The sequence below is a fragment of the Prinia subflava genome, chromosome 17, assembly GCF_021018805.1.
Source record: "Prinia subflava isolate CZ2003 ecotype Zambia chromosome 17, Cam_Psub_1.2, whole genome shotgun sequence".
NCBI lineage: Eukaryota > Metazoa > Chordata > Aves > Passeriformes > Cisticolidae > Prinia > Prinia subflava.
This window is the reverse complement of record NC_086263.1, coordinates 11,390,787-12,483,807: the sequence shown is the minus strand read 5'-3', so window position 1 is coordinate 12,483,807 and position 1,093,021 is coordinate 11,390,787. Positions and strand designations below refer to the sequence as shown.

The 1,093,021-nt window shown below is 46.3% G+C and overlaps 21 protein-coding genes and 5 long non-coding RNA genes across 52 annotated transcripts; 15 read left to right on the top strand and 11 right to left on the bottom strand.

Annotated features, from left to right (window-relative positions):
- Positions 1–59,662: 59,662 nt before the first annotated feature.
- On the top strand, positions 59,663–104,486 carry CARD11 (caspase recruitment domain family member 11). Its single transcript, XM_063414559.1, has 24 exons — positions 59,663–60,189; positions 80,757–80,969; positions 81,572–81,709; positions 82,346–82,671; positions 83,341–83,520; positions 84,923–85,075; positions 85,157–85,282; positions 85,770–85,967; positions 86,457–86,636; positions 87,672–87,726; positions 88,919–89,028; positions 90,159–90,262; positions 93,143–93,195; positions 93,740–93,872; positions 94,364–94,565; positions 94,991–95,117; positions 96,164–96,404; positions 96,806–96,902; positions 97,942–98,037; positions 98,973–99,105; positions 99,643–99,822; positions 100,978–101,102; positions 101,931–102,046; positions 102,606–104,486. The coding sequence occupies exons 1-24, from the start codon at positions 60,177–60,179 to the stop codon at positions 102,808–102,810; spliced, it is 3,504 nt and encodes a 1,167-aa protein (XP_063270629.1). The 5' UTR covers positions 59,663–60,176; the 3' UTR covers positions 102,811–104,486.
- Positions 104,487–122,688: 18,202 nt separating this feature from the next.
- Positions 122,689–163,552, top strand: GNA12 (G protein subunit alpha 12). Its single transcript, XM_063414003.1, has 4 exons — positions 122,689–123,202; positions 134,748–134,963; positions 155,487–155,537; positions 156,561–163,552. Exons 1-4 carry the CDS (start codon positions 122,882–122,884, stop codon positions 157,128–157,130), a joined length of 1,158 nt encoding a protein of 385 aa, XP_063270073.1. The 5' UTR covers positions 122,689–122,881; the 3' UTR covers positions 157,131–163,552.
- Positions 163,553–168,674: 5,122 nt separating this feature from the next.
- Positions 168,675–184,567, bottom strand: AMZ1 (archaelysin family metallopeptidase 1). Of its 2 annotated transcripts, none has more exons than XM_063414588.1 (7): positions 184,379–184,566; positions 176,560–176,874; positions 175,790–175,957; positions 174,799–174,927; positions 174,367–174,530; positions 172,793–172,969; positions 168,675–169,374 (listed from the first exon to the last, which is right to left on the bottom strand). In XM_063414588.1, the coding sequence occupies exons 2-7, from the start codon at positions 176,861–176,863 to the stop codon at positions 168,805–168,807; spliced, it is 1,512 nt and encodes a 503-aa protein (XP_063270658.1). In that variant the 5' UTR covers positions 176,864–176,874; positions 184,379–184,566; the 3' UTR covers positions 168,675–168,804. The 2 variants fall into 2 exon arrangements, with proteins under 2 accessions (XP_063270658.1, XP_063270659.1); XM_063414589.1 differs by lacking the exon at positions 168,675–169,374 and adding an exon at positions 170,962–171,172 and having other exon boundaries at positions 184,379–184,567.
- A 12,771-nt stretch (positions 184,568–197,338) lies between these two features.
- On the bottom strand, positions 197,339–205,622 carry BRAT1 (BRCA1 associated ATM activator 1). Of its 2 annotated transcripts, none has more exons than XM_063414000.1 (13): positions 205,427–205,622; positions 204,976–205,130; positions 203,780–203,927; positions 202,578–202,962; positions 202,370–202,489; positions 201,829–201,920; positions 201,463–201,581; positions 200,807–200,993; positions 200,602–200,675; positions 199,937–200,039; positions 199,579–199,677; positions 198,420–198,598; positions 197,339–198,229 (listed from the first exon to the last, which is right to left on the bottom strand). In XM_063414000.1, exons 1-13 carry the CDS (start codon positions 205,602–205,604, stop codon positions 197,504–197,506), a joined length of 2,565 nt encoding a protein of 854 aa, XP_063270070.1. In that variant the 5' UTR covers positions 205,605–205,622; the 3' UTR covers positions 197,339–197,503. The 2 variants fall into 2 exon arrangements, with proteins under 2 accessions (XP_063270070.1, XP_063270071.1); XM_063414001.1 differs by having other exon boundaries at positions 203,780–203,924.
- Positions 205,623–205,720: 98 nt separating this feature from the next.
- IQCE (IQ motif containing E) lies at positions 205,721–230,266 on the top strand. Its single transcript, XM_063414002.1, has 22 exons — positions 205,721–206,243; positions 206,820–206,867; positions 207,479–207,521; positions 208,449–208,589; positions 208,882–209,013; positions 209,981–210,051; positions 210,595–210,708; positions 210,859–210,909; positions 211,419–211,489; positions 211,714–211,786; positions 212,183–212,232; positions 214,778–214,935; positions 215,403–215,458; positions 215,773–215,981; positions 216,639–216,743; positions 217,460–217,562; positions 219,828–219,914; positions 220,138–220,161; positions 221,034–221,126; positions 222,143–222,273; positions 222,947–223,062; positions 227,061–230,266. Exons 1-22 carry the CDS (start codon positions 205,869–205,871, stop codon positions 227,192–227,194), a joined length of 2,385 nt encoding a protein of 794 aa, XP_063270072.1. The 5' UTR covers positions 205,721–205,868; the 3' UTR covers positions 227,195–230,266.
- A 6,805-nt stretch (positions 230,267–237,071) lies between these two features.
- TTYH3 (tweety family member 3) lies at positions 237,072–311,943 on the top strand. 2 transcript variants are annotated; one of them, XM_063413955.1, is made up of 15 exons: positions 237,072–237,321; positions 274,053–274,222; positions 282,311–282,422; positions 283,038–283,258; positions 284,038–284,133; positions 286,611–286,683; positions 287,030–287,105; positions 293,362–293,417; positions 294,688–294,780; positions 294,900–294,992; positions 295,712–295,848; positions 297,708–297,884; positions 298,750–298,825; positions 300,902–301,003; positions 306,322–311,943. In XM_063413955.1, the coding sequence occupies exons 1-14, from the start codon at positions 237,199–237,201 to the stop codon at positions 300,980–300,982; spliced, it is 1,584 nt and encodes a 527-aa protein (XP_063270025.1). In that variant the 5' UTR covers positions 237,072–237,198; the 3' UTR covers positions 300,983–301,003; positions 306,322–311,943. The 2 variants fall into 2 exon arrangements, with proteins under 2 accessions (XP_063270025.1, XP_063270026.1); XM_063413956.1 differs by lacking the exon at positions 300,902–301,003.
- Positions 311,944–317,450: 5,507 nt separating this feature from the next.
- On the bottom strand, positions 317,451–328,696 carry LFNG (LFNG O-fucosylpeptide 3-beta-N-acetylglucosaminyltransferase). Its single transcript, XM_063414060.1, has 8 exons — positions 328,240–328,696; positions 321,302–321,350; positions 320,372–320,471; positions 320,087–320,240; positions 319,911–319,996; positions 319,464–319,629; positions 319,156–319,241; positions 317,451–319,067 (listed from the first exon to the last, which is right to left on the bottom strand). Exons 1-8 carry the CDS (start codon positions 328,633–328,635, stop codon positions 319,001–319,003), a joined length of 1,104 nt encoding a protein of 367 aa, XP_063270130.1. The 5' UTR covers positions 328,636–328,696; the 3' UTR covers positions 317,451–319,000.
- Positions 328,697–372,501: 43,805 nt separating this feature from the next.
- Positions 372,502–379,485, top strand: LOC134559647 (uncharacterized). Its single transcript, XR_010082563.1, has 5 exons — positions 372,502–372,636; positions 372,757–373,046; positions 373,166–373,358; positions 377,037–377,143; positions 377,895–379,485. It is a non-coding gene; the product is annotated as an uncharacterized LOC134559647 (long non-coding RNA).
- A 5,589-nt stretch (positions 379,486–385,074) lies between these two features.
- Positions 385,075–387,763, top strand: GRIFIN (galectin-related inter-fiber protein). Its single transcript, XM_063414782.1, has 4 exons — positions 385,075–385,106; positions 386,745–386,927; positions 387,019–387,181; positions 387,599–387,763. Exons 1-4 carry the CDS (start codon positions 385,075–385,077, stop codon positions 387,761–387,763), a joined length of 543 nt encoding a protein of 180 aa, XP_063270852.1.
- An 11,907-nt stretch (positions 387,764–399,670) lies between these two features.
- Positions 399,671–400,999, top strand: LOC134559551 (QRFP-like peptide receptor). The gene has a single exon (XM_063414419.1). The coding sequence runs from the start codon at positions 399,671–399,673 to the stop codon at positions 400,997–400,999; it is 1,329 nt and encodes a 442-aa protein (XP_063270489.1).
- Positions 401,000–414,741: 13,742 nt separating this feature from the next.
- LOC134559603 (uncharacterized) lies at positions 414,742–419,529 on the bottom strand. Of its 2 annotated transcripts, none has more exons than XR_010082554.1 (3): positions 417,198–419,529; positions 416,121–416,196; positions 414,742–414,854 (listed from the first exon to the last, which is right to left on the bottom strand). It is a non-coding gene; the product is annotated as an uncharacterized LOC134559603 (long non-coding RNA). The 2 variants fall into 2 exon arrangements; XR_010082553.1 differs by lacking the exon at positions 414,742–414,854 and adding an exon at positions 415,448–415,852.
- A 10,055-nt stretch (positions 419,530–429,584) lies between these two features.
- CHST12 (carbohydrate sulfotransferase 12) lies at positions 429,585–436,884 on the bottom strand. Of its 3 annotated transcripts, none has more exons than XM_063414069.1 (2): positions 436,755–436,884; positions 429,585–431,347 (listed from the first exon to the last, which is right to left on the bottom strand). In XM_063414069.1, exon 2 carries the CDS (start codon positions 431,250–431,252, stop codon positions 430,002–430,004), a length of 1,251 nt encoding a protein of 416 aa, XP_063270139.1. In that variant the 5' UTR covers positions 431,253–431,347; positions 436,755–436,884; the 3' UTR covers positions 429,585–430,001. The 3 variants fall into 3 exon arrangements, with proteins under 3 accessions (XP_063270139.1, XP_063270138.1, XP_063270137.1); XM_063414068.1 differs by lacking the exon at positions 436,755–436,884 and adding an exon at positions 436,611–436,748; XM_063414067.1 differs by lacking the exon at positions 436,755–436,884 and adding an exon at positions 436,418–436,604.
- A 270-nt stretch (positions 436,885–437,154) lies between these two features.
- On the bottom strand, positions 437,155–448,287 carry LOC134559433 (uncharacterized). 3 transcript variants are annotated; one of them, XR_010082513.1, is made up of 7 exons: positions 448,125–448,287; positions 447,188–447,275; positions 443,730–443,875; positions 442,814–443,078; positions 439,789–439,889; positions 438,370–439,260; positions 437,155–437,259 (listed from the first exon to the last, which is right to left on the bottom strand). It is a non-coding gene; the product is annotated as an uncharacterized LOC134559433 (long non-coding RNA). The 3 variants fall into 3 exon arrangements; XR_010082512.1 differs by lacking the exons at positions 447,188–447,275; positions 448,125–448,287 and adding an exon at positions 445,658–445,850; XR_010082514.1 differs by lacking the exons at positions 447,188–447,275; positions 448,125–448,287 and adding an exon at positions 445,332–445,449.
- Positions 448,288–455,842: 7,555 nt separating this feature from the next.
- EIF3B (eukaryotic translation initiation factor 3 subunit B) lies at positions 455,843–470,284 on the bottom strand. Its single transcript, XM_063414177.1, has 19 exons — positions 469,531–470,284; positions 466,256–466,448; positions 465,131–465,250; positions 464,982–465,039; positions 464,199–464,327; positions 463,013–463,170; positions 462,277–462,408; positions 462,116–462,182; positions 461,968–462,014; positions 461,033–461,243; positions 460,391–460,463; positions 459,821–459,943; positions 459,567–459,645; positions 458,609–458,747; positions 458,286–458,411; positions 457,729–457,806; positions 457,165–457,273; positions 456,737–456,854; positions 455,843–456,409 (listed from the first exon to the last, which is right to left on the bottom strand). The coding sequence occupies exons 1-18, from the start codon at positions 469,997–469,999 to the stop codon at positions 456,751–456,753; spliced, it is 2,415 nt and encodes an 804-aa protein (XP_063270247.1). The 5' UTR covers positions 470,000–470,284; the 3' UTR covers positions 455,843–456,409; positions 456,737–456,750.
- A 4,600-nt stretch (positions 470,285–474,884) lies between these two features.
- On the top strand, positions 474,885–495,966 carry SNX8 (sorting nexin 8). Its single transcript, XM_063414130.1, has 11 exons — positions 474,885–474,987; positions 482,580–482,770; positions 483,199–483,316; positions 485,645–485,766; positions 486,132–486,212; positions 487,143–487,303; positions 487,715–487,847; positions 488,948–489,016; positions 489,780–489,929; positions 490,314–490,463; positions 491,206–495,966. Exons 1-11 carry the CDS (start codon positions 474,924–474,926, stop codon positions 491,317–491,319), a joined length of 1,353 nt encoding a protein of 450 aa, XP_063270200.1. The 5' UTR covers positions 474,885–474,923; the 3' UTR covers positions 491,320–495,966.
- A 211-nt stretch (positions 495,967–496,177) lies between these two features.
- Positions 496,178–500,675, bottom strand: NUDT1 (nudix hydrolase 1). The gene is made up of 4 exons (XM_063414134.1): positions 500,578–500,675; positions 499,817–499,973; positions 496,793–496,938; positions 496,178–496,579 (listed from the first exon to the last, which is right to left on the bottom strand). Exons 2-4 carry the CDS (start codon positions 499,966–499,968, stop codon positions 496,407–496,409), a joined length of 471 nt encoding a protein of 156 aa, XP_063270204.1. The 5' UTR covers positions 499,969–499,973; positions 500,578–500,675; the 3' UTR covers positions 496,178–496,406.
- On the top strand, positions 500,673–503,668 carry MRM2 (mitochondrial rRNA methyltransferase 2). 2 transcript variants are annotated; one of them, XM_063414132.1, is made up of 3 exons: positions 500,673–500,746; positions 501,579–501,850; positions 502,556–503,666. In XM_063414132.1, exons 1-3 carry the CDS (start codon positions 500,709–500,711, stop codon positions 502,978–502,980), a joined length of 735 nt encoding a protein of 244 aa, XP_063270202.1. In that variant the 5' UTR covers positions 500,673–500,708; the 3' UTR covers positions 502,981–503,666. The 2 variants fall into 2 exon arrangements, with proteins under 2 accessions (XP_063270202.1, XP_063270203.1); XM_063414133.1 differs by lacking the exon at positions 500,673–500,746 and adding an exon at positions 500,809–501,008 and having other exon boundaries at positions 502,556–503,668.
- A 331-nt stretch (positions 503,669–503,999) lies between these two features.
- MAD1L1 (mitotic arrest deficient 1 like 1) lies at positions 504,000–857,112 on the top strand. The gene is made up of 18 exons (XM_063414357.1): positions 504,000–504,068; positions 505,143–505,296; positions 506,528–506,668; positions 508,365–508,544; positions 509,743–509,867; positions 510,570–510,651; positions 511,764–511,894; positions 512,836–512,950; positions 513,467–513,528; positions 539,298–539,384; positions 605,454–605,598; positions 652,160–652,300; positions 676,958–677,014; positions 694,021–694,109; positions 703,145–703,235; positions 734,701–734,908; positions 766,826–767,016; positions 856,042–857,112. The coding sequence occupies exons 2-18, from the start codon at positions 505,147–505,149 to the stop codon at positions 856,198–856,200; spliced, it is 2,154 nt and encodes a 717-aa protein (XP_063270427.1). The 5' UTR covers positions 504,000–504,068; positions 505,143–505,146; the 3' UTR covers positions 856,201–857,112.
- A 16,189-nt stretch (positions 857,113–873,301) lies between these two features.
- Positions 873,302–978,299, bottom strand: ELFN1 (extracellular leucine rich repeat and fibronectin type III domain containing 1). 2 transcript variants are annotated; one of them, XM_063414542.1, is made up of 4 exons: positions 978,055–978,299; positions 956,115–956,227; positions 921,406–921,539; positions 873,302–878,020 (listed from the first exon to the last, which is right to left on the bottom strand). In XM_063414542.1, exon 4 carries the CDS (start codon positions 877,578–877,580, stop codon positions 875,190–875,192), a length of 2,391 nt encoding a protein of 796 aa, XP_063270612.1. In that variant the 5' UTR covers positions 877,581–878,020; positions 921,406–921,539; positions 956,115–956,227; positions 978,055–978,299; the 3' UTR covers positions 873,302–875,189. The 2 variants fall into 2 exon arrangements, with proteins under 2 accessions (XP_063270612.1, XP_063270613.1); XM_063414543.1 differs by lacking the exon at positions 956,115–956,227.
- On the top strand, positions 946,116–952,749 carry LOC134559687 (uncharacterized). Its single transcript, XR_010082566.1, has 3 exons — positions 946,116–946,260; positions 946,435–946,507; positions 952,563–952,749. It is a non-coding gene; the product is annotated as an uncharacterized LOC134559687 (long non-coding RNA).
- Positions 978,300–1,017,509: 39,210 nt separating the features above from the next.
- Positions 1,017,510–1,020,867, top strand: PSMG3 (proteasome assembly chaperone 3). Of its 4 annotated transcripts, none has more exons than XM_063414388.1 (3): positions 1,017,510–1,017,534; positions 1,018,087–1,018,304; positions 1,020,317–1,020,867. In XM_063414388.1, exons 2-3 carry the CDS (start codon positions 1,018,089–1,018,091, stop codon positions 1,020,467–1,020,469), a joined length of 369 nt encoding a protein of 122 aa, XP_063270458.1. In that variant the 5' UTR covers positions 1,017,510–1,017,534; positions 1,018,087–1,018,088; the 3' UTR covers positions 1,020,470–1,020,867. The 4 variants fall into 4 exon arrangements, with proteins under 4 accessions (XP_063270458.1, XP_063270455.1, XP_063270456.1 ...); XM_063414385.1 differs by lacking the exon at positions 1,017,510–1,017,534 and adding an exon at positions 1,017,577–1,017,733; XM_063414386.1 differs by lacking the exon at positions 1,017,510–1,017,534 and adding an exon at positions 1,017,672–1,017,742.
- A 141-nt stretch (positions 1,020,868–1,021,008) lies between these two features.
- On the bottom strand, positions 1,021,009–1,023,146 carry LOC134559536 (uncharacterized). The gene is made up of 3 exons (XR_010082527.1): positions 1,023,021–1,023,146; positions 1,022,201–1,022,536; positions 1,021,009–1,021,602 (listed from the first exon to the last, which is right to left on the bottom strand). It is a non-coding gene; the product is annotated as an uncharacterized LOC134559536 (long non-coding RNA).
- On the top strand, positions 1,022,382–1,034,984 carry TMEM184A (transmembrane protein 184A). 6 transcript variants are annotated; one of them, XM_063414370.1, is made up of 10 exons: positions 1,022,617–1,022,641; positions 1,023,147–1,023,260; positions 1,025,888–1,026,112; positions 1,026,756–1,026,921; positions 1,027,742–1,027,832; positions 1,027,915–1,027,990; positions 1,028,551–1,028,642; positions 1,029,030–1,029,199; positions 1,029,295–1,029,492; positions 1,029,921–1,034,984. In XM_063414370.1, exons 2-10 carry the CDS (start codon positions 1,023,207–1,023,209, stop codon positions 1,030,169–1,030,171), a joined length of 1,323 nt encoding a protein of 440 aa, XP_063270440.1. In that variant the 5' UTR covers positions 1,022,617–1,022,641; positions 1,023,147–1,023,206; the 3' UTR covers positions 1,030,172–1,034,984. The 6 variants fall into 6 exon arrangements, with proteins under 6 accessions (XP_063270444.1, XP_063270445.1, XP_063270443.1 ...); XM_063414371.1 differs by lacking the exon at positions 1,022,617–1,022,641 and adding an exon at positions 1,022,685–1,022,938; XM_063414374.1 differs by lacking the exons at positions 1,022,617–1,022,641; positions 1,023,147–1,023,260 and adding an exon at positions 1,022,382–1,022,518.
- Positions 1,034,917–1,048,716, bottom strand: MAFK (MAF bZIP transcription factor K). 6 transcript variants are annotated; one of them, XM_063414378.1, is made up of 3 exons: positions 1,048,641–1,048,716; positions 1,040,547–1,040,626; positions 1,034,917–1,039,357 (listed from the first exon to the last, which is right to left on the bottom strand). In XM_063414378.1, exons 2-3 carry the CDS (start codon positions 1,040,580–1,040,582, stop codon positions 1,038,923–1,038,925), a joined length of 471 nt encoding a protein of 156 aa, XP_063270448.1. In that variant the 5' UTR covers positions 1,040,583–1,040,626; positions 1,048,641–1,048,716; the 3' UTR covers positions 1,034,917–1,038,922. The 6 variants fall into 6 exon arrangements, with proteins under 6 accessions (XP_063270448.1, XP_063270452.1, XP_063270453.1 ...); XM_063414382.1 differs by lacking the exon at positions 1,048,641–1,048,716 and adding an exon at positions 1,048,017–1,048,037; XM_063414383.1 differs by lacking the exon at positions 1,048,641–1,048,716 and adding an exon at positions 1,047,713–1,047,737.
- On the top strand, positions 1,047,289–1,061,666 carry LOC134559531 (lysosomal alpha-glucosidase-like). Of its 3 annotated transcripts, none has more exons than XM_063414369.1 (20): positions 1,047,289–1,047,403; positions 1,052,587–1,053,118; positions 1,053,324–1,053,469; positions 1,054,119–1,054,284; positions 1,054,781–1,054,877; positions 1,055,912–1,056,031; positions 1,056,294–1,056,412; positions 1,056,480–1,056,611; positions 1,057,383–1,057,493; positions 1,058,302–1,058,415; positions 1,058,574–1,058,658; positions 1,059,007–1,059,124; positions 1,059,469–1,059,602; positions 1,059,696–1,059,847; positions 1,059,958–1,060,106; positions 1,060,195–1,060,336; positions 1,060,516–1,060,614; positions 1,060,739–1,060,903; positions 1,060,986–1,061,132; positions 1,061,340–1,061,666. In XM_063414369.1, the coding sequence occupies exons 2-20, from the start codon at positions 1,052,597–1,052,599 to the stop codon at positions 1,061,400–1,061,402; spliced, it is 2,781 nt and encodes a 926-aa protein (XP_063270439.1). In that variant the 5' UTR covers positions 1,047,289–1,047,403; positions 1,052,587–1,052,596; the 3' UTR covers positions 1,061,403–1,061,666. The 3 variants fall into 3 exon arrangements, with proteins under 3 accessions (XP_063270439.1, XP_063270438.1, XP_063270437.1); XM_063414368.1 differs by lacking the exon at positions 1,047,289–1,047,403 and adding an exon at positions 1,051,322–1,051,471; XM_063414367.1 differs by lacking the exon at positions 1,047,289–1,047,403 and adding an exon at positions 1,051,391–1,051,475.
- Positions 1,061,667–1,062,422: 756 nt separating this feature from the next.
- Positions 1,062,423–1,090,134, top strand: INTS1 (integrator complex subunit 1). Of its 2 annotated transcripts, none has more exons than XM_063414227.1 (47): positions 1,062,423–1,062,613; positions 1,062,718–1,063,008; positions 1,063,559–1,063,755; positions 1,063,970–1,064,107; positions 1,064,735–1,064,894; positions 1,065,277–1,065,382; positions 1,065,653–1,065,839; positions 1,065,969–1,066,114; positions 1,066,429–1,066,570; positions 1,066,911–1,067,087; positions 1,067,334–1,067,442; positions 1,068,060–1,068,180; positions 1,068,816–1,068,893; positions 1,069,408–1,069,565; positions 1,070,740–1,070,836; positions 1,071,251–1,071,342; positions 1,071,641–1,071,701; positions 1,072,081–1,072,278; positions 1,072,540–1,072,669; positions 1,072,835–1,073,014; positions 1,073,106–1,073,255; positions 1,073,823–1,074,002; positions 1,074,189–1,074,293; positions 1,074,677–1,074,844; positions 1,075,161–1,075,272; positions 1,075,599–1,075,757; positions 1,076,497–1,076,643; positions 1,077,040–1,077,138; positions 1,077,511–1,077,635; positions 1,078,332–1,078,703; positions 1,079,284–1,079,443; positions 1,080,070–1,080,210; positions 1,080,622–1,080,802; positions 1,080,886–1,081,009; positions 1,081,504–1,081,622; positions 1,082,589–1,082,676; positions 1,083,280–1,083,506; positions 1,084,493–1,084,616; positions 1,085,095–1,085,228; positions 1,085,599–1,085,791; positions 1,086,058–1,086,185; positions 1,086,651–1,086,763; positions 1,087,320–1,087,433; positions 1,088,256–1,088,326; positions 1,088,831–1,088,922; positions 1,089,001–1,089,110; positions 1,089,522–1,090,134. In XM_063414227.1, the coding sequence occupies exons 1-47, from the start codon at positions 1,062,556–1,062,558 to the stop codon at positions 1,089,635–1,089,637; spliced, it is 6,678 nt and encodes a 2,225-aa protein (XP_063270297.1). In that variant the 5' UTR covers positions 1,062,423–1,062,555; the 3' UTR covers positions 1,089,638–1,090,134. The 2 variants fall into 2 exon arrangements, with proteins under 2 accessions (XP_063270297.1, XP_063270296.1); XM_063414226.1 differs by having other exon boundaries at positions 1,075,596–1,075,757.
- Positions 1,090,135–1,093,021: the final 2,887 nt, after the last annotated feature.

Genomic DNA, 1,093,021 nt, shown 5'->3' with positions numbered 1-1,093,021 from the left:
GTCACGTCAAACACAAGGTTATTTTCCCCTGTTATTAACAGTGATGGTGTCTGACAGAGGTGTGTTACCCAAGAAAGCACCTTTTTCTCGAGCCTTTGCTATTTTACAGCATACAAGAAGGTAAAGCAGCTTCACAGTTTGCATCCCAGCGCAGGGGAAGGCTTTCCCTGGTTCCCTGGCAGTGTCTCCTGTGCCCAATACCTGCCTCTCAGCATCCAGAGGTGCAGGACAGCTTTTCCTCCTGACCCTCCCTTTGTATCTCCCAGGTACATCTGTGTGCCAGATAACCTCCTACGCCGGTCCCTGCTGCTTCTAGTATCCAAAAGGTTATTAAGTTTTATGACATCTCTTGTCTGCCCACCCTTTATCCCTCTGTGTGCCAGCTTGTTCCTGTGTTCAAGAAGTTGCTGTACTCAAATCTTCATTGTGGCACCTTTTCCTGGTATGATACGAGCCGCCTCTTCCTTGTGGTTAACAGAGTGTAAATAGCGATTCTGTTGTGCCTCTCACGTCACACTTTCCTTTTTTTGTGTGTAGACCGCATTAATAATTATCTACACATATCAGGACTCGGTGCTCATGATTTTCCCTGCAATACGTCCGTTTTGAGAACAATGCAAACTGAACCCAGATTGTGTTCAGAACTGACCTCAAGGAAGTAACAATCTGTTTGTAACTCCCATTGCACCATTAATGGTAGTTATTTTACTGTAGCCTGAAAAAAAACCACCCTTTTTATTTAACCAGTAATTTTGGGTGGGACTGAATTGCCTTAACTGGAAGTGGAAAAAAATTAATTGTGTGTTAGGCAGTTTTGTTTTGGTATTTTTTTAAGCACTGTTAACAAAGGAGCGTATGGCTGCTCACAGAAATTTCAGTGTAAGATTTCAAATTAATTTGGATATCTAAGGGAGACCCCTCTGCTTCCTCATAAGTTCTAAGAGAGGCAGTTTGCAGTGGTTATGATGGCATTGTGAAAAGTCCTCTGAAAGAGTCATTGGCAGACTCTGAAACCAAGGCGCTGCAAAGGAGAAATGCTCTTGTGTAACATCGGTCAGTTTCAATGGAAGTTTATTTCACTTGGAAATTCACACGTTCTCTTTGTAGCCCTTTAAATCTGTTCAGCATGCAAACATAAGCATCCGAAAGTAACCTACAATCAGAAACATAGGAAAGTAACCTATTTTCAGCGCTCAGGCCTTGCTTTCTTATTTAAATATAGTTGTGTCTTTTATACTCGACGTTTTGGGTGAAATGCTTGCAATTTATTATTTCCTTATTTTTAACAATGAGCACACGTCTAAGAGAACAATATTCATGGTTGGGTTTTTTTTCTATTTATCTCGGTTACAGTAAACATACTTAATAGTGGTCATACCTGAAAAAATTACCTGATATCTTGTTATCTAGATTAGTGAAAGTTTTTTACCACTTCTCCATCTTGCATGCATGTATCACTTAAACATATAGCAGGAATACTGGTAGGAGAACAGCTCTCCCACCTGAAAAAGCAGAAACAACAAATCTGATGGTCACAAAGACAGAAAAAAAAAGGACGGGATGAGTTTTCAGGAATTTTAATAGTAAACACAGGGACAAAAGAAGCAATGTAGTTGGTTTTATTTAAAGGTGGAAAAAAAGAAGGTCAAAAGTCTTTTTATCAATGACTGTTGTGTTTTGAAATGAGGTGTAAATGCGGTGAGATAATGAGATAAAAGAGAAAGGAAGAAAAGGCTCCAGTACTCAAGACAGGCCATGTAAGGAAAGGCAGCCTTCTAACCAAGAAGTGGAATGGTGGAACTACTTCCACAGGAAAATCTCACCAGTGTTTCTTTACAATACTTTATATCTTCTGGATACAGTTTATTGACTCTTTAGCATTTGGAGTTAGCTGAACTCCTACAGATGGAGCGTTCCCATATGCAGATAATTTTAAATGCTTTTTAAGGTTTTGTTTGTTTGTCTGTCGGTGTTGTTCGATTTTTGTTTGTTTTTGAGCACTGCAGCAGGTTGTTGGCATCTGCTGTATCTCCTCATGCAGTCTCTGGTTCTTGCAGTCATTGATGGGTGCTACCAAACTGGGGTCTAGATTATGATAAATGTGTTGGTTTTTAGCCAGGTAATTGCTATGGTTTGTTTGGCTATTTTAGTCCTGTAAGCCAAATAATTATACTGCATTCTCTTCTATTAAGAAACAAAAACAAAACCAAAAACAAAACCAAAAACAAACAAAAAAAAACCCAAAAAACAAACCAACCAACCAAAAAACAACAAAAAACCCCCCACCAAAATGAATCAGTGATTTTTTTGTGTGGTGGTTTTCACCAGCACACTCTCTTTGATGATGACTTCCACTTTTCCACCTGGAAAATTTAACTGGTAAAGCAAAAGTGTTTGCCAAAATCTTTGAAAACTAAATGGAGAACAATATGAACACTATAACAGGCAAAATAAAAGTTGATATTCTAGCAAGGTCTTAATCATAAACAGTGTAGAACAATTACTATTTTTAATTCCTTGGATAGAAGGTATAGATCTTGTTGGTATCCTGAAAACAGTTCCATGGGTTGTTCCTACACTTCCATTTTCCTTCACTCAAAGGCTTAAAATGCAAAACTCAGAACAAGCAATTTTATTGACTACCACATGATAGTCCCAGAGGGTTTTTATATTGCCTTTCCTTTTCTCCCAAGAGGGACAGCGCTTTAGAAAACAATGACTTTGCAAGTAGAAAGTAACTTTCTTTCAAATGGGAATGTATTTCAGCATATTAAATCAACCTGGATTCAATGAACTTTTGGGAGGGGGCTAAAATCTTCCCCAGCAAGGGTATATTCCCGAGGGACACTAGCCAGCTGCTCTGCTTTTATCAAGTAAATATGCTTCTACGTCAATAAAAAACATGGAAGAGAAGGAAAAAGTATCCCATTATATGCTGGAAGTCTCAGGAGAGACATTAGGCAATGATTTCACCACACTTCTGGAAGTATCTCCTGCAGCAAACACTGTTGCAAGAACAAGAATAACTCCCATTAAATTTTACTGGGCTTAAATAACTTAATATGGTGTCAGATTATAAAGCCCCCAAACAAACAGAATGACAAATTTTTGTTTTCTCCATGTGGTTTGAATTTACATAAAAGAAATTAGAATTAGATTTATGTACCTCTTCGGTCTGATTTTAAATGCAGAAGTGCAAGCAAATTTAGAGTTAAATTCCTTCGCTTGCTGCTTAATATGATTGTGTTGAGGAGTGTGGGAGCAGGCGAGGTGCAGTTCTGAGGCACGGCTGTAGAAGTTGAGGGCAGAATGAATATATTGAAATGTTTCATGGCTTTTATGAGCCTGAGAAGGATCCTGCTAGAGCTGTAGCATGGCTATATTTATGCTCAAATAGAGTTAAGCTGATGGAAGCAATGTCTGTGCTGTTAGGACAAGGGGCTAACGTGGTTTCTGAATTATCCCATCTCCTGTATTATCCCAAGGTAACGATAGGCTTTCCCATTTAGCCATCAGAAGAAATTCACAATGACCCAGCCATGTTGCCCTGCTGTGTTTTATGGAGTAGAGCGTTAGCAAAGTAATATAAAGGATCAAGACAACAGGTCCTGCGTTTTTGAAATGTAGACGTTTGAAAACATTCTCAGAGCCTCCCAGAGGAAGTCTACAGGGGCTCTGATGATTCTACTCCAGACAAGTTGGGCTAGAATGGAGAGAGAGATCTTCTCTTAAGAAGTCTGTGCCTTCAAACACCAGCGGGTCTGGCTACCCAGCCATGGGTTGCCGGGATCACCTTTTCATGATTCTGATGATGCCCCAGGCACGAGTGACCTGAGCACTTTGAGAACTGTCTGAAATTGCCCGTAAATACCGGGGCAGGCTTTGGACAAAGACTAAATGTTTCCGTTGAACTTAACCTTTGTACTTAGGAGTGCCATCTTGGGGACTTCCTCAACTTTCTAGGTGATCAGGAAAAAATAAATGAAGCAGAATCTGAAACCGTAAGTACAAAAGAAATCTACTGACTAGCAGCTGAATATTACCAGTGAAATGCATTAATGCATCAGCTTACACTTGATCACACTAGGCAGACAACTTCCAGAGAATACATCAGACCGTAGGAATTGTGGTGTTATTTGCATTCTTTTTTCATCCCATTCCTTTTCTTTTTCTGGTAACTAAACCAAAATCCATTCACAACAGTAAAAAGGACTGCTCTGCAGGATTTGTTTCAGGTAGGACACAAAATGTTTAACACTTTCAAAAGAGATTAGATTTTGTGGTGTTTTTAATTTTTCAATAACTTTTATACGAAAACCCAACCGCAACCAAAAACCCCACAAAATCCTGGACTGAAGTCCTTGTACCCCAAGATCCATTGTGATTTCTGTTCATTACAATTTTCTGAATTTCCTGATTAAGATGCTGTAATATGCCCATGATGTCTCCCAGAGAGGGTGCTAGTTTAGTCGTTAGTGAACTGGTTATTGGTTTCCATATCCTTATTCACAAATGTATTATGAAGACCTAAATTACTTTCTTGCAGTCCCTGAACAGTGCAGAAAACTGTTTTTATCAAGGGTATGGGTTATTTTCAGATGGAGTATAAACATGTTGTCTTAAACAAGCACAGACCACTGTTGAACACTTTGTGATGGGATTCCATCATTACAGTGAAGAACAGTGTTAAATGTATGCATGGAGATCATATTCCAGAAAATAGCATATTCTTGAGATCCTATAATTGAGAAATGCAAAGTGCTAGAGGTGACGAGTTCGTTCATTATTACAACCCTGCATTTTTCTGATTTGATTGACATGACTCAAATGGAAAAGCTTTAAAAGCAAAATGCCAGTGTGATAAACAGATAACAAGAAGGATGAAAACAATTACCACAAGGGCTTGAGCAGTCCCACTCACTAAAGGGGAGAAAACTGAACATCTCAGCCAAGTTGCTGCTGCCATAGTCTACAATTTGCCCATCATATAAAAATAAATAGGTCATGAAATGACAAAGTGAGCTTTAAAAAATAAATAGAAGCTATTTGCAGGGATTGGCCACCTTAGCTATATACTATTTTTTCCTCCATAGGACATGAATATATATTGATGAGTAGTATTTTAAATCAGGATTCAAATCCAGAAGAATCTGCCACTGTGGAGATTTCAGCAAATACCTTTATGCCATAATGAGACCATGGCCTGTCTTTTAAGGACATTTTGGCTCTATTAATCTTTTGTACTTGTGTAACCAAGAATTTTCCATATTTATTGATGACTGAAGTTGAGACATAAATTTTAGATCTCAAAACTCTGGTTTACAAAAATTAAAAATGGACCAGACTGTTGGTTCAGGGAGATAAAGTAAGAGGGTTAATGTGAGTGGCTCTGCCAGATGGTTTTTACAAGTACTGTTATTTTGGCATAAAATTATTGTTGTTCCAAAATATTTTTCTCTAGATATCTGTGCAGAGATTCTGACCAGCAGTTTCTTATATTTAGCAGCCAAAATAATTTATTTGTCATCACGGTTCTCCTTGGCTGCATCCTTGTGTTCATCAGCCCAGCCCTTCTCTTGACTGACTGTACTGGCATCTACTCAGAGCTTCACAGCTTTTTCAAGACTGCTTCTTCTCACTTCTGTGATTCTTCCTTTTCTTCTGAGTTTTTCTTTTTCCTTTTTCTTCTTCTTTTCCTTTTTTTTTTTTTTTTAAGATGATCAAAAGCAATTATAATATATCTTTGAATCTGTTCAAGATAGGACAAGAGTTCAGATTAGCACTGAAGAGCTTTCCTTTCCACAGGTCTCTTATCATGATTCTGCTAACAGAAATTAATTTTATAGAAATCCAGGCTTGGGCACGGACAGTACATTTCACCATTCTTACAGCTTTAGCTCAAGGTTATTATTGCTGCTCTGTGCTCAGAAGGGAAGACTGCATACTAATTGCAGACATTTTATCTTAATTTCCATAGCAATTAAATGTTATTTTAAAAGGCTAATCTGAAATATTTTCTAAGTGATCCACTTGGGTGACACCCTTGCTCCATTTTTAGGAAAGCAATGAAAATGTATTTAAACGTGTGCTAAGGTCTTGAATCCAAATCTCACTTTTCACTATTACTTTTCAGTAATACAGACAATATGAAATGCATATTCCTTGGAAGAAAACACCCACAATAAAGGAGTTCACACCCGTGATAAATTTAAACAGCAGCAGAATATCAGGATGGCTTTGACAGCATAGCTGACGTAAAGGAAAAATATTAGAGTAAAAATAAAATAAAACAATCTTTATTGAAGAAATTTATGTTTTAAAGGAAGCAGGAAAGCTTTGTGGTTATTTACATAGAAACCATTGATTTTTCTTAACTACTCTGTAATGCATCTATGCAGTAATTTAGAAAGCTTATACTTAAAACAGATGCCAGCATTACTCTTCAGAGAGTCCTCGGCACACAGTGAGTGTGAGACAGATGGATGCAGCAGAATCAATAGTTCACAGAACTCCATCAGGTGCATGCATTTCGCATAGGTCAAGTTTGATGAAACCTCAGCTTCATGAATCAACACTTCTGATGTAAATAATTCACAGGAATGGAAAAAAATCCACTCTGCTTATATGGGATGAATATAAATCCACCTTTAAAATAATTATTAGTGAGCTATAATATGATCTGACTCTTGTAGCTGGCTTATACATACATATGATCTGACTAATACAGAGTTTTAGTACAGCAAGAGATTGGAGATTTTTGTTTTAGTAATGAGTTTAGCAAAATAAGGAAAACTATGAACTTTGAACTGTGGCATTTGCAACACAATAATGGTTGCAGCCTCTTTGCTCTTTTAATGAATATACTGTAAAAAAACCTATAAATCTTCAATTAGTATTTAAATCTGATCTCATTCCTTATTTTATATGCATATCTTCATGTTTTAAGTATTCCAGGATGACTCTAATATGGCCTCCCTTTGGGAGCAGCTCCCCAGGGCTCTCACGGGTCCAGGAGGAAAAGGTGCAAACTGCAGAGTGGGTGCCTTGCTCTGTAAAGCACTGGGTGAGCAGAACAGGACTCCTGTTACCTGAACAGTGAAGCAAAGTAAAGCTCAGCTCAGCCTGGATCTCACTAGAGATGGAATTTAATTCTGATCCAGCATGTCTGTAACTGCTGCAGCACTACACATTTGGTGTCACTACTTCTGGTTTTACTGGTGAAAAAAACCAAAGGAAATCATGTGTTGTTATCATTCTTTTTCCCTGTAGAGCTGTAGTGGATTCCAGATCATGCAGGATGACAATAAGAGCTACTTTGTTTTGCTGAGAATGTTTATCATTGCTTTTTCCGACAGACTTATAGAGGAGCCTTTCAAGCCCCCTCACAAGGACAAAAACTAACTTCGGTATTGAGTTGTAACTTGGATTCATTCACACACGTCTGAACTCAGTTATGAAATTGAGATGGCTAAAGGAAGTGATGGGAGGTGGTGTATTTTGTAGAGAAATAGCAATATATTTCTTTGCTAGTCAAAATTAATACTTTAAAATAGTCACCAAGATGAATGCAAAATACCTTCACATTTATAATGCTTAAATAATTCAAATACTGTTTTATATTACATAATGCCTGGATAGACCTTGGATTCTTAAAACAACTGCCAAACAAGTTCTGTGAACTGTCAGTGTCTCTTTAGCAATAAAATTTCCAGAAGACTGGAAAGAAAACCCAATGTTGTGTAAATATTTTAAAGTTAATGACGCCACAAGTAATCCCAGACATATTAATTGAAGATCAGTTCTCATGCACTTAACAGACTGCTTAAGATGGAAACACTAGAAACAAAATTAACAATCAGTGCTGATTGATCTGTTTTTTATGGAAAACAGATATTGAACAGGAATGCTGGTGCTGTGGATGACATCACAGCCGTGACAGATAATCTCCCATTGTTTCATTTAATGTTCTTTGTTTGGCTATAATGTCTTGCCTGATTATGGTTTTAAAAACAAGAGGGTTATGTGATGTTCAGCCCTTTAGATTGTAATGATAAACTGAAACAAACTTCAGAAAATAATCATTGGGATGAAAGGTGCATGGAATAAAAGTGTGTTGGGGGGACTTGCTCAGATCTATTTTTAGGCCTGATATTATTTAGTATCCTTCCTGAAGAATGACATTCTGAGAAATCTTTCATCTGTCAGGAAAAGCATGCTTTGGGATGTAAAAAAAAGTCCACAGTTGAAAAGTGATGCTAAATCATTTCAGACTACAAATAAGAGTAGAGGTTGTCAACAGTGAATTTGTATCTCTATGGTGATACTTGAAAAAGCTCAGCTGAAGCAACCAAAAGTGTGAAATTAGAGAACATAAACTGAAGACTGATAAATCCCTTTGTGGATGTCATAGTTCTTGAGTAATATGAACTCTAGTGTGCTGGAGTTTGGAATCTGAGAGATTTTTAACATCTGAAATGAAATAATCACCATTGAGTTCAACTAGTTTTATTTGTTGCCAGTGTCCAGCAGCTTAAGTTTCCTGATCCATGCACTCAAACCATTCCAGTTGGTAACTGGTCATGACGTACTTTACCTAGACATGCAATGGCCTCTCTGTCAGAAGATGTTGCTTATTTAGAAAATAATCTGTAAATAGACTTTTTGCTATTCCCGATTATATTTTCCTTAATGTTCATTATTTCCAATAGAAATAATAGTTGTGTTAATATTCTAACTAAAGAAAAAAAAAATTGTGCACATGATTTAGCTTTAGAAATTTTTGGGAGTTTGCAATATAAACAACCATGACTTCATCAAACCTTAGAGAAACAGTTGCTTCACAGGCTGAAGTAAATTTCTGACTAAAGTAATATAAAATTATCCATGGAAGTCTCTTCAGTAGTTTCAGGGAGAAGACAGGGAAGGAAGTTGCTTTTGCACAGTGGTTGATTGTTCTTGGTTTCACCTGAATCCAGTGATCTTTGTTGATCATGGCAGCAGCCAAAGAATTTCTCTAATGTTCAAGAAAGAAAACAAAAACACCAGAAATTGTTCCAAATTCTGAGAGACTTGTCAAGAATAAAATGTGTTAGTTGCTTTGGTGACAAGAAGAAAGCCAGCAAGGAAGGATATTTGCAATTAAATACTTAAAAAAGTTTCCAATTACATTTATTTGTAAAATTCATGGCAAAAAAAGAGTGAGTTTGGAGTCTCCACACCTCTTTTATATGACAAGAGAAACTTTGCTGTGGGGCATTCATTGAGCAATGTCACATCTTGTATTTTCTTTCTCAACTCTTGACTCCAGCCTCTCAAAAGGAGATATACACACTGTCTCAGGCATCTTACATACATAGATTAACAAGAAATAAATTGGCCTTGGATGTTGGCAAATCTCAAAACCATATGTTCAGAGAGTTCTTTCATTCAGTTGTAATTAATTTTTTACAGAATTAGTAGCTTTAATCAATTGGATACCTGGATGGAGTCTAAATCCTGCTATGGGTGTTTGAAGTCTCAGGGAGTTGTAGTAGATCAAGCAGAGCTTTTATAGCTGTGGCCTTTCTCCTTTCACTATATACATCTGTGCTAAATAATAATACTGAGACTAATTCTGCCCTTAGTCATAATGATATAAATCCAAAATAAAGCCTTAATACTGCAAGGACTTAGTACATGTACTCCAGGCAAGGGACAAATCCTATATATTACAGCAGTAATACATACATGCTTAACTTGCAGCAGATAACATCTCTGCAGGATTTAATTTAAGCAGACACTTCTGGTTCCAGCGGATGTCACCTGGAGCAGAGCTTGGTGTGCTGGTTGGAGACATTGTGCCTTGCTTGCTGTTATTGCATGATCTCTAACAAGTCCCAGGGGCTTCCAGTCACTTAGCGTTCATTATTTAGGCAAAAACTCATTTAAAGGCATCCTAAAATGCTGTAAAATAGTGATTACAAAGCCTCTGAACAAAGAAAGAACAATACATCTTAAATTGCTGCTTGAAATACCTCAGATGTAAAATTTTGCTATTACAAAGCATTTTGAATTATTCTGGGTTTAGTGATTTTAAGGTATGTTTTTAAGCAATGTGCATAAATTTGTCCCTAGAAAAATATCAAAAGGGTGAAAAGGAGCCCTTGTTTTAGTTGTGCCCCTGTGCTGAATAGTCACATTTGGCATTGGCTCCCTGATAAACATTGCAGTGGAGAGTAATTCTGAAAAAGAAAAATGGAAGAGCAGCTTTCCTTCCAGCACATTGCAGTATAACGTCTTGTGACACAGCTAAGTATAGCTAATTTATTTGGAGCAAAGGGGTTATTAAGATGAAGATTAATGCACAAATAACTCTTTCCTGGAAGCTTACTGTGATGCATAAACTCACAAAATCTGTTGCATGGGAGGGTTTACAACTGTGCTCAGTGTGGCTGGGATCTTTTTATCAGTGCAGGAATACTCAGGGTACTCTTCCAGAGGCCACTGCACAGCAGGGGAGAAGGGTCTGGACATTCCTTTTATCCCCACAAACATGTGAGTGTGGATACTGGAAGAGGAATAATTGTATCTGGGGTTCAAGATCCATTATGATTCCAAGAGGAGTCAGTACCATGATTCCATGCTGATGGAGAGCCTAGAGAAGTCACTTAGTAACAAATGGGAATTGTTGGGTTTTTGTGGTAACTGTGCTTTATAAATTACTAGACCATCATGGACTGCTTGTGTTTTGTTTTGCCTTTCTTTGGAGATCTGGGTATTAGGTGGAAATAATATTGTGATTTTTGGTAGATCTGGGATCTTGCCCTAAATCACCCCCCTATATAACTTTCTCCATGCACCTAATGTGTACCATATGTCTGGGGTAATAATTTGCAGGAATATGTCAGAATGTCCCTCTAGTAAGGTTAGGGGTAATAAACTGTTGTTAGTAGTTCCAAGGTCAAACCTGAGTTCTTTCCATGGAAATAAAAGATAGCTCTGCATTACCTTGTCAAGTTAATACAGTGTGATAGAGCAGCTCAGGCAGCACATCCTGAAAGACTGTAAATGTCTAATAGATTTAGGAAAACTGTACCTCAGGGAACATATTAGGAAGGATTCATCAATGGATCAAAATTGTCTTGGAGCCTTACTTATTGGGGACCAGCACAGTTTTAAATTATTGCTTTCTTAAGAGAAGCCTCAAGACAAATTGTATTTCTTAGATTAGCTTTACACGAGTGGTCAATAGTTGCTGTTGGAGAATTTCAAGGGTTTGTGTTTTATTTTTTTTTAACACTGGCATGAGCAATTTCAATAATTTGAGCTCTGTAATTAAGTTTTGATTTTTTTCCCAAGTGATTTTCAAATTGCTTAATGTGCTGCTTATAGACTGTCATTCTTTGCAGATGAAATTGGACATATTTGTGAAGTGTCTTAGCAGTATGTCTCTAATGACAAAGAACTTTAATTACAAGATATGGGTTTGCAAGTTGTGAATTAATTAAACACAAAATTAACAAAGTGTGAAGTTTGTACACATGTTCAAACACACACACAGAACATCAGGAAGTTTTCACCCATAGGTGTGTGCCAATGTGTGTAAGCATTTGGAATCAATACTGGTTTAAGGGTAATAGCAATTAATAAGAATTCTGCTAACTCTGTCTGTTTTGAATAGTGCAATCAGTTACTCAATATTTCCAACGTGACTGAAGTAGAAACTGGCCTCTATTTATTTTTCATGTATGATTGAATTTACATCTCCCTATTATGCTTATGCTGTATAAAGTCATGATGGACTGTAACTCACAGCTTAAACAGGAAAACTTTATACCAAAGAGCAGATAAATAGGATTAAGTTAATAATTCTGCAGTTCTGGAGTAATTGCTATTTACAAAGCACAAACTGTGGTTTACTGATGACATCATTAGAGTCTTACTTTAATTAAAGTCTATATTGCCTGTGTTTTACTATGACTGCCTCTTACTGTAAATTGATTTTATAGGGCACTAATTTGTAAACTGGATATTGCTGCAGAATAAGACTTGGTTATATTTTTGTGGCTTAAATGCTACACAGTATTTAAGAATGCATTTAAAGTTGTGTTCTGCAGTTTGGTTGCACTGTTGCTTCTTTTATTCCACTTCATGCAAATTCATGCCTCAAATAGACATACTAAGGATCTGATCCTTGTAATTTTATTGATGTTGAGTAATGCCTTAATTGCTAGACTGTCATTTTAACATAGACTATTCTCATTTCAGAACAGGTTATTTAGAAAGTTGTGTTCAAGCCTAGAATTAAAATGTTTTGACAGTATCACACAGAAAAGGAAATAAGGTCTTAGATTTGTCTATTGTCAAATTTAAGCCATAAATTGCATCACATGGAAAGGAATGGATGCAGCTTCTTTATCGAGTACCTATTGATTTTTAGTGTTGAAAAGAGTGACCAACAAAAATGAATTTGGAGAAAAATGGTGCTTTTTACTGATGCCTGCAATTGTTGGATCTCTGATTTTGTAGTTCCCATAACAACATCCAAATGACTGAGGACTCTGCACCATTGCTGTCCATTGAACCTACAGGATGTGGCTGCTCTTGCTCCAGTTTCCTCATTTCTCTGAGAAAGGCAAGTGCTTTGGGAAGCTGGCTCCATGTTTTGTTCCAGAAAACAAAAATTTACTGCTATTCATTGTCTGTATTTTTCCATCTATATAACCAGCAAAACCCAAACACCTAGTATTGGGAAATTCTTACGTCCCACTTACAATTCATGTCGTTGTTCTCCTTTGAGTGCCCAGAGAAATACAGTACAGCTGTATATTTGTTGTTGGAAAATTATAGCAGCCAAAAAATGAAAATATTCTTTTTGTAAGTTACATTTTATTTCCAGCTGAGTTGTATCAGCTAGGCAGAACAATAGCAGAATCCAGCACCTTAAGAGGCTGAGGGACTATTTCTCTAAAATAACTTTAATCCTTTGAGATGCAAATGAATAAAGAGCATGTAAATGCTCTACAATAAGAAAGTACTGGTTTTGTGACCTGCAATTTACAATTTGCTAAGTTAGGTATTCATTTCACCAAAATTTTTTTATTTGTTTCAGGTAAACCTGAAACTGCATTCCGGGATCTGTGTGCACAGAATGGTTTATTCCAACAAGTTGACAGCACTCCATCCACCATTCTGACAGGACAGGTAGTTGATATGTCTTGAATTTGTTGAGACATTGACACCAGAAGGATTTAAAGCTGAGGATCATTATTTAGTTTATCCTGCTGGTGATGAGATAAAACTAATGCTCCAAATATCTGATGGCAACCTGCTATTTTAGAGATAAAAAATTCCTGAACTGCCAGCAAAAGAGTGAATAACCTTCTTTGTAAGAAGCCATGATCTTTAATTTGTTTACTAAAGTTGTTTTCATAGAATATATATGTTAAACCTGACAGCGTGATTGCCCTGGGGTCTTACCCCAGGGCAGCTATTTGGATACATCATGGACACAGAATATCAACACAAAATAATTTTGCTGGAATAAAAAATCTGTCTATCTTGCTGTCCGTTTTGACTGTCTCAAGTGCACAATTCTACAGTTTTGTAAAATTGAATAGTATATGCTCCAATTCTCTCTTGGAATGTTGTGATGTTAGAAAACTATTGTGTTTCTGTGCAGAAGGAGATGGATCTTTATTCCACAGCAAAGCCTTGCCTAGAGCATTATGATTTTTCCCTACCCATATGTTTAATGGGTGTTCTTATATACAAATTGCTGTGAGGACAAACCTCTTCACAACCAGCTCTCAGCTATCCCTTGCAAACTCTCATTACATTAATTAAGCAGTTTTTGTTACCCCACACACAAAATACTAAGCCTGGAAGAAAACAGTTTCGAGAATACATATTAGCATCCTCAGAACCACACAAATAGGTATATGTTTATGTCAGGAAAAAGTAATAGCTATTTGAAACCCAAAAATTACCAAGCTAGAAAATTGCATTAGTATATTTGGGCTTAAATTGATCTTTGAGGCATGGAGGCAGAGTAGAGAGACTGAATGCTCTGTCAGCAATTCAGTGCCATTCAGGGAAACTTAAGAATGCCAACAGAGGGGAAAATATATGTAGAGTTCTTCAGGCTGCTTAAGAGTGCTGCAGCAAAGAAACAACATCATCGCCCTGGCAAAAATTAAAATTAAGAACCTCTGCATTAAGTTCATAGTTACAATGAAAATATGTTTGTAACATTGATTTAGATGAACCCGAGTTGTATGCACGTTCTTCTTTATTTTGTGAATATCACACATGCTCAGAGTCTGTCTGGACAGCACTTGGTCTGCAGGAATTCCCATTGCAGCTCTGAGAAACTCCTGTGCCTGGAGGCAGGAGCAGTCCCAGCAGTCAGGAGCTGTGGCTGCGCTGGGAAGGTCTGGCTGGGCTGTGCTCAGCGTGTCACTTGGACTGGACAATTGTAGGTCCCTTCCTACTGGACTGCTCTGTTCACAGTGTAGATTGAATCTTGCGGGCTAAATCAAAGCAGCTGAAATCAAAGTCTCCACTGAGCTATACAAACTCGGTTTTTCAGATTTACAGGAACTGAATTTAGGCTAATTTTCAGAAGACTGAGAAAAGCTAAAGCCCTGAGGTGAGTTATGGGTACCTGCCAGTATCTGAGTCCCATTTCTAGTCCATGAGGCTTAATGTTCATTCTGTCATTGAGTTTCCCCTTTTATTTTTGTTGTACTATATATAAATTGCTCAGTAATCCTTTCTTTTTCTTGTTAGATCCTTTGGTTTACTTAAAAAAAATTCACAACCAAGCTCACAGCTGAGAAAGAGCAACAAAATAAAACTTTCAAAAATAGAACTATTCTTAACTTTTTCTAGCTGCAGCCTATTTGGGAAGTTCATCAAAAAGTCTAGGTGAAGGAGCAGAGAGACAGCACCTGACTCTGTTAGCTGACATTGGAATAATTAATTTTATGAAAATGACTTCTATTGGAGGTTAATTTATTTTGGCTGACAGTCACATACATTAATAGACATATCTAATGCTGCAGTCAGTCTGAACTTTATTTAGAATAGTTTATTTATATCTTTGGGTGATTTCATTGCAAAGAGATGGAAGACATTTAGGATCACCAAGCAGGAACATTTTTTCCCAGTTTAAAGAGAAGACAAAGAAACAAAACCCCTCAGAATTTTGACTGCTTGATTGTTTTAGCCTTCTGATGGTTAAGCCTAAATAGTTTGATTTTTTTCATCAGTGCAGCTTAAGCAGTTCCTTCAGATGACACAGCTGACTTCATTGTACAGTAAGAAACACCAGGCATCTTTCGTCTAATCCTGCAGTTTATGACTTTAGGAACAAAGAAATGCCTCAGAAACTTGGTATATAAAATAGTGGTTTTGTGCAACTCAGATGATTACCTGTTCTTCTGGCCATAATTAGATGTTTATAGTTGTCTTGCTTGTAAATAGTTTACACAAAATGGCCAAGCATAATAATCTGTCTATTTGAAATGGCTCAGATGTGGTAGCATGGAATGAGTCCATACTTTAAAAAACAGAGCAAACCTGAGAATATTTAGTGGGTTTATATACTATTGTAGTCTGAAAAATCCAGCTGTAGAAAAAAATCTACATGCCCATTTCAACTGTATTTCTGAAAGGGTATATTATGCTAATAGTTTCCCAGGAGGTAGTTATGCCTTCTGGTTTTTTATGCATAAGGATGCAGTCTAATGTAATTTTTAAGGTTTAGTTTTATCCTGCTTTATCCTTGTGTTCCCACTGACCTCAGATAATCAAGAAAACAAAACTGGTGGATTCTGTATTTATATAATTAAGTCAGTGCTTGGCTTTCTACATGTGTGTGAAAAGTGGGTTGATAGTACTTTATAAAGAAAGAGAATGACATGGGTAAGTTGCCAGTTTCGACCATGCTGTCCAGTTTTCTCATGTGCTGAAAACCTCCTGATAATCTGATGTCCTTTGCAAAATATGTTATCATGGGCATTGTGTGGAGTGGAAAACAATGACTCTCCCTACCCTGATATATGACATCTGCTATATCATTCATTTTCATAACCCTTTTCCATGGCTAGGGTCCAACTGTTGGATGGAATTTATTAATTTTAGTGACATCAACCTGTTACAGTGTCAGTGGTACAAAGTCAATTTTTGTATGCAAGCTGGATTGAATGATGTTTCCATTGTTCACTCTGCATCCTTGGGAAAGAAATTTTGAGTCTAAGAATATTAAATCAGAAAAGGAAAAGCAAGAGAAAGAGCATTATTTAAAAGTGTTGTAGTCATCAGAGACTTAAAGAATCTTGTCTATATACTTCAAGAGAAGAACAGAGGAATTTAATACCAACAGAATCACAGGGTCAGAATAACTCCTGAAATTTTGGAAAACTTAAACTTATGCTTTTCCTGTTAGAACCCCAGAATTTATACTGAGGCCGACTCACCTTTATGGTCTGGAGGAACATGGAATTAGCAATGTTTGTTCAATTCCCTTGGAACTCTATTGTTAAGCAGCTATTGAAGTGTGTGCTTGTGTTCCCCAGGACTTCACTCCATGACCTCTGTTCCTCCAAAGCACATCCAGAGGCTGGCTGACAGCCAGGCTACGTGAAAACAGCTGGCATCAGATTAGAATGGGAGCAGTGGGGATTCACTTGTTTCTGCACAGGCCTGGAAGAAAATAAAAATATTAGTTCACACAAAACCCAAACCAGGGCTATAAAACAGAGAGATGTGTGATGTCAGAGTTCAAGGAGCATCTGGATGACACTCTTGGTCATATGGTTTAGTTTCAGGTAGTCCTGTGAGGTACAGAGAATTGAACTTTATGGTCATTATGGGTCGCGTCCAACATGAGATATTCCATGATTCTGTGATTGCCTTAGACATAAAGCTGAAATATCTTTACTGTGTATTGATGAACCTGTGGAACACGGCAATTTGTGTCATTGATATGTGCTAGAAGGAGGAGGTTTGCCTTTTGAGCCTGCTTTGAAACAAGATTGATTTCAGTAAAGAAAGGTTTTCTCTGCCATGTTTCTATCAGCTCTGTATGTATAAGTGCATGTACTGAAGAAAACAAGAATTGCAATGGCAATAGTATTTGCAGATGATAGTGACAACTGAACTAATTACCCAGTAATTGTTGCCTCTTGGTTTTGTAGTCATTCATGCCTGTGAATACATACACTGAGAGAGAGACATTCAGTAGGAATCAATGGAGTCCTGGTTTTTTTTACAGTAGCAATTTCACAATCCTTTTTGCACCCATGTGGCAAGCAGTGAGAGTGAGGTCTACACTATACATAATCAGATTTATCTCAATTTAGGTACAAATTTATTCTATTTGTGTGGAATACCCAAGATATTTAAATGCTGAATGTGTGTCCTGATTCTCTTCAAATTTAAGACTGAATATAAGACCCTGAGCAGATATCCCTACAGAAAATGAAGCAGAGATATGTATTTCCAATTACAATTCAGTAGGTCAAATGGTGGGTCAGCTGCTCAGTCCCCTCAAAGACAGGCAGGATGAATGGAGCTGTATAAAGTTTGAGTGATGCTTTTCCCTTCAGAGATATTTTATCTGGCACGAGGCTGTGCTTCCCATTGCTCCTGCCACAATGGTAGCCACATAGAGTTAACCTGATTTCATTTTTTTTTTAGTTATGCTTCATTTTCTCAATTGCAACAGTCATAATGCATCCGTTCATCATTCATTCTCCTTGGTTATTAATCTGAAGTATGAATCCGTTTATATTCAGGGAAACTTTCTTTAAAACCCTGGGGATCACAGTTCTCAGTGTAGACCCCTTCTATAGATTTTGCAGATTCTATCATAAGTGTCCAAGGTCACTGGGAAAGGGAGGGTGAGAGACAGACAATGCTAATTCTGCTGATGTTGAAGTGTTATGTTGGAATTGACCTGGAAAAAAATTCCCTGAAGAGCAGTAGGGTGTCAGTGTGAACTCCAAAAGAAAGAAAACAGTGAAATTATTGAACTGTGCCAAGTGCCATGCATTTCATCTCCTCTAACCGTTAAAAGACCAAGTAGTGTCCATGGAGCAAGAACCTCTTAACTGCTCTCACTCAAGATTTCTCCTTAGAATAATGATTATTCTGGTAGTAGTCTAACAAATCTAACGTTGACTAAAAAAGCACAAAGTGTATAGGATCTGTAATAAGCACATCAGCCTCTTTCTGAAAGACTTTTGAAGTCTCTGCCCTCCATGGTTGTGCTGTGGTGTCAGCTGGCAGTGGCAGGATGTGTTTGGAAAGAGGCTGGTGTTATAATACAGCACAGCTTGCTGAACTTCGTTGGAGGACCTGTGGAGAAAAAAATCCACGGCAGTGGAATTAAATGTTCTTTTTCTCCTTTCACCAACCTCCCCCTTTTCACTGTTTTTTTTCCCTTCCTTATTGACCTAATTCTTTTCCACTGGTTTCCTTTAGGCTTTCCCTGAACTTGTGGGCATATGGGTTTCCAGCTGAAATTTTATGCTGGATATTGGAATTGAATACGTCACACGAAAACTCTGCTTTGTGGGGACAGTGGGCTGCCTTACATTACAGAGCTTGCCAGAATTCTGACACCCTTTTCTCCCAGTAAAACTACGAGGCCTTGCAAGAGCAAGAAGAGAAAAGTGACCTTTGGTCCAAGCTGGTTTTTGTCTGGTTTCTGTTAGGTCGTAGCATTTAAGTATAAGGTAAATGTACCTGCCTTTCCCTCCATCAGGAAATAGGTCTCAGCCTGGTGAACTGCATCTGCAGCTCTGACCAGCAAGAATATATTCCCTTTGGGTTAACATTTATGTGGACACTGCCTTATAGTCCTTGTACAGGTACAATAAAACAAGTTTTATGTCTGAATCCCATTCTGCATTTCCAAAGAAGGTGTGATGCTGGCATCATAAAAGCCAGAGCAATTTATACATGGCAGCAGGAGCCTGTGATTGAATTACAGGGTTACTATTTAGCCATGAAACTCTATATTGTTATTGGCCATGTGTGTTAAGAGAATATCAGTAGTTAGCCCTCAGGGGCTATAATTTATAATTTACTTTGCAGGTGGGAAAAGTTTATAGTTCAAGAAACTGTGTGTGTGTGAAATCATGTTTGTGCCATTGTGTCGGGAGGAGGCAGAAAGAGAGAATCAAGGAATATTTTAGTTTAATGGAAAAGTCTGTGGATTATATAAACATGAGGTAGAACATTCCTCTCTTTTGCTTTTGTGTTTGCACATTGCGCTGTTGTCTGTGTAATTCTGGAGCTGTCATAGCATTATGCACATTTGCAGAATGGTTCTTCATCTGTAGTAAGGCAGTTTCATGCTTGAAAAGATGCAAAAAGGCTTCCTATAAATTTTTCACTCAGTGTTATTAAAATATACATGGAGCTCAAAAATATACAGTGCACTAAAGAACATGTGATGAGCGCCATATAAAAAGTTTTGTATGGTAACACAGTTATTACATTTCAGGTACCAACTAAGTGAAAGTAAATTAAGTGTGTTGCACACAACTGTCATGTTCAATAATACAAATTAAAATCAGATTATAGATTAAATTATTAACACCATTGATGCTATTGCACACTCATTTTAAACAAAAATATAATTACTGTGCTGCTACTTGATTCCAGTTGATTTGGGCTTTCACAGAGAATATTGCAAAAAATCTTTTACATTTTAAGAAGATAAGAATTGCCATGGCAGATCAAACTGTTGTTCATTTAAGGCTGTATCTATCAGACATCTGAAAGTATAAGATACATTGGTGATAGGTAGAAAAAAACCCACAAGGAGTTTATGTCCATGATAATTAACTTTATTCTATCCATTGTAATTGTGGGTGTTTCTGTCTAACTGTCTGGTCCTTTATTTGAATTCTGCTGAAATTGTGGACTAAGATTTAGTGTAGAGAGTTCATGTAGCCAGTGATTCACTGTGGCAATGATTTCCATGTGTAGCCATTATAAGTCACAATGAGACTAATGAGACGTTCACAACGTTTTATTGGGGAAGTGCTTTTTAAAAAATTAAAGGACTTTGTGGATTTTATGTGCATACTTATCCAGACAGAATGCATATGCAAAGGTAGCATATTCTAGGCAGTTAGATAAGCATTTAATTTATTTATGTGAGCAGAACCCTTCATCATGGGGGGGAATCAACAAGTAGTTTGTGATAAGATGAACAGCTTCCACTAAGTTGTAGCAGACTATTGCCCAACTGAAATTCCATTAAATGATTAAAACATGCTTATGTGTATGCCTTGCAGAATCCACAGTTTTAAAATAAGGCAGAAGGTTCAGTGATACACTGAAAGGCAAGGGTTACAGTGTCATTTCAAACAGTAAATTATTCATGAGGATCAATTAGGCAATTTGTTCTGTTCTTTGGAAATACAAAGCTGCATGGAAGTACCAAGTCACAGTATTAGACCATGAATTTTAGCTTTCTGAGGTCTATAAATTTGTATTCTTTCCTTTGTATGACATGATTTTCTATTATGTACCTCATTTTTTTAGTCTGTTTTCACACATACATAGCCAGTGTTTGCTGTAATCACTACAAGACAACACTGACAAGAAATAATAATACTTAAGTGACTTCTTGCTTTATGTTATAAACAACCAAATCTTTATTTTCCATGCATTGCTGAGCTCTATTTTTGCCCAGGAGCCAACATTTCCTGCAGGTGAGGAGGCAGTGAATAGTCAGGTCGAGATAACTGTGTGTATTTGCTGTAGGAGTTACAACACTGTGTGCAAAGCTTTTACCACAGTACAGTTTGCCATGACACAATGCAAGCCAGCAAAGAACCACCCCCCAAACCGTGTGTGAATTTTAGATGGGACACTGCTGTGGATTAGGCTGCACAAATACACTATTCGTTCTTTTTTCCTGTGTGTTGTCATTTTAGAGTGGTGGTTGTGGAGGAGTTCAGCATCTACCACAAAGCCAAGTTGGAGCACATTATCCCCTAAGATCCATGAAGTGCAGTGGTTGTCCTGAGGGCTTAACTAATACAGTCATAAAAGCCAGTGATATAACACCTCCATGCAGAAGCTGAGTTGGGAATGTCTCAAGAGTATGACCTAGCCCACAGATTTGTTGACAGAAATGTTAGAAACTGAGCCAACCTCCCTTACTTAGGAAGATCATATTTTTAGCCCTTTGCTGTCCCAGATCACCCCTGCACTTATGAAATGACAGCAGATGGCTCCTTGTGTTTGCACAGCTGCCAGCACCAGTGCTAACAACAATGCTGCTCTTGGCTTTTGTCCTCTCTGTCGTGTGACAGTCCCAGAAAGGTGTGGAGGTTGCTCTGTGGGTTTGTGCTCTCCTGGGGAACATCCCTTGGGGATATAATTTACCAAAGATTCCCAGCAGGTTTTCTCCCTTTTGTGCCCCTGTGCCCAGGCACCAAGGCAGCCCCCAGCTGCAGCCCTGCTTGGTATTTTTGGCTTGGTATTGCCTGGCTGCTTTTTGTTCACACACAACCTTCTGATTGCTTTTTTGCAATGTTTTGATCGTAGCCTCTTTAGAGACCTCAGGATATATTAGATGCTGCTGAGATGGTTAGAGGGGTCGACAACAGTGAACAGGCTTATAATTGAAATTGGTGGTTTAACTGTGTCACTGTATTCCATGTAATATGTAAGCCTGGTTTATTATTTGCCACTGCAAAAGAGAAAATACAGGCTGGCAGATCCTTATAAGTTTGGGGGGTTAATGCTGAATGGGAGAACAGTATCCTTTAAAATGTGTGTGAGGATCTGTGTCTATACTGCAACAAAAACTCAGGCATGAGTTTGGTTTGGATTAACCAAGAACAACTTTGTGGAATTTCCTAAGATCTTCTTTGATCTGTAATACCAAGGTTTGATTATCATGTGATTTCCTTTCTTTCCATTGGCACTAATTGGACTTTTTTCTTATATTTACTGATCTTGCGTATTTTCCTCTTCTCCCTCTCCTTTGCACAAAAAAAGAAAGTAATTCTGTTTGCCCTGAATTCCCAGACCATTCATCAATTTGTGCATCATTTCCAACATTTAAAAAATCAGAATTTCATAAAAATCAACAAGAAATATTTCTGTCTCTAGGAAAAGGATTTTACTGGTTCTAGTGAGGGATATTGGATGGTCAGGGAAAACTCCAGAGTCTGGCTTAAGAGTAAACAAAAGCCTCTAAGCAGACTTTTATGACACTCTATAAATGAAAACATGTGAGAGAATGGGTTTTATCACCCACTTTCCTTTTTTCCTTTTTGTTCCTCTTATTTCCTTCTTCTCAGTTGACTACATTTTCTCTCCAGTGAGCAAGGGACTGGAGTCTTGTTTAACACAAGTGCAGCTCCAATTTCACTCAGCACTGTAAGCTGAGCAACCCCAGACCTGCTAATTGGATCCTTTCAAAAGAAGCATGGTTTCCTTCCCTAAAAAGCAATCCTGCTATCCCAATGTACAAAAAGCCTCCAGGAAAGAAGCTAAACCCTTTGCCTTCACAAAGAGCAGTTTCATTTTGCTTATTTAATAGTGTCAAAATGAATACATCATTATTTAAAAAATTGTGCACTAGAGCTGTAATACAGCTATTTTGATAAACGAAAATGCTCTGGACAGATCAAATGTGCAGCAAAATCCAGAACTTACCTTTGCTGGAGCACTGCTGAAGGGTTACCTTGCTAATATTTCACATTCTCACTGGCTCCAGGCCTCATACATGTATTTTAATTTTCAGCATTTACTATCTTTAAATAGATACATATAATTAATAAGCAACAGCCTATGTAGGGAAGCTAATGAAGTGGAGAGGCCATAGCTAGCAAGCTAAATGTGAGGTTATTTTCATTAAAAGTGCACATCCTTTAGTGCAGCGACAGCATCCGTCGATAAGAGAAAAGTGTGACACAGAAAAACAAAAATAGAACAAAGAGGAGGTTAAGGCAAAAGAACTCTGGTTGACAGAATTCCAATTGCCAGGATATAAAAGAGAATGGCACATAGATTCTTTGGAGAGCATGTGCTCTGAGTCCTATTAAAGAAGGAGTGGGTTTACAGAGCTCTTCAATATTCTGAGTTCTGGAGAAGATCCTTTAATAGATGTGTAACTCTGTTCATCCAAAGATCTCCAAGTGCAGAGGGATGAGCGAGGACTCAGAGTAGTATTAATATTTACTCTCTAGCTGAGAACTAGTCTGTGATGCTTTAGTCATCAAGAACATCCTACATCTATATTTAGACATGCAAAGGCATGATTTTCAAAATTGCTGAATACCCAGTATTTTTCAGGCAGGAGTGATTTAGGAGTATAAATACTTAATTTAAAAAAATTTTGGACAATGCTTTATGAAGTCACATATTACAGAGCTATCAGCAGTAAATTGGCAGTTCAGGTTGCATTGAGGTTTTTATACCAAGCAAGACTTGCACTTTAATGACTAAATTTACTCTCCAGAATGGTTCTGTTCAAATGAAAATTGAATTTCCTAGGATTTTTTTTTAACAAGAATTTTGGAAACTCTTGCAGATTAGATAATTATTTAAAACAGTATTTGAAATATTCTCCTGCTTCATCCCATTCCTTGTTTCCTGAGATTTAGTGACAGCAGTCTCCACTGCAGATATCCATAGTTTGTCATGTCTAGAATTGTAGATTTGTAATCTGCATTGGTGCAATACTAAAAAACTACTCTGAAATCTCAGCTAATATAGAATCCTACTATCTTGCTGTTTGGTAAAGCAAATGATCTTTGTTCTTTTTAGATCTAATTGGCTTCTAGTTTGTTTCTGGGTACACTTAATCTACACAGTGGCTGGAATGGTGTTAATTCAACACAGCCTGGAGAACATATCTTTTTAAGTCATATCTACTCAATTGAAATAACCTTAGAAGCAAAAAGGTGTTTATCAGGAATCAGAGACTAGAGCAGTTTCCCTTGTGGGGCAATTGATTTATTTTCTTGGTCCATCACAGCATTAATTGCATTAAGCTTCACAGCATGCAGTGAACCCCTGCATTTTCCCAGGGGCTGGGTAAAAAGCGCCACAGTGGGTTCCATGGATTTGATTGAGTGACTGGAGAGGCTCTGTTTTCAGTCTGTGTAAAACACAGGCACTTCCAAACTATTGCAGATTACCAGGGAGTTAATCGGCAAATCTACTAAGAAATAAGCATAAACTTGCTTGTCAGATGAAGAACTGAGATCCATTAAGCTGTTATGGAAATTCACACCGTCCTTCCAATTTCGCCACGATAATTGCAATCCAGTTTTCCATTGTGCAGTGGAGATTGCAGGGCTGTACCTGGGGTAAGCGATTCCACAAAGCCGGAGCGAGAAACACAGATCACATAATGAACATGGAAAGCAGTTAAAATCAAACATGATGAGTTTGTTCATTTATTTTTTTTCCTTTAATCATTTTACAACTACGTTCTCTGGCGTGAAGGCAGTTTGGCAGAAATTACAATACTGGAGGGGAAATGGAAAGCAGTAATCTACAGGATTCTAGATGGCAGTCCTGGGCAGTGAAAAGCACACAAATGCTAATTACATAGAGAGCAGGCACAACTGCTGATCAGGATTTATTAGAGCCTATTTTGTGGACAAATGAATATTGGTGTGCCTGGAACTGTGCACACATGGGTCCTCTCAGGGTCGTGGTATTTCTGGAATCATGCTGATCTGGGCTTTGCATGGCACTCAGTTGCACTTCCAGAATTGAATCGACTTCTGCCCCATATCCAGGGTTCTTTGTCTCTTTGTGGCCTCGTGTTTTCTATCTAGAACTGCCACTTTTAGTGTTGTGATGCCTTATTATGCCTCAGAGCATTTCAAAAGCAGCGATTGACAGATTTACAGCCAAAATTATAAGACACACATGGAAAAAAAGAGCAAAAGTAACCACAGGTGTGTGTTCATAAGAATTTCTATAATATATTCTAAATGTTCCTAGTTAAACTGGTCAAGTCAATCCAACATGATTTGACACTGTGAATGCTTATGAAACATTTGTAGTTATTCCACATTTCTTGACTTGATGGCAGTTTCTGGTAGAGCATGAATTAACCAAGCACATGTCAGCACTGATAGAAATGGGAGTTTGTCAGCTTTAAAATGTGTAAATCTTCCTTTTCTCAACTCCTTTAACAGATAGACTTCCATGACATTATTTGTTCTCCTCTAAATGAAACATTGCCACATTTGTTTTCAAAATGTGTAAAGTGGAAATTACTATCAGGCTAAAAATTTATATTACAAACCTTTGCCTCCAGCAAATTTTCATAGTTAAATTAAGCAAGACTTATAACTTTAACACTGATAGACTTTTTTATTACAGCCACACCAATGTGAGAATCCCTGGTAGAAGGGTTTTTTTGAGATATTGCTGCAGCTGGAAGATTTGCTTCTGTCCGGTTTAGTTGTTAACAGCTGATGAGCTCTATAGCTAACGCCACTGGTTAGTGTAACCTGTCTCTTGGCTGTGCCCACATCTGACCATCAATGTAGATCTCTATTTGTAAAAGAGCTGAAACCAATCTCACAGTGTTTTCAAACATTTACATTGCTTGGGAGAATGAAGATTTCGCAAACATAGACTCTTTCCTCCTTAATTAATCTTTATCAAAGGACTTTTGAAGACCCTTGTAGGCAAATTTGCAGAGGTGCCAGGCAAGAACAGCTGACTTAGACAGACCTTTGGTTCCTAGAGGCCTATGATAATTTTATCCAAATTTTAACCAAAGTGTTCATGTGTCTCTAGCTCAAGTTTTCCTGTGTTGTTGATGAAGGAGAGGTAGTACTTCATAACTTCACCAGGAAAATAGCTGCATTCTGTAGTAGTGGGAAATGTGGAAAATCCTGACACTTTGAATCACCATCCCTAGTTCTCACTGATATTTGCAAGAGCAAGGACATTACAATACTGATGTACTTGCATTTAAGATTTGGGATACTATGCACTTCTTTCAGATTATTGCAGTTAAACACTGAAAATCTCTAAAGTCTATTTGTCAGGGATCTGAGTGGTGTTTTGTTTGGGTTGGGTTTTTGCTGGTGGTTTTTTTGGGAGGTTTTCTGGTAGTTTTTTTTGAGTTGACAGAACTGTCATAGGGCAGAACTGTCCATGTCTGCTTTCTGTATAGCTCAAAGTTCAAAACTGTTGATTTCCTTGTTCAGTTTGTTTGTGCAGAGAAAGCAAAACAAAACACATCAGCTGTAAAATACCAGCTGTGAATGGATGCTGCTTTTTAATGAGTGAGTGGTTCAGATTCTCTGCTCCTTTCTGTCCCCCAAACCTGCTTTTGTGAACCAATTTAAATTTGAGTGTTTTACAACAGTACAGGTCATCTTTGGTCAGTCAGATTTACAGGAAATAAGTCAAATAATGTGAGGAGCATACTGTGCACAAATGAGCAGCATAAAGATGTCCAGTGAGTGGGGCTTTAATATGTACAGCTCACATAATTTCTTTCTTAACCAGGCACTGAAAAACAAGTCTGAATTTTAGGTTGAACATGTGAAGCTGACCTCAAATGCTTCTTTATATCCACATCAGTTGCACAGTTGCTCCCTGCAGCTTTCCTCTCCCAGTGCCTCAACCACCCATTTTAGACTTGTTGCAGTCATTGATAACATTGTTAGGTGAGCACAGTGATTTACAAGAGGTTGACTAACACATACAAAAGTAAATCCTTGCTCCAGGGGATTTGCAGATTAAAGGCTTGAGCAGTACCCATATTCTGAGTTTATAAGAACCAGAACACAGAATAAGCACTATATACTACCAAAACTCTAAGAGAGTCACCTATTCTGCAGGATTTCCATGGCTGGAATCAGTTCCTCCCTTATCAGTCACCTTCCCTCTGCAGGACACATTTGTGTCGTGCCCTCCTTTTGCACGTAGCTTTCACAGCTTTATTATCCTGTGCACAGAGCCTTCTGCAGAACTTGGCCAGCTCTGTCTTCTTACTGGGGATCCTGGCTGAGAAGAATAATGATAATGAGATGAGAATATAGATATCACTTTGCTTTGAGTGACTGCATGGTGACCACTTCTGCCAAGAGCTGATATTGAGCACAGCTCTTGGTCTTTGCAGAGCAGGCTCAGTGATGGCTGACAGAGTGAGATCGCTGCCAACCGCAAATTTTGTGAACTAAAACAATGATTATGTTACAATGGGCTGCGATTCTAATTGCAGCTAAATGCGTGTTTCCTGAGCCCTCCTTCTGCTCTGTCCTCGCCTCTAATTCTTAAAGCAGCGCTCCATGTACTGCTGATCCCTCCGAACTGTGCTGAGGGAGCAGCTGCCTACTGAGGCGTTTAACTTCTTTGAATGAGTGATGCTTTATAATGAGGGAACAATCCCAGCTACCTTTAATCTCCTTTTGACATTCAGTATGTGAATTAGAGCATAGGGCATCATGGTCTATATGAAATGGAATATTGTAACCAACTTCATCACGTTTGGGAGGGAAGAGCCAAGTGGTGGGATTAGAATGGCTGCATCCCAGAGGCAGGCTCAAACTGCCGTGGTATTGTGCTCTCTGTCACTGATATGTGGTGTCTGGGTAGTGATTTTCATAATAGCCTAATCTTGGTGGAGAGGAAAGCAGAATAATACATTCTAAATTGGAATAGGAAGTTATTCACATAGAGCAATTAGCTTTTTATTCTCTAGCCTATAATACAGAACAACAGAATTCTAGCTTTACCAAACCCTAAATGCAGTGGCCTGGGAGAGAAAAGGGGCCGATTGAAAAGAGCAACACAAAGTCACGAGGAAATATGAAAAATGAACCCGTTTTCAGTGCATCTTCTGAAACTAATATCCCTTTTTTTCCCCAGTTGCTTTCAAAAACTAGGGATCAAGTGCTAATTGATTTGTTTTCCCCTCAATAAGCCTGCATTCTTTCCTTGAGGGAGTACCCTTCTCATATGTAGCTCAGAACTGGCATAAGTCACTTGCCTTGTGTCCCACACTTCCCTTCCAGCATGGTATGGACCATGTTCTCTGTTGCTGGGTGAATGAAGAAAAGTGGTGTTGAATGTTACATCTTCCTGTACTTCTAATGTAACATGAGAGCAAGAGCCGCTAAAAGCACCCATCTCTGTTCATTATTATTTTTTTTCTTGGAGCTTGCTAATTAAATCATTAAAATTTTATCTTCACTTAACCATGGATAAAGCCTTTTGAAACATTTAATTAGTATGCTGCAAGAGATACGTGTGAAACCAAAAGCATTTATATGGTGTGAATGACTAAGAAAGATAGATTGAGAAAAGAAATATATGAGAATGGCTTTCCCTGCAACAAAGCTGCCCATGTTCCAAACAGGCTGTAGATAGAATTGTACTGTTGTCAGTAGGTGCATTCCAAGTGAGACAGTGGCACTCACAGGCAAATGCCAATATCTAACGCATGGATTTAAGTACAACTATATTATAAATATGTTTTGCATTACAATGTGTCATGGTTTTGCTTTAGTAGAAGGGTTTGTTGTCCAAGCTCATTTTAGGAGTGCCTTAACTAAAGAAAGGAAAGGTGATATCTGTCATAACATTTTACTGCTCTGTGCAATAATTTTACCATCCGTAACATGTCTGTTCTGCAATTCCTTCACCTGTTTTATAAGGAAAAAAACTCTTGCAGTACCGTTAGGCAGAAGGGAAGAATTCCAGTCTTTCAAAAACATTTTCAAGAGACTGAAAAGCCACAACAGCCATTATTAAGGGCAGTGATGGGGTAGTGTCTGACACACGGATCAAACCCCACGCTTGAAACTGGAGTTAAATCTGAGCCTTGTAGATCTTCAGTGAGTATCTCCAGTTGTGTGTGGGAACTGCTGTCATACACAGGAAAAATGTGGGAAATAGTCCCTTAAGCAAGCATGTATTATACTGCAGGAAGCTTAGGGAGACACTGGATGGCAATTTTCAGTTCTGTTCTGAGTGTTGCGAGTCTGACTTCCTTAAGACTTTTTTTTAAGTAAGGAAGAAAGATCAAGAAAGGCTTGTTAGTCTATACCTGCTTTTCCATCTCCTCTCAAAGGGGAGTATTTTTTTTTTTTTTCTTTTTTAACTGCACCTCTGTTCTTTCCGTAAATAAATTTCTCTCTGGCTGTTCTGCTGACAGACTGGCCTTCTCCAGGCATTTCTCATGTGTAAGAAAAGTTGCAGGAGTTGTGCAGGAAACAACATTAAATTAGAATGAAGAAGAAAAACATTTTTGGTTTTGCTCTCTTTTTCCATGTCTAACCTTAGCACTGCCTTTACTGAAGTCTCCTAAGGACTGCAAATATCAAAATATCTTGCAAAACATCACTGCTATTATTGTGTGAGGTTACAGGAGTGCTGTGGTAAGGATGTGAGGCTGGCAGCTCAAACAATGCATAATGATGCAGTTCTTGATTTAGAAATGGCAATGACAGCTATTAACCTATTCTGTTTGTTACGGCATAATAGCGTCGAGTAATCCCTTGATTTTGGCTAAGCAACGTGAGAGTTTAATGCTGCCCTGGAAGATAGAATCAGTGGCTTCATTTAAAGGAAATTGCAAAATACATTTTGCCTATGTCTTTGTTTTCAAAATTCTGTACTCAGAATTATGGAAAAATTCTGCAGTTTGGACTAAAATTTAAGTCCACTGGTGAAAAAGAGGAACCTTAGTTTTATTTGAGCTGTAGTTTTCAGTCCTCAGTTTAGACATTGCTTTTCCCTTCAGTAGAACTTGATTAGTCCTGAATTCTCTGCGTCTTGGTTAAGTAGTGAAGCTGCAACTTTGACCTAGAAAGACTATCTTGTCTGAGGCAAAAAAAAAGCCAACTTTTGTGGTTTTTTCTGTACTGATGTTAAAGAAGAGTTTCCAAACAGAAATCATTGTTCTTTCCACTGATCTTGAAGGTAAATCGTACATGTGCTAGTGCAAACCAGGTAACCCTGAATTTCCCCTTTCATTCAGTCTTTCTTTTCTGAAGCTCAGTGGAATGAATGTGAGACAGCTTGCCTTGGATTTTAGAAACCTTTTCCAGTGACAGGAATGTGCTTTATTTTAATGTAAGGCAGCTTTTCCTTCTCTGACCCAGTACAGGCAGGTTTGGGACCACAGATTTCTTTAGGCACCGGGAGCTGCGGCATCAGCTCTGCCCTGGCATGGCACTGCCAGGCTGGCTCTGTTTGAGAGCCTGGGAACCACAGCAACATCACCACCCCCAGCATGTCCCAGTGCCTCTGGATCACAGCTGGTTCATTATGCAGCCAGACGAGAACAAAGGATGCTCAGCACACAATTGTCTGCAGCTTAGACATGTCCTATATTTTCCCTCTCCACGTATAGAATTAGCTAACGATCCCAGTCAGTGTATGGGACTGAACTGTAAGCGGTGCAGTCAGAATTGCAAAGGGTGTACTCTGTTCCCATCAGCCTGTGGAAGGAAGGTGGGACCCTATCTCCAGAAATTCCAGAAAAACTCTGTTGTATCCAAAATCTTCTTTATAATGGTTTTATTTCGTTTCTGCCACAAGCTTATTCACATCTGCTCTTCACAAACAGAACTTGTTAGTGTGAGGTAAGTTTAACTATCTTGCAACAGGCTGCTTGAACACCCAGACTCACAAATACCTAGATGGTATTTTAATGAGGTCTTTCTGTATTCCTCCTCCCAGAAAATCCTTTGTTCCAAATAAAGGAGATTGGAATGATTAAAAAAAAAAAAAAAGTCAAACAAGAAAATCCATTTGCAGTACCCCTGAGGTTTACACTGCTTGTGAATTCTGTCATTGGTGTATTTATTCATATTATTCATATCAGAGTCACAATAGAGCAGCTAAATATCAGCTCAACACAGCTGCAGACTCAGGCACACGATCATTTATAAATTGCTGATCAAATTCTACCCAGAGTTACATTTTTGCAATGGTATTGACGTAAATAGAGTTGCCTGGAAGTACTAAGGGCAGAACATGCCCCCTCAGTTCCCTTTGATGACATCAGTTTCCCTAAATGTACCATGAAAGTGTCATAGAATCATGAAATCATGAAATGGTTTGGATTGGAAGAGACCTTAAAGTTCATCTCATTCATGGTGCAAGGACATCTTCCTGCAGACCAGGTTGCTCCAAGCCCCATCCCACCTGGCCTTGGACACTTCCAGGACTGGAGCAGCCACAGCTTCTCTGGGCAACCTGTGCCAGGGCCTCCCCACCCTCACAGGGAAGGATTTTGTCCATATATCTAATCTAAATCTGCTTTCGGTTTGAATCCACTCCCCCCTGTCCTCTCTCCATGCTCTTGTGAATAAACATCTTTCTCCATCTGTCTCCATCTTTCTTTAGGCTCCCTTCAGGTACTAGAAAGCTGCAATTAGGGCACCCTGAAGCCATAAGTAAAACAGGACACTATTATATGTTATCTTTTGGCACATATATGAAAATACTATGTTCATACATGTTTTGTGTTGTAGTTTACTGGAATCACATCAAGAGAACTGGTTGTCCTTTCCCTCACTTTCCTTCACTAGAGTAAACTCTCAGAATGTCAGGCTTTTATTTCTGAAAGAGGAGCTTCCTGCTGGCATCACCTCTTTTGTTTGAGAACTATTCTCTTTCCTTTAATGATCATCCAGTAACAGTGACGTGCACAGCTGTGCTCAGGTTTCATAGCAGGGCTCTCCTGAAAGCAGCACTGAGAGTCACCCCAGATTTCATTGCCTGGTTTACAGTGACCTGGGCTCCTGCAGACCTTGTCCCAAAGAGCAGCTAGAGCAGGGTTGGCCAGGCTAGCTGCAGTGCCTTGGGAGCACTCTGCACTCCGGGCTGTTCTCAGGACACGCTGCCAAATGTTTCTGCTGCTCTCCAGGCACCATCTGCTGTCCCTGGGCAAGGAACTGTCCCTCCTGAGCAGTCACCAGCAGCACCCTGCAGCGAGGGACCCCCGCTCCCTGCTCTGTCTGTCCCACAAAGGTGGTGTGGGAAGGATGAGTTACACAGAGGACTAGGAACTGTTAATGCTGGCAAATTGTTGCTTTCTTGGAAGAATTTCTGACATGACTACACATTTTACTGTGTTCAGAAATCTCTGTAGGCTTTCCCCTGAACTGACAGCGTACAAGTCAATGGGAATGGGGCTATTGCTCTTTGCAAATTGTTGCTTTCTTGAATTTCTGACATGACTACACATTTTACTGTGTTCAGAAACCTCAGTAGGCCTTCCCCTGAACTGAAAACGTACGAGTCAATAGGAATGGGGCTATTGCTCTTTGCAAACAGTGGCTGCTGACAGAGCAGTGTAGGTGCCATGGGAGGTGCACCCAGGCAACCTCATAATGAGAGTGAGAAATGGTTTGCAATGCTCCTCCTCTTTTTCCCTTGGAAGGGAACTACCCAACTATCGAACTAAGATGTCTCCCATCCGGAAGAATAGTCTTGAAAGGACCAGCAGGCTCAACAAGCACACGATACAGGATTCATTCTAAAGTGCTGAGATCTTGCTTTTGGAAATGTTTTTTGAGTTTACAGATCACGTTGCAATGAATGATATTTCCATGAGTGATGTCAAAGTTTACAGCAGCATTCTATAATTGCAAATTCTGTTCCACTGAGCTGAAACTGGATTATTCAGATAACACAAGTCTTTCACTTAAAGATCTTTCGACCATGATATGCCTGGAGGAAAATCTACTATTTGTTGTTGATAGGAAGAACCTGGGCCGTTCCCCTACCTTGGCAGATATGTCAAATTTGAATTATTCACCTGGTTTAGTGACTTATTTTACCTCTAACTCAGAGCCATCACTGTGCAATTACCATTTCTTTTTTGCATGCTGAAAACCCAGTAGGTTTTCAGGTGAATGTTTGCGCTCTGCTTCGCATCAGCCAACTTTCTGACTCTGATAAGAGAACCAGATTCCAGCCTCTCCAGCAGTTTTATCTATCTGCAGGTTTTGCAATCCCCCCTCTCATCCTAGTGTGGCAGGAGGACTTGCTAACAACTCCCTACCTAGCTCAACAAAACAAAACAAAATTATACCCATACATATCTTTAGATCTTCTGTTTATTTAATTTTTTCATTTCTTGTTCAGAATGAGGATTTTGCTGGTGAATTATTTGTATGACAAGAGGAAATGAGAGGGGGAGTGGTGTGAAAAATTTCCATAAAAAGCTTATGTAGTTTGCAGTAGCTTTCACTGAAAGCGTTGGGGGTTTTTTGTTTTCTTTGCAAGTTTCATTTATATTTCGTCACTAGAGAAAGCTGCCACTGATTTAATTTAAATATTTATACAGAATTACAGTCTTAAGCTGTATGCACACATTAAGAGAGCCATACTTTAAGGAACTTTATCTCCACATGGAGTGGGAAAGGCTGTGTCTACAAACATCGAGTGATTCCTTCTCTGCTCATCACTGACACCTGAAATGGAGATAACATTTCCCACAAAATTAAATCCCTTGGTCAGTGTTGGTTGTAAGGAGATGGAATAAAGGCATCTTCCACATACAAATTGCACAACACAGCAAATAATGAAAGGAATGGGATAAGAGGGATGTCTTGTAGGAAGTACTAGAATTTTGTGAGCAACAGCCATTCCCAGTCTTAATGCAGCCAGCCACGGAGCAGCCTGGATTGTGACAAGCACTGATATGAACCATACCTTTTCTAAGCTTCCCTTCTTCAGAAATGTCTTGGCCGTGAGTGCCTGTATCCTTCTTGGCTATTTTCTGTCTTTATTTTCCTTTTGTTGCATCACTAGCAATCCTGAGCTGACAAATTGTGAGATAACATCCTCTCTGTTTGGCAGCCTGTCAGAGAAATGAGATCTAAAATGAAAAGAACCTTCCAGCTCTGGGTGGGCAGGGTCAGCTGGCTCTGTGTGAAATTGTCCAAGCATGAATATAGAGAATTAAGGAAAAGAGAGGTAAACCCCAACCACTTAGTTCTGCCATTTACTCTCACTCATCTCCTTCTTGCCTCATCCCCCTACTCCTGTTGGCTTACACAACATGCAGAGTGTTCTACCAGCTTCAGCATCATGACAGGACTGTATAGGAAAAGAGAAAGAAATATGTTCTGTTGCACATCCTTACATCTCTTACCCTCACAGCAAATGGAGAATTTGGCAGTGAAACTGAAAAAGTACATTTGGTTTGAAAAATATCTTCAACCCTGATCTTAGAAAGACAGAAAAGCCTATAGGACCATCTCTTCTGTTCACAAAGCTTTTTGCTTTGATTAACAAGTTCAGTTCTGTACAGTACAGACAATTCCCAGAAGGCTTTTGGAATGGAAATTAAAGCCCGTGGAATAGAGGTGCTTCCATCACAATGGAAGGATTAGTTTCATGTTTGCTTAAACATTTGGTGGGAGGTTGCCTCAGGAATAGCATGCTTGAACTAAAGGATATAAATGGATCCTAAAATCCCCATTTTCATAGTTTCCTACATGCATTCCTTTTGTTGCCCTTTCCACTGGAGTTTGGAATCTCCACATGGCTGACACATCACACCAGCTGCTAACAGGCAGCTGTAAACAAATTATAAACAAACCAGGTGACAGTTGCATAAGTTTAGCTGAGTATTGCAGGGTTTCTAAGTACCCCACCACATAAGATACCTTTTTTTCCTTTCAGGCTCAAGCTATCTGAAACCTCTTATCCAGTTGTAATGATAGAATCTCTTTCCAGAACTGTGATATATTTGTTAGGATTTGTTGTGCTTAACTATGGCTGAAGTTCCCTTGCACCTTGGGTCATGGGGTCTGTCTGGAGCCCCCCACAGGCACAAGCATCTCCTCTTTGCTGTGCTTGTGCCACTGATACAGTCAAGACACTGGTTCAGTAATTACTCCTCCTGAGGCACCACAGTTATGTATCACAGAGATATTCTGTATTGCTACAGCACCATAAAACTGATATAATTGTTCTTTACTACTGCTAACATTAGATAAAGAGAAAGCAATCTTGTGGTCGGGATGAATTTATCAGAATCAAAAGGCTCATATGGTTCATCCTGCCTAAAGCAAGCAAGGTGGTGAAGTAGAGCTGGGAAAGGGAAGGCACAGAATTCAGGCATATTTGGAAAGAAATGGGGAGTTATTATAAGTGATTTCAAAATAAATAATGTAAACACTGTCTTGGCATACAGTTTTGTATCTGACAATATTTAGGTTTAGATTTTAGTTAATGATAATGAAAAGGAAGCATTGAGTACATATGAAAATAATTTGAATGTCAAGGAGTATTTTCCATCTCTTGTTCATCTGCTGGCTCACTATGTTTATAATAAATCATTAATCCAATGCAAATGTAAGCATTTTCTGAATCTTCTTTTCAAGCAGTAGAAAACAGGGACTGACAGTAAGAAATATAAACGTAAATCCCAAGCCTCCTTCCTGGTTTTCAGTTTCTGGGTACGTAACCAAATCAGTAACTCATTTCCTTAATCTACACCCTCTGCCCCACGTTTGTACTGCTTTCTTTTGTAAATGATTACAAAGTACCTATGCTTCCCAATAGTAAATGTTATATGAATTAATTGCATCTGTATTTCTTTTTTATTCCTTAACAGTATTTTTAGGTGGATAGTATTTTTAAGAACTTTGCTTGACAACTTCATTAATGTATGCTACTGTGGTATTTATTTTATAACGGAATTGTATTCTCTTTGTATGTATCACCATTGCAAATGTTATTCCACAACTCGTCTATGTAATTTTTTTCCTTGATACTTCTTAAGGCAAACACTTCTCTTGACTATGGACTGCATTTTAAAGAGATGATATCAGCTAAATTAAGCTTGCCCTCTGTAAGTACTTTAACAGATAAATAACACATTCATTTAGCAGGCTGAAACCACTGCTGCCACTCACCACCACTTCACTGGAAATGCTGATCATTTAGCAGTGAGGCTCGGAGCAGCCAGGCAATGTCCAAGTCTTTGTGCACCTTGTAGCCTATGAGGTTTTTAATTGTGAAATTAAAGTTCTGTGGAGTTCTTTAACCTCATGGTCACGTTCAAATGCTTGTTTATCTCAACATTTTGAGGTGCCTTAAAGCAATTATTTCATCCGACCTTCAGAATTGCTGGGGAAATGCGGTGGGTAGGGCCTGCAGGAAAATAATGATGAAGCTCCACCTCCACCTCAACAAGTGAAGCGATGCTTTCTTTAGATTTTATTGCTAAAGTTGAGGGATCGGTGCATTCCTGACTCCGGGGCCATTAGGTGGCACACTTGGGCTGTGGGTTTGGCAGGGCACGAATTCATGTGTGGAACCCAAAGTACAACTGATTAATCACACATCCTTTAATTTATAGGAGATGAAGCAGGAAGAATGCACTAAAATGACATTTAGGCATGAGACACTGTAAATATTCTGTCACCTGGAAACCACTGAGCTTTCTGTATCTTTGGGTTTCGGGCAGTAGCAGAGGGGTGTCTTCAGGAGCCTTGCATGGATTTCCTTGCTAATTTAGTAGAATTACCAAGTTGTTGTGGCAGACCACAGCTAAACCTCAGACAGCCACTCGCCCACAACCCTGGGGGGATGGGGAGAGTAAAAATGAGAATTCGTGGGTTGAGATACAGTTTAATAGGCAAAGCAAAGCCTCACACACCAGCAAAGCAACGCCAGGCATTCCTTCACCTCCTTGGGCATCCACAGCCTGCTCACTGGTGTAATTGATCTGGTGTAATTGCAGCACAAATCCCAAAACCACCCCGTATCAGCTTCAGTGAAGAAAATCAACTCTCCCCCAGCCCAAACCAGCACACAGGTACTCAATGCACAACGTGCAGCACAGCCAATGTGAGTTACATAAACATATACTGGTGAAAGCCTTCAAATATCAGAAAAGGGCTGCTGTTCATGCTCTTTAAAAAACAAATGGGCCAATAGGAAATAATTTATTTCATTTCTCTCTACTTAGAAAATACATTTTTGATACAGCTGTGCTGTTGGAGCTATATATTATGTAAATCTAGACAAATTGTAAAACAATGCACACTTGGGATTATGTGGGATTGTTATACACAGCTGAGTGCTTCTGAAAGTTGTGGAATTTGAGTCAACCAATTTCTGGGGTGAAGAAACTGAGCAGTTGATACAGAAGAGTGTTTTACTTGTGCCTATGAACATTTTGGCCAATCCCATCTCAATGGCTAAGGATTTCCAGAGATCCAGGTCAATTTAAATTTCTCTCTCCTGTTCTCCCAAGCTTCCTCCAGTTGACTTGACAGATTTTTTTATTCCAATGGGTTGTAGCTGTCATGTGAAATGCTAATTGTAGGTAAATTAACTGTTGCTAATTTAAGACACCTGGGATTTCACAAACGAGGATTTTTTATTCTTTAAGCACTGCAGCACCAGTAGGAAAGTAGAGCACTGGGATGACTTTGCTCAAGCTGGACTTTGTTTCCAGTTTTCAGTAATAACAGAATGAGCCGCAGAAATGACATCTGAAGGATCCATTGTGCTGCTGGCTGTTGGCCTGGGAGTGACTCCTAATGAAATCAAAGGAAGTGTATGTATTCCTGGAATGTCTACTGGAGCAAATGTCCCTGGAATGAGAAAGAAACCCAAGAGCTCTAAGTTTGTTTAAAAAGCATGGGGAAGAAGCCTTCCATAATGAGGGAAGTCAGCATGGGTACACATAATTTTAATTTTTTAAAAAATTTGAGCTTATGTCCAATTCACTTTAGCTTTCCTCTGACTTAATGTTCAGCCAGATGGCCATGCAGCATCTAGAGCAGTGGGGTTGCACACAGATGTCCCAGGAAGTGTACTGTATTTATTTAAAGTAAAATAAATAAATAAGTAGTATTAGGCTTAGCATATGAGCATGACCAAGACTCTCAGTTTCCATTTTGTCTGGAGAGAGAAGCTGGAGTTACTGTGGTTCCTCCATTTGGCCAGAGGTCTTCGTTTAAGCTTTTACATCAACTGAAATTCCACTTGAATATGACTGCACACATATCGTCACCTATCTGCATTCTGATGTGAGAATTAGGTGCTCTGCTTATGTGGATTTTGGGATATTTATTTACATTTAAAATTTCATGGGTTTGGGTGGATGTTTGTGCATGACTAGAAATGCACAAGTTGCTTGATGAAGGTATAATATGAGATTAGTTAGTATGGAAGCTGTATTGTCTTTCAGATTCTTTTGGCAATAAAAATCAGTTTCCAGGGAATATCTTGATGCTGAGTGTAAACAAACAGTAAGTATACAAATAACGTGGTATCGCTTTGCATTGGGAAGGGAAAATGTTTAATTTATGATCAGGTTACAGCTACTAATTTAAAGCTCTTAAAACATTTAGAATTAATCCTTTGAAATATTAAAATACTTGAAGAAATAAGCCTAGAAAGTGACTGTTTTACTAATTCACCATTCTGAGCCTCTCCGAGGCTCCTGCCCTCTTTAGAAATAATGTGTTATTGGAACTGGGGGTACTGGCTCAACTAAGGCAAGGATCAATAAGGACAAGAACAATGTCCAAATGATAAAAGTTTCCATCTAACTGCTCCTCTCTCCAATTTCCTTACTGCAAGTAGCCTCTTTAAGAGAGGTAACGGTCCAGCAGCGAGCTCCACTATAAACCTGAAAAAGATGAATGATTCTTGTAATTTCTACCATAAATCTGCTGTGCACAGAAACAGGGTGGAATTCAAGCTCTGTTTTAATGATGACCAAAGAGGGAATCTGCAGGAGCGCCACATGTTTGGGGTTTGCTGTGTTGACAGAGGGCCTATAGCCTGAATAAGAGTAAAGCTGCAAACATCACTCTCAGAATGTACTGAAAAATATAGGAGTTATAAAGAAGCACTGGGGGAGTGAAATAGGAGTGAGTGCTCCAGAGCCAGAAAAAAACCCTTTGCTAAGCACATGGGTTTACTGGAAAGGTGAGTGGTACAAGATACATTATCTGAGTTGATGAAGCTGCGACTTAGATGAGTTTAAAATCAGGATTAAGGACTTTTAGCAGAGCTCCGGAGGCCTAAACAAGTTTTCTAAAAATACAACACAAGTTATTGCATGAAAGGCATTTGTAGCTTTCTATTCTAAAAGCAAGAAATGTTACCCTTTCCTCTATTTGTGTGAGAAAAGAAAGAACATTAACTAATTGGTATGCAAATAGGGATTGATCCTGACCCAGTTCTTCTCTGTCACTTGTCATCCTCTCAGACAGTCGAGCCATTATTCCAGTTCACAGAGCTAATATTTACACAACCTGGGATGACAGCAGGAGGAAAGTTCACGAGTAAGCACTTGCCGTCCCCCACCCCTTGCATTTGAATTAAATGCCTCTTTACACTTCCCCACCTCTGCTTCCAAAACTTTTCCTGTGGACTTTCTCCCTGCATATGGTCAGCAGGATGCCCGATTTTGTAGAATTGGAGTCACTGAATGGTTTGAGTTGGAAGGAGCCTTAAATCTCATCATTTTCCACCCCCTGCCATGAGCAGGGACGCCTTGCACTATCCCAGGGTGCTCCAAGCCCTGTCCAAGCTGGCCTTTGATACAGACTCAGCATATGCTAAAAGCAGAGTGTTCCAGCCACAGCAAAGCAGCTTTCGAGGGAATTGTAATGGTCACAAAGTGCTGGTGTCTGATGTTTTACAGGGCAGCACAGCTGAGGACTCTGGATTTGGTTTCATCCTCTGAGAAGATAAGATTTCAGAGACCCAGATCTCATGGAGAAGATGATTTATGCTGTATGAGCTTCATCACTTAATAATGTTCTAATTGTTTTGATCACCCCCCTGGGAGTGTCCCTAGCAGTCTGAAGGTACCTCAGTGCCAAAAGAAAGGTGACAGAAGGTAACAGAGCTTTTTTTTTTGTGAGTCCTGCCAAAGGATATTTTAGTGGGCATTGAGACAAAGGATGTTACACAGACAGAACCCACTTTGGTTTAGAGGAGAGCATTCTGCAGCCCGTGAGCTGGGAGCAGGGATGTGTTTGCCTGCTCTCCTGCGAGATGTCTCCCCTCGCTGCTGGCTGTGTGTGCCCAGGCTCCGGGCACGGGCTGAGCTGCGGCAGGAGCTCTGCAGCAGCTCCGCAAAGCACAGGGAGCCGGAGCTGCCTCCAGAACCGCCTGCTCTGAACATATGCAATTCTAAATATGAAATATTTGTGTGTCACTTTTTTTTTCCCCAGCATGTTAAGAAGGAGGCTTTGTTGATTGATTTCAGTGCTATATTCCCGTGGCATATGCCATGACATTGTTCCACAGATGCTATCACCAGCAGCATGGTACAAAAATACTCATTTTCAAAGCTCTGTGACTGCTCACAAGAAGCCTGAACCTCTTATAACTATTCAAAGAGATCTGTAGAGGAAAACCGTGCTCTTATGCTATATTGGGAAGAAGTCAGCATGTGCAACTTCACGTTCATTTCAACTTGTAGTAATTTGTTGCAGCTGTTCCTCCTGGTGTGGTTCTCTGGACACAGTGTTGGTGAATTGTTGTGCAGGTTTGTGTAGTGATGGCACAGCATCCCCTTGCCTTGTGTAGCAGCACAGTCTTCCAACAGAACAAGTTCTACAAGTGCTTCCTGTCTTTTCTTTGTTCCATGTGTGCACACACATGAACACAAACCCCCTGCAGTTTCTCTGTGGTTTGTACTTTACATGCTGCAGTGTTCATGTTGGGCAACTTAAGGCATTTTTAACAGCAGCTTATTAAAGAATGAAACATGAAGACAACAACCAGATTTATAACAACAACTCTGAACATGGCAATCCAGTACATAGTATTCAAATAAAGAGCAAAAATGCTTGTAGTGGTATCCAAGAGTAGAGGAGTGTAGCTTTTTCTGTGCTGTGCTGAAGTGGCAGAGGGGAAATGGTGATGAAGATAAGGATAAAGACTGGTGGCTGTGTGGCATTCCTGATGCACTGCTCGAGGGCTGATAACAGGCTTGGGTTCAGAATTAGTAAAGAGAGTTTATAAATCAGGCAGGTACTTGGAAATTCTGATCTTATACGTTTGGTCTCTGGGATTTATTTTTGTTTGGTTGGTTTTTATTGATTTACACACAGCTAATGGCTTGCTGGAATTTACTCTTAGTCTGATGTGGGATGTAGGGATATTGTGTAAGGGAGATACCTCCTCCTTTCAAATCCCAGAGTTGCTGGAGGTTAAAACCTTCTAAAAAATGTGCAACAAAGAAGTGTTAGGAACAAATTTCCCTCTATTTTCTGATCCCAGTCACCTGACATAGACCCAGGTTACAAAAATTGAATGTCTCCTGTCACGTGGGTAGATCATTATCCATGGACAGGAATGGACAGGAATGATTACTGTCCTGTCTGACCTGTGATTTCCTTTTCCTAATTGCCACCACTTTGCCTTAGCACGTGAAAAGTAAGTGTTTATACTGAACAAAGGTATTTCTATTGAGTAGTTTACATATCAATACTGTGAATAAACAATAGACAACATCCTCATTTGGAAATCTTATCTCCATTCTTTTTGCCTTGGGTCATTATGTGCATTCTTAAGAAATACACAATTTCTTTTTCCCTCTTTTCACTTTTGAGTCCTCTTGCAGGTCCATAAAGGAAAGTGCTTAGATATGAGATGGTTTTCTCTCCTGCTTTCAGATATTATTTTAAAGTAAACATCACACCTCATCAGAACAGAGATTCATTACATTCCTGCTAAAGGAAATGGGATTTAAGGGTATACTAAAATTTAAGAACTTGATTACATTTGCTCAGACACGGCTTTAGTAAGCACCATCTATCCTTGAGTAAGACAGAAAGGTTGTATAATTAAATACAGTAAATTATGGTTTTCAACATTAAAACTGCATGCAGAGCTACATTCCTTGGAACTTCAGCAAAACAGGAGCATCTGATTCCCTTAGATGCCTTTGAAACTGTGCTCGTGTGGATGAGGGGTACCACACACCCTCAGATGGCTCGAGAATGCAAAGGCAACTTCAGCTGTGTCATTCTCGGGCTGGGAGGTGATTAGTTTTACAGCCATTTCTAATGCCAGCCTGGGGAGTGCAGCATTATTCACTGCAGTGTTGTGCACATTGCAGTCCCAGAAAAAGCCCTCGTAATTCCTGGGTATGCCTGTGTGCACCTAAATCAGCATTCCTGCTGAAATGGTGCTCATTGATTGCAAAATGTCGTGCGCAAGAATATCAGAACTCTTCAGAAACACTTGAGGCAGAGCAAGGCTCCGTGGAAATCAACAGCAGTGGGAATGTGGAGGGCACATTACTGAGGAAGCAGCATAAGCAGGAGCACTAAAAGGCTGGGAACTGCACAGCATTTGTACCAATGTTTTGTCTGAAATACAAAGCAGGCCAGGTTTGCAGAAATGTAAATTATAGTTTGGGTTCTGGTTGAACAATCCATTGGGTTCCCTCTCCTGTAGATGACAAGAGAAGCCACAGTGGAATTAGGGCCCTGTAATTCTCAGCACCTTTAAATATGTATATAAACACACTCTCTTTGCTAATAATTTGTATAAAATAATAAGAGAAATTAAAACCGAATCTGAAATCTAATTAAATTCCTATGTGAATATTGGGTCTCACAAAGACTGCTTTTATTAGAGTTGGATTGTTTGGTGTTGGTTCAACACAACATACCTTGAGAACTGTGGCAGCTATAAATAATTGAAAAGGTCCTTGCTTGTAGCCTAACATTTAAAAAATGAATACAAAATGCCTCTCCTTGACCCAAGCATGGGGAAATGGCCTTTAGGTAGGGGGGGGTGAGGGATCACTGCAGCTTTTGAGAGCATCTCCTGGGAGGGAGCAGCTCACCCAGCTGAGTGACTGCTGCTGTGGGATGTCCATGGGATGTTTGTCAGTCCTGGGCTCAGGGTAAATGGCTGAATAAACCAGCAGCAGCATCAGCCCAGTGCACCCCAGCACTCAGGAACCTGCTCTTGGCACTCCTCAGTGGTCGTGGGGTGAGGTAGAAGAAATTTGCTTGGTAATGTGGTGGCAGAAATGTGGAAATTTGTTCATTGACCGTCGGGTGTGCTCTCACCCAACCTGCCAGTGCTCAGCACTCCCTTTGACTTTCACAGCTTTTGTCAGTCTGAAGTCACATTATATGTTAGATTATGTTTTAACAGAGTTTTCCAGAAGTAATAGAATCATGGAGAAGAAATGATAGCATGTGTCACATAAACCTGGATGTAAGAGGCACAATACTGCAGTAATGGGACATCCAGCCTGCTGGGACACCTTTGTAAATGAAAATTGATTTTCTCCAGGATTCTTTACTGAGTGAAATAAATTAAATATGCATTTAGTTTTACCAGTTTTAAAAATGTCTTTGTTAAAGTAAGAACGGTGATATAGAAACATGTTCCAATAAATTAAAGTAAGATAAATTATATCCAGCAGCTTGTTGAATGCCTCAACTTATGAGGTTTTTTTTAAATCTGAATAATACAACAGGGACCTCCCAGGAAAAAAAAGCCAATGAAGATCTCTGGAACACTTTGACTAGTTACAGATAATTTTAGCTTTGATGATGTAACCATTTGTCTACGCTCTATTTTCCTCTTTCACTTCGTGCTTTTAATTTGATACTATCCTTCTTGCAAATATTTGAGGCGGAGTCAGTTTGGTTTAGGTCAATAGGCCAAGTATGACCTTAGAAATAAGACAGTCAACCTCCAAAACCTCCACAATTTCTACTCAGACACTTAATAGGTTTTTAGGACACAAATGAAACCATTGTAGTCATTTCGCTGGTATAATTTACTACATTAATGATCAAAAAAGTGAAAAAAACAGAGTAAAAATGTTAATTTCAAGCACCATTACAGAAATACAATACAATAGAATAAAAAAAAAAAATCAGATAAATGTTCATTTGCTGTAAACTGACGGTTGTTAAGAACCCATTGCCCTAAAGCAAGCCATCTTTGGAGCAGCAGCAGACCGAGGTCACTGTCATTTCTGAAATGCAGATTACTTATTGGGGATTTTTGTTAATGTTTTAATAGAAAAAGAGGGTGATTAAAATGGTGTTTCTTCAATAATGAAGAGTCATCACTGTTCTGGAGCTGGTGCCTGTTGCTGTAGTGGCTCAGGCTCCCTCGAGCAGACATCCCAGGGTGAGGGCTCGGTGTGTCCTGCGCCCCAGCCCTGCTCCCGTCCATGACCCTGCTGGTGGGGCTGCCCCTCTGTGCCCTGCCCGCGTGGGCAAGCAGGATCTGGGCTCTGCTGAAGGGCCCCAGTGAGCCATGGCCACCTGCCATGGCCACGACTGCCTCACTGCCTCTTTGCTCTCCAGCTGAAGAGGAACAATCACAGGTTCTGCTTTACTTGTGGCTGGTTCAAATGTTGTGGCATCACTTAACTATCACAGGAACGTAACTGTTTTCCCACAACTGCAGTCTCTGACAAAGTTCACGTGTATAAAAAAACTCAGGTGACCACAGTAGATCCTTCTGTAGCCCCTTCCCTCTGATGTAAATTATGTGTAAGGTGGAAAGTAGAAGATACCAAATATAAGAGGCATTCAGGTTTAACACTGAGCAGCATTAGTTGAAACGTGGCTCCTTGGAGAAGATTTCAGTCTCAGCAGCATTAGCAAATGCAAAATAGGGTTCAGAGCCATTCCCTTGGTGGGAACTGGGAAGCACCTGAACTGCTCATATTTGTTTAAAAGCTCAGGGCTGACGAGGCTGCTCAGGCTGAGGCTGTTGTGCATGTTGGTATTGCAGTCTGGATCCCAGCCTTGCTAATCATTTGGTTTGCATTACTTATAAATATCTAAAGACCAATCAGATTTTTTTTTTAACAAAACTAGTTGTTGAGTACTGAAGGTATAGTAGGATAAATTAAATTTGGAGTGAATATATATTTTAAAATAAAAAAAAACTTCTCCAGTGCTCTTGTGCATGCAAAACAGACATAGTGACACTTCTGATATCCTTCATGCGTTCTGACATTTTTACATTTTCAGCTCGAGAAGCATGCAGTACACAAGAGAAGTGATTGTATTAGCTTCTTACTTTCTTCACAGCCTGTTGTATTAAATAATGGCTTAGAAAAATAAAATAAATCCAGTTCATGCATGCAGATGAATGGAGTAGAATAATCTTTATGTGGATAAGTTCAGCCCCTGAGTGTGGTGTGGTCTGGGAGAAGCTGAGCTCATGCCCGGTGAGTGCCTGTTCCCATCGCACTGAACACGAGGGGGATCTGTTCATTTATCAGTGGTGTCTGTCCCAGTCCTGTCTGTGCAGGTGTGGGCACAGGAATCTCTTGCTGAGGGTTTCAGGTGAGCTCAGTCCCAAGAGAGGCTGTGCAGAGGCTCCTCTCTCTCTATGAATTAGAGCCAAGGATCTGCTCCCTCCCCTCTCCTTGGACCTCAGCTCAGCAAACACTCAGCACCTGCTGGTTTAACCCCCTGGCACAGCAGGAGAGGCCCCTCCTTGGAGGCACCTGGACTCCTGTCAGTGAGGAATACTTCTCTCAAATTCTTTTTCATGCCAGACTGAGACACTTTGGACTGCAGAGGTCTCTGTGTGTGTGCCTGTATCCACTCGGACGTGGTGGTTTGCCCAGGCGTCAGGGGCTGGGAAACATCGGGTGTGACAGCATGTTGTTTTCAGAATGAAAGGTTATGTCACCTAATTCTGCATCCTGTTCGTTTTTATAGGTGTTCTTGCTGTGAATAGGCAGCAAGGTTAAATGCTCTAATTTCTGTGGTGCACTTGGAATGCAGACAGGGATATTCTACAGCTTCATGAACAGGGAAACTCCCAGAGAAGAGCAGTGACTTGGGGCTACAAACCTCTCCACTCCCAGAGTTGTGAACAGCATAGAAATGGACCAGAACAGCATAGAACAGTATAGAAAAGATCAGAATAGAAGCAAAGCCTTTGATTTCTTACCTGTTCAAATCCATTTTAACTTCTGAGAATGTATTTCCTCTTTAAATGGCAAGAAAAAGTAGCCCAGAGAAGTACATGGAAGCCTTAGGAAGGATTTAAAATATTCCACTTGTGAAACTGTTTATGATTAAAATATTGACACGAAATCAATAAACCTATGAAATTTTACCAAAGATAACTCTGCAGTGGTTGCAAAATTTTGTGGGATAATTAATATTGGAATAGTATGAACTAATTTAAGCATGGTATTAACAATACATGATTAGAATTTGAAGTATTTTTTGGCAGAATCATGAGAAAAGACATTTAATAGAGATGAGCGTTTTGCTTTCTCTTGGTTCTCACATAAGTTTGTGCTCTCCAATTTCTTTGGGCATTCTTCCAGCAAAGAAATCCCTAACAACTCTTTCTGTTACAGGAGTTGATGCTCTCAATGACTGAGCCATAAAGACAAAACCAGGTTTGTGATGAAAGGAATTGGAAAGGTCCATTATTATTCCAGATTTTTATTTTGCTGCAGGTGCATGTCTATTTGTTCTAAAATAGCTTGAAGTAGTTTAAGCCCATTATAATTTTATTGGGGAATTGTTTCAGTGTTTAATGTAGGAATTTGTTTATAGACTTCCACACAGAATCTCTTTAAAAATAAGATGAGGTAAAAAAGATTTTTTTTTTTAATATTATGGGTTCATATTGCAGTATATCTGAGATGATATGCTTATTTATCCTCTCCTGTATGAGATCAAAGCTTTTTTTTGAAATGTATCCATGATACAGAAAATAAGAATAGCACAGCAATTAGGGAAGAATGTCTGATCCCCACTACCATAATCTGGACCCCCAAAGAAATCCTCACCTTGTGAAACTGCAGCTTTAAATAGAAGCAATGTTATTTATGATGCTCACAAACAAGCCCACTGCAAGCCAGGGAGCAGCCAAGATAATATCAGTCTCTCACAGGGTAGATATTAGCCAGAGCTGTATTTGAAATTATTTCTAATTGGAGTGTGATTCTGCATATTTTGTACCCCAATGCAAATGCAGTGTGCAGATAAGGTTCTTAAAAAGAGACGTTCAGAGCAGCAGACACTTGGAAAACACACAGTGTGAAATCCAGGAGCAGTTGGTTGATAATTTTCTGTATTTTGTATGGTTTTTATTGACCCAAAATGATTTTCTCCTTTATGAGAGAAGACAAAACCTCACTAGCATTCCCTACTGTGTGTGAGACCCACTCTGTGCGGACTGCTGGGTTTTGAGAATTAACAAATGAGCTAAATGAACGCAATAAAAATAAATCAGGGATGGTGCATGGAAAAACGGGCTTTGTTCATTTATTTCTGACATGAATGGTTTAGTTTTAATTATTTATAATCCTTCACAGTGCATTGTTAAATGTGCTGCAACATATTTTGTAGAAGTAATGAAGTTTTTGAAGTAGCAGAGCACAGGCAGCTCTCACACCAGCTGGGCCTGGTGGGGACTGAGCACTGCAGGGGGAGAGGGACAGGAAGGTGCTGTTTGCTCCTGTTTCCTTGTGCTGTGGAAACAACAGCACTCCCAGACTCCAAAATCTGGACATTTGGGCTCTCCTGGCACTGTCAGGTGGAAGTGGAGCATCAGGTGCACGTCAGACCCGAGCACCTCGAGCTGGCACTGCGCGGGTGTTTTACCTAGGAGAGCAAAGCTGCTGCTCGTCCTGGCCAAACCTGGGAGCTCTCTGTGTGGCTGAATAAATCAGTGTCACACGTGCAGATGGCACAGGAACAACAGCAAGGCAGCCCAGGGAGCTGCACTGCTGCTCCTGGGGAAGATAAAGAGGGACAGCAAAGGCTGCGAGTGACTGAGCACGTATGGGAATGAGAAGTTCGAAACTGCAACGTGTGCACATTCTCTGGTTCCACATTTTCACATCACTGCCTGCTCTCTCAAGTTGGCACTGGCAGACAAATGAGAACCTGGGTTTGGAGGCAAAGATTTCTTAAATAACCACAGAGCTCTTTCGTATGATTTTGCATGGGAACTAAGGAATGGAATTGTCTCTTTTCACGCAGGAACAAGAAAAAGAGTTAGGCACTTGAGGAGGTTAAAAAATTTCAAAAAGAACCAAGTGTGGTAATTTAATCTACTGTAGATACAAAAGAAATGAGCTGAAGTGTATTTTAATCCATCTTTCAATTTGTACAGAGCCTAAAGTTCACTTTTGTTTCTGACTCTGCTATCTCCTGTGAGTTTGTAAACTCTGAAATCATTCCAGTTGAATTTTCTGGATTTTGTTTTTAGTACTTTCTGGTTGAAGTCATTAGCTACTGGAATAACAAGCTGATATATGAGATAACCCTCTCTGCATCCGTGTGAAGGTAATGGGAAAGATCTGTTGGGGAGAGGGATTTGATGCAACTTGCTTGAGGCAGTGAAAACAGTCACAGAAACTCACCATGGAAAGAATCTTTTTACCTTTCATGTGAAAACCCCACCTGAAACCCTCTCCTTTGCTCTGCGTGTGTCATTGTGTCGATAATAACCTGGCTAATGTCTTCCCCTTGATGGGATGAAAGGCTGGATTTCACAGCTGTTTATGACATACATTTCCCACTATTGACGGATTCAGCACTGGAAATAATGCAGAGAAATTAGTGTCTTCTCTTTCCCATTTTATGATGGCAAATGTATCAGTACAAATGTGGAGATGCTATGCAAAAGCAATCAAATTTAGTCTGGCTTTATATGTATGTAAATGTTTTCTTTTCTATAGTATTTGTAGCCCTTTGCTGCAGCAATCATATTAATCTCTGATGACTTCGGGGAAGACCAGAAATGTTAATGAATAGCACAGCTTGTCTGGGTTCTAGGATCTTAGAATTTATGGAATATGATTTTCAGTCTACGTTATTCTAATGTCTTTCTCATGAAGCCGCTCTCCAGGATCAACACAGGATTGAAAATAAAATCCTTGTTTCTGATCCTGCAGACACTTATTAATGGCCTTAATTTTAAGAACTGATACTTCAGTAGGACTGCTCACAGTGTGAAGAACCTACGTGAGACTTTGCAGAGATGAGATCCAAAACACTAACTTTGCCTTGGTCTTCTTCTTAATTATAAGAGTGCACTGTTTCCAGGGACAATTGCCAGCTGCCTCAATTACAGGGAGCTGCAGAGCAGCAGGTTGTGTTTGTGCATTGATCTTACAGTCCCTGACTTCACAACCCTAGTACCGTCCACTCACTGAACCTACAGACAATGAATATTCTGATTTTCTCTTACTCTCTTCTGCTTCATGACAGAATGAGCAGACAGAATTAGGTACCCTTTGCTTGTGACCATTCCAGCAGCACAGCTGGGTGCTGCTTCCTCTTCCTCTTCTTTCCATCCACTGGAGTGTTGAGTATTCATTAGAAAAAAGAGTGATACTATCATATCCACAGTTGTGTCCTCCTTCAGAAGCCTCACAGTGGATTAATCTAAATTCTGTAACCAAAAAGAAGCAGCTGGGCTTTGTAGTGCCCCTTTCTCTGCTCTCAGGGTCGTGCCAGAAAGAATCTGTCCTTACTGCATCACCTTCATCCCCTCACAGCATGCGGAGACATTCTGAATTCAGCTGAAAAGGATGTATGTGTCTTACTGCAGAAATAAGATGTGCCCAGTGTCTATACCATGTGCACATTCCACTACCTCTCCTGATAGCTCTCTCTATCACCCCTCCTCTCTTCAAGGACGTTCCTACAAGGTCTCCTATCATGATCTTGCTTTCCTCTGGGCTTCCCAGAGCAGACATTGTGTTCCTGCTCCCCTGTTGTAAAGGTGCTGAGAGTTATATAAACAAGAGTAGCCGTGCCTGGTACACTGCCTCACCCAAGTGATGTGAAGCTGAAGCGTTGCAGATGAGCCTGCAGTGCTTTTGTGGGGTACCATGTAATGAGCCGATAAAGCACACAGTTACTGCCTCCTCACATGGCATTTGCTTTCTCCAGGGCAGGGAAAGCCAGTCCGGGCTGAGCTCTAATGGTCTCCAGCAACTATAAAAGCAAAATGAAAAGTGACACTTTTCAACTCAGCAAAATATAAAAGTGAGCTCTCCTTCTCCACTCCTCTGAACACTTGAGCTTTTGCTCCCAGCCAGGGCTGTCAGTTTAGACTAGACTCAGCAAACTGAAAGCCTCTGCTGAAAGCATCATATCATCTTCTTAATCTTTCTCCTCACTTCTTCTTGTTTGTTAATTCATCTTTATTAGGGCTTTTGGTACTCACTATCGTACTTGTTTTGTTTCTCATACCTCAGGCATCTACAGTGGTTTCCCATGTGGAAGAAAGGTTGCACCTCAATTTTAACAAAATAATGATCAAGTTGTGATAAGTCTTATGAGGCCGCTTGTTTGCTTCTGGTGAGAATGTCTGTGGCTGTGCTGGAAAATTTCAAGTTCTGTTTTTTCTGTGTGTAGGTCAATATTACTGAGCTGCTTTCTTTGGGAGAGGTAGTGACTGCTGAGAACCCAAGATGAGGGTGTTGTACCAGTACTATCGATAGCAAATGTCTGTTTTGTAGCTGTTGTTGAAGGCAGAACACCGCTGTCTTTAGAAATGTAAACTAATTCCTGGTTTGTTTCAAGAAATCAGGACAAAAACTCCCCTCTGCCTGTATCTCTGTGCTTTCAGCATTACTGATCCTTCCAACCTGCTCAGCAGCCTCTTCCACCAACACTCCATGTCCAAGGTCTGCTTTTCCCTTCCATCCTTTGACTTTCATCCTCTCAAGTGCAATATTCATGTATGACTTTTTATTCCCTTCAGATTCAAGCTTTTTTATTGCCTTCAAATTTTTGAGCTTTCTATTATTCCTTGCTGTCATCTCTTCTTCTCTCTGAAGCCACCAATTACCAGAGTATTTCTCAGGAAGATCTTAGGCCAGTGACTGATGTATATTTTTTGGACCAGGAGAGTGTTCTGTGTGCATGAAATCACTTTTAAGAAAATTTCATTACCCTTCCATTAGGTTTTTTTTTGCTTCCTTGTTCATACAGAACTATGGGGAGCTACAGCTTTTGCCCAGCAGATCTTTCACTAACAACTTTTGTACTTTTGTCTTTGCAAGAGTTAAGTCTGCTGAAACTTATGTGCCCATCTTCACTGACCCTCTCTCATCTCCAAACCGTGTTTGCCTAATTACTTTGATTACATAATTACTTAGTTAATTCGACTGTATTTCCAGACACAGGAAACAATTTCTAGTTCTGTATTAAAAAATAAATTAAATGGGAAAAAATCAGATTCCTGTTTCAACTTCTCTGACCTTTTGTGAGCATCTGGCCTCTAGCAGTTCTATAAGAACAGAATAGGACAAAGATTTCAGAGAATGTTTGTAGGAAATCCATTCCCTGCCGTGTCAGTGGAAGTCCGATGGTTTTCCAAGCAGCTCTCAGCCTTCCTGACAGCCTGCTGTCGATGTGTTAAATCTCTTAAGACCCAAACCATACTCTTGTTCAAACACTTGACTTTTCCCCTGGGAAGCTTTCACGGCCAGAAATGGATTGCTGACCATTCCTGAAGGAAGTGTCTTGTCTTGTTCATTAAGTGAATGATGCTAAAAAACCTTGAATCACTTATTAGTGAGCACTTAAACAGAGAGAGAACAAATACACTCCATGCAGGCTTTCATTTCTCATGCTCAGAAAAATACAACAGCCTGAGGTACAAGACATGCCTTCTGCTCAGGAGAAAGGCAGGCCCTAACAACAGGGAGGTAATTAGCAAAATGCTGGCTGGTGGTTCGTTTTGAGAAAGAATTCTTTTGTTGTGGATAAATTTCCAGGATTAGTGTGAGTAGCTGTTCCATTCCTCAGTTATATTGGTGTAGAGAGAGAGCTCAATAGATCCATGATAGAATAGAGAATTTAGCTTGTTTCATGGTTTAAGGATGGGAATTGGATACAGTAGTTGCAAGGGGAATATATCATTCCCTAAATCCTGATATAAAATGGTAGTTCCCTCTTTCTGTCAATACTGTTAAGATTATTGCTTCTTTGTCTCACTGAAAGTCCAATTTAGGAGTCACTAGGGTTTCTTAAAATTTACAGGTTTCACTCACTGGAATTTTAAGCCTACAAGTTTATAAGCAGTTTTTCATATTTTGGTGAGCCAAAAGAGGATAAATGCATAATTTCATATCTTTTCAGAAATAGACAATATGGTTTCTTTCTTCTCTCCAAAACTTTTTAGACTCTTAAATAAGTCTAAAGCACTATGCAGTGCTATAAATTTTAGACAGTTTTTTTCAGTTTTATATGAAAGGACTGTGCCCATCTCTCTGTCCTTTCTCTCCTTTATACAAAATATAATGTAGGCATATTTCTATGAATGAATGGGGGTCAGTAAACTCAGCAGTGGTCTGGTATGTTTTACACAAGAATCAGTGATTAACACATCAAACCAGGTAATTAGTGCAATGTCTCATAAAATCAGGCTTCAGTTTTATTAGGTATCATTATCTATTAATGTAATAAATTTAAGAACTTATTAAAATCGTGGCAATTTAGATCTACAGATAAAAGCCTAGACCTATGTGTGCTTGAATTAATTTCGTTTCCATTACTTATTTTGAGATGGGTTATCTGCATTCTATTACATCAGGTGCATCAGAAGTAACTCCATGAATGATAAGTGAATTAATGTTTGTTACAGATTTCATGGCCTGCAATGAGTGTGGGTATGTGGGCATTGGAATGAAGTGAAGGTCCTACCAAGGTAAAGGTATTAAATATTCTAACACAGAATTGTTATGCAGTGAGAAAGCACAGCTTCCAGAAACCTACACTATTGTTTCAAAGAGAAATATTAAAAATTCCAGCCCAGGTATTCATTTATGGATCAATAAATAGCAGTCATATAGTTTTATGGCTATGCTTAATCTCACATATGTAAAATGTGCTGTGATATACGACCACTATTTGTATGCATACTAAGAACTCTTCTACAGGAATGCTCAGAGTCCCCTTGGGAACTACACAGTTAAAAAGAAAATGAACATGAGATCTTGGGAGAACAAATACATCCAAAGATGAAAAAATAAATTATAAGTAGCAAGCCATAGAGAAATCCCACATACTGATCAAGTGGGACAAGAATATTTCTGTCAGCTCAGTCACCGGGGCCAGTTCAGTCTCACAGGCTGTTAAAAACCTCTCAAGGACTCTCCACTACCTGCTGCTTCTGCCCTCTTTCCATTGCTTGGAAAACATTATGTGTTCTTAGCCTGCCTCAGAATCCTCTGCTTTCAGAAATGATTATTGCTGTTTTGGCAGAATAACTCTGAATGTGATGTTGGCTAAAGCTTGTTCTATTTAAAGGAAACAATAAGGAGAAATAAGGCATAACACGGTAATATCTCAGTCTGACCTCTGGGATCTGATAACTTTTCCATCAAATTACTTACTTAGCCCAAGTTGCTTTTGGCAAATTCCTGTTCCATGAGCTTATCTCTGTTCTCTGTAATGAACCAGCTCCTGTTCCTGCAGTGGGGCTGCATTTCTGTGAGGATGGCTTCTGCCTCCAGCTTTGGGAACCTGCCGCTGCAGTTGTCTGGCAGAGATGGATCTGTGGTGTGAGTCAATACAGGAATTCTTGCTTTTCTAAGGTGTACTGATGCTGTGCTCACGTGGAGTTTCATGCTGTGGTTTTGACACCTTTCTGTAACAGTTTCAGGTTCAAAGGTGGCCTGGTTGTCTTTACAGAGGAGAGAGAAGCACCGGTGGATTCTGTGAATCATGGTGGGTGTAGAAGACCTGTAATGAAAGGTAAAAATCCTTAACTTCCAGGTCTGTGTTGCATTCCCTGGATGTTTAAACTGTGGAAAATGTCCCCTTGCCATTCAAACGATGTGGATTAATATATAACTCTTGGTTTAGAAATTACCTCGTTCATATTATTAATTAACCCTAACGCTGCTGTTTCTGTGTGGTATCTTAGTGCTCTCAGCACAAGTTTTCCTCCTTCTGACCTTTTGAAGAGTCTGTATAGATTCAGAAAGATAAAATATTGAAGAATGGGAGCCATTAAAACTGAGCAGTTGTTTTCAATTTGTCTCTATTAAAATATGCATAATTTTAATTGGAATAAATGCTGACCTATAAAGAAGACAAGAAACATTTCCAATTTAAAACAAACAAATAAAAATAAGTAACTCACCTCTCCTGGCTTCTGCTAAATTTCAAGTTTGATAGATTTTCCTTCAGATTCCAGATATGTTAAATCTTTCAGACTAATATTCAGAATAGATATTGACAGTGCTACTATCACATAAATGGGGAAAGATGACTTTGTGTTTTAAGCAAAAGGTGAGATATGAGACTGATTAATTTATTTAGGAAAAATTTGACCAAAAGTTGTTGAACTAAAATAATTTTCCCATATTTGTTCTGATGACAATGATCTAAATTTTATGAATGCTTTTTTTCAATAATAGTGATTGGATTTTTTCCTGTCCCTCTTTATTTTAAAGAAAAAAAATATTGTTTTAGAAGTGTCTGCCTTGATCTCTAAACTTTTTCCAATTGTTGTGGTGGTGTTGTTTTTTTTTAATAGACCAAAATATTGAACTATGTGAAAAACCTATTTTTTCCACTTGTAATGGAAATGAAATACTCCTTTTTTACCTCTCCCAATACTTCGTCTCATCATCCATTGAGGATGGACATGAATATATAACTCATTGGCTGCTGTGAAACTAAATCATTTGTCTGGAAGGTTTAAAGACCCTTGGATTTTAAGCCCTGTGGACATGTAATTAAGAACATACAGAAGAGCATAAGCACCTGAGCTATGGCTCTTGCCCAGTTTTGATGAATCATGTAAGTGTAAGGGAAAGAGAAGAGTTGGAATAACAGCTAAATTAACTCTGGAGTTAATTTAGTTAGCTGGATTTAGTCTGGAGACTCTTCTGGGGAGCGCATCACAGAGTCTGGAGCTTCCCTCCCTTTGGCCTCAAGAAATGGCAAAATTGGTCATAGAATCCCAGAATTGTAGAATCCCAGACTGCTTTGGGTTGGAGGGACCTTAAAGCCCATCTTGTTCCACCCCCTGCCATGGGCAGACACCTCCCACTATCCCACCTTGCTCCAAACCCCACCCAATGTGGTCCAGAACAATTCCAGGGATGGGGCAGCCACAGCTTCTCTGGACAACCTATGCCAGGGCCTCACCACAGAAAGGGATTTCTTCCCAATTTCCCATCTAAATCTACCTCTTTCAGCTTAAAGCTACCCCCATTTTTCCTATCAAACACCCAGGTCTGGGTTCTTTGCTTCAGTGGAGGGCTGGTTTTTTGTGGGTTGTGAACCCAGATCCCAGAATGGACGTGCACCCAAATTTTCCACAATGGCTGAATATGCTAACAGGTGACTGGGATAAATCCCATAATACTGTCAAACCTGACAGAGACTGTACATTTTGTGCAAAACCACGTAAGCCCCACCACTGTCAAATGAAAGAGGGAATTTTATGCTCTCTGTTCCCCTCTGATATATGTTTGGCTGTCATCTTATTTCATAGTTGAGGCAATTGAAACACTGTTTAAATGTGTATCATAAACCTATAGATGAGAACATTTCCCTGCTGGATTTAAACCATTACCCCCAAAGGTGTTAAAGAAACCACGCTGTGTGTCACTTTTTAAGATCAAGGGGCATTTTTGATGTTAATGCCTAGAAAAGGCAGATGAACACTAACAGCTGCTTATGCACAGGCTGGTGAATTGAATAGGGAAATACTTCTGTTCTGGAAGTCAGATCTCCAGAGAAAAATGATAAATTGTGAGCATCCTTAAGTAAGAGTGATAGTCTCTAAGGATAGTTGAGCAAGGCTGATAATATAAAATATGTAAAACGGGGAAAATATTTAATACTTCTGTTTCTCTGCTCTAAGGAGTTGGAAGGGTTGTGTTAACAATATATACGGTGCTGCTGTGCTCAGGCATGCAGGAGAAATGCAATATATTAGTTCTCAAATCAGTAGTTTGTGAAATGCGTTTCTGGTATCCAGGGATTTTCAGGACTGTTACACTGATAAGGAGTCAAGGGCAGTCTCCTCATGGGCTGGGATGGCTCTCTTGGGAGAAGAAGAGAGCAGAAGAAAAGGAGTAGCAGATTAAGAGCAGATTAATTTTCATGTTTCTTTAGTTCCAAATGCTGATTTTTTTTTTAACTCTTCAATTTGCAGACATTTAAAGCTCTGCAGCAGCTTCTGATTTAGAGCTGATGAATCACCTCTTTAAAAAGGCTTTCTATAGGAAGTTTTGGTGTACAAGGACAACCTTACACCAAGGGAAGTTTCTTCCTGGAGGAATTATATGTGATTCCTGTGGGACAGACAGAAGGAGAAAGGACGGAAACTTTCCTTGTAGACCCCAATAACAATGTTCTGATATGAAAGTCATGGGCAAAATGCATAAGAGGCCAGCAAAAATGGGGAGGAATATCTAAGATTCCAAATCTTCTCCACTGCTGGCTCACCCAATAGAATAACCTTGAAATTTTGCTGGCCTTTTAATGCAAGGAACCCAAAGTAAAAGCCTGGAGGAAGGGAAAGTACCATCAAAGGATTTCAAATGAACCTCATTCGGGTTGTACCACCAGGGCTGAGATCCTGCACAATTAGACCAATTGGAAGGAATTCAATATACCCTTTTTTTCTCAAGTCTCTGGTAAAGAGGGAGACAGCAAACATTCCAGGTGTGTATTTATGGGGAACTTTCAGGTGAGAGGAGTTCCTTTGAAAGCAGAGGTGCAATTTATTGTTTCCTGCCCCAAGTTTAATGAAAGAAATCTGAGAAGCCGTAACCAACATCAATAACAAAAAACCATATTGTTTATTGTTACCCCTTAACTGAACAGCTTGTTAAACTGAACGTTCCAGTGGAATTTTTGAAATTGTCATTATTATAAAAAAAGAAACATAGGACAGGCACAGGTATCTTTTTGAGGCAATTCAGTTTTCTCACCCCAAAAAAATAAAAATAAAAAAGGAACTTTTCTTGCTTCGAACTCTACCAGTCAGGCTCTTAGACCCTGCATTTAGGCCAGGAAAGCCTCTGGTTCAAACTGCAGCTTTTTGCTGTATTTTAGGTTGTGCATCTGAGGTTTTTCATGTTTTCTTGCTGCCTAATAGAACATAATTATTTTCTACACTTACATTGTGTGAAACACATAACTTCAGTCTGCCAGCCTCAAGGAACTGCAGCCTCACCATAACACTTTTTTTATAGCTTGAGCGAATTTTTTACACCTGAAAACTGGGATTAAGATTGTAAATTCTTTTAAAAGAGGGTTGCTTCTCAGTTACATGTGGCTTTGTGATTGATGACTGTATCCTGCTCAGCTAATCTCAGTTTGCAGTAAACCCTTTATGACTATGAGAATTTTAGATTCTTCGATTTCTGCAATAGATTCCTTAAAGTTGCTCAGACTTTGCTGGATAGTTGCTTCATCTCTAGGGAGTCACTTTAAACCCAGGGAAATGTGGCATCTTCTTTAAAACAGTTACTGTTTTTTTTTCTCTGTTTGTAATCTACAGCATTAAACAAAGCAAAAGCAGGAACAGGAACAAATGATACCTCTCCCCTTGCTTGGCTCTGTGGGGCAGTTTCAGAGTGTGCTGCTGGTACCCTGTTTGTTGAAGAAATCAAGGACAGAAGGAGAAAACTGTAATGAGACTTGGTGAGTTGTGATTTGAATTTTTAGCATGTTTTTCCTTTCAGGTTAGGAACCGTGTGTGGAAGATCTGTGATTTTAAAATTGAACTGAAGCCACAAAGCGTCCTGCCAGCAGAGTAAGTTTCTCTGGTTGTGCTTAAAATGTTGCATGCACAAAGCAGCTTCCTCTGTGAAAGCAGCAGAAAGCTCAACTGAAAAGTGACTTGTATTGGTTTTGATGGAAGAATTGTAGGCCGTGATTCTTACAGCTCTATTTCACAGTTTTCCCCCAAAGTTTCACTGACTTTCCCCTGGTCAGAAACTGCAGAACCTCATCTGTGCAGTTGTCACATGGAGAGATTTTTGGCTGCTCAAAGCAGGTGGTTTTCTTGCACCTTGTCACATGCAGCTCCAAATTTGTTCAGCCAATTTTGGTAAAGTTGCACCAGAATATAAGCAACACCTCACGGTATGGACCTCATTGGAAAACAAATTGTAAAAAAACCTTGGGCGTAGCAAGTTCTGTTATTGCTCAGCAGGAGACAGAAATTCCTTCCTTTCTTAATCTTTGAGCTCTTGATATAGGGAAATGGAATTGCATCTAGAATGCCTTTCAGAATAATCCTTATGGATAAACTTAGACCCTCACCAGTCCAAGTACAGTTACAAACATGTGAAATCAGAGAAAAAATAAGGGAGGACTGGAGCAGAGCTGCCCACCATGTTTTGCTGCCTGGAATATATTCTGCACCCTTACAATTTTTGCAGGCTTCAGATTTTCAGTTTGGTAAGAACACTTTGTGTGTTATTGCATCAAGATTTTGAGCCATGTGTTTTCTCTATTTTCTTTACATTTCTTCTTTTCACTGTATCACCTCACTTCCTCTATTCTGCTCTTTGATGCTTCTCTATCCTTTGATAGTTTTTCCACTGTTCTTTTGTACTTACTTTCCATTTGTTGTGTTTTGCTATATTCTCTATCAAATATTTTTTCCTTTCTTATTCTCTTCCTCCACTATTGTCATCATGCTGTCCCCCCACACATATTCCTAAATTATCTATCATAGGTGACTTATGCTTATTTTTCTAGTGTTTCTGATTTTATTTCTGTTATTTTCTCTCAGGAAATAAACACATGCCCATGCTCATACTGAGTTGTTTTTTTCTAGCCACCCTCAAAGAAAAACTGAACTTTGCAAAAATCATGAAGGAGCAGGAAGTGTTCCAGGCAGCAAAACCTGTGGGTGACTCTGCTCAGATTCCCCGTTGTTGTTCCTGTAATTTGATGTGTTTGCACTTTTAGCTGGACCTTTGCAGCCACCCTTGCACACTGGCATCTTTATTACACTCATCCTTTCTTTAAGGGTTCTTCTCTCTGTCCCTCACACATCCAGGACCTGACTCCAGTGAGGTTTCACCTGTGCCCATCTGCCCAGTGTAAAGGTAAAATCTTGGGACTGACTGGGAATTCGGCTGTACTGTGCCTTGTACAAGAACCAGCACACCACGCAAGGGGTTCAGCCTCAGGATCCCTCAGCAGGGTGGCAGCAGCATGCAGGGACATTTCTAGAACTGATGCTGGCTCCTGGACACAGAGAAAACCAACTCAGGGTTGAGTTTGGCAGGCACTGAGTGACTTTGCTCTGGTGGGGTTTGCTGTAGGGAGGCTCCTGCTTGCAGCCTAGAGGTAAATGTCCCCTGTGAGACCCACCAGGGGATGGCTTTTGTTTAAAGCATCCTTCAACTGTAAAATAATCTGATGCATAAAGCAAACCTTGTTGACTACCTTTTTAGCAAAAGAAGCTATCAATAAAATAGATGCTTTCATGAAAAACCTTTGAAACCTTGGAAAAACCCAAAACTCCTTCTGCCTGGAACTGTTGTTCTTGAAACTGTGTTTTCTTCAGTTCCTTCATTCTTTTTTCTCTCCCACTGCTTTCTACCAGCCCTGAGACACCAGGGCTGCTGCCCTGTGCTGGGAGGGGCACAGCACCAGCCAGACTGGCATTAAGCCCATCCCCTGTGCCCGAGGAAAACATGCCCTGGAAGTGTGTGGAGCTGGACATGAGGCAGTGAGGACAGGCTGCTTTTTGTGCCTGAGGCAGGTGTTGGTGCTGCCCCCAGCTCTGCCCACTGCTCCTCCTGGGGAAGGGGCAGCGGTGCCTCCTGATTTGCCTGCCTGCTGCAGCAGGGCTCTGCTGTCACCTGCCTGCAGAGTCATTTGCAAACGGGCCCTATCGCTGGGGAGCAGAAACCTGTTTTTTCAACCCCAAGCAGATTTATAGTCTGGTTTCCTGTCAGATCTTTGCATTTTCCTTCTCTGCCCCTCCCAGTCTCTGACACACTTTTTCTTACTTTCTGTGTGGCTCTTTGCTCGTTCTACCACAGTGCCTCAGCCTCCTGCATTCCTGATTCTCTCGAAACTTTTGTACTTCGGGGGCCAGGGGATGACTTAGACCTCGTGTTTCCTTTACTTTTCAACAGCTGCAAAGCACAAATAACCTCTCCAAGACTTCTGGAGAGACACTGACAATTTCATGGAGGCGACGTAGAGAGTGCAGCCTGCAGCAGCTGCAGCGACAGCCGGTCACTCATGAGCGCCCAAGGTAAGGACAGCAGCTGGCACAGCAGCTCCACCTCCCTGCTGGCTACCCCTGCACTTGGCTCTGATCACTCAGAGTTCCACTTTCACCTTGTTTGCGTTGATCTTCAAAAGTTTCTTTGAAAATGGTTCCATCGGTGCTTTCCTTGCCCTCAACAGATTTCGTATTTTGCGTGCGCCGATCCTTGGAGCCGAGGGTTGAGGGAGGCTGTGAAAGAGGCTGTAGCTGGAGGTGCGAATATGAAAGAGAATTGATATGGAGGCTTAGAGAGGGGAGATGAAGGACTGATCATCAGCACTGGTCTCCAGGGAATTTCTGATTCTGCCCACAGTGTATTGTGCTCTAACCCTTTCTGTAAATCTCTTCACTGAGATTTATGCTTTCTTTAAACAAGTAAAATCGTTCTTATTTGATTTTCTTCCTCTTTTTATTTGTTCTTCTCACTTCCTTTTTTCTATTCTTAACCCTCTCTATTTTGTATTATCTTTTTTCACCATATTTTTATGCCATTTTATGCCATCAGGAGTATTTTCTGTGCAACAAATATTTCCCTTCTTCATTCCTTTCCTTTCCCTCTGCCTTCTTTTATACTTGTGCAACAGACTGTACATCCTCCCTCAAGTTCTTAATCTCTCCCTCCTTCCCCTCTGTCGGTTCCTTCTTGCTCTTGTGTTCTCCTTTCCCGTTGGTCCTCCAGCTTTGCACATGCACTCCTTCCTGCTCCATCCCCTCTCTCCTGTGTTTGCTGCCCTGGCAAGCTCCTTTTGTGAGAGCTGTTGCCTCTGCACTGGGCTGTCCTTGCACACACAGGTCTCTTTCCTGTCATTCCCTTCCAGGGACATGTGCAGGATATGCATATTTACAGTTTTGGGGATGCATCCCAAAATAGGAGACTTTTACACCTACATAACTTCCTTCCAGTGCACAGACTCGTATTTCGTCATTCACAAAAAATAGCCACTGTCATTCTGTCTCTCTGTTCCTTTCTGTCTCACAAACAGCATTTTCTAACACCTGTAACCTCTTTTTGTCTTCCTCTCCACCCTCAAGTAGAGCCTGCCCTGACTTTGTGTATTCTATCCCTTCTCTTTCTGCCATCCCACTCCTTCCTACCTCCTTACCACAGCACTCCACCAGGTTTCTCTATCTGTTTTTATCTTTATATTGCATTCAAACTGGGAGGAACTGCTGATGCAGCTGGGCTTGCACTGCTGCTTTACAATCCCAGCTGCCAGCCCGCGGGGGAACCAGAGGAAGTATTGCAGTCTCTCAGCTCCTCTCTCCTCTGCAGAATGTGCAACCTGAGCACAGAAGGACCTTGGTGGTGGGACTGAAGGTAGATGAAAGAATGGGAGAGCACAATGCAAAATGCTTTTGGAAAACTGTAAAAAATACTTCTAGTAGTTCATAAATCTTTTTTACTAAACTTAATAAACTTCTGGAATTCCTGCCCCACAGCAGAATTTCTGATCTGACTCCAGCACAGTTTTTTGTCCCTTTGATTCCTGTGAGATTCCAAGTCCCAGAGGTAGAAGTTCTCAGCTCCAATGCTGTAGTGGAAGTAACTTTGCTCACAGCATCTGGAAACAGCTCATGTCTTTTAGACCAGACATATTGGTGAGTCACCAAGATCAGACATGGCTAAAAACTGCATCCAAGGACAATATCTGGTATTAAATTTGTATGCTTTGGATCTGGTATGTCAAATAAGTGCATTTCTTTGATGAAGCTTGTTAGCCTCACCTTCTTGACTACTGAGACTGAAGATTTATTTCTATGGATGTTCTGGTGTGGTCTTTTGGGAACTGAATAAGGTTCACTTATTAAACTCAGCTGAATTAATAAGAGAATTATTATGTAGGAGAATTCTCATAGCAATCTGTCTGACTCCCTCAAATTGTCCATCTCCTTATGAGTGAAAGGAGCTTAAATTTTTATGTTTGCAATTATAAGATATCCTTTCTGATTCAGAGCTAGAAAACTGTGGCCTCTGAGCTGTGAGCATCCTCTTCTGAATACAGAAAGAGGTACATTAAAATATCTTGCCTTTTGGAACTTGCAAAAAGCCCACCAGCCTAGAACAAGAAAATAAAGAGATGCTCGTTTTATACATTCAGGTCTAATATGACTCTTTCTTACTCTGTTGCAACTCATCTTGTGATGGGAACAGCATTTGTATTCCTTTGAGTCATTCTACAAAACTTTTGGATTTTGTGCCTTGTTTTGTCAGTATTTTTGCTGCTATTACTGGTTCTTTTTGTAAAGGCTCCCATAAATAAATTGGCTGAGACAATGTCTCTTCTCTCACTCTCCCTCCCTCCTTTTTCTTTTTCTTTTGCATCACATAGTTGGCTTGTGTTGAGTTAAAAACAGACATTGTCAAAGGTGTTGTGACATTTGCAAGGGGACCTGGAGGCAGAAATTTTATTTTTGTGCATGTCTGTGTCCAATTTTTTGAATCGTGTCTGGCAGAGGAGAAATTTCAGCAGGAAAGAACCTGGAAACTTTCTATCCTCCTCATCAAATTGCTGGATCAAGAGAGCCAACCCCAGAACAGAAATTCAGAATCATGTGTTTGACTCCCTATTCGTAAGCAAATAGTTACTTCCAATTAGATTGAACTCTTAATTAAGAGTTAAATAAAATTTAATAATCAATTTTCTTAATAAACTTTCAGTGTGAGGGAAAAGGAAGAACCATTTGACTGCGTGTATTTGTTACAATTAAAGACAACTTGGACCTTCTCTAGAAGGATGAATCCTGAATAACTGGGATATTCTGGTGATATCAGAATGCCATATACCAAATGACCTTGGTTTCTATACAGTTGCTTGGTGAAAGTTTTCATCAGAGAGATATATGGGATGATTGCTCACAGAGGATGAAATTTATAGAGATCCTTAGGTAGCCACTTGTTAGCAGATGGCTCAACTCTCTCTTTGATATTGAAATACATCTTTCATGAAATACGAATCTTTCACTTAGATATGGTCATTAAGTTGTGTAACTGATGGTGGAGTTTGACCCATGGCAGCTTTCTTTGGCAATAGCCTCCACAGCAATCTAAACTTAAAAAGAAATATGGAAGTATGCCTTGTGATTTTCAAACTGAAGGGTAAAACCATAAACCCCACCAAGTCTGGTCAAGTTTCGTCACTGATATGAGAGAAAAATTCTTTGTCTCTTGTCTGTTTTGGCACTGCTGTCTGTAGGATTTGCATTTGCAGAAGAACACTGTCTGCTTTGCTGCAAATCCAGCATCTGCAGTGAATCTGCAATTCCTGTTTCAGAACAAATGATGGGGTTTTACAGGTCTACATGTAATAAGATTCTCCATCTCTACCCTTCTCCCAAATTTTCTCTTAAGTGCTGCCTTCACCCTCGAGCCTGGGTCACTTATTTAATGGCAATGAACATTTTCAGGAGGGTAACCTTTCTGCTTGTGATTTGTTCAAGGACTCTGGAATTATAATGGTTGCTGTCAAATGTATATAATTGGTGTCTGTGGCACACATCCAACGAGTGATAAAAGCTTCGTTGTCCCTGCTGCTTTAGTCTGTATTCTCTCGCTATATCACCCTCTCAGTTCTGCCCCTCCCAGGCAGGAGGAGAATGCAGTGCCAGGCTGTTTAAAGTGCAGTTAGACAAAACAGCAGCTCTGCCAGACCCCCTGTCACCGAGTGTCCCAGCTCAGGCAGTGGATTCCCTTGGCTGAGGTTTGTGCACTCACTTGAGTTAAGCACGAAGGTCTCCTCTGAACTTTGACTTCAAACACTTTCCTCCATGATCTTCTGCTAGATATTCTGGCTTTAGGAAGGGTGACAGTTTGTGAGTGCTGTGAACTCTCAAGCTTAATGATCTACATGTAACCTTTTAGCAGCGGGTAAGAACTTTGTGCTTTCGTATACAAAAAGCAAATACACATTACTAATAGCACCCAAAACTGGCAACATATTGTTCACTGTCTGCTGCCAGTGCTGAACATGTGGTGAGAATATTCCTGTTATGTTAGTCCTGCAAAACCTATTTTATCTTCAGAGCTGGATGGGGCATTACTTTCTAATGCTGTCTACTTCAGTGAATCTGTTTAGCAGCTCAAAAGGAGAGAGAAATTTGTCAAATCCCACTGGAAATCTATCAGAAATGTCAAATGAAATGCTGTAGCATTCTGGTTTTGTCAAAAGGATAAATGTATATACAGCTCTGTGTGTGATATTATTTGTAGTAATTGTTGCCTCAGTGAATTTCTCTGTGTGAAGTAACTTGGTGTTGTATTAAGGGATGTGTTTGTTCTCATCCCTGAGGCCAGCTTGGCCTTACACACAGGCACGTGGTATTTGCCTAAGTCAGCTCTGGTTTTTAGAGTTCAGGGGAGAAATCAGCTTCAGTGTAGCCAAGGAAAGGATTCCCACTGGCCCTCTGAGCACTGGGTGTTTGCTGGAAAATTTTCCTCAGGTTGGGATTGAGATGCTGAGGACCAAATGTAGCATAAGGTTTCTGTTTAAAGTGGGATAAGGATTTTTCTTTTTTCCATCTGCATGCAGAAGAAGCTGTATGGTAGCAGGACCTATATGGTTGTCATTAGCAGCTGAAGAATTGTTTCCTCTTCATTTTTACAGCTCTAAATGTGTAGAAACATCTTCAATCTGGCTGTGCCCATACTTGAAATCACTCTGAATGTACTTAATAGGTTGTTACATACATTTAATATATTTGAGCACAAAAATAAGATCCTCCAAGATTTGAAACACTAATAAAGACATATTAATAATATCACATATTTCCCTCTGGGGATTCTGAATCCCGATGAAACTGGGAAAACACCCAAAGGGTGTTTCAAGCCTTTTTACACCAAGTACCTTTCCAAACTTTTCTCTTCAATCATGAACTGAAAAATTATCACATTTGTAAGATCATTTGAAGGCTTTTGGCTTGTAACAACTCAATTCAAACACCAGTGACCTACACTACTCACTGACCAAACTGGTCCATTGCATGGAGTCTGTATTTAAAAGAACATTTCCTCCTGGTTGCAGTTTTGTGTGGATCCTCTCCAAAGTCTACTGGTGCATCCCAGTCTTTTACAAGAACAAGTCACAGTGTCTATCCAGCATCTGCTTCCTGCATCTCATTGCTTGGCTTTTTCTGAATCACAGAATTATTTAGGTTGGAAAAGACCTTTAAGGTCATTGAGTCCAACTGTTAACCCAGCACTGCCAAGTCCAGCACTAAATCATGTCTCTGAGCACCATGTGAAGGTAGTTTACATTCCATATGGTTTTTGCAGTTTATAATGAGGTAGTTAGTGAGATCATCAAACTCTTTTCACTAATGATTTGCAGTGACTGAAAATAGAAAATTCCATCAATTTTCCCACTTTCTTTACTATTGCTGAGCTGAATTTTTCATGAGGAAAAAAATACCAAGCTTAAGGTAAGATTGTTCCCTGCTCCTACACTGCTGGTCTTCCTTCACAGTTCCTGCCAAAGCAAGCCAGAATAAATCACAACATTTAATTGTTTAAGAATCTTTTGTGTGTGCTTCATCCTTCCAGTAACATTTCATGTATTTCCAGTTACATATTTTACAGAAAGACCCAAGACTAACATGTTTTATTTTAGAAGGTTTAATTTCATTCTTTTATTCTCTCTTTTTTTTTTTGCAACTTATGACATGAAAGATACCAATGTAGTATGAAACAAAAAATGTTTCAACTTTTGCGTTAGGATTGAAAAGAATATGTTTTCCTTTTGCTTGAGTTGTTCAAAACTAATTGAAGGAGCTTTGCATTTCCAGAAAGGCTACAAGGGCTGAATCTGTTGGGTTTTTTAATCTGCAAGTCTATGGCCTGAAGGAAAAGTGATACTTGAATATTTTCATGTGGAGGGTTACCCTGCAGAATGGTGGTTTTGGGACTCATCCATACAGTGAGCAGCATCCCGGCAGTTTTGCTGGATTAAACACTACTGACAGCAGCACCTTCCCTGAATCACTGCCCAGCAAGGCTGCACACCTGGGAGAGCAGGGCTGGCTCCACACTGGCCTTAGGAGGCATGTGAGAATACAATATTAGGAAGAATATTCCACCTGCAAGGCACAACTGGAAAATGCTTGGTCTGAGGCAGAAGTGATCAGAATTTGAAAGGCCCTTTGAAGGCTGTGGATTCAGTGACAGGCTCCTGATACCTTGTAGTATGCGCTGCAATGCAGGAAAATGTAAACTCATTGCAACTGCATCATTGCAACATGATAATGGTGCAGAAATCCAAAGCTACTTGAGCAGGATAGTATTAGAAATCTTGAATGCATTTAGAAATTTTGGCTATTAAATAGCCAATGCCATCAGCACGTCAAGTAGAGTCTCTGCACAAAAGGACTGGAAGGTAGAAATGATTTGAACATTCAAATATTGTGGGAATAGAACATGAGAAAAGGCAGAGGGTGGTTTGTTACTGCTCCTTTGGTCCTCACAGAGCATCCCAAGTGCTCCCTCCCTTCTTCCTGACCAGTCTGTCTGACTCCCCTCACTTGTCTTATTTAATCTCTCCTTTCCTCCTCATCCTCTCTGGTTCTGATTCCCAGCCCATGCATGGGAGTCCCATTAAATGAAAGAAGGCATCTGGCAAACTGCTCTCTGTCCAGCAGACTGCAGAGCTGAAAGTTCACTCACCTCCACTTTGTAACAGAGGGAGGTGAGGCAGTGCACAAAGCACAGCAAATGAAAAAACCTGCCTGAAAACAGAGACAAGCCATTGTGCTCCAGCAGGCTCTAAACTCGCTAAACAAAATCAGATTTTTGTTTGGGATATTCTTGCAGGTCTTTTCTCTTGTGGAAAATGCTTTACACATACATTTGGCTGTAATAATCCAGGTGATAATCCTTTGCTGTGCTGGGTTTCAGCTCAGAGCATCAGCTCCTGTGGGCTGGGCAATGCCACATCCTGGCATTCTGTATTCTGTGTCTAGGAGTGGTTCCTGCCCACCCCTCCTCTCCTCTCCGCTCCCCTCACGTGGAGGCAGCAAACTCTGTAACCTCAGACCAGAAATTTGCTCTACCTTGAATTTGGCCTTACACAAGCCCAAGAGAAACTGAGCAGCTTCTGCTGCCCAAACCAACAATCCTTATTTCCTCCAGAGAAAAAACAGTGAGTGGCTGAATGTGGATTCTGAGCCACCAGCTGGACCATTCTGTCCTGAAAAGGAACAGCAACATTTTTGGCTAAGTGCTAAAAGTTTGCATATAAGAATCCAAAAGGAGCATATGGCCATTGCTTTAAACTTGCCTTGTTCTTTAAAAATATGCTCTACCAGAATTATCCATTCCAGACCCTCTAACTGTGGAGTGAGAAAGTTTAATTCTCTTTTTTCCTTGCTAGAATAAGTGACATCATAAATATTAGAAAGAAAGAGAGTTATTTCAGGAATTTGAACTGGGATAAGTCTCATTTACAGTGACTTCCATCACCACCCCACTGAAGATACCAGGGACTATGCACCAGTTGTTTGAAGAAAGCTGTTGGTCCTTGCTCACCTCAACTCCACCATTCCCCTCAGCACCAGCACTGCTGATGGAAGGGGCAGTGTTACCCCAGTCAGGGTGAGGCTCTTTGCTATTGCCAGTGACTGATCCTGTAACAGTGATAGGAAACTGTCCTGAATGTGTATAATTAACCAGGAGCACCACTAATAAACTGCTTTGTACCCCAGAGAATGCTGGCATTGAGAGCACCCAAGGGACGTGCCCACTCACAGAGTTGCTGCTAAAGCTCTTCTAGCAACCCAGGAATTATTAATGATTAGTCGCTCTCAGGAAAGGTCCTGTAAACACTTCCTCCCACACTGATGGCTGTGAACATTTCGGTGTGGGTGTGGGGAGAAAGCACACACAGCTTTGTGGTTACTGCACTTCCCCAGCCCCTGCAGAGCTGTCCCACAGCGTTTGCCCACGTGGCACCGAGTCCCCTCTCCGTGGTGTTCTGTGCCCTCTCACCGAGGCACCGGGAGAGCTCCAGTGCCTGCCAGGAGAGCTCCAGTGCCTGCCAGGAGAGCTCCAGTGCCCGCCAGGAGAGCTCCAGTGCCTGCCAGGAGAGCTCCAGTGCCTGCCAGGAGAGCTCCAGTGCCTGCCAGGAGAGCACCAGTGCCCGCCAGGAGAGCACCAGTGCCCGCCAGGAGAGCACCAGTGCCTGCCAGGAGAGCACCAGTGCCTGCCAGGAGAGCACCAGTGCCTGCCAGGAGAGCTCCAGTGCCCGCCAGGAGAGCACCAGTGCCTGCCAGGAGAGCTCCAGTGCCTGCCAGGAGAGCACCAGTGCCTGCCAGGAGAGCACCGGTGCCCGCCAGGAGAGCTCCAGTGCCTGCCAGGAGAGCACTGGTGCCCGCCAGGAGAGCTCCAGTGCCTGCCAGGAGAGCACCGGTGCCCGCCAGGAGAGCACCAGTGCCTGCCTGCAGCTCTGTGCTGCTGTGTGTGCAATCCAGGGTGAAGCCAGAGCAAGAGCTCCTGACCTGTCCAGAGCTCAGGGAGAAGGGGCAGAGGCTCCCAGCTGACACAATTCCACCCAGTAATGCCAACCTCAGTGCTGGGACACAGCTTCTAAAATTGCCAGTAATGAAAAGGCTGGAAACATTTCTATTTGAAGAGGCTTTTTAAATTCTCCATATGCTTAGTTTAAAAAAAATTCCTTTAATCTTTCTGATGTTTGCAGTACCCTGGAGAATAATGAGAGTTCTTTTCTCATTTGATGAGTCTATTGCTTCTACAGGATTTGAAACACTTGCTGACCTGAGTAGCTTATGACAAAACAGGATTTTGAATTCAGATCCAACTTGCTCTGCCTTGCTTCTTTTTCTAATCCAGAGTGAACCTTATCTGTTGTTATTTTGTATTTTGCATGATGGGGTATCATGGTGGAGTAATTCCTGCCGCAGAGAGGATAGAAGGGCCTTGCTCTCAGAGGAGGAAACCGGTGAAAACAGCCCATCATTCTTAAAAAATCTGAAACATGAGTGGAGAAAAGCAGGAGTTAAACTGGCTCCTGCATAAAAGTTGCTTTGTCTTACGCTTGATGTTCCATCCCTGTGCCTAATTCCTCAGTCTTGTCTTCCATTGTGACTTCGTTAGCAATGAGATGCTAATTAAATTTCATATTTACGATTAGAAAATAAAATCATTGGACCTTTTTTAAATAGATTTTTATGAGTTTTGGCTCAGTTAGCTGAGTCAGCAGCAAGGATTCTGCAAGGCTGAACTCACCGGCTTTGAAAAAAAAAGATAAATAGAGCAACTAATGATGAAAGGAGAGTCTAATCTAAAACCTCATACAGTTTCTACACTGTATTAGCTTTTGAGCATAAGAAAAATAAATTTGTTTTGGTTCCTCATAGAAAGTCATGTAGAAAGAATCCTTCTTTTATCATATCTCAGATGGTTCAAAGCTTAAAATTTCATTTAATTCTTAAAATCTCAGTTGTGGCTGAAGACAAAGTGCTGAAAAGAGATTGATGCACCAGCAGTGTTTGTCATCACCTGTTAGCTAGCAAAATATTTATTTCCCTGCTTAGAATTACCACAGGTAAGCACTGGCACACAGCATCTGCCCTCTTCCCCATGGCATGTGCACTGCTGCAGCGTTTATACAACACTAGAGAACCAGAACTTCTTAAATACTGCTGCCAGCCAGATTTATAGGTGCTATAGAGAGCAGTTCCCTAGTCATGAAAAAATTAGCACCTCACAAAGCTTTAAAGGCCCATTTTTCCAATACCTAGAATTTGAAGAATGTTCCAGTTGTGCGAAGATTTTTGAAAGCGCTCACCTTCAGTTTAAGTGTGTACAGAAGCCCTGATTTTAAGAAGTGTTTAACACCCAGCAGCCCTGTGATTCATAACACCACCTTATCCCACACTCCGAGGCAAGGCTGGCAAAAATCTGGCCATTTATTTCCATGCCTAAATACCACCTGTGCACTTAGAAAATCTGACCCTAATTATGAGCTGTGCCCTGGAGCAGGACTGAGAAATAGGGGAAATCAATCCTCACACGTGGGAGCCGTTTGCTTGTGCTCATCTTGTGTGTAACCTCACCTCAGCCACAAATGCAACATTGCATTAAAAAAAAGGCTTTTCTGCACGTTCTGCAAATGATTCTGTTGTCAGCCTGTGCTAAGGAGTTGTTGTAATTCAAGGCATAAGTTAGAAGAATAAAACAAACTTCCTCTGATTTTGAGTTGGTTACCACCCTTTATACTGTTAGACATCTGAAAATCAGGGTTTAGGTGCAAATAATGCTGCCAATCTTGCTTTTGTAGTAGTTTGTGTAGATGTTGTTTTAACAGCAGCTGCCCATCCTTAAAGGCTGAGATGCTCACAGACAGAATGTAATTCTGGCATCACTTTACAGTTGTTATTTTCACAAACATTTATTTCCACAGTCAGCAGAGAATTCAATACAATTCTCATACTTCTTCTTACTTTGTTTCATGGTCAAGAACCACACAGGTGAAGACAAATAATCAGATTTATTGCTATTTTAGTACTTTGTTTTTTTGGTCTTAAAAAGAAAAATAACTATGAACTGAACTGGTCAGAGTTTTCTGATGAGACCAGAGTTTAGTCTTTTCCCATGGTTAGTCAGTTCTTTAGGGATAAATTTTCCACATGAAAGCTTTACAGTATTTTATTCCCTATCATCAGAGCAATGGGCTTAGTTATGGAGAGAGCAACAGAAGATGCTTAATTCCTCCTTGCAATGCTTTGAACATACAAAATACAGAATTGCCAAGTATTTGGCATTATCTCTTCCCCAAGACAGCAAGACAAGGTCACAGAGACATTACCACTACAGAAATAATGGACAGACAATGTACAAACAGACCATTTTTCCTTTAGATTGCTACAGAAGTGACTCACAGCAGCCCTTCTGCAAGACAGAGTGAGAATTCTCTCTCTGTTTTCCAGAGATTGCTTTCCTGTTCTTAATTACAGGCTTTTGGTGACAGGGCATGGCTAAGGAAACCCAGCTGGGTTCTTGGCAGGAAGAATGGACCTGTTTGAGGTCCTCCCCAGGCCCTGCTGCTCCCTGCAGAGCCCACAGCTCCCGCGGCTGTGAGAGCACTTCCTCTAAGGCTTCCCTCAGTGGTGTCACATTTGAAAGTTACCCACAAGCTCTGTTCAGAAGAAAAGGGAAGCAAGGCAGCCCCCAGCACCTTTGTGCCTGCTATATATAGGCTGTGAGTCTGAGAGGGTGGGTGGTGGGTGGACGTTTCCGGAGCTGCGTGTCACAGCCCCACAACACTGGTGAGGAGAGAGAGGGCACAGAGCAAGAGGAGCAGGTGACCAGAAAGCACCAGCAGGGAGGATCTATTCATAAAACCAGCACAGCCATTTCCATGTACAAGGAGTAAAATATCGAGCTCCTTCTGATTCCTGGTGAGGGTTTGCCCTTCCTAGACCAGGCTGTTTGGAAGATTTATTGTAGGCTTTGTCTCATCAAATGGCATCCAGTCGTCCTCTGTGTGTGCTGTGTGCTGCTGGCTGAGATGTTCCTGCAGCTCTGAGCAAGGTGCAAGGATTGGCCAAAGAGCAGAGCCCCCAGGACTGTGGCAGACTGTGCCTGGGAGTGGAGCTCACCTCTTCCAGCGAGGCGTTGGTTGTGTAAGGTAGGTATGACATTGTTCCAGCTACAGTGGAGCTACAGGAGAGCAGCCTGCTCTTCAAAACTAGAGTCTGTTTTAAATTATTTGTTATAAAGAGGTCACAAAAAGTAATAAGGTGTAGATACCTGTTCTATCTGTATAATCTATGCATTTACATAAAATGAGCAAAATGTATGTGAGAACCATGGGAGTCATCACCTTTAGGAGACTGGCCAGTTTTTGATCAAACAGGATATGTTGTTGGAAATTAGAAGCTAAACACAAATGGGTAAGTTTTAACAGAGCTAGAATGGGAGCTATTATGCCTTTGTAGAGTATTTCAGATATTTAACTAAATCATATTCTCATCACAAGCAGTGCAAGCTGCTCTTGTAGTGCAGTAAACAGTTTGCATGGGGATTGTGTTTCATGTGTTTGGAGCAGTTTGTTAAGGCTGATCTTAAAGGACAATTATCAGAGCTGGCTTCTTGTTTATCTTTCTTTGTATTTTGTGTGTTTTCACTAGCTGTAGGATCCTTTAACAGCTGGAGCTGTGGAGGGGGAGGTTTATGTTGGATATCAGGAAAAGGTTCTTTGCCCAGAGGTTGGTCAGGCACTGCCCAGGCTCCCCAGGGATTGCTCACAGCCCCAGGGCTGCCAGAGCTCCAGGAGCATTTGGCCAATGCTCCCAGGGGTGCACAGAGTGGGATTGTTGGGGTGTCTGTGCAGGGCCAGGGGCTGGACTGGCTGAGCCTTGTGGGTCCCTTCCAACTCAGAAAATCCCATGATTTTATGATTCTCCATATGTCTTATTTTCCTACCGTGTTATAAAGCCTGCCGTATGAAATACTATTTTCCAACTTTCCTGGGCCATGGTGAATTACAGTGAGATTATCTGACACTACTCAAGATTGGAGTGTGACCTTTTCTGTTTCAAGAATGGCCTACACATTTACTGTCAGTTGTTCCCAAATTTGGAGATTGTTTGAGTGCAGTCCTCTCCTCGAATGCGTTCTGTGTTATCCTTTGACTGCCTGGAGATGAGAGTATCACCTACAGAGGGTCATTATCTGACTAGATGGAAAGTGTTCTTCTCTATATTTTTTTTTTAACTTCTGTAATGTAAGAGTTTGTAGAAAGTGACAATCTTTTCAAGAAACAGACTAAGTAGGAGTTTTGTTTGGCAGAGCTACAATTCTTTCTCTCTTCCTGATGAGATTTGTATTAATAGAAGAGAGATATTAACAACACTGATAAGAATCAGGCAGTCTGTGGCAGGGTTGTGTGGGTTTCATATGTACCAGTTAATGAAACTTTGTCTTTACCAAGTTCTCATGTAGCTTGGTCTGTGGAGATTCCTCACAAGCACTGGCTCTCTGTACCAAAGAATGTGCTGGGGTTTGTGATTCGAGCACACATTTACTGGGACTGAAGCTACTGTCATCAAACCATTTGCATCTCTGAGCAACTTGAATTTTTAATTCAAGTCTCCTCCTAAACACACAGGACTTGCCCCCAACTGTGCCTCTACCTCCTCCTGAGCTGGCAAGAATCTCATTCTCAATTGTAAAAACATAGTGAGTCAGTCTAAAGAAAAAATTAACCTAGGACCCAGTAATGACTTCTGAGGCGTTTGTTGGACCAGCATTCTCATGAGCCCTGGCAGCCTGAGGAGGACAGCTTCTTCCTTAGATCTTGGCTTTTTGCACACATTAGTTGAAAGAAAATGCTTGTGTCAGTAGCTGGTGCTCCAGAACAGAAGGGCAGCTATATAAACATATTTATACTACGTTAGCACAGCCATTTCTGCTGCCCTCCTCATCACCATGCGGAACAGGACGGAGCATGTGTAGATTAAAGCATTTTTTAAATGTCAGGCACTCAGCTCTCCACTGCTACTTTTTGCAAATCCTTTAAAACAGATGCACTGAAGTCCTGTAGTAAATTATTTATTTTAATTACTGTGCCATTATCTTGATTTGCATGCTCAGAAGTAACGCTGATTCCAAATGTTTCAGGATCTGTGGCAGGTCCTTCCCTATTTATTCCCACATTCCTTGCCTTTGCCTTTAGTAAGGCCTTTCCTATTCTCATCTCTGTCTCACTTTTGTTCCTCACTTTCATTCTGTTGAGTTCCTCTTTCTCTAACTTTCTTTTTCATTTCCTGTTCCCTATTTAATATTTCCTTCTCCCCTAACCTCATCATTTTTCACCCTCAAATATCATCCTTCTCTCCCATCTTCGCTTTTTTTTCTGCATCTCTCATTGTTAATATCTCTCGTTCTCATTTACTTTTACACATATTAGCATTCAGTAATGGCAGTATGACAGTTTCTGAAACCTGGGTATCAGATTCTCCAGCAATATGTGGAAACAGAATGATACCCAGCTAATCACCAGTGTGGACATTGGCATCAGGAGGACAAATCTCTCTCCGTAGACCCCAGAGGGAACCCAAGTGATTTGAGGTGGCTGGAAGTGAATATTTTGAGAGCATTCCAAGGTGGAAGTATAAAATGGTGGAATGAAGATTTTGAACAGAGCATTTTCCATTCACCAGAGAGGAACTGGATTCTAAATTCATGCCTAATTCAAAATGGTGAGATGAATCCACCCCCAAAATTTGCTCCTCTCAATAGTGTTTAAACTCTGTGTTACTGCCAGAGCTGGAAGAAGCTTAATTGTTTGTAGGAAATAGTGACACACAGAGAAATGACAGTTGTCAAAACATGGTTTCAGCTATTTGCAGAGGAGGATTTTTCCATTGTCGTTGTTTATTATCAATAATGTGTGTCACTACCAAAGCTGATTGGATGCTGCCTGTTGCATCTTGGAGGCAGCACAACCTGCTCTCCGTTGGCCATTGAGCAAAATGAGTCATTTCCTTCCTGAGATGAGGTGATGGGAGGTCAGAGCCTCTCAAGCTGCCGGTCTTGAGGAAGAGGTAGAGCAAATTCTGCCAGCAGGTGGGGTGTGAAATGGGAAAGCACCAATCTCAGCCTTCTCTGAAATCATTGCAGGGTCCTAAGCAGTATTGCTGCGTTGGTTGGGGCTTTGCAACAATACTGCATTGGGAAAAACAATGTTCTTAATGTGTAAATAGTGTTTTCCTCCAGAAAGCAATAGCAGTTGTATAGAATTTCCTTTGCAATTTCAAAACACTCAAAATCTCCATGCAGTGAGTGTGGAATTCAGTTCATTCATAGTTCAGCTCTTAGACAATACAATCCTGCAGCACTGAAATCTTGTCTGGTTTTGTTGCACACAGCATTTCCTGCTTTAGGTGGTTCCAAGCAAACTGTTGGGTTTACCAACACCACCAATAATTGATCAGTGCTTTATGTGTGAGTTACCCTTCTTTTTTCTGAAATGGGGTTTTATGTGGGTCTGTTCTTAGGGAAGAACAAAGAGAGGGACAAAGAAAGGGATAATTAAAGGGATTTCCAAGAGTATTCATTCTTCTGACCCCCTTCTGTTAGGACAGGAATAGTGATTAGACATAAATCTCTGATTTATTCAATTGCTTGTTTGTTTTAGGTTTTTTTCAGAAGGGAGAAGTACTGAATTACAGTACTGAAGTACTGAAGTACAGAAGGGAGAGTAACATTCTTCATTTCTGTTTGTCTCACTTGGGTTTTGAGCTTATAGTTACAAAAATAAAGGGAATTCTCTCTTCTGAAGCCGGATGAAGATGCCTCCAGAGCTTTCTGAAGCAGTTAGGGAGTTTGGTTTGCTTCCTACTCACTCTCTTCTGTTCAGAAAATGGGAGTACTGCTCATGTTAGCTACTGGAAATCTAGCTTGACCTCCCTGCAGCCTTGCAGGTCTGCTGGTGTTTGGGGTTTCTTTTGTAGGCTGTGTGGAACAGGAAGATTGACTCAATTGAATCGAATAAGACATTCTTGTGCAAAAATAATCCTATTTTGTGTTTAAAGCTTCTTGCTCTTCTATTACTTTGGTATCTCTTATTCTATTTTTTTTTCTTTTATATTTTGTTGAAATAAGTAAGCTGGTTGAATCTCTCATATAAAGAAGGCATTCTGAGATACACAGAATGGTTCTTTTATGTGCATCACTATGACCCAAAACAGAAATACAACCCAACCCAGTCAGCAGAGCTGCTGCCTTCAGAAAGTGTTCTGAGCTCGGCAGAGTCTGAAGTAATAAAACTGCACTAATACTAAATATTCTTCTGAGGGCTTTCCATCTCAGTGGTTCCATGTGCTCTGCAGTCAGTAATTAACAAGTCCCACCTTGTCACAAACATACCCATTGCCAGCCTTGTTTTCAGGTGGGGGCACTGAGGGAGAAAGAAAGGATATAAAGTGCAAATTCTGAAAGGCAGATGGAGACATGCCTCGTCTCCTTTGGGAGTCCAAATTTAGACATCTGTATCGAGAAAAATTGCAAGGATAGGTAAGCAAATTTAGTCATTTTTATCAATGTTTAAACCTTTTAAAAGTGGTTTTCAGTACCACAGAGCATCCAGAGAGCAGCAAACGTAATTGGAAACTGCTGGTATTCAGCATTTCAGAAAGCCTGGAGGGCACACAGAGCTCTCCTGTCCTTAAGCAAAGGAATATAATTTCCTTATCACACTTTAAACTGTGACTTTCCTCTAAAAGTAAAAATAGCTCTAAATCCCTTTGTGGTTTTGTGGTTCTCTGATATTGCAAATCTGCACATATCCACACAAGCAGCTTTTGAGAAAATCACCCAGTTGTTACACTTTGTCATGTGAGGTGCTGTACAAACTGCAGGGAGAAAAGACATTGCCCCACAGACTGGAGATGTGCAGAGAAAGAGGATGTAGAACAACAGCCTCAAAATGCTGAGGATAATTAGATACACAATTTTAGAGTGTTTTTGGCTTAAAGTATGATGATTTACATGTAATTCATACTCAGCATTTAACATAACATTCTGTTCTTATTAACTTACAAGATGCAAAACATTTTGTGTGCCGTGGTTTCTTTTTAAACACTGCCAGTCTGTGAACATCTGTGACAAATGCAGAAATCCAAAACATAACAACAGATTACCTTTTCCAAAATAAACTTTCTTCTGCTTCTCAGTACAAAGAGAAAACCTTTTTTTCATATTTCACAAAGGGAACATCAGGAAATCAGAAACCTGAGCTGAAAGCTGCATTTGGACTCGGCTACACGGCAATTCCTGAGCACTGGCAGGCTGGCAGGAATTGAGAGCACGGGGATGCAAATAATTAAACAGCTGAAGGGTTAATTTCTGCACCATCATCAAACAAAGCACAAAAAACAAAAATGAAGCTTTAGATGTGACCTGATGATGAGCACTTTATAGAACCCCTGGGTCTGAAGCCTGCAGGCTTTATTCCCTTGATCAGTGGAGAGTGTCACTGACATATGAGAGTGCGGAGTCTGAGTGAGAACAGAGAGCAGCTTGAACTGCAAGGTGATTTGTTCAGCTGAAAAATACACCACGAGAAAACCAGCAAACATCCAGAACGATTCATTTGTGTGTAGCAGCCAGCAGAAGGATAGTCCCTGAGAGAGAAAAGGAGACAAGGGGAGCAGAGTGTTCCTTTTAATGTGAAAAGAGATTCTCTCTTTTATTTGTCTACATCTACAGAGACCTTTGAAATAGATGGAACTAACTGAGATTATTACTGGATTAAGCTCTCCTGCAGTTAAAAGCTATTTTGTATACTAACTACTGAAAGGAGCAGCAGGAGAGCAATTTTTTAACTGCTGTGGTGATTTCTGATTTCTTTTAGCTTAATATCTGTTGAAGTCAGTCAAAGTCTGTGACTTCACACCTGTGATTTGTAACGGATGCCACAGTATTTCTATGACATATCACAACTCCTGGATGTGTTAGTTTACAGCTCGAGAGGTGTTGGAATCACAAATTAGATAATGGTAATAAAGATCAGATTAAATAAGTGATTACACATTTGAAAACATTTTAAGTCTGTCATTTTCAATTTTATAAGTGAAAGCAACTTTTCTGCAATATCATCACAGGAAGGAAGGGCAGAAGCAGGGAACGAGGGCTATTAAATGCCTAGAAAGTGCATGTACTGCTAAAAACTTCTGAAATTAAAGCCAGTAATAGAAGACCTTTATTGGTTTCCCACTGAGTTTCAGTTGTTACATCTGGGTTTTTGACCAGCACACCAAAATTTCAACCAATGGCAAGCATTTCATTTCCTATTCAACACTATATTAAATACTAAATCAAAGAATTATTTGCTCAGGAGGAGAGGTTCTGCTCTAATATCAGCTGCTCATTGCTGTTTGCTCTGGAACAACTCCACAGGACACTGCAGCTCCGTGGGGGTTGTGCTCTCAGACCAGCCTGGCCAAAGACTCACAGCAAAAGCAGCGCCTGGAGCTGCAGGAAGGGGAGGAGTGGTGCCTGTCCCACACCCCTGGGAGCTGATGGCAGTCAGACAGTCAGGACAGGGCTCAGCTGTGATCCTGGCAGGGCATTTCCAAGGTGGGATTCCAAAGAAGGAAGAAAAGGGAGTCTGTCATTCCTACATTGAAGGACCACTCCACTAAATGTCATTTCTCAGGGCTTGCTCCTTATAATAGACCGTGTTTAGCAGGGGTGTGCTACCAGAAATCTTTTAAAATTCTTAGCCACTCATCCAATATACTTATTACTTTCCCATCAAACATCATGTCCCCAAAATAACAGTATGGATGTATTGGGCCCATACACAAGGGACTATTTGATAAAGATTTTTTTTTAATGTCAGGTAAAAAAAAAAAAAAAAAGCATATTCATGTTGAGAATTACGCTGATGAGTGAACTCTTCTTTGAATCATTTAATGGAGAAATCCCTTACTAATGTCCTGAGGGAACTGCTGACAGTGTGCAATAATTTCTGGTTCAGCGCAGCAGATTACAAGATATCTTGCATTTTATGAAATTCAGGCAAGTGCTTCTTTTGCACTCTCGGGTCCATCTGTGAACTCCCTGGTACGCTCCCAGAAATTAAAGGGCCTGAGACCCTCCTTTTTTCAGCTGCACTGGATGCCTGTGGCTGTGAGCTGGCTGAGGTTCTGTGTGACCCTCTGCTTCACTGCCTTCCACTCCCCAAAGTCCAGCTCCTCCAATTATGTAGCGTTTGTTAAATTCACCTTTGAAATGAAATGCGGTTACTTCCAGAATAATGGTGGCGAGTAAGGTTCATGAGAATGTGTGAGGACTTCAGATGAAGCTCTTTCACCTTTAGCATTCCTCCCACTGCAACCTGCTTTGTAAAGATTTTTTCTATTGTTTTACCTTTATTCTGCACATTGCTTCAGTGGCATTTTTACCACACATAAATACTGGCATTCAGTAAGAATTTCACCCAGCCAGTGCGGAGTTCATAAGATCAGGGAGGGTTTTCCCCTAACTACAGCCTTGCCCCACGATTCTGCATCTCATTGAACTGCCCTGGTCTTCCTGGCCCTCTGGGGACTGCTGTCTCTCCCAGAATATGTAATAGCAGTCACTGAAGTAATGAATCCCCATGCAAGCATCAAAGCAAATGTGGAATAAGTGACTCCTAGGATGTGAAGCTGCAAAGAAAACAACTCTGCTGGAGTACAGGAGAATAAAGCCCCTGCCAATAGTCCCTTAACTTGGCCATACTGTGAAAAAACATCCAAATTTTTCTCATAGAGATATTGGAACCCAGACTAGAATTTTTGACAAATTGGGAAAGCTTTTAAAAGCATCAAGCAGAGAGCATGCATTGTTTTTGTAGGAATAATCTGTATTTCATTATGTGAGAACACTGACAAACACATTATTTAGCAGATTAGCACTTTTAGCTTTAGTTTTTCAAACTGAGGAATGAATAGCCCTTGGCTATGCACTTCATGAGCTGGTTTTGCTCAGGGATGCTCAGTGTAACACAGGCTGCTCCCCAGCTCCTAAAGCTGGACGCTGAGAAAAACAACATGGTGCTTTTGAGGTCTTTAGTTACTGATTACCAGCAGAGCCTCATAAAGCAGAGCTCTCGTCTCATATGATCCAAGAACTGCACATTCTTCTTCCAGCAGGGTCTCTGAACTTGAAATAGGAGCTTGTGTTCCACGTGCCACCTGGACCACAAGGTCCTGTGAAAACTAGAATGCAAAAATAGTGCTAGTTGAAAGGCTAATATTTACTAAAAAAAAGAAAGAAGGAATGGTTGGGGTTTTTTTAATACAAAGTTTCTTTAGTTTTAACTTCAGTAAAAGTTCTCTTGCCTCACTGCAGCCTGCCATGTAACCTTCTCTAATGAGGTGGGTACAAATTAGGAGCTGGCAGGAAACTGCTTCGCAAGCACTCAGAAACCGTGTGACAACATTTGCATGAGTCAAGAACATTTTCAGACTGCAGAGACACAACGCTGTTAGCTGCCCCCTCCTCCAGGGAAAGGCAAGGGCTGAGCTCCCGGGTACCTGCACTCCCACCCCTCAGTGCCCCCACAGTGCAGTCACAGACCTGCCTGAACTGCTCTTGTTTGCAGCCACTTACAGGTGCTGGCTCATCACATCTGTGCAGGCTCACAGCTTGGAGGAGCAAAGGAGGTGAGGATGAAAGCCTTCATTGCCTGCAGCCAGAATTTGTCTTTGCTCTGAGCTCTGCAGGTTCATTCCCTTCTTGCCTTGCACTGTGCCCTTTGCCATTGCCTCTCTTGAGCATCCTCTGACTTGTAGAGAGCTCGGTGGGGTTGGCTGAGTGCAGATTCACCACTGGAGAGCGATGAGCTGTAGTTCACAGACTCAAGATAGCACTTCTGTGAGCTGTCATTTCCAGGTGAGCTGTGGACAGGCTGCACTTCAAACAGCTTCAGTGCTGGGCAAACGCAGCATCAGTCACAAGTGGTTCTGACCTCATCCCATTTGACATGGAAGCACAAAAAAGTACCAGGATTGTCCTGCTGGGTGTTCATTTGCCAGTTGTGTCCCTCATTCAGGAGCAGAGCCAGAGATGGACGACTGCCTGGAGACCCTGAAAGATGAGGAGGAGGCTTTGTGGGAGAATGTGGAGTGCAACCGGCACATGCTGAGCCGCTACATCAACCCAGCCAAACTGACGCCCTACTTACGGCAGTGCAAAGTCATCGACGAGCAGGATGAGGATGAGGTGCTCAACTCACTCATGCTGCCCTCCAAAATTAACAGAACAGGTAATTATCTGGTCAGTGGCTCCATCTGCATCTCTGTCTGAATAGCTTTGCTCTGCTAAGTCTGGAGAGAGCCTGAATCAAGTTACAGATTATCAGATGGAAACTCTTTTATCTTATTTACAGGAGGTTTAAAGTATGGGAGGATTCTGCTGCTATTTTTGATAACAAAGACTCTTCCCAGTGCTGTGCAGACTGGAGCTCGTGGGGTTCACATTCCCATCAAAGCCTTGGCAAATATTTCAGTTAACACAAGCAGCAGTCAGTGCCACTCGTGGAGTAGCTTTCCAGCTGTCTTGCAGCACTTTGTGATTTGTCACTGGAAGATCTGCCATCCCTGCCTGGTAAAGGCTGCACTGAATAACTTGTCCTTTGAAATTTCTGTTCCAGAGCCCAATTTGCCCACACTCCCTCAGAATAACGATCAGCACAAACATACAGAATTGGTGGCGTTACTTTATGGGTTCAGCTGAACTCAGTTAATCAGTCGGATTTTGCACAGCTCGTTGCCATGGCAGAGATGAACCTAGGGAACGTCAGGGATGTGGTATTTGCTCGTGCTGCTCGTGGGGCTGATGTCTCACCTCTCTGCTGTCTGTACCCAGGACGACTGCTGGACATCCTCCACACCAAGGGCCAGAGGGGCTACGTGGTGTTCTTAGAGAGCCTGGAGTTTTACTACCCTGAACTCTACAAACTGGTGACAGGGAAAGAACCCACACGGAGATTTTCCACTATTGTTGGTGAGTAGAACCAGTCACAGAGGAGCCTGCTGAAATAAGGATTTTCTGGAAGACTAGCTTGTTTTTTTTCAGGCAAGAAGTGGAAATGAAAGCTAATCTTGGTGTAGAATGCTTTTCAGTCCCCTTCAAAGCAAAATGTGGTAGGTAATGTATAAAGGAAAAGGGACATCCCAGCTGTCTGAATGAAGCTGAAGAGCTTCAAATGGAATGATAGGCATTGCCAGAATTCTCAGGAGAAGCTGTGTTGGAACAGTGGGCTAAATTACACTGATGACCTACACACATGCAGCACATTTGAAGCATTCAGATTAATTGTACTTGCATAGATTCATTGTACAACGGCTGTGCTATTTCTACAGGCTCAGCTGAAACAAGATAAATGTAAAGGCCTCATCTTCTATCCAGACAAGCTGTACGTGTGTATATTGTGATTCTGATACCAGTGTGCTGTGTAATATTTGTACTGTTCTCAGACATACAGATGTGTGTGAATTTGTGTAAATTCTGCACCTCTGTACATATTCTGGGCCATTTGTTTCTCATATAGTTCTGCTGATCTGACTTCTTACCTTCTTAATAAAGTAACTGGAATGAGTTACTTTACCAAACATTGATAAGCTGCTCAAACATTTTCAGTGGAGGAGGGACATGAAGGCCTTACCCATTTCCTAATGAATGAGATCATCAAGCTCCAGCAGCAAGTGAAGACGAAAGACGTGCAGCGCTGTGAGCTCCTGGCCAAGTCCCGCCAGCTGGAGGATGAGAGAAAGCAGCTAAAGCTGAACAAGATAGAGCTGCTGACCTTCCAGGAGAGATACAACAAGATGAAGGAGGAGAGGAACAACTACAACGACGAGCTGGTCAAGGTGAAAGATGAGAACTACAATCTGGCCATGAGATATGCCCAGCTGAGCGACGAGAAGAGCATGGCTGTGATGAGGAGCCGGGACCTGCAGCTGGAGGTGAGATAAATGCTCTGGGCAGCAGTGGAGGGTGCCAGTGGCATCTGGGAAAATGAAAGTTCTTCTGACAGCAGGAAGATGTGGAGCTCTCATTTGCTGTGCTTATCCAGATGATTGAAGGCATCACTGTACAGAAATGCCAACTGCAGTGAGGTGTATTAATGGCAAATAATGAATTAACAGAATAGAATGCAAGTAAAAATAAAATTTAAAACAGAACTGCTTGATGAAAACATAGTTTTAACTTTTTTAGGCTCAGTAATATCTTGGTACATTTATCCAGCAGCACTACAGCTGCTGGGGATTTATTCAGAATGGTATCCTGAATTTTCTCCTGTTTTTCCTGATCCAAATAGTCCATGTGCAAAAAGCACAATATGTGGTCAGCCTCTTAAGTGTTCATTGTGTTTCATATCTGTTTATTTATTGGAGGATTGAGAATGTGCCCTTTATTTTAGCCCAGGTATTCTAAAATTTCACAACAAGCCCACGAGTTGTAGTTGGCAAGTAGCAGGTTTTACTTGAGACTTTACCAGTTCTATTGTGGACATTTAGTACCCAATTATCAACCTCTCGTTAGCATTCAGAGTTTAAGCTATTTTCCCTCGTAGGAAAGATGATTCCCTTCCTCTCCTTTTTCTCCTTTTTGCTGCTCCCTGGCTGCTCTAGATTGACCAGCTGAAGCACCGCTTGAACAAGGTGGAAGAGGAGTGCAAGCTGGAGAGGAACCAGTCTTTGAAGCTGAAAAATGATATTGAAAACCGACCCAAAAAGGAACAGGTTCTGGAGCTGGAGCGGGAAAATGAGATGATGAAGACAAAAATCCAGGAGTTACAGTCCATCATTCAGGTATAAAAGCAGCTTGCTGCCTTTAAAATCCAAACTCAAACATACTCCAGTTACAGTGTTGGCTGAAACCTCTGCCTACAAAGCTGCAACCAGCACAAGTGCAAAGTTTGGACAGACAGAAGGCTGCTTGTACAGCTCCCAGCTGCCTGGAGTGCTCCCTGTACAGACACACGCATGAGGAGGAGTTCTACAAAAATAGTCTCCTAAAAAAATCAAGTGTACACGAGAAATTGGCTCTTCCAAGGAGCAGTGTTTAATTGCTGAACATTGTATCAGCCTGTCACTACAAATCTGTGTGAAACAGCCAGCACAGAAATTCCTGACAGTGTGTACCCCGTGTCATATCTTTGCCAAAAGGTTTTAATGAAGCAGAGGATGATAAAAGTTCCTGTACTTGAGTGGTCACCGAGCACCAGGGTGCCCTGCAGAACCCTCTGTAACCTGCACAGGGAGCTTCACCAACCTGTGTTTGGGCAGGGAGGGAAAAACAGCTGATGTGCAGCACATTTAGGACTGCTCTGTGAGGAACTTAGCCAAATATTGGGATATATGTGAGGTAAGATAGCACTTTGTTAGAAAAGGATTGTATTTTAAAAGCATGTTAAAATGACACTTAAAAATTATCAATAGAAGACCTTTTAGAAATGGTTGTAACCTCTAGCAGTGCCTAACGATTCTTAGTTCTAACACAAATCCAATTCAAAGGTTGAAAAAAGGGTGTAGGATAGAAGATTCTGAGAGTTCTGGTCTATGTAGGTCTCTTATATTAATTTAAATGGTCTTATAACACTAAAAGAAACAGAGAAATAGCTAAAAATAGGATCAAAATTCTCCTAAGTGAAAGTATAAATAAACTCGAACCAGTTTGGTTTAGAAATGCTTAGGTATGCCTAATTCTAAATCTGAAAGAAATTATATTCCTGGACGGTGTAGAAAATGAAGCAGTGGTACAAGGTACTCCAGGCATTTAATATTCTCTGAGCACAGCTCTGCAAAGCCTGTGCATGCCTTAAAAATTCTCCTGAATATTTTCTTGGGCTCTGCTCTTTGGAAAAGGGTGATTTTTGTGCTCAGTTAGAGCTGATTAATAGAAAAGAGTTTTGAATGCAGGGCTTGGAGTGAAGAATTGTCACTGCATCCAAACCAGATCATATTATAGCCAGTACAATAGACCAGTAAAACAGTTCCTTCATCAGACTATTCTGACAGCAAGATAGATTTTATTCATCTTTTCTGATTCTGCTTTAAAATATGAACAAATGTCCGTCTTTTCTCCTGCTTTCCCATTGCAGTACCTTGTTCATTTGCTATTCCTCTTGCTTGTCACTGTCTCTGATACTTCTCTCCCTGCAAAACTATTTTCTGTTTCCCTGGCCTGGCTCTAAAAACTGTCTTTCCACAGGCTGACAAGAGGGGTTTGCCAGATTCAGACAAAGCCATTTTGGATATCCTGGAACACGACCGTAAGGAGGCACTGGAGGATCGCCACGAGCTGGTCAACAAGATCTTTAATCTCCAAGAGGAAATTCGTCATGTGGAGGACTTGAGAGACAAGGTGAGGAATGGAAGGGCAGAGAGATGGAATATCTCAAAATGCTGCTGAGAGCAGCGGTGGTTAACAGTGTGTCATTTCCAGTATCTTGAGGAGAAAGAAGATTTGGAGTTAAAGTGCTCAACACTAGGAAAAGACTGTGAGATGTACAAGCACCGCATGAACACTGTGATGATACAGCTGGAAGAGGTGGAAAAGGAGCGGGACCAGGTACCTCACAGTTAAAGCAGGGGAAAATCAATAGCAAAAGCCTCTATCTGTTCTGTCTCACTTTGGGGAATTGTAGGTAATTGGGCCCAAAATACCATTATAAAAGAGGCAGTTAGAAGAATGACTTGTTGGGATTTACATTATGGTAATTAAATACTGGGTAATATTGGGTTGTTTCCACAGTGTAGCATCTGGCGGGCAGGGCCAGGATCCTGACAGCAGCTCCTGCAAGGCTTTCTGTCAGTGTCAGGTCACCCCATTGGCACTTCGGGACATTTTCCCACCAATCCAGAGGGAGCTGTAAATGAACCACCCTCATCATCATAATTTTTAATGGTGCCCCTGTGGCACATCCTGGTCCTGCCTGCTGTGTTAATGAGTGACTGGGCACCGCTTCTGAAGCCCCCCTTGCCAAAACCTCACAAGCAAAGCAGCGGGAGGAGGCTCTGGTGCCCAGGTGCCAAGGAGGTTTCCTGCCCCGCCGCAGGCGTTCCGCTCGCGCGACGAGGCGCAGACACAGTACTCCCACTGCCTGATTGAGAAGGATAAATACAGGAAGCAGATCCGGGAGCTGGAGGAGAGGAACGACGAGCTGCGGATCGAGGTGGTGCGCAAGGAGGCGTGCATCGTCAACCTGGAGTGCAAACTGCGCCGCCTCTCCAAGGACAGCAACTTCCTCGACCAGGTACAGCCGAGACACACAGACACCTTCTCTTCTGTTAGGACTTGCTTTTGCAAATGTTTTGGTCTGGAAGGGAGAGGGGACTTTTCTAATTCTTTCCATGAATTAACTGAAAGAAAGAATCTCTTCCCACTAATTGTCAGTGTTGTGAATTCTTTGCTATAGTGTTTTTCAAGTTGTCTGTCATGCACGTGGCTTCCCAAAGGCTGCTGTTCTACAGCTTGACTTTAAATGGAAGGGAAAAAAATGCAGAAAAACAATTATTTTCTACACTGGGGTAGAAACTTAAAATTTTTTTAGGAATGTGAGTGAAAAAGAATTCAGCCTGTGAACTGAATCTCAGCCCAAATTACTGATTGGGTCTGCAGCCACATTCCACATGAGCTTCTGAAGCGCTGGAGTTGCAATAGGTTCAGTCAGATTGTTCTAAAGGAGGGTCATGTGTTGTACCAAACTGATCTCAGAATTAAAGTGTTCTCTTGTGATCTTTAGAGTTTGCCACGGAATCTGCCCATTACCGTTATCTCCCAGGCCTTTGGGACTTCTGGCCCAAAAGCCAACGGTCAGGAATGCGACGACTCCTCCACTTCTGAGGACTCTCCAGAAGACAGCAAATTCTTCTTGCCTGATCAAGTTCGTCTCAAGAGAAGAGTGAATCTCAAGGGGATCCAGGTGTGTGTGAATCTGAGGCTGGAATGACAGAGCAGGGACTTCTAGAACTATCAAATATAACACAAGTTGTGCCTGTGCCTCTGAAACTGCTGTAAAGATAAGAATAGATCTGTGTACGATAATGAGCTGTCAGTTTTTGCCCTGTGGTGATTTGCATCTTGAGGAGCAGATCTAATCAGGCTTCATAGGCTGTTTTCTGTCCCTTCTCCCATTTTCTGTTTTCTTCTTTCTTCTGCTGTTCATTCACATTCTTGGAGCGTTGTCAATAAATTGATTCTTTGCCTCCTTAACATTAGTGGAAAAAAAAAATGACATAATGCCTGAGGTCCAACACACACTGAAGGTGAAAAATGAAGCGTTGGTGGAAAAGCTCTCAGCAGCTGGAAGGAAAAATAGAAAGAAATGGACACAATCTACAGCAAAATTAACTATCTAATTTAGAATTAAATTATGGCAATTTCCTCACCCCTAAAAGGAAGGGGTAGCATGAGTTAGGTTCATGCTTTCCCCAACTAGCTGCATTCACATGGCTATTATATGATGCTGGATTCATGAACTGTAAAAAAACCCACAAAGAATCTAACTTTTGGGCTTTTGAGGTTCTCTTTCCTTTCATCTGTGTTTGAATTCTCCCTGCCCTTCATAACCTTTCTGAGCTCTGACTGTCATTATTACTTATGGCGATAGAGCTGCATTTTTCACATTGCACACTCCAAAAGGATGTCTGTTGTATTAACAGCTGCCTGAAACCAGTCCCAAGGCACCCACTTCACCTTTTGTCTCTTTGTTTCCCCAGCAGAATCTGGAAATTGCAATGCATTTGGGCCAGGCATTCACAAGTAGTCAGGTTGCTCATCCTCCATCACTGCTGTTGTATTTAGAGGCTTAAATATCTTCTAAATTTTGGGTCCTGTCATTTAAAGGAGGGCAAGTAGATTACAACATAACTGTTAAAAAAAGGTGGTGAAAATATCTGGTTTACAGTGTACTGTAAATATCCTGCATTTGTGCTGATTTTTGTCCTCTTTCTTTTAGATAAGTCCAAGAGCTAAATCCCCTGTCAGCATGAACAAAACATCAGAGTTTCAAGGTCAGAAAGAGCACCCATATCCTTATTCCTTTTCCATTGCTTTGTCTCTTTCACTTAATCTCTTTAAGTTATTTTAACAAATATGCCAACCAGGGAAATTCTTAACTAAGTCCAAGTCAGTAAAAAAAACAGTTTCTCTCACAGTTACAAATGTAATGATTTACAGTAGTCAAGTGTTCTACTTCGCTGTCCTCTCCATCCAAAGATGCCTTCTCAGGCACACAATATGCATCCCATAGCTTACCTAAATTTTCCATTTACTCAGTTTTCCATTTAGTTTACAAAAGTTGTAAAGTCATTTGTGTAACATCTGTACTAAAAATCATTATACCATTCTCTTTTTGCTGTTGGAAAAATCATTCAAGCTGAAAAGGCACTAATCTAGTGGTTGTCTAATGAGTTCCTTTGTCCTTCAGCAAAAGGGAATTAATTCTAAATCTAAAGCATTGCAAAGACTGGGAGAGGGGGATTGACCCATGCCCCAGCCAGATGCCAAATTACCAAATTTGTTGCTGTACAGTCATGTTTGAGTTATTCCTAATTCTACTTGTTTGTGTAACACTGCCCTGAAACACCAAACACCATCAGAGGCTGCACTTCCTTCAGCAGCTGTGTGTGCCCCTGTTGGACAAAATGTCCTGGGAAACACAGCTCCTGCTCCCAGGTATTCCATTAAACAGCAGCTTTGCTGTCAGGCAGTGTGCAACATCAGTACCAACAGAGGTGCTGAGCAAGGGAAGCAGTCCACATTCACTCTGTGTTATCTGCTCAGGGATCTCGGGTTTCTTGGTCCCTGTTGTAAATTCTTTGTTGTAACAAAGTGTAATTCAATGAGCCAAACTTTGCAGATTGCCAGATTCAGGCAGGGAAATTAAAACATAAATTCGTGAAACAATCCTCCTTTAATTTGTCAAATAGCATCCAGGGATCTGTTAAAAACATCCAGGACAGAGCTGAGAAACAAAGCGGGCAGGAGTCTGTGCAGAGGGGTGGAAATTTCCGTGCTTTGTTGGGAACTGCTGGGGAAGGAACAGGAGCCAGAGCTGCAGGGCAGGAGCATGTCTGGGACCAAGCCCAGCCAAAATGGAAAGAGAACATAAGTGCAGTGCACATGTGAAAGGCTCTGCGTTGGAAGTGCTCTGACATGCTTCTCTCTGTGTGTTTTCTGTTTCCCCTGTCCCTGTGAGTGCAGCAGTCAGAGCCCAGGAGGAGGACGGGGCTGAGGGCAGCACGGGCCGCACGGACACGAGCTCCTCTGTGTCCGTCAGTAACTCCATCAGCAGCTGTGAAGTCACCAAGATTGTAAGGACGCCCTTGCCTGTCTACAGCCACCTCTCCTAATGTGGTTCAGAGCTTTCACAACTCAGTGTTAGCACTTCCCCAGATCCCAGCTGAGATCCATTCAAGGCCCTTGTCAGAAGCTCCCTTAATCCTTTTACCAGCATTTTGTTAGAACTGTTATTAGCCTTTCCCAAAATCACAGAATTGGTTTATGTTTATTTAAAGATATTTCAGAGTATTTATGACCTCTTGCTGTCTCCTTATGCCATTTAACTTTTAGAAGAAAGAGATTTGCTTTAAAAGCTGCTTTGTAACTTATCTGAGAAAATTTTAAGGGTTTTTTGAGTTCTATAATGCTTTTCCTGTCTATAACAGCAAGTGAGGAAAGGGGTGCAGATCACAGTTGGAAATTTCTGCATACCATAGTCAAACCATTTCTTCCCTGCTTGCTGTATCCCCATAATCTTCCAAGGTAGATATTCCATTATACATATGTGAGCACTGACACAGCAGGACAGGCAGATAGAGAGAGTGCTCTTGCAGAGTGTTAATAACAAAGAACAAAACATCTTTCTAGAACACCATGAAAAATGCTGCCCCCAGGAAATTATACTCAAGAATAGCCAGGAAAGAACTTGCTGCCAGTTGTAATAAGCTTAGCTGGGTTAGGAACACTTTTTGGAATATCTGTTGGATGTTTAGATGACTTATACTGTTTTCCCTCTAGTGCAATTCAGGGTTTAGTTTCCAGAGTACTGGAAGATTAATTATTTAATATAAGGAGATCAGTATTTTTCTTCCTCATTTGAGCTATATGTATTTATATAAGTACACAAACTGCTTTTCGTCCCCCTCCTCCTGTCAGCTGTGCCACACACAAAAGTCAAGTGACAATGGCTCAGTAAATCAGGCAGTTATGTGGTCACAAGAGAAGGTGCAGTGGCAGCACACAAGCTGTGCCTTGTGCTAAAAACTGGGATATACGAGTGCTCTTGGATTCTGCACAGCTAGAATCAACTTTTCTTTTTCTGTGCGTGCTTCTCAGAGCAGAGCACAGCCAGTGCACCATTGCTAACGCTGCTGTGAGCCCGAGGTGAGAGCACATTTCATGCAGATAACCTCCCTGACACCTTTTGGGTTCTCGTTCAAAGCAAACCCTGCGGAATCGCAATGACAGCATCCTGTCAACCACGCCGGAGCCCCCCGGGAACGATTCCATCGTGCGGCGCTGCAAGGAGGACACCCCCCACTGCAGGTGGGTCACACCTGGGGAAACCCGGCACAAGGACACGGGAAAAGGGCTGCAGAGGGTCCGCCCCTGCTTGAAGAGTCTCTGTAAGGCATGGGATTAACTCAACTTCTCAAGGCTCAGCCCTTCATCGCACGTTTTGTCCGAAGCTCTCAGGAGTTCAGCCGGGATGGGTGACACGGTGACAGCCCCGCGGCACTGCCTGTGAAGGACAGAAACACAAACAGCGCTGGAATGACTCGGCACTGATGCTATCGGAGAAAGAGCTCTCTCTACCTCCATACATTGATCCAGCCTCAGTTTCTGCCCCTCAGCCCCGTGCTGCCCACGTGTCCCTGTTCTTTCCCCTTCTCCCAAAGCCGCCCTTTGCTCTGTAAGCTGCCAAAGCAGAGCAGAGCTGCTTGCACGTCTGTGAGGAGTGGAGAGGAGAGGTGCAGGAGGGAGGTGCTTTTTGTGAGTCTCAGGGTCTGTTTCTCAGCAGAGAAGGGAGGGGAGAGAGAGGCTTTGCCCTTGGCTTCTCCTTCTGCTGCAGCTTCCACTGTGTCAGGTCAGGGCCCCGTGGAGTTCCCCTGGCACTGAAATCACATCAGCTGCTGAGTGGGAAGTTGGTGGCAGGAAGGAGAGAGACCTCTCCAGTCTCACAGTTCCCTAAAGGGCACTGACCCCTTTTCTAAGAGGTTTTTTGCAAGGTGATACTCAGACATGCTGTGTTGGTGTGGTGTCAATAGCATCAGTGCATCAGAAATACCAGGAGACACAAATACATTCTCTAAAGGTCTCAGGCAGAAGGAGAAAAGAACAGAGCAGACCAATTTAGAGTAAAGCAATATATTTGGAAGGTTTAGATCTTTGTTAGATCTGGTTTTAGTATCTAGTCTTTATCACAACTTTATTCAGATTTTTATGTTTTTCAAAACAATCTTGATCTCGGGCAGGCTGCCACTTCTGCCTCTCTCTGTGGACAGCTTTGCAAGACAGCTTTCCACTGAGGACACCCTCAGCTGGTCCTCCCACATAATCTTCTAGGCTGCTGAGGATTGAAGCAGTGTTTATTTTAGTCTCCTTTTGCTTCTCCTTCATTGTTCTCTAAGTCCCTTTTTAAAGTGCATTGTATCAAGATGGAGAAAAGGGGTTTTTTATTAATGATTTGAATGTTTTGTGCTTCACGTGCTTGAGAAGCCTTTGGCATGCCTGAACTTTTCAATATTTGCAGTGTATTACAGGACACAGTAGAGATTACATGGAGATTGTTCATCTTGTGGACTTATTTCACTGTAACTCTGACTGTATTCTGTTCTGTGTGTTAAGGCATTGGAAGATTGAGTTGTACTGAAATCTGAATTTTACCCTCATATTAGACATTCTTCATATGGAAAGAAAAGGTACCCTGGAACAAGGTCTGAATGTGGGCTTAATCTGTTAGGCTGATAATCACTAAAGTCAAGTATCTCAAGAGCCTGTCCAAAAGTTCACTGCAGTTTATAACTTTATAATTAACATGCTAAATTTTTGGAACTTATTTGTGAACATAATCCAGAATAATTGCTGTTTGCAAGCCAAGTTGCAGGTTTCACAGTTCATCTCTTCTTAATTTGTGTGAAAAAAAAAAGGTGAGATCATCATTTAATGTAGGAAAAGGTACATTATTTCCCTGCTTATGCATGATGTAAAAATAGCTGATTCTCCGCAGCCTGGCTGCAAAAATTCACCCTTCAGCTGAAGCCAAATATGAGGAATATCAGCTCCACAGGAGACCTACAAATCATTTTGAATGGGAAAAACAACAAGCTGTTATTTAAACAGCTTTGCAACCAAAGGACATGCTTTAATGAAGTCCTTCTAGTGAAGCTGACAGATCACTCACTTGGCTGGACAGCCCAAATATCCCTGTAAGAGCAAAATTTTAGTGAATTTAGAGTGGTTTTAAGGCCAGCCAACCTAGTCACCTTTGCAGGAATGGCTGTGTCACTGGGCTGGGACCAGAGCTGTGGCAGTTCCTGTGCAAAAGCCTGGAGCACTTTGCCATTCTGTGCTGCAGGTACCTGAGTAGCCACGTGAGGTACCCTGAAACTGCTCTAAAATGCTTCAAGTACTTTAAATCAAGCAGGTGAATTGCTCCTCTTCTGCTGCACCTCAGTAACTTCCCCTGCATTCAGTCGTCCATCAGTGAACTTCTGGCTTTACTCTGTTGTGGAAAACCCCCATGGTGCAGGGCATGCACAGCAGGCACAGTGCAGGACATGCACAGCAGGCACAGTGCAGGGCATGCACGGTGCAGGACATGCACAGCAGGCACGGTGCAGGGCATGCACAGCAGGTGTGGTGCAGGGCATGCACAGCAGGCACAGTGCAGGGCATGCACGGTGCAGGACATGCACAGCAGGCACGGTGCAGGGCATGCACAGCAGGCACAGTGCAGGGCATGCACAGCAGGCGTGGTGCAGGGCATGCACAGCAGGCACAGTGCAGGGCATGCACAGCAGGCACGGTGCATCCCTTTATCTCCTGCTGAACTGTGTGATGTGAGTTACACACCACACCACCAGTCAGCAGCTTCCTCATCCAGCAAAATCTTCATTCCCTCACTGCTGTTGGCAGTTCCTCCTTCTGAGCCTTCTTGCTGCTTCATGTGCTTCCCATGCTGGCTGACACGTGGTGTCTCCTGCCCTTTTCTGTATCTTCCCTGGACCCTCAAGGATGTTTCTTGCTTATTTTTTTGCAGCTGCACCGTTGCCTGATGCAACACCTCCAACATCTTCCTTTTTCACAGAAGAAGTTCCTCCTTCACAACTTAATGAAATCTACCGAAGCTGGAACCTGCTGAAAGCTTGAAAGTGTTCAGCTTTCTCTCTCTTCCATTATCTCATGCTTTGTTTTTCATTCCAGCCTGGTTGAAGAGGACAATGACAGCTTTGGATGTGATGCTTTGGAGCTGGATGGTAAGCAAGAGAATATCAGGTATAATTGAATATGAAACCCTGATCAGCTCCCCATCTACAGAGACTGTCAGATAACCAGCCACGCTCTAATTAAATGGGACACACAGCCTGTGAGATAATCAAGAAAACAAAGGGTTGGCCAGTGGTGAGAAAGGGAAAGCAGTCATTCCTGAAGAACTAAGTGGGAAAAAGGTTATATTTGATACCATGAGGGTGGTCAAACACTGGAACGGGGTTGTCCAGAGAGCTTTAGTCAAACTCTTCATACTTGGAAATACCAAAACCCAGCTGGACAAAGTCCTGAGCAAACTCCTTGACCTGACTCTGCATTGACCTTTGACTAGACAATCTCCAGGGGCCCCATCCCACTTTCTGTTCTATGAGAGTGGCATTCCTTGTGCCATGTCCTGTGGGCATGAATCACACCTCTGCAGGAAGAATTGCCTTCTTCAGCTTTGGCCAGGATCAATTAAAATTAATTTTCCCCTTTTCCATCTTTGTCACTTTATCTAGGACTCATTATCATTCTTGTTACTCTTTCCAGATGACAGTCACGACAGGAATTCACATGGAGCTCCTTCAGTGCACTCTTCCTCTTCTTCTCATCAGTCAGAAGGCCTGGATGCCTATGAGCTTGAGCATGTCAACTCCATATTTAGAAAGTTCTCTCTGGAAAGGTATTTGAGATGCCAGTTTACCTACCTTAGAGACTGAGAGGAAAGGGTCCTATGGTAGAAATTCTCTATTTATTTATTAGTTGCTGAAGTTATAACAGCAGGAGTGATTATGGTGACAGCGGGATAACGTTATCTTGAAGCCCTTTCACGTCCTGTAAACCCGTGAAGGTCATCCTAAAAATTCAAAAACTTCAAGGCAGACAAAATGTTCTAAAGGCTTCAAGGCTAAAGGCTTTCTCCTTGTGATCTTGCTATCTTGCTGCAAGAGCTTGCTGGGTGGAGAACTGTTATACACTGAGTTTGCAGAGATGCACTGGGAGCAATCCAAACTCTTCTCCAGAACTTGTGCAGTACTGAGGAGGATTTCTTTTAGAGTCCTTAGGTCCTAGTGCTTGATAATGCTAGAAGTTTATTTGAATATCTCTTATTTCTCATGCATGCATTTAACTCAGAGGGAGATAACCAGTTGTCCCTTTCTCTCATGGACGCAGACCCTTCCGTCCCTCTGTCACCTCTGTGGGTCACATCCGGAGCTCGTGTCACACGATCCAGCGTGTGACGCTCAACGGGGACAGCCTCAACTCAGAGATCACCCTGCTGGGGGGCAATGACAAAGGCAGCTTCGTCAGCTCTGTCAAGACAGGCTCCTCTGCAGAGAAAGCCGGCCTTCGGGAGGGGCACCAGATCCTGCTGGTGAGCATGAAACCGTCACAGGCAGCGCCGGGTGTCTGCCCCCCACCTGGGCTGTCCCTGCCACCCCACGAGCACAAGCTCAAAAGTGCTCCTGCCAAGTTTCTCTTTACTTACTTCTCCCTCCATTGCCAGTGTTCCCAAACCATTTTCCTGTTAAAATGCCTCCAAAAGGGAAAAAATATCCCACTCCCAATTTATATTCCTGCATTTCTTATTGCCAGGGAAGCCTGGGATTGTCCAAGTGCTGCAGTTCTGTTGACTGCTAGCATTCCTAATTTGAGAGGGAAAGAATTATATAATCTACATCCTGATAACAAAGTGTCTGCATTGTTTAATAAGAAAATGATCATAGCACTTTAAAAAAATGGTTTAATTGACTCAGAGATTGAACCTGCACTGGAGAGTAATATTTCTTTCATCTCTAGCTGGAGGGCTGCATTAAAGGGGAAAATCAAAGTGTTCCTTTGGCTACTTGCACAAAGGAAGAAGTTCACTGGACAATTCAGAGGTGCAGTGGTCCCGTAACACTCCAGTATAAATCAAATCATGAAGGTAAGACCAAAAGTATTTCTTATCTCAAGCAGTCCCAAGGCTTTTATAGCAACTTGTCTGGAAGAGAGTGACAGAACCTCTTTATCTTTGGGATAAATCTGGAGCATGCCACTGGTGTTAATTACAGCTCCTCTGTGGAACTGCTTCAGCTTTTAGCCTGGTGTCTGAGAGAAAAACAAACATGTGCTTTTCTGGAATTCTGAAAAATTTACACGGTGGCCAATAGCAACATGACTCATGAAACACACTCAAGCTTATTTTTATGTACACTTTTCTGCAATACAATGTGGTGAGCTGAATGATCTTTATCCATCTGGTCGATTTAGCATTTACCTGATGGAGTTGCCCTGTTTATTACCTTTGTGGCTTTATCTTATCTTTAACGGCTGGAGTTCATGTGTGGCGAACAGAATTTGATTTTAGTGTTCAGGTTCTATAATGATAATTTCAGGTTATGGATCAAAAATTACACTCCAAAATCTATTCTTTACTGGTGTGTATAAATGGGCATTCATGTTTTTATGCTGGTTAGAGAATTTCAGCTGTATAGATCACGCGGGAAGTGATGCCTTTGATTTTCTTTGATGTTTTCAATGGTAGGAAAGACTACTGCAATTTGAGCATCACTTAACTGCAGATAAAGCATGTTATAGATTCTGGGAGTGCCAATTAGAGCTAATAATAAGAGGAATAACCTGTCATTAAAATTGGTGGCAGAACTCACACGGTACTTAGAGGGCAGAGCTATAGCTGTGTCTGTGTCTTTGCTGAGTTCTCTGTTCCTCAGGTCATGTGGGTTGCACTGAGAATGGAGCTACCTAAAAGTAGCATTATAATGAGAATATTCCCACAGAGCCTGCAGCAGCAGCACGGGCTGTCCCTGAGTCAGTGCCCCAGCAGTGTCTCTGAGGTGCAGGCCCATGATCTTGCTGCAGTACTGCAGGCAGCACTGAGGGAGCACAAACCTCTCTCAGAGGAACCTGTGGCTGCTCCCAGAGGGACAGCAGAGTGTCAGATCCTGCCTCACCCTCCCCTCCCTGCTGCAGGGTACCGCAGGCTGCTGTCCGAGATGGAGGAAGGGCTCATCACCTCTGGGGACTCCTTCCACATCCGCCTGAACCTCAACATCTCCAGCCAGCTGGACTGCTGCTCCCTGTCCGTGAAGTGCGACGAGATCGTCCACATTCTGGACACCATGTACCTGGGCAGGTGTGAGTGGCTGTGTGCCAGGGTGGACCCCTTCACCGACAGGGACCTGGAGATGGGCACCATCCCCAGCTACAGCAGGTGAGAGCGATGCTGAAGGACCATTACTGAGAGCAGGCATCCAGAAACAGGGAACTCAGTTACTGCTGTGAGAAAAGAGGTGTCTGTGTCTTCAATTTTGAGAAAAGGTCTGTGTAACAGTGCAGATTCCAGATGTTACCTGAAAAAATAAAGTGAGTCACTCAAAAAGTGTCATATGCAAAAATTGCATGGATATTCTTTAATCCTTAACTGTACTGCAGCTCTTCGTATTGTTTTGTTCCTGCCTTTACTGCATGGTTCAGTCAGTCCTCACCGCTATTTCTGTTTAATCTTTTAAATAGAAAGGGTCTTTTCTGTAGGCACAGAGCCATTGCAATCCAGCTTCCTTGTGAGTGGTTTCAGAAATATCTTGATCTGTGTGATTTCATCCTTTCTTTCAGAGCCCAGCAGCTCCTTTTGGTGAAGCTGCAGCGGTTGATGCACAAAGGAAGCAAAGATGAGACAGAAAACTCCTACAACACCCTTCGGGCACTGCGGGTAAGAATCTACAAAGTCTTTAACACCTCATTCTCCCTTGCTGCTGGTTTTTCACTTTTCATTTTTCATCATCATTTTACAGAAATTCCTGTTTACACTCTCCGTAGGTTTTGATTGTGTCAGGCAATGGGCACCTTCTGTTTGCTTTAAGTAATATTGTCCCTGGGAATGAACCCAACTCTGGCTATTAACCCTTCTAGCTAGGAGGGACTAAACTTTAAAAGTCCAAACTCTGTTCTGTGTTTTAGTTGCCCTTCTCATGCTTCTCTGCCCACAGAAATTTAATACATCTTCATGTACACATGAGGAAAAAGCTGAGTTCTTGAGTTAATGATCAGAATTATTTCTCTCCTGTTGTGAATAAGCCTCTAAACCACAGAGTCTGTTGTCCCACTTTAGAAAGACCCGTCTCTTCCAGCCTGGAGTCTGTGGAGAGAATTGGAATTATCAGGCCTTCACACACAACAGCCCTTCTGATTTTTCCATCACTAAAAACAATTCGATTTTTCTTTCTTTAGACCCCAAAATTCCATTTTTACATGATTAAAAATGCCTTCCTTGTGTATTAGTTACCATAAGTTATTTTTGGAGCCTGGGAGACATTCATGCTTCTAAGTTTTGCAGACAGGTAGACAGTGCTTGTGCTTGATTTCAGTCAAGGTTAAGTGTCACACATTCCTTCTGTGCTCGCAGCCCCACTGATCAAAGGGACAGAGATCACTGGCAGAGGTGCTTGTGAAAGCAAAAGCTGTGCGTGCTCTTTCTTGGTGCAGAAATTATCTCTTTCTCAGGTGTGGAGAACAATCTGTGGACAAAGGAATGTGAAGAGCAGTGAAAAAGCAGCGTTTGTCAGCACAGGCTGTGCTCTGCCCACTGTTTGTTTAGAACACTGTATTTGGGATAGGTGTCAATCACTACCCCTTTTATTGGAAATATAAAATATCTGGTTTGACTTCACCTGTTTCTCAAATGTTGTGATTTAAAAAAAAAAATTAAAAAGAGTGTGGAGAAGAAAAACTCTTGTGTTATTTTTCCCTAGAATACCTTGCAGCCAGAGGAGCCAGCCCTGCAGAACGACCCAAAAACCAGCCCTCGCCTATCCAGAGCAAGCTTTCTTTTGGGTCAGATTTTACAGGTAATAAAGTTCTACTCCCCAGTGCAATGTCTGAAACAGTAGATTTGAACAGCAGATGTTCTCAGGCTGTCCTAATTCGCCCAGAAATCCCAGCTCAGGTCTAGAGGTTGTATCAGAATTTATTCCTATCAAAAAGATGTTTAATGCATGAAGGAGAAGGATGGGTTGTGTTTTCTGTTGTGATGTGGGGTGTTTGTTTTTAAGAGATGGCTCCCATTACAGATGTGCCTTGAGGAATCCCACACAGCTGCCATCAGAGCTGAAATGTGCATTGTTTCTACCATAAGGACAAATCCAATGGGCTGAATCAAATCTCCAAGCCTGGGAGATAGGGCTCCATCAGAAAATAGTTCTTTAATTGCAGGCCAGTGACTCTGAGCGTGACAGAAACTGTGTGAAAGATAAAGCCTTGTGGAGGAAGGTGGCTGGGAAAGGTTAGCAAATACACAGGAGGAAGAGTTAATGTTTGGATAGAGGAATAGGAGAGTGGATGAGGAAGGAAAGCACAAAGCCTATTTCTTGTGTAAAATGACTGTAAAAAGATGCCATTTGGGAGTTTTTAAGTCTCTCTGGTAGAGCAAAGAAGAGGCAGTTTGGGTATAGCCTGTGATAGGCTTGTGCATATACTCTGGGTATGATGTACACGTTGGTGCTTGTAGTGGTGATAGCAGGGAGCTTTGCAAAGGGAAAACATGCCTCTGAAGAGCAGAGAACAAAACAACAAATCCCAAAGGGGATTAACACAGGCTCTGAAACAGATCTATGATATTTAAAGAGTCTTAGAATTCAGTCCACAGATCCATGGAGTCCTGTCTTTGACAGACACAAGTGATTCAGATCTCGTAGGTAACGAGTGTCACCTGATGCATACATGGGAGGGTAAATAATGCAAGAAATGAGGCTCAAATCTCTCTTTTTTTCGTTCACTTTTTTAGTTTGTCAGTAGGTCTGAGAACAAATACAAACGAATGAACAGCAACGAGCGGGTCCGCATTGTCACAGGCTGGCCCTCGGGGCTGGCACTGAGCTCCTCCGAAGGGAAGAAGCAGCTGCCTGATAAACTGGAAGGTACAAATCTAAAATAGCCTTTACACACATAGCACTGGCACAAGGGCCTACATAAACACCTGCAGAACAGCGGGGCTGCAAAATATTTCACAGATCTTGCATTTGGGGTCCACTCTGCAAAAGTTCATCAGCAATTGTGACCAAAACTGATTTTGTTTCGTGTGCTTGGGGCACTCAGCCTTCACAGGCAGCTTTAGCACACTGTCCTGTTTGGCTGGCAGTTCTTCCTAGGTGCTTTCTTGCCTTTTGCTCCAAAACATTTACCTTGGAGTAAGTCACATTAATAGGCAGAGAGTCTCCAAGCAAATGTTGTGTTGAAGAGGTTAAGAAATAAAATCTTGAAAGCAAAAGGCAGTTGAATTATTTAGTATTAGGCTGGACATCACAGTGCTGTGAGTATACTAAAGATAACCCCAGCAAAAGGGAAGGAGGACCACCATGACTACCATGTCCTTTCTGGTTCATGTGTTCCTCCTTTTTTTCTCCAAATATTGATGGAGAGGCACCCAGAGGATGAATGTCTCGTTCTTTGCTCAGATTTGGATTCTGAGAGTGAAATGGAGAAGAAGCTCAGCCTGATCCCCTATAGCTTGGTGAGACCCATCCACTGCGAGCGCAGGCGCCCCGTGCTCTTCACCCCCAGCATGCTGGCCAAGCCCTTGGTGCAGAAGCTTCTCAACTCTGGAGGTGCCCTGGAATTCAACATTTGCAAGCCAGGTAACGGGATAAGAGAGGGGCACGACTGCCAGCCCTCAGTGTTGGAAATGTGAACATATATATGCGTGCACACGTAGGGGAATGCACATGTGAGAGTTGCTTGAGGTACTTCAAGTCACATCAGAGTGATGTGTAGCTGTAAATCCTGCTTTTTGAGACTATCTGGGATATTTGAATGTTTTTGAGACAGCCAGTACACATGGTTATGAGATTCTGTGTCTATAAATATTATCCATGTGTATGCTGTGTGGTTGCTAGGCTGCCCCTCAGAGACTGAAATGCTGTGAGTGCTCTTTCTGTTTGCATACTGTTTGCATACTGCATATCTAGGCAATGTGAAATTTTGATTAATTTGTTTCTAGTATTTGCTATTATGAGGAATATCTTCCCTAGAGCGACTTTAGGTTTCTGTCTCATCCAAGCTGTGAAGATTGTGCATTTGATCTACTGGAAAGACTGATTTTCTTCCATGCTAAGTATTTACTATTAAAGCAGTACGCAGTGCCGTGATGGCTGCAGGGCAGGATTGTATACAACCCAGCATTAAACAGAGCTGACGTTTCATTTTTACACTAATATCGAATACCCACAGCATAGTGTGCAGCCTTACAGTCATCCAGACAGAGAAACTGAGAAGTTAAGTATTATAATAAATATCCCCTGTCTTGCAACATAAAACAAAAGCTTTGATGTAGAGCTGCAATTCACAAGGGGGCTGGTACCACACATTGCAACCTAAGCCAAATTTTTTGGAAACTTTAAACACAAATGTTGGAACACTAAATCCTTGTTTTAGGAGCCTGTGCTGAAGAGACCAGCTTTTTTCAGCACTTCTCAGCACCCTCCAACCCTGAACTGTTACTGTATACCATTAGGTGCTGGAATTGTATTTACTGTTTTAATTTAATGCCTTCATAGTGTTGTAGTAATTGCCCAAGGACTCATTGGTGCAGGATATAGCTGAGATGCTCAGCTGTGATCAGATTAGGCTTTAATTGAATTCAATGGAAGAAATGAGGCAGCTGTTAAGACAATTCATTGCTCATCCTCCTTCCCTGAACCATCCTTACATCCCAAGTGAAGTACTACTGGATACTTTTCTACGTGTTCTGCTGCTGTAAATTTGATTCTGTCCCCATCCACATCTCTTCCTAGATATTGTAACAAAGGAAGAGTTCTTAAGGAAGCAGAGGACAGAGACTGTCATCTTCAGCAGAGAAAAGAATCTGAACACATACGAATGTATTGTACCTGCCAACATCGAGGCTGTTGCTCTCAAGGTGCTCACAGTGCTCTGGGTCCCTCTGGGCTCTCTGTGAACCTCTCTGCAATGTCGTGGATAACAGACTGACCAATTTACAGTGGCACATTCTATCTCCTGCCCTGCTTCAATCTCAGATTTTTATTTATTCCCCCAAATGGTTTTTATTTGTGCTCTTTTCCTTTTCTTTCCCATCCTCAGCCATATCCTTTTATATTCTCCCTCATTCCCTGTGATGACCCACATAGATGCAGTTAAATATCCTTTCATTTTCTGTGCTCCATCCTTTATTCATTTCCTTTTCATATCATAAGTATATATGAATACACGAGAGAGTAAGAGACACAAGGACCTAGACAAAGGAAAGAGAAGCCTGAAACCCAGACACAGGGGTGTACAGAACAAAGATAACAATGCCCAAGACAGAGATCTGATGTCAAGTAGAGTAGATTTGATGCACAGCATGTAAAAAAAGGAGAATTAAAGCGATGGTTTTTTGTCTCACAAGTAGTTGCAGTAGATGTTCTTTCTGAACTAAAAGCAACTCTCTGTGTTTGTGTGTCTATATGTAAAACTGGTGTTTTATCATACCCTTCATCTTTAGAGCAATTCATTTCCATTTTAAACCTTTTTAGAGAGCTGTTAAGTTCAGCTGTTATTTGACTGACTAGTTTAAAACCAGTAGGAGGAGCTGGACTTTGAATGCATATTTGATTAAAAGGTTTTAAATCAGTACAATGGTAAATAGAGAGCTTTCCAAATGACCCCATAAGGGATAGATATCATTATCTTGAGATTCCACAGCAGTGAATTCTCCTTTGTGACACTGTTATGACTTTGTTTTTAGAACAAGCATTGTCTCCTGGAAGCTGGAATAAGCTGCACGAAGGATTTAATCAAAGCCAAGATATATCCTATTGTTCTCTTTATAAGAGTCTCAGAGAAAAACATCAAGAGGTTCAGGTAACATATCAAACCTTTTGCATATTTGATGTTCCATCTTGTTCAGTGAATAATTCTGGAGTCCAATAATGTTCTCACTGAGAGAAATAAAGCACCTCATCCCTCTCCATCTGGTGTTCTATGTGCACTATTTCCTCCCATGACTCCTCCCTGAAATCTTACAACCAGAGAAAGCAGGAATTCCCCAAATCTGGCACTCTTTCACTGTCACTGGTGGCAATGAGCATTGTGGGAGGATGAGACTGAAGAAAATGTGGTTTTCTCCATGCTCAGCACTCCCACAGCATTTCTAAAGGTAATGCAAGCTGGAAGAGGAGAGCTCATAAACACTTGCACTCTCCCTCCACTCAGTCCTCTTGAATTGTTTCCCCATAGCTAATATTTCTCCTTGGGGGCAGCATGGAGGTAAGGGGATGGTAGACCTGGAGTAGCTGCATTCTCCACTGCTTTTATTGCTTGTAAGTAGTTAGGAGAAAATAAATTCTTGATGGGACAGCTGGGACTACAGGATTAACTTCAAATGCAAGACATTTATTTTTGGTCTGCTCGCTTGATACAGGAAACTGCTGCCGAAGCCAGAGACCGAGGATGAGTTTTTACGGCTGTGCCGCCTGAAGGAGAAGGAACTGGAGGCACTGCCCTGCCTTTATGCCTCTGTGGAGGCAGAGGCGTGGAGCAGCATCGAGGATCTTATCCGGACAATAAAGGACAGGATCGGGGAAGAGCAGCGGAAAACCATCTGGGTGGATGAAGATCAGCTGTAAAAGCAGCACGGAGCTCTGTGGTGAGAAAGGGACACAGCCAGGCGGAGCAGGGGCGCACAGAGGTCTCTGGTGAGGTGTCCAGAGCTCACTCCTGTTTCACCCGAGCTGGCTGGGCATTCCTGCTGGCAGGATACGTGTCTGGAATGGGACTGGAGCTGTGTGGAAGAGCCAGAGCCTCAGATGCTGGGATCCAGGCTGATGTGGGGCCACCACCACAATTTCTGATCCAGTGGCATTTCTTAAGGGACAGCAGCTGTTTAACACATGAGGACAAAGATCTTGGGAGAGAGATTGGGGTAATTTATTATGTTCAAAATACAGATCTCTTTTGTCTCATTGAAAACTTCTGTTGAGACCAAATAAGTGGAATCTGAAAGGGATAAGGCATGGGAATTGGGCTCCAGGATGAGGAATTGAAATGTGTCCCACACCCCCCCGAGGTGGGACACATCAGGGACACGAGAGAATAACTGAACATACCCAGCTGAGGAAGCTGAGGGCTGGTTGGGAGCAGCAGCAACACAACTACTGATGGCCAGAGCAGCTCTGTAGCCCTGTTTCTCCACAGCCATTTTAATCAAAAGAGAAGAAAATAGCTATTCCTCCTGGCATTAACTAAAATGAAAATTTTCTCTTCGTTTTGAAACCCCAGTTTTATTTAACAGTTTTGCAGGTTTCCTTTGTAGTCCTGGCACTTGCAGGAAAACAGACTTCACTGTCCCAGTGGCACATCAGATCTTTCCAGATCTGCCAATGTTTCATTTAGTTTCTACCTGCCTCTACATCATATTAATTTGTACATCTCTCAGTTTTTAACATTTTTTTACTCATGGAAAATACCACGGTGCCTTCTTCGGACAACAGGTTTCTCTGTTCCTTCACTGAAATATTTCTCTACAACATCACTGCCTGCCAACATGCCTGCTCTCAACAGGAGGGACTATTCTGAGAAGAAGAAAAGGAGAATTTCATAAGCCAGTAATTGCTGTGAACCACTCAGTGCTTGACCTGTGTGCCGTGACTGACAGCGAGGAGATCGGCGGGCACCACGCTGTGCTGGGGCCAAGTGGAAAATGCTTCCACAAGTGTGTGGAGAGGTGAGGAGACCACGTCCCATTTTCAAAAGCACTTAAGTCCTCAGAGAGTTTAAGTTTCACTGCTCATGAGTGTGACTTAGACTCCTAAATCTCTTCAGTCTTTGAAATCTTTCCTCTCGACATTAGACGCTGTACTGAGATTGCCAAATTGATCCAATAAAACTGACCCGATAATAATGACTCGTGCAATTGCTGATCCGAAATGCAATAAAAATTGACCTACAGATGAAGAGTGGTCCATCCCATTGTCCTTAGATCCTTCATTCCTTGCCATATCCCTCCCTTTCAAGATGCATTTAATAACAAATTTCCTTCTGCATTCATCTCCAGTCCCCCATCTTGGTGCTGAGGGCTGATGTAGAGCAGCAGGCAATAAAAATACAATCAGAATCTAAACAGAACATCTGGCCTGGTTGCCTTCACTAGATTAGCTGCTCCCTTGTCTTTGCAACAAACTTCTGCTGTGGGTGTCTCTCAGGTAGGCTGGGTCAGCTCATGTTGGCTTGTGGGATTGTGCTTTTCTTTTATGCTCTTTTTTCTTTTATGCTCTTCTCTTATATGCACATCATTTTTTAACTAATGGAATCTTCGAGAAGTAATTTATGTCACTTTACATCCAATTGCTGCTGCTGTGTTTCTCAAGTTATTAATGTTTGAAAGAATGTTCATAGCTAGCACTTCTCAGAGAATAGCTCTTTACCTGCCCAGTGCCATCTGCCTGGACTGTGCAAACAGGGGGATACTTCCATGTGCAGTCTCTTCACAAAAAGGACAGGCTGCACACACAATTTGCAACTCCCTCCAGGGCAAAGAATAACAACCAGTTGGGGTATATATAGAACAAATTGGATGATTCTTCAGAGATCCTCTGTAGCTCAAGCAGAAATAAGAAAGCATCAGTTGGAGGAACTAAACCTTCCAGGAGCATTTTGCATTCATTCCTAATGTCCTGATAATGCAACCTTGTGTAACAGCTGCCTGTGGTTTGTTCCTGCCCCTCTTGTGAAAGCTTTTGAGCCCACAGCTGAGCAATGGGAGGGACTGCAGGAACATTTCTCAGCTGCTTCAGCAAAAAGTTCAGCCAGGTCAGCGTCAGCTGCCTCCAGGAGCCAGCAGCTGAGTGCTCACCGGCCAGCGCGCCGAGGATGTCCGTGTGCCACTGGCTGTGCCACAGGGGTCCCCACCATCTGCTGGAGTGGCTGCAACAGATGGCAGTGGGGCAGAGGAGGTGGGCTGTCTCAGAGTGCCGTGGCTGTTCCTGCAGTGATCTCCTCTCCCCACAGCTTTGTGTCTCTTTGCACGGACAAACTGAAGATGTGATTTGTCCCACTTCACTTTCGGCACAGGAAAGGCATATGGCAAACTCTGGAGGAGGTTCCTTTGCAGTGAGCAGGATACACCTCCAAAGAGCTGTGTCTCTGATTTACTGGAGATGGCTATCTAAGGGTGTGATGAATTGACCTCTGAACTGTCGGGAGTTTTCATAGACTACAGCAAGAAACGAGAGAATTAGCCCAGCCCTTAGCATTTAGCTCTTTGATCTGTAATTTAGGACAGCTAAACCACCATATGGGAAAAGGGAAAGTAGAGATTGAGGCAGAGAACAAGAGATCTAATTATTTCTGTGAAACAAGAGAGGAACGGATACATGGAACAGACCTTTCTTCTCGTATCCAAGTGCATCTGTAAATTCCCAGCTCTGCAGACACTGTAGGGCCTTGGGGTTGTCTGCTCATGTAAAGCAAAACAAGCAGACCCTGCCCAGGGCAGTTCATGGCACAGCTGTGTGCTGTACCCTGCACAAGCCTCATCTCTCTGGGACTCGGTGCAGGAGGACTCAAAACTCTGCTCCCTCTTGACTTCTGGGCGTGAACTCCAAGAGCAGATCTGGAGCTGGAGTGGAGCTGCAAAACAGCCACGGAGCAAAAGGGGCCATGGCCATTTACACTGGCTGGGAGTTTCCTCTGCTCTGGAGGCAAGAGCTGTCCCCTCAGCTGTCCCACACCTTCTGAAATACACTCAGATCTTGAAAAGAGGCCATGATTTTCCCTGAATGTCAGAGTGCTTGGATCAGTGTGGATTGCAAGTCCTGAACCAGCAGGTTTGGAATTGGGGCTGCAGATCACTGTGGTATTTTCCATTCTGCTAAATCTCCCTTGTGAGATATCAGGTACCTTGGGGCACATCCCAGTTACACAAACCTGGGCTCAGCACATGCACAAAAGCCCAGCAGGCATAACCAGCTTCAGCAGGGGTTGTGTGATTGAAAAACTGAGAACAACAATTGAGAAAACAAAATGGGAATTGGAAATGTTGTAAATGTTTCCTGTAAATAGTCACAATGGAATCTCAAGCAGATTCCCCACCTGATCTCATCAAAGGCTTAGAATGGGACAAGTGTCATGTTGATTTATTCTTTGGTGGTTTCTGTATTTAAGACTTGATATGAGTTTTGGAGTCACTAACTGGATTTGCAGGTACCATCAAAATTCAGATACATTCTCTAAATCAGTCTAAAGAGGGAAATTCCAGCTGAGTTGGAACTGGAGGCTGTGCTTGGACCACGTGTGGATCCCCACCTAAGGTAAGCAACATTCACAGCACAACCCGTTGTGAAATCCCTCATGGTTTTTAATTGAAATCTGGGACCATTTCTCAGCAATTTGCATTTTAAGTTAGAAAGGAGGTAACAGAAAGCCTGGAAATTGCCCTGTGTTTGGTCTGCTGCTTCTACTATAAGAGGTGTAAAACATAGAATAATAACTGCCTTTCAAAATGGATTATTTGAAAACTACTTCTTCTTGCTTTTAAGAGCTCACAAGAGCTTGTTGGAAAATTTTTCACATGCAGATTGTTCTCCTGAAAATGTCATTGAAAAATTGCCCACTAGAAAATGCAATTGGAAATTTTTTCAATGGAATATTGTTCTGTTAGAAAATATGTTTTCATCTAAATCAAATGTCTATGGAAATTCATCCATTCCAACATTTCATTTTAAAAAAATTGAAAGTATTTCAATAATACTGAAGCAGTCATTTTCAATGTTTCACATACTTTCAATCTTTTATCTAAAAACATTTCTGGGGTTAATTTTTAATTTTTATAGGTAAAATATTTTTTAAAGTCTACATTTAAGCATTTGATTTGATTGAAACACTTATATTTGATGTTTATATCCTGCAAAATAATGGAAGTAATGGCTTACAGCTCTCACATGTGGTATAATATCTGTGCTCACAAGAGAAGAACCAGACTGAGTCTGGCTTTGCGTTCTGTTTAACTCTGCTGCTGAAATGATGTATTGTATAAGTCAGTATCATGCAGTTCAGCACATTGGGGAATTGTTGCAGGTAAAAATTTCATGCAAACTTTATTACACAGAATTGGATATTCCTTTGAATCAGAATTCTGGCTGGAGGCAAAGCTGTCAATCGGTCCGGCTGCAGCACAGACAGCTCTGGCAGCACAGTTTGCAGGGGGGTAGGAACACACACAAAGCAGACTTGTGCCTACAAACTTGAATTGGAGATAGATGCCAAAGCTGGAAAAATGCCTGTAAACCTGTTGGAGGTTTCTGTATTCTTTCTGCCAAGCTCTTTTCATGCCCGGGGTTCGAGAGCTCTGTACAAGGCTGCAGTGGGGCACTGCTGAGCCCTGGAGCTGCTTGCAGCTTCTTAGCCCTGCCTGGGCTGGGCTGCCTAAGCAGCAGTTGTTAAACTGCTCCCTGGAGACTGGAAAAGCAAGACACAGGAGTTTAGGGCTTCTGGGAGAGCAACATTCTAGGATTTTGCAGTTATTTGTATTGTGTATTCCAAGTCATTCAGCCTTAATCAGCTTAGACCGTGACAATGTGTTTCCCTTTGGTGCAGTTTCCATCTCCTTTGCTCTCGTTCAGCTCTGAGAATCGAGCAGTACCTCACAAAGAGACACGATATCAAACAGGAGATTGTGATTCACTGCTTGTAAGACACTTTGTCTCCCCCCTTTCTCAGTTTCCAGAGTTGCTTGCTCTGCACCCTGTGTCCCACAAGGGCTGATTGGGAGTGTGCAGCCCTGGGGCCCCTCACTGGGCACCACAAGATTCAGGAGCAGGTGTCAGCTGGAACTGTAATTCCAGGAGAACCTTCTGCTTTTCCAGACTCATCTGGAGAAGAAAATGGAGACTCTCCTGTGAATCCATGTGTCTTTTTGGTTTTGGAGACCAAATCCAGTGAATTTTGGTTCAGGCACAGACTGGTGCTGGCACCCTCCTGGCATAGGAGTGACAGTGACCCTGCTGTGCCAGTCCTGCCCACACAGCACCTGCAGCACCTGGGCTGAACATTCTGCCCAAGCCTGTCCTGGGAAGAAAACCTAATCCAGCCCAGGCAGTGCTGAAAGGCTGTGGTATGAGATTCCATCCATGTATTACAGGCACTGCAGAATTCTGCCACGCTCCCAGAAGTCACACTTGATATCTCTGTAAAACTCTGTCTAACCCTCAGGGACAGTCCCAGACCCAAACACGGAGGACTCTGTGCCGTTCTTACAGACTTTTCATTGATTCCTTGTACATTTTGAGGCTGCAGAAGCAAACAGAAGGCCTGGCATCCCTGCAGATTTCACCTGTAGAACTGAGGCTCCTTTAAGAAGAAGGAGCTGTCACTGTCTCTGTACAGATGCAGGAGGTGACAGAGAGCTGAGGGCACCTGTCCAGGTGCCAGTGGCACAGCCTGGCTCCCCTGGGCTGCGCTGCTCTGTCTCAAGGCTCTGGATGGGGGTGATGCTATCTGGCAGCTGGATCAAGGGTTTGAGTGGGGCTTGCCTTAAGTGGTGAGATTTCTAGTTTGATTCGAGAGCCCTACCAGTAAGCCAAGTTAGAACAACAGGAAGCTCATCCACCCTCCCTCCCCCACCTCCTTTTTTCTGTTCCTCTGCTGCAGAAACTGTCTGATGTTCATATCAGAGGCTCTCCGGGGTTAAATGCACCATTAGTCACTGGAAAAAAAGGGAAAAAAGACCGTTTAAAAGCAGATGGTAGATGATAGAGAACCTGTTTGAGAGTAACTATCTACAACAGCGTGTCTGCTTCATCAGATATTAGCATCAAAAGCTGTCTGACAATTTAGCAACAAACAGCAATATCGATTTTCTTCCGAAGTACAGATGCACAAAGACAAAGATGGAGAGGTGGCTTTTTCAGAGGATGCCCATCATGCCTGGGCACAGACAAGGCAGGAAAGGACCTGCAGCCCTCAGTCCCATCAGCGGGGCAGGAGCAGCCTGCAGGGGAGAGGTTCTGGAGTGAAACACAGGAGGGACCCACCGCAGCCTCGTCAGGCTGTGCAGAATGGAGGGGCTGGGGCCGGGACCAGGCTGCTCCCACCAGGGCAAACGGGGAGTGGAGCAAAGCAGCGGAGCTGGGGTGGGATGTGGAAGAGACATGGGATGTAGCTGGCTTCCCTTGCCATTTTCAGAGGATATGTGAATTAATTGCTGCAAAGCAATCTGAGCAGTAAGAGCTACCACTCCTTCTGTCTCTCCCTCGGATACAGCAGCCATCCTGACTTTTCAGGGCACTGCCAAAATAGCCATTTTAACACCTTAGCATCTGGAAAAATTCCACTTTGGAATTAAGATTTCTCCTTTATCCTTCATCTCATTTTCTTTTTCACACATTGGTAGAAAAGTAGTGGTCAGCAGCTGGCTCTTGGAACCATTTCTTGGTGATGAGTGTTGGGTATTTCCAGTTCTTTGGACAACAGCTCCCTACCTCTGATTTAAATTCCCTGCAACCAGTGATCTCACATCAATTATGTACGCTGCTCCTCATCTCTGTGTCTGAAATGTCAGTGAATCTGATCATTTTTGCTCACAGAGGTGGGGAACTAACAAGGATCTCTGGCACAGCCTGCAGTGATTGCATCTACCAAGGCATTAGCAAAACAGCAAGGAGACAGAAACGGGCACTGACACTTGCTGGAGTTCAAGCCCCTGCTCCAACAGCAGCAGAACTCCTGACAGAATGCTCAGGGAGGCACCAGGGCACGTCAGGACACTGCTCAGGCAGGGCTGCACCAGGCAGTCTCCAACCATGGTCATGGGAACATTTGGAAAGAGCAGGAAAGAAATAAACACAGTAAGAAATGAAGAATAACTCATAATTAAACTGATTTACTCCTGGCAGAAACAGGCACAATTCCATTAAGTTTCAGTTCTAAATACATACCAGAAAGAAACTAAGCTGGATATCGACTCTGACCTAGTTGGAGTTCTTTAAACTAACATTACTCTATTGTTAAAATACTGTTTTAAGAGCCAATTTTAGGCTGTTGCCTTCATTTTTGCACCCTAGAGAAAGCCAGTGGGGTAAACTTCTATTAAATGAATGTGAAAAATTGATGCCTGGTTGTAAGTGCACGCTTATAAATATAACATCAAATCCAGGGGCTTACAGCAGCTCCTCTCCCAAACAGCTCTGCCCTGTGGTGTGTCTGACCCAGCTCCTGGAGCAGCCCAGCACCCTGCAAACACTCTGGGAATATTCAGCTTTGTCATTGCAGCCTGTGCAGCATTTGCCTCCCCATATCCTGGTGCTGAGGTGATTTGCTCATTATCAGATTGCTGTTTATTAATCAAAGCGGTAACAATGGGACGGAGGAGCTGGAATACAGCACAGACAGTGCTTCATTTGTTCCCATTGATTTTCCTATCACATTTTATTACTACTATTTACTTTGTATGCCTCGGGAAGATTGAACTGCACTGTGCAGTAGGGCTAGGGATTTGAATTTCTCTTCTCTTCAGCTCTTTCTATTTCTGTGGTGATAGTCAGAACAGTGGGTTCTTCCAGCAACTAAGCCATGACCTTCTCTGCTATGAAACAGCACACAGAGATTCTGTGATAATGAGACTCCACCAGTGTGTGAAGTCCTGCAGGTGGAGTCCTAGGGAAATCCATGAGAATCGTGGATACTGAGCACAAATTATCTCTCCAAGATGACACCTTACAAATGCTCAGCATTGCCAGAACCACTGCTGGAGCTGCAGAACTGGAGTGCACAGATCTGCAGAACAGGCACCTGTGCTCAGGCTGGGATGAGCAGCTTGTACCAGGGGGAGGTTTTGTCCTGCAGTAAAATTAATGGAGCTGATGGGTTTTTTCCCTGCTCCTTCCTCTCTTCTCTGATGTCTCAGGTCACTGTTCACAAGCTGGATCTTGCAGTGTCCAGCCAACACACCTAAGCCATGAGGGCAGAGCAGATGATTCCTGTCAGGAGGTCCATGGTGCTTTATGGTGGGTCAGCAGGAGGACACGGGGTGGCACACGCTGAAAAATCACATTAATCATCCCCTTGATGGTAACAGAGCTCACTGAGAACCAAAAGCAACTTTAAAACTGACTGAAAAACTATCAAAATCTGTGGTGAAGCTCCTATTTTCAGCACAGCAGGGATTTCACTCTAGAGATTTATAAGTGTTTGAACTATATTTACTCTGAGATTGCCCCATTCAGTGAGTACAACAGGAAACTCATGGTTGGCTGCAGCTGTAGGTGTCAGATGCAGTTGCGTGGGGAGGTGATGAGAATATATGTTTAACAAAGCTTTGTTTTCTACACTAAGTTTAGAATTAGCCTAGTTGAGGAGTGAGGAGGCAGCTCTCAGGTGGCAGCACGTGTCATTAATAAAGTTGAAAACACAAACCACAGACAGCTGAGCTGAAAGTTTCCATGGGCTCTTCACTGTTATGGAAATGTGCGAGTCCCTCAGACAGGAATTTCATTCTTAGCACGAGTCTCATCTTGCTGAGATGCTGTTTTGTAACTTAGGCTGAGTGGGTGAGGGTGTGCAAACACACTCCTGTGTCACCACCCAGCAGAATGAGTCTGTGCACACATGTCCAACATCCTCCTTTTTGGGAACATGCCACATGACATTGGGGAGAATTGCTCCTTTTTATAATTATTATTCTTTTTTTTCTAGTAGAACTGCTTTTGTTCCACCAGCAGAAGCTTTGGGGTTTCAGAGCTGAGTTCTATGTCCTGGCCCCTCTCTGAAGCACATCCATGCACTTGTCCCTGGGCCAGCAGTGACTTGGACCTTGCCTGATGGCTCCCTGTCCTCCTGCTGTCAATGACCTTGAGCTGCACCAAATAATTATTTTCTCCCTGTTCTTTTATTCAGCAGCATTGGGGGTAATTGAATGATTGTAAAAGAAGCCACTGGGCCAGTAGGGGTTAAGTGAAAATGAAAATAATGCCATTGACAGGAACATATTTTGGTCACACTTAAGGTCACACCGAGATAAAGGGTGAGGAAATAGCCTGAGAATTTAACATCACCAAAGGCTTCTGCAAGCACAGCCTGAGAGTGAGGGGAGGGGAGAGCAAGGAGGGAGGGGAATGCACAGACACTGGTGGTGGATTTACCCAGGACTGAGCTCAGCCACCTGGAGCACACTCACTCGGGCACTATTGATCAGAGTGGAAACATTAAGTATCTCTGGTAATCTGGCACTGTTCCATTCGTGCTGCATTATTATTGTTATTAGAACCTGTGATTTACCGCGTCCAGCCTGGACCTAATTCAGCAGCTGTATTTCTCCAGATTATTTTGCTCTCCTCCTTACTGAAGTGCGGTTTGGCAGCAGAAGTTTTACAGCTCTTTGAAGGAATAAGGTCTCCCTCCAGTGGTGGCAGGAAACAGCTTTGGCTCCCTAAATCAATGAGGGCATGTGAGGCTGGGTAAATGACTGTGCACCACAATACACTTCAATGGGAAATGATTTTTGAAGGATTTTTGAAGAGCCTTCACCACCTCTTCTTATAACATTGCTCCCAGTAGAGCCCCCCATGTCTTTGAAAATCTCCTCTTGTCTGAAAAATCTCCTTTTAATATTACCTACTACAGAAAATAGTTTAATATGTGCAAATAGCAGTGAGTTCCCACTCAGTGTGCCTGTTTTACTGTTCTAGTGGTAATAGTTCCTATTGCTGACTGTCAAATCACACATGAAATACTGGGTTGGATCCCATCACCCCATGGCATGAGGTAATACAGTGCTTTAGACATTTTGCAGAAAAAAAAGTCCCTTTGGATTAAGCTGTTTTCAGTTCAGAAGAGACATGTCCAAGCCCTGGTCACCTTATAACAGAAAGCCATATGACACAAGTGCACTGGGGTGAAGAGATATTGATTTACCTTCTGTAAAATGAATGTAAAGTCAAAAGTCTGAGCATTTTTCAGCACCTCTCCATCCTCTGCCTGATTGGTGTGACCCTGGCTGCAAGCCCCATGTCTCAGACCTTCCACTGCACATCCCACACCTTCCTAATCATCCTCCAAGTGCAGATTCAGATTGTGAGTTGCAAAACCTGCGTGTTGTAAGCCACAACTGCTCCCTTATTCATCCATTTTGTGTTCCTCACTCAAGGTCTCTGTTTTTCCTCTCTCTCTCCTCACATTTCCATATCTGAAGCAAACTTCATAAACCACTTTTCTTCACCTCCCTAGGCCTTACTGTAGCACCAGCAGAAAAGGTGCAATATTAAAAAAGGTATTAAAATAGCAGAGTGATACCTCCAGAGTGATGGGAAGCGGTGAGAAAGAGAACTCTGTTGAAACCAGTATTTAATGTTAATTATGTTTTCCCTTCCAGTAGTGAATAACCACTCAGTGCTGGAAATGGAAGCCTTGCTCAGAAAGGGTTCCATGGGATTATTTGATTGGAATATGCCAGTGGTGCTTGTGGTTGCATTCTCCTGATTTCATGTCAACAGAATGGGCAGTGACGGTTTGAGAATCAGCTGAACAGTTCCCCTTCTTCTGAGCATCGTAAATGGTTCAGAGAAAACCCATCTGAGCATTTTCTTTCCGAGCTCTGTCATCATCAGAACTGTGATATAGAATAGCTTTATTCAGTCCTCACTGTAGCACAACTGTTTCCTTAACTATGAATTTATTTTTGAAGATAAAATTTTATCTTCTCCCTTCCAGGAGAATGCAATGTCCATCCGTGTATTTTGGGTTCCTGTTTGTACTTTTGCCCAGTCACCCCCAAAATATTCAGTGTATGTTTCTTTCTTTTTCTAGCCAGGGGTATAAATTAAAATTCAATTTCATTAAAGTTGTAAGTAATCACTCTCTGGCTCTCATTAGCAATGATTCGGTGCAGGGGGATCCCGGCTGCTCCCACAACTGTAATTCAATTGGACTCACCAGCTCTTGTTCACAAATCGCTTGAGCTGCACTTTCCTCCCAAATTTATGGCATCAGCACTGTCCAGAGGTTGAATTACAGCTGCAGGTTTGATCAGGGACTGCATTATTCTGCATCTAATCCCTGCATTCTGACAGCAGTGGGGGGAGCACTGTTGTTTTACAGGAATTCTGCATTGTTCCTCTGCTTTATGTCAGGGGCTGAATTGCCTTTGGAATCAGGGAACTGTCAGCCCAAAGCTACAAGCAAACAAGCAGCTCAGGATGACACGGTGTATAAATAACAAACATGGAGACACTCAAAAGCCAGCACTCCTTCTTCTGCACTCTCCTAAATTACCAGGATGGTGATTGACCACAGCCTGTGCTCCTGCATCAGCGGATGCAATCTGAATATATTGATGCTTTCTGAATATATTGTTGGAATGTGACTCCCAGCTTTTACCCCAAATGAGGAATGTGGTGGCACAAAGTCCCTTCCACATTGATTAAATATTTCAGCCAGGAGCCCTGTTCATGCATTCATTCCCACGCCAGCCTTTCCTCCTGAGCGGTGACCTGCAGCCCACGGCACTCCTGGCAGGAAGGGCTCTGCAGTGGCACGGAGGTGACACAGAGGTGTCACCTCTCAGCTGGCAGCCAGGACTTTGCCTCCTGCAAGGCAATGTGCCCCCGAACCCCCTGGCAGCCAGGGTTTAATCCCAGAGGGACACAGAAGCCTTTACCCCTGCTAGGAGCGCTGTCCTTCAGCTGGCAGACAGGCACTGGCAGCCTTCCTTTGGAGCAGATCGGGAGCAGAGGAATGCCCCGGGCACTTCTAACCCCGGATCAGGCCAGGGGGATGGTGCATTGCCTTTGGAAAGCTTCTCCTGCTTTGCATATCCATATCCATGTGCTCCAACAACACAGCAGAGCCACAGCCAGCGGGTAGCAGCATCCACCACTCATTTAATTGACCTTTGCTGTTAAATCATTAATGGAAATCACTGAACACAGGGCAATAAGGTGGTTTCGCCACTGCTCTGCTGTTTGTGGCTTCTGCTAATTTTCTGGTGTAGTTTTGCTTGTTCTAATTGCAGAATCTGTCATCTTCTAGTTTTGCACAAATCCTGGGAGGCAAATTAGAAGAGATGCGGAGCAAATTCCTGTTGATTTTAACAAGGGTCGTGGTTTTTAAAAACTACATTAAGAGGAAAGCAAAGCTTCTTTTATTTCTTTATGCAACCTTGGCTTTTTTTATGCTCTTTGTGGTCGGAAAGACTCTGACATGAGACAGGCCATGGGAAATGTCTGCTTTCATATAACAACTCAGAGCAGCAGCATTTGGCTGCTGGACTGCAGCTTTCAGGGAGCTGTCAGCATCACCTGTTGTGTCAGTCCCCTGTGGCTGCAGATCCCCGGGCAGGATTCTCAGTCAGCCTCCCAGGTGTGTTCCAACATGTTTTCAGTGTATTTTAATTCCTTCGTTTCTCCATTTTTTTTTATTCCTTTTCAAACTGAAATATATTTTTTCCATTCCTAATTAACTCCCTGCCACCCTACTTGTGGTAAAACCTGATTTATTTCTCCTTCTCTGCACTGAGAGGACAGGATACTTAATCTCCTCTGGGTGGACGCTGAAACACTGTCTGAATAAAATGCTGATCACTCATCTGGTTAGCTCCTGCCAGCTCTTCTCTGCATTCCTGCCACCTGGGTTTTGCATCATTTGCTATCGTTTCTTTAAGTGACAGAGCCTATTCCTTCTCCATTTTTGGGAGAGAAATAATTCCTAAATTAGCTGGTCGTCTCATTTAAGTGTGGTGTGAATGTTTATCTTTCATATTAATTGTAAGACCATGAATATTCACAGGCTAAAAAGGATTGTTTGAATAAACACCTAGAAAGGCTATTAAACCAATGTCTACAATTTACTGCATTTGCTGGTTTTGGGGACTTTTTTGTGGATAGGAATCATCTTTTTATTCCAATGTCCACTTGGTAGCTGCAGAGGAATAAAGAAGGCTCAGGATCCTTCATTCAGGGAGCAATGAATAAATATGTTGCAGAAACAAACAAATATTAGCATTTTGAAAGGCTCTGTGTTTGACACGCATCTGCAAAGTAAAATACGAATTTCACATATATGTGCATGCATGCATCCATGTTTGCAGGGGCAAACTCTTTCAGGTGCCAACAATTTTTTGCACGTCCTGGAAATATTTGTGTGAAAATGGAAAGAGCAAAGATTGCCCACCATTCAGTGACACCTTTCAGATGCACCATCCATCCCTTCTGCCTCACTCTGAACCCAGCCCAGGCTGGATTCAGCCAGGGGCTGGAGCCTGGCTGCCCCCCTGTCAGTGATCCCAGGCAAACACTGGGAGCTCCGTTCCATTTACTCATCCTAAAGTGGAGGTGTTAAGAAATATGAGGCTGCTAAGTGGGTGACAGGCATCTGCAAGTGTCACCTCAGCAATTCAGGTTCGCGGAGAGCCTTGGAGTAGGATTGCAAAAACTGCATCATTTGTAACCTTTTCGGCACCAGCCTTTTTAAAAACAAACTGTAACCAACAGCTTTCCCTCGGACATGAAGAGAATAACTAAAGAGAACATCTGTTTTCCCTTTAGATGTGGAACTGCAATAGCAAGCCATGCATAAATTTTATTAAGGCTTGCTAATTTCTGACGAGTTTGGGGAGATACATGCTACCCGTGGAGATATTTGGCTCTGCATCACCAGATGAAAAGTCATTTTAAAAACAATGCAGAAAAAATGGACATAGCTTGGCAGCAAATGTGTGAAGTTCTGCTCTCAGGGCTTTGGCTTTGTTTGTGCAATTTATAGATTTGTTCCCTTTTCTTTCCCCTCTTAATGTCACTCATTTTGTTTTCTGATGAGTTTTTATTGCATAGATGACTAAACAAAATGCACCTAAACTGACAAAGCTACTTATTGCTGGAGCTTTTTACTCAAAATCAGAGGTCCAAATGCTTTCAGGACTTAGCTCTGTTTTAAGTTGTTTCTGCAATGCCAAGTTTTTCTGTGCCCCAAGCACTCGAGCCAGCACGAGCCTGTTCTGTCCCTTCTGCTGCAGGGACCTGTCCCCAGGTTTGGAACTCAGAACCTGAGGGAGCCCTGCTCAGGTCCAGGTCCTGTGTCCTCTGAGGAAACACCTTGGAGCAGAACCTCAATTTCTGATCTTTCTTCACTCTCAGAACCAAGGTTCATCATCCTGGGGGTGATCACAGTAACTACACAGAATCCCAGGGTGGTTTGGGTTGGAAGGGACCTTAAAGACTCTTCCAACCCCCTGCCAAGCCAGGGACACCTTCCCCTATCCCACATTGCTCCAAGCCCTGTCCAACCTGTCCCTGGACACTTCCAGGGATGGGACAGCCACAGCTTCTCTGGCCAACCTGTCCCAGGGCCTCACAGGAAAAGATTTTTTCCTAATATCCAGTCTTCACCAAGAACTGCAGGATGCTTGGCAGGACATGCCTGGAATTACACAGATCATGCCTCGTTGCATGAAAAAAGTAGAAAAGTCACAGCCTGGGTTCCAAATATGCTTGTCTTCTCTCAATAATTAATTGTTTGTGGATTAATATGAGGTTTTGTGTTTTGAAAGTAAACTAATCCACTTGCTGGCTGGTGTTTAATGAAGGAGAACAGGCTGCTGTCAAGCAGTCTGAAAATAGTGAAAATTAACTTCATGATGTGTCACAGCTCACATGTTTTATGTATATGAGTAATGTGTCTTCTGTGGGACAGAAGATGAAAATACCACATGGAAAAGAAAAAATAGTGGCTGCCAATTTAATATTTGAAGGAGAAGTAATTGCTTTGACATAATTTGGTGTTTTGACTGCTTGGTGGCAGCTGGGCTGGGCCACTGCAAGAGAATCCACTGCAAGAGAACTCACACACAGTGTGAACCAAAGCTTCTGCAGCCTCTGTATTCACAGAGCTATCAAAGGGGAAAGAAAATATAATTAAAAATCAGAATACACTGAAATCATAGAGTTCCTCCCCAGGCTTAAAGAGATCTCAAGGACCATTCAGTCCAGCAAAAGACTGGTCTAGACAAGATGTCCCAGCACCCTGTCCAGCTGAACCCTAAAAGTGTCCAATTTTGGGGAACCCACCACTTCTCTGGGGAGATTATTCCAATGACTGTTCTCAGTGTGAAAAATTTCCCTCTTGTGTCCAGTCAGAGTCTCCCCAAGAATAACTTGTACCTATTCCCCCTGTCCTTTCCATGTGACTCCTGATAAAGAGAGAGTCTCCATCTTCTTTGTAGCCACCCTTTAAATACTGGAACATGGTGATAAAGTCTCCCCTCAACCTTTTCTCAAGACTGAACAAACCCCATTCTCCCAGCCCTTCCAGGGGCATTAAAAGGGACCAGGCAAATACTGAGATACAAATTCACTAGTAAGTGGATTTTTTCTTGAGAGACGCCAAATTAATTCAGTTTTCTTTGGCTTCACAAGTGTTAAGACTGCAAGCACTTCAAAAAATTGGGATCTCTCAGAAAGAGGATAGAATAGGGATCATAAAGTCTTGCAGATAACAACCAGCCAAGGGTTCAATACCTACAGCAAAAAATCCTAATACTTTAGTACCAGAAGGTTCCCATATACTTAATGATGTTGCTAGAAAATGGTTGATCTGTTTGAACTGCTCTTGTTCATTCCTGTGCAGGAGAATGTTATTCCCTTTGCCTCTCTGCACTTTTTCATTCTGCCATGGGGAGTGTGCAGAGAGAAGGCCATTGAAAAAGCCATATAAAACCTCGAGAAAGCAATAAGCAGAACATGGCACTTTTAACACGACAAAACTACCAGCTTAGGTAAGGCTTGAAGTGCACATAAACTCCAGCACCTCCTCAGGCAAAGAGAGTCACAGTCTCAACAGAGAAGCAGCAAAAGGAGTTTAGATCATAAATGCTCTTCAGAACTACAGGCTTTGCTGCCTGAATGCACAATGAGCAACTCAAGGGCCCAGACATCTTCAAATCACCCAGGCTAGGCCGGGAGTGCACCTGCCCTGTGGGAGCAGCAGTTCAATATTCTGACTCAGTTTGTTCACCCAGCACAGGGTGGGTGATTTATCACTTTGGGTGACTCCATCACTGCACACCTTTCCTTGCTGTCCTGTAAAGATCTTCACTTTTGTGCCTAAACTCCGGAGTTCTGATTGCATCTGCAGTGGCTCTGGCATTGCTGCAAGGTGCTACTGCTGCAGCAGGGGCAAATCCTCCTCGTGGCTTATTTGCTCCCAGTTCCACTGAGCAAAATGCTCTTTGTGGCAGTGCTGGTGGCACTCAGGGAAGCAGCAGCCACGTCCCAGGTGTGGGCAGACAGTTTTTAATACAGGCTCCACTGGCTGCACCCTCAGCTCCAGAGGCAGCAGCTCCTTCCCCCTGGGCCTCCTGCTGTCAGCTCCTCATGCACAAGCAGCTCACCACCCTCTCCAGCTGCCAGGCACCTTTCCAGCTTTCATCCGAACATGTTCCCAGGGCCAGAGCCCCAAAACTTTATTCTCCTTTCCCCCTGGAGTCCCTCATCTTTCCGCTCATAATTCAGTTGCTTTGTAGCCAAGGGGGGAAATGGAAATCATGTTTCCTTCATTGGCCCTTTCTTTTCCTCCAGGTCTCTGTTCTCTTTCACCTTTTAGTCTTTTCCCTCTCTCTATGGGAGATTAAAGAAGAAGGAATAGAAGGAGAGGCACAATCTGCAGAAAGAGAACAGGAGTTAAAGGAAGAAACAGAGATTGGGAAGAGGAAAACAGAGCAGAAATAGAAAAAAGAAAGTAAAGACAGAAAACTGAGAAGGTAAAAGGATGGAAAAATGAAGTAATTGATATTGCTTTATTTAATTTTGTATCAATGTAAGTTGTTTCCAGTCTAAGCCCCAAGAAGGGAGATGAATCAGAAATCCTGACGCATGGAGCTGCACAGACAGTAAGGAGAAGGGCAAAGGGAATCCTCGGAGGCTGGGAACAAACCCGTCTCTCACCAGGGACACTTTCACCTCCTGCCTACGCCCAGGACAAAGCCTCACAGGGCCGTCAGCAGCGATTGTGGCGTGGCCGTGAGTCCTGCCCGGCCCTGGGCAAACACAATCCTGCCTGGTGCTGCTCCGGGAGCGCCTTCCCAGCGATTCCATGGAGCCACAGCGCTTCGGGGATGGAGGGAGGCACGGAGGGACCTTTCCCTCTGACAATTAGATGGGAGCTGTTGAAAGCTGCTTCCATGGATGAAGGAATGCATGGAGCACTAGGGACGTGTGGCAGCTGATTTATTTGATTCGTTTATTGTATACCACAGTTTCCCTCTCCCAGGTGAAGCAGGTTTGTCCCTGGAGCGGGACTGCAGTCACTGAGCTCTCTGCCAAAACCCCTCAGCACCCCAGAAGTGTGAAGAGGACCTCAGGTAGGGCACAGACAAAGCCCCCGGGGCAGGAGGGAACGGAGCTAATGAGAGATCGCCAGTCTGGGCACTCCACACTCCCACAGAGCCTGGTTTCAGCTCAGCATCCGCGGATCCCAGCGGGAGCGCCCAGGGCTCCGCTGCACCAGGATCACACCCCGGGGCTCGGCGTGGGTTTGTCTCCATCCCACCGGCGCCACCGGGATCCGGCGGGCAATCGTGACATCCAGTGGGAAACTCCTGAACTACAGCGGCATTTCAGGGGCGGAACGAGCCGCTCCCGAGCCCCGAACCACAGCCCAGGGTGAGACCAGGGAAGGGAAACTGCTCAAGAAATCTTCTGTACCGAATGGCTCAATGCACTAAGAGTTTTGTGCTGGTCTCCTGAAATCTCCAATATCTAAACGTGGTTTGAAATGTCTCTTCTTGCCAGGGGAAAATCCACTTGCTCTTTGGGGAGGAGTTGACAACAGCATCTCAGTGGGATGAATTCTCACACAGGAGCCTCACTTCCATGAAGGGTTTTCTTTAGTTTTGTTTGTTTGTTTGTTTGTTTGTTTGTTTTAAATCTGTGACTCCTTGACCTTTTAAGGTGTCTCAGTGCCTACAAGGAGGCTGGAGAGGAACTTTTGACAGGATGGTGACAGGATAACGGGGAATGGCCTTAAACTGAAGAGAGGTGGATTTAAATTGGGTATTAGGAAGAAATTGTTCCCTGTGAGGGTGGGGAGGCCCTGGCACAGGGTGCCCATGAGCAGCTATGGCTGCCCCATCCCTGGAAGTGCCCAAGGCCAGGCTGGATGGGACTTTCAGCAACCTGGGACAGTAGAAGGTGCCCCTGCCCACGGCAGGGAGTGAAATGAGATGAGCTTTTTTAAAGTCCTTTCCAACCCAAACCATTCTGTGATTCTTAGCATCCTTACTATTCTATGAATCCCAGTCATTCTAGTAGTTTCCTTCATCTCTCTCTACTTGTGTCACTTACCCCATGTTTGGAATAGGCCTGGGGAGGATAAGTAATCTGAAATTTAAACGGGAATAGATGTTTACGGCATAAATAATTGGAAGCACAGACAGAAGTAATGCAGAAAGGACAAATAATCTCATAGAACTGAGGACATGTGCCTGTCTTTTATGATTTCACTCTGCAGCCAGAAGGTCTGGGATCCCAGCCACTGCTCGGTGATCACACACCAGCTGCTTCCCAAAATGTTTTTTTCCCCAGTACCTAATCACGAGACTGAGGGGGATTTCCTTTCAAACGTGTACTTTGATACTTTAATCCCGATCACAGCCGATGTCCCGCGGGTTCACCCTGGGTGTTGGACTCTGGATGCCGCAGGAGAGGCTGGATCCACTCGGGATCAGCTCCTGGGGGCAGCCGCTCTGTGGAGACAAATCCCTGCACAGTTCAACCTGGCAGAGCAAGGATCTACGGATGCTGCAGTGCTATGGACGCGTGTTCTCGGCTGACGTCAGCGATTACACGTTTCTTTACGTCACTGCCTGCGCTGGCCGCCGGGAGGCTCTGGTGAGGACACACCGCCCTGGGTTGTGACGCACACGGTGTTACCAACACCGCCCTGGGTTGTGACGCACACGGTGTTACCAACACCGCCGCCGGCACCGCCGGCCCGGGGCCCGCGGGGAGCCCGGGCCCCGCCGCCGCGGCTCCCTGACGTCATCCCGGACACGCCGTGACGTCACGCCAACAACACGCGGCACGGAGTGACGTCACGTCCCGCGGCGCTCCCGCCTCCTCATTACGCCTCTCAGGCCCCGCCCCCGGCATCGAGGCCACGCCCTCTCGCTGCTGATTGGTGCTCGCGCCTGCCCCCGCCCCCCGCCCGGCACTGCCCGCCCCGCCTTGCCCTGAGCGGCGTCGCCCGCTTGCCCCCGCCCCGCGTGCCGGCTCCTCCAATTGCAGAACGGACGCGTTGAGCGACAGCGCTACCGCCCAATGAGGGCGGCGCGGGCCCCTCCCCGCGCGGGCGGCGGCGCTGGCTGTGCGAGGGGCCGGGGCCGCGTGTCCCCCGCCCCGCCGCGGCACCGCCGCGACCCCGCGCCAGCGCTCCGGGCGCCTCCCGCCGCCCCCGGCCCGCGCAGCCCCCGCGGAGCGGCCGCGCCCCCTCCCCGGGCAGGGCCCGCGGGCCGCGCCCCGCCGCCCCCACCCCTCCCCCGGCCGGCCGCTCCCTCCCTCCGCCGAGCCGGAGCGAGGAATGGGCGGTCCCGGCCCGTAGCCCCCGGCTGCGGCTGCTCCTCCTCCCGGTCTCAGCGTCTCGGCGGCCTCCGCCCGATGCTGGCGGAGAGCGGGGTCTCGGCGGCGGCGTTGTGAGCGCTCCGGCCGGGCCGCCGCCGCCATGTCCGGCGTGGTGCGCACCCTGAGCCGCTGCCTGCTGCCGGCCGAGGCCGCGGGCCGCGCCGGGGAGCAGCCGCGGAGGGACGGCAAGGAGCGGAGCCGCGATGCCGAGCGGGAGGCGCGGCGGCGCAGCCGGGAGATCGACGCGATGCTGGCCCGGGAGCGGCGCGCCGTGCGCCGCCTCGTCAAGATCCTGCTGCTGGGCGCCGGCGAGAGCGGCAAGTCCACCTTCCTCAAGCAGATGCGGATCATCCACGGCCGCGAGTTCGACCAGAAGGCGCTGCTGGAGTTCCGGGCCACCATCTACGAGAACATCCTCAAGGTGAGGGGCGGCGGAGGGGGGGGTGGAGGCCGGCACATCCCGCAGCGCCGGGAGCCGGGGCCGGGCCCGGAGTCGCCGTCGGAACAGGATGGGAGAGCCCGGCCGGGGCGGCGGCCGCGGCCCCGCCTGCCCCGCGCGGCCCTCGGTGCCCCGGGAAGGGCTCTCGGTGCAGGTGCTCGGGAGCGCGGGGAGCTCTGTGCTCCGGGGGCCGGCGCTACCCGGCCGAAGGCTGCCGTGAAAAAGGCTCAGAGGAAATTTCCCTGCAGAGGGGATTGAGAAGAGCTTTGTGGAAACGCAGAGGAAAGAGGATATAGGTGTGGCCTGCCTTCTGGAAAGAACATTGTGAGAGCATCCTCAAAGTCGGAATTGAGAAACTTCAGGAGTTGAAGAAGTGAGGAGGAATTTCTCTGCTTTTGCAAAGTATCCCCGGTCTGTGCCCTCGGGATGGGACAAGCAAGGGTTCCCCGTACAGATGTTGTGGCTGCGAGTGGTTGTTACTTGGTGCATCTTTAGGAACTGGGGAGCAGAGCTGGGCAGTGTGGGGTGTTACCAAACCTGCAGCTGAAAGGAAACAACTTGGGTTCGGTGCCTTTGCAGGAAAGTTTTATTTCAGTGTGTGTAAGGCTTTATAGTGCTGGCAGTATGTTTCTCTGTTGACTGGAGACTATAAAAGCTGCTGGTAGAGCCTTTGGTTTACAGACAAATATTTCCCTAACTAGGGAAAACCAACCTTGACAAATACTGTTCCTTTCAGGGATGGAAGCGTTGATGCCCTGTGCAGGTAGAAGTGATCACATTCCAGAAAATACCTGAAGATACATAAAAATCCCACTCAGGAGAGTTTCTCTCTTCATCTTCATAATCTTTCCCTGAAATAATTGCTGCTTTCCTGCCTATATTTTTCTGTAGGACCGTCTCCATTCTTTTGTGGGCATGGATTTGTGAGGCTCTGTGACATTTCATAGAAAGTTAAAGGAAAGGGAACTGTGCAAGTTAAAGATAACGAGTTACTTTTGAGCTTCCAGATTTGTGTTTAAATAGAAGCTTTATGTGCACTTAATAAGTGCACGCATACAATGACTCTTGTTTTTAAGAATGCTGCTATTCTATAAAGGGCTTTCACTTCTGTTAATGAACAGGAAAATTGTTGTCTAATTTTCTTTTCCTTTTTTTTTGTCCATTTTCAGGCTGGAGCCCATTAACTGCAAGAAAGTTGAAATTCAGAAGCTTCTCTCTGATTAGAGTTATGTGAGCTAAGACAGTGTTATGATTTTTTAAATCTATATGCATAGAAATAAGGAGTCTTATTTTAGCTCTTAATGCTTATTTTGTGGTCCTGTCAGTGATTTATTTTTTTACTGCTACTAATTTCAAGTAGTAGCAGAAGCTTTTAGGGAAGCAGTTTGTGAGAATGGAAAAATCTGAGACTCCTTCCTCTTGAAGTTGTCTAAGCAGTTATGGTAAAATGATGTAATATTTCATGTATACAGAAGGTGTAGAGCTTTCAGCAGCAGAACTCGGTGTGCTTTGGAAAGGAAAGTGTCTCAGTCTTCTAGCAGGGGAGGCAGAGTCACACACTTGAAACACTTCTTTGCTGGATGGCTCTGGGTAAATCTGCAGTAGATTTAACTCAAAGCAGAACCCTGCTCTTCGAGAGAGCAGTCAGGTGTTCTGATAGTTAACAGCACTTCTTGCACTATGTCATTGAACATTTTAAACTCTGCTAATCCTGAAAATAAAATTTGGAAGTAGCTTTAAAGTGGGTTAATAGGATTCAGCAGATTGGTTGCCCTTTTGGCCTGGCACGTGGTGATTTGGGAGTGTTAAGGTTAGGTTAGGGTTCCGTGTCAGACTCTAATATCCCTTGCATCCCCAGATAACACAGGTGGCTCTTGCATACAGGAATACAATTTATACTCTCCCCACAAGTGTTTGGGGAATGGATTGGGAACAGTCACTATGGAAAAAGTAGGCAGGAGGAGGAGGAACAAACAAAGAGAACCAGAAGAGTTTTCTGGTGGGGAAGGCAGTAGATGTTTTGTTTGCATTTTTGCTCATCGGAGAGAAACCTGATAACACCTTGATATTCTGCCATAATCATCAGGAAGAAATCAAATATCAACACAGAATAACAGCTCTCAAAACAGAGTGATTGTCAGTGCTTTTGTTTTAGGGTAATTGTATAATACTCTCTTGCATTAAACTTTGTGGATAAACATCCAGTGTTTAAAGTAAACTTATTTAGCTTCTTTGACAATATAAATTGTCAAGTGCACGTGATGGCTGTTCTTTCTATAACAGAGTGTTTAGACTACAGGTTCTTTTCACTTTTTCAGGAAGTTCAGTGATCACCCACTAAGATTTAATGAAGCCAAGATCACCGTGTGTTTACCCGACAATAAAAGATCTCAGATGAGGTTTTAGTACTGTATGTGGACAGTGTGAAGTGGAAATGACCCTGTCAAATAGCATTTCAATCTGTGTGACATTGGCAAGTACAGCTGCAGCAACCTTAGCCCGTTTTTCCACACAGTCCTCAGCGTGGTCAGACAATGGTCCTGCTAAGCTTCTACAGCACTGAGATCTGAGTTAGAAATGCAGTGTAAATCTCTGGGATTAAATGGTCAATTTTCATTTTCCAGCCATGACTAAACTTCCCTCTGAAGGAGGAGCATTCCTGCTCTCGTAACAGCGCTGGATATTTCTGAAATGCTGATTGCAGGAGTGTTTAGGCAACTGCACAGCTTATGTAGAATGAAGAAACTGCTTCAGAGAACACAATGTGAAACCTCTTTGAAAATAACACTGCTAAGCATGAATTGACATTAGTGTCAGCTTCCACTTTGAGTTTTCACCTTCTTGCTTTTCTGATATCTTCCTAATGCTGAGTTCTTTGCTTACCCTGTTCTCTCTGGTTCTCATCTCCCATTTTGGGGAAACCCTAGTCAGAAACAAAATGCTGAAGCAAAATAAACCCATGATACAGAATTTACTTTTCCATTTAGTACAGGTGATGGTTCAGGGCCTGGCTAGCTTTTTCTGGCATTTGTGGGATGGTATTCAAATACAGGAGTTTTGCTTTGGTTTAAGGTAAATAGTCATCGGTTAACTCGGGTTTTGCTTGTTAATCGAGGCTAAGTTTCAAAGTAACTTTTTGGAACTTTTTGATGACTGAAGTGAAAAGCAGTAGTGTTAATGTTCTGGTATGAGTACACAGGCTTCAGGACTCCAGCACACCCACCTGGAAAAGGAAAGTGCACAGGACAGGGCTGTCTGGCTGCTGGGGCCCGAATTTTAAGGTGACTCCTGGCCTCGGAAAACTTTCATGTACCTTAAGTTTCAAATCTAAGCAATGTGTGGTGGTATTACAGAATATTTTGATGCTTTTTAACTGTAGCTACAGGAATCTTTTGATACCTTCCATCCAAAACAGATGGGTTGGCCTTGCTACTCTATTTGCTTCCTTTGATAAAAGTTAAAGTGCTCAGACACTCAACGAGTCACAACTCTGATGTTCCTTGTCTAAATGTTTTTTTGTTTCAAGTATGTGAATATCATGCTGCTTAAAAAAACCCAGTTTAGTTGCATAAGAAAATAATTACAGCAATCTACAAGCGCCAGAGTGGTACTTGCACCAGCTTGTTTAGGAGATTTTGATCTGAAGAGAGAAAAATTCAGCTTTTAAAAGCCTTGAAGTATAATCTGTTGAGCTCTTTGGGTAATGTTATTTTTCCTGTTGAGAATGGCAAGACCAGCTCAAGGTTTCAGTACATCCATGAGTGTTTTCTTGTTGTTTGTGGCCTGAAGTATAATGATTGACTAAGGAATTGAAGAGCCTGGAATTGCAGAGGGAAGGACTACACAGGAAATTGTGTGTAATTTCATTTGTGAGCTCTGAGTGGGGATAAAACAAGGAAAGATTCTGAACATGTAAAATCTTAGAGGAGCAGTCCTTTGGGACTTTTGAGTGCAGCTGCAGTACACGAGGGGATACCTGAGAGCATTTTTCCCTGATAGCAGCAATATGAGTGACAGTAAAGCGAAATAAGTGCCTTGTGCTGAAAGCAGCTTTAAGAACTTTACACTTCTGCAATTAATACTAAACCTGGACTGTTGCTGGGACTCTGTGTACCTTGAATGTACCTAAATTGTATTTATGGTGGCTGAAGTAAGTTAGTTGTACCTTCTGTCATCAACAAACAAACCACGAAATCTCTTTTGCAACTTTCAAGTTTCAGCCGGGTACAGATACAAACTCTGGGATGTGGAAACAGATTAATCCTCAGTTTGTTTGGGAGCTACGCTTGCAATTGACCGAATTTATACTCATTTATAATGTAAGCATATTTCTGCCTGTGCCCTACAGACTCAGGGCAAATACATCAGCTAAACCCCAGTTACTCTTTGAATTGTCTTGACTCCACACTTCCCGAGGCTTACATGCAAATGAGTTTGGAAAGCCATTAGGAGGTGATGATGGTCACACTCCATCTGTTGCTTCAGAGCTGGGATCCGGCTGTTTGAGTAGTTGGTCTCAGGACAGTGTCAAACTCCTTTCTGCTAGAACAGCTTCTTTACAGAGGAACGACAAGGAGAGTATAGGAACTGCGGTTAATTAGAATATTTTCCTTTAAATTTAATATAGAAGTGCTAAAGTTCTGTATTAGAACAGTTTTTTAATTCTGATTATCTTTGCTCTGAGCTTATTTTATTAAGAAAAATAATATTCGCTGGTTTCTGTAGAAAAGACAAAAAACCCTTATGAGTCTTGTTGATCTTATTGTTCCAGGTTCATTTCATCAATGGATCTCTTACTGACTTCCAGCTGATGTATTTTCTATGTCTTAAATGTAAATTCCATCAGCTCTGGTGCTCCCTTTGCATTTGGGATGTCTCTTGGTTGGGCTGGGAGACAGCAATCTCTTCATCATGGCAGATGCTGGAAGAGGAGTAATGGTCACTAGTAAATGATAAATATTCATAGTTCCAAAGTGGAGCTCACAGTGCTCTTGTGATGCAGTCATTAGTATTGCAGAACATGACTTAGTCCCTGGAGACTGCAGGCACATACTTTGATGTCTTCCAGACAAAAGTTTAGTCACTGGAGTGACTAAATTTGGGAGCTTACATTATATTCACTCGGTTAACTATACATGTAGTTTTTTAATTAGCTTGGAAACAGTATCGGCAAAAAAAAAATTAGCAAATTGTCCTGTTAAAAATGTTTTCAGGAAAACTTTGGAGCAAGCTCTAGTTTACATTGTCTAAACAATAAGTTCAATGCAAACTCCAACAAGGAAAAAGCTGAAAGGAATTGGAGGTTGCAGAGTTTCCAGATGAGTTTCCACCACTTGCCTGAGATTTTTCAGCGTGGTGAGGGTCAGGAGCTGGCACTGCAAACCCTGTCTGCAGTGTGCTGGGTGCTGAATCCGTGAGGGCAGCGTGGCAGGGACACGTGTGGAGCTGCAGGTGCTGTGTCCCCTGTACTGAGAGCGTGAGCTGATACTGGTGGGATGCTCCCAGCCAGGGAGAAAGCTGCTAACACCAGTCTGCCAGCATTAACTGGGAGCTTTTTGTGAGCTCCTGCACCGCTCGTCATCTCTGAGGTCATCATCTCTCTACCCTGTGCCGAGTTACAAGGAAAGTTTGCAGGGAGTATTTTCCTCCTGCTGCATTTATCGTCATTTTGCTGGGTTCAGTCTGAGACAAGGACTCTTTTCAGAGTTTCCAGACGAGCAGACATCACTGCTGCTCCCAATCCAGAGACTCGGTGGCTAATCCAAATGTTTTTTAATATTTGTGTTCCTGTGGACTAGGTAAATGACACTTCCCCTTTGTTCCCAGTTTTTATTTGTGTGCTGGGCTGGAAGGTAGGTCATCTTTGCTGTTTACCCTGCTCTCACCTGGGTGGCACTGGAATATGTGAGTGGTGGAAGGACATGCAGAACTGGGGAGCCTTTTCGTTGTCTAACTGGGCCAACTGGTGCTTGCGTGTGTCTCGCCTCACAGCAAACTAATACAGCCGGTGGAAATCAGTTTCCAGATGAATGGCCAGGTGTTTTGGTGGTGTTTGCTCACTGGATTGTGGGCTCAGGCAAATGACAAACCTACCAAACCCCAGGAAAGATGCCCCTTTGGATGGTACCATGGTTTGACTGTTCTGTAACGTGAAACCTTATCCTGAATGACATTGGGTTCCCTACTGCTGCTTGGCTCTAATGCTCCAAGGACACAGATCAAAGAAAAACTCTGTTAATGCTTTTGTGATAGTGTGCTGTAAAAATCTGATCGTCTTGCTGTCACTCTGTTTGTAGTAGGTCACTTTCTCTGAGGCGTTCAGACAGCAATTTACAAACGGTGCATATGATTATATTTGCTAACACTAGCAACTTTATTTTTAAAAATTGCGCAGCTGGACCCGTGTTCCTATGGCTGCATCACCCTGTCCTGTTCCTTTGGCTCCAGGGAGCATCCCCGGGCTGAGGTGGGAGCAATCCTGGTGGCAGCAGCTCTGATTTAGCCTGGTCTCTGTGAGATGAGATCCCCAGCCTTGTGCCAGTTCCTTGTCAACAGCAGCGAGGAAAAACACGCGGTAGGAAACGCATTTGAAATCTCCCTGTGCCTGCGGTGTTCCTGTTGGGTTGCAGCTGTAGGAGAAGACAGCAGTGCCTGTTGGCTTTGACCTGGAGTCCCCAGGGAGACTCAGCAGTGATCAGCACTTCTCTCAGGTCCAGAACTGATACCTAGATACCGGCGTTGCTGTGAGGTTAAACAGTGTATTAATGGTAAAAGTGTAAAAAGTAGATGCTGTAGTATTTAATGTGTAACAGTTACTCTGTTGTCTGTGATCTCACACCCAGTAGTAGTTCCCTGAAATTTTTTTGAGCAAATGCACTGTAGGAGACTCTTCTATTTGTATACAAACTCTGAGCAGGTTTGCAAGTTCTCTCCAGACACTGAATCAGGTTTTTTGATCACTTGACTGGTGGTGTGTGCATGGAAGAACCTGGCCTTGCCTATGAGCAAGTGCTCCCCAAACCTGTTGTGCCAATTTTATGTTTGGTGCTTGACTGAGGAGTGTTCACTTGGCCTCTGAGTTGGTCCATCTGGTGAAAGGTGTGAGGATAATGAATCCTTCAAGTACTGGAGCACATGAATAATTTAAAAAGTGAGTGTTGTGTTTTATGTAGCAGTGTAACTACAGATGTAAGTTAAATCACGCTGCTCTTTAAATACTGCAACACTTCTTGTCCTGTATTGGCAAACATCTCTGGCTTCGAGTGACATTAGCTCATGATAACCTTTCTAACAATTCCCACAAATTCATTTAATTATCATTTCAAAATACAAGAGAATCTGGATTTTTTTAAAAGCTCAGATGCTTTCAAAAGTAAAGGAGAAAAAAAAGTATTTGAGCCAGTCCTAGTAATGAGCATTTGTGTAAATGCCTATAAAACCTTCCTGCTGGTGAGTAGCAGACGTGCTCCAAACAGCTGTGCTGTGTCAGGCTGAGGAGCTCAGCCTTTGTCTGGGACATGAAAAAACAACCCACAACCAAAACGGGTATAGCACGAGGCAGTGCAGTCCTTTGGTGAGCTCCTCCAGCCACTGGCAGCCTTTGGTTTCGGAAACTTCCTGAGCCAGGATTTGCATCTGGAATGTAATCGAATAGTCCTCTCTGGACTCTGCTTCCATCTATTCTTCTTCGTGGCTTTTGGAGGCCATTTCTGCTTTTGGCCAGCATCCTGTGTAAATGCATTTGGCTGGCCGGGGCTGTGTAGGTTTTGAGTTTGAACTGTTTGATAACTCATATTTGTCTAGCAAGGGGAAGGAGAAAAATAGTCTTTGTCTGTTCCCTTTCTGCAAGTGGTTTGTAATTTCTGTAGATTTCTCGTGTGTTACACCTTAGTTGTCTTTTTTTTCAAATGGATTTCTAGACTTGGCGTTTTCTTCTGTCTAAGATCTGGTGCTCCATGAGGTAGATCTGATTCTTTTCATGTTTTGTGAATGCCAGAGATTTATGCAGTGACTTGAATGTATTAAAAATTACTAGGGAATGAATGGAACAGAGAATTTCCTATTTTTTCCTCCCTAGCTGGTGCTTCCACTGTGCTGCTAATTTTCTATTTTCTAATGCCTGACACTATCCTTATCTGTGAATTTTAATTCTTTCCATCTGTGCTTATTCTGGGTCCTGCTTTAACTGCAGTACAAAAGCTTTAAATCAGTTAAGTGTTCAGAAGTTTATTTCCTATCTAAAGTTGTTCCTTCATTTTTTGCCATAGTCCAAATTTGGAAACAGAATGGTAATTGATAATGTTCAGTCTTGTGAATGAAAGAGTGAATTGACATTTTCTACAGTAGCAGAAAATCAGAAAAACTGTCAGGAAAGGGGTAGGAAAAGTGCCTTGCTTGTATTTCCAGTAAGAGAAAACCTTTCCTATGGTAACTTGCTCTGCAGATTAATGAGGCAAGGATTATCAAATGCTCAGTGAGATTGCAAAATACAGTGTTACCAGTAAGTCTGAGATGCGAGAATAGCAGTACACAGGATCTAAATTTAGTGATTTCTGTTTCTCCTCATCTTTCTGACATCTGTTTGTAGCATTTGTGGAACTGTTTTGTGGAGATGGAGAAACATTAAGTTTAGATTCACTTCACTGGGGGTTCTGCTGAGTCACACTTGAGCTGCTAAGAGCTGGGAGGAAGAAACATGGACTGTTTTGCTCATTATGTGAAGCTTTTATTCCTGATGTGTTTTAGAGACACATCTTGAAGCAGATATGTTCTGAAAGTTTTGAGAGGTGCTGTTTCTGTGGGTGTGCACAGGACAGCATTCCTGCTAGCCTCTATTTTATTTTCTTCATGCAGTGTGTTTCTGTCTGTCAGTGCTGATGCTGGTGTCCCCCTGCTCAATCACTTTGTCCCACATCAGGCTCTTCATGTGATGTGGTGGCAACATCTCTGTCTCTGGAACAGTCACAGGAAGGTGCTGATGCCTCGTGCTCCCCGTGGGTGACCTTACAATAGTTAATGCACTCCCACATTATATTTATGATTCTCTACTGATTGTTACTTCTTCTCATAAAGTAGAGAACGTATCTCCACAATACCATGAGAAGACTAAAATCAAATATATTTGCCAACTGGGTCTGTGGGACCTAAGTTTAGTTCCCTCTCCTGCCTCAGGGAGGGTCAAACCTGCATTTCCAATGAGCAGCAGCCAGCAGATAAGTGACTATTCTGGGACTGGAACAGTCTCTACGCCCTTGATTGAAACTGTTCTGTGGTTTTCTCCACACAAATAATGAAACTTTCCCTAACAACAAAGAGTCTCTGGAGAACCTCCATGTCTCCAGTAGGGGCAGGGAAAGTCAGGACAGCAGTTTGGGGAAATGCACTTGGACTGGGCTCCCAGTGCTTTTATCCAAGCAGGAATGGCGCAGAGCTGGGGCTGAGCAGCCAGGGGAGATCCTGCAGGGCCCAGGCAGGAGAAAGGTCAGAGCTGTGTGGGCTGGGAGCTCTGTGCAGGGCCCAGGGCAGCCAGGGCAGGTGGTGACCCACGGGGAGGTGGTGACCCACGGGGAGGTGGTGACCCACGGGGAGGTGGTGACCCACGGGGAGGTGGTGACCCACGGGGAGATGGTGACCCACGGGGAGGTGGTGACCCACGGGGAGATGGTGACCCATGGGGAGATGGTCCCACTGTCCCACACTCAGTGCTGATTAACCACTTCATCCACAGCAATTCTCACTGAGCAGAGACAAACCTGGCATGGAACACCTCAAAATAACCGTGTCCTGCTGGTCTCAGTCACCACAGTCCTCTGGAAGAATCTCCCAACTCCTTGACTGGGCATAGTGGGAGCTGACCCTGCCTTTCAGTTGCAGCCAGGATGGGGGTGTGTGCAAGGGATGGTTTGCAAAAGTGTCTGAAGCTGTGAGATGTCATGGAGGCATCTGCAATTCAGAGACACAGCCTTATAAGTGGGGTTTTAATGCTTCTGTTTGTTAGTGCCTTTCAAATAACCATCGAAAGACTTCTGTTAATAAAGGAATAAACTCTGCAGCTAGGAATGAGAGTTGGCTTTTGGTCTGTATGACAGAGTTACTAAATAGTTATGTCTGGAATTTAGAGCAGCAGTTGGTAAATATATTTGATTTTAGTCTTCTCATGGTATTGTGGAGATACATTCTCTACTTTATGAGAAGAAGTAACAATCAGTAGAGAATCATAAATATTTACATTTTGGGGAAGCTGCTCTTCAGGAGCAGTGTTGGATAGTGACAACCACGACACTTTGCTTGGAGTTCCTATTCTGTGACACTCCACTAAGCTGCTTCTCACTTCCCTCTCTAACCTTGGTTGCTGTTGGGAAGTTACTGTTTTTGTGGGGTCCTGCTAAAGGACTGGAGGGCAGAAAGGTTCAAGTGTTAATAAAACATACATGCAGTCCTGATAGCTTAAAGTATGGAAAAAAAGAGATCAGTGCTGTAATGTGGAGGTTTATGTGAGTAGCTGTGGCAACAGAACTTCACTTTCGGAGATTTTTTTATTTCATTTATTTTCATATCTCCAGAACCAAAGATCAACATAATGAGAAAAGTAATCCAGTGTAACCCACAGATTCTACTTGTGAATTCGATGGTACTTGAGATGCTGAGTCACCACTAGCAGATCTATCCATTACTAAAATGGAGCTCACTATTGAGAAATAAATATTGGCCATTGGAAGCTATTTACTGCAGGTGAAGTTAGAGTCAAGACTGAAGTTTCAAATTTCTTTAACCTCATGTGTTTGGCTTGTTGCCATGAATATGAAATTAGGTTTCCATTAAAACTGCAAAATGTGAAAAGAACCAGCTCAGTAATCCTGAATTGAATTTGAGAACTAGATCAATTCGCTTCCAGATTTCTTTTCCAGTATTAGAGTAGCAGAACTTACCTGTCACACATTGCTTAGCAAATGTGTGCCAAGTTCAAAAAGTGAGCTGGTTCTGAGGGAAAACTGGATCTGCTTTCCTGAGCCTGGTAGCTTGGAATCTATGCAATGTCTTCAGTCCTGTAATGTTCTTCTGATCTCCCTAATGCTTGAGAAAGCAGGGATGTCCTATTTGGTGTCAGAAACCCAAGTGCAAAGCAAAAGATGGAAGAATATGGTTTCAGGCATGGGGTTACTTTTAAAAGCACAGCTGTGATGATCACACATTAGTTCCCAGACACTTTTCTTAATTCCCAGACACTTTTCATACTCTCACTGATGTTTACTTTCATTATCTGTTGGTAGCACTGCTTGTTGCCATTAGCTGTTGCCGCTAATACTTTCTCCACCTGGGGAAATATTTTGTGGCTAAGTTGCTTACAGAAGCAGGCTCTATCTTATTTCTGTTGGACATGTTGCAATAAACAACATTTGTGATTCTCTCCTGAATTCAGTCTCCCCAGAACAGTGTCAAAAAAATAATCTTCAGGTACCTTCAAGTCCTTGTTCTTTTACACTTTAATCATTTTATCACTGACTTCCTTGTCTGAATCATCCTTTAGGGCTGCAGGGTTCTGGTTGACGCACGGGACAAGCTGGGGATCCCTTGGCAGTACACGGAGAACGAGAAGCACGGGATGTTCCTGATGGCCTTTGAGAACAAAGCTGGGATGCCCATCGAGCCTGCCACCTTCCAGCTCTACGTGCCTGCCCTGGGTGCCCTCTGGAGGGATTCGGGGATCAAGGAAGCCTTCAGCCGTCGCAGCGAGTACCAGCTGGTGAGTACAGCCGTGTCCACGTGGGAGAAAAGCACTGCTGTATAAATAAATCTCCCTTCAGCTGAAACACAGCTTGCTACGTGCAAGATGCAGCCACCCTGTTAGCTGTTTGTAGGAGTGCTGTAAATCTGAGCACTTGAGCAGCAGAAACGAGCGGTAATTGGAGCCAAACTTGAAAAACTGCATGGCAGTAAGAGGGAGTGGAAAAGCGCACATGACTGGATAAACTGGAAGAGCAAGAGGAACCAAAAAAGGCAGGAATTGGTTGAACTAAAAATATTTTAGCAGCTCAGTAGGTCTGTTCATAGTAGGTCACTGATGAAGGCACACTTAATTTGTAACTTTCCAGTCCTGCCAGCTTGCACTGTATTGATACTGGCAAACTCTTCCTGCATGCAGCTCTTTTGAAGTGAATGCAACACCCATTCCGGCTGCTGCTCCCTGGCTGTTTCTTTTCATCCTGACGGCTGCAAGTGAACCTTGGATAAGCAACTGAAAGATGACAGTGAGCGTAAAAATGTGCTCTCTTCCTGCTTTCTTGTTGTTAGGTCTTCATGCTCTTGTGCCAAAATAGCTGCACTTCTGGTGTGGGGTGTTTCTGACAGCTGTTCATAATCCACTCCTTTTTCTTCTATGTACAAATGGAGAGGATATTTTTTTCCCCCTCTCCTTTTCTCCTTTTCTTCCTTGTTCTGTGGACCAAGGTACTGATCCAGACAACCTGGTACCACAATTGCTATGTTCTCATTGTTTAATTAGAGGGGTTAAAGGACAGAAACATGGCTTTGTATAGTCTCCTTCAGATTCTTTTTACAAAGGAAGTCGATACAGCTGAAAGAGAACTAGAGAAATTGCATAGTGAAATTCTGATTGTTCCTCCTGCTGCTTCTCTGTGTGGGTTCTCTAGTGTCTGACACTGTAGTTAAACTCATGCTGCAGCCCTTAGGTACTCATCTGTCTCCACTAATAAGATGCCTGTTTGAGTCTTGTTGCATATCTTTGAAATCTGTCTCTGAAGTATCATGAGACTGCCAGCTAGGTAAAGAATAAATGAAATGGTGAAGTAAAGCTGTCACAGGATGATTGGATAAACCTCACTTCCTCAGGCTAAAAATGAAACAATTTCCATGTTACAGCACTGGGGGTGGGGGGAAGGATGTGCAGGGGGAGGGAGGATGGATTAATTGTTCTATTATTCCTAGCATCTGTAGACACAGGCTTTGCTGTTCCAAGCACTGTTCAAATGTGGAATAAAAAGATGGTTCGTGCCACGGAGAACTTGAATTTGCCATGAAACAACTGCTAAGAGAGTCCAGTATAGTAAGCAGTAGTTGCATCAGCAGCCTGTTGAGACTGTTTGTTTGTTTTTTTCCCTGGGAAATGCTATGGTCAAGCGTGGATTTTGTTTGTAGAGGGAGATTCAGATGGGGATCATGTGGGAGGTTCATTCCTGGTCTGGTTTGCAATAAAGTAGTATCAAACTGAGGGGAAAAAAGTCCCATTGGTTGAATAAATAGCATTCCAAAAGTAGTAGGCCTACCTCTGCATTCCCTGGCTTAGAGGATTAAACAGGAAATACCAAAAAAATAAAAAAGCCCCACAGAAACAAAGCAGAGAGGCATGCAAGTGATCATTTGATATGCTGTCATCCTCAACATTGTTACAGTTCCTCGGTGCATCCTTTTGGGTGCCCTTGGTGTAACCTGTGTGATGTTACTGGGGCACCTGGAGCTGCAGGCACCAGGGCTGTTACCCTGTCAAAACTGCAGCCACGTGTGTCACAAAAACTCTGACTCCATCCCAGTCCTGCCCCTGTGGCACTGACAAAATGAAAATCTGGGTGCTGGTGTTTTATTGTGCAGGCTGCGTCACCAGGGGATTAGAAAGTGCCTTGTTTGGCACTAGAAAAAAGCATAAAAGGGTTTTTAATGTAGTACATTGGGCTCAAGGATACAAATGCTGCCTCTGGGTTAAACAAATTATTAACACCTTAATGCTTTGATCAAGTTTTCATATTTCATGTTTCTAAGTTCAGCAGAAATCTGATTCCCTGAGTATATGGGAATAAGCAGCTGTACAATTCCTTTAAAAAATTTAACACTACATAACATTTTAAAGAAGGAGGTGGTTTAAGGAGATGCCTAATCTGTAATTGCATATGATATGTATAAACCCATACCTTCATTTAGTTTAAACCCTTGCTGGATATAGACTTGTGTAAATAAATAGAAGCCAGATATAGTGGACTCTGAGAAAATAAATCTTTTCTGAACTGATTTTAACTCAGGCTAAAGAAAACCTCTGCATCAGCACTCTCTTTCTTCCCCAGTATAAACGAGCTATTAAATGGAATATGCTTGGTTTAAACTGAATTTATTATCTTTAAAATAGTTCTTAAATCATCACCAAAATTTTTGGAGCTTTACATTAGTGTGATCTCTCTGAATGTGCCTTTACACTGTTTGAAAAAACAACCCCACTCAGCACTGGCATTTCCTTCACCCTCACCTTGCAGTCAGCTGAACACCAGCTTTTAAAATCATCATTGTTATTTTGGCTTCAAGCCTGTAGGATTACTGGTCTGCTCTTGAAGGCTCTGTGTCTCCAGGAAGTTGTGTGACTGTTTAAAAGTAAAACACTTTGGTTGTTTGACTAGAACTGAAAATTGCAGAGTGCAGGTGCCTTGCAATGGTCTGCAGTGCCCAGCTCAGTGTCTGACTCAGCAGTAACAAACTTGCTGAAAGAAATGGGCCCTGACCATAACCCTGTGCAGCCAAAGCTGCTCCTCTGGCACCGCAGAGCTGCCTCTGGGCACTGCAGTGTTTTCTGCTTCATACTCACTGCCTACAAGTGCTGGTTGTAAATCCCTGTCTGGCTCTTTGAGCGTTTCAGAAGTGAGTGGGTGGATTCTACAATAGCAGACTGGGTTTTTTTTGCTTTTGTCTTCCCAGCCTTTCTTAAAGCAGACGAATCCATTTTGCTTTCTTTTCACAAACATCAGCCTCTCTCTCTTCCCCTGCCCCAGCCAGTCCCCACCGACCCAAGTTCCTCTGTTCCTTGTATGGCAGCCAAGTAGTTTGGGGACAAAAGCTTCATTGTATGTTGGCTTCCATTGTCACGTCTGTCCTCGTTTTTTAACTACTGGAAGAGGAATTCCTTTGTAATCAGAATGGGATTCTTCTCCCTTCTCCCCTGCCCTCATTACCCCCCAGCCCGTTTTCTGGCTGTGTGAGAGAGGAATACATCGGGCACCAATCCCCGAAAGTCCTGGGGCGATTGTTCTTTGGAGAGTGCCCGTGGTGGTTTGGGCAGGGGGCTGGAAATCCCCCGGTACCAGCAGGGGGAGACAAATCCCACTGGGATGGATCCTGGAGAAAGGGGATTTGGGGTTTCCAGCAGGATTTACCTGCAAGGGCAGGAGCTTCTCCAGTCTGAGCCCCATGGCAGGTGCTTGGGTGTGTTTGGGAGTTTGGGGACGTGTGTCTGCAGGCTCTTTTTACCCATCAGTGACATCTCCGTGGCTGTAGACCATGGGGACCAAGGCCAAGACAGGAACTGCTTTGGTCATGTAGTTTCTGTTTCCTTTTGTGGTTAGGGTTTTTTTGTTGTTGTTTTTTCCATCCTTTCAGGTCTCTACTGTGAGAATGTGAGAAGCCATTCACTTCTTCTTTAATGTGTCCAGAACCAAAAGTCTGACACGAGGTTAGATACTCTTTTGACTTCTTGCAGCTTGGCATGCTTGATGTCATTGTGGGTAAAGATGGGACAACTATGGCTTGTCAGGGGAAAAAAATTATAATTTTGTCACGTGCAGAACAGATGGATAGTGATGAGAAGATCTGCCAAGGCCATCATGTGGCTTTATCAGCTCTTAGAGCAAAATTGACATTGTTTATATAGAGAATATGTTCATGATCCACCACTAGAATATCAATTGAAATTGTCATTATGGATGTATTAATATTATTGATGTTCCCTGCGCTGTTAAAAGACTTTCTGGTGTTTTAATAGCTCTTTTTAAAAGAAGAAATAAATGTCAGCATTAATGGGAAGTTGTGGTTCCTGTGAGGGAAGTAAGACTCTTGCAAATATAGACAAAAACCTTAGTACTGTGTCCATAGCTATTTTTAGATGTGTGCACAGGGAATTGTATGGAACGCTTCCATTAATACTTCAAATACTGAGAGCCTCTGAAGCCTTGGATGTGGGAATACTCTGGAAAATGTTTTAAAGAGCCTTTCTTTTCTATTCATTCACCATTCTCTGGGTGAGAGGTGAGGGGGAACTGGGAGATACTTGCAATAGGACATGGGTCACTCCCCTGAGAATTAACAATGGGGTTTGTTGATTTTCCTTTAAACAGACCCTGGAATTGGTTAAATTCTGCCTGCCAGGGCAGGCAGTGTGCTGGAACACTGCAGAGGGAACAGCCTGCTCCTTGGGGTAGGAGAACTTGGTTGCTGAGTTCTCCCCATGCAAGGAGCTGATGGTTTCAGAGCCTCACAGGCAGTCAGCTCTGTGTTCTGCCCAGTGTGCAGGGGAGGCACCAGTTACTCACACTAATTCTTGGTTCAGAGTGGACAGACTGTGGCTTAAATGTCTTTATTTTTGTACAGAAATGCTCAGTACAGCAGTGATATAATCAGGAGTTGGGCTGTGCATCCGCCCCTGAGGCACTGGGAGATTTTGTGGCAGCATTTGGCTGAAGCCAAATGAATTGAGAGATGGGGCAGCAGAAAACTGACTTTTTGAGAAGTAGGTGACTTTTGAAGTGATATATTCAATGAAATCTAAAGCAATGGGCTGTATTATGTCAGAATTCTTCAGTGCACTTTAAGAGCGATTTCCTGAATCCTGAAGTATGAAGTTTCTAACTGATTATTTCTCTTTAGGATGCAATGGCAGAGTAGAGCCAGCCCTAAAAGCATGTTTTTAGGCAATTTGCTCTTTCAGCACATATGGCAGAGCCCTGAAATGCAGGAATTCTTGTGCCTGGCATTGCTGTAAAACACTTTGCACTTGAGGAAATACCGAGTGTCAAATCCAGCCCAGCTTATACAATTGGCTGGAACACAAAAATGAGCTCTTCTTTGCAAACTACTGTTTGAATATGAGCTTACACAAGAGACTCTCAATGTTGCCTGTTCTGCAAGGATGATTTTTTTTTTTTCCCAGAGCTGTGAAACTCTCATATTTCATCAGTGAAATCCATTGAGGCTTGACCAGTGCTGGTGAGATGTACAAAGGCAATAACCACACTGCTCAAAGTGCCAGCCTGGGAAATCTTGTTACCATTTAATGCATGTAATTGGGACTAGGCAGCAACTCTGACAAAATATTTTTGAGCTCTGCATGGGTATTTCCTAGCTTGCAGAACTCCTGTGAAACTAAATTATTTCTGGGAAGTTACGTGGTTTTTTTGTTTTCTTTTCTAGATCTGGATGGGACATACCACTCTAACCCACAAAATTTTTTACAAAACAAGGGATTGACAGTAGAGCTTCAAAGCAGAAACTCATGTTTGCTGTTGCTGAGCTTTAATTTTTTGTATTTGCACACTATTAGTGCTGGAAGTCAAGTACATCTGTATCTAAAAATATTATTTATTTCTTTTTGAAGCTTATTGTGAAGCTGTGGGTGGTAAATTGTCTGAATAACAGCTAGGACATGTAAGGAATGATAATGCAGTATTTTATATATATAACACAATAGTAGTCAATTATAATCTAGTTTTGTTATGTTAGAATTCTGAAAGAGTGGCATTACCTAGCACAGGATGTCACAGTCACCCAAAAGACGACAGAGTTGCTCTGGACTCGTATGGAAGGGAGAGTTATGAAGATGTTTCTTAATTAAATATCTGAGCAAGCTTTGGGGCCAGTGTCATGGCAATTAAGTGCCAGGGATCCAGGTTTAAGTTCTTAGTTCTAGTTCTGTTTGCAGTCCCAAGACCTGCAAAGGTTCTGCTCAGGTTTTGGGGTCTGGCTGAGCTCTGTGCAGCAGCAGAAGTTAATTGCTTGTTTAGGTGTAACACTGCAGAGCTGGAGGCTGCTCTGCAGCAGGAAGGATTAGCAGCTGCACTCCCTGGCTTCTAACCCTGTCTCTGTGACCAAATAGGAAAATTTTTTTCAGAGCAAGGTCTCAAGTAAGAACCCTCAAACCGAAGTGGCATTTTGTTAAAAGAGGTGAAAGTTAGTGAGCTGTAGTTTAGGTTTTATTAAAAATTGAGAGATAGCAAAGCAAAATGCAACTGGAAACTTTAACACAAAATTCAGTGGGTACTGGCTAAGGCTGTTGAGTTTGTCAAATTTCATCTGCAGAAGTTCAATCCTCAGTCTTATATTTGCAACAGTCTAAAAATAAATGTTTAAATGAGATCTGTTAATGGGCCTGCTGCCACCAGAGAGCTCCTGGAGCACTGGGGGGTTTGGCTGTGCCAGTCAGGGATTCAGGAGGCAGAGTGGGAGATGTTGGCTGTCACCCACACCAAGGAGTTCTGCACTTGGTTCTCTCAGCTTTGCTTTAAGTGCCATTGAGCAAGAAGTGAGAAGAACTTGCATTTAAAGTAGGCTGGATTCACAACCATTTAGGAAATCACTGCAAATCGTTTTGAATTCTAGTAAAATCTGCTCTTGCAAAATCTTTCCTCAGGTGACAAGAGCTGTTCTCTGAGGCAGAACCAACCTAAGAAAGCTGTGATGGGTAAAACAGTTATTAGCCATTCTTAAATACTTTCTGCTGTTGGAGAGAAATAAGAGGAACCAGAAAGGTCATGAATTATGACTTTTTTAAAACAGTGCAAGTGGAAAAGTCTTGGAGAACAGCAATTTGTGATTGTACCTACCTACCAAGAATTGAGTGCTGAATGCTCTGTGGAAAAACAGGATTCTTGCCATGAATTTCCCCTGACCTTAGGTTATGACAAAGTGCAACAGCTGGGTGAAATGTAGCCTGCATGGAATTGGGAGGATAAGTTGGAAAGTAATGAGCAGATCATACATAATAAATAAGTGAATAACAAGAAATTGATATGCCTACCATATGGGAGCTGAGATGGATCTGAATAAAAAGAGCTGTGCTGCTGGCTCTCCTGCTATTCTGTGTAGTGACTTCCCAGCACTCAGCAACTTTTTTTAAAATTTTTACATTATTTAAAGATCAAAAACTTTGGGTAAAATCACCTCCAAAGTCTGTAAGATGTGCAGTCAATGCACTTCCTCAATGCTTTGTTCTCTGTGGGTACCAAAAGGCTGAAATTCAGACTTAGTGTGGACCTACCTTTAACTCACAGATTCTTGAAGGCAGATTAAAAAGTCTGATCTATGTAAGGCTTCCTGCAGGAGCTTTTTGCTACTGGCCCTTGGAAGCCAATACATCTTGACAGTGTTTTTGGTGTGGTTAAGACAAATGAGAGAAACAACTTCATATTTGCAGCTCCTATGGTGAAAATTCATTGCAAGCTTTGTTTCCCTCTTGCCTAATGATTGCCATTTTTCTGACTGAAATTTTTTTTTCCTTATGTGTATTTTACTAAGTACAGACTTTTTTTTTGTCTTTACCTCTTAGTAATTGAGCTGCTTGGAGAACTATCTGAGTGTCCCAAAAGGTTTTTTATTCACCCTTACCTCTGTGTGTGTATGGAAGTGGTTATTGTTTGCTGTCTTACCTTCAACAACAGCACTGAAACACTAAATCTAATGTTCTTAGGCTGGAAAAGTCCTTTTGGCTCCCAACTCTTGAGAATAAATGCCACCTTGGTTCTCTAAAGAAGCTTTAATTTTATTATGCATAAAATAATTAGAAAAAATACTCAGTACGTTTGTCTTTGCAGAGCTGTTGTCCTAAGCCCTAATTAGTGCTACTCTAAATCTTGCAGGACTGTATTGAATATGAGGATTTGTTCAGAGCAAGTACAGCTGTAATTAATCTTTGCATTCCCATCAAGAAATGCTGGCACATGCTGTGAGAAACAAGGAAGGAAACTTTCAGTTCAGGCTGTCTGAGCCAGTACCCAACTGCAGCTACAAACCACTGGAGTAATCTCTTTATCCCTCTCTAGTGTGCAGGAAAGGGCTGGGCAGAGACAAATCCAGCCCAGTGAGCAGCCTTCAGCTTTGATTGTGCTGTTTAATTTCATACTCAGAAAGTTTCTAATGGGCCTCAATCATTCAGGAGACTTCAAAATTGGCGATTATTATCACCTTAGAGATTCCCAGTAATGAAAATGTATTCCAGAAATAGGAGCAGTTAGGCACATTTAAAGGTGCACCCTTTGAATGACAGAGGGAGTCTCTAATGAAGAGTTCCTTCTGAAATTTGGTGGAAATGAAGAAACCTCACTCTCAGTAATGAGCATCTGCATAGGTTAAAGCCATGGTAGCACAAGGACAACTTTTATTTGAGTTACTACAAAAATACTTTATTATGCAGAGACATATATGTTAATGTTTATGTGCCTAAAAGCAAAGAATATTGTTTCTTGTGGAAGAGCTGCACTTGTCAGACTGGTTTAATCCGTTCAGTCTCAAAGATACAATTGAAAAGGAGACTTTTATTTGTGTTCCCATGATATGGGAGTTCAAAGTTTTTGGTGTATGAATGCTACATGCACTACTTGAAGATCCAACAAGGACCTTAGAGTGAAGGAAAAGAGAGAGCTCCTGCTCCTTGCTGTGTGCTGTATTAGCAGTTTTCTGACCCTGTGGTTGGTTTCAGGAAACTGGGGGGAAAAACAGGCGCTGCCCAAGAAGAGGTGCCTGGTTTTGTTAAGCCTGTCTCCCTGACACGGCCCTCTCTGCTCAGAACAGCAGTGCTGACAGTGCACTTCAGAAAGTCCCAGTTTTACAAGTCAGCCTTTTGTACCTCGTTTAGATGTTCTTTGTAGTGATTCAGCTTTCTTTTGGTAGCCATTCAGCTTTTCATTTGTACCAAACCTTGCACTTTTCACCTACAACTGGGACAGCCAGCGAGGGTGTTTGCAGTGCCTTTAAAAATGTTCTGAAAGGTTCCCTTGAGAAAAAACAGTAAGAAGTTAAGGCATGGATTTTCCAAAGGGGCCACTGAATTTAATAGGATAATGGGTAATGAATGCTTTCAGGCTTTCCTGAATATCCTAGTTTATTGTAAGATATGTAGGATCAAGAACAAATAGCAAGAACAGATGAACAAATAAGCAAAACATTAAAAACTAGGTCTGTTTTTACAAGAAAGTCTTACTGGCATATCGTCTGTATTTTTATACTTAGCAGATATTTGTTCTTTACTTGTCACAATGGCAGTGAATTGTGTTTAGTGAGACCATGCTCTTAAAAACATGGGACCTTGACAGAGAGCTGAAAAGGAGAATGCAGGTAGGATGGTCAGGCTCAGGTGGTGATGTTGTACCATTGCTACCTATCCAAATCCTGACCTTTTTACAATGACTTCTCAAAATATGTAATGTCTTTAACCTGCTTTTCTTCTGTTTGTTCCCCTGCTGCTGCTGTCTCCCAAACAAGCCTGGTTTGCCTTAAAACCTGGAGAGTTTCACTGAATGCAAACCACTCTTGGCTTCAGCTGGCCTTGGGCTGTAGCTCTGGACAGAGTAACCCCAGTGAGCAATAGGAAATGGTGGTTTGGGGACTTGTGCTTTGCATTATGCTCTTGCTTTTGGGGTTTTTTGGAAGCTGCTCTTGGAGAAGGGGCAGTTGCAGCTGAGGGGGTGACTGAGCACAGCTGAGGGGGTGACACGCTGTGCTGCTGGGGAAGGGACAGGCAATGGGCATCACAAGTGGGCACGGATTGCCTTAACTGCTGCTTGCCAAGGAGTGATGGCAGTGCCTTCATCTCACTGATCCTTCTCCCCCTGTACCTCAAAGAGGAGTATTTTCAAAGTTTGTGTTCTGAGTTACTGGAGTATCTGAAGTGTTCAGAGACTTTTCAAATCCAGGCTGTTTCACAGCTATTGAGTGTGGAGGAGGAGGTGAGCAGTGACTTTTGACTTCTGTGTTTATGTGCAGTGGTAGCTGTGCAACAGGGGAGGGTTCACTTAAGATCCATCTGAGTGTGATGCTGCTCCAGGAAATTCCTCAGTGCTCCAAAGTGCCACAAACCAAGCAGCTGATAAGCAAACTCTAGTGGAGGGAGCAGAGCAGTTGAGTGTCCTTCCCAAAGGAGAAGAGTAAGGTTAGCTCAGTGTTTCACTTCTCCTTTCTCAGCTGCACTGCTGGAAAAGCTTCTGTCACAAGGGCAGGAGGCAGCGTGGTCCCACCTTCTCAGTGCTTGCAGCTACACCTAAAGCAACTCGGAGGAGTAAACCTGTCTCGCTCTATTGTTGACTTAGGATCTGGGGGAGGGCAGGAAAATTTCTTGGAAACATCACGCAAGATTTTCTGTTTGAGAAAGTGGAAAACATGTTGCTCTGAGGAGTAATTTATTGACACCTTTCGAATGTCTCCTCTGTATACAACACAGATTCCTGCAGTCAGACTGTGGCAGACTTGTGCTTCACTTGGCTTTCCTCCTGAACAAACTGTTGCTGTTTGTCCTTAGAAGGTCTGCTCTCCACCCCACCCCCAAAGCTCTTAATTTGACTTGCTTTCCTTGATACTTGCTTCATTCTGCTTTGGAAAACTCAGTAGAATCTCAAGCTGGAAAAGCACTGCTTTATTGATGGAACTCTTTCCCATTTAATTCCACCCCTGAATTCAAGGCTTTGATCCATGTGGTCTCAGGCTGGTCAGAGTACAGCAGTGAATCAGTTCTGGTGTTAGATGTGGGCAGGAGACAAAAGAGCCACCTGATATATCCTCTTTTTCTGTCTCCTTTGCTCCAGCCCAGCATTCCTGGTTGCAGGGAGTTCAGCTGGCCATCCACGTGGCTGGACTGCTGCCCTCTCTCCAGTTCAGTAGGATGTGACCGAGGCTTTAATTAGGATTTTTTTTATAGCCTAGTCTGCTCAACAGCTTGGAAAAGTTTGTTAAACTCACTTCATTTTCCACTGTGGCTTGATTCATTTGTATGTGTAGCTGAGGCCTTAAGGATAGAATTTCACCTATTCTAATGTCACCTATTTCTAATCACAGGTTTCATCTTTAGATTTGTTTTCAGACCTGAAACAATTCAAAAACAGTTCTGAAATTAAAGTAAAAGTAGTTTAGGTTGCATGAAATCTTCATATTGAAGTATCAATAGGGTGAAGGTTTAAATGCAGATTTGGAGAATTCCTCCTCCTCATGCCAGAACAGGCATCAGAAAGGGAGAGAATATTTAGAATAGCTGATAATGGTTTTATGTGAGCAGATAGAAAACCTTGCAAGGTAATTCCTATAAATATGGTCACAGAGAAAACTTGACTTGATTGTGAATGGAAAGTGAAGTTTATTTCAGGTCACCAAAGGTCCTTGGAGGTTCGTTCATCTGCTGGACCTGACACAGGGCTGTCAGTGGCACTGGGGCAGGAGAGGTTGTGGAGAGGGCAGTCAGTGCTTGGGTGAAACCCTCTCACAGACCCAAAATACAGCTGAGAAATAGTGAAATAAGTGTTCTTGGCACGTGACACCCACCTTGATCTGGGGATTTACAGATGTGTGTGAAGGTCAGGCTTGGTGGGTACAAGCCTTGATGTAAGTGGGGGGCACAAGGTGCTGAGGAGTTCTCAGTGCAGAGAGCAGGAGGAGAATTTCCACCGCCTGGAAAGGCACTGGGAGGGCAGGCAGGGCAACAACAGGCAGAAACTGCACCTCAGAGTTCAGAGCTGGCCAATTCCAAGCCTCCTAAATTAACGAATACCAAACTTTTACTGAAAAAGGAGGGCGCAAATGATTTTTGAGAATCAGATGTGAAGGTGCTTGAGGAGTCCCTCAGCCTCACAAGCCTTGTGTTCTTTGTGGTTGAGCCTGCCAAGCCCTGAGGTAATGGGCATGGGGCACAACTTTAGAGTAATGTAAGCAAGGTGGAATTGAATTTCTTTCTGCACTCTATCCTCTACACACTTGATTTTATAGGAATCAAACTCTTAAATACCACACCTGAGTGCAGCTAAGACTTAGGCTGCCTTTTAGCTGAGTTTTACCTAAAACCTTGCTTTCAGATACTGAGCCGCTTTCTGAGTTTTGCCAGACCATCATTTTAGTCTGCCTGTCTAAAAATGTCTCCATTTTGTACATACAGACAAAATGAGAAAACCTTTAGAATAAAATTTTAAAGAAATACGAGAGATGAATGACAGCTTGCAATCCTTCTAGTCACCGTTTAACAACAGACAAATTTCAGCATGACGTGTCTGAGCTGATACTTCCCCAGAATGTGGAGCATTAGGACAGTGCAGCAAATCTTTGGTGTGTAAGTGGAGCAGGAAGCATCGTTCTGCAAGATACTCAAGGTTATGCCTCTTGTAAGTGCATCCAAGCTGCTGAGCTTTCCAGCTGGCCACCTGCCATGGAAAAGTCCAAGCTCAACATTCTCTCATGGCTGGTGTTAGCTGCTTTTTCAGCCCACAAGATCCAAGATATTTATTTCCCATCCCTTGATCTGATAAGATTTGAAAGGGAAACTGACTGGTAAACTTGTGATTTAGTCTTGATCAGATAGTCAGTACTGCTGACTAGATTAATTCAGAAGGTACTTTTTTGTTGCTGTCTGTTCTAGTTCTGCAGACGTCTCCTGTAAACAAAGCAAATTTCAGGTTTGCATTTTGACCTGCTGTGAACAGAGCATAGGCCTGGGGTCACGGAATAACGGGATTGTCCATCATTCCAGGGGATGTAAAAACATCCAGCATCTTCTAAATTCTGCTGTGTTCATTGAAAATGCCCATTTTTCCATGGCAGCTGCCCACTGAGAATAAATGGGATAATTTACTGGTGATGGGTCAGAATCTTGGACCCATCCTTCCTTCTACAGCTCAGGGCTTTGTTCTACCTGTGGCAGGAGTGGTGTTCCAGCTGCCTTTGGGGCGCTGAGCTGGCTGTGCCTGGAGTGAGAGGCTGAGCCTGGCTGCACTCCCTGGGCTCCACGGAGAGCCTCCGGTGTGGGAGATGAAAGGGCTCTGGCAGCACTTGCAGACAATGAATTCCCTGGGACAGCTGGCAGGGAAACAGGAAGGAATCCTTCCATGGGATGCTTAGGAGTAGGTCTGGCATCCACTCAGGACTGAGCCGGGCTCGCTGCTGATGTTGGATGCAATTGTTGGACTATTTTTGTTGTTTAAACATAACTGTGATCCTTGCACATGGATTTGGTCTCTATCCCCTTCCATCCATTCCCTGACTCTTGCTGGCTGCTGGTCAGTGAAGGGTAGGACATGCTGAATCCCTGTGGCTGATGTACAGATCAGTCTGATCAAGATTTTTCTACATTTATTTTTTTAAACCTAACATTTAGCATGTTTGTGTTACACTTTGTTTTGTTTGTGGCCGGTACTGTTTTCCCTGCTGTTTGCACCTGTTTTTCTTCCAGCCACTGCAAATCTGTGAAGCAGAAACAGCAGTGATTAACACAGTAAGTATGAGTAAAATCAAAATTACAGGGTTTTTTTGTTAATGTTTCTTGAAGCTTGTAGTGTAGGATGGAGCCTGCCTTAGTCTATTAACAGAAAATTCCTTTCCTCTTGGAGGCACTGCTGCTGGTGTGCATATTTGAGACAAATGGACAGAATTGTTAACCTAGTCCAAAAGTAATTTATCTCATCTACATCCTGTTGATGTAGAAATACCTCGAATTTCAGGCAAAAATGTCACTTTGGTTTTCCCTTGCAGCACTTGGGAGGAAGAATTGCTGTATTTGATTGCTGGAAAAAGCTAACACGTGTTAAGAGTTGCCCTTCAGCACAAGAACCCTGCTCCTGTGTGAGTGTTTCTTAGCTGCAAGGCTGGAATTTCAGTCACAGGATTCCACAAATCTTAGTACTGCTGTGGAAGCTCTGATTAGCCTAAAGTTTTTCTGGAGAATTAAATATTTATCACCTATTATTACCCATACGCTGCAAAGCACAGTGAGGCCATGTGTCATGTAGGATGAGTTAATATAAACCCGCCCTGACGTGTGCAAACAAATTTTTCCATTGCCTGTTTGGACTGAGCTGACAAATAATGAATTTTTAAAATATTTTCAGACCTTAACATCTGATACCTACCGTGTGTGAGTAGGCAAGAGAAAGGAGAGGTAATTTGTAGAAGTTTGGAACCATATGGTACTTTTTTTTGTAGTTGGTATGTTTGGAGGGTCCAGATAGCAGCAACTTGGATAAGCACTGGAGTTGCTGGATGGGAGCCAGGAGCTCAGTCTGTTGTTAAGGAGGAAGTTAAATAACACTGGAGGGATTTGATAGCTGGAATTCTGTACAGCTTAAAGAAGGAGAAGTGCTTGGGCTCTGCATTGGAGCTGGTGATTGAATGAAAAATTAATGCTTGTCTTGTGTCAATAAATTTCGATGCCCAGACAGGATGTAGAAAATCTGTAGAACAGAATTGCAGTGTCCAGTGGGCATCAGCATTTCAGGGCAATTTAGGTTACTTCAGCATCCTCTGGGGGAATTCTTAACAAGCACAGACTTGCTCACCTCCTTGGAAAATAATACCGAACTCATCAGCTGTCAGAGAGGAGAGAATACATTTCTGGCTGCAGCAAATCCGTGCCCTGTTAGCACTGAGGCTGAATGGAAGGGCAGATTTGGAAGTTCTCTCTGGAAGGAGCCTGCGGGCTCGGGAGGGGGAGTTGTTTGTTTGTAGTTGTCCCTCAGGAGAATTTGAGCCCTTGGACAGGAGCAGGGTGCAGAGCCTGAGCCTCTTCTCTTCCAAAGGGTTTGTGTTGTGGTGGCAGGGTGTTAACCTGCTGCTTGTGGCCAGGAGCTCTCACTAAGGAAAGCATTTGCTGTAGCACTTTTTGATGGTAAGGTCTTTGTTCTGATACCAGTACCCAAAAACTTGGCTGATCTAACTCCCAAACATTTTCAAATACTGGTCCCCTGGTTATTTTGTGACTTTGCTCTTCCCTTGGGCCTCTTGCTTTTATAAAACATTTGAACATTTGAATATATGAATATTTGAAGATACAAAACATTCAGACCTCTTAGTCAAGAGGTGATTGACATCCCAGGAAACTTGGAAAAGAGGAGATCTCAAGGTTTGCAAGCAAAGATTTTGCTTGCACGTTTGCTTTTTGTCTGTACGTGTCTCAGGCAGCCCTCATGGACTGGTTCCTTAAATAAAGGCCAGCTTTGGATGAAATTGTGTCAGTGCTTTGAGTCCATCCCATTTATGTGTCCAAAATCTCAGAGCTGGGAGATTCCCAAACATCTCTCTGGGGTCTCCTGGATTTCCTCTGTTTCCCAGCCCTGCTGGTAAATGTTTTACAGCTCCTGAGCAGAGGGTGGGTGACCAGCACCAGTGTTTTATCTGGATCAGTGTTCTCTCACCTTGCAGGCTCAGCTGCAGTTTGTAGCAGTTATTTGCAGTTTCTCTGAGTGTTTCACTGTAGTGTGGGAACTCTGTTAGATTTGTATTTTGTGTTCTCTTAGATCTGTATTAGATGCTTCCTTGAAGTACAACATTTCCTTCCTCTGTGGTTCAATCCATCATCTGAAACAAGCTAAGACTGACAGGTCTACCTTAAATTGTGCACTCTAAATTTAGCAGCCAGAGACAGAATGATCAGGAAGGGCTAAATTAATATTATGTCAAAAAGGCCTTGGGACAAGGAAAGGAAAAAAGCCAGTTTGGAACAGAGGGTCCCCTTTCAAGTCTTTGAGTTCAGAGCAGAATTTAGAGGAACTGCTTTTCAACAGGAAAAGTTAGAAATGAGCCAGGATTTTAGGGAACTGGACAATGGGGTGTTTCACTGGCCTTTATGATCTGACCAAGGTTCACTCTGAATAACAGGGTTACAGTGACAGGTTGATAAATTCTGGCCTTCCAGAATTTCTTGAGTTTCTGGGGATATTTTAAAGTAATCTGCATATGATTGCTGTGCATTTCTTTTCGTGCAATAAATACTGCTTGGGAACTCTGCCCAAAATGAGGCTATCAATGGCAAAGGAAGCAATGCCAGATTAGTTATAATATTTCTGTGTGGAGATTTCCTATGTGCTCTGAACGTAGCCTGGAGGGACAGGGATGTAGAATTCAATCAGTTATTTTCATGGTGACTTATTTGGAGCTCATGTTAAGATGGCATTCACACAGTATGAGGTATGTAGATTAAAAATTTCTTTATTTCATGGCTTTCGCCCCTTGAGAATGCTGTGGTCAAAATAATCTAGCATATAAAAAGATTTTTAGAGAACTATTTCAGGAAGCAGGAGTATATGTTTACATTTCAACTCTCCTCCCTTTCTCCTCCACCAGTCAGTTTTTAAACAAATTGTACTATTTTCTCTGGCTTCACAAATTCTATACAGCAGATAGGCCAGTTTTAAAGAATAACAATTAAAAAAAAAATAATCCAAGAGCGACACTGAATTGTGGGCTCATTTGAGGCCTTCTGTTTGTGTTTCTTGATTCCCCCAGTTCCCAGATGTGCAGTGACTCATCCTCCTGCACAATGGGAACAGCATCTCTCACTCCTTCTCTGGGTCCCAGTTGTGAGTTGTTACTCACAGGGTCTGGGCAGGGGAGGGGAGATCAGCAGTGACACCGTGAGTCACCCCAGCCTTGTGGTCACTCCTGTGTGGAGAGGAACACCAATGGTCACTGCTCTGCTCTGGGGGAATTAAAAAAGGACCAGCTGAGCTACAGAAAATTCATAACTCCGAGGTCACTGTCCCGTAAAACACGGGGTGTGGGTGCAGGAGACACCGCTGAAACATCTTGATTTATTACCAAGGATCCATACCCAAATCCACAAAAATAGCAAACTGGTTTGTAACTGTGCAATGTGAAATGTGCAAATAGAGCACTAGTTAAAAATAAATAGGAAATGTCAGTGTGCAAATGCTTCACTGGCAGGCTCTGCTGGGATTGTGACAGAACGGGGCTTCCTATCTCAGTGTTGTGCTGACTGAAATTAAATAATCTTTCATATTTTAAAAGCATTATTTGTGAATATTGTTAGAATATTTTTAAAAGAAATCGTGTGCTGTTAGGACAATGCAAGATGTGAGTCTTTTTTAATCTGAAAGGCAGAGGCTCAACAACCTTCTGCGGACGTCATTGATCTGAGGAAGTTTCTGGTGCTGCCACAGTTTTTCTTGCAACATCAGCCTGTAAAAGATCTGATCTGGATCTTTTTTGGGTTTTTTTAAGTGAACACACCACGATGTGATTATATTTAGGTAGTTAACATAGTATAAATACACGTAGAGGGTATAAATATACATATATTATAAATAACTTCAGCTTTCATTTCTCCTTTGCAAGCATAGCTTAAAATAGATCGTGATGTTAAAATAACCTCTTCTTTTCCGATAGAACCATTAAAATACTGAAATTGAAGTCATTAATCTGCATGAAGATACTTTTAGTATCTGATGAATCAATTGCAAATATTTGCTGACACTTTTATAGGAAGTCATGGTCACAGATCTGAAATAACTGGCTGAGATCTGGAGGAGGAGAGCACTTGAAGTGCTAAGGCAGCTTTGAACGGGGCTGAATGGCCAGATGGGTATTGGAGAAACACTAAATATTTGCACTGAAAAAGCCAGACCAGCTTCCTTACAGCCAGTGTCTTAAAGAGAAAAAATAATTCAACATGAAAAGGGCAGCTGATACTTTATTTTGATAATTATTTGCTGTGAGTGGAAAATCTACTTTGATTTAGAAACTGTGTGTATATTTTTAGATACATATGTTTATATACATAACCATTTGTTTGTATGAGTATATAATACCCAAAGCATGAGACAGCTTTGCATAAATTATAATTTATTAGTGGAATTCAAAAATCCATTGAAGAGCAGCTTGATATAAAACTCAATAAATTTGACTTCTAGATCTAATTAATATTGCTATCTATTTCCTCTGAATGACTAGGAGAAATGAATATAGAAAGGAATGTTCAGTTAGCATAATTGTTCTAATTAAAAACACGAATAGCAAACGGTTGTGAAACCTGGGGTTTCCATATTTTCCTCATTTAAAACGTTATGTGTTACTCACCAAGTCAGTTAATGCCCAGTGCATGTGTGTGCTGCTGGCTGCAGGAACTGTATGTGCTTCCCAGAACATCCCAGTTTGCTGTAAATCTGACTAAGATGTGGAACAAGGTCATTCCAGAAGCCTTTGGAGTCCACACTTCCACAGAACTTAATACAGAACTCATTAATCAGGGAATCATTAAAGCAGGAGGTTTTGAGTGTGCGCTGGGTTTGGGGTTATTATTCTGGAAGGTTCCTGGTGGGTGTTTTTCCTCCTTCATGTTTGTGTGCTTTAACGTCTTGAGGGTTTTTAAACTTCAAACCCTCTGGAGCTTGTTGAGGATTTGTTGTTTTGGCTGGAAACAGATATTTTGTCCTGGGTACTGGATGCCTTTGGATTCTGTGCTAGAAGAGAATATTCAGATTTTTTTCAGATCTGTCAGAACATGCATATGGGGCTCACACCTGCTCCAGCCACCTGACTTGGTGTTACCCAGCTCTCCCAGTGCTTTGCTGAAAATTTCCCTGAACAAATTACATGGCTTAATTGCAACCTTAATAAGAGCTGGGTAAGAATCTAGAGAAGTCTGTTTTCCCTGAATCACTGCAGAAATGAACATGTATTTTTTCCATTAATCAGTTTATTTTCTTACCTCCCTCTCAGTGTGCAGCATGTCAGAGTGATGGATGTGTGGGGTGGGAATCAGGGGAGGCAGAGGCTGTAAATCAGGGGATCCTGCCTGTGTGTCCCTGCATTTCACAGGCAGGGCTGTTCCTGCTCTGGTGTGGGAGGGATTCCTAAAGCAACTGGGTAGAAAATTGGAAGAATCTCTATTTATCTGCAGTATTTTTGCACATCTGAAGGCACTGTGTGGGACGGAGCACAACAGATAGAGAAGGGTTTTTTGTAGCTTCAGTGATCTTTTCTTTCTGGGCTCTCCCATCTCCTGAACATGACTAATGCTGTACAGGAAGCCCTTTTCTCTTATTCATGCAGTCTGTGATATCTCTTCTGATCCACAGAGTGCCAAAAAATACAGGAAATTACTTTCACCTTATGAAAATTCATGATTGTAAGGAAGCTCTTAGAGCAATTGTTCTTTGGAAACTTCCCCTCTCCCCCACCCCACCCCCCAAAAAAGAAGTGGTTTTTTTTCTGCTAGAAATCCATTGTAAATCTTTTGTTGATACGTGGTAGTCTCTTGCAAATCCATGTGTTCTCTCTCCTTTATGAAAAGACACTTCCAGTTTTAAATGTTAGGAAATAATAAGCTCCAGCTCCTATTGTGTGTGCCTTATGCTGGAGCGTGCACTTGTCCAGCACTGAATGCTCTGATCTCCAGTCTGATTCCTCACAATGAACTGCTGTATTCATCTGTTTATTGAGTTGTACTGGGGGCAGCAATCCTGTTGTGTAGAGGAGGATGTGTGGTTTGAGAATTTGAATTGCAGCTGGAGTCCAGGGGTAGTACTTGGAGAAAGTTCCATTCTGAATTAGTGACTTGGTGAGGGCACCTACTCTCATTTGGTCACGACTGACAGCCCTGCTCTGTGATAAAGAATTGGGTTTTCCTGCCTAAAATCACTAAAAGGCAGCAGGATTTTCCACTTCATCATTCTCATGACATGGCTACAACTACAAGACACATCCTGAACAATAAAGAAGACTTACTGAATTACTTTTGCACGAAGGGAAGTATTTTCAGGAGAGTTCCACTCCAGAGTAGTCTGTATCTGTATGGAAATAATATTGTTACTTCTTTAAAAATCTGTGCAGTCGTGTCCCCACTTAATGCAAAGAGGCCCTTGATTTGAGTGGGACACACAGGAGAGCTTGTTTGATAAAAGACATCCTCTTACACAAGAGAAAACTTTCACACAAGAATGAATTTTCCCTGTAAACATTCCTCTTCTCAATAGAACTGTTAAAGGACTTTGTACAAGATGAGCAAATCTATTATTAAAAGTCTTGAAGGGAAGGGAAGAAGGGAAGCTATCTGTAGAAGAGCAAGTCCTTGAATATGTTCCTTTTTTTGTTTGTTTGTGACAAGCAAGTCTAGCTTAAATCATCGTAAATGGTGGGGGACTTAAATCTTCCACTTTTCTAAAGATATGCCAGCCAGTCTAGGATATGCTTTTGTTCACTGTTATGAATTTTAAACAAAATACACTGCTTTTTTATAAGTGTGCTTCATTTTTTACTCCCACACAGTGTCAATTAACGGCACTTATCTTAAAGGGGAAAAAAGCCAAATTCTTCAAGTCAAAGAATTGACTTTAATAACACTTTTATTGTAGAGATTTACTGGATCGACCTGAGCATTTGTTCAGATCTCTTCTCGACTCTGATTTTTCCAGAGCTGGTGCCATTGCTCTGTGAGAGCTCAGTGCATGTGGGAAGAAGGTCTTGGTTCTGTTGGGTTTGCTGTCCTAGGAACGAGCTCAGTTCCCCTGTTTTTCCTTCTCCCCAGGGTGAGTCGGTGAAATACTTCCTGGATAACCTGGATCGCATCGGTCAGCTGGTAAGAAACCTTCTCCTTCTGAACAGAGAGCTCCAAGAGACAGGGAAGGCCTGAGGGGGCTGTGATTCATGGGGTTTATTGGGTTTGTTGGTTAGGTTTATTAAATAATAATGCATTTATAATAATAATTCCAGCGTTCTTTCTCTAGAAACAGTGAACTCCAGCTTTCTAAAACTGAAGCTCAGCATTTGTGTAATTTTTTTTGTGACAGACAACAAATGGAAATTGTATTTGTGCACATATTTTATCAGCCCTTCCATTCCATCAACCCATCCTTTATCAGACTTCCATGAGTCTCTGGAACTCATTCACTTTTCTGATGTTCTGATGGCTGGTGCTACTTAAGGTAGCAAAATGAAACCTTAGCAAAATAAAAGCCATTCCCAGCACTTGTAGGATTCAAAATCTGTAATGAAAACATCTGTCAGGAGACTTGGAGGAGAAAGAAGGAAGATGATTTTCCTAAACAATAACAGTGATAAGGCTCTGAATAACAAATTTCTCTACAGTGGTAGACTGGGCCACAGCTTGTGGTGGAGTCTGTTGCTGTATTTGCTGTTCATAGAGTGTGAACCTGGAAGAAGAATTTCCACTAAAGCTTTCAAGATGGTCCTTGTAAGAGTAATGAACTGTGGAAAAACTAGATTTAAAAAAACCCAAAACCTTTCAGTGATGGTTTTATTTGCTTTATTGAACATTACCTAAGTGGCAGTAACACTGTAGCTAAGAATTTCATAATGAAAAAATACACTTCAACCTTAAACAAAGAGGCTTGAAGGGCGAAAGTGTGAAGGAGTGAATTAATCCTTTATTTTTGTTCTCATAAGTCTCAGGATCTTCTGTAGCTGTTTAACCAGTGTTGAGCTAGATGGTCAACAGGCCAGTTGAGTATTGTTGAGTATTCATTCTTCATCTGATAATTTTTAAGTTTAAAAGCAGCTCCTGGTGATTTTTACCAATATTCAGGCATTAGCCAGAATTTTTAAAGGACTTTTGTTGACACTTCTCTCCTTTCTTTTGCAGAACTATTTCCCCAGCAAACAAGACATTTTGCTGGCCAGAAAAGCCACGAAGGGGATAGTAGAGCATGATTTCATCATTAAAAAAATTCCTTTCAAGATGGTGGATGTAGGGGGACAGAGGTCTCAGCGTCAGAAATGGTTCCAGTGCTTTGATGGAATAACTTCCATTTTGTTCATGGTCTCCTCCAGTGAATACGACCAGGTCCTCATGGAAGACAGGCGCACAAACAGACTCGTGGAGTCCATGAACATCTTTGAGACAATAGTCAATAACAAGCTTTTCTTTAACGTTTCCATCATCCTATTCCTCAACAAGATGGATCTCCTGGTGGAGAAAGTAAAGACTGTCAGCATCAAGAAGTATTTCTCGGACTTCAAGGGCGACCCTCACCGCCTGGAGGACGTGCAGCGTTACCTGGTGCAGTGCTTCGACAGGAAGAGGCGGAACCGCAGCAAGCCGCTCTTCCACCACTTCACCACGGCCATCGACACGGAGAACATCCGCTTCGTGTTCCACGCCGTCAAGGACACCATCCTGCAGGAGAACCTCAAGGACATCATGCTGCAGTGAGGGACAGCAGCCCCTGCTCTGTTCAAGTTTCGCCGGAGGGTTCGATCGAAGTTTTTGTCCTTTCTTTGTGGCCCTTGCATGCGGCGCGGGACCCGTGCGAATTCCTTGGCTCAGGAATGCTGTTCACTAGCCAGTCCAAACAGAGGAGCTATAGGCCGGAGGAGTCATGTTGATGTTAGCTACTGAATCATTTGGACTAAAACACTACTGAAACCTGGCCGTGGTAGGTTCTGTACCGAGTTTGGAACGCTGAATGACACAGCCACCGTCTGCCTTCTTGGAGAACAGAATTCTCTGACAAACCGTGCATGGAAGACACGTTTCAAATGAATGCGCTCATTTTTCAGAGACACTAATTGTACAAACTGCCTTTTTTTTGTAGTTTGGAGGTGCTGAATCGATCAAACTAATCTAAACATGATGAGATTGGCAGCTGTATTGGAGAATGTTAATGGAAGTTCCATTCTTAACCCTTAGGAATATAACCAGGTCTTGTGTGTGTGTTCAGCTTTGCCGAGGGTCTGGATTCCGCCTCCCGAGGTGGATGCACAGCTCTTGTCTGAAGGTTTTGCATGAGTCTCCTGAGCACAAGTGTAAAACTGTGTAAGGAGACTCACGTTGGAGTCAATGGGATGGGGACTTGAGGCCTCGCTGAAGCGGAGAAGGGTTTATTTTGCACTATGAGTGGAGAGAGTTACATCATGGGAAAACTGATTTCCTTGGTGCAGCAGCCTGTGCTGGAGCACCCAGCCATGCACAGGGGGTGCTCGAGGCAGGAGTGTCCTCACACCCACGGTGGGCAGCCCCTCTGAAGGTTCAGTATCTCACGTGACAGAGCTTCAGCTGTGCTCAAAAGTTTGGAAGCTCATTAAACTCCTTAAACAAAGGTTTTGGTAGCACAGCAGCTGCTTGATGAGTTCCCAGCAGCTGACCTAGGAAGACTGAACACCCTGGAGATCCCAGCTGCACTGATGTATTTGGACAGCAAGACCTTGCTGTAGAATTAGCCTTTAATCTGTGTCTTAATGGGATCTTCAGCCTATGGTGATGCAGGTAGAACCCAGAGCACAGTCAGGTTTGGAGTCGCCCCTTTTGGGCATGGTTTGGGTGTAAAATGCCAAGAGGCTGTGAATAATTTGGATGTGAACTCCGAATTTCCTTGTGCTCTCAGTCTCTGCCAGGTGCCTTTTCTGTGTACAGACATTGAATCTTTCCTGCTGCAGTGGGGTACATGGACAAACTGAAGATATTGTAGTGCTGTCCTTTAGGTAACTCAAACATAGTTTACTGTGCAATTTTTGTCATGGTTTTTATCCAAGAATAAAACCTGAAGGGCTGTTTGTACCCATAAAAAGTCAGCAGATTCCCTGGAGTTCTTATCCCCTTTGAGCCTGTAATGGCATGTCAAAACAAGCAAAGTTTTACTTCAGCTGGTAATCCCATGGGAAATGTGGTCAAAGAAAAGTCCTGTTCCGTTGTCCTTTCATGTTAATTTGGATAAAATCTGGAATCTTTCTTCCCCTCTGAAGCTTGCAGATGTTCATATCAGTATTTTTGTGTCGTTTCCTGATGTCACAGCCTCCTGGCTTTCTTTGTGCAGGCTCCAGAGTGGAAAAGCTGTGGCTGTGTCAGTGCCTGGAACAGGCACAGAATCGAGGTAAGAAGCAACTGACAAGTCGCAGATGGGAAAATCTAACTTAAATCTCAGCAAACTTAAACAGGAATTAGCTTCCTTGTGACAAGTCTTATTTTGCCAGGACCAACTCTGTCTTTTAAATATTTATTAATTTTTAGCCTTGAAGGGGAAGAATTTTATGTGGCTAGTATTCAGATGAGGGAAAAAAATCTCAAGATTATTACATTTGAAAAGGAAAACGTTTCACCACGGCGTGATGCAAACGAGTTTACTCATCACATAAGGTTGGTTTCTCTGAGCCCATTTGTTTGGCTGAAGACTAAGGCTGCTTTCAAAGCTTTCAGATGTTTTCTGAGTTTTTGGTAGTGGTTTCCACTTCACACAAAACACTGGGAAAGAGGAGGCAGTTGTGGGCTCACCTGACTTCTAGGTTGACTTGACTTTAGTTCTTAGTTTGCTGTGAGCTTTATTCTTTCACTGAATTTTCCAGATGAGTTAATATTATGCTTGTTTTCTCAAATTAGTTAAACATTCCCTTTCAACTGTATTTTTTCTCAAGAATTACCTCAGTTTGGTGTCTGAATCTACTGTAGTTTTACCTGGGAGGCATAGCATGGAATTTCCTGTTCTGTTTTTCTCTTGACACTCATCCATGGTTTTGTGTCCTTAGTCACCTTATGGATTTACCCTCAACAGAGCTAATGATGAACTTGCATTTTCAGTAACTTAAAATCTGCACCTGGAAAAGAAACAGCATGAGAGATTTCGCACTGAGCTCTCAAGCTGATTTTTTTTTGTATGATAAGGCAGTTTTGCACACTAAATCAATTTTAGGGAACCAGTTTGCCCACCTTGGGCCCATTATTGCCTTTCTTGTTTTAATTGATGGAAGGGGCCTGAGTGTGGGGCTGCAGCCGCAGGTGAAAATCAGTGTTTTGGCTCTGTGGGCTCTGTCAGGTTTGGGTAGTGAAGGATCACACCAGGAACCCCAGGTCAGGAAACTCTCCTTGCAAAAGTTAAGCACTTCCCAAGTTTGCAGAGTAAACTGTGAATGAAAAGGATGTGGGGGTCTTTTTGAAATGTCAGTTTTCTCTGCAAAATACTCTTCTTGCCACAGCTGAGGGGGCTTGGAGTGTTTTTTTCAAGGTAAGTTATAGTATAATAAAGCCAGAAAATCATGTTGTGGTAAATCAGTGATTACTAAAGCAGAGCTTAGGTAGGTGAGGTTGTTCACACATCTTGGGACAGGCCTGGTCGGTTGCTTAGTCTTTCACCAGAAACAAATATAAAACTTTATTTTAAGTGACATCCTGGAGAACTTTGCAGGTAAACACAGCTGGAGAGAACATCATTTTTTTGTTAGTTTTATAGGCTTATTGTTCATTTGGCTGGTCAGGAAATGGGTCACAGGCAGGATGATCATCAGATGGAGACCTTGAACAAGTACTTTTTTTTTTTTATTTTAAGAAAAGAGCAGCTTTTTGCTGTCCCTCCTCTGACACCCGGGGTCAGTGACAGAATATTGCAGAGGGGTTGTCTCTGCCGAGGACAAAGAGAGGAAACTCTTGCAGCCTGTGCTTGGGGCAGAGACTTACGTAATCCTGGAGTCTGAGCAGAAAAACTAAATGGGAGCCATTTATCCAACACTACTTTGTGTTTGTTGTGCTCAAAGGCAGAGTTAAGCTAATGGAGTGTGTCAATGCCACTCCTGCAGATTGCAGGCTCTGAGCAGTCCTTGGATGCATGGCAAGGTGACTTGGTGGAGTTAAAAAGGAAGAGTGGTTTTCTGGAAGTGACATATTCAATAGGCACTTGTCACTTTGAAGGAATGAAATCGTTCTTAATGTTGAAAATTAACTAATGGTGGTTGTGGAATTGAAATTGCTGAATTGAATTAATCTTACTTAATACAGCAGCTTTGATTATTTGACTTATTAACTTGATAATATGTTTAATTTTTTAATTGCTGCTGTGTAAAACCTAGAACTAGGCATGTTACATGGATGAAGCTCCTGTGGATGACCATTCCCAGGCCTTCTGGGGCAGGTAAAGCCCAGCTGCAGGCAGAGTGGAGAAAGTAATGGCAAATAAACCATAGGGAAATGGAGTAGGAAGAGCTTATTGGCACATGGCACTGGAGACAAGAATATAATTCCCCTAGGACAGCTGAAGTGGCATTTGGTGTGAAAAGTGGTGCATTTGGAGCGTGTCCCATCCCGTCCATGTGTTGCCCCCATCCCCATGGGCTCATTCCCTCTGGGAATTCTCCCATCCTGGTTACTGTGATCTGCAGAGAAACGTGGAATTAAAGCAGGTGAAAGAACAGGCGTGGTACCACTGCAGAAAGCAGCAGCCTGCTTTGGTGACAGCTGCCTTCTACAGAACAGCATTTTAGAAAACAGGTCCTCTGCTGCCTTTAGATGGCTGTCTTTGTATTAACTATGTTTTAACTTATATTAACTTATGTTTTGGAGTCTTTTCTATGTGTGTACTTCTTTATTTCTGGGGGAAAAATCCCTTCTGTGCATGGACCTGGAGGATTTCTCTAAAAGGCCCCTCTGATTTTCAAGCAGTGAGTTTTGACACTTGCCTTAGCTTAGCTTCTGTCATCGAATTTTCAGGAATACCTGCTGGATTGATGGATGATTTGATGTGTGCCAGCTTGAGAGACAACACCTCCACACAGTGCAGTTTGTCATGTAAACCAAACACTGATCTCACGATGAGAACTCTCTAAGTTTAGCAGAACCCTCTTTTCTATATTCTCTTTCTAGCACAAAATCACGTGGAGTAGTCAGGGGTTTAATATCGCACTGCCAACTCTTTACCTCATACTCTGTAATTCTGTAACACAAAGTGGTGGGTGGGGTGTTTCAGTAGCAACTATTAAACATCTGTGCCTACTTTTGTAAATGAGCTTTTAACAGTTTTTTAGGGAGCATCCAGTATGGATCAGGGCTGGCGTGGTCTGGGCCAGACTTGGCCTGAGTTAGTGCTGACTCCACACAGCTCCAGCTGAGGAATGTCTAGCCTAGTGAGGAATAACTGGTGATGCAAGACCTAGTGCTTTTTAATAATACCTGTTTTGTAATTAGCTGGGGTGATCTCTGCTTTGTGCTGTGACGTGGGCACTTCTTTGTTTTGACACTAATCTTTTTTAAGTAGATGGAAATGAGTAAAGCCAGGAGATTTGGAGCTGAAGCTGCCTCTTTGCTCACCTTGGTGGCTGAGCAGTTCAGCTCCATCCCTGATGTTTTTATCTTTCTAAAGGCATTTGGAAAGCGGTGTTGAAGTTTGTCTGTGTGTTGATATGCTCGTGTTCTTACTGGGTGGGGAGTGTGGAGGTTCTGTCAGTGCTGGTGGTTCTGTGCCTGGCCTGAGGAGCTGGCCCAGCCCTTGGCCTGTGACTGAAGGTCTGGTGTGAAAATAGTCAGAGGGGGGAAAAAAGAGCAGCACTGACTTCCAAGGTGGGAATTCTGGTAAATAAAAAAAAAAGCCAAAGTATGTTGGAGGGGAGCAGGAGAGGGGAGCTGGTTTCTAAACAGATCCCAAAAGCTGATGGTGCTTGAAGACTGTACTGAAGTGAAATGCCATCTGCACTGACCCAAAAGCTTTGAGTGACTCCAGAGAGCCATTGGCTGTGAGTTAGGAGCAGCAGGCTGGCCAGGCTGGCCCTGCCATTGTAAAACCTCTCTTCATCCGTTCATCACCGGGTGCTAAAACTCAATTTTGATAGAATACAGTATGCAGATCTCTGGCCAGACACTGCATCCTACTCTTTCCTGACAGCAGCTCAAACTTTCTTCAAGATACCAGAGCATGAGAAGGTAAGAGGCTGTTTCCATTCTTGGAATAAAAAACTACAACCGATGGAGAGCAACTTTATTTAACAAGCAGGACCCGAGGGAGCATGTTGGAGGGAAGTGACAGGTTCTGAGTAGCACAACTCTGCTGTTACTTGCCATCAATCTCCTGTGCAGGTGGTTGGGCACAAAGGCTGAGAGGAGCTAGCAGGGAGCAGGGGGATGTGGAGGAGAAGGGATCTGTTGGGAGCTCACGAGACTTGGGAAGGTGCCTGGTGGAACTGAGGTGTGTTCAGAGCCCTGTTTGCATTGAGGCCATGAACCCTCTGTAGGAGAGGGAGTGTTCCCCCAGCTGGTGTTGTCTGAGACGTGGCATGGGCTTGAATTGATGATACAGATTAAAAAGCATTTCTGGACACTCCACTGGACAGCAGTGCTGGTGTTTCTCGCTCCAGTGAGAGGCTGTTTTGTTTGTGGAATCAAAATGTGCAAAAGCAAACTGACAGAACACCAGGTTATCTGTGACACGACCACATAGCTTAGGAAGCCAAGTGATGTTATCTTTTATTCTGCAATGTACTTGCTCTCTGGTGCCTATGCATTAACACACATACTATGCAATATCAGCCTTTTTTTAAACCAGTTCACTACATTGGGCAAGAACGCCCTGAGTTTAGCCTTAATTTTCTTAACAATTCACAGGAAAGTACTTTAAAAACAGTGACAAACTCAAAAAAGGTGGAAAATGCATAAAGTAAAAGCACAGTCCCAGACTGCTCACATAAGTGTCTTTCTAGCACCAAAACAGCATCCGTGATAGAAGCAGCTACTTGCTGTAATAGTTTCAACTTATGAAAACTGTGTACTAGATAAAATTATATTGTGATGTGTAAAAAGTGTATTTTATAGCTTTGGTGACTTAGTTTACTGTTTTGTATATATGAATTTTATAAATCTATTAAAACTTGACTTGTTATACTGTTCTTTATGGGTTTCATCTTTCAGTGAGTGTCTGAAGTGACTTTTTTTTTTTAATTACATTTTTTCTGTGGACCGTATGGAAGTGCAGCTGTCATGCCATGAAATCTCAGTCTGTAACCTTTAGGTGTCTCTCACTCTTGCAGTCCTGACTGGAATAATTCTTCCTGAGTGTGTCCAGGAGCCCAGGCTGGTGACACATTAACCTGTGTGAAACCTGGGGCTCGTTGGGCTGTGGCATTCCTGGGGCACTGATGGGAGGCACTGCTGGAGTTTGCTGCTGTATTTGGAGCTCAGCAAGAGAAGACAATTGGGCCTGTTGAGATGGGAGCACCTGTTGGAGATTCCTCAGTGCTGTGCAGGATCTGATAATAAATAACCTTGGGGACTGTGCCTGCTGCTGTCCCGGGGCCAGGCCCTGTCACACAGCAGAGCCCTGAGAGGGCCAGCAGTGTCCCTGTCACAGAGCCCTGGGAGGGCCAGCAGTGTCCCTGTCACACAGCAGAGCCCTGGGAGGGTCAGCAGTGTCCCTGTCACACAGCAGAGCCCTGGGAGGGCCAGCAGTGTCCCTGTCACACACAGAGCCCTGCGAGGGTCAGCAGTGTCCCTGTCACACTGCAGAGCCCTGGGAGGGCCAGCAGTGTCCCTGTCACACAGCAGAGCCCTGGGAGGGTCAGCAGTGTCCCTGTCACACAGCAGAGCCCTGCGAGGGCCAGCAGTGTCCCTGTCACAGCACTGCCATCCTGTGCTGCCAGAACTCAGGCCCCACTCCTTGGGAATGCCATTAACCTTTCCTCAATTCCCTCACTACAAAAGGTCACACCTGGCAGATTTTTGCGGCAAGTCTTGATTGTTTCTGGTGTAAACTATTAGTGCCAAGTCAGTTCCACTGGCAGTGCACAGCTTGAAACACTTCCTGCAGCATTTTTGGTCCTTGCTACCAACAGTAGGAAATGCAGCTTGAGCTGCATCAGGTCTCTGGGAATGGCTGGCTCTGTCCCCGGAGCTGCTGGGCACTTTGAGGTGAGAGGTATTGCCAGTGTTCAGCATCTCTGCTGAACAATTGCAAATTCAGAATGCTCCAGTAAAGGTGCCCAGGTGTGATCACTTCAATGTGAGAAGCTCTCAGCAGCAGCTCCAGGGGATCTCTCTGAGTTCTGTGGAGCAGAGTGGCCCTTTTGGGGCCCAGGGGTTCTGTGAGGTGCCCCTTTCCCAGCACAGCTGCACAGATGTTGCTCCATAAGAGCAGAGCTGCAGCAGTTGGTTCTGCAGGTGGGTTTGTCTGCTCAGTGCCAGTGAGTGCCTGTGCCCCAGGGAGAGCTTAGACTCCAGCTATTACCTTGGAATTACCTTCCCAGGAGCAGCACAGCTCCCTGTTCAGAACCAGAGCATCTCTTCTGCAATTTCAGTAATCCAGAACTGAAGATAAAAGGGAAAACATGTCTGTTTCCCCAGGGAGAGGCTGCTCTAAAATGCAAAGTATACTCGAGCTTATATTTTTGCTCAAGTGTACAAGGTGTGAGGTTTGGGGTGGTTATAGTAGTATTAAAGTATTCGTTAGAAGTCTTTGAGGAGAGAAATTAAATAAATCCTTGTGGTTTCTAGCTCCAGCCTGGTATCTCATTATCCTTACAGACTGGGAGGAAGTTTACTCAGTTACTAATCCCAAATTTCTTGCCACTCTTCCCAGGACTGGCTGGCATCTTGGGGAGCTGCGCAGTGTTAAAGCAGGAAGAGTTAATTAGGACAAGTGTTTGGGGATTTTTACCAAAAGCAGCTTTCTCTTAAAGCCTCGATTTTGCACAGCAGAAGCAGACTTCAGTGAGAAGTATCATTTTTAGGGGAGAGAGGCAGTCACAGCCACTGTGTTAAATCACAAAGGGCTGGATCATGCTAAGGAAGTGTTTGAGGAAGGTGCTGCTTTTTTCTCTCCCACCCTCACAGGCTGTTGTAGTCAATTGCACCCCTAACTAGTAAAGAATATGGAATTCTTTGTTGTTTGGGGTTTTTTTTCCCCTCTGGGCAGTTGCTTTGTCTCCCCTCTCCCTTCAGCTACAGCAAGTCCTTGTTTTCAGAGTAGGAGTGGAATGTTCTGCTGCTTTTTCTTGGGAGAAGATATTTGTCTTTATGAGCTCGTAAAGCTATTAAAAGACTGTTTTTTACTATGTTCAGGATTAGACTTTGGAAGTTGCTTCAAAACAAGTGTCCTTGAGCTTGGGGCAGCAGGGTGTGGCTGAGCTGCTTTGGTGGTGCAGGGGGCACCACAGGACGGTGTGGGAGATGCTCTGAGCCACAGGAGTCAAACATGGATCTGTACCTGGACGCCAACAGCAGCTGCAGGGAGGAGGTGCTGGTTCTGCTGGGGGATCTCCTGAAGGTGGCTCCTTGCAGGATTCATCATCTGCCTGTCACCACAGGCAGGGGAACACAAGCAGTGCCTTCCAGGGCTGCCAGCCAGAGCCCTGGCCGTGCCCAGGGAGCTTGGGGTAGGCTGCTGGCACCGTGTCCCTCTGGGACCTGCTGTCCCTTCCCGAGTGCCCCGTCCCTTCCCCTGCCTGTCTCCTGCCAAAGGCTCTCCAGGCTGTGGCTGAGGTGCTGCCCAGGGAGCACCCAGGGAGCTGTTCTGGACCTCTGTAACCAACCCCAGGCTTGGCTGCTGCATTGCAAATGACTTCTGCCTGTTGGATTTATGTATAGAGCACCCCCCTCCTTCTGTCTGATGGCTGATCCACAGCTTGACCTTCGAAAGTGACTCCTAATTATCTCATCTGTATTTCTGTTTCATAGGTTACTCAGCAGCTTATTAGCTGCAAGTTATGTTCCCACACCTTTCCAAGCAGAAGGATCTCCCCAGGAAACTGCTGCTTAAAATGCAGGAAATCTTATTTAGGGGCTTACCTTCAATTTGGCCTACTAGTTATTCCTGTGTCAGCTGTCTTGTGCCCCTCCAACTCTGGTACGTGCAGAGAGGAGTGGGAACTGTGTCTCTGTGCTTTATTCCGGTTATAACCTTTATTTTCAGTGTACCCTTGGCCAGTGCTTTTGTTCTCAGTGACCCAGGCTGCCTCCAGTCCTTTCTCTGGTGTGGGCAAAGTGCTGCTCACAGAGCCCATGCTCAGCGTGCTGCTGCAGCACTGCAAACCTCCACGGGAATGCCTTGACATGAGCACGCCCTGCAGTGGAATATTGCAGGGATCCTCTCCTCCAGCTGCCGAGGGACTTCCAGGAGTTTTCAGCCCCTCTGTGCCCCTTGCCTGCGGCACTGCTGAGCTGCCCAGGTGAAGCTCTGGGCTGCAGCCTCATTCCTGCCTTACCTGGAGCACTCGTGGGCCAGCTGAGCAGGTCAGTGGTGGTGCAGGCAGTGCTGGTGTCAGAAATACCCAGTTTGGAGTCCCAGGAGCTCTTCAGCAGAAATCCCTGCCCTCACAGCAGCACTAAGGTTAAGCCAAGTGTCACAAGGAGTGTCCCATCTGTGACTCCAGCCAGCCCTTCTGTGCCACCCCACTCCTCTGCTGTCTTTGGAATTTTATGATGGAAAGCTGCCTCTGTTTCCTCAGGCAGGATTGTCACCCTGAGCCTCTTCCTGGAAAGTTTCTGAAGCTCAGCCTAATAACTCAGCACGGAATCAAGGAAGAGCAACCCAGGCTGAACAGAGAGCAACCTCTCGCTTAAAATAGTAAATGCGACAGGCAACAACTGAGCGAGTCCGGGGGCAGAACTGGGATTTGTAATTCGAGCGGGGTTTGTTTGGAAAGTTGCTCTGCTGGGAAGAATGTCCTGGATGAGAACGGCTGCGGCTGCCGGGAGAGGGCGGCAGCAGCGGCTCCGCTGCGCCCGCCCCGCTCCAGGCGCGCAGCCTGGAAAAACTTTTCCAGGAATTGCCGTCATCGGTCCCCAGGCCAAACTCCCTTTCTCTCCCGGAATGAATCATGCGGATGTGAAATGCTTGTGTTTCCAGAATCCAGCTGAATTTACTGCAAGAGAGTCTTTGCTGCTCACCTGCGTGTGTAAATCTCCGGCGTTTTTCCAGTGTCTTCCAGTTCTCCTCCTGCTTCCTGCTCCAGAATCGCACTGGTGGGATGGAGACCTCCAAGTGCACAGGGCAGGAGCTCCGGAAAGCCGAAGCTGTTCCCTGCTCGGAGGGAAACCTCCTCTCCCTTTTTCCGGCTGCACTGACCCCGATCCTACCTGCTGTGGGTTTAGGCGGAGTCTGGAGCGCGGCCGCTTTGCCGTGAGCTGAGGGAGCCTTACCAGGGGATGGAGAGGGCTCAGCTCCCTGGCAGGAGCAGAGAACCCATCGGCCTCGAGTTCTGGCTGTAAATATCCAGGAGGAACAGAGGAGCAGCGTGCCCTGGCCAGGGGAGGAGGGCTCTGCTGCTCCGGGTGCCAGCACAGCACCCAGCCCTGCTCCGTGGATGCCTTCGGGAGCAGGGGACAGGGAAGGGCCGGGGTGGTGGCTCCCCAAGGCACAAGGAGGAATGCACGTGTGGTTCCCCCTTTAACATTAACAATCGATGAGTCTGTGGATGTTCCCAAAGGTTTCCTGTCCTGTGCCAATCTGCAGAGGATGTGAGTAGTTCCAGCTCATGCTCCAAGCCTGGCTTTGTTTGAACTGAGGCAGCTCTGGAGATCCTCTTGAGGGTCTGCCAAGAGACAATTGTCAGAGTAACTCTGCTTTTTGGTGCAGCCCAGCTGCCAGGGATGTTTCTGCTTTACTCTGTGCCCATCTCCTCCATGTCCCCCAACTCTAATGAGAGTCCATCAGCCTGGATTGTGCTCCTGTGCTCAGCACAGCCTCCAGCTGATGGGGCAGGGAGCAGAGCACTCTGAGTGTTTGTGAGGGAGAGGAGGGAGAAATCTCATCTTGCCTGGGACTGATGTGCTAAGCAGAGAAGAGGGAGCTGCCCTGGTTTAATTTGCATGTTTGTTCAGATGGCCCAAGCTCCTGTGTGAGCATGTTCAGCCTTTAGTGGGGTCCTGGCTGACCTCTTCCTGGCCAACTCCACACCAAGAAAATATAAGCACCCACATGGGACTTGAGGTGGATGTGGAGTGATGGTGTCATTTAGACGAGCACAGGAAAAACCCTTAGAGAAGAACTAATCACATCAAAACTGTGTTTAGCAATCTCAGAAAACAAAACCTTTTATTCCTGGGGGAGTTGCTGTTTCTCTGAGACAGCAACAGCTTGGGGTGAGGAAGGCTGGAAGCTTTCTGGGCAGTGATGTGAGCAAAGCTGGCCCAAGGCAGCCCCAGCCTAATTGTCCTCCCACCGCCAGCGGTGAGGGGATGATTCCCCTTTGGACAGTTTTCTGGAACTCAGCTTCCTCCTCAAGGAGGAAAATTTGTCTCCAAGGACTTTGCGCAGGCCGGTGCTGTCCCTAGCAAAGGGCAGGTCCTTCCTCATGGCAGGCAGCTGGCCTGTGAACATCTCCCACTTGGCCAGGGCATCCACGCTCTCATCCACCCGCGCCAGCTCCTCCTCAGAGACGTTCCTCTCCAGGGCGGCGATGCACATCTCCAGCCACAGCTCGTAGTCCTTGATGGTGTCGGTGGCCCTGCCGTGCCCGGGGAGGCGGGGCTGGCTCTGTGCCTCGGGCAGGGAGCCGGGCTGCTCGTCCTGCTCCAGCTCCGGGCCCAGGGACAGCCCCTGGCTGCAGGTGTCGGGGGTCAGCGCCTCGGACAGCGAGCTCACGGCCTCCGAGTCGTTCTCGCAGCACAGCCCCGAGTCGGAGCTGAGCGGGGCCGTGTCCTCGCAGGCTGACAGCTCTGCGGGCTCCTGCCTGGGCCATGTGGACAGCACGGTCTGTGTCCAAGCGTACAGCTTCTGTGGTGAGAACAGAAAGGGTTCCTTGTGGAGGGTGAGGGACACCAGTTACACCTTTCCCAGTGTTGGCCAGGTAAACCTGTTTATCTCGGGTGGCTCAGCTGCAGGTGCCACGGTCCTCTCTGCCAGACAGTGGGTTCAGACAACTCCTGCTGACCCCACAAAGCAGGAGCTCTCTCTTGTCCCATTCTCTTGGACTGTGGCACATGCCTCCAGTCAGATGTGGACTTTATCTGCCCTGTTATTGAAGGTGGTAGGAGAAAACTGCACCACACACTCCCTGTGTGAATGTGGTCTCCAGGAGAGGCAAACCAACGCCTCTCCAGAGGAAACTGTGTCATTATAAAAACCCCTGAGGTGCTGGTGAAGAATTGTGTTTCATCGTGCTGTGGTAGGGTGTGTTTTATTCCCAAGCATAGCTCTTCCCCTCCCGAGCTGAACTGAGCAAGAGGGAAGGCTGGCTCTAGGAAAGAATTAATGAAAATATCTGAGACTATTCCCTCTTTAAATATTAAATGCCACCATAAGGCATATAACAGGTTGCTCCTGGCACATTTGTTCCTTATGCTTTAGGGAATGAACCACAATACTCCAGTCATCCATCCCTGGGTAAAAGGTGATCTCATCTGCCTTGTTTCCAGTGTTGGGGGTTTTTTTGTGTGTGTTTTTCAGTTTTTCACACTCCTGTGGCCTATTTCACCTTTACTCTCTGTAGCTCCCAGTGATCCATTTGCAAAGCCCCCAGTTGCTCAGCAGTGACAGGATTAGCCTGGGCTGTCCCCGTGGTGTCCCAGGCACCGAGCTGGATCCGTCCCTGCTCAGCTCAGGGGGAGCTGCAGTGTTTGAGGAGCAGGCAGGAGATTCCAGCCCTGTGGAGCTCCCTTCTCTCCCAGCCCCCTGCTGCTCCCTCCCCCTTCCCTCCTCTATTGCTCTCTCCAGGCAAGTGACAGAAAGGATAAAGAGCTCAAATTGAGTGGGTGGGAGAAATCGGCCCTGCTTCTCATTTCAGTCTGAGCATGGAGCCTGGGGGAAGAACCTCACACAGGAATAAAATGGACTCTTTCAGCTTAGCTAATCCACCCTGCCCCCTCCCTCTGGGGCAAGAAAAATTGTAAAGGGACAACTTTTCTCCTGCCTCGTCCCACCTCCAGTGGCCCTTCCCTCCCTCGGGGTTTATCCAACAAAGGCAGTGCCAGGAGCTGCAGTGGGAGCTGGGCTGGTGAAGGGGACAGCAAAGGCACCAGAAAGCTGCAAACAGCCCATGATTCTGTAATGGCTCTAAATTCCCAGGAATAGTGAGTCTGGGAAGGAATCCCAATTGCTGCTTAGCTCAATTCCCAAGAAGAAAAAAGGCTGTGGAGATGTGGATTTTCCAACAGTACCTTTGGGTTACTCAAGGCAAAGAAAGGGGATGCCCTACTCAGGATCACTACCTGAATTCCCAGAATCTCTTCAGCCTCTCTCACCCTTTGGGTGACTTATTCATTTGAACTTTGGGTGGGTTTGAAGGGCTGCAGCCTCTTATGTTCTCCTGTTTAACCAGGAAGGGATGAGCTTTGTGTGGGTTTTGTTTACCTGCAGGAGTGAGCAGCTGGAGTGGATGTCCACCCCAATGATGTCACTAAGGCCTGCTGTGTGTGTGTGTGGCCCTGCAAACTCACCCAGCCACCACATGAGGACAGCCTGGGATGCTGCACAGGCAGCAGGTGGAGATGTGGAAGTGTTGATGGTGGTGGGGAAACACCAGGACAATTAACTCGCTTTCGTATTTCAAGATGACTCACGCAGGAATAAGCATCTGGAATAGAGAATGGAGGGTGGCTCTGAGTGCAGCTCAGATAAATGAGTTGAGGGGCTCTTTCTGCTGTATAAGGACTGGTTTCCTGCCCCTCGTGCTCCTCTGCCCCGAGCCGTGTCTCAGTTGCAGATCTGAGCAGTGTTACCTGCTGCTGCCGAGGCACAGCTTGGTTCTGGCATTTCCTGTGGTAATTATGAGTGTCTGAAGCTGTTTTGTGGCAGGTGGGGATCTGTGATAGTTTTCCAAGAGGAAGTGTGACTTCAGACTTACACTTAACGTGCTTGGCAAGTTAACTTTGCTCTCTGATATTATCTTGAAATGCTTTCTGCTCTCTTCTGTCAGATTCCTTAACTATTTAATTCATCTCTGGCATTTATGTCTCCTCTCAACGTTATGGCAAAGCCTCTTACAGAGATTATCACAGCTCTCTTACACCAGCTTGTACTGTATCTAGCAGAGCTTTGCCTTCTGGAGGAAGCAGATGTGACATTTGGCAAGTGCATCATTCCTTCACGTTTGTGTTCCCTGTCACCAGAGGGTGCTGAGCCAATCACAGAATTTGCTGCAGGTGTAAAGGCAAAAGTGTTTCTAGAAAAGATTCATGCAGGTGGCAGTTCTCTTCTAGAAAGCACTGGCTGGATGCTGACAGGCTGGGTGTTTAAATAAAGCAGATTTTATTCTTCTGGTGGTTTGGGCAATTTAGGGACAGAAATAGGGACCAAACGCCCAGAGAAGGGTCTGGCAGCTGCACAGATAAGTAGGAAAACCACCAAAAATGTGTGTTTGCCCAAACTCTTTGCCATGCCTCTGTGTATCTGATTGCACACTGAATGAAACTGGAGGCACCTCCTTTCTCATTCTGCTCGTACCTTGTTACAAATACAACCCACAGACTTTGAAATAGGCAGCCATAGAAAATCCTGCCTCAGAACATGATGTGTGTCAGACAGGAATGACAACCAGAGAGAAGATGAGTGCTGGGTGAGAATGGGGACATTATTTCTATCCCACCAACCATTTGTCTACAGAATCTTGTTTTTTAGACAGCAAAAGTAGGAAACCCTTTCAAAGGCTAAGGGTGTGTTAGCACTGTTCCTGATCTGTCTAAATGTGGTGTTAGCAGGGGTATGGGTAGGAGAGAAGAGACAGAAGATGAGTCTGGGACCCTCCACGTATTGGGGGTAATAATTTGGGATCCTTTCTCATAAATTTACACAGAGGAACTGCACCAAAGCACACACATAATGTTTCCTCCCTGTTCCCAGCAGCCCCAGAGAGGCAAAAATCCAGGGTGGCACAGGAAAGGGTGTAGCTGCTGCTCCTGCTTGCAATCTGCCTGCCTTCCCCACCTCGTTTTTGGGAGCAGGAAAGTGTGGTTGGACTGTGGCAGTGTCCCTTGGGAAGAGCCAAAAGCCCTGGGGCTTGTGCAAAGTGCTTTGCTGGTCGGAGCCTGTGCAGAGCACCCTGTGTTCAGGTGTGAGCTGCAGCCTCAGCACCTGAGAGCTCCTGAGAGCTCCTGAGAGCTCCTGAGCTCTCCTGCCCTCCCCACGCTGCTGCAGCACCCTCAGTGCTGGGGTTTGGGCTGGGCCAGCCCTGCTGCAGGGGGGATTTGGGGCTCACCCTGTAGCGCTCGATGAGTTTGAAGCCCACGACGTGCTGCAGCTTCCTCAGGCAGATGGGGCAGGGCTCCAGGGGCCGCAGCAGCGCCTCGTCCAGGCTCAGGGCGCCCTGCATGATGCACTGCAGCCAGCGGCACGTCCCCAGCCCCATCAGCTGGCAGATCTCGTGGCAGGTCACCTTTCAGGGAAGCAAAGATCCCCAGTCATTCCTGTTCCTGATGCCCCCTCCCCTTCCTCCTCTGCTGTTGCACCTTCCCTGCTCCCTGGCAGCCTGACCAAGCTCCTGCTCACTCCTCCAGCCCAGGCTTTTCCAAGGTGACAGGAGAACCCTGCTGCCTCTCCCCAGCTCCGTGTTCGTGTTGTGGGGAAGGAGGGGTGGGTGTGGGTGAGGCAGCCCTGTAGGCAGCGTGTTGGGAGCTGTGGGGCAATGCTGCTGCTCTTCCCCAAGGACAGTGTGGTGTTTGGAGGGTTTTTTGTGGTTTTAAGGAGGGAAAACAGTCCCACAGGGACTCAAAAAGAGCAGCACAGCCTGTGAGAGAAATGTGCAAGGAGCTGTTGGCAATAACAGATCTGGGTCCTTCCAGAACAGACTCCATGAACATTTCTGCCAAAGTAAAAAACTGAGCTGGAGTCAGCTGGCCAAGCATGACTGCCTTGGGAACTGGCAACCGGGGAAAGGCTGAGGATGGAGGATTCCTCTCCTCCTCCCATTGCAACTCAATATCATTTGAAATTCTTACAGGAAGAGACCTCAAACTAGAAAAAAACAGGGGAGCAAAGGGAAATGGCTTTGGAGGGGCTGGTGTGGCTGCTCTGTGTGGGCCAGCATTGGGAGGAACACTGGGAGCAGAGCTGGAATGTGGCAGATGTTGGGATGAGAGAGGACAGCACTCATGAAGAGGATGTGTTGGAGGTGAGGGAGGTTTAAAGGCATCAGCATATCAGCAGATGTGCAAATTAGGCTGAGATATTGTCCCCATCTGTCCCTGTAACAGGTGTGGCACAGGGACCCCTCCCCGTACAGATATCAGTGTCTGAGGAGGACAGTCACCCTTTGCAGCTGCCCATTATTTACACACAGCTCCACCAGATATTCTGATTGACCTCCAAACCCTGTACCAGCCCTGCTGATCAGTGCCTGATACGAAAAATACTCAGGATTACCCAAGCACGAGCCTGGGAGCTGGGCAGGGTTGTTTCAGTGGCACTCCATGACACAGCCTGGTTTAGTGGAATTAGCCCTGCTCATTGTAGGGGTTTGGGACAAGATGGTCTTTAAGGTCCCCTCCAACCCAGACCATTCTGTGATTCTGAGGCAAGTCCTGTAGCCTCCCCATAACTGATGTTGTCATTTTCTCTGTGAGGGGTGAGGAGAGTAGGAGTTGTCCATGCAGTGCTCTAAAATCCAAGCTCCTTCTGTCTGAATTCAGCCTGGGCGTAGCTGTGATTGCCTGTGCTTCTCTGGGAGCAGGCTCATGGCTGCTTCCCTGGGCTGAGGCATGGATCAGGCCCTGGCCTGACACATTTAACCCTCCCCAGGGAGAAACACGGGGTGCAGGAGGCTGCTGGTCCTACCTTGCAGCACTGGACCATCTCCTGGGCGCTGAACTGCAGGCTGCGGTCTCTGCCCTCCCTGCTGGCCTCACACAGCTCCTCCTTCTGCGTGCCTGGGTTCAAACTGCTGCAGCCAGCCTGGGGGAAATCCCCAGAAAACCTGGCAAAGCTGCAGACTCCCACTTCTGTGAAGAGAGAGGAGTACCAGTCAGGCATCTGCCCTTTTCCAACTCTCTCACCTTAGGCTGCACAAAAATACAGCTGTGGGAGCACAGTCCAGCTGAGCACACAGGGGGTGCTGAGACCCACTCCCCAAAAGGTTTGTGTCACCTCTGTCTGGATCAGGAGCCCTGATCCCCCTAATTTCACATTGCAAAAACCTAGTTCCTCTTGCCAGGGAATAACATGTTAAGGATAAGATTTGGCTAGATCACCGTGGGACACCAATCCCACCTTGTCCTGGCAGGAATTTGCTGAATGTGAAGCTCCAGGTCTCACATGGATAAAGGTCCAGCAGGGTAAGTCCAAGGACACACAGGGCATCCATGGGCTTGTTGTTCTTCAGGAAATTCAGGATCCCATCTGGACAAATACAAGAGAGATGTTCATTTAAATGAAGAGTCCCTGGAAGGCACAGAGACAGAATTTCTGCTGCTGGTGGGGAGGAGGATGTAATCCAAGCCCACAGGCAGGCAGAGCTGCTGGATTCATCATCTCAGGTGGAGAGCCATGGCTGTGCAGCCCATCCCTCAAATCAAACACTTGACTTTGGAAGTGGTGCTGAGCACAGAGTTAAAGCAAAGCAGAGATGCAGGTGAATTCAGTACTAACCCATGGAAATGAGCACCTGGGAGCAGAATTTCCCTACAGGCATATCAGAGCTGAGCTGGAGCAGCCCCAGGGCTGCAGGGCTGGGTCTGTGCTGAGCACGTGCTGCCTGTGGTACCAGCAAACATCTCAGTCCAGGTGGATGTTTGTGCAGTGTGAGTTTGGCAGCTGGCAAACCCAGTCCCTCGGGGAACTGTGCGACACTTGAACCCTAATTTCCTATCATGAAAGGCCTGTGAGTTCCCCCCTGCACCACCCAGGCCAGAAATTACTTTGGCTCTGGACAGGGGATGGGAGAACTCGGATTGCACCAAATCAACAGAGCCTCCCTGCAGAGCTGATCCCATCGCTTTGCAGAGCTGGACCTAAACATAATGGCACTGAAAAATACAAACAGCAGAGGAAAATATGATGAAAGTCGCTTTGTTTTTTATTCCTGTTTCCAGCCTCAAAGCTCTGTGCTTTCCATGGGAACAGGATTTCTCCCTTTTCCCTCCCTTCCTCATCCCCTCCCAGCTCAGGCAGCGAAGGGCTGTGTCAGGCATTTCCCAGGGGTGAGTTCGTGCCCGTGTGCCAGGCTGCTGCCTCCGTGGGTCCCTGTGCCAGCCCTGCTCACCTGCGTGCAGCTGCACCCTGTCCGAGCCGCGGCTGTGGCGGAAGCAGCAGTGGATGGAGGAGACGGGGATGGAGGGAAGGCACTTCACACGCAGGCCCAGGAAGAAAGACTCCACACAGCTCTGGAGGGAATCCAGCAGCGAGAGCCCAGCAGGCCCCTCAATTAAATCTGGGGAGAGAAGCTCTGTTACCAGTCCCTTAAAGCCAGGGTGAGCATTAGGGTCTGAAGGGTTTTTGCAGCAACTGGGGAGAGGCAGGCTGGTTTGTTCTGGGGTTACTTCCTTACTCTGGGATGTGGTGGACACCTCTGGATGGTTATGGATATAGAGGAGAAGAGGGAGCTCTTTCTGAGAGGTTGCCCAAGGCATTAGTGTGCTCTCATTAGCAGAGCAGACGTGCTGGAAGGTTGGCTCCTGTTTAAGTTGTGCAGAATGATTAACGTGGGAACGGGTGGCTGTGTTTAATGAACCAGCAGAGACAGACCTCCAGAAATGCTGGTTTTTCCAGCGTTGTTTCATACTTTGATATACATATATGCATAAATTCAGAGCAAGCCTCACCCAGGGGCACACATACCATTTATATGGCACGTCTACCACCACAGCCTGTGACTCTGGACTGGGGGCATGTCAGAGCCTTGCCTGCCACACTTGTCTTTGCTGTGACCATTGCATCTTCAGGCAAGTCCTTACAGGAGGGCATTAGAAGCACTCAACACTGCTGAGACACCTCTGTGCCTCTCCAGGCAGCTCAGCAGAGATCCCCCATTACCTATAGGCTGCAGGTAGATGTGCTTCCGACAGAAGCTCTGCTTCCTCCTCAGCACGGCGCGGTAGAAGGTCTCGAAGTCCTCGGGGGCGTCGGGGTGGCTGAGCAGCCAGTCGAAGGCGGTGCGGATGAGCAGCGTGCAGAACAGCGTGCGCCGCGGGTTGTAGGCCTCGGACAGGAAGAGCTTCTCGGCGCTGGAGAAGGCCTTGGCGTAGAGCTCCTGCAGCGCGGGGTCGGTGGAGATGAGCGCGTCCTTGAGCGCGCGCGGCCCGAAGCTGAACTCCTGCGCGTGTCTGCACTGCAGCATGGCGGGGCCGCCTGTGACAGGGGACACGGCTGTCACACACGGTGTCTTTGGGCCTTGGGGATTTCAGCCTGCTGGTGTTAGCGTAGGAAAACATAGAACCACACCAAGGCGATCATATGCGGTTCTTTATTTGAGCGCGCGGGGGCACAGGGGCATGCAATGCCCAAGTCTTGTGCCCCAAGAATACAGAGTTGATTTGTGATTTTTATAGTTTCAAATGATACATATGTTAACTAACCTCCACCCCTAGATATTGGTTATCCTATTAGTTACTGTCTTAAATCATACCTACGCTCTACCCTGTGTTGTACTTGATTTGGTTAAAACGATGCTTCTCAATTATCTCCTGGGCTGGAGTCATACTTAAACAATAGTATGAGGCTGGTTGCAGAAGCTGACGCTTGTTCCAAAGCTAGCTGTGTAAAGTTCAGGTGTAAAGTTAAAGTTCATGCATCTTCTACCTTCCCCCAACTACCCGCAGTTAGCTTAAACAGAAATTATTATTTTAACTCTCCACTATCACTGGTAGCCGCCGACTCCTTTCCCGAGGGAAACGTTTCTTAGGAAAGCTTCTTCCCAAAGCAGTCCTGGCAAAACAACTCTCTTTTCCCAAAACGACCTTCCCCAGTAGTGTAGTACCTGAAGTCCCTGCCCACCACGTGGGAGAGCCACACTCAATTCTCTCTGAGAACCAGAAAGGCAAACACCACCTGGAGAAGATCCTTTTGCCGAGATCCCAAAGCAATCCTGGCAAAACAACTCTCCTTTCCCAAAAGCCCCGGTAAGATGGGAAATATCTCCGAGTGTTGTGCAACTGGTTGCACTGGACCTTGTAGGATGTGGAAAGGTGGTGCTCCTGTTTGCCTGGGATAAACCACACTCCTTGGAACAGGTCCATGTCAGGAGCAAAGAGGCTGATAATTGTCTGTCTATCAGAAGCCTAAACGTCTGATTCACCCAACACCAGTGAGAGCAGCTGTTCTCTGGTGATTTCCTCTAACACTCTTTAATCCTAGGTGTTATCCAGGGCTCCTGCTGGCTGCCAGTGCTGCTGTCAGGCTGCAGGGTCTGGGGAGGTTTGCCCAGCCAAGGTGGGCCGTGCAGTGCTGGTGGTGCCTCCCTCCAGGACACGCTCGGGCCCATTGCCATCGTGTCCCTTTGTGAACAGCTCCATGTCACTCTGTGTTAGCATCAGCAACGCTGGGGGTGAGGTCAAGTGGTAAATTAAGAGCAAATGAAAGCCTGCAGCACAAAGAAATTGATTTGGAACATCCTGGAAATTCCTCTCTGGGGTCCTTTCTAAGTCAAGCACCCATTTCCCAAAGCACTTGGGGATGTGCCAGTGAACACCTTGGGAAGAGGGAAGAAAAAGAGGAAACAAAGCACAGCCCCCGTGACTAATCTGTGTCTGGATTTTTCCTTTCTGTGAGGAGACCATGCCAAGCAGAACTGGAGCATTTTGCAGCAGTGCTTTGGGCTTTTTGCCTACTACAGGTAAGTGCTCCACCTGTTCATAGCAGAATGAGAAATTCAGGGGATGGATATATGCACAAAAGCCCAGGGTTTCTAGGAATAAGTGTTACCTTCTTCTAGGCAATTTCATGGTAACTTAAAAGGAGCCAGAAAAGCCTTCTGGGTGGACACCAAATGCATCAGCTGCTGACCATCACTGCTTTAGCAGCAGCATTCAATCACAGAAAAAAAAATAAAAAAGATTAAATATTTTCAGGAGGAACTGGTTAAGTCTATAATTTAAGTAGGTCTTCAGCCTAGTTCTGCCAGGTAAGTGGCATTCAGTGGCCCCTGAGGACAGCAATATGATTAAGATAATTCAATATTTAAAAAAAGTACTACCAAAATGAGCCAAAGCCTCTCCTCAGTTATGCAGAGGTGGTTTGCACTAAGTGGCAGCCCATTAAAATTAACACTGCATTCCTTCTCATCTGACCCTTGGGAAGAGCTGTGTATGTTTTGGTAGTCCTTAAAAGGGCTCGTTTAGTGTGATCTTTTCTGTCTCTAAGGGTGTGTAGCTTGAAGAGGGAGTGGATGAGTTTTCTTTCATTTTTGCAAGCTTTGTATTTCCCTTGCATTAAAGGCTGACAGCAGGTGGCACGGGGAGATCTGAAGTGGTACAAGGGTCCTAATCCAGTGAAAGTTTAGAAAAAAAAAAATCTGTGATATTTTCTCAGCTCTTTTTACTGCCCAAAATTGCCCAAATTGCTCCAGCTGGTTTTCACAGGGAGCAGCAAGAGTTTGAGTGAGGTTTCTCTGCATGGTGACCCAACTCTCTACACTTCTGACTTGCCTCCAGATTTGGGAGGACAAAGGGAGAGTCTGACCCCAGCAGGTCATCAGGGGTTTTGCCTTGCATTAGGGTGAAGATTGGCATTTTCCTAATGGACGAGATTTCACTTGTCCTGCACAACCTTTAATTACAAGCATCCTTTTCCTGGTGATTGCAGAACTTTCACTGGGAAACTCTTAGCAATATTCAACCCCCCAAGGATGTGATGCTGTGAGCTGCTGCCTGCCTAGTGCAAGTCAAGAAAGAGACTTTGCACTTGGACCAGGCTGAGATTGATGTTCTTGAGGCTGATCATGTTAAAGGAGCTGAATTTTAAAATTTCTGGAAGCATGAGCTGCCTTCATTAACGTTTCAGGCAATAACTGGAGTGTCAGTGTGGGGAGGAGGAGCTGGTTAGAAAATGAATGGATTTTTCTCTGCTAAATGGGAAGCAGCAAAGAGTGGATGTATGTGACAGCAAATACAATGAGTGCACAGTCTTGCAGTAAGTGTTCCCCCCAGGGTCCCTCGTGGAATATATTGTGGGCCCAAAGCTGTGGGATAGACATTGTTTCCCTAGACCTCCTAAAAGGGGACATTCACACAGCTCCAGACATTCCCAGCTGTGACCATGGGTGTTTTGTGATGTTCCCCACGCCCAGGGGTGCCCATGACAAAGCTTTGGTGGTTCAAAAGCTCGGGCACAGGGATGCATCTGCAGGAATTCAGTCTGGGGTGACTGTGCCTTCTTCTCCTGGAGGGTCTGGCTCTGCCTCCAGCAGAGCAGCAGCAGCCCATGACACTCTCCAAGTCCAAGACAATTCCTTCTCTTTAGTAACCTTTTCTAAAATACTTCATTGGAGAAAATTAATGCTTCAGAAAAATTTATGGACGAACTTTAGTGGTTGGAAAAAGGAGCTCTTTTACAGCATAAGCCATAGTAGGTGTTATTTGTCTGATATCTGAATATGGTGTTTCATTAACTGAAGCAGAGCAACAAGGCTTTCTCATTTTTAGCTGTTGTGCTGAGGGTTCCTGGTGTAACTCCCTGAGGCAGCCCTCGGGGAGAATGGCACTTTGGCTTGGGTAGTTTCTTTCCCAACTCAGTTTTTAAGATGCTGAGGTGAGGATGAAGAAGTGGAAGCACCTATGCATCCTTCTGCCCTTCAGGTACTTCAGAAGGAGATGTCCTGCCTTTAAGGAAGCTGATTTGGGTTAAAAATTTGTTAAATGACGTTTGTTAAAAAGCTTGTTAAATGACAAGCTGTAGGACCTGACCAGCAATTCCTGGGGAGGAGAAAGTAACTCCTTTTGTTTAAAAGACCAATAATTTGTAGTTGCACTTAAGAAAAAGCTTTAAATAAAATAATAGTTTAGAGATCTGCTGCAAGTGAAGACACTCCCCACATCCACTCCTCAGCCATTTTTTACTTTACCATTAGGAAAACATCCTGTCCCAATACACATTTTGTCCTTCTGCCTCACAGCCATTTGCCAATATTGTGATTTTTCCTAAAGCAGGAGCGGCTGTGTTGAACTGTAAGAAGTCCATGGAGGGTGGACCTGATGACCTTGGAGGTCTTTTCCAACCTCAGTGATTCCGTGATACGAAGGAGCAGTGCCTGTGCTCTGGCACCTGCAGGATCCGGGGGAAGGGAAGGAGCCTGTGCTGGGAATCTCATCCAGTCCGTGTTGAATCTCCTCTTTTTCTCTGTTATTTGCATATTTCGTTCCATTCATCATCACCTCTACACAGTGCAGAGGAGGCACAAAGAAGCCAAAGGTTTTGGCACTTGGCTCCTTGTCTGCCCCTGGAAAAACAGCTTTTTCCAAGGATTATGTTGTAGGACCCCCAGTTTGGCCTTTCTGCTTGTGCTGCTCCACAAGGCAGGAGCTCCAACACACTCCCTGAGTCTGGATTTCAGCACCACTCAGAGCTTCAGATCAGACTGGGCACATTACACAAATCTGTTTGCCATGGAATCTGACAGGTTTTGTTATCATGGTGGGTGTTTTTACAAGGAATGCCCCAAAATCCAGGCTCAGCCTGTGACACCTGAGCAGTCTGTACACTCCCTTTCCCACAGTGACCTGTTAATGTGCTTCATGTGCAATTCAGGTTACTCATAAATAATTCTCTTTGCGAATCAGACACGTATAAATTATTCTCTGTAATTGAAAATTACCTATGAATTATTCTGTTTGTAATTCATAGTTATGTCATTTATTCTCTAATATATTGACATTGCTTTCTTGGATAGATTTGCCTGGGGCTGACAGTGACAGGGTGATTCTCAAAGGCCAAGGCAATATCATACAGTGAGTTTATTTGGGATATTCTGATAGGACAGGGATGGTCTTGTGTGCAGAATTCCATGTACAGGTTCAGAGAGGGCACTCAGTGCATTATGGATTTACTTGCTGTTGTACAGAATTTGACCCTAACATTGCAGAGATTGTAATTTTTTTAAGCTGATCACTTTAAAGTTATTTATTTTATAAGCCAACTTGTAAGTAATTTCTAGCTCTGACTCTCCCATAGGCACTGCAGATGCACAAAGAAGATTCCCTCTGTTCCCTTCCCCTCTCAGCTCTTGTGAAGTATTTGGAGGCAAACTGACTTAACCCAGCTCTTTGGATGTCAGAGGGACATTAGCAGGGTCTCTTAACGCTGATTAATTACCTCTGTTAGGTGCTGTACTGTAAACAGGCAGTGATAGTGCAGAAAATCCATCGCCAGTCAACAGAAAGGAAAAGCCCAGAGCAAACATAACGAGCGATAACTAATTATCAACACATGCTCCAGTTGCTTAATAGCTCCTTCCCTGAGATTTGCACTTGGTGTCTGCTACTGCTGCTCCAAGATCAGCCTCTGCTTCCCAGTGCTTCCCAGTATTGCACCAGTGACAGCCTGGGAGCAATTTTCTCTATTTATTTGTTGACATATATAAAAAGAGGTTTTCTTGATGGAGCAGCTCTGCTCCAAATTAAATTCTCCCTGGTCCAGCTCCTTCCTCGAGGAGCTCAGCACAGCCCCAGGCTTTGCCTGCAGAGTAGGCTCAGCTCGTGGGGTCACACCAAATCTGTTAGGCCAGGCTCAGACCTGGTTTTGAGATACTCAGCAGTTTTCAGAGTCGATGCCCTCTGCCCACACAGAAAATCCACCCTGGACCTGCTCAGCCCTCTGCCTGCACCCCCACGGAGCTCTGGCGTTCTCTTGGCATTAAGTGGCCACAAAGCACCGAGTCAGATCTGTGTCCCAGCCCACAAACTCAGATAAAGCCTTCTGGCCTCAGTGCCAGATCCCAGCAATATTTGTGTGTGATGTCTCCAGAAGATGTCTGTGGCTCAGAGACAGATGGTTTCAACAAGAGTCATTCCTGGTGCTGTGGAGACCTTCAGGGATTCACAGGAGCATTTAGCAGGAGAATCTGCCTGTCCTATTGGAACTGTGATTGATGAGTTCCTGCTGCAAGACTCACTCCTGGAAGTTTATCCTCCCAGGAATCTGCCTCATTAATTACCTTGGACTGCTGGGCAAGTTAGATGGACAACTCAACGATAGGCAAAAAAGGTTTGTGAGGTGAAAGACAAGGTTTGTGAAGGTCATTAAATACCTAAGATGGAGGCAGATGCTTCCTTTTGCCCTTATTTAAATATTTTTATTTAAGTGTTCTTAAGTATTTAGGAACACATACACGGCCACTTTGCCCCTGATTTTGTTTTATGTTAAAGCCTGCTCTCTCAACACACTGTGCTTTATTTCAATACGTACTGAGGACAATATGTACTGAGGACATTATTCCTCGTTTCAGCATTCTCTTCTACAGAATTTATTTATTCTACGCTCGTACAAAGCTCTACCCTGTTTTTCAGTGCTGCTACTTGAGGCTTTCTAAGTGCCACACAAACATTCATGAACTTCTCTGTGCTACCCTCCACAAAGTAAGCTGGCAGTATGTGCCTTTCCCCCTCCTCCCCCTCATCACCCATTTATTCACCATTTCCAGAGTTTTCTCTGATCATTTTGGCCTGGTTCAGCTGCCTGCGATGCCTTTCCCCTGCACACGTGTGATGAAGGGCTGGCTGTGCTCTCCTTCCCTGGCTCTGACATGAAATCATCCTGCACAATCCCGGTGTGCGTGCTGTGCACTTGCTAACCAGAGACCCCGGAGCAGCATCTATCAGAGCTGTACAACAAACACAGCACTGCGGAGACACCCGAGCTCTAATCACTCACAGCTCCAGGCACTTTGCTCTTCATCAGACTCGTCTAGACAGACTAAATGGTCTCTGCGAGACAGCCCCGGTGTCAGCCAGGGAAAGGCTGCGTTTTCCATACGGATGAACTCCCGAGCAGGTACGGCTGAGGGTGGCTGCTCCCGGGAGCAGGGGCGGTGTAAAAGTGCCTCATCCCGCGGTGAAAAGGGAACGCGGCGCCTCCTCCTCCCAACACACCGAGTGCTTGTCAAGCGGTGCCGCCAGCTCTGGGGTGTTTGCGGGCATTTCGCAGCCAAGGAGAAGGAAGGGGCTCTAAGGTGTTACTACAGCCGGCGTGTCCGAAGGGACAGCGACAGAGCCAAACCCGCGGCTTCAGGGCAGGCTGGCCCCTGAGAGCAGCCGGCGCTGCCAGCCGGAGGCTTGCTGCGTCCGAGGCATGTTCTGGAAGGGCTGCAGAAGCAGGTGCTGCTCCTGGGACACCTGAGCACCCCCGGCCCCGCTGATGTGGAAAAGGGGCTGTTGATGCTGGTCCCCCGTGCGAGAATCACTCGGGTGGGCGTGCAGGGAGGGAACGAGTCCCCCAGCACTCTGGGACGATGCACCAAGCACGAACAAAACCCCCGGGAGGGTGCAGGACCCCCGGAGCCCGTGGGAAAGATGGGGAGATGCCCCGAGCGCGGTCCCCGGCGCCCGGAGGGGGATGCCCTAAAGCGTGACCCGCCGCCGCCGCGGGAGGATGCCCCGAGCACGGCCACCATGGCCCGCGGAGCGATGCCGTCGCCGGGAAAGCGCTGCCCATGACCCCAGGAGATGCCCCGAGCGCGGCCACCCTCACCCGCGGAGCGGTGCCCGCTCCCCCGGCGGCGATGCCCGACACCCCCGGAGATGCTCCGGTCCGCCGGGGGGTCCCGCCGCACCCCGGGACTGCCCGGACCCCCCTGACCGTGCCCTCCCCCGAGGAGGAGACCCCGCCGCCCCCCGATGTCCCCGGGGGGACAGGACAGACTCACCGCCCGCCGGGCCGGGGCTGCGGAGGCCGGGAGGAGCGGCAGGGCCGGGGCACCCGGCTCGGGGCTGGCGAGGCGGAGCGGAGCCCGGCAGCGGCGGCGGCAGGAGGAGCGGCAGCAGCAGGAGGAGGAGGAGGAGGGGGAGGAGGAGGAGGAAGAAAAGGGGGAGCAAAGGGGGGCCCGGCCCCGCCGCCGGGAGCCCGCGGGATTCGCCGAGCGGAGGCAGAGCCGCCTCCTGCAGCGCCCGGGGCAACCGCGGGGGGCGCCCGCGGGGAGGGACACGGGGACAGGACACGGGGACGGGGACAGGGACAGGACACGGGGACAGGGACAGGACACGGGGGGCGGGAGGGACACGGGGCGGAAGGAGGGAGGGACACGGGGACAGGACACGGGGACGGGGACAGGGACAGGACACGGGAACAGGGACGGGACACGGGGACGGGGACAGGACACGGGGACAGGGACGGGACACGGGAACAGGGATGGGACACGGGGCGGAAGGAGGGAGGGACACGGGGACAGGGACGGGGTGCAGGAGGGACACGGAGTGGAGAGACAGGACACGGGGCAGGGGGACACGGGGAGAGAGGACAGGACAGGGGATGTGGGAAGGGCACGGGGTGCGGGGACAGGACACGGGGTGCGGGGACAGGACACGGGGTGCGGGGCAGGACACGGGGTGCGGGAAGCGCACAGTGCTTTGGGAAGCGCACAGTGCTTTGGGAAGCGCACAGTGCTTTGGGAAGCGCACACTGCTTTGGGAAGCACACACTGCTTTGGGAAGAGCACTCCCGCAGGAGCCCGGGGCCGGGCAGCGGGCGGTGCCGCGGGGGGAGCCTTTAATCCGTGCCCTGCCGAGGGCCGGGCCGGGAGCGGCTGGCGGGGACCGGCTGTGCCCGGGGCTGGTGCCATCCCCGCCCTGCCAGCAGTGTTTGTGTTCGCCCTGATGCCTCGCTCACAGCATTGCTCCCACATGACCTGGATGCATTTCTGTGTCCCACGATGCCCTTTCATTCGGGACTATTATCTGTTAAAGGTTAATTACATTAAAGGAGTGCATCTCTGTTCCCATTTCTTCATGGCTTCATTTAGTCTGCCTTTCATGTTTTGATCCTCTTCGGTGCTTTGATCCCTCATTTCTGCCATCCCTGGATGGGAGGAAAAAGGAAACGCCCTGGCTGGGACCCAAGCATGTCCCTAAGTGACATAAACTGAAATTAGGGGAAAAACAGTATTTCACAGCCTCAGGAGCTGTAGCAGTGCTGGCAGCCCAAATGCCATCTGCACTCCCAGAACAACCACAGGCCTTGCTAGGGCCAGCAGAATGTCCTGCTGGAGTCGTGGTGGCCACAGGAGTGGATGGGTGACCACGTGCCATGCTGCAGGATTAGCCAGCACCACGATGAGACCATCCCTGCTGCAGCCTGCGTGCCTGGGACCTGCATTGCTCTGAAGGCACTGGCAGCATCACTGGTGAAAAATTGCCCTAATTTGCTGCTCTCATAATCAGGCCAAGGCGAAGCAGCAGCTTCTCCTGGCAGCAGAGGCTGCTCGTGAATCTTCCTTGTGGGAAACCTTCCAGAGATTCAGAGTGTGGGAAGGGCAGGAGGGAATTCTGAGGCCTTGCAATAGTATCTTCTTCCACTTCAGCTGCTACCCAGAGCACAGGAGATGCCCTCTGTGCTGTTTTAATTGGTTGCTGCTTGTAATGAGACTTTATTTGTATTAATTACTTAAATTATATATTTATTAGTTGCTCTGAGTACACCATCAACATGTTTAGAACCACAACAAGCCTCAAAGAGTCAGCTCCTACACGAGGAAGCTGTGAACTGAAAAAACAAATGCACTGATACAGTGTGCTCCCAAAATGCACAATTATTTTTTTGTTAAACCTATTGTAAACTTAATAAATCGTAGCTGGCTTAGCTGCCAGCCCACTGACTGACCAGCACAGGTAAACAGGACTGGTGTTGTCATTAAATGTTCTCCTAATGATGCATTTCTCCTGGGCAGACACAGGAGGAGGTGGGCAGTGAGGGAGATGGAGGGACAGTGATGAGGAAACAGCCACACAGTCACTCTGTGAATTTTTAGGAGGCAAGGAGTTTTAGTAAGAGAGGATCAGTAGAAAAGGAAGGGAAAAGGGAGCAGGAGGGCGTCAAAACTCAGATGAGAAGACAACCAGGAGTTGGAGAGAGCAGTCAGTGAGAGGGATGGGGATTTTGGGCTGTGGAGGGAGCGCAAGGGCGCCGGGACAGCTGCACCCAGCACTGGCTCAGCTGCGACTGGAGCTGCTCACAGCACGGACGTGATGCTCACCACAAGTGCCCTTTATGTGCAGTGATCAGCAGCAGCCACCATTCTGCTCTGAAATCAATTGTTTGTGCAGAGCTGAGTTTCCTGGAGTGGCCACGAGCTGTGTCCTCCTCACGGGAGGATGTAAAACACAGGGCACGTGCCTTGGGCTGGTGAGGGCAGGAAACTTCACGGGGCAGCACATCCTCAGGGAGAGGCAGAATGAGAAAAATCCCAAAACTGCTGCCTGAGACTGGAATTTAGACAACTGTAGCTGTTTAGCTGAAGAAAGTTGTATAGATACAGAAATAGCTCCATGGGGAGAAAAGGCAGGTACCCACAAGCTGTGTAAGGCAGAGAGATGAGGCAGCCCAAACCCACAGCTGCAGGCTGAAGCCAGACTGATTGAAATGAGAAAATAAGCATTAATTTTTTTAAAGAATGAAGTTGATTAGCTGCTGGAACAAATTACTGAGGAAAGTGAAAGTCTTCCCATGCAATAGTGTTTTCTATTCAAGATAAGATGCCTTTCCCCAAGTGGGCTTCAGCCAAGCACATGTTCCTGTGTTCAGCAGAGCAAGGATAGGGTGAAATGTGGTGGCCTCTGCTCTGAGAAGGTGAAGAGTAGAATTGGTGGCCCCACCTTGATTTTAGGAAATGAACTGAAGGCTGTGCTCTTGGCATGGATTTCTGAATCCCTCCTGGATGGTGCTCCCAATTTCAGTTTGTGCTGCTACCACAAAGCATCAATGCACACAAAGCTGTCTGAAAGTCTGGACTTCAGCAGCAGCCCAGAGAGAGCAGAGTGGGCTCAGCTCGTGTTGTCTCTGCTGGGCAGTCACAAAACCCTGACCTATTTTTGGGCAGCACTGTAGAACCACCAGCAGCTGCTTTGGTGCTGGTCCTAAAGCAGTTGCAGCCACATCTGTCTCACCTTGGGACTGTGTTGTGCACAAGGAGGAGAATCAGGGAATGCCCACACATAAAAAGTGAAGAACCCAACCTCATGTTGCTGCTTCTATGGAAATGAGTAAAGTACAAAATTTGCTGGGAGGAACAGGCTCAAAATCAAAGGGTGAGATCTCCTACATGTTAATGGTGATGGGAAGGAGGAGGAACAGGACTGACAGGTTTGCACAGGAGATTGAGGGTTCCCATCCTGGGAGGTGCTGGCAGGATGTGGCACGGACCTGTCTGGGGTCAGGGTCACTCCCTTTGCTAGCTGAAGGTCTGCTGATGTGGTTCTGGTAGAGAGTCTGAGGCAAGAGAGGAGTTATGGAAGTGGATTTCACCTTGAACTGGAGAGCCTGAGGGACCTCATCTGACAAGCCCACAGGAGGTTTCTGCTTCCTCACTGAAATCAGTGGATTTGGCTCCCTGCCACACATCAGAGGATGTGATGGGGGGTGAAATGTTCCTTGTCTCCTCCAGTGGTACCATGAAAATGCAGTGCATTGTGCTGGTGCTGAGGAAGGCCCCTCCTTTGCCCAGCTGCTGCCCTGCATTGGGCAGTGCCATCCCAGCCGTGTGCCAGGACCTGCCCTGCCCCATCCAAAATCCTCCTGCAGGCGTGGCTGGGCAGCTCTGAGTGTGGCACTGGGGGATGTCCACGATTCCCCTGGGACTGGCAGCAGGGAACAGCTCCCTTCCCTCTGCAGGGGTGGCAGGAGAGGAGCAGAGAGCAGCAGGCACCTGCTGGGGGCTGATGGAGTGGGGACATCGGTGTCCCTAAGGCAGAGCCAGACACCAAAACTGTCCCTCTGTGCTGTGTCCTGGCACAGTCCAGGCTGTGCTGGCAGCTCAGGGAGGAGCTTTAATGAAAACAAATGTTTGGCTGGTGTTGCTGGAGTGCCAGAGGCTTCAAGGAGCAGAGAGAGAGCCCAGCCCCTTTGATGAGTGAGTGCAATCTGCTGCCACAGCTGATGCTGGAGGAGAAGATAGCAGAGAGCAGCTCTGGAGTGAAGATGAAAATACTGGGCAGAAGATCTGTGGGTGGATGAAAGGGAGCCATTTATTTGCAAATAAGTTGCTAGATCAGGCTTCATGTGCATCTGGGCAGCTTCTAATGCTCTGGGCTTACTCAGAGCTGAGAGTTTTGACTGGAGTTGGAGGCTCTTGATCCATCAGCCCACACGTGTGGGCAGCAGCTGGTCCAAGTCTGTCTTGTGCCAATCCAAGGAAAATTTGAGGGTCTTCTTCACTTTTTACCATTGATTTTGTGTCTCTCTGTGGGAAGTCAGCGTGGCTGCTCCATGATTCATTCCCATGAGGAAGCATGATGGCAGGTCCCCAGATGGTTGCAGAGGCAGAAGAGGGGGCAGAGATGTATTTTTACAGCCAGGAGAATGCAACTTCAGTGTACAAATTTGGCCCAGCTTAGAAGATCTGGGGAATATACAGAATGATTATTTATTTATTTTCACAATTGTCTTCCTCTTGGCTCCTGATAAGGATTTAGGAACACTGAGGAGGCTGCTGCCTGAGCAATCCATCCCAGGATTTAAACTCAGCCTGGTATCTGATCTGTGTATTCCCTGGGATTCAGCAGAGTCCACTTATTGAGCCCAGCAGAAATAGCTTTTTGCTTCCTGGTTTCAGAGGAGGTGTTAAGTAGGACATAGATAAATTTGGGGATATTAGTAAGGGAAGAAGGGCAGCTATTTCTTTTGAAATAAATCTTTGATAATAGATCTTTGGGCAGAGAACTGTGAAGAGCAGCCCTTTGCAGAGAGCTGGAGAATGAGACATTTGCAGTTAGGAAACTTTCTGATTCCAATAAATTATTGGGCAGAAATGGATGTTTGGGAGCATTTCAAGTTTCTGTACATGCAGCCCTGCCTGGCACTGAGTCCTGCAGTGTTTCAGCTCAGGGAGTGTCCTGCTGATGTCACCAGTTCAGGGCTGGGTCGTGTCCTGCACTGACATCTCAGTGTACAGAATGTGGGGACTGCTGTGTGACAGTGCAGGTGGAGAGGGTTTTGGTGGCACCCCAGTTTTAAGGTTTCTCAGAGTTTTCCCTGAGTTTTCCCTGAGATGTAGAGACATCAAGTTTCACATGGTCTCTAACCTGAAACAGCTCTCCCCACAGAAGGGGGGAGGTCTGTGGCTGAGCCCTGCAATGCTCTGAGTAATTAAAACACTGCAGGGAGATGAAACACGAGATGGAGAGCAGAGATAGCTGGAGGCATTGAGCAACAGAAGCGTTTTCAATATTTTGCTGCAGAGGTGACTGGAGAGTTTGCCTTGTGCTGTCCTTTGCCAGGTGGACACAGCAGTGACCAGGAAGCTCTGGATGCCAGGACAGGTGTGGGCACTGACCCGAGGGGAAGCACAGGGCTGCAGGGCCTTGATCAGAGCCCATCTCCGTGTCCCGTTGGGCTGATGCATGGCTGGGATTTTTGGCTCAGGAACTGACCACAGCCCAGCCTGCTCTGGGCTGGGAGAGGATCCCTGCGCCTGGTGACGCCACAAAGGCGGCCAAAGGCCAAGTGCTGTCACTGGAAACCAACTGTGAATTAACACACAGGGTGTGATTAATGTGCTTTTTAAATGCATTCATGTCCTGTCGCACTGGCTGCGGCTCTGGTGTCACATTTGGTGTTCTCAGAACATTTATTAGCCTTACAGATCCCTTGATTATTGCTTTCTCTTTTATAATTAAGCCATGAAACTCAGCGTGGTGCAGCTTATGCAGCATTAATTCATGGCTGGCGTATTCTGCCTGTGCCCTAGGATAATGCTGGCAGCTGGATTGCTCTCTGCACAGTTGCTATTCTGAAATTTTTTAATATGATTACAAAAATCACATTGTGCTTGCATATGGGCAGCTCAGGGCTCTGCCCCGAGCAGTGAGGTGTGGTCTGACTTCTCCAAGAGCAGAATCTGAGCCCCCAGCAGTGCTGGCAGAAGGGGTTTCCCCTGCCCTGGGGGCTGGCTCCAGGTGGATGCTGTCAGCTCTGCTCCCCTGCAAATGCAGCCCCATGTGCCCTCCACTCCCTGCTCACCCTTCCTAGGCCATGCCTGTGGAAATGTGAGTCTTGTAAATGAGTTCTGTTTCACTCCTTTTTGTCCTCCTTTTCCTCATGTGAGAGTTAAGTAGAATTCAGGATTTCCTGCGAGGCTGCAGCTCCACGGCCCCTTTCTGTCAGCAGCAGCTGCCGTGGATGTCTGAATAGTTTTCCTCCTGGCTGGTTGCTCCTGCCCCCAGAACAACAGTTTAACAGTTTGTGTGGCCATGTGGTGAGCTGAAAAGGGAACAAAAATAGATTAAACATGTCTGTTTTGCTTAATTTTTTTATTTTCCCTCTCCTGGGAACTAGTTGTAGGAGTGACTGCACTGGAGGAATTGGAGCTCAGAGCTACTGGGAGGGAAATCACTGGAATGACACAGACACAGTGGCCCAGCCACTACTGGCCCAGAGGCAGCAGTTTGGATGCAGAATTCATGAGGTCTTTGCTGGACTGGGTGTTGGGCCATTCTCTGTTTGCTTTGGGTAAATCCAAGCAGCTTTGTGGCCTCCTCTGAGGCGTGAGCTGCAGCACAGGCTGGGCACTGATGGGCTCCAGCAGCTCTGCCCACATGGCTCTGGTCTCCTGGCAGCCCTACCAAATATCAGCTATGGGGACAAAGTGCCAGCAACTGCAGAGCAGTCCTGGCAGTGTCCCCACGTGCCCTTCATGGGCCACAGATTCCACAGGGGAACAGCAGTTCCACTCTGCTGTGTCAGTGACACACGGACCCACACTGCTCAGGGTATTGATTACTGCTCTTCACACCATTCCTGGAGAGACCTGACTGCTGAGCATCTCAAAGCTTCCGTCTCAAAAAACGGTGCCAAGCCCTCCGTGCAGGATGCAAAGCTGTAGTGCAGAAACTCTTTGAGCTCAGACGTTTCCATGGAGATGAATCTTTGATCTCGCTGAAATAAATAAAGGGCGGGGAAGATGCTCCCAAACTAGGGAGGAAGGCAAGGCTGATCCCTACGGGGCAGAAGCTCTCAACAGGAATTAGGGTGACAGGAGGCTTCTCTGTGATCCCCTCCCGATGCCACGGCTGTGGTGGCAGGCAGGCTGAGCTGTGTGCCCGCCAGCTCACGTGGAGGACGTGCCTTCCATGCAGCCAGACAGACACTCTGCACCGTGGAGCTGCTGGTTCAGTGCTGCTGGAGAGGCAGGCCTCTGTCTGAGCTGCAATATTCACCCCGTGAATATTGGATTTGGAGAGCAGAGACACAGAGGTTTAACACCAGTGAGAGGCACGCTGCTTTTCTTGATGTGGTGAAGCGATCTGAGCAATGAGAGCAGCCAGGAAAGTGCTCTGTTTACACATAAAATATAGAGGGGAAAAACCAAATCACATTTTACTCTGGTGTAATGTGCAAAATAGGAGTGTTTACTGTGCTGCAGTGGAGATAGTGCCCAAAGGCAGCAGCCAGGCTGGCTTCACCCACACTGGTGAGCTGTGACCACACCACACTCGTGTTCTCTTGGAGCTGTCGGCAGGATCTGTTCCTGCTGGCACTGGAAATGGAGTGGATAGAGCAGCAGAGGGTTCATTAGGAAGGTGTAATTAGCAGAGCTGCCGCTCGGGGTCAGGAGTCAGGTCAGGAGCCCTGGCAGGGCTCCCCTTTGTGCCTTGCTGGACCTCAGGCTCCTGAACGACTCAACCATCATTTCATGTGATTTTAAATGTACAGTTTAAATACTTTATTTATGAGGATAAATTCATTTACAGCTCTGAAATCTTATTGTCTTTCCCAAATACTGCAGAAAGCTTCAGCGTTGAACAAAGCCCACAGGTTCCCTATGGAAGCCAACAAGTGGGGATTTTGTTGATTTTGTTGTTTTGCATGACCCTCACTGAAAATACTGTCACTGCTCTCTGTTTTCAGAATTGGGCCATTTAACTGAGAAAGCCATGTTGTCTTATGCACTGCTTCACTGGCAAGAAAATATGTTGAAAGAGCATGCAATATTAAAGGTATTTTGAATCAAATTCACTTCAACTGGTTTTAGTGGAAGATTTAGCCTTGTTTTCACAGGGCTCTTTGTCAGAACCTGAAGCACAGAATACTCTGTTGGGTCAAAGCTAAGATTACTAGACAGCAGTGAAAACAGCATTTTTATCCTCAATTACATGGACAAGCCAGGATTGCTGTGCATCCACAGCTGTTTGTCTCAGGGCTGTGATGGATGCTGTCACTTAGCAACCGCTGGCATTTGTGCTTTAACTGCAGCTTTTTTGTTGTTGGCTCCTAATGAGAGTTGTAATCACGAGATCAGTCCCATCCAAGGTGTTTGTTATGGAGAGTGATGGGTTTGGGGACTCACCTGTGCCCCAGCCTGCAAGGGCTGAATCAGAAGGATTCATGTGATGGCTCCTGCAGCTCAATAAGGGTTTGTTCAGAGGCTGCCTTGGCTGGCCAAGCCCTGTTTCAAGATGTCCAGGCTGCATTCACCATCTGCCAGGCGTGGCTCAGTGCTGGTCACAGCCCAGCCCAGGAGCTGCTCTGAGTTCAGAGGAGGGACCAGCCTGGGCAAGCCTGGGTGTCCCTGCACAGCAGCAGATCCTGCTCCCTTCTGCTCAGCCAGCCTGGGAGCCCAGGGAATGCGAGGTCAGTGGAGACTGGAAATGTGAGGAGTGAAGGACAATGAGAGGGGAGAAGTGAAGATTGAAGGGCTCTGCCTCTTGTGGGTAATGCCCCTGCACTGATAATGAGGAAAAAGGGTCAGACCTAAGACAATTCAAGCTCTAACACTCTCCAGGAACTGGTGAAGGTCGTGGTTTAACACCTGCTCTGATCTGATCTAACCAAGAAATGTCTCTCAAAGAGGTGGGTGCGCCCTCTGTGCCAGACACTGGGTTCCTGCCTGGCATGGAGGTAAACAACCAGGCAAGTGGGGAGTTCCTTGGTTTGGAGGGGTTTGTTTTGGAGGCAGAGGTGTGAAAGGTATCTTTGCAGGCCTGTTACATGTGCATTATTATGTAAATAAACACTTCCAGCTGGTGTGCTCTGAGCAGAGAGTGGGTACTGGTACCACGGATAGAAACACATCTTTCTTTTATTTCATTTTGCTCGAGCTGAAGTTGTGTAATTGCACCTGTAGCTCTGCAGGGACCCTTGCTGAGGGCTGCTCACCCCCTTCCTTCGGGGGGATTTAGGAGAGCCCCAGGATGTGTTTCCTTACACTTGCACATCCTCAGCTCTGCTCTGCCTTGTCCAGATGAGCACACAGCTCCTTCACATCCCATTTCTCCCAGTGCTGGCTCCAAGGTTAAAGGCAGGACCTGCTCTGCCTCTGGAGCTGGCACAGGCTCAGGTCTGGCCCTGCTCAAGTGATGTTTTATTTCTCAGCAGAAGACAAAACCCACTACTCCGAGGGGAAATGACACAGACCACAGAGCTGCTGCTACTGCCACATTTTCCTATTGTAAATTGTTGAGATCTTCTGCAGTGAAGCTGTTTGAGTTCCTCTCTAATGCACACTGGTTTTCAGAAGCCCTGATGAATATGTATTGAAAGGTAGAGCAAATTTTATCAGAGGAGGAGAGAAGGAATTGCATAGATGTGCACAAATTGATCTGTAATCACAGATCATGTATATCTAAGCTGAAGCAACAGCCCTAGACATTTATGGCCCATTTTTGACTAAGTTGTGCAATTAGAGTAATTAGGCAAAGAATATTCTTTGTATTGTAAATGTCTAGTGTATTAAACCAGAAAATTAACAGCCATTCCTTTGGCAGCTTTCATAAAGCCATTGCTAGAGTAGGGCTGAGCCAAAGATGCTTATTCTCCCTGGTGCCTGAGTGTGAGCAGTGAAAGGATAAATCCTTTTCTTCAGAGCTTTGCTGAAATGCTGAAAGCAGCTCTAGGAATTTCCTACCTGTGTACAGATCAGACAACACAACATTGCCCCAGTGCAGATAAAGAGCTGAAATGAGCCTTGAAATTTTCCTCTTTCACAGCATCAGCCACCAGAGAGACAAATTTTTTTAAGCTGTGATGGTTTTTGTCAATACCACCTGTATTTCTCCTGCTGGCCATTCACAGCCTACTTAAAACCAGAGGACAGTCCTGAGCCTCGTGTCCTCCTGCACTGCTGCCCATGCCTGGCCACAGCCTCTGCCAGGATCAGCTCTGTGGGTGTTGGAAAAACTCTCAGTGGTGCCTGCCTCCTGCAGAAACCAAACACAGCTACAGCTCTGATGGGGTGAGCGCTGCAGTTCCCAGAGAAATCCATCCCAAAATGCCCATAGGAGCAGGCCCAGCAGCCCCTCCCTCTCTGTGCTGTGTGACAGAGTGAGCTGGTGGCTGGAGGGACAGATGTTGTTGAGCTGTGAAGTGGTTAAATAACAATTTATTTGGCATTTGCTGAAGTGAGTGCTCAGGATGCACCTGGGGGCAGCCAGGGCTGCTCAGGGCTGTCTCCTTGGGAGCCAAGCCACCACCACAGCTCCTTGGCAAGACAGCACACAGAGTAATTCTTAACCCAGCAGGAAGCTCTGTGGCTGGGATGAGGATCTTGTAGAGCTGCAGAAAAAGCTTGGGAGGGTAAGAAGTGGGTTTAAAGTCAGTTGTGAGTGTAAGAAGTGGGGTAGGGCTTGTATGGGTGAGGTGTGTGAGGATGGGCATCCTAGAGAGGGTAACCCAGCCTGAGGGGTGATCCACGTCAGCACCTGCTGCTGTGTGCTCATAAACTTGGTAGCTAAAATTTCCAGCTCAAAACTCTCACCCCCTTGTTTTCTGTAGAAAGAGTTGTGAAATTTTTAGTTTGTTTTCACCTTTTTCACCTCCCTTAACCTCTCCAGGCCTGGGCATTTGTTCCACACACTGCCCAGATGTCTGTGACCCCTGCTGCTCCTCCCAGCTGTCAGGGGCAGGATGGCAGTGCCAGCACCTCGGTGTCAGAGGGACTCCACTGCCCCTGGAGCAGCAGAGAAAACAAAAGGCAAAGCAGGGAGCTCAGACAGGACAGAAATACACAGTCAGCACTGGCACAGGGTTGTGGAGGTGGAGACATGTTTTTAATGAAAGAGGAAACAAGTCCTTAGTACCTCTTCTAAAGATAAGGAGCCCCCCAGCTTGTACATTTGTTTTTTGGTGTACAAGGGTATAAACACGATTTTGGACTGCAATTAGGAAAATGCTACAAACATAATGTCACCCTCACCCCAGCTGATTAAAAATAAAAAAATAGTTCCATGAAAAATTAATAGGTCTGGGAGTTGAGAGACCTTGGTAATAAGCAGTGAGTTTTCCTTCTGTAACAACTCACTTTTTCAATTTGCTGATATCTGAATAACTCCTTGGAGTCTCCTAAACTGCACAGCCCTGAAATGACAAGAATTCATTCCAGTGCTGAACAGGAGGGAGGTGTTCACCCAGCAACCTGCTGGGGGCTCTCCTGGAGCACAGCTGACCTGCTGTCAACACAGAATGCTGCTTTTGGAGCTGCAGTGCCTTCCCTGGACAGGACTGCTGGAACAATCACCCCACACTTCGCTAAAAGCAAATCCCTGCTCTCTCACTAACCCTTTCTATTTCTGAGATGAACATAGTGGCAGGAAAAGGCCTGGATTTTAGTATTTTCTGTCTTCTTCCAGGTGTAGACCCAGCTCAGGTGGAATGGTGTGTCAGAAGCAGAGCTATTCTCTCCTAAAAACAGCTGCTGGTACAAAACCCAAGGGCTCTGTCACACATAAAGCTTGAACAGAGCAATAGGTAAGTGTGCTGCTTTCCTCAAAAGGCACAGAGCAAACCTTCAGCCTCAGCAGCAAGAGATCCAAACCAATCTCAGTGCACTGTGCTGCTGCAGGGAGGGGATTGCACAAGTCCTCTCACTGCTTTAGATGCTACAGCCTGCACTGCCCCAAAACCAGAGTCCTGTTCCTGCCCCTCCCCAGGCTGCAGGAGGATAAAGGATGCTCAGGAACACCTCAGTGCTGGGAAAGAACCCCCATGGTCTGATCTACTGCTGGAGTTACTGTTTGGTTTGAGTTTTTTCTAGGTTGCAGAAAGCTTCTTAGCACATGGCAAGATACTGGAGCAGGTTGCAAACTGCATTCTTCTCCAGGTTTTTAAAATACTGGCAATTTTTTCTCTCAGAAAATCATGTTGCCATTCACATTATGTCTGCTGGTTTCTAATTGTTACCAAAACTAATCACAGATCAAATTTATCTTGAAAAAGCTTTAAGGGGAAGTTTCTCTCAAAAGTTAGAAACTATTTGAGCACTTCAGGAATGGAAAATAGGAGCATTTGGGGAAAAAATCAGAATGGACTTGCTTCTGGCTCCAATTAAAACCAAAGTCAACATGCTGGTGTCACTGCTGAGATCAAACAAGTCTGTGATCTACAGGAGAAAATCTGTAATGCTAAGGATGATCAGCTTTTGACTCCTTAAATGCCACCTTCTGCTCTAGACCTCCAAATGCACAGGGGAAGCTGAGACCTCTGTTTTTAGAATAAATACAGAAAGGTCAAAACAAATGTCCCTTAAAACCAGTCTCCATCAGTTTTAGCTACTCTGGCTCTAAAAGGAGCCTGTAACAGCTTGTTTTCAGACACTCTTTTGTTTTTTTAAATGCTTCCTCATGCAGGCATGGTCTGGTGCTTTCTTAAAAGACAACAACTTTAAAAAAAAAAGAATAAATGCCATTCTTAATGTTTTTTTTTATTTTGAAAAACAACAGTTCATTGGAAACTTAAAAAAAATACATCAGTATTAAAGCAAAGATTTTCTAACCCATTTAACAGCTAACAAAACCATCCTTCTCCTTCAGAAAACTGCTTAAGCACTGCTCCCTCACAGCAAAAGCTGTGTTCAGTAACAGTCAACTTCATTATCCTCTGTGGTGCCCACAGTAGCAAGGATGTCCTCTAAGAGGGACTGAGGGCTTTCCTCCACATGGTCACTGCTTTTGTTGAGCTCATCATGCAGCTCCAGTAAGTCTATTGCACCCAAAGCTAGCATCATGCTCTCTGCATCTTGGAAATCCACCCCAGCACCACCATCCGTGGGGAAGTTCTGAGCCACAGAACCCTGTCTCAGTGTCCTCTGTAACCAGGCAATGCCACGTCCTGCAGGTGAATCTTCAATCTCCAGGGGATTCTCCAAAGTACTCACGGGGTAGAAATGGCCTCTCAAGCCAACCAGCACGTCACAGGCTCTCTGCCCCACGGGTTTGTCACAGTCACACAGAGATCCAAACAGGAACCCAAACAGCTTTGCTCGACAGAACACCTGCAGCAGCTCCTTCTGAGGGCTGCAACTCGAGACTGCAGAGGAGACAGGAGCATAGGGACACTGGGAAAGCTGGCAAATGGTCTGGCTACAGAAAACTTCAACCAGCTCCAAACCACCAAGTCTGACTTCCCAGTCTAAGTCCCGCTGCACAGTCTGGATGACTCTGGAGACAAACTGCTCTGTGTCCTCCAGCTGGCCTGTGCAGCCTTCTCTCAGCCACTTGGTGAAGATGCTGATCACAGCCCTCCTAGGAAAGCCCTCCGAGTCTGTTGACAGGATTTCCTGAAGCTTTGCTACAATGCTCTAAATGCAAAAATACAAAAGAGAAAGCACAGTGAGGGGAGGAACTCACTAAGAAAGAACAGCAGAGGTGAAAAATCCTGTCATTACTGGTTGTGCAATCTGCCTGCACGAGCAGACAACTTAAGAAAGTTCTAAGCTGTACAGCAGTGAACTGATGGGAATTCTGCTCATGCAAAAAAGATTATCCTACCTCTTTGTTATACTGACTGCCTGTGACAGGTGACTCTGGAGCAAAGCAGGTAACCAGGGCCAGGTGTCCCATGGCAGTCACGGCGCTCGCTCGCACGTAGCTCTCCGGGTCCTCCAGCAGGTTTTCTGTGAGCCTCAGCACCTCTGAGGACAGCAGACACTGCCTGAACTGCTTCTGGGCTGTGAACAAGACAGCAATCCAACGGAGTGGGGCTTTATTCCCTCCCAGCATGAAGCTGTTTCCAGTGCAAACAGCCCTTTGCCTCACACAAGGATGGCCACTGCCTGCAGGGAGAGCTGCCAGGGAGAGGAGCTGCTGCAGGGACCAGGCAGATGTTCTGTGTCAGGCTCCCCCTCTCCCAGAAGCTTTTAGTCAAGCACTGACAGACACTGGAACTTGGAAAATTGCACTTCGAGTTGTTTCAGCAGCAAGAAAAAACTTCCCGTTTTAGCAGCAAGTGGGGACATGGCTCCAGCCTCGTAAAATTGATGCCTTTGCTTAAAGGAGGAAAAAATAGTCTTCCTTTCCTGTTTTCAGGCATATGGCAGAGAAAACAAAAGTAACTCAGCACTGAGAGGGGCTGCAGGGTAAAGTGCTAGTGCAGCTGAGAATGCTGGATACCTCCTTTGTGACCTGGGGACAACAGCAGTCGACAACATTCCCTCCCTTCCAACACTGCAGAGCTACCATGGGAAAGTCAGCACTGCCTCAGTGCTACCTGCTGCAAAGCCTGAGCCAGCAGCAAAGAACATCAGTAATTAACCCCAAGCATATAAGGCAGGTCTAGGCTTTTAGCCTCCTCAAGTCCAGCCCCAAGCCTGCTGAAAGAAACCAGACTCCAGTGCAGAGCAAACTGAAAACCAGAAAGGATTATCTGCCATAAGCACTGTCACCTGCCGTGACAGGCATGTCTCAACACCCCTCAGTTTAACTCACCAAAACTGGCAGGTACAGCAATCTGAGTTCAACAGAAAAAGCAGTGGAAGTTTATTATTGTTATTGTCAGGTTTTGATCATGATCTGGAGTAAATATCTTGACACTTCCTTCTTTTCTCAGCCCTCCAGTTACAGGTCAGAAGATGCCTCACCAGCCCGACTGACTTTCACAGCATTAAGAGAAATACTCCTCAAATCTGAACGGGTAAATCTTTGCACCTACCTCTCAAGCACTTAACCATGGCAGTGAGGAACTCCAGGGAAGAATCCCTTACTTCCCAGCAAGGACTGCACAGACGTTTCTGCAGCACCACAAACACATCTGTAAAAGGCAAGTGACAAACCTGAGTGGACACGAAAGGCAACAAGCCCTACTGAAGCACTCCCTGTACAACCTCTACACCACTTCCTCTGATACAATCCCTTTTGCTGCTGCTGTGTGCCTCTCCCAGAGTTCTGCAAAGCACTGTTTGGGCAGCTAAACCTAAATTCAACATAACTGTGAACAAGTGAATCCAGTGCTTTGAGCAGGAGTAGATTTCACGTGTGCCACCAGCTGCTGTTTGTCCCAGCTTCTTTACCTTCCAGAATCTTCTCAGGTTGTTGCCACTGGCTGTTGGAGCAGGACAGCTCTTGCAATCGCACCAACCACTTGGATGTAGCTTGAAAGGTTTTCTTTAGAACCTGAAGCAAAGCAAAGCAGATGGACTTTACTACAGGAGGAGGCAGAGTTGCCTTTATGCCTTTAAAGTAAAATTCATTTTAGCCTCAAACTTACAGAGAAATTCTCAGAGTAAACAAGTGCATATGCCTCGTTACTAAGAAGCCAGACACAAATAAATGGTGCTTAAATATCATTTTTAAAAACACCTAAAAATCCCTGTGTTCAATTTAGGATTACAAATTTCTAGTACCTCCAGCTTTGGATTCGCAGCTGCCATCAGAGTCATGCAAACAAAACAAAGCAAAAAACCAAATCCCCTTAATAAAAAGAATTCAGTACTTTGTGATCATGTCAAGTTGAGTATGTCAGTGCTACTCTCAGACAGGACAGCTCCTGTCTTCTCAAGAACTCTCAATGTACTGGTCAGTTCCTTGCTCATTACAATTTTAGCTATTTTCTGCAGGCCACCCAGCACAAGACAAGTGTCCTGCATATTCTAATACAAAGTGTGCTAAGAAACAACTGCAGTCAGACCCCTTCTCAAGGGCAAGCTAATAGATCTCTCCCTAGCTCTATACTCACAGTAGGGCTGGTGTTTGGACTCTGCAGATATGCCAGAAGGATATCAAATAGACTTCCTACGAGTGTGTCACAGTCTGAAACAGAGAAAACAAACCCAAAGGATCAATACTGAGAGCTGGGGCACCCAAATCCCTGCTGAAATACAGAAAGACACGGAATTGTACTTGTAAAATTGTTTAGGATAAGAAAGCAAAGATTAACTCACCCTTTTCCTCTGAGAGTGCTGCAAGGACATCAAGAGCTGACTTTTGCACTCTGAAGCAGTTGATCAAATTCCGGCTCAGGGCGCTTCCCAGAGGAGAAGTGGGGCTCAGGAAGCCATTGCAGAGTTGTAGAATTGTCATGAGAGAGCGCAGCAGAGACACACAGGGTAAATCCACTCTTAAATGCTTCTAATGGGTGAGAAAGAAAAGAGTTTCCAGCAACAGTCTCAAGTACAGAGCAATTTTAAGTCAGAAGGCAGCAAAAATTGCAACTTCTAGTGGGTTCTTAAGGTATCATACTGTCAATAACTACAAATAAATTATATTTCCCTCTTCCAAGAACTGTTGCACAGATGGAAGGAGATTCTTCTCACTGCTTGGGAAAGCAGCTCAATTTGTGTTTCTTCTCAGGATCAATAGCTGCGATACAAGTAAGGTATGGTAACAAACCTCATCAAGACAAACCTAAAACTTAAGTCCCTCTTTAAGAGTCTCAGTATCCCTCTGTTTTTAGAGCCTGCTGTGCTAAATTTCCTTAAACTGTGGAAACCCTCACTGCCAATTCCTCTCCACCTTCTGTGGCCTGCAACCATCTTAACACTGTCTTCCAAAGACCAGTTTGATTCCCAGACTCTTTTTTTCCCTCTCTGAATGTTACCAGAGACAGCAGCTTCTCCAGGTGAGCCAGGGTCTGACACAGGAGACCAGCACAAGTTGTCTTGGAGGACAGAAGACTTTCAACAGTGCCAGGATCACTGACAGACTCATCCAGCAAACCTAGAGGACCAAGAAGGGAAGAGCTCAGGCCATCCATGAACAGAAAAGGCTGTGATTTTTAAAGTTAACCAAGATATTCAGGTGATGTAGATGAATATCCCTTCAAATGGAACTGGCAGTAGGATTTACCACAAACACTGCTACTGTCCTTGACTTCTCCTACTCTTTTTCCTCCAATTTTGTCTGCACGAGGCACTTAAAATACTGGCAAGCAGACTGGCCTCTAACTTTTCTGTCACAACTGTACCTGCAAATTCCAGAGGCTGGGAGGCTGCTCTCAAAATACAGTCCATTGGCTGAAGCAGAACAGTCAGTGCCTGAATCCTGACATCTTGTGGGCTTCAAGGAGGAAACAGCAGTTACCAACACAAGTAAACTTCAATTCCTTCCCAAACACCTGCCCCCAAATGCCGAGCAGGATAATGATTTTCATGCAGGCTTTTAAACAAGCCAGCAGTGACAGAGCAACAAAAGCAGTATCACAATTTGAGCCTTCTTCCAAGGTCCCCTTGCTAACGGAAAAGAAGAGGAGAAATGGCTCTGGAATTTAGAAGCAGCTTTATCAAGCTATGCAAATAGAGAGTGGGATTCTGTGTAAGGAGGCTGGGAGAGAGGCAACAAAAGAGTGTCCTTCTATTTTAGAACAAGAGTGTTACTTAGCCTGTAAATCAATATCTGTATGTGCTGTATTCATCTGATGATTTCCTGCTGCTTTTTTACTACCTAAAGGGGAATTATGGATCACAAACATCAGCATAGTGCAGAAATTTCATTGCATGCAGTCCTACCATTTGCAGAGCTTCAAAAGTCCCACTGCCAGGGGACCTGCTTGTACTGGGGTTAAGTGTTCCAGAGCAGAAGTCACTAGTGCCCAAAAGCTGCCTTCAGTGTCACGAAACACAGGGGATCTGAGAAGAGAGAAGTGTAAGTGTAACCAATCCCACGGTGGCAAACAGATCTGTCTCAGCACTCTCCAAGGTGCCAGAAGATCTTTACCGTGCCACGTTAAGCAGGAGATTGGCCAGCAGGGGCTGTGCTTGAACAGTCTCCTGCAGCAGAAAGGACTCAATTTGCTTTGCTATGTCTGACCAAAGGACTTCGGTCAATGCAGCATAACAACTGCCAAAGCAACTGGCAAACAAACTGCTCAGCAGCTTCAGGGACTGCTCGATGTGAGAGGCAGAGCTGGACTCGAGTGACTCGTGGATGTGCTTCACAATCATCTGGGCACACACTGGCCAGTCACAGTCCCTTGCACTGAGAGCTTTCGATGTCTCAGACTCCAGGGAGAAGGTGAGCACGTGCACCAGGAGCTGGCTGGCAGCTGAAGCCACAAACAGGCTGGGGTCCCCCTGCAGAGTGAAGATCACATCCATGCCTCCTGTGGGAAAACAAAACAAGTCACTGGAGGAACAAACAACCAATTATGACCTTAATTCAGGTACCACACAGTTTTAAATGGTGATGGTGGGGTTCTCTTATACTTTGTACTCTCTACTCAAAGTCAGCCAGTCCTTAAGAACAAGCAAACAGAAGAAGCAAACAGAATTGTTTTCAGATTCTCAGGGATTGAATAAGTCAGGATCAGACTTCAATGTAATATCAGGAGAGTTGACAGCACACTCAATGTGCATTTATGGACAGAGCCTGTACCATCTCTGGACATTACCAGCACAAAAAACATGAACAGCAGTATCAGTACCACCTTTCCATCACATGGACTGCAGCATGTGCTGCACTTTAACACCAACCCAGTCTTTCAGGCCCCTCTGTACATGGGAACTGAAGTTGGTGTTAACAGCAGAATTTACATACCTGCGTAACAACAACATGATTGCAAATGTGTGCAAGCACAAAGAGATAAATGAGCCTCTGCTTTGTTTTTCTGCACTAAAATCATGCTGAAATGTACCCTTTAGTTGGAGTTACAAAGAGGAATACAGATAACTCTTAATTTTATAAGGGAAACTTTATAAGATTCTTTCCCCTCTAAAAAGAACACCACCTACAGTGTTTGGAGAAAAAAAACAAATGCATAACTAACTTAACAAAAGTTAATGCTTAGCTAACTTAACCAACATCTTTCAGTGACTTGGGTGGTTTTGACGAATGGCTTATTTTAATCTTAAACAAACAAAGCCTCCCATCTGACAGGCAGGGGGACATGGCAGGGACATGGCAGCCCCAGCAGCACTCACCCGTGGAGCAGAGGAAGGGCAGGGCAGGCTGGTGGTGCAGCATGCTGTGCACGCCCTTGGCCCAGGCGCTGCGCACCGACGCGTCCTCCCACGCCGCACCGCCCCGCGGGCCCTCCCGGCCAAAGAGCCTCCCCAGCAGCTTCTCCTGCTGAGGCAGGGCAGAACACAGGGCAGACAGTCATAAAAGGGGCTGCTCTGGCCGAGCCAAGAGCATCAGTGCTGTAGTGAAACCTCCCCTTGTTAGAAGTATCACTAAAATGGGCAGTTTCCAAAATCTCGCAACATACGGGCACACCAGAGTGCTCCAAACCAAAACTGCTCTGTTTTCAGGTGCTAAGGGACAACTTATGTGTATCAGTTCCATTAAATTGCTTTATACACCTGTATAGCCCTGATTTCATGCCTGAGATGTTCTGGTTTGTGAAATTTCTTTCCTAGGCGATTTGTTGTAAACAAAAAGAGATATTTCGTTAATTATATCTTTGTTTTTCATTCCCTTTAGAGGAGGGATTTCTTAAGGCCCTCTAGTTTAACCAACGTAGTTAAAGAAGTGTTAACTTTGCTATCAAATCATATTGGTCTCTGTAAATAGTATATAAAAAATCATTTTGAATAAACCTCTCTTTTGTTGCCTTCTGAAAAATCACAGAGTGTGTCCTCTCTTTTGTTGCCTTCTGAAAAATCACAGAGTGTGTGTGATTTATTTCATGTCCTATAGTGACACATCTCTACCCTGAAGGAAGCCTTTAGGGTTTTGTACTAAAATGTATCCTGTTGCAGAAAGCACAGCTTTACAAAGCTCCGTTTTTGCAGGGAATCAGAAATTTCCTGTCAACCTGCTACCGAGGGAAAATGACATCTGTTAGTGCAGTTTAAATTGACAGGATCTGTCCTGGGGTACAGCACTGTGCAGTGACTGCTGTGGTGTTACCCCATGCACTCTTTGGACTAAAAATGGGAAGCACTGCACATCAGCATCCACATTCCTACTGTGGTGAGACAAGTGAGAAGCAGCTTTGGGTGAAAACTGATCAGGAATAGTGATTGTAGGACATTGCTGTCACTTTGTATCACTTTTGCTGAGTTGTTCCATGTAAGCCACAAATTCACTGATCAGAATCTGCACATTTTCAGGGGTTGTCCATGCAGAAGGAGGGGACAGACACACAGCAGCAGTCCCGGGGTGGCGGGCTCACCTGCAGGTGCTGGAAGCGGCTCTCGGAAGAGGCGAGGATGCCAGCCAGCTGCAGGGTGAAGGACAGGATGCTGGGGCTGGGATCCGGCAGGGCCAGCACGGAGGAGATGAGCTCTGTCAGACACGGGTTGTCCTGCACCAGCTCCACAGTGGGATCTGCCCGGGAGAGGCCAGAGATCAGCAGGTCACTGCCAGGACTGTCCTGTCTCAGCGAAGTGGTTCCCTGCCAGCTGCTAGAAGTGATGAATTCGCGTTCACCTGCAGCATTTCCAGGTGTCACAGCACCTCAGGTGGAGACGTCCACATCCCACCTGGCCATCTATTCCCGTGTCACCTGCTCTAGTGACCCTGCCCTGGCAGTGGGTGGCACTGGCTGATCCCCAGAGGTCCCTTCCAACCCGAACGATTCCGTGATGGAGCTCCGCTCCCCTCGGGCCAGCCCCGGCACTCACCGAACCACGTCAGGCTGCGGAACCAGTCCAGCAGCTTCTCCAGGCAGGTGTCGTCGAGGCCGGGCTGGCGCGGGTCGGCCAGGGCGGCGCACACGCCGGGCAGCAGCACGGCGCACTCGCGGGTCATGGCGAAGCGGCGGCGGGCCCGGGCCACGAACCGGGACTGGGGATCGCACATGGCCGGGGGAACCGGGACCCACCCCGGGACTTAAACCAGGACTTAAACCAGGAACGACACCGGGACCGACACCGGGACCGACACCGGGACAGACCCGGGGCCGGCCCGGCCGCACCGCGAGTGTCGCAAAGGGGGCGTGGCCAGTGGCGGTCAGGGGGCGTGACCCGGGCGCGCTCTGGGGGCAGGCGGGGGGCGCGGACGGTGCCCGCGGTGCGCGGGATGGAGTAGCGCCCTGCCCGGAGTTGTCCCGGCGCTCTCGGCCAGATGCCCCCGGTCCGGCAGTGGAGCGGAGGCCTCGCAGGGGCCGCTCCGCCACCCGCCGGGGTTCGCTCCCCGCGGGGCCGCTTGGTGTCACCCGCGCTCCGTGGCCGGGCCTGGCTCTCACTCGGCGTCGCCCGCGGGCGCGCCGCGGCTCTGCGCATGCGTCACTACCCCGAGTCGCGGGGTTGCCATGGTTACCGCGACCCGGAAGTGCCGTCGGGGGGCCATGGCCGCCCCCAGCCCCGAGCCGGCAGCCGCGGCCCGAGGGGGCCCCCGCGGCCCCGCCGCCCCCTGAGGCCCTCCCGCCCCGTGAGGCCCTCCCGCCGCTCTCCCACCATGGCTCGGGGGGCCGGCGAGGCGGCCGCGGAGGGGGAGCTGGTAAGCAGTGAGCGGCGGGAAGGAGGAGAAGGCCCCGGGTCTAGGCCGGCTTCCGCCCGTGCTCGGCGCAGGAAACGCTCCCGCGAGGCCGGGGCGAAACCCTGGAGCGGCCCCGGGCTGGGCTGGGCTGGGCTGGGCTGGCCGGCGAGACTGTGCCTCGGAGGGGGAGTGGGATGGCTTCTGCCGTCCCCAGTCCGCGGGACTGCGGGCCCTGCCGTGTCTCCCTGGCTGCCCCGCAGCATGGCACAGGGGTGACAAAGTCTCAAGCTGTGCTAAGGAAGGTTTCATTCAGGTTCATTCCTGAAGTGACTTTCACAATATCCCAGAACTATTTGTACTAGAGCAAATGATGCTGGCTTTTACCCCACCATCTTTCAGCGGCTTTAGTGCTCTTGAAAAATGGCTTATTTTTATCTTAAACAATTGACATTTTAACAATGCAGTGGAAGAGAAACAGAGGCTTTGGTCACAGCGTTTGCTGTTTGAATTTATTGCTCTCCAGCCTTGTTGAATTGTAATTTCTGGATGTGTATTATGAGCAGTGGTTGAGTGGCAATGCCCTGTGTGTGTTCCCAGGGGGATGAGAGCCTGTCTGTGATAACCTGCGAGTCTGACACAGCCCTGGTGAGTTCTCATTAATGCCCCAAAAGGGCCTCTCCAGCTCCTGCTGCATCTGGATGGTGCCTCCTGCTCTCCAAGCACCCCTCAGAGAGGAGAGGGAGCAGTGGCACTGCAGTGGGCTTGAATCACAAACCTCTAATCTCAGGGGTAATTCTGCCTTCCACATTCTCAGCACTGGGGCTGCAAATTTGGCTTTATTTTGCTGTTCTGTCAAGTTGTGGGCCTAAATAACCCTTTCAGAGAGTTTTAATGGAATTGAGTGACTCCTTTAGCTAAAGGGGTCTACAGATGAGCCTCTGCTCCAGGATCATCTTGAATTTGCTGGTACTCATATTCAATATTGATGGGAAAGGTCCTATGTTCTGAGCAAGAATTGACAATTTATCTGTATAATCAGACTTCAGTTGGCACCACCTTAATTCTGGTGACCATTGCTGTGCCCAAATCTGCATATGCTTAATGCTACTATTTTTCTTTTCTATGGAAAAAGGTTTTGTCTTATTAGAACAAAAGATCTTGATAAAAAATGGAGACTGAAGGTAATTTTGAGATTATATGATGAAATCTTAAGAGCTCAGTATTTTCAATACATAAAAAACCCATTTCTCTTTCAGAAGTTAAAGAAGAAGGTTTTTCACAAGCCTCCAAAGTCACCAAGTGAGTGTTCCAAAACTTTATTCTGCAGTTGCAAAACGGGATACATTTGTGGAATACAGGAACTGGAAGCTGTACCTGAGACAACATCTTGTTATTCTCTCCAGAATTATTCACTGCAGAGCACACCTGTTTGAGATCTGTTCTGTAACCTGTCAAGTCCAGCTTGCATAGATAAAAATAATTGACATTCATGGGTTGGTTGTAATTCTTGATTCTCCAGCATAAACTACTTTTTTCTCATGTTATGCCTTCTGATGGCAACCATTCTGAATTTGTTTTTCTCCTTGTCTTTTTGAAGAAATTCTCATACTTGTTGTGTAGAGAGACTCTGGAATTACTGGAGCTCTCTACCATCCACTCATAGATCTCTGTGTGTAGATTTAATGGTTCGTTTCATTTGTTGTGATGGGTTTTGTTTGTTTTTTCACAGTACAGTGTTATTATTATTAGATCTTCGGCTTTAATATTGGGTTTGTCCTTTTTTTTTCTGAGGTTTATGGGGGTTTTTTTTCTCTACTTTTCCATTTACCTTCCTTCATAGGCTTGTAGTGAATGTTTCAAAGAAGACTTTACCCTAAAGTGTTCTTAATAACAACATTTAGATGTGCAGGTATCTCAAGGATGCCTGTTCAAACTGTGCACATAAATATTTCCACATGTGTTAAGTCATACTACTGTCACACTTTCCTAAGTGTCTTCATTTTTTGGAATTGTATTTTTTTCTGTATAGTGGAGTTTTTTTCTTTTTGGGTTTTTTTTTTGTGTGATTATCCTATTGCTCCATATAAGCCAGTATGGAACATGCTGTTAAATTCTGTTTTTACAAGTAATAGGATTGAGTCTGGAGACTTTGAAGAACAAGACAACAAGAATTTTAGTGACCTTGAGCTTTTGAAGGCAGCACTGAGATATTTTCTTTTGCTGCAGAGTCTCCCTACAGCTCAAGCACACAACTGTATCCTAAAAAAGCTTCAGCTTGGAGATCTCTGCAGGGCACAGGCACTGCTTGTTTGGAGGATGCAGCTGTTAAAAACTCAAGGCAGATGTGGCTGGGATTTCTGAAACAAGGTATTAGTATAAAAATGTTGTTTGCATTTATGGATAAAATTCATTGTTGTGGACAGCTTAACATATAAACTGTTAAAGATAGATTTGTGTTTGATTAAAGGTTACATAGGAATTAATTTCACTGTTATTTATTTGGGTGGTTGGAATTATCTGATCTTGAGCACTGGCATTTATAGAGGGAATAATTAACAGCATCTGGAGCTTTCCATGTTGCATTTGCTCAGAATAATTCCACAAATTTAATTCACAATTATCCCTGATTTTTGCATTTTTGTTCCATTTCTCTTGGCAGGAATGAGCCACGCTCTGAAATCAGATGCTGACACGGGGCACACGCGAGCCAACGTTTCCAGTAGCACTCCAGAATATTTGAAGGAAGCTCTAGGAATGAAAAAGCCGAAACATTCTCGTTCTTCCAGAAATGGTAAACTCTGTAACTGTGTGGTAGATAAAAGGGAATGATTTTTTTTCCTTTAAAAACATATATTGCTTAAGATCTTAGCTTCAGTAAAGCAAGAGCCATTTAAGTTTACTAAAATACATGTGTCAAAAGATGATCCATGAGATACTTTTTGAGGTTCCTAAATTGGTTAAGGCAGGGATTTCCAATTTTTTTGAGCAATGAATCACTATTAGCTTTCAGAACTTTTGCAAATTGCCATGCATCTGCAGCTGAAAACGTTGCAAATATAATATGGTTCAATGGGACAGCTGTAGACAATTTATTGTGACTTCAAAACATAGTTTAGGAACCATTGATAGAAACCATCTGCTTGCCTGAAATTCTATGTAATTGACTCCTTTTACTTCTTCTCTAGAAAGTGTTTTATCGTGTGGTTGTGACATTAAAATCAAATGAGTTTTATAAGAAGAGCAAACTTTCAAAGTTTTATTTTGGTTTTCTTAAAGGAGAGCTGTAAACTTTAATATTCCACTTCCATTTAAAATGACACCTGTACTTTTACTGGTGACAGACAGTTTCTGGCAACTTTCCAGGAGGATATATTTGTGCATGTTAATCCTAAATAGGAAAATGTATTCTAGACATCTTTTAGAAACCTTTTGTAAATAATGGATTTATTGGGATGAGAAGACTGCAGTCTTCTGTGAAGCTTGTATCTTTCTTGAGGTGGATATTTTAATATAGCACTAGAGAAGAGGAGTAATTAGGAAAAAATTGGCTGCAAAATCTAGCAGAAGTTTCATACAGTAACACTTCCATTTCACCTCCATTTCTAAAATTAATTTCCTTGCTGATTTTTCTTCTTTGAGGAAAGAAAAAAATCCCCTAATTTCCACTTTGGTGCTGTTCTCGATATTTCTCTCTAACTGCAAGGTTGGTTAAAAATACTTCTTTTGGATTTACTTTTTTTACATACCCCTTTCTGTAGGCTACATTCCTGGAACTCCTGACTACAAAGAGAAAGAAGATATGTATGATGAAATTATAGAACTGAAAAAGGTACAGTTTCTCTGATACTCACAGAAAAAGTCATGGCATTGCTCCATCCTGTACATGTCGTGGCCTTAATGATCCAGAATGCTTTGATTTCTACAACTTGGGACATTCACCACATTTTTTGCATTTGTCATGTAGGACTAAATTAAACTTGTGTCTGTCTAAGACAGTTTCAGGGTGCTGATATGGTTAGAGTGGGGTTCTGGAGAGGTTACTGCACTGTATGAGGGGTGAGGACTGGGCTTGGTGAACTCCAGGGTTACCTACAGACAAATAGCTTGGCTGTAGTTGATCATTTGTGTGAGGTTGCCTTTCTGTTAGACCTTTAACTCTTATCTCCCTCTGTCTCCTCTCTAAGCTGTCCTGTCCTGGTGTCTGCCCTGGTCCAGTGTGATGGTTTTGTGTTTTGCCTGTTTTTTCCTCTATTTCTGTGTCATCTTTACCCTCATAATTGGATTGGCTTTGACATCATAATGTGTTTCCATGTGAAAACTCTGCATTTTCCTGTTTCTGAAACGTGCTTAAGATTCTTCTCCCCTCTTTTAGACAATACAAGCTCAGAAGAATGAGGGAGACCGAATGAAAACGAAGCTGCGTCGACTGGAGGAGGAGAACAGTAGAAAGGATAAACAGATTGAACAACTGCTGGATCCTTCCAGGGTGGGTGTTTCTTGGGGGTATTTCTTATTTTCAGCTGTTGGACTGGGAAGTGACTGTGGAGTTGAACAGGTTGGAAAATTCCGTGGAAAGAGGCAGCAGTAGAATAAAGCAGCAGAGTTGGTCACTTGCTTTTTCTGTGTTACATTGCAGGGCTCTGAGCTGGCACGAGCTTTGTCAGAAAAGGAGGCTGATAATGGAGGGGTAAGAGTGTCTTCATCACTTGCTGCTTTCATTTGTCCTTTTTCCTCTTGCTAAGGTGAAACACTACTGAAAAATAGAATTAGGTCAGAAAGAATAATCAATTAGGGAATCACATAGCCCTTATCTCTGTCAGCAGATAAGGAGTCAGTAACAAAGATCTAGAATTAACATTATTTTGGAGAGCCTTCTTTGTCATTGTCTTGAGTCTGTTTAGGGAGTATTCTCCCTATTGTTTGCTGCTTTGATGTTGGCAAGGTAATAGGCGATGTTGTTTTTGTTTTATTTTTGTTGTGTATCCATATTCTCAAACTTGTTATGAAATCAGGCATCTGATTTCATCAGTGTTCCCTTTTCACAGGGTAGCAGATGTGTGTGATTTACTAAGTACTGAAATATGTAGCAATAAGTATATCTGATAAGGTACAATTTATAAAGACAGGGCAGACAGGAATAGACCTGTGAAGAGACAGATTATTCAAGGACTCAGGAGCTCTTTGTTCTTTCTGTAGGTGGTTACTGGATTAAAGCAGAAGATTGTCAAGGTGGAAGAGCAGTGCAAGGAGAAAGACAATGTTATTAAGTATGACTTTGAGGGGGCAGGGGGTGGAGGCTTGTATTGGATGAGCTAATAAAGAGAATTGGAGATCCATATTATTTTTCATCTGTGTTCTGTTCCTTAAGACATTCTAATAAACTCCCAAGAACATATTGGCAATTACAAACCAAAAAATTCAGAACCACCAGGTTGCAGTGTCTTTGCTGATCTGACTGACTGGATTATTTTTTGTATTATTCTGTTTTCAGTGAGTTCCAGGCAGACATGAAGAGCAGTAATTTGGAAGAAGTGAGGTTAGCCATGGAAACCTACTATGAGCAGGTACATCTGGCAGTGTGCATGCAGGACAGGAAGCTGGTCAGCTCTTGAGTCAAAGTGCAAATGGAATGTTTAAGATAACTTTTTTGTACCTTAGCAGCACCTGTCATTGGCAGCAGTTTTCATTGTTGTGCTCACAGCTCCAGCTGTACGTACTGAAAAAAGGTTTTTCTTCAATAGTGGAGTGTGTTAATGAAAAAGGGCAGATAAAGAACCCACTGTGCATCCATAAGTGTAATGTTGAGATGGAAGCAAATATAACAGTAGCCTGGTTTTCAGTGATGGCATCATTAGCTTTGCCCTACCCAAAGAGCTTTATTGTGATTTTTACCCAATGAACAAATGTTGCTGTGGAACCTGGAACTGTTAATGCTTCTTAATGGAATCTGTATTTTACAGGTTCATCGCCTCCAACTCCTGCTGGCCAAGTCTGAGACTATGAGGAAAAAGTATGTGTAATTCTTGTGGTGCAAGTGTTTGCATGCTTGTGTTTGACATCACTTGTGTCCTTCTTTAACTGATGGAAAACTACTCCATGGGAACAGTTTTTGTCATTTAGATTGCTGGGTTTGCTTTGTGGTACTGCTTTGGTTGGCTTCACAGCCTTGAAATATGTCTTAGTCACATTTTTTTGCTTTAGATAGATCATTTCGTGCATGTGGAAAAATACCAGAGCTGCTTAAAAATCACATGATGGCACTGAAAATTTCTCTCTGTTATATCTTCCCTCGTAATCACACCTATTCTGGCATCACTGGTAATTAAAACAAACTCCCTGGATGTTTGGCATTTCACACTTGAGTCAGTTCTGCATCTTGCTCTAGAGTGTGTGCTGCAAAGAAAATGTTCTTGGAGTAAACATTCCTTTCCTTTGGTACAGAGACACAGACTAGTAAATTGTGTCAGGGAAGCTCCTCACTGGTGTGCAAGTATGGGCGTGGTGGTGAGGGTGAACAGTTTATAGAGGCAATAAAAGTCAAAGCACAAAGGCAGAAGACAAAGCTCCACTAAGAGAGCAAATTAAAAGCATCACTGCAAGTGAGTGTTATTTGAGCTGCAAAAAGGCTAAGAGTGCCTTGTAGGACAGTAAAATTTGTTACCACACCACTTCAGAATATACTTGACCTCCTAGTGTTAAGTACAGACAACTGTCTTAACACTGAGTGTAATTATTTAGATTGATAGAAACATGTGAGACCTCTTTAGGGTCATTATTTATACTGCCTGTGTTCCCTAATTCACTGTCACCCGTGGACTGCAAACTGCAATTTGTTGTGTCACTTTTTTAAAAAAATAAATCTTTTGGCTCAGTCCTGAAGTGACCGGCCTCTGGAGGCTCTAAGCCATCACACCTAATTTATTTACAGGTGAAAATGAGTCATCAGGTCTCTTCCTGGTCCTCATTTATTCATAGCTTCAAAAAGTGGTGGTCAGGGCAGTCTCTCTCCATTAGGTGACTGTCAGTCTCTGCTGGAGAGGCTGAGCACTGAAATAATAAATCATGTTGAAGGTCAGGGCTCTGGCATATTGAAAGAGTTGTCTGAGAGTATTTCTTTCGTGCTGCTTGTCTGCATTAGTTCTGGCTGAAGTGAATGGCATTTGGCTTCTCTTTTTCAGTGCTAATACTAAGGTCTGGTTATTTATATGTGAAACTGTAGTATCCAGCTGTAGCTAGAAATCAACTTTTCTAGTCTCCAAAATGAACTGAAATGGATTTTTTATTTAGGTTTAGATGAGCCTAAAATAATGTCACTGAGTGGTATGGTTATGATTTCTATCATTCCTGTCACTGCCACATTTTGATGGTGTGTTGTGTTTTGGTTTTTACTCTGTTTTTTTTCCCTCCTGCCTGGGACTGCTGTGTGAATAGTCATCCATGACATCTGGACAGCCTTTATTTGTTTGTTTGTTCTTCATTTTTTTTTTAATTTCTAAAAAGAAGGTCAGCTAAAAATTCAGCGTTTCACTCTGAGATGCTAACTGTAGGCTGTCTCCCCTTTTACCTTGTAATTATTCCAGTGGATGGGATGTAAGACTCCTTCACAAACTGTGGTTGTCACTGGCAGTGCCATTTGTGCAAAACTAAGTCCATCAGTTACGGTTCTTTATTTCCAGAAGTAAATTTTTAAGAATTTTCTCGTAGCAGTAAAGAAAAAATATTTCATCGTGCTAAAAATCTGTTTTGTGAACAAATGTTACAGCTTTACACATCTAGAAGTTCAGATTTCTTCCCCTCTTTATTAGAAAAAAAAATTAAAAATCCCTGTAGTATATTTAAAGTCATTTTAACACATAACAGACTTTCCCATTTCTGATGCCTTTCATTTCCATATTAGCTGCACTCTTCAAATCTGTTCCAGATCTCTCTGAGGTTTATAGTAGAACACCATTCCCAGTTATCTGAAAATACACTTGGGTGTTGGATTTGTTTGAGAGTTATTCCATCTCTGTCTATCCCTCTCTCTGCCCCCCAGTCTCAATGTCTGTTAGTGAACAAAAGCCATTCAGAGCCTGCAGGTTTGCTCTCTGTTCTGGACAGTTTTTTGGGGGAGTCTCACGGTTGGCTGAAGTTTTTTTAAAATCAGAGTTTCACCGAGTGCTGGTAAAGCATTCATTATAAGGTTGGTTAACAAAACAAACAGAAAATAAGATAAATAACATTCATACAAGTGCCCTTGTTTGTGCAGAAATGGAACAGTGGGGGAGGAAGTCAAAGTAACAAATGAATTTTCTATGTTTCAAAGTGTCTTTTTGCTTTGACGCAAATTAAAACAATTGTGGAAGTGTTGAGCAAAATCATCTTTGCATGTTTTTTCAGAAAAGAATAGGTAACTCTCCCCAAGTTAAAAAAAATGTTGAGGAATGTTATTATGGGGGAACTGAGGCTGTCAACTCAGCCATCTGACTTGAATAGTGAATCTGCTCCACTCTTTTTAATGCTGCTTTTTTATGCTCTGCTTTTAAGTTAACTCTGGTTTTGACCCCTTTTCCAAGTGCAGAGGGCAGAGACACCCAAAAACGACTGAAGGCCCTGAATGCTGCTGTGCTGAGGCTGTCCAGGAACATCAAGGAATTGCAGGCTGAGAATCAGAGGCTGAAGGAAGACCTGGGCCATGTGCTGAGCAGTTCCCCTGCTCCCAGTAAAGCAAAAAGTACGTGCTAGAAAATCAGGGAAGGTGGGGCAAGGGGCTTGGGTACATCTGAAAGATGTGGAACAGAAGGACCCTACAAAGACAGAAATGAGGGAGTTATTACAAAGGTGAAGATTCAGGAGTGGCAAAGTTGGAATGGGAACCTTCTTTCAGGAATCTCTGATTTCTCCAGTCAGATCTGTGTTTCCTCTCTTATTGTCCCTGAGAATTCTAAACTGGAATTGGTAGAGGAAACTTGTTCAATAGCTGAGAACTGGTGAACTTGAGTGGCTTAATTGATTTTGGAGCTAATTGGTTTAGAAGTCAGGTATTTTAAGGCCATTCTCATTTTTTCATTGGTAGATATTTGAAGTTGGCATTCAGATATCTTTAAATGTTCTTTTGATATGGCCAGAAGTTTCAAAAAGCAAGAACAATGTTGCTTCATGGATGTAGTTACATGTTCAAAGCTTTGTTATTGTATTTAGATTATAACGAGTGGAGCAGACAGAGGCTGGTGAGGAAGATTTTGGATCTAGAAAAAGTAAGTGGTCATAGTTAATTGGCTTTCTTACCTGTCTGAGAGCAGAAAATGCAGAACCACTGCCTTGTGCTCTTGGCATGTTGTCCTTCAATGTGTCAGCCTTGTGCTTTCTGCCTCATACACATCACCTGCTACCTGCAGCATGAGCCCTCCCTCCCTGTTTTCTGTTATCACACTTGTGAGATATAGGTCCACATTTCAGAATTAACCTCCATTTGATCTTTTCTCGTGGCTTAAACAAAATCATTCCATGCTAAATTTAATTTTCTTTTTTGTGTGTGTGTGTGTTTTCCATGTAAATTTACCCTGCTTAGAAAGTGTGTGCCATGGAGAGCAGCAGGGTGTCCTCAGCTGATAGTGAAGCATCCCAAGGCCTTGCTGGGTCATCTTCACTCTCTGTGGACCTGGATCATGCAGCATCCCAACATTTAGACCATGGTGAGGAATGCTGTCACCTCCAAAGGCTGGTGAAGGAACTGAAGAGTGATAAGAAGGCACTTCAGGATCTCCTGCTCAGTAAAGAGTAAGTGGGACTCTTGTCTGGGATGTTCTTCTGTAGGTGTAAATTATTTCATCATTCCCATTATAAAATGATGTAATAAGTGCTTCACATTTTCAGCTAGATAATTAATTTTGAGAATGCCTTCAGTTTTTATTTCAAAAGCTTCTTTCTAATCCTACTTGCTTCATAAAATTACATTGCAGAGAAAAAGACCAGAGGATGTAGAACGAGAATTTCTGCTTATTTCTAGCACATTTTCAAGGCTTATTTTTCTGCCAACCACACTGGAAACCCTTTGAAGGGTTATATGTTTATGCAGCACTTCCTGCTCATATTGTGCTGTAAAAACTTGTGTGTGGTTTTTTTTTTTCAACATGTTTTGTCCTGATCTCCCCCTTTCTCCATTTAAACCTGCCCTCTGCCCTAGGATGCTCTGTGGCTTCTGCCTCCTGTGTCACCTCTGAACAAAAATGCACCCTGAGAGCCCGTGAGGAGCCTTTTTCTCCTCAGCAGTGGGGGCTTGCACTTTTGTTTTGTTTAAAAGGAAAAATTAAACATTTGGTTACTTTACAAATTTGAGGAAAATCCAACTGATTTAGGAGTTTAAAGAAAAAAATCACTTCTTTGTGGAAGTATGAATGTCTTAGGTATCACTTAGATTTCCTTGTACCTTTGTAGATTAGATATCAAGCAGTTACTGCAGGATAAGGCTGAAGTGGAGCTGGAGCTGCAGAAGTGGCAGAAGAAAATGGAAGAAAAGAGTACAGAAGAGCAGACTTTAAGGTAAAGCATTTTGTATTAATAGATCCTTTTCAATTCTCTTTTCAACTCAAATTCAATAGGAGTTCATCTGAACTGCAAGAAGCTGGGAATTTTTTTAAGCAGAAATGTTTGGAGGGATGCAGTGAGTTACTAGGGGAAGAATTCTATTGAGTACTTTTAGAGGAAGTGGAAGACTAAGTAGTATAGAAAAATAAGATTTAAATTATAATAAAAATTCATAAGATAAATGGAAAAAGCTTTTATGTTGAGCTCAGAGATTTTTTTCTCAAGGAAAACATTGTACTCTCTTTACCTCAGCCTGTATTTCCAAACCATTGCCTCTGTGTCATTCCAGTTACTCCTTGTGTTCTGTACAACTAAATGATAATCCTGTGCAAGGGAGGCACAGAAAAAGTGATTTCAGTATTGTTTTGTGAGAAAAGGCTTTGACAAATGTAAAACTGTACCAGATCTAAAGACATTATTAATATCATTGAGCCTACCACAATAACCTTGAGACTTCTTAATTTTAACATAAGGCTGTGCTGTCACAGATTGAGAATTGATGCTTTGTGTCTGTTACTATGAGAACAGGTATCATCCTGAGCAGTTCCCTCTTTGGCCCTACAAAACAAACCCAAAGCACCCAAGTGTTATGAAATAGGTTCATTATTTTCAAAGCAGGGTCGACAGAAAATTTCTATAAGCTGTAAATATCTTTGGTTTTCCATCCATAGCAAGGAAATCCAGAACCTGACACAGAAAGTAGAAAAATTGGAGTTAAAAGTGGAGGAAGAGAAAAGACAAATGGCAGAAGATACAGTGGAAAAGCCTAATAAGGTACGGCCACGTTTTTGTTTGTGTTTTTGTTTTTTCCTTGTGCCTGATACAGATTTCAGATGGAGCTGGTACTCTGTCCTGGGGTGACTTTGGAGCAGGACATAATCTAAAGAGCTGCTAGTTGTGTTTTTTTAGAGATGCATTAAATCTTGTCCTAGAGATATTTATGGTTAACTCCCAATATTTGTTGGAAATAAGTTATTTCAATAATTAATGCTGCAATTTAGGGAGTTTTTTGAAGCTGTTCTGTTAGTGATCCTCTGCATTGCTGTTTCTTTTTCTCTTGTTCAGTGTAATGTTGTAAAAAACTTAAACTCCTAAGTGTTTGGGACTTTTCCAAATACTTTAAAAAAAATTTAAAAATTGTGGTTACTTGATCTTCTTACATCTGAGTTCATTGCCTTATTTCAGTCTGATAGAGGGAGGGAGGTTTTGTAGGAGTTGACAGTTGGATAAAGGATGTAGACACAGGTAAATGTGCTCACTGGCAGACTGGCAAAAGATAAAAATCCCTTTTCAGTGTTTTTTCTGCTGCCCAGGTGGTCATTTAGGGTACAAGAACTGTCCAGTCAGAAAATACTCACTTGCTTTTCTGCACGGACGGAAGTGAGGTGCTTTTTCATGGGAAGATTTGCAGGATGTAGAACACTAATCAGCATGGAATTTAAGGGAGTTTTAATTCTGCTGCTGGTGGAACATAATATTTGAGTTGAGAATTAAGGAAGATATCAATACAGTGAAATAAGTGAACTTCACTTTCAGGTGAAATTTTCCCAGAGTTGAGGTATTCAAGTTGAGGTATTCATAACCTCTTCTTTCTTTTTTTCTGATACCTAATAAATATATATGAGCATCTCTTAATCCTGCACACTCTTAAGTGTGGCTCTGTAATCAACTGGGGGTTTTGTAAGATATGTCTGAACCTGATATCTCTGCAGTCATCTGCCCCTCTTCCACGTGAGGAAATTGGGCAGCAGAGATGGATGGGCACTGACAGAGCTGCTTGCAGAGGCACTGTGGCCATCTTCATCTCATTTCACTAAATGCTACTTGGAAATTATTACTGGGCATTTTGATTTGCACTTAAATAGAGCCTGAAATACATGTAGTAAAAAATACTAATAAAAATGTCCAGTGGCTTAAGAGGGTTCTGGTTTCTGATATATTGTGCCATTCTCTAGGTTCTCCTCTGTGTGTTACAGGCTCAGGGATGCTAGAGGATGTTTTGAATACCAAATAACTGGAGTCTTTAAAAACAGCCAACAAAAAGCTCCTTTTTCCCTCTGCAGACTATATATATTCTTGGCCAGTAACCATCCATTTATTGAAATGTTCCCATTATTTGTAATTATCACTAAATTCCAACCAATTTCTCATTTTAATAGTAGGTTGTCATTTTTAATATGACATGATCCATTTGCTAAACTTAAGCCTGGAGCTCGACGGTTTTAGGTTATAAATAAATCCTTTTCACAGAATCAAGAGGTTTTTTCAGAGTCTATAAAATCTCTTGTTCCTCTAGTTAAAATTTTACACCAACAAATTAAATTAGTCTTTTAAACTTGCAGTTAACTTTTGTTTGGCAAGTGAGGTATGACAATTAGAGTGGGATAATTAGGGACCAAAAGGATCAAGTGGTGAGAGGTGGAATATGCAACCACACCTCAGGAGAAATTACTGGAACAAAATCTTGTTTTATTCTTGGTTTCTTCCTTTTTCCTCTAATTAATTTCATTAAGATAGAAGGGTAGATTTATGCCAACTTACACAAGCTTGGTGTCATACAATGGCCAGCTCTCAGTAAGCCTAAAGAGATGATTATGGGGCCAGAGTTGCCAGGATGAGGCATAAGAGACCTCCCTGGTTAATTAATACTTGTCTTTCCTGGAGAAGAACTGCAAAATCAGATAACCTGATTTTTGTTCTCAGTCTGTTGATAACATACAAATCATTTCTGAGCAACAAAGCAGCAGGTTAGTGCCTTAGCAATGCACAGAAAAATAGGAGTATGTGCAAATGGAAACTTTTCCATTCCCATGCCCTGCTGAGGGCTGAAAGGAGGGGGAGGGATGTGTTTCACTCTCAGAGTCATCTCCATGATGAGTTTGAACACGAGCTGGGTTCAGAACTAAGAATTTCCTCTTGAACTTCCTTCTGCCCTGCGGGCAGGATGAGCTCTGGTGCTGATTTTCCTGAGCTGTTTGTAATCTGTTCCCTCACAGCTCTGTGTCTTTACTGTGCTAACTTAGAGATTCTCCTTTGCAGGCTCCAGCAGCTACAGGCAAAGAAAATCACAGGAAAGAACAAGCAGCCCAAATTATCCAGAGGTGCTGGAAGATGTACAAAACCAAGGTGAGATTCTCCTATCAGGGACCAGCAAGGACATCCCCCTCTGAATCTTACTCTTGTTTTAGCATCTATCCACACATCTTGAAAGATTATGGGTTGTTTGGATTTGGCAGGGATTGGGATAGTTGTCTTCTGTGTCTTTTAATTATTGGGAAAATTTGGCAAATCTTTATTTGCTGAAACTTGTGTGTATTTGTAACATTAACATGAGAATTTTTCATTTCAGAAAGAAAAAATTGCTCTGGATGAGGTGAGTGTGTTTATGACACCCAACAAAACAGCACAACAGATTTAATTTGTATCAAAGGGCAAACAACCAAGACAATATTTGTTCTTCAGGCTGGCTGTAATCTTCCTTCTGACATCCTGATTTTGTGCCATGTATTTTGTCAGTGTTTCTCTTTTGGGCTGAAATTTTCTGTACTTGGTACCTTCTGCAAGATGAAAACTTCTGAAAATTCTGAACAAAGTCTGATACCAACAGACAGGAAAGTTTCTCTGAATGAGATAATTCTAATCATGAAGTAATTTTCATTATAATTTTCAGAAAGGCTTGAAATAGGACTTGGAGCTTTTGCTAAGGAGAAATGTCTGTGAGAATTATGAAGATATTGACAAGTTTGTCAGAGAAAGTCACTTAGTGATGAATGTTTTGCAAAAGGGTTTTAATTAAACTGGTTTTTTTTTCAAGTAGCACAGTGTAGCATCTTACCTTTGTTTCTTCCAGAACATTAAAAATCCCTCTTTCAGAAATTAGAGCTAATTCTAACCACGTGACACAAACATGCTGTTCTAAAAGCTTTTTGTTGATTAACACCCAGTACAATCTCTGAGGGGAGTGGGAGGCCTTGCATTCAGTGTAACCACCACAAAGTCCTCCAGGCTTGCCGTGGTTTCTGATTGCAGCAGAGCATCCCAGAGCCCTCTGTGTATCCAGAATCTGGTGTGGGAAAGGGAGCAGGGTGCTGTGTTGGTGAAGCACAGGCTGCTGCTGGCAGCTGGAACTTCACTTTGATAGGATCAGTCCTGAACACCTCCCAGATGGAATTTAAACCCCAGAGCTGACCCTGGAGGTGTGGGATGTCTTTCAGAGGGGCTAATGGCCACTTCTCTCCATGGCAGGCAGTTGTGGTGCTCCAGGCAGCCTTCAGGGGACATTTATCTCGACAGAAAGTGCTGCTGGATGTCGGGGTGCCTGCAGAGCCCCCCACCCAGGTAACTGTGGGAGCAGATGGGGATCCCAGCATCTCTCTGGGTTTATCTTGCAGTGTAGGACTTCACTTCCAGGCTTCGTTTGTTGAATCACCTGGTGATTGTTTTAATGTGCTGCTTGGCAACACCACTGTAATTCTAGGAAGATACTGAGCTCATTCCCTGGCTTCCTCTCTTACTTTCTGTAGTTCACACTTTTTCTTAGAAGTAAAGCTGTAACTTCTCAGCCTTGTGGCCTGTAAGACTGTAACTAAGTCTTTTTTTTTTTCCCCAGCTCTCCCATAAGCTCTTTATCTCTTTAAATTGGAGTGCTGTTCAAAACTTTACCTGCTCTCAAGGGTTCACTACTCAATCACTGGAGTAATAGAAAGCTTTTTTCACCAAAGTTCAGCAATAAGAATCTGGAAGACATCTTGTAGTGGATTGAAAATAAAGGAGTCTTGGTAAGGCATGCTCAGCCCAAGACTCCTCTGTCATGTCCAGTTTGTTCCAGATTATTTAGTTCTGAATATGAAAAATTTTCCAGTTAAACATTGGGTTTCTGTAAATCATTTGCCAGGTTATATAAATATCCTTTGGGCCTTTAGCAGGCTCTAGTTAATTTGTAATTCTCCATCCAGGTTGTCCATCTGATTGCACTTTCCCTTTGATTCTGGTAAACTGGCCCAATCTAGGAGGATTGAATACTTGGCTTGATACAAGCAGAAGATAAATCCATTATGAAGGTTGTCTTACCTCCTTAATCTTCAAAAGGTTTCCTTCCTGGAAAATAAATGAAGTTTCCTTGCAGGTGTCTGTTCCTTCATTAATTGAATGCTGATGCTTCAAAGCTTATATGATGATCAGATTTGCATTTCCTGCTGATTTAGTCTTACAGAGCCTTAAAAATTGCAGACCAAAAGATGGGGATGTTTGTTCTACTGCCAGTTTCACAATCAAGAGTGAGATTGTGAAAGGTTCTGGCAAGCTTCTGTGCAATCTCTGAAAGGTCAGTTTTCTTTAATCTGATTGCTTTGCAGAACTCCTGCCTGTCTTCCATGTCAGACTCCTTGAGCTTTTCTTCTGATTGCAAGGAGAGAGATGAGATTGTGACATTCATCCAGTCCATTTTCAGGGCTCACTTAGCACGTGCAGGACTGCTTCAGGAGAGGTAAGCCAGGAGCAGATAACTTCTGCAAAATCATTTTTATTACAGGAGAAGAGTATTTTTTAATAGAATTTCAGTGTAGGTTCCTTGGCAGAGAAGGAGAACGAGGCCATTGTCACAAAAAGACAAGGGAGAGCTTGTTTCTGAGAAGATTTAAAAGATGTGCAACTAAAAGGAGCTTTGTGGCAGCAGGAGTCTTCCCATGTCCTGCTGCAAGTTCTCTTCCATAGCAGTGAGTAAAAGGAAAGTGAAATAGTTACTCTCTGGAACAGAAGGGTCACTGTTGGTATCACACAGATTGCTGATACATTTGCTTAATGTGTGAATCTGAAGCCCTGACATGTGCAGGTGAAGGGTTATGTGGAGGAAGAAGAGGCTAGAATGCCATCAGGTCACTTAGCTCAGGCAAGGTGCAGGGATTTGATTACTGCTTAGGTTTATGGTGACTCTGTCCTGAAAAATGCTTCCTTTCTCTCCAGGGTTCACTGCTCTGAAAGTTTTTAATGTTGGCTGCCATGGTTACAAGGAGAGTTACATGGCTGTCACCTCTGTTTAGGGTCTGGGTTCACTTCTGCAGGTGATGAAGCAGCAGCACAAGAAACTTTCCAGCACAGCCTGTGAAGAGAGACTGCAGACACTGTTCTGTGCCTTGTGCTCTGAGTGTGTCTCTTTGCAGGCCCTGTGTGCCCAGTGCCCCCAGTGGGAAAGCAGATCCTGCAGTTTACACCCCAGAGAAGCAACCAGGCTCAGCAGCACTCCAGAGACCTTCAGTCCTCACGTCTCCTCTCCCTGGTAATCTCCCTCCCCTTGTTCTAAAGTCTGGGTGTTTTGAGAGGGTGCATGCACAGTTTTATAGAGAACATCTGCATGTGCACACACATGTGCATCCCTGTACTGCATGTGTGTGGCTTCATGTGGTGACATGTTGCTTCTGCTGGCACGTGCAGTTCCCCACATAAAAAAGAGAAGCTCTGACAGTCTCAGCACCAGCTTCCTCACAGTGCTGTGTCTGTTTGTCCCAGCTGTGGGTTGGAAGGTCTCTGTGGTGTGAGTGGTAATTATTGAGGGAACGTGGTGTTCCCCTGTGTTGCCTCTCTGCTTCCTTTTCAGCCCTGTAGCTGGAGGCTGGTACTTCCCATCCCATTTTGGGCCCTTGGCCATACACCAGCTGAGAGCATTTCCACCACCCTGACTTAGTTTCTGCAGAAGACAGACAGACAGACAAACATCTGCTAAAAAGAGCCACCCTAGGCAGCCATGTGCATTTAGTCACGTTTTTTTCAGCCCCCTTCAGTTGCTGCAGCAAGGGGAAAAAAATGAAGTCCTGGCTAACATTGCCAGCAAGTACTGCTGTAACACAAACTGAGAAAATCTGTCTCTTTTATGGCTCTTGTGCCATTTGGTGTTCTTCATTGCTGTGTGTGAGAAGATGGAGCTAAAGCCAAAGATGCTTTTAGGAGGATATTAGAAGTACTGAGTAAGAAAGGCAAAACAATGCTGCAGATAAGACAGCCTTAGACATGCAGCTTCAAAGGAGTTCAATTGAAAAGGGCTGGTTCTGTCCAAGGATACTTTAGGTTTTATGGACCAGTTGGGGAAAAAAGGAGCAACTTTGAGTATGACCTGAGGAACACTGACTCAGTTTTTTTGTGCATGAAAAGCTGCCAGTCCCTGCAGGCTTGCTCAGAGACAGAATGCTGTAAGCAGTGAGGCTGTTTCTCTGAGATGGGAGGTGGGGAATAAGAGATTTGCAGGGCTTGTGAAAACAGAGGTAACATTTCAGTGGAAGAAAATGTGTTTAAGAAACTTCACTGTGTTCCATATTCAGAGGCACGTTCTACTTTGTGAACTCTACTTGCTTCTGAAGATGTCTGAGTTTTGAGTGACTTTAATTATGTTTGGTGATAGTATCCAGGAAAAAAATAGTGCTGCAGCACCCTGGTTTGCCTGAGCTCTGCTGCAATAGTCATTATTGGTGTGGTCACTCTAAAGCCAGGGTAAATCAGTTGTGAAATTCTACTCAAAGAGAAGGAGTCCTTTAAATGTTTAGTCCTTCTAAGACCCAAAGAGGAGTGTAAGATGAGGCAAATGCAGTAAACACAGTCATATGAATACCAGCAGAGCACAGTCACTGTCTAGCTATGAAGTCTCCTAAGCTAAGTTTTATTGCAGATTATGATGACAAGTTGATGAGTGAAGAAGTTCTGGAATAGTTTATACTGGAAGAGAGAGAGAGAGGAAACCATACTTTTAAACTTTCTTCCTTGCAGTCCTTTCAAAAAGGAGTGATTGGGAGCAGAGCAGGCTTTTGTTTGCTGCTGATTTTATGAATGTGGGAGATGTTTTCAAACTCTGGGATGAGGACAGAATGTGTCCAGGTGGTTTGTGGAGAGGGACACTGGGATGTGCTTCTGGAACTGCAGAGCTGCCCAAAGACTGCCTGGCACTGAGCTCTCTGAAGTGTTAAATCCTGGTGCATGGGAGTGTTCAACCAAAATCTCCCAAAAGATGAATTGGGAAAAAACTCCTAAAAGAAGGAGAGCATCCTGGTGTAAATGCAACCCCTCAGTGATGTGTTTGGTTTATTGCCATGTGGATTTATATAGCTTAAACTAAAGTTAAAGTTAGCTAAAGTCCATCTCTGCCATTCTGAGCTCATGACTGATGCAAAAATCCACTGGCAGAATTGGGGTTTTGTGGTAAATTGAGATTTCAGTGGTCATCCTGCAGCTTGGAAAGGATGTGAGACAAGGAGCTTGTTGAGCAGTTGAGTGATTTAAAAGCAATCAAATTCTTACAGCTTTAAATCATGCAGCTGTTGAACAAGTTCTTTCTTCATTTGTCCCAAGTCCATTTATGCATTTCATGACCTCTAGGTCTTAAAATGGTCTTAAGCTTTCAGTCAATATCTGTATTGCAATAAATCATTTCGATTCACTACCCTTTTGGCATTTTTTTAAGAACAATGGGGAAGATGAAAATGTGTTTTAAAAAACCTTATACATCTCCTAGAATGAATGTATACAATCTTGGTGCAGCATTGCAGACTTAAAATTCATTGTTTGCATCAGGTTAGATGTCTGTATTTTCTAGGAAAATATTTTTTTTAAAAAAGTGTGTTATTCAGTGCTGCTTTGCTTGTCTTCAGGACCTGGAGATTTCATAAAGCCATTTCTGCTGTTTCTCGTGAAATGAAACAGATATTAACAATTCAGCCTGTGAAACTTGGTGTTGTGTTTTGTTTTGTTCTGTCAGGGGAGTGACAGGAAGGAAGAATATGTTCTGTACATGCACAGCAATCTTGATTAAAGGCAGTGTTTCTCTTTGCATATTTACTGACCACTCTGGCTGCAACTGTTATTTCCTTCCAGGCTTTTTTGGAATCATAAGGAATTTACATACAAGCCTTAACTCTTACCAGCCCTTACCCTTCACAAGCACTAGGATAAAGTTGGTATCAAACTGAAAATGAGGACAAGAACATCTCATATGTCAAGGGCAGGATATAATCAAGGATGATTTGGATAATATTAAGCTCTTTCATGTATAACCATGTGTTTCCTTGCTTTTTAGGCTGAGGCCAATGTAATGTCATGGCCTCCCTGCATCCCCCTTGCCATTCACAGGCTCTGTCAATCTTTTCCTATTCCTGGGCCAGTTGTGGTCCCTTTTCTTTATTCTGTGTAACACTTTCTGTTTGTGCCTGCTCTTCCATACCAGGGTATTTTTTTTCCTGTGTCAGGAATCTCACATTTCACTACAAGACCCGTGGCAGGTCTGTTCTCCCTGGAGAATATTCTCTGTGTGCCCTCCAGTTCAGGTCAAAGCCTCAGACTGTGGCTTCTTGCCTGTTTCCTCTTTTTACCACAGGTTGTCTTGATTTGTTTTCTTCTCTGGGAGAGTCTTTTCAGAGAATTTATGTTTGAAACTGAAATATAAGTGGAGCTGAGGGAAGAATATTGTGCTAGAAGATATTAATAGCTGAGGGGAGGATATTGTGCTGGAAGGTATAATAGCAGTCATCATTTAGTTCCTGCATCTCTTGCACAGGGGTTATACTCTGCTGGTTCTGCTCTTCTTGTGTCAGGGACTTTGTACATACTCATTTTATGCCTCTGATTCTCCAGTGTTTAGTGGAGTTCACAGTTTACATCAGTTCACAACCTGAACACTTCTTCAGACATTGGTATGGTTGAGATGCATAGAAACACATCCAGGAAAATAGCAAAGAAACAAAATGAAAAAATAAAGGGAAAAACCCAATGGTGTGCTCACTATTTCTATTGTCAGTACAGTAGAACAGCATGTGAGCAATATTTTGGGTGTTTTACATGCATAAGGGTTAAAGACTGACTGAGAGCTTCTGCCTTTTTCTGCATCTATTTCCCTTTGTTCCATCTACATCTGAGTCAAGTTCTCATTGTGACCTCTCTGTGTAGTTTAAGCTTGGATCAATTTCTCCTTTTCTGGCCATTTAATAAATATTTCGTTTTGACCTGCAATGGCTTCACTATCAAATGGCTTTACTTGGTGTTTATAACCCCTTGCAAGGATTTAAAGGCAGTAAGAGAGCTCGTGCATGGTCAGTGTGTCAGCTCAAGCCTTGCTGTGCACTCTGGTTCATTAAAGAGGAACAGAAATAGCTCCATGCACAAAAGATCAGAGTCACCCACAACTGGCTGACTCCAGGTGAGCTTGGAAACTTAATGGCTCATAAATAGCACACTTGCACAAGGGTTGGTTTGGTCAGTGTTGTTTGTTGATGGTCTTGTTTGCTGGAATCATTTCAGGCAGGTCCTGCTCTGCTCCCTGGGTGCCCCTGGATGAGGCTCACTCTGATGATGAGGATGATGATGATGATGATGATGATGACGTTGTTGTCCCTCCCTTGCTGCAGATGAAGAAAAGCTACACGCACTTCTAAGGTTTGGTAACAGGCTCTGGTGATCCTGACTTATTTGGTTCACCAACAGAGCTATTTGTACCGAGATCAAGCATATCAAAGATGGAAAAAGGGGAATATCAGCCCCTTTTTAATGACACTTCACATGATTTCAGCCACAAATGAGTTTGATCTGTTGTCTCTGCAGACTTTATGGCTAAAAGCCTCTGACTGACTGTTAACCTTACCCTCCTCATACACAGAGAGTTTGGATTTAAAAACTCAACCAAAACGCTTAAATGTTTTGGTTCACAATGAGGATTGTAAATTCAGTTGCCAAATTTAAATGAAAGCAATAAAGCCTTAAGGTATTTAATGTCAAACAAAGTTTTGTTTCAGGTCAAGTAAAATAATTTCTTTAATCAGAAAGTGGTAAATGACATAATTCCAGTTAATAAATACAGTTTTTAGCCTGTGTATGCAAAGGGGTACAACTGTTATCTGTGCTTTACTATTTAATTTTTTTACTGTGTCATATTTTAATATCTTTTCTGTTTATTTTTATATTGAACATTTACAGTCTGTGCAGACCTTGTAAAGGCTTTTAGAAAGCCATTTCTTTGTCATAGGGCTATTCTAGGCCCACTGTATCAGCTGGATTTTCTTATTTATTGTTGTTTTCCATGTGTGTGTTTGATGTGTGTGGTACTGTTTTGTGTCGAAATATCTGATGACATAATCAGCTTTTGGGATTTATCAGGGCAAGTATGTAATAGCAGGAGTGTGCTGTGAAGGGATACCCTTGTGAGTGTTTTTTCTGCTTAAAAAGTCACAAATTATGTGTGTTTTGCAGGGTTAACTCTTAATGTGTAAAAGTTCTTGACAGAGGAGATAGAACTGTCTGGAATGTTCACCTGACTGCATTGCTCATACCTAATGCAGGCAGTTTGGGGTGGGAGCAGAAGTTGTAGGCTGGATTATAACAGAAATCAGGATCCAGAAAAAGCACTCACAGTATAATTATCTGTGGAAAGACCAAAGGCCTGATGGGCTGCTGAGGATTTAATCAGAGGGGGTCTTTGCAGATCTCTGCAGACTGTTCTTTTGACTGGATAGTTCCTACTGTTGTACCAACAACCTTCAAAGACATTGAAATGTGTGGGGGTTTTTTTAAGGTGAACTAGATAAATCATGATACTTATTGGAAGGGAAATTAATTTTACAAGCACGTGGTGAAGGTTTTCTGGAAACACTAATGGTTTCTTTGTCACCAAAGAGTAATAAAGTCTCCTGTAAACAGAAAGCACACTCTTAAATATGAGATTCTTATCACCTTTTCTAAATTAAAAATCAGTCACCACTGTTTCTCAGAATACCAATAAGTCAGGGCTGTCTGAGTTGTGTGATTTCAATGAAGCACTATCTGAGGCTTATCATAGTTTGTGCCAGTTCTTGCAGCCAAAGAGGAAACTGGATGGCTGCAGCACAATGCAGCTGATTTCATTGAATCCCAGCGGTGGAAATGCTGCCTGTGCTATTTCCAAAGGCAGTTTTGGGAGCTCTCCATACCCAAAGCAGTCTGAAGAATGTCATTTGCACTCCCACTGGGTAAATTCTTCCTGCTGGTGCTTTGGTCACATGACTGGCATCTGCAGGAAGGATAAAAAAATATTCATAAAAGAAAAGGGATAGACTCTTTCTGGTAGAAGCTGGGATCTGTTTCCTTCCTTTTCTGGAAGTCAGGTTGAGAAGGGTCATTTTGCTAAATGGAAGCAGTCTGTTCTGAGTTGTTGTGTATAATATTTCAGTTTGTAACTGTGACTCTGTCATGGATCTCTCCAGAGAGTAACCAGAGATGAGGTCTGACACACTAAAGGCAGAGTGTGTAATGTGTCAGGACCAAGGCTGATACCAAATACCTGCCTGGCTGTCATCCTGTAGGGAAATACTGGGGCAGCAAATGCAATAAAGAAAACATTCTTTTACTTTTCTGTGCTGTAATGAGCAGTATAACAGTATTAGGAAGTTGATACAGAGCAGAAAGGCTCGTGTTTGACCAGCAGCAGCACTGTCAATAGACAAATCCTGGCATAAATGGGAGACAGGACCTTGGGATGACCCAGACACAGGCAGAAACCGGGGTGAAAAGGAGCAAATGTCTTCTGGGATGAATCAAAATGCATCTAAAACTTTCTAAATTTATGGATGCTATCTCCCAGCTATCAAAAATCTGATACTAACCTTGAGATGGCCTTCAAACTCATCTTATACTTTGGAAGATAATTATGTGTTCACTACACATCAGAAGTTTGTACAGTAGGAAGAGAAGCCTGCACACTCTTAGCCTTATCTGTTGTTCTGTTGTGCACTGTGGTGGAATGTGTTGGAGGGAGCAGTGGCTGACACTAGGTTTGCTTCTGTGGTTATCTATGTGAATGCCAGCACCCATAAATCTGGGAGGAAGTGTAGCACAAAGAAAGAAGAAAAAGTTAATTTTTGAATAAATGACATTTTTCCCCAACAGGGAGCTGAGGATAGTAAAAGTCAGTGTGGCTCAAACCTGCCAAGGTAGGCCCAATAAAAACACTGTTTCTGGAAAACACCTGTAGAAAGCCCTGGAAACCTTGTGGGAGTGTCAAGGTCTTGAATTAAAATTAAACTCTCCTGTATCCTGTGTAATCTAAAAGCACACTTTCCATTCTGTCAACATGGAATAATGTTTCCGACTTCAAACCTTCTGCAGTTTGCAGCTGTTAGTTACAGGTTGTGTGTGAGTGCAGAGATCTGACTTTAATGGGATGTTATCTCTCTTGATCTCTTTTTGCCCTTAAGTGCCTTTGCCTGTAAATCTTTACTGAGGCATCAAGACCTGCAAACTGTATTGTTTCCTGCATAGCTCTAAAAATAATCCCTGCACAGGCAACTTGTAATGTAGTCAAAATGGAAAAGGATTAATCTTGGCATATGAGAGCACCATTAATTTTTATGATCTTTTTAATATTTAGAACTGTACAAGTATTTTATATAATTTATTTTGGGATCTTTGAAAAGCTGAAACAATTGCAATGTAATTTCTATGAACTGTTGAATTTTGAAATAAAGTTTATAACCGAATGTTGATGTGTTTGTTCTGCTGTTGCTGTGTTTTCACTGCCCCTCTGGCCTCTGCTGCACATTCCTCTTTTCTCTTTGCACCTGGGCTGACCTTTTATCCCTGATTTCCTGCATGGACAGTAACAACATAACTGAAACATGTAGGGTATGGAATTTCTTCTTTCTTCCTAGTGCAGGTTCAAGGTTGTCCCATCAGGAATGAGCAGTGTTCCTGACCAAAGCCTGGTGGAACTGAAAGAGCTGATGAGTTTTTGCTTTAAAAAAACTTCTCTGGCAGCAGCTGAGGGAGAGGAGGAGACTGTAGAGTTCATCAGTTTACTGACAGTGTATCTCCTCACCTGGGTGATTGTTGCTGTTTGTGAATGTCTTTGTTGGGTGATTATATTAATTAAATTCCACTCTTTTTTTTTTATTCTTTCCTCTCAGCTTTACTGGCATATTCTCTGGGTTTCTTATGAGAAACTTCAATTTTAAATCTTAAACACCTGAGGTAATCTGTGAGGCATGAATGGAAAAATTTGGTATTATTTCTTGGAGCAGACTGGTCTTGAATTCACTTGAAAGCAATTAAACATTCACACTTAGTTATATTAAGCCATAATTTGTCTGCAGCTGAAGTTGGAATGCCCTTGACTCTTGCAAGCTTTGCAGCATCTCTCTGTGGTAGGTTTGTCAGCTAATGAGCTGCTTTCCTCATACTAACTTTTTTAAGGGGAGAAAAATTTCATTCAACAGGCATCATTAAGACCTGCAAAGAGCAGAATTTCCAGGTTTTTAGGGCAGGATTTTGAGGCGTGGTTGGTGGTCAGGTGCTGCATCAGTTCCTCTGCTGTTCCCTTCTGTTTGCTGAGGTGCTGCTCTGTGGTGGAGGCAGTGCTGGCACCTCCTTCCCAAAACCTGCCCTGTTTTTGGTTTGTTTGGCACGCTGGTTCCATGTGGGCTCAGCAGCCACTCTTGCTGTGCTCAAGGAACACCCCTGAGCAGGTGTTACCATGAGATTTCCCAGTTTGCTGAGTGTTCATATTAAGTAGAAGTTTTTCACCTTCTCACGCTCGTTTCAGGGAAACAGCAGTTACGTTTTGTAAACATTATCATTGATTTATATTCTTATCCTTGGAGAGGAATGACTGTGTGACAGTCCCTTTGACCAATGTGGTTGAGAGGTGGGAATACCACTCTCCAATCCACGGTCACCTTGCTAGAAGTATATAATAGGAAGTAATAAACAAAGCAGGAATTCTCCCCTGCTGCTTTTCTGCTCTCCCAAATTCTTAGCTCCGTGTGTCTTTTTGAGCGAGGCTCACAAACAGGAGTGTTGCTCAGGAATTGCACTGGTGTTGTCTCCACTGCCCCTCCCTGCCTGGCTCTCCCAATTACCCTTTCCAAACCTGATTATTTGGACTCCCCCTGCTCTCCAGGACAGTGTTTGTGCTGTTCCCTTCACCAGAGCCCTGCCTGAACCAATGTCCCAGCTCAAGGTGTTGCTCAGGCTGTCCCAGCTCCCCTCTCTTTGGGAGGGTTTTGCCTCTGGGTAGCCACATAAGCCTCTTTAGGGCTTTTACTGCTGGTAGAACAGAGGTGTCAAAAATCTTTGCTCAAAATGGTCTGGGGAGAAGCAGGAGGGACATCATGTCCAATGTCAGGGCTGTCTTACCTCCCTCAGTGACAATCCCACACCCAGATCCCGTTCCTCTCCCCTCTGCCCAGCCTCTGCCTCAGCACTGTACCACAGCTCGAGTCTCTGCTGTGATCTGACTCCAGGGCTGAAATACTGTAAAATCTGTCACTTGGTTACAGTGCTGCTGGAACAAAAGGCCGTGCTTGAATGGCCTCTAGGTATCTGCATGGGAAATTAGAAGAGCTTTTAATAAATGGGATTGACCCTGAGTGCCTGTAGTACAAGTTACAAGGTTCTGCACAAACATTGCTTCACGTTGCCATTATCGAGCAATAATCCTTATTTGGAACGTCTACAAATTGTGGCAGAACCTTCTATTTATCTAACCTGGACATTTTTCCTGAACAGGCTCTCTGTAATGTACTCAGAGGATTGGCAGCTTTCTTCCCTCCCTCGGCAGATATTTAATAGCCACATATTGCATTTCCATGGTAGTAAACCTTCATTATTATACAAAATGTACCAGAATGTTATGAAGAAATACCTTAAATAATTAAATAGAAATGAAGAGTGACAAAACAAACGAACAAAGTGCAATTTGAGCTGTGTTATTCTTTCCTTTTTATGTTCACTTATTTGCTAATTTGCTGAACTTACTGGACTGCAGTGGGTCTTGCTGTGATTAGAGAGAGTTTGCCAAGTTCCTTTGTAATTGTTTCTTTGCAATTAACTAAATAATAGAATGTTCTCTGTGTGGCTCTCTGGGGAAAAGAGCAGGCAGGTGCTTTTGCAATAGGATTTCCACATCTTCCACCCATTTCCCTAGATCTCAGTTTAAAAAGACCAGTAAAACATGAGAGAGGGAGAGAATATTGCCTCAGGACTGGAAATGAGAGAATTAACCTTCTCATTATTTCTTTCTGTTGGCTGAAATCTTTTTTCATTGGACCTGGTAGTGCCTATTCTTTGTGTAAGCCTGAAAGTCCCTGGCAGGACGTGAGAGGAAGGTCATGAAATCCCAAATGTGTGTTCCTGCTGCAGCTGCCTCCACTGGGGGAAGCCCAAGCTGGGAAGAGCCCTGGAGAGCCGGGGCTGGGGACCGAGCTGCCGTGGAGGGGACAGCGATGTCTGGGGCAGGCTGGAGAGCAGCCCTGGCTTTGTCATTTCCTTTGACTTTGAGCAGAAAATTACAGAGGAGGGTGATTTTAATGGAGGCACAGTTCAGCCCAGCGGGAGGGAGGCACGGCTGGATGGAAGGGCAGAGCCAGAGGTGGGGAGACACGCTCGTCTCACTGACCTCCCCCTGACCGACTGTAATTCAGTCCCCGTCTCAAGAGGGTAACTCATTCATCTGCTGGCACTTGGAGTGCAAACTTCCCTTATTTATTTATTTATTTGTTTATTTATTTTTAATCTGTATTGTTGGCCAAAACCTTTTGTAGCACATATTAGGTTTTGACAGTGAGGGGAAGACTCTTTGCTCCACAGTATAGTAAAAGCTGAATTATTTCATTTCATAGTGAATCAGAAAAGCCAGGGGTAGGAGATGGCTGTTTGAAAAGGTGCTCTCATTGCCTCTTCAGCAGTAGGGATGTCTGGAATCAGAAGCTTGTGAGGAGTGAAAAATGCTGTGTTTCTCAGAGTGATTCTGCAGGCTGCCTAGTGGTCTCAGGAGGATGGAGGACAGCACTGGCTGCCTCATTTTGGAGTTTTAACTTAGTCTTTTTATCCTTGCTGTCTTTAATGTGGAACCTTTCTCATCTGCCTGTTTTGTCCACTGATTCTTTAGCAAAGCCACTGTCAGAGCAAGTTAGCAAACACTAATACAGCTCTTTGGGTTACTTTTCAGCAGGATTACCAGTGAACGAGCTGACATCTGCAGTTTGCTTTGCTTGACTGTAGAACTGCTTTCCATGCAAGGGTGATTTACTCTTGGATTTTATTCATGGGATGTCCCGACAGTGTCTGGTTTGTTCGTTTGGCTTTGGCAAAACAGAGTGTATCTATTTGTGTGGGAAGGAAAAAAAGGCTGCTATTATCTAAACACGAGAGCCTTGATAACTGTCTTGTCATGTAATAAAGACTTACCTGAACAGGATCAAATGAGAGATGCTAGACATCTGAGAATTGCAGATATATATTTTTTTTTTTTTGTGATGTGGCACAACGGGCTGAAATGCCATGGAAAGCATGGCTAGTGCTGGATCCTGTGGTTTGTCTCTTATTCCTCATTTGCTGAATCCATTCTGCTCTTCATTTTCCCATATCATTATAAATAATTGTGGGGGAGAAATGAAAACTGTTGATGCCTCTGTTTCTCTGTAATCCCCAATCCTCATTCTGCTCTAATTTAACCCAGCAGTCTGGGCAGCAGGAGGCTGAGGGGAGGCATGCACAGCAGCACTGCTGAGCTGCTCCCCTTCCCACTCACCTCAGAGAGTGCCTCAAACACCCTCCCCCATGGAACAGCATCCAACTTTTCCTGCCATTTATCCCAAAACGTTTTGTGCACTTTGATTTACATCAGCCCCTTCAAACAAGATCTCCTGGCTGCACCTTCTATCCCCTGTCCCTCTCATGCTGCCAGAGGTGCTTGGACAGCCTGGTGGGGGTTTTGTGTCCATGCAGAGGCTGCAGTTACATCTGCAGGACAGATTCCAACCTCGAGCATTTTAGCACCAAACTGCACAAACTCTGTGTCAGAAGGGGCTTACACAGAGAGCTCTTGCTCCCAGCCAGGTCTCTCTGCTCCTTGTTTTTGGGTTGTTAGAACTGGAGGTGAAATACATTAGACCGTCGGCCCTTGAAATAATTCCTTCTTCATCCTTGCCAGCACTGTGAAAAAAATGAAAATAATAAGGAAGAAAATAAAATTGGCTGATGTTCTGCTGCCCTCCTGCAGAAAAATAAACCCTTTTCTTGGAGAAAGCTGGAGGGAGTTGAGGTCTTATATCTTGTACTCTTGTACATCTTGTACTTGTGCACAGAGCACGTGGCTCTGAACCCTCTGACGTGCATCTTAATGCTATTTGTGAGTGATAAGATTTCTTTTTAGCTGCGTTGATAATACTCATATGAAAATCCCATCCTAGTCAAAAGCTATTGAAGTTGATGTTATATTTCAGAACATCAGCAGAAATATGTTTATTTGCTTCTAAGGGGTTAAATGGCTCATTATAACATTTTTGCTCTCCTTATTTATGAAATGCATCAGTCAGGACAAGGTGTAAAGCACGAAGTCCTGGCTGTATTTGGGAAAAGGAATAAAATCATACTTGCAAAAGAGGTGTCTCTGTAATGTCTACTGATCTGCCACCCTTTAGGAGAAAAAAACTGTTGGTGTTACCCTTTTTTTTCCAGCACTCCAATATTTTCTAAGTTTTCATGGGCCATCACTGTTTCTAATTCCAAACAGATGAGAGTTTCTCAAGCCTGCAAGACCTGGAAATCATTTGCTTGAGGTCTGTTAGAGGGCTGGATGGTCCTTTTTTCCCTTGCCAACTCCAAATTATGTTGAGTGGTATTTAAAAGACAATGCTTTGAGCAATCAGCAGTGGGTGAGGTGTGCTGCAGCAGGGCTGGGCTGGGGACACAGGGATGGAGCATGGTCTGAATGGACCAGCTGAGTTTAGGAGCTCCTGCATTAATGCCGGGCTACACTGCGTACTTACAGCAAGAATTAAATTATTCATTCTATTCCTTTTAAAAGAAAGCAGCAAATATTTTTATATGTTTCAGTTGCAACAGGAGCAGTGCAATCTTTGTAACAAAGTGAATGAATTTGGGATTGCTGCTGCTTATTGTTATCTTTTCTATTTTACCTCACTATCCTGGCTTTATCCAGAATATTATGTACTTGTTCCTGAGCTGATCCCCTGAGAAAGGATACTCATCTTTTTTACCTTTTACCTAAAAATACTTTCTGTTCTGTTTAGAAAGAAAGGAAAATCCTTTCCCATTGGGTCAGAGTCTAATCCTTGGGGAAGTGGTGTGTGAGTGGCTCTGTGGGGAGCCCACCAATGCACAGCTCCATTGTGTTGTGCAGTTAGATCCTGTCATTGCTGAAATATTCAGGTATTTAATTCATGGCTGAGATTTATGCTGTCATCAAAACAAGCTGAGAGTTGTAGGCCCCTTCAAGGTGATGAAGCAACACGCTGGCTTTGGGTCAGGGTGAGGGTGAGGCCAAACCTTTGCCTGCAGAGAGAGGGGTGGAAGCTGAACCACAGCACTGCAAGTCCCTGTGGGACAGGTGGAGGGCACACTTGGAAATCACACCAGAGGCTCATCCATTTCTTTAGACACCTGGGTGCCTCTAGAAATCTCCCTGTGAGTTTTGTGCAAAGCAAGCCAGGCTGGGGCAGTCAGTGCTAGGGAACAAGTGCATCAGCTGCTGAAGGCATCAGTGGCACCAGGGGCTGGGACATGCACAGTGGCTGGGGTTACTTTGGAGAGAGGTGCTGGTGTGAGGGGTGGGGATGTGGTTTGATGCTGGGTTGGACACCCACCCTCTGCCACACGTGGCCCTGTGCCCAGCACCACAGAGCCACGGAGTCATCAAGGCTGGGAAAGACCTCCAAGATCACCAAGTCCAACCATCACCTGGCACCACGACCATACTCACTATTAACTATGTCCTCAAGTGCCTGCACATTTTTGAGGTATTCTGAGAGATTCCAAGACTTTGTTCAAATCATTATTTTATTATTCTTTCCTTCACGCAGTGAGAGGTGTTTCCTTCACGTTCACCTGTGCTCCCATTGCCATGTCAGTGCCCAGCCAAGGGAGTGCTGGATGACATTCTGCCTCTGTGAGCTGTGAGTTCTGGCAGGGCAAACTTACCTCTGCACCTTAGGATGGGGGCTGAGGCAGACTCGAGAGGAACCAACAACAAGTGACTTTATGACCGCCTTTCCCGCTTGGCGCGGCACAGATCGCTCGTACCGCGCTGGCTTTTGGGCTAAACCCACAGCGCACCTTCCGCTGTTGCTCCGTCCGGGTGCGAATCGCAGCGATGTGTCTGAACACGAGCGCAGCGCCGCGGCTGGGCGGGGGGCCCGGCACGACCCCCGCTCCCGGGGGAGCCGAGCGGGGCCGGGCCGGGGCGGGGCGGCCGCGGCAGCGCCAATGGGAGCGGGCGGGCGGCGCCGGGGCGGGCGGCGGAGCCTCTCGGCGAACAAAGAGGGAGCGGGAGCGGGCGGAGGGACGGCGAGAGGGCGGGGGGGACGCCCGGCCATGCGGGGCCGGCGGCCGCGGCGCGGGTGAGGCGGGCGGCGCTCCATGGCCGGCGGGTCGGGGTGAGGCAGGCGCGGGCATGGCGGGGGTGAGCTACTCGCCGCCCTGGTGGGTGAGCCTGCTGCACCGCCTGCCGCACCTCAGCCTGCGCTGGGAGCTCACCGCCGCCGACTTCCGACCGCACGACGCCGAGTACCAGCAGGTGGGTCTGCCGGGGCTGCGTGCGGGGCAGCGGGGCTCAGCGCCTGCAGGGAGGAGGAGGAGGAGGAGGAGGAGGAGGAGGAGGGGGCGTGCGGCCCCCGCTGGGGCTCCCCGGGTGGGTGTCCGTGGGTGCTGCGTGCTCCGTGGCCGCCGCACGGGGGGCAGTGCGGGGTCCCGCATCCCCGGGGCGGGCGGTCACCGCCCCCGGCGGGATGGGCAGAGACCCCGAGCTGCCCGGAGCAGCAGCTCCTCGGGGAGAAGGTGAAATTACAGACCGATGGAATCACTGAGGTTGGAAAAGCCCTCCAGGATCAGCGTGCTCAACCTTCGGCCGAATCGCAGCGTGCCCGCCGAGCCACACCGCGCCGTGCCCCGGAGGGGGCAGGAGCCGGCCCTGCCGGGTGCCCGCCGGTCCCGGCCCGGTGCCCCCGGGGGCTGTGACAGCCCTGTGCAGGCTCCGCTGGCATCCCCGGCGATGCCGCCAGCCCGCAGCGAGGCCAGTAGTGCCTTTCCAAAAGCGGCTGCCTGCCTGCTGGAAAACAGATGACTTAATGCACGAGAGCGGCGTTAGCACCGAGTGCACAGGAGGATGCTCGCAGAATACTTGTGTGCGGCTTGCCTTTTTTTTTTATTTTTTTTTTTTTTAGCCTGCTTAGCCTGTATCCTGTGCTTGGTTGGCTAGGCATGTAATTAAAATGATTGTGGAGTGAATCTGTGTGCTCCAACATCTGTGTTCTCTGCTGTCATCTTGGAACAGAGCTGCAGTGACTCTGCTGCCTCGTTTTGCCACGGTCTCTGGTTTTCAAAACACCATTTTGCTTTTCTGAATATACTTGCAGTGTCCTACATACACAGCCTGCTACCATGCACACAGGCATGAAGGCTAAAGCATCTAAGCAGTTCTTGTTTATCCTAGAAGTAGAAGGTATTAGAAATACTTTAGGAAGCAGTGTGTTTTGGCTTTTTGTTCTAAACAGATGAACAGGTCTGAGGACTGCAGCTAGAGCAAAATGTGAGAGATGTATTTAAAGAGCCATGGGTAGATGCAAAAAAACATCTTTAGATCAGTAAATCAAAGGGACTTTTGAGTAACTTTGTATTTTGAGGCTTCAATTTGTTAATTTGTTTTAGTTCCCTTGGCTTAGCAGAGTTCAAGATGGCCACATGCAGATGTAACGCTGCACAGCAGCTGAACTGTATTTCCATGACCTCAGAGGGTAGCTGCCTTTAAAACAAGGGATATGTGATCCTGGAGATCAGAAGTTAAGAGTTCATTGAAAGATCTTCTTGGGAGTGTGTTATCATGGAATAAGCACTGGGTGACCTTTTGAATAGACAGCAGATGTACCAGTTTTCACTTAAATTGCTTAAAAGCATTCCTAGCAATAATCGAGGGTTGTGTTTGTCAGATAATTTTTCTACAGTAATCATATTCCCACTTAAAGCCTTCTGCTGTTCTCCTGTGTAGCTGCCTCCCCTCCCCTGATGACATTAAGGACTTCTTGCCCAGCAGTCAATGGCATTTAAGTCTTAACATCAGCTTGCAAGAAAACATCAAATCCAAACTCGAATGTCTGCATCACTGAGGCGTCTGTCATCAAGAGCACGCTGTGGGCAGCAGCAGCTTTGCTGGTTTTGGTGTTGGTGAGGGGTAGCAGGCAGGCTCCAGCACTGCAGCCTGTGCCATCAGTGCTGTGCTTATGTAACCACGCTGCTGTGGCTCTGCAAGTTGACTCTGGAGTTCTCAGGCACACAGATTAATTCTAACGCAGTGAAACGGGGAAACTTAATCCAGCACTGGGAACTGTAATGCTAAATGCTCTCTTGTGCTCTAAATGCTTCTCAAGGCCTTTTGGGTTGAATTCTAGATTTTTTTTTATGAATTTGCACCTTTTGCTCTGTTTGCAGCCTGTGCTGGCATTGTGTTCCCTTATCTTTAGGAACCTTTCATATTTAACAGGTGAGATCATATACATCCTCAAAACTAGGAAGTCCATTTTTCAATTTTAACATTGGCTTATTTACTTTGTAGGTTTCACTGGCGCAAATCGTGTATGTTTTTGTTTCCTGTTCCATTAGTGATTGCTACTCTGATTCTTAAGTATGAACTGTTACACTACACACTGCATTTGATTTCCCCAGGGGCTGAGGAGGGGTCAGTGGGGGGTGCTGGATGGAGTTTATGGGGACAGGTAAGGGCAGGGTGTCCCTGGCTGCAGTAGGGAAGGATTAAGGATTACCTTTGCTCAACTATGTGGCTCCAGCTCACCAGGCAGCTGGACTGTTGTCCTAAATAGCCATACAGCTGGGCTCAGCTGATGTGTCTTGAGGAAATGTACCCTTTCTGATTCTTCACTGCTTCTCTAGAAAAGATTTCCCAACCCATGACCATGGGAAAGCAGCACTTTCCTTATAAAACTCTTTTCTTTAGTAGCCTTCTAGTAAATGCCACCTGTTTCTCGTGCTCGTGTTTCGACGCCAGGGTTTGAAACTGTGCATCAACTGAGCACTCCACTCCAGCCAGAAGTGGGATGCAGTGGCTTTGCACGTTGTCCTGTCACTCGTTGCAGTGCCATGTGCTGCTGCAGGTGAGGAGGCTGTGCCTGAAGAGGCTTTGCACCTCTGCCCAGAGGATTAGTGTAACGCCAAGCCGCTATTCCCCTGAAGCAGCAGATCTGAAACCTCCCTGAAGGTGGGCAGATAAACACACCCTGCCACTCTTTGAAGTCTAGGTCTTTGTTAAGTCTTCTGGGACCCTGGGTGGTGGGGAATGTCTAGCAGGATGTGGATCCAAAGGCTGCCTCTGCTGCTCTGTCCCAAGCAGCCCCTTGGCCAGGGCGGCAGCGGCGCTGGGCTGGCTCAGGGCGGCTGCAGCCATTGTGCACCAGCCCACCGGGGCTTCCTCCTTTTGTCTGAGAGCATGAGAAATGCTCATGGCAGTGCTGCTGCCAAGGCCTGAGATCAGTGCAGCTGCAGGTTTTGGCTGCATACCTCCATCACCTGAGCCGGGCTCTAAAACACTCTCTCTTGGTATTACTTTACTCTTTATCTCCTCCCACAGCATATCTTGTTGCATTAGCTTAGACCAGTGTGTGTGAGTGTGGAGGAGCAGAACAGATCCTTCCCCTCTGGACTAGATTGTTTAAAAATGTATGTGTATCTTGATGTCCTTCAGATGCTCTGCTTCTGCCACGAGAAGCAGTACAAGCAGTTGTTTTTCTGGGGGAATTGAGGTGAATCTCCATGTAGGATGAAGGTTGTGATCCTTCTTCTGCAGGGGTTTGGTATGCTGGTGAGTCCTACCACAGCTGCCTTCGTGTGCTGCTTGCAGGACTTGCTCCATAGTCCTCCCTACAGAGGATCTTATCAGACCGGTTCTTTTCCTAATCCTCCCGTGAATCATTGGGGTTGAAAATATCTTGATATGAACAGCTTTGTTCTGGCTGTGTTCTCATCTGAGTCATACTGCAGTGCTCTGCAAAGCCTTTTCATTGTGTAGTGAGTCACAAATTCTAGAGCGAGGGGAATGTAAAAATGGAGCAGAGCGCCTGTTCCTCCTGACAGCATCCTGCTAACACCAGTTCAGGTCTCCCTGCCTCTTGCTGCTGATCAAATCGTGATGACCTTACCAGTACTGTCCATTTATTTTCCAGTTCAGTTGATTGGCCCAGGGAGATGGTCCAGAGACTGCTGCTGTCACTGGTTTAATTTATTTAGCAGTGTAAGTACTCCTACTTGTGACTGACTTAGCTTCATGGCATTGAATTCACTTTCTTTCTCAGGGCAGAGTTGGTTAAGAGCCTTGAGGTAGTGTGGAGGTCAGGTGCTGGAAAGAAAGAGAAAAGCTGAATAGCTTTGTAATTCAGCACAGCAACAGGTCAGGGGATATCTGCTCCAGTCAGGGTGTCTGTGTACTGACAGAAGAGGAGACTACAGCACTTCAGCTCTGGAGGCTGACTGTGGGCTGAGGAAAGCTCTGTGAGCAGGGAAGGAGAAAAGAGGCTGTAAAAGCTAAGCCACAGACACTTTGGAGTTTCTGCTTTTTCTTCATTGCTGGAAACTGGCGATGTTGACACAAACCTGTGTAAATGCATAGGTTATGTGTGAGTCAGGCTCAAATAAAGAAAAATTCTCCAGCATCTTTGGAAGTCTTCCCTTGCCCTGCTTCGTGCCTTCTCAGTACGAGTCAGAGCTGCAGATGCATGGTTAGTAGGTGTAATGGCAGCTGTTTGTGCCATGGAAGATGACTGATGATTGATTCACACCAATTAAGATGCAGAGTCGTGCTGGAGGAGGCAGTGATAAGAGCAGGGACACGCTCTAGTCCTTGGCTTTGAGATGCTCTCTTTGGTGTTGTCACCCAGGAGTTTCCTATCATACATCTGTCAGTGTTTTCGTGTTGTAATGTTCTTTTTCTCCCTCTGTACGTGTGCTGAGAAGGGATCCAGCAGGGAAAGGTGCTGTGTAAGCCCAATGACCCTTCCCTTTTTTTGGCTGGCAGTCTCTGATCCAAGGCATGTGCGTTTGAACCCTTAGCCAAAGGTTCAGCAAGGAATTAATCCTGTCAGGTACTTTCTGGCTCTGTGAGGCTGTTTTCCTACACATAACAGCTAATGTCGTCTTTGGAAGTATTTCTTGGCTGGAGAAACATGATGGAGTCCAAACTGCCAAAAAACTTGGATTATAGAGATTGTTTTAGAACTTCCTCTACTGTACTGGCATCTTATTTCAATTTTGAAACCAAGAGTCTTTCTGTAAATTAGAAACATGTGTATTAGTCAAGTTGGATGACGTGTTTTTGTCTAGTTGGCTCAAAGTCAGAGGATAATGTGCCTTTCTTGAAGGGGTTGGACTGAAGGTTTCTTTCTTTCAAGAACAGATGGACCTCTTCCAAGGTCTGATCAGCTCTCCTGCTGTAGCACCAGTTTGCTCGTATTTCCAGAAAGGTTAAGTGACCCCTGTTAGTAGAATCCAACGTTTGCTGATGAAATTGAAGTTGGTTTGGTTTTTTTTAAGAACTGCTGGTAAATTCCCTCTTTCCTTTACTCATGAGTAACCATGCAGTAATGCCTCCTATCAGCAAACTAGTGCTATGCTCTGCCTCTTCTTTGGTCTGGAAGAACCTTTACTGAGGAGCTGCATCACAAGGAATAACCAAAAAAAGTAGAACCAAGGCAATTTTTGATGGCTGATTTTTACCAGAGGTAGACATAAAATGTGTTCTGTTGACCATTCATCCAGTCATGCAGCAGCATATGGTATGCAGAGATGAAAAAAGTCCACCTTTGCCAGCTTTCTGTCTGCAGCCTTGCTTTGTTTTGCTGACCCATGCTGTGCTGCCAGGTTTTCAGATGGTCTCCTGAGAACGGACAGTTTCTGGAAAGGCTGGCTGTAAATTACCTTACTCTAGTCAAAAAACCCTAACTGTTCTAAATGTGTGGCTTTAGCAGAGGGCACAGGGGGGAAAGGTGTCTTGGAGAAATGCAGAACACCTTGTGGTGCATGGAGGAAAGGAGATGCAGGTGAGTATACAGAGATGGAAACCACGCTCGCTTCCTCTGGGTGGGATCCTAGAAGTATTCATCCTGTATGGAGAAGAATGTGGTGCCCAGCCTGGTGAGCTTCCCAGTCTTAAACACATTTATGGAGCATGTGGTGCCCTGAGGGGACCGCGCTGGTCTCAGCTGGAAGGGCAGAACCAGAGCTCAAGACGTGTCTGGTTGTGGTGGCCAGCCACCAGTACCCTGGTGCTTCTGCACCTACACAACATTTGTCTTCCTGAGAATGCTCCATTTTTATCCACATGGGTGTAACACCATATGACTCCTGCTCTGCAAAACCTGATCTCTAGCAGTCTGGAGAAAGGGGAGGCAAATTCAGTTCATTCTTACCATGTCTTGTCTCTTTTTGCTCTTTTCCCCTTCGTGCCTTTTTGAGCAGAGGAACATCTGTGGTCTCCAGGTTAACAAAGTGCCTTTGTTTAAATGTCGATCCAATAAAGCAAGCAGTGTTTAAAGCAGATGTTGGTGTGGATTTTTAGTGTTCTTTGTTTTTTGTTATTAGGGAAAGTGAGAAATTCTCACCCAGAAGAACATATCCCATTAGGCATGACTCTGGAGATTAAGGGTGAGAAGTCAGGTGCTTTCTCTGACTTAATCCCAAGGCTCTGAATGTGGATTACGGGGCTGTGCCACAAGTCTTCTTGATCTCTTACTTGTATTTTGGGATTATATTTATTTTGGAACCTGTAAACAGAAACCTACTGAGTACGAGAGAGGAAAGTTCTGGTCTTGTTTCCCATCAGGTTTCTTGCCATGGGTCTTCAGAGCAGACAGTCAGAGGAACAAGCACCCTTCAATCCCTTGGAATTTCTGTCTTTTTTTCTGTTCTTTCTGTTTGGTTTGGTTTTCCTCTCCTCTCTTTCCTAGGACAAGGCTCATTTTACACCTTTTCTCCTGCTCCCCTTCCCCCAGCAGCAGTTCCTGATGGAAGGGTGAAGTCCAGACTCGATGATAAGGCTGTGCTGTGGCAGGGTCACCCCGGTGTGACCTGTCCAGGGGACACTCCTGCCCCTGTGAGGATGGGAGTGCTCAAGGCCCAGAGATGATGGCCAAAGCTTCTCCTGAAGTCATCCTTCCACAGTCTTTGATGTCAAGTGAATTTGCTTGGGTGGCTGCAAGCAAGCAGTGAATAAGGCGGTGCTCACTCTTAATTTTCTTAGGGTGGTGGGGAGTCAGCACCTCGTTTGCATTAACCTCTTGGTGACTGTCAGCTCTCCTCTTGTTTCTGTTTTAGCTTTCAGTAGTGACTTTTCCACCAGTTACAGTGAGATTTCCCATTCCCCTTGAGCGAGTAGGAGAACTTGGCTTGTTTTCAGCTGACTGTGATTCCCATAGCTGGGGGAAGGGATGTGATGTCTGGGAATTTATTTGCTCTGAGATTCAGATGAGACCTGAGTAACTTTGGAATATATCAGGATTACCTACTGTACTGAACCTCATTTCTCACTTTTAAGACATGAATAAGACTCACAATACACAGAGACTTAATGATGTATGCTGAGGAAATAATAATAATAAATAATAACAATATCCAATTGTTATTGTTGCTCCTCTCTTGGCAAGGCTGTCTGCACTTTCTGGATGTGTCATCTCATCAGTTCTTTGTTTTATGCTGATGACAATGACTAACAAGACAGATGAGCGGAAATCAAGGAGGATCAAGTTCATGCAAGACTTCTAGTCCTGGGGATGCATTCATATGACAGTCTGAAAAAATAAAAAAGTCATCACTGTTAGAAATCCTCTACTTCAAGGGGTGGCTGTTGTTGTGTTGCAGTGGTGAAAAACCAGGAATTGATTATATTTATTCTCAAACCAGAAATTCCTTTTGCTGCATGGTGAAAGGGTCACCAGGTATCTAGTGAATAGTGGCTGTGGGGCAGAGCCATGCTGATGCTATTTCTTTTTATTTTTTCTGTATTAGATAAACTGAGAAAGAGCAAAACACAGAGCACTTTCATGTTGCAAAAGCTTTCATTTCAAACTTTTTTTTTTTTTTTTAGATTTCTGCGTAATGAGCCACTTATAGTTTTGGAGTCTGATCTTGTAATTGTGAGCTTTAGGGTTTGGTAAGGCTGCAAATGTGCACGTTTTCACAAAGTAGTCATTTGTGTGCTAAGGCTGCAAGGCTATTCTCTTGCAAGAAAAAAGAAAAGTAGGTTAGCGTGCAATCCATGGCCACAGCAGTTGGTGTGGCTCAGTCAGGATATTTGTGCCATTCCCGTCTCAGAGCCCTGGGATGTGAGGGTAACATTTGCAATAATGTGTGCTTTCACATGCTTATCAGGCTGCTTGCCTCAGCAGATGTAGTGTGTGCCAGCCCTCTTTGAAGTTATTATTTTAACAAATGAGCGGTTTTTGGTCAATGGTAAGAGCAGCATTGAAGCCATCCAGGGAAAGAGCTGACACTCCCCTTCACCTTCACTTAAACTGGAGCTGCACCCTCGGATTTTGATTTCCTCGGTCACTCCTAAATGGTTTTTCTGGCTGATATGGCTCAGAATGGTGCCACACGTGCATATGCATGAAAGCCCTTTGTAGTGTGAAATTAGGGATGAAAGATATTGCTAATCAGCCCTAACAATGCGGGACTTATTCCTGGAGCAGGGGAAAAGGGAATGTGGGGAATGGATGTTTCACAAATGTGTAACACATTCAGGCGCGTTGTTATGCCAGTGTTGGTGTCTGTGCACGGACTCCCTTTTCAGGCTGTGAAATGCTGCTGCTCATGCAGGGAATTTAAACAAGCCTTCTATTCAACATCGAAATTCAAAATAACGCCAAAATCCAAATGGAGGCACTTCAGTTGCATAATAGTGTCTGTTACAAGGGGGCCTTGGTGCAGCAGATGATGTAATGCTCCTCAAGATAAGGCCCAGGCTGGGGTTGGGGAAAAAGGGAAGATGGTGTCAGTGACAGAGCCATTAAAAGTATTGCTAATGGTATCAAAGCCATCCATAGGGTGTTAATTAGCACGCCTGAATAATTCCAAAGTTGATTGTGTTACAACTGTACACGTGGAAAAAACCTGCTCGATGCTACCTGTTTTCTCTGATTATAATCGCTTTTTTTTCCCCTGGGGTGAGCTTTCTTGAAGTTCAACAGTGTGCTCAGGTTCCTGTAGCTGATAAACTGGTAATTTTGACACTTGCTATAGGTGCCAGAATGCCTCAGCCTGTTGAGGAGATGCTTTCTGCTGCTTGCTGGAATTGTGATGCTTCTCACTGGGGCTGTGCCTGGAGCTGTTGCTGTTCCGAAGCCTCGGGCAGTTTGGTACTTTATTTCCTCCTTAAGCCTGTGCTTAATAAATATCCTTTAGGAATTCTTTAGGTTCCTATTCTGTTTAGGAAGAGTCTTTGTTGCATTGCAGGTGCCTCAGGTGTGTTTTCAGACTGGCGTGGTCAGAGGGGTGACCCAGCATTGCTGCCTCCTCACCCATGGCCCTCCCCATCCCCTTTCCACCCCAGCTTCACAGCATTCACTCCAGGAAATGCTGAGAAAGTCGGGATTAATGGAATTCACGAAACTCAAGCTGTGCTTCAATGAAAACGTGTTTTCAATTCTGCCTCCTCGGGAGCCTGGGAGCGAGCCGTGGCTGTGGGGGCTGGGATGAATGGCAGTGCTGGAGTCAGCGCTCTGCCCAGCCTCTCGCCACTCTCTGTGCTCTGTGGCAGCTTCAGGAAGCCTTTCTGTACTCAGCTGTCCAAAAAATCCCAGAGGTTTTCCCACTGGGTTTGATCAGTGACATGCTGGAGAGGAACATGATGGGGGAAGCATCGGCTGGGGGTGGTTGGTCCCCCCTCGCTGCCCCTGATCCTGCTCACGGTGTCCTTTGAGTGTCCTGCAGCCGATTAAGGGTGAGAATTATAATGGTGACTCAAAAGCCTTTGGTAAAACTCATTAATTCGTTCCTCCTTTAATTAGACACCCAGCCATGGGCTTATAATTATCAGAGCCCAGGAAGGTTTGCAGCTGTAATAAGCTGTGCTGCATCAGTTGTGGAAATCGTGGATTTTTTAGGCAGATGCAGATGTGGTGAACTCCTCTCAGGTCAGGTTTTTGCCTTTTGCAAAGGCATAGAAATGAAAGAAGCAGCAGAGTGTGTGTTGTGACTGACCTCTGGCTGAATCTTGCCTTGTGGTGTTGAACTGGGAGGAAAGGGTGGAGTTGTTCTGCTTATAAATATTTTTTTCCCTTGGGAGGTGTAATAATGTAACTTTCAAAGAGAGAAAAGAGGAAGGAGAATCTAATGGAAATATTATCTTAATACAGAATATTGTGTTAAACCTTTAGCACCCGAGGGGATTACACTTTTGGAATAAGTGTCACAAGAACAGTTGCAGACATTGCACACAGAGCCCATTCTGCTTTTTGGAAGTTAGGGAATAGCTGGCTGTTCTACAATGAAAAGTACCAGGTACTTTCTTTGAGTCTTCTGGGGGAAGAAAATCAATAGTGAACTTCTATTATTTTGTAATCTCTTCTTGTTTCTGAAATGGGAAGCAAGGTAATTTTCAGAACTAATCTGTGTGTGTGACCCCCGGCAAGAGATGATTGGGGTCTTCTGAGAGAAGCTTGTGCTGCTTCTGGTACCTTTGAAATGCTCATGGGTTTTTGTGTTTTGCAAAAGAAGAACTAGAGGGGAGGATGAAAGGATTTCAGGGAGGGACTTGTTATTTCTACCCTATTGCATCTCTGCTTGTACTCCCATTCCTTGTGAATGCCGTGGTAGACCCTGATAACAGGATCTCCTTTCTGCATTGGACTGACAGGCTGTCAAGTGCAAGCAATCCAGAGAAAGGCACAGACCCAGGAAAAGGCTAGGGATGGAGATAGCTGCCACTGGGCTTAGGCAGAGATGATTGAAGAGATAGGTTTCCTTTTTTAACATTTTTTTCCTTAAGATTTTCAACTTGAGTAAGGTTAGAATGAACAGTTTGTACTTGAAAAAATGGGAGCTGTAGCACAAGAGTGATCAGAGGTACTGCTAGGCAATGGCAAGTATTAATGTTCATGTTCCCTTAAGAGGGAAACTGTTTCAATTGGAGTAGGTGGCAGGAAAAAATGGATCAGCTGTGTTTTGGGTCTTTCACTGTCTGGATTTAGTGGAAAGCACAGATCCAGTGAGGATGGAATGATTTGTTTGACACTTCTGTAGCTAAACAGAAGCCTTTACTTCTGATGAGGGTGCTATTTTAAAACCACCTTACAAGACTTCTTGTGTGCCTTTTTGTATTACAATATTTGGCTGCTGTCTTCTGTTTGTCCTTCCCATCCCCTCCCCACACAGTCTGAGTTTATTGTTGGTTTGTGAGACTGAGTAGTGCCTGGAACTCGGGTAGGACTGGCCTTCATCCCTGGCCTCTGAGGTCAAATATGCTGGCTCTGCTGGCCTTTCCTTATTTCTGTATATATTTAAAATTCCTACAGGTTAGACAACAAACGTTGGCTCAACCTGAATACACAAATTACCTGGGGCAGCAAATTACAAGGTTAAAATTGCCTTTCAATCTCGTAAGTACAACTGGGTGAATATCCTGCTGAGGTTCTTGGCTGGTCTTGGAGACCATGTTCTGGGGCAGGTTTTGTACTTTACTGACAACCTCTTGACCACTGCAGAGGCTGGGGTTTTTTTGAGCTTTTCCAGCCTGACCTGCTGCAAACTAAAAACCCCTTCAAACACCAGCTCTTCATCACTTTAAATGCACCAACATTAAATGGCAAACTGGAGATGATGAACACAAAGCACATCAGGTGCTGTTGACAGAGCTCTCCGTGTGGTGCCCTGGGAGGGGTTTCCAAGGTCCCCACGTTGGCAGGGGGCTCTTGGAGCAGCCCTGTGAAGGGCTGTGGGTGCTGGGAGCGTTCTGCTGAGGTGTAAATAACAAGGTTGGACAGTTTAGGCTGGCTCTGCTGTTTTTGTCAGCACAGCTTGGCTTTCGCCTCGGGTGATGTGGAGGTTGTGGGAGAAGGAGGAAGGGACAAGCTGTGAGTTTGCCTCCTCTCCCAGCAGAGGATGATGAGGAGGTGTGGGGATCTGGTCACCCTAATCCCCCCTTGGCATGTTAACTCTTCTTGTCTCTGTACTTGTATCTTATATCTGAAATTCTGACTGAGACAATTGTTGGCTGGGTCATGTGTGTCTCTCTGCAGTGCCCTTTCAACCTTTTTTTTGTGTGGATTTTGTTGGCAGCTATTAAAATTCAGTTGCCTGCTGTAGTATTTTATCGCTGTTAATTTTGTCCTCAAGAAAATGCTGCACTGAGACACGGCTGTCTGTCCTATTCCTGTCCTAAATACACTTATTAGCTATTTGCTAGATATGACATCTTCTGCCTGTGGTTGACCCACCTCTCAATATCCTCTGCAGATCAAAGCTCATTTTTGTGGCTAAATCTGGATCACCCTCTGCTGATGGGAGGAGATGCACCTCTTGGACCACAGCAGTGACAAATACCACTGGTGAAATGCAGTTCTGCAGGTGTAACCTATGGGCTGGACTCTCATCACTAACTTGATTATTAGGTTTGGTTTACATGTGCTGGCTCCAGCAAGGGTGGTCTTGGTTAGGTGATGCAATAAATTAAACACAAGGCTCCTAAGAAAGAGCCAGTTTCCAGGATCGGCTTTGAATGCTCCTCAAGGTTCAAGTTCAAACCAGGCATGTCTCTTTTTTCTCTGCCAAAGTGAAATTTGCTGTTTTGTCAGAAGTAGTGAATGTTGAGCTTCCTTTCTAACATCTGTGCCTTCAGCTGGGATTCACCAGCGGTTTAGTTCTTTGCTTCCTACTCACAAACACATCCATCAGCATTTCTTTGATACCAAAGCTAGTCCTACAAGGCTGTCATCCTTGAGGATGTGATCAACTAGGCTTTTATCCTTGAGTTTGTGTTCAACTAGCCTTTGACATGCCCTTGCCGTCCAACAAGTCACTGGTCATGTCTCCTGGGAAAACAGAGATCCCGAAAATTTTCTGTGTAGCTGCACTCAGACCTTGGTCAGTGTGTGGTCATGGCCTTGTGCTATGAATATACTAACAATATATAACTATATTATATATAGTAAACAGTCTGAGAGCTTCTGAGAGCTTCTGCAAACTGCTGTTGCCCTCAGCTTTATTCTCAGTGAGGATTTTTTTTCCTGTGAAGAGCAGGACACGTGTGAAACGGAACCACAGCGCTGCTCTAACGCTGCGGTGAGGAAATGCTACGTGGTGAAAAGTTTGATGTTAACTGGAAATGGTGTGTTCTTTTTGTAGCCAAAACTTTAACAATACTGGACTAAGGCTCTTGTTCTTGGTACACCTGTGGGTTGGCCTCTTTGTGTTCCAGGACAGGATTTCTGCTGGTGTAGAGGAGTGAGCTGATGGCTGGAGCTGTGTGCAGGAGCCCTCAGCTGGGGGAACGGTGCTGGGCACTGCATGTGGCCATCAGTGCTGCCCTTGGGTGCTGGTTCTTGCACAGAAGAGACCTAAAGCTCTTCCAGTGCTGCAGAGTGGGGTCTCAGTAGGTAGGAAAGCACCTCGTGTGATTCCCAGCTGCTCACAAAAGCAGGGTCTTTAGGCTGCTTTCGTTGCACTCTTTGCTGTGATGTATTTACCATCCAGGCAGCAGGCAGATAACCCCCCCAGCCTGTGCCCCTGGTGAAAAGGCTCCCAGGTGGGGTTACACATTCCAGGCACGTCCTGGCTCAGCCTGGGTTAGTCATGCGTCTCACCAGCGTGTCAGATCTGAGACAATCTGTCTCTCTTGCTCCTGCTCTCCAAATCCGTGCTCTGTAAAAGACAGTAATCAACAAAAGGGCAGTTGGAGTTGTGGAGCCTGGTTATATGATCTTGCCACTTCTTTCACCCTGATTTTCAGAGACAGGGTTTTGAGTGCAGAAGTATTTTCAGGAGCCTGGGAAAGTGGCTGGGGCTGTACTGTTCAGCTGTAGGGCACTGTCTCAAATTAAATAGTGGCAGCCAGTGACAGGAAAATAAAAAAAATCTCATTTGTTAGGAGAAAACCAAATGAAAACTTGATGCCATGCTATCCCTCATGATCATATTCTGTGTCTGGAAGCTACTGCTAAAGCTCCTACTCATTGCATGTGGGATTGCACTATCATGTCTTTAAATGTACGCAAAAACCTGTTCATGTGCCTTCCCTTACATGTTTTCCACCTGAGGGCATAATCTAGTGACAACACGATCACTTCCATAGCAACCTGCATGTCATAAACAGGATTATGGCACCCAGACAGGGTGGAGGCACAAAGAATCCAGAAAGGAAGATGGAAATGCCCTCATTACCATGGAGCAAAGCAGGGTAAACAGTGATGTGTGTGTGGCACGCAGGGGCTATGCCACCAGAGAGCAGGGGACGAGGAAGGGCACAGGTTCACGTGTGTGGTGTGTCCTTAAACCGATGTGACAAAGCCTTAAGAAGGTGAATCCCTCGTTAGCAAGGCAAGGTAAAGCCTGCAGAGAGCCTGTTACTGATCTCAAGGTGCAAGTGCACGGGCTGCATTGTCTCAGCTAATGAGATTAAACCCCTGGAGGCACCAGGGACACATTCCAGCCATCTCTTGCCTTCCTTTTTTTCCAATTCCCAATCATGGACACTTATCCTCCTGTATGCAGAGGGTAAGGTTTGTCTTAAAGTTATAAGACAAACCTATAAAGTGCTGCATTTTCTCCCCCTAATGCTGTCTGCAGAGTTAAATTAAAATACTTTCTCAATACACATTCAAGCTTGTGCTCTCTTTCAGCTTAAACCTGAGCTGTTTTATTGTCAAAGATGATGGGAAGAACCATCAAAATCAAAAGCCTCTGTCTTTAGCTCCTTCTGCAGGGAAGACAGTGTCACGTAATGTTCTTCTGCAGACCCATAAAGGAAAGAGAACCACTTTGCTTGCACACACTTACTGCCAGTGGTGTTGTAGCTGGTTTTATGCTGCATAGATTTAAGTGAGAACAGTTACTGAGTGCCTTCTAAGGGTGTTTGAGCAGCTGCTCTGCCCTACTTTGTTCTGCAGTTTATGCACCACTTGCTTTCATTCAATAAAAGGCAGCATGAAAACACGGGAGTTATCGCAGATATTTGGTCTGTGGCTTCAGGGTATCTTATCATGGGGCCGGTCAAAATTTCTTTCTAGTGAATGGCTCTCACTCTTGGCAGCCTTTGGGTGATGTAAGGAAGGGCTCGATTGCTTCAGTCAGTCAAAAGCACAGCTTGGCTCTCTCCCAGGAGCTTTAACACCTGCTAAAAGGGTGAAGAATTCTGGGCAACTGCTGCCAGCCCTTAAGTGCTGTGAAAAGTCTCTTGTCAAAGATCCAGCTTTCTGTCCAGGTTGGGATCAAGATAATGTTCCCCACTAATCCAATGGGCTCGGCCAGGGCAGCTCTGGCTCTCTGTTGTTGTCTGAACTGCTTTTTGTAGTGATGGTGTTTTTAGAGAGCTGAGTTTGTGGAAAGGGGTCCTGATCACTAATAGTGATACAGAATTGCTGAGGAGGACACGACTCTCTGCTTTTTATTGCATTTTTGCTGCTCTTCGGGCTAGCAGGGTTTTTGTTCCTGATTAGGATGCTCACTCAAAGTACATTCACAGATGGGGCTTAAAGTACATGTCTATTAAGAACAGAAAGAAAATATCCCTGTAGGGAAGGGTGGATCTCAAGCCTGAGATATTCCAAGTGCAAGTTGAATGTTTGGTGTGGCGTGGCTTAAAAATACGTCTAAAAACTATTCATGCAAAGTGATATACCTTTTGTGGCAACCTTTATGGGAGAGTTCATACATAGCCTGGGGTTTTTCTGCTTTACACACTGGTAAATCCCACTTTGGGATAATGTTCCAAACAGGCAAATTGCTACTCTGCACATGTAACAGGGTATTTGGTGCTTCAGCAAAGCTGGTTGGAAATGCAAAATTAGGCATGAAGGTAACTGCAGGTATTAGTGCTGAAGGTTGCTGCAAAGCCAAGGAATGTGGCTCACTGGTCAAGATAAGGTGGCTGAAAGTCCATCCAGCTGCAGCAGTCAGCCGAAAGACGCCGAAATAAAAGTAAACACAGCAGGCAAATAAGTAACTAAGCACCAGTTCCTGGTGTACATTCGATAAAAATGAGTTCCAGGAACCACAGCAGCAAGAAAAGGTGATGCCATGTATTTCTGCATTTGTTATTCTGGAACCTCTTACTGAGAATGCTGATCTGGCACTAACAGCTGTTTTCAAGTAGCCTAATTTAATTTTTGGGTTTGTGTGTGTACTCCCTGCAGGACTGATAAATGCTGTTTGTGTTGTTGTTAGTGGAAGTGACCAACCTTGGTCATTCCAAGGCACCACGAGGTGTGTGTTGAATGATAGGCCAAAAGTCAGAGCAACCATGGGGATGGTCCATAGCAGGAATGACTGTGGCTTGAATGTTGTACAGGAGGCTGGATTAAATCATCTTAAATCTTAATAATAATTAAGAATTTTCAGTCCAGGACTCTCTCCTGGCTCCGTGTTGCCTCAAAGAGCTGCAGTAGATGATGCACAGTAGTAAGTGGAGGAGGCAGCTGGCTGTTGTCCATTGGATTTCTCCTTCCTTTGCTCGATCCTTTCTTGTACTTCCAGTTTGAATGTTGTGGGCTGTGCTTCAGACCTGAGATGTGAGGCTTAAAGCAGCAGGCTGAAGAGTCTGTGCTCCTGGGTTTTCATCCTGTAACCCAAAGCCAGTAGCTGTGAACGTATTAAGGACAGAAAAAGGCCCTGGTTTGTGGGTTAGAGGTGCAAGTCCCTCCCTGTGAGGATCTGGTGAGCAGAAGAACTCTCTGTTCTCCAGCAGGTGCTGTGCTGGCTGCCCTTTGGCTGTGGCCACAGCAGCTCTTTTGGCTGAAGAAACCTTTCCCTTGAGGTTTTTGGGTGGTTCTGCAACACCTCGGGCTTGGCCCATCAGGCTCTTCTGCCGTAGCACTTCTGTCTTGTTGTGATTCCTCGTGGATAGAAAGCACTGGTTATTAATGCAAAGGCAGCAGTAAGGCACAGAAACACACAGTGGGTACAGGAATCTCAGCATGCCCAGCTAGAGACAAGAGAAAAAGGAGTTGGTGGGAAGAATAGCTCAGGATGGCACTGTGAGGGGGGAACTGTCAGCCAGTTTGGGATGTGAAAGAAGACACACTTCCTCCTTCTGCTTCTTTGTAGTTTTGGCCTCAGTGAGCAGTGTTGTGGCCCCTCTGAAGGAAGGCTGCAGTGTGTTTATGGTTTTCAAGGCCAAAGGCGCAGCACTGCTGACTGGTGAGGCTGTCTGTCGGTGGGAGGATGTGATGCTGTCAGAATGCAGAATTGCAGTTGTGAGATGAATTGTCTTTTAGTGGGTGGAGGAGTGGGGGAAGTCTCCATTATCAACAGCAAGTGTCCAAAGTGGCTTAAATTTCCCAGGGAAATACACAGTGAAAAGTTGCAAGGGGTAAGTCTGTCACAAGTAGAGAAATCAAACTGCAGTCAGTGCCTTCTATAGAAGGCACAACTTTTGCTTTTAGCTTGTGGGGCTCACTCTTTTCCTAGACAAAAGTTGGTGTTTGGTGCACCTGACAGCATTGTGTGAGTGGTGCAAGGGATGGTGCTCACAGAACAGCTGGAGGATGTCAGGATGGGGGCTTTGCTCTCTGTGACCAGGTGTGACAGGGACACGGGAGCTGCTCCTGTGCCAGCGCTGGCACTCCAGGCCAGGCTGGGGCAGCAGTCCCAAGCAGTGGAATCTGCTTTATGCCCAGGTGACAGCTCAGTGCACAGGGCTGGGCTGCACTAATTGCAAGGTGTGGGTCTGTGAAGCTCTGAGCACCTGAAGCTTCCACAGTGGACTCTGCATTTCTGCCCCCCAAGCTGAGCCAAGTGTTCTGCTGAGAGGTGGAAGCTTTGCAGCAATTCCTTCCCCAGATGTAGCTGCTATGAAAACAAATGTTGAAGGACTGTTTTCCCACAATGGTCCTCTATCAAGGGCGCTTCAGCCTCACAAGTTACTGGATTAGCATAACAAGGGTGGCTTGAAGCAGTGCTGATAAGAGCAGAGTATTTCCTGCTAGAATTATGATCGAGCAACTTATAATTCTGCTGTCTTGCGTTTTTTTCAATCCTGGACTTAAAAGGAAAGCTTTGGCTGCCTGAAGTGTCACCACTTCCTCTTCTGCATCTCTGAAGTGCAGGAGGATTTGGTGCTGTCCAATCTGCAGTGCACAGGCTGGGGCTGGTGCTGGGAGAGGTCACACTTCTGGGAACTGTGGAGCATTGCAAAAATATTTCCTCCCTTGTGCTGTGTTTGGAAAGACTGGGTTGGGTTTTTTTTTTTTTTTCCAATAATGCAGATAAACTGTGTGTTCTCAAGTCCTGTGTGGTTTGAGTGTTTTGTTGTTGCTGGTGGTTTTTTATTTAGATTTTTTTTGCAACATGCAGGTGCTTAGATATACTCGAAGAGCCCAGGAGAAAACTCACTTTCCTTGCAAGTTAGAGGAGAGTTTTGAAGTTCTTTTTGAAACCCCCAAACAACCAAACCCAAACATCTTTATGTTGTAGAAATCCATGTAAACAAATTGACTTTAGGTTTGTCTGTGTGTACACTGAAACCCCAGGAAACCCCACAGTTGTACGGAGCCCAAACTTTGCTGCAAAGTTTGCACTTGTGATCTGGATCTTTGGAAAATGGGTCTACTTCTCTACAGAGTTGCAAATCTCTTTTTTGAACATTCTGGGGAGGGAGATTCTGACCAGCATTTTCTGTAACTCTGTGCTCAAAATCTCCTTTACTTTTTAATGACATTAAAGGCTTTTTTTTGGTCCTGATTTCCCATGGAGTGGCACTGCTGTATCAGTGCTGCAGTGCCAAGACCTGTGTGTGCTGGTGAAACTGCATCCAACATCCATTCAGAATAAATACATTTATATTGCTTGTTGAACAAGATAAAGGAATGGATAGTACTGTGTTCTAACATACTGAGCACGATTTAAAATTAGATTTGGGCTGTGAACTTGGATGTTTGTTTATGATAGGCACCTACCGACAGGACCTCAGCAGAGAAATAGTGCAAAATTGTGATTTTAACACTGAGTCTTTGTTTGTGCAAATGGCACCTAAATCTGAGATCCTGCAAGAGGAATTCTAACACTGATGTGACCCTTCCATCCCTAAGAAAATTTGCAGCTTTAGACCTTTTAATCACACCTGTGTGAAGTGGAAGTTGGTGGTTCCTGAGGTCATGGTCCAGGAGGGTGACTGGAACATTTTGCACTCTGGGGCTGCTCATTGATTAAATCAAGGACCTGGCCAGGCTGGAAAGAGGTTTTCACACCAGCTGAGAGGCAGGTCTGGTTTAAGTTATAGTGTAACCAGGCCGGGTATGCACAGGGGCAGCCCTGCCAGCAGGGACCAGGGTGTTGGAGAGGCTGCCCAGTGAACCAGACTGAACATCTGATCCATGGAACACTGCATATCCATGGCAGATTAATTGTTACAGCCCTGGTCTGGCATAAACCTGGCACAGAACAAAGTCCCTGTGCCTTCACAGTGCTTCAGCACCAAGAGTTGGGTGGAGAAGTGTGGGATGTGGCAGGCTTTGTGTTGAATCTCCTTCTTGGAATGTCTTGGAGTGCTCAATCAAGAAGCAGAAATCAGGAACCAAATAAAAGTTTGGTGGCTGACTTCTGTTTTCTTGTGACTCCATAGGCTTTCCTAAACCATAGCTTTTTTTAAACCATCATGGAAAAAAACCCCACTTCTGGTTTTGGCTTATAGATGAGCTGTTTCCTGCCCTTTATGGCTTCTTTCTGGTTTGGAGTTGGAAACAATGCTGAGAGCAAATACAGCAACCCACAGGACTGCTGGTGAAAGGGTCTGTAATAGCATTTTATTTCTGGTTAATTTGTGACCTGAACTGTAGCTGAGCAGAGAATATTCCTCTTAAAGTGCTAACATCAACCCATCCTTTTCAGAGCTTCTTCTTTTTTTCTCTCTACCCTTAAGCCCACACTCTCCATCACTTTAACAATCTTGAGCCGCTCTTGCTGCCACGTGGGCAGATGATCAATTTTTCCCTTCTGTAGCAGAGGATTTCTGTGCTGTGATGCTCTCCTTGGTGGTGGACGTGCATCTCTCCTCACCAGCGTGCCCTGGGTGTGACCTGTGCAATGGGAGGTGGCTGTTCTGTGTGTCTGAGGTGGGAATGTCACCCCACAGCAGTGGCACAGATCTCTTCAGCAGAGCTCAGCTGGTGTCTGTAGCATTCCTCCAGTCCCCACCTTCCCTGCAAGCTCCCCTCTTGCATTCTGAAGCCTCTTCAGAGCTGTAGCTCTTAGGAAGAGCAATGAGGCTGAAAGGGAGACACAGGGCTGTGCAGCTCAGCCCAGGCCCTTCCATTTGTCAGGGAAATGGTTTTCCAGTGCTGCATTCCAAGGGGAAGTGTCCAGCCTGATTAATACACTCGAGCGTCCTTACTTCTTCATTTTCCCCAGAGCTTAGTTTCTAGAAAGACATATTGTTATGTAAAATATTGGAGATGGTCACCAGGGACCAACCTGGATTGAAGACAAGGCAGAAATATTTTAATTTTGAAGCTGACTGGATAAACAGTTAAATGAACAAACACTTTCTTTTATTTTATAGACATTTTACTTAAAAAAAAAAAAGGAAGGGAACCAGGATGGATACATTGAAGTGTCTGGGAGGGAACATCCTTTCAGATGTTTGGTGTGTTGGAGATAAAGGCAGCCTCCCTTTAATCATTGGCCTTTTTTCCAAGTGCTTTTTTAATGCAGTGCAGCCAGTGAGTCTGGGTTTCTGAGTTTCTTATTTCTGGGCACTGGCTGAAATAGCTCTTCCTGCTGGAATCAGGATGGGAAATGACCTGAGCTGCACATGCTGAACAAGAGGAAGAAGGGGAGTGGCCTTCTGGCTGGAAACTTGGTAGTTCTGTTTATCTGTTCAGTAGCTGAGAAATAATTGCTTTTCAAGTGTTCAGAATCTGGCTAGTGGGGGACCATTCATTGCCTTGTTATCCATGAAATATCCATGTTATTATGATGATGGGAAAAAGGGATGTCCTCCTCTTAAGATTTTAGTTATAATGAAGTTTGTGACTGATATTGTTATGAAAGCATTTTTTTTTTGTCAACACCACTTTCATAGAGAGAGTTGCCTTGAATCTGCATCAGATCTGTTAGTCTGAATTAGGATTTTTACGTGCTTGGTGAACACAAGGAGGGCAGTCAGGTGACAGCCACACATGTCTGGAGATGCTTTAACCCTGGTCACACTGCCATGTCACACTGGTCATGTATGGCATTTAAGTGTTATCCAGTGATTCCTGGGCTCCATGGATGGAATTCAAAGTCAACTTTAGAACCAAGAACCACTTGAATAATTTTTTTTCTTATGATATCAGCATCTTTTTCTCATGATATCAGCATTCAAAAGAGTTAAGTGTTTTATTTTCATGATCATAAGTTGTGTTATGTTTTTGAATATTTTAGTCTGGATTGAATAATTATAATAATTGTAATAATTGAATAATTATAATAATAATAATATTATCTCATTTAATTTTTGTGGGGTAGTAAATTTTTCCTAGTACATGTTTGCAGGGGAGTAGCCAAAGGACCTTAATCTTGATTATGACTTAAATTCTGTTTTTTCAGTTGAGGGAAAAAGGAAAAGGGTGTCCCCAGAGGGCAGACTGAAGTGACCAGCATGTCTTAAATGTGAATGATGAGGTCTTCCTTAATGCTTTGCCCTGTCTGGGTGCTTTTACATTTGCTTTGGAATGGTCAGTGTCTCCAGAGTAGCAGTAGCTCTCAGGGATAGTGAAGTTTTCCAGAAGGGCAAACTTCAGCTGAAGAACAATTATAATAATGAAGTTTTGTGAATAGCTGTTCTTTCCTGTACCTGAGAGAGCCACTTTTGTGCCTGGAGAAACCACTGAGGATTTGAGCAAAAAAAGACCGAAGACTAAACCTTGCTTGTCTAGAGATCAAATGCTCCACTAGAGTGAGCATTAAAAGTAGTTTGGGGAGCTAAAATGATCTTTGGTGCCTACAGCAATGAACTACATGAAATAATCCTGCTCAAGTCCTGGGACATCAGAGGCTTACTTTGAGCTGACCTCCTGTTAAAGGACTTGAAACGACAGCCCTTGCAATTCAGCTTGTCCAACTTGATTAGATTTTATCTGGAGCTTGATTGAATTTGTGAACAAGATTATGAAAAGCAACACGACTGTCAATGAGGTGAACAGTCTTTGAGGGGAAATTCTCTGGTATCCCAGAGGGTAGTGCTTTTAAGTTCAGTTATGAATATTAGAACTCCTTGATTAAGTTAGTTGCAGGTTTTAATGAGGCATTCTTGCTGCTGTGCATCAATTTGACACGAAGCTTGTGTGCTGTTTGCTTCCATCTTAAGCATCCTGAAAGGGAAGGGTCTTCTTCCCATCTTAGCTGGTACCAAACTGGTCTTGGAGACCCTGGGATCTTATTATTTTAGGGAAAAGCTTTGATCATCAAGCACAGCAGCAGAAATAGCTTTGTTTTTTAATGGGGAGCTGTGTCTGCTGTGCTTGGCTGCTCCAGCAGGTCAGATGAGAGATGATGACCTCTGTTCACCTGAACAACACATCTTGGTATTTGTGTAGGGGATATCAAAGTCAGTCTCACTTGAGGACATAGGGATTTACAGCCTTTTTTGTCAGAGGAGAAGAAAATAGAGGAAAACCTGAATATCTTCCCTCAGAGCATGTGGTAAGTGACAGGTTTTGGAAGCAGCTGTGCTCCCCACTGTTTCCTTGTCCAGGCTGTTCTGGTAAGAGTGGCGTGGTCTCCAGCTCAGAGCACACAGTGATGTGGTGAGGGATTGCTGGAGCCCAGGGAGAGCCACACTACCCACCACAGGCTCAATTGTCACAACTTTTCATGGTGGCTTTCTTGTTTTTCTTCTGTTGCTAAATGCTCAACTGTGGTGTTGGAGAAGAGACAGAAAGAAGTCTGACACCTTCACATGTAGCAGCAGCTGTTAATGAGGAAAGCAGTGTTTTGTCAAAATTGGGGAGATCTCACTTATTTAAACTTTTTACCTCATGCTTTTTACCTCTTCTTTTTCTTCTTGAAGTAAAAGTAAGTTGATTCAGAAATAACAGTAATTTATCAGCCTGAGAACTGTGCCCTTATAAACGATTACAGACCTTTTTGGCTACTGCCAAGTAATAAAGAAATCTAATATTTAGCTGTCTGCTTGTCAAATGTCTTTACAAGCAGCTTTGCTCAAAGCAACCAACAGGGATGTGACAGATTTTCAAACAAATTTGTACACTTAGTCCCTAAAAACTTTTAAATTTATTTAGTACTTAATAGGGTGGCAGGATCTACTCCTCTCTGAGAAGAAAGTGTATGAAGGTGCTGTACTTCTTGGGGCTTTTCCCTGTTTGAGACAACCATAGCAGCAATGGGCATGTGTATGTTTGCGTGCAGGAAATCTGTGGGTTTAGTCTTTAAGATATTAAATCTGCTCTTTGTTCAGTCCCCAGCAGAGCTGGCAGCGTGCATTGCTCCAGGGCCTCCTGTTCCAGTGCAGAGTTGGGGCGTCAGGAGCTGAGTTTATCTATTTGACTTCATGCCAGTGCTTCTCATCTGCTCAGTGCTGTTTGATCAGCTGAGGGGCAGGCAGTGACACAAACACAGTTGTTTCTGCAGTGGCTTTTGGTTTATAAATAGTGGGAAGCAGGTAGGTGCTCCTGGCTGCATAAACAACTGCTGTGATTGTTGTGTAATGGCAAAAAGGGAGAGGTGCTGCTGCTTTCCCCTGCCCAGAGCATGTGGGAGCTTCTGAGAAGATGCCCCTGATCAATAGTGACTGCTCAGAAGATGAGCTGCTCCTGCACAGACTGGGAAACAGGGCAGAGGAGTTCATTCTCTTCTGAGCTCTAAGTGCTCCTGGAATATAATGACTTGGGGTCTGGATGGAGAGAATTTGAGACATTTCTTTTGGTAGAGCCTGTGAATTATTGCATTTGAGTCCTGTGTCTTAGATTAATTTCTGCTTTGATGTGTTGGGGCTTTGGTTTAGGTTGTTGTGCAAGAGGGAAGGAAGCTGTAACAGGCTCTGCTGCTGTGAGCTGTGGTGCTCAGGCACTAGGAGCAGCTTTGCCCCTCCACATCCCTAGCAGGCTTCCTGTCCTGCTCTCTGGCTCTGGTGGTGGTGGTGAGCCCAGCAGCTGGATCAGCTCCTTTCCCATACAAAGCCAGTTCTGTGCTCTCTCCTGCTTGTTCTTTGAGAATTCTGACCTTCCATTGTCAACTTTGGTGTTCTCTGGAACCCCAGGATTGGAGTCCTTTCATAGGGAAGCTGAGGCTGGGTAGCTTTCTCTCTAGAGACCACTTTCTCCCTCACTTTCCCAAATTAATGGAGTGAAACACCCACAGAAGCAGCACTTGTGCTGTGTAGAGCTGCCTTTGAGGGGTATTAATCCCTTTTGGGTGTCAGCACTTCTCTGAGCCGTGTCAGGCACAAGCACAGCTGCACCCCTTCCCCTCCACCCCTGCTTATTTCTGCAGTCCTGCCTTCCTGCTTGGAAAACCTGAGCTGTGGATGAAGACAGAGCATTTGATTGTCCCAGATCCTTGTTGTGATCACCTGGTGTGGCTCTCGTTTGTCCAGACAAGGTCCTGTCTCCTCTGGCCTCCCTCCCTGTGGGACAGCAATCCATGCTGGGATGGGCTGGGCAGGGCTCTCGGGGAGCTCTCGGGGGGCTCTCGGGGGGCTCTCGGGGAGCTCTCATGCTGCTGGCAGCCTCCCTCCTCCGGGCTGCTTGCTGAGCAGCTCTGGAAGGCACAGTCAGTGGGATGCAGGAGCATCCGTGCAGTTGGGCTCACCCAGTGATTCCCGAGGTGCCTTGTTCTCGGTCTGAAGCCTGGAACTTCTCTGTTGCTGCTTGTCCTCCTTTCCCTGCCTCTCCTCTCCCCCCAGCTGTCTCATGGGGTTGCTGTGAGGAGCAGCATGCACTCTGCTGGGTCTCAGGCTCTGATGGTGCCCGGTGTGTTTCTCACACCCGCAGAGCGACTGCCCGGCGTGGGACACATCTGTCCCCTCTTGGTGGCCCTGGCAGGAGGGCTGGGTGCTGCAGCTGGAGGCAAACCAAGCTCTGAAGGCTCGTGCTTTGCCCAGCTCTGTGAGGAAGCTGAAAGCAGCCCTAAAGTGGGGTCATCAGCCATCTCACATGCATGGACTCTCCTCAGTTGTGTGCCAGTGTAAATTCTGTGTGACTGCCCCATGGCTGGGGGGCCCCAGGGCAGGAGAGGGGCTGAGGAGCTGGAGCAAAGGCAGGGAAGGCCACTGAGATGGTCAGAACTCACCTGTGAAGGGAGACTGGGGCCCTTCAGCCTGGAGACAAGGAGAAATGACAGAGGTGTGAGCAGCCTTGGCACAAAGAGGGACCTGGAGAAGATGGTTCCAGGCTCTTCTCAGAGGTGCCCAGCAAGAGGCCAAGAGACAACAACCTCAAGGTGAAATGGGAAATGGAACACGGGTGCAGTCACTTGTGAGCATTTTTCTTAATAGTGCTGGAGCAGGGGCTGGGGGGAGCTTTGGAACTCGAGAATTAGAGACACTCCAAACTTGCCCAGGCAAAGACTCTGAGCAACCCCATCTATTAAATTAGCCCTATTTTAAGCAGCAGGTTGCACTACAGTGACCTCCAGAGGTCTTTCCCAGCCCATTGTTCTCTATTATTGTATGGAATGTGTGGAATTGAGGTTTGTCTCTGAAGTCTCAGTTGTCACAGCAGCAGTGACATGTTGACATAGTGGAGTGAATGCTGTAAAGCTGGAGCTTTAAACGTGGACATTTAACATTTATGGGAATTAACCTTTCAGGACTCTGTGGTGCCTATTTTTGAGTTCCTGGGAAAGGAGATGAAATAACCATGAATGCTGCTTTCCCCCTTCTCCGTGGGGTGCTGAGTTAAGGCTGAATGGTGCTTTGTTTTCCCAGGTACCCCCTCCTGCCCTGTTAGTGTGATCTCTATTTTTAAAGTATGCTTCACATTCATGTATTGTCCACACAGCCCTTTCAGAAGAGTCAAGGCTAACATTAAAGACACAGTCATTCTTATTTTCTCTTTAATAAGGTCCAGTGGTGTGCAAGTGGGTTACAATCCAGCTGTAATGAAAAGCTAATCACCAGTCCTCTCCACCCTCTGGGATCCCAGGAGGTTACTGGAACAGCACACTGCCCCAGTTTCTCCTCCTCATGTGTGTGATGATTGCATTTTACAGTTTTGTTTGGTATTTTAAGCGTGACTCTTGATAAGCTAGTTTGATAGCTGGCTGCTATGTCTAGGACCAGCATTTGACAGATGACTTCAGAGGGGGAAAGCAACTTAAGTAGCTTAATAGGATTTAGCTCTGTCTACACTGCCCTGCCAGAGCACGTTATAAACCACTTTAGTGGGATTCCTTCTTTAAATATAGCCATGACATAAGTGCAGGCAGAACCTCTAAGAGAACTCTGGGAACTTTCCTGAAAAATCAATCTCTGTGGTTCAGAAGAATTGCTGAATGAATGAGTATCAGTGCAGGAACTCGAGGAATCCCACCAGCACTGATCTCATGAGCAGGATAAAAGGATCTCTGAGGGCAGGCTGTGTGTGTATTAAATTACCTATAAAATGCATTGATTTCTAGTGGATATGATGTGTATGTCATGGGAAAGCAAGGCAACTAATGAGAAATCCTGTTAGCACACAGTGGGGCAAACACCTCCTCCTTTTAACTGATGTAACCTCTATTACAGCCAAATAGCCCTGTGTCCTACGTATTCCCAAACTTGGTGGTAAAGGAATCTAAAAGTGAGGTGTATTTGTCTTTAAATAGCTGATATAAACCAAGCACTTTAAATTTTTTTGGGCCAGTGGCCCATGACAGTTTTCAGCTTTGCAGGCAAACCCTAAGAGAGTTGAACAGCTTTGAAACAGCTGAAAGGAGACAGATTCCCCTCTTCCCCCAGCCCCGTGGGGAAATGAGGAAACTGCAGAAGAGCTGCTCAGAACCAGAGCCTAGAGTGAGATGGATGCTCTGTGAAAATGTGTTGGGGCATCAGATTTGCCTTGTAAATGCAAGGGTTTTAATCTATAAACTGTGTTTAGCTGTGCCCCTGTTCGCTCAGGAATGGCATTCAGGAGGTGAATTTATAAAGTATAAATAAAATATAAATAAAGTATTCCCTTTTTGGGGAGCAGGAGCAGAGGGGTGAGGCAGTGCCCACTCACCAGAGTGCTGCTCTGGAGGGGGAACCTGACCGTGGCTGCTGAGAGCAGCATCTGCAGCTCTGCACTGCTGGTGGGGAGAGCTGCAAAGGAAACTCCCTGCTCAGACTGCATTTCCCTCCAGGGCAGCAGCCTGAGGAGGCCCTAATCCCTTCTCACATTTGGCCAGGAGCCTGCAGGAGGCCTTTTTAGCTCCCCAGCCTCCCTTGCACAGGCTGAGGAGAAGTGGTTAATGACGCTCCCAGTGCTGTCAGTGGTGCAGAAACACGGGCTCCAGCTGGGACTGTGGTGGGTCTTGGCGAGCTTGGATGGGTTTTTTTTTTGATCTGCTTCCTCTGTTAGTCCCTCTATGGTATTTTTTTTTTCATGGGTTTGAAGGTTCTCAATAGTGAGTATTGGTAGTCTTTGAGGGGTTTTTTTGAGAGCTTTTTTCTTCTTTAAAGAAAGAAAAGGAAAAAAGGCAACTCAACCCCAAAATAAAACTACAGAAGAATTGATACTGAAATGTTTCCTGCACACAAAGGAGCCTCTTTAGTGAGAAGGAAAGGTACAGCTTTAAGTCAAAGGAAGAGATTTCCTCCCTTTCTTTCCCCTGTTTTTTTTTAATTATTTCTTTTTTTGAACTCTGACTCTAGTAGCCTCGAAAGAGGCAGTTTGGGGTGAATTTATGGTGGGAAGCGTGGCACCTGCTTGTCTCTGGCAGTGCAATGGCAGTTTGCATTGTTTGTGCAGGGAGGTCAGTGCAGGTCCCCAGTCAATAGATGGGTCAGAGGTCTCTGTTCTCCCTTCCCCAAGTCACAGAAGCTGTCCCGGTGGGACACTGCCCCTTCCCAGCTCCTCACTGCCTCTCCACATGCCCAACTGAAGCTGACTTCAAATACAAATTATTTTAAGGAAGATGTCGTGTGGGCTGCTGGCTGTAGCACAGTGGGCCGTGACTTTCTGAGGATGTAGGGCAGTGTGCCTTTGATTTTTGTTCTTTGTCCCCTCCCAGAGGTCAGCCCTGGGGGCAGCCAGAGCAGTGTGTTTTGCCAGTGCAATCAGAGCTGTTTCTCTCCCCCTGCAGTAGGCTGACAGTGTATTCTGAGCTGCACTGAGTTCTTGCTGTGTAAACAGCTTTTTTTGACCTGCTTCACTTGTGCAGGCAAATGCCAGTGAAGCTGGATAGGGTAAATATTATGGAAACTCAGTGCTCTGTTGTTTTCCTGTTGGTTATTTTCATGTTGTTCCAAAACCTCTCACTCATTATCCTGGAGATTCACTTCAGGTTGCAAACTGAGCACAAACTGAGTGTGGATCTGCCTGTCAAAGACACCCGAGTACACGAAAATGACCCATTGCCATCACTGACACAGAAATGCAGAAGCCCAATTATTGCTGCTTACCTTATTCAGTGCTAATAAAAACAGTTTGTGAAGCCATTTGCAGTGGATTTGTAATCTTGGCTAGAAAGCACCTCTTTTCCTTCTAATTAATTTTATTTTTTTTTAAACTCAGGTGCCTTCAAATGCCAAAGTGTGTGCTAGAGCTTCTCACTTAGACATTTTCCTAATAGCTGCAGTTTAGAAAAAGACCTCTTCATTGTGCTAATGATATGGAACAAGTTGTATACATTAAAAAAAGGCAACATTAAGTTGCCTCTCAAGTCTAACATTAGTAACAATTTGATGTTAAGAGTTTCCATTCCAATTTGGATTCTCTCACTGTTCTGTATAACTTCTGTGGCTCAGTGCAGCAAATGTAATGCTCCAGTTTATAGCGTGCAGCTGTGGATGCTCAGCGCCAAAACTCTCAAGGCATAAATGGGATTAAAATGGTGCCTGAAGACAAACCAGCAAGTTCAAAATAATGCAAAATAACGGCAGAAGGGAGCAGAACCACGTTATCTACAGCTGTCATGCTCATGGAAACACTGCCATTCCTGCTGATGGGGTGGGTTAACCCTGTTGATGGGTTGGGGAAAGTTTCCACCACTGGCACAAGTGTTTGTTTTCTGTTCCACTTTGGGGTGGCTCTGCTCGTTTCCTCTTTCCTCTCCCTCCCCAGTGCCTCGTTTATCCTCTCCCCAGCAGAAATGGCAGAACACTGGTGCCTGGTGTGTGCAGCTTGCAGTGACCTCCCTGCCAGGACAGCAGGGCTGAGGACTGGGCTCGGTGTCTTGAAGCTCTGTAGTGGCTGATCAGTTCAGATTTGGTTGTCTGGTTTAAGAGGAGGTGATTAAGAAGATCAAGAAGTTGCTGTGAGCCTAAATACCGCGTTTAATCTGAACTGGTGCCATGTCTCCTGGAAAGGACAGGGTTTGGGTTCTGCAGAAGAGTGGGAGACTTGAGATCATGCATGTAAAACCTCTACTGCAAGGTCCAATCTTTGTGGAGAGTTCTTAAAATTCACCAGGGCAGGATGAACACTTGGGTTTCAAACCAAGTTCTAATAGGGAGCAGCAGTAGCTGAAGAACAGCTAACGTGGAGTAAAGCACAGACTCTGTACAGCTGGGGCCTTGGAAGGAAATCCTTGAGGCTGCTGTCTGTGCCACAGCATGAATGGCCATCATAGATTAAAAAAAGCAGTGTCCCAGCACTTGGCTTGATAGAGTGTAAGGACAGGCACTTAGGAGAGATCATGTTTTTCCCCTCTAAATGAAGTGTATTGTCTCTGTGAGTGCACATTGAAGGAGGGGGAAGGGGAAAAAGGATGGAAATTGGATTAAATCACTGGGCTTCAGGCCTAAGCATTTCCTGCCTTTTTTTTTTTTTCCTTTCTTTTTTTTTTTTTTTTTTTTTTTAACACACCACTGCTCCCTCACTCACGTGCTGAGCTCTGCAATGTGCCCAGGTCCCTGCCTGCAGGCAGTGCCACGTCCTTCCTTCAGGGAGTTCCAGGAGCATGGCTGAGCTCCTGCTGGAGGGCTGGGGATGGGGAATTGTCTTGGCATGGGAATTTATACAGCCCTTGAGCACGAGCCAGGCAATACAGGCAGTGCTTGCTTAGCCCTGGGCTGGAGGAGCATTAAATTCATACTCCCTTTACAGCATGGGGTTTCTTTCCATTATCCAGTTTGCTGGAAAATTACCTTGCGAGGAGCCTGTGTTTCAAGGCATTAATGGATGATACAGTTTTCTAAGCAAGGAAATCAAGTGGCTTCTAAAAGTCCTCGAGCAGAGGAGCCGCTGCTGGGTGGGAATGTGTGAGCTAATCTGCTGTGGGAAAGGAATGTCTGCTGGAATTGTGTGGGTCTGCCATGGGTGAGCTGGGCAAGCCCAGTGTGGATGTGCAGGATTCCTGCCAAATCCCTCCAGCTGCCCTTCACCTCAATATCCTAAATGATTATCTGATTCTTGCCTTCTAACAAAATTAACTAATGGCTGTAACTGTGGCCAGTTAGGAACACCAGGAAGAAATAACCTTCTAAACCTTCTGAAGGCCTGTTCCCATGAGGATTCCTTACATGTTTTGCTGGTTTGGGATTTGGGGCAAAGACCTGCATGAACACTGATGCATCCATGGTGGTGGGTTTTTTTAGAGTCCTGCAAGGGAATTTGCAGAATCCTCAGGAAGGAAATCCGCCTTTTCAGCGAGAATGCTCATTTGACAAGCTGCCAGTTCTGAGCTAAGCCTCATTTAATAAAGATTTAGTCTGTGGGGACCTGTCAGTGGAAACTGAGTTTGGTGAGAGTGTCTCATTCTTTTCATCGCTGTAGTGCACAGAGGCTTTCAGCCAGCACCATGGAGAAACTGGGGATAAGAACATCCAATTTAGAGGACCCCCTTACCTCTGGGAACGTTCCCTTGCTGTGTAAGATGGAGATTGCTGAGCTGGTAACAACTAAGGGAATAAATGGATTGTTATTTGACTTCCACCCAATAGGACTCCAGTGTTCACTGCTGATTAGCACAGCTTAGATCTGCATTCATGGGCAGGAAAAAATATCCAACCCAATTGTTAAGCAAATCCTTTCTACTCGGTGCTTTCCATCTCTCTGTGGTGTGTGATGTGAGCTGCTCTGATGGATTCTAGCACCTGCCCCTGTGTAACCTGTGGAAACTGAGGTGTGCAGACATACCTGAGCTGTGTAATATTCAACCACAGCTCTCAGAACCCCTAGCAGAAATTATATTGAGTTGGTTGCTGCAATAAGCCAAGGAGCAGCAAGCTGTGTCTTTTTGGCCTCTACACTGCTGGCTTCTTTGAATTGGACCAAATATAAAGGCAGAGCTGAAAGTCTTTAATTATGAAATAAGGGGTCACAATGTTAGTATAGAGGAAATGATGATGAATCTTTAATCAACCTAGCCTTGTTCTTAGCTGTTGCTTACACTTGAGAAATTAATCTGAATTAACTGGAGGAATAAATTCAAAACAGATTAGTCAAACCACTTTAAATGCACTAAAGTGAATTAAGCTACACTGAATTAAGGCCATTCTAGTTAAACTACATTAAACCCCTGTGTGAACACTCATTTGTAATTAGAGTGGCTTTAGTTCATAGCTCTAATACCAATTAACTCTATAATGCCTGTGTCTATGCAGAGAGCCTTGCAGTGTTGGGGAAACTGGCCTGCTCATTTAACCAACTTGGTAAATGGAATTAAGCGATGGAGTCCTGCTAACACAAGTTTCAGCTGCAGATCTGTTTTTATTCTGATGTGTCTGCTTGTATTGTCTTAAGGTGTTTAAAAAAAAAAAAAAAAAAAAAAAGCATGACACAATCCTTGGCATTTCCTGCTTTCCGGAAAGGAAAGCCAATAGCCAAAAAAAGCCAAAGGCAAAGAGTTGGCCTATATTGCTTGCACCAGCGTGGACTTGCCCTAAATCCATGTGTGCTCTCCTGCACTCCCTTAGCAGAGTGCTTTCTCTGGAGGTGTCTGTAGAAGGGGATGAGAGGTGGATCCTGTTCTCTGTTTCCATGGTGCTCCTCCCTGCTGCACAGGGATCCCTCATGGAAGAGGATCCACCTCAGCACTGTGGGAAAAGCACATTTCCTGCCCAGTGCTGAGCCCAGGGTTGGCCAGTCCCCTGCAAGGAGCCAGGGATGCTGCAGTGCTGACACCAGCAGGGCTTCCCACATCCTCCCCCACCTTACCCTGACCAAGGCAAGGTTGGCTGTGTTCCCTACCCCTCTGCAGGGGCTGTGGGATGAGTGACATCCCGAGACACTCAAGTATCTCAACAAACACCTCGTACAGCATTTTTTGAGTACTGAAAGTCGAGCCTGTGGACACACAGCGTGCTCAGAACAAGTTGGTGGAGAGGTCAGAGTGTTCCTCATGTTGCCAGCATAAGAAAAAAAATCAGTGTAGCTTGGTAGAACATAGCTGCTTATCATCTGAGAGTACATAAGCTTTTTAGAGAGATGTCCTGAAGTCTGGAAGGAAAAAAAAAAAAGCAGTGTAGGAAGCAGTGTAGGCATGACACTATCCCACAGCAGTTTCTTTTCTTGCTAAGATGACTTCCGTCCTTCATGGAATAAATAGAGATGAGTGCTCCTTTGGCAGCAGCCCAGGTTGCTTCATTTATTCTTCTGGGTGAATGCTTTTCTCTTCCCACACTCTTTTAACCTCTTCTCTCTGTTTTATTATCACTGTCTCAAGTCGCTGCATGGAAATACAGAAAGAATACTAGCTGCAGATCCAATGGAAAGCTTGCTTTTGGCAAAAGCTGACTTTAAGGTAAACCATTCCCAATCTGGCAGTGATTAAGCCAGCTGTGTTCTTGAGGTGCTCAAAAGCTGCAGCTCTTTTTCTTCTGCGGGCTGAAATTACAAAGTTTTAAGATGAAATACCTTTAAAATAGTTGATGGAGAATTAAAAATGAAACTGCAGTGCTTCTGAAGGAACCACCTGAAGGCTTCAGCTTTGCTCTCAAGTTTCTTAAGGAGGTTTGGTAGACTTTCCAGCAAGTAGTAAAACAGCAATCATCTATTCCTTGTGAAGAGCTTTTCACTATTCTGTGCTGCTGTTGCTGCAGTTAAGGTTGAAAGAATGTGGTAATTGGAAGCTGGATAAACTGAGATTGATAAAACTTGTGCCTGATAAACACTTGGATTGCTTTGAGCCCTTGTGTATTCAGAATTAACTTCTTAAACCTATTCTGCTTCCAGGACATTATGTGCCAAATAATCTTCATTGCAGAGGGGCCATGGTGGTGTGAAGAATGATCACTAAGCCAATACTTTTCTGTAAAATCAGGTGACGAGCAAACAACATTTAATGCAGTGGTAAGCCTTGACATTTAACATGAATGCATCCCAGAGTCTCCCTCCTGCACTGTGGTGCCTTGTGGCTTTATTCAGGCATTTGTCCTTTCTAAGGAAATAAATACACTTTGTATATCACTTTTCTTGTGTTCCTGTGTAGATCTCTTTTCTTTGTGACTTCATCTGTTGGATGGGATGAAATATACCTCTCCTAAGTGCAGTTTCAGCAGCTAAAATCAACCTTCCAGGGCCACAGTCCACAGATATATTCGGATAACTAAGAGTGTGGATCACCCTTTGGAATTTGCAGGCTGAATGTGGCTGTTTCTTACGGGGATTTTTCATCCAGCAGACAAGGCTGTATCTTGGTTTATTTGATCCCCAGTAACACAAGGCAGGGTCTTGGAGAGCAGGGATTGAGCCAACTGAAGGCTGATCTGCATATCAGCCCTCAGGAATGATATCAACACCACGTGGAGGAGCTGAGCAGCCCCTGGGTAGCTTTGTGGGGGATATTTTTGCTGCGCTCTGTGTTTTCCCCTTTCTCTACATGAGACTTGAGATGTTTTCTGCCCTTTTTTTGGCTTCATCCTCCCATGGAGGTGGTAAGTACCACAAATCCTGGCAGCCACAGTGGAGCAGGGAAAGCTGCTAACATTGCAGCACCATCCCTCACATCACCCAGGGCTTTCCTGTTCCATGGTGCCTCTCCAAGCCAGCAGTGCTCCTGTGGTTACTTCCCTGTGTGCAGCTTTTATTTTGAAAGTGCTTCCTGACGCTGCAGCTTCCTCTCCTGCCAGTCTGGCTGATACCACTTGGATTTACTCTCATTTTCAGGGACTGCTCTGTCTCCACTTCTGCCATTAGTGTCAGTGCAGTGGTGAAATGCTGTTCCTCCCAGTTATCTCCATTTTCCTGTAAGGGCAGTTCATGCATCATTTGCTATAAAGGTTCTGATAGCTCAGCAAATGTTTGAAGACAAATTGATGCTCTTTTGTGGCAAAAGGCCCAGTGCATAATTTTACATTTACTTGGGATAATGTGGCCTCGGATAACCGAGCCCCAGATTTACTGTTGCAGGATAGAGTGTCTAAGGGTTTATCCAGCCTCAACCCCCCTTTTTTAAATACTGTCGTTTAATCCTGACAAGCAGGCAGAGGAATATCTCTGGTTGTGACCAGGCTTTCACTGCCAGCCAGTCCCTGGGTCCTAAACTGACTCATCAGTCAGAAAGATTAATAACTGCTCTGCTGGATGATTTCACTTGCCATGGCACATATCCATTAATGGAAAACAAATATTCTCTGGAAAATGAAATGCAGATTGTGGTATGGTGGCCAGCCAAGTCCTTTTGGCCAGATGCAAATTTAGAGCATATATTAAGTGTCCCTTCAAAGCAAGGACTTCAGGTTGCTTGCTGGTTGGCAGTCTTATATCCATTTTCCCTCTTTTTTTGTTTCCTTTGGGTTTTTTTTTAGTATTTCCTTTCAATGGGGGCGGTTCTCCTACATCTGGAGCTGCAGTGTGGATTTTTTGCTGATAGAAGAGTTGCTGGGGGGATGTTTTCAGCTGAATTTGTCTTTTCCAGCAGCAATGCCTTTTAGCGTGTGCAGGAGGGTTGAGGGTGTGAAGAAAGAAGTGCAGGCGAGCAGGGCAGGAAAGCTTTGCCTTACAGCATGTTTAAAAAATAAAGAATATCCCTGAGGAGCTCTGCTATGCCAAATGTGTTAGTTAAATTAGCATGGAGTGCTCGTTCATGGCAAGGCTTCAGAAGTGGGGGATGCAGGGCTCTGAGCACTGCTCCCCTCTCGGAGGCCCCTCTCTGCTCAGGAGCTCCAGCAGGGCTCGCACCATCTGGAGAAAGCATGGGAAAGGGGGATTGGGCTTCTTCCCTTCCACCCCCACCCCTGGCTGCTGGAGATCCCACAGCTCACTCTGCAGCACGGGGCTGAGGTTCTGCTCTTCAGTTTTGGGAGAGCAGCACCCGTGAGCTGCCCCCATCTCTCACTGGGCTCTGGGGAGGGTTTCTAAGGCTGGGAAAGCCAAGAGCAAGGAGTGGAGGGTCTGTGGTAGAGCACTGGGGTTTGTTTATTTTCTATTATATATTATATTTCTATATATATGTATTTTTAATATATAAATAAATAAAATTATATAATATATGTATTAAAAATCATAATAAAAATATTTTAAAATAACTGGTGTGTGCACCTCATTATGTGTGGCTGGCGTTTCTTGGCTGGGAAGGACCTTGCCAGGATAATCACCCAGCAGGGAGCACCTATGGAGCAGAGAAGGGGGAAAGAGAAGCCTACAGAGAGCAAGTTCCTACCAGACCCTGTTAGGAACGTCACCAGTTGTGAAACCTCTTCACTTTAATCTCAGCATTCTTTGTTGTACTCCTTTTGATCAGAAGGAAGTTATTGTTTTAATCAGGAGGAAGCATATAAATGTTCTTTAGGGAATTTCTGCATGGGGAGGAAAAGAGATAGTGGTCTGAAAACTCAAGTCTTTGTTCTAGGTTAGCTGATATAGATCTATGTCTGCATTCCCAATATTGGGGCAGCATCAAGTGACTTGGACTCTCTCCAGATATTTAAATAATTTCTAGTAAGTTGGCATTCGTCACCACTAACAAGGATTTATCAAAAAAACCTTATGGATAAAATTGCATCCTCTTGGTTAATTCATGCAGGTGGGAAAATGTGGCTAGATACGGTGTTGGAATGGATTCACTTTTTAAAATTTTATTTTATTTAACAGAATTGGTTTTCAATTTTGGATTCTTTGAATAAAAATAAACTGGAAGCGAGTTAAACACTTGCAACTTCCCTTTCCTCCCAGGAACATGACTAGAAATAGGTATAATTCACACTAACTCAACTTGTGACTGCTTCAAGTGTGTCTGTAGCATCCACTTTTGTTGTACCTATATATGTGGATGGTATATGGAGGGGCTCAGCATTTATTCTAGGTCTACCTTGAACAGAAGCATTGCTTGGGGATTGATTTTTAAAAAAAAATGTATGTATAATAAATTCCACCCCCTTCCAAACCCACTCATGCACTTGGATTTCTAATGAATAAGCCTGCATATTTATTCATGAAGATTAAAAAGCTGTACAGATAGAGGCAGCTGGCTGAATATTTTTTTTTATTATTTTTGTTCTCTAAATCTGCTGACCTGTGATCAGTAGTAAAGAGGAAACCCTCTGATTAACTCAGGCTTTTTGCAGACTGGGACAGACAAAATGGCTCAGCTATTTACTGCTGAGGTACAGAATGTGGTTTTGTTGAGTGGGATGGAGAGAGGGGAGCGAGTGAGACAAAAAAATCACCTGTTTATATTTTAAAAATGTGCCAAACACACAAAGTGACTTGTTTTCAAGGTGTGCTTTGCAGAGTCCTCAAACACTCCTGGCTGGCCTCCCCTGCCATGGCTAGATGTGACACCCATCTGTAATGGTTTTGTGTTCACCTGTTAATGTTTGCCAAATTTGGCTCAGTGGTCTGAGTGTTTGTCCTTTTCCCTCTGTGAGACAGGATCAGGAGCAAAGCAAAGCAGGCCCAACCTCAAAGGTAGAAAGACAGCTTTATTAACAGACACCGAAAGAAGAAAATGAGAATCAAATTAACAGGTCCTCGCAGGGCTACAGAGAACTGTTTTTTCCGAGCTGTGCTAACCCGTGCCACCCTCTGTGCCCTGCAGGCCCTGCTGCTGCTGGGTGGCGTGGCTCTCTCCTGCCTGGCTCTGGACCTGCTCTTCCTCCTCTTCTACTCCTTCTGGCTGTGCTGCCGCCACCGCAAGAGCGAGGAGCACCTCAACGCCGACTGCTGCTGCACGGCCTGGTGCGTCATCATCGCCACCCTCGTCTGCAGGTACGGGCCCTTGGTGTCACCTTTGGACTGTGTCACTGTGCCCCAGCCAACGGCAAGAGCTAGATAAAGGAGGGCTACTGCACTGTAACCAACCATATTTCCTGAAAGGTGCATGCTAAACACGTGGATAAGATAGAGACACCAATCAAATAATGCCCGATGGTGTGAACGGCAATTTTAGAATGTGTAAGTGTAGCTTAATATCACTGTGAGCCTAGCCAGAAAGACACACTGGAGCTGGAGATCTGGGGCGATCAGAGCAGCAGGGCAGAAGGGCCTGCCTTGTTTATTCTTCCTGTTTTATACCTCTAGCAAGGTGACCATGGATTGGAGAGTGGGCATCCCCACCTCTGACCCACATTGGTCAAGGAGGCTGTCATTCAACCTCCCCTTCTCTTGGAGGAGGAGTTCATAACAATGGCAACATTTACGAAACATTTAGAAGGAGCATGAGAAGCTGCACACTTCTACTTTAGTATGAATGCTCAGCAAACTAGGAAAATCTCATGGTGACAGCTTAATGTAAAAAATAAATGTTTTCTGCCTGATCATATTGGTTGGTCATCCAGAAGTCCTGAGCTCCCACCACAGCACCAGGGCACCATCCCCATCCTCTGGTGTGTCCTGCCTCACGTCTGTGGGAACTGAAAAAGCAGAGGGCTTTCACAGCCTTGCAATAAGCTTGTTGAAGGAATTTCCCACACCCAAGCAAATGTTTTCTATCTAAGGTGAAAGGGTTTCAGTTTCACCTTAGGAGTGTTAAGGGAAAAACACTAGAAGTTTCTGTGCTCTCCTGGCCACAATTCTCAGTGCCAAGACAAAAACATCGATTGGTCTCTTTAGCTGTTTCTCAGAAATGTAGTTATCTTCTCTTGGGCTGTTTGCCAAAAAACCCACCTAAATCATTCAGTACTTAAGGGACAGCACAAGGCTTCTCGGTGGCAATCTCAGGGTGTTGTAGCAGGTGCAAAAGTGGATTGCCCTACACTGTGCACAGCTTTTGTTCTTTTGTATTCTTTTCTTCTTTAATTAAAACCTTTTTGCTTTTACAAGACACTCCTGACCATGCTGTCCCACAAATTATTTTAAGCCATTTATGTGAGGTGCTGGACACATTCAGAGTGTATTGAACCCTCATGAAGCTGAAAACATCTGGATGAGAATTTCAATATAAGCTTACATAGATAGAAGTTTGAAACAGAATTGAGTTTTAGACCTTGAGATATTTGGAGCGTAGAAAGTTTCTGAGCTACAAAAAATACAGAACAAGCAACTATTGTATGTTGTAAGGTGTACGTGTAGTGTTTAGTAATTGACTTAAGTAGACACTTGTAAAGTTTTAGCATTAGCCTGTTGGCTAAAAAACTTTTAAAAGACCTTGTAACAAAGAGAACTTTGTCTTCTGTTGTTATACCATGAGTTTTACCATCTTTTATGTCTCTACCGCCACTGAAACTGATAATGAAATAAAAAACCCCATTCAATGATCAGTGATTAGATCCAACACACATCCTCACACCTCAAATGCTCTGCCTCTCCTTGGTGCATGCTGGCAATAATCCCTCTTTCCATTCCATGTATGTATGTTTTTAAATGTCTGTAATACATCTCCTTCCTTTCTACCGCTTGCAGAGCTGCCTGGTGGTTTGAGCCATGTGAAAAGGAATAGTTAATGCCCTGCTCTTTGATACTCTTCAAGTGATAAATCAAGGACCCCCCGTCCTTGGGAGCTTATCGCTTAAACAGGATGGATACAGCTGAAATATTTATCAGGTCTAAGCGCAGATTTCTCAGAGCCTGGTGTCCAAAAAGAATCACTGTGTGTGGGAGAGTAGATTAGGAAGAAAGAGTCACAGATGATTCTTTTGGGTTTGGAAGTATCAGAGTTTGACTGGAGGAAATGTTCAGATTTTGTAGCCTGCTGCATTTTGTTATCTGGACTAAGGTGCCATCTCCAAGGGCTGCTAGTAATGGTGCCAGGGTCAGGAGTGTTTCCTGTTATGACTGAGCAAAGGAAGGTTTGGGAGGTGAAGTGGAGAGAAGGGTTGCTGAAAACCAAGAAAAGAATCAGTCATTAGTGCAGAACGGGTGCAGGAGAATTGAAAAGGAGATAATTTCCTAGAAAGTGGATGATGGGGTATCTGAAAGCAGGGACATGTTTGCAGATATGGAAGGGAGGAGCTCTGATCTTGTTCTGGCTTGGGCAGAATGAGTCCTCTGGATGTGTGCCCTGTGTCGGGCACTTTCCAATTTGCATTTCTTTCCAATTCCAAGCACCATCCATGTGGTCTCTGTGGGTCTGGCAGGTCTGGGAGCAGCCCCCTGCTCAGAGAGGAGGGAGCAGTGAGATGATTGTCTTTGGCAGTGCCCTGTGGCTCAGTTTCTGCATTCTCCTGCTGGAAGGTGGTGGCTGTGCTGTGCTGTGTGACCCCTGTGGAGGTGAGGTGTTCCTTGAGGGCCAGGCTCAGCTGCTGGTGCATCCTGTGTTTGCTCTTTCGAGGCACTCACTCAAGAGAACAGCAAACCCTGGAAGTGTTGGAACAAACAGTGCAGAGCAGACACTCCGTGGTGAGTTTAGCAGCTGGGGGTGGATTTCCTGTGGAAGCAGAGGCTGAGGAGCAGACCTTGTGCAGCAGCCAGTGCTGCTGGGTTTGCAAGGAGCTCTTCCACACTTTTCTGTGTGCACATAGGTGCCTGGGGTGGAAAGGCAAACTGTGGGACAACTTGCAGAGAAGAAATCTCAGCCTCATTCACCTTTATTTTAGTGATCTTAAGAGCTTCAGCTGCATCCATTCCAATCCACCGAGAGCACTGTGGTCCTAACCTTTTTTTTACAGAAGCTCTGGCTGATGCTATTTATAGTTGTGCTGCTGCTACAGGCCCTTGTTAGCTATTGTTATGCAGCAAATGTGACCCAGGCAGCTGCTGCCCTGTGGTAGCTGTGTTTGTTTTTGATTGCAGAAAGGGTGAGAAGGAGGTATTCTGCACTTCTCTGAGAGCATATGTGAGATAATTTAAAATTGGAAGGGCAGCGTATAAATTCTGGTAAACTTGATGTGACTCTGTCAAATCCACAAGCTGGCAAGATGCTTAGGCTTCCTCCAAATCTGAACCACTGCTTCTCATCCTTGGTGTACAATTTGTTTCTGCAAGTATTAAATGCAGAACCATACAACTAAGGTTCACAAGGTTCTATCTGAACCTACAGCGACACTGGATGATCATTTTCCTTTACTTTTTAATTAGTTGTTTAATTTCCTCTCTGAAATCAGCGTGCTTGAGCAAGAGCAGGTTGGCACCATCATGGTGAGGAAGGTGCTGTCCAAGAGCTGCTGCTCCCCTGCAGGGCTGAGGTTGGTTTTCTGCCTCTGGATGCCACAGTGCCCTCGAGGCAGTGTCTCTTGGCACTCTGTGCTCAGTCTGTGCCTGGGAATGCAGGTACAGCTCCAGCTGTTGGGATCTACCTGGGGCTTCCTGCTAGCACTGACTAATGATTAACCCAGTGGATCTGTCCTGTCCTAGCCCAGCTGAGTGCCACACGTGCCAGAAGGGCCAGACCAGCTCTGCTAATGGGGTAAAAGGCTGTTCTGAGCCCCTGCCTGGCAGTTCTGTGGCTCTGTTTGGGTGCTGAGGCAGCGAGAGGCTCCAACCAGCAGCAGGTCTGGTCTGTCTGAGCACTTGGAAGGGGACTATTGTCCTACTAGCTGAGAGCTGGTTAACTCTGCTTGAGTCCCTGCTCCTCTGGGTGCCCCAGCCCCAGGGGGAGCTGTTTGTGCTCTGAGTGCTGCTGTGTGCTGGCATTGCTGTTTCCTAATAGCTCACAACAGGGAGAAAGCTGAGGCAGCAGAGCCAGAACTGGTTAACAGGAGCTCTCCAACAAAATGTCTCTAATGAGTCTTCCCAGTTGCTCTAGCCACAAAGCTGCAGGAATGCTTAGCCTAGATTTTTTTGTTAATACTTCAGTTCTGGTCCTTACCAATTTTGAATGGTTTCTGTGGATGGGGAGTTGTCCTATAAACCATCTCACCCACTGGTTAGATGACCCTAATTCTCCCAGAAGGGCCCTCAGCTCTGAAGGTGAGGAGAAAGCTTTGTGGAGAGGGTATCAGAAGGAAATGGGTGCAAATAAATGGTAAAAACTTGTTTTATCAAGTGCCAGTAATAGCACTTCCCCCTGGTGCGAAAGTGCAAGGTGGTAATTAGGCAGACAAATTAACATTCCTCCTGAGAACTTGAAGTCTAAAAAGGGCTCTTCTTATGAAGTTCCTGTAATTAAGGATGACTTGGTGTAGTTAGATTATTCATTTCTAAGGATGTGATGTGCATGGCTAGTGCTCATCTCTCCAGACTGGTGTCTGGGTACCCAGAGGGTCACAGTGTGTGTGTGGGTACTGCAGCAGGAGGATCTCACCACTGGAAAGCACACACATCCTCTCTGTGTCAGATTAATGCTCTCATGTTCAGCTTGTGTAAATGCAGAATACTCTTTTTTGGTTTTTTGCAGGTCACGTTGCAAACAAATTCAGAATTACACTTGATTGGTGCTTCTGGTTCTTTACCTTGGTGTCCAAAGCCCGTGTGATTCTTGCACACAAACCATGGGAAAGCTCTCCACACTTGAATTCCTTGAGTCTTGCTGAGAAGTGATGCTGTAGTGTGTACAGCCTGCAGGAGTTTAGATGACACTGCTGTATCTGTAGGAAAAAGCAGAAATCCTGCTGTGCCCCTCTTCCATCTCACTTGTACAAGTCTTAGAAGAGCTTGTAGAGCTCTGTGTCCCTGGTGGTGATAGCCTTAAGCTCCAAATGCAATGTTTTCTTGACTTAAATAAGTGGGTTTCTTAAAACTTACTCAAAACTGTTGAGTAGCCAAGTGGCCAAAGTGCAGTGTTGAATAGCAGGAGCAACTTTTTCGATGGCCTGTAAGACTGTGATAGATTGATTTTTAGGGATTTTATTCAAAAATATGAGAGAGAGGGAAAGCAGAGGGGTGGTGGTGGTAGTGAATTGGAGGAGACTGACAAAGGTAGGTTTGGGAGGAGGAATTGAGGATGGATTTGGGAGGGGAGAGGGGTGTGTGCACTCGAAGGGGAGTGCAACAGAAGCAAGACTGGCAGAAATAGATATGACTTTCCTATAGAAGCACTGAAAATGTGTTGGAGTATCTTCCAGAGGGTGCTAGGGTGGAAAAGAGCTGTGTTCTTCAGGAATGCTGTTCCTGTCTCCAGGCTGTGTGACAGAAATACATCCACTGGGTGATGGTTTTGTCATCCTGTACTGGGAGATGGATCTGCTGTATCTTAGGCTAGTGTGCCTTCCGGGGCTTGTGCAAGAAGCCTTGTGATTTATCATGACCTCAAGGACTTACGCTGTTGGGTTAAGATGAGTTGATCTATTTTTATTTTCAAAGAATGCTCTTAAATAGAAGGAGCCCCTCTGTTTCCCTTTAATCATATAAAAGGTAGTTAAAAACTAGTGTAAATCCTTAAATCTGCTTTAAACAATAGCAACTCATATCAGTGTGTGTGTGGGGGCAGGGATTTGAAACAACTGTTGGGTTTAGATGAAGCCAAATGCAAGGAGAGCTAAGCAGCAGCAGTTCCCCCTGCCTGCCCCTCAGCTCTGCCCCCTCCTCGGGCACTGCTGCCCCCAGCCCGGGCTTGGGGACAGATTCCTTCCCTCTCTGCCCTGCTAGAAAGGGGAAGAGCCACAAAAGCTCCTAGGGGAAGGGCTGGCTGTGTAAGTGGCCCCTGCTAGCACAGGGTGTGACTGCAGAGCTGCCTTTGCAGGGCAGGAATGGAATAATTAACGCTTCGTGTGTCACTCGCAGCAAAATGTGTGAGCCTCACGTCTGGAGGAGTTTATTGCTTGGATTAAATGGCTTTTATCCCGATTGTCGTGCTGTAGTGTTTTCTTTCAGGAGCAGTGGCTGTGCCTGGAGGGCAGTGGGAGCTGTGGTTTGTACTGGGCAGGATGGGAAGCCTGTGGAAAACTGCCGGGGTGGATCTGCCTCCAGCAGGACAACGAGTTTAAATTCACTTGTTTGTATTGCCAGCACCTCACAGTGGAACCTGGGAGTAAACTGGTCTGTGCAGCATCCCCAAGGACAAGGGTACATTGCTGTACTCCAGAGCGCTGTTTTTGAGCCTTTCCCACCAAAACTGTGCCACTGTGCTGGGAATACTGAGAGCCAAGCAAGAGATTTTGGGCACTTACCAAGCCTTTGCTGAAAGAATAGGCTTCTAGTAGCTGAATAGAAATTGCTCGCTAATTAAAGGGGTCAGATCTGCCTATTCAATGTCAAGAATGTTCTGGAATTTATTTGGTGCCTACGGTAGAAACAAGTGTTAATGTTTTCTGCAGCTCAGGAGGCTGAAAGGGTCCGTGTGAATTTCTTTGCTCTGATAAGACAAGGAGAAATCTAAGCCAGGGTTTTGTAATTTCTGTGATGGGGTGCCTTATCCTGGGCATGGCTCTGCATCTGTAATCTCTGCTTCAGGGGGAGGGGGGAGTGTGGCTTTTTTCTCCCTTCCACCCCCGTGCACCCCAGGCATGTGTTATCAAGCTCTGATAATAGCTGCAACCAGGGAGGAATGCAGAGGGCTTTTCTCTCTTTAGTTATCAGCATAATTTGAATTAGGAAAATGTTTGAGGAATGGTGTTCCTGGAGAAAGAGACCCATTTCTTTTATTAATGCTAAATATTTAGTTACATAGCTGCTGCCTCTCTTTGTGTTTATGAAGGCTGCCTCTTGTCCCTAGAAGACTCCTCAGCTGAGGTTTTTATGGGCCAAGCTCTCTATAATTTATGGAGATTCAATTGCTGGAAAAAGCATGAGGCTGACACAGATTTTCCTAGTGGATCTGCTTCCAGATCATGATCTTTGCTTCTCTTTCTTGTCACGTACGAGGAGAGATGTGACCAGGTGAACTGCATTGTTCTGCTCACTCTTTAGAAGCAGAGCCCAGGAGAAGAGGAATGGATGTGTCTTCCTGCAGGAGAGGAGCAAGAGCAGGAACAGAACACAAAGTTTTTGTGAAGGAACTAAAGGTTTCATCCAGAATAAGTTTAGATTTACAACAGGATTGTCACCACCACCTTCCTTTGACAGCCACAAACACAACCTTGGTGTCTTGAGAACCTTCCTAGAAAAGGTCCTGGGTGCTCTCTAAATATAACATAGGAACAGAAAAACTGTGCCTTGGTAAGGTTGGTTTGCCCTGAGTTTAGATGTGTGGTCCCTTCACAAGTTCTTTCCTCCTCTATTATTAGGAAATATGGGCTTGGGAAGAGGAACTGTGAGTTCCTGCAGAGATCTCTTAATAGAAGAGGCATTGCTGACTTGCATGAGATAATCCTCTGGTTCCAACTCATTTACAGGATCTTCCTCCTTTAAGTGAGGCTTAAGCTAATATGGTTTCCTTCATAATTGGGACAGACTGATATGTGTGGACAATTATAGAAAATCAGCTGATAGGTGGTAATTTGCTAAACAGCTGGAGTTGAATTGTGTCTGCGAGTTTGAAATTTGCTTGCCTTAAAAATAAATAAGCCTTTTGTCCCAGTAAATTGTTAAGCCTCCCTTCCCAACACTCTAAATCAGTGTGACAGAAATGTTTCTATATGGCAAGATAAATCAAGATAATGCTCATAGATATTTCACAGGGTAGAGAAGAGGGCATGCAAAATGTATCTGGAGGAACCACCACCACGGGCAAGCAGTCAAAGCAAGCTCTTTGTGTCCTGCTTTAAAAAAATGTAACAAAACAATCTGTATTTCATGTCCAGAGAAGGCCCCAGCACAGCAATGGCAGCTCTCACAGGAGCCACTGGATGGATTTCTGCTTGTCCAGGCTGGACTTGAGCTCCCAAACAGTTCTCTAACAGATTTTTGTTATTGTACCATGAATGAAATGCTCTTGTGTTCTTGTTGTGTTTTGTTGTGACCCCAGCTCTCTTTGGGAGGGAGCGCCTTCCCTTCTCGTGGAACACTGGTGTGGCCACCCCGTGCTCTGTAGCCACCAACCCTGTGTCACACACTTGCCTTTGAGCCTCACCTCTGCCCTTTGGTGCTTTTCCTTCTCGGCAGTGCTGGCATTGCTGTGGGATTCTACGGGAATGGGGAGACCAGCGACGGCATCCACCGGCTGACGTACTCGCTGCGCCACGCCAACCGCACCGTGGCTGGCGTCCAGGACAGGGTGAGCACCCCAAAAACGGGGCCAGCAGCCTCAGCCAGCCCCTGTCCTCCTGATCTGGCTGTGCCCGTGTCTCTTCCTGTCTTCTCTTCATTTCTGGGCTTGGAGTTGTGCTAAAATTTCTATTAGCAGCAGCGGGGTGATTTCTTCCGCTTGTCTAAAAATAACGGAGCTAACACAGATTGTTAAGGGGAGCCTTCTCTTTGCTAGGTTTAAAAACAGCTTGTGATCAGCTCTCTCTTCCACACCCGGAAGAGGAGGCAGGCCGAAGCAGACAAATCTTAGTAAAATGTGGCATTTCAGTACCACTGGTTGTTCCTGTGCTATCTTTAATTTCATGGTATCACCTGCAACCCTGACGGCTGCAGAATGTGTGCAAGTGTTAAGGCTCAGCTGAGGTGCCACCATTGGACTACCTGGAAACAATCTCCCTATAGATGCTTTTAAATTGCTTTTGAGGGGTAAGCAGTCTGAGCCTCTTAAGACAGAGGCCTGGTAATCTAGAAGCTGCCCATGGCTTGCTAGTAAGAATAAATTCCCTTTTCACTTCCTTGGCTTCCTGTTCTTTAATCATTTTTTCAGATTTGTTTATCCCCCTTTTTCTTTCCCATGCTGTAGGTACTGGACACTGCAGTGGCCCTGAACCAAACAGTGGAACCCAACTTGCTCGTGCTGGAGGAGATGTTCAAGAAGCAGACAGACCACCTGCACATTGTCCAGAAACTGCAAAGCCTCTTGGATGACCTGGTCAGGCAAACGACTGAGATCCCCTTTTGGAAGAATGACGAGCTGTCTCTGGAGGAGCTGGCAATTCAGATTGACCTCTATGACTGGTACAGGTGTGTAGCATGCTGGAGTGCAGTGGTTGGAGCATCTGCTTTGGCTTGCTCTGCAGAAATGGTGTTCATTCTCTGGGTGGCTGAGCCAAAGGCTCTGTGTATTGCTGCAGGTGCTCTTGGCCCACAGAACTGATTTATTTCTTACTGCAGGACTGCATTCAGTTTAAATCAAAATGCACAGCTTCCTTTCCTTAAGTGTCTTTATTACCAACTGATGAGAAATTTATTCTCAACATGCAAAACCTGTAGTTTGTGTTCTAGCACTGGGGGAAAAAACAGCCCCAGATAGAGCTTCTGCTCTGTCCTAATAAGTGCATATGAACACATTAAATAGAGTAGAAAATGACACTAGTTCTCTAAGTTAATACCACAGCCTAACATTCCTTCTATTTAACATATTAAATAAGAGATTGCATCAGATGTATTCCACAAAAGAAAACCCCTATCCAAACATCTGGAATAAATAACTGAAGCATTTCCTAACAAATATCTAGGAAGTTCAAGGAGCTGCAGTGCCTTTTCTTCCTCTGATGATGACCAGTGCATATAACATCACACTAGAAAACACCATCACTCTCATTTCTCGACAGCTGCTTGCTCTAAGCATGTTGTGTAAATGCTTTTACCTGCCTCAACTTCCAATCCCACAAATATCAGAGCTCTCTGAAGATTAGTCTTTGGAGGTGGTTGTGGAGAAGAGAAGAACTGACCCAGAAGTCACAACAGCTTCTTGCTCTGTGCTTTTTCCACCCCAGATTTCCCTTTTTTGTTTTGTGCAGGTGGCTGGGATACCTGGGCCTGCTCCTGTTCAATGTCCTGATATGTTTGCTGGTGCTCTTTGGGCTCATCAGGAACTCCAGAGCCATTCTCGTGGGGTGAGTCTTGACCTCGGGACAGGGCACAAGGGAAGCTGAATGCAAGTGCCTGCTAGGGGGAACCTCTGCCTGTTGTCAGCTGATGTCAAGGACATCTGAAACTCAACATCTTCCACTTCCCTCTGAGTAGGGAGGCACTGCAGAGTGTGGCTCTGTGGGAATAGTTCAGGCTTCATACAAGAACCTCACAGGGAGGTTCTTGAGCTACAGAATGCAATGCTGCTGGTGCTCATTGCCCTCTCTTCAAAGGTGAGGGACCCACCCAGGCTCTCTGCTTTCCACTGGGTGCCATTGGAAACCTCCATTTGCTGGTAGACAATAACATGGACATCCTTCCTTAAAATTACAGGCTTTAAAAGTCTCCTCTTGATTCTGTGCAGTTGGGAAGGTATTTGTTAATTGATGACAAGCACTGCATGTGTCTGCACTACCTGCAGCATTGCCTTCTGTGTCACTGTCTGCTCCCCTTACCTGGGGCTGTCACACCTGAGGAAATGTTAAACTGAGAACAAGCAAGGGTTTGCAGTTATGAGAAGGAGTCTTGTTGCCATGGTACTGCAATGTTAATGCATGGCTGTTTCTCAAAAGCACTGAAAATGGCCCATTCCAGGAAAAAACCTCTCCCTGTCTTGTAGCTTGGCATATTTGGCAGAGATCCTGGTATCATAAACACAGTGACAGTTTGAGAACTGACATGGCCAAGGGTTTATCCTGCTTCGTGGTGATGCCATTAATAATTGCAATGTGTATCCAGATTTATTATTTACCAGATGATTTCATACCTGGCAGGTTGCACAGACAAAAGTCCAAGTGTACACACAGATGGCAAACCCAGGGTTTAAATTAGAATCTCATTTCCCTTTAGCCAGAAGTTCATATTAAGGCATTCCCTAAAGGGAGCACATGGCATAAAAAACCAAGTGTATCACAGCCAGGCAAGATGGTGAAATGCCAGTTTTAGATCTTTTAGCCAAGCAATCAGTTACTGACCCAGTCATCTTCATTTAAAGTAAAACAACAAATGTGTCTTATTGATTAACATGCTCAGCTGGAGGCACCAAGCTGTGTTGTCCTTATGTCATAAACCCACAGAACCTTGCTGATCCATGGCTGATAATTTTTGCATCCATTTGGAAAAGGCATAATAAAGTCTTTAGTGTTTCATTTCAGAGTGCAGCACAGATGTCAGTCTGGTGAAACTCCCTCACTTCTGCAAGACGAGGGGCATAGATCCATTCACAGAATAGGAATTATTTGGAATTAAAATAAGTTAGTAAACTGAGGGATATGTTTGGTGTTTTTTTAATGGAGACCCATAGGTTTATTTTTTTAAAGCTCTAGTATTCAGTGAGACAAACGTAGCAGAAAAAAAGATATGTCCCTTCCTCACAGAGATGATTGTACTAGGTTTGAATAAAGAATGTCTTGGTTATGAACAGGTTTTTGTATTGTTCAGGGTGTGGGTGGGAAGGGATCTACTTATGTTTCAAAGCTTGAGGGGAAAAAGCATCCCTAAGAGAGCAAGCCAGTGTCTCTTTACTTTGAAGATAGAAACAGATAAAATGAAACTCCTTATTAGTCTGCAGCCCTGTACCTGAGGGAGCTGAGGAGCATTATAGCCTAAATATCTCTACCACTCATACTGACAGCAAGGGTGAGGAGTTAATGTGCTGGCTGGGAAGTGCAAAAGCCTTTTCCAAGAGTGTGTACTCCTGAGTGTCACTGAGCACTGCTCTGTCATTGCTCTGACAGGTCCCACTATTTCTGACAGTAATGAGGCCCGGCTGTCAGAGCAGAGCTTGGGATCTGTGCAGAGATGGACTCTCTTGGCAGTGGCAGGCACCTGAGCTGCAGTTCCTGGGTGTCTGCAGGTGACTGTGCTGTCCTGCAGCTCTGTGGGATGCTTGGGTGCTGTTCAGTGCACCAGCTGGGAACCAGGGTGTCCTAACAGGGTCTGTGCTCCCTCCCACCATCTGTAGCCATACAGAGCTTACACCCAACAACCTCATTTATTGTAGACACAGCAGAGATTTCCCCAGTTTGGGATCTGTATGGTTTTGTGGGGTTTTCTTGTTTAGCATATTTTTCTTTGGGTGTCTTTAGACCTGGAAAATGAAGTCCAGAATGGGAACAATGAAAGTGATGAGGCTGTAGTCAACCTCCTGCCTCCCCTGCAGCCACCTCTGTGTCTTTGTGCCTTTGGTGTCCCTGCTAGAAGCAGGAGAATGCTTTGCTCCCCTACTTCTCCCTTCCCTGTAGCTCCAGGGCAGGCAATGTGGTAACCAACAGCTGGATATGAACTTCTCTGGTTGCTGCAGCCCGTGACATCTAAAAGAGGATTGTTTATCTGAACATACAGTCAGTGGCTGACAATTTCTTAGGTTTGGCAATTTCTTTGGACCACAAATAATATATCTAGTGAAAGGAACAGCTTGAAATCAGAGCTGCTGCATCTGCCATCTGTCTGTCTCCCACAGGGTGTGCTTGCTTGGGGTGTTTGCCCTGATTGTCAGCTGGGGATCCCTGGGCCTGGAGCTGGCTGTCGCCGTGGTAAGTGGCTCACATCCAAATCCCATTCACCCTTTGCTGCAGGTTTAGCAGACACCAGATTAATGCTGTGCTGTGCCTGTTGTACAGCATATCCTCATCCAAGTAACTGTGCTAGCAATTTCCATCTAGGAAAAGCCCAGAGCTGCTCCTTCTCCGTGGTGTGGTTGCTGGTACTCCAGCACTGCTGTGGTTGTGTAAAGCAGCGCTGCTGGGGATGGTGATGAGAGACTTCAGCACCTGAAACACCCCTAGAATACAAGATTCCCTGATGTTAACCTGGCTCAACTGCTCTTTGATGCTGCTGTGCTTTGATATTCCCTTTGCCTTTTGTCTTCCATCTTTCCAGGGCTCCAGTGACTTCTGCATCGACCCCGATGCTTATGTCTCCAAGGTGGTTGAGGAGAACGCAGTGCTCAGTGCTGGTGAGTGCTGGGGCTGGCCTTGGCACGGGGCTCTGCAGCTGTCACACAGGAGCAGGGCAGTGACAGAGGGTTCGAGGCTGTGTTTGAAACAGAGGAGCTGGCATACAGGGGGAAACAAAACTAGTGGAGCCCTGGAAAAACAGCATTCTGGTCAGAGGTGTGAATGTATGCATCAGAACCACCTTCAGAACCTTTCTCCTGCCTTGGCCCTTAGGTGGAAATAACTGATAAAATGGAATAACAGAAGTCCCTGGATTAGTGGATTATTTTGCTTTAAATGTGGCACTCTTGAGTCTAGTTCTCCTCTGTATGTGACAGGACTGTGGCAGTAGCAGTGTGCAGTTTGAGTTGTCATTTTTAAAACTTGCTCTTGGGTCTGCATTTCTGAATCTACCTATTTTTATATCTGTTATCAACAGTTTATATATAAGTTTTTTCTCTTAATGGTGGCTGTAAATAGTAGCCTCTTTGAAGGGTAAGTGAATGGAAACAGCCACAAAGATGTATGAATTTCCCTTTCCATTATAAATGCAGTATTTTGACTGCTTTGTGTATCCTGTTCCACTTAAAGCATGTGCCTGCACCTCAGTGCTCACAAGCACTGATATATTTGGGGTTTGTTGCTCCTAATTTAGGCTGAAGTGGTTGGTGAGGTGAGGGGTGCCTCCAGTTTGAACCTCAGTGGGGCCAAGATGACATTCAGAACCATGGCTTAACAAAAAGGAGATTGGGTGCCTGCCAACAGAGATACAATAATGAAAAGGAAAAGTATTTTTAGGACTGAGTTTGTTGCTTAGTTTACAAAGTTAACTTTTTTTTTCCCTGCCTTCTCTTCCCCAGTAGCTCCTTTATGTAGTTCTGTGTGTAATAAAACACAAATAGGCAATGACAGTGATTTGTAAAAGGACTTGCATTGTTTCTGGTTCTGATTTGGTGGAACCAGAGAGCTTTTGCTGTGTGTGCAGAAGCTCTGTGCTTAGCCAAACGCTGTCTCTCACTGTGCAACTGGTAGGAAATTAGGTATGTAGCTGTGGCTGAGGATGCAGGGATTGGAAACAATAAAAAACATAAATGTCTGGAGGCAGAATGTAGTATAAAAGAATATGTACAGGTTGATATTACAACTCTACATCTTATTTTTGGAGTGCCTTATTTATTGCCTTTGTGGGAAAGAGATGACAGAGCCAGGCAGCTCTCTTGGCAACAGAGAAATGTGGTGAGGGAAGAGAATGAGTGTTTAGCATAGGATGAGAATCCTCTCTTGGCTGTGAAGGTGACAGAGATGAGCCTTCAGGTGCCTAGCTGGTTTCCTGGTTTCTCAAGGAGGCAAGTGGATCAGTGAGGCAAAGGGGAAATACGTGATGCTGCTGCCAGCTGTGTGCTGTGACAATTTGGTAACCCAGATTAGCTCTGGAGGTGGTTTGATAACAATCAGATTGACCCTGGGAAGCTCCAGAAAGGCTCCTTTGTGCTGCTTGTCCCTCTCAGCTGTCCTTGGCTGGGGCTGCTGTGGTTTTGCATTGAGCAGAGGGGCTCCTCTGGAGGCTGGCAGGGACGCAGGGCTGACATCCCAGCCCTCCTCCTGCATTCCCCAGCAGGGACAGGTGGCTCCCTGGGGGACAGCAGGCTCTGCTTCTGCAGCACCACCACAGAACAGTTGTTAAAGCTCCATAAATAACACTGAATGGGTCTGAGGGAAACGGGGAAGAGGAGGAAGAGGAGGAAGAGCAGGTGCTGCCGCAGTGGCCCCTCTGTGGGCACTGAGTGTGTCAGCTCCTGCTGCCAGGCACCCTGGAGCACTGCTGAGCACCTTCCCCTTTCTCCAGGAGGAAATCTGTCCAACTTCTGAGCCTGCCATGGCACCAGGCAGCTGGTTGGGAGATGATTGAATCTCCTGTCTTCCCATGTGGGTTTTCACTGCTGTGTCACAGTTTGTGATGGGGAAGTTATGGAAATAGCTCTTGGTCCTCAATCTTGAGACCTTCCCGTGCATCTGAACAGGAGGAAAAATGATGACATGAGGACTGCAGTGTGGCAATTACACTTTAATGCCAATAAAACCTCTTCCAAAGGCTGGAATAAGTCTTGGTATCCCTTGGATAATGGTAGCAGCTGCTTTGTGATCAGCTGAGCCATACGTACCAGAGTGATGAGCTCCAGGAGACAGGGACAGCCAGCTGGGAGCCAGCATCCCTGCTGTCCTCAAAGGAAGGGGCTCTCCTTGAAAGCCCCTGGTTCTAGTGCTTTGTGCCCTCTGGGTTGCTGTCTCTGCTTTTTGGATGATGCTCTCCACCTTTAACAGCAGTTACACACACTAAAACAGTCAGCAGCTCACTAAAAGAGTGTGAGTGGCTGGAGGGGCTCAGGTAGATCGTGGGAGAAGAATCCATGGGGAGTTATCACAGATGTAGGAACCACATTTGCTGTGAGGATCACTCCAGCTGAAGCTGGGCTGAGGGTCTTGCTGAGGTATCTGGTCTGGCATGCTGGGCTGGGTGCTGCCATCTAATTTTAAGGATATGAGAACCAACAAGTGATCCTAAGAAGCTTGGTAGTGCTGGGTCATTTTTTTCTCTTTAATCACTATTTTTAGTTGCTGTTGTTACACACAATGTATTGGAAGGTTCTCTATGCTCTGACATTCAGCTTGGGACTGAGTCATCCATATTTGCAATGTGTTTTTTGCTGCTGCTGGTTGTAGTTTTCATAGAAAAATAACAGAGTTGAATACTGGGCAACTAGTATGTTAATATTCTTGTTTATGTATTAACTGCTGCTTTCAAATCTAAATGGAATTAATGGAGCTGAGAATAATCTGATTAAGTGCATTATTACTGTCATGTTTTTAGCTAGAGACGTTCTTGTTTTACAGATAAAATGTGCTGCATTAAAAAAATGATGGGGGAAGAAAAGGGAGGCAAAGAACTTTATTGCGGGTTTCTGGGAGAAGGAAATACTTAAATAATTTTGCAGAATAGGCTGATGTATGTGCCTAACTCACCCTGTATTCATTAACTGAGATAAAGGCAATGGAATTGAGCAGTGCCTCTATAATCAGCTCCTGCTGCTAGTAAAAGGACTTGGTGCAGCCAAGATGTTTATTTTCAAAGCAGGAGGCCATCTTCTAGTCCCATTCTTTTTCACTGATATTATGTTATTATCTGATGACTTGTTGCATAAAATTAAGTAAAAAGGCACAATCTTTCTAAACAACAGGAAGAGCTTTCTCCAGGTCCTCTCACCAGAAATCTGCATGGTGAACAGCCACTCTCCTCATCCGAGGGAGCAGTGCCCCTCAGGGGATGGATAATGGAGCCTTTCAGCTGTGGTCCAGCCCAGCTGCTCAGATCAAGCAGGAAGGGTTCTTGTCGTGCCCAGCCTCCTCACTGGCCTCCCACTGATGCAATCTCAGCTTGGAAATCCAGAGCTGAAAAAACCAAAGGGCTGCAGCATCCCCACCTCTGCTTCCTCTCCAGGAGCGAGATCAGCACAAAACCTCTGCTGGGGCAGTGGTGTCTGCACAGTTATTGCCTGAGCTCAGAGCACACTGCAGGAAAGGGTTTGCCCAAAGAAGAGAATCCTGCTGAGCTGATGTTGGCATTGAGAACTGTTCTCCTGCCTGGTGTTGTTGGACTCCTGATTAGCAGAAAGCTCTGAGGGGAGGGCAAATGGGGCAGTTACAAGCTCTTTACTTTTACCAATACAAGGATAGGACGTATCAGAGAAATTAAATATTATCCAGACACCTCCCTTTGCTGTCAGACTGGTGCCTTGGGGGAACAAACCTCCTGGTGGAGAATGTTACCTGGGCAAGAAACTGCAGCCAGAAGACACCTACAGAACTACAGCCTTCCTTTGACACCCCACAGGTGCTTTCTCTGGTGACTGAACCCACAGAGAGAGCCTCATCTGGGTGTACAAAATGAGCACTGCTAAGAGAATGTTCAATTAGAGATGAGGGAGAGCTGGGAAAAGCTGTTCTAGGTGTGAGGAAATTTTTTTTGGAGCTAGGATCTTTTTTTCTCATTGCTCTCTACAGACCTCACTGCCTTTTGGCAGGTGCATAATACCATTTTTGCATTTTGGCTGGGCTTTGAAGTGAGTAGTAGGTCTCCATGGTTGCAGAAGCAGTAAGTAGCTGTAGCAGCTGAAGCTGTCTTTAGTAGGAAGCTCTACTTTCCTTTCTAGGAAAAACAGACTTTGCAAAAATAAAGCATTTTAGGTAGTTCCCCTCCTTGCCTTCTGCTCCCACAGTGCCTGTGCACCAAGAGTGAGTCAGGAGTGCTGCTAGCAACAGCAGGCATGGGCAGCTGCAGATGTGACCCTGCCTAACCCTTCTGCTATGAGCTAGATTGCCTAAAGGCCAGCTTCAAAAATCACATCAACCTTTAGGAATATTCCTTGAGAGGAAAATGCACCAGAAAGATAATTATAGAAAGAAATTGCCTGGAGCTGTTAGCAAAGGATGGATTCATGTAAGCTGTTTTCTGGTCAGAAATATGAGATTTGGTGATGTGCAGGATGGCCTCCACCAGGTTTAAAACAGATCCTGCTCTTTTCCTGGTGGCAGGGGACATGGTCCTGTTCATTTCCAGGCTTTGCAGTATGGGATCACCTGAAGGCAGCTCCACTGCCTGTTGTAGCCGTGGATTTAAAGCACCACATCTCGGGTTCAGTGCAGGGAAAGCTGCTCCTGATGGCTGTGCCATTTTGGGAAGCGTGTTTTATGTAGTGTCACACTTGTCAGCAGCAAAGCCAGTGCTACACAGTGAATCCTTGCTGATCCTGCCTTCCAGGGTGAAGCAAGGCAAGCACTTATTACACTGGGCTGCTTTTTGCTTCACTTATAACCACCAATCTTTATCCTGAGCTTACAAGCTGCAAACTATGATATCAGGAGCTCTCATCTCTAATCTGCCCACCAGGGATGATCCAGAAGGCCCTCAAGAAACATTTCTGGAGCTCTGCATTAGCAGAATGTCATGCAACTTATTGCATTTACACAGGCAATGCAAACTTGATACCACTGTGGGAGCTTAAGAGAAATTTTCAGTGGTTTGTTGGTTTAAAATAAATAGGTGACAAGATCAGAGCTCCTTTGGTCACCATGTGTGAAGCTGTGGGTTGCTGTTCTCTCAGTGCAGGTGTGTTTTAATCCATTTGCACACAGCCATTGTGTGTGATTTATGAGCTGGGGAGGAGCAGCCCTTTCCTTGGCCCAGTGCTTGTGGACAGTCACTTCTGTGCCCAAAGTGAGGCACAAAGCAGTCCTTGCTGCCCTCCTGCCTGCCCAGAATTTGCTAATTGCTGTTTGCAGGCTTGATTGGGGAGAAGTTAAGTCTTCCCAGAGCAGGAGTCGGTGGGAGGGAGATGGAGCAGCTGGCAGGAGCTGCCCCAGAGTAGGCTAATGAATTATAAATAAGAGCTGTCAGGTTGCATTGCCAGCACTCAGGGGCTGACAGGCTGTGTTGTAGCACTCGGTCTCCAGCGTGCTGCCTTGCCCAAAGGTGCATTCAATATTGATGGGAAGTGTGGCAGAGTCAGGATGCAGTCAGGTCTGCTTCCTTCACGGCTCCGCTTGCTTCTGGTTGTGCCTTTTACTGATTTCTGAGCTGGGACTCATCAGGATGGCTGTGCAGCCTGGAATGTGCATTACTGAAAGTCACAGACAGAAGATTAAAAAGAGTGGAGGAAAAGATGCTGGTGGAGGGGGGAATGCAGAGGGTTTGTGTGTTTTAGGGCTTTTGTAGTCTTTACCATGCCAACATCACCCTTGATTTTGCTGAGCTGGCATGCTCATATTCATCTGAAGAGGAACTGTAAATGTTTGAGGAATAATCTAAAAAGGCATTTGGATGATCAAGTCTCTCAGAGCTTCCCTTCCTTGAAACCATTATTGAGGATGGCAGGGGAAAGCCTGGTATTTGTAATTTGTGTGTGCTGGCAGTTGATGCAGTGTGGTAGAGGGCTCCTGAGGGCACCAGGCTGGTTGGAATGAGGAGGAACACAGCTGTGTCTTCAAACAAATGGAGCTGTTAGGAGAGCACAGGAACAGCCTTATCTGGAAGTTTATGAGTATGTCTTCACTGTAGTGTAGTTGAACTTGTCCTAGACTGATGTCTCAGGTTTATGTGATGGATAGTGCCAACTTCTAAATAAAACTTCTGTGCTCCATCTAACTTTAAGTGGAGCAGAGCCACACTGCAAAGCTGGAATGGCACATCTGGCCTGACTTTCTCCTCTTGTGTCTCCACAGAGACTCTCCGCTATTACATGACCTGCAGTGCTGGCTACCCCAACCCTTTCCAGCAGGTGAGTGTGAGCACCCTGACTCCTTCCCCCCTGCCTCTCCTCACCCTGCAGGGCGCAGATGAAGTGCCCTTGGTACCAGCAGGCAGCCAGTTCCAGGGAGTTTGCTTCAGGGAGTGCTCTGGCTGTTGGTGAAGCTTTGGCAGATAATTCCCAGCCGTGCAGGAGGTGGCACTGTGATTTAGGGAGGAGTTTTTTCCAATTTCATCACTACCTGCACAGCTCCAGGTCCAGGACACTCCCTTGGAAGGGCGTGTGTGTAATGTGGTGTGTAATGGCTTTGTTGGTGGTACCTCTGTTTACCAGGCACTGTGGAGACACAGCACCACAATTAATGCCAGGTTGGGAAACTCTGTAATTCCCCCTTTGAATCTCTTCTTGAAGTTTCTTTTGGGTTAAACAGTGATAACACTCCACTCCCAAAATGCAGTAGCTTCTGTGGGTGAAGGAGTGTTTTTCATAGATGCCTCTTACAAACCTTTGAACATCCAAGGGATTTATCCTGAAGTATAAATGTGAGTCATTATTCTTTTGTGTGGGGGCAGAAGAACAGCACCTGGGCCTTTTCCAAATTTTGTCGTGTGCATCAGAGGCCAGAACAGGCCCACACCACCCACCATTTGGCAGACACCAGCTGCTTCACCGTTTATATTTAGGATTTTTTCAAAATCTTGTGTTCCTCTGTTTTAAAGGGTGGGGTAAGAACACTTCAGGCTGTGGTTTGATGCACCTCTGCCATCTGTTGCATTTCTGGTTGCTCTGTGTACTCCCTGACATGCTGTTGCATGTGAAATTCTCATGGTGCTTTAAAGGGATGTGAAGGCTGCACCTTAATACAAACAACTTCTAGTTAGCATTATGTCTTTTTCATCCATCTGATTCAGTAAAAAATCCAGCTGTGTTCTGTGGTGAGAACTTGAGTGCTTTGTGTCCTTTCTTTCTCCTTCCCTTCTGTCCTAGAGCCAGCCCCAGCTGTGTGTACATTTTTGTGTATGTATTTTGTTCTTTGTTTGTGGTTTTGTGTTCTTTGGGGATTTTTTTTTTCTTTTCTTCCCTTCTCCTCTTCTCTCTGTCTGTACTTCTTCCAGTTTGCTAAAAGTCAAACTTAACCCTACTGCAGCTGCACTCATGTCAGTTGGGACATCTTTAACTAGCACCATTCACACAGATGATGCTTCAGGATTTGGGAAATAGGATTTCAGTCTTTTCCCAGGAGATCTCTTGGTCCATATGGCCTGAACTGCTGAAACATTGCATGTTTTGTGTTGAGCAGAAGCTGTCAGGAAGTCACAAGGCTTTGGTAGAAATGCAGGATGATGTGTCGGAGCTCATGAGGTCAGCGAGCAAGGAGCACCCCACCTCCAAGGTAACTCTCCTCAAGTTTGCTCTCCCTGCTCTTTGTGGCTTCCCTCAATCTTGTCCAGGACCCAGGATCAGCTCCTGCTAAGGATTCCCTTGCACTGATCACTGCCTTGTTGTTTTCAGGAATATCTCACTCGGATCCAGGAGGTTTTGAATTCAACAGAGATCAACCTGCAGCAGCTGACAGCTTTGGTAGACTGTCGGAGTCTGCATTTGGTGAGTCCTTGGTAACAGGGCTTGAGCTAAGAAAGAACAAAGGGAGTAGAGCCTGTGTTAGTTTGGAGTTCCAAATCTCTGGTGTAAGTTTACCACAGCTTTTTTACTTACTGATTCTAGCAGAAAAGGGAATGAGAATTTGGATCAAGTTAGATTTGAGTTTAAAGATCAACACACATGGATAACATGCCTTCATACATCTACAAGCTGCAGCAATTAAGGCCCTCAAATTTGGGGTTTTAGTGTATAGGAAGTAACTTTGCCATGGAGTGCAGTGCCTTAGAGCACCTAGAGCAGTGTAGCATGGCCTTGCTCTTGTCCTCACTGCCTCTCTAAAGGCACAGACACAGACAGTCCATGCTCCTGTTCTTGGGCATGGCACATTGTGAGGGAGTGGAAAGGCTTAATGAAAAATATTATCTCTTCTGTTGGGTGGATGTTTGCCTTGGCTGTTTATTTTTGCTCCTCTTAAAGTCTTACTGTGGGCGGTTGAAAATATTTCTATGTCTAAATCCAAGCTGGTCTTTGTGAGGGAAAACAAGGGTTGGATCATTTATGAAAAACACTTGAGTCCCTGAAATTAAAATAGAAATATGCTCTAGAAAAGGGAGTGTGATGTCTCTAAGTTGTTTCAGAGAGTGTAGTCTGGAGAAGGGCTTTTGAGTTGGAGCTCAGTGTTAACTCTGCAGTGATCAGGAAATTCTGTCCTTTCCTTGCAGGATTACGTCCAGGCTCTGACAGGCTTCTGCTATGATGGAGTGGAAGGCCTCATCTACCTGGTTCTCTTCTCCTTTGTCACAGCCCTCATGTTCAGTTCCATTGTCTGCAGCGTCCCACACACCTGGCAGCAAAAGAGGTACAGGGAGGGTTTAGGTTCTGTAGCATTGTAGAGCTCTTCCCCAAGACTGGCTGTTGGATTTGTGCCCATGAGCATATGGAGCTCATTCCCACATGATCCCAGGGGTGTGAGGGATGAGGCTTTATAAGCACAGGTCTAACAAAAAGAATGGTTGTGTTTTGCTCTGGCTGTGGTTGATACTAACATCTGAACCTCACTGCACTGGGATACTCTGTGTGCAGAGAATTCAGCACACTGTAGGACTGGGAGTCAAGTCAGATGAATGATTATAGCTGTAACACAGAGGTAATGCTTGAACTATTGCTCTCTCTGTAAAATTCTTATTCTCTTACGTTGCCTTGAGGCATTTGTTCTACTTTGGGGAAGAGAATTGGAATAAGAAGCAGTTTACACTTGCTTTTGTAGCTTTACTCATGCTGAGGTGACTGACTTGCATAGATAATGGAAAGCAGGAACTGTCTTGTTGTCAACAACGTGGGCAGGTGAGACACTTGCAAATTTGAGCTGGTATTAATGATGAAAACCAGGTTAATCAGTGAATCTCTAGCAAACTTTTGCTTCACCGACTGGCTGCTGCACCACAGGCAGCTGTTAAAATGGCATTGAGTTTTCTACTCTTGCAGAAGAGCAATAGACTGCAGCAAATTCTCTTCTGTGGTCCTGATTTTTGTGGTGAAACAGAATGCCATGAGCAACATCAGGAAACCAGAGCTGTCCCAGCCTGCAGAGCCCCCAGGGAAGTGGCCTTAGGAAGTGCCAGCACAGCCCCTGAGGAGATGGCTGGTTCCTCACCTCCTCCACGAGCACAGCACTCTGCCTGTAGGAAGGAGAGAGCTTTCCCCATCCCTTGTGCTGCCTTCCCTGTGCTGCCTGCCCTGCCAGCCCCCGCAGGCTCAGGCTGCTGCTGTGACCCTCCTGCATTCCCTGGAGCACCATTTCTCCCCCAGCCTCCCTCTGGGGAGGATGTCACAGTTTATTGCCTGCAAGAGACCGTGCAGGCTGCAATTCCTCGATCTTCAGTGCCACCGTGTGGTGCAGAGGCTGCAGGTGATGTGTGGGAGGTTCTAGAGATGTCCACGTTGTGTGGAACCCTTCACAGGCTTTAAGCACAGATTAAATGTATTTCAGACCATGGTGCTCCACCCCCTAATTAGGGAGATGAAATAGCAAAGTGTATTCTATAGGAGGGGCAAGAGAATACTATGGGAAGGCAGAGGGAACCAGCTGGCAAACAGTTCTGCTCTCCATTGATTTAAAATCCTGGCATTTCTGAGAAAATAAAGCCTTTAGATGCAAATTTTGTAACCTAGTCTCTGTAAAGACTTCTGTGGTTTTGCTAGAAGCTGAAGCAGACCCTTTGTAACCATAATGGGACTTCAGAGAAGTCTGCAGAGGCTCATCCTTAAGAGCCCTTTGGACGTGTCTACAAGAAATGGAAGGACAGAGATTGCAGTTTTGAAGGATGTTTCTGTGGCCTGCATGACACTACATCCCCCTTGCCTCGCTTTTTTGTTGCTCGTGGGATTTTTTTAGAGCTGTATATTTTGGGATGTGCATCCATCCTTTGGCTGCACAGCTGGGCAGCTGCAGAGCTGTGTGCCAAGCCCTGAGAGAAGGCTGCAGGGAGGCTGGAGGGGATCACGCAGTGTGCACCTCCAGATGGGCTCCGTGGGAGGTCTGAGTCACTGTGGAGTGGGCTGTGCTTCACACTGCCACCCCGAGGCATCCCAAACTGGTACCAGCGTGGAGGTGTGGAAGATGACTGGGAGGTTCCTGGCATCACCATGGCTTCCTGCAAACCCCACACGTGGGGGTCACTGGAGGGTTCTAGGAGGAACTTTTTCTCCTTCTTGCAGAGGCTCAGATGATGATGGGGAAGAGGAATCAGCTGCTCAGGGGAGCAGGCAGACACACGATAATCTGTACAGAGTGCACATGCCCAGCCTGTACAGCTGTGGCAGTAGCTATGGCAGTGAGACCAGCATCCCAGCAGCAGCACACACAGTCAGCAATGCTCCCGTCACGGAGTACATGTGAGTATCCCCACCACAAGCCTCTCCACATTGCTTCCTCCTCATTTCTGTTGGGCACTTCTGACCAAGGGGTAAAAAGCAGTGAAGGGTTTTGTTTGCTGATTGGTGTCTCATGGGAGAAGGGAATAGCTTGGAGGAGTTTGGTTAGACAGCGTGCTCCAAAATGTGAACAACTTTGTGCTCCAGGACTCAGGAAAATGTTTGAGAAAAAGAAGTAGGGAAGAATTGTCTGGGCTTCTCGTTAAGCAATGATTCTGATCACCAGAAGACTTAATTCTTCAGACAGAGTGGTCCTGCCAGAAGCCTCCCCAAAGACTGAGAGCCAAGAAAAAACCTGTGACTCTCTCATTCTACAGTATTTTTGCAGTCAGCTCTGACATCTGTTGCAGTTTGGAGCTACCTAGTCCAGGTGGGATCTTCAGAGCTTTTTCCAGAAGTGCCAAACCCTGACTACATTTGGACTATCATTAGGGCCTATCTTTTTCTGTGGCTGCCACATCATTTTGTTTATCCCCTTAGACATTGTCCTCATTTTATCTCCATTTCTGCCACTTGGCAGTTCTCATACTGCAGGGAGGCAGATTTTCACAAGGACCTATTTTTAAATCACTTGATGTGATTCATTGTGGGCCCTTCTGAGTAAGAAAAAATGTAAAAATAGTGCTCAGTCTGAGGAAAATTAAGATAGTTTTATGCCCTTGTCTGAAAAAGGGGATCCACCTGGCCTGTAAGAAAAGCTTTGAAGGAGACTGAAGTGATGCAGTAGTTCTGGGGGTGAGGATGCTCTGTCCTGTGTCCCCATCAGAGCCCCTCCCCAGAGAAGCATGGCACATGCCCCGTTACCCTGTGTCTCTTCCTTTCCTAGGAGCCAGAATGCAAATTTCCAGAACCCCCGTTGCGAGAATACCCCGCTCATTGGCCGGGAGTCCCCACCTCCCTCAGTAAGTCTCTCTTTACTGCTCTTCTCTGCTTCAGCAGCTTCGGGGAACACACGTTTGCCACTCCTGTGTGCTCCCAAGGGAGCTGATTGTGCAGCCAAACACAGGATCTGGCCCATCAATGGCAGCAGCTTGAATAGACAAGCTGTGTCTCACCTGCCATGGAGAACAAAACCCTGCTATGCTGCTTTGGACATTGCACATGGACAGACTAAAACTCAATCAATTAACACTGGTAATTCTATGGGCCCAGTCCGGCCACCACTGAAGTGCATGAGTATCTTGATGGGTGACTTCAGCAGGATGATTCACTTGCATGCAGTGTACTTGCTCTCTGTGCCATTGATTCCTCAAGTTTAAAAAGAAACTTGTTCAAACTGTAAATTCAGAGTTATTGCTGAACCTCTCTCCTTAATCTGCCCTAAAGAGATGGTAGAATGAAACCTGTATTTTTTTTTGTTGAGATTTTTTTTTAAAATCTTTCTTTCACAACTGTTTTACTTTCTTTGAAATCTATTTTTGTATTTAATTTCCTATGGAGGAAAAAAAGAAACTTTCATGGAAGGTTTTGGTATTTGGAGTGGCCTGATAGCCATTTCTGTGTGCTGGATAAAACATGGGCTTGTCTTCATGTCTGGGTAAGAGCTAAATGAATCTTGCCCTCCCTTGCTGGATCCTGATTTACAGCAGAACCTGGAGAACATGCCATCCCAGTGCTCACTAATTTGGTGGTGTGATTACAGAGGATGAGTAGTAAAATGCTTAATGATCAACCAGTCTTCAGGTATAGGTAAAGAAAACACACTCTGTGATGCCTGGTTCAAATTGATGGGAAGGGGAGGAAGAGGAGGTTGGCGGATGAAGGAGCAGGAATTGTGCTGGAAATGAAGGCATCACATTCGTGGTTTCACCTCAAGAGGAGCAGCTCACCTTGCTGTAGAGGGAGTGGGAACATGCAGAGTTGATCCTTGTCTCTGTCCTTGGCCAGACCTCTTCCACCCTTCCCGAGGAGGTTTCCTCACCCCAGTGCTGTGATGGTGAGCTCTGGTGGTGTTATCCGTGCTCAGCAGCCAGACGGGCTCAGCACAACCCCTGACTGCTCTGCTGCTGCTCCCTGGGCCAGAAGGGCACTGTCCCTCTGCTACTGCCAGGGCACATGCTCCTTCTATGTCCTGCTTCCCCTTGCCCTACAGCTCCTCTGCTTCAGAGAAAGCACATTCCCTTCCACGGGGCTGTAGCGAGGCAAGAAGCTCCCTGGTTCTTCAGTAGCTGTGTGTGTTAATTGTGTTAATACCCTGAGGGGGAATCTGAGCCCTGGTGCCTTAGGCTGGGTGTTGGGAGTAGATAGAGGGTTTTTTTCTTCAGAGTAACTTGAGTTGGCAGCCATCAGTGTGGGCTGTGGGGAAGTGCAGGAGCTGGGGAGGATGAGGGAGCAGCACTGCACCCACAGAAAAGGGAGCTTCTCCCCAGGTGAGAGAAGGAATCAGGCTACAGGATAAATGTGTTTCCTGGAGGGATGTTGTAGACAGGCAGTGGAGAGAAGAAAAATGCTGTCTATTCTCATATTGGCAGGCAACAGGGAAAGCTTTTCTGGGATTTCTGTATTTGCAGCTCTTCGGAGCAGGTGGCTGAGAGAGAACTGAGGCAGAAGAAATGGTAACTTTTCCTAGCAAATTGTCTGTGGGAGGAGAGAGATGGAAAGGGAATACCAATGCACACATCCCTGCCTCTTTTTGGGAGGGAGAGAGGGAGATAACCATCCAAGTAGGTTAGGCCAGTGGGTAGACAGAGCTGACCTATTCCATTCAGCTTTCTGTGAACAGATGGTGAAAAACTAAGGTGTGGTGATCCTGCTGCATTGTTTGTCCGTTACTTTTCCTGGCTTTTTGTTCGTTTGTTTGTGTTTTTCCTTCTCTCATTCCTCCTGTTTTTCTCCTCCTTGCCACAGGGATGTCCCCTTAGGGAGGCAGAGCCCACCTTGTCGCTGACACACACCACGGTTTCACTTGCTTGCACTGTGTTTTTCATGCACGTTGAGGCTGCACTCTCTTTTTCTCTCTCTTTCTTGCGTCATCACAGTTGTATTTGGCTGCCATGGACAGTAGCAGCCATATGAGCTGGCAGCTTAAGCCCTCGGACAGTGCACGGACATACTGGTAACAGCGCCCGCAAATGGAACAGGTACTGCAAAAAAAGGTCCTTCCTGCTCAACCCCTTCTCCACTCCCAACCGCTCCCTTCATCCCTGCACTCTTTATCCCAGGCCAGTGCCTTTTATTTCTTCACATTCCCTCCCTCTGCACCTCCCACCCCATTCCCTCCTGCCAAGGGTTAAAGTGAGAATCTGTTTTGGCTCTGGTGCAGGCTCAAGGAGCAGTTCAGCCTTCCAGAGGCTTCTGGTGCACCTGGTGAGGGTTGCAGGTGCCCGTGCCTCACAAAAGCTGCCTCACAGCAGCTCCAGCTTGGATTCCACACTTCAGAACAGCTTGAACAACAAGTGCTGAGTGCTGCTCAAATGTAGAAATAACCTTGCACTTCAAAAGCAACACAGAAGTTCTCCCATCACAAGAAGCCATTCTCCAGAAGTAAAGAGAACTGATCTAGCAGCACTTCAGTCAGGAATTGCTGTCTTAGTTCAGCTTTTGGCTCTCCTTGAGCCCTGCTGCTGTTCTGCTTGTCCTCAGTAGTGATAATACCCCAAACCATCAATACCAACCTGCCACAAACTTCTAACTCATTTGTAGGATTTTTAGTTTTAAACTGTCCTGAAGAGTTACTTAAATGCCTGTCGGATCTGTGTGCAGCTCTTCCTTTTGTCCTTACATTTTAGGTCAGAAAGGAGCAAATTCAAAAGAAAAAAGCTTCCCTAAGGGTCCAGATATAATCACTAAGATCTGTTTCATTCTGTTTCAAAACCTTTTGCTGTTTTGTTTGTTCTCTGTGTGTCTGAATCATCCCATCCATGTCCCACAGACTCTGAGCAGGGCCCTCCCTAGTGCCATGTCACTGTCTGAATTCCTCATGGGCTGTGTGTAGTTGCTGCTGTGTTCTCCAAGACAGCCAGTGATGGAGCCACATGCCCACAGAAAGAAGAGGTGCTCTGCCTTTTTGGGAATTATCAGCTTGGTTAAATACAGGGTGTGATTAGGGCTGCCAGACAGCTCGGGTGGTGTGGAGGACAGTGCTCCTTGCAGGGAGCCACAGCCAGGCAGTGCCAGCAGGGAGCTGCTTCCAGAGGGAACAGGGAGCCGTCGCTCTTGGCTCACGCACTCATGTCTTGCATCCTCTTCCCTGAAATACCTGTCCACAAAGCTGCTGCTGTTCCCTCCTCTCTGCTTCCTCTCGCTGGCACTTTTCTCAGCCTTGCACTGGATTCCTTTCTGTTCTGGTGGTGCCTGGTCTGCAGCCCTGCTGCCCCTTGCTGCCTGCCTGCCTGGGGAGGGCTGCATGGGTGCCTTGATGCCTCTGCCACGGTGCATGAATGCAAAGAACCCTGCCTGGAAGCATGGCCAGCTCCCTTGAACGGCTCACAGCTCTCTCCACTCTCAAGCCTTGCTAAGACTGCTCTTGGGCCTCAGCTTGTGGTGGCTTTGCTGCTCTGTTGTTCCTGTAGGTGGTATTGTAGCCAAGTTAGATGGATCTGTTCTGTGAAATAAAATATTGGTGAGGGTGGGGAAATTCTAAGGGCTTCATTCTAGGCTTGAAATCCCTGGGCTGGAACATGACCTGATCCCAGTCTGCACTGTCCTCTGTTCATCTGTGGTCCCACCCAAGCTTAGTGTGGCTGTCTGAAGGGCCATGGAAGAGGCACTGCATTCTTCCCAAGGCTTTAAAAACAAACAAAACCAACAGAAGCTCTGTTCTTTTGACTTGAAAGGCTCAAGTCCCTTTGAATTCAGAACCCACTGGCTGGAATTAGCTGTTTCCCTGCATCTTGTTCCTCCCATACATAATAACACCAAACCCTCTGTGTTTACTGTGCTCTAGCTGTTTGAGATCAGCCTTTCAGAACTTGAATCCAGAAGCTTTGGTCTTTATTGGATTACCTGAACAGCTCTGGCAGGAAATCAAAGTCAGGGTAGCTCAAGAGAAATTCACGTGGGTTTTTAACCACAAATAGTAAATGGTTTGTACTCAGTCATGGTTTCATATGGTAAGTGATCTTTCAGCATAGCTTAGTTAGCTCTGAAGTACTCATGGATTTCACAGGAGCCAGTGGAATTTATGGCCTCTAAAACGAACTGATTATTCCCTTAAATTTTTTTTTTCTTTTTTGTAACCAATGATTCCTTTGTGCCCAGGCTGTGTGTGTTAAGTGCCTAACTAGTATATGCTGGCAAACCACACCCATGAAAGTTTATACCCTCAACAAGGCTGAGTGTGAAGGAGAGACTTTTATTTTCTCTGGAGAAATACAAAAATAAACCTGTGTGTGATCAGCTGTGTTTGTCAGAGCTGGCTGGTAAGTGACAGAGAGGGGCTGTGTTGAATAGCACAGGCCACCAGCAGGAATGGCAACAAGAACTCCTTCAGGTGCCCCTCCTGGGGAAGCTGACAGTGAGGTGGAGGTATGGGGTGAAACTTGTCCTCTGTGCTGTTTTTGAAAGGGTAAATGAGGGTGTACAGGCTCACGGGTACTTCCAGTGAGTGTGCTGGAAGAATGACTGAATTGTGCGAGTTCTTTAACCTTCTATGAAAGCTCCTCTTTAAAGGAAACTAAATGCAACTGTGAACCTGACAGCTGTGGGCCTCAGAGTGGAGTCCAAGACTTCCTTGGTCTGAATTGTGCTCAGGCTTTCTGTCTTTAGAATCACTTTTTAAAGAAGTTAAATATTCCTATTAAAGACATAGTGATTTTTTTTAAAGCAACTGAAGACCTTAGTATTTTAACCCTGGATAATATAGCTTGGTTTCATGTCCAAAGTGGCACGTGTCTGCTGATACAGTTTCATCTGCTGGCCTGTCCAGGTGTTGGGACCTGTGTGTTCCACAGCATCTTTCCCCTGCTTCCCAGCAGAGGATGCAGAGGAGGACTTGGAGGAAGGACTGCAGCATGTGGAGAAAGCCCTTGTGCCTGGAGGGTGATGCTGGGGCTGAGCTCCAGAGCACACTGACAGAGCTGTGCTGCTGGCAGGAGCTCTGTGAAGTGCTGCCTCTCTCCTGCCAGGTTTCAGTCATGCTCGTGGTCATTAAAAATACTTAACAGAAGGAGTGACTGGTTCAGTTGAACCGGGAAGAGGTACAAAGGTGCAAAAATCCTGAGTTAAGGAGAGAATGTCAGCCCTAACTCTGACTGCTCTGAGTCTTGGTTTGTTCCCTGTGGTGGATTTGCAGGTAGGTTTGAATGTAAAACACTCTCTGCTTGACTCTCCAGATCTCGTGTTCTTGGTTGCTTTGTTTTAGTGACACTTAAACAACTGTGGGGTCTTTTCTTTTTAGAGGAAGGAGGGAATTCTTTTCAGCTTCTCCTGCCATGATAGGTGTACTTTGTACAACTTTGAAATGCAATTCATCACGTGGTCCTCTTGATTTTAGTGCTTTAAAGAAAGTTTATGTTGCATGTGGTGCACTGAACCAGAACGACTTGTCCAGAAAGATGCACAATAACCTTCCATTATCTGAGACTATTTTTTTTTCTAAATACTTCTTACAAAACTTTAGCACCTGGAAAAGTTCTCTGTTCATGCTCATCTCCTATCACATGTCACTACAGAGAATGCAAATGGAAAATGAGCTCTCAAATGCATTTTTCCTTCCAAGGCCCTCTTGTTAGCATGAGGCTTGGCTGGTAATGTCAGCATTGCACTACCTGAAATGTGCCCTACTTACTCTGTGAGAAAGCTCTTTGACTTCTAAACCTCTCTGAGCCTGTTGGGTTATTCTCCTATGTATTAATAATGCCCTAAACTTTATATCTGAAACAGTAATCACACTTAATAAACTGTATAGATTATTGTCCTTAAAGTAGCTCAGCTTGCTATTTTCTATCTTTTGCCCTCTTGCTGACAAAAAATACATCTTAGGAAGAACAGATGTACCCTTTGTCTCCTAAATATAGATGCCATTTCTGGGCCAGAGATTTATATTAAGATACATGTTCTGAAAAGTTTTCCAATTATGGAAGACACTAAAAGCTGAGTGTGCAAATAAAACCACAGGTGTCTTCATCTGGTGCTGATGGGATCAGCTCTGCCAGAGGAGCAGTTCCTCTCTTCTATTGTGCAGAGGTTCAACCCAGGTCAGTCTTTAAAGGAAAACTGATAAAATACTGTTAATTCTCTGAAAATTCCCCCATGGACAGCTGAGCTTTTGAGAGCCTAAAGATGCCTCATAATGTTCTTTCCCAGTGGGCAAGATAAATCAAACCTCCTGGTGTGGAGCTGCCTTTCAGTTGTCTCTTTGCCAGCTTAACTGGCTATTTTATGTGGTTTGGTTTAAGAGGTGATAAAAAGTCAGTATGCTCAAGAGCACTCTTGGGAAGTAAGCTGTGGATATTATAGAATTATTTAGGCTCCAGAGGGTATAAAAAGAGGAACGAAATGTCTGTCCTCATTTCTTGGTTGTTAATATTATGTTAGCAGAACCCAGAATACATCAAACACATTGGTGTAAAGAGGCAAAGTTCTGTTCTTACTGCTGGACATTATTTACATGTTTTTCAGCTCATTATTCAAAGCTGAATGACACAAAGCTGAAGTTACCTCAGTAGCTTCTGGGAGCTGTTTCGGATTAGCTTGCTTAGAATAAAAAAGAGAATAAGAACAGCACCACCTCCAAATTGAACTAACCTTCATCTTTCTGACTTCTCACCCCCACGCTGGAGTTTCATCTGCTGCTGCACAGTGCACAGCTTGGATCCCAAACCACAGTGGGCTGTCACCCACCTGATAACTTGCTAATATCATCCTGTTTGATGGCAGCCTGTTTCCAGCCTGATAGGGTCTGTTCTTTCTTGGGCATAAATCATTTTGCTGTTCCTCACTGTTCTTTCAAGCTGCCCATCCACAGCATGTGCAGCCTTCTGATGCCCTCGTTGTATAAAATGCAATGTGAAGATGCAGTGAGCCCCCATTTCCTTTTCAGCCTCCTTTTCTGGCGTGGTTGAAAGCAGTAACATGACTAAGAGAGGATGAAAGTGTGGGGTGGGCTTTTACATCTGCATCATTCCCGTTTCCCTCTCTTCTCTCAAACAACATATGTCGTGTTTTGACTTAGTGACTATTGGATTTCCTTCTCTGGAGAGCTTGGATAAATCACCAGCACTGGCCAGCACCCCTGCAGCAGACTGGCAGAATGTTACTCAGAGTGAATTATGCAGTGACTTGTGAAACTTTCCTCTTAAGACTGAGTCAGCAGCTCCTTGAGGTGCTTTCTGTAAATACACACCACGTTATGCTGAGAAGTGGTAGAAATCTGTGGTTCCATCGTGACATTAGTCATTCTGACTTAACTTTCTGTTTGTTTGTTTTGTTTTTTTTGTCTTGTCTTTTCTTTCTCCAGTACACCTCCAGCATGAGAGCCAAATACCTCGCCACCAACCAACCTCGTCCAGATGCTGGCAGTGTGCATTAAACCGAAAAAGCAAAAGCAAAAGAGAAAGACAAAAAACAAAAGTGAAAAACAGAACTCACACGTGCAGTCAGACTAAACAATGTGCCAACTGCTGTGCCCCTGTGCTGTCCTCGTAGAACAATCCTGCTGTTCTGCCCAAAATCTAGTGCAGCTCCTTCTGTTTCTCCAGTCCAGACCACCTTTCCAACCTGCCCACTGAGTGGAAGCTCCTTTTGAATTTAAGCCTTCACCTTGTAGTACCTGATGTGCAAGAGAGCAAAGGGTGTGCAGGGAACAGCTGACAGCACCTGGGCAGGAAACTCTGCCCCCAGCCCATGGGCCAGCTTAGCCTGTCAGAAACAGGTGCTGAACACCTTCTGCCCCCTTCTTCCCCCCTTCTGTTCCAAGAGGGACTTGGTGAAAGATGGTGGTAGATGTTCTTCACTTCTGCAGTGGGCCCAGCAGGGAATGCTGAGGGCAGGCAGAGCCTCGCTGGGAATCCTCTGGTGCTCTGCCCTGGGCAGGGAGGAGGCACCTCCTGCCTTGTGGGGTCACTGCATATCCACTGGAATCTGCTCTAGAAGAGCAAACCATTTCACTGCCCTGGTCAGCTTTTTTTTTATTTTGTTTTTTAAGTCCATTAGGAAAATGCCTTTTTCTTTCCCTCTGTGTCTGTCACGTGAATTCTTGAGGAGGAGCAGGGGGGCTCAGCACCAGTCAGTCACCCTGTCCACTGCTCTGGACCTGACCTCTCTGCTCCATCAGGGAAGCCCAGGGATTTGCAGATGGCATTCTGGGTGCTGCCTTTCCTAGGCTGACACAGATCAAACAGGAGCCAGCCACTCACTTGGTGCCAAATTTTTCCAGGGAAAGACTTAAAAGACTTCATGGGAGGTATTTTTGCACTAAAGCGTTTTGGCTCTCTGATGCTAGATCTTCTGGGACAGTCAGCTTGCAAAAGCAAGAGAAACTGGAAGCACCAATGGATTTCTAGCAAATGCAAGCTCTCCCTGCAGGAATGACCTGTGAACTCTGCTGGACTCTCTTTTTGTCCTTTTTTATAAATCATCATCTACAGCACAGGGTTGCTGAAATGGCATTGAAGGAGGTTTTTGGAGCCTCAGTCCTAACAAACTCACAAGATTGTCAGTGTATCCTCTGTGTTCTAGAGTCCAAAACCCTCGACAACATTGTGACTGTCAGAACAGATTTATATTTTATTCTATTTTGTTAATTTTCCAAGGCACATTGCTAACCACTATCTGACCATACTAATGCACACGTAAGGCATTTTCCAGACGTGAGGCAGAGCAAGGCTTGCAAAGGGGCAGCTGGGTGCCTGCAGAGGGCAACATCCTTCACTGGTGCTGTACTTCCCACTGAAGAGCAGTGCTCCAAAGGGCACTGGCAGCTTCCTGCTGGAAGAGGAGACTGCCTCTGGGGAGGTACTGTCAACTGCTGCCCTCTCAGTGGGGTAACCGTGATGTTCCTTTTTTGTGTTTTTACCTCTTAGCAGGGGCGTCTTAGCAGAGCTGCTGAGCATTACATTAAATAACTGGCAGAGGAAACTGAGTGGGAAACATCTCTCAAACTGGAGTGGAGCCATTGGCAGAGGCAGTTCATTGTCACCTCAGTGGTGCTCAGACTCGGTGTCTGTTCACCCCACGTTTGCTGTTTGGGGCACAGAATTACCAACCTGCCTTTTCTCAAGTCAGTTGCCTTCTTGCAGTGAGGTGGGAACTGCTCCTGGCAGGCAGCTAAACAGGCTCAAAGATGTGCTGGGAAATGGTACCAGCTCTGGCAGAGCAAGCTTTGAGACTCCTCTTAAGATAGAAACCACTACTGAACTGCGAGGCCAGCTGTTACCATTCAAAGGAGTGAGAGACAGGGAGGAGGCATCGCCACACAGACAGGGAGAGAAGGGTTTGGAATAAACTTCACACTTCACCATAAATCTCTGGAAGCAGGATGTTCTTGCTCAGGACTGAGTATGCCCTTTCAGACACGTTGGATGGGCTTCACACTGAAACATACCTCTGTTTTATCAAACAACAAGGGCAGGGAAATGTGGTCACAGGTGGAATGGAGGGACACTGCGGCTCACGAGCCCCAGGGTTTCCATCCTGTCTTAGAGCCTGCCAGGAGATGTGGGTGTGCAGGCTGTGGTGTGGTGATCTTGCAGGGCCCCAAGCACCCAACTGCTCCCTGGGGAGAACCCCAACCTTTCCCTCACTTTGAAGAAAGAATCAAGAGCCATATAACCCTTATGAAGACTGAGTTGTTCTGCCATCAACCCTCCTTGCAAGGATGTGCTCTAGTTGCTACTCACATGATCAGTTTTAGGGGAGCTGCCCTGAAATCTGTGGCCCAGTCCTAGAGGTGGAAAGCAGTATTCTGGAGACTGGAGGGTGTGGGCAACCCAGTGAAAACAAATGTACCAACTTCTTAGTGCACAGAAACGCCCTGAACCCACGTGTGGCTGCGCTTTGGGCTGGGTCTGAATCATCACCGTGGCACTGTCTGTGCCACACAATAACAGGAGTGAGGCAATGCCTTTGTTTGCAGCATCTAATGGAGCAGCCACCTGGACCTGCTTCCTTCCAAGGTCTGGCACAGCCACTTCCAGCACCCAGAACAACTTCTGGCAGTGTTTGGGGCTTGCAGCAAGGCACAGCCGTGGAGATAATGTGCTCTGTGACTTCAGCATCTAACTGGAAAGAATTGTTATGGAGATATCATTTTGCTCTCTGGAGGCCAGCACAACGTGACTGCGGTGTGAGCCGTGTACCTGTGTCCAGCCAGCACTTCCTTTACTTGACATGGATATTGCACTTTTGTAAAGCATCCTGGAACTCTGCTGCCCCGCTGCATGCTGTGCAGAGCGCTGGATAGGAAACACAGACAAATGGGTTTCTTTTGGTTTATTATTGTTATTGTTATTACTACTACTTCTTTTTTTTTTTTTTTCCTTTTTTATTTTACTGGAACCTTGAGCAACAGTGTGGCATTTCTGCAGGCTGGTCTGAATGGATCTGCTGAAGAACAGATGGCCTTTGCCTATTCTTATGGCTGCGACGTAATCAGTCTCATCCATATGGTCACATTTTGTCTGAGGAGGGGACTTTGAGAAGCCAAGATCTCCCAGACTCTGTGCCTCCCTCTGGGGTGAACAGCAGGTGCTATCTGGCGAAGACTCATCTGTTCTGGGTGGCATTCATGGTTGAGGGAGTCCAAACTCTTCAAGCTGCAGGAGGTAAAGCTGTAGAGACTTCTCTCTCTTCCATCGTGTCTCTCTGTTCTCAATGTGACAAAATGCCAAGGCCGTATCGCTTGGTGTGTCCCAGCTGAGCTTCTCAGACATTTCTCGTGTTACTGGTTGCTGGAAAAAGGGTCCAGAAGTCAGGGGAGCTGAGAGTGGCCTCTGGACACCTCACTAACTGCAGAGTGGACGGCAGCTTGTCTGGTGGAAGGTGACTGCATCGGTGAAGACACTTCATGTTACTTTTTCAGAAGCACAAATGTGGTCATTGGCTTGTCTGGTTGGCTTGGTTTATTTCCACTGCATCATCATGTGTGAATGACACTTTCTTTTGGAACTGAGAACTCTTCCAAGCACACAAACATCTCCACAATGTGAAATGTAAATAGCATGTTGGACTCTTGTGTCCAGTGTTCAAGACTGCATTGTAATTGTAAAGGAAATCAAATCAAGACTTGGCTGTGAATTTCTTGTGCTGTCTTGGGAATTATAACTGTAGTGTTTGTATCCTGTATGTATTATTAAACTGAGTTCATTTTGTGTGCTGATAAAAGGGTTCAAGCTAAGATTTTTAGCGTGCATCCATGTATCCAAATGTGAAGGATGGAGTGCTCCCTTCCCCTCCTGTCCTTTTTAAGTTTTCTCCATTTGATAGGTGTTGATTTTCCGTGTACAGTCATCTCAGCCAAGATGCAAGGGATGTTCATTTGAGTGCTTTGAGGGGGACACAGTGCATGGGGTTTTAAGTGATCCTAAGTCAGGATTTCCATAGCAGTTCCCTGAAACTACACGAAAAGTTTGGCCTTTCTGAGAGTTAAACCATTTCTCAGGGAGCTGCTCAGCCATCGCTCACGAGAGCTTTGAGTGCTGAAGGTGGTGGGAGACAGGAGTGGGTGGGTGCCCCCAGAGCAAGGTCCAGGTACCTTTTTGTGGGAGCGAACCCAGGCTTCACTTCTGGTGCTTCCTTCTTTTCCTCCCAGCAGCCACTGAAATACCATTCCGAGCCCTTTGAAGAAGAGAGAAGTGTCTTGGCTTGTTGATCCCTGACACCCCCCCAGTTCCAGGGGAGATGAGGTGGGTGGGTTTCCCCTTAGCTCGGGAGAGGAGCTGTCTCTGAAGTATTTCCTACCTGGGGTCCAAGGGGAAGCCAGGCTGTTCCCCAGCTCAGCAAGAGTGTCAGAGCCACTCAGGGAACACCTCTGGGTGGGAGGGGAGAAGCCCTCCAGGGAGGCACTGAGGAGCAGATCCCATGCCTTGAGACCTGGCAAGGCTTGGTCTGCACCTCCTTTCATCACAGCCTACTTCCCTTGCCCAGAAATTGTGTTCATGCTGTGGATGGCACCCCTAGGCAGGGCAGGAGGCCCAGCAGAAGCGTGGGATGTTTTGGCAGCAGTTCCTAGGTGGCTGACAAGTGGTCTGTGCTTTCAGGGGGTGTGGGATCCCTGCCAAGCCGTGATGGTGAGCGTGCTGCCCAGCTGGGAGCCAAGGGATGGGTTACTGGTGGCCTGGAGCTCCCTGTGCTCACCCAGCCCCTGTGGCTGCATGAACAAAGTGGAACATAAATTGACATACAACCAGAAAGTTCAAAAATACTCCATTCCTAAAGAGGATAACTGTAGCATGAAGCTCTTAGGTGCTCTGCATATTTGATACCACATTGCTCCTCACTATGCAATTCCCAACTCCTTCCTTCCTGTTCCTCCTCTAATCTCACACCACGACTTCTCCAGTGGCCTCTGCCCAGGAGGTGCTGAAGTCCCAGAAAAGCCTCATTTCCTCCATTGTCCTCTGCCCTGGGTGCAGCTGCCCAGCCCTCACGTCGCGTGCCTCAGGTCCCTTGGTAACGGGAGGCCCCATGGGTTTTATTCACATCATTCAGAGGGAAGTTTATTTTCTTGGACACTGTGCACAGAAACCTAATGGTGAACATGTACCTGGCCTTTTTGTAACTCCTCTGTTTTTTTTTTTTTTTTTTTCTTCTTCTTCTTAACCATAATGGTTGTATATCATACCACTTTATATACATATATAATATATAAATATATATAATTTTTTTTAAACTTCGGACCTGCTAGTTTCTTTCAAGTGTTCCTGCACTTACCCAAAATGTTTTTAAATTGTGAGGATTAAAGAGGATTGAGCCCATTTTTGTATCTTTACTTTTAATTCTGTAGTTCTATTGATTGTAACGTAGCTATTTTTTACTGTAACTTTTTGGTTTGCAAATACTAAACAAAAAAACCTAAATGTAATTTCTGTGGTTTCTATTCAGCTTGGGTTTCATGTTTTAAAAATAAACGATTTAAAACCACTGTTCCTGGTTATTGATGTGTGATTTCTCCCAGAGGGGGCGTGAGGCTGGGCTGGTGGGGATGTCCTGGTACCTGGGGGCAGAAGATGCTGGAGCAGCCACGGGACACATCAGGGAGATGTTCTCCTGTGCCTGGTGAGTTTTAACCCCTTGAAGCCCCTCTGCTGCTTTGATTACTCCCCACTGCAGCAGCAGTAAACACGAGTGGTTCATTTCCACCAGCACAAGTACCAGAAATGTGGAAAAATGGCCTGGGAAGTGCCCCACGAGCTCAGCCCCGTCAAAGGCGTTCCTCTTTGGGGGAAGATGAAACTCAGCATGGGCTCACCTTGCTCAGTGCTGCCCCAGGGTATCGTGGGTTTCTTTTTAGTTCTGATTGTGCAGTTCTCTGATCACGGGCCCACCACTGCATCACTACCACGTAGTAAACTGAAACCTTTACCTTCCTCTAATTTTCCTCATCTCTTTTCTGCCTGATCCCGCCAAAGGAGGCGCCGGGCTCCTGCCCCCATCCTGTGCTATTCTTGCCCTGACCTCAGCCCCTCCCTTCCTAAGCAATAATTCAACTCTGTCTTTGTAAATGCTATATATTTATTTAATGCTGTGAGTACGGCTGAAGCCCACACCCATGCTCTCAAGTCCTGCCCATGAGCCCAGTTCAGAACCACAGAGGGCTCCTTGTTGTGATTTACCCCTCATGGCTGTGAATCTCAACAGGCACCACCAGTTTTTCTCCCTTCACTAATAATTGACAGATGTGTCGCCCCTCTCTTTTTTTATTCCCATCTAAAAGAGGAACCTACTTTTTCCATCTTCATCCCTGACCTGAGATGATTAGATCTGCTGTCTAAAGGTCTAAAAGGACTTGGAGCTGTCAAGAGAATCTCATGGCGTGAAGGAAAATAAAGCCTAGGTCAGAGCCATCAGTGTAAATATTTTACCAGGTTTATGGGATGGGAACATGCAAAGGCCACCTTCCTGCTGACCTCTCCCAGTGTTCTCCAGCCACCCCCAGGAGCTGCAGCTTCACTCCCCCTCTGCACCACTCCCAGTCCCAGCGGGAGCAGGGCAGAGCTCTCCCCTGAGCCGTTCAGGGCTTGGAGAAAACAGAGGGAAGGGTGAAGTATGTGTTTGAATAAACCTCGCCTCCAGATCAGCCTTCAGTAGTGGTCCCTTAGATCTCATCTTCTGAGATAAGGCAGGGAGGGATGCCCCGGGGAGACGCTTTCAAACGTGTTTGCTCTGTGGTGTGCTGAGCTGTGCTGGCAAGAGCTGTGCCCCCGGGAGCTCCCGTGGGTTGATGAGTGGAAAACCATCAGGCAGAGCTGGTGGCTGTGGGACACAGTCACTGACTGTGTGTCCCCATCTGCTGTCACCTCTTGGGGTGGGAAGTGGCCCCAAGTACGGGTCACGTTCCCTGCTGAACGTGGCACTGCGCAGGCAGCAGCTGCTGCTGCTGCAGCCTGGTCTGCCCAGCTCCTTCCATCGGGTGCATTTCAGAGCTGCATTTGTGGTTCTTCGGGAGGGTCTGGTGGATTTTTGCACCCTCCACGAGTCCAGGAAGGCAGCAGGCAGCTGAAATTGCAGCTCATCTTCTCTAAGCCCTCCCGAAGCACCCTGGTTCCTGAGGAATGACCCCGTCTCCCTACCCCACTCTGATGCTTTCAGGAGGTCGTGTCCTCTCCCTGCACTGCGAGGGAGGCCAGGACAGAGCTGGGTATGCACCGCCTCATCCGCTGCAAAGAAAACCCTGGGCAGGGAGGCTGCGGTCGGTGTGACCGCGTGGGGATGCTGGAGCCCCGCGCTCGGTCTGTGAGCAGAGGCGGCCCCGGGATGCTCCATCCACGGCTCCTCCTCACCCCGTGTCTCAGCCTGGCCCGCCCCGGCTTGGTTTGTGCCAGCACTCCAGCATGTCCCAGCTCATCTGCGAGCGGCCAGGCAGGGACAGAGGGTGGCCTGGCTGTGGCCACGGTGATGGAGCAGCCGGTCACACTGCAATGCTGCTGCGTGGGAGAGAGGGGATGGGTGGTGGCAGCAACAGAGGACTTTTCCTCGACACTGGCAGCAGCAGAGGACTTTTCCTGCTGTAGCCGGTGTCTCCACGGCTGCTGGGGCCGTTTGCCCCGGCTCTGCAGGCAAGGAAGGCTTTGTCTGGAGCAGACGGTGTTTCTCACCATGACCTCAGCAAAAATCCCTGCTCAGGGATTTTTTTAATCCCTGCCAGTCCGTGGAGGGACGTGGGAGGAAGCAGAGCTCCCTGCTCACACGAGGTGTTGCAGATGCTGGTGCTTCTCCCACCTGCTTCCTCTTCCCACCGGGCAAACCTCACGGAACCCAGCGCTTGCACCCCGTAAATCACTCATGATCTGTTCCAAGCACTTCAGCTCGGGGCTGGTCCATGGGACACTCACCAGGGAGCCACAGTGGCCCCCTGCTCCCCAGGGGCTTCCTAACCCAACAGCCCACCCTAAATAAGGGGGGCTCACCAGGCTGATGAGGACATGGCTGGAGCATCACCCAGCGCTGGTGGTGACTCTGCTTTGCTGTGCAGTGTCACTGCTGCTTTCAGCTCCCTGTCCTCAGCGTGGGCAAGCACAAACCCAGCCCTGTTTCTCTGGTGAAACCACCTCGATTTGGTGGGGGCTGAGGGGGGACACATCCACCGAGGAGGAGGAAGGAGGGGTTGGGAGCGGGGCTGTTCAGTGATGCAGCGGCTTCGCAGATCTCATCTGGCAGCGCCGTGGGAAGTGTTTCCAGATGCTTTTAAGATGCTCAATTTATCTCCTCCTCCACTCTTGGCTTGCCAAATGGCTACAGCAGCAGAACTGGCCCCACTGGGCAGCTGAGGCAGAACAGAAACAGCGGTTGCTGGGAGCTCTGGGACAAGCGGGATTGGTTTTGATAGATTCAAGGCTGGTCTTAAAAGTCAGGAAGGGAAAAATAAACTTTGTAGGGCTTTTGGGTTATTTATTTTAACCACCTGCATGTTATGCAGTGGTGGGAAACAGTAGAAGGGTGAAAAAAATAAAGGGGCAAATTGGTTGAGAGCTCCTCTGCACATCCCAGTGCTGAATCTCAGCCATCCCCCAGCCATCACTCTCTGCTGCTTCACAGCCCCTCGCTCCAAGGCAGACAGTGCTGGTGGTGGATGAAGTCACCTCCAGCTGTACAGAGGTGCTGGGGGTGTACATCATGCCCCCACGGGGGTCCCAGCACTCTCCCACCCAGCACTGGGACAGCCAAGTCCCAAAGCTGCAGCTGCATGCATCGCTCAGGCCCTGCCATTCGGATGCTTTTATGTTCTTTTCCCACAAATATTCCAGTTTTCTGGGCCAAAGCAGCTGGAAGTGGCTCTTGGAGCCAATTCACACAAGTTTTGTTGTCTCCCCACGCTGCCCTCCCACCCCAAGCCTCCAGCTCTTCTCGCTGCTGTCAGTACCAGGATGGGTGTTTGTCCCATCGCTGTGCACACGTTCCCTGGTGAAAGTCCCCACAGCCAGGCTGGGAACACGGTGACTCACATGGAGTCCGGGGCTGTAAGTGACCCAAATGCAAATTAAACCAAAAAAAAAAGGAGATGGGGAACAACAAAAAGGACTAAACCAGTGCATTTCTCCCTGCCCTCGATGTTGCAACCACCCAGAGATGGGGAAAGCCTTTGGCCAGCACTCGGCTACAGCATCCCTTGGGCACAGTGGTGACAACAGCAGCGGTCCCTCCATGGTGGCAGTGTCCCCAGCGAGCCGGGGTTGTCCCCACCCCATCACCACACACCAGACTCTCCAAAAGGTACAGCTGCCTTATCAGCTGCCGGGGCAGGCGAGAGTAAACAGGACGTCCCACACCAGCGCCGGGGTGCAGATGAAAGCAGCCTGGCCTGCGGAGTCTGCCAAGTATGCGAGAGCAGCAGGCTTTGCTTTTGTTTTCCTTTTGTTTATTAATGCCTGTATTTATTTACTTTTCAGCCCACGAGCAGGGAAAGGAGGAGGGAAAGGCTGGGAGCCTGGTGGGAGACAAAACTGGAGGGCTGGTGAGCTGCCTGTCCCAGCTCCTGAAGGCTTAGTGGGGTATATTTCATTTTTATTTTATATCTTATTTTATTTTATATCTTATTTTATTTTATATTTTATTATTTTATATTTTATTTTATTATTTTATTATGTATTTAATTTTATTTTTATTTTTTTGGAACTTTATATTTTTATTTTTATTTGTATTTATTTTACTTTTTAAGCCCCATCTGGGAGTTGCACCATGCCCAGCATCCCCACAGCCTTTACCCCTGCCAGGGGTTCCTGTTCCTTGCAGCAGCATCCCAACCCCAAGGCACAGCCCCAGTGCCCAGTGCCTGGATGGGACTTTACCCTCATTTCCCCATCCTGTCTGGGGTGCAGGGGGGTCAGGCTCAGGGAGGGTGACAGCACCACTGCTGGGAAGTGCCCACGCTGCCGAGACCGCGGGCTGTGAGCAATAGGAAAACCCTTGGGGTGCAGACGGGGCTGGGTGTCACAGCTTCCCATGCCTGACGCAGGTCCTTGCGCCAGGGGAGCGCTGAGGGGCAGCGGATCCTGCACCCAGCACACCCCCCCGGCCACAGGCAGCTGGGGGAAGGCAGCACTGCTGTCCATCCACCCTTCCTTTTCTCCAGAGCACTTTTTTGGGGTCACTGGGTCAGGGCAGTGCTGGTTCTCTGGGTGGCACACCCTCAGCCAGAGCCCCACCCCCCAAGCGCTGCAGAGCTTGGGGGATTTTTGATTTTCGTGCCTGTCTGAAGGGTGAGTGGGTGCTGGGAGGAGGGGTGGCTGCTTCAGCACACACAAACTTCCTGCCAGGCTGTATTTTTAGCAGGGCCAGCCCTTGATAACCCAGAGCCTGAAGCGAAACTGTGAAGTAAGTAAGTGTGCCTCGAAAATAATAAAAAAGGGTGCTGGCTCTGCAGGAAGGCGGGGACGGGGGATGGCACAGGTGGAAGTTGGCACCAGTGGCACAAACAGGGCTGGTTTGGGGAGTGGGGAGGGCAGATCTTGGGCTACCACCACAGCCCATGAGAGCTGGAGCTTGTTTCTGGCAGGTGGATGCTCAGTGCTGGCTGAAACTGCGGAGGGGAGGGTGAGGGAGGGCTGGGAGGGCAGGGGCTCTCCCCCCGCAGCCCCCAAGCTTCCCACGCACACGCCTGCCCGCCGGCTGTTAACAACACCCCGCTAACAACCGGCTCTCACCTCATCCCCACCGCCTCCCTCCCACCCCCGGGCCTGGGAAAAACCAGCCCCGAGGTGCCAAGCCCCGTCCCAGCCTTTTGGGAAGGGGAAGGAGGAGAGGACCCTCACACCCTGGGATGCAAATGGCCAGCAGGATCCCAGGACCCGTGGGAAAAAGCGGGATGGAGGCGCAGCCCCTCCTCAGGGCAGCCCTGAGAGCTCGGCCAGAGGTGATAACATCTGCGGGGGATCAAGGGGCGTTGAGAGCAGCACATCCATAAAGAGACGCCGGAGCCCGGGACCAGGTGACTGTGGTCAGCAAAAAAGCCACTTTATTGGTGACCGCTCCCACGGGAACCCCGTGGCAGCGATCGGGTTCAGGTCCCTGAGAACACACTGTCCATGCTGGTTCCCCTCCCCACATCTATTTAAACACGTCCTAGTTACAGAAGAGCACAGAGTGACATTCCAGATACTGGAACATATAAATTAAGGTAAGTGATAGTTACAAGACATCGCAATTTTTTTTTCTTTCTTAAACAGATTATCAAAGGTCAGGGATTTTTTTTTCTTTTTCTGATCCACAGAAAATGTATAAAAAGCATTTTAAAATCTACATATTTCTCAATGTGTTTTTTTTTTCTTTAAAAAAAAGGCACAGTAAAAAAAATACTGGCTCAATAACATATTTACAACACACCCATTATGGGCTATTTTCACTCAGCTTCAAGTTGGAAGTGTTCAGCTCTGGCTCAGCCCAGGGGCAGAGAGAGGGCTGATGTTGGCAGGCAGGGCAGCTCTCAGAGGATGCAGGGTCCCTCTCCCTCCCTGGATAAATCCCTCTCCATCAGGGAGAGCACATTGGGAGGGTTGGGAGGTGCTGCCTGCCTGTGGCAGGTGCCCAGCTGGTCAGGTGCCTCTTGGGCAGCACCCAGAGCCAAGGCAAGGCTGGAGGATGCTCTGGCTCTGCAGGGGACAGCACACAGCCCCTGGACAGACCTCGAGGTGTTCCTCTGCAGAGCTGCAGGGCTGCCCGAGCAGCACTGGAGGGAGATCCTGGACAAACACGGTGCCCACCCCACTGCTGCAGGCCTGGAAAAGCCCTCCTCCCACACCCATATTTATAGAAAGTCTTTACACCAGTCTATAAATAGTTCACCCACCAATGGTGCTGGCAGCACTGGGAAGTGCAGTTAACACCAACACTAGCTCCCACCCCACTGTCTCCCTCCAGTGAGGCTGTTGAGCTCCCAGCAGCTTTGCAGGACCCTGGAGGAGCCATTGCCACAGCCAGAGGCTTCTCCTGCCCACCTCTGCCTGCTCTGCCTGCCTGCCAAGCCAGGGAGCAGAACTCACAGGGCTCCACATCCACACTGGGAGCCAGAGCTTTGGCTGCTGAGATTCTGGGACTGGAGAGAGGATGGGGTGGATGAGAGGTTATGGGAGCAGGTTGGGGGGTAGATGCAAAGAAAGGAGGAAGAACACAGCAAAAAAACTTAACATTTGAAAGGGAAAAAACAAAAATCACGGAGAAGCAAGCCTGGGTGGGGCAGGGCCCCGCACTGCGGCCGCTCCCCACGCATGGCGTGGGGCCCGCCAGCCGCGGGGCTCCCGGTGGGTAAGTGCTCAGTTCCCGTCCCTCCCCACCATCCCGGCCGGGGCAGGCAGGGCAGGGCTCAAGGGGCCGCACAGCAGCCTTCAGTTACACACACACTGTGCAATACCACAGCAACGACGTCCGTCCGTCCGTCCATCCGCCCGCCTGGCGGCGAGGCCGGACCGACACACCGGCACGCAGGTCCCGCACGCCCGTCGGATACCGGGGAGGCTCGGGACGAGGCTGGAGGGCACGTGCACCTCCTAGTAAACCATGTTGGTGGGGCACCACGGCGTGTCCGGGTACAGCAGGCAGTGCACGGAGCGGAACCTGCGGAGGAGAGGAGCAAAGCTGAGCACGGCACGGCGGCGGCCCCTCGGCAGCCTGGACTGGGGGGGACAGGGATCCCCCTTCTCACCTGGATGGGTCCTCCTCGACAGAGAAAGCTCCCTTCATGTGGATGGAGTTGCGCTTGTTTTCGAACATGCCGTAGCTCAGTGTCACCTGGGGGGCAAGCACAAAGGGGTGAAGCGGCCGACGTGGCCATAAGGATCAAGCAGAGGAAAGGGGAGCTCCAAAATTCACCCCGTTTCCCAAAGCCTGCAGTGACACTCGCATCACCCCACAGTGATGGGCCGACGCGGCTTTTCCCCTCTGCTGTTTTGCTCACGCGTCAATCAACATCTTAGCCGTGATGCCTAACATTTAGGTGACAACCTGGGGTACCTGTTTGTGGATCTCCGACTTGGGCACCTGGTGGAGGTTCTCCAGGTGGGAGTGGAAGAGGTTGCTGCGGATGAGCTTCACGCCCAGCACGGACTCGATGATGTAGCCGATGGTGCAGTCGTCGGGCAGGCGGATCTTCTCTGCCGTGCTCATGAAGTGACCCCCACTGCAGGGAGAGAGAGGGGCTGCAGAGGAGCAAAGCCCAGGGGAACCGGGCACCCTGCAGGGTTCTGGGGTTGGCCAGTGGGTGCCCAGCTCTGATTAAAAGTCGCTTTGGGGGAACTGAAGCCCTTCCCAGCTTGTTTCCAAGCTCCCTGCAGATACCCCCAGAAAGGCAGAGAGAAAGGCTGTGGGACATGGTCCAGCACCCATCCCCAACAATGTCACCTCTCTGTGCCCTGGGGACCATGAGGAGTCCCCACGGGAGAGCAACACTGATGCTCTTACCTGGCCCAAGGGCTCATCTTCAGTGCCAGCCCTCGGCTGATACAGAACCCTGCTCCACCCGTGGCAAACCAGAAATGCACAGGATGCTGCGAGAGAGGGGAGCCAACGCAGTGAGACAACAGCTCCTTCTCCACCCAGCCCAAGTAAAACCAGCCCCAAGCTCTCCCCACGCTCACCATCTTGTTCTCGCTGATCCTCTCCGTAGCCTGGATGGGCCGGTCCAGGCTGGGCTTCCCGATGTAGATGTCCTGTGTGTGGAGGTAGCTGGAGAGCAGCTTCACCAGCATCCGCACGTTCACGTAGTTGTCATCGTCCACGTGGCAGAACCACCTGCAGTGACAGCAGTGTCACACCCGGCCGGGACAGCTCCCCAGTCCCCACACTGAGGTACAACCCCAAAACCACAGATGGTCTCTGTTTGCACCACCCTGGCCCCCACAGCAGCCCTGGGCACCCCTTACTTTCTGCCAGACTCGATGAACTTGTCGTACTCCACGGCCATCTTGCAGGACAGGGCCTGGCGGCTGTGGGCAGCCGAGCAGTTGGTGTTGATGACATTTCCTAAGGGAAAAAAGAGGGGTCAAACCCCAGCACTGGAGCATCCCACACCTCCCCATGCACTCAAACGGTGACACCTCACCACACATGTCCCAGGTGTGCCAGGGGGATGGAAACTCATGGGTGATCCCAATGCTCAGTGACCCACATGCTATGGTGTTTTGGGAAATGATGAATTTTGGGGGGAATTTCTTTGGTGTCCATGTGAGGGAAGGGAAGGGATGAATAAGGAGTGTGGATGCAGCAGATGCACCGTAGGTCAGCCCTAGCCACGTCTGAAGAATGATGCCACCCCACATCGTCTTGTCCCGGGTGCACCAGCCACCCTGGGAGTGAAGGGGTGTCTGTGAGCCCTGAGCTTCCCCAGGACATGGTAGCAAAAGTCCTGCCCTATTTTGCTTGCCCAGCTCAAAGGCAATCACCTCCCAGCCTGAAAAGGAGTCATTTGCATGGGGAGAATAGACCACGCTGACCCCAGCCCTGAAAATACTCCCATGAAATCCTGTCAGCATTGCCATCAATCCCAGCTCACCCCAGGGACAAAGGGATGAGTGCAAAGGCACCCCACCCTGTTTCTGTGATCCCCAGCAGCACCATGCAGGGGATGGGCTGGGCTGACTGCAAAACCTGTCCCCAGATGGGGCTCTGGGGCAGAAGGTGCTTTAAGCACTATCAGAGAAACAAATTGTGTCATTCTCAACCCAGGTGCCTGTGGTGAGGGCTTTTTCAGAGTTCCCAGGACAGGCCCCATGCCAACCACGCTCCACAGGTGGGAGCTTTTCAGGGGACCTGGCCAGGTCACACACACAAAGGAATAAGAGCCACAGACTCACGTGCTTGCTTCTTCAGCTCCTCATCCTCCCCGTCAGTGAAGATGAAGGTCTGAAAGAGAAGACGAGGCACCTCTGAGGACCGAGGGGCTGAGACCCTGTGGCTCTGGATGTGACACAACACCCCTGAGCAGCACCTGGGAACAGTTCCTCCAGGAGGCTGGTGGTGACTTCTTCCCCCTTGTCAAAACCCCAAGTGGCACTGGAGAGCCGGGCACCCACACAACGCACCCACAACAGACCGAGAAGGATGCTGAACTCCCCTTGGGAGCAAACCCAGCCCCCGCACAGAGCATCTCCATCCTCTTCCCTTCTGCACGGGGCAGCAGCTGGCAGGGAGATTTTGGGGGCCGCAGGGGCTGTCCCCAGCACAGGGGGAGGAGGGGGCACGGCGGGGAGCAGGTGCAGAGCGCGGCTGATCTGAGCAGGGATTTGAGTCGGGGCCGGCGCGCGTGGCCGGGGTGCCGGAGCAGCCGCCCAGGCAGGTGTGTTTGCCCGCGGCGCCGACTCCCAACCGCGTCCCCACCTGTGTCAACAGCACGTGGCTGTCCTTGGCCACTTGCACAATAGCTCCACGACTCCTCTGTGCTCCCGTGTCCTACCCAAGGGGGCTGAGATGGTGCCGGTGAGTGCCACTTGGCAGCCCCGAGGAGGGGATGGTGCCCCACTGCCCTGTCCCAGCACAATCCCACAGTGCCAGGCAGCACCCAACCTCCTCCCCAGGCCCCTGAGCTGCCTGCCCGGCTGCACTCCTCTATTTACACAGCTAATTCCTGGCATATGTCACCCAGGAAGGAGGACTGGAGGGGCTGCTCTGGGCCTGGGATTTGGGGAAGGACGAGGAGCAGGAGGAGAGAGCAGGGGGTGGGAAAGGCATCGCCATCAATCAGCGGGCAGCAAACAAAGCTGGAGTAGAGAAACCACAACCAGCTGCCAAGCACTATTAAAAACCAGACGTGCACAAAAGGGCAAAGGAAGAAAGACAAAAGGGCTAGGGGGGGAAGGCAGGAGGCAGCAGAGGGGGGACGATGGAGCGCTGGGGATGATGAATTACAAGTGAGCTGGAAATTGGGTGCCACCCCGCAGCCGGCCCCGGGAACGCGCTGGGGTTTTGTGGCTTGTTTGAGGAGCTGGGTACAATAGTGGGGTTGACTTTACTCAGTGAGGAGAGTTAAGCGGGCAGCAGTCATTAGCATACAGCTGCACTGGTTAACCCGGCCCTGTTTGCTCAGGTCCCCAGCCGGGGCTGGTGGGGAGAGCCCGGAGCTGCAGCGAGGCTCAATGGGAGGGGACGGGGCTACAAGTGACCTTTGGGGCTTGAAAAGGAGAAGAGAAAAAGTGAGGGGAAAAAAAATGATGGAGGAGGTGGGAAGGCAAGTTCTCACAAATGCACAGCCTGCCGTGCAGCCTGCCTTGTGGGGAGGGGCAGAGGTCAGGAGGGCTCCGAGCAAAGGGGATGGGGAAGCGCTGGTGAGGAGGGGACAGCTGGGGGACGGGGACCCATCAGCTGCAGGGCCAAGGATGCCCGTGGCTGCTGTGTCTCCATGGACACATCTCTGCTGGGATGGCACAGGGTCAGTGCCGTGTGTAGAGGAGGGGGTGTCACCCCATCCGACTGGGGGTACAACTGCTGGTCCCCATTTCCCCCAGGTGCTCGGGGAGGGGTCAGGCAACTGCTTGGGGTACAAATCAAGCCAGGGCAGCAGGACAGCATCCAAGGATGCCCAAAACAACCCCACCCCACAGGGAGGTTGGCACTCTAGCCCAGGTTTCAGCCTCGCTGGAGGGGGCCAGGGAGCACAGCCTGCGCACAGGCGAGACAGAAAATGTTTGCTTGATTAGCTCAGAAGCGCCGTCCAGCAACTGCCTTCAGCTGCTCCAAAAATAACCCCACAGCTAATCCTGCACTCAGCCTCTATAAATAGACCACAGGGACAATTGTTTATTACTCGCCTGCACCGAAACGTTTCATCCTACCAAGGCATCTCCCCTCGGCCTCTCCCCACACACATCCCTGTAATATTCCTGGTGCTTGTGGACCAGGCGGCACCTCAGGGTCTGGGACAGGGGCACACAGCTGAAAGTCACCCCATGTGGGCACCTACTGGGGCCTCACAGGTTCCTCACATCCCTCCCAACCCCACCATGACATTCGATGAAAGCAAAAACAATTATAGGGTTCCTTTTTTAATTAATTTTGTAATTAGTTTGTTTCTTGGAGGAGAGATGAACCCTGCCTGCATGGCCCTTCCCCTGGGGCTGCAGGGGAGAGGAGCAGGGGTGACAGCCAAGCCTGGGAGGGGGTAGGCCAGGAAAGGATGAGAACAAGTGAAAAACATGAATCCACCTTCGGCATCTCCCATGTGGGATGCCAGACGTGAGGGCAGCATCCAGTTTATAATGGTGCAAGTGGACACTGCAGCCAACATCCCTGAGCTGTCACCTATAAACCACCACCTCCAGACCCAGCAGGGCCAGAAGACACTCCCAGCCCTTACACCCACCTCTCTCCCACTTGGCCACAGCACCAAGGGGTGCCAGGACATCTTGGACTCCCCTGCGGCAACTTTTCCTGCAGGGTGCAAGAGAGGAAGGCCCTGCTGCCCACCCCCCCTCCTCCCCAGCCCCTGCAGGAAACCTCATTGTTCTCAGAACTGCAGCTTCAAGAAACACAGGATGCCAAATCCCTCCCGAACAATAGCTGCCAGCGCTCCTCCAGCCCCGCACAATGCGCGGCCCCGGGACTGAGCGGCACCCGGGACCCCCGCGGCCAGAATGGACTCAGCCCCCCCAGGAGCCAGGCAGCCGCCGGCAGCCCCCGCTGCCTCCTCCTCACCCTTGGGGAGGGCTCTTTTTTTTTCTTTTTTTTGCCTCCCCTTCGTTTCTCCTTTCAGGGTGACTCATTTCCCCTCCACCAGTGGAGCCCGTGGCTGGGTGCTGCACAAATGTCTCACCAGCCAGGGCCACCCCGGGGTCAGCATGGCCCTCTCTGTGCTGCCCGGCCCAGTGGTTCTGTCACTTCCCAGGGTGAGACACTCTCAGCATACCCCATGCTTGCCACCCTCCCACCAGCACAGATGCCAAAAGGGGAACCTCAGCCAGGCAGGCACCCCGTGACCCTGCAGGGCACAAATCCTGACCCTGTGCCACATCTCACTTCCCCGTGCTGGGAGAGGATGGAGCACTCCAGCACCCTTTTCACAGCCACCCCGCTTGGGTGCAGAGGAAAGGAGGCAGCAAAGTTGGGGGGGCCTCAGACTCCAGCTCTATGAGGGGCTCTGGAGCAGGTCAGGATGCTGCCAGAGCTGCCCAGCTTTGTGTCCCCCACAGCAAAGGTTCTTTTCCCTTCAGCCTCGTGGTTTAGGGGGGAAAACCCCCACCCCTCTTCAACAAGTTGGGAGCAGTGTGATGGCAATGTCCCTGCAATGGCAGCGTGCCACGATGGCAGCAGCCCCAGCCCAGGGTGGTGGCGTTCCCCAGGACAGGGGCAGGTCTGTGCTGGCACAGGATCCCAGGCCTGGGACCTGCAGAGGCGAGGAAGGGGCTTGCAGGGCCGCGGGCCCTTCCTCCCCCTGCTCCTTTCAGCAAGAGGAAGAATCCTCCACTGTAATTTCAAATGCTATAATTTTTTAATAACCTCCTCCAAAACAATGAGCTCATTGTGTGGCAAGGGTCCCCCGCCCTCCCGCCTGGTGCTCCACGCGCCGCTCACCGGCCCCGGGGCTTTTATGGGCAAGGACAGCAGCATCGTTTGGGACAGGCAATTAAGGGGCCCCCACCCCTTAAACCCACACGGGCCGCCCCGGGGGACAGCAGGGAGGGACCCTCACCCATGATCCGAGTTCGGCAGCGCTCAGCAGGCCCTGGCACACAGCCCGGGGCTGGGGGGAGGCAGCGGCACCGCGGAGCAGATTTGGGATGAGCAGTCCCTGCTCTCACCCGCTCCAGTGCGAGACTGAAGTGCCAGCGCGCTCCAGAGTGTGGGTGGGGACCCTGGCCAAGGTGCTAGAGAAATTTGGGAGCCGCCATCAGAGGGGCGCGCTCTTTGGAAGGCAAAGCCGTTCCCTTTGCCCCGAGAGCAGGAATTTTTTCAAAGGCTGCAATTACCGCGCCGCCGAGCGGGAGGCAGCCAGCGGATCCCACGCTGCCGGGACGGCGGCCCGGGCTGCAGCCCTGGCGGGCTCCGAGGCGTGTGCCGAGCTGCCTGCCCGCCCCCGGGGTGCCCCAGGGACACCCAGCCGCCTTCGGGGTAACCCCAGGGGCAGCAGAGGTGTCTTGGGCAACTCCGCCGCTGCAAATCGCCCGACTCGGCAAGAAAGCAGTGGATTTGGGCTTGCTAGTGTCCAGGGTTTCTGCTTAATGGCCATTTCCCTCCCCCCTTTCTTTCCTTTCAAGTGCAAAGTTTCTCCAGCCCGCACTCCAGCATCCTAAGGATACTGAGACAGCTGGAAACTCTCCCCAAAGCAAGGAGGGGGAAACCCATAACTCTCCTCCAAAAGCAGCTTGTCTGCCCTGGATTGTGCAACCCAAAGAGGAGGTTTAGAAGGGAATAGGGATGTGCTCTCCCTGTGCAGAGGCAGGAAGGAGAAGGGGGTGCCCTTTGCAGTGTCTTGGAGGTGACAGAGGGCAGGAAACAGGGACTATTGTGGGCAGAACAAAGAGCAGCCAAGGAAGGACACAATGGCTGTTCCCCCTATCTGCCAGGGTCCGGGCAGGAGCTACCTGCTGGATTTAACCCTTTCTCAGCAGTGCCTGCATCCCTCCTGCCTGGCTAATGAACAGCCAGAGAGAGGCTGGGGTTTGAGAGAGAGGAGATCAGGAGAAAGAGGCGCAGCACCAGGCAAGGGAGATTCTCAGCCCTTGGCAGGAACTCCCCCTCGTTGGTGAGGCAGCTCGGATGCCTGAGCACCGTTAGCAAAACCAGAGTGAGAGAGGATGAGCAGAGACAGGCCTGACTCAGACCAAGAGAGACGTTTGAGCAAAGGCAGTGCCCCGCTGCCACCAAATCACCCTCCTGGCACGGAAACCAGGGGGCCAGGCAAGAAAGAGATGCAGGAACTGCAGGGAAGCCAGAGAGAAGAGCCCCATAGCACCAATCCCGCTCTGTGCAGGCAAAAAAGCCCAACCTGATGCCAAGCTTGGGGAAGCCCTGGGTGCCTCGAAGCCTCCCAGGGACAGCGGCTGGCTCGGCGTGGGAAGAGCGGAGCCGATCCCCTCCAGCAGCGCGCTCATCCTCATCCCTGCGCCTGGCGTCCCCACAGCCCTGCCCTGCTCCGCGGGAGTTCGCTCTGCCCCCGGCTCTCTCGGCAGCTCCTTGTCCTCAAGTGCTGTACAAGAGCCGTCACTCAGCGGTTTGGCTTGTCAGGCAGGCACCTCGCCGGGCTGCGGCCCCCCTGGCTTCGTGGCCCTCATCTCTAGGCAACCTGACCTGGACACGGCCGGCTCCGGCTCCCTCGTTCCCATGGAAAGTGCCACACAAGAGGCTGCGAAGCCTTTTCTCTGCGCCAGGAGAAAAGGGGCTTTGTTAGCTTGCCCAGGGGGACAGCGTGAGAGCCGAGCCTTGGGGCTCTGGGAATCCAAACGGACAAACGAAGCACAACAACAAGAGAAAAAAACCCTAGAAGAAAGCCGGAGCTCACAAGAGGGAGGAGAAAAAAAAAGAGCAGCCATTCCCAGGATCATCTGTAGGTGCTCAAAGAGCGTTTCACTCCACCACGACTCACCACCCCCTCGCAGTGACAGCAGAGCATAAAAGAGGTTTCCATTAAATAACTGGACCAAGGAGAAGTGACAGATCCACTGCCAAGCCCAGGAAACCTGAGCAAAAAAAAAAGAAAAAAGAAAGAAAAAAAAAAAAAAAAAAAGAAAAAAAAAGGGACACAATTCACAGGGGGAAAAAATATAGCAAGATAATTCTTGGGGTACAGTGCAGGAGCCAAAACCCCACAAGGTCCAGCAGGCTTTGGTGAGGGCAGGGGCAGCTCAATCCTTCCCCCATGGCCTCCACCCTCAGCCACTCCAGATTTCCAAGGAAAACAGTTTGCGAGCAAGAAACTGAGTTCCCGGCCAGGAGGAAACACGTGAAGACAGTAGGAAGAAAAGGTTAGGACCAGACATAACTTACTTTTGGAAAGCTGTCTAAGGGTAGAAAAAGTGTCTTAAGAGCAAATGGCAAAGCACATTTCCTAAGGAAACAGATTTTTTCTCTCTCTCTCTCTTTTTTTTTTTTTTTTTTTTTTTTTTTTTTTCCTTTTGAATTTTGCTTCAGTACTTGAAGGACAGAGTAAGGAACTGCCAGAACTCTGGGCAGGACATCAGTAAGGTCAGGAACCAGATTCGCTGGAACTGCCCCGGTGTGGGTGAGCCCATGCAGACTCACAAGATCTCCCAGCCTCTCCAGTCCTGCCCAGTTCCTTGCAAGGAGACCGAGAGCTCCAGCACATCCCGGCACTCTCCCAGCCCTGAGTGATTAACTGGGTCTCCTTTGAGCAGCACAACTGCAGGGGCCTGACCTGGCACCCCCGGGCTGGGCTGCACCCCCACACCGTGCCTCAGTTTCACCAGCGGAAAGCAACTCAGACCAGCTCTGCAATGGGAAGTACTCAGCGGAAAGGACCCCAGAGCAGAGCTTGGGGAGGCTTCTGAGTGTGAGGAGCCAAGGTCAGGCTCTCCCCATCACTCACCCTCCACCACTGCATTTCACCCTCCCGAAAACAGAGCTGGCTGCAGGACAGCCTCGGAATACCACCCGGCTCAGCGATCCGGGGGAAAAGGGAAGGGAAGGTGGTATTTGCCGGGTCCCGGCACCACCCGGATCCCACAGAACGAAGGGCCAGGACCGCGGCGGAGAAGCGTGGGCTGCAGCCCGTCCCGAGCCGCTCCATCCCGGCCAGCCGTGCGGACCGGCCCCGTCTCCATCCCTGTCCCCATCCCTCCCTTACCATGTCGCGGTTGCGGGAGATCCAGGTGTCGAGCAGCAGCTCTAGCCGCGCCTTGTGAAACTTCTTGGTGGTCTTGACGGCGATGAAGACATCGCGGGGGGAGATGTCCTCTGCCGGCGGCCGCGCGGGGCTCGGCGGGGCGGGGGGCAGCTCCCGCCGCGCCCGGCTCAGCCGCCCGAAGTAATCGGCGAAGCTGCGGAGCCCGGGCGGCCCCTGCGCCGCCGGGGGAGCCACGGCCGCCGCCGCCCCCAGGCTCTGCAGCGCCCGCTGCGCCCCGCCGGCCTCGCCCCTGGCCAGCCCCGGCCTCCCCGGCGGCTCCACCATGAGCACCAGGAGGCAGGTGAACATGGAGCCCACGAGGGACAGGAGCAGCTTCCTCCCGCAGCTCTTCAGCATCCTCCGCTCCTCGCCTCTCCGCGCCGCCGCCACCGCCGGCCCCCGCCGCGCCGCCGCCTTTAAACCGCGCCCGCCCCGCCCGGGGAGGGACGGGCCCGGGGCCGCCCCACGCGGGGCGTGGGCACCGCCCGGCCCTGCCCGCGGACCGCCCGCGCCCCTCCGAGCCCCACGTCCTCCTCGGCAGCCCCTACACGCGTCCCGGCTCCGCCGGCCCCGTCCTGCCCGCTCCCGGGCTCTGCCTTGCGCATCTCCGTGCCCGCGGCCGGCAGCGCACGGCTGGGTGCGGGCGGGGTGCCGGCGCCTCCTCTTCCTCCTCCCTTCCCCTGATACCCGGGATGGACACTCTGGTCCGCTGTAGCCCCCAGCGCGCTGGGAGCATCGTTCTCTGCTCTGTCGGCAGCAGCGGGTGCGTTCCCCATCCCGAGCTGTCGTTCCCCAAAACCCTGCACCGAGATGCTCTCACAGCCCTGTGCAAGAGGTTTCCAGAAAGCTGACCAGAGCCTGACCAAACTCCGGGCATTGTCCCATCAGTCTCCTCCGAGGCAAAGCATAATTGAAAACAAACACACCAACCCCCCCCAAAAAACCACTGCACGCCTCTCACTCCCACCAAGCTCCATTCTGATGGGTAAATCTGGGGACAGGGAGCCAGGAGTGTCTGCTCTCATCCCTTCTTCAGGGAGACCTGGAGAAGCTCCCAGACTTGACCAACCTCATCCTGGGCACAGCACCGTGCTTTGAAGCTGATGGGCAGCCCCAGAGTGATGGGATATCTGAAAATAAATGTTACATAGGTACCAAGAATTTGTACCCTGCCCCCACCCCCGGTGATCACTGATCATGATAAAAATCGCTTCTTAAATGAGACACCATTTTTCCAGCCAGACAGTGGGAGAAGTGGTGGCTAAAAGAGAAAACTGAGTTGAAATCTGGTCCTGGATGTGCCACCGACTTGATATTTTCCTGGCGCCGAATCCTGGGGCCTTTTTCCCCCCTTACCCTCTGTCTCTGCGAGCAGTGAGATCTTGGGGTTTTCTTTCCCAGGGAGTGTGCTGCTGCAGGGAGGCGGGTTTGGGTTTGGGCCTGGGCTGCAATGTAATGCCATAATCAGGGGCTGCTGCATTTTTGGGCAGGGACCTTGTCCAACTTGCATTTTTCCTGCTGTCACGTGCTCCATTCATCTCTGGCACTGGATAAACAATACCATAATACCAGGCAGGATGAAGCAGGGAAACTGCTTCCTCAGGCAAGCCCCAGCAGTTGCCTCCTCTTGATTTTAGGCTAAGCATTCTCCTGGTCAGCACTTGAACCATGATCCCAGGTGAGAAACACTCAGGGAGGCAGTGGGGTTTGGTTTTGCAGGGCATTGCCCACATCTGGAGACAGACCTGGATTGCCAAAGAAGCCTCCCATAAAAAAAGAAAAAAAAAAAGCAGTTAGACCTTACAAACACAGGAACCAAATCCCACACTCCCCACTTCCCGCTATTGCTGCCCAGCCTTCCAGTCTCAAATTGCTTTTATTTTTTTGGGCGCCCTTTGTCTCCAACCCGATGGCACAGCAACCGCGGCTCGAGAGGCAGCTGAAAAGCCCGAGCAGCAAAACCCTGAATGAAGAAAGAGCCCTTTTCTCCAGGAGCCAAAAGGGGAGGAAAGGCACTTTCCCCCCGACCAGCTGCTCCGCCACTCCCGCAGCCCCGGCGCTGGCTGGGGACACGAGCTGTGCCCAGATGTTGGGGTCCAGGCGGCGCCGCAGGGCGAGTGACAATGCGGGCTCTGTGTGCACCAGGATCTGCGTGCTCCGGCCCCCAGAGCTGCAGGGGCTGCAGGAGCCGCTCTGCTGCCACCACTGCCGGCTCCAGGGGTGTCCCAGCCCCGTCTGGACCCACTCCGGGCCTGCTGCTCGGCTCAGTCCCGCTGCCCAGGGCCCGCGGAGAGGGGAAGTTGTTCTTGCAGCAGCATTGTCCTGCCAGAACAAGACTCCTCCGGGATTGTCCTGCCTCTGGCTGCATCCCCACAGATTTCCTGTGCAGGCGCCTCGCCTCCTGGCTCGGCCCTCACCTGCCACGTGGGTGTTGGCAGCGGGGCACTGTCCCCCCCGGGAAACGATGGTGGGAGCAGTCACTGCTCACCCCGCAGTGGGCACAGGAGGGTACCTGAGGGGCAGGGAGCAAGAAGTGGGCATGGGAGGATGGTGCCAGGAATGTCTGGTGCTCAGTTCATTGGCATTCAGACAATTTTTTGGGTACAAAAAGCCCAAGTCCAACAGGGATGACTCCAGGACCAGACAAATTCAGGTGTCACATAAATACAAGGGGCAGAGGGGATGGGTTCTGTCAAAGCTGCTTTTCAGAAGGGTTCCCAAGGTTGGACTGGGAGAGAAATCTCACTCCCTCTCCCAAAAAGGATCCCATTTTGGGCACAGTCCATAACTCTCCCCAGTGAGATGTGAGGTGAGGCTCGCTATGGCTGCAGGGTGGTGGTGTGCTCCTCACACTGCCTGACTCCACAGGGATGCTTCAGGACAGAACACTGCTCAAATCCCCCAAATCTCAAGGATATGATCCCTCCTACTTCAGATTATTTCACTGAAACTCCAGACTAGCTTTCCACTGCAGACAGCTGGATTCACCCCGCACCAAACCCAGGGCCGGGGCTGCACGTGGGCCAGCTCCCTTTTAGCCACACCACGGTATTAGGTCGGTTTAAATTGGTTTAAACTCTCCGCATCGCCCCTGCTCGCAGCCTGACCCCAGCACTCAATAGGTGGTCCCTAAGAGGCTCCCAGGTTCTCAGGGCTGCTAAAAATGGTTAATAAATCCCCAGTAATAAAGTGTTCAGGTCATCCGAGAGAAATGCCGCGCTCGAGCTGCAAAGCTGCATTGTCTGCCCGGGGCGATTTACGCGCTCCGGCGGGCAGGGGTTAAAAGCTCTGTCAGGCGCCGATTTCGCCGCTGTCGCATTGTCGGGGGCATTTAACGGGGTCCGGCCCCGACGCGCGGCCACTGCTCCGACTGTGCACCTCAGGTTTGGGAGGGAGATGCCGGAGGAGGGCGGCCCAGGAGCTGCATCCTGCCCGTGGTCTGCTTCTCACCCCCCGCTTTTTCTTTCTGGGATTTTCTGAGAGCACAAAAGAGACTTTGCATCAATTACTGGCCGGAGAGCGGCAGCGCCCCGTGGCAGAGCTCTGCGCTCCCGTCGAGGGTTTGGTTAACTTCCCATTGTTGTACGATAGGCTCCGCTATTCAGGGCCAGGGCAAGGGCTCTCTTTTTTCATCTATCGCGGATTTTTTAACCACCTTCGGAACAAAAAAACCTTCCTGCCCTTGTAGCAGAGGGTCTGGCAGTGCCTTTCAGGTGGCTGCAAAGAGTGGAGCATGTCAGCATCTCCCTGCGAGCACGCAAATCTTGCAGCGATGCCTGTGATGCATCCCCTGATGCTGAACTGTCCTCATGTATCAACCCCCGATGTGCTCCAGCGCTGGCACCGCCAGGTCCTGCTGCAAGCCCACTTTATCCTCCGTGGCCTCAGACCCTACCTGGCTTTTCCCTTCCACCCCTGGGGACTGCAGGTCCCCTCGGCGGGGCGGGAGGACACGATTCGATCCGTGCAGGGCGCTGGGACATCCCACGGGGCCGAGGGCTATACAAATGCAAAGCATCATTATTTTCCCGGGGCTGAAGCAGAGGCCTGAGAAAGGTTGAGTGAGAGAGGCAGCGAGCAGGGAACAGCGGGGGATTTAGCTCCTGAAAAGGAGCCAGGGAGAAAAGCGGGCGAGGAGTTTCATTGTGCGCTGGGCAGAGGGGGTCACGAGCAAGTTAAACTGGTTAATGTATTGGAGCAGCTTCCTCCGAGCTGCTGGGAGCAAGCAAAGCCCTGCAACAAAAGGCCGAGGGAGCATTCTTGCGGGGAAAGTGGGCTCTCTTTAAAAGGATTTGATTTCTTTTCTGTCAGTTGAATGGAATTTGGTGGTGACTCCTCCAGGTCTAAGAATCCCGGGCTTTGGCGGTGGTGGTAGGGAAGGGACGGTCCCTGTCTCCCCCTCCCCACTCCTGCATTTTTTCTCCATCTCCAGGCCCGCTGCCTCCAGATTAGAGCTGCCGGTGCTGCGGGGGGAGAGGAGCTGGGGGAGCACAAGCGGCCCCATAGATGCTGTGATCCTGAAAGAAAGCCAGGGGCACGGGGCCGTCCCTGCCCAGCCTGGTTTCTCATGCTCCCTATTCAGCCCAGGGGAGGGGAGGTAGGTGTGGGGAGAGGGGAGGCTGGTGGGGCATCCACTGCTGATTTAATGCCTCTCTCAGTGCTTGTCGAGGTTGATCTCGGGGCAGTTTTAAGCAGTGTAAGGTGCCCAAGGGGAGCTTTCTACTCCTGCCTTTGGGGCGTGGAATTTTGATGTAAAAACCATGGAATGAAGGTAAAAAACATGAAGGAAAGAGGACCTGAAGTAGGAAAATCAGCTGGATGTAACCCCACTTTCCCACAGCCTGTGCACCTCTCTCCTCCCAACAGCAGCTCCTGGGGCAGATGAGGACTATCCTCATGGACCTGGCATTGTCACCCCCAAATCCCTGGGCTGGTGGGCACGAGCATTTCCTCTCCATGGGTACAGCTGCTGGGCCATGGGGGTCACACAGCCAGGGGTGCTGGGCTGGGTGCAGCAGTCTCTGGCTGCAGGTGCCTCACTTGCTGTTGACCCTGAGAGCAAACTAGAGAGATTTAGAGCTGCCCTGGACTGGAGATCTGCTGTTCCATACTGCTTAGACTGACTGGCAGAGTAGGTTTGGGGTGAAAAAAGACAATAATTAAATCAGCAGTGACTGTGACTGGTAACCGTGTACTGCAAGAGATTATTGCAGAGCCAGAGCCTTCAGCAGTGCTCAGATAGTTGGACAGACAGACAGACAGAGAGCAGCTTTCCACTGACTGAGCTCAGCTCACAGTGCCTCAGTTTCCCAAGAGGTGACATTGGCAGAGACCCCATGGTCCCTGTCCCCTGGGCTGGTTCCTGTTTGGAACATTCCCTGGTGGGCTGTGCACGGAGCCTGCATGTGTGGGTCTGTACGTGTCCATCTGGACAGGCAGAGCAGAAGCACAACAAGCTGAGATCACAGCTTGCTGTAGATGATGGCCAGCCTGTCCCAAGCTCCTTCCAGAGGTGTGGTCAGTGGAGTTTGCAGCTCCTGGCCTTTAATTTTTGGCCTCTCATGCTTTCTGGCCCCAAAGTTCCTCATGTTCCTATTGTGAGCATTGCCTTTCAGAAGAGGAGCCAGGAGCTGATGTCAGGGGAAGTGTTTGATGATTACCCCAAGGAGGAGGCAGGAATCAGATCTCATACTGGGCTGGACTGGATGGACAAAGGCTCAGCAAACCCCAAGTCCAGCCTCCAATGCCTGCCTTAATAACTCCCTAAATCTCATGGTTTTGTCCGTGTCTGATGCAGAGGCTGGTCCCATTCTGTGATGGGGCACTGGCCACTCTTTTCCTGGCCACAGCTACCTACAGCTCCAGGTCTCCCAAACCTCCTGTGGACAAGGAGCCAGGTAGAATGATCAGGGATGCATTTTAACTCTCTGCTCAGACCTGAGAGTCTCAGGGCCTGCAGCTGGCCCTGGAGCAGTGGCAGGTCCCCCAGCCTCAGTGCACACCCTCTGCATCTCACCCAGATCAGATATGTGTGCCACTCTGGCCTTGACACACTCCTGCAAAGGCTGTTTCAAAATGTTGGTTGCTCCTGGGGAATTTGGCTTCTCTCTGGGCCTCCACAGCTTCTTGGTTTCTTCCTTGCCCTTGGGGTATCCCAATTTAGTTGCTGAGGGGTTTTTCGAAGGTAGATGAGTGAGTCAATATTCACCCACCACTTCCCCCAGCTTGTCTTGGTGTTTCCAAAAGCCCACCCCTTCCAATTTCCCCACTGCACCCCTGGGAAATTTGTTTGCTCCCTTCCCATTGCCGCTGCAAAAAGGGATTAAAAGCAACAGTTCATTTTTCATGTGATGCAAGTTTAAATAGGAATTTCGCTGCTCTGGCTTCGCCTGGTTTCCGGGAGCCGAAGCTGAGAGGGGATGGTGTTAGCGCCGTGCAAGGCAGGGAGGAGGAGGAGGGAGGTGGGAGCTGAAAGGGGGAAAGGCGGGGGGGACGTGCGGGGGTGAAGATGGGATTAAAACATCCCATTAGAATTTCTGTTTTTGGAAAGCTCACAAAAATGTTGACATGTAGCATGACTAACATAGTGCAAATGTCAGCCCGGCTCTGCGAACGGGGGCCCTCGCTCCCCTCCCAACACGCTGGCCCCCTTTTAAGGCAAAAATATACAATGAGCCGCACAATGGCCGAATTCCAGAGAGCCGCGCTAATTGTCCCTCGCTCACGTAGGGCTAATTGCTTTGCTGAAACCATTCGTGCCTGGCCTGGATCCCACGTGTTTTTACCATTTAATTAGGACAGAAAAGCTGGGGCCAGGAAATGGGATGAGATAAAGACTGGCAGGGATGGAGGGTAGGTCGGATGCCCTAACCTGGAGAGGAGATGTGCTGTGTGTGCTTGGAGAGCGGGGAGGGAGCACTCCCTGCTCCACACCAGCCTCCAGCGGGATTAAAGCTGTGCAGGGGATGGGGATGGGAGACTGTGACAGCTGGGGAGGCCAACTGCGAGACAGAGAAATGCTGCCAGCCACAAAAGTCTGCAAGGAACACCTTCATCCAGCTGCTCAGTGGCTGCTCCAAGGCTCTGACACAGGACACGTGCACAGCTCCTCACCTGGTGCTATAATTAGAAACTTTGTCCATGTGCAGACCATGTGCAAAGCATGATCAGGACTGGGAGAGGGAAACAATAGATGGGCAGGAAATGCCTTTTGATGGCTGCTTATTGTCTTCCACCTTCTGGGGGAACTGGAAGTTTAACTATAGTCTTCCTCTTTCAGGTATTCCTGTAAAGCTCCGTCCTCCTCCGAGGATGCGCCTGGACCACAGCATCGTCTGGCGCTGGGCTCCATTGTGCTCAGGAATTGTGCTCAGGAATGTGCATGTGTTTTTCCCCTTGAATAGCTCCTCTGAGACTGCAGCGACCCAGAAACACTGCAGGGCCCCAGTGCCTCCCCTCTGGGGGAGAAGGGTTTGTTTGTAGGTGCCACTGTCTCCCCTCAGCCCAGCACTGTGCTGCAGGTGATGTCAACCCTCCTGCTGGAAACAGGGGTGGGTGCACAGAGCTCAGTATTAACACTCCCTTCCCATTCCCCCCAACAACTTAGAGAGCTCTGCTTGCTCTACAGCATCCTCTGGGATGTCTTCATCTAGGCCATAAAGCTTCCTAGGCAGGGAAAGCCATTTAATAGAGATGATCTGACTCAAGTACAGCACCCTCTGGACTGGACCCTGATGGAACTGATCTGGAACTTCTGGAGGTGTCTCATCCCCCTGTGAATGCAAAAATCTGGGGTTCCTCCACTGCCCATCTACCTCTGGTGACAGCAACCAGCAAGAAGCCACCAGCCTTCCTCGCTCCCCAGCTTGTCTCACTCCTCATCCCCTACAGGAGCTCTTAGGGTCACTGCAATGCAATTTGCACTTGGCAAGTTTAATTGCTCTGTGGCCTCCGTCACAGAACAGCTCCTGGCCTTATAAGCAGTATTATGAGCAGTACCCTGGTGGGTCTGGGCACTCAGATCACTTCAGATCAGTGTGAGAAGATTGTCGCACAGTTCAAAGCACAAATCTCACAGGGAACCTGGCTCCAGCCTCCACTGGCCGCAGAACAGCCCCAGGAGCTCTGCTGCTGCTGGGCTGTCACTCCCCTGTGGGCAGAGGGGCTGAGACATCTGTGGCTGGAGTCATTTTCTTCCAGCTGCCCCAGAGGTGAGGGATGTGCTTGGACTCTGCCTCCCTCCCAACCCAAGGCTCTCGTCTTTCAGGTCTCTTGAGAATAGGAATAATTTTGCCCAACTGCAGATGAAGGAGGAATTAGTCACACTAATTCCTCAAGCATGGGCATATAAGGTAACCACTGAGAACAGAAAACACAAACTTCAAAAATTCTCCAGAAAAAAATTGTAATTCTCTGTATAAAAAGGGTGATTTCTCTCTGTGTTTCTATGAAAGCCTGAAGAGCACACCCATACCCTGAGGACAAGGATGTTAACAAACAGTGGAATTTACAGCAGCAATTTATTCAGGAGAAAGGCTGCAGGTGAAAAGGACTGGTACTCGAACAAGAGAGAATTCTCCATGGATGCAAATGCAATACTTGTAAGTCAATATTTGCTCTTGCAATATTGGCACACGCAGCAACGGTTTTCCAACATGAATAGGTTTCAGCCCAGCTGCTCCAGGATCACGTTGTTCAGAAGCATTCAGATCCAATTCTTATACTTCATTAGAAATGTGGTTTTTAAAAGCCTTTGGGGAGCTTAGAGCCTTTTATGACAAGTCCTTCTAGCCATTGAAATCCACCAGTGCCATGGGGTGGCCTCATGGTAGCTAACCAAGAACAGATGATCCCTTTGGGAAGAGAATATTTAAAACCCTAAAACACAGACAAGACAGAACAAATCCATGTGGCAACAAGAGAATTGGGAACATTTCTCCTCAGATCAGTCACAGAGAAACCCTCAGATGGTAACTCAGCCTGGGACTAGCCCCCACCCCACACACATTTCCAGCTTTATTCATGTGCTGGAATATCACACTAAGATACCCAGTGCTGGTCAATCCTTGAGGTTTTGAGCTGTTCCCTGGAAGTTCCTGTCACATGTGTATGAGCAGGGGGCCTGGGGGGCCCAGGTGGCATTTAGGACATGCTGGCCAGCACAAGCCAGTGTCCCTGCCCCAGTCCCTTGTGCCTGTCCCATACACAGAGCTCAGTGAGGAGGTCCTTAGCCAAGGGCATTGGAAAGATGTTCACAGCACCCAAAGAGGCCAAGAGCCTTTTTTCAGAGCTGGTTTTACATAAAGGGCAGGGATTCAAAATATGGGAAATTAATTTTCTTATCTGGAAGGAAAGAAAAAACCAATTTTAGCCCTGCACTCAATGCTGTGGGAGCAGCTGTCCCAGTCTGTGAGGTACAGCCTGTGTCACTTGTCACCCTGCTGTAACAAGATGAGCCCAGTAGCGAGCGTCCTGTAGGTTGGGAAACCAAGCCGTGGTGGAGAACGGAGCAGTCTTGCTGCATCCCACTGGGAAAAAACTTAGGCCAGTGATCATCATCAAAATCTGGGAGCAAGAAATGAGGAAACTCCTTATTCCTGTTCCCCATGGCTCATAAAGTTTTACATCAGGAAGGGTGGAGGCAATGCATTTTGTACTCTTGGAAGGAACTACACGTCCTCGACAGACTGACTGCTCCTCTTGTTGTTGCAGAACAGCTGCTGTCTTTGTCCCTTAGGGTCCCCTTCATGCCCCATTCCCTGACCTTCACAGACCACATCTAAGGAGGTGGTCAAGGGGATTTCTTTTGGGTTTATTTCATGTTTGCTCAATTAGCCGATTAAATGCCATCTCCACCTAGGAACAGCATCCTAGGCGTGAGTTGCCCGCTCAGGTGGACGAAGGACGTCAATAAGCAGTTATCCTGTTTTTCACACTCAGAATGACATGGCTTTTATTCTGGAATGAGCTGGCTGTTGGCTGCTCCCCTGGAACAGGGCGCAGGGAGCGTGCCAAGCCCGCGGAGGGGACAGAGGGGACACAGCCACCTGGGCCATCGGAAGCGGGCCGGCAGCCAGGCGAGGTTTGCACACACCGCAGCACAGGCACCCGGCAGCAGCGCTGTCCTCCACTACCGACCTGGCTGGAGTCAAGCTGGCAGCTGAGAGGGAAGAGGAAACTATATTCTATGGTTATCTCTCACCTGGCTTCCCTTTCGTAACAACCCCATCCCTTTGCAAAACAGAAAAACACACCAGGGCTTTACAGGGCTCCTGGAGGCTGAGCTGTGAGACAGGGCCAGCCAGGGCTGGAGCTTCCCTCGGCAAGGGCTGTGCACAGACAAGCTGTCATTTCCCCAAACTGGGTCAAATGCAAAAGAGAAGAGCTCGGGGAACAGCAAGACTTTGTTTCCAGCTCGATGCCAGCCTCTGCAGGGTGGGATGCTGCTGCAGAGAGCTTTTCTCCAGGGGACAGGATCATGCTCCTGCAGGTGCTCTGTCCCCAGCCTTGAGACCCGGCAGGGCCACCTCACTGCTTTTACCAGGAGCATGTACAATAAATGTATAAATGCTCAGGGATATGAATCAGAAATGTGTGGGCAAAGAAAGCTGAGCTCCCAAGACTGTTGTCATCATCCTCTCCCCTTGCACTGTGTGGCCATCTCTTTTCAGTTTAAGCTCCTCATATCCCAATCCCTGCCTGACACAGGGCCTGTCTGTCAACTCTGCCCACCCTCATCCCTCCATGTGGCTCCTACACCGGCTCTCAGGAGCGACAGAGGCCGTGTCTCTCTTTTTCACATGAGCTGGTTTCACATTTGTTTTTCTTTCAAACTTGAGGCTTTGCAGATATTAAAATATAATCCAGGAAGAGTTTGCTTTGTGAGGGAAGAGTGTGGGATCACGGAGGGGAGAGGGGTCATTGGGGGAGTGCGGGGAGGTGGGGGTGGCAAAGCAATTTTCATTTCCCCTCTGTGTCCCATTGGGATCAAAATCTTTACTTCCCTCCAAACAATAGTGGCCAGTATGTGACAAGTTAGAGACTTTGGGAGACTCCAGGCTCCTCCAAGATGGGAATTTCTATTTGCAGGAGAAATTTTATACATTGCCTATGGAGAAGGGAGAAGAAAAGCCCTCTGCAGGTGGTAAAGACCTGGAGAAGATGGCTGAGGCCATGGAGAAATGAGTAGAAAGGAGAGAAGAAAACATCCCTCCTAGTACCGAGTTGTTGTTTTGCATTTTAAAAAAAGCAAACAAATCCAGATTGTGTTATAGGTAAACAGAGGAACTGGGCAGGCAGGACAGGAAAGCAGAGCCTCGTCAGAGCCCCACACCATGCAGGGAGATAAACAAGAATCCTAGAAATGTGGAGAGAGGCTTGAGGTGATTGCTCAACACGTGAGGAAATATGGAGCAAAAGCCAGATATCAGGGAGAGGAAGCTGGAAAAGGGCAGGCTGATAGGAGCCATGAGGTCAGCATGGCAAAAAATAGTGTGGGAAGGCTTCCCAGAGGCAGCGAGTGCACAGAGCACCCGTGCCCCTGCTGATCCTCCTGCCTTGGATGCACAGGGGCAAGGGGTTACTGCCTGATATTGGGTTAAAATTGCTCAGTGGTGGTGAGTTCAGTCCATCAAAGGATCCACCTCACAGCACCTGCAGCTGAGCTTTATTTCCAAGGCACCCCTTCCACATTGATGCTGCTCCACTGGCAAAGCCCCGCTGAGCTGCCCGAGCTGCGCCCATCACCCAAAAATCACCAGGAATGAGTGGCTGCATGCACTCAGCCCGGCCATTTTTCTTCAATGAGTATAAAGCTGGCCCTGTCTGGCTGTCAGAGCGAGTGTGAGATGCACAGGCTGCCCTCCCAGGCGGGGTTTGGTCTCCAGGCTGAGCGCGTGGTGAGCTCATCCCGTCCGGAGCGCGAGGCACAGCCCGGGAGCGCTGCCAGCTGACCCCAGGCCCTGTGAGCACTGGCAGCACGGTCTGTTTGGGTTCCTCTGATGCCAGGGGTCTCGGGGCTTGTTTTGAGTTCAGCTCAGCTCAGCAGTTGTGATGGATTCTGCCTTTCTGCTCTGGTCACAAGCAGTTGGGTGTTCACAACAGTGTTGCTCTTAGGCAAACAGCATCCATAAATCTCTGGCTGAAGCCAAGAGAATCTTGGTTTTCTTTACTCTGTGTTGTCCCCTCAGCCCTTTGAACCCCCAGTGCCCTTTCATGGAAGCCTTAATCCAAGTCCTATCAAAAGGAGCAGAATAAATCTTGTTATCTTGTGAGGTACACTCGCTGTGTGGCCATCTGGCAACAGACGAGGCAATGCCCCTTGGGTTGTATTCTCCTTGCAGGAAGTCTTCCATCAACTCTTGTAAGGCATGAACTCCTGTGTCCCCCCAAAATGTGGTTTCAGCTTGTTCAGTGGGTCACTGCTCAAACCAGAGGATTCCCATTATGATCCCTCCTACCATTCCACTGCTCCAAGGAGATAGGCTGGAATGTTTCCAGCCTTGCTCTCAGGACCTCACAAGGGATCTCCCATTAGGATCCTACACACCATTGAGTCACTTCTCCAATTTCATTGAAATATGTCTGGTTTTATCAGTTACCTACAGAATGAAGGATCCTGGAGCATTACAGTCCTTTGTGCTTGGACAGATTTGTTTCTCTGCCTCATCTGCTTCTGCTCTTGCTGCTCTGCCTCCTTCCATGTTCTCAGTGATTTGTTAAAAGTTTGCACCAAAACCTGATAAAAGCTGCCTCTAACATGACTGAATTTGGGTCAGAGCTTGAATTCCTAGAAAAACGCCTTTTCCTGCCTCGTTTCCCTGGCTGGACCTGCTGCTGGGGTCAGTGTCCCTTGGCTGCCGGGGTCAGGGACAGCCATGCTGACATCAACAGGCTTTTTTAGCTGATTTTTCCCTTCCAGCCTCAGGCAGGGAGAAGAATGAGGATGTCCTGTGGCTGCTCGAAGAGGACGCACAGCGAACAGTGACCGCATCCGTGACAGTGTTTGTTTGCCTTTCCAGCAAGTCTTTGATAAAGCCTGGCTCCTGCCTGTGCTGCCCAAGCTCCAGGGACTACGGGAATGCTGGATGACCATCTCCCCATCCGGGACAGGACATGGGACAGCCAGTGACCAGTCTGCTGGCCCAGCAGCACACTCAGCTGGACACACATCCCCTCCGAGGGACAAAGGGACTCGCTGAGAGAGGAAGAATCCATGTGTGGCCCACAGGAAAGAGGGGGCTGAGGAGGACTCGACTTCAGCAGCAGCAGGGAGGGAAGATAAGGATGGAAAATCAGATTGTTTCCAGCTCATCTCTGGGCAGTCCATGGGGAAGAGGCTACTAGATCCATGTGCGGAGTCTGGAAGCTGGGCAGACTTGAGAGATCCTGAAGGAGACCCTAGGGAGATTCTTTGTCCCCATGAAGGTGGTGTCACTTGCCATGGTGGCAGCAGCATGAGGAGGGTCTGAGTGTGGCGGAGTGAAGCCAACTCCACCATCACTCGCTGCCCTCCAGTCTCTCCTGATCTCATTGTAGCTGCCCTCCTCTGAGCCCAGGAAGGATTACATGGGAGTATCCAAGCACCTCACTGTGTAGGAAGTGCAGGGTGCCCCACTGGGCAGGGTAGCTGGAGGGACAGGCAGAGATGGCTCTGTGTCCCCTTCTCCTCAGCTCCCTCCATCCCTGTCTGCTCACGAGGCCATCAGCAAGGAGCCACTGGGCAGAGGCATCTGCTCATCCTCCCCTAGAACAGGGACCCTTTTCTGCCTGTCACCCTATAGCCATGACCCAGTTTCACCGAGGCACTTCTTAACCCCCGGCTTTTCCCTTTTTGTCTCTGCTCTCACCATTCCCCTCCCTCCCCTTCACCCTGGCATCTGATATTTACTTTCAGACCGGGAGGGACAGAGGAGGCTTTTCCTTGCATTGCCCCCACATTGTTCCCCGCGGGTATTTGGGAACAAGTGTGACATTCAGGGGAGGCAGAGCGGACAAAGCCTGCCTGCAGGTAATCGTACCGCCGGCGGGCATATCGGGTATCCGCGGACACAGCGCACCCAGGAGCTTTTGAGTGCGTCTTTTTTAGGAAGAGCTTTCTCAGCCCCGGTATCTCTCAGATTAGGTTTTGTCCCCAGAGGAGCCTGTCGTGCCCGCATTGTGGCGCGGCTGTGGGAACCCGCGGCCCGGCCCGGCACCGGAGCGGGGACAAAGCACGAAGCACCCGGCCGGCTCCTCCCGAGCTCCGGAGGGACTCGGATCTCTAATGAGGAGGCTGTGCCGACATCTGCTGCCCGGGGCTTTCTCCTCTGTGCTCCACAAAAGAGCAGGCACGGATGGATGGATGGAAGCCCTGTGCCCCTGGCAAGCATCCCCGAGCCCGTGGAGAGGGGTCACACACACAGGACAGGTACACCGGGTACAAAGCCGGGTCGGTGCCTTGGATGTGCGAGGAGGAGGCAACACAAGGTGACTACACTTGTCATCCCTTGCTCTGTGCTGGACGAGTAGCAACAACCTCAAAAACTCAGTGACATGTGGGAAAATGTAGAGGAAAGCCCAGGATTGTCTCCATTCCCTCCCATGCCCCCTTTGGCATAGTCAGGAAGAGCTGGTCCTGTGCACAAAGCATCTACAGCCCCCCAAAAGTAGGAGATGTTTACCCGTGTCTGACTCTTCTCTGCACTTAGGGATTTTTAGGGATGCTAAATGCTTCCTAGAGATACAGGAAGGAATGCTGGTCCTCAGTCCCTGCTGCAGCACAAGCTCATACTGCTGGCTGTCCCATCTGAGGATGTCCAGCACTATCCAACACAGACAGAGCCTGGCTGCTGTGTGACCCTGCCTGTCCTGGCATGGGACAGCTAGAGCTCTGACAAGTCCAAGGAGAGTGCAGTGTCTTTTCTCCTCAAAGAAATCAGCCCTTGCCCCTCCCCAATCCCATTAAAATGCCTGATTTAGCACAGATACTGACTGCATTTAGTCCATGCAGAACCACTTCTGGCTCCTCGTGCTGAGGAGCTGCGTAACCCCAGTGAAGCCTCGCTGATACAAACCAGTCCCTGACTGATCCCTTATCTCCAGCCTTCTCGTGCTGACTGATTGGTTCCTCCCTCTTTCTCAGCCGAGCCTCTGCTCTGGATTCACACAGACCTTTCAACACTTTTAAAATCCTGGCCCAATAAAACATTAAAGCACTTGAACATGAATGTGACTGTTTACTTGTTTGAACCTAAACATGTGATGTAGCTGGGTCAAGACCTTTCTCTTCTTGCCCAATGCCTGCTCCTCCAGTGTCCTGGCTGCTCACACTGCCTGTGGTTCCTCTGCGTTAGGGTGCAGAATGACAGAGATTCGCATTTTCCCATTTGTGACACGCTGGTTTTGCCTAAGGTGACGAGTGACCTTCTCCCACAGTGATAAACCAGTTTACTCATCCCAGGCTGCATCTGCTGGTTCTCCCTGCTCTGCCCACAGAGCCAAGGCTCTTGGTTCTGCTCAGCATCTGTGCCACAGCTGTTTGCATTGACTCTCCCCTGGTGTCTTTCACATTCGGCCACTCGCTTCCTGCTGCACTTCAGCTCCTTGTGTTCCCTTTTATTATTCTCTGTTCCCTAAACCAAGCTGGCTCCTGGCTACCTCTTCTGGGAAGAGCAATCCACTGCCAGGCCATGAGGCAGCTCCACGTTGAGTTGGGTGGGAAGTCATGAGCATTGCTGGAGACGATGGGACCTGTTGCCACGTCCCTGGATGGGGAGGGACATCTTCAGATGTGTAGAAACACCCATGAAGCAGCTGGGGAGGTGGCAGCGAGCCTGGGGCAGGGCTGGCTGGTGTCCCCAGTGCTGCGTGGGGACAGCTGCCCGCAGCTGCTGAGTTGTGCCGCGTGCAGGAGTGTGCAGCCCGTCGGACACGGCCCCAGCAGAGGTGTTTGGGAGCAGGTCCAGCCTCATGCGAGCCGGGCTGGCTGCCCAGTGTCCTCCACGTGAGGAAAAGATGCCTTAGCAGGGATACAAACACATGATGGGCAGGTCCTTGGATAAAGAAACTTCCCTCCAGCACATCTGGAAAATTACTCCCATCCTTCAGTAAACAGGCTTCCAGAGGAAGGTCTGTGCTAGTGTTGTCCTCCCTTTGGGACACAGTGGAGCCAAGGTAGGAAAACCCAGCAGGATGGGAGGATATAAACTCCCCTGGAATAACTTACAGCTGTCCTGGAAGCTCAGAGACCCAGAGGGCTGAGGAGAGTGTGGGCAAATCGCAGATTTAATCAATTCTGTTTATTCTTGGCAAAGGGCCAGTGGAAGATCCGGTTTCCACAGGAGAGCAGGGATGATGGAGGCTCATCTGGTGTCCCTGTTGAGTTCAGCTTTTCTTCCACCTCCATACACCCAGAGGAGCAGCAGCACAGGTGGATCTCTGGGCCAGGCTCAGGAGAAAGCCTGGAGGAGCCAGAACAGCTGATATTCCTCCTCCTGAACACAGCAGGTCCCAGAAGCCCCCAGTGATGGAGTATCTTTAAAAACCATTGCAAAACATCCAGCATCACTGACGATGGGTTATGGTTTCCAGAGGCTGGTGAGAAGACAAAAGAAACAGTGCCACAGTATGAAGTCATCAAAGAAGGGGAGAGATCCAAGAGAAGGACTGCAGGTCCTCAGACCTGGAACAGAAATTTGGAAGGGGCTGTCTCAGAGATCCTGTTCCAGCACAAAGAGAAGTGATGAGAAAGTGCTGTAGTCCTTGGACAGCAAAAGGGAGGGAGGGTTTGCTTAAATATCTGGTAACAATAATCATATCACAGCTGCAAGGACACAGCCCAGAGATGTTTTGTTAGGGATTGTGAGCCCAGATATGGATAAATCAGGAAGCTCACTCTCTCTTCAGAGGGGGATAAGGGAGGAGATTGTTCTCCAATGCAGATGATGTGGAGGCCTGAGTTCCTTCCAGACACCACAGAGAGATGTCACACATGAAAGGAAGCAAATTAGAGGCATGATTCACACTTGGTACATAGAATATAATGCTGAGCTTCAGCCTTGTCCAGCAGCCCCAGGCATGGAAACCTCCTGTGTACTGGAGGGAAATTCCTCTTAGGAAACCAGGAACCTGCTAAGTTCAGCTCTGATTGCATCCTTAAACCACCATGCCATGAATCTTTCCTGCAGCATCCTTGGCAAGGGTGTTCTCTATCAAACACTTTCCTCAGCAGCATGGACAATGAATGTAGCAGCTGGTTTGGGGGCTCTAACTCTGCTGTGGGCAGTGCATCCCCAAACTGCTGCCCCAGGGCATGCCTAAACTTTGGGAGACCAGCATCATGGCCCTGAGGGGGTGACAGAAGATGTGGCTTTTCTCCTCAAGGCCTCTCCCAGCAGGGGCTGCCAGCCTTTCCCATCTGAACCTCCTCGGGCAGTAAGACAAGGCAGACAGAGCTGGACATGAGGCTTTGAACGTCCCAAATTTAATTCCAGCAAGACAACATGCCCAGACAGGCTGAGCAAAGCCAGGCTCTCCTCCCCACACTGATGCCCTCAACAGAGTGAGAGCCAGGAGGTCCCAAGACCACTCTGGATAGAAGTGAGCTGGAGCTGGGCACAGCTACAGATGGGGGCTCTGTGTTAAGGGCTCAGCACTGAGCTCTGGAGGATTTTAATATTAGAAAAACACCTACAGGAGCCTGTTCAGACTGAGAGTTTCAGAACTCTCCCAGGCACCTCTTTCCTGCATCTTTCCCTCCCCCAAGTCCTGCTCAGCCTCATCTCCTGTGAAATCTCCAAGTGACAAAAGCTCTTTGGGCTCAGCATCAGCCAGTGCCCATGGATGGAGGACAGGACCATCTGCTCCAGGGCAAATGAGCCCCAGGGCCAGATGCTCTGCTTTGCTAAGGAGGCTGTATAAGCCTTGGACCCGGTTCATGGGAACCGCTTCCCTCTCCCCCTCCTCCTCCTCCCACACGCATTAACCTCTTTACTGCCGCTGATGTCTTTATGGTGACATCTGAGGGAGGAGCGGGAGGTGGGTGAGAAGGCACGGGGGTGGAGGGGCAGGATGCTGCGGAGGTGTCCTGGGAGCTTGCCTGACACGCTGGTGTGAAGTTTGCCGTCCTTCCTCCCCGCTTTGGGAAGGCGGGCAGGGAGAGCCCGCTCCCGGCGGGGGTCCGCAGGCAGCACGGGAGCGGCTGCGGAGGCGCCGCGGGGGTGGGAAGAGGAGGTGGCAGGATCGCCACTCGCTTTGGAAGTGTCCCCGCAGGGGTCTGCTCTCCGCTGCAGCCGATTCCCACGAGCCAAGCCAGCCCCACCCCCCAAAGCCTGTCCCAAGGTTTCCGTGAGCCATCCTGATGTCCCCGTACCCGGGACATCAGTCAGGGCAGCCCCTGTTCGCTCCAGGTGCTCCGGCTCGGGTGGAGGGGCAGGGGGACCGTGCCTGCCAGCAGCTCCCTCAGGTTGTGGCCCTGCTCCAGTCCCCCCACAGCCACTGCTGGGAGGGGGACACAGAGCCCAGTGAGGGGAGCTGGGTGCCCAGGCCTGGGTCTGCCCTCCTGGGGCCAGCTGAAGCCCTGCCTGCACAGGGTTGTTCTCAATTCCATCCGTTCACAACAGCATATGACATACATTTTCCCCAAACAGCACGGGTTTAGGGGAGGGAGGGAGCCAGAAATCCTGCCTGGTAGTCCCTGCCATGCTGCTGGTTGGGAAGAAACCATGCAGCCTCTGTGTTGCCCTTTTTGCCTCCAGGAACAGAAAGGAGACATCAGTCCCACCTGGCAGGGTGTTCCCAGACAGGAGCTCAGCTTTGGGCAGAGCTGGCAGGGTCAGGACTGTGAGGATCTGTCACCTGCACGCTGGCAGCAGGTGAACAACTGCTGCTCCAGACTGGATCCAGCTCTCCTGCCTGCAGAAGGAGGGATTCAAGACATTAACAGGCACAGGGCGATGCCACTTCCACTGAGGTGAGGTATCTTCCTCTCCCCTCCCTCCCCCACATGTTTTCTGCCCCTTTAAATTAATTTCCAGTCACCCAGGCCACCAGGGGTTAACACTGCTCCGCTCCGGGGGGATGTGCCGTGATCTGGGGACATCACAGGTGGGATGCGAGCTCCAGCGGCCTGCTGGAAAAAGACCTTGCCTATTGAACCCTGAAAAATCTCCTCCTTTCTGGCAGAGCCTTCCTCGCCCTGGTTCCCACAGGGCTCCTCAGCCCCGCGCACCTCCGGGAGGGTCACACGCCGCTGCCGTATCTCGCCCGGCGCGGTGGGAATCCGATTAACAGGCGGCCCCCGGCGCTGGGATTGGGCCACGATGGGCCAGAGAAGGGCCCCGAGCCCAGGGAAGAGCTTTACCACACTCCGTCCCCCCTCGCCGGCGACGGTGGAGGAAATCGTCCATATCTAAATGTGTCCTGATAGCTGCGCTAATCTAGGGCTGAATGCGCAGCTCGGGGTGGGCTCACCGGCGGCATTAGCGCAACACATGGCCCGCATTCAGCTCACACAAAGGGCAGAATTCTTCCCCGTCCGCTTGGGCTTCGCGTGCTCCAGCGGGAAAAGCGGAGCAGAGCTTTTCCAGGGGCTGCGGGAAGGTGGGAGAGCGTTGGGATGGAGCAGCTGCTCCCCTCGGGGGCACTGCTGACCCCGGGGAGAATTTGCTTTTCGCCCGATGTGTTTCCTCAGCAGGCAGAGACTGAGCGGTGCTGCGCTCACAGCCCTGAAATTTTGGCAGAGAACAGCAGAAACTGGGTTATTTTAAGCAGCAGAGGGGTATTTTGGGGTGGCTGTGTGGCAGGCTCCATCCCTGGTTGGCAGGGGTGCTCTGCAGGATGGGGTTTCTCCGCTTGTTGTCTGCGCCAAAAAAGTGCCAAGTGGTAAAAAAAGTCGGCAAGATATCAAAAAAAAGTTGTTTCAGCCCAACCTGAAACATCCCTCCAACCAAATCCACAATGCTTCCTTCCCTTTGCACCTTTTTAACCTTTCTTCTCCTTTTGGCTTGCAGCGCTGTTCAAATAGGAAAAGCTGTTTTGAAATAAAGAAGATAAAAAAAAGCACACTTTGTTCTGAAAAAAAAAAAGTCGAAACAAGATGTTTCGACATCTTCCAAATGATCTCCCTCCCTTGTTTTGGCTGAAGCCCTGCATTTGCATTTGTCCTGGATTTGCACATTGTTGGTTCCCCACAAAAGGGCACATTTTTTAGTGAGCTCAGTCCTGTTCACCAGAGGCAGCTCAGCTCCTGAGCCAAGCTTCTGTAAGCAGAAATTTTCAAAACAGTGTAATTGGTTGGTCTGGATAAAGGTGAAGAACCTCTTCCCCAAAGAACCTTAAAATATGCCTTTTCACCCCACAAAGTTCCCCTTCTCTGTTCCTCTTTTTCCTTCACTGTCTCTTCTCCTTTTCCCTCTATATTTAGTCCAACCTCTCACCTAAACCTCTTGTTTCTGCAAACTCCCTTTTTTGGGGGTAATGTAGTGAATAAATACTGCTGCCAGGCTTGGATGCAAATTCTTGGAGCCTCAGATAGTCCAGAAAACCAAAAAGCTCATCACTAAAATGAGTAATCCACCCTTGGGGATCTTCTTGGCCACTGGATACTCTCCAGCTCTAGATATGGGAAAGATTTCCCCCTGGGGAAAGAGGTGCCCCAGCCCTGCCCCTGTTCCCGAGCCCTGGGGGTACCTCGGGGCCAGGAGGGAGGGAGCACTCAGGGATTCAGGTGGGAGGGAGCACTCAGGGGTTCAGGAGGGAGGGAGCACTCAGGGGTTCAGGAGGGAGGGAGCACTCTCAGGGATTCGAGAGGGAGGGAACACTCAGGGATTCAGGAGGGAGGGAGCACTCTCAGGGATTCAGGAGGGAGGGAGCACTCTCAGGGTTTCAGGAGGGAGGGAGCACTCTCAGGGATTCAGGAGGGAGGGAACACTCTCAGGGATTCAGGAGGGAGGGGACACTCTCAGGGGTTCAGGAGGGAGGGAGCACTCTCAGGGTTTCAGGAGGGAGCACTCTCAGGGATTCAGGAGGGAGGGAGCACTCTCAGGGGTTCAGGAGGGAGGGAGCACTCTCAGGGATTCGGGAGGGAGCACTCTCAGGGATTCAGGAGGGAGGGAGCACTCTCAGGGATGCGGGGCTGTGAGCAGCCCTTGCCTAACCAGCCTTCAGCTCACATTAGCACTGAGTCCCCACCCTTGCTTGGAGCCCTGTTGTGCAGATCCTATCACTTCCCCACCCGCCACCACTGTGACAAATTTCCTGTCCCTCGCCAGGGACCGGCTTGTTGGCATCGCGCTTGTGGGTGCTGGTGGGGCAGAAACCCCCGTGCTGGAGGCTGGGACAGCAGCAGCCTCCCTGATTTCCACCGGCAAGGACAGGGAGCAAGGGGAGGCAGCCCTTCCACGCCTGGCAGCTCCTTCTCAACCCTCTTTCTGGGCCCTGTCGAAATCTGCCTGTTTTAACTTGTCTGTGTGTCTCACTGGGGAGATGGACTGGAAAACACAAGGCGGATCCAAGCAGCTTTCTCCATGGGGAAAACTTCCAGCACATAATAGTCTGGGGCTTGTTTGATGCCTGGTGTAAGATGCAGCTGAATAAAACCACGTAGAAGGAACTTGAATAGCAAAGGGCATCTTGAGAAACAAGCAGCCTTTTCTTCCCTCTCCCGCTGCAGAAGCTGCCCCGGAGCTGCTGTGTGTGAGGGGAGAGGGGCTGGTTCCCATTTAATCTCAGGATGAAGGCTGCCACTATAAATAAAAGCAAATATATAATTCCTCCTATTCCTGCCCGGTTGCTGTGGAGACTGCAGTTTAATTAACCACAATGCTGATGCCCCGCATGCCACAAAGCTGCCCGGGAAAATATTAGGGATGCCTCTATACATGTCAGTCCCGCGTTTTACTGGCTTCCAGAAGTTGCCAAAAGTGCCTGATGGACACGTGGTACGACTTGGCAGCATCACTCAAGCTATGTTCATGCTTCCTACAAGATGGACTGGCAAGGCAGCAGCTACCAAAACTGGATTCTTAGTGATGATGTGCAGGCTGGATGGAAAAACTCATACACATGGGGAATTTCCAGGGAAGAAAGGGGAGAGATCAATACTATTTAGTCTTCCCAGGAGTTTACTTGGAAAACCCACAGAGATGGAGCTCGTGTGATCCCAGTTTCTTCTGTTTTGTGTGTTGTGGCTTGGAGGGAGGCAGTGGAGTGGGCGCTGCACGTCTCACCCGTGTGAGGTTAGATCCCTAGACAGCCTCCAGCAGAGCCACCAAGAAACCTCTGCAGGGAGTTGTGCTTGGAAGAGGTTTTACCTTCATGCTGGAGACCTGCTGGAGTATTCCCATCCCACTCAATCTCTGCTTGAGGGCTAAAGCTGCTGCTCCCTGTAGTCCATCCCCACCAGGGAGCACCGGGGCCAAAGCTGCCTGTGCAGTGGGAGGTTTGCAGACCCCTCGCTGCACCCCGGACTTCTCCAGTTCCTCATCCCCAGGGCAGCAGCGACCCTGGGGAGAGACCTGCGTCAGGGAGCTGGCTCAGGCACAGGAAATCCAGCTGTCAAGAAGACTCCAGCGTGCTCCCCCATCCCTGCCTTCCGGCTCCTTTTTCTGGTGCGCGTTTGCGTTTCAGACAGCGCTGATGCTGCCGGCCGGCCCTTACCTGCCAGCAGCTGTCAGACACGGCAGCCAGGAGCAGCCCCAGGGCACGAACTGCCCGCCACAGCCCCACCTACATCCACTCCGTGATGCAACTTCTTGCAGCTGCTCCTGTCGCTGCCAACAGCCCCGGCGGGGAGCGGGTCTGCGAAGCAGCAGCTTTGGCACCTCCCCAGCTGCTTGCTCAGCCCCAGTCTTGGAAGGGAATCTCAGCAAAAAGTCGGCAAAAAGCTCTCCGGGTAGAGAAGCCCAGAGGTAGAGTCTTGGTCAGTCAAGAGCAGGAGTGATGAGCAGTGTGAAAGGCTCGTCCCTGTGCCTGCACAGCTGCTGTCACCATGTGAGCCACGGAGAGAGGGAAATTCATCTCAGCTTCTGGCAGCAGGATGAGGGCCAGGACTGGGCAGCCACCCCACGTGCTGTCACAGGGACCCTGGTGGACGTGCACCAAGGCGGGAAGCCAAGCTGTGCCCTTGGCTCATGGGGTGCCACCACAGGGCTTGGAGGGAATGGGACCAGCTGTGACACCAGCTGTGCCATCACCAGCAGATGCTGCTTCGTGAATAAAAGCAGGGCAACAGGGTCTTTATGGGGTCAGATGTACCCAGCCAGGTCCTGGTAAGAGCTGGTGCAGCATAGTCGTGCCATTATCCCAGTGTTAGAATCCACATGGGCCACACCCGCACTGCCACAGACATCACCTGGATCCCTGGAACAGCATTAGGACAAAAACAAGCACAGAAGCCCAAAACTCAGCCACAGATGTGGGAGACACAAACCCAGGTACCAAAGTGACAAAGCTGGAGGGTTGCAGAGAAGGACATGTTGTTTGGCAGCCCCAAAATTTCAGATTGTCTTGAGCTAATCCAGAGGGACTCCCCTGATTCATCAGGAGAGTTTATTTTTCCTATTGGAAAATTTAGACCCTCATTCCCATTCCTGAGCTCCCCAGGGCACTTGAAGAGTCCTTCACTGTTTTTACAGTTTGCATTGCTTCCCCTCGCCCTCTGTTTTCCTTTTCCTCTTCTCCAGGACATGAAGCTTAACTAAACTCTGGGGAGGGGAGACGAGAGGGGGGAACAGATGCTGACTCTGGCTCAGCAGTTCTGTAACATCCCCAGAGGTACAGACACAGATTTCAGTGTCCTGCACTCACATGGAGAGCTGGGGGATGGCTTTTTTGGGGCCAGCCAGAGCTGGATGAGTAAATTCACACAATTCCTTCACCTTTTCCATGGGACCTTCCATTCTTCTCATCTGGGCTCAGATCTGACCACATGTGGCAGCCAGGATGGCTTGGAAGGATGTGTTTTTCTGGGATGATTGCACTTGCAATTTCTCAGTGCAATAGGTTGATAACAGTAGAATTTCTGCTTTTCTTGCTCTCTCAGGTAAGATATTAGTAAAGCAGGGGGTTGTTATTGCTGAAGAAGCCCATAGGATGCTCCCAGTGAATGCAGGCTGGCAGTGAGGAGCCTGTTCAGCCTGCCAGGCTGGCACCTCGCAGTGACACTGACACCACTTTGGCCCATGTGGTGGGAATGGAGCTGAGGATCTCCAAACCACAGGATGGCTTTGAAAAGCTGGCTGGCAGGGGGCTGCCATCGTCACTCTGATCCCTGTGGGACACACAACACACAGAGCAGTGGGCATCCCCTCAGTCGGGGTTTGGCCGCTGTTTTGGGGCAGATATTGCACTGCCCCACAATCGGTGCCTCTTGCTGGCTTGTCAGTTTGGGGACGAGGGTGACAGCTCTCTTGGGAACAGCCCTGGAGTGAGCACCATAAATTGCAGCCAGTGGGAAGAACAAAGGCCCCTCGTTGGATGGGGTGTGGGGCAAGAGGCATCGCTCGGGGCCGCCTGAATTTATGGCTCCCTCTGGCTCCTTTAGCAATGGATGCTTTCAACATAGGACTCAAAGTAACAGCCTTAGAAGGGGAGATAAAAGCCCGGGAGAAAAGAAAGGATCATCTTTTTTCTTCTCTTTCATTTTTTTTTTCAAATCAGCAAAGGGAGAGGAGGCACCATGGCAACACCACTCTCCTAGGGCGGCATGCTCCGCGCTGGAGACCCCCACACTAACCCACCCTTCTCTGACTGAACGGCCCTCAGCAAACCTCACTGCATGGCCATCCCTGTGTCTGATGCACCACAGCCCCGTCACCAGCATCGCCTTCCTGGCTGGCAGGAAAATCCATTCCCAAGCGTGGACCAGCCGCTGCCTCCTCGGTGCAGAGCCGGAGGCAGCAGGGAGGGATGCGAGGAGGAGCGAGGTCCTGTTAACAAACCTCGGCTAAACAGGCTGCTGTGCAGGCAAGGCCCCATTGATATTGAAATCAGGTGCAATCCATCACCCGGAGAACAGGCTCCTTCCACGGGGAGCTGAAAAGAGCCACTCTCAAAGGGAGGGGGAAAAACTTGTCCAGGGGAAGGGCGAACCAAAGCGTGGCAGGTGTGGTATGGAGAGGGATGCTGTCCGTGCCAGACAGTGATTCATGGCCCAGCCGTGCCATTGCTGGGGCAGGCGACAGAGGGCCCCGAGTGGCAGGAGGACATTGGGATGTGTTTTGTTGGGGTCTGGTCCCCTCAACACTGTCATCACAGAGCGACAACAGCTCTGGTTTGTACCCCAGTGTGAGAAAGCCCCTGATGGAGCACTCAGCACGACCAGAGTGGGCAGTCTGTGGGTGTTTGGAAAGGAGGCAGCATCAGGTGCAGCCATGGGATGTGGCTCCTGGGCCACCCTGAGCCCTTTCCCCTGAGCTCCCTCCCCAGTGAGTGAAAATGCAACTTTGCCCTTTCACCCGTGGCCTTTGTGGGTCCTCATGGGACCCCACGGGCAGCACAAAGCTGCCACGCAGGATGAGCCACGAGGAGCCTTTCACTCCTCATCTCAGTCAGCATCCCCACGGCTCTGGGGCTGCCCATCCACCCCAGGGCAGCACCAACACTCCCCAGGAGATTGCCCAGGCAGGGATGATGACCAGACTGCAAAGGCCCTTGAACGTGGGCTGATCTCAGATCTGTAGATCTAGCTCAACATTAAAAAAAAAAAAAAAAAAAAAAAAAAAACAATGAAAACAAACAAACCGAAAAAAAAACCCCAAACAAAAACACCAAACTGAAGTGAAACTGAGTTTGGTTTCCTGTGTCTCAAGCCAAGTTTCCACCAAGACTGAGGGCTTTGGTACAGTCTGAGGTGATGGGCTCTGTGTCTTGGGGAGAGGGACGTGACAGCTGGGTAAATGAGAGGGGAGGGAACTGGTGATGGGGACCAGCCTCGGGAGCTCCCCAGAACTGCCTCCCCTACTGCAGACAGCCCAGGACTCGAAGCACGGTCACTCTTGTCTTTCAGTGCTGAGGGTCAGCCCTGAGCCGTCCCATCACTGCTCAAACAGAACGGTGCCAAATCTGTCCCAGCATCTCAGAGCTCAGCCCCCGGCTCCCCACACCTGGACACAATCACAGCTCCGGTCGGAGAATGGGAAAAAGCCTCCGATCCCGTTCACCGACAGCTGCTGGTTATTTCCCGGGAATCCTTCCTACCGAGGGGGCACCGAGCGCTTCCCACCACCCCGGGCCGGTGCGGGACGCGGGGGATGCCCCAGCGGGCCGGGGATGCTCTTGACGGAGCTGTGAAAGGACCGTGGCAGGTTTGGCCTTTCCCAGCGCAGCGCCGGGGGCCCGGGGGAAGCCCCACATCTGTGTGCGGGGGAGCCGGGCAGCGCCGGGCCCGCGGGGGCGGCCGGTGGCGGAAGCAGCCGCGGGGCTGCAAATCCGTGCGGTCCGCGGAGGCGGGGGCGTTTTCAAAAATGGCATTCTTCTCTGATTTTCTCTCTCTCTCTCTCTTTTTTCCTTTTTTTTTTCCTTTCTTTTTTTTCTTTTTTTCCCTAAAAAAGGAGAAAAATCATACCGAGCTCTGTAGTCAATTAAATGAAAGACAGAAAGGCTGGGAAGTGCTGGGGTGAAGCTATGAAAGCAATTCTGCTCCGAGGGGAGAATGGTTTGCTTTTTGACGGTGCCGTGCTCAGCGCTGGCCGTGGGATGAGCCCTGGGGCTGGCAGGGTTGCTCCCCTGTGCCCCCCTGGCATCCCCAGACTCCCTTTGTGAATCATCCCTGAAGATGTGAGGGGCGCTGAGCTCTGCTTCAGTGCTGCCATCGGGTTTGTCACTGCAGCAGAGTGACTTACAGCCTCTGTCCCCTCCTTGGCAGCAGATTTGGGCATGTCCTGTCCCTGCTCTGAGCTTTAGTTTTGTCTCTGCTTTTGTCTGCTGTATGGAAACCAAGCAGTTCTTTGGCAGAGCAGCTCTGCACACCATTGGATTTGCAATGCTCCTCTTTTTAACAGTGAAAGAAATGGCACAGGAGACAGGAGCCCACCAGGGGAATCTCCTCTCCTAGCCCTGGGATTAGGGCATTTATCCCAGGATTTGGGCTCTGCCACACCAGAGCAAGCAGGCATCCCTCAGGGGAAGGAGAAACATCTGAGGCTGTATCTCTGCCACTGTGCTCCACTGAGCGAAGAGAAGGAGAGCAAAGGGCAAAATCAAACTTGTGCCTTGAGTCTGGAGACAAGTTTGTCCTGATTGTTGCAGGGAAAATTAAAAATCGTTGGCCACACTGTTCCTTTTCTCCTTCTCATAATCTACTTGCTGTATTTGATTCCCCAACCTCCACCTGACAATTACAGATCACAGTGTGCTCCTATGACCCTGAAAATTCCTTGTGACCACGAGCAATTTCTCCTTGCCACTCTCACTTGTCACTTTGGCTTTTGCCAGTAGCACTTTGCTCAGGGCTCCCTGAGGGGGTGCGAATGGTGGGATACGGATGAGGAAGAGGAGGAGGAGGGAAGGCTGCTCCTGGCAACTTTGGGAATGGGACTGGAGAGAGGTCGTATGCTGGACAAGACATATTCTGGCAGAATAATAATAAAAATAAACCTCACTAGACTTATTTTTAGCCCTGCTGATGATGCTGGGACTATTTAGGGCTGGCTGACACTGTAGTCTGGGGCTCTTTGACAAGCCTCAGTTATCTTGTGATTTGCTCTTCGATCGTAAAATTTGGTGGGAAAGAGAGAATATTTTCTGTGTGTTGGTCAAGGACCCCATGCCTAGCATGCCTGGGCCCTTTGGTGTAGCAAGCAATAAACACAAATAATAATTGACAAGGAATTTACTACGTCTGATGCAAACTACCCAGCTGGTCAAACAGGGAGAAGGAAATGTGCAGGATGACTTTGGTCGGTCTAACAGTGAGATGGATGCAGAATCAGGCAGGTAACTCAGCACACCACAAGGCAGAAGTTTCAAGTCTTTTGCAAATTCACATCAAAAATGTCAATGAAAAAAAGAAAGCCATTGTGGAGATGAAGGTCAGAGAAATAAAAAAGGGTCTTGCTGTAGGCACACTGGCAAGGGAGATGGGGTAGCTGGTTTGAGTGACAATGGATAACTCTTTAAATCACACATGCTTCCCTGAGTGGATGAGTGCTCTGTGGGGTCAGGAGCCAACCTGACACAGAGCAAACCAGCACCTCCTGCACTTCAATCCACACAGAAAAACAACTTTTAGGGAAACTTAACACAAACCCCTTTTCTGATGTCTTTAAACCCTCCCTGCAAGACGGTTTGACAGGGTAAACACATGCAGACCCATAAATTAGCTGTAATAGCTGAAGCCCCATTGTGTAGGCAATGGCTCGCAGCAGACAGCAGCTACTCCCGCCCAACAATGCGAGGAAAGTTGCCCTGCACATTTTTTATCCTTTGACACAAAGTGCAGCTGCAGAAATACCTCAAGTGGGATTTTACTAGAAGACAATCATGTCCTTGCAGCTCTGCACATTTGAGAATGAACCCGTGGAGATAACAGGCCCGGGCTCACAGTGATAAACATGTCAAGATAATTAAAATTATGTCTTTCTTCTAATAGAAAGGGCAAGATCCTAATCTGATATAAGATGCTGTAGCTCTGTACGGTCAGTGGAGTCACTCCTGCTCACCCCACTGGAGATTGAGCCCATGGAATTGGCAGCAATTAAATGAGATCCAGCAACCAGGCTCTGCAAATGCAGCATGGTCAGAGGAGGTCGCAGCTTGGTTGTGTGTGCCAAATTCTCATCTTTCCCCATCCAAAATAAATCTGGGATTTTTCTCTGTGTGTGCAGATGTCACAGAAGAGCTAAGCTGAAGGCAGACAATCTTCCTGGGCAATCCAGGAGCCAGCTATCAGGGAAGAAAGGGTCTGGATGCTATGCAAAGGAATCCAGTGAATTTTCAAAGTGGGAATTAGTCCAAATTTGGATGGGAGATTGTTGCAGGGATCAGGGGCAGCAGGTCACACACGTTTGGGAAGGGCTGGGGGCAGATTTCACTGGGATGAGAAACAACAAAATCCACAAGACAGGCTGGACCAGGTTCTTGTAGGATTTTCAAGCAGGGAGAAGTGCTGGAAAAAGACTAGCCTGAGGGAGAAAGTCTGGAGGAGCCTCTGGCAGCAGGAGGGGAGAGCAAGCAGGCAGGATTGCCCTGCAGAGGAGGAGCAGGAGCGTGCACAGGGCCGGTGTTGGGGCTTGTCTGCACAGAGCAGCACAGCAAAGCTGCTATTGTGGAATAAAATATGCTGGAATGTGGACACGCCTATTCCAGAATAAAGCTGCTTTTTCCTAATTTAACTTAATCCACTATTTGTTTTTATTATTTTTATCATCATCAGATGCAGCTAATTTGGAAAAGCTGTTCCAATTAATTTCCCTGCATAGACAAGCAGCTACATGCTGGAAAGCCTTTGTCTGTTCAGTGGCAGCCTGACCAGCAGCTTCTATTCATTTCAAACCCAGCTCCTTTCTTCTCCCCTCTGACCATTTTTTCTACTTTGTCTCATCAGACCATGAAGGGAACAGGACTGGGAATTTCTCCTGGGAGTGTGGAGCCTGGTAGATCTGTTCATGGGGGGGGAGAGCAGGAAAAAAACTGTTATTTAAAGTGAGGGAATAAAAGAACCTCAGGACAACAAGAGTCCAGGGCAATGGTCAAGGAGGCCATGATGACTTCGTGGATAACCACGAGGGACTTGGCAGGAGGCAGTGTCTGCCACCATCCTCTCTAAACTATTTAAGCCATGGGTAGTGCACAGCCTGAGACATCAGCAGGGACACAGGGGGCTGGAGAACACTGCCTTATCCATTTTGGAGAGATCCAAAATTTGAGCCAGGCCCAGAACAGCTGCTGGTAGCACCAAGTCTACACTCAGGTTCCAGCAGGTTCCTTGGGTGCATCAGGTGCTGGACAGTGGGAGCACCCCATACCTGGGGGGGCTGTGGTGGCTGTGCTGCTCCCAGAGATCCAGATCCAGGCTCTTGTGAAGCCCAGATGTTGCAGAGGAAGCTGCTGAAGAATGATCCATCCTTTCCTTTGGCTGGGAGATGAAAGCAGCTCACGGGAGCTCGGGGCTATGAGCGAGTAACTCATTAACCAGCACTCAGCCACTGCCCTGCTGAGTCTGAACAGCTCCTTCACCAGCCCCCTTCAGCTTTCAGCCAGAGCAAGATAACCTGGGGGGAGCCTGCACACAGGGAAAAACCAAGGCCCAAACCCCTGACCCAAACTATTTTTCTCCCTCTGATTCTACAGCCTGTCTCTTTTCCTGCTTTTTTCTTCTTCCACCCTTTTTCTTCGAGACTCCACCATCTCCTCACTCCATCCCCCATGGTCTTGTCCTCTGGTACTTCAGATATTTGGCTCATCCTCCTGCCGACTGGCAAATGTTGGCAGGCCACAGCTGCACATTCACCTCCAAAAGCAACCTGAAAACAGCCCAGTCCATCATCTCCTGTGCTGTGGGCAGTGAAGCCCATGCCAGCACAAAGAGTGAAATATAACCCTGTGTGGCAAGGAGCTTGCAGGAGAAACATTGGGGAGAAGGATGGAAGCTAAAACCCCAACTTTTCTGCCAGATGTTGGGTGCACATAAAGAGAAGGCAGCAGCTGGAAGGAAGGACAGACAACTTTTCCCCCTTCCAGGCAATTCCTACATTGTATGTAGGGTCCCTTTTGCTCCCAGAGCTTGACCTTGAGAGACAAAATCAATGCCCTAAAATGTTGATGCAGGACTGTTGTGAGCTATTGCAGCACAAAATCAGGTTCTCATCTGGCTCAGGGCCTCTCTTTCCCCCTTTCTCTTTGTACCTTCCAGAAGGTTGTGTTTAGGAGAGGCTCAAGGGTGAACTCCCCATGTCCAACCTCTCACGAGTCAAAAACTGAAGTCTTCTGCCCCACCAATGTTTTTGGCCCCTGTTGCCCAGCGCTTGCTGAGCTGTACCTCCCTGCCAGGGAAGCCTGGTACATTGTAGGGCAGGTTCACACAAAAACAACAGCTTCAGGGATGTGCTGCCAGCCCCCTCCCTCCTCCCGTGCGGGTTTGTACGGTCCTGATTTCCGCACACAGACTCTGATCTGCAAGTTTTATTCATGACCATAAAACAGAGATTAGCTCTTATCTCTGGCACGCAGCAACATCAGGCACCAGCCCTCGCTGCAGAGCACTGCCAGCATGGACCAGGCCAGCACATGAAGAGGAACTTCTTGGAAGAGGAGGAGGAGGAGGAGGAGGAGGAGGAGGAGGAGGCGGAGGTGAACAACACGGGGAAAGCCAGCTGTGGGAGGTGAACACGAAGGATGGGATGATGCCAACCTGCCCTGGGCTGCCAGGGAGCCCTGAGCCCAGGGAGGAAGCGGTGATTAGGCAGCAGCATCTGCAATCAAGCGCAGGAAGCGCGACCGCCGGGAAACGCTCTGGGCTCTCGGCGTGCGCGATAAACCCCGAGTGCCCCGTGGAGGAGGCACCAGCCCTCCCCTGCCCCCCTGGCACCGTGCCCGGCCCTGCAGGGAGCTGGTCCTTGATGCAAAGACACTGGAAATGTTCCCCTTGGTTTGCAGCACTGATTGCCAGGGCTCCCACAGACATCCCCAAGCCCGCTGGTTTATGGCATGGCTGGTGCAGCAGGGAAGCGTTCCCAGCATCAGCCCTTTGCTTTTCCTGGCAGTGGGGCAGGGTTGTACCTGGATAGAGGAGCTGTGCAGACAGGCAAAGACCCAGGGCTGGTTGGGAGTCTTACTCACAGCAAGATAAACACAGCTCTGCTTACACAGGGGTTTGGGTTGATTCAGCACTGGGGTGTGTGGGATCAGGCTTTGGTCATCAGGAGAGAAAGACAAGAGAGGGAGAGGGACAGGGAGATGAGATGGGTGAGGAATTGAAAAAGAAAGACAAAGAAAGCAAACCAAAAGAGACAGGAAAGAAAGAAAGAAAAAAGGAGAGAGAAGAGAAGAGAAGAGAAGAGAAGAGAAGAGAGAAGAGAAGAGAAGAGAAGAGAAGAGAATGAGAAGAGAAGAGAAGAGAAGGAGAAGAGAAGAGAAGAGAAGAGAAGAGAAGAGAAGAGAAGAGAAGAGAAGAGAAGAGAAGAGAAGAGAAGAGAAGAGGAGAAGAGAAGAGAAGAGAAAGAGAAGAGAAGAGAAGAGAAGAGAAGAGGAAGAGAAGAGAAGAGAAGAGAAGAGAAGAGAGAAGAGAGAGAAGAGAAGAGAAGGAAGAGAAGAGAAGAGAAGAAAGAGAAAGAAAAGAAAGAAAGAAAAGAAAAGAAAGAAAGAAAAGAAAAGAAAAGAAAAGAAAAGAAAAGAAAAGAAAAGAAAGAAAGAAAGAAAAGAAAAGAAAAGAAAAGAAAAGAAAAGAAAAGAAAAGAAAAAGAGAACCCCCTTTGAAAGCCCTAGACCTGCCTCTTTATCTCCCTAATCTGTATTTTCCCCCCAGAGCCTCTTTCGCTACAGGATGAAAGCAGATTTCTCCTCTTTATTTTCGTTTTCTGTGTCCTTTAGGAAGGCATTTGCTCGAGACTAATTGAATTTTCTGCCCGTGAAGAGAAAGACATGACACAGAGTGAGTTAAAGTCTGACACCAGGACAGGGCGCAGGAGCCCTGTTAACTGGTGTGGGGGACAGCCCCTCACTTAACAAAAGTGTTTAATTCTGTCCCCTCTTGTTAAGAAGGGGCGGAAGGAGGGGATATTTATTCTGTTCTTTTCTCAAGGTTTTTCCTTTCGGGTCACAAAGTGCCCCCCACGCTCCTGGCCCCCCTCCTCTCCCCGCTTTTGTGGCAGCAGCAGCTGGTGGGTTGCAAAGGGGACAGGCTTTGTCTTTTGACACACTCGAACATTTCTGCGCAGAGCTGGGGAAACCTTTCCCTTCCCACCTCTCTCCCTTATGGGCAAGGAGGAGGGAGCGAGGGGCAAGCGGCGGAGGAGTTATGACCGAGGAGATAAAATGGCACAAAGGGCTGTGGAGCCACGGTGGACCAGGGCTCAGGCTGGGCTGTGGTGAGCAGATGGTGACGGCCATGGGGAGGGGCTGTGGGATGGCCCTGAATGCCGGGGAGGCTTGTGCCGAGCAACCTGTTGAAGGGAGAGGGGAAGAAAGCAAAGCGAGAGGCGGCAACTCCACAAAGGAGAGTGCAGTGGCTGCCTCTTCCCAAATCCAACAAAGGAACCTCTTCTGTGCCTTTGTTGCCCTCCCAGAGTTGGGCCCCAGTTAATCTTCTGGGCATGACACGTGGAGGATTCGCTTGGTTTGTGCTACAAGTCCATAAACCAGCTCCTTTTTCTGCCAGCAGCACCCTTGATTCCTCAGCAAAGGTTGTGCACACCCCCTCAGTCCCCCCACGAAGGATGTGCAAACCCCTTGGTCTCTCCACACCTCCTCCAGGGATGGGACAATGCGGCTGACCCTCAGGAATGGGTGCAATGCAGCCGTGTTGGACAGCAGGGCTTGAGGAATGTCCTGGTGCAGCCCTGAGGCAGCGGCCTGGGACTGCAGTGAGATCAGGCTCCTGCTAGGTATGAGCAGGAAATTGGGGCTTGACCCTTTATGTGACCCCATAGCAGCCAGAGTAACCTGCCTGCATCCACCCTGCAGGGGTTTGCAGGCTGGAAACGGCCCCAGCACCTCCTCTATCCTGGGCAAAGTTGACAGGAGGAATATTAAAATGAGCTTAAAGCAGGAAACTAAACCCCTCTCTCTCATGAGTTCACAGCTTGGAGACTACATCCTTCCACTGTTCTCCCCACGACCAAGAACCTCATGTAAGACCCCCAGAGCTGTTCCTGGGACAGCAACACTTTTTTTTTTCTGCAGCAAACACCAAGGCCTCACAGCTTAATTGCTGTTACTGGGTGTTCACCTACAGTGCTACCCAACAGCCTGCACAGGGAGATGCACATGTGGACACTGGAGCCTCCCAAATTGCAGCCAGTGGCCTCATCAAAGCCTGTCCAGCTCTCCCTTATACTGGTGCAAGCTGGCAGCTTCAGTGTGTGGACACTGGGGTAAAACCAGTATGAGGTGAGCAACAACAGAGGTGTGAATTTTAACCTTTGTGCAGCACCACGCTGACACACAAAGCTCTGGGAAATGCCTGTTTCCGCAGGAGCTTTCAGGAGAGCCCTTATGAATGGAAAATAAATAGATACATTCATTATCCAAATTGTCTTATTTTTGTGGTGCCTCTTGAGTAAACCCACTTCTGAGGCCGTCCTAATTGCTTTGCAATAGAGCAGAGATAAATATTTATCAAACAGCTGCATCAGGAAACCACAGTTCAGAGAACCAGTATCGGGCGATGTGTCTCAGGAAGGATGAGTCTGAGTGGTTTTAGCTTTGCTGACCTGTCAAGCTTCCTCCCTCACACGAGACAGAGCTTCACCCAAGCCCAGACCCATGTGGCACCACACCAGTCCCTTAGCATCACTTAGAACTTGTCACACAGAGCTTTTGAAGGGCTCTTCTCGATGCTGGAGTGCCCCCATTGCCCCATTCCATTGACCTGGTGTTTTCTGACACCTTCTCTTCCTTTGACTTCATGGCCTCTCTTGCTTTCTATTAAAAACCCCAGGAACGTGGCCCATATTCCTCTGGGAGACCCAGTGCTAAAAGAGGCCCACATGCAAATATTTAGCTGCACTAATATTAGCGCAGGAACACCCGACCAGATGGCAGCGTTTCTAGGTCTCACTGTGCAAAACTGGCTCTTCAAAATAAAACAGGCTGTGACAGAGCTCTGTCACCACTTGCCAGTTCCTGAAATCCCAGACCACTGCACTGAGGCAGCTGGATACACAGGACAAGGGCTTTCCAGTATCTTGCACATGTGGGACATCCCCTCAGCCAGTGGTGTTTCAACTAAAAAGAAAGGAAACGGTGATGAAAGCCAAATTGTGGAGTTCAGAGTGTGAGAGGAGAGGGCTGGTTTGCATGGATCCAGAGCTATTGCTCCAGGCATTCCTGATCCCTCAGTAGAGAGGTGGCATTTCACATCGACCACAATCAACCTGTGCCATCCACAGCTGGAGAGGACAAAATTCCTCTGTGATTGTTGATTGCACTGAGCAGCCACAACAGCAAAGAAGAGCAGAATTTCAACTTCTGCACAACTTGTGCCCATCCTTTAAGAAGCTCATCCTCCCAGAAATGCTCTCTCAAGCTGGAAATGCCCAAAGAGATGATCACAATGCTGAGCACGAGCCAGCTGAAGCGCCGCTCCGAGCCTCAGATGGATGACGTTCCTGTTTAATTGGGAGCGGGTGTTTCTTGACTCATGCAAAGGGCACGCTATTTTTGTAATGGTCTGATTCCAGATCACAGCCTCCTGTCTTGGGCTCTGCACATACATCTAATGAAAGCCAGGTCCTGCCTAGAAGCCCATACAATGGGATCAGAGTTGGGAAGAATGCTCTGAAGCCTCTCACCCAGGGGCTTTGCGAGGTTGCCCGCCAGGGTCTGTTTTTTCCATCCTCACTCATGTCAGAGAAGTTAAATATTTACTGGAGCTATTAAATATTTACACTAAGTTGGTCCTCCCGTGGGGAGGCATCCTATGGCTGTCTCCTGGGGGTCTGTGGCCAATTTGCTCACGTGTCTGTGCTAAGCTCAGCCCTGCTCTGGACTGCAAACACATGGGGACTTCACAGGGCTGCCATGTACTCTAGGGAAGGGAAATCCATGGTTCTGGCAAAATAATTCTATTAGGTGATGGACTTAGTGATTCTTTGGGTGTCTTCCTTAAAGATAAGACCCTCATGGAAGCGTGGGTTGCTCTTTGCTGTCTTTCCACCCCGTGGTTTGCAATGCCACCTCAGCCCTGTTGTGTAGGAGGCTGAGAGAGAACATCCAGATCCATCTTCAGCTCTGTTCCTTCTTCCAGCAGGTCACCAGTGCCTCCAGAGAGCAGCAAGACTCAAGGCAGAGGGTTCCTATTCAACAGCATCCAAGGAGACCTGTGGTCAACACGGTAAGAGCAGGAAACACGGTGACAGTGCCAAAGCCAAACGGGAGAAGCCCCATCCCATCCCTGGGGAACCAGCACCAATCCTGGGACAAGCTCCCCACTCCCACCCAGCCAGAGTGGGTTAATGCTGCTGCACCTCCCTGTTGGAACAGGGCCAGAGGAAGAAGGCTCCACGTTTCCCAGTCCGCCTGGAAAGCGGGCCAGCTGTTTTCTCCAGCAGCAGAAGGTTGTTTATTCTGGGCCGCGTTCAAGAGCGCGTCGTCCCCCCGGCCCCGCTCTCCAGCCCGCGGTGAGGCTGAAGGGCACAGCCTGCCCGGGGAGGGGCTGGGCACTCTCCCACCTGGTGTGACCCCTCCCCGGGCGCCACTCTGCCCTTTCTGTCCCCATCCCTTTCCTTTCCTCGTCTGGCTCCAAGCAGGGCTGGGGACGCCCTTTCCTGCCTGGCACCGGGCTGGCCCGACAGCACACACGGTGCTGCCAAGCACCACTCTACATCACTTCCCCTCCACAATCCTGGCCAAAGCCCCACCACCTTTTCAACCTCTCTGCCGCGCTATCAGCCTGAAAAATGTGCCTGGGGAAGAAAGGAAGACGAAAGGAAGGAAAAAGAAGGGAAGAAAGAAGCCAGCCTTTGGCTCAGGCGTGCTAAAGGGAGTGCGAGCGCGCGCGGGCTTGGCTCCCTTTCTCGCCGTCTCTTTTCCCAGCAGAGTGATAAGAGATGGGGTGAGCACAATCGTGAGCAAAGCAGGTCCCAGCGGCTCTGGGCTGGGATAGCCAAGGGACACTGAGTGCTCCACAGGGACATATTTCCAAAATAAAGTCATTCTGGTGCTCCTCCAGCACCGCCAGCCACCCAGCAGCTCGCCGCAAAGCATCGCTGCCGCCCCCACAGCCAAAATAAAGCTGTGAGGAGCCCTGACCCCGCAGAGAAGAGGCTGAGTGCTCCCCAGGCAGCCCCTTCCTCCAGCCACAGCAGTTCTCAGTGCGAAGAGCAGCACGTGGGCTTGGCCGGATGCACACGCAGCCCCCACAGCCTTCCCAGCACGGCCCTCTGTCCTGCCTCTTCTCCCTCCTCTCCATCTCCCATGTGTCCCCCCAGCACTGCTGCTTTCTTCGCCAACCAAACACTCATGATGGGACACAGATACTTGGTTTGCTTGCTGCAAACTGAGCCTGGCTTATCCTGAACACAGGTGGATGTTTGGAGCCCAAAATATGGATGACACTGTTGAAGGGCAGCTGAGAGGAGCACTTTGAGCCTGTCCCTCAGCTCTCAGAGCTGTGCACCCAGCCTGCTGCAGGAGGGGTGCTGTGGGCTTTGGTTGCTGCAGGATGGTTTGAGCACACAAGCCACGGGTGTGAGATACCAGTTGTTCTGGGAGAGGGGCTCCACAGGGACTTGATAGCTGAAAATTAAGGCTGGGAGAGGTTTGAAGTCACATCAGGAGATGGAGTCATGAAACCCAGATGCAGAGCATTCAGGGTCCCACTTGTTCACCTCAACCTGTCCAATGCCCCCCTACTCCAGCCCCACGATCAGGTGCCAAAGTCCTTCTCCATTTCTCAGCAGCCCCACAACTAATGCCCTCCATGTCCACACATGGACAAACAGCACACCCTGTCCATCTGCTTTCCCCACTCTTTTAACACCAGTCTAAGGTTATGGAAGTGGATCAGATCCTGAGAAAATCATCCACCCCACACAATGGTTCATGTGGTGGATCTTTCCAGAAGGTGACAGCCCCAGCCCCAAGTTCTCCATGGAACAACCTTTAAAATCCAGAGGTCCCACAAGGTTTGCCCACCCCGGTCTCCAGCACAGCCTGTAAATGTCACACCATGCACACTTAGGTCACCCTGACCGCTGTCCCCAGCCTTTCCTCTTAGTCACCTCTTCCTTACTGTAACAAAACAAAAATCAAATGGGTATTACCACACTGATGGTCATTCTCGTAATCCTCTCACCAGCATTAAATTAGCACCCCTGAAAATGCACTGGAGGCAGCACCAGCAGGGCTGAGATGAGCAGCAACAGCAAAAGGAAATCAATTCTCCATGGGAATGGCCGGCTCTGGGTGTCCTGGCAGGTGATGCACGGCCAGGCCCTCAGGGCTGTCCCACCACAGAGCCCTTGTCCCCAGGGCCTCCATACCAGCCATGCTCAGCACCCCTTAAAGGACCTCAGCAAACTGGGGACCAACAACTGGGATCATCCCATTGGGTCTGGGAGCAAAGAGATGTAGGAGAGACCCCAAATGCCATTAGAGGAGGCTGGGACTAAGCAAAGCTCCTGATGTCCCTACTGTAGACACTATTCCATGATGGGCAGCCAGGGATGTCTGTGTGACACCCTCTGCCTGAAAACCTCATCTGAAATAGCTGTGGATGCCTCATCATCACGGCCCATCCCCAGCTGGCATGAGCAGAGGTTGGCTTGACCCCACCAGCAAAGGTGTCAGTGACATTTTGATCCTCCTTCCTGGAAGGGGCTGTGAGGGGGGGTCACCCACCTCACTCTTCCCACATCTTCCTGGAAAATGGGCAGCAAAGGAAAAGTTGCAGCAGTTAGAGGCCATTTCACCACAGCTCAGGGTCTGGATGGAGCAGTCCTTGGAGCAGACACTGCCAGGAGGGCTGGAGCCCTCCCCACTCCCTGGAGAGAGGTGCACGGAGAGGGGGGACACACCCCCTTGGGAGGGGTTCCTGTTTTGAGGGAAGAAGAAAAGGACACGGACGTGGCCGTCAGGGATGTACTGTTGGCCCTGCTAATAGAAACCCTCTGTATAAACAGGGAGAGGATCCAACAGAGATCAGAGATGGTTTTTCTTTCAAGAAAATTAAACATTTAAAACATTTGAGAACACACGCCCTCACCCCCCGGACAGTAATTAACTTCTTCCTGTGCAGAGCATGGAGCACTTTCCAAAAACAGAGCTAGATGGATTATTTTTCAAAGGAAATGTTGTTGAAAAGATCTTCTGTTATGTCCTAAAGTGGGAAAACAGTCACAGTGGCTGAGGAAGGGCTTGCTCCATGCATGTGCCACACTGTGGCTGCCTGAGGAGGTGGTGCCACTCCAGAGGATGCTGGTTTGGGGGCCACGTGGTGGTCGAGCAGCAGTCATGATGTTTGATGGAAACAAATCCTTGTTTGGTCATTCTGGGACCCTAAAAATCAATGTAGAGCAGGACAGTCACCAACAGCAGAAAAAGGATCCCAAACCCAACCTGTGAGGGATACATTGCATTTCCCCAACGTGGCAGGGCACGGGAATCTTGCAATGTGAAAGAGGAGATAAAACCAGATGCAAATCTATGCAGTGTTTGAGGGGATTTACATCCCACATCCCCAAACGAGCCCATCTTCCTGTGAACTTGGGGAGAGCTCAGCCCTCGTTCCCAGACCAGTAGCATGAAAAGAGGCAGCTGGCGTGTGGGCTAAACAAGCCCAGTGTGAATGACATCCCCGCAATAAAAGGACTCCATGCTAGCCAAGGTGTTTGGTGGGAACAAAATAACTTCCCAGGCTGATCCCACCACTCTCCCTGAGCCTGCAGAGAGGCAGGAGCAGCACAGGGAGGCAGGGCCGGATAGAAATGGGTGAGGGCTGGTTTTGAGAGACAATTGTGCTTTGTGCAAAGTTTGAGGTTTGGATGTTTGTTTTCAGTGCAGAGTTGGGAGGAAAATAAAACCCAACATTTTTTGCGACACAGACTTGTGGGGAAACAGCCTTTCTCTGGTTGAAAAGGTCAGGTTTGCTTTCCATATCTCCCTCACATCAAAAATGTCCTGCAGTCCCTGGAGCTCGGCAGAAAATTTCCTCTTGCAAAGTTAAGTGAGGGCAGGCCTGCAGGGAGAGCTCATTTCTTTTTCTAGCCCAGATCGAGCCAGTTGGAAGGAATGAGTCTGGGTCTGAGCACCCAAATGCCCTTTGAGGTCTGGAGCAGAGTCACCACACGGCCGGACCCGCCTGCCTGGCAGCTCAGGGCATCCCACCCAGGGATGTTGACTCAGGGCCCTGCCCTGGAGCAGGGGACAGCAGGAGCTGTCATCACCCAGGGCTGTGTGTGGCCTGTGCCAGAGCAGCCCTTGTGCCTCTCCCTGGGGACAACATCCACAGGAGTCTCCCGTGGCCCCACAGAGCCGGGGGACTGAGCCACACTTGGTATGGGAAATTACATGCTTGGGGTGAGAAGTCTTTTGGCTCTGCTCCTCTAATTTTTCTTCATCCCTTTTATAATCTTAAAATCATCCCAAAGTTTCCACATTCCCTTTGGGCATCTCTCCACTCTGACTTCATTCTACAGTCTTCCCTTGGCTAGGATTTAACTTTTAGCATCTTCACTCCCATAAGGATCCCTCTGTGTCAGCACTGCGAGGAGTTTTGGCACCGCTGACCAGAATCTCCCTCCTAATGAGACATCCAGTGCTCAGCCTGGGAGCACGGCGAACACAGACAAAGAAAATATAATTCAAAGCGACAAGACAAAGGGATCTGTTGGATGGGGACCAGTGCATCTGGAGAAACATCTTTGTTTTAGAAGGAGAAGGGAGCAGAAGCAAGAAAAAGAAAGAAAGGAAAAAGGGATCTGGAGCAGGATTGTTCCTGGCCTGCAGGTGTGTGTGAGTAGGGAAGGCAGGAAAGCCCTGGGCATTTAAAGCTTTCATGGCAGGCTGGCCACCTTTGGCTGTTCACTCCACACTCCCTCCCGGGGTGTTGTGTTCCCGTGCGCACAGGCAGTGTGCTCTGTCCTTTTCTCCTCTCCCCACCATCTGCCACTGCAAATTCCCCTGAGCATCTCCCACGCTGGCGTAGAGTTTCAACACCGTGTAGAAAACAAGAGGGAGAGAAACCCAAACCCAGCGTGTGGCAGCATGAGGAGGGACAGGACCCAGCTGTGCCTGATGCCCATCTCCGTGTCCTCTGGCCTCTGCCATCGGGTGCTTTGGGGCCACTGGAGGATGCTGGGGCTGCCTGTCCCAGGCTGGAGCAGGGGGAGGATGGGGAATGCGGGGCTGTGCAGGCAGTGGGATCCTCTTTCCTTGTATGGCTGGGGCTGCACAGTCCCCCCCAACCCCATTGTTTCAAATTACAAAGCTGCCCGATCCCACTGAGCCACCTCAGATGCAAGGAAAGAGCCGGCAGCTGCTTTGAAATCCAGACTGGAGAGTCTGCAGCAGGCAGTGCTTTAAACAACAGCTGGGCTCCTCCTCGTGGGGCACAGCACCCCAGCCCTGGCCACCAGGAAGGGCACCTTCTCTTACCCTTGCTATAGGGTAGAGGAAAAGGACATTCAGAGGTGGAGCAAGGCTCCCACAGCCCTCAGAGCAACCAGCACCCTCCTGGATCTTGTGTGGCCATTGCCCAACTCTTTTAAGGGTCTGGCAATGTCCCTGGGTCCTGGTAAGTGATGCACAGGGATGCATTTTGCATCCCCAAGCAACCTGGTCCATTTTCCATGGCACATGCTGGTTGCTATGTCAGACCTCTCCTGCAGTGCGTGTCCAACTCATTCTCTCCAGAGAAAACAATCATGGGAAAAGGTCTGGAATCTATGCCAAGCTCATTGTCCTAAATTTGCTTCAAACCCTTCTGTGCCCATCAGTGCCTGCAGCACAAATCTCCTGGGTTTTGGGGCACTCACCCCTGAACTTGGGACACCCTGTGGTGATGGGAGCTCGGAGGGTAGGAGGGGGCACTGGGATGGCTGTCCCAGGGGCTGATCCCATTCTCCATGCACAGTTAACTCCTGCTTGGATGGTGGGGAAGGAGAGCACAAGGCCATGGCTGGGACAAACTTGGTCATGCTCAGCCACATTCCTGCCTTCAAAAGGGTCCAGGCTGCCCGGGCCTCTGTGGACAAGGGCCCTGGGAGATCACATTACCCGGGGCTTTTGTAGCCTTAACAGCTGTGACGGGGTAGCAAAAACTATTAGTGTGCAGGGCTGAGTGTGTGAGAGGGCCCGGCCCGTCCTCCCCAGCTCAGGCTGGCATTAATCCCCCAAACAGATTAATGACGCTGAGTGCTTTGAAGAGCCGAAAAGGAGATGGGAGACTAATTGGGGAGATCAGCACGATGAAAGCTGGCACATGCTCCCCCCAAAGCCCCAGACGGTGGCTGGAAAATCAGCTCCACCCTTGGGGAGCTGCATGGGGAGCTCAGCCTGCCCCGAGTGCCACAGCAGGACAGAACTGGGGGGGCTGAAACCTCCCTGGGGGTGTCCCTCTGAGCAGGAGGGGATGGTAGGGTGATGGTGGTGGCTTAGGGCACACCCGGAGCCATGGATCCGTGCCTCCCACTCCTCGGGGAGTGCTGAGCTCTCACGGCACTCTTGGACCGTGCCAGGAGCCAAATGCAGCCCCTGGCAGTGCAGTCCCAGCCCTGGCACGGCCAGCCCTCTCCCCACGGCCCCAGGGAAGGGAAAAGGCCTTGTGGGGGCTGCGGGGCAAAGAGGAGGGGATTTGTCAGTACAAAGTGGTGGATCTGCTGTGGGAGCGCACTGGCCGCCCCGTGGGATGTGCATACCCACACTGACAGGAGCAGCCTCACCTCTAAAAGTTCTCATGTATCTTTCCAGCTGCTCCAGCCTCTTCAGCAGGGGGGTTCCTCCCTCTCCATCAGCATCACAGCAAGCTGTCACCTTCCTGCAGCCCCTGATATCCAGCCAGGCTCTGACAGGGACGGGAGCCGATGGTTTCCCGGGGACTCGGGCTGAGATTAGAGAGTGTGATAAGCTCTGGCTCCAGGGTGTCAGCAGGGTGCTCTGAGGGCTGCCGTGGATCCCTAGCTCACTAATTGGAAACATGTAGCCACCAAGAATTTACCTGCTCTCCCCTTGACACCTGCATGAGAGAGAACCCTTCCCTCAGCCCGGCTTTGATCGACCACCTCCCTGCAAACACTTGGTGGGAAAAGGGTCTCTCCCCCTCTCCAAGGATCCAGCCAAGCACGTTTTTATTTGCATCCATCATCCTGGCTGTGATTAATGCTGCAAGGACTGTTGGTATTTCCTCCACGCTTCCCAACAGCCCCTTGCAAAGGGCTGGCACCAGGAGAGCAGGCTGAAAGGCCTCCTGAGCTAAAAAGCACATGTCTGCATCATCTACTCTGGGGCCGGGTTCCCAGGCTGGGACAGCAGCAGACCCAAGTCTCTGGGTCACGGATGTTGATGAAACATCCTTCTCCTGAGCTGCCCCAGCCCCCCACCCTGCCTGCCTCACAGCATCCGGACCTTCTCATCCCATTCCCTCTTCCCAAAGAGATACAAAAGCTCCCAGGACCAATTTACCCCATGTGGGCAGCAGGGAAAGCATTTAAGGCTTGGAGGTGTATCAGGGCCACTGCAAGCAGGAAAGAAAAATAAACAGGCACAGGATCTCTCAGCAAACCAGCAGCCCTGGGAAGAGAAGCCCCCAGGGCTGGGTGGGTTTGTTCCGCTCTGAGCATCATTTTCTCTGAGCTGACACAGGTACAGCTGCAGCCTTCGTGCTGGCTACATTAACCCATCCAAAACCTGCTAACTCACTTTTCTCCAAACTTGTCCTAGCCCCCAGTCAGTGGGTGACAGGCTTTGCCCCTCCCTCAGCCGAAAACACCTCCCAGACAGTTTGGGTCAGGGCTGCCTTTCCTAATCTGCTCTGCCCACTCACCTGATTGCTTCCCACTTCTCACCAAGAGGCTCAAACCATCTGCAGAGATGCTCTGGATGTGAAGGGGCATTCACAACCCAGCTGACTTCTGTAAAACTCTCCTCTTTACACCACCTGTACCAAAATCCCATTGGGAACCTTGTCCCTTCATCCCACAGCATCTCAGTTCCCCATCTGTGCCTTGGGAATGCTTTTCCCAGGGGAATGGGAACAACCTTTGTGGACTTTCCTTTCCTCCCCTGATGCCCTGGTGTTTCATTTTTGCCTGATTCCCGCCTGTCTCCCCTTTTTGGATATAACTGTGCCCATCCCTTTCCCACCGAGCCGATGAAAGAGCCCCCTGCTCCCCCGTCACCCTCTGATGCTCCATCACAGCCAGCCCCTGTTTTGCACAACCAGGAATTCGAGCGACTGCTGATGTTTTCAGCCTCATCTAACGACTTCCAGAGCCTTAATTTAATTTAATTACCATTACCTCCTTATCTTAGTCATCCTGCCCGTGTTTATAAACAAAACACTGACTCCCTGCCCCACGGCTGCAACCTGAGCACGGCACCTCCCATCTGCACAAGCCATCGCATTCCTCTGCCGGCCCATCTGCCAGATGTCCGCAAGGAAGCCCGTGCAAGCCGCGACTGGAAGGAAGGTCGGCACGGAGAAGACGCTGCCTTAACCACTCGCCTTTCATCTTTCATCCGCCGGCCCAGATTTCCCCGGAACGCCTCCTCTGCTCCGTGCCCGGGGTGAGGTATTTGGGCTGAGGTTACCCAGCCCGTTCCCTGCTCTCCTGCTGGGGGTGGTGGTTCCCTCTGCTGCCGGCTCAGCCTCAGCCCTTCACTCGGGATGAATATTCCATGTTGCAGGCGGCCTGGCTGGTTGATTTGGGGGAAAACCGGGATGCTGTGAGCAGCCAGGGTGGTGTGTGCAAACTGCTGCCCTGCAAATATTCAGCAGAGGATGCACAGTCCCAGGGATCCTGGGAGTGCTGCCAGCAGGTGAGGTGCCATGGCCAGAGCTGTCACTGTTACACAGCTCTGAAATGAGCCCAGAAGTGAAGGAACAGTCACTCCCTGCTCAAACCCACTGCTCCTGGGGATCTTGGGGGTCCCTGCCACACAGTCTGAGCAGCTTTTTCCTGCACCATGGATGTGGGGTGAGTGGTGGTACAGCTGACTCCATCCCTACCCTGTGAACTTCAAGACCCCATTTTTGAGGTTCTACCCGTTTCCTCTAAAGGATGTCTATCCTGAAAATATGTCTCTTCCCCTCCAGGGAGTTCTGATAATCTCAGCCACAGCTGAAGAGAGAGCTGGAAGTCTTCCAGGAGAGCTGTTGTTTGGTGTCTCTCGTGACGTTGATTTTCGGTCCTTCTAGAGTCCAGATTCCTTTGATTTTCAGTTCTTCAAGAGCCCAGATTCTTGCCAGTCTGGACAAACATTGCTGAGATAACCCAACTGTTATAAAGGTGAGGTGAGCTCCTGCTAACCAAAGAGACTCTCGTAAACATTGGAACAAGGGACTTGGCTCGAATCAGGCGTAAAAACAAACTTTGGCTTTGACTTCAAAAGCCTCAGAGTTTAAAAAGCAGTTATGATGCAAGCTCCTTTGTATGCAAGCAGGGATGGCAGTGCTGGGTTCTGCAGGAGGGCAGGATGGGCTGGCTGGCCCAGGGGGGCATTTGCAGGAAGTGCTGCAAGCCCAGTGTGATTCAGAGGTGCCAGGTCCAGGGGAAAGGGCAGCCCACTCCCAATGTTTGCCTTCTGCCACCTCCAACATTAATAAAGCTTCTGAAGGGATGCCCCGGGAGTGGAGGTGTGGAGAGGAAAGAAAAGATCTTGTTTTCTTTTCTCTCTTTACTTCATTACTCCAGTGGCTCCCTGAAATTTGCTCTGCAGCATCCCCTGGCTGGCTGCAGCATGGCAGAAGTGCAGAGCATTTGCTCTGCCAAGATGTGGTGGGACTGGGATGAGCCACCAGCTTAAAGCCCTGTGCTGGGAAGAGGTCTCAACCAAAATGTAAAAATCAGCCCTTTCCCCATCATTTGGACTCCTGACAGATTTACATCCACAGGGCAGGCTCTGTGTCTGGCCACAGTTTGTATCTGTTGGCCCAGAATACTTGAAATAATCGGTCCCTTCTTGCAGAGACAGCAGCAGTAACTCTGGGCTGCTTTGTTTTTGTGACCTGCTGCTCTCACAGCACATCCCAGGTCACAGAAGTCCCTAATTCATTTCCATGCTGGTGGGTCCAGGACAGTCACACATCCCTGGGACCAAGGGATGCCAACAGCATTGTCAGACATTGTCTGACAATGTCTGTCCTGAAGATGTTTGTTTATGCCCTGCAATTCAGCCTGCAGCCAGGGGAATGGCCTGGTATCTGCCATCCCAGAAGTAAAAGACACTCTGGAAAGGTTCTGGTGTGTTTGGTTGGGTAAGAGCAAGCTGAAGTTTATAAGAGGTAATTCTTCTGTTAGACTGGTGGATAAATCGGGAAGATCAGAATCCTGTGGGGGTTTCTGTGCTGGAGGTCAGACCACAGCATGGATTTGGGGGCAGATTTAGGTTCAAGTCATTGCAAATAAATCCTTTTCCCAAGAACTGCAGCCTCCACATCACCCTGTGTCCATGGATGGACCACCCTCCCCATGAGCTGGGGCAGGTAAACCACCGGCTGGTGGAGGAGAATGGTGAGAGCCCCAGTGCCCTGCAGCACCCAGGGGACAGCCACTCCTGCTGGGAGCAGACACAAACGGCTGGAAGAGACCACACACAACCCCCTTGGTGTCTGACATGCTCCCTGTGTGTTCATCGGGGTCAAAGAGATCAGAAAACCCTCTAACGTGGCCACAGCCTTGTCCCCTGCACAAGAGCAGGGGCAGAGCACTCAGAGAGAGCTGCTCCCCCCGTGCTGGTCACTGGCAGGAAGGACACAGGGTTTTGCTATTATGGCTTAGTCATGGGACTAATAAAGCCTCTTTAATCATTGTTCATCACTTGTACACACAAAGGCACGCTCAGAGCTGAGGTGCAGAGGGAGTCAGCACCTGGCAAAGTCATTATTGGCCAGTTTAATTTCTTTCTAATCTGATGCTAAGGAAGAGAAAAAGTCAAATGCAGACTGCTGCCAAGAGAAGAGCTTGGCCCATGTTGGAGGGAAGGCTGTGATGGAGGTGTGTGGAGTGGACAGGGAAACTGAGGCAGAGGAGGGTGCAAATCTTTCTATACCAAATGGAATGGCTGAGTAGGGTGCAGTGGGGAGCCCTCACTGTTCTGGGGTTCCCTGAGGTGTTACAGGGCCGAGGTGTGGACAGGGCACCACATCCCTGTGCCTGCTTCCTCTTGTCAGGGGATGGAAATAAATAATTCAATGAAACCAAATTCCTTGGTGCAAACTGCAACTGCCCTGGAGCTCTCTGACAAGGACCTTCCCAGGCATGCCTGAGCTGGACTCAAAACTGCCTGGGTTTACTTAAACCCCATGTCCAGACTACTGAGTTTAGCGGAAACTGGAGCTGCCTAGACCCCATCTCCTCAGGCTCCCCACCTCTTTATTTCAGACATCCATCAATAAGTCTGGCTGCAATAAAACCTTATCAAGCCATGAAAGTCCCCCTCCTGAGCACACATTCTGGCGGCAGGACTGTGATAAGGGCTTCAAACACAGGAAACCGCAGAGGGAGCTCAGCAGCAAAGGCACTTGAGGGAGGTCCTACAAAAACAGAGTGCACCAAGCAAGGGACAGAGCCCAGCCCTGTTCCCTGGGGTGTGGTGGAGAGGGGACAGGGCCTCGTGGGGCTGTGCCAGGCACGGTGCCCAAGGGTCACCACCCCTTGTGGAGCTTTGGATCCTGCCAGGATTCCATCCAGGCATGCCAGGACAAGTGCAGCCAGTGGTGATGGCAGCTGCTGAGCCTGCAGGGAGGTTACCTGAGGGAATCACAGCTGGCAGAGTCCAGGGAAACATTTTCCCTTCCTTTTTTTTTCCTTTTTTCTTTCTTTTTTTTTTTTTTTTTTTCTTCTTCTGGAATAACACATAAAGTTCAGCGAATATTATTCAAATATTTGTGAAGTCAAGGCTGGTATCCTCATGTCTGACAGCAGCTTCCTTGTGTCCTTTCTCTGAGCTCGGAAAGACCAACCCATCTGAAAGGAAAATACCTCAGTGACATGTTTACTTTTTTCACAGCTTGTTTTCTTGCCTGGATAGGAAAGCCTGAGGCCATCAGTGTTTAAGTCTGGGTTTAAAACCTGTTGTGGGCTGGCAGGTGGAGGCCACAGCGTGCAAGAATCTCTCACCCTGAACTCCCAAATATTCTCTGCAGAAGTTAAAGATTTCATGGCAGTCAGTGCAGGGGGTTGTTCCAGCCTCCATTTAAATTTTTCAGATGACCTTAGTGTTCATTCCAGCCCAAAGTTATACCCTTTTGTGTTCATTCATTTGATCTTATCCTCTTTTTCCTGTTATCCCAGGAAATCCTCTCCCCTCTCTATCCTCATATTTAGGGATTTCATCATCCCTCAGCCAAAACTTTTCAATACATAGTGCTAAAATAAATAACAAAAATTAATACAAAATAAACTGAGCTTCTCCACCCTATCTTCATGAGCAAAATTTCCAGGCCCTGAATCACTCCTGGGGCACTTTTCCTGGACACTCCCAGTGTGCCACCCTCCTCTTGGCAAGGGGACAGCAGAGTTGGGGACTTGGCCCTCCCTGCTCTCACCTCATTGTCACAACCATGGCAAATTCACCCTCCATCCTCACCCCACCACAGCCAAGGACTGTGGTTGTCCCCACAGCTGATGGGACACAGTCTGAGCTACTACAGCTCCTTGAAATCACAGATCTGAGGACTGGCCCTGGATGCCTGGATTACCCCTGAGGGACCACAGAAACGTTTTTAGAGGTTGTCTCACTAAAATAAGGCTATAAGTCATGGTTCTGCCATGGCTTTCACATATTTTCCTTTTCAAGAAAGAGGTTGTCTCATCCTATAAGTCACACCTTCCCTTTCCCTAGAATCTCCTTGTGGTTATACCAAAAAAGGTAATTCTGGCTTGCACCAAGCTGAGTTACCTGGTTTATTTTTAACAGCAGTCTAAAAACATTACCAGAAGGGTTTTATCTTTTTCACTTAACAGGTAAAACTGGGGAGGCTCGAGAACCAATCACTTTGCAACCCCACTGTGAACCCCACGCACCTCCCCAGGGCAGCTGCACCTCCCAGCCCCTTTTGTCCTCCCATCAGGTGAGCTGAGATAGCTTTGCATCAGTTTATCAATTCAAATATTTATCAATTTATCTGAGCAGCAGATCCATTTGTACCACGGCCTGATGCCAAGTCAAACCACACAACCAAGGCTGTGGCATTGACAAGATCCTCTTTATCAGTCCAAATCCTAGCCCTGTAGAAATGGAGATGTTAGCAGAGGTCTATTTTCATCGTTTTCTGGGATTGGCATCAGCTACACCCCTCTTTTAATTAACTACACTTTGCTTTGTGCTCCAAGCCATCTCAGTATTTCAGCAGCAGTGGATGCCGAGCTGGCAGCCTCCAAATAACCCAAGGGGCCTCATTGCCCTTTGCAAAACACTGGCTTCTTTCTACAACTCCTCCCACAGCCTGAATATAGGAGCAGGGTTTGGGACACCAAAACCCTTCTGCTGCCCTTCAGAGCACAGTGCCACATCCCAGTCCAGGGTGGGCACTGCTGGGTCCCCCTCCAGGCAGCAGGACCCAGGGGCACGAGGTGGTGTGGGAGGGTCTCACAGTCCTTTGCCAGCTGCTTTCCTTTGTGAGAGGGGTGAGGATTTGAACTCAGCCCGTCCCAAGTGTCGCTCCCAAGCATTAATCTAACGGGGTGCCTCCGTTTCCATGACCCTGTTTCCACCCTCAGCGTTACACATCCACTCCAGCTCCATGAGCTGTTCCAGATGTTTTGGAAAACCCCTTGCAGTTTGGTAAAAGCTCCAGAAAACAACATAATTTCTCCCATCAGACAGATCTTAACGGAGGAGGAGGAGTAGCAGCAGAGGATGTGAGGAGCAGAGTCACGGTCAGATAACATCTCCCCAGGCTACGATCCACATCAAGTACAAAACAGGATTGATGAAGTGCTGAGGCAGGTCAGAGCTACCACAGATCTCTCCTGAAGATGGAAGCCAAACCCTGCAGTCCATCTCCTTTTCCATCAGTGGGAGTTTTGCCCCTGGATGCAGCAAACGGCATTTTCGGAGCCCTGAGGGGTTGGAAACCCACCATCAGCCCTGACAGGAGCAGGGAAGATGGATACAGCACATTCTGGAGTTGCAGCTCTGTCCTCAGCTCCTGAGCGTGCCTTGGCCTCTCCTGAGCTGCTACTGAGATGCAGATGGGGTTCAGCCCCAATTCCCAGAGCTGCTCTGTGAGCAGGAAAATGCAGCCAAAGCGTGGGTGCATCTGGGTGGAGCCCTCTGTGGATTAAACCCTTTGCTGGAGCCCTGCATCCCCCCACACTGTGCATCCCCAGTTTGTGCCCCTTCCTCTTGCTGAAACCTTGCACTCACAAATGTTTCATTCATAAAGAATCCCTTCACCTCCCGTGCTGAAATTCTCACGCTCTACTTAGTTCTATCCATAGCTACATAGGATGAAATTATGTATAAACCCAGCACCAGAAATAGAGAGGGACTAAATCAGCAGCCTGGATTCAGCCTCCACCCAAGCTGGGAGTCGCTGGAAGCTGGACTTGCCTCCAGACTTTGTGGCTGGAGCCCATCTGCAAGTCTGAAAGCCAAAATGAAAATAGAGAAGAAACCAAATAACATGGCATCTCCTCGTCTTGACCACAGGCTCCCTGGGGCAGGGGCTGTTTGTTTGTCTCAAGAAGAACAATTTCACTGCCTGTGAATGAGGAGCTGGAGCAGGCTCAGGGAGTCTCGCTGCGGGAAGGGGCCGAGAGGAGCAGAGCTCACAAGGGGGAGGTGGGCTTGTTGTTCCTCCAGCCCCAGAGCAGCCACCAGCAGGATGGGCAGCAGCAGACAGGGCTATGGGGAAGGCCATGATTCCCCCTCTTCATTCCTCAGCACTACTGTGAGCTCCAAAATCTCTCAAAAAAAGTGATACCATTGGCTACCACCTCCTTGGCTCCCATCTGGCTCTGGGGTGTGACAATAAGGCAGCTCCTCCTGCACAGTGCCTGGGGAAGAGGATGGAGGGGAGCCAGGCGAAGGAGGTGCTGGCACAGGGGCACCCCCATCCCCTGGGCAGCTCAGGGGCTCAGGGGGGTGGTGGGGCCTCTGGTCCCTTCCAGCTGAAACAGTTCTACCCTCACCCTGGGGCCTGAGGAGCTGCCACTCAGCAGAGTGAACGTGTGCCTCTCCTGTCTCTGGCTTTGAGCTATCCTGGTCCATCAGGAAACAAATGCATTTGGTTCTCTAAATGGGAGAAGGGTTTTTGTCATCGTCGTCATTTTTCTAGTTTCGGTCTTTGTTAGCAGCCCTTCCTCTTCCTCCCTGCTCTCCAAAATAGCAAAAAGCTGCATCCTCCTCCCCAGCTGCCTCTTGTAGGTTGCTGCAACACCCAGTGCTTCTCCTCAACACCAGCAGCAAAGCTCAGAGCCCCTGTGGAGGGGAGCAGGGCTCCAAGCTCAAGGGTTTGTTGGCTGCGTGGCCTGAAGCAGATATCTGTGGGGTCTTGCTGGTACTGGATGTGTGCCAGGCCCTGCCAGGCTGAAAATGTCCTTCCTGCCACTCACCCCTGTGCCATCCCATCTTCTCCCACAGCCTGGGATGGGGAGGGGACCCTACATCCCCTCTTCTCCTGTCGCTGTCCCTCTGATGCAGCAGGGCAGATGACAAGCTGGTGCTTCAGTGCAACAGGACCGAGAGAAGGAAGCAGTGGTGGTGTAAGGAGTGGGTCAGATACTCAGAGGTGGAGGAGGGACATGCTCTGGCTCCCAGAGCAGCAAGCCTCTCAGTCCCTAAACCCTTTTCATTGACCAAACCCAGAGTTCCTCCCCCACAAATGCCTCCAAACCCCTCTAAGCTCCCTGGGGGTCTCCTTTGGGTGGATTCACACTTCTATCAGCATCTCCAGGAGCCAGGCATGATGCCATCTATTGTGTCCCAGCACTGACCACCACGGATCTGCCTGGAGGAAAAACTGCTCCTCCTGTTTGGAGGCAGCCCCATCTCTGCCACCCTGGGGGATGGTGGCTCTTGGACTGGGCTCCCCGGGCTGGCTGCCTGATGGGAAGGGGCTGTGCTGGCCCTGGGTAAGAATTATTTGTACTTCTCTGTGCAAGGTCACTCAGGGCTGGGCTGAGCAACTGGCTGGAGGAGGCTGAAATGTTTGTGATACTGATCTTATTTTTTTCTTCTTTTTGGAGTTTTTCTGCCTCCTTTGGTGCCAGTCACCATCTGACCCCAAACTGAACCTTCTCTAGGACCCAGCCTGAGGGACAACTCTTTCCAGGTGTGATGAGGATACCAAACAAGGGCATGGAAAAGTTTTGATTATGTCAGAACCTGACTATGACTCCTTGTGTTAGTAAATCTCAATAGAAAATGCTGAAAAAGCAGGGCTACACAAATTCCGATGTTCCTCAGACCCAAACAAGCCTCATGAAACCTGCCAATAGCCAGGAGGGCTCCAGCACATGGGAGACACCTGTGGCTGGCTGCTCCCTGAACCCCAAAACCTCACAGGTTGCCTCCCTCCCTCTTTCCACCGCTCCAGGCTTCCTTCTCCTCTGCATCTCCTCCGAACCCACCCGCAGGCGCACGGCTGCGGCCCCAGCCCACGCACTGCTCCCAGGGGCAGCAGGGCAGGCTTTGATGGGTGGAACGTGGCCCATCTGTGCCGTGCCCAGGCTTGTTGCCACGTGGGCTCCCTGGCCGAGGGGCTGGCACGGAGCTCCCAGGGGGAGGATCAGCAGGAGAAGGTCGTGCCGCTGCTTGTGCGCGCAGCCGAGCGCAGGAGCCGAGCACACGGCTGAGCTGCGGCCCCACCAGGGCTGTGCCTCGTCCTCCCCCTCTGCTTTGGGGCAGTAAATCATTCGGCATGGAACAAGAGCTGCTCAAACCCAGGAGGAATGGCTCCCAGAGACAAACGTCACCTGGGGAGCACTTCTGAGCTGGCGAGAATTAGCAGTGAGGAATGAAGGGGGATTTGACAGTGTTGATGCAGCTCCTCAGGAACCAGGGACTCAGCACTAAAGTGAGCAGGGAGAGTTCAGATATAACCTCCCTCCCCCTGAGGATCTGTCATTGCTGTGGCAGAGACCACCGTGGAGGGACAAGCAGTACACCCACAAGCTGACTCTGAGGAGCACGACGGGCCAAGTGCCAACTCTCCTCCTTCTCATCAATCACCAGGAAGAGGGAGACAAACTCCCCGAGGGGTTTGGAAGATATCATCAAGGAGCAGGATAAATCAGGTCCCTGCATATACAACAGGGCAATTATTTACGGATCAGCAAATATTGGCTCTAAAAACTCCAGGCATTAAACAGCAGCCTGGGCCAGGCTGTGTGTTTACCTTCTGCCTGCACCTCATGGAGCAGGAGCGATGGGTGACAATCAGCACCAGCCATCCCCCAAACCCACCACTCCTTTCCAGCTACAGTCACTGGTGAGGGCAAAAGGCCCTACTCTGCCATGATTTTACCACCTTCTCCCTGGGGAATTAGGCAGGAAAGGACAGTCATGGTTTATCCAGCCTGGCAGGATAACAGTGCAGCAGGTATGGGTACAGCCCCGCTGGATGTGCTGGCTGTGGGGGTGTTGTGTCGTAGCACATGTAGCTGCCCCAAGCCAAAGGAGGAGGGGTAGGTACAACCTGATCTCAGCCACTCTCTGCCTCAAGGCTTTCACCTCTGGAAGACCCTGGTTCAGTTTCTGGCTGAGCCTGGCCATCCCCTGACAGGAGCAGTACAAGTTGGCAGCTGGTGGGATGCCCTTATAAGAGCAAACTCGAGCTCCTGATCATAAACGAAACCCTCCTCTTTCATTTACTCATCTGACCTGGCGGTGCTGGCACTGATAATGCTGGTTTCCTTTTAAGCAGAGGCCAGTCATAAATAAAATAAACCAGGCGTGCTTTGTGTTTCCACTCCCCTGCCTTTCATCCCCGCTCCTCAAAGCCGCAGAAGGGAAGTCCTGAGCGGGGAGTGGGAGCTGTGCCGGGGACAGCAGCGGCTCCAGGCCTGGCCTCAGCTGCACTTGTGTGGGTTCATGGCCCTGTCCAGGGGTGGGATCAACTCCCCCTTTCCACCTGTGTGGGGCAAGAGCAATGAGAGGCAGAGACTTCACTTGCCATGAGTCGCATTCACGGCACTGTCTGGGACAGAACCAGGCTCCTTTTCTTACCATCCACAAGAATAAGAGCAGAATTCCATACCCAGCAGCTACCCAGACAGCTGCTGGGGGAGAGAACAACCCTTCCCTTCCCCAGCACCAGTGCCTAACTGGGAGGATGATGGGACATGCTAACAGGAGGCCAAAGAATGGAAAATCTGACAAAGACATCGTTCCCAGCAGCTGCCAGCGCCGAGGGCGCTCTCGTTAGCAGGGCTGACACGGCAGAGAGGGGCAGGAGGCTCAGCAGCGTGTGCCGGGGTGTCAGCTTCCCCCTGCTCCTCTTGCCACCTTTCAGGGTGTGATGTTTTCCTTCGGTGCTCTCTGATGAGCTGCCCAGGGATGCTTGGGCTGAGCAGCTGCGAGGGGCTCCTGCCAGCGAGCCTGGAGTCTCCTTGCAGCAGCGATGAGAGCTGCAGGCTGCAGCACTGACCCCTGTCCCAGAGCAGGTGTTGCATCAGACTCTTCCAGGGTTAGAGGAGAGTTAGAACCATGGGTGAATTTTGTTGTAACTTATCTCAGGGATTTGCCTGCTCTCTCCAGCCCTCTCCTGGCCATTCCGTAAAGCACAGCAGGGTGAGATGGCAGAAACAGAGAGACACCACAGTCTGTGGCTCCAAGGTTTAACTCACAAAGGTTTTATAGTTTTTTTCTGTCCCATACCAAGCCTGGAGGAGCATTCACACCATCCAGCCCTGGCATAGCACTGACATGGCCAGTCCCTTGTAGACAGCAGTGCTGGACAGGTCCCAAGTTATTGCAGAGCCACAGATCTGGGGTAAAGGGAGTGGGGGAGAGCCAGCAAAGCAACATCCCAAACCCTTCCTGGGGTAGCACATTCCTAAAGCAGCATGGCCAAAGCACAGGGCTGACCCCTGTCTACAGGGGAGTTTTAGAAGATGAAATGGCTGAAGAGGAGGCATAAATGCTGCCAGGCAGCAGATAAGCAAGTCTGGAGAAGCCTTGCACAGAAATGTGCAAGGAAATCATAGCCCCTGATCTGGTCTGGTGGGAAAAGACTCTGGGAGGTCTGTCTGGATTTGGGGTGACCCAGACTCACCCTTTGAGAAGGAGGTGAGCCTGCCTGAACACAACCTGCTCTGCAGTGCCCAAGCCTTACCCCCATTCACTGATACCACTAACATAATTATTATTAGAAATTTGACACACTTATTTAGCTTGCAGGACAGCAGTCCTGCTTGGTTCTGCCCACATCTCTGTGAGTATCTCAAAAGCAGCCCTTTCTCCCTGCAGCCCCTTGCAGGCAGCAGAAACGAGCAGGGAGTGATGATTTGGGGGCTGAGAACACAATAATGGGTTCAGGCCATAAAAAGGGGAAAGATGCAGCCCGACAGGTTGGGGACACCGGCGCCCATCATCCTTCAGCAGCCCAAGGAGTGACAGGGGGGATGTCCTGTCCCTCTGCTGCTGGCTCAGGGCTCCCTTGCACGTCCCAATGCTGCCATCTGTAGCACAGAGCTCTGCTCCTGCTCCCAGCACAGCTCTCAGAGAGCCGCGAGCAGAGCGAGACCAGGGCACAGCTCAACTTCACAAGGCTTGGTTTTGGGAGAGTCCAAATGGGCAAATCCTGGCCTGGGACTTGGCTTTTTCAGTCCCAAGAGAGGCTCTTGGCTTCAGTGTCTGCTGATTTGCATTTTTAGTTGTCTGCCAAGGGCACCAGAGCCTGGAATAGTCGTTATCATTCTGCTTATCTGCCAGAAATAAAACAAACATTAAATAACACCAGCGCTGTGGCCTATGCACTAAGGGGGTTTAAATCCACAAAAGCCATGGATTCCTGTAGAACCAGCCAAGGACCTCACAGCCTCCCGTGCATACAGGGGTGGAGGACAGTGCTTAATGTTTTTAAGACATTTACACTGTGGAAAGAGGGGAGGATTCACAACCATCCCTCCCTTCCCTAGCTTAGTTTCACAGCAGCACACGCTGACTGACAGTGTGAAAACACCTCATCACTGAAATTCATTGCAACGCTGCTCATTTCTTGGTGCGTTTCCATGTCAGGAAATATTGGACAAAGGCTCGCTCACCCTGCTCCCAAATCCCTGCATTGTCCCGGGCAGGGAAGGGAAATGCAGAGCCGGGGCATGCTGAGCTCAGCACGGCAGCATCCCGAGCCCCGCCGGCCCCGGGGCGCCACGAGGGGGAAAAGCTGCTGTCACAAAGCTGGCATCAGCTCATTTCAGGCCAGGCTGTGAGTCACAAAGAAAGAAAAAAAGAAAACAGGGAGAAAAAGCGATCTCCGATGGTTGGAGTGAAGCTGAGCCGCTGTGGGAGGCGCCGTTTCTCCTCTGCCACCTCCCTTCTCTCTGGACTTTGGGGTGGATATGACTCCTGGTACCTCCCTCAGCTTTGGGAGGCCCCGTGTTTCCTCCAACACGTCTGACCCCTCCGGACCACAGGGCTGCATCCCTCCGGAGCCCAGCACCGCCAGCCCAGCACCGCGGGCAGCAGCGGGGCCGGGCCATTCCCTCCCGCCTGACCGGGCTGACCCCGCGGGGCTCAGCGGGATTCGCCGCCCCCGTCCCCGCCGTGCCCGGCGGCTCTGCCAGCACAGCCCAGCCCGCTGGCACTGCCAATCCCTGCAGGGCTCCCGGCCGGCAGCATCCATAAAAACCCCTCTGCCCGTGCCAATCCCTGCAGGGCTCCCGGCCGGCAGCATCCATAAAAACCCCTCTGCCCGTGCCAATCCCTGCAGGGCTCCCGGCCGGCAGCATCCATAAAAACCCCTCTGCCCGTGCCAATCCCTGCAGGGCTCCCGGCCGGCAGCATCCATAAAAACCCCTCTGCCCGTGCGGCCAGGCTGCGAGCGGGGCGGCGATGGCGCTGCGGGTAAGCGCTGGGGACAGGAGGTGACACCGCCCAGGATGGGTGAGGGTGGCAGCACGGCTCCGGCAGGGGGTGAAGGGAAGTGGAAGAGTGATAATAAATCCTCCTTTTAACCCCTCCGAGGGTCCAAGCTAGCTCAGGTCTTCTCAGGCTCTGGAGGAATATGTCATAGACAGGAAAAAGGACCCAAAAGAGGCTCTAACCCTTAGCTGCAGTAAGATGTTTATTCCAGGTGGTCTCCAGAGGGAAAGAGGGCGTGCACAGAGGAACAGGGTCTTTTCTCAGCTCTTGTCAGGGAGGGGCAAATTGGGACACAGCCAATGGGGTCAAAAAGGGAAGGAAGGGTCTAAGTACATGGTACAAGCTCTAGGGGTCCCTGAGGGGGGAGAAAGCATTCCCACAGGGGAATGTAACAGAAGAGAAGGGCTGGATAGGTGGAAATGCTGAGTAAAAGCACCTGAGGGGTGCTGCTTGCAGTGCTGCTGCTCTAGGTGACTCTGGTCCAGGCTGCTGCAAAGCTGAGTCCCGTGGTGCTGGGCAGTGGGACAGATTTTCATCCTGGTTGTGCCTGGTCTGGGGTGGTGCTGCCCTAAAGGCAGCAATTCTCACTTGGAGGGCTTTAGCTGAGACCTGTGTGCTGCCCTCCATCTCTGGGACAGCCAGCAGCCAAGAGGGAACGGAGAGCCCTTTGCTGTGTGTGTGGGGTGTCTCCTGCTGGGGTTGGTGTGATGATTACAAACTCTGGGGCGAGGAAAGCTGAACCTGCCTGCTGCCATCACCAATTGCTCATTGAATCCAGAGCTCAGCCAGCTCCAGCAGCTCTCTGTGTCTCACAGGGGTGAGCTCTGCTCAGAGCCTTCAGTGGCCACGTGTGGGGGTCCCTCCTAAAGCAGCACGAGGGTGTGAGGTTGGTCATCGCCTACTCCAGCCGAAATGTCTCAGCTCCTGCCCAAAAACATGCATATCCCAAAAAAGCGTTGGAAATAGGAACTCATGACAGAGAAAAAAATGGGGGAGTTGAAGTCTTGACATATAGGAAGGAAGGGAGGAAGGGAGACACAGGAACAAAACTGGACATGCCAAGGCTGGGGAAATTTTCCTAATGTGAGCAACAGGTTTGCGAGAGAGGATGCTCAGAGATGCAAAATCATGAGAGTGTTAAAAAAAAAAAAAAAAGTGGGGTGAAATGGCAAGAACCTCTTACTGAGTTATTTAACAAAATTATGAATTATTCAAAAAGGAACATTTTCCAGCTTAATTTATGCAAGTTTAACCTTGGAGATGGGGAGAGAGCAGGTGGAACAGGGGATCAGGCAGAAACTTGTGGGAAGAATCAGCCATGTAATGCTGGGTGAGCTCAGACTGGATGTCACTTTACACCTGTTCCTCTGCCTCAAAGCATCACAAAGTTTGCTGCTTCAGATTTTGTATTGTTCAGGTGCAGAGAGAAGCAGAATATCATTGTGTTCTGACAACAATGAAGGCTTTCAAGTTCCTCTTTAATTTTTGCTCTCTGATCCGGCTCAGCTCTTTACAAAAGACCTCGGGGACAATAAATCCCACCTCATCAACTGGATGTCACAGTCTTGACTTTTTATCAGTTTAGAGATTATTTAGGAGTGAGAAAAAGATGGGGATAGAGAATGTGCCTGTGTGGGAAGGGGAGAGGGAGAGGATGACAATGAAAATGTGAGAAAGAAGTGGAAGGACTGGGTGGGGCAGTGCATCTCTGCCACCTTGCCGTGTCCTTCTCCTTGTCTGCAGTTCGAGGCCCTGCACCCAGAGGGAATCTGTCCGGGATGGAGCATCGTGGTCAGGGGTGAGACCAGCTCCAGTTCAAGCATGTAAGGACACGCTCTGCTCCCAGCTCTCCTGGCTCACAAGGGCCAGAAGAATCCTTCACAGCTCTCCATCCCGTTTCTCTCACTCTCATAGGTTTGAAATTAATTTGCTCTGTGATCCCGGAGACCAAATCGCTCTCCACTTTAACCCTCGCTTCTCCAGCTCCAGGATCGTCTGCAACTCCTTCCTCAACAGCCACTGGGGGCAGGAGGAGGTGAACAACACCTTTCCCTTCACAGCAAAGGAGCCCTTTCAGGTAACCCTGTGCCACCCCAGGGGTCCCCTCAGGTGTAACAGGAATAACCCAGCCAGTACTGGGCTGCTCCCCATTGCCAACACCATGCTCAGCAACATCCCTTCCTTGCCTTTATCTCCTGTTAGTAATTCTGTTATAACCTGGTGGTTTATAACCAGCTCTGGCACAGACGTGCACAGCTCCAGCAATAGACCCAGGGTGCTGAATTTGTTTTCAGTTGAGGCTTTGCATTACCACCAGATTTTGTTATCGTGAAAGGAAAAACTCAGTTATTCCCTCTTTTTGCCCAGAGTGGGGTGACCAGGGTGTGTCAGCTCTGACAGGATTTGAAGTGGGTGGACAGATCCAGCAGCTCCCTGACATGACAGAAGCAAGGTCCAGTAAGGCCACATGAACTTCACACAATCTCTCTTTCAGGTTGAAATCTACTCTGACCTGGACTATTTCCACATTTTCATCAATGAAAACAAAGTCCTGCAGTACAAGCATCGGCAGAAGAACCTTTCATCCATCACCAAGCTGCAGATTCTCAATGATATTGACATTTCCTCTGTGGAAATCACCAAACGAGGTCTTTACTAGAGACCAGAGTTGGGACTCTCTCACAGTCCATTCCCCCTTAAGCTTCTGATTCGGCCAAGGATCATCTCCTCCCCCTTTCCACATGCCACCACCAACCAGGGAGAGAGCCACGTGTCCTCATATTGGAAGGGATGGCCATTCCCTCCACAAGCCACTGAGACAGCACCCAGCCACGCTGCTGCCCATAGCCCAGCCCATCAAAGACCTCCTGCCCCTACACCTTAGGCTGCACCACAGGCTTTGTGGGTCTGATCATCTCTGCTGCACATCAAAATCTGTCTTGACTAGTCTGGACACCTGAATGTTAGCTTAGAAATTGTGTTTGCCCAAGAGTAGGGTGTGAATGAGCATCAGTGCTCAGCTGGGCACATGGGGAATGTGGATGTTAGGGGTGGAAAGGGATGTTCCTTTCCAGGAGCTGGATAAGAATGATACCAATAAAATCAGCCAAGGAAATCCCTGCTGGGACAGCCCTCCCTGGGCAGATCCATCTCATCCTTCATTCCCTGCCAGCCCAGGCACCTGGCATGAGCAAGGGCTGGTGACTGGGCAGGAGGACACTGCTGAGGTCTGTGTGATTTTGGCACTGGGAAAACACTGCATTTTTGTTTTGAGGGCTAATGCAAGGTGAAGGTCCCTGGTATGCAGAAAGAAGAGTGTGATAAGATTCAGCTTGCCAGGTGTTGCCAGGAATTCCTTCCACCAGCTGAGAGATGTTTGCTCAGCTCTACTCCTGCCAGCTCCAGGCTCCTCAGACAGACCCCCAGGGTGATGTAGGGTGTCAGAGAAGGGCAAGAGCTTGAGGAGAGACATAAAAGCACATGGTTCCTCCACCATGCACCAGAAATGCAGCTGGACTCCAAACAAAAGGAACTGAGTAAACCAGGGTCTAGAGATTTTGATAAGCTTGGAATGAACAGAGTGCCTGGGGATATGAATGGGCAGCCTCTGGCTTTTCTCTGCTTTATTGTTTTCTTTTCTCCCCCTTTTTAGTTGTCTTTCAAAACAATCCCCTTATCCCTTGCACCCTCTTCTCTTTTCCAGGATCTTTCTTGGAGCACAACATATCTCTGATTCCTTGTCCAGGGCACAGCAGAGTAAAAGATGTTATTTTTACTTTGTTTCAATTACACGCATCATAAACAGCATAATGTCATAGTGTTAAATCTGAACAGGAACTTATTCCAAAAATGCAATTACAGCTGCCCCCTAATCACTCCTTTGTTCCTCAGATATAAGACAGAACACATTCCTGAGGGAAAAGGCAAAGATGATCCTGCCTTGCCAGTCATTGAGGAGAAATCACTTAATAAGGAGTCAGCCCTGATCCATCCTTGCCCTTGGGTGAGATCTCTGAAGGTTGCAGCTTTGCTCCAGCCTTTTCTCACTGCTCAAATTGGCCATTCCCAGCACTTCCTTCTATTTACAGTTTCAAGGGCTTGTGAGGAAGAGGTGAGTGTAGAAAACCGCAACACCTTCATGCCATAAACCTGACATTCATTAATCTGTTAAGAAGTTTGCAGTGCTTTTCCAGAGTATCAAGAGCACTAATAGCAACGGGCTTGTAACAAAGGGCTCTTTGGGAATACAAAACAATTCCAAATGGTACCTTTTCCCTCCAAAAAGAACAGAAAACACATTTTGGAAATGACAATGGTCTCAATGGCAAGTCAGGAAAGTTGGAAATGATGAGACTTCCTCTGGCCTGGAATAAATCCATCACCACCAGGACAAGAGAATCGACTCAAATTCTTGTTGTCATGATATAACCCAAGACTTCAACAAACTTTGCTCTCATGGCCACGCTCTCAGCAAAACAGGCACAAACCCAGACAAAGCCAGGCCTGCTGGGAGCTCTGTGTCATCCATCTGATAATGCTGAGCAGCATTTAAAAGAAATTGTCTTTTCTATTCATGCTTTTTTGGGGGCTGATAAAGACAGATCATTTTTCACAGAGGAAAAGTGACGAAATGATTTATAAGGGTAATATTTTGTGCTTATATGGCCATCAGCTGCATCTGTAGCCACTGCTGCAGAAACACCCCACAATTTCATTGTTCCCCAGAAACCAGCACAAAGGACCACAGACAAGCAGGGCAAAAACATTTCAAGTACAAATAAATAAAGAGATGCCACAAAAATCAGGCAGAGACAGGGATTATGCCCTGACTCCTGGACACAGCCCCCCCAGCTCCTGCCAGCAGCTGATCTCACTCCATTGCCATCTGCACCAGGAGAGCCCAATCTCTCCTGACACATCCCCAGCTCTGCTGCTGCCTTCAGGGTTTTATCTGCTGCCTCCTCCAGCCAAAACACAGCCAAGGGTGAAGGGGGTGGAGGAGCAAGAGAGGTCTGGGAATCTACAGAGCACTGCTGGAAGCAGAACTTCAGGGCTGGCTGTTTATAGCTGTTTTGCACGGTTTTATGGGGAATGAGATGCCCTCCAAGTCTGTGACCCTCATCTGTCTCTTGAGGAAAAACTCCAGAAAAAGATGAAGCCCTGCAATCACAATGGTCAATTAAACTCTCTGGAGCAGGCCTGGCACACCAGACCTGCAGAGAGGGGTCCTGTGCTGGTATTGGGGGGGTCAAACGGGACAAATTCATCCTTCTTCCAAATTTCAATCATTCTTCCTGTTCAGGATCTGGGGGTTGAAACTGGGGGGAGAACTGATAGAGACAAGCTCCTGCCCAGGGTATTTTTGGAGAGTGGAGGCCTTTTGAAGGGGAAGGGGCTGCAGCAGCTGGGGGTGCAGCACTGGAGGATTCCACGGGAATTTCACTGCCCAACCCCAAGGTCAAGCTCCATATTTTTGCTGTGGGCAGGTTCTGCAGAGGAGCCAGGAGAGAGAACATTGCTGTGGGGTGGGATAGGGACTGTCCTGGTCAGGATCTGCAGATAAAGCAGCAGTTGCTGCTTGTAAAGCTTACACAGACCAGGAAGGGATACCTGGGAAAGAGAGATGTCCATCAGGAGGCAAAGCTGACAGAAGTGATGACCTCCCACGTGGGCTCTCCCTTTCCCACACTTCTCCTCATTTGCACTGGATCTGCAGAGATCAGAAACCCTCTGGTTCATGCCCAGATCAACAGGGGAAAGTCAGGCTCATAATCCTTCGTGCTTGAGCTGTGCCAGAGCTGCAGGGGCCGCGGGCCCCTCTGGCAGAGTCACGGATCTCCTGTGGAGCATCTGCTGATGCATGATCAGAGCTGCTCCTTGGTGTCCCTGACAGCACAGGCAATCACCACACACCCCAGCAGCAAACTCCAGCAATTTCCTCACAGGCTGGTGAGCAAACAGCTCCCTCATCAGCCACAGGCACATCTCACCAGCCCAGGCACCGGCTGTGCCAGCCTCAGCAAGTGACAATTGAATATCAGCCTGGGTCCTGCCTGGAGGCAGGAAAGGTGTTGGGGGGAAAGGGCAAGGACTTGTTGCCAATGCAGTGGCAAAAACTTTTAGGAAAGTTCTAAAAAAGTAGAAAGTCACACAGGCTTCATCCGCCTGTACTCACTTTGATACCTTGATACCTTTTCTTTCAACACGACCACCCCTATACAAAAAAACCCCAAATCTACCAAATTTGATACTGGGGTTTAGCTACTTCCTCAGTGCTAGAAGGCAGCTCTGGTGAAGAAAGGCAGGATGCGGGCTGTTGTTAACCATTTAACTAAAAATTCCCTTTCTCCTCCCCTTTTGATGCCCCCCTGAGCATCTCCTGCTGGACAGCAGCTGGGCTGCAGCAGAGATCTTCTCCTCACTCACACTAAACAGCTTTTGTGGTGCAGCTCAGTGACCCTGACCCCTTGTCTGTGGCATCTCTAATTTCCCCCAGCCCCCAAGGGCTCTTTTCCCAGCACAGAAATACCTGCTAGGAGTGCAGAGCTCATCAGCAGTGACTTTCTGCATGGCATCTCTGAGTCCTTATCTAAGAGGCTGCTTACTCCACCCCTGGCTGCTCACAAGAGTCACAGGTGTTGCTGGCAGGACTGAGGAACAAGGGGGGCAAATTCAGCCTTTTTCTGAAGAGTGTGAGGAAAATAAAACCAGAGGAATGAGTAGTAACTCTCATTTCTGGTGGGGAGGAAGAATTTCTGATGCTACAGGCGGCCCCAGAATGCAGCTAGAAAAGAGTCTCTGCTGGAAAGCAGAGGGATATTTCTTTCATTGCAGTTAAAGAGAGGTCTTTAACTGCATAAAGCCACTTCAACTCACAGCATCTCCATCCAGAGCCAGCTCAGACACTAAGGCACACCTCCCAGCCCTGATTTGGTATGCATGGTGGCAGGTACCAGCTCCAGACATGAAAGGCTGGAGAGGGATTATTTTCTGAAAGAAAGGCTCCGGTCTAGAAGTTGAAGAATTGGAAGCTGATGGTATCACTTCATTTGGCAGCTGAGTTATTGTGCATCAATACTGCCTGAGGAAAGGGTGACAGAAATTAGCCTGATGCCCAGATTTGCTGGCCCTCCAGTCCCACAGTCTGTCCAAGACCCTCTTGCCAAAGCTAGATGCAATTTATCATTTTATTTCTTCAAGCTATATGGACATCAGCAGCCAAATCTCTGGTTTTAGCAGAGCACAACACAACAGACAGATCTGCGTGTTTTCCTCTGCACCATCACATTATTGTAGGATTTTGGGGTCTTCAAAAGCACTCATAAAGATCCAAGTAAACCATAAAAAGAACTATCATAACACCCTTGTGCAGCTGAGGGAGCCAAGGCACTTGCAGGAAATGAGAGCAGAAAAGGAAGGAGGGAACCAGGTGTTTTGTGTTTTTGTCTCCAGCCTGGTGCTCTCACGCTGCAGCTCTAACCCTGACTCTGGAGCCTATGGTTAGGTCGGGCTGGGACTTTTCATCATCTGTGAGGTGCTGCCCCAAGCCTGAATGAACCAACAGGCCCCGTGATGAACCCCTCCAAGCTGCACAGCTGAGCCAGGCCCTTGTCTCCTGTGAGGCCAGGGCTGCTGAGCAGCTCACCAGCCCAAGGAGCTCCCATCGCTCTGCTCTCCAGACTAATCAGCATTTTCCTAGCTTTGTTTCATGCTCCAGCCCACAAAATGATGAAAGAGCCACCAACAAACCCTTCATTTTCCTCCCCTTCCTTGATACATCCCATTTCCAAAGGCTTGGCAACTGCTGTGTGATCTGTGGCACGAAGATCTTTCTGGTTTTAGAAATTGGGAGTAAAACTGAGATGCAGTTATTTCACCTTGTCACCTCCTCTGCCTTTGTGCTGAGCTGCAGCTATTGTCAGCTTTCATTTCCTGAATTTACTCTGAGCTGTGAACACACACTGGAAGCAGAAAGACAGGCACAGTCAGTGATGAGAGGGCAGTGATTGTACTTCCAGTAAATTGCTTGAGCCTCCACATGAGTCACTGCACAGAGAGAGGTGAGGCATTAAGGAGAAAAAAGTTTGCAACTGATCCTGACAAGAGTTTAACAGGCCCTCAAAGCCTCTGCCTGCCTGGTTTTCTTTAGTTGTGGGGATTCCTTCTAAAACACTCCTGAAAATAAATAACAATTCACGGGTTATCTTACACTGTGAAAACACTGGGGAATATTCAGAACTGGAATCACATCTCTCCCTGCTTCCCTGCTCATCCTCTCTTGAATGCAGAGAGCACAAATCCTAAGAATGTCCTGACTGCAAGTATAAAATATAGGAAAGCTGATTTTTAAACACATAACACCTGACTGATCACTAAGCCCTTGTTGCAAATGTGCTCAAGTTCTAATTCTTATTGCAGCCTGATCCCTGAGGTACCTGCTTTGTGACAGCTACTGACAAAGTATCACCTAGGCTGAGAGTAACTTATTTCACTCAGAAAGATAAACTCCCTCCTATTGTATTATCTAAAATATTTCTCTCTTTTCTAATACTAGCAGATGTGGGCCCTGAGAGTGTTTTTTTTTCTGCAGAGCCTTTCTTTCCTGCCTCCCCTCATTTCCACTCTGCAAGCCTCTGCAGCTGGGAAAAGGCAAAACAGTGGCAAATTTAAAGCCTTTGTCAGACTTCCCCCAGATGGCAATCAGCTGATGAAACCCAGGAAGATTTGTCATCTAAAAAGCCCTTTATTAGCCTGTTGCACCTGGGTATAGAGCACCAAGGGAGATGGATTGATATTCAAATGTGGAGCGTGCAGGTAGAAGGATGGAGGGAGGATTTCACAGCCCCTGCTCACAATGCTGCTTCACTCCTTGGTGGCATCAGTGGGAAACTGCTTGGAGTCATAACAGGATGAAATGCAACCCCACAAACCTGCTCAGAGCACCAGATCCCCTCAATCACCAAATCTGCTCATTTTGGGCTCTGCTTTCAGTCTGGTTCTAAACATTCCCCCCAAGGGTTTGTGGTGTCTGTTCTGAGCAAGAGGGTGGGAGCACCACACAAAACATGGGGATGGAGGAAATCCCATTATTGCTTCAGAGGATCCTAGATCCCAGCCCCGGGAAAGAAGGGCTGAATGAATGCAGGCAGTGTTAGAGAGCTGCTTTGCTTGTCAGCTGCCTCCTCTGCCAAGCCCTGGCACTCGTAACTTCTCAAAGCCTTGACCTGATGGTCATTACCACTTCAAAATCTTCTCTGTAAATGTGTGCAGCGATTTAGGGAGTCACAGCGCTGATTTCTCCTTAAAACACTCACTTTGTTACTCATTACACATCCATTCAGGATCCTCCACTTAATGAGAGAGGGTCAAGGTCACTTGGTGTGGGCCTGGGTTTAAACAGGGCCTCTGCTGGAGCATGTTTAGCCCTGCATTCCCAGCCTGCCACTTGCCTGAACTCCTGCAAAAACCACAAGCAAAGATGTCTGAAAGACAGAATTTTCAATCACTCCAATGCCAAAATGGTGTTTCATTGTTCTTGAGCTGGTGAGCATTGTATTAGACAAATTCTTCTGTGCAAAATTATCTTTTTCTTTCAGCTGCTGCATTTCCGGAGCACTCGATCTAAAAGGCATCCAATAAAAAGGACAGAAGATATGGAATTTGGCACATATCTGTTTATGAAAACAGACCAGTGGATATTCTCAGACATAAAAATGCGCACATTCCCCATTTAAAATCCTCCAAAGGACACTGGAGATAGTTTAAATGTTTCATTCTTTGATTGGGGGAAGACTAGTGGGAGAACAAAGATTTTCACTCTCATGGAAGTAATTACAAACAACAAACATCAATTCCCAGATGATTTTTATTTGCTTCGCTATTTCACTTTCAAAGAATCTGAAGTGCACTTGGCACCTCCTCTGCATTGGCTTTGATTGTGAGCAGCGCCAGCCTCTTATCTCCTCCTGGATTCGCTGCAGCATCAGAGCTCTGACATCTGTGAATGTCACACGGGAGCTGTGACGACCACCTGGACCACGGGGACAGAAAGAGTTCGTGTCGTCCCCAAAACCGCGGTGCCGGAGCGGGGACGGAGCTGTCACCAGCAGAGGGAGCGGCAAAGCCGGCTCAGAGATCCCTGGGCCGGCGGCTCAGAGGATTTGGGGAGTTTTGATGCTGAGTTAGGGATTTATAAAGAAAATGCCCCAGAGAAAGGTAGATAGGGTTTTTTTAATCCAATGTTAACACACGGTGATGTTGTTACTCTATCCTGATGGCAAGAGAGCCGGGTTTCGGTGTCACTCGTGGTTATCTCAGTGTTAGGAATGCTCACACACAGCTCCACAGCAGGGTCCTGGCAGGGGGAAGGAGTGTGCACAGCAGCGGGGCTGGGGGAGGGCTGGGGCAGTCCCCCAGCCCCGAGGTCCTCCTGTGCCATCGGTCAAAAATGTGAGAGGCAGAAATGGCAAGTGGCAGTGAAGGTGGGTTTTATCCAGTGCTTTCCAAGGGCACTCTAAGCAGCACCTCCCGGCAAAATCAAGGGGGAAACGATTTCACCAGTGCTCACCCCTAACACCCTGGAATGTGCTCCTAGCTCACCCAGCACAAGCAGCACCATTGGCAATCTGTCCTGCTAGCACCAATCCAGCCCTGCTTGACTGAGACAAGCCCTAATTTTGTTTCACCTCTGTGAAGTGGGCAAACCCCATCCCACCTACCTGCTGGGCAAGCACAGGAGATGAGATCTCCAGCTATGCCAGCTGAGACACACCAGGCACGTCGGGATGGGCACTGGGAGAAAGCCAAGAGAGCCAAGTGCCCTTTGGTCTGGTTCCAGCCATCACACAGAGGTCAGGGATGCAGATAAATTGGGGACCACACAGGGGATGCTGTGCATCCCCCAAATCCTGGCAGGGAGCCTGGGTAGCAGGAAAGGTTAGAGTAGGGAGGGCATGTGAGCTACTGCAAGTAGATGCACAACCAGACGATTTGCTTTAGCTTCACACTCTCAAGGTCCAGCACAAGCTGGAAAATCCTCAGGGTTTCCTGACTTTACATGCGTTGTTGGGACAGGGGGAGCATCGCTGTGGCTCTGTGTGATACCCAGACTGCTGCAGTGGGAGCAGGGAGGTTGTGCTGAGGCAGCAAAGCTAAATTTGCCCTGGCCAGGGACTCTGATGCGCAGTGGGCAGGGCAGGCTTGGGCACATGTAGCTGGCATGGGAAATGTGAGGTTTTTTGAGATTCTGGCAAAGCCCCAAAGTGGCTGACTCACTCCTCTCAGGTCAGTTGTTCACAGCTGTAACTCCAGTGAGACCAGTGGGTTATTTCTGATGTGCTTTGCTGTATGATCACAGCCCAGCCCATTGCCCTTGCTGCTGAAGGATGGCTCCTGTCTCCAGCGGACTTTATTTAGCTTCCACTTCAAAGCTGTTCTGTATGAGGTAAACCAATGTGAAAAGGGTACAGCATTTCTTTTATTTGGAGATTCCCCATCTTGAGTTACTTTGAACTTGTTAGAATCAATGAACTCGTTATAATCAATGCCCTGTGCTCTCTGTCAGCTGCACACCATGCATGGATTCATCATTTGCTGCTAGAGATGACTTGGCACTTGTGAGTTTTGTCAATGGATGCAAAAGCAGATTCATTCTAATTATATCGAACCATTGATTAACTTAGTAATTTAGTCTTGAAGTCCTAAAGGTTTCTCAGCAGTAAATCATGTGAGTTACAAATAAAGTGCACCAAGGAGAAAATAAAAGAAGTTAAATATATTTATTAGCTTGAACATTTGGAAGGCAACTACCTGAACAAAGCAAGCCCTGGCACATTTCAGCCCTCTCTCCTCTTGTACTCTGTTAATACCCTACTAAAAATGTTGACTTAAACACCTCCATCCTGTGTTTTCCATGTGTCATGGCAGGTCTGCTGTGGGGAGGCTGTCAGAGGCTGGCAAGGGCTCTGGTGAATGGAGAATTCCAATTGCCAGCCCCGAGCCTGGTCTCTGTAGTTGCCTCACTGCAAAAGATCTCTCTGCTTGTGGAGCAGCTGTGAAACTGCAGCAGGTTTTAGGTATCCACGGGAGTACCCATGCACTTCACTGTGTGGTAGGATGTGTACCTTGTGCTCTGGGCAACACTCTGCAATTAGTGTGTGGAAGTTGTTTGTCTCTGAAGAGCTGTAAATACACAAACACAAAACTGGAGGAGAATGAGCAGCTACACGCTTAGAGCAGATGCATGCTCACGCAGGAGAGGTTTGCAGGCTGGTCACATCCGCCTGCCACCCCTCCCCAGTGCAGCGCCACCACTGATCTTTCTTTCATTTCACGTAAGGCTGACCAAAAATATTTACTTTATTCTTTTGCATGCATAGAATAAAAAGGATGGGGAATTTCCCAGTGAAATCAAGGGCATTCACCGTTCAGTGACAAACAGCCTCCACTGGGCTGCGTTTGTTACTTTGCTCTCCCTCGGAGAAAGCAAAGAAAGAGAATAAACCTTAAACATTTCAGGCAGAGGTATGAAATCCTCTCACCAAACATTTTCCCCTGTGGTACATTGGCATCCTCTGAGCACCTCCAGTCAAAAGTTCCATTTTACAAACCAGCCTTGCTCCCCAAACAAGCACTTCAACTTTTCAAGACACTTTTCCCATAAATGTTCCTTTCCCCCATTCCTTCAGTTTAATGGAAATCACCAGAAGTTGGGGTTCTTCGTTCGGCGGAGTTCCCATCACACCTGTGGTGTTGTTAACCCTTGGCGTGCCGGGATCCTCCAGGAGCTCAGGACGGTGGGGGATGTTAGAGTAGAAGTGAAGCGCCCGGGATCCTCCCGGCTCTGCTACAGCCGAACCCAGGGACCCCGGGAGAGGAGGAGGAGGAGGAGGAGGAGGAGGAGGAGGCGACCATCCGGAATAGCCCACGGGTGTAGCAGCCCCGCCCGGTGCCTGCCCGGTCCGTGCCCGGTCCCTGCCCGGCCCGGGCGGAGCTGTCCCTTCAGCACCACGGCCGGGCCGCTCCTGGCTCCGGGCGGGAGGGGCGGGGGCACGGTTCGGTTCGGCTTAACCTATCCCGGGCCGGCCCGGGCAGGGGCTCGCTTCGTGCCAGCTTGGCCTGTCCCGGGCCGGCGGAGGGGCGAGGGGCTCCTTTGCGGGGGGACAATGAGGGTGTGTGCGAGTTCCTGGGGTGCAGAGGGGCTGCGGGGGCTGAGCCGCACCTGCGTGTGCGGGGAGGGGGGCACGGGAAGGGTCTGGGGGGGCAAAGCGGGCTCGGAGATGAGGGGATGGGTGCGGGGATGGGTGCGGGGATGGGTGCGGGAATGGGTGCGGGGGAGGGTGCGGGGGTGGGGGAGCGGGGCTGTGGATGCTCAGGGCACCTGTAGGAAGGTGCGTGCAGCCGAGTGTGTGCAAAGGGAGCGAGCGCAGAATGTGCGGGTCTGCTGGGGTCCGTGCGGGAGTTGCAGAACAGGACTCTCTGTGTGGCTTTGTGAGTGTGCGGGGAGTTCTAGGTATGCGGGCTGTGCGGAGCTGTGTGCGGGGCTGTGTGCGGGCTGTGCAGGGCTGTGTGTTGGGCTGTGTGGGGGGCTGTGCGGGGCTGTGTTCAGGCTGTGTGCGGGCTGTGTGCGGGGTTTTGTGCGGGCTGTGCGGGGCTCTGCAGCGTGTGCGCGCCGCGGGGTGTGCGCGGGCTGGCGGAGCGGTGGGTGCGTGGGTGCGAGCACGCGCGTGTGGCAGCGGGTCGGGCGCTGCCTCCGCACACACGCACGGACACGGGGACACACGGACACACGGACACGGGGACACACAGACACACGGACACACGCACATCCACGGCAGAGCTGCCGGCGGGAGGAGCCCGGCCGGTGCTGCTTGCCCTCCGCCCGGTGAGTGCCGCCGCGCCGCGGGACCGGGGAGAGACGGGGAACCGGGGAGAACGGGGGGAACCGGGGAGAACCGGGGAAACCGGGGGAACCGGGGGAACCGGGGGAACCGGGGGAACCGCGGGCCTGGGGACAGCTCGGGGCAGAGGTCCGGCAGTGCGGCCGCGGGACACTCAACTTTCCGAGGAAGGAGGGAGTGAAGGACCGAGGGAGCGGGGGGGAGTGGCTGCGGACCCAGGCTGGGGCTGCTCTTCGGGCTGCGGGGGGACCGCGGCTCCTTCCCCTCCCAGCGGAGGCTCCTTCTCTCCGCGGCCGGGCAGGGGCTCCCGCCGGCCCCACCGCTGCCAGACCGGTGTCAGTGCTGGTGCCGGTGTCGGTGTCGGTGCCGGTGCCGGCGCCGGTGTCGGTGTCGGTGGCGGTGCCGGTGCAGGTGCCGGTGCCGGTGCCGCGCTGCCCAGCCCGGCCGCCCCGCGCTACGGCGGCTCCTCAACTAAGTTGCGGATAAGCCTCTGCTGGCCCGGCAGCTCCCCGCGAAGGGCGATCGCTGCCCCGAGCCGCTGCTGACCCCCCCTTCTCCACACCCTCTCTTGCAGGCAGGGCTGATCCCAGCTCACCATGTCCGGAGCACTGGAAGCAGCGCAGAAGGCTCTGCTCTGTTAGCCCAGGTTGCCCGGGGGGGACTCAGCCATGGATTTGTCCCCCCCAGAACCAGGGACCCCCCCTGACTCTCTGCAGCTTTGGCAGCAGGAGAACCAGACTCAAGGTGGGCTCTGGAATGGCAGCCAGGAGCTGGGGTGGGAAGAGCTGGAGAAGATGCTCTTCCTCTTTGCAAAGGAGCCTGTCACCATCAGCCTCACGGTGATGTACTTGGTGTCCTTTGTGGTGGGCTTCGTGGGCAACACCATGTCCATCAGGGTGCTGACCCGCAAGCGCCGCAGTCGGGTGTCCAGCCTGAGCGCCACCCGCAGCCTCCTCATCAACCTGGCGGTGTGTGACCTCATGGTGGTGTGCATCTGCATGCCCATCACCGTGGGCAACCTCATCTACAAGGCCTGGGTGTACGGGGACTTCCTCTGCAGGGCAGTGCCCTTCATCCAGGCTGTTTCTGTGTCTGCCAGCGTGCTCAGCCTGACGGTCATCAGCGTGAACCGCTACTACAGCGTGCACAACCCGCTCAACGCCCGCTCCTTCTTCACCCAGAGGAGGATCCTCAGCACCATCCTGCTGGTGTGGCTGCTGTCCTCAGGGATATGCATGCCCCTCATCTTCATGAACAAACGGGATGAGATCGGGGTGGTGGAGGGCTTGCCCCTGGTGTTCTCCATCTGCAGGGAGATCTGGCCTCAGGAGAGGCTCAAGCAAGCCTACAACTTCCTGCTCTTCTGCGCCCTGTACTGCCTGCCCGTGCTGTTCAACATGGTCATCTGCTTCCTGACGGTGCGGCGCCTGTGGAGCCGCAGCAGCCAGCTGAAGGAGAGCTCTGCCCTGAACCGATCCCTGCCCGCCTCCAGGCTGAAGATCCGCAGGAAGGTGGCACAGATGGTGGTGGCCCTGGTCCTGCTCTTCGCCATCTCTTGGCTGCCCGTCTACCTGATGGACATCTGGATTGATTTCAACATCCCCAAATCTTTGCAGGACGTGACTCCTTCTCCTTGGATCCTGCAGCTCAGACCTTTTGCCCAGTGGCTTGGCCTCACCAATTCCAGCCTCAACCCTATATGCTACTGCTTCGTTGGGAACCTCTACAGATCAGCCAAGGAAATGAAGAGCAAATACCACCAAAGGATGGTCTCTCTCTTTAACTTCTCTCTGTCTGAAGGGAAAACTCATTCCTCAGTCCCAGAGCTGCTCTCTTACCAGAGTTCAGTGGAGCCTGCAAGGAAAGGACTCTCCACCACCCCCTCCATGGACAGGAGATGTCAGGGAACCCATGGCCATAAGAACAAGTGTGGACACGTGAACTCCTGCCAGCATCCACCTCTGAATACTGTCTCCAGTGAGAACACTTCCTTGTAATTCTGCTCAGGAAGTGCCACTCATACCCTCATCTGCATTTAAGGACTCCAGAGATCTTTCTGAACCCGCTATTTTAAATGATGGAAAAGAGCTTTCTTCTAATAACTCTCAATACCTGTTCGAAAGTGCTGTGACAGGGAAAGAAACAGGTAATGAGATAAAAAAATGACGTATTTTAACTCAGATTATTTTTACTGGGGACAACTGGATGTGCAGCCCGTTGCCCAGTCAACAGTCACATAATTAGACAGATCAAGTTCCCAACGAGTGAGCTCTCCCTGCAGCTCCATCCCTGGATGCAGAGATGCTGTTTGGATACAGCAACGATTTGACTGCTTGCTGCTGCTCACACTTGCTGATGAAGAGCAGCGACAAGAGGCACTCTGTGCTCCAGATCCATCACTTGTAGTTGCAAGCAGTGAAGAAAAGCTGGAAACAGCATCATAAAAAGTAATGGTAAATGGAGAATTTCACACACTTTACCACTTGAGATTTCATTGTCTGCTTATATTGTTTCACTCCTCCACGCAAATAAATTCTCCTTATGTGAAGAGACCATGCCAGAAGTACTAAAGCAACCATCACCATTCCACATTTGGGAATTCAGAAGGGATAATGTGGCCTCAGAGGTGATTTAGGAAATGAAACAGGAAAATATTTTTTTGGCCATCAGCTGTCTTTCTTATAGCGGTGCTTCTGTGTGTGGAGTGGAAAGGACTGGGCATCTATTAACATGATTTGCACTTGAAAAACCAGCCTTGTTCAATTGTGTCTGTACCAAACAAAGTCAATGGCATGTGAAAATAAAAATAGAAAATGGTTTATAGCTAATAAAATCAGAAACAACTAATGCAATGCTGCTTGTCTGGGAAGGAGCAAATCAAAGTGCTTGCTTTTCCTGAGCATCACAAGTAGGTTAAAACCTATTTCGTCCATCTTCTCCTTTAAAGGAGACTTTGATAAATAAATTGTATACTTTTATTCTGTTAGCATTGAAAGATTCCAGTAAAGCATGAGCATTCTGTTGTTCTGAGCACTGGATCTGTATGAACAAAGGAGACCTTTCTCCCCAAGATCTGAGAGAAAACACATCAGAACTGGCAACAGGTAGGAGGCAAAAAAAAATCCAACAAAGATCCAAAAGGCTGGAATGATACCAGAGATGAACCCCTTCCCTGCTCCATGCCAGGGGAGAGGGGATGTGCCCCATCTCCTGGTGCCACAAGAGCCCATGCCCAGCTGCTTGTGCCCCAGCACCTGGCACAGCAGGTTTGTCCTCTTAGCAAAGCCCAGACTGAACACAGCAGTGTCCCTGCGAGAGGATTTGGAATTTAAAGGAACTCAGGTTTCTGACAACTAGAGGCTTAAAAAAAAAATTATTATTATTATTACTGAAAAAGGGAAGGATGTTTAAGGAAATCCAATATTCATATTTCATCCCCGGTGCCTTCCAGGGGTCCTTTTGTTGCCCAAAAAATAGAGACAAGAAAATAGCCATTGAACCTAACCCTTGTAATGATGGCTCAATAGCGTTTAATGTTAACAATGATGTGCCTGGGAAGTGAAAGGTTCCTCCTTACCAGGCAGTGCCATCATCAATTTGTATTCTCTTTATATGAATGAACAAGACATTACAACTATCCAGATTTGTGGCTTTTATGTGTGCCAGAGATGAGAACATCTGCGTGTTTGCAGGTGATATAGGAGTGTACCTACTGCCTGATCTTTCACTAGCTGTGCAGAAAAGACTGTAGAGATTTTATTTTCTCTTTCAAGGCGTATTTTTAGGGCTGGCAAAATGTGGCAGACTGAGGAGCGTCAAAAGCTCACTCTGAATGCCCACTGATTCCACGACTGTAGAAAGATGTTCTCCATCCCCAGACTAAATGTAACACAATATTGTAACCCCTACATTGCCCTGACCTATATATTTAATCCTGCCCTGAATAAACTACAATGAAAGGACCATGGAGGTGCCAGACCAGCTCCATTCCCCGTGGTGACCTGGCTCTGAAAATGGACAGGATCAAGTGATGCAGTCAAAGATGCAAGACATCCATATTTTAAAATATCCCAGAGGACAAATCTTTTCTCTGAATTCATGAGCCAATGCCTGGGTCCTGCCTGGAAGTCCCTGCCCTCCATGGAAGCAGAAATAGCAAAGTCTGTGTTCTCCTCGGTGTACCTGGGCCTTCCCCTCCTGACACAGGTGCCTGTGCCTTCCTCCTGCCCCACAGCACTCCTGACCCCTGAGATTCACAGTGCCAAAAGTCACTTCCACTGGGCAAGGTTATCTCCTCTTCACACTCCTGAATGTAATTTCCACTTTTGTTCAGTGTCCCAGTTTTCCTATAATAAAGTCAAATTGCTCACTTAACTCCTCTTTTTCTCCTTGGTTGCTTCTTCTCCATCCCCCACACTCCAACCACTTCTCCACCGTCTCTGCAGTGAAACCTCCCCCTGCTTTTCCCTGTTATCTCCCTCTGCCCGTGAATTCCCTTCACTCTAATGACCCAGTCATGTTTTCACTCCCCTGATGAAAAATCCCTTCGTGCCCTGCTGATCTGGATGGTCTTTTTGTGCTGCAGACACCTGTTTGCTGTGCAGAACACTGATTTATTTTGCAGGGCTTTACCCGGCAGCTGCCAGGTAGTAATGGATTTCGGTCACTCTCACCCAAGGGTAAATGAGAGGCAGTGACGTCAATGTGGAAGCCACACAGCATCCTGTGGGCTGCCCGGGCTCTGGCAGTGATTTTATTAACCTGAACAGGTCTGTGGAACTCAGCAGTGCCTGGCTGACTCATCCTGGATCCCAGAGAGGTGAAACCTCAGCATTCGGGAAGGTGGCTTCTTCCCTCTTCTATCTGATAAAAGACCTCTTTATATTTAGGGCTGACAAGACATCTGAGTGTCCTCCAGGCCACACAAGCTCCTCGTTTCAGGTGACAGGCACTTTCACAGGCATTCAAGGGACTCCTGGTCCTTCGAGGAACAGGGAGCAGACACAGCTCTGGTGGGGAACACAGGTGATTTCCTGACAGGAGCTCCAGCAGAATGTCTCGCACTCAGTGTGGGGTGGAAGAAATGTGTTTCTCTCTAAATGTGCCCAGGCAGACTGGAAATGTGAATTTTAGGTGTCTCAAGGACAGTGTTTTCCCACTGCAGTGCTGCTAATGCATCTCAGTCCCACTCTTCCCCCATGGGTCTTTCTTCTCTGCTTTCCTGTTTAAATCAATACAAGCATTTTACCACGTTACCAAAATAGGATGTTTGGAGCAGCCTTTCTTAGAACCACTGAATCATTTGGGTTGGAAAAGACCTCCAAGATCATCAAGTCCAGCCATTAACCCTGCACTGCCAGGCCCCCACCACACCATGTTCCAAAGTGCCACATCCTTTAAATCCCTCCCGGGATGGGCACTCCACCACTGCCCTGGGCAGCCTGTTCCAGTGCTTGAATCCTTTTGCTGTGGTAAGGACTCACAGGCAGCTGCTGCTCAGTAACCCTCTCAGGCATATTCCATCATCTATTCTCGTGCTGTCAGTACTGGCTCAAAGATGAGACAGGTTTATTTTCTGGGAACCACCAGGGAGAGGGAAAAGAGACAATCTTTTGTAGCAGGTATCACTGGGGTACCTACAATCATGACTGCTACGTAGCCTTCATATGGAGATTGATGAATCATTGTTCCTTATAACAAAACACTCAGGGGAAGCCAGTGAAAGGATTATGTAGGATGTGTGGTGTCAAGCAGCACCTCTTCCCTCTCTCTTCTTCTCTTCTCTTCTCTTCTCTTCTCTTCTCTTCTCTTCTCTTCTCTTCTCTTCTCTTCTCTTCTCTTCTCTTCTCTTCTCTTCTCTTCTCTTCTCTTCTCTTCTCTTCTCTTCTCTTCTCTTCTCTTCTCTTCTCTTCTCTTCTCTTCTCTTCTCTTCTCTTCTCTTCTCTTCTCTTCTCTTCTCTTCTCTTCTCTTCTCTTCTCTTCTCTTCTCTTCTCTTCTCTTCTCTTCTCTTCTCTTCTCTTCTCTTCTCTTCTCTTCTCTTCTCTTCTCTTCTCTTCTCTTCTCTTCTCTTCTCTTCTCTTCTCTTCTCTTCTCTTCTCTTCTCTTCTCTTCTCTTCTCTTCTCTTCTCACACCGTGGCAGCTGCTGGGCTCACAGGCAGAGGAAGTGGTGAGGACTGAAAGCAGTAAAAATTGTTCAAGAGAAGAGGACCCTTCACAGCAGGAAAGGCCATCAGCAGCTCTTCAAATCAATGATGAAACTTCTGATCCAGAGTACTTTGGGTGTACAACCTGTAATTTCCATCTTGCTCCTTCCCAGGACGTGCTCCCAGCCCTCACTGGGAGATGGTTGCTGGGCTGAGCATGGTTTGATCTATTCATACCCTGGTTCTTACACCCCTGTGAAAAATCCCTCCACATTACAGAGCGAGGGAAGAGCAGAGGATGATTTCAGACCTGGAAAAGTTCGATCAGTGGTAAAGCTTTGCAAGGCACAGTCACCTGGAGGTAGGGCAGGTTAATGCTGACACAGCACAGAGAAATGCTCACTCAGGCACTTCCAGAGCCAGAGCTGAGGAGCCCCAGGGGATGGAGCATGGTGCCCACTGCAGTGCAACACAACAGAATCAACAGATCCATCCCTCTTCCAATATTCATCAGCCCTCCCAAGGGGTCAGCACTTGCACTGCAACGTCCCAGAAAGAATAATGCCCTCCAAAGGGAAACTCCTGCCTGCTGGTATTTTACACACCATTCTTAGAGATGCTGGCATTCAAAATAGGATGGAAGCTGGCTGGCAGGTTATCCACAACACCAGCAGCCCCAGCATAATTCCTCCTGCACCCCCTTCACCCCAGCACACCCCACAACCACATCTGAGCTCTTCTGACTTGAAATATCTAAATGAACAGGGAGACTGCCTGGGTTTCTAGTGTGTTGTGATGCCCCTGCAAAGAATCAGAGAAGTATCACTGTGAATCTTCTAGGAAAAACCAGTGCCCTTAAGTTTACATTTTTGATTATATTTGTCATGAAAATAAATCACTGGCAGCTGCTGAAAGAGCTGCTATGAGCAGGTACAACCAAAGAGGTTGGTGGAGCCCTCTGGGAAACTCAGCCTCCAGGAAAGTACTGCTTGCCTGGCGTGTCTAGGGATCATATAAAACTCTTCCCAGAATTTCTGGGGATGAATGAATACTGGTTAGGTCTGCCCAGGGGCACAGAAACTGCAGTAGTTGCTTTCTCTGCCTGCTAAACATCTTTAGGCAAAGCCCTCAGACTCAGAACTGACACAACAGAGCTGCAAAGTCAACACAGCCTCCTGTGAGTGCCACCCCCAGGCTGCTCTGCCAGGCCCTACAGGAGCCTCCTGGCTGCCCTGATCCAGGGATTTCCTCCTCCTTCGCTTGAAACAACCAGGAAATATTTTAAAACATTCCAGCAAAAAAGATGGATGCAGCACTTGCAGAGAACTTCTTTCCAAGTGAGGAATCCACAGCAGAGTGTTCCTGTTTGGTGTCTCTTGCTGATTGCAAGACACCCCCAGAAGAAATCAATGCCCAGAGTGCACTGGTGAGGAGCTGGCTCAGGACTGGGCACTGATTACTTTGTGATTATCCTCACCCCATGGGGAGAAGGGGAAGTCTCATGGAGCTGCAAAGTGACCTTTAATTTTCAACATTTTCTACCCACAACCTTTTCCTTCTTAACTCATTGCACTCTAAGACAACTGGTTTATGTTGCACACTGGGGGATAGGTGAATTATCCAAGGATCATTTATTTTAAAAAACACACACGAAGCATTTCTGCACCTGAAAGATCTGGGAATTAACAACTTGTCCCCACATGCCTTACCCTTGTCTCTGTGAGGTTTTATGGCAACGAGGAGCACAAAATGCTGTGTGCACTGTAGGATAAAACCACCAAACTTAAATCATCCCATTACCTGGCAGGCATTTCCCATCCACAGCCCTCTGCCAGGCACTCTGGGGCCAATCTGCAGAACAGGGAGCAGTGGCCTCCCCCTGCCCCTGCCAGATGTGGCTGATCTGTGGCTGGCCAAACACCTCCAAACAAAAGCACCACCATCCCTGGGCGTGCAGGCTGCTGCTCCAGGTGCTGCAGAGTCTGTGGCTTTCTTAATTTTCCACTTGAGGTGTTTTCAGTCAATCCCCGCTTTCCTGTCCTCAGCTATTCAGCACAAGAATGGAGCTGCTGAATTAAAAGGGCTTTCTGAATGAGTCTTTAGGCAGATGTATCCCATTACCCAGTGCTCACAAGTCGTGGGCTGCTATTTTTTAGTGTGAGGAAGGAAAATGTGGCAAAACATTCAGGAAATAAGCCAAAAGATAAAAAGGAGAAGGAGAGAAAGTCCAGACAGTGAAATAAAACCATCTTAAGGCAATTACTGGGGGAGAAATAGATCTGCCAAGGATATTAAAGCTCTCATCCACCTGCTAATCTCTTCTGATAAAGGTCTCACTGGCTAAACTAATAACACCATTAAATCTGCTGTAATCAGTACCAGAGGCAGCCCAAGGATCTCACAAAGCCACATGCCTGGAGGAAAACCTTTTCCAGCATGACTGGGCACAGCCAGCAGCAGGTGAGGGGCAGCTGCACCTGAGATACAGCAAAATTGCTGAGGGACTGTGACTCAGTCACTCCCTGACTGCCTCCCTCAGCTCAGAACCGAACCTGGAATTCCTAAAGCTGCATCCAGCACTTCTGCTTCGTCAGATTGCTCTTCTGGGCTCTGGTAGCACGGGAGCAAATCATAAACTCCTGCACTGCCTGCCAGTACACATTGGTTTGGAGTGGGCTGACTCACAAAGCTTCCACCAAGGTGGGAAGTTCTCCTGCAGGAGCTAACAACCCAACACAGCCCCTGGCAGAAATGCATCAAGGAAAGGATACGAAATGGCAAAACTATCCAAAATCCTCCTCCAAAATCCTCACAGCAGTCTGCCCCTCTGTGAGACAGAGGGGAAACAGATTGTGAGGGGACAACCAGCCCTGCAAGGTCCCTGTGGTGACCTGGAACATCAGGGAGGAGGTGCAGAGCATCCATGCAGCAACAGGAGACAGTGGTGAAGAGTTTGTGCAAAAGCATTTTTGATGTCACCTCTCCCACAGGGCTCTGACTGCCCAGCAAGGCAGTGGAGCTGCTGCTCCTCTGTGACAGGGGAGAGTGCCCAGGCTCTTTGCTCCCCAAAAACGTGCAGATCCTGCTTCTCTTTCATTCCCTCTCCACCACTGTTGGCTTCAGCAGAGTTTCTCCTGATTCACACCAACAGGAGATTAGAGTGAAGCACACAGTGAATGAAATATTGCCAAGGTGAGGCTGCTGTCACATCAGCTGCTGTAACTCCATAGCCTTAATGGATCTACTCCTAATTTACAAGTGAGAGCTGGACCTGGCACCACAGGCTGAGCAAAAAGGTGTCATTTTTATACAGTCAAATTTATATCTGAAATAAATACCACATTAGATCTTTCCAAGAGGTCTGAGCTGCAATGTATTCTTTTCTCTCCCTGAGGAGAGGTGAAATTCTTGCTAATGCTTTCATTACCCTCAGGTCTCGAGGCTGGATACTTTTTGGCCAACTGCTTGCCCCACACAGACTGTCAAGGGCCAAAATGGGCAATTGTGTCCTCCAGCAATTTGATGTGAGAGATTTTCAGCCCCTTCCTTGAGGCTGCCTTTTGCAGGGAATGACCCAGTCCTGATGATGTGCAGTTTCTTTCGGCAAAAAATCAGATAATAAAGAATAAATAGTTTTCCATCTGTATGGGCTTTTCTCGTAGACTCCAGAAATAAGGAATACATACATATGAATATACTTCCAATTACAGTGTAAGCATACCAAGTTTAGAACACCCTGATGCCTCCAGAAATTGGTAAATATCTGTGTGATCACAGGCTGTGGATGGAAATTCATGGCTTAACCAAGACCATTTCACACAGGACCAGCTGTGTGGATTCAAAGGGGTCTGCAGACACATCCTGGAAGGAAAACACCTACAGCAGCCACGTTTCTGCATCTGCAAGCACAGCGTGGGAAGACTGAGTAGGATGGGAAAGTCTTTGCTCTCAAATAACAAAATGCTCTTTTTGATCTCATCTCCTTAATTCTCTTCCTGAAGTCCAGGAATGACAGCCCAGAAGCCAGAAAGCTGCCAAATTTGTCATGGAAACAGCAAAGCTTTTCTGCAAGGCTCAGTGCCAGAACTGGAAGCCAGAACTCCTAGAAACAGCAAACAACTCTTTCCCAGTCTTTTGCTTCATCAAGCAGAAAGCAAAACTTGGGAAAACAGGGGGGGCAGTGATGGATGTGGGGGTCTGAAAGTGAAAATGGAGCAGCTCCCCTTCCTCCACACCTACTGCCAGGGGAAGCCAAGAGAGGCACAGCCAGGACACGTGGAAAGCTCCTGGCTCCAGGCTGCCTTGGCTGCAAAGGTACAACACAACCGGGCAGCAAGACCTTAAATTTCTTATCTGCAGACCTGAAGCTGCCAAACCAGAGGCAATCTTTGCTGCCTGCTCTTGTAGCACAGAAATAAAGGCCATAACCCATGGACTGCTCTCATGCTGGCAATTTGAAGTGACTGGAGGAAACTCTCAGGGCATGGCACTTTCTGATGAAGGTCTGTATCCTGCTCTGTGGGAGCAGAGATGTGCAGTGCTGCTGAGAGAGCTCAGAAGGAGTGGGAAAGAGAAAAGCAGTGTTTCATTTGTGCTGATAAGCTTCAGCCTGTTTGGTTCAGCAGCCTTTGCCCATGGGAAATGTTTTGATAGATTATTGTTGTGGGGTTTGTTGGGGCTTTTTTTCCCAAGTCCTTTTCCCAACTGTGAGAAAAGCTAGGAATTGTAATTTTTGTTCCTTGGCATGCTGTGCTGGATAAGAGAAATCTGCAAACAAAGGGGTGAAATTGTGGAGTGCAACTCTGAACAAAGAGCTGGACATAGAGAGGGTTGAAAACAACACAGAAGGCACCTAAACCAAGAAACCACAAGTGAGCACTTCTGCTAGAGAGAACTGCTCAATAACCAAACAACCAACACAGGGACTGCACAAATTTGTCTTGTTTTATATGCCTCATCTCTTATTATGGGATGCCTGCTGTCCATACAGGGGATGGGGAGGACAACTGCCCCTGCCAGTCCCTGCTGTCCTTCCCATTTCCTCTCAAATGGAAAATGGTCCCCATGCCTCCCCTGGAGCATCACATGAGCCTCAGCTTGACTTCCCTCAGTCCTGCCATCCTCGAGGAGATGCCAGGGGTCTGGAGCCACAAGCTCCACAGCCCATGGCTTCTGTCCAGGAGAGAAGGGGCTGGAGCCACACAGGCTCCACTGGACCATGCGAGGGAATGGGATCTGCATGGGTTTGAAAGTATGGCTATTTAATTGGTCCTTTCTTTGCTCCTAATTTTTATTGCTAGCCATTTAAATTATACAAATGAGGTTTTCTCTTGTTTCATCCCCAGAGAGTCAATGCATTAAATAAAACATTAAAATATAGTCACGGAAACCCTCTCATATATATTTATAATGTCAGAATTGCTGGCATTAATGCAGAAGTGGTTTCTTCACGCTTATTTCTTTTCACTGTTTCTATATCCAAAATATACAGCACACAAAAGATAAACACATTAAACTGCCCAGCCATTAACACATCTGCCATCCAGAAACAAATGCAAGGAACAAATTTACAAGGAAAAGCCAGTGAAGGAGACAAACACAATTACAGTGATGTGTCTCCACCACTGTCTGATCATTAAGGATGATGATAAGGGAAGTGTCATTCCAAAGACTCTGATATTTGGCTATTTGGGAGCTGTTTCCCACATGAAAAGCACCAAGAAGAGAAAAAGAGCAAAGTGAAAAACCCACAGTGACCCAGGGCAAATGGGCTGGTTGGTTACCTGTGCAGGGTCCCCCCAGAAATACTGGGGACAGCTGGTACAGAAGGCAGGACTTGGCCCTTATTTTCAATAGTTACATCCAAAATACTTCCCACTCTAGAGAGAAGGGCAGCCCTCAACCACATTCTCCAGGAGAGGGGTGTAGGAAAGGGTGAAGCTGCCCAGAGCTTCTCAGCACCAGCAGACAGAGCAGCCACCACCTGCCCCAGCCCTCTCTCACTCTCAAGCTCCTGAATTGATGCTCAGCCCCATCTCAGCCAGTCTGGTGTTTTCCCAGACCAAGCTCTGCCCTGGAAAGGTGCCACAGTCAGGATGCCTCCCCAAGGACTGTGAGGTGCTGGCAAATTCCCCTTGCCTGTTTTTCCAGGGGAGGGTGACTGCAGCTTCATCCCAGGCTGGGAAGAGTCCAGCCTGGTGGATCTAATCAAGGATCCAGTCTCTTCCTTGTGCTCTAAAGCACCAAAGCACTGACACAAACTCTGAGGCACGTTCAGCTGGGACATCCTTGCACCCCCAGGAGCAGCCCCAACACTGTACAGCTTTCCCTCTAAGCCCCTGGAATTTTAAGGCAGGAGCTGCTCTCCAGCACACCAGCACAATAATCTGCCTTATTAAGAATCCCTCAGCCTCCAGATCCCATCTTGGGCTGGTGCTTTTCTCCTGTTTGTAGGTGGCCAATATCTGCTTGATTTGTGAGAACTCACAAATTCAATCAAGTGCCCTTGCAGGAATCACTCCCACAGTGACACCAAACTCGAGGGAGGCTGCAAGGAGTGACCAGTCACAGAAAGTGACCTTCTGCATCAATAACTGGTGCTGCTAAAGCTGACTCCTCACACATTAGTGAGATTGACTGCTGCTCCCCACCAGATGCATTGATGCCAAGTGCACCTTGAGAGTGTATTAGCAGTAAGTTACTGTTGGTACCTCTTCGTTTCTTCCATCAAAAAGCAATCACCCTCCTCCCTTTCCCCATGGCAACCAGGGTTTAGTAATCACCTCATCACCTATTCCAAATTGAGGCTGTAATACATGTTCTCAAAGACTGAAAACTCCAGTCTCTATTAAACTGCAAGTATTTGTTACTCAGACAAAGCATCTTCCAGGCTGCATGTGGATAAATATTCCCTTCTCTGGTTTGAAGTATGGTGGGATGAGAAGGGCAGAGAAGGTAAATATTTAAACAGCCTGCAAAAAGAAAGCCATGCTTTGAGACAGTGGAAACCAAATGCTCCACAGGTGAAACTTCCAAGAAAAACGCAAAGGATCAGGAATTAATATTGTTTTTTACCCACAGGGGAGCCTTCTCTCATATCTCTTTTTCTGCCTTTTGCAGACGAGTTGACAGCCTGAATTATCAAAGCATTTGTGCTGCACAGGAGGGATTCTCATTTGGGGGCTGGTGCAGCAGAAGACATCTAAGATGGAAATGGAGCTCACCATTTGCTCCTTTGCTGACAGCTCTGGTTACAAGAAATGAGTTTCTAAAACCTCCAGCCTGGCCAGGGACAGAACCATCAGTGGATCTCTCCCTTGCAGATGTGCTGCTAAGGAGGTAGAAAATAAAGAGCCAAGATTCTTAAGACGTGACTAAAGGTGCTGAGCACTCACTCACTCCTAACATTTCTTATCCAGAACCACTTGTTTCACAGTAGTTTTCTAACAATAGATCCTGTCCCAATGAAAAATCTGAGCACTGAATTTTGCTCAAAAAACCTGAAAAACCAGGGAAATTATATAAATTCAAAAAGGAATGATCACAGCTTAGGCTTTTTTTGTTTGTTTTTTCCCTAAATATTTGTACAGTAAAAATGATGCTAATTAGTTGACACGATGAAAATTGAGAAAAATTAAAGTCTAAATGTTTTCTGTGACAATATCCAAAGCCTGGGGGAAAAGCTCTTTGTAGTGGGAGGAGGAAGGAATTCTGCTGTGTCCTAGGACATGTGCAGTGATTGAAGCAAACTTAAAACACCTCCGACAAGAAACTGCTCATGTAAATGTGCTGCTTGGTGGCACCATCTGCTGGGTGTCACAGAAACAGCTGAGACACGCAGGAACTGGGGTCAGAGACATTTGCTGTGTCCAGCAGACACAGAGAGAGCAGAACAAGGTCAGGGTGAGACGTGGGACACGTCAGGGACGTGTCAGGGTGTAGAAAATGCAAAAGCACCTGCAAAACTCAGAAGAGCTCCTGGCTCCATCTTCCCTACCAGGTGAGAGAGGGGTTTCCACAGGCTCTCTTTTCCTGTAGTCTTCAAAGAAAAATTGCAAAGTAGGGTACCTGTATTGTCATCCTGGTGGGAACACATGAATCCATGCTAGAGTTCAACTAGGAAATTCTACGTGCACATTTCTCCTCCCTCATCCAGGAAATGTAAACCTAAGAGAACATCCAAAGAGAAACATTAAGTAACTGGTTTTGAACTCTCTCTCTCTTTCAACCCACGGAGAGGACAGGACGTGGAGCCAGCTCAGAAGAAAGGTTTGAATTCAAGCCCACACAATGCCTTCACAAAGGATGAAGGTACTTCACAGAAGTGTCTGCCAGGCTCACCCTCAGCTGGTGGTGACTCATTTTTGTGCTCTTTGGTGGCCCAGCTTTGGCACACATGAAAGCACCCAGCTCCTCCACCATGCCAGGGGCTGTCCTCCCATGCCCTGCTGTCCCACATCCCCAGGGTCAGCCAGGATTTCCACTAAAACTCCTCCTCCCAAGCCCTGATCTCCCAGGCACTCATGGAGTTCACCTCTGCTCTCTTTGAAGCACCTTCCATCAACAGGAACAGACATCACAGCAGCCACATAAAGAATTCACATTCTTCTTCTTTTCCTTCCAATTTTCATAGATTATATAAAGATTTCCCAAACACTCACACCTTGTTCCCAGAGAATTACATGCTGTGCTAGTCACTGAGTAAGATAAAGTCATGAGCAATTGTAAGATGATGCCAATTTGGCATGGCCCTCTCTTAAATTGTTTAAAACTAATCCAAGTTTTTCACAAGACTGTTTTCAAATACGTACCCCAAACACATGATTATCCAGATTCCATCTCCACCGTCACAGATTCTGCAGCTCTTGGAGAAATATTACACTTCTCCATGACATAGCTGGCCCAGAGATCCTTAAGATGATATAAAATTAATAGAATTCATGTTTTTTCCTGTATCTGTTGCTGCAGAGTTATATCCCATCAGACCTACTGGAAGCTCTTAGTACTTCCATGTCCCAGGTCTTGATGAGAGCTGGGAGTTCCACTGTGCCCCAGAGACACTCCAGTTACCTGAGAGTGGGTTCTGGGATATCTGAAGTGGTGGTTCATTGTATTTTGTTTCGTTGCATCTCTGTAGGAAACAGCCCAGGATTCCTAGCCCTAAACTGAATTGCACCATTCCATCAACAAATCCATTTAAAGAATAATGACAAATTTAAAACCAGCTTGAAAAGAACCCAGCATTAAAATTATTGACTCTCTGGACTCTACAAAGACCATTTAATGTAATTCCCTTGCTTCTGTAACATATCCCAGACGCAGGAAAATTGAGAGGTTTGGTTTTTTTAGGATGCAGCTTTGAAGCCTGCTTGATGGCTCAGCAGAACCAGTGCCCTGCTCACATCAAGGCTTCAACACCAATCTCAAGGACAAGAAAAGGGGATTTCCACAGGGAATTGTGATGTAACAGGATAGAAGCTGTTGGTTGTCTTTTCAATGACCTGGTGAGATACTGGAATCTTCATTCCGTATAAATGGAACTTTATTTATAGATGAGCTACTTCAACCACCAGTTTTTGAGAGGCACGAGGGAATTCTAAATTTCACCACGCTTCCCAGCTGGAGATAAAAACAATCTGGAAAAGATTTTCTGCTGACTTCATGGTGGTTTGGAACTGTAGTTTCTTCCTCACACACCAGTTTGGTTTCTGTCACAGGTCAGAGACAGGGATATTGTTACTTACATCAACTTTCATTTATGGTGAGAAAGGCCTTATCTCTGCTCTGACCAAGACTCCTCTGATACCTGAGCCTTTAAAGCAGACAGCAAAACTGGGTTTTCATGACCTTTAATCTTGAATAGTAATTTTTTTTAAAAGCATGTAGCAATGGTTCTATTTTTGTTCCAGCCATTGATGATGACCGGGTTTTGTGATGATTTATACATCAGAAGGATATTATTTGAGACGATTTGTGTATCTGCTACAGTGATATTTTGGTACTTTGTTCTTAAGATAAATAGATAGGGGTAAGCTGAGCTCCACAGAGCTGCATTTCACAATCTAGGGGAATATATATAAAAAAACCAACTTGTGAGAAGATGCTGTTTATCAGTTGCTGCAGAACCACGACAGAACATGTCGTTTAGTAATACATACTTTATAATACCAGTCGACAAAGTCATTGAAATATTTAAGGCATTTCTTTCATGTTTTTATTTTCATTAGAAATTCATATTAGACACTTTCTTTCAAAACACTTGAGAGTTGCAGCTTCATTTTTTTTTTAATGATACAAAGCCTTTTCCCTCTCCTGTCTTATCTCAGCCCCTTTGTATGTCTCAGGGTTCTTAGAGCATAGTGCACTTGGAAGCCATTAGTCACCTATTGGCATATTTAGGAGGCTGATAGCTTTGAAAATGTGATCCCTGTGAGCTCAGAGTGCTTGGTCACATCAAGGGCATGCAACACCAGATTAGTTGGCTGCACAAATACAAAGTGACAGAAGGCTGTGCACACGATTGCCTGTCCTTGCTGCTGAACCAGCCGTGGTGCTCGATGCCATGACGATGCTGGCTGAAGTCAGAGATGGGCAGACTGGCCCCAGCCTGGGTGTCTGCCTCTCCAGGAGCATCCTTCAGATGCAGGCAGGATGCTTGTGACAGGATTCTTTAGGACAGGACTTCCTCTCCTAAGTCAGCTCCTGGCTACAAAAAGCACCAAGTCATTGCCCAGGCACTGCATGTTTGTCCTCCTCAGTTTCCAGCTGCTGTTTTAGGGCTGTCCCTCACACCAGCAGGCACTCTGCTCTGACAGAGGCTTTCCAAGCCTCCCTTTCTCAGTGAAACCTGGTGATGGTGAGAAATTTCAAATGCCCACACCAGGAATTGCTTCTCATCCTCTGTCTGCAGGGCATGTGGCAAGTGAGAGCTGGCACACTGGCCATAAATCGGATGCTGTGGGGGCATTGCTCACCTGAGATTCTTCAGCTTCATCTCTGCCTTCTGCCTTCTCACCCTTCTCCAAACGGGCATTTCTCCATCATCAGCAACTTGTCATAGCAGTGAGAAAGAGAGAGAGGGGGAGAGACAGACACAGAGAATCCAATGCAGATGTGGCTTCCCAGCTGATGTTATTTGTTATATTTGTTATATCCAGGCATGCAGGGAGTTTGCTCTGGGCTCGGGTCTCTCTGGGTCAGCGGTGTCATTGTTCCCTTGTTGTTTGACAAACCTCCAGCCCACTGTGCACAGACTTGTCCCGTCCATCACCAGCAGCTCCTGAGCAGGGCCACAGCAGTGAGATGTGCTCTCAGCCAGCTGGAAACAAGGCAGAGCTCCTCTTCCTCAGAGCTGCACCAGCAGCTCCAAACCCACACAACACCTGGGCAGCAGGAGCAAGCTGCTCTCTGAAGGATGGGAGAACCAAGGCAGACCCAAACTGGAGACTGATGGAAATTTCCTTGCCTGATTTTTCTCTGGATCATCCCTGTCCTTTCTGCCATTCCTCTTCCCATCCAACTCCACTGCCCTTTGTGATACTCATCCCTAAGGTCAGCAGCTCTTTGCTCCTATCCTTTCTTCACTCTCTGCAGCTTCACCTTTTCAGAGGTCCAACAGGAATGACAGCAGTGGAACAACTCTAGAGTTTGAAGCCTGTTGTCACAAATGAGATACCAGTATGCCCTGTTACCTCCCAATGAGTCTGACCCACCCAAGTACCTAAATCTACTTTATTTGCATTTGATGCATTTGATCAACGCATCACTTTATCCTCCTAAATATTTACGAACTCCTAAAATGTTACGATCTCCCCCAAAAAAGTCACTCCTGGTGCTTTTGCCTCCCCGAGGCGCAGATGGATGAGATTTCCCAGCTGGGCACTAGGTGGCAAAACATCCCGAGAAAGGGAATTTCCCACCTCGAAGGGGAAGGACTTGCGGGAGCTTTGGGGAGCGTTTCAAACGCAGCTGAATATGCAGAAATTGCAAATGTAAGCGCGCAGAGCCCAGCGGAGAGAGAAGAGAGGAGGTGATTTGTATTCCTGTCCTACCTTTGGGCAGAAGCATTTGCGTACGAGCGTCTGAAGCTGTTTCCTCCTCTGCTGCTCTCCCGCTGACAGGTTTTGGCCAGAGAGCTTCAAATATGCAGGAGTCGGTCCCGGTGAGGGCAGAGCCGCTCCTGCCGGCAGAGATGCGCACGGACACGGCTCAAGGGAACAGCCCGAGGATGCTCAAGCCTTCAGCGCTGCCATCCTCCCCCTCTGGCAGCTCCAAAACAAAGAGCAGGCCATTTCACAGATCATAGCCTGGTTTGGGTAGGAAAGGATGTTTAATATGATGTTGTTGCAACCCCCCTGCCATGGGGAGGCTCAAAGAGAAACTGGACGGAGCTAGAGAATAAAGGAGGTGTTTATTGAAAGGTCTCCACGATCCAGCTTGGGCAGGATTTGGGAGCCCAGAGTGGCTGAGCTGTGTCAGAGCAGTGGGCACCCTCAGCCTGCATCACACGACTCTGGTGGAGCACTTTAATCCAGGTGGAGGTATCAGAAAGAGAAGCTTTGCCAGCTCCACAGCCTGGCAAACAGAGGGGAAAATGTGCTGAAAGCTCCGACTTCCTGAGTGTGTTCCCTGCCTGGAATCTGCCTGCAAAACAACTCAAACTTCTCAAAGGGGTTCATTATTCAAAACTATTTGCTGAATAATTTCTCTGAGTAATGGCAGGTCTGAAGCTTGTCAGCAAACAATTCATTGTGGGCATCCGGGCAGGCAGCTGTGACCACGCTCAGGCTCTGCTCTGTGGCTGGATAACCCCAGAGCTGGGTGGAAAGGGTAAACAAACTTGTTTGCAAAATCTGGATCTTGACAGCAAAAAAAAAAAAAAAAAACCCAAGAAATGGTATAATCTTAAAATAAGCTGCTTCCACCATGGTTTCTACATTTAACTGACCAAAATAATCTGGCAGAGAGAAGTGGGCATTGGGGACCAGCCCTGGGCTGCCACATCCCTGCACGTGGTGTGTGGCTCTGTCCTCCAGCTGTCCCCCTGTCCCCAAGGACTGATCCCAGGCAGGGAAAGGAAGGAGCAGGAGATGGGGAAGGAGGAGCTGCCTCCATCCTTGCAGGGCCCTGAACATCATGGAAAGAGCTGCTGGAGGAACATGTCACAGCCCCAGTGTCCCTAGAAAATGTCAGCAAGCAGCACTGACAGTTCACACACACTTGGAGAAGGAGCAGGGGCTGACTGGAAGCATTTGCACAATTCAGAGCTCAGAAAGTGCACAGTAGCACTGGGCTGGGTACCAAAGTCATCACTCAGGCTATGTTTCCTGCTGAAATCATGAAATAATAGATGTCCAATTAACTGGCAAAGCAAGATGCAAAGAGAAATATTGCTTGCAGAGAGTTGGCATAGTGCCCATGGAGTTATAATAAGAATATTTTATTTGCCTGGGCTATAGATAACCTATTTCTCTGCTCTCTCTTTGAGCCTCTGGGGTTCCTGAGAATATATGGGTTTTCTTGGAATAATTTTTCTTTTCCAGCAATCTCTAAAGTCCTCTCACATTCCACCAGCTCAAATTTATTTCAAATACTGCTAGACTAAACATAGCCCTAATAGCTGGTGTTAGAGACTGGAGTATCTGACACACTCAAACTGCACAGATTGCAAATTTGAGGCTGTGGTACTTTCCAAAATGTGCCTGTGTGGGAGCAGGATGGAGAAGAGGGGCTAACCTGCTTCAGCCTTTGGAATAGGCAGAGCAGGCAAAGTTAGAGCAGAAAGTGGAAAAGAAAAAAACAAAAGGAAACAAAACAAAACAACAACACCCTAGGGAAAAAAAATGGCAGGAAAGAAGCTTGCTTCACATTGCCATTTCCTAAACCAAAAATAAAACCACGGAGGTGCCAATAGGACTGGACAGATGTCAGCTCTCCATCCACCTGCCCAATAAGTTATTAGAACCCAGAGACCATTGCCTGCAGAAAATCTTGTGCACAGTGCCCTGGAGCCAGCGCGAGGCACGTACTGCACATCCCTGGAAAGCCCCACAGGAAGGGCTCCCACTGCAGCCTATCAGCTACACATGGTGCAGATTAAGGGTAACTGCACAAACCAAAGCCTCTGAACAAGGTGTCCAACAAAATGAGATTTTTTATGGGTCAGTCCCTCCCTGCAGGTGCTGCAGCAGCAGCTGAGCTGTTTGCTTAACTTGACATGTAACCACAGCTCGGGGTGGGAAGGAACTGATTCTGTTTAATTGCTGCAGCTAAATCGAGTTATCTGTAATTTGGCCCAAGAATGTTTCCAAATCCTTAGAAACAAGTCAGCAGTTGTAACCTCGGTAAAACTGGCGGCATCAAGCAGATAAGTGACTCACTGAAGGTCAGAGCATGACCCATTTGCAGAATTAAGAATGGGAAATCCTTTGCCTCTCTCCCAGTTGCATTCCTGGTGGTCTCTGATCTTGGGGAAGGCAATGCAAAGGAAGTTTCAACACACACACAGGAATTTATGTGAATTAAACTGCTATTGAAACAGCCCAGAAACATGACCTGTAAATTCTGTTTCCTTCTTTCTTACCTTTTAATTCTTAATTTTTTTCTTCTCAAACCTTTCATTCGCAAGATTTTTTTATTCTTCCTTTCTTCTTTTGTATTCTTAAACTTCTCATTTTGCAGTATTTCTCTGTATTTGCAGAGAACAGACTGTAGAAAACCAAGAGGTACATCCCTGATGGGAAGAGAGCCCTTAAAATCACCTGCCACTTATTCCCTTTGCTGCTGGTGGCTCCACTTTCCCATCCTGACAGCAGCTGGGAACACAAGGGTGGATGGCTGTGGAAACGTGCAATGTGAGCTCGGGGTTTTGCTTTGTCAAGTGATGACAGAGTGAGAAGGAAAACACAGGATGCGACTGAAGAGTGGAAGATGTTTCCTCTGCGACAGCGCCGTTCTGGGAGCCCAGCAAAGCCCCAGTTCTCACCAGTGGAAGTCTGGTGCAGGTGCAAAAAAGCAATCAAGTAACCAAAAACACAATGAGACAGCCTTTTCCTGCCACTTCTTGACCTCATCCTTTCTCAAACCAAACACTGCTGTTCTTTCAGGGGGGAAAAAAAAAATCTCCTGTTGCTTTTGACCAAACAAGAAAAGAAGAAAAACAAATCCCGATGCAGTTCATGCTATCTGTGAGTGTCTGAGCAGGGCTGAGGGGAGCTGTGCCTCAGCTCCACGCTGTCAAGCCTTGCAGCTGCAGGCAGGGAGCAGCAGTAGCACAATGGCCTCAGAAATGCCTTGCCAGGGTCAGGCAGATCAAGCCAAACACGTGTAGCCTCCACATTTTTATTTGGAAGGCACCACATGAGATCCTGGAGGCAAATCTATAGCATCTAATAACTCCCAGAAGGGAGAATCACAGAGTTGTTCTTGTTGGAAAAGACCTCCAAGGTCAGCGAGTCCCAGCTTTGATCCAAGAAGATCAGAAGAGCAGAGAAAACCCAGGTTGCCTCATGTTGGTCCTTCACCAGCTGGTTAACTCCATCCTGATGGAATTCCCCCTCAGCACTCCCCTCCCAGTAAAACACACACCTCTAGAAGGGCCAAGAAAGGATCCTACAGAAGGACCTTGCTTGTGGCATCACGGTCTCCGTGGTGTGGGAACAGGGCTGTCCAAAGCAAACACCAGCAAAAAAAAAAAAAACACCAACAAAAATAATGAAAACATCCAACTCAGAGTGAAGAACGAGGCAGCCAATTGCTGTGTGTTCTTGCATTAAGTGGCATCCCTGCAAGGAGCAAGTCGGAATATTTTAGCAAAAATATTCCAGCAAAGAATCCAATTCTGGCAGCTAAGCTGTATTGGAAATTTCCTTCCAATTGGCATGGCCAAAAAAAACCCAGCTAACACTGACAGCAGCAGCCTAATCTATACCGAAAGCTTTTTCCTGAATATTGGAGAAGAAAACAAAGACACAGAGAAAAAAATAACTCAAACCCACCCCACCCCAAAAAAAATTGTCCATCATTGCCTTTTTAGCTTAAAGTAATGAGTTAAATTTTCACTGGTGTCTCAATTCCAAAAGCAAACTTTGCAAGCAGGCAGTTTTCCTATTGAAAATAAAGTGAAAAGCACCGATCCCAAACCTGCAGACTTTCCAAAAGCCAGGAGCTGTGTCCAAGCACACTGACCTTTTGCTAAGCTCTAAAAAATGTAATAAATGCAAAGTGCAACAGCATCTGGAACCTGCCCTGACATCTTGAATTCACATTCTCACTTGCTGATGAAGGATGCTTTGCTTCTTCTTTTAAACAGGTTTGCTCCCAAAAAATCTTGCTGTAGCCTGGAGCCACGGCTGTGCTGAGGGCCTGATCCAAACCTGACCCAATTTTGGTACATGAAGGACCCTCACCACACAGCAGCTTCATCCTGCTGCTCTCCCTCTACCCTGTGCTGTGTGGTGGAGGAGAAACACAAATTGTCTCGGTCTTACAGAGAGTTTTTGTTTCCAGGCTGCTCCCAGCACCCTCACTTTCCCCAGGAAGATCTGTGTGTATGTTGTAAAATCAATCCAAGAATTGCTTCTGTCTGGGAGTATCTGTGGAATAACACTGGGAATTTTACTGCCCACCACAGGCTGTACTCCCTCTCCTGTTGCAGCTGGCAGGGCTTTGAAGGAAACCTGATGCTATTTTGAGAATCCAAGAAATCCAGGAAGCTCAGACTTGAGGCATCTGAAGGAGGAGAGGGAAAATCAGCACCATCCAAATTCCATCCTTTTGGGATTAACTCCCAGCCCCACTAACTGGAGCTGGATCCATGCAGAGGGAACAGGAGGGTGCACAAGCAGCCGTGCCTGGGTTCACTCTGGCTGCTGAGGGCAGCTGGGACAGGGACAAAACAAACTCAGGGATGGACAGACAGATGGACATCCACAGCACAAACCACCCTGGGACACAATTTGCTCAGGAGAACTAACAAATAAACTGGGTTAACTGGGAGAGATGTCCTAGAATTGACAATCCATTGCAACGTAGAAATTGTAACCACAAAAAACGCCCCTCTGCTGATAGGAAACAGAAGGCCACCTCTTGCATGCATTTCACTCCATCAAAAATGTGTTTATTTAAATGTTTCATGTGTGTTCACCTGCCCAGAACTGTGGATTGGTTCTGACACCTGACTTCACACACACCACATTCACTCACAATACATAAAATAATCAAGAAACACAAATCTATATCATTGTGACCTGAAGCAAGAACCTTTATTCAGAAGACCTGTATGCCCAGACTACTACTGGGTAGCTGTGTTGTGCCAAGGTGGGTTCCCCACTGTGCACAGCAACACCCAGCACTTGGGAAATGCTTATATACACTCAGTTCACTGATTTATCATTAGCTAAAGGTCACCAAAGGCTTTGTAAAAAGCTTTATCCTCTCAGCATGACCATTCTAGGTGACAAATACTTCTGATTTACCCAAGACACAAAAATATACAGAGTCAGAAATCAATAAAGCACGCAAAGGTTGAGGGAAAGAAAAACTGGAGACAGATAGAAGTGCCCAATAACATGTGAAAGGTCACTGGCACCATCCCTCCTACACTTCCACTCCCTGTGGACATTGCCCTGCTTGCAGAGACTGACAGCTGGTAGAGCTGCAAGCCTTCCTTCCCCAGCACAGGCAAGCAGAAGCTTAGACCACCCCTCTTCTTAGTTTGCTCTAAATAACTGTTTGGTCCAAGTCCACAACACCCAGCATCCCTCAGAAGACACAGGAATTTCAGATAATCTCTCCCCACATCACATATCAGGACCCCTTGGATTTTGCCTGCTGCATTATGATAAGATTTCACCACCTGATTTTTCAGTTCTTTCTTTGCTCCTCTATTTTGGCCCCTGCTCCCCCCTGGAAAAGCAGGACAGGTCTCCATGCTGCAGCAGATGGCACCTGGCTTCTCAGCAGCCCCTCTCACTCATCTCAGCATTTACACCTACTCCACAGAATCCCCATTTTGATTAGAGATGGCCTCCACTCTCCCCACCCTTTTTATCCATCAGAAACACACCCCCAGCCCTGCTCCACTCCCTGCTGATCACTCTTTTGGCCACCACTGCCTTTTAAACACATCTTCTTGGCTCTTCTCTGTCCCCTGCACTCCTCCCATGTTTTCCACAGAGACCTGTGTAGTGTCCAAACAAAACAAGAGTCAATCCCAATGGCATTTTGTTCTGTCCATTTTGAATTCCTACAATGACAGAGAAATAAACACTGAAACTACAGCTTCTCTGCCACAAAACGTGGCTTTGCCAAAGCTGCGTGTGATCCATCTGCCTGGGGGATAAAACATGGAATTCATGAAGGCACTGCTTGGTGGGTCAGGAAAAGTCTCCCTCATTTGTTGAGCACATGGTTTGGGCAAGACTGGGAGTGTTTTGATACTGGCACAGTTTGAGGATGAGAATCTGGGACAAAATTACAACCCCCTGGTTAGGTGAAGAGTGCCAGCCCCGCTAATGGCATCTCAGCTGGCTGAACACACTCTGCTCAAGAACGCCCAGCATGTCCCCAGATGAAGAAAGACATTTTGTTCAGATTGATGGCACTCTCTGTGCCTCCTCTTCCTCTGGAAGCCAGCCAGGGGCAGGGCAGGATGGTGACCTGGAACCTCTGCATTTCTGTGGCAGAGTTTGCTCACGGACCATATGAGCCCTTGAGCTGCCCAAAGCATATGTACTGCTTGAATCAACACAGTTCTCATGCCAACAGCTTCCAGATCAACCCCACGGTAAAACACGCCTGGATTGAGGCAGTTTTGTGCTGCTTTCGCTGCCAGTACTCTATCCCAACTATCCAGGTCCCTGCTCCTCCTGGAGGGCTCCAGACCTCCTGTGGGCACAGCTCACACACAGGAGCTCCCCAAAATACAGGTGTCTACCACTCCCCCTTTATGGAGGACAAACAGGAGGCAGCTTGAGGAACTCGCCAAAGGGTTCACAGCTACAATTAGCATCACTGATAATTAAATGCACGCTCCTTGGCTCTGTCTCATGTTTTGAGGAGGAAAACATGGTCCATTGCATGAGTCTCTGGGTTCACATCACTCCCTGCAAGGGAAATTCCTGCTGCCCTCCATCCCACCACAGCCTGGGGGTCACTGTCTCTCTCCACATGCGATGGGCCAGGTCCAGACCTCACAGGCCACAAATACCTGAAAAGCCTGATAGAAAATGATAAAATATAAATGATGAAAAAAGACAGATGAGCAGCCACATTTACTTGTCCTGTTCCCCTCTGGGGCAGTCTGCTAAAATTACTGCAGCATTCTCCATTAGCACTCCTGGTGTGACTCTTGGGGGTGTCCTGGGCAGGGCTAAGAGCTGGACTTGATGATCCTGGCAGGTCTCTTCCACCTCAAGAGAGCCATGATGCTACGATCCTGTATTTTTTTTTAAACACCTCCTATCTGTGAGGTTTTCCACAGCCTTTAGTATTCAGTGGCAGCAATTAATTTTCCAGTCTCAGATACAGGTTCACCTGCAGCACAGGTTGAACAGAAAAAGCTCCCGCTGAGCACAGGAACGGCGCTGAGGGTTTGGGTTGTGCTTTGCTCATCGCCTCGCAGGGCATCCGTGATGGGAAGTGCTGCTGACAGCGGCGGGAGGGGACGGACCCCTGCTGCCACCGGAACCAGGCCGGGGGAGCGGCAGCGGCGTCTGGCGGAGCCCAGGAGCACAAAACGGGCTTTGGAATTGGATGCTGCGGAGAGGCTGCACGCCCCGGCTCCTGCGGAGCCTCGCACAGACACAGCGGAGAGAAAAGGCTCAGCCAGCCCCGCTGGCTGCTGAGCATCGCTCCCGTCCCGGCACGGGGCTCTCCAGCATCCCTCCCATCCCACAGAGCTCTCCAGCTCTCCATGTCCCAGCATGGGGCTCTCCAGTATCCCTCCTGTCCCACAGAGCTCTCCAGCATCCCTCCTGTCCCACAGAGCTCTCCAGCATCCCTCCCGTCCCACAGAGCTCTCCAGCATCCCTCCTGTCCCACAGAGCTCTCCAGTATCCCTCCTGTCCCAGCACAGAGCTCTCCAGCATCCCTCCCGTCCCACAGAGCTCTCCAGCATCCCTCCCGTCCCACAGAGCTCTCCAGCATCCCTCCTGTCCCACAGAGCTCTCCAGTATCCCTCCCGTCCCACAGAGCTCTCCAGCATCCCTCCCGTCCCACAGAGCTCTCCAGCATCCCTCCTGTCCCAGCAAAAAGCTCTGCAGCATCCCTCCTGTCCCAGCACGGGGCTCTCCAGCATCCCTCCCACCCCAGTACAGAGCTCTGCAGCATCACTCCTGTCCCAGCATCCCTCCCATCCCAGCAAAGAGCTCTTCCACACCACTCCCAGCATGGCATGGCACTCTGCCCCCTAGGGCAAATGCTCCCCAACTCCTGCAAGGACAGACCTCAGCCTGCACAGTCTGAGCTCGATCCCCAATTTGATTGAATCAAGGATAGAGAGGAGCTGCGCTGTGCCAGCTCCAGAGCCAGCACCACCCATCCTCCCCATCTCCTTCCCAAACAGCCAGATATCAATGGCTTTACTAAACTCTGCTTTATTTATCCCTCTTGCCCTTGACTAGAGGGTTTATGAGCAAGCCCAGCGTGGGCAAGCCCTTAAACTCAAGCAACACGACTTTCTTTTGAGCCACCACACCCCACACCCTCCCTGGCACCGCTGTGCACCACAGCCCGCAGCACCCTGCCAAGTCACCGGCTCTCCCCCGCGAGCGCTGCAAAGGCCCAGCTTACGTAAGGAGGAACAAACTGGCTTTTCTTCACCACCCTTTCAATGCTGCCATTCATTCATCCCCTGCCCTCCATCCTCCCAGTGCCACCTTGAAGGATGCAAAACACACGGCCAAAACACCTCATCTCACACGTTGTCCCGGGGTGAATGCTGTCCATGGGTGATGAGTCTGTAATTTTGTACTCCTAAACACAATTAAAGGGTTAAGGCATAAAAATACTGAGATGCAAAGGTACTCGTGTTAAAGACAGTCCTACCTTGACAAAGTCACGTCATTGCTCAAAAAACATGGAGTTCTGACCTGACAGCCCTTTCCTGGAGGACACAGGGGCTGCAAAGCCAGGTCACATGCATCCCACTCCACCAGAGAATCCGGCATCAAACAGTGAGGGACCAGATCTGTTCAATGGTTGTGTAAAGATTTTGGCTCTGATGCTGAGCAAGCACTAAAGCTGGTTTCAGTTCTACCCAGCTGGAAACATCTTGGTCAAACCCCAGGTTATTTTTGCATCTGCACATCAGTTCTGCCTCATTAGAGACTCCGTGCTGTCTTTGGCCAAGTGGTCAACCCCAGGGAAAAGCAAGCCAAGAGGGGAACAGGACACAACTTTGCAGGCTGAGCATGAAATGACAAAGCCAGATTTATTCAGACACAAATAGCCTGCTTCAAAGCACTTTCCACCCCTCATGAAACTGATACCAGCATCATAACCTTCTACATTCCAGGATTTTTAGCCCTCTTCTGACTTCAGGCCAGCACGGATGCATTCTGCCTGCCATTATTTGTCAAATACCAAATTCCAACTCCTTTACGAAACCAGGGGGGAAGGAAGCATGGCTGGTTGAACTCTTTGTCCTTCTCCCCCCCACATACACACTTTCACATCATGAGAACAGAGCAAGAAACCCACAAAAAATGCACATTTCCAAAGCCAGAGGCTACATCCCAGTTCTGGCAACCCAGTGGTCTTACCACAAAGCTCAGCACAGCCCGGATCCCCTTTGACTTCTTAACAATACATTCACAGTGGTGGCAGGGTGGAGAAGAAGGGCTTCAAAAGGGAGGAGCAGCAAGGAACAAGTTATTTTGAATCCAGAAGCCAAGCACTGCAACATGAACACTCCCCATCAGAGTTTTACTGCTCCTCCTGGGAAGAGCTTTGAAGCGTGGCAATGGAAAATGAGAGAGCCAACAGCACCCAGCACATTGGTTGGGGATAGTTCTGCAGGCACTAAAATGTCTGAGATATCAAGGCTGGACTTGGTGAGGTGAAAGAGGAAAAGTAGAGAACAGAGGGCCCTCGGTGGCCTCATGCCATCCATACATTCTCTGTTCTGCCTGCAGCTCCCAGGGAGGCTGATGAAGCCATTGGGATGCAGGCAGCTTGCTCAGCCTCACACATGGGGTGTTTTGGACCTCAGCGTGATGCAGGGTGGTGTTAGCACATAAAGCTGGAATTTACTCACTTCATCCAGCTTTGGATGTGGAAAGAGAAATCAGCGTGTTCCAAGTCTCCCTGTCTAGCCAGTGTCGGCAAGGGAAGGGAGCCTCGGAAAAACCTTTTTCTTCTATGGCTGTTAAATCACAAGGCAGCCACATGGAGAGGATACACTCTCACACCACATGGAGCAGCTGCTGGGCAGGTTTTGTAGCAATTTTGCACCTTTTCTGCCCATTGCACAGCCAGGACCTCGCTGCCAAAAATGATAACTCTCTGCAAGCCATTCCTCCCCTGCCCTGGCTGACTGCCAAGCAGTGACCTTGAGAAGATGTTCCTGGGACAGGCTGTGGCCATGAATCACAGGACAAGGGTGGCTGGGGAGGCAGCAGCTGCTTTGCAGGGTGGCACTGGGATCCAGGCACTGCTCGGAAGGGCAGGAAGAGGGAGAACCAGAGCAGGAGGTGCAGGGGAAGCAGCTGGTGGGAAGCTCACACGGCATCTGTGCTACGGCCCCAGCCCCCCATGCCTGCACATACTAAACATCAATTACATGGGAATTAAAAGAGGAAAAAATAAACACTTTGAAAAGACAAGAGATGAAAACATCCACGCTGTGTTTTTTGAAGAGCAGGATGAACCCACCCTGAAGAAATGTAAATGTAGCAGGAATCAAGAGACTCCCGGGACTACTCATTATAGGAGACGAGACTCTCCATCTTTCTGTTTTGCAGCAATTAACTGTTAACTGGGAAAAAAATTGAAGAGATCAACACTTTTCTATTATTAGTTTTAAATAATGACTCAGAAACAGGCACTTCCTTTTCCCCCAAGCGATGAGGAGCAAAGCACCAAGACCCTGACGACGGCTTCAGGCTCATTTAAACTGCAAATGTCTCTGCAGAAATTACTGGAGAGTGGTGTGAATACAAGGAGAAACAAACCCTTTATTTTGAGTCCAACGACCAGCAATTACCTCTCATTTATAGGTTAAAAAGCTTGATACAGCATAATTGTTAGGAAAAGCATGGAGTGCCGAGATATACTTGTGCAGAAATTGGGGAAGCGAGGAGAGAGAGAGAGGAAAAGTCACGCCTGCTGATGGCCTTGGAGAGAAACTGAGTGAAAGGCCAACACAAAGAAGTCTCCCTAAAACACAGAGCTGTCTCCCAAGGCCTGACCCTGGACCTTAATCACCAATACCATCCACAGTCCAGGGAAATAATTAAGCATTTCAGCTCTGAAAGAGCTGCCTGCCTAATCTGCTAAGCAAACAGTTTTTACAGAGCAATTCAGAGAGAGAAAGAGAAGCAGATTCAGCTGATGAGACACAAAAAGTCTCTAAAGGCATTAATTTCCTTTGGGAAGCAGCCCACATGCTCCCAGCACAGCGAGAACCAGCACTCCTGCAGCAGGTCCCAGCAAGGCAGATGATCAAATCTGCATCAGCCATTTGGAATAAGCAGAAAGGCAGCAGATGAAGATGTGGTGTCACGAGGAGTAGCTGGAATGCTGAAAACAGAAGAACTTTGAGTTCACCTTGACATCTGCTTATTGAAAGAAACCTTTTGGATCTTCTTCTGCCAGGGATAAGCATCTGCATCCCTGCCACGTTCCCCTAAAGCGAGCACAGGGATGACGAGGACACAGCACAGTCCTCAAGGGACTTGCAGTGCATGCAGCAGTGACCAGGGCATGGAGCAGCCAGGGCCTGGCCAGCTTGCCCATCCAGGAGCACACTCTGGTCACCCTGGCTGGCCACAACCCCAAAGAACTTCAGCACCCTCCTGGAATGGGACACGCCATGGGAATGCTCCACACTAGCAGGATTGAGGGGCTGAACCTCAGCTTTGTGGACAGCAGAGTCCCACAGCACTGTGCCAAAAGGTCAGGCAGTGCACAGGGGCTGCGTGGGACACCTGCACGCCACAAAACATCCCCAGGACTTGTCACTGCTCCCAAGGCCACTTCCTTCCTGTGACCCTGGTGTCACACTCCACACCTGTGAGCAGGGTGAGTCACCAGAGTCCTTCCAGGTGCTCTTCCAGGCCTGTTTGGCAGAGCCAGGCACTGACCCATCCCACTGCCTTGGAGTGTCCACCAGCAGAGCTGGCACCATCAACATCCCAGCCCCCAGAGGGATCCAAGTGCTCTGCAAACCTTGGACCTCTGAAACAGCAGCCCTGAGACAACACACAGAGGCAGGTACATCATTTCTTGGGGTTTTCTTTTACTTTTTTTTTTTATTCCTTCCCTTCCTTTGCCACAACACACGCTTTGTTTTAAATATCTTAAATATATTAATTTTTAAAAAGTATTAATAAAAAGCTACTGAAGGGCATGATTGGCAGAGTGACCAAGGGCAGCAACCCATTCCAAAGTATGGGGACATTTTAAAAAACAGAAAACAAATGATAACCCAAAAAATGGCATTTTTTGCATATGCACAGTTGGCTGGAATACCCTGGACTCTGGCATTATTGCAAAAACGGAAGGGGAAGCAGTAGAAAAAATATATTTCATTGTACCAGCTTGCATTGGGAAGGGAGTTAAGAGCAAAAATGAGGAGGATTTAAACATTTTTGGTATTTCAGATGTTCCCTCCCACACCCACTGCCCAATCACGTTCAGTCTTTAAGCAAGTTTTCTGGCTTGGGGTAGCCAAAGAGTACAAAATCTGCTTCGTAAAGCTTGTAGAGCTGCTGCCTCCAAGCCAGAGGGATTTTGGCAAACCAGTTATCTTCCCAGCTGCTGGCAGTCCTGTTCCTGTAGCTGGGTGGGAAGCGAAGCAGCCTGTCCACTTTGAGGAGCTGCAATAAATAAGCAGCATCCTCATCCAGCGTCTCCAGCTTCCCGATGAAATCATAGTCTATCTGGCACGGGTGGCACAGACGGTAAATCTGCCTCCAGTGCTCATTGAAGGGGGCCATCTTCTCTGTCCTGGGATCCAGCAAGTACTGGATGAAGTCAGAAAAGGAGACTTTGAGGCCCGCCCCGAAGGCCTCGCTCACGGAGGTGGGAAGGTTGGTGTGGTTGGAGTAGAGCTTCAGCATGGGGATGGCGAAACGCCGGTAGAAGTCCTCATTCTCCAGCTCAAACTTGCTGCGAAAAGCGGAGATGAGGCGGACGAAGGGGTCTCGTACAAAGAGGAACTTGGTGTACTTCTTCAGCTTGATCTTCATCAGGTGCCGGGAGAACTTCCCGTAGCGGCGCCAGAATTTGTTGAAGGTGAGGTGGGTGCTGGTGTTGTGGACGTGCTCGCGGGGGATGTCCAGAGGGTTGCGGTAGGGAACGCCCTGGTCCAGCAGGCTCTCGCTCAGCACGATCATCACACGTTTCCAGTTGGTGCAGGCCACCTTGGGCACGTAGCAGTAGATGACGCCGTGGCGGTCATCCACGATCAGGTGGTTGAGCTCGTAGTTGGGAATGTCATCGAAGGAGCGCTCCTTGGTGGGGAAGGTGAAGCTGGAGTTGGCACAAAACTCCCTCAACGTTCTCTGCCTCTCCACCTGCAGCTTCTCCTGGTCCAAGCTGTTCCTGTCCTTGTGAGTGGACCAGTCATAGCCACGCACGTTCTCCTCCAGGTTACTCACCACAGGCTTGTTGGAGCCCTGGACGAGGAGCTGCTCTGTCTTTCGGGGGATAGAGCTGTTCTGTTTCAGGCTCGAACTAAGCAGCTTTGCCAAAAATTCATCTACATCTGGCAAAGCTTCCCAGTCCTCACCCTCTGCGATGGCTCCCGGGGAGCGGGGCCTGGAGAAGGATGTGTGCAGGTAGAAGTGAGCTGTCCCCACGTTGTCCCAGTACACAATAATCAGGAGGATCATGAAGATGGAGACCAGCACCACAGACAGACGGAGGAGCCGTGCCTTGGTCATCCTGACACCTCCTGTGGTAGCTGGCTTTCACCTGGATTCACCTCTGGCTTGCAGAGTGGGGCTTGGGATCCAGCATGGTGCTGCAGAGCAGGAGCCTGGAAAGGGATGAGGAAAGAAAAATTAGTTGAACTCTTAATCCTTCTGGTTTGGAGAGAATGACCTGGCACAGGGCTGACCATCCCCATTTCCACATGAGGAGAGCTGTGAGAGTCCCAAGTATCCATAGGGACTCTGCGGAAAAGAGCTGGCTGGCCAAAAGCAGACATAATGTGTTGCAATTTTATCAGTTTCATAGCAATCATGGATTTTTATCAATCTCAAGTTTCCGGAGTTAGGTAATTTCAAGAGAAGCTCTGATTAAATTTTAAAAAATTAGTAAAATATTATTTCAGGCCTAGAGCTTACAGAGGCAAGTTTGGGAGTACTGAAATATACAACCACACACAGAAAGTATGCAGAGCCAATTACCTTTCAGACCTCAGACCTCAATTTTTACACTATCTAACACACAAGAAGAAAGAAGCCTCAATCCGTGATTTCAGCTTTTGGTATCACACTGTGGTCTCATCTCTGCATGAAGTTGCTCTGTGCTGAAAACAAATTCCTCATTGGAGTTATGAATACAAGGCTGAAGATGCCACTGCCTCAGTGGCTAAAGCAAGTCCCTGCTGAGAGAACACCACTGACCTGAACACACTATCTTATCTACTCAGCATGAAGGCACCCAGTGGGTGTTATCTCCATGATCTTTCTTGGTAGTTATTTCATTTTGCCAGGAACAAAGATTACACAAACTGTTCTCCTACAACCCTCCCACAAAAGGATACAGTTCTGATAAGAGCCACGCATCAATAAAAATCTAAAGGAGAGATTACTTTTAACTGAATGATTTAGGAGATTAAGGATGCTCTGGTAATTCTGTTCGTGCCCAGACACTGTTGAGTCAGGACCTCTTTTCCTGCTTTAATGTAATTTATATTTCCATCACACTCAACACTCACAACTCTTGATCACCAAGGACAGGTGAGAAATCACAGTTAAAGGGACAGCTCAGATCATCTGTTCTGAGGGGTGCAGCAGGTTTGGGTTTTTTGCTCCAGCCAGTCCCATCTTTTCACTGTTTGTTTTCCATGATTCCCAGCCCCTTTCTCCCCACAAGATCCTCAGGGAACACGCACCTCCCCACCCTGCTGGATGTTTTCTGGTCCAAGGCTCTGTGCAGAGGCAGGCTGGCAAACCAGCCTTGGCCTCTCCCAATCCAGCAAGGAGCCAGTGCCTACAGCCAGGGAAGAACATCACAGCAAAGTGAGGAGCTACAAGTAGTTACTGCAATGTTCTCCACCCCTCCAAGCATAGTCCAGGCTCTGATTATAAACACAGAGCAGCACCTACAGATAAAAAACAAGAGCTGTCCTTTCCACAGACATCCCAAATCTTTCCAATGACTTCAGAACAAACCCTGCAAACACCAGCTTTGAAAACAAAGCCACTTCGGGGCAAGCTGCTATGAAAAGTTTTTTTTTTAATGAAGGCTGGGTGTCTCTTCTTCCCAAAACACAGAGGTTGCTCCCCAGCCAATTCACACCACCCTTGAACAGCATCAGCCCCCACCCTTCACAGAGATGCAGAAGAACTTGAGTCAGCAAAAGTGCTGAGCTCTGTCACTCTTAGGGAAAAGGTGCTCACACCTCTGAAGCTCACTGCAGCCGTGCAATGAATGACTTGGTAAAAAGTCCCCTGCACAGCTGTGCTTGTGGCTCAGGGGTGACGGGTTTTAACAACCAAAGTCCAGGTTTCAAAAATTAGACAAGAATTTAGTAACAAAGAGGAACAATACCAGATACTGTTACATGTCAAAGTATTAGGTCAGCTTGTCCTAAGACAGAAAACACATATCCAAAGGCTTATGGTTTCTCCACCCTGGTGTATTTATTTACAATTTGGAAGTAGAGAGAGCCAGAAACTCAGCAGAGCTGTGGCCTAACACAAGGCTTTGCACTGCAACACCAAAAAATGCCCTTTCCTGAGGCCAGGTTCTTATTCTGCCTGCTAAGAGGAGCTGGAGAAACTGCAGACATAACGTTTTATACTCTGCAGAGCAAGAAGCAGGTATTACTCAGCAGTAATTCTCTGTGTTTAGCTAGTCAAGATTGAAGATGGAGCAGATCTGAGAAGAAACATCCAGAGAGATCAGCAGAGAGCTAAAGAAGAGGCAAATTACATATGTGCGTCAGCACTTCAGACCAAGCTTCTGAGTCCAGCAGCAGAAGAGAATGGAGGGACACTGCCAAGCCTCCTGCTTGGCACACTCCTGGGGTTGAGTTTTGCACAGATCTGCTCTTGCTTTTGATCCCGTTTAGCTGCTCAGGGCAGGGAGTGCTTCCTACTCCGGATGAATAGGGTGCCCACTGCGCACAGAGCCCCAGCACGCTGTGCTTCCAGCTGCTTGGGACCTCTGGGCTGGCTGGAATGCAGCGAGCCTGGAAAGCTGCACGGAGCATCCTTCTCTGCTGTCCCCACACCCTGTAGCTTCCACAGCCCTGGGCAGCACAGCAGCCTCCCAGCACTCCTGCAAAGCTGTCCCAGCCAGGCGTGGACAGATCACCCTCCTGGCAGCAGTGACAGGGGCAGACTGGACACTGTGTGTGGCACTCACATTCCTGGGGCAAAAGGGAAGAGGGATCTTCACTAAAGCCACCCCACAATGCAGCTTTACCAAGTGCACCCCGAGGGCTCCAGCCTGCTTTCCAGGACACGGCACGCAGGCGTGCCAGAGAGTATGGCTTTTCCAAGACACACACACACAGCAGAGAGCAGCACAGAATCAGAAAGATTCCACTTGTGTTAACTCTACCAGTGCCAGAGAAGAACCCTGGAAAAGAGCAGTAAGACAGCTTAATTTCCCCTCAGAAAGAAAACACTACAGAAAACAAGAGTTGCTCTATTGATTATGACCCATGCCCTTCCTGAGCACTTCATACAGGACACCAAACTGAAAGCACAAATTGGAAGTCTTTGACCACATTAGAGGGAACGTGCCTCTGTCCTCCCCTTGCCAGAATCAAAAGGAAAAGCTTCCAGAAAGAGCCAAGAATTTACATTCAAGTTCAACACAAAGTCACCAGCCAACAGGAACGTGCATCAGGATCCACACAAAGCTGCCTCTGTGACACGGTGCTGGCAAACTGGAATGTGAACCAAGTGCTATAATCATCCTACAGAGTCCCCTGAGCAGCCACCCCGTGACCACCTCCAACCTGAACCTGGCCTGGGTTTGACCCAAGAACTTTTCTTCCCATCCCAGGCCCGAGAAAGACACTGAAGTCTGAGGTCACTCATCCAATGACATGCCAAACCCCCTGCTGTATCAAACTGCCACCTCTCAAACTCTCATTTAACACCAGGAAGGGGAGATGTGTCCCCAGCATTCTTATTGCAAAAGCTACTGTAGATGCAACATCTCAGAGGTTTGGAAACTTTATTTCCACTTCACAGCCCCATTGTAACTGTTAATTCTTATGACAGATATGAGCTTAAGTAATTTGTGTCTCTTTATTCCTCTCTTCTTGCTTTATGCAACAACTACATTCTCTTCCAGCCTCTCTGCAAAAGTAACTCCAGCTCACTTACAGGAGCAGTAAGGCCTAAAGAAAATAAAGCGGCTTACAGAAAGGCATGTGCCAGACACAGGGGACAATAAGCCTTCTCTATGAACAGCAATGGTTTTGAAAGAAATGTGCCTCCAAAGGCTTGGGTGCAGATCTCCTCTTTTCTTGCTTTGGGTTTTCCCAGCACTAAACAACACCTCAACTCCTCAAGTGCCCACTTGATCTAACATGAGAAGATACAGGATTTCAGGCAGCTTACTTGGATTTTGCCTGTTTAGCAAGACAGAAAGAAGTGGAGTAAGAACGTTAAAAAACACATAAACCCCCCACCAAATTGAAATGGATGCTTTTCCCTCAGGACACTTCTCAAGAGATCACTGGACCCATGCAGCCTTCTATACTCACGTATCATGGTACACACCAGTTATGCTTAGGGAATCAGCAACCTCTAGAAAAGTGAAACCAATTTAATCTTCTTAAGGTGCAGGAGAACGAGCTCCCACCAGTCAAAGCAGACTGTACCAAGAAACAAATTTCATGCACTTGGCTATCACTCAACACATTGTTTCTGCCAAGCCTCCCAAAACTCTAGCACCCTTTGCAGAGCAAGAAAGTTTTAACCCATCGAATGACATCAATACTTATAATGTACACTAATTAGTATACTAATTAGTATACTATTAGTATACTAATTAATATACTAATTAGTATATTAATGTACACCATAAGCAAAAAACAGAGCTGCTTTGCATCTTGCACTGCAACTTAGCCCACATATGTTTGAGACCAGCAGAAGAACATCCTAAATGCACAGTTTGCCAGCACTTTGCCTGCCACTGCTGCCAAAAAGTTTGTACAGGCTTGGCAGCACTTGTCACCTCTTTTTTAAATATCCATACTTGGAAGTCGTCACAAAATTTCAGGAGGAAACTCCCCCAAACACAGCACATCCTGTTCATCCATCACCTTTATCACAAAGTTCCAGCACACACATCATCCCGGGCTTCACAATCGCAGGAAGCTCCTCAGGCAGCCCCAGTGCTGCAGCCTGGGCCAACAACACCCGGGGACATTCGTCGTGTGTCAACCCCGACACCCGCACTGGCTGTAGGCACCTTGCACACACCCGGTCCCGGCACATTTCCCAGCCTGAGCGCTGCAGTGAAGTTTTGAAGAAGTTCAGGCTGGAAGAGAAGCGGGTTTGGCTGTGCCGTGGGAGGCGGCTGCATGCCGGCATCCCGGGACCGCGCCCGCAGCCGCTCGTCCCCCGGTCGCTGCCAAGCCCGGCAGGGCTGCAGAGCACCCGGCAGGGCTGCACCAGCCTCGGGCCCGGCACCGGGGCTGGACGGAGTCACAGAATCATTGAGACTGGAAAAGACCGCTAGGATGGAGTCCCACGATCGACTTAACGCTGTCAAACCGTGACCCCGAGTGCCACATCTACATCTACCTCCAAGGGACGGTGGCACCACCACCCCCCTGGTGGGTCTGGCTCAGCTTGAGCCTGTTTCCTCTTCTTCTATTTCTTGCTACCTGGGAAAAAAGACCGACACTCACCTGTCTACAACCTCCTTCCAGGTGGCCGTAGAGAGCGACGAGATCCCCCCGGTTCTCCTTTAATGCAGGCTAAACCCCCCCAGCTCCCTGGGGAGCGTCCAGCCGGGAAGGTGCCGCGTGTGTGGAGAAGGGGAGCTGCCCCGCCGAGCCCCCCGCAGCCCCGGCCCCGAGTCCCGCCGGAGCCGAGCCCTACCTGTCACCGCGGAGAGCGGAGCGACGGGCGGGGGCACGCCGCGCTCATAACCGGGAGCTGGTCCAGCCCCGGGGCGGCACCGCCTCAGCGAGCCCCGCCCGGCCCCTCGGACAACCCCCGAGCCCTGCCCGGCCCCGCGCTCACCTCCCGCCCGGGCACCGCAGCCTTCGCCTTCTTCCCCTTCCCCTCTCCTCCTCCTCCTCCTCCTCCTCCTCCTCCTCCCGCCGCGCTCCCGGCGCCGCCTCTCGCGAGACGCCGCGCGCGGGGGTCCCCGCGGGGCCGCGCAGGCGCCGCTCCGCCCGCCAGGGGGCGGCCCCGGCCCCGCCCGCCCTGAGGGCGCGCAGGGGCGGCGGCTGTGGGAGCGGGGCGGTAGCGCTGAGGGGCGCTGGGACCCTCCCCACATGAGGAGAAATAGCCGTCGCCTAAAACATGAGATTCACCTCCACATGTGCGGGAAATGCTTCCCATGGAGATGGGCAGAGCACTGCCACAGGGTGGCCAGGGAGGGTTTGGAGTCTCCCTCTCTGGAGATAGCCCAAACCCACCTGGACGCGTTCCTGTGTCATCTGCGTTAGGTGACTCCTCCGTGGAAGGGAGTTTGACTAGGTGATCTTCAGAGGTCCCTCCCAATCCTGAGAATTCAGGGATTCTGTAAAAATTTAACATAAAACACACTTTAAAATTAATTACAGGCTACCACCACACCGTAACGCTGTGTGGGTATTTAATGTCCCTGACCAGCAGTCATTATAAGGAGCAAAGTCTAAAGAATTGGACACAGTAAGGCTAGAAAGTGCTGCTGAAAAATCCCAGGACACTTTAAGCTCCTTTTGCTTCGCTAGTTGTTTGTGATTGATAAGAATTGAATCAAAAAAAATCATTAGCCCTGCACTGAAAAGTTCCACTTTGCACAAGACACGGGCTGCAGCCTCACATCCAGCAATAATCAAACCTACAAGTTATAATTTACAGATCTCACTTCAAGATTTCAAGCCCCAGCTTTTACATAAATTAACAGACTTAAAATGTAGATTTTACAAGCAGGGAAGTTTGCACATCACGTGTCTCTGTACTCCTCACAACAGTCCTGGAAAATTATCAAACTCTTTGTCACACAAACTTCCTCTTTGGAGATGCAGCCTCAGACCGAGGCACTCGGCTCAATTCAGCTCACTTGAAATGGCACCAAACACTGCAACTTTTTCACGGTGATTCAGCCTAAAGGCATCTAGCAAAGATGTATATGCTTGGAAAGCTTCGTTTTCCCTCTTTTGGTCCCGCACTGTTTGCAGGTCAGTGAGGTGTTGTAAATACAGTCCTGGCTCAGGACCTGCTGGCACAGGTTTGTCTTATACACACTCTGTGCTTGTTTTACCTGTGTGTCTTTTTTTAATATCTTTGTTTATCTAAAAGAGTCAGCCCTGGGGACGTGTTCCTGACCTTCCACTTCCCTGTCACACTTCTTCCTGCTGCTTTCTGTTTCATACGGAATATTGGCTGCTTGCTACACCCGCTCACAGCCTTGCATTGATTGCATCCCCACTTCAGGGGCTTAAGGCATTTATAAAGACAAGTAATTAGGCTTCCTCATCCCTGGAGTAAACTACCCCTCATCTTCCCAACAGCAAGGCAAGAGGCATAGAGAAATAGGAGTGTGTATAGTGTCACGAGTGAGAAACAGCAAAGGAGAATTCTTTGCCAGTGTTGCAGCCATAAAAAAGATTCTTCATCCATTTGAAAAAAAAATGCCCAAACCTACCTGAGACTGTCACCTTAGAGGAGGGGAGCCACTTCTGCTGGGACAAGGAGTCACTATTCTGTGCACTTATTGAACCATTTTATTTGCAGCTTATTTTAAAAGCCCCTTAATGGAGAAGGCTGCCAGCTGAAGACAATTGTTCCAAAAAGAATAACACATTCCCACAGTTTATCTCCAGGCTAGTCATTCTTATCAGGGTCTTCACCTATCCCCACTGCTGCCTCTCTGTCTGCAGTCAGATCTGAAATGCTCTGTGGACAGAACAGAGCTTAGAGTGATCTCTGGCTGCTCTCACAGCCAAACATCTGCTCACCCAAACAGCATTCCAGACGTGCAGTACACCTCCCAGCTTCACAGCAACACGCAGGGAAAGAACAGGGAAACTATTTCTCAGGCATTTACATTTGGTTTTAATAGTCAGGGAGTCTTTTGGATGCATGGGTGGCATCCACACTTTTGCCCTGGGAGTAAAAGGCGTCTTGGGCTCCACGCTGACCTCTTCTGGGAGACAGACACTGCTGGGAAAATGAGGTTTTCCTCTTCTCTTGGACTCTCTTAACACCCTACTTGTTTTTGAAGCTAACAGCTAGAGCACACAGGACAGAGAAAAGACTTAAAGTAGAGATATAGAACAGGAAATATACAGTGTATAGGCTTCCTCTCCTCCCTGCTCGCCTTCCCTCTGCTCTTCAGCAGCACAACACAGAAGCTTAAATGCATTTGAAGGCACACTTCTAAATCTGCTTCCTCAACTTCCAGCAATGTTGAAATTGCAATCCTTTGGGGCCAAAGAGAATCCTGTTCACAGGTGACTTCTGGTTAGTCCTGGGCTGGCTCCCAGACAGGCGACTGCCTGTGACTTTTGCCGACTGCTGGCACCATCTGCAGGCCCTGCAAGAGAGGAAAGAGGAAGAACTCAGTCAGGTTTCTCACCCCTTGATTTGAGTCTCGTTGTCAGTCAAAATGAGGAAGAGACAGATTGCCACAGGCTGTGGAGGGGTGAGTTTGGCAAAGGCCGAGGATCTGCACGTTGCTGCCTCAGGAAGATCCCAAGGTGACACCTTCAGTAGAAGCTGTATGCTGGCATGTGGCTAATTCAGATTAAATTCTGTGCTTCACATATGGATTAGACTGGGGTTATGAACACCTCTGAAGATGTTATTTTCTCTTCCTAAGAGGTTATTTTTTGGCTAAGAGGGAGATGGAGTGTAACTCCTCCTGGAACATTGCCCGTGTCATCTGTTGCAAAGAAAAAAGGCTTAAAACTTGGCTATCAAACCTCTACCCATGTGACTGCTTTCACAACTGGACCATTTGTGTTGCATTTACAGCTCTTTTAGTTCAGATTGCATCAGAGCAAGTGCTGAAGAGTGTCACAGTTCCTCCTGTGCCATCCAATCTGATATTTCATGCACTCACTTGTTTCTGTAGGTGCCGTCCTTTGACGTGACCGGCATTGCTGTGCTGGGTGGTGCTTGCAGGAGCGTTGCCTTTTGGCAGTACCTTGTGTGGAGTCCCCTCTGTTGGAACAGTGTGAATAGAGCATAGTTTAAAAGCATTTTGCAGTGTATGACTTGCTAATGTCTATCCAAAATAAATTAGAGCATTGTAAACCAAGAGTTAGTCATGAAGAAAAACAAAAAGAAAGAAAAACTTATGAGGATCAGTAAACACCCCTTGCCAGAATGGTGAAGGATTCTGGCAGCATTTCAATAGAATTTGGGTGTCCAGTTCTCCATAACTGGTCCTGTGCACCTGCACAAAGCAAAACAACTGAAGCTGGCAGATGGTCAGTGCAGCCCATCACTGGCGTCCTTGCTGAGGCTTAGCTTGGATATGAAACAAAGACTAAACTGAGATCAACAGCTTGCTGCACATGAACCCAGCTGAACATTAATGCTTCCCCATAGGTTACAGAGGCATAGCTGAGGCAGTTGTCTACAAAGGATGTGCTTTCTTACTCATCAAAGCTACTTAGACCATATAAAAATATGATTGTCTGATAGTTCTGATCATTAGCATTTTACCCTGACTTATTCCTCACGTGACAGTCCATCTTCTCCATCAGAGGTCATGCAGGATGTCCCCATCTGTCAGATGTGATGTCAGGCACACAAAAATCTCTTTGGTCCCCACCTGAATGGTGGCTGACGAGAGCCCTGACCTTTGTGGCAATGGATCTGCTACTTGCAGCCTTGGATGGATGGGAGAGGCTGGCTTGGTGCAGGTGGCTCTCACAGAATTTGTCTGTACTAGGGCTTGAGGGAGTCCAGGGCTTATCTTTTGAGCTCTGAGAAACATCAAGATGAGTTAAACCCAGTGGTGTTGTCTCTGACCTCTGACTGTTGTCCACATTGCACCAAAAATATTCCCTGTCCTTCCCACCTGACTGGCTCAGCTTGCTCTTTAGGCAGGAGGTCGGGGGTGTTATAGAAGAATAAAGATATTTAACTTATTTCCTCATGCAGTTTGTACTATGTTTCTCTCAATGTATTTAAAAACCACCCACTCCCCTGGATCTATGCCTTCTGCTCAGCCCATCCTATTAAAAAAAAAAACCCACTAAGAGAAGTTTGTGTTCCTACCCTGTGGAAGTTTGGTTCTTCACAAAGTTTTGTTCTTTGACAATTTCCTCCAAGGTCTCTGGACTCAGCAGAGCAGCAGCAATGTCTATAGGAGACTTTTTCCCATTGAAAACCTCACATACACCAGGTTTAGCTGCATGTTCTGCCATCACAAAAGCAGGATGCCTTCCACAGCAAATGTGCCTTGAATTCAGTTCCTGCCATATTGACCTGAGCTTTCTGGCAAACCAGAGAAAGCTGGGCTACCCAGAGACCATACATCCTACAGAGTGTCATTTTAGATGATCTGTAGCTGCCACTGTGAACAGAATATGCCAGGAGGTTAACAGATGAAAGCACAGACCCCTTATCGACAGAGAGAGATGCAACATGTCTAGCTGAGAGCTGTCAAACTGTGGGGAAAGCCAGAAAGCTGGTAAACATGGTGATAAAGAACACAGCAAGGAATACTTCAGAATTCATTTTTGTCCCCTGATCCTCACTGTCTTGGCTACTTTATTTGCTTTAAAAGCCTGGCAACAGAAGCAAATTGAAGCATGTCCCATAGCCCTTTCTGCAGAGAAGGCTCCTGCTAAAACAGAGCTGATTTGGAAGAGAAATATACCAGGAAACTTTTTAAAGAGATTTCAGTTTCTAGAGGTTGTTCCAGTTTGGTGTCTCCCAGCTTTGTGGACTTATGTGGGAAGTACCAGATCTCCATGCCCGAGAGAATAAGTCTAATAATAAAAAAAGACTTAGAGTACTTGTCTGACTCAAAGGTGATGGAGGAAATGTCAAATTTCACCCCCCAGGGAATATCCTTCATGTTCCCAGGCACACCCTTTCTGATCTCATCTTTGTTAGGATCCAGATGCTGACTGACATAGAGAGGCTGTTCTGGGGCTGCAGGAAGAGGAAAGAATGAGATCCTCAGCAGACTTTTTCTCACTTTAAAGCCCCTTCTCCAGCCCAGGCTCTCAGTCGGTGTTACAAAGACACTCTTGATACCTTATGTGTTTTTACAGAGTTCAAGCCACCTGCTATTTGCTCCCCTCCTGTAGAGGGTCACCCAGAGTAGTTTCATTTTTTATATAACAACATGACTAACATTAAATGTATTATTCAAGGTGAAACCCGACTCTGTGCCCTGTTCATTCTAGACAATCACAATAAACAGGAGATGCTGCTGCTTGGACTCCCTGCTGAAGCCTGGCAATTTCCTGGCAGCCCTTACTGCCTCAAAACACACAAGTTTTCCTAAGATAAAGCAGCCAGCAGCATCTTTCCCTTCTGGAGAAAAGATCTGAAGGCCTCAAAACAACTGTGCCCTGAGCGAGCAGAGGCCTCAAATAAGGATTTCCTTCAGCAGTCACTTGGGGCATTGCGTGTTTGGCCATCTCACCTTTGCCTTTCTGTTGAGTGGAGCTCTGGAGAGAACACATTCATAAAACAAAATCCCTGTGCAGCTCCTGACTGGCACCAGGACCCAGCCAGGCTTTGGGTGTGTGTGATTCCATGGCCATGAACACCACACCATGGGACAGGGAGGATTCTCCAACACAAGGGGCTGCTCTGCTTTACCCTGAGCACGCTGGACATCTCTGAGTGCAGCAGCAGCAGCAGGAGGCAGCTCAGCACCCCCTCCTCCAGCTCAGAGAGGTGCAGGCAGTGTGGCCTCACTGGTGTCTCTGGGACAGGGATGCTCTGGGCTGGAGCACAGACAGGAGGAAGAGTTAAGGATCTAGTTAGACAAACAGCTGAGAACAATGTAATGAGTAATGACATCCAAGACAATGTTTCCTGGATGGATTTTTCTCCAGTTTGCCATCAGAAAACAGCTTGGAGATAAGAACAGAGCAGGAGCAAAGGTGCTGCTTTACCTTTTATTAACATCTGTTACTGCTGAGTAATTTCTTTGCGGAGTAGTAGCATGTGCTGCTGCAGTTGCTGGATCACAGAATCCTTCTGGTACAACAGGTTCTGCCTTTCCAGTGTATTTGCCTCAGTTCTGTATTGCCAAGCTGAAGCTCATGGGCCCTGCAGAGAAGCCTTAGCACCTCCTGCTGATCCTCACCAGTGATTTGTCTGGGGAAAAATTTGAGGAGCTTTTTCCTTGGCATTTGTTAAGTGATGCTCCAGCTCTGTCTGAAAAAGATAGGAAGGGGTTTGCCAAGGCAGCTCAGCTTCTTGGGGTAACAAAGGCATCTGAGCAATTAATTCTCTGCTGTCTCTATCACGCTGAGATTAAAGTAAAATCTAGAAAAACTATTTTGTATTTTCCTTGTTTTACTACCAGCCACTAGATTTCAACCATGACAGCTATATATAGATGCAGAGTCCTTGCCTAGAGGACCTCCCAAAAATAATCACTAAAAGTAATTAGCAAGTGAATGGCAAACTCTTGACATGGGAAAAATTAGCTCAGTTGGTCAGAGCATGGTGCTAATAATGCCAAAGTTGTGGATTTGATCCCTGTATGGGCCATTCACTTGAGGGTTTGACTTAATGATCCTTGTGGATCCCTCCCAACTCAGAATATTCTGGGATCCTGTGAATTAGCTCACTTACAGGTGCACAAGCTCAAGGGGTGTGTTTTCCTCATCCTAAAACCCACAGGGACAGAGGCAGGATGCAAACATCAATGTTCCTAAGCTGCTTCCTTCAGCAGTCTGAAGTATTTAGGAGTCAGGTTTCTCACTGCTTTTATGGTGCCAGCACAAATCCACATGAACCTCTGAACCTCCTGCCGTCAAGCAGGCAGAGGTGAAACTGGCAGCCCTGAGGGCACCTCCTCACCCTCAGGGCCACTGTCCTGTGCTCTTCTGCCAGCAGCAGGTTGATCTCTCTCTGCTGTAACTCCGTGTCTTCCTCCTCAGTGTTTCCTCCTTTCTCCTCCTTTGATATCATCCTTGCATGCATCCTGAGCCTTCTCTGGTTCCCAGCTGCCAGGAAAAAAAAAAAAAAAAAGAAGAAAGAAAGGAACTTCTGGGACACAGTGACATAGCTCTAGTGATGCATAGCCCTTCTTTGTGTCTGTACAGCCTCTTCTTCCATGACAACAGCAGAATTAATTAGTCCAGGCTGCTCTGGAGCTGGACAAACCATGCAAAAGAACACAATTACCTTCCTCCCTTTGCCTCCTATGTGATCTTTCTGTGGAAAGAACACCCCAACACAAATTACTGCCTGTTCACAGATACTTGTTGATAACTTTAATGTCCTCAAGATTGTTTTAACCATAAATGACCCAAATCCTAAGGAACCAGAACTCCCAGTACCCAAAGAAAGATGGAAAGAAACTTTACAAGGGCGTGTAGTGGCAGGAACAGCTTCAAAATGACAGAGGCTGGGTTAGATTAGATGTTAGGAAGAAATTCCTTACTGGGAGTGTGGTGAGGCACTGGTGAGGGTTGCTTAGAGCAACCTGGGACAGTGGAAGGTGTCCCTGCCCATGAGATCAGGCCACATATTACAAGACATTCCTTTACGAGGCTCTTCTTTCTGCAGTTTTGTCAAGTTCATCATGTGCTGAAGAAATCTGATACAGCTTTATGATTGCATTACTAGCAATAACTAGGGCTCATTGCTATATGCTTTTGTGAATATAAAAGGGGAACTGCATTGCAGGGAGATATCTTCTGCCTTTGCACCATCAAAAGGAAAAAGGTATCTGTTTTCTGTGCTTATTATCTAGAAATAACCTTGGCTGTTGGTAGCAGAGGCCTATTATATCTCATGTATAGTCTGTCAGAGAACTTGACTATTTTTATTTCATTTCTTGCCAGATGCACTGACAAAAGGAACAATCCCTGGGGCAGAACAATCAGTGTTTTAAAATCTTCACCCTGCCTGTCTCTCTCTATTTTTCTTTTTTTAAATTACATTCAATGGACCACAGAGCAGAGCTCGGTGTCCTGACACAGCCTCAGAGCCCACGGTGATGCAGGCTACAAACTCGGTCACCTCTCTGTGAGAGACAGAGCTCCCCACAGCAAATGCCACCATTTGATGTCAAATCTCCTTTCAAGGGCAGGTTTGTGAAATTTAACACATTTTAAGGCTGAGGAAGATGCTGAGAAGGGTTATACTCAGAGTCACACAGAGAGGCTCATGCAGAAAAACAACTTCAGCTCCCCCACCAGCCTCCATTGAATTGTGCTTCCCACTGTGCTCCTCTACAAGCATTGCTGAGGCTTCCTCAGCCACGAGAGACCCACCCAGCACCACCACAACCCCCACACACAGCCCCCTCCCACTCTCTTCCCCCCAGAAACCCCAGTGCCCTTCTAGCTCCTGGCTCTACATTGCAGAACCCCGAGGCTGGAGCCAACTCCACTTTTCTCCTTCTCCTGGTTCTCAACCCTCTCCCTCAGCAGCTTGATCTCCCCACATCCATACCTGGCACATCATCCTCTGCCTTTCCATTATTCTGCCTCATTTCTTTCACCTTCATATTTCTCTTCTCGTCTACAACTCACACAATTTGCTTTCCATTGTTCCCTTCATCTGCATTTCCTCTCTCACTCACACCTCTACACCAATGTGCACTGCCCACTCCTGAAGTTTGTTTTTCCTTCATCCACTGCATCTTCTATTTCCACTTGCAAGCTTTTAGTGATAGAATCATAAAGTGGTTTGGGTTGAAAGGGATCTGAAGTCCCCTGTTTTTCCACCCCCTGCCATGGGCAGGGACACCTTCCACTATCCCAGGTTATCCATCCTACCTGGCCTTGGACACTCCCAGAGATGGGGCAGCCGCAGCTTTTCTGGGCAGCCTGTGCCAGGGCCTCGGGATCCTCACCAAATCTTTAAGCTCCACCTCCTTGGGAATAGTTTTCTCTGATACCTGTGTCTCGCTGTTTTTTGCTCAATAGGCAGAGAACAAGGTCATTTGAGATTCTTCAGAGGAGGCACTGGCTGGGCTGATGTGTGCATTCATAACAGTCCTGCTGTTGGCCCCCAAGGAGTCCCGGAGAGATGCAATGTTGTTGTGGTTAATGTGGATGGGACAGGGTTTTATGGTGCAGGGGCCACCACCGTGGCTGGGTACCCTGCAGTTCATTGAGATTCCGGTGGAGAATCCCAATTAGGAGTGAAGGGAGTGCTGCTAAAAGACCATTCATTAGGCCTTCTCTCCATCAACGGTAAAATCAATAAGTAATTAACTTGCTACAAAAGAAGAATTTTGCAAGAAAATCGCAATTTACACAAATGCACTGGCAGCGTCTCAATTCTGCTCACAAAAGGAGCCTTCCTTTCCCTCCATGGCTCCTCCTCCCCACTATCCTCTAGAAAACACATCTGTCAAGCAGCAGCAGTGAGAGCTCAGCACCAAGGCTTGAGGCCAGGTTCATAAATGAGGTTGTAAAGTATCCATAAAATAACCAGAGTGGCAAAGAGTGTATCTGCAACCTTTCTGATTTCCTGAGGGAGAGGCAACTTATGACAGCACACAGTCACTCTCAGTCCTCCTTCCTCCAGCTCCAAGAAATTTATTGTCCAATTTCAGCCAAATCTTATAGAAAGGATGAAACATTCAAAGGCTTTAAGTTAATTTAAAAGCTCACTGGTCACCTGCGAGCTTAGAGATGTACGACCCACATCTACAGAATTTCTGTAACCCTATAGAAGCTCCTTCCTTAATCCTCTGAGAGGCAAAATGAACAGGTCTTTCCTGCTCCTGTTCCTGTTAAAGACACAGGGAGCAGCAGCAAAGCCCAACTGCCACGTGAGCAAGTTTCCCCAAAAAATGATGCTTGCCTTCCCATAGATTTTGACCTTTATCCCATAATTTCCTCCAGTTACTCCAGTGTCTCACCCCACAGCGACACTGCCTGAGGACAGAGACAGTGTGTGCCATCCAAAAAGGGTGACATGGGGACTGGCAGATGGGCAGACAGGGAGGTTAACTGCTCACCTAGGTGTTCAGAGCTGGAGCTGTACTCTATAAATGCTTTCCACAGCTACATCTGTTCTCCTGAGATCAGCCTCCAGCATTACACACCCTTATCCCCCCCTTCTTTTTAATGGGAAGATTTGTCTCTACTGAATTCTACCTCAATTAAGTGACTTTTCTAACATGGCAGCTTCACTGCTACTTTAGCATTTAAGTGTGGTCCACACTTCCCAATGAGAATGGTATTTTAACTCTTCACCCTTGTCCTCAGAGTAAGCACTTAATTGGCTCTATATTTGTGGTTTTCATGGCTATATTTTATTCCTCTGGAGCAGAACAGCTACAGAGACTACTTTACCTGTTGGACTGCATGCAAAAATGGTTGCACTGAAGCCAGAAATGACTCCTTCTATCAGGCTCTCTGTTGTGGACATATATACTTCCTCCTAATTCAGTCAAAAAAAGCACAAACTTTTGGTCAGGCACAACAGCTGTCCAAATGATCTATACCTAATTACATTCCCTGTGATTTTCTCACTATGTTTTAGAAATTTCCTGGGCTCTGGGAGGATTCACAAGCTGTTTGAATTCTGATACATCATAAGAATGAGCAGAAAAGCACTGAGGTTTATTGAATTTTCTAAAGGCAGGCAAGATGCAGGAGCCTACTGAAAGAAATATCCTTCAATATCATTATTTTATTGGACTCTGAACATGAAATGCTTTGGGGTTTTTGTGTCTGCTGAAGAAAGGAGTAAATTCACTCCCTGACCTTTACTGAGAAGTGCCACTGGGCTTTCAGAAATGTCTTAGGGAGCATACAAGGGGAAGTTTGATGTGGAAGAGAACACAGGTGGCTGAACTGCCGTGAGAAGCAAGGCTGCAGTGGCATCGTGCTTAAATCCTCCCAATCTGCAAAACACAGCTCAGTGAGGGCACCAGAGCTCCCGGGAAGAACCTGTGAAACCACAGAGCCCAGGGAAGAGCTGTGTGAGCCGACAGCGACCTCACTCACCAGAGACCTCGGCAGACAAAGCTCCTTACCCCTGCTCAGGTGTGCTGCACCTGGGGAGGGCCAGTGGGGGAGGGAGAGACAGAACGAACACCACACATCTCCCCCACTTCTCTGACAGAAGGAAAACCCTCACAGTCCTCTCACCTTCAGCACTGTCACCTTTTATCTGGGTGACAAGTGGCCTCTGGGCTGTGCAGTTCTGTTCGCCTGCCAAAAACATTTATCTAGGCAGGGGAAACAATTCAAATGTTAAGCTTTAAAAAAAATGGAAGGCTGTTACCTCGGTTGCTGTGTGATCAAAACCCATGTCAAATACCAATGTTTTTCCTCAGGATCTGTTATCCCACGAGATGCCATCCGGGTCTTGGCTTGGATCCATCAGGATCACCCTCTGTGATGGGGTGAAGTCAGAGGGAGTTTGGGTTTGGATAAGAGCCTGTCGGGGTTCCTCACAGCACCATCCCTCGGCCAGAGGAATGCTGCACTACAGCCTTGCCTTAAAAACACACACACACAGGGCTGAGGCTGACAGACTGTGTTTTGCAACTGATGGAGCAACTTCTGCAGTCTGGAGAGCTGCAAAACCCTTGGAAGGGCCGGTGGGCACCGAAACGGTGGCTGGTGTTGGGTAAGAGCAGAGCCTGCAGGGACACAACAGACCCTGGGCAGGCAGGGAGGGAGGGACAGCACCTCTCACCTCAATTTGCAGCTAAGATTCAGACAGAGGAGCTGTGAAAGAAAATAGTCGGGTTCTTCTGCAGCATAATTGCCCGAAGCCTTTTGTGCAGAAGGACTGAGGGAAATATCTGCATTGCTCAAGGACAGAAACTTCATCCCGTGTCAGGCTTTTATTCAGGAAAAAAAGCAAAGCTGAGAAAGGAGCTGCAGCAGGATACAGAACGGTTCTGGTTCTTCTCAGCCCTTTAACACTTATTTCAGTATAAGATTATCACAATGTATAGCTACTGTGGAGAATGGGGTTCTTTCTCCTCCACCGAGAGGGCTCACAAGGAGATGCCCAAGGGAAGGACAGAGAACCCTGCGCGTCCTCCAGAGCAGCTGTAATGCTCTCTCGGGTAAACATTTGTTAGATAAGCAATTAGAGCATAGAAGAGCAGAATAACCCCCTTGGTGCCCCAGGAGAGAGACAAGTGTCCAGGACAGGTGTCCATGGGGTTCAGGAAACTTCAGAACTTCGGGGTTCCTTTTTCTTTTGCATTTCCCACTAAATTCCAAGACTCTAACGAGTATGTCTTTGATCTGCAAGTTTTCAATTACCAGAATTACTTTGTTATTGTTAGGTTTTTTATTCTTTTATTTTCACTGGTCCAGCTCAGGCTTTAGAAACTGAAGCAACACAAGAACAAACTGTGAAGGGAACTCCTGATTTGTCCTTGGTGGCAGCATTTGCCTGCATAAGACAGACTGACACGTAATCATGTGCACAGGCAAGTGTGACAGGCAGGAGCAGAGCCTGGAGAATGAGGTCAGCCTGTTTCCTTGAGAAGTTTGTCCTGTAACACTTTCAGGCCCCTTTTACTGAGCTCCTGTGACAGCCAGATTTTGCTCACACAGTGTATTTACGTGTCCATGAGTCCTCTTTTCCCAATCTGGAGCTGCTGCCTTGTCTAACTAGCAGTATTCTAAAAGCACAAATCTGCTGCTGATTCGGGGAGGCATTAAAATATAACAAGCCACAAGCAGAGTCAATTTTGAGTTAGGATTAATAAGCAGACAGAAGCAGTTCTAAATGAGTTCAGCTGGGAGTAAAAATAGCAGGGAACATGAATGCAAATCAAAACACACCAGGAAATTTAAGTACTTTGACTGCCCAGTCAATTAATTTGCTTCCATAATTGCAGTTATTTGCATTATTAAGAGAAAAGCATTCTCATAGACAGAAGTTACTCAGACTAATGTCATGCACATTTCTTTCCCAGATTTCCATTAGAGAAAATAGATCTTGGGGAAGATGATGCAAGTCTGAATAAGCTGTATAAAAATAAAGCTGATATCCTTGTGAGATTAATGGGTGCTTTAAAATAGAAAAGAAAAAAAACCCCAGGTATTTCACAAGTACGGTGCTAAACAAAAACTGCATTTGTAATCCATAAAGGGGAAAAAGAGATTCATGCTCTCTTTGCTTCTGAGGGCTGTTACCATGTCATTATTGTGTGGAGACAAGATATATTACAGAATTAGTGTGTGTTCAGGAAGGGTTCAGAGAAAGAACAGCTGAAGCCCAATAAAAAATAATGGCATTTACATCAAAAATGAAGGTAAATAACAAGGGCACAATAAAAATATGTAAATAGATGTTGCAATGTAGAAGAGGTAAGTGGGAGCCTTCTGCAATTCCTGCCTCTTATAGAGGTGAGCAAGAGGTGGAAGATGCAGAACTGGTAAAAAAGAAATGCCACTGCCCGGGAAGCTGCATCCCTGCTGTGCCTCAGGAAGGGCAGGAGTTCTGCAGGACTTGAAAGCGAGGGCTGGCACAGGAACCAGAAGAGCAGAGGCTCGTGGTGGCCCCTGGGGTACCAGCAGAATCCCTTGGTGCCCAACATAAAGGCTCACCTGAGCTCAGGTACAGCCCCAGAGCTCACCTGTGCCCAGGTACAGCCCCAGAGCTCACCTGGGCTCAGGTACAGCCCCTCAGCTCACCTGTACCTGGGTACAGCCCAGAGCTCAGCTGTGCCCAGGTACAGCCCCAGAGCTCACCTGGGCTCAGGTACAGCCCCTCAGCTCACCTGTACCTGGGTACAGCCCAGAGCTCAGCTGTGCCCAGGTACAGCCCAGAGCTCACCTGTGCCCAGGTACAGCCCCAGAGCTCACCTGTACCTGGGTACAGCCCAGAGCTCACCTGTGCCCAGGTACAGCCCCAGAGCTCACCTGTGCCCAGGTACAGCCCCAGAGCTCACCTGTGCTCAGGTACAGCCCAGAGCTCACCTGTGCCCAGGTACAGCCCCAGAGCTCACCTGTACCCAGACACAGCCCCAGAGCTCACCTGAGCTCAGGTACAGCCCAGAGCTCACCTGTGCCCAGGTACAGCCCCAGAGCTCACCTGTACCTGGGTACAGCCCAGAGCTCACCTGAGCTCAGGTACAGCCCAGAGCTCACCTGTACCTGGGTACAGCCCCAGAGCTCACCTGTGCCCAGACACAGCCCAGAGCTCACCTGTGCCCAGGTACAGCCCAGAGCTCACCTGTACCTGGGTACAGCCCCAGAGCTCACCTGTGCTCAGGTACAGCCCAGAGCTCACCTGTACCTGGGTACAGCCCCAGAGCTCACCTGTGCTCAGGTACAGCCCAGAGCTCACCTGTGCTCAGGCACAGCCCCAGAGCTCACCTGAGCTCAGGTACAGCCCAGAGCTCACCTGTGCTCAGGTACAGCCCAGAGCTCACCTGTGCTCAGGTACAGCCCAGAGCTCACCTGTACCTGGGTACAGCCCCAGAGCTCACCTGTGCCCAGACACAGCCCCAGAGCTCACCTGTACCCTGCTGTCCCACTCTCAGACAGTGAGTGCAGCTCCCTCCTCCACCCCAGCATCACTGATGGCCAAGGGCCACCTGCACACACAGGCACAGGTGGCTTTTGTCAGCTGAGGCCACCCAGAGCTCCCTGCAGCAGGGCTCAGCTTCTTGCTGCGTCCCTTCTGCTGTTCAAACTGGAAACATTAGAGCTTTAAATCCCAGAGAGTTTAATGGAGTTCTTAAAGTTTAAACCAGTTCACTCTTCCATGATTTGTACTTGACAAATTCTTCCTCCCTGTGCCTCTGTTTCTGTCTCTAGCACAGCAGGATTCCACCTGATTGACAGAGGGAAGGTGACAGAGCGAGCCCAGCCGTGTCATTGCTGCAGCCAGCAGGAACCTTCCGAGCTCTGGGGCCGTGGTGCCCTCAGCTGTAGAGCTGAGCACAATTACAGATTCCCCTGGTGTTCCCAAAACACCGATTAAAGGTATCCATGACAAAGAAAGGGAACTGCTTTTCACTAAGTACCCATTTTGTTCAATCCCAGGTAGCAATCATTGTGAGCCTGTTCAACCAGGTCAGAGCAAGCTGGCCCTGATCCGTGCAGCTCCCACAGGGTTCCTCGGGAGCTGGAATTCGTCTGGAATTCATCACAGGACTGGAGCGATTATAAAGCAGCAATTAAGTGCCAGTGCCTCGTGCCACAACTCAATCAGTCAGAAACACTCAGCTCTGTTTGAAACACAGACATAATTTGACTCCAAGATTTAAAACACAACGGCACAATCTATTTGTCAGCATTAATGACAGACAAGAGAATGTGTATTTGAGCTTTGTAAATGTACAGGTGAGGCCTCAGAGGAAATGCTGCTGTGGGGTCAATGGGATCCTGCTCTGCCCTCACTCTGTGGGTGAGTGGCACAGTCCCAGTTATGTGCCTGGCAGAGGGTTTGAAATTCCACCGAAGAGCTGCCCTTGGGATCTCGGGTAATAACAGATCTGAAATATTCTATTTTCACCTTTCCATGGTTGTTTTTGCTCTCATAAAACACGGTGACATCCCCTTTGCAGCTCCTGGCAGAAGAGCTGATGCTGCTAAAGCATTTCATAGTGCGCAGGAGGGATGCTGTACCCAGTGAGCAGTTATCAAAACAGACTTGTTCTACAGCCCCACCAGTCACAAGCAACTAGTTTCTATAGGAACCAGATTTATCTCCACAATAACGAGCCATGTACCAATTAAGTGAGGGTTTCACCAACAGCTCCCAGTCTCAAGTGGTGTAATAGACAATTTTGAGTAGTTCCAGCAGCAGTAAAGGAACATTTCTTTGCTGTGAACATCTCAGGGTACCAGGTGAGCTCCCTGGCTTTGGACAGCTTTTAATATTCACAATAAGTTAACTGCAGTTTCATCAGCTCTCTAAACAGGGCTGAGGGACACTGCTATGAGTAGCTCGTTCCCACATCTCTTAAAAGCATTTAAAAATATTGTCCTGTACACCATAATCCCATATTCTACAGGAGGTGGAGGGGCTCGTGCAAGTCTCTTGGACAGCCTTGAACTCCAGAGTGGTGCAGTTTATCACTGCATCTGGGAGGCACCGAGGGTAAGAAAACAAACCCAAATGAGCAGCATGTGGAGCCAGGTCACACCGAGTACTAAGGCTTTTCCTTGCATTAGAGAGGAATGCAAGGTATTCACATATTATTGACTTTATTTTAAGCGATTCCAGTCAGAGCAGAGGTTTCTGTGTCTGCCCCAATCCTGTTCCAGCACACTGTGAGAGCAGCGCTTCAGTTTAACTGAGAGGCGTGGGGTTGAAGGTTAAAACTTGGGAGAGGATTACATTTTCAAAGCATTCCTCTTCCTAGGATCAACACAGAGATGCTGAGGCCCTGCAGGAATTGTGAGGACTCCGGCAGGACTTTAATCCCAGCTGCTTTTGGCTGCTTACTGTGAATCTGTCACTCAGGTCCCAAAGAGATGGGGACAGTGAGGATCACTGTGACACCACCACCACCTGCCAGGTGGCCCAGCCTCGCTCACATCACTGCACATTTTTCTCTGCAGATCACTTATACACAACTTTCGCTTTAAATTATGCACAGATAGCACAAGTCTGGTTCTTTTCCCCCTGATTGGACCAGGGAGCCCAGAACACTATGAGTCCATGCATTACAACCCATTAAAAACAAAAAACAACACAAGATCACCTTTTGTATTCATTATTTATTGACAGTAAAGGAGTCAATGCTCATATAAGTTACAGCAAGGCTTAATGAAAAAATATTAGTATTTAAGAAGTTAAAACTTAGTATAGCAAGTGATCAAAATTTGTTCCGTGAAGTTGCATTAAGGGCTGTACATGGTTAAAAGGTCATGAGAATATTTATTAGAAATTGAAAAAAAAGACAGAGTGAAGACTAGCCCAGGATTATATGAATTGGTCCAGCTAATCCTGCTATTTAAGAGCAGTCATTAAAAATACTTAATACAATACTTAAACAAAACCAAGGAGAGATACTATCTTAATGCTTAAGGTATGTTTTCTTTCCCACCCAAACTCTGGACCCTTAAGGGCACTCAGTGGAGGTACAAGTGCTGTGGGAAGCCTTTTTCCCCACCAAACACACATTTTTTTACCTACAAACCTGCTTCTGCTCTGGCCATCCTTCTGAGGCCCTTCCAAAGGCACAGGCTGAGAAGCAGTGGCAGGGAACTCAGAGCTACACTCAAATCCAAAGATGGATTCAATCCCACAGGACCCTCCTCCACCTCCTAGTGCTATTCCAAGACATGGCAAAGAGGATAATTCACCAAGCACATTCCCATAAAGCAATTTCACTAGCACATAATTTGCAGAAAGCATGTGAAGTAAGAAACACTAGAGACAAGATGAAGTAATTGAAGGGAGTGATGTCAGAAATGCCAGTGTTAGATGAGAAAAGGCCTGAACTGCTGGTCAGTACAAGATCTCATCAGCTTCCAAAGCTGCCGCAGGAACACTTTTGGATGCAATTTTTGTGCTGTTTTATTCCTCCACTGATGATCCACCCTTCACAGAAGCATCTTAGAAGAAAACTCAATTCATTCAACACTGCCATTACATTTAATTACTTAGAAAATTAGCCAGGAATAAAACACAGCAGCCTATTAAACCTTCATTGCATGAAGACAGGGGAAAAAACCTTCCAGCTCCATTTGTGATTCAAAAAACAGTTGACAAGTCAGCTCTTCACAACACAAGGGTCATAAAAACACAACTTCAGGCCATCATTCTGTACCATGAGGGTGGGGAGGCCCTGGCACAGGGTGCCCAGAGAAGCTGTGGCTGCCCCAGCCCTGGAAGTGTCCAAGGCCAGGTGGGATGGAGCTTGGAACAACCTGGGATAAGGGAAGGTGTTCCTGCCGTGGCAGGGGTTTGGAATGGGATGAGTTTTAACATCCTTTCCAACCCAAACCATTCCATGATCACTGGAGAATTTATTGTGCTCTATGTTCTTCTGCACTGTTTTCCTATAAAGTATGTATTTCTTTCCAGCCTAGTTGAGAAATGAGGCTGGGAAATACTGTGTAGACTTAATCAACTGTACCTGTCTATATGGGTTATGAATGAACAAACGCAGAAAACTGGAAATTAATACAGATTTTTGGGAAAAACAACACATGCTGGTTAAAGAGTGAATTGTTGAAATCAAGTCAGTACCATTTATGGGAAAATAATTTTGAAAACTTCCTGGTGAAGAGGACATGGGAGTTAATTGAGGCATTTGTGCATTGGCCATCACACAAATTCACCTGATGGTAAAATAAGTGCTGAGCATCCCTTGGTCACTGCAGCTGAGTGGGGCTGTCCTGTGCCCACTCCCCACTCCAGAGCTGCCCCACGCTGCTGTACCAGTGAGCCCTGGGCTTAAGGAAAGCCAGCCCAGGGTGCTCACCTTGGCAATTTCCCTGCCACTCCAGCAGAGACAGGAACATCCTCACTCTCCAAGGGAAGGAACAGGCCAGCCTCTCACTGCCCTGCCAAGAGCCAGTTCTACCCACAAATACAAATACAGAGAAGCTGCTGCACCAGCTCTGAGTACAGCTCTCCATCCTGAGCCTGGAGGGCCTTGGAGATGGAACCAGGTACTGGAAGAGGAACAAAAAGCACGTGCACAGAGCAGTGCTCTGGCAGTCTGCAGTTTTCACTGGTAACATACACTAACCCAGTAATTCCTGAGGCTTTTATCAGTTTGCAAATGGTTTAAGAATCCAGTCATTTTCTAGGCACTCCACCACCATGAACAGGTCAACGTGACAGATTAATGAGCTGTACCATATAGTAAAAAACCAAGCAACCACAACACAAAGCCAGAAGGGCCACGAGGAACCAAGACTTAAAAAAAATCCAAAGGAACCATCAGCCAATGGCATTGCTAATAGCAAAGGAACCATTAGCAAACACACTCTTAATTACTGGGTGATGTCTGACTTTGATCATTCGGGGAAAGATTCCCTACAAACAACACACAGCCAGCCTGGTTTAGTATAGGTCTGCTTTTATTTCCATATTCAGCTCTTTGAGGGAGACATCCTTTCACAATCTGAAAGGAGGAGGGTATAGCCCGCTGTAGTGCTGCTTCAGCACACTAAAACTCATCAGACAGAAAATGGTTCTGGTGACTTTTCCCCAACCCAAAGGAACACCTGTCCATGCCCTGGGGACACAGAGAGAGTCCTGGAACCCAAACATTGTGTGTGTGACACAGGGGGGCACTGGTGAATCTCACCTCACTGGCAAGAGGCAAAAACTGCCAGCTGGCAAGGACTGCACGGGAGTCAGGAAGTAAATACTGGTAGTAGTGGATTTAAAAAGAAAAAAAAATAATAATCAAACCCTAGGAAAAAAAATGTATATTTAAAAGCAGCGCCTTTCCAGTATCTCACTGCAGCAGGCAGCAAGACTTAAAGGCACTACAATGTGTCAGAATGGAGAAAATCTGGTGCATCCACCCTTCCAGAGTGCAAGAATATGGATTAAGAATTCCAAAGTTGATATAGGCTTTTGGAAAACAAACAAACTTCTTTTCAGCACAAGATCTGGTGGAGCTGCAGAAAAACAAAAGAAAAGGTGAGTTAGTTACTGTGCTTTTATACAAACAGTTCAACCCCAGAAGCTGAGCTGGTAAAAGGTTACATCAGCTTGTGTTTCACTTCTTCCTAAACTCATGTGGTTTAAATTCATACCCTAAGCAGCTTCTCTCCCTCTTCCTTCCATAAACAGATCTCCCACGTATGGAACACATAAACCAGCCCCAAATACAGTCAAACGAGAACAGATTCACCAGTGCAACAGACAGACCTAACTCCCTAAAGCAAATTATCAACTCTATAACAACAGTTGACAGAGTTTCTCTCAGAGTTATGTTCTCTTACCACAGTTGTATTGATTACTCTGGTTCTGCAAGGGTAATAATTTCTTCATTGATAAAAAATTCCACAGTCTCCTCCTCCCAGTCATCCACATTGCTGTCCAGCTCATCTGTGTCTACCCCTGCAACAGAGAAAACATCAACGCTGAACACAACAAACAAGGCAGCAAGGAATGATTTGATGCTCTTGGCAGAAACAGCAAGAGCTAAAGAGCCATTTGGTGCTTTAACTCATAATAAGTACTTGTGAAATTTATTCAGTGATAACCACAGCAGTGCTGTCTCCTACCACGGCTTTATCCCAAGGTCAAGCCAATGCCTTTCCCCCCTTAAATCCTGGCGGGATTGAGGACAGAAAGGCACAAAAGCCCTGCAGAGCACAGGGCTGGCTGTGGCTGCCCCGGGGGAGGTGTTTGTGTGGTCTGCTCTCACCCCCGCGCAGCTCCAGGCGCTCGTTGCGCTGCTCCAGGTACAGCTCCTGCGCCATCTTGCGGTACTTCCTGAACTCCTCCATCATCGTGCGCCGCCGCTCCACCAGCTCCTGCGGGGCACCAAGGGTTAAACCGGACCGAACCCACCCAGGCACCGCTGAGAGTCAAAACTCTTCACTAAACACCTCCTAGGCACTCCTGAGACACGAGTCAAACCTCCTTCACTAAACACCTTCTACCAACCACAAGAAAAAGGATTCTCTAATCAGAATGCTGTTCTGGTGTCCTTCTTTCTAATTGAAAGAGCTTTTCTTAATTTAAACACTGGTTAATGCACCAAACATGCTAAGAACTCCAAAATTTTACCACCTTTGCTTAACAATGTAACACCAGTTCCTCTCCAGACTCTTTACAGTAGCAACTCTGAACCACCCATTGGACTAATTCTAACCATGTGGATCAAATGAACACTTGTGATACAGGAAATGGAATTTACATATCATCAGTAGACACTAATATTAGGCTACAAGAGTTTAATCTATAATATATTTCAAAAGTGTCTTGCCTTTGAAGCTTTGGACTGGCTCAGGCGATCCTTCTGCTCAAATATCTTGGAGTATTTCTTCAGATCCTTCTTAATTTGCTGTGAAACAGGAGATTTTATTTCAACTGGAGTATCAGACTAGCAATTACAACCATCATCTTCTCTAAGAACTCTTTTTGGTAGGCCTAAGAAGGTTATGCCTTTCTGAAAAAGATCTCTCTGCTAGGCAATTTCCCTTCACTGTAATTTTGTGCCTCCTGGCTTATAGATCATGTAAGTGCTTCTGTACACATACAACTAGTAAAGTCTGAAGAACAAAATTCAACTTACTCTTCCTTATAGCCTTTCATCATATTTTAACTGTAAGAACAACTGGTAACCACCTCTATTTTGAGCTTATAATGCAGTTAATATCTGCAGACATTCCCAGAAGTGAGGTCCCACACAGCAATGTGTTTATTCACACATTGAGGGCAAAAGGCAGTTGTGTAACAAACCCCATCCCCAAGAAGAGGGAGCACACCAAGTATGTTTTATAGACCAAATCCCTGTCAGCACAAAGCCCCTGAACAGCCCACCTTTATCTGATCCTCGCTGAGCAGGGTAGCTGGTCGTGGTCTCCAGAGCAGCTGACAGAACCTGTCCTTGTTGTTCTTCTGAAGCAGACGGCCTTGGAAGGTCCATAACCAATAAGCATTGTCCACCTGGAAGAGCAGTGCAGCAGCTCAGCCAAAATAAGCTTTAACTTAACACTGGCGTGCTCAGAAATTAATGTTTAAAACTATGGTGGAAGTTAAGTCATTCAACCAGTGACAGGCATTCATGTTCTCTTCCTAATCAATAGCCCTTTCCAATACCACTGGAGGAGCAAGCAGGGGTGGGGAAAGAGGAGCTCCAGTACCTTGTGGCTCCACCAGGACACAGAGGTGACAATGTATCTGCCCGTGGGGTCCCACTCCACATCCGAGGCTGTGTAGTGCTCCGCAATGTTCATCATGGTGCAGTCAGACGTGTCCACAAATGCTAAGGCACCATTCATGCTGCACAGGCAAAAAAAAAAAACCCCAAAAACATTGCTTTACACACCAGCACAGCCTGGGCTTTTCAAAACATTTCACAAGCTCTAAATCTGTAACTCCTTCTTACAAACAAATTCTCACAGCAGCCAAGAGACAGGTTTGTATCAGTCTCTGTGGCGGGAAAGGAATGTGGTGGATAAAAACAAAACACCATCTAAGAGTAACACTTCTGTTTCTGTGTTCAAGGATCCTGAAGAATATAAATAAAATGGGTTAAAGTCACAGTGAAAACATGCTCTGGGCAAGCTACAGCCAAAGTTTAACCATCATATGCTTAGACACAGTAATGAAGAAGAAATTTAAAAAATGATTTCTAAGATGAACAGCAGTGGTTGTTTGAAAGCACATGAAAGAAAGCATTACTTGACCAGTTAACAACAATAATTTTCACTTGCTCTAAAGGGAAACTTTCTTGATAATTCTTTCACAAAGCACCACTGTCATTAACAGGCATTGTCCATGAAGAGGCACCAGGTGATGACAACAAATACATCACAAGAGCCATGTGTCCAAACTGGATTGGATCAGAGTCAGTATTTAAATAGGTGGAAGGTGTTTCTAAATATGCACTTTCCTGTTGAAAAATGCATTCTTCATTCGATGTGGCAAAAACAGAAGTGAAAGCTGCAAAGGACTAAGATACATCATGAAGCTGCATCTCTGTGCTGCCTTCACTTTTGCACAGCTCTGTGAGAACTACAGCAATCAGCACTGACAGGGACACCAAACACTTCTTGGTGAGATGCTGTTGATTTTAAAATCAACCTGTGCAACACTCACCTTCTGAGGCCAGCCAACACTACAAACTGCCCCTGGGGACTCCAGAATATCGTGTTTGCCTGCTGTTTATCAAATGTTTCTGAAAAGAAACAAAGCAAATTCAGAAAAACGTCTCAATCCAATGCCATCAATTACAAGCATCAACCCCAATAATTTCTCACAAAACATCACAAACAGCTGCAATTTTGAATTTAGTGCATCTATTACCATGCAAAGTGTTTAGTATCTGCACTTCTCACTTGTTTTTCACTTACTTATGAGTTCTATTTTCCCGTTGTTTTTAACATGGTAAAAGGAAACTGAAATTCGTGGAGTTTCTCCATGCAACACAGCAAACTTGCTTCCATTTGGTTCCCAAGCAAAGGCTATGATGCTTTCTGTAACAAGAGGAGCCAAAAGTCTGTTAAAACGTCTGATTTCAAGTAGTTACCAAAGAAAACCAAGATACTGAAGAGAGGGAACCCATCAGTTAACAGACTTTCTTTTAAAACACACATTGATAAGGCAGTTGCAGGGGAAGTGTTTCTAACTATAGCTCTAAGTCTTCCATCATCTACAAGACACATTCATATTATCAGCCCTACCATTTTTATTAATAGCACATTTTCAGTTCTGTCATTTTTCAAGTCAGTCACAAACATGAATAGCAACAGAAGTTGTGATTTGTCATATTTACGTGAGACATTCAGCAACATTAAAATCCAGCTCTTTTCCAAAGGGTTAAATTCCTGATTATGCCATGTGTTGACAAGAATTTCTAAGAAAGACACAAGCATCTCTGCAGAAAAGTTCAAGCTCAAAATTAAGGAAATATTTGGCATTACCTTTCATCTCCACCACGTCCACTGGCACCTGTTTCTCTCTCATGCGGAATATTTCAAAGTTGGTCACTACTCCCTGCAAAGGCCAAAATCAGCTCATTACCCAGCACAAAGACAGCAGAGTCAATAATTTTATCTCTAGGCATAGAAGGACAACTCCACAATTAGTCTGTTAGGACACAGGATGAGAGTGAGTTCAGGTTTATTCCTTTAATGACAGCAGATAAATACAATATGGTTCCTTACCAAAAACATTCCAAATTTGTTCTGATAAAGAATGACTTCAGAATTGTAGAAAAGCTTTTTTTTTCCATACTGTTATAAAATTTAATTAAGACAGATGGACACGTGGCACATTATGCAGCTTGACCTACAGGATGTTCAACAGCTGCTTAATTGTGAGCAGGAGAAGAGGTGAGGCACAGACCTCTCAAAAACCAAGAGGCCACTAAAGTCAAAGCAAATCCTGGATGCAAACATTACAAACATTTTGCTTTCCACATGCTTCAAATTCAAAATGGAAAACAATTTAAAAACAGCTCTGACATGATATAATTTATACTGCCTTTATTTAAAGGCAATACTGTAAGAAAAGGAAGCATAAGACAGAAGCAGAATTTCCCAATGAGATCAGAACCCACGTACCTGTGTGCCTTTGGGAGTCCTGTCTACCTTCACACACAGGTAGTCCCCGTTCTTCTGCCAGTGCAGTTTACAATCCACTACGTTGAACAAATTCCGCACACGAATTTCTTGTCTGGAAGGCAGCTGCATCAAAGTCACTCTTGCTGGGATGTCTTTGTCCTCAGGCACCCAGAAAGCAATTATGTTACCACCTGGAGACCACGAGAAATCTCTACAGGAACAAAGTTAAAAATACGCCATTTTAATTTTTAGTTAGAGATACTACAAGCAGAAACCATTTTCCTCATCGTATCTGAATGTGGCAGACAAAGATCAACTTTCAGGAATAAAGACAGGCACAGATACATAATTGAGGGCCATTTAATAATGATACCAAAATAGATTTTTAAGCAGCTATTTAAATTTGCTGTATCACCAGTGTTATCTCATCAGTACATCTCACCAGAAATCCAGGGTTACACACAGAGTAACTGCCAAAGATCTGGGAACAAATGAGCCAAAAAAACCACTATTAAATTACTGTGGAGACCATCTTCTTGCACCTTAATTTTCTTGTTGCTGTACAGAGATGCACTTTAAAAACTCTCAGAGGAGTCAATGTGTCTTGTGCAGACACAGCACACTGCTCTAAGCCTTGTTAGGGAGATATTCCCTAACAAACTGCATCCCAGTTTGGTTTTGTAGACCCAGAACTCCCAAGCTAGACCTTGGATTAAGCAGTACCACAAAGAGGATTTCAAGGCACAGGATCTACCAAGTGTGTTCATCAACGGGTGCAGAGTTTTCCACTTCTTTGTGCCACTTTGTCCAATTTGACCACCTCTACATGTAAAGCTCTTTGCTCCAGTCCCAAAATTCCTCCTGCCATAACGAATCTCCAGACAAAAAGAATCCAGCTGAAGAGCACAGTTATGATTACAAGGGAATACACTCACCTTATCCCATTGATTTTCAGACTCTTTTTGTCCAACAAACCCATAGACTAAAAGATGAGAAAAGGAAGAATTTTCACGTTAGTAACATTCTTACATTTACACACATCCTTCCTACTCTCATTATTATGCAAAAAAGGCAAGAACTTACAGGTGTTTCATAGATGCTGAGGGTATCTGAAGTCATTCGAGCAAAGAATTTACCATCATGACTCCATCTAAGCAAGCAAGAAAAAAATATTAAATTGGAACTGCCTTTTTATTAAATGAAGTCTGGGACCACAACTCTCTACTCTGTGTTTCTCAACCTACTTAAAAATAGGCCAGTGAGCTGAGTTTTCACAGTGGAATCCTCTCTTCTTTTGGCCAGTCAGAATATCCCAGATGATGATAGCCTGAGGGTCATCCTGTGTGTCCATCAAAGGGCTGAAGGTCACTAAATATCTACAAAAGAAATAATCCAATTCATTAGTGAAACTTCATCTAATATGTCAGTACCAGCAGGCTTTCATCCAAGTAGTATTTAAATACCAGGCACTTTTAAACAGCAGTTTCTCTAATAGGATTTTTAAGGGGAGAGAAAAATAAGAACAGGACGATAAAGGAGGACAAAGTTTCCCTGGCACCCCTCTGGCTGAAAAGGTTCAAGATTTATGTGCAAGTCTTTGATACTGATGTTACAAAGGAGGGGAACTCACCAAATACACTGTTATCTATTACATAGTTTTGACATGAGAATAACGCTGGTTTCAAACCAAACATAAATCATTGACCTTATCCAACCCAAATTACAGCGATGTTGGGCTTTTAATTTACCACTGAAAGGTAAATAATCTCTTTAATACAAGAAAGCATAAAACTCAACTGGTTTCAAAAGTGTTACTTGAAAACTCAAAAGAAAATGCATCTCAGTCCCGAAATTATTTTATCCTTCTCTCCAGAGCTCTTTAATGCTAAAAAAATCTTAAATTAATTTCAGCACTCCAGATTTGGAGGATGTTGCTCATGCTTTTGTTCCCTTAGCCCAAACCACTGTGACACTCTGTACCTTTCACAGGGTGAGAAGTCAATGAGCTGCACTCCTTGGTGACTAAACCTCTGAATCTGCTTGAACTTCTCTCCACCCCACAGAGCGATGCCCCTCTGGTGGAACGTGGCCAGGTAGGTGCCTTTGGGAGACCAACGCACGTAGGTCTCTGTCCACCTCTGGATTTCAAAAAAAACACACACAAAAGTTTAACTTCAGGCTGTGTCCCCAAAAGGGAAAGAATTAATGCGTGATTTGTAGAAGCACATTTTGTAAAACCTTTTACTAAGTTAAGATCTCAGGATCTGGGATAATTGTGGAGTTTTATTTCATGCACATTATGTACAGTACCTATTCTTCAGGTTGAAAATTGGCAATTGAGACCCTTTCAACTCACAGATCACCAAAGATGTTTTTCAGGTACAGTGACATCCTTTGTGTAATAACAATTAAACCCATCTAACAGCCTAGATTTCCTTCTTTCAGCCTTGGTAAGAACATACTGTTCTCAGAAAGGCAAGTATTTCAAATTTCTGAACAGCACAGCTCTGGACCTGCAGCTAAGTTAGAGATCTCAGCAATACAGACCACAGCCAGAGACCATGGTGATGAGCAAATATTCTCACCACCCCAGAGCCAACTTCCTCCTACTGTAATGCACAATGGTTATTATGGAAAATGCTCCTGGGTCCTGACAGTTCCCAGCAAGTGCAGTGCCTGCAGCAGACAGGCAGACTAACTCTCCCTTTTTTATGCTATTACCAAACCAGCTATTCCTCTTTAACACCTCTGTGGTCAGCACAAAAGCAAGGAGTCATCTGAAGCAGCAAACATAAGCACATATTCAGCTCGAATGAATAGTGCTCCTCAAACTCTGACTTTGCATTCTCAGGTCTCTCTGAATCACCTATAACAGACAGATGAAGGAAACTGATGGGCATCATAAACGAGTTAAAAAAAACCCAAAAAAAAAACCCCAAAATCAAAAAAACACCACCACAAACTCTTAAAAAGTTCACTTCACAGTTCTCTTACCTAAACAGCTAAGTCTAATTCTAAAGGATGTGATTTCACCACTCTTCACAAGGAAGAAAAAATTCTTTCAGCAATGGGAAAAAGCCTTTTTTTTCATTAAAAAGCTGCAATATCATAAAATGAAGGAGATTGGCAGCGTATCTGCAATCCCCAGCACTCGCAGGACACTCACTGCTCTGTCCTCAATTTGAACAGGTTCCTTGATGTCATTCCAGAAAATGGATGTCCGGTCTCCTGACTCAAAGATCACGCTGTACTGATCCCTACAATCAGGGTCCTCCAACCAGTACCGCAGATTCCCCTGGGAAAATCAGAGAAAAGGCTGTTAGTGAGTCAAAGGCTAAGCCAACAAGTTCCACAAATTAGTCTCTACCTGGCAGGTGGAAGCTGGTCTAACCAGAGAGTGCAATTTTGGAGTCTTACCACTGTAAATGAGTTTTTGAAGTGAAATGAAACATTTCCAATTGCTGGGTGCTGGAGGCTGAGAGCACACCATAAACAGGGGGATCTTCAAGGTGTTTTGATGATGTTTAATACTTAAACAAGAAGTCATTTGGTATTTGGTTTTTAAAGAAAAAACAAACGTTTTTCTTCCACCAGACTATTTATAAAGCAACCAGTAACAAACACCAAAGTTTGCCTCAAACAATTAAGAACATAAAAAGATGCTTTTGAAAGTCTATTTTTAAATGACTGGTGCAAAATTATTATTCAGTCTTAAATACTGAGAGTAAATTAAGCTTCACACTATGTGTAAGTATCAAGCAGAAGCACATGATGAGTTCCTCCCATCACTGCAGGATGGTGAGCATGCAGGAACAGGAGCATGTGATCAGCACTGCTATTTACACCACCATTAACACATCATTTCTATTTTCATATGGACATTTCAGCAATGAAGTAACCATTTAATATTAAGCTGAATATGCTTTCCACTTTTCCAAAAATTCCTTACCAAATCCTTAAAGGGCTGTTTCTCAGGGATTTCCCACTCGTCACTGATTGTCATGTACCTGAAAGAGCAAATTGGTTGGTTACACTCCAGGCAGGCACTCAGGATTAGAATTCCCAAATCTACAGATAACAAACAATTGCTGCACTCACTTGTCAAAGTCTGTGAAGAGGTTGACTCTGAAAGTGTGCTGCTTATCCAGTTTGTATCCATCTGCGTTCTTCACGGCATCCACGGCGTGGGAGGGAGACATGTACTCCAGGAAGATGTACCTGCAAGGAAGGAAAACCAAGTTACAGACATTGCTGACTACACAACAGGCTCAAAATAAAGAGGAAACAATGGGGATGAATTGAGAATTCAGTACAGAGCATCTTCAAGATAACTTCTTGTTTTGTCCCAAACCAATTAGGGTCAACAGTGAATTAATTTCCTCTCTGGCCACAGGCTCACAAACATTTTTTGGCTCTCTAGGCGTGATCTCAATCTGATATCCTTTCTGAAATGGGCCAGACACAGCAGTGAGTGCAAGCTCAACACAACCAGGACAACAGTGAGAGACAGGAACACACAGGTTACACCCACAGCTCTTCCCAGCTCAGGTCATCTTTAAGAATTGTAACTTGCTGTCATGGGCATCTCAAAGCATCACTGTTGTTTTTCAACAACAGAACTCAGCTTCTTTCTGTCCACTTAATCCAACCTAGCTTGGAGCCCAGCAGACTCAAAACTAATGGTATCCTGAACACCATCAGTGTCTCAAACAGAGGTAAGAACACAGAGTAATTTTCATGCTGACCTTATAGAAGCAACAGTCCCTCCATCCCAGAAAACTCTTTATGCCTTCTAAAGTATGGATTCCTCCACTACTCAGAATATATGCTACAGATATTTTATATAGAATAGAGAATATATTTTGCAACAAACAGTCCAGCCATTGCTCTAAGTTTTTAGCTCCAGAGGACCCTTACTTCTGCCATAGCAGAAAACTAAGAAAAAGCTCCTCATGTACCAGCAATTTGTCTCCAAACCCAGTAAACTGTTTCCATAATTAATCCCTGCCACCCTCCACTGTGGATCCTAATGAGCTATTAAGCTTCTCAGTTCCCTCAGGAACTTGTTTGTCACTGAGACTGATGTCAGGACTGCACAGGCTGAGGTAGAAGAAGGTGATAATAACAACTATGAGGTCACCCATAAAGTATTGACACTAACAATCACAGATAAGCCAGAGCTTTGTTTCAGCCCTTTTTCCAGTTGGAGTTACCATGACTTACCCTTTTGTTTTTCCATCTGCCTCTGGATAAAATTCATTGATAATTTTACCAAACTTGGAAAATATTTTGTGGATGACATTCTTCAGTTTCTCCAGTCGGTCTGGTCCAACCTGGGGCACATTATCCACAACAATCACCGAGTCTATCCCATCTGCCTCCTGTGGCTGATCTTTCAGGATGTCACCAAGCAGCTCTGCAGAGACAGCACAGACAGGAAAATGAGGCACTGCTCACTTCATGAAAGAGAGAAGACAAAGATGAAAATAACAGTGAGAGTAAGAAAACAGAGAGACTTCAAACTTCAAGAATCATTTAAGAAACTTGGCAGTGAATGAATGTTCTGGCAGAAAAACAACTGAACACACAACAGCCCAACAGCACATCCTGACTAATGACAGGATTGTGTGGTTTCATGGCCAACTTTAAGCACCCAACTCTTGAAGTCTTTCTCAAAAACACACATTACACACTGAGGCTGTCAACACTTGCACTATCAGGTTTTTTCAGAAGATGGAACTGGCTCACAAAGTCCTCAAAACCGACAATAGCACAGACAAATCCATGATTTACTGCCTGGCCTCTGACCAGTCCTCTCGCTCAAATTATAACCAAATGACTTTGATAAAAATGAATGTAACCTGTACCTCCCTCCCAAATTACACAAGTTTTAGCATAATTCAAAACTATCCACCACACTGGAAGCTCTGCATGTCTCAGCATCACTATAATTAAGAACTCACACTCCATCTAAACCTTTAATTAAGCACAAAAACGAAGGTCCAAGGCAAGACACTGACAGCCATATTTAAGCTTTGTGAAGACAAGCACACATCTTTTCACATGGGATATTCTTCGACCATATTAATTCCTGAGTATCTGCAGTAAATTTTTATGATTATGTGAAGATCACTATAAAACACCAGACTACACAGAAAAAGAGTTCACGCCACCATACTTTAGAATTAGATAAAATCTGGAGTCAGACTATCTATAGCATGTACAGACTAGGAAAAATATCCAAACACATGTAGAAAGACTTAAAATATGAGAACAAACTAAAAAAGGTGTTTTATATGCTGATATTTTGAGCACATTAGATTTTTGATGCTTTTGTAATTCAAGAAATTTTTCTGCCCAGAAACATCACTGGGAAGTTCTCCAGCAATGAAGAATTATGAGAAACATGCTTACTCCGAATTTCAAGCTACTAAAAAGTTGCTTTTGAGAACTTTTAGCTTCAACAGGTGAAGTTTCCCATTGATCTGGGGCAATATGAATCACAAATGTTTAGCCCATTACCACCAAGATTATGTAGCATCCACAGAATGTTGTTGTTTGTAATATTTATCACTCAAAAAGATCAACTCCACGTGCATGTAGGAACTACAAATAACAAGTGACAACATAAAATATTTAAAATGAAAGGACATTTCCACAGGGGTCTACAAGCAAAAGGAGGAGACCAAAGTAAAACACAAAAGGGTCATTTTTAAGGCTCCTTTAGTTATTTCTTTCATAGCCACGTCTCACAAAAGACTTTGTAGGCCAAGGAATGCACGTTTAGATTCCTGAGCAGGAATACAACACGCTGTATTGAATCCAAACTGTAACAGGCTGAAGACAAATTCCCACACTTGGTTCAAAATTGTGAACAAAGGAATCTTCAAAGGGGAAGAAGCTGGTTCAGCCAGCTCCTGTTGCAGCCAGAAGGGAAGCAGGGTGTGGTGGGTACAGGGCTATCTTCAGCTGGCAGTATTTGAAGGACCACTGTCATTATCTGAACTGAAGCTTCACTGGTACCTACGTGGTTGTCCAACAATCCCTTCTGCCCTAACCCTGATCAGCTGTTCCTCCATGCCAACACCACTCAGGGGAAAAGAAGAGGCAGTAAAAGATCTGAGATGTTCCAGCCCTGGTCCATCTCACAGCTGCTTCTGAAGATCTGTGGTATCATGAGCATTGAAAAAGCCTTGCCTTGCTCACACTGGGCTGTTTTTCTCCTTGGGGAGGCATCAGAATAATGGGGAAGGACTAAGGAGGCTCAAGAAGCAATAAACACAGATGGAAAGCCAGAGCAGCAAGAGTGACTAAACTTAAATGCTGTAACTCAGCCACTAACACTGGATGTCATACAGCTGAGAAGTTAATCAAATTAATTAACAACAAAATAGGTGGGAACGGAAAATATGCCCAGTTTCTAAGAAGGAACTGAACATAACGATCCAAGATGCACACAAAGCAGGCACTTAACAAAAAGAATCCAACTCCAAGGCAATTTTGCCAAAGTCTCTTTAAGAAACAAATGTTAAAGTTCAAAGAGCTGTCATACAGACTGCTAAACTGAGAACAGCAAACACTTCCTTAATCTAGGATATTTGGCTGCTGTTTTATCAAACTAAACAAAGGACTGGGACACAAGAATGCACCTGTATCACCTGTATTCCACTGCCAGTCGAAATAACTGGCTGATTTACAATCCTGTGCTTCAGAAACGTCTTCCCCCTTTTGATATGTGTAACAGACCCTACAAGATGCAGAATACACACACAGGAGACCCTAAAATTGCATAAATTCTGAACAAATAATGGGGAAACAAGTACTTTTGGTATTCAAAAACTTAAGAAAATTTATCTGGAAAGACCCATCTGAAAAACACTAATTTACAGTTCTAACTTCTATATGGCAAGTCCATATATAAACATTTATTGTCTGTACAGTTACACAACAGCTTTGCCATTTTAAGGCAGTCAATATCCACTACTTTCAAAAGAGCCTGGGCTGACATTCTGAACTGCCAGAAACAATTTTTCCCTATGTTGTCACGAAGTACCTACAATCACATCTTCACAAGCAGTAACTCTCCTCAAACCCTATTTACCTACGGATTTCATTCTGGGTGCATGGAAAAAACCACGAACTATTAAATATAGTTTGTAACAACCACATCAACCATTTAAAACTTCTGTTTCTACAGCTGAGTAGAATGGAGGCAAAAGGAAGGGAGACGAGCTGTTGATCCCACCCAGAAGGCAGCCCACAGCTGAGGTGTAACAGCGATTTTAGAACCACTTTAACAGGAGCTTTCAGAACAGCAGAGATAACTCGGACAAGAACATCATTCACGAAGCACAGCTGGATGCAGAGGCGCGGGCAGGGTGCGGAGCTGCCCAGCACCAGGGCGGAGGCACAGCCGGGCCCGGGGCAGAGCGTCCCCCGGGCTGGCCCCGGCTCCCCACGGGCTCCCCCGGAGCCCCCCGGCTCCTCCCGTCCCGCACCTTCGTCGCTGATGTCGTCCACGAAGTCCTCGGGGTCGCTGAAGGAGATCTCATCCTCGGGCTCTGCCGGGGCGGCGGGCGCGGCCTCCCCGTTCTCCTGCGCCGCGCCGGGCTCGGCCTCGGCCGGCGCCTCGGACTTGGGCTCCGCCGCGGGCTCGGCCCCGGCCTCAGAGCCGGGCTCGGCCTTCACGGGGCTGCCGGGACCGGACGGCGGCTGCGGCTCGGGCGGCGCCGGCTGCTCGGGCTCCTCGGCGGCGGCGGGCGGCGGCTCGGGGGGCCCCGGCGGCGCCTCGGACTCGCCTCCTCCTTCCTCCTCCTCCTCTTCCTTCTCGTCCTCCTCCTGCTCCTCCTGCTGCTGCTGCGGCGGCTCCGCGGGCGGCGGCGGCGCGTCCGTGTGCTCGGGCTCCTCGGCGGGGCCCTGCGCGCCGGGCGGCGCGGCGGCCGCGGGGCTCTCCTCGGTGTCCTGCATGGGGCGGCGGCGGTGGCCGGGCGCGGGGCGGGGTGTGGGTGTGCGGGTGCCGGTGCGGTGCGCGGTGCCCGGTGCTGGCGGCGGGCTCTCGGGGCTCGGTCCCGGCGCCGTCCGGAGCGCGGCGCGGAAAGGCGGGGGAGGGCCGGGGCGGCTCCTACGGCCGGGCCATGTGCGCCAGGCCCAGCGGCCCGCGCGCGCCCGCCCCTACCAACGCGCGCGGGGCGAGAGGGGGACCCGTGTCCCCGCCGCCGCTCCCGCCCGCCGCCGCCGTCTCTCCGCTCCGCGCACAGGCGATTCCGCCGCCTTTGCCAGCCCTGTCTCGCTCGGCCAGCGGAGGCTTCCCCACCGTCTCACCCCACTGCACGCCTGGCACCCCTGTTTCTTGGCTGCTGTGTTTGAGTCCAAGATGGCGCCGCCTTCCATTCTACTGAGGTGGGGTCCGGCCGATCTAACTTTTGGGGGGGCACCTTTACATTTAACTGCGCTGACGCCCAGTGAAACCTCCCTGCGTGTGCGGCCGCTCAGCAGCTCTCGTTGTCCATCCTGGGCAGCGAGGCACAGGACAATGCCGTGGGGACAGGACAGCGCACTGGCACCAAACTCGCCCTCCCGCCCCCTACAATCTTTCACCATGGCTTCGCCCGAAGGTAGTGCGCGCGGGCGCTACCAAGCTGGTGTAGAGGGGGAGACGCTCGGTGCTTCGCCGGCATCGACGCGGTTGTGTCGGGGCGCGGCGAGGGCGGCGGGTCCGCGCAGCCCCCGCGGCGGCGGGGCCGTGTGGTAGGGCCCGGCGGCAGCGCCACATCAGCCGGGCGCGGTGGCGGCGCCCAGAGTGTGGCCGGGCGGGCTCCGAGCGCTCTTTCAGTCCCACCATGACCTTTGTGGGTTTTAAATAACATTTTTCCTGAGGTACAAGATGACAGTGTCCATGCCGCTGCATCTCTGCCTGCCCCGCGAGAAAGGGTCCGGTGACCTCCCGGTGGAGCCGGACGCGCAGGACAGTGATGTGAGGGGTCACCGTGCACTGTCCTGGTGTCTTGGCATGATGTTTAAATGGTTTCTGAACTGGTAAAGGTCCCCTCTTCTCGTTGGCTATTAACGTGACTGACCTGAGACGTGACCCCGTGTTACTGATTAAAGCACCGCATTCTGTCCCGGGCACCTCAGGCTGATGAAGAATACCTGAAGTGTGACTTTTGGCATTATGCATGTTAAAATATATATATATATAGAGAGAGAATATATTCAGAGTGGCTCAGAGAATTCGGAATTTGCCTCGGATACCATCTTGAGGTGACAATTTTAGACAAAAAAGTTCTCGAGAAATTGGTCTGTTCAAACTTAGAGACGAACGCTTGCATTTTGAGTAGGCTTCCTCTTTTATACCAATGCTTTCAGTCAAACAGCAAAATGGACAATGCCAACATTAAAAAAAAAAAAAAAGGGCAGAGCAGGTACTGTACACAGCATTTCAAAATTAGACCTTGTCTCACATTGCGGTGTCTTTTGTGCTTTGACAGGCTCTTGAGGACAGATGTTCAGGAAGCAGACACGCAAATCGTGTAATTTTTCAGGGAGGCACACGATGGCATCCGAACTCCACTCCAGTTCCACTGGCTGAGTGTGTCCGTTCCCTGTCGAGGGCCGCTCGAATGAATGGAAACGATGACTGGCACTTTGTACAGCAATTATTTCCCCTCATTATATCATGGTAGCTGACCAGACCCTGAGTTCCTGGTCAGCACCAGCACTGACTAAAGTGAACAGAAAGTGCTGATTCCTGCCACCACAACCATGTATTTTTCCAAATGTGAGGCAGGGCACGGCTGCTCTTCAATCCATGGTCCCAACTGGGTCCTCAATATTCCGTGGCTCTTCCAGGGGTGTGTAAGAGGTCTGTGTTGCTTTTGTTTCGCCACTGTTTCCCACAGTTGTCTGTATTGCTGGAATGTGCAGTTTCTGCAATTGCCCTTCTTCCTGCTTGCCCTTTTCCAGTCATTCTGGTTGAACAGTGGATCTAAACATTGGATTCTCTTTTCCCTGACATTGCACTGGCTGCTCTTTGCACTTTCCTGTACTTTTCAGCAACTTTTGATTAATCTGCTCTTCCTTCCTTCTCCCTTTCCTTTCTCTGTTGAAATTTCCCCTCAGTCCCTGTTCTATCTCACTGCTATTCTTTTTTTCTTCCACCCCTTACTCAGCAATCTGAGAGAGAACGGAATAACTTAAAACCAGAGATTTTGACACTGGCAGCTGGAGCCTGTTCCTTTAAGTACTCCACATGCAAAACTCCTAGTCAGTGGGAAATTTGGGGGAAAAATCTTGCAGGAATGGCTTTTTATAACACAACTCTCCAACCAGCAGTGCCTCATGAATTTTATTGCATGCAGGTGATCTGAGAATAGTGGAGCTGACAGCTCTGTTTCCTAAACTGAGTTCTGAAGGAGTAAGCAAGTTCTTGTATGAAATTTCATCTAATCCTGACGGGACGTGCCCGGAATGACACATTGTGAGGCAGGGCCTCTGGTAGGGACCTATTTCTGCATTGCTTTTGTCACCTGGAAGCTGCTGGTTCAGCCCCTCTGCTCCACTCTGGTGAGTCCCAGCTGGAGTCCTGCATCAGCCCTGGGTTCCAGCACAGGAAGGACAGGGACCTCCTGGAACAAGTCCTGAGGAGGCCACTGAGATGATCAAAGGGATGGAGAAGCTCTTTTGAAAGGCTGAGGGAATTGGGATTGCTCAGCCTGGAGAGGAGAAGGTTTCGGGGTGACCTGACTGTGGCCTTTCAATACCTGAAGGAGCTTGCAAGAAAGATGGAGAGGGAATATTTACAAGGGGAAATGGCTTTAAATGGAAAGAGAGTAGGTTTCAATTAGATATTAGGGAAAAAACTCTTCCCTGTGAGGGTGGGGAGGCCCTGGCACAGATTCCCAGAGAAGCTGTGGCTGTCCCATCCCTGGAAGTGTCCAAGGCCAGGTTGGACAGGGCTTGGAGCTACCTGGGAGAGAGGAAATTGTCCCTGCTCACAGAACAGGGTTGTAACAAGATGATCTTTAAGATCCTTCCAACCCAAACCATTCTCTGAGGTGTCCTTTTTTTTCTTTATTGTTTCTTTATGCTCAAGGTTTTCCAGAAGCTTTTGCTGCAGTTCCAGCAAATACAGAAGTGTTCAATAACTTATGTCAAGCAGACTCTTTCTGGCCCCGTTGAAAAATTATTTCTGTAGTTGAATTATTTTTCACAGTATTTTTCAAAACTCTGAAGCAATCTTCAGTTGAGAATATCTTATTTATACCAAATAAATAGTTATGCTATTAGCTTAAGTACAGACCAATCAAAAATCTATAGCTAAATGAGAACATGTTGATTCCTCCATTCATTTTCTCCAAAATTGCTATATAGGCGAAAAATCCTGTGGTGCTCAGAAGTGCTGAGCACGCAGAACTCTGCTCGGCTGCTGCACAAACATGATCTGAAGGGCCTCTCAGCTTAAATAATGCCATGCTTTTTTAATTTTATACACAGCTTTCGTCTGCACCCACGCTCACGGGGACTGAGCAGAAATAGCACTGAGGGAGGAGGAAAAGGAGGATCACTCGACTCATTCACATCCTTGTAGCAGCACAAAAACTCTCAAAGGGGAGCACTGTGGTCGTAGTTACCCCGAAATAATTCTCACTTCATAATTTTCTGCTTTAGTTCTCTCTGCGTACAGTGGAGGTGACTATTTAGCTTCCCGTGATTAAGAAATATCAGGAACATTAATTAGGGAGTGTATCCAATCCTTTGGATGTTGAAAACATAAAGCATTATTGTGGATTATAACAGCTCAGTCTGGAGGTCCAAAATCTGTAAGGATTTTTTCGTGTCTGATGGTGTTTTCAGGAAAATCACTGTACAAAACATGTGCCTTTTTTTTTTTTCACCGCTGTCAACCATATCAATCCTGAGTAATAAAGTAGAGGAAGTAGCAAAAAAATCACTAATAAAATGAGAGGTGCTCATACAATGTTCATATTTGTATACTTTTCTGAATAACTTAGTGTTCATTTCTACCAAATTTACCAAAAATCCAGAGGCATGCAAAATATGAAAAAATACTGAGCATAGGAAACTTGATTAATTGCCTAGATGGCAGCAGAAATGCCCTGGGACAAGGAACTCAGTTAAAGAGAATATATCAAGATTGACTTGGAGTAATGAATCTGATGAGAGGGCACAGTGTCACGCTGTGCTGGGGCAGGTTTAGGTTGGACATCAGGAGGGATTTCTTCACACAAAGGGTGCTTAGACACTGGAATGGGCTGTCCAGGGAGGTGGGGTTGTCACCGCTCCTGGAGGCCTTTCAGGATCGAGTGGCACTCAGTGCCGTGGTCTGCCTGACAAGGTGATGTTCGACCATAGGTTGGACTCTGAGGATTTCAAACTCTTTTCCGACCCAGCTGATTCTGTGATTGTGTGACTGGAAACCCAAAGTACAGCCTCAACAGTTTACCCACTCCTCCTAGCGCACAAGCAAGCCTCCCTGAAGTTCGCAACAACCATCCTTTTCAGAATTCAAAAAATAAAGTAGTTATACTTCGGAATAATCCTGTATTAAGCCCATGAGCCGATCACTCCTTACACGCTTTAAGATACTCGAGAGATGCGTTATTAATCCCGCAGCGGTTCGGAGGCGCTCGGGGCGATCCCGCCAGCGGCGGGGAGGGCTCGCTGGCCCTGCCGGAGCCTGTGCGAGCTGCCCCAGCCCCGGGGCGCTCCCTGAGCAGTGTGACAGGGACCCGGGCGGAGCCCAGCGCCGGGACACCGCGCCCCCCGCGCCCCTCGCCCCCGGCCCCGCGGGAGGCGGCTCTGCCCGCCCGCCCCGCCCGCAGTGACAGGCGGGCGCTGCGGAGGAAGGGGAGGGCGGCCGCCCCGGCCTCACATGACCGCGGCCGCGATGGACGGCGAGCCGCCCGCGGGCACGGCGGGCGCGGGCACGGCCGCAGGTACGGGGGGATGCGGGATGCGCTGCCAGCCCGGGCAGCGGACGGGGCTCCGCGCCGGGCTCGGGGCCGCGCTCCCCGCCGGAACCTGCGGGGAAGCGCCGTCGCCCTCCCCTCTTCCCCGCGGGGCAGCGGGACCCCGGTGGCCCCGTGGCTGCCCACGGCCGGGCCGCAGCGCTGCCCTCCGGGGCGGCGGGGGTCCCTCCCCGTGCCGGGGTGCGGGGAACGGAGCGGCAGCGCCCGGGCCGCTGGGGTTACCTGCGCGGCGGGAGCGCTCCCCGGAGCGCTCCCCGGAGCTCTCCCCGGTGGCCGCAGGGCTCAGCCCTTCTGCGGGGCCGGCACGGGCACGGGGCGCGGTCCTGAACTTCTCCCGCGGGGAGTCACCCGGCCGAGCGCTCCCTCCGCGCTGCACCGACTTTATTTCATTTATAATTTATTTCGTGCCTGCTCCCCGCCCGCCGAGGCGTTCCCGTTCCCGAGCGTTCCTCCGCGGGTCAGCGGCAGCGGCACGGGCGGTCCCCGTGGCCCCGGCACATCCAGTGGGGAAAGCGGCAGCTCGGAGTGCTGGGAGCATGCAGCAGTGCTGGGGTGAGGAAACTTCCAGCCGAATACTGCCAGCGCTTGTTGCGAAATGAGGGATGGAGGGAGCTCCTCGGTGAATTGAGGGAATAACATGTTAGACTCCTTCAGCAGCTAAACTGAAGGAAACTTTTAGAGGGCTCTCCAAAGTTCTCTTTGAAGTGGCTGAAGTTTTGTAGCTGGTCTGTGCATACCATTTTTTTTTTTTGCTCAGTTTAGAAAGAAAAATGAGTAGGTAAGCTTAATGCATAGAAAAATGGTTTCATTGATTATATTTAGGATCCACTGTGAGTTTGCTCTTGGTAGGCCTGTGATGCTCCTGATGCAGATAATGCTTATAAATAAATTATTTTGGGATAATTCTGTCCAGGACTGATGTAACATATTGAACAGCAGCCTCTGTGGAAAAAATGTCCTACTGTACCAAAGAGAGAGGTTGCTCAGGTATGCCTGTTATGGATTTACCATCTGCTTCAGGAGCCTTATAGAGATAAAACAGTTGTCTCCAAGTATTCTTGAACTGATTAACTTCTGGTGATCGTGCTTCTGTACCTTTGTGATCTACTCAGCCTTCTTTAGGAAACTTGGTTTTCTTTGGCAAAGATTTTATTACGGACACTGAAAGAGAATATATAATTTTGGCTCAAGAAAAATAATGCTGTGAATGCAGCAATGTTTTTTATTTCTAGCATCAGGATGCAGGTTCAGAGATCTTTGAAGTTTCACACCCATATGTAATTTTTGTGGGGCGACCAGCAGGTTGTCAGAGTATTTTGGGAGGATTGAAATATCCACAGTAATGAGAATCATGATAGGTATCATTGATGCCCCCTTATGAGAGCACATACAAATGTTGTCTTTTTGATTTAGCAGAGTTCAAAGTACTTTAATACAATCAAAGAAAAAAGGATAATGTCCAGCATGTAGAAGTCATTTTTGCAGAGTGGCTTTTTTTGACTTTTTTTTTCCTTTTGCTTCCTTGTGAGTCTGTTTTGCAACAATTGCAGGGAGCTAATCCAGGTGTGTTGGCTGTGTAGGGAGTGAGGTGTCTCTTTTCCTTCTGATGGTAAACCTTTAACTTTGTGTTCAGCCATGGGAGGGCTGTACAGGTTACAGTCAGTATAATTTGCACATAGCCACTGATTTTCCCCACGGTCTTCATGTTTTAGGAGTTGGTGCAGGTTGAGGGAGAAAAATTTACCTGTTCCTGACATACGGAGTTGGTACAAAAGGAGGAGAGCTTTAATGATTGCTTTTCAGCTGGATTTGAGATAAGAATGAGCTTGTTCTAACTATAAAATGTGTGAAAACACTGTTGGGAGGCTGTAGTGTCTGGGGTGGGAATGCCATTTTTTAATGCTTAAATGCTGACATCAGGTTTTCCCCCAGTGTAATCAGAAGGGTGAGAAACACGTACGGAAGACGAGAAGCAAAACAAAGATAAAGGATTTCTTTTCCTGGGATATTCTTGACCTCCATAAGGACAGTTGGTTGTGGAAACTTGCCAGTTTTGTAGTCAGGCTAAAACGTCCTTGTGAAAGTTTCCCGGAGTAGTTGTTTGGGTTATTGCTTGCTGAGTTACATTTTTGGCTGTGAATTTTTACACTTCCAACCTCTTTGTGAAAAATGATGGCTTAGCAGTCATCCACTGAGCGCTGGGAACCAGCCTTAGTGAGTATTTGACTTTTTGTCTCTGTAATCTTAGGGCACATTCCTCGATGGATTTTTCTCTGCTAATCCTGTTATTTCTTCAAAGCAGCTGCATCTCACTTTATTGTATTTGCTCCAGCTGGGGCTCATGGCTGGCTTGTGAAGGGAATGTGTCCCTTGTATTCGCAGACTTGGGAAATCAGATGAATCAGTTGATGATCTAACAGCACAGTTAAAAGAACAGGGCAATAGGCTTAAGGTTAGTTCTTTACACACAGTAAATCTCTGTGACAAGTTGGTGTTGGGTTTTTTTTGCTGCTGGAGTATGGGGTTGTGGTAGTTTGAGAAGAAGCCTACAGGGGACTGCAGAAATTCAGGTGCTTTTTAAATATTACTAAATAAAGCTTAATGGTCTCATCTATTTTTGAGTTGTGGCATAACTTCTCTGTTTCATCTTTAGGAACACCAAGTGCTGAATAACTTACTTGGAAAAAACCCCCAAACCACCACCAAAAAAACCCTCCCCAAACCAAAACCAAGCTATCTACAACACCAAAAAAACAAGGGGAAATATAAAAACCTAACCAAAGGAAAAAACCCCAGAAAACCCAGACTAACTACTGCAGGGTAAATACTTGACATCTGTGGTGGTGATGTTTTTGTTTTTTTAAGGAGAAAAACAAAATGTTGGAGCCTGTTTCCAGCATCTAATTTTATGATAATGTGTGCTATTTTATCTTGTTTTGGCATTGGGTAGCTTGTATTTACAAGGGAATTGTTGGGAAGGAGAAAGAAGGAGACCTTTAATTAGAGAGGAGCTAAATATGATAACTTTTCTTGTACCCAGTAAGAAATACAGACCTGCCTTCCATGTTGAACACACAGCACTTAGCTTTGTTAGACTGATTCTTTTGCTTTTCTCCTTTTGGAATAAGAATTGCATGGTTTTAAATTCTCCAAAACAACCCAAACAAGTTGCATGCAGTTGTCTATAAAATACATAAAGCCATTAACAGGAAAAAAAGTTTTGTTTGCTTTTTTTTTTTTTTTTGGTGGGACTTCTTCTTTTCTTTTTTTAGAGGATTTCAAATTATGTAATATTAAAAAACCTCAAAAACTAACATGGGAATCTGTTTGAATTTGTAGTTGAAACCTGCACCAGCTTTCAGGGAGGCTGTTGTGGACACTGAATTCTGGAATTATGGAGGAATGTGCTTGACACAATAAGGGGGAAAGGCATTTCCATAATTCCTGGGGCTTCTCATGAGAAGACAGAAAGGAAAGGGAAATGCTGATGAATGATATTTACATTGCTGCTTTAGTATTCCTGGCTCAGGAGTTGGTCGTGGAGCCCTCAATTTTTTTTTCCAGGGAGAAATCTGAGGTATCTGTGTGCAAACCCAGTCAGTTTTCCTATTCCCTTGCATTTCCTGTGGGTTGGATCCCCTCTGCTCTGCACAGCTGTGGCCTGTGGTGGTGGAGGAGTGATCTGAGCTGTTTTTCCTGAAGGTTTTGCTTCCTTACAGCCTCCTTTCTCCTTCTAGTAAATATGCTACTAATATAACAAGTAATTCTGTGGCACCATCTACTTAAGCATGTCTAATAAATTTATCTGATTAGCACCTGGTGTGATAGAGTTGGTAGCATCAGCCTTCTGTAAAATGGAGATAAGGCCTCCAACTTTGATTGACAGAGCTTAATCAGGGAAGGGAGATCAATATTGTGATTTAGCACTTGTGCTTCCAGCCCTGGCACTGCTCTGCCCTGTGTGCTTACTCACATGTGAAAACTCTGTGCAGATATCCAGGTACTTGGAATTTTGCTCTGGCTTTCATAAATGCGTGATTTTGGTAATTTGGGTGGAGGAAACTGGTAACTCCATGGAGGGCAGATTGCTGCCCCATTCTATCAGTAGAATAATGAACATTGAGCAGTAACTAAAGCATGAAACACATGGTATGAAGTAGAGAAATTTTCTGTTGCAGTTGTTGTCTGGGTAAGTTTCTCAACTCCCTTCAGTCCAAAGGCTATCTGACATGTTACCAAGAAAAAAAAACAACAACAAACCAGTATTATGCAGTGTTTTCATAGCTGTTTTCTTTTACAACCAGACAAAAACTAGGCCATGCTTTGAATGCTTCTTCAAACTTTTAGTTCTTGTCATCTTGTTGTCTTCTTGTTTGCATATGTATGTTTTATATGTGTTATTTTTAACTTTTATATCAACTTGTTTTCAGTTGTATCAGGCCACTTCCTGATACCTTATTGACAACAGACTGAGAAACTGATGTAGTAAAAACCTAACTTGTAGGGAAAAGCTGATTTTTATTTTGTCTGCTTCCCAGTATTCCAGGGGACCATCCCATACCTCATTTCTGTATCCACTTGCTGCTCTCTCTATATAAACTTTACTAGATAATGATCTGCTGAAACCAAAGGGAATGTTTTCAAAATTAGCTGTTCTCCAGCAGAGTGTGCGTGATGGGAAGCGTTAAGTGTTCTGCTACAATGCATGTAAATCCTTTTACTGGCTGAACACAGGAGCTCATACCAATGAGTTCCCATTATTATCCACCATTCCTGGCCAGGGCTCTTGAGGCTGTTCCCAAATAAGTGGAATGAGAAATGGGCTGAAGAAGATGCTCCAGTATATATTGCTCTGTAGGGTTAATGTTAATGCCATGATAAGCGTTTCTTAAAGCAGGTTAACAGCTGTTCCCAAGTCATTTTATTGTGTTCTCAGACCAGTGTTTGTGGGTGTAGATTCACTCTGAGTAGCTGTCTTGTTGATACCAGACACACTGAGGTTATTAATTACACAGTAATTATTCAAACTTGTTTGCATGGTTGTCTGGTTTGTGTGATTTCACACATTTAGACAAGGTTGAGATGTAAAGAAGCTACAGAATATTTCAGGGAGAGCCAAGAGTGTGAACTGCTGATAAAGAGCAGGCACGTCCTGTAGGTGATTTTTAGAAAGCAGATTTAGAGAATAACTTGATAAAAACTGGGGAAGAATTACCAACAAAAAGAGCAACATGGCTGAATTTTCAAAGGACTGGGGAGCCTTGCCTGGTGGGGCATCATTCTGTAGATGTCTTTTACTGGGTAATGGGGTTCAGACCTGGAATGAACTTCAGAGTCCTCAGCACCAGTTTGGTTCTGGGACTTGCAGATGAAACACTGAGGGTTTCATGGTTCACCCTGTACATCTTTTTTCCTCATACCTGTCTCTTGCCTTTGGGGTTTCAGGAGTTTACCAGACAATGCTGAGCCCCAGTTGAGGGACTGGTTTGTGCTGTTGGTTGTCCAGCAGAAAGATGGGAATCAGAGAGAGTGACTCAATGGGCAGGAGGAGATGTTGTGTTAGTACAGATGGGCACTGCTTGGGGAATTAGTTGGGGTGCATTTTGAGTAGACCCCTTTGGGGGAGGCCTCTGCAACATCAGCCAGTGGCTGAGCAGCACAGAAGGTTCTGGAATTCCCTGGAAGGATGTGTATATGTGTGCATTGGAAGAGTAGCAACATCTGCTGTTCTGTGTCACGTTTCTGTGACATCCTGTTGGTGTGTCTTGAGCAGTTAAACCCAAGAATTACAAGGGTGGACACCCAGAGAACTGCTGCTCTGGATATCCAGGATGCCTTGTGCTCCACAGACCTTCATCCAGCAGTATCCATGTCAACACTGAATTAGTTTGTGTTATTTGACTGCAAATTTCTGGCAGGTAGCTGGAAATTTTTAGGAGCTGCTCCATAGGTGGGGTTAGCAGGTGATATGTCTGTTAAAGCAGAGGTGTTAAGACTTGCTTCTCTGAGTCACATTAGCCGGAATCCAAAGCCTGATGAGGCATGTGGGATAAGGCCATTTGTCCTGGATTTGGTTTGGTTTCATTAAGTCATTTTATGGAACAAATAGCAAAATGTCTGTTACGAAGTCATAAAACTGAGGAATTAAAGATTGCTTGTTTTCCCCATTTATCAGGGCCTAGGGCACATGAAGGAGCAGGTGGGAAATCCTTATCAGGAGGAGGTCAGGGCTTTCAAGTTAAGAATATGACTTCTTACCTTCCTTGAGTTAATCTGTTACCCAGTGAACAACTTTTTGAACTGTGTGTCAAAGCTTAAAGAAATGCTTCTTGCTTCTCTAGTGTTACTGTCTGTCTGCTCAAAATTGCAGATACATTTAAGAAGTTCTGCACAATGGCAAGGAAGGGATAATGAATCCTGCCTGGCTTTTCTAGGTACTTTCCATCAGTGGATTTGATTTGCTTTATAAAAGAGCTTGTTCACACTATGCCTCTTACAGAGAGGAAGCAACCCCCCTGCTCCAGGCTGGAGAGCAGAATTCAGGTATGGAGTGACCAGAATCTGGGGTTGTACCCTCATTTTTCACACTGTTTGCTGCGTGTGGAATGGGTAGAAGAGGAAGCATGGCTTTGAAAAACAATGTAAGCTTAGTTTGCAGTCACATAATAAATGTAGTTATGAAGTCAGTTGAGATAACAGGCTGCAGTCAGACACTTGATAAGAGAACACTCTGAGTCATCAGCTTTGCCCCCTCTTTGATGTCATTTGTCCTCTGGGGCCACATTCTTAAGACACATCTTTTTTCACTTCTGCATCTGTCTGAGAATCAGTTACTGTCCAGAGCTGCCCAGTTATGGTCAAATTCTCTGTCAAAAGCTGTTTTTTTTTCTAGCTACAAGCAGTGGAAGAGAATAGCTAAGTTTGAAAGATTTTGCCACAGCTTGCTGTGTGTGAGCAATTGTCAAGTTGGTAGCACTTGTTAGGAACCTTTTCCCTCTGTTTTGGAACTTAAGTATGTTGACATAGTAGATTACTGTAATTCATGCTCAGTGTGGCACGCTGTCATAGAGTTTAATAAAATTATGTCAAATGAAGTGTCTTCTTCCTTTGTAATGATGTGCAAAATTAATGGATTAAATTTCTGCAGCGCTGTAAAACGACACATTTTTCTTTCCTTCCACGAGTTGTTCTAGGCAGGATCCAGAAGTGCTGAGCAAGGGTTTCATTCATTTTGGCAGATCCTGCTGTGGTGGGAGCTGGACAGACAGGAAATGCAGGCCTCTTAGCTGATTCACAGAACAAATTTGGCCTGTGATTCTCTGCTTAGTGGAGATGTCTCTGTGACTCGATATAATTGGTGGTGCTGCTGGGTGTTGTGAGCAGGGAGGCACCGGCGATGTGAACGTGTGTGAAGCAGCATAACCTCCCAGGGGAGTGGCCTGCCTGGGCTTCTGCTTGTGTTGCACCACTCTGGGAGCACTAAGGAACAGAATATTTTAAGGCTGCTTCTTTTACTGTATCTTATCAGGTCTACTGTTTTTTCCCTTTTTGTCTTCTAGATTTGGCAAAGCCTCCGGTGAATGAACCAAGGGAGCCGGAACAGTTTCTAATGCAGGCGCCCCAGGGAAATCCACTGCTGCTTTCCCACACCCTACAAGAGCTATTGAGCAAGGATAGCGTGCAGGTGGAGCTTATACCTGAGAAGAAGGGCCTTTTTCTGAAACATGTGGAATATGAGGTTTCCAGCAAGGTAATGTGGGCAAGCTTTGGTGGGGATGTATCCTCCTGAGAATGTCTGTGCAGTTTCTGCTGGTGAATTCCTGAGTGACTGAGATGTGCTGGGTGATGGTGGCTTTAAGCAGAGCAGTTATGTGGGCTGACTTTTAATGCAGTAGCACTGGGCCTTCCTGGCTTGGGCCTGTGCAGCATGGAACATCTAACTGAGCTCTGAAAGATGCTCTGCAGGTTTGCTTGCTTGAAACCTGAGCTCTGTACAAAAGCAGGTGTATGACAATGAAAACGGAATGGTTTTGTAACAAAAAATTGGCGTAGGCAGCTGGATATTTCAAACTGTTTTGAGCTAGTGAAGAAATTATATTGACAAATAAGCAAAAAACAACAGTGGAGGTGCTGCTGTCTAATGTGTGCATTAACTTTTCCCCCCTGTGCCACCCGCAGCGGTTCAAGTGCTCGGTGTACAGGCGATACAACGACTTTGTGGTGTTCCACGAGATGCTGCTGCAGAAGTTCCCCTATCGCATGGTGCCAGCCCTGCCCCCAAAGAGGATGCTGGGAGGTAAACCTGCATCTGCATTTTGGGCTGCAGGGGGTTTGCTTCGCAGTGAGACTGTTGGAAAGAAGTGTTTGAAAGGTTGGAAGTTGTGGCTGCCGCCTGGCTCAGACGAAGCTTTGAGGTTATAATGCACAGTTTGGAGGTGTGAGCTATTGCTGTGCTAGGAGTTCCTGTAGGTGAGATGTGAGTGCAAAGTTTCAGTGGGGTTTCTTCCTGTGGAATTTCAGTATCTGAAAAATCTAATGATTTTTCTTTATAAGATTTTGGGTGTAACTCTACACAAGAGCACGGCAGAGCTGGAGGTATTGCTTCTTAGAAATACAGGTTGTGATGATCATTGTTTAGTGGTGGACTTGGCAGTGTTAATTTAACATCTGAATTCGGTTCTTAAATGTTCTTTTCCAACGTAAATGCAATCACTGTCAGTTCATTAAAGTATACTTTAGCAGTTAGACTAGAAACCAAGAAGTATCCTAAGACAGAAAGCATATCAGAGCTTCTTCTGGAACATCTTTTTCATTAATCTCAAATATTGACACTGGTTTTAAGCATTATTATTTCAAACATTGTACAACTATAAAATCCTGTCTTGTTTAATACTTTATCTGTGAAAGAACAAGCTTTTCAGTGTCTTCTCTCCTGCTCATGGTGCTAAGATCACTGTGTTTCAATAAATAATTTCAATTGAGGAGTCCATGTATTGTTCCAGTAAAGCAGAATTGGTAAACAGTGAGCAAAGCAGGATGTACAGTGAACTGGACCAAAGCAAAATCACACCCTTGAAAACTTCAATGGTCATATATTTTATGATGGATTGTGAATTGTGAAGACTTCTTTTGAGGGGTTGTGAAACCCATGTGTGAATTTAACCTGATTTGGTGTTCTCAGCCAGAATTTCCACTTCGTGCAACACCTGAGAGCAGAGAGACCTTCCCTGATTAATCTCAGTGGACAGAGGATGCTTGTAAGGAAGCTCCCAGTATCTGTCACCTGTCAGGGACTGTTATTTCCTTGCATTGCTGGAGCATTGATATTTCCCTGCACTCACTGGTGCATTTCTTCCCCCACATATCATAACTTTAGGAAAAAACCTGGTAGGATTAGTTCCCAAACTGTGCAAGGAGCACAGTTCTAGTGCAGTGCAAAGCTGTGATAAGGCAGAGAGTGCTGATTGCCTTTAGTCCAGTGAATGCATGTAGGAGAGCTGTGGGCTTCATGGAAACAGGAAAAAGGAAAGGGAACGGGTACTTCTTGTTTCTGAGCAGCTTGATGGACTGACAAATGGTGTTGCAGGACACAGGATTTGATGGATTAGTGTAGATGTGTGACTCCTGGAGCCTCCAGGTCCCAGAGCTGGATGGACAGAGCTCAGTGCTCTGTCCTTGCCCCTGTGCTGAGTTACACAGACCCCAGTGGGGGCTGCTCCCCTCCACCTGGCAGGTGGAGATGGATGACCTGCTCTGCTGGTTTGGAGGACAGCAACCATCCGAGGCAGATCTGTGGAAAGCATGTACAAAACTTCAGAAGGGTCTCTGTAGGTTAAGTGTGAGCAAAGCAAAACCCAGATCTGCAAACCCAAGAGCAGAAAAATGAATTTGCGGGCAGTGCTGTGCTGAGAATCACCTGTGAGAGTCCTCAGAACCAGCAAACTGCCAGCCTAAAATTGAGGCAAAAGAATAAAATTCCTTCATGATATGAGAGTGTTGTCACGGATAATAGCATTCCTTTAATTTCTTTCTGTGCTGTTTTCTTTTCCTTCAATCTTTGATTTTATTTTTTCTTGTTCCTGAAAAACTTCAGGATCTTTGATTTACTTCCTTGCTGCAGGTTTTGCCAGGTCAAAAACCTTCCTGTTTCAGCAAGAAGAGCACATTTTTTTTGGTTTGATAAGTAAAGACTTTGGATGGATGCACTGCAGATTGCTGTGCAAGTCTCCCAAAGTATTTTTTGACATCTTGCATGAAAAGGATGGATGCTGATGCCAGGAGTCCCAACAGGCTGGGATATCCTCTGTGGAATTGGTTCAGAGGAAGAAGAATTTCTGTAGGCCCGTAGTTTGTAAGTGAAGGTTTCAGGCCTTAGGCTTGGTTGTTTGTCCTTCCTCCCTGACCTACCCTGTGGAAATAACCACGTGTAGCTGTGCTGGATTTTGGTAAGAGGCAAAGAACTCTTGATGAAGTATTTGTTCAGGTGGTCAGTCTGAAAGGTCTGGTTTTGGGAGCTGGCAGACTGTAGGTAGCCATTCTCTAGTTTTTGTTGCAGTGCTCTCTTTCTCCTTTCTGAGCTGTGATGTGAGGGGCATTGATTGCAATTTCCTGTTTCTTCCTGCAGCTGATCGCGAGTTCATAGAATCCCGGAGGAGAGCGCTGAAGCGATTTATAAACCTGGTGGCTCGACACCCCCCTTTCTCAGAAGATGTGCTCTTGAAACTCTTTCTGTCCTTCAGTGGCTCAGTGAGTGTTTGTTAGCAATAGTCCTGAGCTTGCATGTCTTGCTGTAACTGCCTGGCTGGGCACAGCGTTCAGAATTGCTGTTAACCTACGTGGGTTTGCTCCCTGGGATGAAGGGAATTTTCTCTCAGTAGGTGTTTCCACAGTGGAAAGTGGAAAGTAATTTCACTCAATGCCAGGAGTGTAGTATTTTGAAAATTAGAACTGTTCTTAGGGGAACTGAGATTATGATTTTCCTTAAATTAAACCTAACCTGGGTAAATCTGTATCTGCTGAGTTGTGCTGCTGCAATATATCTGAGAACTGCATGAACTGCCTGTGTTTTTTCATAGTTCTTTCATGCTCATTTGATTCTATATTTTCTCCAGGATGTACAGAATAAGCTAAGAGAGTTGGTCCAGGGAGTAGGAGATGAATTTGTGACTTGCAGATTAGCTACCCAGGCCAAGGTATGTATATGAATTTCTTGCAACATGTTATTCTGGTTTAAATGGCTTTCTTCTCCAGATGCTTTAGTTATGGCATTTGTGCAGTGATGGAGACCTTAGGTAGGAGACAGTTGTTTCCAGAGTTTGAAGGATTTGTAATTTTATTGAAAAGATCAAATAAACTTTTGACTCCTAAGGGCCTGGTATTTCTAGCTAAATTCTGGCTCATGAATATGATATAGATTAAACAATGAATTCTGCTCAGAACAGGTTTCTCTGTAATTACTTGTACTTGCATAACAAACAAATGCACAAATTGCACAATTTAAAAGTTAATGTCTGGATTGATGTCTTTCCCTTGTGCTCATGCCCTCATTCTGTCTGTAGTCCTCTCCCTGTGGGAGAGCAATTTGGACTGTTATGGAAAAGTTAGTTGTAAGTTCTCCATATATCTGTTTATTCCAGTGATTAGTGCTATGACAAGTTTTAAGTACACCTCCACTGTGTTCATTGAGCAATTTGAAAGCAAGTTGTTGTTCAGGTTCCTGCAATGCTTGCAGAAGGTTTTGCAACTGGAGCTTAATTCAGGCTTTTACCAGTGATAAACTGGTCATAAAAAAGCTGAACTTTCAGTTCATGCTTGACTTTACTGGGCTGGGAGTTACCAGCAGGATCAGATCAGAACTTGTGAGCTTGAAACCTCACAAACCCTCTTTTAACTACATAGGGGAATTGCAGATTTTGCCAACTCTGTTTACACTGGCTATTTAAATCTCTTTCTGCCTCTGAAAATTAGGGCTGTTTGTGTGACTTGGACACCTAAATGGGAAACTGATCTCTGCAGGGTTGTTAAGGCACAGTGGGCGAGAGTGAGCACAGGAGGGAAGCCTGTCCCTCCCTGCAGACTGTGCCTCGGATTTATCTCCCAGTAATCTCTCTGTACTCCTTCAGGACTACCTCCCAGCTGACATTCAGGCCCAGTTTGCTGCCAGCAGGGAGCTGATCAGAAATATTTATAACAGCTTTTATAAGCTGCGGGACCGTGCGGAGAGGATCGCTTCCCGAGCCATCGATAACGCCTCCGACCTCCTCATCTTTGGGAAGGAGCTAAGGTAGGTTTGGAGGGACAGGGTTTGCTGATGTGAACAGCAAACTGCTGTTGGTTTAGAACTCAAAACTGTTGTGAAGTTTACCTGCAAATGGTCTGGTAAAAATGGGTGTTTCAGTGCATGCTGTAGGACATAATCAACTTTCCTTCTGTTAAAGAAGGAAATGCACACTTTCCACTAAGGCTGCATTCTCTAGAGTGTGAGGAAAGAAAACAGAAATACCTTCACATTCAGATCCCTGTGTTAGTGTCTGTCTCCCCAGTATGTACACAGTTAACTCTGCATTTGTGATGGGACAGTAGTAGCTCAGCACTGTGAGCTATTGAGACAGATTGGAAACTGCTCTCTGCAAATAACTTTATCTACTCAGTGGAATTTGTCTCCTAGATGTGACCATTGCTTGTCTCCTTCCAGTGCTTTGGGCTCAGACACTACCCCACTTCCTTCCTGGGCTGCTTTGAATAACAACACATGGGGGACTCTGAAACAAGCCTTGAAGGGTCTGTCTGTTGAATTTGCACTTCTGGCAGATAAGGCTGTGCAGCAGGTGAGTCCTTTACTTTTGTGATGTTTTGTTGGGGTTTTTTTTTCTTTCTGCAACATGAATGAGGTACACTGTTGCCCTAAATTTCATCTTAAATCATGAGCTCTGTGGTCATAAACCCTTCAAGAGTTAAGAGGGAGGTTGCAGTCCAAACTCACATTCTGAACTAACAGCCTGCTTGTTCAAGCTTGTGTGAAATACCTGGGCTGTGTTTGAATGGGGAAAAAATGTAACAGGCAAGGGAAAGGAAGGAAAAATCTGCTTTCTTTCTTAATTTTAAATGGTTACTGCACACATTAAGTTCACTACTAGGGTGAGCTGTCCGAAAGTGCTGCGTTCCATTTTATTATTCTGCTACAGAGAACCCAGAATAACTTACTTCTGAATCAAATTTTCACATTCATGTACTTAAACATTACATGAGAATCATTCAGGCAGAAGCACCACATTCTGGTGTAAGTGTACAGTGTGGTAATGACTGTCACAATGATGTGAGAACAAGACAGTCTGGGAAGGAAAAGTAATAGTTTTCTCTTCAGTGCTCTTCATCTCATTGTGTTAAAACACTCAGTGTGCTTTTGTAGATCAGTCAGGCCAGGTCTCTTTCTCCAGAGTTTATGCTCCAGAGAGCTCTATTGATACAGGAAGAAAGGAGTATTCTGTAAAATAAAGCAACTGGTAGTGAAATTTGTCTTGGTGTCTCATCTCTGCCTTCTGATGCATGAACTATTACGGGCAACATGCAGGTATTCAGAGTTTTAATGGATTAGTTATCTTGTAGGAAGGGAAGATGAAAGATTGGAGGAATCTGCAAGAGCAAGGAATTCCAGGCAGAGTGTGCTGAAAGGACTGACACGCAGGCCTGTGAAACCAACTCCTCTTGTTCTAATGATCAGTCAGTTGGAAAAGCTGTTCCTGCCTCAGTCAGGCCTTTGTTCTGCACACTGAAGACTAAACACTCCAGTGCCATCAGAGAGATTTTTGATGCAGTTGTGTAAGCGCTGATGTGCCCTGGAGAGAGCAGTGAGAGCCTGCGTGGTGTGTGGGGGTGAGGGGCTGTGATGCCAGGCTTACGTAAAATGTACTTTTTCCTTGTTTTCTAGGGTAAACAGGAAGAGAATGATGTGGTGGAGAAGTTGAACCTTTTCCTGGATTTACTCCAGTCCTATAAAGTGAGCTCTGCTGTTCTGCCAACAAGAAAGTTGTTTAGAGCAAGCCTGTGCTCTTTAGAGGGTGTAACGCCAACTGGATGGAAAACTGAGGCCAGTTCAGAGGCAAACTGGGCATCTGGCAGAGGGAGGGGAGTGGCTGCTGGCCATAAGGAGCTCTGTAGCCTTCCTGATCAGCTTGTCTGATGATGAGGACTTGCCAAAGAGCAGACTCTGCAAGGAATTTAAAAATACGACTGGTTAAACTGTATGGATCAGCTACCTTTCTGTTTTTAGATTTGGCTGCTTTTGAGTCAAAGAAGTGAACTAGATTGCTACTGATTTGCTCATCAAGACACGAGTTCAGTTATGAATGAAAGGATTTTGTTAATGCTAATCTTCTGGTCAGCTGTATGTGGCAGCCTCTCCTGATATTCCCAGGCCGGGATTGAATTTGAAGTTCTTGAGCCAGCACTTTAATTAATTGCCAGCATTTAATACTGAGAAGGTCAGAAAAGATAAGAGGCTTGATAAGAACCAAAATGTTGGCAGAAGTGATGGTCCAGGTTGCCTCTTAAGCTCACTGGTCTGGGTTCAAGTAGTTTTGTTTCCTAAATTCTTAGCTAGTGGCATTTTTTGACCCTCTTGAAAGCAAAGGAGCAAAAATCTGCAGCATAGAAATGACACGAAGTGTGACCACACGTGTTTGTTCCTGATGTACTTGGCTGTGTGTGTTTGCTGGCTCCTGGCTCCCACTACAGAGCTGCTGTTTTCTTTTCCCATGAAGGACCTGTGTGAAAGGCACGAGAAGGGGGTGTTGCACAAGCACCAGCGAGCGTTGCACAAGTACAGCATGATGAAGAAGCAGATGATGAGTGCCACAGTGCAGAACAAAGAGCCAGAGTCGGTGGAGCAACTGGAGTCTCGGATTGTGGAGGTAGGGCGGGCACCCGGGAGAGCAAAGGGTGGCACTGGGCTCTGGAATGGTGCTGCTCTGTAACTCAGTCACATTTGCAGAAAGTTTTTGGATTGACAAGGTAGCCTGTGCTTTGGGGAGTCTGTGCTACCCGCTGTGCCACGTGGAAAACGTGTTAGTTTTCCTCAACACTTGTTACTGGCTCCCTGGCAGCACATCATTTGCAGGAGCTCTGGGAAGCAGCATGATGGAAAGGGCAATTCCTGTTGTATCAAATGAGAATGGAACTGCTTTTTTCAGGTTTTTGGTATGTGTTTGAATTGCTGGTATGGGGAGGAATGCTCTTTTCTGCTGTTTCTCTTTTCTCCCACCCTCTTCCTGGTCACTGAGTTCCTCTTCTTTCAGCAAGAAAACGCGATCATAACCATGGAGCTGCGGAATTACTTCTCCCTGTACTGCCTGCATCAGGAGACACAGCTCATCCACATCTACCTGCCTCTCACATCTCACATTTTGGGGGCCTTTGTCAACTCCCAGATTCAGGGTCACAAAGAGGTGAGTTCTAGGCTGTGTCCTTTTTCCCAAAATACGAATGAGAATTTGAATGGATTTGTTTTCACCCATTGGCCTTCACCCTCTAATCATCTGTGCAGTTGGACTCTCTCATAATTTAGGATGTTACCTGAGGTTTTTCCAGTTTGGGGTGAGGATCAAGGTTGGCCTCTAACCCCTCTAAAAGATGATATCTTCTTGCAGCAAATTTTTTTCTTCTTTTCTTCTCTCATCTGTAACTGGCCCTACCCTGTGAGTAGTTAAAAAAGACCCAACAATTAAATCTCTACTCTGTAATGAATGATGTATGTTTGCTAGATTAATATTTTTTTGTTGTTGAGCTACACAGAAATTGTGTGACAAGAAAACTTTACAGATTTTGCTCTAAAACTTAGAAGCTACCTTTTGTTAAACCCTAAATATGGTCTTTATATTCTCCATATACAGACTTTCTTGCTTTGGTTATATTAGAAAAGTCTCTTTTCCTTCAGCTCCCTTCCATCCCTTCAGTGAAGGAATTTGATGAAGGGAAATCTCCCTTCTATACAGGCTCAGGAGAATGTTCACAGGGCTGCACATAGCACTGGTCTAACAGGAACAATCTGGGTCCATGGAACTTCCTGAAAATATTCCAGCAAATTTGTGTTGTGCTTCTGAGTGCCTGAGGCTGCTGCTAAAATTCCGTGTGGTGGGATTGTTCCCTGCTGTGTGGTCATGTCTGCTTTCTCTCCTTCTCCACTCACAGATGAGTAAAGTTTGGAATGAATTGAAGCCGAAGCTGAGCTGCCTGTTCGTGGGATCCAGCAGTATGCCAACCCCACCACTGTCACCTCCAGAGGGAAACTTCTTTTCCAATTAATGTTCCAAGCATCCCACATGGAGCAAGAAGGGCAATCAACGAAGGGGTGGGACCTCTACCTCCAATGAATCCTCCAAACAGCTATTTTTTTTTTTTTTTAATATTGCTGCTTTGAGCTGCTCTCTGATTTAGACAGACTGGATGTGGGGCAGAACATACGGATATAGAGACAATTTTGTAATTTTGCAATGCCCTGGGGCAGAGCTGATGCTCCCCACCCTGCAGACACCCCTCATGGGGCTGGGATATGGCCTGGCACAGCTGCAGTGTTGTTGCTGAGGCCTCTGCATCTTGTACTAACAGTCCTCCAGTTGTGTTTATCTGCAGCTGTGCTGACACATCTCTGCATGTCTCTGAAATGCTGAGATGCACAGGATACCTGAAGCACTTGCTTGTAGTGGAGATAAATTGCTTTCTATGCCTTGGAGGGCCTGTGTTAGGGACGTGTGTGCATAAGGAAAGCTGAAAGCCATCCCCCATCCCACTGTGGGTGTCTGGATTTGATTTCTTACTGCTAGACCTTAGCACAAAATGAATGGTTGGATTTTGTAACCAGCTGGGCAGGGGTCAGTGCTGCTGTGTGACAGGGATTTTCCTGATGGTGCTGGATGGACTGTATTGTCAGTGTGTTTCCCTTCACGGTTGCAGGGCAGCCTGGGGACTTGCTCATATTTTTCAGTTTGGGGCCAAAGACAGCTGGGTTCAGGAACTCAGAGGAGTTTGCCTGGCATAAATGAGAAAATAATTGACTAAAACACTCCTTAATTGTATGCTACTCCTACTACAGGAGCAGAACAGCTACAAGGTAGCTTGTTTATTTCTTCTGGAGGTTTTGACCTCCTTCTGGTGAGTAGCTGTTCAGATCTGTTGGAGAGCTGCTGACCCAAAGGCTGGTGTTTTCTTTGGTGTAATATCAGAAGTACCCTGTTGCACCAGCAGGCTGGAACACAGTGCTGATAAAGTTCATTAGCAAAAACTCAGTATTATCAGGATGTTACTGTCACTCTTCCTGGCTGTGGGTCGCATTGCAGTGTGTTTGTTTGTGAAGGAGAGTAGACAATTAAGTGAAAGTTCTCATCTCTAAACATGCCACAGCCCTTGGTTAATGGGGTTTTCAGAACAGTTTGTGGTTGTGATAAAGGGACTAAACATTCTCCACTTTGTATCTCCAGTGGCTGTCCCTGGGGAGGCAGAGGGGGAGAACGTGCGTGTCGTGTTACCTCAGGGGAAATGGTGCACATCCTCCAGAGAAACTGATAATCAAACTGCAAACGTCTGCAGCAAAACCGTGTGAACAGGACTCCCTGAACCTGACTTCTCCGGGGCCAAAATAGCTTCCAAAGGGGAATTTGTGACTTGGCTTCTTAGCGTTTTCCTCGAATGGGTAAAAAAGGAAGCACATCAACTGAGATGAGTGTTTGCTGTTAAATTGGAACCATTACAGTATTTTCCCGCTAGGGAACTTCCCCATTATCAAGAAGTATATTTAAATCCTCCAATCACAAAAGCTTTTTTGGTTTGTTTTGATTTCTTTTTAAATTTAGAAATTTCAGTGCTACATGAAACTCTTTCCTAGCCCAGGTGGAAATTCTGGATTAGTTTCTTCAGCTAGGAGCAAGATAAGTTATTTGCCCAGTTTTAGAAGACTGAATAACCATTACTCACACTCCTCAAAATGGAGTAAATATACTGCTATGGGTGAATTCCTTGAGTGCTGGGCCTTAAGCAGTGTGTAGCCAACCTTGCACAGAATGCATTAAGAGCTTTTTCCAACAATTCAAATGTTAACTCACTTTCCTCCTGCACATGGGCCTTGTCCAGTGAGACAGATGAACTGCAAATGGCTGTGACAGATTTGATTCTCTCCTGGAGATTTCCTAAGTGATGCAGAAGAAATTCTGCTCACAAGCTGGAGCAAACTGTCAGGGGAAGGAAATGTTTCTGCAGTCCAGTTACAGAGAAGATACCATCTCAGGCATGGTACAACAGGTTTTTCTGCTTGACCTTGTCTTGATTAGGAAGATGGTTTGTGGTTCAAGTGTGGAAAGTGTGTTACAGACCTCTCCATGCTCTTCACTGCTGGCATTATCTATCAGAAGGTGCTGGCTGGTTATGGCTGGCTTAGTCTCAGCACCCATCCTCCCTCATTTATCTTTGTTTGCCTGATGTGGTGAACAGTGAAATTGAGAAAATACTGTATGTTTGGGGGCAAGATCTGATAATTTATGATGGGTCTCATATGTTGTTTGACTGGGCAGTGTTCTATAGGAGTGCTTGCACAGGACTAGCCTGAATGGAACTTTGCACTTCTCACTTTTATAAATACAAATTTGATCTTGATTTAAAATCAAAAAACAATTCCCCCAAAAAGCAAACATCAAAATGACATTAGGGCTTTAGACTAACTCCTCTTTCCTGTTCACCTTCAAGCACAACTTGCACAGTCCTATTGCAGAGGCTGTAACAATGATAGAAACACACCACAGGACCTGTAAAGAAACTGAAATTACATTGCTTTGAGAAACACCCCATTCCTCCATTGTCAGCCCTTGTGTCTTTAAGGAGACATTTGGGGGTGGGTTTTTCTTGGTTTTACCCTGTTTGCCAGGTATTTGAGAACTGAGGCCCAGTATTCTCGAAGCTGATCCAGCTGCTGGCACTTTCAGTTTATTTCATACTGGACTGTCAAGCTTGTCTTACTCCTAAACACATGCAGACACTATTTCATACAACCCTTAATTTGCAAACCCTTCTTCTGGGAGACTGGTCAGTGTGCAAATAGCACTGTTTATTTACCTCAATGTGTGAGGGATTTCCTTCCTGTCTTTGTTCTGTTCAGTTTATGGATCTGTCAGACTTGGAGGGCAGCATCAAGCACTGCTTCCTTCCTCCAGAGGGAAGCAGCAGGGACTCCAAGGATCCATCAAGCTGATTTCAGCTGTCTGTTTGCCCTAGCCAGTGTGGGGAAGACAGCTGTAGTTACCTCCATGCTCTTGCCTTCTGCAGTAAACACTAACCAAGCCAGACTAATCAAGGAGTGTGTGCTGCCTGCCTGAGGTTTGATGCTCCTGTAAGATGCAGTGCCAAAGTGTTCATGTGCTTTTGTGAATGGAAGCTTTTCTCTGTGTGCTTGATGTCAGGGGACTTTCATGTGTTCAAAGGAGTGATGGTAGAAAAGCCTTCAGTGTCTGTCAGAGCAGTCCTGGAGGTACCAGGGTGGTCAGCCTGAGACCCTGAAAGGCTGCCTGAAAACTGTTCTCTGAAAAGGGCTCTGTTTTGCCACTCCTGAGGGCTTCTCCACTTCCAGCTGTGAAGTGGGAATATACAGGCTTTTTGTCAGTATCGTGTTGAAAGGCTCAAAACTCTTATTTACAACACCTTAAATCTTTGATCCTTCTCTCCCTCTCCTTCCATCCTCCTGGCAAGTTGCTCCTCCTAAGTCGTGACATGTTCAATGGTGCCTTGCTACATTCCAGTGCTTTTTAACTCTCCTTTAACCATGCAAGGGTGTAATTCCTGGAATTTGTAACAGGCTAATTTACACTCTCCAGTTTGTGCTGTTTACTGAAAGATCACCAGCTGGGGACAGAACTTACTTAAACCATGCCAGTCTCACGACAGCAGGAGCAGTAACATCCCAGCTCTTTGACATGAGCTAAAAATCAGGCTTGGGGAAAGCACCTTCCTGAAAGGACTCACCTGACTGCACACAGGGGATGACAGAGAAGTGCAAGCCTCAGCCATGCTTGTTCTTTTCCTCCCCAAACTCCTGGAGGAACAGAAAGTAATTCTGTGTGATTGTCACATGCTGTCTCTCACCCAAAAATTCAGTTTCTACCAGGAAATAAACCAAGGTATTTAACAGGTATTGGCTGCCAGTCATTCCCTTTCCTACCATGCAGCAGGGTCCTACACTCTGTAAAAGCTGCCTGTCCTTTTGTGCTTATTGTTTGCCTCAAGCCATTCTCTCTGTTGGAGCAGCCAAGAACCCTCACTGCCAGGTCAGAAGCACAGGTTGGGTATCAAAACCTCTGTAAATAAGTGTGCAGCACAAAAGGAAAAGAAGGTTTTAAGGTGTTAATTCATCCTCCTAAGTCTAAGCTGTGGCTTGCTGAGCAGATGAAGAAGGATTTTTTGAGTGGTATAAATTTTTTCAAAACTGCTGGAAGGAGACAAGAAACAAACATAGTTCAGAGGGTGTGAATTTTGCCTGCCTGGAATATCCTGTATCTTTGCTTTGCTCAAATAGCCTTATGTATGAAGCACTTTATCCAAATGCAGGAATTAAAGAACTATTACTACAGCTGGTAGACTGGAAATGTTTACAGATCCTACATTACATTCCAAGATTCTATCTGTAAGTGTTATATGTCTGTAAAAACGTTTGAAAAAAGAAAAAAAAACTTATGTAAGAAGTTACATATGTGATGTGTTATTTCTGGCGTGGTTGGATGAAACTTCTGCTGCCCACCCTGCTGCGTTGGGCTGACATCAGTGCTGAGCAGTCACCTGCCCTAGGACAAAGCCTGCAGCCCAAGGGATGGCACTTGGCAACAGGAACTTGCTGGAAGTTGAATTTATTCAGCATATTTTTACCTGAAATGCTCAAATAGTTTCACTTCACAGCAGGAGCTGCAACAGTGAAAGCTGGGCTGGGACAGGACTGTACAACACTATAAAACACAAACCTCTGGCTTGTGTTTTCTTAACTCCCATAACCTCACAGTGCTCTGTCTGAACTTTTCAAAAGGCTTTCACAGCATCATTACAACAGAACAACACATGTGTTTACTAAAAAAGTATTTTTAATAACAAAAAAATCCATCCATGAGGAAAAAGCTCAAGCCACTAAAAAGGATTAACATTTAAATTTTTAATAGTTGTGATCACATAACCACTAAAGCCTATGAGAGCCAGGGACTTCACAGCATGGAAAATCTTGTTACTTCTATTTCTGCTCTAAGAAACCCCCTTACTTTCCTTACTCTGCAGTTACCTGGAAATAAGTCTTGTTTTCTGATAAGTCATACTCAGGATGCTGTAGCCCAATGTGGGCAGTAGCACGTGGACTGAATGCTTCTGCTTTCTTAAACTTCCTCCACTTCTTTCAGGCTGTGCTCCAGGATGGTGTCTTGTCCCTGGAACTTAAAATAGCCCCGAAACAACTTTCTCTGAAGCACCAGGGGAAACCAGTAGCTGTCATCGGGCCACATGCGATGGAAGGGCACCTCGTCCAGCCGAAACCACTGTGGACGCATTTCTGGTGGCAGAAAACAAAACAACTTTGCATGGGATTTTCTCATGGATTTTTGCTGCCTACACTCTGAATATTTGTCAACAAGCAGCTTCCCTCTACAGGCCAGCTGCCTTCCTGCTGGGAGGCATTTTAGCGTGAATAGTTCTCCATTTCATAAGGGCAGTGCTGTCTCAGAAGAGCAAGCACCTCCTTGCTTTCCCCACACCAGCCACCTACCCTCACTTTCTGTTGGCTCTCCATGGAAGTGATCTGCCCGGAAAATGTGAACGTCCATGAGTTCAGAGTTGCCTACAAATTCAAATGTGATCTGACCCATCTTCTGCAAGGTGTCCACAGTCAGTCCACTCTCCTCCAGGAGCTCCCTGCACAAGAAAAAGACTTGAAAGTGAGCATTAGGAGGGCAGAAATGCAGCCATTAGCTTAATTCACATATTCAAAACCCTTCCAGTGAACCAAAGGTGAAAGCTTACAGTACAACAGAGCAAGGATCCTGCCCTGCACCAAGCCACGAGGCTACAGCACCACAGTGGAGCCAGGTCAGGTGGGATTGTGTGTTATTTCAGGCTCCTGAGCCCAGCAGGCAAACAGTCTATGTTGGAAGGGGAAGATTAAGGAAAATTGATAATTTAGTATAAATTAGTCCTTGCAACATCTTCTCTGAGGTAAGCTAGAAGTGGGTATGTGAAGTCAGGTGACTGTAGCTGTGTGTGGCTCCAAGCTCCAAGGTACACTTCATTTAGAAGTGAAGGGCAAAAGGCTTTGCCAACTTCAAGCTAAATCTTTTAGAATGGTGGGGAGGCAGGTTGTGAACACCAGAAAGAACATCTATACCTGTTACACAATCAGCTACTTCTGAGGCAAACTGAAGCTTACTTAAATTACACACTCCATAAGATCATTTACACACAGAAGGTTGAGAGTTCCAATTCCCATTCAAATGCAGTGTAAAAACACAAAGCAATTGTGCAAACTTTGCCTTTCTGCTCCTTGGAAGCACATTGAGCATAACAAGAGGCCAGAAGGCAAGACTTTAAGAGCACTTGGAGAGCTGTGCCAGCTCTTTTCCACACATAACCATGCACAGCTACTTGAAGCACATTCAATTATATCCTCTCTTTATGCTCTGCACTCAGGGTTTTTTAATTTTACCTCCCTCTAACAGAAGCAGCATAGCTTGAGGTTAGTCATGGTTTTTCTAATGTACAAAATTAGGGATTCTCTGAAACCGTGTATTTTCAGTTATAGTTAATAATTAATGTAGTTGCCTATTTGGCAGTAACAACAACTTTAAAATGTAATGGAAATGATTCTAAGGCTCCAGCTTTCTTTGGCATTGATTTCATGGGTCCCATCTTTCAAAATTATACTTCAACTTAATGTCTTGGCTAATTTTAGTTTATCTTCTGTGAAGCTATCTATGTCTAAAATAGAGGCAGTTTTCCAGCAATGACTCTAAAAGCCTCCTTTTACAGGCACTGATAATTGAACAACAAAGTACAACACTGCTACAGTTCTCCAGGCAATTTATCCATTAGCTGCTTGGCTCTGTCTGTAGCAAGTGGAAACATTACAGGTGGCAAACTAGAAATAATTCATTCACTAAATGCTCCCCTTACAAATTGTGCCACTGAGGAGCTGCCCAGGTGTTTGTGGGAATGTGCTGTACCCAGCAGAAGACACAAATCTTACTGGTTCTGTGGGAACTTTTGTTCATGTTTTGGCTTAATATTAACTACCTGTGCTGACAGGACACTTCACACCTGCTGCCTCTGCCAACCCAGCTGAGACAGAGCAATGTGGAACCACAACCTCAGACCTCAACTCGCAGTGCGGAGTGGAAGTGGTACAAGGAGAGTTTGCTTTGGACTGTGTGATGCTTCCTGCAGCTGAGCTGTGCCCCGAGGCAGCACTGCACCAGTGGGGCTCCAGCCAGCGAGGTGGCCAGCGTGGCCAGCTGCTCCTGGCTCTGGGGACAGCTGCCTGCCCAGCTGACCTCAGCAGGACTTGGTTGTGTCATTCTGGAGTAAACTGCAGGTGAAGGGATGGGGACAGTCCCCAGCAGCAGGTGCTGGCTGTGCTGTGGCACATTGCATTTGGATTGAGGAAAATGTTAGCATTGGACATCTTGTGTGAACAGAAGTTCTGGTGTCAAACTCGGGGCCAGCACAGGAGCATGTAATGTATTTCTACAAGGAAATCAAATGCTACATTAAACCATTAGATTTACCCCACAGCTGGTGGCAGGATGGTCTAGCTAATGTTAAGTGACAAAACCTACGCCCCTCCCTCCACTCAGAGATGATGTTAAGTGACAAAACTTACATCCCTCTCTCCACTCAGAGATGATAAATTGCACAAAAAGCCATGATGAAGTGTCAGGTACGTTAAGGCTGCTGAGCACATCTGCACAGACACCCCCCTGTCCCCAGGCCAGCTCACACAGAGCCCGGGCGGTTGTGCTGGCACAGCTGAGGAGGCTGCTGAGGGCAGAAGCCGGTGGGAACCAGCAGAGCACACCGTGGTTTATCTTCCTGCAGGTGCAAGGGCAGCTTTGGGCACGCATCAGAGACTGATTAGTTGGCAAAGCGTGGCTTTGTATCAGCAGCATTCATGTCAAGAACAAGGTACCTAATTTTAAGAGGAGCCTAGCAATTCATCTGTGATCTGCTACTTCATTTTAATGACCAGACAGATGAAAGAACTACAGGAAATCAGTACTAAAAGGTTCAAAAATTACACTGTGTCTCTTTACTGATGAAATTCAATTCTGCAACTCATCATTAGCACTTAAAAATGTCACTATACGATCAAATAATAAGCAGTTTGGCTAATTATTTAAATTAAATTAGCTGTAATTCTTCTGTATAGCTGAAATTAAACCCTGCACCTCTCTGAAGAATGCAAGAACCTCCACCCACCACTCAATCATTCTCAGTTTAGATCAGAGTCCAGGAGATGGGAGGGAGGACACAAGAAGTTCCAGTTGCTCACAGACTGGATGACAGTTTAGGATTTGCAGATGACAAAGGGGGAACAATCCTGTTTCTCTGTACATGTGGGTGATCCCCCATCACCTGTGGAGCAGATGTTCAGAGGCGGGTCACGACTGTACTGCTGGATAACAGGAGGGTGTCACTGACCAGATCAGCCGTGGTTCCTCCACCTGCAGCCCACTGCCGATGGTCCAGCACCTTCACCTGTGCCCCCATACCTGTGCCGTGGCGCCGGCCCAGCCCTCACCTGCGGGCAGCCTCCTCGATGCTCTCCCCAGGCTGCACCTTTCCCCCGAAGCCGTTCCACAGCCCGGCGCCGAACCCGCGCTTCTTCATGCCCAGGAGGACGCGGGACGGCTGCACCACCAGGACGAGGGTGAAGAGTCTGGAGGTGTGCATGGCTCCTGGGTGAGGGACGAGGCGGGCACGCTGTGCCAAGGGTTCCCGGCACCCTTCGGAGGGGACGCACAGAGCCCCTCACTCCCCAAACCCCCAGCACCCCTCCTCAATTGAACTGATAAATGAATCCCGGCCCCTGAACCCTGGTCCCCCAGTACCTCTCCCAATACCTTCTCCAACGCTCCCACTGACCCTTGCTCTTCCTGCTACCTCAGCACCCCCTTCCCTAAGTTTGATTCTCCCTTCCCAAATCCTTGTTTCCCCAAAACCCCCTCCCCGAATCCTGAGCTCCCTTAACACCCTCCTCGGAATCCCTGGCTCCCAGCACCCCTTCCCCAAATCCCTGATCCCCTCCGCAAATCCCTGTCCCCCCAGATTCTCCGACCACCCTCAACACCCCTTCCCCGAATCCTTGCGTCCCAGAAACCCCTCCCCAAATCTCCGATCCGCTCTCCTTAAATCCTTGCTCCCCCTAAACTCCCTCCCTGAATCCCTTATCACCCTCCACATCCCCGCCCCGAATCCGACTTCCAGCGCCCCTTCCCCGCTTCACTGATCCCCCACCCCAACCCCTGACCCCCCTGCCCTCCCATCCCCGTCCCCGCGTACCTCAGCCCGGCACTCGCTGCTTTCCCGCCCGCCTCGGTGTCACCCTCAGCCCGTCCCCGCTCTTCCCGCGCCGCCGCCGCCCCGCCCGCGTTCGCCGTGAGGGGAGGCGGGACGGGGCGGGCGCAGCGGCCATGGCGGCCGCGGGCGGAGCTGCCATTGCTGGCGGCCGGTGCGTGCCGGGGCGGCTGAGGCGATCCCGGGGCGGCTGACGCGTTCCCGGGGCGGCTGAGGCGATCCCGGGGCGGCTCAGGCGTTCCCGGGGCGGCTGAGGCGTTCCTGGGGCGGCTGAGGCGTTCCCGGGGTGGCTGAGGCGATCCCGGGGCGGCTGAGGCGTTCCCGGGGCGGCTGAGGCGATCCCGGCGCCCATGCGGGGAATTGGGGAGGGTGTCGTTAGTGCCGGCGCCTGGCGTTTCCCTCGGGAATGGGTTAATGTGCGTTTGGGGTTTTAGGTTTATGCCGTGCGGCGGTTCCGCCCGGGCCGTGGCTCTTGGTTGTTCTGCCGAGAGCTTGCAGGAGCTCGGGCATCCCTCTATTCCTCCGAGGGGCTCACGGGGGCCACCGGCCCCGCTGAGGCAGCGCAGGACTGTGCTGGGATCACTCTGCCATGTCCTTAAAACAGCAGAGCAGAAGCTGGAGTGGGATCTCTTTCCCCCTTAGCTCAGGATAACGTGAGGCCTCATCCAAAATCTGGCCCTGCTGTTGTGATAGGACCTGATAAATAAATGTGCCAAAAATCTCCAGTTTGGGGGCTTCTTTTTAGAATCACAGAATGGTTTGGAAGGGATCTCTGGAGACCATCTAGCTCAATGACCCTGCCAAGGCAGGGTCACCTGGAGCAGGTGACATAGGAACATGTCCTATTTATTTTGAATTGTCTCCTGACAGGGAGACTCCCCACCCTCCCTGGGCTGCCTGTAGTAGCTGGAATGAATTACTGTAGCAACTTTTGACATACAGAGTGGTTATGTATTAACTGGTTGACTTGCCTCTCTTCCTGACAGTTGTTGGCTTTGGATGAGCAGATGCCTGCACACCACAGTGAAGTTTCTGAGGAAAACTGGAAATGAGCAGAGGTGGTTGGAGCGGCACTTGAAGGATCCCTTTGTCAAGGCATCCAAGCAGCAGCATTACCGTTGCCGAAGTGCCTTCAAGTTGCTGGAAATTGATGACAAGCTCTGTGTTCTTTGTCCAGGACTTTCTGTTCTTGACTGTGGAGCCGCACCTGGTGCTTGGAGCCAGGTTGCTGTAGAGAGGGTCAATGCCTTAGGTACTGGTAAGTGCAGTTTTTTGGCAGGCAAGATTGGGATGATACCCCTCTTGAAGTGTGTGAGAGATCTGTGAAATACTAAGGAATCTAAGTGGAAAAGCTGTGAAATCAAGGAAATGTTATGATGGTAACATAACATAACAGTATGGGGAGGGACTACGGGTACTGGCAAGTGCTAGAGTCACTGGTAAAAACATGAAGGGGTGAGTCTAGTAAATTTTCATATAAAGAAATTGTGTTTATAGAATAAAACATACCATGTGGTGCTAGTGATCTAATTAATTGTAGGGGGGAAGATCCCTTCATCCAGTTCTGAAACTGGTGTGACCTCCAGCAATTACCTTGGCTTATTTGATATATTATTCCCCTTCTCAAAAAATGGAAGCAACTGCTGTGCGTGGTTTATGTGGGTGAAGCCATTGATACTTACAAGATGAGGTGTTATCATCTGCACCCATCATTATCCAGGATTTCTGGACTGTCAGCTTTGAAAGAGCAGCAAAAAACAAAGAAAAATCCTGCTTGTCTATCCAAAGTAGCTGAGTTTTTATGTCTTGAATGGATGAGCTTATGGCAAACCCTCAAACTTCCAGTGGATGAGAAGGCAGCTGTGGCAGGTGGTGGGTTTTGTCTATTGACTGGCACAGAGCTCGTGCATGTGCAGGTTTGTGCAGCCACTCTGAGTGTTCCCTGTGTCATTCATCCCTCCAGATCCTGCTGTCCCTACGGGCTTTGTGCTTGGCGTTGACCTGCTGCGGATTTCTCCTCTGGAAGGAGCGGTTTTCCTGTCGCAGACTGACGTGGCCGAGCCCAGCACGCTGCAGGCGATCCAGAGCCTGCTTCCCTTGGGGAAGGCAGATGTCATCCTGAGTGACATGGCACCCAACGCCACAGGCATTAAAGAGCTGGATCATCAGAAGCTGATCAATCTCTGTTTAGGCCTTCTGGATATATCCCAAAGCATTTTAAAGCCCGGAGGAACGATGCTCTGTAAATTCTGGGATGGATCTGAGGCCCATCTTCTGCAAAGCAGACTCAAGGAGCAGTTCCAGGATGTGAGAACTATAAAGCCTCAGGCCAGCCGGAAGGACTCTGCAGAATCTTATTACTTGGCAAGGCTGTACAGAGGGAAATGAAAGTCAAGAACTGCAGATTCTCTGACATTGATTGGAAATCTCAACTTAGTGGGTGTTTAAAAGAAAATCCCACTGTTAAGACCCTGGGAAAATTTGCTACTCTTCTTTAAGTCCATCAGGCTTTTCAAATACTTGTGGACAAAATGGTTGGGAATGGAGAGGAATAATCTGAAAGGCAACCTCTGGGGCTGGAGTAATGAAAATGAAAATAAAATGCTGATTATATGAGTTTTTAATGCGTGCCTGAAAATCATTGCACTGTTAGTGCTGTCATACATGAGACTGACCATAAAGGTGGTTGTTAGAATGTGAGGGAACAGCAAAAGGGAGTTTGAGCCAATTCAGTGCCTTTTAGAAGCTGGTGTGATTTATTAGCACAGGTGAAAATAGTAAATGTGTCTGTGTACATCAGGATCTGCATCCTCATGTAGGATGTGTAACACAGCCATGTGAGAGGCACGGCTGCCTTGGGAATGTTCAGCCCATGGCTCTGCTGCCTCTCCTACAGACACAGGTTCTATTTAGCAATTGCTGCTTCCTGGCACTCATAAATGCAATCAACGGCAGTGGGACAGGGTCATGGCTGTGCACATCATCTCCCCTGTGCTTTTTAGGTGTGCCCAATGGTGTTTCTCAGGTGAAAAGAGACAAAACGTTCCTAAGATCCCAGTAGGAAGAATGACTGAATTGCCGGAAATCTGTTTGCACAAATAAATTTAGCTGCTGCCTTATCTGAAAGTGACAACTTTTATATTAAATTGTGCTTTTATCAGGCTGACTGTGGCATGAGTTATATGAGAGGGTGTTTTTAAGACTCCCAGGTGTTTCTCATCAGCTCATCTGGGGCTGCTGATTAGATCCCTGCCCGAGCAGGGGGGCGCGGGGCGGATTTTGGGAGGTCGGGCCGAGCTCTAAGCTTCACCCCACCTATTCGGAGCATTACGGTAGCGCGCGGAGGGCTGCGCGCATAATGCCGCCGTTACGGCAGCCGGCGGGGCCGTTCTCGCGAGAGGCGGGCGCGGAGTTCCCGCGAGATCCCGTGGCCGGGGCGAGGAGGGAGATCCAAGCGGGGCGCGCTGCGGAGAGCGGTGAGCGAGGGGCGGGACGGGGCAGGGACGGGACGGGGGGCAAGGGCTGAGGGCAAGGGCTGAGGAGGGGCGCTCCCACCGCGCCCGGCCCACCGCGCTCTTCCCCCGGGGGAGTCGTGCGGCCGAACCCCTCGCTGCCCGGAGCTCTCGGTGTTCGCTGCCCCTGCGTGCCCCGAGGGAGCCTTGGCCACGGCGGTTTCTGAAGCGGCCCGGGTCACACACCTGAGTGTCGTCGTGATCGTTAGTAGGTTTGAGAGCGGGCTTGCTGGAGCTACCTGTCGGCAGGCGCGTTTGGTACTCCAGGGCTCAGTTTGGGTTTTGGCAGATCTGTTGCTTCTGCGCCGTGGTCCTCGTGATGCTGTAAATCCAAACAATAATTGCTGTGTAACCCCAAGGGCGCACAGCCCGGAGGGAGTCTTGAATCTGTCTGTAGTACAAGCCATGTGGATATTGTGCTTTCCTGGTCCCGGACCTTTTCCAGTGTTTCTGGGGATTTATGGAGAGTGCAGGCACTGGTGAGACTCACCTAAGGCTTCCTGAAATCTCCTGGGAAACCTTACAGGCTTTTCTGAACTCTGAGCTTGGTTTATCTTTGGCCTTTTAGTTAGTACCCTTCTGAATTGGAAGGAAGAGCTACATCTCATTCATTATATGAATAGTGAGATGCAGTTTCACTTATACAAGTGATCAGTGGACTTGGGAAGACTTATTGTTGGAAATTAAAGTCCAAAGTGCTTCTGGGAAATCAGAAACAAGTGTTGTAGCAGGAGGGGTTTGCAGCTACTGTGGAGTTAGTTCTGCTCCCATCAGCTTCAAAAATTAGGGGGAAGAACAATGAGTTTAGTTTGGTCAGAGAAGAAAAGGCCATCTTGCATCTTTTTCTCATTTCAGAGAAAATGACAATTTCAGCTTGGGTGGGGTCATGTTTTCTGTGGCTCAGCAGTGATTTGCAGATTGATTTTGCCCTGTAAATTGGAAGACCTTGTGTTTAGTGTTTCCCCAGGGCAGTGATGGATCCCTCTTTAGCACAGCAGCTTGCTCTGAGTGTTCTGATGATTTTCTGTCTGTTTCCAGAACCATGGAGGACTTGGAAAATAATACCACTGTCTTCTCCACCCTGAGATCCCTCAACAACTTCATTTCACAGCGTATGGAGGGGGTGTCTGGGCTGGCTACACCAGGGTCATGTCAAAGCTCCTTACAGATGCAGTACCAGCAGAGGATGCAGGTGAGGAGTCCTCACCTTGGTGATTCCTGCAGTATCACTCCAGTGTGGTGCTGTGCTCCTTTTGGTTCTATGAATGGGGAATTTCATTCATTTCATTTCATTCAGATCTGTTCTGAAACTGACGTTCCGAAATTGACACAAACTCAATAAAGGAAGCTTGCTGTCACCATTGCAGGATCTTGTCCAGAATATATTTAATTTTTTTTACAGTGCCAGCCATGTTTATTTCTGTTTTGTGGAAGTTGAAGAAAGGCCCTTTTAATTTATTCCCTGCTGGTTATATCTGTGCACCAGCTCAGGAAATTAAACTGTGAGTTGTTTTCATTTTGCTGAACAAATGAGTTTTTATATCTTAACGTTTTTCTAGTAAGACACTTTGTTACCTTTTTTCAGAATTTAGAGACTTCTTTGCCTGGACACATCCAGGAGACTTGCACTGAGCTGTGGCTTTGATATGCAAGCCACCTCTCTTTGTATCCACCAGGGTTATTTACTTTTTTTTCTGTTAGCTGCTTTAGGCTCATAAAGTCAATTGACATCTTAGATCCCAGAGACTGTTTATTAGGCTGGAATGAATAGTTTCTTTATTCTGTATCTTAATATAATTTGTATTTCAGCCTCTAAGTACAAAAAAGTTTGGTTTTTTTTAATGTAAATCTGCTTTGCATTTGAAATGTTGACAGAAATTTAAGCTTTTTCTGTCTGTGTTACATCTCTGGTGGGAGCAGCAGTTGCAGGAGGCTCTCTCTGGTTAGAGTCTCCACTGACTGTGTTGGATGTACATCACCAGGATGTGAGCATTACTGTTAGTATTGTCTGTGCTCTCAGGTAATTTGAATGGAAAAATGAAGTGTTATGTTGTAGAAAAACATGTTATTTTGCTCAGCAATTACATTTTATTGGGAGCATGATCTGTGCTTCTTGGGCTTGGGGTGTTCATAATTGGCTTTTTGGATGGAGAAGTAGATTTTGTCAGACTTCAGCTAGAGATTGAGAAATTCTGACTTAATAATTGGGAATTAATTTCTTTCCAATTCACCTTGGTTTGATGTGTGTTTCTGAGCGTGATGTTGAACTCTCAGTTTCCCCATCTGCAGCTGCTGTGAGAGGTACCACAAATTTGGTGATGGTTTGTGAAATGTCAGGTTAGTGTCAGCTGAGCAGTTCAGGGCACGGTGATGCTGTGGTGTTAATGGTGTGCAATGTCCCTTTTCACACATGAACTGGCCAGCTGGAGGAGCAGGCTGGGCAGATCCACTCCAAATCCCAGCTGCTGCAGGTGGAGCGGGAGAAGATGCAGATGGAGCTGAGCCACAAACGAGCTCGCATCGAGCTGGAGAAGGCAGCGAACACCAACGCCAGGAACTATGAGGTGAGAGGGATGTCTGCACTGCCTTGGGAGCATTGGCCTGAGCCAGAGCACATGGGGACCATTTACATCAGTGCTTTGATTTGGTTTGGTTCAGGGATGTGCTTTGGTTTGCAGAATGTCTCAGCATGTGTCTAGTTGCTCTTTCTTTGCAGTGAAACTAAACTGAAAAGTGCACTCCAGGAACAAGCCTGGTGTTCTTCAGCTGCTAATGGACACTGTCTTCTGAGCAGGACTTCAGTGGATCTGGAATGCCTTTACTGTGTTTGCATTTACTGCAGGTGTGGGTGCCAAGCTGCCAGCACCAACACAGTTACAGAACTGAGAGGTTCCCTGCACTAACTTGCCAATGAGCACTAGAGTGTGAACGTGAAGCCTCGTTAGGTTCACAGACTGATGAGCTGATCACTGGATTCTGTTAGCTTAGCACTGAAATTGTCATGGATAGCAGTAACAAAAGGGCTTTGTTATTACTTTCTCCCAGAAGTATTTAATAATTTTTCTCCTAGAGGAATTTAAACTTCTGCTGGCACAATTGCAAGCATTTGGTTTGTGTGACTGTAATTAATTGGAATGGCAGCAGTGCCAGCCATGCAGTGTCACGCAAGAGAGCCTGCACTGATAGAGCAGTGAGCCTCACTCAGGGACTAATAGCTTTTATTGGGTTCTGCTTTTCTTCCCACATATGTTTGCTTAACGATGTTACTGAAATAAGCTGTGGATCAGTGGCTTTTGTAGCGTAATAAAAGTCTTCTATGTGGGTGATAATTGAAAAAGAAATCTATAAAAAATAATAAGTATGTTTTGTTGTATTGTATGAGGGTGACAGATTTAGTGTATGGTTGTGAAATAGGGAGTCAGTGACTAAATTCCTCCTTCCTCTGAAGTCAGGTGATGTGGGATTAAGCCAGGAAGAGTTCAAACTGGAATGTAGCTGAGTCAGTCACAGAAACCCTTGAAATACTGGTACAAAAAAAAGGGAGCAGCATTAATCCAGCACTGTGGTAATTACCCTGCTCAGATTCTGTGTTTTTCTGAGTCATGTGGATAAAGATTTTAGGAACCTCACATTGCTTTGCCTAATCCTTGCTTACTATGCAAATCCGTGTCTCCAGTTGCTTTGATTAGCAAAGCAATTTACTATGCATTTTTTCAATAAGTATCAATTTGTGGTAGGAATAAACTGCAGTGGTATATGAAAGGTTGTCAGACTGCAAAAATATTTATTGTATTAATTGATAATTTTTTTTTTAATGGCCTCAATTCCAGAAGTTGCAGAGGGAAGTTTGTCCTATTAACCCAGGTGTTTAGGTCTGAGGTTCTAAAAGTCAATTTGCTGTGCATGGGTCAGCTTTAAATTGGAGATTAAATGTTCTCATCTTTGATCTGCTGGAGGGTGTGCAGTGGAGTCTGTGAAGCCCCATCTGTATTCTCACAGTCATGTCTTAGTGTAAGAGATTTGGAAGATGTGGTCTCTTAATTTTCCAGCTCCATTTCCCTGGGTAATTCTGCTGAGTTGCTGCTAATAAGATTTTTGTCCTTGCTAGGTTAAAGCTGTGGTCTGAGTAACTTTGCTTCATGATGAAGCAATTACCATTGGTGACCATGGTAGTGAGGAATGAGGACAGAAGAAGGAGAAATGGCTTCACCTTGCTGCTGCTTTCTTCTAAAGTCTCTTTGTGTTTTTTCCCTTGGCCAGCGAGAGGCTGACCGTAACCAGGAGCTGCTCACGCGCATAAAGCAGTACCAGGAAAGGGAAACAGAGGCTGAAAATAAACTGAAAGAACAGATGGAGATGAACAAATCTTACAAGAAGAGCATGGAGACAATGAGTAAGAAGCTGCAAGAGAAGGAGAGCAAATTAGCTGAAGCTAATGAAGTAAGAACAGAGTCATTTTTAATCCATCCATAGCTTCAGGTGACTTTGCAGTACTTGTGACTTGAAAATGACCTTTTAGATTAAAAAAACCCCTTAAAACAAAATAACTGGAACATTGTGTTCATCATGTGGAAATGAATAAACCCTGGTGGTGTATGTCTTTTCTGTCAAAGTTTAGAACCAAACCAGATACAAGTGAGCAGGTCAAGAGAAGTGATTTCTTAGACAAGCTGATATGGAGAAGGATAAAAAAAGTGTGAGGCAACATCCAGTGTCTGGGTTCAGAAGTGTGAAGAAAGGGCCAGTGATGGAGGAGATAATATGGGAAAGTGTTCAGGGAAGTCAGGGGAATGGTAGAGTGGATGAAAGCAACATTATGAAGCAATTGAGTCTTCCTGAAGTGTCTTAAATGTGCAAAATGGATGCTTGGTAGTTTCAGTATGTTAGGATGCCCAGACCATCTTCTCAGCTGTCTCAGATATCATTATAGTTAAGTTCAGCTGTTTACTTTGTAACTTTCCTGTTTAATTTGGTTTTCTGCACCAGTTGTTGATCAGCAATCACTTAAATCCTTAAGACCTGCTCCTGCTAAGGTGTCACAAATGTGGCAATGTGATAAAGCAGGTAAACAGATTTAATGTTCCAGTTATCAGTGATTAAAACCAGGGGGACAGTGATGGTACATAAGAGAAACTAAACCTACCTAAAAGATATGTACTGCAGTTCTGTGTCTGTGTTCTTTTATTTCTATCAGTATCAAGATAAGAATCCTATCTGTGTCTCTGTCTAGAAGACACACTACATATGTAATGTTTTGAGATATTTCTCTTTTTTTTAGTTACAGGCAGCTGAGTAATGGCTATTGGAAACAAAATTGTGAGCTTTTCTTTACAGTTAATGTATTTAGAAAAAACATCATCTAAATCTGAAGTTTGATATTTTTCATGCCAGTTTGAGGTCACCCATTTAAGACAGAATGTAAATGACAATTTGGATAGCAAGTGAAAGTGCAAAATTATTTTCTGTTGCATTTGTTTGAGGTAGGTTTGGAGGTCTGAAGGTTTGCAGGAGTGTGGGATTATTTCTAAGATTGTGTTAGTACTTTTTAGTTGGAAATAATTTCTATCACCATCCATAATATCTGCCTTGGAGAGTCACAGCCTTGTGTGTTAATGCTTTTTTTTTCCCATTAATTCAGACAATCACTGTACTAAAAGGGAAAATATCAGAGCTGCAGTGGAATGTAATGAACCAAGAGATGCAGATGACAAGCCAAGACTCTGAGAAGCAGGAACTGATGGAGCAGCTGGATGTTGAAAAAAAGTAAGCAAGGGATGAATGACTGTAGGGAGAAAAAGGCAAACAGAACTTCAGTCTTGTGCAGCTGTCATCACTCAGAAAACTTTCAACTGCGTTTGATTTCTGCTCTTCAAAGGGGTTCTTTGATCTGGGTGTGCAGGTTATAACTGTTGTTTGAAACCAACTTTGAGGTGCAATTTTAATTGTACCTTGAGGGAAAAAACCCACCAACTTGAGCTTTAAATCTAAAAACATAAATGCTTTATGTGCCTGGTGGAGAGTTAACAAAAGGCACATGGGTGGGAAAGGCTGATCTAAACTTTATGGACTGAAGAGAACAAAAGTATCAAACCTTAAATCACAGTGGAGGGGTAATTGAAAGTTATGAGTATGTTTTTCCTTGTTTACTAACTTGAGCTCTTCAATTTCAAAGTTGTGAAGTTTTGTTTACTCTGAGTTTATATTTGTTTTTCTCAGAGTTAAAGTGGCTTGATTTTTTTCTTTTTTTCCTCAATATGCTTCTTTTTATTAAAATGAATGGATATTTTTGTTTCTAAATTAGAGGGAGCTAATGTGAGTGTGAGACTGAAAGAGAAAATGCAGTGTGAGAGTAACATTTACTTTGCTAGTGCTGTTTGACTCTGTTGTTCAGAGACTTCTGAAGGTGGATTGTCTCTGGTACCTGATTTTTGGGTGCTCAAGTGCCTCATGTGTCTTCACTAACAGGAAATGGCAGGAGGCAAGTCAGCAAATCCAGACACTGCAAGCCAGCCAGTCCTTACTGGCAGAATATGAACAGAAGATTAAGGTAAGAAACTTTGTGACCTATATAAAGCTTTAGATGTTAATTCCTTTGGTGGAAGAACAGAACACTGCTTTTTAAAAAACTGGTGTTGCAGAAGTAAAAGGTTAGTTTGTCATATAAATACTTGAGTTGGTTGTGAGCAAGAGTTGAGCTTGGGTGGACTAGGCTATCTACAGTTAGCTGTACCATGACACTTTGCCTTTGTTGTATCAATTGATTGAAAAAAAGCTTGCTTTCTCTATAGAAAGGTGATTTATATGCTTATGCAGTTCTCTGGAGGAATGCTCTTTTTGGTCTTGTGCTACAGCACAAATTTGCTCTGCAAAAGACTGCTTCTTAGAGTGATTTTTTTTTTCCAAATGGAGTGTGATGAGCCCAGCAGCTACAGTTATTTTCTGCTTCCCAGAAAATCCTTCCTCTGCAGTTGTGTTTAGAAAGTGCAATTACTTGTAAAGCTTTCAAAACTACACTAACTTAAATGTCATTATAGAGATGCTTTTTGAGCACATAGGTTGGTGGGAGTGTATCTTTTTCATTTGTCTTGTCTTCCTGGCAGAGGTAGATGAGGAAAATTACTTTGGTTTGAGCAGTGGCATTGTCTTGCTGTAGAAACAACCTGATTGCCAGCAAGAGGAGGAGTTCTCCATTGAAATGACAGGATGGAAAACACGATATAAGTCTGCAATACAGCCCTAAATAATTTGGTTTTTTAGTGGAAAACCCCCCAACATTTACCATAATGTTGAAATGCACATTTGTGTTTCTTTCTGTGCCTAGTTCTTGCAGGCCCTATCCCTCTTCATTGATGGAGGGATACAGGACAAGAAAATCACAGATTTGGTTCAGTTGATAGAAGAGGGTCATTTTAGTGAATACTAAGGGGGTTTTTTGTTATGAACTTGGATTAAGCAGGTGTAGAGAGACCAGCCCAGGTGTTAAAAGTGCAACAAGAGTCATCCCTGCTTTGAGCATGGATTGGATATCACATGACCTCCTGAGTTCTCTTCCAACTTCATTCAAGTCCTTGATTTGAGCTTAAAAGGTACAATGCAGAAATAGCTCTTAGAGATTCCAACTTATTCAATGCTGTCCTGTTCTCATCCCATGTTTTCCAGGATCTGGAGCAGAAGTTGTCCCAGCAGGAACATGATGCTCTAATTGTCAAGAACATGAAGGCAGAACTGGCTCGTTTCCCAAAAATGGAGCGTGAGTTGCGCCAGCTCAGGGAGGAAAATGCCTACTTCAGGTGAAGGAAGGGTTCAGTTGTTGAGGGTTGTGTTCACATGCTCCAGCTGCACTGTCTGCACTTTTACATCCCTCTTTAGGGTTTCCACATGGGAAAGCTCAGAAGGAAGTATTTCATATAAATACTGCTTGTGAATCCAGCAGTGTCGTGCTTACTAGATGAGAGGGTCTGACAAGGTCTGAGGAATCTTCTTGAACACAGGAGCCTCACAGAATGTGCATTCATTGTTTTGGGTGGTGATTTTTGGTTTGTTAGAACAGAATTCAATGTTTAAAGGTAGTGATGAACTTCATACAGCTTGGGGAAAGAATTTCCTGTAGACAAAAGAGGCAGCTGAACATTTCTTTAATCACTTGTTTTTCTTAGCTGTTATTACCACTGTTTTAAAGGCCTGTTGTTCCAGCATAATGTTTAGAAAGTGTCTTGTTTAAATTTCTAAAGCATTCTGATATAGCCATTGGTGGAGTAGGCTTTCTGGATTGTCAAAGTGGCAATCAATTTGGAAAATCAAATTAAATGTAATGTGAAATAAATAGCCTTAAGGTGTTGGGTGGGTTTTTTCTGTTGTCGTTTGTCTTTTTTTTTTAATTACATTAAAATGTCTTGCCAGCTTTTTCTTTTTTTAAAATTAAGTAATTTTCCTAGGTTTTGGTCTTGTAATTACCCAATTACCCAAGTCTTTTGTTACTCTTGTTTTGACAAATACTAAAGCAAATACAAAGCTTCAGCTTGTCTGGGCATAATTAGGATGATATTTAGAGTAGAAGAAAATAATTTCAATAAAACTGTAATTTTTTTTGTAGCAGTGGCTTTGCAGTGAAGGTTACAGAAGTGAGTCAGTTGAATGTCATGATTCCCTTGGGATTCCTGTATATCTGAAAGTTTGTGAAGGGGAGTTGAGTTGCATGAATCTGTAGTAATTGTCTCTCTCTTCACCACAGGGAAATGAAAGAAAACAATGGTTTGCTTAAAGAGGAAGTGGAAAGTCTCCAAAGAAAACTGGAACGCTATGAGAAAGTCCAAGCACAGCTAGTGACTGTGGAATTGGAAAATGAGGTGAGGAGCTGAGAACATCTGGTGGATCAGCAGAATAGGAGTTTCCTTTATTGCCTGTCCTGACTTTTAGGCTTTTCCTGTATTATGTTACTCAAGATATGATACCTCATTTAATTACTGATATGATATACTCCTTTAATTAAAATTGAACCAGACAGTCCCAAACTGGAAAGTCAGCACGAGGGGAGTTGTGGCAAGGAATGTATAAAAGACAAAAGGATATCTGCTTTTCAGCTGGAGATTTTGTGTAAAGAATAATCTCATCATAATGTCTATTTTAGCCTTGATGTTTCTTTTTCTGGCATTAAGACATGGTGGTGTGGAACAGGTGTGTGGAAAGAGCCTTGGTAGCCAGGGCTGCAGAATGACAAACCAAAAGTGCTGGATAAGATCAGCAAATCCCCAAGAGGAGAAGGAATGACAGTGACTTTGGATGGAGGATTATGGGAAAACTCTGGAAAGTGAGCTGTTAGAACATGTGTCTGTGTCTAACTCTACTTTTAATCTTTACTTTAGAAACTTCTGGGAAAATTACAAAGCTGGGAGAAACTGGACCAGAGCACTGGCTTAAATATCAGGTATGTCCTCAGAGCTCTGGAGGGAAGTAAAACTTTTAGGCCCTTTCCTCTTAATCTCCAGCGTGATCTCTTAAGTGTGTTGGTCATGCTTTCTTTCTGTCCCTTCTTCATATGGAACCTCTTCTAATACATTTTATTATATGTAAAAAGAAAATAAGATACACATTTTTAAAAGTAACTTTGGGAACTGAGAAATGTTCTTCACCAAGTCACCTTGAGTAATGTCTTTGAGGCTGGGGATCAGTTGTGAGTTCTTGAAACTTTTTGTGTATAGCTGTATTTTTCTTTAGTTAGAGATTCTGATTTCTTCATAAGTGAATTTCTAAGAATTTTAGATGTCCAGAGAAAAGAATGTGGCAAATGTACTTGTGGCAAACTGTTGTAAACATATTTCCTTTGAAATCTGGATATCAAAATTAGCTGCTAGATCACATTGTGACTTTCCCTAAAGCAGCTGAACAAATGTTGTTATTATTTTGTCAAACCCACTCCCCAGTTGTGTTTTGTAACACCAGCTGGTCTGTGTGCTGGTACTCGAACAGCTCCTCCTGACATCTGCAGCACTGAACCAGATTTTTCAGGTCCCTGTGTATGTGGTATAAAAAGGAGCTGGAAACAGTGGAATTTCTGATCATTTTCTTTTGCTGCAGAACGTGTTCTGTGTATATATGATATGTGTATATATTCTTGTGTGTGCCATGTTTCAACACTGTTTTATTTTCTCTAAATATTTACAGTGTTATTACATGAGAACAGGAGATAGTTCTTTGTAAATAATTGATATAAGCACTGATCACCTTTCACACTGGGTCAAAGCTGAAACATGAACAGCAGAACCTCATCTTGCCACTTGTTTCTCCATTCCATTCATTCCACATACCCAGCCACAGAGCTGTGTTTGCACACTGCTGGGATTGTTTGGAAATGGTTTGGACACATCGCTGCTTCATGTAAAACATACTTGTGTTCCAACTTGGGAAAGCTCCCTTAATTTTCTCAGTGTTTTCTGTTTAATGAGGATAAGGAACCTTTTCCAGAGGCCTGCTGGTAGGTAGCATGCTTGAGGCACCTGCTGAGGATCCATACATTTAGATGAAGATGGAATTATGCGAAGTCTCCTATGGTAAGGTATGGACAGAAATTGTAGGAATCCTTTTCACAAAACCTTTTGGAGTAAAAGCTTTTTGCTTACCTCAAGCTGTTAAAGGTTTAACGAGGTAATTTCACAGTGGGAGAGAAATGGAACCAAGTGATTCTGCCTGTTGAAGTCTAATAACTCCTTCATTTAAAATCAGAATATTCACTGTGAAGTGCTAGTTTTGTGATTGGGCCATATTGTTTAGTGCTATTAATGGCACCTTCTACAGAAAGGGGAATTGCTTTTGATAAAGATCATCTTTTCATGCAGTTGGAGCAAGTGGGACTGGATGATTTCTCCCTCCCTCCCTTATTGTTCTTTTTTTTTCTTGCTCAGATTTCTTACAGTATGAATTACATTAATTTTTGGTGAGGATGATGAAGATGGTAAGAGATCATTGTCCTGGTTGGATCCTGGAGAATGCTGTTGGTGAAAGTTTGAGAAGAGTTAATTGCCCATCTCATAGCAGAAAAGAAACAGGAACAAGCTGGCTGATTGTCCCAAAGAGCCAGAGCAATGTTCTGTTTGCTAATAACTAGATAAGAAAGGGAAAAGGGAATAAATTAGGATTTCTCATCTTTACTTATCAGGTTCTTTATTGGTACAGAGGATGTAAAGGAAGTGCATGCAGCATTTTAGGAGAGGATGATTTTTCATTTCCTCCAGCACTTCCACAGGGCTTGTTCAGTGTCTGCTCTCAGTGGTTTCTGTTCACTGATTGCCTGCTCCCAGCAGGCTTTTTGTCAGATTGGCTTATGATCAGCTCTTGCAGTGTAATTTTATGTAATAATACTTGGGAAGGAGGTGCAGCTTTCAGGAGTGTGGTGGTAATCCAACAGTTTTTAGTACTGGTCTCTTTTTGGTGACAATGGAAGAGTGTTTATAATGCTTCACCTTGTGGGGAGAAAACAAGTTCATTAACAGTTGACTCTGGCTAATCTTATGTTTGCTCATTCTGGATTCCAGTTGTAAGCTCCTGGGCTTTTCTCTCTTCATAAACAGTGGAAACAAAGACAGCTGTAGCTCTATAGCAAAATATCCCTGTGCTGTACAGTAGCTAGATAATAAAATAGGACTCATCTTATGTGTTGTATATGGTTCATTTGTACACATTATAAATTTATGTCATCTTTTTTGTGTTCCATTATATGTCCTTTGGATTCCTTGAGTTTTTTACTGCCTACCTTGCAGTGTAGTTGGCTGTGGTTTTTGCTGTGGTTTTTACTGTGGATTTAGGTCTTTTTTGTGTGTGTTACTGTTGTGCTGCCAGGGGTTTTCATACATTGGTCACGTGTTGCTCTAAATTGATATTTCTGCCGTGGAATTGGTTTCAGCTGTAAAGGGAAAACCCCACAAAATACTAAATTCTTGCTCTGTGAGTAGAAAGTCCTATTTATTTTGACATGCACTGCCCTATAGAGGCATATTTACACACAGCTTTTTTAGGACTGTTAGTAGGGGAAGGTTGTGTTGAGAAAACAACCTTCTAGTAGTCTGTCTCTCCAGGATGTGCTGATATAGTTTCTATTTCTTCAAAATCTAGTATTTGAGTAATTGAGTCATTCACCATCTTCACTGACAAACCATGTTAGTTGTGACACACTCGTTTGATTTTTCAGCATTGGGCTTTTAGCTTAGAGATAGTTTCGAGGCATTTCCTCTACTGCCATTAAATAATTAATCCATTTTAACAGAAGAATACTTGGGGGAGGTTTTGGGGGGCAGCGGCGGCTTCGTTTGGGTGACACAGCACAGAATTCCCACGAGATGGCGCCCGCTCTCCTGCAGGGAAGGAGCGGGATGGCTCCAGCCCGGGATTCAGCCCGGTGGGAATCCATCAGCCTTGGGAGGGGCAGCTGCTCGCAGGAAAACTCCTCAATGCTGCCGGCAGAACTTTTAAACTCTCTTCAGTGCTGCCTGCATGCAGTCACTGTCTCCTGGCCCAGTACTCCGGGCTGTAACTTGGTCTGAAAATGGTTTGTGCAGATTTCTCTAGTGGAATATGAAATCGTGTTTTTCGAACCGACTTCGTAAACTTCATGTTTACACCAAGTATCCTTAATTTTGTCTTGTTTAATAGGAGTTCTTCACAGCCTGGTTCTTTTTTCCCCACCCCAAGCCTTAGAATTGCATTCTCAGAACAGCGCTTTTACTGTTTTGCCTATCCCTTCTGCAGCATTAGAAGATGCCCAAATAAAAAATGAGGGTGCTTGTTCTGTGAGCTATTAATCTAAATAAGCCTGTTTTGCTGCCGTTTGTCTGTGTTTCGTTGATACTGTTTTTGTCCTCTAATGAATTAGGCAAGTGATTTGCTACCCGTAAATAAATATAACATGTTGTACTGAGTGATGCAAAAAGATGTGCATCAGGTATTTGTTAAAGCTGAGGCAGTAACTCAGATACTGAAGGTACTGGTAGCCAATGATAGTAGCTGACAAGGTTTAATGCTAAATTTGTCTTTGTGTTATTCCATAAGTGGCAGAAGATGGCAAGTTTTGAAAGGTTGGAGTTTGCCTGGAGAGTTATACAAGTGAGTAAAGACTGCCAGGTGGGCCACAAACAACAATTTCAGAGGAGTTTTAGTCCAAGCTGTTTTTATCTTTTGAAGTAATAAATAGTAATGTGTGATACAGGGTTTGTTTTGGGTTTTTTTTCCTTTTTTTTTTTTTAATGGAAGTAATGAGTATAAAGTTTTTACAGATTCACCTGCTGGGCTCAAAGATCTTTGTGTACACAGCAGCATAGTTTTATGTTGATGATCAAATATATTGATCATGGCCTATTTAAGTCAGTCTTCCCTTTTGGAGCACTGTTTTCTGTTGCCAATGGTACTGTCAGCTCAGGCTTGTTGTTCACGTGGGGGGAAAAATTGAAAGATTTTGTTCATGCAACTTTTCAGAATCATTCCAATTTTTTCCACAGTGGGGATCTCAGCTTTCTTTTTCTGAAGGGCCATGGAATAAAGTGTGGAAATTAAAGGTGAGGCTGATGTGTCAGAGGGAAGCTTGGACTTTTGTGTGGGCTCAGAGACCTCTGGGTGTTCTGAGTCGCATCCCACGGCGGTTCTGGTGTGAGATCTTGGCCCCCTGTGCTGACGGTACGAGGCTGACCCAGAGACACTTGGGGTTCACTGAGTCTGTGTTTGGGGGTGCCCACAGAGCCCTTCTGGGTGCAGCAGCACTGAGATCTCCTGTGCCTGGCTGGGGAGCTCCCTCCAGGCCAGGCTGGCCGAGGGAAGCGCGCGTTTGGCAGGAATTTGGGCCAACGCTGAGGGACCATTTTCCCTTGGTGGAGCTGCCAGCTGCAGACAGCAGACTCTGATCTGCTGACCTGTCGCCTCAAGCCAAAGAAGTAAACCTGGAAATGCTGGCCTGGTTTTCTTTCTGAAACATCTGTGGGCTGGCTGGCTGACAAATCTTGGGGACTAACTTCCTGCAGTGTCTGAGACCAATTAAGAAGAGGAGATAGTGTGAATGTGTATGCATTTCCTCTCTAAGAAAGGGTTTAATTAAGTGGCAAGCATCTCTATTTAGTACAGTGGTTTGCACAGTTGTAATTCATAATTACCCAGGTGCTACACTCAGTACGGGAAGTCCTTCTATGCACATTCTGCTTTTGGAGCTGGGGGAAGGGAGGAGAGAGGGAGGAAAAGGGGAATCGGATTTCTTGATTCTGCATTTAGTGGTGGATTAGTGCTCTTTTTTTTCAGTGAATAGAAGAAAAAGGAGAATATTGGAGTTCTCTACTTTCCTTTTTGAATCTTGATTAACTATGCTTAGCTACTCTCTTCCATCCAAGGCATTGAATATCTTTGCAGTAGTGAATGAAGCTCATAATCTTTTCCTTTCTCACAAGGTGGCAATTTGTCTTTCTCTGAATGTCCATTATGAGTAAGTGGTTACTGGTTTAAAAAAAAAATCTGTTGACAGATATACAAAGTAGTGCATGTTGAAATAATTTGGATTACTCATGTTACTCTGGATACTCAATTAACTGCAACCAATCAAGTCAAGGCTGGGGGTTATTGTTGCTGGTTCCAGTAATGCCATAATTCTGGCATGATCATTCCATAGTGGAGCAAATATTTTTATGGGATAGCCTATTGTAGCCCTGTGGTCTTTTGTCACCAAGCAAGAAATCAGTCTAATTAAAACCATTTGATGCTGGCTGCCCTCTGTAACTGTACTACTGCCCTGAACTACAGTGCTGATTTCTTTGTTGGAGGCTGAGGAGTTTGGTTTGTCTGGGTTGGCCACTGGTGGCCCCCAGCTTTAGAGCTGTGTCCCTGCTTGGAGGAGAATATTAGGATTAGCATACTATGAGGATATTGAAGCTTCTTGTTCTATGTCTTCATTTTTTCATAAATAGTTGTAATTTATGATCTGTGAACAGACTGAAATTTGCATGACTGCTGTTTACAAGATTCCCAGTGTAAAACAAGCTGTCTCCTCACAGTGGGGATTCCCAGGGCACCCAGTAGGGAAATAAATGTTGCGTAGGGGGAACAAGTAATTAAAAACCACCACAAACAAGCGCCAAAACCCAAAACAGCAACCAAAAGCACTCTGCTTGTTAGAGAAACTTTTATAGTTATGAGGTCTCAGTTTACCTCAGGGATGGATGATCTGCTGTTGTCCTGTGCAGGCACAGTGCTGCATTTTACTGTTACTTTTTTACCATCTACTGAAGGCGAAGGTTTGGGAAATGCTAAAGAATTCATTCTCTGAAGAGAGCCAATGTATGCAGGTTGCTAATATTCCCCAAATCCCTCAGAATAGGGCTTTCTCCTGGCTTCTGCACAGGGATTAATATTGAGTGAATTTCCCTTGCATTGTTCTGCCAGGACGAGTTAGTCCCAGTTTAGAGCAGCTCTGCCATTCCTGTCTCACCTGGGGCTTCTGACTCCAGTGTTTGTCTTAAAATATTCTGTTCCTACCTGGTACCTTGTGGTTCTGTGAAATCTGCAGCTGAGAGAGGTGTCCCTGCAGAGCAGAGAGAGCAATCTAGAATGGGAAACAGCAATCCCATTCCTGGTCTGTTCCCTCATCAGGTCTCCTGTGTTGGTGCATAAATAGTTGTGCAGTTCCAAAGCAGGCCAGGGGACGTGGCAATGAGCAGCCAGGATTGGAAGAGGTGATGAGGGCAATCATTGTGTTTATATAGAAATAAAGGTTACGGGCTCAGTATTTGTAGGACTTGGCATGTGTGAAAGATGAAAGCACTGCCTCAGCAGTGTTTAACAGCTTCTTGAGGGGAAGGTGCCTGAACAGTTCCAAAGGGCATCTTTGGCTTTAGAGTGAGGTAAAAGTTTAAAGAGAAAAGTATTTGTGGTTGTCTTGCACTAATTATGCATGTTCTGAAGCCACTGATTTTTGCATAGGAAGTCTTGGAGGAAGCTGTCACCTGTTGAATGTGACATGCAGCATATGCTGGAATACTGCTCTAAGCTCTTTTTTCTTCATTATTCTGTTCTCTTGTTTTAAAATGTACATTATTCTTCACTTTCCACACTGCCTTAGGTTTTAGCTTTCCATGACAGAACACTTATTGTGCCTCATGGGGAGAAAATGCTCCTTTGTAATCTCAAGTTCTGAAGCTCCAGGCTTCAGAGCAGTCAGATGCAGTTTAGAGAGACTTCAGTCCGTGTTTAGGTGTTGGAAGTAATGCATTTAAATGTGATACTTGGAAGTGCAATGTCAAATCTGTGCTTTAACTAGAGTTTAGTTTTCTCCCATCCTCTTGGGGTTTATCCACTTAGTTTTAATAAAGCAGCCACGTTTCATAGAGATCTTTAAGTGTTGTAAGTCTGTGTTTTACAGTTCTTCACTGAAATTCTGGGCAAAACTTCCTGCCAGACTTGCCTATCTGATACTAATTTTCTCCAAAGAATGCTGTGCTTATCTCTGATGTTAAAAAAAAATATTAGTATTCTTCTTTGCCATTAAAGCTTTTATTTCCATTTGAATATATCAGAGTAATAACTCTGGAGGCTAAAGGAGAGATAGGAAGAGTATAAAATAAAACGGATGAGCACCTGACATTGAGGCAGAGCAAGGCTGTAATGTATAATCAGATAATCAGAGTGAGAAGTAAGCAAGCTCAGATCAAAAATATATCTGTCCTTGCTTTGCATTTCAAAGCTCTGGGAACAGTTCAAGAGATTGTCTTCCCAGGATCACAGATCTGGCATTCTGGAGACAGAAAAAGTGCTTAAGCAGTAGCTCAGCTCACTGTCCATCTTTGGTGAAGGAAGATTTGAGGAACTGCAGTAGTTTGAGTACAAGAACAGTGTGGAGAGGAATTTAGAAATGTGCTGGTGTTGTCTGCTCCATAGCAAGTGTTTCATTTGCCATGGGGGGCTCACCACTCAGACACTTCATTTTGAGCTGCTGCTGTATTTTGCCAGTGTTGTTTGACACTGTTGGAAAACAGTTGGGCAGAAGTTGCTTGGCTCCTTGCAGCATGTAGTGACCCATGTTATGTGTAAATGGCTTGAACTTGGCTGCTCACTCTGCTGTGAAGGAGAAGCTTTCAAAAGTACAGACGCTTATAAAGAGCCACTTTCATTGCATTACACAGCCCTGTTTGCCTTAAAGTGAAATTATCATTTAAATAGCACAGACTAATCAGCAAGGGGATGGTTTGCTGCTGTCAGACAGCTCAAATGCTTGTGCTTGATTTTCATTCAGCCTATCATTTGATCGTTTCCAAAAACCCAATAACCACTATAATCTCCAGCTCCTTTTTAATTTTACCTTTCCATTTCCATTTTAGCATCTTTCAGTATTTCATCTCTAAATTTTAAGCTGGGGCTGTCGACATGCTCTGCCTCCCCTCTCCTTCAGATGTGCAGTGCATTATCCTTCACTTACCCCGAAGTTTTGCTTTTGCAGGGAAACTTCTAACAAAAATCTCATGCATGCATATTTGGGCTGGTTTTGTTTTAGCACAGCAATGTCTTTTTCAAAACTCTTCTCTAAATGCAGAGGCCTTTTTTTGAACAGAAGCAAAGCAAAATGCTTCAGTAAAGATTCAAACTTGTATGCTGCTCCTCTGTACTTCTGGGCATGGCCTTTAGCTACAGGGTCAAGGAATCTCCCTTTTTCATTGGATCAAGGAATACCAAGATGGATTGTGCCAGACTGATGTAACAGCTTTCTTTGTCTAGAGAATCGATTATCTTATCAAATAAATCACAATAAATCTTATTTCTTTCAACTGCATTGGAACAAGAACTGCTTGGGAAAGTATAAACCATAGGGGAGAAGATGGAAATTAATAGAAAAATTGTAGGATGTATAAAAATTGTTTAAGCAGGGATAGATTCAGTATTGTTGAAAGAAAATGCAAGGATAAGTAGAATTCCTCAAAGATTAGCCTTAGGGTCTGCTTTATTTAGTATTTCTATTAATGGTTTTGGTGCAAAAATTTGGTGTGTGCTGATAAAACTTGGCTAATGATGCCAAGTTCAGAGGATTCATAAATACACAAAAGCTGGATATGCAGAACTGAATGACCCTAAGGATTAGAGTGCAGAAATGGGACAAAACTCAATGAAACAAAGCACAATGCTCCATGGAATTGGGAGCTGAATGCAAACTTCTTTTGGAAAATGTAGCACATGCAGTGGAAAGGACCAGAAGGGCTGTGTGCTTGTTACAATGACTGCTCATTCTCACACAGAGGATGCACCAGGAGAAAAATTGCCATGGAGGTGAAAGTCCTCAAGACTTGCACTGGCATTTAAATCAAATTGTTATAACCCTGCCATGAGTGCAGTTACAAGGAGGTTGTTAGTTTTAGAAAGACTAAAGTTCTGAATGTAGCTTCCAGTGGAGTCAAAGGTATCCAAATTACTGCTCCACAGAGTTGTGGAAGGGATGAGTTCATAATAGCAAAGGATTAGACAGGACCTAAACTAGAAGGTTCTTTTAGTCCCACTTTCATTTGAATGTCTATGTACCAATCTGTAAACAAGGGGATGTACTAAAGAATAGGGAGAGGAGATGGTAAATTTTACTTTGGAATTACAGGCTTTGTTTAATACCAGGGTTCTGAAAACTGGAGGTGTGGGGAAGGAGGAGTGGGGGTTAGTGAGTAAAAGCAGATCATGTCCTTTTTTCTGCCCATGCAGAACAAAACCTGTGGACAGGGACATGAAGTGTGAGAGCAGCTGACCTTTGTTCATGTTGAAAAATAAGCAGTTTGCTGAAAAATGCACTGAACTATTAAGAGGAGCTTATCTGTCAGTGCTGATAAGACCAAAATATGATTTGTATCGTTGGAGAAGCTTTTCTGAGTGTGTTTGGTTCAGGTTATCTTGATGGTGTTTTGAGAGTGACTCACTCCTGGATAGTGCTTAACCTCATCAGTGCCTAGAGCACGGATTCTGCTTCTGAGGGTAGCTGGGAAGGGGCTGCTTTATTCATCTGTCTTTGGTTTGTCATCAGTGCAGTGAGGAGTTACGTGCTGGATCGGCCAGGAAAGGTCTAATTTTCAATTTTAATTGTACCTAATAGCTAGCATAGCAACATCAACGTGGGGCAGAGGGAAATTGGAAATGTATGAGCATTACAGTACTTCTGGTTTTTGGCATTGTTAAAATGCACCTGCTCTGACAAGCTTGCTTACATGCCTTGTGAAGAATTATGTAAGCATTGTCCTGAAGCTCCAGTCTGTCCTCCCTTGGGACTGCTTTCCCAGTGAATATTTTTGATGAAAGCTTCTCTTTGCCTGGGTTATATTCTCTTTCCTCACCAGCTGCTTTATTAAAGGGAATATTCTTGCAAATATACCTTTGTCCATGCGTTGCTTTGAGAGAGAAAAATTCATGTGTCTTGGAGTAGCAAAAGCACAGCACAATATTTTCAAACATTTCTTAAAGGGCACAGTGAACTTGAAATGTTAGTGAGTTAAAAGATTAATGTGATAAGTGCCTCAAGGTTCTCTTGAACTAGCTGTGATTATGTAAGTGTTGTTTGTTATTTTAAAATAACTCATAGCATGGAAATTAGCATGGTGGATTGGATTATTTACTCATCCATTTCTGGTCAGTGTCAGTGCTATCTTGGCTAGATAGAAAAATCCAGAGTAACATGCAAGACCTGAAGGAGATTTTTTTTTTTTTAGAACAAGAGTTTGTTAACTTTCATCAGTATGAATTTTAAATAAGCATAAAGATTTTTAGTTGGTGCCCTCCATCCCTTTTAAAAAGTAAAGACTCTTGCAGTCTAGAGCTATTATGTGTTATGTGCATAGAGTAAATAGAAAAATGTTTTGCTTTCAGCTATAGTCTTTCTTATTTGAAGCAATATTCAACAAAGTTGTAAGGTATTAGAAGTGAACTTCCTGAATTGTTACTGTTTATATAAATGATGCCTTTTTCTGTTTGAAACAAAATGAAAAGTGGTTTTCGTCTTAACCTGCAAAACCCACAGCCTGAAGTGAGCTGCCTGACTGAGAGCAAACACTGCATTAGACTGGGGCTGGACTAATTGGAAAGATTTTCATTTTGGAAGCAAAGATGGGAGGTGCTGGGGGCTGGGTGGGTCCCTGTGTTTAGTGAACACCCAGAATCAGTGTCTGGGGGTTGTTTTTAAAGTGCTGACCTGCACAGCTGAATTAAGAGCTCAGGGCTCCTGCTCTCCAATGCAGCTCTCAGTGGGGTTAGAGCAGCTTGTAGGAAATGGAGCCAGGCCTGCTCAGCAGGAAGGAGAGAAAACACACCAACACTCCCACTTAACCAAGGCAGGTAAGGGGTGGAGGTGCCTGGGACCTTCTCTCCCTCCCTTTCACTGATGTACAACTGTTGGACTGCATTGGAAAGCTTATTTTTTCAGCTAGATGTTCTGCATATGTTTTAGTCGTCACCTTGCAGCAAAATGTTTTTTTTTCTAATGAAGTCACGTCCTGCAGAATGGTTCTTGCAAGAGCATGATCCATTTTGGACAGTGTGGCAGAAACCTCTGCAGCAGTGAAGCTGCTCTCACCTTTTGTTGCCTCTTGCTGGAGGAACAGATCTGTCACAGAGCCTAACCTTCCAACACAGGCTGAGTTTTGGCTTTTCTAGAAATGTATTGATTCAGATTTTGAGCATCTCTTCTCTGCTTTTTTGGTACCTCCTGGACTCAACCCTTACTCACTCTCTTCCTCTGCATTATTCTCAACTCTCTTGTCAGCAGAGTTCACAATTTCTCTGTCTCTGCAGGGAGTAATGGGCAGCTATTGCAAGAACCATTTTCTGGCACAAGTTGTTCTTGTTGTAATTGCTTTTGAATTCTTATTACTTGTTTAAACTGTCTTCCAGAGATACTCTGATATGAGCAGTCTAGTAAAAGGGAAGATAAATCTTTTGAGTAGGAAGAAATATGAAATTCTGGATTTATTTGAGTTATTCCCTGCTGACCAAGTTGATTTATTTTCTGTTTTAATGAAACAGTCATCCTCTTGCTGTGATACACATCAAGCTCTTCAGAGACTGCTTGAAATCCTGCTAACTTTTCTAAGGAGGGCAGAAATGGGGTATCTGGCTTTGACTGAGAATATGTTCAGTATCTCCTTCTTCACTTAGAGAAGCTGTTCATCCAGTAAACTGGGACAGCTTTTGGAAATACTTGTCAGCTCTGCTCTTGGCTGCATTAGAAGACGATGCTTTAACCCAGTTATGGGTTTTTTGTACTCAGTTTTGCTACTGTGTTTGCAAATGACATTTGACTCAGTGCTCTTTGTAATCCCAGAGATAAGGCTTTGTGGCTTCAGGTGGTTTTCTGCAAATGCAGCAGCCAAGGTTGGTGGCATGGAGCCTATTTTGTGACAAGCCTTTCATTTAGGCCTGATGGTTTCCAGTGTGACTTTGGCAAAGGCAGCTCCTGCCTTCTGGAGAGCTGGCCCACTTGTCAAGGTCACACAACACCTTTTGGCTCACCTGTCTGAGAGTACCTGGCAAGGGGAAATGCAATTGGCACTTTGTAATAAGTGATATATTTGCAAGGCTGGTAGAGAGGAAGAGTGAAAAAATGCTTTGAATTTTTTTTTTTCTAATTGAGTAGACATAGGTCTTGGAAATGCACATGCTCCTGCCTGGATGGCTTGTGACAGTTGCTAAAGATAAACATGCTCTTTCTCAATGTCATTTGACTGCAGTTAGATAGTTAAAATAGCTTTTTCTTTTCCAGAAATATCTGTCTGGTTTTTGTATTCTCTTCTTTTCAGTGGTGGTGTGTCCAGGTCAGATTTTTCCAGATTTGTAGAATATTAGGTTGGAAAGGACCTCAAGGTTCAGCCTTTCCTGACAAAAGCCTGGTTTGGACAAGATGGCCCAGCACTGGGTCCAGCTGAAGCTTAGAAGTGTCTAATGTTGGAGGAAAGTTTAGGTAAACCTTTAACCAACATACATCATGGAAACCTAAACCAGAATGTCTGAATCTACAGCACAGCTGAGTGTTCACCAGAAGTGACTTTCATACTCTGGTACCCACGGGATGTCAATAATTGTCAGAGACATCTGATACACAGTATTGAAAGAACTGTATTTTTGTGTCTAAGGATGTAAGGGCTACAAAATAAATATTTGGCCTTTCAGAATTCAACCATCAGAAACAGTTACCAAAGTTTTAGTATCTGTGTCAGTCCGTGGTTTTTGTCAGGGAGAATGAGATGCTTTTGGTATTAAGTTGGGCTTCAGTTCCATGGTGTGACTAAATCATTACATGGAATTTGATGGAACCATATCTGGCAAGAATCTTGCTGACAGCCTCAAGTTTGTACGTGGGTTTTTATAGTTTAAAGGAGCTGTCTCTCACTCAGTTGTTTCTTATAATTTTCCGTGCTTAGTAATTTGGAATTGTTAGGTTTGTATATGCTGTCCCCTGCATTTTTCTTCCTTGCTGTGCCAGGGGAGTGGGGGCTTAGCTGAAACAAGAAGGAAATAACCACCTTCTCCTCCTCCACACACTGCTGCGTTTGTCAGAGGCAGCTCAAGGGCTCAGGTTGTCCTGCTGTTGTGGAGGAGCTGCAATTCTCTTCTGTCTGAACAATAAGCTTTGTATCTGTTTGTACAGTAATGAACTGCTTTTGTTTCCTTCAGGAACCTGCTCTGCTGTCTGGAGCGTTTCCATTTACAGACAACCCTTGCCAAATTAATTTTATTTAATTATCTCCCAGGGCTAAGCTTGAATACATTTTGTGTTAAATTCACCGTTTCTCCCTCTTCTGAACGAAATGGACTTAATATCCTTGTTAAAATCTGATTAAAACTAAAATTGAGTTTTTTGAAGTCTGATTATCCCATGAAATGGAATTTTTAAACCTAATTATGAATGGATTTGCATACATTCTCAGCACCATTGAAAAGAAAGTTGAAATAAATTTATTAATGAAATCTTCCTCTGCTGTCTCTTTGGGCCATGGCGATTGCTGCAGAGAGAGGGAGAAGGAAGGCAGGCAAGAATGAAAACTCCCCCTCTTTTGAAAGATACCCTCTCTCCTCCCAATTAATTCCAGAGCTGTTTTGACCCTGTCTCATTTTTATTCCTCCCTGCCACACAGCCCAATTTAGGTAATTGACGGCTTTTCAGAGGGTAACTACACAGTTGAGCTGGTTTCATGTATTTAAAGCCTTTGTGCTTTCTGAAGGGGGGATGTAGTGGGCAACTTTTGTTTCCACTCCTACTTTCTTTCTCTCTTTCCTGAGGTAGCCCTGACACCTAATCAATAGGCATCTCTCGTTTCTCCTTTCTGAGGAGCTGTGTACTGGAGCACTCGTTTTAAGCCTGCTAAAAAATGGATAGTTTGACAGACTCTGGTGAATGTGCACATGGAAATGGGGATTGTTTATGGAGTTCCCTGGGTTTGCAGCACAAAGGTTTCTGTGTAGGATATATTTGAATCTCTCAGTACAGTAATTGTGCCCATCCCTTCAGGATTTTGTCAGTTCTCTCTGGGAAGAGGTGTGCCAGTGAAGGATGTGTCTGCTTGTCTGACTTGGTGCAGAGGGCAGCAGGATGCCTGTGTTGGTTTCATGTGGAGGTTCCTACTTGTTGAACCTTTCTGTGTGTTTCTTGCACTGATTGAGTTGTTCATCTCCTTACATGAAAGGTACAACTTGAAGGTGTGACTTTTTTATTTTTCAGCCAGACATCCTCTTACCCAGACTTACAAAACGCTCTTTGCCTGTTTTAAGTATTAGTTACAAAATTTTTAACAGTGTCTTCTCTCTGTCATGTGCTGTATGTAGATTTTTTTTCTTGTTAAAAAAATTTAGTAAATGTGGTAGAAGAAAGGTGTTTTGGCAGTTCAGAAATCCTGGTCCTGATACATGACTCTGCAAAGAGTAAATGCTCAGCATGTGGCCAAGTGTTCTGTAGGCATTTGCATTTGCAAAGTTGCTTTCAAGTACAGAGGGACTTGTTTTCCATATGCTTTTGTGCTTTCATTTTAATCCTGTCTTTGAACAGGTTTAGTACTAAACAAGTTCTACAAGAAATGTGGATTTCTGGCACTGTTTCTTCGGGGTGCTTCTGAAGTGGGGAGTTCTATGAGAGAAGCTGTGGCTCAGCAAAAGAAGAAGAATTGAGCTGAGGTTTGAGAATATTTTTAGCTGGCATGTGCTCAGGTTATAAACCAGGATGGTTGAAGTAAATTAAAAATTATCTTGGTGATGTAACAGGAAAACTTGAGAATTCAGACAAGGTTTGGAGGAAAGCAGCTTGAGGGAGCTCTGCACCAGCGATTTAAAATTATTTTGTAGTTTAATGGCTGCAGCTTTCATTTGTGCTTTCTGAAACTGATGTCCAAAGACAGGTTTAGCATCTCAGGTACATCATACTTACTGTATAAATAGGACTCCCTTGCTGTCTCTTCTTAATCAAGTTCCACTGAAATCTGAGGAGCTGGGAATATCTGATGCATCTTTTCCTCAGTTGTGGAGCTGTTGTACAAAGCTGAAGTCACACCAGCAGTGAGCAAAATCTGGAAGCTGAAGATCCCAGAGAAGCCAGGAGGAGATCACCAGGAGGGTGGATGCTTTGAAGACTTTGGGAAGGCTGTTTGATTCTTTTATTCTTGCCTGGTTCTGTAGCATCCATTTGCTAAAAAAGGGAAAATAACTGGTTTGTGGGTAGTCCTGTATCATACAGCATGATGAAGCAAGGTCTTGAAGGTAAATGTGAATGAAAGGAAGGATGTGAAAGCGGTGTGAAAAAAGGGTGGTAGTTTCTTTTAGCAGAGAGAAGAGGAGCTTTCTCTTCTGTGGACACATTTCAAGCTTTGTCAGTGCTTATTATCTAATCTTCTTAGTGGCTCCCCCAGCAGCTTCAGGCATTGAAAGCGTTCAAAGCTCCATGACAGCAGCAAGCCAAGATGATGTCCAAGTGCTCGTGACACCAGTGCAGTCCTTACCTGAATCCCAGTCCAGGAGCCCTGGCAGACACAGGGAAGCCACAATGGCTTTGGGCTGCTCTGAACCCTGTGCTGGATGCAGCTACCTGAGCTGAGTGAGGCTTTTTGAGAGCAAGCTGGCAAGAGAAGAGTAATTGTTGAAATGCCACTGTTTATATCTGTAATGCAATTAGACTCGAGCAGATCCACTTTCTGTGAGCAAGTCTTAAAGTCTGCTTCTGTCTCATTCTGCCATGAATTATTCATTCCTTATGGATGAGGGTGATTGGGGTTTGGCTTTCACAGGCAGGTTTATTATGCCCACTTAGCTCCAACTGCTTTGGCATGCTCCAAACCTCAGTTATTTTCCCAGCATTTGTTCTTAGCATTCATTGTTCTTGATGTTAAAACTTTTGAACTATGTAATTCAGCTCTGGTTTTGGGAGTGAGAGTCTAAGGGGATGGAGAGTGTTGGTTTCTTTCTTTTGATTTTCTTTGCAGCAAGCATATGAAGAGCTTTTTATTTAAATCTGTGCTAATTGCCAAGTCTGAGGGTAACTGCTGTATTATCACCCTGTGTCAAAGAACTTGAATGTGTGGCTCGGGAGCTTTGGATGTAAAGGAAATAAAAAAGGAAATAAAGCAGAATTTCAAATGGAGGTGGGATTGATGTGCTCTGTCCTTCAGGGAGAGTGGTTCTGAGGGCTGGTGAGGTGGGAATATCATAACACAGGGGTGCCACCACCTCTGCAGCAGCAGTGACACTGGGCTCTTCTGTTCTGACAACTTGTGTTGTCTGCTTTGTTCTGGGACTGCAGCACTCAGGTCTTGGTGTGTCTCATGTTAGTGGTGCCTAGAGCTGATGTGCTAATGGGCTTCCATAAAACTTTCTATTTTAAATGTCCTTCACTTTGAATATTAAATTTTTAGAAACTTCCAAAAAAAAAAAAAAAAAAGTATGAGAGAGAATTACTGCATTTGTTTAAAGTTCTGAAAGCTTTTTTTAGCTAAACAGTTCAAAGAGCGCATCTCACTAATCAGAGGAATATTTTTGTGTCCCCGGGGTGGTCACAGTGTTTTAATTGGAACTCGGGCTTCTTTGAAGTCCTTTTTAATCCTCCCTGAGCTGGGGGAGAGGGTTTGAAGACAGCACTGTAAATCTGAAATTTCTTTGGTTTATTTACATGTGTCTGGGGACGTGTGTAATTCCTTTTCCTGGATGAAGCTGTGGACAGCTGAGTGGGAAATGTGCTGCCTTGAGTGGGGAGGCCTGAGCCAAAGGTGGGGTTCTGCACACTGAACTCACGTGCTCCTGGATTTATTAAAAGCAGGAATTGAGCAACAGGCTCTGAATGGGAAATGAATACGGTGGGAAATGATGTGGTGGCTAAACATGAGGCTAGGCTAAGCAAAAAGCTGGGATTTAAACTCATGTTTTAGGATTAACTGATTAGTCTGACTTGAAAAAATGGTATTGCATACTGATATTTGACTTTTACCAGTTAGGAAACAAAAGATTTAGGAGACAGTGATTATGAATGATAGCTTTAATCATCTATTAAATCAGTGTGGGGTTTCATTTCATTTTCATTTTTCTACATTGAACTAGAGATTCTTGGGTGTCCCTAATGGTACTGCTTAGTCTTTGTGCCTCACTTTCTAAAATTCAGGCTTTGCTTTGGTCTGATTTCCAGGGATATCTAGTCCTACCTCAGGTGTTTCATGCACTTGATGTAACTGCCACAAGCAGATCTTCAGTGACACCTGATGTCTTTTTGCCATCTCAATACAAATGCCCTGTGGCTGCTGACAGCACAAGCATTTTCCTTAGGCATTGTCTAATTTTGTTGTTCTGCTATTGATTTTCATGATAAATATAATAATTTATCAGCTGTGTTTTCTGTACTTCAGTAAGGCTTTTAACCTCTCACATTTGCTGAAGCTTGGATGTTTTATGTTCTGCTTCTGGCAGAGGTGAGGCATAATCTTTTACTGAATCTGGGTAGTTTTTAATTAATCAAAGCAACAGGCTTAACCTCAATTTTCGGTCTGAAAGACTAACTTAGAATTCCAGCTGAACATACAAGCACTATGCTTTACATTCTTTCTAAGATTGTTACCATAAATTTACCCGTGACTGTTATTGTATTGCTATTAAAAACCCAGTTAAAATAACTTTTACTGTAGCTTAAAGCTGCAGTTTAAAGTAGCCATTTCTGCCATGAGATTGAATAGGTATGTGATTGTAATCAGAAGTAAATAAGAATAATATATGGGATGTCAAATCACTTTATATAAAAGCAATTGAAAATATGGTTTAGACTCTCCCAAGGACCTGTCTCCAGCCATTATTGTTATTATTTCCTTTTGCTCAAGGTTAGGGGCTTTGTGTTACTGCTGGCTAATATTTTCAGCTGATAAGAGTCTGGGTAAACAACGGGATCAATAAAGATGTTGAAAACAATACAAGGACTTAGGTAAATTAATATTCTGCAAGGATTATCTCAGACAGGTGTCAGAAGAACAAGACCATCAATTCAGTGCAATCTGTAAAATGGTCAAATGTACATAAATTGTCAGTAGCCAGCCTTGGCTGCAGCAGGAGCTCTCCTGTCAGACAGGAGCCCTGGCTATCTGGAAAAATGATGTCTCTGTGTTGTAATTTCCATGGGGATGGAAGTTACGCCAGAAGGGCACACTGGATACATGCAAATTATGTTTGTTTTTAGGTTTTGGAGGATTTTTGTGTCTTGTCCCTGTGTCCCACTCCTCCTTCCTTGAGAAGAAGCTGATGATGTCTCTTTCTAGGCTGGTCCAGGTCTCTCTTCAAATGTCTTGAGAGTGACCTTGCAGAATGGAACCAGCAGAGGTCTGGTAAAATTCCCTGTTTATTTGCATAGATATTCTTGCCTAATTTGAAAGCTAAGGAGTTAAATATTATTTCTGATCATTCTGTTGTAACCAGCCCTCCCTGCCAGCCTTCAGCTTGGTGAGAAGCAAATCTCCGAATGAGCTTTTATTCATTGACATGGAAGGTAGAAAGAAAAGCTTCTGCCTGATCTTCTGGAAGTTTTATTTGTTGCCTTGATTTTTTAGCTGTCATGTTTCTTTCCCAGTTTTGTATAATCCTGGTAATTGGTCTGGAATGGTTTTCAGGGTTTCTAATGACCCACTGTTGAACAATATCTCTGTGAAAGTACAATCTGTCTGTTTGGAGTTTGTTTCCAATGAACATATCTTGGTATTTCAGTCTGGTTTTCAGATATTTTTTTGTATATTGCTATTTACAATTATCCAAATGTCTTGGAAGTCTAAAGATTCCAACCAACAGGGTTAGAATACTTAATTGGTATTCTGCTGTCATTCTGTTCTTTAGATTAGTTTGATTTGCCCCCACCTTCCTCCTGAAGTCTCTTGACTCCCCTGTTCACACTGTCCTCAGCCCAGCCTCAGATTGCCAAAATGATTGTTCCAACTCCAGTGACAAATAGAAACTATAGCAAAAACAACCCTACTTATGAGTCCCTAAAAGGAGTTTTTATTCATTTCATGGCATTATTTCTCCCTTTAGCTGTTGCTTTTTTCACAAATTAAGTTTGTGATTAGGAAAAAGACTTAAAATGTCTTTTGCTGCTGCTGCAGTAAAATGAAACATTACATTATTAAGTGTGTTTACATTTTGTGCTTCAAGTCTTAAGGGCAGTAGGTACAAAATTGTGTTCCACAATAATTTCCTTTCAACATCTCATTAATATATAATTACATTCACTAAATAGTGAATTGAGAAAATACCTTTGCTTCTCTAATTGTGAAGATTGTGCTGATATGTCTGTTAGCCTAAGAACAGGAACAGCCATTTTTAAAATCCCTTTTGATCATTTCCAACTTCACTACTTCTGTGCTACTGCTGGTGAATACCTGAAAAGGCTTTAGAAGTTTGGTTTTTTTCTTTCTTTTCAGTGTCTAATCTATTTGGTTTAAGACCTTGAGAACTCTATACTTTGTTGTGTAGGGAAAACATAGGCCAAAGAGTTTGCACAGCTTTGCAGATACACTCCCTGTGTCTTGAGATGTGTGTTAAATGCCTTATTGCTGCCTTATAAATGGTTTCATTTTATGAGGGTCTCTTGATGACTCTGTGAAATTTTTGTTTCACCCTGACCTCTAAAAGCTTTGAATTATGCCATGTGATTGAGCATGCCATGTGAGTGGCAAACCCTAAAGCTGAGTATTTTTATCTTCCAAATCAGCAGCCTTTTCCACGTTTCTGTGGATTGTTCTGTGCTTGCTCTTAGAGCAGTGGTAGGGATGAGAAAGAAGTTGGAATGTTAAAATGTCTGCCCAATGGTTAATTTTTTTTCCAAAGTAAGATTAATTTTATCTTGTTCAGCCCTTACCTATATCTTTAAAGTTGAAATGAAACTTGAACAATGTGTTGTTATGATGCCATAACTTTGGGAGAAAAAAAAGCTTTCTTCATTAAAATCTAAAGAAGTTATTAACTAGAATCTAATATAGTTTTCTTCCTTTTTTTTCCCTCTTCAAATTATGGCTTGATTGGATTAATTGCTAATTTTGCAATTGCTTCAAAAGAGATGTATCAATTGTCTTTAGAATTGTCAAGACACTTATAAACACTTTAAGTGTTTTCTTACAAATAAGTTGTTCTTCTGCTTCAAGTGGTTAATGGGGACATTTGCTTTAGTAAAGAGCAATTGGATTTGTTGATTCTATCTGTGCACAAATAAGAGTTCTCTAAATGAGAGGAACCTCGGAGGCTGAGACTGCTTATTGCTTTCACTTGCACTTCAGATTTCCTCCATTTACTTTCTACATAAAATATTAAGCAGCCACTTTGTTGGAGAAACAGTCTCAGGTATACCTTAGTTACCTTAGTTTTGTGGGTTTGACAGCTCTTAACACCTTCATTTGAATGAGTAAAGGTTTGTGACTGCTTTTCAAAACATTTTAATCAAAGTGCTACAAAGCACTAAACGTGTCCTAATTGCCTGGAAACATTGAGGATTTGTTTTTGTGACTAATGTGTGTAGGAGATTCCATGTGGATTAGTTAATGTAGTCAGAACAGGAAGGGAGGATGTAGGCATGGAGATGTGAGCAGACAGGGGGAACTGCTGGGCTGGAGCTTGAAGGGCTTTTCTGCAGGAGAAGTGCTCTTGTGAGAGTTAACTCTCAGAACTTCCAGGTCTGGACACCAGATTTTAATGCAATATTTTCCTCTGGTCTGGTGAAGGGGAGCTAAGGAGTCCTCCCAAGGAGGTGATGCATATATTGAGGAGAAAGGGATATAAGCAATTTGTAGCTTTCTCCTAACAAACATGGAATTAATATGACCAAATTAAACTTAAGGACTCTGTGCTGTATCCTAGAATCTGTATGAGCTGTTGTGACTATTTGCTGAACTTTCTTGCAGGGTGAATCCTCCCAGGAACCGAGCTGTCTTTGGACTTGGTGAAGCTTCAGAGATAGATAGGAGCCCTGTAAACCATAAACCAGAGATAGAGGAGTTAAAGCAGTTTGAGGAGATCAAATATACAAAGAGGATGTTTCAGACTCACTTCAAACATACAGGAAAAGACTGTTACAGGCGTTCCATGGCCTTGCTAATCATACAGAAATATTTAAAACAACTAAACTGCCTTTCCAGAAATCATCTCTTGTTGTCATGTTATTGTTCTGTTTGTTCTTCAGATGCTGTTGTTTTCCTGCCTAGAAAGAAGATTAAATTATTTTTATAAAAGTAGAAAAGGTTCTTCTTGTGGAGAGGAGAATTTCAGAATCTTATTACATATCCTTGTACATAATACAAAAAAAGATAAGGAACAAAATTAATATTCTATACTTCTGGGAGATTGCCTTTAAAAAAAACCAACACAACAAATCAACCCCCTAAACCCACAAAAAACACCTGGAAATTGTTTTTCATAGAAGAGAATTAAGCAGATGTGGACTCCCTTTCTGTGCCTTATTTTCTTTACAAACACTTTAATAACAACACTGGTCTCTGGTCTTTGTCAGTTAATTATGTTTAAGTGTAAAACTGAAAATACTGTGCCAAAAATCTGGTATTGTTCCATTTCAATTTAATATGACTTAGTTGAGGCGACCAAGCCTGTCATTGTATATTCATACTGAGCTAAATCTGTAAAGAGAAACGTTAATTCAGCAGACTTCCAAAAATAAGTAATTCTGAGTAATTAAGTGTTAAAAATGTGGTATTAGTTTGGTACTTTAAATCAAATTTAATTAAACAAAAAGCAATGAAGAACAGTCATCCAAACATAGTTGATGAAGTGCCTGTTTTTCTCTTTAGTTTTACTTTTGTCTTGCACTTCCATACTTTAAAATTTAATGTCTGATCTCTAGCTACAATCAAAAGTCTTCTTTTGCTGTGCGTTTTGAAACATTTTATAGAAGCAATAAGAAGTTGACATTCTGATAAATTATAAATTAAAAATTTTTTCTTTAACATTTTCGTCTACTTAGAGAGTCTTGGTTTAATGTTACTTCGACAGCTAATTCTCAGTGTGTAACTGTCACAGTTTATTCTGAAATGGTAATAGATCCTTAACTAAGAACAGAGTGTTCCTCCAAATCCTGGGAAATGTCACTTGTGTGCATTAAAAAAAAAGGCATACAAAATAGCACAAGCTCTTTTCCTCAGAAGTTTAAAAAGTGTGACAGTGGGCACTAAAAATCATGATATGGCTTGGTTGGACATCCCATTAAGTTAATTTTTCACTTCATTTGAATGGTTTTATGTTTTTATCCTTCTTAAATAGCTCCTTTTCAAATTATCTGTGCTTCAAGAGAAGGCAAAGAGCTTTAGTTACCAGCAGTTTAGTCCCCTTACTGTGCTGTGAACTGCTGGATTAATTTGCTTGTTTAGGGCAAAAGAAAACCATCCAAAACAGACTTAAATTCAGCTGTTTGTTTTTGTGAATTTTGCTTAAGGAAGGGAGGTCTCAGGATGGGAAGGTGGGACAGAGGAAGAATATTCTAGCTTTTATCTCCTTGTGCCTTAGCCAGGAGAAGGGAACTGAAGGCAGTGATTTTCTCCTGCATTTGGGAAGCCCCTTTTTCATTTGTTCACGTGAGCTTTATGATTAGAAAGCACATGGATCATTTGTGATAACACAGTGCCCTGAACTGGACTGTCCTGGGTCTCTTTACAGGTTTTTGCATGGTGCACACGAGCTGTGGGGTTTTTGGTGGTTCCATGGGCTCTGTTACTCCCTGGGGAAGGAAGCTGCCTGCAGGTTTGCAGAGCAAACACAGTGACAGTGCTCAGCTTTTCTGAAAGGCTCTGGCTCTGTTTGGGTCAGGACAGAGTTTCAAACTTCCCTCAACAAGCCGTGGTGATTCCAGTACTGTTGGGAAGCTGTCTTGTCACAAAGATCCTTTTAAAGCAGATTCCTTGGCTTTCCAATACTGGTTTTGATATCAGCTGTTCCATAGGGAATGGACAGAGCTTAACAAAAATTCAGCCAAGGCTCTCAAGGCCAGAACATGCTGCTGTGTGTTGGGATGCTGACAAATTTCTCTCTTTCCATGGCATTGTTTGCAGAAGCTCGTGCAATGAGAGGGCTGGTTACAGCTGGTTTCTGTTTTAAATGCTTTGGGATTTGACCAATTCTCTTCAAATTGAAAGCTTTGATTTAATTTTATTGTGCATGCAGCGCCGTTCCCCTGCTTGGATCTGTGGAAATTTGGCTTTTGCCAAACTGCTGGTGCTCAGGATAGGGTATAGACCTCAGAACCAGCCTTTGAAACCTCTCAATTAGGGTGTTGGACAGCAGAGTGCATGCAAAGGTGTCTGATCACCTGACATGATTTTGTGTTATAGAAAGTGAACTTTTCTTTCCAGGGGATTAATACCCATGGACTTTGTTTTCTGTTACATATCCATGCTGCTCCACTTAGAAAGAAGTAAAATAATAAAAGCTATTTAATGCCAATAAAACATTGTCCAGAACGAAGTGTAAACCTAAAGCTGCCAATTGCTGGAACTGAGATTGGAAGCTGATTGTTGGTTTGAATGGCTGAGCAGATGAGAATGATTGTTTTTTATTGGAAATCGGTCAGGAGCTGTCATTACTAGAAATCTGTGGCTTTTATAGTACTCTCTTGTTTTACTACTGGATTAATTTTGGTTCCTGGTCTCAGTCCTAATAGATTATGGTATGAATTTCTGAGAAAAAAAAAAACCAACCAAAAAACCTGAGAAAAAAATCAAGGCAGATACGCTTTTTTTGTACCTTAAAAAAAGAATCCGTGAAATTATTTTGTTGATACAGGGCCAAACACTGGTGTTGAAGGCTGGCACTCAACATGACCAGAGAGCTGCCTGATACTAACTATGCTTATGATAAATCTGCTATATTTTGGTGATTTATTAGAAGCTTAGAACTGCATTTTTCAGAGCCTTGTTGACTTGGCATTACATCGTACAAAGATTTTTCCTGTGGAAATCATTGTGTCTGCTTACAGCTGCTTTTTGCCAAACAGCCTAAATGTGCCCAGTCCATTTCCCTGGGTTCCCTCTGATGCCCAACCATTGGTAGCCCTCAGTAAAGAGCTGGTGAACTGCTCAAGTTGAGAATCCCTTCAGGCTCAGCTACAAAACTTTGAAATGTTATTTACTGCTGCAACACGTTTGAAAATCCAGGTGCATGTTGGCTTAAAATTGACTTGTCTCTGCTAACAGAATTTTATTTTCAGATGTTTTAGCCAAGCCATCTCCAGCTTGTGTCTTGGTTTCTTCTCATAATTCCTTTGGCTAGTGAGTGTGATGTCCTGTCCTGTCTGATTTCTTACTGCAATCTGTGCCTTCACTGTCTGATGGGAGAACTCTTCCATCTGTTTAATTGTATTTGACTATTAAGACTCGTATGTAACACAAGTGATATTAGAGGCCTCAAAATTTTCTGCTGAGGAAGGATAAAGGTTTGTAATTCTGGAAGTGAAACACAAGAATCTTTCAGCTGGGCTTGCCAAAATTGAATCCTATCTGCACCAACTCAGTGTTGAACTAATTTTCACTCAACTGGAAGTGACAGATGATTAAAGAGAAAAAGTGATCCCTTTTGTTTGATATGAGTAGTTGCCTGAAAAGTATTTTCATCAGAGAAAGGGCTTCTCTAGTCCTAGATCAAGTCAGAATCCAATGATCAAGCTCAAGGCACTGCTTCATGTTTAGTTTTTGGAGTGGCAGCAGCCTCATTCCAGCACTGTATTTCAATATTGTAGACTCTGACCAGGCCTAGTTTCATCTGCCAGCAGCAGTGCAACCTTGACTTGCCATTTGGGGGTCATGATAGATTGTGTTTGTGCACATTTCACTGCTGCAGAACTGACTTCCACTTGGTCCCTATGAAAAGCCCTTTCAAGGTCTGTGTCACTCTTCCCCTTTGTGGGTGGTGCATCTTGGTGGAGCAAAGGGATGTGTGTACCCAGTTCATACAGGGATGCCCTTTCCAGCTTCCTTTTCTTTGAGAAGTGTGATAGAGATGCTTCTATTTTAGGGTGGGAAAAACAGCCTGATGGCTCAAAGACACATTTTTATTTTTATGACTTAAAGAGAGGCCTCTGAAAGAGCAGTTTCCTCCTGCAGAGGCTGTTGATGTGGTCTCTGGAACTACCAGACTGGAGTTATCTTGGTCCCATTCCATTACCTTTAAGCATTTGTCATTGGATTTGATGAAAAAATAAACCTATTTCTGACAATTGCAGAGCCATTGCTAGCGGGTCTGTAAAAATCTCTGATCTCTTTGACAAGAAAAGGTTATCAGTGACATCTGAAGTGTTACCCAGAGCTGATGGATTCTGGTTTTTTCTCCTGTGGCTCATGGTGTGTGTGAAGGACTCTGAAGTCAGCACTCTGGTAGCTTGTGGGATTGCTGCTTTGAGTCACCTATGAGGTACCTGAACATCTATGCTCTCACAGGGTGTTCAGCAGTAGCCAGAGTTGGTGAATTGTACAGTCTGCATTCAGATTTATTTCCTCATTTTCTTACCCTCTTACTACTGATGCTGTGTTCATACTGAGATTGCTTTAGATTTTCTGTGAGCTGCACAGGCTGCAGCTCTGTTGTTCTAAGGGGGGGCAGCAACAGGTTTGGCCCCAGGAAATCGCCTTGGCTGCTTTTGGTGAGACCTGTTTTATGGCTGTGTATGGAATATAGATTTGCAAGCAATGATTTAATAAAAGTTTTTATTTTGTTTTAATTGTGTAGGACACCTGATGATCTCTCGAGGCAAATTGTGGCCCTGCAGCAGAGGGAGCTTGCCCTGAAAGAGCAGAATTCCACCTTCATGAGCAGGTGAGTGACTCCAGGAGGGGATGCTGGTAGCAAGATCCGGCTATGTTAAAGCACAGAGAAAGGAAATAAGGGCTGCAAACTGAGAGACCAGCTCTTTATATTTCCTTGATGTTCCATGGAGCCTTCTATGCTGCCTTCTATTCTTTCCCATGTTGATAAAGGGCTTTCTGCTTACTGAAATCTTTGCAGGAAGAAAAGGTGAATAACTGTGGGTGATGCAGTGAAGAGTTAATCAAGCTTTATGTTACGAACTCCAGTGTTTGCAAGGGGAAGTGAGTTGCTTTCCCCAGACCATTTCATCTGGAAAGGAAATGTCACAAAGTGAGATGTGCCAAGTATCCATCTGGGTATGGGGATGGGAGTAGGAGCTCTGAGGACTGGGATTTGACTGCTAAAAGGCCCAGGTTGTGGAGATGGTGAAGGAAAAGGATGTTTGCAGTTTTGGTGGCAAAGCACTGGCAGGCTTTGAGAGGAGCAGTCTGTTTATGGAGTGAGATGCGTGTTTGAAACATGAGGGTGTTTAAACCATTGCCCTCCTGTGGGAGTGAATATGTAACGGAGAAATGAATTTGCCAGAGCTAAACTTTCCAGACTGTACTGGTTCCACAGCCTCTCTGAACACAGTTCCACAGCATGCCAGACAGTGCTTCTCACCTTCTTCCTTCCCTCCCTGTTTAATTCCACACATTAGGAGCCCTCTGTCAAAGCCATTCTTGTTAAAAGCAATACCTCTGTCTTTCAAAAAGACCCTGGACTGTTTGCAGGGTTGTAGCTGTCTTGGCTGAGCAAGGGGGATGTGGAGAATTTCAGGTTTTGGTGTAAAAATGCTGAATGTAAAGCAGTCAATACCGTGCTGAGCTCTGGGTGGGCACACTTGGCTTGTCCTGGGCAGCATTTCCTGATGTGTCTCTTGAGATGGGTGCTGCATTTTGGTTCAAGAGATGATTATGTTTTGGACTCCACCTTCTTAATGATGGGCATTATTCAAGCAGGGTGTTAAAAACTTTGGCTATGCTGCTGCTGTTAATGAAACTGTTTAGTCACTTGTGAAATGGTGAGCTAAGTGTAAATTCTCAGTGTGAGGGAGCCAGCCAGATTGTTGGGTGGTTTTTGCTGTGAAGTTTACAGGGGAGAAAAAGAAGTCTCACTAATATAAAAAAGACATTCTGTACATTAAAAATAAACCAAGCAAACCCTCAAACTCACAACTGATTAAATGATCAAATAAAAGAATGATGGTAGTTTTTGAGTTACTGGGGTTTTTTGTTTTTTTATTTTTAGGCTGCTTCTCACAGCCTCTCAGAAAAGTTCTTTTTCTAAATTTATTAATGGCCAAGGAGAATCGTCTGTTGAAAAAGCAGCTTTGTGGTAGTGCCTGTTCATCTAGATATAATTGTGCCAATTTAGTTTAAAAATAAAAACATGATTAAAATTACTTTTTGATTTCAAGTTAAATGGGCTGTAAAGCTGCTCAAATTAAAATTCTAACATTTTCCTGATGCAATGCTGTGTGTCATTTCTGAACCTGATAATTTTGACTTTCTTCTGTCACATACCTTATTCTGTCTTATAAAGAAGGCAGTAGGATAAATTTTTAAAAACCTTTCATTACAGGTGATTTGAAAGTTCCCAGCAGAAGGTTTTGAGGTTTTTTAAATAAAACCTTGTTAAGGGAGCAAACCTAATTTTCTCCTTTCCATAAATCTTTTCCAGATCTAGCTGATGGTCTTCTCTTTTATTTGTTTTGTAATTGTGTTCAGAATTGTCTGTGTATTAGAGTAACTTAATATGTGATCATGCCTCCCTCTAGTGCTGGAGCCCAGCACTTATTCAGCTTTCTATTGGTTTTTTTTTCAGCCACAGGTTCTTTTGCCCTTAGTTAAAATATGTTGTCTTTGGTGCTGATAGTGCAGTGTTTGATTTATAAAGTCAGTGATTATGTTTGTATGGAGCAATGTGCAAACACCACAGAAACTGTGTCTACCCTAAGCACTTTAAGTTTTCTCCATTAAAATTAATGAATTGGCAGATGCTTAATAAGAAAACATCATCACAATGGCATCTGGATTTATTTTTAAGGCAGTGAAGGAGAGAATCACAGACAGTCCTGGCTCACCTGTTGCTACAGTGCAAAACTGAGTTTAGTAGAAGAGATTTTTGAGTGTCATGATAAGGAGCATTATGTGATCCCCTTCCCTACCTGGCAGATGTTGAGTCCTTGTGCAGTAGGTGTGTGTTTGCTCATCACCAAGCTTTTAACACAGGCAGGAGAGTGCCTGGAAGGTGGGGAGTGGGGGGTTGCAAGCTGATTATTCTTTCTCTGTCTTTACACTGCCATCATCTTGGTTTGTATTCCCAGTGATGCTTTCCCACACTGTTCAGTGGCTGGGGTAGACACTTGCCAGCTGCTATTTCTGCTTCCAGTGTCCTGTGGCTGATCTGAAATGGGGAGTCACAGTTGATAAACACCTTTTCCAAATGGCTTCACTAAACAGGAAATGTATGTTTTTCACATTTTTGCATTCTTGACCTGTTTTCTATTTATTACTGTGCATTTTGTAGAGCCAGTGTTTGTGTAATTAAAAAGGCCATAGATATGATCCCACCACAGAGAGACAACACCACTACAAACCCACGTTTGCAGTGGTATTTCCCTGCTTGGGGATCTGCCCTGCAATCTGTGTTTTGTGCAATTGCCAGTGTCTCCAGCCCTCCCAGAGATCAAATGATGATGCAGATCCCATTTGCTCCATCGCTCACATTGGACGCTTTTAGACACAGAACCACAGGACTGCATTTCCTGAGTAGTAGGTTTAAATCAATTTCTTTTAACAGTGATTGTTTACACCTCTGAGCTGTGTAGACTCCCTCAGAGCTTGCTATTTTTGCGAAGGGGAGAAAATCTTCCTGTGGTGCCAGCATGGGGCAAGAGGAGAGGGTCACTTTAGCACTGAGCACATGGACAGCAACTCAATTCTCTTGGCAGCTTCAGGATGGCTGAGTAATGTAGCTGAAAGTGCCATTAATCGTGTGTGATGGACTCTCAGTGCTGCTTTGGAGTGTGTTGCTGGAAGTCGTATAAATAGAGTAAATTACACTTTCAGCAGCAGCAGCAGGAAGTGTCGTGGAGCTTTTTAACTGCAGAGCAAAGATAACAATCCAAAGGTTCAAAAGCTCAAAAGAAGATTGCTCAGGGCCACTTTGATAGCAAGAATTGTACCTGCTCTGCTATTTAGGAAAAGGTATTTAATTGGTGGGTCAGTTTAACCATGCAGCCACCATTAGTTAAAGCCCATTTTCCCCCCAGCTGTGACTGCTGTAGGTGTGGTACACTGAAATGTATTGGTGGTTGTAGTTGGGAATATGAAAAATCAGCCAAGTGGTTCATAAGCTTTTCTCTTATGGAGAAATGATGTAACAGTTATACTGTTTTTAAAAGTGAGAAAAGCCATGTATTTATTGTGCCTGCTTTCTATCTGCATATTTGTCTCTCTGGAGAGATTTCCTCAAACAATCCTGGCAAAGTATTCTAAAATTTGAAATGTCCTATGAGATGGCTCACTCATGGGGGAATGATGCTGCTTTATGGCTTGAGCTTTGCTGCATTTCTGAAAGACAGGCCATCAAAATGGTTACTTGTGGCTCCTCCCGAAATGATAATTTCTACTTTTGCTCTTGTGGTCTAAGTGCAGTATTGACTTTGGACCTTGAGATGTCTTGTGGAAAGTCAAATAGAAGGAAACACATAGGTGAAGTTGGCTCTGGGCAGGATGAGGGACACAAGGGGAAATGGAAGAGCAGTAAATCCTTGGTTGTGGTGTTGAGATCCTGGAGCTGCTGGATTATGCCCATCACCCTGTGTCAGAAACCCAGCCAGGTGTTTTGACATAGTGTTTCACATGGGAAAGGGGACACAGAGAATGTGTTTGAAAAAGGATTTTCCTACTGCAAGTGCTCATGGAATTCTGTTAAGAGATGTGGTTGTTTGCCACCTTTATTCGTATAAATCATGTAAAACTGATTTACCTGATCAACCTGCTGTGTGTGTTGTTACTTAAAATGAAATAAACCCCCAAACCATTGAAGACCAGGGAATGTAGATTGCAAACTGAACAGAAAATGCTTTAGACTGGGGCAGCAGGGATTTCTTTTTTTAATAAAAAAAAAAAAGAATGAGTGATGATAAGCCCAGAACTGTCCATCTTCTCGAGTGCTGTTAGCTCAGAAGTGTTGTAAATCTATTGCCCAACCTCTCTTTTCCTTGGATGTCCCAGTGAATGTCAGTCACAAAAACAAATAGAGCCTGTCAGACTTCTTCCCCTAATCTTCTAGAAAGTTGGACAGAAGTTTAATTACAGTGAAGTGTCTTTTATCTGACAGAGAGAGAAGTGCTAGCTTTTTAATAAGCTTTATGAGTTATTTTGTGATCAAAAGAAGCACTTAATGTCTAATATAGGTCTAGGTAGGGATTTTTTTTTCTTTGTTCATCTATATGGCACATTGTGCCTTGATTTATACGTGGAGGTGTCTGTGTACCTCATAGCAGACAAATGTTTATTCACAGTGCTTCAGGGCAATATTAACTGCTGGCAGGTTCTGCATTCATTTTACAGGGTGAGATGATGAAGAAATGACTGTAGATGCTGCTTTTCTTTTTCTCCAAAATGCTTCTTCCCTGCACTTCTATACCAGAAGGTACTGGTAGTGTCTCAATAAGTGACCAATCTACATATTCATATAGTAAGCTTCTAGAGCAACATCTGCTTATTCATGACTCTAATTAGGTAGGTACAAAGCTTTTCTGATTTTTTTTCTATCAAATAGTTAGCAGAAAATAGGAAGGCAAAAAATAATTTAGCCAAGACATTGACTTATGCTTCCAATTTGAAAAACATGGGATTTTGCCCAGACCTTTGCTTTTCATGATTGTGCCATTTTTAGTCTGATTTCCTGAGGAAGTGAGGCTTATTACTGTGCTTTGTGTGTGTATGTAGATGAGATTTGTCTGTGCCTACCCTACACTTTTGAACTTGCAAGTTGTGTTCTGTCAAGCTTGGCAGATGGAGGGGGTCTCAAAAAGAACGAATTCCAGCAAGTTTAAGGCAGCCAAATCTCCATCTCCAGGAGGAGATCTCCATCCTGAGGCCATGCCCTGAGGTCACGCCAGGGATCAGAGCCCTGCAAGCAAACAGACCCTTGGGAATGTCCCATTGTCGGGGTGGCTCCTGTGGAAATCAGGCAGCACTGAGGGAGCTCTTTCCTCACACCATACTTTTGTCCATCATTTTTGCTGTTCTGTGTTTTCCAAATGGCGTTTGAGAGTACCATGGTAATGTTGCTGGCATTGTTTTCATGCTTTTCATGTTTCATGTCATTTTGGTATGAGAAAAAGGAATCTGCTTGAGTCAGGTGTCACCTTTTGAGAGAGAAGTCCATAGGAAACCAGGCAATTTTCATTCTGGAGCTCATGGAATGTTCTGTCTGTATGTAAAAAGAAAATATGTGAAAAAAGGCAAAAAAAGCAGCCTAGAGGGGGTAGACAAAGCTATAATGATACCATCATCTCAGCCTGGAGCTCTGTGGAGACTGTACAGTGCAAAACCAGTACAAATATTACTACTTGGTTTCTTACCTTTTATTTGACTGTGCCTCTGGGAGAACATTCAAGAATAATCTGTGAGAGCACTCTGTTCAGTGCTCTGATCACTTCTAATGATTAAAAAAAAAAAAATAGAAGCTATTTAACTCCATTCTTAATAGTTCTTCTTGTTCCAGGCTCGTGATTGACCCTGGGTGTTCCTACCAACATCCCTGATGTCTGTGCATCTCTTTATTACTGGAGTGAATGATAGCTTTCATTTGTTAGTGCTCATCTGGAGATGCTGATTCAGCATTCCCTTGGTAGCAGTGGGCATTATTGACCAGAAAAATGTTTAAAAATAACCAGCTAATTTGGTAGGAAGCACAGGCTGTTCTTAGTAGTGTGTGGTACAGCAGGCACAGTGTTTGGAGCTGCACTGGAAAAGTTAGGGGAGGAGAAATCTGCCTTCCATCTCTCCTGTGCATGACTCACATCTACACTATAAATCTTTCACTTCTGCGAGATTAAAATTCCTAAAAATTCTAGATGAAATAGATGTATCTTAATACTAGTCCAGAGTTCTGAGAAACCAGAATGAATATTTAGATATTGAAGTAATTAGAAGTCAAAACTTATTATCTATTTTCATTATTCTTAGCAGAGGGATGCTATGATCAAATTAATGATTTACAGGAGGCTGATGGGCAAAGGAGAGTGCCCCACATCCATGTTATATTTGTGATATGAATACAAAAGGAGGAATTGTAATCTCAGCTGTGCAGTAGGCAGCAGTACAGAAATATTCTACTTTCAAACCAGTAGTATTATGTAAAACCATATATTCAGCCTGCTGCCAAGCTTTGTGTAGAGCTCTGGGAATTGTAGTGCTTTAAGATTTCCAGTTCTTAGGGATTTGTCTTTCATTGCCTCTGCAACATGGCAGAATGCCTTGAAGAATCTGAAGGGAGTTGGAAAGAGTAGGGCCTGTCAGTTTGGTATAACATCTTTGGAATCAGTGTTGAAGTCACCAGGGTGGTTCCATAAATGAATGGAGCCCAAGAAACCTGGACTCCGTTTGTGGAGTGTTTTCCTGGGTGCTTTCCTGAGTGTTTTCCTGAGTCACTTTATCCAGTGACATGAGTTTCTCACATTCTAACCTCATGAATGAAAACAAACATTACATCCTGCCTGCTCTGCACTTCACTATTTTTAAGTCAAATAAAACACATCAATTCATATCTACCCATACCTGTAAAGAATTTTTTTGTTCCTTTCTCCCCCAAATACAAATCTGTTTTTTCACATGTAGGATCTTAAAATGAAGTAGTGACTGTGGCTCCTGAACTGTGTGTTTCATGAGAAGACATCAACAGTCAAACAGGGCTGTGTTTAACAGTTTTGTCTCTTAATCTGTAATGCTAGAACTGCAATACAGCTTTCCTGAGCAGTCATGGGAAGCCAGAGGAAGATTGGTGGCAGAATGCAGAATGAATTTTCTGTCTTTATACTCATTTATTCAAACACCTGCTGTAGCTGCTGTAATAACAGGAGTTTCGAAGACTATGGATTTTTCTAAAGTACTTTATGGTTCTGTTGATATTGTTTATTTTGAGCAGATTGATGAGGACAGCCAGAATACACTGAGACATTTTACCAAGGTAAATGTGAATTCTATAGGATTTTTTAACCTGCTGTAAAGTGGTGTCAGTTCAAATACTGCACAGAATATGGTTATGTCTGAAAAATAGATTGTTTGGCCTGAGATGTCTCAATCAGTTGATCATATCTGCATGTACACTTTGCTCACTCCATAACTAACTGCTTCTTGAACAATTTCTCATCTAGATCACATCCTCTACTGCCTGCTGCCTTCAGGCTGCTGTTATTGGTATTTTCATTATGTATTTAATGTTCTTTGTGGCTGCTTGTATGCACATGTGAATGTACAGAGCAAAATACTGAAGGTATATCACTGGTGGGAGTAGGAAGGCATTTTTAATTAGTCATAAATATTCTCCTACTGTCAAACTTTTATCATCTATACAAAAGACATACTTGGAAAGTATGCCTTGGAAAGTTTATTCAAGAAGTGAGCTGCTTGTCTTTTTTAGCTGTGTAAGGCAAAAAAAAAAAACTTGTCATAAATTGCAGTCAACCCCCCTCCCAAAAAGCAGCTTTCTCTTGCTGCTCTGAAAGTTAAATGACTAATGTGCATAATTTATTTGAGCATCTGTGCTAAAAACTTGCATACCAAGTTTTAGTTCAATGTGATCAACAATGGCGAAAATTAGGATTTATCATGGAAATGCTGACGGATGTGAACATGTGTAGGCTAAACTGGTGCCTGACAAACCTTCTTATTGTGCAATGCTAATGGTGAAACACAGTTTTTTCTGCTGTAATTGCATTTCCCCCCCTCGGCTGCTTAATTTGCTCCTTTTCAAAATTCAGTGGTTTTTAGCCGCACTTCATATTTGGATTCCTGCTTTTTCTGGAGTCGGCATAAAACCTCCTAAGTTATCTTGTGATATTTCTAAGCATAAGATACCCTGAGCTGCCTGGCTGAGCCTCAGCATCCCGAGCTCGGGCTGGGGCTTTGCAGTAACTGGCTGAGAACAGGAGATGGTGCCGGCAGCCTTGGCAGCTGCTCTGCCTTCCCTCCCCTCCTCCTCCACCTCCTCTGCCTTGCACAGCCAGGCTGCTGTCACCAGCATTATAAATTCTGGAGCCAATTAGCTCAAAAATGTTACAAGTGAAAGGAATGAGAAGAAGCTGTGGAACATCTTGATGTGAATATGCCTGTTTCAGAAACTCTTCCTGTGGAGAGCTTGAATCACAGAATCTCACAATGGTTTGGGTTGGAAGGGACCTTAAAAATCATGTTTTCAACCCACTGCCATGGGCAGGGATGCCATCACTAGACCAGGTTGCTCAGGGTCCCATCCAGCCTGGCCTTTGAACAGTTCCAGGGCTGAGACATCCACTGCCTCTCTGGGCAGCCTGTTCCAGTGCTTTACCACCCTCTGAGAAGGGAATTTCTCCTAACATATGATTGAAACTGCCCTCTGTCAGTTTAAAACCATTGCCCCAGGTCTTAGCACTCTCTACCTGTATGAAAGGTCCCTCTCCTCCTTCTCATGAGCCCTCTTTAGGCACCTGAGGGGCACAATGAGCTCTTCCCTTCTCCAATCTGAACAACCCCAGCTCTCAGCCTGTCTTTGTAGGAGAGGAGCTCCAACCCTTGGGGCATCATCCTGGCCCAGCTGCTCCTTTTGCTGCAGCTCTGGTGCTGCTTTTGGTGAAGCATCTGATATATTTGAGCATCTGGTTAGGGATGGAGGAGTTGGTCTGGAGGAGTCAAGGCAAGGCCTTCCTGGGAAATTGTGCTGAGAAAGTCTTCTGTTAGATATTGGAAAGATCTTGGCTATGTTCATGCCTTGCTGGTGCTTCCTCCTGTCTCCAGCCTTGTCCACAAGATTTCTTGTTGAAGGAAATTTACTGAAAAAAATTTTCTTGCTGATGTTAAAATTCCCAAAGTCAGACCAATTTATTAGTTCTTGCATGGGCATTACAGAAGAGAAATGAGTTTATAGTCAGTTCCTTTCTGTGTCTCTTTCAAACAGTATTTGGTGTGTTTTCAGGCAGCAGTGGCTCAGCCGTGCCCTGTTCAGAAGAAACACTGACAATTCTCAGTGCAGTCATTCTGTTGCAGGAATGTGTCCTTCCTTAAGAAGGAGAGGGGATAGAGTTAGAGATCAGTTTAGAACGGATGCATCCAACTGGTCCAGTTATTTTGTTACTGGTGACTTGTTTTTGTTTTGTTTTTCCCTTAACTTATGGTGAGATGTGACATTCAGAGGGCCTGTTGGGGCTGGATGTGTGGTCAGAAAGAAGGCTGGGGCACGGTGCTCTGTTAGAGTTCAGAGCAGTGTTCCAGCAAAATGTAATTTCCTTGTCATATTTTATGTATGGGCTATTTTTGCATATTTTCAATATTTAAAACAATGTCCATATTCATAACTTTTAAAATATGTTCTCACTGTTGAGAGATGGAAATCAGTAACAAAAAACACACACACAAAAAAATCCCATCAAAACCCCCACAACAAACCCCCCAAGCTTTCCTTTTATTCAAGCAACAACAATCAAATTCTTATGACTGGAATAACTACTGAAGAGGCTCTCTGTTTCTCAGCCAGAGAAAGCTTTTGAAATATTTATGGAAATAAACCAAAATGTGTCTTTTCTGACTGTACAAATAAGAGATTATCAGATCTAGCCCATGGCAGTTGCAGTACATACAGTCCAAAGCATCTACAACTAATAAAGTAGAGCATATGCTTTTAAAAAAGCTGTGAGGTTTTTTTTATGGGACTCTACTGACAAAGCAGATTTCCATGGATTATCCTAATGGAAACGTCTCTCTTTGTGCACCTTGCATTGGAAGTAAAAATTGTTACCAAGACAATACATTAATTGACTTGTAAAACCAAAAGTATCATTTATGTTGATTCATCTTTACTTAAAGAGCAAGAGTGAAGTCACTTTGCAGCTCTGTCTGTGGTAGCTGGGAGTGTGGAGCAGGGCTGCTCCCATCCCCTCCTGTTGAATCCTGTGGCACAGAATTGCAGCACAGGTTGTCTGGCTGTGCCACACTCCCAATTTACTGAGTTGAACTTGCTCATCTGGGTCTTACGCCTTGCTTTTCATTGTACAAATCTTGCTCTGGTGTGAGGATTGGAGCTGGTTGAAGTCAGAGTGCATTTTGATGATTCACAGAAGAGTCAGCAGAGCCAGGTTTGTGAGGAGAAGTGATCCCTTTTATTAGCCCCAGTGATGGGATTAGCAGACAGACACGGGTGTGGGCACACAGCCAACGCTCACATCTGATGGAGAGGGAAAAGCCTTGGAGCTAAATGCAGGTTGAGAGCAATTGCTCTGAGTTTAACCTGATTAATCAATTGGACAATTTGAGAGAGAAGGTGGTGGGCACACCTGGGACAGGAATCAGAGGAGATGGAAGGGCTGTTAGCACCCATGAGAAAGAGATTGTCCAATTTGTTCTGATAGCAGTGTCTGCAGAAGACAAACAGTAGAATGAACTTTCTCCTTATAGAAGGAACTTGAAAGCAAATAGTGTGTGTCATGTTTTTGTTGGAGCCACATCCCAGTAAATCCCGTGCTTCACTGACTCAGCACTGGGTTGTCAGCCTTGCAGTTAAGGGACTAGAAGTTCAGTTTTATATTAGCCGAAAATAGTATTTTGTAAACTGTCAATAAAATAATTTTGCTATATTGTTTGACTTATCTCCTCTGGGCACTCAAGTGCAGCAGCAAGTCTGAACTGCCAATAGAGTGACTGCTGAATGAGTTTTGCTTTGTTTGTCCCAACACTTTCTAGGATCAAGTCATTGTTCCCTGAGCCTGCTGCGAGTGCTGTGGGCTCTGCTGGCTCTGGGAAAGGGCAGCTGCAGATACCAAGTGGGATGTTGGTGCTCATGGAAAATCTATTGTCAATTCTGGACTTAACAGCAGCATCATTAACTTGGTTGTTTGGTTTTTTTTTTAATTGTGTCCTGCTAATACAAGTGAACCTGCTGCTGGGTTATCTTGAATCACGATGTGCAGTTTGTGCACAGCCATGGGTGGGAAGTCTCTAGCTCACCTATTTGAGAGTAACATGATGTCTTTTAACAGTGTATTTGTCAGATGTTTTCTTTCCTGATTACATCCAAAAGGGGGGGGGAAATGCTGATAATAACTGTGATTATAAAAACCCAAGTAACAGTAAGATAACCTGGGGCAGAGTAGTGCCTAAAAATACTCGTTGTTTTTAAGCTAATTACATTTTATATTGCCAGTGACCTTTTGGAAACCTTTCATTTACATGGATTGCTGATGCCTCCAAGGAAATGCCTTTATGCAGAGAGAAAATGCATTCCAGTCATCTCCTCAAAGCAGAATGCAGGTCTGCTGTCTGTAGAATGTGCCCTTTCTCAGAAGGACTTCATTTCAGGCTTGTTCTGAACTGCAGGGAGAGCTTTTCCTGGTGGAGAAGATGAGCACCCAGGCTGTGTCATCTCACTAAGCTGCTGCTTGAAGGTGAGGGCTCTGTGTGTAAACAAGGATGGGGGACATTCTTGAACTTACAGAAGTCTTCATTAATACTTAAAGGCAGAGGAGACTTGGAATTCATTCTGACTCCCTTGGGAAATGTGTGGCTCAGTGGCAAACTTATGAATGATGAACCGTGGGCCTTGTTTCAAACATATGAGCCACATATAAGGCAGAAATTCCTCACTTTTTGCAAGCTTTTACTTTGGAATTTTAATGTTGTGTTGAAGTAATTACTTCACATCTTCCCTGAATGAATGCTGAAGGTCTTGAACTGAACACAAGAGAGTGAGACTGGATGAAGTTATAGTAGTTTCTCCTTTTCCATCCTCTGGAGACAGGTATCTAATTCTTGAATGAGAACTGAGCCAGAGAGAAGCAGATTTGTTGCAGCTCCCATGGATAATGTAGCTGTCACTGAGGCTGACAGAAGTTACTGTGTCCTTCTCCTTGCAAACCCAGCAGTCCTGGTCAGACAGCCTCAGACTTCATTGTTTTGATGTTTTAAAAATAAAATGAATGGCATCTTTTGTTAATGTGTACAGACTTGGAAGAAGTTCCTCTTGTCCTTAAAGAAGTGACTCAAGCCAAGGACTCAGTGTAGGTGGTACCATATTTGGTCAGTCAAGCTAATTTTTAATTAATTTTTTTTTACAGCACTTTTAAAGATTAAGTTCCTTCTCTAGTTACCTTATTTCAAAGAAATAGACCACCATTATTGTCTCTGCTGCAAGATATTGAAGCACATCCTTGAAACATGGGAGAACTGGACATACAAAATCCATGAGACTTGGCTGATTGTTACCAGTCCAGAACCATGTACATATGCTCATACTGGGATTTATGCCACTGAGTACTCAGCACTGTGTCAGGAGAGGCTTATGTGGAGGTCAGGTGAAGTGCAGAAAATTTGGGGCCAACAGAAATCCTGCAGCAGAGATGAACCAGGGCTTGTAAAAATGCTTTTCTTATAAAGAGGCTGATGGTGTAAGCAATGTGTGTCTGGTGTGCTTTTACACCTGACCTAGCCTGGAGCTTCTCTGAAGTACAGTAAATGTTATTTATGTTCTCCCCAAGTGTGTACAAGGATATGTGTTACTGCTTGTGGTCAATGATGTGGTGCTTTTTAATGTGTTGAAGCTTCAGGTAAAGAGCGAGAGGCTGGATGGAAATTGAGAGAACTCTGTAAGACAGGACTGCAGAAACATTCAGAACTCAGTGGACCTTTGGAAGCAATTTTGTTCTGGGCTCTGATTTTGACCCAGGAGTTGTGTGTAATGTTAAGCAAGTCAGCACAATCTGTCCTCTGGCTGGTGGGAGTTAACAAACCTTGTGACAGAGTTTACCAGAGCATGTCTTTGTCACTGCTTGTGCAGGGCTTTCTCAAAGAGCAATTTGTGCCACTTGCAAATCCTAAAGCTTTTGCCTGTGCCCCAAACAGATTGCTTTGAATTCCTCCAAAAATAAATATGAGAGAAAGCAGGTAAACTTTGTTTTGCTTCAATCAGCTTTGTATCCCATTCATCAAGCAGCATCCTATGAAGAAAAGAGTGGGAACTCTCCTAAGGAAGAGAAGAAGCTGGCAATATTCCATGGTCCTGGACTATGCAAAGAGATGCTGCCTTAGTCCCCTGCACAGTCCATGCTTGTGCTGTAGGAGTGACAGAAAGGCAGGAAGAGTTGTGAGAACAGCTTTGTTTTGGCACTGCAACAGGGATTTGTTGTGACACTCAGAGTTTTGCTTCAGTGTGGATTTGCTGGTTTGCCTTACACATTTTAAAGGTATTTAAGTGAGGAAAAAACAGAGAGCAACCTGTGAAGATGGTGAAAGGTGTGGAGGAGAAGCCATGCAAGGAGTGGCTGAGGTCTCTTGGTTTATTCAGCGGGAGAAGGGGAGACTGAGGGGAGATTCATGGGGGCTGCAGCTCCTCCTGAGGGGCAGCACAGGGACAGCTCCAATCTCTGCTCCCTGTGAGCAGGGACAGGACCCAGGGAATGGCTGGAGCTGTGTCAGGGAGCTTTAGGGTGGATACCAGGAAAAGGTGGATACCTCTTCTCCCAGAGGGTGCTGGGGCACTGCCCAGGCTCCCCAGGGAATGGGCACTGCCCCAAGGCTGCCACAGCTCCAGGAATGTTTGGACAACACTCCCAGGGATGCCCAAGGTGGGTTTGTTGTTAGTACAGGGCCAGGAGTTGGACTCAGTGATCCTTGTCAGTCCTTTCCAACTCAGGATATTCAGTGATTCTAAAAATCACACGTTCCAACTCCAGCTTCTGCAGAAAAGGGGTGGAGTGTGAGGAGAAAAAGTGTGTCATTACTGCCAAGCCAGCTGCAGCTGAGCACAGCCATGTATGAGAGGAAATCATCAATATTTCAGATCACCACTTTGATAAACAAATTTCAGAAAGTGAGAATGAAAACCTGAGGAAACAATGCAGACGAGTGAGTCTGTGTGTGTTAATGTCCCTTGAGTCCCTAGCAGGCAGGAGAAAAGATTGTTAAAATTCTAATTTGAATTCAAATTCCTTTTGATTTTGTAGTCCATGCCAATTTTGTGTATATTGTCGCTGGAAAGTGAGCAGAGGATGCTTAAGACTCCCTTACCTTTATGCTTGGCTAATTTTATGGGCCTCCCATATTTTGTAGCTGTAAATGTTGCATACTTTATTACATTTAAACTGGTTTTAATATACTAGGTCATAAAAATTAAGGAAGGAGTGGTAGTGTCCACTGCAGTGATGCATTTAGCTCAGGGAGGATGCTTGCAAGTCACTGAAAGGTTTAACATGCAGCTCCAGGATCATCTGCTTAGTGAAGCCAGTGCAGAAATAAAAAACCCCAACCTGTCACAGCTGAGAATGAGTTTCATTGTTAAAAAAATTCCTCCTTTTCCTTTCATCTGAGGAGCTGGTTTATGCTTTGAGGCATTGATCCAAGTGTGAGGAGAGGAGGGAGACTGTTTCTTTCCTTTTCATAAAAAGCTTCAGCAAGTTCTGTACACTGTATGCCTGTATATATATATATATATTTAATTATATATGTACAATATGATGTAGCTGGGAAACTTCCTAGCTGACTGCTGAGGGGCAGCTCTAGTTTATCTGTTAATTGCAGTTATTCTACCTGCAACCCATAAGTCTTTATGATTTCATACATCTGCTTCCAGGAGGTTAATTACTCCTGCTGTATTAAAAGCTGAAATAGCATGGGAAGGTAGGCATTTACTGGGGGATGGTTCCATGGATGCGTTTGACATTTCTTAACTGTTGAGCATTTGGCTTTGAAACTTCCTCCAGAGAGTGGCAGGGCTGGTGTCTGATCTCCACATGGGTCACAGCTTCATTTAATACCTTTTGACATTAAAACTGCTTGAGAACTGATGCCTGTGGTTTTGTCTGTTCTGATTTCATCATGGCTTAACAGTTGGTAAATGTTCCTGTAAAATGTTTGTGATGGTTTCTCCAAGTGACAGCTTCAGTTCCCACATCCTGAACTTGCATTTCAGCAGCTGCTTTACCCCACCCTCCACCTTCAGCACAGCCTGGGAGCTGCAGAGGAGCCAGAGGCTGGGCACACTTGCTTGGATCCTTTATCCCATATAACAACGGGGGCAATTTGTTCTGCTGTTTCTATTTAAAAGAACCAAAGAAAAAGCCCCTTAATGCATCAGAATGATTAGACCTGTTTGTCTAAGCTGTCACAAAAGCAGAAGTGGTTGGAACACGGTGTCTGTCTGAGGCACAGTTGGCACATTGGAGTCCTCTGCCCACTAACCTGAAACCTCAGTGTAAAATAGATCCACTTTACAGGCTGGCAGTAATGGCTGTGATGAATCAGCTTGCTTTTTGTTTGTGCAAATGATCTAATGGTCAGAGAACTTGGACACAGAACCACTTCAAATAAATTTATTTTAATAGTTCCTTCATAGCATCCATTTAATCATTCTGGGATCCAGCACAGATTTATTTTGGAGTCTTCAAAATAGGTATCCCATCACTCATTCAGCTTTGTCTGCATCCAAACAAATATCTGGATAGCTAACTCTCTTGATTTTAAACCTGCATTACTTTCCCATTGCTTCTTGATTTCTACAGCAGGAAAAAAAGAAATCAAGAAGAAAATTAAAAAGCTGTGCCTCTGGCCTGTCCCTGTGCAAGGTGGGCTCTGCTCAGCACAGAATAGCATGAATTGGAGAGGAGGCACAAGGTTTTTAATATGAGAATCAATCCAGCATTTGGAATCTTAACTTTTTCTCTTCCTGGCACTCCCAACATTGTCCACTGGAAAGGAGAAATGAGGCTTGGCAATTGTGAGACCTCAATTAAGTGCAGCCCAGGAGTGTGTAAAAGGTACTAAAATAATATCTTTTGCAGCATGTGTTTTGGCAAGATGAGTTAATGTGTTTTACTGCTCCACAGTGGAAGTCACAGATTTCAGTCAGGCTCTTTCCATCCATCTTTAAATTGTGTTCACAATTTCATTTTTGCTGTTTTTCATTTCTTTTTTTTTGTCTCTTAGTTCTTTCAGCCCTTCATGGGTCCCATGTAAGTTAAAGGTCTGCAATACCTTATCCAGTCTCTTTGAAATAAACTCTCTCACATAGAAACTGCCAGCAGGGACACCATTGGACGTGATGTAGCATTCATTTCTCTGCTGCACTGGGTAATGATTTCGTGGTTCCAGGAGCAGGAAATTAAAATTCTGGTGAGAGGATTTGCCCCCTTCCTCACTCAGCAAGGCCCCTGTGCCAGAGCTCAATCACTTCCTCTGCAGCAGCAGGAGCAGAGGGAATGTGATACTGTGGTCATTCAATCAGAGGGAGAAATGCTTTAATCTCTGCTATTCTGTCTGATAAATGCTTTCTTCTTTGTTCTGAATTCAGATCTCTAGTGCTCCTATTGTTGCAGGGATTGGCGGAGAAAAGAGATCATCCTGTCCAGTTAAGTGTTCAGTGATGATGCCTTCCTTTATTCCCAGAGGTACTTTGTGATTTAGTAAGAGAAATGCAATTGCAAGAAGGGCAGAAAAAGCATGGGAAAGAAGTGGGACTGTCTAGCAAATCCCACCACAGCTTGTAATTTCCCTAAAACAAGGACAGCATGTCTTGTGAGCGACTTCCATTTGCAAAAGCACAGTGGAGATGGAGCAGCTCCTGTTTCAGCATGTGAATATTTGGGGTGCTCCATATTTGTTGGGCAGATGAATTTCTGACCTGTGCAGCCACTTCCTTTGTCGTGTGTTCCTCCTCACTGCAGCAGCTGCACAAAAATGTGATGGATGGGTATTGACTTTGCTGCTTTCTTTTGCTCCCTTTGCTGTATTGACACGAGTTAATAGGGCAGAAGTAGAAGACAGACTCGGTACAAAGTGGAGAGAGATTTTATGTCAATAGGATTTGTAAGATAAGAAATACAGCATTAAGGGTGAACACACAGGGGAGTTAATAGCTAACAAACGACTCAATGTGTTGACAGGAGAAAGACACTGACCAGGAGCCATAAACTCTTTTTCAATGAGAATATGTTTTCTTGTTTGGTGTGATGTGTTATTAGTAATTAGTTTTTCTCAGCGCTGTCAAATGCTGAAAGATGGGTTGTTGTCTTTTATAATGCTGTTATAATGTTTCATTATGTTGGCTGTACAAGTTCTGGTTTGATTAGTTGATCACACCATTAGAGGAGAGTGCCTCCATTTTTATTAATACTGCTACATCCATATGCTCCCTTGATTTGGCCATATTAAAAGTGGAAATGAGTGTGTTGAGTGAAATTTAAGCTTGAAGGTGATTGGAAATGGAAGGCAGAACAAGTTCTGACTGAGTAATAATAGTTCACCCAGCCTCAAAAAGGCTGTAGATCATTTAAGCTACTTAATAAACAGAATGTATTCTAGAATTTTAAACCAGTTGGAAGTAAGGAGCCCACTAGAAGGATACTCTGGCTGTACATCTAAATGAAGAAAAAACTTTGTATACATTCTTATGTTCAGTGGTTCAAAATAACTCTGCTGATACGTAGCAGTAATTTGAAAGGCTGAAGAAACACTTTTATTGGTACCAGGAAACAAGCTGAACATCTTAAAAAAAAGTTCTGTGCTACCCTGAACAGGACATTGTTGGATCCTTAGAATGGTGCTGAATTACAGAAAGGAGACTGCCAGGGGCAAGAAGCAGCCCTGGATAACAAATTGCAGCAGGTATTTGGAAACCAGCTAAATACATGTTCACTGGAAGATGAAAGGAGACTTTTCGTATCTCTTATAATTATGAAAGAGATGAGCTGTGCTGCTGGCAAAGTTATTTAGATGGGTTGACAATTGAAAAATGAGTAGTTTAGTTAAATATTGGAAAGCTAGAAATGAATGAGAGTTCTTGGATCAAGTTAATTATGCATGGATATGTGCTGTAGGTATGGGGGGAAATAGCAAGGGGTATTTACTGGGCCAGGTTTTCAGTTCGCCTTTTGTTTGGGAGCTCTTTTTAATGAGAAGGTTGTTCAGTAATTTTCATCTGATTAATGTTTGTGGCATTTTAATGTTCTTTTTAAATGGGCATCTGCATGCATTTCTAAAGGAGCCCTGCCTGGTTTGGCTCATAAAGTTCTTTTGCACTGGACTTGGGTAGAACTAGAAGAAAAAACATAATTTAGTGCACTACAGGCCAAAATATTAAACCCATGCTAGAGACTAATAATGGCATAAGCTGAAGAGTTCCCTAGAAATAACCTTTCCTTTGTGACCTTCTTAGCAGAAAGGAAACAAAGGCAACTTCTTCCTCTTCCTGCTGCAAATGTCTTTTTTGGTTTAAAATCTTTATACCTAAACATGCAATAAATATGTTCCTGCTTGGGTTTCTGGAAATATGAAATATGAAATCGGTGAAGGACATAGTTAGAGAGGCAGTAGAAATCTGCAGCCTGTTGTTCCAGTGAGGTACATCACACTTAACGTGGCAGCAGGGAGTTTTGTAGGCAGATGGAGGCTGTACTGACCTTTGGGTAAGCAGAAATGGTGAAGTCACAACTGAGGATTTGCAGCTTGGGCTGGAGTTTGCATAGATAATCACATTTCAGATGTGTATGATGAATACTTAGTTCTGGTTTCTTGTCTTTACCAGATGTTACATGACAAGGTGCAGATTGGTTGATAACCACAGTTTGTTCAGGAGAGCTGGAAGAAGTTAGTTCTTTAGAAAAAAAGCCCATCAAGATTAGTGATTTCTATTGAAATCTTTGATCATGGCTAAAGAGCTGTTCCTCTAAAATTCCTTATCAAGGAAGAGTGTTGTGATCAGGTTAATTTTCAGGGCTGTTATCAGTTTTTGGGGTGTGAACAAGTTCAGAGACAGGGGGGACTTGTGTGAGCTTCTCATGTAATCAGAACTCAGTCCATTGACTGGGACCACCCAGATATTTGATTTTTAAGTCTCTGCCAAAGAGATGCTGGAAGTGACATTCTCCTGTAAATTCCCTGACAGTTGAGCTGTTAATCATGATGGAATTTGATTGGGGCATTTAACTGTGCAAAGCTTTTCTGTCCTTTTGTTAATTAACTGCATTATCCATCTATCAGTGTCCTCCAAGAGAAGACATGGTGCATGTTCATTTGCATGGACTGTCTCCATTTGGTTTGGGAATGTCATGCTGAGATCAGTACCTTTGTTTCCAGATAAGAAGAGATTTTGGTACAGCATAAAATCCCAGAAAGGTTTGGGTTGGAAGGGACCTCAAAGATCATCTTGTTCCACCTCCTTCCACTAGCCCAGGTTGCTTTGTAGATGACAAGGTTAAAGGTTAAAATCCTTTCTCTTTAGAGTGGATGATTGAACTTTTTTGTCCTAGACTTTAGTTTTAATACCATTTTTGCAAACAGATGCAGAGGTGTTGAAGTATTTTTATTGAATGGATTGAATTGTTGCAGATTTTTCCTAGGGTATCAGACCAGCTTTTTTATCTAAGGACAGAAGTGAAATTCATTTTTGGAGTAGTTTCATTAGGCTTTGAGGTTGGGTGTTCATTGGCCTCTGGCCCTCCCTGCTCAGCCTCTGGTCACACCAGAGAGGGGACAGCTCTTTTAAAGCCAGGGAGTTTTGTGCAAAGGAAGGAGCAAGTTTGTGGCTTTCACTCCAGCCAAAAGCAGAGACAGCTGGTTTGCTCTATTTAGTTTGACAGTGGCAAAGAGAAGGAGGGTGTGTTCTGTAGCCCACACGTTCAGAAGGAGCAGAATTTGGAGAGAAAAGTGTGGGGAGGAGAGGGGAGAGGAAATGTGGGCAGTGTAGGGCTGATGAGGGTGATGTGGGAGGACATTTGATTTATTACTGTATGGGGAGGAATTAGATGTACAACCACAGTCCAAAGGAAATTGAGCTTTGCTAGTTAGGTGGTTTTGTGGATTACAGAAGTATCTGATGTTGTGTGTGTGCATAAGGTAATTTAACATGGTCAGAAAAGGCTGCCTGGAAGGGGACCTGCTCAATAACAGCTGTTTAAAAAGACTTGTATTTTTCTCCTGACATCCATTCTGTGACTGAGCAGGTTAAGACCATAATTGATTTTCTTAAACCCTCTTTTTCTTAATGACTATGGAGCTAAAGAGAGGCATTTCAGTATGGAGAATTTCACTTTGTGTCTTCCAAAGTTGAATCCATTGATTTTTCTGAGGATTAACATGCTTGGTGTTGTGCTAATTATAAAGAACTTTGCAGCAGAAAATTGCAAAAGACTATCGCAGTGGGTGGACTCAATTTACTCTGTATTTTTGAACTGAATTCCTTTGGCTTTAACTCATATTTTTAATGTTCCTCTTTCTTTGGCTCTAAATGGCCATTTCATCCATGTCTGTATGGCCTGCTCCACCACATCAAGGTTGTGGTTGCAGTAGGGATGTTTGACATCTGCTTTCTGTTCCAAGTAAGAGCATTAGAAATGTCACCAAGGGACTGATACATGGACAGAAGCAAGAGAGAAAAAGTTCAGGCACTGGAGAAAGTAAGGTTTGATCCTGCTGAGAGCCCTGTGATTTGGATTGACTGAGTTTGATTTCAAATTAACAACTAAAATCCTGCAGTGCTTCTTGTTCATTTATAATTTCTGGTAAATATTCCCTCTTCTGAGGCCTCTCTCCTTTCTCATCCCTTGTGCTTGTCTCACTTCTCTGAGGCAATCCCAGAGTTTCTGGTTTCTTCCCTGGTGGCCTCAGTGCTGCCTCTGCCACTGGGACCTGCCTGCTTCGTGTGGCAGAACGGGGAGCTAAAGTGACAAGAAACCAGAGCTGAGCTAAGTGCCAGCAACCAAAAATAACCTCCAGTTTTCACTGCTGACTTTTAAAAAAATCAGTCTGTTCCCTTAAAAATGTGCTGAACACTGCCAAGTATTGCCATAACATACATGGCTTTGTTAATGTCAGACACAATTCTGTTGTTTAAAATAGAAAAAGGCTACAGAGCTCTTGCAGTAGCTCTTGAATGTGTGCTCACCTGTTGGAGATTGAAATGTTACCTTTGAAGTGAACTTCTACTGTTTTATAGCAGGGGAGAAACGCTAATTTGGAAAGCCATGAAAGTGCTGTTCTGTTTATTCTAAATGTTCTCTTGGAAAAGTTCTGGAGGAGGATACCTACAAGTGTATCTATTAATCACTTCTACCCAGAAAAGCAATTTGTGAAATGTAATAAGCAATTAAATTAGATGAATCTCCAAAACAATAAGATGTATTTCTTGAAGTGGTGCCTAGGGCAAACACAGAAGCCTTGGGAACCAGCAAGTAAAACGTGATCTGTGCAGATGCACTCTTTATTTACCCGAAGATGCTCAGGTCCATGTGTGCAGACCTCTCTCACTTGGATCTAAGAAGAGAGGTTTACTGATTACATAGACTTTTTGTTGGAAAGCAGATCTGTGAAAGCATTTTTTGTGTGAAGATATTCCCGTGTTGAGTCACTGCAGTGGGAGTGCTGTAAGATGGACATTCAAACTGTGCTCTCACTACTGAGCTGGATTTTCTTTACCCTCATCTAATTATTCACATCTAATTTGTTTCAGAAAAGTGGGAGTAGAATTGAATGTGTTTTGCTCAAGCTGTTTAACCAAAGGAGTCAAGTACTTGTCTGTTCCTCCTCAGAGCTGCTGGTGCCTCGATATTGTGGTTGTATTTAGTGCTGAAGGCCCATGAAAGACAATGAAAATGAGACATTTCTGGCTTTCTGCTTGAGAGTTTCCTGAGGTGATGCTGGGTGCATCATATGTCTTGGAAGACTTGTGTCTGCCTTGATCACCCTTCAATTTCCCTGGAAAAAGAATTGCTCCCACAAAAATGAGGGAAAGCCCTGTACATCACAAAGCTGCATGCTGGCTCTCCTAGTTTTCCTTAATATTGTGTTATAGATCTAAAGACATCAAATTTTATCTCTGGGGTAGTTTTGTTACTCTTGGGCTCCTTATTACCCTGAGTCCATCAGAGACAAGAGCTATTGTGTTGTTTCAGTTGCAAAACAAATCCACAAAGGAGTTATTATCTTAATTAGTTTGAAATGTAATTTCATTCAAGCTGTAACAAACAAGTAGGTGCAAAAAAAGCAGGTAGTAAGGGGAAAACAGGAAGGAATGATAAGCCTTGCTGAGTGGACTCTGCTAAGTATAGCTTGGTGGTTGTTAGTTGTTTAACTGTTTTGGGTGTTGAAATCCCATATCTGGCAAAAGCTCTTCTATAAATGAGACAGCTGAGACAGAGTTTAAATAGGTTAAATAAGCTGACCAAGCAGTACAGATTCATTTTGCATCACAAGATCATACAGTTCTTCAAATGCTGGGTAAACATTGGCATATTTATTGTATTGCTCTCTGTTCCCCTTAGGTTGAGAGGGTGATGGATAGTAAGAGTAGCCCTGGCTAAATTCAGACTGGGTTGTTCTTCTCTGGAGAGTTGTTGCTTTGTAAGAGACTTTTTCATATGCTGGTGTTTGGGGCTGAGTTTATTTGCACCTCCTCTGAACCCAAAGCTCAACTCCCAAGAGATTGTTGGATTTCACTAATCTTGTATAGTTAATTCAGGTTATTTTTATTCCTTTTTAATCTCTCTCACAGGATTGAAGAAGTCCAGAGCTGACTCCTTGCCAAATGATTCCAAAGGCTGTTTATGATAAAAAGAACCATTTGGTATTTCTCCTTTATTTTCCCATCAAAGGTTGTACCTCTCCTTGCCAGATGTGAAGGCCTTGCATAAAATGAAACCCCTGTTTCCATTTTTGGGTAAAAACAACAATGCAGGAGATATATACTTAATGGCTTTGTGTATTCCCTGGAGGATTGCAGTAGCTCAGCTGCATCAAAAGCTGGCATTTAGCACACCAAGTCCAGAGTGGATTGGATCAATGCAGTGCAGAATTGAAGTCAGCGGCGTTGGATATAAATATATTTCTCCCCACATAACAATTAAATGACATTTTTTCTGAAGATCCAGATTGGAACTATCTTTAAATACACAGTGTTTCTTACAGACACATCAGGTCTCCAGTTCATCTGTTGTTCAGTGCCTGGTGCTAGTTAGCTTTTTTACAGTGATGAACTAATTTCAGTCAAATCTTTCTCACGTCAGATGCACATTATTGCTCTGCCTGTGTTCCTCTTGCCTTTGAGAAAAGCCTGTTTATATCAGATGTTCCCTTGTTAGTGCATTGTTGGCACATTGCTGCTGCTCACAGACCTCACACCCTCCCTCGGTTCCTTCTTTTAATGGGGTGCGACTGCTGCAATTGGCATTTCACTCCTCTGCTCCTTATTCTGTGCACTGAGGAAAACTTTGGGTGTTAACCAGTGTTGAGTTTCATTTATTTATTTATTCCAGGATTGTAAACAGATTTGCTTCCTGTGTGGGAGTAGAGCCAGGCACTTGCTTGATTTGTTACTTGCAGTGACACAGGAGCAGGGGGATCTGTGGACTCCCTGAAGGCAGCTGAACCCAGTCTGGAATATACTTAATTGCTCTTTCACAGACTCCTCTTTGCCAGGATAACTTCAGAAAGAATGTTCTGAGTTTGCAGCAGTACTTGACATGTGGGTTTTTTTGGCAAACTTACTGCTATTTTTAATTATTTCATAGAGGAAATGGGTACTGAGGATGTCATTCATTTGTCCATCTGATATTCCTGTCTACATCCCAGACTGGCCTTTCCTCCTGAACCCCGCACCATTTCTCCTGCTCTGACACCTTCTGACTGAGCTGCTGCTTGCTCTCAGTCTTTGACATAATTTTTTTGGATGTGTGGTGTGTCAGTGTAGACACATCTGCTACAGATTTCACTATTTTTATCAAGTTGCTTTTGCCAAAGTGCCAGATTTGTGGTCTCCATTTTCTCCAGTGTTCTTGGTGATATTTGGGATTCTCTCTTCTTTCCTGGCTTTATGGAGATTTAAGGTACCTCCTGTAGAAACTCATTAGGTCTAATTTGTGTAAGCATTCATTGTTTGTAGGCTTTGATCTTCATTTTTCCAGTCTTAGGATTTTGCTTAATAATGAGCTGGAAAGACTGTAAATAAATATATTTGTGTACATTGTGCATTACCTTGTGAAAGGTGTGTTAATAAAGCCTAAAGAAGGGCAACTTCTCAGCTGCTTTACTGACAGCCCTCACCCCACAGTTTACCCTAAATTTAAACACATTTTTTTTGGGTTTTGTGAAGAAGAACTTCAATGTGATAAACGATTATAAGGCTGAAGGAATATTGAATGTTTACCAAAACTAAGAGCATTGTTTTGCATGTCTGCTTTGTGCCAGAGTGAAATAATTAGCACAGGAACTGTATGATAAACTCGTAGTGACTCAACACAGTCATCTGATAATTTAAAAATGTTATTAAGAGATGACTGTTCAGAGGAATTGCTTGAAGCCTTGTGGAGTTTAATGACTTGTTCAGTGCCTTGTGGAGTCAGCTGAGTTTCTGCCTCTGCCTTGCTGCCTCACCTCTGGCACGGTGCCATCCTATGGAATGGCCATGGTGATCCCATTCCTGTGGGGCTGGCACTGCCTTCAGGGCTGTGGCTTCAATTTCTATTAAGCCATGTCATCATTTCACTCCTTGCTCGTTTTCAAGCCTTCCGTGGTAGCAAAGATCTGCTTCTAAGGTATATTTAAAAAACTAAACCCATCCAAATTGGCAATTTTTTTTAACAACCTCAAAAACTGTTATTGTCAGCTGTAAGTTTTTCTCTTTTTTTGCAGCGTTCTCCTGGTGTTATTTCCCATTTTCAAGGCACCTTTAGACAAGTACAGAAGGGACTGTTGTGATTGATTGGAACTATGGGCTGCTGCTCCTTTCTCCTACCCCCAGGTCCAATGTGATCCAGGGCTGTATTATCACATTCTTGATTGTCTGCATCCTTTGTGCTAGTGCTAGCTGATGGAATAATGAAATAGTTTGTTAGAGAAAATTCAGACTTTTTACCTGCCAAACTCAATCCAGCCTTGGGCATTTTGGATAAAATAGTTTGGAAACCAGGAAGATGTGTGCTGGGTTTTTTTCCCCCTCTCTCTGAGAGGCTTCTGCTGAGGTTTGTAGAAGGGCATTCTAACAATAGTCGGTTCTGTAGGAGGTGAATTTGTGTTATGCCATCTATATTTTAGTAGAGAAGGACAGGATTGAATAGTCATAGGACTAAAATGCATCTTAGAAAGATCCATTAGTTAGAAACGGCCTCTGGAGCACACAGCATCTGCCATGGAGACTGTGGCAGGAGCCAGTGAAGAGCTGCAGCTTCTCACCCATTTATTTTCATGTGGAAAAGCAGTGGTTTGGAAACATCTGATTCCTTTTACCTGGAAAAATGACAATTTCCACCGGCATCCAGACCCCCCTGGACATGCTGCATTCCCTTCCCGATGCTCCCCACTTGAAATGCAGTCCTGCAGGACGAGGATTTCTTAGCAGTAAATGAATTTTCTAATGAGCTTTCCTTCCAAAACAGCGAGGAGATGCCAAGTGACACGTTGGGAAGTGCCAGGCAGGAGGGAAATGGCTCTTCTGTGCCGACTGTCATAAACAGGATGTGGTTTGTTTACAGTCCCCACTTGCTCTCCACAGTTCCCTGTCAGGACTGTGCACCAATGAGCCTCCCTGCAATGGCCTGGAGAAATCAGAGGTTTCTGAGCCAATATCAAATATTGTGTCAGAGGAGGAAGTGGCTCCGGGCGAAGGAGCAAACAAAATTAAGCATTGTATCTTGGATTCTTCTGTGCTTTTCTGGGGCATTTATCATTCTGACTGCGCAGCTGCCATGCAGTTGACTGCAGAGCAGAGGGAATTTAATAAAGTGGGAGGGGAACTGTTGGGTGACTAATTTTAAGAGGAGATACATTGAAAAGCCTTTGTGGTGGAATAGTTTTGGAATGGAGACAAGGGTTTGTTAAGAGGACATTACAAGAGAATAGGCTTGAAAGTTGTAAGAAGGATGAAATGTAGTGGTTCAGTTGGAACTGACCTAGAGTGATCATCTAGTCCAACTCCAAGAAAACCACCTCAGGGTTTTTTTCCCCTATCACCCCCAAAAATCAAAATAAAACCCTTGGCATTGGTTGGAGCTCTTTGCACAGTGCTGAGGGGGTTCTGCTGACCATCTCACAGCTCAGGTGCAGCAGAGTTAGAGCTACAAACACTGCCACAGCTCTGTGAGGAAAACCCAGGGACCTGGGGCTCTTGCCTTTGGTGCTTTTACCATTAAAGATTGCTGAGCTCATGTGCCATAAAATGCTCCATGTACAGGAACATGGTGATGATCCGTGGTGTAAGTGAAACTTCTCTTGGAGTGACAGCAAAGCCACCAAGGTCCCATGGCTGTGGGGCATGGCACGTGCTGCTCCTGGAGCAAAGGCACTGTGAACAATCTAATTAGGCCAAGTTTTATTCTCTGAGGCTTCGCTGCCAATAAAAGCTCCTCGCTTAGAAAAATGAAATTGAGCTATAGCCCAGAGTAATGTGATTTGCATTAGAGCAGATTGTGAACATAAGGTAAATTTTTAAGTATCAAAGTAATTTAGAGACTGAAGTTTTACAGAAATTCTGTGATGCTTAAACAGTTTGTGACTCTCTCTCATAGTTTTCTAAGAAAAGGCTCTGATGATTGGGAGTTGACATTCTCTGTTTTCCTACATACATGGATCTCTTCCTGTATATATCTTAAACAACATGAATAATTCAGTGCTTGTAAATAGACAGGAGACATGTTGAGCTGGAAAGTCAGGGGTTTCTTTGTTGATAGTCGTGTATTTTAGTTGTTGTGTAAAGAAGGCAAATAAAAGAAGTAAAAGTAACACTGTTTACATCACCCCAGGAGTGTTTGTGCTTGTGTTTATCTGCTCCTCTCGAGTGTTTTGTTGCACTTTAAAATCAGTTCCTTGATTCCTTGGCACTAATTTACCAGCTGAAGTTTATCTGAAGGGACTTGTGGGCTGCCTTGTCTTTTTTGGGGCTGCAAAGACCGCCAACATTCCCTACAAGCAGCTTGGCTTTTCAGCAGCCTGCTGCTGCTCTGGCAGAGCATCTTGGTGATGCTTCAGTATTCTGAATTTTTTGTTTGCCACCCAGGACACTGACAACTGCAAAGGCTAATTGGGATAAGGTGTAGGGAGGAAGAGAAATCTCAGAACTCAGACAATAAACAGAATTAATTTGGTTGATGCACGAGCTGTGTTGTGGAGCAAGGCTGCTCATGTACCCTGTCTCATGTTGAAGCAAGGAACAACTTGCTGTCAGAAGAGGAAGAAACCATTTGTACTGAGTTTATCTAAACTCCCAGTGGCTGCAGAGTTGTCTTTAAGGGTTTGTGCAGGGATTTAATGCTGTGGCCTGACTGGGTGTGCTCTGTGTGACTGAAGAAATGAGAACTGATGACTGCAAGCTGCCATCCATTGGTGTGGATGGCTTTTTGTTTTTGAGTAACTGCCCATTATTGAGGGAAATAGGGTGAGAGTCACTGCTTGTAGAATTTGCAAAATTAAAAATCAAATGTCATTTACAAACTGAGGCTACAATGCAGGATGGATGAATATTTCAGGAAGCAAAGTCATGACAGTATTAACAGACACTGAGGATTTCTAATATAAACTGAAGGGGCCACTGTAGCAAGCCAGCACTTCTAATCTTACAAGCACAAATAGATGTTGTATTTAACCCTTAAATCTTTGAGTCTGAAATATGTGTGTTTACCTTGTTATTGTGCTTTCCTCTCCTCATCTGGAGGAAAAAAAAAGTGGTTTGGTAAGAGAAGAGTTACTACAAAATAATACCCTACAGAAGTGAAACCATCAGCCCAGCACAGAGCAATCCTTCTTTACACAAATACCATTTAGCCGTAAGAAATACAGAGTTCATCTCTTTGTACCAAAGATAGATGGGTTTGCAATCTGCAGAGGGGAATATGAATCCAGCTGTTTGTATTATGATTATTATTTCTTTTTGATTATAGGCTGTTTGTGCCTAAGGAGAGCAGCCAGGCTGAGGAATGGGTGTGCATTGTGCTGGCAAATCCAGTTTGGTATTTTGTCCCAGGCGAAAGGAGGGTGACAGAAATGCTGATGGAAAAAGAGGAAAAAAACCTTAAAGGAATGAGAACTGTTTTCTTAACAGCATCCATAAAGCTGGGACTTGATGGTGTATTCTTGAAGTATCTTTTTCTAGCACACTAAAATTTTCAAGGGCTTCTTGTTGTTTAATTTTTAAGATGCTGTATTTATAACATGCAAGGTATAAAAGCTCTTGCTGATCAGAGGGTGTCGGGAGATTTGGGAACTCTGGTGTCATCAATATATTCTGTAAATAAGTCTCATTGACTTATTAATAAACCAAATGTGGGAGAATGTGGGAGGTGTGTCTGGAATGAAAATGCTGTTTTCTGCAGCTCCTCAGAGCCAGCATGGCAGCCTGGTCCTGTCTCTCTTTCCCCAGAGGGCTGCTTGGGGTGCAGGCAGTGAGCTGGAGGAATTGTTGCAGATGTGGCATCTTGCTTCCCAGCCTTGCTTCCCAGCAGCTTGTGGTTCCTTCCTGGAATGTGTTTTGATTCTGTTAGATGAAGGTGGAGCAGGCTGTGTAGGAAATGGGCACACTCAGGGAGTATCTGCTGCTGTCAGGAGATCCCATCCAGCCCAAGCTCCAGCACAGGAGACATGGGATGATGTAGGATTTGTCTGGGCAGGTTTAATATCTCCCAAGGGGCTGCTAGCACAGGGATGAGGAATGTGGAGGTCCAAACTTCCATGACCTAGTAGCAATTCCTTGGAACACATGCCCTGAAAACATGCATTTCACACAAGTATCAAAGTACATGATTTTATTCACCCTTGGCAGTGGAGACCAGTGGATGCAGCTCTCCTCCCCACTGGGTTGATTGTGATTTGTATCTCACAAGGATTAACCAGTCTCTGCCCCATCTTGGTTTAAAATTAAATTATTTCTGCTCTGAGGTCCTGAAAATTTCAGCATTGTCCGAGGTGAAGCATCATGACATCACACCCTGGGAGCAGCAGAGATCCCGTGGCCCTGGATGAAAAGTGAGTGTTCTGGAAGGCCTCACAGGAGCACTGGAAAACTTTTGGCACCGGTGAAGGCCTCAAAGCTTTTGAGAAAAACACCCCACAGCAGTGCCTACTCCATCATCTGTGTTAGGCACAGGGCTTGGCTCAAGGTTGCTGCAAGTGAGGAGCATCTTTCACAGAACTGTCCAGAGAACACTGAGGTGATCCCTGTGAGGAGATGTCACCTGAAAGCTGGTTCTCCCCAGACACCTCAACACTAGACAGCAAAAGTGGCTTCTGGAAATTAATATTTTACCCCTAATACCCAAGTGAGGGCATTCCTTCATGGAGCTCCAGCTGTTGAGTTGCCTGGAAAAAGGCCAGGCAGAAAGTCAGTGGATGCTGTAACAGCTGGGCTAAGATGTGTGCAATTTTTTATATTGTGAGAATGTATCTATTGAAGCTTGTCAGATTTTCTGTTTCTACAGCATTTCCAGTTTGGGTTTTATTTGTTAATGTTCTGTTAGATTGTGTTTTTGCATGGTTTTACACTGATAGGTTGGGATATTTTTTTTAGTGTTGTGTTTTCACTTTTGAGAAAATAAATACTAGTTTTGTGGAACTGTCTTTGATACATTTTTCATGATGGCTTAATAATAGAACTACCATGAAAGCCTGCTTCCCAACAATGTACTGTGATTTCCATATGAGGAGGGAGGGGAATCCCAAACATTTTGATGTGCCATTAAAATTTAAAGAAATATTATATTCAATTCTCTGTGGCATTTCTAAAAAAGATTCCTTAAATTTTTTTCTAGCATAGTACAGATGGCATTAAAAAAAAAGAAGAAAAAAAAAAGCTTTATAAATCACCAGCCTGCTGCTCATCTCAGCAGAAACTGCACAAGACACCAGGGGAGGCCTGACCAAACATTCCCAAGGGATTATCTTGTGGATGCACTCTGCACATTGTCCTCTCACCAGTGTTTGCCATTTCGTGAAATAATAATATTTTCCCTTTCAGCAGCTGGGGTTTTGCTGTTTTCCATGGCTGTCATGGAAATGAAAGGCCTGGCAAGGACCTCTTGCATTCTAGACCAGACCCCAGGTCTGTAGGGATCATTCCATATCCTTTTAATTGATTTATTGAGGTTTTGAATGCTGCATTTCATGCTCTGATCTGTAGTTGAGGGAAAGACCAATATGGCTGTGTCACAATCAATGACATATTTAACTTTTGATATATCCCCAAGTGACTCCAGGTACATTTTTTCCGGAGCAGAACAGTTGGTCTATTGTTCATTTAATTTGGTTACCTATAATGAAAGCTTCAGTAAAATATTTAGAAGTTATAAACACAGAATTGTAGCCAAGAACTGACTTACAGAACAGCTTCTGCCAGTTCCTTGAATTTTTATCCTAGGAAGTATTAACACAAATTCTGTTTAGTCGTAGAATTTTCTCTCAGTTCTGCTACTTATGATTTACTTCAATGTCATCTCCTGCCAACTTCTGCTAAAAATATCTGATGCCAAAATATTTTGCTTTATAATTTAATGATGCCTTGGTTGGTTGGGGTTTTTTTTCCTGCTTCTCACATTTTCTGCTTCTGTACCTGAAACTGAAAACTTTTTGAAAATTTTAGCAAATACTTGTTCCAGCTCCTGTCCTGTGTAAGGGGCTGCAGTGGGATTGCTGTTAACAGTAGTTGGAAATTACTGAGATGTGTTTCTCTCTTTGCTTTCAGTCCACCTGACTTGCCCCATATCTATTGTGTTGCCTATTCAATACCCAGCTCCACCTCCTGATGTTGGAATATTGATTGCTCACACAGGTTGTATTCTAGTTTATCTTCCTCAGAGACAAGGAGAGTACTCTGTGCCTTGATGATAAAGAAGCATTTTTCTCATCTCTGGTAAAATTATCATTTTCTACACAACTGTTTGTTTTCTCCTGTCTCTGTGTGCTTTCAGTGTTTTCTGAAGATAACTGTTGATCTTTTTTCCTGCTTTGACTGCACTCTCTGGTGCTCCCAGAGCATTTCCATTTGCTGTGTTCAGCAAGCTTTCAGGTACTCCTGTTCCTTACCTGCCTCCCTCTCTTCACTGATTTATGGTGTCAGTTTAGCATGTTTGATTTTTCAGGGAAACAGGCTGGTTTGGAGCCTTCCCAGCTGTATGTGAGCAACTTTTGGTGCACTCATATTTACATTACCCTGAATCCTAGACGAGCTGACTTTTAAGAGTTAGAGATTTAAAGAGCAAGTTCAGAATTCCTATTTGAAGCCCACATTTGCATGACTTGTCTGTAAATTTTCTGTGCTTACCTGTGTATTCTCTTACCTAAATCATATAGCAAGCTCATTAATTTTTCAGTAGCTGAGCTGCCTGGCTTTTGATTTTCACAGTAATCAGCTTTCTTTAAAATGGATGCTTCCCTTGGCACTTGGGACCTGTATGTGGCATTTGGGATGTTGAGCTGATGCTTTTTTCTTCTTGATGAGCTTCCAGACAATGGCAGGCGTGAATTGCAGACCATATGAACTGTTTCAATGGTCTTTGAACAATTGCAGCTTTTTCCCTGGGTTTCACAGAGGTTTGGGGCTGGGCACAGCCCCGTGTGCCAAGGACGGTGCGTGGTGAGCTACAGGGATTTTCCTAAGAGAACTTGATGTGGTTTAACAGAATAAATCACAAACTGATTTGGGCTGGAAGGGAGCTTAAAGATCATCTTGTTCCAACCCCCTGCCCTGGACACTTTTCCCCCAGACCAGTTTGCTCCAAGCCCTGTCCAACCATATATTGAAAACTCCCAGGGATGTGATGCTAGACCGTGGCAAAAAGCAGCCACAGAAGATAATAAAATATGCAATTGGCATTGAGGATCATTTCAAGTTTATGGCAGCTGTTATTTGAATGAAGACAGTGATGTAAGAAAAGGTCTTGCTTTTTCTGAGGTCTGAGATTTGCAATAATCATTTTCCTGACATTATGGTTTTCTTATAGTTATGGTTTTATTTCATAGCATATGCTGACTTTGATTATGTGTGTGAGAGAAAATCACACGTTTTTAGATGACCTGGATGACTTTGATACGAAGATATTTAATTATGGAAAATAACTTTTGCAACAGCAGGTGGCTTTAAAACTGCACATATTCAAACTGTACTGTATGGTCATAAATGCAATATTGTAGTAAAAACACAGATCAGATTTTGGACTTGTTTCCAAGCCCAGAGGGTCTTATGTTGTTTGTAAGTTTTGAATACTAAACATAATGGTATTGCTGGAGATAATTTCTAGCTCCCAAGTTACAGAAGCATGGAATAAACAGACTTTTATTACTGGCAATCAGTGAGTACATTTTGGTTTGTATTAAATCTGGCTTCATTGAAGATAAACTTGATTTTTTTTCCTTCATCAGCTTCTCCTGCTTTGATGCTTTTTCTGTGTACATCAATAGAGAAAGGAAGAGAACTGCCCAGAGAGGCTGTGGACTCCCCATCCCTGGAAGTGTCCAAGGCCAGGTTGGACAAGGCTTGGAGCACCCTGGGATAAGGGAACAGGTCCCTGCCCACGGCAGGAGTGGAAGGAGATGATCCTTAGAGACCTTTCCAACCCAAACCATTCTGTGATTCCATGATCAGGGGTGGGTAACACTCTCCAGGCAGTGTGGCCTCAGTCCTGAGAAGAGCTGGACCACGCCTGTGTTTGGGTTTACACTGCACAGATGATGGAGCCTCAGTGTCCCTGAGCTGGGGACCTGAGGTTCCCACTCCTCTGGGAAAAGCACTTCCAGTATTTTTAATACTGAACAGACCTTTGAGCAGCTCTTACCAGAATGACCAAACAAACATTTGCATGAACAATGAAACAGCTTTAATTTCCTGTGGATTTCTCTGTCTTGGTTAATTAGCTTTCTCTAAACTGGGCTTAATTTTTCTGTTGATTCTTCATTAGCCTGAAAAACAACCATCCTTTTCTCCCTGTTGCTCTTTTCCCATGGAGTATTTTAGGTAGCAGCATGTGTGTTGCTGTATTCAACACCACCAATTAGATCAGGGACTGGGGAAATTAAGGGTGAATTTGTGAATTCCAAATTGTCTCCTCACCAGCTGCTTATTTTCACAAAACTTGTAGGGAGAGTTATCCTTGAGATGTCTGCTCTCCATCCCACGGAGATGACTTTTGTAAATAGGTGTTGTAGCGGAGGAAAAATGACCAGAACGTCTAAATTTGATTTTTCAATAATAATGATTAAAAAATCCTAAAAGTGTGGATTTTGCACCCAGGGTGAATATAGTTATTTTAATTTTTAAAGTGAGAGTAACTTAGAACTCTTTGCATGCAAACTGATACAATAGCACTTAATATTCTTTCCCTTTAAGATGATAAAGGCACAGTATTGTATGTTAGTACCTGCTAGGAGGAATTTCTTTTGAGATTTCCAAATCTATGTCATATTTTGATAAAGCAGCATTAACTGCTATTACTCAATTAAAGATACATCAATATTACTTATGAATGCTGTCAGTGCTTTCCGTAAAGATTTTCCATCACTTATTTTGACCAGAATCTGTACATTATTTTTTAAAAAAATACAGTTTGTGAATGAATTAGTCAGGATGCATTTGGATATCTCACTCCAATCACCTGTTAAGTGAGAATTAAGAGCCACCACCGAGGTGCTTCTGCTGCTGCTTTGATTGGATGCACCTTTGATTCAGTCATCATTATTATGCATTCTGAATAATAAATCTTAATTCCCTAATTACTCGTTTACCTACTGTTCTAAATTGTCACATATTTACCTGATGCCATGTAATTAGGTAATTACAGAATTTATACAATAGATGATGTATTTTTCATGTTTCATAGCTGGAAAAATACAATAGGAAATGACTTGGGAGGTATGTTTAAATATCCAAAGTACTTCCAGCTGTAATCTCTTAAGAAAGCTTCCTAATCTTAATAAAGAGATTTATACTTAAGCATTTGCTTCCACACAAGAACCAGGAAATGGGGAGTACAGCAGTAACACAATAAATGTTGAAAACTGGAAGTTTTGCAAATACTTCAGCTTCCCCACTGAGCCTTTTTCTTAATAACATTCAATATATTCAGTAATATTTGGTTAAGAATTTGTATTAAATGACTTACATGACCGCCTATATATTCATTAAAATGGCATATCTTATGCAAATATTCCTTTGTCTGGGAACTATCAGTATTAAGAGGACCTGTCTGACCACAAAACTCTACAGTGGTTGATTCTCTGAACAATTTAAATATGATGCCCATGAGCTGTGGTTTTAATCAAGGTGGGTTTGTGTCTGCAACTGGGGAAGGGGGGGAAAAAAGGATGGGAAATGGCCACTTGGAAACTCCTCTTCTGTCTTCCCTTATTTACCTTGACTACAAGAAGCCCATGCAATTAGTAAGACATTTGTTGCTTTTGTTGTTTGACATCTGAGAAGTGATGCAATTTTTTTTCCTTTAAAGGAGAACCTAGAGCAAAACCACCCCGAGATTACTTTGGAAGCCAGGCCTTTCCTGGTAATCAAGTGTTTACAGAAAGATGCTTTGTTCAAACCTTTTCTGGGGCTCTGTATGCTTAAACAAAGGGCTTTTAGACTTAAACACAGCTGTTCATTTGAAAATGAAAAATCAAATTAAGCAGAACCAGCTTTTGAAAGTTAATGTTGTATAGCCACAGAAACAAAGGAAGAAAATACTGTGTTTTACGTTTCACTTAAATAACTTTTTTAACATAAAGTTTTGAGCTCAGAAGTGTGGTTTCAAAGCTGCTCATCTCTTGCTGTGTCCCGCAATAGAACATCTGCGTTCATTCTGACGCGGATGAATGACATGAATTAAACCAGAACCGTTGAAGTGCTCTTTTTAACATAATTACACCTTGTTCATTTTGGAGACACAATGCAGGGATGAAATGCCAATTAAGCCTGGTATGTTAATGAGATTGAGACTGAATAGGGGATTAGAGCGGACACAAATCCCAGCGGAATTTATTTGATATAATCCCTCAAGTTTGTGCTGTTTTCTAAATGTACAATAAGATTTCTATTAAAATTTCCAGGCAGAGAATAAAAACAAAACAAAAAAATCTCCAAACATGTTCAGTTTGGGGATGAGGTTAAAGAAGCTGGCATGGGGGTCTGAGTTTGGTAGTCTTGGTTTTATTGTCTTTGCTTGTGTCAGATTGAAAGAAAACTTTGAAAGTGTTTGATGTTTTCATCAGCACAGAGTTCTTTTGCACATTCACTCCATGTGTGTGTCATGGAGTTCCACAAGTGTGTAAATATTACTTTCCTACAGATTCCCCTGGCTTGTGAAATCAAGAACTGGGATTCATGATGTAAATATGCATGTAAATGTATTTACATATAAAATAAACAGTATATTATTTCATTATCTAATTAGTGTTTTTAAAAAAAGAACCAGACCAACGAACTGTAAAACACAAACCAACACAAGTGGTTGCTTTCCCCTTATAAAGATTGATTCTAGCATCTCATACCATCATTTTTAATTATGTTTTTGGCATGGTCATCCAAAGCAGTGTGTTGGCAGGAGGGTGGGTGGTTGCTGGATATTTTGTGCAGGACAGAGTGTAACTCTACAGCTGGTGATCAGGAACAGGAGACAAGGTATAGATATCTCTTGTACTTACTAGGTTGGTAAGCTGTACCTATGAGTGAAGAAATACAACTATATTTAGAAATAGAAGGTGATCTTCTTTTAATCAGCTGCATTAAAAAGAACCCCAAATGACAGAAGATGTATAATCCAAATTTTTCATGGTTGTGAAGACATAATTCCATTTGCTAGAAAAGTCAGTAGTTTCTCTACTAGAACATCTCAAGGCAAATGATTCTCTCTCAAATGGATCTTAAAGCCAGATTCAGATCAATCTGGCTTTAGGAGCACAATCAAACCATCCTTTCAGGTTCACATCAGATTTAAGATGAAAGGCCATGTCAATACCTGTGATTGATTCTTGAGTTTCTTTTAGATGAGAAGAACTCCTGAACCACAAGGTGTGTGGAGCACAGGCAGCTTCTTAGCCAGGCTCTGCATCAGAGACACTTGGAGTCAGAGCACTTCAAGTCAATTTAAATCCTAATTAGGACGCTGGAGAAGCTCCCCTACAAGGCTGCACAGGGGTCCTTGGTGTGTGCTGAGGCTCAGGATGAAAAGCCATTGCCTGGTCTTTTCAGTTTGCCAGTGCTGTGTCCAACCCAATGTCTGATTGATTTTGTCTGTCACAGAAGTATAAATTTTTTGTCTGTGTGACTGAGGACTTAGCACAATATCTGTCACCCGGGGTAGTTTTATAAAAGGAAGGTTCAGAGACCTACTAGAAAAGAAAGGAGAAAATTCCTTTCTATTTTTCCTGTACAATTTAATTTGTTCTTGTATTACTCATAGGTGGAAGCCCGTGGGGCTTTTTTATTTGTCCTATATTAAAAATGTATTAAACTCTTGAGTCCTCTTTGTGGCAGGGAGTCCAGTTGTTTAAACAAGTATAATTCTTGTCTTTTTGAGAGTGTTCATAGTTTTTTAAATAGAGTTTTTGAAATGTTAAACTCGTATCCTGTCCTGTCACCTTTTGATGAGCTGGCCTCTCAATCAGAAGAGCTATATGCAGAAAAATAACTGCTTGAATTAATCAAAAGACTGTCTTTTAGTAGTGGATTGAGCCCCCCAGAGAATGGGTTATCTTCATTAAGTGTGTTTTTCTTTTTGCTATATCTGTTGCCTTTTGGTAGCACCATTTGTCTTCAGCCTGTCTCGATATTTGCCTCGAAGCAACTCTCAGGTTAACAGCTAGTGTTAAAATGAATTATTAATATTGCTGGAGATACTTGCAGACTGAAGTGTTTGAGAGGAGTCTGGAGCTACACCACAGCTTCCTGTGAATGTCAGGGCTGCTTTACACCTACTGCAATTTCCCTGCTCTGTTTCTTAAGCCAAAGCCTTGTTAGATCCCTGGTAGTTCTGTCCTCCTCTGTGTTCTGACCGGCCTGTCCTCATTGGTATGCACCCCTGGAATTCCTTGGGCTGGAATACACAGCAATGTGCAAGGTGTGACTCTGCCCTGGGATTACAAACCACAGCAGTTTCAGGTTCCTCAGCACGGTCTGTGGCACAGAGATCAAATCTACTGATACATTTTTGTACTCACCTCCCAGAGAAGCCAAGGTCTCCATGGTTTTTCTTCATTGCTGTAATTGTCAGTGTCTGGGATATTGAAAAGGCTGCTTGTCAGCTTCTACATGTCAGCTCTCCATGTAGAACAGAATTTTCTTAAATTTTCTTCGGGTTGTTTAAAAAAATCTCCCTCTGGATATAAACCCAACTCCCCCTTTCTCAGCTGAGCATCTATTTTGATATTACCCTCCATAGTAAAAATAACTTCACCAATCTTGTTTCTAACAGTTTAAGAAATAGGTGATGAATTAGAACTGGTGCTGCTTTGGGGATGGGAGGAAGGGAAGACCCAGAAACGGAGCCATGTGTGAGAGCTGTTCCTGCAGAGGCACACACGTGGTGATGGTGTGAGAACCCTGGTGGAATATGTTAGAGAGAGAAATCATCTCTGTTACTCAAAACTCCATGCACTGATGCAAAATTTGCTGGCCCGTGTGTTGTTGTGCTGGATCTAATTCAAAGCAGGATTAATCTTTTCACTCACAAGATGCTGGCGTTTTGACTTCATTTCTTACAGATTAGGTTAAATCTTTTACTGTGTGGGTAGAAAAGCATCCAAGTGTTGCAGCCCGTGGCTTGTGCTGGTGCCTGTGAGTGGGATAAGGGAGGAGTCCCAGCTCTGGGATGCTGATTCTCAGGAATGCTCCAGAAGCTGGGACCTTCCAGCATCCACATCACATTAAAAAGCAACACCAAACCAACCAAAGAACAAACCCACAAGCAACCAAACAAAAAAAAAAAAAACAAACCCAAACCACCCAGCTCTCCCCCAAAACCAAAAAAGATGCTGCTGGTTCCTCTCAGGTTTTGCTGCTTAGAGGTAGCTATGCAGATTTGGATTCACCTGGATTCTGAGATCTGGAACTTGTCTTTTATGTTAATTGTATTGGGAATGCTGGAATTAGATATATAAGAAAAAAGTAATGACATTTTGAAGTTGAGAACTTAACCAGGTATGAAGTGAATTACTGAAACATTTAGCTTGACAGAACTGAATATAAAATATACAAGTGGAGCTTTATTCCTGACACACATTTAATTATTTAATGTCAAGCTTTTTTCAAGAGATAATTTATGGCTGAAATGATTCTGAGTGCCACTGTAGCTGTTAGGATTGTCCTGTCCTCTGGATTAACATCTCTCAGTAAGGACTACAGCTGGACTTTGTGTCTGTGTTTGGCTGCTCAAACCTGGGCCATTCTCCCCAGCCTTGTGTTACTCTTCTAACTCTCTGCTCACTTCTCCCAGCAGTGCTTTGAGGTAAATCTTGCTGGGTTTTTTTTTAACAGATGAGGAAAATGAATGCTATTTTTTGGAATGTAGACTCTTCCCAGGATTTGCACGTTCCTCTCGTACATCAGACATAGAATTCCCACGCAGAGCTGGAACCTGGCACCGCTGGGCTGGAGTGCTCAGACACTGTTATTCTTTTTGGCATTCCTCCCGTGTTCCCTTCAAATGGGGATGATCCATATGTGTTCAATACAGCTTCCCTGTAATAGGCCTCAGTGCCTGTAATAACAGATTCTGCCTGTCATGCAGCTGGGCAGTGAAACTCTGATCATTACTTATCTGAGCGCTGATGTTTTGCCCCAGGCAGCTGATTAGATAAATTCCTATCTTTATCTTTTCGTTTCCTAGATGTTAGCAGCGTACTCCTTTCCCTGTGATACTTCTCTTGGAAGGTTTGGCTCTGAAGATTGTCTGTAGTGGTTTCTTAATCTTGTGTGGTATCAGTGCAGGGATCTGGAAGGGATCTGCAATTTCAGTTCAGATAAATCCTGCTGCAGCTACTGCTGCACCTTCCCCATGTGTATGAGTGAGGTGCTGTCAGTATTTTCAGTTTGTGAGGGCAAACAGCTCTGAAATTGAAGTTCAGCAGTGTCCTTTGCCTCTTGGCATCTTTTCTCCTGGGCACAGTGGAATTTCTCACTCTCAGAGGCACTAGAAGCCCATTGGGGTAGCAGATTTCTTTCACCAATAATTGACATCCAGACAGCTGCTTAAGGAGCCCGTTGTAGGTATGAGCTCTGCTGGAATGTGTTATTACAGCTGGTTTTACCCATGACAAGTCTCAATTTGTTCAGTCTGGGGAAGGTTAGTTGCCTTCAACTCAGCAGATTAAATTAACTCTGGGAGGGAGGTGAGATGCAAAACCACGTGGATGTGCAGATTTATGAAAATCAGGTGTTCTGAAAGTACTAAATAACTGCAGCAGGGCAAATGAAGTTCCGCAATGACTGGAATATTTGGTGTTAACTTCTGTTCTGGTTGGAGCAGTAGAGGGTTGTGGCAGATATTCATCCCCCAGTGGTGTTTTCTTGCTGCATTCTGGTTGTGTAGCATCACAGCACCAACCTGCTTGTAAATGTATAATTTAACACTCTGAGAAAGTAAGCTAACAACAAAATGAAGTTTTAAAAGCTCCCTTATCTTACAAATAAAACTGTACTTGGCAAAATAAAAAGGTAAAGTTTCTGCCTAGCTTAAGAATTAAACATTTTTCTTATAATTTTATTCACATTGCCAGAACATAACAAAAATGTGGTTGTTTACTTGTTTGCTCTAATCATATTCTTTTGGTTTTGTCATTAATAATGTATTGTGAATATCAATTAAAAGCTAAGCAGAAATTCAGACTTTTCTCAGAACCAATTGAAAATGAAACATTGTTTCAAAGGAATATTTTTCTAATTTAAGAGGGGAAAAAAAGCCAAATAATTCAAAGTTGGTGTGTGAGAAATCTTGATAATTAGAAAATGATTCTTCCAGCTTGCAGCTGACAGGAGATGCTAAATCACATATATAAAAAGAAAGAAGAGAAAGGAGTGGAAAGTAAATTGTTAGCCCCGTTCCATAACTGATGGGAAAAGCAGGTAATTAGGTGATTTCTTTCCTTTCCTGACAAGTGTAAATGAGAATCCATTAATAAGAGATCTGTAATATAAATGATAAAACTGAAAACAACAATAACAACAACAAAAGATCAACCTGTCAGGTATGGTCTGGGTGTGAAGGTGGATGATTTTTGTCAGTACTGTGAGATAGCCTGGCTGGAAGGGGGCTCAGGCAGTGGCTGAGGTGTCACTGAAGTCCCACCACTGAAACAGCAGCTCCTCCACCCTGGGCAGTGCAGCTGTGCCCAAATTCTGTTGTCTTTGAGTAGAGAAGGATGGGTTCTGTCACTGCTGGACCCTGCTCAGAGCTCAGCTCTCCTCCCTTGGCTTTTCCTGGTGGGTTTGGCTTTTGTCAGTGATCAAAAAAGGATTCGTGGCTGTGGATCTTCTTGGTCTTCCTGAGCAAAGAGGAAAGCAGGTTGAGGTGATGTGGCAACCACCAGCCCACTCCTCAATGAAAATACCTCCCTTGGCCCTCCTGCAGCTCTGTCTGGGTTTATGTGAAAAAGGCTTGTTGTGTGTGTAAATATAGTAATATAGATATTTACTATATGCAATATGCTAGGTAGAAAAGTTATGCTGTATTAACATTTGAATAATATAGTAAATGTAGTTTTTAACATTAAGTTTTAGTAATAAAAGAATTGTGTATAAGATATTTTCTTTAGTTCAAGAAAAGAAAAGAAAAAAAAAAAAAAAAGAGGAGAGGCCCGGAGGTGTTTCTCAACAGAGATAACAGTTACAACAAGAAGAAGAGAACCCCCCCTTAGAATTTTCAGAAGAAAAGATGCATATCTCCCTGAATCCACAGGAGCCACCTGGTCAAGCCAGACTGAATCCACAGGAGCCACCTAGTCGAGCCAGACTCCTGGACGCCCAGGATTAGAAGGGGGACTCTGGGCAAACGGGTCTGTCTTAAGATAAAGATTGCATAATCATAAAATTTTGGTCATCAAAAAAGGGACATTCCTCCTGAAGAGTGCCCTTCTCCTTCGCAGCCTTTGTCTGAGAGGGAGGGGGGACGGTAGTCCCGGGCTACCTTCTTTGCTCTTAGTGTCTCATTATTTGTCCTGTCTCTAAAAACTTTTAAAACTTTTATTATTGTATTAATTTTTTTGTAACCAATTTTTATTCTTTATTAAATTTTCATAAATTTCAAAAAGCGAGTGATTAGCGTTTATCACAGTCTATCAGAGCTGTCAGGGGCTGTGCAGAGCTCCTGCCTCTCCCAGCTCAGCCGTGCCTTGTTTCCGTAGCGGGGGATCGCCAGCTCGGGGCTGGGTAGGTTTTAATCAGGCCTTTCCTTTTCCTGTTTGCACTCTGCTCCATTTTCCTATTAAATGGTGATTGCACATTGTTGAAGAAGGCAGTCAAGTGTAAATTTCATTTTTTGCTTCAGCTAATGTTGCTGTTAGAGGTGGCTTTGCACATCTGTGAATATTCCCTCAAGGAGGAGGAGGAAAATCAATAGATGTTCCAAAAAAACAAAACAAAAAGAAAGCAGTGGGAGAAATTTTGAGGTAGAGGAAACTGTGTTTTGGTACAGAAACTTTCTGGTTCCGTCTGCTTCTGATCACTTGCTCTGAGTTTTCTTAGAGCAGACAGAGACGATTTGTGGTTTTTCTTTACTGGATTCAGAGATGGAAGGCAGTAGAAGACACTTTCTTTTGAATAAAGGAATCTAAGTGGGGATGAAATCTTCCTTTTTAGCATTTACCTGAATTGTTATCTAAACAAATCAGAGGGTGTGCATTCAGTTTGGGTGAGGGTTTCCTATGCTGCTTCTCTCACAGGTCCTGTTAATTGTCAGTGCACAAAGCTTTGTGCTGGGGCTTCAGTACAGAGTTTCAGCACATTCTGTCCATGCAAGGTCATTCCCTGTTGAATATTTGCAAGTTTCCTTTCCTAAGATCACAGAGGAAACTCTGTTCCCCTTTTTTCAGTACTCCCTCACTCTGGGGCAATGTTTTTAGGAAGCAGCAAGTACCAGGTAAGCTTTGCCATCTCTTTGTGGCCACCCTGAGAGCACATCCCTCTAAATCTTGTGAGTTCAGAGTGACTTCATTATCCAGGGGGACTTTTGTAGCTTCTTGACTGCACCATTTCTCAACTGGTGCTCAAATTTCAGTACCAAGGATGGTTCATTTTTTGCATACATTTCACTGGTGGCTAGTCCCCTTTTTCATCACCTTTTCCTGAAGTCTGAACTGCTCATAGTGCTGAGCTGCTTCTTTCCTTCTATTTTTCCCATCCTTTTCCTCACAGACATTTTATTCATGTAGTCCCTTCTGTTTGCTATTTGTCTTCCTTGCTTAAAATCCAAGTGCTGCTTAGTTTTTGGATGCATTATAGCTGCAGCCCCCAGCCTGCCTTTTAAGCTGTAAGCATGACTAAGGACAACAAGACAGTATTTATTTTCCTTGTTCCTTCCATTGTGTTTATATTCATTTATTATCCTGTCTTTTAAATGGAAGGTGTTCTGTGCAGCTGCTGACTCTCTCTTCTGTCTCATAAAACTTCTCAGATACTTGGGGCTATAAAAACCTACTTGTGATCTGGTTTGGGATTTTCTTTAGAGATTTGTTATCTGTGTGCTACCCGTAAAAAATGTGTTAAAATAATTTAATTTATTGTGGATTTTTGTTCATTTCTCTGCAGTAGTTCCTGCAGCCAGGTAAGATGTCTGCTTAGTGAGGAATTGCCTGTCTCTTCACAGTGTGGATGTGCATTTTTATCACCTCCACTTCCTTTGCGTGTTTTCTTATTGCTGTCTTTTTGTGTTCAGGAAAACACGTTTTTTTCTGAAGCTGAGGGTCTGTCTGTGCTGCAGGAATTGGAGACCACCCAATAAAATATGCAGGTGTAAAACAGCCCAACATGATGAGTAGGACTAAATTCTAAATTTTGGGATACCACATAGTAGGATGGTATCAAAGTTCAAAAAAGGACTGAGAACAATAAAGGAAGAAAAATACATTTTGCTTTATTATTACAAAGGTACCACATTTGATTCAGAAAGAATCTGAGATAGAAGTTGCTGGAAAGATGGAGAACATCCTAAAAAAGTTTTGATATGCCTTTGTCCTGCTCTTGTATTTTCCAAAGACATCTGCCTTGGCTGCCTTTGGAGATGGAGTGCTGGGCTAGATTAGATTTGGTCTGACCCAGAGTGACTGCTGAGAATAGAGGTTTTTTGAGGAATAACAACAATCTTTATAAAATGGAATATTTGTGTACTCAGTGCAGAGTGTGGTGATGTACAAATGTTAACAAGGTAGGTGGCTGTTCAGGAAATCCATCTTCTGCATGATAAGGCAGTTAAGTTTCTGTGCACCAGGAATATTCAAATACGTTGCAAATTATGGACAGAGCAAATTCACTGTGCTTCAGAACCTGCTGGGTAAGTCACCTTACCATGCACAACATAACGTGGCTTTAATTCACCAACTGTTTAAATATGACATTCTTCACAAGGCAGCCTCAGCACTCAAACCTTTGGTGCATGTTAAATTTTAATGGAACATCTTCGATTAAAATGAAGCTTTTGGAGCTCACACTGTTCTTATGCAAAAAATGGTTATCGTCATAAAAATCCCAGGAGGGGAGCAGAAAAATGCAATAAAATTTCACACTGTTTAATGTTCATCACCCTCGGGTATCCAGTAGATTTCCACTAACTAAATGTGAATTCCATTTGCTTTAGTAGCTGAATCTGCTTTCTCAGCCTGCTTGCTTGTGCTGCTGCCCATGGAATCTGTTAAGAGTATCTTCTTTTGAAATGCCTTTGTATTTCTTCAGATTCTTCTCTTTAAGAAATGCAGCTCAGTTAAGTGAAGTGGTTTATTTCCAGTGTCATTTCTGAGCATCTTCTGTGGGTTTGTTTGATCAGTTCTTGGCTTGATTTCCTCCTTAGCTGTGCACAGAAGTTGCTTTGTGGCAGGGCTGAGGAAGCAGAAGTGCAGTTCTTTGCTCTGCATTCCCTCCTCATCCCTAATAGATTGGTAAATCACAGCCATTTATTGGGAAATCTAATATACGGCTCAGCCCCATAAGGTTAATCTGGTTTGTCTGATAAAATACACTGTGTGTTATTACCTGCCAACCTTGACCACAGGTTACTCAAAGTGCTATGGTTATCAGAAAACTGCTGATTGTTATTTTTGGCTTTTTCATCTGGATTCAAAATCCCTCCCTCCTCTGTGTCCTGGGCTCCTCTGCCAGGACTGGTGTCCAGATTTCCCTTTGCAAAGAAGTTGATGCACCAGGATGGGTGGAAAATACAAAAAAGCTTCTGCTGAAGCTCTGCTGTCACTGACCAGCACCTCTTGATTGCCACTTCAGCTTCCCTTTGGAAGCCACAGGCACTGAGTGTTGTCTCCAGCATTGCTGCTTCTCTCAAGGCAGGGAATAACTGATTTCCCCATCCATAACACAGGAGCAGAACCAATTGGTTTTGTCTTCTCTCATTTCTCTTTTGTTGTCTGAAATTAAGGTGATTTTTCCCTCTGAGCTGGCTTTTCTGCAGACCTATATCTCTCATTTATTGTACTCTTGCACTGAGGCCGCTGATACTGAGAGAAAAGTTTGCTCTGTCTTCTTTCTGACAGTTCTTTTATGACAATTCTTGGGCTTTTGGGAGATGTGGTTCTTTTTACTCTCTTTTTGAGAGGAAATACTGTTTGTGCCTGAAAGTTCTGTTGAGAAATGTCTGAGTTTTCAGTCTTGTATGTGTCTATAGATGTCCACATAGATCCTAGTGCTGGATTTTTTTGCATGTTTATCATATAAACAGTGTACATAAGAAAGATTGTGCCATTATTATTAAATACAGGGTTGTACAGATGAGTGATCGAGGTACAGGGGAGGTTAAATGAATTGCCTGAGGTTAAGCTGAAAGCCTGAGGCTCAGTGTGGCTTTGAACTTAGATCTGCTGAATCCCAGATAAGAGCTCTAACCTGTTAATTTTTCTTCTTAGATCTGTTCCTGCTGCAATTAATTTATAACTGTATCATCAAATGCAAAATATTTCAATGGCTAAACACAAAAGAGTTGTTTAATCAATTTTAGACGGAATTTACTTTTAAGAACTGGACAACCACTAATAAATATTTTCAAAGTATTATGGAAAGTGGAAAATATATTGCTTTTAAGTCTTAAGTCTGTCTTCAGGCTAAAGATATCCCTGATTCTGACTGTGCACACTCAGTTTCTTGGGAGATTTTTTTATCCTGTTTTGATTTCCTGAGATTGGAGGTGACCACTTGGCAGAGACCTCTCTGTCATGGTGACTGTGGTGAAAACCTCTTCTGTCCTTTGGGAAGGACAGGGGTGGGACAAGGCAGGATGGCTTTGAGCTGAAGGATGGCAGGTCTAGATTGGATATTGGGAAGGAATTCTTCCCTGTGAGGGTGGGGAGGTCCTGGCACAGGTTTCCCAGAGAAGCTGTCCCATCCCTGGAAGTGTCCAAGGCGAGGTTGGACAGGGCTTGGAGCAATCTGGGACAGTGGAAGTGGTCCCTGCTCATGGCAGGGGGTGGCACTGGATGAGCTTTAAGGTCCCTTCCAACCCAAACTGTTCCATGATTCCATGATCCACTGGATAGTTTGATCAAAATAAGGATAGATCTTCCTAAGATGGACTGAACTGCTAACAGTTGTTCACCACTTCAGTTTTCCAAAATAATTTTCCCTTTGAATTATTTTTTGTTTGTTTGTTTGTTTCGTTATTTTTAAAGATGAATTTGTTTGCTTCCACAGTGTAACTTTGGTGTTAATTGTTTACCTCCTGAAGCTTCAACAGGGAATTGGCTGAGACATGACTCTGGCAGCCCACAGCTCAGTGTGTTCTGAAGTGGCTTCTCATAGATTGCATTTTAAAAATGATGTTTTTTAAAGCAAGTCACCTCTGCTGGTATTTGGGATTTGAATAGGAAATGGTGGATATATTAGTGGTATTTATTAGGGAAACCAAGCTTTTGCCTGTGCTTCAAGGTGTCCAGAGCCCATTTAGTACTGCAGGGAGATTAATTCCTTAACACACTTTATTTCTCAGAAGAACATGACCCCCTAAATTCAGTATGGTAACAGTCACTGAGGAAATTTTCAGCTCAGACTGCAGGGAAATGTCTGTTTGTCTACCTCAAAATACTATAGAAGAATTCACTGTATTTTGCAATATTGGGAGTTTTGGTACTGAATTTTCACTGCTCAGAATGAAATGATGTAATAGATGCTGGAGGCTTAAATTTCTTAATTGTCCCTATGCATCTACTTATTTTATAATTACTGTCTGTGTGTCAAAAATGTATTACTGGAAATAGAGTATCAAAGATCCTTTTCCCATTTGAATGAGCATAGCTAGGAGCTGTCATACATAGCATAAAAACTATAGAGGTAATTTAGCTTGGCCCAGCATTTCTGCTCTCTCTATATCAAAGTCTGCCATTTCAGCCTCATTTTCCTTGCAGTGGGATTATGTACTTTATTGCTTTATTTGGGTAGAGGATGAAATTCTTCAGCCTTTGTTCAGTCCGTGGAGCTTCCAAGGTGTCATGGTCTGAAGCAAGAGATTTGCAGCTGGGTTTAGTTAGAAATGACTCCTGGTTGCTAAGTCACCATAATGACTCTGTTTGGATTTTAATGCCCTTGCACCTCAGCTCCCTGTGTGGAAATAATGTGCTGTTTCACAAAGATGAAAGGGGAAGAAAATGGGTTGGTAATGTTTCTGCAAGAGATTCTCCTTGAAAAATGAGATGAGGAATTTGTGACTATGAAGGGCTCTTAGCATTTCTGCATAGAATGGTTTTTTGTCTCATTTTAGGGGGGGCTGCATTGCCCTGCCTGACCATTGGAAATGTGAAAAACAGAATTCCTGTGTATATTACACAGTTTTAATTCAAACCTGGTTCTGTGTTCAGTTGGAAAGTAAGAATATTGGATCTGGTGTTTCTCACTAGTTAACTATGACATGGCAAGAACCTAACAAATTTGGAGGTTTTTTACCTTCAGTTTCCATCACTTCATAATTTTTTTCATGTACAGAAAAACAATTTGAGGGGAAAAAAAATCAAGAAAAAAGGGGCAAAACCATCAAGTTCTGTGAGTAAATAATTAGGATAGAACTAACTGAGGGTCATGAATCTTGGTCTTACTGTCCTGGTCCTTGCATGCAGAGTTATGTGGCTCCCTTTTCAGTTTCCTGGATTGGTACAGAAGTACAGGGGATTATCTCTGTTCTTGCCAGCCCAGGTAAAGCCCTTGGTCAGGAGCTGCTGAACTTTTAAATAAATCCCTAAAAATTGTGCTACAAACCCCCCATCTGAATCCTGCAGGGTTCCCTGTCCAGGAAAGGCACTGTCAGGGAGAAACTGCCACAAGCACAGCCAGAGAGGACCCAAAGTGATGGGAACAACCACCAGAGAGGCCAGGAGATGTCTGGTGGGCTGTGGATGTAACACAAAGGATATTTCCCCTTTTACACGAATTTTTCCCACATCTGAACGATTTCCTGGGTTGGATTCAAAGGGTCATCACTAATTCTCTTAATTGCTGTGATTCAGAGGCGGTTTTGGAGGTGTCTTCTCTAGTCAGCACACTGTGGTGCCTGCCTTTGCTTTTCAGGCTTAATGTGCCTTGGATGGAAGCAAAGCAAAAATGATTTCTTTATGTGTAAACACAAATAACGTTGTCTTTGGTGTTTGCACACAAATGGGTGAGGCTGAATGCTGGCAGTGGGGAGTGGTTTTGTTTAACTGAGTGTCACTGCAGGCTCACAGCTGACTGAAAACTTCAGTTTCCTCTTGCCTAAGCTGCACTGGTACCCATAGATGTAATACTTTAAAATATGACTTTATGTGCATATGTGTACACACACAGACTTCAGATGAGCGAGTAGAATTTATAATTAAAATAACATTCAATATTTAAGCTACTCAGTCAACAGCCTTCTGGTTATGGATGTGTTTTCCAAGTTGGACAGGTCAGCAGATGGGACAGTTACTACAATTTTTGTAGTAGTTTTTGTCACCAGTCAAACTCTTCACTGCCCAGGGGTTAGGGAATGAATGCATTTGGGGAGCATTCAGAGTGGAGGGAAAATGCCAGGTTCTAGTCTCAATTCCAGGCACAAACCAGTTTCAGGACAGCTGGAAGTTTCCACTGAAATTATCCATTATGAAATGAATTTACATCTCTCTGGTTAATTAGCACTACTATCTCCAGCAAACACATGAAGGGAATAGGAAATTTTCACCCTTGTTTTTGAGCCGTGTCTGCAGGCAGTGTAACACTGCACAGACCACGTGTGAGTGTCAGGGGACCTTCCCAAGCATATGAGCTCTGAATTTAATGGATTTTAAAACACTTTAAGAAGAGATGTGGCTGGATGAGAAATGGCAGTGTCTCCTGCAAACCACTTTGGGCTGAATCTTCATCTGAATTGTTCTGAGGAGAGGCAGCCCACCCCAGCACAACACAAAAAGAATGGAAAAAGCCTGCTTGAGATACAACCTTTGCTTGAAGATTAGAATAGAAACTAATCTGCTCAGCTGTTCTTTAAGAGCGGACTAAGCTTTGTATTAATGCAGTCCCAGTTAATGGGACACAGAGGAAAGCAAACAGGAGGCTGTGCCTACCTTTAAAACAGTAAATTAGATGTTCCTAAAGGCAAGACATTTACAGCTATTATAGTCTCATATTTATTTACAATCTCATTTTCCTTGCACTTGCATTTAAATCTGCTACTATGCTATTAAATGTGATATTAGGTGGTTTTCTCCTGTTTTTGGAGGCGCTGGATTTTCAGATTGACTTTTAAAAATGCAGGGCTACCAGCAGAACCTCGTATTTGATGACACTCAATACCTCTGATGGTTTTTTTTAAAAATCAATGCACACTGAATCTTGTGCAAAACCACACTAATTTCTTCTAATGAAACTGTAAGGTTGACACCTGTAATCTTCTCAGCAATCCAGATTTTACCTTTTGGAGGCAGAACTCTTGCACACAGTGCTGGTAACTTGTGCTGCCTGGGATTTCTGTCTGGCCCTCTTGGAAAGATGGTGAGAATAACCACAATTAGTTGATGTCAAATTGATCCAGGTTTTCAGGATTCAGCAGGGAATTTCATGAAGACAAGCAAAGATTGTTCAGGCATCTGCATGGATGAGTTTTTCCTCTCTTCAGGGCTCTCTCCTGGCTGCAAGATTTGTCTTGGGATGTCAGTGGAGACAAGCACTGCAATTAGCTTTATGTAAATAAATTTGATGTTATTGAACATGATTGCTTGTGATGTTTCTATAGAAGCTTGAAGAAAAAGGGGAATAAGTACTGGAAGTTGTTTGAATATTCAAATATTGGTACTCTGCCGTTTGGTATTTTTCATGGAGTAAACCTGGTGCCTCTGCTCGTGTCACTGCCCTGCTCTGCACCAGCTCAAACCTGCCAAGTGCTAAATGCAGGATTTTCTACTTAACAGCTTGGTGTAAGACCTCATAGGAAGCTTATGTTTGCTGGTTGAAACCGAATTACCAGCAGTTTTCTTAGGGAATTAAAAAGAATTTTTAAAAAGCCCCACCAATATGAAAATTAAAATCCAGGAACGTGCCAATCTAGGCTATGCAGGCTGCAGCCTTGCCCCACATTTAAAATAAATGCTGAGGACCTGGTTAAATTTAGTCCTCATTGTGGGGAAAACTGTATTTCTCTTACATGCCTTAGGTTAAAGCAGTTGTGTTTTCTGTTACAGCTTTGGAGTAAAAAAAACAAAATAAGCTGGTTGTAGGTCCATGTGCTGAAGTGGGCTCAGAGAGGTGAAGGGCCTCATAACCATGGAATATTCCATGCTTTTGGTATTGCACAAATGTTTCCTGAATTACTGGTATGTCACAAGACATTATTCCTGCATTGTGTCTGAAAGGCAGGCATTACTCTGTGCATTCACTCATGGCTGGTATTGCTTGTCTCTGACAGTTCCACTGGAATTCTGCTTGTCATGTGGTTAACTTGGGAAAGGATATGTTTTAATTTCAGATGCAATCTTCTGTTTCAGTTTAATACTTTAATTCAGCCTCAAAAAACCCACTCTGAGGACCTGACAGACAAGCTCAGCCTTTGTTCTGTGGATGGTGGTGTTAGAAAATCAAATAAAAGTTTCTCCTCTGGTTCAGAAATATCCACTTGCCCACATAATCTTTGTAAATGTTCTCTGTGCTATAGTTAACAGTGCTGGCTTGAAAGTTCAATGCAATGTAAATGTTGGATTGTGCCTGCATTCTCTTTAGTTCCAGTGCTTTTATCCCATGTACTGCACCACAAATGGATGAACTATTTCACAAATCCAATTAAAAAAAAGAAGGATGAACTCATGAAACTGGTTTTATTCTGTAAACACTATTGGTAAAATACAAACATTAATTCTTCTTACAAGGATTCTTCAATCGATAGAAATGTCTGTGTTCATTTTTTATAAATCTATTAAAATGGTCATTTCCCTAGACTGTCCTACCTTAATTGAAACACAAATATTGGAACACCAAGATCCTGAAAATGAGACCATGAACAGCCTTGGAATGAATTGGTTATTGTTGTCTAGAGCTAGAGAAAGATCAGGAAAATACTGATGAAATCAGCTAGATTAGAATTTTAAAATATTCCTGTATGAAGCTTGTAATAAGTAATTACAGGCTTATGGATTTTCAAATCATTCTCAGGTTGTTAAATGTATAAATGCTATCAGTATCTAATGGAGCTATGGAATCTATTTTCTATAAATAGATTAATGAATTCAACTAAAATTGATTGACTGTTTGATTGATTTAAGGGATTCCAAGTAGACTTGTCAATATATACTCATTTTGAGATCCTAAGAATGTCATAAAATCACCTAAAGACCAGAAAATATTTACTCATGCCATTACTCATGCAATGGCATGCGTGCCATTAAAGCATGATCCTCTACAGTATAGAATATTTGGATTCTTTAACAGGTTTCAGCATTTGCTGTTTACTGTTTTTATTCAGTTTGAGAATAACTTTGAACAGCCACAGCATCAAAGAAAAGCCTCTCCCAGGTGAGCAGCCTGTCAGTTGAGCCAGTGCTCATGCAGAAAATAACTCCTGTAAAATCCTGGTGATTTTGTGTGTGTCTTTACTATACTCTCCTGTTGTTTTTCCTTCTCTGGCTTACTTACTTGGATGTTTTTAATTATTATTTCTATTTTATTGGGGTTTTTTTAATTAATAGAATAAATAATGAAGGCCATACAGAGTTGCTGAGCTAGTTATCTATTGTATATAACCTCATGCATCTGTAGCAATTTAGAAAGCCTGGGAAGCACTTGCTGGCTGTTCCTGGCTAACACCTGCATACAAAAGAGCCCCTGCAAATATTCTTTGGTTTGGAACATCAGCTGTAGCAGCTACAGCTGCTCTGTGCAAAGCATCTCCAAATCACAGTCAACCCACCAGGAACTCTGCTGGCATTCAAGGGTGACACTGTTGCTGTTGATGGAAAGAGATATTTTCTGTATTCTTCAAAGCTTCTTGTGAATTTGCAATAAAATTACCATGTTTTTGCTTGAGTTCCATTTAAAAGATTTTAGAAAAAGACCTTTTTTTCCCCCTCACTGTGTTGATTAATTTGGTGAGAGGGTTTGCTGAAGGTATTTGTGCAAATTTGACTAGAATTTTAACGATTGCAAATTAGTTTTTGCACTGCTTTCTGTTAATGAATCCACCTAGACTAATACTCCAGTGGTGTGTTATTGCAGTATTTGTGTCAAAGTCCTTATGGTAACAACAGATTCCTCATTTTCAGCAAAAACCTTGCTTTGCTTTGCCTTGTGCTGCTAAAAGCTGGTTTGTACAACCTACTAGTAAGATAATTTATTGTGTCTTGTCTGTTGATGTTTCTTCATCCTTCAGTAAACTTTGTTTTTTCTACTGTTGAATGAAATCTGAGGAAAAATTCCACCCTTTCTTCTGGGCCACTGGGTACATTTCTGCTGAAATACCTGGAGTAAACCAAAGCAGCTGTGACTTGTAAATTCTCCTGTCTCAAAGTGAATTAAATGACAAAAGAAAGAGCTGCCAGACATGGATTTTTGATCACTGCTTTCTCCTTTGAAAAGAGTGGTGAGGACAGAAAAATTCCCTGCCTGAAGAAGATCACTGCTGGAGTTAGATCTGGGAACACACATGTTTTGGGAGTGTTTCAGCAAGCAGTGACAGAACTTAGAAATTTCAGATTTTACTCAGACCAACGCCTTCTTCCCCCTTTGTTGTCATTCCAGAGATCTAACAGACGACTCTTGAATAAAGGGTACAAAATTGTTTCTTCTTTTACATTTAGTTCTTCATCTTTCTTGCTTCATTTAAAGCTGTTTTTCTGATCTGCATTCGTGTTCCCCTTTGTTCCCATGGGAGTGATTAGATGGTGCCAAAGCACAGAGAGCACAGTCCTTGAAGCAGCTGAATGGGGAAGACACTTTACTACAAGAAAAGTGCCCTGGGACATGAATTGCTTTAATTAAAACCTTCAGGCAAAAGTTACAAGTCTCAAAGTACATCTCATGTAAATCAGATGGCAGTTCCTTACTGGTTTTTAATGTTGTTTGATGTGTATTACAGTTGAGCAAATCTGTTTTGCAGCAGTTATACACCTTACAGTATAAATCTATATTTTCATATTGCCCTGAAGATGTTAAGAAGCCTTTTTATGCACAGGAGTCAGAGCCCCAAAAGCAGCATTTTGTATGTGAGAGCAACAGTTGGAGGCTAAACACTGTTAAATTGACTGTTAAAAGAAGTGATTGTGCAGTAACTTTGGAAGTGGGAGTCTCTCTAAAGGATTGCAGAAGTAAACAGGTTTCTCCAAGACCTCCTGTAATTATACACACAGGAAAAGCCCCATCAGAGAAATCAGACAGCATTTAAAGAGATGAAAAAAAATTAATGTTTGCAACTCTTGCAATGCTACAGAGGATAAAATAGTACAGACATTATTTCATATGCATTGTTAAGTACTGTGTTCTTGTGTGTCTCTGTTGAGGTATATAAGTAGATATACACTGCACATATATCTGTATATATATTTCAGGTGCAGGAATTTTCTAAATCTGTGCCAGCAGGGAGATGCCAAGTTAGATCTGAGAGTTTCCACTCAATATCCCACTGAGGCCGTGGTTCCCTGTCCCTTCCAGCTGCACTGGAGAGCAGAACACCCCTCTCCCTCTCCTCTCCCCCCAGCAAAGTGCCTGATACTAAACCTTAGGAATAATGACAAAAATGATTCATTATTAATGAGTTAACCTAGACTGTATAAGGCTTGACTTCTTCTGTCTGCCTTGCTGACTTTGATGTGTATTTCCCTTCCAGAGAAAAAGAAAATCCTGCACAGAATAGCCGTGGGGTTCTCTTTATAAGATGTTTGCTTCTGCTTAAGTGGGCTGATGGTAGATTGGAAGCATTTCATTGCTGCTGATGGCAAAGTGTTACTTCATACTTCACTGGAGATTTCTGAACTCCATCAGTCCTTTGCTGCTTGCAGTCAGCATGGCTTAGCAGTTAAAGATGAAGGATAGAAATGAAATAAATTAAAAAAAAAAAAAAGGAGGCAAAATTTCAACTCTGCATCTGAGGAGTTTCTCTGCCTGGAGTGGAAAGTTTGCTCACCTACTGCATTAATATTTTGCTGTTACCAAAAGGGCTATATCTGCCTTCCTTACAGAGTGAGAAACAGGTGAATACTCTTACACTACCTTGGTAAATGAAATATCATTTGGATGTCTTAGTTTAATGTGGAGATGTCATGTCCATCAGCAGGGCACTTTGAATCTTCAAATACTGTACCAGTAAGTGTTATTTGCACACAGGCAAACTAAACTTATTTGTCCCCAGGGTATTCCCATCCCTGTTAACACCCCAGATATTTGCTTTGTGAATTTCTGTTATCAAAACTCCTAGGTTTTCCTCTGCTGCCACAAAACCCTTCAATTGCCTTTCTTTGGACATCTGGCAGTATTAATTGTGAGGTGGACCTCAGACAAGAATATTCTGCCCAGTTACATGTCTGGCCACTGGTGTGGCAGCAAGTATTATTAGTAATTATTGTTGGGCATTGATTTGGATTTTCCAGCTGCCTCTCATCGAAGACCATTAATGAGCCACGTACTGATTGGTTTCTTTTTCAGCAGCTTCACAGAGATTGATGTAAGCAAACTCACAACCACCAGGGAGATGTCCCAAAATAGCAGTCCTGGTACCTTGCTCTGTGTCCCACTGGCAGCAGGACTCTACAGTCCCGGGGTTGGTGGATTTAGGAGCAGGCTGGTGGCTCTGTTTAGTTTTGGTTGTGCCTGCTCTGCTTCCTTGTGATGGAAGATTGAGTGTCGCAGGGTGGGAGCATTGGTGTAGTCTCTGTCCTGGGCATGTGTAAGGTCATCCATTTGTGGTTGTATGAGGCTCTTCCCCTCTTGTTGCAGACAAGCTGGGTCACCAGGTCCCACATCCTGCAGCTCTGTGCATCCTGTGGCTGATGGAACTCGGTGTTGTTCTTGCCTCTGGTGAGAGAGGGGAGTTTGTACAGGAGATTTGCTCGGTACCTTGCTGTGCTGTGTAAGCAAAGAATCCTTCTATCAATTCATACAAGAACTAACCCTGCCTTTTTAAAGGTCATTTCTGTCTCAGTCAGCTCTTAAAGTTCAAGAGGAAATAAACTGCTTAGAGTTGGCATTTTTCAAGTCAAGTGTCAACTTTTCAAGCCCCCGAGCCAGTGAATACGGAGGAAGGAGAGATTAATAAGTGAGCTGCTTGCTTGATACAGTGATTGTGCAGAAACATTCCCTTTTTTCTTTCCTCTTTATAGGGCTTTGGAACGAACATCATTGAAATATCTTACTTTCTCCTTTTCACTTTACAATGCAAAAGTACCCAGAGCTCTTTAGAAGTGCTTCTTTTCTCATTAGTCCGGTGACAGCAAGTGGAGAGTTTGTCAGCTCCGCTGAAGTAGGACACAGGGAACATTTTATGACATTGCCAATACCAAAAAGCTCCTTTAACCAGAGACTCTGATTATCCAGTGGGAACAAAACTCTCTCCCAGAAAGGAGCCGAAGGCTGAAGTCTCCAAGCAGGTGCCTGCCCTTAACTGCATTGACGCCTTTTCCCATGCAGGGGATGGCAGATCGATAAGGAAATAACCAGGAGGAATGGGCTGCATTAATCAGGTACAATGGAGGCAGCAGGGGAGATGATGAGGGAAGACAGGTGGCAATCGAAGGATGTGCTGAGCACAGCCCATCCATTGGCTGCCAAAGTGCCTCTATTGAGCGTGGGGGCCTGGGCTGGGGGGGACCAGCTCGAATTGTGCTGATGGGCAGCTCCAGAGAGAGCCAGCTGTGTCCCCCAGTTACTGCCTTGGGCTTTTAATTTTGGTCTTAGAACGTTGTCTTCTCGATGTGTTTTGCTGGCCTGCCTGAACTCCCACTGAAGGTTTTCTTCTTTCCTTCCTAAAGGAGTTTGCAGAAATAAACACATTAGTGTCGTGTTTTGCTTCAAATAAGGCATCATGGTAAAAACAAATTTTGAACGTGACAGATAAATCAGCCTTGCCAAGTATCTCTGTGTGGTCACCCTATCCCTGGAAGTGTTCAGGCCAGGCTGGATTGACAGTGGAATTGTGACAGTGGAATTGTGACAGTGGAATTGTCATTTCCACCGACAGCCTGGTCTGACAGTGGAAAGTGTCCCTGATGGTAGAAAGGTTGGAATGACATCATCTTTAAGGTCCCTTCCAACCCAAACCATCCCACGATTCTGTGGTATTCCAGACCATTCAATGTCGTGCTCTGCTGGGGTTGAACTAAGGCAGTGATGAATTGAGGTGCCACAGTGCTGAAGGCAGAAACTTCTCCCTGCACCCGTTGAATCCATGCTGGACAATCATCCTGCCCCTCCAACATGGAGCTGCTTGATGCAGGATTCACAAATTACAGTGAACAGAGCATTTCTTTTATGAATGATGCAGAGACAAAATTACTCAGTTGCCACATCTTTAAATTCATTTCCCTGTCACATCTTCACCACAAAACAAGGATTCTTATTTGTCTGCAAATATAGTGATTTTGAAACCTGAAACTGCTGTAAAAAGGCTATTTACATGTCCACCTAACTGGTTTCTCTATAAGTATTCATGACAAAAAGATTGCAGTGAATGTAGTATTGTTTTATTAAACACTTAAAAATATCGATGCAGAAGAATTGATGTAACAGGGCTGTAAATGCAATTGTTCTGGCAGTTCTTCCATGGTGACAGCTTTATTCCCCTTGCCTTGTATTGGTTTATGGGTTCTTTGACCTAATTTGGGGGATTAAAATGAGAGGAAGATAGGTCTCTGTGCCCTGCATGTAAATCTTAATAATGTCAACAGTCCAGTGGAAGACTGAAATAGTGCTCTGGATTTCCAGGAGCAGGGAAACAAGGAATGGGGTTAGCAGGACTTCATTGTAAGTCTGATTTGGGCATAACCTCTTCATGGGGAAAAATTACAGCTTGGAAATGGGGTCTGAGGAAGCTTTTGCCTCTGCTCAGCTGCCCAGACACAGCAGCTCTCCCTATTCCCTGGGTTTGCAAAGAGAGGGGCTGCACAGGCACTGCAGGAGGAGTGGCAGATATTCCTGGTGTGACAGTCGAGCTTGGAAAGATCCCAGTTCCTCCTGTCTCATTATGTGACACCAGATGGCTGGAGACCAGCTCTTCTCTGCTCTGTGGGTCTGCCTGTGCTTATGTACGTGCCCAAAATGGATGTGTGAAATCATATAATTGGGATGAAGCTTACCCCACAGTGAATGTTTTTGGGGCAGCTTCAGCTAACACTCCTGTTTTGCCTCATTCTTGTTCTTAGATATATGGTTTTGTTTTATGTGGTGGGGTGGTGGTGGGTGGGTTTTTGGGTTGAATTTTTGGGGTTGTATTTTTTTAATATGTATTTTAAGTACTATTTTCCCCATGAGGAAAATAGGTACTTGAAAGCCAAGATCCAGGTTGCAAGGTGAAAGTCTCGGGATAGGAAATCCCAAATTCAAGTCACCTGACACCTCCTTATTTTGGCAGAGATGGCAGATTATGTTGACTTAATGAGCAGCTATTAATGCTTTTCTACAGAGATCTTTAATAATTTATTAGTTATTTCTCATGCTAGTTCTGTTATACCAGATGTAAACCGAGGAGAAAGTGTAGCCTTGTTTTTGGAGATGCCAATAAGGAATATTTAGAACATGTTCTTTCAAAACACTGACCCAAGGCTTCATATGGCCTGAGTAGCTGCTACTGATTTCAGCAGCACTGTCAGAGCCCAGCACTGGAGCTCAGCACCACAGACTGCTTTGAAAAGGTCATGGTTTCACCAGGAGCCCTGGCAGAGGCAAGAATTGGAACCAGATTTTTTGGGGAGACTTTCAGTTGCCTTAATGTGAGATTATTCTCTTCAAGCAATTTCTGTGCTTCATTAATCTTCCAAATTCTGAAGCAAATGAGGCAGAGATCCTGCAGGAAGCAGATGCAGTTAGCAGTGAATTCTGATTTGTTGTTAAAGCATGGTAGAAAAGATCCTACACTACCATGGCATGTTGTTTGTGCCCAAAGACATGGTGGCACTTGGAAACTCCATGGTTACAGGTCAGGTTATTTGATCATGGAGATTTTAAGATCTTTGCAGACTTGAAACACATCCATATTGAGGATTTAAGGATTAGCAGGTCTGTTACAACGCTGTGCTTAATATGGCTTGGGTCCTGGTAGACTGCTTTGACATGAGCTGAGTCAAAGCAGGTGGGAGGCAGATATGAGATGGAGTTAAATTGGTGCTTGTGAGAAAGGAAAACCAAGAGCAGCAGTCTGGCAGAGTGCTTGTCACAGATAGCTGAGTGACTTCGCAGTCATTCCTTTGCTTTTATCTCTGCTAGTGTCCCATGGGTAGATGCTAGGGGGTAGCACTTAATTGTTTGGGTTTATTTGTTGTCAACAAGTAACACCACAAATTCTCTTCTGAGTCCCTGGTGAAAACTGAGACAAGTTTTCATCACATAACCTGGAGGGGTTTTCACTGACAAAAGCCTGATGCTGAAATACTGAGCCACAGCTTTGGATTTTAGTCAGAGTTATGGTGAGGGTCCATCACTGAATTGTTCTGCAAAAAATACTCCAGATAATTGTGTTTCTGTACATTTGTTCAGGTAGTCTTAGGTTCAGATATTAAAAAAAAAAAAAGTGACTGAGCAGTAATATACAATCCTTATTTCAATCCTCATTTCACTGTGGAGTTCTGTAATGCACATTGGAAATGAGGTCTCATTGGAAAAGGTAATTTGAAACAGATCCGCAGAACCTTCACAAAGCTGTAATGAGTCACCAGTCTGTGAGGACTCACTTGCTATATTGCAGTGGAGGGCTTAATGTTTTGTTTTTCTCATCTAAACACTTTGACCCTTCTTATTTTATTAAGATAAGCCATTATCTAACTGTCAAGAGCCTAGAATTTCAGCAGATTTGTTTGCTGACAAGTTGGTTCAGCACGACCATTCTCCTACTCATTTCTTCCACCACTTCAAGCAAATTTTCTCTTTTTTTTCTCTCCTCTTTATCAATTCTTTATTCTTTAGAGCTCCTCAGCTCTCATGCTATTCCCAGATGACTTTCCCACTCTCTTGATAAGTGGTGGTTGGAATGTATAACAGAAATTGGAAATACTCTCAGTCACTCGTGGTGTTCGTGTTACCAGTTTTCTGTGTGGTGTGGCTGTGCTGGAAAATTATCCCAGTGACTTGACAGCTTATTGGGAGAGAGAAGAGTAATTATGTGCACTTTATAAAGTAAATAATACTGGATTGGGCTGAGGAAACTGTGCAATGCCTTCACTTGTGACTGTGCAACAAACTGAAATCCTTGGGATGTGAATTTGGGGCTGAGTGATGGGGAAGGACAGAGGTAGGGATTAATCCCTATAGTGAAGGGAGCAGCAGGAAATACTAGTGCAAAAAAGAGTGAGAACTCTTGACTTTCTTCATCATATTTAGGCATAGCCATGAGTTCCTCCAGCCCACAAGTGTGATTATGGATTATTCATTCTGCTTCAGACTGAAATGAAATCATCGAGGGCAATTTTCTGTGTCACACTTCAAGGTCAGATGAGAGTATTTATTATTCCTTCTCTGTTTATCTGTGAATGCAAATTGAATTTAGTGATTCAAATTGATGAAATGTTAGAAATATAAAACCCATCAGAGCCGACACGAAGAGAAATTACTGGGTAGAGCTGGCCAGTGACTTCAGCAGCCCATGTACAGGCCTCTGTTTTGATTAGTAATTATTTCAGTCTTCGGGTTTTCTCATTCAGAGTTTTGTTTCAGTTGTTGTCATTTTTGTTTTCAAAGAAAAAAGTGTAATAACACTTTGAAGCATTTAGGATTTGAATTAGATGATGTAAATTAAGCCAGCTTCAGAGAGGGTGCTTGGATCCTGGCTGGAGAAAAGGTTTCCTTTCAAAATTCTTCCTTGGGGTTGTTCCTTGGGGGCTTGTTTGTTTGTTTTCCTCTCTCCTGTGACAGTTTCCTTTCTCCACTATTTTACTCCCTTGTGCTGGATGCTGAAATCTGGGTGAGGGGTGATAGGGAAGGGAGCAGACATTTGGCATCTTCTGGTGCTGAAGCTCCACATGTTCCCCTACTGACAGCATCATCCACAGGCTGACCTTCCTCACTAGCCAGGGTTGTTAGGAGAGCCAAAATTAGGAGCTGCAAAGAGGACCAAACGAACACAACTCCTGATGAAATAATAGGAATGGAGATTCTCCCTTCCCTGCCCCTGTAATGTGCTTTGAACAGTTCAGTGAACATCTTAGCTTGGTGTGGAGGGTCAGTCTGTGGTCAGAGGGCATCTGTGGGCATTCTGTTCTCTGCAGTGTAGAAAAGACACCTTAAACTTGTTCTTATCTCAGAATGGGAGTGGAAAATCCTTTCCAGTGAATGCCCTTTTAAAACAGTCCATCCTCCATAATTGCCAAATGCCATACGCAACTGATGATGCAGGGAGAGATGACACATGCTGGCTATATGCTGTGTTAATCATCACAGAGGACTCTTCGTTTTAACTCCTGCTTTTTAATTACTTGCATTTTATTAAGAGCATTTAGTATTTGCTTCTCTCCAAGCACTGCAAAGGGAATCTGTTTGCTCAGAGTGGAAGTGATTTCTGACCTGTTGTTGATTCAGAACAAGAGCCATGAGCATCTGCACATACCAAAGGCCCTTAAAGATTTGCCTGCATAAGCTAATATTAATCACTTTGTTTATTCTGATATCAGAATAATTTCTCCTGCACCCAGTTGCACTGAAGGCAGCAGCATTTTCAAGTGTAGTAAGTACATGGCCAGCAGTGTGGGCTCAGAGGTTTTTAAATACCAGTAGAAGTTTTATTTGCCAAATAAATGCCTTTAGGAGAAACTTTGGCCTTATGAACACTTGAGATTTAGAAGCTCAGAAAAAGGACATTTATGCCTGTAGTTATCTCCCCCTTGAAATATATTTTGTTCTAGAACTCAGTGTTGTTGAAACTGTTTCCACCTAAAACCAAGACAAACCAGAGACGTTCCTCATTTGTTAGGACAGTGCTTTGATTCTCATCTGGATGGTGATGTGGAAGGCAGGTTCAGCACTGTGACAGTGATTCTCACCTCCAGTGGCTGATGAGGTGTCCCTTCAGGTGCAGTCTGTGCATTTTGGCCAAATTCCTGGGCTGGGCTCCTTTGGGTCTCTGCTGGCAGCACAGCCCCGTGTGCTGCAGCGTGCTCACCCTGTAATGGGAGGAAGCACAGGGTGCCTGATGTGAATTCATTTTAGTGAATCTTAACTCCTGCCAGTCAATTATGGCCATTGTGCTGGGGCTGGGGCAGAAAATGTGTGTTATTTCTTTTCTCTAACTGCTCACTTAGGTGGAACTGCGTTTCCAAGCCTGATAGTTACGCTGCTGGTTAGGGAGTGAAATTAAATACTGCCTCACAGATAAAGCATTGTCAGTGTACCAATAAAGCTCCAAATGTCTGTCTGCTTCTTCCCCATTTCATCTGGCCGCACTAGCAAAATAATTCTCTTTATGTTCTTCCCTCATTAGAAATTCAATATGATTTGAATCTTCCTTGTATGTCTAGCAGCAAGATGATGTATGATCTGTTTACTTTTGAATGATCTGTGATTTATGGAAGCCTGATGCTGATGAGTTATACAAAATATCTTCGAGAAAATACAAGGTGTGAACCAAGAGAAAGTTTGCAGATATTTGCTGAAGGCTTGGGAGAAATAAATAACAAGAAGAAAGTGTGTTTTCCCACCAACTCTCTGTAGACCATTTCATGTAGTATTTTGTAGCCACATTTCATATGGCTCTCTGTGAAGCACACTTAAAGCTTTAAATAAAATATAGCCCCTGTGATAACTTCTACCAAAGATGTTCATATTTTGCATCATTTCTCTTTCTGAATGTGGTGAGCAAATAGATAACACAGACCTCTTGGCCCCCACAGCTCCCACATTCCCAGTGGCAGGGCAGGATTTGAGGGCAGGGGAGGGTGCTACTGCTTCCCTGTAGCCACAATTCTGTCTGTGAAGAAGAAAGGAAGCAGAAAGAGGTGCCCATCTTATTATAGTAAAAGTTGGCATCCAAACAACTGAATTTTGAGCTGAAATACTTGTAGCACTGAAGTCTCCTCCTTCCTGATGGTGGTTTTTGTAGTTTACCTGCCTTTTAAGGCTAAACTAGTTTAGGCAGCTCCATCTGTAGCTCTGTTCTCAGAGTTCCTATCAGTCTTTTCAGCAGTATTTTGTATTTTCAGATCAGGTTTTTCCCTTTTTAACATACAAGGGATATTTTTCTGTTTTGCCAAGCCTCACCTTCTCTTTCCTGTCCTGTCCCTATTTAAGTCAGACTGTTTTCATCTTCTCCTTTCTGTTTTTCCTTTTTAATTCCCATTCTGGATGGTGCTGAGGCAGGTTAGGCAGAGGCTGAGGGGGGAAGTTGTATCAGAAATTGGAGGTTGGAAGAATCCTTGAGGGAGAGCACAGGCAGGGCTGTCCTGCTGCTACCCACTGGGAAATAAAAGACATGCAGGAGTTACCCTGGTTTTGCTTATGCCTTTGTGTTTGCTCAGAAAACCTGGGGGGGAGGAACTGGAATGAAAAATAACATTTTAGTTCAGCCCTCTCTTTATCAGTTTCCAGTGTGGTTTCCGTGTGTTCATGTGGATTCATTGAGATGCCTGCGAGTTGTCAAGTTTCGGGAATGGGTGTTCCTTCATCCAAATGTCTTGCTACAAAACAATTTCCCCTGCTCCTTTTTGCCTCATTAGCTTCTGCATTAACCCTTTTTTTTGGACTCTGACAGGAGGATGTTGATGGCTGCGGCGCGTTTCTCCTCGCAGCCCCGCGTGTGCCGCGGCAGCGTCGCCGTGTTTTCCCTCCGTGCTCCCTCGCTGCTCTTCCCTGCACATTCTGCTTTTCTCTTTGATGTCTCTCCCTCCTGACAGCTGGCCCTGCTAGGTACACGTGTCTCATCTTCTCCTGAGCTGCAACATGACCCAGACAGTGTTGCTCTTCTAATTGTCGCTGTGGACCCCTTGTTTTCCTCCCAGGTTCAGACACAGACTGCTTCTGGCATCCTGTTTGCTTTCCCCGTTTTTTTTTTAATTTTATTTTTTTTTTATTAGTAACTCTGAGGTGGTAACTTGGCCACTGAAAGGATGGAATGATTAAAATAATGTTTTATGGATCACTGGGGGGTGGGGGGAAGCTGTCGGCTGCTTTTGTCATTTTTGAAGGAGATTATTAAAATGTATCTTACAGCTTCAGTATTCACTGTGTGCCCTCATTGTTCTCAGTCTTTCAAAGAATATTCTGGAAAATGAAGTTTTATCATTAAGATTGCATTAAAGTGGATTACAGAAGGGAAGAGCAAAATATGAAGAGTCTTAAACTGCTCAGAACAGAAAGATGTTGGCATCTCATTCACTGGGATGTGGAACAAGGAACATTAATAGGCTGATAAACAGAAATGACTTTTTCTCTTTAAGGCTTAAAAGGTTTACTTTGAACTTGCAAAGATTTTTTTTAAATGCCACTTCCCCAAGCTTATGTTGAATGGAGAACTTTGTGCCTCTTTTATTTTAGTTTTTAATGCTCATATTGAGTGAGCAATTACTTCTGAAAAGCCATAGGTGTCATCAGGGTGGAAGAAGAGTGCACAAGTCTGGCTTTAAAGGCTTTTGCTTCTGAGCACCTACTTGCAAATCCTGTTTTGTGTCAATAAGAAATAGAACTTTCCTTTTGGATTTTTCCTTATAGAAGCAGCTCATGTTGTATTTGGTGCAGTTTCTGGAAGAATTATCAATCTGCCCAAAGAGAGGAAGAAAGGATCTCAATAATGTACTTTGGCATGGTGTGGAGAGTTGTGAGGAACTTGAATTTCACGCCTCCCATAGCAAGGAAACCTATGGTAACAGTCAGTTCAGGGAGTCTGAGGATTGTCCTCACTTTCAGGAACATCTCTGGCATTTGAATTTTAGGTACATTAACATCACATTTGTATTGAGGCTGAAATATAAACAGATGAAGATGTTATTTCCATGCAGTGGCTAAGGAAATTGCCCATTTGTCTCTCTTTGCTCAGCTTCTCTCATGTTGTTTTCCAACCTAGTTCGAGAGTTTTGTGTGTGGCTGAATGTCTGTGCTCTCCATGAGACGTGAATCTCAAATATTTTTCATTAATTTGGGAAGGAAACCTAGCACATATCTCATTTTTCTTGGTGAATGTCAAATCAATCATCATTTGTCGGTCCAGTCAACATTTATCGAAATAAATCACAATATTGGGAGATTAAAGAAAAAGATTTCTACATTGCCTTATCAAAACGTTTTGCAATAATCGAAATGAGATTTTCGCTGTTTCAGGGTAATTAATGTTATGTTTGCATTTTTTCCTTTTGTTCTGACTCTAATCAGGACAAAGGTTCTTCGATAAAGAAAAAGGTATTTGCAGCAAGGTTTCCGTGGTGTGATTTTAATTATCATAACACATATATCACAGTTAATGAGGGTTTTATACTTATATTTACCCTATGCATAAAAAGAAATATTGTTGAACAAACTGTAATAAATCTTAAGGCAGAAATTGAGGTTACCAGGAATTCCCCATCCTTTCTGCCCTGCTGCAAGCTTGGCAGGCTGACCCACAGGCATGTTCCAGCACCAGAGATGTTACTCTTGGCACACGTGCCCTTCTCAGCTGATGAATTAAATCCTGTCCAAGGAGGTAGTGGTGCCCTGTGATGCAATTATCCAGTCTCAAATGCAGATGTGAAGCCCTCTTGATGAACCTTCCCACCTGAGTACAGTAATGAAGAGATTATTTCACAGTTCCCAGTCATTAAATCAGTCTGTGAATGGTTCCAAATCGAACTGGAGCTTCAACCAGGTTCCTAATTCATCCAGTGCTTTAAAACAAATATTTTATTCAAAGAGAAGTATTTTGAGGCAGGGAGACAGCTGCTTTGGAATTCTTGTGAATTCCTACATACATTTCCCAAGAAATACAATTTGGTGACCTGGCAGCACAGGTTGTGCTTGATTTATGCTTGATTTATGCTTGATTTATTCCCTTTGGGATCTATCTAAACAGTACCTTAACAATAGTTCTATTTTATTTAAAAGCATTTCAATTTATTTTCTTTCAAATATAATGATGAATAAAACCCCTTGGAAGCACTCATAAATTTTCCAGTGTTGTTTCTAGATTTAGAGAAACAAAGTTCTTCTGTTCCTAACTAAGCTGGATATGTTGAGTTTGATCTTTCTCACTTGCATGAGGGGTTTTGACTTGTGTGAAATACTTTTATTTCCTGTCCTGCTCACTCATTAAATACTTAATGCAGTCTTGGATAAACTCACCGTATTTAAGGAGTGAACTCACTCCTAATCACAGGAGTGATTCCACTTTTATTTTGTTATTGATCATGGGCTTTGTTGATGTGTGATGAGCTGCTGGGTGTGAGCCTGTGGGGCTGTAGGGCACACGTGGAGAGCTTCTCCAGGAGCACACGGATGATTGTTCCATCCCCATGGTGTGCTGCACAGAGAACTGAGGAGAAGAGGGCACAGGCTGTTGTGGTTTAATTGAGAATCATGTCCACATCTCAAAAGAAATGCCAATCACCTGCCCTCTCTTACAATTTCTCTTCCAATATAGGTTGCTGGCAAGAGTAATGTGCGGGGAGTGGCTGTAATTACTTGCTGAGTAGTATCTCTCTGTCAAAGCAGATAATATTAAACCTGCTTTTTCTTCTTCTTTGTTAGAAAAAGATGAAAAGATCCAGTAGAACCCATGATTGTGCGTTGTTTGTTGAAAACAAGGCACGTTCTCAAAGGCAAACAGATTGATTTTGAAACAGATGTGCATTACTTCATTGCTTTTTACATGTAAGGTTCCAGTAACTGTCTTGAGCCGCACATGAAGGCTGTCCCTGGGGTGGTTCTTCTCTCATTTCTTTTTCTGACAACAGCTGATGTGAGACTGCAGCTCCGCAGTTTCCAGTGGCCGTAAGATGAGACCGACACGGTCACGGTCACGCTGTTCCTCTGAGGCTTCCCTGCTCTCTCTGGCCATGGAGAGGCAGCACTCAGGATCTCACAGCTCTGTCTTATCTCCCTCAGTGCCCGGATGCTGGAGAAGGCCCGGCAGCAGCTCCAGGAGGAAATCCTGGGTGTGCAGAGCCAGCTGCTGGATGAGAAGAAGAGACGAGAGCACCAGGAAGCGCTGGTCAGGCGGCTGCAGAAACGTGTGGTGCTCCTCACCAAGGTGAGTTCCCACACCATGCTTGGAAAAGCCCACGTCCTTATTTCTTTCTGCCAGGTGCAGTCCTTCCTATTTCTTCTTTGTTCACCTCTCTAACTGGTGCTACAAAACTGGTCTGGGGTCTCTGCTTGATGGAGGCTGTGGGAGACATGAAATCTGTCTTTGGTTTTCATTGGAATGGGAGTACCAGAGCCTCCTAAAACTGTGCTCGTGCTCCCCCCAGCTGGGCTGGTGCTGTGCTGAGGATCTGTGACTTCATCTGAGCCTTGGCATCAGTGTGAGGGCAGAGAATTGAATCATGTTGTTGCTGGAGTGTTTTGAGCCACTGAAGGGAATTTTTAATGGCTTTGGCTGCATTGCCTCCTTTCCTAAAGAGAACGAAGTGGCAGCACCTTGTCAACTGTTCCTGTGGAAAAACAATTTACAGGGAGTAAGAGATTTGCCTTCCTCTTACGCTGGAAGTCTGTTCAAATGTAATGGCAAGCACTAGACCAGTAAATTGAAAATACGTTTTAAGATTCTTTCTATAGAATATATCAAAGGGGTCTGCATCATCCTATATCAGGTGTGCTCTCATGATGAAATTCTATACAATAATTCTGAAGTCTGCAGAGCATTGAAAATTTTATATTAAATTCTGAGAGCTCTCTTTCCACAAAGGGAATAATAATTTGCTGTAGCCAGAATGAGAGTTACTTTTCTTTCCAAGAATACTCCTTGCAAAACTTGCCTCATCTGAGCAATCTCCCTGGTCTTATAAAGCTGCTCACGTAAATGAGCTTATGTGTGTGGAGAAGGTCAGCCTCCAGCAGTCAGAGCTCATGAGAGGGAGCCAGGCACATCACCACGTGTGGAGGCAGGAGGGGAAAGAGCTGCTGTGGTGCCTGAGCTTTAGGCTTTGATTTTCAGTGTCAACTAAAGCGTTTTGATCGATTTTAATTGCGCTGCGCCCAATTTTGTGTAATTCCCGTGTCATTGTTGAGCCAAAGAAGCTGTGATGTATGGTGCAGTAAGCAGGGCTCTTGAAGCATGAAGCAGCCACTTTACAGGAGGATATTCCATCAGGTCTTCTGACTGCAGAGTTTGGTGCCATGGAGAGTCACAGCAGCGCGAAGAGAAAAATGACAGCGGCTCTTTCAGCCTCACACTGAGCCAGGGTGGATGGACCAAACTCTCTCCATGGAAACAGAAAAGGCATCTCCCAGCCCTTCTCCTGCCCCCAGCAGCAGGCAGCTCTCTGGAGTGTTCTGGTTTAGGACTGCCATGGCTGGATAAGGTACAGGTGCATACTGAGCCCAGAAAAAACCTGTCTTTATAACCTTTTCAACTGTCTAACGTTGTGCTGCACTGCTCAGCCATGTAGGAAGTTTCTCAGATGCTTTCTAAAATATTCCCTTTGTTAACTTATTTCCAGTGCTCAGCAGAAACACTTTTTGTCATAGAACACAAAAATATCATTACTTTTCTTTTAGTATGGGACCAAACCACAACACTGCTTTGGCATGTGATGGATTGTACCCTGATTTATATGGAAAGACAAAGCTTTGCTTTATTTGCTCTGCTCCCCCTGAAGAGGAGCACAGGAAAAGTTGGAAGTGTTCTTCATCAGACCATGGCAAATAAACTTGTGTTTTGACAGGGGAGGTTTTCAGTGTGCTCAGTGATTCATCAACTGACCTGTTTTGAAGGAATAAAGACTTTGCTGTTCTCTGAAAATTTATATTCCATCCAGAGAATGCTGGGGTCCTTTGTGAAGAAGTACATGCATTATGGTACTTGGACAATCTATCCTCAGCACTGTTTCTCCTGCTGGTTGCACTTCTCATGCAAAATCAGAAGAAAGAATTTAATTTAATTAAAAAAAAGTATGATATTGTGATTTAAAATGAGATTGAGCAAATACATTTCCTGTCAAAAATAATTATTTTGCATTGAAAGCATATCACCTCGAATGGTATTTAATTATCTAATTAGTGGCATCAGTACTGTAGCGTGCTTTTGTATAATTTGAGAATGGAAAAGATGAGTTCTCTCTATTCAATCTTTGTCTTGTTAAATAGGACTGTGAAAATCTAATTTGGAGGAGAGTATTATATATGTAATTGAAATGCTATTGCTTTTGGTAGTATGACTTCTGCATTTGTGTATGTTTGACTCCACTAGGGCAGTGAATCAGTTCCTGTGTGCTGAGCAAACAAGGCCTGAAAGGCACCAGAGGTGTTCAACAGTGCAAGTTTAATGCTGTAACAGTTTTCCTTTCTCTGGGCTCAGGTTGGAACCTGGAAGTCTCAGTCCTAGAATATGTTTTAAAATATGAAAGAAAACAGTAAGTTGTTTTTTGTTTGGTAACAGCAGTACCAAATATTTCAGGAGTAAATGGACTCTCTTCAGGGAGTACTTGCTTTGCCAGTCTGACTCCTCCTCACGTCTGTGGCTACTGTTTTTTTTTTCTCCAAAGATTCAAGCAGTGTTTTGTGGCCCTACAGACTGCCTGTCTCACTTGTCAGTCATGCTCAGTTGCTGCTTGCCACAGTCTCTGTCATGGTTGCTCTCATATTTCCATTTCAGTGCATTTCACCTCTCTGTCCATTGCTTCCTTCCTCACCTCATTTGCTTCTTTTGGGCTTGATCTTACTTGGGCCTTTCCTGTTGGTTTACTGCTTGGAAATGACAGAGTTGTCAGTCTGGGATACTTCAGTGTATCTCTACAAATCTCTTTTCCCTGGCAGTCTGGAACAGCACTCTCCAGTCTCTGGATGTTCCTGCAGTGCTCCAGCCCCATCGATTCCCTGCTCAGTGTGGGCTGGTGTAGGAGCTGCATCCTGCTCATCCCTGCTCACAAACTGCTCTTCAGAATGTGTTTGATCATTTTGTCCCATGTGTCCTTGTAAATCAGGGCAGGACTAAGTTTTCTGATTTACATGTGTTCAGTGAAACATAAGAGTAGATCAGGACACCACTGAGGCTTTCAGACGCTGATGGCTGGAAGGTTTCTCCTGCAGTGTCACTCCCTTCACTTAAGGTGATGAAACAGAAATTGATGTTTGAAGGGATGGATGGATTCACTCTCTCAGGGATCTGCCTGGCTGGGTTTGCAGTCTGTCATGCTTTTTGCTTCCCCTTAGCTCAGAGTTTTGGGAAGCTCATCTTTGCATTAGTACTTGAGGTGATACAGCAGTACTGGGAGATACCTGAGATCCTGGGGAAACATCTAATCCACCTCTGCTCTTTTGCCTGTTTGATTTACTGCTGTGTTTGCTTTGAATGCCATGTTTACTCACACGGTTTTGTATTTGACTTTCATATTGTCCTTAAGCTTTTGAGTGTTTCTCTTTTGATGAGAGCTTTGCACACAACTCCTGGTCTTTGTTTATGAAGTGGGCTTGTTATAAACAGTCAACTCTGCTACTGAATGGCCAAAATTGCAATATCTTAGGAAATTTTATATGACATAGAGGCCTCCCAAAATGAAAAACCCTTGCTCTCATATAAGGCATAACACAATGACTGAACTAATCTGCTTGTGTTGGATGTTGTTGTTTCACTGTTTATTTCCTGTCTCTGCACTTGTCTGCCTTTGGGTACTCTGCTGCCCAGAGAAGAGACTGAAAAATTCCCTTTTGTTTCCTGGGCTCTCAACCAGATCATGTGATATGCTAAGAAATCTGTTTCTATTGAGACATAATTTAGGCCATCACCATAAAAGTTAGAGATTAAACAAGTATTGATTAACCAACTCCAGCTGACTGCTGATACCACATGTTCCTGGAGATATCAGTCAGTGTGAAGTTTATTAGTGACTCCCAGAGCTGAGAATGGCAAAAATGCATCAGAAATGGGACTAGGTAATTAAACTGTTCATTAAGCATGGCAGATGCAGAGTTCATGACTTGATTTGCCATCTGCTTTGTTTTGTAATCAGTAAAGATTTAAAATAATGCTGATGGCTTCTCTGTCATATTGGGTCCTGCATGATGTTTTCTCTGAGGAGGTAGACAGATGATTTTTAAGCACAAGGAAGGATCTTGAAGTTCTGGGTGTGCAGTAAAGCAGGTGAATTAACCCCTTTCCTGGGATATGTGAAAAATTAGCTGTACATACAGCAGTCAGTATTGCCCTCAGCAGCACTAAAACCACGTGCCAGAGCTTCTGGGCATCACACCCTGAGCTGTCTCTGCATCCAGGCAGCACAGTCGGCCTTGGGGCAGGTTTGAGCTGCTCCTCGGGGTTATGAGCAGGATCCAGTGCTTTCCCTGGCTGTTAGGACTCCCCTTCCTTCCTTCAATCCATGTCACGATTCTGTGGATGTCACTTAAGCTGTGCTGCTGCTCCACACGTGGTTGTTATCTCCTGTCAGCCTGACCCTGCCCAAACCTTTCCCTCTGCTCATTGTGTCTCCCCTTTTGTAGGTTTTTATAAACTCAAGGAAGTTACCTTCCTTTGTATAACTGCCAAATAAATACATTTTAAGGTGATTCCGCCTCTCCCTCTTCAGCAATTAAGCAAGGCAGGATTTGTGAGTGCTTCCTTGGACCATCCTGCATCCTTGAGAAGAGGGAGACGAGACACTCTGTGCCTGAAGGAAACTCAGCAGCCTTTCAGATTGAGCACAGGTCTCTCTAATTTCAACTTGATTATATCAATCAGTTAAATAATTTCAGAGAAAAGGTGGTTGGTAGTTAGGGGTGGAGGAGGATAATAGCAGAAGGAGACAAGATCATTAACAGGTGGGAAAGAGGCAAAGAGCATTGCTGCCTGTGGAGTGCAGGGGTTTGGAACAGGTCAGTGCTGAATTTTAATTTTTAATGGCCACTAGCATCATCAATTTTCATTCCCAGACCCCTCTTGTAGGGTGCCTTTTTTAAAAAAATGAAGACCAATAGGTCAGAGATGAGGTAGGTGCTTTTATGAATAGTTCTCTGCCCTGTGAGCTGGTGTTAAAACGCTCCTGAGTTCAGTCTGAAGCAGGGTGGTTGCTGGGCTTCATGTTTGTGATGTCCACAGGAGTGTCTGGGTTACTGGATAAAGGGTGCTGAGTTTTGTGAAGAGAAAGCAGGGTTTGGGAGTTTGATGACTGCTTCCATAGATGTTTTTTGTTGGAGTTAAGAAAATATCACACTTTGCTTTTGCTGGTCTCTGACTGCCTTCTGTCTGTGAGGTGGAAAGTGCTCCAGGGAAATGGAATTCTGTGAAGAGTTATTTTAACACAGTTGGTTGGTTGGTTTGGGGTTTTTTCCCTGTATAACCCAATTTTGTTGTGGCTTTTTTATTTTTTGAGTAGCTTCTTCCATTACTTGCTGTATCATATTTCAGTCCTGATCCACTTAAGCACCTCCTGAAGCTCAGGCAGCTCCCTCCGCGTGTGGCAGTGTTGGAGGTGAATTTTTGTACCACTCTTTACCTGCAACAGATGCCCTGCAAGATAACTCCACAAATGTGTGTTCTGACAGCACATTTCCCATTTAATTTTTATTTTTTCAGGTCTGCTTTACCTTTCTTGATTATCCTGCAGTCTGCACTGTGAGGACCTTTAAACCAAGCTCTCACCTTCCATACCTAGCAGCCTGCTAGGATCTGTTGACCTGATTTTGAGTATCTCTAGATCTAGTGATTTTTTTCCCTCTGTCTGTACCATCTAATTTGTCTGCTTCTGAGTTTTATTTAGCTTTTAATGGAATGGCCTAACTCCGGTTTTCAAGGAAGTTGCTACAGGGAATACAAAAGAACAAATACAGATTTTTATCAGCCTCAACTGTTCCCCAAGTCACTCAGCCCTGCCCCCAGAAAAGCACAGCAGTGCTGATGGCTTCACCCTGGCCATAGTATTTATTGAAATGGTTTCATCTGCAGCACTGCCCTTTCTGTAGCTTGCTGAGTACAAGCCCACAATACTCCAAAGGCAATTTTTGCAGGCACTTGTGCAGTGACAAACTAACTCTGTGCTGATTTATACTTGATGCTTCGTTATATTCATTACAAGATCCTATTTGCATGCTTGACATTTTAAAATACTGTGTTTGGAATGTGTTATTTATTTTGAGACCTTTATTAAGCAACCTCAATCTAAGGGTTTAATTGTTACTGATAGCTAAGAGTATAATTACCTCAGTAAAATATCATGGCTATATTAAGCAAATGGCAATTGTCTTCCAGAATAAAATGAGTACAAGCCATTTTCCTTTGAAACAGGTTGTTTCATGAGGCCTGCTAATATCATTTACTGATACAATTGCAGAATCTCTCTGTAAAGAATGAATAAGGAAAGCTGAGATGGATGTGTTTGTAAAAGGGACTGGCTGTAGCAGGGTTGAAGCAGTGCACAAAGACCATTTGGGAGGAGGAAGTATCTTTAAATTAAACCACAAAATGTTACTGTTTCTCAAGTGAGACTTGAAGATTTTGCAAAGTCAGAAGAATGGGGTTTTTTGCTGGTGTGGGCTCCCAGAGCAGTGCCTGATTTTCTTTCGCTTGGTTTCCTTTTTTGCCATTTTTCCTAACTTTGCCTAACTTGGTCATAAGTTTACCACTCACTTTTGACCCAGTGAAGAAAGCAGCAGAGCTGTTGAGTTCATTTCCTTATCCTGCTCCAAAATGACTTTTCAAAGCCTAAGAGTTCCCTTAGTTTAACTTGTCAGTCTGCATTTGTCAAAAGTATCTCTGGCTCTGAGATGTGGGCACTGCACATGTTTGGGAGTCTTCCCTTCTTGCTTTCCTCTGCATCCTCTCTAGTGAGACCCTCTGCTCTTGATCTGTTGTCCTAATTCCTCTCAGTTAGTGGATAAATGTGCCTTTCCCCTGACTTTGGGTATTGTACTTTTTGTGTGGTACCTGTAGGAATTTGTCCCGTGGAGGCAGGAAGGTGATGTGCTTTGTTGGAGCTGAGCTTTATCACCTGAGGGCTCTCAGCATGGAAATGGTGAGACTGAGTTCAAATGGCCAGCCTGGAGGCAGAAGATGAATTGGCCCCTGGGCCTTGCTTCTCTTTCCCTTTTAGAAGCATGAAAAGAGCTCATAAAAATTATCTTAGCGGTTTTCTGGGAATCAGCTTTGTGTAATTCTTTCTCTTGCCTTATTATGTATCTGGTAAACCTTGCAATGATAAAAATATGGAGTTCATTATTATCTTTATATCTGATGTTTTTGAGGTGGAGGCACAAGGACAGCCTCTGTATTCTTATTGATGTTATCTCTGACATAACTTCTATTTAAGCAGCAAGTTTAGAGGGTTTTTTCAAATTTTATAACAATTCAGTGTGTGCAGCAAAGTTAAAAGTTATGTGTTATTTTATGAGGTATTTGTGAAGAACAATAGAAATGTGGTCTTTTTTTCCCAAAATACTGACTGGATTCTGCTTTGTTCTGCCCCCGCTAGATATAAATGCTCACTGCTAAGAGGTTAGATTATGAAAATTAGAAATATACCCATAAAAGAATTTATATGACCTTCAGTTCTCATATTTCTCTGAGAGAAAGGGCTGTAGGACTTCTAAAGGTAAAATATTCAATAAAAAGAAATTAGGTTAATCCAATGTTATGGCTGAGAATTTAAACTCACCCAGGTCAGGTAATTCAAAGTTATAGTTCCCTTGATGCGTGTGCTGTAACATTCATTCCTGAGCTCCTCAGCTCTGAATTATGAAGGATGGCTGAGCAGTCTGGCAGGGAAGCAGGCGGGAAGATGGATGGGTGGAATGAGGGAGTGATTGCTGGGGGAAGCTGGGCAGAACAAACCCAACTGCTGGGCAGGGGCTTGGGCAGCATCCAGGGACAGGCAAGGGGCTTAGGATTTCTGAAATACCAGCAAGGCTAAGCTGCACTAAAAGGTTTTTGGGTTTTTTTTGCAATTCTTTGTTCTTCCTGTACTTATGGTTTGAAGGCATTAATCTCGCTGCCTCTTAGAGTGGTGGTATTGCCACAGGAACTGCAGCTTTGAATCTCTGACTTCTCTCTGTTTTAATTCTCAGCCATAAAACTGGATTAACTGGGTTTGCTTCAAGTTGAATTGCAGTGGATATTTTTTTTTAAAGGATAGGAGAGAGAGATAATTAAGTAATTGCACAGTAGCTTATTTCAACATGTGATGGGAGCCTCTGGTAAGAACAGCTGCACAACTCAGCCACCAGTCACAGCATCCTTTCAAATGAAGACCCAAAATCTTTATAAAACTGAAGGACTGACTGGAGAATTGAGGAGTTTTGGATTGCTCCTGGCACAGTATCATGGAGTACTGACTGTTTTGTTCAATGTGTGTTCACAACATCTCAGGTCAAGCATTGCTTAAATTGATGAATGTATTAGAAGTCAAATGAGGTTTTACAAAGCATCTTGGAAATGGTCTCTGACCCATGATTTGTTGCATTGAGGAGAAATGTACTGTTCCCTCTTTTATGAGCACATTTGTTTAGGTGGTATTTCAGATAGTCAACAACTGTTTAATAGAAGGTATAGAAAATTTGAAGAATTGGTGTAGTTTCAGTTAATTAATTTTGATTGGTATAATGAGATTATTATTTTACAGGTTTCTCACTGTACAGAACAGCTGCTGGGTTTTTTTTAGTGTTATGTGGAGCAGGACCTGTGAAGAATCATTAACTGTAAACTTGCCTGTTCAGGTGGAACCTGAATTTAGGACAGTGGGAAAGCTGAGTTTTCTGTCTCTCTGAATCCAGAGCTTCAGGACTTCCCTAGAAAGATCACTGCCTGCCTTTGAAGCCAGGAATTTAAAAAGGAATCAACAGGTAAAGTGTGAGCATGAGACAGGAAAAGAGGATATGCTTTTTACACATCAAGATGATGTTGGACTTGCTTTCTGTCAGGGGGAGGAGATCTCCTCTCACAAGAGTCTTCTGATTTGTAGAGCTTGTATTAGGAAGGTCCTATAACCCTGTGGGGCATCCAAGCTGCTTTTTAAACATATGGAAGCATGGCCAGAGTAATGTTTAAATGTGTCTGTGTCTGCATCTCCTTACTCTCCTTGGCAGTGAAGTCCCAGGATTCCAGCAGATGTGTTCCTTTTTTTGCCACGGTGTTGGGTGTGTGGCACAAAGTGCCCTGGGCTTATTCCAGTGTTGTATCACCCCAGGTGCTTGCTCCTGGAGCAGCACTGGGGAAAATGGAAAACCCACCCTACTCTTGGTCTTTTAGTCAATATTATTTTGGGTGCCAGAAGTCTGTGTGCAAGGAATTGAGACTGAGTGGTTCAAGTTGCTGAAAGGGTGGAGCATTTTAAACTGATCACTTTCCTGCAGGTATTTGAGAAGGTTTGTGCTGCAGGAACTGCAGGCACCTGGGAGCCTGGCTTTGACATCAATGGCAAATATTTTTCACAGGAAAAAGTGCATTCTGCTGGTTGTCCATGCCAGCCCATGCTGGAACTGCAGGATGTGTAGTTTTGCTGCAGTTGGATGCTCTTCCCCTGTGAGATGTGAGCACCCTTCCCCTGCTGGGCACGCTGGAGCTCATGTCTGCTTGTCCTGAGTGCCTGGAAGGAGCTGAAAAATCTAAATCTATGAAGAAATGGATGACAGGACTCAGGGCTCCCTGTCCTTGTGAGCAGTTGGAGGAGAGCTTCAGGCCATGACACGCAGCAGGTCCCAGGGAGAGCTTGGACCTGCTTGACTGGGGCGTTGGCAGGTTTGGAGTGGGGTGTGCCTGAAGCCCTGTGGGCTCAGTCTCCATGGGACAGAGCCAAGAACTCCTTCCCCTCAGGGAGAGGAGATGCTCTTGCTCCCTTTGAGCAGCAGTCTTCTCTCCAGTGGAAGAAGCAGCTGGAAGAGTCCCTGCTCCCACACCCATTTTTCCCTGCCTTGTGTGGTAGATGGGTTACAGGCACATCCAAAACCAAGTTTGTTATTGCCACGTGGCTGGGAGAAGAGCTGGGAAGGCTCACTCTGTGCATTGAGCTTGTGATGAAATGAAAGATAAACATGGATGTGGAGCAATGTTTCTTTCAGGATGTGCACGCAGCGCAGAGCTGTGTGCTTCTACAGGGCATTTGCAAGAGGAATGTGCAGCTCCCAAAATGATCTACTGTCTAAATCAGAAATTTAAGCAATTTAACTCCTCTCCTCAGTTGCTGTTTTTTTCAGACACATATATAAGCTGCAGAAGTTTTATGTTTTGTGCTTGTAACAGGAATTCTGCTCTGTAAATAGTGTTTTCAGCTTTGCAGATAAGGAAACACTTTCTGGGTTTAATAAATTAATTTTCTGTTGATAACATACTACCTTTGGAGACCAACTTTTCAGGTTGACATTTCTATTATATTAATTACAAAGAGAGGAGAAGCTGTGCTTGTTTTGTCATTGGGAAATGCCATTTGCAAAGTTATTGGAAAGCTGACCTTGTCAGAAGTGTTATTGCATTATCCCTCAGTGAGGGCCACCACAACTGAATGACAAGAAAAAAATGCAGAAAGAAAAAAGCAATTTCAGGAGATATAATGAAATCAAAACAAAACGCCTTTTATCCCTCTCCAACGTGGAGATGTTTATTAAGATAGCGTGTGTAAGAGTATGGTGCTGGGAAAAAAAAGTGCTTGTGAACCATTCGGGGTTGTTTTTTAAAATGAAAATCTCCATACAAGAGAATTCTTGACCTTTTGCATGAAGTGAACATGAGCAAGAGGCAGTGCTTACTCCAGTGACATCTCTCCCACTCCCTGTTTCTCCCTGTTTTCACTACATATCCCTGTTCATTATCCTTTTTCCCTCTTGTTCATTCTGCCCATGAGGCTAAAGGAGCTCAGCCTGCATGGACCAAAGCCCCCACCCAAGGCTGGGGGTATCCTTTGCCACCTCAGTGCTTGGAGAGCTCACTGTGGAATAATTTTCTTTCCCATCTCTGGTTCACTTCACCAGTTCTTTAAGTAAATCTCAGCTCTTCTGTTTGCTTCTAGCAAAATGCCAAGCAAATCATCTGTTTGTTTTCTGCTTTCCCTCCCAATTTAAAACCACAGAGCTGTTAGTTTTCTCAGAGCCATTCCTTGTTCTCCCTGAACGCTGGGGAACAGCAACAACTGCACATTTCTACTCTGCCTCAGTGTCCCATCCAGGCACAGCTCTGCTAAAAGCCCAGGTGATTGCCTTCTCCAAGGAGCTTTCATGTGCCTCTGAACAATCCTGTGCAGGAAAGTGCCACTCAGCTGAGTGACATTTCATCTCTGAACATGTGGGGTACAGCAGGACATGCTGAGTGTCTCGTTCTGCTCATCCCTCTGCTTTCTCCCCGTGCTGGAATTGTGACAGAAATGCAGGTCATGGGTAGCTCAGTGAGTGGTTCATAATGGAATGTTGTCATCACATTTTAAAAGCTTTGAATGAAGTCTTTTCCACCAAAGCATTATTAAAATAGCCCCAGAAAGCTATTTAACCCACCCCCTCCTTCTGTGTGAGGCAATGTGTTTCTTATGTAACATCTATGCACATGAATTTGTCATGTGTGGTGTTAACCTCAGGCTATGTTTGTAGCATTGCATTCCAATATTGGCTTTTTACTTGCATGGAAGAGAAGAAAAAAGCCCTGCTGAATTCCTTGAAAATATCCTAAATGGGATGCTGAGGAGATGTAAATAATAGCCAGGTTTATAGTTTAACTCTCCTAGGGCCATGTGCAAACTGAAGGGTGTGAAACACGTGTTCTGGATCTGATGTTTCCTTCACAAAAAAAACAGAAATGCAGAAATAATTAAATGTGCACACCTTCCCTGCCTCCCTTTTCTCTCTGCTTGCACATGGATTTTGAGCTCTGAGGTTCTGAAGCTCCTGCTGCAGCTGTTGGTGCATTTTCTGCATGAGCTATGTGTCCTCTGTTGGGGTTCACTCCCTAACATAAGGAATTTTTTGATCCCTCCAAGCAACCAGATGAAGCTGCCTCATCTAAATCCATCTGTCAAAATGCTGTGACTTTGTGAGTTCTTGTTAAACTTCACCTAGCTAGGCTGAGTTTGGGATACTCTTGTCAGTATTTATATTCTCACTACTTCTCCCTCTGCTGAGGTGGTTTTTTTCTGCTTAGTTTTCCTTTAAGAAGAGGGAGCAGGGATGTGGAATTGTTGCCCCTCATCAGCCAGCAGTTACACAGGCTCAGTTTTAGTGCCAGACTGCTCCACTGAAGGAACCGGATCTCTTAACTGCAGCCACAACATCCAAGTAGGCATATCCAGCTGAGCTAGTAACAAGAACAGATGAAGAACTTCCTGCCAGGCCTGACTGGTGGGCAGAGGGTCGTACTTGGGCTTTCTGCAGAATTCCCTGTGGTTTGGGTGTTTTTCAGCTGACAGAACCTGCCAGCTGCTCCTCCTCAGCTGCTGCTCTGCGCTGGGATCGCGGTTCTGCCTCCGCACGGATGAACGGGCACCTAACGATCTGCATCGAAAGTTTTGATTCGTAATTAACTTTGAATGTGCTAAAAGGATGGCTAATAACATTAAATGCAAATTGCAGAGTTCATATTCTTCATGCACATACAACTTAAGAAAAATCGTATCTTCCCATTTTGCCGTGTTGTTCAGATGTAACGAGCACGATCGCTGCTCTCCCCAGGGGCAGCTTTGGGACTTACAAGGTTTATTCATCCAGACCAATGAGTTCTTTTTCCTGGCAATTTTTTTCCCCCAAGAAGTAGTGATAAGAAACACTGAGAGGGAGGGGGGAAACCTTCTTGATACATTGCCTGTCCGTTCTCTTTTTTGTCCTGGGACTTGGTCTGGAGTTAAATGTGTTATAAATATCCCAGTATCAATGCTTGGTAGACTTACGAGAGCTCTTAGCAACTAATCAAGGTTAAATGCTGTCTATTTTGGGAACCTGAACGACACTGCCACTCACATTTTAGCAGTACTCAATGTCTACAGCTGCTTTTTTCCTTCTGTCATTCCTATGAGGTGGGGAAGCACTGTTGTCTCAGTTCTAAAGGAGCATGGGGAACAGAGATGCTTGGGTGAAATAGCTGCAGACCTGAGCCCAAGTCAAACAGGAGTGCAGTGGAAGAGCTGTGAAATCTTTATTGCATCTCCTTCTGAGAATATCTGTTTTTTTGTGAAGTCCCCCAGCGCAGCCTGCAGTTTTCTGTGTGTTACCTATGTGACAATGACCTTCCTTCAGGTGGCAAATCCTTTGCTGCAGCACGTGTGTATGTATTCCCTGACACCGCCTGCCCTGCTGTGTTAGTATCAGCATTTCACTGGTTTTCTACATCTTCCGAGTCTTGTCATATCCTGGAAGCATCTGGTATTGTTGTGGTGAACCTGTGTTAGTACAAGGATCTGTTTTTTTCCTGGAGCTGTGTTGCTGAAGTGGTTTTGTTTGTGGAGGTTGTGGCTGGAGTCCCTTCCCTCCTCTCTGCGGGCTCTGGCTGGCTGGCGTGTCCCTAGTGTGGGAAATATGGTTATTTAATTCATGTTTTATAAATAATTATAGATTGGGAACTGTGATATATATTGTATGAATTTCTGTAAAGCACCTCCCTGATCTTCCGGGTTCCAAAAATGGAAGGTGAGAACGACTTGCCCCTGCCTACGTGCAGCTCAACTCATTGGGACTCGCAACAGGTCAAACGCTACGTGCCAGCAAAGACGTGCCAGCGAGGACTTACACCGGTCATCACACACCTCTACGACAGTTACTCAAAGCAAGGACTAACTCTGGACATTAGCATTTGAATGTGCCCGGGGACCCTTTCGGGAATTAATGTAAATAAAGTTAATGGTCGATGATTAGAGAAACAATGGGAGGAAAGTTGCCGAGGGGGAAACTAAGTGTATTTAAGTTGGGTCTTTAGGTGGGCAAGTTTGTGAACCCAGCTAGAGACAAGGCTGCCAGGTCCTGTGTCTCTGGGGTCACCCTTGGCTCTACTTTTCCCGGGAGAACTTCGGTCAAGTAAGTTTGCTGTTCGTGGGGTTCGTATTGTTTTGTTTTTATTGTTTGAAATTGTTATAATTTGATTCTAAATTTTGTGATTTGGATGTTAATAAACCAAACTATTGAATTTGGCAATAAATTTGTCCTGGCGTTTATAACAATTTTGGCGCCCAACGTGGGGCCAGTTTTGAATATTCTACGGATCCCTGCTTCTGACCGGGGGGCGCCCCGCCGTAAAAAGCGGCCTGGCAGAGCGGGTAAGTCCGGAAGAACGAACTGGCTTTACGAACCCAGAACCCACAACAGCAAAGGGATTAGGCATTAGGACAAGCTAGCTTGGGGGGGCTCGGGAACTCAGCAGGGGTTTTCCCCTGGAACCGCGGTATTGTTTCACTCGTAAAAATCTAAGTGCACGAAGAATCCACGCAGGAAAAGGACCGTAAGTATAGCGTGGTTGAGTGGGGGTGACCAAGTGCTTGAGAACGTGTATGTGTGTGTGAGTGTGTGTGTGAATGAGACGTGATTTATCACGAAGCGAGAGCGGACCTTAAGGTCGCGTTTCCGCTGCTCCCGCGAGGGACACGGCCGACCGACGGGGAAGCGATTGGAACGTGTGATATTTCGCTTCGTGTGTGAGTGCTACCCGACGGGGTGGGGGAGGTCACCAGGGGTCCTGAAGGAAAGAGGACGTCCCTTTTTGAGTTCGGGGACGAGTAAGCCTTCTTGACCGCGACCAGGGGGGTCGCTTAATTTTTTCGGTGGCGGTTACAGAGCCCCGCCGTTAACCGAACATCCACGGAACGGTCATCCGCTGGATCATTAAGTTAACGGCATCGAGTTCGGAAACTCGGGATTTAATTTTTGGTATCCCATAACTTCTGTGCCACGGGGAGTATGGGATCAGATCTCAGCAGAGATCGGGAGGATTCTTTAAGGGAAACCTCAGCGAGGGCTGATCTTGAAATTCCTCGGAAAAGTCCATTAGGAAAGTTGTTGCAAGGTTGGCAAGAATGCCCAATTAGGAGAGGAGCATCTAAAGATCGGATGATTTATTTGTGTATGAATGTTTGGGGAGGAAAGGAGATAGGACCTAATATTATATGGCCTGTGTTTGGTACTTTTGACGAATGGGCGTGGGAAGCTCTGTGGGAACATGTAGCGAAGAAGAAAAGGAGAGAATTTGAGGAATTGGCATATGTTCTGTTATGGTATGAGGTACGAGTAAAGCTGTGTTCTGAGGAAAGGGAAACACGGAATGAACTGGACTACGGGATAAACTTCTCTCACGGCTCGGTGGCCCCCGTCCTGCCAGCCCCTACCCCTACCACTTCCTCCTCCCCGGCCTTCTCAGGGGCAGAGTTAACACTGCCATCCGAGACCCATGCGGAGCCCCGAGCTCAGCGGCCACTCCAGAAACCTCCCTCCCGTTCAAGGAGATTCCCGAGAGGGAATCCTGCCCCCGTTTCTGGTCCTGACCCCGCACCTCGGCCACCGACGCTAAAATATGGAGAAAAAGAGAAGAAGGGTAAGGAAAACGAAGGGTGGAAGAATAAACCAGACAGGTATATACCAGTTAGAGCCCTGGCTAAAACCAGGACCCCCGAAGGAGATCTTGAAGAGCCCGGGAGGGATTCGGGGTGGGACAGTTGGTGTGAGAGCAAGAATGGCCCGGGAGGAAAAATGGGGGAAAAGAAGCATTCCCGTAAGAAATTTGACAGTAGAGCAAAACAGAAATTACCAAAGGTGAATTGGAATGCATTAGAGAATAACTAGTGGTGTTGGGAAGCGTGCAAATTAGAAATGCGAAAATTCACGTGAGTCTGCAAAAGGAGAAAAAGATAGAAAAGGGATTAAAAGGAATCTTGCCTACTCTTTTCCTTGGTGGTGGTAGATCTTTTACTTCAGGCTGAATACATTTTGGAGACTCCCTAGAGTTGTGTATTTTGCTTTAAGAGTTTTTTTTCTCCTGGACGAGATCGGCGGAGTTGTTTTTTTTCTTTTTCTTTTCACTAACGTGGGAATGGAACGAAACCCGCCCCTTCCCGCAAGCGGCAGGGCGAGTCAGTCCATGGTTGCCGGGAGACGAAGGAAAGCGGCAGTTTTAAAGTGATTAGACAAGGCTGCCCGGGGCAGAAAACCGCCCTGTAAGGCGAAATAAGAAGCAAAAATAGATAAAAGTATTGAGAGAAGAGACCAAGAATGGGAGCTATACTTATGCGTAGGAAATACCTAGGTGTTTGTTCTTGAAAAGCTGAAAATATATCTTCCTTTTAGTTGTCTGTCTACTGTATGTGAGGATTTTGTGCAAATCAAAAGGTTGATAGTATGGTGGATGTAGCTCGTCTATGTTTGAAACAATTGCTACATTTTGAATTCGGATTGTCAGCTTGAGCAGGAATATGGCATTTGTGTTGGCAGACAGTGTACTGCAAGGGTTTTGTGTGTTTCAGTTTTTCTTTCAAAAGGTTGAAGCATGTGGCCGGTGAAGTCCAAATTAAAGCGGCTGTTGAGAGGCAGGAAACTAAATCTTTCTGTCGAGATAGTGTTGGAATGGTAATTGGAGTCAGGATTCTAGTATTAAGTTGGGAAAGTGGTATAATTCTCTGTGTTGGTAGTTACAGGATTTTTCTTTATTCTTTGCAGTTCCTATTCTGTATGTATTTTATCTAGTTGGGAACCGGGATTCTTAATTTTAGATGGTTTGTGTTGTCCCTTTGATATTATGTCTTCTTACTTGCTCCTCAATTTGGAGGATGTGAACCTTGAGGTTGCCCTGGTGCCTGTGTTTTTCTGGTGGAGAGTAAGTGATGTATGAGAGGCAGCATTTTGTCACCGGTGTTAAGTTTGGTCGGTGTTTGCTTGTGTATTTAAGTTTAATAATACGCAAGAATGTATAGCAAATACAGGAGCTTTACTTTGGGAATTAGGCACAAGTTATCTCGAGTTTGTTTGTTAAGAAAGGCTAAGTTTGTGAAGTTTTTTTGGACTGAAGTAAAAAGCAGTAGTGTTAATGTTCCGATAATTGTACTAGATAAAGCTGTCTGATTACCGGGGCCTGATGTTTACAGTGACTCCTGGCTTTGGAAAACTTCTGGGTTTTAAGTTCCGAATTTAAGTAATGTATGGTTTATTACAGAGTAAGTTCTGCTCTTTGTAATAGTTTCTTCTATTTGGTGTGCTTTGTTTTTTTCTGTCTTGTTAAAATACTCCCCCAGGATTATGGGTGAGGTCTTAAGTTTTTCTCTTAATTTGTACAAATTTTGCTTAAAGTTATCCTTTATTAAGTTGTACTACTCACTGACTGTTTGAATTGGCTCTCTGATGAAGGGAAGAAGTCACTTCAGCTACTGCTGCAGGATTGTATCTTGCCACGCTGAAATAGGGGTCTGCAGCTGATCCTGTCTGTGAGAAATGGTTTGTAGACGGATCTGCACGAGTAGTTGATGGGAACTGCCCCGGTATATTAACCGGGAGTTCCAGCTTTTCGTGGATGTTAGCAATCACACGGCGTATGGAGTTCTTACACAGGAGTGGGCGGGAGCCAGGAAACCGGTGGGGTATGTTTTAAATGGCTTACTGAATCCCGGCTATTGAAATATGAGGCAATTCTGGTAAATTCCCCGGAGTTAGAACTCCGTACTGCTGCTGCTTGAAACCCCGCCCAGTTTCGGTCCTGGGGAGGATCTGAGGAGTGTAGTCACAATTGCTACGAGGCAGTGGAATTACAAACCAAAATAAGAAGTGTCGCCATCAAGCTAACAGCAGAGCTGAAAGGTCCGATAGTGCTTCTGGAATTGTGTTAATTTTGCTGATCATTAGGGGTGGCTGAAGCAAGGGTGAGAAGCAGTTGTGAAGGCAGATGCTTCTTGGAGGCTGAGTGAGAATGGCCATGGCAGGGTGCACATCGAAAATAGGGACAAGGTGGTCTCATTGTCTCACTCAAGTTGCGTCCTTCTTTTGGCTGTGTGTATCTGAGAATGTGCTGAGTAGGGGTCTGGAATATAAATTTGTAGTTCAGTTAATTAGCAGCAGTGCAGACTCATTACACTGAGGCTGTAGAAACTGAGTGAGGATGTGTGTAACCTTAACAGCTGATTGTCCTGGAAACTGCTGTTGTCACCGAGCATTGTAGGATACTGGGTTTTATGAATGTTTGTTTGTATGCCAAATCACTCTGAATGTGCTGAGTTTGATTCTTGAAATAAGCCCAAATTGTTTGTGCTCATCTATGATTTTTTTAAACTGAATTTTTCTTTAAAAAGCTAAAACCTGTGTTAATACTATGGGATTTGGAGTAGTCTTAGTGTTTATTGTTTGCTCGCTATATATCCAGTGGACACTGTCAGAAGTATTGGTAGGATGTAAAAAGAATTGTTTGTATGTTTAATAAGAAGTAAAATTTTCTTTCTGATTTTTCCTGTAACAGTACAAAAAAGGGGAAAAATTCTGGATGGTATGGTACATTGGGTGGATAGTGAGGTGAGAATCATAGTGATCCAGGGACAAAATTGTTTTTATGGTAAAGGTGTGAATGTACTATTAGATAACTTGTTCTAATATTCAGATTTTCTGAATGGTAGACATGACAGGGATTCTCTTTATACAATATTCTTGTAGTATTGGGCTGGTTTGGAATTTTGTATTAGGTAAATTCAATCTGAGGAAGTTGCAGGATTTCGATGTATATTCATGAGATACAACCAGGAGGTAAAGTACTGATCAGAGCTTGGAAAGCGGTGTCATTAACCCCTCATTAGGAGGGACCCTTTCTTGTCCTTTTAACTACAGATACAACCATCCGAACAGCTGAAAGAGGCTGGACACACGCCTCCAGGGTTAAGAAACTAACAGCCCCGAGGGAAAACCCCGAATGGAAGGTCATCTCTTCCCCCGGAGATCTGAGGGTCCGGCTGCACCGAGGATGCCAACACCCTGGAAACATTAAGCTGCAGCCTAGAGGAGCCTCAAAGGAAACTTAATAACCACCCGACAAGGAGGACTGAGAGAGGGAAGGGTAACCAGAAGGAAGGTGTTAGAACATCAGGAAGGGTGAATCCGGAGCTCCAGAAATTTAAAGAGAAAGAACTCCAACCCCAGGATATCAGAAACAAATGGCAGAAGAAATATCCATGCGCTGCTCTGAACCTGGATGCCCCCCTGCAATCCATATATCCATTTCAAATACAATTATTGTCTTGAAATTTGGGTGGTGCACTGCAAGTGGGGGTGGGGGGGCCGCTGGGGTTATGCCCCAGGTGTTCTGAGGAAAAACAGACTCTGACTATGCGATTCTTAAACTGTGCCACACGTTTGGGATTGATAGAACCAAAGTATCCCGGGTGGTATTCAATATACGAAAAGGGGTTAAAGGGAAAATTGGATCTAAAGGCCCAAGTGTTAGCCACGGAGTGCCGTCGAACTAATGTAGTGCCGTGGGTGGCAGAGCAAGTAAAGTAATCTCGGTGGGGAATTTTTAAAAAAGGAGGTGTGCCGTCCGAACCACCCCGAGGGTCCGAGCAGAGAGCCCCTGCTGTCGCGAAGAAACTTCCCCGTTGTTCGGTTGCAACCCGACAGACGCTGGGCCAGACAGAGGGAAGCCTCTGCGGATCACTCTAGGGAGTGTGACATAAGGCTCCTCCAAAAAGTTACCCCTGTTAAGACACAAGTAACTAGCTGGCACTCAAAGGCAGTCAGGGACATGGGAATTGGAAAGATAGAAGAAAAGCAGAAAAGGCAAACATGGTTCAGGAATCGCTGGTCAGGTGTTTCTCCAAGGAACGGGAAACTCGAGAGAGGAAAACAATTAAGTTAAATACAAAACATGAATTAAAATTATTGACAAAAGAAAAGAAATGGGGGAGTTGTGGGAAATATGGTTATTTAATTCATGTTTTATAAATAATTATAGATTGGGAACTGTGATATATATTGTATGAATTTCTGTAAAGCACCTCCCTGATCTTCCGGGTTCCAAAAATGGAAGGTGAGAACGACTTGCCCCTGCCTACGTGCAGCTCAACTCATTGGGACTCGCAACAGGTCAAACGCTACGTGCCAGCAAAGACGTGCCAGCGAGGACTTACACCGGTCATCACACACCTCTACGACAGTTACTCAAAGCAAGGACTAACTCTGGACATTAGCATTTGAATGTGCCCGGGGACCCTTTCGGGAATTAATGTAAATAAAGTTAATGGTCGATGATTAGAGAAACAATGGGAGGAAAGTTGCCGAGGGGGAAACTAAGTGTATTTAAGTTGGGTCTTTAGGTGGGCAAGTTTGTGAACCCAGCTAGAGACAAGGCTGCCAGGTCCTGTGTCTCTGGGGTCACCCTTGGCTCTACTTTTCCCGGGAGAACTTCGGTCAAGTAAGTTTGCTGTTCGTGGGGTTCGTATTGTTTTGTTTTTATTGTTTGAAATTGTTATAATTTGATTCTAAATTTTGTGATTTGGATGTTAATAAACCAAACTATTGAATTTGGCAATAAATTTGTCCTGGCGTTTATAACACTAGGGATGTCATAGCTTCCAAGGGTGTCAGAATCAAATCCCTAGGAAGTTGTGTAAAAGCTGCTTGTGTGCACACAGTGTGAAACCTGAAGTTTTTTCCTTCCCCTCTGCATTAACTTACATTCGTGTGTGATTTTGCTCAGTCTATCAGCCTTCACTCGTCTGTCATTGTTGATATTTTTAGGTGCTCCAGAATGTCGCACCCTTGTCTCTAGACTCTGCTGACATTAATATTTTATGTTGTCAGCTCACATCTTGCTGCTTGCCCCTGTTCCACTGTGCTAATAACGATCCTGAAGGAAACTTCTGGCTCTAATGCTGAGTGCAGCCTCCTGCTAATTGCTGTCCATGGCAGGGAGGGGAGATGTGCCCCTCCCTCAGCCAGCTCCCCCCAGCAGGGATTGGGCTCTCACATAATGATTAAACCCAGGGATGCTTGGCCATTTAAACAGACTTTCAAACCCTGTGTTCACTGGTTCACTCTCCTGTGAGTTCTCTCAAAGAATTGTCAACTGGTTCAGTTTAAATTACTTTCACAAAAGCTCGTGCTTATCTATCTCTGTTTTATCTTGTTACCTCAACTCAAAGAGATGCTTTGAATTCTGAACCTTCTTAACTAATTTGCCTAATGTTCAGGTGAAACTTCCTTGCCAGTGACTCTAATTTCCCAGAACAACCTTATCTCTGCTTTCAAAACAGAGGAGGATATGTGCAGTCTGGTATCTCCAATAGGATAGCCATTTTTTATGATAAATCATTTTATTCCTTTTGTCTGTTAACACCTTTGTTATTTTTTTGGTCTTGAGTGAATATCCAGCTTTGAGATTATTACTATATCTTCTTAGTGCAGTTTAATTTCTTGAAGCATTTAGCTGCCTTTATCACAGGTCTCTGGATAAAATAGAGCAGAGGAGCTGTGATGATTCTTTTTGGAGCCTGGATCTTTGCTGGGTCAGAGTGTGCAGCTCCAGCCACTTGTGCCTCTGATAGATTCACAGGTTTGCCCTGTACGTGGAGCTGCCCATTTCAGCTTTGTTTGGGGCTTTATGTTTTCATGGTGTTGAAATTTGTCTGCCTTTAAAATACAAATTAACATTATTGCTGTGGCTTTCATTTACTTGATATTCTCCATTATGTTCTACATTTACGTGACCTTTTCTTGCATCATGCAAGCATCGTGACTTTCAGCGTTTTGATATTTGTGTTTGTTTTCATCTTTATGAAACTGGTAATGTTAAAAAAAGTAATCTACTTTATTTCAAATTTTCTTAAATGTGAGATACTCTTGCAAGTTCACGAAATTGCAAGAAGCAATTTCTGCGCTGCTCATTCTCTTCTCCCTGTACAAGTGTCTGAATATCCCATGAGATTTAACAGTGCTGCAGTGAGTAAAGAAATCACTGTATTCCCAGAAAAATCTGCCTGGATCATAGCTGCTGTCACTCCTGTCTGTCTGGAAAATGAAACAGCCCCTGAAATGTGCAGCTGTGGGCAGTATATAGAGCTGGGTGGTCCTGTTATACCTCATTTGGGGTATTACTTCATGGATTTTTCCCCCTTTAAAATTTATAATTAAATTTTATTTATATGAGTTAATTTTATTATTTCATTTTATGAAACAACCTGGTTGGTGGCTGCATATTTATTTAAAGGAAGGCAGCCAGCTGCCAGATAAACTGAGAGGCCATAGTTCAGACATTATCTGTGCCAGGTATGTTGGCCAAAGAACAATCTTCTAACCAGTCCTGGATGTGACTATGATGTTTTTATGAACTTATTCCAATTTCACCTTTTATTTGTCTTCACAGCTGGGAAGGGCACTTTTAATGGTGTTTCTCTAGTCTGGAAAATTTAGATCAGATTAGAACATAACTTCTCAGAGCTGCAGGAAGTAGGGCATAGTTTAAAGAGGATTAGTGATCAGTGTGTATAAGGACTAGTCTGTGTAAGGTAAATCTTAGAGGGAGCACCTTCATCTTAAGTAATTTATGTGTCAGTAGAGATTTCCTTCTTTCTTCTGCTGGATTCTGTCATGTTAAAGGTCATTTTATTGAAATTCATGCTCACATATTCATAAAAGGATGCATTCTTCTGAGCATTATCAGCCACCAAGTTTTTGAAGTTGCTGGATCTTTTCTGTATGTTTGAGCCCTGGAATCTGATGTGATGAATTAAGTGAGATGTCTGCTCATGATATTACAGCAGGAATTATCAATTAATAATATTGAGGGGGGAATTGTGATGACGTGCAGTCTTTACACTTAGCATGGCTCAACTGGCAGAATATGAATTTATAGGAATGGGACTATCCACCACTTTCAGAGCTAAATCTAACCTGCAGGCAGGAGTTCTTGGATAATCTTATGTTGCCAAAAGCTGTGCCACTGCATCTCCTTCCATTTATCCTTAGTTTTTTTTTTTTCCTCCCCACACCAAAATTTTTGTGAAATTTCCTTGTAACAGAGGATTATGAATAACACTTGTCACATTTGGAAGCCGTAAACCACTGAGGAACGATTTCAGCTCTCTCCTTTCCAGTCTGCCAGCCTTTTTGATTGTTCAGGATCGGGCATGCTACAGATATGATTCATCAAATCTTCTAACAAGGAAACCCCTTTGCCCTTCAGCCTTGAGGATGTGAAGTGTGGGCTGAGAAAAGAGGTGCCAGAGGGTGCAGGGCTGTGTGCAGTGAGGGGCTGGAGGAGGCTGCTCTGTCCCTGCTGTCACACGGGTGGGAAGCGTGCTGAGCCTTGCTGGTGGCATCCCTTTGCCTCCCATCCCGAGTCAGGCTAATGACAGCTCTGATAATGCCAGATGGCAGTCACCAGTCATCGTTTAATAGCAGGAAAATGCCTAAATATTGTCTCCAAAACTGCTCTGTTCGTTGTTTCTCCTCGTTCCAGCCTGGCAGCGATCCTCAGGCAGCACTTAGGGACCTCCTAAGAAGATCTTGTGTAGAAAACTGTCAGAACAGATTGCTGGATGGATTTTCAGAGGATTAAAGTTAATTAAAGAGCTATTCCTTGCTTTCATTTCCTCGTATCTGCCAGCTATTTACATGCTAATGTAGGGTCTTCCAGGGAGAATAGGACAAGTGTCAGCATTGGGCATGTTATCACACATGGAGACAGTAGAAAATAATGAGATGAGGAAAAAAAAATACATATATATAAAATATGTATATACGTGTGTGTAGCTTGACAACTGCAAGCCAGCAGCAGAGCTTTTTCATATTCTCAGTAATGTGTGATCTTACTGAATATAATTCACTCCATTACATCTCACGCTGCATAATTTAATACTTCATTCACTGTAGTATCTTTACATAAGGAGTTTTATAAACAGGCAGATTTAACAGTTTGGGGTGGTTTTTTTTCTGTCTTGTTCTAAAGAGGAAAGTTTTTTTCATGCAGAAGTAGTGAGTAGTTTTACTAGGAGTACAAACCTGGGAGCAGAGACTTTGGTGGGGACTGGCATCTACTGTTGCCTCCTCTTAGAAAGATTAAGCAAAGGAGATGCTCAGCATGGAAGCAAACTGAGAGTGGATGTAATAGTTTTCTGCTCCAGTTGCATTATTATTTTGCCATTCCGTTTGCACATTATTTCAGAGGATTATTTTCTCCTGTAATTTTTCAATATTTTTCATTTTAACACTTTATTAAAACTGCTGCATAACAGATGAAATAAAATTGATCTCGGGTTACACTTCAAGAGGGAGTTTAATGCTTTAGGAAAACGAGAAACCTCACTGTCTGCATTTTTAAACAAAATTATCAAAACCATCTGTATTATTGAGCACAGGTAAAGAGTTTTGTCAGCTGCTGAGGGTAGTCCAGATAGTTTAAAGGTCCTGAAGGTAATTAAGCTTCTAAGGACCAAGGGCAGTTAAAGACAGATTTGTTTTCTGTAGTTTTTTTGTTCCCCAGTGTGCAGGTGACATAAAAAGTGAGTGGCTTAGCAAACCCAAAGTGCCCCTTAGCACAGGCTGCAGTTGAGGCTGGAGTCCCTGTGTTCCATGTGACCTTTGTGGAACAGCTCTTTGGCATTAGCCTTTCTCTTCATTTCATCCTTTTGTGGTTTTCCTGGTGGAAAACACGATGGTCTTACTGTCAGATGTCAGGTGGCTGTTCTTTGGCCTTGAAAATCAGTGTGACATTTTGTGAAAGAGTTAAAAGATGAGGGAAAGGGCGGGAAAAAGCTTTTTTGGAGACTCATTTGGGGGCAGGCGGGGGGAGAAGGTCACCCACACTGAAAAGTCACGACTGATCCCCTGCTTGCTCCTGCCTTGGTAGCACAGCTGCCTTAAAAGATGCTCTGAAAGGGATGTCAGGCCAGAGATACTCTGGGATTTGGGCATTTGAGGTTTTCTCTTTTGTATTTGATATCCCACATCCTGTCTTTAGCCAGGCTGGTGGGCTGACCAAGATGAAATGCTGCTGTGCAATAAGCCTCAGGCTGAATTTCTCCCTGTTGTGGCTGTGTGAATGTCACCTGAGCTGCACCAGGGAAAAGCTGTCCCTGGTGTCTGGGGAGATGCTGCCAAAGGCACCCAGGCCTGTGCAGGTCAGAATAATCCAGAGAATAATTTGTTCTTGACTCCCCACACCAGAGGAAAGCAGTATTGTTTCAGTGTTGTTTCAGGAGCTCTGACAGATGGAAATGACAACCAGTGCTTAAAATATTTTAATTTGTGATGCTCATCTCTGTTACACAAATGATAAGACTCCTGATTTTTACGTGTTGAATATTGGTTTTGGGCAAATATGAAAACATAAAAGAAAAAGAGTGAACTACTCTCAAGCGTTTCCTATCAGTGATATGTGTATGCACATTTTTTGCCATTCATTTATGTTGTACTTTGTGTGAGGGAGGTTTCTATTTTGTGTATCAAGCAGAATCTTCAATTTTATCTTGCCACATGCTCAAAGGAAGTTTTTATTTCTGTTACATTGTTTTAGAAAGAGATCCACACTTTTGCTGTCTAAGAAATGGTCTCTTTATTCAGTCAGAGTAGTTTTGAGACTCTAGTGGAGCCACATCATGCAGGAGCATTTCAGCCATAAAGGACATTTGTTTAATAGGTTCCATGTGCTGAGAATGTGAATATTTTCAGTGGTGACAATTAAGGCTGAACTTTTTTTCACATTTTTGCATTTTACTAGAAAAGAATTGAGGAAAAGTCTCTTTCAGGTATTACATGTGGATTTTGGTACTTTTTTTACCATATCCCTTTTCTATAAATATATACATTTCTAAGGTATTTAGCTCAACCATTCCTTTCTGCTGGGAAGAGAACATGAATCTTTTTTGGGAATCAAAATTCCAGTGCCCATGGATGTCTAATTGGTGGGTCACAGCCCTTCGTTCTGCATCCTCACCTTCAGACTGTGATTCTTGGTGATGGATGGGGGTGTTGGGAGCAGAAGGTAATTTTAAAGATATAGATGAAAAGAGTTTCAAATAATGAGGCAAGAATTTGATGTCAGTGCGGTGGCTCTTTTTTTTTAATCAAAATTTTATGTTATTTTGATTTCTGGAGCTTAAATAGAGCACAGGAAGGTTCCTAAAACTAAGATTAGATTTTGGCTTTAATTTTTGGGTGTCATCCCTCAAGGTACAAAGTAGCAACTTAGAGCAGCAAACAACATGAATATTTCAGCAGCAGCATCTTTTCTGCTGCCATCTGTTGATGACCTATGCATAGGAAAGGATTCATTTCCCAAAATCAAAGGTTTAATTTCTCAATGAGATGTCCCAAGAAAGCTGTGCAATATAAGGTAAATTCTAATGGTTGAGAGAGCTCTCCAGCATTATTTTTCTTCTCTCTTGGGAACTTCTATGGACTGGTTGAATGCAGGTGCTGGCAGGAGTAGTATTGTGGGGGAAGAAGTGATGCACAGTACTTAGACTTGTACACATATAAATAAAGATTAGCAAATGAAAGAACTAAGGAAGTCAGGTTTGTTAACACTATGCTTTTTGAGCTTTAGCTTTTTGAATGGTTCTGATGATGGAAAAGAGAGGCCACAAGTTGTGTCCTTGAGTCTGTGAGCGCTGCAGAGAAGCTCAGATGCTCACAGCACCATTTCCATTAATGCATTTTCCTGTCTTCGGCTCAAATGACCCCGGCTATGCGATAGCTCTTAACGCATTTTGGAGCTCTCTCCCGTAATTAACTTCTGATGGACACAAACAAGGCTGTGGGGATTAGAGACTTGAAGAGGGAATGTTTAACAGGTTTTGAAAACGGTGCGTAGAGGTCCTTCTACCATTCACATGATTAAGCTTAATTATTTTGAATTGATTATAGGGTCTTGAGCATGGATATGTAACGAGCTGTTTGTTGTCCCTTGGCAACAGCACCTTTTTAAAGCCCTCCTCAGTCAGATCCCAGCCAAGCACAGTGCTCCTCTTTCCTCCTGATTTGCCAGCCTGGCTTGTGCTAGGTTTCCATCAGAGCAGCTCCCTCCTGTCACCAGAGGAAGTTTGGTGACACTCTTGCCTCTTGCTCAGTCCACACACTGCTGTTAGCATCAGCTCAACCTTTCCAACCCTGGGAAATTTAAACAAAATCTGCCTGCTCTTCCCACCCTCTCCATCACCACCAGCCTTCCACATCAGAATGGTTTGGGTTGGAAGAAACCTTAAAACTCCACAAAAGTCGTTCCAACCTCTTCCATGGGCAGGGACATCTTCCACTGGACCAGGCTGCTCAATGCCCCATCCAACCTGGCCTTGAGCACTTCCAGGGATGTCACTGGGAGTGTCTTTATCACTGATGCAGCACAGAGCTCGTGGTGATGGTGCTGTTCCTCTGTAGCACGTGAGAGGCAGTCATTCCAGTCCTGCACAATGACTAGTCTGGTGACAAGTCTCTGCAAAAAGACTCTTGGTAGCCTTTGAAGCAAGCATGCAGAAATATCCTATTTTCAGCTGTGCATATTTTTTTTTCCCAGAATTACTTCACCATGGCACTGCTCTAAATATGTCTTGTGAGATAAGCTTTAAATCCTACTTGGGCAAAGTTTATTAAAAATTAACATTTGCATGGGGAGTTATAAAAAAGAATAGGACCTTCATTAGCTTAAAATCATCCGAAGTACAAAATAATATTGAATTGCTCTCCACTGGCCCAGACCAGGCAGACTCTTACTGCCTACCACATCTTGAAGCCCAGAAAAGTCAGCATCAATAATATCCAAAAAGCCACACTGGAAACTGCACCTCTATTCCCAGAGGTGCAAGAAAATGAGCTGCTACCACAGGCTAAACAGCCTGAACTTATTGCAATGGGATGTTAGCTGCCATTGCTCTCAGTGGGGAAAACTGCAGTGTTCATTAGGCATCCAGTCCAGATGTACTGCTCTGGCAGCCCACGATGCTTGGGAGTGAAGAGTCAATGCAGGGGATGTAGTTTGAAAGAGTTTTGCTTTATGGAAGCTCACACTTGAACCAGCACAACTCCAGGGCTGGGTAGTGCTGGTTTGTCCTGACTGGGGATTGATCCCTGTGGCTGGGATTCTGATCTCCAGCCTTTACAGGTGTTCAAGGGAAATGGAGCAATGGGAAAGATACTGAAAAACAAGTGGGATGACAAAGAGTCTGTACAAAGGGTGTATGTAGAACATGAGTTTTCATTTTCATTTTGTTTTCTGGGACAGATGAGGAAGGCATTCTTTTCCGTATCCCTTTCCTCTTGGGACTGCATGTCGCCTCCTCTACCTTGCAGCATTTAATCTGTCGTGATTGCCTTAAACGTCTGAGTCTCCACAATATTCACCTTCCCTTGGGCTGCAAGTCACCAGCATGTGTGTCTTTGTGTTAATTTGTCCCAGTTCAGAGGCACAGCATCATTAGTGAGCCGCTGCAGTAATTACTGTGGGATTTGGGCACAGCGGTTTGCTCGTGCATCGCTCTGTACCTTCCCTTTAATCTACACAGGCCATCTGCTTCGTTTCTTAACTAGAAGTTGTTTTGTTTCTGATTTGGAAGAGTGACTCTGTTGCTCCTAATCTTCTCTGTGTAGAAAAACCATTGTAGCTGGGATAAATTACATCAGTTTGATAGATCGTGCTCGCTTTTGAAGGATTTCTCCCAGGTCGTGCCCCGTAGTTTTGCTGTGCACAGATCTTTGCATTCCTCTATGGCTGCAGGGACAGCCAGGGCAGAATTTTGGTAGGACCACTCTGTGATCCTGGGAACTCTTTGAAGTCTGACCACAGGCCTACTGTTGGCTTCTTGCAAAGACTTCCCAGTACAAATATAAATATACAATAACAAAAAGTGTTAGTGGGTGGTTATCCCATGACAACCCTGTGAGTAATAACCTTTTAAACCCTTGTCCAAATAAGAATTGTGTGTTGGGTGACAAAAGCACTTCAGCTTCTGTCTAAAAGGTCTGCTGTGTCTTTTGCCACTGCTTATCTGATCACAAATAGTGAATTGTTGGACTTATCAGGTCAAAGACCCAAGTTACTCCAAATCTGTCTTCTCCTCTTTTGCCTTGCTCTTCCCACGACTTCTCCAGGATTAAATGGATAATTTTTTTGTTAAGAGCTGGTTTCCTAAGCTTGGGCAGTCTTCAGGCATCACAGTAGATTGTTTAAGTGGATGGAACATTGATATTGCTGTTAGGGAAAGCTTGCTTTTATTTCCCAGAAAAATCTGCTCATTAGATGATGATTTTTGAGGGGTACTCTGTGGTGTGGTCAAACTAGACAATTGTTGATGTTTTAGAGGCATTAAAATAAGATTGTAAAATAAGAGCAGTGGGGATCTAACAGTGTATGTCACTTTTTTGGTTTTTGGAAGAATTTATTGCCTTGTTTTACCCATAAAGTGGGTTTTGTTTGTTGCCTTTTAAAGATGTTCCCGTTGTCGATAAATAAGGTGAGGGCTACAGTGATCCGCGCCTCAAAAAATATAAAATGAGAAAAATAACTTCCTTAGGTCTATTGACAATTTATTTTTCTTGTAATGGGAACATTATTTCTGCATGAGCCTCTCTCTCCTTGCCACTGGAAGCTGGTGCATGCAGTTCTGAGACAATGAAATTGCAGCATCAAATCAGGCAGTTTGCATCTGAGTTTTGTGAAAAGAATAAAAAAAATAACATTATTTCTCCGAAGACGTTTTGGAGTAGAGCAATCATTTAGAAAATGAAAAGATTCTTTGTCTAGGAGGCTCTTCTGTTTCTCTGTTTAATCTAAGCAGCTGCCTTTCTCCTTTCCCATGGGAGGTTGTGGTGGGTAAATAACATGGAAATTCATTTGATGATGGAGACATTAGAGGTTGGCATGGACAATTAATTTGTTATTAGACAGAATTAATTTTATTTGATCCTTACATGGTTCTGTTGCTGCATATAAATTCAGCAGCTCAGTGAGTTATCCTGTGAATGTAGCCCTGGTTTTGCTGAAGGACATTTTTTGGTGGCTCTGACATCAGAAGTGGCTTCTCTCCTCCCCTAGGTGTGAAATGGAGATACAGGGAAACTTTTGGCTTTGTGCTGCTGGAAGTCACTGTGGGGTCTGTGACCTTAAGCTTTTCCCTTCCCAGTTTAAATGCTCTAGTCTTTGCTCAGAACGGGTTTGAAAATGTTTCTGAAGCTCCATCAGCAGAAAGCTGACTTGAGAAGAAAATGAGAAGCTTTTCTTCAAAGTTCCTTTGCTCACATGAGGGATAGGATGAAGTATCAGTGGCTACAGGTAGAACTGTTAATTTTCATCTCCAAAGGGATGGAGATGATGGGATGATCTCCTCACAGTGGGACAAAGCAGCACCTTTGGATTTCCCCTTTTACTCCTAGAATTCAAAGCCACATTTTGGTTGATTTTGGTAGGTACTGATAATTTCTTCTCCAAAACCAGATAGGAATTAGATCTCCTGATGTCTTCCATGACTTTTGAATCTGAAGAATTTGGTTCACATGCAACAGGAATGCTTTGGGAATGTTCATACTTGTCACTATCTTTGCCTCTTTTACTGCTTCCTTCTGGTTTTGCCCTTGTCTGTGTGACTTCAGGAGAGGCAGCACCTCAGCAGTGGCTGCACGGTGCCAGTGATCCTTTCCTACACAGAGCTGGTGCACATTTTGGTGTTTGTTTTGATTAGAATGGCCTGATCACTGAGAAGATCCCCAGAGAGACCTCAGAGCTCTGTGTTTTAGCCCAGTTCTGAACTGGTGAATGATCCCAACCACTTCATCTCGGGGGCACCAGTTTCTCCTCCTAGGAGATGGAGATGGTGATGCTGAACTCCCCTAAGAGGCTGCTTTAGGATTAACTGCTAAAAAGGGCAGCATAAAAACCTAAAGGTAGCCCTGCACTTTGTGCACTGCTCAGTGGAAGAGTTTCATGAACAAGTTACTTATAACAGTGTCCTCATAAGACATCTACATTTGCATATATTATACTGTATTTTTCCTCCTGCTTCTCTCTTGCCTTAATTGTCTGTGCTCCAGTTTTCCCCAGACTGGAGAGTCTCTTGCTTGTGCTAGATTGGTGAACTAAAGATAAAAGTTTTTGAAAATGAGACCAAGGACAAAAGAAGGGAGGATGTTCAACTCGGAACTGTAAAAGAATATGTGAGTGTGTTAAAAAGGGGACCAAATTCAATTATTTTTGTTAACCGGTGAGATCAGAAGAGGAATCAATTATATCGTGCAGGTATCTGTCTTTGTGAGCTGCATGGTGATAACTTCAATTGCATTTGCTTTTTAAAGTTGACGTGCCAGGAGACAGCATTGTTTCAGTAGGAATGAGCAAGGAATAGGCTAATGTCATCTGTAAATGGCAGGGAAATACAGAACTCACGCATCTTGACAGTAATCTCTTCTGTTTCAAAAGCAAATAAGTGAAAAAGCAGGAAAAACTAAGGGGTAAAATCACACCTCTTGAAGAAATACAGGGCCAGGCTTGGCATGCGTTGTTGGAGAATGATTTAGTAGTAATTAAATTGGCTCCAACATAGCGGGTAAGACTGAAGATGAGAAGAGGGTGGAAGAAAATATTCCTTACTATCCATTAGCATGCCAGACTGTTAGCAAGCTTGGTGGGAGAGTGGTGTGTAAGTGAGCATTAGTGATGAGTAACTGCCCTCCCCTTCTGTCCACACTGAGCAAGCGCCTCGCGCTGTCGGTAACCACCCCCAGCACACACAGGCTGTCATTTCTGGCTCTGCTCAAAATGCTCTGCTCTCAGACACAGCAGACACCACAGACATCTCCTCAGTGTCTGATGCAGACTTCAGCCCAGCTCCTGCTTGTTTCCCATCTCCTTTGGTGCCCCTGTGAGGGTCTCGCTGTTGGTACGATGCCCTCCCAGGCACCTGCGGTCCCTGGCAGAGATCACCCGTGTTCCCCAGCCTGTGCACACACTCCATCGAGCCTTTCCTCGTTCCATCAATATTTTCCTGGTCCCATCAAGCCTCTCCTCGCAGCCAGCCTGCTGTGGGATGCTGTGCCTCTGGGGCTGCTCTGGTGTGCAGAACACCACGCTGCTTTAAATAACGCCGGCTTATTTATACCGCGCTCCTCCGGCGTTGCAAATAACAGCAATATCCATCACACAGTGCTCGTCCAACACAGGGGTTCAAAACCACTTCAGAGACCCCCTGCTTCTCCACATGGAGAGGGAAAAAGCAATTGCTGCTTGGAGCATGGGAGGAGTTGCCTTTGTGTGTCTCTTTGCTGTTGGTATCAGTGGGGTAAATTGTCTAATGACTCCAATTCTAAGCTTTTGAAGTGTTTTTATTGTTAAAAAAAAGGTATTCTTTAAGAATGAAATATATATGTTTGAAGCGCATGAATGCTGAATTTAGAGGAGAATGATTGTGTTCAGCTCAATTCAGTGGGTGATATTAAAGAGGCAATTACACATGATTTGTGAAATAAAGAGCAACCTCGGCAGAGTGTGGTACCTGCAGGGTTTAACAGCACCCTCTGATCTGAGCTAATAAGAGCAGTGTCTAATATTAGAGTTTGCCTTGTCAGAGAACCCATTAGTGTGGCAGTGTGAGGACGGGCTGTGTGAGGCAGAGCGAGCAGCTGTTTGCCTTTTGGTGCCACAGGAGGAGGCAGAGAGAAGCTCTCTCTAAAAACTTCATTTGTCATGCTGCTGGTTTGCTGTTTATAGTATTAAACTGTTGATTAAGAAAAAGATGATTGAATAGGTGCCTTCTTTTAGAAGCACCCAGACTTCAGCTGGAGATTAATTCCTTCATTTGCTTGTGTTCCTCAGAAGTTTTTAAAATTTTGTGTAAAGTTTTTTTTTTCTTTTGAGAGGAAAACTTCAGAGCTCTCTAGTTTTCAACCTATTTATTCTTTTCATGTCATCCTTCTTCATACACATTGAACTGACAGTATTTTTCCCTTCCTTTCTCACATATCCAAAACCTAAAAACAATTACAGTTTCCATTCTGTGCCCCCTGGATGAACAGGTCTTTGTACAAGCTATGCCACAGGCTTGGTGAGGAAGGATTTTCGATTAGTACCACATTTGTTTTTAAATCCAAAGCTTTTAGAGATTTGTGTTAAAATTAGGTATATGGAGTAACCTGTTGGATGTGCAAATACAGAATATTAATCAAAGACCACAGACATTTCTTCTCTGCTTTGATTTTTAGCATGGCTCTGTGTGAGTATTCTGCATTTTGCTTGTTGGCTGGCCCTGGATTTTCAATTACAAAGTGAATTCTTGTTCTTTTTCCCCATCTCATTTATTCCTGGCCCTCCTTCCAGTCAGCTCTGGATAACTGAGAGATGCTAGATTGGTTCTTCTCAGTTGTTGGAGAGGAATTGATATTTATTAACCACCTACTGAAATGGTAAAAAGCAAGAGGAAAAAGTGAAGAATTACACTAGTGAATACTGCAGAGAAGCATATCTTCAAATATGTACTCGGCTGCTCTGGAGGAAGAGGTGATAAATTTTTGCCAAGAGTCGTGCTCACAGGTGTAGGGATCATTTCCAGCAGGTATTTTGTGTTCTGTTGGTGCTTCCAGGGCCCTGCCCCAGCAGCTCTGAGCACAGACAGGAGGGATGCACTGTGCTTTGCCCTCTCCTCCCTCCCTGACCTCGGTGTCCTGCTCCCTGGGCTGAGGGGAGCCCAAGTGACACAGCCTGGCCTTGTCAAGCAGCCTGAGGAGGATGGGATCAATAATTCCCTGAGTGGAGAGCTCAGTGTCAGTGAGACACAAACCTCTGGGAGGCTCCAGGTGCTGGCACCATCAGCAGATCCATCAGCAGAGGTCCATCTGTACTGCACAGGTCCATCAGCTCCTTGTGCCTGCTCCCTCGTGTCACAGAATTGCCACTAGAGGCTCTTACGTGGTGATCACACTGTTTTAGCAGCCTGTTCAGGCACTGAACACTTCTCAAGATACAGCAGTACTATTTTCTTTGCGTGTACTCCTTTCATTATGTATCTCTGGAGCCGATGTGATTTGCTCGTGTTCTGAACTGATAGCTTTCCCCCTCATTTTCTTCTTGACTTAAGTGAGTATTAATCATAAAGTGTTTCATTAGGAACTCATTTGATTCAGAGGAAAAGTTGAGAAGATTTGACATCTGCTGTAAAATCTGTACTACTTCTTCCATGGACTTGAGGCAGGTATTTGGCACAGAGATTCTTCTGTATAACCATGCTTGTTGATTTTGTTTGTGTGTGCATTCAGCATCCTTGATGTGCACAGGGAGACAGGCAGAAACTTATCACTTGCTGCTTTTTGGGTGCTTCTTTAACCTCAACAAGCTGAAGAGAATTAAAAACCATGGGCAGCATCTCTGGGACTACACTGACAAAAACAGTGTAGTTGTCCTGCAGTCTTTGAACACAGTACAGCTCAAAAATGTTCTTATTGGAGGTGAAATAATAAGGACAAGTCTGAAAAGTAATAGCAGTTGCAAGTGAAATAGGAGCAGCTTTTTGGAATAAGGTGAGAGAAGGGGATTGTCAGGTGGTCAGAAATTGCAGCTTTGTGATTTGTTCCTGTTACTTTTGCCTTCCCTTCATCGCCAAACAAACCCTTCCTTTGTGCTTGTGGATTCAAGTGTTTTATGTTGATTGTGGAGGATTGTTTAAACACCTAAGGTGGATGTTAAGGATGCTGTTAAATAACTGAAAATGACTCCTGAGAGAAGAAAACAAGGCCAATGGCAGGATCACAGCCCTGATCTCCTGGAGAAGGGAGTCTGATCTGTTCATGAACCTGCCTGGAAGGATTCCATGGAATATACTCCTGGAGAGAAGGGGAAACCAGGAGAGCTGGGGAGGCTGGGGAGGAAAATATCTTGGGCAGCTTTCAAACCTCAACTGTTGTGCAAGTCTGAGTCTGCCTAGTGCTGATAATAGACTCCATTGAAAATGGCATCATCTCCCAGAGCACTGGCTGGTAAGATAAAGGTGTATTTGAGAAAGATTGTACTAAGTCAGGAGTGTGCCAGCTTTATTGAAAGGCACTTTATTAAATAATATAATGGTATTTTTCAAATGGAAGCAGAAGGACCAAATATAGCAACAGATATGTGACTTTGTTTTAAACTTTTAACTTACTTTAGAATATGAAAAATTGTTCTGATACTATTTCCTGACACATCACAATGGACTCTTATCCAGATATGGGACAAATTTAGCAATGACTGTTGTCGGCTTAAAAATTGCAGTGCAAAAGGGTCTGTCCTCACCTTTCTGTTTTTGATTGCAAGCTCAGAATTCTGTAATTTGGCCTATGGTGGGTTGTGTGTCCTTTGGATTGCCTTTCTGGTAGGTGGAACGCAGCAAAGGTGAAAATTCAACTTAAATCCCTTAAAATTGTTCAGAAAGTTCTGTGTGGATGTGTTGCAGCATGGAAGGATAACAATCATTAACTGTTTGCTATTGACCAGATTTTTCCGGGGTGTTACGTGGCAGGGAGGGGCTTTTTCCCTCTATCTTTTGTTTGCCAATTATTTCTGTGATTGTGCCATATTCTGTACACTTTGAAGTTGTGCCCAGAAGTAGAAAAGCTGATGGTCTGTTTCATTCTCCAAAATGTGGCAGCTCGTTACAATGAAAACAAACCAAAGGGTTTGGTTTGCAACAAAGGAGATTTGTTGATACTGTGTTTCTGTTCTATACTGAAATGTGGTTTGTTGGAAATGCAAATATTGTGGTCAAATATTAATTAAAAGGCTGATGAATGTTTCTGTCTCATACATTTAATCATAGTTGTTTTTCAGATGTGTATAATAAATATCTTCCCTAAATAATGTTTTTCTTCTGGTAAACTGATTTTTTCCACTTGTTTTTAATGAAGCACGAATCCACTGCTTCACATTTTGTCTAATGGTGTGAGCATAACATTCTTGATGTCAATGCAGTTTTGAGGAAAGATTTTGTTGACTTAATATTGCAGAGACAGTGGAGAGAGAGAGAAAAGAAAGAAATGTCATTTTGTCTGTGAATTAATTTTGCAGTGTCTAGCGATACTAAAGGGAAGGTGTTCACTGAGTGGCAGCTAGTGTTAAAATTAGTTTTACTAACTGGTAGGCTATTTTAAAGCAAAAATTTCAGTTCGAAAATGTTTAAATTTGAGGAAATTTGTACATGTGGGCTGTTACCACAAGAACTGGAGATCCAGGTGTAGAGATAAATCCTCTTCTCTGGTGTTCTCTGCTGCTGTGCTTGAGGGGGGGGTTACTGAGGAGATTCCTTGCTGGGTTTTTGTCATCCCTCAGCTCAGCAGCTTTTGGGAGAACGTCTTGTCCTGTTGCTCTGAGCATGCCAGGAGTGGGTGAGGATGTACCTGTTACTCACAGAGAGGTGCAGAAGACACCCAGGACTTTGTGTCCTCACTGTTCCTCTTCCCTTATTCCCCATCAACCCTGAGTTCAGGCAGAGATGCTGCAGAGTGAGAGCAGCAGTCAGACACGGGTGGTGAGAGTGTGAAAGACTGGGGGAGCAGTTATGCTGGAAAACTGATGATTGGACTTGTTGACCTTAAAAAGCAGCTGAAGAAGAGTTGACAATTTTGAAAGCACAGAATCTAATGAATGAATGGTTTAGGGAAGTTGTTTGGGAGTTGTTTTCCCTGTCTGTGCAAGGCAACAACAAAGATGTTCAATGGAGCTGAAAGGTGGCAAATTAAAACCTGATAAAAGAAAATGCATTTTCAAGCAGTGAAAAAAGAAGTAATGGGATTAATTTCCACCAGAAAACCGGCAAAGTCAGGAGTTTCTCAGTGTTCAGAAAGACTGGATATTTATATCATCAATAGAAGCATCCAGAGGAGTTGTCAATGAGAGATTGTTTTTCAAATGTTTTTATTAGCTGTCATTTTCTAGAGCTGGGAAGCCCAAGGTGAAGGTGCCACTGGAATTTTGGTAAATACTTGCCTGAAGGGGTCTTTGTAGCTGTTCTGAAACATCCAGTTTTGTTTTTCACCATGTCAGGGTCTCAGGAGGAGCAGAGGGGTGGGGTGTGGGCTCCTCTGCCAGCCTGCCCTGAGGTTCATGTGGGATTCAAGAGCCAGCACATGGCAAACCTCTGTTCAGAAGCTGCACTCCTGAGCACTGAGGTGGCACATTTTCCTTTTCAAATACAGAAAACTCTTGCAGAAGTGCAGGTCACAAGGTTAAATATCAGCCCAGCTTCATGGTGCTCACTTGCTGCTGTAGAGCAAACTCTGAGGGTGACTCCTGATGAAGCTAATGAGGCACATTCTATGGGTGTTGGCTGAGCTGTGCTCTGGGTGAGAGAATGAACTGGTTCTAAAAACAGCCAAGGAGCTGTTGCTTGGTGCACTTTCCATCTTTTATAAGACAGAAGTGTTAAAATGATCTTTCATATTTTCAAAGTTAAAGTTAAAACATGGAACCCTCATCATGTAGGCAATGTGAAACATATATGATGTAAAATTAGCATTTTGACCCCGTGTAAGGAAAGAATAGAATTTTAGTTCAAAAGTTTATCATTGCTTTGCCCTGGATAAATCACTGGGTGTGATTAAATAATCTGACCCAGTCTTATTGTTGGGAGCATGATTTGGGTGTGAAGTGGCTCCTTATTATTATTATTATAGTTATTATTATTTCAAGAATAATATATTTGGCTATTATTTTGCTTTATAGGTGGTTTATGTAGTATGGGAGGTGCACCCTGGGCCAGATTTCAGTCTCAGTTCAGTCTTTTCTCCCTGGTGTCCTCTCTGAGGGAGGAACTGCTGGGCTGCAAGGGCCAAGAGCTGTGTCCCCTCTGCCCTGAGAATCCTCTGTAAAGATAATGCAGATATGCTATGGGAGACCTGGGAAATAACCTGATGTATAATTTGTGAAACTCTTATTGGAATCACTGATCTTTTATACCCTGGAGGCAGTAGAGGGAATATTTTATGAATTAAGTAAAGTATGGGAAATTATTAATATCTTCTAATGAAACAGTCAGGTGATGCATATTCTGAAGCATCACCTAAAATCCCTTTTTCTTTGCCTTCTTCAAAAAGCCACAGCTGGAATATTTCCAGAGTTGTTGACACATCGTGAGGGGATCAAGGAATTACTTTTGAGTTTGATGGAATGTGCTGTGTTGGATTGGATGAACTCATGTCTGATTTTTTTTTTTTTCTTTTGTCCCCTCAAAATGTGATGTGAAACCCTCCTGCTTCAATCCTGTCTTAGCCCAAACACCCCAGGAGCAGAGCCCAGGTGGTGGGGCCATTCCTCCTCCCTCATTCTTGCAGAGATAACTGCACTGGCTTTGAGCACAGTTCCTTTTACTTTTCTCCCAAGTTAATGATATTTAAGCAGTTAAAACTGCAGGAAATTGGCTGTTAAGAGCTTTAGAGGCCAATCTCTGGGTTGCTTAGTAGACAGGAGGAAAAAGAAGTCTGAGCACAAGGAATGAACATGGGGTAAATTTTTATACAGTGTAGACACTGGCAGCATAAAAATCTAATGTACCATCAGAAAAACTTTCTTTTTTTATTTCTTATTTTTAGTTCTCTTTTGTTTGTTTTCAGTGGGTGAGTAACATATTAGTTTTGTATTGCCAGCAAGGATGAATCCATTCCCTTGTCAGCTCTGTGCTTTCCCTCTGGAAGTGATGGTGGCTATAGATTGAAGGTGTGTTGAGGGTGTTTTTGGTGTTGTTTTTATTTTTCTTTTAAAGAAATTCCTGTTTTTCACATGTGAGCTGAGCACCTGGTGTCAGATGGGGAGTGAGGCAGGTGAATAAGGCAGCTTTATACACGAGATTGCCTCTGCCTGAGCAGTGGGACTGTGAGAAATAATAGGAAAAAGAGGGTTTGTTTGGAATGGGGAGATGCCAAACCCACTGAGACAGAAAAGCAGGCTCACTCTGGAGAGAGGCAGCGCTGAGCGTTCCGGTGGAGGGGAGCTAAACCAAGAAAAAAAATCATACAATTATTCCACAACAGCAGGAGGCTAAGAAACATAACTAAACACGTTAAACTCACTGTGAAGCAAGAGGACCCCAGGGGTATTTTAGTCAGATAATATTTAATTTGTTGCAGTGTCAGTTGTATGATTGCTTGTCAGCTGGCATATGGATGTGCTGTAAGCAAAATGGGGCTTTCAGAGACCACGCACGATTTTCCAGAAGATAGTAAAGCAGATTTATCAGAGACGGATTAAAAGAGTTACAGTGGATTTATTTGCTCTGGTCCATTGCCAGGATGGAAGGCAAGCTGAGCTGTCTGCAGAGAAGTGTTGGAGGAGAGGGACAAGAGCTAGAAAGGGAGGGCTTATAAATCAGGAGGAAAACCTGTGGAATACAAGAGCGTGTAAGAGATACACAGGTATTGGTAGGAGTACGTTTAATGCTGCCAGCTGAACCTTGGCCAGAAGAGCAATTGGATTGCAGAGTTTCTCCAGATTTTAAGAATGGGTGGTTGAGAAGCTAGCAGTGTCTCTGAATGCCTCGTTCTGGCACCTGAAATGAGTCTTTCAGCATCTCCTGCCTGCCTGTGTCCTCTTCCCATCACAGTTTCCCTGGGTGGTTGCTTTCTCCAGACTTCCAGCCTCGGGAGGAAAGTTGCTTTTCAGCCTGAATGGTAACCTGACTTTCCTAGCAAGAAAATGGCTCAGTTATAAGAGTGTTAGGAAACAGATGAGAACCATCCCTTGCAGAGAGATGATGGGACAGACAGGGGTTCCTGGGTTGCTGTGTGCCTGTGCTCATGCACATCAGCCTTTCTGCCCTCTCCCCACCTGTACAGCATGGATGGAGGTACTTGGACTTCAAAAGAAGGAATATTTTATTTTTCTTGGAGGAGCTTTAGTTGTAGGGTACAGCCCATCTGAAAGGGCTTCTTTATGGGCTAAATCAATCTTTAGATTCCTGCAGTAGCTTTATACTGGCTTGAGGGGCAAAAACACAAGCAGAGGGTTGATGTATAGACAGTCATATTTGAGAATTAAGGATATTTTTTAAAATGTTTCCTAATGGTCTTGTCACTGCAAGGCTAGTGAAATCTCCTGGATGTTTTTATTTTTATAAAGTTATCGGGCATTTTTTTTTTGTAAATGGTGTTTTAATTGAGGTCTTGAGTAGAAAGTCAATGGTGTGTGTATACATACATGTCTGCAGTCAGTTCTCATTTGCAAAGTAATGTGAAAATAGGTCAGCCATGGAGAGAAGTGTTGGGAAATGGCTGCAGCTGAGAAGGAATTTTGTATTTGTAGGCTTGGGAGTAGAAAATTTTGGCTTAAATATGATTTGAACAGAAGATGAGTGGTAAGAGGAAGGGGATCTGGTGATCATGGATGCTGCTGAAGGCAAGGAGGGGTTGAGATGTTGCTGGTAATTTAACTTTTGCTGGTTTTGTTTGGCTGAGCACGCTTGTGTCCATTAGCTCCTGTGCTAATTAGCAGTGCTCCAAGGGTTCCCATAAGAACAAAGTCTGACCCAAAGTTTCTTTAGCCCCAGCAGTCCCTCCAGGCCTGGTGTTTGCTGGCTCTTGCTGTTGCTTTTGTTGCATTTCCCCTACACTTTCCACAAGGCAATGGGATCTGAACACAGCTTTACTTCCAAAGTCTTAACATCCCCCAGACTTGGGGCAGAAGCTGTGGATTGTCAGCATCCCTGTTCCCATTCCCTGGTTAAAGCCTTTCTGTGGGGTGCAGGGCATCTCCTGCATCCTGGTGAGCCTGGAGAGGTTTTTGCCATCAGGAAGGTGCAGACAGGCAGCTCTGGCAAGGGGCAGATCCCCCTGGAGCTGCAGCCTGTGCCTGGTGCCTCTGCTGCCCACAGCACCCATGGGCTTTGTTTCCATGGGTTTCATCACCCTGATACAAACTCATTCCTCCAAATTACAGAGCTGCTGTTGAATTGTAATTCTACTCTTTGATAAAAACATCACTGCAGTTAAGATTTATCACGTTTATTATTTGCCTTTATTCAGTAAACAAGTTACCTGTCAAAGAAGGAAATTAGACTGTTTTCATATTATTCATATTAAGGCTCAGTTGATTGTTTCTTTTCCCTAATTCTTCTCCGGCTGCATGCAATTTGATTCTTAATTTTTTTTCAAGTATTTATGAGATACCAAAATATTGAAGTGATTTATGATTGCCAGAATCTTTATCTTCTCATCCATCCTTCTCTTAAAAGGTTGGGTCTGTTCCTCTGTCCTGTTTTCAGTTGCTCTCTTCCCATTTGTGAGTTCCTCAAAGGTAGTTGCTCATAGAACAGGGATTAATGTGGTTAATTTTATCAAGTAACCTAAGAATATATCTTGTTAGTAGGTCCTGACACGGTCTAATATATTTAAGTATTCTTCAGTTATTTCTAACCATATTTTGGCTTATATTCCTGTGCCTCACACTGCTAATTTTACTGATGTTAAACATCTGGTCAAGCCCCATTTACCATCTCCCTTCTATATGTGAGTTTAAAGCAAGAAAGCCCAGACCACTGTTGCACAGTCATCTCTCTTTTATTTGTGTTTTTACAAGAAATAGTTAGCTAAATTATACCTGATTGCAAATAGCATCTGTTTGATGTTGAAGCTCCATATCTTTCTTCAGTCTTGAAATTTTCCCTTATTACAACTAATTTGGATTTAGAAGTCTGAAGATGAAGAGGAGGGGGAAGAAATTTCTACCACTGATTTCTGATAATGAAGCAGCCTGTTAACATTCCTCAAAAATTATCATTAATTAAACAAAAAGCTGATGTAATACTTGGAATATTTCTGTACTGTCAAAAAAGCACCAAGTGGGAAATAACATTCTGATTCCAGTGTGCAGAATCTGTCTCTTCTGTCAGGCTCTAACCCGAGCACAAGTGAGAGAGCAAGCGAGCTGCGCCGTTGGGTTGTGGATTAATAGTCAGAGTTCACTCGTGTGGAAATAAAGCAGATTTTCCTGTGCCTAGAATCTGTCATTAAAAAGCCATTATTGGAACTGACCTGCACAATTCCTGCTCTCTCATTGCTAATGACAAAGCAATCTGTTCTTTAAAAAACAACAACCCTGTGTTTTCTTGCAGAGAACGGTGCGGGAGACTCACCAGAACAGAAGCGGGGGCAAGAGAGGCAGTTGAAAGATTTATTGATCAATAAACCAGACAATTACAGCTTGTTTATAAAGGGAAAAAAAAAATAAAAAAGCCACCTCAAACCTCAGGCCTGCGAGCAACACTGAGACTCTAATAATGATAACTCTGGCATCCAGCTTGAAACGATAAAAGTCAATAGGAAGATATAGGATTTCAATAAAATTATGACACTAGATAAACTTTACCCCAGGAACACATTTTCCCTGGGTGTGTGACTGACTTCAGTTAGATTTGTAACTTTAATTTCTTTCTTATTGATTTTTCCTGTTTTTCAACTAATTAGAAAGTCTGTGTTGAATGGGGGTGTGTGTGTGTTTGAAGAGGGACTAACGAGCAGCAGCAGAAGGGCCTGAACTTATATGTATGGAGATAAGGTCAGACACCTTTCTGTGGTTTTTTGGCTGTGTTTTACTCTCCAGTTGCTTCCCACACCCAGCCTGGAGTGGCTCTGGTGCTCCTCAGTGTGCAGCTCTCTGTGGGCTGCCCTTGTCATGTGCAGTGCTGCAGTGATGATGATGATGGTGCTTATATGAACCCTGAACCCTTCTCAGGTCTTTCCCTAAAATTAACCCAAAAGTCCTGGAGGATCCCACTTCTATTCCTGCTGTTTCTAAACCACTCTGGGGTGTGAGTGCTGCAGAAAGGGATTTTCTTTGAGCTTCAAGCTACTTGTCAGCCAGGTCAAATTTTGGTTTTATACAGAGAGAGTGGAGCAGCTGGTGGGAGGACTGGGGAGAAGCTTCATCTTAGGGGTGGCATTTTGCAGAGGTGCCATCCTTTTTCCTAGCACATTTTCAAGGGATTAGCCCTAGTTTCTGATTAAGATTATAAAATATGTTTTCTTCTTAGTTACTTATGCAATAGTGGGAGGAATATTTATTTGATGAATGGGCTGGTGCTGGCAGAAGGAAGGGAAACTGTTCAACCTTTGAAAAAATCACTATCCTTCCTCTTTTTCAAACTTACATCTCCTCAAACACAGCTGCAAGCTGCAGCACCAGGGTTTGCTGTAGGGCATTAATTTCCTAGGTTCATAATGAACATCAAAATTATTATTCTGCATTTAGGGCATGTTTGGAATGAGCTGCATTTCTGTTAGGGTGTTGATTTAAAACTGGTCAAGGTAAAGATCACCTGGGATTGTGCCAGGGTAGGGACCATGGTGAGTTAGCAGAGATTTACCCTGTGCTGGGTAAATTTTGGAAATTCCCAGAGGAACTGCTTTTTATTAATTCTGTTGAGTACTCCCCAGACAGGAAGCAGCAAAGCAGTTCTATTAGAATAAGGTTAGAAAGGGCATCTGAAAGTGCCTGGGGAGGATTTTGATGTGTTGTGAAGAATGAGGAAATACTGCAGCAATTACTAAATTAGGATTACATTTTAAAGAATCTTTTTAGACAGAGGACTTCTCAACAAGAACTTGTGTTTCCTGCCAAACGAACAAGATCTTTAGGAGGGAGGGAAAAGCTTTCAGTAAGTGCTCTTGATGGGGAGAAATTTGAAGAATGGAGCTGGGGACCACTTGTTGGAAGCCGAGAATTGATTTCACTAACAGTATTAATATTTAGAAATAATTAAAGAAGATAAGTAAATTCCAGGATCAAGTGTTTAATTGTGCCACCCTTTAGTTCAGCTTTTCAGAACTTTTTTTTTTCCTCAATACAGCTTCTGCTGTGTTTACCATGTGTGATTTTTTTTCTTCAAAAGTTTACTCTTCGTTTTAGAGCAATGCTTGAAGGGCAAGGGCAGTCGTTGATTTTAGGGGAAAGACAGCCTGTAGGATTGTGGTCATGCTCCCATGCAGTTTTTCCATGCTCACATGAAAGCTGGAGTTTGTTCTCCTTGTATCTCGATAGCCCAGGGAGCTGCTGGGATCTTGATGGGGATGACTCAAATGACCTCATAATCAGCAGTTAATTGGAAGCCAAGTGTGATGGGAGTTGCCAGGGGTCCTGTTTGCTTTTGAAAAAAACACCAAGGATTTTGGGACTGCCCCTGCTTCAGTGGAGAGAACACAGCAGTGGTAAATTATCACATGGATGAAAGATGCTTAGGAGAAAATTAGGGCAGCAGAGCAGCTCAGAATGCAGAGAAGGAGAGAGGATGCTGTAATTGCAAATCTAATTGCAACAACATGCAAAGCTCAAACCAATACCTTCACTAAATGCTGTCATTATGTTCTCTTCTGTGCTCTGGAAAGTGATTTGGCTTTAATGGGGAATGGCCTTCATCTCCCAAGCAAAAGCAGTTTGCCTTATGGAGAGTACACTGGGCAGACTGGGTGATGTCTGTGGGTACTGGAGGGGAAAAAGGAGGATGGAGAGATCCTGCCCTGCTGCCTCTGCTAAACAAGTTAATGACAGGTGTGAATGCATTTGGCTTTTCTTCTTTTTCAGTAATGTGGAAGTATTTCCTTTCATGTGTCTGTCAGATGAACAATTCTCAACTATGGCAAAACTGTTTCTCTGCAAAAACATTTCTCTTCAGTCAAATCTGGGCTAGGAGCTGGTAATAGCTGCTGGTACTATTTGTGTTAAAACGTGTTTTTCTTTATAATTTTTTTAACTCAGATTCTGTAGCCCCAGGCTGTCCTTCAGTCTTGGGGTCCTTTTACCTGCTGACCAACCCAACTGTCTTGCCTGACCTTTCAGTCCACGACGTGCTCTGAACACACTGTACTTCTGGCAGTGCCCCCAGTCTTGTTGTCACACCTTGAATTTGAATGTTCCTTCCCTTCCCACATGGACATTTGCTATCCACGTTCAGTCTTTGACCTTTAGATTTGGAAGGGGGAGATAACCTTTGTATCCAGGCTGAGTTGGGTGGTGAGTGGTCACCTTCACTATCTGAAATACAGCCTTTTGCATTTAGGGGTGTGGGGAAAAGGACCTTTTTTTCCTGCCCCAACAATTCCTGATTTCCCCAAGTGAAACTTTTTGGTGCAGCTGAGCTGGGTTTATGAGGTGCTGCACTGGCCTGGGCTGGGTGTGAACTGCACAGCTGTACAGCCCAGTGATCTCCTGGTATTACTTTGTGTGTGATGGCAGAATTCCCAGTGAGGAGCTGGTTTGTCCAGAGTGCACTTCTGTAGCAGGGGGAGGTAGCAAAAATGCTCAGGTTTCCTCAGAGTTTTGCCTCTGTGGGTTTATGCCAAGGGCCTGTGCTGCTTTGACCCTGTTCTGTAGCTTCGTAAGCATCAAGGTTCTTCCATGCAGTCAAAAGATGAAACCTCTTCATCAGCTGCTAATCCCTATGTGCAGTCACCTCCTTAAACATACCTGGCTTCTTCAAATTTTCCTTTTGTCCCCATTCTCCTTCTCCATCAATGCCTTGGAGGGAGGCATGAGGTGCTTCTGTAGCTGGGAGTGCATTAGGAATATTTCAGCCAGGAGCCCACACAGAATGTTTTATGTTTAGCTCTAAGCCTAAGTTGGGAAGCCACTGAGGGAGGGGAGAAGGATCCTTCTGTTTGTCTTTCTCTTCAAATGCCTGGTTATAATTGCCAGTAGATAGAGAATTGAGCCAAGCACTGTCTGCCAGACATTAACCTCTGAAAAAATGTTTGTTACAAGCACAGAGTGTTGCAGCATCTAACAAGTGATAAGTCACATACCATTTTGAGGATATTTGCTCTCAGCCACTTTGTGCGATGTCAAATCTGTTTCATTTCTGTTATGACAATTCTGTTCTTTCTTTGCCGAGGCTCTGGCAGGAAAAATGTCAAGTACAACACTAAATATTTTGCTGAGGAAACTCATTCAGCCATGTTGAATTAGAAGAGTGTCTCCAGGAAGAAGGCAGGCTCTGTTTTCAGTTGCCATCTGCTTTTTCAGAGTGTCTGCATGTTGCTTTCCTGCAAAGGATGTGGGGTTTTATAGACACAAGACAGTCTAATTTTTCAGTTTTGGCAGCAGCAACACTTATTTTATCAGAACTGTGTGCTCATCTGTGCCTTGATGCTGATATGAAGACGATGAGTGTACATCCATCACAGTTGTGTTGCTGCACAAGAGAACGGTGGCCAAAGATGTGGAGGGCTCTCGGAGCGTGGTCTGGGGCTCTACCCCTAAAAGGTTTTGCTGTTGTTCCTGATAGGGAGTGCAGTCGGGGTTCACTCCCTGGATGTTTTGCTGTTGTTCCTGGCAGGGATGCAGTCGGGGCTCACTCCCTGGATGTTTTGGTGTTCCTGGCAGGGATGCACTCGGGGCTCACTTCCTGGATGCTTTGCTGTTGTTCCCAGCAGGGATGCAGTCGGGGCTCACTCCCTGGATGTTTTGGTGTTGTTCCTTGCAGAGATGCAGTTGGGGCTCACTCCCTGGATGTTTTGCTGTTGTTCCCGTCAGGGAGTTCAGTCGGGGCTCACTCCCTGGATGTTTTGCTGTTGTTCCCGTCAGGGAGTTCAGTCGAGGCTCACTCCCTGGATGTTTTGCTGTTGTTCCCGTCAGGGAGTTCAGTCGAGGCTCACTCCCTGGATGTTTTGCTGTTGTTCCTGTCAGGGAGTGCAGTCGGGGCTCACTCCCTGGATGTTTTGCTGTTGTTCCCGGCAGGGATGCAGTCGGGGCTCACTCCCTGGATGTTTTGCTGTTGTTCCTGGCAGGGATGCACTCGGGGCTCACTCCCTGGATGTTTTGTTCCCCCCAGGAGCGCGATGGGATGCGGGCCATCCTGGAGTCGTACGACAGCGAGCTGACGCCGGCCGAGCACTCGCCGCAGCTGAGCCGCCGCATGCGCGAGGCCGAGGACACGGTGCAGAAGCTGCACGCTCACAACGCCGAGCTGGAGGTAATTAAGCAGCAGTGATCAACCTGCTCTAACCCCAGGGGTGGAGGAGTTGGGACCCCTGAGATTGAGTTGCCCGGGATCCAGGTTTGCGACGCTCACGCTCCGGAATTCCAGGATGGATAAGAGGCACGAGTTATTGCTGAAGCTGGCAGGAGCCAGGGATAATCATCTTGGGGTGTGTTGTGCTCTACTGCATGGCTGGGGAGGGGAACCACTCCCTGTGGTGAAAGGGTTTTGAAGGGGTGGCAGGTGTGGGGCCTTCTCTGTGGTGTATTGAAAAGATTGGCTCAATCACATGTGTAGTCAAGGCTCTGCTGTGAGCAACCTGTGCTTACAACAGCTTTACTTGAGGGTTGAAGAAGTAAAGTATGTGTCTGCTGTAAATTCTTCACTTCTTGGCACTGGGCCTGAAAAGCTCCCGAGTACTGCTCACTATTAAAGACTTTTTACTAGGTTTTCTCTAAGAAAGAAAACATTCTGTCCAAAGACAGAAGTATCCCTTACAGGAATTCTTACATTCTCCTTAGTTCTCTTTTTGAAAATTTGGAATCTGAAATGTGACTGTGGTGAGCTAAAAGTTAACCTACATTAGCCAAGTTGTTCCTCTTCTGTTGTGCTTAGTGGAATGGGCTTTGTGCTCATGAGTTGTAATATCTGGAATATATCTGATCTTAAAGCTTGGCAGTTTTATGACATTAGCCTTTACAATAGTCATACGTATGTGAGTTTTTCTTCATGTTTAATTCCATCATCATATAGATTTAGATGCTGTAACTCAAATAGAGTAGACTGGTAGAAATTGCTCCTTGGGTTCATGCTCAAGCCACAGAGTGAACTGTCTCACTCTGCACGAACCTCTTGTTTCTGGCATCTTTAAAAATGCTTTTTCCTTGTGTTGGGAGATGGGGACTTATTTCAGGTAGTACTGGCTCCAGTGATCTTTAAATCCTTAGCACAGCGTGGTGTAGATCAGTGTCCTGGTTAAGGTTAGATCCACTCCATTGCTGTTTCTCTGAAAACAAATTCTGCGAAGTTTTGGGCGAGCTGATAGAGAAGGCCGCTGGTGACATCAGATAAAAAGGAAATTTGCCTGAATTCATCTGCCTCAGAGTGTTTCTCTTATTTTGTCTTTTGAACACCGTGTTGCTTCCCAGCAGACAGAACAGGATTCAGTGGTGCTGACATAAAGGGATAGGTGGCTATTTTATCCTCCTTCCTGAGTTGTTCCCAACAGTAGCTCTAGGTTGTTGCAGGGAGATTTTCTGAATTGTTTCCTTGAATGTATCAGGTGTGCTGTGTTGTCTTCAGGCAATAGCAAATTATCTTTTCTTCTTCAGATGAAAGCATGGAATAGTGTGGGTTCTACCCCTTTAATTATTTATAGGGAACAAATTCTAAGTTTATTTTCATGGCTATGGATTAAGGGGTACATGGAAAATTTCAGAAAGGAGCTGTGTTCTCTGGAGGTTTGTTGTTTGTGATGTCAACCTCTAAGCCTTTCAAAGACTCTGCTAGGAGCAGGATTCAAAGACCTGATATTTTCCTCTCAAAGTAAAATTTTACGCTTCAGCTTGATTGTATTTGCTTTTCTGACTGCAGTGTTGGCTGCTGAATCCCATCTCTTTTGAAATTTTGGGGGAAAGTGTTTTGTTCCAGTAAAAATCAGAAAACTGGAAAGGGAAATTGAGGTACAGGCAGGACCCCTGGTGCTTCCTCATCAGGAGCAGGAGCTGTAATCAGCTGCCAGAAGATCAAAGCTGCTGAGATGGTCGATGGCAGCTATTAATAACTCCTGCCTTGATGCTCTGCACCCTCCCAGCTCTGCTGAGCCTCCCCACGAGGTTTGGAAATGTTGACACCTGCATGACTCAGCTCACAGACAGAGCAGGCTGCTGGGGTGAGGCACCTTGGAGCCTCAGGTGTTGGAGATGTGGGAGAAACAGCCTCAGTAGAGGGGAAAAGGGAACTTTGAGGGTGTTTAAATCAGTGTGGCACAAGGGTTGGAGCACCCTGGGAGCCTCTGGTATGGGTGGGCTGGGGAGGGAGCTGGAGAGGAGCACAGGGGAGCCAGCAGTGCTCACCTGGGAGCATCACACACGTGCCAGCCAAAGAACCAGGGCACAGCTATTCCAGGCAAATGTGAAACTCCTGGGGTGGCTGCAGAGAGGGACAGTGATGGGTTTGAGCTGAAAAGACCTGGCTGACACTTTCTGGGAAGGCTGGCATGGGTAAAGTGTGGAAAACAATCAAGATCACCAGTTAGCAGGGGATGTGCTGCTGTGGATGCCCACAGTGATGCCCACAGAGGGGTCTCTGGCACCCAGCAGACAGCGGGACACAGTCCCTGTGTGCTCCATCTCTGCTGGGGAGGCTCCAGGTATCGCTGTGGTCCTGGAGCTTCTGGAATTTAACAAAGCCCTTGAAGACTCCAAGGTAAATGCATATTTCTGCATTACATTTTGTGGATTCTGCCCTTCAGCTTTGTTCATAAATCTTGACATTTGCACTATGAACCATGTCTGTTCTCTCTGGCTTTTTATCGCAGTGTTTTCTCCTTTTTTCTTGTTCTAAATTTTTGCTACAAAGTACTTAATTTAATAAAATCTCTTCCTGTGCTCCCTAGAAGAAAACCCCTTAATAGTTTCTTTTTTCTTGTTTATTCTGCTTGCCCAAATCTGTTACCACTTCTGTCAAAACAGAGGAGGAAAAAGGGATGTTCTTAACAGGGTTTTTTCCTTACTCTGGGAGGGGAGATTTCCCCTTCCATTTCAGCAGCAGTCAGGAAGCTCTGGTGAAGATGGAATGATGGAGATAATACAGTGAGAGAGAGGAGGAAGCTGTGAGGGGCTGGGAAGATTTTGGGCTGTGGCAACAGCTTTTAACTCATGAAGGAGATGAGGTCTCTGGTGTGCCCTTTGCTGGGTGTGCATATGGAAGTGGGAAGCTGCTTAAAAGAGCAGAGGGAATTTGAGAGGGGTGTGCAAGCTCTGAAAGGGGCTGTGAGGAATCACCTGGATTCCAGGCACCTTCCAGAAACTGGGAATACAGCAGGATGTTTTGATGATCCCAGATCATTTCAGAGGTGATGCTGCAGAGGAACCACTCCTGTCAGAGCCTGAGGGGGCAGAGGACTGAAAGGCAAAGAAAGGCTGATGGGGAACTTTTTAAATCCCCTTCACTGGTGATGGATGAGAAAAGCTGGCTCTGCAATGCATGGACATGCAAACACATGGACAAGCAGTGGCTTTCTCCTCCCCAGAGCTGCCTGCCCCCAGCCCAACCCCCTGCTCCACAGGTCTGATGTGGTTGGAGGGGTTCAAGGAATCTAAAAGTGTTTTGGAACTGGAAAGGGAATGAGTTTATTACTGGCGAGCCTATAGTTATGAAATTATAAATACTTTACCAGAAATGTTACTGTATTTCTATGGCAGAGTGAATTTTTGTTTTGATACTGGTCATATTAATAGTTTTCTAGCCAACCACCTTAGCTCTCATTACTTTTAATTTCAAGCTCAATATGACAAAACAAAAAGCTTCTGTGCATGCAGCAGCCACTGTGAAAAAGCTTTGATGTGGAGTTTAGTGTTTGAAAAGTTAAATCCAGCTGCACAAAAGGAGATAATCATAAATATAACTGCATTAATAGCGATTTTATTACAACACTCCTGGCTCCATACGAAACTTTAATGAAGAGAGATTTGCAAGGAAGGCTCATGCTGACACCTTCAATAGTCTCCAGCATCTTTTACATTGAGAGACTTCCCCTGTCTGTGAGCACCATATGCACTCTAATCAGTTAATTGTGAGTCTGACAGTTCCAGCACATGAGGTGCCATATGTTCTGTGTTTTTGTTCCATCACGGGCATTGCTGGTGACCTCAAAACTCGTTGACCAAATATTGTCACATTATCTGCCCCTGATAACTGCAATCCATCTGCTGATGGTGAATCCTGGGCCTTGCTGATTTTGTGGTGTAAAGTCACCAGTCTGCTCCTGTCTTTACTCAGCAGCCACCCCAGTGCTTAAAGTGCTTAAATTTTATGGTGAATGCATTAAAATGTTAATTTGAGCAGCTAACAGTTCTTCCTTGTCTTTCACTCAGCTTCTCCCATCAGCACTTTTCCACTTTTTTTTCCTTCTTTTTTTTTCCTTCCCTTTGATCCACACTTTGTGTTTATCTTGCTTCTTTGCCACATTTTCTCTCCCCCTCAAAGGTAGATTGCTCCTTTACGCAGCAGAAGAAGCTTCTGTGGTGGTGGCAACTTTACAGAGAGGTTTCCTCCCATCTGTGCAAGGCACAGAGGAGTTTGTTTTAATTTTCAGATTTCTCCTGCCTACTTTCTCTACCTCTCTGCTTCCATCCAACCTTTTTTTTTTCTCCATGACAACTTTTCAGAAGCAGTGAGATGATCACTGCTCGCTTTGGATGTCCATAAGGAGCAAATGGGAATCACCAGAGCTTTCCTGCCTCTCCAGAATGGCAAATGTTTCACTTGCCCAGACTTCTGCTGTCACTGCAGCATCTTATCTGTGGCTCATGGGAGGAAACAGGCTCTCTCTAGAGATGCTGAGATGCTCCATGCATCAGCTCCCACTGATTGCTGAAGCAGTCACGGGGCTGAACCTCATCTTCAAACACGTTGTTGAAACAGCACTTTGAACTCGAATGCTTTGGCACCTCCTGGCAGACTTGAGCCTTCCCAGGACACCCTGAGGTTCTCTGCATTTGTTTTTCTTTGCTAAAGGAGAGCAGGTCAGGCCTGTGTTCTCTGGCAGTCCTGCAGAATGGATTATCTTGGGTTCTTTGTTATTTCTCGTGTTCCATCTTCCTTCAGACCTGAGTGACCTTATCGAGTCAGTGAGTCATTGGTGTCCTCCCCTCCCTTTTACACCTGCCAGTGGCTGTGTTTTGGGAGAACACCTGGCAAATAATCACCATATAAAAGAGGAAATCAAGTCACCAAGAGGTTTAATGATTTGTTGAAGGTGACAGTGCCTGCCCTGTGGAAGGACAGTGACTTAAAATAAATTGATGCTGGAGCAGATCCTGTCTCTGTGAATCTGAGACTTTTTGTTTGTTCAAGCTAGATTTCAAAACTCAGTTGCTCTTAATTTTTTTGAGGAGATTCCTCATTTTGGATCTGTCCTGAAAGTCAGTAATTGATCAATAGAAGCAGTCCGTGCCACTTCCTTTCACTGGAGATATTCTGCACAAGCCAGCACTGTTTTCACTACAGGGAGATTTTTTGCAGCTATTTTTAGTGTGTGGATGCTCTGACAGTTTAAGAATGGCTTTAAGTCAGCAGTTTCCAGGGACCACAGCTAAGTGGAAGCAAACTCCATCATTCTCAGGAATGAGAATGTCCTGTCACCAACTTGCATGGGGTGAATCATGAACTAGGAAAACTTCCCCAGCCTGTGAAAGGCTGCCTTGAGGACAAGCCCCCAGAAAAATACCCCCAGCTGCAAACACACCAGCAGCCTCAGGGACACTTTTACCTCTTGGCTGCACACTGAAGTGCAGGGGACAGAACAGCATTTTCCAGCTCTGCAGCTCTGGTGTGCTTCAAGTGCAGTGAGGACAGGGATGGACAATTGTCACTGCTGTCACCTCTTGCTGAAAGTCACACTCCTGGTGCAGATGCAGTCAGTGACACACTCTGCCCCTTGTTCTCTGGCTGGGTCACATCTTGACTCTCTCCTGTAAAGATGTTGCAGTAATGATAAATATAACAAACGATCTGTGTCAGCAGTGCAGGGAGTGCAGGGTGGACTCAGAGTGCTTCAGGCCTGCAGGAAGCACACCCAGCCTAGGTGAGACTGTGCTGATATCATCGTCCTGCTGTCCAGGTTTGATGCTCAGAGGATGTGGGAATGCTCCTGTACTCAGGCTCCAAGTACTCACTTCAGCCCTGGCAGATTGATAGATGCCAGCAACAGAAAGATCTCCCCTTCTTCCCAACAATGCTCCACTTAAAATGCTCTTGGTATGAACAAATCCTCCCGTAGCCTCTTCTGGTGATGTTATGAATAACCAAGCACAAAAGAGGCTTGACATAAGGAATTTGGATTAGCTTCAGACGTCCCTGGCTATAGGAAACATGAGAAACAGATGAACTGTGTCTAAATTCCTACAGAAGATTTGAAATTGGGTTCTTTCTTAGTGATGTGTTGGAAAGAGCCGATAACTGAGGTGCACTTATGAGTCACATTTACCACAATAGACCAGGGGAGAGCGTTTCATGCGATGCTGAGAGCTTTAAAATGCTTTACACTGGAGAGCCTGCATGCCGAGAGATACAGGCTCTGCAATTAGATGTCTTTAGGTGGAGGAGGAAGAAGCAGGAATGCATTTGAAGTGGGAGCAGTGGCTCCATCCACAGCAAAGGCATTGAATGAAAGAGCCCCTTCTGTGCAGAGTGGTGCAAATCCCCTCCTGCTGCGAGGTGCAGCTGGGACCAGGGGCTGAACGGGGCACAGGGACAGCAGCGATGACATCTCTCCTCCCTCTGAGGCAGAAGACAGAAAAAGGCAAATGAAATGTCTTTGGGGAATGGAATAGGAACAGATAAGCTTCCAGCTTTTCAGAGGGATGGCTTTGGAAGAGCAGAAGCATCTTCTTCTGTTGGTCTCCATCACTTGCTGCTACAGGCAGTGTGGAGGCAGTAGAGAGGTTGCTGGGCAAATTCTTCTAGAACATGCACAATTTTCCAGTGTTGCTTTCTACAACTGCAGAATTGTTCAGTTTTCTGCGATGTTACAGAAACATTCAACATTAGGGCTACTGCTTTCTGTGTTTGATTTGGAGATTTAACCTCTGTGAATCTTTTCCAAGCTGGAAATTGTGGTGATTTGAGCTAGCACTGGTCTGATTCACATGCATTGTGCAGCTGCAGCCCATGTCACTGCTTTGCCTTGGGCAGGAATGGTTAAAGTCTCCTAAGAGCTTCCAAGGTATGTGGTCCCTCTCTGGAAGGAGGTGATGGGAACTCCTGGGAGGCAGTGCCACATCCTCCAGGGCACTTCCAGCCCAGAGTTTCCTGAAGCAGCTGGTGCCTGTTCATGTGGCTCAACCACCAGATAAATATTTTGGTGCCTGACTCTTCAGGAATGGGAGAATTGGCCAGGACTGACCAGTTTCTCTCCAGACTAAAAGCTGGGCTTGTCTAGGTTATGTTTCCCAGAGGGGCTCTCAGGCCAGTGCTTCTCATCTGTTTTGAACTCTATTGGTGAATCAATCAGGCTCAAGCCAATAATGTCTCCTGTTTGTTAGAACTTCTACTTAGGCACCTTCTCACATCAATGAAAGCCTTAACAGCCCATGAAAACCAAGCAGTTCTGGGGAGAAAGGAAATAAATATCTCCTGAAAAAAAGTAAAAGCTAAGATTACACATCAGGATAATGTTTTACATGGAAACTTTACCTGTTCCCTAGCTTTGAGTTGTATTAATGAGATTAAACAGCTCTTTTCTGGGAATCTTGAGATGTTCTGAACTTGTTGAGATTTGTTGATTTTTATAATCACTGGATTTGAATTCTGTGATTTGTAGTGCTTCATTTCAGAATAATTGCATAATCACTGTGTAATTTAAGACTTAAAGTATGTAGTTGTAAATGTTTTCGTGTCATCTTTTAATTCATGATGATGGCGACCTGTAAGAGTGGGTTGTATTTTTAATTATTATTTTCTGTTTAAAAACACCCTGTAAAGGTTCCAAGGGTTTCCTGTAGGGTTTCCACATAGGCTCAGCACAGTTGTGCCCACTGCATTTCTGTGGGGTTCAGCCTACAGGGTTTTGTTGAAATCCTGTTACCAAATAGTTATAATATATAAACAGAAAAAATATTTTGAGAAGACAACACCAGCACAGGCTTGTTGTGGATCCCAACACTCCTGCTCTTTGCAGTTTGCAAGGATTATAAGGTCCACTTCAATGTGCTTAATACTTTGGTTATTGTGGCAATTACAAAACAGTAGTTGCTGTCTTGGTTTTCTTCTTGAAGCCCATTGATTCTTTATGTTGACCTTAATTACAAGTAGTAGAAGAGGTGTTTCTTCAGGGAACTAATTAGTCTAAAAAGCCTGGTTCAGCTAGTGCCTGAGCAGTTTGTCAAATGGGGCCTCAATGCAAGTGCCAATTGCATTTATTTTGTTTCAGAACACCCATAATTGTTCACTCTGAGTACTCCTCCACGTTGTGAGTTGTGTTTGCTCCCATCTGTTCACCCAGCCTTTCACCATGGCCAGAGGCTGCAGCCCCTCCATCTCCTCAACCTGGTTGGTGTTAAGGTTGTGAATTTGAGCCTGGCACCACTGCCAGCCAAAACTTGAACAGAATTCAAAGGAAGGGGCCTGGATTTCTCTCTCTATTTTTCTCTTTTTCACTTCAGTGTGACCAGCCTACTAATATTTGGATAAGGCTGGGAGCAGAGTAAGTGAAAAACCCAGCTGATAGCAGTTCTCACCATGCTGTGAATAAAAACTAAGCTGTTGATATAGATCTCCTCTGTCCAGGGGTGGTCCAGGTAAATTGTAAGGAACAATTCTGCTTTCTCAGAGGCTTTGCAATTTATCTATTTGCTTTAATCAGTGTTAATGTCAAATGTGCTTTTATGGTGCTAAAAGCTTTTCAGCAAAACAAACTGAAAGCCCAGCGTTGTGGAGAAAGCCATGATCTCCCTCTAATGCAAGTTGTAGCATTTTTCTTTTGAATTTTATTTATGCTGTTTAATAAAACAGGCAGTGCTGTAGAACACACGTGCCATGAATCCAGCTGTGGTGACAGTATCATGGCTATGAAACACATGGCACATCGATTTGACATATTGATGTGATTTATGTTTTCATTTTCTTTAAACGGCTCTAATGGCTTCAGCTTTGACAGATGTACACTCAGATTTCTAGTTCTGTTCAAGCCCACATTAAAAACACAACTGATTCCTGGCTTAGGACATTGATTTTTATCTGCTCTGTGTTCCTGTGCCTCCACACATCAGACTCCCAAGCGTGAGATTTTGTGGCATCGACTTCACTTCTTCTTGGAAAGTTGTAGAGAGTTCATTTTCATTGGAAAGCTGATTCTTGGAAGAGTTGCTAAACCTGAATATTTTTGATTTTTTTAAGGAAATCGACAAGAAGCTTGAAAGATTATATGTTGTGGTATTAATGGTGTATAAAAGCCCAATGGGATATTTAGAAACCATGAATGTGAATACAGTCATTACTTTGTTGAGGTTATTTTAAACAGAATATCATGAGAGGGTTTGAGGCTTCTTTGTATAAAGGTTACCACTGTACATTATTTATATACACAAAGAAATGATGAGTGTCTGTATCTATATTAATTATTGAAGTATTTCTTGAGAGCCCACAAACCCTGAATTTTTCATAAAATCTAGGCTGTGCAGTGCAGCTGGGAAATGACCTGATGGTAGAGACCATAAACCAGTGATCTTTGTGGCAGATATTCTTGCTAAGCCAGTTGTTACCAGCCCTACCTTTGGCAACTCTGAGTACTCTCAATTTTATTAACAAATGGAGGCAGAGTTCTTCACTTTCTGGTTTATTCTCTGTTACAAGAGGTCATTCCATGAGTGAAAATGCAGCCTTGGGGGATAGCTCTCCCTGGTAACTCAAATACTCAGATAAAATGTGTGCTCCTTTGACCTCCATGGGTCTAGTTCCACCTTAGCAAAATCAGGTGCTGGTTGCTGAAGGTTCTGTGACCTTTCGCATGAATGGAGGTGATGGGGACAGCAGGGGTGACATCTGCAGTGACAACCCCTGTTCCTCTGGGTGGGAACTCACCAGCAGTGTGATGTTCAGGAGTTATTTGCCTTGCACACGTGTGGGTATGGAGGGGAAGGAGCCCCCCAGTTGCAGAGCACTGAAATGAGACACCCTTTCTTCAAAGAGCCGGGGCTGGAGGTCCCTGGCCCCCAAGGCTGCTCCTGCTGGGAGGGGAGGGATGCTGCCCTTCCTGCTCCGAGGGGATTTTGTGTGCTTAAAGATCGTCTGAGTGCACCTAATTGTCTCTCAGCTGCAGCATGGCAGCCCGCAGAGCTGCTGAAAAGAGAGGAGCTGCTGGCATTATGGATGGTATTTATTTAGAGCTGCTCATTGTGCTTGGCAGAGGCTGCCTGGGGGGGGCCTGGGATGAGTGCAAAACTACCTATGCAGATGGATTTAAATCCTGGGAATGTATACAGCTGCATAAAATACATGGTGAGTCTCAAATTCTTTCGACATACATGGTGCCAAACACATCCAAGCTTGTTTGAAAGTGTCAGTTAATTATTTTCAGGTATTATTACTCCCAAAAGGCACAATGTAAATACACGTGTACACATATATAAGTGTTCCTAGGAGAGCGTGTCTAAAGAGCTGTAGATGAGTGATTTTATGCTCTCAAAACAATCATGTCCCAGGGTAATTCTTCAGGCTTTTTATTGCTTTGCTGTTTAGGTCCATTTTTGAAGACAGTAGGTGAGACCATCACGGCTGTATAGAGAAATGACATTTATCTTCCCAATGCAGTGTGACCTTATCGCTCATAAGTGGCATTTCCTTTCAGGATAATGAGCACCTTTTTATTTAGGCCAGGCAAGATCCACAGTCCCTGTATGCAATTCCTACAGCCCATTGACACTGTACACATTACTGCAATTATTGTGGATATTATTTTCTGTTACATTCCACTTGCTCTTTGCATTATGCTTTTTTCTGACCAGCAAAGGGGACTGAGAAAAGGAAAGGTCACACTCAAGTCTTCATGAATATCTGGAGGCTGTTGCATGGCACAAATACAACCACTTCTCCAGCAAATGTACATTTATATACCCTTCCTCTGTGGCCTCTTGCATCAGGAGTGAGTTGCTATTTTGGCATGTATCAGCCTGGGATAAATGAGCTGGCATTGCCCTGGGGTCAGGCACTTTTAGGCACAGGTAAATCTGTGTAGCTGTTAATCTGTTGTGTTAAGAAGAAAGAAAATTGAAGCATGAGAAGAAGCTAAGAAAAAACAAGTGTTGACAATTCCTACTGGCAAGTATTTGGAGAGGGAGCTCTCTGTCATGCTCCATGGTGCTTTGCCACCAGGAGCCTCTGGAGCAAAGCTCCCAGCCCTGAGCATCCCCCTGTGCCATGGAGGAGCAGTTCTACACAGCCTGTACCTGTGGCAGGGGTTAATAACTGAGATTATTCTTCCCTTCCCTGGCCAAATGGAGATCTCTCACGTTTCTATAGCAGTTTTGCTCAACGGGCATTCAGGAGCAAGGAAACTCAAAAGGTTTCTAATGGGACCATCAGACACTTTCACCTTTTGCCTTGTCAGGCTGCATTTGCTGGAGCAAGAAGCAATTGTGAATTGCTGGATTGCTTTCCTGAAATGAGTTGCTGTTTGGTTCACTCAGAGAAGATAAACACCCACATCTCAGAAATACCATCCTTCCTGTCTGGCATCTTTGGCAGTCTCTCAGCAGAAGGGCCAAGGGAAACAAATGGACCACAAGTAAGATAAAATTGCAGTGCTCCCTCTGGAGTTAATCCTTTCAGCCCAAAACTGAGCAGCACTCATGGGGCAACATATGGAAATATTCCCTTCTGTTCTTGCTGCTCAGTTCTATGGATAAACAAAGGGCTTCAGCCCTGGCTTGATTAACTCTGCACTTTGCCCTCTCCTGCAGGATCGTACAATGAGAATTAAACTGATGGTTGGCAAGAATGGTACAGAATATGTACCAGGCTTGTGCAGTGCAAGGATGTTCTTTACTTGCTCTGATCCTGTCTCTGCAGGGGTTTTTCCTGTACACTTTGCATACTCCTTCCAATTTTTTTTTTTTTAAACTAGGGCGTGCTATTAACTGCTTCAGTTTAAAAATTTGGATTTCAGGCTATTTTGATAGCTTTCTCCTCCTTCCTACAGGAGGAAACAATTAATTTTGAGAAAGCTGTAAATCTGTGCAGAGCTGACATGGGCTCAGCCTCCATCCCCACTGAGGAGGAGGCTCTGAGGAGATCCTGGGCTGATCACTGGCAAGGTCTGCCATGGAGTTGCAAGGAAATATTTTGCAGGAGTAGAGAAGGTCTTGAAAGCTAGTCAGACTCCTTGGGAAGAGAAACCAGAAGGTTTTCTGCTCCTTGGATTCTGTGAGAGCCTCCTTCAGGCGTGAAAGAAGGAGCATAAGATTAAGAGGAGTAATTAGAAAGGATGCCAGAAAGCTGGAGACTGGGGATGTTGTGGGCAGTCAGACTAGCTGTGGGAGAGAGGAGGAGAGTGAGCAGACAGTTGGAACAAGAGCTGTGAAATAAGCCCCGGCTATTTTGAGAAGTGATTTTTCAATATTTAAAAAGTAGTTTATTAGAAATTTCCCTGCAAATGCATTTCAGAAACTGGATCCTCTCTGGGTGTGACTCAGATTCCTGCAGCTCTGGTGTTCATTGACACGAGTATTTCCACTTGTGCTATGATGTGGATGGCTGCTTAACTTCAGTAGTTTTGAGACCACTCCTGTTTTGGATGGCTCTTGGCACAAGAGGGCTGCAGAAACACTTCCAGTGCTTTTCTTCATATGTTCAATGTGATTTGTAGGAAAGACTAGAAATTAGTCCAAAGTGGCCAACAGAAGCTTGACTTTGCAGTTACTGATAACATAAAAGCCTTCAGGCTGTGGGTGTGAGGGGACTTTCAGAGCATCCCTAGCTCCAAGTCTGTGTGCTTGTTCCCATCCCTGATCCTTCACTGCTCTGGAAAACCAGAGGCAGAGAGGTGTTGGCACATTTCATACATTTGAATTTCTTCATGTTGTTTCCTTATCCCTCCTTCCCACACCCCATCTTTTTCTGTTTCTTTAGATTTTTACCACATTTCTTCTACCTTGTCAGCCACCTCCTTTCTAACAGACCATTAAGCAATAACAAGAGAAAACAAAAAAAAAAAACCCCTTGCTGTTCCCTTCAAGTGCTTGCCTTGCATTTGCTGCCTATTTATAGCTGATTCATTTAAACCACAGTGGCAGTCAATCAGAAATGTGGTGAATCCTTCTTTCAAGAGCATGCCAAGAAAGGATCTTTTTAGTTTGCTTGCTTTATTTATGATTTTTGCTGGAGCCTCTACAGTGTGCCTAAATTCCATTGGGATTTATTTATTTTGAATAAATTCTCAGTTAAAAGTAGAAGAGCTTTGTTCCTTTTCTTAGAAGTTACAGGAGCATGACCATGGTGTGCAGGAATGTTTGATTTTATCTGAGGGTATTTTACACCTTTTTTTTCCTTCCAGTTGGAATCTTGGAGGATTTTTTACTTTTTCAGTCTAAGGAATGTCTTTGGATAGAGAGGCTGTTAACCTCTGGGTTTTTTTTCCTTTGAATCTTTTTCCCTTAAACTTCAGGTAAATTCTGCCTCTAATCTGTTTATAGCACAAACCTGATGGGGTAAAATATTACAGCTAAAAATTGTGGCTGTCCATGTGGCCTTGCAAAATTCATTTAGAAAGAAAATACTGTTTGAAACTGGTCTCTGCATTTGCCAGAGCCTCTGCCAAAAGGTTTTAGCTGTACTAGTCTGGGGTTTTCCCCCTTTTTTGTTCTCCCCTTACTGCCCTTAGATTTTATGCCATGATACTCTGGCAGGACAAGCAGGATGAGGCAGAGTCATCTGGAGGACTGACTCAGAAAACAGGCATAAAATTCCAAAAGCAATTCCTGCTTCCCAAACATGAATATACCTTCTGTGTCAAGGAGTCTCTGCTAACCTTGCCTTGGTGCAGAAGGTACAGGAAAATGAAGGTACAGGTTGAAGAAGGACAATTTTCCTGTTTGTTTTTCCATCTCACTGCCCATATAGGATTTGATTCTGTGTTCTGGACCCTCCTAGGTCAGTTGTGTTTAGAGCAGCCAGCACAGATCAGCTGTGCTAAGCACACTGACATTTGGAAATCCCTGTCTGGAAGGGGAATTGAGCAATGAGCTTCTGCTAATTATAATAGCTATGTTTAAAATGGGATGTTTGCTTTATTCAGCAAAATCCAACTATGCACCCAGACTGGAGGCTGGAAATGCTCTGGCAGCAGAGGAGACAGGTCCTCAGCACACACACTCCCAGGGCAGAAGCAAGGGCAAGGCAAGCATTGCTTTGTCAGAGCAAACATTGCACAGTCTTGTCCTGGGGGTGGATGTTGTTACCTAGCAACTTCCAGGAGCGTTTGAAATTTGCTGGAGACCCTTGGAGGCTTAGGCACTCTCCCCTCTGTTCTGCTGGATGCTAAACCCAGGCTGGCTGTAATTTCCCAAGCCAAGGATAGTGCTGGCTGAAAGCCCTCCTTGACCTTTATTTGAGCTGGAACAACCTATGCAGTATTGCTGAGAACAAGAACAGAAACCAAACTTGATTCGAGTTAACAAAAAAAAGTTTGTTGTAAACACACATCTTCACTTCTCAACTTTGTTTTCTGGCTGGCTCACAACTGTTGCACAAGGAGTTGTTGTTGTACTGGGAGTGTGTTTGTGGGGATAACAGAATCATTAGGGACAGAACTCACATTAAAAATGTCTTTTCTGAACTATCACCACTGCCAACAGCCTTGTGCAGCTTGAAGGAAGGCACTGGCCCACTCAGGGGTGTAAGGTCAGTGTGAGTTGCTCAGTAGCCTTGTTTTAGCAGTTAAAAGGGTATCAAAAGTGACTGTGATATTAGGGGACTTGAATAAGAAAACTACACCTATGCCACTGATTAACTTATGACAGTCTTCATTTCATCCAGCTGTGACCACGGATCATCTTTTTGGGCTCTCACCCATACCCCACACCCTCTTCCTCACCTTCACTTGGGGCAGAGCCTTTCCATCCTTACTGCTTTTGTCTGAATTTCTATTCAGATTCGAACTCTCTTGTAAAGTTGTTTTTTGAACTCTCCCAAGTAGCAGAGTTCCTCTCCAAAGGCACGGCCATCCCCTCCTCTCTTCAGAAGCACTGACACCCTAAGGCTGTAGAGCCCTCTCCTTTCTTGGCAAACAGGAATATTTTCCAGGTATTCAACTGTCAGCTCAGTGGAAAGAAAACGTTGCTTTATGGTCGGTAGACTGACAATAACTCTTTATCCCTTTAAATTAAAAGTGACACGCTCACATAAATCATTATAACAGCGCTGTGTGCAAACACAGTGCCTGGGTCCAGAGGAGCTGGGAGATGACAGTGAATTGGGGTGAATACCCTTATTCTTGACTTTGAGAAGTGCAGTGACAATGAATCACTCCTAGTGATGAGATGCAGTAGTGCTGACTCATCGGGCTGAAATTAGAAGGGCTTTTTTAGGTAGAGATGTAATTCCACCATTTTTTTCCGATGAATGGATAAGAGTGAACATTTTTGATGGCTAATTTACAGATTTCATGAATTAAATGATGCTTCTTTCCCTCCAGCTATCAAACCTAGTTGGAGGTAACTTGATGGGAAGAAATTAGATCCAGGGAGGTTGTCCTGGCAGGAATGCACAGGAAGGAGTTGACAGTTTGGTAGATGCTGTCTGTCACATTGCCACCACTTGCAGGTTTTGAGATCTCCTTTTTCTGGGTTTGGTGAGTACTGATGTTTGCTTTCATCAAGAGAAGGCTTTGGAGCCTGAATTCATTCTGCTGATAAAGGATGGGAAAAAAAAAAGTAAATAAATGAGCTGGGCTTAAAATTTTGTCACAAAATTAAACAAATGCGCAAACATTTGTTCCTCCCTCCTTCAACCAGCTTCTATTATTACATCTAATGGCAAAGGAGTCTGTTCCCATTAGCTGCTGTGTCTTCTATTTGTCTCTAGCTCTGCTTCCCAGTTCAGGAGTGTTAATATGACCTCAGGAAATATCGTGCTCACCACATCCCAGAATTGCTTACAGTACCTGTGTTCAGATCCCCTAAACAGTGATGAATTACCAGATTCCCACATGTGCTTCATCTGTTCCAGGATCAGGTGCAGGTATCCCTTCATTTCACGTTTAGAGATCTGACCACAGCACAGTTAAATTATTCTCCTTAGTGTCCTTCAGAGTCTTTGTGTTTCTTTACCTATTTGCTGTTTCCCTGTGCATTGGGCTGGTACTCTCCTAATGGGTTTGAGCTGCACTGATATATTAATAATCTGTTTCACTCCTGGCAAGAGATTTACTGCTCACCCTCCATACACAGATTTTATCTTTCTGCTGTTGGGTTAAAACTTTTGCTGGGGAGCAGCAAAAGACAATGGACCTTCTGCTACATCTTCACTCTTAGCTGCTTCTCTGAGGCAGAACTATTTCTGAGGCCACAAAGAGAGTTTTAATGGCAGAGGCTTCTCTGCTGGGGGTTCCAGTGATGGGGAATGATTCCTTTGGAGAGGCCATCAGCATCCCACAGTCACTTGTGTGTGTCCTGGAGAAGCTGTGCTGGCCAACTGCATCATGCTGGAAGCAATTGGCTTGGCAGAGTTTCATCAGTCAGGCTGCCCTTTGCTGTTGAGGAAGCAGCTGCAAACTCACATTTTTTGTTTGGCACTGTATTCTCTCCCCAGGGGACTGCCGCACCATTTGATTAGGATGGGGGGAAGGAGACCTATTAGAAAAGTAGATTATTCCCAGCAGAGCTGTGCTAATCTTTTGGTCTCTGTGCTCCTTCTTAGCAAGGTGCTGAAGAAAAACATCGAGGGAAAACAGGGGGGGAAGAAGAGTCTCTGGGCTGTTGCCCCTCACCTCACCCTCAGCTGCAGCTCAGAGACTAAAACAACAAATGAATGCTCTTGTTTTGAGACGTTTTTGCAGAACTAAGGTAATTTTGTTAGCTGAGCTCACTATTTTCCTGCCTACCTGCCTCATTTTTAACTGTTTCAGCCTGGAATGGGGCTGTCCAACCTCAAGGGACTCATCCTTTCCTGGATAGCAGGGTCTGCATTTTTCCATCTCCCAGTTTGCTTCTCTTCCTTCCCCCACAGCCTCTGCCTGAGACATCACACAAACTGTGTTGATGGAGTAGATTTTGAGAAGTTCAGGGTCTTTCTCGGAGTTTTACATTTTATTGCAGCTCTGAAGGTCACCTTTGCTTTGAGGATCAGAGAGATGAGGTTGCTGCCACCTCTGAGGGTGTTGGTGCTGGACTTCTGCACTTATTATGGTGCTTAATCCTTTTAGTGCTGAGGCCCATAAGGTGTGGTTTGTGCCACAGAGATCTCTTGTGCTCAGAGATTATCCTTTTTCAAAAGTTCTGGAAGGGTTTTACAAAGTCAGTATTATCTTCAGGTTAGAGAGGGAGAGAAAAAAAGGAGTTTAAGTTTAGTGTTTTGCCCCAGGTCTCAGTTGTTAGGCAGGATGGGAACAAGAGCCAGGTTTCTGCTGCAGCTTACTTTAAGCTAGGTCAAGTAGTTTGCCAGGAATAAGGATATGGGCAATTTCTGCTGTAATCCTGTCTTCATCTCCTATCAGTTGTTCCACAGTCACTTTGTTAATACCCTTTTCTCATAGTCTAACCAGGCAGAGTTTGGGGTTATTTCATTATAATAAGCCTACTGCCAAGAATTCTTGACATTACAAGTGACTTCTCTTAAAGAGAAGGACAGAGATTGGTCTGTCCTTGAGACTCAAGAGCAGAGGAAGGTGTGGTTATTATCCCCTTGTCTGGTAAATCTTGATAGAGTGTTGATAGGAGCCCATATCTTTGCTAGGAGAGATGTTTTCCCTGTGTCTTCAGTAATTATAGCAATGACTTCAGTGATTTTTCAATTTGCAGTTTCATTTTTTTGTTTAGTGCCCAGGAGCTCTGCTTTATTCCTGCCTGATTTTGGTAACCAGCTGCTTTTTGTCTCTCACTGGGGGGCGGCATTTCCCTGCACAAATCCAGTACAAAACTGGTTTTCAGAGAAGGAGCAGCTCTTGGTTTTTTGGTGGAAAACGCTCTCACTGCTCTAGACAAAGCAGTGGCCTTCAGTCCCTGGGTGTTGTGGTTTGCTGTGATGCCCAGGAGCACAAGTCCCTGGAGATGTGGGACATCTGGCCTACAGGCATTCTCATTTCCTGTGTTTCCTGTCCTTGCTTGGGGTAAAATTAAGGACTAAATTACATGGAAAACTACATAAGCTGTGGCCTGAGACACATGCTTTTCATTGAGCTGCAAGCCTATCCTCATAAATTATATCAGTAAGTAATGGTCTCTGCTTTGCCTATTGCAGCTTTTCTGCAAGTCAGAGCGAGTGTGGTTTCACTGAATTTAAATTTCTGAAACACATTCAAAAGTTGTTGGGGAATTTTCCTCTTCACTTTTGCCTCAGTCCGAGCCCCCTGCCACCTCCAATCCAGCTCCTGTGAGATAACATGGTGTTCTGGATGCTTCTGAGACAGCAGCGAGTTTATTTGTAGCTGCTCTTTCCCACTTTATAAAGGATGTGCATTTGATTTTATAACCAGGAGAGGTTTCTTGAGAACAGCAAAAAAGGAGCCTGGAAAGCAGCAAGGAAATTATTTAGAGATGCCTGGTACTAAACTGTCCTCCTGATTGTGATCTCAGCTGATGCAATTTTGTGAAAGACTGGCAATTTCAACTACAAAGCATCAAAATATGTTAAATTAGAAAGGCCCAGTTAGTTCAGAGTCATTCTGTAGTGCAGTCCAGAGGTGCAGAAACAATCCTGCACTGCTGCCCTTGGGCAATAATGGTGTGCAATGGGTTGAAGGCCACAAGTGTTGGCTGGCATGGCATAAATGGATATCTGACTTTAAAATAAACAGGGAAATGCTTGCATGAACTGTTGAAAGCTGAATCCCACGGGTGAGATTCCAGATTGAACACTAATGAAAATTTAATTTCAGTTCTCACAGTATTTTAATATGCAGGATCACAATATGCAAATAAAGTGAAGTCTGACTGCAACTGGCTGATGAGTTACTTCTGCTCAGTCTCTGCCACCCCCAGAAGTAATCTGTCTGTGGCTTTTATGAAATCAAAGTTTTCCTTCTGTTTTCCCCACAAGCCAGAGCCTCATTCTTTGCTGAGAGGTAATTAGTGACTGCAAAGTTCTCTTCAAATTGTTCTCATCCTATTCCTGTGTTGTTCCATGTAACTCATCAGTGTGGTGCTTATGTTTCTACATTGGATTGAATTCTAATTGTTGCAGTCAGTGCTTTCCTTATCAGAACTGTCCTGGGAGTGCTGCCATGTTTTCAAGTTTCCTTCTGTATTTCAGCTGCAGCTTGAATGCACTTTCTTTGCTTTGTGTCTCCTGAATGTGATAGAAAAAGATGATATTGTGCTTTTTGTCTTTTCTTCCTTCTTCCCCAGCCTTTGCACCAGATAAGATGTTCTGGCTTGGACGCTGTAGAGGTCACATCACATTTTAGCCACACACTCAAACCATCCAGCTTGAGCCAAGAGGCTTCATCTTGTCTTTTTTTGTGAGTGATCAGAGGAATTAGTAACTCTGAAATTACCCAGGGAACGGGCCAGCCAGCACAAGGAAACTGAAGTGATTTGGCATGTTAGAACATACAAGAGTCCCCATTTCTGTGATCAGCAGCCTTGTAGATTTAAACCGTGTGTTAACTTTCCCAAAGAGGAGAAGCAAGACTTTATCTTAGGAGTTAATTAATTTGAAATAGCTATTAATTAACATTATACCTAAATTTGCCAATTAGCACACTTGACTTGGATTTGTATACAACTGTTGCATATAAAATACTTCCAAGGGTACCCTGGGCTTCACTGAGCCATGAAAATGCCGATTTTTGCAGCTGTGTTCCAGCTCTGCCAGGGAAAATCTCTTCCTTCTCCCCTTCCCTGCAGAGATGCTGCCCTTCCAACAAGTGGCCTTTCTTCTGGAGACTCACACTTGGATTTCTAGCTGTGAAAGCACAACCCCAGAATAGGCAGCTGTGTATGTTCTCTGGTATTTCCTCCTGGTGAGAAAGAATAAAAATTGCTCTTTTTAATCTGAGGTAGTGAATGTGCTGCTTGTTTCTCTCCTGTGTAGAGTACTGACGTTGTATTAACGTGACTGTTACAATAATCATATTTTTTGATGATTGCCTAAGACTAAAATGATGTTTCCAAATGAAGGTTGTTTTGATTTATTCTCTCTATGCAGCACGCCTAATTTTGCTTCCAGAACTCTTTGAAGCAAGCTTTTATTTTATGGTGCTGGCTGTTGCCACTGCTGTGCTGTACCTGTGAGCTATTTAATGTGCCACATCGAGGAGTAAATTAATGCAGGTCTACAAAGAGAGGCTTCGATTTGCTAATTGCTTGTAGAGCAGAGGGTATTGTTGTGTAGAGAAAGACTGTTCATTAGAGGCTGAGTAGTTAATTTTTCCCTACGAATGGGGCTCACATTTGAGCTGCTTGCCCATCATTCAGGGCAGCCAGCTCACCATCAGCCCCTGGAGGAGAGTGGGGGGCTCTGGGTGCAGTCAGTTTAAGAGCTGCATTGTCACCACCAGATTGCTTCAGTTTCATTCATTAAACCCTCCCTGACCAGCCTCCTCCAGTGCTGTCAGTGAAGGCTGACTTTTGGAAAGTACAGAAGACAAATTACTGATGCAGGGAAGCAAGTTAAACAGCTCAGAAATGTCTCCTTGGAGCCGAGTTGGTTCCTCTCCTTGGAAACCATTCCTGCTCCTCTTTCAGCCCAAGCTGCAGATTCCCGGTGAGGCTGCAGCACAGGTTCTTCTCTTCCTGCCACTCTCTTTTGAGGATGACAACCCACTGACAGTAGATTAGACTATGTTGTCATGTAAGATGAATATTTTGAATTGACAAACCCTTTTTTGAAAGCTTAAAGTAATTGACTGAGTACTTGAGAGGATTTTTTCCCCTGCTTTGCTACTTGATTTTCCCTTACCTGGTTGTGCTGCCTTCAGTGAGTGAATTGCACTGTATTTGTATATCTGATTCATAATATCAGATTTGCAAATCAGGTTTCTTAACCCTTGAGCTCGGTGATCTGTGGGAATTTAGCATGTGTCTTAAGTTAAGAGAATTTCCTTGGAGCTTTAAGTTAACTTTTATGTGTAGCCTGAAAATTCAACAAGGACGTCATTCCTACAGAGAGATTCCTGAGGTACCAAAGTGGATAGTATTAATTGAAAAGACCCTAACACAGAGCTGAGCTACTCAAAGAATCATGGAGTGGTTTGGGTTGGAAGGGACCTTAAAAATCATCTTTCTGTGGGCAGGGATATCTTCTTGGATGAGATTGTTCAGAGATTTATCCAACCTTGGACCCTTCCAGGGCTGGGGCAGCCACAGCTTCTCTGGGCAGCCTGTGCCAGGGCCTCCCCACCCTCACAGGGAAGATTTCTTTCCTGATGTCTAATCTAAGCCTTCTCTTTCCCAGTCTGAAGCCATTCCCCTTGTCCTGTCGCTGCCTAGATGGCTTTTCCCAGAGCAGGACTGTGAAATGGGAATGGCAAAAGTGCTCTAGCATCTGCTGGACCCCCTGTGCCTTCCCACCTCCCCTGAAAGGCCCATATCCAACCCCCATGTTCTCTGTGGCTGCACTGAGAAACCCAACAGCTCATTCCTGAGAAGACACGTTCCAAAAAACAACCTAACACTGTTTTTTTTCAGGTCTTTTCTGTCCAATGCCTGGAGAATGGCACCATCCAGGGCCCTCTGCAGCTCCTTGGCTCTGGGGGCTGGCAGCTCCTCCCTAGCACTCTGACTGAGTGAGTTGTGGGGATAAGTTCAGAGCCTAATTTCTCCTTCATAATTAAAAATGCGTGCATCTGTCGTGCTGCCGGTGATTACTTTGTATTTTCTTGTGGCCTAGAAGGAATATGGCAGTGAATCACTTCGCCAGCAGCTGTCCTCCAACAGCTGAGGGAGGTTCAATATTTGATTTAAGCTAATAAAAAGTCTGGGATAGGGCTGATGTTTACAAACTGGACGTGATAAAGCATCCAGATCAGCTGTATCACAGCCTGGCAAGTGCAGACACTGGAGACCCTGCTGAAAATTTGGGTTTTGCCTTGTGCTTCCCCAGCTGTCTGGGTAGGTGGACAGGGAGTGGGAGGGTCCCCCTCTGGGCTGGGGGAGCCTCCTTGTTTCCAGCTTTGTCATTGTAACAGCTCTCAGTGCATTAAATATGTCCCTTTTGCTCTTCTGTGAGAGCTGCAGTCAAACCATATGTTTAAAAATCTTTTAATCTTCATAAATCATTTCTTCTAGCAGTCTAGTAAGTTTAGTAGCTGCTCTCTGAATTCCCACTAGTTACTCTTCCCCTTTGAGATGAGCTGCCTAGAAATAAATGCAATGAGGAAAACCTGCTTTGTGATTTAGTTCTTATCTGATTGCTTCTCCAAATCATATTGATCTGCTGTTGTTATGCTGCTGCCTTGGACTTGCTGTCCAGGTTTCTCTGTGTGTCTCTGTTGGCACAGCACCTCAAAATCATTATTTTCCCCAAGCCATATTATATCTAAGGTAAATTATGCCATATTTCCTGCTTATATCTTCAATTTCCCCATCCCTTTGTATTATTTCTCTCTTGCCTAAAAGGTTTTCCCAGCCTTTGGCTGAAGTCAAATGTGTTGGAGTCCTTGCTATCCTTTTCTTCTGATTTTTATGGGGGTGTTATACTTTAAAATGCTTTTATACCCATCTAGTTAAACAGGCTCCTAGGGTACTGTTGCTTTGGTGTTATAAATAAAAGTATTTACACTGTGAGGGTGACCAAAGCTTGGCACAGTGTGATGGGTTGATCCAGGCTGAGTGCCAGGTGCCCACCAAAGCCACAGGGGATTGATCTTTGAGGGGATTCCCACTCTTCCAGTGTGGGTTACTCTGTGATTCCATAGAGTCTGTGTGAACCAGGAGACTTGACCCTCAAATTCAGGACTGATAGCTACTGTAAGAAAATACATGATTTTTAATGTAATTTTTAATTAAGTAGTTCTTAGATCTGGTTTAGAATAGGCCAGTGGTTCCCATTTGAAGCTCATCTTCATATAGACAAAGCTACTAAATATACAGAACAGTTGGGGTAGCTTGTAATCAGAAATATTCAGTCAGTCTTGGGGTGTTTTGCAGAGTTTATGCCAGCACCTCTCCTAAATAACCTCTCTAAGGTCATGATTTCTGATTCTTCCCTAAGCACCTCCTGGCTCCAGCCCGCTGCTGTCATTGTGCCTGCTTCAATGGCAGTAGGGAAAAGTCTTTCCCAGGTGTCTGCAAATTTACAGTTCCCTGATGTTTCCACATCAAACTTTGGTGGTCATTTCATTTTTTCTCCTCACTTCCTTGTCCGGGCACTCCAGTTTTGGTTGGGGCTGGCATCTCCTGCAGTGTTTAATGAGTGTGTTTCATTCTCCTGTGCCAGGTCCCAGGCTTGTATTAAAACCCTTTTCATCTTGTTTCAGTGTCTCTTCCTTAAATAATGTCACATCATCCCCAGCCCTGCACAGCAAGAAGCCGAAACTTTCTCAGTTTCCGCTGAGCTCTGGGGCCAGGGAAATTCTGAACTGTTTGCTTGTTTGTTTGCAAAAGGGAACTTCTGCTGTGTTGAACACTTGGATTGTATTTATTTATTTGTTTGCTTGCATTTCAGTGCAGTTAGCCTCCAAAGCTAAGAATGTTTTGCTGTTCTTTGCTGCTCTTTGTCTCTGGTTTGGATGTGGCACTCAAAAGACTCATTTCATATGTGGTGAGAAGCTGAGAGACTCCAGAGGCTTTTAATGAATGCTTGCTTGAAATGACACAAATCAGTTTGTAGGAACGTTGTTTTTATTTCTTTCATTTGTTTACATTGTTTAAATTATCTTTTCTGTCATCAGTGACTGTTTTTTGGGCTTTCTGCTAAGCAGAGAAAGGCTGATTGCAGCCTAGCAGAGTATTAGAAAATCAAGGATGTGGGAAGTAATAGCACTCCTGTATTATGTGTGGCTTCTCTTAATCATCTTCTAAATACCCATTTGCTTTAAAATCCTTTTTCATAAAGAAAACTCTGTAAAAGATCTTTCTCTGAGTCAAGTTCCTGTTTCCCCTCAGATTTTGCCAGGATAACCAAAGGTATTTCTACTCTGGTTTGAGATTCTTTACATTTCAAATTTTCCTTTAAAAAAGTAGAAACACTGCATTGAGATATTTTTCTCATAGAAATTCAGAAGGTTTATGTTACAGAGCAAATCTTCTTGAAATTTTACCACAACATTTTGGAAGGCTTCCAAACCCAACCTTGGACCCCAGAAATTGAACAGAACATTTTCTATGAAGTTAGTTGAAACACATACTCCTTTCAGGAGTGATGGAGCTAAACCTCCTCTTCTTCAAAGTTAAACTGGGCAAAACTTGGGTGAATTTTAGACCACTCTTTCTGCAGCTTCACAGAAATGGAGTGGAGGCACAGCTCTTTGGGATTGAAATTTGGGCTGGCTCATCTGGTGGCATTCTCTGCAATAAACCTGTTTTTTCTTGTGCATGTAGACTTCAGACTCTTTGGGACAGGACTTTCTCATGGCATGGGGTGCTGACAGGACAGAACAAGACCAAACACTTTTAATTCCTTCTCAGAGCCATGAAAATCATGGTGCCATATGTGATTTTTCTTTTTGGGGTGGGGGGGAGGGGGTCAGGGAGAGGGGTGAGAGTCTTATTAAACTTCAAAAATTAAATCCTAGTCTTAATTTCCCTTTTTTTTTTTTTCCCCTGTGTCTTGAAGGCTCAGCTGTCTCAGGTTCTGGAAGAAGTGGGAAACCACAAGCAAAGAGCAGAGATGGTAAGTATTCAATTTCTGCCTTTTTTTTGTCCTCTGGTAGTTTTACAGAGCAGTAATATGCAACATTCAATTCCTTTAACCAGTGGATCAGTTCCAGATATTCAGAAACAAACAGCAAACAAACATTGCAAAAGTTGTGTTGCTGCTGCCAGTCTTGGCACTCCCTGTCTCCATATTCACCTGGAAAAAGTTGGATGAGATCAAATGGTCTGTCTTCCTTTTTTTGGCAATTCCTTTTCTCCTTAGCTGTTCTAGATCTGAAGCAAGCATTTAATTTCATACTGAATTAACTCTTTTCTTTGGGGGCCTTTGATTCGGTCTCAAGTGTTCAAAGGACAGGCAGATGAGATACAAGAGAATTACCACAAACTATTTTTTTATAATATCTGTTAATTTTCTGCTGGGTTTGTCTGTTTTATTGGCACTTCCCTCAAGGACCAAAAATAATAAAAGGACACAAAACCAGGTATCAGGGAGGTTTATGTGCAGTTTCATGACTTGAATATGATTTTTTATACTCAGGAATAAATGAGGTGTCAGTGTTAAGCCGTTTCGTGAACTGATGTTTTTTGCTAATGGATGAACTGTTGGATTCTTGCAGCTTTTTCCAATCACAAGGAAAACCTGAGCAGTATCCAAGATGCAGACTCATTCTGTAGATGTGATTAATTTTATTACTAATATAAAAACAGGCCTGCAGCACTGGCTAGTAAGTAGATGCTAAACAGGCATCTGTTCTACAATCCAAATCATAAACTAGAGTGCCAGCACGGATCTTTTTAGACGTGTGCTGAACTCTAGCAGGGTGCTGAAGGGCAGGATGAGGTGCCCCTACTGTGCTATTAATGGGTTGCCATACGTCTGTTAGGATCTTTCTCTTAATTTGTGCCTCTTGCTGTTTCAACATCACATTTTTCCACCACGAGAGCGTTAATTGATTCCGGTTCTGCGGTGGTCTCACATTGTGGGCAAACATTTTTGTGTGCCCAGCTGCTTTCTGTGGCCACACAGGCCACAGCTGATACTTCCAAAGAACACGGAATTAATCCTATTTACCATCTGATCTCATTAAGAGCTGCCTTGTAACAGTTTCAAATTCTATGCAGTCAATTTTGTGTTGTGCTCACTGGATGTAGCAGAGGAAAAACTTGCTGTTATGTTTTAAATGTTCCGATGTTCTGGGGAGTTTTTTTTAAACATTTCAAAGTTTTTCTTTGGGCTCATTAAGCCTGGTTTTTGAGTTGTTTGCCTTCAAAAATTTGTTGGATCAAGTGCACTAGCAGAGTGCTGGAGAAACTGGAACTTGCAGTGTTAAAGCATTAATTGGTGTTGTGCATCATCCATCAGCAGAGGATAAAGCAGCAGTCAGGGTTCAGTGCCTATTCCCAAGGGTTTCTCAATGGAAAACTGCTGGTCTTGTGATCTTCCAGTAACTCTTTCCTCAAGCTCTCATGACCAGGCTGTCTTCTGTGGTGCTTTAGACCGTGGATTGCAGGTTGTGAGGTGTGGGCTTTATTCAGCAGCATGAATTTATTCAATAAATACAGGAGAATTGATTCATACAGAGGAATCCCCACCTTTTCCCCTTTTGAGGGAAAACCCCACAGTATAGCTCCTTCTTTTCACTGGTGGTGGATGGTTCTTGTGCATCCCCAGTCAAAATCTCCCTGATAGGGAAAGTTGTTGTCACTTCGTGTCTTCTGCAGGGTTGATGGTGACTGAGGTTTGTCCCCTTTGGATGGGGCTGTTCCACAGCTGCCTGTGGATGTGCCACCAGCCCCACTCTCCTCCCTGCCATCCAGCAAAATGCTCTTTATGTGTTTTTTTCCCTCCCTTTTCAGACCAGTGTCTCACCTGCATGGCCTGATTTTCAGACTCCTTTAAATTTGCCACTTCAGCACAAGTTATTTGCCTGTTTTGGGTTGCTGACCTCTCACCTTCCTTTTCATCCCTTTCACCCTCGAGCCTCCAGTCTGAGTTTGATGCTGAGCTGGGAATGCTGAAGGGCTTGTCCTGCTCTGGGTGCTGACAGATGTGGATATTGCATTTCATCAGCTCTGAGTGCAATGGAACAAACACCTGTCAGGTGCTCCTGTGCAGTCTGATGAGACCTTTGGGCTGCTGCTGGGACAAACCTCTGTGCAGGTGACATCTGTGCTGCCACCCTGCAGAGCTCTGATGGCTCTGCCACCCTCCCTGGGCCACTGGGAATGGAGAGCTGGGCTCTGGCTCCAGGGAACTGCTGATGGCACCTCACTGAGGAGAACAAAGAGTTCTTTCCAGCAGTGGGGACATCTCTGGTGCCCTGGTAAACGAGTCCTTCTTCACCTAGCAATATTTAAAAGTACTTGTGGGATAAGTCTGATGGGATCATGGCCTCAATACAACAGTATCTGCACATTCAGGGCCCTCTCCTTCAAGGACAAGCTCAGGGAATTGTGTCCCCAGGGACAGGGGCAGATGAGGGGTGGTGTGTGTGATAGGAAACCTGTGCCAGGCCAGAGCACAAGGTCCTGCTTGTGCTAGAGAAAAATGGGATGCCAGTGGAATGGAGTCGCTGCTCCAGTGCAGGGACTCATTGCTTGTCAACTAAAAGTGAGCGTGCTTACTGAAGGAACAACAAAAAAAGAAATTTAAATGTCTTCAGTTAATTGCAGTTGACAAGACAAAGGCGGTTTGACTTTCCAGTATTAATTAGCAAACCCATACTAATTAGCTTGTATAAGCACAATTCATGCCTCTTTCCCTAAATGCAATTAATATTGCAACTGAAGAAATCTCTGGGCTGTGCCTCTGTATCATTAACATATTTTGCCCTAATTAGACACGGCCAGTAGTGGCTGGAGAAATGAGTTTGTGATTACAACCATAAAAAACCCTCTAATATTTTATATCCTTCAGGGAACTTGAACCTAGAATTTATTTTTTGATTTAAGAAAAATTACCCTTATCATTGTGCTGTGTAATTAACAATGAAACTTTGATTTTCTTCTCCCTGTAACCCTTCACTTATTTATTTTTCTTTATTCACAGTTTAAGCATGTTCATCCTGTAAGGGAACAGAGTCTGCCCATAAGACACATAAGAGTCACCACTCTTGATAGGGCTCAGGTCACTGAGCTGCCCCACAGATCCATGGGGTTTTTCTGTATTTTATTTGCTGAATGTTTGTTGTTTCCTTTTTTTTCTGTATGAATGTGTGCTTTTCTGACAATTTGATCAGCACTGGAAGTTTTCTTTGTTGAGGCTGGTGCTACAGTGCCCTTTATTTCTAGGATGTGCAAGGAGGTTGCTCGGAGTTCACTCAGCTCCCTGATCTGTGGTCCCAGGATCTTATTTCTCATGGCATGTTAATTTAGTGCTCTGCTGGCCTAAAGCTGAGAGAGAGCTTCACTCACACCAAAATATTATTTGTGGAAAATGCTTTCTTGTTTGTTATATTATTTTTCTTTCCCTCCCTGAGGGAGGGAAACAGAAGACATGTTCGTTTTTGTAATTTTCGTTTGCCTTTTTCATATCCCTTTATAGACACGAGGAGATTGTTTGGCTCAAGCTTCCCATCCAAGCAACAGCTCTGATCTCTGATCTTACACTTTCTTCCAGCCTGGTTCTGTAGCAGGGAGCATTCATGTCAAGATTTTTTGTTCTCCATCATTAATCCCTGAGGGAAGTTGGCTTGGTATTAAAAAAGCATCACCTGTATTTTCATTACCCTGAGGTGCTCTGGGTATCTTTTGGCTTTCATCTTCAAAAGACAGCTTGGCCCATGTGGGCTCTGAAATCTATAGACTGCTCTTTGGAACAAATTAAATTTCACCCTCCAGCAGATTAAAAAGGATGGATATAAGAATCAGAAGAATTGCTTAGCAGGGTGGGAGGTAAAGAAGATTTGAGGTCCAAGAATGCAGCCGACACCAAATGAATGGCATAAATTGAGTGTCCTTACAGAGGGAATAAAGGCACCTTAAAATTAATATAATCAACACCCCTTGCCTTGAGGAAAAGTGTTGGTTAACCCTGTGCAGAGAAGAGGAGACCTTTATTTAAGAGCAGCAGGTCAGCAATAGTTAAAGAGCCAATCGTGTGTTCAGTCTGATGAAATCATAATGTTTAGGATTAACTTAAATGTCAGTGACTGCCTACACTGATGGTTATCAGGAGTAGAAATATAGAAAGGAGAGGACATGAAGGAAATAAACTCAGAGAACACTGAGCTTGATGTAGTTGGGAACTGGCTGTTAACTGGAAGGCAGAATGGAAAAGTTATTACCTATGTTTTTAATTTACAGGTAACACCAATTATAGTAGGAAAAAAAGATGAACTTTAGTGTAGAAAGACCTGTCCTGGATTACTGGCCAATAGAGCTCATTTAATTCTTGTTTAAGATTTATTGAACAGAAAGCAAGAAATACAACAGGCTAAGAACAAGAACAAAAGTGGTGTTCATTAGTGGAAATGTGAATTCTCTGTATTATCTGTAATAGGAAGGCAGTTAAATGTGGGATTAGAGGGCTGAACCACAGTAGTTATAAATAAAAAAGAAGCTTTGCAGGAACATCCTTAGGATCAACAGGTTGGGAAGGGCAGGAGACAACTGACTGGTGCAGGAAGTCTCCATCTATCAAAAGTGTATTACATAATTTCTGAAGTGATTTAGCAGGTGACAGCAAATCTCCTTCCCATGTGACAGATTTTATCCTAACACTTTATGTGAGGCCAGCAAAGCCAAGACAGATGAGCAGCATAGCACTCAAGTGAGCAGCAGGGTGAATAGTTTTAGTAAGGCAATCTTTGAGAAATATCCACTTCTCAAATCAGATTGAAAAGCATGAACCTGGTTATAAAGAGACAGCAAAAGAAGCTAATCCAGAATGAAATGATATAGTAACAGAAGACTGGAAGAGGACTTTTAGATCATAAAGTCCAGTCCTTCAGTAACTGAGGCAAATGCAGCATATATCTCAGTTCATAAATTTATCAAGCTTGTCTTGAAACTGCTTTGGTTGTTTGTACCATTACTGTCATGGGAAGACTGCTCTGATAGCTGAAATCTTCCCAGTGCCAACTGAAAATATATGTGCAGTTAATATCCATTTTTTTCTTGTGCTAATATTCTCCTTAAACTACAGTGACTGTTCTTCCTCCCTCATATTTATGCCATGACATATTTATAGAGAACAATTGTTCTCCCCCAGCCTTTCATTTGTCTAGGTTAAACAAATCAAGCTCTTGCAGCCTTCTCTTAAAACAGGCTCTTCAGTTTCCTCATGAATCATGCAGCTTTCTTTAAATCTCTTCCTCTTTCTGACTCTCCTTTGAAGATGAGTAATCAGAGTGGTCACATCATTCCAGGTGATGCTCCAGTTGTAATTTTTGCAAAAGTGTTTTCCACAGGATCATGGAGTACAGACAGGATCCTCTTCCATGTCTGTGGTGGAAGAGCTGAGCTGGACCCAGGTCATCACCCATTTCCAGTGCCACACGGTGCTGCTGCTCATCCTGGGCTCAGTCCCTCTGCCCCACTCTGTCCTCCTCTTGAGTTTCTGGCTGAGAAAGGCTCAGTTTGTAGGAGGGATTCCTGCTCTTTTGGGACTTGCACTCTGACATTTCAATTCTGTGCTGTTCCTTCAGTTTTCACGTAGCTTCCTCTTTCTGATTAGTTTATGCTCCTCTGTGGTAAAGCCTCTGTGCTATCAGTAATTGTGTTGGTGCATTTGTATTTTTAGACCTTAGGTCTTCCTTGAATTTTGTTTGTTTTGGATGTGTCTGAGACATCTTTTTCTCTATCAGGTAATTTTAGTTTTACTTTGGCAGAGCCATTTATTGCTTGTTTACTTCACAGTGTTTATATCATTCTTCTCTTACCGTGTCATCCTGTGAATTATGAATTGTTAGAAGAGGGGGATGATGATCCACGAGTCATTGATACCATATTTTGGGTTTTCCCCCTGTTTTAACTGTGGAGTTTTGGTTCTGAAGGTGGAGTGAAGCCTAGAACAGAGGGATGGGAGTACACTTGTCCTTTCCCTTTCCCTGGCAGAGAGCTCTCAGTGCCCATTGTAAACAACTACATTAAAACTCGTCCCTGCTATTCCCCACGGGGTAGAAATGTAGTGAGCTCTGAGGTACATAGACAAGGCTATTTTTTTTCTCCCTCTCTCAGCCTGGGGAATGATGAACAGCCTTGGTGTGTTGCACCTGCTGCGTGTTCCCTCTTGGAAAATTCATGTTCAACACACAAAACCGTGGCACCATCGGAAGCATCTGCTGCACCTGACTGTGGGCAAAGCAGGGAGTGTGGAGGAAGCCTTGGGATCCTGGGATGAGTGCTGACACACTGCCTGTAGGCTGGAGAGGTGCTCTGCACCTTGCTATCTCAATGCTGTTTTAATTAGGTGAGAAGGAGAGACTTAGCAAGTCAATTCTCGTGGTTTATCTCTGTTTTAAAAATCTAGCTGGGCACATGGGATCAAACAGCACATTCCCTTCAAATTAAAAAGAAATAAAGGGTCTGTTTAAAAGTCCCATTACACAAATGAACCTGCTGTTGGATCCATTAACGTGGAAGGTTTATGGGACACTGCAGCACCGTTTGGTTTCAGCAGGACTGTTTTCATTTGCTCTTCCAAGGCAATTTGAGCTGACATGGGGTGCAGACTGTCAGGAGGAGGAAAAGTGGCTGTTGAAGAGGAGAGCTGCCTTCCTGCTGCTCTTTCTGGAGGGAAATGGTCTGAGCCAGACCTGAAGGGTAATTCCAGCTCAGATGGGACTCATGGACATTGCCCTAATTCATCGTTTGGGACGGCTCCATGCCACAGCTGTACCCCTAAAACCTGAGCTGTACTGTCAGGCATGATGGTAACAGGAACAAGGACTGGAGAGGTAGAAGTGGGGAGGGTTTTTTCTCTTCAGTTGTTGAGCTGAGGAGAAAAGTGAGTAGTTGTCCTGTTTAGAAGGTGCTGCAGCTGGAGTGGTCCTTGTCAGTGTCACTGCTGTCACTAAAACCTGAGTTACACTGAGTTCCTTGGTTAAATGAGACCAGGAGAGGGATATTATCAGAGGCTTTATTATAGTAGGCACAGCCTGGAGACACAAAAGGCCCGTTTAATAGATGTGCAAGAATTGTGCTTATCCAGGCTTCATTCATCTCTACAGAGCCTGTAAGAAGTTTATGGACTACCTCAGACTCACTTGGCTCAATTTAGCTGAACTAGAATTTCCTGGAGAATGCAGGGGCTCTACATTTTGTTCAGCACTTTGAGAACCAGGTGAGAGGTCCAGCATACCTCTAGGAATCTGTCATTCCTGCTCCTTTTTTCTGCCTTCTTAAAAGGTAGCTTGGAGAAGCTGTAGAAGGAACAAGAAGTTCCAGTGCATGTCCAGAGAGGGAATAGAACACTTGAGTTTGTTGAACAATCGTGTTAGGATGGGACAAAATAATAACTGATTTACAGCTTCCTTGTGACAAGGATGGAGACCAGTTTCCTCCTGCTTTCACAGCTCTAGGAAGCTGTGCCTGCATCAGAAGAGCATCCTGAGAGATCTGATGCAAGAGCTACAATTCTGTAAGCACAGCTTGTCCTGAACATGCAGGGGGACGTGAAGGTCTCCAGCTATGGGATCTGGGGAGGGCATGGAGGGCATGTTCACAGGATGTGCCTGCAGATCAAAGGTTGCTGGATACTTCTCTTCTTGCCTGGGGCTGGCTTTGTGTATACAAAAAGGGAGATAAAGGCTTAAAAAAAAATTAAGTTTCAAGACTTAGTCCTTACACTGACAGCCTAATCAGCTTGTTACATCATTTGTTTTCAGTCTTTTTGTGTCTCAGTGTCCTTAGAAGGGCTTGTTCCCAGTGTTTCTTGCCTTTGGCTGATGGATGCTGGGGGTAGGTAGTAGCTGTGGCAGGCTGGGGTCTGTCAGGGCAGCAGAGTCCTCCAGCAGGAGCTGTAAAACCCAATTTATCCACAGAGACAAGGAGATCATGGAGCAGAATTTTTCCTATGACCTCTTGGTAAATAATGAATGGCAGAGCCCTGCCTCTTTGGAATCGCTTAATTGAGGCTGACAACTCTTTGTTGTATTACAGGATCTGGCTTGTCAGGAGAATTTTAACTTATTTATGAATATTTCATTAACCTCTAAAGACTGGCTGTAGAAAATGGAGCTCGTGCCAGGCCCTGTCCTGTTGCTGCTGTGTTCAGTGCTAATGTCATCGCTGCACATCCAGTACACCTTTCCTCTGGGCTGGGCCTCACAGTTTATTGTTGGTGGCAGCAAGAACGTGTTCACCAAAGGTTAAAATGCCAGGTTTGTGCTTTGGCACCACAGTTGAACATATGGTATTTGAGAGGGAATTGCTGTTTGCCTTTCACTCTGTGACTGCTGCTGGCAACTGAAGGGCCCTGCAGGCATCACCCTGAGAGGCTGAAATGGGCAGAGCAGTCTTGGCAGGGCCCTGTGGCTTTTGGGTTTTGGCACCAGGAGAGAGATTTCTCACTTTTCATGCATTAAAAGCCCACTGCTTTTTGTCACAGGCTAATCTCAGAATGGGTCATTTAGCTAGAAAATATTCAACCTGCTCTACTTAACCTGTTCTTTGGGCAGGGTTTGGGGAACAAGGGTCCTTCAAGGCTCTGCAGCTTCCTTGAAAGCAGCTGGGAGGTCCTGTCAGGAGAGCAGCTGCTGGAGCCCTTGCCCCATCCTCACATTTCTCAACTCTGGGAGTTCAGAGAGCAGCTTTAGCAGGCAGCTCTGCTGGCCCCTGCCAGGATGTGCCAGCAAACAGTGCTCCCAGCTGTAGTGAACTGCAAAATTGGTCTGGAGCTGCAGCAGGAGCGAGAGAGCTGCTCCTAAAAGCACAGGCTGTGCCTTGTTCCATGTGAGCAAGAGAAAGAAGATTAAGTTCAAGCACTCAGTGAAGGCTCCTTTGCGCTCTTTATTAAGCAGGATTGATTCCACTGTATTTATGTTAGGAAACAAAGAAACAGAAATGGATGTTGGATTCTTCTTTCCCCTTTGATCTTCCTAGGTGCTTGGGAACTGCATAGATTCTTCTCTGACTGTTTATTATGTGATGATTTTTCAACGGGAAAATTGATAGGGGGAGTGAGAGGTGGGATTACAAGCTCCTGTTTGATGAGAATTGTTGACTGAATGCTCCGGAAACTCCTCGAGGCTATATTTTCAGGAAACAAACTGTATTCAAACTCTGTACGGAGGAGGTATGACATCTTTGCAGATTTATTTGTTGCTTTGCCTGTAAATTGCAGCTGCTAGAAGACTTGATTCGAACAAAATATGCCTATTCCTGTGCGAAAGAAGTGATCTGTAAGAGATGCACTTCTCAAGAGTAGACAACTCCATTGTGCCAACACCACGGCTACGCTGGGCAGGGATGAGGCACATCCAGCCTGGCACCTTGACAGGTTCCCTAAACAGGCTCTTCTTCTGTGTTTTGCTGTTCTAACCAGGAGTAATGGGTAGGAAGTGTCAGCCAGTTAAGGCTAATTACTCCAGAGCTGCCTTCTCTCGGTGGACACCAGCTGTTTTGTTCTCCCTGGCTGGGAGGAGCTTTCGGTAGTAATTAAAGGGAACAGTCATCTACACGCCTGGTGGAAGTGGTGGAGCGAGGCTGATAACAGCAGAGAGCTGTGAGCTGAATGAACATGGAAATTAGGTGATCCTTCTTCAGAATGAGCTGTTGGAGCAAAGAGAGGGATTTTGGACGTGGAGCTGTCAAGGTGCTTTGCTGTCAAGCAGTGGCAGTGAGGTCTCCTAGCAGTGCCTGCGAGCGTGGGCAGGCCAGGCTGAGAGGAAGAGATTCCTTGTCTGCTCCTTTCTCAGAGTGAGGGTTGAAATGTGTAATTATACTTGAATAAACTCATAGGTTTAAATTAACGTCTTCAGTTCCCTTGCTCAGTGTGTCTCTTGTACAGGATGTTTGCTCTTTGTCCCCATGAGCTTTCCAGGTTTGTTAATTTTGATCTCTGAGCCAGCTTCCATCCATCTGAAATGTCTAATAGTGCTTATTTCCAAAGCACCCATCCCAGATTATTAAGAAGAAATAAGTACAGCACCAAGGAAGGAGGATGGGTGGGGATGGCTGGCATCTGGTGGTGTTGGGGTGTGAGAAGACACTTGAGAGGGGCAGGAGCCAAGTCATGAAGCAGAGGTTTCTTTGGGGAAGAGCTTGTTGGCTGGGCAGTGCCAGGAGGAGTTTGGGGCTTTGGGGGTGTGATGTGATGGTGATTCCTTCTTTTGGGAGCCCTGTGGCATTGGCCTTATTTTGCAGAACAAAGCGTTTCCTGCCATACCCCGTCCCACTGTGATTACGTATGGAAACCATAGGGTGGCTGGTTTAAATAGGGTGTCTGTGCATTTGTCCTCTTGTTCCTTTGCAGCAGGGCTGAGTTTGGCTCGCTGAGCCTGTCTGGAGTCTCCCCAAGTTGTGCTGGTGCCACACAGTGTGGAGGGGAGGTGTTGGAAGGAAAGCTGTGGGCTGCCTGCAGATTGGGAATCAGAGGGGAGAGAGGTGAATGCTCGTTAAGGCTCCCTTGGGGTAGATGAATTAGTTAATGACTTTGCTGTGCTTTGAAAATGCAAATGCTGTGTCAGAGCTAAGTCTGATTATAATAATCAATCTTCCTTTGGAGAGGGTGCTGGGTGTGAGGAAGGGGGAGAGAATGATGAGACTGGGGCTGAATTTTTAGATCACAGATCTGCATTTCTCTGCTGTTGTTAAGGAACCCAACATTGCCTGAGAGGTCAGCAGAGCCAAGGAGGGGCAAAAGGTGGGTTTGGGAGGAATCATCCTGGCAAGCAGCAGTGGGCTTTGGCAGGCCAAAGTTAATTTTGTGATTTTGTCCTTTCTGATTGCACTGTCTGGAAAGGGAGAGGTTGTCATCTGCTGCTGTGTGTGAGCTACCCCTGCTAATGGGAAAGATAGAAACTGCCTCATAAGCAGGGTCCTCCAGGGATGGGGAAAGGGGAGGGTGGCTGCTGCAGACGTCCAGCCCTGACAGCTCCTTCTCCCTTGGCACTCCATTCGTTTGTAGCAAGCGTTCCTAGTAATTACACCTCTTAATTTGGGAGAGCGAGTGGGAGAAAGGAATATAAATTTGTGTATTAACTTTAGAGATTGGAAATAGGGCAAGTGAACCTTCTCTCTGGGAGATTATATTTGGAAATGAAATAGAATGACATTTGGTATAAACTTGAAAAATTGCTCTCTTTTTACTGCAACGGGAGGAGAAAAGCCACAATCCAGACTGTATTGGAGAGAAGCAGAAGTCAGCATATGTCCATTTCCCCGTGTGTGTATATCTACAATAATATATATGCATGAGTACATTTTTAGGAAAGTGTTTGCTGAGAGGTTGCTCCTAGCCCTGACTTCTCAGTGATAAAAGCACAGCAAGTTTGTTACAGATGGTGGAACCCCTAGAGACTGGTGACTCTGATCAGCCAGCCTTCATCTTCCAAGAGAAAAAAAATACATTTTTTTGGCTTCAGCCAAGTGGGAAATGGGTAGTTCCAAACCACTTTTTGTTGAACATCTGATTTTCTTTGGCTTTATTGCTTTCATTTCACAATGGCATCGAGGATTAATTTTCCCAAGAAAATGTACCAACTAATCCTGGGCTGCTTAGCCTGTTTCTAAATGGCAGGCGATATTTTGTTTTACGAGTGCTGTCCTACTTTTTGAAGAAGAGTAAAGTTCACTAGGAAATTTGGTGAGGCTTAGTTCTCCCTCTGTGTGCTTCTCTGCAGATGTTTTGGGGGAACAGCCCTTTGGAATGTCAGTGGGATGGGCATATGGAAGAGATGCTTTTGCTGAGCAGAATGAACTCTGAAATGCTCAGCATGGTGTCTTACTATGCTATGGTGTTGCTGGACACCCAAATTAAACTCATTGGTGTTTCATGTATTTTTTGATGCCAGATTTCTAAGCTTGTAGAGAACACCAAGCTTTCTGTGCTGCCTTGTGGGAAGAGGCAGAGAAGTTCCTTAGTCCCTGCTGCATCCAGTGGAGAGCAGCACAAATGGCATCACTGCCATGTCAGGATCCTGGTTTGCCTCTTTTCAGCCTTCAGCGTGTGGGTCATGCCCGAGGTCCCGTTTCTCTGTTCTTGTCTATTTTAGCTTACACTCTCCTTTCCAAGTCGGCTTGGTGTTCGTACATTTTAAGTATTTATGCACTCAAATAGCTCCTTGAATTGTGTTGAGGCTTGTAGTCCAACACAACCTCTCAGTTCACCTCTCCGTGCAATTCGGTTCCCATTTATCGCTGCCGTTCAAAATCAGCTCTTTTGCTGAGGAAGGCCTTTCAAAGGATGTTGCATCAGCCCATTGTTAAATAAACCTTTAGACGTTTATAATGGATTCAGCATTTCCTGCTTTTTACAGTTCCAAAAATGCTGAATGACGTGCAGACACACTTCATCAGGATAAGATTGCTGTATCAGCCCCTCTCTAAAATGCACTCATTATTCAAATAATAACTGTATGTCTCCAGCATGTGTTCTGTGAAATGTGTGTACATGATGTGGGCGAGCAAACCAGGCCCCCCTTTTTTTTTTTCCAACATGCAAATCCTGCATTGGCAGTGAGTTGAAATACTTTAGATTTTGAGTCCTTTATTACCCAAGATGAGTCACTTGAACAGAAATTTGATTGTTGTTTTGGGCAGTGCATTAAAATTTTCAGAAGTTTGTAAATGTGGTTTTCAAGGCTGACCTGATCTGTGATAAGCCTTGCTCTGAAGATGGAGTGTGGACAGCAGTGGTCAGTAGGAGGCTCTGGGAAAGCTTTTCTCCATTAATGCTGAAACCTGCTGGAATTGAATGTGAGGAACAACAGCTCCATGGCATTGCAGACTCGGGGTGCTTGCTTGGAGGGCAAGATAGGTCAGAAAGGACAAATGCCAGAAATCAACCACGAAAATCAACTCTCTAAAGTTCTGTTTCTTCTAGCTGTCAGGAGAGATGAATTTATAATTCTGTTTCTCCTGTCATCGCATATGTCTTTAAATAATTGCTACAGAAGAGAGAAGCGGTGAGGAACATATTTCTAACCCTGCTGTGGGTGTTTGCTATGCCATTAACACTTGGAGGAGAACCACCTTCTTGGAATCTTGTCCAGGCAGGTTTAAAAGTAAGGTTGAAAGAAGAATGATATTTCATATAATTAAATACTAGATGAAAATGCATCCATGTTCTTCCTTCCTTTCTTTCTTCTTTGGTAAATAATGATGGCAATACTTACTTTGGAAAAATTATTTGCATTTCATCTTTTAGGGCACCTGCTTTTTTTGACAAGGGACATTCTAAAATTAGTCTGTATCCTGTATGTGCCCTGATCACTTTTTATTGAGAATAATAAAGTTGTGCTGGAATTCACACTTAAGAATTAAAAGAGATAAAAAAGTTCAGGATTAGTGGGATCACTTTAGTTTGGGAACAGGCGCCCCAGTATATTTTGAGAAGAGAACAACGCATCCTCAAAATATTCGTGTTCATGTGTTTTATTCATTCACAGACTCTGGTATTACTCATTATTCTGCCTTATATAGAAACCTTAGAGAACTTTAAAAACTATTAAAATAACAGCTTGGTTTCTTTTCAAGTTGCTCTTGTGTTCTGTAAGGTGGGAATATCACTGGGGGTCGGATCCTGGGTGATACAATCCCTGGAGCTCCTGCAGATAATGTTGGTCCTTTAGTCCCTCTTGTGCAGCTTCGAGGACAAGAGATCAATGCTGTATCTCACAACAATGTTCCCTGTCTGCTTTTAATGCCACTTAAAAGATCAAGACTGACCTGGGTCGTTTGGTATGGAATGGGGGAATACAGCAGTGAGCTGTAATTTCAGCAGCCCTTTTCCTCTCTCTGCTTGGTAATGACTTCTACTAGTTTAATGTATTCAAAGCAATAAAAGTTTAACTCAGCCAGTCACATAAAATTATTGATAAAAATTGGAAGAGTTTAGCCAGGAATAGTGAGTTGGTTCAAAAAGCATAAAATGCCTGCTGAAAGTGGCATCTGGTGAACAAGACAGACCAGGACTGGAAATTAATTTAGGAAAATGGATGTGATAGGAATTAGGAAAACAGTGCAGCAGGAGAGGTTTGGCTCTTCCTTTCCTTATCCCTTCTTGGGCTGTTCTTTGGCACAGGTACTGAGAGGACAAATGGACAGGAAGGGACAAACTGCTGCTGTGGTGAATTATTTCATGCTCATCACCCATTTCCCAGAGCTATCCTGAGGCTGTTTCAAATGGAATGGTCTTGGAAAGCTCCTCACCTCTTGGGTTTCATCAACAGATTCCTTATTTTTAGCCATTCTCTTCATTCTTGTTTTTTGTCTTGCTGCTAGCACTGTATTGCCTTCAGAAAAACAGAATTGGATCCCAAGAGTAAGCCACTCCATCTCATCTCAACTATTTTTGTCCTGGAAAAGGCATTAATAACATAATAATAAATAGCATTTTTAATATCTGAATATTTTAGTATCTTCAGTGAGATTGGCAGTATGGAATATTTTCCTAACAATTGCTAGGGATGAAATCTAGAAACAACACATTTTGAATGAATTATTTAACAGCTTAATTGTTTTACTTTCTTATTTGATAAACAGTTAGTGAGCTCTGAATGGCAATAATTTCCTGTGGCACAAAATTGTGTCTTGGCCTGAATTTTAAACTCTCAAGTAGTTTTAATGCTAGTTCTGGGGAGCAGGTCTGTGTCAACATCTCACTCCTCAAGCCAGTTTCATCTGTACTGATATCACTGTGTCCTCCTCTCCCTTCTCACCTCAGGCACATCAAATTTTCAGTCCAGGGCGTCTTGGTGCTTGCAGATTGGGAGGACATGAAAATGAGATGAAATGCCCTTACAGCCCATGTGCCCTTCCCTCCTCATTCCCCTTCAGCAGCTTATTGTTAGAAACCCAGCAGAATCTCATCCTGCCGCTGCCGAGCGTACCTGGCACTAATTTGTGAGACGCTTCTCACAAACTCCCTCAAGCTCATTTGCATTCACTCCCCCATCTCCTTTTCCTGGCACACACTCTGTTTTTTCCCCTCTGTGCAACCACAGGAGACCCCAGGTCACAGCAGCAGATTCCTCACCCGTCTGTGCCCCCCTTGTCCCTGGAGAGGGTGGCAGTGATTTATCTGTGTGGGTGAGCAGGTGCCACATGGGCTTGAGGCTGAGCCCTCTGAGCCAGTGATAAATAACTCACCAGCCCTTCCATCTTCAAATGCTGCCCTCACTCATCCCAGAAAGCATCCCCAAACTCCTGACAGCAAACACATCCAGGCTTCAGCAGACACGGGAAACCAGAGGCATAATGAGTGTTTTCCTGCTAGAAGTAGGTTGGAATTGAAGCCTACTCCTCATCCCAGTACCTTTTATTCACATTCCTGGAATTATCTGGTGTGCATGCTTTATCCTCAGCCATCTGTGATGGGCTGAGCTGGGAGAGATAAGCTCAGTAATCAGAAAATTGAGGGAAGCATTTCTGGCTGTGATAATCTTATCAGGCAGCTAATATGCATTAACATTTGTACAGCCTGATGATGCAGGTGGGCCTTTGCTTATTTTTTATTCCTGGATGTTTTTTGACAGGCAGGGGGAGAACGCAGGGCTTTTTGGGGTGTCAGGGGGAATTAGGTTAAAACATTTTTTGGTGCTCTCTTTCTTCTGCTCTGTTCCTCTGATGTCAGAAAGAGGTGGGAGCAAAATCCAACCATCCATTTTCTGCCCTTTCCTGCCAGCAGCACTGCCATGCTCTGCCTGTCTTTTCTGGTAAGCACGGAAGGGTGAAGAGGCAGCGTGTCAGAACTTCAGTTCTGTCTGAGCAATATGACAAGATGCTCCTTTTTCTTGTAAAACTGGAGAGTTTTTACAAAAAGCTTGCAAAAGTTTGCCATTGCAATGTGATTTTGCTCTACAAGCCTAATCTATGCTGTTGCAGGGAATGGTGTATTAATGGATTATTTCCCTGATGCTGAGTGCTGGACCCTCCGCAGTCATGAGTTTTGCATCTATAATTAAGCCTGGGTTGCTTATTATTTTTCTCCTGGGTGAAAAAATATTGTTTCCTTCAGCGGATTTATTAGGGGAATTAGTCAACAGGTGGTAAAAAGACAGATGACAAAAGGAAGTCCAGAATCTCAAGGATGAGTGTGTGAAGAAGGTCTAAGCTGAGAGAAGGTATTGGAACAGAAGTTTGAGTATCCTCTAGGTAGTTAGTCTCTGCTTACACTTCATAATAAATCATTTTTGAGGGGTTTAGAAACAAGTAACATATGGAGTTTATCAATCTGTGCATTGTCTTGATCTCTGAATTAAGGATCTCTGCTACAAGTCAGGAAGCCTGGGATTTGTAGAGTCTGGGTAAGAAGTTCTCATGTCTGTAGAATTTTGAAATACTTTCTTGTGAGTTCCTACCCAAGCAAAGCCAGAGGCAGAAAATATTCTTAATTGTTTGTTTGTTCAGCCAGAGCCACCTGAGCAGCTAGAGCTGGAAGTGTGTTTTGGGAAGTGCTGGAAATATTCCCCAGTCTTTTGGATTCAATGTGTGTGTCTCAGAGCTGTCAGGGACAAGACAGCGTAATCCTGTTGTTCTTTTCTTCTGGGGGAGGAATTGAGTGGGGTTGAACTATCAATACCAAACCTCAGCTCCCAGCGAGCTCCTAATGCCACACAGAGTCTTCTGCATTCCATTATCCATGGGGGGAAATATCTGAAAGAGAAGCTTTGCTAGTAACGTTTAACTTTTTATGCCTCTCTACTGCAGAGAAAATGTTGGGAAAGGCAAAAGGAGTTGCAAGGGGAAGGAGGGCTAAGTGAGGTTTTGACATTCAACATGAGAGGAGTTGTGCTTCACATCCATGTCATGAGAAGTCTGACCTGTGCAGAACCTCATGATTTTCTCCTCCCTTTGCTGTTGGTGTGCCCTCACCCCAGTGCTGCAGGAACAACTAACCCCTTTTGTCCCCTGCAGCTGGAGGTGGAGATGAAGGTGCTGAAGTCTCAGCAGTGCACGGCCGAGCAGAGCACTGTCATCACCAAGGAGGAGGTGGACACGCTCAGGTAGGCAAAGCAAGGGCAAGGCTGAGCAGGTTCTCCTCTTTTTGGTGGAGCTAATGAGAAGGGAAATGCCTGGGGTAGTTTCACTGCCTGCTGTGGCTCTTGTCATCTCCTGGTGGAGCAGCAGGTACAGGAGCTCACTGTGCTATAGTGCATGAAGAAGTTGGAGTACAGGCTGCCTGCTATTCAGGCAATGGGGTGATGATCAAAACAAATTTTCCTTGTATTCCTGAAGTAGGATGTTCTTTTTCTGTGCACATTTTGCTCTCTCACCAGCTTTTATGGACGTGAGAACCCCATGAAGCATTAGCAGAAACATTCAGCCCATGATCTGTCCTGCATTTAGGTACTTTATAAGCTTTGCTGTTTTTTGGGAAGCTTCAGGCTCTTTTCTTTTGATGTCTGGGGTCTTTTGCTGTCAGTTAATTCATAAGCCTGGCTCCTGCATCACTATTCCCCCTGTTGGCTTTCTTTCCTGTGGAAACAGCATTGCTGTTTATTTGTTATTTTGACCAAATCTTGACTGTAAATACAGGATCTGTTGGCATGTGTGTGAAGAGAATCCAGCTTTTGTACTGCTGATGCATGTGTAGCACTGGAGATAAAAGAGGGATGTTTCCCCTTGTGCATTGCTGGAGATGGCACAGGGGTACCTGTTGTGATTCAGTGAAAGAGAAGTTACAAAACAGCATTTCAGCAGAGGATACATGAGCATTTACAAAAGCTACAGTGGAACTAAACAACCTTTCCATGTATTTATTAAAGCATTTATAGCTTCCATTGCAAACCAGGTGACACAATAAATACTGAGCACAGAAAAGTTCATCTGTTTCTGAATGTTTAATAAAGTTCCTTTTATTTAAGTTGGGCGAGTCAGGTCCTCACAGGCTGAGTATTTTATTCTCAGCTGATGTAAGACTTTGGCTGGACTTTCACTTCTTAATTCTTTTATATTTTCAGCTCCATCACAATAAAGCGTGTCTGCCTCATAGGACTGAAAGCAAGGTTTTGCAGCAGGCAGGATCCTGCAGAAAGCAGAAATTACTGGCCTGTATGTTATGGCTTTGCTCTTGTGCTTTGCCTCTGGAGCTTGTTTTACGGCTTTGAAAGCCCAGTTCCACAGCAGGAGGGAGGTGTTTGAAAATAACACATGTTCAGCTAAGCTATTCCAATACATTTTAGAGTTGTACACCTAATCTTGGGGACTTGCTCCTGTAGGTCCCTCAAGGTGCTGTAATAGTTCTGGAGGCCCAAGGCATACATCTCCTTTCTTTATTCCATCATGTGTTTGAGTTCTGCTAAAGGAGAGAATGCTATGACTTCTCTTTTTCAGGGACATAAACCTGTCTCTATCAACTTTTGCTTTTTGTGGGTTTTTTTTATCTCATTCAGGCTTTTCCTTTGCTAAGGCACACTGGACCCTCTGAAACTTGAGGTTTACAGTGCTTCAGGAGCATTCAGCACCTCCTTGGCAACATTAAACCTGTCACTCCTGATTAATAATGTGCCTGTGTATCAGTAAAGCCAGCAGCCTGTTTGCTGTCTTCTGGGACCTGCAGGTTTGCAGAGTTTTCTGCTGTGTCTCCCTGCTCTCTCCCTCCCTGGCTGGTGTTGCTGCAGCACCCTTTCATCTGGAAGATGTTCAGGATCTTTATTTTCCCCTCCAAGACTCGTTATTTGGTGTTCAGTAGCTTCTCTGAACACCATTTGCTGCCTGTTACCTGAGCAGCTGGATGGCCACATAGTCCAGAGCACTCCAGAGTGTGACAGGCTTTGGCAGTGGGGATGGAGATGTCTGGCTCTGCCCTGAGTGAAAATCTATTTCCTGAGCAGGGATGAGTGGAGCTCACAAATACCTGCATGTTATGGGATCCTGGTGTTTGATTCAGCTCAACAGTAGCCCAAAAGCTCCTAGATGATGTTGTTTCCTCTCTGTTTTTAAGGAATTTCTTTGACTCCTAATCTCACTCTCTCTTCCATCCCTGGATGGTGTCAAACCTTTCACACAATGTCCCAAACCCAGACCAGTTCCCAGTGCAGTGGTTGATGGTGCAGAGCTGTTTTCCAATGATGGGCCATATTCTGAAGCTGTTTCAGCAGAGGCCATGCTATTGCAGTTGTTTTATGTTGATATTTTGGTTTTTCTTCCCTCTTGCTTCTGAAGCTGTGGGTGCATAGCAGCCACAGTTCCACATTCTAATTCCAGACTGGGGTTTTTTTTCTGTAATTTTTTACTGAACCACTTTTTGTTGTCGTGGCTGGTTTGTCCCAGGCCCTGATGCTGGTTATTTAGTTACAGAGCTGTTCCACAAAGCATGGATTTGTTTGATTTTGATCACCCTTTTCATTGCTCAGATCTAACAGTAAATGGCTTGGTGCAAGGTGTTCTCTTTCTGCTGGGGCTCTCTTTGCTGGAGCACTGTAAGCCAGTTCCTGCTCCTTTTTCCTTACTGTTTGCTTCCATTACTGCTTCAGACATCTCCTCACACTCTCAGACACTCTACATCTGAGTGGAGAAAAATTTTAGAATTGACTCCATAAAGATTTTTTTTATTATGTTTCTAGACTTAAGCAGTCAATGGATATGGTTGGACTTTATTTTGCATTTTCTGTGCATTGTTCAAGAAACTGGGCCAAGTTCTTTCTTCACAGAAGAGGCTCCTTCTCAAAGGAGCACAGAATAAATCACTATATTCTCCCATCCTTTGGGGCTCAGGAGGAATGTGCTGTGATCCACATCAAACACTCCTCGTGGCTCAGCTGGATGTGTCCTCCCTGTACAGCAGCAATGAACTGGGTGGGTGTGATTAAAGAACAGAAGGGGTTTGGAGGAGAACAGGGATCAGAATGGGAAGGGATTGGGTCTGCTGTGCTCATCCTCCTCCACCTGTGGGCCTCAACAGCACCAGTTAATTCTGTGTAGTGCTAAGGAGAACAACACAAGCTCCACTGTCACCCCTTCCTTCTACACATCACTGCCAGAAACTAATTCTGGGAGAAAACGGGGGGAAGAATGCAAATTTCCAAACTGGAAAGTGAGGAAAGGAACGCTACGGTTTATGAGGGAGTTATTTCCATTTCTGTAGTTTATTGTAGTCTTTGAAATCTTTTAACTTACAGGATGATGTGTCTGCTCTGGGCTGAGCCCAGCCAGCCTCTCCTGTTAGCTGCTGTCACGAAGGAATGTGAAAAATAAGAGGAACCACTGAAAGCCAGCAAGAGGAGTGTGCAGAACAGGAATGGGCTGTTGAGCCTCAGGCATTTCCATATAGACCCCGTGGTTAGGAGCTCACTTCTGAAAACAAAAGCAAGGGAGACACAAAGGAGGGAAAAAAAATCCATATTAATCCTTTGAATCTGTATTCACCTCCTGTAAGTGAACGAGAGCTTTTAAGAAAAATACCTTTTGTCTCATTTTTCTTTAGTATGGAAAGTAAATTTTCAGCCAGAAACTTGAAAGACTTTATCAGTTTTTCCTCCTTCTCCTGAGAACAAAGTGCTATTTCGTCAGACCTTTTATAACTTTAAATGTGAAACTCTCTCCCAGCATCATCGTTTCTGGAGAGACAATAAAAGCAGTGCTAATGCTGTCATTTCTCACACTTTTTGCTGCTCCCTCTGAAATAATATTTGTTTATATTCTGCAGATCCTATGAAAAGAAACTGTGGTCAACCCATTGAGTTCCTGCAGTCTAGGGTACAGCATTTGGGCATTAGCACCTTTTAGAGGGAAGGTGGTAACTGTGAAGAAACTGGTATTTCAGAATCTATAAATAAAAGGAATATTATAAAAATATAAAAGAATAATATATAAATAAATAGTAAAAGGAATATTTTTAAAAATAACTTCACTAAAGACTTAAGTGACAACAGCTGAAGGAACTTTTCAGCTGGAACAAATCTGAACTTTTTCTTTCTGCTGTCAAACTGCAACCCCAGTAAATCCTAAATGTTTTCTGTGGATTTAGTGACTGGGTAGAGTTACAGTAATTCAAAAGAAATTCATGTCCTTGCCAATGCCCATTAGTCACACTTGCTGGAATTCTGTCTGCTCTGCTCCTAACACCATCTCAATGCCATCTGGATCCCTTAATAGCATCTTCCCAACACATGCATTTTCTGCTCCATTCAGGATTTTCCTCTTCAGCAATAGCTTTTCTGCATGGCCATGCCCCCTTGGCAGATGGGGCCTCTGTAAGACGTGTCCTCATCGGTGCTATCCACAGGCAACCACATAACACAGCTGAGGACATTAAAAACCAATAAAACAAAGATAAAAGGGTGATGGTGGGGGGAATTTCAGTGGTTAATTCCACTGAAAAGCTCTGGGCTCAGAGAGGCTCTGTGAGTGCCTAGATGCTGTTGAAAATCCAACAGATTGCCTCCTTTTTTCCTTTCTGAGGTAGGAGCAGCCTTGTCTCACGATCTGAGGGTTTTTGACAGACTGAACACACGCTGTGGGATGTCTCCTGATTCTCACAAGTGTCATTTCAGGAGACCTGAGGCTGTAGGTGTTTGGGTTTTTTTCCCCTCATTCCTTCTGATTTGTGATAATGAAACATGCAGTAGAAGCAATATGAAGCTCAGTTTATAAAAGAGGGAAAATCCACGAGGCTGAGCAAATGCCAATGAATCTGTATTCTTGCACTAAATTTGATCTTGTGAAAGGTTGTGGAGATGGCATCAATTCACCTTATGCCTGTGGAGCCTTCAGCTCTTGGTTGGGCCAATAACAGGAAAATCTTCTGGACAGGTGAAGAGATCTTTGCCAGAGATTAAATATTTACATGTTTTCAAACCCCTGTGTGGAAAAGTTAATGAATTCTCCAGAAATTAATTCAAATAATTTCTTTCTGTATCACAAAAATTGACAATGGTGTTGATATTTCAGGAAGTAACTGGTGTTTCTTCCTTTATTGTGGCACAAGGCTGTTTTTAGAATAGACAGCAGCTTTTAAGGCCAGGTTGGATGGGGCTTGGAGAAATCTGGTTTAGTGAAAGATGACCCTGCCCATGGTGGGGCAGCTGGAACTGAATTATCTTTTAAGGTCCCTTTTAACCCAGACCATTCAAAAATTGAGCTGGTAGATGATTCTCTGTACCCAGGTGTTTCTGTTCCCTGCTTTTTGTGGTACTCACAGGGAATTGTCTTGGGTTGTTCTCCCTACCTGAAGGTAACTCCAATGTGTTGCAAGTGGAGGATTGCAAATTGGTGATAAAGTAGCATCACCTCTCTTGTGCAGGTGTCCCTGGAGAGAAGAGGCACAAGGAGTGTGCACCAAGGCTGTTCTTGTGGGTGCTGGTGAATCCCAAAGCAGTACACAATCATCCCCATACGTGAACTTAACAAAAAAAATACGTAAATGAAAAAAATCCAAGTGCCAAGCCAGTAAATATTTTTCAATATTTGACTTCCATATTTTAACCACCAGCTGCAAATGCTTTGCTGTGTTTATATATAGATAGGATTTCCCTTGCCTCTCTCTCTCTTTGCCATTGGGAAGCATTCCCCAGAGGGCTGGGAAGCAAAGCTGGAACAGCACAAAACGTTTGCCACTGGTTCTGAACACTTTCCCACTGGAGATCCAGGACACTGAACAGTGTTAAAAATAAGATAGGAGAGAGATAAATGGTTGAAAGCACTAGCTAGTCTCAAAATCCTCTTGGCACAAAGGTTACAGCAATGTTCCAGTCCCTCAGTGCAGGGGAAGCAGCAGGTTTTGTGTCTGGAGGAGAACCAGGGAGCGCCCTGTGACTCATGAGCTGACCTTGGCCAGAGCAGGGCAGGAATCCCTCCAGGAATCCCTCCAGGAATCCCTCCAGGAACCCCTCCAGGAACCCCTCCAGGAACCCCTCCAGGAACCCCTCCAGGAATCCCTCCAGGAGCCCCTCCAGGAGCCCCTCCAGCCCCACGTTGTGTCAGGGAAGGAGGATGTCCCCATAGCTGGGACAAGCCCAGGGACAGAGGCTGTGACCCTCAGCTGCTGCTCACTGAGCGGGTGGTTCTGGAGAAGAGAAGGCTCCAGGGTGACCTCACTGTGGCCTTTCAGTACCTAAAGGGACTGCAAGAGAGTTGAAGAGGCACTTTTGACCATGGCATGGAGTGGTAGCTCGAGGGCCAGTGGCTTTTGACTGCCACAGGCCAGGGTTAGATGGGATATAGGCAAGAAATTCCCTGTGAGGATGGGGAGGTCCTGGCACAGGGTGCCCAGAGCAGCTGAGGCTGCTCCATCCCTGGAAGTGTCCAAGGCCAGGTTGGACAGGGCTTGGAGCAACCTGGGATAGGGGAAGGAGTCCCTGCCCATGGCAGAGAGGGGAACTAAATGATTTTTGCAGTCCCTTTCACCACAAATGGTTTCAGGATTCCATGATCTCTGCTGCCTAACGGGGAGCGCCGCGGGCTTTAAATCACCTCTTGCTCAGCAGCGAGGCACAAAGGGCACAAACAGATTATTGAATCCTGAAATTGCAGGTGAAATAGCACAAAAATGTAATGGCTTGAATCTACCCTCATTACAGCTGTGTCTCAGGTCTTTGGGTAGTGTTTTCTGGCCGCTGCTATGGGTGATTTTCAAAGGGTAACTGAGGGGCCTGATGTTAAACCTCCCCACGGAGACAAATTTTGCAGGCAGATGACAGCAGTATCAGATTATTCGTGAGGCTGGATGGGGAGAAATTTGTTCCCAGTTAAAATTCAGCATGTCAAGGATGGAGAAAGTGCTGATGAGAGTCCTGTGTCTGGCTCTGACCTTTCAGGAGCTGTTGCGTTGTTGTTCCTCAGAGAAGAGTGTTGCTCTCCTCGTGGCCTGTTCTGCAATCTATTTAGAAATGCACCTTAAAAGCATTAATTCCACTTCAAATTTCCATTTTTCCTGACCTTTTCACTCTCCTTCTTCAGCATCCTCCATCCCCACTAGCTTTGTGTCTCTTTTGAAAGTTATTGATGATATTTTTTAATGGCCTGGACAGTGCTAAAGCTGCTCCTTGGCATTTTAGAGCCTTCCAAGAGCAGAAAAAAATGAAACTTTATAATATTTGAAAATTGCCAGCAGGGGTCAGGCTTACAAATAATTTAAACAATCCAAGCTGCATATTTATAAAGGAGACATTTCTGTGCTGAACCTGATGTAGATCAACCTGCTTCTGTGGAAAAGTTTGGAACTGTTGCCAGATGAATAGGAGAGATGACTTCTTCCTTGTACCTGAAACTGCTGTTGCATAATTTTGGGATATTGGCAGATGGATGCATTCTTTATTGTATGGTGCAAGGATTTTCAGCTTAATTTAGATAATTTAAAATATTATTAAGCTAGATGATTAATTTTTAAGAATATTCTGAGAAAAGCATCCTGAGGAAATTGAATCCAAAGATCAGTGTTACTCTGTATTAATTGTACAATTAATCCCAAGAAGTGGATGTACAATTGTACAATTAATCCCAACATGTGGAAGGGGAGGGCCTTGAACGAGCATCAGAGTTTTGTACTCTGTACTTAAATGCAAGAAAAAAAATTGTTTCCAATCTTTTATACACATATTTCCTGGCTAACAAGTTTGATAAAGTTCTCTGAAGGATTCACCAGTCATTTGTCTAAGGCTGGTATGGTTGATCTAATGTATTTGACCTTTCAAAAAGCTTTGAGCCAAAGATTGTAAAGAAACTTGGATGGAGTGAAAAAAGGAGATTCTTTGTTGGACTGATAAGAAGATATAAACCCTGGAGGTCTGGCTGTCCCAGTGTACTGCGGGTGCCCTTCTGAACATTCTAGAACATCTGGGTACCTGGCCAGGAGGCTCTCTCCAGTCTTATCTCCAGGATTTCCTGAGCCAGAGATAACACAATATATTTTTACTTTGTAAAACTTCATGCAATTTTTTTCTGTTAATTTGCTTATGTAATATAAAGGTAAAATATGGAAAATTGAAGAATAAATGTTTTCACAATGCAGAGTTTTTCTGCTAGATCCTAGAATGGTTTTGATTGGGGATTGGGAACTTGTCCAACACAAAGATGGGTTTTTTGAGTAGTGAGGTAGCAGAGTTTGAGATAATAAGAAATTATTCAGCTTATCAGGGTATTCAGAATTTCAGAAGAAATCTTAAAATGCTGCTTGAGGTGGGAGATGAAGTTGCATATCAATAATTGCCAAACCCATGCACATAAGAAAAAACACCCTTACTTTTACTCCCACAACAGAGAGCTCTAAATGAGCTGTTGTCACTCAAGAAAGAGATCTTACATTATTGTGAACAGCTTTCTGAAAATATTAGGTAGGTGCTCCATAGTTAAAAATACAAATAGACTACTAGAAGCTGTTGGAAAGGAAGTTGAGAATAAAGCAGAAATCCTCGTTGTACCACTGAATATATCTGAGTGCTCTTTGTAGTTCCAGCTTACTTCATGTCAAAAAATCTATATAAAACTTGAAGGAACAAGAAAAAATATATATAAAAATGGAAAATCCTTGGTGTGAAGGAAGACTAAACTGAGATTCTTCAGGAACTAATAGAGGAGGCCTGTACTGTGGTGTGGAGAGGGGAGTGTGGTACAATTATTCATGACTTTTCACAGCAGAACTAACGGGTGCTCAGTGAAATAATCACATGTGAAGTATAAAACAAACTGGACTAATTTTTCATACAGTGCATAATTAAATTGTGGAACTTACTGCCAAGGAGCGTTGTGAAGGCCAAAAGTATAAATCAGATCAAAAAGAGATTTGATGCCTCATGGAAGTTTTAGCTGCTGGTGGTTATTAAACGTGATGGTCTAGACTCAGTCTGTGGTTCAGAAGGTATCCAAGCTGAACTTGCTTTTTATTCAAATTGTATATTTTTAGTATACTTTTACAAATTATATTCTCATCATATAAACATGTCACTTTTAACCATATGCTTTAGCTGCCTCAGTAGTGCAGTTTTGTGGTGCTGAATGCAGAAATAATCTGACACTCTTCCTGGTTTCATGCTTTACTTGATTATTTGTGTGGGACTGTGCAGGGACACCCAAAGCCTATTAATTTTCCCTTCTTCTCCAGGTTGAAAATTGAGGAGCTGGAAGCTGAACGCAGCAAGCTGGCAGAGGAGAACAGATCTCTGGAAATGAAGCTGGAGAAGCTCACTCAGCAGGTAGGAGTGTGGAGGTGCAGGGCAGCTGGAGAGCCTGGCGTGGTCCCTGTGCCCTGGCTGCTCTGACAGATGTGCCTGAGTGCTCCCAGCACGGAGCTTCCCTCCCTCCACCTGGGCAAGGCACCTTTGGGCAGCCTGTGCTGTCACACCTGTGTTCCTGGCCATGCCACCAGAGAGGTTTGGAGTCAGATGATTCACAGATTCAGTTGTCTTGTTGGATGACTCTCTCTCTAGGAATTCTTCTCTTGGGACATTAAAAATTGCTCCGAGTTAAGTCGCTTTGCCACTAGAAGTTGTCTGTCCCCAAATTAATTCATGATGAAGTGGGATCATAGACAGGGCTGAACAGCATTGAGTGGGTGAGAAACTTTGAGTTTTGTTCATGTTGAAGTCTCCTCTCTGCTGGTATCAGTGAGGCAGCAGAGAGCACCTCAGCAGGCAGGAGTTTTCCAGGCCAGGAACCATCAGTGCTGTTGAGGGGATGAGCTGGCAGCATCCACAGACGTGGAGAGCAGAAGGTGTGGAGTCAGGAGGATGGGAGCTGTATTCCTTTTACTGTGATGCTCTGTGTGTTTTGCCTTTTCCTGGTGCTGTCCTCTGCAGCAGAAGGTGTTCAGCTTTTCACTCTGGGTAGATCTGTGAAATCTCACTGCAGCAGATAAGGGGACTGGCTGTTCAGCTTGTTGTCAGCCTAGGAACAGCTTTCCTGTGCAGAGGAAGGGCAAGGGAGTTGCTTTAACCTGTTGTGGTGTTTTCTGTTTGAAAGATGCTGGAGCAAACAAGAACTTGAGCCTGTTGGTTCAACCAAAGCCCACCCTTCTATGAAGAGTGTTATCTCTTCCTTCTTTTCTCTCTGATGTGTGGAACAGTTTGTCATTGTAGCATTCTGTTGTTTTAATTTTACTTTCTTTTTATCTTTATTTTTCCCTTTTTTTTTTTGTAAATTGCTTCATGGTAGAAAACCTGCAGGTTTGAAATTACCCAGATTTCAGCCAGAGCATTGATGTTATCTTGACACCTATTAGATGTGAATCAAATTTTTTTTTGTTTTTATAACCCATTCCTGAAGACAGGGGAAGTGACAGGTTTGATAAAGCAGGGAGCTAAGAGCTGCTGAGCATCTCTGCTGAGCCATGTTTAGTGTGAAACCTGTCACCCCGCTCTCCTTTAATTGGGTTCCAGTCATCAGAAGAAGATGAAAGCTTTGGGCTGGTGTTTGGATGCTTAGACCTCCAACAAATACACAAGCAGCTTTGGTTTCAGAGCAGATTACAGCTCAGGTCATGGTTAATCTGCCTACATGGTCTTACAGTGGTTGCTGGCTTTCCAAGAAGGCCTGACCAGAGGAATTCCCTATTTTATTTGTGCTATCTCGAAATATCACAAAGATCTGCTTTGTTTGTTCATACAAAGATGAACCAAGTGACTTGAGATGCCAAGTCTTGAGTAGCAGGTCTAGGAAAGCGAAATCTTCGAGTTAGTGAGCTGAGTTCAGGTAAAGATGTGTTACAGTTCTGGTCTCTTCTGGTTTCCAGCATTCCAACAATGATGCTCTTCCATCTCCCTTGCCAAGGGTAAGGACGTGGCTTTAACTCCTTATTTAACAGGAGGTAGCTCCCCCTGTCCCTAAAGTCTCACTTTACCTGTGTGTTAGAAGAGTTGATGCCTAAAGTAGTTTTTTTGAAAGAGAAGGAGTAGAGAGGAAAGCACAAGTACAGGAATATGTCAGCTGAATGCTAAAGTGTCTGTATTGATCAGTGTGTGCCCACCTGAATGGCCAAGAACTCCTCAGAGGGAAAAACATCAGCCTTCCCATTTTTATTCACCTTGTGAATCAAATACCTTGGCAGGCCAAGCTTAAGATGACTCTTTTTATAAACACATTGAAGGAAGGTTTGTTACAGTGAGAACCCACAAAGTTAAGGATAAGCTTAGAAATTCACCTCTTTTATCAGTGCTGAGCAAATATGCTGAAAATGTCATTATACACTCAGATAAGGTCACTGAAGTGTTGCTAGTTTGACATGTTATTTATTCCCACCTCTGAAAGAAATCATTGGGAAATGATGGGTTAAAATAAAGTCTGTATCATGAAGGGGGAAAAGAACAAGACAAACTACATGCAGAAGTCACAATGAAGTTTTACTGAACAGGAAGGTGACTAAAACTACAAACATGGGAGAAGCATGGCTTCAATCAAACAAAGGTGTAAGAGAAGGGGCTGACATAAAACCAGGTAGAATGAGGGTGGTTGCTGACAAATCTTTATCTTCAGTTCCTTGTAAAATAAAACCTCTGACTCCTGGAATTGTATCTACTACAGGAAAGATATGTAGAAGGGACAGATTAAAGTTGGGAATTTGGAAGAGACAGGTTTTAGAATTAAGGCTCTGAGTGCTTTACACTGAACTGAATCTGTTGTGTTCACAAAGTTGTGGTTGGTGCATGATATCTAGGGAGATACAGCTAATAATTTGTAATTAAAAATGTCAGTTTGAATGTATTGAGGTGTGGAAAGGAGTAGAGTTTCAATAATGTTTGTCTCCCAATCACAGAATCATTTAGGTTGAAAAAGACCTCAGATCATTGAGTCCAACCTATGACCCAACACCACCAGACCAAATCTGTGAACCAGACCGTGGCACTGAGGGTCATCTCCAGTCTTCCCTTAAACACCTCCAGGAGTGGCAAATCCACCGCTTCCCTGGGCAGCTCATTCCAGTTCTAATCTCCATTTCTGGGAAGAAATTCTTCCTCTCACATCCTTTTGTATCTGAATATTGGCACGGGAATTTTGCTGATTTCTGCACAAAAGCCACTTTGTGAGCCAGGGGACCCTGATGGACTGGGCTGAGGGCAAAGGAGCACCTGGAAAGTTGCTCTTGGTGTGTGACTCACACTCCTTGAGCTCAGTATTAGCAAATGAACTGAGGTGCTGATAGCTCTCCACAGTTGGGTATATAACATCTGACACCTTTTTGTATTCTGTGCTTGTGTGGGGACAGCTTGAATTATGCCTGAAGGCGTTTTCCACCTCCACACACCCTATCCACCAAAACCCCCTTGCCTCTTGACACCTAGCTGCAGGATGCATTGATTTTCCTTCACTGCTATAAAGACTTTAGCATGGATATCACTCACTGGCCAGGTCTTTACTGCTAATGAAAACCTCAGATTACAAAAACACGGGAGATGTAAAGCTGTAGAGAAATGACACCCGGCTGAGACTGCCTCCCTGGTGCCCAGGATATTATCTTAGGGAGAACATTGGAAACCGTGGCTCAGGAGAGGCATTCAAATAATATGAAAAGAGTGGGTTTAAACACACAATTTTATCTCATCTCTTCTACCCTTCTTCCTTTCAATGAAGCAAAAAAAAAAACATTTCCAGGAAACCTGAGCTGCTGCTGCTTGGCCCAGGGTGGGCAGGCTGAGATTTCAAAGAAAGGCTTGGTTTGTTCAGTTATCTGAAATGATCTGGACCATCTTCCAGAGGTGCTGGTGGAAAAGTGCAGCTTGATTCCAGGAACAAAAGAGACTGATCAAATCAGTGCTTTTTGGATAAAGTGGGAGGAAAGAGTTGGGAGGAGTGTTCAATTAGCATTTCTTACTGCTAGGAGCCCTGTGTTTACAGGCAACCGGGCGGATGTGAAGTGTTCCTTATGCAAATACTACTCTCCTGCTTTTCCTGCTCTCCTCTACTCTTCCAGCTGAAGAAGAGATTCTTCAAGGTTGGCTGCTTCAAGGAAGATTGATTAAAATCAGCTGCAGTTTGACTTAATTGGATCCATATGCTTGGAGAGAGAGCAGGACTAGTTAAAGTCCTCGTAATTAGTTCACAGCTGGTTGGTGAGAATGAAACTCCAGTTAGAGTTCAGATAAGTGGATCTGTATAGATAAAAGGCAAGTAGATGGGTTCTTTTTTCTTACACTGAGATGTGTTTGGGCTTGAAAATCACCTCTAGTCCCATAGCCAAGCTGGCAGCCTAATCCCTCTGAGTGTGTGCATGTGTATTTGTGAGGCTAAAGGGAAAGGGTCTGTATTTTCTGGCTTGTTTCTGAGTAAAAAGAATCACCTGTGGATGCTGGCAGTCAAGAATACCTGATAGAAAACTGGGAGAGGATCTCAGGAGTAAACAAAACACAACACGGGCACGTGGGAAAGGGTCATGAATTGGCACAAACTCTGGATTGTCCAACTTTGATTGCTGTGTCCCTGCTCACAGTAGTAACTGGTTGTGTTTAACCTCTCTGCCAGTCAGTAATAAGACAAAAACACTCAAAAATGCAGTATTATACATATTGAAATTATTTATTTTTGCCTATTATTTCAAAGCTCAAAAAGAGCTGACTAACTCCATAGTGTGGGGACAGTCATCAGAAAGCTTACTCCAGACAGAAGCTGGAATTTATGGAAAGCTTTGCTGTTAGAATAGAAGGGACTAAATTGCTTGTTACGGTGTCCTTGAGGGAAGTGCCTGCTGGGTTTAGTTCTCCAGGAGTGAGATGTCCATGAATGATAGAAGTGCTGGACATCCAGAGCATTCGTGTGTTTCTCTTTCCCCTTCCTTATCTCTGCAACTTTTGTGGTTGGGCTGGCCTCCTCCTTCTTCTAGCACTGTATTTTGAGGGAATAACAAAACATCTGGGAGCTGTACCCCAGGGGAAGGGGGACAGAGATTGTTTCTCCTCTTTAAGCATTAATGACTCATTTTATGGTTAGGGCTTTGGCAGCCAGGCAGTGACTAGCTTGGAGTTAAGAACCCAAGGCAGAGCTGAGGTCATTTAACAGTCTAACTGTTCATTTTGTGACCAGTGAAGAATGATGAATGAATCATTTACACTGTTATAAAACTTAAAAGGACATAGAACCTTTCAAGATTCTCTAATTGGCCTCTCAAATGCTCACAAGTCTTCTTCCTGGATTATCTCCATGCCCTCCTTTTTCAAAAACTTCCTGTCCTTTTTTCTTCATCTGTGCATGCTGAGGTCTGTGTCAGCCCCTGTGGCACAGCTGATCCTTGTTGTAAACCTCACCTAAGTTCAGCCTTTTATTTATTTTTTTTCTAGAAGGCTTCTTTAGATGGTTCTGGGCAAATCACTTGGCATCTCTTCAGTCAGGTACTGCTTTTGGAAAGGTGTAGGAACAAATTTGCGTGTACTCCAGAGGGACTTAATTATGAGATAGAGTAACTGAGAGAATACAGCAGGACACCCAGTAAAGAGAAGATGAAGAGAAGTGCAGGTCCAGGACTGCAGAAGGTTGGATCATATTGTGCTGCCCCACTCATCCAGTTCATGGGAATGTGTGGGAGTGCATGGGGAACGGAGTGGTTTGTGATCAGTTCCACAGGTTCCTGGATTTAATCAGTAATAAGCTCATTTTACAGGCAATTTCTAAATTTCACAGGCAGCAGCAGGTCTGCACTGACCTAAGGAAGTGTATTTGAATGAGTGTATATAGTCAGAGACCACTCTGGGAGTCACTCCACAGTTTTGCTCAAAAAAGCAACAAAAAACCTGTAACAAACAGACATCATGGGTATTAATTTATGACAGATCAGAGGTGTGTAGTGCTTGCATAAAACAGGGGAGAACATTCACACAGGAAGCTGGCTTTGATTGAAGAAGGGGCCAATGAGCCTGGCTCTGGGGATGACAAGAGCAGTGGAGATGGGATGGCACAGGCAGGGGCAGAGGAGCACCCTGGAGTCCCCCAGCATGTCCTGGTGGTTGGCCTGGCTGTTACTCCACCTTCACTTCAATTATTCCTTGAGCTGGGTAGGAGAAACCAAGTCTGAACTGCTCTGCTCTGTCCCTAGTGTTCACAGGGAGCTGCTGAGGGGATGTGCTAAAGTGGCACCCAAATGAACAGGAGGGAAAAGAGCTTCCCCTATAACGTGCCCGTAAATTGTGCTGAAAGGATTATACGTGTTAGTTGGGAAAAAACATTGTGTATCTTGTGCCATGTGGATTAGTACTGCAGGAAATCCTAGAAGTGGTGTAAAATGGAAGGAGTGTAGAACCTGCTGTGATCCAGCCCCTGGGGATTAAGTGACACTGAATTAGCCGGGGCTATGCAAATATTTGTACGTGTTAATTCTGAATGCACTGCTGTTATTAGAATTAACAGAAATTAGAAACATTCCAGGGGAGCAGAGAGGAGAAGCATAAACCTGTCAGTTGCTTGTAGGTTTGTCATTTGGTGGTTCAAGGAGGAGCTGTTTGATGGCCTTGGTGGCCCCGAGAAATGTGATGTGCAAAGTGGATGTCAAATGGAGCAAGGACATGCACACAGCAGACTTGCTAATGTTTCTTAACATCAGGGACCACAAGTGCATAGATTCACATTTGTGCAGGAAAATTTTATCAACATGCCCTTTTAAAAAGTTTTTTTTAAGGAATTTGCACATTGAATATTAAACACCTGAAGCTCTATAAATTCTACTGCCAGAGCTGCCACCGTATTGTTTATTTCATGCAGCACCTTTCTCAAAGTTCTGCACAAACTGATTAACATTTGCATAATACATTTAACACGAAAATCCAGAATAAATTCATTAATGTTCTCCTGCCACTACCCTTGAAAATATCAGTGGCTGTGTGGCATCACAAAGCTCATTAGACAGCAGAGGGGGAGGAAGGGCGAGCGCTGGATTTCCTGAGCATCTCTGAAAACAGGAAAGGTCAGTGCACTGAGTGTCACCACCTGAGCAGCAGCACGGGGAGCTCAGAGCAGGCAGGGAGAGCTGGGCCATGGGGAATGTCCTGCTGGAAAAGGTCATTGTACCACTACACAGGAAACATGAACTTCAGGAGGTGCCATCCGTGCTGGAGTAGTAAAACCAAGCACAAAATGCAGATGAGGATGCTGCTGCACTAGGGAGAAGGCTTAGTGTTCTGCAGGGCCAAGCAGCAGGAAATTGTTCCAGTCCTTCTGTGGTATAAGAAACGTGGCTTGGAACAAACCTTGGTTTTCTGAACAGGCGTTGCAGAATGAATGGTGATGTTTTAAAAGTTGTGCAAGGCTTTGTTGAATGGCACCAGACCACTAAATCTGGGGTGTGTGCACTGCCTTCATGGGAGCATGGGGACAGAGACACCACTCTTGTTGGGGCTCTTGTATGGTGAAAAGAGCAACAGTGTTCAAAAATTAGTAATTTCAGCTGCAACTGCACATTCAAACTCTCAGTTGTGTATTTAAATTCCCACCCAAAACCTTAAAATGTGTGCCAGTGAAGCAGTAGTAAGTAGCAACTGCAGAAGGTTTCTGTGTGTTTCACTGATCCCCACAATCACCCAGTGGGTGAAAGCCAAGGCTGAGGAGACAGAAACAACCATTTTAAAATGAGACTTCACTTTTAAACTCCTCTAATCTTACTTATCGCACAAAGAAACAGCAAAGTTTCAGGAAGCGATAAGAGTGACTGTCCCTTTATAGTTTTCTTGTTTTTCTCTGTAGTCATTCAGTGGCACAAATTAGTTTTCAATTGTTCTTTCTTCATTTTCTATTATTTTTCTGCTGCTTTGAATTCTGCTTCCATGTCACAGAAACAAAACAAAAATGTCATTTAGACCTTTATAACGCAAATAACGCTTCGCAAGGTTTGTTTACTGAAGCTTTTGCTTTCTCTCAGACTTTCCATGAGTACCATGTCCATAAGTTGCAGCTCTCTCTTAGCTTTTCATTACTCATTACCATTTCAACCTTTGGTTGATGACCCAATTATTTCTGAGGTTTTGATTAAAGTTTCATGCTGCCCTTGTCTTTGCCATTTCTGTTCTGGTCTGGCGGTGTAAAGTCCAAGTTTTCAGTAATGTTCTTCAGCAGTTTTATTCTTCTGATTTTTCCTTTACTACTTGGTATATGTAAAATGTGACACCATCTCTAGGAGACAAAAGGCCAGGATGTGTCACCCAGATTATGGAAAAGATATAAGTCAGATTTTAATAATGTTTTCTCTGAGTGTGTGATGAGGGGAAGAGGAAAAGTCTGCCTGTTTCATGTCACAGTCAGGAGTGGGCAGTGTTTGTAACAATGTTAAAATAAACATATAAACATGAGGAAATGGGGAGATGCTCTGAGCTGAGGCACTGGTGGGGGTGGCCGTGTGCATCAGAGAAACACATTTTTGTGTGAACTGTCGAGGAATTCAAACCTGTGAGATGTTGTTATCTTACATATCCCAAAACTCTTCCCTTTGATCAGACTGACCTACCACCTCTGTGACACTTGGAGACGGAGATTTACATTAAAAAATGGGTTTTCTCAGAAGAATTTCTTCGAGTACTAGGAAGGAAACTTGACATGCCTCTGTCACTCGGATGTGTGGCATTGAGCATTCATCTGTCAGTGCAGGCTCGTGGTACCCAGGGTGGGAAGTGGGGAGAAGTAACACCCCAATAACAGAGCATTTCTGTCAGCACACCCTGAACACAGATCATGATGCAGGCCCTTCCTAGCCCAGGTTTGGCTCAATTTCCATTTGCTGGTGTCTGATAAGACTTTAAAGAGACAAGGATCCAGACAAGTCAGAAAAAAGTAATTGTTTTTGACAGCTTTTCTAGCTAGATTTGAAAGACAGGTAACAGTGGAAGATGATGCCTAATTTAGGTAGAAAGGCTGTTCTGTTTAAATGAGGATGGACAGTTGGAGTGGCAGGATAAGTGAAGTGCTGTGGGAAGAGCATCCCCTTTGGATCTTTTTAAAAGAGTGAGCAGTGTCCCATGAGGGGTTCAGGAGGGGAAGTGTCTGGCAATCCCTGCAGATGGGAGGGCTCCCAGGTGATCCATCACAGCCCTGCTCACCCCAGCATGGGGCTCAGCTCCATCAGGAGCTCTGCTGCTTCCTCTGATGGGCATTTAAACCCCACGTTTCCTAAATGATGCAGCAGCTCTGTGCCTGTTCTCTGCGGTTTTGGCAGGACATTTAAAACGAAATAAAAATTCCCTGAAAGCGGTTGTGCATGTTGGACATGACAGGAGATGTTCAGCTGAGATTGTGACCTTTCAGAACAAAGACACTGCTTTTGAAAAGGGGGTTCATTGTGCTTCTGGCTCTAGTAAGATGAAAAACTTGAAAAACCAGTAACATGAAGGCTGTGCAGCAAGGATGAGCTCTCCAGAGGTCCTCTTGTGTATTTTTGGTTGTCTTCCAGTGGATACATTCTTTCCCTCTGTGCAGCGCTACCACAGTTCCAATCAGTAGTAATTACAGAAATGTTCTCATTTTTATGAGTAGAGGGATGTGAAAAGCTGTTGACAGCAGTTTGCAAGGGAGCTCAGCTGTGGAGCTGCTTTCCCTCTAGATCCATCACAGCCAGAGCTGCTGACCTTAAGGTTATTTCCCAAGGAGTCAGGGCTTGCCCAGAGGTCAGTCTGTTCAGTGTGCAAGGAAAAGCATGATTAGATATGTGTGAGCTCTTATGATTATTATTAACATGGTGGAGCTGCCTGAACATTTAAATACAACACTGGGGAATTTAATTTTATATATTTATATATGTGTGTGTGTTTGCAGACGATTATTAGAATGCGTGTCAATGTATTTAAATGTAGACATGACTTGATATAGATGGTGTAAAACAGGAATATCACCGACACTGGCTTAAGGAATGCAGCTGGAGTGTGGTCAGAGGGATGGCAGAGGTGCCAGACAGGGAGGGAAATGCTGCTCAGGAGGGAGAACAGAGTCAGTGTGGGCTGGGGCTTCTTCCTTACATATGCTACAACCAGCATGTCAGACTGTGCCCTTCAGCTCACAGAGGCTGAAATGAAGGAAGGGGCAATATTGGAGTCGTTCCTTAGGTTCCTCTTCTTGTGATGAGGGGAAGGAATAGTGATTGTATGGCATGAAGTGGTTTCCACAGTGCTGCCAAGGGGCTGTGCCCGGGTGGCACACAGGCAGTAACTTCTACAGCCAAGCAGTTTGAGGACTGAATGTCAGTGTCTTTTGACTTTCTTGCTTTCTCAAGGTGTCTCTCTTCTGAGTGTGACGCTTCTGTTGACACTACTTAGAGGACAGATCTGTGTCTGTATCTGGAGATTTTTGTGTGGTCCATTCTCTCAAGCATCCTAGAGAAGAAAAAACACTGGACATGCTGCAAAGCAGACCTGTCAGTCAATTCACCAAGTATATTCCTCCTAAGCCTACTCTTTCATCCTTCCCATTTTAGTTCCTTGGCTATTTCGTTCAACTTAATGCTCTTTACTGATGTTTCCAGCTTCCAGGGGATCAAAAAGATAGTCTGAGTCCTCTTAGATATGTGTGAAAGTTAGAGATGATGCCCTTCTACCGATTTACTCAATGATAACTTGGAATTTTGTATCTGGGCAAGGCAGCTTCTGAAGTATTTATTTCTTCAGGCAGGCAGCTCAGGATAATGTTGAATTTGCTGGTTGGAGCAGTTAACTCAAAGCTGTTGAGAATCCAATAGATTGCCCCATAGCCATTCCTCTTATTGTTTCAGTTTATCCACAAATCTCTTTTACTCTTGTAAAATTGAAATGAAGATGAGATGACTGTCCCCATCTGAAAAGATTTCAGTGCTGCTTGAAGTCTCCTTGCACTGGCAGAAAAAACAATTGTGCTTTGAGCTTGAACTGAAAGACAGATAAGATCACCAGGAGATTTCCACAGCAAATGCAGAATATATTCTTCTCTAATGGATTCTTAGTGCTGTCTGGCAAGTAATTGAATTACTTGGGTATGAAGGGAGAAGGGGACTGGGTTGGGGATTTTTGGTGTTTGGTGGGTTTTTTTAAAGCTCCCAAATTTTGTGAAGATAGGAAGTAAACCATGGTTTCTCTGCATAACACAGGATGTCTGTCAGACATGGGAAAGCTAATTAAAATGTCACAATATGTACATGAGGGTGATGAGGCAGAAAAGACCGATCACTTCCTTGGTTCTAGGAATTTGTCTATGTCCCTGCTTCTATCTACTCACTGTGAAACCTGCAAGTAATTCATGCTCTGGGGGTAGGAATGAGGCCACTGGGTAAATCTGGCCTCTCTCTCTCTCCCTGGAGTAAAGCAGAAAATAAAATAAATCCATTCTTGCTCTGCTGCAATTACTGAGGCAGTCTCACTCCAGCTGGGCGATGCTGTCCCATCGTAGCCAGCACTGGTGCACTGTGCCAGAGGAGCAGTGCTAGCAGAGGTTAGCACTGGGGCAACTGGGAGGGTTCCACAGCCAATCTGCTTCAGTGCACAGCATGTGAGGGGACAGAAGGAAAGCAGCATCCTCCTCTTTCCCATCCTTTTGTTTCAAAGTACAAACAAAAGTGTGTCCTGGACAGCCAAGGGGATGATGGAGAGAGATAATAACACACCCTTTGGAAATACTCAAATATTCTTTGGAAATACTCAAATGGCCAAGAGGTGGTCCAAGCCTTACAGCCTGCATCATTGAAAACCACTGAACAACAGCAACATGAAAAAAAAGAGAAAAAAAAAAAAAAAAAAAAAAGGATGATCATCAGGGAAATTGCTATAATGGTAAGATAATTAGAATGTGGAATGATTAACATTAGCCAGTGTGCTGCATTGGCAAGGACTGTGCAAGTTGCCATAATGGGCCTCTTCCATATCAAACATGCAGTTTTTCAGCATTCAGTTTAACACTTTCATGTGACTTTAACAGAGTTCGTGGCTGAAACAAGCATTTGGTGCTCATGTAACATTGTTTAGTACCTTTCCTCTCCTGTGGCTGCTAGAAGGACCCAGTTTTTTTCCCTTTTGTACCTACTGATACTGAAGGATAAAAGCCACTCTCACCATGGAATTCTTCTACATTGTTTTGAATGACAGCTAGACATGAATTCCTGGGCATTTTCTTCCTGTTGTGCCTGATGGAAATGAGCTTCCCTAGGAAAAAAGTCTCTGAAATTCAGAACATGGTTGTCTTCTTCTCAAGGAGAAAATACAGGGACTCAGGATATCATATACTAATATTATAAAACAAATACTTTTATAAAGTCTGCTTTATAGTAGGCTCAGAAAATCCTCTCTGTTTATCGTCTTAAATGTTTGCAGATTCCTCCTGCCAACCGTTGTGTGTGGGCCCTTGGATTTGCCAAAACTAAACTGGTGCAAGAAATGAGATTTAGCACCACATTTAATAGGTTTGTAGCCTGATTGAGTTTGGAGCAAAACTCGGAATGCAGAATGACCTCAGTGGTCCCCATCTCTACTGATCAATGCAGAGCAGTAAACATTTGTTCTCCTTTAATTACCACCAACGCTACTGCCTCATGTACAGACCAGGGCATTGGATGTTCTGTCTCCCTCCATTTTCCAGGATCTGTAGTGGATTTCTGCTTGCTGTGCTTAGACATGGGCTGGTGTCTGATGTTTGTGCTGGGGCACTTCTGAACACCTCCAGCTTTCCCCCACCTCTGCACATACTGAGATCAGGCACATCCCTTCATTGCAGCTGATAAAATCTGCTGATGTGCTGTGGCAGAAACTCCCTTGATCTAAGCAGTGCTTTTATTTTTTTCTTGTACCCCTCTACTACGTAAATAAAACATCTTTTTTTCTGTAAGATGTTGGAGAGTGCCCAAGCCCCTCTCTCTGCTCGGTGCGGGGCCCTCGGAAAGGAATTGCAGTCACGCAGCTGTGCAGTGAATATGGAGAGGCTGTTTGGTGGGGCTTGTGTTTTGTGGATTATTTTCTCGCTCCTTCTGACCCTGCCTCAAATGAAATTCCTGCACTTCATCCTTCCTCTGGGCTGGGCAATCAGCAGCTACAATCGAGGGCTGGAAGGAGGCAGTGCTCGGGCATACAAAGCAGCCACATTAGGATGGAGCAGCCAGGACTAATGGGGAGCAAGGCCGGGAGCAGAGACAGAAATATGGCAGAATAAGATTCATTAAGGATCAGATTCAATAACTGTAAAATGATGAGAAGTTTATGATCAAAGGCTTACTTCGAGCATTTTAATGACATAGTCATTTAATCCGTTTAAAGCAGATAGATAAGGAGTTAAGTGAAATCTACAGCAGCTGCCTTTCTGAGCTGTTTATGAACCTGTTCCAGGCTACAGATCACTGTGAAAGGCACAGGATGGATGCTTGCTGGAGTAATTGAATAGTATATAACAGGCTACCAGGCTTTACAGGCTGATTTACATATGAGGTCGGTAAAACTTAACGCAAATACTTGTGGGTTTGTCTTATTAGTGTGCGTGGTTCCTCAGCTATTTTTAATGGGAGTGCTACTAGAAGGAGTACAGAATGAAGGAAAGAGCAGAGTTGTTTAAAAACCTTTCTGTGCCAGGATACTTAATTCCCGGTGGGTGTATCTGCTCTGGAAGTAATGTCAGTATAGGCTGTTGTGGTGACAGGATTCAGATGGGCTCTGACCCTCAAACCATCAGGTCACCAACAGCAGGAATTATGCATCTGAAAAAACCCAGGAGGGTCAAGGGGGCATGCAAATTCTTTCCTATCTTTTCCTTCTTCTGTTGCACTTTTGCCACCCTCTGTCTCTCTCTTGGGGACCCTCCTTGGTTAGTTAACTTTATTCCCAGCTTTTCTTCACAAACACTTAAAAACTCTCACGGGACAGTTGGTGGCATTTTGCTGCCTGTACTCACAGAGTACAGCTCAACTCAGTCCCTCTTTCTCACAAGCTTTTAGCCTCCTGGACACCACAAATTACAGCTGGAGTGCTGCATATGCCTGTGGGCTGCACCTTTTTTTTGTTTCTCAGGTTTTCCCTCTCCCCTTCAAAGCTCTCCCAGCGCACACACGGGTTTATAAGAGCTCTTACAGCTCCTACATCCCACCCACTCCTTCCCTTCGATTAAACCCCTGGTCCCGTGCACACACTGCTGTGGAGAAGCAAGCAGAGGGGGCTCTTTCCCTACTCACAGCTCGAGGCTTGTTGAGCTGCTGGAAGCAAAGTAGTTGCTGCTGCTGCATTGTTTAAGGCCAGGTTACAGCCCTGGCTGTTGGTGATGCAGACACAGGATCAGAACTGGTATCGAGCTGGTGGGGGGAGCAGGGAGAATTTCCCAGGGCTCCAGGCCATCTTGTTTTCTACTTATACAGAAAGTTGCTGTCCTGCAGTGGTATCGATTGGTTTTAAAATAGGGAGGTGATAAATGGAGATTTCAGGTGGTTCTGGTCAATGTGACTGCGAGGGATGGAGCCATTTAAATCGAGTCTGGAATATCTTACCTTACCTCATGCTGGTTTTCCTAGGAGGGGTCTGCTTATGGCAAAGAGGAACAGTGTGGTCCCATGGAGGAGCCTTCTCAGCTCTCTTCACTTGTGCTTCACACAGGAGCCACCTGCATCCTCTTCCTCCAGCTCCTCTCCCCCACACCAGCTCCTTTCCTGCTGCGGTGTTTGGGATGCCTGTCACAGCTGCTCGAAGGCTGCTGCATGTCTGAGAGACCAGCCAAGGCTGAAGGTGACAAATCCCTTGCAGCATCCCCTGGCAGCCAGGTTACACATCAGGGTTTAAGCAACCTTGGGTCCCCTGTCAATCTGCATGTTCCCCTTTTCTGAAGGAGAGCTGGAAAATATTTGTCTGGTTTGAAAATAAGTAAAATTTGTCTTTAGAAATGCTGGCACTAACAGACAAATCTCTCATTACTCCTCTCCCCTGTTGTTCCCCTGTGTGCCTGTGTTTTTTCAGCTACCGTTCTTTCTCAAGAGCTTAGAGACTGAGCACTTGAGAGTTCACTTGTAGAAAGTAATGTACAAAAAAATGGATTTTAATTCATCTTCTGCCTTCAAGTACCTTGTTCTTTGAGGGTGCCTCAAAGAACTCTATTTACATGTGACTATTTCAGTGGTGATAATGCTTTGGACTAGCAGCAGCTCCCCAGATGAGAACTGGCAGTGCAGCACAGTGACTTACCCACAATAAGAGTAGTTCTCTACCCCCAGCCCTGTGTCAGGAACACTGGAACAAGTTGTTAATCTCTTGAATGCAAAAGTTGCTTGGTCTCTGTGGTAGCACAAAGCCTATCCCTGACAGAAGCCTAAATTAGCAATAAGGTTGTTGTAAGCAAAAAAACTCAGGACTCAGGCTCTCTTCTTCAGTTATTTATAAATATTTAGTCAATTAAGCTTATGAGTCTGGAAAAGTAAAACCTCCATGTAAATGATCATGATGGGGAGAGGCAGGAGAGAAAGGTCAGCAGCAGCAAGAGGAAGATGGTGCCAAAGCAGAGCTGGGGATGTGGCAGGGTTATTGACAGTGCACAGCTCTGGCAGGGAGGAGGTGATGCCACTTCCAGCTCTGTTCTGGGTGTGATTGAGTGCAAGTGGCTTCCTTGGAATCTGTGGATAATATCCCTGAAATGTGGTCGCTTGTGCTGTGAAGGAGATGCTCAGGCCCTCAGCCACAGCAGTTCTTGTTGGCCCTGTGTGGTCTGGAGATCACAGAGGCAGGGAAACTATTTTGAGAGAAAAAGGTTTTGCAGTAACACATTTCCTTTGAGCACCTATTACACCTGTCCAAATCTCCCTGGTTCAGTCCATTGTCAGATTCTGGCACAGTTAAATTTGCCTGGAGCAATTTAGACTTTTTTGGGCACAGCTGGCTGATCTTCACAGAGGTTGCATGGACTGCCCAGCCTGGGAACCCAAAATTTGCTGACCATCTCACCTGGCAGAGCAGCACCCCTTGTTCTTTGCCTGGTAGTATTCCTTTTTTTTTTTTCCATAGGAGACTATCTCATTTAACAGCTTTTGAGAGAGGCAAACACATTTGTGTGTGGTTTAACTTAATATACAAGCTGCAGAGCTGAAGTGAAGGCACTGATCAGTTCTTACAGTTGAGATAACATTCAGAAAACAAATTAGAGTTTGTGGTTGGTACGGATCCAGGCAGAATTCATAAAATTGAATAGTATTTTCAACTTGAATGTGGACAAGCTTATTATGGATCTAGAGAAACCAGGCATGTATTGAGGAACTAGAGATATTTGTGATTTTTTTTCTTATTGGTATAGAGAGGAAACCATGCTGTGGTCTCTAGTAAGGCATTTGTAATGTGGGTTAGAGTTACTGGCAGTGGCAAGGAGGTGGTTGGGGGAACAAAGCCTGAGAGTACAGGAGCAGCTCATGATGTTCCAGGTCTTTTCTGAGGGCAGAACCAAAAATTTTTATCTGTCTGAAACTGTGCTTGAGGCTCATGAACAACAACAGCCCTTTTGTTGTTACTGTGACTCATGCACGCTGGAGCAGAAGTCATAAGGGATTACAGGGGGAAATTGTGCTTTTTCAAGGTGTTTGCTTTTCTGCTCCCCTTCCACTCTGCAATCCTCCAGGTGCCTCCCCCAAAGTGCTCAAGACTGGATGTCAGGTGCTGCCCTCAGAGGGAAGCTGTGGGTGGGAGACTGGCAGCAGGATTTTGGGTGGAAATGTGAGAAATACTTTGTTAAAGCTTTGGCTGTAATGAAGGTGAACACATTGCAGAATGGTTATTTTACAAAGAATGTCCACAGGGTCAGGGGTGTTGTAGATAGAGGTGTGTTTGTGTTTTGGGACTTGTAGAGCTTTCACATCTCAGTCCATCTTTGTTTCTCTCTTTATCATCTCTCAGAAAAGTAGTTCTTAAATTGACTTTACTCCCTTTAAATCAGGATGGGACTCCCTCATGTAAAGCCTAGGAATCAAGAAAGATGGCAGGTGACAAATCCGTTTCCATTCTCTGATTTTTTGCACTCTTAATCACCAAATAACCCTTGTAATTTTCCAATGAGCTGGATTGCATCTGTATGGATTGGTGTCTGCATGTTCAAGTTGTCATTACAACTGTGAGAAAGACATTTCCTTTAGGGGAAAAAAGCACAATCTCAGTGGCTGGGTCTTACATGTCATTCTGATTTTCCATCACCTGAGGATCTGAGCAGCCCTGCCACTCTGGAATATTGAAATGAACATAGATTTGAAAGTATTTTTATATTTAGAGGCATTGATTCTAATATAATTTCTCTACAAATTAAAACTCTCCTTGAAAAAGATTAAACTGTCAGTGATAACATCTAAGTTCTTGTTATGTCTAAGAGGAATAAATGCTGAAGTTACAGAGTTATCTGGAGGCTTATAAAGTAAGAGGGGGAATTAATGATATGAGGGAGAATGGATAAAAGTATTGGATAACACTTTTTTTTTTTTTTGAATTGGAGGAAGTGGAATGAGTTGAATTAAGAGGTTTATGGCCAAAAAGGATACCCATTAATCTGATATAACACAAAAAATAGTTTTAAGAGAAATCTGCCCAGTGACATGGGATTGCTCCATAGACTCTTTTTAATAAGATATCAAATATTGATTTAAAGACACTAAGTAACAGACAATGTATTGGTTTCCCTGGTTAGCCATCCCTATTAAAAATATATATTATTTCCATTTCATTGGCTTCACCATGAAGTGAAGCTATCAAGTTCTCTCTATGCTTTTGTTTGCTACATTAAAGAACCATTTAGTGTCAGATTTCCACCGAAAACCCAGATCAAATTGCTTCTGCCTTCTCCATAGCAAATGAAATAGTTTGATTTCCATTAATTTCTCGGTGGAAGATGTGTTTTTTCAGACCATGAATCATTCATGGGAATCTTCTCACCACTTTCCTTAGTTTTCAACAACACCCTCACACCTCACCTGGGTGTGTTATCACTGTAGGGGTCTCATCAGTGCTGCCTTCAGGGACAGTATTGTTTCTTTAGTCCTTCCTACTCAATGATACATAAAGATCCTGGCTGTTCCTTAGGTTTTTTTTCCCTCCCCACAGCATTAAATTAGAGGTAACTCTTAGTTATTAACTGTGGCCTCCTTACAGACACTGTCTTCCAGAAAGTACCTGCTGTGTTGTGAACGTGAAATTGTTCTGCTCTCTGGGATCTCTCACGGTGCATTTGAATTCATAGGGAATGATTGTGCCTGGCACAATCAGATTTCTAAACTATCTTGGTGGGCTTTATTGTTTGCTACAGCTCTGCCTTTGTGTTATCTGCATATTTTAGTAAGGTTTTATTATTTTCTTATGTATCTTAGAGAATGTGTGCTGCATACAATCGGCCAAAGAAGTAATTCTTGTTGGGAAAGTAACAGGGAAATGTCACTATTATTTCATCAGCTTTTGGGCCATTTAAAAACTGCCACAGTCTGATTTTGCATCATGCTGGTTTTAAAAGAAAATGCGATTCTGATACCGAGGCAAATATATTACAGAATTCCTATTCTGTTATGTCAACACAGTTATCTTAGTTAACTAGACTTGAAATCTCTTCAAGTCTGTTTGACAAGACCTGTTTTCCATGAAATTGTGTTACTTGCTTTTGCTGTTCTTTTCTCCTAATGGAGTTATGTATCAGCCCTGTCCTGTGAGTTAAGGAGATTCAGTTTGCTGCATTCTGGAAGCTTCATGAAAAGTGAACAAGGCAGCAGATAACTCGATCTGTACGAGGCGAGCTGGTTAATCTCATTTTTCAGTCTTCACAGTCTATTCACCAGCCAGTGCTGTCTCATTCCCACTGCAGTAAAACGTGCAGATCAATACTGCCAATGGGTGATTAGCAATTTGCAAAACTCCAGTAAGTGAATACATCCGAGTCAAGGTTTGGAGTTGGAGAAGAAAGTGGAGGAGGAGTGATTGAGTGGGCTGAAGTAATGAAAACGGATATTTCCTCTCAAGTGAAATGTAAGCATTGTTGAGCTCTGTTAAGCAAGATGATGGCAAAGATTTGTACTCCTTTCACAGTGATTACAGAAAATATTTTTTTTCTGAAATCACTAACATCAAATGTGCTTTTCCCCTTATCACCCCTCTTGATCTTTTTTTTCCTCTGCTGTTGACCTGCTGGAGGATAAAAATGTCTAAATTTATGCAACTGAGATGTTTATCGTTGTTCTTGAGGCCACTTTTTGCTTGTTCAGTCAGATGAATTCCAAAGTGCCTGTCTGCTACTCAGTTTCAGGCAGAAAATCCCTGGTTTCTGTCAGTATATTCCACACCAAGACAATTTTGGGGTTCTGCTCATGAAAACAACTCAATAAATACTTTTAGCTCCCTTGAAGACCCTGTGTACTGCCAAAGAGTGCAGCTAAAGTAGCAGCAATTTTAAAGTATTAAAACTGCATTGAAAACAAAACAGTAACTGAAATATGGAAAAGGACCAGGTAGTTCCTACCAGGAAGGAAAAATTGCCTTCTCCCTAGCAGATGTGGTCTGACCCCTGAAATTCAGGGTGATTGTGTGCTTCAGGATGCCATCTGAGAATCTGTGGTTAGAGAAGTACAGGAGGGCTCTGTTTCAGGTTTGCTCAAATGAAGTTGAAAAGCTGCCTTCTCAGCTGCAGCCAGGCTGTGTTTCCAAGCTATGCATGTGTTGTCTAATTAAAACTTAATGGGAAAGAAGTAACTACCTCAGTGCAGGAGCGTGTTGTGGTAGCTGTAGTGTAAGGCTGAGCTGTCCTCTTCTCCCTGGATTGTTACACGAAGGCTGGAGAACTGGGTTCTCACTGAGAAACACCAGAAAAGTAGAATTTCCCCTCATCCACCATTTTCTTCCATAAAAATGCTGTGATGTACGTTGGCAATGAGGATAGTGATGATAAAAAAATCAAAGCCTGAGTTTTATACAGCAGGAAGTACTTTGTGAAGGAGGTTTTGTAGGGTCTTAACAGTTTAGAGATTGACTTGGCAGTCATAATTCTGGAAAAACCTGGCAGTAAAATTTAAAATCGTTGCCCCTTCGCATCTCTGTGCAAAATGTGCTGCTTGCTCTCCAGTCCATTAGCACAGTGACGTAAAACTGGTGAAATAAAATCAAACTGGAGGCAGGACAGTTGTATGTCAGACCATTAAGTCCTGCACTGTTGTTCGGACAGTTTTGTGTCTACCAAATATATTTCAAGGTAGATTCAATTTGGGTTTGGCTCAACTTGCCAGCAGTCTAAGCCTGAAAAAGGAAAATGTGTTGTTGGGGATGAAGTGATGTAAGTCAAGTTTAGCGTGTTTGACAGAGACATTTTGCTAATGGGTTGGTGATCCCAGTGTGACTTTTTAAAGCATTTTCCCATATCTTTGGTTCAAACTGCATTTACTTGAAAAGACATGAATAGTACTTGAAGCTTTGCAGGCAACCAAGAAGTACTTTCCCCCAGGGAAAACCAAGAAGAGATATTTAAGCAGATGGTTGTGCTGATGGAGGTCCCCATGTGAACAGTCTGACCCAGCACGCAGGGTATGAAATGTTGGGGTTGTGGTTTATGTCACTTACAGAGATGCAGCTGAAATTGTGAAACCTGTTCTCTTGCCAGAGGTGTTTTTCTCTTTGTCATAGGAACAGAAGGGTTTGAACTGAAATTCTGCTCCATTGCCAAGGCTCAGGTGAATTCCTTGTGCCATCTGTGGGTGGCTGCTCCTTCTCTCCCCTCTGCTTCATCTTACCCTGCTATGATGTTGCAGTTTGAAGTTTCCCCTTCACAGCCCAGGAATTTACTCCTGTGTGGAGACTTTCTGGGCCTCACCAGTGCAATGGGTACAGCAAAACCAAGTTACCAGCTCTTGCTTTCTCAGGCCATATGTAACTGGTGAGGATATTGATTTAGTTTTGATGTGATGTGGTTTATAAATATGCATGAGGATTTAGGGTTATTTAACTGTGCTTTTTAATTCTCCTTGCATTGCTGACTCTTCTAGTTCAGGGTTTCTTTGTATGCACAGCAACCTCTTCCATGACAGCCCTGTTCTCACTGCCTGGGACATCTCTAATGTTTGTTAATCCCAAGTCTGTAGAAACCTTTAATATTCAAGGAATAAAAGGAGAAAAAGTGATGCCCTTCTGCACAGGGACCAGGAAAGCAGAGTCCAGCTCTCCAAGGAGTTGGGTAAGGAAACCTGGGGCAAAAAGATTATCATCACAAGGTGGGGAGAAGGAAGGAGATGGAGGAGACCTTTTTCATGCTCCTAGAGAAGGGGACAAGAGCTCTTTCCATCAGGGATCCTACAACTTGCTTAAATTTAAAAAAGAATTAACCTGATCAAATGGTGAAAAGGGAGGGAAAACCAAACATTTGTCTATTTGCCTTGAGGGATAGAAGAGAATGTACCATCTGAATCGATATTTGGATGTTTTAGACACTCAGGTCTCTTACTTGAGAAAGAGCAGAGCAAACAGAAGAGGGTTCTGCCTGCTCAACCCAACTAAGGGAACCTGCAGTGACTCCTCGTGGTGAATAATGTAGGTGACTGCACGGTTGGAAGGATGTTAGGTACATGAATACACGCTTTTCTGAGATGCTGGAAGCTTTCTCTCTTTTCCCTGCACCCAGTTATCCATTACTAGAGGAATTTCCCCCTGTACCTGGATGTTGAGGTGATGTTGGTGAGATGGGCTCTCCCCAGGGGCAGGACAAGCACCACGTCACTGTGGGGTGACTGTGACAAAAGGAACAGAGCCTGGCAGTTCTGCTGGAGCTGCTCTTCCCCTCGGTGTGTTGCAGGGCCAGGTTTTGTTCTCCTCCTTTTCCCCGCCTGCTTGGCCACAGCAGAAGGAGCGTGGGAGGCGATAACCCCTCGCAGGGAGAGGCTGCACTGGAGCTTGTTTAACCTGCAACACATTTGCTGTAAATCCCACTCAGACATTGCCCAGCTGCTCCAGGAGGCTGTCAGAAATGTGTCCTCCAAACCATTGTGTCTGTCACGGTTTCTGTGTGATGGGAAAGGGAACTTGACTTGCTCTTTGATGGAAATGCTTCCAGCTTGAGGCAGGAACCTGGTAATGGTGGTGGGTTAGCTCAGGGGGGGCAGCCAAGGCTGAGGGTGCTCATTCATTCAATTGCTTTGTACCCTGCCAGGTTGGAATTAGAAGTGCAAGGACATATAATAGTACTTTCATGTGCATTAAATGACAGGATCAAAACATCCTGGTGCACTTAAAGCCTTTAGGAGAGTCAGCATTGCTGTCGTGGTTGACCTCAGCATCCAGCCCGTGCCATGTGTTTGCTGTACAAATACACAATGTGACTGACAGCACTTCTTGTCACTTGTTTTTCAGGCTTTTATATGCTCAGATGAACTTTGATGCTTCCATGAAGGCTTTTACATAATTTTTAATTATGCATCTTTCTTTTTATACCAGATAATATCTAAAAAAAATTCCCGTAGAGGTTTTGCTTTTTGCTAATGAGATCCATTAACTGGAAAATCCTATTACATTGCAGTTTCACTTTGCTTTATAAAGTCTTGAAAGTGGGACCTCTACTGCCATACTTCATTCTGTCTCTTCCTATCTGGATACTGGGGGTCCTGGTCTAGCACAGCCAGTTTGTGTTGCTTCTCTGCTCTGGGATCTCTCCTTGAAGTCCCACCTGAATTCATTCCAAAGTAGAGCTTTACCAGGAAACAGAATAATGGAGGCATTAAAGCAAGATTTATAGAGCATTGTCAGGAAGGAAAGCTCTGAGTGGCTGAATATCTGGATTGGAGTGAATACTATGAAAAAACCTCACTTTGAGTGTCTCCTGTCTTTGCAGAATAAAAAAGAGAGCAGCAAAGAAATAGTTAAAATTTTTGGTAAACTGTGTGTACTTCCCTTGAAAACCTAGATTTGGTCTGACACCTCTCAACAATATTCTCAACCAAAGTTGCTTCATTTGTATGGGAAAGTTGATAGAATGTTTTTTTGAAATTCAGATCTGTGAGAGCCAGCATTTCTCACCATATAAAGTTAAGACTTATCTCTGAAAAGGAATTTTTATAACTCATACTATAAGCTCTTTGGGGCTGTTTTCAGAACCTATGTGCTTTTTATTTTCAGTGTCTTTATCAGAGGTTTTTGAACCAGCACAGGTCTCCTCTGCACGCTACTAGACTGTAAATAATAGCAACTTTTTATGGACTTTGTTCTCAGGAAAGACAGGAATCCTTGACTTGAAAAAACTAGTGTAGAAACCCTGGAATTCAATTCTCTAGGTGGTAACAAACCATCCTAGAGGAGCCTATGATTTTCTTCCATTTCAATAAAAGGAAGAGCAGCAATTGAAAAGGACAGTGAACATTTGGATGCATTTTTTTCTTTTAGATTATCCCAGCTTCATGCCATTCCATGTCTCTCTGTCCCAACTCTTAACCTTCTTGTCACGTTTGTTTGCATCCCAGACCTCATCTGAATGCCTCACTCAATGCAAATTACAGTCTTGCATCCTCCAGGGAACAACACATTTGAAAGAGATATAGAAAACAAATCTCCTTTTAAAACTGTACCTGAAGGGCTTCCACACCACTGCTAAGACATTTTATTTTATTACTCCCATTGCAGCAGTGTCCAAAATGTGTTACATGTTGTACCCACAGATATGGTCTGGTGTTAGAACAGTGTGATTAGGGTGATTAGAACTTTTTTTTGTCTGTGATACAGCCTAACTCCAACCACCACCTCCCTGTCTCATTGCTAATTTGCTGTCGATGCTGCGGTGAGAGAGGCCATAGGGAGGAATATCAATGAGTGTGGATAGTGTGGAAAATCTGCTCAGGAAGGAAGAGAAAAACCCCTGTAGAAGCCTTTGTGGGAGGAGCAGCTGTTCCAGGTGGTGTTGCTAATGGGGTGGGGAAGGTGATGTGGGATTACTCATTGCTCCTGAGAGCAAGGATGTGGAACCTGTTGTGCTGGTGGAGGAGTTACTGGGGATGAAGAGGCATAACTCAGGCTAACACAGAGTATCTTCTCTGTTCTGGAAATGACTGACGTGTTCAGGAGGCCAGAGGGGACTGAATCAAGGTGTAGGAACAAGAGGTCACATCACCTGGGCAAGGAGAAAGATCTTCTTGTTTTGCAGAAGAAGCAGCAGGTGCTGTACTAAGAACTGGCTGGGATAGCGATGGAAAGGTTGCCCAAGTGAATTTCTGCTGCCAGGTTTCAGTGTTGTGTGTGTGCAGATGTGCACGAAGGAAATGCTGGAGAGAGAAAAAGGGTAGGGAAGTGGCATGAGACCTGGTGGGAACAAATGAGCCTTTTCCCAACATCCAGCACCTTCTGTTTTTCTTTACTCCCTCTCCCTCCACTGTTTCTGATGTCGAGCATGCACATACTGGCAAAGCTACAAGGAGCAGGTGGTGGTTGTTGCTTATTTGTTAGTTTGCTTTGTCTCATCTTTGCAATCCATTTTTGTTGCATACAGCTCCTGTGCCACAGGCTTTAAAGATCCCTTGGTGTGGTTATCTTGTGTGACAGAGGGAGCTGGGGCGGGTGAGCGTGCTGTGCTTTGTGCACTGGGTACAGAGGGAATTCTTTGGGATGCAGTTTACTTTGGGTATTACTCTAATCACTTTAACAAGCCTGAGCAAAGAAACAAAGAACAAAACCAAGTAACAGAATTTCCATTAAAATGGCATTTCCTGAGGTAGGATTAGGCTTTCTGAGGCTGCCTCGTACTTGGTACAGAAATGCTTCCAATAGCTTTTGTATGAGAGAGTTGAGTAACCATTTTTTTTTTAAAGCTGTTAAAATAAAATTAGGTAGATCAGGAGAAGCTGCTCAGCTGAATAGCCAGGCATACACTAGTTAATAAGCTACTACAGCAAGAGCTGCAGTTGTTGGGGACCTTGCATGTGCCTTTCAGGTGATAAATTCCAATTTTGCCTTCCTGCTGCTTTTTTGTTCCCCATCTTTGAGTGTAATTTCTGATGGGTATTGATGCAGGACTAACAGCAGACAATTCTTGACATAAACGCTGAGCCATTTACTGTAAGCTGAAGATAAACATGTTCAAAGACGACTTCTAATGATATGTGACTTGTCTGCTTTCATAACTCAGTGGAAGCAAGGGGTATTCATTAGCTGTGTGTGCAAAGCTTGTGTGCTGTGTTTACCCACAAACACCACGTTTGCAGTGAAGCCAGACATCATTCCAGAAACCCCAAGCCTTGGGAAAGGTGTTCTTGAAGGATCCATGGTCAGGAGGAGACACTGAATCCCAAGAATAAACCTGCAGGTCCCCAAAAGCAGTGTCAGCTCTTCTAGCATCAGAAACCTGGATTTTGCAAGAATTCAGTAGCTGGAGCCTGACACAGCGAAAGACCAGCCAGAAAACTTGAGTCACATTTTGTCACATGGCATCCTGTCTTTGGAGGATTCAAGATGTGCCACCTCTGTTTTAGTCCAGGATTCACCAAAGTGTACCACCAGGCTGTGCCAGCAGTGGAGTACCAGCTCAAGAGTTCAAAAGTTCAGTTTTGGACATGGACCACCTGTATATACCCAATTACCTGCTGTGTGTTAGTGTTTATGATTTAATCTACTCTTTTACCTACAAGAGGTAGTAAATGGAAGAAAGAGCATTCCCTGGCCAGCTGGATGCTTTTCAAACACGTCTCTCCCACCATCCCCCAACTGATGCTTTATGTTTTATATCTGTACATAAGAAACTTTCCCATCTGTCTCCTACAGCTAGATGCAGTCTTTATTTCAACTATTCTTCCAAGGTAACTCCTGACCCATTTAAAGCTGATCTTATCTACTAAGATCCTTAAATAATTTCTGTTTAAGTTCTCCAGTACTGACTAACGCATCCCAGTCCAGAAGCCTTGGAGATTTCTCTCTTAAGAAGCCAGCATGGGAAAAAGTTCCTCAGCTCAGGAGGCAGCAGTGTTTGGGTGGCTCTCACCGTGCACGAGACTCATCTGAGGGGGAAATGGTCCTTTCCTTGAAGAGTTTCCAAGCGCCAGCCTTTTCTCAGCAGGGCCAAGCACAAGCTGTTGTGCTGCCAGCCAGCAGCGATTAAGCTCAGCTGTCCATATGCTCCACCAGAATTTATTGTGCTGCTCAGAAATCACAGTCTTTTAAGGCTGATAGATACTAAGACTGAAAAGATGAGGTACTTAAGTGCGTGTCAGCCCCATCTATGGGTTTTGATGATTTTGCTTGCCAAAGCATTAAACAGAAGGAGCCTGTGAGGATGTGAAGTCAGCTGAAAATCCTTCACAGTGCCTGCTGACATTGTATCCTGACAATCATTGCCTTTTTTGAGGGATGTATGGACTTCTTTAATTTCATTACTGATGTTAGATACTGTGTATTCACACCAATGGGGACTATTCCCTTTGCTACCAGCTCTGCCTTCTGATCAGAAATACCTGCAGCAGATGAATAGACTTTAAATGGAGTTGTTAAGCACTGAATGTTTCATTAAATGTAAAGTGGTCCACATAGTTTTAAGTACTTTATTCTTACCTGTGTGTCTATGAAAGTGAGTGGAGTAGAGAGAAAAGCTTTTATAGCTCCCAGAGAAAGACATCGCTGAATTGGGACTGTGCAGTATTCAAACAACCAGGAGGAGAGATGCCAAAATAAGTTCATCCCTCTTCAAGGTGCTGTCACTGGCAGCTTTCATTGTTCTTCTAAACAACTCCTCTTCTAAAGGAAAAGTTTCTGTTTTTCAGAGATTAAAGCAGTCCTGTCTTCATTCATTGCTTTGGCACTTGACTGATTCTTCCCTAATGGGCAGATTACTTAGGAAGTTTTTGAGCTGTAATTTCAACACGTAGACCAACATGCTGACTGTTTGACAATAATATAGTTTTAAAAAATGACACGTAGCATCAGCACAATTATCTCCCTGGGGTGGTTTTTCTTCAAGCTGGAGGATGGAAGTGAGAGGGGAGGCAGCAGCATCTGACTTGAGCTTGTACCTCGGTTCTAGATGACAAATTGGCCCTGTTACAAATTCTTTTTCCATAGTCTTTTGTCAGAAAGTTTATTGATAGCCAGAGTCTCACTAAATAGTTCTGCCAGAGTGTGCTTGGAACATACTGCATTAAGCCAATATTTGTGTGTGGCATCTGCAGTGTTTGTCACACATGGTGACTCCACAGCCGGGACAGCAGCAATGGGGTGGTTCATGAGAGACTTTCCCTTGTGGATACCCCGGGGCATATGTCTGTAAGGCTGAGGATAATGCATCAAAATAACTTTATTTCACAAATTGTGGATCATATTAACACATGGAATCAACATTTCATCTCTATAAAATGTCGGGTGCCCTTCTGAGAGTCAAAAAAAAAAAAGGTTTTGCTGCCTTAAGCACCAAACCAGCTAGTTAACATCTTGCTTTCTAGGAATGAGTAATTCACTTTTTTAAGTGCCAACTAGGTTTGGTTGCAATCAATCAAGGTATTTATTGCTTCCTCCTAAACTGAAGCTCTGTGTACATTTTTCTGACAGATCAGAATTATTTGTTCAATATTATCCCTGAAAAGAAGAATCAATGAACGCCAGCAGTTCTCTGTAGTCCAAGTCATTTACTTTTCAGAATCTCTACAATTTCTGATTTTTAAGGCACGGTGGAAAACAGGGGTAAAGAGGGGATGCTGCTGAGAAACTGGCAGTAATTTGTTATCTTTGCTCTCTGAGACACTGGCCATGGTGAGCAGAACAAGCTACCAAGTTACTGCTGAACGAGCCAGGGATGGGATGGCTTTCCAAGAGAGCTCTGTAGGTCATACATCGACTGCACCACCCAAATGTCCCACATTTCCATATAAAGGCACCATGAGCTTGAGTGGATTTGGTCAAACCTCACATTCAGGCCAAGTTTCCAAACCTGCAGCACGATTTTCACGCTTCTTGGAGAAGCCAGGGATACATTACCGTTTGTTACAAGATGCTTTTTAACTCTGCTAAGCAATACCTCCTTGCATGTGTTTGCTCAGCACAGAAGCAGCATCTGGAGCTGTGCCTGGGCAGCTGTTTGGGGAGTCCCAGCTCCTGTTCAAGGAAAGTTCTGTCTCTTCTGTGCCTGCCTTTCAAATGCCACTGTTTGGTTTTCCCCTTCAGTCACCCAAGATTACAAATGATTTTCTAAACGGGCAAATCTGTTTTAGGTCTTCTCTCCCAGTGCCTGAAACAATTCTCCAGGCTTCTGCTGCACAACTGAAAGAACAAAATTATGATCAGTAAGACTAATTTATTGTAGGTGGAAGTGCAGTTGACAGGGAAAAACAGCAATTTACATTTCCCAGAACGAAAGGGATTTCAGGAGGATGTTGTTTGCTTTCTTCAGTCCCTGGTTTCCTACCAGCATTAGGGTTTCATGTCTATCAAATTCTAGTGAGACTTTAATGCTGCTTCTCTGTCTCTTATATTTAACAGTTTCCAGCCATGGGTCTTCATAAAGCGAACTCTAAACCACTCATTTTCATGACAAAAAGTCACCCCCAACCTTCAGAAATTTGGGAGAAACTCTCCAAATCTGTCCCAAGCTGTGACACTGTTTTGATTTTCTATATTACCTACACATGAGACCCATCCCCTTCATCAGACACTGCCTCTGGTCTGCACCATTTCCATGGAAAGCTTCCTGCATTTATTTGAGACTCCAGAGAGTGCCAGTAAATTTCCTGGAGACTCAAGCAAAGCTCTGCTTGGTACGACTGTGAGGTGGCAGCATGGTGTGGTGGTGAGGAGGAGCAGCTGAAGATGGGTTTTCTTTTCTGCCATGCTGCTGAGGAACCTGGAACCAGAGACTACATCTTTCCATACCTGCACTCCCTTCACATACTGCATCTTCAAGGCTTTGTTGTTTGCTTTTTGGACTTTAATTGGTAGTTTCCTGTAGGGTTTGTACAGGACCTGGCATGCTGGGATCCCTGTCTCACTTGGTTTCTTTTAGGCATTGCTATAATATAAACCAGCTGCACTAATATTTTAGCTGTAGGGAGAAATGTACTGGTTTGATGTGTGCTGTGTAGAAGAAAGAGAAAGCTACTGCCCCTAGCCCAAAATGTGAATAGCATAGCAAATATGTTAGTGATCTCCCAGAAATGTTAAATGAGATGGATTCTGCCACTGCCTTCATTGCACTGTGAGCTTTTAAGAGGTTCTCTTGTCTCAGTGAAGCTTCAGACTGGGGAAGAGCTGGGATGTGCTGGGGAGAGCTGGTGAAGCCTGAGAAATAAGGCTGAGTCCTGGTGATGAGTTTTAGAGCAAGATTTTTCAAGGGGGGCATGTTATGAAAGGAGAGGATAAATGATCTGAAAGATCTGTAAGAGCCAAAGCACTGCAGCTTCATGGCAGGGCTTTATAGAAAGGCCAGAGAGATGATGGAAAAGAGTAAATAAACAGCAGAAAAAACAGATTGGTGCAGTGTTGGGTCACAGCAGACCTAGCAGGGAGGTAGCAGCAGTCTCCAGGTGTGCAAGGCTTTCCTCACACAGGGCTCCTGCTGCTGTGTCTGCAGCAGTGGTGATCCCTGCACTGGAGCTGGAATGGTGCTGGCAGCCAGGATGGGAAGCTGTGAGCTCTGCCTGACCTTGGCAAGGGAGACAGGAGCCCTTCCCAGCTGGCCAGGAGCACCAGCAGCTGCCCAGGGAGAACTGGGATCCACAGCTGACACTGGAGCATCCTCCTGGCAGCCAGAGTAAGCCCGGTTGCAAACTGTGGAGTTGAATCTCTTCCCTTAAAAGACAAACATGAGAGTGAGGAGTGTTCTGACCTGTCTGGAGGAGTCCTGAAGTGCAAATAGCAGGAGAGGGTAACGAGCTGAGTGCAAAAGCAGGTTTGTAAATGCCAGTGTGTGCTGGGGAAAATATATCTAATGAGCTGGTGTTGCAGCTGTCTTCCTTCTCCCTGTGTTTAACATCTCCCAGATGCTGCTTGTGTCCTCAGGTCTCACCTGAATTTCCCTTGATCTAGGCTGATGGTGGGATTATTTCTTCTTTTGGCCTGATTGGCAATTAGGGGAGGTTTGTCTCAGCCTGGCTATGGAAATGAGGTCACAAAGCCCTGTTGGTGTGGGGTTGCAGGGCAGTGCTGCCCTCCCAGCTGCTCCTGAGTCACTGAAGGGAGCCTTGGGCAGTGGGAGAATGGGCATCACCTGCTCAGTGCATGGCCAAGGGTTGGGAGAGCACAAACCCCAGACTGTGGGGAGTGCAAACAGCTGGGAAGGGCACCCAGGACTTCCATCCCTGAGTCTTCCCAGCTCCCTGGAGTGAGCTCTTGGACCAGGGCAGACCTCAGGGAGTTCCTCCCACCCCTGCTTGGCCTGGGACATACACATGGGATCTCCTTTCTTTGTAGCTTGCACTGTGGAACAGTGACTTTTTCCTACCCAGATGCACAGCTGTGTTCAAACTCATTTCTCAGAGTAGTTATGAGCAACAACCACACCCCACATTTTTTTTTTCCTCTGGGAAGAAAATCCCAGAAGAGCATCTTTGACCACAGTGATAGAATCTGCTATTTTGTGAACGCCCACAGATTTGTCCATGTTCTCCAACACTCTCCCAGCAATCAGAGATGCTGGAAGATTCTCACATGTCCCTGGCTTGGCCCAATTATGGAGCTGCTGTCCTTGAATTTGTCAAACCGTTTTTGATGCCGTTTTGTGTCTGTTGCCAGGCTGTGGGGCAGTGAGTTTCAGCAGTTCACTGCCCGATGAGAACCTTCATAGTGTGTGACTAGAGAGTATTTTCAATAAAAGATGTTTGGGAGTGGGATCTTCTGGGGTCTCTCACCAGCAATGCAGGATGAAGTCGCTCAGTCTCTGCTCTGGTTTGCATGGAAAAAAACCCCACATAAACTTCTATCACGTCTTTAATGGAAATGAAATGATAAAATTGGGATAATACCCACCTCATGCTGCTCTTGAGGGTTAATTAATGTTTACGAAATCACTTTAGGTGCCGAGATTTAATTGAAGGAAAAATATTACCATATAAAATAGCTTTTTATGCAGGCGCTGCTATAGGGTTTCAGCTGGGCAGAGTGCCGTGGCAGCCAGCATTAGCACATGTTTTACTGCATTTATGGTTGTGAGGCTTCCTGTAGTTTATATGAAAATTGTCTCTCTGAAATCACAAATGAAACATCAGTGTTTTCCTCTCTCTTTGAAAGAATATTAATTTGCCATCTTAGGGCTTGACTGACTGTTTAAACTGCTGTAAATACAATTCTCCTTTGAGAAAAAAGGGAATGGAATATCGGTTCCCTTGCTTGGGACAAGCTGATACAACTTGCTAATGATTCCACCTTTGGATGCCATGGATGTTTCTGGCTCATATGAGCAATAAATCAGGCTGGCACTGCGTGTCTTGCTGTAGTTTAAGGGTGTGCTTGGGTGTTCATTATAATCTCCTGCTATCAAGAGATTTTAAATACAGCTATAAAATTTCATTTCTGGAGTTAAATTTGACTGTGGAAGTATCAGACAGGGAACAAGTTCTGTTAAGTGGGGTGTTTCTGTGGGTTTTTTCTGGTTTGGTTATTTTTTTGTTTGTTTGTTGCTTCTTTGCCTTGTTTTGGTTTTTATTTTAAAGATGGGGTAGCAAGAGAAGGAGAAACAACCCAGGGTTTGGCTACCTTCAGCAACCTTATCACTGATAAATGTCAGCTTATTTTCTGCTGTAACATTTTTTTTTAATTTCACTGAGTGGTACAGGCTAGGTGGACTTGGAGGTTGGATTGGTTACTCATTCCCTTTTGTTTTTTTTCTGCCACCCAGGGTGACTACGACCCCAGCAGGACCAAAGTTGTCCATTTCAGCATGAACCCGATGAGTTTGGCCAAGCAGCAGCGCAAGGAGGAGCAGCAGCAGCTGCAGGAGGAGTGTGAGAGGCTGAGGGAGCTGGTGAGGGTGCTCAAAGGAGGCGGCTCCATCTCTGGGAATCTGGAAGAAGCTGGGGGTTTTCAGTCCCCACAAGAAGTTGCAGGTAGGCTGCTGGCTTCTGGCCCTGGGGGTGCATTTAAAATCCGTGTTGCCAGAGGAGCTGAGTGCAGATGGAGGAATTGCAGACAGTGTGCTTGATGGAGTGGGTATATGGAAGGTGGAAACAGCTGGCTTGATGCAGGAGAGAGTGAATGTGTGGTGGCAATCCGTGGTAGAGGCTGGGTGGTAAGGCTAAATAATAATAATTCATATCATTTGTTCGTGATGAATGAAATACCAATACAACAGCCTTCATAGGCTGGTGCTGCTGACAGAGTGAAAGGAAATATTTCCTTCCTTTCAGGGCTGGTTTAGCCCTTGAGGTAGTACAGACAGCAGGAAATAACTTTCATAGCTGCAGGGAAGCAAGTGGTTGGAATCTTTTCAGACTTGGCTTAAAACAAATTAATATTGTTTATCAGTGTATATGTGCCCCATTAATCACAGCTACATTCAATACTCTGTGAAAGCAGAGTACATCTTTCACTGAGCTAAATATGTTTCATAGAACCTGTGGCACTTCAGTACAGTCTGTCTTCCTTTCACATACCTGAGTGGGACATTTTAGTACAGTAACCCCAAAAATCAGCACCTCCAGACATGCTCTCAGACTCTGAAAATCAAGGTAAGGATATCAATAAAGCCTAACCCATAATCTGTAATACTGTGAGGGACCAGGCAGAATCAAGTTATGCTGAAGAGCCCAGGAGAAGCTCCTGCTGTAACTCTCTCATAGCCTCAAAACAATTTGTTAGAGAAGAAAAAAAATGAAAGAGAACTGAAGTCTGTGTGGAGCAAACCTGGTGTGTTCCAACTGCACATACATGGTCAGTGTCTGGAGGTCAGGCACCTCCTTCAGATGAGACTGAGAGAGCAGAGCTTTTCCCAAAGGTCACAAGTGCTGGAGAATTCAGACCCACAAAAGGACAGAGCCCTGGTTCTAAGAAAATGCCCAGAAAAAACCATCTTTCTCTGTTATGAAAGCGAAATTCTCAGAAAGCAGCTTGTCTGTTTTCCCATCACTCAAACAATGGCACTGTATTACTGCTGAGAATGTGTTTGTTCCAGCACCTCATAGTGGATTATGGGACCATACAGCCTTAAAAATATGATGGTGAAAAGCGCAGATGGGGTGGTTTATAAAGTGAAGAGCTCACTGCATGTTACAAGTAAGTGACAGTTCTGTCACTCCTGTTAGTGGATGCTCTAACAGATGCATAAGCATGAAACACTTGGCAAACATTTAAAAAGACCATTGTCTGTAGGAGCATCCAGTCACAGACCCCCAGTGAGCAGTTCCTGGGGACAGCTCTTGCATTGCAATTTGAATTTGAAATGCGCTGGGTTTTAGGGGTTTAAATTGCAGTAGATGCTGCTGCCCTTGTCTGTCCTGATGCCCCAGGACCAGGCACATCTGATGCTGCAGGTCCAGGGGGCTGGCAGTGCCCAGGGAGGGCAGGGGCAGAGAGGCTGCAGAGGTGGGTCAGTGTCTGTGTCACTGATGAATGAACCTCTGGGGTATCATCTGCTGTAATTAGAGCATCTCTTCTAGGGGAATGTTCCTCACGTGTGCCTCCTGTGATGTGTTGGAATTATTATTCTGCTGCCTCTCCACAGTTGCTTTTAGCTGTTTGTGAGGTGCCTCTGTGCTGGGATGTTACCAGGTTTGTCGTTAGCTCAGAAGGGATGCATTTTTAAAGCTGTTTTCTCTTCTGCCTTTGATTCCAACAGGAAAACAAACAGCTTGCTGGGTTTCAGGGTATTTCCAGCCTCGTGTATGTGATGCTTTTTTTTTTTTTCCTTTTACCCCAGTCCCAAATTATACCATTCTGACTTCTGGTGACCATCTCAGGTGAAAGACAGCATCAGGTTCAGAACTTAGAAAGGTGGGAAGTACTTCAGTGTCATTTCCCAAAGTCACAGGAGGGCCCTTTGGATTCTCAGAGTGCCTGTAAGTGCATCTGGAAGTGGTTCTTATAAACAAAATGGGAAATAGCTGTTGAGGAATGGAGCAGCATCCACCCTTTGAGGACAGGGTGAAAGTATAGAAAGCCAGGTTATGTGGAAAGATCTTGGTCATTTTTTCTTGTGTTCCACGTGCTTGAGTGCATCACTGTCATGGACAGGGCACATTGCCTGAGGGTGTTACAATGCTGACCACAAGGTAACTGGCTTATTCTGAGCTGGCTTTAAATTAGCCAAGTGAATGCCAGATTTGGCCTCCTTGCTGGAGCAGGGAGAGCTCCTGGTGGGTTTGGGGACAGCTGATCAAGCGTGCTGTGCAAGCTGCATCCATTTCTGCACTGACTCCATCCTGCATCCGCAGCGTGGATGCAGCAGCTGTTCAGCAGTGGCTCAACAACAACATGGATTTGTGTGGCCAGAAAACTCTCACTGTCTCCCTCTGGATAAGACATGGAAGATCCAGCTTTTGCTGTTTTCTTAGCTCTGCCCACAGGAACAGCTGCCACATGCCTTGTGCTTCAGTGTCTTTTCAAGGTGTGAAGTGGGGAGCGTGTTGCAGAAACTCCCTCTGCTTTGTTTGTCACTGTCCCATTGGCTACCCCAGGGAGAGAGGTTGGTTGTGCATGATAAGGGAGAGGATTTCTGTGAGTTTTGTGAAGCTGTTTCTGTACAAAAATAACAAGAATTGGAGTTTTTCTTTTACCCCTTTCTGTCAGCTGCAGTCCCCATCTGTCTGTTTATCCAGCTCACTCGTGTGACACACGCAAGAGGCAAATTCAGTTCTCTGAGCTTTTGAGGTGGGAGGCCCCTGGTGTCAGAGCAGAATGGGATGGAAAGAGAGCAAGGACAGAGTAGGAAGAGTGTGGATAAAAGCTGGGAGGACAACAAAGGTCATATGTAAGTTTGCATTTTGTCTTTAGACAGATAGAGGTAAATGTAAGATTTTATTGTCCTGCTTTGCCATATAATCTGACTGGCTGCTTGGCGAGGTGAGGGATTTTGAGTGGCCTCCAGCCAGCCAGGTTTGATGTGTTCAGCAAGCTTATGTGGTATGCAACAGCTATGCTTATGGTTCACAGAATTATAATTATACCAACCAAAAGAAGGCATTAAGGACAATGATGTTGATGGTTTTGATAATAATGTATTGGCCATTGTTAAATCCCTTCATTGGACTGGAGTGCAGCACATTTCTTCTGATCGTATTTCCGACTCCTGCGTAGGTAATAAGAAAATTATTACTGTGGACGTTAAAGCTCATTAAATGTGACTCTATTAAAAATCAAGGTTATGCTGGACTTTAAATCTCTTTGAGCATAACCGCTGGAGGCTGCAGCACAGCCTGGCAACTTGCCACATGGCTCAGTGGCCCTTTCCTCTCATTTATGCCGTAACAGTCCCTGTTCAGATGGGCACCTCTGGAGAGCTGTAACAACACCCAGTCCTTTTCCAAAATGCAGATTGGCAGTGCAGGCTCGTGGGGTGTTCAGGGGGCAGGGCTGTGGGCTCTGCACTCGGGGCGTGGGCTGGAGCTCTGTGATTGTGTTGCTGTGCTGGGCTGTGAAAGAGCAGGGAGCACCAAGGTCAGACAGCCATCTGGGGAGAGGCTGCATGTCCTCCTGCCTTGGAAACGGGGATGCAGATTGTGACAGCTTTGGAAAGGTGGCACAGGGCATTGCTGCACAGAGCTGAAATCTGTTCCAGTTCTGCATTTCCCTTTCCTATGCTCTTCACACCTTTCCTCCACTGCCCATTCTGTATTTCAGTCTGCATCTTCTACTTTTTTTTTTTTTTCCTCTCCATTGCTTTTCCTATATTTTCACCATTTCTCTCCAGGCCATTTCTGTTTAGATCTTTCTTTTTTTGCCCTGTGGGGTCCTGGTAGACCTCTTGATTTCTGGCACTGCTAGAGATGGATTTGGGTCTTAGTTGCAAGCAAATATGTAGGTGGCAGCTAATGGGGAGCTGAGAGAAGCAATGACTTGTAACAAAGCATAGGCAGAAATGAGAGAGAATGGCTCAGGTGCTCCTTATCTCCATTTGTGTTCCCATCTTAAAGGTAATATATCTGAAGGTAGGAATGGATGATCCATGGAAGCTGGTTCCTGACTAAAAGAATGCAGTAATGCGAATTTTCCATGAGCTCTCATGATTTATTGCTATCCCGTAGCTACACTGGAGTGTTCCCTTCTTCATGCAGCTTCTCCCTGTGAGAAAGAGGAAAAGTGCTTTTAATATTCTTTCTGGTGAGAGAGAGGCTGGCACCCCTACCAGGAAGGAAGATGGGGAAATCAACTCTGATTTCAACCATCTGGGGAGAACTTTGGAACTCTTTTCCTGAGCATAATCCCACCAAAAAGAAAAGCTGTTCATCCCTCTCAGTGGTTTCAGTGTCCTTTTCCCCTTGTTAAGGAAAAAGTGGGAAAAGGGGGTCCTTGATGAAGGGCTGGGGAATCTCACTCTGAGGCAGATGTTTGGCCCTAACACAGATGTTACACCTGGTGTTCAGCAGGGGCTGTCCCCAGCTTCACAGCCATGCCAAGGCCTTGTAAAATGTATTTAATTGGATTTAAATTGGGTAATGAATTAATATTAAAATAATCTAATCTTGTTGAAGTGACACACAGAGACGGTAAAATTTGTCACTGTCCCAGTGTGCTTGTGCTTCTGATGAATGTGTTTCTGAGCACAGGAGGTGACAAAAAAGGAGCAGATGGAATTTAGAAGTTGCCGTTCTCCATCCACAGTTGGCTGAGCTGTTGGTGCTTGGAAGCCTTGGTGCTTCCTGCCATCTGTGTAGGGAATCCACACATTGTGAGGGCTGCAGCTGTGAATGAGACCCGTGTCCACCTATGGAGGATTCTTCCCTGACCTCAGCTGCTGGTGGGTTCCTCACTTGGTGCCAGTGGCTCCCAGTATCCCACTGGTCAAGTGGGCTTGGGCCAGGTGAGTGCAGAGGGCAGCTCTCCTTCACTCTCATCCTGCCTCTTCCTCAAGCACAGCAAGGATTCATTAGGTGACCCTTCTTTCACCTATGTTTAACCTGCTGGTTCTCCTTCACTTGTGCTGAAGGAACTGCCTTTGTTCTAAAGAGACACAGAGGTCCAGGGCATTTGCTGCCATCAAATGTTAAGGGACTTCAGTTAAAAGCAGGATGTTAGCCTTTGTGCCCTGCCTGTATCTCAGTAAATTGCTTTCTGCATATCCCAATTTCATCTGAAGTTAATAAAGAGCTTGACTTTGCCTCTGGTGCTTTGCTGTGCGCTGATGAAGGTCTGTCCTCTTTCACTCCAGAGATGGCCACGTATCCTTCATGGGAGAAGAAATCATCCCCTACTGCTGCCTGCATCCGAGATGGTGCGTGGCATTGGTGTGCAAATCACAAATGATACAGAAAGCAGCACAAGGGATGGGAGTTATTAGCAGCAGTCCTGACCCACTGGGAGCTGCCTGCCCTCCTGTGCTGACTCCACAGCCTCTGCGGGGCAATCCCTCCAGCTCTCAGCTAATTCTTGTTATTATTGTTTTTATGGTGCTACTTTCTCTTCTGCAAGACATTTACACCAGTCTGGGACCTGAATTGTATATTAAGACTGGGAATAAGCTGATAGTTTAAATAGAGCTTACTCTGATTCCCTTAGTTATTATCCACAGCCCTTTGTCTCAGCCCAGCACTGGAGATAACCAGGTGGTGCTGCTAAATATACCTGTTTTCATAAAAAAACTCTAGCAGAGTTGTGATCTCCTGTACTTCAAATTGACAGGGTTACAGTGGTCAGGGGAGAGTCCCTAAATGGTGTCAATGGATTTGGGCAGTGCAGCCGTAAGGGGAAAATACCTTGAAGCTTTTGTGTGTTCTGATTCAGCAGCAGTGCCTTTGATGGCAAATGTTCTGCACTACTGAAGTCACTGCAGGTGCCTGTAATGGCCCTGGCTTGAATGAAAGTCCAGTATCTCAAGAGGGCTGGAAGAAACATTATCTGATTCTAAAAAAAAAATTGCTTTAATCATATATAGTATTCATCAATCCCAGAAAGATTCCTAAGGTTTTTTTTTGGGGATAATATAGATATGAAGTCATGCAGCACTGGGGATATTGCAGACACTGTGCCCTGCCTGTGGCAGGTTGCCATGAGTCTGTTGAACAACCAGAGACTTGCCCTGAGCTCGGTGTAATCTGTGTGGGGTGAGAGGGCCAAAGGTTGCTGACCCAACAAAGCCCCAAGGATGCCTGGAGCCTGCAGCTTCTTGTGAAACTGGGATGGGAGGTGCCACTGAGACATTGCTGGAACTTTCGGGCTCTCTCTGCTGTCCAGAGAGGCAGAGGTTTGTAATAAATTCTGTAAAGTAGTTCTGTTATAGCTGGTGGATGTGTAAAACTTGATGTCAGTCAAAGGTTACTATCCAGACTATACTTAGCCTTCACAAAGAACAAAAAAAAAAAAGCTGCAGGATTTCTTCCTGCCCTCCTTTTCTACCAATTTCACATGTGAAGTTCTTGAGTTCTTGGAAAACTCAATATTTCTGTTTTCCTAAGAGGCAGCCTGTGAACCTACATAATACTTCCATACAGGAAGTCCTGCAAGGGATTTTTTTTAGAGCATCTTCTACTCTCTTGCTAGGCACTGTGCAGAAATGGATTACAAAATATTTAGTAGGAGTAGAAGCTTTGTTCCATTAAAAAAAACCAAACACTTTTTTGGAAAGAAAAAATAGTGAAATAAGTTGTGAGGGAGAAAGAAATGGAAAAGAAAATAAAAATGTATATGTGATGAGGAGCACCAAATTTAAACACAAGTGTGACAACATCTGCAATGGTTTTTTTAGCAATATGAGGAAGGAGGCTCTCAAGAGAAGATTCTCTGGGCTTATTGATCCTGACTTGAGTCTGGGTGTAATGAAAATGAGTAGCACTGCAAGAAAATATAGCTGAGGAGAAGGCTGCTGGTCTCCTGGCAAATGCATTTTCCTTACTGGGTCCTGACACAGTAAAGTGTGGTGTTACATCTGGGGAGGAAGAGGCTGCCTTTGCTGAGCTAGGTGGGAAGGTTAGAGGTAGCTAAAGCCATTACAGATGGGCAGAGAGCAAGGTTAGAGGTGACTTCAGGGAGCAGATAAATCAAGAGAAAATGTGTAGAGAAACCTGGGCTAGCAAGGAGTATTCTGTCTCCTGTGTGTGGCTGTGAAGGGAAAACTGGTAATAGAAACAGTACTTTTCAGCCTGATTACTTGGGATTCCAGTTCCCAGTCCATCAGTAGCTGAGTGAAATACAAAGTGAGCATGTGGAAGAGTTGTTCTCACTACCAAAAGTAACCCCCAGAAATAGCTGTGCTCCTTCATTTCTACTCAGGGGACTTTCAGAGCCTTTGCGAGGTGAAAAGTCAATGAGCTGCAGAAGGATCCAAAATCCTTCTCTCTGTATTTTAACTCCTTCCCACCCCCACAATCCTTGTAAAACACCACCAAATTTGTGCTATACTACACTACCACATGAAAGGTGACACCCTTCATGGCTACACTTCTTCCACATCCCTCAGGTTCTTAAATATCCCTTTGTGCTGATGGTTTCTTTATTAACCAGAGACAAACCAGCAGCCTGTTGAGCTTTGTTGTTGGCAAACTTTGTCGTTTGTGTTTTCCTGCCTGGGATACTTGAGTCGAGCTCTCATTGCTTGGTTGTGTCCTCCTTGGTGGCTGGGATGCTCCTGCTTGATCTCTCCAGCCCTGAAGGGGAGGAAATGCAGTTTTATCTGCAGCTGCCCTTTGGCTGCTGCAGGGCTGTGCTGTGAGCTGCCTCTGACAGCACTTTGCATCACGGAGGAGCTTTTGATTAGGCCTGATGTGCCACAAGGCCTCTGGATGTACACAATTGAAAATGCTCTTTCATTCATCAGCAGGATTGAGAAGAAAGGCTTGTGCTGATGTCTCAAATTCGGGCCGACACAATTTCCCTGACATCAGAAAAACCAACCTGCCAGCGTGGCGGGGCGCTCCGGCAGCGCAGAGCCTCAGATCTCTGCTCTGCATCGTGTCAATGCATTGTTTCTCCTGGAAATTAAAGCCTGATGCCTCTGTGAGCAGTAGGCTGGTAGAAATCCAGTGGAGGGACTTTGCAAGGGATGCCAAGGACACTGGGAAGTCTTAAAAAGCCTTGTGCTGGCAAGGTGAACATCCCCTTGGTTGGGGTTGTTTATTGGATTCAGGAAAGATTACAGGAATGGGAATATACTGAACTTAATTACCCTTTCCCTCTCCATACTATCCAAAATGGTTTTCCTGTTGTGATCAGGTCATAATAGGGAAAAAATGGCTGAGTTTGCTGGTTTACTCTGGAGTCCTCATATCAATTTGCAGGCAACTTTATGTGGCCAGGAGCTGACATCTGTCTTCACAGGATAAATCAGGGCTCCTTAACACTGAATCCCAGATGAGGGGGTGAATGTGTGGAGACTGAAAAATAAAGTTTGTCTCCTTGTACCATATTTTAAAGGGGCAACATGCAACTGAAATTTGGAAGCCAAAGGATAACTTCTGTTCTGTGGACTGTTTTTCTGGTTCATCTCCCTGTCTGTAGGAAGCTGTTTTTTCTGAGAAATTACTGTTGTGTAGTTGAATTTCCAGTTTTTCTTTTCACTTATGCTGATTATTTAGGAGCTGTAAATGAAGTAAAATAAGGTTCAATATTTTAGAGCAGTGGCTGTATTTAAGAAGTTTATATTGGATGAGTAAGTTGATGACATTGCATTATGTGAATTTGATGTGCAAAGTTGTCACTAGAGTGTAAATACAGTGACAGCAGGACCAGCAATTCCCAGCCTAATCAAGTAAGCAGAGTCACACATTCTTTGAGCTATAGCGTAATAGAGACTGATTTACATATTAAAATGAGAGAAGCTACACAGATCCAACAATTAAGTTGATATTTTAATTGCCTAAAAGTCAGGAAATTCAAAGTTATGTTGGCTGCATCAGTTAATTTGTCACCCCCATCTATTTGTGGTATTTTCAATGACTTTATTTGGTACAAAACCAGTGTGGATTTAAATACATTAAATGTTAGCTGTGGATGAAAGGAGAGCTTTGGATTTGCTGGTTTAGAAAGCAGACTAAGAGAATTGAGGATTCAATTCTTGGTCTGTTTATAAGCTGTACAAGCGAATTTCAGGTAATTTCTTTCTTAATATTCTAGTAGGCATGTTGGGAGGGAGGGAGAGGGAGCTATATTCAAATGCAATGAAAAAAATGCTCATTGATCTCAATAGACCTTGAATTGTATCCTTAACTTCTTGTTTTCTTTGTAAGGAATAAGCTTTATTTAATTGCAAATTCACACAAATGCACTAGTAGCACTAAGAATTACATCAATATATGGATTCTGTCCTTGATGTTTATGCTGGTTTCACAGGGCTGATCTTGCATTCAGATAAGCTCTCACTATACAGCTCCCTTATCTCCCCATGCTGATGTTCTGATATATGAATGCTTGTTCCCTGCACTCACAAAAAGCTATTCACATGCTGAGTCTGACGAATTTTTTTTATGATCTTTCTTTGAATTAGCCTACAAAAAGAATGTGTTTGAAAAGGTTAACTAATGGATACATTTTTTTCCCCCTGATGAGGAAAAGAAAAATGGTGAAGTGCTGAAAAATGGTCAAGCAGAGTTTTGATCGCTCTTTTCTAATCAAATACATCCTAGGTGGTGAACAAGTAGGAGAAATGTTAATCCATAGTGGATTTATTTGGAATGAGGAACATCTATTTGGAAAGCAATCAGCATACAAAAGCAGACACTTGTAATTACTTTGCTGTCTTAATCGTGGCACTGACATCAGTACCACGATGTGGTAGAGTTGTGTTACCCTTTAGAATGTGGTGCTGACATAAGGATGTCAGCAGGAAGGGAGAAAAGCCTGTCTTAGCATCTTCACCCCTATCGACCTGGCATGTTAACACCCAGGGGTTAGGTCAGTGAGTAGATGCAGTGCTCTCTGTGCTGCTGGCTGTGGTTTCGTGCCAGGGAGGCAAAAGCATTGTTAAATCATAGCAAGTCCTAAAATGCAGGAAACTCATGTCTGCCCATCAGGGATTTTTGAGATCTGGGAGCAGCCCATTCTTTAAAGTAAATTAAAGCTACTAGGTATGGTTTGTGTGTCACAGCACTGATGCATCTTCCCTTGCAGTGTTTCCATGTTTTCTCCGTTTCAGTGCCAGCTTGTCTGGCATTTCCACTTAGAGAGCAAGTCAATCCACCTTCCATTAGGGAACAGCATACTCATTCTTACATACAACCAGCTCCAGCTCAATGGACAAAAATCAAGCAGATGAAAAGCTGAAGATGAGATCAGATTCACAAATTGCCTTTTCACTCTCTGGCTCTCTGAGTGTGTTTCTGTCTCTGTTGAACAGAAGAGTCTCGATGGGTCCTGTTGGAGGACTGTGGCATGGTGGGTTGTTGGGCGGGTATGCAATGTTGTAAAGTCACCTTCTGCCATGATCAGACACCATCATAGGTGTGCAGCAAAAGTACCTAAATTAAACAGATCAGAGGCTTCTGTAAGGAAGGGCCGGAGGCAGCAGCAGCAGCAGCACCTTCGCTGGAGACTGCGGATCAGAAATCAGAAATCTCTCCGCTGGTGGCATCAAAGCGACCGTGCAGATCTGAGAGATTCAGCAAAGGCTTTCTGAATAGGCTGGTAATGACGACGGCGTGTGATTCCCCTTTTAGACTGCCATGCTGCGGCGCCTTCCCCGAGATGAGGCAGGATTCAGGCGAGGGGAAGTTTCTGTCTCGTTTTAGAAAAGAGATAAAAATAAATGCCGAGTTGGAGCCGGTGATGTTGGGGCCGCGTAGCAGATGTGGGCTAAGGGCGTTTCCATCGTCAGCCGCCGTGGGGAGGAACTCCAGGTCAGGTTGTTTCCACGATCAGTCCCTTCCTCACTATGTGGGCAGGGTGCTGATGCATTTGCCAAGCTCCCTGAGAACGTGTTTGGACTCCCATGGTGCTACAAGGAGTAGCAGAGATTACTCTTCACTCCCATTTCAAATTTTTCTTCACTCCCATTTCAAATTTTTCTTTCCCATTCAATTTTTTTCTTTCTACTACAGGATACTTCACATTTCACAATGAAAAACCCCAGGGAAGAGGAGGGGGAGCATTACCCTATGCTTTTATTCCAGAGTCCCTTGGAAGTTTTTGGTGAAAAGAGAAGTTTTGAGCAGAATGTTCCCACATATGCAAAGGCTTCATCTGCAAGGTGATGTCCTAAGCCAAATGGAGAGGCTGCTTGCAGCACTTGGGAACAGATTTAAAGCTAATGGCATCTTAGTTACGCCTCAGGTAGCTCAGAGTCCTCAGCTGCTAACCCCAACAGAAATAAAAAAGGATAAAAATTAGAACCAGGCATATCACACCTCCTGCAGCATGTTAAATGCTGCTGTTCTCCTCAGTCAAAGCTGGAGTGAGCCGGGCTCTTCCATACAACCAGGGCAAATAGGCAATTAGCAAGAGGTACAGAAATAGTGTTTAGGAAGGTATAAAGTTGCTCTGAGAGCTATTAAACACCTCTCCTTGTTTTGCTCATTGTTTAGAGTGGGAATGTTTGACACTTAACAAAAGCTGACTAATGCTTTGGGGTTTTTTTTCCTTTTAATGGTCGAAATTCGGGGGAGGGCTGACTGTGACAAGCAGCAAAAAGAATTGCCATCTAAGTGAAGCTCTTTTTAATTAGAAAGCCCCTTGGGATGATTTAATTCGCAGTGGTTTGAGCACTGGCTGGTTTGAATGTGCCAGTGGTACTGACCAGCAGGATGCAGTCCTGTTCTGCAGGCTCTGGTTTGCTCTTCAGGCATCAAGAGGGGAAGCTGCTCCAACAAGGAGAGTCTGTGATGAGGGAAATTACAACCAAAGCCAGCCATGCTCATGACTTCACCATCTGCTGGGCAAGCTCTCCCTTGGATGCCAGCACTGGTGGGAGCAGGCATAATGATGATAATATTTTCCACTTCTGTAGCACCCTCTGTCCAAAAGTCTCTGAGTGTGCCAGAGATACTAATTAAGCACCCATGGGAGGTGGGCAGGAGTCTCCACACAAGCTTTTTTTTTGCTTGCAGAGTCTAAAAAGATTGTGGCACTAATCTTCAGGCAGCAGTTCCTTCCATCAGGCAGCTCTGGAAGAACTGAAAACCTTTTATAGTGTTGTTAGTTTGAATCAAAGCTGTGTTAGGAAAGCAGTCTGGCTGACATTGCCAGACTGAGCTTATGCTCCTGAGTGGTCTTGCTGGGGGAGCAGCAGAAGCTGGGTCTGCTGTAGCTGGTTCAGAGTTTCTTGTAGCATTAAGACTTGGAGTAGGTCTTGTAGCTTCCATCCAGTCCTTAACATATGGCCTTCTGAGGAAACTGTGCTCTGAAGATCAGATGGAAATCCCAGTACAGTGCTCTACACGTGAAAAATCATGGAATCATATTCTAGTTTGGGTTGGAAGAGACCCTTAAAAGTCGTCTGGTCCAACCCCCTGCAATTAAGCAGGGGCATCTTCAGCTAGGTCAGGTTGCTCAGAGCCCTGTCCAGCCTGACCTCAAATGCTTCCACCCACCACCTCTTTGGGCAACCTCTGCCAGTGTTTCACCATCCTCATTGTAAAAAACTTCATCCTTATATCAAGTCTGAATTGACCCTCTTTTAGTTTAAAACCTATTGCAGAAACCCTGCTGAAAAGATCTCCCCATGTCTTTCTTATAAACCACCTTTAAGAACTAAAAGGCAGCAATAAGGTCTCCCTGGAGCTTTATTTTTGATAACTCAGTTTTTCTTTTTCATAACCTGCATTTCCATAGACTTCAGGAAATACATGAATAACACTGAATGGTTCATCAGGAAGGACCAAGCATGTAAAAAAGGGAAAAATTTAACCACAGATCTTTCATGCATACTGCCAACATGCATGAAAAAATGGATTTAAAAGTATGTTCCCATGAAGATCCAAAGCTTTTCAGCTGGGCAGAGTTGTCACAATGAAGCTTTTCCTTCCCCTTGATTGCAAGGTAGAAAATGAAATCTCCTGATTAAGAGCAAAGATACACCTCCTATCCACGATCTCTAGGACGAAAAATACTGTTGTCAAGTATCCATTAGATGGTGTGTAAGTGTATTTGAGGCTATTAAAAACAGTTATCCTCAGAGATTTATATGTAGCAGGTTAGAACGGGGGAGGGTGGGGGAACAAACCCTTGCTGTGTTTAATTATTGCTGGGTGCTGCATGCACTTTTCTCCATTATTTACTTAATCTTAAATGCCAGATGCTAAAGGGCACCAGCATCAATTAACTGCTTAATTAGACTTGCAAAGAAATCATGTAATTTAGTTATAGGCAAATAAAAAACCCAAAAATGCACAGAACAGAAGCTTAGGGCTCTCTTTGCAATCATTTTTAAAGCTCCCTGCATACACTGTTTGCTTTCACTGCTCACTGGAAACTCTTTGGAGCACTCTGTGCCTCTTGCCCTGTAAGGAGCCAAATGTCTGAATGCAGCATCTCTTGTTCATTCTGAGTGGATTTAGCCACAGCTTGCTTTGTTGCTTTCCAAATTCTTTTAATAGAGTTTTGGATGAAGGATTTATGTGGTGCTTCATCCTGATCCAGAGCAGAACCTGGCCCTCACCCCTTCTGTGCTCTGCATCCCCTCTGGTGCTTGCTCTAGCTGCCCAGGCAGGGGAAGACCATGTTCTGCTCCTCCTAGGAAGACATATTTTTGTGTTTTGCAGTGTATTTTAGCATTTTAGCATGCAACCCAAAAGCACCTTAACTTTAACAAAAAAACCCTGCTTCCCTCACCTCAAAATAATAAACAACCAGATACTTTTATTCCATTAGTAGCCACTTTTAGGAATAAGTGTTCACAGGAGTGGAATGCATTTTGTTTTATCAAGGCCTGCAACTCTGTCTGAGTCCTTATGTTGCAAATTGCTGTTCAGAGGGTAATATTAATGCCCTGGGCTTGGGTATAAGCAAAGTTTTCCTTCTGGAGAGCTGCTGCTGCCCCTGTGACTCTGGTGCCACTGTTCTCACTTTGGTATCAGCAGCGCTGTCACTGCACTGCCTCTGCAGCATCCCCTGTTTCTAAACTTCTTTTTCTTTCCTAGTGCCTGCATGTTGGAAGCTGCTGACATATTTTTTCTCAAATGTCCTGAAACCTTTCTGAAAACAAGGTGGTGTTCAGCTCTTGAGAGCTTTGTTCTCCCTCTCTGCCTGTGCTGTCTCAACACTGCTCTTTTCCTTTCTGAAAATGCGACCCAGACCTTACAGAGTTCCTTATTTCTTCAAAGCACTGGATAAACATTATCTAATTAAGTATATATAACATGCCCTAAAGTACTCTAAGGGAAAACTGCAGCACAGCATTGAAGTTTCCAGCCACTTGATCCAGTGTAAAATCTGATTGAATCACTAATTATTTTTCAAAATGCTGTGCCTAATGACATGTATAGAGACAGTAGGATCAGAGCTGCAGCCACTGGGAGCCAAGGAGAGAGGGGCTGTCAGGTAAGTTCTGTATTAGTTCTGGAGTTGGTTTGGATCTGCACACTGAGGTAATAAACAAAACAACAACAACAAAAAAATGAGTTGCTGCAGCATTCAGATCTTTCCTGTTTTGATATATATAATCAGCTCTACATTTCCTGTTGAAATGTTCATTAAAATTGCAGCCCCTGTGATTATGCAGCTGCCTAATTCAAATCAATGGGGCTTCTGAAACAGTTTTGGATATTTTTAAATACTGCTGTAGAACTTCCTTGTTTACAATGTTATGATTAAGTGACTTTTTTCCTAAGTCCTCTAAAACATTAATAAAAGTCTCTTTAGGTTTTTTCTAATTTTTTTTGTTTGTTTGTTGTTTTGGTTTTGTTTTTTTTAATGTGAGCAGCTGCAAGTCGTGCAAACCTTGCTTTATGGTTTTATCTTTTACTTCTTAGTACAAAATGTCTTTTTGGATTGATAACTGAATCAGAAGCCCAATTACCCAAGTTCTTTATAATTCCTAGTAAGCCATAATTGACTTTTTTTTGTCTTGGAATCCAAATAAAAGTAAATAAAATTAACAGAGCAGCAGAATAAACCTCACTGAGAGTCCTGTAGAGGGTGGGAGGGGATGAACGAGTGGCTGTGTGGCACTTAGTTGCTGGCTGGGGTTAAACCATGACAAACACTCATGCTGGGTTTCCAGCTCACCAGCTTCTGAAGTAACTGTTGATAATGCTGCCAAGAAGATTATAATGTCCAAAGGGTCAAGTACTTCAATAGGTCTCATGCTGGAAGAAAGGTAATTTCAGTTTTACTGGAAAGATGCATTCAAGGTAATTTAAGCTCAGGAAATTCTGCTTTGGAATGCTTCAGAGTGATGCCAGGGCTCTTGTCAGTTTGTTTAAATGGCTTTGGGTTTATTAGCTTTTCACTTTTCTAATACCTTCAATCCCTTTTACTGTTTGTTGCTGAAGCCTTGGCACAATTCTGATGTGTTTAAGTTGCAGACATTACAGGAAAATATCTAAATCAAAACATTGTGGGAGAGAGACAGCATGAACAAGCAGATGTTTACAGTCTCTGACTTCTGTGGCTGAGGAAAAGCAAACACATTTCTATAAAAACTCGACATGATAAAAGCATTTTAGTTGCCTGTAGTTACATGCCTCACCTGCCTGCAAAGGTATTTTTCTCATTGTCTTTTGCTTTAATTACCTCTGTCCAGCTGTACTTATTAACTCCTTTGTTTAACCCTGCTTGGTAATGGTCCCATGGGGCTGCAGGAGCAGGGGGAGGCAGAGCTGGCACAGCTCAGGGCTGGATCTCTTGGTCACACCAATCCTTGCTGGACACATCTGCTCGTGCTGGTGCTGCCAGGCCAAGTGTGGGGGTGGCCAGATGTGAATGCAGATGTTTGGCTGTGGCTGAGCCCTGGTGGTCTGACACCAACCCGCCAGTGCTGCTGATCACAACAAGGGGATGTTACTGTGGAAACTCTGCAGGTCAGAATTGGTCAGTGCTGGTTGGAAATTGCCAACTGCATGGTTATTGGGTTGAGAAATAGATGAAGATTTTAAATGAACCCTTCTTCTGTGGTGCTGGAGAAATAGGATGCAGTGTGTAGGATTGAGAAGGGAGAATTGTTATTTAGTATCCTTTGTGTTCTCTTGGTATTCAGAACATATTCACCTATTGAATTCAACTATGGAAAGTTGGAGGTAAATGCTTTGGATGTGGACAGGGGAAGTGAATGAGATGGAAGAGGACAGGAGAGACCAAAGCTTTTTCTTCTTTTTACAGAGAATAGATTGAATGTGATTTGGCCACTGCACCTTAATGGGTAATCCCCACTCTGAGCCTCAGATGAAAAGAAGAAATCTATAAGGCTAGAGATAATGCAGGAGGATTTTTGCAGACTTTTCTCAGATGTAAAGTGAGCTACTGAATAGCACAGCCTTTAAGGATAACTTTTTCTTCGAGCACAGAGCTAATTCACTGATTTAGCCGAGTTGGATAAATCTGTTTCTTGTTGCTTGCAAATCCCACGCACACAGATCTTTTGTGTGTACCATTTTTTCCTTTTCTCACTTGTTCCTCAACATACACTTTTCCTGTTGATACCTGTTTTGGCAGAGCTGCTCAGGCCAGCAGCATGGTGTCCATGGCACTTGGTGTCATTGACCTCAGTGGGAAGAGTCCACAGCAGCAGCAGCAAGTAAAATGTTCCGTAAACCTAAACCTGAAGTGAATCCTTCTTGTGGGAGGCTGCAGTGCAAGAGATCAGGATTCTCTGTGCACTTGCTCCTTGGTGTGGGGTGGATCATTGGAAACCAAGAGTCAAGATTACCTCAGTGCTGTATTTTTTTTCTATACTAAAATAATCTCTTTGGTGACTAAGCACAGGAGATCTCGATTCTTTGACTGATCTTATTCCAAGCAGGATAGTCCTGCACTAAGCCAGTGTTTGGTGCAGAGTTCTCAGGAGACAGAGAGATGGAAGAGTTCAGGCAATGTCAGAAAGCAAGAGGATCTTCCCAACAAGCAGGGCAGAAGAAGGGATGTAAAGGCTGTGCAGGGGGAATTCAAGACGAACTTGGAAAAGGAAAATAGTGAAATTCTGGAGTAGGCTGTTCTTTGAGCCTGCTACTACAGCTGGTGTGGTGGAGCTTGCTGCAATGAATGTGTTGGCCTCTGAGGATTCCCAAAGTGCTCTGCAAACTTCACAGCAAAAGGAAATCTGCACGGGGATTGCTTCATCCTCCACTGACGTGCATCCATGGCTAGTGTGAAGTACAGCAACTGCTCAGTGCCACACAGGGACCGAATGGCAGAAAGTGAGAAGTGTCTTTTTAACTTGAAAGTGGAGGAGGCACAACCAAATGGCATTTGTACAGCACTGATGCCACAGTCGTGGGTCGTGCCCTCGGCCCCAAATAAAAAATGCTCTGCCAGGAAAAATGTTTTACCTCTTCTGTAACATTCCAGGTCTGAGTCTCTTATCTTCTCTGAAAAATGTTATATCCACAGCGCAGCGTGCTCCCTGCCATAACCTTTAGCTCATTACTGATTCAGGCAGCGAGTGCCAGCTATTGAATCACAGGGCTGGGACCCAGCTAAAGGTCAGGATTGTGTCTACGTACATGAAAGCAAGCACAACCTCTTCTTCCCAAAAGCACTAATGTGTGGAAATGCAAAAGTTCTCGTCTGTGAATTCCGCAGCGCTCACGTCAGGCTTGGAAGCAAACAGAGAGGTAGGAAAAGGCAGCTTCCCAGTTGGGGATAATCACATCAAGGGACTGATGGAGTTTAGGAGATGTGGGCACAAGCAAACAGCCACTGTTAGTCTCCAGGGTGGCAGAAAATGTGTTTCTGCCAGCAAACTGAGACAGTACCTGGAGGCAATTTGAAAGGCAGGCTAGCTCCCATTGCTTGCTGACCTCCAAGATAACACTTTTACCTGAGTCCTCTATCCCACTGCAAAGGTTTCATGCTGCTGTTTTTCCCAGCTCATGCTTAGTTTCCACAGTCTCTGCCTCCAGCAGCTTTTGAGCTAACTTTGCTCTTAAAACTTCTTGCATTTTGGTAGTTTGAGTTGTGTGATAGAGGATTGAATGCCTTGGATCAGTAGGGAAAAACAGTTTCTCCTTCAAGACATGCATGGACTTATATATCTCTGCTTCGTGTTAAATTGAAGGATTTTGCCTCTGTTATTTGGGATTTCTCAGTTGTTAAAACATTTCAATGCCTGTCATTAGCAAAGGGACATTGGGCTGACAGAACCCGTTTCTCAATCTCCCACATTTACTCACCTGCATCAGTTCTGCTAGGCTTAATTTTCATTATAATCCACTGGGTCACCTGTGCTCCATCAGACTGATCTCCCTAAGGTCTTGTTTCATTAGAACTTTATTATGGAGCTAATTTTATTTTTTAAAGCCATCAAATTCAGGGCTGAGCTATGAATTTTCCTGTTGAACAGGGAGATATTCCAGGTCTGTGCCGTGATTCAGCAGATTCTGTGTTCTCGGGGCTGTCACCAGATCTGTGCTGTTGAATTAAGTAGTATCCTTGACTTTCTTTCCCTTAGCTCCTCTATCTGTAAAATGGAGACAGTGTTAATCTCTCATTTGTGTGACTCCATAAGGTTTGTCCAGCACTTCAAAGATGCCAAAGACAATAAAACTGCCAAGCCTCCTTTCACTAACAGGATTGATGATTTACACCCAAAATGCTCATTTTTGTGCTAAAACAAGATCACCTGAAAGATACTGCGGTTGGAAACAACCCAAGGAAAGGGGGAGGAGGAAACCATCTGTTACACAACAGCAAAAATGTTTCAGGGCATTCGCCTGGGAAGCTCTGGGTGACGAGTTTGGAATATGAAGGCTTATTTATATGGATGGAGCTAATTTTCTCTAAGTTATTCATTTTTCACTTAGGGAATTACCTAATCTTACAAGACACTCTAGGAGGAAAGATTCATTTATTCTCTGTCTCATTCAGCCGCAGGCAAGCCTGAAGATGCTCTGCCTCTTCCAGTTCTGCTTTTTTAACTGATTCTATTAATGGAGCTTAAATATTTTCTTCTTCTGGATAAAAAGGGTTAATCTTTCTCGTTCCCACTCACCCTTCTCCTCCTCTTTTTCTGGAGAGTTCTTTTTTTGGCAGCTCTGGCTGTTTCTATCATCTTCTCCCCCTAATCTGCCACTATCTGAAGAATTCATTACATTTCAAATCAGAGGCCTTGCTGCATACATTAGCAGGTTTTAATAGACTTGCCACGACTCAAAAAGGAGCAAAAAAAGGGAGAAGATTTAAAACTCTTGTCTTGCCGAAAGCAGACAGATTGACTCAAAAATGATTCAGTCAATAAAAGATGAGTTTTGAAAAGGCTTCCCTCTGCTCAAAGGGAGCTCGTATTCCAGAGAATTAGGTTTTTCTAAGCCCACTGTCAGAAATTAATAATACATACGGCATGTAAAATGGATTTAGCCCTCTACAGCCTTATACAAACATATCTTTGACTTGCTAAATGTGACACGACTACCAGGATTTTCCAGCCTTTATCCCAGGAGTTTGTCATCTCTCCAGAATGGTGACCTCGGTAGAATTTTTAAGCACATTAAAAAAATTTTGCTAAATGAGATTTTAATTAAGAATATGTTTTTACTTCCCTCACCCTTTTTCTCCACCCAAACCCCTGCTGTCAGACTGTTTTATTGTTATTTGCAGTCAAAATTATGCCCAAAGCTCTGGTTTAAACTCTCAAGCTATCAAGTCTCTTTGCTTGACTCTTTCAGTAGCCTTCCTTTGAAGAAGGATGCTGAGCTTTCTGCAGAATCTTTGATTTGGGAGTGGGTTTTTCTGCTGCCACAAAAAGGCCAATAAAATATCTTTCTTAGGACAAAAGACAGGGCTTCTGTGTCATTAGCTCTATCCACAAATATTCCTGTGTGGTTTGAGTTCTTCCCAGATGGTCCTGCTCACCTTTCTTAAGATAACTCAAATGTGCAGGTATGAAATCACTCACCACCATTGTTTATTCCTCCATCACACTCTCTCAGCTGATAAGAATTAAAGGTGGTATTTGTTTTATCCTCCTGGGTGATTTGGCTCAATCCTTTATTCAAACAGGCCTTGTTGAAACCACAGAAGGTGTAGTCTTGAGCAGGTAGGTCCATACAGCCTTCTGGATCACTGTGGGCTCACTGCATTTGTCCATCTCTGTTTTCTCATTCTTCCAAACCCCACTATTTAATAATTTTAATTATTTTTTAGATATCAGAGTGGTTAACTCAGTCTTGAAATCTCTTCTGCATTCTCTCTCTGAAAATTTTTCCTCCACCTTTTTTTTTTTCATTACTTATTATGAATTACCCTTTAAGCTAACCTTGTGAAGACACTGCCTGTCCTTACCTCCTCATGGGTTTATTCTCTCCTCAGCTGTGTTACTCTACATATTGTCTGGGGGCTTCTGGAATGTCCTGTGTGTATTTGTTGCAGCAACATGAGGTGTAACTCTGGACAATATCTCCTGGATGATGCAGAGAAACTTTTAAAAACATCACTGAAGAGATGAGCACACTAAAGTGCTCCAATTTGGACCATTATGTGCTCTATGGATGTTGCTAGTGCTTGAAACAAGCAGAGCTCATAATTTTTTTAACATGTTTATAGGTTCTATGAGAAGTCTGAGCTGAGTTGTCGACAGTATATACCCAGAAGTGCAGCAATAGCGTGTTCTTCTTTCCCACCATCAAAGAGGAGACTTGCACAGGTTGTTTTGTGCTTCTCTGGCTCCAAAGAGATCTCTAATCATGGGTGTTGGTGTTTAGAAGAATTTCCATCAAAGTAACGAGAGGTATTTTTTACAGAGCTGAAGGTAATGAAATAGCAAAAGTATTTCACTGGGTAAGAGATTTCCACTTTTATCTCGGAGGTCAGACTTGGGGTTTTTGTTGGTAGTGGTTTGTTTTTTGGGTTTTTGAATATAAATTTTACATCCCAAGGTTAAGATCCCAGGGTTACATCCCTGGTTTCTTGCATGTGTTTTCTGGTCACAATGTGGAATTAGCAGCTGCTGGAGCATCACTTAATGGGATTTAATTCCCCTAATTCCCCTAGGTGAGGTTGGATGGGCCTCTGAGCAACCTGATCCAGTGAGTGGCCTCCCTGTGTGGAACAAGATGATTTTTAGGGTCCCTTACAATCCCAACCATTCTGTGTAACTGGAAATGGCCTGTCCTCAAAGGACACCCAGTAGAACATCACCTTCTCCAGTACCTATTTCCCTAAAGAAATTTGTGTGACTGAATCTCTTGATCTTTCTTGCACAGGCAGGGACCCTACTTACTAATTTCTGTCAAGAGTCATGAGTAATTGCTTCCTTGGAATTCTGCAGGACTTCTGCTTTTTGCCCCACTTCATTCATGAACATTAGCCAAAAAAATGCTGGTTCTTGGGTTGTACTGCAAGATAAACCAGGAGTTATGCAACAATTCCAGGGAGAGAGCACTTGGCTGTCTTGTGTTTGTCCAGTCCTTGGTGTTTAAAATTCTCGGAAAACCCAAACATACAAGACCTAGAAACCACCTGGATTTCTGCAGCTGGAACTGGTGCTGGAGTCATTCTTCTTCTGGGTGTTTTATTATAAATACCAAGCTTCTTCCCAGGATGAGTGTCCAGAATTAATGAACTGTTATCTCATATCAGAAGCTTTTAGTTTTCTTTTGAAGATGTGCTCCTAATGTTGGCATAGAGATGAACAAAACTGAAGGGAACAAACATACCTTTACCTCTAGTTTTGTGTTTGTTTCCAATTAGTTCATTTTTTAATCTGCTCCACGTTCTCTTGACTTGGGAAAGTAGTTTTCCTGGTGCATTTTATGTCTCTTGAGCGTCCAGCTGCTTTGCTGGGACACAGCCACCCCATAATCTCCTTGGAAATAATTGTTGGTGTCTTTTCAGATAATTCTTGTGAAAGGTGACAAACTGCTCGCCACAGTGAGATGTTAATAACACAGAGATGCCCTTTGTTTGAAAGCTGGTGCAGAAATTACCCCATGCAGTTGTTGGAAAGTCAGACTTTTGATGGTTAGAAGTGAGGAATGGATCCATTCATTTGCATATAATTCCAGGCCTTTTGTGTCATCTTTTGTGGAAACCATACAATTTCCATCCCAGTGGGGAACGTGTGCTCATAATACAGAGGGACAGGAACATGGGCTCGCTCTCAGCAGCAATCAGGGTTAAAGACATGTCATCTACTAAAAAGGAGGAAAACATGGTCTGCAGGAACTTTAACTTTCCAGCCATGGAAAATTAATGAATCCAGGTTATTAGACCAGCTCAGGGGGGACTGTGCCTCCTGATGTCCCTTCTGAGTAGGCATCAGAAGAAGGGAGTGTCCTTTTAGGGGTGTATTGAGCTGAACTGTCCCTGCATATGCCTCGAATCCCAACCAAGACTTACTGCATATTTTTCTTGTAATCAGAGGCTCCTTTTACCAGCCAGATCCTCTGCAGCTGTCTGAGGTGGACATCTTTCTGTGGCACTGAAATTAACTCTTAAAAACACTTTAGACTGCAGCTGACTAGCATGTTCCCAGTGTGGGTTTTTCAGCTTTTTCATAAAGAGGTGATGTATTTTTGAAAACAAATGACATAGGTGTCTCTGTTCTCTTGTGATCTAGAGTCAGAGAGGTTCATAAATACTTGTTTCAGCTTTTCTGTTCTTACTTCTCTCTTTCTAGGTAGCCAGAAGTTCTCTCTGAGTAGGCATTTGGTGCCAATGATGAACTTTACAATTAGAGCCTTAGTGCCCATCTTCCAAAATTTCTAATAAAATTGCATGAATATTTAATACCCAATTATTAAATATTTAAAAATTGAAAACTGAACTGGCTTGGAAGTTAGCACGTGATGAATAATTCAGGACCAGGAGAGGAGACTTGGCATTTGTGCTCAGACAGATGTTACCTTTCCTGTCTCCCTGCCCAGAGATGACTTTGGTGTCCTCCAGCCTTGGTGGCACCTGTGCTTGGAGACATGAAGCTTTTGCCTCTTGGCCAGCACAAAGTTAAGGGAAATATGCCTCCCTTGTTCATACTAACATTTCAGACTCCTGCAGTGGAAATAAAAGCTCCAGAGGCTGGGATAACATGATTGAAAGCTTGGTTATCCAGGAGATGGCTCTGTTTCCAAATATCTTTCATGCTTCAGGGAAATAGGTTTTCTTGTCTTTACATTGGTGTCACAATCCTGCAGTTCTGTTGTCTGAAAGTTCTTTTTTCCCCTCTTGCTTTACTGCTGCTCCACGCTGAACCAGCGCTCGGTTCCGCTCCAGCACGAGCATCTTTAAAGGATTGTTTTCATAAAATGGACACTGGACAATGAAGTAGAACATGAAAAATATGCCAATAAAAGCAGGGCAGAACCTGCTATCCCGTGAGAGGAGGTATAGGGCACTCAGAAGAGTGCTCAGAGGAAGCATCTGGTGTGATTCTTGAGCAGAGTGCCTTTGGGTCCTGCTGCAGGAGCATGAAGAGCAGGGAGAAGGCTTTGGGAAAGGTTTGACTAGTTGGCATCCAGAGAGCTTTCAGGCCAAGAGCAATACGTTTTCAGAGCCAACACTTCAAAACACTATTAAGGGGATAAACAAGGGAGGAAAAAAGGATTGAATAGAAGGAGCGAGTGGAGGCTTTTTAGAGCTTAATTTCCTTTGGAACAAAAGCCCTAAAACAAACTCCACAATCTTTTGCCATTAAAAACACGAGTAAGGTGGCATGCTGCAGAGCCTTGCCTTTCTCTGTTGCACTGCCATTGTGTTCTCCTCCCAGCTGGCTGGAGCCTGTGCATTTTCCTGGCTGTGCCCTGCAGGCTGTGCTCAGCACCCGCGGGGCCATGGGCTGACCTTCCTGAGCCATCCCGCCTCGGGGCAGGGCACAGTGTCACAAAAATGGGAGTTCTGGAGATGGGAATGGGGTTATAATGACTGTGAGGAAGTCGTTATATGGGCAGAAGGGTTTGTTGACAGCCACGCTCCCTAACAGTCTGCAGGGTTTAGAGTTTGGTCTGTGCATCCCAAATTAGAACTAAAGGGTACCTGTATGGTGCCCTGCCCCATCTCAGCATCTGTCTTATACCACAGAGTTATTTGACAGGAGCTTTAGACATAGGAATAACCTCATGAGGCATTTGTTAATTCTGTATTTTGACTGCCTGCCTGCAAAGCTACAAACTTTTTGTGTTGTAAGCACAGGCTTTGTAGTGCAGGGAGCAGAGGGAGACAAGAAACTGTAAGTAACATAATCATGGACACTACCACTGAGTCAAAATAGCATTTCCATGAGTCTCAGCATCTGAATTTTACTATAAAAAGTTCCATGACTAAGAGCAGAATGGCTTTGCTCCTGGGAAGGCTTGAAATCATCTCTTGCCAGCGGTGGAAATCTCTCCCGTTCACAGCTTCGGTGAGCATCATCAGCTAATAAACTGTGAAGCACTCTCTAAATGCATGATTGAATATTGTCCACCCTGTGCTGTGAATTACTAAAACTCCTGCAAAAAGTCTTCACTGTGAGAGAGAACAAATAGCTATTTCTGGAGCTGTTTTTCTCATTTGGTTTAATAGCAGATGTTGGGTGCTGTTTCAGAGAATTAAATGCATCCAGTGTTTTGGGGTAGGACTGATAGTAGTGATGTGCCAATGGAAACAAAATAATGGGCAGTGTGCAGGGAACGTGATAGGCAGGGGATAAATTAATCTATTAGATGCTTTTGCAGACCACCTTGTCTAATTAACATGCATATTATATATGTTAATTATATTGTTCTTAGGATTAATCTTTTCATTAGACACTTGAGTGGTTTCAAAGCACTCTCTTCCTTGGAAGCAACTTAGTGGAGAAGTGATTCTCCATCTTGACAAGTGATCCAAGTTATGCCCCTGTCTTTTGCTACCTGACTTCCCTGAACTCCAGCCCATGAAAAGTCCCACTGACTTTTTTTTTTTTTTAACTCCATAATAGATTGCCTGGAAAAGGTATATGTTGGAAGATTTACTCCTCAGATTTGCTGGCTAGTTCTAGAAGCAGAAGTTAAGTGCTTTCCTGTAAACTGAAGTGACACAGTGTATTTGTAGTTTTAAGGTGAGGCTATTTTTTGCATCTGAAGTTAATCTGAAGCTGCAGCTCTGGTTGGCATCACTTTGTTCTGAGAAGTGCTGTTGGGCTGGAATTGCCATATGGAAGGGAAATGTGGCTGGCAGACTTTATTTATCATTGGGGAGGTGGAGGGAGCTGTCTTCGTGCTTGGGTCACAATTTATGGCCAGTGTGACCACCCTAATTTCCAAACTGTTTGTGCCATATCATGCTAATTGGTGAAGTCCATCTTGGGCAATAAATAGTTCCCCTGAGGTTAATTTCTCCTGTGTCTGGGGTTGCCATCCCCGCTGAGTTCTGGATTGCTGCAAGCAGGCTGCTCACATCATTGCAGCCACAGATTTTAGTTCTCTTCACACAACACTGAGAACAACTGCAGGGGTGCCTGAGGAACTGAGCTGAGCTTCCAAAAGCCCCTCCTTGTTTTCTGCCTGCCCCCACTCCAAAGCAGCTCTGCCAACAAGGAGAAGAAGGACAGAGAAAGCTCCAAGCAGTGCCCAGGCTGGGATGCCCTGAGAGAATCTTTTGCTCAGTGATGGTTCATTGGCCAGCTTCAGGTGTGCCTGTGAGTTTTGAAATTTGGTGTTGTAATCTCAGTCTTAGCAAAAGGAAGAAAAGAAAATCACCCTTTACTTGATCCTGACCCATGTTCTATGTGGGTGCAGGTACTGCAAGAGAGTTCATGGTTTTTCATGGCTTCCTCTCTTTGGTCCTCAGTGTTCTGCTGCTCTCACCTCACCCTTCCAGTGCCCTCTGCTACTTTCTGCAAGTCACCAGAGGATAATTAATCGTGGACTTCTTTCCAAGAAAGGGTCCCTTTATAAAGGTACACGGGTTGTCTGAAACGGGGCCTTCAGCCAACCATCCTCAGTGAAGAGAAACATCTGGGAAATTTTTGTTTTAGTGGAGAGTTCTCGGGCAGTGCAAGAGCTGCAGCTGGTGATGGTGGTGGAGACTTTTACTTGTGCTCTGCTGCCTTTGAAAATTCTCCCCAGAGCTGCTGGAAGGGCAAGCTGGTGGCTGGAGCAGGGGGCTGGGAGGTGCATTGAGCCATATGGTATATACACAGTTTAAAAATAAACCAATGTTGACTGATCAAATAAATACCACTTAGGTTTCAAATTGAACAGCCAGTGCAGTCTGGTGAATATAAAACTGTTTTTACCTTCAAGAAAAGTTATAATTCATGGCTGTAGTGTCAAAAATTTCAAGTTTTGCAGGGAGCAGTGTGAGGTTGCCAGACTGTAAGGTCGAGTAGGGTGGTGTGGGGCTGCGTGGTCCCACTCCCCCAGGGCATAAAACACGCCTATAAAATCTAGCAAAGCGAATTTTATTTCTCAAAAGCAATGGTCGTAAACTTGCCTACACCAGAAAATGTTCAGCTCTTCTCCTATTAGCCTTTATTTAACACGATACAATTTATTTTTATGTTGTGCCCTTCACAGAATATCACAGAACTCTTTTCAGACACTGCTCCTCGTAAACTGAGGCTGGCAAAGAAAATTTCAGCTCGGGGTTTGAGCAGGGGAATGATACGAAAGGTCCCAGGTGCAGAGGGTCAGATAGGAAGGACAGAGCTGCAATGGATGCAGTAATTCAATATCAATTTGGGGGTGGAGTGCCACTGCATGGCAGCAGCTCCTGTAGATGGGGAAGAATAAAGGTAATTGTGCCTTGCTGCTTGGTACTGAGAAAACAATGTTTCCTCTTCCCATTATAGACCTTGTGTGAACAAGGTGGTTCTGGCATCCCTTCTGTAAGCTGGAAACAAAATTTCAGCCATCTCTTGTTTAATTAAAGCAGGGTTGGTGAAAATACAGCATCCTCCATAGCACAGTTGGGTGGCATCTGTCTGGAGGCACCCTGGCAGGGTCAGCAGGGAAAGGAATTGATGTGTAAATACTTTATCCTCTGTGCTGGATTGAGTGACCCCCAAACATGTCACTGAGGGAAAGTAACCTTTAATGGAGAGTTAGAAAGGACTGCAGGCCTTTCTGAGAGAGATATATATTAGCTGGGATTGCAGCTGAATTAATGCAGCTACATGGCTTGTGGCATCTTTGAGGATGGGCAGAACAAATTTGTATTTTCCTGGAAAAGACTAGTGATACATTTAATTTCATGCCACTTTTGCCATGCTCAGAGTCACATTGTTTCCTCCTCTTTCCCTGGGGAAAAGGCGAAGCATGAATTTGGTTTTCTTTGGTGTAGAGACTGCTATTGTTATTGATTGACCTGGCTGAACTTGGAGCAAGAGCCAAAGCTGTGGTATTTCCAGGCTGTTCTGAACAGTTTCAGATGTAAGGAGTGTCAAAGCAATGGAATAAAAAGCAGTGACATTTCCAATAGGAGACCAAAAAAAGCCCAGCTCATATTTTATTTATTTATCCAAAATAGTTTGAATTATTCATTAAAGTCAATGTAAGTGTGTGAAAATACAAGGTGTTTCAAGAAGAAGTATCATTAGGAGGAATTAATCATTTGGCAATATTAATTTTCTAACAGATTAATGATTTTTTTTTTTCAGTGAGGATATTTTTTCCACATCAAACTCTTCAAGACAGGCAACTTTTTGTACATACTCTTGGCCTGAATACAAAGGAGATGAGACAGTATTTCTATATATTTTCCTGTTCTCTCTGTTCTCCTTTTTTTTTTCAGGCCAGTCATTACCCCCAACCAAGGCATAACCTGTGTAAGCTCATGTTTATTTTCCCAGTTCTTATTTGTTTGATAAACTTAGAGATGCTTTGGCTTCCCCTCTTTGGGATGAAGGGTGTTTGTGGTGTGGCTTTTCCCATCCATGGCCTCTGCAACTCCTCTCACCTGCATTGTGCAAGAGGAACAAGGTCAAATACAGGAATTCAAACAGGTTCTCTAAATACAGGGATTATAGTTTTCAAATACTGTCTTTTAAAGATGTAATTAAAGCTAATTCTCCAAACATTGGGAAAGATCTGAATGGGTTAAGTTGTTCAGTTTTATGTAGTGGTAGATAAAAGGGGTGGACACATCAGTGCTGTCACTGGAGCCCTGCTCTGCTCCTGCACCTGACCCATCCCAAAAGGATCTCCCTCTGTTCCGTGGCCTCTGTGGCTGTGCCTTAAACACTGCTCGGAAACAGCTGAGTTGCACTCTGCAAGTGATGACTTTTAAATCAATTTTTCCTGACTGTGCTGGAAATTTGGCGGGAATTAGCGGTATTAGGTGAGGCTTAAGAATTAAGGTTTTCACAGCTTTGAATTCAGATGCAGAGCAAACAATGAGCTGCCTTTTAGCTTAACATCCTCACTTGATGGAGGACATATTAGAAAGATTAATTACTGTCCCCAAGTCTGTGCATGTGCTGCTGTCCTGCTGGCTGGGTGCAGGGAATCTGTGGTGCCAGGTCTGTACTTGGACAGACCCAAGGTGCAGAGAGGCTCCACAGGTACCCTAAAAATAGACATTCTTTGCCATTTTAAACACCCCAAGGTGTCTGAGATATTGGCCTGGGGCTGGCTGGTATCACACAGGATGCTTCTTTGCTGCAGAAGTGCGGTGGAAAGCTACAAAAGATATCCTAGGACATCTCCAATGGCTTTGTTTCAGCAGTGGGAACCCATCTGACTTCTCTCAAGTCTCAGTTTACCCTCCTCTGAGGTTCCTCTTCCACAGATCCTGCTCACGGTGTGCTCTCTTGGTTGTGTCAGCAGATCCCTCAGTGGAGAGCAGGGGAGCAGTCACAATTCTGAGTGCTGTCCTGAGTTAAACCAGGACCAGCCCCGGCTTGAATCATTCCCAGGGGATAAACACGAGGGAGGCACCAGCAGTGCTGCAGCTGAGCTGCTCAGGACTGCGGCTTAATTGGGCGTAAAAGAAGAGCAATCTCTGTTTTACAGTCAGGGTTCACTGGACCTTTCACTGGGGGCAGCTGCCAGCTCAGCCATTGCCATTGTGTCCCTGTGCCTGCCTGGGTTTTTTCCTGCTCTGTCCCTAAGCTAAAGGAGCCCTGCTGGGCAATTGCTGGTGGAGTCAGGGCAGGGATGACAAGGCTCTGTCCCACCCCTGGCTGGCACCGGCACATTCAGCTGCATCCACATCAGCACTTCCCCAGGTCAGCACCTTGTGCCAGTGGCTGACACAAGGCATCTCTAACGAGCAGAGAAGTTTTTCATGCAGATGGATTCCCCCAGCCAGGACACCAGCACTGCCGCAGGCTCTGGAAAGAGGGCCAGGAGGAGCAGCAGGAGGCAGCAAGGGCACGCAGCCGGGGGTGAAGCTCCCTGGTACTTCAGCTATGCTGGAAAGCCCCAGATTTCGTGCATAAAAGACTGACTGTGGTCAAAGTTTTTCCTTTCTCACCCCGAGGGTAGTGGAGGGAAGCAGCTGCCATCACTCAGTTGCTTTTGCAGAGTCGAGGGTTGTTTAACTGGGCCAGCTCTGTTGGGTGGGGGTGAGGATGCTCCTGGTGGCCACTGGCAGGACCAAGTCTGAGAGACAAAAGAGTGGAAAAGGCACTAACTCTTCATGAATAACGAAAGCTGTTCAAGCAGTTAATGAATTAGGGTGCCATCCACCTCCAAGGTTATAAAAGCTGGGAAAGGCAACCTCTGAGATGCAGTAGGAAGAGGCAGATTTACTTTTCCAAGGCTAGGCTGCATTTATTAGGGAAAAAAATATTGCTGTTGGACATGGGCAATATATTAAAGGCAGGGCTGTCTCTGACAGTGACGAAATGTTATTTACCACTGCAGTGTGGTCACTGAATTTTTACTTTCATATATAGGATTTTGTCCTTAACAGTTGCATAGCTGAATGAAAACTGAGAATATCCAGGTCAGAGCCACCCATTAACCTCCCAGTTTCAGAGGCTGATTACTTGATTAATCAAAGACCAGTCCCAGCTGAGCTGATGGGGAAAGGATTGTAATAATCCAGAGAAGGGTTGAGTTAATCACACATTGATGAGTTGCTGTGAGTGGGAAGGTGGGTGGTCAGAAAAAAGCCTTTTTGAGCTCTTGAGAAGGGACTGTGTGTGAGACACAATCCTTTGGGCCATTAAGGGTGGTCTGGATATTCTCTACTTACTTTACATCCCCCTACAACTGGGGGCTCCCTGTATAGCAGGGTTTTAATGAACCAATTGGTGATGTTCCCCAAGACTGGTTTGCTCCCCTTCATAAAGCACAATGCAGCTGAGGGATGCCCAGAGTTAAGTCAATCATTGCTTGTCCATCACCCCCAGAAGGTGCTCAGGAAGGTGGAGCTGGATTAGCTGTAGGTAAGGAGCTGGCCAGTGTTAACTCTCCCTGGGTGGATGCTCTCACTCAGAAGTCAAGGGACACAGTTCTCTTTAACCATTAAAGAGTTCCTGTCCTTGCCTGGGGATTAAACTGAGTTGGATTAAGGCCAAAGTACTTCTGAGCAGGGGCATCCTCAGTGACATTTAAGGCACTTTAACTTAACGCATTGAATTATCCTTTTGTTCCACCCACAGTGCCTAACCAAAGCAATACAGGAGATGAGAGGTGAGTGGCATTCTCCTGGTGTGCCTGCAGCTGCTCAGAGGTGACTGTCACTGCAGAGTCCATGGCCTTGCAGTTTCCATCCTACATCCTCCCTGCACTGTGCCTGGGAGGCCAATGGAAACACTTTCCAGCAAGTACTCAAGCAAAAAAATTTCCAGCTCACTTGGGAAGCGATAATGTTTTAGTGTGGGCTCTGTAAACCCAGCCAAAAACATTCCTCATATTCCAGCAGTCACCTTGCTCTGAAGTTCCTGCTGTCCTGCTGCTGGACCTGAACTAGCTAAACTAAAGACATATGGGCTACAAATGCTGCAATTATGTCTCTGATCACAGCACAAAGCCTTAAACCTCAGAATGACAAAGAGGTTTTCGACTGAGGGAGTCTATTTGTTTGCTGTTAGAAAGAGTCAGGATTTTTCCTAACCCTGGACTGCAGTGTTGATAAAACAGGCTGACTTGGGAGACATCTCTAGTGTATATTAAAGTAAAGCCAATCTCTGTAATTAATGGGATGATAAATCGAGGTTTAATTACTCAGAAGGCACCTTGGGTGAAAGATTCATGGTAATTGTTGTGTATCCTCTTGAAGGATTCACAGTAGTGGCAGCTCCCTTTGTAGCAATAAAACACAGGGTGAGTGGCAGGCAGTCTCCCAGGATCTCTCTGATAGGGACTAGGCCACTTAAGGTAGCAAATGCAAAGAGGCAGAGGTGTTCTCCAGGCTTTTTATCACAATAAAAACCCCTTCCCAAACCTTGAGGGATTCCTAAGCAGTGTGTCAATTTGAGATCAAAGCACTTACCTCAAATCTTCGCCATTGGAGGAGATTTCCCTTGTAGGCAGCTTCCTCCTGATGCAACCATATGGAGGTGTATTTTGGGCCATTTTTCCACTTTATTGCTTGGTGCAGAGGAATAACCTTCTCTTGGGTTCCGTGTAGAAAACAAGACGTGTGCGTGGGGGGAAATGGCTGCTGTAGCTTTGAATTTTTGTAGTGTGTTGTTAAAAGACTGGCTGAGAAAAAGAAAAATCCATCCCACCAAGACATATCTGTTTTCCTTGCTCCCCAGTTTACCATCTTTTGGTCTGCTGGGGCCAGGAGGAGAGGCATCCAGCTTGCTTGTTTCTTTACTCTGCCTGCTTAATTCGCTTTTTAATTAACCTTTTCAATTCACTCAGTTTGGCTAGCACTGTAAGTACAGCACGAGGGCTCTGTGCTGGTGACACATAAGAAAGTGCCTTTTTTCTTCCCTCACCCAGAGCTGAAGAAGCAAGTGGAAAGTGCAGAACTGAAAAACCAGCGCCTGAAAGAAGTTTTCCAGACCAAGATCCAGGAGTTCCGCAAGGTGTGCTACACACTCACGGGCTACCAGATCGACATCACCACGGAGAACCAGTACAGGCTCAGCTCCATCTACGCCGAGCACCAGGGGGACTGCCTGCTCTTCAAGGTAGGTCTGTGCACCCCTGGCTGCACCTGCTCCTTTGGGTTCCTGGTTTTCAATGTGCCAGGGTGTATTTGCTCTTTCTCGGTGATTAGAGTGGAAAAATCACTGCCCCCTGCTACGTGGCAGAGTGTTCCTCGCGAGGGAAGCAAAGATCCTTTCTTCTGTTAAAAAGTAGGAGGAGGTTTGACATCTGGTCTCCCACTTATATATCAAAGTCTGGAGTAAAGAGGAGAGACTGTATATGCATAATACCTCAGGCATCTGGCCTGGCACTTCACCTTTTTTATATTATCAGTTATATGCCGCAGTAATAAAACCTTATGTAACCATCAAGGCTCATCATTACTTCACTGTGAGATATATGTCCCCATGTTTTTTTAGCATCCTCTAGCTTGTCTGCGTGTCATCATCTTGTCTTTATGTAAATTGGAATCCCTTTTGAGCAGCAGCTCATGCTGGTGTGTGTGAAGTGCCATTTATGTGAACAGCAGTAACAGTCTGTCTCCTGTCTGTCTGTGCTTTACTGGTGTGGCTGGGTGGGCTGTGAGGTTGTGGCTTGATAGAGGGGCTGTTTCTCTGCTGTGCTGCCTTCCAGCTGCCAAAGCTGAGCTGATGCATTAGAGAGCTGAGGTGTGACACTAGAAGTCACCAAGATGTTAAATCCTGCCTTTAGTTTGGTTCAAGTGCCAACAGCTCAAGTTTACAGGTCAGTGGGAGAACTTCCTTCTTTTCTGTGGCAAACACTTAACAGCACTTAAAATCATACCTGCCTCCCACTGATCCTCCCTGGGGCAAATCTCCTTTGTGAAGGGGTTTGGAGGTGTTCAGTACAGGAGGGAACTCTACAAGCAGGAGATGGGAAAGTTCTGTTTCTGCAGACCTACAGTTCTGTGCCACATGTGGATGGCTGCAAGATTGTTTCTCTACATAACAGGACAAACATTTTCCTGTTCTGCAACTTTAGTGCCTCAGGGAAAAAAAAAAAAAAAAAAAAAAAAAAAAAAAAAAAAAAAAAAAAAAAAAAAAAAAACCAAAACAAATAAAGCAAGTGAGGGTGTGTATAAGACAGCACCTAGGATCTTTAGTAAAACTAGGAAAATATCCCCAAAACAGTCATATTGATTTGCCTTAGAAGAATTCTGGATGACCTGAGGCACATGACAGCAACAAAAGAAAGCTCAGTGCCCAGGGAAGAGAATAATTCTGTTGGTTTTAAGGTGCCATTGAATCCTGAAAACAGTTCTCTGTTGAGATGGTGCAGTGCTGCTCTAACACCTCCAGAGATCTGTGCTCACACCTGTAGTGTTAAATATTCAATGAATGAAACTTCAGCTGACTCCTGGAGATGTCTCTTGGATGCCATGGCCAGACAGTACAAGTTGCAGTTTTTTCTGCACCACAGGAGAGATGGCATGCTTGGAGAAAGTTAAGAAAATGTGAGAAAATTGTATGCTTGCCACATGGATGAGAACTGGCTGGCGGCTCAGGAGCTTGTCTCAGGTAGAAGGAAACTCTTCCTGGTGAAATGGCAATATAAATAATTTATATGCAGGGGAGGGGATACTAAAGTACAGATTTCTCTCTCTACACATTCTTCTTGCTTTCTCTTCTTCACTCGAGTGTTTATTCCCAAGTATGTCCCAAGGATGGAGATGAGTGTCACCAGGTAGAGAACATCTCACATTTCTTAGAGCCAAGGGTGGGTCATTTATTGATTCTTGGAATTCCTCAGCCTCTCTTACCTCATCACCTCTCTGGACAAGAGGAGCAGATTTGCTAATTACAACATGAACAAGAAAAAATTCAGACTCTTTCTCCCTGTTCAGTAAATCGCAGGCAATTCCCACTGACTGCAGCTTTGAATAGTAGTAGAATATAAACAACAAATTATTTCCTTGCTGAGTCCAGGCAGCTGGTTCTCATGTCTGTATGAAGGCTTGAATCCTGACTACAGCTTCCAGCAGGGTTGTGTGTTTATACTGTGGAATTTCTGAGCCATAGCAGACTGTGGGTGTTTGTGTGCATTTCATTGACCCAGAGAGGTCACAAAGCATGGATGCTATTTGTATTTATTCTATTCGAGCAGTTTATGGAACAGGGTCTATATAATTAAACCAGAGAAGTCCCTTGGCACTTTACAAGCTTCTGTAGTTCAGCTGTAAACTTTAAAAGCATATTTCAGTAGCACTGCTGGTGGCATTTAATTTTAAGTGAGGGATGCAATAGAATGTAATGTAACCCCTTCAAAGCTAAATGAAGATGAAAGATGTGCTTGGTTTTCCTGGCCAAGGTGTGCTGTTACTATAGTGGAGCTTATTATCTACCTGCTGTATGAGTCCAGCCAGTTTGCATTAATTGGGATTACAGCTCCAGTGAAAGGGTTAATCACAGTGCTGTGCTGGGAATGTCAATGACTGCATCTACAAATGAGCACTGAATTCCAATGAAACCACACCAGTATTATTGGTGATCCCTATCGGTGCAAGAGATGAGCTCATCAGCTGGAAGGATGTCCCAGTGATTTTCAGCCCCTCTGTGAGTGCGTGGGCAGGAAGGCACATCTCAGGCTCCACAGCTCGCTCCCGTTTGTTTGCTCCTTTTTATTGTTTCAATTAAACACTGTGGAAAGGCTGTTACAGACTCCTCACCAGGAGTTTAGATTTTGATGATTTTTTTTTGTGGGCTGTAATGGATTGTAATTCCTGGGGCACTTGGCAGTTTCGTATTCCATTCCTTTTTCTGCTCCATTAGATGTGTCCAGCCGAGGCACAGACTTTGTGTTCCGTGTGATGCTTCACTGGTGTGTCTAGCCCACTCCTCAGATATCCAGGAACACCTCCCTTTGTAGCAAGCCATTAAAGAGATCTGTTAAAACAAACAAACACTGCTGGGGAGCCTCCAGATCAGTTTATCCGGCTTCAGAATGAGGAGGTGGCAAATCAGGCTGTCATTGCCCGGCCAGGTGTACATTGTGTTTATGTACATGTGTTTATCCTTGTCTCTGCCTGGATCCTGAATGGGAGTAAGGAAATGAGGTCTTTAGAAAGGCAATGACAATTGTTTCAGACAAAGAAAGTCCTTCAGTAAACAGAAAGGCTGGTCAAATTTGAAGAGGAGATGATTTGGAGACACTTGTACAAATGAACAAACAGTGGAAAGAAATTAAATCGCGGGCTTTTTTCTTTTTGTGTGCCTAAGGACACAGTCCCAGCCAAAGCATTTGCAGTCGATCAATTTAAAAGAAAAAGAGTAGAAATCCTTTTATTTGATAGACCCTATGGCTTCAAGGAACTACTGAGAGCAGGAGGCCACTGCTCTTTTCTAAAGAGTTAAGATATCTTTGTGGACAAATTATAATATCTAGTTTTATATTAAATATGTACATTTACACAAAGCAGGGACATTCAGAGCTCTCTGCTTGGAGGTGTAAAGGCAACTCCTTACTATAGAGGTTAGGAAGAGAATTCCCCTTCATGCTGCTTATTTTTTGGCTTGGGTATACAAATAATTTTGCTGCTTCTGTACTTGGCAACATTCAAGTCCATCCTCTGAAAATGGGAATAAAGGCTTGAATGAAGAAGACGGAGCAATCTGGTTTTGATTATTCTCAGTGCTTCAGGTAAACTGTTTCCAGTGTTGCAGCATGAATGTGGAGCTCATCACTTTGAAAAGATCCTGGGCTGAACAGGTCATCAGTGTGATCCTGTGCAATTGCCAATGTTTGCAATCTTTCTGTTATCAGATTCCTCTACTTTCTTAGAAAGAAGTGCTCAGATTTCTTGATAATCGTGCCTAAATTATTTGAGTCTAAATTGGTTGGGAAGGAAGTTAAACCAGATAAACTCTTTCCAGTGTCACAGTCGTGTTATGTGTCTGAGTTCATAAATAATCCTGGCCAAAACCTGCCTTTAGACAGTTATTTTTTATATCCTCAGAGCTTAGTCTTGCACAGCACAGAATTCTCTCTGCTTCCAGGTCTCATTTGTGTTGTTATTTTCTGTCAAAATCATCAAATGAAAGCCCAAACACCAGCAGTAGTTCATTGAAGAGCATCTCCAGGTTGATAGGCTGGATTCCTGGAGAGAGAATACCCAAGATACCAGACAGCAAACAAAACCAGAAGCATCTTGACAGAGCTTGAGAATGTGGAGGCTCCAGGGCTGGCACTTCTTGCTGCAAAATAAAACTTTTATTTGTGTCCTGTTGGATTGGTAATACTGCCGTAAAATCAACAGCTTTTCTACCTCCTGATAAATTAAAAAGCTGTGCAAAGCTGATGTGCTGTCTTTGCACACCTCTTTTGGGAGTTAAACACAGAATTAGTTTGCAGATCTGTAAGGGGAACTGTAACTATCAAACTTGAGGGCCACCTGAAAAGTGAACACTTGGTTCTAATGGAGATCACTGTGGGTGCAGAGGCTGAGCACAAGGGTGTAAAAAGGATATGGGATATTTCTTTCCTTTGAGTGGAAGAAGGATGTGGTGGAAGGACAGACACCACCTTGAAGTGCCCAGTCCTCCTTAGCTTGCCCCAAGGCTTGAGTACCTCACTGTCCTCTTGCTTCTGTATTGACTAAAACACAATAGGGCAGCAGTGTGCACAAGATACAATAGTTTAATTCTCTTCAGGAGAGAAATGAGGCTGGATTATACAAGAAAGAACTTGGAGGCTGTTTTCCGAACACAAAGTGATGCTGACAAACTGCTGGCTGAAAGGGGGAGGCAAAACTTGTGTGGTTAAACGTGCAGAGAGAGTCTGGTCTGCTGAGATTCCAGCACAGTCTGGGTACCAGTCTGGCCAGGGCACACTGGTGAGTGATATACAGCTCAGAATAAGCAGGATGGTTAATACAGGGATTACTTTTATTCTCCTGAGTGCTCTTGTTTCATCTTGAAGCTGTCAACAGTGTTGGGAGCTGTGATTCCTGAGTCCACATTCTTGGCATACCTGCAGTTTCAGTTATTCCTCCTCGAGCCTTAGCAGAGTGTCTTGGAGAAGCCTGTTCTAGCTGTTTGTTTCTTTTTGTACCTCTATCTTCTCCCTTCTCCTCCTCTTCACCCTTGATGAGTCTCGAGGGGAGAAGGAAATCACAGTTTTGATGGAGAGCAATTCTTCCAGCACGCACAATCAAAACTAACAATGGTGCTCATCGGTGGAGCAGGCCAGGCAGCAAGAGATTGATTAGGGACTGTAGGCCTCTCTTAACTCCTCATTGTTGTTAATTGCAAGTTATTTAATGTTCATATTTTGTTTTCGGTTTGCCTGTGTGGGTGCTGGAGGCTTGATTTCAGCTCGGGGGCCGTCGCTGTGTGAGCGCGGTGCCTTCCTGCTGGGTGATTGCCGGGGTTCCTGCCAGGGTCAGCCAGCACCCATCCTGGCCTGCACTAATCAGCAGCCTCTGAAAGGAGCTGCTGAGCAATCTGTAGTGCTACACCATCAAATCCTGTGTTTAAACTTCCCACGTGTAATTTTCTTGCAGATATTGTAGTTGTATAAAGTTAGGTCCTAACACTGGTTTGTGTTAGGACCTAACTTTAATTCTTGCTACTCTCTTCAAATTGCTCTTCTTCATGCTTTTTTTGCTTCCTTACACAGTTTCTCTCTTACTGCAAATGCTTCCCTGAACAACTGCCTATTCCCTAGTGCACATTAGGGCTTTTCCTTTTTTTGTTTTTAATGAAGCCAGTCATCTCGAGTATACTGGAAAAATGTAACAGAAGGTTTTCCTTTTGACTGCTGAATTTCTGAGCAAAGGCCTGAAGAGGCTGGGCTGAAGCCTTCTTCCAGCTGAACAAAGGGAATATTCTTTGTCTGCCTCTCTTCCCCGCCTGTACAAGGTGGATGATGCTCCTGCCAGTGTCACTGGATTGTTGTGAGGGTAAATGGATGGTGCTGGTGGGGAGCACCCTCCCCTCTTACCTGCCAGTCTGGCACCCATTTCCACTGTGTTGGCACCACTTGCTCCCCTTCCTGCCATGCCTGTGAGTCTGCCAAGGCAGATCCAAGCATGGAGGTAATTAATGTTGATGATATTGGAGCATTATTCCAATGACAGGGTCTTTCCTGACTAGCAGGAGAGTGGGATGGGTGAGGCTTCCTGAAAGGTCAGAGATTTGTCTTGCTGGTGGATGCGTCCTCTCTGTTGGAGTGACTGATGTGTTACCTGGTGAGGCAGATACAAAACCTGTCACTTCTCAAAAGCAGCCCTGGTTTGGGACAGGGAACATGAGATTGGCTCTCTGATGCCATCAGGCTGTCTCTCTGCAATTCCGTTTGTTTTGCAGTCATCAGCTGCTGGCCACCAAGTTGATTTTGCACTTTCCCTCCCCTCTGCTCCTTCATTCCCCAAGGACATGGCATTACCTCTGTAGTATTTAAGATTTCCCTCCCCACAGCACCCTCCTTGTGCTGGCACAAGCTCTGCCTCCCTGTCTGCACTTCCTGTGGCAAAGGAGGAGGGCACTGAAAAAAGGCAGCTTTTGAGTTATCCACACAAATTCTTCACCTCACTTCAGCCCCCATCGCTGTCAGAACTGCTGATAGCCTCAGCCAGGCTGTGACAGGCATCAGCCATCCCAGCTGAAGGACCTCACCATCTTTCCTGGGCTTCTGGTGGCCTTGGCAGCATTAATTTTACAGTTGGACTCAGTGATTGTGAAGGTCTTTTCCAACTTAAATGATTCTATGATTCTGCAATAACAATAAGTAACAAAATTACTGGAATACACCTATTTTTTAATAAGTTTGCAATTTATCTCCCTCCAAATCTCCTTCATTGAAACATCTCTTATTTAATGAAACAGCAGTGACAGCCTGTGCTTTCTGGGGCGAGTCAGATGCACCATCAAGGAGCAGAGGTCACTGATAAGAATTTAATTAAACCAGAGCACCCAGGCTGGTGTGGCAGCGTGTGTGACCCTGGAGGGACATGGGGTGGACGTGGGGGCACAGGTTGTGTCTGTGCCCCAGACAGGGGGGACTGTGACTCCATCCTTGTGTCTCAGGGCAGCACAGAGGAGGCAGAGCAGGTCCTGGCTTCCTTCCCTGCTCTGATAAAACCCTCTCCCTCCTCTCTGCCCCCCACCACGTCCCCAGCACCCCCATGACTGCAGTTTGCAGAAGAAGAGTCCTTTTGTCACCGGCTGTGCCCGGTGTCCCTGTGGGAGGTCTCAGGAGAGGAGGATGTCTGTGTCCGCCTGCTGCTGTGCTTGAACAGCTTACAAAGAAATGTGTGGGCTGGCAGGAGGGTGTTCACTCAGTGTGAGAGGAAGACAGAGTTAAAAAAGGGATAAAGCAGAGGGGACATAAGCAAAACCCCTCCTGGATTCCCGTTCCCATCTCTGCTGCTAAATCACCACGTGGCTCTGCTCTAGCTCAGTCAACTCCCTGCTTTCCTCTGTCCCTCTCACCTGGTTGCAGGACATTACAATTTGTGCACTCACAGGGGATTTGAGAAGCTTTTCAAAATGTCCTGTGGTGGGGAAGCTGCATGAGGATGGGTTGCAGATGTAACCAGGGCAGACACAGCAATGGATGCAGGAAATTGTCCCTCGGGCACATGGTGCATCCTGAGGGGGCTTGGGGCAGCACTGGTGTGCTTTCCCTTTTCTGTGGGTGATACCACCTCCAGCTGGTATCAAATATCTTCAAACAAATTTATTAATTTATTAATTCATTAATTTATTAATTTATTAATTTATTAATTTATTAATTTATTTATTTGAGTCTCTGGTAGTTTCAAAAGATGTTCTACTTAGAGTTTGTGTGATCAGCACTCTTTAAGGCAAAGGCAGTGCCTCGGAGCCTGGGCGATGGGGGAATACCAATCCTCACTGCAGCACACATGAAATGGGTGTTTTGCAAAGCAGCTTTTGATGCACGCTTGTTACTGTCCCTGGCTGCTCTCCTGTGATTTTGCAGAACATGCAGAGCCGTGTCAGCAAGCCACAACCCGCTGGTCGCTTGCATATGGTTCTGTTCAAAGCTGCACATGAAAAGGAGTGGAAATTGCTGGAGGATTTTATCCTCTTGCGGGGGAAAAGCCTGGAGTTTCTGGGTACCCTGCATCTCAGCTGTCTTCCCTGGCTGCTCCACAGTCTCTGTTGTTTGCTGTGCTTGGACACGAGGAGGGGACAAGTCAGCTCCTGTGCCTTGGGCACCTTCTGGGCCTCTGTGCAGGTGTTGATCTGCTCCAAGGCAGAGCAAGACTGTCACAGCATCATCTTCTGTGCCATGCCTGTGTGACAAATGCTGTCAGGGACCTCAGCAGTCCCTGTGGACCTTTCCTCCACTTGTGATTCCACATGAATGCCCCAAAGCCTCTCTTGAGCTGGCTGTGAGGGGTGGTCGGTGTTGCAGAGGGCATGCAGTGAGACCATTGCCAAGGGACTTCAAGATGGCTTTTGTACCACTCCTTCACCTTTTCTCTGTATGTTCCAGGAACAGGTTTGTGAGAAGACCTCTAGGAAAAGCATTTAGTTCCAGGAAACAGCTCTGAGGTGCAGCTGGTAGCATCCAGCAAAGCACCAGCACCACTGAGTGCCCAGGTCACAGCTCAGCCTGCACAAAGGCACCCGTGGGAGTGAATGGCAGTCACTGCCTCTCTTCTGTCTCAAGTAAGCAGCACATTGTTTAAATACAAATATAATTAGGACTTATCTCTTCTTTTGGGAGTTATAGCTACTACCTGTGCTTGACTGGGGCAGAAGATTTCCTAACCCTCAGGGAGTGAAGAGGATGTGTGTTTGTGTGTATAAAAATTGTTCACAAGCATGGAAACACAGCAAAATATTCCTGTGCTGGTGTGGCCCTGGAACATCTGTTGCCTCCATCTGAAAGGTGTGTCTGGGCTCATATAAAGGTCTTCTCCTTTATTTGTTGTGAATATAAATGCTTGTTTTATGCCTTCATGTAGCAAAGCTGAAAGATTTCAGCCTAAATTCAGTTTGGGTGATGAGGTGGTTGGCTGTTTCTCAGCACGTTTGGCAGGTGAGGGGGAAGGATGGAGTGAGGACTAGTGAGAAGCAGAGAATGGGGTGTCATGGTCACAGGTCCCCTTTGGCAGCCAAAGGGGCTCTGTCACTCATCAGGAGTGAGACAGGAGCCAGCATCTCACAGCCATACAGTTCCTCTGTCATCCTTGTATTTCTTCCACACTTCACAGTCCAAAAGCTCAATTCTTACACGGTTCTTAACCCTGAAGTTGGCACAGCATAAACCAGTTAATGTGCTTTCTCTCAAACTGGCTTGCCAGCTTAAGATAAGACTTTTGTAGGCAGCTCTCCTTCATGAGATCCTGGTCTGTACCGTGTTTGGGTTTTGCCCAAGACCCTCATCTAAACAGAGGATTTTTTTTTATGGGACCACTTGTAGAAAAGCAAAAATAATAACTACTCTGAGCATATTTTCTACTTTGTTCTGAGGCATCCTTCCACTGTTTGGGGGCCAGTTACTGCTGGAGAGGGTTGGAAGCACATCAGGCATCCAGCTGTGGCATTTCCTGGGAGTTTGATGCACTTCACAGCATTGGGGAGTCTTCAGCAGGATGTGCCATGTGGGCTCCCCAGATCATAACTCGTCCCATCAGTGGTGCAGTGTCAATCCATTCATATTTCTGTGTCCACAGGGCGCTGACAGAATGCAGCAGTGCCCTGAAAATCCTCCTGGAGAGCTTTGTGCAAGGACTGACTGCTGGGATTCTGGTGGATTTCTACCTGACTCTACACAGCAGCAGTGCTTGCAGCTCAGCTCTTTATGTTCTGTATACTTAAGGAATTAATATTTCACATAGCTACAGCTCTAATAATTTAATATTAAGGATAATATTAAGGAGTTGATAATGTATCAACTGTCTTCATTCACATTCATGGAAATGGTAGGAAAACCTCTCCTGTTCTCACATTTGCTTCAGATAGGCAAGTCCATGAATCATTTTAACTCCACACAAAAATCATTCCTGCTGCCCCATGTGAGTGTTTGTGCTACGAGCAGGTACCTTAGTACTGTTTTAGGCCTTTTTATTCAATGTATTTTCTATTTTGCCAATTGCATGAGACTGTCCTTTGAGGAAGAAGTTCTGGAAAGTATTTTATGTCATATCTGTCTTATAAGAATTTGTAGCTGAATCACATCATGGAGGAAGCAGGGAGTTTGAGAGCTGAGGATGACCTCCAGCTTTGGTAACTCCCAAGATTATCTTTTGATGGCATCTTTTGCTTCCAGAAGAAAACAAACCAGTCTGCCTGTATCTTGGAGGGAATATATCAAACTGAGGCTTGAAATTTTTAATTTGTCCCTAATCTGTTTCAGCTAAAGCAGGTAGCTGATAACAGTAGATCTATCTCAGCCGTGTTCTGGGGAGTTGTCATAAATTTAAACCTTTTAGCAAAGGGTTTGTCTGTCTTAATGGAAGGCTCTGGGGAGTGTTCCATGTGCTGGCTGTCACTTTGCATTTCCAGGACGTATCCGACCCTGGAGAGGGAACTGTCTGCAGATGATTTTTCTCTGAAGAAGAGTGGAGAGCAGCACAAGGTGGAGTTTATAATCGTGTCAGTGCCTTTGGTGACTGCCACGTGCCATGTAGCTATGATGAATCTGCAGCAAGGGTTGCCATCAGCTGTCAGTTTGCTGGTCCCCGTGAAGCCTCCTGTGTGTGAGGGTGTTGAAAAAGCCCAGCTGACAGTTTCAGGGAGGCCCAGAGGTTTTGGGCATGTGTGTAAACAGCTGTCTCTTGCTGTGCTGCTCAGGAGGGTGTCAGACATCTGTGCGTGTCTCTGTCAGGCAGGAATCTCACCGCCTTGTCCTGGGGAGGCGCACAAGTTGTCCTTGGCTTTTTGGCAGTCACTGCAGCCTAAAGTTGTTTTTCTTCATATAATTCCATTAGAGTGATGACAGTTTCAAGTTGGAACAGAAAAAAGACCTGATGAAAGGCCCACTCTGTAAGTAGGGAAGATAGACAGAGTGGAAGCAGTAACTAGCAAGGTAATAGACGGTGATGGATCTATAATCTCTGAGGCTGCTGTGTGCAGTAAATTCCTAAATAGTGTCCTTTCAGCCCTAACCTATTTATTTGCAAAGTGCTAAATTTAATTTTCCTTAGTCTGCAGGAAAGCAGCATCCCAGGAATAAACCTTTAGCCCAGCCAAGAAGCTGTGCCAAAGTGCTTGTTCCAGCATTTCCATTTCCTCTTTGCTCTGCGCAGAGCGTCGGGGCTGTGCCCCCAGCACGTCAGTGCTCGGGTTGGGATGGATCCTGCTCAGGAGCCTCTTCAAAAGGGAAAATTTAATAGCTGCAGGTTCAGTAAAACCACGTGGACCCTTAAGAGCAAGATGAATGATTCTGTCCTGAGGTGGGAAGGCTGGCACATGAAAGCCTGTGAGGGAGCTGATCCTGCGTGTCCCGACGCTCTGTCTGCCCTGTAGATACAGGGCTGAGTGCTAAAGGCTGAGCTCAGAATAACTTCAAGAGTTGAACAGTACATAAAAGCCCATATATTCAGAAATCTCCACAAAGCTGCATCTTGAGGAAGAAAAGCAGCGAGTTTTCCAAGCAGCCAATGCTCTGCACATTCACCCAGTGAAGTTTCAGCAAATGTGGTGAAAAATAGGTTTCTGTGCGTTGCATTTTATTCCTGGTAGCACTGTGCAGGTGATACACACAGCATGTGTTCTACTGGAGCTACCAAAGGCGTTTGGTTTTTTCCCCAAAATTCACAATTCAGTAGAATTTTAGAAACTTTGATAAAATATTTCAGGAGCAGCCGCACCACGTCTGAATCCAGGAGTTGGCTTTGAGTCAGCGCTCAGCGCTCCTTCAGTTATCCTGACCCCAGTGAAGTGCAATGTGGGCTGTCACTAATCCTGTTGCTTCAGAGAAAATCAGATCTCAGCCTCACAGCTTTGCTATTTTCCTGCCCGTGGAGGGTTTTGGCAGAGCTTCCTGTTCTTCTTTGTCCATTTCTTTTCCCCATGGTGGCAGCACAAGCAGCGCTGCTTTGGCTGGTGGAGAATGTCCTGCCAGTGCTGCCCTGAGATTCCACCATATTCCCAAGATGCTGCTTCCCAAGGACTCTGTTCACTTTAGCTGTCTTTATTCCACTGAGTAAAAATCCAACTAAACCTTGAAGCAAAATACCATTGAAAAGGCAAGGGGGAGTTGTGTATATTTGTTCCATTTTACTATTTTTAGCACCTTAGGAATGAAATTGGGGTGTGTAAGATTAAATCCAGCCCTTCTCTGTCCTTCTCTAATCTCAGTCTGGAGAAGGTTCTGAGCTTCTCAGCTCCCTGTGCTGCTCAGAGCTCTGACATCCCTCTCACATTTATTTTAAAATAAATAAAAATAACAGTGCTGGGAGTTGAGGGTGGAGAATTATGCAGGTCTTTTGCCCACTTTTTGCTTTGACATGGAGCTGGTGGGAAGGGTGGCTCGACTGCAGGCTGGGAAAGGACTTTCCTTGAGCTGATACTGAATTTGCTGTGGGAGTCTCTGTTACTCTGGAATGAGGTGACATTGCCATCCAAGGGCGGGTGCTGTGTCACCTGCCCTTTCCTCACCAGCTAACAGGTTCCTTGAGTCTTGCTCTTTCTGCTGATAGCGTGGGTACAGATGAGAAAATAGAATTTTCTTGTGAGTTGAGATGATGTCTTTCTCTGTGAACCTTTCTCTGCTGTTCTTTCATTTTAAGCACAGTGTCACAGAAAATTTCATTAGCCACACCAAAAGTCTCTGAGCCTGCAATCAGGCTGTCAGTGAGTGATAGATGTACAGCACTGATTAATATTTACATTCTTTGGAGATTTTCCCTTACCCAAGGGGTCATGTGGCAAGCCACGAGTACTTGAGCTTTGAAACAACTTGGGGTTCACTCTCTGCAGTGAATACAGAATTGGTAGGGTATTAAACTGAAACGGCCTCTCCACAAAACCAGAACTTAATCAACTTAAAACCACATTTTCCTACCATATTTCCCCCCTTGAGCCAGGTCTCTCATGCAGGGAGTAAGTGGGCAGCACACTAAAGGCCTTCAGACTGCAAAGGGGCATCTCCAGCTTGTCTGAGCTGCTTTCATTACTCAGAGACTGAAATTTTAATCATTGAATTAATTTTTCAGAAACCGAAGTGCAAATCTGTACCCCCAGCGGCATTAATAATGAATGCAGGGAAGAGAGACATTAGGAAAAAGAAGGGATAGGAAATTTGGGGTTAGGGAAGGAGTGTTTTTTGGGGGTTATTAATTTGAAGAGATAATCTATGTGTTGTATTTCTTTCTCCCTGGGCCTTTCTCCTTTCTTGCCCATGCTGTGTCCAACAGACTCTGCTTCATTTCTGTCCAAGGCATTTTTCCAGTACTTTTCCTTCCTGCTTCTCTTTCACCTGGATTTTCTTTTCTGGGATAGATAGAATTCTCTGTCCCACTCCTCATCTCCAGAGCAGCCCCTGAAGCTTTGGGGGCTCTGGTCCCATCATGAGGAGAGAAGGAGCTGGGGCTCAACTGCTCCTCAGGTTTAAAGAAGACAAGGTCTGAACTACAGCCAAGATGCCAGAGCTTTCTGCTTTGCTTTTGGCTCCTTCCTTCCTCTCTCAAAGAGCACACGGGATTTTTTTCCCCATCTAATTAAAAGCATTATATACCAGAAGATTAATTAGAAATGAAAGTGATTTTTTTTCCCTTCCCTTTTCTGCCAGTGGAAAAGGCCTGTGTCAGGCAACTGCCAGAGGGAGCTGGGATTTCTCCCTTTAATGGATTCCAGGCAATTTGCCTCTGGACAGCTATCTTATAAATAATGAATGTTTGCACAGATTCTCCCAATTCTCTGTCAGTGCAGGTGGTCTTCACTTCCACCATCCCAAACAGCTCTGGAAACCACAGGGTGCTCCCAGCCTTGCTCACCACACCAAAGGGGCAATTCCTCACAATTCCCCTCCCTCCCCCTTGCAGACATCATGAAACCCCCTATGGTTGTGGATTTGTATCTTTATTTATCTGAAACCCCACCAAGCTATCACATTCCTCTGCCATTCTTCCTCCATCAGCGCTGCCAGCAAAACCTCCAGCAGTGGATGGGCACCTTCCTCTTCCTCCTCATGGTCTCCAAAGCCTGTAGGAATGTTGCCAAGCAGACAAAACCCCAGCCCAGGTGGATATTTCATTATTGCAGGGCATTTCCAAAGCCTTTTGCTCCCTTTCCAAGGCGCTCTCAGTAAGAGGACGACTCTTTGGATTGTTGTAGTAATCTTTAGAAATGAGGATTTGGTTCAATGGGGGCTCCACAGGGACCAGCCTAGAAGATAAATCCTCTCCCAGAAGGAAAGCTGTTCTGCAGTTAAAAGCACCCCAGAGTGTTTTATGCAGAGCAGGGGCTTTAAAGTGGCTGTGGTGGTGCAGGGATGAATTCCAGCCCTGAGGAGGACCACACAGCCCGAGGGTTTCTCTTCCCTTGTGCCACTTGCCCTGTTTATTTCCATTCAAATGGAAGTGGTGACTGCAGGCAGATGAAGGTGAAGGTCCCCAGCTGCAGAGAGCTCCTGTGGTCAGCAGCCACCTGGTTCAGAGGAAGGCTGGGGATTGCTCCAAGAACCTTTTCTGTGGCTCTAAATACAGCAGCTAATGACACCTTCCACTCAGCGGGAAGAAAACAGAATTACTAAACTTGCAATTTGGCACAGTGGGAGTGTGAGTTTGTCCTGCCAGTTTCTTGTTGCTATATATTTCCAAGACTTTTTTTTCATATTTTTCTTTTTGTCTTCTCTGAGGCAGGTGGAATCTACATCAAGGGGTTCACTTTAAGGATTCAAACTATGCATATGGAAGGCACAGCCCCAAAAGGAAAAGACTGATGGCTGCTTGTAAGTCATCCAGCATAAAGAGGAGAATGTGCATGTTCCCTGGGAAATGCCACATGTCTTGGCCTTATGAGTAATGTGTAGTGATGTCCCATTAGGAGCCACATTCCCAGTTTGGTGTTGAAGGAGAGATATATATTTCCATATAATTTAAATCATTTTGACTTATGGTTTAGGTTTGTGCTAGGCAGCCTGCACAGAGGCTCCAGGAGAATACTGTTTGAGATGGCTTCGGGGGCAAAAGAAAAAGACAACTGGAGGCAAGGTTAGAAATAAGTGAACATTTCCAGTTGAGCAAGTTTTACGGTCATGCACTGTGGTAATTGAAGGTTTGCTGTTAAATGCTACAAATCTGTGCTGGAGAAGAAAACCTGGCCCCAGTTTGAGATTGCTGCAGTGTGAGGAGGGAGAGCTCTTAGGGCAAGAGGTGTTGTTTGTAAAGAAATGCAGGGAGCAATAATGATAGGTTATCAAGGCCCAGTTCTTTTGGGTGTTTTGTAGAGGAGCCCATCATCTCCAGGGGTTATGAAGGTTCATCCTGAAGATGCATGAAAATTCAGATTAATTTCTCCAGCAGTGCCTGGAATGAACCTGTCAAGCTGAGCTTGTCCTGGTGCTGTTTGGGGCAAAACAAGTGAATACTGTGGGGGTAAAACTGCCCTTCTAGTTCCTCTTCTACACCTCTGCATGCTTTTTGCCAAGTCTGTGTTTGAGCTGGAGGACAGACAACCATCACCAGCTCAGACTAGAGAGCAGTGCTCAAGGCTTATTTCTGCAGCCAGCCCTGGAGCACTTGGAGGAAGCAAACGCTTGGTTTCTGGAGCAGGGACTTGCTTTAATGTTCTTATCAACTGTTTTGCAGTCTTTGTTAAAAGAGGTCAAGGCTCATTCCCCTGGGTGGGGACTTCTTGAGCACAGTACTTATTATTAGGGCAGTACCATATCTTGTAATTAGGGATGTAATTCCCATCTCTTTAGAGAGCCAGCCTGTAGCCTGGGTACCATTTAAGAGTTTCATGAGATGAATTAAGCAAGGATGGACTGAGCAATACAATGAATTTCAGCAGAGATCACTCGCCTGAAGTCCTGCAGGTGTTTCAGACAAGATAGGAAAAGTAAATACCTCCCCTTACCTTCCTTCCCTTTCTTTTTTATAGTAGGCAAGGAGAATGGCATTGTTTTGGGGTCATGCAGCAGTGACCTTCTGACAACTTGCAGCCTGGTTGTTTGAAAGGTTACATCATTCCCTAGTCCCTGCTGGAGCAGCTGGAAGAACCTCTATTTCTTTTTCTGTCTGACACTAAAGATCTTTACCTGCAAAGGACCTGTGTCTTAGAAAATTGCTGTTGCAGTACATCTGAAGAGTCAGATTTGGCAGGCTTTAAAGTGTGATGTAAGAGATTCTTACTTAATTTAGCATTTTGTTAACTTCACTTTTTTTTTTCCTTCTTACCTACATGGGTAGCTTGTGTTGTTCTGCAGGGAGTTCCACAGTTCATACGCCTTGTATAAAGTAATTTACATAAGTGCAGAATAAATCAATCAAACTTGAAAAAGAAAAAGGAAAGCAATCAACTTTGGGCTTGAAATAAGGAGTAGGTGAAACGCTGAAAGAAAAGAAGGACAAAGAAGATGAATTGTGAAGAAAAACAGAAACAAAATTATGTACAGAAAAAGCAAGGGAAGGCCAGACATACAAGTTAGTGCAATGTATTTTCCCCTGTAATTATATTCATTTGATGTAGATTTGTGCCAGGCACTTTACAGCAGTGTTAATGAGATGAAGGAAGAGCTGATATCCATAGCAGTTTCAAAGATAAGACTTGAAGCTGTTCTCGGTGGGCATGGCTATATTTAGCATCCCAGCACACTGGATATAGGATGCCATTAGTCGTACACGAAGGCTTCTGAAGGAGGATCTCAAAGCATCAGTTCCTACGCAGTATTTCCCAAATTCTGTTTCCCAAAATGTTGAGAGATACAGTTGTCAGTTGTTGCTGTGTCTGTGTTCATATTTTTGTACAGCAGGTTCCAACATGGAATTCAAGTCAGATGTCCACTGATGATTCTAGTCTTGTCATCTTTGTGGAATTCTTGTTCTCCCACTGCCTTCAGGAAAAGGGTTTTGCTACCATGGGGTTATCCTCAGGTGTGAGGATCTCCACAGTGTCTCAGGGGAAGGAAACACTAATTCACCTCTTGAAGGAAGCATGGCTCCTCTGCAGATTTGCATTTGCCTTCCTTGCTTTCACACGTCATCCTCCAGAGGGATGAGAGCTCGTTGCCCTCAGCCCCCCATAATCCTGTTAATAACCTCGCTCTAATGATGCACAGAGTGCTGAGGAGTCGTGTACTGCACTTGTGATTTTTCTGCAGTGCAACTTGCACCCCTTCAGCTTGAAAAACAACAGTATAGATTTTACTGGGGAAAGGGAAGACAAGAGGATATTCCCAGGGATTACTGAAAATTTACCTTCCCATATGTATGGCTCCAAGAGGCGTAAAGCTCACGTGCTCATAGGCAGTTACGTTAGCAACAGGTAGGAAAAATGCTCTGGAATTATTCACACAGGCTCCTGGCAGGAGCTCAGAGTTTTGTGGGTTATCCACCAAGGCAGAGATGAGGTAAACAATAGGAGTTTAATTTAGGGAATGTTTTCCCTGCCTTCAACACGTCTCTCCAGCTCCCATCTCTGCTCCCTGATTGCAGTGTAATCGTGCTCATTACTCTGTGACCATAACCTCCTCTCCCTATTTCAGCAGCGAAGAACCAGCAGCCAATTTGTGTCCAGAATTAAGGTTGTGACCCTCTCCACTTCCCTCTGCACTAGGCAGCTGTGGAAGGAGGTACACATAGGCTCTCTACTAATTGTAAGAAAAGAAGTATTTCAGACCTTGAATTGTTTGCTGAGATTTTCTGTAGTTTATTTTGCTCTGTGCAGCAACAGTTTTCAACAAAAGCAGAGGACTGATTGCTCCTGGAGTTGATTGTGCCTGCATTTAAAGGAGGCTGAAAGGGGTGTCAGATGGGAGATAGCTGGTCACTCCCACGGTGACAGTGTCCTCAGTGCACTTCACCTGCTCTCTGAGAAGCAACCATCACACCCAGAGCTCTGTGTGACCCTGCCTTTGCTCTGCTGCTGATGCTCCAGGTGAATTGCTTGTTAGGAAAGGCAAAACCGAAGATTTCTTTTTGGAAAGAAGGATGGGATTATTCCCCCAGCTGAATAAAGCTGCAAGTTTGGGGCACAATTGACCCATTTGTACTCGCAAATGTACAGCAGCTTTGTAGGTAGTAATGACTTCTGTCAAATTCTTTTATTTGTCACTTTGAACTATCAGATTATAGAAGAAGCACAAAGACTTGTTGTTGGTAGGAAAATAGCTTGAAGTTGCTGAATCATTACAAGCATCTTAATGCAGAAGCAACTAATCTTTTCATCCAGTGCTAGCTTTGGGCTCTGCTTTCCCTCAGGACCTGGATGTTGTAGAGAACAAGAAAATTAGTGCTAAAAAGATTATTTGGCTGTATGTGAAGTGATCCTCCATGCTCCTCACATTTCAGAAGGCTGCTGCTTGCTCTGCTGAAGTGTTGCAGTATGGACAATACAGGTAAGATCTGGAGGGGTACCCAAGATGCCCACAAGGACACAGAGGGCACTTCCTGTTGCTTTGCATTTACTAGAATATGTTATATGTAGTGTTCAAAACCACTTTACATTTTGCAGTGAAGTCTATGAACATCTGTTCTTCTCCCTTTCTGTGCCAAGTGCCAACCTTTGGGAATCGTGTTGTCTCCACAACAGTTAGATGGCACATTTGCCCCCTAAACTAAGGAGAGGTTGCAAGGAAGGAGAAGAAACCTCTCAGGAACAGCATTTTTCTTTTAAAACTTCCAGCAGCTGCTGTGCAGGGAAGAGGAGAGAGGGAGACGTGGTGGCAAGAGCAAGAAATTGAGAGCCACTGTGGTGCCCACACTGAGCAATGCCCAGTGGTGATTGATATTCATGAATTAACACCTTCATTGAAGTTAGGTGTATGCCTGGTTGGGAGATGCATAACTGAGTGTCTCCATCAAAAAAATAAAGTAGTTTTTCATGCCTTCAGTTTTAGCAGAAGTTTGGAAGTCTGGTGGAATCCTCTGCTGTAAATATTTATCTTCTATCTCCCTTTGCAGCCTCCTCATTGCTCTTGGATGATGGCAGAGGTCCTACAGTAACTGCAGCTTTTCTTCTCTCAGTGACACAGTAGTGATGGCTGGCATGTTGCAGGGAAGAAGGATGTACTCCATCTAGACTTGCAAAGAGTAAATTGGAGTGAAAATAGATTAAATCTTTCCATAGTTCAATGGCAAAAGTAAATCACCCATCATTTGCCTTCTATCTCCCAGATGCATTAAAATGTGGGAAATGCTCCATCTCTGAACCCTTCATTTCTTGACAAGCTTTATTCATTTTTTCCTCTCTGATGTTTTTTATTAATTTGTTCTCTAAGGCAGCTCCTGCTGTGCCAACTCCTTTGACTGCATAGTGTAGGGAGATGTTGATGGTCTTGCACAAGGAACACTGGATTCTGAACTCAGAGTTTGATGGATATTCTACAACTCCTCCATGTTTCTTTTTCTGCCTTTTGCTTTGGGCTTTTGCAATATCCTTTGAAAGGGAACAGCAGAGACAAAAAATGAAGGGTTCGAAGAGTTACCAATCTTTTCTGTGCCTTTTGTCCCACATGATAAAGTCCCAAGTAAAGCAGATAAAAAGGTAAAAAGCAAGGATGACTGTGCTGTGAAAGGCTTGGAATGCTGGTGATTAGTGATGGAACAGGATGTTCAGGATAGGGCGAGTCCTAGTGTGTCACAGCTTGGACCTTAGGATGAAGCGATTTTAAAGACACCTCCTTTGAAGGCTCTGACCTTGTCCTTCCATTTTCAGGCTTCAGTTTTATTGCTCTCCCAAGGAACTGAGACAGTTGATTAACTCGTAACTCACTAGTTCTTGACACATTAAGCAGCAAATTTGACTCTAATTAACAGCTTTTATTAACCCAGGTTCCCCCTTCCCTCCTCCCTTTCACTCTAGAGACTCCTCAAGCCATTACAGGTTTTAAAGTAATTTCTAATTTTTTAATCTTTTTTTTTTTTTTAATCATAAGTGAATATGTGCAGACATTGGAATGCATAGCTCAGGGGGAAGACGTGTGTCTGTCAAAGGAATATCTGGAAAGCAAATATGGTCATCTGGAGGGAAGCAAGGGGTTGGATTGTGGATGGAGCTGGTGCCTGGCCACAGGCTTGGCTTGACACCGAAGAGGAAACCATGAAGGGCAGGCTTTGCTCAGCTCCCCACCTCCTGCTCTGCAGTCCTTCCCAGCTGGCAGCAGCCAGGCTCAGCCTCAGTGACCCACCTGCCGTGAAAATGAGAGGGGGCCAAACTGAATGAGAGCTCTGCTGCTCCTCCAGAGCCTGCCAGTGCTCTGCTGCCAGGGAGATCTGCATGGAAATCACCCTGCAGGGAGCTGAGGGAGCTGAGAGGACGGGGTTTGGGAGGTCATCCCTGCACAGTGTCTGCAGTTTTCCCATCCACAGCCAGCGCTGGTGCTGAGGGAGCAGCGGCTCCCTGGGGAGTTCTCCTCCGCAGTGCAGGTCTGGGTGGGCTGGGACAAGGGCTGGGAACAGCTGAGGAAGCGCCTCCTCGTCCCCAGTGAGGTTCTCTGGGCTTGTTTGGTCAGCAGATAGAGCAGCACACAGCCAGAACATCCTGGGATCCCTGACTGTAATCCAGCACTGCCACTGAGTGCCTCACTCTGTCCATTCCCCATCTGTGACTGGGGAGCAGGAATGGCTCTGCCAGTTTGTCCAGGTGTTCCAGTTCTGGAGTGCAAGTTCCTAGTGAAGTGTTAATTTTTATAGTTTGCAAGGGAGAAGAGAGGTTTTTCACCCTCATTCAAACAGAGAGAGATAGTTTGTTTTCAGATTTCAAAACACAGTGCTGTAAACCTGCCCAAGAAACTTGTGGTGTCTTTATAAAAGATGTTTTTCATAAGCTTTGGGAAATGTGTTTCACTGCTATTGCTCTGAATGTATCTAATTCAGTTTTGGACTTTCTGAACTCTTGATCTGCAAGAGAGCCTGTGACAGTGAGCTCAATGCAGAGGTCAATGCAGGACTTGAGAAAAGAGGGGATTTTATATCTGTTTAAAATTGCCATTCCATTCCTCTGGGTATCATTTCCCAGGCATCTTGCAAGAAAAGAGTAAATATCTTCATTATTCTGTGCTTTCTCAGGTTTCTCCTTAACTGCTAAACAGCTGTGTTTTTATATTTTCTGTAACTAAAGCGAGTGAACGTCTCCCAAGACAACCCGCAGTGAAGATGAAGTGTTTCAGTGCTCACAAGAGGCAGAGCAGCCAAGGTCAGCTCAATGCCCCCCAAACCAATCGTGTCATATGCAGTCTCTCCACATCTCAGCTCGCTCTCCTATGCAAATAGCTGAAGAATATGTTAGACAAAACCGGTCCTCAGGGAACAGCCACTGTAATCTTTCACTATGTTGAATATTGATCGTGTGTTATACCTCCTTTTTTAATTTAGTTCAGTTAGTTTCTGGATTTGTAATAGCGCTTTATCCCTTGCTTCGTTGCTCAGAGAGTTTTCTTGTAGCCTTCTTGGCGGTGCTTTGTCACAGAGGCTTTGAAAATCCAAATAATTAAACCTAATCCTCAGGGTTTCTTTTTTTTTTTTTTTTTTTCCTTAAGAATTTTAGGGAGTTCTCCTAGATAGGAAGGGAATGTTTTTATTTATTTATTAGCATAATTTCTGCCTAGGGGTTTATTATTTCTTGTTTAGTTTTATTTGATACAGAAATAATTTTAAGGCCTCATATTCTCTGGATCATTTTTTGAAAACCTGGAGTCAGGCTACAATATTGCTCCTTTCTTGCCTGCTGCTATATGCATCTGATTTTAAGGTTAATTTATTTTTTAACAATTTCAATACTTTTAAGTCCTCAAATATTATCCTGCCTTGGTGATTCATGATCCACCGAGGATAAGATATGTGGTATGGGAGCTTGCAGATGATATTGTGAGTTGAGCAAACTTTCCAAGGCAGAGGGAGAGCTGTATGCAGAAATGACAGCCAGGGTGGCTTTGACAGCCAGCAGGTGAATGTGTCCCCATCATGGAGCACCTGTGGAATCCATCAGGGGAAGACTGAGCTGCCTTCAGCGTGTCCCTTTGCTGACTTCAAGAAGGAGGATGAGACTAGGCTTCATTTTAATGTGTCAATTTATTATGTTGGCAAGATGTAGTTTGAGTAGAGACTGAGCAGAGGTCTTTTTTTATTTGGAGTGCGTAGAAGATAAATCAGGTGCAATCCTTGTGTTGTGGCTCTGTGATGCTCACCAGGAACAGTGATGGATAGTTGTCTTTGTCACCTCGTCTCTGCCAAGAAGAGTAAGAAAAATAAGGCTTCCCTTTTGCCATCCAGACAACGCCCAGTCCATGCATTAAGCAGAAGGCAAGGCTAGGAAGGAAGTTACCTCTAGGGATTCCTGTGACACACCAGGTTGGAGGAAATTCATTAGAGACATTTTGGTGAGTGGGTGTAGTGAGCACACAACTCCCAGGATGTGTTTTCAAAGGGTCTGTCTGAGGTTAATGCTACACTAGATCTCCTCTTTCGTGCTAAATTAGGCTAATATTTAAACAATCTTCTTATTAATGTCTCTCATAATTCCAGTGTTTATCATCTACCAGTGACGTGTCTAAATCTCTGTGTGTTTTATTCTTGGAGTTTCTCTGGTGCAAGGGCTGGTAATGTTCCTGTGCCATCGTGTGTCTCAGCATAACCTCTGTGCATATTGTTGAATTCTGGAGATGAACATAAGGATTAAAATCTCAAGAGGTTAAACAGAATAGGTAATCCTCTGTTCCCCCTTGTCTTATCCTCAGTTCCTTTCTCAAGCCATTTGTGGTGAGGTTGCCTTCTCCATTTGAGGTCTTGGATGCTGCTGCTTTGTTTGGACTGCTGTCTGGTTTTCTAGGCTGTCTCACTTCAGTATTTATTGTCTCTTCAGTATTTCCCATCTCTTCAGGACCTCTTTGCTTCTCCATCCACTTTGCCCACCAGGTTCCACAGGTTTCCACAAAGCAGCTGCATTGCTCCAGCATCTGAGAGTAATTTAAATGGAACTGCACTTAACAGTGATGCTGCCAGCACTTGTTTTGATCCCTGCATCCAGGGACATTTTGTTATTTTCATGGTGCTCTCATCATGACTTAAATTTAAAAGAAGCAGTTGTAGGGCAGGAGGGGATGCCTTGCTCCACTGCACTGCTTGGGGTAGAAGATGACACCTTTAAAGTGCAAGTGTGCAGGACTGTATTGTTTTATTCTCTTAAGGGATACCATGTTGGCTTCCAAAGTTAGGTGATTTCTAAGGGCTTCTAATAACTTTTTTATGAACAGCTTTAAATAGAAGTCATTAGACACTGTTGTTCAAACTTAATTAACTGTTCTCCTTACTGAATTACAGCACAGCAAAGAGTGACGGCACTGTAGGACGGAGAAACATCTTACTAGTTAAAAAAAAAAAAAAAAAAAAAAAAAAAAAAAAAAAAAAAGACAAAAACTGGATTTAACACTTAATTAGAACACAGGACCTTTGGCAGCCCAGGTATCAGGTTGCCTTCTGGGAGATCAGTGGGGAGAGATGTCTCATTTCCCAGATTGCTGCAGTTAAACCTCGTGTGCTTGAGGCATCACTGGAGCACACACCCTTGCTTTGTTCACAGGGGTGGGTTCCTGTCCCCTCAGCAATACAAAATGTAATTGCAACATGGGCAGTTTCTTTCCTGTTCCATCTCACAGGTGCCTGTAGCAGCACTGAATAAGAGACAGTGGTCAGGTCTCAGTGCTGACAGCCCCAGTGCAGGCTGTGGTTGCAGGACAGCCCTTGCTGTGGTTTCCAGTACAAATTATCATCATCCTGGGCCATCCCCACCAGCAAGGGAAGGCAGCACAGGGTCCTGCTCACAGCCCTGCAGGGAGAGGTCTTTTCTGTGCCTGAGCAGAGGGTCTCAGCTGTGTCTGCACAAGGAGTGGTGTAAAACCACCTGTGTTTTTAACAAGAGCAGCAGGCTATGCTGATGTCTAGAGTGTAGTTATGTTGAAGGGTAACAGTTAAATGTAATTTCATAGAGTCACAGAATGGTTTGTGTTGGAAGGAACCTTACAGACCATCCAGTTCCACCCCCCTGCCATGGGCAGGGACACTTTCCACCAGACCAGATTCTTCCAAGCCCCATCCAACCTGGCCTTGGACACTTCCAGGGCTGGGACAGCCACAGCTTCTCTGGGCAGCCTGTGCCAGTGCCCCACCACTCTCACAGGAAAGAATTCCACCCTTATATCTAATCTATAGATAGCAAAGAAAATAATGTGATCAGAAAATGGATTTAGAAGTTGTTGACCTGCACAGTTACCTAGAATTGTTTTTTAGGCCAAGTGAAGTTGCCTGGAAGCCTTTGCAGGATTAAATCAGGCATATACTGTATTTGACTTTTGATATTTAGAACAAAACTTCTGGAAGCAGATCAGCCTTCCCATCACATCTGAAATGCTGGTGATGTTTTGACACTTACTGCCTTGTAGCACCTTGTGAGGCCTCACTGAAGTGTGGAGGAGCAGCTTGGGGAGACTGTATGACCAGGTACCACTGGGAAAAGGCTTTCTTTTAAAAGAGCCTGCAGAGATGTCTGCTGTGTCTCCATCCTGCTGAGAGGCTGCAGGAAATACAGCGGGGTGAACATCTCTGCAAAAACCAGGATTGAGTCGTATTAATGTCAGCTGTTGGCAGTGCCAGCAACACTTGCTTTTGCCATGTGCTGGATCCATCTCTCCTTCCTCCTGTGCCTTTGTCTGACCATCACAAAACAATCTGGTTTCTTTAGCCTGGTTTTGGAGCTACAGCAAGAGCTTACCACAGCTCTTTGGAGTAATTTTCACCTCCATTCCAGCCAACTAGATTAGACTGCAGATAACACTAGGAGTGAATAAGAGCCCCAGCTCCAAGGGAGCTGGAACATAATTACAGTAGATGAAGGGTACTCTCCGCAGCTCCTCCAAGAGTGCTGAGATTAGACTGTAATCATTGTTTGTAAGCAGACAGGAATGAGGGGTAATCAGCCAGGCAGCCCTTGCACGTTATTCCAGGAATTAATATTAGCTTCCTGAAGTGGCTCATCAATTCACACTTATGTGAAACCACAGAAATCAACAGGTCTTGTCTTCCCACCATGGGAGCTGCCAAACAGGCTGGCCCTGAGAGGTTTGAGGTTCTTTGGGTCAGGCAGGGTGGGCAGAGAGGCTGACATGGCTCTGCAAGAGGGAATTGGTTTTCCCAGGAAGGACTGAGGGTCTCAGCTCCCCGGGGAGAGAGATTGGGAAATGCAGGACCAGGAGAGCCCGGGAGCTGCAGCCTGGTGCCCCTGCCCATGGAGAGGCAGCCAGGTTCACTGTGCTCAGGAGGGGAAGGTGTCTCTTTGTTCTTCAGTAACCTCCTTTAGCCTGCAGAGCTGTGGTGGGAGGGAGGAACAGCACAGGGAAGGAGTGGGGGAGTCTGGGTTTGAAGGAGATCTTTGCAAGTGTGCTTGGTGCTGCTTGAATCCGGCCCCAATTATGAAGCCTGCAGGTCCCAGTGAGCACAGTGAGAACATCATGTACAGACACAAAGTTAACACTAGGCAGCAAAAGTCTTGACATCCCTCTGATGTGAAATGAGAAGAGAAGGGAAAAAAAAAAAAAGCTTGCAAATCCAGGCAGAAATCATTAGGAGATTGAGTCCACAGACCATGAAGGGTCATCTGAGTTTCAAAAAACACATGTACTGCTTTCACCAGAACTTGCTACTGCAAGCCAGGTGGTAGGACTGTTCCAGTGTGAGTGTTAGCCTGCCCTGCGTCCCTCCCTTCAGCAGTTCTCACTGCCAAGCCCTTTGCTTCCACCAGTTTTGGAATAAATCAACCAACCAACCAAATGATTATCTCTTGTGGTGCTTTACATACATTAGTTATGTGCTTGGGCTTTTTAATGATGCTGCTGCTCTGACAGCTCACTAAATATGACACATCTTTATGGGTGGCACTGCTAATACTTCAGCAGCCAAAGGTTAGCTGCTATTATTAACCACATTAGTACTGGCTCTTATAGGAAAAATAAGTGGAGATAGATGCTTTCTCTAAAAAGCTCACAGCTTAAAAGCCAGACCTGAAGGAGTATCAAAGGGAGGAGCAGCCCACGTGCAAATGAACTGGGTACAATGTCCTAAGTTTACACTTGTGGCTGTTGGTTCATTTGGTTTGTTAATTGGAATAGAGGTAGGTCGAAGGGCACAGCAGGAACCTGGCAGCCAGAGAGGGGGAGAGGGACAGAGCCAGAGCGTCACCTGCCCATCCTGATCCACTGCCAGGGCTCTGGAGCTCTCTCTGCAGGAGGACGTCTGGAAAAATTTGCAAGAGGAATGTGTTCATGTCTGTGTGGATTGCTCCCAAAAATCTCTTCCAGGTTTTTTTTTAGCATGGGGAAAAGCATGGGAGGACACATGGGTGAAACTGTCTGGGCTTCAAAGCTGCAAACCTTCCTTGGCAGAGCAAGGTGTGTGCGTGGCTGCCGAGGAGCACCTGCGTCAGGGCAGGGCCATGCAGTGGAAAGCTGTGATGGTGAGGAGAAATGAGTGAGTTGGACTCCTGGAAAGGTGGGTGAGGAGAGAGAGGAGCCTCTGGAAGAGGATCTTGAAGTTATTGGCTAAAATGAGCTATGCTGAGGATGTGCAGCCATGAATTCACATGACGTGGACATAATTATTGCAGCCCAGATCAGAGAGGAGGAGCTGTCTAAACTCATTTCTTTTTGCTGCATTTCTCATTTAGATATGGTTTTTTATCTAATGGATCTTTGTGCAGTTGGGCTCGGGAATGAGAAAGGCCCTGTTTGCTGTGGTGGAGCAGTGAACAGTGCAGAGAAGTGGGGTTTGCTGATGAGTATCAGCTTCTAGAAACCAGTTGTTTTTCTTGCTGCTTTGCTGAGGGACTGGGGCATAGATCTCATTTTAGAAATCTCAGGGTGTGACTGCTGTGTTTCTTAGAAAGGACGGTAGGGAGAATAAACCCGTGGCATGAAGGGGGATGATGATGATGATGTGGGTGACACTCTGGTTGTGCTTTTGTCCTGTGCTCATCACCAGCCCCATCACACTGAGATGTTCTGCCTTGGCTACCTGGAGATCAGTATCAGTGCCTCCTCTGATGGACTATTAATACTTTCCAAAGCCCTAGAAGCCTATCTAATAAAAGCCATGAGTGCCTTGGTGCCTTGCTGCATGACTGGAAGATTTATTGCTACAAGCAGCAGAAAAGCATCTGGGGAAACAGAGGGGTTGGTTGCTTAAAGAAATTTTAATATCACAGGTCCCCACATTCCAGTTCATCTTTACCAAAGGAGTTATCAAGTTAGAAGGTCCAGTGGGAACAGAGAGAACATGTTATCAACGCTGTGATAGCGAAGGCTATGCCAGCACTTTTCATGAAAACCTTCTGTTTTCAAATGACTATAAATAGTTGGTTAAATGAACATAAATAGATCCTACCTGGGGGTAAATACTTGACTTTGAAGTGAGCAGACGGCTGCTTCTCACTTTTAACCTACATAAAATGAGGGACAGCAGTGTTGCCAAATATGAGTGTTGAAAATTGCAAATGCAATGTAAAAAATAACAATATGCTTTGAGATAATTTTATTTGCCATCTGGTTTTGAGCTGTCAGTTACACTTGCATCATGTTTTCTCTGCAACTGCAAAGTTTCTTTATTTTGAAACAAAAACAAAGATTGCCATCTAGTACCTTGACTTCAGGATATCGAAATTGAAGAAAAGGTTTTAATCAAATCAAGTCTTGCAAAGCTTTTCAGAAAGGGAAGAATGCTGGCAATGGTAGGGCATTTAGGGAAGTTTATTAATCTCTTTTAGTTTTATGTAAAAGCAGATTAGCCAAACAGACATAATGAATGCACCAGACATCTCCATGCATTCACAATGAATGTTTGCAGGTAGGCATTTGGAAATTAGAAAGCATTAAGTTAAAAACACATATTTTCCCTCTATGGTTGTACCCTAAAGAATTAACTTTCCACACCCTTATAGGCACTTGCTACACCCTTACAGCCACATGTAAGCCTAAATAATCTGTGGGTTTGTGATTAAAGATTTTTTAAAAAAGCTTTATTTATATTCCTTGGGGTTTAAATATTTGATATTCCTGTCTCTGTTTTGTTTTTGTGGTAAAAAGGAAAAAAAAGGCAAACAGAAGCTGACATGTACAAGACTACTGCCATTGTGAACTGGCTCTTTTTTCTTTTTACTTCAGCTTGTTGGCATGCTGCGGAAGTAGGTTGGCGCACTTTTTGGAGATGTGAAGCAGCTGTATGAACCATTTTAAGTTGGGATAAAATGGTTACCTTGCTGTATAGAAATGTCTGGAGTGCAGGTCCCATTCCCCACTAGGCAGATGTGGCACCTGGGGACGTGGTTTAGTGGTGGACTTGGCAGTGTTGGCTTAATGGTTGGGCTCAAATGATCCTGGAAGTCTTTTCCAACCAAGAAGATTTTGTGATTCTGTGGCTGAAGTGGGGTCCCACCACAGAAGGAGGTGTTTAGAGCTGAACCTCTATGAAATTGTTTCCCAAGTAAGACAGGAGTTATTGTTCTTGAATGGCTGCAGGGCATCACGGTGCAGACTGCAGGCAGATGGGAGAAAATTGTCATTTTTCATTGGGCTGAGTTACCCTGCTCCTCTGGTTTTACTTAAAGTAAACTTGCTCAGGAGGTATTTTGGGGAGAGTTGAAGACATTGAGCTGGGCTGGGCTGGCACAAGGGCAGCATCCACCTCCCAGCCTTCCATGGTGAGGCTCGAGCGCACTCAGCCACGGCAGGCAGGGATTTTGGAGGGACTTGCCAGCCATGGGGGCTTTACCTGTGTTGTGCAAGGAGGCTGCAGGGGTGCTGAGCTCTGGAATGGGGGTCTTTTCCCCCACACCCCAGCAGAGGCAGATCCCACTGCCAGCTCTGCCAGGCAGCCGATCTGTATGTGGAGCTCGTGCCCACGCAATGCCTGCTTTGGGTTATTCATCTCCTGTAGCAGGCTCTGCTGCCTCCTCCCACCCCAAGCTAATTGCTTTGCAAAGCTTCCAAGGTACACCAACTTTTTGTGGCAGCTAACAAGCTTAGCTGATGAGTTCTGCCATCATCCTTCTCCAGAGCTAATCAGCTTACCCGTGCTCCAGAGCTAATGGGCCTGTGGGTCACAGCAGCACCGTGAACTGCTCACACACGCATTTCCCACATCCATCTTTAATTGCATGGCTGCTGCTTTAATGGAGTTTCCTCCTGCATATGCTTCGCCTTCTTTTCCAATGGTTATCACTTGTTATTTTGCAGCCAGTTCTTTTTTTCCCTCTGATGCACAGTTCATTAAAGACTATTTTCATGCTATGGTTGAGATTTCAAATATCAGCTGCTTCCAAGTCATCCCACCCAGACTGGGTGGTGGCCAAAATTTATTTACAAACGGAAAATTACACTTGGGATAGCACATCTCATGAGCACTGTGTGCTTTTTACCAGTGCATCCCTGAAAAAAAATCAGTTCCAGCAGAGAAAATAATCGAGTGATGTCAGCTCTCAGAAGTCAGGATTTCACAGAGTTGAGAGTGGAAGGGCTGAGAGCTGCTGCAGTGGAGGTTCTGCAGCCCAAGAGCGATGCTGCCAGCTTGTAGCCCCGTCGTCTTCAAGTGCAGCAGCTGAGAGCTGCACCTGCGCCTGCATCCCTCCCCTAATTTGAAGTGGCTTCACAATCATTTTGCTAGAAAAGGTATTTTATCCTTTTCACTCACTACGTGAAAGCAAGTGGAGAAAAGCGACTGACAAAGAAATGCTGATGGTAACGGATCGAAAACGCCGACTCTGCATCTGGCGAGCAACCCAACGATAAAAAGAATTTTTCTCCCCTTGTATTTTTCAGCTTTTATAATGGCAGGGGATGGGGGCAGGTAAGGTATCTGCCTGAAACTTTGTGTGAAGGTGCAGCGTGTCTCTGGCTTGGCAGTGTCCCAGGCTGGGACGTGATGGGAAGGGTTTGCTGCTGGAGTTGAACGGTGAGCGCAGTTACACATTTCCAGCTGTGCTCCATCCCCATGGGCAGCAGCAGCAGGACACCCATCCTGCTCCTCACTGTCCCTAAAGCAGAGCAGGGGCACAGCAGGCAGCACCTTTTCCAGGAAGAGTCACTCAGAAGGGTTTTGCCATCTGAGCTCCCAGCTGTGAGCATGCTGCAGAAGCTCCTCGTGACTTGGGGAAATGTAATTAAATGCTGCTCAGTGACTGCATTGTTAATAATGTGATTAAAAGGAGGTTCCTCTTGACCATACCCTGTTCTGGAAAGCAAAATGGAAATTGCAGAAATACCATTTAGAAAGTGGGATGTTGTTGTCTGTTCTAATTTTCATTAAATTCTGTGCTTCTGCTCCCCTACCAACCATGGCTGCCCAGGTTAATTAACACATGTTGTATGAAAATTAAAGTCCTTACATTGTATTTTTTTTCCTGTTCTTCTCTTCAGAACAAAGAGCAGTGCTCTTTCTTTCCTTATTATAATCTTGGTACTTTATAGACCTCTTTTATGACCCTCTTGTTTTTTGTCCCTTCATACAGTTTGCCCAGAATTTCTGAGGGATTTATAAAAACCTCTCTTTTCTCTCGTGCTTTTCAGTATTCTCCTGGGCCTATCTTAAACAATGTGCACAGTGCTTCAGATAAGTATAAGCCACCAATTAAAAAGTTGCATTACTGTATAATCCAGACTGTTCCCTATTTACTGTTCATTACTGTCCAGAACTTTATCCAAGTTTTGCTAACTATTAAAAAGCACTACCAAAACGGAGACCTGGTTGTCCTCTGCCCCGAGCCACATCAAATAAATAATTTGATTATTTCTTATTTATTTTATATATCATTATTTACTACTCTTCCCATATTATACTACTACAGAGAATTTGCACATGTTTTTAATAGTTTTTCCTTGCTCATTTTGCTGGCATGGGATCATGGTTTGCCAGTCCAAATTGGTAAGCTTCTACCCAAGCCTTTATTTAAAAACTAGGTTTGACAAGAGCCCCGTGTTTTGCCTTGCCTGAGAATTCTTTGGTTTCCAGGCAAATTCCACACTTGTAGGAAGGAGTTCTTCATGATACCTGACAAAATTAATTGGTTGGAAAAAACCACTTTGAGACACTTTTAGTCAGTTCAGATGGAGTTTCTGTGGAACCTCAGTGAATATGTTTGAGGATGGGAGAGATGAAGTCATGTTGCCCTTAGGACACTGTCCCAGACCATGGAACCCAGAGTCTGATGTTTCTTTTCTCTCTTAAAAATCTGACCTAGCTTCTGCTTCCCCCTAGGAATGTGCCAGTGTCCCATCTGAGGAATATTTGGAACAGCTGTTCCTCCTGCTTGCTCTGAGGTCTGGAAATCCAGATTTCTTCTGAGTGAAGACTGAGAGGGGGATCCTGACCACCCTGATGGCAGAGATACAAAGGGCTTGCTTTCCTTTTGTCCTATGCATAATAACTGTTGTATAAAACACATCATATGTATATAAAAACAAATATCAATCTGTATAAAACGCCTCACTGAGAGCAACAAAAGTTGAGCAGCTCTTCAGAAGGGTTTAGTTGAGAGGCAGGTTAGCCTGGCTGCCAAAGGGGGATGGCAGCACACGGCGTCCGTGGTGGAGTCTGTCTGTTGTGCACAGAGATAGCGGGGAGGAAGCGGGCTGGCTCTCAGCCACAGCAACAGATTGCTCCTCTTTTGCAGACTGAAGTCATGTCTGAAATAAATACAAGCACTCACTCCTGCACATCCTGCACGGAGCAGTGGAGGGGCTGAGCAGAAATGAGCGGGTTTGGCTGGAAATTTTCTGATTTTGTCATGTGGAGGTGGATTTAAAGCTCTGGGGCAAATATTCTCCTTCCATTAGAGCGTCGTTAGTGACTACAGCCTTTCCTGTAGCTTTGGTGTGACTATACACCACCATCAAGTGAACATGTTTTAATAAATCCAGTCCTTTAGTTGGGCTCCTCCTGGATTTGTATTACATCCATTGACTCATCTTTTGTGTCTTGCCATACCTGAGCACGTGTCAGATGTTTGCAGGTGGTGAGAAAGAACAGAGCCCAGTCTCTGTTGTGGCTGTGTACTTTTCTCTCTGATTCAGCCCTGAGCTCTTTGCTGGGGGTTTGACACCTGCACCCTCCAAGGTTCCATCTCCCAGGCCTGGTATCTCTGACTGCTGGTGAGGAGCTCGCCTGGAGATGTTTGCCAGGCTCGATGTGGATGGTCCCTGGTGCTGATGTTCCTTTATCGATAAAGCCAGCAGTGAAAGGCTGGGGCTGGTGGTGCCTTGCATAGTGTGTGAGTGTAATTAGGAAGATCAACTGTGCCAGTTTTCTGACTCCCCTCTGCTCGTGTGAGGAACAATAGTGCTAAATGATGATTGTAATTCATTACAAATGCACCCTAATTAAATTACCCATCAGTGGCTGCAAGATTAATGATACCAACCCGAGTTAAAGCATGATTAAAGTTAGGCTTGTCACATTTTTCAGTTATTACATGGAAGTTCACAGGAGGAAGGGATGGGGCAGAGTGTGCAAGGTGTGATTGGATGATGCTGTGGAACACAGCTGGAGCAGCCAAAGGCTGTGGTTAATGGTGCTCCTTTGCACTTTGCTGGGGACAAACCCTCTGGAAGCTTTTCTCAGGTCTGTCAGGAGGGCTATGGGGCTGAACCTTTGTCAGGGAATGTTGTTAATCTCTTTGTAGGATGGGCAGGAGGGTCCTGTAGGGAGCCTGGATCTCCCAAACTGAGGTTTAACTCTCTGAGTTTAGCTTGCTGAGTTGTCTTGCCCTTCTTCTTTTCTATTTTTGTGTTTCTGTGTGCTGAATATCATCCAGTCTGTCTTAAAAATACCTGTAAAAGTAGCAGGGAAACACCATGGATGACATAAGGAATAGTATCAAATACACCAGAGCATCAGTCTTTCTCCTCTTCCTTAGAGAAGTTTTACATTGCAAATGGTTCTCAACAGCAAATATTTACAAGGGGAAGACAACAACACAACTTTGCCAAAAGTGCAAAATTCACGACATTTTCTAAAAAGAGACAAAACAAAGCACCTGATCATGCAGCATTGGAATTTTGCTGCCTCTGTACTGCTGGAGAAGCCTCTGGAGGTGTTCCCAGGCTCAAGTGAGGGGGAGGACCAACGTGTGGGATGTGTTCAGGTGGATGAGAAGGAAATAAAAGATGTCTCGGCATAAGGACTGTCTCTCTGAACACCCTAGCACAGATTGGCTGTGCTTGGCATTGGTTCTGTCATTAGCTGGCAAATAAGCAAGGAGGAATCTTTTCAAAGTAATTTCATTTTCGTATTGTACATCCTGTCCTTAAATGCCTTTGCTGATTGGATTGATGGTGCCAGTCCAGAAATGGACATTGTTTACCAGTCAAGGCTGGACTCTTAATAGATCTTCTCAAACTCCTTGAGAGGCAGCTCTTGGATGCTCCAAGCAGAAATAAATTGAGCAGTGTGGTGGATGCGCCTTTTATATCAGTGGAATGGACCTCATTAGAATGTTGTACACAACTGTTTAGGGCTGGAGCAGCAGAAACAAGTGGAGTTCCTGGAAATGAGAATAAACCAGGGCTTGAATGAGAAAGCTGCATGTGTCAGAGAGGAGGCAGCTTTGTTTTTTGCACGGTGCTCTGTTGATTTGTTCCCTTTGCTGGATGCTGGGACAGCCTGGGGCTTGTGAAGCACAGGAGGATGCGGGAAGGGGTGCTGGAACAGCAGGTACTGTGGGATGAGACAGCCCATCCTCTGCCATCCCATGGACTCTCCAGCGCTGTCGTGGCAGGCAGATGGCACTTACCAGCTGTGCAAGCCTAATTAATTCACATCAAAGTTACTGGAAGACATTTCTCTGGGGAATGGATGGTTACCAAGAGGTTCAAACCCTGCTTGGAGATGCTAATATTGAATGTCGTCATGTCCGGGTTTGGATGACCTTGCTTCTGTTGATAAAATGAGGCATTTTCCAGGTTTTTTGCATGTTCTCTTCAGCACTGCTGTTGCTCATAATATTGAAATGATTTCCCTTGAGCAGGATAGGGATGAATAACCTCAAAGAGTTTTCCTCAAAAAAAACATCTGCAAAAGCCATCTCTCACTACACCAGATTTGTAAGTGCACATTTTAGAGGCAGAGGTAATTTTTTGTCTTTAATGTAAAGGTAGTGAGACACTGGCACACGTTGCCCAGAGAAGCTGTGGCTGCCCCATCACTGAAAGAGTTTAAGGTCAGGTTGGACAGGGCTTGGAGCAACCTGGGATAGTGGAAGTTGTCCCCACCCATGGCAGGTGGGTTGGAATCAAATGGTCTTTAAGATCCTGTACCATGGACATCAGTGGATCCAAGAGGGAGCAACTGGGGATTGCTGTTCTCCAGATTTCCAGATCTTGCACTCATTAATGCAGGGATGGCAGCCAGATGTTGGCTGTTGGAGCAGTGGGTGCCTCTGTCACAGACCCAACGTGATCTGTGAGTTCTGGGAAGGTGGAGGCATGGCCTGCAGCTCTTGGCATCCTGGTCGCACTCATCTTCTGTGGAGAGCTCAGAGCTGCTTCCACAGCCCATCAGCATGTGAATAAATACCTGTGGAAGGAGAGCTGCCAGCTGGCTCAGCCATCAGAGGGGCCTCCCCCACAAATTTTGGGTAATGCAGCAGATTTAGCAGCTAATATCAGAGTTTTGTGGCCTACTTTTTTCTCTCTGGAGGGTTTTCTGACCTGGCTATGTAGCCTTGAAGCTACATATTGCTCTGCTTGTTATTGCCTTACAAAGCTAAATGGGTTTTTTCTCTTTTCCTTTTTTTCCCCAAGTATTTGGACTTGTTTTTATTTAGGACACAACCCTTTTTGTCTTTCTGGTTTTGCCTTTCCCAACCATCTCCTACAGACAAAGTTGTTGGGATTCAGAGAAATAGCTGACTCACATGGGCAGATGTTGAGATTTCCCTTTGTAATTGAGCCCGTGAAAGGGGAATTTTCCTTTAGGCATTGCAGAGGGAGAGCTCTGCTGGCTCTGGCAGGTGCCAGGGGAGTGGTGGTGGGAGGGAGACGTCCTTTAACTGAGGAGATGGGGTGAAACTGGGGAGTTTCAGTGGTGCTGTAGATCAGTGGTTTAGAGCCAGACCGTGCAGATAGAGATGAGAAGTCATTACAAGCTGCCCTCTTGATCAGTGACCTATGTGAAATGAGTTTGGGCTTAGTCCAGTTCTCTGCGGATAAGCTGTTTGCAGAAAGCAATCAACCTATCTGGCATGGACAGGCACCCCAACCAGCCACCTCAGCACAGGCCAGGGATGCAAATGTGTCCTGGAGGCCAAGATGCAGTCACACAAAGTCTGGCTTAGGGCTTTTGCTGTAACCTGCTACCTTGGTGCATCTTGCACCTTCTCCATTATGGATGTGTACCTCATCAGCTCCCAAGCTCCTGGCTGGTTCTGTGATGCACCCACAAATTAGAAGGGACAAAACCTGGAGGGTTTTGAGTCCTTGGTGTCGTGCTGAGCTTGCCTTTGTGGTGAAATGAAGTGCATGTTGACAGGGATTGTGTCTCTTGAGGTCATGCCCCCTTACTGCCTCCTTGTACCCCACGAGAAGGCTCTGGGCCAGCTCAGACCTTTTTCAAGGGCAAAAGCTGAGGCAGGGCAGAAGCTCCATTTCCTGGAGCTCTCTCCTTGACCTCTGCTCAGCCAGGGCTCCAGACCCTCACAAAGTGTTTGCTTCTGTCAAACACTGCAGCTGTGAGAGCAGGAAAAGTCTGGTGGCCTCCAAGAGGTGAAAAACGCCTCGTGAGGATCGAGTCTCTGCAGTGTGGAGATGTTTCTTTTAGAAGAAATAGCTCTCTGATTCAAAAGATGCATATTCCAGGCTGGTCAGTGATCTGAGGTAGCAGCAGCATGTGGCACTGCCTTGCTGTTTCCAGAGACAGATCCCTCCAGGACAGAGCTAAAGATCAGAGTTGGAGGAACTGAGGAGCGGGTGAGTGTGTGGATGCTGTTCCCTCCTCCCTGTCCATGCCTGTAGTCCTGCCAGCTCATGGGCAGTGTCCTGCTTCCATAGCCTGTGATCAGTGGTCAGCAGATGGGCCCCCAGTTCAGCCTGATTAGTGCTGTTCAATCAACAAGGCCAAGGCAAAGTTGCTCCCTGTCTCATCCCATATGGTGGCTCCTGCTGTCACTGTTCTTGTGGGAAAAGCTCTGAGCAGCCTCCTGGTCCCGAGTCCAGTCCTGATTTCCCCTCACCAAACAGGAGAGAGCACTGGAAGCACCAGTGTTTGTGTCAGGCATGGTTGCACCCGAGCGGTGACGTTGGACTCGCAGCGCTGCTGAGAGCTGGGAGCTGGCACTGCTTGGTCCCAGTGGATGCTCCCCTGCCACTTGGCAGGGACAGGCTCCCAGTGGGAACTGCTCCAACACCCTGCAGATGTCCAGAGCCCGTGCCCTGCCTCAGATCTGTGAGCATAAAGGTGAAACAGATGGATGAAAATTAATTCGGGACAGATTCCTGAGCTGTCATTCAGTGGCTGAGGAAGGAACGGAGAGACTAAACTGAGGCAGTTTGGGTAACTCCAACTTATTCTTCATGTGTTCTGTTGGAAACTGTCCCTTGGAGTTAATCCTTTCTATAGATTCTTAAAATTTTTTCAACCACAGCAATAAGCTCAGGAGCTTGCTTCGTAAAATTGTAGGTGTAGGGTGCCAACAACACAACTGGCTCCCAGGGAAGTTCAGAAAAGTGCCTGGAGCTTATCTGTCCGTTCCTGTGGAGATCCGTCCCTCTCCTGGGGAGAGGGAATGCAAAATTGAAGGCTCTAGATTCAGGACTTGTGTAATGACAGGCTGTCATCCAAATGGGTAATGCACACAAAGCTGCTAGACATCATCCCTTTAACATCTTTTATCCCAAGAATGTCCTAAACAGCTTCCTGATATAGCCAGCCCTCAGAGCTTGTGCCAGCCTCACAATCTTCATCATTTCAGGACTGTTCTCTCCAGTTCCCCACACTGGATATCTCCTGATGTCCTCCTGTTGTGTTCTGGCATGCTGAAATGGAGAAGGTCTTCTTGTGATACTCAAGTGCTCCAATTAATCATCTATGGCAGTTTGTGTCTCTTATTAGTTTGGAAATTCAGAGAAATGCTGAGGGGTTGGCACAATCTGTTGAGGTGGAGCATGTCTGCTGAAGAGGAGCTGGCTCAACCATAGCTGGTTTTGTTTGTCTTCACAGTTGTTACCACACATTTTGTGTGATCACATAACTGAGATCCGAGTGGATCCAATTTCAGGTTTTTTCCCCTCCTCTTATGATTCTGGGCTTATTAGCCCTGACAGTTATTTATTTGTCCTTAGTTGTAGGCTGAGGCAGCTTTATGGATAATGTGGGAAGGATGTCTTTTCTAATTAGACCACAGTCTGTTGTCTGTCTGCCTCATGGGCAGGACACAGCATGCTGTTTTGCTGAGTTTATAATAGCAGGAAGCCCTGGATGCAGGAGGTTATATTGGGCTTTTTTTGCAGAGGTTTTAGAGCAACAACTCACAACATCAGTGTTCCTGAGACTAAGCAGGAAGCAAAACCTATGGAATATATTCTCCTCTCACTTCCCACAGTGAACTATTTAAATTACATTGGGGCATGATGAGGTACAATAGGAACTGAGAGCAGCACACCATGCCCAGCCAGACCACAAGCTGGGTTTGCAGGAACTTATTCCAACTTATTTCCTGTGTCTCCTAGCAAGGTGCCAGCACACATGTTGCATCCCAGATCTGGCAGGAGTTGTTCTCAGAAGTTTTGCAGCAACTAATGAGGAACATTGGCTTCATGGAAGCTCACACCTTTTCTTTTCCCAGCATGATCACCTGTAGAATGTGTATTATGTCACCGTTATGAGATCGGTGGCTTTATATAGTGTCCTATCTTGTATAAAAAGTCAGAGCTGCTGTGTCTTGCTCTTTGAATCCAGTGGCCCATAGCAGGGGGGTTGGAACTAGATGATCTTTAAGGTTCCTTCCAACCCAAACCATTCTGGGACTCCATGAATAATTTTCTTGCATCTTTCTTGACAGCAGCAGAAAACTTGTGCAGAGCAGGTCCTGGTTCTTTGCGGGCAGTGAGGGAGTGAAGGTGGCTCTGATGCCACCAGGGAAGCTGGGGTGGAAGGACAGCTGTCAGGAGCACATCACCAGTCTCCCTCCTCCAAGTCTGACTGAGGACAGAGTGCTCAGCAGAGCACTCATCCACACCTTTTTCATTTGTCCCTGATTTCAGCCAAGGGGACAGTTACAAGTTGTGTTCATTACCAAACCTTGCAATTCAAGAAAACTCTTAAAATAGAAACTTTCCTTATTCTTCAGCCGCTGGCTCACTGCCCAGGGAAAATAGTGGGTTGAGAATATGAGGCAACAACTTTTCTTTTTCCAGTAATAGTGCTTTCAAACTATATGTCTGTTTAGGAACATTAATCATTGTAACTATGGGGTAAAAATCTTCTGCCTGTCTTTAATCTTACCTGTGCAGTGAGATGGCAACTGAGCTCTTGCTTTCTGTGGGTGATTAAGAAGGGCCAAGCTTCCAATAGTTGACTATATCTTTTTCTCAATTTGCTTTTCTGTCAGCTTAAATTAGAGATGGGCTTAGCCATTCTGTTGCAAACTCTCCTTGTCCTGTGATCCTTGCTGTTGCAAACTGTGCAGGGCTGGTCTGGGTTAGCCCTGCTTTGGAAAACCTGCAGTAAAGGTTTGTCAGAAGGTTTTGCAGTAGAAAACACCCTTGTCTGAGGCAGCCATGGGCACAGTGTGCAGTCCAGAGATGTTGCATTGCCTAAGGGTCTGCCCTGCAGAAGAGATACAGAACTGCTCCTATGTCTTGATTTCTTGTGGCACTTTTATGAGATTAAGAGTAGTTCTTGACAAATATTGATGTATTTGCAGTATAATTACAAAGCTTGGTTGGTATTTATATCTCCTTTCCAGCCTGTGCTAACATTGGTAGATGGTGTTAAAGAGGTGCTGTGTGATTAGTAGCATTAAGTGATACTTCAAAGTGTTTTCCAGACAATAACTAACTAATCCAGTTTGGTGCCTGTGAGGGGGAAGAGATCCCAAGGTATTATTTGTAGCATTTCCTGTTTGTAAATCCCTACAGAATCTCTGAGAGGCAAAAGAAATTCCATACATGTGATAAATAAACGATATAAAATGGTACAAGATTACAGCCAGCCTTCCCACGTGGCCTGGATGCGTTGCCTGCGTTGCCTCCTGTGAGGCAGATGTTCTCATTAGAGGGAAAGGACTTTGGGCATGCAGGGGTGGAGGCTGCTCCTGCTGTGCAGGAGGCAGCTCCTGGGCAGTGGAAGGGCACAGCACCCCCTGCATCACCTGGGGCACTGAGCAGCACCTGGCCCTGCCTTCACAAAGAGGGTTACATGGATGGCTGGGCAAACACAAACCGATCTGACTCGTGCAGTGACCTGCTCCTGCAGGAGCGCTCCCACAGACTGGATACCCGGGAGATTGAATCCTTGGACATGGGCTGTGTTTGTGCTGTTCCTCGGTGCAGCTGGGGACATGCCCAGATTCCTAGTGAAGGGACAGTAGGGCTGAGCAGCATGTGTTGTCTTCCATAAACTCTGACTGTTCCTTATGCCCATTTTTGCAGTATCTGCTTTATATCCCTTCCCTTTGGAAGCTGCTATGGGTGAGAGTTTCTGAGGACCAGGAGTAGGTGCCAGCCCTTATGGTAGGATGGCTGCTCTGTATCTCACCATCTTCTGATAGACCTTCCTTTGGCTTTCCTTTCTTGCTTTGTTGCTAGCAAAGGAATTAATTAAACACAGCAGGCTACTGTCTTTTATTGCTGGCTCCAACCTGCAGGTGCTGTAGAGAAAAACCACAAGCACTCTGTCCCTCTCCCATCTCCTCCTCCAAAAGCTTTTAGCTGTCAGTAAGCTTGGGATAAAACCCCAAGTGACTGCCACCAAGCCAGTGCAAAAAAGAAGAGGTTGGGCATTAAACCCACTGATTAAAGAAAATGGATTTCAGAGAAGTGGAGAGGAAGGCAGAGTGAGCACATAGAGGAGGAAGAGAACTGAAAGCCCATGGCAGGAGCTGGGCAGAACAGGCAGGGTGAATAAACAACCAGCCGGGCGTTCCACCAGCACGGCTGATTCGTTCCACTCTTCCAAACGGCTTAGCTGAAACCCGCAATTTGAAAATAAACTTTCCTTTTGTTTTTTAAACAGTTCAGTGCCTGGGAGAGCATCAAGCAGCTCGGGTTTCAAATCGAAATGAGACTGTGGTGGTTGTGTTGTCATTGTACCTGTTCCGCTGCTGTGGTCTTTGGGAGGAGGAGGCGTCTTTGGGGAGCGGGCCCAGCCGGGCTCGTTGCTATGGCAAAGTCTCTGCTGATGCTCTGCTCTGCCTGTAATTGCTATTCAGCAGCTGTTTCCAGCGGTTGTCTGGAGGAACTCGCACAAGTTATGGACATGAAAATCCCTCCCTGTATGCTGGCCTTTGCTGGAACTGAGCTTTGACAAGAGAGATGCATTAGCTTCCAAACTCACAAGTAATTAGGTTGGTTTGAGCGTACTTTGCTGAAAGTTAAGGCTTCGGGGCTGGGAAAGGAGAGTGGAGGAGGGGGAAGTGGCAACTTTAAAATCAATATTGCAAATGCAATGCAAAAGAGTGTAATTAGCATGTTTTGCAGGGCCTATTAATTCCTCTGAAATGCTGTTTATTAGGCAGGAGAACTTTGGGAGCCCATCAGTGGATTAAACAGGTTCTGTAATGAAATGTAAATGGTGTAATTGGGCTTGTTCTGAAAGTATTTATTCTTCACCTGTGACCCGCTTGATTGCGGTTTGACAACACGAAGGAGTGTGCATCTCTTGGTTAATGACAGCTAATTCCCCGGAGCTAATGGAGTGGGACGCCCAGGCGCCCGGCGCCAGGAGCGCCGGGTCACGCCTGGAGCTCCCCGCTGATTGGCACCAATCCGAGCACAATGTAACTTTAATTACAGTAATTCCGAACCTAAAGCAAGCATTTAGCTGCTGGAGAGAGGCTCTTAATTTTGCAAATAGGTGCCGTTTAATGAGCTGACCTTTTATTAGGCAAATATTGGGATGGGTGGGGATGCTGTCCTGCAAGTTGCAGGTAACAGGTTGTTGGCTCCCATTAGCTCAGTGAAAATCACTGAGATGTGTTTTCCGTGCCAGGTTAACCACACGGATTTCCTTCAACAAGCAGCGTTGTGGAGCCAGGGGGAAATGTGGTGCTCTGTGTTATTTAAATGCAGTCTTTCCATCAAGGCATGAAAATCTTCTGCTGCTCTTCTGCCTTCTGTGTGTGTTTTTGTCGGTGTAGACAACCGGGATTTTGTTGTTGTTTTCCCTTTTTACAAACTCTCTTTACCCAAACTGTGCAGTGCTGAATATCTCCAGGCACACAGGAAAGGTCATGCAGCTCTCTTGGAGAGCTAAACACTCAGTTTTGCCTGGCATTGTGGTAGCCTCAGTTAAGTGCTACCATCGGTGCTGGTTCTGCTCCCTCTTCTGTAGGGTTGAGAGGTGTATGCCCAGCCACAGCATCTCTTCCCTCATGCTGGAGAAAGCCTTTCACAGCACAGACTGGCTGTTTTGTGGGAGCAGAGGGTGCTGTGCTGGTAGAGAGGACCAGGGGGACTGGCAGTCCCCCAGCTCTTCCCAAATCCATGAAGGCCTGCAGCCTCCAACCTTGCCTTCTGCTAGCTCAGTCTCTCTCTTAAAAAATGGACTTGCAAGAGTTGAAATGAACCCAGGCAGGGAAGCTTTTATCCAGGAAATGTCCAAGTCTGTGTGCATGGATTTGGAGTAGGTCCCCAGGGGAGTGCTGTAGGCTGTTGTATTTAACGTCTGGAGCAGAAGCAATACAATTTCTGCAAGCAATGCCTCTCTTTTCTTTTTCATTATTCTTCCTCCTCTGCCTTTTTCCGTCTGCAAGCTGAGAGGCAGAGAGGTGGCAGCGACAGCCTGGTCACAGATCTCTTTACATCATTGATCCTGGGCTTGTCCCCAGAGTCAGGACGGGCTGGAGAGGGCAGGGTGGGAGGCACTGTACACTGGGTGAAGAACAGCACAGGCAGCAGACATTTGGCAACCTGAACAAATGAAGGAATGAGCAGCACTGGGAGAGGGACTGGCAATGATGGGGTGTTGATGCTCCTGTAGAGCAGCAGCCAGTGCCAGGCAGTTGCCTGAAACCCACCCAGCAGTGATGAGAACAGTGGCAAAGACGAGGGAGCATCCTCACAAGGTCAGGCACGTGCTCCTTCCCAGCAGATGGCTTTCCAAGCACCACTCCTAATGCCAGCAGAAGCAGCACCTTCTCTGGATGAGCTCTTGCTCCTGCTCGCCTCTCTTTGGGCTGGATTTGTGCTTTGTGGAGAGTCAGACACCCGGAGCAGAGGCAGAGCAGCCTCTGGCTCCAGCAGGGCTGCACTGAGCAGCTTCTCCTGATGTCAGAAGCATTCCCATTCCCCCCAGGTTCTCACCTGGAAGATGCATCTGTGATGGGAATCCTGCTGGGAAGTGATATACAGGAGGACTAAGTTAACATTGCGAGGAGGAAATTTCCTTGGCAAAAAACGCAATAATAATTCTGATCATTGTCAAGTCAAAAACCTTCAGGTTTACCTACTTCTATTTCCTAGCCTTTGCTAACATGCCACGTCACATCCTACTGATGTTTCCTCTTGCTCCTTACCTTAAATCTTTGTACATTTTCTGTTTATCTACAGATTGGAGACAGTCACCTCATGTTAAATAGAGAACGATACTCAGGAATTTCTTCTGAAGCACTTTTCAGCACATTAATGTAAAAGTTTGAGAGCTTCAGACTAAGTCCCTCTTTTCATGGCATCCAGAAGCATGGATTGCTCTCTGGGGAAGACTGTGCCAGATCAGTAGTTCTCTAGCTGGTCTTCCCTGATAGTTTATCTTTGAGATATGGGAAAGAGAAAGATAACACAGTTCCACCAAAGCTGAATAAGAGCTGGCAAATGTTTGTATCAACCAGTCCAACATGAAGTGCAGCAGCAGGATGGGCTTTGTACGGGGAGCCTTGGATCCAGAGGAAGATTGGACATTATTAATATGGCCAAGTGCCTCAAGGAGAGCCTGGAAGAGACTTCAGGCTCCTTATCCTTCCCATCTCTCTACCTCTTTATTCTCTTTGGAGTCCATACAGTACTTGTTCCTTTTTCCCTTCAATTCCCCATTTTGCATCCAAATAAGGGAGCCATCCCATTGCGTGTGTTCCATACTTATAGAAAGCTGTATAAAATAGCTTTGTGAGCTTGAGCAGTGAGAAGCAAGTGAGTACTTTATCTCTTGAAGCCCATTCTTGTCCATTCAGCCCCATTCATCTTCTTTTAGGGTTTTTCTCTTTATCAGCCTGAAGGCTTTTCAAGGAATGGACTCTGCCTCTGTCATGTTGCCACAAAGACATGTTGCGTTTTGGGCACCAAATAAATAATAAATATTGGGTACTAAATAAATAATAAAAACTGCCTGTACTGAAAGCCATCCTCCAGATTAATTCTGCTGCTATAAACAAACCAGGCTTTGAGCTGGGGAGAGCAGCAGGTTCCTCGAGTGGTCTGAGCACGGGATGAGTGGCAGCTCCCAGTCATTAACACAGGACTTTGATCTCTGAGATAAGAGGTTATTCCCTCGTGGCCCTTTGGCATGAGGAACCAGTGATAGACTGACAGCAGTAAAACATGGCCATTTGAGAGGCTGCTCCAGCATTTTACTGAGATTAGATCTCCAGAAGGGGCTGTTAGAGAGGAAGAAATGATGGAACGGCCGGTTATGTGACCGCTGTGACTCATTAATATATCAAAATTTATGTCCAGAATACCCTCACAACTGGTCCAAACCAACTCTTAGGAGCTGGTTTCTGTTTTCTCCCTGTGCTGCTATTGCCTAAAGGCCTCTGTGGGAGATGTGCTGACTCTTTTAACAGCCTCCTGCATTTACTCTGGATCCAGGAGTTTTTGACACAGTGGAGCCTTGGCTGTGCCACCAGCACAGATTTCTAGTTTCTTCTGCACCTGGGACAGTCTCTGTTTCTTCATCCACCTTTCCAGTGCCACAACAGCAGTTACAAACTGTGGTGACACAGACACATGTACCTGAGAGCCTCCTGCCTCATGGGGCTGGGCTTTGGGTGTCATCTCGGGTTGTCCTGGTGAAATTAGCAGAGCAGCAAGACAATTGCTAGGAGGTGATAATGGGGGAGCTCATTTTATTGAATTCCAACCCCTGTTCTAATAAATCACGGCCTCAACTGATGGGAAAAGTTGTCTTTTGCCACTGGGCAGAAGACCACTAGACAGCACTCGCTGCCAGAATACAAGTCAATTGAGGCCTGACTTTTTCACCCAGGGGTCCCCAGGCCAGACTTTGTCACCCAGAGTTCTGGCAAGAAGTGACAGAAAATCATTGACACTGAGCAGTAGTTTTTCTCAGCAGGAAGGGCTTTATCCCTTTATCTAGTTCCTATTAAAGTGCAAATACATGAACAACACAGAAACCATCACAGCTTTGTGTCCTGCTGCCAGCAGCCCAGGATCCACCACGCTAATCTTTGTTCTGAGGAGGAGAGGACTCTTCCCTGTCTAGGGGACACTGGGGCACGTCACCCCTCATGGTAAGGCTGAGCCCAGCTCTCCTATCTCACCACCCTTCTCCTGGGATGGCTCATTTCATTCTTGCTGCTGGCCATTAGTTCTTTCCCACCTCACTAGATCAGCTTCTCATTAAACCACTTGAGTAGATCAGGAGGAGGCAGTGTGTTGGGGTTGGTACTGCTTGTAGGGAGAGGAAGCCACAGAGAGTACCCCAGGATCCTGCCCCACAGATGAGCTGAGCAGTGTTTGAATCCCACAATTTCTTGACTATTGCCTTGGGGTATTTTTTTGCAGGAGAAGGTGCTAAAGACAGTAGAGAAAATAAATTCTGTTTTCTGCATTCATCCTCTGTTGTCTGCTGACAATTTTTCCTCAGTTTTCCCCCTGCTTTTCTTTACAACAAGATGGCCCCAACCTTTTTCCCCAAGTCTGCCTCCTTCCCATAAATCAGTAGGGAATCAGAGTAGGATAACAAGGGAATAGTGTGAGCTCTTTCCAGCTCCCTCAGCTTAATTGCTGTCTCCCTCCTGTTTTCTCCTTTCACGTGGCAAGGTGGATCCTCCTCCTCTCAACTTTGACCTCATTCATGGGGGCACAGCACTGTTTAATGACCCAACACCTCTTGGTTTATAGTTCCAGTTTTAGATTTGTTGGTGGATTTCTATCCCTGCTTGCCCCCACAAGCAGGAGGGTGCTCACTGTTCTCCCACCAGATCTCCTCCATGGCACTGCACTCCCTCACCACTGCTTCAGTTTAGCACTAATGAAGCTTAATGAAACCTCCATCACCACTCAATTTAAAGCAAATCAAAATGCATCTGCAGCAGCACTCTGGCTCTCAGAGAGGAGACAATCAATGATGAATGAAGTCAGCCAGTGGTTAGCATAAGTCAGAATGAAATACTTCTTGAGGAGGAATATTTCTGTGGCTGTGAAGCAGCACGGGGATGGAGGAATCAGTCTTGAGGCAACAGCACAGCTGTTCCCATCTTCCTTTCCCAGCAAGTGAGTCACAGAAAGATGATGTTGTTTGGAGATGCTACTGGTAGCAAAGCAGATTTGCCCTGGAGTGTTGGTGCTTAAAGTGATGCTTGGAGGGTAGCAAGAAGCACAGCAGGGCTGAGCAGCTGGACAGGAGTGTTGCAAAGGGCTGGAAAGGAGAAGAGGGTGAGGTGTGTGTAAGTTTGGAGTATTTCACACAGGAGCTGTGCTCGTGTAAGCTCCCAGTGCTGGGAACCAAAAAAGCTTCATTGAGGGAGCAGAAAAACAGCTCCTGTGCAGAGCAGGATTTGAGAAGAGGGATTGTATGGATGCAGAGGAGAGCACCAGCCCTGTGAGTCCTCCCACAGAGAAGATGTGAAGCAAAAGGAAGGAGGGAAGGGAGAAAGCAATCTTTGAGACAGTTTGGCAAAGAAGACAGTGAAGACAACATGTGAGAGAAGTAGGAGGAAAGGGGAGAAGTAGTCCAAGAGTTCCCATTGGCATTAGGGGAGGAGATGATTGTGTTTTGCCACGCAGGCAGGAGAGAGCAAAGCTGCCTTGGGAAGAGAGAAAAGCTGGTAAAAGGCCTTCAAAGGTAACAGACCTAGCAAGCAGCCTCCTGACAAAAAGCAGAGTGCCTCCTTGGGTCTTCCAGTAGAATCTCCTGGAATCTCAGTCTTTGTTTCCCTCCTTTTCTGTCTCCTTTGAGGTGGGGTCAGTCATTTCAAGATGTGCAAATTCAGCTTGAAATCAGCTTCCAGTATCACCTCCTGCATCAGCCTATACCAGGACAAGAGGAGGCAGGAAAAGCGACATAAAGATGGGAAGGACAGCATAAAGCACATGGTACATAGGCCTCTAATTTATTAAGACATTATCTTAACCTGTTTTCTCTAAAAATAGAGGAAATCCTTGGTGAGCAGTCTCTATTTCTCCTGCCTCACCTCAAGATCTAAAACCAGTGAGAGGCTGGAGAATTTCCTTCTAATTAACTTAACAAAGGCTAGGTTAATAAGCAGCTTGATCGTAGTCTGGGTTCCTGTATGGGAAGGAGATTGTGGCTAGTGAGGAGCTCTTTAATCTATCGGACAAAAACATAACAAGATCAAATGCTGGAAGCAGAAACCAGAAAAGATTAGAAATAAGGAAATGCTTTTGTTACAACAGGGGTAATTAGCCATTGGAACTATTTATCTCAGTACGTAGGGGATTTGCCATCACTTTGAAGTGTCTAAATGAAGATGGGATATTCTTGTACAAGAAATGTTCTAAGTCAGCTGGTAATTATGAGCCTGATGCAGGAACTGCTTTGCTTAATTCACCAGCTTGTGCCTTTCATCAGTTTTTAGATTGGCTGATTCTTACGGTTCTTTTGAGCTCCACAATTTGGGAACCTATGAGAAATCAGGGATACTGCTGATGAGCAGAGCACCTGAGAGTACAAATACTGGTACTGGGAAGTAGCAGAATAGTGCAGAAGGCTCTTTTGAAGCAGGAAAGAGAAATCTGTGGCAACATTTACTAACAGCTCAGTAATTCTGCTGGAAAGGAAATGTCTTTCCTGTGTTTCAGTAGAGATCAGGCTGCAAACTCACCTTAGGCTGGTTTTTCCAGAGGTGGCTGGAGATGTCACCTCATCAGATTCATCATGCCATGTGGGTTCTGTCACAGGAGTGACAGTGCAGTGGCTTTCTTTGTCCCAGCTCATAGCATCCATCTTTCAGGCAATTCCCAAACATAATTTATCCACTCCCTGGTATACCTTCCTGGCTTCTCGTTATCCTTGCTCATTTTATGGGTAGGGACAGTTGGGGTGGGGTGGAGATTTAATTCAGACAATTAGGGAAAGGAGCTGTCAGAGCTGGGATTAATACTCGGGGCTCCAGAGCCACCATCTCATTTTAAAATTACTAATGGAGTGCTAGGAAACGTATGTGTGCTGTTGGCCTGAATTTGATCTTCCTCTCTTAAATAAGAATAATAAAAGAGGGAGGGGGCTGGAGGAATGCTGCAGTACAGAGTGGGCTCCATTGGGAGCTGGATAGGGAGTGCCAAAGGCTTCAGTGCTTGTTTGTGTCTCTGGCAGCCTGACCCTGTCACGAGGATAATGAAGTTTAAAATTAAATCAAATTTCAAATGTTAAACCAGCCAATTAAAGACGTAATTACATCAAAGCATGCATTTTAGAAAAGTTTTTGTTTACTCTGTCATAATTAATTTATTTAGCAAGAAAACTTTCGTTGGTACAAAATACTTGTTAAATTGGTCATGAGCACTGAGGGAGCAAATATGCAGTGACACAAAGGCATAACAGGGCAACAGTTACCCAAAAACTCACCTGAAAATCCCTGAGAGACTGGCTGAAGGAGTTCTATGGGGAAGTTCTTTTCCTACCACGAACCAAACATGATGTTTCTATTTTTCTGACTGCATGACTGGAGGCATGATTGCTGTTTCTGGCCTGTCCATTAACCTTAAAAGTGTCTTTGATCAAATAACTTACCATCTCTTGCCTTTGATTTCCCTTGATGTCTCCCTTCAGAAGACTGAATAGCTGTGAGTTGAATACTGGGCTCCTTGGAAGTTATCCCTTACCTGTGTGTTTGTAGCATCAGTTGATAGCATGTGAATTATGTTCTCTTGTTTCCTGCAGCTCAGCATCCCTGAATTTAAGGATCTTTCCTGTATCTTTAGGCAATTTGGTGTTTATGTCACCTGTAGCCTGTTGCATAGGCTGGCATATTCCAGAAGAAATTTTTTTTTTCTATCTTGACACTCCTTGTGAAATGTTGTTGTTTGAACCTTGGTGAACACCTTTAAGTAGTGAGAGTAGGTGGATTTCAGGTGTGTCTTTCCTTTCACATTCTACCATTTGAGCTGAGGGTTGCAAGGTTCAATGTATCAGGATGTTCCTGAAAGCTTCTTGCTTCCTACTTGTTTCGACCTCTTAGTATGGCTTTGATTATTCTGCCAGTCTTGAGACTCCGTTCAAGGAAAGACAAGTGCAGATTTCTAATGCTAAAGCAGTGAGGAGGGAGTGACTGCTGAAGGAACCTCTAAAAACCATGAATTTTACAGAATGGGAGGACCTGGAGGGGAGGATGGGCACCACTGGATCAACAGCTAAGAGAGGAACGGCAGAGCCAGGGTCCCCAAGCCCCAGGTGGGTGACCTGCTTTGCTTTGCTGTCGTTTATAGCTCCTGGATGGCAGTGGCCAGGGCACAGTGACACCATTCTGTATGGGGCTGAGATGACCCAGTGATGCTGACCTGGAGAACCACTTGTTCATTCACAGGGTAGCTGGATCCAGAGATTTTCAAGATAATTTGATCGGAAAGTGCCAAGGTGAAGCCTTAAGAGATAGAGTTTGCTTTTCATCATCTAGCAGTGGTTAATTTGTGAGGAAAGGAGGAAATTTGACATTGAAAGGCCTGAATTCCTGATGCTTTTCCATCCCCTAGCCTCCTTTCTGTTCAAGAGAAGAGAGGGACTGGAAGCAGTCACTGCAAGTTTGCAGTCGCCTGAACTTTTCGTAATTAATTAATCCCATCTTTATTCACACAGCACTCTCTGCCTCAGACCGTGGGTAATAAACACCGATCAAGCAAGCAGAGATGATAAATTATCTATTTAATAATTAACAAATTAGTCCTAACAGATGGAACCAAAACAAATTTGTCTGTGTGTGCACACAGCACACGGCTTGCCTTCCGCTGTTTGTCACACTGGGACATGACCCAGAGATTTTGGCATTTCTCCACTGATAGTCACCCTCATGTGCCACTTGGGCTGGTCATGAGTTTATCTCTGGGTCTGCTCTGACTTTCTACGTGTGACGTTCTCCATGTGCCAGCAGTGGATTAAAGAGTCAAAGCATGATGTCACAGAGGAAGTGCACAATGGAGAAGAGGAGGATTCCAGCATTTTAGTATTAGTTAAGATGCAGGAGCATCCCTGCAGAAGTATCAGCTGTCCATTGTGATCTGTTATGTTGAATTAATAGAGATTATAGTCCCTGTAATTCTTTCTCTTATTATCTAGCAGAGAATAAAAAGTCAATGCACTGCTGAGTTAAATAAACATGAGGCACTACAGTCATATGAACATAGTATCCTGTGAGCTAACTGTGCATATATTATTCATCTCCAGTTATTATTCATGACCTTTCCCTCACACTGTCATGGCTCCATCACTTGTGAATTTATAACTTCATTAATAATGAGTGTCAATTAATAATGTATTTTCATTATATCCATTGGGTGTATTTACAGCATTCATAATGCATTCAAATAACTGATTTGAGGTGTAAAAATAAAACCACAGCTCTTCCATGGGCCCTCACCTTTTTGATTTTGAAGAGTCACTATTTCTGTGGATAATCCTTCCTGCTCCCATTGCTGTGTGGCCATGCTGTGTAATAGCCTGCCATCTGCCACCATCACACTTAAAAGGGCTTGAATCAAAGCAGGAAACATCATTATTGTGTGAGATTAGAAGATGATCCACAAATTCATCACTATTGAAAGCAACACCGGAATGGTGAGAGCGTGGGAAAGGTTTGAAGTTCAGCTGTTTCCTTCTCCTCTCCCCCACCAGTTGCATTTGGTTGAAATTGAGGAGCCCATTCAGGTGGAAAAAGGCACTTTGGATTCAGCCAGGAAGCTCTGTGATGGTCCTGGGAGCACGGAGATTTGCTGGGGGTGTTGCTGGGATGTGTACCTAGCACAAACACACCGTAGCAGGTCACACTGTTGTGCTTTATTTTAATTGAAAGACGCCTACCTCATTTCCTTCCTCATCTGCAGCAGTTTAATCCTCAGGTTTTTCAGAACCAGAAAGTTTTTTGCAAGCTCTCCTTCCCTGTTTTCATTTTTTTTCTCACAAAGAAAACTCTAAAATACTTTGGTTTCTCACAGACATCTCTTCCCTGTCTCTGCCTAGATGTGCAGCTCATTAGCTGGCTTTGAACAACACAATCTTAACACTGGAGACCCAGGGACAGATAAGCAGTTAACATTACTAATCCTCTTTCAGTTCCACTTCTTTCCTCTTAGAGTATGCTGATAATTCTTATTTTATTTTGTCAGCAGTACTTTGAGTTGCATTTCTCGGGTTCTCTTTCAGTATTCATAACCCCATGGTAACACTTGACCAGTAAATAAAATTCACCTTTTATCTGTTCCCCATTATAGGCATAGGCTGTGTGCTTTTAAGCAGCTCCAGGAATACTGAGTGCAGTGAAGGCACCACCTTCAAAGCACATACTTGATATTCAGACAGGCCAGGAAAAGCTGCCTCTAGCCCCATGGAATTAGAAGCACTTACTAGAAGAGTCAGTTGGATATCAGTAAGAATTTATGTTATTTCCTCTTCTAACTAATAGGATTTTTAAGCAAAGCTAAAGCTGATACGTCTGGCTGAGTCCCTGCCCTTTGTGAGAGTTGCAGCTTCACCAAATGACAAAGGGCTGAGCAGTGTGAATTCTGAGTATCCTGTGTGCTTGGTGAAAACTGCTGCAAGGAGGTGTAAAGAGGGAGGCATGAGAAGAAAGCTAAGGGCAAGGGACAGTAAGTGAGCTCTTTTGTATTGGTTTTAATCAAAACATAACGAGGAGAGCTAAAGCATAAAGCAAAGGCGGGATTTTGCTTGTGTCAGCCTAGAGGAGGGAGCCCTTAATTTCACTCTATCATTTTGAATTGCTTTCTAGAGCTTACTAATCCATCTTCTCCAGCCAAACACTTCTCTCTGCCTATCATCGTTCATTCTTTTGGATTTAAATTATGAGTCTGTATTAATTTAAGTATCTCTTTTTGCTTCTTGGTTTTGTGTTTGCCTACTGAACCCATTTTGGGCCCCCAGAAGAAGTTTCATGCTCCACTTAAGCGGCCCAAGTTAGCTGGGAGGCTGTGCAGACACTTTTTCCTTTGGACAGAATTGTCAGAACAAGCCAAGCAGTGACTGATGTGATCGGGAGTCAGCGAGGGTGTACAGTGGATAAATGTGCCTGACGCTTTGTGATAGAGCTGGTAATTACATTTCACAGTGAGTGGTATTAATAGTGAAAGGAGGCTCTGGCAATGCTGCATGAGAACTGGTAACAAGAGAGGCTGTAGGGAGAGGAGGGAGCCATTTATTAACCTGACAAATTAGGGAAAAGTGGACTTTTCCTCAGAATGCAGAGGAACTTTCCTAGACACGATGCCTTTGAGATAACTCAGGGCCTTTGGTGACACCGATGATACTGAAACCTCTTTTCTTTCTTTTTACCTCACCTCAAACTCTTGAGACTTCCATCTCCCTGCTCTTGTTTAAATATTATATCACTTGGATTTACGCTGCATAGAGATGCTGCTTGGGCTAGGAATTCATAGATCTTGAGGTCTGAAGTTCAAAAGTTTTAGAGGATTTTTGAACCCTTAGAAGAAAAGGAGATAAACTCTGAAGAGAGTCAGCTGTTGGTGTCAGGTGACAATGAGGCATGTGGGACAAATGTCCTGCAAAACAGGATTCTCCATCAGCATGGTCTTGGGGAAAGATCTCTGCCTGTGAAGGAGAAATGTCCATGCTCGAGACTTCCCAAGAAGCAACAGAACCTGTTGTACCTCAGTCTTCCCTGGGAGATTACTTACAATTACATTTTCCATATAAAATGTCTTTGAGGGAGATAAGTAGTCTCTCCCAAACATTCAATTTATGAAAGGTCTTTTCCTATGGATCAGAAGGATCCATAGGATCCTCCCTACTCACACCTCACATCCCAACCACTCTCCTGACTTTCCTAAGGTTTGTCAGCATTTGCCACGTGCCCAGTGCCGTGTCCAGGCTGTTTCCCTTCCATCCCAGCAGCCGTGGGAGGGGGCTGGTGCCAGCCCAGGCAGTCCATCAGTGCTCAGGAGGGATCTGAGGTGCCTTCCAGCCAAGGCATAGCCACCGGCACAGCCGGTGCACAGGGCCCTGGCTGCCGGGTTGTGCAGCTCTCTCCCGGGGTTCTTAAAAGGAAAAACATGCCAGCCCTGGGAAGGAGGACAGCACAGCGATGGAAACAAGCCTGAGCTGCAGAGAATTGCCAGGATTTTAAGGTATTAGAAGTGCTCCAGAACCAGAATGATTTAACGCTGTGATTATTTCTTAATGCAACACGCAGAAGGTTTTTTATTAGATTTTCCCCTGCCCCATTTATTCCTTCTAAGTGCTACAGAAACAGGCAGCTTTTGAAATAAACACCTGGGACTGTTACACTATATCACTCAGTTTAATTAACTTTTAAATCATATGATGTCACCTGGATATCTTTCTAAATTCTACAAGCCCATGAGACAGCAATAGCTGCAGTTCTATTCCATTCCTACCTTTGATAACATCACCTTCTGGAGGCTGCAGGGTTCCCCTCTGCCCTTTCCTCCCTCACAGATGTTCTCTCCTTCAAAGAGCATAGAGCCAAGTGACTTGTAGCTTAAGGGCTTGAAAATCTGTGCTGAGTTAATGCTGGGTGGTATCTTTGTGAGTTTGGGTCAGTGAAGCAGCTCTCTGGTGCCCAGAATGACTTCACCCAGATGGTTTCACAGGCTCTGTATCCACACAGCAGTTCATGCTCTTGGTCATGAGAGGGTCTTACCCAGCAACTGACAGACAGAGGAATGCATTAGGAAGAGACAAAATGTGTCCCATGGTGCTTAAAGCTGCTTGGCAGGGAAGACTTTATTATTATTTTTGCTCTTTTCTGATATAAGCTGCCTTTGTACTGGCGATTTGCCTACCCTAAGAAGGTGTCAGCTGTACATTTTTCCAGTAAATGTTTATGGTTCCATCCACCCATCCATCCATCCATCCATCCATCCATCCATCCATCCATCCATCCATCATTTTGTAGGCATTTAGAGTGACAGGGGAAAGAGCTAAAACATGGTATTGTCTGCTCCCTTCCTCAGCCCAAAGGAGGGAGCAATCCGTGGGGTCTGTGTCTCACAGCCAGGCTGTTTGCACAGAGTTTAGTCCATCCTAAAGTGCACAGGAAGCTGAATCTCAGAGTCATACATTAACTGTTGGGGCTAATCCTTTAGGATGTTCATTATTCCAGGAGAAAAAACTCAAATCAAATAATGAAGTTTTTAGTACTGATGGAGAAGAGGAACACAGAATGATTAGGAAGCAAAAAGATGAGGGTGCTGGGGTTTTCTGAGCACTCCCAAGTTCAAACTACCCTAAAAGCACTGAGTCCACATTTAAGGAGATGGTTGAGAGATGCCTTTAAGACATATAAGCAAGAGAGCCAAACGATAAAACAGATGAGGTGAGAAGTAAACCTGGCAATTATTGACACAGAAATTAGGATGGCTGAGTGCGAGAAAGGGGGAAATCACTGAAAAAAGAGAATACCAAGGACTGCCCTCAGCATAGATGTGACCAAGAGGGTTTGTGGAGCAAGAAACAGAGGTCAATATTGAGTTAAAGGAGTGCATGGACATAACAAATTGGAGGAGAGCAATGGGAAGCTTTAAGGGTTAATAGACCAGGTAAGAGTATGAAAAGACCTGCTGGTGAGAAATGGAAGGGTTGGAAAAGGCCACTAGAAAGGTCTCTCTCTCTCAGGTGACCCCTGAGGTGGAGGTGGAATTGATTGGCCGTGCAACAATGTCACTGCATCCGCTTCATCTTTATTTAAAGTTCCTCCTTTTGTGTGTGAGCTCACTGCACAACCTCAGCAGTGTGAGTGAGCTGGGCTGCCGTCAGCTCTGTGCCTTCCCGCTGTGCCCCTGCCCCTCCTTTGATGGCACGGCCCGGATATTTCCCTCCAGCTCATCTGATTTGCAGAAACCCAAGTGATTCTTAAGCTTTTTTTGCATTTGGTTTTTTTTTTTCCCTTTCTGCACTCTGCTCTGAATGCATTAAAAATGGGAAGGCTGCGTAAATGCGAGTCAAACCCAAGATTCCCGAGACCATTATTGTGTAGTGCCAGCCTCATCCTTGCAGGAATATGTGGGATGGTCATTACAAGGCCCTTGGCAGCTCGAGTGATGGTGAATGTGCAGGATGCCATTAAGCTGCCAGGATTTCTCTCTGCCAGTCAATGTGCGAGTTAAAGACCTCCACCATTTCCATAAAAGAGGGAAGGAGGTGGGTTGGGGCATGGCAAACACTTGGAGTGGGCTGTGCTTCAGTGCAGCACAGGCAGCTCTGAACAAGGGAGGAGCTGTTAACTTCGAATGCTGTATTTTGATCCCTTTCCTCTGCAGCTTTTCTGACCAAGTTTTCCATCTTTTTGTGCCTGTCTGTGCAATGGGAGTGGGCTGAAGTGGCCGTTCCATATTCCTGCGTCGCTGAGAGTCGCCTGACATTGGGGCTTTGTTTCCTCCCAGGGAAGGTCACACGTGGTGCTGGGGGAGCAGCCAGCAGGAGCTCCCAGGAAATAATCAATGGAGGGAAGGTGGGGGATGAGCAAGCAGGGCTGAGAGATAGCATCTAACCCATGTTTAATAAGAAGGGGAGAGAGACCTGCAAAGCCAGGAAGCGGGGGAATGTATTAGGAAAGCCAAGACCTGGCGAGAAACTGCATGATAATGAGGCACAGGTGATAGCAAAATGAGAAGTCAGCAGAGCTGGCCGGGGTGGTAATGTCCAGCTTTTCAATTCCAGGCAGGTAGTGCTGCGTTTGCAGGAGCTGTGGCTCCTCAGGAGCGGCAGACATGCGCCTGTGAATGTGAAAGAGGGCGGGGAGGAGCTGGAACTGGCTGCACATACATGGGGGTGCAGGGAGCAAGCAGGATGCAGGACCCTGAGCAAGAGGGAGAGAGGGGAGGGAGCATTTGCTCCTTTGGTTCCATCAGGCAGATGGACCAGGGGCCCACGGAGCAGGGCTGTTGCCCCTGGCACGGTGTTGTGCTGTGTTGTGGTGGTGCACAGAGAGCTCGGGGGTCCTGATGCAGCTGACCTTCGTTTTCAAGGACGTGGCTGGTGGTGTCACAAATGCTCTGCAGGCTGGTTATGAATGGGCCTGTGATAGGCCTGTGCATGCAGACAAATATTGATAGCCTCCAAGAAAGCTGAGTGGGATAAGTGCACCTGTAAGGCCACTGGAGCAAGGAAGGGACAGAGAAGTCAGCATATTTTTATTTCACGTTCAGTAGTGCCCAGCCCCTGAAGCCATAATCTGCTGATAAAGGCCTAGTTTAGTTCCAGGTTTCCTATAAATACCAATGGCACAAAATGCTATTTCACCAGGAACCGTGTCTCTGCCCTTAACTGGTTCCAGCAGGAAACCATTGGGAAGGCAGGGAGTGAATCCACCTCTGTGTTTGCCAGTTGTGTGAACTCCACACAGTGCAGTGGGAACTGTGTGTGTGATTGTGTTTATCCACGTGCCAGAGTCACACCCATCTGAGGGGAAATATATTGAAGCACCTGGTTTTGCCAGGGATAGCAGGAATGTGTCTGAGCATCCTTGGGGGTGTAGGAATGAGTGTTGTGTCTGTTGAGAGATACAGTGGCTCATGCTGATACCCTGACTGCTCATGGCATGCAGATGCCACTTTAAAAAGAAAAATTGTTCTTCTTGATGTATTCTGCTTCATCTGTGCCTCCAGCTTTGCCCCCCAAAATAATTTTGACTGTCTAATTCTCAGAATTGACAATCTTACTGTTTCAGACTGACTTTAAATCTTCCCTTTAGTGTCAAGTGGTCAGGAAACAAATATTCATCCTGCTGGGAAAAGATGCATTGCTTTCCAGAGGCCACAGAACTTGCATCTAGCCCAGAAAGTTCTCAAATTAATGCACTGCATTTTAGTGACATGTTTATTTACACAAACTCTACTTGCTAATGGTCTCTAAAGGGCTCAGGACTTAAGTTATCAAGAGACACCTGACATGGCAAGCATATATATATATGTGTATGTATTTTATCTATTTCTATGTATATATGGCTATGGAATAAAAATTATCCAATGTCAATAGCATTTGTAAGCTCAGGTTTGGAATATCCAGTCTCTTACTGATGTTTCACATTTAGAAGAGGAGGGAGCCTGGCTCAAGGTGGACTTGCTGTGCAAGCAGATGGCATCAGGCAGGAGACAATGCTGCCATGGGTCACCCAGCCCTTTGCTTCCCCATCCAGTAAATCCTCCCAATACAGAGCTGAGACATTGCCAGGCAAGGGGCAGGCGATGCTGGCATGACCCCCATTTTTTGGTATTTCATTATCACGCTTAACATAGCTACATATGTGAGTTCAGCAAAAAGCAAAATGTCCTATTTCTTAATCCAAGGTTTTCTGACTGTCTCTTGGTGCTGGAAGGCAGCATCTCTCAAACTGTCTTTTTTTTTTTCATAACAAGCTGTTTAATATTAACGCTGATTACCCAATTGCTCATTTCAGGGAGAGCAATAGAACTTTCAGAGCTTTGGGGACTTCATTTTCTTCTGGATTTATGGGCAGCCACCCAGATCTCTCCAGCATGGTTTCTTTTCTCTATCATCTGTATTTTTGCAGACAACACTCTAAAGATATTCGAGTACAAGTTATTTCACACCAGTCCTTGGCTTTCCCCGTGTTTTCTGTTGCCTTGTTAAGTATAACATTGTGTTTATGATATTTTTAACATTTTTACAGAAGATCAAGCCAGTCAGGATACAGCTACAATACCCTGGAAAGACAGATGTATTTGACATACTTGACTGTGAACTGTCAGCATCTAGGGGGTGATAGTGGATAAGATAAGGAAGAGTTGCCTGAAGAATATTTAGAAAAGAGAAAATGAGGGAAAGCTCTGTTCTTCCAAGGCATCACCTGAGGAGGATCTACTGCAAATTACCAGCAGGCAGTATTTTACCGATTCTGAACTATAAATTACTTTTGTTTAAGTTTGAACTTACATGTGGAGGTCATTGTGCTAAAGTCCCTCCACCCTTTAGTGCAGGTACTGCCAGCTCTGCGCAAAAATTGAGTCTGCATTTACAGCGAGTGTTGTGGTGCCTCATTAAACCATCAGTGCTTGGAGAAAGTGCTAAACCCTGATGGGTTTTCCACAAGGATCTGCCTGAGAAGAAGGAGAGGTGTCACAAAGTGACATATCAACAGAGGCCATGTAGTTTGTGCTCCTCACACTGCACATCATTTCTTACCCGTACATACTCGCCTCCCGCAGGATGAGAAACATATGAATCAGTCATACTGCCTGCTCCGTGTCCTGTAAATTAAGAGAAAGATGCAGCTGGTTTGGCTTTTCGTTTTCTGTGCTCTTTAATTGCCTCTTCATTATATCCTCCAGCCTCTTTCATATCCATCTTTGAGAATGATGAGCAGTCGAGTGTGACATGCCCCGAAGGTGACTGTCAAAACACACTGAATTATGCAGTGGTCCAGTATTCCTTTTCTTCTCTCTCTTTCTCCTTTAAGTATTGCAGGAAGAAGAGTTGCAGTGATCGATTGGGAAGTCAGGATTTCCTTTCAGATTGGGTAGAATGCTTTGGATTTTGTATGATTTAAAATGGAAAAACCTTGGCAAGTTTTTCAGTGTGTCGAGGCTTTCCGTAGTGTTGGTACGCAGTGCTGTGGAGTCTCCTTCTCTGGAGACATTTGAAAGCTGTCTGGATACACAATCCAGAGTATGATGCTCTAGGAGACCTGCTTGAGCAGGGAGGTTGGACCAGGTGACCCACTGTGGTCCTTTCCAGCCTTACCCATTCTGTGACTTACTCCTGGCTTTCTGTGGATCACTCCTCACATCCCACCGTGAACTCCTGCTTGTTCCCCGCTTCGTGTTCCCAAGTCTTTTTAGTTTCAAATGACTGACTTAATTGGCTTTCTGATGGCCAGATACTTTGTGTAATGACACCTTCCCAGGGATTAATCTGCTTTTTCTCCTTAATTTATGGAGGAAATGTCTGGAACTATGTCTGGGACTAGCGTTGTGCTGGTTTGTGCTGTTCCCATCTCTCCCTGTCTATCACTACATAAAGCTGTGCTTAAAGAAACCTTTTCTCCCTTAAGGCAAAACAGGAGGAGATGCATGTAGGCTGTGCTGACATTATCTTTGATCGCTGTGCTCGAGCTTGGCAGCTCCCAGGGCCAGGTGGCTCCATCCAGCTGTCCCCATCCCCAGTGGAAGCAGCGCTCCGCGGAGCCAACATTCCCATATGGCTGAGCAGCCCTGCCTGGGGACCCCGTGACGTGGGGCGGGCTGGGGACAAGGATGAGAGCCACCTTTCCAGCCACACAGGGAGGAAAACAGGCAGTGCAGGGGGACCCTGAGCCAGTGGTGTCCCCAGGCTGGGGACTGAGCCGCAGTTGGGTCCATCCGAGCAGCCCTGGCTGTGCTGCTCGGGGAGGAGGAGGAGGTTCTCCAGGGATGTGCCTTTTAAAGCACATTGCAGTCACAAAATTTAATTGACACATTTCAGAGTCTTAAACCTGAAGTGCAGCCTCGGGAAGAGGGAATGCCTTTTAGGCTTCTTTAAAGGATCTAGGATTTTATGTAATAATAACAACAACAACAGCAATAATAATAACCACAACAACTACTTAGCTAGGACCTACACAAAATCATTGATGTTTGCCTTTGCCATCAGCTTAATGTGCATTTTGCTGATGCACAACTCCTGGTTGATACTGTTGCATAAATAAAATAAGCTCTGTTAATTTTAAACTACTTGAGAAACATATACATGCAAAAATGTAAAGCTTACAGAAAAAGGGCAAAATCAGCAGGAAAAGAGAGGGATTATTTTCAACAGTGCCCTTTTAATTAGAACAATAATTAATTCTTTTCCCTGACATGCACATACAGATTACTCTTTTAAAATATTCCTGCTTGAAATAAAATGACTTAAAGCTACATAGCGGAAGAACAGACCATAAATCTAAAGAAGAAAAATCAAGAGTGTGTGTGTTTTGAGCACTCCTTTGGAATCCAAAATGGTCACTGGAATGCATGCCATAAAATCTAATGGCAAGGTGAACAAAATACTCCTCGAGACCCAAGTGCTGAGAACAGGCAGAGGCTTCATGCAGGCACCGGGGCCAATGAAGTGGAAAATTAAGTTAATATTTTGCACATACACAAATCAAACCAACTGTGCTCCTTTCCAGGGGACAAAATGCTTCCTACTGTCGGTCTTAGATGCACTATATTGCCATAACTTTTTCTGGCCTTATGGACTTTGAAGGTTGCTCAGGGAGGAATCTTGCTTGGGAAGTGGATGTGGAAGCAAGAGGTCACTTTAAGAAGGGTGGAAGAAATGCAGAAGCAGGCACAGGTGGGGAGAGGAGGTGGTGGAAAGCCCAGTGATGGTGCAGCACCAGAGCTGGGTTGGACATGGGACCAGCTGTCCTCCACAGGGCAGTGGTCACTGCCCCAAGGCTGTCGGAGTTCAAGAAGAGTTTGGACATTGCTCTCAGGTGGAATTCTTGGGGTTGTTCTGTGCAGGGCCAGGAGCTGGACTCAGTGATCCCTGTGGGTCCATTCCAGTTCAGGATATTCTGTGATTTCCCAGCCAAGGGAGGTGCCAGCAAGCCTCTGGGGGCCTGTTTCTTTTGCTGGGGGCTGTGGAACAGGGATGGTTTCATTGGGTGGAAGTGGGCTTGTTGTGAGGGTCTGCACTTTGATTGTGGTGATGGAAAAATGAAGGGGAAAGGTGGAGAAAAAAGAGAGCAACACCTCAAAGGCTGGTGCAGAGGCCAAAGGTGAAGAGAGGAGAGAAAAGAGATGTGTTTCTGGAGGAATACAGTCATCCATTGCTTATACCATCTTTTATGATACCATCACACAATTCCTTTTACAACTCCTTCAGCCGTGCCAGGGGAAGCTGCAGTGTGGCAGCCAAACCCCAGCTTGCAGCCTTTTGCTCCCAACCAGCATCTCTGTGAGGCAGCAGCAGTGCCTGCAGCTCGGTCTCTCAGCACCCTGGAAAGCCTCTGAAAAACGCTGGGCACAGCAGGGAACCATCTCACTGCTTCCCTGTAATTAGACTTTTGAAAATGCCTCCATGGAGAAGAAAAGCCTGAAGAGCTTGCTCCTGGGTGAGAGATTTCTCCCAAGGGCTGATCCTGCAGGCAGGTAGTGCCAGCCCAGCTCAGGATTGCATTGCTGAGTTATGCTGCCCAGCCAGGTTTTAATTTCTTATGGCGGTGATTAAGACTACTCATTTAGGGACATAAAAGGAGTTGGCCCTCTAATTGCATGTACAGATGTTTGCAGACATAAAGCAAAATGATGCAGGGAGGCTATAGCATCCTGCTCGCTGTTCTGTACAGGGAGACGGTGCCAAAATGAGGGATTAGAAGGACAGCAGGAAAAATAAGAGTAAGGAGCTTTTGTTGACCTGTAAAGGAGATCATACTGGAATGGTCATCAAAGGAGAGGTGGAAAGAGAATGTGTGTGAATGAATGGAGTTTGTGTTGTCCATGGTGGGTTGTTTTGCTGTACCCAGGGTGAGCTTCGGGTCACAGAGCCACAATCAGCAGTGCAGGCACAAAGACCTCACCAGCCCAATCTCCAGTGATGTTAATTAAGAGAAAAGAGCTTCTTCAATTTCCTTTTTTGACAAACTGATTTCCACACATCACTTAATTTGGTTACTTTTTCTCCAGAGACTTACGACCCAGGGAAATGCTTTTCCCTTTGGTGTTGCTGTTAATTAAGGCAGGGCTGGGGCACCCTGGTGAACCTCAGGTACCTCTTAATTTGCAGAGGGCTTTGCAGCACTGAAATGAGCTGCAGGGCTGGGGACATGTTCCACCACGAGCCCCAGAGGTTCACAAAGCCCTTGATTACAGGAGGGAAGTCTGGTTCATCCAAATTCTGGAGGTACTAAGGAGTTGTAATCCTGTATTTCCACGTGCTAGAGTGGTCTAAAAATGACCTTTTTTTTTGCTTCTAGTGAACCTCAAGTCTTGTCTTGTTCAGCTGAACACAAAGAGGACCTAGTGTAGTAGGGGACCACAGGGATGCTTCCCAGGAGCTTCACACCAAGTCTGCTCCTTTGCCTTTTGCCTTAGGCATGTGCTGCTGCTCCCCCCTGCCTCTCCTGGTTTTCATGAAGTCCCACATGGCTGGAGAACCTGTTGAAGGCATCTGCAATCCTCCTCTCTGCAGGGGCCTCATCTCCTTTGGAGAAAAGTGAGGGGTTTGCTCTTACCCTCCTGTGTCTATGTGACCTCTCAGCCTACTCTTGGGTGGATTAAAAGGAACATTTTCTTTCCCTACCCATCTTCTCTGCAGCTTGGATTCATGATCTGAGGAGGAGAGATTTATATACTGAATTTCTTTGGATGGTTGGGATTTGCCTTTCATGTGTATCCAGACAGGTGTAGCCCCTCCTCATTCAGTGCCACATTTCAGCTGTAAGTGCTTCTCCAGCTACCAGTGGCTGCAGTTTTCTGTGGTCAGACCCACCCCTGCATGAGCACCTTTCTTCTTCTGTTTAACAGTTCTAGTTTCATTTCTTGCTTGCCCTTGATCAGGACTTGGCACTGACTTTGGTCCAGAGAGGTTGTATAAGTAAAGGCAGTCACAGCACGTGTCATTTGGGGACATAAATTGTTAAATCTCTCAAGTTCAGCTCATAGCATTTCTTTGGATCTTTCCTTTGTTTGTTTCAGGGCACATCCAAGTTTTGAGGACAGCTAAAGGTGATGGTGATGACACCTTAATTGAAAGGGGTCAGAGTGCTGCATATTTCTCTTGCATTAACATTCTGTGCATATTCCTTTTTAAACCCAAAGGTTCTGTCCACTGTTCCTCGCTGGCCTTCAGAAAGTGAACTCCTGGTAAAGGGCTTAAAAGACAATATTGAAAGGGGACAGAAAAAACTGAAAAGGGAATTACAAATCCAATAAAAATTGCTCTCAAGAGTAGACAGTATCTGCTGGACAGGAAATATATTTGAGTTTCTGACTTGCTGCAAAATACCTGAGCCGCAGAAAGTCCTGAGCAGAGGGTGAGCCTGGTGCTCAGTTAATCATCAAAGACAAGCAGAGGACACTCAGCTTGCACAGGGATCAAGTCTGAAGCCACCTCATGCATATTGCAGTGGCTCTGCCTGTGCGGGTGCTGGAGCGCTGATGGAGCAGCAGCCTCTGGAAGAATTTGCTGCTGCCTCTTGGTGTGAGCAGGCTGTGCTGGTGGGGATGGATGGCCTGGTTCTGGAAGGTGACAGCCAGCCTGCTGTACACTTATTTCACCAGCTGCTTGGGGTATGTGGTCATCACATGGAGATCTGGGGTGGTCTGGGATATGAAGAGCTCTGAACATGGGTGGTTCTGTGCTTTTGCCCAGTGCATTGGTCTCAGCTTTCTTCTGGAGGGAGGGGCAAGTTATTTAGGCATTCAGGTGTCAACAGCAAATGCTACTTCTAAATCCCTCTGCTTTGTGAGGGATTATTGGCTGTTGCACTCATCCTATCAATTATCACGTGGGTAACTGAAGATTTTTCATCAGTATCTCCCTGTTCTGTATCTGACCACAGAGGTGAAAGTGAGAGAAGGCAGAGAGTGGAGAAGGCAGCAGCTCCAATTCTGCCCCTGCTCCATTCCCTGAACACTTTTGTGTTGGAGGCTGGAAATTTTCCTGTTGGGCCCGTTCTCTCCGTGGATGCTCTTTGTGCTGGCGCCTTTTATCCGAGCGTGGAGTGAGCAGGGGTGGCACAGGCAGGATGCTGGCACAGCCCCTCTCTGTGCAGGGCGTGTGAAGTGCCTCGTGGAGACTTTGCTGGAGTCTTTCTAAGAGCATCTGCCTCCAGTTGGGGTAATCAGTACTCTCAAGCTGTAGTAGTGAGTATCTCGCTGATGGAATATGAAAGTGAGCAAAGTGTCAGTTCAGCACTGCGTGGAGGCCTCACTGACACACAGGCTGCTTCTGAAATTGCTGGCGTTTTTTTCAGTTAATTGCCTTTTTAATCATAGTGAAATTGCTCCTATTTGCATGAATATTCCAACAGCAGGATCGGTTTGCTCTTGTCACAGATACTCACTACATATCACATTCAGTTTTGCTTAATATGCCTCATATTTAGAGGATCAAACCTTTTTCCCTCTGTTTTGTTCTTTTGTTTCCCTCTGGCTGCCACAGGATGGGCAAATATTTTTTGTTTATTTCAAAAGATGTCTTGAAATAAATAAAACATCTGGAGAAGAGAAGGCTCCAGGGAGACCTTATAGCAGACTTCCAGTACCTAAGAGGGAATTACAGGAGAGCAGGAGAGGGACTTACAAGGGCATGGGGTGATAGGGCAAAGGGGAATGGCTTCAAACTGACAGAGGGCAGGGCTAGATGGGATCTAGGGAAGAAATTCTGCCCTGTGAGGGTGGGGAGGTCCTGGCACAGGTTGCCCAGAGCAGCTGAGGCTGCCCCATCCCTGGAAGTGTCCAAGGCCAGGTTGGATGGGCTTGGAGCAACCTGGGATAGGGGAAGGTCCCTGCCCATGAACTGGATGATCTTTAAGGTCCCTTCCAACACAAACCATTCCATGTTTTTGTCATTATATGTTCTCTGCCTCTTACCTGCTGCACAACTCCCTGAAGGCTCCCTCAGAAGTAGAAAACAAAATTCCTGGGAGTGATTGCTGGAGTGGTGCTGCTGTTCACCCTGCCAGCATCAGTATCAAGTGCTCCTTTGTGGTGTAAAATGTAAAATCCTCATCACTGCCAGCACCACTGGGGACTGGTGTAACTGCTGGGTGTGGGGGGTCTCTGCCCTGGCTCAGGTGGCTTCTGCAAACCACCCAACAATTCAGTGTTCAGGCTGTTCACAGGACAGGAGGCCACAGAGGGGGACGGGCAGCTAAGAGACTGCACAGAGCAGGGGGCAGTGACCTCAGCAGCCTGGCCAGGGGGGTACCCCAGGTGCAGACCTTGCTTGGGTGGCTGTTCTGGTGCAGCCAGAGGAGCTGGCATGGCCAGGGATGCCCTTTGCCTTGAGCTCTCCCTGCCAGAGCAGAAGGGAGGGCAGAGCTCCAACCTGCATTGGAGACCTGGCTCCATCCTTACCCTTGGCTCGTTGGCAGAAGGAGGATCTGCATCCTCCACGAGGTGTTGGAAACAACTTGTGGTGTTAAAGACATGCATGCTGATGAGGATGTCACAGCTCCCGCAGATGGATGTGCTCAGGTGTTGGTAGGGGGCAGTGAAAGCATTGCTCAGAGTTAGCAGCACACAACGATGGACCCATCCACTTCCAAGGCAGTAAAGCAGGAGGGAACAGGCTGGGCAATCAGTCATCTCCAACTGTCAACTTTTAAGCAGAAAACATTGATTTTAATGGTAATTTCTGCATAAAAATTAATGGCACTATAAAATCTTAATTTGGAGTTTCAGAACAAATAATGTAATAGTAAAAGGCAGCATCCTGGAGTAATTTGAAAATGAATTAGGCCAGTGGAATGAAACTCTCCCCTCTGAGACGCCTTTAATTGATCATCTCCGTAACAGCTAGTTTACAAACATATCATGAGAGCACTTGCTGCTCTGGCACCTTCCAGGCAGCACATCCAGCATCAGTATGGAAACCAGTACATCCCTCCAAGTTCCTTCTGGGTCCTAGTGAGGATATGATGGGCAGGAAATAAATCAAGTGCAGTCATGTGGTCGGCACAACATGAGTCTTTGAGGTTTGAACAGAGGGAAAACACTCTCCCGCAAGTAGCAGAAACCACAAATCTAAAATTAGCCAAGCCCTTCAGACTGGCAAGAGGCAAGTGGTGGATCCCTGTGGATGCTCTGTGCTGACAGCACTATTAATACATCAGCCAAGGGCTAGGGTGAGGGTGAGGAGAGCTGTGTGTGCATTGGGAATAATATGTTTTCAACATCTGGTCTCGTTCATTGGAGCAATACCAGGGGCTGAGCTGTGATACAGGGCAGGAATGCTAGAGACTTTCTCTGAAATGTAAAAAAAAAAATTGCTGCTTCTTACTTAATTACAGTCCTGCCAGTTGCTATGTTGAAATGCTGCTTTAAAAGCCTTTGTGAGTAATTAGTGTCAAAAATATAAGATCTACAAAGCCATAAACTCACAGCTTGGTAATATTACCAAGTACTAATTAAAAAAAGAAAAAAGAAAAGTCTCTCTTTCATGATAAGATTTCCAGCATAGCGAAAGATAAAAATGATGCAATTTGCAGATGATAGGAGAGGAAAATAAAGGAAACCTGAGAGAAGTATTGAGGAGAGAAGTCAGTATCAACAAGGCTGTAGATCTCTGAGTGATTTGGTAATGGTAAGGGTAAGGGAAATGAAATATTGGAGTCTCAAGACAGAAATATAGTCAGGAATATATCCTGGAAGCCTCTTTTGCTATGCAACAGAAATAAGGTTGAATATGAGGCACTATGGACAAGAGGGCTAAAAATACTGCTGTGTTTGGGACTAAACCTGGCATGGCTCTCAGGAGCAGTTGAGTATTGCAGGAATGTCTTAAGTGGCAGAAAAATTAGAGATTCCTTATGCAAATCTGCAAGTGTATCATGGCATCTTGTGAGGGGTGTGTGACATCCCACCCATTTTCCTCCTGACCAGTCTGGACCCCTCTCTGGACTGGTGTTACAGGAGCAGATCCAGTCTGGCAGAGGGAAACCAGGCTCACACACAGCAGCTCGAAGAGTTTGGTTATACTGAGATGAGGTGTTTATCCTTTGGAAAAAAAAGATTAAAAAGAGACCTCATTAAGGTATAAAGAAAACCCTGCTGGGAATAAAAGATCAAGGCTATTTGGGTTATTGTCAAACACATGTGTCAAGGGACATAAAGCTAGTCTGAAGAAGGACCTGAATTCAACGAAACATAAGCTGATTTTTTTTTTAACAGCACTTAATAATGCAATTATAATAACAACTTGTGCTTTCTCATGCCTTCCAATTTAAGATCTGAAAGCACTTCACAAACATGAATTAAGCCTTCCAGGACTGTTGTGAGGTACAGCAAATATTCCTCTATTTTACAAACTGAAAAACCGAGGAACAGCGTGAATACAAGGCAGCACAGCATGTGGAGGAGTATGTCTTTATTTTAATCAGGTTGTGCATTGCCTCGGGGCTCTGCTTGCTCGCCAGGTGCGGTCCTGTGGCAGTCCAGAACCTGTCTCCTGATGGCGCTGTGGAGTTTTTCATTCGGCACCTTCCTCTTCTCTGATCCCTTTATGGAAATGGTAATTTGTGAACAGAGAAGGAGAGCACTAGAGGGTGGCCACACAGCCACTGGTGGCTGACGCTGCTCCGAGATCCCAGGTGTGCCCTGACTCCAGTGGATTTTTATTGCCCTCAGCCTCCCTAATGTTTGAGTGTGTGCCAGCAGCACCTCAGGAACACGGGGCAGAGGAGCTCCTAAGCCATTGGCATCCATTGTGGTTTGTAAATCCCTCTATTCAGTGTCATTGTGCTGTCGAGGGATGTCCCTTCCTCTGGTGCCCACCACATGGCTGGAGAGCAGGGGAACCACAGGCTCACCTTTTGAAGTGCTTCTCTGAGGTTTCTGTTCTCATTTCCAACTCAACAGAAGCCCCTGCAGGCAGGTGGGCATGTGGGACTGGGAGCTGGTCTGTTTGATTGTAGCAGCCATGAGAGGGAAGCTGCCAATGGTCTGGTTGCACATCATGGGCTGTTTTGAGTCTGGAATTGTGTACTGCTCCTTTCACCTTGACAGTGCTCTTGTGGTGGGACCATTAGTATGGGTGGCAAGGCAGCAGGAAATGAAATTGTCCTGCCCTTAACAAGCTGGCCTCACCTGACCTTGAAGACATTATTTTGTTTCCTGGATGTTTTAAATTAAGTGGCATTTCAGCTAAGGTAGTTACATATAAATTGGTTGGGATAATGCTTGCTTGAGCTGAACATGCCCAGCCAGTGCCTGTCAGCTCCTGGTTCTGCATCCATTCCTGCCTCTCTCCTTTGTTAACCAACACAGGTTCCCTTGAGATATCATGGGTATCTAGATATGTGCATTTGCTCCTTCTTTTTCCTCGCTCTCCCCTCTTTGTAACATGAGAATCCAGAGCAGCCTGCTTCAACAGGTGTGGTGTGCACAGGGCTTGGGGTCTTGGCTTTAGTGTGCTCTGAAGGCACGTGGGGAGCAGGATCTAGGGTGACATCAACAGGAGGCAGCTGTACTTGGGAGGAGACCTCTGCACAAGCCCATGGCACGTGTTGTTTGTTTCCATACCTCTAGTTCATCCTCTGAGTTCATATACAGGAATGCTTCTTCAAGGTTTCAGGACGAACTGTTTCGTGGTTCCTTCTCATCATCCAAAGGACCAAATATCCCTTGGATTTTTCTAAAGGCTGCTCTGCATGAAAGCGTTCCTAGAAAAATTAATCTACCTGATTGTTATTCAGGCCTCAGTGTTGGGGGAATCTTACTTTTCCTCCACCATGCAGCTAATCACTGCATGGGGCTGTGCTTGAGCTTCAGCAGCTCACTGTTGTTGGGTAAAGATTAAAAAATAACAATTGGTGGTGTCATCAAATCAGTGCAGCCAGTGAAATCAAAGCCTCAAACACCATCAAAGGTCTACATGTCTCACAGAGCAAAAAGCCACAAGAGCAACAGAATGGCTGTGCTGCCACTGCTGCTTTGATCCCAGTGCTGATGTTGGGGAGGAAATCAGATGGCAGCGTTCCTCCGGTCTGCCTTCCACACGGAGAGATCCTGAGTGCATCAATAAACAGTAGAAAACAAGGAGGGCGTGTGTTCAGGAGCACTTCAGGCTTTGGGATAAGTGTTTCTAGAGAGTTTGCTGGGAACAGAAATCTAACAGAAATCAATGGCAGCGTATCTGCTGTTTAATGACAAGCCGATACGAGGCGGCACTGGAGTACAGCGTGTTCTCACCTGCCTCTGTGCTAAGTGGACAGGCTGCTGTGAGCTGATACAGCTGGGAAGCATGCTTTGAATTACACCCTCTGGAAGAGGGGCTGGGATCCCACAAGCTAAGCCTGAGTCAGAGGGAAAAGGCTGTGACCTTGGAGCAGCAGAAGGGGTGCTCAAAGCCCCTGCCAGTGCGTATCAGTAGCAGATGTGTGCAGAAGGAAATAAGGGCTGTTTATCTCCCACAGAGATATGGCACTTCAGTGAAGATGGGGTTGAATTTTCCAGCAGCACCTCTGCAGTGTCTGTCCTGAGCTGGAGGCAGCTCTTTGGTATCCACACGCTTACCTTACCCCGGTGCTCAGTTTGAGTGATGGCTCTGCTCATCCTTAATGCAGATGTAGGGCTGGGTGTCAATGCACCATTGAGAGTGAGTTGTGGGAATCTCCAGACTCTGTCTGACATTTTTGCTGTATTAGAAGGGAAAAACAGGGTAAAAATCTGTGGCAGCTTTGGTAGAAAGAACAACTGTCCATTGAATCATGTTTATCAGTCTGGGCCTGGAGTCAGTTTAATGCCATTTGGATCATTGCTGTCAGGGATGGAGGCCACAGGCTGAGACAGGCTGGACTGGATGGTGTCCTGGTGTTGGTGGCAGTGCAGTCCCAACGCTCTCTGTATGATATCCTGACTTAGAGGGAACACAGGAGATGATGGAGGTGAGGTGATGCTGCTGCAAGGCTTTAAAAGATTTCTCTGTAAAGAAGGATTAGAAACAGGCTGGAGCCCTGATGAGACAGGACTACTTCTGCACCAGCAAATCCATTTAATGGCTGAGGGTCAATATTCAGCACTGAGAACATGTGGAGAAGGTTCTGGTGGCTGAATTAGCTTCCAAGTTAGTTTCAGGTGCAGCCAGTGCTTTCAGGACATCTGTTTGTGCAGCTGAGCCAAATTCTGGGAAGACAGGCATCATGTTTGCCACCAACCTAGACAAACCCTGCTTTAGACCTTGAAAAATTGTCAAGGATTTGGGTTTTTCCTTCTGTAATGCATGCTGGCAAGCTGTGGCAGGAGAAGGTGCTTGAATCCAGGCTGAACTGAAATCTGAATGAATCCATGCTTTAATTTGCTATCCTGTCTAATTTCAGCATTTGAGTTTTTGCAGATCCCACAGCCAGGTGAAGTGCCATTGGCAGTGGTGGTGAGGGATAAGCCAGGACATTGTGTTGTCTTAGTTACTATTCAACTGGAGCCACGCAGGATCAGAGCTCTGATGTCTTGTTCACACAATTCAGCTGCTGTAGGTTGTCAGGGCATCAAGGTGACCTCTAAACCAGGGAGGCCACTGCAGCTCTGAAGACAGAGCCCACTTGTGTTGCAGGGTGGGGCTGGTTGTCAGTGCTCTTGTCCTGCAACAATCAGCATATTTGGGAGTTTCAGTGAGTCTTGAGGAAGGAGAGATGTAATTCATCTGCACAATCCTGCTCTGCTGGCTGCTTTCCCCACTGAGCTGTCCTGCCTGGACCCTCTGATGGAGCACCTACCCGTTCTTTACAACCAGGAGCTCCTTTTGGGCAGCTCTCTTTGCAGCCTGGCTGTCATGGCTCTCTGTCTGCTCATTTTTAAACGCCCTTACAATGGTCCTGGACTTCTCTGGAAGAAATTTCCCGTATTTCTCCCCACACTCAACAGGAGTGCCAGCATCCACAGGATTTCTTACAGCTCTGAGAATGCCTTCCACCAGGAACCTGCCTGTACCAAAGCACCCTGGCACAGTTTGAGCTGCAGTTTTGTCTGATCCTTTTAAGAGTTGGGAATGGCTGTTTTGATGTCTGATATCTGTGAACATGAAAGGCTCCTTTCCTTCTAACTGTGCACTGGGCAGGGCAATGCCTGTCTCTCCCAATCAAAAATGTAATCAAAGATCTCACTTCTTGTAAAAAATGTATTAAGAAGAAGGAGAAATAACACAGCAGATTCCTATTGACTTCACTGCTGGTTTGCTCTGGTTTCTACTTCTGTGCTTCTCTCTCCTGCCTTTCACAAAAGGACTGCCACCTCAACTTTCCCCACGTCTTGACATGTTTAATTGCAAAACATTGAACTTTGAAAACAAAACAAACAAACAAACAAAAATCATTGCATTTGATTCAAACGAAACATCAATCGTCCTTGAGTTCCCACACCACGGATATTGGCAACATTTTGTCAGCACCAAGAGTGAGTGGAAGGATCACAGCAAGAAAACAAATTTTCCAACTGGAAGGAAAAGAAGCTGAGCCAGGAAAAGAGCTGTGCCCCATCACCCCCTGACCCACACTGTGTCTTAATAAATGGTCTGCTGACCTGATGTTAACGTTTCCAGTTTACAGTAAGCAGCATTTCCCTTGAACAAGATACTGATAAAGTGAAACAAGGGAATAGAGGGGGTGGAGGAGAAATTTGCAAAACATGCTGGAGTGAGAAAGTCGGAACATACCGTGTGTGTCTTGGGAGTGAGAACATGTCTCAGTGTGTGAATAAATATATAATGTATAGACATATGCTCTCTCTTCTCAGAAACTCTCCAAGTAGTCCCAGATTTTGCTGCTTTCAGTAGCATGGCAAAGTAAAAGGCAGGGGAAAGTTGGAGCTGGTGATTGAGGGTTGTAGGATGATGGCTTGCATGGAGCATCCTCACTTTCTGAAAAGGAGGCTGGTCACAAAGAGGGTCTCAGGCATCACCCGAGACAGTGTGTGAGGAGCAAGTGGTCTGTCTGGAGAGACACAATGCACTCAGGTTTGCTCATTTTCATCTTGCAGAAAAAGGCTAATGGAGATCAGATTTTCACATGAATTCTGCTGAGGAAAAAAGAGAACGGGAAGAGAAATCAGGAAAGTGTTAGCACAAAGATATTTGTTAAATAGATTTTTTTATTGTTTTCTATGAAGTCTGCACAGAGCTGTTGTCCTCTTTTAAATTCTTCTTCTGGCATTTGTTCCCCTTTTCACTGCCTCCACAATTCTCCCATTCAAGTCAAAAAAGCTACCTCTGAAAGACCAGTGTAACATTAGCAGAAATTACTAGCAGCAGTGATTTCAATATTCAAATGGACAATATATTTAGTAATAGACTGCGAGTTGCATAAATAGGGTATGAATGCCTGGTAATGAATCATATCAATAATTTTCACATACAGACTGTGCCTTACATTTCTCAAAGGCCTTTACAAATACCAATTGATTCTCACAGCAGGCCTGCTCAGTGGAGGAGTTGTTATTAGTTTTAGTGGAGGGTGAGGATATTGAGATGCAGAGAAATGCTGCTACTTGTGTAGTTCATGCTGGGATCCAAAGTGAGGAATAAACTTGGAAGCTCCTGACTCACAGCTCCTAATCATGGGACTGCAAAGCTCTGTGTGATTTCTTTGGCTTGGCTGGAAGTGGCAGTCCTCATGGAAAGAGGTTTCTGTCAGACCCCAAAGTCTGGGGCTGATGGCATGTGGGTAAAGGCAGGAAAAATTAATACACAGTGATGGCAGAACTGGTCTTAATTGAGCTGTGCTTTGAGCTTACAGTCAGGATTAGCACCCCTGCACCACACAGGTCAGGACTGGAGGTTTTTTGACCTATGGAAAACATGAAGAAAAATGGCAGCTAATGCAGCCAAACTCCATGAAGAGAAAGGGGCATCTTGAAGCCAGCTGCACTTTGTAACTCTCACCCACCTCAGTCAAGGAGGGTAATGGCTGAAGAGCACCTGAAATACTGGAAGTCTCTTTTCTAGTGTAGCATCTTGCCCAGCATTCACCACCCTCCCCATCCTCTGTTTACTGTTGTCTGTCTTAATTCTGCAGAAAATTGTTGCAGCCCTTAATGTTTCTCCCAGTGACCCTGGGATGCAAGTCAGTGATGAGAAGAAAGGCAGGTTAAACAGCACGTGCCTCAGACAAGGAAAACCTAATTTATCTTTTGCTCTCATGTGGCACTGAACTCACCAAGGCTGACTCACTGCTCAGGAGGACATGCTCTCAACTTGTATAAAACCGTGACATGGTACTCCCAGCTGTATTTTCAAACACATTTTATTCTAACATTTTACTTGATGTTTTGAGTGACACTGTACACTGAGAAATTGTCTAGAAGCTGGCCACGCTGGCACTTGGCTTTTTATTTTTGTGAGAGGTTACATCATTTCCAACACATCAGCATGTTAGGAGTCCTTTAAATTGGCAGAACAACATGTGCTACATTGCACTTGTCTGTATCGAATTTCTTCTGCTGTAGCATTGCCCAGTGACCCAAATTTCACAGGTCCTCCTGGTCCTTCACAGTTCTCCACACTCCTAAGCCACCCAAGTCATTTTGCCATCTCACAGGGGGGTTTTGTGCTCTAAATTGGGCTGAAACAATCAATTCTTGTGATCATGTTGCCAACTCTGCTCCACAGAGACTGGCAGGGGACTGAAGACGGAAGAATCGGCCAAGTTCCTCTGGGGCTGAGAGGCAGAGAAGGAATGGGCAACCCAAACTGTCTTTTCAGAATTTAATTGCTGAGCCCTGACCCCAGTCTGGCGAGCTCTCCCTGCTCTTCATACAGTGACCAGAGGCAGAAGGCGACAACCTGGGACCCACAACCCAGAACCAAATTTTCTACCTTGGACTTGTAGCCTTTGGAAAGAGCATTTGTACTTCTCAGGGCTGTCCCACAGAGACAAGCTTCAGCTTTCATGCTTTAGGAACTGTTTTAACAAGCTTATTGATCAACTTCATTGTCTTGTCTTCCAGATGAAACTTGGTCACATCTACTCTTTTAAATCTATTTTCCCCTCTACCTGCTTATCAACCTATTCAGCATGGAGTTTTACCTTTCCCTGACCATTTTTTTATTAATACTCTTTTTTAGTGATCTTTACCCGATGTAAATTATATTTGTAGTTTCATTAACTCTTTCAGAGAAGAATCTGTGTATTAATGTCAAAAAGGCTTTCTTCTACACTATGATGCTCTTTCAGCCATATTATGTTATATTCCTCTAGGCACTACCTCAGGTATTTTGTTCCATGAACTGAGTCTAGCATGTTTAGGGAATAGATTTTTTTTTTCCTTTTCCCTTCTTAAGAAAAAGAAAGGAAAAGGAAAACATAGCAACGACAGCATGGCAACAGCAGCTGCAGCACAAAGGAAAAATAGGCAAACAGACTTCCAAAACATGCATTCACTGGTAAGCTATTTTTACTGGTTGGTGAGTGAGTATGTGGGATTATAACAAAATAAGTGAGAAAATATCTTACAAATAATTCATAAGTAACTTTAGATGAGAACACATCTTAATGGCTTCATCCTCCCAGCTAGCCCTCATGCTGTATGAATCTCCACATGCACCAACTTAAAAGGTCACCTCTGATCTGTGCTATTTATACACTGCAAATTTGTACACAGACACATATATAACATTCCATACAAAAAATAATGTCAGTGGAGCATTAAGGTTAAATAACAGGGCACTAAAAAGTAAAGAATTGTGCTTCCCTGCATAGCATCTTAAGGATAAATCCGTGTCATTACATCCACCCCTGCCTTTGCACAGGAGAGCAGAGATTTCCCCACAGCCTGGGTGTTTTGTGGGAACTTGCAGGATCTGTCCCTGGCTCCTGCCTCTGCTGCTGACCTGCTTTGTGACCCTGGACACTTTTCATTGCTTCTCTGGTGACTCCTTTCCCCATTCCCCTTTTGTCTGGAGCACACAGGCAGGAATCTCCAGCCCAGAAATATTTGCATCTTTGGGCAGAGTTCAGCCACATTTGGGACTATGTAGTGAAAAGTGACAAAATCATAAAGAAAAGCATCTTCCTTCACCAGTCTGATCTAGTGGGCAGCATCCCACTTGAGTTGGAACTAGATGATCTTCAAGGCCCCTTCAGCCCAAACTATTCTGTGATTCTATGAAATCTTCTGCTTCATCATCCTCTCCCCAAAAGGCCCCACTCTCACTGCAGACCAGTAAACTGTGGGAAGCCTTTTGAAAAATTCATTGAAAGCTTGAGAGAGCCTCCAAAGTGTTGAACTCCTTTACAGTTACAGCCTGATCTGTTGTGCTGTGTGAGCCCTTTTATTCTGTTCAGTTTTGATCCATGGGAGACTGAAAAATAAACACAGTCTCTTAAGTCTCCTCCACAATCCCAATGTTTTTACTGGCACAGAGACGAGCCCAGCTTGGCCCTCTGCACCCAAAACGAGATCCATTTGTCTTTGGAAACAACACAAATCTGTTTTCCTGGTTAAATAAAGTCATTCGCAGGGTTCTGTTGTGGGAAGGATGTGTCAGCTTGTCCTGAAAGGAGCAGTCATGGGGATGAATGGGTTGGTTGTTGGGCTGGAGCAGCCCTGTGCACACTGCAGGGCCCTTCCTGAGGCAGGCTGAGCCCCGGCTGGGATTGTGCCCAGGGGATGCTGCAGGTGCCTGGGCATCACTGCCAGCTTTATTGTGGGCATTCCCTCCCCACACCGTGCCACTGAGTTTGGGATTGATTAGTGCAGAATTGAATCCCACATCTCACACATTCCCTTCAGCCCCTTGTTTTGGGAAAGCTCTGGTTTCTGCAGCAAAGGAGGCAAACTCCAGCACTGAGTCCTTTGTGTGGCTCTGTGTTGCCCTGCTGGTGTAGGAAGGCCATTTCTTCTTGCCTGTCAGTCTCAGGCCATGCTGGTGCTTCCCTGCCCTTCAGAGGTGCGACAAGCAATGACTACATAATGTTTTTCAATTCTCCTCGCTGCTGTAGAGTTACTTGTTCTAGAAATTTTGATGTTTAACTGGTACGAAAAAAAAGGTTGGTGATGTTCTCCAGAGGACATCAGGAATGAGGAAGCAGCAGCTAAAGTGGTTTGGTTCCCTCTGAGGTTTTTTTTCAAATGTAGTTGAAAACAAGCAAGTGAAATGAGATGCTTAGAAGCACTGTGTTTGTGAGGTTCTTTCTGGTTTTAAATTACTTCGTTTAAACATCTTTGTCCGTGAAACCTCCGAGGGAGCTCATCCGCTCATTTTCTCATCTGCATCTTCTGCTTTCTGTCTGGTACTTGCACAAGAAAGAATATTAAGTATCACATGTACATCTATATGTACAGAAATAAATGTAATTGAGTTGTAAAATAGTCTGGTTGAGCAGGACAAGGTCAGTGATCTCAAATAATCCCAACACCTTAGCCAGGACCTGCTCTGTATTACAGTTCAGTGTTTGCTGAAGTCTTTTCCTGTGGCCTTCTCTAACATCTGAATATATATTAGTGCTTTTGTACAATGTATTTAGAGCACAGCCTAGATCTGAGGCATTTGAAGAAATACTTCTTGATTCTTCTGCTGTTGTGTTTGTATTTTTTGCCTGTGAAAACAATTCTCAAGAGCATTGTTAGGTGGGTCATAGCAGGAACACCTCTGGGCTCGCTGGGGAATGTGTGGAAGCAGGTTTGGAGGGCTTTTATTTTCACACCATGCTTCAGCATTTATCTGTAGTGATAAATGTTTTCTGGAGTACAAACCTGAAGTCCCTCCCCTTGCAGATCTCACTCATTGAAATGTAGAAAGAGGGTTTTTTAATTTCAGGGTTTTCTTAGCCATCACATTGTGTCGCTCTTAGCCAGTGACAGGTCTGATCAGCAGCATGGCAAATGGCACAAAGTGGGAACTGCTGTTTATTTTAGCAGCTGATGGCACTAGACAGGTAGGATTAGTGCTGGACATACGGCAGAGAGGAAAGGTAATGGCACAGCATGGGAAAAAATGAGGGAGGAACAGATCTTTTAGGCAATTCTGTATTGGCAATTGACCTGCGACTCCAAACAAGCCCGACATACGCTACCAGAATTTTTACCATACCCTCTGGGCTGTGTGCTGGGTAATTCCCATGTCCTTAAGCAGGTGGGATAAATGCTGCTGAGTGTACACATCTGGGAGAGAAGCATTTGGAGTCCCCTGAAAGTCATCTTAATTCAGGACAATATTTTAACCTTGCAGGTGTGGGGAAAGAAAAAATGCTTTTCCTTTTCTTGCAGGCACAACCAGCTCCTGCACACACACCTGGGTCTAAAACCCCAACAGGTATGTGCTCCTTTCAGCCAGACCCACAGCATCCTGGGGGATGAGAGGATGTCACAGTGGCTTTGTTGCTGCAGCATTGTAACCACAAACAGCCCAGCTACTTAAAATGGGCCTCAGCCAGTTCGTTCATATTTGATTAAGAACTTTTTGAAAGATAGGCATATAGAGCTAAGAGCTGGCTCCAGCCTGAGTTATTTACATCAGGATGGGGGTGATAAAATCTTTTATTAGTGTCAGTGTTTAAATATTTTGGCTCTCTATTCCAATATTGTGGCAAGAAGGAGCCATATGTGTTCCTAGAAAGAGAGCCTAGTGCAGCCGTTAATCAAGAGAGGATCTATTAATGTATTAACATTCAGAATAATGAGCAAAACCAGCATGCACTGCAGAGACTAACACATATCTTTAGTTTGCAGTTTTGAAGTGTTTGGAAAATGTTGTGTTCCTCCATCTTTCTGAAACTGGTGTTCTGCCAAGAGAAGTTCTTTTCTGTTGTTAATTTTAGAAAGGTTAAATCTATTTACAAAAGCAAACATAGCATGGAGTGCTGAAAACCAGGAGGATGTGGGCACTAACAGGCTCCCAGGCTTTAGAGTTCACAGCAGGAGATGACTTGGCAGGGAAACTTGTAGGCTTGTCCTTTCTTTCCCTTAACGCTGTGCGGAGTAGGGGACAAGGTATGAAGTCCAAGCTCCATACCAGCTCCCCGTCACCACCTTTCTCCAGAAAGCACTGATCAACGTGTGTGCATCTCTGCAGATCACTGCTGGGCTTTATGAAAGCTTGCTGAAAGACTTGGCACAGGAAAAGGGCAAATTTTAAAGAGCTCTGGAGTGGGAGAGATTCCTGGTTGAGCAGCTTGCATGCCTCGAGGTCATTGCTAATGAGCAGCATCTTGCCTGAAGAAGTGAACATTTCGTTTTAGTGCTGCTATGAAAAGCAGCCGTACTGTGTCCCCTTTGCATCCCACGCTGCTGCCCACTTTGCTGTGGCATCTGGAGCAGGCTGCTCCAGGAAGGGAAGGAAGCCCTCTTAAAGGATGTGGAAGCATGCTGAAGTGGTAGCGGAGCTCAGATGAGAGAAGCTGGAGCATGACAGCTGTTACCGGATCATGCAAAAAGCCTGCCAGCAAAAATGCATCAATTTGTGTGATATCCGGGTGTCTTGTCTTCTGTTTTCATAATTGCATACATGGTGTCTGCATAAATCTCTCCCCCACCCCGTGCACTTGCAGCAAAAGGAGCTGACTGGGGGATGGCAGCACATCAGTGGGAGAACACCAGCAGGAAGAGACAACCAGTCAGATGTGTGTCAGACGGGGAGGCCCGGGGCCCCAGGCAGATTCCTCGGAGGTTGCTCGAACACGGTGCTCTCGCTAAACACGAAACCTCTCCTTTTCCCTTCGGGGAGAGGAGCATGTTCAGCCAGACATGAGAACCAGCAGTGCTGTCTTGCCACGTTCTTCAGGAGGTTAGTGCCAAATGACAGCACAGGCAGCAACAGCAGGAGCTTTCAGGAAATGCGCCGTAGCCCAAAGGGCTGAGTGTTCCCTCAAGGGATGCAGTAGGATTTCTCCTACTGTGTCAGTGAATACTGAAATCTTCCTAATTTTTCACTCCTTAGTTGCAACCTCTGTCTCTTGAGCCATGGGCTTTCATCTTATGGTGACACCAGACCTGCCCAAGGAGAGAGGAGTCCTATGTGTCTTTATTTCATGTCGGGTTTTACCATTAAAAGCCCATTTAAAGAAAGCTGGATATACCCAACCTGCACAAGACAGTTGACTGGTTTCCCTACTATCCTGTTCTTTAAGGTTTCCTGCCTGTGGACTACAAGTCTGGTTGAGTAGCTCCACAAATAGAATTACTGCTATCCATCAGCTCCATGATAAAAATAATAACATCTTCTTCTCAGTATAAATTCCCACTTGTGGCTATAGATGCAGTCTGAGAAATGTGCTTCCCCACAGCAGGGTTGTGAGCTGTTAAGGGTTAAACCTCATTCTTGAGGACACAAGAAAATCATTTTGCATGTTCAGAATCAACTTCCTTCTTTGACTTGCTGGATACTGACAACTCAGGCTTACTTTGGTCCTGCTGACAGCCATGCTGATGACAGCGATTTCAGATGAAGAAAAAGGAAGAAAATGTGAGCCAGCAAAAACACGAGAGCAGTAAAAGCACCTTCCTCAACTCAAGCTAACATCGTGACATTTGGTTATTGATGTTGCAACAGCAACTAACGGTATTCCCAGAGCCAGCACTTAAATTCCACTTTGGTAGGTCATAACTAAGCAAGTCACAGGGTGCCTCAGGAAGGGGTAATTATTGACCAATTCTTCTTGCTCTTGGATGAGCGGTGGCTTTGGTGTGCTCTGCACAAAGGTGACTAATACGTGTCACCAATTTCCTTGATGTAAGGCTTGAACCTGCATTTTAACCCAGGGTGCCAGACTATGACAAACAAGAGCTAGAAGAGGGTAATGAATAAACATGGTGAGAATTTCAGCTGTAATCTGCCATCGGGTCCATCTGTTACTCCTTCCCCCACAAGCCTTGCAAACTCAATGAGCCGGGAACGGGCATGCTCCATATACTGTCCCCTCCCTCAGCCACAGAGCTAAGGTCTAATTGTCTGCTTGCCATTAAGTTTATCACTTAGAGCCCTTTGAGCCATTACTGGTCACAGGATCTTGTTCAGTTCTTTAGCCTTCCATCCACCGTGCTTATGGCAAGGCTTACAGAAGGATACCAAAAAGATGATGAGGATAAATCTGTTAATCACATGATGGCATCTGCAGCGTGGCAGAGTAGCAGTCACTCCAGATGTGCCTCCCAGGCATGTGTCCTCTGCTCATTTAACCATTCCCAGCCCCTGGCACTCTCCCTCTATCTCATGCAAGGTGAGATGCCCAGCTCCCAAACTCAGGGGTTCCTTTCCAGTTGGCAGCTGGTGAGTCTTGAAGTCTGTATGACCTATTTTCACTCTGTGTCATGTGCAGGCACTTCAGAGGGTTGGGTTTTCCTGCAGATTTGCTCTAATCCAGAGACAGGAAAGCAGAGGCTTCTGAGCAGGACTATGATGCAGGGGCAGCCAAGCAGAGGAATGGTGCGTGTCTGGTGTGACTCAGTGAGGGATGAAGGCTCTGGCAAGCTCTGCCTCTTGGGGAGCAGTGGTTTGCTTTGGGGATGGGGTGCCTAATCTCCCAGGCAACGCTGCAACCTCAAAAGTTGCTGTCAAAATTCTCCGTGGTTCCAGATGTCTCTCACTGATGCAGGGTATGGCAAACTTTGCTGCTTGTGTTTTCTTACAGACCTCATGCCCCCAGCTGCAGTTCACAAATGGAGTACCTCCCTGCCTTGGGAACAGGCAGTCTTAATTACAGCCCATACAGATGATTTTTTTTGCATTTCTCCCAAAGGTGCTTCCTTCTCATGTTCCAGAAACTACATGTTCTTGGTTTACTGCTCCTCTGTTCCTTCCAGCTCGGAGAGCTTCCAGCAAGGGAGATGGAGAGGAGTGTGCTAAGCAGCTTGGCTGGTTAATGAGCTCCCTATCTAACTGAGGGATTCTTGTATGCTGAGTTCACTTGCTAGTCCCTTATATCTCCCTCAAGTTCTCTGCCTTCTTCTGGCTCTCCTGAGGGAGCAGTTTGGAACCTGATTTGAGTTGCAGCTAATTTTTACTTTGTCCCAAGCCATGTTCACCAGGGTCAGGTGCAGACCTGAAACTGCCTCTGGATGGCAGGGCTGGAGAGCTGTGTGAGCCTGAGATTTGGCTGGGAAGACAGAACTTAAAAAACACCCAGTCCCTCACATCCCCAGCGACAACTGCAGAGTCACTGCAGGGAAAGTAACGGGAGATTTTTCTCTCCCTAATTTATGTCTCTCCTGCATATGGCTTCTACGGAGTCGCTGATGTTACAGACAGATGGGTTGGCATTTTACTAGACAGAACACATGGGCTAGATGTTGTTAATGCTTGTTAGCTACTCACTCTGCAGCTTGACCAGTCCAACACAGTCACCTCGCAGATGGCTGGAGCGGTCCAGCCCTGCCGCGCCTGGTGTGACAGCAGTTGGGATAACGCACGTTTGGCTGCTCTTTCCAAAGGGATTTGTCATAGGTCAGAGATAGCCATGGCTGTGGGATCAGCACAGCTTCCCTGGGCATCGAGGAGAGACTCTGATTTGTAAAGATCCTGAGATTTTTATGGAGGTATTGGCTTCAAAGGCTTAATGCCGTAGTTTGGGTTTTTATATGGAATGGGGTTGGAAAGATTCTGTGAGCTCTGTGCCTTGTTTCCATCTCTACTCCTTAATGCTTGGTGTTTATAAGTATATTTGGCTGGTGAACACTATTTAGCAAATCTGAAGTCTGTTAAAAACTTATACTTTATGAGCTCAAGCTCCGACCACGGCCGGCTGCCAGTATTAGAGTGACATCCCATGTGATTTTCCATTCTCTCTGATGTCAGTAGTCTGCTGTGATTTACTCTCACCAGCCATGTGTTCAGTGGAACCATTTTTAGGTATCACCTCAGCAAATCTCCACAGGGTGAATCTCCTTGGTGGCTGGTTTGGACATCCCATCAGAATCTGTGGATGCAAAAGCAGATGCTGTGGGTGAATCATTTACGTTGCCATCTTCCCTCTTTGACAATGTTCAATTTGCAGCATAATGATGGGAGCCTGAATGAATCCTACAGATGAGACAGGGAATTTTAGTTTCAGCACTTGTTCTCTAAAAACTCTTAAAGCACTTTTGGAAAATGCATGGGTATTAATCCACACTGAGCAGTAGTTCTTCAATCCTATGATTTAAATTGGATATATTTGTCTCTGTCTGTCCTGAACTGTTCAGTAACATTAATGCACCCTGATAATAGCTGTCACATTTTACCCCGGGGGTTGTTCCTCACTGATAGGTGAAATCACAGCAGTTCAAAGACCTGTCTTCCAGGATGAAAAGCTCTATAGGAATATTCAGATATAAAATAGTAATAGTATGAATCAAAAAATACGCTTCCCTTATTTTAAAGCCTTTGATCTTATTTTTATGGCATCGCATTTGACAGTCTAAAGGGCATTAACCTGTAGGAGAAACCTTTTGAAAGAAGGTGCTGACTCGCCCTCTGCTGCACAGAGCGCTGTCCCCCAGGATTAACACCAGCAGGTTTCCCCCGTGGAGAGGGGTGCAGCCCTTCAGCACATGTCCCTGCTCCTTTTTATGTTTCATTTCTGACGTGAGGTGCAGGAGAGCTTTGCCTGGATCAAAACAGGGAGCTGTGGGGAGAGCACACCCCGCTCTGCCTTCCTTTGCTGCTGGGCTGGAGCAGCATCCAGGACCCCGTCACTGCTGCCACTCGTGCAGCAGTGCCTGGGTTGTGTTTCTGATTAAGATGGAAGTATATGAGCTGACCTCTTGTTCCAAAGACATTCTGGGGTTGTGGTTCATCTCAGTGTTGAATAATAAGAAAGAGAAAGGAAATGTTTGCTATAAATCTCAGTGCACACAGGGCTGTTTCTCACTTTCCCCATCCCAGCATTCAATTTTCTTCTTGGCATTGCCAGGCATTTGCTTTTCTTTGCTCAGCAGCTAAAAGCAGCTTTTTCATTACATTTCCTGGAAGGCTTTTTACAGGCATCCATCCCTGTCTGCCTCATAAATTCACTTTATATACCAAGCTGGTGACACAGAGGTCAGAGGTCTTGGCAAGAAACAATTATTATAAAGAAGTGCTCTTCTTCTTTGGGTTACAATGAGGATATTAAAGGGGGGGGGGAGAATTTTGCTGCAGACAAGGAATGGTCATTTGTGAAAGGGAGGTGACCTGATTGATTAAGTGCAGCACATCCTGAGGGAGCCACCATGGGCAGGCGTCCTGTCAGGCCAGCTGGAACCTGCCAGTTACCATGAAAAAAAGAAGAAAACCAGTAAACAGTTTTGCTAAATAACCTCATAAATATTTCCAGCCCTAAGCACATCTTGTGGTTCAATTCTGTGGTGGGTTTTTTTTTTGCTTTCCTTAATATTTCCCTAATTTTAAATGAACGGCCTGTAATTAAAGTGATTTAGAGGCTACCTGGGGACCTGGTATTTGAGCAGTGCATGATGCTTAGGAGAGATTGATTGGTGAGGCATAACTCAATAGGGGTATTTTGATAATGATATCATCACCCGAGAGAGCCAAGTTCGCGCAATTAAATCTCCAAACCTCATGTTTGGGTTGTTATAACTTCAGCAGGCAGTTTCTGCTTGTGCACACAAGCAAACACACACACATATTTTCCTTGGTTTTTTTTCTGGGCACTCCAGTTTTTTGGCTGCACTGTATCTGTCTGTCTGTGTGTCTGTCTGGAGTGATCTGAAGTGGTGATTTATCATTTATCAGCTGTGCAGACCCAGAGAAAGGGTGCCAGCCCACTCAGCATCACTGCTTCCCCCCTCAGCATCTGCACGTGGACAAGGCGGCCTTTGACATTTAGAAAAATCTTGGCATCTGAAGCAAGAGGCAGAAACAAAAGGATTTTCTCATTTAAAGGTCAGAGCCAGCAGCTTCTTAAAGGGAATTTTCAGATAGGTTTTCTGGACTGTGGCAGGGTTTGTGTGTATTATTGGGTGCTGGGGGAAGCCGTGGGTGCCTTGGGGAAGGTGTCAGGGAGTTGAGGGGGTTTCAGGACCAGCAGTGTGCCCAAGGCTCTGAGGCACACACAGTAGAGCTGTGGAGCTTTCAGGAGGTGGTCAGGTGGAACCCTGACGGCTTCTGCTGACACATGAAGGTTTGGGAAGAGGGTGTGACTGCCCCATGTGAAGAGGAGGTCTGAGGGATTCATGTGCAAAGTGCCAAAGGGCAAATCGATCTGGTGGGGAGGTGTGCACAGCCCACACTGCTCTCTTCAGGGTAGGGTGGGGAACACCATAAGGAGGAGGGAAAGGGGCAGTGAGAACTCAGGCACAGAGGCCACAGCATGGCCCATAGTGCTGGAACAGCCTGTGGGGCTGCACAGAGCAGGGAGAAGCAGTGTTGTGCTGGGGGTGAAGCCGTGGTGCTCCTTTTCCCTCAGCACACACAGGGCTGGTTGCTCTGTGTGCTCTGTGGGGACACAGCACAGACAGTGATCTATGGAAGGAGCAGAGCAGATGAGATGGGGCCTTCGAGATACTTTCACTGGGTAAATATCACTGGGGAATGATTCACTTGCTCCTCTTGACCCCTAACACATCTTAGCCCTGGAAAGCACCGTCTACCACAGGGTTTGGCCAAGTGGCATCTGCAAAGCAATGGTTTGTCACCACGCCAAGGGGTGGCTCTGACAGCACTGCCAAAGCCCTGGACTTCATCCTTCTGCACATTGTGGAGGTGTTTGAACCTCCTTTGTTCCCAAGCTGAGACACAACTGTCTTGCCTGCTGTGCCTGGCACGAAGCTCCACCATCCCTGTTGTCAACATGCCAAAACCCATTCAGGAACTCCACCTGCAACACTGGAGCTGTGTGTTTGCAGTTGCAGGAACACATGTCCCGTGTGGATTGCATCCCCAAAGGCAGTTGTGCTTTCTCAGTGTGGAAATCAGAGGTAGAAAATCCCCACTTCATTTTGAAATCTTAAGTTGTATAGAATGCTGAAGCCCTCCTTTCCCTGTTTCTGGATTTCTACTCCATACTTTCTCATGATACCAAGTCCCCATGTCAGCTCTCTCCTTGGGGTGTGCAGGCACCCTCTTTTCAGTCTTATTCCAGGGTCTGAAGATCTACATGACCTTGGGTCTTACTCTTAACCTGTATTTTTCGAGAAGCATCCTTTGTGATTAAAGTCACACTGCATGCCAGTTTATGGCACTTTTGGAGCCATTGTTTTTATCTACTAAAATATGTCAGAGAGAAGAGGAAATGGGTGTACAAGAAACTAAAACCTGAATGTATCTAGGTGAGAGTACACTCCTGAACCATAAAGGAGACACTGTCACACTTTTCATACAGGTCCCCCTTGGCTGCTGGAAGAAGCAGAGAAGGAAATGCTGGGTCTTGGCTCTCAGGGAAGGCTTGTGTGCAACAGCAGCACGGGTGCAAAGAGCCATCTCAGCAGGACCAGTGCAGACAGAAGTCCTGTACACGTTACCTGGAAGTGGCAATAGTTAAGAGAGCTTGTTACAGTCCATATGTTTCAGTTTTACAAACGAGTTCGTCCAGCTGTGGGTTTATCCCCCAGCAGGGATATTTGGGAATGCCTATTGCTCCTCCACATCATCTGCATTGTCTGCTCCTTACTGAGATGGAGAGAAGAACCTGCTTTTCTGCCACATTGGTGGTTATGGGAGAGATTTTACATTTATCTGAACTATAAAGGCTTGAATCATTTACTGGTTTCCAGAGTTAAGAGGAAGATTTATGATGTTTCCTTCTGGCAGCTGATCTTGATTCCCCTGAAGAAACAGTTGTGCTATCAGCTCCTTTCTCGGAGCAGCCACTCCAGGTTCATGTTGTTCTGTGCTAAACACACCAGTGTTGTTGTGGTTTACAATACAGAGAGGTCTGCCCCCTGATCTGGTTGCTGTGGTGTAGCACAGCCTGCATGGAGACAAACAGGCCCTTCAAACCTACAACCACCCTTCAAACCTACAAACAGGCCCTTCAAACCTACAACCACCCTTCAAACCTACAAACAGGCCCTTCAAACCTACAAACACCCTTCAAACCTACAAACAGGCCCTTCAAACCTACAAACACCCTTCAAACCTACAAGCAGAGTCACATCCCACCCACCCCAGCAGAGCTGGGTGTGCAGTAACGCTGGGCAAAGAGTGATTTCCTGTGCTTTTCTAGAAAAGGTCCCCATAGTCCCTAAATCAGACTAAACTGGCAACAGAGCTTAGCGAAAGCTGAAATCTTTCCTTTTGCAAGTATTTGAGATCTGAATAAAACATAACAGAGACCTGAATCTCGATGGTTTAGTGAGCCAGACAGACTTTTCCCATGAATTAGAAGAAACCAATATAGGGCTATGTACAGAGTACCTGAGAGATGGTATTCTCATAGTGATTAGCTGCTGCTCTGTGCTCAGGGAAACAGAGGTTTAGGAGGGAATATTTACACCTCTAGTTAGCACTGCACTTGTGTGGCTCAGCACAGAGGGGAAAGGGAGAGTGAAGTGTGATGGTGGTCCCCAAAGTGTCCTCTTGCATTGACTCTGGGGTGGATGGGGATACCCACAGATCCAGCTTTTCCTTTGATCCCGTGTATTCCGTTTGACTCTTGATGCTTTTTTCTTTTTTCTTTCTTTTTTCTTTCTTTTTTCTTTCTTTTTTCTTTCTTTTTTCTTTCTTTTTTCTTTCTTTTTTCTTTCTTTTTTCTTTCTTTTTTTACCCTTCTCTTTAAGAGCAACAACACACTATAGCAGTGATGTCAGTAGTGTTGGGCACAGAGCAGTTAGGGCTGGTTTGAATGTGCTCTGGTCTCTCTCACCCCATTCCCACTCACGGACTGTCCCCGTGGATCAGTGACACTTTATTGTGCTCCTCTTAGCTTTGCATTTTATTCCTAGATGGGCTGGGGTGGCTTTTGGCTTCATCTAAACTTAGAATTTTAAGGAATGCATCAGCAGAGTGAATGGTGATTGTGTTACACAGAGTGTGCTGTGAATAGCTGATCTGTGCTGGCACCTGCAAGTTCTTGTCAGCAGGGGTTGTGTCCAGGAGTTTGCCTTTGAGGGTTGAGACGTTTTATAAATAAATTTTTAAAAATTGATTAAAAGTGGATGGAGGGAATCCTAGCTATGAACAGTGGAGGACTCGAGTGCCCTTGCAGCTTTGAACTGCTGGAAATTTCATATTTCTTATTTTCTGAAATACAGTTTTTAGTTTTCCGCATTGATCCAGAATGGTGTGGAACACCAGGCCCTGCAGCGTTCACTCAGCAGAGCATCCCCCCCTGTGCTCCCCCTCAGTTCCTGCACACCCCTGTGCATCCCCCTGCCTTGCTCTGATCCCCTGCTCGCTCCTGTTCCTGCCTCGGGCACTTCCCTCTCTGCCAGCAAGTGCACCAGGCAGGGAGCAGGCTGGCTTTTGAAAAGAAATCCTGTGAACTAATGGGAACATATTGCTATTATTTCATATAATCACTTTATTTGTAAAGCACAGGCTGCAGAGGTACTCCCGCTGTTGAACCCAAAGCAGCAAATCTATCTATATATCCCAGTCTATACTACATTATGAACAGATGGGTGAAGAAAAAATGGCAATAAAAACAAATAATAAGAAAAGTAACAATGATAGCAATTTTAAAACACTCCTAGGGAAAAAAAAAGTTTCTCCATTTTTTTAAAGCAGTGTGAGATTGAATGAGCTGCACTGTAAGTGCCTCCATCCTCTAAGTTCACATGTAAACATCTCCTGGCAGAGGAAGAATTGCTTTTTTTCCAAGTGGCTGCCTCCTTGCCTTGTGCCTGTTACAGAAGCAATCTTAAGAAACCTGGGTGAGATGTCTGGGGCTTGGAAGCATTTGGGGGTTTTCTTTGATTTTTTGGAGTTCCTGGGGAGACAGAGGCTATGGGGGTGAGAGGGAGGATGGTGCCTCCCTTGACAGCTGAGAAAACTCAACAGGAAACAGCAATCTTCTCAGAAGCACATATTCGTCCACATAATTTTCTCTGAACATTATTCTTCTGCCTCTGCTGCAGGAGGAGACTTTGTTTATGAAGAATAGTAGAGATAAACTACCATTAATCTCATAAAAAAGAGAATATATTCAAATGTAGCCTTCACCCACACCACCAGTGAGCTCAAAGTAGAGGAAATTTAAAACATTTATGTTGCTCTGTTTCTGAGGTCATAAAACACAAAATGGTCTGGCACTGGATGCTAGATTTCTTAAGGAATTTACTTTAATTAATTAGACTAGTAAACCAATTAATGGATTTGCTTGTAAATTCTTAGGAAATTAATTCTGTGCCCAAAGAGTGTTTTTAATCTGCGAGGGAGGCTGTGAATTTCATACGGAGCTTGAATTCCCATTTCAGATGAATCCAACTCGGCGCTGAGAGAGTTGGAGACACAAGTGATGCATTCATAATACTCGGACCTTCCTCCAAAACTGGCACTTCTCATCAGCTGAATCCAGGGGGGATTTGCAAAATAAAACCTGTGCTGCTGCCACAGCACCCAGCTGCTGTGCTCACTGCTCTGCTCTGACACCTCTGGCTTTACGTGGGCTGGGAATTTCCATCCTTCCTGCTGCCTCCAACTGGCTCCTTCATCTGCCGTCGCTTCCCTCTTTGATCTGGTCCAGGGCTACCTCAGGTGCTCAGGAGGCATCAGGTAGCTCCAGTAAGCAGCAGATCAAAGCACAGGATTTGCTGAAAAACAAAAAAAAAAATCTAAACAAAAGCTAAATCTCTTTTCCACATGGAAACCTGGTTTTGATTCCCTGCCTGGCTTGGGGATGACAGGGGCATCCTCTGTACCTTGCACAACTCACAATCCAAAGTGACCCAGACATGGAATTCATAATCAAATGTGTCCAAGCTCCTGAGAATGTGAAATCAGAAGGAAGCAGGTTCCCTGGGGCCCTCAGCAGGCAAAGCCATGTTTTCCCCTCACGTGGCACTCCTCCCCTTTGGATCCTGGCATCCTTTGACTGAGGAGGGGCTGCCAGCCATACCTGGCACCACCCGTGCTGTCCCACCTCGGCTCCAACAGGAAGCAGAGCTGCAAAGCAATTAGAAATGGGAGTATTTTGAAGAGGAAAATGGCAGGGGAAAAAAATTAGCATTTGCACTGTGATGTTTTTGCTGTTTATTAATAAACAAGCCGCTTTCGTGCCTCCGGGGGCAAGAGAGGCTTCAAGCATTCCTTATTTCTCTTGCATTTAGCTTTTTTTTTGCTTGTTTTATATGTTACAGGAGATTTGTAATGTCTTCCCACATGTTGAGTTTCCTTATTTTCTTGAGAGCATCTCTGGAATAATTCCTCTGGAGGATTCGTCTGTGTGCTGCCAGGCTGATTTAAACACTTTAGGGATGCAGGGTGGATAAGTACTCATTGGGAAGGAGTTATGTTAATTAGGAGCAGGTCTTCTCCATCCTGGAGAAGTGGTGTGACTTCAGGGATAAGTGTTTTCGTGGAGAGAAAACCCCTGTGCAGCACCTGGGTGGTGTTGGTGATGGTGACCCTGATGTGGCCACCCCTGTTCTGTGCTAGTTCTTTCCAGGATGGTCAAACCCCTCAGCTCCCCAGTGCCACATCTGTCACCAGGGAAGGCTCACAGGGGTCCTGCCTGGGGACATTGGAATGTCGTGTGCCAAACAGAAGGCATGTCCTTGGTGACAGGAGGATTCGTGCCAAGGGAGGCCTGAGGGTGACACTGCTCCTGTTCACGGGAGGGGAATTGAAGCCCTCTGGTATTAATGATCTTCTTCTTCTTTCCCATTAGGCCTCCAGCTCCTCCGGTGGAAAAATGCAGCTTCTGGAAACGGAGTTCTCACGCACCATCCGGGAGCTCATCGAGCTGCACCTGCTGCGCCAGGACAGCATCCCAGCCTTCCTCAGCGCCCTCACCCTTGACCTCTTCAGCCGCCAGACCATTGCTTAGTGTCCCACTGCCAGCTGCCAGCCTGGCTTTGGCCCTCCTGGGCAGGACACTTGAGATAGCAATGGAAAATTGTCATGTCTGCCACCCTTAATTTGTGGTATTGGGTTGCTTCTGTTTCGCAGGGAACGCCTTCTTCCCCCTTCTTTCATGCTGAGTCACAAATCCCACCAATTCCTCTGAAAAGCATAATTTCCCTCCTGTGGGAGGGCAAGTCTAGCTCCATCCCAGGGCTCTCTTGTGCCAGGATCCAATCCCTGTCTTTGAACTGGGCCTTGTTCATCACTACCCAGGTTCTCAGGATCTGGCTGGGAATACAGTGGGAACTGCTGGTTTGGAGCCTCAGCATCACCATGCACAGCTTTTCCCAAAAGAATTCCCTAAATCTGGGCCCTAACAAAGACACAAACCTGCATGAGGCTGGTGCTTCCTGCTGCATGCTTGTCCTCTTCTAATGGGAGCCAAGGGTTTGGTCCCTGAGGACAAAGACCCCGGGAAAATCTCTTGCTCTTGCAAACATCTAATCACTCAGCAAGGTTGAAATTATTTTGGGGATATCAGGGACCTGAGTCTGCCATCATTCAGCAGACAAGCACAAGCATAAATGGCCATTTGAAGCCCCTGTACCTGTGTTGCCACCTCTGTGGCTCAGTCACTGCCGTTCTTTTGGTTCCTCACCAGGACTTTTTGGCTCTTGGTTATCTCAGGACTGTAGAAAGAGAAAAGGAGTAGTTTGGGTTGTGTTCAATGCTGGTGGCTTTAGCCTGCTGGCTGCCACCACCCTGTGAGTTTCTTTTTTGGGAGATAAAACAGATCCTTCCTCCTCCCCTCCATGGAGGGTGGAGCATCCCCACAAGTCTGACGTTTTGTGTTATAATGGATGTAGCTCTTCTGTCAGAACAATAAAGTGTCACTTCCCAAACTGGGTGTATGACTCTTATTTGGGATGCACTCTGTGCCTTTCTGTGCTCTCCACATGTAGAGGACGAGCACATCAATGGTCTGATGTGCTTTGCAAAGGGAGGACATCATTAGCTCTGTTTTTCCAGGCAAGTCTCATCCATAGAGTTATAGAATCATCAATGGTTTGGGTTGGAAGGAACCTTAGGGATCATCTAGTCCCAACCCCTGCTGCCTTAAACCAAATCAGTTTGCTACAAACTTCTGTGTATATTGATTCCCCCCTGATTTCTGCAGGAACACAGAGAAAAGGTAGCAGTGAGCAGGCTAGAAAGTTAGCTGAGATACTTGCAGTGACCACAGGACTGGCCAGGCTTGCTGGAGTCCCTTGGAGACCTGTTGATGTGTCTGCAGACATGGAAAACATCTGCTGTTGACCCCCATCTGCTGCTGATCAGGGGTGGAGGGACAAGCACGAGATCTGGAGAGGCTGCAGCCCCCCACCTCCCCAGCTCTCCTCTCTGCAGGGAAGCTCAACAGCAAAAGTTTGTCATTTTCTCTTCTGCTTGAAGAAGTCCCGGTGGAAGATGAATTGCTGGGCGTGCTGTGCCAGGGGAAGGCTGCCTGATTCATATGCACGGCGTGGCACGGAGAGCCGCCTTCCCCAGTCATGGGGAAAATGAATCGTGACGTCAGCCGCATTCAGCTCCGCCACCAACACAATAGCAGATCCTGGCTGCCGCGGAAAATTTTTCTTCTGGCTCCTTGCGGGAGAAATGAAGTAATTAATAAGTTTACAATAAACCCTCTATCTTAGCAAAACACAGGTGAGGCGAGAAGCGATGCTGGAGAGCGACAAGGGAAGAGACGTTCTGCCCGCTGGAAAGTTGCCTCCCGAGAGTGAGAGGATAATAAGTTGGGAGAGAACACACAGTAGGCTTCTGAGATGCCTCCGGTGGGGAGGAGACGTGAATTACTGCTCTGCTCCCTGTTCTCTCAGCAAGACTGATTTGTTCAACTAAGTTTAATATGGCAGCACGGCTGGGAGAGGTGTGTGGTGAGGAGGGGTGCTTGGCTGGATGTGCTGGTGTGGTGCAGCATCTGTCCTGGCTTGGGAGCTGCTTGGGTGACTGTCCTGCTTTAGCCAGCAGCATCCCTGCCCTGCCCGTGGCATTATGCTGCTGCACAGTGAGGTCACGGGGCTCACTGTGAAATTGGGACTTTTGGGAAGCTTGAATTCTCTAAGGCTCACACATGGAAGCCTGGGAGTTGTTCATGTGGAGGTGTGACCATTGCAAAGCCACTTGGGCCGTCTCTGAGCTGTGGAGAAGAGGAGCTGAGACTCTCCAGTTTCTAGTTCAACACTGAATTCAGGATGAAGCCACAAACCTATGGCTGTACCTGATACCATGGCAGCTCCCATCTCTGCCACTGTCATTATCCTGCTTCTCTGAGCCATGAGGGAGCTGCAGGGAATAACTGTGACACTGAATTTCACAGTGATTGCTCCTTCCTTTATGAGCTACATGGGCTCAGCAGTCCATCAAAGGCGCTGCCACTGTGTTCACCAGCCCCTGCATCCCCCCTCCACGAGTGCAGCCTCCTGGGGCAGTGCAAAGAGATCCCAGTTGCCACCACCCCAGGTGGTGAGGGCACAAGTCCCATCTGAGTTTGGCTCATCACTTGAAAAGCTCCAGCCCTGTTTGTGGAAAATCCTTTTAGAAATTCTTGGGAGCTGGGTAATAAATTTGCAGTTGGTTGGAGGGGAGAGGCGGGAGCGCTCACAAGTGTGCTCGCAGGGTTTCCGTGCACGCTAGCTGGGTTTATGTGCTGTAGGCTGTAAAATATGATTTATTGGTGCATGGCTGCAGGAGTCTGTGTGTGTGTGTGTGTGTGAGAGCACCGTGTTGTTTGCAGTGCTGCCTGAAGCTTCCCTGCTCGTGAGTCCCTGCTCCACTCCAAATCAGCCCTGTCCATCTGTGGGCATATACAGACACCAAATGGGCACGGAGCTGTCGGGTGCTGCCATGCAAGAAAGCAGCAGAGCTCTGGGCTAAGGCAGGTTTCACCAGATTTGTGCCTCTCCTAAGGGCAGGTCTCTGAACCTGTAGCTTTTGCTCCTGCTTTGTGTCTCCTGGCGCTTGGTGTCGTCACACGTTGTTCGTGTTGTCCTGGAAGTGTGCAATGCCCGAGAAGGAACCAGGGAAACCCTTTTGGGATGAGCCATGAGAAGTTTGGAGTTTGCAGATGTTAGTTTTAGATCTTCTCCATGTAACAAGGAGAAAGGGGAGGAGAAGGGGGAGGAGCACTAAAGCCATGATGGAGTTGGGAAACCAGAGAGTGAAGGGCAGGAGCAGAGCAGGGGATGGATGGAAGAAACGGGGCATGGGTGGAAGGAGAAGACACCTCCATTTCTGAACAGCTGCAGTGCCAGCCTTGCTACTGGCTCTCCACGGCTCCCCTCTGCTCACTCCAAACAAACACTGAGCAGCACCTGCCCTTTTCATTTCCTATCCCAGCAGTGGGCTCAGAGGCAGCTGAGAGTGCTGTGAGTTGGGCTGATGGGCAGACATGTCAAAATAAACCCCGGGGTGAGGGCAGGAGCCTTCCTCAGTCATCACCAAGCTGATGGCAGACCTGTTGGGCTCTGCTGCTGGAGGTGAGACAGGGCACAGCCAGGGCAGGATTGATTCAGTTGGAGCTTTTAGCTGTTGAGAGAAGTTGGGAAAACAATGGTGGTGTGTGATGCCAGGTGACTGTAGCTAAGGACAGGAGCAGGGGAGGATGGAACAGGCTCTCTGTGCTGGTGTGAATCACATTCCTGCTGCCTGCTGTGACAGCAGATTCAGATTTAATAGCAGCGTTGCTAAAACTTGCATGATATTTAAAAGCTACAAAATGCACCCACTCTGATCAGGGGAGGGATATTAAATAAATAAATAAATAAATAAAAAATCAGCAAAGCTTTTTCATGAAGTCTTTTTTAAATATTAAAATCCCATCCTTCCCAACAGGAAAGCTTTTTTCAGGCTAAGAGGAAAGACTGAACGGCATCTGATGATATCGCATTGACACAAGTGTCTAGAAAAATAGGGTAGGAATGTATGATCTGTTCTGAAAAAGAAACCATAGCTAATAGGAAATATGCTGATGCTACTTTTAATTTCATGACTCAGGTTTGCTGCAAAATTGATGGAAATCTGTGTTGGAGCTTGGTTACATTAAAACAGTTCTTGGCTGCTTGGGGGTTTTCCAGTTCTTGTTTCTCTTTTGGGGGATTATTATTGTAAAATCTTTTGGTAGCCTGGGGGTTTACAGATCTTATTTGAAAGGTCAGGGGAACAGCTTTTTGTCCAAAAGAAAGAGGAGATTTTTGCTCCAGAAAGATCACTGGCCAAAGCCCAGCCCTGGACAGGCCATCCCAGTGGCCCCTCCTGTTCCTTCCACCCACGGTGTCTGTGTCTCCAGCCTTCCTTCTGTGCGTGTTTTCCCTCAGAGCAAGTACAACCAACAAAATAGAAGAAAAATAACACTCTAAAGAAAATGCTGCCATGTGATTTAAGGAGCACAAAGGCAGCTTCTTGCTGCTGGAGGTCTCGGAAGGAGCCCATGTCTTTGGTCTCCACCCAAACCACATTCTTCCACCAAAGCACATTCCCTTTGTGTTGTTTCATTTTTCTTCTGCTTCCCCAACATGGGATCAAGCCTCTACCAACCCCTCCATCTTCCCTGTGCTGTTTCCTGGCCCAGGCTCCAGTGCTGATGAGTTTATTAGTGTTGCTAATTTTACCTGATGCTGCTTCCTTCTCTTCATGACAGGTTATGTTTTTTTGATCTCTCCAGCTGATTGATTGAGCTCCCTTTAATATTCCCTGTTTCACTTTGAATTCTCTTTGTTGACTGTTGCTTGTTGTGGTTCTGTTTTGTTTTTTTTCTTTAATCCTCCCACTGTCTCTTTTTCCTCCCTGGTCCTTCTAATGCTTCTTCAGCCTGGAGCAAAGCCAGAGACCATCGGGAGGTCATTGAAACACAGACGGCTGTAGGATTTAAATAAGGACTGGATAATTTTATGACCATTAACAAGGCTCACTGCTATGCAAGCCAAAGTAATAAGAGCAATCATATCTCATGGTTCGGGGAGCAAGTTGATTGCCTGCAGGGACTGAGAAGGTAATTCTGCATCCCTGACTCCCCCCAAAATATGATACAGTTGACAAGATGCACCAGGCGGGTCGAAGGGCTTGGCTAGAGCCTGACAGCATTTCCCTTATCATCTCTGCTGTCACACTCCACTGGTGTGATCAGAAACTTCTGCTATCAGTGTGGTGGGAAATGTTCTCCAGGCAGATGAAAGGCTCTGAAGTTTGGCAGATGAACCTTCCCTCTTAAGGAGCAACTGCTGAGTGACATTTGTGCTGTATGATGGCAGATACTTCACTTCCCTGGTAGTGACTGGTTCATCTGCCAGGCTGCTCCATAACCACTGACAGGGAGTGACCTTCCTAAAAAAATCCCACAAACTGTGGATGTCACTTGGGTCCTGCATTTTGGAGGTGCCTCCCACTCCCCACAGCCTTGTACACAATGGGGAGATGGCGAACCACACTGTCTTTCCTTCATCCTTCTCCACAGTGTGGCTCTCCCTGCTCCTCCATGTGTCTGAGCCTTTCCTCAGCTCCTTTTGGGCTCTCCCTGCTCCTCCGTGTGTCTGAGCCTTTCCTCAGCTCCTTTTGGGCTCCCCCTGCTCCTCTGTGTGCCTGATCCTTCCCTCAGCTCGTTTTGGGACCACGCTGCAGCCCCTGCAGGGTGTGTACTGATGCGCTCCTGCTCCGATGCTCCGAAGTGACAGCTCCTCTTGCCCTGAGTCCTGGCAGGGGAAGGAGCAGCCCTGCAGAGGAGGCGATGGTGAGGAGTGAACCAAATCCACGGGGAGCTGAGCTGCTCGTCCTGGCAGCTGTGCTGAGGAGGAGAGAGAAAAGCTCCCCAGACTGCAGGGATGGCCTGGGAGGGTCTGTCCTGCTGCTGTCGGATGTCTTTGGGTCAGTCTGTAGGTAAGGCCAACATTCTGGTTCAGTGTTGGAGTGTCCTGCACTGCTATCCTGGGCACTGAGTATCCTGTGGGCAGAGCATTCCCCGTGTGATGTGTGCCACTCCAGCCTTGGGAGCCCTCACCTGAGCCCACCAGGCTGTGCTGCCGTCCCGAGGGGAGGATTACAGCTCTGGCAAGGCACAAATTAACTCTGCAACTCATTAGAAAGCACCAAATGCAGAATAGATGCTGGGTATTCTAAGGACTCTTTTTAAGAGATCATTGTGGTGGTAAAACATAATTAACATTTTATAGAATTGCTTTTTTTAAAATGACATGCAGGCAGAGCCTGGAGGCACAGGATGGTTGATGGGCAAGTTGAGAGCTACCAGCACTGACTGCCCAGCTCTGAGGGGTGACCACAAGGGAGGTTTGGGTGGTGTGGGCTGAGCTGGTTTGGCTGACATCTCCCAACCTGTGCTGGCCATGGGCATGAGCAATAGGGGCTCACATCCTGGTCATTGTTTGCTCCCCAGTATGGCCGTGGAGCAGCAGTTTGTAGATGTCTCTGCAGATTCTTGTCATGTTTCTTCCCTGATGGCTTTGCCAGTGCAAAGGGAGTTGTCAGCAAACCTCCCCTCTTCACCCCACACACAGAGAAAGTGCTCAGGGAAGATGGAAATCTCACCTGCACAGGATGCTCAGCTCTGGCAGATAAGGTGGTTTTACAGGTTACTTTGAAACTCCAACCTCAAGCATGTTCCTGACAGGGGTCCAGCCTGGCTGCACCTCCTCTTCATTGCTTCTGTTCTTAACAGAAGAAGGAGAATGGCTCATGGGACTGAAGCAGGTTTGTCCCCAAGGTAAGGAAAGCACCAGGCCCCACAAAAGCTACACCTGTTTATATCACTGCTGTTTCCTGGCTTCACAGTTAACTCAGGACAGTCCCCAGGTCCTGTAGCCAGTGTTAAATGTAATGAATGATCTTGTCCTCCTTGTTTGTCTCCTCTTTAGTGTAACACTGTAATTAGCTTAATTACCAACAGATTCTTTTTTTTTTTTGTAACTTAAAATGGAAATTAAATTTTGCACCAGGTTTTACAGGCTGTTAACGGGAATCGAATAATCAAGCCTGACTCCAAGTCCTTGAAAATGAGTATTAAAAAAGGTCTGAATTTGCATATTCATGTTTTTAATAGGGTTCAGAAGGTATATTTGCAACTGATGAAAAGGATTAATTAAGCTTAATTTGCATAGGAAGAACAGTTTAACCCCTTGCATCCTAATAAGGCAGAGACTGACAATTTGAATTCCATGGTTTGATGGAATGGAGAGACACACAGGCTGAGAGCAAAGCAAAGCACCTTCCCTCCTCTCCAAGAGGACAGAACTAGGAGAATCCAGGATCCCAGCATCATCCTGGCACAGCTGGTCCCCCTGTGCCCACAGCCACCTCCAGGCTTGGTCTCCATCTCTCTACCATGGTGGTTTGTGACCTGGGTCTTCCATGGCAATGCCACCACATCAGGCTTTGAGCTAAACATGCTCCTCCTCCTGTTGTGAGCAGGGCAGAGCAGCTGTGACAGAGATTAAAGAAATCATTTCAGTGCAGCCAGCTCTGTCCCCTGAGCTGTTCACAGCAGGGCTGCCTGTAGCCAGCACAGGGTGGGAGACCATGGCTGGTAGGAGCACCAAAACCTCCGACTCCTGATCTCATTTCCAATTTCCTTTTTTCTCAGTGAGACTGATCCCACTCAGGGGTTAAAGGCTCTGTGGGAATGTCAGACCAGGGGGAGACTCAGTGATTCCTGTCCTGCTCCCAGCCACCAGCCTGTGACTGCTCAGCTGGTGACAGCATCCCAAAAGTCTGGGACTCGTGCAGCTTCAGAGAAAGGGCCACAGAGCTGCCTGCACCCTCCCAGCTGGCAACTCTGGTGTGGAGAAATCAGCAGGGTCCTGCACTGCTCTGTCCAGTTGTGATGTAAGGAAAACATAAGCCCTGCCCATGTCCATGAGGGGGGGGGTTGGTACTAGATGATATTTGCTGTTCCTTACAACCCAAACCTTCCTGTTGTTCTATATAACCCTCCCAAATCAATCTCTTCTAAGAATGGAAAGCAGAGTGGGAACGTTACGCTTCCCGAGGCCCTACAAAGAACAGAGCACAGCTTTGAGTCAGTGCCTGAATATTGCTAAAAAGTGGCAAAAAAAAAAAAAAAAAAAAAATCAGGCATTCATTTTGCTTCAGCAGGTGGTGTGCTGCGCTCCCCTTGTAACGCTTTGGTGGCGTGTGTTGCTAATTATTTTTGGGGTGGAATTTGCTGTGCGCAGCGCACGGGGTTCATTAGAACAGAGATGGCTTTGAAGTGGCGTTCGGAATTAATGCTGGCATATGGAAATGTTTCTTGTGCCACGGAAAAGCTGGCTATAAATGATGCATGAGGTCCAGTGAGAGAGATGCCTGCTTTGTTTACACACACCCATCGGGCCTCGTTATGCCGGGAGCAGGCAGAGGGGCTCGGCAGAGCCTTCGCAGACCATGGAGCTGCTGCCCGGCTGTTGAGCCTCTCACAGAAGTTAACACATCGTCTTTAGAGCATCCCAAATTTCCTCCCGTCAGAAAGGTGTTTAAGCAACCCATCAAGGCTGCTGCTGCTGTCTCGCAGTGCTTTCCCCGGGTCCCCCAGATGTTGAGGAGGACACGTCCTGCACTGTAAATCATCCAGGTGCTGACCCGAATGCCTCCCTCAGGTAAAATCTGCCTCAGGGCAGAGGCACTTAGGGATAACAGTGGGGTGAGGAGTCCCTGCTCACCTCCTCCTGCTCTCACCTGGCTCATCCTGTCAACACAGGGTCCACAGAGTTGTGCTCACAGCAGAGCTGGGGAATGTTTCATTTGAGAGGAAGAAAACATAAAGAAGGAGAAAGAACGCAGAAAGCCCACAAGCACAGCCGAGAGAGCAGGAGGCAGTGCCAGGGGCAAAAAGCCAGAGGAATGTAAGATCCCTCAACCCCTGTCTCCACCAAAGGGTTTTGATGATGTCCCAAAAAAGCCAAGTTCAGCCCTGTGCCCTGGGACGATGTATTTTATCCCAAGAAATTCTTTCAGGGAATTTTGTGCATCTCTTCTATAAAGCAGGACCCCTCTTGGATCACCCAACAGTGAGGTGGAAAAATAGCTCTAACATCTTTTAGGAGTTTTTCTCTGCTGCTGGGATTGGGATTGGGCAGGTCATAGGTGAACCATTGCCTTCTCCTGGTGTCTGTCCCTGGAGACCTTGCACAGTCCAGTGGACACATCCCTCTGGCATGAGGGACACCTGGAGCAGGGTCTGTGAGAGACCTGTGCCCCAGAAAAGCAGGCTCTGGAGCATAACTGCACCAAAACCAGGGTGCTTGCATGGGGGCAGCTGAAAATCTGTGCAGCTCCATTTCCCTGGAGTGATGAGGCCAGGGTTGTAATGGGTGTCTAAACTGGTAAGGCCAGAAACCTTCACAAAGTGGGTGGCAAAACCAGGGGCTGTTTGTTTGGAGTGAGTGACTGTACCTGGGGCACAATGTGGAGCCTTTGGCAGTACCTGACATGCAATGGGTTTGTTGTTGAGCCATTCTGGGACTGAACATGTGTCAGGCTGAATGGCCCCATCCTGACAAGTACCTCCTCTTCTCGGCTGCCTCCCTTTAGGCCTGACCAGGAGCAGCCTCCAGACCCCTGGCCATCCCCAGACAGCTGGGGGAGTGTGTGTGGGGCAGCTGCTTGGGCACTTCTCTGCTCCTCCAGTGCTGCTGCCAAGAAAAGAGGCTGGAAATCACCAAGTGTGTCATGTTTTCCCTGCCGAGTTTATGAAATCGCTTGCTCATCAAACACAAAAGGAACTGTTTGCTTTTTAAGTAAAACAAATATAAAATGCTTTCCTCTTCACTGCTGTCCAAAAGGCTGCCTGGTTCCCTCAGCCCCTGCACTTGCCAAGGCCACCAGGCTTCACAGGTGGGGTCTCTCTGAGCCCCAATCTCCCACCCCATCACCCACAGACAGGGACCCTGCAGATTCCATCTCCCTGCTCGTGGACAGGGGCACAGGGGCAGTTCCTGGGCAGGAGGCACCAAGTGCTGGATCTGTTGAGAGCCTGGCCCCCATCCATGGCACACTCCAGACAAACTCCCTGGCACAGGTCTGGTCTGGACAAACTCAAGGTGAGGAAGGAGGGAGCCGAGCATGAAGCTGTGACCAAGTGCTGAGAAGATTTTGTATTTTACTACTTCCAGCTGTTTATTTACCAACACGCTGGAGAGCAGCAATCGCTTCCTCATGCCTTATCGAGAAACTCAGCTGTGAAATAACTAAATGAACCGTCCCTTTTTATTAGCCTTTGGACTGAGCAGAGGAGCAGTCAGTTAATGGCTGACCAGTTTTTGAAGATGCTAAGCACATTACAAGTGCTAAGTATTATTATTTTCCCTGCAATGCTTTATTTTTCCCTCTGAATACTCATCTTAAATAACCCTTTCAATTACATTATCTGGTTTCATACATTCTGCTCAGATTAAACACGGTGCCACTTACAATTCACCCACCTCAGTGGCTTCCAGGTCCCTAACCTAATCTTTGCCTCTCAAGCTTGGGCAGAAACAACCTTTGTTCTGGGTCCAGAATCTGCCCCAGCTCTGCTTTGGCTTCTTAAACTGGAATGCATCCACATCACTTTCTGTCGGGCACTGCAACCTCTGGTTCCTTGCTCTTGCATGCTGTTTTTCTTTCTTAATAGGGGAATATCTTGCATCCTTTCCCTTTCCTTCCAGCTAAATTAGCTCCCTGGATAAGCTGTCTCCTCCCACTTGCTGGCATCTTGTGATGTTTTGGTTTATTCTTCTTCTTTATGAGGGCTTTGTGCTGTGCTTCTCTCTCATCTGACCTGGGATCTCCACCCCTTTGTGGTTTTGCAGAAAAGTGGGACTGGCTCAGACTTTAGTGGGTGAATCCATCTCCTGGCAGCTTCGAGCAGTGATGGATGGATCAGTCCTTCACAGCCACAGGTGGGCTCTTCTGGGTGTGCTGTTCTCCAAAGCCACCCTGGAGCAGGGACTTCTCCCCTCAGCCAGACGAGCCTCACAGCTGTATCCAAAAGTGTTTCACCAGCTCAGGTGGTTTCTGGAGCTCCCAGCTCTGCTCCAGCACCTCCATCTCTGCTTCTCCACCCCTGACAACTGTGCTGGGACATGTCTGGGCTTCAGGACCCAAGTGTGAGATGGTGGGAGATCAGAAGCCAGCCCACCCCTCATCTCACTGTCCTCCCTGGCTGCGAGCTCTGCCCGGGAAATACATCTGGAGTGGCCACACCAGGCACCTGCCCTCCCCAGCCCCTGCTGCCAGCCTCCTGGCATATCATACCCACAGCCCTGGAGTCTGCATCTGTCTTTTAGGAGCTGTGATCACCCTGCAAGGCTGGAGGCAGCTGTGGAGCACCTCAGGGTTTGTCAGCTGTCAGATCGGGAAGGGTTTGTCATTCTTGGGACTGCTGTGCTTCTGCCTGGGATTTCCTAGGCAGAGATGTGTGTGTGTGCAACCCCTGTGGTGGGTGGGAGTGTTGTTACAGCCAGGATGATCTGAGGATATAATTGAGATAAGGTTTGTGTGGAGAGGTAATAAATTGCAGCACCTGAGATGGCTGGGGAAAAAAAAAAACCAAAGCACAACTGATTTTGTGTACACGAGCTCTTTGTCAGCCTAAGCTGAGCTGGACACATCAGGAATGTTTCAGCTGGATGGTGGCAGCTGGTTTGTGCCCATGGCCACTTTTCCAGGGGGTTGTTGGCTCTGCCAGCCCCTTGGAGTACTCACAAGAGCTGCTCTGCTGCCACTCTTCCAAATCTCACTGCAACACAAATCCCAGGTGGGGCAGGAGGGCACTTTTGGGACAAGCAGACTTTAAGCTCCAGCTTCAGGGAATGGAAACCTTTGTGTCTTGGCTCCAAATGTGGTGGAACAAGATTAATTAATTTAGCTGCATTGCCTGAAGAGTGCCAGTGTTTACTTGTGAGACCACAGAGGAGCTTTTGCAGTACCCAGAGAGGTCTCCTGCGTCTGGATGGGCTGGGAGCTCTTGATTGCAAAGCAGGAGATGCCCAAGGAGAGCTCTGCTGCATCAAAGCAATGCTGAGAGGGAGGAACAGATTTAAGAGGCCCCCAGCAGACACAAGCTGCAAGCACCACACACAAACTGAGGCGTTCCATCACATTTCTGCAGGTCAGGTCAAGCCAGCCAGGGACCTCTGAAGGATGGAGGAGTCTGTCAAGGCTGGATGCTGTGGTGGGATGAGCCTGACTGGAGGGCTGCTAGGAAAGCAAGTGAGATGGGAGGAAATGTGGATGTTGTGTGTGGGGCTGATTGCTTCCTTTCACAGCTGAAGACACTGAGGAATATGACAGCCCCAGAGCAGAGCCCAGGAGATGAGCAAGACAATGCAGGGGACAACACTCACAGATCTTAATGGATGAGACGGACCAGGAGAGAAGAGCTCATTAGAAAAGGGCACTGCTTGGTGAAGGGAGGACAGGATGTAAGCCGTGTGAAAGCTGATAAAAGACAGAAATGGAAATCTTTTCGTCCCAAAGAGAGCAAGGATGGAGTACATTAATGAGCTCTTTAATGGCAAGGCAAGTAAAGGTGAGCAGCAAATGGCTACTGCCAGACAGCTGAGCTGAGTGTGAAAAAACAGATGTAGGTGGGATGTGAGAAGCGATTGAGCTCGTACAGGAACAACAGCACAACCCTGTGATTAACATTCCCACTGAATTATTGAAAAGGCACACACACAAACTTGGAGACTTGGCAGGCTCCTCTGGTTACTCTGCAGGGACAGGGAGGTTGCAGAGGGATGGATAGAGGCATGTTCACATCCAATTTGAACCAAGAGAAAAAACTAAACTAAAAACTGGCCTCCTGCTTGGCTACTCCCCACGTGATGAAAATCCACTTCCCTGGTACTTTTGTGTCTTCTCATCCCTTACACAGAGGAAACTGAGTCCAGAAAACTGGCTGCACCCTGGATCAGATGGTTTCCCTGCATTAAGTTCTGGGCTGGGAGTGGGGGGGAGGGTGAGGCTGAGTAAAACTCTCGAGGCAGCATTTGTATAATCTCTACCACCCTTCTGGTGGTGCTGGTGAGCTAGCTGAGAGGGGTAAAACAGAAGCTGGACACACAGGAGATATGAAAAGTTGGAGCCTAAGTAAATTCAGGTGAAGCCAAAGTCACTGCTCCAAGCCAAGGAGTTGGGTTGGTTTCTCCAGCAGCCCTGGCCATGCCCACCAGCACCTTCACCGGCTTCCGTGCCTTGGGCACTGCTGGCATCGGGGGTTGGAGGTGAAGGAGATGAAATGTGCTGTATTCCTCTCTCTGGAGAACAATATCTCAGAACACTTATCCAGAAAAACTGACCCAAGGCCCACGGTGGAAAGCCTGTGGTGAGGAAAAAGGGAGAGATGAGCTGGAGGAGAGGCTGGGGCACCCCTGAGGTGTGCCTGGCCTTGGCACCTGCCTGGCCATGGCAGTGTTGCAGCCACGCTACAAGACCTGTTCACACACCCTGGGCATTTAAGGTCGGAACAGTGCTTTTCCCAAATAAACCCTTCGCCCCCTGAAGTTCCTCCCCTCTGCTCTGCTCTATCCCCATGTGCATCCACGTGCTCACAGCTCCAAGCTTTGGGGAGGAGGGGTGGCACTGTCCCCGAAGGGCACTGCAGAGGACAGGGACGCGTTGTGCACCAAAGAGGAGCTGAAGCCAAGGCGAGCCGGTCCCAAAACACGCAGCAGGGTGCACCGGGTGTTGTTGTTGGTCCTCCCCCTGACAAGCACTCACGGATGCAAATAAATTCAGACTTGGGCTCCCAAATTCCTGCTCTGCTGGCTGTGCTAAAAATAGCCCAACGCAGTGCGTGCTGGCTTCAATCACCCTCATCGATCCGCGCTCCTGGGGCCGCTCCAGCCGCAGCGCATCCCCCACGCCTCCCCGGAGCCCTCCTCGCCCAAAGGGGTTTGTGTGATGAGGCCACCTCCACCACACTGTCCTCCACCCCTGCTGACCCCTTTCTCCTGCAGATGAGGTGATTTACTTGATTTACTAGCCTGGTCAGGGTGGTGTGTGGCTGCTCTCTTTTCTGCAGAGCCACATCCAACACCGCGAGGAGTTTGGGGCTCTCGGTTCTCCAAGAGGCAGCCCCGGTTCAGGGAAGGACTGAGCTCTAAAAATGGGCAGTGGGGAGCATTTGGAGGGGAGTTGGCTGAAGCTGCTGGCAGTGAGGAACATGCAGGAGCTGGCTGGGCTGTGGAGCCCAGGGCTCTGCTCTCCCTCTGGCTCTCCAGAGGCCCTGGGCATCTCCCAGGTGTTGATGCACGGGCTGATCCATGGGGCTGGCAGAGGGACGGCTCCCTGGCAGCCCTAGGAAAGGTGCCAGCACCCAGGCAGCCCTGCAGGTCACCGGCTTGATTCTACCAGAGCCAGTGAAGCCTGGCTGTTGTCTGGTCAGGGTGGTGCATGGGAGCACCTTCCCTCCTTAGGGCCCCCCTGCACCCTCCCAGACCCCTCCCATGGGATTTGCTCCTGGGTTCACAGCAAACTCAGCTGAAGCCATCAGGAGATGGTACCCATGAAATGCTGGGCAGGGAGGGTGGCAGTTCACACCTCCAATACCCACCAGCTCTGAGGAAGGAGGCTGCACACAGCTCCTCTCTAAGTGCTTTGCTGCATCAAGGAGGGAGCTGGGCAGGCACTGCCACCACTGCCGCCACTGCCGCCACTGCCACCACTGCCACCACTGCCACCACTGCCACCACTGCTGCCACTGCCACCACTGCCACCACTGCCACCCCGTGCTGCTTCACGTCCTGCCTGTGAACGTGGCCCTTCCCACAGGCCATGCTTTGGAACAGATGGACACACCCAGTGTGCTCACCAGGGCTGGCAGGTGCCCTCAGGAATCCTGGGCTTAAATGGTGCATGTCTATATAAAGGGACGTTTCTGTCCTAATTTACAGGGTTTTAAATAATATCCAGGCTCTAGATGTCACACAGGCTTTGTAACACATGGCAGAGTCCTGTGCTGACTCTGGGCCAGAGTGAGGATTGAGCCATGGGTAATGTGGGCTTGGATTTACTCTCCAATTAGAAGCTGTCGTTGCTGAGGGTGCTGGGAGAGGGATCAAAGGAAGAATTTTTAATGCTGCCTTGGTTTTGCCCTTGAAGACAGGTTGTTGAGACAACAGCAGTTTCGTGGACACAGGAGGGGCATCAGCAGAATGCATTTCCACAGGGCCCCAGGGCTATGACCCTACTGCAGGGAACTGTATTTTTTCCCACCCCTAGCCTCCCCTCCTCTTCACTCCAATATGCCTTTCCTGTGCCCTCTCCTTTCTGCTTGGTGGGGAGCCCTCTTCCTTTGGATGAGTTTGGGGCAGCAGGAGCAGCCTGGCTGGACAAGGCACCACTACCCTTCAGAGAAGCAGCTTGAGAACCTTGGTGGTTGAACAGGAGACAAAACAAAGGACAAAAGCACTCAGCAAGTCATAGGTGATGAAAGCCCCACTCTGTCCTTGGAGTGGCCTGTAAAGCAGCTGCCTTGGAGGGATGGAAGGTGCTGTGGACAGAGCTCTCCAGGCCCTGTGCGGAAACAGCCCTGGAGCTCATCCATGGAGTGGTGGCCCTGGGGACAGTGGGACCTCTTCCCTTTTCTTGTCTGGCTTTTTTCACAGCTCATTTTATGGCATCTCCTGCCAAGGGATGTGGACCATGGCTTCCAGGACTGCACTTTGTTTGGAGAGAGGGCAAAGGGCTGGAAGGTGCTCAGCAGCCCAGGAGCCATCTGGAGACCTGTGGTGAGGCCCCATCAACAATGGGATACTGGGTGATGCCTCAGAGATACCTTGGAGATAGAGGGGCCTGGACTTTTTCAAATTCTCCTTTTTTCCAGTTGCAGACAGCTTGCATGTGGGAAGTGTTTAATTTAGAAAGGCCAGCACTGCTGTATCACATCCCTGCGTCGGTCTCTGTTGGTTTATGACCAGTGAAATCCTGGTGTGAAAACAGAATCAGGCTTTGATTTCATCTGCCCCTGCTGTTTTACGCCACTAACAGCTTTGCATTTCGATAGCAGCTTTTATTCTAGGAGCTAAATGGGCTTCACAGACAGCCAATTAATTAATTGAGCCTCCCCAGCCAGCCCATGCCCTCAATGCCACAAGGAAGCATCTGCAGAGGAGGAAACAGAGGCAAAGGAGCAAAATGAGTGGCCCCAGCTAAAGAGTTGAGCTGGCTGCTGCCTCACAGCCAGGGCTCACACTGCACTGGCTGGGCCATTGCTCCCAGCTCCCTGGATGGTCCTGATGCCATTTCCAAACTGGTGTGAGAATGGTCTCAATGCAGGGGTCAGCTGAGGAAGTTCTTTGGCTGTCTATCAGTGACTGCCAACACTGGAGCATCTGAGCCCAAATTAACTCATGAGCTGCCATCGCTCTGGACCACCCCAGCCTCCTGATAAGGAGTCCTGTGAGACCATGAAACAGTGTCAGGAGGCGCCACTACTGTTTCCATCACCCATCCTTGCTGACCAACTCTTATTTCTCCTGGATGGGACCTCGAGAAACCTAATTTAGTGGGTGGCATCCCCATCCATGGCCAGGGAGTTGGAACTAAATGATGATAACTTTTTATTTTATAATCCTAGATGATTTTTAAGGTCCCTTCCAACCCAAACCATTCCTATGAGGAGGCACTCAGGGTTTGCAAGGAAAGGCTGTTTCAGGTGAAGGGTTTGCTTTGGTCCAGGTGATAGAGCTGAGATCTTGAGAGCAACCTGCCATGATGGCACTAAAAAAGAGAGGGGTGACCGTCAAGTCCCCCCTCCAGGTCTTGTTCACTGCCTGGTGAGCAAGACACAGCCCTGGGAAGCTGTGTGCTGTGAGCTGGGGCACCTGGAGGAGGTGGACGAATGTGCCTTTGCTCCGGCAGACTGAATGCATTCCTGGAGAAATTACCTGCCTTTTATTATGAAATCCTGATAATGGTTTGTTGTCTACACAAATAACCACGGGGAATGAACTCGTGCACTTCCCAGCCTGCTCTGTGTCTTCCTGGCTCAGCTCCTTTCTGAACAAACATAACCTTTCGCAAGAATACCTGTCAAAATTGCTTCGAAATATTGAAGTAACAGGATGGGATATGGTTTGCTCCTGGGCCCTAGTGCTCATCCATCAGGACTCAGGATGTCCATCCAAAGCGACTTGTGAGCAGGATGCAAGGGAAAAAACTCTGGCAAGCAGCAGGGCCTCGCAGGGCTGCATTTGGGGAGCTTAGCACCTCAGCTCACTGTGCTGGCTCCCTGCATTGCCACACACTCACCTGGGAGCAGGGCAGCTCTCAGACCCTCATGAAGCCCTCACTTTTGGTTGGTCATGGGGTGGGTGAGACATAGGGGCTTGTGACTCAGCTGGAGCTGATCAGGACAAAATAGTCTCCTTTGGGCACCACTGGGGCCTGGGAGTGCCTTCAGGGCCTCAACACCTCCGTTCTCACCTCATGTGAGTGTTTTAGAGATGGGGCAAAAAGCTGTGGAGTCTGGAACAGTGCTGGACAGCAATGGTTGAGGGGCACGTGGCTGTTTGGGTGGACCCATGGACACAGACCCTTCACTTTCCCTTCCAGTCTCTGAGTGCCAGGGGCTGGTCAGGGGTCCCCAGGGTGTCTCAGTATGGGCAAGCTGTAAATGCTGAGTGTCTTTAACCTCAAAAGCAAAATCATCTCTCCATTCTCTCCTTCTCTGCAGAGCAGCAAGAGGCTTTGTGCTCTAACTCATCACTGGCTGCCTGCCTTGAAAGTGGAGGGATAATTCACCCCTCAGTGGCTGGTCCCAAGGGCCACCAGTGCCCAGACACATCTGTTTAGGGGCAGAGACCAATACTTTTTGATTTGCAAGAGAAATCCCATTGCACCTGCTCAGCAAAAAGCCCCTCACTGCTCATCCCCTTCCCAGTTCCTGGTGGTGATGGTCTCCCACCTGGAATAATGTGAGGGATTCTGTTTTCCTGGGTACAAGCCTTTTTTCTTCAATGCACTTGGAAGTGATGAGAACTTGGACACAGACAATTGGTGGAAGAAATCGAAACAAAACACTTAGAAATCCAAACACTCTCCCCTCCAAAAGATACCCCATCAACCAGCCAACCAACAAAAAAGTCCTTCAAATAAAACTCCATCTCTTTCTCTAAAATCCATGATTAAAACCTGGTACAAACAGGTGAATATAGATATAGATATATTTTTTTTAGTAGATGTAGTATTGTTTTTTTCTCCTCTCTCTTTCTCATTATACAGCAAACATTGCAAATATAGAAATTTTCTCTGTACAATTAACGACTTCGGTTTACAATGCAACGTGTGGTAAAACCTCTTAGTGAGTGAAAATGTGAACGGGCCTTCAACCGGGTAAAAGTCTAAACTGGAAGACTCCGTTTGCAAAAACAGCCCAAAAGATGGAGCTCCTTCTGGTCTCTTTTTGGTTTTTGTTGCTGTTTTTGTCGCTGTTGATTTTGGAAGGGAAGGAAGGAAGAACACAAACTGTTCACAAAGAATCCACAAAATCACGGAATAGGGACTCATGCAATGCAATATTGGAAAACGCCAGACCTCAGCTCTCTGCCCGCTCTTTCATTTTCATTTTATATTCAATTTTTTCTTTTTTCTTATATTTTTTTTAAAAAATCAAAATGAAACAAAACTTTTTTTTTCCCCGCTCCACGGTTCGTTTGTTTTGCAAAGTTTGTGTTCAAATTTGGTGCACGTCTCACCAACGTGAGCACATTTTAATATCTCACTTTATATATTATATAGAATATTTATAGATTTTTTCATTATTTGTTCTCTCTTTTATTTTTTTATTGATTCTCTCTCTTTCTCTTTTTTTTTTTTTTTTTTTATAATTTTATTTTGTTTCAAAGACAGTCTGAATAAAAATAGCTGCTGCGGATTTCTTTTGGTCCAGTTAGTGTGTTAAGTCACGAGTTGTGTGAGGACTCAGGACTTTTGCTGGGCAGAGACGCCCTTCCAGTAGTCTAAGATGTCGTGAAGATCCTCGTCTTTGGCAAACTGGACCTTTTTGCGTAGGGCGTGGCCGGCTGCCATGTACTCCTCCTCGTCTTTGTGCCGCTTGCGGTTGAGTTTGAAGCGCTCCCAGATGCTGTGCGACGGTTTGCAGGTGTACTCTGGGCTGGAGGTGTAGCTCAGGTTGTGGTACTGAGGAGAGAGCTGGGAGTAGGCCAGGTCTCTGGGGCGAGGACGGGTCAGAGGCTCCAGGATGGAAGGCTTCCTCCCGCCCATGCTGTCGTGCTGCTCCCCCGGGTGCGAGCTGGGGTACGAGTGCCGGTGTTCGCTGTACTGGCGGATCTTCTCCGCCTCCGCCCGCAGGATGGCCGCGGCCGGTGTCACAGTGAGGATGGTGTCAGTGGTGGGGGATGTCTTCTCGATGTATTTGGCTTCGGATTTGTGGCCCGATCCCTCGGAGCGGTAGGACCTGGGGCTCCGTATGGAGCCACTGGAAGAGGTGCTGGAGCGTTTGGGGGCCGCCTCCATGCTGTGGTGTCGCTGGAGAGGGTGGTTGTAGCTTTCCTTGTAGACGGGGGAAAGGAATCCGTGCTTGCTGGGGATCTGCTCTGATAAGAGCACCAGCTGAGGCTCCACCGTGGAGACCGCCCCCGACTTCACCCCTTGGAAGGAGGTGGACTCGGATTTCAAGGCATCGATGCAGTTGTTGATGATCTGGTTCACCTTGTCCACCTCCTTGGCAATGGTGGAGATCTCAGCCACAGAGCCCTGGGTGTCTGGTGGCAGGGACAGCTCACAGTCTCGCCTCTCGGGCTGCTCACCCGTCCTCACCTCCATGTAGTTGCCCTTGGTGGCCTTGGGAGTCTCGCTGCTTTCAATCAGCTTGTACTGCTCGACCTCACCAGCAGAAGGTAGGTAGGGGATGCGGGTCACTGTCTCCCCACCCAGTATCTGTCCCTGGGACAGCTGGGTGATGCTGGTGGTCTCCATTTCTGGCCCGTATTTCAGCTCGATGATGGTCTTCTTCATGCTGCCGGCAGCCTTTTTGTGCTTCTCCTCCTGCTGGCGCCTCTTCCGGAGGCAGTAATACACCACGCCCAGGACAATCACCATGCCAAAGAGACAGCCCAGGATTGTCATGATATAATGGGTGGCAGTGGAAGGGGTGGGCACTGGCTCCTTGCGGTTGGGTCTGGTGGGGGTGATGGTGACGCAGGTGTGGTTGTACTTGGAGTACTGGTGAACAGAGACTACACAGTAGGTGTAATCCCTTTGTGCTACTAGGTTGCTCACGGTGATGTTCTCCTCCTTCTTCCTGAGCTTGGTGATCATGGAGGAGAAGCCGTTTTCGAACTGGGAGAGGATGTACATCTTGCTGAAGGGGTAGGGGATCTGCACGGTGAGGACGGCCGAGTTGTGGTTGAGGTGCTTCACCTGGATGTTGGGGCGCACCTCCGTCTCACCGATGGGAGTGAACAGGGAGAACTGCGGCGTCGTGCCGTCACCAGAGGAGCACTCCTCCTCGGAGCAGGGGCTTTCGGAGGGCACCGTGGTCACCTGGTACCTGGGAGGGATAAAACGAGGGATCACAGTGTAGGAGCCACCAGTGCAAAGGGAAGAGAGCATGCTCAGAGCATTGCGGTAGCCAGTCCGGCCTTGGCCTAACAAGTAGTAGCCCACGTAGTCGGGCGGGGAGTCGCACTGCATCCGGTCGTAGGTGCGCGTCATGTTGGTGAAAGCCTCCAGCCATTGCAGGAAGCCGAGCAGCTCGCAGGAGCAGTAGAAGGGGTTACTGTAGAGTTCACAGACAGAAAGCTTGTTTAGGCCCCGAAAAGTGTTGCTGTCCAGTCTCTGGATCCTGTTCATGGACAGGTCAATGTTCACTATGTTGGGGCACTCCCAGAAGGCATTGGGGGTGACGGTCTCGATGAGGTTGGCCTGGAGATAGAGGTACTCCAGCTTCCCCAGGCCCCGGAGGATGCCCTCGGTGAGGTTCCTCAGTCGGTTGTAACCCAGCTGCAGCACCTGGAGGTTGAACTGTCCTGAAAAGGCACCGTCCTCGATGTAGGAGATCTCGTTCTTCGTCAGGTTGAGGTATGTCAGGTTGCCGAAGCGGCTGAGCGAGGCGTACTGCACGCTCTTGATCTTGTTGTCGTTCAGCCGCAAGTCCACGATGGTGCTGTTGATCTGCTGGGGGATGGACTCGTAGGGGGGCTGGTTCTGGCTGCAGATGGCCAGCCAGACGAAGCCCTTGTCCCCCTCGATGAGCCAGCAGTCCGCCCGCACCCCGCCGGCGTGCAGGAGAGACACGGCCGCCACGCACATGCAGAGGGCTGACGTCGCGGCCCACCGGCGACCTGCCATCTGGAAGGGCAGCACGGAGAAGGGGTTCCTGGTCTGCTGGAAGCGGGGAACAGGACAGGGGCCGGGAAGGTGTGAGCTAGTGCTCCTTCGGCAGCTTTGCTCGCCTCTCCCTTCTCCTCATGGCTCGGAGACGGGAGGGAAGCGTCCGTGGAGAAAGCGGACCTCGGTGCCCACGGTACTCGGCAGCCAGCAGCCAGGGGCTGCTACCAAGGCCTTGGTGGCTGAGGCTGGTCCCACATCACCAGACCTCTGGCATCTCGAGGAGGGAGTCATGAAGTTAAGCGCCTGTGCAGAGGAGTTGTTCAGGCTTAGAGACAAGCCTTCCTCTCATTTTTTATAGTACTTCTCCTCGTTTTCTTTTTGCTGCACATCGTGGCGCTGGTCCCCATCTCCCTGTGCCTCCGTGTGTTTGGCTGTCCCTGCTCGGTCCCTCGGCTCACCTGCTCAAAACAAAACACAAGCACAAGCTAAGCACAAAGGAAAGACAGTCAGCAGTCAGAGGTGTTGGAGCTCCATCCAACTCCCCTCTTAGACACTCGCCTTCTCATTCTGACAACCACCTTTCAAGGAGCTTTTGGTTTATTTGGCTACCAGCACTATTCGGCAGCACAAGGGGAGGTGGTCACTGACCACTGAGGTCACCCTCTGAGCCTTTGTCCAGCGTCACTTATTTGGCAGTTGAGAGACCAACGCACATCCGGTGCACCGTCTGTCTGACCTATTTAGGTGTCTACCTGAGGAGGAGAGGAGTGATGCCCCAGAAGTGTCTGTTCCTCTCCGCTGAGAGCAGATGAAGTCTAGACAACTCGCTCTGATGTAGATTTGATGCTGCAGCGTTTTGCTGAGGGGAATCCTGACTGTCTCGTGTGCTGGTGTGCGCAGCAGCAGTGCCCACACGAGGGGTGCTGGTCGAGGACACCGTGTCTCTCTGCTTGCACTGCCATGTAGATTCTGGGATACAGCCCAGCATTGAATGCTTCTCCTGTTTCTGGGAACCTGAGCAGTCGTTTCAGGGCACTCTTTGCAAAGCCCACTGTGTGATTGTGAAGCACCAAGTGTCCTTGTCCCTGCTGAGGGATTGCTGCCTTTCTCCAAGGCCTCTCCCTCCCAGGTGAAATGATGCAGAGGTGTGGAAAACCAGCAAACATTCACTGGCATAACAAGAGCATTTGCAGAGGATGAGACAAGACCTTCCCTCCCCAGCCAGAAACAGCTGTTTGAAGACTAGGAAAGTCTTCACTACACACAAACTTGTGGGGCTGCCAGCAGCCTCACTCCCCACAAAGAAACTCATTTCTGGCTGACATTTTCCAATTTTTTCCCCCTAAATTTTTTACTAAGTATATATTTCCATGGATAGCTCTTCTTTTCCTGATTTTTAAGGGAAACAGGAAGACAAAAATGGAGAGGTGGGAAATGCACGAGCACCAACATCTCCTGGGCCATGTTTTTCCACAAGATATTGAAAATATCATCTGTGGTTATCTCTACTGCCAAACGGAACTCTGGGCTGGTAGGATGGATGCAGTGAGATGTTGTGGCAGAGAAGGAGTTGCCCATAAGTGGAGAGAAATTGAGAAAAATCCTTCTTTGAACATTTTTTGGGAGAATGGATACACTGTTTGTCTCCCTTGTCCAAGGACAGACTGTAAAAGCCAGGAAGACACCACCAGTACTCCTTGAAAACATAGCTGGTAAGAAGTGGAGGTTTCTTGGGAAGTTGTGAAGGAGATAGGGCCACATCTTACATCCAAATTGTCTTTCATTAAATCTGAAAAATAGTATAAAACCAGAAACAGTTTTCCAAACAATTTCACAGTGCCCAGGCTGGACTGTTCTTGGTACTACATACCTGAAAATCATGTGGGGCTGAAGTTTAGAGACAGATGCTATACTCTGACCCTTGTCCCAGAGAAACCAGCTTCCTTTCAAGCCACAATACCAGGCAGAGAAGGAGGCCATATTTCACTGCAGAGATCCCTATTTACCATTCTGTTTATACCTTGGTGAACAGGCCAGTAATAATAAGCAGTAAAACAGTTTATTTGGTTGGATTGTGAACAATGAGCCTGTTCCCTGGTGACAGCTAAGTTTCCATTACATGACTAACAAGACCTTGTCTCACATCAGCTCTCTGCATGCAAGACTTTCCTGCCACCCTGTCCTCCGTGTGCTGTCACTGCCCTGGGATGCTCTGGCAGTACCTGGAAGTCCATTTTAACACAGCTGAGTCCTTGGAGCCAGCGAGGAAGGGAAGAGGGACTGTGCTCCCTGGGAGATTGCAGGTGAGTGTCCCCCCCTTGCCACCCCCAAAGCGAGACACGGGCTGCAGTGCCAGACTGAAACACGTCTGCTGCTACATCCCTCTGGTGTTAGACAACTCAATTAACCTCTCTGCACTCCAGCCTCCTCTCTGGTACCGTGAGATAATGATAGAACTTCACGGGGTGGGGGGAGACCGAAGCAAAGTGCCCTGAGCTCCTCTTGCTGGGGTGAAAATCCCAGCACACACATTGTGCTGCTGGTGGAGGTTTTCCCTCTTGGTGTGCCAGCTCTCCTCTGTCACAGGGAGCAGCCTGATGTGCAGCTCCTCCTGCATCCTGAGGGGATGTGTACTGCCCCTAAGGGTGTGGGATGAGGGAATTTCTGGCCTGCAGAGCCATAAGCAATGGCTTGTCCCAGTTGTCCCTTTGGGTGGCACTTAATTCCAGCATCTCCCTGTCCTCCTCCATGGACTTGTGGATTCCTGCGGGCAAGGAAAGCCCAAACCAAGCACAGGCAGCAGGAAGGGATGCATTTGGCATATTCTCTTCAGCAAGCACTTTCTCTCCTCTGTCTCCCATTGTGACCCAACCACCCTGTCTGGGAAAACCTGGTTTTGGGAAGGCTCTGCAAAGCCAAACCAGCCTTTTCCTCACAGAGCAATGTTCTTGTCATTCCTCCCTGGGGAAAGGCTGTGGGCAGAGGGAATTAGTGGAGTGGGACCATCCAAAGAGCAGAGACAGACTCCCCACAGATCTTGCCAGGCTGATCCCCTACAGCCTTCCCCTACAGCACCCTTGTGCTTCCCCCATCTAACTGGAGGTGTTGGGGAGGAAGAAGAGCAGCAGTAAATTACTCAAACGCATTCAGTAAAGCTCCCACTGTATGTTTTCTCTTCTTTCCCATACATTGCCTATCAGCCAAGTCCTTCCCAACAACAGAAAGGAGAAATGGCATTTTATCAGCAGCCCGAGTTTAATTTCAGCTCATTAAAGCAACCAATTTGCTGGTTTATTTGCTTTACAAAGTGTGAATAAAGCGACAGCATTAAGGAGATGTGAGAGAGGAAAGAGGGGCTAATCTCCCTTTTTATTAGATTCTTGGGACATGACTGGGGAGTGGAGAAGTGGGTCTTGCTTCTTTGCACAAAAGGCATCATTGTGCATCTTGTTGGCTTCTGAGAGCCTCCATCCCAGCCTGTGGTGGGTGTGGGTGTGTGCCCAACAACACCAGTGCCAAGCATCCCACAAGGATCTAGTGGTTTAACTCTCCTGATTCATCTTTGTCCAGTTGTCCTGAGTTTATTCTCTTTGTAACACAATTGCACATCACTTTTTCCAGTCCTCTGAACTCCTACAGAGCTGAGAAAATCTGGGAATAAACCAGCAAAACTCTCACATGAAAAACAATCAGGGAAGTGGCGATTTGGGGGTCTCTTTTGCTGTTGGAGAATGAAGCAAAAGGTAGGAATAAAGACAGTGTGGAATAACAACAGAAAGGTTTTGGAATTATGGGTTTAATCTCAGTCAGAGATATCTTGAAGTGTGGCACCATGGTGACAATGACAACAGGCCACATCCACGACAAGGCCATGGTAGCCACCCAGGAAATACTATTTCTGCACAGTTACCTGGGCCCTGAAGACACTTCAGAAATTCCCTTTCCTTCTGCTCTCAGGAGGCAGAATGCTTTGACCAGCTGAGATGGTGTTGGGTTTTTGTGGCTAACAGGCCAGCAAAGGGCAATGACAACTCCCTCACTCCTTGCTCCTCCTGCACATTGCCTCTGATATCCAGTGTCTCTGCTGGAGCCCACATCCATGCTTCTCCCTGTTAATCCTCAACCCTGATGTGGTGCACTCCCCTCCTACCCATCTCTACTTCTCCAGCCCTGGTCCCTGTCAACAACCCAGCAGCAAAGAGAGATGGCTGGAATTTCGAGGCTACAGCCTGCACTGGATGAGCAGCAGCATCCTTTATCCTGGCTGAAAACCCTAGCAGGGGAGGTGGAAAGGAAAAGGCAAAGCTGGAGCTTCCAAACCCAGTGCAAGCTGGCTGGGAAATTTCTGCTTCCATTTCCCAACTAATGGCATCTTGGAAAATTAAACCAGAGCAGCAGCTGCAAGGAAGAAAAACAAAGCAGCCGTGGGGGCTGGGAAGGGAGCTGGCACTCAGTTCCTAATTTTGTTATTCTACTGAATGAGTTATTTCCAACTGTGGATTACATTTACTGAGGGAACTCAAGATTACGCGTGCGTGTGCGTGTGCACACACAGAGCAGTGATCTTCTCTTTGGCATTTCTGCATCTCCATAGCTTTTTTTTCCCTAGCTGCTCCATCTCCAGCTTCTCTTAGATCCCCTTTCACAGCCACTTGGGCTGTGTTATTAAAAAATTATCCCCACTACAAAGAGAGCCAGAGGAAAACGGGAGTGCTACATTACAAATGTGTTTGGTCACTCAAAGAGGAGGGGAGGGAATACGTGGCCAAGAGGAACCAGACTTTAAAGTAAACTTTGGTTCTTCATTATGTGTAAGATAATCTGGAGAGGCAGGTCCAAGATGGCAGATAAAACCTTTAATAGTGATGAAATTGCCTGTAAATAGCTAATGTCTCTCCTGTATATGTCAGGTGGGGAAAGGAGACGTCCAGGCAGGTTTTTCCCTCATTTGTACTCCTGGTCTTTGCTCCATGACTCCTGCTGGGTGATGCTGGTCAGAATCACAACCTCCCTGGATAATAAAGGTGCTCAAGCCTGTAAAATTCAAGTTAATTTTATATCCAGACATCTTGGTCCTAATATCCTTCACTGACAGGGTTTAGGCAGCATTTTGTGCATCCCAACCTTATTCCCAAATGCCCCACAGTGTTAGATAATAAAGTTCTTCAGTCAATTCTACTCTCTCTCCTGCTATTATTTATTATTTAAGAAAAACAGGCAAGGGAGAAGAGATATATTTTCCACTGAGGTTTGAGGAGAGACTAAGAAGGAATTAAACAGAGAGGTGAAGGGGAGCCTGAGAGAGAAGTGCCCAGCATTGCATCCAGGATAGCTTTTACTGGGACTCTGGGAGGTCACAAACTGTATGACAAGTATCCAGGTGGGAGGGATGGATAACTTTTCTGGGAGACACTGGGAGGAACAAAGAGAAATTCCATGCTTGGTTTCTATAGAGGGACAGTAATATTAGCAATATGTCAATCAATATTGCCAATATTACCAACACTCATGGGCTCTGTACAGAGCTGGGGCAGGCCAATCTCTCCTTGACTTATTCCTATTTGAACCTTGACTGAAAAAGTTATGATCTTTACTGGAGGCTGATATTCAATCCCATTTAATTTACCAGTAAACCTGGGTGCTGTAGTGTCTGAGGGGAGCCCTAGTTCAAAGCCACTGAGCCTCCAAAAACCAGGATGAGGCCAGAGCTGCAGCCTGGGAATGGTCACAACAGACCTGTTTGCACAGACTTTTTAGAACCCTTCTTCCATGGCAAGATAAATTCTGGTTTCAAATGACTATATTTTTAAGACAAACTGTTGGGATTTCAGAAAATCAGACTATTCTGCTGTTACTCAGCTGCAGTCTGAAGTCATTTACATCCATCTCATGCTGCTTGGTTTCCAGGGTCTGTTGAGATGACAACCCTATCTCATGCTGCTGTGGGCTGCTGAGCAGAAGCCTCTGCTGAGTTTAAGTAAATGCATAAATGATCTTCTTAGTGAGCAACCTCTTAAGCCCAGCTGGGGTACCTGTGCATTAAACCAGCCTTCCAAAACATCAGCATGAGTGGCAGTGGAACATCAGCTCCAGCCCCTGAGAGTGCAGTTGAGCACCCAGGGAGCTAAGAAATGTGATGAGAGGGACAGAGTCAGGGTAAGGTGAACAGGAAAAAGGTTTTAGGGGATGTAGAGAAGTACAAGCTCTGACCAGGTATGACTCTAGCAATAAGGAAGGTGTGTTTCCATGGGAGAAAGCCTCTCTAATACTTTCTTGATGGGATTTTTCATTAGAAACAATCAGTCTGAATCACAGCTTCATTTTGGGATGGTTATGCTGATGGTAGGCTGGGGAAAAGCAGAGGTCTGGTGTGGAAGCAGGAGACTTGCTTTCCCCTGTACATAGTGCTGAAGATCAAAGGATGTTTTTCCAGCACCGATGCAATGGAGGGAGCCAGCCCCACGCTGGGAAGTGGAGCTGCTGGTGTTCCTCAGCAGTGACAATCTGAGCTGAGCCTTGCCTCCCCTGCATTGTCATCCTCGCTCAGATCTTTGCTGCTGTTTGGTAAAGGGCTTGGCTGCTTCCATTCATTAACTTATTTTTGCAGGAAGCCTGCATAACCCTTTGCCTCCCAGATAGGAAAACCCAGTTTTACACAGGGGAAAATCTGGTGACGGATCTGTGAAATGGTGAGTTGTTAGAAATTCTTTTTAGAGGTGCAAATGACTTTTCGCTCTGATTTTTTTTATGGTTGTATTGGCAGAAGAACACCTCCCCCTCTGTCCTGCCCTTCCCTTGTTAAGGGGTCTCTGGCCAGAGCAACATCACAGTTTCTAGGTAGGCTGTAATGCTGAGTGTTGAGAGATGGACAAGAAAACACACAGCTCATGAAGGACTTCATGGTAAGGACCTGTGATCTCTGGTAGGCAGAACAGAATTCACCTTTCCACCAGCATGTGTGGTGCACACAGGAATTGTTATGCCTGTGCTGTCAGCAAATACTTCTGCTAACGTCTCACTGACTCGCTCCCCTTGGAAGCTGGTCCTGCTTTTCTGGTTGGAGACTTTCAGGTGTCTCTTCCAATCCAGGTTATCTTGTGATTTTAATGATGTAGCTCTTGTCCTCTGGAGCTGAGGAGCCCAGCTGAAGGCTGGACCCCCTGGCTATCCACTTTCTGAAGGGGGTTTCTGCCCAGATCTTGCTATATCTGGCAAGCCCCAGTGCCCTACAAGCCTAATTTTAGCTCAGTGCTGCAGGCTGGCTTCTTGTCATGGGCCAGGAGAAGGTTAATGATCATCTGGGCAGCCCTCCAAAACCAATCTAATGTTTATTCAGGATAACAGCATTGCAGAGGAAACCAAGCGTGACCACCTTCCCCGTACAGCTCACCCACCACAGCCCTGCTCCTGCAGGTGGCTCTGCTGGAGCAGCTCACCTTTGTCCACTCTTGGAGGAGACCCTTCCCTAGGTCAGCTCAGGTCCTCATCAACATTTCTAACCCTGCCCTCTTCACCCAAACAGATGCTGTGTTTCTACAGAAAAACAGTTTACCAGGCTGTGGGTCCTGTTGTTTCAGCAGTGGAAACACACACTCATCTTTCTTTTTTTTCTTTTTTTTTAAATATGACACTCCTCATGGGTCAGACACCCAGCCTACAAACAAATACCCATTTATTTGGGTATCTGGGAGTCAGCTCAGTGGTTTCAGCCTGGTGGTGGTGGCCTGGATGCTGCAGGTCTGTGCTCCAGCTGGATCTGGGATGGAAGTGAGAGGATGAAGGGCCGGTGCAGATCAGCACATGAGGAGGCACAGGGATGTGAGACAGCAGTGACTTTACCCTCTGGCAGAGAGCAGAGTCCACAGGATGGTTGTGTGCATTTATTCACCTCAGCTGCTCTTTAATGGCCTAATTTCAGCCATGAATTACAGCCTTTTCTTCCCTGCAGTTACTCCATCATGCTTTTGACACAACGTGAAAAGATGTGCAACAGATTCATCCCAACAACACCCTGCACCTGTAGGGAGGTGAGTGCTTTCTTGGGGCTCCCCTTGGGCCCCTGAGGGCTCCATGAAGGGATTGGGTATAACATGTAGAGCCTGAAGGCTGTGCTGAGGGAAAGATTCTCGCCCAGCAGCAAGTACTCACTGACATACATGGCTCAGGAGAGCTCTTGATGCTTCCCTCGGGGTGCAGGAAAAATTGTACTGATGGCAAAAAGTGTTTTCTGAGGCAGCCCTGAGATGCTGGTACTGGCTTCACCATCAAAAGTCCCAAAATAGCTGGTTCTCAGTGCCTTCCCAGGCATGCTGAGAGGCACTGTGAGAACATCTACTTGGCAGTGTCTCTGGAGAACACTGGGAATGTGCTTCCTGCCACCTGAGATGGTCAGAGAGATGGCTGGGCAGCCAGATGGCCATATGTGCTTGGAGCTGATATTAATGTCTCATTTGATTATGTTCACAGCATGATTAAAAGGCTCCTAGATTCCTGAGCAGGTATCTTTATTATGCCAAATTTAAACGGAACAAAGATACTCCACTGTGGGCTTGGCTGGTTAAACATGGTGCCAGAGAGTGTTTCTCTCAAGACTATCTGATTTCCCACTGGAGTTCCAAGTGGGAACAAGCAAAGCCCATCCTTGCCCATAGAGGATACTCAGCTACAGGTATGAGAGGCCACTGGCTTTCCTTTATGGTGCCAGCATGCCTAAAACTCAACCAAACAGCCTTTTACCTAAAAGGGGGCATCCAGATGCTGAGAAGCTTGTAAAAAAATGGGTTGTGCACATGCTAGACTCCAAAAGAAACTGTTTTTTTGTCTGGGCACGTGCCAAACTGGTGGTGGAAAAGCAGCAGTAGGAGCTACTGTTGCCTTAGCATGGGCTTGCAGCACACCAAGCCCTTCCTCAGCATCCTGTCTGCTCCTCAGCCAGGTCTGTGGCCACTCTCTGGGCCTCTGTTTTGCTGCTTGTCTAGAAGATATGGAGAGTGGGAAGAAACTTTGGAGTCCAGGACAACAGGAGCAGGGAGCTATGCCAATGTTTGGATTGCCCGTCCTTTTCATAAACATTTCCTGTGGAGGTTACCCAAGCTGAAAATGCAAGTGAACCCAAAACACTTACCCTCTTTGGAGGGTTGGAGTTTATTGTTAATAATCTACTGCTAAAAGGGTAACATCTGTTTTGGACAAACTGTAATGAGATTTAAACCCCAGGTGGAGGGAGGACTTCACAGTAATAAATGACTTTCTGTATGTCTAAATAGTTTTAATTTTTTTTCTGGCAGAAATAGCTGCTTTTCACCTCGGGCTTCTTTTTGCCAGCTCTTTTTGTTTAATGATTGCTATTAATTTCCAGGGTGGCAGATGGATTCCAGGCTGGTGTGGTCTGAAATGAGGAAAAACAGCCCGTGAAGGTGTGAGCTTGCTGTGAATGTGTGCACAGGTCACACATGCTGGTGAGATGCCACGTGTGGGAGTTTGCTTCCCAGGGGAACAATTGCTTCCAGGTACCTGCTCCTCCCCCCTGGGATGTTTGAGCATCTCTCAGTCACAAAGGAAGGTGAGTTAACTTTCCTGGTGACTGCTCCCAGCTCTGCCTGTTTAGACCTTCATTTAATAAAGCTGCTGATTTCAGCAGGGGTTCAGGAGGAATTCAAACCAGCACCAAGTGCTTTGCTAAATCCAAGCTGAAGTGAGCTGGAGAGAAGCACGTGATCCCCAGGACACAGAAAGGAGCTCCCTGCCCATGGCTGGATGATGCCAGTGACGGGGATTCCTCCTTGGGCATGAAATAGACATTTTTCAGTGCTTTTCCAGTGTCATTTGGATTTTATTTCTTTTTTTTTTTTTTTTTTTTTTAATAGTGTGGGATGTCCCAAACAGACAACCCTTCTCCATCCTCTGGCTGTGGCAGTAAATGTCTGCTGTTGAACCCAGCACACCCTGCCAAGCTCCCAGTACCCAAAGGAGGACTTGCTTTATCCTCTCTGCTACCACCTCCTCCTCAAGAAGCCTACAGAGCTAATCCCAATTAGTGCTGCAGTGTGCTGGGGTGCCCTGCTTTGTCTTCCCCTCCTGTGGAGCATCTCTGGCCTTGGCTCAGGAGGCAGGACACATGGACAGCCAGGTGAGAGATGGGTCTAGGAAGCAAGGCTGCTGATGGACCACCACATGGCAGCACGCTGTGCACAGACAGCTGCCCCCAGACAAGAGTGTGGCAGAGGATATGGGAAGGAGGGAGGGGTTTATTTGCCTGGGCCTGGGTGAGCCCCTGGGGAAGGAGGAAAGGGGGTAGAGATAGAAAGTGCAGCATCTCAGGTGATGCAGATAATCTCCTTTAATCTCCTGCTCAAAATAACCCAAAGTCAAGTAAAGGAGGGATTACAGGGCCTAAGCCACTGTTATTGCTGGGGTGGAACAGACTTAGGTTGCCTCTGAAGGGCTCCCGAGGAGGAAGAGGAGGTGCAGCAAATACCAGCCAGCTGGAAATGCCTCCTGGTGAGGGTGACTGGGTGGGCCAGGGACCCTCCTGAGGCAGCCCGAGGGGAGCTGGAGCTGAGGGGCAAACTGAGGAGTCCACACAGGGACCCCGTCCCAGGGAGAGTCTCAGATGCCCACTTGTCACCTTGTCGTTGCAGATGGGTTTATTCTTAGTGCAAGATCCGAAGTGCTTTACAGCCATTAATTATCCTAATGGGGAAGCAGTGCCCGTGAAACCCATTTTGCAATGGGGAAACAGCCCGGGAGGAGGTAAATGACCTATCAGGTGCTGGGGCAGGGCAGGAGTAGGTGGCCAGACCCTGTCCCCCCACCTCCCTCCAGTTTTAAGGGGCCTTTCCTTGCATGTGTGTTCTCATCAGCTGTGAGGCTGAAGGCACCTCCTGCCCCTTGCCAAAAAGCCACGGCTGGGCTGCCGGGGAAAACTGAGCTGCAGAGCCCCATTCATCAGCTCCTGGTGATGTCTGCGAGATAGCAGCAGCACAGGGACTGTGAGAAGCGGGATTGCACCGGGGAGGGAGCAGAGCACGTTCATTTTAATGAGCCTGTCCCTGCCTAAAGCAGAGAGAAAGCGAGAGGCCAACCTGGTTTAATAAACTCTAGCATGCGGATTTAATCAGATGGATCATTGTTCCCCAGCACAGGGATGAATATATTAAAAAAATGACTCAAACTTTTCCCCTTTGTTTTTCATTTGTATTATGTGCTGTGGTGTGATAAAACATCCTGGGGCCAACTTGCAAGGCAATAAAAGAGACGGTGGAGGAGAGGAAGACATTGATCCATGCCAGCGAGCACGAGCACTGTGGGAAGGGAGGCTGCTGGCAGGCAGGGCTGGAAGAGAGGGGCTGCAGCATCCTCAGCCCCCACCAAAGCCCCAGGGAAGATGTGGTTATGGGGGCTGACCTGCTGTCAGCTCCTCTTCAGAGCTCTGAGATGACTAATAGTTTAAATCCAGGGCTAAAAGCAGCCCTTGGTCAAGCACGAGACCTCCATCTCACTACAGAAAGATCAAGAATATCCCCACACCCCTGCCCAGGAGGGAAGGAGGGACAGTCCCCACCTTTCTTCAGGGACACCAGCACGTGGATTGTGCTGGTGGTGTCTCTTGGAGTTAGGTGGCACTGGTCTTCCAGGGAATGGTGCAACAGGACAAACTCCTCTGGATTCTCCCCTTCTCCTTGCCAGGAGTTGTTTCATCACTGCCTCACCACTGCACCGTGTGCCAGGCAGGGAGGAGTGGGGATCTGGGTGCTGCTTAATGATTTAGAGAACTAAATAGCTGTGGCTGCAAAGCTGCAAACTGCACAGCAGGAAGGCAAGGGCTGTATTATGGCGTGTTGCCACTGCTCCCTGTGTGAATGGCACACCCCTGGGCCTGTGACTGTCCCTGGGGACTGCAGGCATTGCTTGGAGGCACAGAAACACAGCAAAGAGCAAACTGGGTCTGCAGGCAGCCCAGGTGGGATTGTGTCAGTGTGTGCCTCAGCAGCGCCTGGCTCTGCTCTTGCAAGGCTCCTGCTACGTGGGTGGGAATAAAGCCAGCTTAGACAAAATAGTCTTTTGTACTAAATCCTGGGCAGACCACCTGGAGCTGTGGACAAGGACAGACCTCAGGTGCCTCAAGATGCCTCCATGGAATTTACCTCCTTTGCCCTGCCCAAGCTCTCTGTCCTTGGCTTAGGCTTTAATAACCCCCAGCCTTTGCTTTGCTCACCCTTCTCTGGCCCATCAGGCTGTTTGCCACCCTGAGACACAGAGAACTGCCTCTCCAAGGATGGGACAGGGCACTCAGCTGGGTTTTTAACCACTCCACCTACCACTAGGGCCAGAGCTGTCCAGCTGCACTAGACAGCTCCCTGGCAGGTGATAGATGGGCATTTGGCTGAAGGCAGCCCAGAGGAGTTTTTGTTGGGCCATAGAGCAAAGCTGTGCCTGGTGGGTTTAACTGGCCTTAGGACAGGGATGGGGTGGTGAGAACACAGGAATTCTGTTTTACATCCTTCCGTCAGGATGGACAGCCTCCACCAGCAGCTGCAGGGCCATGGCAGTGTTTAGAGGAGGGGAAAAAGGCATCTCCTTCCTTGGAAAAGATTGCTCTAAATTGTGCCATTGACCCATTCACTCAAAAGTCACTTATGAGCACTTGGTGTTAAGTATCACCAACTTTGGCTTCTAACACACCAGCGTGCTACTGCTTCATTACTTTATCCATTACTGTCCATAAACACTAATAAATAATCCTATTTTCATTCCCCCCATTGTTTAAGTGGTCATTAATTGTAGTTTATGTGCTGTCTTTGTGTATTTGTGTACGATAGCTTCTTCATGATTCCTTGATTAACTGTGATGGATTGTGTGTTTTAAAATCAATTAAAAGTTTCAGCACTAAAAGGTAGAGTCTATAGAAGTAATTCTCCAAGACATTGCCACTTATAATGGAGTTATTGTAGTGCTGGGATCCATTAGTGTGGCACGCCGTGATCTTTATTTTCCAGATTTATGCAAATAAGTTGAGTCTGCACGTGGCTGGTGTGGGATTTATATGGCAGGAAGAGGGTGTGGGAAAGAACCAGCTTCTCACAGGGTGGCTGGCTTTTGAGGGTGACCAGGCATCACCCACTCCCTTCCTTAAAACACTAATGCAAGGGCTGAGCCCCAGGACCCCATCATTCCCTTGCATTGTGTATTAATTTTCTAACTATAAAGAGGTGCTGATACCCCCAGCTGAAGGGGGCTGAAGGTGGGATGTGTGTTCTTCTGCAGAACTGATTTAATGAATGCCCCTGTGCCTTGATGGGGTGGAGGTGAGGAGGATGAGGATGGCTGTGAAGGCCTGTGCTTGTGGTGGTGCTGGTATGATGGAGGAGGAGGAGGGTGGCCACCACCTGGGTGTCAGGGCATGTGTTGGGGCACTAATCTCTGCTCTTTATAGCATCATGCCCATGTCATATCAATGCTTAGCTCCTCATACTGCTGTTGTGCTGGGAAAATGTGTGTGTCCAGCACCAGAGCTGGAGGAAATGGGCTCAACACTGTGCTCTCGTGCTGCTGCCTTGCCCTGTAAACCTGAATCCTAAGTGCTTATGCATCTGTGCACTCTGTGACTCCCGGGCAGCTCTGCCCAAGAAACTTCTCATGTGGAGAATTAGGGGTGGGGAAACCACATCAGAGATTTTATGCAGGTGCTCCGAGATGGGGGAGAAGCTCCCCAAGGACCAGTGGGAAATCAGGCCCTTGTAATGGATCCCCTGCTTGTCCCCCATCCTCCTGGATGCCTGCCTGCTGCCAGGAGCAGGGCCCTCCCAGCCATCTGCCAGCTCAGGCAGAGGATTCCTGTGCACTAATCTGCTCACAGACATTTGCCACCCACCCCTCTCCCAGCTGCATGATGCAAAAAATGCCTCAGTGCAGCTGCTGGGAGCACCTGTAGGGGAAATTGCCAGTCCTGTTAAATGGTGGGGGGACCATTTTGTGCAAGCCCTGGAATGGGATCACTCTGTTGTATTAACTCGCCTGCTTGCATTGATGTTAATGAAATAAAGAAATAAAATGGTTCCAGACTTTTAAACTTCTTATAGCTCAATTTGCATAATGGCCACCGCTACCCTGAACAGGAACTGATCTGTCAAAAAATATTGTTCCAGTCCTCTATCATTCAGCTCAATGGGAGGTGCAGATTGGCCCACAGGAGCTGTTTTTCGCTGATGGAGTGGAGTTTGCCTAGTGCCAACCATAAAAAGCTAATATTAGCACGCAATCCAATATTGTAAAAAAGAAATTGGTTAAAAGTTATAGATCAATAACTGTTAACGTGGCTCTGTTTTTCAGACACATCATGTTTGCTGCTGCCTGCTGATGGGGAGGCAGGCTCCCTCCTGCTGGCTGAAGCAACTCCAGGGTTCCTCCTTGGAGGAGCCTGGGGCTGCCAGTCAAGGCTCAGCTGTCCTGAACAACCCTGGGAGCTTACCATACTTGAGGAAGCTTGTTCCCCTCTATCCTGGACATGAAATGCTGGTCAGGGCTGGACATGAGCCCTGTCTCCACCTTCCTGCATACCCTCCTCAGTGCCTCAGATCCCCTTTCCTTCATACCCTACAGCAACCCTGCTTGATGCCTTGGATTGTTACTCCTTGATTACCTAGACCCCTTCTCTTCCTTGCCCTAGATCACTGCTCCTTGGTTATCCACCTCTCTGTTCTCTGATGCCCCAGATCTCTTGATTACCTACATCTCTGCTCCTCCATGCCCTAGATCTCTTCTCCTTGATTATCCCGATCTCTGCTCTTTGATGCCCTAGATTTCCTCTCATCAGTGCCCCAGATCTCTGCCTGCTGCCAAGACTGTGTCTCTCCCAGCAGACAACTCCTGCAGTGCCTCCAGCTCTTCCAGAGCCACCGGATACTCCTACCCCTGTGGGGAGAAGGGCATTGGTCTTGGTATGTGTCTGTCCCCTCCCTAAAGGGAGATGAGCATCCCTCCTCTCCACTGTGTGGATTTGAAGCATGTTGCCCATGTGGCAGGGACTGTCTCTCCACACCAGAGTGTGTTTAGGGAGTGCAGACCCAAATCCTCAGCTACAGAGATGGGGATGGGAGTGTGCAGGAGCTCAGGAACCAGCTGAGCATCACCAGCCAGCGTGACAATGGCCCTTTTGCCCCCACCGACCTTGGGCCTGCCTCTGATAGCTCATTACAGCCTGCCTTTGATCACTTGCCTCTCCCCTGCTCTTTACTTGGAGATGCTGGAGAGCTTTCCTGACCAATATCATCAAAAAGGACATTTTTACTTCCAAAATATACAACTTAATTAGAACTGTGAAGGGAGAGAGCAGCCAGTCCATAAAACACCCACTCTGCGACAATCTCTGCACTGATTCTGTGGGGACTGGGGACAAGAGACACCCGGCTTTCAGTGGGAACAGAGCAGTTTACCAAATGCTAGAAATACCACTCAGGTCCTGGAAAAAAAGGGGTTCTTCCACTGCAAGAGGATGGTTTGGTGTGGAAATGCCCTCACCTGCAGTCAAACATGCTTTGCTGAGTTGGGATCCATTGGAAGCATGGACTGAACAGCTGCAGACAGCAACAGAGAGACCCTCGTATAAACCATCACCCTGCAAACACACCTTTTGGTTGAATGCTTGTCTATCCACTGTCACCCCTAGCCTTGCTAACACGCTGGGACCATTTCCAGCTTCCCAGGGCCACCTCCCTGCAGGCAGCAAGGCAGGCCCACCCCACAGCACATGGGAAGAGGTGTTTGCATCCAGCTGCCAGCTGTGGGCAGGACCTGCCTTTCCAACCAGGTCCAGCCCTTCCCGCCTCTGCAGCTGCCCCACGGAACAGCTGACACCTTAAAAACCGACCCAGCTCATTTCCTGCCTCTGTGCACTTATTGAAGCACCAGCTCTGGTGTTTCCAGCCATGTCCACATGAATTACTGTCACACCCTGAGTACCCCAGCATGCTCCCAGGGCTGGAACGCCTGTCCCAGCAGCGACCTGCATTTCCCTCCCCTCGGGACCCTTCGCATGACTGGGATTTCCAGCGCTGCTGCCTGCGGGAGAACAGAGCTGCTGCTGGGACAGCCCCCGGGGAGGAGGACTGTGGAGTCCAGGACATCCCTGGAGGGTTTGGAGACCAGACAGGGGGGTCTGGGATCTGTACAAGATCCCACACAGAGCCCAGGAGGACACTGCCTCTGATCCCTGTCCATGGGAGTGAATGCCCACATTGTACAAAGAATCACAAGCCGAAAGAATTCAAAATAAGTAGTAGCTAGTTTATCACAGAGTGTGAATGTAGAATCTAGGATTTTTGGTATATGGGTTTGAAGAGGCAAGATGGAGGAATTGGGGAGTGGTCCTGTCCTCCTTGTTCTTGTCTCCCATTTTCTGCTGAGTTGGATCACAAGGATTGGTTTAGAGTATAAATGACATGTTAACACAGGTAGTAAGTATTGGTAAGATTTTGTAAATAAAAAGTACGTTGTGGATGGTAGTTGGGTCAGGGGTACTGTACATAAGGTCCGGGACCCTCTGATCCACCCAGTCCCCCGCGTGTCCTGCTCTGCTGGGGACGCCCTGCAGAGTTGGGAAAGAACTGAGAGATAATGAAAGAATAAACAACCTTGGAAACACGGACTGACAGACTCAGTTTGTCTTCTCTAGCTCTGGTGCGGGGCCTTTCGGGCAAGAAAAGCTCGAAAACCCTACACACCTCAGGGACCAGCAACCCCGAGGTGAATCTCAGGGAAAAGCAACCCCGAGAGAGGACAGGCAATGAGGCAGCTCTGCCAGCTCTTGCCCAGGCTCACCTGCAGCTCCTTCCCCTCCTCTGTCCCTCGCCTCACCCAGCAGCAGCTTTGGTGCCACCTCTGGGGCTTTTCCGTGTGGCATAAACAATTTAAATGTTCATTGGAGACTGACTCTGTGTCTGGGTGCTGGAAGTGCTCCTCTTGGGATCGTCTGGAGCCCTTGCAGTGAGTCCCTTCAGGTTTGAGCCCCAGGGACCAGCCTTCAGCTTTCCATCACGCAGTCCTTCTGAACAGAAACCTCCAGTTTCCAAGGGAAAAAGTCAAGTCATGGAAAAAGGCTCAGCTCGCTCTAAAAACAGCTCCTGAGGGATGGAGACAGGATTTTCAATGCTCTGTTGGCTGCAGAAAATTGAAAATCTTGTATTTTTTGCATAAAATGCTGATTAGCCAGTGCTAAACACAAGCATGTCTTAGACAGTAAAAGGACATGCACAAAAGAGATAAAACACTAGAAATTATGAGGTAATGAAAGTCAGCAACTGAGAGGATCATCAATAAAGCTTCTTCAGCATGGAGAGAGTTACATCTAACCCAGGTAACACACAGCCTAGTCAAAAGTCTGACCAAAAGTGTGCTTTGAATGCATGAACACACCAAAATCGGGACCTGCAAGAGACTGACAAACACAAGAGAACACAACATTCCTTTGAGATGCTTCATTCCTGCCTTTTGCCATTCACCTCAAAACCTCATGGGAAACACCAAGCCCACAAGCAACAGCTCCCCAGAAAAAGGTCCACAAATTATTGTGGGTCACAAGCTGAACACGAAGTGTCCATGTCACATCAAGAGGCAGACAGAGCCCTGGGATATACGAGCTGCAGTGTGGCCTAGGAGTCTCACAAAAATCATCTTTATCTGTGCAGGGCTGCTGAGGTCTGCACTGGAGTGGATTCTGCTATTGGCAGCTCATATCAGAAAGGAGGTGGCGCTGCTGTAGGCAGCACAGAGCAAACAGGATGATCAGAGGTCTGTGAGACATGACCTACAAAGAAAGATTGAAAGAACTGGGTTATTTTGCCTAAAAGAGATGATGGAAGAAGAGATGTGATAACAGTTTTCAAGTGCTTAGAAGGCTGCTTCTAAGGGGAAGAGAATAATCTGTTCTTTATGACCATGGTGGACAGGACAAGAAATAATCAGCTTAAATTACAGCGAGAGAAATCAGGTTAGACTTGGGGACAAAAAAGGCTCGAGGAGCAAGGCAGTGGTTACCTGGGAGGTGGAGGGGCTCTGTCACTACAAACACAAATGCTGTTTGGGGACAGGCTGGCAAACACCCATGGGGAGAGGGGCTGTTCTGGGGCAGGGCTGCACCCTCTCCATGCCCTTACAGGAGTCAGGAGCTCCTGGATTGTCCAAAGTGAGATCAATCCTGCAGCAATCGCTTCATCTGGCTGGACAAATCTCAGACATTTTGGCTTGTGAGAAGATTTAAGGTAGCAAAACTTGATCTGGTAGCAGGCTGGGGGCACAAGTCAACGTTTTGGGTTATTTTTCTTGCAGTAAAGAAATACTTCAAAATTGATTTTCCTTTTTCCCTCTCATCTCTTTCAGTCACTCGACTGTAACACAAACGAAGCGGAGCATCCCAGCCGTGCCACACAGTCAAGCTGAAGTGACACCATCCAAATGAAACCTGTTTGATAATGTCCTCACTGAAAACAACAGTGAAACCAATCTCTCTCCTCCAGACAGTCGGGTGGGGTTGAATCACCAGTCCTGGCTGCACAGACTTGCCTGGAGATGTTTTTCAGCCAGCTCACAGGATTGTTGCTACCAGAGAGACAAAAAGAAAACAAAAACAGGGCCCCTTCCAACCCAGCTGTGCCCCCACTGAGCAGCAGCCACTGTGCCAGTGGCCAGGATGGGGGATCCACCATGGTGTCCAAGAACAGCTCCATCCACATCCACTCAGCAGCACCTCCCCTGTGCTGCTGAGCATGCACCTTGGGGATACTGATTAAGAGATTCTGTGCTCTCCTGAGGAATTATTATTACCCCTGGCTTCCAAGAGCAATCCTTTATCTTAAAAACCTGCCTCCTAATTCATTTTGTATTTACCCATTCAATCTTGGCCAGGGTTTCTGAGAGCTGCGGGTTTTTTGGAAAGGGCAAGTTTTAAATGGAGCTGACTCAGCAGAAGCTAACTTGATTGAAACAGTGCCTGTTTGAGTTTATTCCATCCCTGGGCAGGATTGGAAACAAAGCAGCAGAAAATGGACTCTTCCCAGCTTTGTTTTCTCCACAGGCTCTTGGCTGTGTGCAGCAGATGTTGTTGCTGACCCACAGGGCTGAGACTGAAGTGGAGGAGAGCAGAAGAGAGCTGGCAGATTCCCTGCTGTATGTCCCATATTCTATTGATTTAAAGTTTAATACAGTTGAGATGAGAATCAAACAAAAAGGAAGAAAACATGAAAAAATTAAAACCCTGTAAGCAATTAATTTTCAGCCTCACTGCCCAGCATCAGTCTCAAGGAGGGGACTGGGGATGCAACTAATACTTATATTATTAAAATATCTCTCCAGTTCCCCCCAGGATGCTCTGCTATAGGCAAGCCCTGCCATGGGAAACATGGAGACAGTTCTTTTCCACACTACAACAGCAGCAAACTGGGGCTTGGATTCATTTTAACAGCCCATGGAGCCAAGCTTGTTTCTGCCTTCCTTTTCCCACTCTGTGAATCCTTATTTGTGCCTCTGGCACAGTCAGACTTCTGGACACAGTGGCAGCACACTTTTCTTGTTGATGTTGGTGGGGCAGTGCTGGCCCAAGCAGGTCTTGCTCAGGAGATGAGTGTCCCCTCCACAGCCTGGCCTTTTTCTTGGGTTCTCCTCATTCAAGAGCTGGAGCTGGGAAGAGAAGTTGGGTTACAGAGGATGGCCAAACTGCCATGCCAATGTAGCACTGGGCACTGCAACTGGATCCTGACCCAGATGATCCAAGATTCCTTCAAGAAAAAACTCATTTTAGGCTCAAGAGAAAAATAAAGAAGTGCTGAAAATCGACCATCTTCTCATACCTTGGAGAGTGCCTGCTTCTGATGTCCTTGCTGTTATGAGTGACAGCCAGGCTATGAAACACAGCCAAGGGTTTTTGAATTGACAGCTCATTCCGTGTACAAGCAAAGCCTGAAAGACAGTCCAGAGCTGCTTAGCAAGAGCAGGCTAATAGCTAAGTACACAGCAGAGACCTAATGAGAACACCAGTATCTCCTAACTCCAGCTCCATTCAGAAAGCCAAGAATATGGAAGTTGTCACTTAGTGTCCAATGGCCATAACGAATGTGCCAGTGGAGGTGCCCAGAAAGAATAATACCATAAATTGGCAAAGTGGCAGCTGCATTCATCAGCTCAAACAAGAGCTGGTCATCCATAAAATCCATCAGGATCAAAGACCAGTTCTTCAACTCCAATGTTATTTCCACCTTTAGAGTGTGGGTGGAAATATGCTTGAAATTTGCCAGCAGCCCCAACAGATGTGTCACTTCTGCTGAGAGCCAATGCTGGATGGTGATCCAGGCTATGAAATGCTAGGAATTTATTACAGCAAATGCTGAGAATCAGCAGGGGATTCAAAACTCAACCCCCAAGTCCTTTGGAGAAGGCAGCGAGCGTATGCCCATCCATGGCTGCTGAAGCTGAGCACCCAACACCTGGGCTGGAGGTGTGGAGCAGCCTGCCCTGGGCAGCGATTTGGAGACAGCTCCAGCATGAGCTGGGATGTGCCTGCTGAGCTTGGGCTGCAGGGAGAACACACAGGACCCTGCTGTCCCCTCCCTGGTGACAGCGTTTGTCTCCAGCCCGCAACACGCGCGCAGAGCCGCGAGGCAGCCTGCCAGCTGACACCCTTCCCCTGGGAGCTGGGAGGGAGGGTGACAAACGTGCTGCAAGCCCCCAGACACTCATTTCCACTCCTGTCTGCTCCCCCTGAGCTGCCTGTCACTGTGACAGGGTTCCCCACCGCCGTGAGGAGCCCGGGGCAGCAAGCACAGTGTCATCCACACTGCTGCTGCTGTATTTGCCAGGTGTTGGAGTCCAGGGCATCCCTCTGGCTGCCCTGGATGGTTTGGGACTCTGGCAGAGGGGTCTGGGATCCCAACAGGGGGGTCTAGGACCCTGGCACAGGGCCCAAAGTGACACTGTCCTTGATCTCAGCCCATGGGAAAAATTACCAACATTGCATGAGGAGCTACAGACCCCAAGAGTTTGATGTAAATAGTAGTTAATTTATCACTGGATGCTAACATGGAAGGCAAGATGGAGGAATCAGGGTGTGGCCCTGTTTTTCTTCTTTCTTGTCCTTGTCCTCCATCTTCTGCTGTGGCGGACCACAAGGGGTTGGTTTAGGATAGAATTGACATGTCTGACATAGGTAGTAGGTACTGGTAATAGGCTGTAAATAAAAAATACGTTGTGGACAATGCTTGGGTCAGAGAAAGGGTACAAAAGGTCCAGTCCTCCCGACCTGGGGGGAGTCACTTCATGCTCTTGCCACAGCAAGGACCTTTGCTGGGGCACAGAAAGAACTTAGAGATAAGAGACAATAAACCTTGAGAAACCTGAGCTGGCAAACTCCAACTCTTTCTTCTGCTTCTGGCGCAGGCTTTCAAGGAAAAAAGACTCTAACCAACATATCTCGGGAATACCAACCCAAGAGCCAGGCAGTGATTTGTGCAGGGAGATCCCTTCCCTCCAGGATCCAGGATCACATCCTGCCTTCCCCCGGGCAAAGCGTGGGAATCCCCCTGTCATTGTGATATCCTTCCCCGGGGGAATTGCTGGCTGCAGGGGATGGTTTGCTCACCCTAAGATGGGTCACAGTGCTGGGAGTGGAACAGAATCCCTGGTAAGGAGTTTCTGGGTTTGTTTTTTTCCCTTTGAAGGGGAATATGGGTGATTTGAAGCCCCTGGGCCACCAAGAGTTGTGCAGTGTTATCCATGCAACAGCTAAATGAAGATCACTCAGCCCATAAAGATTTTAAGTCAAGGGTTTGATGTTAATTATGGACCAAAACATTTAATAGCCCCGTTTCACTTCCACCAGGCATTTTTTTAATTAAAAAATGATATATTGCATGAAATGGGGGGGAAAAGGAGAGAATTAATTGAAGATTGTTTTATTCCAGAACAACCTGAGGCAGGGAAGGCAGTAAAGAGATTATATGTTGGGGTGTGTGATGGCAGCACAAGCCATGAACTAGTGGCAGAGGAAGCCAGGGGGGAGCAGTCTCATCACACTGGGAAAAGGTGCCCAGGGAAGGGGAGAACAGCCAGAGGCAGGTAGGTGGAAATCCACATCAATCTTTTGGCCACCACATTGCCCTGCCCTTACCTGTTGAATCTTTAGTTTGTGCTGCTGAGGACTTGGCTTCAAATCCTTCTTTCTGACTCTCTGTCAGTTGTCTCTCAAGAGAAACAGCTAAACCCTCGGGGTGGAAATCAGTCTGGAATAGGTCAGGGATGAAGAAAATCTGATATGTCTGGCTCTGACGTAACTCTGGTTTTCACTCAATATTTAAAAATGGGTTTGAGCAGGGGTTGGCCTAAGATGCATTTAAACAGTCTGTGCAAAGGGAAGGTCTTCAGCAGAGCAAACCAACATTTCCCCTGCTTTGGGCAGTGCCCATCAGCTGGTGGTGCACGGGGCAAGGGGGCAGCAGGAGGGAGCAGCTCCAGGTGGGAGGTTGGTATTGGACTAACTCAAGGAAGAAGGAAGAGAAGTGGGATGGAAATGTGGTCTTGGGGCTGACTAGGAAAACTTAGTGTGACTGCTTAAAACTGGAAGTTAGCAGGAGTATGACACCAAACTCCCTGGCCATGGATGGCCTCAAGTCCTCCTGTGTCTCCAGCCTTGCTGTTGTTCTCTTCCTTCAGCTCTACAAGGGGAATAATATTATTCCCTCCTCACAGGGTTTTGAGATGCTCAGTTACTATGGTGATGGGGCCATAAAAGTGCCAAAGATAGCAAGAACAATAATATCAGACATGGTAGGAGCCAAATAATTGCATTTAGGGCACGCACACAACACAAAAGGGAGAGCCACCTCCATTCACCACGGCTCTCAAACCCCGAAGACAAAACTTTTGTTGTACCAGTGAGCTCTCAGCCTGCTTAAAGGGTTGATTCTCAATTCCTGCAACACCCACTCAAAGCTAGGCGTGGTCACCAGTGACTGCAGCTCCAGGACTGGTCCTGCCTCTCCACAACTCCAGGCAGGAAGAGGGGGGAGCAGCAGAGCTGGATGGCCTTCGCCAATGGAGAAATCAAATATTTCTTGCACCACCTCTGTGACACAAAGTCCTCACAGGTGTTTGGCCACTGCACTGTGTGACCAGCTAAGCATTTTTGCCCAGAGTGACGACTGTGCCCAGCACAATGCCACTCACAGCTTGTTCCTTTGTCTCTGCTGAGCACACTGCCTGCCTCATTATTGTTTTTTTAATTTATGGGGCTTTAATTGAAAAAATTGTGTAACATCTGTGGCTGCTTCATAACACCTGTGAGCAACAAGGCTGATTTTCAGCAGTGGTTGTCACAGCATCCTCATCTGGGCAATGCTGAGTCAGTGCTGTGTGGCCTCCTCTGAACTGCTCAGGCAAGAACAATCCTTGGAGGGCATATAATTAACATGTGATGGAAAACAAGGTGCTGAGGAAAAAATATGAAAGACGTCCCTTTTAAAAGGGGAAAGCTTGGGATGAGCAGGTGGTGAGTTTGCAATGGTTCACCTGAGCAAATGCTGCTGGCACTCAGATGAAGAGCTGGGCTGCCAACCCAGCTCTGGTGTTGTGGAGGTGGCAGAGAGGATTTGGCCTTTCCAGCAGCATTTTGGGCAGTGTTTGCACCCCAGTTCTTGCTGGGCATCCACCCCAGCTCTAGCCCAGGAGCTGCCTGCTCCCTGAGGGGGGCAGGGGCAAGGCTGGTGCTCCTCTTGCAGCAGCCCTTTGCAGCAGCGTGTGCCACAGCAGTGACCTGCTGCTCTGGGGTTTGCTGAGCCCAAGGGGGCTGTGGCAGCAGGAATACAAATTCTGCCCTTCTGCCATTTGCACAGCTGCTGTGGGGACCTGCCCTGCTCCTTCCTGCTCCAACAAACATTTGCACATTTGCAGCACCCCAGATGTGGCTGGAAAATGCCACCACCCGTGCTGTGGCACGAGGCTGGAGGTGCTGCCAGCTGTGGACAGTGAACCCAGAAGGCAGCAGACACCCCCAGATGGCTGAAAGCTCAGAATCCTTCTCCTACCTTGTTAGTTCTGGAGGCACAGCACCGCCCAGGTAGTTTTTGTCACGGGTAAAAGGATCCTGAAGCTCACTGCTGGTGTTGCTACCCAAATCCTCATGATTTTGACAGCCTTGAGTGCTGCCTACCGAAAGCTGCCTCCTTGCAGCATCTTCCAGGGCTTGCTGTGCAGGCGCTGGCTGAAACAGTTTAGCTGTTCAGGAAACACAGAGCAGCCTGGGGGGCTTACAGGTGCCTCTTACATTTCTACATGCTCATGACAAAGCTGCTTGGTAGCATGAGTGAGAGAGGAGCAGCAGGGACACAGCTCCGGCTGTGCACAGGCTGAGGTTTCTTCCTTGTACAACCTTCCTGTACAAAGCTGGAGGAGGTTTAATCCACTACTCACAGCTCTGGGAAGCTCAGGCTGCCCTGAAATCCCTCTTCCCACTGTGACTTGGTAAATAAATAAAACCCTGCTCCCTGCAGAGCTCAGTAATGGCAACAGGGCTGCCAGGGCAGCAGACAACCAGACTGGCAGGTAGAAAGCAGGGGCCAGCTGAGCGGTTTGGGCAGGGAATAGAGGAGCAGAAATGCAAACATTTCCATGTGCTGCCCCTTGTCACTGCAGCTTGGCAACACCCCCGTGTAACACGGGCTTTTTGAGCAGAATCCCCCTTGCACATCCTGGGAGCAGCCCCCGCTGCTCTCCCCTTCAGCACAGCATCAGCATCATGCCCCCTCCTCCCTCCTGTGTTCAGGCTAAGAATTCCCCTCATCTCTCAGAGCACATTAAAAAAAAATCAATGTAATTACACAGCAAACATTAATTATGATCAGAAAATGCAACTGAGAGGGATTCATCTGGAGGAGGGTGGCAGCTAGCCACCAAATTACTAAACACCAAATCAGTGGGGTTGGTCCAGACAGCAAAGCATCCTTAGTGACATGTGGCTTGATCATCTCAGTCTCTGGTTTCTTTCATTTGCTCTTCCAGTTTGGGGTGTAAGGCAAACTGAGAAGTGGATAAATGTTTGTAGTGGATAAATAGATGTTTGTAGACATATCTAGGTGCCCTTAGTATGGCTGCTAAGAGGACAGAAGACAAGAGGAAGCAAATTGGTTGTCTCAACCTGGTAATCCCAGGGACATGGCTAATCCTGCTTGGGGTGAAACTTCATCCCTGCTATGGAGGTGACCTCCATGCAGATTCTTCCTCAGGTTGAAGCTCTCCTGGGGACAGGACTCCCACACACCCCCTTCACAGCCTGCACTCTCAGACAACCTTGTCCTTAGGAAGCTTTTCCTGAGCATCTAACCCAAGACCTCTTGGCTGCAGTTTAAGACCATTGCAGCTTGTCCAACCCTTGACCAATTGATCAGCATCATTTTTATAACTGCTTTTCTCCACACTGATGAATGTTACACATCCTACCTCTCCAGCTGTCTCAGTCCTGGAGCACAAACCAACTCTCTCAGTCCATCTTCCCTGGGGCATGTTTTCAAAACTCTGGGAACTCACTCAATTTGTCTGAATCTTTCTTAGAGTTGTGATGCCAAAGCCTGGAGATATATGTCTCCAGCTGATGCATCACTAGCACTAAATAGAGCCAAATAAATTACCTCACTGCCTTCTATCTGAAGCTATTAATACATCTGTGGGCAAGATGTGCCTTTGCTCTCCCTTTCTCGAGCACCAGGTTATTGTCTGCTGCTCAGTTTGAGGGCTACTCCATGGCTTGAGCCACTCTCTGCTGGTTTACCAGTCCTTGCCCATCTTGTATCTGCGATTTTGATATTGCCTTCCTAAGTGCAACACTTTGCACTTGACTTTATTGAATTTCACTGTATTGATTTCAGGCCATTTCTCCAATTTATCAAGATCATTTTGCTCTGAGGAATCTGGCAGCAGCTTGTCTTATATCTGCTCTGTTGACAAAAGGTCTTTAGACCTCAGGGCTATCAAGCCAGAGCTTTGCATTAGTCCTGAAAATAGTCAGAAAGAACCACATGGGAGGCATGGGGACAGTGGCAGGTGGAAGTGACAGACTGGCTCACACAGAAACAGCCCCACGCTGCCATCCCAGCCAGGCAAGGAGCAGGAGCAAGAGGAGGAGACAGAAGGAGCAAGATGGAAATGCTAATGGGTCCCCAAGGGTGAGAGCAGGGATACCTGCTGAGAGATGCTGGGACCCTGCTGCAGCCCTGGGGACAGCCCTGGAGCAGGAGGATGACGGGAGGTGAGCACTGGGGTTTAATGATCCCTCTTTCCTTTCAGGGCAGCCTGTGATGGGCTGCCCTGTTCCCACCTGAGGGCTCACCAGCAGACTGGGAGAAGCCCTGCAGCATCAGGCACTAATGGCACTATTTGGGGACAGAAAAACTGGACTGAGATGGAGACAGAAGTCCACCCTGGTGTGCACAAACCAGGTCAGACGGTTTTATTGTTATTGTTGTTGTTGTTGTTGTTATTGTTATTATTATTATTATTATTGTTATTGTTATTATTATTATTATTTTGTTATTGTTATTACTCAGAGGTTGGAGTGCTCCACTCTTTAAGGCAGAGGAAGAGCCGTGGGAAGCTGCTGCTTGTCCTGGGGTGGAAGGAGCAGCTCCCAACCCTTCTGCTTGGGAACACTACAGGAACACAAGGCTTTGGACAAACCTTATGGATGTACAACAGCATCCACCTTCCCACCACACTCTCCTCCCTCTACTTCTCCCACCAGCTTGCCAACAGCCCCTTCCTCTGCCTCCTCCTCCTGCCCCTCAGGAGGGCTGCAGTTCAGTCAACAATTACCCACACACCGGGAGGAATTTCCTAGCAAACTTTGCAGAAAAGCACCTCCTGCAGAGCTGCTTCCTGATAAGTCCCCATTCTCCTGTGGAGGGCAGGTGAAGCAGCTGCTGGCACAGCGGGAAGGCTGGGAAAGCATCGGGAGAGAGCTGCCAGCAACCCTGGGGAGGGGCAAAGCAGAGGCGTAATGGAAGGGCTGGAACAGCTTGGGAGAGGTCAGAGGAAATGGTTTCCTTGGGGAAAGGCTGGCAAGCGTCGACTGGAAAAAGGATAGCAAGGAAGAGATAGCAGAGCTCCTCTGGGAGCACAGGTCATGAGGAGAGAAGAGGAGCAAGGTCTGGGTGAAGCCCTGGCAGCCACAGGAGCTCACCTTGGCTCTTGCCATGGTAATGATGCAGACACAGACATGTGATAAGCCCTACTCTGCACACACTTTAAAATCTAAGTAGCTTATGAATAAGTAATAATCCCTTATTCCCAGAGCCATAATCTATATTTAATTAAGAAAATAACTAAACGGTGGCAGTAAAAGGGGCTGTGTGGGGAAACGGAGAGAGGAACGCTGTCAGATAAGCTGCACTAAGAAAGGCAACAAACAGCAGCCTCAGCATGGCAGAGGCACCAGAGCTGTGGCCTCCAACCTGGCTGCAAACACAAGGTAACCTGGCCTTCAGAACACCTGTCTGCAGCAAAGTCTGCCTCAGGAAGCTTCTTGGGTCAACAGGTGAGCTGCAGCTGCCATGAGGGACTCAGCAGGAAAATTCCCTGAGCTGGGAGGAAAAGTGGAAGTGAATTTCCCGTGCAAGTAGGAGATTTCCTGCTGTTCAGTGATGCTGGACTGTGCACAGAAAGCAAGGCACAGAGGAGCCAAAGCAGCCCCCACCTCCTGGATGGGGGCATTCAAAAGAGCCTTCAACGCTGCCACAACAAATCTGCCTTACAGCGTTTCTGTGCTCAGTGCCCAGTGTCTGCTCATGTCTGGCACTGGCAAATCCAGGCCAGCCCTGCAGGTGAGCAGCACTCTGGGCTGGAGAGCTGTTAGCCTGGAAAGGGCCATGGCAGACACAGCCCAAGGCTGGGCCAATGCCCAAAGCATGTAGAGATGTTCATATGATGTCTGCAGGAGCCTGTCAGCCCCGGCCAGAGCCCACAGCAGAGCTCTGCTGCATCCCTCAGCGCACCCCTGGGACCACCATCCTTCTCAGCATCACCCCAGCACCCATGGCTGCTTTTCAGGGGTCTTTCCAGCTTGGAGCCAGTGCCAGGCCATGGCAGGGGCTTGGCTTTTCCCCTGTCTCTGTGCTGTGGGTGGTGCTGATGTGAGCACTGATCACCCCCTGCTCTGGGCAAGAGAGAAAAAGATGGGCAGCAGTGTGGCCATGATAGTTCAAATACTCAGCACCTGTGTCCAGAGCCCTTCCAACCCCACCAAAAACATATCCCAGGTACTTCCCCTGACCTTTCCCTCTTGACACCTTTCACCAGTTCCCCAAAGCATTGCTGCAGCCTTGCTCTGTTAACTGTTTTATTTATCATTCCACCCATGGGGTCTGCAGGTGACAGACACCCCTCTGCTTCCTTGGGTTGTAGTAGTGGAAATGACAGCACATTTTAAAGGCTGGGTTAAAGAGAAGGGAAAAAAATCTCAGTCCACATACTATACATTATAAATAGACTGTCTGGCTTTTAAATTGAAAAACAGCAATAATCACTGCTAAGAGCCTGCTGAACAAAACCAGCCTTATTACCACTGGGACAAATTCATATTTACCAAAAGAACACAAGTATTTTTAAGCTGCTCTTGAGTTGCTAATGTCTTGCTGCCTCTCCTGACGGAGGTCCCTGGGAGTGGTGACACAGGGCCACAGCAGGGACACGTGGGCAGTGCCAAGTGGGGGCAATCCTTTCAGTGTGGGCAAGAGAGAGGAAAGGGTGATTTGGAGCAGGCTCAGCTATGCCAGGCTGCAAAGAGAGATGCCATCAAGGTTTTTTTAGCTGCACTCTTTTCCTCTAACTGCTGTTTTATGGTAAGGAGACAGGAGGCCTGGAGAAACCTGGGTGGAGATGAGGGGCAGGCATGGGACAGGCTGTGTTTCAAGGGGCACAGCCATTCAGGCAACCCTGTCTTTCCATTCCTTTAAGGAACAGAGAGAAGCACAACTCTTAGAGGACATGGTGTGCACAGAGCCCCCCAGAACACAGTGGCCCTGTGAAGGCACTGCTGAGAGGTGAAGGAATGGTCCAGGGCAGCTGGGTATGAGGCAGGTGTGTGAGCTGCAGGGACCTCTTGGATTTGGATTATCAAGGGGGATAACAGAGATAACTACCTCACTTTCCCATCACAGCTGTCACACTGCTGATAGCAAGATCAAGGTACAAGCAATAAATGCACTGAGGGAAGTGCAGGGATGGGATCCCCAAATCTGCCTGTGCTCCACTTCTTTACCAGAACAAGGGACCAGGGCAGGGGGATGGACCTGCAGAAACTGCCATGGGGAGCAGGGTGCATCTCAGTGGGATGAAGGGCATTGCTGCCAGGCCTCAGGGCTGTCCTGGGGGTGCAGAGCAGGCTGAGTTTTCATACAGCACAGACATGGGAAAGGAAAATAAAAATAGCCCCATGCCAAGGCCCTGAGATCTTCCTTTCCTCTCTTCCCAGGCCATAGTACAGTACTAAGAGCTGGCTGCTAAATCTGATCTGTCCTGTGCTTTGGGAACAGCAAGGTACCACAGAAGTCACCAACGAGCTGCAGAGGTGGCTGCCAGCCCAGAGCAGGAGCGTGGCTCGGGCAGGTGGAGGACTGGAGCTGGTGGAGGTAACACTCTTTCATCTGGGTTTTGGTCCCTGAATCAGAGGGCTGGACAGCATGAGCCACCACTGATCTGGAGCCAGCATCTGAGTGACTGCAGAAGGAGCTGACCCTGGCTGGAGCCCTGCCTGGGCACTGTTTCAGGCACAGCTGCCAGCGGGCTCGTGCAGTTGGCCTGTCCTGTGCAGTGATCAGCACAAGTGATGTGGGACTGACAGCGTTCCACAGCCCTGGCCACAGCAGCAGCAGCCCTGAGCAGAGCTCTGGGGCAGCCTCACCCTGGGAGATGGGGCTGAGGGGGTCTTGTCTCTGCTGGAGCCTGACTGGGGCCCCTGGTGAGGAAGCACAGACTTGTAAGGCTGATCTCCCTTGTGGAGTGATGCCAACTGCTCCGTGTTGCAGGTTGTCTCTGAGTGCAGCATGCAGGTTCAAATGTTACAGAGAAATAAGAAAGGTGTAGCCTTGGGAGGTGGAGGAGAAAGGAAAGGAACAATTTAATAATGAATATATTATGTAGACGTGTCATGCCTCTTGCCTGCTGGCATGGATTAATATCCATAAATCAAAGAGGAAGGAACTGTTTTTAATGCTGGAGATGGATGCTGGTCCTCAGAAAATTGCTAAGGGGGCATTAATGAGGAGAGACATCTGGGAATGGCTCCAGGTGCATTGGCTGCATGCACAGGAAATGCTGCAGTACTGCTGTCAGCTAAAAATTATTCCTGTGCTGTGCACACGTGTGGTCCATGAGGACAATAGCCTGGGAACCACAGGGCCCCATGTGGAGGTGTTGGTCAGACTCAGGAGAAAGGTGGACATTCCCTTGGTTCTCTGCTCCACAGGCAGCTCCTTCCCTTCTCCTGCACAACAGGAACTTTGGCCCCATCCTTTGACTTTGCTCAGCAAGGAGGTCCCCACAACCTAAGTGATGGGACAGTCTCAGCCCGTGGAAGCCAGGAGCCAAAACTGAAGTGAGACATGCCATTACATCCACCCTGGCTCTGCAGTCACCAAGACAGGAGCTGGGGACAGTGCCACCTCACAGCCACCAGCACTGCCAGGACACTGAGGAGGAGGAGTAGCACCTCTTCCTGCTGTGCCATGAAGCTTTGGATCAAGCAGAGATGAGGATCACCCTTTGGGGCTGGAAGGAGCCCTCTGTTGTGACAGGAGCTCTGAGGTGACATGGAAGGGGCAGAGGGCAGAGGCTCCAAGCCTCTCTGCAATGTTTCTGGAGCCCACCCTGAGGGTGGCTGGTGGGTATCTGGGCAAGATGCAATTACTCTGTTGAACAAGCACAAACCCTAATGCATTAATTAGGGATGGCCTCCTTGGGATCTTTCCCTTTCAGTAGCACAAGGCCCCTCCCAGGACTTGAGGGGTGTAAACCCAGGGGCAATGGGACCTTTCACATCCCCAGCAGGGCTCTGTGTCAGTGGGGTCTGCTATCAGGAAAAGGGGGGTCCCTTCTGCTGTTTTTTCCTGAGGGGAGGGTGTTGAGTGCCAGCATTTCATTAATCACATCTTATGTGCATTTTAAAAACCCCTGAAATCTTCAATTTTGAAGAGCACCTGCTGCTCTCTCACCCACCCTGTAATCTCCTGCCTGCTCTCTCCCTGCCCTTCCCGGGACCACCTCCTTCCCCTGGCACTGACCCGGGGAAGAGGCTGGATTCACAGAATGGGTCTGCAGAGCCAGGAGCCAGCCAGGGCTGGGGGAGCAGGAACAGGCAGGAGAGACAGGACAGACAGACACCCACGGCTGCAGGCACGTGGAGAGGCCAGAAACCCACCAGGGAGAAGCCTGGGAGCAAAGGATGCTAAGAAAGTTCATAGTCTGAATGAATTATAGGGGAAAAGGGGAAAGAAAACAAGGCAGGAAGGAGGAGAGAGAGGGAAGGGCATGGCAGAGAGGAGCACAGAGCAGTGGAAGGGAAGCTCACCAGCCGGGCAAAGCCCTGCACAGCACAGCTGCTACTTTTCACATTTTATGTGCATTTTAAAATTGCACTGCAAGGGAAAGGTGAGATTTGGGAGAAAGCTTGGTCCAAGCACAGGGGGAATCTGGCACCCCGGAGGGGTGGAGCAGGATAGGGGGTAGGGAAGTTGCTGGCTTGGAGGATCTTGAGGGGCTGCTGGGACTGAGCTGTAGAGAGGAAAAGGGAGGATGGAGGAGGCTGAGTATTTGGAGATGCCTCAGCATTTCAGGGCTTATTTAAAATGAACACTCAGCTCCTTCAAGGTTCACCTCATGTGACGGAAGCAGCCCCAACTTCTGACAGCAGAGAAGAAGCAGATGCTGTCCCAAGGTCCCGGCAGAGGGATGGAAACCCCAAGCATGAGATCCAGAGAGCTGCTACAAGCAAATCCATGTGGCAACATCTGAAAGCCATGCTGGGGCCGAGCTCACAGGCAGACAAGCTTAGCCCTCAGAGAGCAGGGAATTGCTATCTGTCTGTGTCTCCCTCTGTTTTCCCTGATTTTATTGTGTTTTGTTTAATTGAATCACACACACACGTGCACATAAAGCCCCAACTCGTGGTGTAAAGTCTGTGAGGAAATGAGCAGCAAATTAAGGTTCCAGGAGGAGTGATGCTGAGCAAACACATGACACTCACACGAGCTGCGAGCAGAGAAGCTGGCAGAGAGAGAAGAGGGAGCTGCAAAAAGGATTTTCCTAGGGGAAATGGAGCCCAGAGAAAGCAGAACAAGGGAAAACCTGAGAGGAGAAGTGAGAGGACAGCACAGATGATGCTGGTGGTTCCTGTGGTCACTGTGCCCAAACTCTGATCCCTGTGTGGAGCAGTTCAGAGCACAGGGAGAGAAAGCTCACACAGCTTGTGGCCAGGATATGGCTGGGCTCAAGGGACATGGCTCAAACTCCATCACTGCTCCAGGGCTCTCCTGCCCAAACATGAGCAAAACACTCCTCTGGGCCCAGTATCCAAGTCCAACAGGACCACCATCACAACCAGCTCAGCCTCTCTCCTCTGGCCTGGCAATTGTATCCCTCCCTCAGCCCTCAGCTCAGCCAGGACCCCCACTCCCCTTCCTCTTGTCCCTTCTGGTGTACCTGCAGCTCCATACAGGATGCTCATCCTCAGGAAAATATTGGATACTGAGGAATGATGGACATGTGGGGTGGGACTGTGACATGCTGGGACAGAGCTCCAGCACTTCCCAGGCTCCTCATCCCCCAGAGCTGCACTCCAGTGGCACCATCCAAACCCTGGATGGCCAACACAACCCTCAGCAGCCTGTGAGCACAGTGCAGAGGGCAGGGACACAGAGGAGAGGGAGCATCTCCAGGACTGAGGGTTGTCAGTGCAGGCAGGCAGCTCTCTTGCCCCCCCTCTCCTCCCAGCTCAACCCTGCTCAGAGGGGTGGGAGGCAGCAAGCACTGATCAGCCACTCCAGAGATGAGGTGCTCTTCAGCACTGGAGAAGTGCAGGGTTAGAGGATCCTGATTATCCTGCCCAGGCTCGCTGGGACAGGCCTCACATGTGCTCAGTCACATCCAGATATGAAGCCACTCTGGAAACCAAGACATTTATTCAAAGGAGCAGCAGCATTGCACACATATCTGCCTGTGTAAAGGAGAACTTCAAAAGGGCTGACAGTCACAGAGCCCAGCAGTAACCTTTGGCTAATTAGCTGTCTTGATTTTCTTGCAGTTTATTTTTATACTTCTTGGGCTCTGAAATGCATTTACTGTAATGTCAGAAAGGCCATGGTAAATATAAAGCTTTCTAGCAGTAAGGATATCCACCCCGCTGAGCTTTTGGGACTGACAGCTCCAGCTTGGCGTGGGCCAGGTGGAGTGACAGTGCTTTGCTGAGGTTTTTGTCTTGCACAGGATTTACTGAGACTGTGCTGGTGGAAATGATAAAGGCACCTGGGGCAAAGCAGGTATGGCCACGGAGCACAATGAGCACAGAGCAGAGGGCACCTGTAATGGTGTTTTCCTGAGGTCAGATCACAAAGGAGCAGAAAAGACAGAGGGGTGAGGAAGCCTGCAGGATGCAAAGCCATGATACAGCTTGCCAAGGAGAGGTGAGGTCGAAAAAAGCAGGCAACCAGAAAAGTGGGAGTGATGCTGAACCTGCAGAGAAAAGTAGGTGGGACTCCATTCTAAGAGTTAAGGAAATCATCAATGGGAGTTGCACTGCTCAGAGAGCCTGAAGAAGCCACAGAGTCTTCCTGGACAGAGGAGAAAAAGCCTGGAAAGATGCTTTGGTTAGATCTCAGTCAACAAGGAACTTTCAAGTCCCATTGGGGTGGAAGAGAACAGTGCCTGTTGAAGCAGGTCACTCTGCTCCCTGCCCCAGCAGTGCTTGAAGTAAGTCTGTGCTCCATGTGTCACTGCACAGGGCCACAGACACCCTGTGACCCTTGTCAGAGGCCCTGTGACTCTCACTGAGACCTGGCACCCCAGGGCTTCCCTGACAAAGTCAACCTCCCCATTCCTGGCTGAATTCCACCCCCTCCATCCCAGCAGCTCCTGCACTGCACAGACTCTGCAGGTCAGCACTGCTGAATTCCATTTGGCCAAGGTGTGGGGACCAAGGTGAGGGTGTGAGATACTCCTGCTGCTCTCTGCAGGGACATGCAGCCCCCTCTGCCTGCTGCAGGCTCCTGCCCTGGGGCTGGCACAGGCGTGGGGCTAGGCTGAGTGGACACACCAAGGGTGAGGGAGCAGCTTTGTTAACTCTGCACTGTGATCTCCAGCACAAACCACTCAACATGTGGCTCTCCTTGGACTGTGCACAGAGAAGATCAGTGGAAAGAAAACAGAGAAGAGACCAGTGCATTAATGATCAGAAATGAAGCGATGCTCCTCTGCCCCCAGATCTAGCGAGGAGAGCTCTGAGTCCCTGCAGATGGGTGGCAGGCACCCAGGACTTCAAACAGCCTCCCCCTCTCAGCTGCTGCTCCTCCTGCCTGGCTGGGTGTCAGCCTCAGGACTGCCCTCTGTACCAGCTGGGAGAACTCAGTGCCAATTAAAAACCAGGCTCTTGTATCCTTTGAACTGCAGAGAAACAAAACCTGTGAAATCAAACGTAGCCTTTTTTTTTTCCCCCAAACGATGTCAGGAGTTGAGGAGACAGAACAGTGCTGAGTGCAATTGCTGTTGAGAGCTGCTGGCTGTTTCCGTGTGCGTCTTGAACTCCACCAGCGCAGCTGTGCTGGAGCTGGTAACTGCAAATCTTTCATTTTAAGGGTCAAATCCTTATGGACTCACTCAGGGAAGTTAATAGGAAGTTTACCTTTGACTCAGCTATGTAAAATCAACAAGAAATTCCCAACTGATCATAGTGATACATGGTTCCATCTCCAATCCCAAGCATCCCTTCCTACAAGTCAAACTCATATTTTCCTTTTAAAACTCATTCTTACCCTTAGAGCTTGTGCTGCCTGATCAGAACCAGAATGTCTCAGATGGCTGGATTTTGGAACTGACCTCAACCAGCACTCAAATTTGAGTCCTCACTTCTGCTGAGGTTCAAGTGTTTCAGGACTGAGCTCTCTGCTGGGATAATGCACGTGAAAGGCAGAGCATGGCTCTGTTCAGGCCCTTGGTGTGCAGCTGGCTGGGCCCTGACTGCTTCTGGAAATCCCTTTGGCCTCACCCAAGCACCTCAAAAGCCCTTTGTACAAAAACCTGCTCCCGGGTTGCTTTAAATGATGAAAAACATGGGGGCAGTTTCAAAGCATCTTTAACATCATCAGGTTTGTGAGCAGAGCAAGGCACTGTTGTACCCACAGTCCTAAAACCACCCACAGGGTGATGGTGAGCACCAAGCACTGAAGGTCTCAGTGACAGGGAAGGAGTGATTATATTGCTCAAGCAGAACAGGAGAGACATGCAGCACCAAGCCCTCACCCCTATCAGCCCTTTTATTGCCCATTTACCCGGGGCAGATGTGTGTGATGCCTGTGTAATCCCAGCCCTGTGGCATGGCCAGAGCCAGGGCATGGTGCAGGGATCCTCTAAAGGAGTTGGTTCCATTCAGGCAGGGAGGGTCCTGAGCTCGTAGGTCATGCATATATACCTGCCTATACATTATTGATGCCCTCCACATGACAGCTGCTGGCTGTATCTACAGACTCTCTCCACTGATGCCTCTCTCTGAGTCATGGCTGCATAAAGCTCCTTGACAGACCTGGAGGATGAGAGATGTGGTAAAATCCCAAACACGAGTATTGCATCAAAGGTTCTGTGGTTATCAGAGCACAAATAACATCTCCCTCACAAATTCAGGGGTAGGAGGAGTGAAAGGTCTGTCTAACCACCCTGCTGGAGCACAGGGTCCATACCCAGGGGCCCAGTGTGTCAGGGACAGTCTGAGATGCTCCAGGGGGGTACAGGGAGGTGGTCTGTCCATGCTGCTGGCAGAGGAGCTGGGGAAATCAGCAAGGAGCTGGTGGGTGGACTTGAGTGGGATTTCTCCTGCATGGAGAGCTCAGCAGTCCTCCACGCATGCCTGGCTGTGTCACTCACTCCTGCTTTAGCTGACATGCAGGGGAGCCTCATGTGAGGCTTTCAGAGGATGCTGCACACTAATGTGGGAGATTGCCCCACGTGCCTTCAGGGATGGACAGAACCCAAGGCACTATGCAGAATGTGCAGAATGAAGAGGGATGCCTGGGACAGTCTTCCAGTCTCTCCTTGGTTTTTTCACTGCCATCTTTCCTATTCTCCCCAGGCCTTTCCCCTGCCCTGAAGTTGCTGCTGCCTCAGCCTCCCAAGATGAGTGAAGGACACATGATGGGCATCCTGATGGGCAGAGCAGCCACTTCCAGCAGCAGGTACCCTGCACTGCCATGGGCATTTATTTGCAGACAATCCTTGAGGCTGGGCAGGAGGTTTTCCATCCACATTTTGCTGGAGCTCTGCTCTGGGGGATAGCTGTGACCCCCAGGAATCAGCCCTGGGCTCCAAGGCAGGGGGACCTGCATGGGGAAAAGACCCCACTCTGGGAATAGACAAGAAGCAAGACATCAGGGAGGATCACTGTTTCCAGAGTGGGTTTACTAGCAGAGAGAACTCTGCTCCTTCTAACTCCATCTCTCTGCAGAGTCAGTGACTCCTCCACCATGTATTACATTTTATTCTATAAATGCAAAGCAATTTCCATTGAGGGCAGGGACAGTGAAGCACAGAGAAAGAGGAGCATAATATCTCATCTTTCTTAAATCCCCACCATCCCAAAGGATCCTGGTGCTGTTTGCTTTACTTTCTATATGCATGCACAGTTAATTAGCATTACCACAGAACTGCAGGTATTCTCCGACTTAGTAGAGGGAATATCTTGTAATAGAAGGGTAAGCAAATTGTTTCTGCTGTTTCCATTACAGCCAACTTTGATTATCCAGGGTAATGGGATAACAGGGACAAAGCAAAAACACGGATAACATGAGACCTATGCAAATTAAGCTGGAAAAAAAAAAGTGATGCTGAGAGTAATGAAGGAAAGAAAGGTCAGTGATACTGATAAAGGAGCATGGAGATCCCTGTGTTAGCATTACCTTAAGCTGACAAATCCATACACAGTGGTACCTGGGCATGGTAGTTACAGAACAAATCTATAGGGTCTGTCACTGTGAGAGGGAAGCAGAGATATCCCCTGCACAGCACAGCCAGGCTGCAGCAGAGGGAGGCGAATTGCATTAACGCCGAGCATTTCAAAGCCTCTGTGTGAGGGATTTGTCATTAAAATGAATAAGATTTGGGCACTCAACCCACCTCCTCCCTACATGAGCAGGAAGAAGCCCAATTTAAAGGTCAGCGTCTTAATGGTTTTTGCTGTGTATATACCAGGATAATTCCTCTCCAAACAGAAATCCAGCACCTCCTTGGTGAGCCACAGCCACTGTTTGAAGGAGCACAAGAACATCCATAGCTGAGGAGGTACAGGAGCACAGAAAGGTGTAGCTTCTGTGTTAGAAGAGGGTGGGAAGAGGCTCCAACTTCATCTCCTTGCAATACAGCCCAAGATGAGGAAAAGGAACAGCACTGGAGTTCCTCTGTAGTCCCTCATCTCAGCAAAGACAGGATTCACTCCCCTCTGTCAAAGGGGATGTTCAAATGCTTGGCACCAATATCGTGGAGGCAGCTCTGAAAAATCTCTGGTGGTGGGTGGATAAAAAGGGCACCAGTGGAGATGAGACAGAAAGAAGAGAGGGAGGAATCTTAGAGGAAGAAGAATCTTCTTAATAGGTTTTATTGATTTAACCCAAAGAGAGAGAACAGTAGGGGGAAATAGATGCCATTTAAATGTAAACCGGCAATAAAAATAATCATTAGAGTCATAATCTCAATCTGTTAGCATTTTATGTAGGAAAGATCTTAGTGGGAAATATTTTCTGAATAAACTACTTGCATTTACTTAGTATGAAGGAGCCTCTTAAATATAACTCAATCATTATCGTGGACTTTTTTGCAGGGGCAGTTATCAGTACTCAGTTCTTTCAAGTGCCTGATGACTTCACAGCCCCTGTAGAGCCTGACTTGGAGAAGCTTCTGGCCCACCCTAGCTGGGATCTCCTGTCCATGTTCCTGTGGATGTTCCTGTTTCCCTACTGGAAACACCTGCAGATTTCAATGGCAGCTAGAAATCATCACTCTCCACCCAAATGGTGATGTGACTTTGTGACTGGCCATCACCAGCTCAGATGTTGTAAGCTTTAACTGAGGGAAAAGTAACTTCAGAGCGTGTTTCCAGGCCCTGCATATTCCAGAAGAAGTGAGAACCACCTGACCATCCCTTTTAGCTTTCCCTCTTGTAAAAGAAGAGAAAAATGAGGTGTTTTCACTTTGTGGAGGAGCTGCAGGGCTGGCAGTGAAGATGCAGGGCAGGAAGCCCTTTCCTGGTGCAGGAGGGGAGATTGGATGTGTCCACCTGCATCTCAGAAGGAGCTTTTCTGGTCAGTGTCTTGTCCCCAAGCTCAGTTCCTGTGGGGACATGGAGCTGCCCACGTGCAGGTGCTCAGGGGAGGTCACCGTCCCTGTGACTCCCACACCATGTGCATCTCAGCCACAAAGAAAGGGATAAATACCCTCTTCTGCCTGGGGACACCTTTTAATCTTCTTGCTAGATTTTCATACACTAGTCCAGACTCCCAGCGGGGCCAGGCATGATCTCATTTAGCATCCCATGCACAGAGGTGGCTAAACCAAGGCTGATGTTTTACTGGTAGGGGCTGGGGATGCTCTCACTGATGGTGCTGGGGGTTCTCAGCAGCCTGCAGCAGCCATACCTTACCCCAGAGGTGAAAACATCCTGGAGCAGCATCCCCAGGGCTGGGAAGCTCATCAGCCCCTTGCAGAGCTGCTGGTGGCAGGACATTTGTGGGCAGCAGGGGCCAGAGCAGCAGCTCTCCAGGGGCCAGGGTTCCACACCAGCAGCTGCCACTGGCAGAAGCCACTGCAGCTCTTGGAGTGGGTCTGGCCCCATGTCCACAGCCTGGGGAGCTGCTCTGGCCTCAATGCCCTGCTCCTCACCACATCTCCAGACTCTCAGTGGCCCTCACGCTGTGTGGGTAATTCAGGCTCGAGAGGGGGTTATTAAAATCCATTCAAAGCTAATGTCAGCCAGTTCGGTGTTAATGTCAGTGGCTGAGAGGCACAGCAGGAGTGGGTGGAGAAGGGCTTTGATTTCCCCACTCCAATTTCCAAGCAGGATGGGCCTGGCAGGCAGCGATGGGGAGTGGGGAGCAGTGGCGGGTGAAGGGTCTCACAGCAGACAGGTGGGACTCGCAGTTTAACCCCAGCAGCCAAACATTTCACTCCACGTTCTGCTTGACAGCATCTCTCCCTGGCTGCCCATTTCAGAGGCGTGTTATCTGCCAGGATCCCAGCAGGTGAGTCTGCCTGAGCAGTCAGCTCTGCATAGAGGCTGGGAAGGGGCTGTTGGGGCTGCTCCTGGGACTCCATCAGGGATTTCAGGTGGATTGGACATCACACCCTGGCACTCCCCATCGGGTGCATTTGGAGGTCCAAACCACATGCCCCAACTTCTGCACTGACTCACAGCCCATCAAACCTGTTGTGGTTGAAAGCAGGGCTGGATTTGGCTCACGTCACTCGGGTGAGTCCAAGCCACCCTCTGGATTTTGAAAAAAAATCCGGGTAATTTCAGGATGTGGCTAGCATCATGCAGGCTAAGATAAGAGTAATCGGAGCTCCGGGCCGTAAGCCGATCCCTTGCACATGACAGGAAGGAATTAGCCCCGTCTCTCCTCCCCGTGCCTCCCGGCAGCGTTTGTACCCCTGGGCACACACCGGGCAGGGCTGAGCCACTGCCACACGTGTGTCCCGATGCTGGCCGGGGACAGGGTGACAAGGTGACAAGGATCCTGGGCAGGCAGTGGACAAGTCCCACAGGCAGAAGAAAGCTCACGCACAGCAGAGGAAATCTGCTCCAACCATCACTCCCAGGGCAGGTATTGCCCTCCCACCTCCTAGCACTGGCACAGCAGTGCTGGGAACGCCCAGGGCTCCTTCCCGGGAGGTCCTGCCCTGCTTCTCCCCCGGTTTCAGCATCTGTTTGCAGATTTGGGGATTCCTCCACGTTGGCTGAGAAATGCATTGCAGTCTCTTAATAGCTCATCCTGTCTGGAAGCTTTTCCTCGTGTGTAAATACAATGTGTATAACAGTGGCCTCGTTTCCACTATAGGAGTGCATCAGACACAGTTAAAGGTACTGAGGAGGGCTTAAACGATCCAAATTTAACATTTGGTTATGTAGGCTGAATATTTGAGTGAGTTTTTAGGTTAGAAGGCGCTGTAAATGGAGCCTGACCTCCTAGAGAGTGAATTTTACCCAGGGATTTAAATCAAGTCTGACCATTAAGCTTCATCCTTCTGAGAGACAAAAATTAGTCTGGTTCATAAGCAAGGGGGACAGCTGCTGAAGGCAGACTGGTCACAAGCCACAAGATCAAAGTGTTGAACAACATCTCTGAAGGGCAGCACATCCTGCCTGATGACACAGCCACAAACCAGGTTATTCTGCTTTAGCTTGTCTGATTTGTGAAATGAGGGTAACAAGCAGTTCTGAGGTCAAATCCAGCGTTCAAAAGCAAGATTTGGTGCTGCTGTTTTCACCTAGAAAATAGCTGTTGTCAAAAGTCAACGGTATCAGAGAAAAGTGAAACTCTAGTGGTTGCCAGACAGGTCAATGAGGTGGTTTAGGGTGGCAGGACCATCCAGACGTGTGACACCAGCAGTCCCAAGTCCCATCCTGTGTCCCTGGGGAGAGGGGCCAGGGGGGTGGGTAGGAAGGAGCTGCATCTCCCTGCAGCTGGCATCTCGTGCCACGTGGCAGGTTACCAAGCAGCTGAGAGCAGGAGATGATTTCTTTTGCCAGTTTTCTAATTTATCTAATGAGCAAGAAAATAAATCAAGCTGACAGTCACCCAGGTGGTTTCGAGCCTCAGCTCCTCGCAGTCCCCTTGTTCTCCCAGCCCATTTCATAGCAGGGTTACAACCCGAGGACACAGCACTAACTCCTGCTATAATCTTTTCTTCACCCACGTCACTTAGCAGATGGAGTCATTTAGATGTGCTCACGTTTAAATGAGTGGCTTGCCCTGAAAGGGACAGAGCTGGGGCTGCTGGCAAGGTTTTCGGGATCGTTAGCCTAGAAAATGCTTAGCAGGGGAAGCAGTTGGCAGGCAGATTTCACGGACATGGCACCACTGTCCTCTGCCAGCAAAATTACAAGGCTGAAATCCTGGAGCTGGATGGGGCCAAACTGTTCACAGCAAACAATTTAATTGATGAATGAAGTGAATTGCCCAGGAGACGGGTTTTAGACATCTGCTCACTGCATGAAGCTGCTTGGAGAAGGGTTTGCACAGTCAGGTGTCGCCTGGGATGGGCTGGCAGGGGCTCCTTGAGATGGGAACCTTCACCACAGCCCCCTGGGCACCTCCTCCCTGGCACAGCAACCCAGTGCTGTGAGCCTGGCTACCTCCAGGCTTGCCAGTCCAAGGTACTTACAGTTGTTATTGCTCCTAAGCCTTCGTGGCTGGACCAGTGATGGGACCAGCCAGCACAATGCAAGGGAGAACAGCACCAGTCTAAACAGCAAAAGCTACTTTTCAGCTCCTGCAAGAAATTCCATAGCAGTCTCAAGAGGTCTCCCCTCCCTAGCTCCCTGACCTCCTGCACAAGGCTACCTCCATAAGCTCCTTTCATTTGGTCTAATGAAGTAAATTAGTTCTCCAGCTCTTCCACGGAGAATAGGCATAAAAATGTACATTGAGATGAATGCTCACAACCCTTGAAAATACCTCTTGCTTGTGAAAAGGCTTCAGAGGAATGAATAGAAGGGACAATGATTACCAAAAAAGGAGGAAATATTGTTCATGCTGCCTGGGTAGCATTTGACCCAGCCCTTGCAAAAGCTGGGGAGAAAAAGGAGGAAGAAGGCAGGGAGCTGAGACACTAATGGCAATCATCACTCTGTTTGGAGCAATATCTCAGAGTGTCCATGGAGATCAATCACAAATTATTCAGCCAAATAGTTCTCAAAACAACCTCTTATTCTGCTCCTTTGTGGCAGGCATGAAGCTTTCTCTGCAAGGCCCATTTTACATCTTGGGTAGCTCAGTGCTGGATGGTGTAACACTCCATTGTGAAATCCCTGCCGGAGCCTTTGATGCTGGCATCTTCCAGACGAGATGCAGAGCTTATCAGCTCAAATAACACAACTGTCTTTTATCCTTTGTGTCCCGAGCCTGCCGTTTTGGCACTTATATTTGTAATTCATTGCCTGGCTCTGGGTCTGGGTCCATCTGGACAGGCAAACTGTCTATCTGTCTGCATTGCTGAGATATTTGTGTCTGCCCCAAGGGACCTGAGCACCTAAGCTCTGCTTATCTTCATTGATGCTTACCTCCCTAATTGGTTAAAAGTCACTTTGGAGAGGTGGTCTTAAGGGCTGTAGGCTTGTAGATGCTTTCAAAATTACTTCCCCCAGGCCAGGTTGTCCATCTTTCCCTGGGACTGCATCCCTGGTCTGGTCTGGCTTCTAGCTCTGCTGCCCCTCCCTTCCAGATCAGTGCCAGCCCACAGACCTGCCTGCCTTTCACCAGCACTACATTTTCTTCAAAAAAGGACGAATGAGGTGGAAGAAGAAAAGGTGAAAACATGATAATAGCTGCGGGAAAAGGCCGCCGCTAAAGATTTGACAATGCTGGAAATAGAGGCTCAGAGAAAAGTTTTTCTCCAGAAATTATTCTTTTCAATCTCAACAGCACAGTGAAGAGAAGTTTAGGCACACTTTTTAGCACCTTTTGTACTCAAATTCAAAATCCACCTGTCTAACCAAGCAATAACAGAAATAATCTTTTTTTATCCAGCTGCACATTTTGCTACAGAAATTTGTTTCCATTAAGCTATTCCCCTTTGTCCTCTTAGAAAGCATATTTTAAATAATAACAGTGTAAAAAAAAATTACACACTACCCAAAAAACTCAACCCTGTCAACCGTGCACTTTTATACAAAAGTTATCTCCTTCTTACAATGGATGGATGAAAATCCTTTTCATAATGTCAAGATGGAGATGAGGAAGAGGGAGAAAATTTCAAAGTGCCCAGTTAGTCATTTGAACAGGGAACATGGGACAAAATCTGGTCTTAGAAAACTGAGCTGCAGCTCCGACATGAACCCGATGTTCTTTTTCCGCTTTATAAACCAGAATTTTGTAGAAGTTGGCATGGAGGCACTCACTGCACCTCTCATCTGCAGGGGAAAAATAACGTGCTTTTCCCTTTATTCCCTAAATCTCAAAAGAAGAATGTGAACTCAACCTTAGAAAAAATAAAAATTAAATATGCAACCATGGTAACTTCCACTGGTGCCACACTTTGAGGAGCGCAGCAGCAGCAGCTTGGCCGCTCAGGGATTCCCCAGGAATGTCAGCACTGGGATCAGAGTCCCACCAGGAACCCCCCTGTGATCAGCAATGTGAGAAACACAACCCTGGCTGCTGTCCCTGTCTGCATCACTCTCTTTCCTACTGGGAATGAATGCCTTGAGCCTCCTCCACACCATCCACTCCTGGGGAGGATTTCCCAGCCCTGGAGCCCTCTCCAGAAAGTCTTGCTCCATCCTTGCTGTCTGTCCCACACCAGCTCCTCCTCCCACTCCAGAGATGCCATGGACAAGGCCACCCCTCACCTCTGGGCCTGGGTGTCACTGCTGGTCCAGCCACAGTGCTGAAGGTGTCCTAGTTGCTGTCCTCAGGGGCTGGGAGGCACACTGGGCACGGCATTCGAGATCCCACGAGGTGGTCACCAAGCCCAGTATTTCAACTGCAAGGATAAAAGAGAAAGCGTAAGAGGGAGTTTCAGCAAAGGAGATAAAAGATTGATTGATGGCTTGATTAACAGCAAGCCATCCCAGGGACAGAACAGCTGCTTAAGCCATGGATCAAACACAGGCACAGGGACCAGAGGTGAAGGCGAAGATGACCACAGGGAAGCCCAAATGAGAGCAGCTGCTCAACAGAGTAACTAAAAGGGAAAAGATATCCACTCGCCAGTGGATTAGGGACTGTGAGGAATGCTGGAAGAGGACCTGAGACTGAAGTAAAAAGAATGGGACAAATGCCAGACAAGGATGGAAAAAGATGCAAGGAAGATGGATAGCTCTAGGCATGGCCAGGGCAGATGGTACCAAACATCAATGCAGAGCTCCTGGAAGAGTGAGGAGCCACTGCCACCACCACCACCAGCCACCCAGCATGTGCAGGTTTTAGTAAGTTTAATAATCCTTGTTACACCTGAAGATTGCTCCCATAAATGTCTTTTTAAATCTTAAGTGTGATTTTATTGCTCTCAGTGGTCAGTTCCCACACCTTTGTTGTTTTTCTATGACTTTTGGATGCCTGGCTGGCCAGGGCTCTCTCTGCTTCCCACTGCTGTCAGCTCCTGCTCACCTGTGATGCCAAACAACCAGTACTGCAAGAAAGAGTGACACTGAGTGTAACAGTACTCATCTTTGTGATATTCAAGGTCTTGTTTTATTATCGTCTACACAGTAACAATAATAGCAATATTAGTGACAACCATTTTGTTACTCCTCCTGTTAGTAATATTCAGACATGACCTAAGAGGTATTTCAGAAAGACAACACAAATCCGGTGCAAGATCCAGGAGAATGGGGCAGTTAATTAAATGTCAGAGTGATGGACAGAGCTGGGACAAGCCTGGAACAGTATCAGAGAGCTGGACAACCTCTGACAAGCACAGGGAGATGGATGGATCTGGGACACGTCCCAGACCTCTCCCCCAGCAGACGCAGAGCCCTCCTACCCACACACATCTTTAAACACAACATTGCTCCCTCTCTGTCACTGCTTCATTGACTTATGCAGGTGAGGAAATTTGCTGGGGAAAGCTGCTTTCCGAGCCATGTCACTGATCACAGCCTGATCTAGTGACATTTTTATACCTCCAAATGGTGCAAAGGAAATAAAGAGCCCCATTGAAAATGACAGTGTCTTAGAAGTGTGTTTTACCAGCATATGTGTGAACTCACAGCAGGTGGGGTTTATTTTGCAAAAGATTTCATATCCTTTTTCCAAAGTAGACATTCATAAGAGAGGCAGGTGGTGGCCAGGGAATATGGAGAGAGAATGGCAGCCGGAGGGTGTTCCAAAATTCCAAGAATATTAGAGAACAAAAGGAAGCCTGTGACAGATACCAGGCAATCTGTAAGTCATCAGGAAGAGTGCAGAGCATAATAGACTAATCAATCAGGCAGACAAGGGTGAGGTGTCACGGGGAGGCAATAGGTAGCTGGAGGTCAGTTATGAAATATAATCTCTAAACTGGAAGGAGAAGGGCAGTAGCACAAGACAGGTGTTTGAATGCAGGTAGGTGGACACTGGATTGGTGATTTCCAGGAGAGTGAGAGTTGGATGGGAATATTATGGGGGTAAGGAAAAATAACCTGGTATTTTAGAGACAGGCACATATTCTGTGAAGTGAAAGGCTGAGCTGGCGAGACTTTAAAGTGTTGTTCCATTTCAGAAAATGCTGCTGGAAGACAGACGGTGGGGCTCCCTGGTGCGTGTTCCTCTGGGTTTCCAGACAAAGTTTGTCAGGTTAGAAGCAAAACAAAACAAAACAAAACGATGCTTTTCCTAAGCATAAGTCCTGCAAATAACAGCTGGGATCTGAAAGCCAAGCCAGACCCTCTCTAGCTGGTGCTTTCTCATCAGCATGCGTAATCTCTAATCCAGTTAGCTGAGATGCAGGGAAGTTGCACACTGCCACGCATGAGAAGATGGGGATTCTGCAGGTGAATTTAATTACTCCTTCCACAGAGAAAGTGGGAGTCAATAAGGCACCACTCACCCTCCATTAGCCAACTGGGCTGCACAGGCCCAACAAGGAAGCAGGCAGCATCGTTTACTGCTCTTTCTAAGCTAAGCAGGAATAGCCTTGTTACACCCAAAGAAAAGCTTGACTTAACATGAAGCAATTTCTACCAACACTTTTCTGACCTTAACTGTGTATTACAAAGATGTCACACAGTCCTTCTAAGAACAGTTAAACCCAAGCAATTAGAGCTGAATGAAAAATTCCTAATGAATATTCGTTTGGCAAACCCCACCTCATTTTACGCTCACGAAACCTTCACACACAGATTGCAGAGTCCTCACATTTCTTTGCCAATGGATATAACTTGCTGGTTTTTTCCACTGAGCAAATAGCAACGTAACAGTTCATTGAAAAATCTACATTCAAGCACAGGCTGGGTGGATGGGTTATGCCAGACATGTGGTGCTGTTCCTCCTGTTCTTCCACTGGGGAGGGATCAGAACAGGCCCAAGAAATGTGGATTTAGGAAACACGACTGTTACCTCTCTTGTTTGAAATTCCTTTCTGCCAAATCTGTCAGTGCTGGAGCACACTGACTGGACTGAGGCATGGATATGGGCAATGTGGGAAGGGAGCCAGCTGTGCTCCCTCTGTAACTGATGGAGAGGGCCAGGTATTGTCAAAGCCACTGGAGAGGTCGACACCAAGGAAACACTGGAGAACCTGGAGACTTTAAGATGATGACCCTGACTCCCTTAAATCCTTAAAACCACCTGCTTAACTCTGCATGTCCAGTGCTGGCTAGGGCTGTGGAGAAAGGGGCAAAGGTGAGCACCTAGGAGGTGGAAGCACTTATGAGGCTGGATCAAGGCTGGCAGAAGAAGCTGAGAACAACATGAGCTGTAATGCCCAGGGGGTAAGGAAGTGTGGGGCAATAAATCAGGCTCTCAGAGCATATTAGGAGATCAATGGGACAGGCATTAGACCAAAGGAGCAAACTCCAGAGAGACAGGAGCAATTTTTTTCCTCCTCCTTCTCCCTCGTTGCTAAGGATTTTTTCTTCCCATTTAATACCATCCTCATTGTTTTTAAGTGAACAGCAAAGCCAGTGGGTTCCACGTGGCATTAGCAATGTGTTTGTGAAAGGGAAAACGACTGGCTCCTAGCAGGATTTGATAAAAGCCTCTCCAAGTTCTGAGTGATTTACAGCTGGAGAAAACAAACATGGACTGATACAAATGCAGAGAGAGGCTGAGCCGGCACCAACATCCAGGTACACTCAATTACCAATTCATCAGCCCAAGTGAACTTGAAGGGCTTTTCAAACTCTACATGGCTCAGAATTCAAGGAAATATTTAGATGGATAGCATTCTGCAGTGGGGGAGAAGAAGACTAATTTGTTGATCTTCAGCTCAAGAGCCCTGGCCTTTCATGGGCAAAAGGCCATAGGAAAGGGATGCAGGTGGCAGCTCCCACTCCCCACGTGGGACCAGGGAATGGACCAAACATCAGGATGATGTTCACACACTGTTTCAAAGCTGTCAGCACACAGCTCTCTCTCTCCTCTCACCGTACCAAGCCCCCAACAGAATTTTTTTCCCTGTCTCTACTAAAAACTTTGCTTTTGTCTGCCCTGGAGGTAATCATGGCAAAGCTGTGAAAATAACTGATTTTTTCGGTTCATTGCCCAAACTAAAAAAAAAAAAAAATAAAATCACTGCAGTGACCCCAAATTGGAATTATCCAGGCTCTCCACAATGTATATATATATAAAAGATATATATCTGTGGTCAAACAACGGTTTAATTCAATGTGAAACTAACTCATGGGAAATGTCATTTTTCCCTCCATCCCCTGCCCAGAAAGCCATTTTTTCTCAAGAAGAGATGATTTACAGCTCCACGCTCCAGCAGCACTGACACAGCCACAGTGTTTGATATCTTCCCCTGTTCCATGAAGCTCCTCCGTGCTGGGGCACGGGGCCCTTCAGTGTTATTCTGATACAAACTCTGAGGCAGCTGGGGGTAGGAAGAGAGGGAGTCCGGCTGCTCAGAGACTGCAGGGAACTCTTTGTTAGTTGTTCATGCAGAAACTGTTTTGATTTCAGTGTCTAATTGATATCTTGGGGAAATCTTTGCAAAAGACAACGCATCCTCCCCAGACCCTACCTGTGTGTGCTCAGTTGAGGGGCCCCAAGCTGCCAGTGCTGACGGAGCCCCAAGGCTGTGGGGCTGCCCCTGCTCCATGTCCTCATCCCACAGGTTTGGGGAGCTGAACCAGCAGGAGAGCCCTGGGGCAGCTGGAAGGGTGGGGGCTGAGCTCCACTGCTGCTCAGATTTTTGGTGGAGAGGAGGCTTTGGAGAGTTCTGTGCTGCGATGTCTGTTCATCAGCAGGGAGAGCTGTGTCAGCCTCCAGCCTCCCTCAGGAGTAGGGACTGCCTGCATCCCTCTGGAAGCTGCCAGCATCATCCCTCCTCCTGCCAGAAGCAGCATCAAGCCCTGAATTTTCCAGTGGATATCAGCCCTCCTCTTTCCTCTGGCCTCCTCCAAAGACAGCAGCCATCGCTCACACACGCAGCTCCAAGGCTGGCTCTGAACTATTTAAAAGCACAGCAGGTATTTTAATTATTCACATCAAGCGCGCCTCGCTTGCTAACGACTCTCTGAAGCTGTCATAGCTGCATGGGGTGGAGCAGAGCCCTGCCAGCAGCTTCCCATGGCCTGGCCTTGGGGCACAGCCTGGCTCTGCAAAACAACCACGGTTCAGTGCTGTCACTGAGGGCAGAGGTGGCACAGGGACACTTGGGTGAGGAGCACCCTGGCAGAGCTGTCTGGTCCCATGGACATTTGCCCACCCAGCCCATTGTCCAGTCTCCTGCCTGGCACCTTGCATCCTCCAGGGCAGGGGTATCAGCCAAATGCTTTGCTATTAACTGTGAGCTGCTGTGCCCCACACTGACAGATTGGCTCTTGTATTTTAAGGGCACTGGAATTACCAAAATGCAAGGAAACAGAGGGATACTTATGCAGCACAGCTGGGCAGCTTCAGAGGAAGGCACTGGAGAGGATGACACACTTCCTTGCTGCCTTGAGCTGCTCCTAGGGTTTGATGCAAGGAGCTGCTTTGGAAAACAAGCCCTTGCCACCCTGCAGCAATGTATTTATTTGCTTCTTCCTTCCCAGTACCATGAAAAATATTTGCTGCAATAGCATCTCTCTTCTCAGATACATTAGGAGAAGGTTCTTTATTTATCCTGAGGGTGTTTGGGCACTGGAACAGGCTCCCCAGGGAAGTGGTTGCAGCACCAAGCCTACCAGAGTTCAAGAAAAGTTTACACGACTCTCAGGTGCCTGGTGTGATTCTTGGGGTTGATTGCCTTGTGCAGGGTCAGGAGCTGGACTCAATGACCCTTCTGAACCCCTTCCAACTCAGGATATTCTATGATTCTGTGATTCTGACCCACATCCCTCCTTTGCAGAACAAGCTCAGCTCTCTTGAGGTGACATATGTGCAGAAAGAAGGATGGTGTCCCATGCCCATGGATGGAAAGAAGATGGCCTGTGTTGACAGGAGCCAGGTTCACCCCAGGCCCACAGAGGCTTTTCTCAGCTCTAGAGTGCAGCTGAGGGGCAGAGACAGGCATCCCACCTGCAGAAGCATCAGGGCTGAAGGTTCCTTCATTTTTACCCCACTAAGTCTCAGTTAAAGATGAGATTCCTTTAGGAACCTCAGGATTTCTATCTGAAGTTGATCTGTTTTCTTGGAGATTCCTGTCAGTTATTTCTCTTATTTCTGGTAATTAAGTGTCTCACCTTCCCTGCCTTTCCTCATCATTACCTCAAAGTAAATTTGGAGGATTTCCAAGAATATGCAGGACCTGCTTTCCCCCATTTCAAGATGAGCAAGAGCCTCATCATGGGTAACCCTGAGCTCCAGGGCTCTTCTCTAGCAGCAACTTCTTGTGGGCAAAGCTTGAGAGCAGAGAGGCCCCCACAAAAGCACATCCCCTGGTTGAAGAGCCAGGCTCTTCAAGCCTCCTGGACCATCAGAGCCATCCCCTCTCTTTTTAACCTGCCTGTTTTTTAATGCTAATTTCCACCACACGCCCAATTCGAAGCTCTAATAATGAACAACTGCTTTCTTCCTTTCCTTCTGATTTCATATTCATGAGTCAGGGTTTCCTGGCACTAAAACGTAAATGCTCAACGGAAATCGCTGCACAGTGACACGTCTGTGTAGCTTCACTGTCCATTTATTTGCCTTTTCAAAGAGCTGCTGTGTTAAGCAAACATCCCTGCCTGGATCCTATCTGGAGGAGTTTGTCTGGTACGGCATGGTGCCTGCCGGGGTGGGGGAAGCGGCTCGGTGTGACGGTGTCTCGCAGCTCTGGTTTTGCTCCAGGGTACTTCTTGTACAATACTTTGAGCTCGGTGAACATCTCAACCTTTTCTGGAATATTTTGCTCGAGTCTTGGCAGGATGTGTTCAGCTGTGACACAGCGAGGGATGAAGCAGGGAACTCCCTGAGAGAAACGCATCGGTTGCTTCGGCTTGGACTCCACTGAGAGCTCCCGCAGGCAGAGTGGGCAGATGTCTTGGCAGGGGAAGCCAAGAGGCACCTGTAACATCACTGGGCAAATTATTTTTTCTGGCAACTAGAAAATTCACACACACATGCAAACAACAACAAAGCAAAACAAACAAACAAACAAACCCCCCCCAAACATTTCGGGCTTCATCAAAACTTCCTGCCATCTTCCAAAAGAGAAAGGCAAAAGATGCCTTCAAAAAAGGAATGTTTTCCATTAACCATATTGGTCAAAATGTTTTCCAAGTATTTTCCTTGAAGACTGCACTTCCATGTTGAATTGAACTTTTAAAACAGCAAGGGCAAAAAATAATCTAAAAGCAAAAGTCAAAGGAATTAAATCTTCATGTATTTCAAGGCAAGCTGAGATGTTCTTCTCTGCAGAGATGCTGAAGCTGTGTAGTGATCCTGAAGTTCCATTCCAAACCTTTTAACCTGTCTGGGATGGAAGTTTTAGGATCACAGACTGGCACCCTGAAGTCTCCTCTCCAGCAGTTCACCCTGCCCATGGAGTAACACATCTGCCCACCTCTGCCAGGGAACCCTTTGTCCCCTTGGACACATCATCATCCTCACCTATCTGCTCTGCAGTCAATGGGAACAGGAACCACCGTCCTGGAAGAAAGGACAACCACATAGGGCTGGAGCTGGGCTGTGCTGTCCCCTGGTCTCTTCACGGGAACACCAGCTGAAGGTGGCTTTGCTCTAAGTGATGGGCTGGAAAGGGGAGCAGCCAATATCCAAGAACCCTGGATTGCTCTGCCAGCTTTGCTCCTGCACTGGCCACCTCCATGGGGCAAGGAGGGCAGTGGTGGACTGGGAACTGGCAGCTCCAGCTCTTTGGTTGTCCAGTGCTAAAGGCTTTCCCTTCTCTCAGCTGCCTCCACTGGAGTTTCCTTCTCCAGTGCTCTGTGGATGCTCCTTATAATCTTGGTGCTCTGTTGCCTTCTGCAGTCATCCATTGCCTTTCCCTGTCTGCCTTTCCCCAAACACTTTAACAAATGAGCTCATAGGAAGGCAAGAGAGAAGATGAGAGATGAATTTTGGACCACGAGAAATGAACTCACAAATGAGAGCGTCTGCAAGCACCATCTGAAGAGCTGTACTCTTGCTCATGGAGAACATCATGTGTGGCATGTGTTCAATCAAAGTAATCAATGGGGACCACATTTTGAATATTATCTACGCGCAACAGACTCCTTGGGAGGAAATTATGCAGCAATATTTAATGGTGGCAATGGTTCAGCAAGTAAAATAAAGAAATTTTCCTCAAAACAACATCAACTTCTCATGGATAACTCCCAGATGGGACTGAGGGTAAAAAACCCTTTCATTAAAAAGCTATTCAGTTATGGTAAAACTGCCATATGTGGCTCACTGAGATTCTGATTGTCAGTGACTTCAGCTTGAAAGCTGCTGTGAAATCAGAAAACTACTTCCCATTTGAACAGGGGGGTGGAAATTGGTCCTTAGGGACCTGAAAGCACAGCTCGATCTCACGCAGCTGAAGGTGTCTTACAGCTGGATGTCTAGGTTAAGGTAATTGTCTAGACTTCTTTTATCATCAGTGAACAGAGAGACGTGTACCAACCCCCAGAGAGTGATTCATTCTTCCTGTCTTAAACATCTATTTTTGGATGGGATGAATTACGCTCTGGAGGTGTTCAACTTTCTCCACTGACTGTGGAGTCTGGATGATGAACTTGGCCTAGACACTTCACCTTTCTAGTGCTGAAACAGGGAGTGCTCCACCAGAGAAGACAATTCAAGTTGTGCCAATAATGGTGGTAGGTTGGGAGCCCTTGGCCAACACCTACAGTGAAGAGACACAAGAGAAGCAGTTCCCTCAGCAGAGAGGAGATGGAAGAGGGGAAATCATCATAAGCACACCCTGAAGTGATCTTGGTATTTAAAAAAGACCTGAGGACACTCTGGTGCCTGATTATCTCATCTAGTTCTTTTATGTCATGCAAAAGGTACAGATTACATCCAATTGCTTTCTAAGTGTGACCTGAAAGTTGTCATTCTGCAGTCCTAGGAGGAAAGCAGGGACTGGTCTCTCAACTGAGTGCAGCCTTCCTAAAAGACCAAGCCTTTTACTGAGCTTGGGTTTTCCTAAGATTAGCAATTCCAAACTTCTACAAACCACCAATTTATTTCAGAGACACCACCTGTATTCTTCTACCCATCTTCTCAGTCTTGAACAACCATGTCTTGCAATTTTAAGGGTTTGGTTACAACCTTAAGAGCTATTTTGCAGACAGAAGGTTTCACGTCTCTCTTGCCATAGTCCAGAGTCAATGCTAATAACCCACACTGCAAAAATAATCCTACTGTGTTCTAGGAAGCTTCTTGCTGTAAGTCTTCCATAGATAAGTGAGATTATTACCTTCTGTGACTTCAGTGGGAGCCAGTTTTAGTCCTCTCAGAGGACCAAGTTCTTAGTGCCAACTCAGGTTTTAGATCTTAGAGCCATCTAAGCCACCTCTCAGAGCCATCCTGCCAAAAGCTCTCCAGATTCCACCCCTGCCATGTAACATGGGACAGGTTGCTTGTGCAAAACCCAGGATCTGGGAACTCTACAGGAAAACCAGGCATTGCCATTTCAAAGATCAACATGAGAAAATCAAATAGGGAACTAAATGTCAGGAGAAGTCACCAGAGGAAGGCCAGGCTGCCATCCACATACAGCTTTCCAAAGAGAATGTTCTCAAATGGTCCTGAGCGGGGCACACTAATTGCAAAAAGTATGTCAGGACCCTTCTCCAAAACAAATGTGGAGGAAGAGTGGGAATAAAATTAATGAGGTGAAGAGTTATGAGGGCTAATTCACCAGGAGAGAGATTTGTGTTCTTTCCTGGGGCGTGCTACTGCCAGGAACAGGATGCAGCTGATGACAAAAAGCCCATGGCTGGAAGCCAAAGGGTTCCTTGAGGGGCCAGGGAAATGCCTTGGAGACTTCAGTTCTCTACACCAATTGGCTTACACCTGTCAAAAAAAAATTCCCAGCATTTTTTCCTGACTCATGTGGAAAATCAAGACGGATCATCCATATTTAACAGGCTATTGGCAGTGCTCAGGGGAACGTGTTCAAGACAAGGCAGAGCAAGACCTTCAGTTCACAGTGTGACACCAAAAGTAACACAGACATGTGAAGGGAGCATCCATCTGTCTATCCAGAAACATGGAACACCCGGGATTCTTAGAGCCTAAGTGATAGAAATTGCCCTCCTGTGAATTGAACAGGTTCACCCAATAATATGATAGTCCAATGGGACAGATACCAATGCTTGGTTTCTCCTTTTTGATTTGTTTTCTCTTTTCCTTCCTGCTTCAGCCACTGAGTTTCCTGGGACAGATTTCTACATCTCTGCCTCAATTTTCCTCTGTTTAAAAAGAGATTAATGTGACAGGAAAGTGTTGGAGATCTCTTAAGGAAAGCCACAGCATGAGAGATGTTTCTATTTTAAATTGTGAAAAGTGCTAGCCAAATGCTAGTTCTTAAATACAGCTGGTGAATATATAAGGAAAATTGATTTTCACAGAAGACTACATCATTTAAGTGAAAAGTCAATAATCATCTTCCATACCAGCATTTAAATATCTGAGCAAAACCACTCAAATAATGATATCTTTTGGGTTCAGATTGTTCACTGGAAAGAAGGGAACACATAGTATTAGTCTCAATACTGTGTTGACAGAGAACACAAATGTCAGTTTGACCATCTTAGAAAAGACATTTTAAAAGATATGAAGTGTAATGACTCAGGATTACTCATGATGGAATTTTACATTAAGCAGTGAAAACTTATTTAAGGACAATTTTTGGGATTGGTAGCAATGTAAAGAAAATGCATTTATGAAAAAGCTGCCTCCCTTGATAAAGAAACACAGAGACAACAAGCTCCAAAGATGAATACTGTAACCCAAAAGCAGGACAGAATGCTAAAGAGTCTAACAGAAATCTCAACACATAACCAAGGGAAAAGACAAAATCACAAATAGAAGTGGCCAAAGGAGACTTCCATGAAAGGGGCAGCAAGATAAAAGGGTTTGCCTTGCCTTATTACAAGGGAATTTATATAAAGTACAAAAATATGGAAATTTTTCAGAACAAATGCAAGATTATTTTAATAAGAAGATGCAGCTCAGTATGGAAAAACGCAAAACCAAAAAAGCCCAACATTACAGTATAATACCAATGGTCAAAGGGGTAATAACCACGTAATTTCTGGCAAAGGAATTAAATGTAATCAGCAGGCTCTACAGGCAGGCAGCCTTGGTCAGGTGTTAGTTCACTTTCCCAGCAGAAAGTTGCATTTCAACAAAGCTGAAATTTCTCCTGACATGGATTAGTTCTGGCAAAATCACATTTTAAAAGAATTAGGAATGTTTTGATAAATCAAACATTTCATTTGCAAAGCTTCAGGAGAATTTTTCATTTCTATTTCTATCACATAACAAAATCTTTAAACATTCATATCTAAATGACATTAGAATTAACCTGAAGTATATTTTAATAATAACTTAATATTCTATTCAGAACGCAACCAAGTGTCAAAATCTTGTATTTTCCTGCAAGGTACAAATTTTTCTATTATCTCATTGCTAAATTTTCAGCCTTTCCAGCTTTTTATTCCAAAACATGTACTGTAACATAAGAAAAAAGCAGACTCCTGAAGCCCTTAGGTATGTTGTTGTTATTCTAATGTGAAACGAAAGGAAATCTATAAGCAAACACATCTGCAGCCCACAGCATCAGACCAAAATATGAGCATCAGGACTGTGAGTCTGCTAAACACCCTTGGAGTGCAGTGAACTGCATTCACTCAGCCTAGCTGAAGAAACAGGGATTTAAAAATACTTTTGGGTACAGGAACAGCACCTGACTTTGTGGAGTGGCCATTCTTTGTGAACCTTCCTCCTTTTCACCTCAGTTTGGTTTATATTTAGAAATGCTATAAATATCGTCTGTTTAATCAAACGAAAAAAATATTTTGATAGATCATTCACTCATTTATCCTCCCCAAAAGAAAGGCTGCCGATAAAGACTGTCTGTTTTCACTGCATCTGTTCACTTGGCAGGAAAAAATAATTTCAATGGAAACATTGCAAAAACCTACCCTTTCTACCCAGATGCTCTATTTCCATATTTCTGATGCCATCCTGCCTGCAACCACTTCTTTAGATTTACATGAATTAACTAGTGTAGGACAGATACCAGACTACAAAGTGCTCACAAAGTAACGATCCCTTTTGATGATGACTTTGGAAGTTCAATGGAAAAGCTGTAATCTCTTGTCCATGTACAAAAATAAACATTATGGGATGGGTTTAATACACCTAAAAGTTTCATCCCATACGGCGCTTTTAAGTTTCAGAATGAGACTGCAATGTAGAACAAAGTACACAGGTTCCAACTAGGCAGCATTTGTATGGACTTCTTCCTTCATCATTTCCCCTCATTCTTAGGGTTACTTCTGCAGTTATCCAAGATTTCTTTACTTAAAAAAAAAAAATGCAACCACAGCTATGCAGGCCTATTTTAATAATAAAACTTACTGAGTCAAAAAACAACCTCAAAACTCTTTAGAGAAAACTAATATTAAGCTTCCAGTTAAAGTACTAACCAGAAGAACAACAGATATTTGGGAAATAAATTAGGAATAATTTGTATCTAATCCATACTGGAGACTCTTTCAAATTCTTTGGGCCTTTCCACGACCAAGCTAAAGGAATTAACCAACAATATAAATCTGCAGTATAAATCTGCAGCCCTATTCTGGCTCACCAGAGTTAACTGTACTGATACAAAGTTTGTAGAAGGCATAGAGCATGGGGAAATTAACCCTTTTGGTCTCAGGGAATTGGCAAAAGATGCAACAAAATGCAATTTTTCACAGTGATGATCCTCCTATTTTCTCCTAAAGCACAGTACTGGGAACACAGCCTTGAAGATTACACAAAGCACTTAAAGTTTGTAAGATAATAATGATTATATGGTGCAGCCAGGGAGTAGGATTTTACCTATTATTACAAAGCTTAAAAGAGAGGTTCTAACTCTGCAGAAGTTTGATGGTAAATTCACAATCTTCTAGAGCACAGTGGCAGGCAGGAGAGCAAAAGAAAAAATATTTGTCACAGTTTCTAGCCTGTTTTACAGCATTAAGTTCTAACTGCTGTCAAAATTTTTATAGACATCAAGGAACAGATTGTAAAAGACAAAAAGAAAATCAGAAAAACTATGAAAATTAACTACAGTGAGAGGGTTCTTTTTGCCAATACCCCTTATCAGGCAATTGTACACTAACAGTCGTATTGTACTAAACCATGTGATCAGGAGAATTCTGCAGCCATTAGACAAAAACTCTTGGTAAAATCCTTGCAAGGTCTGAATTAAAAAATAAGCCATCGAGATAAAAGCAATTGCTTTCCAAATGGCCAGGCAAAAATGGATTGATATAACATGATCAAGCAGCTATTGCACGTAATTTAATGGCAAGTCTGTATAAAACTTAATATAGCCTCTATTGTGCCTCTTCCAGATTATGCTCTTGATGTAACTGGCTTGTGAGTAGTGCTGGAGAAACTGCAGTGGGGAAAGGCACTTCCAACATGTAATTTGGTTTTGTCCTAAAATACAGACATATTGTCAGGAAATAGTAACTGTTACCAAAAATACTGCTGGAATGAAAAATACTGTGTTTTTTCCACTGGAAATAATCTTAGGAGAAGAAATTACCAAAATAGCCCACATGAAAACACAAAGTCCCTGCAAGAAGAACGTGCCCTGATTCAGCAAAACAGGTAAGAGGAATGTGTTGATGGCAAGGGAGTTCTGCCCAGTGGAAAGCATTTGTGTATGACAATTTTAAGTATGTTTCTGTCTCCCTGAAGTCAGCTGGATGCATAATGCTCCACTAAATTGGGTGTAGCAGGAAACCTTCCCTTTCCCATGGCAGTTTGGGAGCTATGGCATCAAGTATTGGGGAAACAAAGATCTGAGAACTTTGTTCATCTGGAAAAAAAAAAAAGTGAAGAGTTATAAAGCTCTGCAGCACCTTTTCCCTGCATAATTCACAGCAAGAGGGGAGCAGAGGATCATTTAAGATGGATCTGCTCACTTGCAGATGTTGATAACCCATGAGATGTTTTGGGGTCCTGGTGCCAGCAGAGGCAACCAGAACCTCTTTGGACCTTCCTAGACGTGGAAAACTGAAGTGTAAGAGCAGAATTTAAGGATTCAGTTCTACTCCAACTCATGATCATGCATAGCCTTGACATAGTTTGGAGGTTTGTCACAAAACCACACTTGTGCCACGCTTTGTGTCGCTGAGACTGAACTTCCACCGTGAGGTGTGAAGTGTCTCTCCTGCCTCAAGGCTGAAGTTTGTGACCCTTCACCAAACAAAACCTTGGGTCCTGAAAGATGGGTCCTTATAGAATTACCTCAGAATCTGGATTTTCATTTTTGGCTCTTTGATCTTTTCCTTTTTGTTGTTGTTTTCTTTTTTTTTCCCTCTTTACTCATTCTGGAGTATTTAGTCTCATCCCGCAGCTCCTGAGTGGATGTATTAAGAATAAAATAACAACAAGGGGTGGGATTTTTCAAAGCACTCAGCATCGGCCTGACTCTATTCTCTTTGAAGTCAGCAGGAGTTTTATTACCGACTTCAATGGGAGCAGTTAAGCCAATGCTACACATTGTGAACGTGCATATTCATGAAGCAAGTAGGATTTGCTAATGGAACACGGATTCAAACGGCTGATAAGATTTTAAGTGAAAAAGCTACTTGGAAAAAAAAAATAAAATCCCAAGTAGTTCCATGAGCACCAGAACGATGAAATCCTGCTTTCTTTGAGCTTGATTGACTTGGGCACCGAGAAGAGGCATGTGCTGATTGAAGTCCTTCCTGTGGGTGGGGTGCTGAGATTTGTGCTCTCTCCCAAATGGATTCACCGGCATCAAATAAAGGCTCAGCACAACATGGCAGCTTTTTCCTCAGTAGAAGTAGGGCATCTCTTTTCTACCTCTGCCTGTCTGCTCAAACCTTGAGGGAACTTGCTATTTTTGAGACTGCTACCCTCTATCAAATTCGGCTGGAGTTGGATAATGCACTTAAAAGTTGTGAGGCATACACACGCAGGTATAAACACACTCCATGTGAGCATGAAATCCACGTTTTTGCAGGATCTGCAGGAAGGCAGATGTTAAGACTGCTCAGAATCAAGTTTTGAGGCAATGAAAATGTTTGGTTCAGAGCAGTCGAACAGCCAACAGCCTCAGATAGATGAACCACAACCCTCTGAGAATCTCAGCTATGGAGAAGGTGCTAAGAAAAGGGCAATCCTTGAGGAAAGAAGAAGACAACAATATGGTCCTTCAGAGGAAATGGAAAAATGGTTGCTGCAATAAATGGACATTCCAGAAAAGAAACTGACATTTGTAAATGTGATGAATTGCTCAAAGTACTCAAAATGTCTAAAAAAATACAGGACTCGAAAGGGTGCAGGATTTTTGAGCAACGGAGGCACTGCAAAAGCCAGGGAATTTCCATTCTGGAAAGCCAAAGCATCTTTGGCTGCACAAAGGAAATGAAAGGAAGGGGCAACACTGGCTGGTTCCTTTGGCATCTGGGCTAAAGCAACCCAAGAGAAAGACAGAGAGAGCTGGATACAGTCCCCAAACTCCTTTCATCTGGGAATCCAGACTCCCAGGAACAAAGCCTGGCAATGGATGGACTTTCCCTTCCAAGAGCAGCCCGTTGCCAGCCCAGGTGCTCACATGCACTGTCACTGCCTTTGGCACCAGGGATGTCCAAAGAAGAGGATCGGTTCTCTCTCCACCCCACAATTTCCACACCGCTGACAACTCAGAAAACAATTCAAGAAGGAATTCAAAGGATCTGTTGAAATTCCAACGAGGAAATCTGTGAGTGAGCATATGTAAATAGAAAGAATGAGTAGCACATAATTACATCAAATTGTTACTTAGCAAGGGAAGTAAATAACCCAAAATATACAGAGCAAAAAATGGCAATGAATTAGAACTAATTACTTAAGGCTAATTAAAATAAGAATGGCTTGAATTGAAATATGTTAATAGCATTGAACCTGCCTTCTACCAGGGAATTTCAATAAAAGTGATAATGTCAGTTCAACCTTCACCTGACAAGAGGAGGAAAGTTGGGATTTGGAGCTTCTGGCTGCTTGGGGGGTACTGACCATAGCAAGGCATTATTTGTGATGGAATGGACTGTATTTTTCTGGCAGGTGTGGGTCTCCTGGCCATGGGTAGAAAGAAGTTTTCTTGGATAATGGATGTGAAGTGGAGAAAATACTGTGACAGGCAAAAGCTAAATCCCTGGAAGACAAATAGATCCTGAGGTAGCTCTCCATGCTGGGAAATGCTACGGTTGAAGAGAGAAAAAGAGAAAGGCATGGAGATAATGAGATCACAAAGAAGGAAAGAGAAAGAGGGAACAAGAGAGACTGAGGGAGCGAGGAATGAAATAGATAGGGAAAGCTTAGAGCCATGACAAATCATCACCAGCTTCAATTACACGAGCCTGCTGGGCTATGAAATCTGCCAAAGGTCACTGGATTCCTGTCTTTGCAACTAAAACCAAGTGGCTTTGCTGGTTCCAGCCCACGGCCCGACTGTCTGGTGGGAGTGCCCAGGGACCAGCAGCCTTGCTGGTGGCTGAAGGTGCCTGCACAGGCTGCAGGGCACTAACAAGCTGGTCCAGAGAGCCTGGCCAGCCCCAGTCAGGAGATGAACGTGTCAGAGCCATGCACCAACTCCCAGCACTTTGCCAGCACGCCAAAATGCTCCTGTGCCAGCACCTCAAGCTCTGCCAGAGAGCAGGGGGAAACCTGGAGCAGCAGCAAAGCCTGCTTCAGCATCTTCTTGCCATGCCACAGAGCCCAGCTTGTGCCCTACCACCACCACCCTGTGCAGGCTTATGTCCCAACACACCCTCAGGCCCTGATCCCAGCAGATGTGGATCCCTGCTGGGCACAGACACAGCTGGTTCAGTGGCAGCATCTACACATGGAGAAATCCTGATCTTCTGCCACAAGCAGGGAGTGCCCCACGCTCTGGGGCTCACCCCTTGGAGCTGAGCTGGGCAGAAAGCTCTCCCTGCTCCTCCAGAGGCTGAGCTGTTAGTTGTGTTTACTGCCTCATTCTTTCCAGTCCCTCTGGTTCGCACTGGAGGTGAAAACCTCTTAACCTTCTCACAGCCCTGGGATTCCCATAAAACCATGAGCTCCTCATCCCAGCACTCTGCATGAACAGGGGTCACAGAGAGGATGGAGGGTGGGATATGGCAGCAATGCAGCCTTTCCACTTTCACTCCATCTCCTGTGCTGGCTTTTGAGCCAAGTGAAGGAAAAGCTGGTGCCAGGCTTGCTGCCAGCTGATGAATCCAACTGGATTCATCGTGGATGTGTGCATCTGAGAAAGCTCTAAAGGCAGAGCATGGCTGGGTTCTGCCCAGCAGGTATGGGATGCTGTGAAATGTGAAATATCAGAGGTGCTGCAGCTCCAGAGGCACTGCTCAGCCTCCCCAGCACGGGCCAGCTGCTGAGACTGGACTGCAAAGCCACGAGCAGCAGCACAGACTGACTCTGGGGCAATGGTAACAAGCCTTGGATTGATTGCCTGAGCTGCAGGCTGTGAGCTACTGATGACCACCTCCCCAGAGCTCCATTTGTCCTGAGTGCCAGCCAGGACGGGCCATGGTGGGACACACCCTTGGAAAATGTCACTGTACTGAGTTCCAGGGCTCTACTTGGAGCCATGCTGCTGGCTGTAATGTTATTTCTATTTCTCCAGTCTCCTTCAGCAGGAAAAACATTGCCTATAAAACCAGAGTTCAGACCTGCTGCTCCTCCTGTGCATGGAGGAGCTGTGGCAGGCCAGAACAGGTTCCCGTGAGCCTGCTGCCAAAATCCTGACATCTCTGTCCCTGCCCTGCCTGACCCTCTGCCTTCCAGGGAGGGAAGCCCTGTCACCGGTGAGGATGCTGCCTCGGCAGACACCAGCAGTCGGCTGAGAGACATTTCCTCTTTGTTTCTGTGCTCGGTGTAATGAATCCTGCCTCCCACTCAGATCTGCTAAGTAAGAGGAGTTACTGTGAGTAATCCCCACTTCGGCGTCTTCGGCTGTAATCGCAGAGAAATCACATTAGCTTTTTTTTTTTCTAGGACAAGGAGAAATTCATCAAATTGCAATCCAGGGAGAGCACACACAAGAGAGAGAGAAAGCCAACAACACACACGTACCCTGCAAAAAAATCCCAAAGTTGACATTTACATTTCAAACACTTATAACAGCTAAACAAATAACAGTAATTATACTATTTGCATACTTTGTTAAATAATTGTTTGTTAGGTAAAGGCAGCCTGTGTGTGTCTGTGTGTGTGTGTGTGCAAGGAGCAGATGCCTGAAATGCTGGGAAGCAGAACAGCTGCTGCTTCCCTTCCCAGGTGACCTGTTTGCTTTACAAAATGGTGACAAGTGACCCAAAGCACTGGCTGGGGGTGGGCTGGATGTGCTGCTAGATGGAGCACAGAGGCAGGGGGCCCTTGGGTGAGGAGGGTGAGGAGCAATCCTGCTGCTCAGCACCCACATCACCCTCGTGGGCACACGGACAAGCTGGGTGCTCCGGACATGAGCACCAGCACCTGACCAGGTGAGGCTCCCAATGCTCTGAGCATGAATTGAGGATTTCAGAAACACTGCCAAGCAGAAGAGCTGTGGAAGAAATCAGGGAACAGAGGGAGGCTCCCCACCTTGCTGAACACCCCTCTCATGATGATGCCTGACTCAGAGCCCACAGAGCGTCCCCTGGCTGGCAATTTCCCTTTGCTCCTGCAAAAGCATCTCAGCTTTCAACCCTCTCTGCTCAGCTCCTCGAGCAGACAGCTAATTGAAGGGTTTTTCTTTCATTTCTAGTACAGAAAACCCACTAAATTCCTTTTAATCTGCCCAGCTTTCTTCATGATTGGCTCTGCCTATCAGCTCACCACTCCTATCCTGTAGTTTTGGGGGTTATTTTAATAGACTTGAATGATGCAAACTGGTGGAGAGAGGAGAAGCCTTCTGCCTCTTCTCACAGGGTCAGAAAAGGTGGAGCAGAGCCAGAGCCACTGCATCTTTTCACACCTGGGTGGAACCAGGTCAGGCAGCTAATGCATTTCTCAGGCTCAGTGGCTACTTGTTGGAGACACACAAATGCTGCTCGGCTGCTTGAGTGCTGGAGGCTGGGAGAAAAAATTCCAGCAAGAGACATATGTGTCGTGAGGCTGAGAGGGATGTGGTGCCAGGAAAGAGAAAAGTGATGCACACACAGAGAGCTCAGCTCTGTGCAAGAGGAAGAGATGCAGATGGAATAAAAGGCTCCATGAAACTGCCCCTCACAGCATCAGTGAAGAGTGGGGGGATCATCAACCATAAGAGTGAGTGCTCGTGGATTTTCGTGGGTGAAATCCCAGCTCCAGAGGTTAAAAGTGTCCCTTAGTCTGGGAGCAAAGTGTCCCTGCTCACTCTGACCCCCCCCACACAGACAATTTGTCCCCCCAAGCAACAGCAGGAAAGGCACAGTCCCAAGGAGGAGCCCAGGCATTCACTGGCTCTGATCTGTGCAGCTCAGATTTTTTAAGTGTACAACTAAGGGCATCCCATGGGGCTGGGGAAAAGAAATGCTCCAAAATAACCGTTCTCCCCTCAGAACGTTTTCACTGGAAACGTTTATATTTACCCTTCAGAAAAAAACTTTTTCCTGATTTTTTTCTTTAAGTTGAAAGAACATTTTCCAGTTCAACTCTTGTTCTTTCAAGTAGAAATGTTCAGTTTTCTTTAATGACTCCTTTCTCCCCCACTACTCTGCTTTTTACTTGGCGTTTTAAAAAAAAGGAGATGAGGAAAGGAAAACTAACAAAACCAAAATGAAATTTTTTTACATGAGTTTCAAATAACTTGAAAAAAACTTTTTTTATGCTTTATGAGTGATTTTGAAGGATGCAAGAGCTTTAAGCAAACTTTTTAATGTAGGTCAAAAAAACTTTTTCCCAGGATTAAAAAAAAAAAAAATCTAAACAAAAACCCTTAGTGTGAGTGAAACAATGTGGACCAGCTCTATATAAAAGTTTTGCCACAGATGCCTGTGCAAAAAATCATGGAATTATAAAATCATAGAAGGGTTTGGGTTGGAAGGGACCTTTAAAGATCACCTAGTCCAAACCCCCTGTCATGGACAGGGGCACCTTCCCCTATCCCAGGCTGCTCAAGGCCCCTCCAGCCTGGCTTGGAACACTTCCAACAATGGAGCAGCCACAGCTTCTCTGGGTAACCTGTGCCCAGAGGGTTTCACCACCCTCATTCTAAGAAATTTCCCTTTATATAATCCAAACTGACCCTCTTTTAGTTTAAAACCATCACCCCTTGTCCTATCACTACTGACCCTGCAAAAACATTTGGTTTTTGTGCCACAGAGTGCAGCACAGGGGGCATGTGTTAGCCAGGCCAGAGCAGGGAGCCTTGGGAAGTATACTTGGTTTAGGACAAAATGGCAAAAAATCAGAGAGAAAAGAAGTGTGATTCCTGCCTCCCTTTAAATAATAATTACAAAAAAGAGCTCATGGAAACGGACACATTTTCCTTCAAAAGATATTTAGCACTTCATTTTGTTTCGTCCTTTCTGGAATACTTCTTACAGAACACAAAGGCTTTAAACAAAAGGTCATTAAGAGATAAAGAACTGAAGCTCTTCTTGCAAGAGTGAAAGGAGAAGGCATCTTGACATTTTTAACGGGTTTTTTTCCCCCCTCTTTTCCAAACTGAAAATTAATCAACATTGATTTGATTTCACACACATAAGCCTGTTTGGTGGAAGTGGCATTTGCTGACAGAGAGCTGTTTCGACAAGAAAATTCCGGCCAGAGGAGCACACAATATGCTGCACACCATTAGGGTACACAAGCTGCAAGGACACTGGTCTCCCAGGGTTCATAATAAATCCTATCCTTTTTCTGGGTCAAGAAACTCGTAGCTGTCTGGAGGTTATGCTAACACACCGGGGTTTGGGGACTGATGTTGAGATCTGAGGAATTCCTGTTGCCTGGAATAGAAACAATGAAATTGTTCCAAGGCACCATTTATTCCCAGGTGCCTGCAAGCTGTCATTCCTGGGGAAGATGAACAATTTGAGAAGATCTAATGTCTTCAGAAATAATTCAGGAAGACAGAATTCATTCAGGTCCCCAGGTCAGTAATGAATGGGACTCGTGTGAGTCAGAGGAGGACAGAGGGGACCTGACCAGCAGCTCTCCAAAACCAGGTGAGCTTGTGCAGCCGTGCAAGGGGCACTGAAGGCTTTGAGCAGCTGGGACTGAAGGCCACACGTGCTCCAGAGGGGCTGGGTGGGAGCAGTGAGGTCCAAGGGATGCAGCAGCCCTGGGGCTGGCAGGTACAGGCCAACAGCAGGAGGCTGCTCTGCCAATATATTAAAGACCAGCATCATCTTGAGCCTTGTGCTACTCCAGCACCCCAGTTCCCTCCAGTAAATGCCTGTTTTATCGTGCCTCCTTTCACCTGTCAGTCAGTTCTAGTCCAAGGACTAGACAGGAGTTCTCTAACTGAGGACAAACAAGCAATGCTATGGACAGTGGGGTATTGCCCCTTAGGTGTTTGACAAAGAGCTGTGAGACGCCCTGAATGTGCCACAGCCTCTACCTGCAGTGAAAGGTCAGAGGTGGGATGAGGAAGGAACAGCATGGAAAAAAAATCACAGGATCATTAATGATGGGAAAAGACCACCATGACCACTGGACCCTATCACAAAAAAGCTACTCACTTCCCCACAGGACATATTAAGCCTGGGCACCAGAATCAGTCCTGCTTCCCTGCAGCACTGCCCTGCATCCTGTCCTGGCTGGCATTCCCTTTCCTGCTGGCATTCCACTGCTTTGGAATGCTGTGGGTCCCTGTATCTGTGTCAGAGAGCAGAGAAAATGGCAAGGGAAAAGCAAACAAAGTGAATGAGAAAAGCATAACAAACCCAGCAGAAAAAGTCTTCCCACGCCACTCTGTGCTTTCAAGTAAATGAGGCTAATTAACTAATTGCCTAAATTATTAGGGCTATTTTTACCCTTGTATGAAGGCTTGGCGTTATTGCCAGTTTCTTAAGAATCAGCACTGAACTCTCAACTTATCAGGAAGTTAATGAAGCAAAGCCCCTGGAGAGGGGACCCCCAGGGCAGAGCAGCTGCCAGGCCAGGGCTGGGTCGGGGCTCAGGTGGGCACCTCTGCAGCAGCATCTGCAGCAAAACCACCCCTTTGGATGATGCTGTTTAACACAGAAGTTCAGAGCTGTTTGCTGAAATCTCCCTGCACCTGAATCTGTCCCCAGGAAAGGATTTCTCTCCATCAGCTTCCCAAGATGGCAGAGGCTGATCTGGAGGAAGGGTTTCACAGCTGGGGGAGAGAAGGGGAGGACTGATGGCTGCACGCCAGTCCTGGCTCCATAGAAACTCATCAGCTCTCCTGGGCAGACCCAGAGGAGCCTTGGATGACTGGACCACCCTCCACAAAAGGAAAGGGCTGATCCACCTGCTGTAACCTCGACTGACCACACTCACTGCCCCAAGCCTCCAGGCAGGAATCCAGCGTGGCAGGAGCTCCCTCCTTCTGCTTTGAGAAAACGCTGTTTTCTTGGGGTTTGAGGGATTTTCTCCACAAAGAAATCTAGATGTTTTCTCCTCTTCAGTTAAATGCCAACATCTGAGCTCCCTGGTGGCAATCTCAGTTAACTCCATTACAATCCCCCAGTCATTCTGGCTGAAGAGCTCATCCCCTCAGGAGCCAGAAGACTGATAGCTCTCCTTCTCTGTAACAAAGCTCACCCATCAGCTCTAATGAGGTGACATTTCAAACCTTGCTCTTCTCTCAGCACACAAGTACACAACAGTTTGGGATGGCAAGTCTCTTCCAGCCGTGTCACTGAGGAGAAGGGCAGGTGACAGTCTGCTGTCCTCTGGATGCAGGAGTGAGCTCCCTCCTGAGATATCTCCAAGATTACCTTCACTGCTGGACCAGCCATGGCTTGGTGTGGCTGAGTCCTGGAGACCTCCAAGGATGGAGATCTCACAGCTTTTTCTGCCCATTTGATGTGGAGCTGGGCCACACTCTCAGTGCACATCTCCTTCCAAGTGCCCAGCCCGAGCCTCCCAAGCTGCCTGTGCACCTTCTGTCCCCCTGTGAGGCTGCCTGCTGCTCCTGGGAAGAGTTTGGCTCTGTCACCTCTGTAAGCTCTGTCCTAGCAGCTGTAGTTATTTAATGCTGCCTTTCCAACCTGGATCCTGCTCTCTGGAGGATGAGGAGTCTTTGGATGCCCTGAAATGTTGGTCTGACAGTGCTGGTGAAGGGAACCAGCAGTTCACATCAAACCATATCAAGTAAGCCACAGACTCCTTTTGGTCAGCCCCACCCTTGTCCCTCCAAACAGGGCTCCTGGGCCCCTCACAACTGTTTTGGTGAGGGTCAGCAAGATGAGGAAGGAGGACCAGATGGCAACCACTGTTCTGCTCAGCAATGCACAAAGGACACCTCACAATTCTGTTAATCAAGGAAATATAACTCACCATAATTTGTTGGTATCTGTCTTTCTACATTCAGGCCCTTTCCCCAAACTCTGGTCACCTTACTTGCTGAAAATCCCATTTTGCTTGGAGCTAGCCAGCTTTTGCTGTCGAAAAATACCACGTTTGACTAGTCCAGAGTAAAACCTCTGTTAGATCAGGTTCTTTTATCTTAGAAAAGATGAATACCTTCTCCTGTCCTGTCAGGGAAGCACAGAGAGCCATTGTTCCAAAGTTTGGTAAATATAAAACAGAGATTATGGTCTCTGGGGTGAGTTGGCAAGAGACTTCACCATTTTCAAGGGCCTTCCTGTGTGTAAGATGGAAAGAGCAATGCTGCCCTGTTTGCAATGCACTTAGAAATTCTTGAATATCTGGCACAAGACATGTTGTATTATCTCCTACCTCATCTCCTGTGTATAAAGCTGGCAGCCTGGTCAGGGGAATTATTCCAGATTTGTGCTGTCCAGAAAACATCCTGACAGGAAGATTTGCAAGTCACGTCTCCCTGCTCAGTGCCATCTCCTGCCCCATTGCTCAGGAACCCACTAGAGATGATGAAATTTGGGCTCTCCACGCTGGGAGAGGGTTGGCAGTCCCAAAGCAGGAACTGGCAGGCAGTTCTCACTGCCTGCTGCCAGCTCCAAGGGCTGCTCACTGCCTGTTCCCATCACTCTCAATGTTCCCACCAAGACATCACCACCTCTGCCACCACTGCAGAGAAACCAAATGCTGCCCTTTACAGCCACCCTTAGGGCCAGCAGGGAAACTGGATGACACTGGGGAGCCCAGGAGAGGTCAGTCCTGCTGCAATATTTACATTTCAGGACAATACCCTGGTTTCTTCATGACCTCCAAGCCCATACAGCAGTGGAGATGGAGAGGATGTTAGGACACAGCTATTCCCCTACTGCTCTAGGGCAGGTCCTGCTGGAGGTGTTGGGGCAAAAGGAGTAAAAGTCTGGTTTCAATTCACCAAGTGCCTCTTCCCAGCACATTTGCAAGTCAGATTAAATTTCCCAGGTTTGCCTTCTGCATATTTTATCCACTAACATATTTGCATAGATTTAAATACAACACAGAGCTGCAGACACCATCAAAAGAGGCTAGAGAGGAAAAGGTAGGAGAAGCTTGTCCTTTTTCTTTAGGCTTATGGAAGATTCTGTTCTCAGAGGTCGGAGAAGGGGCATTGCCAGGCTGGAGCTGTGCCAGTCCCTCACCTGAGCAAGCACTGCAGGAGCCACAGGAGACTTCAGCAGGTGGGTTCAGGGCAGGGATTGGCACTGCTGGTGCTGGGACAGAGCATTCAGTAACCTCAGCCCATGCCAGCATCACCTGGGAGAGCAGGATGTCAGCTGGGAAGTTGCTACATGGCATCTCTCCAGAACGTGGAAAAATCCCTTGGATACTGCAAAGGTTTCATGGGAATGCCCCACTGGTGCATTCCCCAGGAGGGCCCTGCACAGGGTCAGGTAAGGCACAGTTTAAACACCCACTGGACAAAGGGAAGCACCATGTCAGATGATTAAATCCCCCATGTACCTGCAGGAAGAATCCTCCATGTACCTGGAGAATAGATCCTGCTCACCAGAGCTGTGAAACACATTCACCTGTTGCAGGAATTAATCCTTTTTTTTTACTAACAGAGAGTGACAGAGCTGTGCACACAGAAATCCTGTCTGAAATGAATCCCTGATAAAGAGGAAGCCAAGTTAAAAGGTGAGTTTTACTACCTGCCAAGGCTTTGGGTTTTTAAAGGGTCTCTTGTGGAATTACTGTATTAGCAGGCTATTACAGGGATAGATATCAAACTGCTATGCACAGCAAGAAAAATCATAAAAGTTTTGGGATGCGAAGGAAACACACAGAAAAAATGAGGCAGAAGAGGGCAAAAGGGGGAGAGAGGAGAAGCAGTGATGTGCAGAGGGGAGGGAGGCTGGTAAATTATGGAGGAGATAGTGGAAAGAGGATGAAGAAGAGAGCAACGAGCAGTAGTGTTGGAAGAATAGAGAAAGATAAAAAGAGGAGGAGGAAGGAAAAAAGAGATAAATGAGGGCAAAGACCAACTCATCATTTTGCAATTCCACCCCGGTGGAGAAGAAAATTGATGTCTGGAGCTTTTTTATGGCCAACCTCCTGGGCATGGGACAAAAGACAAGTTATTACCCAACCCCAGGTCAGGTCTGTAGCCTGCCAGCTGCCTAGACACATTCAGAGAGCCCAGGAGAGCTGTAAATCAAGGGGGCCAAGGAGATCAAGGGAGGCTGGGACCAGGCACAGCAGTGAGCTCAGCAGAGGCAATACAACCACAGGAGAGGAGTGAGCCCAGGAGCAACACAGGCAGACAAGGAGGGCCCAGCTCAGAGGGCTTTGCTCATCTCTCCTTCATGCCATTCCTAAGGACAGCGCTCCCCCTGAGATGCAAGTCCCCCTGCATTTCCTCCTGATTTCTCTCCCTATTGATTTCCAAGCCCTGAATACCATTTATTTTTACTTGCTTGATTCACTCATTCATTGAATAAAGGCTTCATCACTATTATTATTATTATCCCCGTCACTGGGCTCCTCATCACACATTATATTATTTGCATTGCAGAGCTGGAAGATTTCAGGTTGAGGCAGGAAATTTGTGCGAGTTGTTATTACTGCAATCAGATGAAGTGAGAATTGGATCGGCGGAGGCTGCCAGAGCACAGCTCTCCCAGCAGGACACCCAGGCTCTGCCCAATCAGGGCAAGCTGCTGCCTCAATGTGCAGGTCCCACCAGCAATTTTGGACTTGCCTTTGGTGTCCCACCTCTCCCTCCCATCCCACCTCCCAGCCCCTCCAGCTGCCAGCAGAGAACGGGGAAACGCATCCGTACAGGAGGGCGAGGAATCAGAGAGGGCTTGGCGAGATTGCACATTTTCTGCCTTGCTGATGGTATTTATTAGACAACAGAAAATAGCTATTTTGCCATCTGCCTCGTAAAAAAAGAAAAAAAGAAAAAAAATCCTCATTAAATTAATGGAATGTGCAGCTGCTGAACAGAGTGTTCCTCTTGCGGCCGCCTCCCCATTAGCCCAGCACTTGCTGGAGCAGGGAATTGGGCTGCCAAAAGGGGCTGTGGCTAACTCGGGCTTGTGTGGTGGGAGAGGATGGACAGACAGACAGCCCCCTGCTCCTCCCAGCCCCGAGGTCATGCCAGGGGACCTACAAATGCCCTGTTGGTGCAGACAATGTGTAACCGCTGCCTTGCTCATGGTGTTGTGGAGCAGAGGGTCCATCCCCCTTCCTGCACACAGCCCTGCCTGAGGGCTCTGCTCAGCAGGCTGAAAGGGGCTCCTTTTGCCCGAGCAGAGCATGATGCAAACTCCAGCTTGAGGAGGTCAGCGTTGCCCAGTGTCATTTGTTGAGCAGGGCAGGGTTTGCAGGCAAGCAAAGTCCCAATTTCCTGGCCTCTGCCACCTCAGCATGACCTAGTCCATCCATCCCAATCATCCATCTCTCCATCTCTACATCTCAGAGTTCCACCGAGCTGATGGTTCAGCTGGGACCCCCAAACCAAGGAAGCCTCAAGCCTGGCTGACTGCACAGCCCAGAGGAGTTCCTACACATAGGCCTTTCTTCTGGCTGAGGGGAGACCAAAATAATGAGCCCAATCCTTTCCCAATCCCAGCAAGACAGGTGCACCACAAACCCAAGGTCCTGACAGATTTTAATGATGCTGACAGAGAGAGAACAGCAGCCAGTCTTACCCGTTCATTTCTACTCAACAGCACTGAAAGGGTTTACGAGAACCTTTTCTTCTGATACTTGGTGGAGCCTGGGCAGTGTCTGATGGTGAAGTGATCTCCAAAATCCCATCTTACATGGGGCTATGAGGAGCTGATCCACCAGTTTGCACTGCCAAATTCTCCAGGAGGTACCAGATACCAAAACACGCTGCCTTGGCTCACTGCCTCACCACTTCATCACAGGCAGCTCCTGAAGAGTTTTATCTACAACTGCTTTGGGCCCAGTTCTCCTAAGGAAATAAAGTCCTTTGTTAGTTGCCTCAGCACTGCCGATGTTTCAGGATCGCTGCAGCATAATCCACATTTAATCCTCAATTGTGTTTTCTGCTGCTAACCCCCCTGGTAATGCCAGGGAGCTCCCAGTGCCTGCACTGCTCCTCTGAAGCTGCAATCCCTTCCCTGCTTCCCTCTCCTCCTCTTTCTAGGAGGCTTTTTTACATAGATATTTCACCTAGGTGAGTTTTTACCTGTCCTTCACAGAGAATTGGTTCTCTTAAATTTGCTCCTTCAGCATTTACAAAACAACTGGGGGAAAGCTGACCTTGGGAGACAGGTCCAGCTGCAAAGAGCTGCCCCCATCGTGTCTGTGGTGGGAGCAGGAGTGGGGCCCCTGGATTTCAGCGTGCAAGGGGAAGTTCCAGGACTAGAGCACGTCGAATCACCTCGCGCCGAAATAAATCCTGACATAATAAGCCCTAATACCGCCAAAGAAACTATTACAGTCAGTTACAAAAATAATCCACATTGAAAATCGGTGAAAATACCTCTCCCCAGTGGAATGACATGGCTCTGGAGGATCAGTTCCAGTCAAAGATGATCATTTCATGTTTACCCAACAGATGAGGGCAGCTCCAAGAGTCAGATGTTCGTTGCCAGAAAAGCTCTGCCTAAGTGAGATTTTGCCACCTCTCATCAAAGAGCTGCCTTTAAAAGCGATGAGCAAGTACAAAAGGGAAGACCGTGAAAGGCAGAGATCAAATCAAAGTCCAGAAGGCTGCTCTGACTCTCTCTTACACCACTGCCTCCATTCCTATCAGTCCAATCAATTTGCAGCAGCGAGGGCAGAACAAACACCAACCTGATTGCTTCTTTAGCAGAAATTCTCAGTTTTCAGAGGCTAATGGCAAAATTTCTCTTAGCCTTTGCCTGTGTTGCTGCTGGTCTTGGGGATTTTAAAGCAGAACCCAGTCTGCAAGTTGCTGTTTTTATCTACAGCATCAGTTGGTTGTGTTTTCAGGGCTGTAGGTGTCTTGGCACGTGTGGATCTGGCCAGTGGTGTGAACATGCTGCCTTGGGCAGTGCTACTCTCTCAGAGGAACCTGTGACACAGGACCACCAGGTTGCTGAGCTTCCTGCTGGAGAGGCTCACAGGTTGTTTTAGAAAGCAGGTTAGCCAGAAAGACATGGCAGAGTAGCAAAAAAAACCAGGGGCTGTCATTTTTTCCCTGGAAAAACATTTTCTTTCTTAGGAAAAAAAAACCCCACTAATTTAATGGAAACAAACAAACATACATACATACACCCCCAAGTTCCTTTAATTAAAACTTGAAGCCTGTCACAGGGAATTTTGATTAAAACGTTGACATTTTGCAAAGTTGCCCTTGGACAAATCATGAGCACTGAAAGCTCTGAGACAGGGACACTGTGGAAAGTGACTCTGCGCATGCCAGAGCGTTCGGGAAGGACATTCATCTTCCTGCAGTCAGGTGTGTTGGCAATTCTGTGATTTTTCTCATGTGTTTGTCCTTCCCGTATCCACGTGCAGTCTGCATTGCGTGGGGGCTGTGGCAGGGCTGTGAGAAGGCCAAGGGAAGGTCGTGTGGTTGCACACGAAATGGGAAATGCAGCGCGCCCCTGGCAGGGCTGCGCACGCACGGCGCTGCGGGCTCCAGGTGCTGTTTGGAAAAGGAGGGACTTTGTGCCTCTTGTGTCTCCTGCTGCTGGCACAGACACGGAGCTGCATCACCTCACAGAGCCCAGCACACATTTTTACAGCGGCCCAGGGTGGGGGATCCTGGTTGGGACGGCGAGAGGTGAAGCACAGCTCCGGGGTTTTGGGGTGAATTTGTGGAGCCGCAGGTCGGTGCAGCGCCTGCAGGTGTCCAGGACCCCTCCGGTGCTCAGGGCCTCCCACCCTGGTGCTTCCACCTCGTGAGTCAGAAATGCTGGTGCTGAGGCTCTCTCCTGCTTAGGAACATTCTGATCCATCACCCCTGGCTCAGGTCTCAGCTGCAGACAGCGCCCTGCTCATGGACACACGGACCCATGGCCACCTCAATCATCCATGGAGGAAAACCAGAGGAGACAGGGAGGAAGGACCTCACCCTCCAGGTCTGCCCTGGGGCTGATCTACATGTGAGGAGCTCTGCTTTTGAGTACCACAAGTCCCATCTCAGCATCATTTCGCCTTTGCTCCATCCCCCTGCTTCTCCCGTGCTTATGGGAGCACTCAGTTCACGCTAAGAGATCTGAGCGTCCCCGGATGATTAAAGGAAGCGCTGCCTTTTAAATCGCTCTGATTGGAGTTGACGGCTGTGTGGAATTGGACACTTGGCTCTAATGATGTGTGAAAATCTCCCTGCTGTGACCCGTCGTTCCAGCTGTGGAAAATAAGGAGAAAGGCGGAGGAGGGGCATTAAAAAAACCCTTCGGTGGGAGTCCCAGATCAGACAGAGGTTTGTCACTCAGGACAGTCCCTCTGGGGCTCTGTTCAGCTGCCTGTAGGTGGCTGGGAGAGGTGGCTCTGCTTCACAGAACTGATGGGGATGTGTGTAAATGTGGCACCGGTGGCAGCAGATGAACTGGGGACCTGATCTAGTGCAGGTCAGCATGACCAAAGCATCTGAGCCACGCTGGAAGCTCACTCCCAGGCAAAGAATGCCTGCCAGTGTCATGGGTGGGCTCCATCCCGGCTCTGGCTGGTCCCACCAATATTCCAGTGCTGGCTATGGGGGGTATTATCTGAGACAGAGGAGCTGCTGGTGTGTGCAGGCTGCCATGGCACAGCCGTGCTGCTGGAGCATTGCTCCAGGCTGTGACTTCTCTGGATGTGACTGTGGTGAGCTGGATCCAGCCCCAGGGGCGGGCAGGCATGGCCAGCCTGCAGCACAGCACGGTGCCTTCAATCGAGTCCCAGGAGCACGGTAAGAATCGTCTCAGTGAGCAAACCACGCTGTCCCTGATGCACAGGGGACAAGCTGACACCTCCTGAGCTTGGTCTCCATCACTGCCAGGGGACCAGCCAGCAGATCTCTGCAAGGAAGGCAATGTCAGCCCAGCCCATTCAATGCCTTCTGTCCCCACCACCTCCCCCTGTTATTAAATCCCTGATGACACCTGAATTCAAAGCAAACCTGGCCATACACAGTCTAATCCTTCCTCTCCAGACAAATTGGCTTCTTAGAGGCCCTCCTCGCTGAGATTCACTGTTCTGTGGCAGAGGGGAATGTCCAACTGGGCTCTGAAACAAAAGGATGAGTTTCCTCAGGCTCAGATGGGGCTAAACAGAGGCACGGGGGGGAGGCCGGGCACCGGCCGGAGATGTCCTGCAGCGAGTGACCCTCAATGTGACATTGATGGCTCTTAATTCCTAAGCCTGCTTTGGAAGGATTTCAGTAGATCCAATTTAATCACTGCAGCCTCTTCATCTCCCCTGTCTCAGCTCGGGGTAATGTCATGCATTCTCCTCCACCGGTTTTCTCCAAGAACTGGCCACCCTCCTCTGCCTCCGGGGATCCCCAGCATGAGGCCACCAAAGCCCTTCACCTGCTGCACGGTGCTGCCAAAGCCACAGCTGTCCTTGGCCTGTTTGCTACCACACAGCTCAAACAGCATTTGCTTAATTTCCTGTGTCTGTGGGAGGACTCGTTGTTGTGCTAACGAGGGGCACAGCTCCCTGCAGGTGCACCCACCACCTCCCCACAGTCGGGCTGACTGTGAATTAAACATTCAAGCGCCTGTCAAAATGTTGTAACTATTTTTTTGTCTTGTTCCATTAGCTCCATTTCCAAAGGCCACCACCGGAACTACTGAACATTTATTTCTATTGAATCCAGCTTAGAAGTTGTGATCTGAGGAAGCAGGAGACAGGACAGTATGTTCCACGGCACCGGCTTTTCCCCACCACCGCTCAGCTGAGACACGCTGGCCTTTGAAATATCATTTTTATTCCTACCTTAAAGAAACTAAAATAAAGGGATTGACTTTTCCATCTGCTTGATTTGCTTCTGCTGATTAAATAAGGTACATAAATATCAGTCAGGTGGATGTCCTGTGTAAGTTTTGGGGCTGTGTGTTTAAACACCCTGAGCAGTTTGTGGTACCGGCCGTGGGAGCTGAATTTCCTCCCCAGATGCAAGATAAAGTGTGGTTATTACATGATTTTCCTGTTGCTAGAGAGGCACAAACATCTTCCTCCCTCACTGCCTGTGCATGAATGATGTCTTACTATGCAAATACTATGAGTATTAGACAAAAAGCACACAAGAAATCCAGTGGAGCCAGCAGTTTAGATGGAGTGAAGCATGGGCGGGGGGGGCTGGTCCCCAGGTTTGCTTTATGTTCCCTTTATCAGCAAGAAGTACAGAGCAAGAGGGAGTGCTGGGGACAACTGCAGCCCCCAGGGATATTGGGGAGACGCCAAACACATCAGCCCTTGGCCACAGAATCCTGCAGCAGGGTCACTGCAGGGCTGAGCTCCCCAAGTTTGCATGAGGGAGCTGGGCTTGCTGCAGGACAAGGGGACGGCGTGCTGGTGGCAGCCCTGCAGTCAGCAGCCGCCCCTCCTTCAGGGTAAAAAAAGGGAAATCTAAAGCCTTCTTAAAGACTTCCCTGCCTTTTAGGTCCTTGCTATTTAAAGACTTGTGAGAGCCCAAGAGTTCCAGCCCGGCTGGCTGTGCCTGGATGCTTTGCAAAGTTGTAATCCCCGCTAGTGACATCACGGGCTGTTGCCATGGGGATGCCACAAACTCAGAGCTGTGACTTCATCGCAGCAGAGATGGGCAGCAAGGGAGGCAGTGCTTCCCAGCCACCAGTGCCTCTGGTAATTAGCAAACTGGCATGGAAAATGAGGATGAAACACACAGGATAGGGACATAAAACCATTTTGCAAGTATCGTCTATTGGAAAGCATTCCCTCGTGACAAAGCGCCTCCTTAATGTATCCTGCGCTCTTAAATAACCCGCAAAAGGCAGGGAATAAAATAGAAATTATAGTGATTTGTTTTATTGGGCATTTCATTGAGTAATTAAGAGGATAATTATGAGAAGGAACATTAAAAGGCGTTACTCTCAGCCTTCATCCTGCTTAGGAGGAGCATCCTTATATTGAATGTGCAGCGTCATCCAACATTGTCCTGTGCCAGCGTGGGTTTCCCTGCAGGGAGGAAGGCATGCACGGATGTAGGAAGGGGTGAAAAACATTCCCCCATGGCCTGACAGGATGCCAGAGTTCTCCCAAGAAATGCAGGGTGGAAACAGTAGGTTGCAGGGAGCAAACCCCACCTTCATGGTGTCTCCTGGCACGTGGTGTCAGGCCCTTGTGCATCGTGTGTCATGCAGGGGAGGCTAAAGGAAAATCTGGGGAGAGATCAGTGTGGTGCAAAGTACTGATGGAGCACCACAGCCAAGGCAGACGTGGCAGAAAGCTGGAAATCCAGCTGAAAGCTCAGCACGATGGTCACCCTGCACCAGGAGGGCAGCTCTTACCCACCTCCCTTCTAACACCTATCCCTCTTTTTGTCTCCTCACCTTTGGAAAATACATACAGAACTACCTGTTTAGCTAATCCAGATCCAGACAGGACCCAGCACCACTCCAAGAGCCTTCAGCAGTCACAACTCAAGCTAAGCTGTTGCTCTAAGATTGCCAGTATTTCCCACAGATGAGGAAGCCTTGGTGCCGGCCAAGACATCTGTGAAACACATCAGTGAAACAAAGACCTACTCAAGTCCTGAAATCTGCAGCTCCTTTCTGACCCCAGCACATCTCTCTCCACCCCATTTACCCACCAGCACAGACACACTCCAACAGAAATGTCAGCACATCAGGTCCCACCACAGGCTTCTTCTGGAGCCCATGTCACAAGCTGGAGACCTCAATGCTCAAAATGCTCAAAATACTGCCACCTTCTAAGAGGCCCCAGGTGAAAATCAGCCCCAGCAACAGCAATTTGTCCACTTCAAGTCCCCAGTGGTCACTGCAGGGAGTAAATGTGGCAATAAGGGAAATGCAAACAGGAGTGATGGACACAACAAAGAGAAAAAGCTTTACTCGAAGCAATGACTCCCACTGGACAGGCATCTATAAACACTGAGATGACAGATGAGCTAATGCCCATTACTTCCCCAAACCACTTGCACAGGTGGCAAAACAAGCAACCAACCCACCCAGATAAATGAGAAACCCCAACCTGCAACATGACAGTGCTGACCAGGTGCCAAGATTTAAGTAACCCTTGGGTCCTTGTTTGCTACAAAACATATATTTAGGAAAAACATATATTTAGGAAAGCATGCTGGAGAACGCTGGCATGTTTTAAACTGGCTTCTGTGGCTGGAAACCCCTTTTTTCTCCCTAGGGAGATGGATGTGACAGCTATAATCCAGTTGCTATGCTGGATTTCAGGGACAGTGGCTTGTCCATGTTGAGCCCAAAGCATCAGACAACTGTCAGAAAAATCCACGTTCAGGAAGTCACCAACCCTCCCTTTTCTTGTTCTGGGAACCACAACTCCCCTCCGTACTCCCCTGCTCAGGGGGAGCAATTTCCATCCTCTTCAAAAGAGAGCAAAACCGGCTTTTGGCTTCTGGCTGGCCCTTCCAGGCACGAGAGCAGCTTTGCTGGGAGACTCGAGTGCTCAGCACAGCCCTAAAACAAGGCTCCTGTTTGAAGTGCATGGATTGAGGCTGGATTAAGAAAACCCAGGAGGAGTGCTTAGCTGTGCTCCTGCTCTAAAAAGGCTGCTCAGCAGCAGCAGCCAACGCAGCTTCATCCTGCTCAGCCCTCCATGTGATCCCTTCCAAGTGCCGGGGAAGCGGCGATTTCGTACACGCGGTTCGCCCCGATCCGGGAGCAGGGAATGGCAGGGAATGTGCTCAGCTTCCCGACGCTGCAGGAGCACCCAGAAGGGAGCTGATTCTTCCTGAACCGGGAGCAGGGAATGGCAGGGAATGTGCTCTGCTTCCCGACGCTGCAGGAGCACCCAGAGCGGGGCTGCTCCTCCTGGGAGGCTGCGGGAGCACCCAGGGCAGAGCTGATCTGGTTCTCACCAAGAGGAGCAGGATCAAAAACCTCCACAGGGTAGGGAAAGAGCAACAGCAAATGCAGAATGCCACCATTAACCCTCAGTAAAGCCTGAAGAGCCTTGCACTGCTTGGGTGCAGAGCAGGTTCTGGGCACACACTTATCTGTGGCTTGAGACAAGTTTAGAGAATCCTTTCTGAAGTTTTCCTGTTGCAAACACCTCATTTTCTCCCTCTAATCAATGCAATGAGCAAGCTTAGTGCAACACAAATAGAGAACAGAGGATGAAGCAATTTTCCAGCCCATACCTGAAGGTGCATCCTTCTTTTCTCACCAAGCAGCAGGGAGGACGTTGCTGTCTCTCGGTAATTTTCCAACATCCTGTGTTGCAGGTAGATTTATGCACTGATCATAGTTGAAGCTGTTAATAAAAAAGTGCAAAGAAAACGGATTTTACTGTGAAGTGTAGGGCTGCTTTTCTCACAGCTTTGCATTATCATGACTTCCTCCTTTTTTAATCTTTTTTTCTATGATTGACCATGTTTGGGGTTCAAAGCTTTAAAAATAAATCGCGGATCGTCTTTCATCTACTATGCATGAGAGAGTCAGAATCATTACATGGTTTAAATGGATATTTTGGGAGCAACTCTGGACCAAGCAGCTCCTGCTTTAACTGGGAGCCAGAGGGATGAAGCTAATTTGCAAATAATGTTACATGCTGGTTTTGCTTGAACTCAGGGGAAAAGCTGCAGTGGCTACTTGTCATTCTTTGTGAGAAATTGAACAAAATGGAAATCGGTTCACTAGTTAGAAAAGAAATATATATATTTTTATATATATATATATTTATATATATATATCTCAAATCTGCAGCAAACCAATTTCTCCCGCATCAGGGGAACATCCCAGGACTGCAATTAAGCTGTGGCTCAGCACGAACCCTACTGCTGCCTGAGCACTGAGGACAAACACACCGGCTGTCCTTTTCCTGGGAGCAGATTTTTAACTTGGTGAGCTGCGAGCTTTTCCGCAGCTCTGCTCAAGCCACTTCTTCCTCAGGCAGTTCAAAAGTCAACTTTCCCCTTTAGCACCACTCACACCTTCCCCCAGGAGCGGGGAGCTCCGGATTCTGCAGCACTGCACCTTCACAGGGAATCACCTATCGATGACTTTGTGGCTAATGTATACAAGGGGAAGCAGAGGAGTTAATATAATGTAATTTTCCATGTTTACTGCATTATTACAGTGGTTGAATCTGCTGATTAGTTCCCTTTTTTTTTGCCATCTCGTCCTAAGCATCCCTTTTATTTTTGCCCTGCTTATCTGCATAGAGTCATTTATTCACACGGCTGCTGTAACAGCAAGCAGGGCCAAAGCTATCATTTCTCCTCCCTTTCACATTTTAATCTTGCAGACCTCAACCTCTGTGATATCGCCATTACTTTGTCCATATCTGATCTAACGGGAACCTGCCTTTTTTTTTTTTTTTTTTTTCCTTAAAAAGAGAAAACTAATCTGAGCAAAAGATCGTGGTGGCTGTGGCACTAATGATCCCTGGCATAACTCCTTGTAACGAATCCGGTGCTAGAACAGAGAATGTTTGTTTCCCTTCTCTCTACAGAACTGCAGGACTGACCCCTTATGCACAGGCAGCTCCCATGAATAAACAACATTGCCCCGATCTCCTGGGGGATTCATTTCTCTGCCAAATATCTCAGCAGCTCTTCTTATTGTCTTATTTATCCAAACAGTGGAAAAACAACTCAAGTGCAGCCACTCTCCAACAACATGACTGTTACTGGTTTATTCAGATTTGCTCCCCTACGAGCTAGGAAAGTCTCTTGCCCCAGTGGTTATTAACTGAAAAGAATGTGGGGAAATTTCCTGTAATATGAACAATAACAGAAAAAGTGCTCTTCCTTCCTGTTCTTTGAAGATCATGGCAAGACATTTTGCCCCCTGGGCTCCCTAATGCTTCCCCCCTCCCAGCTCTGAGCTATCACCCCAACTGGAGACCGTCCACTGGAGCACCAAGCCAAGCTGCTCTGCATATGCCAACCACATCAGCCAGAAAGGATTTACTTGGGAGAGGCAAGGAGACAAACTGAGGAATCCCTCTACTCCCTCCTCCTGCACCCTGAGGTTTTTCTAACAGTGGTTGCTCACTCAGCCTTCTCCCTTTATGTCCACAATCTGCACCTCAGTGTGGTTTGTACCTAGGCCATGTCTTCACCTCTGCTCACAGTCCAGAGAGCTCCATGTGCCCCCCTTCTCCCAGGAATATTATAAATAAATCAGGGACCATGTTCAGCTCTTGGTCTGTGATGCAAGCAGGGACGTGGAACTGCTTCGAAGACACACGGCACTGGCAGAGCACAGAGTCTTGCCTATCCCCTGTCCAGGATTTACACAGATGGAAATCAAACTGAGCCCTTCCCCACATCCCCTGCTGATTTGGAGAATCCCCTGCTCACAGAACTCACAGCTGCCTGAGCTGTAGCACTGCAGGAGCCTGACCATTCTTGGGCTACATGCACCCCAGTGTGTATTGTATTCACTGCTGGTGGAAGATTAAACGTTCTAAAGAGCAATATTAATTTTAAAGCTACCAATAATCATCATCTCTTCCTCACTTCACCTCGCAAGCCTGAGAGCTGGAACGAAAGAGCAAATTCCAGCTCAGAGCATCTGTAAGCTCTGATCTTCAGCCCAGCTCCGCAGCTCAAGGTCCCACTGGCATTTTCTGCAAGTAGTGAGGACCCTCAAAGATCTTCTAATGTGAGCAACCATAAAAAGCCAGAAATGGCAAAAAAATAACTCTGTTATCCTCGTCTTTGAAAGTCAGGACTAAAACAAGCCTCCCAGCTCTGCAACACTGATCTGACTTCTCTTGTGCCAGTCTGCACCCCTGTGATCATCCCAAGAGCCCAGGTCTGCTCAGCAGCAGTCACAGCAGTCATTAGATGCTGGTAACTCATTTTAGTTCTAAGAGGAAACCTGCATTTCCAAATGTGCCCCTTGCCCTCCTCCTCCTTGGGAATATGCAGCTCCTTGCAGGAGCAAGAGCCAAACAAAAGTCACAACAGACCCACCCCAAATCAGTTCTCATGGGGCAAGACTGTCCTTATGATCACATAACACCCACCCCACCTCCCAAAAGTGGCATTTGCTCCCATCAGAGGTGCTCCATCAGCAGCAGGAGCTGGGCCATTTCTGCCCTGAATCCTCCAGCTGCTCAGTAGGACAAGCAGAGCAGGAAGCCACCAGCCCCAGCAAGGAATCTGTGTGTCAGAAGGGCACATGTGCAGGTACAAAGCATCCTCTGCACACCAGAAGCTTCCCTGCTGCCTTGGCACATCAGCACTGGTGGTGAATCACATCTCCTTTGTATTTCACTTGGAGGAACAGGGAGAAAGACGTATTTCACAGAAGAGAGTCACAAAGAGGCCCACCTAGGAAAATAGGCTATTTTTGGCACTATAATCCCTTTCCTGTGAAGAAGAGAGGGAGGCCCAAGAGACTGAAGGAGCTGCTGAAACCCAGAGAGGAATCCGGTAGCAGATCCTGGGGCACAATTCAGATATCAGGGACCAACAACCAGGACTAAGGCCCATGTTTAAAGACTGCAGCAGAATCAGGACTGAGACCTGTGCTCCACCACGTGCCTGCCCACCAATCCTGCTGTGAGCCACGCCAGTGTGGGATGCTGCAGAGCAAGAAGGTGACAAGGAGCACTCTGTTTGCTTCCACAGACCTTTCCCAATCATGCAAAGACCTGGCTCTTCATTTGAGTGCTAATTCTCACTCTCTTTCATCCCAGTTTTTTGCAGCTTTTCCACAAATCCAGAATACATTTGAGCGATCAGCACAATGTTTAGTGAGAAAATCGTATGCTACATTTCCGCTTGGCATGATTTTGAAATGGTTAAGCTGTTAAGCCCTGAAAGGGAAGTTTTAAGAATACCGTGAATAAAAGAAGCCAAAAACAAAAATAAACCAACAGCAGCGAAATTAGAGCATGACATAAAGGAACCATTTGGATGGATCCTTTTTTGCAGAGAAACGGTGCATGCTGGCTGCTCCAATGTCAGGATCTCTGCAGTTGTGTAGCACTTGGACTTTCATTACTAGCACACAGAAGAGGTGGGAAGTTTTCCTAAGCTGTGATCAAATCCCTTACAAACTTCTCTAAACCATGGCCACATCATCCCTGAGGGCCCCACTCTGTCCCAGCAAGGGAGGTGCCATCAGAGCAGGAAGGGGCTGCTTGACACACACACAAGGACAGGCAATGGTCCAGGCTGGGGTACCCTGGAAATGCTTGTATACCCACATTTTCAGGATAAACTCTTCCAAGGAAGAGCAAATCCTGCCCCAATGTGTGTCTCACACGACACAACCCCAGTGATGCTGGCCTAAGGACAGCAGGTTGTGCCCAGCCTGCTCTGGGGACAGGGGGACTCCCCACCTTCACACAACCAACTCAATTCACACAGTGTGCCCCCTCTGTCCCCTGTGCCACTCAGAGGTCCCTCCTGAATTAGGCATTGCTTTGCTGCTGTGCACACTGACCTGTGCAGCCAGTGACTGGGCTGAAGGACACAGCTCCAACCACGACCATTTTACACTGATTTTTTTCATAAAACGATACAATGCTGGATCAAAAGCCCTCCCAGAATCCATACATGTGACAATGTCCCTCTCCAGCTGTGACACAAAGCATTAAGGTAATGACATTTGCTTTCATACCTGCTACTTTTAGGTCCACCCAGCCCAGAGCAGCTGAGAGGAACAAGGGCTCACTTCCTCCCACTCCAGCCTCCCCTGAGACACTGTGAAGTGTTTGCATAGTCAGAGAGAACTCTCTCACCTGGGAGGGCCTGGATCAGAGACATCAGGTCAGGTCATCTACAAAGGTAATGGTGGGAAAAACACCATTCCCAAGCACATTCATGTCTGTGCACATCTCTGCAGAGGTCAGGCATGCTCTGGGTGAGGGCATCTCCTGTCCAGTTCTGTACTCTGGCCCAGCTTCAGCAGGGAGTGATAAAGAAGATGAACAAACAGCCAAACCCAGCCTTTTCCTCCACTCCTCCAGCTCAGGTCCTCCCCTGTCTTTCTGAAGTGCCAAAGGATGTTCCACTGGGTCTGCACAGTCACAGGATGAAACCCATGACCTGTACCCCCAAACACCTCTGCTCCCCCAGAAGGCAGAAACCTGAGCAGCCACCACCTACACCCACCCTGGCAGGAGTTCTAAGGCTTGTCTAGACAAAGTCAACACCAACCTGAGTCACCACTGGCAAAAGTCCTGCTTCAAAAAAGAAACTGAGCTGCAGAGTGCCAGAGGTCCCTTGTGCCAGCATTTCTGAGCCCCACCTTGTGACCTCCCCTCCTGGTTCACCCTCCTCCACAATCTTGAAAGTGCAGCTCCTCTGGAAAGCTCTCTGCCTCCACAAGCAGAAACTCTCATATATGAAGTACTGACAAAACGCTGGGATTTCATTTTTATTGGAAAAACAAAGCCCCCTCTGCACATACCCTTCCCTGATAACAAACAGCATCTCCGTACATGTTGATTAGCCCTGAAGCACAGCACACACAGGAGCAGGCCACGAGACAGGGCACAGCACATGGGGACCTGCAGAGGATTTGGGCTGAGAAAACAGCACAATAAATGCTTTACTGCAAGTCACTTCCACAAGGAGGAGAATTTTACTCTGCACTGATTTTTATATCACAAATTTCTTCTATGGTGCAAGTCTCAAGGAGCCCTTGCTTCTCCTCACTCTCTGGGAGGAAGCCTGGCAGCCTCATCCCAGGGCACTGCTTACACTTCAGGCAGAGGGAATAATTCCTCTGGATAAGGTGGGTAACAGCACGGTGCTGCTCGTGCTCAGGGATGCACTCACCTCCCACCAATCACTAGAGCGTGTGAGCTCCACATTACCATTTATTATTTGAAACTTCATCATCCCATTTCCAAGTGAGCTAGTGGGATTCATGAGAGGCTGGAGCCAGATCTTCAGATGTCGTACAGAACAATACCCAAACAAGAACACACCTCTTTCCTCTCCCACCTGAAGTGCCATGCTATCAAGTGCTAAAATTCTTTAAAGAAATCACTGGGCAAGTGTCCCTGCCATTGCAGCACCACAGAGTAAACGAGCACAGGACAAAGGCAAATCAGAGTCTGTGGAGGAGGACTCCTGCCCATGGGTATTTGGTGTTTCTCCACACTGGCAGCCCGATGACTCTCATGCAATACACAGCTCCAGGACAAAAGATACTGAGAAGGTGCTGGTGAAGAAGGGAAACTGTTTTCCCCTCCCTTTTGTTTTACACGTGTTTCTGCTGGCACTGGCTCCTGGACGTGCATTTCACCATGCCCAGCTGAGCATGTTAACACAGAAACACAGAGCCAGGCACTGATGTCTGTAAGCTCCACTGTGGATCAGCTGGGTGATGAGGAAAAGGTTTGTTTGCACTGCTGGCATTTGGTATTTGCAGCATGCCCAGAGCACAGGATGGCCACACGGGTTAACCTCCACACCACACACATTCCTGAATGCAAAATCCTCCTACCAGCCCTCTGTGCCACCCCAGGATGGCAGGGCAAGGTCACAGCACCCAGCTCTGCCCTCAAAGCAGGCAAGGCTCCTGTGACACTGCTAAAAGCCACCACAGGCTGAAGCAGCCCTCAGGCTCCACTCAAACACATCAAGTATTCAGTCCTCAGCTACGGAGCTGGGAAACACCAGGAGAGCCTGGAAGACAAGCAGTTGTGTTATCAGGCATTCATCATCAGGAACGAGAGCACACAACTCAACACGAGTGTCCTCCACTGGCTTCAAGGGCACACATGCATTGAAATTCCCAGCAGATTCAGGGCTCTTGTTTGCACTTCCATCACAGCCACGGCCAGGAGCTCTGAAGGCTTTCCAGGCAAACCCAGGAGTTCCACTAGGACTGGCAGCCCTGGTTTGCACCTGGGCACTGCTTTGTGGGTGCTCCTGGGAGAGCAGTGGAGAGATTTTTGCTATTTATTAATTAGAAGAGTGGTTTACGTGTTTTACATGAAAAGGTAGAGGAGATTTTGTGCTTTTTCCCCTCTTTCATTTATTTCTAAATTGTTCTAATCATCAGAACTTCTTGCCACAATGAACAACTAGACAGTTGTCATGTTACCCTAGCTGTATCATGGCAGGCAGCTAATCCTGTTGGTCATAAATCATGTCCCTTTCAATCTCCATTATGTAGCCAGAGCAAATTTGTTATGATGCATGTGTCATTACACACCAATGCCTTTCCATTATCATATAACTGGATACCCCCAAGGTTTGTAATTTGCAGTATAATAGTAATTTTTAAGGAACCATTGGTAATCAATAGCTCTCAGCATCACTGTCAGGATCATTTGCAAAACAAATAACAACACCGACTCAACCAACTTTACAGGAGGGATATTTAATCCCCATGAACTGCATTATATGATGGATAAACGAGGAATCCTAGCCTATGTATCATGTATTTTCCTTGGATTAAATATCACTTCAATCAATGTTGCTCCCAGCTGTACAATGCCGGCTGTGTTTTCACTGGGTAATGCTGAAGTATTGTTTTACAAATTGACATCAGCTACGTGCTGGGCAACCAAACCCCAGGGTGGGGTGTGAGGAGGGGGCACGACCAGGGGCAAGGCCCATGAGATGCCCAGGGGAGCATCAGCAGCAGCAAGGCTGGGGGGCAGCAAGGGGGGCTGCAGGGACCCACAAACGGGGCACTGCTGCACCGAGGGGCACAGCAGATGTCTGACCACGACCACTGCTGTGGTGGGGTGAGCACAGAGGGTTCTCAGTCCTGAGGGACTGAGCAGGGCAGAGGTGATGCTCCCTCCCTCCCTCCCAGACTGTGGGTTTGCTCTGCACAGCTCTCCAAGGCACGGACCTGCCCTCAGCACCAGAATGCCCAGCACAGCCTCTGTGCCAAAAAGGAGTGAGCAGCAGGAGGAGTGCAGCTCCCAGCCCCGTGTCCACACAGAGCTGGGGTTTAAACAAGTCACCCTGTAACTGCAAAAGTGCTATGTGGTATCACCTAAGAGGTCCAGCCAATGCCTCACCAGCTAACAGGGCAACAAACAGATTTTACTTACTGCTTTTCCTTCAGCGTGCACAGGCAGAGGCTGGAATTTGGAAGGCAACTGCATCCCAGCCACCCTGCCCTGTCTGTGGTCAGTCTGTCCACCTGCATCCCAGGCCCTGACAACCTTCAGTGCAGCTTTTCCATCTAAAAATGGGGACACAAGCAGCTGATCCAGCCGGACCCTGTGCACGCAGTGCCTGGAGAGCACTCGCAGGGACATCACTGGCTGTGCCACAGCCCAGGGCTCCCTAATGAACATCTCCCACGTCAGATTAAACACCAAGCCTGTGCTTCAGCAGCCTCAAATCAGCCAGCCCGAGCGACCTGTTGCATGGCCAAGAGCCCCTGCACCTTCCCTCACAGATGGCTTTCTGAGGCATTAAATCCACATTTAAATTTTCTACTCAGTTCTGCCTCTTCAGAGCTCTCCAGCAGAACCGTATCTCGCTGCTTGCAGCTGGAGACACCTTTAGCAAAATCTCCAGCTCCTACTGATGTGGAAAAATTCATGCATTTCTCTCCCTGTGTAAGCATGGGTCTGGCATTCACAGCACCTCCCAGAGATAAGCCCCAAATCGCTCATCACCACAAACCCCACACTCTGGTCAGGACAGACAGAGTTGGGATAAAAACCCCCACCTTTAGACCCTAACTAAACACTTCAGCTGCTGGAGATTACAGAATCCTATTTAGTTATACCAGAGAGCATTTTCCACAGAGGAAACATCATCAATGTGGCTCTAGGAAGCCAGTCAAATTAAAAATTTTGAAAGGAAGAAGAATCTAGCTTGGTTTGGTTCATTTTTAGAGAAAAATGTGGTTTAGAAATGGGATTAACTGGGGCATCCTGGCACCCCTTCCTGCTCAGCAGCACCTCAGCTGGGCTGTGCACTCCTGCAAGCTCCTGGCTGCCCCAAGGAAAATGCCATTAAAGAAAATACAGCTATTTTTAAAGCTAGAAGGACAAATTCTCCTCCCAGTTACACCAGTGACCTCGTGACTCTCCACAAGGTTGGGCAGGCACAGCTCTGATTTGGGGCTATTTTGAGCATCCTCCAGAGTCACCAGGCACCCAGCAGGCAGAAGGCACCAAGGAGCAGGATAAGGCCCTTGTCTTCAGACCCAACCTGTTAAGACAGCAGTAACTTTCACCAACAAAAGAATAAAATACGATTTCCCTTTTTAAATAAAACACTTTAACCAACACAACCACTTCCCCCACAAGCACATGGGCCTGAGCAGGGCTGGTGCTCCTGCTGCCATCCTCACTCATTCATCACACATGCAGTACAAACTCATTCAGGGCTCTTCTGCAGATGAAATATTTAAATGGTTTATATTTTGTTATCCTTTTTAAATAAGATGGAATCATCATAAACAGACTTGGGCTGAGTTGCTCTCTCCACCATCTTTTTTTTGCTTCTAATATTCCCCCTGCAGTTTCACCAGGCAGATTCAGGAGCTTCATGGGCACAATCCACGCTGGTAAATGGACGGAGACCCCTTGGCTGTTGCAGATATTGCAGAGGGATGAGGAAGCAGCTTGTGCTCTCTTGAGCAAGCACATGGGCCCTGGCGTGACTGAGGGGATGTCACACAGGAAGAGATGCAGAGCCTGGGCTTTGCAGCCTGTGTTTGAGCAGCTGGGATGAACACAGCCTGCCTTGCCATCTGACCCAGCCTGTCTGTGCTACCCTCTGCAGGAGCTGCTGCTCCCACCCCGAGGCAGCCAAAGGTGACACCAGCAAAAGCAAAATCCTGGGCAAGCTGGCAGACAAGACATGGCCAACATGCAATGCTGCTGCTGATGTGCTGACACGCCACCCAAAACCTTCAGGAGCATCAGGCTTGAAGGAACTTCCCAGCTTGTGTGGTCCAAGGAAGATGTAACCACAACACAGTTTACCCCACTGTCGTGCCCAGCTCCCAAGTGTCCCAGGAGGCTGCACACACACACACAGGCTTCACCAGGAATCCTGATGGACAATGGCTGAGCCAAGCAACCAGCGATTCTACCCAAATTCACCCCCATATCCTCAGGCTGGAGGCCAGGGCAGCCAGCCCTGCTGCCTGCAAGGGGAGAGGGGCCACACCCATGGGCAGGGAGGGAAGATCTCTCCCTTCCCTGCAGAAGCCTCGAGATGGAGAATGCTTTACAGCTGTGTCCACATCCATATGCATAAGAGAACAGGCCCTGATCCAGCACACGCTTACGTCAATCTGCCGTCACCAAGATTCAGGAGAACGTTTAAAATTAAACAAAAATTTCCTTGCACTGCAAAAGTAAGGACAAAGAAAGCAAGGAAGTCTTGTGGGTGGTGCAGAAGCAGGTGTTGAAGGACCTGGTCCCAGCAAGGCTCTGGTACTGCCACCCCAGATAACCCTGGGTGTGTCACTTCAGTTCCAGGTTTACCCCCTGAATGCAACTGCCAGCTCTCTGGATCTCATTCTGATGGCAGATAAGGGGCTCTCAGATGTTCAAAGAAAACCTGACCAGCTCAGGAGGTTATTTTCCATCTGGTCCCCACACCTGGCTCTTCACATGCTGTGTGCAGGACAGGTTACCTGTAACTCAGCCCCTCCACAGACCCCACAAGCCCTGGCTCCGAGGAGCTGCTTGCAATCTATACCACAGAAATGAGCCAGCATTTGCAACAACACTTCAGATTTCACCTGCTGAAAATAAAGACAACAGCTTTTCAAAATAAATAGGGAGAAAAAGCAAAATCAATACGTGACACACACTTAATTCCCAAGCCAGCCTCATTAAAATGAAGTGTGTTATTCTGTTTGCCCCCACAAATAAGAGTTCCAGTGCAGAAGAGAGTGTGCTGTCCTAAGGGCTATACAAGTTGATGCTGTTTTATGGGTGTTTTGTTAAGAGTGGGATTGGAATGGACAAAATAAAATCATCACATGAATCATCCATTCTTTATTGACAGAGAGGGGGAAAAGCCATGCAGAAAGTTTGGGGCTTTTTCTTAAAACCAATATGGTATTAGAGAACGTAAAAGCTTGTTCACAGCTGGGAGGGAATTTAATATAGAAGAGGACTTTTCTGCAAAATTGCTGGAGAATCATAGAATCATTTATATTGGAAAATATCTCCAAGATCATCAAGCCCATTGGTGAAGCTCAAGATTAACAAATGACCCACACAGTAAACAACGAGACAAACTTCTCTGAACTTGGATGGAGTCATGATATTCACTTTGCTTGTAAACATTATGGCTGGATTTTTTCTTTTAGGATATTTTCCAACCTAAATGACTATATTTTCTAGTGAAGCTTTAAGAACCTCATTCCACAGATTTATTTCCCCTTTTTCCTTTATACATGAAGCAGTTACACAAACTCCACAGCCCCATTTCTGCTCCTTTGTGAAATGGGACAGCGAAACGTGTTGATTTATTGAACTTTTTCCCTTACTCCTCTGGGGTAGATGCTCTCCAGAAGCAGTTGCATTATTCCTGAGGCCAGGCTTCAGCATTTCCGAGGACAATGAGAAAAAGGAGCCAGGACAGGTGAGCAACACCACAGGGGCTCAGCGAGGTGGTGCCAGGAAACACAAGAGACTGGCCTGAACGCCCTGATTTTAAACACAAAGAGATTTCCAGCAGCTCTCCATCCTCCTTGGGCTTTACACCAGACTGCGCAATTCATTGTTGAGCACCACCTTCCCCAGGAGAGTGGAAGTGCCATTGCTGCAGTGCCTCCCCCAGCCCCGGGGGTCAATCACCAGCAGCCCCATCCCTCACCCCGCCGGTTCCCATGGGTGCCGTGTCTGTCACCCCCTGATGTGTGTGCCCACATCAGCCTCTGTCCCTGCTTCACCCTGAGCAGGTGCAGACCACCACGAGGCTTACAGGGTTTGTTTTCCAGCCCCATCCTTTGGCAGGGGTAAAGCAGAAAGAGGTGTTTTTACACTGCAAATCAGATGTTCCATATATTTTTCTAATCATTGCCTCTTTTGCTTTAACAAATCTACCTCTTTTATTTTTTTTGGGGGGGGGGGTGGGCAGTGAGAGCTCAGAAGGGTGAGTAGGAAGTGCTGCTCCACACAGCCCTGCTTTTACTCCAAGCCAGGCACAAATTTTCCAGCACAATGCTGAAAAGAAAACTACTTCAACTTCTCACGTGTCCCAGGCTCTCTCCTGGTAACCAGATTGACCAACTGTTTAGCCTGGAGAGGAAAGGGTTAATTAATAATGTCACAGGATGAGCCCCTGAGCCACACAGGTGAACCACCAGCATTACAGGAACCAGCACCGAGCTGAAGTTAAGACATTTATCCTTTGACAATACTCCATTGCAACAACTTCATTTTGATGATACGGGATGATTAATGCTTCCAGCCACTGTCATTTCCTTTGATAGATTTTTGGGGCTGTGGAGTGACATTTGCTCAATGCACCATTCCTGAAAAGCTGCACTCATCGTAGCGTGGAGGAGAGGGATGCTCCATGCATCAGCCATCAGTAACCTGCCTCTGCCAGCTGCAGGTGGCCAGGAGAGATACTGTGAGGAACTGGGGGATGCTTACAGAAAGCCCAGACTGGTAAAGGCTGTGGAGCGAGAGGAAGGTGTGTTAAACAGCCAGCATTGTAAGAAATGGTCAGAGTTTGTCTTTCTCAGTAGAAAGAAAAGAGACTGTTGGATGCAAACACCACAGCCAAGAGCTGCAGCACTTTGCTGTTTTGCCACAAACACGCTGGAAGATCTGATCCTGAGAGAGACCCTCCGGGGCTGAGTCGCAGCCACAGCAAGCTCTCACAACTGCTCTCGAAGGCAAAACACTTCCAAAATATCAGACTGATCAGTCAGTAAAACAAGACAGACAAATGTCTCAACCCAACCCAACCTGGAAACCTTAATCTTAACCTGTGCTCCTCTGAGTTCCCCCCACCTGTAACATGAGGACAAGAATCATTTCCCTCACCCGGCTGCTGCAAGGTTCTCCTAATCAATCAGCTCATTAATTCATGCAAAGCATTAGACAGGCAGCAGATGGATGGCTTTACACAATAGTGTTTTCTACAGTGAAATATTTCTACTTAATTCTCCACCAACAGCTGCCTGCCCACTCTCATCACACCAGCACGGAGTGGTCCAGGCTCACACAGGGATGCCCGTGAGGTCCAGAGCAGCGGAGTCTCCTCTGGATCCAAAGAGCACCCGGTGCCACATGGAATTCCCTGGCTGGAATTCCACACCCTTTCCACAAGGCTTCTTAACAGCCTTGATTTTCCTCATATTTAAAAGCTGTCTCGGGAGCGTAATGATTTTAAATTCACTCCGTGCCGCAGTCAATCAATGGAGCGGCGCTGCCGGTGCCTGGCGAGCAGGCGGTGATGAATGGGGCTTTGGAGGCTGCACCGCTCGCCTCCGAGCCACAGCACAGCGTGGGCAGAGGGTGGGGAAGAGAAGCAAAGCCAGGAACAAAAATTCAAAGGAAGAAATGGGGCGGGGGGTAGAAAAGCCCAAACCGCTCTCTGCAAAGTTGGGACAAGTGTCGGTCCGGAAGGCGTCGCTGGGAGGGAGCAGTCTTGGCTGGCGTTGGTCTCCCTGATCAGCTACCATCCTGTAACTTGAATAAACCAGGTAATACGTTTGTTTCAAGCAAGTGCTAACCCCAAGCCTGGCTTGTGGTGAGGACCAGAGCCCTGGCACCAGCAGCCACCCTGCACGTGTGCCACTGACCCAGCTCTGCTTTCCAGGAGCTGCCAAAGAACAAATGCCCGCGAGCAGCTCTCGGGAGCACATCATCCCTGCAGACAGAGCAGTGAAGGGCACAGGAGCAGAGGTTCTGTCCCTCAGCCTTTCTCGTGCAGAAGCCTGCAGACAAGCCCCAAGGGGTGACACACAGCTCCCTGTGCCTCCCCACCCCTGCGCAGCGCCAGGTGCCGGGAGGAGCAGCCCCGTGTGTCGCACTCGCCCCAGAGGGACAGGGAGCACCCATCCCTGCAAGTACCATGAGTTTCCAGAGAGGAAAAAAAATCAAATAACCCCATCTGAGGGAGCCAAAGGGCCTAATCCTGCCCCAGCATGCTGCAGATCGCCCTGCTCTACGGAGAACAGATGCTGCTCAGCATTCAAAAGGAGCTGCTTCAGATCTGGGCTCTTTTTCTCCCTCTTCCTCCTATTACGGGGTCAGGTCAGTGCTGTGCAGCCTGTCAACGTAAAAAAAAAATATTAAAAAAAAACCCATAATACAGGAAACTGGTATTCTCAAAGAGGCTGCAGCTTGTGGCATGAGCATCACAGCTGAGTGTTACGAGTCTCACAAAGCAGAGAGGGGAAAGAGTCAAAAATGAAACTCACCACACCAGCAAAACAAAAATATGACGCAGTAAATTAATGATGTTGCTCCAATTTGAGAAAACACTAATTAAGAATGTGTAATTGAATTAATGCATTATTTAGAAACCTCAGCAAATCCTGAGTGGGAATACAAATACATTGCAGACTTTGACATCAAGTCTCTGTCATACCTCACGACCCACAATTTATTTTAATGTCACCAGAACCTCCGGATTTATTTACGTCCTTAACATTGACCATTGCTTTACATTTATCCCACATATCAATATCCTCTCCCCTCAATTCCACATACTCAAGTGCTCCATATGGGGTGGTGATGACCATTTGATAAGTCATAAGTAAGTGTAATTAATTAGCTCAGCTCATCTACCACTTCTCCTCCCAATGCCCTGCAGCCACAGATCTGGGTCTAATTTGTTTAAAACCTGGAAAAACATCAAATACCTCATTAGAAAATAAATCCATCTCCTAGAAATACTTTTTTTCTACAGCTTCAAGTGTCAGTTTGCTCCATGTTACAGTGGGAAAGGCCCTGCACAAACAGGATCTAAACCCAGCCCAGAATAGGTCAAGAAACTGATTTCATCACATTGTGAAAATAGAAGAAAACAGTATCTCAGGAAAAAGGGGGGGAGAAAGTCAGCCCCTCAAAGGTATCACAGCAGATGTTTGTACCTGTGAAAGGTCCTGAGATCGTGCATTTGCACTGGGATGGTTGAGGAGTGCTTTGGGTATTTAGCAAGAGGCTTTACAAACATTATTCTTCCCTCATTTTGAGCCCTTCACAGCAAGGGTTAGGGCTCTTACTACCATTTCTAGGAAGAGATACAAATGCACCAAAAAGAAAGAAAGAAATCTAGTTAAATTGTTTAAAACTGCTAAAGACACTTTTAAAGAAAGCAGCACAAGTAAAAAATGCAGGTAAATCCAAGTTCATATACATACATCTAGCTCTGGGAGAGGGGAAAAAAGAAGCAGCACTAAAGTGCCTTGTGTTAGGTATGAACATACACTGTAGCAAAATATGCATGCTGTTTATAAAACATATTGGAAGACTTTTCCCTAAAAGATGCCATAGAGAGCATAAAATTTTATGATCTCTGCCTGTCCATTTTATAAAGATATACACAAACAAGTAGCCAAATCTGCCTGCAGTTTAACTCCATTAAATCCAATGAATGAGTTTGGCCCATGAAAACTCTGCACTTACTGTAATAAAGTTAAAAGCTGATAGCAGCTGATACAGTAGAACACATATATTTCCATACACTTATTCCTGCACATTTAAAAATACGAGTGAGCTTCAGAGATTGCCCTTGTCCAGCTCATAAAGAAATGCTGGAATAGGAAAGAAAAAAACCTTAGATCTTGGAGATTTTCCCACTGATTCCCTCTAAGCACAAAGGAGAGAGGGGTAGGGGAAGCCAGCAGAGCTGTGGTGATTTGGCTTTTCTGAGAGCCCTGAACACATACAATGTGTGAGTTAGAACAAATCCCTGATGGTTGGGTCCCCAAGCAGGGCAGGACCCCACTCAGCAGGACAGAGCTCTGGGACCCCACCTCTCCCTCTTCAGTCCCCAGAGAGGACAACGAGCTCTCAGGGCACGGATGTGGGATGCTCTGCTCCCTGAGGGAGCTGCTCACACTCCCATTTAGCAGAGGGCTTTCCTCATGAGCAGGGCTTCTACAGCCCCTGGGCCATCTTTAACTGCACCTTGGACCTCACATTGTACGGAGGACCAGACCTGGTAGTGCAGAGGCCAAGCCCAAACAACAGATTTGAGCCTGCCCTGACTGATAGGTGCTTTGGGTTTGTTTGTTGAGGTGTTTTTTAACATGCAGCTTTCTCACAGTGCTGCAGTAACCACATCAACTCCCATCTCCACCTCCCCAGCTTCCTGCTATGCCCCCCAGCTCCCTTACCCAGGCTCATAAACCCCCTGCACCCTCAGTGCCACCTCCCCCAGACCCTCCTGCCCCAGCTCCCCATGGTGCAGGGAGGCTCTAGGTCCCCCTCACCTGGAGCTAACTCTCACAACTCCTTTCTTTGAGATTTGTTATTATTTTCTCCTATTACAGGGATGTCTCAGGGACTGAGATAACCCTTGTGCTGGGTACATGCGCACCCCACTCCAGCAGCCAAATAACATCACATGAATCATTTCATGCCCTTAGTCCTCTTTTTCTCCACTGAGCCCCTGGGACTGCTGTGCTGGGGGTTTAGCAGACATGGGACCAAGGCTCAGGGTCTCCAGTCCCTTCACCTCAAGGTGCTCACAGATCTACCGCTTTCACAGCTCTGCCTCCCTCCTCACCCTCAGTTTGGGCAGTGTATAACTCCATAGCTGTCCCATCGAGCTTCACACCTCTCCTCTGGGCCCAGTTTACTGCTGGCCATCAGATCTGCATCTCCCCACACCCAGATACTCCATCACCCCAGTGCTGTCCTGACACTGAGCTCATTCCAACCCTCCCCAAGCCCGCGGTTTGCAACACCAAGAAAATCCAACAGCTGCACGAAATCATGCCAGACACTGCTCCAGGCTGAGCTCCTTGCTCAAACCCCTTTTACAGCCTCCACAGCAGCTTCCCATCTCCTCAGCCCTGCACCTCACAGCCTTGCTGCTGACTCCACAGCTGCCTCCCCACTGCCCAGAACAGCACAGCTTACCTGCAGCAAGCCCTAGCCCCACATCCTCTCCTCCTCAGGCTCCTCAGTGCCCTGCAGCAGCTCCTTCACAAGTCCCTCTGCTCCACTAGACTTCCCAGTGCCCTTTGCTGAAAAACCACATAAGCCCAGGCTTTTGCTTCACCTGGAGCTAACACCAATTCACAGCAAGTGCTGGCAGCTAGGATGCTGCAGGCGATGCTGTGCTGCTTGGGCTTTTCTCAGCATGAAATCTTGGCCCTGGAGCAGCCAGCAGGGAAGAGCACCCCGACCAGCATGGCTGGGATGCTCCTGGTGCTGCTTTCTGTGTCCCTCTGGAACACAAGGCTTCACTGACATGACCCACTCACTTACCCCCAGCACATCCGTGGAGAAATAAGTATTGGAAAAAACTGCCCAAGGATGAGGCTGAGACTTGACAAACAGATGGGACAGCTCTGGGGTCTCCAGGGCATGGACCTCGTGTCCTGTCCCCATCACAGTTCCTCCAACCTCAGAGTTACATCCAGAGCTCAGCCTCGGAAGCACTGACCGCGTCCTGCTGTTTGCATGCATCGAGCACTCCTGTGTTTAGCATACGGAACCGGAATACATAATCCACAGCTGACAGTAACAAACCCTGCACCTAGAGCAAGCCAAAAGCCTGACCTTTCACAGTCAAGCGTCCTGGAGAGAGGTTAGATCTTGTGTTTTCTGATCATCAGACAGGGAAGCATTAGCCAGACAGGGAGAACAAGCTCTTATCTAGACCTGATTTCTCTCCCCTCCAGGGGATCCTGTAGGATATTTCAGTTCTCTCTCGCTCGCTGTATGATTCCTCCCTCCCCCAGCAGCTCGAAATCAGCCAAATTCACAATCTAATCTGGCCAGGAGTCAAAGGGGAGAAAAATCAAGTCCTAATGCAGTGACTACTTTGAATGGGGAACCGAAGCCAATCAGGAAGGCATTATTGATCCCTGCTCAGAGCACCTTGGTCAGGGAGGGGGAAGCTGCGGGCAGCCGCAGAGCTGCCCACCGCAGCCAGCCAGGGCTGCCCTGCCAGGCCTGCAGCGTTCCCAGCAGAGCTCCCAGCGCCTGCCTGGGCTGGGACCCGGCCCCGTCCGGCCCGAGGAGAGAGAGCACCCACCACCGCCGTGCCGCCCCTGGCCAGCACCGGCCCATGGTCAGCACCCACCCCTGGCCAGCACCGACCCCTGGCCAGCACCAGCCCACGTGTGTGCGAGAGCGTGACCCGTGTGCTGCCTGCAGCGCTGTGTTTGTGTGCAAACACTTCCAGTGTGCACCGCCTTGGCGTGGGCCCGTGGGCTGAGCCGGGCTGCTCCGTGGGACGGGGTGTGCATGCGGCTGTGTGCTCCAAGGGCTACGCGCGTTCCAGCAGGGCTAGTGCGGGGCAGCTCTGCGGGAGAGGCAGGGACAGGGCAGGGCAGGTGTCTGTGTGTGTAGGGGCACCTGTGCCGCACAGTGCCAGCAGCAAGCAGGGACAGGCAGCGGGTGGCTCAGCGCAGGCAGCGGGGCAGGGGTGACCGAGGATGGGCAGCAGCCGGACAAGGCTGAGCTCAGCTCTGGGCATCCCCGGGTGCGATCCCGATGATCCGGCCCGCGTCAGCGCTGGCTACGGGCTCCTCTGCCTTATGTAACCACGGCAGGGACGGAGCGCCAAAGGGGGATGGAGACCGGGGAGCCCTGAAAGCAAGGGGGCCGCGGCAGAAGCTGGATACCCCTGGCGATGTAACTCTAGACCCCCGGCCGAGTGGCGTGGCCCCCGGGCAGGCTGGCACGGCTCGGGGCTGCCCCGGTGCGGAGCAGGTCCAGCCGCCGGGGCCGGTCCCCGCCGGGAGCTGCCGCCGGGCTCAGCCCGGAACCCTCCAAAGCCGACGGGCTCAGGGCGGCAGTACCGGGGGAGGAAAGGAGTCCTGGGAAGTTTAGGGATTCCACATTTTGCAAGGAGTCAGGAGGAAAACATGCTTCCTAAAAGCAAACCCCAAACCCATGCAGGGTCCCGGTAGCTCCTGTCCCCCTTTGGCTGTGCCCCTCAACCTGCCATCCCGGGCACCGCGGGGTCGTGCGGCACCGGCACCCCCTTACCTGCCGGCATCACGTCTGCTGCTGCCTGCCCTGCTCCGGCTCTTCCTCCTCCTCTCCTTCCTCCTCCTCTCTCCCTCTCCCTGCTGCTTGGGGCTCTTTATGGAGATTCATTCATTCATGCCTTCCCATCGGTCCCTCAGCCTTTCCCTGCCTCCCGGAGGCAGAGCGTGTGACGCCTCGCCCCTTTCCAGCCACTTTCTGTTGTCACAGAGCGGCGCTGCCCCAGCCCGGAGCGGCGGCCGGGCTGGGACACGCGTGGGCAGCGCCGGGCAGGGGAGCGTCCCCCAGCGCGGGGTGAGGGGCGTGGGCGGGCGTGGGCACGGCACCGACCCGCCCTGGGGGTACAGCCCGTCCCTGGCACCCGTAGCAGCGGTGTCGGGTCGGCCGCAGGGCTTTCCGCTCTGCTTTCTCCATCCCCATCCAAGCCGCTGCCCACGGCCGCTGGCTCCCACCGAGCGGCGGCTCTGAGCAGAGGGCACGGGTGGGCCCGCACCCCCGGCCACTCGCCGGGCAACCCTCGCCCTTTCTTTCCCTCTCTGCTCGCCCCTCCATCCTATTCCAGCTCGTTTTTCCTCCCCCTCTCCCTCTGCCTCCGCATCCCGCTCCGCCGAGCGCTGCCCCATCGCCGCCGCCGGCAGAAGCGCTGACTCAAGCTCGGAGCGGGGCGGCGCGGGGGGCCAGGGCTCACCGGCCGCCCGACCAGTCCCGTGTCCTTCCCACCCCACCCTTCTCACCCCGGGGGCTCCTCCAGGTCATCGGGCAAACTTCATCTCTGCTCCAGCCTTGCCCAGGACGGGAGTCCCCCCACTGCTCAGCGCTGCACTTTGGGGGGCTCCCGGTCCCTATCGACAGCACCCCGCTGCCCACTGCCCCCGCTGCCACGGCGAACCTGGAGGGTCTGGGGGAGTGTGAGCCCTGCACGGTGTCAGGCAGCACGGCGGGAGGTGCTGACGGGGGATTTTAGGTGCTAAATTCGAGTGGATTGCCTCGTCTCTGCGAATGCAAGGGGTTATTCGTTCCAGGCAGGGCGGAAAAAACATGCTTTTTAAAGACATCGTCGGAAATGTGAAGAGCAGCTCCCGGGCTTTGGCGCCGACACAGTATTGGGAGCGATAAACCCCTCACTTGGGGTGAAACCCCTTAAAAACCCTCCCAGGAGCGCCCCGCCCGCTCCCGTTGAGCCGCGCCGTTCCTGCCGCCGGTGCCACCCCCTTTGCATCGGTGCCATCAATTTCTATTAACGATCGCTTTATTCACCGCTGCAAACTTCTAAATATTTAATCCAGCGCGAACCGGCGGCGGAACGCGCGAAGCTGACGGGAGGAGGCGAGTCCCCGGCCGGGGAGGCGGGAGCGGCGGCGCTGCCCCGGGGGAGCCTGGGGATGGCAGAGCCCCCGTCCCCTCCCTCCGCGGGGCTTTCCCGGGGCTGCAAATCACAGCCCAGACGTGGGCAGCACCGCAGGCCCCCGGGCTGCCCGAGCCGGAAAGGCAGCGATGAGCGGAGGTGCGGAGGATTCTGTCCAGGGAGAGCTGGAGGAGGAAAGGGCTGCGGGGAGGGGATCCCGGCATCTCCCCAGCACCGGGCGCGGCTGCCCGTCGGGTCCCGCCGGGCACGGCACGAGTGGAGACGCTCCACATGGTGCGGGACGAGGACTGGGGACTGCCGGGGCTTTGGGCTGGTTTGACCGGGGGCTGCCCCCACCTCCCTGCCATCCCCGGGTTCCACGCACCGCCCCGAGGACCCCCAGACCCCTCCGAGCCTCATTTAAAACGCGACCAAGAAAATTCTTTGGCAACTCCGCTGCGCCGACGGGCGAGTAACCCAGTCCGACGGGCGAGTTTGCCGGTGCTTCGTGCTCTGCCTGTATTCAGGAACCGAGGCGGAACTTTACGGCAACATCTGTCATTATAATTAAAACTGCAACACACCCTCCGGGAAGGAACACGTTCCCGCTTCGTCGTGTGTCCGTACCACCCCCCCACCGCCGCCCTTTTCTAAAAAAAAAAACAAAAACAAACCCCAACAACAAAAAATAACAACCAACCAAGCGAAAGCGGCTCAAACTCTCAGGCGGGCACCTGCCCCCCGCCTCCCCCGAGCCATCACCGACGGCAGTCGCACCCGGCGAGGTCCCGGGGACCGTCCCCCTCCCCGGAGCACGGACACCCCCCTCGCCCTCCTCCACTAATTTTCTTTAATTAAAGCTCTATGTGCGGCGCGTTTGGCGAGGACAGAAATAGCCGCTGAAGGAGCGCGTGTGGGGGGAGGCAGGTCCCAACTGCCGGCGTGGGAATGCAGAAGGGATTGGGGGGGCGGGGGGAGCAGAGCCCGAGAGCGGCTCTGCCACAGCTCCCACCCCAAGGCTCGCAGCCTCCAGGGTTATTTGGGGTGAGGGCGACGGTCTCCCCTGTCCGAGCGCTCCGTGCGGCGCGCTGGCGACCCGGGCGGAAGACCCCTGCCCCCGGGGCGATGCTCCTGCCCGCGGCACCGGCTCTTCCCCGGAGCACCGGGGCTCCCCGCAGGCAACAGTTGCAGGGGCTCCCCCGGGGGATGCTCCGGCTCGGGCGCACCCCGCCGGCGGAGGGGGACCCCGAAGTGGGGATCCCCCACGGCCGGGGGAGGGAGCACGGGCCGAGCGGCCCGAGGGGTTCCGGGCTCCGTGGCCCCGGCCCGGCCGTGGGGAGCTGCTCCGGTCCCGATCTCCCGCTCGCCCCGGCGATAAGAACAGCGGGAGCAGCCCCGGCCGAGTCTGGGGACTCCCCGCCCGCGGAGGGGAGGGCGCCCCGCTCCCCCCGCCGCCGGCCCCGCTGTCCCCTCCCGCCGGAGCCCCAGCCTGGGCTGCAGCCGCCAAAAGTTTGGCGACACGGAACGGCCACCGCGGGCTGCGCGGGGCTGGCGGGCAGCGCGGGGCGCCGCGGCGGGGCGACACCGGGCGGGGGCCGGAGCGGAGCGGAGCGGGGGGCTCCGCTCGGGGTCGGGGGCGGCGGGGGGGGCCCGGGCGGGCTGCGGCGGGGGATGCGGACGCACCTACCTGCTCCGGAGGCGGCTCCCGGTGCTCGGCGCCGCGCCCAGCCCCGAAGCGCGGTGATGGGCGGCGGACGCACCCGCGGCTGCGGCTCCCCGCGCCCTTCCGAGCGGGCGGGCCGGGGGCAGGAGGCGGGCAGGGAAACGCAGCCGGAGCCGAGCAAATCCCAGCGCTGGAGCCCGGCCTCCGAGAAGAGAAGGGCTGCAGCTCCTCACTGCGTCAGGCGGAGAGCCCTGCCCGTGCAGGCGGCGCCGGGCAGCGCTGCCAGGCCCGGGGGGCTCCACCGGCACCGCTCGGCACGGCTCGGCTCGACGCAGCCCGGGTGGGATGGGATGGGCACGGCGCGGTTCTGCTCGATGCGGGCCGGGTGGAGGGGTGCGAAGGGGCACGGCACGGTTCGGCTCGGCACGGCCTAGCACGGTCCGGTTCGGCTCGGTTCCGGCTCGGCACGGCACGGTTCGGTAGAGCTCTCGGGGGCTCGGTGCCGGCCCGGAGCGATAAATGGCTTGGCCGGCAGAGTTGGGCTGGCACCGGAGGGTGGGGGCTGTGTGTGGGTGACACTGAGTGTGACACAGGGCGTGTGACACTGTGACACCGGGTGTGGGACACTGCGCGGCACCGAGTGTACACGACACTGTGTTTGTGACCCTTGCCTGTGTGTGACACTGCCTGCGTGTGTGACACCTTGAGAGAGCGGGGATGTGAGTGTGCAGGGCTCGTGAAGGTGTGAGTGCCCGTGTCGGGGACATCAGCCTTTGCGCGTGGCTGTGCCACTGTGTTTGCTGTGTGTGTGTGGTGACACCCTGAGGGGGTGCAGGGACAGTCGTGGTGGGGTGTGTGTCTGTGTGTTGGGGTGTATCTGTGCCGTGGGAGGATGCAGGGTCCGAGGTGTGTCTGTGTGTCTTTGTGTCTGTGTGTCTGTGTGTCTGTGTGTCTGTGTGTCTGTATTTGCACACACAGCTCTGTGTCTCTGTGAGCCTGTGCGAAGTCTCTCTGTGTGTCCCCGTGTGTGCATGGCAGCCACCCCACCCCTCACACCGAACCTGAACCTCCACAGGCCGAATTAATCCCAGCTGGGCAGCACCAGGTGATGCTGGGAGCACAGGGACAGGGACTAGCTGTGACACTGATGGGGCTGGACCACGACCCCCGCCCACAGCTCCCAGGGGCCCCCAGCCCCTGTGCTCAGCCCTTCCCAGGCATCCTCCCTTCACCTGTCCCAGAGACTGCCATCCTGCCTCCCCGTTTGGGGCAGGTTTTTTATGCTGTTTTAGCAACACAACACACCTTTAATCAGGATGATTAAAGTGTGGCTGGCACTGAGCCGGCCCTTGGAACAGAAGGGCTCTTCTCTCTCCCCAGGCACTGTCATTTGAGGTAAGGACTGGCCCGTGGTTTGTATTTTATTTTTTTTTTTATGGTTTGAGGTGTTTCAAACCATCTCCAAAATCACCTCCAAGCCAGGAATTTCCTTTTGCAGCCCTGCAAGAAGGTGGCAGGGGAGAGAGAAAATGATGGGTGCAGGAGAGAAATTTTATTCCTTTCAATTTAATAGTAACAACACCAACACCACTACAGCCAAAAAACCTGAAGCGTGGAGTAATAGAGCTGGGAGACAGCCTGGGAACAGGCAAGCAATGGCCCCTCTCCAAGTGGCAGCTGGCAACCTGGCACGGCACTCAGCTACATTAGACACACATCCCAGGGAAAGTGCCCATGGGAATGCAGGAGATACCCTGCATGATGGAGAGGATGGGCATGGAGAATGGATCCAGCATCCTCTCTTCCACAGCTGTGACCCAGTCCCCTGGGTGAGTAGGTTGATCTGAGGTTCTTTCATTCCCCTTCATCATCAGCACCTGTGCTCATGCCCTTGAAGCATGGAAGACCCCTTCCTCCCCAGAGCAGGGATATCCCATTCTCCCGTGTCCCATGGGATGCCCTAAAGGCAAGGAACTCCCACTGAAATTGCTTTGGACTAATAAATCCATAGGCAATGACATGAAACAACAGGGGCCACCACGTGGGTGGCTCTGGGGGTCAAATGTCCTCCTGGGGAGACAACAGATAGGAGGTCCCATCCCTCCTCTGCCTTTGCTGGAGAAGGAACAGCCTGGTTTCCCGGGCAGGGAACAGACACTGCAGGTCTCTCCTGGTGCCCAGAAGCAGGATGTTCTAGGGTTCAGCCCCCACATCTGTGCCAAAAAAACCCTGGGCCAACCACAAACACTGAGGGTTCATGCCAGCCCTGGAGCTGCAACTGACACCTGGCAGCTGGAAGAAGAATCACCCAGAGGGGACATGGGCGCCACTGGCACTCCATTAGAGATCTTCACCCGTGGAGACCAGCAGTGAGGAGAGGGAGGGTTTGCCAAAGGCTCTTTGCAAATTTGCTGCCTTCTGGTACACACTGTCCCCGCTCCTCAGGGTTGTTTTGGGAGAGGCAGCCCCAAAAACCTCAAGCCTCACCCATGGATCAAGGACAGGCTTTAAGCAGCATCATTTCTCCCAGCTGCCAGGTCAACAGGGGGTGGAAAGACTCTGTGGCAATCAAACAACTTTGCAAACCAAGATACATTAATAAAAGGAGTAAGCACTTCTGAGCAAGCTGTTCCAGTTCTTCTGGGAGGAAGTGACGCCAGTCCAGACTCTGGCCCCTATATTTAGTAAAAATCTAAACCAGACATTGATAATATTATTAAAGACAGGAAGGAGTAAAAGAAGACGTAGCCGTGCTGGGATGACTGATCTATTTATGCGAGATGGCGGGAGGAGTGCTGTGAGAAAGGTGTCTGGGGTCAGGAGAGCTTCTGTGAGTCCTTCCCCTGCACCAGCAGAAGATGTCTAACACAGCAGGCTCAAGCAGTCCTAACCCAGTTTAACGAGCAGTACAGGAGGGAAGGTGGTTAATGAAACACTGGCTGCTTCCCACGATGATGTGGAGGGGGTATGGGAATGAGAGCTCTTCTGCTGCCTTTTTGAGAATCACCTGGAAAGAAATGCTGGCCAAAGGACAGAGTGTTGGCTGGGCACTGCTCCATTTGCCCATGCAGAACGGGGAGGTGTTGAGTAAGATAAGGAAACAAAGTGTGACCTTGGGTAGGCGATATCTCTTCTGTCCTTGCTCAGGGCAGGGACTGAGTGGTTCCCCTGCAGTGCCCACAGCAGCAGGGCTTGACTCTGGATTCTCCCTGTGCCACGGCGAGTGTGACAACCTGGTGTCCTTGTAGAGAGGGACGCGCTCGCCAAAACAGGGCAGTGTGGAGGGAAAGGTGGTGATGTGACAGCTCTGTGACTGCCTCTGCAGAGCCTGGGGGGAGGCAGAGTCCCCACCACACCTCCACAGCAACCCATGTGGGTAAAGGATGGAGGTCTGGTGTACTTTGCTTGTTTACACTGTTCATCTCCCCACAAAAGTGCCACCTTCAACTGTCTTAAAAATCCCAAGTACCTGAAGTTCCACAGTGAGACCCTTAACAGCAATGACCCACCTTACACAGAGGGTGAAAATCCAACCAGCCTTGCTCCACCTGGGACCCCTCTGCCTCCTGCCCCCCTCTCTGCCCCTCAGGGGCATCTGAAAAATGCACCACAACAGGGAGCTCTTAGCAGAAAAAAGGGAGGATGATCCTTGCAGGAAGAGTGTGATCTCCCCCTTCAAATCCCTACAAGACTGGCTGGTGTCCCCTGGCTTAGAGGGTGAGCAGATCTGCCCAACCATGAGTCACCACCCAGTAGGATGAGGGGAGGCTGCTCTGCAGTTCCCGGCGATGCACCAGCTTGGCTATGGGTGACTTGACATCCAAGGAATAATTTTTTCAGCCTGAAATGCTTTTTCACTGTTGTTGTCAAATCCTATCTAAAAATCATCAGATTAATTAGAAAACAAAAAATGACATTTTATGGGCTGTTAGTGCTGTAAGTGGACTAAGGCCTTATGGTATTTAGAGAATGTTTGGAAAACAACTGCAATATTTACATCTGGGAAAGTTACCAGGCCCAGGCAGAAGCTGCATTTCAAAACATTTTTGTTTAACATACTCAGCCTTGGTGATGACAAATATTACTGCACATCATTACTCCAATTTTTCAGGGCATTAATACCTCATCCATTGCAAATCACATCTGCTGTAGACTTGGCAGCTTGGATGTGTTTTTATAGGTCCCCATTTGTTCTGAGTTTCTCTCTCAGTTTTGACTTTCAAACTCTCAAGAAGTCGATGAAAGTCAGTGAGAGGTGACAGCAGTAGGAACAGGGGACTCTGCCAGCCCACAGCCCAGGCACAGAGTGATTGTGCAGCAGGAGTTGCTCTGCTCACCACCTGGAGCTGCTGGGGACATCCAGGACTGGCTTGGTCTCTAGTTCTACCCTTACTAGGCCTGGCAGCTGAGGGGATGTCCATGAGGACAGCGCAGTTCCCATGCAGACATTCCTTCTCACCCCCCTCCCAATGCAGAGACACTTCCCTATCCTGTGTGCTGCTTATATTGACCACTAGGTCTGAAAATGGGTTTCATTTGGTCGTCTTCATCCTTGTTGATGCTGATCACTGTCTCCCTGCTGTGCTTGCATTCCTGTGGAGCCCACATCTGCAACCCTGGATTCAGTGCAGCACGGGTGGATGTCCTTCACCGAGGCCCCAGGAGACTCATCCCACTGTTGATGGTTTCTTTTGGACTTTCTGGATACCTTGACATGCTATTGTAATGCAGATTGCACAGCATCTTCCTCTTGGGGACTCCAAGGAAATAGACAGAGTAAATAATTCAAAATGAGCAAATTCTTTAAAGATATTTTGTCTTTTTTTTTTTCTCTGTCACACACACATTGTCCGTGAAGAAAATGAGAAATCCTCCAGTGCAGCTCTTAGGTGCTACTCACAAGTGTCTTTGGAGAATAACTCTCAACTTGTGGGTGCCTTCAAACCAAGGAGGCTGTCACCAAATCTTCAAGTTGCAATTTGGGTCATGGCCCAGCAAAACACACATTTCAAACCATGTATGCCAGGCCAATGTCCAAAATCCACCCTGCATGCTTAGCCATGTCCAAACACCAGTGTATGGAGAGGGAAGCCTTGTCTCTGCCCTCCTGGCACTGCACAGATCCAAGCACAGACACTGTGAACCCCATTTTTACAAGTGGTCACTGATTTGGGGACTTCATTCAAGACATCAAAGCCATGCCATGGGTACCTGAGGTTCAGTCTCCTTTGGGGTGGTGGTGGAGGAAAGTCAGCCTGAGTCTGAATGTCCTCACAGCAAAACCTTTCCTTTGTTGCTGTGCATTTTGTTCTCCCACACTCCTGATGTCCATGAGGATATCTCCAGTGACCCTTTGCTTGAGGAATCTCACCTTGTCATGTATGAGGGGCATCATCTGTTCCTCAAAAGGCAGAGCCAGCTCAAAGCTTGTCAGTGGCATTGGGCAAACCAAGTGATGCTGTTCCGGGGCTGTCATTAAAATGAAGCTATTCAGTTTTGCCAAAGCCATCCTGGAGCTGATTCCAGCAAGAAAGGTTGACAGGGAGCACACGCCTGCCTTGGAGACATGTAGATGCAGCATGACTTTCTTTTTATTTACAGAGCATCAGATTGCACATTCCCTAAGAGCTCTGATTCATCCCTCTCAAACCCTAGAACAAATATTCCAAAATCAGTCTACGGCATGGGGACAGGCTTTGTTCAGTGCTTTGAAAGAAAGCAGGTAAAGTCATTACCCTCACTTTGCATAGCAAAAAATGATATGCATAAAGCTGCATAGAACAACCCTGCAAAGCTCAAAGGAAACAAATGGGAGACTTGCACCATGAATTTCAATGGGACTTTGTGCCGCCAGGATAATAGCCAGAGAGACAGTGAAATATTGCATGGAGAGACAGTGGGCAGTAAAAACATGTTCAACTTGCTAATGCGGTGGAATATCCCGCAATATCTCACGGGGGGAGATTGCAGAGCACTTGTGTGGGGACAGCTGGATCAGCCTGGGAGGTAATGGAGCACACACCAGGACAGGAATCATTTGGGATGGTAATCAGGGGATCTTTTAAACACAGGGAATTGTCCTGTGGTTTCTCTCTGGAACTGCCCCCTTGGCTTGAAGAGCTATTTATCCAGCTTGCCTTGGAGGCAGAACCTGGTTTACAGGGAGGTCTCCAGCCAATTTTTCACATGGGTTAACTACAGACCTTGGAGCACCTGACCTGGGATGGAGATCTGTAGCCAAGATTCTTGTTATTATTCCCAGCAATTGCCTTCACCCTGGTCCCTGGCTGCCAAACACAGCCTGCCTCAGGCTCCCCCCTTTCTGTGGTCCCAAGCAGGAGAGACAAAGCAGAGTTTCAGAAGGGGCTGGCCCCAGGGAGCCCCATCACAGGCTACAGCATCCCAGCAGCATCCCAGCTCCATGGGGATGGCATCCCAAAGCATCCCTGCCTTCTTCAAGTTCCCTGCTCCCCCAACTGTCCTTGTGGGATGCCCTGTGGGCCATGGGCTCAGCAAAGTCTCTAAATATAGACTGAAGAAAGTCATCCTCCTATTTGACACCTGGAGAAAAGGAGGTTTGCACGTAGCTGGATAACTCACCCGAGGGTGGAGTGGAGTGAATTAGCATCCTTTAAATTAAAGAGCTTTAAACAGCATCTTCTCCCCAAATTGCCACTATATCCATTTCAATAGTTATAGCAGACACTTCACAAGTACACCCAGAGGAAGAGGAAGGAGGAGGGAGAAAGCCAAGAAAGAGAGGCTGGGCAATGCTGCAACGTGGTGGGGAGGGGGCTGGGAGCAGCCCATTTGCACCAGGAGCAGCTGCACTGTTACCAAGGAAAAGATGCTAAAGCCAGGAATTCCCTAAGGCACCCTAAACTTCTATAGATTGCTGATGGTGAAAGCAGTAAATGAAAGGACACCTCTGAGTGAGCACTCATGTATTAAGCAGACTTGGAGGTTGTCCCCATGCTAAACAGAATGTGCCTTTCAAAGCTGTGTAACTTCACAGCGGATACAACAGTGAGGGGTGCAAAATCCAGGGAAACCTCATCAGGACCTTCAAGCTGCATTTTCAAGGTGTCCATGAAAAGGGGAAATGGCAGTACCATGTCTGACTGCCACCATGGAGGCTGGCTACTGGCTGCTGTGCATGGCTACCTGCACTATTTAAGGTTATTTAAGGGTCACTTGTATTGTAATCTCCCCAAAGTGAGACAGGAAGAAATGAGAGAATAGCTGAAATGTGTCGGTAAAGCTACAAGATAGGACTGGTTATGGTTCAGCTGTGGACATTTAAACTCTTTGGCTGTGAAAAGCAGGAAAAAAATTAAGATGGCTGAAAGCAATGGACAAATTAGAAATTCAGATGGGAATCCAGCTATTCAATCCACCAAATCTGGGATTAATGACACCATCTCAGTTTCTTCTCCTATTTTAAGGTTGACTGGAGATCCAGGAGAACATGAGCGCTTTCAGGAAGGGAATGGAAATGGGCTCAGAATGAGTCATGTGGTGCATCTGCTTTCCCCAGGATTCCAGGAGCAGAGACCTTCAAATCCATCACCTTCTTTAGCTGGGCTCAGGCAGGCTGAGTGCATCCTTAAAATAAGAGTGTGGGGAGCAATTCTCCTCCATCCACACCAGCTCAGCCCCAGGACTCTGAGGGCAGCACTCCGGTAATGTCCCTTTTATTGACACAACATTCAAAACAGCTGGGGCTGCTGACTCAGAGGTCCCCAGGTAAGGAAGGAGCTGCTGGGAAGGCTCCAAAGCTGGGAGCAGATCCCACGACGAGCCCCGGCCGTGCGGTGACTACAGCCATCCAAAATAGCATTTGTCTCCACTGAGACTCACAAGCCCCTTGGGAAGGGAAGGACCAGCTATTCAACAATGCTGTCAGATCCCAGGGGAATGTTTTGCTCAGAGAATGGGAGTTTGGAGGTTTTCTGCAGCTTCCCCTCCTAGTCTCAATTTACCTCACCAAATTAAAAGCAGTGTGGGCTGCAAACGACATTAAAAGGAAAAAGACGACAGAAAAATCACACTGAGAGTATTGTTCTGGATAAATAAGACACAGGCGTGTTGTGGAAGGTAGCTAAACCCAGCCCACAAATGGTCTTCTCCTGCCAGGAAGATGTGACAAAAATAATTACTTGGGCTATACATAATTATTGTGCTGCTTTGAGCAGCTGCCTGCCCTTGGCACAGTTAAGGAAGCCTTCCCCTGCTATTGATGAGTGACATTAACCACGAGCCCATTAAAGTCCTGACCTGCTGAAGGGGCTGGGATGTCCCAGTGGTGGTGCTGGGTGCCCACCTGTGTGTCTGCCCATGCTGATGCAGGAGCACCCTGTGCCTGTTGCAGGAGAAATGCTCCCAGTTGCCATTCCCAGTTGCACCAGTGCCTGGAGGTTGGATGCCAGTGCAATCCTGCATCAAGATCTCCACTCAGGAGATGCTGGTTGCCATTGGCAGGCCCAGGTTGGCACCACAGATGCCAGTGATGGTTTGTGGTACTCATGGGAAGTAGGACCAATGCTGGTAAACACAGAATTGATTTGATGATAAAAAAAGGAAGGGAAAAGGTAATGAAATCACTTTTATTTTTTTCTCCCATGGGTCAAGAAAGCTCCAAATCCCTCCAGATTTGGTCCAGCTGCCAGAAAGAGACCTGTTCCATGGGTCACTTGGGGAAACCTCCATGGAATAAATTAAATGTTCTTCATTTAATTCTCTCGAAGGAGGAAATAAGAGTTTTACAACCAGCTGTCAAATGCTCAGCAGCTAAAATATCAACAAAGTATGACAGATGCAAGACTGAAAAAGCCTCTGAGGTTTCCTTTTATTGACTGGGAAGTCTCTGGTTTCTATCTTATTATCTTTCAAGCTAAACTGATATGAGCTGAACAATCAGGAAATTGAATAGCATCATTGGCAAAGACCATCCTCTCCCAAAGTAGCTGACAGTGATGAATACCTGAGAAGATCCATTGCTTCAGCATGGTGGGATCTAAAAAGCAACGCTTGATCTTATCCCATGCAACCACTTGGCCAGAGGTGATGGAGCACCAAACATCCTGCACCTCCTTTATCTCGGAATAATCTAACACCTGGGTCACATGGAGCAGGGCTGCAGATTGATAATCGCAGGCTTGAAGATCACAGGCTATGAAAATTATTGCTGTGCTGGCTGGAATAAATTATGCAAAGCAATGCGTTATCTGGGAGGCTGCAACGCGCAGGCACACGCGCACACGCACACTTCGGTGATCTATCGCTCTCCAGGCAGATGTTCTGCTGCAAAGACACTTTAATTAATACATTGAAAATACGTTTCCTGCCTTGTCTGAGCCGGAGATGAGCAGGGAAATGATGCTGAGTGGGGTAAAGCCCCCACTGCAAAAGAAATCGGGAAGGGAAACGCGGTGATTTAAAAGCAGTCAGAAGAAAGAGGTGTCTGAACCAAGGCCCCTCGTGCATGGAGCAGGTGTTGGAGGAGGGTGAGCTGCAGGAACTGAAGATGCTCTCCTGAAGGCACAATGGAGCTGGAGCACAACTCAGTGTTTACTGACCCTTTTCCTCCTGCTGAGGACATCCCTTCACACTCTTCCTCCCTGGCATTCCCACTGCCTTCGTGTGCATGACCAGGATGACCCAGGGTGAGGCTCAGAGGGTCCCTGTTCAAAGCAGAACCCAAAGCTAATGCATGAAAACATGGCTCTTCCAGAAGGGCCATGGAAAGGAAAAGGCCCAGTCAAGACACCAACCACAGCAGCAACATTTGGATACAAATATCTTTCCAGACAGAGAAATAATCTGAAAAAGCAATTTCCATCCCTCAGTAAAACTGAAAGGGTGGGACACCTTTCCTAATTATGAAAAGGATTTTTGCCTTTCATGCTCTTTTCCCTTTCTATTTCATTTTTACTGACTCTCCTGCCTCACCTCTGAGATTCTCCCACACAGACCAGCCAAAAATCACAGTGGCAGGAATAAAAAAGAGAAAATTTACTCAGCTGTCCCCATTGCCCACCCCAGGTGGCACATTCACCAGGACACAACTCAGTAAGCACATCCTGCCCAGCTCACAGCTGATTTGGCCTCAGTGGGGGTGACACAACCATCTAACATGTTCTTCTCCATCATATTCCATCAGAACTCAAGGAGACCAATCACCAAAACCCCTGTCTGAATCTAATCAGCACGAAGGACTCCTGCCTCAAGCAGGGAGAGCCCCAGATATACTCCCTGGAGAAAAAAGATGTGAAATTAGCCTTGCCAGGCTAGGGAGCGCTTTTAAATTGTAGCAGAAGTGTTTGACAGATAGCTCTGCTCTCCACAGGAGCTTCTCCCCATCCTGGGGATTTAAGCCTGTTAATAGTGGAGTATAATGATATTATCTGTTTGTATTGCATTTTTTATCATAAACAGTCCCCAAAGTGATTTTCTATCATGTCCTCTGAGAGATGCTGAAACACAGGGCCTGGTGGGAAGCAGCAGGAGCAAAGCAGCCACCACCCTGCTCATAGGGGAGAGGAAGGGGGAATTTGGACCAAGGAAACCACATCCTTGGTTCCTCAGACCCTCACAAACCAGCAGGGATGTGGGAGTTCTACCCAAAAGATCTGTGTACTAGACAATCACTCTGTCTATGTGATGATAGACAGTTGGGACAGCAGAGCAAACTCTGACCTTGGCCAGGCTGGGACACTGCTCCTGGGAAAAGCAGTGGCTCCAGCCTCAACCCACACCTTGCTGCTCTACGCTGGACACAAGTTCCCCTGGGGAACACAGCCTGTGCTCACCTCAGCTGCCAGGCCTGAGCTACCACCCCTGGTCCTCAGTCAGGAACACACGGAAATGCATTTCTCCTGCCCTCCTTTTGGAGAGATCTTCACAGAGCAAAACCTGGGGTTATTTCTGCAACCTCTGCTCAAAAACTGTCTGACCCACCAAGATTAGAGCGTGGACATGGGGAAGGCAGTGTTAGAAGGAAAGGTGGAGAAATTAAAGGTGGAGGGGCAGGGGAGTGGGAGGTGGAAAAGCAAAGATTTATCCTCCATGAGCAATGGCCAGGAGGGGTGGGAGAGGGAGAGACTCGTTGCAGCCACACAGCCCCTAGTGCTGTGCAGTCCCACAGCATGCATGCCATGTCTCTGCCCAAGGACTTCTGTCTCTGCAGAAGCTGCAGGTGAGATCCCAGCAGCTGAGAACATCCTCCAGGCCAAAACCAAATAATCCACCCCACCTGCTGGGGTCCAGAGACCCTGGCTGCAGGATGAACCTGGCTGCCCTGACCTCTGCCCTGCCCTTTGTGTGGGGATGCCAGGAGCCACTGGCCAGCTGCACTAAAGGTCTGGAACACCTCCAGTCCCATGCCACTGTCCCCAGCCTCTGTGCATCTGTCCCAGCAGGAGGAATGGCCAGAGATGGTCTCAGAACCCCCTGTGCAAGCACAGGAGAGGCTACACACCACAGCCCGTGGTGCAGGCAGTGTCCTGGGAGCACCCCCGAGGCTCTGCCCAGGGCTGAGGTGAGGGTGGCTGCATGCACAGCTCAGTGCTTGCCAGGACCAGCAAAGGCAGGACCAGCTTCTGCCCAACCACCTGGCCATCCAGGCTGGAGACTGCAGTGCAGTGGCCTGCGAGCATCACCTTGCAATGCACACAATTAGAGCAAGTATTTCTGTGTGCTTTGCTTTGACACAGGGAGCTGGACAGATACTCTGCAGAAGCATTTCCTTCCCTGAAAGCCAAACACAGTTGCTGTGCCCAGTTCTCCTTCCTACAGCCATGTTTTAATGAGACATCCTGAGCTCCAGAAGCGTCGTGGAGCACGCAGCTCCGTGCTGGGAATAGCAGTGGAGACACAAAGAGATTTTACTCGCAGCTACGTCGTGGCTTGATTGACACTCTGTAATAAAGAGATTTGCCACATAATTGCTGTGCGCTTGGGATGCAGCATCAGGGATTATTTTAACCCAGTGACAGCCTTAAACGGTAGTTAAAGTATATGTTTATATTAATGCCATTAGTTATTTCTGTGTCTTTTACACAAAAGGCTTTTCCTTGAAATGGCAATACAGTAAACAACAGCTCAGGTGTCTTCCAGAGACATCTCTGCTCCTGCTTTCTGATGAACTGTTGAAGCAAACAGGAGAGGAAGGATCTGAGCTGAGATTCAACAAGCAGCACCTTGACTTGAGGACAACATGTGGTGGAGGATCAGGCACTGGTGTCAGGAGCCTCTCACCTCTCAGCACTACAGGGTAAATGCAGGAGCCTGAAATAAAAGCTCCTCCATAGTCAGTGTCCAGCTGTGGCAGCAAGGAATTACCACATGGGACACACTGCCAGTGGCTGAGCCCTGACCTCTGCCAGCACACCTACAACTGGAGTCATACTGAGGTATCTGTTCCAGCCTTGCCACAAAAGATGTTAATCTAGACTTATAACAAATGAGAGAGGGAGCTGAGCATTTACTGGTAGGGAATAACAATAATAAATGATGTTTTTTATTAAGAAATATTACCTAGAAAGTTTATGTCTATTTAAGGGCCTCTAACAGCCAGCAATGTAATAAAAAGGAAAAAGAATACGGGAAGGGGAAAATTAGAAAAATGAAGGTGATCAAATAAAAACACACGCCTATATATGCCTTAAGTCAATAACTCCTAGACATTATAGTTGTGTTTGTGTTCTTCTGCAACGAAAGAAAGGCTACATTTCATAAACTGATACAAATTATCCTGGAATCAAAATGAAAATGAGTACAAAAGAGCTGGTGAAATATTATCAGTCAGTAATGGGAACACAGGTCCTTCCATCACTGTCACCATCAATTGTGATGCCAGCCGATGCACAGAGCCTGGTGCAGCTCCTGGTGGTGTCCCTGTGTGCCATGGGGGTCACACACCATGGGAATACTCCTCCTTTGTTTGACTTACATCCATGTTCTGCTGTGATGCTGAGATGGACAGCCCAGGCCCGTGCTGGGGCTGGGTTTCATCTCTGCAGTGTGGTCACCCACCATTAACTACGTGACTCAGGCATTTTTCCCGAGCTGCTGCTCAGTTCCCAGCTGGTAGCAGAAGTTCTCCTCATCTGCCCTTATGTGAGCGACCTTGCACTGCTGGCACTTTTAGATTTAATCACTTCTACTCATGTTGAGATCGCCCAGGTCTTCTGGTATGACATTATGTGCCTCTGTATTGAGGATATTTCACAGCATTGCATCTCTAGAGCATTTCATTAGCATAAGACTAATTTTTATACCAAGGTCATTAATTAAAACATTAAATGATGAAAACATTGGCATTCCTGAAACCTGCCCTTGAGAAACTTGGTCAGCCCTTTGCAGCAGTGCTTCCCTGCTCCTCACTGCCCCAACCTTTTGTCCCACTAATTCCCACCTCCTCTGGTTTAATTAATAGGACATGAGCCAGGTGAGGCAGCCAGGCTGTGAAACTGCCCAGGAGTTTGGGGTTTGATGGAATAAAAGTTTTGGGGTAATGATGGAATAAAAGACACATCTTAGGGAGGAGACGGGTCTGCACCCACACAGCTTGCAAAGGTGACCCAACCCTGAAGTGTGCACCTCAGCAGCCTTGTCTCTGAGGGAGGAGGGGACCACACAGCTGCTCCCAGGGACAGACTGAGGCCTTCTGTGGTCACAGTGACAGCCTGCTGCCTTCTCAGGAGGTGGGAGCCATGTGGGGATTTAAAAGTCTGTATCTGAATTTGGTTAGAAAACACCCCCAAACCTTCCTCTTTGCATACATCCTTCCACAGTGATGCCTGCACTTCTTAGCCGGAACCTCAGCCTGCTCGTGGAGCACCACAAACCTGTCCCAGGAGATCTTCCCATGGGAAAGAACAGCCTTACAGCATCCCCACATCCCAGAGGGATGTCACTGTTAGCACTCCCTGAATGTGGATCACCAAAGTTACTCTGTGTGTGTGTGAAAAACCAGGAGGCCTGCAGAGAGGACACTGAAACACAAGGGACAAGAGAAAGAAGGTCCCCAATGGGTGGAGGATACCACAGTATCCACAAGGAGCCATTCCAGAGCTCAGCTGATGGGAAGGTCAGCACACACATCCTCATGGCCCAAAGACTTTTTAACTCTTCTCTCCAGCTGAGTGGCAGGCAAGGAGCAACCTCAGTGATTGCATTTCTTTGTATGACCCCATCTAAAACTTTCTGCATCAGATAAACAACTCCCAAGGGTCAATTAACATGTCTTGAGATGATTAGAGTCTGACACTGATGAAACCCAGCAGTAATTAGCAAATTAAAAAAAAAAACAACCCTTTTGATTAGTACTCAGCATAATTCCCTCCAATTATTCAAAGTTCATGACTACAGGGGGTGGAATATCTCCAGGAATATTTATTTATATCCCTATTTTTTTCCAATCAACTTTGTGAATCTAGTTAATCATCAGCACTTGAACTTGTTAACTTGGAGAGTTTCAGAGCTGTCACTCTGTCTGATTGCTGGAGACAGCCCGGGGAAGAGTTTGGGGAGCACAGAGAATCTAAATACCTGTCTCAGGCAAAGAAAAAAAAAAAACAACAAAACAACAGGAAGAAAGAAAAAACTCCAACTGAGTGCAGCAGCGGAGAAAATAAAAATACTGTGTTTTCCCTCTCTTTGTTTCGAGTCACAGCTTGGTGCTGGCATGTTTTGCATTATCCTGTCAGACGGTGCTCTGCAAAGGCAATACATGGACAAAATCCTCTCCGAAGGGATGCTCCTGCCTGCAAAGCCCAAATATCCAGGCAGGAGCAGCCCAGGCATTCAGGCTTCCCTGAAAATGTGCTCCATGGCAATGCAGGTGAAGAATTGCCTGAAGCTATGAAGCTCCTTGTGTGCGGGTGCAGTAAATGAGCTCCCCAGCCAGCCCCCTGCCGCGGCTGGGGCAGGGCTGGCCTGCCCACCACTCACGGCGAGGGCAAGCCACAAAAAAGCTGGAATTGCTCTGGAAGTCGCTGTTGCCTGCAGGGAAGCTTTGCTAAAGCATTTCATGCCTGTCTTCAGATGGTATGAGAACAGTTTTCCTGCCCTAAATCCTCCCACATCCTTTCCAGCAGGAGAGAAGGGACTGGGAACCATGAAACTGCTCCTTCAGCTCCCCAGAGGGAGGTCACTGCTCCGGTGACCAGTGCTCCTGGCTGAATGTGGGACCAGCATCCCCACAATCTGCCAGAGGGGTGATGTGTGATTCCATCCCACAGCCCCATCTGCTCCAGAGCTTCTGCAGTGCCCTTGCTCCCAGAGATGGCTCCAGACCTGTGCGAGAGGCAGATGAAGAGGGAGCTGGAGATGCCAGCACGTGAAAGGATCACACTGGTCAGCACCACGAGGCCTCATTGGGAAACTGCTGCAGTGGAGACAGATAAAAGCTACACTTTGCAGAGAGGACAGGCACTCTCTCATCTCCTGGCACGGGCTCTCAGCATCCCCATCTCTGCTGGCCCTCGCCTCCCACCAGCCTCATTGTTTGGGCAGGGGCACTGTCCACCCTGGTGGCTGCAGGGACTGCCCTGGTTCATCTACAAGGCCAAGTGCCAGGGGCATGAGGAAGTGGCCACATGGAAAGTGGGCTTGTCAGGCTCTGAGCTGCAACTCCTCCACCCTCTGCTTCATTAAAAAATTCTTCCCTGCCTGACTGAGCCCTGAGGGATGGAGAAGTCTAGTCCTAGATAGGAAGACATACACTTAAACCTTTCAAAGCCATTTTTCATTGGACTTTTCTATATTCATCACTGCAGACTAACAGAGATTTTCTCTCTAGTTTAGATGATTTTTTTTTTAATTTAATCCTATCCAGAGAGAGCCCTCTAGGGAGCTCCTAACCCTGCTTTAATAACATGCTCATTAGCAAGGTTATTCAGGGAGTGGTTTCTATTTGACACTCCAGCATCTTTCCAATTAATGTTGCTTTAAAACAAGCAAACCTTAAAAAAGAGAGAATATCAAACAGCTCAGAGTCAGCACTGCAGGAAACCAGCAATTTCCTCTGGATTTTCATCTCCCTCCTCTCCAAAACTTGGGGTTTAGTATCACAGCCACTTGATGAGACAGAAGTAAATTAAAAGACTACAAGGCCCTGCCATCTCTGTAGCTCAGGGATGTCAAACCAGAAGCCACAACACCGAGTGGGACAACAAGGGTGGTTTTTTTGAGCTGGATCAGTCCAGCGTGATGCATTCTCTGGGCCATGCAAATGCAAGGTTGCACAAATGCACACAGGCACTCCCATGGGCCAAGGGACAACTGAGTGACATTTCCTGCCATCCCTACAACTGGAATGCCTTCGTCAGCTCAACACCTCCCAGCACAGGAGGTCTTTCCCTGGGTCCCTCAGGGAAAGCTGGGTGAACGTGGGGCCTGCATCCCCCACTGCTGGGATGGGGGTGGATTTGTGGCCCCATCCCACAGCTCCATCTGCTCCAGGTGCTGCAGAAGGTGAAGCACTGCACTATCAGGACATCAGTCATTGAAAACCGTTTCAAAATATGCTCAATTTGCCCAAGATAAGCGGGACTGAAGCTCTTCCTCCACTGCCCAGCACCTCCCTTGCTGCAGTAACAGGACTTACTAATTTCATTTTAGGTGTAGAAAATTGAAATCTGGGTTGGAAGCGTGGAAAGCAGAGGCACACAAGGTACACAGCCACTGCAAAGAAATACCACCCCAGGCAAGTCAGCAGCTACAAAGGGAGCAGGACAGGGACAAATTCTGCACTGTTGGAGGGCCAGCACCAGTCCAGTGGCCAAAGAGAACTGCAGCAATCTGTACCCAGCTGAGCTTGGCCCCAGAACTTGCTGAGAGCAAGTACTGCCAGGAATGAAATCAAAGTGGTGAAACAGCAAGAGAAAAAAGTGTTCAGAGCCTGCGAGTTCCTAGAGTTGGTAACAATACCAAGACTTGTTACCCTTGGTGTTGTCCTCAAGTCATTTCCCATGACTTGGACTGAAGTAAGTGCATGACTGTGTGGTACCACAGCTCTCCTTGCACACCTTGCTGCCTGCGATGCAGGCAATGTCAGCGTTACCTGGTTGTGAGAACAGATCAAACTCTGGGTAAGCCTGCTGGCATCCTCCGCTCTCTATTGTCACAAGTCCCCCTCAGGCTCTTCTTTTTGCCTTCCCCAGTCTTACACAGAATTTTGGCTCTTTCCCTGTTAATTAAATGACAGGCGTCTGCAGCCAGAGCTTGAATTACACCTGCCTCAAGCGATCAGCAGTGATTGGAATTGTCGTATCATTTTGATTGCAAAGATTCCCACACAAGTCAAAACAAGCAGGGAGTGCAGGCATATGCTGAGAGCTCTTATGAGGCTGAGATTACTTCCTTTCTGTTCACACACACCCAAGGCCTGTCCTGAGCTCTTCTCTGCAAGAGTTTGAGAGCAAGGCTAAGCAGAGAGCATTTTTTTTCCCTTGGGCTGCAGCTCCTTGCAATGGTTTGCAGTGGGAGCAGATGATACTGCTGCTGGCCAGAGCTGTTTGTGGGACCCGAGGTAGTGCTAGACATGAGGCACAGCCCACGTATATCCTGCTCTGCTGTTTCAGGATTATTTCTTCACATCAGGCTTGCAGCAGTTGATGTTTCCCTGGCTTGTTTTACAGCTGTGGTGGAAGAAGAAAAGCCAATGAAAGGGATATAACTGAAATAGGGCAACTTAGAAGCAGGCTCATAAAGATGAAAGAGTACAGATCAGTGAGGCTCTGTGGAAGCTCTCCCCAGCAAGCATCGTGCCAGGATTTCCCCAGGGGTTGTCCACTCCTCTCTGCACTGCGGTGCAAACACCGGCTCTCCTCTGCAGCTCTTCTCCACTCCCCCATGAAGTCTTGACCATACACACAACAAATGGGATGCCCAAGACTTCCCAGGGCATCAGGAAAAGTCTGTCCCAGAGCTCATGGGAGGCTGTGACGGCACAGCTATGCTGGGAGAGCTGGGAGAGGACTTGTGAGTAGCTTGGGGAGAGGAGGGTCAGGCATCAACTGAACCCCTGATCCCCGAAATCCATCAGCTCTCACACTGAACCAGGCACATATAAAATGTTTTCAGTAAATATCAAACCAGCCAGGAAATGGACAAGCCAAGAATTCAAAATCGTTGGTGAAATCAGGCTGAATATGGGAAAACTGCAATGAAAATCCCTGGGGGAAGAAAGCAGAAGAAAGATGTTGCCCTCTATAAATGAAATTTCTAACTGTGGTTTCAAAGGACAGTTTTCTTTAAGACCAGACCTCATTTTTAAAGTGAAGCAGGGAGAAGGAAGGAAAGTGTATGTCAGGTGAAATAACCTAAAGCAAAATATTTCAATTCAGGTCTAGTGAGACAGCTGGGGTCCCCAGCTGAAAGACGAAGCAGGGGGAACCTGAAGCAATTTTCTTCCCCCTGATTACTGGATCAGATACCAGCCAAAAGCCCTCTGACTTGCCAGCTCTGCTCTCCCGCCCAGGGCCGCGGCAGGGGCACCCAGTGGTCTCCCTCCTGCTCAATCCCGCTCAGGAATTGCGGTGCCCCGTTCTGTTGCTACAGAAACAGGCATGATGTCATCCCCGCGGATGAGGAGGGAGCGCAGGAGCTCCCGGGAAGGGCACAGAGGTCACCCAGGATTGTCCTCCCTGTGCCAAACCCCGGGCACTCTGTCCCCGGGCATGCAAAGGTGTGCCGGTGAACACAAGAGCTGCGGGAGAAGAGGTGAACAGATTTGTGTCCTCGGGAAGCACTTTTAAGCATTTTGAGTACTGAAAACTCTTTTTTTTTTTTTTTTTTTTTTTTTTTTTTTTTTTTTTTTTTTTTTTGGAGGTCTGGAATAGATTCTTCAGTGTATTGGTTTGGAGCAATAATGACATCCAGTGGCTGGTTAGCTCAGTTCTCAAGGGGAATTGTGCATGAGCATGCCCCGTCCTGTGCTGCTCAGGGGTGGTAGAGAGGGACAGGCTGGAGCAGACGGGGCTGTTTGCAGGTCACTCCACACTCTGCTTGCACTGGAAGGAACAGCACTAGGACAAGTGCTCCAACAGCTAAAGAACTGCTCCCAGGACACATTCCTGCTGCATCCTCCCCAGCAAGCCCCAAACCTGCTTCTTTTGAAGTTAAGTCTCTTGGTTTCAGGGAAAGAGCAGAATGAGAGCCAGAACCCCGGGCTTGCTGAAGAAGCACATAGGTGAACATCAACCTAGAGCAGCCAGTCAGCAACAGGGGCACTGAAGGCTGACATGGTTTGTGGAATTGAGAGACAAGAGCTGAGACATTTGAGGCCAAGCTGAGCAATTTCTGTGCCCAGGGAAACCAGGGAACTCTGAAAGACTGGGACACCACGACAAGTTACATGGGCCACAGGATGCCAACACAGAGCAACTCCATTGGATGTCACTGTGCCCATGCCTAGGGTGACACTGATTACTGTGCCCCACAGCTTGCTCAGCAATTGCCCTGAAAGGGGTCCCCAGACACCATGGGGAAGGGGCTGAGGTCTGGGGCACATCACAGGCTCTGCGTAGGAGAAACACTTCTGTCTGCATGGTGGGCAGGAGCACGTTTCCTTGGTGTCAGGCAGATGGTCTGGAGTCAGTATCTCTTCCCAGCCTTGCTGTCCCTGCTTCAGTCCCAGCCAGGCTGTGTGTGTGGCATTTGAAGAAGCAGCAGCTGAAGATCCTCTTGGCAGACCTCCTCCTGCAAGGTCAGGCTCCCAAGCAGGCACAAAGCCAACCTCAAAAAACCAAGCAGCATCTCAGGGCCTTCGGCGAGATGCAGAGTTGTGTCCCTGTTGCCCAAATCAGAGGCTGGGACAGAACAATTTGGGGATCTGAGCCATAGAATATAGTCAGATTTACATGGGATTAAATGAGACTCAGCGCCTGGGGGGTGGCTTCATCACATCCCCTAATGACAGCAAAGGCAGGAGAATGATTTATTTGAAGCCAGAGCCCAGACATTGGGTTTTTAAGGCCTCTGAACGCATCCCTTGCAAAAAGCCAGGTTGGCAAAGCCTGTCAGGAGTGGTTTCTCTGCTCATCCCTGCCAATGATTACTGGGTCAGGCAGAGGTTTCACTCCAGAGCTGATGGCTTTACATGCATGGATGTTCCCAGTTCCCCTCAAGGCTCCAGCAGCAAACGCAGCTCAGCTCACGTGCGCCTGCCCAGACCCCAACCAAGGCACTGAGACGTGAAGGATGCAGTTATGCAAGCGGAGAGCGAGCTCCAGTGCCTCTGTCCCTGAAGCTCAAAAATGGGCTGAGCTGGCAGAGGGGCTGGCACAGCATCCCCCCATCCCTGCCAGAGCAGACTGGATGATTGGGATCAATGCAGGTGTGGGCCATGGCCATGGCACGGTCCCAGGAGCCTCTCACCCCTTGAGAGCAGCCTTAAAGCTCTCCCTCACATGTGCTAAGAGTGTGAGGTTTGCCCACATCTGCTTCTCATCTGTAACTGCATCTCAAGGAGAGCCACCTTTGTCCTGGATGAGCAGATGGAGCCATTCACCTCTGAGGAACCTGGGAGAATGCTAAAGTCAATTAAGCCAGGGTACTAATTGCAGAGGGTCAATAGGCATCTTTCACTACCCTGGAAGATGTGCAAAGACCCATGAACAATCAGGGACACAGAAGATTAGTTGATTTGGGGAATAATCTCTTTACAAAGCCACTTTAACAGTAAGGCCATCACCTTATAGAATGATCTGTGCTCTCTGCAGTGACATTTTCCCAGCACGGATTGCATCGGTTTCTATCACAGCCTTTCAGCTCACAAACACCTTCATTTCAGTGCTGTGAGAGCCTTGCTCACACTCCTCACTCCTTGGAGAGAATTACTCCATGTGCCCAACACCCAAACACAACTGCAGGAGGAAAGTGCCTCCTGGTATTGCTGTTAGCAGAGCAAGTGCTTGCTTTAACAGCTGCATGGGCCTCAAAACTGCCTGTGTCCAGCTCCCAGGGGAAAGGGACTTTGCCAACACAGTGCTTCTCCATGGGATGTTTCACTTTCACCCAGCTGATGAATGAACAGGCTTCTTGTTCTTTTCTCCTTTTAAAATTAATAGCAAATGCTCAGATCACATCTGCATGGGAGATGCACTCTGGAATCTACCATGCCCCTCTCCTGCTGTTTCTGCCAGGCCACCAGTGTCTCAGCAGTGCCAGGAGAGGAGAAGCCCTGAGGCTCTCCCCTTGAAGTGCCATGTGCTAGTGTGACAGGGAAACCTCTGCTGGAGTGAGGGAGAGATCAGCCACAGCTGGTCCAGGTGTTACCCTGGCCAACACATTGTGTGGATGGGATGTCTTTGTCTGCAGAGCCTGGCAGTCTCAGCCAGCTCTTCTTGGCCAGCTGCTGGTGCACAGAGAGTGGGAAGCAATCCAGGACAGTCCTGCTGTGTAGGTTTCTCAAGCAAGGAGAAGAAGAAAGAGATCGTTGCACAAATGCAGGAAAACTCTTCAAATGTTTGGTATCTCTGTTCTGAGGGAAACATGAGGGACAGCCAGCCTTTGGGAGAACAGGGAAACAAAACACAGGTCTGGCTTCCCTGCTTTCATTTCAGAATCAGAGAAATGATGGGGTTGGAAGGAACTCACAAGGATCATTGAGTTCAGCTCCTAAGTGAATAGCCCATATAGGGATCAAACCCACAGCCTTGGTGTTATTAGCACCGTGCTCTGACCAGCAGAGCTGATTTCATTGCTGTTGCTCATTTCTGGTCTGGGGTGAAAGGAAAAAAGGGGAAAGAAATGGAAAGGAAGGGTGAAAAGGCAGGGAGGAAAAAAAAAATAAAAAAAGGAAAGGGAAAGGGGAAAAGGAAAGAAAAAGAGAAGCTATTCCAAACCCAAAGGACCCTTCCAGGCCAACATTTAACAGGTTTTCTGTTATATTAGCACTAGACAATCAAACTGTTCAGCACAAGGTTATTTCCCTCAAGGATAAAGCAGTGACCTGGTGAATGCTTAAGAAGATCTAACAGACATGTTATTGTGCTCCTGAAGGCTGAGAGATCACCAGCAGCTCATGCTGGTCTCTGATGGCCTCGTGCTGCTGGGCGTGATGGGTTTGGAATGAGACAAACTGAATGTCTCAGCTAAGGGGAACCATCCCAAGCTCTCCATTTTTTCCCAGGGAGGAAGGGACCCATTCCCAGGCCAGCCCCAGACACGTGGCAGTTCTGTCCCAGCTCACCTGTGCAGACACGTGGCTCTGCTGGGCTCCCCAATGCGCTCTTGCCAGCTGCCATTGAACAGCTGCCACTCACCCCCTGAGAGGTTTCCTCATGCTGGCATCCAGTCCTCCAATGCCTCGCAGAACATGGGAACAAACACACATCCCACCCACAGCATCCTCCAGTTCCTGCCACGGCCCCTCCTGCCTGCCCTGGGGACACGTGTGCTGTGCACTGAGTGATCTCTGCCCAATTCCACTGCGGGGCCCAAACCCCAGCCAGCCTCACTGCTGAAAAGTGGGTTTCAGTTATGTAAATGGATTTTTTTTTTCTCTTGCAGCTCATGGCCACAAGGTACAGTTTTGTCAGTCACTAATTAAGAAAAATCATGTTTTTCCTTCCTTCGGGCAGGGCTCCTTACACCCTTACATTTTGTCCTGAATATCCCCTACTCTCCTCTACAGATTTAATTTCCTTAATCTTTTGTCCTGTAACTCCTCCCTGCAATTTCCCATGCTGATCCCTTACTGACATGCCCCAGTGTGGAATTTCTCAGTGCTGTTCTCTGTGCTGGACAAAGCAAACAGATCCTGGGTCTTACACACAAACCCTCCAAGTGGTACATCACCTGCCACAGGATCTTTTCCATCCTCTCCTCTCCTCTCCTCTCCTCTCCTCTCCTCTCCTCTCCTCTCCTCTCCTCTCCTCTCCTCTCCTCTCCTCTCCTCTCCTCTCCTCTCCTCTCCTCTCCTCTCCTCTCCTCTCCTCTCCTCTCCTCTCCTCTCCTCTCCTCTCCTCTCCTCTCCTCTCCTCTCCTCTCCTCTCCTCTCCTCTCCTCTCCTCTCCTCTCCTCTCCTCTCCTCTCCTCTCCTCTCCTCTCCTCTCCTCTCCTCTCCTCGCCTCTCCTCTCCTCTCCTCTCCTCTCATTTCCTTTGAGTGCTCTGATTTCAACCCACACTCACCATTTCTGTCATCTTCCCCCTCATTACATCTCATTCTAGACTTCTATTTACCAGGATCAAGTTATATTACAAAGACTAGAAATGTCCATGTAGTTAAAGCTCTGGGGCTCAGAGACAGGGGTATAACTCCCCTCCGTGACACTCTGTTTGTACAGTAAGGTGCTCAGATATGACAGCAGTGAGACCCATAGAAACTCCCTCCGAGGGTTATTTATGGAGGATGGTAAAGTGCATTTGAACATCCAGTCCCTACAGGTGCACAGTTGCTCAATCTCACTTTTCCTAGTCCATGTGACTCTTCTGTGGAGTTTAGAAACCTCAATATCTCCCCAGCCTAGCACTGCTCTGTTGCTAGCATAAATCCCAGCTCCCCTGTGCTGCAGCAAGCCCTTTAGAGCTCTTTTAAATGACATTACCTTTTCTTTGTATATTTTTGATCCAAAGCACAGGAGAAAGCTAACGGAGTGAAATCAGCATTTTAATCAGCATTGGTGATGTGGCATTTCATAAGCAAGTCAGCTTATACATGGGTTTGGATAATACAAAAACTGGCTAGTGGGAAGAATATTTACAGGAGTCTTTTCCCAGCTTTGGAAGTAGAGAAAATAATCCTACTAAATTAAACAAAAGTGATAATAATATAAGAGAGTGCTTCTTAAACCCAACAGCATCCTTCCTTGCCAGTAACATAGAACTCAATGTTTTCAACACATGTACAATGCATTTTTAATGTAAACGGCATGAGGCAAAATTCCAGCATAGGAGGTGAAATAGAAATTTTTCAGGAAGGGAGCTGGGGAAATTGCTAACGTTGCACACAGAATGAAACTTTCTCTAAATCCCAAGCTCTGTCTGCGGGGTATTTCAGCATCAATACCATTATCACTGCACACCACGGGCCGCTTATTGCTTTTAATTATGTTAGCAAAATAAAGGATCCTTTCTGGCTGGACTGGATGGACAATGTTAAGCCATGCTGGCAAAGCTGGATAAACCTCATTAAGGAGAATTTGGCACAGGGAGAGATAAGGCTGCATGCTCACCGAGTTGAGGATACTTCAAAGGGGAAAAAGGCTTTTGATAATGGATTTCTTGGGAGTCACAACATGACTGGGCACCTTACTCATCCTGCTACAGAGGAGGGAAGGTCTTCCTGGGAAAAGGCCCTCTGCTTGCCTTGCCACAGCCATGTGATGTAATGGTGCTGCATCACAACCTACCTGAGGGGTGACAAGACTCTGCCCTGTTGTTTCAGTGCCCCTGAAACCACTGGGTATGCAGTGAAAGGGCCGTGGCCACAGGCATGCACAGTATGGGATGGCAGATCCCTGCAGATCTGCTGCATCCAATGCTCCCAGCCTGTGTGGACAGCTGGGCTGCACCTTCTCCTGTGTTTGCACCATTTTGTTTGCATGGAAGACACAGTGAGGGATGTTATTATGCATGCAGACGAGAGTGATTGGGGAGGGATGGCAAGGACACTTTGGGGACAAGGTTAGAATTCAAAATGATTTAGACTAGTTGGATGAAACGGCCCCAAAATGCTGAGGTGAAATGCAAACGGGGGACAATAGCCAGGCACTGCATTCCAGCAGGAGGCACAAACTGCTCACATCCAGGGCGGGAATGAATGGGGGCATGGCTTTTCTTCCAGAAAGGAACTGGGATAATGGCAGTTACAGGGTAATGGTCTCTCCTGCAGCTCCAAATGAGGAATGGTTCCTCTCTTTGCATAGCTTAACAAGTAGCAGAGAAGAGATGTTAACTCTGCCTCCCCTTCAGCTTAACTGTTCAGTCCTTAAGGCCTTTAAAAGATAACCTTCTGAGGAAGGGAACAGTCTGTCCTGCACAGCTGCAGCAGACAGGACAAAATGACATGGGTTTAAATTGCAGTGAGAGCAAATCAGGTTAGACACAGAGAACTGTTTACAGGGTCTGGAGGAGATAACTTTGGGATGATGGGGAGTCTCCATGTCGAGAGCTGTAAACTTTTCTTTCCTGTTAGTCTACAGGCCTTTTCTCCTTTCTGTGATGTATAAAATGCTATCTGTGTGGCAAAGGAATTTGAGAATTTTATCCATCCTTGAGGAGAGCAGTTTGTCTAGCATTTTCCTTAACACAGGGGAGGCAAGGCCAGCTCATCGTCCTATGCACTAACACTGCCCTGAATATTGAGAAAAGATGGAAGTGATGCTATTTTTGGAGGCAATATTGAATATAAATAGACATGGCAAGGTGCCAGCTTCAAAACAGCACTGTTTCCAATAGAGCTGGGTGAGACATTCAAAGAGTCTTTTGAAAAATCCATTAAGGCTCCATCAAAACAAGGAGCTTTTCAGGATGACAGACACATAGGTGCCTCCTTCAGCTCATTCATTGAAATAGAAAAATCAGGCATGTTTTCTCCTTATTTCCTTTCATTCAGATTCAGCCCCTTCAGAGGAAAAAAAAAAAGTAAATTAAAGTTTCTGTTGCAGAGAAGAAGGCAGCACCATTTCAAGTTTTAACAGATCTTCTATTGATCAGACTTAAATCAGATCTTAGATCAGCTGCGCTCTGCCTGCAGTCGAGCTCTCGGCTCCGCTGCACTGCTGCTGACATGGAAAGGACTTAGCAGGCAAGCTGAGAGCTCCCGAGTCTGCAATCCTCATCTGGTGCTCAAAGCTTCAAAATGCAGAAGCTTTCAAGACTGAAAAGCCCAGGCTTTTGCCTTTCCACCAGTAGGTCTTTGAACACCTCTGGGTCTTTGTAATAGCAGCATCTGCTTCATCATTTCAATTTCTGCATGAGTCACAGTTCCCCTCATGTACTACTTTTCTTTTCCCACTCTGCCTCAGAGATAAAATTCACTGTCCCAGAGCAGAGATTTGAGAAACCTCAGGCAATGGATTCATGTCCAGAAAAAAATGAATCTTATCTATGACAAAGAGGGAAAAGGAAGGGGGCGAAATGTGTTTGTAGTAAAATTGTTAAGAGACCAAATCTGTGCTTCCTTAGGATGTTCCTGGGTTGTAAAGCACCAATTAACGTGCACATGATGTGAAATATGAATAGGCCAGGGCTTTGACTCATCCCCCAGTGCAAACCAAGGGAAGAGCTTGAGTTGGCAACACAAGCAGCAATTTCAAGAGGGAAAAGGGAAGCCTTTCATTCGAACTGGATGTGCCTCCAGCCACAGCAGAGGGACAGAGGAAGTAATTCAAGTTAGGAAGTGCCAAGTGTGGAGATGTGAGAAAAGGGCCCCTGGGGTCTGCCCTGGCCACATGCCAGATGACAGCCCTAGGTCCTCACAATTATTTCCATCATGAATCCAAGAGCCACTGCAGATTTGCACACATAAGCAAGGACCTCAGATTCCAAAGGAACAATACGCACTTCAGCTATGGATCGCCAAGCACTGGGTCATGCTGATCAACCAACCCACTCAGTGCCTCTGGCAGAAGAGTATTTTTAAAATATTTCAGGAGACAGGACAATGATCAAATTGTTGAGAAAGCCACCAGAACTGATCATTTGATTCTTTAGAAAATGCTTGTTCTACATGATTGGAGCTGAATGCTGGGGAGATGAGGAGATAGATGGGTGATATGTCCTTAGTTGTGATCCCCAACTGTCCCAGGCAAGACAGCATCGGTGCCCCTGTCCTGCCTGGCTGATTGATATTTGGGACCCAGCAGAGCTGGTGCTCAGATGCTGAGGACAAACCAAAGCCATTTTTGGTTCTCTCTCTATTTACTGTTGCAGCACAACCAAATCCATCAAACAGGAAGAGGAGTTCAGTTGTCACTGTCACATCCCCGAGGAAGACTGGGCTGACTCAATTAGAAGACATACATGAGTATTGATTATTGCCAAGTACAAATTCTCTCTTCCTCTCAACTCTGTGGTATACTGTTAGTTTATTTTCTCCCTCCAGGTTACTCTTAATTTCAAAATAACGTGATTGTTGTTGTTCCCAATGTACAATACAAATTGACAATATAATGTAGCTTGTATTACCACAGTCCCTACTGGCTTCTGATGAGTTAGTAATTCAAACATTTGATTTCCTCATTTTTGTTTCCCTTCTCGCTCATGGATTCCAAGTGCTCTGAAAATGCATTTCTTGTTTACATTCAAAGCAAAGCCACCTCACAGCTCTAGGATGTCTGAAAGATCTTTCTTGCCCTTCGACTCTACTACAGAGGGGGCTGGATCTGTTCCAAAGATCTCATCCTGTAATTGCAGCCATCAGTCACTTATTCCCAGGGAAAATCATTTTGAGGGCATCACAGGGGGGTTAGGACAGGTTCCTGGGAGCCAACCCTCTTTGTGTGCTGACAACTATTTTGGAGGGGACAGCAGAGGCTGTGAGCTCCATACCTCAGCTTACAGGCTGGGACTAAACAAGGAATAGATGTAGCAAGCTACCGTCTCCCAGGGTAAATGAAGTGTTAGATCCCACCAAACACATCTGCCTAGAGACCTGTTTATTCAAGTGGGAATCCATCATCCCTGCCTCTGGGAATAAAACCATTAGAGTACCTTGCTATAAACTCATGAGCCTAAAAAGGATTCTCCCCCACCTGAAAATGGAGATCTCATGGTCCTGCACAGAGCAAACAGAAAAGTCCAACTTTCTACACAAGCATCATCAGTCTCCTGCCTTGCAGGGGAGTCTGGGAGTCCAACTTCTCCCACACCTGCAGTTTCCTGCATGGAACTGGCAAAATGCACTGACTACACTGAATAAGCCTAGGGACTCAGAGGTCCCATGATCTCTCCAGGAGATATTAAAATTCTTCATCTTCCTCTCGCCTGATGAAAGAGGGATGAAGTGTGCTTGGGCCAGTTAGAAATGAAACTATTTCCAGTGTATAACATCTATTGCTCTCCTTGGGGATGACTCAGGATGTGAGCTACACATTTCTGGTGGAATGGTACTGGAGAGGACAGCAGGGCCAGCACTTCAGTTCTATATTTATGGATATCATCAGAAAAGTTTTATTGGATACATATTTTGCATCCCTCTCTCTGGAGGATCTTGCTTACTTTCATAGTAGCTTTGTTCTCTTGTTTTCAGTAACTGATTTTGTACATGTATGTATACACAGGGGATTTGGGTAAGAGTTCCTCAAGGTATGGAGCAACACTTGATATTTCCTCCTTTATATACAGAAGGAACAGGGAACTCCAGCCTTGACTGGAAGCCCAAAGGGGCTGGAGTGGGTCTAACCTTTCTACCTGTCACCACATCACATTTCCCTCCTCTAAAGGAGGATTGCCATGCACTTGTCTTGCACAAAGGTCACCTGCCAAGGCTGTTTTTATTCCCCAGCAAGACGTGCTGCTTTCTCCACTTAAGTCACCCATCAAGGGCACCTGAGTGCCCTCCCTGAGGGCTAATCCTGCTGGTGATCCCCCTAAAGAGGCCTGGGTTATGTTTCAGAGGGTGTAAGTCTGCAGCACGTGGTCCCAAAAGCCTTCCTGCCGATCACTGAGCCCAGCTTTGCCCAGGGACAGTGCTCACATGGTGGCACAACTGAAACACGGGATCACTGTGTAGATAAATACAAAATCTTTCTGCATTCAGATGCATCAGAGAGTGATTCAGTACCAGTCCTGGTTTAGCACCTTGGTCTAGGTACCTCATGCCCTCACCGGAGTGGGTTGTCCTTTCTCCAAAATGTGAGACATCCTAAAATTTTCACACAAACAAGGAAAAAGGAAGAAATATTTTAGAAGTTTTCACAAAAACAGCATGTCCTGCAGGTAGTTTGGGTCAACCAAATGTTTTCTTTTGCTCACTTTTCCCATGCAAGATAAAACGTGGATAAAAAAAATCAACATGAAGTGAAATGACTGCAACTTTGTTTGAAAAATCATCAAAGCAGAACACTGTAACCTAAAAGTTACTTTTGAAAAGGGAGTGATCAAAACAATATGCGTCGAAATAACATTTCCAACAAAAATTCCTTTAACAACATTTTCTCAAAAGCCTTCATTGCACCATTCCCAAAAGGACCATTCCTGGTGGTAAGAGATCACCTAAGAATTTTCTCCTCTTATGCTTCCTTTTAAGGCAGCAGTGACGTGCATTGGTCTCTCCTCTCTCTTCATGTGCTGCCTTTGAGACTTTTAGTCTTTTGTACCAAGTCCTGTAATTAATGTTGGGCATGGGGAGCAGATGTGTGAGATGCACAGCACCACAGACCCTGCACAGCTGTGTCAGGTTTGCAGGGGACTCGTTGGACTGACACTGATGTCCCCAAGACAGCACTGACCTTTCAGAAGGAAGGGCAGCCCCACATGAAGGTCACACAACAGGTTTTGCCCCATTCCTATTGGCAAGTCCAATGTGCTGCTGTTTTCTGCTGTGCATGTACAGAGCAGATACGTGATAAGAGGGAGTGTGCTCATGCACTTGCCAGCAGAGCATTGAGATGTCCAGCACGTAGGAGAAATATAAATAGGAGATGATGGTTGGAGCATGATTGTGTGATCCCTCTGCCCAGGATAGTACATGCTGAACTCTGTGCACACGAGCAGGCTGGTACAGACCTGAACAGAGCAGAATGAATGCCCTTCTTCATCATGCAGGTGTCACTTCTCCTGACTCAGATTCAATTGCACTCGTGGAGCTGATTGCAGATTTCAGCCTACTCTTGCATATCAAGCACATATTCGATGTTCCAGGGATATACAAAAAGTCAGCACGTGATCTTCCTTACAGCCCCTGAGGCTTGTTCATCCCTGGTGGAACCACGTAAAGAATGAGTTTGGCCTATTTTGTCAGATGCAGGGATATCTGTGGGATAGTATGTTCAATCCTTTATGTCATCTATCTCTTCTCAGCAAAATGTATCTGTGATTACTTCTCCATTTGCTGGGTTTTTTTAAATGCAGAATTATACAATAACCTTTAAACCGAAGGAGAGAGGAATAAAAATGTTTAATTTCAAAGTTTAACTAGTCAAAACAAAGTTGGGGAAAGCACTAAGCACCTCTGGTGCTGGTTAACCTATAAATGAAAAATAATGAAGGCTGGGAAAAGGAATATTAAATTAAGTATATTCTTAGAGGAATCAGATCTTGGCTCATATACAAGTCCTCACTGCTGCAGGAAAGGAATGGGAAGAATGAGCTGGAGGAAAAAGGGAAAATCAGTGTCTTCTCATGGAAAACAAGGGACAACATCAGTGGAGCTTCGGTAGAATGGAAAATACCTCCACTTAAAAAAGTTTAGGTCACATTCATACCACATAACAGCAGGAATGTGTTTTGCCCTCAAAAACAAACAGCAAAGCAAGTCTCATGCTCACATACACTTATCCATGCATGGAGCTGACACACAGCCCCGTAAGGATTGTTCCCCTTGCATGGAGCTCCTGCCTAATTGCAAAGGAGTTGCAGTGTCAGGAGAGCTCCCAGAGATGGAGCTGCACACTTCTCTTTCTCATCTAGACAGGGATACAGATCCTTGGGAACACATAGTGGCTTTTGCAGACACAGCCCCCTTCATAATTTATAGCAAGTTGCCTCAACATCCTCGCTGGATGCCTTCCTTTCCCTGTGCAGGCATGTGGGACCAGGAACAGTGCAAGGGCCATCCCGTCCCACAGCAGGTTTGGGGACAAGGATGGCTATAGATACATCAGTCCTGCTGTCTCCAGCTTCTCTGTGGGAGCTGATGCTGCACAATCCATGTTGCATTGTTGTGTAGAAAAGCAGAAACTCCTCTCCAAAGCTCTAACGTGGCTTCCAAGTCAACAGCAAATAAACTTCTGCAAAGAATGCTGAGTTGTAATGCTGGTCCCAGCTGGTTTGGGGAACATTGTTCTGTTGGAAACCATATTTCATGGTCTGTAACTGTGACAGGGTTTTCTGAAGATGGCCACACATGTGGGAACATTTCTCACTCCCTGGAAGCTAATGGTTGCTCCTCAGCACAGATTTAGAATTTGATTGGAAAAAAAAATAAAAAGAGAGAAAGAGACAAATTTTTGATTAACACTGCTCTTAATCATCAAAGCTTTAGCTGGAAACTACCTGGTTTTGCCAGCCCAAGCCATAATATGTATTAGAGGACTGACAGGAGAAGCAACCAGAGAGGAGAATAAAACAACAATGGGGCAAATGATGGTCTCACTTGCTCAGGAACAACTCCATGACATAAACAGCTACTCCACATTTATGTGGCTGACGAAGATCAGCTTGTCCCAGTGCGTTCTCAACACTGAATATTTGTCCTGCCTTCTAATGTTTAGGACCTTCCCCTAGCAAGTCTCCTGTCAAGCTCCTATTTGTCCTGTTTGCATGATATATCAGGAAACACCTCTAAAAAGAGACATCAGTCTACAGCATGGAATTCTTGCTGGGAAATAATCTGCTTTGCTGCAGGCTGTGTAGGGGAGATCTGTTACCATTCAAGAGCTGTCCCATTCAAAAACTGCTGAAGCAAAGAGCAAAAATTCTCTGAGTCAACCCTGAACCAAAGTCCCAGCCAACATCAGGGAGCCCTTTTCTGTTAGAAGAGCCTCTTTTCAGTTAAGACTTTCATCCAAGGTTATCCGAACACTTGCAATCAAATGGCATTTTGTGCTAACATTAATCCTGGTGTCCTGGCCACATTCCAGTTTGAGTAACAACATTCTGCCAACCTAAATTCCTTCAGAGGTTTCAGTAGGATGGAATTTTCTTCTTCTTTTTTGTCTTCCATTTCTGGGTAGTTAATTCTGGACAATGCAAAAGACTGACCACGTCCCAACCCAGGACTGGCAGCACCTCTGTCAGGAGGAACGTGGACCTTGAAGTGAGAAGGACCAAAATCCTGCATGAAAACACATAATTAATAATAAATGGCTTTTAAAACACTTAGGTGCTTTTCTTTTAAATTCTTATATCAGTTGAAAATGTAGAGCTGGAATACTACTGACAACCCTGAGAAAGTTTATTGGCAATCCCAGCAATCAGAACAGAGGTGCCTTTTAAGTTGTAATCAATATACTTGTGACACAAATGAAAGGGAGATGTTACATAAGGAGTTTTTTCCACTGGAGAGAGCCCTGACAGCCAGTTATTGCACTGAGGAAAGGAAGTCACCCAGATGGACTCTCCGTCACACTAATGAAGCCATCTCATAACTGTAACAGAGACCTCATGTATCTGCTGTGACACTTAGCAAATCCGGGCATGAATAAATAACCAAAGTCCAATTGAATTAACCTCCAGCTGATCAGCCCTACTAAACAAATTATCCTAAACTCTGAACAAGATTAGAAGGACTGGCACAGGCCATAATCATGTGGCAGGAGTGTTAATTCAGTTTAACAAGTTTAAACCTAATCCTCCAGTGTTCTCAGATCTCAGGGTTTCAGGGCAAACTAGTTCCAAAATGCTCTTGGAAGGTTAGAAAAAGAGGCTCACATGAAGTTGAGAACAAAAACATGAGCTCAGCCTAGAGTCACCTAAAGATACAGAAGAAGAATTGCAAATGCAGAGCAAAGAAGGATTTAGGCAGAGCATTTCTTACTGAGACAGAAGAGAATAGGAAAATAACACTGATTTCCTTATGGAGTATTCCAACCTCATTTCCAGGATGAAACTTAAAAACTTGATAGCATATCTGCCTTTCTTAATTATCATGTTTCTTGTGCAGAAACAGGAGATAAGAACCTATGAAATAAGGGACAATACTCCATTTTAATGCCATTTTCCCCGGTATATAATTGTATTTTCTTCTAAGAGTACATTTGTACAGTCCATCAAAAGCACAATTAAATTATCACAAACTTCTTCTCATTACTTAGAATGGCACTAACAAACAATTTCAGTACTTGTTTCTTTTTATGTTTATTCATAAAAGAATTTATGTGGTCAGTTAAAATTAACTTTGAACTTCAACTCTAACAGCCTCAATATTTTGCAGGGCTTTGAAATATTAAATCTGCTTCCAAGAGGAAATATTTATTTGATTATTCTCTAGACACAGGAGGAGATGTAGTAAACTCTACAAGTTCTCTGAAAAAGAGATAACCAGGATTAGAAACTCTTCTAAAAATAAATTCCTGCAGTACATGCACATGCCTCGCAGAATCTTTCAAATCACAATATTCTTTATAAAGGTATTTCCAATCTTCTGTCATAGGCAAGTCCTTCAATAGAGCTCCCAGTTTCCTGAATTCTCACACCTTTTCAGTGAGCCTGCTTAGTATAGGCAGATGAAGACGGAAATCTGAGGGTCTCTATAGCCCACTAAAGGACACCTGCCTGCATTCTCCTGCCTTGCCATGGAATGTCTTTATGCAAGTCTGACTTGGATTCTGTGGCTTACAGCATAACTTCAGGTTTTTGTGCTTAACTTCAGCACCAGAGAGGATGGTAACTTTGACTAGAAGGCAAACAAATTTAACGCATCACAAAATAGAAATTCAGACACCAGGCATTTCCACCATCTTCAGTATCTTCAATACCTACACAGAACTTAAAAATCAGATGAGGCCAATCTTCACCTAATATTCAGAAGCAATTCATAATACCCAGAAATCATTTTGTTATTGTTTCATTGGCAGGGCATTGTTGCCCATTTTGTTGAGAACTTGCCCGTATGCTTCTACATATTTATGTGTTGCAAAATGAATACCTCCTGTAATTCTGAAAGTTTTGTTACACAACCCTCAAAATGGAATCATGACTTGTCTACTGTGTACTTTGCTGTTATTTATGCAGTATATAAATGCAAGGTAAATATTTATTTTCATTTTCCACTGTGTGCACTGACTGATACCTCCAAAAGTTAACAGCAGCATTATGAACTGCAAATGATGACACATTGTCAAAGTTGAAACCATTTGGTTAGATGCCTCTTACATTTTCAAATATTCCCAATGTAATTTCATAACTGTCTTGAACATAATGAGGCAATGGATTTTTCCTCTTTCAACTGTGTAACAATGAACAACTATTAGAACCACTTTATTATTTCCAGAGTTGGAGGGATCAGTGGCCACAGAGAAAGTATGCCCTTTTCAACCAAGTTTTTAATTGTTTTCTCACTTGAAAGAGGAGCCAATTTATTACTGGCAGCACAGAAGGCATTTGTCTCATCAAGATATATCATTTTAACTGTGGGTGAATTCTAGACAACAACACTATTTAATTTGCTGTCACAATTAAGTGATTTATAGAACTGACTGTACTATTAGCATCATACTAATACTCTGACATTCTCGTTACTTCTACAAGGGTCATAAAGTTATTTTTTCTGCTTTCACACTTCTCAGGAATAGAGGGCTATGAATTTTACTCTTAGAAGCTATGCCACAATAATTTTTACAATCCACTCCATTTGCATGTTGTCTTCCATCTGACAGACCACCACAAGCATCTGAAAACCTCCTACATAAACTATAGCAAGCTTTAAGGCAATTACTGCAGTCTTTACTGATCCATGGAAATAATTCCTTCAGCCATTGCAGCAATACAAAGCTTCTGGTGCTCACAGAGTAGATCTGCTGATGGATGATACCATCCACAGGAGCTGTCATGGCTGTGATCTATGAAGGGCTGTTATTTGACAAATGAAAATTATGTAAACAGTACTCAAACTCAATCTTGCCTCATGATGACTCTGTCTGTTCCATACCCCCTGCCTACAGTGCCCTGAACAGCCAGCTGTTATCTCATGATAAATACCGAGGATAAAATTATCATCAGACAGCACCAGGTTGACTGCATGATGTAATCCTGACTCTTTTAGGTAGCTGGAGCTCTTTTAGCTCTCTTAGGTAGCTTGGAGTGTTTCTGGAGGTGTATCTCACACATTTCAAGAATGTCATTTTCATTTCAGTGGTTGTTGAAATAATTTCTGGAGAAATTTTTGCAAAGAAAATTAAAATGTGCTGGTTTTAAGGGTACTGAATATATGAAAACTACTTCTGATTGAGATCAAGCACCCCAGAAACTGTTTTCAGCAAAGTCCTTCTTCAGGACTTTCATTCTTGCCAGGCTCTGCAATCTCAGCAGGAGCCCCCTCCCAAAATTCTCCCCCAGCACCAAGGTTGCTCCTTTCTCCTCTCAGCCCCATGGATCTGTAATCCTCCTCCCCCAGCCTGCAGAGCAGCTCAGAAAACACCAATGACACAGCATAAAAAAGTCCTACAAGGGCTGGAGTACTACTCTATTTATAGGCTGCTAAATCTGACTAAAAAAATCTTCCACAGAGCACCAGTCAAATTGCTACCTAAATGTTTCCAGGCCCAGCCAGGGCATGCTGGCTTACTGCCATGTTTTTAAATCCTACCCTGTGCATTGAGCTTTCTCAGGAAAATCTGCTAGTGCTCATATGTGGGCTGTTACTATTGACACAAACATTAATGAACATTCCCATACTGCTTCCTTACTAAGCTGCAAGTGCAAGAAACCAAAACAATAGCACGACCTGACAGTCTCAGGCATGTAAACACATCCAGCACTTCTATTTCAGATGTGCAGCTGAGTGCAGCTCACTCAGAACGGGAACAATTTGGGTTTAAGTGTTATGTTTGTTTTTTCTTCTAAGACTATGTTTTTTGCTGGCTGAATTCTACACTGTGAAAAAAAATGTTTCATCAACAACAGAAGAGGTTGGAGTGGTTCTGCAATGCCTGATGGATTGGCTGAGCCTTCCTCTCACACAATCAATGAAATAAGAGGTGTTCCATAAAATAAGAGCCATGGGGACAACTTCAGAACAAAGCAAACCTCTTAGAATTGTCTCTCAGAATAAGAACTGATAATCTTGTTATCCTAGGAAGCACAGAAAAGGGACCAACGCACAAAAGAGCCAGAATCACCTTCTTTCAAAATTTGAGAACGTAAACTGAGAGCCTCAAATCTTTAACTCTGAGATGCTGTTCAGGTATCACCTAATCCTGGACACATCTGAACTCCTCAGCAGCTCACACTCCAACCTCAGGCTCCCCTGCACACCTGATGTCCCTTTTCTGCTCATGTGCAGAAGCAGCTGGGCTGTGGAGGTGTTTGGCAGGCTCATGTCTTTATCAGGAGGAGCTCTAGAAACCCAGAGATAAACCAGCCAACGTCAGGTGCAGCAGAGGTGACTCCTGACTGCGGACAGTCGGGTTCAAAGCTGTGTTTCCACTCTGCTCCAAAGGCCAAAGCCTCTCTGCTGACTGCAGAGAGCCAGCCAGGGAGACCCGACTGCTGGGACTACACTGCCCCAGGTGTGCTCCTCTCCCTCCTCCCCCAGAGCCCCGATTCACTATTAATTTCTGAACATGGTCTCTTCCAGACTAATTAAATGCAGTGGGGACAGCTTGAAAGGAGAAATCTGGGAGGTGAATTTCTGCTGTTCCTTCTACTCCTTTTACAATGGCCACATAGAGAGAGCCCTCACACAACCCCACACACCCACACCCCCGACCTTGCTGTGACAGGAATAAGGGGAAGAGGAGCGTTCTGATATTGTCTGGCCTGAGGAATGTACTCACAGGCAGCTCCACTTCATGTACCTGATTTATAACAAGGGTCAGATAATTCCCAAGCAGCTCCTGCATCAGGGAACAAACTAATTCCTTTCCTCTCTCCTTGGCTGTGCAGCCCAGAGTCCAGCTGCACCCGAGGTTCCAACTCACAGTCTATATTCTGCATCATAAAAGATACAAGAGAGAAATCTAAACTAGAGAAGTAATAACCTGTAAACTAATAAACCAGCCCAGCACTTTGATAGTGAGGCACTCCCCAGAGCAGGGATTATTAATGTGTGTCCTGAAACACTGTGTGTCTATGTTCGAGAGTAGTGGGAAAGATTTCTGATGCTCCGTGGATCTTACACATTTGTTCTTATAAAAACAGTTCTGATAAATGCAAAGACTAATACAAAAGCAGCCTCCTTCCAGTCTACACACACAGAGGCACTTAAGCAGTTTAAAAAGCAGTATGAAACTGCTCGAATAAATAATAATAAAGGTATTAAGCTGCAATATTGGGAGTAGTTTTGCTTGTCAAAGTATGGGGCTGCACAGTCATTGATTTTCTCTTATAATTGAGATAGTGACATGCACGACTTATGTTTCTTTGGCAGCGAGTGCATGGGAATGGAAGAAGGGATCTTGAAATCCTGTGAAATCTCCAGCTGAGGATTTGATGGCTCTCAAACTGCTGTCGGTCTCGATTCTTTATTTCCCTCGAACGATAAAATAGGTTATATTAACAATCTGTTATGATGAAAGACAGTTTATGAAGCTAAATGTAATAATGATTGCGATGTGATCAGGGATCTATGGAGGAAAAGTGTTACAGAAACCAGGAGTGTGAGTATGGATACAGATCCTTGTCAGCCAGAAATGCTGGGAAGCAGATGACAGGCAGACAGACTCCCTCAGGAAAGGTCTCATTACCTGTCCTGGTGTGTATCCTCAAATCCCCATCTCCTGCCTCAGTCACACAGACAACAGGAGTCTTCTCCTTAATTTATATCTTGAATTTATTCACTTTCACTGGTGAGGATTCAGTGCTCAGGTACTTCAGTTTGCTATATCCCACCTCAGCTACATGCCAAAATGAGACATCCAATTAAACTGTGAAAGACAACTTTTTCTTTGTCCCAAACTAACGCAAAGCAGCAAAGAATGGTGATTCCATGTAAATCTGAACTACAGTGGACTCCCTTTGTTCTCCTGTCATGTAAAAAATAAAATGAAGTCTGGCAAGGATGGCAGGAAGAATCCAGTTCTTTGTGTCCTGAAGTAAAGTTACTCTCTGGAGAAGGCAGAGCAGAAATAAACTTCTTTATGAGTCAGGAGGTTTTACTGACAATAGCTGCTATTATCTCTGTGAAACAGGCAAAGCCTCGAGTGATTGTGGTAAGCAAGAAAGAGGAATGCTGTTTATTCAGTGCTGGAAAACAGACTATTTGCCAGACTGCAAAGAGTACCGAAAAGGTATGGAGTCTCTCTGAATTAACCACAAAAATAACCTGCTGAATTAAAAGCTTTTCCATGGACCTCTGCTGCTCTCTAACGGTGCCTTAAAGGATTCTCAGCGCAAAGTCTATACGCGCCTCCTGTAACGAAGTTTTAGTAAAACTTTTAATGCAAAACAAATAAAAGAATTATTCATGAGGTCCTTCAGAGATGTTAACTGAACAGATAACACACAGGTCAGGTAGCTACTGCTGTACCCGTGGCCAGGATATTAGGGATGTGGTGAGCTAAAACATGAGAATGCAGGTTTTGACTGTATTTTAGATGCAGCAATTGCAGGAGTCTGGGAGGTTGTCAACTTCTGGGAACTGCCAATTTTCAGGGTTTTGTATAAATTAGAATATAAAATTTTTATTCATGAGTACCAGTATTTCAAAGGAAAAAATTAGCACTGTATTGACTGCGTATAATTAATAGAAACTAATGTTTGGACCTGGGACAGATACATTTGGTTTCACTCTCTGCACACAGATGTCTTTATTTTATCCCCCAATACAGCTCCATCGGGCATCTGCCAACGCTTGCTCGGCTAATGGCAAGGCCATTTCTATGACCAAAACCAGCCTTGTTTTCATAGAATCACAGAATGGTTTGGGTAGGAAAGGACCTTAAAGATCATCCCATTTCACCCTGTCCTGGGCAGGGACCCCCTCCCCTATTCCAGGTTGCTCCAAGCCCTGTCCAACAACCTATGCCAGGGCCTCACCCCCTCACAGGGAAGTTCTCCCTAACAGCCAATATAAATTTCTTCCCTTTGAGTTTAAAAGCATTCACCTTGTCCTATCTGTGTCTGCCTAAGAAGTTGCCTCGTTTACACAAGCCCTCTTTATAAACCACTTTTATTTAGATGGGAAGCCCGCTCGGGATCTTACAGTGTGGCATCACAACACCCAGTAGTGGGAGCGATCGTATCGCATGGGGAAACGGAGGGAAAAACAATATTCACAGCCCTTCCAAGGCCCCCAGGGTCACCTCACAGGCCACCACCTCATGGCGCAGGGGCGTCCTGCCCTGTGACTCCTCCCCACCTCCCGACGTGAAACTGGGAGAAACCGGGCGTGGAGACCGGACCGGAAAGGGTTCATCCCCGGGAGACTGTGTTCATCCCCGGGAGAAGGGGTTCATCCCCGGGAGAAGGGGGTTCATCCCCGGGAGAAGGGGGTTCATCCCCGGGAGAAGGGGGTTCATCCCCAGGAGAAGGGGGTTCATCCCCGGGAGAAGGGGTTCATCCCCGGGAGAAGGGGGTTCATCCCCGGGAGAAGGGGATCATTCCCGGGAGAAGGGGATCATTCCCGGGAGCACGGACCGGCTCCGTGGGCTCTGCCCGGCGCCGCCGAGGCACCGTCAGGAGAGCGCGGCGGGCCCGGAGATGGCGCCGCCCGCGCGCGAGCGCGGCGGGTAATGGCGGCGGCGCTGAGGGAAGGGGAGGGGACAGGCCGTGAGGGCAGCGGCTGCCCCGCGCCATCGCCCCCCGCCGGCTGCGGGAGGGAGACAGGGAGGGAGGGAAGGAAGGGAGGCAGGAAGGGAAAGGAAAAGAGAGGCGCCGCTTCCGCCACGGCGGGGCGGGCCTGGGCGGAGAGCGGCGGCGCTGGCAAGGGTAGGGGCGGTGAGGGCCGCGGCCTGGCGGGATGGGGGGTTCCTGTCTCCCTGTCTCCATCTCTCTCTCAGGAAAAGCCGGGGTGGAAAGCAGGGCTCGAGGTTTCCCCTCTTTACCAGCTACCCTCGTTAGCGGGGCCCCTGTCAGAGGCAGCGGGGCCATACAGGGCCAGTGATGCCATCACTGCGGGGCTGCCAAGTCCTCCCCAGTCAGGGGTGCGGGTTTGCACTGAAATTAACTCATGCGTGGGTATTTAAAATTATGGGAAGGATTCAGTCATTTGGTAGCCCGTAGCGCATGCTTTTAATCTAATGTTGTCGTGCTGGCGTTGTCGTTTTGTTCCTTTTCGGAAGCGATGGAAGCGAGTCCCATCGTGACGTCCAAGCAGCGGGAGGAGGTGGTGCACGGGGTGCCCACGGAGGTGGTGTGCACGGCCTTCTCCAACTCGGTGCTCGTGGTGGTCACACAGTACGGAAAGCTGGGCACCATCGTCTACGTGGACCCCAACACCATCGGCGACAACGTGGGCAGGCCCTCGCTCACCACGAAGGTGCTGCTGGGCAAGGATGAGGTGAGAGCGGATGCGAAGCGCAGAGGCAGCAGGGATAAGGGGGAAATGTGGTAGGTGGGGCTGTGCAAGTTGCCAGGGAGTTGATGAATCACAGCAGTTAAGCAGTGTTTGAACAGTGATAAGATTAATTTTAAAATGAGGAAAGAGGGGCTCATCAGAAAAGTATGTGCGCTCGTCTGCTCTTGGACATAAAAGTTTAACTAACCGTGAGTGGTTTGGCGATCTGTTGTTTTGTGTCCTACAGGATATGGATTGCTTCTGCATGTTTATGGAAAGTTTGATAAAGCTCTGTTGATTTTAGGGTTGCAAGATTAAATATGCAGCCATTGATAACCTTTTTGGATTTCTGTTCCAGTGAGTTTGTTTTCCTTTTCAAGTCTGTTTTCCTACCCTCATCCTCCCCTGTCTATGCCAGCCCCATAATGGACTTTAGTTGCCCACTCCCAAATGTGCCTGCCAGCACCTTCCCTTGATAAAGTTTAATTTGTTTTGCTTCAACAAAATGAGGTTTTTATCGAGCATTTCACAAAGCTAGAGAGAAAGCAGAAGCAAATGTGTTTCACAAAGCATCAACTGGTCAAACATTAAAACAGAAAGTTACAGAGCTACAAGATTATGAGGCTTTCCATCAGGGTTGAAGCTATCACATATTACTTGCTAGCTTTAACTAGAAAAGCTATAGCAGCACAAGTTCCTGATTCTATCCCATGACTTCCCCTTGTGGAGTTCTTTCTCTTAAGCAATAGCCTTCCCGTTTTGGATTGGAAATATTTTGCTTTCTCTGCTTTGATATCTGCTAATGCTGACCATCTCCACCCCCAAGCTTATTTTGTGTTTTATTTGGAAATGTGAAGTGCTGTGTTTACTTTGTTCCATTCTAATCTTAAATGATTTTAACTAGCTTAACTGATCTAAACTTCAAGAAAAGCCTTTCACTAGTTTGCTGCTTTTCTGCTTGTCACTGTTAACATCCTTCTTTGGGATTTTGCACACTTCCAAACAGCAGCTAAAATCAAGCAAACTCATCCTTCTGACAGATACACAACTATGGGTGTAAATAAAACCTAGAGAAGCTGGGTGGTTTGAAGTTGTGCTGGGTGAGGCTGAGTCTAGATAGTAGAAAACACCTCTTCACCAAGAGGGTGGTCAGACACTGGAACAGGTGTGAGGTGGTTGATGAGCCTGACAGTGTTTAGGAGCCATTTGGACACTTCTCTGGATAATGTTTTAACCTGGTCAGCTCTGAGTTGTCAGGCAGTTGGACTAGATGTCATAGGTGCCTTTCAAGTGAAAGAGTCAATGCTGTTCTGATCTATTCTTGTTAAAGAAACCTCATGGAAAAGATTATATCCCTTTTTTTGCCGCCTTCAGCCTCACTACTTCTGGTTTTCATTAGTCTATTAAAATAGGAAGCAACATGTCTGTAACACCAGGCATACAAAAAGTGTGTATATAACACCATTTAGGGGTCTCTAGGAATTACAAAACAGCTTTTTTCCAGGGCTTGTCAGTGGAATATCCCCTCTTCAGAACAAATTTTTAAACAAAAAAATACTGTACTTGGAAACTTCTTTAGAAACCTGGCTGTGAAGGAAGTACAGGCATTTGGATCCACAGCATCTCATATAATTTAACGCTGGTGCTATAGTTCAGGTGGGAAGATTATGGAAGGAAAGATTCTCCGTACTGAGTTTCCCAGTTTTCCAGACAGTGCTGAACTCAATTCAAATGCAGCTCCAATAAAGTTGTTTCAGGTTGGGTGTGGGGTGGCTGGCACACTCCTGGGACCAAACTCTTCCCTTTTAAGCTAGTTAAGAAAGTGCTGTCTAAAGTTCCCTGTCCCATGGCTTACCTTTGCTCACCACGTTGGAACTGCTCAGTAAACACTGAGCTCAGTCTGAGTCCAGGATCAACAGGTTCTCCACGCCACTCTGGGACTCCTCCTCTCCCAACTCCTGCAGGAGGGCTCTCCCATCTGTAGGAATGTACATCTGTATCCCTTTGCTTTTCAGCCCCTCGTTCATGTCTGTGCCAAAAACCTGGTGGCGTTTGTGTCACAGGAAGCTGGGAACAAACCCGTTCTCCTGGCCATGGCTTTAAAGGACAAGAGCATGGAAGGAATACAGGCTCTACGAGAAGTGATCCGAAGTTGCCAAGTGTGGTGAAGTTGTGCCATCTGGATTCAAGGAAATGATCTTGAGTCCATGACTCATCACCACCTATTTAAAAGGACTAGAAATGAAAACGATGGAATGTCTTTGTGGTGGTTTTGGACATCCTGAGGAATTTCATGGATTTTTCTCTACTGTGTAGAACATTTGTGGGTTTTGTTACTGGGACAGGTTTGCCAGTCCATATGGACAGTGAGACAAGAGCAATTGTCTCAACATAGGAGAGAAGTGCTACTTTTATCATGTTGGGTGGTTCATTTATTTGGGAAAGGGCTCTGCTCTGCACATGTGTCCTGAAGAACAGCAGATGCCAAGCTCTGTGGCTGGCATACCATACCTCAAAGGGGGAACACCCAGTGCAGAGGGAATAAAAGAAACATTGACAAATCAAATTTTACCTGTTTTCTTTTTTGCTCTGTGAGAATCACTTCAATTGAAATACAAGCCTTGGTAAAAAAAATCAACAGTTGTATAATGGGAAAGATTGTCTTGCCTTTTTTAAGGAAATGAGTCCTAAATGGCTGCTTTGTCCTTATGTCCGTTCCTTTCTGGATGTAGTCTGAATTAATTTTCTACTTTCACTCTGATTTTAAAGAGAGGCAGATAATGATGCTCTGCAAATTTCATGAAAGCTGATGTCAGAATGGAAGACAGAAACCCAAAATAGTGGAAAGAAAATAATCTCTGCCAATGGATTACATGGTACCGACACCAGAGAAACAGAACCTCCAAAGGCTGATGACCTGCAATGAGCATCTGCCTTAGGAGATGTGGGGACAGAGGGTTTGAAGGGTTACACAGGATTGTTTCTGCCAAGTCATTTACAAAATGTGTCAGATGAAGTTGTATGAGGTGATGCAAAGATTAACAGCCAAACTTTTCCCTTTTGCTTGGAAAGCACTTGTTTTTACATCTTGTAATAAACAACAACAAGTAGTAAATTTTTAAATGAGCTGTTACACACTTTTGTCACTTATGAACTTGACAGCACAGATGGAAGCCAGGTCTTGGATTCTGGGCAGGGAGGAGTTGTGCTAAGACCAGTTGGTACATCAGAATCAACACAGAGCCTGTGCCCAGCCCACGGTGATCCAGCTGCCTGGTCATTTCTGTTGCTAAAAAATCCCCTAAAGTAGAAAAGCAGAAAATGGATTTTGAAAGGACTCTTCTCTGAAGTAAGGGTTATTTACAGCATTTAAAGGGATTATGAGAAATGAAACTCCTTTTTAAAAATACATTCAAACACTGCAGGCTTCCAGCTGCCCTTGACAAGAAACTTCATCTAAAAATAATTTTCAAAACTGTGCTTCCAAGAATCAAAGATTCGCATCTGCCAGAACTATAAATTTTTCCTCTTTTACACTTCCCTTTTTTTTGTCTAGGAAGGCTGAGAGAGGCATGTGGAATTAGTTATTGTCAGTCTTGCTTTGCTAGTAGGGATTCTCTCCTGACACAAAACTGGTGCTCTTCCTGTGTCTACAGCTCCAGCAGCTTGTGGAAAATATACATAAATTAGCAAATTGGATGGAAATTGCATCTTCCACTGTGGTGATAAAGTGGCATACCACTGCTGTGCCCCAAAGTGCTGAGTGCTAAATGCCAGGCACAAGTTAAGCACCTTCATTTCCTGGCTGTGTATTTACCGCCAGGTCTGCTCAGGGCGGTGGGTGAGGAAAGGACGTGGAAACCTCTCTGATCTGATGCTCGGAGCCAGGACAGACTTACCTCGCTGCCTTTCTACGTGCGATGAATTAGAGCACGAGCAATTGGTCCTTCGACTTTGCACCTCTCTGCTGCACAGTGAACCAAGGGGAAGGCCTGCCCAAACAACAGGCACAAGGTGCCACCAGCTGCCTGCCTTTTAGTCATCGCTCTCCTCCAGGCAGCGATTAATTCCCAATTGCTGGGAAAGCTGTGTCTGCCACCCAGGCAGAGCTCTTGCCCTCGGCCGCAGGACGTGTGCTGGGTGGGGGGCAGCGGCGCCGGGCTTTCCATCCGTGTTTGCTTTGCGGGCGTGGGTGCCGAGCGCGGCGGACTGGAAAGGTGAGTTGGGCAGCTTTTCTGCGGGAGACAAAGCCCGACCTGCTGCTCCAGCTCCCGCGGGGCCCGGGGCGCAGGGAGGGCGCTGGCGGGGTGAGCCGGGCACAGCGAGGGGGTGCCGGTAAGGTACGCGGGGCGCCCGCGGGCCCGGGCACAGCTGGGGGACCCAGGGAGCAGCGGGGACCAGTAAAGTGCTGGCAGGGAGAGTGGGACGCGGACGGGGCCCAAGGCGAGTGGGGCACTGGTGGGACCCGCGGAGCAGCGAGGGTAACTGGGGCAGTGGCAGGGCCCGCGGCCAGCGGGCGGGCAGGGCTGGGAGGGTGTCCGGAGGAGGAGTCTGCAGCGGTGCAGGTGGAGGAGGGCACGGGGGATGCAGAGGCAGGTGCACGGCAGCCAGACTCCCTCCCGGAGGAGCCCCAAAGGGTGAGTGGGGCCCTGAGAGGGTGCACAGCAGCTGGGGGAAAACCCACAAATCTGGGTTGACCCAGCCATTGGTTCCGAGCACCTGTGGGAGTCGCTGGGCGGGCAGAGCCTCCTCCAAGAGCCCTGTGCCTGCGTCATCCCCTCCTCCAGATGGGCTGCAGGGAGGGCTCGATGCTGCCCTGCCGCGATTTGTAGCTGTGTGCTGTAGGTCCTTCCTCCTGAGTGGCCTGATGGTGGTGTGCAGAGGCTGGTCCCGTAAATAACCCGAATGTCCTGGCTTTATCTGAAAGCAATCAGGAAGAAAGGCGTGTCTCCTGCTCTGGTGAGGCTAAGTCTGGATGCTCCCCTCTCGGGGATGTGGGTCAGGGATCTCAGAAGCACTGCTGGGGGGCTGCGAGGGCTCACCTTTCCCTGCTGGCTTGCTTCACCCCACAGGAGGCTGCCGCCGAGATGGGGATTTTTCCTAGGTGCTGCAGGACACAGGGAGGGATGTGAGCTGGGAGTGTGGGCTCTGGCAGCCTGCAGATAGAGGGGAATCCCTGGCAAGGTGAAAAGCCCCATTGCAGGTTGCCTGCCTGAACGCAAGCTTCACTTCTCAGTTTATCTTCTCAGTTCTCACTTAGAATCTCTAATATCCCAGGCAGTGTGTGTAACAGGTAGACACTGTATGGCAGGTGCCTGCAAGGTGTCTGAAAACAGACAGATTGGCTATGGCTCATCCCATCGAGGGGCTGAATTTTGCAACTATTATTCCCGGTGTCTCCTTGCTGCCTTTGTTTAGGAAGCAAATGGCTCTCTAACTGCATTGAATTGCCTGACTGCCTTGCACGGCCGGGATCTAATTACCTGTGGAGCTGGGAGCCCTGTCGCCGAGCGGCACCGAGGCTTTTGCTTTTAATGACTTGCTCTGCCATGTTCAGAGTGTGACAATGTCGGGGAGGCTGCCAGGACTGGCTGTTGGTGCCACCGTGCTCTCACCGCGATGGCTGGGAAAGTTAATAGGAGATGGGATGTCTTGGGCCAAGCATCTGTGGCACAGCACTGGAAACAATAAATGGATCTAATGGAATGCACAGCTCTCTGCCATGTCTTGGGGAATAAGCTGGATCACTAGAAAAGTGACTAGAAAAACACAGCTAGAAAGAGTGAGCTTTCATCCTGCTCTGTCATGATGCTCTGGCAGAGGCAAAGCGTGGCCAAATCCAGCCTTTTGGCCCCAGCCAGCAGCAGGGCAGCCCCAGAAAGAGTGAGGAGTGATTGAGAAACGGGGCACAGCCGGACTCTCATCTCCCTCCCTGTGCCACGAGCTATCTCCGTCCTCCTGTTAATGTTTACAAGGCAGGTCCGGCAGCATCCAAGTCTGTCCAAAGACCACATCCCGCCCCGGCTTTCTCGGGATCCTTTTTCCTGCTGGCCGGGGGCAGGACCACAGGACGGTGGCGGGGAGGAAGAACGCGGCTCCCTGCTGCCTGTGTAACACTATCGGCCCCGCTGTCCCCGCAGCCCGCTCCAGCTCCGCTTCCCCGCGGGTACTCCGGGTGAGCTCCGGAGCCGCCGCCCGGGCATCTCCGCTTACACGCGGCTGCTGCCAGGCGGAGCCGGGGAAAGGTATTTTTAGGGCTGTTGATCTGACACCAGCTGAGTTTCCTCTCCTGTCAGGTTGGGATTCGGTGAGAGGGCAGAACAGGGAGCTGCGGGGTCAGCTCTTGCTTTGCCTTGTTTTCAGTGTTTAATTGGACCGAGGTCATTCCCCACCACTCTTATCTACAGCAGATATTTTTATGCTTCTCTCCAGTTCATGCTTACGGTTTTATCCCAGTGATAGTTACCCAGCAGCTAAAATATTTATTTATTAACAATGTACTGAGAAGCATCTATATTGTTAGACTTCAGCTTGCAGGTTGTTGGTTTTTTAAACCACAATTGTTATATTTGGGAAAAAGCAGCATTCCATAGATTAGCAGAAGAAGAACCCAAACATGGCAGTTTATGCATCTGTTGGCCTTGAGATACGAAGCTGCCCTATAAATAATTGCTTATTATTAGGTCCTTGCTGTCTGGAGCCGCAGGGTACACGGTGTCCATATGCCCAGGCACCCTCTGCACCAGGAATGCTCAGTGCCTTGGGGCAGCTGGCTTCCAGGAGCACACACCGAGCAGGGAGATGCCACAGCACTCCAGCATCCCCAAAGGGCAGCAGCTCTGCCTCTGGCATGGCAGGCTTGCTCCCTTGTGCTTAATTTGGGTGCAGGAGGGACCGCTGGCTGTCCTTCAGGTCTTGGGGTTGGCACCGCTGGCACACTGACACCCCCACAATCCCAAAATAGCTGAGTGAAGAATGTGGGTGACACCAAATGTCTGGTTTCTTGGGCAGCCACAGGCTTTGCTCCCAGCAGGCCACACATGATGAAAGGAGCCAAATTTGGGGGGAGGACCTGGTATTTTCTGGGCTCCCAAGGAAGATGACACAGGTGTCCTGATGGCTTGTTGGTAAGGGACTCTTATCCTGGGTGAGGGATTGGTTTAACCCTTAAGTCTCTGGTTTCTGATGGAAAAGGGTCCTGAGCCACAAGTATGAACTCACAGGGGTGCAAATATGTACAGATCATTCCCTTTCAAGTGGAAGTGATTCCTGAAAAAGCAAGGAGCAAAGCTCAGAAGGAGAAGTGTCTTTTGGGAGACATGGGAACTGCATAGACCTCCTCAGGGAAAAGAGGGTCTGCTCTTGAAGGATATTTGCATTTTCCTGCTGGGAGAAGCAGACCAAATCATGGCAAATGGGCTGGTTTGGGTGAGGGACACCCTTGAAAAACCCTGAGGAGGAAATAAACCTCACAGGAGGTTTGTACATGCTGTGTGGGCTGGGAAATCTGCTGGGACCTTCCCTGTCACCAGCTTACCTCGCTCCTGCCTTCCTGCACCACTCCCCTTCCCTGTCTCTCCCTGCAGATGAGTAATGCCACACGTGCTGTGCCCTCTCCCATGGCCCCTGGCACACCGGGGCCTGGCACAGCAGCCAGGCTGGCCTCAGCCCCTCCATTCTCAGCTGTCGCCCTGCTTACGGCTGCCCACAACAACTCCCAGGACGGCCAGCAGCTTTTCCTGACCACGACAGCAGCGCACGTCATCTCTGGCATCTTCGTGTGGTCAGCACTCATCCTCACCTTCCACCAGGTACGGGCTGCAGCAGAGATAGGGCTCAGCACAGGGGCTGACATGAGGGAGAAACTATCGATTGCCCCCAAGTCCATTGCAAACCACTCAGCTCCAGATAAGTATTTCTTCCTGTTGCTGCCCAGAGGCGATATCCCTGCTGTCAGGAGCTTGGTGCTGGCAGCTCGTAAGGATGGACTTTGCCCACACTCTCCCCAGGTGGTTGCCAGAGCCAGGAGAGGCTGCAGGGCACTGGCACTGCCCAGAGGCAACACCCAGTGGGGCATTTGGGGTGTTTGGGGTGCACAGCACCTGCTGCCTTAAGGCATACCCTGAGTGGGCATGGTTCAGGGGGCTGTGCAGGCAGCCCTGAGGCAAGCTGCTCTCTCCAGGCACTGGGATGGGGCTGCACGGGGAGGGCACATTCCTCACACAGCCCAAGAAAGGGAACCTGATTTCCACATGTTTTCATGCAAGACATTGTCTCAGGGACCAGGATGGAGCCTGTTGTGTGTGCTCACTGCGATGGGTCTGTGGTGGAAAGCTGGCAGAGCTCTCACTCCAGAGAGGAGGGTTAACACAGCACTCCTGTGGGCTTGGGGGCACCTCTAGTCCCCATCCTGATCTGTGGCAGCCACAACTTTGCATGCTGGGCACTTTGCAGATCTACACACACCTGAGGAATTACACCATCCCCAAGGAGCAGCGCTACATCATCCGCATCCTCTTCATCGTGCCTGTCTATGCCTTTGACTCCTGGCTCAGCCTGCTCCTCCTCGGCAGCCACCAGTACTACGTCTACTTCGACTCTGTGCGAGACTGCTATGAGGGTGAGCACAGCAGCTGCTCAGCAGGGAGGCTGAAGGCAAAGCAGGGCTCTTATCCTGCTGACCTGTCTCTGGAGTGTCTTGGATCGTGAAGTGGCAAATCTCCATTGCTTTCACTTCACATTCTCCCTTCCTCCATGCAGAAGTTTTCCCCTTCCTTCTCTTTCTGCAGCAGGGAGGGGATGCCCCGTGAGCTGGTGCCTTTCAGACACAGGCTTGGAGAGACCCCAGCACCACAGTCCTGGGAAAGAGGTTTTCTGGCTGCCTGTGGGGTAGAAGTGCAGTTTCTCTAAAACATGAGGCAGATGTACCCAAGAAACTGGGGAGCTGGGGTGTGTTGAAGTGCAAGGGAAACTTGCCAGGATTAAGGCTGTTTTTCTACCTTGTTCCTCTCTTCTTCAGGAACTAAGTTGTGTGGGCATTTGCATTACTTCAGGTTTGGAGTATATGAAAAATAAGTAGTGGGGATGTCCAAGAAAACTGTTCAGGACCTGCTCCTTGCTGGCCACCAGCCATTGGTGCTGCCCCTGAGCAATTCTGAGGTACTTCCATACAGATGGTCCCTGGATAGACTGTGTGTGTCCAGAGGAGCTGCTGTGTCTGTAATGAACTCTGTGCACATAATGTGATGTGTCTGATTCCACTTGGAAGTTGGATGGATTTGACCTGTTGCCCCTCTCACTGGGCTCCCACCAGCATCCTATATCTTGATGCAGTGCCAGGCTGGATGAGGAAACACCTGAGCAGGAAGGAATGTGAGATGAAACAACCTCCTCCAGGACTTCATCAGTCCTGCTGATCATGTCTGCCCTTGCCTTGGCAGCTTTTGTGATTTACAGCTTCCTGAGCCTGTGCTTCGAGTACCTCGGAGGGGAGAGCACCATCATGACAGAGATCCGAGGGAAGCCCATTGCGTGAGTCCCAGCATCCCGTGACTTCCTTTTCCACCCATTTTCCCCACCCAGCACCCCCAATGGCATCCCCTTGTGCTTCCAGGTCCAGCTGCTTTTACGGGACCTGCTGCCTTCAGGGTATGTCCTACTCCATCGGGTTCCTGCGCTTCTGCAAGCAGGTGGGTACCCAATGGGGAGATTGACTCCACTTCCCTCAGATCAGGGCTCTCTGGGTGGCAGGTTCCTTCCCCACTGCCCTGCCAGGGGGGCTTAGCTTCATTATTCTCTTAAGATGCTGGTTTGGAGGCTTTTTTCCTCTGAGGGAGGCAGGTCACCAGCTTGCTGGCACCTGGCCAGCAGCAAGGCTGCTCGCTGTCCTTGCCTCTGACTCACTGCTGAGTCAGGGTCTCCTCCCACTGCAGAGCTCAGATTGCTATCTCTGTCCAGTCCCAGGTTAGCCTGGATGCTGTCTCACTCTCCAGGACTGCACTGTGGGCTGAATCCTGCCACCCGTCTGTCCCCAAGCCCTCTGGTCCCCCACCCTGGACTGACTACACTGCCTTTTGGGAGCTGCCTTCTGGAAGCCCAATCCCTCACGTCTGCAGACCTTGTGCTGATTCATATTTCACCCCATAGCACTGCTCTCTCCTCTGTGTGTGTGTCCCTGGAGCAGAGGGGTGGGATGTGGGGTGTGGGATGTGCTGCTGCCCGTGGTACACCGTGTCTCTCCCCTGTGCAGGCCACGCTGCAGTTCTGCATTGTGAAACCCCTCATGGCAATCATCACCATCATCCTGCAGGCGTTTGGGAAGTACCACGATGGAGACTTCAAGTGAGGATGCTGGGTGGGGCTGGGGGGGTGAATGGGAGAGGATGGATCCCTGCTCCATCACCAGTGTGTCCTCCCCAGGAAGCTGCTCCATGGACAGTGAGAGCACTGTGAGCCCAAAGTGCCAGGGAACAGAGACTCACTGCCCCCAAACAATAAAGGGACAAAACACCTGTGAGCCATAATAAATAAAATAATAAATAAAAAGAGGTCCCACCATCAGAGGAGAAACTGCTACCTCTGCCCTCCTCCCCCTCCTGGGCTGTGTTCTCCCCCATAGCAAAGCCATGCACCTTCCCCTTCCTCATTTGCTGTCTCTTTGCCCCCAGTTGCACTTGCTTTGCTCCCCACAGCTCAGGGCAGCAGCTTTCTCTCTCTCCCTGCCCACAGTGTCCACAGTGGATACCTCTACATCACCATCATCTACAACTTCTCTGTCAGCCTGGCCCTTTATGCCCTTTTCCTCTTCTACTTCGCCACCATGGACCTGCTGCGCCCGTTTAAGCCGGTGCTCAAGTTCATCACCATCAAGGCCGTCATCTTCCTCTCCTTCTGGCAAGGTGGGTCCCACCACAGACACCCAGCACTTCTCCCCCCATAGCCCCACCTGGATCAGGGGTGCAGGAGCAGAACTGATCCCTCTTCCCCCCCACAGGGACACTGCTGGCAATCCTGGAGAAATGTGGAGTGATCCCTGAAGTCCAGATCATCGACGGGAAGGAGGTGGGAGCTGGGACAGTGGCTGCTGGCTACCAGAACTTCATCATCTGCATTGAAATGTTCTTTGCTTCCATTGCCCTGCGCTACGCATTCACCTGCCAGGTGTACAGGGAGAAGAAAGAAAACTCAACAGGTAACTCTTCCTCACTTCTTCCTTTCTTCAATGACTAAGGAAGGAGGAAACCTCTCCTATTTTATTAGTATCCCATTACCAATGGGATGCTAAAAGCTACAAGAGGAAATTTCTTTATCCTGTTTTCCATGCATTTCTTCTTCCTCTTTCCTCATGACACACACAAGCTGAAACAAGGGGGCAGGTAAGGAGACTTTGGTGTGGCTGGGCAGGATTAGGGGATGGTGGTATTACCCCCATGCTCTTGGAGAGGATCTATCCTCTTTGGAACATGGAGCTGGGATTGCTTTCCTTTTCCTTGGAACTGCAAGCTGACATGGCTCACAATGAGCCCCTGATCTTGAATTTCTAAGGAAAAGTGTCTTGGATCACTTGGGCTCATGGATTGTCCACTGTCCCATCACCCTCCTGCTCTCCCCGTTTTGCAGCAAACCTCGCCCCGATGCAGAGCATCTCGAGTGGGCTGAAGGAGACCATCAGCCCCCAGGACATCGTGCAGGACGCCATCCACAACTTCTCACCCACGTACCAGCAGTACACCCAGCAGTCGATGCAGGAGGCAGAGCGCAAAGAGCCGGGGGAGAACGGGCACGTGGCCTCCAAGATAGATGGACAGAGCAGCAGGAAGAGCAAAAACATTGAAAAGAGAATGCTAATCCTGTCAGATGAGGAGCTGTAGGAGGTATCAGAAGAGACACTGACACTGAAGAGGTTTTAACCCCATGCAAAGGGGAGGTGTCTTGAGGCTGAGACAGCCTGGGCTAATCAGAGTACTGAGAAGCCAGAAACTCTATCCAAAAAGCCAGTCTCTGAAAGGGAAGATGCAATAACCCAGAAAAGGTTAAGTCAAATAGTGCCAGCTTCTGCTGTCATGGATGGAGCTGTGTTGGACCCTGTGTTGCAGCCTGGGCTTTGCTGCCCCACTGCTGCTGTCCCTGCCAGCCCTGTGCCAATGCTGGGGATGCCAGGCAGCGAGGGGAGCTGGGTGCAGGAGAGACCAGCCGCCCTCGCCCTCCTCCTCCAAGCAGTGCTGAGGCCTGAGAGAAATGCTTTTCTCAGCACAGTTCTGCTCTAGTTTCTCCCAGTTTGAGTAAAAAATGATCTCCAAGGGCTCCGTGGAGAAAACCAGCCCAGGAAGGTGACTTCACCTCAAAACCCGGTAAAGGTTGAAAGACGTCATTCCTTATTTTTACATCTTTCCCCCTCTCACAACAAAGCTTATAGAGATGTGCAATGACCTTAACCATGGAGGAGTAAGTCATCCTCTTCTCCTTCCAGATGTGGATGCAGCTGTCCAAGTAACTCCCCCGGGAGTGTGGCAGGACCTCATTGGGACTAACCAGAGGTCTGCAGCTGCATTTCTGAGAGCTGCCGGTGACAGAAGTGCTTGTTTATGTCTAAACCAGCTTATCTCTGAACGGATCAGAAGTTAAAAGGGATTCCAGCTTCCTTATCAGAATCTTTATTAGGGGACCAGACTGTGACTGGTGGTGGTAGGAATTCACTTACTGAGAACTGCCTGTTCCTCCTAACCCTTCACAATTCCCTGTCCCTAGGCTTTGCCTGTGCAAAGGCAAGCAGGAGCTGAGCCCAGCGGGGTGACCATGGTGAGGATAGAGAGGTGCTGAGGGATGTTGCTATGTGGGGCAAGACTACAAGGCAAGGAAAGATTGTGTATGGAGGGATGCTCCTCATTTCAGTGATGGTGAGCTCACATCATTCTGTTAAGACTTCCTCTCCTTTCTTCCTCAATTTTTAGTCTAATTTCTATTCTCCTGTTAATGAGATGATCACTGGGAATGAATTTAGGCACTGGTTGGGCTGTTGTCTGAGGTGGTAGCTGGCTAGTGGAAGGATGAAGGTGAATCTACAGCCTCAGATTTGGAGTCATGTGGCAAACAAACCAATGGATAAGGCTTGGAGCCCTTTTAAACACAACTCATAGAATTTGGATCTTTTTATTCCCTGCTCTTAAGCTGCAAAATGTAAATCACAACACAAAATTATTTATTTCTTTTTCTAATAAACAGCAATTTCTAGCACAGAGCAAGCAAGCGTTTTCACTGAGCTCAGCAAGCAAAGCCCACGATCTGCCTGTTCCTGCTATAATGCTGATGCTCTTAAGCTTAACGTCCTCCCTGCCCCTCAATGCTGGCCCAGCAGAAATACCTGCACACGCAGCATCCTGCACATTCTGGCATTCCTACAGGATTTGTGCTCATCTTTTTGACTCCACAAAGAACGTGCGTGTCTCCTGCTTCCTCTCCTTGCACAGCACCTCTTCCAACCCTCGCCTAAGCTGTGGATGCAGTGGTTCAGATGTGCTGGATCTGGTTTAGGAGAGCTAAGCCCAGACTCCAGCACCAACAAGACAAGCTCTGTTTATTATTATTATTATTGGAGAAATCTTACTATGCTATAATCCAGACTCCACATAAGCAACCTATAGTTCAGCCAGTTCTGCAAGTCCCTCTGGTCTGAAGAAGCACTGCTCATACCTGCTCAGCTGGTGAGACTGCTGCCACTTTTCCTGCAATAAGGTCCATAAACAAGAGCCAGTTGCTCTGCACATCCAGGCATTCATCCAGGATCCTGCACATCCTGGGAGCAAGACTGTCCTGCATAGAAAGTGCAGCCTCAGTACTCAGGGACAAGGCTGCTTGGCTTTGTAACGCAGCCAGCACTGAAGCAGGGACATCTCAGCTGAACATCTTGGTCTTCACCCCTCTGGGAGAGGGTGGCCACAGCTGCAGGAACAGAGGCTGCTCTGGCTCCTGGGGCGAGGACAGACTGCAAAGGTGATGATGGCACATCTGCTGGCGCACTCGCAGCCGCTGAGATAAAGACTTGCACAAGAACACAGCAAGAACTGTGGTTGTACTTCATTGCACAAATGATCGACTCCGGTGCATAATGGGCTGCCTCCATTGCTCTGCCAGCAGGTGCAATTCCCACTGCAGACAATAACATTTGCCTATTTATGTCAAGCCCTGATTACTGTATTATATGTAAAACAGATCTTTCTTGCAAGCCAAACAAGGGGAGGAAGAAAAAAAAAGAAAAAAGTCAGCTGTGACTCATGCAAGTCAGCAGTGTGATACCAGCCTGAAGGAGCCGTGCTGGGCTGGACACCAGCTGGCTGCCGCGACGGCAACAGCAGGCACCCTCCCTGCTCCAGCCGGCGCGAGCTGGGCCTCCTGCTTGTCCTTTTTCTTGCAGAGGGGAGAGAGGCAAGAGCTGACGGCTCAGGCTGGGCGCTGTCACAGCCCTCAAACCCTTAAGCTGTCAAAAGGCATCCACGGGGGATAGAAATGCCAACGGTGGTGTAGGCTGGACGCGGTCTCCTCTGCTAACGCGTCTCCTCCACCTCCTCGACAAGGACACGGGGAAAGCTGGCGGCGAGCACACGGGTGACCTACACAGGAGCCTGCTGTGCCTGGAGCCACGCCAGCAGGCAGCCCGGGAGGAACAGGCGTCTCTCTCTGCCAGCAGCAGGCTCCGGTGGTCGGCAGATTTGTTTTCCCGTTGTCGCTTGTCCTCGGGCTTTCCCCAAGGACGAGGCTGAGCTGCAGCTATCGGAGCTCCTGGTGCTTTTTGGACTTGGATCAGGAAGGTTTACACCCAAATCATGTCAGGGATGATCGTCACACCCTGCCACTACACCTGCAGGAGCTCAGGCTGACCTTCCGAAAAGCAGAGGGGAAGGAAGGCAGCCGCTGGCATCGCAGCATAGGCAGCTCTCACAAATGGCTGCTCACTACACAGCACCTAGTCAGAGACAGACACTTCTTTTTTTGGGTGCTAGCACTTACCAACAAGTCCCTGGGCCCAGCTGCTGACAGGCACCAGACTGCCAGACCTGCACCAGAGAGCAGGATTTGTGCTTTTACCACCCTGCTCACAGAGACCTTATATGCTCCTCCCCTATGCATGGTGAACGTTGAGTTTTCTTTCACTTCTGAACCTTCACCTGGCCCATTCCTGATGCCCTTTTCCTGCTGAACTAATGCTCCTCCCTCCCTCCAACAGCCATAACTGGCCTACCCTCCCTGTTCCCTCCATTGTCACCAGCTCCTTGCTGCAGCGACTCCAGGCAGGAGCCAAAGGAGCTGATCATGCTTTTTTTGCTCAGCACAGAGACTGCCATCAGCCCCGGGCTTCATCCACATGCCTGCTCAGCCAAGCCTGCCTGGCCCCACCTAATGACCATCCATTACCTGCTGACACACAAAGCCTTTCAGCCCTGCTCCTCTCCACTTTGCCCTCCCTCTTAATCCCAGCTTTGGCCAACACACCCATCTCTCTCCAACCTACTGCCTCAACACAGGCCAAGCGTTTTACCCCCTTCAGCTGTTCCCTCAAGAAAGTCAACCACTTGAAATAGGGAATTAATGCCAACACAACCCCTGAAAGCTCACTGGCACAAGGTACCACCTTTTGAAAAGCCCCAACAGGGAAAAGCAAAAAGATGAAGTATGGATGTAAGGAGTTAAAGCAGTTTATTCACAAGCAGTCACAGAGGGAAACCGTGAAGGGATATTTCACAACCCAAAGGAAGAGAGAGGAGTTTCTCTCTCCAGCACTTCAAGCCAGGTCACAGTGTCTCCAAGCCACAAGTGGCTTTGCTCAGCATCACGACTGCAGGCAGGTCCCTGCTGAGCTGTCAGTCCTGTTTGTGCTAACACAGACACCCACAAAGACAGAGCCCCTGCCTTAGGAACAGACACACACGGTCTGAGCACGGGATCGACCTGACAAACACCTCAGACACGACCTATCCCTGGGGCACGTTCCAAGTGTCCCAAGAGAGCACCACAGCAAGGCTGAGATGGGCTCCAAGAGGCTGGCTCAGATGATTGCAAAAGCCCAAACTGCCATCCCATTTGCCTTAGCCCAGCCTGTCTCCAAAAACACATCGCTCACCGCAGCACCACAGCCAGCCGGGTGCTGCACTGGGGACAGGCAGCAAAAAAAACCCCCGAGGAAAACACTCCACTGAAGATCAATTCAGGCTCCAAAATGCTGACCATAGACCAGGGCAAGTCTGAAACCAGAAAATGCTTTATTGGAAAGGTACAAAAAAACCAGTCACTGCAGCTAAATTTACAGCAATAAATTACGTTGTGGCTGTCAAGAGAAGTAATGGACACATACACAGGGCTATTCGCCTTACAAACAGGAATCCACATTGCTTGGTATATCAATAATTTATTTTATAATAAAAAAGCAGCACAAAAATAAATATTGAAATGAAATTACTGAGTAACCACAGAGGATAGAATGAGCTGGTGATAAAAAACAACTTAAAACAGAAGACTTCTATCATTAAAAAAATGAAAGCAAGTATCCACCATCTACAGAAACACCCCAGCAGACTGAAATACAGACGAAGGAAAACAAATCCACATTACAAAAGTTTTTCAGTTTTGTTTTGTTTCTTTTTTTTTTTCCTTTTCCCCCCTTTTTTTTCTTTTTTTTTTTTAATCTTTTTTTTAAATAAAAACAATCATGACAATGAAGTTTAAATGATTCGAGAGAGAAAAAAAACTGCCACCTTCTCCTCCTCCCCGGGTATGAGCCATCCCGTGGCACAGCTCGCCTCCACCCCGGCCCAGTGCCAGCACCTCGTCCCTCCCCACCGTGGCACCCAGGTCTCTGCACTTGGCTGTCTCCTCCTGGCAGAGCTGGCAGAGTTGGGCAGGAGCAGAGACGCTGCCTTGTTCCAAAGGGATCTGGAGCTACCCTGGAGGGAAAGGTTCCCCACTCCCGACAGAGAGCACAGCAAACTATGAGAACTGAGGTGTCCCTTCCCGGTCCCTGCGCGACGCTTTCCTCTCCTGCCTCCCGCCCAGCCCTCGGTTCACACTGCGAATGGGGAGCAACCAAAGCAAGGCCAGGCCCAGGGGAGAGGATCCCAGCACCCAAAAAAGAGTCCCCGCTCCTCCTCAGCAGGGTCGGGGGGACAAACTAAGAGGGGCAGAGAAGGGAGCCCCGGCATCCGAAGTACTGCAGCAGAGAGAGGCGCGGCCGCGGGGACGCGCCCCACGCCACCGGCTCCCCGCGCCACGCTCGCCCTGGGTGTCAGGCTGGCAAGTGCAGGACGGAGAGAAAAAAAAAAAAACCACAACAAAACAAAACAAAAACGAGAAAACACAACTGAAACAAACCGAACCCCAGAGGAATGCAACGCGACAACCCCAAGCTGGAGGGCCCTCCAGGGTGGAGGGTGGAGGAGCTGGGTCTCCAATGTGATCAACAGCTTTCGGGTCATTCCTCCCTCCACGTTACCTTGCAATTCTGATCCCTCTGTGGAAGTTTAGCCAGGACATTTCATTCCCCTCCAGGTCACCACCCAGGGAGCCCTGGACTGGCAATTTCTTTTAATAAAGATTTACAGTATCAAACTTGGAAAAAAAATTAATTTTTTTCTTTTTTACGAAAAATCTGTACGATAAAATGTATATAATTATATATTTATATATATATTTCTCTCTCTTTAAATATTTCCACGTGGTCCTTATGGATATCCAATATGGATTACCTACCATGGCTATGGTATCAACAGCTTTAACAACACCCAGGCCTCTTGTTCTTTATCGAGTGACCAGAGATTTAAGTGCCTACCAGCACTAAACTAGCAATCACTTGGACAAGCCTTTGGCACCCTTCCAAGAACTGGAAAAAAAAGAAATACTTGGCCACAAGGGAAGTGCCACATAAAGATATGTTTCTCAACTCATTCCAACAGCAAGAAGACCCCAGGAACAAAGTTCGACCTCCGTCCCCTTCAGTGAGACAGGTCTGATTTCCCCGGAGGGGTGTCAAGGGCAGCCAGAGGGTGTTCCTATCTAGCCAGGAATGTTACGGAGCTCTGGAGCTGTTTTAAAGACTGGAAGCATTTGGGCATTTTCAAGTCAACTGGCCTTTTTCATTAAAGTTTTCATTTAAAGCCCCAACAGTGCCAGGAGTCTCCATTTTGCCTGTTTTTGGAGGCACCTGTAAGGTCTGGGAAAGTGTCCAATGTCTGTGAGCTGGAGAACATGAGAGGACCAGGAAATGACCGTAACATCTTTCTCTTCCTCAGCTTCTGCTGTGGGAGTCAATAACTGGTACTGATACACAGGACATCGATCTGCCTGTTTGGAGACAGGGAGGGAATGGAGGAGAAATGAGGTAACACTAAGTGTCATCCAAACTCTACGTGTTGGAAAATCACTTGAAGGAAACTCCCTGCTCCCCTCCAAAACATGTGGATCTGGCAGGGGGAACGAGCCTTCAGGAAGCATTTTGCTGACACCCTTTCTGGCTCAGTAAGGTCACGGATGTCGATGTTGGGGACTGAATGAGAACCAAGTCTGAGGTTTCTCTTTTCATTAACCTATTTCACAAAGGATCCTTCTGGGAAATCCAGAGACTCCGATCACAAGGTGAAAAAAAAAAGAAAAAGCAAGCTAACAATTTCTTCCAAAGACAAGTAGGGCTTCACTAAATTTCTACCAACTTACTGCCATTCAAGGCAAGACAAAGCCTCAAACAACAAATTATACTGGGTGTCAGATGCCAGTTCACTGTCCTCTTTCCAACAACGGTAGCACTTGATTATTCTCTTTCAGTCCAAACCACTTATGAATTCTCCGTGATCTTTGTTTTCTGTTCTGGAGCCCAAATTCTCTGAGCTCTTCTCCTCATCTTAAACCTCAGCAATCTCATTCTCTTCTCACCTGCATGACAACAGGCATCGTCCATTCCACAAGTCTCTGACCTGCCCTACAAAACACACAGTCCCTTTTCTTTCCTACTTCAAGAATTAAAAAAAAACAACAACAAAACACACAAACACCAACATAGCTATTTTTTTTTTTTTTTACAGTGACCTGGAAACATTCATCGTTTCACCTTTCAGCTTCCCAAACCCTGCCCACTGCCAAGCCAGAAATCCCTCTCCCAAACCACTGCTCAGAGCCAAACAAACAACTTCTCAATCCCAATTCTTCTGTCCCCTACACGCACATTGATTTTCCATCCTGCCCTCCCTGCGCCTCTCGGGACAACTCACCCACTTGCAAGAGAAAGCATCAAGTTTCAGGGTCACATTCACACAGGTTGTCTGAACACTGAGGGTTGTTCACTGTACTCTTTGGATCCCAAATTCAGCATCTGATGTGCTATGGAGAGGGAAAGACTTTTCCAAGCTCACATCTGACCTCCCCATAGCCCTTCTCTGATTGCTGAGGACTGGTGAGCGCAGCTCTCCAGCTAAGGATGCTCACTGCTAACATACCAATGCTTTTGTCAAAGAGGAGACCCTAAGCTTCTCTCCTCCTGGCTGAATGCTATTGCCCTCTAGTTACACTTCAGTGCTTTAAAAACATCCTTCCGAAATACTCTGCACAAACCCCTTCACGTAGTGCTGATCCCAGCAGAACTGTCCCACCTTCTCTCACAGCCAATTCTGCCTCCACCAGTAATACGTGCAGCATTTTTCCTCCTCATCTCCCCTTCTCCTCCCCATCACACTGCTCTTCACAGTATTTACTGTGCCTCCCTCCCTTCAGCTTCAGGTAACCCAGGAAAAAAAAGCTGCTACTTCAAGACTGTGGATCATTTGGAAGAAATAAACTGCATAAATATACCCAATTCACAGGCACACCTTTGGGAAGGAGCTATCAGGAAACTTGGGCTTGGAATAAAGGAGGCTGCAATGTAGTTTTTTTACAGGCCACACAGGTAATGGGGCATATTAAAATATGTAAAATATATATTTTTCCATATTTTAACAGCATGGATTGAAAACAAAAGGTTATTCTTAATGGGTGTGGTCAGACCAAGCATTTATCTCCATCATCCTCCCACTCCCATCCACTCTTAGCAGGCTGAAATCAACCCCAAAAAGCCTATATTCCTGCCCTCATAATATCAAATGGAAGTGGGGAAGGTAGGGGAGATCCTTCTTACAAGGAGTAGGAGGCCACTAAAGGAAACTCTTTTTCCCATACATTCATCTCACACGATGATTCCTACGGTCCGTATGTTTCCTGGCTCTTGAGCATCATTCACGAAGACTCCGGAGGCTCCTCAGGTATCTTCTCCCAGCTGGAAAGCTGCCCACAGCTGAGAGGGGTTTGTGGAGGCAGAGGGAAGGAGGAAGCAGATCTTGCAATTTGTACTGCATACAGAGCTCAAATCCTGGACACGAGAGGTTGATGGAGCCACTGAGTCCAGACAGAAGCAGCCAGTTAAGTTCCCTTTGTAGGAACCCTTTGGGTTTGTTTGTTTTTCTCTTTTCTTTTTATTTTCTTCTGGTTTTTTGCACTTTTGGAAGAGACTTCTTAAAATGCCAATTCTTGACGTGACCAAGGACTCCGGAACAATGCATAAGAGCCTTATCCCCTCCCCTCTGAAAGGCTGCTAGTTCCCCACACCGAGGGCACTAGGAGGCTGCTGAAAACGGCACAGAACTGGATGAGATTTCGGCTGATTTCACGATGGTGATGACACTGGTGGTGGCAACTTTGGTCGGGGTAATAGGCCCTCGCGCCACAGTACGAGCAAAGGTCTGGAGTGCTTCGTACTTGGAGCGCAAGGCATCCAGCTCTAGCTTCATGCTGCTGTTTTCTCTGGCCAGCTTCTCGACCTCTTGCTGCAGCTCAACCCGCTGCCTCTCGAGCTCCTCTTTCTGAGTCACACGCTTGATGCGGCAGCTGGCAGCGTAGCCCCGGTTCTTCAGCGTGCGCCTCCGCTGCTTCAGACGGATGACCTCCTCTTTGGTGAGACCCCTCAGGTGCTGGTTCAGCTCCCGTACGGACATTGACACGAGTTCATCATCACTCAGCACCGGGGCATTCTCTCCTGACTCCTCCTTTACCTGCAAATACCAACAGCACAGGGGTAGCAGCAACTCGACGTGAGCGGATGCTCTGGGCAGCAGAAGGGGAAAAGGCCACCCCTCAGCAATGTGACATCCCTAGCTGGAAAACACCCTGGATGTGCTGTGGAGAGCACAAGCTCTACTAAAATATCTGGGTTAAACATGGCAGAGATCTGAGTACTGTAGTTGTGTGGGTTTGGGTCACTCTCTTAGGTCAGAGAAAGCAGAGATCTTTACATACCCATTGTGAACCCAAACAGCAAGATTTTCAAGAGGATAAATGTAAAGTTGGCTGAAGCCTTTTTTTTTTTTGTGAAGTCCTTCGTCAGGACCTGGAATCCATAATGAATGCTAAAGATGACACCTTTTCCCAGCACTATGCTGGGACACCAGTGCAGCATCTCAAAAGCAGAATAGCTCCTTGTGTGCAGGGCTTAATTCAGCATTTTGTGGTTTTTCGTTGAAGATTGCTCATTTCAGTAGTGAACAAAATCAACCATGCTTGGCTTCAAGGACAGCCTGATTTGGTTTTGCTTGGGCAAAGCATGTAATAACTGAAGTTACATGAGAAAAGCACCAAGGCCTTGCCCTTTCCTCAAGCACATTTGCCACCACAATTATTTTCAGAATCACAGAATTGTTTAGGCTGAAAAACACGTTCAGTATCATTGAGCACTTTTAAGACACCATCCTTTTGTCTTTTCAGAGACTGCAGGACATATGGAATTAAGAGCCAAAACATTAAAAGAAATTTGAACAATGTATGAACAGCCCTGGCACAGACCACCACCAAGCTGAGGCATTTACTGTCTCACGGGTCTGGGGGACACCAGCTGAACAAGTCCCTTCCCCAGTGCCTCCCCGTCCTGACAGTAAAAGTACTTCATTGCCAAGACTGGGAGCACTGGTTTCAGGATGCTGGCAATACCTCCTATAGTCAGAAGTCTCTTGGATAGCTGCTGGGATATGCCAGCCTCCCTGCCATCCCAGACACTTCAGGCCTCTTTCTGGGTAATGCCAGTATTCTCCTACCCTAACCTTTCCTGTAGACAGTAGGAAATTGTATCAGCACTCCTTTCTAAGAGTCTCTCGGAATGAAAAAGAACAGTTACGTACGACCAACATCACACAGTTCTGCGACAGCCTCCCCAGCCACCCAGCACCACCCACTCAATTTCTTCCCTACCTTTAATGCCTTGTTCGGTTTGGGATTAGTCGTCATAACCTGAGCACAGTCTTCCGGACAAAACTGCTCAGAAATTGCAACTGGAAAAACAAAACAAGGTTTCCAGGTTAATCTCGGAGACGAGGGCAGGAGGAAGACACCCAATCCCTCAAACTCCCAAAACAATCACCATTAAAAGAAATAAACACACAGTTGTTTGAAGCACTGGGATGGATTCAGATATCATTTACCCTATTCAGATAAGACAGAGAAAAATTTGTGCTGACAAGCTTTTTAACAGCAAGACCAAGTAGTCTGCTGTTAGCCACGCTAAGATCCAGCAGAGAAGATAGGACAGGGAGGAAAGAAGGACACCCACATTCATCTGTAAACAAGAGTCACACTAAGCATCACGCACCACCTTGCCATGTGCCACCCCTTCCCAAGGGGAGAATGGAGCGTGGCCTCCAAGGCCCTGTCACCGGCTCACCTCCCTCTGGAGGCATCCCAGACGCTCCAAATGGCCTATTAGGGACTGAATTAAGAGTTACCTCTGCTCATAAAAGGCACTGAAAAGCCACAAGACAACAACTCCCTTCATTCTCATTTTGATGATTATTAGCCCGGCTCGAAATTGAGCCAGCAACCCAGAGAGAAGCTGCCTGGTTTGTAACCTGCTTCCAGCGCTGTCCCCACCCAAAGGGGACGCTACCAGAAAACCCAAACAACAGAAACAAAAGCCCCCGACAACAAAGCCAGCAAGGAGTTCACCTCTCCCAACACACCAAGACTGTTGCTTCCCAATCCTCCAGCCCCAGACTGCGAGAGCAAACCTGCCTGACATTTCTAGTGACGTGGAGGCATGTCCATCGACAGCCAGCCCGTCCCCTGCCGCGACACTGCCCTTCACTCTCACCTTAGCCAGGACTACACCCCTCCGGCCAGCGCCTTGCAGAAAATCCACCTGCCCGCACCTCCGCCCAACCCCTTCACCCCGTGGTGACGGCAGCACGGTGGTACCTACCCCGGGAGAGGCACCGGCAGCTGTGCCACCATCACAGCCTCTGCTACGGCTCCCCAGCGGGGAGGGGTGAGGCGCCGGTGCCCCCGACACAGGGCGGCTTCGAGGGCTGCGCACCCGCAGCACCGCAGAGCGCTGCTTGTCTGGCGGGAGTCCTCTCTCTCCCCCCTCCACCACCACCTTCTCCAGCCCAGCCCAAACCCTCCCCATTTCCACGTCTGCATCGTGTCACACATCCTAATCATTCATGAAAAATCCAGCCAAAGCATCCCAAGCATGATTCCCTTCTGATAGTTGCCATGGTGACCTTGGGAAAGTAGCCAACCCGGAGACAGTCACCATGGAAACAGAGAAGCCCAAAAGCAATAATGACTTCAGGTCATGTCTGTGCAAAGACATCACGAGGTCGTCGGAGAGTAAACAAACTCATTCATATCTGCAAACAGGGGTGGCGGGATTTGGGGGGGTGCAAAGGTGGGGCGTGGGGACCAGTGGGAGCAGGGTGGGTGAAGGTGCTGGCTCAGCCCGTGCTGCTGTCACTTGAATTTTATCAGTCAAGGCACCTCATCATCACACGACTTACATAAAAATCAAGATGAAGAGCAGGAGGGGAAAAAATAATCTTGTAATTGCAGAGCTGCAAGATACTATCCTAGATATTAGGGAGTGTATTTAGGCGCCTCCTCTATTTTTAAGCCCGAGACAGCACAGCTCTCCATGTCTGGAGGAGGGACAAGGACAGCCGCACAGCACACAAGCCAAGATGCTCCGTGATGAATGGACCACTTACAGCAACTGGTGTGCACTGCATTTTCTAGAGCATCACCGAGTCCTTCCCTGCTCTCCTCCAGCACTGAGCCCCACCCCGGGCACACCTCCAGCCACAGCCCCTTGTCTGGCCAAGGACAGCAGGACTGGGCAGGGCAGGGGGGTCAGTCCCAGCCCCCCTCAGCTGCCTTGGACAGATGGGGCTGTGCCCAACCTCTGCCTGCGTGCTCTTGAGAGCACGATCTCCTGCGAGCACAGGCACCTCTTCAGACCCCAGCGCTGCCCTTTCACCATCCACCGCTTCCCCTCCGCACCAGGCACTTGCTGCCCACCCCTACCTCCCGGCCGGAGGCGCAGACGTAGGCACTGGCAGCTGGGGGGAAGGAAAAAGCTCCTTGTCTTGGCCAGCAGGTCTCGGAGTTGAGGAGCGCAGAGGCGCTGCCAGTGCGTAGAGGAAAGGGCCGGCAGCCCCCTCCCTGCAGAGGCGCAGCCGGGCCGCAGGCAGTTGGTGCCATAGTTATGCAGTGAGTCACCAGCTGTTTACAGAGTTTGAGCGCTCACATTCCCACAGCATCAGAAACTCTTCCTTCCCTCGGCGGCATCCCCCCTCCCTCGCCGCCCCCATCCCTACAAGGGAAGGGGCGCGCTGGGCGCGCTGGCCGCTCGCCGCGCTGCGAACGCCGGAAAAGGAAAGGCAAAAAGGAGGGGGAGGCCAACGACAGCCCCGTCACACCCACCGACTGCACAAAAAGCCTTTTGATCCTCACCCAGCGCGTCTTCAAAGCGTTTTCTGCGCCAGCCGATGGAAAAACTGAACGCGGCCACTTGGCTGCGCGGAGATGGAAAGAAATGTAAAGTATCACGGAAAACAAGAGCCGAGGGGTGAGGTTGCCTCCAGTGGGGGTCAGCGTGAGGGCTCACCTGCCACCCTGAGCAATGCTCCAGCTCTGAGTGATGAAACCCTTCTGGTCACCTGTTGCTCCATGTCACCAAAGCAACAGCTCCTTACCCTGCACATTCCTCAGCGGACAGCACAGGCGCTGGGCTCAGCGCCTGCTGCTGCACACCTGTCTCCCCAAACACACCAAGGCACCCTGGATGGGCCAGCATCCCTCAGAGATAGGCTGGGATCCACCCTTCTGCACCAGGGGCCATGGGCCAGAGCTGCTGCTGACTCAGATTAGTGAGGACGCTCAAGGCACCATCAGGAATTGTGATGCCAGACCCTCTTAAAACAAGGGTGGGAGACTGTGGGCTGGCCTGACCCAAAGGGCAAGGTTTCATGGAGAAGCAGAAACACTCAAACAGGCTCAAGTTTCACACTCAGATATGAGTGCCAGGGAGAGTCTTATCTCTGCACTAGGTGAAGGCACAGGTGTGGTCCTGGCTCTGCTCAAAACCGAGCACAACAACACTCGCAATCCTCACCAGCAGTCCTCCAGGGCCTTGGGCCTCATCTCCTCATCTCCCAAATCCTTCCCATCAGGATTATTTGGGACTATTCAGCTACCAGCAAGAAGACACTAAAAATCAGCATGCCATCTCCCAAAACTTACAAAGCAAAATGCCACAATGAAATCATAAACCACTCTGCAAACAAGTCATACCCAGCGGTGTTCCCTAAACATGCTGCACAGGGGTCTTCTGGGACCCTGCCTGCGATTTGATTATTAGAACCCTTTCAGTCTTTACCCTACTCCTGCCCTTCTTTCCTTAATTGCATTTGCTGCATCACATCTAAAATTAGGAGCTCAGCTTTTTGGAACGAGGACCGCGCCACATCCCTGCTCTGTAAGCAGTACGACACACTTCGAACGCCACATCAATAAAGCAGCAAGTAGTATTACACCAACTGTGAGGGGAAAAAGCTTTTCCAGAGCAGCTCCACGCTCGTATTTACAGCAAGTGTTTTGACTGTGGGTTACATAAAGAGCCCTTGTAATTCTGCAATAAAGTTACCCATTGACAGCCTTGCCAACGCCCTCTCCCTCTCTCAGACAGCTCCTATGCATCCTGCAGCATCCTCCCAAAAACCTGGAAGGCTCCAGCTGACATCCTAAGCCTGACAGTCTCAGCTTAGAGCATCTAGAGATCTCAGTTCCTTTGCTTTGAAAGGGAAAGGCAGCAGAAAGCCTGACTCAGGCAGAGGTAGGACAGAGCTTTCCACACAAGGCTTGCAATTAAGAAAGAAAACATGCCAGAGTGAGATTTCAGACTTTCCACGCTACAGGGCTTTCCAAGCGCATTACACGTTAAGGAATTACTATAAAATCACTGCCGACACCCGACGACTGCAGATGAACTTGAATTTTAAAACTCTTTCTACACTGAAAGACAGCCCCGGTCACAACACGAGCGCCTGGCAGACAGCTCTGCTGGTGTTTAGCTTCCATCCTCACACACATAAAGCAAACTGAAGACACGCAACCCTCACCTTCCACCAGGCCAGCGACGACTTCCCGAGGGCAGAAAAACAGCGCAAGGTTCAAGCGGCGCCGGGGATCTCTGCCATGGCTTCTCAACTCGGCACCGACAGCTACGCAGGGAATACTCTACTCATTCCCAAATGCAGCCATTTAATTCCTAGGCAGCTGTTTAAATTTCTCCTTTATCTGCAAGTTGTTCCCAGCTCCAGAGCGCTAGCCAAACGGATGTTCCTACCACGGGTAACATCTGAGCTGACAGGTGAAGGCAACTACAGATGCTTAAACCCTCATCGCCGTGCCTCTGCCGCTCCGAGGCACGGATTGCAGCATGGTAGGCAGAGCACCATCCCTCTCCCCATCATTCAAAAAGCCATTCTCCTGCTCTGACAACCTTCACACATCCTGTAAGGCAGACTGACACTTGTCACTCATTTGTAATGAGAGCGGGGAGGGACGGGCTGGTGGTGTGAATCAGAGAGTAGAGAAGCATATGCGAGGCAATATATTTGACATGAAGAGAGAGAAGACACAAGGAGGGGGTGAGTCACTGTTTACTGTTCTAGAGGAGCTCCACGCAGCCCTCGCCCAGCTGGCCAGCTTTCCATTTCCCTTATGGATCGGAACCAGCATCCAGCAGCAAAGAGGAGATTCAGGAACCTTCAGAGCACATTTGAGAGCTGCCAGGACACAGCTCTCTGAGGCGCTCTCTGGGGAAGCCTGGACACGGATCAGACAGTCTTCAGTGGTTTGGTAAACAACCTAGTCAGAAGCTGCAGAGAGCCTGTGGTTAGGGAGCAGGGATATGGAGTACCAGGCTGGTGCCTGTGTGTCACCTCTGAAACTTCATGGAGGAGGAGGAGGCTGAAGGGGAAAGGTATGCGACAGCCAGCCCTGCTACTGACAAGCTTACAGCACTTTTTCCATCACGTGCTTGTAAAACGCGGTGACAGAGATGTACTGGAATTACACCTCAGCATCACCAGCCCAGGGATGCAGCTCCCCAGCCGGACAAGCTGAGCCACCAAGCAACAAATAACTTGCTGAGATGCACAGCCAGACCCTGGGGCAGAGCTGGGATTGGGATTCCTAACTTTGCTGCTCCTGACCCCAAGTGCCAGCCATCAAGTCAGCAGAGATCTTCACTAACTGCTAATAATGGAACACAGTGGCATTGCTATTTGGCATCCTGCAATATTGCAAAGCAGTGGGATCCACTATGCAGCCTGTCGCTGCACTCAGGAGCGTGGTGCCAGGGTAATTGCTCTCATTACTGCCTTTCCCCAGCCCTTGTGCTGATGGTCACAGAGCACTGCATCGCTTGTGCTTGCTTCATGCTTGGAAGACTCTCTGCCCAAGTTTGAAGATAGCCTCAAACAATAGCTGAGACAGAAGTGGAAACTGCCTGTTCATCTCTACAGGGTGCTGAGCCTGAAACTTCCTGATAATTGAAAGTGCTAGCACCGCTCAAGTATTTCACAGCTGGATGTTTACAAAAATGATCAGCAAGCGAGCTTATCCCACAAACCCCGACTGCCGCAGGGGCCAGCGCTCCCAGCTGTCCTTTCTTCGCTTCCCAAACATCTCACACAGCTAGAGATTTTCAATACCAAGTCCCGCAGCACATTCCATGCCATTAATCATCTTCCAATGCTGATGGAAATCAGAGGGTATCAAGCTGATCTGTATTTTTCCCTTTCAGGAGGCACACAGCAGTACCGAACTCCACGCCGCAACAGATTGCCGAGACGGGCGACGGCGCAGAAACGACATAAAACATGACAAAGCACGCTGTCCTTGACAGGCAAGCAGGGAAAAGAAAAAAAAAAAAAGAAAGAAAAAAAAAAAAGCCAGCTAATTTTTGCCTCTGGTTCAGAAACAGTTGTGAAGCAAGGCAAGAACCTGGCGCAATACAGCCGGGAACATTTGACAGGGCTTTTTAAGCGCAGAGCCCGCCAGAGCGGGCAGGGTGTCCTGACGGCGACAGTCACCGTGTGCCCAACCTTGCGGCAAGCGCCCCGCCGGCGCTCGCTGCCAGCGCCGGTCCGGCCGGGCGGAGCGCGGTCACCGCGGGCCCTGCGCGCTGCCATTGGGCGGCCGCGGCGTCCGTCAGCCCGAGGAAGTGACTGCACGGGGAAGGCTCGAGGAAGGGCTCTCGCAGGCGGCACCGCGGACACGCACGGAAGGACAGGGGGGGAAAAGCCGAGGGACGCTCGCTCCTTTCGTCAGTGAGAAAAAAAAAAAAAAGCATCAGGTAAAGTGATTCTGCTGTTAAAACCCCGACGGCACCCACGGCGCGACGCGCTGGGTTGGGGCGCAGGGCTGCGTCCGCCACAGGGCTTACAAAAACTGAAAGTGCAAGAAAAAGGCGTGCAGCTTTTCAGGGAAACACTTCGCTCTCACTGGCTCCCTCCACCTTCCGCGCTCCCAGCTCAGCTTTAGGCACGCTGGCAAAGGAGGGGGCGGCCAGGTGAAAGCGAAAATGGAGGCCTTTCCCTTTTCTGTAACAACTTTGCCCAAAGGGGGCTCGTTCCTAATTTGAGACCTCATGGCCTGCTTTCAGCGGAATCTGTGAAATAAATCCACCACGGAGGAACCCACGAGGGAGGGGAGCGGGCTCTCAGCCCGAGGAAGAGGAGGAGGAAGGAAACAGACCCTGACACACTGTGAGAGTTTGGAGATCTCAGTTCCCGTCGCTCGTGGCCTGGACGTTTCCCCACCTTATGCCGCTGCCGTCACGGGGAGGCTGAGGAGGTTCCCCCCACCCACCTCCTCACTTCTGATTAAATCCCCAAAACGTCCCGCACCCACCAGACAGTCACGCGGCAGTGCCCGCTCCCGGAATGTCACCGTCCCCTCTCCTCCCACTGCCAGTCCCTGGGCGGCCCCAGAGCACCCCGTTTCCAGGGCGGCCCCATGCACACGCATCCCTCCCTCCCCACAGGCTCCGGGACCAGCCCCAACACACCACGCACCTCTCTCTCTCTGTCGACCCGACCAGCAGCTGTGCTCAGCAGAGATAAGACCCCCACCCGCCGCTGCCCTGACCCCCAGCCCATCCGAGGGCAGCGACGCGCCCGCCTGGCATTTCCCAGTGGCGGCTGCTCCTGCCCGATAACCCGGGGCGGACAGCGGATCACCGAGCCGCCACCACGCCCGGCCGCCGCCGCACGCCGCGGCCACGCTGCCCGGCCCCGGCTGCGCCCCGGTTCCCTCCGTACTACAAAAGCTGCTATTTTTAGTCGGCGGAGCGCGCGGCGTCACAACAGGTTTCCTCACATGTATTTTAAGAGCCATTCAAAGGCAGAGGCAGGCAGCGCGCTCATCCTCGGGGGGAAGAAAAATAACAACAAGACGCAGGGAAAGCATCACCCCGGCGAACACCCAGGGGACCCCCAGCCCCACGTCCCCGGGAGTGCGGGGGTGCCGCCAGCCCCGTCCCACGGGGGTCGAGCGGTGCCCGCTCCGCACCGGTGCGAGGTGACAGGGAAGGTGTGACGGCGGGGCCGCCGCGCCCCCGCCCCCCGGGGGCTTCGGGGGCCGCTCGGCGGGGGCGGGCGGCGCTCCCCGAGCCCTCTCCCGCTCCCCCGCGGCGGGGCCGCCGCCGCCCGCCCCTCGCCCCCCGCCCGGCCCCACGTGCGCGCCCGGCCCGGCCCGGCCCGGTGCGAGGGGCGGCGGCACCACGTGCCCGGCGCGGTGGTGACTCAGCACTTTTACCTCCGCCGCCCCGCCCGCCCGCGCCCAACCGGACCCGACCGGACCGAGCGGGACTCGGGCCGGACCCGGGCCGAGCCGCCCCTTCCCCCGCCATCGAGCGGCAACGCGCGGCCACCCCCCCTTCCCCGGCTCCCACCCACCCCCCCGCCCCCGCCCCCTCCGCGCCGCGCCCGGGCGGCTCCTCACCTGCGTGCCGGCGGGAGCGCCCCGTGGCGGGGGCGGCGGCGGGGGCGGCGGGGGCGCGGGGGCGGCGGCGGGGGCGCTGCGCGGCTCCCTCCTCCCTCCCTGCCAGCGAGTCCCGCGGACAACAACAAGCGCGGGGCGGCCGCCTCCCCCCCGCCGCGCCGCCGACCAACCAGCGCCCCCGCCGCTTCCGGCATGGCGCGTCACCGCGCGCGTCACCGCCCGGCCCGCCCCGCCGCCGCGTCACCGCCCGGGACCGCCCGCGCCGTTCATTCATGGCGAAGGGCGCGGGACGGGCGGGGCGCCGCCGCCGGCACGTAGTCGCCCCCCTTCGTCCTCGTCCCTGTCCTTATTCTCATCCTGATGCTCAGCCCTCTTTGGTCTTCATCATTCTCCCCATCCTCACCCCGATCCTCATTCCTCTTTTATGTCCCCTTCATCCTCGTCCTTATTCTCATGGGGATGCTCAGCCCTTTCGCCTTCGTCTTCCTCTCCATCCTCACCCCGATCCTCATTCCTCTTTTATGTCCCCTTTATCCCCGTCCCTGTCCTTATTCTCATCCTGATGCTCAGCCCTCTTTCGTCTTCATCTTCCTCCCCATCCTCACCCCGATCCTCATTCCTCTTTTATGTCCCCTTCATCCCCATCCCCGTCCCTGTCCTTATTCTCATCCTGATGCTCAGCCCTCTTTCGTCTTCATCTTCCTCCCCATCCTCACCCCGATCCTCATTCCTCTTTTGTGTCCCCTTCATCCCCGTCCTCGTCCCCGTCTCCTCTTACACCACGCCCCGTGCCCCGGCCCCGCTGCGGGGCTCACCCCGCTCTGACAGCTCCCGACCACCCGGATTGGTCCCGCTGGAGGGGGCGCAGCGTGGCCGGGGGTTTAGCATGCTCACACACGCTCGCACACTCTGTGTTTTATAGAATCACAGAATGGTTGGTTAGGGAGGGACCTTAAAACTCATCCTGTTTCAACCCCCCTGTGATGGGCAGGGACACCTTCTACCAGACGAGGTTGTTCCAAACCCCATCTAAACTGCCCTTGAACTCCTTGAACACCTCTAGGGATGTGGAATCCACAACTTCTCTGCAACCTGTGCCAGTGTCTCGCCACCCTCACGGAAAAGATTTCTTCCTGACGTCTAGTGTAACCTGCTCAGTTTAAAGCCATTACCCCTTGTCCTGGTACCACATGCCCTGGCCAAAAGTCCCTCTTAAGCTTTCTTGCAGGCTCCCTTCAGACAAGGAAAGATGGCAATAAGGTCTCCTTGAAGCCTTCGCTTGTCCAGGCTAAGCAATCCCAATTCTCCTTTCCTTGTAGGAGAGGTGCTCCGTCCCTCTGATCAATTTGGTGGCCTCCTCTAGACTCACTCCAAAACACAGGGACCCTCATATCTAGCACAGCCCCATGGATGTGGGCAGCCAGAGCAAGGTTTAGGTGAATGTACCTCCTTGATGTTTAGAAATCCCTATTTATCATTGGAACTGAGCTAATGAGGTTGGCTAAAACTCCCAGGTGGTGGCATGAAACTGCTGCCCAGTGTAGCTGTTACAGCTTTGGCCTTCACCTCTCCCAGATTTGAGACACTGGTTGAAATCCTGCACCGAGTGCTGGGACAGGGTGAGCTAAGGGTGAGAGGGCAGATTTCAGCCATCACTCTGGTCTCCACTGATCTCCTTTCCATCCAGGAAGGTTCTAGTGGCTCAGAGAGCCAAGACAAGCCAGGGTAGGGATGCTGGTTGTGGAAGCTTTTGGGGCTGCTGATGTTCCCAACACAGCCACCTGCACCTATGCTCCAAGATAACCAAGAGTGGTCAGAGCCATCCTAAATCATGCAGAGTTTATCCCTGAGGCGTCCATGAGATGGTGGTCCTCAAGGGCAGGAGAGATGGGCTGGCTGCATCCTGGATGGGTTACACCCTCAGTCGTGACAGCCCCACACATGGGACTCACCAGAACTGAGGTACTTCCCCCTGTTTTTGCAACAACATGGGGTTTGACAGATCTCATATGGCAGGAGGGGAGCGGCTGTGTCACCTGAAATTCTGTTTCTGCATGAATAGCCCCATTCACAACAGGTTACTTTGCATTTTCATTCCCTGGGGAAAGTGCCTCTGCTCCAAAGGTCTCTTTTCGTTCACTGCTGAACTTTAGACTGCGGTAGCCTCCAATAATAAACAAAGGGCAGGTCTCCAGTCCCTTGAAAAGTGGGAAAGCCTGTGCACTACACACACTTGTTAAGCAAATGAAGAGGAGTGCATGGGAGACAGGACCTCTGGTGAATCTTGGGTGGAAAAAGGGCGGTGTTCTGGGATGTGTGGGGTCTTGTGAGTCTGGCCCACCTGCTGTGTGCTCAAAACGCACCCAACATCACGATTCCCTGAAGCCACGACTCCCTGAAGCCACTATCCCCCTGAGCAGGGATAAAGTGTTCTCACCCTGCGAGAAGGCACAGAAACGTTCGTCCTCTGGGTTTTGACACCCTGCGTGCATCGGCTGGGGAGAAACCTAAAAAACCGCCCGCTGATCTCCCCATACTCTCCGCTCTTGAACAGCACCGAGCGTAGACACAAACATTAAAAATAACTAAAAAAGCACACAACACGGAGGAGAGAGCGGAGGAGGGGAGTGTGCGGATGCGCCGCTACTAGAGAGGCGCGGTAGGAGCGGGCCGAGCGGCTCGTTGGGTGTTTACGGCGGAGCCGGCGGAGCTGCAGCGCCGGGAGCGCTGCCCGCTGCCCGCTGCCCGCTGCCCGCTGCCCTCCGCCCTCCGCCCGCTGCCCGCTGCCCTCCGCCCGCCGCCCGCAGCCACAATGTCAAGAGGAGACACGTGTATGTAAGCGCTGGCACGGCCGGAGCGGGGCCCCGGGCGGGCAGGGGCTCCCGGGGCGCGGCGCTGCCCGGGGCTGTGTGTCCCCCGCCCCGCAGTGCCGCCGCTGCGGGCCGGCCGGGCGCAGACCCCGGGTGCGTGTACCGGCTCCGTGCGGAGGTGCCCGCGGTCGGCGCTGCCGGCCCGGAGCCTCCCGCCCGTGGGGAAGCGGCGGGAGGTTGCGTAAGGCGGCGGCGCTGCCGCTCTGGGAGGTTCGCGGCCAGGCCCCGGCGGGTTGAGCCGCCGTGGTGGCCCGAGCTGGGGGAGCGCTGCCGGGGAATGAACCTGTTTGTGGCGGATGGAGGCGTTTTCTGAGCCTTTGCAGGGAGCAGGGTCTGAGAGAGAGTGAGGAGGCGGAGGCAAGAAAGTTGTGACTCCTTTTTAAGATGCTGAGCTTGCTCCCTGCAAACTTAACAGAAGCATGGGGGTTCGCTTCTGTTTGCTTAGAGTCCGGGAAGTGTTTTCCTGAGAGGTTGTGAGAATCAGCTTTTATCAGTGGAAGGCAAGGACTAATGGCATATTCCCAGCCATCCCTTGCCCAGCCCTCCTCAGGTCTAAAACCTCTTAGTCAGGGTTTTGGACGATGATGACAGAGGATGCTCGAAGAGGATGCTCAGAGCAGAAGAATGCTCGGAGCAGAGAATGCTCCACACCACGGAGCTGCAGCTCTCAGCATCACAGTTGTGTTCCCACAGGAAGAGCAGACTCGATTTTGCTTGCATTTTCCAAAAACACTGCAGCCCGGTAATTCAGACCTGGGAAAAACTCCTTGAGGAGCCCCTCTGGCACCTCCCAAAAGCAAATGGTGCTTTGTCCCGTGGGATAGGTGGACAGTCGGGTGTCAGTGTCTCCCCACACTTAGCAGGGTCAGGGCCACCTGACCTGGGCAAAGCCTTCCTTTGCCCAGTTTGCCAGGTGCATCTTGGCTGCAGGTGCAGATGTGATGCTGCAGGGTGCTGAGGTGGGCAGGCTCTGCCCAAACCACAGGCATCAGGAGAGGGGAAACTGTCCTTGAGGCCTGGGCAAGCTCTCCCTCTCTGCCTCCTTCACACCTGCCACCATCTCTCCTTCCATCCAGCACCAGGACAATGAAGTCGTACCAGAAGCTGACAACAGCACAGCCAGCAGCATGCCAGGTGGAAGAGGACGGGGCTGCCCCGCTGCCCCCTGGCCATGGGGAGCTGGCCCCGTGGTGGGTGGGCAGTGGGCTGCTGGTGGCTGCTGTCCTGCTGAGCACCATCACTGTCTGGGTGCTGCGCCAAGTATCGGGGGGCTGGCTGGGGCCCACGCCACCCCCCAGATGTCTCCTGGTACCTGAGAGCCATCGCTTTGACTGCTACCCAGAGCGACGCGTGGTGGTGACCCAGGAGCTCTGTGAGAGCCGAGGGTGCTGCTTCATCCAGAGTCCCCCGCCGGCAGAGGGCAAGCAGGGCGTGCCCTGGTGCTTCTATCCCCCTGACTTCCCCAGCTACGCCCTGGAGAGCCTCAACCAGACAGCGCTGGGCATGGTGGGGTTGCTGGTGCGGAGGGAGAAGGCCTATTACCCCCGGGACATCGAGAAGCTGAGGCTGGATGTGAAGTTTGAGACAGACACGCGGCTGCACATCAAGGTGAGCTTCCTGCTGCCTGCCCTCAAGAGCCTGTGACTGTGCTCCTGACCCTAGCACCTGCCATCCCATGGGTGACCATCCCTTGCTTGGACCAAGTCTGGAATCTGCTGTGCTCCAGGCATGGCTGTGTGGGGCCAGTGAGCATCTCCAGCCCTTTGCCTTCTCGCTTTGCTGATCTTTAAAGTGCTTTTTCTCCCTTTTGCAGATAACAGACGCAGCCAACCCACGCTATGAGGTTCCTCTTGATGTTCCTCGGGTGATGAAGAGAGCAGAAAACCCCATCTATAGTCTGAACTTCTCCTGGGACCCCTTTGGGGTGCTGCTGCAGCGCAAGGCAACAGGGACAGTGCTGTAAGAACCCACATCATGCTCACTCTGTGGCAGGTGGAGAGAAGCTTATCCCACCCTAGGCAGGCTCCAGCATACTTCCCAGGGGTTTTTCATTAGCAAAACCCATGCTGTGAGGTCTCCAGCCAATTATTACTCTTTGTCTTGCATCTTTTGAGCGGTGCTCACACGGGGATGTGGCAGCAGGTGGTTTCCTGGCCCCAGGGATAGGCCACGTGCTTGCCCTGGCCGTGGCAGAGCTGTGGGGATCAGCATCTCTCCCAAAGCATGTCTGGTCAGGGTATTTTGGGATCCCATTCTTTCCTCCTCCTTCCCATTTGCTGGTGGATGTGGTCCATCCTGTACTTGGGAGCTGCTTATCAGTGACAGCAGGCTGAGAAACCCCATGGCCATATCACCTCAGTGGTTAATAATAACCTGGGTGGAAACTTCTGATGTCAAAGGGAAGGCTGTGCTGGGTCAGGCTGGCTTGGGCTATGCAGCCAGACCTGAATTTGCTCTGGGGCCAAGGTGGATGCAGGGTGAGATGTGCTCCTAGACTGCCTCTTGAGATACTTTGAGAGGGAAGAGATCAGTCACTGATGGGCAAATGGATCCTAATGAGTCCCAGAACCCTCTCCTGACTCTCTCTTTCTTGATGTCACCCTGGCAGGCTAAACACCACCGTGGCCCCCTTGATCTTTGCAGACCAGTTTCTCCAGATATCCACATCACTCCCATCCAAGTTCCTCTATGGGCTGGGGGAGCACCGTGGCAGCCTCCTGCACAGCCTGGACTGGAACACCCTCACACTGTGGGCCCGCGACGTCGCTCCCACGGTACATCTGCCCTCTCCCCGTAGGGTGCAGGGTGTGAGGGCAGGAGTGCCACTCTCCTGTGCTTTGGATAAACCCTGGGAAAGCATGGCAGGGGTGGGCAGCAGCACTGGGAGAGGCTGGGGATGGTTGAGGCTGATGAGCAGGTATGTGCCAGGGAGGATTTCAGAGCAATTGCAAAATGCTCTTGGCACTCCAAAGGCACTGGGTGTTTCTACTCCACCCTGCTCCTCGTGCAATGTGTTGTGGTGAGGCAGGAGGTTTTCCCCCTCACACAGCCCAGCTCAGTAGCAGCCACTGAGCTGGAGGAAGAAGCAGCCTCCCATGGCCTTAAGCTCCAAACTTGTCCTCATTCCTTGCCTTACACTCTAGAGGAGTGACAGATGCCTGGTTAGGTGGTGGCAGCATATGCAGCTCAGGGTCATTTATTCACCTTCAGTGACATGGGGCTCTCCTGCTTTGCCCTTTTTGCTGTCTTACCAGGCACCTCTCCTTGCAGGAATCGTTCAACCTGTACGGTGCCCACCCCTTCTACCTGCTGATGGAAGAGGGTGGAAATGCTCATGGTGTTTTCTTACTCAACAGCAACGCCATGGGTAAGTGTCCAGGGGACCCCAGACCAGCTTGTCCATGGTGGAGGACCTGGCAGACTGGGAGAGATGGGAGCTCCTGGAGTGGCTGGTTTGGGAACTCGGGGTGAGAGGAAGCCATAAAAGTGAAAGATGTGGTTTGATGGCTCCGTTATTGAGCACAGCCATCTGTTTCCTGGCTACGGCGAGGCTCTTTAGCAACTGCCGAGCAGTTTAACCACACGCCCAGCTGCCGAGTTGCCATCAGGAAAGCAAGTCCCTTGTGTGCAGGTCCATGCCCATTCCCCCTCCACCAAAACGCCCTTGCCCCCAGGCCTGGCAGGGGGCACGGCTGGGGCACAGCCGGGGATGCCATCTGTCACCCGTGCTCGTCCCAGCTGTGCTGCGCCAGCTGCGGCCGTGGCATCTGCCCGTGTGTGCCAGCTGAAAACACAGCAGCTCCTGCGGGCCCCTGCTGTGTCAGGGGAGGCACCAGGACCACCTGTCCCTCCCAGCAGCTGCCTCTTGCAGCCAGCTGGGGTGATGCTGCTCACACTGGGGCTCCGGCGGCTCCAGCTGTGCTCAGCTCTGTTGCTGTGATGCTGCTGAGGAGGAGCTCCTGTGAGATGCAGCCACCTGAGCTGAGGTGAAAAGGCTCCTCCATGTGAAGAGCCCTTCCCAGGAAAGGCCTGGCTCCCACGTGCTTGCTTGCACAAGTAGCTCTGGATCCACTTAGGAGGGGATTTCAGGGAAGGACATGAAGGAGAGCACTGCACTTAAGTGCTTAGTCTTGGTCCAGCAGTGGAAGCTGGCACAGATTTGAGCTTAAAGAGCAGATTTTCAAGATAGCATAAACCCGTGATCTCTCTGGGCTGTGATGATTTAAGCTTCCAGACACCCATTTAGCATCTGCTGAGTGCAAGGCAGGGATTTCTCTATTCCCCTGAGAACTGCCTGTGGTGCTGCCTGGGCCCTATCACAGGGGCTAAGGATTGGGTATTGCTCTACAGTTGTCACTACCTTTTCCTCTTCTCTTTCCCTTTCTACCTTCCCTCTCAAAGAGGTGGCTCTACAGCCTGCTCCAGGCCTGACCTGGAGGACCATTGGAGGGGTGCTGGATTTTTACATCTTCCTGGGGCCTGATCCCAACATGGTCATCCAGCAGTACCAGCAGGTGATAGGTAAGTGCCCACACCCCAACACAGCTATCTGCAGGCACCTTCTTCATGCCCACACCCCTGTCTCACCCCAGCTTCACCACCACCCCCAACCCTCTCAGCTGGGGAGGGATCAGCATCCCCCAGCCATCCCATCCCCAGCCCTTCCAGCACACTGTGGTCAGTGATCACCTTTTGTCCTCCCTCTCCCCTTACCTTCCCATCCTTTTGAGATGCTGCTGTCATCTTGAGAAACCCCATCCATGCTCCCACTGTCCCACTGCAGGTTTCCCAGCCATGCCACCCAGCTGGGCTCTTGGCTTCCACCTGTGCCGCTGGGGCTACGGCTCCAGCAATGACACGTGGCAGACCGTGAGAGCCATGAGGAACTACCAGATCCCCCAGGTAACCCCCAGGCCTGTGGGGCAGGGCTCCAGCCTCCATCACCCATTCCTGAGGCTCTCTCCCGCAGGATGTGCAGTGGAATGACATCGATTACATGGATGGGTACCGGGACTTCACCCTGGATCCCCAGAAATTTGCCTCCCTCCCCTCCCTGGTGGAAGACCTCCACAGACACGGGCAGCACTACGTTATGATCTTGGTATTCCCCCTCCTCTCCCACTGTGCTGTCTTTGCTGCAGGGATGTTAGACAAGGGCATAATGGATGCTCCTGGTCCTAGCTGGTCATTCCTGTCCCTGGGGATTTTTGTAGGAGGCCAGTTCCCAGTGCTGGTCAGGCAGCTGTAAACTGTGACTGGAAATCCCCCTAATGCAGGGACCTTGGAGACATGGCCATGTTCTTGTGCTGTGCTCCTGTCTTTCTGTGGGTACAAGGATGGCCCTGACCCCTGTGAGAGAGAAGGAATGGAGGAACTGTGGGTCAGGCAGTTTAACTTGTGGGTGCACAGCTCAGGTGCCCTCACATCCCCACAAGTGCTGGGATCTTGTGACCTGGCTGTGATGTCCTTTCTTCCCTCTGAAAGGAGTGGGGGCATGGATTCTGCTTGCTGGAGGTTGTGGGGCCCAGCAGGTCCTTGCAGGAGAAAGTTGAGTTTCCTCCTCATTGAACTCTCTGTAGTAACCCAAACCTGTCCATGACCTGACATTTCTTGCATAAGAGCAAGCTTTCCTGTACTTGTCCCCCTTCCCCAAAATGCTGTAACAGGTTCTGGGGACTTGCAGAAGTGGCATTTTAGAAAACATGCCTGGAAGTGTTGAAGCAAGTTTCTCTTCCCCTTGGGGGGAAACAGCCGCTGTGTGTGGGCTCTGGCTGACCCCGTCTGGGTTCTCTTCTGTGAATCACACTGGTCCTGCTGGGGGAAGGAGCTGTGGTCTGCCTGGAATGGCACTAACCCTCTGCTCCATCCCCAGGATCCTGGCATCAGCAGCACCAGCCCTCATGGCTCCTACTGGCCTTTTGATGAAGGCTTGAGACGGGGCTTGTTCCTCAACACCACCCAAGGGCAGCCACTCATCGGGCAGGTGAGGAGCCCCGGGGGAATCCCAGCCCAGGGGGTTGGGCAATGTCAGGGTTGGGGTTTCATCGCAAGAGAGGGAAAACCAAGTGGCCAAGGGACTTCTCCAGCATAATTGCCAGAGCCTGGCTCAGCCCTTGTCTTCCTCATGTGTCACCTCCTGGTGTCTTCACCAGCCCCAAGAGCCAGCCCCTGCTCAGCAGAGGAGCCTGTGGAAGTCATATGAGCTTAACAGAGTCAGCAGTGCTGCCTAAGGCTGGTCATCTGATTTCCCTCCCTTCCTGTTTGTGGGGTGAGAGGAGGTTGTCTGTGATGGGCAGTGTGCCTCCAGACCTGCTCTGCAGCTGCTCTCTCCCACTTTGACCCCTCTGGCTGTTTTCTCCCACCTGCTCTCTCTCACCATCTCCAAGGAGAGGGCTTCTGATGTAATCTGAAAACATGGGGGAAATGGATTGGCTAAAATTCCTGGAATGAGGCAAAGCACAGAGAAATCATGGCTTTTCCCTGACATGTTTTTGGTGAGGTGGTATCAGGCCTCGTGCAAGTGGGGGCAGAGCAGCTGCTCCATCAGCTGCCGCTGCCCACGGGCTGTGAGGACTCCTCAGCACCTGGTGCTCCGGTACCGTGGAGGTAGGAGGGATGCTGTGTATGTGTAGCAGCCAGGAACTCGAAGCATTGGCTGGGTTTATCTTCTGTCTCATTGCCTGTTTCACTCCCAGCTGAAATCCCTGGCATTCTGTGGTACCCTTTTCCCTACGTTGGCTCCTTAGAAATCACCTGCTTGCTGAACCTGTGGATTTGTGTTGTCCCCACAGGTATGGCCCGGTTTCACTGCCTTTGCAGACTTCTCAAACCCAGACACACACCAGTGGTGGCTGGAGAACCTGCAGCACTTCTACGCCCATGTGCCCTTTGATGGCCTCTGGATCGTAAGTCCCTCCTTGCCCATGGGTTGCTCCCTGCCAGCAGCTCAGCTCACTCCCACAGTGTGTCCTGGCAGGACTCTCCCTCAAATGCAGATTTTCCAGGTCTACCACCAATCCCAAAATCACACACCTGAAATTGCTGCCCAATTTTCTCTGCCTAGGACATGAATGAGCCATCCAACTTCATGGATGGGTCTGAAGATGGCTGCCCCCCAGGAGAGTTTGACAGCCCACCCTACACTCCAGGTAAAGAGGGAGATGAGGTACAAGGCTGTGCTGGTAGGTTCTGTGTGCTTTGAGATCACTGTCCACTGAGTGTAGTGGAGGAAAACCATTTCTAAGACACCTTGTGTCTCTTTTACACCCCAAATGCCTCCATCCCTACCTTCATGTGCCAGTATCCATGTCTAAGCCATGCACACTTGTTAGGGCCGTGTGAGGGTGCAGGATGGGGCCATCTGCATGAGCTTTTGTCACTGGGTTGGCAGTGACAGGTGGTTGTGGGAGGGCTGACCCAGAGCCAGCTGTGGGGAGTCCAAATCCCCTGCACCCCACCATCACCACCGGGTCCAACCAGGCTCTCCCTCCTGGCAGCTGTGCTGGGTGATTCCCTCTCTGCAAAGACAGTGTGTGCCTCAGCAAAGCAGAAAGTCTCGGTGCACTACAACCTCCACAACCTCTATGGGCTGATGGAAGCCAAAGCCACAGCAAGGTACCTGAGCATCCCACTCCCTGACAGCCTGGGGATGAGTTGGGACAAAATCCTTCTCAGAGCTGGGTGGGAAAAGGATGAGGATTTGAGTGTGATCTGAAGGGGAGAAGCTCTGACTGCTCACAGCCTCTGGGGTGGGAATAACCCGGGAGAAGAGGGGAGCTGACACTGCTTGGGAGGAATGGGTGAATGAGGCTGGTTCTGCTGGAAGCCTTTGCCATACTGCTCGGACTGACCACCCTTCTGCCAGGGGGCTGGAATTTTCCCTCAGCTGTTGTGGGATAAGGCACACACCTGGCAGGCTGCTCTTACCTTCTGCCCCCAGCTCTCCTGTTGTTTTCCAGTGCCCTGATCAAGATCCGGGGGAAGCGCCCCTTCGTCATCTCCCGCTCCACCTTCCCCAGCCAGGGCCGGTACTCAGGACACTGGCTGGGTGACAACCGGAGCCAGTGGAAGGACATGTGTTACTCAATTCCAGGTGGGCACAGAGCCCCTACCAGCGCTCCTAGAGCTTTCTGCTTGTTTGGAGATGCCTCTGAAACATCTCCCTGTTGACTATCCCTGCCCTCAGGGCTGCTGAGCTTCAGCCTCTTTGGCATCCCACTGGTCGGGGCAGACATCTGTGGCTTCTCCGGCAGCACCTCGGAGGAGCTGTGCACGCGCTGGATGCAGCTCGGTGCCTTCTACCCCTTCGCTCGAAACCACAACACCCAGCACGAGAAGGTCGAGGGCAGTGTGCCCCATGGGATGTGGGATGTGGGATGTGGAGTGCAGGGTATGGGATGTGGAATGGGGGTGGGACAGCTGCTGCTGACTGCCTGCATCTCCCCCAGGCCCAGGACCCGACAGCGTTCAGCCCCGCAGCCAGGACAGCCATGAAGGATGTGCTGCTGACCCGATACTCCCTCCTGCCCTTCCTCTACACCCTTTTCCACCGTGCCCACCTGCACGGGGACACCGTTGCCCGGCCTTTGTTCTTTGAGTAAGGCCATCCCCCCGGGAGCTGGGGAGATGCTTGGGCTGAACCACGGAGAAGCGGCCGATCGAGCGGCGTCTCCGTCCTGCCGCAGGTTCCCTTGGGATGTGGCCACGTGGGGGCTGGACAGGCAGTTCCTGTGGGGCAGGAGCCTGCTGGTAACACCAGTGCTGGAGCCTGGTGTGGACTCAGTCACAGGTTACGTCCCCCAAGGCACGTGGTACGACTTCTACACGGTGAGGAGCATCGCGGCGTTTGGCTGGGGTGATCCCTGCTTCACCCTCTCGGGGCTGTGGGTGGGAAGCCCTGGCTGAGCCCAGTGAGCCCTAATGGAGGGAGGGTTGGGGATGGCTGCTCCACAGACCCGTGCCTGAGCCCTGATCCATCACACCCATGTCTCTCACCGCCTGCCCAGGGCTCCTCGGTGAACAGCAGTGGGGAGATGTTGAAGATGTCGGCCCCTCTGGAGCACCTCAACCTGCACATCCGGGAAGGTTCCATCCTGCCCACTCAGGTAAGTGCCCACCCAGCACCTCCCTGGGCGCTGTCCACAGCATGTGTGTCCCCCAGCACCTCAGCTCCTGGACCCCCGTCCCCAGTGGTCATGGCCCTACAGAACCCATGTCTTTGAACCCCAGAAACCAGGAACCACCACAGAGGTGACCCGAGGGAACCCTCTGCGTCTCATCGTGGCCTTGTCCTTGCATGCCACTGCCTGGGGTGACCTTTTCTGGGATGATGGCGAGAGCCTGGACACCTTCGAGAAGGGCAACTACTCCTACGTAGTGTTCAATGCCACACAGGTGGGACGTGGTGGGGAGGGCAGGAGTGGGAGGGGTCCCGTGTTACCTGGTCACCTTGAGCTCATGCTGTCCCCTCCTACAGAACATCTTCACCTCCACCATCCTCCATGCCAGCACTGAGGCCACCAAGGTCACCATTGGCACGCTGAGCATCTTTGGCGTGCAGAAGCCCCCCAGCAAGGTCCTCTTGAATGGCCAGGAGAAGCCCTTTTCCTACCTGGACAACCAGGTATGGCCCCATTTCAGAGTGCCCTTTGCTGGGTGGGAGTCTCCATCCTGAGGGTCTCCACCCCTCCTCCTCCAGGGTCACAATGTGACCAAAGAGGGGATTGAGGACTCTGAGTAGCTCTCCTGCCATGCCAGGAAATGCCGTGTTGAATTCTCTGCTTCCCTCTTGTCAAGGCTGTATCCCAAAATGTCTCCTCTCCCCCTACAGGTTCTCACCGTGAATGACCTTGGCATGAGCCTCAGCCAGGGCTTCTCCCTGCAGTGGCTGTGAGCAGGGGGCTGTGGGGTCCCCCTCACCTCGCCAGGACATCCACCTGGGAGCTGCTCAATGCTCCAGCCCCTGAAGCCGGGATGCTGCCATGGAGAGGGCATCGGGGACTGTCACCTGCTGCTGCTTGTCCCCCCCAGCACAGCTGGGGACAGGGGGTGTGGGAGGGGGGCTTGGCTGCTGGGTGTCCCCTGCATGGTCCTGGGTGGGTGGTGTGGCTGGAGGTGTGGGTACCTGCGGTTCCTGCTGCAATAAAGGCATGTGGAGAGCTTGTCCTGGGAGCATGACATGGGGACAGAAGGGGTGGCATGGGGGAGAGGGGGTGGGCAGCCAGTTGCTGTGGGGCCCCCAGTTTTAGTCCCTGACCTTGGTTCTCCGGACTCCATCATTGTGATTTCAGATGCTCAATTTTAGCCCCAACACAGTACCTTCAATTCCAGCCCCACATTCCAGCCCTCCTACTTCAGTCACTACTTTCAGCTCCCTAATTTCAGCCCTTGACTCCAGCCTCCAATCCCACCTCCTTGATTCCCCTATTTGATCCCAAATCCCCCAGTCACAGAACCATTTAAATGAATGAAGACCAGCCTTGGACTAACCACTTTTTCAAATACACCATGACACTGCGTGCCACATCCAGTCATTTCTTGAACATCTCCAGGGACGGTGATTCCATCACCACCCTGGGCAGCCCATTCCAATACGTATTCCCCCTTTCTGTGAGGAAATTCCTCCTGATGTCTGACTTAACACCCCCTGGTGCTGCTTGAGACGATATCCTCTTGTCCTGCTGCTAGTTTCCTGGGAGAAGAGACGGACCAAACATCAAAGAACATCCTTTCTTAAGGAAATGTTTACATATTCCATCTATTTAATCTATATTCCGTTCCATTTACATCTCGCAGCAATCCCGGCCCGTCCCTGACCTCGGGCTCCCCGCGATCCCGCCGATCCCCGGGCTGCAGTTCCCCCTCCCGCCCGCCAGCCGGCGCTGCCCAGCGGGGCTGGACGGGGCGGGCGCTGCCGCCGTGCCCGCGGTTCCGTTTCCGCGTGGCCGCGGCCGTCGGTCGGTGCCGGCTGTCGGTCCCCGGTGTCTGTCTGTCCGTCCGTCCCGGCTGTCGCTCGCTCCGTCCCTGGGCCGGTGCTCGGCGGCGCCATGAACCGGCCGAAGGCGGCGGCCGTGCGGCGGCCCAGCGCCGTGCCCAAGCCCTCCGGTGAGTCCCGCGGGGCCGGGCGGGCGGGGGGCTGCGGGCGCTGTCCCTCAGTGTCCCTCAGTGTCGCTCACTGTCGCTCACTGTCGCTGTGTCTCCCCTCGCAGCGCACCCGCCGCCCGGAGACTTCATCGCGCTGGGCTCCAAGGGGCAGAGCGGCGAGGGCAAGGCCGCCGTCACGCTGCTGAAGCCGGCGCCGCCCGGGCTGCCCTCGGAGCGCAAGCGGGACGCGGCCGCCGCCTTGGCGGGCCCGGCGGGGCTGCCCGGGCTCACCAAGCGCCCCAAGCTCTCCTCCACGCCGCCCCTCAGCGCCCTGGGACGCCTGGCAGAGGCGGCCGTGGCGGAGAAAAGAGCCATCTCGCCCTCCATCAAGGAGCCGTCTGTCATCCCCATCGAAGGTGAGGCCAAGCTGCGCTCCTGCCGCCGCACGGAAGCTTCAGAGAAAGGAAACTTCTCCTTTCTCTGGAGTCTCATCCCAGGAGTCTTTCTTGAAGCTCACACAGTAATTATGTGCTGTCCTCGAGGGTTTCCTTTCCTGGATATAGGCTGAAGTCAAGGTTTTCTCTTCTGTTGGCATTGGGTTGTGTTCATTCTGACAGCTGTACAGTAGCCATATGTGAAACACTTCCTTAAGGAAATATCAAAGTCTGGATTGTGGTATTTTAACCACATACTTCTTTAGCAAACGCTGGGTCTAGATGTTGCCTTTTCATGTCATTCCATTTCTGATACATTTGCAGAGGAGTGTGCTAGCATGGAAAAACAATGAAGGGGCTTTGTCAGTCGTGAACAGAACTTTTAATGGCAATTGAGTAGGGAAAAGCTATTGCAGGGGCTAAAAGTGAGCTGGTCTGTGCTTTGCTGTCCCTTGTGACTGGTGCTGCAGCACCTCAGGGTGGTTATTTGGCATTAGGGTAGATGCTGATGCCTGTGTGTTGGTGGTTGCAGTGGTCCCCACAGTGCTGCTGGATGAGATTGAGGCAGCAGAGGCAGAAGGCAATGATGACCGCATTGAGGGGGTGCTGTGTGGAGCCGTGAAGCAGCTGAAGATGAACAGAGCCAAACCTGACACCACTCTGTACCTGAGCCTTATGTACCTGGCAAAAATCAAACCCAACATATTTGCTACCGAAGGGGTTATCGAGGTGAGGACTCGCGAAATTACTGATGGCTCATTCCTGCCAAACTGTGAGCAGAGCTGCACCTTCTCTCAGGCCAGAGCGTGGTCTGCATGGCTTTGTAAATACCAGAGCTCTGTGGCAGGCTGCTGCAATTTGTATTTTTCTTTCTGCAGCTTCGTTGCATGTTTTCTCAATAGATGGCTTCTTTACTATTTTATTTTTTGTGGATGTTATTCAGGCACTGTGCAGCCTACTCCGAAGAGATGCCTCCATCAATTTCAAGGCCAAAGGAAATAGTCTTGTGTCTGTCTTGGCATGCAATCTTCTCATGGCAGCTTATGAAGAGGATGAGAACTGGCCAGAGATCTTTGTCAAGGTTGGTGAACGGAGGGGGCTTCTGTTGGACTGAGGCAGTGCTGGGCTGGGTGCAGACCCAGTGCAGACTGGGTTGGGAAATGTGGATGTGCTGGAGTAGGAGAGCAGCATAAGGTTTGTTACAGCTGTAGGGAAGGGAGTGGCTAGTGTCTTTTTGTCCACTGTGGGAATGCAGCTGGAGGAGGCAGAAATTGGAGTCTGGGTCCATCCTTTTAAAGAAAAATCTCTATGGGTTTCTGGAATGTAGATTCCATTACCTTTTGTTGCTTTATCTCTGCTCTTTTCTGAGATGTCTTTGAGAGTCTGTATTGATGTAAGTGTTGCCAAGACTCCTTGCTTTCTCTTTGGTGTGTAGGGATTAAAACAGCCCATTAACTTAAAAAAGGCTGAGCTGAGCAGCTTCTATGTTTTGATGGTAGAAGTTGTTGTAAAGTCTTTTTTGAGAAGGTGCCCAGTGGAGCTTGGGATGTGATGGTGTGTATTTTTGCTCTTGTATGATCTGGTTTTCATCCATGCACTGGTTATGCTAGTTCCTACTCTGTATATTTTTTATGGATATAAGTCCATTAAACCTCACAAATACTCCTTTAATTAACCCCATGAAAATGGATTGTGCTCCCTGCTGCAGGTGTACATTGAGGACTCCCTTGGGGAGCGCATCTGGGTGGACAGCCCTCACTGCAAGACGTTTGTGGATAACATCCAGACAGCTTTCAACACAAAGATGCCTCCTAAGACCATGCTCTTGCATGGAGAAGTTGGACGTAGTGGAGGGGACCTTAGTGCTGGTAAGAAGATGTTTGGGAACCAGGAGCAAAGGTTTAGGGAGAGGATGGAGCCTGCACTGCTTATTAATTTGTGAGAATAGTTTGGTACTGGATGGCGTCACATAGGCCTGGCTTGGAGTTCCAGCATTGCTTTTCTTCTTTTTTGGGGCTCTTTCCTGTCCAGGGGATGCTTGAGGGTAGTGAAGAATGGGCCTGTATGGTATGCAGTGTGAGAGGCTGTGGTCTTGCTGAAAGGGATCCCTGCAAGAAGTAGAACAAACCAGAGCACAAGTGATTGACTGCTAGAGAGTGGAGTTGTCTTAGGAAGTGTGCTGTGTCCAGTGATTGATCTCTAGGGAGAGGAGTTGTGTCATGGAGTGTGCTGTGTCCTGGTCTCTCTTAGGGAGTAGCCCACACCCTTCCATGACAGAAGAGGAGGACAGCCAGAGTGAGCTGCTGATTGCAGAGGAGAAAATGAGCCCAGAGCAGGCGGGCCAGCTCATGCCCAGGTACAGTGCCTCTCCCTCTCCTAACACAGCTGTGTGGCAGAGGTGTCTGTAGAGGTGTCTGTGCTCACCCACCCTGCAGAGCTGTGGCAGGAAGCTCTTTCTGTGTGCTCCTGTGGCACCTGCTGGGGGATGTTGAGCATCAGACAAAAGAGGTTCCAAGAGAGAAGAGCAGATTTTCTTGGTTTGCAAGTCATGCCACAAACAAGAAAGACTGCTGATCTCTGGAGTGGCTTTTGTAAAGATGAGTAAAGTTCCATTTGTGTGGCCCAGGTATGAAGACCTTGCAGAGAGTGTGGAGGAATATGTCCTGGACATGCTTCGGGACCAGCTCAACCGGCGCCAGCCCATGGACAATGTCTCCAGGAACCTCCTCCGGCTGCTGACAGCAACCTGTGGCTACAAAGAGGTGCGTCAGATGGCTGTGCAGAGGCTGGAGATGTGGCTGCAGAACCCAAAGGTAAGGAGAGGAGCTGCTGAAGAACAACCCTGGTCTGGATTCCAGCCAGGAGGGCTGCACACTGCACGCCAGTTACATTTCTGGTTTGTAATGGTGAGTGGCTGGAACCTTTCTGCTCTTTCTCTGCAGTTGACCAAGCCAGCTCAGGACTTGCTGATGTCAGTCTGTATGAACTGTAACACCCACAGCTCAGAGGACATGGAAGTTATCTCCAACCTGATCAAAATCCGTCTCAAGCCAAAAGTCCTTCTCAACCACTACATGCTGTGTATCAGGTGAGTGACTGGGTCTGTGACAGGAAGAGGGAGCACTCTGGGAGCCGTGCCCAGGGCCTTGACAGTCTCAGTGTCCCTGCACAGTGGTTATAAATACCCCCAGCTTGGGGCATGGAGTGTCTTGTGTTCATTTTAATGAATTTCATTGTCCTAGAAATCTTTCTTTCTTTGATATTGTTCTTCATGTTGTCCTTTGATATATGTTGTTCCATCCTTTTCACTTTTGTGTGCTCAATACTTGAAGGAGAAATGAAAAAGGATGTGTCCTTCTGCAATGAAATGTCAGTTCAGGTATCCCTGGTCTTCCCTTGCAGAGAGCTGCTGAATGCACACAGGGATAACCTGGGCACCACCATTAAGTTTGTGATTTTCAATGAACTCTCGAATGCAAGAAATCCCAACAACATGCAGATTCTGTATACTGTGCTTCAGCACAGCTCAGAGCAAGCTCCAAAGGTAGGTGCAGTGTCTTTGATGACTAATGGTAACCCCAGAACCCAGAACCTGACAGATTTAGTTGTTCTGAGGCTCAGATGAATCTTTTCACAGACAGCTGTCTGATCTGTAGCATACTTTTTTGAAATTATATGATTATTCTTGCTAGCAATAAACATAAATGGGCATTTTTTAGCTCCCACATTCTGGGTGATAATGCAGTTTCATGAGAGAAACATTATTACAGCTCCCCAGGGGTCTGAAGGAAAGGATACCTCCAGCATGCTTTCCTTGTGTCTCTTCATTTTGTGGATGCAGACCCATACAGTGCACTGAAAGTTTTCTCTCTGTGTGGCCCTAGTACCTGGCAATGGTGTTCCAGGACCTGCTGACCACCAAGGACGATTACCTGCGAGCTTCACGGGCTCTGCTGAGAGAGATCATCAAACAGACCAAACATGAGATCAACTTCCAGGCCTTCTGTCTGGGTCTCATGCAGGAGCGGAAGGAGGCCCTGTATGCAGAGATGGAATTCAAGGTACCACTGTGGACCCTTGTGCTGCTGGATGTGCCAGTGATGCACTGAGCTCTTCTGTGTCTGCTTTCCTGGCCATTCTTTCTTTTGCTCTTCGGTGTCTGAGTCACTATTTGTGTGTCTCATAGCAGCACTCCCATATCTCATTTCCAAACATCCACATTCATCATTTTTGATGACAAAACACTTCCAGAAGGCAGCTCTGGCTGTTGCTATTCAAGTCTTTTTTTTTTTCTTTTCTATTTTAAGGAGCGGTTTGTCATCCACATAACCGACCTGCTAGCTGTCTCCATGATGCTTGGTATCACAGCCCAGGTGAAGGAGGCTGGAATTGCTTGGGACAAAGGAGAGAAAAAGAGTAAGCAGAAGAACCTAGGTTCTCTCTGAGGATGGGCATCGTGGTAGATATCTGCCCCTGATGCTGGGAGAACATCAGCTGGGGTTGGGAGCCTGCTGTCATCCTGGGATTGACAGAGATAGGAGATGTGGCATTTGCATGGCCAGGTGCTTCTTCTATCCCTGAAACCAGTGGCTGAGAGGCTGGGAAAGGGAGCTGTGCGTGGAGGGACCTCAGAACTGAAGAGGCAGCTGTAAGGGTTAAGGGGCTGGGAAGACAGGCCTTTGGTGTGCCACTGACATGACTGCCCACATGCCTTCTTACAAAACTAATCCATCTGTTCTTTGTGTTGGGGGTTTTGCTGCAGCACGTGTCAGAAAGCAAAGAACCTACGCTGTCAGAGCTGGGGGGCTCAAGTCTTTCTCATATTCTCCTCTGGTTCCCCTTCCTTAGTGGAAAGTATCCCTGCCTGTGGTGCAGGCATTGGAACAAGATGATCTTTAAGGTTCCTTCCAACCCAAACCATTCTGTGATTCTGTGATTTACTGTTGATCTCTCAGAGTCCTGGTTACTGTCCTGAAACCACCACGCTTCTGATGGGGCCCATGTGTGTATTTTGTGACCTGACTGTTTTTCAGACCTGGAAGTGCTGCGCTCTTTCCAGAACCAAATTGCTGCTATCCAACGTGATGCTGTCTGGTGGCTGCATACAGTTGTTCCATCTATCAGCAAGCTGGCTCCAAAGGACTATGTGCACTGGTGAGAGTCAGCCTGCTCATGTCTGTACATAACCAGTCTCTTCCCCAACAGGGTGATATATTATGAAAACCACTGGGGTTTGGTTAGATTTCTCTCCCATTTTCACACAGGGAGCAGAAACAGTTTTAGCACGGTTCAGGTGTCTCCATCTCTGAAATTCCTTCAGGTGCATCCTCGTACCATAAGCATATGCTAATGGAAAATATTTCTGATTTATATTATTTGGGTCCACTCAGTAGGGGATTTTTAGCTATCTGACCAAATGATTTCCCTGTGGACTTCTTGTTGGTTTTTTTGTTTGACATCCTTTTTAAGGCTCTATGGCTGAGGGCTCCACAGATAGTTCTGTCTTTTGGAGGACACATGGTATCCTGGGGTCTTGACACAATGCATTACTGAGGCAGCTCAAGCCAGAATTAATAGTAAGCAAGATAAGTTAAAGTATAAAACCCCACAGCCCATACTGTATAATCCTTTCTGTTCTGAATCATGTTGTTACCTTTGCTAGACTCAGTTATCTGAGGGGGCTCCTTCATGTGTAGGTTGGGGAGCTTTAGCAGGACTTGGGGGAGACTGGACTGTTTTATGTTCTTAAGCCTCACAGATGGTATTTACTGTCCTCTTCATCTCTACAGCCTCCACAAGGTGCTCTTCACAGAACAGCCAGAAACCTACTACAAATGGGACAACTGGCCCCCCGAGAGTGACCGCAAGTGAGTGTGTGCCCCTCCCGTGGGTGCAGGTGGGGAGCTGCTCTAGCTGGAGGCAGAGGAATGGGTGTTTCCTGGTGATCCTTATATAGCTCTGCGTTGGAAAGGCTTGGAACTGTGCTCAGATTTTCTTCATCTGTTACACTGCCATAAAATTGGGGGGTGTTGTTCCACTCTCCATCTGTTCCTCTTCCTCCTGCATTCCTGTTCCCTGTGCCAAGCTGTTCTGCATCTTGACACTATAGTTGTAAGGAGGGCAGCCCCGCAGTGCGTGGGTAACTAGGGTGACTTAGGAAGCTCAGACTCCAGGCTGAAGCAGAGAGGTGCAAGGCAATGCAAGTGATACTCAGATATTTGTTTCAAATAGTTGCATTTGGAGCCGGAGATCAGGGAAGGTGATGTAAACTAAGCTGTGATGTGTCTTCTGCTCCCATGAGCTGTAGGGTCTGTGGAGGGTTCCAGGAGCCCTCACACTGCTGTCCAAAGAGGTGTGATTGTTATCTGGTGTCTCCTGCAGCTTCTTCCTTCGCCTGTGCTCCGAGGTGCCCATCCTGGAGGACACCCTGATGCGCATCCTGGTGATCGGGCTGTCGCGGGACCTGCCCCTGGGCCCCGCCGATGCCATGGAGCTCGCCGACCACTTGGTGAAGAGGGCTGCAGCTGTGCAGGCAGATGGTGAGGCTGCACAGAGCTCCCACCAGCCTGTGCTTGCTTCTGTCTCCACATCCTCCTATTGCCACTCAGGGCTGAGACAGCTCCTACCACCTACCAAAGAGCCTTTGCATCATTTTAAGCGTATTTTAGTCGTGATGGCTAAGCATTTGGCTCAAAGCCAGACATGGACTGCTGTTGCTTTCTCACTAGAGAAGCTTCTTATTTTCTCTTACTGTTTCTCTCTGTTACTAATTTTGTATCATGGAGTGTTTGGGAAATTATTGGTTGTGTGGAGAATGAAGGACTGTGAACAACCACCCAGAGTTTTGAGTCAGCGCTTTTAAATTCAATTTAGTCCTTTGTACATACTGTAAAATGAAATTTATAGGCTATGCAAAAATGGAAGGATTGGAAGTTAAATTAATTAAGCAATTGTGTGCTCTTCCCAAGTCCATTATTGGGACACTTAGAGAATAGCAGTTACAAAAGCAATCTTTACTCTTTCCCCTTTTATGAATTCATTTAGCATTTGTCTAAATTCCTGCATTGCTGGGAAATACGTCCATTCAGCTGAGCTGTATGTGTTTGTGCTGTCAGAGTTTGATTCTAAATCTTACATGCTCTTAGTGCTGACTGGTTAATGGCAAAGAATGATCTTGAACTGCTCAGTGCTTGTGGAAGGATCTAGACTTTGCTGTATCCTCTCAAAATACATCCAGTCTCTCATATAGGATTTTAAATTCTGCACCATTTCATATACTGGAAGACTCAGAATTAGAGTGAGTCTGAAAATTTGCAACAAAGTTGAAATGCATTTTTAGTTACCTCCAGCTCCAGAAGTTCTGATCAGATTTGTTGCTTACCTGAAGGAGTGTATCCAAGTTCTGAAAAAGTTACAAGTATCATACTGGATGCATTGGGGGAAAAAAAAGTACCCTTAAGTGAAAAAAGCACCCTTAAGAATTTAGACCAGATTGCTGCTGAAAAGCTCCATATCCTTATGTATTGACTTATAGGATTTTTTTAAGTGTTGTTGCTCTTTAAATGTTGATTTTTTTGTTTCTGTAATATCATGAGAGCAAGCCCACAATAACATACTTGCTTGAAGTAAAATTTGTCTTATACTGTGATGCTTGAAGGACTTTCAGGCAGGTAGACAGGTCAATAACTTGTTCACTCTTTTCTTCTCCTCCAGATGTTGAGGTCCTGAGGGTAGAAAGAATCCAGCTGATCGATGCAGTCTTAAATCTGTGCACTTATCACCATCCAGAGAATATCCAGCTACCCCCAGGGTAAGACTTATCACACAGATAATCTTGCTGTGATCTAGCTCATTTTCACCTTGTGACTAACATCCCTAGCTCACAGATTTTAAGATGTTTTTCTCAATTAAAATTTGTAACAAAATGACAAGGAAGGCTTTTTCAGGGTCATATTTAGATGGATATCTCTCTAGAGCAATCAAGACCTGAGTCATGGAATGTACTTTGGTCTGCAAGCACTGACCTTTCTTCCCTAGAAATCTTCAGCTGAATCCTGCTGTCCCTCCCAAAATGATTTGTGTCTGTGTGTGTGGCTGATTGTTGGGAAAAGCACTGAACTGGCATGACTGAATCTAAACAATGCATGATTAAGGAGAAAAGCAAACTTGAGATGGGCTTAAGGAACAAAACTTGACCACTTATCTCTTATGATGGCTTTTGCAGGTACCAGCCTCCAAATCTAGCTATTTCTACTCTCTACTGGAAAGCCTGGCCTCTCCTGCTTGTAGTGGCTGCATTCAATCCTGAAAACATTGGTGAGTGTGGGCATTTCTCAGGATACCGGGTCTGCTGCTGCAGAAGTTTGGTTGCTTGTATGCAAGGCTGTGCTGGGCTGGTGAGGTAACTGCAGTGAAATAACTGTGTATCCTCTGTGGGTGAAAAATGTGTGGGGGTGGGATTTGGACCAGCATGTGGCTGGAATTGCCTTGTTTGTGCTTGGAGTGTTATGAGTTGTTCTCAAGTGAGTTTGTGTCTCCCCACCTTAGAATGTGTTAAAGTATATATAAAGGCTGTATTTTTTCCTGTATTCCTTATTGTTCTTCTCTGCTGCAGGTCTGGCTGCATGGGAGGAGTATCCCTCTCTGAAGATGCTCATGGAAATGGTCATGACCAAGTTAGTATGGTTAAATTCTTTCATATATCAAACAGACCACTGAAAAAACACATTTCTGAATTAAGTTTGTGCCATGCGACTCCTTCCTTTCCAGTGAGACTTGTGTAAAATAAACTGGCATCAGCACTGCAGTTGGAGTGGGAAAAGTGCCTTCCCTCGACAAAAATATTATAAGCAAGGGAATAAAGCTGAGAAAAAGGGGGAGGGGAATGACTGCTGTGCATTGCTGAGGTCTCAGTCTCCTGGCTCCACTGACAAACTACTTGGTTTTTTCTACATTTTCTATCAGAGCCGAGGTTCTGTATTCTTTCTTACTGTGGTTCATGAATTTTGAATAGAACAAGATAACCATTTCCTTCTTTTAAACTTATTTTCTCAGTAATTATTCCTATCCTCAATGCACCTTGACGGATGAGGAGACACGCACGGAGATGATTAATCGTGAACTTCAAATCTCCCAGAGAGAAAAACAGGAGATTCTTGCATTTGAGGGTCATCTGGCAGCTGCATCCACAAAACAAACAATTACAGAAAGCAGCAGCCTCTTGCTGTCCCAGCTGACAAGTCTGGACCCTCAGTAAGTAGCCTTCTGCATTCTTGTATCATTGTGAAATCCTGGTTAACAACACTCATCAGGAAACCCTGGTTGATGTGGGGAAGAAGAACCCTGTGGTGTGGTAGCCCATGGGATCACAGAATGGTTTTGGCTGGAAGATTGTCTGGTTCCAGCCTGCCTGCCACCTTCCTATAAACCCCTCATGCACTGCAGAACTGACTGATCCTCATCCCATCAGAGTGAGTGTGTCAGCCTGTGGGTAACTTGCTGTTTCTGTGACAGGGGCCCCCCTCGCAGACCTCCACCCCATGTCCTGGAGCAGGTGAAAAGCCTGAACCAGTCACTTCGCCTGGGCCACCTCCTGTGCCGCAGTCGCCATCCTGACTTTCTTCTCAACATCATTCAGAGACAGGTGGGCTGTGGTGGGACGGGGTCCCTCACCTCTGAAACTTGAGTAGAGTGAGGGGCAAAAGGAAGCTAAGTGAGATTCAGGGCAGGGTGGTTTGCTGCTCAGGAATGAAATGATCAGTGTGCTGCATCTGTGTTCTGCTGATCCTGTTACTCTCATCCTTCCCAGGCCTCGTCACAGTCAATGCCATGGCTGGCAGATCTGGTTCAGTCCAGTGAGGGCTCCTTGGACGTCCTGCCCGTGCAGTGTCTTTGTGAGTTCCTGCTTCATGATGCTGCTGATGAATCGACCTCAGGTGAAGAAGAAGAGGAGGGTGAGAGTAAGGACCAGCGTGCCAAGAAACGCCAGGTGAGCAGTCTCTTGAGGATCCCTTCTGTTACCTACTTTCTGTGCATCCCAGATTTGATCTCACTGGACAGGCCAAATTATCACTCCACAGAGACAACAGAAACAGAGGCAGTTGCTTGGACGCTTGCAAGACTTGCTGTTGGGACCCAAAGCAGATGAGCAGACAACCTGTGAGGTGCTCGACTACTTCCTGCGGCGCCTGAGTTCCTCCCAGGTGGCTTCCCGGGTCCTGGCCATGAAGGTGAGCAGAATGAGAATCATCTTGACTAGGCTCTGTCTGAAGCCCAGGGCAGAGCCCTAGGTTATCTTGAGTACAGAGCTAGCACAGTAAAATGGTTCCAAGTAATCCTTCTTCAGTGACTTGTCTCAATCTCCAAACCCCATCAAATACACTTCTGCTCCCTGCTGCTCAGGAGTTATTGTTCAACAGCTAAGTTGTATTTAAGATAGAGCTGGATTTTACTATGTTTCCTGTGAAGTTCAGGTGTAGAATCAGGAGATTGTGTGCCATGTGGTGTAATTGGCAGAGGCTGTAGTCTGTGAGGAGTGTGAGTGTGTGCCTGGTGCTCTGGAGCATAGACAAGGCAAAGAGAATTGCAGTGAGCTCAGAAAGATCATGCTCAGACTGAAATTTCCAGCAGGTTATCCATCAAGAAAACACATCATATGAACTGGAAACCTTTTGTGTGCTGCATTTGGATCATTCTTTGGTGTTTGAAGCATGTTTCTGTTATATTCACTAGTATAAAACCAGCAGTCCAGCTGTGGCTTCACATGCAACAGCTGTATCTGTGTGTGACTTGTGCAGGGCCTGTCCTTGGTGCTGTCAGAAGGAGGAATGCGTGATGGGGAGGAGAAGGATCACCCCATGGAGGAAGACTCCGGCGATTCCGAGCTGCTGCAGGGATATCAGTGGCTGCTGAGAGACCTCCCGAGGCTGCCCCTGTTTGACAGTGTGAGAGCCACCACAGCTCTGGCCTTGCAGCAGGTGGGTGGAAGCAGCTGAAGGGATGAGTGTCAAGCTTGTTTTTTTCTACTAGTGCTAAAACAAATCTAAACAACCTGGATCTGGCTGTGATATTGACATGGTTACGTGCTTGCAGAAGAATTTTGCTTATGCTGGTGCTTGTTTCCATTAAATTCTGATTCCTGATGAAAGGAATTCTCATTCTAGGCCATCCACATGGAGACAGATCCCCAGACCATCAGTGCTTACCTGGTGTACCTCTCCCAGCATGCCCCAGTGGAGGAGCAGGGACAGCACAACGACCTTGCTCTGGTGAGAGGAGGGATTGTGTGGCATAATTTTTTTAATAACGATTTTTTTTTCTTTTTTCTCCCTGGGTGCTTTTTTTGTTGGTTTTAAGACTCATGTGCTGATAGTGCCTCTGTTTAGATACATGGAGGAGGCTGAATGATAAGCATCAGTAGATCTTTTTCTTCAGAGAAATGCTATGTGAATGCTTACTCAGGGCGTGTCTGTGCTCCACTGGGGTGCTGTAAGATGCATGCAAAGCCCTGGCCTTTTCCCTCCTGTGTCAGTTCTGCTCTTGACCCCACAAGCTGATCTCCAGAGTGGTGTGTACTGGGCTGATGATGGGAACTGGAGAACGTGATGCAGTGAAACTTGTAAAGACCTCCTGGATGTTTTTTCCCCTGCAGGATGTCGCCCGACTGATCGTGGAGCGCTCCACCATCATGTCCCACCTGTTCTCCAAGCTCTCCTACAGTGCTGAGTCAGATGCAGTGCTCGTGGCTCTGCTCTCCATCTTCTCCCGCTACATCAAGCGCATGCGGCAGAGCAAGGAGGGCGAGGAGGTGTACAGCTGGGTGAGTGCCTCCTGCCTTGCCCCAGCAGGTCACACAGACTGGGCAGGTTACAAAACAGAAGCCCTTTATGGGTTACTTAGTTTGAATAAACCAAGTCCAGCTCAAGAATTCCCTGAACTGAAAATAATCAAATCGTGACATGGTATCAGAGCAAAGCCTATGTGTTTGTAAAAAGCCTTTTTAACTTTTCCCCAAGTATCTTTTGTGGCCACTGTTGGAGATACTGGGAACTATGGTCTGACTAAATTTGTCCGTTCTCATGTTCTCCTTTCTCTCCCCACCTTTGCTCATCCTGTCTTTTCCTGCCTTTCTCCAGTCAGAGTCCCAGGATCAGGTGTTCCTTCGTTGGACTAGTGGTGAAACAGCCACCATGCACATCCTTGTGGTCCATGCCATGGTTATTCTCCTGACACTGGGGCCACCTCAAGGTTGGTGAAATATGCTCACATTTTTTAGGAGGTAACAGTCAATACAGGTTTGCTTTTCTCTATCTGCTGTCTCCTAACAGGTCAGGCTGGTGTTAATCCTTCTACTCACAAGCTTGACCCTTGCAGTACTTGTTTGTAGCTGTAAGATTTATCAGAATATTGCTGCAGAGAGTGAAGGATTTGCAGGCTGGTTTTTTTTGTTTGTTTGTTTACTGCAGATAGCTGGAAATAATAAAACAATGGTGTGTTCTGGTGTATTGATAAAGGGCAGGGCGTTCTAGGTGCTTGTGAACATGGCAAATAATTTTTTATCCACTCTTAAGCAGGGGATGGTGATTTTTACACCTTACTGGATATATGGTTCCCGGAGAAGAAGCCCCTTCCTACAGCTTTTCTGGTTGACACCTCCGAGGAGGCTCTGCTGCTGCCCGACTGGCTGAAGCTGCGGATGATCCGCTCCGAGGTCCCGCGCCTCGTGGATGCAGGTGAGCCTGGGGCATGTCTGTTGGTGTTTCAAACCCTGCTGAAGGGAAAGGGAGAGTCTTCCCTGCTCAAGTGTGCCCAGCCATCCTGCTTGGATGCCTCTGGATGGAGCCATCTGTCACTGTTACTTTTACAATAGGGGAGTAAGTCTGAATGGGTGTTCCTCTTTCTGTGTATTTTAAAGGAATGGGAGACTCTGAATTGAGGTCCCACCTCTTTTACAACAATTCAGATGCAATCTCCAGACAACAGGCACAGCACTGTGGAAAGCTGTGCCTAAAGGATGTAAGCTAAACCTCTGGTTACTCTGGTCCTCATACCACTCATCAGTGCTCTCTTTCTTCTTGGTATTCAGAGCTTTCATCCCATTTTACTAATTAAATGACAGCTGTCTATAGCCAGTGATTGAATTATTCAATAATTTCTGCCTGCAGCCATCAAGAGATAGGGTGGAAGTTATTTTTTAATACGAATGATTGCATTACTGAGGTTCTAATAAAATTAAACAGAAGATCAGATTAGCCAGTGAGTGAATTAACTGGAAGATGCAATAAGGCAGCAATGATTTGCAGAGGAAAGAAAATATAGTAGGCAGCTGTCAGACTTCTGGCTTTAGGCTCTCTGCAGCCCTGTCATTAATGTGTCACTGTTAGTCCAGCCAAAAGCATAAAAATCAAGTAATAAAGATGACCCTCCATGGGCAGTTCAGAAGTCTGAGGATGCAGTGTTTGTGTATTTCAGCCCTGCAGGACCTGGAGCCACAGCAGCTGCTTCTCTTTGTTCAGTCCTTTGGAATCCCAGTTTCCAGCATGAGCAAACTTCTGCAGTACCTGGATCAGGCAGTATCTCATGACCCACAGACGCTGGAGCAGAACATCATGGACAAGAGTAAGAGCTACAGATGAGGCTGACTAGGCATTTAACTTTTTCTTGAGCAGTTTCCATGAGTATCTCCTGTGACTTCCTTGGAAAAATCCAAGCTAGTTCAGCAAACTTCATGCAGAGGCTGCTTTGGCAGCTCATTGTCACTGTAGGCACCTGGGTGGCCCTTGGCTGTATTTCCCAAAATAGAGGAGGATTTTTTTGGATTGGAAAAAAAAGTCAAAAAGTACTTTGGAAGGTAATTTGTAAAAGAAACAAAGTTTTCAAGGCATCATGTTTACAAAGTCTGTGGGAACAGCAGATTCTCTTGTCTGTGGGAGCTGTACAAACAACCAATTCTGTCCTGCTTTACTGAAAAGGGTAAGATGATGATGTGCTCTTATTTCCTCCTTTATTTTTCAGACTACATGGCTCATCTTGTGGAGGTTCAACATGAGAGGGGAGCAACAGGAGGCCAGACTTTCCACTCCCTGCTTACTGCCTCCTTACCAGCCCGCCGAGGTACTGCCCAGGATAGTCTAAATATCCAAGTCATCTTCTGAACTTCCCTCCTTTGTTGCTGCTGAGAGAAACAGGCAGAGATGTCTTAAAAAGCAGTCGTGTTGCAATAAAGCAGCAAGCTACAGTTAGACACCAGTTCTTGCTAGAGCTTTTTGCTTCTGGCAAAGAGAGAAATTCCAATATTTTTGGAGTTTATTACAGAAAGTTTTTCTGAGTCATATGGAAAAGTAGGTCTTGCTTGGAATTAAGAGAAAAGCTGCTGAATTCCTCAGTAGTTAGGGACTGTAAAGCTGAAGGTGATCTGGTGTTGGGGCTCCAGATGCTATCTACCATAACAGCCTTTTCCTTTCCTTCCTCTCATTCCTCTTACAGACAGCGCTGAGACTGCAAGGTCAAAATCTAGTCCTGAAAATTCTCAAAATCAGAGTCGGATCCGGGCCTTGAGCCAGGTCCGTGTTCTGGGCCCAGAAGATGATCTGGCAGGCATCTTTCTGCAGGTACTGTTATAACCTCCAGCTGAGTAGCTGCTTCCCTGCAGCAGCTTTACAAAATCCATTTCTCTTATACTTGCATCTTGTGGCTCCTTATCCTGCAGTGTTTGCAGACAATAAATATGAAAGCCCTGATGCAATGAGGCTGTGCCATTACAGCCTAGTGGAGTTGATACTGGCAGGAATTTTCTCTTGTAGTTGGAACGTGAAGTGGCTTTTGATCAAGCCTAGTACTGTCAGTACCTACTAGCATGTTGCTGTCTCTGCACCTTGTTTGTTCTGTGCATAGTGCCTTTCCTCTCAGCAGTGGATGTAGGATTTGTGAAATGCTCACAGGGCCCTGGCAGCAAAGCTGTGTGCAAACAGCATTTGTACTCTGGCTTGTCTGCTTACAGAGCTTCCCTCTCTCCATTGACTGCAGAAGGAGCCTACAGGGAATTAATTGGCCAAGTCAGTTGTTGGTGTTTGGGTAGTAGATTCCCCTGCAGTGTCAGTGCTGATACTCATGTTGGGGTTGCAGAGATGCTGCTTATGTTCATGTGCCAGGCACTAGAATATAGAAAAAGCTGTATCAGAAGGTTCCCGTTAGCCTACGGTCAGTATAACTGCACAAGCTAAATTGCTCCTCTGCCTCTGGGTGTTCATGGTACAGCAATCCTTTCATTGTCTGTCATAAATGTATTCCCTTCTGTATCCCTCCAGCTCTTCCCACTGACCCCAGACCCGCGGTGGCAGAACTCCAGCCTGCGGCCGCTGGCCCTGGCACTGCAGCAGGCGCTGGGGCAGGAGCTGGCTCACATCCGCCAAGGGGCCGCGGCCAGCGGGGCCACGGCCAGCGGGGCCACGGCCAGTGGGGTCACAGCCAGTGGTGCCACATCCAGCGGTGTCACATCCAGCAGTGTCACATCCAGTGGTGCCACGTCCAGCGGGGTCACGGCCAGCGGGATCACGGCGCGGCTGCTGCAGGCCCTGGCTGCGCTGCTCAACTCAGCGCACAGCGGCGCCCTGGTCATGGCCATGCACCGCCACCACTTCATCTCCTGCCCGCTCATGCGCCAGCTCTACCAGTACCACGTGAGTGGCTTTGGGAGCATTCCATAAAGAGGGGTGAGGGAGAAATGGGAAATCTCTGTGGGAGCATTTCATAAAGAGGGGTGAGGGAGAAACGGGAAATCTGCAGTGCATCTGCTTTGCTGTGTGCACGCTTTGTAAAGATCAGGTTGCCTGGCCATGGGTATCTGGATGCAGGCTGGCTGTATGAGCCTAGCACTGCTGAGATTACCTGCAGTGTTAGTGTACCTTACCTAGCCTGGTAACTGCTTTTTGGATTTGCAGTTGTAGGTCTCTGCTGGTTTTGGGATCTCTAGTCTGGGCTGTTCTGTAGGGTTGGACATGTCTTGCAAGTCAGGGCATTTGCAGACAGTTTGAGAGCTGAAGTCTAATTTATAGTCATGAAATGGTTTGGGTTGGAAGGGACCTCAAAGATCACCTAGCTCCAATTCCCCTGCCATGGGCAGAGACACCTTTCACTAGACCAGGTTGCTCCAAGCCCATCCAACCTGGCCTTGAACACTTCCAGGGATGGGGAGTCCAGAACCTCTGGGCAACCTCTGCCAGTTCCTCACCACCCTCACTGTAAGGAATTTCTTCACAGCGCTCCATGCCACAGGACACAGCCTTCTCCTCGCTCTTCTTCAAAGTGCTGATGCAGATGCTGCAGTGGTTGGAGAACCCTGCGGTGGAAGATGGTCCCCTGCGAGCTCAGCTGAAGGCCTTTGCTGTGCAATACTCCTCAAGGCACAGGATCAGTGATGGTACTGGCACTGGGCAGCTTAGGGGACTCAGAGGGGACAAAGTGGGACAAGAAAGAGACAAAACTGTACCTGGAGCAGGAAGTGTCATGGGCAGCCTTTTAGACAGATGTCATGAGGAGTTACAAAAGTGGCACACTGTGCTGCAGAAATTCTTTGAGGCTGTGAACAAGTGCCTTAGCTCTGGGGCCTTGCAGTCGACACCTGGTAGCATCTCACCAAGCACAGCAGATCTCTCAGGGAAAGGTTATATTTTCTCAGTCCAGGGATTCTGTGTTAGCTGTAGTTTTGGTAGATGAGCATGCAGAAATGCCTCTGGAACAAGGTCACATCATGACTTGTAGAGTTGTTTATCCTCTGCCATCCCTTGGGAGCAGGAGTCTAAGCAAGAGCTTGGGCATGGAAATAGGTTTGTGGTTACAGAGCTTTTTCTTAGCTACATGCTCCTGTAAGGAGAGCTCTCCCCATGCAGGAGAGCTGTCAAGGGTTGTGGTGGGCATAAATGGCAATAGTGTGTATTTGTGTGTTTGGCTAGCTGTGCCCTGGAGCCACATGAGAAATCTGTATGAGAGAAGTCTGATGTGGGGGTGGCTTGTCCCTGTGATGCCAGTGCTGTGATTTCGTTACAGTTCGAGGTGGCTTCTTGCACCTCACAGAGGCTCTTTCTTTCCGTCGTGACCCTGACTTGATCAGCTCCACGGTCTGTGCCATCATTGCAACCCTGAAATCAGGAGAGAAGTGTAATGTGGAGCCAGAGCTCATCAGTAAAGGTATGGATGTCCTTCTCCTCTCCCTCTTTGCAGCAGCAGCTTGAACTTCCAGCCCAGCAGGGCAGTGCCTGCTATTCAGGCTGTGGGAATCTGCCTTTTCCCTGGATCAGAAAATGTGAACTAAGAAACTGTGAACTTAGACCAGAAAATCTGGTCTAAGCTTGGCCCTATCTTCTATCACCTCCTATCCCCCACTGTATGTGGGTTTATAAACTGTGATCTGGGGCTGGGATTGTCTCTGAGCAAACTGTTGGATTTTGCTAACAAAAGACAAATGGAAGGCTACTATCCCAGATAAAAATGGCTTCCCTCTTCCTCACTGAGCCTGGCTCTCAGGAATAACACTTGCAAGGTTCCATACCTTTCACCACATTCTGAAGTTAATGAGTGGCATCTTTCTCCCTGTGCTAGTCCTTCAAGGTCTGATTGAAACCCACTCTCCGTACCTGGAGGAGCTCCTGACTGTCCTCTTCTCAGCTACTGTTGAGACCACTGCCAGGTGTCCTGCCATGAAACCAATTGCTGTGGTGTGCTCCTTGTTGCTCCAGGACAAAGAAGAAACACCAGTAAAGAAGGAGGTGGAGAGCTGCAGGTGAGCCAAGGCAATGATGGGAATTCAGGGGTGGGTCTGGGTGCATGGTATCACCAGTGACACTGGCCTTGCTTTGTCCACAGTGCTGAATCAGCTTGGCCAGGGCCTGCCTCTGGCCTTCTCAATGACTGGCTGGAGATGTTGGACCCAGAGGTCATCAGCAGCTGCCCTGATCTACAGCAGAAGCTACTGTTCTCCTGGAACAAAGTAAGAGTTGTTGGGCAGAGGAACTGCTGAGCTGAAACTTTCTGACCTGCACCTGGAAACAGGGCAAGGGGTAGTTTTTTGTTTTGCCACATGTTACTGTGTGAGTTCCAAAGCAGTACAGGCTGTGCAAGGCTCACAGTGCAGGGCTTATGTTTCCACTTATCTTTATATTTCCTCAGCTGTGTTCTTCTAAGGACTTCAAAGTACTTTACAGGCACAACATGGTCCCATAACACCCAGCCAGCTGTGTTTCCATTGGTATTTTTGCAGACAGATCAATAGCTTGCCCAAAGTGTCATGCCAAAGTTAAGGCTGAAACTGAATTTCACATCTGATCCTGTCTTCTGTCAGAAAGTGCTGCTCTAATTCCTCGTGCTGTCTGTGCTGTCTGCCCTCCTGGGTTGTCATCCTTCTGCAGTACACATGGCATTTTCTACACCCACCTTGCTACCAGGATCTGTTCATTACATCTCCTCCTCTTTTGGTGTTTCCAGGCAGGGTCCCAGGTGCCCTCCTTCCGCCCGTACCTCTTGGCTCTTCTGACTCACCAGTCCAGCTGGAGCACACTGCACCAGTGCATCAGGCTTCTGCTTGGCAGGAACAGGGAGCAAAGGTGAGTCTTGTTTGTCAGGCCTAGCCAAGGGATTGAGTTGGGCCACTCTGTCTGTCTGAGAGAGAACAAGACCTGCCATGTTCATGATGTGTCTGCCAGGAGATGCAAGTCAGCCAAAAACCGACTTTGTGAGAAGGATGCAGATTTCAGTCCTCCTGATTTGTGTACCTTGATATAAATATTACCTCCTTTTTGATGGAAGCAGCACATAAAGTTTTGGCTGTTTTCTAAACAGGAAGTGCTAATTGTGGGTAATCCATCTTGCATTGCCCTTGTTGATATCTTTATGAACACAGGGTTAGCAGGATGGCTTGGATAGCAAACTGAAGGCTGTCTCTGTACCTGGGCAGGCTCCGATGGATCTTTTGGTTGTACTAAACTGCATTTCCAATCTTTCTCTGACCCTTTAATGACATCAGCCTCCCAGTTTTGATCTCTGCAGCAGCCCTAGCTCTCAGCTTCTATACACAGCTTTCAAAAACTGAAGTTCTAGTGTAGTAGTATTGTTACAGTTATGGACCAGGAAATGCTAACACCTAATAACAGCAATATTTCTTTCAGTTGTTATTTTATTCTTAATTTCTTGCTCAAAGTTACATGAATTTCTCAGTTCAAGGTAACTGCTGTGATAAGGACAGTAAGGTCATTGGTCTGATTGTACCAACTGATTGTGTTGACAACCAACTCCTGGCCTTGGTGCAAGGCTCCAAGTAGCCCCCACACTTGCTGAATGCCATTTGTTCTGCTCTGTACCCTGTGCTGTGCTTATTGCAACAACTATTTAGTCATAATCTGGGAACAGAACCAACCCCCTTCTCGGGACTTAATAGATCCTATTTTTACATTTGCAGATGTTTCTTTCTTCACAGCACTCATCATGTTTAGTGATGCTTCCATGTGTTTGTGTGCTGCCTGAGGGTTGTGTTGACTGTAATTGCAAATCTGTCTTCTTTTGTCTTCTGGCAGGTTTGACCCAACTGCATCCTTGGATTTCTTGTGGGCCTGTATTCACATTCCTCGGATCTGGCAGGGAAGGGACCAGAGAACTCCTCAGGTATTGGTTCAGCTCTTCCAAGATTCCTATCTGGATGGAGTGAGAGGGAATGTTTTCACAGTGCCTGATTTTTCTATGGCCAAGAGGTGGCTGGAGTGATTCAGGTGCAGTGTGCCAAGTTTGCTGCCTGTACCTCAGCTGGTTACTTAGCTGCTCTGCTGTTACATATTACAGTGGCAATTTAGAGTCCAAAAAGCTGATAGGAACAAATAAAGTTTGCCCACTTGGCATTTCCCCTGCAGCAATTGCCACAATATCTGGTAAAGGTGCAAGGCTAGAGTGACAAGCAAGCTAAAACCCAGCATGGGATAATTGCCATTTTACAAAGAAAAGGAGGCTGTGTCTCTTCTCCACAGAATTTCTTTGGTTTGATGACTGGATTATGCTTTTTGACCTATCACACATGATGCGATGGAAGTAAATGAAGAAGTGGAGGAGGGGTAAAGAGGTTTTATTTGGGGCTGTGATACTTTCAGAGCTCTGGGGCTGTTCTTAAGTCTGGTTCTAAGATGTTCCATTCCAGTCGGGGAAAGTGTGACTGGAAGGAACTAAGGATCTTGGGATTTGGTGTGGAATCATTTGGGGTGTTCTCTTGCATTGCAGAAGCGCCGTGAGGAGTTTGTGCTCCACCTGAAGGCATCAGAACTGATCAGCATGGTGGAGCTGATCCTGGCTGAAGCAGAGACCAGATACCAGAACACTGACGAGGCCTCCTGCACACTCATCCAGTCTCGACTGCCGTTGTTGCTCAGTTGTTCTCATGGAGACCTTGAGAACATTAAAAAAGTAACAGAATATTTGACCAGCTGCATCCAGCAGTGGGGAAGCAGGTGAGGCTGCAAATGAGGAGCATTGTCTGCTGGAATTGTAGTCCTGGGGCACAGGCAGGCAGGTAATGATGAGACTTGCCAGTATGTCTTCATTAAGAATATCATGTTCCAGAGCCTGTATGAAAAGTGCACAGTATCCTTCCTGAGGTTTGGGGGAATAACAAGTGGTTTTAAGTGGTACTCAGACCAGGAAGCTGACTTCAAAAGTGAAATTTAAAGGGCCCTTTTGCTTTTAGGATTTCAGAATGAAATTCTTGACATGCTTGGTTTTTTTTTCCTTTCGTTCTTTAAGGCAATGGTTATTTTTAATTACTAGTTCCTAACGTGGGATTTCTTGTCTACTCATCCCTTGAGTCACTGCTTGTAATACATCCTGCTTCTGACTTGCTTTCAAAGCTGAATGGAGACCAAATTGTTTCCTAACAGCTATTTTAGGACTGTGGAAAGAACAGGAAGATGATGTTTTCGTGGCAGTGAAAGGAACTGACCTAATTCCAACCTTGCTTATGGTGATATTAGGAAAGATTCTGAATAATAGTTGCTTTCTACTGCCTCCTAGTACAGACTGTGTCAGGGATCTACAGGGGTTTCAGATGTGTAGAAAACATTTTGGTTAGTCTGAAAGTTGTGGTTCTGACTTTTCCAATTGGGATGGGGCTGACTGTGAGTACCACATGCAGGAACTCTGCACTGGAGATGTAAGGAGAGCTTTCTTGTCCTATGCCCTTTGGAACTGCATTTTTCTAAATCCAGATGACCTGGTGATGGATCCTCACAGACTGTGGATGGATCTCTGTAGAAGGTGAATGATCTGAGATGTTCAAAAGAAGCAAAGATTTAAAAAACACTATTGAGATTAATGTCTGTGTTTTCACATGCTCTGTTTGACACGTGCAGGAAGGCTGTGACTAATCTGATGGGTCTGGGATGTTTGCTGGTTGAATGAATGTAGTAGCCAGTGGCTGACTTCTCCCTTTTACCTTCAGCTCTGTGGGGAAATGCTGCCAGGACCTTCTGCTGCAGATATACCTGCAACTACCTGAGCTCCTTGTGCCTATGCCTGAGATGCTTCTTACCAGTGAAGGAGCCAGAGACAGCAGCACTTGCAAGGTAAAGTTAAAAGTATGGGAAAGCCCCTTTCCAGTTGTCTGTGCAGAATGGATGCTACCTTGATGCCCAGTTTAGAAGGTGAGGACTGGCAAAAGCCTCCTGGGTGACTTTGGTTTCTTTATTTTGCTTTTCTGTTATCCTGTCCCTGCCTGCACTCTCCAGAGCAGAGAGTTCTGGTGTGGTTTATTTTGCAGTGTCCTTCTATAAAATAATATAAGCTCCACAAGCTTCTGTGTGCCAAAGGCTTCTGTAAGGCACAAGTGTGCAGGCATCTGATCCTGCTTTGATGTCTGCAGGGACTGTGGACTTCAGATCCCATGCCAGCTGGAACACTGCATCTACTCACAGATTCTACCTGAAAATAATTTCTGTTAACCCCCCTGTGTAGCTGGAAAGGAATTGGGAAACACTGCTGGAGAGCCAGGGGCTGGTTTGTACATTAAACTTCTTAACAGTTTGCTCATTATTTTTCTTCCAGCTTGATGCCCTGGTTCACAGATTCATTAACCTCCTCGCAGACACCAGTGACTCCAAGTCATCCGAAAGTCGTGTGTGGGATGCCAATATGGCCTGCAGGAAGTTGGCTGTGGCTCATCCCATCCTCCTCCTTAGGTACCTCTCTCTCCCTGTGTGTGGCTGGGGCTTGTTGAAAAGCATCCACCCTTGTCCTAGAAAGGGAACAAACTCACAGCAATCACAACGGCAGTGAGAGAATTCACTTCATGTACAGAAGTCATGAGAAAAGGCAGCAAAGCTACATCTTGTACAATGGGGCAACACCTTGTGTCTGTCAGGAAATAATCTTGGAATTGGAGACTAGGGAACAGAATATGGGTGGGAAGTGGGGTTTGCTGAGTCTGTTGCCATAGGGATCAAGACCAGAACTCTGAGAGAGGGTAAGGGATTTTGCCTTCCAGGAACAGAGGTAACATGTAGCTTTCTTGAAAGATCTAGGCCTAGATTTCCTTGTTTTGTGTTTCAGGCACTTGCCAATGATTGCAGCACTGCTGCACGGCCGTGTTCACCTCAATTTCCAGGAGTTCAGGCAGCAGAACCACTTGACCTTCTTCATCCACGTGCTGGGGATCCTGGAGCTGCTCCAGCCGCAGGTCTTCCAGAACGAGCACCAGGCGGCACTCTGGGACTGTCTGCTGTCCTTCATCCGGCTGCTGCTGGTAGGAAAATCCCTGCTTCCCTCCCTGTGCCTGCTGCTGGCCACTAGATGGGGAAGCTCGTGTAACACAGGGCCGACCTTGGTGCTTCTCGTTTGAAGGGAAAGCCTTTCTAAATGCCTGAGAACAAAAAAGTGCATTAAGTACCTTGGAGAGCTTGAAGAGGAGGCACGAGATCAAGAAACTGCTCCTGGTACCCAGAGGTGCAGGATGGGACAGTGCATTACTTCTTTTTTTGGTTAACTCTCACCTTCTTGATCCTTTTCCAGAACTACAGAAAGTCCTCACGGCACCTGGCTGCCTTCATCAGCAAGTTTGTCCAGTTTATCCACAAGTACATCACGTGCAATGCCCAGGCAGCTGTCTCCTTCTTGCAGAAGCACTCGGATCCACTCCAGTAAGCTTCCTTATGCCTCTTAGCCCGTGCACAGTCAGACTGCCAGGAGCTAATCAGACAGGAGACAGCAAGAGGATGTGACAGAGTAGCTGCTAATATGGCAATTTTTCACCCTTGGCTCCCTTAACTCTCCATTGAAATGAGCAGCATATCTCTTCTTTATTGGTGAAAAGTGAGCCCAAGGAAGTCACATAATGACTTTACCTCACATAATGGCCTAAATGTTATATCGAGGTGTTACAGTGCCCTGCAGCCTTTCCAGAGAGACAGCTGGAGAATCTCTCCCCAGAGCAGTGGCTGCAGGCTCCCACCTACAGATGTGTGGAGAAAATGCATTTGAGTTCCAGTTATGAAGAAAAGAAAAATCTTGTTTCTGCTTCTGAGAAGCTCTTTGTTTCAGTGTACATATCTATGCTCATGCCCTTATTGCTCTTGAAAGCCAAACACACCATCTCTTTTTCCCAGTGACCTGTCATCAGACAACAGTGACCTAGCAATGCTGAAGTCCCTGCTGGCTGGGCTGAGTCTGCCTAGCAAAAGTGGCATCTTGGACAGGGGTTCTGATGAAGAGAAGGATGGTGAGTCTGGGTGGGAGGAGAGTTACTCCAGCTGGGGAACCTGCAGTCTGTTTTGGAGAATAGGTGTTTTTGTGGGGTGTATGCTGTGCTTATTCTTGTAACAGCCCAATGTGTTTAGAGTGGAGAATGGCACTTCTATGCTCAGCAGTTGGAAACCAATATCTGGGATGGGTTAATTTGTTTTCCTGCCAGTGGAATCACTACTGGGGCAGAAGAACAGCCCTTAACAAGGGTGAGTTTCCTGGTCGTGCATTTTGCCCTTTTAATCCACACTTAAGGATTGACCTGTTGGGGGGGGACTCTAAGGGTACATCCATCCTTCCACTGTTTACAGCTTGCATGGGAAAATCATTCAGTATTGAAAGAGCTGGTGAAGCTTCCTCCTTAGTGTCAGCTGAGGAGGTTACAGGAGGTGCAGTGAGATTAGAGACAATGTGAGAGCCAGGAATTGTATCACAGCATTGCTGGTGGCTCCTGATACACCACTGCACTGGTAGGGAATACTGGCCAGCCCACAGGCTGTCAGGAGTGCCCTGCTCTCTCTCTCTCTCCCCAGATGAAGCAGCTGCTGGCTCTCTCCCCCTGGTCAGCGTGTCCCTCTTCACTCCCCTCACACCAGCTGAAATGGCCCCGTATATGAAGAGGCTCTCCAGAGGCCAAACAGTGGAGGGTGAGTGAGGACCTGCAGAGCTGTGTAAAGACACGGGGCAAATGCAGACATTTGTCAACCTTGTTACTTATCTGCCAGCAGCAGCCTGGTTTCCTGTTTCAATCTTGTGCTTGGAAGTCACCAGCAGTTAGGATGTTGTTCCATTTTTGGATTAACTTGTCCATAACCTCCTGTGATTCTGTGGCAGAGGCTTCCTATGATTCTGTTATCACTTAGCTCAGCAGTCCTTCAATGGCCTCTACTTTGAGGATCATTAAGCATTTTGGGAGATAGTATGAGTAAATCAAGGAGTGCTGCAGTTTGAGCCAGGTCTGAGGTGCTGATAGGAATGAAATACCAAACTGATGAGAAGCAGGATTTGTCAGAAATCCCCAAATGGTCTTCATGAAAGAAAACAATGTTAACATGACATATGGGAACAATAATCTTCTCCAAAGGTCTTCTGAAATTACAGGTGTCCCATGTTCAAATTAAGTTGTGACAGTTTTCCTTCCAAGGTAGAATAGGACAAAAAAGATCTGCCTGTACTCTGTTTCTCAAAGAGACACTCTGTGAAGGTCTTTAATTAGAGAAGAAGGTGGAACTGAAACTGAAACCTTTCTGGAACTGAAACCTCTCATTCAATCGCATTCCTTCCTCTGCCTGGGCAGGTTGGTATGTGTCGATCTGGCACATCCCTGGTCTCCACCTTTCTGAAGAACTGTCTTTATTACAAGTGGAAAAACTTGATGGCTTAGGAGATTGGTTTTGTGGGGAAAAAGAAAATACTCTTTGCTGGATCAGTGAATTTCAGTCACCTTTTCAACCTGTGTCTTCTCCCAGACATCCTGGAAGTGCTGACAGACATTGATGAGATGTCCAGACGGAGACCAGAAATTCTTGCCTTTTTTGCTGTGAGTATTGGTGTCTCAAACTGCCACTGGAAGGAAGAGATTCTTTACACCAGAGTCTGTTGCACAGCCAGCTTAAGCACTACCCTTCCTCTGCTTTTTGGGTGGTTGTTGCAGCACCTTAGGAGAAAAGTGTCCTCAGTTAGCCCTGCTGAGGGCAGACAATATTTCCCTCCATTGCATACTGGCTCAACCATCATCTGCTTTATGTCAGAGGAAGAATTAAACCTCTGTCCTCTTCCCAGGGCAGGGAGAGAACAGAACAGCTCTGTTGAATAAGCTGGAAACTAGGGAAAACTCAGATGTCCCACATGAAATAAGATTACAGAAGGGTACTTAAAAGTATTCAAACCCAGGATAATCTGTTTTACAAAGAGGGATTTCTGGGGTCAGCCAGTACCTGCTGGATTTGTGTTGGGCTGGATTGGTGTGGAGGAGGAGTAATGCCAGTCTAAGGAGTTTGTGCTCCCTGAATGGCCCTGTGATCCACATTTGTCCATCTTCCAGACAAACCTACAGAAGCTGATGAGTTCAGCAGAGGACTCCTGCCGAAACCTGGCCTTCAGCCTGGCTCTGCGCTCCATCCAGAACAACCCCAGGTGAGCACCACTGGGACTGAGGCTGGGCTGGCTGATGTGGACTGTACTGTTTCACTGACTGTCATGTTTCACTCCCAGCATTGCTGCAGATTTCCTGCCCACCTACATGTACTGCCTGGGCAGCCGAGACTTCGAGGTGGTGCAGACAGCACTGAGGAACCTGCCTGAGTACACCCTCCTTTGCCAAGGTACGTGGAGATCAGCCCCCCTCGGGGCATGGTCGGCCTCACAAGGGCCAAAGCTGGGGTCCTGTGCTGGGAACAGCTCTCCTGGGAAGCTGCCATGGATTGCTGTTGCTTAGACCAGGCTGTCAATACCAATTGTGGTATTGAAGCTTTTGGCTGAGCTTCACAAGGGGGATTTGTCATAGAGACAAGGGGAGCTTCCTTGAGGTAGATTTGCTCCTTTACAGTTTTCTCTGAGTTGTGACCTCTCACATGATCACAAACCACAGAGCTGTTAGAGGGGGATTGTGCCAAGTTCTAATGGAAGGAGGGATTTCTTGTGCAGCTGCAAATGCTCACCCAGTGCATGTTGGTGGATTGCTCTTGCACATGGAGCCCTGGGGCCAGTCCTCACTGTGCCTTTCCCTTTTCCAGAGCACGCAGCAGTGTTGCTGCACAGGGCCTTCCTGGTGGGCATGTACGGCCAGATCGACACCAGCTCTCAGATCTCAGAGGCCTTGAAGATTCTGCACATGGAGGCCATGATATGAACATGTGGTTCTGGGAGTTCCACTTCCAGAGGAAGTAATTTAATGGATTCAGCAGCTGCATTACAGCCCTATAAGAAGAACAGTGTATTGCAACCCATGTGCTGCAGGATCACAGAGGTGATGTGGCAGGCCAGACTGTGCTGGAAAAGAAGAAGGTGCTGACTGAAGAGCAGAAAGGGGCAAGGATCAATCTGGCTGGCTAAGATGCCATTATTGTGGGAGAAAAAAATCTCCTGAACATTGTGCCAAACAGGGACCACTTCCTTCATGGGGTCTTGGGGCAGTGGCTGTCAGTTTGTTGTTTGGGGGTTTTTGTAACTCCAAGAAGGCAGAGCTGCTGGGAGAGCAGAAGGGAGTGAGTGATGGCCCTTGCACTTGAAGTGTCTGCACTCTCTGTGTTGGAGAGAACATGCAGATTTGTGCAGGGGGAGAGACCACTTTGGTTTCTGGGGTTGGGTGTTTTTTTTATCTTATAATTAAAATACTCTTTGTTTCCATTGTGCCTTTCTCTGCTCCCTTAGGCATAGCTTGACATCCCTCTGCCCCTGTTCTTCAGACTCTTGTTATTCTAGACAAAGCATCTCTGGAATACCTGTCTCCATGACCAAGTGCTCCCAGAACTGTCTTGGCCTTTTACAGGATATGCAAGAAATGGAGCAAATTTGGAAAGGGTCCATGGGGTACCATGGATGAGTTGGTTCAGCATGAGCTGCTGACAGGACAACTTTTAAGAGGTTCTTCGGAAAAATTTTGCTTAAAAACAAATAAAACAAACTTCTTGGTCCATCTGCAAACATCCCAGCAGCTAACCACTGTCACAGTGAAGGCTTTGAACAAGCAGCTGGGTTTCCTCTTTGGGATCTGCCAGTTCCTCCCTGTGACTCTTCTGACCACTGCTCTCTGGTCCTGGCCTGCTGATAGGGGTGAGGGTTTATTTGCCAGTTCTCATTTGAGGACAGGAAATCTTCCTTTCCCCTGCTCCGTGTGGTTGTTCTCCAGCCTCACTTAATTCCAATCACCAGTTTGTTCTCATGTCATTTGTCTCTATTCCTCTGGAGCTCCACTTGTTAGTAGAGAAACACCGTAGTGTAGTAAAGACTAACATGCTGGAGGAATTTTATCTTTATCTCCTTGCTGGTGGCAGGGAGAATTGTGACCTCATAGGTTACTGGGTGGGGAAATATTGTCTGTTCTTGCATGTGAGGAATACCACAGCTGAGCACTTTAGCTGGTGTGTCAAAATATGAATGAATGTCCAGCTGGCTTTGCAGAGGAATGGAGAAGAAAAGGGGGAGAACTGAACCTCCCATCAACTCTAAGTAGCCTTGTCTTTAACTAGAGATTAGAGCCATCAGTTATGGATGCAACATGCTCTCTTCCTCAGCAGCATCTGCTTCGCATCCGGAGCCACTACTGTGGCAATTAGCTCCATATAAATTATGTGGAGGAGCAGCTGAAGGAGATCAAGTCAGTGGAATGGGTTTCCTGAGGGGCTCAGTGACAGCAGGATTAACGCCAGTCCAAGGGGAGGCAGTAATCTCACTGGGAACCCTTACCTTAGTCCCTTATCACACATCATTAAGGCACTGCTCAGTTTGTCAGAGCAGGGACATCGTTCTGTTGGTGCTGCCGTGGGCCTAGAGCAGCTGGGAACTTGTAGCTCTTCCTGGAAAAGGGCTTTTAAGGACTTTGGGTCAATGAGCAAGGAAGATGTCTCAAGACTGTTATTGTGCAAAGACAGTGAGTCAAACACAATAGTAGTGCTTTGGTGAAGATCCTCTCTGCAGCTGGGGCTTTCCAGAAATTCCACTCTGGGGCTGCAACTAGAAACATTTACAGGCAAAACCAAACAATGTGGTTGGTCCCAAATTTTCCTGTGTCTGTTTTGCAATGCCTGTGGTGAGCAGACCTGCTCCAGGATGCCTGGGTCACGGGAGCAAGGCACGCTTGGATGTTGGCAGAGCTATTACATGACCCCCTGAGTCCAGAACAGACAGGCTTTGCAGAGCTTTGTGGAAAGAGATGTGTCTGGGAAGGTGAAAGGAGCGTCTCTTCAGCAGCAGCAGCAATCACCTTTTGGGAGATCAGGAAATGAAGTCAAATGGAGATGATGTGGGTGGAAGTTACTCTGCAGAACTGAGACTTGCCATAGATCTCCCAATACAAAAATCATCATCTATGATTTGTTGATCTCTCCTTTTTGCTGTGTTGAAGGTTCCCACAATGCATTTTCTTTGCTGCCATCCTCTGCTTGGACCCAGTGGAGCTAAGCAGGTTGCCTTGGCTTGAATTACATCGTGAAAACAACATCACTGCTGAAAACAGGGCTGTCAGAGGGTGCCTGGCTGTGTGGAGACAGCTCAGGGCAGGAGCCCATCCCTGCTGTTGGGGAAGGCAGCCGTGACAGCTCCCAAATGGTTGGTGACAGTGGCACTGATGCCCTGACACTCGCCTGCCTGTAATCTGTGCTCTGTAACTTCCATCTCTGCCTGGCTGAGCACCTCCTCTCTCCCCATCCTGGCTGAGCTGACAGTGTCACCCTTCACGGCTCTGCCAGGCTTCTCCTGGGGCTGGAGCCATCTTGTGTGTCTTCAGGAGCTTGTGCCTGATCAGAAGAGGAGGGGTGAGGAGGTCTGCAGGGTCTTTCCTGGCCAAGCCCATGGGGCCCCATGACTCACCCAGTGCAAGTCACTGCTCCCATCTGCCTCACAGGCAGCACATCCCAAACTGGTGAAAAATGCTTGTTTAGACACTTTTCTACCATCATCTCCTGTAGTCGAGCTTTCTAAAGAGAACTGGGTTGCCAGAGCTGGTGTCTGGGGCTGGGGAATGTGCTTAACACTGGCTCATAGGGAGGTTTTTGTCTTCTCAGATACACTGGGAATCACTTGCCAGCTGTAGAGGGAGGCGTGATGGGGAAGAAAAAACTGGCCAGAGGTTTGTTTCTTGTCCTGTGGCTGCACCCAGCTCAGGGCAAGGCTGGCTCTTGTCCAGCATACCCATGATGGACCTTCACTGTCCACAAGTGGGCATCTCTAACCTGGCCATACCATGCACCTGCCAGGCCCTGTGTGGCTGGAATTGTGGCCCCTCACATGTGCCAGTGTCCTGGAGGTTTGTGGCTTTTTAACACAGCTCTGGGCAAGGTTGTGCATCCCAGGAACTGTGCAGGGTATCCTGGAGCAGCCTGTAAATTTGGTCATGAGCAGGGCATGACTAACCAGGGAGCTGCCTGCCTGTTCCTGACTCAGTGGCCGCTGCCTTTGGGACATGCTTGGCATTGGGGAGATGGACGAGTCCCAACTCTGAGCTCACAGGAAAATCTGCCCAACCTGCTATGCCAACAGCAGAAGCACAGGGAGAGGTGTGCAGGTAACAGCCACC

Coding starts and splice junctions, on each gene's coding strand:
- TTYH3 (XM_063413955.1), top strand. CDS start 237,199: ATGGCGGGGGTGAGCTACTCGCCGCCCTGGTGGGTGAGCCTGCTGCAC. Junction 294,781..294,899: donor AGGAGCACCCCACCTCCAAG/GTAACTCTCCTC, acceptor TGTTGTTTTCAG/GAATATCTCACTCGGATCCA. Junction 294,993..295,711: donor ACTGTCGGAGTCTGCATTTG/GTGAGTCCTTGG, acceptor CTTTCCTTGCAG/GATTACGTCCAGGCTCTGAC.
- CARD11 (XM_063414559.1), top strand. Junction 83,521..84,922: donor AGTTACAGTCCATCATTCAG/GTATAAAAGCAG, acceptor GTCTTTCCACAG/GCTGACAAGAGGGGTTTGCC. Junction 90,263..93,142: donor GAGGACACCCCCCACTGCAG/GTGGGTCACACC, acceptor TTTTCATTCCAG/CCTGGTTGAAGAGGACAATG.
- CHST12 (XM_063414069.1), bottom strand. CDS start 431,252: ATGACCAAGGCACGGCTCCTCCGTCTGTCTGTGGTGCTGGTCTCCATC.
- INTS1 (XM_063414226.1), top strand. CDS start 1,062,556: ATGAACCGGCCGAAGGCGGCGGCCGTGCGGCGGCCCAGCGCCGTGCCC. Junction 1,067,088..1,067,333: donor ATGCAGAGATGGAATTCAAG/GTACCACTGTGG, acceptor TTCTATTTTAAG/GAGCGGTTTGTCATCCACAT. Junction 1,082,677..1,083,279: donor GGGACCAGAGAACTCCTCAG/GTATTGGTTCAG, acceptor CTTGCATTGCAG/AAGCGCCGTGAGGAGTTTGT.
- SNX8 (XM_063414130.1), top strand. CDS start 474,924: ATGACCGCGGCCGCGATGGACGGCGAGCCGCCCGCGGGCACGGCGGGC. Junction 487,304..487,714: donor ATCTTTGGGAAGGAGCTAAG/GTAGGTTTGGAG, acceptor GTCTCCTTCCAG/TGCTTTGGGCTCAGACACTA. Junction 489,017..489,779: donor ATTTACTCCAGTCCTATAAA/GTGAGCTCTGCT, acceptor TTTCCCATGAAG/GACCTGTGTGAAAGGCACGA.
- ELFN1 (XM_063414542.1), bottom strand. CDS start 877,580: ATGGCAGGTCGCCGGTGGGCCGCGACGTCAGCCCTCTGCATGTGCGTG.
- PSMG3 (XM_063414384.1), top strand. Junction 1,018,305..1,020,316: donor TGCTGCTGGGCAAGGATGAG/GTGAGAGCGGAT, acceptor TTTGCTTTTCAG/CCCCTCGTTCATGTCTGTGC.
- EIF3B (XM_063414177.1), bottom strand. CDS start 469,999: ATGCAGGACACCGAGGAGAGCCCCGCGGCCGCCGCGCCGCCCGGCGCG. Junction 461,244..461,967: donor CTGAAAATCAATGGGATAAG/GTGAGTGTATTC, acceptor TTGTTCCTGTAG/AGATTTCTCGTGGTCTCCAG. Junction 460,464..461,032: donor GGACTCCCAAAGGCACACAG/GTACGTGGGTTC, acceptor TGGCCTTTGCAG/GGAGTAGTGACCAACTTTGA.
- BRAT1 (XM_063414000.1), bottom strand. CDS start 205,604: ATGTGCGATCCCCAGTCCCGGTTCGTGGCCCGGGCCCGCCGCCGCTTC. Junction 199,678..199,936: donor ACCTGAGAAGATTCTGGAAG/GTAAAGAAGCTG, acceptor TGCCTTTTACAG/ATGTGTTTGTGGTGCTGCAG. Junction 198,599..199,578: donor CATGGTTAAGTGCTTGAGAG/GTAGGTGCAAAG, acceptor TCTTGTTCACAG/CCCAGAAGCAGTTCAGGCAG.
- MAFK (XM_063414378.1), bottom strand. CDS start 1,040,582: ATGACGACTAATCCCAAACCGAACAAGGCATTAAAG. Junction 1,039,358..1,040,546: donor AACCGAACAAGGCATTAAAG/GTAGGGAAGAAA, acceptor TGGTATTTGCAG/GTAAAGGAGGAGTCAGGAGA.
- LFNG (XM_063414060.1), bottom strand. CDS start 328,635: ATGCTGAAGAGCTGCGGGAGGAAGCTGCTCCTGTCCCTCGTGGGCTCC. Junction 320,472..321,301: donor GGAGCTGAAGAAGCAAGCAC/GTGAGTCTGTGG, acceptor TTTTTCCCTTAG/GAAATGTCATCAACACCAAC. Junction 320,241..320,371: donor TTCATCGAGTCTGGCAGAAA/GTAAGGGGTGCC, acceptor CTGTCACTGCAG/GTGGTTCTGCCACGTGGACG.
- AMZ1 (XM_063414588.1), bottom strand. CDS start 176,863: ATGCTGCAGTGCAGACACGCGCAGGAGTTCAGCTTCGGGCCGCGCGCG. Junction 174,531..174,798: donor CAAATTCCTGCCAGGACAAG/GTGGGATTGGTG, acceptor CTCTCTTCACAG/AAGTGGGAGTCTGCAGCTTT. Junction 172,970..174,366: donor AGATGGTCCAGTGCTGCAAG/GTAGGACCAGCA, acceptor CTTCCCTGAAAG/GTGACCTGCCACGAGATCTG.
- LOC134559531 (XM_063414367.1), top strand. CDS start 1,051,453: ATGTCAAGAGGAGACACGTGTAT. Junction 1,051,476..1,052,586: donor TCAAGAGGAGACACGTGTAT/GTAAGCGCTGGC, acceptor CCTTCCATCCAG/CACCAGGACAATGAAGTCGT. Junction 1,056,612..1,057,382: donor AGCACTACGTTATGATCTTG/GTATTCCCCCTC, acceptor CTCCATCCCCAG/GATCCTGGCATCAGCAGCAC.
- MRM2 (XM_063414132.1), top strand. CDS start 500,709: ATGGCGGCCGCGGGCGGAGCTGCCATTGCTGGCGGCCG. Junction 500,747..501,578: donor GCTGCCATTGCTGGCGGCCG/GTGCGTGCCGGG, acceptor TCTTCCTGACAG/TTGTTGGCTTTGGATGAGCA. Junction 501,851..502,555: donor GGTCAATGCCTTAGGTACTG/GTAAGTGCAGTT, acceptor TCATCCCTCCAG/ATCCTGCTGTCCCTACGGGC.
- IQCE (XM_063414002.1), top strand. CDS start 205,869: ATGCCCCCGGTCCGGCAGTGGAGCGGAGGCCTCGCAGGGGCCGCTCCG. Junction 211,787..212,182: donor TGGAAACCTACTATGAGCAG/GTACATCTGGCA, acceptor TGTATTTTACAG/GTTCATCGCCTCCAACTCCT. Junction 217,563..219,827: donor CAGTGGAAAAGCCTAATAAG/GTACGGCCACGT, acceptor TCTCCTTTGCAG/GCTCCAGCAGCTACAGGCAA.
- TMEM184A (XM_063414370.1), top strand. CDS start 1,023,207: ATGTCCTGGCTTTATCTGAAAGCAATCAGGAAGAAAGGCGTGTCTCCT. Junction 1,026,922..1,027,741: donor TGTGCGAGACTGCTATGAGG/GTGAGCACAGCA, acceptor TTGCCTTGGCAG/CTTTTGTGATTTACAGCTTC. Junction 1,027,833..1,027,914: donor ATCCGAGGGAAGCCCATTGC/GTGAGTCCCAGC, acceptor TTGTGCTTCCAG/GTCCAGCTGCTTTTACGGGA.
- LOC134559551 (XM_063414419.1), top strand. CDS start 399,671: ATGGATTTGTCCCCCCCAGAACCAGGGACCCCCCCTGACTCTCTGCAG.
- MAD1L1 (XM_063414357.1), top strand. CDS start 505,147: ATGGAGGACTTGGAAAATAATACCACTGTCTTCTCCACCCTGAGATCC. Junction 539,385..605,453: donor AATTCCACCTTCATGAGCAG/GTGAGTGACTCC, acceptor TATCTCCCTCAG/TGCCCGGATGCTGGAGAAGG. Junction 605,599..652,159: donor GTGTGGTGCTCCTCACCAAG/GTGAGTTCCCAC, acceptor TGTTCCCCCCAG/GAGCGCGATGGGATGCGGGC.
- NUDT1 (XM_063414134.1), bottom strand. CDS start 499,968: ATGCACACCTCCAGACTCTTCACCCTCGTCCTGGTGGTGCAGCCGTCC. Junction 496,939..499,816: donor ATCGAGGAGGCTGCCCGCAG/GTGAGGGCTGGG, acceptor TTTCTTGTGCAG/GGAGCTCCTGGAGGAGAGTG. Junction 496,580..496,792: donor AGAGCCAACAGAAAGTGAGG/GTAGGTGGCTGG, acceptor TTCTGCCACCAG/AAATGCGTCCACAGTGGTTT.
- GNA12 (XM_063414003.1), top strand. CDS start 122,882: ATGTCCGGCGTGGTGCGCACCCTGAGCCGCTGCCTGCTGCCGGCCGAG. Junction 134,964..155,486: donor GTCGCAGCGAGTACCAGCTG/GTGAGTACAGCC, acceptor CCTTCTCCCCAG/GGTGAGTCGGTGAAATACTT. Junction 155,538..156,560: donor TGGATCGCATCGGTCAGCTG/GTAAGAAACCTT, acceptor TTTCTTTTGCAG/AACTATTTCCCCAGCAAACA.
- GRIFIN (XM_063414782.1), top strand. CDS start 385,075: ATGGCGCTGCGGGTAAGCGCTGGGGACAGGAG. Junction 385,107..386,744: donor GTAAGCGCTGGGGACAGGAG/GTGACACCGCCC, acceptor CTGTGTGGGAAG/GGGAGAGGGAGAGGATGACA. Junction 387,182..387,598: donor CAGCAAAGGAGCCCTTTCAG/GTAACCCTGTGC, acceptor TCTCTCTTTCAG/GTTGAAATCTACTCTGACCT.